Consider the following 1,153,433-nt stretch of genomic DNA (forward strand, 5'->3'; position numbering starts at 1 on the left):
GATTTCTGGGTTGAAAGAATATTTTGTTTTAATTAGAGTTCCCCAACAGGCAAATTGTAGTGAACAATTTATTATGAACAATCTCACCAAAACCCAAGTTCCAAGTTCAGCTGCCTGTCTCTTGAAAAGCCAAAATTCAAAAGACGAGTTTTGACTGGAAAGCAATTTGAACTTCATTCAGGAGTCTGGCCACCTGGGAAGAAGATGGACTCTTGTCCAAAGGCTGACCCTGGAGGTCTCTGCCTGGCCCAGAGATTTTTAAAAAGGATTTAACCTGTTAAGAGAGGTCAGTAATCTGTGACATTTCTTGATTACATGCAGACCTGTTGATGCCAGCTGCAGTTATCTCAGTGCCCTGAGGTTGTGCAGGAAGTTCTGGTTTCTTGGTGTCCTGGGGGGAGCTTGTGCAAGAGAGCCTGACGACGTGCAGAAGTGTTCTTTCTAGGAAAGAATGCATGATCATAGATATACAAAGAAGGGGTTAGTTAATCACACAGGCTAAGAGTGCTTGCTTAATCTTAAAGACCACTAGGCTGGCAGAAGGGACTGAGGAGGTTTCAATTAAACAAATTTTTGGTGATTGTGAATAAGATCTTTTCTTAATTCTGTTTTTGGGTTAGTAATTACTAATTAATTATTACTCATACGTAACAAACTCTTGGACACTTAGCTAGTACCAACCAATACTGATGAGCTATCTCATCTTTTCTACCAATATTGTTATATTATTGTTTTAGTAATATTAATCTTATTTATGATTATTAGTGTGTTCTTACTGTGTAAAAAACATTAAGGTCTATATAAAATTATATTTTATTAAAAATACCCCTTTAAGAAAAAATTAAAATAAAACAGAAAGTTGGGCAATATAACCTTTCAGAATCATATGGGAGCCCATATACCTTAGTTATTACTCATTTATTTGTTATTTGGCTTGCTTATTTTTGATATATTTGAAGGTTTTTTTTTCCTATTGCCCTCATAAGTGAACATAAATTGGAAAGGTATAGGATTTTTGTATTATAACTTGTTTCCTCAAAACTGTGTAGGGATTTCTTTATTGAGATCAAATATCCTGATAGCAGATTATACAATTCATTCATAGTAATGACCCCAAGATTTCAACATGGAGGTTGTTGGCTCATAGCAAACTCTCAGCAAGTATTGTTTTTAATATTCAGTGGAAAATGGTGGGGCACCTGGGTGGCTCAGTCGGTTATACATCCGGCTTTGGCTCGGGTCATGATCTCACGGTTTGTGAGTTTGAGCCCCCATCGGTCTCTGTGCTGATAGCTCAGAGCCTGGAGCCTGCTTTGGATTCTGTGTCTCCCTCTCTCTGCCCCTCCCTCGCTCATGCTCTGTCTCTCTCTCTCTCTCAAAAATAAATAAACATTAAAAAAATTCTTAAAATATTCAGTGGAAAATGGTTTTCCAGTGGTGATCTCAGTGTTAAATTTTATCTTAACTTGTACAAGCTAGAAGAGAAAGTTGGCAGATAACTATGAATAGACATCTTCTAACAAAGCTGCTCAATAAGATAATTATAACTTTGAAATATCATGTCTATGGAAAGAATTGTCACTGGAGTTTTTAAAAAGTGCACACAAAACACACACACAGACACACACACAGACACACACAAGTGCTGGACAAAATGTTAGGATGGTTTGGCAGGGTTATTATAGATGAAATTTATGTATATAAACTAGGTACTTGATTCACATATGCTTCAAAATTCTGATCAAACCTATAATTTGATGTTTGTCATCACTGAATGTGCCAGTTTATTCTTGCTAAAGAATTCCTTTTATTCCAATAATAAATTCTATTCACATATGTTCAGTCAGTAGTTTGTTGTCTATGACATATGGCAACCTACATAAAGTATCAGGTTTTTATACAGTTGACATTGTATTTTTATGAAACTTATAACCTGCTTTTCAAGGTAGTGCATAACCTTTGGGTTTTACTCAAAAATCAAGGTTGACCATATTTAGAACATTGATCTGGGTGTTGAGTATAAAGTATTCCAGAGTATTTAGTTTTTTGAGGTTAATAAAATTAATTTAGATATTCAAATTTCCACCAGTCTTCTCTAAGCAACCTAACATTATACCTAATATTAGTCACCCAAAATATGGCATAAAATGTGATTTACGATCAATTCAATACTGTAGCCATGTCTTCTGCTTAGAGTGTACTTTTTTTTTTAATGTTTATTTATTTTGAAGGTGAAGAAGGGGCAGAGAGAGAGAGAGAGAGAATCCCAAGTAAACTCCATGCTTGCAGTGCAGAACCCGACATGGGTCTCAATCTCACAACCCTGAGATGATGAACTGAGCCAAAATCTAGAGTTGGTCACTTAACCAAATAAACCACTCAGGTGCCTCTAGAGTGTACTTTTTCAGTGTACTTTTTTCAGGCTTTGGGAGAAGACTGTAGTTTCCGAAAATAAAATAAAACACACACACAAACAAAAAAAATACATATAGGTCAAATCCAAATCTTGTCACTGCAAGTTTTGTGAATTGTGGCAATGTATTTATTTAGCCTCTATGAGCCTTATTTCCATTCTATATATGGTGTTGATGATAGCATTTACCAAATAACATTTTAGTGGGCTGTGAGAATCAAATGTGATAATTAGTGTACATATGAAAAAGTTTTATTAAGATGCTATTTTAAAGTTTACTTCACTTTTTATATAATTGACTCACTTTCTTATAGAACCTGAGGAATCAGTTATTTAATAACTATATTTATTTAATTTCTCTGACCCATTTTACAAAAGATAAAAATTCTCCATTAAATCTCTAAACTCCTAAACAGCTAACCCTATGTTTTGCTTAGAAATCACTCATTTTCCCAGTAGGCACATTCCAGCTGAGGTAATTAGGAATGCTCTGTTCACAACACCCTAAACTTCATTGTATCCATGGATTTGGAGAGGACTTTGTGATTTTCTCTATTTAGCAATGTCACTCAGTTTAAATACCATATTTTACTTGACATTATTACATTACGCATCATCATAGGTGTTTTCTACCAAGTTAAATATACTTTTCTTGCCAGAACTCAAAGTTTAATCCTGAGACCATTTTTTTCTGTACCCCAAGAGCTGCTTGAGTGTCTATCCTTCTCCTCCCAATCCCCAGATGAAAGCACAAAGGCATCTTCATTGCATCTGGGTGCATGCTATTAAAATCCTGTTCATAATGTAAGTGGATAGTAACATCCATACAATGAGGGTGCCATGTGTTGACTCTTTTATTGATTATTAAAAAATAAATATGTTTTTAAATTACTCTTGTTTTACATAATAAAATAAATCTATATTCAGTTTAGAAAAAAATCTAACCATAGATAAATAAGTGTAATGAAAAATTGTCCCTTTCCTATTCATTTTTTAATGATGTATTTTTAGAAGAGATTTATATTAACAGAATTGAGAAGATAGTAGAGAATTCCCACATACTCCTTCACTAGTCTCTCCTGTCATTAACATCTTATATTAATAGGATAATATTTATCTTGCTTGTATTGTTACAATTAATGAACAAATATTGATATGTGATTATTAAATAAAACTCAGTGTATTCAGATTTCCTTAGATTTTACCTAATATCTTTGTCTGTTCCAGGATCCTATCCTGTCATGTCCTTGGTTCCTTTTGGCTGTGACAGTTTCTCTAAATTTCCTTGTTTTTGATGAATTTGACATTTTTGAGGAGTATTTTTCAAGTATTTTATAAGATATCTCTCTACTGGAATTTGTCTGGTGTTATTTCCTTATGATTAGGTTCAGGTTATATACTTTGGAAAGAAAGCCCACAGAGATAAAGTATAATTTTATCACGTCATGTTTAGGGTACATACTATAAACATGATTTGTCACTGGAGAGGTTTACTTTGATCATGTGGCTATGGTAGTGTTTTCCAGGTTTCTCTACCTAAAGTTACTCTTTCCCCTTTTTTCCAAGTACTCTTTTGAAATAAGCTACTATGTGCAACCCACACTTACAGAGTAAGAGTTGATGCTATTACCTCCTAGGGAGTGGAATACCTACAAAAATTATTTGGAATTATTCCACATACTTGTATCTCTCCCTTCCTTCCTTCCTCCCTCGTCCCTCCCTTCCTCCCTCCCTTCCTTCCCTCCCTCCTTCCTTCTTTCCCTCCCTCCATCTTTCCTTCCTCCCTCCCTTCCCTCCCTTCCTTCCCTCCCTTCCTTCCCTCCCTCCTTCCTTCCTTCCTTCTTTCCCTCACTCCCTCCCTCCTTTCTCCTTCCTTCCTTCCTTCCTCCCTCCCTCCCTCCCTTCCTTCCCTCCCTCCTTCCTTCTTTCCCTCCCTCCTTCCTTCCTCCTTCCCTCCTTCCTTCCTTCTTTCCTTCCTTCTTTCCTCCCTCCCTCCTTTCTCCTTCCTTCCTTCCTTCTTTCCTCTCTCCCTCCTTTCTCCTTCCTTCCTTCCTTCCTTCCTTCCTTCCTTCCTTCCTTCCTTCATTTGTTCAATCATTTCTTATATCAGTATGACTTCAGATTATTCATTTACCCTGAAGTTTATAATCTAAGAGTTTTACTTTGATGCTCAAACTGTTCTAGCTTTGCCCGTTTAGAGCTCTTTCAGTTACCTCCTGTGTCACTTTGACATATTTCTGTAGCATTATTGTTATTACCACTACTTCTACTACTAGTACTAGTACTTTCTTGCTTTCTGGCACTGAAAGATGCTTCTGGCTAATCCTGTATTCATGTGTATCCCAGTTCTGTAATCCGCCATTTCCCCAAGAAGCCCTGGTTCCTTTTATGTGAAAATGTATCAGAGACCAAGATCTGGGTACCAGAGTTGTTCATTGCCATTGTTATATTGTTTCTCGATGGTCTTTTCACCTAACAGAGCAAGAAAATATACGCGTGTAGACTAACCTCCACACGTACACACAAACATATATTTCTGTATGTAACCATCAATATTAAGATAAACATGAGTTTATATTATCTCCAATTCTAATTTATTACCACCTAGAGTACTCTAGCTTCCTCTTCTTGCTTATCTGTAAAAACTCCCATTCTTACCATCTGTGATTCATGTATAGGTTGTTCAGTCCTAGTATTAGCAGAATTGTTTCAGTATCCAATAGGAAACTTTATTAACCACAGTACACTGCTTATGTGTAATTCCTTTTTTTTTAAAGTTTATGTATTTATTTTTAGGGGAAGGAGGAGGAGCAGAGAAAGAGGGAAAGAGAGAATCCCAAGCATGTGTTATCATGTCCCATGATGTTAGTGCAGAGCTTGACGCAGGGCTCAAACCCACAGACCCTGAGATCATGATGGGAGCCAAAATCAAGAGTAGGTCACTCAACCCACTGAGCCACCCAGGTACCCCTATGTGTAATTCCTTTTGTTTTCAATCTTATAAACACTCCTGTACAAACTTACTTAAGTCAGTACCTTTTCCCCCCACTCTCTTCTCTAAGGTGGCTTCACACATAATGTGATTCACACAAAGTTAAATTCTTTTGTGGACAGTCCACATTCCTTCCTGGGAGCCCCCCTCAAAAATATTTTGTTTTTATTTTATTTTACACATTGTTTCACTCTTTGTACTGTACTATGGTTTTTTGACAAATGTATAATTTCTTGTATCTACCATTGCGGTATCATATAGAATGTTTTCAACACTCAACATCCTCTGTACTTCACCTGTTTAGCCCCCTCCCTCCACCTGAACCCATGGTAACCACTGACTTTTCACTCTCTAGAGATTTTCCTTTTCCAGAATGCTTTACAATTGGGATTATATACTATGTAGTTGTAACACCCTGTCTTTTGTTCAGCAATACACATGTAAGTTTCAGTGATGCATATTTCATAGCTTGATAGCTTATTTCTTTTGCTTCTTGAGTAAATTACACTGTATAGAAGAAGTACTACAGTTTGTTTATACAGTCACCTAATGAAGGGCATTGGTTCCTTCCAATTTGTGGCAGTCATAGTTAAAGCTGCTATAAACATTCCCATGCAAAGTTTACATTAACGTAATTTTTGAATTAGCTGAACAAACACCTATGATGGGATTGCTGGATTCTAAGGTAAAAACTATGTTTTGCTTTGTAAGAAATTGTCAAGCTGTCTTCAGAATAGCAGTGCCATTTGTGTGCCCATCAGCATTGATTGAAAGGTCCTTTTGCTCTGCATCTGCACCAGCATCTGGCACTTAAAGAAATAATAATAATTTTAGCCATTATAATTGGTATTCTATTATAGCGGTATTCTATTGTTTCAATTTGCAATCCCCTAATAACAAATGATTTAGAGTTGTATTTTTTAACTACAATAAAACGTATTTGTTGCAAGAAATTATAGATGCTATATCTCTATCTCTATTTCTATCTGTAACTATATTGCCACCACCCAGAAAGTCAACGTTATAATTTTGGCATATACACTTTTACACATTTTTAATGCATTTATAACATAAATATAGTGAATTTGTGGCCTAAACTTTGATTTCGCCATATAATCTTGCACCATTTTCATCAAGTCTAGCAGAACTTACTCCATGGCTTTATTGTGTGATTATCATTGTTCTTTGTTTATGTTCCCACCAAAGGTCTTTGCCACTCCTCCTGTTAGTGTTTTCATCTATTTTTATTGATTGGAAAAGACTAATGGAAAGCCTTATTTAATGTTACTGCTTTCTTCTAGCATAATCAAAGAAGAAAAACATTCCCAGCATGACAAAAATTAAATGCTAAAATACACACAGAACTACACCAAGTTTATACACTAAAGAATAAGCAGCCAAGAGAACAAACCATCGAGTTCTTCTGGGATTAGATCACAGCCATGCATACGATTGACAGCTTATAAATTTGGGGCTGGAAAAGATGAAGCATTGAGATAGGCTGGCATCTTATAAAACTTTCCAAAGAGAAGAAGGAAGTGAAAACTGATAATAGCTGCAATTTTCTTTTTTTCAGCTGTTACAGGTTTCATTTTGTTCAGTTATTTTCCCCAGGATAATAAGGCAAACAATTGTAAGAGGAGGATAAAGAATTGATTTATTTCATAACTATAGAAAAGCTCTACTAAATATTTTACAATGCAAATCGCTTATGTATAAAGTTTTTCACCCTAAAATAAATGAATTTTTGCTATTATAATTTTTAAAACTTGAAAAAATACCCATCCCGATATTTTTATATTGCAAAGTGTACTTAATAGTTCCATTTTAAATATCACTATAGATAACCCCAAATATATTCAATTATCATCTATTATTACTAGTTATTACCAATAATTCATTATTAAAACAATGATGTAGTACACTTATAAACAATATCTTTGCACATGTATTCAAGTATATTAAATTACAATTAATAACTATACTTGAATTATTGGCACAAAGGATATAATATTTTGATAGATGTGGCCAAATTGTTTTCCATAAGTTCTTTATGAGCCTATGTTTGCATCAGCCTTGTATTTAAATACTCTTTTCCACATGACCAATTAATATAAGATATTATTGGTAATTTGTGTGTTTTTACATTCATTGAGAAAAACTGGTGATGTTGTTAAATTCAGTGAGAAAAACTGATAATGTTCTTTTCTCAACATTATAAAAAAATAAGCATAGTGTTTAAAAGTTTGCTGCTCTTGGGGCGCCTGGGTGGCGCAGTCGGTTAAGCGTCCAACTTCAGCCAGGTCATGATCTCGCGGTCTGTGAGTTCGAGCCCCGCGTCGGGCTCTGGGCTGATGGCTCAGAGCCTGGAGCCTGCTTCCGATTCTGTGTCTCCCTCTCTCTCTGCCCCTCCCCCGTTCATGCTCTGGCTCTCTCTGTCCCAAAAATAAATAAATGTTGAAAAAAAAAAATTAAAAAATAAATAAATAAATAAAAGTTTACTGCTCTTTTACATTTCTTCTGTGAATTGCTGTTATATTATATATATATATATATAGTTTTCTTGTCTTTTTGTAATTTATGAAACTCATTATGTTATGAATATTTATTATTTTCAAAATACATATTGCAAGTACTTTCTTCGAGATCATTTCTTGTTTAAAAATTATGTTGATGTCAGATGTAAAGTTTCTTTGTTTTGCTTTTTATTGCTGAAATCTTTCAATCTTCCCATTTTGTTTTATATGTTCTATACCTTTGTACATAATTTCAAATTTTTATATCTCAGATATGTCTATCAAAAATATTAACATATATTATAGTTTTATTTGTAATACATGTTATGTGCAGTATTATTTAAGGAAATTTTTTTCACATAGAAAGCCAATCATCCCAGCAGTTTTAAATGCAGTTTTTTTTTTAAGTGATCATAAATGAATACATGTGCAGAACAGTATTTCCATTTATGGATACTTGTTTTTGGACTCCGTTCTGTAGCAATGTACTATTTACTTCCTATATTATTGTAAAGTTAAAAAAAATCTTGTTGGAATTTTGATATGATTCCAATTTTTACAAGGGAAGATATGTTAGCATTACAAATAAAACAGATTGGCAATCATCAAAACAGTGGAGACCATCACACTTCAATTCTACCTATATTATAGATTCTTTTCTTAAAATTGAATGTAATCCAAGATTCACACTTCAACATTTTCTAGTACTTGCTTTGTATTCATAGGGAAGGGAGAGATTTGCTCTCATACACATTAAAATAAAGCAGAGTCACAGAATTAATTCAAAGTAAAAGGAGGCTGTGACTTTGCTCATTTAATAGGGTCCTGATGATTTTTCAGAGGAATACAAAATTCAGAATGGATCTTTTTCTGTCTCCTCATCTCTTGTCTCTGTCTTTGCCTCTGTCTGTCACTTGGTCTTTGTGAAATGACTTTTTATTTGTTTGTTTTATATTTTACTTTTTAATATATGTCATAAACTTTGTTGATAATGGAAAATGGAGGACATGATTTTTTTCTTATTGGCTAACCAATTCTCTTTAAATTATCCTGACTATAGTATGATGGCATTTTGATTTCTGGTAGGGAAAATTTATGCTTACCCCCAACACATTTATCTTTATTAAATTAGTATTTATTATTCTTGGACAATTATTCTTTTAAATTACATTTAAATAGGTTTTTTTTAACCTAATGTTGAGTGTTTGAATGGGATCTTAATGAACATATAGTTTATTCACAGAAAAGAGTATGAGAATTTGAGTCATAGATAGATAGATAGATCGATATATATATAGATATATATTTATTAGGTGTCATTTCAAAACCTTTGAAAATTTTTCTAGTTTCTGTATGATTTTCATCCATTTCTTATTGAATTACTAAGAGGTTCTTTAGGATTGTTATTTGTGTTATTAGTGATCCTTTTTGTCTAGTACACATTTGTAGTTGTTCTGGCTGTTTAGACTATGTTTTTTCATATATTAATCTTGTAAGGGAGCATTATATTTTACTGTCAATATTTTTTTGTGTTTGAATGTCTTCTGTGAATGTTTTTGGTAGGAAACCATGTTGTTTGCAAATCTTTATTCCACTATTTTTTTTTCTTATTGAATCAGTTAGAACCCTATAGTACTATTCCTTAGTACAAATGATAGTGAACATTCTGGTCTTACTTGTATGTGTGTATGTGTGTGGTCTAATTCAATGTTTTATCTTTATTTTAATTTTTATTATTTTTTATTTGTGTACACTTGACTCACAATGTGGTATTAGTTTCAGCTGTACAATGCAATGATTCAACATCACTATACCTTATGCTTTGTATACTCACCACAAGCATAGCTACTACCCTCTGTTACCTTGCAACACTATTACAGTATCATTGTCAATATTTCCTGTACTGTGCCCTTTATTCCTGTGACTTATTCAGTCCATACCTGGAAGTCTGTATCTTCCAGTTCCTTTCACCCATTTTTCCCTTTCCCCCATTCCCTCATCTCAGCCAAGCATCAGATTATTCTCAGTTAATTATAGGTCTGATTCTCCTTTATATTTGTTTGTTTATTAATTTGTTTTGTTTTTATATTCTACATATGTGGGTGATCATATGGTATTTGTCTTTCTCAGTCTTGACTTAAATCACTTAGCAAAATGCCCTCTTTGCCCATTCATATGGTTTTATTTATTTATTTTTTTTTTAATTTTTTTTCAACGTTTATTTATTTTTGGGACAGAGAGAGACAGAGCATGAACGGGGGAGGGGCAGAGAGAGAGGGAGACACAGAATCGGAAACAGGCTCCAGGCTCTGAGCCATCAGCCCAGAGCCTGACGCAGGGCTCGAACTCCCGGACCGCGAGATCGTGACCTGGCTGAAGTCGGACGCTTAACCGACTGCGCCACCCAGGCGCCCCTTATTTTTAAAGGTAATATAAATACTTGAGTAGTTTCACTGTATTAATGATGTTTTAAAATAGGTTTTTACATTTAATTTGTTTTTTTTAATCACAACTTAATGTATAGCTTATAACATTATTCTCTATCATTGAGTAATTAAATCATAGTATTATCCATTTGATTCAATTAATTATGAGAATATAGCCATAGGTCTATTAATATATTCCTAGAACAAACTCTACTTGGTCATGATGACGTATGCTTAATTATAGTTAGGCTTCATATGCTAAGGCTTTCATTAAATTTATAATTTACTTTAAAATAATGATACTTCATAGTTTATGAACTTCATAGTTCATACTTCATCGATTAATTTTATATTCACCTTCTCCAACTGTGGGTATTAGGGTTACCATACTATCAAGGACTGATTTGAAAAATAATCTATCTTCTGTGATCTCAGAAAGTTTACATATCATAAGAAATATTTTCTTGGAAGTGTGGTAGAATTCACCATAGTACATTTGCCTTATTTGGAGGTGGATTCTTGATAGCCTTTAAAGTGTTAAGTCTATTAAAGTATACCTTCAGGGTCTGTAAGTATTCCTGAGTAATTTTATGCTATATGATCCCCCCAAAATATTAGTCAAGATTTCCAAATTTATAATTTTGTAAGTTTTATATGTATCTGTGGCTATGCTTCTCTCTCATTCTTTATCTTATATATATTGTTGTTGGTGGTGGTGGTTTTAGTGATTTGCATTACTGTTTTCAAATATGTATATGTATGTATATATGCATACATATATATATTCCAATCCAGCATAAACTTTATGATTATCTGCCTGGTTCATCAATTTCTTTATCTTTATTAATTCATTTGTTCCTGATATTTACTGCGATGTTTTTTTCTTAAGCTTACTCATTAATTTATTTTCTCTCTCTTGTGTTCTAGTAACATTTGAAAGAAATGCCTCATCTTCAAAGTTATTTCGTAGCCCAATTCTGTTTTTATTGGGAAGTTCTGTCATTGTAATTCAGCTTTAGATAGTCCTTAAATCATTTTTCTCATTAACCTGAGAAATGCATTTAAAAAGAGATTCATGTGTGTACAAGCATGGTGTCAGTCATCTTGGACTGAAAGCAACACTATATATTTTAAATTGTGTTGCTTTAGAAAACCTACCTCTAAAATTTCAGATTTCTAATCAGAAAAAAAAAAAAAAATATATATATATATATATATATATATATATATATATATATATATATATTTGTGCATATATATATATTGTATTTTTTCATTCTATCTTTTTCATGGTTTTACATTAATAGCTATTCTAAATAGTGGAATGATCTTGGAAAGGAGTAATTCTTAACTCTGCAATCTAAAAACGGTAGAGAACCAAAAGTTGCCAAGATAGCCCACTATCCCTCAAAAGTGATGTATGTATAAACGTTTGCTACTCCAGTAGCATGTACTGGCATGCTTTCTAAGTATGGTTTTCTACTCCATGGAGCTGAATTAGCTCAGTCTGATGACTACTGTCAACCTACAGGGTGCTGCTGTCTGATACTAATCCTGATATGCCATTCAGAAGAGTAAGAGAGTTTTCTGGTAAAATCTTCTATATTATGCTAACAGTTTTCTCTAAGTGTTTAAATTTGTTGGTATAAATTACTGTAGGCCTCTGGTATTACATAAATACAATTTAAGTGTACATAAAAATAAGTTTTTATTAGTTTCTCCTACAAATTATCCATATAGTATTATCTCATATCAGTAAGAGTATCAAAAAGGTTACATGATTTATGTTTTTGTATACATTTCTTTGGGTATGTATAGTAAGTCACACCATTTATGGGTATCATTGAGCCACCTACCTCCTATTTTTCTGATTATTATTTTCAATTTTCTTCTCTATTCTGGGCACAAAAATCTACTTCTTAAAATGTTCATAATTACAGGCATGCTATTTTTATCAATTTTTCCATATTGAATTTTTTAGAGAAATGGTTTTATGGTTTTATGGTTTCTTAATGTTTGTAGTAAATGAGGTTAGATTTTAAAGTGTTTGATTGATTTTTATTGAGATATAATTACATATAATCGACATGTAATTAAAGTGTATTTTTAAGGTTATCTTCTACAGCCACACTTGATTGAGCCAAAGTGTGCTAATAGAATAACAAAATACCTCCCCGCCCCCAATTACTCACTTCTTTGCTGTAACTAACTGTTGTTACAGCTGGTAAGGCAAATTGACCTCAGTTAATTGCTGCAGGCTAGTGGATCTCATACTTTATTGTGTATTGGAATTACCAGGGAAGGTTTTTAAACATCCCAATGCTCAGGAAAAACCTCAAACCAATGAAATGAGAATCTCTGGGAGTGAGACCCAGCCATCAGTAGTTTTCAATGATCTTCAGGGGATTCAAGGTGCTGCAAATTTGAGAATCACTGTGCTATTTCCAAAATCTCAAATTTCATCCAGGGATAAATATGTCTTTAGAAAAGTAGGGGTGTGTGTGTGTGTGTGTGTGTGTGTGTGTGTGTGCATGTAATCATTTTATCCCACCTTCCAGTATCCCTGACATTACAACTGACATAGTGTAAATGTTAAAATTTTGTTTACTTAAGTATCCTTATTTATTGTGTATTAGTTTAAGGGGAGAGCCAGTAGGTAAGAAATCGAGGATACTTGTGGGTGCATTATTTTACAAATCACAATGGATGAGTAGCATCTGTGTGCTTTAGAAAACTAGAAAGGGGTATACAAGGGGGAAATGCGAATACCTTTACAATAGAGAAACCTCATAGACACTACCATAGCCAAATGGTCAAGGTTAATATCAACAGTGAAATAATACTGAGATGATGAGATGAAAAAGAAATTTGCCTTTGCAGTCTTTCTTCCCAAAACACATAACCCAAGTCTATCCATGATAAAAATATCAGAAAAATCTCAATAAATGGACATTTTACAAAATATTTGACCAGGACATCTCAAAATTATCAAGGTCATCAAAAACAAGGAAAGTCTGAGAAGCTGTCGCAACCAAGAGGAATCTAAAGAGACATGATGACTAAATGTCAGATCTTAGACAAGAAAATGAACATTGGGTAAAAACTAAGGAATCTAAATATACAGGCATTAGTAACAACACTGCATCATTATTGGTTCATTAATTGTGGTAAATGTACTATACTATTATAAGATGCCACCATGGGAAGTATCTGTATTATTCTTCCAATTTTTCAGTAAACCTTAAACCTTTATAAAATAAAAAGTTTATTAAAGAAAAGAGCTACAGGATGTGTTGGAGAAGAAGTATTTCATTCATGCTTCAAGTTCCTTCTAGCTGGACTAAGAATCAAATTGACATAAGAGTAACAGTAAAAATCAAACTTAATAGTATACATATGGGAAATCTTCACGGACATGGAAATTCGAAAGACAGCGAGGCAACATGACAAAGGAGAAAAATACCATCAGGAGGAAGGTGAAAGGAGATATCTGGAAAACAAAATTTGTCCTATTACATAGGTAAGTTTCTTAGGTAAACAGGAATCTCTATTAATAGCTTTCTTCCTGATATAAGCAGGCAGTTGATGGGGTAGGTAAAGAGCTTTTCCTGAATCTGCTGGGTTTTGGTTGCTTTTAACTCATAACAATGTTCTTAACAAAGTGGACCATCTTCAGGTGCCCTACCCTTGATCCCTACAAATGCTAAAAACTCTTTTCACCCACATTATGAAAGACAATATAAAGATCAGCTTTACTCCTAAGATTAATATGAAATTATGAGATTGTTTATTTTCTATATATCACTGAATATAGTGATGGCACTAGAACTTTCTACTTATTTAAAATATCCACAAGGTCTGCTATGCCAAAGACTTCCTCTGGGTTTAATCGTTCTTTGGTTTAGCTAGTACTTCTAATTATCATCATGTGGATGATTTCCTAATCTTTGTCTCTCCAGCCCTACCTTCCCATGTAATATTTTAGATTGTATTTCCTTCTCCTGAAAACTTCTCCATAGATTTATTTATCAGATATTTGCACAGCAGTAATGTGCTAAGAATTGTGTAAATCACTGTGCCCCACCATCTTATCGTAATGAATTTTTGTTTCTCTTTCCTTCTCACCCCCAAAATTCTGTACCTCTCCAAATTTCAATTTTTCAATTTAAGAGTTTAAATTAAATATATATTATTATTCTAAACCTGTAATATAGAGAAATAACAAATATTATTGACTTTCCCATAAAAATATTTCTGCAGTTTTTCATTTTCACGGACATCATCCTCAACATTCTATGTGTGTTTTACTGACACTTTCTATAATGCCATCAATCACATCTTTCCACAAACAACCTGCAATGACTCTGTTTCCTAGCAAAATGAGGAAGTCTTTTGGATCTTTCCATTCAAGGTCTTTCATAGTCTAGCTCAAACTGTCAATATTATTTCTTATTTTCCATAACATAAATGTCTTTCTCTGAAAGCTAGCACCTTGCTGTCAAAAAAACTTGTTTGCATTCTTGCTGTTGTGGCTTTTTGTCTTCATAGCCAAATCTTCTAAAACTAACAGTTCTTTTCCTACCCCTGTGGTTTCTTCATTTGCCATTTTTCATCAAAACTCTAAATGTTTTCTAGCATAAATAAGATAATTTAGCCCAATTATGTTATACCTTATTCTAGATGTTACTCAAATTTGAATATAATATTTTTGAAAACAGATGTTGTTTTAAGTGATTTTCAAATATCTGTCCCCCTCCAAGGAATTCTTTATGAAAATTTAAATACCTCAGGGAGACATAAATAATTGTGAATAAATTAACATGCATTTATACTCCAACAGGGACAATTTTTGTTTTTAGAGTAGTTAATAGATCCCAGAGGGAATGCAAAGTTAAAGTGGGAAGAAAAAGTCCAAAGATATGGGAAATCTACGGACAGGCAATGGAAGGCCAGAGTGAGAGACTCTGACAATCAGGTCATTCAGCTGACAGCTCAAGGCATTCATGAGAATTAGGAAAACTAGTTGAAGAGTTATTGAGCATCATTCTAGTGTGGTCTCCTGTGAAAATATGAAATGCATGTCTGTCGAACCTGTTCAACCATTAAAGGATAAAATACATTGACTCCAACCCTTGTAGGACTCCTGACCAGAGGTATTTCCTTTGCCATCAAATGTTTGGGTTTCCTACCTATCAAAGACAGAGGAAGGAGCAGGTTTCTCATGTCTGAAAGATCTAATAGGGGTTGCTAAATTTATTATCCTGATTTGGAAAGTATCACCTGTATAGAAACTCTTGATTGGAGACCTTAAGTTTTTAAATGGTGCTTATATATATTTTTTTCTTACATACAAATGAGACATCTATACCTGGAGCTGTCTAAAAGACCACATGGGAATATCATTAGAGAGAAAAAATTAAAAAAATACGTTTTGAAGAAAAAAAAATATGCTACTATCTTGCATTTACATTTACCCAAAAGCATTTGGTACCCAAAACTTAATAACTTGAAGGCATTTTCTTATTATCAAAATGCTGCTTTAGACTCGGTGAATTTTGCCATAAATCTAGCTGCACTTAGCAAGCCATTAAAAAGACCTAATGCACATGAGGGATGAGGATGTCACCAAGAAAACAGGCAAGGATCTCAATAAAATAGGAGCCCCAAATTACTGACACTAGGTTATTTTTATCAATAAGAAGTGTAGATTCTGATATTGATAGCAAAAGCTTTAAATAAAGAGATAGTTCTACAGAGTAATATACTCCAGTTTTAAAAGTTTTTTCCATTCAAATCTAGTTAAGCATTTTTGTACTGATCCCATAGTGAAAGTTTTATTGTCCCCTGGAAAGAGTATTTTGGAAGTATTTAAGACTAATTATGATGAGTGAGCCCATGGTGGGAGAATCAGTAGGTAATTCTAGGTATTCAAAAGGTAAATGAGAATACCAGGTATCTAGGACAAGTTACAAACTTGATTCAAGGAAACAGAGTAACATAAAGTATGGGGAAGAAAGATATGGTTGACCTACTTAGGTCTTGGCAAGTTGGTGAGAAATAACTACAGGTACAACTAAATAGAACATCCAGAGTTTAAGTTGAGGATCTTGATGATCAATCTGATAAACTATTATGAAATAATGAACAATAAAAGAAAATTTTTGGTCATTGATATTAAAGTCCAAAATCAAATATCCATAGTATTCTCATTTGGAATTCTGTTCAATTGGAAATGGATAATAAGGTCCACAAGTAAAGAAAATTTTAATGGAGATAAATGCATTTATTTCCTTGAATGCAATTCAACATCAATTTTGCCATTCAGAAGCCATGTTGACCATAATAATCCTAAGTAAAGGGATGATATTTTTTTCAGGAATTTCATACATACAAAATTCAAATGGGAAAAAAATCTTTATTCTGAGAATTTTCTGTTTGCTCCCAATGTTTCTTGAGAGGGCACTTTGTACAGATTACATCAACAATCTCTTTCTCTATCCTTATGTTCTACAAAGAATGAGGAACAATACTTGTGAAGAGATTGGATGATTGGGAAGAGTCAAGGTGAGAGGATAAGATGATAATTCACCTTGATTTCAAGGTTCCTGAGAAATACAGAGTTAGGTCTTAGTGATGCAATTATAGGGCACGAATGCACGGAGCTATGGAGGTATATGATTTAGAAGCCCATATTCTGGATGCATAGACCAAATAGAATACTGTGACAAAAAGTGACTAAGAAGACTAAAAATTCTAAGCTGAAATGTTTTTAAGATGATTGTTATTATCCAGCAAATATTTGGCAATATATGATAAAATACAGAAAACATAGACTGGAAAGTTCCACTCACATTGTGGAACTCAGTATCTATTGGCAGGGAGTGTAAAATAGTGATAACTGTACTTTGTTGGCTAAAAGTGTTATTTATTGCAAATAAGTGCTATATGAAGACATGCCAATTAAAGGATATTTGTAACCCATTACTATATATTGATATCAGTGACTGTGCTTACAGTTTTACAGAATATATGTTTCACTTCAATCATATACATGACTTAGAGGTGATGAGTAAGGATGATATGAATATAAACACTCTTAAAATGGAAATACAGAGTTTTTATTTAAACCAAGATTCAAACAGAAGTCTCACAAAATAAATTTATCTGAATACTATCCCAGGCTTCTTTTGGTCTAATCAGTCTTCCATACAACATAGAATCCCCTTCTATAACATTCTTGGTAAATTACTTTTCTGTATTTATTTAAAGTATTTCATTTATAAGTAAATGATTGCTTCATAAACTGTAGAAATTCACTATCAGCAGAGTTCATTGATAAAAATCTTTCTCTTAAGAAATTGAAATCACGTGCTATGAAATGCCCACATAATGATCCTAAAATTTGGCTGTCTATGGCCACATGATACAAGTGTACATGACATCAGGCTATTATATATAACAAGATACTATTTGAATATCCATATTTTAGTTAGCCATAACTAAGTCCATGTACCATGGACTGCGTGGTTTAAACAACAAACACTTAATTATCATAGTTCCAGAGACGGGAAGTTCGAGATCAGGACACCATCTGTGATTTCTGGTGAGACTATCCCTGGCTTGTAGACTGCCCCCTTATAGCTGTGTGCTAACATGGCTCTTATTTTTTTTGAAAGGGCACTAATCCCATTATGAGAGCCCCGCCTTCTGACCTTATCTAATCCTTATCACTTCCAAAGTTCCCATCTCCAAATGCCATCACATTAGAGGTTAGGGTTTCAACATGTGAATTTAAAGGAGATACAACATGCAATCTGAAATGAGTTTAATTCATTTTTGTTGTTAGTGTTCAAATGTTATGGCTTTAAATGCCATTGTCATTATACTTGTGAACTGGAGAGTCCACATTGCTTTGTCAGTGTGCCCCTAAAAATGCCTCACTTAACTAGGTTTTCAGGGCTTAAAACTTTTTTTAGACCAAAAAGTTATTTCTTCTGAAAATCTGAGCATCATATTGCATTGGTTTTATGATGTTTACATAATTCTTTTTAGTTTACTTTAAGTTGTGGCCAAAATGAAATTCCCCAGATGTTGTTCAAGTGCTGCCAAGTTAGTTTAGTTTAGTTTTTCCAAGTCAAGTAATTTATTGAGAAGAACAGTGAAGACCAGAAAAGCTACTTATTTCTATTTATTCTTTAAATGATCCTGGATTGCCCATGTAAATTTGCATTTAGAATTCAATTAAAACCATAGCAGGTGTCTTTGCTATGCCTCTAGAATTTATCTCTGCCACCTCCTACTTACCTGCTCTGTCCCATTTTTTTTTTCATTTTCTTTCTGACTTACATAACCCTCCTCCAACTTCTCTTAAATTCCTCTTAAAGAGTCAGTATACACCTGTGACTAATCCATGTATGTTTGATTTTTAGTCTTCTTGGTAGACTAGTTTACTTAGATAACACAGATTTTCTCCTCCACAGACAACAGAACCATGTAATTTCATTCCACTTGATTCTGATCATTTCAAATCACTTGAGAATAAAAGACAGTACTATGGATGATTACTCCAGAGCAACAGGCATGAACTGGGACTGTCTTCCATGAACCAGTTGGTGTGGTCACACTCCAGAAGCCCAACCCTCACTTGGTGATTTAAACAAGTGAAAAGTTTTTTGGTTTTGTTTTTTTTTCTAGATTTTATGCCATAAAGACACATTTTTGTTATCAAGAAAATAATATTAAGGGGTACCTGGGTGCTCAGTCGGTTAAGCATCTGACTTGATTTTGGCTCAGGTCATGATCTTGCAGTTGGTGGGATCAAGCCCCAAGTCAGACTCCTCATCAACAGCAGGAAGACTGCTTGGGATTCTCTCTTTCCCTCTCTGTCTGCCCCTCCCCCACTCGTACTTGCTGTCTCTCTCTCTCTCCCACTCTCATTCTCAAAATAAATAAATAAGCATTCAAAAAAATATTCATTTTTGAGATTAGAGTAAAATATACTTTCTCCTAATAGGAATATACTGATTTATGTGAAAAAGAAAATTTGATCCCTACTAATATTTGCTTTTGTATTTTACCTATGAGAAAATCCACCTTCTAAAAAGGTTAGCCTAATTCTGCCTAATTTCTTTTTTATAAAGTCAGATAATTAGTGTTTAGAATAACATTTAAAGCTAAATAGAGTTTGTACTCAATCTTTAGTCTGATTACAGAGCATTCTTTTTTTTCACAAAGTTTGGAATGTGGTAATATATGTATTTAATATAAGCTTTGGTTTATCAAGATTTCTTTACTTCTCAGGTTTATTACTGTAAGATGTTCCTCATCCACATTTTTATTTGTTTGCTTAATGGTTTATATAAGCATTCTATGGTGAAAAAAATTGAGAAACACAGTATTTTAGGGCAAGTATAATAGTATTCCTATATTACCAGAGGTAATAGAACCAACATCACTACATGATAGGTAAGGCAGGGAATATGAAGTTTATTTTTCAGATGATCATACCTACTTACCATTCTTTTTCATTAATAGTAATTTCTCATTCAAACAGTAAAAAATAGATAATGGTATATAAGTTCCTCTAATGTAGGTATATTGTATATAATATAGGGATTCACAACAGTTACACGAAGTGAAGTGCCAGGAGCATTACCTGGACAGAAGGACCAAGTTCTTAGACCCCAGGAGAGTATCTGGTTCCCAATAACACCTGACAGAAATGAGGCTCCTTTCAAAAAGCTTAATCTTCTCATTTTTAGGGGTAGTGTCTTCATATATTCCTCACATCTTAAATATGAGATGTAGCAACAGCAAAGTTAGGAGGTAAACATATTTTTAGGAATGATTGAAAGAATTAGACTGGATTCTAATCACTACAAAATTAATGATACTGATTAATTCTGAATACTGAAATATTAAATAAGCTCCATTTTTTATGTAAGAAAGTGAGTTAAATCATTTTCATTTAGCCAAAAGGAGTAGAACTTAGGAAATATTAGGATTATTTGCCCTGTTAGTGAATAAGACATGTACTTCAATTACTCTGTACACTCTCCCATTTCAAATAATCCAAAAACATAAAAAATAAAAATGAAATGAAACACAAACAAAAAGCAAAAACTTTAATTTAGTTCTCATTATACCTTCCAAAAATAAAAAGGCACAGTTTAGAGGAATCAGAAGGAAAAAATGAAATAAACTATGAGTGGATATAACTAATTACTTCCCTTATAGACTAGGGCATATCTTAGAATACAATTTGTACTGGTTATTTCACTTAGAATTCAAATCAACTAAGCCATTTGGTGATAACCAAGGGTCTCTCTAAAGTAGACAAATGCTAAAGCTCTCTATTCTACTGCCTGTAACATCAATATTATGGTATTATAATCAGTGAGCCAGTGACTACCCATCTCAAATAACAGCCTCCTTTTACTGAAGATACATGACAGAAGTATGTAGAAGATGTATGAAAATTTAAGCTAAGCACTGATAAGTTTTAGGCAGGCTTGGTTTCAAACATGGGAGGGTAGAGGAGAGAAATTTGATATGAACATATGGATCATCCATTATTTTTTAAGCTAGTTGAGCATAAATAATTGTGGCCCAACTAATCCTGAATGCCAACAGGCAGGTACTCAGAGAGGCAGAATATTAGACTAGATATGCTCAATGCAGTATCTTTAGATCAGTTCCTTATAAATGAAATATAAAATGAGTTGCATACAGGAGCCACATGCTTAATTTAAAATTTTGTAGTAGCCACATTAAAAAGTAAAAAGATGGGACACCTGGGTGGCTTAGTAGGATAAGCATCCCACTTAGGCTAAGGTCATGATCTCATGGCTCATGAGTTCAGGTCCCGCCTCTGGCTCTGTGCTGACAGCTCAGAGCCTGGAGCCTGCTTGGGATTCTGTGTCTCTCTCTGCCCCTCCTTCACTTGCAGGCTCTCTCTCTCTCTCTCTCTCTCTCTCTCTCTCTAAAAAATAAACATTTAAAAAAAAATTTTAAAAAGTAAAAAGAAATGTGGTTAATTTTGATAATATATTTTATTTAACTCAATATAGCCAAAATAATATAATTTCAATACAAAATTAATATGAAGTTTATGAATGGTATATGTTACTTTTTTCCCATGGTAAGTTTTCAAAATTCAGTGTGTATTTCAAACAGCACATTTCAATAGACGCATTTCAGTTGTCCATTGCCACATAGGACTAGTGGCTACAGTGCTAGTTGGATGACAAGTCAACAAGTAGCCTAGCACCTGACAGTATATCTAAGTCCAACTGCTGCTACCTAAGAGATGAAAGAGTAATGGGTGAGTGAAAGAGGTGTTTTTATCTTATGCAGGTGCATAGCTCCTACCAATAAATGGAAGGGTGGTAGTGGAAAACAATTATAAAAAAAATAATTAGTTGATTTATCACTGACTCCAATGAGTTTGAGAGAAGGACACAGGTGATGGTGGTAATGCTGGTATTGGGAAAAAATGGTTAGGTATCAACTCATGCAAAGGTGGAATCTGGCCCTTCCACTTTTTCAATAAGGGGAAAGAAAGTCATACCCCTGAGTGATTTTTTAACTGTGATTTCCTTCAGCAACCTATATTGAATTCCAGTTCCTTTCCTTTATTGGGCTAGAACTATTTTAGGAGACTCATGTTTCTGCACATCTTGCAACCAGGGACAATGACCACTTTTTTTAGAACTCTATTTTTAAGAATGTGTATAGAGCAAACTGCCTTAGAAGATAGAAAAAAAATGTTTCCTTCCAAAACACAGGGCAGGGTGGCTTATACCCTTGGAAGGCAGAGATGCTGTCGCCACTAAAGTTGAGGCAAGTAAGCTTAGTGCCCATCATAAAAGACATAGGTTCCCTAAACTCAAGATAATTCTCCTGTAACACAACCTTTTACATGTGCAGACATCATTTGCCCTTCCTTATATGTGTGTGATTTGGTGCAAGGAGAATAAATAATAAATACAATCATGATGATTATCCTTCTGTGGTTGTTCAGTATTGAAGTATTTTGTTTGTATTTGTAGTATTTGTAGTATTTGTTTGTATTGAAGTATTTTGCCATCATTCATGAAACTACTTGTCTAATGTGCTTACAAGTATGGTAAAATTTCAGACCCTTGATATTTCTTTTCTATTTTCTTACCAAGGTTTTCCATTCTGAAAATGGCATGGAAGTTGAATAATGGATTTTGTATATGCAGAATGTTAAGATGCTTAATTCAGCTAATAGACAATTAATCCACAAAATATGCATTTAGGTTCTACTGCAGTCTTAGCCTTTTTAAAGCACAAATTAAAATACATGTCTATGTAAAATACAATACAATATGGCATAGTATATGATGTAACGTTGCAGGCCTAGTCCCTTCTCAAGAAGATAATTTAATTGCAAAATTAATAGGCCTATTTATGAAGAAAACTTAGCAGATGAATAATGGATATATACAGATACTAGGGCAAATTAGAAAGGCAAAGTAGCTCTTCAAATTCAGTAAATATAGAAGAAAAGCTTCCATTGGAACTTAAGATGTGACAAGATCCTTAACGGAAAAAAAAAATAGCAAAATATAAAAGAGAGGTTAGCGATCCATACACAAGAGAAAGTGCAGGAAAACACCACGGAAGGGAGAATCACAATATATAGATGAGGAAAACAATCCATAATGAGGAGCAAGAGCAGACAAGATGGAACCAATGAGAGCAGATTGCAAGAGGCCTTTAATTCTGGTCTAATGAGTGTTTAGAGTTAATAAAGGAGCCATTGGAACCATTTTCCCATTACAAGTAAATGTAGTTGTAGGAAACTGAACCTGAGATATCTCATAATAAAGCAGAGTGACTTTTTAATATCCTAGAATATCTGGTAATCTTAAGGCTAACATATATGGTATTTCCATAATATTGGTTAACGGATATGTTGATAGTTTCTGAATTATTTTCACACAATAAAAAGCACCATTAGCACCATTGTGCTCTATTAATTTATGGTTGGCAATGTATTTCTAAAACCCATTAGTAGACTCCTTAAATTAACAAGAAAAGAAGGCGAAGTTATAAGTTACAGAGGAAAGAGAGAGCTTTTAGCTCAATGCAGTGCACGGTTAAATCTTTGACTAGTAAACTTATGTTTGAATAGTGAGAAGTTTTTATATTCTCATAAGATTCAATGGGTCAGTTCAGGAGATGAAGAAATAGAGTAAAAATAGTAAAGAAAGAAAGAAAAAGTACGTAAAACTAATGAAAATGTGGATTAACTGTGGCTTCATTTGCTTTTGCAAATAACTTGCGTATTTTTAATAAGGCTGTTCTAGGACAACGTTGTTTCTTTGTCTTTGATTCTCAAAATGGAGTCTAAGAATTATGACTGAATTTCAGTTATGAAAGAAGAAATAGAGGGTTTTCAGGCCCTGTGTCTGTGTTTGATAATACTTAAACGGTACACCTGAAGGTAATGACCTTTCCCATTTTTTCCATTTCATTCAGTGTGAACATCTAAGGGGTAAATTTATCATTTTTGTAGGCTTATGTGAAAGGAGTATGAGTAATTTATCTTATGCCAATTCTGTCAATACAATTTCATTTTTAAATAAAAACAGAGAGAGTACCATTTTTGACTGTCTTTAACAGGACATAAATTGAATGGCGTAGGCACACAAGAAACAGATGAACAAGATGAGTATAGATTTGTATTAGAAAGAAATTACATTTGTAAGTGATTCAACCAGGAGCAAAAAATAAACTATGCGGTATTGTGATCTCTGTAACACAGTAGCTAATTATTATTGGACTAAAAACAACAATTAGAATATTTTGCATTTTTTGCATACCCACCTACCTCTGAGATAATTGCCAATGAAGGAATTAAATGGTTCACTAAGTACCGAATTCAGCATCTCAATACCACAGAGAACAATTCTTGCTAATTGAAATGTGATGCATTGACTGCTTGGCAATACAAAGATATTCTTTCTTTTCCTATAACAAATGTGTACTGGTGAATGTGCCTAAATGTTACACTTCTTTCATTTTAGAATTAGCAAAGAATTAACATTGAACTATTTTAAATTCTTTCTACACTTGTGGCCGAATTAAGTATGTAATTATAGGTGTGCATGTGGATATAATACATGTATCTGTACACGTATAATGTGTATATCTATGTCTTTTCATGCCTATATATAAATATTTATATACATACACATTTATATAATTGTATACATATATTTGCATACATATGAATTTATTGACTTATGGATAATGGATGGAGTCAAATGAGTAAGAATATATAGGAAATAAGACAAACTTGGTTTCATTTCCACTATGGTGGCAACGGCACTGGCCATAAACCTCAGCAAGCTGACATCTGCCCTGGGTCTTACACCCCAGGGGGACCCATCCTGTGGAATGATTTGTATAAAATGTTCTGAGTACCACCCTGGTACCTGGACCTGTCTGATTTGTAGAGATATCCCCTGCATAACAAGCTGTAGATCCTGGTCGCCAGAAGCGCCTTTTTCAAAATATTTTATGCCTTACACCCCTATTTCAGATGGCTGGGACTTTAACAGAACAGTGTTGCCATTTGGGCAGGTAATCTGAGCCTATATCTGGACCCATGTAATGCTATGTCTCTGTTTCTCCATTTTAGACCACTACAAATCTCTCTTCCATATGTATAGTAAACCAGATGCCTCAAGGAGCATTGGGTTAATGCCTATGTGGTCTTACTAGGAGGGTGGCTTGGTGAGCTGATTACACCCACTGGCCAGCATAATATATCAGAGGGCTACCAGGATGCTTCAATGATGCTGACTTTCATTGACTCTCTGATAGGAAGCTGGACAGAGATTTAATCCAACCATGTGTCCGTGGGCTATACATGTAGCCACTTCTGGGCACCTATATTCTCCCTGAGGCAAAAGTTGGGTTTCTTCACTGGTCAGCTATATATAGTAGAAAGAATATTAATTTCACAGTGGCCATATTTAGCAGATACATCATAGTGATGGCAAAATAGTTTCATGGTTGTTTGTTTGTTTGTTTGTTTGCTTGCTTTTAGGACATTCTTAGAATTGTATGTGAATGTATTGGTTTAGGACCAGAGAGAGAGAAAGAGAGACCCAATTTCTGAAAAGAAACCCAGCTGTTTAAGGCCATAGAAATTAAACCCTAAGTGTCAACTTAGTTTGTAGTCCTAGGTTAATGTGGTCAGAGATATATAAATTATGTAAGTTAGAGCAGGGCACAAGAAAAAAGGTCTAACAAACAAAGGAAGGGTGGCTGGCTGATCATGGAGGGGATCTTGTTTCATACCTACTGAGGATGGTTAAGTAAGAAAGTAGAAGAAACTGTAACATTTAAAGGTAACATTTAAAAGATGAATTCGGTTTAGTACCTTTGCTTCTGGTTACTTTCCTGTTAGAATCTGCCAACACCTTAAGAGTTTAGTGAAGATTTGTTTCCCTTGTACTTGTTTTGGGGGAAACATTTGAAATTTGCACCCAGATCTAATTTTATAAGAAACCCCATCCAAAGGCATTCCTCAGCCCATCTCCACATACTTTGTATACAGTTTAACCAGTGGATCTTGGTGAAATAAAAAAGAGCAGCATTCTTTAAATTTCTCTAATGCTTTTTAGTCAGGTTGGTTTTTTTCCCCAAACAAAAGTTTTATTTGAAAGATATATATGAATCATTAAAATCTTGAAATGATAAGGTAGGTAATGGACAGACAGAAAAGGAGCTGTCTTCTGCAGACTTTTCCTGAGTCTTTCAAGAACCTATCATCCGATTTCCCTCTGTAGGTTATCTTCTGGAGTGATGGTTCCCCCAGCAGCCCACCCGTGCTTTATGAAAAATCTCTTTGTCCTCCTCCACAAGGCCTTTATTTTCAGCCCCACACCTGTGGAGCATCAGGCAAACAGAACACTTACATAAATGAATTCCTGAGATGTGCAGTTACAGTGCTAGTCGATTGGACTGCCTCTCCTACTGGGGCTAATCCACTGGCATTTGAACAAGCAGTTATAGAATTGCACTTGTGAATAAAGATGGATAAGAGTGACTTCAATGACCTGATTCATTTTCCAGTGAGAAGCTTAAGAAAATACCCAACATTTCTACTCTGGCTTCCAACCCCATAGCTGGTTGGTATAATAGGGTCACTGCCTTGTTTAGATTTCTCTTCTGGAATGAATTTATTTGCTAAGAATTCAATAGGCTGCAATCTGTCTCTGATTTTATTCAGCCAAAAAAAAAAAAAAAACTGAAGAAAGTGTTTTTAAACAGATGGCAAAATAAAAGATGTTGATCTTAGAAACCAAATATAGACTCTGTGACCTCATAGAGCTCAGTAGCAAACATGATATAATGTAGCATAAAGGAAATTTTTCAAAAGAAGTATAATTTCCCACAACTGTATACATGTAGGTATACCAACATATATCTTTATAGAGTTATACAGAGTTATACTGTGTGGGTCTCATTTTACATTAGACTAACCCCAAAGGAAGGTCCCTACATTGTTGTTCTCTGTCTCTCTCTCTCTCTCTCTGTCTCTCTCTCTCTCTTTCACACACACACACACACACACACACACACACACACACACACACCCTGTACACACACTAACATACACACAAACCTCCAAATATGGAAATTGCTCACAAATGAGTAGTGCAGAGGGAGAATACCATCAACTTCTACAACTTTTCTAAACTTAAAAGCTACATTTTTAATCTCACTTCAGTAAACCAGATACTTCAAACTCAAGTGCATTTCCCTCATTATTTTCTCACTTCAAACACGCACAACCTGCATTCATTATTTCCATTCATGAAATGTTCTCACTGTAGTTGGTCTCTGACTCTGTCTCTGACTCCCTCCTTCCCTATCTCCCTCTCTCCCTGTCTCTTCTTTTATCTTGTATTAAAACCTGAAAACACTGAATTTTATTCAACTCTGTCATTTCTTTAGCCATTGGCTTAAATCAGACATTTATCTCCTGCCTATCCTGCCTGTAGTGAGTTTCTTAGTAACCTCCTAATTCGTTAATTTATCTTAAAATTCTTATTTAAAAACACTCAGAAGAAAACAAATATCTTTCAGCCTAGGTGATAGAGATGGTCTTAGTCTTGCAACTGAGTTAACTGTTATAGATCAAGGTCCAGAACAGCTTCTCTGGGATAAAATTTTGTCACTACAATATAGGAATGGTATATTCTATAGCTTCCCTCCATCTTGTTCTCTTGAGATCCTTGTTCATGTAATTTAGTCTCAATACTGTGAGAGAGCCCAAAAGAAGCCATATTCAGATATTCTATTTGACATCCTCAGCCAGTATCAACCATCAGACATATGACTTCAGGTATAAAATCAGACTGTTGTAGTCAGCATATAGATGGGTCTTGTTTTCTTAACCATTTTGATACCCTATGTCTTTCCATTGGAGCATTTAATCCATATATATTTAGAGTGATTATTGAAAGATATGAATTCAGTGCCATTGTGTTGCCTGTAGAATTGGAGTTTCGGGTGATGTTCTCTGGTCCTTTCTACTCTTGGTTGATTTTGGCATTTTTTGTTTTGTTTTGTTTTTTCTCCACTCAAAGAGTCCCTCTCCCTGCTTAGAATTTCTTGCAGGGCTGGTTTAGTGGTCACAAACTCCCTTAGTTTTTGTTTGTCTGGGAAACTCTTTATCTTTCCTTCTATTTTGAATGACAACCTTGCTGGATAAAGAATTTTTGGCTGCATATTTTTCCAATTCAGCACGTTGAATATACCACTGTTATTAAACATAGTGTTGTAATTCTTAGCCTCAGCAATCAGACAACAAAAGGAAATAAAAGGCATCCAAATCAGCAAGGAAGAAGTTAAACTTTCACTCTTTAAAAATGACATGATACTCTATGTGGAAAACCAAAAAGACCCCACCAAAAAACTGCTAGAACTGATACATGAATTCAGCAAAGTAGCAGGATACAAAATCAATGTACAGAATTCAGTTGAATTTCAATACACCAATGATGAAGCAGCAGAAAGAGAAATCAGGCAATCAATTCCATTTACAATTGCACCAAAAACATAAAATACCTAGGAATAAATCTAACCAAAGAGGTAAAATATTTATATACTGAAAACTATAGAACATTTATGAAAGATATTGAAGTCACAAAGAAATGGAAAAACATTCCATGCTCCTGGATTGGAAAGACAAATCCTGTTAAAATGTCAATACTACCCAAAGCAATCTACATATTCAATGCAATACCTATCAAAATAATACCAGCATTCTTCACAGGGCTAGAACAAACAATTTTAAAATTTGTGTGGAGCTAGAACAGACCCCGAATAGCCAAAGGTTGAAAAAGAAACCAAAGCAGGAGACATCACAATTTGGGACTTTAAGCTGTATTACAAAGCTGTCATCATCAAGACAGTATGGTACCAGCACAAAACCAGACACATAGACCAATGGAACAGAATAGAGAATCCAGAAATGAACTCACAAATGTATGGCCAACTAATCTTTGACAAAGAAAGAAAGAATATCCAATGGAAAAAAGTCTCTTCAGCAAATGGTGTTGGGAAAACTGGACAGTAACATGTAGAATAATGAACCTGGATCATTTTCTTATACCAAATACAAAAATAAACTCAATGAATGAAAGACCCTAATGTGAGACAGGAAGCCATCAAAATCCTTGAGGAGAAAACAGGCAACAACCTCTCTGACCTCGGTTGCAGCAACTTCTAACCTGATATGTCTCTGGAGGCAAGAGAAACAAAAGCAAATATGAACTATTGGGACCTCATCAAGATAAAAAGCTTCTGCGCAGCAAAGGAAAAAATCAGAAAAACTAAAAGCCAACTGACAGAATTAGGGAGGATATTTGGAAATGTTATATGAGGTAAAGTGTTAGTATCCAAAATCTATAAAGAACTTATCAAACTCAATGTCCAAAAAACAAATAATCCAGTGAAGAAATAGGCAAAGACATGAATAGACACTTTTCCAAAGAAGACATCCAGATGACACACAGACAGATGAAAAGATGCTCAACATCACTTATCATCAGGGAAATACAAATCAAAACCACAATGAGATACCCCCTTATACCTGTCAGAACGGCTAAAATTAACAGCTCAGGGAACAACAGATTTTGTTGAGGATGAGAAGAAAGGGGAACCTTTTTGCACTGCTGGTGGGAGTCCAAACTGGTGCAGCTACTCTGGAAAACAGTGTGGAGGCTCCACAAAAGAAGTTAAAAATAGAACTAACCTACAACCAGCAATTGCACTATTAGGAATTTATCCAAAGGATACAAAAATTCTGATTCAAAAGGGCACATGCACCCCAATGTTTATAACACTATCAACAATAGTCAAATTATGGAAAAAGCCCAAATGTCCATTGACTAACGAACAGATAAAGAAGATGTCATATATATTTAATGGAATATTACTCAATGATGAAAAAGAATGGAATCTTGCCATTTATAACAACATGGATGGATTTAGAGTGTATTATGCTATGTGAAATAAGTCAGGTGGAGAAAGACAAAATGTCATGTGATTTCACTTATATGTGGAATTTAAGATGTAAAACAGATGAGCATAGGAGACGAGAAGCACAAATAAGATAAAACCAGAGAAGGAGACAAACCATAGGAGACTCTTAACTACAGAGAACAACCTGAGGTTTGCTGGAGAGGTTTGGGGTGGGGTGACAGGCTAAAAGGGTGATGGGCATTAAGGAGGGCACTTATGGGGATGAGCACTGGGTGTTCTATGTAAGTGGTGAATCACTAAGTTCTATTTCTGAAATCATTACAGTATATGTTAACTAACTTGGATTTACATTTAAAAAGATAAAAAAGACATGTGCATGAGGTAATGATTCCAGACTCAGCCAATCTCTGACAATAACCACATTAGAGACCACAGTAAACCCCCAGAATCATGAAAAATTCTAATCATGGCAATAACAAAAATCATAGCAGATGATATTTTACTCTTCTAAGTTAAGGTAATTTACTTAAGCATCTATATATATAATGTATATGCATTGCATCAAACTTGATGATTTATGTTCAAATTTTCTGTTTCCTTCCCCACTCCTCCCATTTCTGCCTTTCCCAAATATCTTTTGTTGTGCCGTACATTCTGTAACACTGTCAAAATTTAGCCTTTCTAAGTGTGAGCAAGCCCTTGGGGATACTTCCAAGGAGGAAATGGAAACTAGCAAAGCCTCTTCTATATAGAAGAGGACACATATCAGCCCCCTGTGTGAAGTGGAGGAATACCATTTAATAAATACATATACCTACACAGCATTCACAAAATTCCATGAGTTCAAAAAGTTTTTCAACTGATTATCTTAAACAACTTTTCTTTCAATGATGAATCAATCAAGGCAGATGTTTCTGACAGGCTCTTCACAGGAAGTAGAGAGTGACTCAGACAATTTCCACAGGGTGGGAAAAAAAACAAGTGTTGAGTAGAGGGCGGACAAGAGGCCAAGATTTTAATCTCCCCTGAATCCTATCCTTAGTCTCTCCCTGTGTCTCTGCCTTTCTCATTTCTCACAATTGAAAAGCTAGCTGAAGCTATTGATAGCAGCAAATACGTCAATTAGGATGAAAATTTAACAGGGCCAATATGCTGATTAAATATCCTTTTAAGTTAATACAGTGTATTTTATGTGAATTAATCGGTTGATAATCTGTTTCTAATTCTATAATATTTACTCAAGAAATACTAAAGAAATAATATATTATTCAGATTTTGAAGAATCAAGTACCTTGTCTTTTGATGTTTGAGTGTTGGAAGCACGGAGATCATTTAAAAAGATTTATAAACAAAGCTTTATTTTTTTAAAGCTTATTTATTTTGAGAGAGAGAGAGAGAGAGAGAGAGAGAGAGAGAGAGAGAGAGAGAACATGCAGGAGCCAGCAAGGGGAGAAGCAGAGCCCCATGTGGGGCTCAGTCTCTCAAACCATAAGATCATGACCTCAGCCGAAATCAAGAGCTGGTCGTTCAACCAACTGAGCCACCCAGGAACCGCTAAAAGATTTATAAACAAACATTTAATTTGTTTTTGATGTGTATTTATGTTTGAGAGAGAGAGAGAGAGAGAGAGAGAGAGAGAGAGAGAGAGAGAGCAGGGGAGGGGCAGAGAGAGAGGGAGACACAGAATCTGAAGCAGGCGCCAGTCTCTGAGCTGTCAGCACAGAGCTTGACCCAGGGCTCGAACTCATGGTCCATGAGATCATGACCTGAGCTGAAGTCAGACACCAACCCACTGAGCCACCCAGGTGCCCCTATAAACAAAGCTTTAATATGAGGTTTTAAATCTAGTCTGAGCAATGTTGTTTGTTAGTTGGTTTCTTCATTGTTCATGCATATACTTGTGCTATAGTGTTGGATCTATTTTCATTTAAATACAGATGTGAAAAAACACAAAAGTATATTTGTGTGTCTAGTTTGTGGCCATACATTAGAATAGAATGAAAACTGGCTACAAAGAATTTAGGGTATAATTCCAAGGTGATTCAGGTTTTCCAACTAGTATATAGTTTTATTTGTGGCACTCAAGGTCCTCTATAATCTAGCTCCAAACTAGCTTCCAAAATGTACCCACCATTATTTGAGACCTACCTCCCCTACCTGTGCCCTTGAGCAAACCAACTCCTCCTGCCACTTTTGTTCAGTGCTCTTTGTGGCCTCCTTTGCTCATGCCATTCTGCCTATCAGGAAAGGGTTTGTTGTTGTTGTTTTTGTGTTTGTTTTTGTTCGCTTTCTTTGCTTTTTCCCCCCTTGCTCCATTTGATTTAAATTTACCCAGATTTAAAGGCACAAGTTGGGTGATCTTACTAAGATTTTTTGTGGTAATATTTCCTATGAGAACCCCACCACTCCATGCATATTATGTAAGCTTTGATTAAAGAGCACTGTTTAAATATCTTCTCTACTACTTAGAACAGTACTAAATATATAAGAGTGAAAGTACCTGTTTATTCTCAACTCTCATCTAAATATCTTTCTAATAACACTTAATTCTTCGTATGGTCTAAGGAAAACATCTGTTATCTGATTTGAGACATCATCCCTAATGTAGAATAAGAAGCAAGAAAGAAGAATCAGAGGAGTCTAAAGATAACATGGGCTTTTGGCCTTTTTGACTAAACCTCTTCTGTAACCCATTTGATAAAAAGCTGAATTCTTTTAAAAAAAATAACAATACAAATTGTAAAGAAGTTTGACGGTATTCTGAATATTTTGGGTTGTTTTCTGTAGGAGGGGAAGAAAATGTAATGATTTTGTCTAGGAATAAACCAGTGGTAATTTCCAGTGCCCCAAGCTTACGCAGGTGCGCGCGCACACACACGTATCAGACATATGTATATATATTTAAATAGACTTTTTATAATATTAGAGTAATTTCATATTTACATAAAAGTTACAAAAATTGCATAGAGAGCTCCTTTATACCTCACACCTAGGTCTCCCTATTATTAACATCTTACCTTACTACGTTACATTTGTCACAATTAGTGGACCTATATTAACCCATTATGATTAACTAGAGTTTATACTGTAGTAGATTTCCTTAGATTTCACGTCTTTTTTTTTCTCTGTTTCAGAATCCAACTCCAAAATAATGTATTGCATTTAGTTATTCTTGTTCCTTAGGCTTCTCTGGGCTGTTAATATTTTCTTAGGCTTCCTTGGTTTTGATAACATTGACAGTTTTGAAGAATACTAGCCAGGTGTTATGTAGGCTGCTCCTCTAATGGCATTTTTCTTCTGTTTTCCTCGTGGTTAGACAGGGGTTATAGGTTTTTGGAAGGAAGGCCGTAGGGGTAAAATACCATTTTCATCAGATCATTTCAAGAGTACATGCTATTAATATGACTTATCACTGTTGATGTTGACTTTGGTCATCTGGCTGAAGTAGTGTTTGTAAGTTTTTACCACTGTAAAGTTGCACTTTTCCTCCCCCCTTTTCATACTGTGCCCCTTGGAAAGAAGCCACTATGTGTGTGCCATTCTTGCAGGGCATATACATAAAATATTTGGAATTCTTCTGCACAGGAGATTTGTCCCTTCTCCCCTATTTATTTATTGATTCCATCATGTATTTATTTACATCATTAATGACTTGTGGATATTTATTTTATACTTTGAGCTATAATCCAATATTATGGTTTTTTTCTGGGTTTTTTTGTTTGTGTTCTAATTTTTCACACTGGTCATTGGGAGTTCTTTCTGTTTTCTCCTGAATCCTTCTGCCATACTGCATCAATCGATTTTTAAGTATTTATTTGCTTTCCAGCACTACAAGTTCGGACTCATCCTGCATATTTCCCTCCTCAGCCCTAGAATTAGTCATTTTTCCAAGAAGTGTCCAATTTTAAGCTCCTCAAAATTTTATAATGACTGAGTGGACGTACCAATTTATACCACTTTAGAAAGTAATTAATTACATTTTTTGAAATTTTCAAACCCAAATCTCTCAACCCTCCATCAACTCTTACTCTTGCTGCAATTTAGAATTAAAAAGAAAAAAAAAACTGAATCTACATGCATTTACTTCATTCCCTGCTTTCTCATTCTTAACAATATCATTTTCTATATTCATGTATTTATTTATTTTTTCTTTTATTCAGGGCGCTTCCCTTTTCTATGAAATAAAAATGTACAGAAAGTGCTTTAAAGTCTTTGTATTAATGGTATCACTAGCTCTACTTTGCTCAAGTTTTCTGTCAGAGGTATTGGCATAGTGCTGCAATTTTTATACTCTAGAAATGCAAATGGCTTGGTTTCAGGCATATTACATTTGCTTTTCAAATAGGTGTCCTCTATTCAAATAGAATTGAGCTAGAGTATATTAGAAATCTAAGAATTACAGACAACCCTCTTTCTACCATTTTAATATTAAACACAATTATGGCAAGCAGTGTACCTAGGATGTCATCTAAATTTTTCTCCCAACGTGAAAAGAATATTTTGACAGTACATTGTAACTTCCTACAATGTTATGCCAACGACAACCTAATTTTCTTCCCATGCTTACGACAATTCTATTCAAATGAATCAACCTCATTTCATCTTGTAATAGGATACAAGGAGAACATTAGTTGTTTAAATTCAAAGATAAATTTAAAGTCACAATTTATACAAATTTACAAATCTCCCTCATATGAACAATTTGCTTTATATCAAAGTATTTATCAGAACTGTCAACTACTAGGAGAAATGTGTTAGAAGTGAATGACTCCTTTCTCTCCACCATTAGAAAGTAAAAATAAAGAAAAACAAGGGCACTAGAGGTCTAGAACTGAACTAGCATTCCTGAAACATTTAAGACTCGGCCATCTTCTCTTCTGGAAGCATATATTATAAAGAAGTAGTCATTCTGACCCTATTATACCTTTCAAAAATTAAAGCCTAGTGCTCTAAGTAATCTAACTGAAAGGTGACTGATAATGCCTTCTGTTCTTAACATAGGGATCAGGAATGGAGTGGCTTAACTTCATTTCTCTGAAGTATGCCAAAACTGAGACTACAAGAAAGAGAACTTCATTCTTGACTAAAAGTATAAGAGAAGTAGGGCCACAAAGACTACAGGATAAAGCACATAACGAGTCAACTCACATGCACTTGAGCACCAGATCTATATGCACCCTGCTCTATATTGATAACAAAATTCTCATTTTTAAAAATATAATTTCCTTAACTAGACTGTAAACTTCTCAAATACATTTGAAGACTTACGTTAACATAGGGAAATTAATTTAGTGAATATATATATATATATATATATAATGAATTGGTAAATTATTTTGAGATTTTCCGTATGTATAATCCAGTTAAATAAGTATAAATCACCTCTAGAAATTTCCTACAAGGATAGCCTCCATCAGAAATGTAGCCTTTCATGACCTTTTCTAATAGTCATTTGCCATGGAGATAATACAAGAAAAACTGTTCTTTCGGTTTCTTTTCCCTCTTCTTTTTTACCTTGATTCTAGACAGAGTATGAGCAGGGAGAGGGCAAAGGGAGAGAAAGAGAGACAGAGAAAGAAATAGAATTCCAAGCAGGCTCTCTGACAAGGGGCTTGATCCCACAAACCTGGGATCATGACCTGAGCTGAAATCAAGTCAGATGCTCAACCAGCTGAGCCACCCAGATGCCCCTCTCTGTCTATTTTTATAACCTATATTTTGAACCTAATACGTAGATTTCCCTTTTAGGGTACTCATGCCTCAAATATCACTTCACCCTGCTTATTTCCTTCCTAGAGCTCATCATTCTCTGAAATCATTTTATTTATTTTCTTACTTACATTTTTATTATCTGCCACACTTCATTAGATCTTTAATTAGACATGGGAATTAAATTGGTCCTTTGATCATAAATGTTGCCCCAGTATCTAGAACAATGCATTACACACCAGGCATCCAATTTTTAAAAATGAATGAATTTGTGAATTAAGAAAAGAGCCTGGAAAGACAGCAAACACTACAGAGATTGTGCCTCTGATAAAGATGTAGTTGCTGAGAAAAGCTAATAAAACCATTGAATTGGATGAACTCCCACTGCACTGTTTCGAGAGTGATAGGACCCAAGGAGTAAATTAATGCAAAAAAACAAATATTAAGTAAATGTTTTTTTAGTGACCAAAATTTAGCCAGGCATTTAAAATTAAAAAATGGAAGCCAGTGTCTTGCCTTCACTGAATTCAAAATCTAAGCAGAAGAAAGAAAAGTCAATAGGTTTATTATGAGAAAGTGGAATAAGCACTGTGTGTTAACAAGCGTAGAATATTGGGAGAGCACAAATTTCTGAAAATGGGATGAAGGTTGGACGAAAGTGTTCTCAAAAGGAATCATTTAAGTTTTAATTTAGCTTGATATCATTCATTAATACTTGTAAGTCCTCAGTTCTCTCCTCAAATTTGTCTTAGCCCTCTATTCTTTCTCTGTTTTCACTTCTAGACCTCATTTCAAACATACACTGGATCCTCTGTCTTTAATCCCCATGCCTTACATTTTCTTTCCTATATTGTCAATCATTTACCCCCTCTCTATGTTGCGTTCTGAGTAACATGATATAATCTAGTTCACTAGTTCTTTCTATTCTGTTTGAAATCTGCTGTCCCAATCCATTTCCAAATATGACCTTTAAGGTTTATAATTTTGGTTATTGAATGCTCAAATTCTAGATTTGTTTTCCTCTTTTCAAATCCACTTTCCCACTTTTTCTGTTTCTTAACGATAAATCCCAGTTTGTCATTAATGCTTTGTGCATGGTAGGCACAGTTGCTTTAAGATTTCTGTTAATTCTAACATGCAATGTCTGTATCAGTCTGTTTACACAGATTCTCATTCATAAAGCTTAATGCCATTTACCATAAGCCTGGTAAGCATTGATACTTGGTGGTCACTGACCTAGTTAAAAAATTCCAGTAGAAATCATTGGAGTCTACCTCAAAACATATTTTACAACTTGTACATCCACTGCCAATGCAAGCTATGCATATACAGGGTCACATTTGTGTGACAGGTTCATTTGACAGCTCCCTCCCCCATTTTATTTTCTCGTTCCTTTTTATTTTTCTTCTTGGCTTTCTATCTCCTCCAAAACATTTTTTGGGTTGAAGTAAAAGGATATATTTATTGCTGATTTGCTCTTTTCCTAAGGATTTGGCTTCTTTTTCTGATAAGAGAAGGAGAGAAGAGAGGAGAGAAGAAGAAAGACCCTTAGTGATGAGCTTAAGACACATAGAGTAAAAAAATGTGGTTTACCCTAGTTTGAGTGAACTATCTAAGAAACCAATTGAGAAAAATAGCAATTAAAAAAATTATAAACAAGAACCTGACATTCATTAAATCATTATCTATCATCACTTGCTAAATATTGTATTTATTACAAATAGATTGTATCTTCCCTCTGTAAAAAGACAATCATCATTATGGGTTCAAGCTTATTCTCTAAAAAATGATAAGTAATTATGATAGGAAAATAAATGCATACCTTTTGATCTATTTCAATTAACTGCCAGACCTTTTTTTTTCCCTTCAATTTTCTGGGAAATTTTCCAATGTAAAACCAATAATGAATGTAAAACATATTAAGATAATTCTTTATGCTACCTATATTGAAGAATGATTAAAAATAGATACTGTCAAAGTAGAAAATTCTTCAGAGAATAATTAATGATACCTTTATTTTTATCCAATTCTAAGGAATCAAATCTAATCTTGCACCAAGAACACTATACCATGTTTCAACAAGTTTGCTTCACTTTGTTAACAAATTTTAAAAGACTTCTGTAGGGGCGCCTGGGTGGCTTAAGCCAGTTGGTTAAGCATCTGACTTGGTTTTGGTTCAGGTCATGATCATGGGATATGGGTTGGAGCCCCACATCAGGCTCTGCACTGACAGTACAGAGCCTGCTTGGGATTCTCTCTCCCTCTCTCTCTGCCTCTCTCCTGCGCTCGCTCTGTCTCTCTCTCTCTCTCTCAAAATAAATACACAATTTATTTTAAAAAGCTTTATGTAGATGCCCTTGATTCTATAGATCTGAAAGAGAAAGGTGGTCAAAAAACTTCAGAGAAAAAGGAGTGCCCTAATTTGGAACCAAAGTAGAATTGCAAATAGGTAGATAAAAATTTTTAAATTTAATTTTAAATTTAAATTTCTAAAGCAATTCCTTTAAAAATTAAATTGCATATCTGTGACTATCTGGAAAGATGTGCAGAGGATTGTGAGTCCATATCAGAGATCAAGACAGAAAGATTGGAGGATCAATTTGCAAGTTAGACCATGAGAATATTCTGGGAGTGGCAGTATGAGTAAAAACTTTGACATTGTGAACCATGAGCTCTTCAAAAATAAGCTCACACCTTATTAATCTTCTATTCCTCATCCCCAGCAGAGTGCCAGACACGCAATAAACAAACAAACAGAACAAAAACAAAACTCCATGGATGTTTTCAGATTTGGGTGGTTGAAGAAGGGGACTAATGCACATTTAATGCGCACATTGTAGGCTGTAATAGGCAACCAATATAACTTTTCTCATTTGTACCTTACTGTAATATTATTATGTATATACTTATTTCTGTTTTGTTTTTGTTGTTTAAACAGATGTAGGGAGGGGCAGATTAGAGTGTTATAAAGTGCTGTTTCTTTTATTGGAAAAAGCTGTAGTGTTTGCATGTGAGATGTCATGCCCTCTCTCTAAGGAGGGTTGAAATGCCAAAACATCACCCTTCTGAGGAGTCTATCTTTATACTTGGGAAAAGTGGAGAATCCAGTCCAGCAACAAGAGACAATACTCCAGTCTGTTCTAAGACTGGTGCTCTACTAGTAGAGAAGATAGACAAATTGGAGGGAATTTTTGAGCCATGCTAATTCCTTGGGGGTAGAGGGAAAATCACTTTGAAATGGAATGCAATGCCAATGACTATACTAGAAGTTGAGGAAACAAAGTTACTTCAGTTTTTAATTCTGAAATTATTGAAGAGGAGTGATAGAGCAATACTTTTAAATAAAAGTACAAGTAATTACAGGAAGAAGCTTCAATGACTAATAATCAAAGTTAAGTCCCAGATGTAGTTTTCTTTTCTCCACACCAATTTTATAACCTCATCAGATAAATCATAGTTTATTGTTAGGTTGGCAAATAACACAGCACCCTGGGAGATTAGCTTTGCCTTTTTATTAAGTAGCTGGAGGCAAACAGAAGTCATAAAAGTGTTTCAATAAGTGACTGACTTAACAGATCCTATGGCAGCAGCATCAAATATGTCCTCCCCCTGCCACTCAAACACACACACACACACACACACACACACACACACACACACACACTAGTAGTATACAATAAAATCTCATTTCTGTGCACTTCTTAATATAAAACCAAGATTAGAAAACCTTGCCTATGAGAAACATTTTCTGAAACTTCTCCTTGTAGGTACTGAGGAAATTTTTCTATAAGATGGATCTGAAAATAAGTACTTGTATATTTTCAAAGATAATGCTTTTGACATTATCTCTAAGAAATCATCGCTCAACCCAAAGCCTCAAAGCTTTTTTTTTCTCATGATTTTTTCCCTAATTTTTGTATTTTTAAGTTTTACATTTTGGTGTGTGATCCACTTAGAGTTAATTTTTGTATATGGTACAAGGTATGGACTGAGGCTCATTTTATTACAAATAGATGGATATTCACTTTATTAAAAAGACTACTCTTTTTCTACTGAATTATTATGGCACTCATCTTGGAATCAATCATGTGTGGTCCTTTTTCTGAACTCTTTAAGCATTGATCTGTCTCTCTTAGCAATGCCACACTATCTTGATTATTATATAGCTTTACAATAAGTTCTGAAATCAGGTAGTTAATTAACCAACTGTTTTCCTTTCCAACGTTGCTTTGGCAATTATTTATTTCCAATTGCATATAAATTTTAGAGTCAATTTTTAAATTCTACTACACATGCATATTATATATATACATATGTATATGTATATATACAAATTTCAAGTTCTAACAGATATGTAATATATATATTATATATTTTATATATTTACATTGTATGTATTTTTATATATTTTTGTAAATATTTTATGTATTTTATAAATATTTATATATAATATAAACATTTTTATTATATATAATTCTACAAAATTGGTATATCATATGTTATATATAATGAATAAATATTATATTATGCATATTAAATGTGGCTTGCTTGACTATGGTAGATTCCAAAAAATGTGGTTGTTGTATCAAAGGATAAACACATAAAGAATTTTCTTCCATATTTCCCAAGCTTCCCTTTTATAGGAATTGAATGATTTTACACTTCTACTAGCATAGGATATATTTTATTATATAATTTTCCTATTGGTTAACAAAGTTCAGCATTTCAAAATTTATATATATATATATAATTTATATATATATATACACATATATACATACATATATTTATCTTTTATGATCTAATATAGTCTAATATAAAATAGAATATTTCTCCTATCCTATTTGAGACAATATGAGTAACACCATTTATCTGTCTTAATGTTCTACTTTAGTAATGTCATCTGAATTTTTTTAAGTTTTTGTTTAAATTTCAGTTAGTTAACATATAATGTAATATTAGTTTCAGTTGTACAACATAGTTATTTAACACTTCCATACAACACCTGGAGCTTATCACAGCAAGTGCCTTCCTTAATCCCCATCACCCACTTCACCCATCCCCCCCACCCACCCCCCTCCCTGGTAACCATCAGTTTGTTCTCCATAATTAAGAGTCTGTTTCTTGGTTTGACTCTCCCTTTTTCCGCCTTTGCTCCTTTGTTTTGTTTCTGAAATTCTGAAATCATATGGTATTTTTCTTTCTCTGACTAGCTTATTTTGCTTAGCATAATACTCTTTATTTAAATACAAATCGTATTATTATTTTATTACAGTCTGCCTTTTCTTTCTAGAATAGTTTGTGACATTTCCACTATTTTTAAACCAGATTTATAATACTTATTTAGATGTCCTTATTAGCTCACCTTACTTAGCCTTATAATATTTGCACTTTAAATTTTCTTTTTTTTTAATTTATTTATTTTGAGAGAGACATAAAGAGACAGAGAGAGAGAGAGAGAGAGAGAGAGAGAGAGAGAGAACATGAGTGGGGAGGGGCAGAGAGAGAGGGAAAGAGAGAGAATCCCAAACAGGCTCCTCACTGTCAATGTGGAGCCCAATATAGGGCTCAGTCTCATGACTCTGGCATCATGACCTGAGCCAAAATCAAGAGTTGGACGCTTAACCAACTGAGCCACACAAGTGCCCCTAAATTTTATTTTCTGAGTTAGGATAAGTATACTCAAAATCATACTTTGAAATACAGCTGCTAGCACACGTTATTACTTTGTAATGATAATTTTCACTGTCAGCATTCTTGGGTTCCATAGCCTGCCTATACTTCAATTATCCATCCTCATTTACTTTAGTGGTTTCTCCTCTAGTTTCTTCTAGTTGTTTTAATGATAAAATATTTTGTTAGAAAATTCTCTGTGCATGTGTGTCTTCAGAGTCATTCTTTTATTTTTGTCCCAAACAGAAGATTTTTTTCCAAAAAATCCAGCCTGCAAAATGCACCATTCCCTTACTTTCAGGATTGACTTACCTGATTTTTATATTAATTTGATAATTTCAGTAGAATTTGCTTGTTGCTTGGCTAAACTCATATGGACCAGTCTTCTCTGGAAATCTTCTATACTAAACACTAATAAATGCTCTTTTAGCAACAAGCATCTGCTTGACTTTAGGACCCCAGAACCTAAATATACATCACATTTAACATATCATCGCATAGCCTTCCTAATTGAACTTGCCCTGCTTGGAGTTTCAGAGATTTGCTGTTGGCATTAGCATTATATCTCCAGAATAAATCTTAGATAACACATACATGACATGTACAACTTACTTAAGAAATATTTTCATCTCATGTAAAATTGGAGTATTTGACAAGATAGAATGTGAGTGTATGAGTGTCTATTATATGATTAATAGACATAATGTGCTTAATGCCGTGATTCAAAGATTTTAAATGTTTAATTTATTATTACTCTTGTAATGAAACTTGCTGTTTTTATTTTTCATTACCTTAATTTTACCTTTAAAAATTAACTTCATTTTAATGGCTATATTTCCCCAATAACTGTAATTTTACCCCTCTTCCTAATATCTACAGGAAACTTATATGACCACAAAATAATTTCAAGATATTCTTGGCACGTTAAGATAGGGTATTTGAAGGAGGATGACTACTTTTGGACTTTGAAAATGACATTCAACTCAGAAATGCAGATCTATGTAGTCTTGGACTGATGTATACCCCTGTCTGTGTCAAAAACTGTAGACATTCTCTCTGTGACATTTTTACATAATGGAGATCATCATCTCAAAGTTTTTGAGCACAGACCTCTCCCTCCTTCTCTACTCTTTGACATGAAGCCTTTAAAGACTTCTCATCAGAGATGTGGATTTTTAATAACACAAAAATAGGGTTTGTTAAATCTGAACACAAATTCCTAGGAACACTGTGCTTAACATCAGTATTTCACTCACTACAGAAAATATAAATCAGAAAATTGATTAAATATTTTGTTTCAAAAATATGCTGAAGGTCTCTCGTTCTCTCTTTCTCTCACTCTTAAAAATAAAGGAATAAACATTTCTTAAAAAGGGGCACCGTGGCTCAGTGGATTAAACCTCCACACCTTGGTTCGTGCTCAGGCCATGATCTCATGGTGTGAGTGAGAGCCCCATTTCAGGCTCTGCACAGACAGCATGGAGCCTGCTTGGGATTCTGTGTCTCCCTCTCTCTCTCTCTGCACCTCCCCTGCTTGTGCTCTCTCTTTATCTCTCTCTCTCTCTCTCTCTCTCTCTCTCTCTCTCTCTCTCTCTCTAAAATAAATAAACATTTTTTAAAAAATATTCTGGAGGATATTAAAAACTGACTTGCCATAAAAGAGAGAAATTGTATTATTCTTTATTACCCTTGGCAAATCTGTCTGCTAAATCTTGGGGAGTAGGCTCCCCTGACATTTATATTCACATTCAATCTCTGTGTGTGTATGTGTGCATGTGTGTGTTTTAATGACAACTTCTATTGTCCATTGTATTTTTGCTACTCAGTAGGGATAGGGATAGGTCAGCTCTCCATAACCACTCACATCATGACTGACTCTTGTTATCACCCTATAGTGTTTTGGGTCTTAAGATCAGTGATCCATGTATGCATAAAGGGAACACAACCGCATACTAGAAGCAGGCATTTTATTTTTGTGTCAGAGAAGAGGCATATCTATATCTATATCATCTGTATCTATATCCATATATTTATATCTTTCTAATCTATCTCTACACACACACACAAATATATATATATATTTATATGTATAAATATATATATATATATATATATATATATATATATATATATATACACACACACATTTACCTATATATAACAATTTAAAGTGTAGAAGGAGGGAATTAGGTTACACTTAACGTCAAAATTAATTTCTGCTTTATCTCCTCTTACAAATGTGTGCTTCATTCTAACTTTATGCTGATTCTTTCCTATTGGGAATTGTTGGCTCTATTTATCTCACTTAGTTCACTATAGTCAGCTTCTCTGTATATATTGTAATTTGGCTATCTTCTTTCCTCTTCGGCACTGATGGTTCTATAAAGCATTGGATTTAGCACAAACCCAATTAAAATCAGTGTAATTAGCTATGATTCTTTATGTTCTGTACAAATTGCACTTGTCTTTGTATGAAAAAGGCACTGCATAAATTCTCTTAAGCCTTCATCATTTTGGGGCACGCACTTTCTGTGTCTGCTGGAATGTTTGGTACTAATATTTTCAGTCTTTCTCAGATTCCTTTTGTTCGGAAAAAATACATGACTCAATGCCATGCTTCTTGGCCACAGAAAGCAAAGAATCTGCTTTGTAATGAAAACATAGCCCTTTTGTGAAAGGGTTCAAGAAAATGCTTTTTACAGAAAATGAATAAATAACCTGTGAAAGTCTTCACAATTGAACATTATTAAGTTAAACAGGCTTATTAAGATTCATAAAGCAATTAGAAGCATTAGGGTGAATTCTCTTGTCATTTTCTTGTGCCTGTCCTCATATTAAAGTCAATGGGAACTGTATGCTTTTGGCCCTGGGCAAAATGTGGCCCATTTTGAATAAGAATAGCATCTGCAATTATACTAGCTGAAATAAAAATTAAAAGGTCCATCAATTCTTATGCTTCAGAGCATAAGATTATAACCAGATGGTGCCAGAAAGTTTCTGCTGGGCATGAGGACTCACTAATGGACAGGTGCATTATGACAATTTTCTTTTGGCCTCCCTCCTCATAATGTCTCACACATACACAGACATGCCAAATATAGGACATCAAAACAAATGGGACATTTGCATTTTAACAGGATGAAATCCTTCCATGGCCTAACAATACTGAGACTTAGAGATCCTAACAGGTGTGGGGAATTTCAATGAAAACATTTTAGAATTGCATCCAACTCAAGGGCACTGCAACTTATATTCTGCTTCTAACCTGGCTGTTTTTGTTTTTACATGCACCCTGGTAATTTACTTTAATCTACATTCACCTCTGGGCATAACAATATGATAAGATCCTTGCTAGGGGAAAGGAAGAACAACTCATTGGAATTTAAAAACATCTGCACTTAGATGTGAAGAATCAATTAATTGATACATATTCATTAAACATCCACTAGTTTCAAAACACTGTAGAAGAAAAATAAGATACCATACTTTACTTCGGGGAACTGAAATTCTTCTTTTGAGCTATGTGAGCTTCAATGGTCTATAAATTTAATAGGAATCCAGAAAATAAAATGTGGACTGAAGCAATCAGGAAATGCCATGACTATGTACCTGAAATTGCAGAGAACTGCTAATAAGCCAGGAGATTCTTATTTGCTCTTATAAGTTATAGAGAACCTAAAACTAAAGTTATTTATTTTTATTCTTAAAAGTACAATAAAAATGTCCAGGGTATTGTTTTGTTAATTTTAGTTGTATTATATTATATTATGTATTATATTATAATTTTCTATAATAAAATTGTTGAAAAATGTTCATATTAATTTTCTTTACACTTCATACACCCTGAGGAGTAGAACTGACCCTTGAACAATAGAGCTTTGAATTGCACAGGTCCACTTATATATGGATTTTTTTCAGTAAATACAGTGCAGTCCTGTAAATACATTTTCTCTTCCTTATGATTTCCTTAATAACATTTTATTTTCTATAGCTTACTTTATTGTAAGGATGTAGTAAATAATCCATAGAGCATACAATATATGTGTTGATGAACTGCTTATGTAATCAGTACTTCTGGTCAACAGTAGGCTATTACTAGTTAAATTTGGGGGGATTCCAAAGTTATACATGAATTTTTGACTGCATGGGGTCAGGGAGGTCAGCACCCCTAACTCCCATGTTGTTCAAAGGTCATCTGTCATATATTGTACTTATACTGGGGGAGTTTAATCGAACTTTTTTGTATGGATGAGATTAGTATAGTGTTGATTTTATCAATAAACAAATTGTTTTCTAGAGAAAGCTAGCCATATGTTCTTTGTTTTTACCCTCATAAAACCTTGCATTACAGCATATATTCCCAACACTCAGTGTAAGGTTTTATAATTTATTTCTTTAATGCAGTGACCTATTTTGCCCCATTAGTAATAAGTGAAGCTGCCCTAAGACTGTTGGTCTGTTTGGACAGATCATAGAAATTTAACACACATTGATTGTGTAATAAAAAAAAATAAAAAAATAAAAAAAAATAAAGGAAAATATTCTTAGCCTGCAGAGACAACAATTCAGGCTGAATGAAATAGACCTGGCATTTGAAATGAAATCGACCATACCTTCCCTGGGATGTATATAACCAAGAGGCCATGCACATTTGACCTTGACTGCATGTGTTGTATACTTGTCACTCAAATAAGTGATGCTCTTGTGCCTATGATTTGATAATCCAAAAATAAAATCAACAGCAACCACAAAAGGAATTTATATTTTTATCTGCCTGTTTTGAAATAACTGAAAAACAACAGTAATGTCAAAATATCCTTCTTGAAGTAATGCATTTCTATTTTGATTACTGGATCCCCCCCCCCCCCCGCCTTGGAATGGAATCTGATTGCGAGTAGATTTCAAGTTCTGGTCTTACTGTGCCTCTTGGGGAAATACCATGAAAAATTGTCTTCTTATAGACAATAGTAGTTCCTTAAATAAGAATAAACATATTTTAATACCTCAGATACATCTCTATATCATTTTTCTATGGTGGTCAACTTTATCTGAACACTCTTTTGTCCTTGTTAGATAGGGATTATTTAATTTAGAAAAAAGAACTTCAGGGGTGCCTGGGTGGCTCAGTTGGTTGAGCATCCAACTTTTGATCTCAGTTCAGGTCTTGATTTCAAAGTTGTGAGTTTGGACTCTAGGTTGGGCTCCAGGCTGGGTACGAACTTGAGTTATTTTTTGACACCTGTAAAACAAACTAATGAGAACAAAATAATTTGAAAATCATTTTCTATCAGAAAAATAATGTAGTTTTTATGAATGCAGCTTCTGTTTGGTTTTGAATTATTAGGAAGTCATTTCATTCATTATATTCCAATGTCACAACACCCACAGATGTTTTCACCAGGGCCATCCTAGGCCCCTTCCCCCATAATCTAAGTTGATTTTTAATTAAAATCTTTACATTTTATTTCTGCACAATTTTACTTTTTGATTCCATGTCAGTATTACATATTGTCAGATTCATTTAAAATCTGTATTTAACCATCAATCATGTAAGCTGTCCCTCTCAGCTTCATTGAACTTCAGGCCTTGAAAGACTGGTTTCAATGTATTCTTTTGTGATAAATTTATTTTTTAAAAATGATTGAAGTAGTTTCATAGCTCTTTGCTGCATACCACTCTTCTTGATTTTTGTAGTTGAACATCATGTTTTAATAATGATTTTCAATTAGAGACAATTGTATTTTCTTCAACTCACATTGTTCCACCACTTAAGAAAATGAAGGCTAGGGACAGCTGCCTGGCTCATTTAGGAGAGCATGTGATCCTAAATATAGACAAAATGTGAGTGTTCAATCATACTCAGAAAATTTTAAATGTAAGGATGTTAAATTTAGAAGGAACTGGAGTTATTGACATTTGTTGACTCTATTTCCCTATCCTTTTCATTTTTTCCAATTTGCTGAACTCATTTATTATATTTATTACCAGTATCTTATGAATTAAACAAGGGCAGCGATGTTATGTGTTAACTGGATGTACAGTTTGTGTATTATATATGTAGTAACAATAACATTACTGAACAAATACTGGTGAAAGACTTGGCAGAATCTGTATTTAACCCCACCAAAAAGCCTATTTTCTTGAATTCTTGAAAAACATTTTATGGAGAGGAAATAAAATGAGCAAACAATGAAACAAAATATCAGTTACATGTGAATCTAAACCTCCATTATTCTGAATAATCAAAATATTGAGTATTTAGTAAAAAAAATCAATCTTCCATATCTTTAGAGCTTCTCAGAAATCTGTCACATTTAAAACAAACTAATAATCTCTATTTTATTGAACTTCAATCGCAAAGCCTAGTATCATATAAATATGATCTTAAAATAAAAATTTTTTGTATCTTTTTTTACATATATTCACTAAATCTATATTGGCCTCTTGGCATAATATTTGGGAAATAGCCTGAAAATATATCATTACTAGGGAGAAAGTATCTGGAGTTTGTGGGTGGGAAATGGTTATTAATAGGCCTGGAATCTATTCTCTTCCTTAATCAGGCGTTAGGGGGAATGTGGAGATAAGGTAGCTTGATGGAATCTGGTTGTAAACATGTTAATGATAGACTTCCTAGAAGACAAGCTAATGTTTTAATCAAACAGGAGAGCTTGTGTCTAGGGAACACTATTAGCAAGGTATACCTGGGCTGTCTGGGACTATTTATAATACACTAGGAATCTATGAATAATGGGCATGCTCCCCAGAAAACATTAGGCTCTGTAACAATCTGAATATAAAATGAATATATTTTGTGACTAAAAGCTGCTCTCTTTTGTGTAAGTGTGGTAGCCACATTAAAGAGCTCAGATGTTAAACTGTCATTCCTGATGCCACAAGAAAGGACATGAAGACTGGACCTCTCTCTGATTGATCTGTGCCTCAGTATTACCTCTATCTTTTAAATTGCCGGTAAATTACTGGTAAGACTTCTGCTTCATGTGAACATGACTTGACAATACAATAATTTGTGACATTTCAGCTTTTTGAAAAAGAGAATATTGAACATAAAATATTCATGTGGGTAAGTGTAAGTCAAGTAATCATTTGGGGAACTTAAATTATGAACCTCAAATTAGCTGAATCCCACTTATTTTGATTGAGCATGTTCTATGGAGTAGGCATTACATTAAGTATTATTGAGGCCATGAAGTATAACCTCTGCTTTCCAGATACTCACAAGCTAATGCTAGAAGGCCTCAATAAACAACTCAAACTCATGGTAAAAGTGGATTCTCCAACAAAGGTGCTGTTGAAGATCAAAAAGGGAGGAGATGCATTATCACTTGAAAAGTCTCATGGCAGAACTCTGACTTGGGTTTTGCCTTTATAAATGATTTTAAGTTTACGTAGGGTATGAAATTCTTCCCTTCTCCCCTTGTAGGTTTGTTTTTTTTTTTTTTTTTACTGATCTAATATTTAAATTGATGTAAGATAGGTTAATAGGATAAAAGCAAATTTCATATGTGTAGGAGCCCCAAAGACATGAATGCCAGAGACCACCAGGCAGTTGAGGATTATATGCCATCCAGAGCTCACTGAAGCAGTGAGGGGTATGGAGCCCCAAAGGGGAGAAAGACAATTCACAGGAAGATAAGAACAAATGTGTAGTAAATGAATGTTTGCCATGCCATGTGGATGAATCTTCTTGATAAAAAATTTATCTTTGGTATTAGCTCTCTCTCGGTATAGGCCTCTACCTAAATTCTTTCAAGAATTTAAGAGGAAGGTAAACAGCTCTTTCTGAGTCTATTGGTCCTTGATTGTCTTCAGCGCAAAACAATCCACATGCCAAAATGGCATATTTTGGGTCAAATATATTGTTCCCCCTCATTTGATAAATAGAAATGCAGGATAAAAGTGTCCGTTAGGGGTGGGGGGGCACCTGGGTGGCTTGGTTGGTTGAGACTCTTGATTTTGGCTCAGGTCATTATCCCATGATTGTGGGTTCAAGCCCCATATAGGACTCTGTGCTGAGCATAGAGCCTTCTTGAGATTCTCTCTCTCCCTCTGCCCCTCTCCCAGGCTCTCATACACACACTCTCTCTCAATCTCTCTCTGTCTCTCTCTCAAATTAAAAAAAAGTGTGGTAGCTGGGAAGGGCTTTTAACATGAAGAGGAATATATAGGACTCTAATAAGATATTTAAATCACCTTTTAGCTCCACTAAAATTTACTTCTATGTATGCTTTTTAAAAAAGTTTTAAACCTAAACTAAATAATGTTGAGTATATTTTTATGATATACATATGTGTTGCCTATGAGACTAGATCAACTATGATATGGTATAAAATAGTGACATTCAACCAGTTATATCCCATATTTAAATCATTCAGACTTTTCATTCAGTTAAATATATTATTGAGTTTATCAACTGAACAGCTCAGGATAACTCAGTAAATTACATCAATCACAAAGATATTATAATATTACAGAGAAACAATTCAATTTGTCATTCTGTTATAAATTAGGATACTTCCTGTAATGAAAACCTAATCCAAAATAGAGAAAATGCCAAGGGAACTTAGCAATACACATACCTGAATGGTCCAGAAGGAGGGATATATTTTGGGTTAGCTTGATTCAGTATCTCCTCTATAGCATCAAGTTCTCACTGTCCTTTGATATCTTTGCACAGCCTTCTATAGTATCAGGTTTATGATACAACTGTTGTCTCTCAAGCTGATAAAACATTTAAAGGAAAGTGCTACTGTTTCTTTCAGAAGGTTATGGAGATTGACCTTGGGCAGTTAGTGCACAAGTAACCATTTTCCTAGCACATTATTAGTGTGAGTGAGTTCACTCCATTGGTTTACCAGGCCTGGGTGACACCAGTAAATCACTGTGATATGTTTAGAACCATTAGGTTAACCCTTGGACCTGGTGGTAGGATCAATTGCCCCTGCCGTCAGCACCATTCCATAACTGTAGGACTAATACCCAGTAGGGAATAGGTACCCTGAGTTTTGTAAAATAATCACAGGCACTTCCACTTTGCATATTCCTTAAAGCAAAATTTATCTTTAAGTGCAGTGGGCTTCATAATAAAAATAAAGACTGGGGAATAAGTAAGTCAGCATCTAACCCTTAAAATTAATTGACTGATTAATTTATTCATTTTTCACTGGGAAAATATTTATTAGATAACTTCTTGCCAGGCATTCTATCCAGGTTCTGAAAGAAGATTCCTTTCTAGTGCTTTTGGCATATAATGAGAGAATATGGAAAGATGTAAGGCTTGAGCAAAAGACACAAGTCTGAATTTAGTAAGCCTCACCTGTCCTATATAAGCAGAGGAAGGGATAAAGCTCAAGAGAGAGAACAATGCAGAGGTTAAATGTTAGAAAACAAAAGGCTATGTCTGAAACAAGCAACAGAGTTTCAAGAATGAGGCCAATACACTAGAAATGAGAAGCAATAAAAACAATAAGAAATCCAAATATGATTGATTTTTACACTTTTAGAGTCTTTGATAACTTTTCTTGAAAACAAAAACATTTTCAATGTATGATGGAGTTAGCAGGCAGATTGCAGTGAATAATGAAGTAACTGTGAGGGGAGAATATATTCTAATTCAAGAAGAATCGCTAAGATGGAAACATGAGACGTTAAAGTAGTGGTTGCTAGGAACAAAGGGGAGAAATAGAAGCCCCTTTATTTCCTAAGAGGGAAGAACCAAGAAATTTGCCCTTTGAAAATATAAGGAGAGAATATAATTGATGGATAAAGGCCGATAAGGAGAGGGAAAATATAGACATTCAGAGCACAAGTATAGAAACAAGTTTCTGTTGTTGTTCACAAGAGAATTAACCCTCCTCAACACTGAAGTTGGATGGAAGGTGGTACAGATTGGATTGCTAACATAGGGAGACTACAAGGAGTTGGGGGATTATTTTCAAGAAGATCATATTATCTCTGCGTGTTTAGCAACATCAATTCACCAAAAATGATGGAGATAACAGAGGCTGAAGCAAATCTTTTAGAATATGAGATGGACATCTCAGAACTTTCAGATGGACCAAGTACAAGGCAGTAATATAATAGAGGTGTCATATCAATCCTGAATTGTATATCTTGGACTGTTGTGGACAAGAAATATGTTCTGGTTTTGTGTAAGACACTGTTGTGTGGACTTTTGTGTCAGAAGTTGAAGCTGTATTGGTTGTAACAAATATTCCGTGGAAGGACAAGGGTAAAGCCTATAGACTAGAAGAGCAGGTATTGTGATTGGCATTGCCTTATACCATTGCATAAAAAGGAGAATTATTAACAAAAGAAGGAAGCAGTGCTAGACACAACAAGATAGATGTCCAATTTGTAGATTTTAAATTTACAGTGTAAATGGTTAATATTTTTCAATGCTAACAAAGAGAATTTCCTGTGTGTCAGAGTTTCTCTAAACACTTTGTATTAGTTAACTTTGATTCCCCTGAAGTAGCTTCTATTACTTCCGCATTTTCCAGGTGAGGGAACCAAAGCATACAGAGGTAAATAATTTGTTCAAAATTATATTATGACACAGCAAATTATTAAAACCAGCGAGTCTAGATCTAGACTCCATGCTTTTTAACTACTACATCATTCTCTCTCTCCCTCTCTCTCTCTCTCTCTCTCTCTCTCTCTCCCTGTTTCTCACTCTCTTCCTCTCTGTGTCTCTCTCTCCGTCTCTCAGTAACTATTTCAGGAAATGAAACAAATATTTGAGATGTAAAATTATTGCTTGACATTTTTAATGATTGAGGTGGAATCATTCTACATAGCCAAATGTTGCTTTTTAAATTTTTTTTTTCCCAGTAGTGTTCAAGAACAGATTCTTGCATTACATAGGGTAGATGGCTTCTGTGATGAAGGGATTGTGTTCTGTTGGGTATACAAAGCAGAAAAACAAGGAGAAATGAATTGATGGGTTGGAGAGGGCTAGCAATAGAATTATTGGATTTTTTGGGTGATATTATACAGATTGTATAGGAAAGGAAATGCATACAAGGGAGCGGTGATAATTTTGAAGAAAATTGTGGGTGAAGGTACAGGAAGACTAAGAGGAATAGGAAATAAGTGAACTGTAAAAATAAGAGGGAAGGATATCAGATTTTTACTTTAAGCATGGAAAGTTATGATAAAATTCATATTGTAGCTATGGTCATTGAGGAAGAAGAGAAGCTGTGGTCATTGAAGGAGAAGAGGTAAGGGCACTACAGGGGGGAGACTGTTGTATTAGCATTGGATTTTTATTGAGGTTGTTTGAAAAAAACAATTATGTTGAACTTAGTGGCAACTAAAGCAGTTTATTTCACTGATGGAAAATTTTGTGTATCCATAGGATGACTTAAAACGTGATTCTGCAAATGTCTAGTTTTTATCCATTAGTACATCTTTTAATGATTATAGTAACAATGAAAAGATCTGAGTTTTCTTTGTTAGTATGAAAGCTTTAAAGGTAGATAGAAGGTCTTTCTTTAATTTTGCTTGCACAAGCTAAGCACACACATTTGTTCTTTCCCAGGTTTGATGTTATGATCAACATAATGGAGGGTAAAATGGTGATGTAGGAAGATAAAATTTTGAATATAGACAAACTTGATTTTAAAAAATTGCTCTTAATCTTTCTCAGCCTCTGTTTTTCTCACTGTTATGTGAAGATATGTATTATGGCAAACGCTGTTGATTGTCTATCCAATAGCATCTTCTCACTCCCTTATAGCTAACAGAATCAGTTCCCCACAGTAGAGATCAAGTGTATTAAAAACTCCCTTCATTAGCCTCCCTTGTATCTAGTTTGGTTATCGGACCCAATCGTGGCTAGTTATCTTGAGAGGCCTGTGGTGGAAGGCTTCTGGAAAAGATGGTTCAAGATAAACCAGAGTGGGGGGGGGGGGGGGGGGAAGAACTACCTTTGTTCCCTGTATGGTTTGGACAATGCCCTTTTAGGTTTGATGCTGGGTATTTCTGTAGCCATTATATAAACAGAAGGAGGTATTATTACTGATATACTGAGAATGGAAAGTTGAAAATAACCCAGAAATACATACCTCAGACATATTATTAAGTGCACTAATTGTACATTTTTCTGTAATCCATTTAATAAAATACTTTATTACTTGCAGCTAAATATCCTAAGTGATACAAATTTACATGACAAAGGGAATGTAAATTACACTGGTAGCACAGTTGATATTGATTATTGAAAAATGATTTTTTTTTATCTATTTCATGCAAGATAGATTTAAATACAAATTACAAAAGTAGCCTTATACAATTCATCATCTCATCATGATCTACGTACTATCTAAAATTAAATGATTAATCTGACTTTTAAAGCAATCTAATGTAATATTGGCTGATAATAAGGCATTTACCAGGGGAAAAAAATCGAAAAGGATCTGAATTAGAGTTAAAGGAAAAGTAAAGTGGTTGAGTGGTTATAGTTACATAAATTTAAAAGAGGACACATTTTCAGTCAAACAGTAAGAGTTTTGATTTAAAAAAATAAAGATACTGGGGGCGCCTCAGTGGTCCAGTCGGTCAAGCATCTGATTCTTGATTTAGGCTCAAGTCATGATCTCACGGTTCATGAGTTCAAGCCCCATGTTGGGCTCTGTGCTGTCAGTGCAGAACCTTCTTGGGATTCTCCCTGCCCACCCCCCACCCCCGCCTCTCTCCTGCTTCCATGCAGTGGTCTCTCTCTCTCTCTCTCTGTCTCTCTCTCTCTCTCTTTAAATAAACAACAAAAAATAAAAATAAATAAAAAATAGGTTAAATAGATAACTAGATAAGATAGATAGATGATAGATCGATAGATAGATAGGTCGTAAGTGTTTTTATCATACGCACACATACAAAGAGAATAGGAGGAAAATTTGATGGCAAAAAAAAAAGTAAGGCTATATCTAGATAAATCTGTCTTTAAAAATTACTGCAAGGTGCTTTTTCTGTTCATATTTTAAAAAATTAACACCACCTTACTCTTCCTAAATAATGGTTATGTATTTTCGTATACTGTTAATTTACATATAAAGGTAAAAATGCATAATTTATAATTTATCATCATTTAATATATGATTACAAATTATACCATTTGCATTGAAAATTAAATCATTTTCTTTCTTTTTTTTCAAAATATCTCATTCTACATTTTAAACACAAACTTAAGAAGCAGTTAACAATGACACCTTTTACTCCATAGCTTTGAAGTGGAAAATTAGAATATGGTTAGAGGCTCTGTGCTACACAACAACCTTTTTAATGCTCCAGCTTGAACTATAGATCCTTAGGCAAGCAGAGTAAATGTGCTATTTGGGGGCCTCCGGCCCACTTCTAGGAAGATGATGGGCTAATCATTTCAGGGAAAATGTCAGAGTGTTTTCCCAGGAGATATTGATAACAACACAGCACAGCTGCAAATATAAATGCCTCCATTCTTCCAACTATGAGTTGAGCCCTGAGTCAGTTTTACTTCCTTCCCTAAGCCCTTTGAAATTTGGGGTTTGATACATAAAGATTGGCCCATGCCTCTATTAAACTAGTAGATATTATACAGTGTGATTAATAAAGGCAAGGATGCTACCTCCCCTAAACATTAAGCTCCTACTTACTTGAAAGTTTGTAATTGTAAAGTTATTGATATTGTTAACTAAAATGCCTTCTTCTAGGATAGATAATTCACATATTTCTCATATCAGTTCGTAGTATAATTAAATAAGAAAAGGTATGCTCCCATGGGAACTTAGGAAGACTAAGTTCACCATATTTGCATAAATACCTCTAAGGGATTTTTTCATGAGCCCAGGAAAATCTTGAACTCAACATTAAGTTGATTAATCAACCTGAATATTGGAAATCCTCAGGAGTCACATATATATATATATATATATATATATATATATATATATATATGTTTCTTTCTGTATACATGAGTTCATTGTGTTTGCATTGGAGAAAAGCTTAAGGTCATTGAATTGTTTTATTTTTATTTTTTTAAGTAATCTCTACACCCAAGATCAAGAGTCCCATTCTCTATTGACTGAGCCAACCAAGAGCCCCTGGACTGTTTGAATTTAGAATTAAATATTTTAATGTTGAGTGTAACTTTGTATCTGAGAATGATTTATATAGATTTTTACTAAGACAAATTTTGTTGGGGCACCTGGGTGGTTCAGTCAGTTAAGCATCTGACTTTGACTCAGGTCATGATCTCACAGTTTGTGGGGTCGAGCCTCACATCAGTCTCTGTGCTGACAGCTCAGGGCCTAAAGCCTACTTTGGATCCTGTGTCTCCCTCTCTCTCTGCCCCTCCTCGTTCATGCTCTGTCCTTCTCTCTAAAATAAATAAATATTTTAACAAAAGACAAATTTTGTTGACTAATAATCAACATATATATTACAAAGTATTTCATATTGCCTTCCATTGTCTACCTTTCCAGCCAGAGATGTTTTGTGGTGACATCAGCCTTTGCTTCTTCTTTTTGTTGACATATGACTTTGAAATTTACTTCTTGGGGGCACCTGGGTGGCTCAGTTGATTAATTGATCAGCTTTTGATTTCAGTTCAGGTCATGATCTCACGGTTGGTGAGATTGAGCCCTAGGTGGGACTCTGCACTGACAGTGCAGAGCCTACTTGAGATTTTCTCTCTCCTTCTCTCTCTCTGCCCCTCTCCCACTTGCTCTCTCTCTCTCTCTCTCTCTCTCTCTCTCTTTCTCTTTCCTCTCCTTCTCTTTCAAAATAAATTAATAATCAGAAAAAAGTAATTTACTTATTGACTGCTAGATGGAATGAATGTGTTGAGAGGTGTGGATTAGAGATTATTCCTTCAAACTGTCAAATGTAAACCACAGCTATAAAATCCTCTCTGATTACCCATTAAAAAGAAATGTTTATACCCATATTATTTTTTTACTTAAACTATATTTTACTTCTTTCTCTTTCTAGCTGATTTAAATCCAATCTTCTTTCATATCACTTTAAATTTTTTTTAACGTTTATTTATTATTGAAAGAGAGAGTCCGAGCATGAGCAGGGGAGGGGCACAGGGAGAAGGAGACACAGAATCTGAAGGAGGCTCCAGGCTCTGAGCTGTCAGCACAGAGCCTGACGCGGGGCTGGAACTCACACACTGCAAGGTGATGACCTGAGCTGAAGTCGGAGGCTTAACCGACTGAGCCACCCAGGTGCCCATCATATCACTTCTATAGTAATTAACATGGTATTGAGCACTTTAAATTAAAGTGCTTAATATATGTATATTGAATTAAATTAAGGATGTCATAAAATAGAATGGAGAATTGATCCAAGAGGCAAAGGGCTATATTCTCTTCCTGACTCTGCCTCTAATAAACAGTATATTGTCTACTTTTGTCTTATTTGATTTTATTTGATTTTTTACTATTACTATAGTTTTAGACTGGCTTTGCCTTAAAAAAATCTTGAATGAAAAAAAAAATCTTGGATATAGACTGGATCTATAATCTGAGGTCTTATTATGTTGGCTACTATTTTATTAAATATTACCTCTGTTCTATCTGTTCTATAGAAAGTAGTGAAAATCCTAGGAGAGGAATTTTGAGAGTCTTGATATGATCTCTATGCCATTTAATTTTTTTTTATTGAAAATTACCTTTTTTTGGGGGGCCACATTCTCAGACATTGTTGGAAGGTCACTAATTTGTTGCTGTTTGTTTGTTTGTTTTGAATGTATTCATCCTAAATGGTTAAGTAGAAGTGGGGTAGGGTGGAATGTGATCTATCTTGATCATAGAATTCTCATAATTCCATTTGTTATTCCATTTATTCTCTGTCATTGTTCAAATAATTGATTCTGCATCATCTATGTTACTTATTTCTTTTGGAAATTCTGTCATTTGCATTTATTATATTTTAATTTTTTGATCAATATTTATTTGTGAAAGAGAGAGAGAGAGAGAGAGAGAGAGAGAGAGAGAGAGAGAGAGATGCAGAATGTGATTGGGGGAGGGGCAGAGAGAGAGGGAGACAAATCTGAAGTAGTCTCCAAGCTGTCAGCACAGAGCCCAAAGATGCGGGACTTGAACTCATGAACCATGAGATCATGACCTGAGCCGAAGTCAGATGTTTAACTGACTGAGCCACCCAGGCACCCCTCTGTCACTTGCATTTACCATTAAAACTTGGAGCATTGAAATCAGCCATCTTCATTCTATTTTCTTGAACTACTCCTCACATCAGTTTTATTAATAAACAGGTCAGTCTGAGTCCATTCAAAATATCTATTTACTCAAAAAATTAAATCCAAAATCAGTCTTCTGAAGACAGTAATTCTACCCAGAAGTTATCATGGTATCATTTCAACATCTAACTATTGTGATCAGTTAGCCACCCTTCAGTTGCTGATAGGTTCATAAAGTTTTTTCTTAGATCTCAGATTCTATACATTTCTGACACTTGCTCTCTCATAATATATTTTATAATTGTTTTTCATCTACAATAATTGTCACTTCAAAATTCAGTTAAAAAGTCTTTCTTTTTTTATATGTCTAAATCTTTTGCAGCTACTTGATTAATTCAAGGAAACTTTCCTACTTTTTTATGATTACCTCTCTATCTGTAAACTCAACAATTTCCTGGATTAGACTTTCTCTGTAGAAATCATCTCATTTGTTTTTAAAAAATAAAACAAACTGACAACAACAACAACAACAGCAACAGCACTAGTCCCTTTAATTTTTGACACCTGTCTGAACCTCATTCATTCTTCTGGGTCCTGCAATTGTTTATAATGCATAAGATACCTTGTTCTTCTTAAAGCCTTAGAAATATTTAATTATAAATTTAACATAGGTTATCTTTTGACATTACTCTTGTGATTCCTTTCAGGTGTGTTTAGTTGGACTCTAGTAAACTTGAGTACATCCTTATCTTTTTATATATACTAACCAGATTCATTCTTTGTTCTTTCCAATGCTAACACCATCTCCTGAACCATATATTTCTTATGTTCATTTGAAACATGCATCAATTTCTTCTGTTTGTTGCTTAACATTCTATACTGTTCCCATGCCAACCTGAATCCCATTACCAAGGCATTTCAAGTACAGAAGTACAGACCTTCTTTACTGAGTATAGGCTTTGTTTACTAATATATTGCTCATTGGATTATGAAAATGGCATTCAAATTTTCCTTTACCTTGGTCAGCTCACATGCTGAAATTCTTAAAAGTGCTTGTTGTACATCTTACTCAGTGGTATATAAAATTCACCACATTCTGAGTTACCAATGTGTAGGAACATGAATGCACAATAGTGATAGCAGTTAGAATTTAGGTTAGATGTGCAGATATCAAAGCCTACACACAGTTACTGGTATAATTTGTCCTCAATAATGTTGAAATAGATGAAGGGGAATTGATTTTGGTATTATAATTTTAATGATACAAATAATATTATCACTATATGACACCAAATTTTAGAAGATGAAAAATACCTACACTGTACATTCAGCTCTTCTGGCACATAAACCTACCTTTAAAAAAAATCCTCAGTCATCTATGTTCAATAATGTTAATGGAAGTCCTAAAGGCAAAGGAAAACCTCTATTTTTTCCAATATAAGCCCTGTTCACTATGCTGCAGCCATCATATAGCAAATAGCCTTAACCTCTCTACATCCTGCTTCAATCCAAAATAGCCATCCATATGTTTAATCTTACAGCAAATTTTTTGGAAACTTAAGATAACTTAATAACTTTTTACCAATTTCTAACCAAGTGAGAAATGGGATTATATGAGTACTAAAAAGAATATTGTCTTTTTAGTATAGGCAGTATTTGACCTGAACAGGGCTTAAGACTCGAACTGAAAATGAGTCATATTGAAAATGATTTCCAGGGTGCCTGGGTGGCTCAGTCACTTAAGCATCCAACTCTTGATTTTGGCTCTGGGCATGATCTCATGGTTAGTAAGATCAAGCCCCACGTCAGGCTCTGCACTGGCAGTGGGGAGCCTGCTTGGGATTCTCTCTCTCTCTCTCTCTGCCCCTCCCACCTCTCAAAATAAATAAATAAACATTTGAAAAAAGAAAGAAAAAAAAAGACAGTGATTTCTCCCCACCATTTTCTCTAAACTCATTAGACTGGAATTTTAGCACCCACCTGTTCAGAGATACCCCAACTACTACATCAAGCCCCACTGACAAATGGTGAAGATAATTCTCTCCTTTCACCCTTCCTCTCTACCTGGATCTGACACTCCCCTCCCCTACATAGAGACTGCAGGCAGCCAGGCATCAGCAGCAGGGGGATGACACAACAGCAGCCAGCCCCAGATGTGCTCTCTTTCCCCCACAGGCGGGGTGTATTATACCATTAACATGTGGCGGGCTGGGAGATCTTTTTCCTCTGAGCTCCTAATTCCCCTCTTCAACATCAACAGACATGTGACAATAAGCAGGATCCTGCAACAAAGAGCATCCAGGACTAGGTAGCCCCTTTGTTTCTGTAGGCTGGAGATTCTTTCCCTGTTTCTCAGGGTAGCAGGTGGCCCACCCTAGAGAAACTACATCTGCTCCCTCAGGCAGGAAGATCAGGGACTAGTGGGAGCCCCTAGCACCTCCAAGCACAAATACAATCAAGCTTGATGAATCAAGCACAAAAACATAGCACAGCAATGGCTCCGAAAATTAAATTGTCGTTGGAACCATAGCCCACAAATGTAGGACAGAACCTATGTGTTAAACTTACAGTTAAAGATTTAAGTAAGGCTCAGAATTCCTTCATAATAGGGGGAAAATATCCATACTGCCAAGAGGAAATACCTTCACACCAAAATCCAGGAGAACCATAACTTAAATGAGAAAAAGCAATTAACTAATGCCAATATGTAACTGAATCAGTTACTGGAATTATCTGACAAGGTGGAATTAGAGTAACCTTAGTTTGCACTGCTGTGCTCTAAAGTCAGTATTCTCCTGGGGGCAACTGGGCATGAATACATTCCTTAAAGTGGTAGTGGGATTTTCCCTAAAGGGATTTGCTTATCTTGGGTCATAATTACTATCATTCAGGAAAGGCTGATGAGCAAGTAATGAGGACTGTTGAGGTAGGGCTTAAATTAAAGACAGGGTGACACTTGTCTCTGGGACTTCATTCTCAAAATGTAGTCTGAGAAGTAGGCAGGCACTAAACACTGTCTCTGCAACAGGTGGAAGCAACTATCCTCAGGCATCCACATTTCCTTGTGGTGTTTGGCTTGCAGGTGGTAACTTCTGGGACAGCCTGATTTTTTTTTAGTCCCTTATGATCCTTCTGCATTGTTCAATCTGTGCTCTGGTAACCCTTAATGCTTGTGACATTTTGATTGATTGCAGGCAGTTAAAACATATAAGCAGGACAGAGCATTTCTTCCAAAGATGATTCAGTCAGTCATTTCGGTTTAATATCTGCCCTCATCTGCACCCCACTTACAAGCTTTTAATATCTAGAGCATTAACTCTGAACTTCCCAGGAAATAAAAAGTGTCTGGCCATTGACCAGTTCTTAAAAACATTCCACTGGAATTATTTACAGGCCACTTTAAGCACTCATTTAGAAAACAGGCATAGGATAACTCATTTGGAATCACTCTAATCATTGTAGAGTGGTCCACAGTCCAAATATTCTTGAACTCTCAAATACTCAGCATCATTAAGTATACCTCCTTCAGCCGCTAAACATCAGTGAAATCATCTGCTGAGTCATTAAAATGGAGTATTAACAACAACAAAAATGGTGAAATGTTGATGTACTTTCAAAGTTTCCTGTAATGAAAGATGACTTTTAAACTTTGTGTCTAATTTGTTTCTATTGGTATATATGAGCTCCTGGCCTCTAAATGGCCTTTAGAGTTTGCTCAGTAGCAAACTTCAGAATTTACTACCAACTTGATAGCATTTTTAATTTAGTGAAGCAAAACTGTAATGCAATAGTGTCCCTAAAGAAAAAGTAGTATCATTATTTTGCGGGTGTTAAGTTCCTCTAATGAAATCAATTCCAATTTATGCCTCTTTTGTTATAAATTATAACTTTCTTTAAAGCCCAAATGTTTAGCTGCCTGTAATAATGGTATCTCACACTTCCACTCAGTGCCCTGGCTAAAAGGATTGATCACTGAGAAATCATGCTGTGATCTGGGGACTTGTATCAAGGGTCCAATATTTGCCTTGAATATACAAAAATATCGACAAATAGACCTTTCCTCTTTGCTTTTGAGAAACGCAGGAAAAACTTTTCTTCCACAATAAAAATTAATAACAGATAACCAAGAGTCAGGGAAACTGACTGAAAACCAGGTAATGAGCAAAACTGTGCTCATGTGTCCTACCATTCACTCTTTTAAAAATACCACCGCTGTTTTTTTGATGGGTTGTTGGTGTTTAACGGGAAAAGAACATACAGTTTAATGTTTTCAATGACTAAAATGCCATAAACTGTATCTAACATGAATATCAGTTAAAAATTCTGTCATTCACAATGCATTTGGGTATTTGGGATAGGGATATAATGATGATGTTGGTGCCACTGGAGCAAGTAACTTATTAATCTTGAGGAGATTTCTACTTACCTAGCCAATAATGGGATGTCACAGTTGTGTTGCAAGGTAAATTATGTCTCCATATTTACCCAAGAAGCAAAGCAGTTTATGGAAGATTCTGTCTTTTTAACTTCTGTCATGCAAAATGTGGTTGAAAATGTTTTATTTCCCTCATAACTTTTTGCCTATAAAAGTTGGTGGATGGAAACAATATTACTCTCTTTTAATTGAGATTTCTCTGTTGTAAAGGGTGGAAAGCTGGGTTTTAATCACCTTTTCTTTCTTAAATAGTGGTGATAGCCCCCTGTCATGTGTTCAGTGCCCTTAAACTTTTCTTGTTGCTGAAGATCATTTCAGGTGGCAGTTGACAAATGTCTTCTTTTCTGGTGCCCATCTCTTTCTTTCAAGTAAAGATTTACCTGACATTAATTCAGTACATCTTAACACTCTAAAACAAGGTACATACACAAGCTCTAAATCCAACATTTTCTGAGGGAGGTGCAGTCACTGCCTCCTTCCAGCACCCCTCATCCCAGCCCACTCTCCTCTCTAACACGTTTCTGAATGTGATTGTTGAGAGAATATATGCTGTTTCTTTTTGGCTACACATGTCTACCTACAACCCCTGTAAAGGAGTCCCACATGCCCAGGAATGCATCCTCAGGATCTTAGCTCCTTGAAATCTACCCCAACAGTAGTTTACAATCAATGTACTACAAGTGGTTAACTTTCTAAAAAAATTTTTTTCAACATTTATTTATATTTTGGGACAGAGAGAGACAGAGCATGAATGGGGCAGGGGCAGAGAGAGAGGGAGACACAGAATCGAAAACAGGCTCCAGGCTCTGAGCCATCAGCCCAGAGCCCGACGCGGGGCTTGAACTCACGGACCGCGAGATCGTGACCTGGCTGAAGTCTCGCGACCTGGCTGAAGTCGGACGCTTAACCGACTGCGCCACCCAGGCGCCCCGCAAGTGGTTTACTTTCAAAACATTAAATGTGTGTCATCTTTTCCCTGAATAATCATAGTATGTTTTATATACCTGTTTCCTGATATTTAAAACATTCTTTGGTGACAATATAGAATAAAACAATCGTCAATCATTAGTTAATCCTATAGTAGTGCATACCTACTCCTGACAAAGATAGATACTGATCACCTCAAACATGTAGGTGCCCCTTGGCCAAGGACCTCGCAATACAGCAGAGAAGCAAGTCAAGAAATGAATAGGTACCAATTATGGTAAGTACTTTGTGAAAGGAAGATATGACAAAAATTGGGATGAGCACTCTGGAAGAAACTATATGCTAACATGAAAGGATTATAAAGAATAGTTAGCATTGATTTGAGAGTCAAGGAATGACTCTGAGGAAAGAAATATATTTTTTTAAGTTTATTTATTTATTTTGAGAGAGAGAGTAAATGTGAAAGTGCAAGCAGAGGAGGGACAAAGAGAGAGGGGGCAAGAGAGAAGTCCAAGCAGGCTCCATGCTGTCAGCACAGAGCCTGATGCAGGACTCGATCTCACAAATTGTGAGATCATTATCTGAGCCAAAATCAACAGTTGGACATGAACAACAGAGCCACCCAGGTGCACCAAGGAAGGAAATTTAATGTAAGATCTAAGCAATGACAGTAGACAAAGAGGGAAAAGACAGTCCCAAGCAGATGTGTTAACCTGACTTGAAAAACTTGTGCTGACCACTATGTGGAAGATGAGTCAGTGTATGTCTGTGTATTAGGAGAGGGAAACAGACAAAAAGGGTTATTCAGTTAGGAACATGATGTAATAAGCTTTGAAAAGAATGCCAGCACAATTATCGTTGGGATCCCATTGAATGTATAGATTGCTTTGGGTAATATTGACATTTTAACAATATTTGTTCTTCCAATCAATGAGTATGGAATGTTTTTTCCATTTCTTTGTGTCTTCTTCAATTTCTTTCATAAGTTTTCTATAGTTTCAGCATACTTTTACATCTTTGGTTAGTTTTATTCCTTGGTGTTTTAGGGATTTCAGTGCAATTGTACTTGGGATCAATTTCTTGATTTCTCTTTCTGTTGCTTCATTATTGGTGTATAAGAGTGCAACCAATTTCTGAACATTGATTTTTTATCCGGCGACTTTGCTGAATTCATGTATCAGTTCTAGCAGCTTTTCGGTGGAGTCTTTTGGGCTTTCCATGTACAATATCATGTCTTCTGCAAAAAGTGAAAGTTTGACTTCTTCTTTGCCAATTTGGATGCCTTTTATTTCATTTGGTTATCTGATTGCTGAGGCTAAGACTTCTAACACTATGTTAAACAACAGCGGTGAGAGTAGACATCCCTGTCGTGTTCCTGATGTCAGGGGGAAAGCTCTCAATTTTTCCCCATTGAGAATGATATTAGCTGTGGGCTTTTCATTTATGGCTTTTATGAAGTTAAGATATCTTCCTTCTATCCCAACTTTCTTCAGGGTTTTTATTAAGAAAGGGTGCTGAATTTTGTCAAATACTTTTTATGCATCTATTGACAGGATTATATGGTTCTTATGCTTTCTTTTATTAATGTGATGTATCATATTGATTAATTTGCAAGCATTGAACCAGGCCTGCAGCCCAGGAATGAATCCCACTTGATCATGGTGAGTAATTCTTTGTATATGCTGTTGAATTTGATTTGCTAGTATCTCATTCAGAATTTTTGCAATCATGTTCATCAAGGATACTGGCCTGTAATTCTCCTTTATGGCTTCATTGTATGAGTCCAGAAGCTTTCCTTCTGTTTCTATTTTTTTGGAATAGCTTTAGAAGGATAGGTATTAACTCTGCTTTAATGTCTGGTAAAATTCCCCTGGGAAGCCATGTGGCCCAGAATCCTTATTTGTTGGGAGATTTTTGACAACTGATTCCATTTCTTTGCTGGCTATTGGTGTATTCAAATTTTTTATTTCTTCCCATTTGAGTCTTTGTAGTGTGGGGATGTCTAGGACTTTGTTCATTTCTTCCAGATTATCCAGTTTGTTAGCATATGATTTTCCATAGTATTCTCTAATAATTGTATTTGTATGGTGTTGGTTGTGATCTGTCCCCTTTCATTTGTGATTTTATCTATTTGGGTCCTCTCACATTTTTATTTTTAAGAAGTCTGGGTAGGGGTTTATTTATTTTGTTTATTTAAAAAAAACAGCTCTTGGATTCATTAATCTGTTATACTGTTCTTTTTTGGGCGGGATTATATATTGTTTATTTCTGCTCTACTCTTTATTATTTATCTTATTCTGCTATCTTTGGAGTTTCTTTGCTGTTCTGCTTCAGTTCCTTTAGTTGTGTGGTTAGGTTTTATATTTGGGATTTTTCTTGTTTCTTGAGATGGACCTGGATTGCAATGTATTTTCCTCTTAGGACTGCTTTTGCTGCATCCCAAAGTGTTTGTACTGTCTTCATTTTCATTTGCTTCCACATATATTTTTTAATTTCTTCGTAATTGCTTGCTTGAGCCATTCATTCTTTATTAGGATGTTCTTTAACCTCCATGCATTTGGAGGCTTTCCAATTTTTTTATTGTGGTTGATTTCAAGTTTCATAGTATTGTGATCTGAAAAATATACATGGTATGATTTTAGTTCTTTTATATTATTTAGAGCTATTTTGTGATCCAATATGTGATCTGTCTTGGAGAATGTTCCATGTGCACTAGAGAAGAATGTGTATTCTGCTGCTTTAGGATGAAAAGTTCTGAATATATCTGTGAAGTCCATCTGGTCCAGTGTATCATTCAAGGCCATTGTTTCTTTATTGATTTTCTGATAATCTGTCGATCGCTCTAAGTGGAGTGCTAAAGTCCCCTGCAAATACCATATTCTTATCAATAAGATTGCTTATGTTTATGATTGAGTTATATATTTGGGTTTCTCCAAGTTGGGGGCATAAACATTTATAATTGTTAGCTCTTCTTCATGGATAGACCCCGTAATTATGATATAATGCCCTTCTTCATCTCTTGTTACAGCCTTTAGTTTAAAATCAGAAAGTTCAAAAGCATTAAACATATATCTGATGGTGCCTTGGAACCTATGGCTGAGCTGGTCTGGAGGAGGGGCTGTCTGGTTCAGTCAGTGTCAATCTTACTCTGTTACATATGCAGTTACCAGGCACGGAGGGGCGTGGTTTGGTGTAGGCTGGTTTCGCTTCCATGGTGGGCCCCTTGTCCATGCCCTGAAACCCCACCTTGTTAGTGATAGGGAGAAAAATGGTGACATCTCAGTTTCTTCTCCCCAGGTGTCCCAAACCAATTCTGTTCAGGCTGTCTTCACAGTGACATGCCTGCCGGTTTGCCCCATTCCACAGTCTCCCACGCCTCCCAGGCACTTGGCTGGTATTGAAACCCTGATGTCTTAAAGGATCCCTCTCTCTGCACCCCAGTTCTGGGTAGTGCCACTGCACCCAGACAGCTAACAAAGGGCCTCTGGCTGGTGGGTGCCTGCAGGACCTTTTGCCCTTGGAGTGGCTATTTGTCTTCTTCCCACAACACTCAAGGGAGGAGACTATTCTCTCTGACTGTGCCCCTGAGCTGGCTACCAAGCCTGGGCTGGTTCCCCTCCTCCCCAGGCGCATGCACAGGGTGGCTGGCTCCAGCCCAGGGAAAGTCCCACAGTAGAAATTGGTTCTTTCTCCATGTTTTCTGTTCCCCAGTGTGTGGTTTTTCTCTTGCCCAAATACAATTCTACACTGCCACAACCTCTCTTTCTCTTCCTTTTGTCTGTCCACAGAAGGGGATCCCTCCCCTAGGTGCCTATGAGGTCCATTTTATCTATCCCAGTTCTCATTCAGGACCTATCGCCTGCCAAGTTGTCCCCACAGGCCCCTGGAGAGGTTTTTGTCACTCTATATCCCAGATTCCTAGAATTCCAAGTCTTCTGGCCTCAATACTGCTATGTTTGAGGGATGAGGGAACTTTGGGTTCCCCTACTTCTCAGCCATGTTGACTCCTCCCACATGGCAAAGGCAGCCAGGTAGCCAAAGTACCCTGCTCTGTCAGGGCACCCCTGCTGCAGGTGCACATCCAGGCCAAGCTCGCTCCACTGTGGGCTGTCAACTGGTGGCTGTGGGGAGATGGCAAGATGCATCCTGGGCAGGCCAGATAGGACAGGAATAAGTGGTTAGTGAGAAAGCAAGTGCGAGAGCAAAGAGCGAATGCATGTGTGTGCAAGTACTGTGGGATCCATTCTTTAATTCAAGGGGGATTTAAACTTTTGCTGAAAGTAGAGTTTAGAAATGTGTTAGAAAAAAACTCAAATAATGACAAAGTAAAGCAGATAGTTGGAGCTATTACAGTTTGGGATCCAGGTTGAAAATAGACTGTGCCAGAATCCATAGACAAAACAAGGATACAAAAAATGAGGGTAGAAGAAATAGTGTTCTGTGGTTGTTCAGACCATGTGGCCAATTCAGAAACTCTTTGGAAAACTACTCAATTCTTTAAAAATTGTTTTCCTGGAGGCAATCCCACATAGTATCCCTTTATTCTATTGATTATGCAACATGCTTAGCCCTCTGATATTGGTGAATGTCTGAATTTGGACATTGTCAACATAGTGATTTCCTATAGTGACAGACGTTTCTTTTTTCACTGGCATGGCAGGGTAGATGGCTGTAAATAATGGAGTATGTTTAGAACTGCAAGTGAGAAATGTTTGGATTATTCATAACTGAATTCTATAATTTGGAGATTCAGTCTTCCTTGACTACATTGATCATTTGTCAAGGACATGGTCATGACTTTTTAGAGTTCTGGGGAAAAACCCAAATACTTATTTCTCCGAGGCCAAATAATGTATGGTAATGGCATTTGCTTCATCCTGTATTAATGCTAGAAAGAACTGGAACTAGCAAAGTAAGCATGTTCTGAGAGTCCTCATCTGCTAAGGAATGTCTCCACACTTTCCATCTAATTGAAGGTGCACATTAATGACACAACCAAGAATTCACATATTTTTACTTTGTGTTTGGTTTTATTTTGTTTAATTTCAGAAAACATGCAACAATTAAATGTGTAAGTTGGGAGGGAATTGAAAGATAATTTTGGCTACCACTCTCATTCTGCCTGTTTATGAAAAAAGTGGCCCCAGGAGGAAATTATTTGCTAAGTCAGTGTGTAATTAATTTCTTGATGATTAGTCAAGCCTCCTGTCTACCTATTAATGAGCATTCTGTCCTTCATGATATATAAGCTAAGAATCCTATGTCCATGTGTATGTGTAGGTACGTGTTCTTTGGTATGCATAGAACAGCGTTTTGTTTTCTCCTTTTTTTTAAATATAGCTTAACATTTTCATTGACAATGGTAGTATAAAGTCTCATTCTATTCCATGTCAGGATGGTACCACTTAAATTTTGTTGCTAACAAATAAAAGCTAACAATTCTCTTACCTAATGACATCTCTTTATTTCCACAAATACAAACTAGAGTACTTTCCATGGCATTTAGTTAAGTAGTTTATACATTATGAGTTTATCTAAAAGATAGACAAAATATGTATTCATTATTACACTGACAGGTTCATTGTTTGTGAGTTTAAAATTGTGTCCCAAGTCAAGTGGGTCACATACTCAAAATAACATAAACTTTTTATAGTTGGAGAGGTTCTAAAAGGCCCACCTCCCTCTAAGACTAGAAAGATGGTGATTTTCTTAGGGCTGTATAGCATGTGATAATTAACCTCTCAATCAGAACTCATTCAGGTTGTCTACCTATACATTTTACCTTCTACTATGCAACCTGACCTTTCATATTTCTGGAGTTTGCAATAGAGAAAGTGATAGAGAATGCCTCTAACAGTCATACAAAATTTGGACTGGAAGTGAGATTAATGTGTTCTTATGTTTATTCAATATACATTTGTTAAATACATATAATGTATTTGGCTCAATTCTGAGCTCTGAGGACACAAAGATTAAAAAAAAACACAAACAAACAAAATCCCTATCCTAGAAGCTATAACATATTTATTAGAAGATGCACATATGCAAAATAGATTTTTAAGCAAAGTTGGATAAGTAGTCTAAAAAACATATGAACAAATTTTTTTGAGGTGGAAAAAATAATCAATGCAGGCATTACAAAAGAGGAAAATTTTAAGTTTCTTTATTTGAAAGACTTCATACATGTAATATAAAATTGTTTCAAAGAGAATGAGTAAGATAGTTTTAGGCAAAAGGAAAAACCCAGTCAAAGTTAGAAAACCTTGAAAGAGTATGACACACATGAGAAATAATTGGAAATTAAATGTAGCTAGAACATTCTGGAATAAATGTAACTAGATCCTGCTGGAATCAACTGGCATGATACTGACATAATTTGAGACAGTTCAGTTCAAAAGTATAGAATAAATAACAAAGTTTTGTGTGTGTGTGTGTGTTTTTAATAACAAATAAGTGATAGGATAAGCCTACCTCGGTTTATTTACCCAGCACCCATGGTTCATATTAGAATTATGAAGGCTTTCCATAGGACTGAGGTGTCAACCATGTCCACTGCTCCCTATGGATTTCTTCTCTTCCCTGTGAACGTTTTCCTTCATTTGCTTAACCATATCTGCATACATCTATGAGACAGCTCTTCCCACAAGATGAAGGGACATTACTCAATATTGATACTTTATTAGCTTATTCAGCTATTTTGGTTCAGAGATACTCTACTTGAATTTCTGGTATTTGATGGTTACATACTGCTAACCCACTCAGTGAGTTCAATTTTAATATGCCTTCTTGTTAGAATATCCCATTCCTTCTCTGGCCCCATCTGATATCATCACTTTTTGACACCTGTGATCCATTGCTGACAGATGAGAGACTTTAAAAAAGCTAAAGTAATCATAATTTTCTCCCTTGCTGCATTTTGGTCTTAGTGTAAGGATTTATGATGTGTCTAATGTGGGTTACAGATTTTAAAATGATGGGTGAATAAACTAGCATCACAAATATGAAGTATTGATAGCATAGTTCCTCCTAAAAAATGTGGGTTTTTTTTTGTATAATACTAAGCTCATTTTGGTTGATATGGCAATAGACTTTGAAGGCACAATACGTTTTGGAAAATGCACATATGTACCTCAGTCACTCTTTCTTTTTCTCTCTCCAGATCAAGCTAATTTGTATTAGGATACCATAAGACCAAATCATCTGGATATTTAGAACAATTGGTTCAGTAGTGTCTCTGTATGTAGAAGTAGCCTTGTGCTTGGGTCTAGCTATTTCTAAGAGCTGTATTTTTTCTTAGGCATCGGTATGATTCCAGTTTCAGCAGCAAGGAATAATTTAGGCAGCAAGCGATTTCCACTCAATGGCTTATTTTCAGAGCTTACACTAATGTTGACAGTGTATCTAAGGAAACCCTTCAAGGGAAGTTGTTTTATATGTGTAGCACCAGCTTTTGAAACTGATGTGCGGCAGGGAAATGCTGCCACTTTTTCTAAATAGTTAAGATACAAATGAAACATTTAAAAAAATCAGTCACATAGATGTTCTAGGAACTATCTTTTCATAATTCTATGTTACTATTTCCCATTTCAGCACTCCATTAATTCAACTCTGCTAATAAAGACCTTTATATTACTATTTCTGCTCTCAACCAACCATTCTGGATACAGTATATTCAGAGTTAGGATTTCACTTCATGTTAATCCACTTTAAGACATGCTCTCTGGGCATGCTTTGCAACTAAATGGGGTGACAGTTTAACCAAAAATGTTAAACACTCGTATTAGGTGAGGGAAGTTAGCTTTGACATCTCAATTTCATTTCCCTTGTTACTTCCCTCCTTCCCCAGCTGTAATAACTTTTTTTCCTCCAAAAAATTCCTCTTGTCAAAATCTCCTCTTCTAACTCTGCTGACCAGCATATGTATCTTGGGTTAGGCCTCAAGTTCTCACTTGACCAGTATTTCATTTATCTAGCAAAGTACAGGCCTAGATGAAAGACTCACATCTGAGCTCTAGTGCATGTCACCGCCACTTTCTCCAAATAATAATAATGAATGAAATGTAAGTTCATGGGCCATGTTCTGAAGGATTCTTAGGATGAACATCCCTTTGAAGTATTCTGTGCTCTTCTTATTATGCTATCTAAATTTTGCTCTTAAAAATTTGTGATTTATGTTATAAACCTCCAATTCCTCAATTACAATTCAAAAGGCTCTATGAAGAAAGCTTGGGTTAACACCTTACTGGACATTTTTAATACAGATTCAGAGAAAATATTTTGCTCCAAATAGCAGATTGGGTGGGTGTGAAGAGATCAGGTAGTCTAAGAAGTCATGGGAAGCTGGAGAAGGATGAGGACATACTCACTGCTATGTAAGCTACTCCACTCTGTTCACCAAATCTGGGAAATTGAATTGATAAAATTATATATGTGTCATTATATAAGTGACTTTGGTGTTTCTAGAGAATGATATTTGTGTAAAGTATGGAAATTTGGTTGCCAGGTACATAGTATACATTGTATCAAATATTGTTTGTTGTCTATTTTAGACATTGTCATGGTTAAATTATGACTACTGTTAGGATCAAAAACTTAGGAAGAAAAAGAGTAAAAAAGTAAGAAATTAGAATCTATAACAAAATTCAAAATATCTGATCAAAGCATATGGATGACTTTTTTTTGGCAGTTTCTTTATTTTTTTATTTTAATTCTAGTATAATTAACCTACATTGTTATATTAGTTTCAGGTGTATAATATCATGATTCAACAATTCTGTACATTACTCAGTGCTCATCGTGATGTGTGCTTTTAATGCCCTTCACCTAGTTCACCCATTTCCTACCAGCCTCCTCTTTTGTAACCACCAGTTTGTTCTCTATAATTAAGAGTCTGTTGGGTTTTTTTTTTTTGCTTGTTTTCTGTTTTTTTCTTTGTTCCTTTCATTTCTTAAATTTTACTGATGAATGAAATTATATGGTATTTGTCTTTCTCTGACTGGCTTATTTCACTTAGCATAATACCCTCTAGACCCAGCCATGTTGTTGCAAATGGCAAGATTTCTTTTCTCTTTTCTTTCTTTTTTTTTTGGCTGAATAATATTCCATATATATATATATATATATGCCACTTCTTTATCCGTTCTTCTATCAATGGGCGCTTACATTGCTTCCACAATTGGCTATGGTAAGTAATGCTGCGATAAACATAAGGGTGCATATATCTTTTTGTATTAGTGTTTTTGTATTCTTTGGGTAAATACCCAGTAGTGGAATTACTGGACTATATGATAATTGTTTTCCACGGTAGCTGCATCACTTGTGTTCCTACCAACAGTGTATGAGTGTTTCTTTTCTCCACATTCTCACCAACATTTGTTGTTTTTTCTGTTGTTGATTTTAGCCATTCTGACAGATGTGAGGTGATATCTCATCGTGGTTTTGATTTGTATTTCTCTGAAGATTAGTGATGTTGAGCATCTTTATCTGTTAGCTATCTGTATGTTTTCTTTGGAAATTTCTGTTCATGTCTTCTCATTTTTAATTGGATTATTATTTTTGGTGTTGAGTTGTGTAAGTTATTTACATATTTTGGATACTAACTCTTTATCAGATACGTCATTTACAAATATCTTCTTCCATTTAGTAGGTTCTCCTTTAGCTTTGTTTCTTTTGCTGTGCAGAGCTTTTTATTTTGATGTAGTGCCAATGGCTTATTTTTGCTTTTGTTTCCCTTGCTTTGAGAGACATATCTAGAAAAATGTTGCTAGAGCTGATGTCAGAGAAATTACTTCTTGCGCTCTCTTCTAAGATTTTTATGGTTTCAGGTCTCACATGTAGGTTTTTAATCCGTTCTGAGCTTATGTTTGTATATGGTGTAAGAAAGTGGTCCAGTTTCAGTTTTTTGCATGTGGCTGTCCAGTTTTCCCAACACCATTTGTTTAAGAGACTTTTGAATGACTCTTCTTATATTTTACTGTAGTATTTTTAGGTCATTTGAGCTTTTTCTACTGAGGTACCCACAACCTAGGTAAATGTACAATTGCCATGGTAGGACTAAAAAGTCCATACTTTAGATAATATTTCTCAGTTCTTCATCATTACTAAGCAATTGTTTTTTGGTAATCTCTAAATTTGTCTATAATAAATTTGTACACATAAACATATATACAGGTAGAGAAAAAAAAATCTAGGAGATTATCAAGGCAGTGCTTGCAGCTTGTTGGAAAGGGGTTGAAATTAAATCATTGGAAACAATTTGCCCAGTAGAAGCTCACAGTAAATTTAAAGAAGATACATAAAGGAGGCAGTATAGTGTAATGAGGGGAAAATGAGATCACTCAAATGAACTGAGGGATTTCTTTTTAACTACTTAAACTGTAGTGCCATCATCTGTAAGTAAAATATTAATACCCACCTTGAAGGTCTGTTATGAAAATCAGATTAAATTCTGTGTAAAGTCACTGATACTAAATAATAAGTGCTATTAAAGTATCAATGAATGACTATAGGCAAGGCAGACTATGATGGCAGTTTAACAGAAGTTGAATATTTTACAGATACAGAAACATGAGAAATGTGGGGTGGCTTCTGGACAGTGTGTTTGAGAAAAGACTTGAAGAATAGAAGACTAGTTACTACTTCTCTATGTGACTTGATCTAACCTGTAGTGTCTCCTAAGTGAGTTTTGTAGAACACCACTCTCCCAGTTTCTATGTATAGATATTCTCTGATTCAAGGTTTCTTTGAACTCAGTCGTTTCCATAGCACTCAAACAAAAAACACAAAACAGGTATCTTTTCAGGAGATTTTGTATGAGGCTTTAATTTATACACAAATGCTATGAATGACTGTGTAGTGGTGGGAAAGAAGAATGGGAGAGACAGTATGCAGGTTACCAAAACTCACTTTACCATTAAAAAATACCATTTCCTAAAAGAAAGTTCTAATGAAATTTCATGGTACAATATATGTTTGCAATTTGGGAAATGCTGGACCACACTTTTGCTTCTGGAAAATTTAACTGTGTAGCAGAAGACTTTGAGTTGGTGCATTTCTTTCCATATTCAAAGATGGTATTTCTTGTAGACAACATGTTAAGTAAAGTCAGAGTTTTAAAATGTTGCATTGAGCTATTTAAATCCTTACTCAAATCTTTATGACCAATAAAAATAAGACATTAATCTCAGTACAAGCCCTGTTGAGAGGGAGCAAAAGGGGAACTAAGCCACAAGAATCAAAGAATGGCATTAGGATTGCTACTTCCAAAGTTCACTATAGAACATAGATCAATGACCAGTCGTTGTGTTGCCCTATGGGGCTCAGGCTGGGGGCAGCAAGTGGTGGCTTATGTGCTGCATAATTATGCCAACCTGACAAAGATCTTTCCAAAGGGTCCTGCTAGTCATCCATATGCTGGACTCAAAAAGTACTGATACATTTTTCCTGAAGTAGATATTTCATTTTAATTAAGTTGTCCATCTACATGTTATGCAAATATAGTCTTCACTTTTCTGTGCCAGTGAGTACTGAATAATATTTGAAATATTGTTCCTAAGGGCTCCCTCCAACTTTAATTTAGATGTTTTCCATGCTATCCTGTAGAACACAAGTATTTTTCCTTAAAAAAGAATCCTTGTGATATTTAGGCTGTTTTTTTTTTTTTTTAAGTTATTGTCGTTTTTTTTCTTAATTGATTTCTGGCACACACACATGAACATGCACAAGAAAACAGAAAAACAAAACATTTTATAGACATGCAAACAATGAAAGGAATATATCCAGAGCTCAAAGATGTGTGTTTTATATCATGTTTTGGTTCTTTCTCAGGCTTCTATGATGAAAACAGTGTGACAGTAAATGTAAAAGAAAGGAGCAAAAAGCTCTAAGAACATTTTAGGAAGTCAAAAATGGAGAAAGACATGCAAAGGGAAGAGAAACAATTCTTTTTGCAGAAGCCAAAAAGTAATAGATGTATAAATATTTCAGATTGCCTTGTTTTTATTCTTTCTTCTTTGTGATTTTGGTAATCTCTACAGCAAATAAGTGATTCACTCATTGCAATTAATTGGTTAAAAAGTAATAATTTGAATCAGCAATCTAATTCAATCAACTAATGCTGTATGTATCATTCACTGAGTAATTGTTTTACCATATCTTCCAAGGAATGAAGTAACAGACTCTTTATTTTGGTACTATGATGTCTCTTATGTGTGTATTCTTTGATTGTTTTGTTTACTTACATTACAAGCAGACATTCAATGCCAGCCACTATACCAAGTACAAATATACAAATAAAATAGTACAAATATAGAAAATATAGAAAAAAAAATACCAGAGCAAAGTGTTTGTCCTCAAGTATTGTCCAGTGTGATGGGAGAACTAGTGTGTTGGTATATACACCTAGGGTGCCTTCCCAGATTCCAACCACATCCTGTTTTCTTTCTCTGTTGGTACACACTTTCACCAAGTTGACCCTTCTATTTCAGATTTACATAAGACAACACACCAAGTGGGGGGGGGTGGTGGTGAGACCCCTTTCTACAATGTCCACTGAAGAGTCAAATGATTCAACTCAGGAAGGGGAGGTGTTATCTCCCTGTGTAGTGACTAGACCAATGAAAAAGGAGGCAGGAAGGATCCAGGTACATAAATCTCCCTTACTGTAGAGGACTACTTCAAAGGATACTTTTCTCAACCCATCCTAAGTTCTGTGGGGTGATATAACTGCTATAGCTCATCAGTGCTCCATTTGAAATGGTACGAGGATAGTAAGGAATTACCTTGCATTCATTGCAATGCACCATGTCTTCTATTGCTCCACTCCCTGTTTCCCCTCACTTTGTCAGTCTGGGATTGTACCTCCCAAGCCTTATTAGTACATTAATCCTTCTTTCCTCCATTTGTAGTGATCCCGGATTAATACACAAACATGGGAAGAAAGGGCTCTAATAAGGGGCTAAATAATTATTATATAAATGGAATAAAACTATTATTAAATGGGAAAACTAAATAGTAATAAGAAGATTACCACTTATTAAGTATTTCCTATATGCTAAATATTTTAAATCTAGGGTTTGTAATTTTTTAAATGACCCTGCAAGAGAAATACCATTACATTAGATATCTTATGAAAATTTGTGTCAGATAAATAAAATTGGCAAGTTAATGAAGTTAATATTGTTAGAATGAGGCTTAAAACTAGGGGTTCTGTGCCCACAGACAGTAACATTTCTACCTAATACTTCAGAGATCAGGGAAGGCTTCTCTGAGGATGTAGTTTTGGTGATTAGCTAAAGGACTTCATAAGAAAAAAAAACTTTGCAATCTCAGGAAATAATATTAGCAAAGGGGTGTATATTGTATATCACAACTCAAGTGCCCAGATCATAAGGCTGTTGTTGATTGCTTCACTATAAGCAACATATTTCAGGTAAAAATATACATATATATATATATATATATTTGTCTAAATTGAGCAGTAGAACTTACCTTGCCATCAAAGAATAAAGACTGGCTTACTACCACCTTCTGTTTTCTTAAACTTTTGCTCAGTGTTTATTTTTATTTTCCTAATAATACAAGCACATTTTACAAAAATTAAATCTCTTTAGAGATTATGTAACCTTTAAAATAAGTTTCTCCCCAGATTTAGAATTGCTCTGTAACATGGACCCTGACCTGATGGACCAGGGGAAAGATAATGTTGTTCTGGGAATGCCAAGGTCACTGTTGGGAAGACATTCACATGCTGATGAATGATCTGTAGATCGCTGAGCCAGGAAAGTCTCAGAATTGTCAATGCTTGAATAAATAAATAAATGAATAAATAACAAGAGTAAGAGGCAATGATTCAGAAAAAAATGGAGCTGGGGAGAATGAAGTAGGACAAGTATGGAATTAAATGAGGGGGAAATAGATGGGAAAAAGGAGAAAAAGGAACCCCTGGAAAAACCATCCTTTGCTTAAAAGTTTACTTACTGTGTTAATTTTTATTCATTTTGACTGATTTTTGGAGTGGGAGAATATTTGTCTTTTGTAAAGTGATTCTTCTGAGGAAATGACATAGAATGTACTCTGACTTTCTCTCCGTTGATATGATACCTTTTATTTTAATGTCATTATCTTAGTGGACCTTGTTAATATGCAAATCCATCATATATAAAGCATAATAATAATAAATTAGCATCTAACACATGGGATTGTATTGTTTTTTTCAGATAAAGTATAGCCACTTACACACCCTCAGAGCTCAGAACAGGGTAAGCTGTAATGTGTGGTAGTGTGGTGGGGTGGGAGAAGTCTAATGAGAGCAGACAAAGGTTTACAAATAGAGAATTTGCCAGTGGGAAGGAAGATCTACAAAATATGCAAAAAGTCCAAAAGTTCTAAATGTCTGGGAATGGAAGAAATAGATTTATGAAGAATGTACGAGGCATCACTCGTACACTCGTACTCGTACATGGCTATACACATCAGTTTTGGCACAGGGCTTTGTATAAAGAAATAATAGAAGTTAAAAGGAGGAAAGGAAGAGGGAGGATAAAACATAAAGTCCCTCATGTTGTTGTTTCCAGTAATTTTGTAACTACTGACTATTAGGTATGTGCTTTAACCAAGTCTCTAGCACTCATTTCTCTTTTTTTTCACCTAGAAAATTGAAATGTAATATTTTATATACATTAAAGCAGAGTACTGGAATCATTGATTCCCAATTTCCTAACTTTCTGAAAGTTATAAGAGAGAGTATGATTGAAAAAGCAGAGAAATGAATTTGAAGTAAGGATGATATTAGTGTGAACCTTGTCTCTGACTTTCTGATTGAAGTAATCAGGGAAAGTTATTCAGATATGTTGGGATATATTGACTCTATTAAGAAGTGACTCGGGGCACCTGGGTGGCTCAGTCGGTTAAGCGTCCGACCTCGGCTCAGGTCATGATCTCACGGTCCATGAGTTCGAGCCCCACATCGGGCTCTGTGCTGACAGCTCAGAGCCTGGAGCCTGTTTCAGATTCTGTGTCTCCCTCTCTCTCTGCCCCTCCCCCATTCATACTCAGTCTCTCTCTGTCCCAAAAATAAATAAACGTTGAAAAAAAAATTAAAAAAAAAAAAAAGAAGGGAGCCAGAGCTTATTTGAAGATACTGCTTTTATTTTATTTTATTTAAAAAAATTAATGTTTATTTATTTTTGAGGGACAGAGAGAGAGGTAGAGTATGAGCAGGGGAGGGGCAGAGAGACAGGGAGATACAGAATCAGAAGGAGGCTTCAGGCTTCGAGCTTTCAGCACAGAGCCCGACGTGGGGCTCCAACCCACAAGCTGTGAGATCTTGACCTGAGCTGGTCAGATGCTTAACCAACTGAGCCACCCAGGCTCCCCAAAGGAACTGTTTTTAAATAATGTTTCAATAAACAAAACTTAGTTATACTTTTTATACCTTCTGACGTCAATTTTTCTTAATTTTTATCTTTTTAGAACCTCTAGTTTGACAAATGATCTTAGTCTTTCCGGTCTTCTACCTTTTTTTTTTCCCTAGATTTAAGTAATTTTTATTTTCTCCTATTATGCTGGAAATTCAGATGGATAAACTTGTAATAGACTCTCCTTTTTAAGAAGATGTAATAGAACCATTTTTACAATAAGATGCCAGAACTACCATTGTGTGTTGCCTTTTTAAATAATTCTCACCCCATGCTGCCTAGTCCACTTGTTCCTGGCACATGGACTCTTATGGATTCTCCTGTAGAACAAGTCCCATGGGTTTGCAAAGGCAAGATAGAACACCAAGAAATGTTCTGATCCATGATTCTTGCCACATTTTGGCCCAGTCCTGTCTCTGTTACCTCCACGACTAATGACTAATACTTGCATAGTCTCATCCCCGAAATTTCAAGTAAATGTTCCCATATCTAGACTTTAATAGCTGCCTTTGACTGTTTTAATTTAAGCCACCCAAATTCTCTATGATTAGACCTATTTTTCTTATTTTTAACTAAAGTATAATTGAAAAACAATGTTATCTCAATTTCAGGTGTACAAAATAGTGATTTGATGAATCTCTAGGTTATGCTATGCTGGCCACAAGTGTAGCTACCATTAGTCACCATAAATTGCTATTAAAATACCTTTAGCTATATTCCCTCTGCTGTACCTTTCATTCCCATGACTTATTAATTCCATAATGGGAAGCCTATACCTCCCTAAATCACTTATACATTTTGCTCATCTCCATACTTCCCTCTCCTCTGGCAATCACTAGTTTGTTCTCTATATTTATGGGTCTGCTTCTGCTTTTGTTTGTTTGTTCATTTTGTTTTGTAGAGTCCATGTTTAAGTGAAATCATATGGTATTTGTCTTTCTTTGTTGGACTTATTTCACCTAACATTATACCCTCTAGATCCATCCATGTTGTAACAAATGGCAAGATCAATTCTTTTTTTATGGCTGAGTAATATTCCATCATATATACATATATTCTTTGGGAAAATGTCTATTCAGATCCCCTGCACGTATATTATTCAGATTATTTTGGGGTTTTTTGTTGTTGTTGTTTGTTTGTTTGTTTCTTTGGGTATTGGGATATATAAGTTCTTTATATATGTTTTGGGTATTAACCCTTTATCAGATATGTCATTTGCAAATATCTTCTACCATTCAGCAGATTGCCTTTTGTTTTGTTAATAGTTTCCTCTGCTCTGCAAAAGCTTTTTATTTTGGTGTAGTCCCAATAGTTTATTTTTTGCTTTTGTTCTTTGGTTTTGATGGTGATGAATAGTAAACATAAGGCTGATACTGTGAGATTATCTAATCATTGATACTCTTGGTAGTTTAGGCAAAGTCTTGGGGGAATTAATCCTAGACGAATTGAAGAATATTGAAGGATCTAAAAGGAAGAGAAAAAAGCAAGTTCACATTTTACTAAACTCTCTCTTAGAACCATGAAAAGGATCAGTTAAGTGTGGGGAGAGGTAGTTTGTTGAAAAAAGCAAAGATATCAGTTATATGACTTTTGTACTAAAGCAAATGAAGAATAGAATCAATAGAATACTATATTGGGGTAGTGAAAAGGGAAAGAGGCAAGACTAACCAACATACACCAAAGCAGTAGAATCAACATGAATTGAAGCCTAATTAAATATGAGAAGTGACGGAGAAAAATAAGCTAAGGATAAGCCCCAGGTTTCTAATAGAGATACTTGGCAAATAGGAAAAAATACAGATTTGAACAAAATACAAGTTTAGTTTTATGTGTAAGGAATGGGTTGTTTCTGTGGGTAACTAAAAAAAAGTTGATGGCATTATTGGAAACAAAAATGAAAAGGGTTGCAGGATGGAGGAGTTAGTTTCATAGTTTCATAGAGTTATGCATTGTAGGGAGGTAAGTAAGGTGAGGACTAAACATTCCTTATTACATTTCTGTTAATATCCCCACTTACCCTCCCTTGAACATTTAGTGTAATAACTTATTGCTGCATCATGGGAACAAAGCAGAACCTTATGATATAATGCCATGAGATCTATTTTCACAAATCAACTTATTTTTAAATAATACAATCAGCAACAGTTTGCAAGTTTTGTATTAATTTATATTTTCAATGGCTGCTGAAGAAAAATGAAACTCAACTTTCATTAGTTTTCCTTCTGTCTTTCAGCTCAAAATGTTTGTATATGTGTGTATGTGTTTATTTGTGTTTAATTTATTCATTCAATCACTTATTCACTCAATCACAAAGGTTAGTAATAAAATGTTGGCAACTCTAGGAGGCATGTATATTCAGGTCTTGAATGGTATTCTTCAATTCCAAGGAGATACATTCTTCCATGTGTCCTACAATATCAGACGAGGCTGGTAACCATGTTTTAGTTTTAGTTTCTCTGCTTGGCTCAACCTACTCCACTATCCCTGATATCCTGTCCTAAACCCAATCCATCTTCTTGGTTCATTTTAAAAATAAAGTGAAATTTAGCACCCCACCGATACCAAATGTGTTGCTGGGAGGTAACTGGATAACTATTTTTTTGAAACTGACTGAACTCCTCAGGGAGATATATTGCTCTTTACCAAGCTTTTACTAATACCTGTACTAAGCCTAGGTTATCATTATCAGTATAAATTTTGAGCCCATTTTCTTAAAAGCACACAATTCTGTCCAGTAGCAATTCTTTCAACCTTTGGCTTCCTCCAGAAACCCTTTTGCTTAAATCTTTCCCCAATTCTCCTCTAGATTGTCATAGCCTACAACTTAGAGTCCCTCCATCTAGAAAACAATTGAGCTCCTAGAGAGTTTCTATGACAGAAAAATGCAAGTCGTTCCCAATATCCATCCAAACTTTCTTCCCTAATAATGAGATGTGTTAGCTAGTGCCGAGCCCACCGAAATAAAGACACCATTTTCAAGCCTCCCTTGAGTTTGATGTAGCCTTGTGAATAGCTTCTGACCCATGAAATGGAAACGGAAGGATCCCGTGGCAGCTCTCAGAAATCTTCCTTAAAAGAGAGCTGCCAAATCTGCTGTTTATTTCATCATTATCTTGACCCTGTTACCTGAAATGAAGCTGCTGCCGTCTTGGCATATAAAGTTGAAGACAACAGGACAGAGTTAATAGAACAACGATCTGACAAAAACTTTGTTCTCCAACAGCTTTGTGGTATACCACTGCTATCGGAAATCTAAATGCCTTACTACTTTACTTAAAATATATGAGAAGAAATAAACTGTGATATTATTTTTATTATGCTACTTACTGGGTATTTTATTATGCTACTTACTGGGTATTTTATTATTATTAGTCCCATTACAATACCCTTTGCATTGATGCAACTATTTTCCCTTTCTTATAAATATATTGTGACATAAATCTAGGTCAGTTTCATCCTAGAGCCATAAATCAGCAGTATATTTTAAAATATTAAATAAAATGCATGACAGATTGAGGCATAATAGAATTACCCCCATCTAAACGCAAAATTGGTTATCAACAAACTTACAAAAGCTTAAGTAAATCCAATAATAAGCAACTTGTTGACTATCAAATGATTGTTGGAATTACAAAACATTTAAGATTTCTCAAAAAATTGTTTCTTGATAACATTTTAATCTAGAGATCAATCTGTTTTTAATTTTAAAATAATAAAGCCTCCCCATATCAAAAAAAATTCTAATATATGAACTCCATATTCATTTGACAAGTAATTACTTTGAATAATACATTAAAACTAAAATACATGTAGCACCTATACTAATTCAACTTATTAATAGAAGTCTGGATAAAACAAAAATTCCAGAATAGAAAGCATAGACTAATCAGAAAACTCTCTTCCTCTCTTTTCTCTTTTACTCTCAAGTTTTCTTTGGGCATGTAAGTTTGGTTTATATTATATATTTGACACATTTTAGCATTCTAATTTTTATTTAGTAAATGAGGTATTCTATTATTACTTTTGTGAAGCTGTAATGAAAGCTTTGCCTATAAGCTACTGGAGGCAGTAAGAAATTATCTTTGAGATTAGAAATTTTAGGTCTTTGGAATGACCTTAAAAAATAACATCACCCCATTTCCCAAGATTCTTATCAGTTTACCAGCTAGAAGAAATTTGCCTTTAGGAGAAAAATCTAAAATATTTTCCTGTTGAAATACTGGGAAAGGGAAAGGAAGGATGGGATTTGCAGAGAACAGGAGAAATAGTTTCATAAAACATGCTGGCGGGGTGCCTGGATGGCTCAGTGGGTTAAGTGTCCTACTTTGGCTCAGGTCATGATTTCATAGTTCTTGGGTTTGAGCCCTGCATTGAGCTCTGTGCTGACAGCTCAGAGCCTGCAGCCTGCTTCAGATTCTATCTCCTGCTGTCTCTGCCCCTCCCTACCTTGTGTTCTGTCTCTAAAACAAGCAAACATTAAAAAAAAATGCTGGCTTAATGGACATGTGGCCTCTGTAGTTCCACAAAGCCCTGTGCTGGAGGGGGGATGGGGGGACAGCAGAGGGAGAGCGGAAGGGGGAGGGGCAAGCAGGGAGGGAGGGATGTCTGCTTGCTTAAAGATTTGCAATGTCTTTTTGAACCAGGAGACTCTTGGTTTCATTTTTTCACTGAGTCCTACAAACTATGTAGCCAGTTCTGGCATCAGGAATAAGGATGTGTGTCTGTTTGCTCATGGAATTTAGTAACATGCTAGCTTATAATGGAAACCCACATACCCAGCATAGTTTTTGAGGAGTAGAGGCAATAATAAGAGAAGATTATTAAAAAACAAAAAACAAAACCTTTGTTGTTGTTTTATTATTTTTTAAAACTTTATTTCAAGGTAATTGTACTTGAACAGTTTGTGTGATTTAAAAGAACACCACCAAGGTTACTGACAATTTAATCACAGCCAAGGAGCCATAGGGAGAAACTGAATTTTGGCCCTTGTGCATTCTTTCTCATTTTGCAAACCAAGTGATGTCCCAAGGGACAAAGTTGCTCTTTGTAATTCTTATAAAATACCATATATTAACTCAGAAATTGCTTAGCATTAGTTCTTTTTGTTGTTTACTTATTTAGGGTTATATTTTCGGAAACTGTAAGTAAAATTGTAACAAGTATAATAGGGAAATAAAATGAATGTACACATGCACACATGCCCATGCATACATATACACACAGAATTCAGTGAGTACAAGAATGTTCATTTTTAGAAAAAGTTAATTTTTAGTCTAATCAACAATTATAATGGCAAGTATGATCGCCTTTAATGCACAACAACAACAAAACATTTTACTAAACCTGTCCACAAATTTTGTGAACAATGGTCAATAAAAGGAAGGAAATTTTCCTAAAATGACCCATTAGTGTACAAACCTTAAACTACTAGAACTAATATTTACTATTAAATTACCAAGGATCTTTTCTGCTTCCATATATTCTGTAAGAACCATGAATTATGAAAGAAAACCAGAATTTTGGAATTTCAATGAAATGCCATTAGAAAAGTACACAAAAATGGCTCTTATGTATTAATAAGAAAATAAACTAGGTGTACAGTCCCATCATTACATTAACAAACCTACAAAATGACTGGGAATGAATAAAAAATTATACTAGCAGTTTCCCAACATAAGCTTAGCATTTGTTATTAAAAAGTGTTGGGATGGGGCGCCTGGGTGGCGCAGTCGGTTAAGCATCCGACTTCAGCCAGGTCACGATCTCGCGGTCCGTGAGTTCGAGCCCCGCGTCGGGCTCTGGGCTGATGGCTCGGAGCCTGGAGCCTGTTTCCGATTCTGTGTCTCCCTCTCTCTCTGCCCCTCCCCCATTCATGCTCTGTCTCTCTCTGTCCCAAAAATAAATAAACGTTGAAAAAAAAATTAAAAAAAAAAGTGTTGGGATATTTTTTTTCTTGAAAACATCACTTTATTAAGGAAGATTAACTCCAATTGACAGGTTTTTTTTTTTAATTTTTTTCAACGTTTTTATTTATTTTTGGGACAGAGAGAGAGACAGAACATGAACAGGGCAGGGGCAGAGAGAGAGGGAGACAGAATCGGAAACAGGCTCCAGGCTCTGAGCCATCAGCCCAGAGCCCGAGGACACGGGGCTCGAACTCACGGACCGCGAGATCGTGACCTGGCTGAAGTCGGACGCTTAACCGACTGCGCCACCCAGGCGCCCCCCAATTGACAGTTTTTTAAACATCAATCCAACTAGCAGAATGAATAATGATGCAAAAGCATTTAGTTATTTGCCCCAGCATGGTCCATGTTTGGAAGATAATATCTGTGCCCTTTGGATCATATAAATCCAGTGGGGAGGAAAGAGATCCAGACCTGGAAAAGTTAACCTTTTATCTAACAATCAGCCAGAAAAGGATCCACAAGTAGATTAGGTGTTAAAATCTGCCCTATATTATCAACCATCCTCTTTCTAGGGTTGACCTCTAGTTAATTTATCCTTACTCTTGACTTGCTTGGTTTCTATACCTTTACTAAACTTTGCTGTAGTTTTTAAGTTTCAATATATTTTTTATTTACTTTAAAAAAATTTTTAATCTTTTATTTTTGAGAGAGAGAGAGAGAGACAGAGTGTGAGTGGGGGAGGAGCAGAGAGAGAGGGAAACACAGAATCTGAAGCAGGCTCCAGGCTCTGAGTTGTCAGCACAGAGCCCTACACAGGGCTTGAACCCATGAACTGTGAGATCATGACCTGAGCTGAAGTTGGATGCTTACCTGACTGAACCACCCAGGGGTCCCTTATTTATTTACTTTTTTTAAATATTTTAAAAATGATTGTTTTTGAGAGAGAGAGAGAGAGAGAGAGAGACAGAGAGAGAGAGAGAGAGAGCGCATGAGTGTAGGAGGGGCAGTGAGAGAGGGAGGCACAGAATCTGAAGCAGACTCTAAGCTGTCAGCACAGAGCCCTATGTGGGGCTTGAACCCATGAACCCTGAGATCATGATGTGAGCTGAAGCTGGACACTTAACCAACTGAGCCACCCAGGTGCCCAGAGTTTCAATATATTTATTATGCACAAGTATTTAACTTCATCCTCCTGTCCCCAGCCATGTGTCAAAGCCACAACTCCATTTTGGAGTCGGGAAATTTAATTTTCACAAGAGATGAAAACTCTCTTCTCTGTACAACAACCTGCTATTTATAGGATCATGAAGGAAACTGGAATCTATCACACTTACACATTGACTTTTAAACAACTCTTTTCTTACTGTTTCCACATTATCTTCTGTGCTACCTGGTGCCCAAGACCCCACTGAACCTGCAGCTAGTTCTATAGGCACCTGGAATGAGTTTTCCACTTGAAAAAGCTGTTACTATTCCACTATTTCTACACAAATGTTTAATCTGTTGTCCATCGCTGGGTCTCATTTTTGTTTGTTTTGGTTTCATAGTTGTTTGTTTTGTATGAGTAGGATTATTTTGTTCCATTTAGTTTTCCCCTGATGTCATAATAGGGTGAATGCATGTAGTTATTTCACTGTGTTTAGTTTGTCATTGTCAAGCTTCACCTTGACCTTATGCATAAGGCAGTGATCTCATACTCTTGCACTCTTTCTGGCACAGAAAAGAAATATAGTCCAAGCAGTTGGTCATTCTCCTGATGATCTCTCTCTCTCTCTCTCTTTCCCTCTCTCCAGTCTCTCTCTCTCTCTCCCCCCATCACTACCCCCAGTCTAAAGAACGTTATCAGATTCCAGATTTTTTTTAGTTCTGTTATTCCTGATCTTGTGTTAATTAGACATACCAATGTCATGATTATCACAATCACATTATATTCTGTTCTTAAAATATATTTTGTTATTGCAATAAGAATAAGGTGTTTTGACGGGAATAAAATACATCAATTACTTCTGATAGGAATAAAATACATCAATTTAATTCTTTAGAGATTTTGCATCTATGGAAATCAGAATTTCCTTCATAAAAGAGAAGTGGTATAGGAGTTCGACTTGGCTCAAGACTACCACATATATTCATTAATCTTACATAAGCATTACTTTAAAATCGATTTTAAATTACTATGAGCTTGAAGGTAAGCTTCCCAAATTAGTTCTGTTTAGCTTTATGGATACATTTATTTATGTTATAGTTCTCATGGTATACATATGAAGGCACCTGAAACGACATTGTCAATGAAAGCACCTAATCACCAGTCTATTCTTGCAGTGGGTAAAGGTAAGTTGAAAAGATGGCTGTGTATAGTTAAAAGTAATAACCACATAACAGACCACCTGTAGTTAAAACATTAGAGAGATCAGTGAGGATTTTGTTCTTTCTTTTTTGATTATTATAGACTCTGTATCTATCTGGGAGCTAGCTTCTCACAACATCACATGTAAATTGATTATCCTGCCAAGGGATCTGAATATGAGGTTTTATGAGAAACAGTAAAAATAAAATTGGCTTTTAAACATAGAACTTAAGCAAGCAAATAAAGTTATGTCTCTTTTCTTCAACTGTTTAAATATAGTCCTGAAAAGATTGTGGTTTGCCTAGACGGTAGAAACACAACCAACAGGTTGACTTGGCAGATCTATTTGGTGTAAAAATTAGGAGGAACTGACTAACAGGAAGAGACTTCCAAAAATCAAAGTTATTCCTCTGCAGCAAAGTATCCAGTTGAGCCCAGGGTCATTTGTTACAGATATTGGAGTTTGGATTCCGCCTTTGGGTGGACAAGTAGAATAGAGGCTCTGAGGCTTCCGCAAACACTAAGATTCCGTGATTTTATTATCTCACTGCTCCCACAGTGCTCCAAGAGTGAGCTACCATTACAAGGCTGGGACCTTGGGTCCTCCAGAGGCTCTGGGGGCTAGGAGAATAGTGGAAGGAGACGTGAGTGGAATCCACAGGGTCTGAAACACAGTGTGTTTCAGGAAAAGTCTGAAGGTCGGACATGCCCTGAATGTGAAACGACCAAAATCAGTTTAAGCCCGTTATGTATGCTCAAATCCTAGCTACATTTGTGAGCCTGGTGCACTGTCCGTAGGCAAGCTATTTTGCTCAGCATGTGCTTACTTCCCGGCAAATTGTTCTTTTCTTTTAAAGCAGCAGCCGCCGTCAAGAATAAAAGTTCATTTGCATGGTGCACGGCTTGCACATTGTAGTTTATTGGACAATAAGCCTCGCTGACACATCCATTTGAAGTCTTAATCCAGGAGCTCTTGCAGCATTTCTACATGGTGACAATGAGTCTTAAGGAAAGAATTTTATTTGATCATGATTTTAAATTTATCACTCATTACTTTGGACATGTGAATGGAACAATAATTTGAATCAAATAATAAAACTATCCCCAAGGTTGTGAAAGTTTTGACACTTCCAGAATAAAGCAATTCTCTTAATGGGCTGACCACTGCTTACACCATAAAATGTACTCTTCCTAACATTGGTTGAACTAGTTGGAAATACTCTATTATTTTCTTCAAAGCTGGATCTCTGCCCAGAATATATATTAACCATCTCCAGCACTGTAGTGTTTAAGAATGAATGTTGCAACTGGTGCAGCCACTCTGGAAAACAGTGTGGAGGTTCCTCACAAAATTAAAAATAGACCTACCCTATGACCCAGCAGTAGCACTGCTAGGAATTTACCCAAGGGATACAGGAGTGCTGATGCATAGGGGCACTTGTACCCCAATGTTTATAGCAGCACTTTCAACAATAGCCAAATTGTGGAAAGAGCCTAAATGTCCATCAACTGATGAATGGATAAAGAAATTGTGGTTTATATACACAATGGAGTACTACGTGGCAATGAGAAAGAATGAAATATGGCCCTTTGTAGCAACGTGGATAGAACTGGAGAGTGTGATACTCAGTGAAATAAGCCATACAGAGAAAGACAGATACCATATGTTTTTCACTCTTATGTGGATCCTGAGAAACTTAACAGAAACCCATGGGGGAGGGGAAGAAAAAAAAAAAAAGAGGTGAGAGTGGGAGAGAGCCAAGGCATAAGAGACTCTTAAAAACTGAGAACAAACTGAGGGTTGATCTGAACTGAGGGAGGGAGGGGAGGGTAGGTGATGGGTATTGAAGAGGGCATCTTTTGGGATGAGCACTGGGTGTTGTATGGAAACCAATTTGACAATAAATTTCATATATTAAAAAAAGAATGAATGTTGCTTAGGGAAAAAAAGAAAAAAATCACTTACTATAAATAAACAAGAAATACAGTTAATTTCTATAGGGGGATTAATTAATAAGCAATAATTTTAGGTGGCAAAGTAAAGAGATTAAAACCTTCAAAAGCATGCATTTAAAAATAAAAGCATCTGGCAATGGCACCTGAAATATGACTGATATGATAATGAAGAATAAAGTATAAAGGATGCTATTTAAAGTGTTTTCTAATTAAAGGGTTTAGGATAGAGAACAGGATAAGGTAGAATTAAGAAAGTAGCAGAACAAATGACATTTCTTCCAAAAATGCTCAAATATAAAACAAAAGGCTAGTTTGAACATGTCTATGTCTAACCTGAGCCTGTTGAATTGTACTAAAATTGCAGACCTCCAAGTTTCAGATCAATTATAAAGGATATAATAATGGAAGACAGTGGAAGTGGAATGACCCTTACAATTCATTGGGGTTCCAACTCATCATTCTTTAGTTGAGAAAAATGAAGGCAAGATGTGCAACGAATTTGTTCAAGTTCACATAGAGGCAGAAATGCAAATGATCTGGTAATCTCTGCCCACCCCACTAGCACCCTGCCATTGTCTCTGCATCATTGATTCTCATCCCTCCTCACACTCCCAAAACCTGGATGGCATGGAATACGCTGCACTAATAATACTAACAGTAATTTGACATGTGTGTGCATGTGTGTCTATCATGGGCAAGGATAGAGCAGTGTGAAAGAGGGGAGAGGTGATATGTACTTTAAAAGTATCTAGAGAAACTTTGATATTCCTGCAGATAAGCCTCCCTTACTTCCTCTCCTGCCACACCCCCACCAAGTGCCTTTTACCCACAATGGGAATTACTTTCTAGAATTCAATGCATATTTACATAATACACTGATTATATAGGCCCTTTGTTAACCTTCACTCTCTTGAAGAATTAACATTTAATCAGCTACAAAATATTATGGAAAATTAATTGAACCTCTGGTACAATGTAATAAAGAGCCCCCTAAACAACTTTCCAGGCTATTGATTTCAGCCATTCACTTAATCTGTCTGATTTTATTTCCTATTTTACAGAGCCAGTTGTCATTCAAATGAGTTGGCCAAGTATTTGGTCATTACGCAGACCCAGGTTTAGGGTATAATCTCAGTAGTTGGTAAAGCAGTCTCAATCCTCCCTTATGAAGAATGACTAATACAAATAGGCCAAATGTCCAGACCCCTCAGTTATCTCCAAACTAACTTGTAGCTAGGAACATGGTAAAATGTGTCAGTCTCCTTTACTTGTAGGTTTCCAGTCATTGCAAGTGAAATGTTTTATCTAATGCCTAAATCTGTCTATATTACAATTATTTCCCCAAGTTTGTATTACTTTTAAAAATTAAATAAAAAGATTCCTCTAAACTACTAAATCTTCTTCACACCAGTTTTTATGTTATAAAATGGAAGCATTGTCCAATGCATAAGTTAATATGATCATTAAAGCAGAAAAATACACTTAAAGTAAAATTACTACAGAACTGTAAATTATAAATACTTTATAGACAGAAGAAACAAGTTACGGGAACTATGGAATCAGACAGAACTGGGATGTAATTTCTAGATCTTTAATGATTATGTGGCTTTAGGCAAATGCCTTACCCTCATTCTCAGTTTCCTCTTCTGTAAAAAGGCAGCAATAAAGTAACTATATCATAGGGGTCCAAGAACAAAAAGAGTTATAATCTATGTAACTGAACATATATATACACATATATATGTATATATATATATGTGTGTGTATATATATATATATTAGTATTTCATTATTTAGTATTTTCATATTTTAGTATTTCATATATATATTTTAGTATTTCATTATCCAGGGTAAATAATACTTAAGCAAAATGCACATAATTATTGTTGATTCTGATCACAATGTTAGAAGAGTCCCAATGAATTAAATATGTCTATCATGTTTATAGAAAGAATTAATTCCACATCTTCCAAATGGCCATTCATGTAGTGCTTTTAAAACCTGTTGTGTGTGTGTGTGAGTGTGTGTGTGTCTAAGCATGTACATAATTTTTTAAGCCCTAAAGTTCTAACATCTCTGTTTAAGTTCCAGTATTATTTTCATTTGTGAAAATTTTCATTTCATTTTCTTCATTTGTGCTATTTTTCTCAAATTAATTATAAAGATTATTGGAAACCTGACAGCATAATGATCCCTTTGATATTCACCAGACGAATTATCTCTTATTTATTGAACATGAACTTTCCATTTTTAATGTAACATTTTTCACCCCATCTTACTGCATGTCTTAGGTAAATCATTCAGTTATCTATCTACTCAGGAATATTGTAAGGTGTTGGTAAGCCATTATCTAGTAAATTGGATCCCTGTAAACAATATACCACAATCATTCAGGCCCAACAAAGTGAGCTTTTTGCTCAAATGATCTGGATAATTGCCTTAGCTATTTTATTCTTTCCATGTAAATAGATTTTGTGTTACTTAGAGGAATAAAGTCTTTGTGAGTTCCCAATTTTAGTGCTAAAAACAGAAAATTATAAATATATGGAAAGGTCTATGAGGTATTTCTCCACATAGTTCATACAACATAATGGAATAACTGAGAAATGAGATCAAAACTCACCATTTCATCAGAATAGATGGTTGTTGAACAATGCCCAGATGCACATGATGTGTCCCTATCCCACTAAGGAATCAGAATGAAAATGCTAGAATGAACTATAAATTGTCCAGAAACATCATCCACAAATGGATCGTTTTATCATGTAATTGGTACATGCACTAACATTTAAAATAGTCTTCGTTTGTCATGAGGTAGAAGGCTGAAGCAGGTAAAATAAGATGTGCTCCTTCCTCTGCTTAGAGAATGTATTTTGAGACCATTAAAAAAAGTGTTCCCTTCACTTAGAGTGGGTCTTTCTAAAACAAAATCTTACTATCACTTACCTTCCCCCACAACCCAACTAAAAACACTTCAGTGTCTTTCTATTGGTCTTAAAATAGACTAAAATCTTTAATATGGTTTAAAAATCTCAATCTAACCTGGCCTGTACCTTTCTCTCCAGCCTTATATCTCACCATCCTTCCTTTCCTCTCAAAACTCCAACCAAATAACGTTCTCTCAATGGCTTGTAATAATGTGTTCTGTCTCATTGGTAGCTGTGTCCTATTCCTTCTATCTGGACTGCTTTGCTCGTTGCCTAATTAACTCCTATTCTTTGGTCTCAGGCAAGTGTTAGTCCACAGGGAAGCCTGACCTCACCTCCATTCATGTTTCCAGAGCATCACGAAACTTTTTTGAAATTTTACAGTTTTGTATGATTATTTTGTTACTGTCCATTTTCCTTACTAGACCATAAGATTCATGCCTCCTTTTGGTCACCAGTAGCCTAGTTTGTAGCACCTGGCATAAAGTGGGTGCTCAGTGAAATTAGTTGAACACATTGTATTAAGTATCATATAGAAAAAATGCATGCCCCAAAGACCACATATTTTATAATTTTATTTATGAGAATGTGTGGAAAAGGCACCATCTATAAAGAAAGTAGATTAATGGTTGCCTAGGGCTGACAGTGGGAATGGGGATTACCTGCAAAATGGAATGAGGATTTTCCTGAAAAATGGGTAATGTTCTAATCCAGTATTATGATGAAGGTTTCATAACTCAGTAAATTTGCTATAAATCATTGATTTATACATTTGAAACAAGTGAATTCTATGGTATATGAATTGTAGCTCAATAAAGATTTTTTTTTTTAATGTGCAGTATGGTCTGGTTTCCTGTCAGCCACGATGTAATCCCATTTTAGAAAAGTTTAGTTCATGTCCACCTGTAAGAAATATGTCAGTATACTTTGTGATTCTCTTAGACCTTTTTGTTTGTTTTCGTGTGCCTCTTTATACCTTCCCTGGGCCTTTGCCTTAGCAGCTTGTATCTGAGACTTTCTCTGGAAGACTACAGGCTACTGGAACCACTCTGTCCACCTGGTGAAAAGAGCTCAGAGTGCCGGAGGTTTTACAGTTCCCAGGGTGTACCACAGCCAATTACTGACTGGTGCTTGAGGATGGAAACAGAGCTTCCTTCCCTCCACTGGGGACATACTCTGGGCTGTAACTTATGTTCCAATAAGGCTGAAGCCACCTTTCCAAGGTCTTTGTCAGGAAATGAACCCTTCTTAGCATACTTCTCTTTCCTTCCCTGCTTCCTGGACCAAACATTCATCTGGTTCGATGAGCTCTTCCTTAAATTCCTTGCACATCAACCCACGTCTTGGAGTCTGTGTCTGACAGAAGCCTACCCAAAACATTGACCTTCCAGGAATATGGGCTTTGAAGATTTGAAGTTTCAAAAATATGTAGAGCAATTTACTATTAACTTTTTTTATCATATATCCTTATAAGTGCCAGACTTCTTCACATACTCTTTCTTCTGTAGGCGATATCCTGAATTGTTCTTCCCGCTTATCTTCTCTTAGACACATTTCAGATCCAAGGTAGGAATTATCTTCACCCAAGGGGTGTTTCCCATAGCTTCCAGCATGGATTCAGCATCTCACTTTTAGATACCACAGCCTCTGTGCTTTCATTTTCATAGCACTGAATGCACTTGAAAGGAAATTCCCCCTTCAGTGCTGATCTCTTTCTCAACTGTGTGAATCTAAGTGCAGAGATTTTTATATCTATCACACCCTAGTGCCTAGTACAATGCTTAATCTATAGTAGGTATACAATTAATACTTTTCAACTCAAAATAATTTAGTAATCTGTATTTATTAATATGAAAGTCTATTTAATATATAAATATATTTCCAGAGAGTTGCAAAGCCATTTATATGTGTATACAAATACATACATAAATTATATATTATATAATTTTCCATTAATTCCATGCATTTATTTAAAAATAAAATGAAATAATGGGAGGGCATTTATGACTTATAGTTCAACTTTATATAATATTTTTCTCGAGTTAATAGTTACTATGTAAGAAAGAAGAAGTTATTACAGTGTAAAAAGAAAGAAACTCAATGACTGATTTGAAGAATTTATGGGCTTTACAAATTGCCAGAATGTTGTTGTCACTGTTCATACTGACTGTTGATATTGCCTATTAAGGGAGAATCTTCAGGATAGGTTTTATCCTGAGATGTCAGAAACCACCTTCTCAGTTTACTCATAGGCTGATTTCATACGCCACATCATTTAGTTATTATCAAAAATATAAATGAATAAAATAACTTTTTAAAAGTTTCCGACAGTTGCTGTAAATCAACAAATTGAAATCAGGAAGGTTGACAGTCATTCTTTAATAGCTGAAAATCTTATCGTGGCTCTAGAATGGTATGTAGGTATTGTTTTTCATTTGCCAAAGTTGGCAGTAGATATAGGACAGTTCATTTACTATATATTTTGAGAGGGGTGTGTGTGTGTGTGTATGTGTGTGCGCGCGCTATTGTGTGTATATATAATTGTGCTAACATCAATTTTTAAATATTGAAGATTATTGGTAATTTGATGAGTCTAAATTCATTGCCATAAATATTATATTCCTCTATTTCTATTATTTTTAGCCATCATCAGGCTGTAAGAAGCTACAAAGTCACAAAATGCCATAAAGCTGAGAGCTAGAACAGAACAACTCCAGAGTGCTGAGAACTAACTTCCGGCAAAATCTCCAGGCAGATTGCACCTAAAAACCTTATTCTTGTGAAATGCTTTCCTCCAGAACATTTCAGCTGGGACATATATGATTTCATCAGCTAAATATTTTTACTTTATACTTTGGACTGTCAATTCGCAAATGTCACATTTCCAACATTACTGAACTCTGAAAATAATAATAATGCAAAAAAAGTAAGAGGGAAAGAATTCATCATTTCTACCTGGCAGACTAATAGATACAGATCTTAGGTGGTTGGCATAGAAAATTTTCCTCCTGGGTGTTAACTGCGGCATAAGAGAGTAATCAACAAACCATTAAACAGAAATTGTAGTTTTCTTCTTTCCTTCCTTTTCCTCCTTTCTTCCTCATTCTTCTTGTTTATCTTTCTCTTTGTTCTTTTCTGGATATTTCTTTTTTCTTCTCTTTCACTTTTCTTCTTCTGGTCCAATTCTTTCTTCATCTGGTTTCTCTTTTTCTCCTTTTGATATTTATATCACTTCTGTTCTTCCTCTTGCTTGCATTTTTCTTCCCTCCTGTTCCCTCCCTCCCTCCCTTTATCTCCTTTTTGTCTGCCTCCTTCTTCACTCTGTATTATTAAGAAATCTTTTCCAGACCAGCAGTCTAGGATTTGAGAACGGATATTATCTTTTAGATCAACATTCCTTGAAGTTTAGAAAGTTAAGTTTAAAGCAAACAAAACAAAACATTCTGTTTTTAAGGGAAAGTGAGAACTACAGACCATTAAACAGCAAGTAACATTGCTGATTTGGTAATTTTACTGAAATAACCAGTAAACCTAATTAATATAGTTGATTCAATAGGCCATTGGTTCTCAACACAAACCTCTTTACACTTAAAAATATATAAACTTTAGTCTCATGCCAGATCTTTAGAGGTAAAATACTTAGGGTGGAGGCTAAGTTGTGATTTTTTTTAAAAGCTCCATGGCTGCCCCGCATCAGGCTCTGGGCTGATGGCTCGGAGCCTGGAGCCTGTTTCTGATTCTGTGTCTCCCTCTCTCTCTGCCCCTCCCCCGTTCATGCTCTGTCTCTCTCTGTCCCAAAAATAAAATAAAAAACATTGAAAAAAAATTTTTAAAAGCTCCATGGCTGATTATAATGTACATTCCTTATTTCAAAATGATAGGATTTATACCTTATGTCAGGTAAATCAAACAGCGGAACATATGACATTCTCCATGTTTCATGTCGATAAGTAAGGGATCAAGGATACAATCAATAGTCATTCTAAGACTAAGTAGACTGAGAAGCTTCCTGATTCTGATTTTCCTAGCCTGACTCAGCTAACTGGAGATGAGCCCAACTCAGCCTAATAAAACGAAGAACTCTTAGGGCAGCTGAACGTCCTTTTTCTCCTATTCCTCCTCCTCCACCACCGCCACCTCCTCTTCCTCCTCCTCTTCCTCCTCCTCCTCTTCCTCCTTTTCTCCTCTTCCTCATCCTCCCCCTCTCTAACCAACTATATCCCATCTTAAGGACATCATTACTTATCTGGAACACCTGTATAACTTGTTGGCAATGAATTAAATGAGTCCACTGATTACAGCATGTCTCCTTAAAGTATTTCTCAAACTTTGGTATATAGAAAGGCCACCTGAGGATTTTGTTCAAATGCAGATTAGGAGGAGTAAGTCTGAAGTAGGGTCTGGGATTCTGCTTTTCTGAAAGCTCTCAGGTGATGCAGACACTGCTAGTCCATGAACCATTATTTGAATAGCTGAGACCTGGAGTACCCATCTATGGTCTGCCTACTCCTTTATTTTCCTACTATGTTAAATTTTTTGTATTCCATGGAAGGTCATTTTTGAAAAGCTATCATGTGTTTCATGTACTGTCATCAGTTAGAGTTAATGAGATATAATAAGGCATGGCCTCTGCTCTTAAGGACAAATTACAATCAAGTTGGAGAAGGAAACTAAATGTGAACTTGGTGTCACATGACTGACTAGGGCAATGAATATAAGAAGGTGAAATAGCTCAGTTATGTTATTGTAAAACAATCAGCAAACAGCAGCATATGATTGGCTATTCAGTGGTACAGACTATCTGTGGAGTAAAGGTTCGGGAATGAGAAAATTTACTAAATGTGGATGTAGGAAATCAAAGGTAGACAGAGAGATTATGGCTAAGAAAAACAAGAATGACATTTCAAAATGAAGAAAGATGAAAAGCACTATACCTGGACTGTGATTGCTTCCTCTAGTCCACAATGAATTCTTTGAGGACAGAGAAAACACCTGTGCTTTTCAGTATATGGTGTTTGCTCATTTAGCAACTAGCAGGGGCTAGTGAACCACATGAATTCAGAAAAGATAAAATAGTGAGAATGGTTAATTATATCAAAGGGTAGATTTATATGGAGATATAGTGAAATGACCAAATGTGAACTGAGATGATAAGAATAGAATTTTGGGGAAAACTGATTAATATCTATCTATATCTTTTTTAAGTAATTATTTTTCATGTCTATTTATTTATTTTTGAGAGAGAACAGAAGAGGAGCAGAGAGAGGGGGAGACAGAGATCCCAAGCAGGCCTCATGCTGTCAGCGCAGAGCATGATGTGGGGCTCAATCTTATGAATGATGAGATCATGACCTGAGCCAAAATCAAAAGCCTGATGCTTTCTTGACTGAACCACCCAGGCACTCCTCTATCTATCTATCTATCTATCTATCTATCTATCTACCTGCTTACCTCTATATATGTATTTTTAAGAAAGGAATAAAAAGGAAGGAGTTCAGAATATTTAGTAAGACCTAAGAGTTTTCAAGTTCTGGGTTTGATATGGCATTAAGTTTAGGATCTAATCCATGGACCTAAAATTAACAAATGATAGATGAAGAGATATTGTAATCTGAATACAAACTAAAATTTACAGAGTGATTTTTTCACACTGCGGGGTGTCTCAGAGGAGCTCACATAATTAAGATAAAAAAGATGTTCAAAACAAAATTAAGTGTAATTGATTTTATCAAGAAATGAAAATGTTGAAGTTGGATACTACTTTCTGATTGGGGTATAAGTCCTGGGAAAGTACTGCCAGAAGTTTGACAACCCCCATTCCCCTCTCAGTCCATGTTCTCTCTCTGTCTCTATCTCAGTTTTGAACAATTTGGCCATATTATAACATTCATTAAAAATAGCATTCTAAGTCAATTATTAATAGATTTCTAGGTTATTTGGAACTGATTGTTGACCTTTTAGAAACTAGGTGATTCACTTCAAATGGTTAAATCAACTTTCTTATTCAGGGACAGCTGAGTCATGGTGAACATATATAACATGAAGTTGGTGGTGTGCATTCACCCCCTTTCAGTGATGGCATATGCCATTGAAAAGTTGATTTATCTTTCTCGTTTAATAAGGTGAAAAATACTTTGCATTTTGCCACATGTTTGTGCACTGATGAGTCATTTTGTCCAATGTCCTGGAAAATCTCCCATTGTATGACAGGGTGATAAAAATGGTGAGAACATGAAAATCCCAACCATGCTGGCTGTTATTTTTAAATATACAAATGATTGCTTGCAGAAAGCCACAGAAAAGCATGGTTAAATTGTATGATTTAGATATTTCAGGAATATGACAGATGCAGACACATTTTAAGGAGATGTAATACATCTCTTCCACCATAACTCAGTTCTGGGGTGGAAATTAGAAAGTTATGGGGTCTCTGGGTGTGACAGATTATTGGTTTCAGCTGAGGTCACGATCTCACAGTTTGTGGGTTTGAGCCCTATATGGGACTCTGTGCTGACAGCATGGAACCTGCTTGGGATTCTCCCTCTCTGTCCCTACCCCACTTGTGCTCTCTTATTCTCTCTCAAGAATAAATAAACATTAAAATTTTATTTTAAAAAAGAAAGTTAAGTGGTAGTAATGACATTGTATGATAAGCTCTAATTATTAGGAATTCCAAATTACCTTTATTTTTTTAAAAAAATGTTTATTTTGAGAGAGAAAGAGAATCCCAAGCAGGCTGTCAGTGCAGAGCTTGACGCAGGACTTGATCTCCCCACCCTGGGATCATGACTTGAGTCAAAATCAGGAGCCAGTTGCCTAATCTACTGAACCACCCAGGAAGCCCTCAAATTGCCTTTAATATTTTATTTTAATATCTCCTCCAATACTTCAGCTACCTCATTTTAAAAGACCACTTCTACATTTTTCATGTTTAATTTTTAATAATTTGTTTGTTAATTTAAACTAGTTGCTTGATGTTTTTCTAATTTTTAGTTACTCAAACTCAATGAGCAGCATAAAACCACATTTTAAAATGAAATCTAAAAAATCTTTCATAACTGCACATATTACTGGTCTACAACCTGATTCCTGAGATACACACACACACACACACATATGTATGTATGTGTATATATATATATATATATATATATGTGTGTGTGTGTGTGTGTGTGTGTGTGTGTACATATATATTTTTTAAACACAAAATTGAATAGTGTTGTGTAGCTGATTTGCATTTTTGTGAACTTAGAACACATATCTTCCAAACAAGCCAGAGCTAATTGTTTGCCAAGCTGCTGATTTGGCCTAGAAGTTTTATAAATTCCATCGACTTCAGTAAACAACACTATAGTATGCTGGTTATTGCTGTTTAGATATGATTTTGGGAGTTTTACACAAACATGGCCAGAATGTTTTTTCTAAGCTATCAGCATAGCAGGGAAATACTTACATTTGTAGAGATAACTGAACCTCAGAAGTGGAGAGGAATATTAATTTTCCACTCTATGGCACTTTTATTATTTCCTTTTACATACATTATTTCAGATGTTCACAATCACTCTAGGATATTAAGCTAGTTTATTACTGTTCTGAGATTTTAGTTTAATTAATTCATATGTCCAACCTATTATTTATTTAGCAGATGTTTTACCAAATTCTTATATGTGCCTGGGAACTAAGAATGCAAAAATGGGAGTAACAACAGTAGTGATAACATAAAATTTTAAAAATAGTAATAAAAACAGTCCTCTACCCTGAATAATTTGCAGCTTAATGAAAGAGATATATAGGAAATGAAACAGTTACATATTGGAATAAGAAAATGCACATAGAATGATGAGAAAGCACCTTTAAAAACCCAGGAGCAAGGGAACCATGAATGCCATTCCCTAGGAAGCAAAATTTAGCTGAGCCCTAAAGTACCAATATTTTTAATAGTTTGTCCTCTTCCATTATTTTGTTTTACTCTTTGGGGAACTTCAATATTTCATACACTGCATTATTTTTAACCTGCATTTTTGTTTATAATTCATGCAGAAATATTTGACCACAATTTTAATATTTTTCCATGGCAATAATATTACTGTGAGTTTTCTTTCCTGTGAAGAAGTGGTGTATTTTTTATTTCCTCCTTTAGCCATCTTTTACTTTTATTTATGTATGTGTTATGGCAGGTCTTCTATTTTTTATTATTATTCATCATTCAAATATTTCTTTCCAACACCACTTCTGTCCCATAGCTATTGGTGTTCTCACTGGGTTCATGTGATGGAAAAAGAAGATAAAAATGTCTAGCCCTTTCTTTTTTTTTCCTGCCTCCACAGAAACAGATTGTTTTACTTCATGCTGTCACCAGGATGTTTAATTTAGTTTCCCCTAATTTTCTTTGTTGGGCAAATTCATCTGGAGAGGAAGAAGGTGGCTGTGTTTCCTGAGAGATCACCCCAGATAGAATTAATGTTAACAAGGAGAATGGATTCTGCACCTCTGGGTATATTCTTCACCTGCTATCATTTTCTGAATTTTGCCAACTCTGGGTGATCCTGTCCTGTAGTCTCTTACCCATTGCTTACAAGTTCTACCAGCCATCTAACAGAACACCATTCAGCCAAGTTCTTTGCCACATCATGACCAGAATCCCTCCCTTTTCTAATACATGCTCCCAATTTTCATCTCTTCCTTCACTAATATCACATTTAATGTCCCTATTTCTATCAACAGTCCCTTCAATTCAATCTAGGCTCTTTCTACCATGCACTTCAAAATTCTCACTATCTCTTTTAATTACTCAATTTCAAACCATTTATACTATTTGATGTATTTGTTGCAAAAGCACCCTATTTCCCAGTAACAAAATCTGTATTAGTTTCTGCTATAACAGAGTACCGTAATCTGGGTGGCTTCTCTGGAAGCTACAAGTCTGCAATCAAAGTGTCTACAGGGCCTTGGTCTCTCCAAGGCTGCAAGGGGAGAATCTGGCCCATGTCTTTCTGTTAGCTCTGGTGTCACTAGCAGTCTTTGGTGTTCCTTGTCTTGCAGCTTCATAACCCCAGTTTCTGCCTCCATGGTCACCTTGTATTCCCCACTGTCTCTGTGTTTTCACATGATTATCTTCTTTCAAAAACACCAGTCATGTTGGATTAGGAGCCCATTCCATTCCTGTATGACCTCCTCTTAACTTAGATAATTTTATCTGTAATGACCTTATTTCCAAATAAGGTCACAATCTGAGACACTGACAATAGGACTTGGACATATCTTTCTGGAAAGACACCATTAAATGCATAACATACAGCATCTGGCTGTGTATACACACACACACACACACACACACACACACACACACACATACACATATATGCATATATATGACATATGTATAACATATATATATGACATATATATGTATGTATATACATTTAACCCTAATTTGCAAACATTTTCCTGTAATATTCTTTAATGTTGGATTATATTGCTTACTTAATTCTTGACGTCATGTTAGCTGAACAACGTGAATTCTTTTACACATACACCAGGTCACAAGCTGAAAACTGCAGTAAATATTACATACAAGGTAAAATGTCTCAAACAAAAGAATATTATCTTAACCCCAAAACAATGAGGGTGGTAATCCTGGATTATTTTTTCTAAAAATGTTTACATTTAACAGTGCTTTCACACACTCTATAATATCACAAAACAACTCTGTAACTTTTTTTTTAGAAAGTAACCCACTTTTTTAAAAAGCAGGCTTGTTTTGACAATGAAATAAAAGAGAAATTTACTAATAAATCCTAACAATATTAAAATAAGATACTCTTCACTACTTAAAAATGACTCATTATTGTGAAATAAGTGGAGAGAAGATATATGTTAAAGTACACGTAGGGATTTTATAGGAGGAAAATGAGAAACTATTACCAGTATTTGCCACTGGGGATGGCAAAAGAGAATCAGTTCAGGAGTTATGTTTACTTTATACATTTTACAATATTTTGATTTTTGTCTGGATGTGCATGAATTACTTTTGCACTATATAGATTGAAAACAAAATAAAATTGGAAAATTACATAAATTCAGTGAAAGCCAAAAACAAACGCAAATGTACAGGAAATCAAACCGTAACTTGTATTTATTCATGCATACTATTTAATGACAGTAGTTGAAATTCATTAAGATAATGAGACCAGAGTGTAAGAATCAAGTTTTCAAGAAAAAAGAATGGGAAGACGAGAGGAAAATGCTTTTAGACATATTTAATTGCCTTGGTACTCATTTCATGAGAGCTCCCCAAATACCCTCTGATACGTAGTTTTTCACAAAGAGAAGACATTATGTCTCTATATAAATTTATGTCCCAATTGAAACTAATGTATTCAGGTTATAACTGAGCCAACCCACTCTGGCATTCCTCCTTGAGAGTCTATGGACTGAATTGGAAAAGCAGTGAGATTTATAGCACGATCTTTAGACTTAAACTGTCCTTTATCCTTGTGTTATTGTGTTATTATAGTGTTATATACTTTATATTGTGTTATGATAAAATATGGTTTGCTGAATATTGAAATGAAGATGACATTGTCTAAAATACATCTTTAAGAAATAATGGAACAGCACAATATCTGGGGTTGACCATGAATTCATTCATTCACTTTTTTTCTTTAATAAATACTCATCATTAAAAAAAGTAGCTTTTAAAGTTTATGGAGGGAATGGCAGACACTGTGTTAGGAACTGAAAGTCCAAAAGTGAAACATGCACTCCTTGCATTTAAGAAACATTGACATCACAGTAGAAATAAGGCAATATGATAAAAATGATACATGTAAAAGAAGAACCTTAGTCTTCATTGGCCTTTAATCACAAGTGCAAAGAAAGTAAATATAATGTTCTGATATTACCCAATATTGGAGGGAGAGAAACGTAAACAGTTTGAAGAATTTGGGTTCTCATATGAGGCAGAATTAGTCACTTCTATTTAGCATCCCATAGTAATTTTTTTAAAGCTCTTATATAGCCATCATATTTTGTGTAGTGTTTTGTTTTATTGTCCTTGTCTAGTTGTCTGTAAACACATAGAAGAAATGGAATCTTGGGGCACCTGGGTGGCGCAGTCGGTTAAGCGTCCGACTTCAGCCAGGTCACGATCTCGCGGTCCGTGAGTTCGAGCCCCGCGTCGGGCTCTGGGCTGATGGCTCAGAGCCTGGAGCCTGTTTCCGATTCTGTGTCTCCCTCTCTCTCTGCCCCTCCCCCGTTCATGCTCTGTCTCTCTCTGTCCCAAAAATAAATAAACGTTGAAAAAAAAATTTAAAAAAAGAAATGGAATCTTGTTTAACGCAGTAGTGATTACCACACTCTTTACTTCAACATTAGTCACACTGGTCAGTTGGGCATTTCCTTCCTGTTAATATTTTTAAATCTTAAAATTTATAAGTAGATGACACTTATTTTTTAGGTAACAAATTAAACCATGATGGTGATATTCATTTTTTGACAAGAATTGGTTACTTCCTATAAATTAATAAACTTACAATATCATTAATATTAATAGAAGATATAATTTTCACTTGTTGCACAACCTGTTGTTTAAATGGAACTCAAGTTCCACAGAATTTAAGCTTCAGAAAACATTTGATACCTCATTGTGATATAAGTCCTAAAACTAAAGTTCAATGTTATGTGCTGCCTTGACATATGGCTTCGCATGTTCTAGCCCCAAGTTCCTATCTCCACTCTGCTCTCACAGATAAGATCTGCAGCCAAGTAAGCTCTTTATCAAAGGGACCAGGCACGGTCCTTGATTATTCCTAAGTAGCAGGTTCCAGTTCCCTGTCAGCCTGTGGAACTATCCAGACTCGCCAATTACATCCTCTCATGGGAAACAGGGGCATCTCCTACAGCCCCTGGTTGTTCACTGTTTCTTTTTTTTTTTTAATTTTGAAATATTTATTTATTATTTTTGAGAGAGAGACAGAGTGCGAGAGGGGGAGAAGCAGAGAGAGAAGGAGACACAGAATCTGAAGCAGGCTCCAGGCCCTGAGCCATTGGCACAGAGCCCAACACGGGGCTCAAACTCACAAACTGTGAGATCATGACCTGAACCGAAGTCGGACACTTAACCAACTAAGCCACCCAGGCGCCAGTTGGCTGTCCACTGTTTCTAAGTGCAACCTGATGCATCCCTGGGTAGCATCCAGTGTCCTTCTCCCCCAGGCTCTGAATATGATGAAAAAACTACTGTCAATTTAATTCGTCCAGTGTCAGATGCCCTATGTTGGGCTGTCCTTCCTTCACAATATTTACTGACAAATATCATAGTCAATCTGTGACTTGACTGAGGAAGATGTAGGTGACACTCCACCTTGGGTAAGAGGCAAGGAATGGGTACATTGTTTGTAAAGAATTTGAAAACAATAATAAAACTGACTAAAACCTGGCTTGTTATTGTTGTTGGTGTTGTTATTTTGTTGTTTAAAACTCCTCTGATGGGATGGATTATCCTTATCCCCACCCTCACCCACCATTGTATGCTGGAATAGCTAATTCATTATGCAGTATGCTTATCACCTGCTCTCTAGTAAAGGAAAAGTCATCATGGTAGAATGTGACAATGTTGGAGAATTTGTTTCTAGTAAAAAACAAAACAAACAAACAAACAAACAAAAAAACCTTAAAATCTTTAGAGTTGTGGACAACATATTTGTGTTCATAGAAATACCACTTATTTTTAGGTTAAGAATTAAAGGTGTCTAAGTGGAGATTATGCTCTGGTTGAAAGTGAGGGTTAAAAGCAGAATACAAGCCCCATGGGAGATATTATTCAGGAAATCTTCCAAAAGTTTGGAAGGAAAGCGTATATATAAGTGATGAGGTTTTTGAGGTGATAGTAGGGTTTGAAGGGTCTGGAGCCAGCGGCCAAGAAATAATTATTCAAGATGTCTTCGGTGCAAAAAAGTCATTTTTTTAAAGCACGGGGGCAGGACCTGTGCACAGGAAGAGCTGCCCAGGGACCATGAGGAGAGACTGGTTATATACTATGGAGTTGGGAAAGGTAAAGTCCAGGGGAAGTTTCCAATGAGATTTCCACTTGCTAAAGAAGACTCCCAGGATTGTGGAGGCCTAGCTATTGTCAAGCTAAGGTTGCTTCCCTCTAGCAAAGCATCAGCATTAAGATAGTACGGAGAAAGATTTTTCAGTGTCTGCCTCAAGTATTTGTCAATGGGCTGCAGATTATCTGCCATTTCCTTCTGCCTTTGTTTCCCACATCATAAGGACTACACAACCATCATCCAAAAGCAACAAATAAGCCACTGATGAACAAATTTGAGAGTAAATATACCTAACATAAAAGCAATGCAACTGCCTTTAAAAGAGAGAAAGATAAATGTTTTTTTTTGTTTTGTTTTGGTTTGTTTTTTTTCTGGCATATCCAAATGGAACCATTAGCTTTAGAAGCATAGACTTCTGAGTCCAAAGTACAGAGTACAAATCCCATCTTCATTATATGTCAGTGGATCATTAGGAAAATGAGAAAACTAACACTGAACGGAATTACTTCAAAGAAGAGATGTGTTTGATATGAAACATCTGGTGGTACCTGGTGTTTGCTAAGGTTAGTAAAATGCAATCATTAGCATATTCCTTAATGGGTAGCATTACCTCCTTACTTGAATGCTGGAAAGCATCCCCTGGCAAACAGTCAAGATCAATCGATAAGGAATAAAAACAAACAAAAAAACCAAAAATCATGGAAAATATTGTGGGGGCAGGGGGACAGGTATAATAGAATATCTGTGTAAAAAACTCTGGAGATTCTGAAAGCAGTAGTAAGAGCAGTCTTTAAATTCCTCCAGGACAGTGACTTATAAGGAGTACTTGACTGCCCAGCCCTGAGTGACTATTGCCCTATGAAAGGTAAAGGAGAAAGTCAATCACAGTTTAGAAGTCTAGGAAAATATTCTAACTGATGAATAAAGAGGGTCCGACCTACTCTGAGTATAGTGGGAATACAATGAAGGGGCAAATCTGAAACTCATTTTGTTTAATTTTTTTTTAAGTTTATTTATTTTGAGAGAGAGAGTGTGATCAGGAGAGGGGCAGGGAGAGGGAGACAGAATCCCAAGCAGGCTCTGCACTGTCAGCACAGAGCCAGATACAGGGCTAGAATCTATGAACTGGGAGATCGTGACCTGAGCCGAAACCAAGTCGGATGCTTAACCAACTGAGCCACCGAAGAACCCTAAAACTCATTTTGCTTATAATTTTTACTAAATCTGGTGACAGTTCAGAACAAGGTTTGATGAATATAGGGTAAGTACATGTTATCCTGTTACAAATAGGGAAGACAAGTATATCAAATATTTTAAAATTTTCTGGTAAGGAATTGAAAGAAATATGGGGCATGGCAGGGGAGAGAAATTATTATTATGAGAGATCTTATTTATACATTTGGCTTATAGATTTAAGAAATTTCATAAGCAGAAAGATAATACTCTTAAAATAAGTTGTGGCTCAGTCCAAGTCCCATGAAAAAAAAATAAATAAAGTGTGGTAGCCTATGCCAGTTGGAAGAACTATATATAACCAGTCTCTCCAAGACTTGTTTAACTGCCAGGTTGCACACTTAAGTGTTATTGCCATTTTACACATGGGTTAAATTAACTTAAATTAGTAGGCAATTAATGTAATAAAATGATATTTTAATTAATTTTCCATATTTAAAATAAACAAATAGGAAGCTGAAAATTTATGTCTGGCAGCTTTGCAACAAGAAGCAAGTTGCTGGGAGGAGATAAGGAAATCAAGGCAGAAATGAAATAGATATTTTGGCTAAAAGAAGGTTTGGAGCAGATGTCTCCATGTGTCTTCATAAAAGGAGAAGAATAAAGTAATATGAGAAAAAGTATGTCTTTCCATAAGATGTTTCAGTGACACACAGTGGAGTTAAATAAAGAATAAAATAAAAATGAATGAATCAATTAATAAATGGCTGTCTGTTCTGAATTGATTGACTAATATAAGTAACTCACAAGAATAAGATCAATAGATTTTATAGCTCTATTTAATGAACTAACTCCAGAAATGAAAAGAAGGAGAGGACATAGGATGCCTGGTTAAGCACAGTGAATACTGAAATGATTTATTCACTTTTACAAGTTGTTCTTGAGCTCCACCTCAGTGCTAAAACTGTTTTATTACTATTTGGATATAGAGGGAAATTATTTTATCATGCCTCCAAAACCCATTCAGAGTGCTCAAGAAATCTTTAATTATTCAAGATTCACTCAGCATCTTTTGGGTGTTGGGAGAGGCGTATAGTGCAAGGAAAAATCTTAACTTCACCATAAAGGAGGAAGGGGTAGGGAGGAAGAAGTGGGGGGAGACATAATTGAAGCAGGGAGAGAATTGACATTTAAATAAGATAGTAAGGGAAACATAGGAGAAAAGTGACTGATTTATATAGAAAAGTTTCCGAGGCAGTATTTTCACTGCAAAACATTATTTCCTTAAAGATGGCATCTAGAAAGAGATAATATTTTAAAATATAACAAAATATTTGAAGGAAGTATCATAGTAGAAATAAACATACAGAACACAAGTGATAAAGTTACATATTATGTGGATTTGTGTGTGTGTGCATCTATATTTTATAGGGGTATAGGCAACTGATATAAATATACACATTAAAATATATAACATATATGTATATTCATGCATATGTTTGTATAAGAATATTCAAATGGCATTATACACATATATTGGATCTATATATACTCAACTATAGAGTCTATAAGTAGATTATTTCCAGATTATTTCCAGAGTGACAAATTAAGTGTAGGATAAGCCATGATCAAAGTATGGATAAATGGGCCATTTTGTGAGAACAGAAATAGCAAACAAGTATAAACTGGGAATTACATATTTACTAATAAATGTCCTCAGCAGGATCAGCTTCATGAAATAAGACCAGTGTCACAGAGGAAGGGCCATGCTTGGAGTTTGATGCTTTGTGGCTGTCAGTTTGAAATTATTCATAATTTTCTTTTAACTTAATGAAGTCCAATGGCATAATATGTTCTCAGCTGCCCACTTCCTTGCTTTGAGTGCATCTCCCTTCACCAGTGGGGTCTTGGGCATAGTACAGGTAGAGTCAGGTGCAGGTTCTGAGTACCCACTCATCTGCAAGGTAGGACTTGGGGTGCCCACGAGGGTCTACACTTGGCCCACCAATTTTCCCATGCCTGAGGGTGTGCAAGAATTAAATGCCAAATACAAAACATCAGGAAAGGTCAAGAAAGAAAGTGCTTTTTTCTTCCATTTAGAAAAGGGTCCTGGCATTTTTATTTTGCACTCGATTGCACAAATTCTATGCCTAGTGCTCTGGCCACTAGTAATTATTAACCTTTCAGAATGCCCCCTCTCCTGATGATAAAAAACAACTTTTATTTTCTTCTCTCTGGGTGTCCACCTCCTGCGAACTGCTCATCCATGCAAGGGCTGGTCATTCAGACACCAGCCACACATTCAGTGTCTGAGGAAGCCGTTCTCTCACACTTGTCTGAATCCCTTTCAGATATTTATGTTGTTGTTTTAGTTTGTAGTGTTGTTTTCATTGGAAATCGGGGAGCTAGTGGCTCTTACCTTACTTAACTGTTTTAACCTGTGTTTAAGGGAAAAGGAGTGTTAAAAAAGGGGACAGAGGGAAAGGGGGAATCAATCCCACCACTTTGTTGAAAAGATAGACCAGAATGACATGCTGTTTTAAAATTCTAGTTTTCTGAGCTAGGGAGACATTCTTTGGAAATGCCATGGAGAGTCTAAGAAATGGGCAAGAATAAATTTGAAGAAGCTGAGATTATAGTGTACTAGTTAATTTCTCAATTGAGTGACTTGAGTCTAACATGTGTGAAGAACTATTACCTGAATGAGAAGAAACAAACAATATTCTTAGACCTTTTTCACTTATTTATACTAAGTACAGTTTAATAACATATATATATATATATATATATATATATATATATATATACTTAAGAAGTCTTATACCAGTTCTATGTGGTTTTCTGATTTACTCTGAAGCATTTTTTTGCATTAGGATTCTTTTGGCATATTAGCTAATATTTGGGGGGATGAGTTTAATTCCTCCTTTAAACATTTTTTAAAGCATTTTAATTTTTGCTTTGCAGTTTAAAGTAGAATACTAGCAGCAAAGAGTCACCATGAATGTTGCCAGATTGCGATCAGATTAGCAAGAGTCAGGGAAGAATGATACTAAGGGTAGTAGTATACATATCAAGTTAGAATGATCCTAACATCAGGGTAAGGTTGACTCTGTGTGATGGCAGAATGTATGACTAATTGTTGCAAAAGATGAATGGATTATTATCATTGCTTTTTGTTTCTTTCTCTTCCATAGTGGAAGATAATTTGGACTCCTGAGAAAGGCCCCTTTGTCAAAAACAACTAATAACTCTTTTTCAGCACAGTGTAAATCAGACCTATTAACACGGGGATAATCATCAGCTTCCGCATTAAAAAAAAATTGTAAAGCGTCTAAAACCAGATGAGGAAGCTGAAGGGTCTAGGTTTTTTCCTGTCTATAATTGCTATCTGACTCTGAGTAAGATGCTAGCTTCTTCTGAGATTATGGGTATGAAAGTTTTTTGAAAACATGGAAAATACACCACATTAATTCAGAACCTTTCACCTCAAGTAGTGATAATGTATTGTTCAACCCATTTACTTTGAATATTTCAGTAAGAAGAAATGTAGTCAGATGTTTTCTATGCTGCTATATTATTATTGCTGCAATGTCATTGAATATTTTAATTTTAATTATTTTAATTTTTCAAGTATATTAAATGCCATATGATTCAAGTAAGCTTGACATAATTTACCTTGGTTATAATTATGAATAAGTGTTTGAAATCTCATAAATGTGCTATAGAAAATGGAAAACATTGATTTATTGGATAAATTATTTAATGTGGAACCCCCTAAAACCAGAGTATTATAGAGTTTTAGAGCATGAACAGGAAATTAGGGAACACTTGAGTTTTATTTATTTTTATTTTTTAATTATTTTTTAATGTTTATTCATCTTTGAGAGAGAGGCAAAGGGTGAGTGGGGGAGGGGCAGAGAGAGAGGGAGACAGAATCCAAAGCAAGCTCCAGTCTCTGAGCTGTCAGGCTCCCCTGACTTGAGGGAGGGGCAGGGGCGGCTGGAAGTCACTAACCATGAGATCATGACCGGAGCTGAAGTCAGAAGCTATACCACAGAGCCACTCAGGCGCCCCAGGGAACACTTGAGTTTTAATAGTAAAATTGCACTAGCTATTTGTGTGGATATTAACAAGGCTACAAAACCTCTTTAGCTTTGATTTCCTTACCTGAATCTGGGAGTAAGGAGAAGCTGGGATGTGTCCACTATGAGAAAGGAAAACAATTATTATTTTACCACTTCTCCTTCATTTTTCTAACACTCAATTAGTTCATTTATAGATAGATAGATAGATAGATAGATAGATAGATGTAAATAGATATTTACATCTATATGTCTAATATGTATATATATTTTAGTTTCTTCCATTTGTAACTTCGAATAATATATTTAAAATCAGTTAACCAATATAAAATAGATATAAGAATCACTAGAAAAATAAGAAACTTAACAAATTCACATTTCTTCTTCTTCTTTTTATTTTTTTAATATGAAATTTATTGTCAAATTGGTTTCCATACAACACCCACTGCTCATTCCACCAGGTGCCCTCCTCAGTACCCCTCATGTTTCTTCTTCAAATGCTCCGTTCACTGTCAAAATCTATGACATTTAACTTCTGTGTTTACATTCCACCATTTTTCAGAATCTTAGCTCTATTTCGAAATGGATTAAATGCTTACAACAAGTCCTTTTCACTGGATTTCTTTACCCATTTCTCAGTCATCACCATCAGAGTTCAAACATTAAGTTTACTTTGTTTTATTTTGTCCCAAAAGGCCTCATGTATATTACAATTAAGAATCCTCACCCATTTCAGTTGAAGCTCTCAGTCTTTAACCTTTAGACATGAATTAAAAAAAATGTAAGCATGAAATTCTTGGTCAACACATTGTTTTTCTTAGAACTGGAAAAACATGACAAAAATCTGTGGGTATTAGATGTTAATGCAAAGAAGGGTAAAGCCAGACTTATAATTCCCTATTATACAGTTGACTCATAAGAACAGCTTAAAGAGCAAATACCTAGAGGACCAATAGTAAGGGCCTCAAATGAGAAAGTTGTCACAAAGTGTGCCAGACTGAGATCAGAATATTATTATGGTTCTATTCCTTAATTATTCAAGGAAGAAAATTCTATTTTACCTGTGTCAAAGCATTATAAAAGATGACAAACTTTTAAATACTCTTTTGAAAGGAAATAATTATGTTGAAACAATCTATAAAACTAAAAAAAGTGAACATCATTGAAAAAGTCTTAGTAAAATATTGGTAAATAAAGTTCTGTATTATTTTTGAGAAATAATAAGGTACAAGTGAAGTTTATGGCAAAGGTGACAATTTTGTGGAATGTGTTTTTCACAGTAGTTAGTAAATTACTGCACTATCAATGTTGTAAGTATTAATATATTTAACAATTAAACTTATAATAACAACAAGACTATATCATTAAAACTGTGCCACAGCTACTTTCATACAGTGGACCCTTGAACAGCATGGGTTTGAACTGCTCAGATCCCCTTGTACATGAATTATTTTATAGTACAGTACTGTAAGTGTATTTCCCCTTATGGTTTTCTTAATAACATTTTTGTTTCTCTAGATTACTTTTTTGTAAGAATGCAGTATATAATACATAACAGATAAAATATGTGTTAAATAACGGTTTATGATGTCTGTAAGGCTTCCAGTTAACAGTAAGCTATTTATTAGTAGTTAACCTTCTGGGGAATCAAATGCTATGCATGGAGTTTTGACTTCATGAGTATTGAAAAAACTCCATGTTTTTCAAGGATCAACTGTACTTAAAAAGAAAATTAGAGTTTTAGTTTAGAAAGAAATGCTCAGAGTTGGTTTAAAAACCAGCAATGTTGTCATATTTTAAAGGCTGCATTACTAGAAATATATCCACAGTAGAATAAAATAAAGAAGGCTGTTTCAGAACTATATTTTAAAATTTGAAGCCTTTAAAAAAGAACGTGTTGAGGAAGATCTCACAGGTATAATGCTCTACACAAAGAACAAGCCACAGACCAGTGATTGCAGTCATGATACCGCCGATGTACAAAATAAAAACCAACATAGTCAAAATGTGTAAATGTACATATTTATATGTAAATGGCTGTAACTGTAAAGGAAGCACAAGCAACTGCTGACAGTGATCTGCTCATGAAAACAAAATGGTAGTGCTCCGTGTTTTTATGGCTTATTTTAATTTTTAACATAATAAGAAACAAATAGGATCAATATTAAAAATAGGAATTGTGAGATCATTACATATCCTACCATTGATATGAACGAATGATATTTTATATACTGTTATTCTCCACCCAGTGCAATTTGTGGTGAGAGTAAGGTAAGGTGTTCAGTTGAAAATAGTCTGTGATTTTGCTGTGCTTTACCTCCTTTGAGCTCAGAGCTTGTCTTGGGAGCAGTCATTAGAGATAGACTGCTCCTCGTCTTTGCTAATGTTTGTGAATAATGATTTTATGTTCTAAATAATGACTTTAGGTGCAATTATTAAAGTGTAAAGCCAGATATTCACCCTATAAATTCAATGGGAGGATACATTTAGATTATATATAGTGATATACATAGCTATATGTGTGTATATATTTGTATATGTACGTGTATGTATATGCTTATGGTACTTTATAGCCTATACATAAACTGCTAGAAATGTTTACATTTGATCTAATAATCTATATTTGGAAGACAGTCAAATGAATAAGAAAATAAATTTATATAATGTGATAATTACTCATGTGTAAATACTCAGGCCAAGTAATCATCCAGCAGAAACTGTGTTTAAGGGGACTGGATTTAAGTCTGGTATACCATTGTGTAAAGAATAGATATTAGGTTGTGGTTGGGTATTTTTGGTTTTTGGTTTGGGTGGGTTTTTTTTGTTTGTTTTGTTTTGGTTTTTTGTGTGTGTGTGCAGCTGTATTAGAATTGTTCCTATTATGTTTCCTTCCTTTCCTTCCCATATTCATTCCAGTGGATAGAAAAAAATCTCATGTTATTTTCTTATCTCATTCATTAACATCAGTCTGAGTTAGTTCTTCATAAAAGTTACGGTATGCAAATGAAAACATAGAAATTTGGTAAACGAATAATTCAATATGGCAGGACTAGTGAAATATCACACTGCTGTTTCCTTCCTTGATTCATCTGTTTGTTCATTCCTTCATTCCTTTCTTCTTTCATTTTTCTTTCTTCACATCAAATTAATCTTTAGTAATATTTTATAAACCTTGCAGTCTTTATTATTGCAGTATTTTCTTTACAGGTCCATAAAGCTGAGATTGCCACCATGCTAATCTTCCTATGTTTGACCTTCTTCCAGGATGGGAGTCGCCTCTTCCTGTGTTCCTTAATATAATATTTTTCAGGCTTGAGTAAAATGCACTATTTTCCCTTAAAACTGATAATGGCCCATTTGACCTAAACTGCATTTCAATCACACCTTGATTAAATACACACAAATTCAAATTTAAGTACTTTATTATTTTACCTCTTATTTATAAATATTCTCATTTAAATTATACTCAAACTATTATGGAACCGATAATTTCACATCAGCAACATTAATTTCCTTATTCCAGCGTGTTAATATCACTTCGATTGCATTGATTTTTTTTTCTTTTTACTTTGACAAGCCCTAAGTTTGCGCTGTGTGGTGCGCTGCTTCTTCTACGGTTTTCTTCTGCAGGCTACCAGAAAACTGCAGTTCCTACGGCACACCCAGTTATCCTTTCATCTTCTTTGATGTGCATGCATCAATTACATGTTAATTACATGTCAATTCTGTCTATTTTCTTTCCTGCTTACTCCCTCAACTTGATAATAAACCTAAAAAAAAAAAAAAAAGAAAAAGAAAAGAAAAGCACTAGAACCATAGATATCTCAAATCAAGTGGTTGGTCACCCAAAAGAATATTCTGAAAATATTGACAGTTTTTTTTAATTAAAAAAAAAATTTTTTGAGACAGAGACAGACAGAAACAGAGAGAGAGCAGAAGAGGTGCAAAGAGACAGAGACAGAATCTGAAGCAGGCTTCAGGCTCAGAGCTGTCAGCACAGAGCCTGACCCAGGCTTGAACCCACGAGCAGTGAGATCATGACCAGAGCCGAAGTTAGACGCTTAAACGACTGAACCACCCAGGTGCCCCTAGAGTTTTATTTTTTTATTTTCATTTTTTAAATGTTTATTTATTTTTGAGACAGAAAGAGAGACAGTGTGAGCAGGGGAGGGGCAGAGAGGGAGACAGAATCTGAAGCAGGCTCTAGGCTCTGAACTGTCAGCACAGATCATGATGCAGGGCTCTAACCCATGAACCATCAGATTGTGACCTGAGGTGAAGTCGGAGGCTCAACAGACTGGGACACCCAGGCACCCTGAGAGTTTTATTTTTAATAGCATTACGCTTGCTATTAATGAATCATCATTATTGTTGTTACTGTTATTGTTGCTGTTATTACTAATGGAAAAGTCACAGACTTCTAAAAATACATAATTGGCTTCCATTTTTAAAAAAGCTGAAATGGGGGCGCCTGGGTGGCGCAGTCGATTAAGCGTCCGACTTCAGCCAGGTCACGATCTCGCGGTCCGTGAGTTCGAGCCCCGCGTCAGGCTCTGGGCTGATGGCTCAGAGCCTGGAGCCTGTTTCCGATTCTGTGTCTCCCTCTGTCTCTGCCCCTCCCCCGTTCATGCTCTGTCTCTCTTTGTCCCAAAAATAAATAAACTTTGAAAAAAAATAAAAAAAAAAAATAAAAAAGCTGAAATGGCAGAATTTTCATTACACAGAAAGACCATGTATGAACCTGGACTCCTTCACTTTTTACTTGTGTTGCTTTGTACAAGTTAGTCGATTTTTCTCAGTATTATTCTAATTCTTTCATAGCAAAAACAGTGGCATTGAGCTATATCTAAATCTAAATGTTTTTCTCTGTGGTTAAGCCACCTATGTTTGCTAATCAGTACCCATAGTTTCCTACTGTACCTCAGAGACTGGGAGATCAGGACATCATCTTCCTGGGCGGTCACATTTCAAATGGATGGCTCCCAGGTCCTTGAAAGAGACATTCTTGGGTTTTAAACTGTGGAGAGATTTTTTAAAAAGATTTATAACTCAAAGGGACAGAGAGAGAGTGTGTAATTATAAACTTTCTAAAGTAAATGCTCTAAGAAAAGGGAGATCAGAGGCCTAGGGTCAGTTAGAAGTCCACCTAAATCTTAATCAATCTGAAGGGAATGTTAAAGCCAATTGGTCAGTACTATAAAAATGAAAGTAATGGCAATACATAGTTCAATGGATTTTTGATAGAATTAAACGAAATTATAAAATTAATGTACCATTAGCCTTGGAATTTAATAAATACCTGATAAATTATCATTGTTATTAATATTATAAATATTTTTTATTATTCTAGCACTCAGAGTTTCTAGTGGAAATTTCCAGCTTACACGCAAATGTTATTTATAAGGAGGCCTACTTAATACATACAACAACCTTATGTAATCTGCTCAATCTTACTTCCTGTTTCAAAAACATTATTTGGTGAAGATAAAATAACTAAATTAATAAAAGCAACAGCAGAGAAAAAACAAAATGAAAAATTTAGTTATTTATTATTTGTTCAATGCCTGATGTTAAATTTTAGAAAACTAACTCACATACATAATACAAGTAAAAAGAGAAAACTGATTAGAATTAGAAAAACAATGAGAGCAGTGCATGAAGCAAAGCTTTAGTATTTAAATATAAAAGATAAAATGGTAGAAAACTGCTTTTAGGCTCTAGGCTTGGCTAGAATAAGGCTGCTATGGGCAATCACTTTTCAAAGAGCCTCAGAGATTCCTTTTTAACACAATATGATTTTTGTCTATATATTCTAATATTTTCCAGAATCAATTATAGTCTGATGTTCAAAAGCTGAGCTCAAAATTAGGAGTGGTCAACAGAGCTCTTGGTTTGACCTAATACCATGATACAAAGAATCTGTACCACTGCTCTGAATACAGAGTCAAGTGGCAATGTCTACTGAGCACCCAATACTCAAGAGCCTGCTTCTCTTGACTCCATGGAGGAGAGACACTGTTGGTGCTCAGGCAAAATACTGATGGGAGAACATTGTAAAATCTGCATTCAGTGCTGAAAGAAACTCCTACTTAGTATTCGGGATTATGAAACTGACAATTTATAATTCATGCTGTGTAAACTCCATTGACTGTGTCAGTCTACAAATATGAAACAAGATTCAGCTTGTGCTGACTTAGATCATTGCAGAATTCTCCTGATTGAAGCCGTGCCCCATGCTCACTATTCTAGGATGCTTACCCATTTCTTTTTTCACCCACCATTCCAAATCTACATCACCAGTATCCTTCAACCCACACCTGAAGTGCCTCAACCTCGATAAGATACAAAATATTTCTCTGCTGACCCTTCAAAACACATGTTGTATCTTGTGGCCAATTGACTTCCCACTGTTTGCAATAAATTTTAAGAAACTCACACAGTTAATTATTTGGGGTAGGAGTGTTGGTTTCTGGAGGCAGACAGAGGCATGCTGAACCCCAGCTCAGTAACTTACTCATGTTTATCAACAGCAAATCATGTAATTTCTTTAAAGCCTCAGTTTCTTCATTTGGAAAATAAGGATAACGATAGTACTGAGGCCATAGACTTTGGAAACTAAGTGATACCATATATTAAAAACCAGGTAATAGAGTTTATGATACAATAGAGATTTGTTGTTGTTGTCATTTTCAGTAACAAGTGATCAAAATCATTATTTAAATGGCATTCAACTTCTTATCAGGAAGCTACCTATTTTTTGTTTCATGAAGAAATGTTGAAAATGGGACTTTAATCTAGAATATGTAAGAAAACATACTTAAAAATTAAGAATATCAAAGGTATAAAAGTCCATGTGAATCATTCTATTTAAAACAACCCCCAAACATATCAGTTCTTTTTTAGCTATGATTCATATATTGTAAAGCAAGTTTTTGTTTTGTTTTTTTCATATTGTGAGCAGGCCACATACAGTTCCCTTCATCTTAGTAGTTTCTTACCATTATGTTTCATTACACACCATGGTGTGTCAAATATGAAAACACCTCATGGACTTGCTGATGAAAATTTAACGTGACATTTATATACCTATTTCCAGTTCTTAAAATGGTTTCCCAGGTTGAAATAACATGGTGAATAAATGTGATGTCGCTATATGCTTTAAAGTAAAAAAACATAGAAAAAAGAAACAAAATGTTTCAAATAATGAGCTTACCATTTTACCACCTTTTGGTTTTTAGGAAAGCAATAGGAAATCTTAAATTTCAGTGAGAATGATAAAGTTTTCATCTTCAACAAATTAACTTTATCGATTGGCATTTGAGCAATGTTCAGCAGAGGTAGAGATTGAAAATAGGTAGTAATGAGAATCAGGAAAGGTCAAGTGACAAATAAAAGAAAAAAGTAGAAAGAAATAGCAAATTTTTCCCCAAGACTATCTTAGTTTATTCTATAGCAAAAGAACAATTAGCCACCCTATTATTCAATATTGGCTGGTGTTGCCAACATTAACCAAAATCAATCATTCAAGCAATTATTTTTATAAATTCCCATGGAGAATATGATTGGGAATGGAAATATCAGTTTGATATGTTTTGTTGAATATTGAGAGCTGTTGAAGAGATTCAGTTTTTGAATATTGGCTCTAACAATTTAGTATGCTTAATTCTCATACCTCCAAACTGAGACTGATGCTAAATGATCACATGTATTTACTTATATTTTAATGAAAATAAAATGCAAAGGAATCAGTATAGCAAATTTTTAGTACAAGTTTTGACATTATTAATTTTGTGATCTTGATCAATTCAAAAACTGTGTATTTCTTAGTTTCCTTATTTCTAAAGTATGGGAAAAAATAATCTTTTCAGATGATTTGACAGGGTGGTGGCAAAAATATTGAATGGAACGGTACTTTTTAGAAATATATATATATATATATATATATATATATATATATGATATAGATACATTGATTGAAAAGCAAAATAGTCACTATTGTCACTTTTTCAGTGTAATTATGTGAATGGGTTTCCCATATTTGTTTGTTATCCTTAAAATGTCTCCATTCCATTAACTAATGCAGTCTAGAAGACTGCAGGATTAAAAAGAAGCTATGGTTTATTATTTCTACTTGGTGTTTCTTAAGCATTTTTTTCAAAGACCTGATTTAAAGTAATTATTAAATAGAGTTAACTACTGATTTTATTTATCTGGTTTCTTTTGCTCTCATTTTTAGGGTAATTAAGTATAACTCACAAAATATTAGCATGTCTTTGTACACTGAAGCATTTAAGTTGATTCTAAATGAACAATAGAGGTTGTAACTGAATACAGAATTTAACATTTGTCAATCCCTTTTAGTTATGAGTTTCAGTGCTCACTCTGTATTTTGTACGATTAATTCACTTAAAATATTTGTACACAATTTTCCTTGAACATACCAACATACTTATGAATACTTTCAACCAAAAGCAATTAATTTATCTTCTGGTTTGGAAAACTCTACCCCCTTCCCATGTGATCACTACCACCTTCATCTAGGTAAACACTCCCATTCCACAACTCCTTGAGGACATAAATTAGTTTTACGAAGAGTATCCCCTTGTGGAGTCCACATTTCTCAGAGGTTCTCAACCTCCGTCTGTCCTTGATCCAGACAGTACTTCGCTCATCACCCAGCCCTCATTTCCTCCAATGCTGCTCTCAGGAAATGAATGACATAACCCACTTCTCCTTTGGTGAGTCTGGTAGCAAGCCTCCCAGCTTTCTGCCCCACTTCACCCCCTGTGGAATAAAAGATACTGCAACTGAAAAGTTTATTGTACTACATTTGGAGATTGTGTGGGTGTGGGTGTGGGTGTGGATGTTTCTCCCACATCATTGCAGACTATCAGGTTGCAAATGGAATGGCTTTTCCTTAGGGAAAATGCATTAAGTGTGTTTTCAGCAACTGACAATACTTCAAAAACCATTACATTCCAAATCGGTGTTACCTTGTAGTTCATCCAGTCCAATACACTTCTCAATGCTGAAATTCTACTGTTGAATCTTCTTTTAAAAGACGTCTTCCTTCATTCTCTTGCCATTCATGCCTCTCCCCACATGTGTGGTGCCAGTTCTGCACAATCTACCCTGAACATGCTTTCCCTGACAGTAGTCTATCGTCAGCTGCTAAGGGAACTAACTTTCTAGAACCAACTCTTTAATGACAAATTTACTGGTTTTTGGGTTTTTTTTGTTTTTGTCCCCCCACCCTCGCCATGGCTCCATTCCCACTTGCAAAATCAGAATCGCATTTGAGTTAGGTGTGCCTGGTAGGCCAGTATACTATAATCTTATTATAATCACCTTAGGTCCTCTTTAGATCATTCATTGATATCCTCTTGTAAGACTTTGCACAGGTGTGTTTTGCCTACGTTGTTTCTTTTTACAATTTCAGTTATTCCAAATCTATGACCTTGGATGTCACCATCCCTGAATCTATTTAGTCATTGAGTCTTTCTTCCCCTGTCAGGGACTATGAAAGGATTTTACCCTGTTTACAAGCTAATAAATTAGCCACCACAGGGACACCTGGGTGGCTCAGTCAGTTAAGCATGTGCCTCTAGATTTTAGCTCCAGTCATGAACTCATAGTTTGTGAGTTCAAGCTGCACCTTGGGGTCCATGCTGACAGTGCAGAACCTGCATGGGATTCTCTCTGTCTCTATCTCTCCTCTATCTCTCTCTACTCCTCCCATGCTTGCCTGCTCTCTCTCTCTCTCAAAAAAAAAAAAAAAAATTAGCCACCACAGCCTTATGAATGCCAGCAGAAGACACAAGACTCTGTCTGGTTCAGAGAAAAAGGACTCTTAACAGCCCATAATGCATGAACATCATGTTTGCATCTTTTTCCTGTTCCCTTCATGTTCCACAGTAATCCAGATAATGCTGTGTTTACTGCAGATTTGACTCAAGTTGAGAAATCCCAAGTTTAGGAAATATGTTTTATAAAGAGGCTATTAGCAAATTTGTCCAATCTTTACCCAAAGGGGGAGACCTTATATTTATTTTACTTGATGGAAAACAAGTAAAATACTTGTTGCTCAAAAGGAAAATACTGTCATTATCTTCCAGTATGTTTGTTGTACAACATCCATGAAAAAGAAGTCTGGAACAAAAACTTTTAATTTTTTTTTCCTTAGAAGGTGTGCAGAAATACAAGACGCTTAGAGAAGAATTATTTCCCAACACCTCCGTGCTCTATTTTTTTTTAACATGTTGAAAGGAAGGAAAAGGATAGTAAGGTTATTAATCATGGACTTTTTATCCAAGTATATTTTTGTGTTTTACATATATTTGTATTTGTTTTATGTATATCTCATTTTAATCCTCTCAAAATACCTACAAAAACAACTATTATTATTATTCTCATTTTTAGAGGTAGGCAATGGGACGTAGGCAGAGTCAGAGTTTAGGTTTTTTGTTTGTTTGTTTGTTTTAATGTTTATTTATTTTTGAGAAAGAGACAGAGGGAGTGTGAGCCAGGAAGGGGCAGAGTGAGAGGGAAACAGAATCCAAAGCAGGCTCCAGGCTCTGAGCTGTCAGCACTGAGCTCGATGTGGGGCTTGAACCCATGAACTGTGAGATCATGACCTGAGCTGAAGTCGGAAGTTAAACCGACTGAGCCACCCAGGCGCCCCCAGAATCAGATTTTAGATCCAAATATTGCCAATTTCATGATTCCATGCTCTTTTCTCAGAATTATTCAAATGCGGTAATATTATCTATAGGTCAGCAATTGGACTAGAAATGGCTGTATCACCTTGCAGTTTCTACATTGAAGTCTTTTTGTATTCTATAATCACTTAATTCACAGAAGTAAAATCCTACAATTAATGCCTATTCATTTGGTGTAAATTACAGACTTTTACTTCTTAGATAAGTACTCTGAAAGAACATATGTCAGGTCAGGTAACTAGAAGAAGTGGACAAGATTTCTAGTTAAAAGCTCTAGGTTTCAGATCATTACTATTCCCTTATCTTAATGAGAACTTATAAATTTCAAACTCATCCTATCTAGTCCAGGTACTTGGCCAGGTGACAAAAACTGGTATCATAAACTGATGTAAGTTAATCAAGTGCAATATTTAAAGGAATTTACCAGTTAAAATATTTCCTTTTAAATGACATCTTTTTTTTGTTTTTGTTGTTAGCCCAATGCTTTCTCAGACTCTGATTACAAAGTCATTTGGACTCATATCCTTGAGCGAAATACTTGGGTAGAACAATTTACCATCATAGGAATCATCCCACGGAAATAGCTATCTTTCCTTTCTTTGCAAAGAATTGACATTGCCCACTGGATAGTAAAAGCATCCCTTATACTTAATTATCCCAACCAGAACTAACCAGAACTACATAGCTATCCTAAGAATATGGAAAATATATTTTCTCATAAAAAAATATTTTTGAGCTCTTGGCCTAGCATTCTATGTTCATGTCATGTGTCTGATTCATTCTCTAGAGATTTTGTTCTTAAATAAGTATGCTTAGATATTCAACCTTTTATATACGGATGTCTGATGGAGAATGAATTTCCCATCACAGAGCATATACAAGTTACCCATCTGAACAAATATGGAAACATAACCTTGACCTCAGTATCCAATAAACAAAGACCTTATCAACTGAGCTCTGTGATTAAAACTTTAAAAATATTCACATTATTGCATGTCCTTCATGCCAACTATTATCTAAGTACCTTCACTATAATAGAGTTTTCTTGCTTGGAATGATTTTACTGCTAAAAGTAAAATCAATGAGAAGATAACAATAGGTACCTCTTTCAATAGGAATTGCTTAAAATGTGACAGCGTCCTGTTCCCTTATTAAAGTATAAACAAAGGGCTTTTGAAAGCAAGAGTGGTTTTAGTTTCTTAAGCAAGTGTTTTTTTGAAAAAGCATCATTATCATCCCTCCAAATATCTGGAGGAGAATGAGGAAGTCTATTTAGAGCTATGAATTGCAAAAATTGAGGCAAAGGAAACTGACAATGTCAAATCTGAAATAAGAGGGCACAATGGGAGAATAGAATCCTTCCGTATGTGAAAAGGAATTTACTAAAGGCAGAGTGGAAATGTGTTATAAATATCAAAAAATTTATTTTTTCTTTTCATCAATACTACATGTGGAAAGATACTTCAATTAGAATAAATCTGAAACTGTTGTTTATTTCACACAAACATAATTGTACCAAAAATGTATAGCTACCAATTCAATGTTTAAGATCTTTACACAACAAACTGTCCCATTCATTGTATACCATTAGTAGTAAATCACCACATTACTTTAAATAAACAGCAAAGGCTAAAGTTGAGAGAGTAAATATTAAATATAACTGACCTGACCCAATAGACAAAGAAAAACAGGTAATTAGTAAAACAAAAAACAAAACAAAAAAACTCTGCATAGAATTATATTTGTCACAGATTAATGAATATTTTGTAATCATGGAATTAAAGATTATCTCATTCAAACCATACATTTGTGAGATGTAGACATTTGATGCAATAATTTGTACAGGACAGAGAGACTTTTATGACACATTACTGTGAGAAGAATTAAAGCTTCTCAAGTGATGAATACTATTCTAAATTATAAGTTGAGAATTGAAAAAAATGTAGTATACAATGAAATAGCATTAACTGATATAATTTTAAAACTTAATACATTGAAAAAAATATTTATAGGTAATATACCTGGCAGTATGATTATATTTCTGTACTTTATACATACACTTATTTTGTTTGTTTATTTTATGTATTTTACCATGTTGTACTATATTTTCCACAAATACATTTTAAGCACAAGGTAGCGTACCATATTTTTTCATGTATCTCTATTCATAATACAATTATATCTGCAAATTGTTTAGTCAGTAATTGCTTATAAAACTGAAATAAATGCACTAAGTTATTTCATTTCTTTGTAGATAATATTCTTTTTCTCACATTATTTGACTTTGACACCATAATCCTAATGGAAATAATTTTTGATAATTTCACAATTATATACATATATGAAAGGATATTTCAATATCAAATAAGATTAATGGTTTAATTATAATAAACGTTTCACTAATTCACTATGTATATATGCTGTGTGCCATATGTATATAAAACACACACACATATACATATATTATGTATATATATTATATATATTATACGTATGTATATATGTATATATATGTATGCATATGTATATATGTATGCTGTGTGCCATATATGTATGTATATATGTATGTGTGCCATATATGTATGTATATATGCTGTGTGCCATATGTATATAAAACACACACACATATATATATTATATACAATATATTTTATATATTATAAAAATATATATAATATAATATAATATAATATATTTATAAATTATATATAATATATATGCTGTAGACACTTCCTGTTTTTTTTGGTGTATTACAAACTGAACAAGAAGAAACAGATTTGTTTTTTGCTTTGTTTTTTTTTTAGAAATTGTGCTCTTCATCTGTTACCAGAGGTATATTAATAGTCTGTTGACTATTACCCATTAATATCCATGATACTATTACCCAGTATCATGATGAATTTATAAAAAATAATCTACATCTACCATGAGCAAATATTTCTATTAATAGTTATTCCAAGTCCTCATACTTTTATTTACAATCTGAAGTAGGGAACACAGTCTTTTTTTCCTTGTAGGATAGATTGAAATAATTTGTAATACAGTTGTTACCATTCATACCATAAGTTAGGCCTTTTTATTGGATTTTTTAAAAAAGCACAGATGCTTACTCATATGGTATTTTCTGAAAGAACGCTAAGCATTTGTTAAAAATGAAAATGGAAATGAAATCCATCGACCAACCACTCCAAGAAAGCAATTTCATTGGATGGAATTTGTCTAGTAATTTCATGTACACAGAATAGCATTTGGAACTCTTTTACTCCATAAATGGGTTTAAGAGAGATGTGGAGCTCTAGAAAGTTGAAAAATGGAGGCAGAGATATTATTCAGAGACTGCCAGGCACTAATTCTTCTTGCTCACTCAAAGGGAAGTCATTGCCTTACTGATGCTAAATCTGGTTCCCAAACAAGAAATGCCAATATTTGTAAACAACCCTTTAATCGGAAAAACACAGATTTTCAAATGTAAATTCTGTGGGAATGGTGATATAAGCTCCAGATATAAAAGACAAGGAATTGAGCTTCTAGATCTGGAGTAACCTAACTTTGCACGGGAAATACCACATTGTCATGCTCCTGATAGAGACTCTGGGCACCAAAAAATGCTGCACAGTTATATGCTCCAATTGTCCCTTTCTTCTGTGGTCATCATGTTCTTATTTTACCAGTCTCAAATCACCTGAAATTTAGAAGCCAGTATCAGCATTGACCAGGAAGTAAAGTCTTCAACTGCAACACAGCTGCAGTTTGGAAGCAGTGTTTTTGGTGAAGTGTGAAGGAAAGGAGTGAACTAAATATGACTTGAAAACAAATAGCACCCCATGAAGGGTAAGCCTTATAGGATCAGGTGAGGTAAACTTTTTCCTTCGCAATTTTTATCCGTTAATTTTGTCTTCATTCATTTTACCTATACTTGTAACCAGTCAGGCATTCTAGCTGATGGTAAACAACCGAGCAATGAATGAGATGGTACAAGAACCAGTTCCTTGGACTTAACTTCCATTTAGTCAATGAAGAATCAAAGATGCTGTTTGAGGGGTCCTGATGGCTCAGTTTGTTGAGTGTCCCAACTCCTGATTTCATCTCAGGCCATGAGTCCAGGCCAGCTTGAAACTCTGCCCTGGGTGTGGAACCTCCTTGAGATTCTCTGTCTTGCCCTTTGCCCCTCCCCCACTTGCATGTGTGCTCTCTCTTGCTCTTGCTCTCTCTCTCTCTCTCTCTCTCTCAAAAAACCCCCCAAAACACACTGGCTGTTTGAGCCCGTATTCATATTAGTGAGTGTTATCTGATTCTGGTCTAAGTAAAAATAAAATAAATTATTAATTTTATAATATGATATGTAAAATTATTTATATAGTGGAACAGAAATCTTGCCTTCACAAAAGAGTCCTCAGTGAATATCCTTTATTAAATTATTAACTCCCATCACATTCTTTTGCCTTACTCTGTTTTTTTTTTTATATTGGAACATATTCATTTAACAATATCTTCATTTAAGCACCTATCTCAGGCAATGTGCTTGGTGATCAATATATTGGCAAAGGACATTCTCAAAAAAGGCAGGCTCAAGAGCAGAAAGTCTTTGTTATATTTCAATTGCTTTATTTATATATAAAACAACTACTATCCAAGTCACCCACTTAAACTGAACAATTCAATGGTTTTTAGTATAGTCACAGAGTTGTGCAATCACCACCACAGTCAGTTTTAGAATATTTTCATCACTCTAAAAAGAGATCATGTATTTAGCTGTCAGTCCCCCAAATCCCCACCACATCTGCCTTAGGCAGCCACTAATCTACTTTCTGTCTCTATAGATTTGTGCATTCTAGACATTTAATAGACATGTAATGGTATAATCTATCTATCTATCTATCTATCTATCTATCTATCTATCTATACATCGTCTTCTGTGACTGATTTTTTTTTCACTTAATAGTTCATCCCTTTTTTATGGCCAAATAATACAGCACTGTATAAGCTTATTTTTTCTCATGGATCTATTGATGGATATTTGGAGTGTTTTCACATTTTGGCTACTATATATGATGCTCCTTTGAAAATTTGTGTACAAACTTTTATGTGGGCATCTGTTTATATTTCTTTTGGGGACACATCTAGGAGTGGAATTGTTGAGTCATGTGGTAACTTTGTGTTTAATTTTAGAGGAACTGCCAGACTGGTTTCTGAAATAGCTGTGCCCTTACATTCCCACTAGTAGTGCATGAAGGTTCTAAATTCCTCACATTCTTGCCCACATCACTCACTATCCTAGTGGGTGTAAAGCGAATCTTGGGGGAGTAAAATGTGATTTGGATTTGTATTTCCCTGATGACTAATGATGTTGAGCATATTTCCATGTGCTAGTTGGCCACTTGAGTATCTTTTTTAGAGAAAAATCTGGCCACGTGTTTTGCCCATTTTTAAATTGGTTTGTTATTTCATTATTGAGTAAAGTTTTCTTTATATATTCTGGATAGTAGACCATTATCAGATATATAATTTATAAACGTTTTCTCCATTTCTGTTGATTGTCCCTTACTTCTTTGGTAATCTCCTTTGAATATAAAGGTTTTTAATTTTGATAAAGTCTAACTTACATATGTTTTTAATTTGGTAGCTTATAGTTTTTGTGTCATATCTAAGAAAACATTTTTCTTAGAAAATCCTAGGTCATAAAGATTTATCAAAAATATTTTTAAGTATTTTATATATAGTTTAAAACATTCTGTATTTAGGCCTTTGATCCCTTTTGATTTAAGTTTTGTATACAGTGTGAAGTAGGAAAGCAAATTCATGGTTTTGGTTTTTGTTTTTTTTTTTTTTTTTGCATGTGCATATACAGTTGCATATATTGTTGGAGTCTGTTCTTTCCCCATTTATGGTCATGGCATACTTTACCAAAATGAATTGACTATACAAACCCTAAGAGACTCTTAAATACAGAGAACAAACTGAAGGTTGATGGAAGGGGGTGGGGGAGGGGAAAATGGGTGCTGGGCATTGAAGAGGGCACTTGTTAGTATGAGCACTGGGTGTTGTATGTAACCGATGAATCATGGGAATCTACCCTAAAACCAAGAGCACACTGTAGACACTGTATTTTAGCCAATTTGACAATAAATTATATTTTAAAACATGAATTGACCATAATATATGGGTTTACTTTTGGGTTCAATTTGATTCCATTGAGCTATTTATCTATCCTATGCCAGTACCTTATTGTCTTCATTACTGTGGATTTATAGTAAGTTTTAAAATTGGGAGTATTAGTCCTCCAGATTTGTTACTCTGTTAAAACATGTTTTGTTTTTTGTTGATTTGGCTCTTCTGGGTCCCTTCAGTTTCCATATGAATTTTAGGAATGAGTGTCAATTTCTTTAAAAAGCCAGCTGGGATTCTAATAGGGATTGAGTTGAATCTGAAGATAATCATGTGTAGCATTGTCATCTTGACAGTATAAAGTCTCCCAAGTTATAAATATGGGATATATTTCCATTTATTTTGCTCTTATTTATTTCAGTAGTGATTTGTAATTTTAGGGACAAGCTTTGTATATCTTTTGTTAAATTTAATTCTAATAATTAAATTCTTTTTGATGCTATTTTAAATAAAATCGTTTCCTTAATTTCATTTTCAGATTGTTCACTCCAAGTGTATAGAAATACAACTGATTTAAATATACTGATTTCATAGCCTCTATACCTATTGAACTTGTTTATTAATGCTAATAGGTTTATGAAAGAGTCATTAAGATTTTCTGTATGCAAGATCATGTCATGTACGTATGAATAGAGATTCAAATTGCTTTCCAATCTGAACATCTTTTATTTCACTCTTTAATTGCTATGGCAATCAACAGTGCAATATAGAAGTCGCAAGAGTGAATATATTCATGTTTTAGCAGATGTTGGATTGGGGTTGAGGTTCTGGACTCAAGCCCCACTTGCGACCCAACGCCATTCAGGCTTTTGGAAAGTTATAGATACACAGCCTGAGCATGTGCAGTATATGCTCCGCTTCTGGCCTAGGGTGACACGACCCTATACAGCCTTTGGACAGTCACTTGCTCAGGGCCCTGTGATAAGGCACTGCTGCACTGTGACTCTGAATGGGATAGACTAGGCGTCCAAGAGGATTGGGTTTGCATGACAGGTGGTTTTTAGCCGGACCGCTTAGGGAGAAGTCTGGGAACAGGGGCCTCTGATACCAGGGCATCTCTCTGTTTCTCATCCCAGGATTTCCCTGTCGGCACCCGTAAAGCTACGCGATCACGCGATTACGCGATCACGGGTTTCTTCCCGGAAGAGTAGTCTTGGCTGTAGCGCTAGAGGCTGATTGCACCGTTCTATGAGCCGCCTCTAATGCTCAGTGCAGGCCCGCGCATCTGGCTCTTGCCTTGTCCATCGGGGCCAGTGCTTACTCTACCCACATTCCCGAAGTCCCACAGGGCACCCTGAGTGGCTCCAACTCGGCCCACTCGCACCAGGCCCTGGCTCTGGTCTGCAGGCTACTCCACAGAGTTCAAAAGAGAAGATGTCCTGATGGCGGGACTTGCGTGAAGCGGCCAGCTCCCCCATCACAGGGTGCTGGCTTTTGGCCTGGTCAGAAAGAGGCACCATTGCCTTACAGTTTTTCTTTACCGGAAAGCCTCCAGGAACAGGCACTGTTTATCTGGTATGGATTCTAGAGCCTTAGAAGCTGCTGGCAGAGCAAATGACCCCAAGAATGTGTGTGAGTGCCTGAGTCTGTGTGGGTGGGTGGGTGTTTGAGTTTGCATGCATTTGTTTCTTTTTATTCTTTACCTACTGTATCAAGTGCAGGAATCTGATAAAGTTCTTTGCTCTTTCTTGAGAGCATCCATGAGAAAGGAACAAACTTTTTTTTTAATTTTAAAGACAAAGGAAAAGAGTTTTATTTTTATCCCAGCTCAAGTTAGAACAGCTGCAGCGGTACACAATCTTCACAAAGAAGAGAGTTCTCTGGGAAAGGAACCTTTGGTGCAGGGTTTTTTACATATATATATATATATAGAGAGAGAGAGAGAGAGAGAGAGAGAGAGAGAAATGATCATGATGAAGGACCTTCCAGAAAGTTACAAACCTTATCTTATGTTTTTAGTATGTGCAAGGCTGTATGACTTTAACCTTGTGGGAACCAGGGAGATTATTATTGTTTTTTGTATCTTTTTAATGGTTGGAATGCACCGTTTTATTTTAACAAAGCAGAGGTACAGTATGTACTCAGGGCAGAAATAGACCCCGTGCTTTGAGGTTTTTTCAGAGTCATTTTGACCTTGGTAAATGTTAAAGTATAGCTTCCCTGGGAGCCCAGAAACAGGGCCCACAAACAATAAAGGTTGATAATTTCCTTTATTTATTTTTTTAAAAATTTTAACGTTCATTTATTTTTGAGAGACCGAGAACGAGAATGAGCAGGGGAGGAGCAGAGAGAGGGAGACCCAGAATCTGAACCAGGCTCCAGGCTCTGAGCTGTCAGCACAGAGCCAGCGCGGGGCTAGAACCCATGAACCTTGAGATCATGACCTGAGCTGGAGTTAGTTGCTTAACCAGCAGCCACACAGGCACCCTGATAATTTCCTTTATTAAGGGCAGTGTTCAGGATGGGGAGTCCAAGGTGCTGTTAAATCTAAATACAAAACAGATGGGGTGCCTGAGTTGCATCAGACTTCGGCTCAGGTCTTGGCCTCAGGGTTCTTGAGTTCAAGCCCCACATCAGGCTCTCTGCTGTCAGCACAGAGCCGGCTTTGGATCCCCTGTTGCCCTCTCTCTCTTTTTCCCTGCCCTGCTCATGCGTGCTCTCTCTCAAAAATAAATAAAACATTAAAAAAATAAATTTAAATACAAAACAGAGACTGGATTTGAAAATTCCCTAAGTAGACAAAGCTATTTAAGCTGCATAAGTGAAACCTAATTTTGCATATTCTGCAAAAGAGGAGAAATTTAACTTGGGTTGCTTGTAAACTTACAATCATGAGACTTAAGTCATCTTCCAAAACTGGTAGAACATAATCATTTTTAACCAGATTCTTTAGTGTAGAAACCACCACTGTAATAACCAATCACTGTAAAGTTTAAGACAGTTTCCTTATTCTCTTTATAATCCATCCTGTAAGGTCATGCTCCTGAATTTCAAAGCAGATTTTGAATTAGAATGCTCCTAGTTCCCAGGCTGCTATAGGCACAGTAAACTCTTGCTAAATACTATTTATTGATTAGTGGTTTTAATTTTGCTATTTCTGGATTTTTGAAGTTTTGGCATCACAACTGGGATCCAAAGAAGACCTTTTGACTACTGAGGATGGTGAACAAACCAAGGGCTGGTATCCACTTTATCCATTGAACTCATGGCTGTCCCGCCATGGAGGTCACAAGTAAGTGTCAGATTCCAGTCTGATTTCTGTGTTTTGAGCTCTCTGACTTTATTGTGCATACCTGTATCTTGTTTGTTGAGTTTTGGTAAGTCACTCATTTCTGTTCACAAGGGGGAAAACCTGTAATTTGCTGTGTTTTGGAACAGCTCTTAAGAAACAGGGCCCCTCAGAGTTAAGATGTTTTAGGCAATTTAAAGGCAATGGTGGGTTCTACGTTGTCTAAAACTCTCTCCAGCTTCCTGAAAAACTCTTACTTCCAGTATATACCCATTATGGAACAGAATCCTGTGTCTTTTTGGGAAATAGGTGAAACTTTTGGTAATTTGGAATTGTAGTGGCTGTCTTAGGGAAACTTTAACATACATAAACTGCCTACCATGAGGCATGCCCTTGAAAATAGGGGATCCCAAACCTCTCTGAATTAATGGAATGCATTCTTTGGTTGGCATAAATATGTTTAGACTCCTTTAAGTAAACTTTTTTTTAAAGAGAGACAAAAGATACTTAGGTTTAGTATTAAGTATGTTTTACCACATTAAAATTGTAGTATTAAAAACAATGTCTCTAAAAGGCTTTTTTTTTAGAATTATGTATTTATATTTTGCTCATCTATGACAGGATTATATGATAGTTCACAATTGCCTGTTTCCTAGTTTTCCTTGGAAATTAAAGGTTACTAATTGTTAAAATTTATGTTCAATATGTAAAAAATAAAACTAGAAACAGTACAAGCATAGGAAAACAATTTTATATATAAATTGTTGGAAGAATATGCGATTTTTTATATGAAGAATATGTAAGAAATGTGGGTTGTATTTTTATTAAGGAAAAATAGAATAATGTCTGAAGTAAAATGACTAGTCGTTCCAGAATAGGAAAGGAAAAAGAACAAGACAAAACCTAAATGGATATAGAAATTTGCAGGTTTGTGAACAAGAAATTTTATATTGTGAACTCAAATGTGGCCAGAATTGAATAAATTTATTTATAAGGGTTGCTTGACATGAGCACCTTAATATACTGTTACTAGTGTCTAATTTTTTGTTTAAATCACATAGTTTCTTACATTACTGACCTGCTCTTACTGAAAAATTATAAAAGGTTTTCCTTCAGCTTTAATGTAATCTGCCTAGGAAAGAAAGATAAAGCCTGTTGGATATTACCAAAGCTTTGACTGAAATGTCTTATTTGAGAATACGCATAGAAACATTGTCAAGTAATTCACTATTAAGTATACTGAAAATGGTGGCTTTTCATAGATGTCCTTTATATATGTTTGTTGAGAGTTTTTATTGTGGAAGAGTGTTGGATTTTATCAAATGCTTTTCTACATCTATTAAGATGGTTTTATATATAATATATATTATATATAATTTTTCTGTTGATATGGTTATATATATATAAATTAGTTATATAATTATATTTATATAATTATGTATGTTATATAGAAGTTATATAATATATAATATAATATATGTTAATATGTATAATATGTATATTATATATATTTTTTCTGTTGATACGGTGTATTGTACTACCTGATTTCTGGATCTTAAACCAACTTTGCTTCCTAGGTTAAATCCCACTTGGCCATGATTGACAGTCTTTTTTTATGTTTCTAGAATTGGCTTGCTAATATTTTTGTGTGTTTTTTTCATGCATATATTCATAAGACATACTGGTTTAAGGTTTTCTTGTGATAACTTTGGTTTTGGTATCAGAGTACCACTTACCTCTTAAAATACATTGTGAAGCAGTTTCTCCTCTACTTTTTGTGTTAGTGGAGAATTATTATTTCTTCTTTAAGTGTTCATTTGAATTCATTGGTGAAACCATATGTTACCAGGCTTTTCTTTCTGTGAGTAGTTTTGTGTTGGTAATATTTTCTTTTTTATTTAACAAAATTCTGTTTAGTTTCTACAAGGCTTCAGATTTTGGGTTTGAGTTTCAATATTTTGTGCCTTTCTGGGAATTTGTCAATTTTAGTCATTATTGTTTATTCTCTGTGTATTTTTGTAAAGTTGGGAGAAATATTCTTTATTTCATTTTTGATATTAGCAGTTTTAACCTTTTTTTCTAGTTTTCTTGGTCAATCTAGCTAAAAATGTGTTAATTTTAATGATATTTTCAAAGAACCAACTTATAGTTGTATTTCATTTGTTGTTTTTCTATTCTGTTACATTTTTTTTCCTGTAGTCTGTATAATGTCTCTCCTCCTGTATATTTGTGTTTATTTTGCTCTTTCATAGTTTCTTAAAATGAAGGTTTATAAATTTGAGTTTTTTATTAATATAAGTGATTATAACTATATATTTTCTTATAAACATTGCTTTAGTTGTTTTTCATAAATTTTGGTATATTTTCATATATAAGCTCTATGCATTTTCTTATTCCTTGTGATTTTTTTACCCCTAGGTTATTTTAGAGTGTGCTCCTTGGTTTTGATACAATTTTGAAGTTTTCAAATTATTTTTGTATTTGATTTTTAGTATGATTCCATTGTGTTCAGAGAATATCCTTTTTTTGTGTTTTAATGGTGTGTGTACAGTTGTGAAGAACATATAATCTGTTTTTGTTGGATGCGGTTTTCAAGAGAGATGTCTGCTGGTTGCAGTTGATTTTGTGGCTGTCACATCTTTTGTTTCTTTGCTGTTATTTTGCATATTTTTTCTTTGCATTGATGAAAGTGAGCTGTTTAATCTATAGCTATTCTTGAATTGTCTATTTTTGCCTTCATTTTTGTCAGTTTTACTTTCATGTATTTTGGTGCTCTGTAACTTCATATATCTTTATGATTATTGTATCCTCCTGATAGATTGACTATTTTCTCATTATAAAGCATGGCTTATTATCTCTAGTAACATATTTTTGCTTCGAAATAAATTTTTCTGATATCGTATGGCCATTCCATAAGACATTAGGGTTGCTGTTGCATCTTGTTTTGTCTTTTTATTTGAACATATCTGTGTTTTTTTTTTTTTTTTTTTTTTTTTAAATTTTTTTTTCAATGTTTATTTATTTTTGGGACAGAGAGATACAGAGCACGAACGGGGGAGGGGCAGAGAGAGAGGGAGACACAGAATCGGAAACAGGCTCCAGGCTCTGAGCCGTCAGCACAGAGCCCGACGCGGGGCTCGAACTCAGGGACCGCGAGATCGTGACCTGGCTGAAGTCGGACGCTTAACCAACTGCGCCACCCAGGCGCCCCGAACATATCTGTGTTTTTAAATATAAAAGTGTGTCCTATAGACAGCATATATTAGAATCATTTATCATTGTTGTTGTTTAGTCATACAGAATGTCACAGTGGCTTTGAGTTCTTAAATCCAATCATATTCAGTGCTACTATTGATAGAGTTGGCTTTACATTTGCCATTTTGCTTTTAGTTTTCTGTATGCATCCTGTTTGGTTTTCTACTTCTCCTTACTACATTATTTTCTGTTAAGTAAATATCATCTAATTAACATTTTAATTTTATTATCTTTTACTGTATATTTTTAGATTATTAATGATTGTTTTAGGGCTTATAGTATACATATTAAAATCTACGTCAGGTATATACTAATTCCACTGAGAAAAAGAAATGTTACTCCCATATAGGATTATTCTCTCTCTCCTTTTGTGGAATCATTGTTATAGGTATTATATTATACATATATATGTGTGTATATAAATAATACATTGCTATACACATCACTTTATCATATTTATTTATTATTTCTATAACTTTATATCTTTTAGCAAAGCCAGGAGAAGGAAAGTAAATATGTATTTATAATATTTATTATATTAACCATCTTTTTTACAATTTTTATTTTTCTTCATTTGTTGCTGTGAATTTGGGTTAAAATGATGTCATTTCTTTAGCCCAGTACTGTGTTGTTCTCACTTCTTTTGTGCTGTTATTGACAAATACATTACGTTTTGTCTGTTTTATTGTTTGACTCTGGGTGTATCTGGTTGAATAAATCTTACTTAGTCTAGAAAGCAATGACATCATTATTTCATGTTAGGTTTTATTTACATATAAAACATTTTGGGGACATATTCTATTGAATTTAAGGCATATCTTTTAGTTTGTGAGTTGTGTTCTCCCAAAATAGGTTTATATTACATGTAAGAATTTTTTTAAGTTTATTTAATTATTTTGAGAGAGAGAGGAAGAGACAGAGCACAAGAGTAGGAGAGGAGCAAAGACAGAAGAAGAGAGAGAGAATCCCAAGTAGGCTCCGCACTGTTTGCACAGAGCCTGATGTGGGACTCAAACCCATTAAGTGTGAAATCATGACCTGAATCAAAGTCAGGAGCTGGACATGTAACCAACTGAGCCACCCAGGTGCTACAAGAATTTTTAATTAAAAAGCAATATGTTATTTTTTTTTGTTTTGTTTTACTTACATGTTTTTAAGAACTCTTTATGTTATTGTGGATATGTTACTACTATTATATTTCCTTTTTTACTTTTTTTTTGTTTGTTTCAGATTTTTATTTAAATTCTCATTAGTTAACAGACAGTATAATACTGGTTTCAGGAGTGGAATTTAGTAATTCGTCACTTACATATAACACCCAGTGCTCAGCCCAACAAGTGCCCTCCTTAATACCTATTTAGGGCATCCCCTGCCCACCTTCCCTCCATCAACCCTTAGTTTGTTCTCTATGGTTAAGAGTCTTTTATTGTTTGTCTCCCTGTCTCTTTTTATCCCCCCTTCTCCTGTTCATCTGTTTTGTTTCTGTAATTCCACATGAGTGAAATCATACGGTATTTGTCTTTCTCTCACTGACTTGCTTAGCGTAATACTCTCTAGTTCCATCCACATTGTTGCAAATGGTGAGAGCTCTTTGGGAGCTGAGTAATATTTCATTGGGTGTGTGTGTGCGTGTGTGCATGTGTGCGTGTGTGTGTGTGTGTACTACTCTTCTTTATCCTTTCATCAATCAGTGGACATTTGGGCTCTTTCCATAGTTTGACTATTGTTGGTAATGCTGCTATAAACATCAGGATGCATGTGTCCCTTCGAATCAGTATTTTTGTATCCTTTATCCTTTGGGTAAATACCTAGTAGTGCAATTGCTGGGTTATAGGGTGCAATTGCTGGGTTTGTTTTTAACTTTTTGAGAAACCTCCATACTGTTTTCCAGAGTGGCTGTGTGAGTTTGCATCCCCACCAACAGTGTAAGAGGTTCATCTTTCTCCATATTCTTTCTAACATCTGTTGTTTCCTCTGTTGTTAATTTTAGCCATTCTGACATGTGTGAGGTGATAGCTCATTGTAAGTTTGATTTGTAACTACTATTATATTTCCAAAGTGAGTTCCATGAATTCATGGGATGATTCTTCTAATCTAGTGGAGGGACAAAACATACACAAGGGCCATTAGGCAAGAGCTGTGGTTAGTAACTCCTTGTGTATTATTATCAGTGTGAGCTATTGAACCAGATGCATTGCCTGCCTTGTTCATATTCTCTAGGCACCCACATGTCCAGGATCTCTTTCAATAACAACCTGAGGCTCTGCTCAAGGGCTAATCTCAAATGTCTGCAAATTTGTTCCTGGCAGCACAAATCTGAAATGTTGGAGAGCAGTTGTCCCCAGAAGTAGCTGTCTACTAATGATAGAAGGGGAGCTGGATAATGACCCCAGCTCTCTTGCCTTTGGTTGCAGTAACTTTGAGATTTTATATACAGGTCTAGGTTATCTCTCAGAATTTCCCAGGGTGACAGAGGCTTAGTTTACTATCATAGTAACCTTTCAGACATTTTACAGTATTCCATCTCTCTACCCCATTCTCATCTTTGTGGTTCATTGGATCATTGTCAGATAAACTTGCAGTTACCTCTTTACTTCATGACTTGCTTTTTGGGGACATAATAATTATCACTAGTTTTTTTTTCCTAGGTCATAAAACCAAGGATATAATTTTCAAAAGAATATGGGTTATAGTTGTTTTAAATTAAAAGGAGAAAACAATTACTCTCTAGTGATGGTTTTGTTAGAGCATACATACTTCATGGAAGAGGAGGCATTTTTGTAGGTCTATAAATAATAGACAACTGGATGAATTATACAAGTAGAAGGAAAGCTTGGAGGCTGAGGGACTGAAAAGTGTCTAAGGGATTTGCTCTTCCTGTGTGTAGCTTTTATTCCAGTCTTAATAGAGAAACCTCCTCACATTTGTCAATTCTTGATTTTGTCAGAGGTGATTATAGATATTTTCACAAAACAAACTCACAGCTTTTAATGATTACTCCTAGAGTTGGGTTCTTTCACATTTCCCTTTAATGGACCTAATTGAGAGTTTCTCAAACATGAGAAATTATAAACTTCTGAAACTATGTTGATAGACTCCCAGGGCTATATGAACACCAATGTGAGGAACATTACATTACATTTTAAGAGCTTCCCTTTAAATAATTATGGCCAAGCAGATCATAAAATCTAAAAGCAAATGGAACCAATGCAATTGAAGCAATACTTTTGTATAATATAGTGATAGATTCTTTAGAGTATGTTCAGATTATTTTTGAAATGCAGATCCCCTGATTTAAAATTTCTTAGAACATGCCTTCTCCAACAGTATATCTGTTAGCCACCAGAGTTCCTTATATATTAGTTTAAGACATACTGGATTAAGATTTTGTTTTTAAAATGCTTAATAGTCAATTCCCAGTTGTTTGAACAAGCTTTAGACATTGTAGACAGGTAGTGCTCCTCTATTGTTAGGGAAATTAACATGACACATCAGGAGTAGAGGAAGGTGCTTACTTCAAAGGTCTATCCCAGTTTTGGCAGTGCTCTGGCCTGGTTCCAGTGGACTCATTTTTGATAGACTACAATACCACCCAATTGAATCCTAGTAGCTCCTCTAATTTTTTGGCACCTCTCTTAATTTATTATTGAAGAGCTTACTTATCTCCTGGGATCTGCAACTTAAGTAATATTTGCTGTACTTACCACATATGTTTCTCTGCTCATAATTTTTGATGTTGCTACTGTTGTTTCCAGGCTCCTCTTTATAGAAGTGACCTGGGATATTTAGAAGGTCTGGGTTTACCACTTCTACTTTGTCTTTTTTTTTTTTTTTTGGTCCTTTGACAATATTGGTCTTTTAAAATTATCTAGAAAATGGTTATGACATTGCCTTTCTCCAGCCATAGTTACAAAATGTAACTATATTTTTGGCTGAGCATTTGTTTTATTATTATTTTAATTGTATGATTTTATTCACCATCAAAATATCACCTAGGAAAAGTATTAATATAAAGGAATAACGTGTAAACAGTAAAAAAAAAAAAGCAGTGGTGTCTTTGCATAGTTTTATTTTGCTTGTTTATGTTATAAGTTAAGGTATAAAGGTGTTAGATATATATGTTACTGCATTTTTTTTGATTTTTCACTTCTTTTCTGTAAAATAATTCATCTGATTCCAAACACACACTGACATAGTTACCCCGCAAAACACATTGAAGTTTCTGGCACCTCTTTCTTTTTTGTAAGTTTATTTATTTATTTTGAGGGAAAGTTCAAGTGAGACCAGGGGAGGGGTAGAGAGAGGGAGGGACAGAATATCAAGCAGGCTCCAAGCTGTCAGCACAGAGCCCAGCACAAATAATCCTGAGATCTTGACCTGAGCCAAGATCAAGAGTTGGAAGCTTAACCATATGAGCCACCCACGTGCCCCTCTGGTAGCTCTTTCAATTACAAGTATGGTGAAGTTTTCTTTATGCTTAACAATCTTTAGCAAAGTATTTTCTATCACCTGAAAAATGAAAACTCATCAATTTGGGCTTATGCTATTCAGAGCTAAAAATATAGGGGCTCAGCCATGCTGTTTTTATTTAGCATTCTCCCAATAGGTGTCTTCTAGGATCAATAAAATGAACTCAGCATATAGGAGAAAGGAACACCTTTACCATTCCTCAATATCTATGCCCTAATTTTATCAAAGGCAGTTCTCATTTCTGTTTCTCTTGATTCATTTGTATGTTTCCTTATGCCATTTTCTAATATAATGTATCTTTATATCATATCAATTTGGATATTTTATCAGCTCTCGGAAATTCTTGGTGTCTAGAGAGTGCACACTTGGACTTCTATTTAGCACTTAGTTTGTTCTGAGTTTGAACATTAGTTCGTCTCTCTGTCCCCTCCATAAGTCCTTAGTGATAGAATGTAAACTACATTTTCTATCCTTCTCCATCTAAAATAATGTGATGGACATATTTAGGTCTCTCAGATGTTTGTTGAACAAAGTCAATGCTCAGTTCAAGCCTCACTTTCTCTTAAAAGACACCCATGGTACATTTTTTGTTGTTATTTAATGTTTTTTTTAATGTCAGATGTTTTTCTTATGTTGTCTCTACGTGATGGTGAAGCAGCACACAAAAAAGACACACCAACTCCCATAACAAAGAGTACAAGCTATTTCAATATAAGTAAGTTGTACCATGTAGTTATACAGTTATCAGCTACATTATCACCAAATTTGAAACCTCTAAGAGATCACATTTCTGTGGATTAAGAATCAAAGTGGACTTAGCTGGGCCCTTTCAGCGACTCTCACAAGGCTGCAATCAGGATGTTTTCTTTGGTTACAGTCTTTGCAAAGTTAGACTGGAGGGAGTTGCTTTTCAAGTTCATTAAAATGGCTCTTGGTCGGTCTCAAAAGATCCAGTAGTTTCAAACTTGCATGTGTGGCTTGAGACAGTTCGCAGGCGCACACTGGCTGCTGGAACAAGTTATCAGTTCCTTGCTGTGAAGGCTTCTCCCTCCATATGGCTGGTTACAACATGGCAGTTGCATCCCCCAAAGTGAGTGAGTGAGAGACAGACACACCCAAATACAGAAGCCACAGCCCTTTTGTTTTGTTTGTTTTGTTTGTTAATTTTGCCACTTTTTAAAAAAAAATTTTTAACGTTTATTTATTTTTGAGACAGAGAGAGACAAAGCATGAACGGGGGAGGGTCAGAGAGAGGGAGACACAGAATCCGAAACAGGCTCCAGGCTCCGAGCTGTCAGCACAGAGCCCGACGCGGGGCTCAAACTCACGGACTGCGAGATCGTGACCTGAGCCGAAGTCGGCTGCTCAACCGACTGAGCCACCCAGGCGCCCCAATTTTGCCACTTTTTAAAATCATGTGGTACTCATCAAAACAGGTGCACTCCTTAATACCCATAACCTGTTTCACCCAACCCCCTCCACCTACCTTCCCTCTGGTAATCGTCAGTTCTCTATAGTTAAGAGTCTGTTTCTTGGTTTGCCCCTCTCTTTGTTTTTCCCTCTTTTGCTCATTTGTTTTGTTTCTTAAATTCCACATGAGTGAAATTGTATGGTATTTGTTGTTCTCTGACTCACTCATTTCACTGAACCATTATACTTTTTATAGCTACATCCATGTTGTTGTAAATGGTGAGATTTCATTCTTTTTTATGGCTGAATTATATTTCATTGTGTATATACACTACATATTCTTTATCCATTCATCAATTGATAGACATTTGGACTCCTTCCATATTTTGGCCATTGTAAATAATGCTCTTATAAACATAGGGGTGCATGTGTCTCTTTGAATTAGTGGTTTTGTATTCTTTGAGGTAAATACCCAGTAATGTGATTGCTGGATCATAGGCTAGTTCTATTTTTAACTTTTTGAGGAAACTCCCTACTGTCTTCTACAGTGGCTGCACCAGATTGTATTCTAACAGTGCAAGAGGTTCCCATTTTCTCCACATCCTCACCAAAGCCTGTCATTTCTTGTGTTTTTTATTTGAACCATTCTGATAGGTATGAGGTGGTATCTCATTGTGGTTTTGATTTGCATTTCTCTGATGACTAGTGATGATGAGCATCTTTTCATGTGTCTTTTGGCCATTTGTATGTCTTTTTTGGAGAAATTTCTGATTTTTTCTTCTGCCCATTTTTATTTTAATTTTTTTTGGTTTAATTTTGAGAGAGAGAGAGAGAGAGAGAGAGAGAGAGTAAGCAGGGGAGGGGCAGAGAGAGAGAGAGACACAGAATCAGAAGCAGGCTCTAGGCTCCGAGCTGTCAGCACAGAACCCTATGCAGGGCTCAAACCCATGGACTGCGAGATCATGACCTAAGCTGAAGTTGGACGCTTAAGTGACTGAGCCATCTAGGTGCCCCTTGTCTTATGCCCAGTTTTAAATTGGATTATTTGTCTTTTGAGTGTTGAGTTGTATCAGTTATTTATATTTTTTTATATTAGGCCTTTATTGGATATGTCATTTTCAAATAATCCCCATTCAGTATGTTGCATTTTACTTTTTTTTTTGATTGTTTCCTTTGCAAAAGCTTTTTATTTTGATGTCGTTCCAATGGTTCATTTTTGTTTTTGTTTCCCTTGCTTCAGTAGACTTATCTAGAAAGAAGTTGTACAACTGATCTTGAAACAGTTACTGCTGGTGTTCTCTTCTAGGATTTTTATTGTTTTAGATCTCACATGTAGGTCTTTAGTCCATTTTGAATTTATTTTTGTGTATGGTGTAAGAAAGTGGTCCAATTTCATTCTTTTGCTTGTTGGTCCAGTTTTTCTGGACCAACATTTGTTGAGAAGACTATCTTTTTTCCCAGTGAATATTCTTCCTTGCTTCATTGAAGATTAATTAATTGAGTATATAACTGCATTGTTTCTGGGTTTTCTATTCTGTTCCATTGATACATGTGTCTGTTTTTTGTGCCGGTACCATACTGTTTTGATTACTGTAGCTTTGTATTATAACTTGAAGTCCAAAATTGTGATACCTCCAGCAATGTTTTTCTTTTTTAAGGTTACTTTGGATTTTGGGTGTCTTTTGTGGTTCCATACAAATTTTAGGGTTGTTTGTGCTAGCACTGTGAAAAATCCTGTTGTTGTTTTCATAGGGATGGATGGCATTTCAGAGGGATGGATGTGTAGATTGCTTTGTGTAGTGTAGACATTTTAAAAATATTTGTTAAATATTAACGTGTTAACATATTTTTTTAAATATGACAGATGAGTGTCTTTCCATTTCTTCGAATTTTGTTGAATTTCTTTCATCAGTGTTTATAATTTTCAGAGTACAGGTCTTTTACCTCTTTGGTTAGGTTTATTCCTAGGTAGCTTATTGTTTTTGAATCACTTTTAAATGGGATTGATTCCTTAATTTCTCCTTCTGCTCTTTCATTATGGGTGTACAGAAATACAACAGATTTCTATACATTAATTTTGTATCCTGAGACGATACTGAATTCATTTATTGATATCAGCAATTTTTTGGTGGAGTCTTTTAGGTTTTCTGTATATGGTTTCATGGATTCTACAGATAGCTGAAGTTATACTTCTTCCTTGATGATTTTGATGCCTTTTATTTTTTTATGTCGTCTTACTGCTGTGGCTAGGATTTCTCAGTTTATGTTGAATAAAAGTGGTGAGAGTGAACATCTCTGTCTTGTTCCTGACTGTAGAGGAAAAGCTCTCAGTTTTTCCTCTGTTAAGGATGATACTATCTTTGTGTTTTTCATAGATGACCTTTATTATGTTGAAGTATGTTCCCTCTAAAACTAGTTTGTTGAGGGTTTTTATCATGAATGTATGTTGTACTTCATCAAATACTTTTTCTTTATCTATTGAAAAGATCATATGGTTCTTATCTTTTCTCTTATTGATCTGATGTATCATATTGATTGATTTGTGGATATTGAGCCACTGTTGTAACCCAGGAATAAATTCCACTTGACCATGAATGATTCTTTTAATGTATTGTTGAATTAACTTTGCTAATATTTTATTGCAAATTTTTTAGTGAAGTCTTTTTCTGGTTTTGGTATTAGGATAATACTGGAATCATAGAATGAATTTTGAAGTTTCCCTTCCTTTTTCCTGGGGGGGGGGGGTAGTTTGAGAAGGTATTAACTCTTATTTAAATGTTTGGTAGAATTTGTCTGTGAAGTCTTCTGGACCTGGACATTGTTTTTTTTTGGCGGGGGAAGGATTTTCTAATTACTGATTCAATTTATTTGCTGGTTAAGTGGCCTGTGCAAATTTTCTATTTCTTCCTGTTTCAGTTTTGGTAGGTTGTATGGTTCTAGCAACTTATACATTTCTTCCAGGCTGTCCAGTTTGTTGGCATATACTTTTTCGTAATATTCTGTAGTAATTGTATTTCTGTGGTGTTGGTTGTTATTTCTCCTCTCTTATTTGTGATTTTTATTTATTTGTATCCTTTTTTTTGTTGTTTTTGTTGATAAGTCTGGCTAGAGGTTTATCAACTGTATTGATATTTTCAAAGAACCATCTCTTGGTTTCACTGATCTGTTTTTTGTTTGTTTGTTTGTTTAGTTTCTGTATTATTCATTTCTGCTCTAATCTTGAGTATTTCTTTCCTTCCTTCTGCTGGTTTTAGGTTTTTTTTGTTGTTCTTTTTCTAGGTCTTCTAAGCATAAGGTTAGTTTGTTTGAGATTTTCTTGCTTATTGAAATAGGCTTCTATTGCTACAAACTTCCCTCTTTGAACTGCTTTTTCTGAGTACCAAAGGTTTTGAACGATTGTGTTTTCATTTTCCTTTGTTTCCATATACTTTTTCCCCCTTCTTTTATTTCCTGGCTGACCCATTCATTGTTTAGTACCATTTTATTTAACTTCTATGTATTGTAGTCTTTACATAATTTTTTCTTGTGGTTGACTCCTAGTTTCATAATGTTGTGATCAGAAGATGCATAGAATGATTTTGATCTTTTGGAATTCATTGAGGCTTTTTTGGTGACCTAATATGAGAAGCTACAGTCTTTTTGTAATGTAATGTGAAATATTTCTGCCATCTTCTGTTTATTAGAAACCATTCACTAGGTTTACTCCATAAACAAGAAGAAAGGGTTACACAAGGACATAAATACCAGGTGACAGGGACCAGCAGGAACCATTTTAGAAGCTGCTTTACACACATTTATTCCATTGCTTCTGACTTTTGCATGGCATTCCATAGTATGCACTTGCCACATTTCTTTTATCTGTTTTTATATCAGTGATCTGCTTTATCTCTAATTCCTAATTACACAAACAAGAATGACTTGATGAACTTATGTAGATGTCCTTTTACAGTTCAGAGGTCCTCTTCATATATATCCAGAACTGAAAGTGATGAACCATAGACAAATGTATTTAGAAGAAAAACTTGTGTGGAGTCAATGCAAAATGCAACGTTATTTGTAAAGGAAATGCAACCAGGAAAAATTAATGAGTGCACGTAGAGATAATCATGGTCAACATAAGAAATAAATGAACAGTAACCTTCAAAGGCGATGACAACAAGAGCAAATGAAATGGCTTCCTAGATCTTAAAATTTTTAAGAAATCTGAAGATGAAAACTTCAATTCTATAACCCATAATCAACCAACCTATCCCAAAATGCATCCATTCAACAAATAGCTATTATCACATAGCAAGAGCCATACTGTGACTTAAGAGAGCTGGTTACTTGACTCCCATCTTTCTGTTGCTCTTCTCTTGCTAACCTTTCTCATCTCTGGGTTTTACCTTTCCTCTCCTCTCTTTCAGAAATACACAATTCACTTAAGTTCACATGTGCAGGTTGGTGAAATGACCAAATGCACATATCTGCCAACGGTGGGAAAAGGTCATGCATCAACCTCAATTAAGATTACCAAAATAATGTTTTATTCCAGGTACTTAGTTAGTGACTGTGTGACACTAAATGCAAAATGAATTGAGCTACCAGGGATAGGAAGTTCTTTGTTTTACAAATGATATTAAATATATTTAGATATATGAAAAAAATAAGGCTAGAGTAAAGGTTTGAATTTGCACAGTTCTTCACATTAAATAAATAAACTATTATACTTCTCTGTAGAAATTTATGAAAAACGTCTTAACAAGGAAAGCTGTAAAATTTGGAAACATCCGTAAATATATATTTAATAAAAATGTTTGCATTTTCTGTTTTTTTTCTATTTTTTTAAATTTGTATTTGTATTTGTTTGTTTGTTTGTTTGTTTTGTCTTGGAAAACAGATGTGTATTCAAGTAAAGGTCTGTGCATTCTTTCTGGGTCAGTCCTAACAAAATCATAGAGGACCACTTTTTTAATGCACGTTGGGTATTTGGCAAATAAGAGAGAAATGATTAGCCTAGCTAAACGTATTATTTTTCAATTATTGCATTTAGAAATCTGAGACTTGACTCGCGGGAATTAAAAAATATTTAATTAAATACTTATAGGAGGTATTTGATTGAAACATTTCAATTAAGGATATTTTCATCTGTGATCATGATAGTCTCATTATTAACTGTTAAGACCACTCAAAAAAAAAAAAGTTGTGTCTTCTTCTTTACACATTTTTCGTTGACCTAAGTAAAAACACTTTGGGAGTATGCATTTGCAGAGAATTAGTAATATTATCCAAGACTCTATGTACTAATCTCAGGGCTTGATTGTACATAAATGTGACATAGAAGAAACCATATAAGGAAAGAAAAAACATAGATAGTCCTTGGTGGACCAAACCTTCTCATATTCAGAACTAATTTTGAGCTAACTGTAGATATGCTGAAATTCCCAATTACATCATTAATAACACCAGGAAAAGTTGTAAAGTGCTTTACTGCAGTAGGATTAATATTACAGAAAACATCAATTTTCTTAGCTAAAAGGAATCTTAGAATCTCTAGTTTTTCTGTTCAGTGAAATTAATGAAATCTTGTCTTCTACAATGATTAAAAGTAGAATGCTTTTAATATCAATTTTAATATATACATATATAGAGGCTGGCAGCTAGATGAACTCAATGACTATGTGAGATTAATTTCATGCTCTGTAGTCATTAATTATCAACTGGTAAAACAATAAAATGTGACATATTGATGATGCCATCACACATAAAAAGCATTTTCCATTTTGGACACATTTGAAATGTATACTTTTGATTGCAACAGAATGCTTGAGTTAATGGAAATATCTCTGTATATGATTATACAAATGATTTTGCCTTTACAAGACAAATTACATACCATAGGCACATATAATTGTTTTGATTTTCTATTTCCACCTTGAACCAGTTAAGTCAATTTCATTAGTGCTATTTAAAGATTGAATCTTCCCACCTCTGAGGTCTTTGTTAAATGGTGAAGAGATATTTCTTGCATGTCTGCATACTTTAGCTACAACAAGCCAACTTGCACATCATTTTATTTACTAAGCCATTCAATTGTTTACTGAATTATTAATTCATTCTTTTGGTTATCACTTATTTTTCAACTTCTTTCTCAGATGATTCCTTTATTATATAGAAAACGTGCAAAACTACTTTTTATGTACACATTTCTGTTTATATTCTTCAATTTAATTTTCTGTCTGTATTCATATGCATATATGTACTAATCTCCTTATAATTCCCCTTTATGAGCTCTCTTGATCGGGAGAGTTTAACTCTTTAATGAGTCTAGGATAAAATCTTTAAACTGTTGTTTACTCCCTTTTATGTCCTTATTTCAAATTCCTTTTTCCATCCTCTTCCAACTACTTTTGCATATACACTCGGTTCTAAGACTTGTTCACAGTTTCAGATTGTATTAGATTCCATGTTCTAAGGATATTGTTATACACTAATGTCATATTATAATTTTGTTCTGTGAAAAAAAGAGATGGTTTAATACAAAGTATTCTGTACTTGGTTTTAGACTATAGTTTAATATGTCCCAGTTAATATGTATTCAATACTTCAGTACAAAACACTATTGGGATGTTCGATATTAGAGTTGTCAACTAAAAAAACGTATCTTTTAATGAGGCGTTAGCAGTAAACACAAAGATTACAAAATGTAGCAAGTAAGTTACTACCATGAGAGAAATTAAAATGTAATCAGATTTAAAAGAGAGACAAATTGTGTCCAATTGTAGCATTTGGAAAGGGCTCCATGGTCTAGGTAACACCAGATAGGTTTTGGGGAATTGTGGGTGATAGAGATGGTGAAAGAGAATTCAAAATGACTACAACCCAAATTTTAAACTTGCATATAAAACAATGCATATGCATTTACAAAGAGAAAGATAATTATTGAAAATTTATTAGGTGATCAGAACTATTTGAATGTTCAAATTTGCCTGGAACATAAGCTAATTTACAATCCAGTGTATCTGCCAATAATTTGCATTCAGTAAGTCTTCATGATGCAAAGACAGAAGAGAAAACATCAAGTTATTGAATAAGATCTTAAAGTTCAAACTTATTTTCAAGCTGTTAACAGGCATTGAGGTGGCAGTAATGTTTATGTTTGGTTGTAGGTAAAATACAAAGGAAATAACTTTAGAATCTTTAGTGGCTTCAGATTATACTATAATAAAATGTCCAATTTTATTGGCAAATGTAATTTTACTATTAATAGTTGTTCACACCATCATATTATTAAAGCAGAACTTAGGCTGAATCCAAATAGAGGTTTCAGATTCTATTCTCTGGAGCTTCATTTATGAGTATGATGCATGCCATTAAATGTTGGCAATACAGGGACACCCGGGTGGGCAGTTGACTAGGCGTCCAACTTCGGCTCAGGTCATAATCTCATGGTTCTTGAGTTTGAGCCCCACATCGCGCTCTGTACTGACAGTGCCAAGACTGCTTGGGATTCTCTCTCTCCCTCTCTCTGCCCCTCCCCCACTGTCTCTCTTTCTAAATAAATAAATAAACTTTAAAAAGTTTTGATTATACAGAATCACGGAATGCTATTATATTTTGTAAAAGCTGCTTAAAAGTTGAGTCTGTGTGTGTGGTGTGCTATGTTTATACATATATGTGTGTATGTATACACGTGTACTTAATGATAGGACAAAATGCCATCCTGACTGAAGTAAATATTTTGAAGGGCAATATAACATAATAGAAAAGATACATGGTATCACCTTACTGATCTTGTCAGCTCATCTCTAAATTTTCCCCCTCTCTTCTGGAGTGGTCTGCACTAATAGCATAATTATTCAACAAGTTCCTTTTTATTACAAGGTATTTTCATGGTGTTTTCTAAATTTATAAAAAAAAATTTATTAATTAAATTCTATTCTTCTAATCTGAAGTTATTTTTATATGACCACCCTTATTAGGCATAAGTTTTCAGTGAACTTCATCTTCGCAGAAATTGTCATAGATGCACATTAACATTTATATGATTGATAAATTAATGTTTGTAAGCTCTACTAAATGTCTCTGAAGACAAGGATCAATCTATCGAGTATTTGGCAGAGAGTAAGTGCTTGACAAATATTTGTCAAAAAATGAAAAAGTAAATGAATACAGATTGTGAAAAATTCACAAAAGGCAAAAATACATTTAAAATGAACATTTGGGGTACCTGGGTATCTCAACTGGTTAAGCATCCCACTCTTGATTCAGTTTAGGTCATAATCTCACGGTTCATGAATTAGATCCCATGTCAGGCTCTGAGCTGACAGTGCAGAGTGTGCTTAGGATTATCTCTCCCTCCCTCTCTCTCTTAACTACCCCTCCCCTGCTCGCTTGCTCTCTCTCTCTCTCTCTCTCTCTCTCTCAAAATAAATAAATAAGCCTAAGAAAATAAATAAAATGAACTGTGATGGAATATCAAAGTGATGAGTAGAGGAAAAAAACAATCACATGGAATACTTACTTTAGTAATATTCATAGTTTTTAATTTTTTTTTACATTTATTTTGAGATATAAAGACAGAGCACAAGTGGGGGGAGGGACAGAGAGAGAATGAAACACAGAATCTGAAGCAGGCTCCAGGCTCTGAGCTTTCAGCACAGAGCACGACATGGGGCTCAAACTCACAAACCGTGAGATCATGACTTGAGCCAAAGTCGGACTCTTAACCGACTGAGCCACCCAGGTGCCCCAATATTCATAGTTTTAATCAATATATTTTCAACTTATATCCTTTCAACTAATGGTTTCTACTTTCTGCTTTTTAATATATTGGACATCTTTAAATAGTAAGAAGGAATATCTAGGAAATTTATTTAATTAACAATGTTTAAGTCAGGGAGGAATACGCATGGACCTTGGTGACTGAACATGTTAATAATGAAATATGATGGTTGTTTTAATTATCAGCTAATTTTAGGATTCAGTGATTCCAAAAAAATAGAAAGTATGTATTCTTTTTGCTCATTCTTTCATATTTCATACTCGAGGCTCTCCCTTTCAAGTGTCCTGTCATAAAAATGCCTGTCTATAGGTGATATAAGTGCAACGCAGGTACAGAGTTGTCCATGCCCTGGTGACTCAAATGTGCCCATCTGTCTTTGACCATCATCAAGGCTGACAAACCCCAGTGCCATCACAGTTGTGCCCCAGTGCCCCTTGTCCCAACATCTTGGAAATTACAAATCCAGAATGATAAGTTGCCTCCAACAACACTAGAAAGTAGCATTCCTAAAAGAGCAAGCAGCACAGGGTTCCATAAAGCTATGTTTGCTTCTTGATTAATGCCACTCATCACTAAATTCTAAGCCCCCACAGTACAGATTTCAAGCCCAGAATATGTCTTACATTTCTACATTCGTACACTCTCACCAATGTAGAACAGAGGTTCAGTAAGTACAGGGCTGAAAGTGGCCTGCAATCAGAGACCCATGCCATGGATCTTTTCTTTTCTTTCTTTAATTTTTCTATATTGTCCCACCATTTCTCATCTTGAAAAAATAGCCTTGCCATTCTCCTTTCTAATTAAATTAATTATACCTTGGAGTCTTTTTCAGCGTTTCAGCTGCATTTTTAGTAATTCTTTGTATGACTTCAACACAGGTTTCCTCCTTCTAGCACAGATTTTTTTTAAGAAGTTAGGTATTGTGGCATCAGATATGGAGATAAAACCTGACAACAACCTTCCATTTATAATCAGACAATATTCACAGGCTTTCATTATTAAAAACATGCTTGTTTCAATGGATGTTCAGAATTATTCAAAAAGGAAAAGTAGAGAAATGGGGAATAAATTTTTATTTAAAATATAAGAACAGAATGTCATTATTAAAAATTCAGAACTGTGGAGATAAAATTTGCAGAGAGCTTTTGGGAATTATAGAACCTCATTATTCCTATATGGTATGCTAAACTTGAAGATACCTAATTCATACCTAGATGAACATTGCCAGCTAAACTTAATGTTCTGTAAGCATGGATTAATAATTTGTGTTTCCCTCCTGGAATCCCATTTTGTACCCCAAAATTGCGAGCTATAAATGTTATGGGAAATGCTTAATAATCATATATAATAGCTATTGTAGATGCACAAGGCAGAGTAGCAAATGGGGAGATTTGGGCTTCACTGGGCAATGAAGAGAGCAAATCAGCCTAAATAGTGTTGAGTGAAGATACGAAGGGCCACATGACTGACCCTTGAATATGAATATGAAAATGAGTATGAATATAAACAAACATAAACATCAATATAAATATATATGTAAATATCAGTGGGCCATCAATGTACCAATTTTTTCTGTATGGTTGTTGTACAGACTATGTAGATTCATAAAGCTTCTTGAGATAACAAGATATATTTATATGAATATTTTGAGCAATTTCAATTTCTAGTCATAGAATTTTAACATAAACAATGCTTGTAATTGAAAATTCTTTCCTTGGGTCACCTGGGTGGCTCAGTTGGTTAAGTGCCCTACTTCGGCTGAGGTCATCATCTCATGGCTCGTGAGTTCGAGCCTCGCGTCAGGCTCTGTGCTGACAGCTCAGTCTGGAGCCTGCTTCAGATTCTGTGTCTCCCTCTCTCTCTGCCCCTCCCTTGCTCATGTTCTCTCTCTCACTCTCTCTCTCCTGTCTCTCGCTCTTGCTCTCTCAAGAATAAACAAACATTAAAAAAATAAAAAAGAAAATTATTTCCAGGGTAAATACTACTTCCCACCACCCACCTTGTTTTTCGCACTACTCATTATCTCCTTATTATGTCTTGAGTCTGGCTTTTTCTCCCACTATTGAAATAGTTTTTCAGAACTCAACAATATCTCCTAATTGTCTAAATTTTCTCCATAATTATTTTTCCTTAATTCTCTTCATCATTTGGTAAATTGCTCAGTCAGCCACATACTTGTTGAAATTTCCAGCTTCCTTTGTTACATTTCTATAGTATTGCAGTGTGGTTGGATATTTTCTTTCTCTAAGTGTCCCTTTTCTGATTTACTTCCATTTGTTCCTATTTTTTTCCAAAACAGTGCATCACTGAGGATTATTGCCCAGGGATCAGTGCTCTAATCTCCATGCTTCTTTTTATCATTCTTGCTTCAAACATCCATGCTTCCAAATTTTATCTGAATTTGACTTACATTTAAATCTATTTTTTTGACACTGCTTTTCTATTGTTCTAGGGATGAGTAACCACTTACACTTCACATCTTTAACATATGTGGCATGTGGTTATCTTTAATGCAACTTAACCAAAACTGAGCAGTAACCATTTTCCTCTTAAATCCCATACCTAGTGATTTAAAATTATTTCTTTGTTAATAATTATCCAGACTTCAAATTATGAATCTATTTCTGTCTGTTTACTCATAAAAAGTCCTAAAATTTAATCACAAGCCGCCAATGTGATTTCTCATATCAGCTCCTATTATTGTGTGTTTACTTTATTACCTAATATCAAATACTGTAAAACATTCTTGCTACCCTATGCCATACTATAACTGCTTTTATTCCTTATATTTCAACATACCCTTTTACTAGAAAACAAAGCAAAACAAAACAAAAACGCCTATAGTAAGATTCAGTACTCTTGCACAGTAAGTAAGATCCTAGGTAGTCTTTCTAAATATTCTCTGTATTAATCGATTTCATCTATTCCTATGTATATTTCTTAATTCCAGGAGACATGCATTGCTTCATGTTGTTGTGTAAATGACATTGTAAAAAATATCCAAATGTTTTATAGAACAGTTATTAATTACATAGATGAAAAATTTCTCATCACATTGGAGAAAGCAGAGACATCTTAATCAAGTGACTCAATTCAACATCATCTATAATGTGTATAAATGACATCATCTGTACCCTGATATAAATCAGCTGAGAAGGAAAAAGCATAATCTATATAATATCACTACCAAAGTATTCAGTCTGAATCTAATCATGAGAAATCATGGGAATCTAATTAGAGTGATTCAAATTGAGGGACTTCTATAAGCCATCTGGCTTTATCTCTTTGAAAATGTCAGTGTAATAAAAACTGAAAAAAAAGAAATAACTAAAATAGGGCAAACTCCTAGATTAATAAATAAAAAAAGGGACATGACAACTAAATGAAATAATTAAATCTTAATTAGATCCTGATTTAAAAAAAAACTAGCTAGGAAGAACTTTATTCAGATTTGTCTTTGTCTGACTAATTTCATTTAGCATAATATTCTCTGTGTCCACCATGATATCACAAGTGGTAAGATTTCATTTCTTTGTGTCTCAATAATAATCCAGTGTGTGTGTGTGCAAGCCACATCCATTCATCTATTGATGGACATTTGAGTTGCTTCCATTTCTTGGCTATTTTAAATAATGCTGAGATAAACATAGGGGTACAGATATCTTTTCAAATTAGTGTATTTTCATTTTCTTTGGGTAAATTCCCAGTACTGGAATTATTGGATCATATGGCATTTTTATTTTTAATTTTTTGGAGAAACTTCATATTATTTTCTACAAAGGTTGTGCCAATTTACTTTCCCACCAACAATGCACAAAGATTCCCTTTTCTCTCCATCTTCCTCAACGCTTGTTACTTCTTGTCTTTTTGATGCCAGCCATTTTGACTGGTATTAGATGATATCTCATTGTGGTTTTGATTTCATTTTTGTGTGGAATCTAAAAATCAAAACAAACGAACAAAGACTTTTTTAAAGTATTATTTTAATTGAAGTATAATAAACATACAGTGTTATTAATTTCAAGTGTACTACAATCTCTTAAATAGAACAAACTGGTAGTTGCCAGAGGGGAGATGGGGGTGGATGGGTGAAATAGATGAAAAGGCTTATTAGGAGGTGCAAACTTGCTGTTCTAAAATAAATGTCAATTAAAAGAATTATATATCTATCTATAGAGATGGAGACAAAGACAGAGATAGAGATGGATATAAAGGGTGCCTGGGTGGCTCAGTCAGTTAAGCCTCCAACTTAGGCTCAGGTCATGATCTAGCGGTTTGTGGGTTTGAGCTCGACATTGGGCTCTGTGCTGACAGCTCAGAGCCTGGAGAGAGCCTGCATTGGATCTCCCCGTCTCTCTGCCCCTCCCTCCTTTCACACTCTCTCTCCAGTTCTCAAAAATAAACATTAAAAAAATTAAAAAAAAAAGTAAGTCAAGGTGATGAAAAGCAGAGTGTAGGGAATACAGTTAATAATATTGTAGTAACATGGGATGGTGATAGATGGTGAGTTTCCACTTGCTGTGATGAGCACTGAATAATGCATAAAATTATCAATCACTGTGTTGTCTACCTGAATCTAATATAACCATGTGTATCAGCTATACTTCAAAAAAAAAAAAAAAGAAAGAAAGAAATAGCCAAATGATAGATGGGGGGAAAAAGGAAGGAAGAAAGGGAGGAGAGAGGGAAAGAAAGAGTAAAGATACAAAGAAAGGAGACAAAAAGGTAAAAAAAAAAATAACTTTATTGAAGAAATTTATGCTATTTAAATATGGCTACAAATTTATTCAAAGAGGTAAGATTTTTCTCAGTCTCTTCTCTGGAATCCCTCAGTCTAGTTCCTCTTGACTCTCATGCTTTAAATGGTAATTTTTTGTAGCATTTTATTGTGTGTTAACAGTTCTTCACAATTTGATAATCTTTCTTAACAACTATCTTCAGTAGGTGGTGTCAATCCAGAAATAAGGATTTATATTCTGCAACTATAACAAGGTAGATGTGACATGGCAACAGTCTTTTCTCTTCCCAAGAACACAAGCATTGTTGACTCCTGGCAAAGAGCCTCCTCGTGTGGTAGTAGCAGAGCACTTTATACTTGCCAGAGAACTTTTGTATGTTATCTTATTTCAGCCGGGCTACATACCTGTGAATTTGACAGGACAGGGCTTATTATCATTATCTTACACAGAGTAAGAAGGGAATCAATAGCTTTTATAAATGTTACATTCTTCTCTGATTAAAAAATAATCAGTGCTATAAAAATTCAAATAATATAGAATTATATAATGTAGAAAAATTTTAAATTCTTTGAAGTCCACTTGAAGGATAACCCTCAGTGAAGATAACCATGCCTAAATGAACGTTTCTTCAATAATTTTAGTAAATTTACTTTACATTATTAATGTTTTTCTTTTTTTTCTTTTTTTTTTAATTTATTTTAATGTTTATTTATTTTTGAGACAGAGAGAGACAGAGCATGAATGCGGGAGGGTCAGAGAGAGAGAGGGAGACACAGAATCTGAAACAGGCTCCAGGCTCTGAACTGTCAGCACAGAGCCCGACACGGGGCTCGAACTCACAGACCGTGAGATCATGACCTGAGCCGAAGTCAGATGCTTAACCGACCAAGCTACCCAGGCGCCCCTAATGTTTTTCTTTAAAAATATTTTTAAATATTTGTTTATTTTTGAGAGAGAGAGAGAGAGGGAGAGAGAGAGAGAGACAGACAGACAGACAGACAGACAGCATGCTTGTGGGGGAGGGGCAGAGAGAGAGGGAGGCAAAGAATCTGAAGCAAGCTTCAGGCTCTGAGCTGTCAGCACAGAGCCTGACACGGGTTTCGAACTCACGGACCCAAGATCATGAGCTGAGCTGAAGTCAGACACTGAACCAACTGAGCAATCCAGGCACCCTGTTTTTTTTTTCTTTTTTCTTTTAAACAAAATTTTGGTTATTTTATGAATGTTGGAGTTTATTGTGTTCTTTATCTCTTAGAAATGTATCCTGGGTATCTATTCATGTCATGACATACAGAGCTAAAATTCTTTTTTAAAATGTTTTTAACGTTTATTTTTGAGAGAAAAAGAGAAAAAGAGAGAGAAACACAGACAGAGGGCAACACAGAATGGGAGGCAGGTTCCAGGCCCTGAGCTGTCAGCACAGAGCCCGACATGGGTCTGTAACAAACTGCAAGATCATGACCTGAGCCTAAGTTGAATGCTTAACTGACTGAGCCACCCAGGTGCCCCTAGAGCTAAAATTATTTTTAATTATGAGTCACATATTCAATATGGATGGGTATTTCGGGTCTCTGAGCCACCCAGGCACCCCGAGCAATTTTTAATTATGCAGGAACAATAGAGTATTATCATTTAGAGTCACCATGTCATACTTTAGAACTTCAGACCTGATTTATTTTATAACTTAAAGTTAGTACCCTTTTACCATCTACTCATTTCCCTTACCTTTCCATGCCTGGAAAACACCATTCTGTTCTGTTTCTGAGTTATCAGTACTGCTTTATTTATTTATTATATTTTATATATAATTAATACCATGTGGTATTTGTCTTCCTCTGGCTTATATCACTTTGAATAATGTCCTCCAAGTTCACCCATGGTGTTGCAAAGGCTAGCATTTCCTTCATTTTTAAGGCTGAAAATGTGTGTGTGTGTGTGTGTGTGTGTGTGTGGGTGTGTGTGTGTGTGTGTGTTGGGGGGTGGGTGGTGTATCACATCTTCTTCACTCATCTGTTGATGGCCTCTTAGGTTGTTTTCATATCTTGGCTGTTATGACTAATGCTTCAGTCAGCATGGGAGCACCATATTTAGTACAAGCTGTTAATTGTGTTTCCCTGTAGGTGAGGAGATGGAATACCTGTTTATGGCTCCAGGGGGAAGATTGCAGTCAGCACCTAGATGCATACTGATTAGGTGCTGAATTCTCAGGCATTTACAAACTGCTTAGTTTGCTGTAGTCCTAGGGGACTTGTGGATCTAAGTCATGAGCTGTCATAGCTGTGTGACTTGGGTACCATGCTTTGAGTGACAACCATAAAAATTGGAGTGCTAGGTATGTGCACAAGTTCCTTCCAGGGAAGTACTGTCAACTTGAATTTATTGTTGGAATGAGCTGGAGGGAAAAGGTGGAGAAGTGCCCACCAGCTTCCCTGGGCTCCAGGGAGGATCACAGCCAGCCCCTAAAAGCATGTTAATCAGAAGCAAGTATGCAATCAAACTCCTTCAATGGAAAGACTTGGGGATGGGTGTTTTCCCTGCTTCCTCTCTGCTGATGCATGGGGGATAGTCATAGTGAATGCTCATATGCCCATTTAAGAACTGCTTCTTTGTTTGCTCTAGTCCTGTGGGACTTGTGTCTTATTGGCTTTTAGAGCTAGGTGTTTAGGGTGATTGTCCCTTGGGTCGCCTTAAAAGTTGTGCTGCTAGATGTCCAGTCCAAACCCTTTGATCCTAAGGGAGAAGCTGAAACTTACTGGTTTTCTTTTGGTTATACGGCAATGTGCCAGGGGTGAAGTTTATGGTGAGAGCGTGTCTCAGCCTTTCCTACCTGTTTCGATGTGGTTATTTTCTTTCACTCAGTCTGTAAGAGTCACTCACCTGGTTTCTGGATTTCTCTCAGAGGGGGTTGCTGTATGTGTTGGTGTAAATTTGGTGCATTTGTGGGAGCAGGGGAGTTCAGGAGCCACCTACTTCATCATCCAGGTCCCTCCACTCTGTAAAGAGTAAATTTTATATAGGTTACTCCCCTATATACAGGACATTCATAGTTTCACTATTACTTATATAATAGAGTCCTAACCTAGTTAGCTTTACAAAACTATTTGTTAGCTTTCTCTGACTCACCTTTATAACCTCCCCTCTGTCATTTTCTAATACTCTCTGCTCAAATAAAATGGAACTGTTGTCATTCTTTCAGTTCCCCGTGATTCTGCACATACACTTCCTTGGCTGGTATACCGATTCCCTCTTCAGAAATTATCACTACCACCTGCAAGGTCCCTGTCATATATTACCTATTCTGTGAAGCTTACCCTGATAAGACTGTTGGAATGGCACTTTCTTCCATGTTTCAGTAACCTGTGTCCTTAGTGCATTATGGTTCTGACATACCACAATCTTGTTTTATCAGATAATTGGGTTTGCATGATGATCCTTTACATACTAGATATTAATTTTGAAACAGTGACTGATGGGGCGCCTGGGTGGCGCAGTCGGTTAAGCGTCCGACTTCAGCCAGGTCACGATCTCGCAGTCCGTGAGTTCGAGCCCCGCGTCGGGCTCTGGGCTGATGGCTCAGAGCCTGGAGCCTGTTTCCGATTCTTTGTCTCCCTCTCTCTCTGCCCCTCCCCTGTTCGTGCTCTGGCTCTCTCTGTCCCCAAAATAAATAAACGTTGAAAAAAAAAAAAAAAAGAAACAGTGACTGAAACACCATATGCTTTCTTTCCTTTATTTGTAAAATGGAGATGATAATATCTCAGATACATAGAATTGTTGGGAACATTAGGTTTATATATGTAAAATATTTCTCACAGCACCTGCAGTATACTAAGAAATCAGTAAGTGATAGCTGTAATAATTTATTTTTTTAACATTTACTTATTATTGAGAGACAGAGACAGAGACAGAGCATGAACAGGGGAGGGGTTGAGAGATGGGGAGACACAGAATCCAAAGCAGGCTCCAGGCTCTGAGCTGTCAGCACAGAGCCCGACACGGGGCTCAAACTCACAAACCATGAAATCATGACCTGAGCCGAAGTCGGACGCTCAACCCACAGAGCCACCCAGGCACCCTGATGGCTGTAATCATTTAATATCATTTATTCAAATGTATGTCCCTACTACATGTAGCTAAAGAAGAAAAGACACCCTATTACTTCGTGTTTTAATTGTATTTAATAGGATTTTTCTTCAAGAGTGTAAGTTTCTGAAGTATAGAAATGGTTTTTTAAGCTACTTTGCCTTCTGAAATAACCAAATGTGCTCCACAGAATAAATAAATAATATTTATTTACTGAATGAATAAATGATACGAATGAATAACTCATTTAGGTTGCTGTTGGTTCTGTGCTCTGTACATAATGTTGTTGTTCAGAACAGAACTAATTGGTGGACGGATTTCCATTATAGCCTTGTCAGAACTACAGCATTAGCACTTTTCCCAGCTATGCTATAAATAGGCAAATAACTTCTTTAATTAAGGCTTTTGGGGAAAAAAAAAATCTTTCTTTTCCCCAAACGATCTCCTGACAAAATGTGATTTTAATATGTATATATGTGTACATATATGTGTGTTTATTATGTATAATATGTACACATATGTATATATAATATGTATTATATATATGTATGTGTATGTATATATGTGTGTGTGTGTGTGTGTGTATGTATATATATATATATATATATATATATATATATATATATATATGACGCAGTGAGTTATATTTCAGCAAGGCAAGGAAGGAAGATTCACCCTATGGTTTAAGTACCTAAAAGCTGACCTTTTTCTTGAAACTGGACTTGGTATATAGTAAGAAAAGGAGTAACAGGACATTTAAAGGAGAGTGAGATTTACCTTTTATCAGAGGCAGGGTTGACAGAGAAAGAAGAAGCTTTTTTTTAAACTTTATTATTTTGAGAGACAGAATGCGTGAGTAGAGAGGGGCAGAAAAAGAGGAAGAAAGAGAGAGAATCCCAAGTAGTCTGTGCTGTCAGCACAAAGCCAGACATGGGGGCTGATCCCACAAACCATGAGATCATGACCTGAGCCAAAATCAAGAAGTGGAGGCTTAACCAACTGAGCCAACCAGGTGCCCCAAAACTTCTTTTTTGTACCAGAATAAATCTTTCCTGCATCCCTAGAACATTTGTATGTGAGCTTAAGCAATGCATGAACATTTATATTATGAATGAAGATATTGGGGAGGAGATTCCTGGCTTAAAGAGTGTTCAAATGTTTCTATATTACTGTTGTTCAATAGAGATTTCTGTGATAGTGGAACTATTACTGATTAGCACTGTCAAATATGGCAGCCCTAACCACATGAGGCTACTTAGCACTTACAATTTTGTTTGTGCAGGTAAGAAATTTATATTTAAATTAAATTTTCATTAATTCAAGTTTAAATAACTGTGTATGGCTACTGACTACTTACTGGACAGCACAGATCTATATTATCTTGTGTGTGTGTGTGTGTGTGTGTGTGTGTGTGTGTGTTGTTCTATACAAATAGTGATAATCACTTCTTTCACAGGTTTCCCCAGGTTTGGCACCCTTTGACTTTTTCAAGAAAATTTAGAAAGTTCCGGCATCCAATCATTTATCTTGAGTATTCTTTCTGCTCATTAGAGTAATTTCAGTGTTCAGTTTCACTAGTCAACCTGTCAGTAAGCAGTGTGCACACACTTTCCACATCTGAAATGCTATAATTAACTCAAGAGAGTTTTATCATAAATAAATGCGAGGGATTTTGTTTCAAGGCATGCAAATTCATTTGGGGGTAAAAATGCACACATACAAGAACTTTTATAAAGAAATATCAATGCTTGCCAATTTAGTACAAACTTAAATCCAAGCTAACTTACCAGAGACAAGATCCTTCCAGTAAGGAAAAAAAAAAGTCCTTATTGTTACAAATTTTTTGATAACAATTCCATGCTAGACACTGGTTTGAAAAAAGATCTTGTGCATATTTGGAAATTCCATTTCAAAACTGTAAGAAAATACAGTTTTAATATCTATTCTGGGTTATTTAATGCTGCTAAGAGATCATGCAATGAAAACGATTATCTGCCTTCAAAGGCCTAATTGCTAGATAAGAAAAAATTAATACACTTTGAGAAAAACCATGGGCTTTTATACTAGTTATATAGTCCATATTATATGTTCTTTTTTCTTCTTGTTTCTGTCTCTAGATAGAAAAACAAATGATAAAATGTTCTTGACGTTAGAGAGCTGGAGATGCTGAAAGTTTCAATTTTTCCTTGGTTTTAACAATGTGATTAGAGGAGATTCTCTTTAAGGATATGAAGAGCAAGGTTTGTAACCTCCAGTGAAATCAAATTGTCACCTAAATTTAAGTGAGAAGTTCCAGGAATGGAGACAGTTGGAAGCAGTAGACCAGTTGGAATTATAGTCTGACATACTCAATGATCTGGGTCATTTACTTAAGGAAGAATAAACTATTTAGCATATAAAAAGAGGCACAGGCCTTGACATTCTATAGAATCAGGCAAGACTACCTAATATTAATGTCACTGGTATGTATTATTGCAATGTTTCTATCTATCTATCTATTTATCTATTTATTTATATTTTTAAAATTTTTGTTTATTTTATTATTTTTCAAGTTTATTTATTTTTGAGAGACAGAGTATGTGAGCAGGGGAGGAGCAGAGAGAGAGGGAGACCCATAATCTGAAGGTGCTCCAGGCTCTGAGCTGTCAGCACAGAGCCCGATGTGGGGCTCAGACACATGAGCTGTGAGATCATGACCTGAGCTGAAGTCAGATGCTTAACCAACTGAACCACCCAGGTACCCCTCCTTATTTTTTTTAAGTTTATTTATTTATTTTGAGAGAGAGACATAGCATATAAGCAGGGGAAGACAGAGAAAGAGGAAGAGAGGGAGAATCCTAAGCAGGCTGTAAAGTGTAAGCACAGAGTCCAAAGTAGGTCTCAGACTCAAGAATCGTTGAGATCATGACCTGAGCCATAATCAAGAGTCAGATACTTAACTGACTGAATCACCCAGGTGTCCTGTGTTATTTATTTTAAAAGCACTTTATAGATTTTAAAATTCCTTTCTGGTTTAAGTCTTGATTGATGATGTCTATACATAACAGGAAGCATGGGGTACACATTCACTTTTATTTTGGTGGAAAGTAAATGAGAAACATTTAGGACAAGATCCTTAAAGAAGAATATAACACATTTTACTCCTCTCTCTCTCTCTCTCTCTTTCTGTTTCTCTGTATATATACAGCAGAGACAGATATATAGATATAGATATATAGATATATATATATATATATATATATATATATATATATATACACACACACACAGCAGAGAGACATATATATACATATACATACACATACAGAGAGAGAGAGAGAGAGAGAGAGAGAGAGAGAGAGGAAGAGAAAGAATCCCAAACAGCCTCCACGCTGTCAGTGCAGAGCCTGACAGGGGGCTCAAACCCATGAACCTTGAGGTCATGACCTGAGCTAAAATCAAGAGTTGGATACTTAACCAGCTGAGCCACCCAGGCACCCCTACTCAACTATATTTTTTTAAACATCAACTTTTTTATTAGATCAGTTTAATAATATTTAAATGGAAAACCATCTGAACAAGATTTTAGGATGTGAATATGTTATGTTAAAATTGTGCACTGTGGTTTCATGGTGATAGTCTCATCTGTATAGAAAACCACATAAACTTAGTAATATTAAGATTCTCCACTTCTTTTGTTTTATAATTTTATATTCTCATAGTATATAAAGAATAGCTGAATAATAAAAAAATGCTATTATTGGATGCAGACATTGTTGACAGCCCCCCTTCAGTAATATGTTTCATCTGGTGTTCAAAACGCCAATGAGTCTGTTTTATCCAGTTCATCCATTGTAAGTCAGAGAATGCATGGGATGAGTCTATACCTGTGAATCTTAGGAAATCTTATGAATATTAGAAATTGGTTTGGATTTATAACCTTGCTGTGAGCCTTCATTTCATATCACTGTGGTAGCTGACTCTTCTATTTGGTGACCAGGAAGTATGTGGTAATTTCTATCCAGCTGCTAAAGCTATTACACATTTCAGAGAAGGTTTCTGTAAAGCATACTCTGCATGGCAATTGACAGTCTTTTAGCAGCCCAGCATAGTGGACAATTCACACTAATAGTCACAGACTGATCTTCCCAGAGGAGTCATTCGACAGGGACATCTGAAATCATCCTATTTTTAATCTATTTTGAAAATCAAAGATCCCACCATTTCTGAATTTCTTAAGGTCATTGGTCTACTTTATGTTTCCTGTGATAGATAGCTTAATCTAGCTTGGAGGTGAAAGATGCAGTTAAGAAAGCAAAGTGAAGAAAAGAATTTTGAAATGCAGCACTTGCAGCTTTAAAGGCTAATAATGACCATAAAGGATGCAGTGATAACAAAATGTTTCTCTCATCCTTGCGGGGACTATTGGTTGCTAACAGAGGATGCACAGTAATGTGGCTCTCTGGTTTTATGTTCATAGTAGTTGTGTATTTTTTCCTTATTCCTAGTAAGTGTCTTCAGAAAACCTAGTAAGGGAAACTGTGTGTGTGTGTGTGTGTGTGTGTGTGTGCGCGCGCGCGCGTGCATGTGTGTGTGTGTGTGTGTGTTTAAACCATTTAATGTTTTTATTTGATAGTTTTTTTTCATTTTTCATTTAAAAAATTTTAAGCAATCTCTACACCCAGCATGGGGATCCAACTTACAATCCTGAGATCAAGAGTTGTGTGCTCTGCTGAGTCAGCTGGGCACCCTAATACTGTGTTCTTCTTGTCAACCTCACATGAGTTTATTCTCCATATTTTAAATTAAAAAATTCCCTATGTTTTGAGTTAAAAAAGAGGGAGATTTTCAAAGCTAGAAGAAAATTTACACCTTTGGTTTCCCACGCATCCCTGTGGTGTTTGAAATTTCTCTTCAGTATTTCAATCTAGACTTCCTAAAACCACTGTGTCTCATATCTCTTGACAGTGTACTCACCACCTTCCAGGTTTGCTGAGTGTATCCCATCTTAGAATATTTCAAGGTTTTGGAAAGTTCTTTTTATGTTGAACTGAAACATTTTTCATTTTAACTTGTATACATTAGTCTTGGTACTGTTTTCTGAGACCAGTAAATGAAGTCTGAATCTCTTTTCCCTATAACTTTCGCCTTTCCAAACCCTTTAAATATTTGATGTTTGCAAGCATGCACCCTGGTGAATCTCCTCCCCAGCCCCAATAAAAGTTTCAACAATTTATAGAAGTCATGGTTTTTAGTTCTCTCACCATGCTCTTGTTCATGTATGTCAGGGCATTCATTGTATTCTACTCAAGGAAAATAAAGTATGAACAGAGCTGTTGAGAGTGGAGGGGATGAAAGATCATTCTGTTTCTACTGCTTTTATAAACATTTATGTGTTCTTCCTTTCTCCCATAGGGGTTAGAGTGGAAATTTATTGAATCCTTCCAGTTTTTCCCTTCCATTCATTTACTGGCTTCTTCCCAAAGAAGGGTTAATACTGTCAAAGAGAAATTGTACTGGACCATTACATAGGGATAAAGGGCATTGCAATATTGGAGAGAGATTGAACTAACCTACATTGAAATAAAAGGCAGGAAAAATTTTATGCACTGGACTGAGCTAGTGGGAAAGTATTCTAGGACATTAAGGAGTAAAGTGATCAGTGTGATTATGACGTCTGTGTTTGCTAAATGAAGCTTATCAAAGTTAGACTCCTACCTATCCTCTTACAGAGACTGAAAGATAGGGGTTCTATTATTCTTGATAATTACATTTCAAAGGGGTGATTCTCAGATTCTTGAGGAAGACATTCCTGGAAATGCCTGGAAAACAGGCAGGACTCTGGGAGAAAATCTGCATCTCAAAGAGGCAGAGAAAACATGTTAAATGTTTTAAGAAAAAGAAGGCCTAATAGTCACAAAGAAACCTATCTAAAGTTTAGTAAAGCTGGCTTTCATTGGACATATTTTTTAATTGATTTCAAATTAAAATGTTAAAATTATTTAAAATTAAAAAAATTAAGATTATAAAAATTAATTTTTTTAATTAATCTAAATTTAAATATAAAATTATACACACAATCACGTGTGTGTGTGTGTGTGTGTGTGTGTGTGTGTGTGTGTGGAGGGAGAGGGAGAGAGGGGCAGAGAGAGAGACAGAGAATCTTTTTTTAAAATTTTTTTTAACATTTTTGTTTATTTTTGAGAGACAGAGATAGAGCATGAGTGGGGGAGGAACAGAGAGAAAGGGAAACACAGAATCTGAAGTAGACTGCACGCTCTGAGCTGTCAGCACAAAGCCCAACACGGGGCTTGAGCTCCCTGGCCACGGCATCATGACCTGAGCTGAAGTCGGACACTTAACGGACTGAGCCACCCAGGTGCCCCAAATCTTTTTTAAAAACTATTTATTTAGTTAGAAAGAGAGAGAGAGCGAGAGCGCATATGCAGAGAGAGAAGGTGAGAGAAATCCCAAGCAGGCTCTGCAGTGTCAGCATAGAGCCCAGTGAGGGGGCTCGATCTCACAAGCCATGAGATCATGACGTGAGCTGCAATCAAGTGTTGGACATTTAACTGATTGAGCCATCCAGGAGCCCTGAAAGAGGGAGAATCTTAAGCAGATTCCATGCTCAGCACTGAGCCTGATGCCAGGGTTGATCCCATGCCTCTGGGATCATGACCTGAGCTAAAATCGAGAGTCAGAGTCTCAACCAACTGAGCCACCCAGGTGCCCCTCATTAGACATCTTTAAGAAGGAAAGGCATACTGTGTTAGGAATGCACTAACTGGCTTTCTCTCTGTTTCATTTTCTCTGAACTAAGGACACTTCTAGAAGTCAAACCTTTTGTACTATAGGAAGCTGGATGAAATATGTAGCAGTAAATAAATACTATAAAAGTAATGTAAAAGAATAAATTTTTCTGCAATCTGTCTTACTCAAGATCCTTTACTTTGACAATTACTGGATCTCATTTAATAAAAGCAACACCTTGGTATCCTTCTTTCCCTATAGTTTTACCCTATGGATGCTACTTTTTTCCTTGGTTAGAACCCAGAGAGGTTGAGAAGTAATGATTGTGACGCTAACATATCAAATGAAGCAGAGTGAGCAGAAACTCCAGGAGTTAAATACATGAAGAGAAACTGATGCAATAGATGAGAAACTTGAAATTGGCAATGTCTTGGAAGAAACTACCATCAAGAGAAAAGATGCCCCTCATGAACATGGAGCACTGAACAGTATGAGTTGTAATGAAAAAATACCTATATAATCTGGCATAGGAAAGACTGTAGATTGACTAAAACTGAAAGAAAAAATGTGAGAAATGAAGAGAAAATGCATGCTCCAAACGTGAAACAGAGGCCCAAATTGATACATGGCAAACCAGTTTCATGCTGAAGAAAATTGATGCATTTAGGGCATCAAATCCATTGTTGTCATACAAACTACAGGACAAAGAATTTGGAATCCAAATGAGAATCAGGGAACTGAATAAGCATTTGATTTTGGTAAAATTTATTTGGCATCCGGTAGAAGACCACTTCCCACTCCTCTCTTCATGATGAAAATCAACTTGAAGCAGAAGCAAGGAGTGGTGGTATCATTTGAAGTATGAAAACCAGCACTGACCATAAAACTCTATAGAGGAGGCTAACCTTTTTTTCTTCATACTTTATCTCTATGAATATAGCCTGAAAATAGGGCTATTACACTTTGTTTGCCATGCCCAACTTTATGGTTTAACTATAAAATAGTTAAGTCCTAAGTATTTATTTCTCAATATGAAAATCTATGCCCCACCTCAACATAGCGTAATATTAGAGCTGGAAAGACCCTTGGAGTTAATCTGTTAAAAGCAACTTATTTCAGAGATGAAGAAAATGTCCAGATAATTTAGTTCAGTCTGTGGACTAGCTGTGTAAAAGTCCCCATAGAAACAGTGTTTCACTGCTTATTGTCTAGGGTTAATAGACTTTAAGAATGCAAAGTCGAGGTCAGTAGTGAATATGAAAATGTAAAGGAAACAAGAGGACATGCCTGTGGGATCTTTGAAGAATGTGTTTCCTTCACTTTATACTGATTAAATCACTAGGGTGGGTGGTGACCTTTTATTACAGTGCCTGCTATTTATATGAGGGAGTTTAAAATCAGCATAAAGACTGAGCTTTGATAGAAAATTTTCTGATCAAAACAAAATGTAAAAAGTGAAAAAGTAAAGTGGCAGATTAATATTAGCGATGCACATCACAAGTCACTTTAAAATACATTTAACTTATTCAAGCAGCAGAACGCAATTTTCAATTGGAAACTACTTGATATAAGTAACTGAGATACTGCTGTGCCCATATATAGGACTTTGAACAGATCTGTATATCTTTTATGACTCTTTTTCTGATTCTTTGCATATACATTATGTATTTGAATTAATATTTGAATAATGGATGCTTGTCTGAAGTAACTTACCTGTCAAAGCCATGACACTGGAATGGAAATTATTTATTAGGGGAACTCAGCCTTGGATTGATTTTATATGATAAAATTGAATAGAAATTTTATCAAATTTTAAGTCCAGAAATTCAAGAGCAAGTTACAGGCCTTTCTTTTTTTTTTTTTTTTTCTTTTTTTTTGGTGAAAACTGGAAGGAGAAACATCTATTATACTACACCCCCTGAAATTGTCTTTATTAGACAATAAAGTTAATTGTTTATTGGACAATATTTATTAGACAATATTTATTTGTTATTTACTAGAAAATATTTATTAGACAATTATCTATTAGACAATAAAGTTAATATCTATATGAATATTTTGTAAAAACTAAATTGTTATACAAACATTGATCACTCATTACTTGCAGTATGCAGTACTCAGAACTAGGTATGAAATATGGATATGTAATCTCTGCCCTTAAGAAACTCAAATTGAATGTTGGAGACATTAAGTAAAATTATAATTATAATATGATTTGTGATATTTTGGAGCTTCAAAGAGGGGCAGTTGAATGAAATTTTAAGGCTCTAGAAATTTTGCTAGAAGGGATGATTACATTTAGTGACAACATTTGTGAAGACATTAGCTAGGTGAAAAACAAAAACAAAAACAAAAAACAACATTCTGTGAAGAAGGGTAATAAAAGAGAAGAGCAAGCCAGAGTTGAAAACGAAAGGGGGATTTCTATGTCAGCTTAAGAGTTTGCATTTGATTCTGAGTGATGCAGGCACTGAAATATTTTAAATGAGATGTGACATAACTGGAATTACAAATTTTGAAAGTTGGTTCTTGCTATATTATGAGCAACAGTGAATTGCAGACAGCAAAAAATTGTAGCAAGGAGACTTGTGGGAAATGACATTCTCAATGCAAAAAAAAAAAAAAAAAAAGCTCATGGTTGCAGTAATTTCTTGGTAATTTATTCTACACTCCTTGATGAATAAATGAGTAAATCAGTACTCAACTGAGTACCTCGAGTATTGGAACGGGTGCTAGTGTCACAAAGAGAGAGCATGTCTGACCCAAATCATTTCTATGACTTGTTGAAGAGAGTAGGAAGAAACTGTCTTGTCAGTATAAGCATGAGAATGAATACAGGAGCCTGTTGGGTTCAGGAAATCCTTGATAAGAGTCAAATAAAATACAGATTTAGCAGGGGTGCCTGGGTGGCTCAGTTGGTTGGGCATTTGACTTTGGCTCAGGTCATGATGTCACAGTTTGTGGGTTCAAGCCCTGCTTGGGCTCTGTGCTGACAGCTCAGAGCCTGGAGCCTGCTTTGGATTCTGTGTCTCCCTCTTGTTCTGCCCCTCCCCTGCTTACATTCTGTCTCTCTCTGTCTCTCAAAAATAAATAAATGTTAATTTTTTTAAAATACAGATTTAGCAGATTCATTTTTATTACTGGTTTTTAGTTCTCTTCAAGCAGCGCCTTTGTGTGGGTGGGTCAAGTTCATTTAAAGTGATGAGGAAGACTCTACCATGATCACCTAGTAGTTGGTCAGTCTTTTTCTCCACTGAATTAAGCTCGAAAGCCATTTGAAAACGAAGAGAGAAATTTACCAATGTGTTAATGTTGAGAATCAATTATTTCTATAACACTGTGCAAACTACTGGAAAATGTGGTGTGTGTGCATGTGTGTGGTATATATTATAATGTGAGGGAGAGATTTTAAGAAATAGATGATACTGGGGTGCCTGGGTGGCTCAGTTGGTTGAACGTCTGACTCTTGACTTTTAGCTCATGTCATGATCTCACGGTTCATGAGTTCCAGCCCCATGTGGGACCCTGCACTAACATTGTGGAGCCTGCTTGGGATTCTATTTCCCTTTCTTGCTCTTTCTCTCAAAATAAATAAATTTAAAAAAGGAAGTAGATAATACTTAAAATTACCTTTGTAGAGAGCGAGTTTATTCATTTGTGGCTTTCAAAAATAGAAGGAGTTGCCTTTCATTCTTGAATATATGACAGTTAGGCTTCCAGATTTGAATGGCTGATAGATGAGCTTATTTTCAGTTTTCTTCATAAAATGTACCTCACATATGTGATTTCTATGTCCAGTTTACCTTTCAGATAATTAAAAAGAAATTGTCATTCGTGTTAGAAAATATATTCCCTGCTATTATTTATCCTTCTTGAAAACAAATGATAATACTACCAAGTGGCACTTTATTAACTCTGATCTTACTAAATTCTCTTAGCCACTAGGCAAGTTAGAATTTCTTAGTACTCCATTTTATAGATTAAGCAATTGAGACTTAAAGAAGTTATGTAACTTTCTTAAAGCTGCACAGCTAATAAGTAACAGAGCGGGGAACTGGATCTGGAGAGTCTGATTTCAGATCTTCTCTTATAAACTGTGGGAATCAAAGCTGAGATATTTTCCAAATTATTGCTTTTAGCAAACATGGATACATTGGCTGTTTTGTGCCAGGCACTGTACTAATCACCAAGAATTGTAGTTCCTCATGGTCTAGTAGAATTATCAGACAAGTGAGGAGATTGTAATAAATAATGTTTATGATAAATAATGTTCCCTGAGGACACAAAGTCCAAAACACATTCCCCAATGTTTATCACAGAATTTAGTAAAGAATTGTGAGAAAGAAGAAATATGGATTGTTTAAGGCAGAGGAAGCAAAACAGAAATGTGAGAAATAGTATATATGTATATATGTGTGTGTGTGTGTATATATATATGTCTCTCTCTCTCTCTCTCTCTATATATATATATATACATATATATATATATATATATATAGAGAGAGAGAGAGAGAGAGAGAGGAATGAAAATAAATCACTTAGACTAAAACAGAAATTACAATTAAGGAAGCGGTGAGGTTCCTAGAATGTAAGATGTACCAAAACCTAAACTGTCTTTACATGCAAATTATTTTGGGCTTTGCTGTGAGTACAGTGGATGTTTTAATATTTTTATATTTTCAACCACAATTTGAACAAATTGTGTGTGTATGTGTGTGTGTATTAGGACATGTCTTTCTATGCTGTCGGTGTAACTTATGTAATGAAAGAATGTTGGCTTTGATTCTTGTGGAAATTACTGAGATTTTTGGTAACTAAAGGCCATGACAGTATGAGAAGTAGAGGTCAGTTTTGTATACCAATAGGAACTCATGACTAATTGGAGTAGAAATTAATAGGCAGGGGTTGTTTTGGGGATGAGAATGTCATTTTGTTAATTTGTTTCCATTTATTAAAATATTCAAATGGGTGCATATATTTTAGGATATTTTAAAATAATAGTTGGAACCTGTCATCAAAGATATTCATCTAATTAAACATATCTCCACTCCATGATTTTGTCAACCATTTGAAAGTTGACGGTAGGTAAGGTTAATGGCTTGCTTCCCCAACCTAAACATCCCTGTGGTTTCTCCTGAGGAAGCTTTTTGTTCATACAAATGACTGTGATTTTTGTAATATTTAGATAAATCTTTGCAGAAAGTACCTCTAAAGCGATGATGAGAAACTAAGGTTCATAAATATTCACCAATTCTGAACCAATCATCCTTTTTCAGAAACATGCAAAATCATCCAGTGATGTCTGTTTTGCCACCTCTGTTTCATCAATATTTTGCCATCTCCACAATGGCCAGGAGAGGAATGCAATTATTTTGCCAGCATAGCTTGCTTTCTGATTTCTAAAAACTCATGGTTTACTAAAGGAACCTTCTTTATTTTGTTAGGCATAATACAGCACAGGAGGAGCTCCTTTTTCCCTGCTGGAGTTGCAGGTTCCACCAAGTTGGAGTGAATTTATTTCAGAGATTTGACACTTCTCCAATGTTAATATATTTCCAGTCTAATTTTGTTACACATTAGCACGTGCTTGGAATGTCAACCACTCCCTTATTGCAAATCACAGATTTAGGTTACATTGGCATTACCTAGTGTTTGCTAAAGAGTGAGTGCCTTATGCCTTGCCAATTTTATTTATTTGGGCTTTATTTTATTTAAACATTAGAGAAAGTGAGTGCTTAAAGGTAACATTGTGTACGATTCAGAATAAAATCTCAGTAAGTGGTGTTTTTTTAGACTGTATATATATATATATATATATATATATATACACACACATATATATACACACATATATATACATATATATATACACATATATATGTATATATGTGTGTATACATATATGTATATATATGTGTGTATACATATATGTATATATATATATGTATGTGTATATTTATATAATACAGTATATAAAAATATAGCACAGTATAAAAACTGACAGCACCAGTCATTTATACATTTCACATGGTTCTACTAATTTTCTCTGCATTTATATGTGGTATGCTTATATTTAATATGCAATAGATGATGTATTGGAATTTCAAAAATAGGAGGTCATCTAAGAAATAACTTAAATGGTTTTCAAATACTTGCAGTACCAAGCTTTGTGGAATGACAGTCTCTAACTTTAAAATACTTCAACTAGATCAAATGCTACTTGAACCTTTCTTTGTATACTAGAACAGCAACACTGTCTGTAAAAGCCATCTTGGTCTAAGAGCTCATAGAGAAAGGAGAACATAAGAGTTCTATGATGTTGTTTAGGATTTAATATTGGGCACTTACTGGAACTGAAACCTTTCTGGTAGAATAAATTGTGTGTGTGTTTGTGAATGTGTGTGTATGTAAACTTGAATGTAAAACTCTGTCCAAATTTTCCAAAGGCAAAATTATTTCAAAAAATTATATTTGCTTTCATGTAACTATGAGAAAAATACCTTCAGAAGCAACTTATTTATACATTACTAAAGTATGTAGCTGTATTGTAAGAATCACACTTAAATGCATACAAATCTTCTTGTTTAGGGTTTTAAAAAAGCAGATGTCAAAGTTACATTCTTACAGATTCAATTTTCAAGTGTGAATAACATCAGATTTTGTTGTAGCTTTTTGCAACTTGTTTTGGAATGTGTTTTTTGGTTAATCATTAATATTTATTTTGATTAAATAGAATAGGAAAAATTCTTGATGATATTCTGAATTTGTTCTAGTCCAAGAAATTGAATACTTGAGACTCATCAAGGTGAAATAATCCATATATCCCAACCAGTGTACCAGAAAATTGGTTAAATGACCTCCTTTGAAGGTAACTGTCTCTTTACATTTATACCTGAAACCATTTTTAATGCTGGAGAGTAGAGTAGAAGTTTTAAAAACATAGATAGAAGCAAGCCATCTTAGATGAATAGCTAAGGAACCAGTGTTTGCTTAAGTAGAATAATGAAAATAATTAACAAAAGCAAAATTCTGTTAAATCAGAGATATATTTGAAATATATGTGTGTGTGTTAAAACTAAAAATGAGAGGGTCACAAAGTGGTAAAGACATATAATTTAAATAGTGTTTTCATCTGAAAGGAGACAGACATGTGATAGGGAAAAGCACATTATTAGAGAAGTGTTGTTTGTAATGAGCTGGTTTTGGGTTGAGTGGTTCACTAAAGTCCATTATGTTATTAAGTAAATACCTGTATAAAATAAAAACGGAAAGCTTTTGATTCTTAGCTCAGAAAACTTTGATGAAAAGACCATTGTTCTCACCCATATAAAAAAGGAAAAGGCTGGATGCACTGCAAATTAATGAGTTTTTGGAACAGAGCAGAGAACTGAATTCTCATGGCATCCAATTAACCCCAGATCTGGGACAGCCAGGCATGTGAGAGGAGAGAAGTGATAGGAGTACTTCCATACATTGAGCAGGTGCGGCTGGATGTCAAGTAAGCCAGTAAGAATTCAGCTGAAATGCCACATATTATTATTAAAGGCCAGGTGTGGTTTATAGGAAAGTGTAAATCCATTGGAGATTACAGATTTGGGGAATGTTCACACCTCTTACTATGTATATTTTTCTCTGTGAATCTGATCAGGCATTCACAGGGAAAATTGGAGAGAATTCTCAGAAACCACAGCAGGGGAATAGCTTAAACTGCTGAAATTTGGCTTGATGAATTTTATATTTCTTCTCTATTGAACAAGTCTTGGTGTCCAGGTAAAAGAGTAATGAATATTGTTCTCTCAGAGGACTAGGTAACCCCTGGATGCTGAGGGAAGAGAAAAAGAGAGAGAAAAATTCTTGTCCCTGGGTAGGGACTTGGATAAGTGCCAAACCCCCCATTACAAATGGAGAAGGGGCAGGGGTAATTGCAAGGGCCCCAACTCATGAGGTCCTTGGGCACAGTGCCTGCACAAGATGAGGCTAAGTCAGAACATCAGAGAATAGTTCTCTGCACTGATCTTTACTTCCAGAATAATATGAATTGGATAGAATAACTGTGGAATACAATGAAGAGAGCTTCAAGAGACCTATTCCTTTTCAGGTGCAATAAAAAAGTAAACAAACAAAAGCAAAACAAAACAAAGAGGTGAACAGACTTTAAGTAAACAGCCTCTGGCATGCAAATTTATACCATAAAAAGGAGGTATCAGTGGAAGGATTTGTAACCTGCAATACACTTAAGTTGTCCCTAGTAACAACAGGCAAACCCAGTTTCCAGTTAAATTAACAGAGGACCCAAAACTGAAATCATAGCAGAGATAAAGAACTACTAATTACCGTGCATAAAGATGATTTACCTTAGCCTCTACTGTTCTACATAAAATACCTATCTTTCTTTCAACAAAAGTTACGAGACATGAGAAAAGTCCAGGAAAAACAAAACTCCAAAAAGGTAAAGTAACCATTGGAACTCACTCCTGTGACACATATGTTGAAAATATTTGACAGAAAATTTAAAATAACTATATTAAATATGTTAAGGGCCTAAACCAAAAAGGTAGACAATGTGCAAAATAAACTGGGTGCAAATAAAAAGTAACACAGGTGAAAACTGTCTTTGCTGGGCTCATCAGTAGACCTCACATAGCCAATGAAATAATAAGTGACTCTGAAGACAGGTCAGCAAAAATTATCCAAATATAAATATAAGATAAAAATGAAAAATAAAAAGGTGGAAGAATAGAGGTTCTAGACTTTTGGGAGAAGAGCTGTGGAACAATATCAGGTAGACTAACATATAAGGAACTGGAATCTCCAGGAGAAAAAAGACCAGAAGAAATATTTGAGGTAATAATAGCTGAGATTTTTCCAAAAATAGTAATAACAGACAAAAAAAGAAAAAAACAAAACAAAACAAAAACAAACACTTAAACATGTCATCTTCGATGTGATAAAAATGAAACCAAAGAGGCAGATAAAGAAAACAATCCTATTATATAAAGAGGTACAATGGTGAGAATTAGACTCCTTCTGAAACCATGCAATCTGTAGGACAATAATGACTGCTTTAGAGTGACAAAAGAAAAAAAAATCCCTGTCAACTGTGAATGCTATACCCAGTGAAAATATCTAGTAAAAAAAAGACAAAAATTTTAAAATTTCAGATAAAAACTGAGAATTTCCTTCCAGTAGTATAATCTTAGGAAATATTGAAGAAAGTTCTTTTTTTTTAAATTTTTTTTTCTCCGTTTTTATTTATTTTTGGGACAGAGAGAGACAGAGCATGAACAGGGGAGGGGCAGAGAGAGAGGGAGACACAGAATCGGAAACAGGCTCCAGGCTCTGAACCATCAGCCCAGAGCCCGACGCGGGGCTCGAACTCACGGACCGCGAGATCGCGAGATCGTGACCTGGCTGAAGTCGGACGCTTAACTGACTGCGCCACCCAGGCGCCCCGAAGAAAGTTCTTTAAACAGAGGGAAATTCTGCAAGACAGAAATAAGTGAAACTCTAAAAATGGAATGAATGTAAATAAAATTGATGTTTCCTAGTTTTCATTGCTCTGAAATATAACTGGGACTTGTTAAGTCCAGACATGATGAGGAAGACCGGTTTCTCCCTACTCCTGTAAAGCACAACTGTAAATCCTCCAACACAAGAGGCAACTGATGAAGGCCTGTAGAAGCTGGTAAGAAGAAACACTTGTTGGAGGAGTCAGACCTGGAGCAACAACACAGCAATAGGGTGTTTTAATACCCCCATCCAACCAAAGCAGGAAACCCAGACCTAGCAATTCCCATCTCCAGTTTAGTAGCTGAAGGCAGCACGGATAGGCACATCTCTCCCCTAGGTCAAATATGTATCTTTCTGATGATAGTTGAGACTGATAGTCACCTGCTGTTGACTATAGGAGGGATCGATCAGTAGATCTTGGCAACAGTAAATGATGAGAGGAAGTGTTCTCCTTCTCCCAACCCCCCACCCCAGGCCTGAGATTCCCCCAAGAGAGATACTGATGTGACAGAGCAGAAGATATAACAACTTAGCCACAACAGGCTGCCAGGACTTGGGATACTGTTGGGTCTTTCTGTCCCAGGAACCTAAAACTCCCCTTACCTGCCTAGAGACATTATTGCACATGTGGATCATGAACAAGGGACACAGGTACAAAAAGTGTCCAACCAGGAAGCTTTTGCCCAACCAGGGAAGCCTCTTTATTACCTCAGGCTTGAGAGTCTTCTACTTGGCTATGAGACACCCAGAATCCAGGGGGAACTGTTTTCTGTGCCTCAGGCAACATGAGAAGTGGGTGTACCCAGCATCACTAGGGAAACCAAACACACACAAAAATACCATAAAGGGTTCGAAAATTAAACTGCCATTGGATCCACAGCTCACAAATATAGGCCAGACCTATGTGCTAAAGCTAATCAGGGTGCGCATTTGCTAAAATAAAAGATTTAAATAAGACCTAGGGTCTCCTAACATAATACCCAAAATGTCTAGGGTGCATAAAAAAAAATCAAATAAGAACCAAGAAAATAACAAACCTGAATGAGATAAGTTTGATTCCAGCACTGAGATAAATCATATGATAGGATTTTCTGAACAGGATTTTTGGCAGCCATCAAACAAACAGAACCTTGAGTAAAAATTACAATTCTCTTAAACAAATGAAAAACAGAAAATTTCCGAAAATAAGTAGAAGTTACAAAAAAGAATCAAATGCAAATCTGATAAATTGGACTTCACTGTATTTAGTTGAGTGGTGTTCCCCCAGAACATATGCTCACCTCCCTGAACTTGTAACTGTGATCTTATTTGGAAAAAAAAAATACACACATACATCCATGTACATATTTGCAGATTTAATTAGGTTAAAATATTGAATCAAGTGAAGATCATCCTAGGTTTGTATAGGTGGGTCTTACATCCAATGTTAAGTGTCCTTAAAATAGGCATACGGGGAGAAAGAAAGAAGACCGTATGAAGACAGAGGCCAAGATGAGGTTATGAGCTACATGCAAAGGCCGGCCCCTGGAACCACCAGAAGCTGGAAGATGTGAGAGAGTCTCTTGTACAGCCTTCACAGGGTGTACAGCTCTGTACGTCTTGATTTTGAATCCTGGACCTGTAGAAATGTGGGAGAATACATTTCTGTTGTTTTAAGCCACCAAAGTTATGGTGATTTATCATAGCAGTCTTATGATATCAAAACATTTGTCAAAACAACAAAATTTTACTCTAGGAAAGACTATTTAGAGACTGTAAAGACAAGCTACGAGTGGGAGAGAATATCTTATACCATATATTTGACAAAGAATTAGTATCTAGAGGATAAAAGTGATGGTTAATTTTAGGTGTCAACTTGACTGGGCTGAGGATGCCCCTATAGCTGGTGAGACAGTTTTCGGGGTGTGTCAGCGAGTGTGTTTCCAGAAGAGACGAATTTATGTTTAAATCTGTAGCCTGAGTAAAGGAGGTCAGCCTCACCAATGCAGGTGGGGACATCAACTAATAGGTTGAGGGCATGAATAGAACAAAAAAGTGGGGGAAGGATGAATTTGCTCTCTTCTTTGAGTCAGGACATTTTCCTTCCCCAGGACATTGGTGTCCTTGGTTCTTAGATGACATACCATTGGCTCTTCTGGTTCTCTGGGATTCAGATTGGAACTGGAACCATAGCACCTGCTTCCCTGGGCCTCCAGTTTGTGGACAGTGGATCACGGGACTTCTCAGCCTCCATAACTGTGTGAACCAATGTCTCATAATAAATCTTTTTCTGTAGATATCAATATATCCTGTTTGTTTCTCTCAAGAACTCAGACTGATACAGTAAAAATGTCTTAAAACCTAACAGCAAAAAAAAAAAAAAAAAAAAAAGCAATGCAATGAGAAAATGGGCTAAAGATATAAACAGTAAAGAGAACATATAGATGGTGAATGAATACAAAAAGATGTTCAATATCACTTATTATCAGAAAAATGTATATTATGACCGCAATGAAATAATCACTACACATCCCTCAAAGTGGCTAAAAATAAAAAAAAAAAAAGTGGCAACACTAAATGCTTGAAAGAATGTGGAAGAATTTGATCATGCAGACATTCCTGATCGGAGCTTAAAATTGTACAACCACTTTGGAAAAATTTTGGCAGTTTCTTGCAAAATTAAACTTGCCATTGCATAGAAACAGGCAATTGCATTTGTGGGCATTTATCCCAGGAAATTGAAAACTTATGTTCACACAAAAACCTACATTCAAGTGTTCATAGCAGCTCTATTTGTAATAGTCCCAAACTGGAAAGCAGTCCCGATGTCCTTCAACAGGTAAATGACAAAAGAACTGGCAAAATATGCAATTTAATAATACTTAGCAATAAAAGAGTGAAACATTGACACAAAGGAAACAGATGAATCTTCAGGAAATTTTGCTAAATGAGAAAATCCAATCCTAAATGGTTAAGCATTGTATGGTTTTATTTGTAAAATACTTTTGAGATGAAAAAAAATTTGGAAATATAGATTAGTGGTTGCCAGGGTTTAGGGAAGTAGAACAGGAGAGAGGAAGGTGGGTTTGGTTATAAAAAGGCAACAGGGATTCATTGATGCGATTGTTCACTATTTAGGCTACAGTGGTGGATACAGAAACCTACATGTTACAAATCTGTTTAGAAATAAATGCACACACATAAACACCATAGTGTTTCACCAGAAGTAAATCTGGTGAAGTCTGAATAAGATTGGTGGGCTGTATCTATTCCAGTAAACTGTTTGCGATATATTACAGTTTTAAAAAATGTTTTCGCTGGATGAAATTATAAAGTTTACATAGGATTCCCTTGTATTATTTTTAAACTACATAAATACACACTTGTCTCAATAAAAGTTTTATTTAAAAAACAGTAAAAGATTTGAAGATGATTCAACAAAGAAAAATGGCTCTAAAAAGATAATTATCATTAGAAATCAAAGAAATGCAAATTATAACTCTGCTGGCATATCACTGTATACATCCTTTAATGAATAGGAGTAAGAAGTCCAATAGGACCAACTATTAATTGAAGATGTGTGGTAGCAACACATATGTTCATCTCACCCCCCCTTCCCATATATTCATCTTTTAATGTAAAACCATCTCTATTACTTTGTTGAAGATGGTTCCCAAAACTTTATTCAGATGTCTTTAATGACTAACCTCTCTAACACTTAAGCCCTTGATGTTATATATTCTTGACCTATATTTATTACCACATACTCTGAGCAGATTAATACCTGACTTCCTTAATGGAACAATAACTTCTTCAATGATAGGGTGTGTTACTTTCTGCCAAGGAAATGTTGGCGCACAAAATGCTGATTTCATCAGCAAATGAACCTGGAAAAATTCAAGACATAATCAGTTTGAACAACAGATTCTAGATTATAGTAAAGCAATCAATAGTAAATATTGTAAATTTTTCCTGTATATCCAAACCTGAAATTGTGATTTCACCAGTTTTCAATGCAAAGATGTGTTTTGCACATTTGAGGAAGTAATGACTTACATCACTCAAAGATGAAATTCCTAAGAAACAAATCCATAGGTCCAATATTCCTTTTTACTGTTTATTTTCTGCCTCTATCCCATCATTGTCATACAAGTAGCCTGAGTTATCTAAAGGATATGTCCAGATTTTCACATCTGAAAGTTTACATGAGGTTAAGCTTTTAAGAACTTACCAGGGTCAATTTGTAAGCAAGTGATTCTCTCAAGTGCTGATTTTGCAAGCAAAATATAAACATCATTTACTTCCCTAGTGTTTTGAAGCCATGCCATTAAAAATTCATCTGGGAACTCTAACATGAAAACATAAGAACAAGGGAGGCAATGAATTGCAATAAAAAAGTTGGCAGACTAATAAATAGGCATGGCAGGTCAGACTTCAGTTTACATAAATAGCTCTGCCAGAGGTGGTTTAAGAGGGTAGATCCTTGTCCCTGCATTACTTGTGGTGATGCATCTCCCTTTGAATTCTGAACTCTTGTAGCAGAGACAAAGAAATTATGTTGTTATTTTTTTGAAGGACACATAATCAAGATGTATACCCTGCATTTTCTTTTTAAAAATTTTTTTTCAACTTTTATTTATTTTTGGGACAGAGAGAGACAGAGCATGAACGGGGGAGGGGCAGAGAGAGAGGGAGACACAGAATCGGAAACAGGCTCCAGGCTCTGAGCCATCAGCCTAGAGCCTGATGCTGGGCTCGAACTCCCGGACCGCGAGATCGTGACCTGGCTGAAGTCGGACGCTTAACCGACTGCGCCACCCAGGCGCCCCTACCCTGCATTTTCAAAGTAGATGAAGACAAACCATGAATCTTCCATTGTTTTATAGAAACTATACCTCAAAGTAGGTGTAGGAATGCTTCTATAAATTTGAGGTAGTTTGCATGAAGTTACCTTTTTTTTTCCTCCAGAAACCATGCATTCCATATTCAGAAATATTAGACCAATACAAGTAAATAATTCCAATTCCATTCTGGACTTACTAAAAAAAAACCCCACCTTTTTTCTTATCCTAGTTAGTTATAATTACATGTTTTAGATCTTCTCTGAGACGAATCTTGGACACAACCTCTTCTCTTTTGGCCCACCACATCTATGTAGAAGTAAGTTCTTTGCATCTGATATTGCTCTAAAATTTATCCTGTTTATTTCATTTTACTTTTAATTTCCAGTCTTTTTGTGATTGTGTTACCCTTGTTAGTTCTTTCGTGGAATATTACAGCATCTCCTTATGCAAGATACTACCTTCACTCTGTCCTAACTTGTATGCTTATTTAAGTGTTATATTTTGATAACAGACATGGTAAAATGTCTCTACAACTTAATATGCTCCAGTGCCTTTTCTGAATAATATCCCAAACCTTAACATTATGCACAGCTGGTTCTTAAAATCAAGTCCATTCATACAATATTGCACTATGCATCCAAAGTCCAGTCTCCCTCAATTATTGCATTCCTCCTTTTTCTTCCTTACCCTGTGGACTTCTGAAGAAGCAATCCTTACTCAGCTTTTTGACACAGTTCAAAGTACTACCTTAATCAGTGTGCTTCTTTAAATAATTTCTAACAGGAATTTTCAAAAGAATTATTGCTTTTGTCCTGTAACTGTGATAAAGTGCTACTACTGAGAGTATGTCTTTTCATTTGTTTTACATTTTATTTTTTTTATTTTCTTTTATCTTCATTCATTTTTTTGAGTTTATTTATTTATTTTGAGAGAGAGAGCAGGGGAGAGGCAGAGAGAAAATCCTCAGCAGACTTGTCAGCACGGAACCTGATGTGGGGCTCAGTCTCCCAAACTGTGAAATCGTGACCTGAGCCAAAATCAAGTGTTGGATGCTTAACTGACTGAGCCACCCAGGCGTCCCTCTTCTGTAATTTTTTTTTTTATATATGGGGGAGGGGAAGGAAAAAAAAAACAAAAAGAGGTTAAGAGTGGGAGAGAGCCAAAGCATAAGAGACTGTTAAAAACTGAGAACAAACTGAGGGTTGATGGGGGGTGGGAGGGCGGGGAGGGTGGGTGATGGGTATTGAGGAGGACACCTTTTGGGATGAGCACTGGGTGTTGTATGGAAACCAATTTGACATTTGTTTTACATTTTAAAGAAAATAAACCTGGAGCAGCTGGCGCCAGTCTCTCTCTTCAAAGGCATATAGAAATTCAACATCTCAGGGACCAGTCTTCCTCTTCAGTCCCACATTCAGAGAATAAGGAGAGTAGATAACGCCTTTTGCAGGATTACAGTGGTCAGTTATTCTCTCTTCATGCGCCTTTCAGAGAGATGTTTCAGGATAGATGCCTATCCTCCTGGAGGCAAGTCTAAAGACTGAAGAGTAGCTGGGAAACAGAAGGGCCATCGTTTTATTCCTTAATTGGACTTTGCTCAGGCAGGAGACCTGTTGATGCATACTCATGCTTTCATAACAGGGAGCAGAGTATCTGAAGAGAGATACCTAGCGGGGATCAGCAGGTCTGAAAGGAGGCTAGTGGGATGTGACTAACCATGGTGCTTGCTCAGAAGTGAGCATTTTGTTTTTAGAATTCTGAATTTCCTCCCCTTACTGCCAAGTCCACACCAAGTACAAAAATTGCATCAGATAGAGTACAGCAAACACTTCCAAGGAGAGAAATGCTACTCACATTCAAGTATGATAACGGTCTGCTTCTTTTGCCTTTTCCTTATTTTGCCCAGGAATGGAACAGGTAACCTTGTTCCTGCTCTAGCTTGTATTATGGGGAACTTACAAGAAGAATTTTCAATGTGTATAAAATTAAAGCTTTGAAATAGAAACAGAACATAGTTTTAGGAACCCCAGTGGGACTGTTATTTAGAAATGGCTGAAAACCTAATACTGAGAAACTAATAACTCAGTAGATGGAAGTGGGTCTGGGTGGGATACAATAGGGGATTTTTTGTTTGCTTTTTGAAAAGTAAAACCATTTCCTGTTTCTAATGCTGAGTTAATTACCTGTAAACTAGTTACATATTAGTTTACCCAACAGATATTTACTGATCAGTCACTATGTACCCAAAATACAGCACCGGGAACAAAGCATGGGCAAGACTATCTTTCTGAGCTTGCAGGCTGACAGACATTACCTCAACTGACTTACTTCAACAGAATTAAGTTCTCCTTTTTTTTATTTTTTTGGTATTTCAAACCTTTATGCAGCTAGACAAATGGTATTTCTTTTTTTTAAATTTTTTTTTAACATTTATTCACTTTTTGAGAGACAAAGAGAGACAGAGCATGAACGGGGAAGGGTAGAGAGAGAGGGAGACACAGAATCTGAAGCAGGCTCCAGGCTCCGAGCCGGCAGCACAGAGCCTGATGCGGGGCTCGAACCCACGAACTGCAAGGTCATGACCTGAGCCAAAGTCGGACGCTCAACTGACCGAGCCACCCAGGCACCCCGACAAATGGTATTTCTTACAAGGTTCAATCAGTTGCAGTTCCTCATTATTATGAAGATGTTCTCAATCCACTGTGGGACAAATATGTAATATCTAATTCTACAACAGAATGTTAGAATGAAACTGGACTCCGAGTAAATTCTGGCATCCTTGAACTGTGTGACCTTGATGTAAATTCCTGCCTCCTAAATGAATATAATAGTAGCTCCCAAGGATCTTGTTGTGTAATAAGTATGTATACATACAAAATAATGATATATTAAATATATATAATATAAAACACCTGATGCACAGTACATGTTCATTGATAACTAATTCATTTCCATATATATTTTCATTTATCTCCTGTGCCCAGACCACCAAATATTTTAAAAATGAAAATTTGGCATATGCTAATATAAAACTATTTTCTCCAGAGTGTTCCTATATCTCACTTTTACTAAGTTACCTCCTTTCCATAGTCCTCTTTATTCCTACCCTTCAGCATTTTTCACCTGACTTATCTTATTCTGGGTTTAAGTTTTCCAGTCAGTACTCCTAGATATTCAGACAACGCTTTAAATTTTTCTCCTGTGATATGTCTTTTTTTTTTCTATATGTGATTCTTAATTTGTCGTGCACACTTCTCATTTTAATATCCAGGCTTAGAAGTAATTTAGACAATCAAGCTGGGTCTGTATTTGTTCCTTCTTTTGTTCTGTATATTAGTTACATATCTGTTGTCATTAACAACCACAGCACTCATCATCTACTTGGAGTCACATTCCTTTTTAAAGTCTGATTAAGGTCTGTGTGTTTCTTTTTAGATTTTGGAAGTCTGTTATTCTAAAGCCTACATATTTGTCCGAATTATACCTAGTTAAAAATATTATCAACTGCAGTTACTTTTTGCAAAGTTTGAACATTGCTAAGTTGTTATTTCTAGTCACTAAGAGTTAAGCCCCTGTGTCCATCTAATAGTTTCAAGGAATTGCCACTGATAGCAGGGCAAAGAATCCTTCATTAGATTTTCTGGTTTGAGTTGAGGGAGACTTCTGGTTCAAAGGATTGTTCAGACTTCCCCATCTTGCCTCTGCTCCTTCAGAGCAGCTAGTTCTGTCTGTCATGTTTTATGTATTGGCCAGGGTTCTCCAGAGAAACAGGAAGTATATATAACAGATGGGAGGGGTGGAGAGAGAGACATCCACGCACATTGCTTGGCCATGGTGTTATAATTATTAGGTACTTTGTGTACATTATCATATTTATTCCTAATGATAGCTATGCAAGTATCATTATCTTTCGCATTTTATACAATAGAAAACTGCTTTTCAAAGAGTTAGGGAACTTGTAAATATTTTGTTGAGTTAGTAGATTCAGAAATTACATCCCAGTTCTAGTTTAGTCTAATTTCTAGGTCCTTGTAATGCCCACTATAAACATATATAGGAAACCTAAAGGAAAATATCTTTGTTTACCTAAAATGAATTAATATTTAAGTATGAAAATTCAAATACTAGTAACAGACTAGTGCTAAAGTATCTATCTGGTGGTTCTTGTACTATTAATATAAGTCTATGTCTGATAGAGGCTTATATGACAAAGCACTCCCAGAAGTATTCTTATCATCTACCTTTCACCTTTCCTGTGTAATGTATTACTCTTAAAGTTCTGCTTTCTGAGGCTACAGATATCATCTCCATCAATATTATTCATAAATTAATTCTGTACCCATATAAGCTATGATTTTCAATAAATTTATTCATTGATTTATTTATATAAGCGATTTTCAATAATGGTGTTAAAAATATGAGCTTTATTGGTAAGATCTGGTTATATTTTTAAGTCATAAACAGAAGTGTGTTTGGGAAGGGGCCTTTTGCCCTTTGTAAGCCATTATATAGGCATTGGCATTCTCTACTAATACATAAGGATAGCTCAAAGCAAAAGGTTTGGCATTATTAATGAAGAAACATGTCATTAGTGTTGACTCTTATTAGGCAATCTACCACAGATTAAAACTTGGTTATATGCAATTTAAATTAGAAATAATTAAGTTTTGAAACTTTATGATACAGCAGAGTAAGGAATTGGATAGTAGTCCAAGGAACTTGATTTTGTTTGGGTCTCTGGTCTATTATCAACTCTCAGTTGGAATTTGGGCAGCTCTCTTCTCTCTGCAAATGAGTTTACTATCAAGTAGAGAGCCCAGGTGATATTAGCCTCTTTCAGTAAAAGATACTGCATTATTTGGCTAAAACAGTATTTCCTAAACTTTCTCCACATTTTGTAATTTTTAATTTTATTCCATCCTTGCCTTAAAGGTACCCATAGTATCAATTAAAACAGAAGAAGAAAAACAACAACAACAAACAACAACAACAAAATAACCCTTTCCTCACTATCTCCTTCAGGTACTTGAAAAGGAGTGTTGTCATCTGAAACTCACAAATCACTAGATATTTGTCAGAAACAAAGGAAAGAAAATGTAAAAAATTATTATCACATTTAAAAACCAAATTTTGTTTAAGAAACATTTTTGCATATTATAAATCAATAAAAATTACATAATTATATATATATATACATATATATTAGAAAAACAAGATATAATCTTGTTCTTTTAAAAAAATAAAGCCCTACAGTAATATTAAGCAGATGAATAGTGAATTTCTTTATACATATTCTTTTTATTTTTTTTTATTTTTTTTTAATTTTTTTTTCAACGTTTATTTATTTTTGGGACAGAGAGAGACAGCATGAACGGGGGAGGGGCAGAGAGGGAGACACAGAATCGGAAACAGGCTCCAGGCTCCGAGCCATCAGCCCAGAGCCTGATGCCGGGCTCGAACTCAGGGACCGCGAGATCGTGACCTGGCTGAAGTCGGACGCTTAACCGACTGCGCCACCCAGGCGCCCCTATACATATTCTTTTTAAATAATGGCTTCTAAATTTTCTAAAATTTGATTTTCTTAAAGACCATCACAGAAAATGCTGTTATTATTTTCCCTGAGTCAATTATTTTGAAAAATATTCATGTATTAACAAAATTGCACATCACATCCTTCAATTTCATTTTTCCTACAGCACAGCTGGAGCATTAGAGTGTTCTTAAATAAAAACTTTCTTTACATTCTCCTCAGTAGTTGAAGTTATTCAAAATAATTTAAGAACTGTGGTAAAAACTTTGTTCATTTTAGCCTTTTAGATGGGACTGAGTCTGCTAGCCAGCAGATTATTCATGGGGTTTCTACATTTCTAGAAATTTTTAGTTAAGATGTGTTTCAGCTCAGGTTTTTAGAAACATAAACAATATGCATTATGATACTAATTTTCTTTCTTAATATTGCTCAAAGTCACCTTTTCCTTTCTTTTCAATACACTAAAATTAAAAATTCATATATGTTAGTTCTAGGTAAGACCCTAAAAGTATCTTGTTCATTGTTGTTGTTTTTTTTGAATTTTTTTAATATAAGTTGGGAAAATGCACATCTCACAGGAGAGTAATCACTTTACACGTTATAGTGTGATTTTGCTTTTTAGCCATGACTCTGATTCCAGTGAAGATAGTCCAGTATTTCTTGGGAATCTGATCCTCTTCTTAGAAAGCTTTTACATTCATTCGTGTTACCTGACCTACCTACCTGACCATAACGTAGACTCAGACAATTTAGAATACTTTCAAGAAAGGTAGTACCAACAAGATATTTTCTATGAAACCTTAGTTCTCTTGTGAATTAAACTCACAGGAATCCCCCTTTCACCCTATTCTGGCCAATTGAAACTTCTTTGGACCTATAATATAGAAGTTTGACTTCTATCTTTTGTTGAAAGAAATGCCTTTATGCTCACAAAGTTAGAATTCTCTCTCAGACTCCCACTGGATGCTAAGAGCAGTTCCTATTTGAATTCCTCACAAATGCAGTGGGCATAAGAGGATATGTTCATAAATACTTTATTGTTTTTAGCTGTACCTTAAATAATAAATAAGTTTGGTTTGCTGAAGTTTGGTTTCTAAGCCCGAGTTCTATTTTTTCCCATTATAAAACAGCTTTAAAATGGTAATTTTTTCCCTCCTAGTATCCATTGTGAATTATGAGTTAAGAGTATCCATTTTGAATTGATAAAATGAGAACAAACCTATTTAAATCAATTCTGAATTTTAGGCCAATGACAGGTGTTCTAGAAATGGACCATGGGAGATTTTCCAATACTGGTCCCTATATTCAGTCATAGGAATTATCTACACGTTTACATAACTTATGAGGAAATCCATTTCTATGCATATAATTAATTGTATTAGATAATAGTAGGCACTGAGTTTGGAAACTCAACAGATTCTGTTCTAGTTTCAGACCTTGAACTTTCTTTTAGGCTACAGGACAATTAATATGTGTATGTTCTATGTGGTCATCTATAAAATGATGCTAAGGAATTGATTTTACTTGTCATATAGGGACTTTGGAAGTAAAGCTGTATAATTTACTTACAGCTCAGTAGGTTAAGCTTCCGACTTTGGCTCAGGTCATGATATCATGTTTCATGAGTTTGAGCCCTGCGTCGGGCTCTGTGCTGACAGCTCAGAGTGTAGAGCCTGCTTCAGATTCTGTGTCTCCCTCTCTCTCTCTGCCCCTCCTCCACTAGTACTCTGTGTGTGTGTGTGTCTCTCCTCTTTCTCTCTCAAAATTAAATAAACCTTAATTAAAAAAAACATACATAATATGTATGTATTACATGTATTGTTGATGTATGCATAATAACGCATGCAGGTACATAAACACACATATGCATACGCAAACAAATACAAGAATGCTAGAATCTTTGGAAATTATAAAGACCTCTTTGAATTTGAAGTGGTAAGAAAATTTGATAAAATTTTTTGAGCAACATTATTATTAAAAAAAGAAAAGTAGAGTGACTTCAAAGTAAGAATGTACCTTATAGATATCATTCAGAAAGATAAAAAGGAAAGTCTGGATTGAATATTCTAGATAAGGAGTTATATTAGAAGCTACATTTAAGGGAGAATAAATTCATTATTTGATCAATGTGAAAAAATGTTAGAATATATAAAGAAATGTCAATCTCATTTATTCAATTAATAAATATAATTTGCTCAGTTATTCAGACTGGAAATAAGATTGACTTTATGGCTTCTACAAAGCAAATGGTTCAAAGCAGAGTTTAGGGAGGATTTGTTTCCCTGAGAAATATATTTTGTTGTGGTGGTGGAATTTTTCAAGTTTCTTACAATTATTTGGGCATATGTTTTTTAAACTATAAAATCCTTAATTATAATTTATTTGTCAAATGTATTGTTGAGAAAAACATATTTTTAAATTGCATGAAAAAACACCTTTTGTACTTTTATACATTGTATCAGAAACTCAAGAATTGCAAGGACTCATGGTGTTTATTGATGAAAAGGTAGATTTTTCTCTGGAAGTTGCAGCTCTATGCCTTAATTCTCCTAGCTTAAGGATGCCTTTGTTTTAACAGACTCACCATAACTATTAAAAATATAGCTTCAGTATTTTTCAATTCATGAGGATTATTTTCTCTCATGTGTAAAAGGAAATAAGTGTTACCAAATATAACTTCAAATTTAATCAAACATGGGATCTTTGTGGTAACAAAAATAAGATCAAAAAGCCTTTCTGTTGCTCTCTTCTAGATTCTACCTGAAGAGTATTTGGGGATTTTAAGACATCTCAATCCTTCCCACATTACTATGGTGTAATTAATTAGATTTTTTTTCAACTTTTATTTATTTTTGGGACAGAGAGAGAGAGAGAGAGAGCATGAACAGGGGAGGGGCAGAGAGAGAGGGAGACACAGAATCGGAAGCAGGCTCCAGGCTCTGAGCCATCAGTTCAGAGCCTGACGCGGGGCTCGAACTCACAGACCACGAGATCGTGACCTGGCTGAAGTCGGACGCTCAACCGACTGCGCCACCCAGGTGCCACTAATTAATTAGATTTTAAATCTCGGCTGTTTGGGACAAAAGTCACACAACATACTTTAAAATTGTTAATAATTTAGACTTTCTAATTTCCAAAGATGACTAATGCAGCCTAAGTATTGTTTAAGTATATGTTTCCATACAAGTTTGTAAATCTCTCATGCTTAAGCTCTCACCCACCCTGATGCTACCCCATATCTCCCCTTCCAGGAAATGTTCCACCATCCACCAAACAAGGCAGTAAAGACTGATTCAAGAGGACTCTACTCCAGCACTATTTATAGCTTCAGTTCTGCCATGCACATGTTTCTTTCTCACAAGTTATTACATATTAATATTACTCTTGTTTGATTTACATATATAGTGAAATGATTATCAAAATAAGTATAATTAACATCCATCATCTCATGAGATATAATAAAAAAAAATTCCTTATGTTGAGAATTCTTAGAATTTACTCTCAACACCTTTTCAGTATATCGTATAGTAGTGTTAACTGTAGTCATCATATTTTACATTATTTATATGATAAGTGAGAGTTTGTACATTTTAACCACCTTTCTCTAATTCCTGCTCTCCCCACCCAGTACCTCTGGTAACCACAAATCCATTCTCTTTCTGAGTTCAGTTGGGTCTTGTCTGTTTTTAGATTCCACGTTTTAGTGAGATTATACAGTATTATTTGTCTTTGTCTGACTTATTTCACTTATGATAATGCCTTCAAGGTCCATCCATATTGTTGCAAATTGGAGAATTTCCTTCCTTTTATATGGCTGAGTAATGTTCCAATTGCATATATATTCTATAATTTCTTTGTCCATTTATCCATCCATTGGCACTTAGGTTGTTTCTATGTCTTGCCTCTCATAAATAATGCTTCTGTAAACTTGGGAGTAGAGATATCTTTTTGAGTTTGTGTTTTCATTTCCTTTGGATATACATGCATACTTCCATTTTATAACATCTTACTTTGTTTCACTCTATAGATAATGTGTCTTTTACAAATTAAAGTTTTGTAGCAATCCTGGGTTGAGCAAGTTTAATAGTACCATTGAGCAAACAGCATGTGGTCACTCCAGGTCTCTGTGTCACCTTTTGGTAATTTATGTAATATTTCAACCTTTTTCATTGTCATTATATTTGTTATGGTGATATTTGATCAGTGATAACAACTCTCTGAAAGCTCAGATGATGGTCACCATTTTTTAGCAATAAAGCATTTTTAAATTAGGATGTGTACTGTTTTTTAGATATAATGCTATCTATGCTGTACTGAATAGACTACAGAATAGTATAAACATAACTTATATGCACTGGAAACCAAAAAATTCATTTGACTTGCTTTATTGCAATATTTGCTTTATATTAATGGTCTGGAGCCAAACCTGCAATATCTCTGAGGCATGCGTACATTTTCAGAAGTGGAATTTCTGGACAATAGGGATGGTCTATTTTTAATTTTTTGAGGAAACTCCATACTGTTTTTTCCATTGTAGCTGACCACTTTACAACACCATCAGCAGTGCACAGGGTTCTCTTTTTCCACATTTGTTGCCTCTTCTTTTTGTAAATGTCACACTTAATTACCTCTAACGTATAATGCTTCCTCAGATATGCTTCAAATATTTCCAGAAATTAGAAAAGAGTAAAAGATAAAGTTGTGCTACTGCAATAGTGAGAGTTTTTCTACTCCAGTTATGTCCAGGAAATGTGTTCAGCATGCCATTAGGACTGTTCTTCCAGTAGACACAAACCACTGAAGGAAGGAATAGGAAGAGGAAGGGAGAGAGGAAGTAGAAGAGACAGAGCAGACACACACAGGCATGTCAGTGATAAGAATTTTTGAGCCTCTCCAATTCCTCTTGAGTTGGGGAAATATTATTTTATAAACCCTGTGCAATGAGCATCTCAAATCTCTTCCCATTATCTCCCAGATTATTATTTTTTGCCTACCATCAGTAAGGTGGCCTTGGAGTTATGAATATTTATCAAATATTTTCAAAATGTCTAAAAATATATGGGAAATATTAGAAAATTAATGAACTATAACTGTACATAATATTTACTTTACATTTTTACAAAGAATGGGAAACAATGAAATGTACCCATTGTTCCCAGTCAAGTTGAAAAATTCTACTCTAATAGAAAGGTATTACATCAGGCAGAGGGTTGAAGTTACCTCAGAAAATAAATCATTTTTGAGCATAGAAATGAAAACTGTAAAGCACAGGACTTTTGGAAATTCATTAATTCAGATTTCATGACAACAGGACTAAAATATACCCTTGCAGTATTTACGTATGACAGGATTGCTATGTGGATTTTGGGCATAAACAGCTTTGATGGACTATGTCGAGGATAATAAATTGGGAGTTAAACTCCTGAAAGAGAACAAATGACTTCCATTTGCAGAATTATAGACTTATAAAATGCTGTACTACTGAAATAGCACCCAGTCCATGTTACAAATTTTATAAGTAAATAAAATGAATAAAGCCCAGAGAGGGGAACTAACTCACACGTAATACAACATGCAGTGAATTTCTTTAATGGTACATATTTACTTGTGTCATTTTGAATTTTAGAAACCTGACTTAGACATATATTAGTTGTGTCATTGAGGCACTTGTCAAATCACAGAAGACTTTCTGGATTGGATTACTTGAGATTTTCTTAGTAAGAATCATTGATAATTTAAAAATTAACTATGAAAACAATAGCTTTAAGCACATAGTATGTGAGATATATATGTGTATTTCATATATGTGTGTATTTCATATATATATATAATCATATTTAGAACTCTAAAATATAGGATTCTTGGACAGAGAAGGATTCATTCATCTCCGGTGTAAAAGAGGGGTGCTTGTAGGATCTCTCTCTAGCATGGTGGTAGGCAGAGATGATAAGTAATCATAATTCGGTACTTTGTATGAGATGGCTTTGGTTAGAAAAGTACAGCTGGTGTTTAGTAACAGTTTTCAGAAGACACTTAAAAAGAGTCTTAAAAATGGATATATATATCACACTAAGTTCACAAGTATTACATGCTTTACTTGTTTCTCTAATATGAAAATTTAGTTTGTTTTTTTGAGAAAAAATACACAATAATTAGTTGAGACTTATTTTGAGAAAGGTAGTAAGCATTGACAAATTGTCATTTTAATCTTCTTTTCCTACTACAGAGGGTAAAAAATAAGTATGTGGTGAGTTTAGTTAAGAGAGACCAAGCCTGGGGCACATGGGTGGCTCAGTCAGTTAAGCATCCAACTCTTGATTTCGGCTTGCATCGATATCTCACACTTCATGGGATCCAACCCTGTGCTTGGGATTCTCTCTCCCCCTCTCTCTGCCCCCTCCCTCTCTGTCTCTCTCTCTCTAAATGAAGTGTGTGTGTGTATATCTATCTATCTATCTATCTATCTATCTATCTATCTATCTATCTATCTCTTATATAAAGAGAGGCTAACTTTGTATAAGGGAATTGATACAAGCATCTCTTAGGGAGAAAAAGTGCCATTTAACCATTTTTAGCTTCAGCTTTCTCATTTGTAAACATGAAGATAAGAAAATCCATGTTTTAGGATAGTTACTATATCAAAGGATTTATTGGTCTTAATGATATAGAAAATTATTAGAGCACAATAAATGCTTAACAAATAATAGTGCTATTAATTCTTAATGACATATCCATTAATTAATTGATGTTTTCATTTTACAGCATGCTAAATTATTTTAAATATTTGTTAGGGTAATAAGCCTGTATCATCTAATATATATTACATAATTAAATTTACATACTCATTTAAAATATCTTATCTTCCCATACTTATTTCTTCTGATTTATCCCTGATTAGGCAGTATAATGTGGTGGTTAGAAGTGTAAGTTCTAATATTAGACTGCTGTGGTAAATTCTGCTCTATCACTAACTGTACAGTTTTAGAACTTAACCTCTCAATTCTGGGAGTTCATCATCTGTAAAATGGTTAAAATAATAGCACTTACCTCACATACTTTGATGTACTGTTTTGACAGGCAATATATTAATGTATTTAGAATAAGGTATGTTTTTCAGTATATATTCAATATATCTGGCTTATTTACTACATTTCTTCATAATGATGATTTTCAACAGCAGGAAAAAAGAGAGAAAAAAGCTTTTAATGTCAGAAAATATTTTCATCAGCAGGAAAAAAGAGAAAGAAAAGCCTTTAATGTCAGAAAAGAGAGTGTCGAATTTGAGGAAGAACTTGGGTTAAAGATCAATTGTACATGCAAAAAGAAAGTTGACAAAATAGCAACGCACTGAGCAAATGTCACGGATCCTCAGCTCTAGAACTGGTTCTTGTTTGTGCATTTCAGGGACATATTGGAATTGATGTAGAGATTGTTTATACATAAATTTAAACTAAAAGCTTCCTTGTGATTATAATAGTTTGGGAATATAGAAAGGATATTAACTATTCTTATTAATAAGCCATGCTCAGTATTTGTCTCCTTTTTTTTCTTATGTTTACTTATTTATATCCTATTTTCTTCAAAAAAAACGCATTCAATGTGACTTGCAAGGATCTGTAAACTATATTACAATAAATTGAAAGCAGATTAGAAAAGCAGAAGAAAGTCAATGCCTTAAGTCAATTCTATCCATGAGGGAAGATAATGTGAAAAACGTATCATAGTGCCCTTTCTAATTCCTAGAGGTGTGGTACACTTTGGACTTTAAATGAAACAAATTCCAGTCAAAAAATAAAACTGAATCTTTGAAGATTAAAATATCTTTAAAAGGAAATCATGCCCGTATTGCAGAAGCACAAAATACTCTTGATCTGAAGACTGTATTTTTGTAAGGTGAGATTTTTCAACAGTTTATATTTGTATTGCCCTTGTAAGTGGGCTGTTCTTTAAATAGGCTTTTGGATTGTTTTCGGAAAATAAACATTCAATTGCTTTTTTCGTCTTTTTTTAAAAATTTGAATTCCAATTAGTTAACATACAGTGTAATATTGCTTTCAGGTATACAAAATACTGATTCAACACTTCCATGTAACACCTGGTGCTCATCACAAGTACACTCCTTAATCCCCATCACCTATTTAACCCCCCCCCCCCCACCTCCCTTCTGGTAACCATCAGTTTGTTCTCTTTAGTTAAGAGTCTTGTTTTGTTTCTTAAGTTCCACATGTGAGTGAAATTGTATGGTATTTGTTTTTCTGACTTATTTTGCTTCGCATAGTACTCTCTAGCTCCATCTATGGCATTGTAAATGGCAAAATTTCATACTTTTTGATGGTAGAGTAATATATATATATATATATATATACACACACACATATATATGTATATACATACACACACACACACATATATATATATATATATATATATATATATATATATATATACACACATACACATACACATATCACCTCTTCCTTATCCATTCATTAGTTGTTGGACGCTTGGACTCCTTCCATAATTTGGCTATTGGAGATAATGCTGGCTGGCTCAGTTGGTACACCATGCAACTCTTGATCTCAGGATTGTGCGTTTAAGCCCTACAGTGGGGGTAGATATTACTTAAAAACAAAATCTTTAAAAATTTTTAAGAAAAAGGTAATTCCCTTTTTAACTTTTTGAAGAATCTCCATAACTATTTTCCAGAGTAGCTGTACCAGTTTGTATTCCCACCAACGGTGCAAGAGAGTTCCCCTTTCTCCATATCCTTGCCAACCACCTGTTATTTCTTGTGTTTTTTATTTGAGTCATTCTGACAGGTATTAGGTACTATATCATTGTAGTTTTGATTTGCATTTCCCTGATGATGAGTGCTGTGGAGCATCTTTTCATGTGTTTGTTGGCCATCTGTATGTATTCTTTGGAAAAATGTCTATTCATGTTTCCTGCCCATTTTTTAATTGGATTATTTGCTTTCTGGCTGTTGAGTTTTATAAAGTTCTTTATGTGTTTTGGACACTAACTCTTTATCAGTTATGTCATTTGCAAATATCTTCTATTCTGTAGGTTGCCTTTTAGTTTTGTTGATGGTGTCCTTTGCTATGCCGAAGTTTTTTATTTTGAAGTCCTAATAGTTTATGTTTGCTTTTGTTTCCTTTGCATCAGGAGACATATCTAGAAAGATGTTGCTATGGCTGATGTCAAAGAGGTTACTGTCTGTGTTCTCTTCTAGGATTTTTATGGTTTCAAGTCTCAGGTTTAGGTCTTAAATCTATTTTGAATTTATTTTTATGTATGGTGTAAGAAAGTGGTACAGTTTCATTCTTTTGCATGTTGCTGTCCAGTTTTCCCAACACCATTAGTTGAAGAGACTGTCTTTTTCCCATTGGATATTCTTTCATGCTTTGTTGAAGATTAATTGATAGTTATGGGTTCATTTCTAGGTTTGCTTGTCTGTTCCAGTGATCTGTGTGTCTATTTTTATGCCAGTAGGATACGGTTTTGATCACTACAGCTTTATAATATAACTTGAAGTTGAGAATCGTGATGCCTCCAGGTTTTCTTTTCTTTTTCAAGGTTGCTTTGGCTATTTCAGGTCTTTTATGGTTCCATACAAGTTTTAGGGTTTTTGTTTTTGTCTTTTGTTTGTTTTGTTTTTGTTTTTAAGTAATCCCTATTCCCAACATGGGGCTTGAACCTAAGACCCTGAGATCAAGAGTTGCATGCTTTACTGAGCCAGCCAGGTGTCCAAAATCCGTATGATTCAGTGAAATTTTTACATTTTAGTAGTATTTATCTTTGATTTTCTAATATTCATGATTTTATTATTTATAAAGATAATTTTGTTTCCACTTTATCATGATTGTAATTATAGCACTTATATTTTCTAATTGCATTTGCTCATCCTTCTAGAACAGTGTTAATATTGGGGCGCCTGGGTGGCGCAGTCAGTTAAGCGTCTGACTTCAGCCAGGTCACGATCTCGCGGTCCGGGAGTTCGAGCCCCGCGTCGGGCTCTGGGCTGATGGCTCGAGCCTGGAGCCTGTTTCTGATTCTGTGTCTCCCTCTCTCTCTGCCCCTCCCCCGTTCATGCTCTGTCTCTCTCTCTCCCAAAAATAAATAAACGTTGAAAAAAAATTAAAAAAGAAAAAAGAACAGTGTTAATATTAATGGAAAGATGGACATTTTGCCTTCCTTTTTATTATATCAGTGATGTTTTTATTTTTCAAATTTTAAAGATGATTTTATATGTGGATTTATGTGCAGTTATTCATGCAAAATATAACATCCATGTATTCTATCTAACTTATTAATATCCTATGCCATTTTCTGCAGTTTTACTTATCCAGGTCCAGATGAATCTGGATTTCTGAAAGGTCCTGTATGTCCTTACCATTAGTGAATGGCTTCAATGTGATTTTTATTGTGTATGGGCAGAAGTTTAATATTTATGTGAACCAAAATTGATAATGAATGTTTTTAAGTTTTAGTCATACATCAAATGAATGTTACCAATAGTTCATTGATGTTGGTTGTTAAGGCAGTAAATTTAATATATGTATAATCTCCTGGATTTCAGTATATTTCTGATTGCAACATCTTATGTGGATTACCATTCTAGAATCTCCATAAATGAGTTTGCTGTTCTCTGGCTGAATAATGCAGTCATCTCAGGTGGGACTAAAAAAATCTAATTAAAGGTGCTTGATTCCAAAGGAAGAATCTAAAATCTATGTGATCCTTAGACAGTGACAAGTATTTCCCCAGAGCTCAGTGATTGCCTGGACTCTTTGTTTCTGTGGAAGGAGACACCTAAGTGATTAGTCATATGACCCCACTTCCATCATTGACTAGGTAGGAAGTCTTGAAGTGGACTATACTAAAATATACTAAAATAGTATTAATCTAGGCTACTTTAATTTAGATGTTAGAGAAAATTATGACAAAATACTGATAAATGTGTTTTACAACGCACCCAAAAACATTATTTTTCACATATGATTAGAGGTGGTGATGTAAGCAAGATAGCAGAGTAGGAACCCCTAACCTTTGTTCCTCCATAGAATCACTTATCTAACAATGATTTCGGTAGCAAAATGCCTTGAAAGGAAATGCCGAATGCAGAGTAAAAAGAATACTCCAGAGGAGCACAAACTGAGAGTAGTCATATTTATATGGATAAGAGGAGAAATTTGACATTACTCAGGTGAGTTCCTCCTTCAGACCACCTTAACTCAGCACTAAAATGATTGCTCAGCCCATCATTTCTCCCACTGGGGGAAAAGTGAGATTGGACTGTGCATCTGGTCACTCAAGCACACACCGTTGGGCTTGTTTCTGTCTCACTTCATTCCAAACACTGAACAATCCCCTGGAACAGCAAAGAGCAAAGGAAAGAGGAGGACATCTCCTGCAGCAAGTGCTACTCTGTGAGATTTGGAAAACACACATAACTGAGACTTTTTTCTCCATGAGAGAGAATGAAGTGAAGGAAGCCTTATCTCTAGAATTTCAAAGCACCCTCCATGAAACTAAGTTTCTATCTTACCTCATACTAAGTAGGGAGCAACCTGTGGAACCTGGGTCCTTGGAACAGGTTCTGGTGCTGATTTCCAAGATTATGAAGAGACACAGGACAAAAATCTACATCTTCAAATGCATAGACAATAAAGCAAACATACAAGGAATATGCAGAATCTAGAAAACATGACACAATCAAAGGAAGAAAATAAATATCTACTAACCAACTTGAGAAAATTGGAGATCTGTGAATACCTGACAAGAATTCAGAGTAATCATCTTAAAGAACCTCAGTGAGTTATGAGAACACAGACAACTAAACAAAATGAGAAACAGTAAATGAATACACTGAAAATATTAACCAAGAGAAACAATGAAAAACAACCAAATAGCAATATTGGAACTGAAGAATACCATAACTGAACTGAAAAATGCTCCAATTTTGTCCGGGAAATGTGTTCAACATGTCATTAATATTGATTTTTCTAGCAACAGAAACCATTGAAAAAAGGAGAAGGTTAGGAGCAGGAGGAATCAGAAGAGGAGAAGGGGACAGAAAACAGTCTCATTTAAAATAGCATAAAAGAACAATTAAAGAGACTCATAAATATGGAGAACAAGCTGAGGGTTGCTGGAGGGGTTTTGGGAGGGGGGATGGTCTAAATGGGTAAGGGGAATTAAGGAATCTACTCCTGAAATCATTGTTTCACTATATGCTAACTAATTTAGATGTAAATTTAAAAAAAAATAAAAAATAAAATAAAAACAATTAAACATGAATAAATTTAATCAAGGTGGTGAAAGATTTGTATAATTAAATCTATAAAGCACTGATGAAAGAACACAAAGACAAAAATTAATAGAAAGACATCCCATATTCATGGACTGGAAGAGTTAATATTAAAATATCCATATTACCTAAAAGAATCTACAGATTTAGTATAATCCCTATCATTATCCAATTTGATTTTTCACAGAAATAGAAACAAAATCTTAACATTTATTTAAAACTACAAAAGACCCCAAACAGCCAAAGCACTTTTAAGCAAGAAGAGCAAAATGAGAGGTATCATACTACCTGATTTCCAAATACACTGTAAGTTTACTGTAATCAAAACAGTATGTTACTGGCATTAAAATAGACATTTAGACCAGTAACAGAATTGAGAATCCAGAAATAAATCCATGTGTTTATGGTCAAATGATCTTTGCCAAAGTTGTCAGGGACACACCATAGGAAAAGAATAATTGTTTTAAAAATTGTGTTGTGCGGACTGAATATACACATGCAGGAGAATGAAATTGGGCCCTATGCCACACCATAAATAAAAACCAGTCACATGGATTAAAGACTTAAATGCAATATTTGAAACTGTTAAGACACCAGAAGAACATATAGGGGGAAAGCTTCTCAACATTATTTTTGGATATGATTATTTTTGATGTAATTTAAAATCACAGGCAGCAAAAACAAAAATAGGCTAATGGGACTGCATCAAACTAAAAAGCTTCTGCATAGCAAGGAAACAACAGAGTGAAGAGGCAAGCTATGGAATGAGAGAACATGTTTATAAAGCATACCTCTGATAAGGAGTTCATATCCAAAATAACGTATATAACAAACTGAAACAACTCAGTAGTAAGAAAATAACCTGGTTAAAAATTTTCAAGGACTTAAATAGACACTATAAAAAACAAAGAAAAGCAAAAACAAACAAAAAATACATACAATTGGTCATCAGGTATATGCAGAGGTGCTCAACATTACTAATCTCAGAGAAATGTAAATCAAAACCACAGTGAAATACCACCTTATATCCGGTTATAATGGTTATTATATATAAAAAAGGGTAACAAGTGTTGACAAGAATGTGGAGAGAAGGTAACCCTTGTACACTGTTAATAGGAATGTAAAATGCTGTAGCCATTTTGGAAAATAATATGGAGATTTCTTTAAAAAATTAAGAGCATATCTGTCATATGATTCAGCAATCCCACTTCTGGTTATATATTTAAAGGAAATTAAATAATTATCTTGAAGAGATAACTGTACTCCCATATTCATTGCAGCATTATTTATAATAGCTAAGATATAAAAATAAGCTATGTGCCTGTCAATGGATGAATTGATAAATGTGATACATGCGTATGTATGTATGTGTGTGTGTGTGTGTGTGTGTGTGTGTATGTGGGTATACATATATGTCTGTGTGTTTGTGTGAGTGTGTGTGTATAAATGCTGGGATATTTCTCAGTCTTAGAAAAGAAAAATCCTGCCATTTGCAGCCATATGGATGTACCTGGAAGACTGTATGCTAAATAAAAAAGGCAGGCACAGAAAGACAAATACAGTAGTCCCCCCTTATCTACAAGGGAGTCATTTCAAGACCCCTAGAGGATAGTGCATCATACACTATGCTTTTTTCTGTATATACATACTAAGATAAAGCTTAATTTATAAATTAGATACAGTAAGAGATGAGCAGCAATAAATTAAATAGAATGATTATAATAGCACACTGCAGTAAAAGTTATGTGAATGTGGTTTCTCTCTCTCAAAAGATCTTTCTCTACTGTACTCACTCTTCTTGTGATGATATGATATGATATGATAAGATGCTTATTTGATGAGATGAGATGAATGATATAGGCAATGTGAAATAATGTAGGCTACTATTGGCCTTCTGGGGATGTGTCAGAAGGAGGAGCATCTGCTTCTGGACCACAGTTGACCATGGGTAACTGAAACTGTGGAAGGCAAAACAATGGATCAGGGAATACTACTGTACTGCCAGGTATGTGTAGAATCTAAAAAGTTGAAATCAAAGAAGCATAGAGTAGAATGGGGAGATATTGGTCAAAAGTTAACAAAGTTTCAGTTAAGTAAGATGAATAAATTATGGAGGTTTAATGTATAGCATGATTTTAATTAATAATATTGTATACTTGAAATTTGTAAAGAGAGAAAATCTTAAGGATTTTCACAAATAAAAAATTTAAAAAGAACATATGTGATGTGATGGATATGTTAACTACTTTGGTTGTGGTCTTCCTTTAACAATGTATACATTTACCAAAAGAATATATACATTGTATGCCTTGAATATGCAATTTTCATTTGTTAATTACACCTCAAAAAAGCTGGAAAAATACAGTTCAGTGCACAGGAAAAAAAGAAAGACATGGCTGGATAAATTATGTCAATAAGATTGTCCCATCCTTACTTTCCTGAAATACACTCTATTGATTTATGACATGATTTTTAAATGTAGTGTTAGATTATATTTCTGTGGAAAAATTTTTAAACGTAAATATGTCACATCCTCTTTTTAGCTCTACTAGGAATCAATAATTTTGGTTTGGGAATGTGACTCAGACATCTAGACTGACTTCTCCTCCCTTTCCCAAAATGAAATAAAGAAAGAAAACCAACGGCTATTGCTTCATATTGAGCACAATAGTCCTTTTTATTTTTTTTAGTTTTCCTCTTTATCATTAATTCTCAAGTTTCTTTCTTTGATTGTGTTTGTAGAAGACAGTACTTCAATTCTCTGCTGCGTTGGCACCAAGAGAAATCGAAACCATATTCATTTGTCATTATTTCCCTGGTATTTACTTCACTGTGTCTGGAAAGCTTTGCATCTGACCCTGAATAGGCTGCATCACACACACACTTCCATGGAAGTCGTATCCATAACTGGCATATATTGGGGAAATTACACTGATTTTATTTATTCAAAATATCTAAAATCAGTAAAGTTACCAAACTTTTATTAAATTCTGTAAGACATTAAATTTGCATACCAGAAGCACATAAGGAAACTGCAAAGAAGACTTCCATCAGCTTTAATAGCCAAATGGCCACAGGCACAGCCTTATTCCATGATTTTGCTATTATCAAGATTCAGGAACATGGTATCTTCTTAGTAAACATTTGGCATTTGTTTGACTGCTGTAGGCAAGTTCGCAGTGCTTTGCATATAAATCATCACATTATTCCCTGTGTGCTCCTGGTAAGGTAGATAGAAATTATCAACACTATTTAACAAAGGGGTCACATATCTCTGTGTCGTCAGCAACTTATGAAGAACAAAAAGTGAACATCTTACTGTAATGTTAGGTAGAAATAATCACACAGCTTTATAAACTTTTGTTTTATGTCTGTAGCAATTAAGAAGTAAAAATTAATAGAGAAGAATAATGTCTTTAAATTTATATATCACAGAAGGTTAAGATAGTTTTTTTTTTACTAAATAACCAAATACATTTTCTGTGTACTAGAAAAAGTAGTAAAATATTCATACAGAAAACACAAATGCTCTACAAACACTTTCATTTGTACATGGACATACTTTTTTTTTTTTCTATCAAGTAGCCAGATCATTAGTGCTCAAGTCCAAGGAACCATTTAAGGCAATGTGATCACAACAGTTCATTAAATAAATATTTATTAATTACTTGTTTTTTTCCCACTGCTGTTGGCTCTGAAAATAAGTTGTGGCTCTCATTTTTTAAGTGTTCTCTTTCCCCTTGGTGAGAATGCTAACGTTTACTTTTAGTAAGAATTGCTAAGTTGCTAAATGAATGACCCACAAAAGTTTATCTGTTTGCTTATGATTCCAGGATGGGTGGTTGGTGGCAGAAAATGGGTGTAATTGGGCATGATAAAAATGAGGCACCTGTGCAATACCCAAGTGGTCTCCAAGAGACAGTTGAATGCATTTGTCTTTGGTGTCAATCTAAACAGAATGAATAAGGGTCAGTTTTAAAGTCCGTGCTTGAGACACTGTTCCATCCTCTAATTCTCATATATGGTCGTAGGATATAGTTCTTTTATAAGATACAAACTTTTAAGTTAATAAGCAACGAGGGGGAAGCTGTTTTTGTTATAGCAACTATTTTTTAGAGGTTAAGTAATTGTGTGCATTCTTCTGGAGAGCAGTGGAATAAAGCACTTCAGTTACTGGGGAATACAAATCAGACTCCAAAGCAAATGGAATTCTATTTCAGCTTAAAAGAATTTACCACTTGTTAAGCCCAACCAGTTATGATGTATCATATGTAGGTAAATAGAAAAGTGCTTGACAGTTTTGCATGGTTCAAAAGCAAGCACGCCACTGATACTGTGTAGTGGTCAAGAACAAACATGTAATGTTTCTAGGCTATCTTAAATATTAAACATATTTGCTTCAAGTCTACTAATATTTTTAAACAATGACAAAACTGAATACCATACATAGAAGCAAGGGATAAACTCAAATGCCATTTGTAACATAATTCAGGCTAGATAGTGAAATGGCTTATAAATATTAAAACATTTAAAAGAATATTATGGTGACCAACAACTAATATTGCTAACCTAAAATAAATGTGTACCTGCTTCTATATGGTAGCAACCCAAAGCTCTGTAATCTCAACAGAATCATTTAATCCATGACAACATACAGAGAAATTCCTAGTGGCAGGCTGAAGAATTCTTTCCTTACTGAAGCTTTGAAAGTCTTTCAGTTTGAAAAGAAATAGAGAATACCTGCTTCTCAAGTTTACAGGTAAAATTTTACTGAAGCATATACTAAAAGATATTTAGTCATTTAGGCAGTATCAAAGAAAGAAAAAAGAAAGAAAAAAGGAAGAAAGAAAGAAAGAAAGAAAGAAAGAAAGAAAGAAAGAAAGAAAGAAAAAGAAAAAAGGAAAGAAAGAAAGAAAGAAAGAAAGAAAGAAAGAAAGAAAGAAAGAAAGAAAGAAAGAAAGAAAAAGAAAGAAAGAAAAGGAAAAAAAAGGGAAGGAAAGGGAAGGAAAGGGAAGGGAAATTTGAGAGATTAGAATGCTGTGCTAAAGCTTATAAAATGAAATGTACTTGTAAACCCTACTAGTGGATATCATTAGAGTGACTGCTCATCTCCCAAAATATACTTCCCTTGAGAACCTTGCTACTAACCAAGTTGGACCCTAGTAGCCATGTGATCCCAATATGGCCTGCATTTCTGGCCACAATGGTTTAAAACAGAGTTGGGCACTGAGTTTCTGCATGTGACCATGAACAAAATTAAGGTGAAATCAAGAACTGAGGGTTGAACAATATCTACAAAATAAGTGAATGGAAAATCAGAGAAGGTAGGTCTCCACATAGAAAAGACCTAAGGAAGAATGTTTATTTGGAAATAGAAGAAAATACACAGTCTTATTTCCTGATTTTTCCAATGACAATTCATACTTACTTACCAGTTTATATAGGATATTGATAGGCTGGTGGAGATAGCCTCTCAATAAAACCAATTTTGATGAAGCTCATACAATTGTCTCTAAAGAACTGGAAGAAGGTACCTTTTAGGACCGACATAACCTTTTAGCACACCTCACAGATGTGGAGGACATGAAGGCATGAGATAAGCATGACACTTAACAGACTGATTCCAAATGTGTGATTTATGTAATAGATTTTATCTGATCCCATACTGTCTAAGCTTCTGTAAGGGATGTTGTCTTAGAACTTGTGTAACTTTTCACATGGAGGGAATGCATCAGTCCATGTACTGTAACTGTGGTCCTGCTGCTAGTTGATTGCTCAGTGTATTCTAACGCATTCTGATTTTTATGCCATCTGTCGCTTAGGAACCTCCTTACCCTATAGCATTCCAGAGTCTTATCAACTTTGAGAAACTAGAAAAATTGAATCTTTGAGTCCGCAAGACCATAAGAAAGAGTGAGTTTGTGTTTAGAACAAATGGGACACTATAGGTTCTGGGAGGCTTCCCAAGATTACACCTCCTCATTTCATGCATTATCTTTAAACTTTTCTATTAGGCTTGTGAGCAGAGAGTTAACATCTGGCCTGGACTGATACTGGCCTGCTGGTGAATGATCTCACTGTTTGTCTTCTTGAAAATTACATGTAGAGCTAATGTGGAACTTTGTCTCTTTTACTTTTTAAACCTCTAATCTGTAAAGTTTACTTGAATTAAGCAAATTGAATTTGCATGCAAACTATGGATCTGCATAGTTTGGTGAGAAGCTGAGACTGTAGCCTCTCTATACGAGATGACCTACTTACATCTTGGTCTTTATGTGTCTGTGACAGCCCTACATATCCATGTGTTAAGAAGTAAAAAGAAGTTCAATACCATAACTTCATAACTTCAGGGCCTCTCCATGAGATTGAATACTATCTGCTACATCTTTTGCCCTTTCTCTTCCATAAAACTAAGTAAATGCAGTATCAGATTAAAGCCTACTTGTATCTTGTGAGTCTGATTGTGTTTTCTGACCCTTAGTAATTACTGAATAAATTCAGAGCTTATGCAGATTTTAGTATAATATGGATTAACAGTACAATAGAATTTAAAAATTCAAAACCAGGAAAAAAACTTAAGATTCATGAAGCTTTATGATTAAAACCAAACAGCCTTACTAAACATAATTTTCCTTTTCTCAGCTGTGAGTTGCTGGCACTATATTAGTTTGTTAGGGATGTCCTGATGAAATACTGCAGACTGGGTGGCTTCACAACAGAAATACATTTTATCACAGGTCTGGAGGCTAGAAGTCCAAGATCAAGGAATCAGAAATCAAGTCTGATTTCCTTTTAGGTCTCTCATTTTGGCTTGCAGATGACCACCTTATTGCTACATCTTCACATGGTTTTTCCTTTTTGCCCAGCCCCAAATTGTCTCTTTTTGTAGAACATTGGGAAAATTGGATTAGGGGTTACTCTCATTCCTCTTTTTATCTTAAGCACTTCACTGAAAGTCTTATCTCCAAGCACAGTTACCATCTGAGGTTTGGGGTGTTAAGAATTTCAACATATGAACTTGTAGGGGGACACAGTTGAGCCTGTAACACACTTTGTGTATTCAAGTCTAGAATGGATGATCATTTGGGGAGAATGTAATAGAGACACGTGATACAAAGGATAGGGCATTAGCTATAGTAGATTCAAAAGTATGTTTTTTCAAAGAAACTTTAAGAAGATTTTATAGTTTAAGAAGAATAAAGTATTAGATCTAACTATATGAAATTGCAATTTTTATAGTTGAGAATTCTCTAATTACTTTGGTTACCTTTTTAAATTCAAGTAAAATTAAAATATGTTATATTAGTTTCAGGGATGTAATATAGTAACTCAACAGTCCTATACATTTTTCAGTGTTCATCAAGATAAGTGTACACTTAATCCCCTTTATTGATCTCACCCATCCTTCCCCCCTCGCCTCCCCTCTGACAATCACCAGTTTGTTCTTTGTTTTTTACGATTCTGGTGTTTTGGTTTGTTTCTTTTTTCTGCCTTTAGTTGTTTGTTTTGCTTCTTAAATTCCACATATGAGTGAAGTCATATGGTATTTGTTTTTCTCTGAATGACTTTTTCACTCAGCATTATATTCTCTAGGTCCATCCATGTTGTTGCAAATGGCAAGAATTTGTTCTTTTTTTATGGCTGAGTAATTACATATGTATATATAATATATAATAAAATATATAAATATATAGAATATATAAATACTATATATAAATATGAATATACCACATCTTCCTTATCCATTCTTCTATGGATGGACACCTGGGTTTCATCCATAGCTTGGCTACTATAAATAATGGTGCAAAAAACATAGGGATGCATATGTATCTTTTTAAATTAGTCTTTTCATTTTCTTTGGGTAAATACCCAGTAGGGAATTACTGGATTATACTGTAGTTCTGTTTTCAATGTTTTGAGTAACCAATATGTGAGAAACTAGACCACTTTCTTACAGAATACACAAAACTAAACTCAAAATGGATTAAAAACCTAAATGTGAGACCTATACCCATAAAATTTGAGAAGAAAAATAGGCATTAATTTCTTTGGCATTGACCATGGAAACATGTTTTCTACGGAAACAAAAGGAAAATGAAATTATTGGGACTATGCCAAAATATAAAGTTTTTGCACAGTGAAGGAAGTCATCAACAAAACAAGAAGGTAAACTACTAAATGGAAGAAGATGCTTGCAAATGATATATTTGATAAGGGGTTAATGTGCAAAATGTGTAAAGAACTTATACAACTCACACACACACACACACACGCACGCACACGCACACGCACACAACCAAATAATCGAGTTAAAAATGAGCAGAGGACCCAAATGGACATTTTCCCAAAGACATACGGATGGCTAACAGACACATACTAAGATGCTCAACATCACTCATCACCAGGGAAATGCAAGTTAAAACCACAATGGGATATTACTTTATACCTGTGAGGATGGCTAAAGTCAAAAACACAAGAAATGACAAGTATTGGTGAAGATGTACTTTTGTTACTTTTGTGACTGCTAGACTACATTGCAGAATAAAAACCCACCATAAATATTACAATGTTAATAAGAGAGGAGTTATTCTAACCAAAATTGTACATTGAATTGACTTTAATTTAACTTCACACATAGCTTTGTCTGATTAGGCCCACAGAGCTGAAGTAGATGATGATCATATTGTGTGACAAAAGACTTCCTTATTAAGTATGTCTCTACCTGTCCAATTTGGGGTTATATGTTATGATGTATGTAACACAACACATTTTCCCCCAGGTTTGACAGTAGCAAGTATTCACTGAATTCAGCACTTTTACCCTATTTATACAATAATAACTGCTCCCTTGTGACATTTTATTAATAAAGTTTTTATGCATTTAAATTAATTATCTCTAATACAGCTCTGTAAGGAAGATACTTTTAGTTCTGCTTTAATAGTTATAAGAATCAAGGATTGGAAGATTAAGGACATACATGAGAGAGTCACAATTTGATTTCCTGTGTCTGGGTCTTCAAACACCAGGATATTTACCATACATTCTCTTCTCTCTCATGAAAGAAACACAAGGCATTAAGTTCTGAAACAATATTTTGAGAAGTAACAGAATTGTGCGTATTGGTAGGTAGACTATGAAATTGTTCTTCAAGCAAAGAACGTAATTTGCCTATGATTGTTACTGATGTCAGTATGAAACATATTTTATTACTTAGAGGTACTTTTTCTTTAGGAATATAACCTAAGACTCTTACTGAGCCTTCTATCTTTGGATATTTCAGTGTACAATAAGCCCTTAGTAAACCTTCTTTACAATAGTGCAATTAAAATCTATTACATTGTTTTCAAATAATTTTTGGGAGGAATAGGTAATTATATTATAAAAAGACAAATCAGTTCCTGAATCAAAGGAAAATTCCAAATTGTAAACTACAGTAATGGAGACAGTGATTTTACTGATTCTAAAGTTGCTTTTATAATACTTCCTATAGACACCATTGATTGAAAGGTGAAGGCACTAAACCATTTCATACATAGGATTAAGTTGGCATGAATATAATGAAGTTCCTTTTATTTATTTATTTATTTATTTATTTATTTTTAAATTATTTAGTCTGTTTTTAATTTATTTTTGAGACAGAGACAGAGCATGAGCAGGGGAGGGGCAGAGAGAGGGGGAGACACAGAATCTGAAGCGGGCTCTAGGCTCTGAGCTGTCAGCACAGAGCCTGATGCGGGGCTCGAACTCACAGAGTGTGAGATCATGACCTGAGCTGACGTCAGACACTCAACCAACTGAGCCACCCAGGTGCCCCAGCTTTTTTTCCTTTTATAAAACAAGAAAGGATTATGCATATAGTTAATATTTTTCAATATAAAATAAAATGTTTGTATATTACTTTCCAATTTATATTATTTTCATTTGAGATTAGGTAACATAATTATTCAATTTTAAAATGTCATGTTTTTCATATAGCATTTTTAAAATATTATAACATTAAAAATTAAGAGCAAATTTTGATAAAGAATTGTGAATTTTGAACTGTTACTGTTGGAAATTAAATATTCAAAAATTGATTAGTATAATTAAGAACAAAAGAATGTCTCAAAAAAAAAAACCAAAAAAAATAAAAAAGTAAGAAAAGGTGAATTCAATGCCAAATTACTATTTTTGTTTCTGACATAGCTGCTTACTTATCTCTGAGAAGATGTCTGCCTTCATTAAATACTTATTTTTTAAATTTTTTTTAGTGTTTAGAATGATGTCAATGAACATAACAGAATAAGAAACTTGAAATTCCATCACTCCAGAAGTGCAATGAATAAGCTTGTGAAAAAATGTCAGAAAAAAACTTCTAGAAACTTTGGAATCTAATAAAAAAGTTTTTTTAGAATAATCAGCAGAATACTTAATGAGAAAGAAGAAACACTAAATTTTGCGCAGAGAGCTCTATGGCACTTTTTCTTATTCCCTGCCTCAGCAGCTGTTTTGATGAATGTAACCTTCATTCCAGGTGGAGGTTGCTAGTACCAAAGGGAGAAATAAGGATCTTATTCTCAAAGACTTGTGATTGGGTGTTTTGACTCTCTTGACTCTTTGAAGTAAAACATGTTAAAGGTTTTAATTTTGTTTCACATGTCTCAGAGCTTTCCCAGTGCTGAGGCACCTTCTCAGGCATTATTGATTGAAAACACAGGGTAGAACTTGAGGCCAACAATAAGCAGAAATAGCATCCTAGAAGGAAGAAGCTAGGGAAGGAGTGGTACTTAGAGAAATAATAGTTTTTAAAAGCTCCTATTAGGGAATCTGGAGGCAAGATGCACACGAAGGACGGGTACATGCTCAAGAGAGACCAGAGAACAACCTGAGTTATCACCTGTGGCCACTCTTCAGGTTCCACCCATGAAGGAAATGAAGGCTAAGACAGAGAAGCAAACTGCTTGGCATAGCACTGAAGCAATGTCCCAATACAGAGGCAATCTGAAGACTGCAAGAATGGTTTTTTTGCAGGGAGGATTGGGATGAGGTGTTTCAAATGTCTAGGGAGATATATCAAATCACTAGTTGACCACTAGAGTATTTGAACAGAGACATCTGTAGTCACACATGACAAAGAATATGGACTTTTCAAAATTAGATCAACAACAAAACAAACTACACAAATACAAAAACTAGAAAAACATCATACAGACTAGGGAAAGTATGGTTTTTCAGGATTGTTACATCATAATGTTCAGAATGTCCAGTTTACAACAAAAACAAGGCATGAAAAGAGAAGAGTGTAGCCTATTTATTGGAGAAAAATAAATTACTAGAAACTGTCCTTGAGGAAGCCCATATGTTGAATTTACTAGATAAACATTTCAAATAAACTCACTTAAATATGATTAAAGAGCTAAAGGAATCCACCATGCACAAAGAACAAAATATTTGTCAGGAGAATATATTTTTCACTGACTTTAAAATATCAATAAAGAGATAGGAATTATAAAAAAATCCTGGCATAGAAAAGTGAAATAATTGAAATAAAAATTTCAGAAGAGGGGTTCAGATTTGAGGAAGGAGAGGGAAGAATCAATGGACATGAAAATAGATCAACTGAAATTCTCTAGTCTGAAGGGTAGAGAGAAAAAAATGAAGAAAAATGACCAGAACCTGAAAACCTGTGGACACAGCCATGAATACCAATGTATGCATAATGAGGGTCCCAGGAGGAGAGGAAAGGGATGCATAAAAATATTTGAGAAGTAATAAAAAACTTCTCACATTTGATGAAATGTATGAATCTGTACACTGAAGAAGCTAAATAAAACCCAAGTAGGATAAACTCAAAGAAATCTGCAACTTCATATTTTATAATTAAATTGTTGAATTCCAAAGATGAAGAGAGAATCTTGAAAGCAGCAAGAGAGAAGGAACTTGTCTGTACAAGGAATCCTCAAAATTAACAGCCAGTTTCTTTTCTTAAAACATTTAGGCCAGAGGCAGTGGTAACATATAAAAAATATGTAAAATGCTGAAAGAATTAAACCTGTCAACGAAGAATTTTATATCTGAGTAAGTTTGTCTTAAAAAATGTATCATAAATTAAGACATTTCTAGATAGACAAATAAGGAGTTCATTGTTAGTAGACCTGCCTTGTGAGAAACGCTAAAGGTAGTCTGTCAGTTTGAAATAAAAGAACACTAGTCTGTAACTCAAAGCCATAAAATGAGAAAACACCATTAAAGATAATTACTTAGGTAAAGGTTAATCCAGTATTATATCTTTGGATTTTACCTCATTTTTTCCCTACGTGATTAAGGAAACAAATGCATAAGACAATAATTATAAATCTATTAGGACATTCAATGTATGAAGATATAATTTATGACAATAATATAAGGAGGCAGTGTTAAATAAAACAAGTGTTTGCATACTCTTGTAATTAAGTTGGTATTAGTTCAAACTAATTATTTAAAGTATAATATTAATTGTGATCCTCCAGTTTACCACTAAGAATATAACTAAAAATATATACAATAAATGAAATGAGAAAAGAAACAAAATTGTACACTAGAAAAAAATTAGATACAAAAACACAATGATGGGGGAATTGAAGGACAAAAATAATATGAGATGAAAACAAATTGCAAAATGGCAGAAGCAAGTTTTTATCAGTAATCACTTTAAATGTAAATAGATTAAACTCTTTAATTAAAAGACATGGATAGGCAGAATGGATTTTAAAAAATGATCCACTTTGTGTTGTCTACAGAGTTTTACTTTATTTCTAAAGACATAAGAGGTTGAAAGTAAAAGAGGGGAATGATATTCCATGCAAGTATTAACCAAAAACAAGGTGCAGTGGCTATACAAATGTCAGACAAATAGAATTTAAATCAAAATTTGTTACAAGAAACAAAGAGCAACATAATATATATTGGTAAAAGTGCCAATCTATCACCAAGCTATAATAATTATAAAAATATACATACCTAATAAGAAAGTCCCAAAATGTATGAAACAAAAACTAACAGAAGGAGAAACAGATAATTTTACAATAATAGTTGGTGACTTCAGTACCATACCATCAATAGTAGAAAGAACAACTGGGCAGAAAATCAACACAGAAATAGACAACTTGAACAACATTCAAAATCAACTGGAACTAGCAGACCTCTAATGCTCTAACAAGAGCGTAATGCACATTCTTGCCAAGTTTTCATGGAACCTGTTCCAGGATACACTATACATTAGATCATAAAATAAGTCACATGCTCATAATCCACCTTGATGAAAGTAACATTTTATTAATTCTGCTGTAACTTGTCATTGGTTGAAATGGCTATCTTCTCATTAGAGATGAACTGTAGTACCATCTTTCATGAAAATAATGAATTCCTCTAGAACTATTGTTCTGTAATATTAGTTACCCATCTCATAGTCCTCTGCGCCATAAATAATTTTACCCAAGCAACTGACTTGTAATTTATTTTCAAGTACAATCTCTGAAAATTCCAGTTATGCAACGCTGGTAGGTAGATTCCAGATAACAGCTTCTTTAATTTTCCTTTATGGAGTTTTGCTTGTTTTTATATTTTTTTTCTATGTGCACTGAATCATGGGTAATCAGCACTAACTACCATTCACTAGAATTGCATGTTACTTCCAAGTCCTCAGTTTTCAGGGTTTTGATGATACTGCTTTTATTGTAGTGCTCTTACATATTTTCTTCTATTTTATATTTTTCATTTAAATAGGTGAATGTTTTAGTGTTAAATATTGCTTGAACTTTTTGGACATAATGCTGTTCATTCTTTTTCTTATTCAAATAAAATGCATCATTGTAATTATGACTGGCAGGTTATTACCAATTCATTCCCCATTAACTGTTCTCGATCCCTGCTTAATAACACTGGACCTTAGGTATATCATTTGCATGAAATTAAAGGTTATTGCTATTGTATTTTTTAGGAATATCATGTTTCATAATATTTCCATACTTATAATTTTGTATAGAATAAAATGAAAAAGTATCTTGTGAAGCAGCAGATTACTAGAAGTGTTATTCTTTTTCTATAAGAATAACTTTTAACTAAGAACAATTATATTTTTCAACACATTTGGCAATATCTGACCACATTTTTGGTTTCACACTCAGGGGCTGCTACTGGCATATTTTTTTAAAGGAAATATAGCCTGGAATACCAATATGTACTCCAGGGAAATGGAACTATTTGGGCTAGTTGATCATTGTCTTGTAAAGAAAAGTGTTAAGAATATTGAAATAAGTAAGTCTAGAGAAGTACGGATTAATTTATTGTGTATACTAAAAGTGTGCACATGTTTTGCCCTTCATCTCATGTTAATGCCTATCTAGCCTTTACTTCATGACCAAACTAGACATGGTTGGAGGAATGGATGTTATACATGAGCACAAAGAATGACTGAATCTGATATAACAAAAACCTACACTGGGTTGAATATAGTCCCTAACATTAGTTAATTAACCATCTATAGGAAGACAGTTTGATCACATCAAATTTCCTTTCATAGGGCCTATTGTGGAAATGGTTTTACCTTTCCAGACCATATTGCAAGAGCCAATGCAATCATCCAAGGGCAATGACTGTCTATTGACAGGATTTTTCAAATGATTTGTCTCAGACTAAAGGAACTATTTCACAAAAAAAGGTGGCTAAGTAATAGACTTATAACTTTGTGATACACTGGTCTTGTGACTTATTCTGTCATCCAGAAACAGTGAGTCTTAAGGAAAAGAAAAATGAACTGTTAAAAGCGCATCTAAGCCCAATCCAAAGAATCAGCTTGTATATTGCTTCTCTATAAGGTATTAAACCAATAGCCAGTATGTAATGTTATGTACTCAGTAGCTAGAATCTATGGGTCTGTTACTAATGAATTGAAATAGGATTTCCCCTTACCAACACTATCAGCCAAACCTGGGAAATAAAGGAAAATAAAAGATAAATGAATAATTTTATGGAGAAGAAACTTGGAAGACACCTTGTAATTAAGGTTAACAAAGTCGACATCACCAATAATGGGACAAATCAAAACTATTATGACACCTGATTGGATGCAGTGAGAATACACTGTCATTTCTGGGATATCCCTGTCAAGAAAACGTACAGCATAATATAATCATGGTGAATTATAAGTAAAACACAAATTGAGAGGCAGTATCCATAGTAATTGTATTAGAGTCTTCAGCAGCAGCATACAAAGGAGGACTGAGAACTATTTTAGATTGAAGGAGACTAAAGAGACATGTTACAAATATAAACTGGATGCTTTTGCTACAGTGCATATGATTGAGACAACATGTGAAACTTGAATGGGAACTGTAGATTATTTGATTTTAATGCATCTCTGCAATTTTAGTATTCTTCATATTTATATTGATAGACAGGAAAAATTCTTTGTAGGAATTGTAAAGTAAATTACTCAGATGTAAAGAACACTATGTTAGGGGCACCTGGGTGGCGCAGTCGGTTAAGCGTCTGACTTCAGCCAGGTCACGATCTCGCGGTCCGTGAGTTCGAGCCCCGCGTCAGGCTCTGGGCTGATGGCTCAGAGCCTGGAGCTTGTTTCTGATTCTGTGTCTCCCTCTCTCTCTGCCCCTCCCCCGTTCATGCTCTGTCTCTCTCTGTCCCAAAAATAAATAAACGTTGAAAAAAAAATTAAAAAAAAAAGAACACTATGTTAACAGCAGCTGACATATATGATTCATAAAAAGGAAAAAAAAAAACTTCTCTTGAAAATGATAAAATAGCCTGAATGTTTATATTTTTAAGAGAGGTAAGAAAAACAATCTAAAGAATGTATAAGAAAGGAAAATAAAGATTAAAACAGAAAATAACAAAGTAGAAGATAAACTCATAACAGACTTAAAAGGGCCAAATACAAATTAGTTCAGAAATCTCTACACAATAGACAAATAAGAAAGAAAAAAAAACAATATCAGAAATACAAAAGATAACTTCAAAATAAGTACTCTAGGCAGTATCAAGATTTTATTGGGACATTATGGAAACTTTTACACCAACATTGAAATATTAGATGAAATGGATATTTTCCTACACTCAACAACAAAAAAAAAAAACAAAAAAGAAAGTAGTTAAGGATGCCTACTGTGTCTGCTAATATTTGATGACGTAACTGAGGTAATATCCAGTGCTATACACATATTGAAAAAGAATTTTATAATATCAATTTATTTGATATCATTCTGTGTATAGAAAACTTTTAAAACTTTTGTAACATAATGTATTAGGGAGTTTGACAAGGTTTCTGGATATTCAGTCAATATACAAAAATCACTTGTAGTTCTATATGCCACCAACTGACAGGGAAAAAAAATTACAATAAAATGAAAAGTATCAGTTGCCTTGGAAAATAACAAATACAAGATATATTTGTGGACAATTACAAAATTTTATTGATAGTTGTTAAAGAAAGCTTGATAAATGGACATATGCAATGCACCATAAATTACATTTTCCGAGGATGTCCTCAAAAATTGTCTTATTAAATCAATTTATATAAGCAACATTTATATTTGCAATTCACAACTTTTTTACATTCTTATTTTATAAAATCTAGTTCATTTGGAAGTGCCTGTTTCAAGAGTAACCAAAACACTATCATACTAATTAGTAGTACAAAGAACTGACCATTTAAAAAAGTTTAAACACTGATACATTGTAGTAATAGCAAAGTTGTATAAATAGATCAGTAACATGGAATGAAGAACCTAGATATGAACACCCGTATATATTATCTCTTTACACATGAATGACACAGCAGAAAGTAGAAAGTAGATGATCTTTTTCAATAAAAAGGTTATTGTGAGCTGGTTGATTTAACACTGATACATTTAAGGCAATATTTAAATATCTCACAAAGAATAATAAAAGGGAATATTTTTGGAACTTTGGGATATGTAATGGTTTCCTAAACAGACACAAAAATAACAACCACACATTTTAAAGGAAATGTGAGATCACTATTTAAAGACTGATTAAATAGGCTGAACTTCACTGACCACACACAAGGGGTATACACTGTGCAAAAAACAGTAGTCTGGAAACGTCACAAATGGACATTTTCAGGCCTACACAAGCAAAATCAACAATCCCTGAGAATTTAGAGAATCAAATTTCCAAAATTACCACATTTGTAACACTTGGAAGGTCTAGTTCTTTACAAAACAAAACAAAACAAAACAAAAACAAACAAACAAAAAAAAAAACATTTGAAGAAACTGGAAAGTATGACCCATTGCAAAGATAAAAGAGTTTAAGAGAAATCATTCCTAAGGAATCCCAGACATTGGAATTAACTGAATCTAGCAACACAGTAAATACCCAAGTGGGACTTATCCCAGGAATTCAAGGCTGAGTCAACATACTAAAGTCAGTATATATATATCGTGTTAATAAAGGGGGAAATAACACATAATCTTCTCAGTGGAGGCAGAAGAAGCATTTGGCACAACACCCTTTCAGGATAAAAAATAGAACAGGAATAGAAGGGAACTGCAATCTGGTAAAGGTCATCAATGAAAAATCCACAGCTAAAAACAAACTTAATATTGAACTGGTGAAAGATTGAATGTTTTCTTCCTAAGATCAGGAAAAAGAAAGATATTTGTGCTTACCGCTACTATGCAACATTGCACTGCAGAGAAATTAGGCAAAAAAAAATAAAAGGCATCCATATTGAAAAAGAAGTAGTGGGGCACCTGAGTGGCTCAGTAGGTTGAGTGTCCGACTCTTGATTTTGGCTTAGGTCATGATCTCACAGTTCATGAGATGGAGTCCTGCATCTGGCTCTGCACTGACAGTGTGGAGCCTCCTTGGGATTCTCTCTCTCTCCCTTTTTCTGTGCCTCCCCTACTTGCTCTCTCCTTCAAAATAAATAAACATAATTTTTTTAAAGTAGCAAAACTATTGTACTTTAAATGATCTTGTACATAGAAAAGGGAATAACAAGAACTTGTTAGAGGTGGGATGCCTGAGTGGCTCAATCTGTTAAGCCTCTGACTCTAGATTTACACTCAGGTCATGATGTCACTGTTGGTGAGATTGAGCCCTGCATCTGGCTCCATGCTGACAGTGGGAGACTGTTTAAGATTCTCTCCCACTCTCCTTCTGTCCCTCCCCTGCCTCTTGTGTGGGCTCTTTCTCTCTCAAAATAAGTAAATATTATAAATATAAAAATAGAGCTAATGAAGAAGTTCAGCAAAATTATAGAAAACAAGGTCAATCTTCAAACATATGCTGTATTTTATATACTAGTAAGCAGTTTGAAAATGAAATTAAAGAAGCAAAATAATTTTAAAAATAAAAAAAGGTACTTAGAAATGTATTTAAAAAAATAAAGACTTAGACACTGAAAGGTACTTAAAAACATTGTTGAAAAAATTAAAGATCTAAATAAATGGAAAGTCTCACATGTTTATAGAGTGGAAGGTTTGTTATTGCTAAGATGTCAGCTAAGATGTCAGTGCTCTGTAAATTGATCTATACTTCAAGGTTTCAGTTGACTTTTTGCAGAAATAGACAAGCTGGTCCTAAAACTAACATGGAAATGGAAGGGACCAGGGATAGTGAAAACGAATTTGAAAAAGAACAAAGCTGAACAACTATACTTCCCAAATTCAAAGCACAGTCTACAGAGCTATGATAATCAACACCAACATATAGATTAAGGATATAGATTAATTAAATGGAATGAAGATATACAAATAAACCTATACTGGAAGGGCTGATTGACGTTTTTGACAAGAGCAATAAGACAATTCAGTAGAGAAAAAATAGTTTTTTTCAAGTAAATGATGCTTGAACAACTCAATATCCACATGAAAAAGAATCAAGCTGGGCCCCTGACTGACCCCATGGTCAAAAACTAAGTAAAAATGGATCATCAAAGGTCTAAATAGAAGATCTAAAACTATAAAACTCTCATGAGGGGAAACATTGGTATAAATCTTTGTGACCTTGGATTAAGCAACAGTTTTATAGATGTGTAAACTAAAACACAAGTAACCAAGAGGGGAAGTATATACATATATAAAAATAAATTGAAACTGATGAAACTTAAAACACTTTTGAGCTTTAAAGAGTCAATCAGGAGAGTGAAACACAGAGTGAGAGAAAGCATGTGGAAATCATATGACTGAGAGGCATATAGTGCAGAATATGTAAAAAATTACTATTCAACAGTACTTTAAATGAATATTGCTAAGTTAAAGAAGCCAGTCTAGAAAGCCTACATGTTGTAAAAAAGCCAATCTAGAAAGCCTACATGTTGTTGTATGATTACAGCTATATGACATTCTGGAAAAGGCAAAGCTATGGAGACAATAGTCCTACCAGTGGTTGCCAAGGGTTTGAAAGAGGGAAGAAGGGATGACTAGGTAGAACACAGGGGACACTTAGGGCAGTGAAACTATTCTCTGTGACACTGTCATGGTGAATACTTGTTATCATACATTTGTCAAAACACATAGAATGTTCAATACACTGAAGATTAACTGTGGCGGTTAATAATAATGTATTGATATTGGTGCATCAATTGTAACAAATAAACCACAGTACTGCAAGATGTTAATGATAGCAGAATCTTTGGGTTTGAGGGTGTGTTTGGGAACTTTGTACTTTCAGCCAAAATCTTATCTAAACCTAGACCTGCTCTAAAAAGATATCAATTAAAACAAAAAGTGTGCCACAATTTTTCTGAATCTGCATTTTGTGTGATTTTTGTGCATTGGTTTCTGTACATATTTTGATAGATTCATAAATAATTTTACCCTTTTTTTGAGACCACTGCAAATGGCATTATTTTTGTCTTGTTTTTTTCCTGCTTCAAATTTTCATTACTGATATAGAGGAAAACATTTGATTTTTCTGTATTACTTTTGCAGCCTTCATTGCTATATTCACTTATTGGTTCTGGGACGTTGTTGGTTTTTCATGTTGATTCTTGGAATTTCTACTTAGATAATATTGTCTTTTGTGAATAAAATCAGTTTTATGTGTTTTTCCAGTTTGCTTACATTTCATTTCATTTTCTTGTAGGATTGCTTTAGCTAACAAACCCAGTGTAATGGTGAATAGGAATAGTGAGGGAGCACATCCTTGTCTTGTTTTTGAACTTAGGGGTTAAGTGTTCATTTATTCACAGTTAAGTATGAAGTTAGTGATAGGTTTTTCATGGGTGTTATTTATCCACTTATGAATGTTAGGCTCTATCCATACATTGCTAAAAGTTTTTGGTCATAAATAGATGATGGATTGTGTCACCTGTTCTTTCTGCTTCAATGTATATGATTATACATTTTTTCAATTATGTATCCACATGCTGTATTACATTGATTTTTAATGTTTATTTGTGTGTTTGTGTGTATGAGAGAGGGAGAAGGTGGGCAGAGAGACAGAGAGCATGCGCGCAGGGGAGGGACAGAGAAAGAGAGGGAGAGAGAGGATTCCAAGGAGGCTTTGCACTGTTAGCAAGGAACCCAGTATGGGCTTGATCCCAGGAACTGATAGATAATGACCTGAGCTGAAATCAAGATTCAGACACTTAACCCACTGAACCACCCAGGCTCCCCAGTATTACATTGATTTTTAAATAATAAAATACCCTAGCAAACCGAGAATAATTCCCATTTGTTGTTATGTATGAACATTGTTTTTAAATTGTGGATTTGGATTTGCTGCTTCTTAGTGGAGAATATTTTTATCTGTATTTATGAAAGATATTTGCCAGTTCTTTCTCTATCTCTCTCCCTCTCTCTCTCTCTTTTAAATGTCTTTATCTGGTTTTAACAATAGGGTAATGCTGGCCTCATTGAATGAATTGGAAAGTGTTCCTCTATTCACTAGAGAAGAACGAATTGGAAAATGTCACCCTATTTTCTAGAAGAGAATGTGGAAAATTGGTATAATTTCTTTAAGTGAATGAAAGAATTCACTAGTAAAATCACCTGGGCCTGATTCTTTTAGAAGGTTATTTATTATTGATTAATGTACTTAAAATATGTATACTTATTCAGATTATTTATTTCTCTTTATGTGAGTTTTGACAATTGCCAAGTAATAGATCCATTACATCTAAGTCACCAAAATTATGGGCTTAATGTTGGTTGTAGTATTCCTTTAGTGTAGTCTTAATATGCATGGTATTAGTCATGGAGACCTTTCAATACCATATTGGTAATCTTTCTCTTCTCAATTTCTTGTGTAGCCTGACTGGGGACTTTATCATTTTTATTTCTTATAAACAAACAAATAAAATCAGAAAAAAATAACAAAAAACAAAACACAAAACCCTAGGATTTGGTTTTGTTGATTTTTCTTCTTTATTGTTTTCAGTTCTATAAATTTCTGCTCTACATTTTATTATTTCTCTTTTTCTGCTAGCTTTAGGTTTAACTGTTGCAATTTATGTGTTGTACAATGATTGAAACAATATTTTTGTTTTAGGTCCCTCTTCTTTTAAAATGTGAACATTTAATGCTATAGATTTTCATTTAATCACTATTTTCTTTGCATCTTGTAAATATTGTTAAGTTTTAAATTTTCATTTACTTTAAATATTTTAATATTTCTTCTGATACTTCTTCTTTGATCCATGTGTTATTTATAAGTGTTTCATTTAATCTCCAGATATTAGGGTTCTAGATGTCTTTCTATTACTGTTTTTTGTTTGTTTGTTTGTTTGTTTATTTGTTTTTAACTCCATTGTGGATTGTGAACACATTTTGTATGGTTTCTTTTCTTTCAAATGTCTTGAAATGTTCTGAAACAACATGTGATCTATCTTGGTGAATGTTCATGTGAACTTGAAAACTTTGTATTACTTTGTTGTTGGATAGAATATAATATATATGTTAATTAGATCCAGTTTATCAATTATGCCATTTAGTTCAACTGTATCACTGATTTTCTTTCTGCTGGATATATCATTACTGAAAGAGAGGTTTTGAATTCTCCAGCTATAATAGTATATTTGATTTTTTCTTGAGTTCTAATGAATTTTGCCTCTTGTATCCATACACTCAGTTGTTGGGTGCATAAACATTTAGGATGTTTATGTCTTCTTGAATAAGTAACCCCTCTGTCATTATTTACTGTCATATATGTATCATATATATATATGTATATATATATACATATATATAGTTTACTGTCGTATATATAGTTTTATATGTATGTGTATGTATATATGTATATATACATATATGTGTATATTTTTTCTCAAATATCTTGTGTATCTTCAAATTTGTTAATCATTTTTTATGCAAAAAAGTGAAGGCACAAGAAACACAAATTATGTTATTTATAAAAATTTCAAAAATAGCGCCATCTGGCTGGCTCAGTTGGTAAAGTATGCAACCTTGATCTCAAGGTTGTAAGTGGGAGCACCACGTTGGGTGTAGAGCTTCTTTAAAAATAAAATCTTAAGAATTTCAAGGACCGTTTTAAACATTTTTCTCATGTATTACACTGTAACAAAGTACCCCAAACTCAAATGACATAAAAAACCTGTTTTTTTATCTTATAAATTATGTAAGTCAATAATTCAAGAAGAGTGGGGGAAGATAAACTTTTTTTTTCTACTTCACTAAGTCTGAAGCTTCAGCTGAGAAGATTTGAAGAGTTGTGGGTGATTTGTATTTTGGATCATGGCAGCTGTAATCATCTAGAGGACTATTCACTCAAATTTTTGATGTCTGGGCTGGGATGAGTCTAGAATAAGTTGACCAGCAATTCTAGTTTACCTGGAACTGAGAGGGTTCCCAAAACGCAGGATTTAATTGTCAATACCAGACCTCTCTTGGGCATACAGTTGGTCAGCATACTCTAAGACTGAGCTCAGTTGCAGCAATTGATTGGAATGCCTCATTCATCTGTCTTAGGCTTCTCAAAACATTGTGCTGGATTGTGAAAGTCTTCCAACAGGTTGTATTTTGGAGACAAATGTTTAAAATGACCAATGCAGAAGCTACAAGATTTCTCACAAAGCCTGGGGAGGCACGTAGCATCATTTGATTACATATGAGCTACATAGGCAGGTCCACATTTACAGGAGAGGAATTACCTTCTAAGTTTTGATAACAGAGTGGCAAAAATTGCATAGTAGAAGAACATCTAGGAGAAGAAATAATGTTGCAGTAATCTTTGAGAAAGGCAATCTGTTGCAAAGTAAATGATATTGCTGTGTGATATACATATAGGAAAGCAAATAAATTATCATTTTAAAATTCAGGCTAGCATTCAGGAAAGAAAAAGTAAATAAAAGGCATCCAGATTGGTAAGGAAGAAGTAAAACTTTCACTGTTTGCAGTAAACATGATACTGTATATGGAAAACCCTAAAGACTCCACCAAAAAACTGATATAATTGATAAATCAATTCAGAAAAGTCTCAGGATACAAAATCAATATATAGAAATTTGTTGGATTTCTATATACTAATAATGAAGCAGCAGAATGAGAAATTAAGAAAACTTTCATTTACAATTGTACCAAAAAGAATAAAATACTTAGGAATAAATTTAACCAAGGGGGTGAAAGATCTGTACTCTGAAAAGTATAAAACATGGATGAAAGAAATTAAAGGTGACAGAAACAAATGAAAAAATATCCCATGCTCATGGACTGGAAGAACAAATATTGTTAACATGCCCATCCTACCCAAAGATCTACAGATATAATTCAGTCTCTATCAAAATACCAACATAATTTTTCAAAGAACTAGAACAAATGATCCTAACATTTGTATGGAGGTACAAAAGATGGTGAATAGCCAAAGCAGTCTTGAAAAAGAACAAAACTGGGAGTATCTTAAATCCCACATTTCAAGATATACTGCAAAGCTGTAGTAATTAAAACACCATGATACTGGCACAAAAATAGACATATAGAACAATGGTACAGAAGAGAAAGCCGAGAGATAAACCCATGATAATGTTGTCACTTAATCTTTGGTAAAGTAGGCAATAACACGGGATAGGAAAAAGTCTCTTCAACAAATGGTTCTGGGAAAACTGGACATACAAAAGAAGGTAACTGGACCACATTCTTATACCATGCACAAAAATGAACTCCAAATGGATTAAGGACCTTACTGGGAAAACTAAAACCATAAAAATCCTAGAAAAGAGCACAGGCAGTAATTTCTCTCACATCAGTTGTAGTAACATCTTTATAGAGATATGTCTCCTGAGGCAAGGGAAACAAAAGCAAAAATAAACTATTGGTACTACACCCAAATAAAAATCTGCACAGCGAAGGAAACAATCAATAAAACTAAAAGATAGCCTATTGACTGGGAGAAGATATTTGCAAATGACATATGAGGTAAAGGGTTAGTATTCAAAATATATAGAGAATTTACACAACTCAAACACCGAAAACCAAGTAATCCAACTAAAAATGGACAAAAGACATGAGCAGATATTTTTCCAAAGAGGACTTACAGATGGTCAACAGACACATGAAAAGATGTTCAGCATCACTTAATCATAAGAGAAGTGCAAATCAAAACCACAATGAGATATTACCTCACACCTGTCAGAAGGGCTAAAATCAAAACCACAAGAAACAAGTGTTGGTCAGGGTGTGGAGAAAGAAGAACCATGCACTGTAGTGCAAACAATTGTAGCCACTGTAGCAAATAGTTGATACTAGCCAAAAGGCCAAGAAGTGATCACTGTAGCAAACAGTATGGAGATTCCTCAAAAAAAACCCAACCAAACAAACAAACCATATGATCCAAAAATTCTGTTGGGTATTTCCCCAAAGTATATGAAAACACTGATTTGAAAAGATATATGTACCCCCGTGTTTATTGCAGCATTATTTACAATAATAGCCAAATTATGGAAGCAACCCAAGTGTCTATCAAGAGATCAAGAGATGAATGGGTAAAGAAGTGGTACACACACACACACACACACACACACACACACACACACACAATGGAATATTCCTCAGCCCCCAAAAAGAACAGAATCTTTTTATTTGCAAAAACATAGATTGATCTTAAGGGTATAATGGTAAGTGAAGTAAGTCAGTGAAAGACAAATGCCATATTATTTCACTGTTAAATGGAGTTTAAGAAACAAAACAAATGATCAGAGAAAAAGAAGAGAGAAACAAAAAATAGACTCAACTGTAGAGAACAAATTGATGGTAACCAAGGGGAGATAGGTTGAGGATGGGTAAAATAGATGAAGGGGATTAAGAGTACACTTAAAGTGATGAGCACTGAGTAATTTATAGAATTGTTGAATCACTATGTTATATATGTAAAACTAATGTAACACTTTATGTTAATTATACTGGAATTTAAAAAGAAAAATATTTATATTTATATATATTTTTTAATTTTTATTTATTTATTTTAAATGTTTTATTTATTCTCAGAGAGAGAGAGAGAGAGAGAGAGAGAGAGAGCATGAGCAGGGGAGAAGCAGAGTGAGAGAGGGACACAGAATCCGAAGCAAGCTCCAGGCTCTGAGCCGTCAGCACAGAGCCTGATGCGGGGGTCAAACCCACAGACTGTGAGATCATGACCTGAGCTGAAGTCGGATGCTCAACCGACTGAGCCACCCAGGCACCCCATTTTTTTAGTATTTTTATTTTTGAGAGAGAGAGAGAGTGTGTGTGCAAGCAATGGAGGGGCAGAAGGAGATGGTGGGGACAGAATCCAAAGCAGGCTCCAAGCTCATCATGGAACCCAAGGTGGGGCTTGATATCAGGACCATGAGATCGTGACCTGAGCCAAAATCAAGAGTCAGACACTCAACCTACTGAGCCATCCAGGTGGCCCGAACAAAACCAAAGTTTAAAAAATTTTTAAAATTTCAGGCTAGTAGTTATTAATGACAGAATAAGAGTAGGTTGCAACAAGCCAAGAAATGCTCATTGACACTTACGCAATTCTGGCGGTTTTTTATCTGAGTAGTTGTTTGGACAGATATTAGATTTCAAATTATTTGTTAATGTATAGATTTAACCAAATGTACTTTTCTCAGTGTACATTATTTTAAAAGGTGAAAAAAATACTAAAATTAGAAATGGACCACTGTTCTGAGATTTATTCTATGATGTGTATTCTCTGTCGAGAACTTTAAGAGCACCAGATGATACTTATTATCAGAGAATTTTCAGCTTTGGTTATTTCATTTTCTGAATTTTTCACATTTGGGGAGTAGAGTCTTTGGAGCAGGCTGACTTAGTGAAATCAATACCAACAAAACCACTGTATTTAAATGATGGCTGTCTCTAAGAAAAATGAAAAGAATAAACCTGATGATGCCACAGACATGTATGGAAAAATCAGAAGTTTTATCCACAATGTGAACTCCAGAAAGAACAATAAAATTAGTAAAATGTAGTCCCAAACAAAGATACATCATTAAGAAATAAGTGTTTGTTAAAAGAAAAGTACACTTGTGGGCAAAACTTTGTATATTTTTACAGGATAAGAATCAGTGAAGAAGATGCTTAGCAAACATGACTGGTTCTGAGCATTAAGCCAACAAAACCATTGGTTGTTAATTTTGTAGGGCTGTTGTAAGAGATAACCATGACCTGAGTGGTGTAAAACAGCAAAAATTTATCATTTACATGACTGGAAAAAAGAAGTCTGAAATCAGGTGAGCAGAACCCTGTTCTCTCTTAGCTTTTGGTGGTTGACAGCAGTCTTTGGTGTTTCCTGATTTGGGCCTGTGTTACTCCAATCTCTATCTACCTTCATGATCACATGGCCTTTTTGTGTGTCCATATCTTCTTCTGGCATTCTCCTATGTTTGTATGTCTTTCTCTGTGTCTCTCTCCTGTTTTTATGACACCTGTCATACTGGATTAAGGGTACACCCTACTCCAGTGTAACCTCATCTTAATTACACCTGCAAAGATACTATTTCCAAATAAGTTTACATTCACAGTTACCAGGGGTTAGGACTTCTACATATATTTTGGTAAGATGAAATTCAATGCATGAAAAGTGGAGTTGATTTTATAGCATTGACTTCAACTATGGAAAATTAGCTTTCGTGTTTAGAAATTTCTGTTAGTTGCTAGCTATTCTTCTTTATTCGAGCAAGCAATTTATACCATAATTATAATATTAAAATTTTATAGCATTCACACATAGCAAAATTATATATACATATCATTAATACAGAATTTTATCTTGATTTTGCCTTTAATTGACCATAAAAATCATTTTTGGGGGTACCTTAGTAGCCTAACAAAAAGGAGACAGATGGGCACAGGCAAATTTTAGTACTGATTTCCAAAAGCTTTGGTGATTGAATGAGAAAATAAACTGGAAAATATAAATATGTGGTATAGTTTAAACTATTTGAAGTCAAAGATAAAATTTCCAGTGTCTGTTATTTAGACATTTTACTTGTTATCTCTTATAATGACCCAGATACTCAAATTACACTCTCAGGAAAGCCTGTGAGACAGAAACGGACCCAAAAACCCATACTTACCAATATTTTCTTCCTGTGTAGTTTGCCTCTACAAATTGAATGATTTAATTTTTGAGTGTCTTAAAATTACCTCCTGTTTGAATATTTGAATTGCTAGATTGTGGTTTTCCTTCCTTCTCTTCTTGAATTTTAAAGATTTTATTGATATGTTTATTTACCTGTAACAATTTATAAAATATATTGAAATATATGTTGTATGTGTATATGCATATGTGATCCATATATATGTATATATGTATGTGTATACATATGTATGAGTTCAGGAGCAAATGAAGTTCTTTTTATGAATCCCGTGTTCTGTTGCTAATGGAAATATAACAGTGAGAATAAACAATTCTAAATTCCTGCCTTCAAGAAGCTCACCAGTATATTTAGAAATTTAGCATGGCAGGATCTGGTAGATGGAAAGGGGGATTATATACATAATATATATAATTTTAAATCCAGTAGAGTTAGCATTCTGTGTTATATTACTTTCAGTTATATGATATAGTGATTCAACAATTCTCTACATTACTCAGTACTCATAAGTATACTGTTAATCCCCTTCACTTATTTCACCCATCCTCCCCCCACTGCCCCTCTGGCAACCATCAGTTTCTTCTCTACAATTAAGAGTCTGTTTTTGGGTTTGTAATTTTTTAATTTATTTCTTAAATTCCACATAAGAATGAAATCATATGGTATTTATCTTTCTCTGACTTATTTCACTTAGGATTATACACTCTGGATCCTTTCATAGTGTTGCAAATGGCAAGATTTCATTCTTTTTTATGGGTGAGAAATATTCCATTTGTGTATACTTATATGTGTATACACACACACACACACACACACACACACACACATACACCCCAAATCTTCTTTATCCATTCATCTCTCAGTGAACACTTGGTCTGCTTCCATAATTTGGTTATTGTAAATAATGCTGCAGATAAACATAGGGGTGCATGTATCTTCTTAAATTAGTATTTTTGTATTTTGCGAGTGAATACCCAGTAGTGAAATTACTGGATCATATAGTAGTTATATTTTTAATTTCCCATGCTCTTCCCAGTGGTGCACCAGTTTGCACTGAATATTTATTTTTCAATAAATGACTATGTTACTTGAAAAGCTTGTACAGGGAAAGCAGTGTAGCATAGTGTTTCAGACACAGTGGCTCACAATTTAGCCTCTTATTAGCTGCTCACCAGCCAATTTTACTGTAAGCACGTCACTCGCTTTTCTCTCAGACTCTGTTTTCTTGTCTGTAAATTGAGGATATTAGTAGATAGTGTTTCATTGTCATTTACAGGATTTAATGCATGTTAAGTACATAGAACATTGCACTAAGCCAGTGCCTTAAGACTAATACATAATTCTTAATGGATGGTATATACCAAGTACTTACAAATAACTGGTACAATACTGTTGTATTTGTCATTTGTTGTTTTCAGTACACCGAACAGCAGCCACTTTTATGTATTACATACTTAGGAAAATTAGGTGTCATTGAAATCTCTGCTGTCTAATGAGATCTAAAAGCAGTTTCCTAGGAAGTAGGATATTTGTTCAAAAAAGGACAGAAACACTTAGTCTGCCTGTTTTTTGTTTCTTTGCTTGTTTTTTTCTTTCTTTTTCTTTTTCCTTATCCGTAGCTCAGACTCTTAAAATCAAAGGTGAAGGAAATTGAGCAATTCATTTCCCAGATTACAGTCTTGGAGAAAGTAGAGCTTTGTTCTCACATGGCCCCGCTCAACACTTACCACTGTGACATGTAACTTAATGTTTATGAATCTCAGTTTTCTTATTTTCAGAAAAAGAAAGAAAATGTCTTCCCTTGCTAAGCAACTGTGAAAAATAAATTACATGCCATAAAAAGTGCCTGACACAGAGCAGGCAGTCGTTAAATGCTAGTTTCCTTCTTCATTTTTTCCACTTTCTCCAATCAGTTCACTTTTTCTGCTCTGGCAGCCGCTACTATCTGCCTTGTCTCACACTTTTCATGTTCCTTAATAAAGTTCAATTTGTTTTGCTTATAATTATTGGAAATCATTTATTGAACATAAAAATGATATTCAGATTTTGTTTCCTTCAGGATTCTTTAAAAAAAATGTATCAGCAGAATTCCTGTTAAGAAATTTTACTGTGAAAATTTTAAGTGTGAGGAAGACCGAAATAGCCATAACTGTACAGTAAGCAGTTCTTCCCCTGGGGGTGGAACTTTATAGAAGTTAAAACATTGTCAACGTGATGGCTTGACAGACATGGGCTAAGGAAAAGGATAGTTTATTTGAATATACGTCAGTAATAGATCATAGTGGAATGTCTGATACAATTTTCTCTACATTAAATAGAGCCTTGCCATTGAAAGCCTAATATTTGATATCTGTTTATGCCTCTCCCCCAAATTCTGTAGTTTAACTACTTTTTTTGTAACTTGTCTCATAAACAGAAGTCAGAAAACTTTTTTTTTTTGGTAATTCTGTAAAAGGCCAGACAGGAAGTATTTTAGGCTCTGTGGATACTATAGTTTCTGTTGAAAAACTACTCAGGTCTGTTTTTGAAGAGTTAGAAAAAGGCATACATATGGCATATATAAACAAATGAGTGTGATGTGTTCTAATAACATCCTATTCACAGAGCAGTTGGTGGGTTAGATTTGGCTTTCAGGCTATGGTTTGTAAACCTCTGTTACAGAATATATTTTGAAAAAACAGAATGAGTTTTAAGTAAGGGATTCTCTTTATAGCATATTGGAAAGACCATGTGTTATGAATCTGGTGGTCTTATGTTCCATTAACCATCATTTAGTGGCTGGTTTTCCTCAGAGTAACTATTTAATATCAAATCTGTTTGGTATGCTATCGTATTGTATGTTGAAAAACTAGCTCCATATAGGTAACAGTTCTTACGCATATAGATAACAGTGAACATCTACAAAAAAAAAAAAAAAAAAAAAAAAAGATGATGTTGGCTGCCTGAATGTCTTCAGGTCTTCATGCTTCACAGGGCACTGAAAGAGGGTCAGAGTGAAGGGAGTTATGTGACTCAGATCCAGCCAATCAGAATATTTCATCTCCTACTTTCAGTGAGCATTGCAGAAATGGTAATATCATCTATGCTCGGTCAGGTCATCCCTAGGATGTTCTTGAAGTTGTTATTAAATTTAAGAAGTGCAGTGGAGTTATGTTTTCTGAGAAATGAAAGGATACAGTCCCTTGATACCCTCCCATCTGTGATAGAAGCCATTAGATGGGGAAGAAAAACCAGGGAAATAGGTAGAGCCCTGATATTAACATTTATATCCTGGATCCAGTTATATTCTAAGGTAGTTTTTCCTTTTATTTATTTATTTTTGTCTTCTTGAAAATGAATTTGAGTTATGTTTCTGTGTTTGAAATAAAGATATTTAGCAATAAGCCTTTATATTATTATTTTCACTAAGATTTTATCTTCTCTAAAAGCATAGATAGGCCTGGGAAATATGACATATTATTATATCATTGGTGGGGTCATAATGTCTGTCCATAAAGCTTGGGCTCAGGTCACAGGTCAGCCACTCCCAAGTGCGTAACCTTGTACAATTTATTTAACCTCCCTTTTAAAAATCTTGATCTTGTCCTTCGTATGACACATGTTATAGGGATAAATTAAGTAGGTATAAAGACCTTACAACAGTAGCTGACACAGAGCAGGTATCCAAAAAATGTTACCTGTAATCATTACTAATTTATACTTTACAGAGAAAGTTTTCCTCAAATGCCTTATGCTAAAAAGATTGTTATAAGGATGTCAAGAATAGAACGGGAGGTATTAGACCTAAGTGTGAGTCTGGGGAAGTGGGCAAGTGAAGATTAGATCACAGAGGAGCACCTGGGAGGCTCAGTTGACTTTTGTGTCATACTTCGGCTTAGGTCATGATCTCGTGGTCAAAGGGGTCAAGCCCTGCATCAGGCTCTGTGCTGACAGCTCAGAACCTGGAGACTGCTTTGGATTCTGTCTGTCTGTCTGTCTGTCTCTCTCTCTCTGTCCCTCCCCCACTCATGGCCTGTCTCTCTGTGTCTCTCACAAATGAATACACATTAAAAATATTAAAAAAAAAAAAAGATTAGATCGCAGAGAACACAGGCACATTGGATGCAAGGAAGACCACTTTTTCTTAGTTACGATGTTGCCTGTGGTTTGTAAAGTGAAAAGCACACTGTGTTTGCATGAACCTGTTCTAGCTCTGCTGCATGTATGTGTTCATATACATAAAAGTGAACATTTGAAATATACATGCAGATGTACTTAAAAGAACAAAGTCCACATATGAGCATACCAAATAAAAGCTGTACAGAATCCAGTACAAATGTGTTGAATTAAATTCCTTTTTTTGAACAATTGCTTTAAATTTTAATTTTAAAATTATTTAAATTAAAATCACGTGACTGAATTCAAACTCCATGTTTCAAATAAGTACATTTTTACAGTCAAGACCCTAAGGAAAGGCTTGAGCCTGTATAGAGCACTGCTACTCAAAATTTCCTCCATGGGCAATTACTGAACTGCAAACTTATATTTAAAGATTCATATGTTTTTATAGCAATATGACACAATTATGTATGATGAATCTAATAATAAAAAAACATAGATTTGTATTTTCTGTAGTTTTATCTTTTGTCTTTCATTTTAAGAGTAATTTAATTTTGCCTTGTTCTGTAAAAATTATTTAAACATGACCAATTGACATTCACGGGGAGGAGGTCTTTTATCACCAATAGTTTAAGAATCATTACTCTAGAGCATAAGATGGTACTGAGGCGAGTATAGGAATGTTCAAGATAGAACTGAAGTCTATTGTCATAGGTTGCACTGATTCCCAAGAGGCAACCATTAAGCCCATCCAGCATTCAGAAGTCATGAGTAGCCCTTCATCCACTGCATGTTACAAGCCAGTGGAGTAGAAATGCTGATTAGAATCCAGCTCCAGGGAAGAAGATTGCCAGCAGACAGATTCAGGAAGCTGAGGTCTTCAGAAGGCAGAAGAGCCATCTCCACAAAAACCTATCAGGATTAAGAAGGGAAATCAGGAAGATTTTATGGGATATCAGGATTATATTAAAATATGAAATATACCTAAGCCTGTAGGTTGGGCATTCTTCTCTGATGACTTTGAAAATTCCTGTGGATAGAATTTCCATAGCTTCTGCTCAAATATACATGACCCAAAATTTCAAGAATGACTACCATGAACAGAGTATGTCAGTGACTTCAGTGATAAAGATCCCAGGAAACATAGGCAGATTGACAGGAAACAAGAGTCTACTTATTATCCAGTCAATTTTATGCATGCAGGTCACCATCCAACCACAGTTTCTTCACATGATTGGCTTAAAGGAGCTGGAAAGGATACAAGCTAGGGGTGCAGAGAGAGCCTCTTATCTCTGATGTTCTGTGGGGAAGTTTTATTCACATCTAAGGACAAATAAGTGTAGATCACGTTAACTTTCAAGCAAAATTATTAGGTTACAAGGAAGGTTTTGCAATTAAGCCAAACTGTGATTTCTCTAACTTTACCAGTAGACAGAATTTTAAAGTTCCAACATACAAAAAAAAAAAAAAATTCAGTTTATACAGAACATCCAACATCCCATGAAATTATGTTTTAAGAACTTTTTGTAAAGTTACTGAAACATGAAAATGGCTTTGGATGATAAATACTTTCAAAGTTCAAAGACAATAGGCAAAGCTTTACCACCATAGTATGTAAAAGGTTGGAAGTGACTAAAACCCTGTTGTCTGAGTCAGTAAGAAGTCCTGTCTGCCTCCCCCAGCACTCCTGGACTGGTGTTGCCTTCCTATGTACCTTCTCTATTTTTCTCTGTATCTATAACTTCATACAGTTTCCTTCCTTTCTCTACACTTTCTATTCTTGGTACAACTTGACTCCACCCACATTTCATCTTTCTCCTTTTAATGGCCATATTATAAAACTTAAAATTCTGTCTCCCTCTCTTTTGCTCTATCAGATAGTTAATCCCAATTGATTCTTCTTTTTAATTCTTAATACATTTTTTTTATTTTTAAAAAACTTAATGGCAATACTTAAGATTCCCCGCCCCCCCCATGTGTTCCTGGTTGTTGGATGAAGCCAATTTTTTCCTATGACTTTCAACTTTCCTTTCACTTCATTTCCCTTCAGTAATCCAAGTTGCACACAGGATTGAATAATGTCATTTGGTGAATTGAGCCACCAAATTAATTAGCACAAAGGTAGTCTTTAAGAAAGAGCAATAGAAATTTTATGAACATCAATAAAACAAGTCATATTAAATAAAAGAATTATTTGCTAGCTCTCCAAGGACTTATTTGAACAAATTACCATCTTTAAACATACAGATCTTTGTCATTCTGCTGTCTTGCTGCTATTTGAAACATTTTTAAAGTTATAAATAGTAAAAAAATGATCTGCCGTAGAGCTCCATGGTATTGATCTTCCTCTGTAATTGACACATTTTCTTACAAAACACTTCTTGGATTGTGTTACTGTGTTTAGGTTTGTGCAGATTCTGTAGACTTGTACAATTCTATGCGATATCAGAATGAATGCAATATTCGTAAAAAACTTACATATTTTAAAGCAATTTTAAAAAGTCATTTTGCTTCTTCTGCTCTTTTACATGGCTTACTGAAATGAGCTATATTTCTAAATGTTGGGCTCTTTTCTCAGTATTTTAGGTACTGTTCATTTTAAGAAAATATCAAAAGGTTGTATATATAAAACTAGTGGTTATAAGTGATTTTTATGGTTTATATTCAGACTAATGTGGTCAATTTACTTCTGGATAACTCATACAATATCTGACATTCTGAATAATACCTAATGAGGTATTTCTGATCATTAAAATTCATTTTCCAACATGCCGAAGTGCAAGTCATATGCTTAGTGCAGACATATGATTCCATTTTCAAGGTAGCCCATGCCAGCCTCCATTTCCTAACTGGTTTAGTATCTGGGCTAAGGTTTTAATTAAAAGCAACACATCTCATCTTATTTTTACAAAAATGTGAAAAAATACCATATTACCAATATGTAATGTTTGGTTTAGTGCCATAAGCTCTTTATTTAATAAAAGTTGATGTGTATGTATTTTTAATTATGTTCCCTGCACAAAGAAGTATTGTGATGATTTATTTATTTTGTTATAAACATGTCTCTTTGTATGCAGAAACATAGTTCTTGTATGCGGACCATTGGCTTTGAGATAATCCTTACCAATAACTAGTTAAAAGTCAAATTCTTCAAGCTACCTATGAGTAGTATTTGCCGTATTCTTACCCCTCACTGAACATTAATAATACATATGGTATTATACACATTCATCAACCTAAGTTTTTTTTTAAGTTTATTTATTTTAAGAGACAGAGTGAGAGAGCATGAGCAAGAGAGGGGCAGAGAGAGGAGAGAGTGAGAATTCAAAGCAAGCTCCGCACTGTCAGCATGGAGCTGGGAGCTGAACGTGGGGCTCTAACTCATAAACCATAAGATCATGACCTGAGCCCAAATCAAGAGTAGGACAGTTAACCAACTGAGCTATCTAGGTGTCCCATCAACCTCAAGTTTTATTAGACTTTCTCCTTAAGTTTCCTAAGTTAGAGAATTTGACCAGAAAAAGCAATGTATTTATTTTTCTTGTGTTGCTGGTTTTGATTCAAACAGCTTAGTAATATCTTGACCATATTTACAATGAAGAACTGTCCATAGGAAGCATTCAGGTCCAATTACAGTGCAACTAGGAATGCAGAAAAAGCATATTGCCCTTTTCAGTAAACTGTGAATGTCAGAACCCTTGTGTTAGATTGTACTGATTCTGGTTTGACTATGTGACTTGTGTGGACTACTGGAATGTGAAAGAAGGATTGTTGCTTTAGCCTAGACCCAGAATGAAACACACAAGGATTAGACATAATTTGATGAACATCCTGGAGAAGAGCCACCACATGAAACCTGCAGACTCTTATATAATTTATTACTGAATTTTTGAGATTTCATTTTGTTGCAACACCATCATGGTAGGCGTTGACTAACGCAGCTCATCTGTGAGCATGCTTTACTTCCACACCACCCTCTAGTTGTACCTTCTGTGTTATGGGAACAGAGCTTTCAACCACAGCATATTGGAAAGTTTTTATACAAAGAACTATGTGATAATAAATATAATTGGACCTATGTATTACTAATCCTTTGCACACCTCTTCACTCTTTCTTAATATAATGCTTGAACCCAGCCTGACGCTGGTAATAAAGGGACAGGAGTTAACATATTGACTGTGCCACCAATATGAATACTCTGAGAAAATAGTTTTGCCCAATATAATTTTGTTCTTATTTTCTTTGTTGGATATGAATTGTGTTCTTTCATTGTTTCAGCTACTATATTAGGGATCTGAGAAAATAAAGAACAATGCTGTGCCTTGTTTCTTAGGAGCTCACAGATTGGTTATGGAGAAAGGTATGCAAGAACAGTTATAACTGAGAAGTGAGTATTGTATATAAAAGAAAAATGGGGCTTTTTATGGGAATGCATGAAGCAAAAGGCCCCCTTAGCTAAAGAATAGGGAACTATATAACATATGTAGTGACATTTCTAGCGAAGTCAAATGGTGACATAGAAGGTATGAGAAAAAACTTGGTCACATGAATAACTGTGACATTTTGAAGACTTTTATGCTATTGGCTGTTTCTAAAATTGGTGTCTGATATGAGAAGGAACTTGAAAGGGGAAAAAGATGAGATTTCAAGGAAGACTGGGACCAATTGTGAAAGGTTTTCTTTGATAAATGAGAAAATAGGCAAAGGAGATTTTTAAAAGAAAATATTACTGATTAAAACTTTGAAGTGAGGGGAAGGATTGAAAAGAGTTCCATTTTCCATGGATGATTATTGGTGACATTTTGAAAAATGACCTGGAGTTGAGGGATAGTTGCATTGGGAATATCTTCTGGGAGGTAGTTAGGATGAGGTATGTCTGGGCACCTCAAGTAAAACATGACATGGGGAATAGAGACAGGCAGAGTCCAAAGGCTTTGTGTGATGGAGTAAGGAGTACTTTATGACTAATGAGATGAAGTGGATGGAGAAAGAACTAAATCATTAGAGAGAACCTTTTGGTTTCTTTCTGAGTTAGCACATGGACAATGTTTTAGTTTTTAAGGACTGCCATAAGACCATACAAAAATATGGGTCGCTTCAGCAACAGTAACTTCCCTTGGCTTGCAGATGGCTGTTCTCTTGCTGCCTCTTCACATGATATTCCCTCTGTGCTGGAACACCCTTGGAATCTTGGTTTGTCTTAATCCCTTTTTTTTTTTTAATTTTCTTTATTTTTGAGAAACAGAGCACAAGCAGGGGAGGGGCAGAAAGAGAGAGAGAGAGAGAGAGAGAGAATCTGAAGCAGGCTCCAGGCTCTGAGCTGTCATCACAGAGCCCAATGCAGGGCTCGAACCCATGAACCATGACATCATGACCTCAGCCTAACTTGGATGCTTAACCGACTGAGCCACCTAGGTGCCCCATTAATCACCTCTTCTTATCAGGGCATCAGTCAGATCGAATTAGGGAACATCCTAAGGGATTCATTTTGAATATGTTCTTTAAGGGCCCTATCTCAAAATAGAGTCATATTTTGAGGTATTTGGGGTTTAAAGCTTCAACATATGAATTTGGGGGGTGCCCAATTCTATCTGTAATAGACAGTGATGTGGTAAAATAAGCCAGAACAAACAAAAACAGCAACAGTCAATTTTTTAAAGAAGTATTATAATTCAGGATTCTTTCATTATACAAATGAAAATTTTAAATATGTTTGGTATGACTGATATGTATAGTTCTGAAGATAAGAAAATGGAAAGGACTGGTCGAAGTCATCGGCTACTGTGTCTTCAATCTATGAGACTAAAAGTTAATATAACACTGAGCATAATGGGCCAAGGGAAAAAAAAAGTGGAATCAAATAAACATGAGGGATAGTTGGGAGTAAGCTCACTGCATGGTGTGGTTTTGTGGTAGGGTCACCTTCCTAAGGAAAGAAACAAAAACAAAAACAAAAACAAAAACCTCAAGGCAACCTGGCTATACAAATACGTGACAACATCCCTCATGACCTTGTAACATGAGACCACTTAATTAGACTGCATGTTTGTGTGTTACCATATATGGGAGACAACGTAGTAAAAATATATATATAAAAAACTATGCCACGTGGTGTTCAGCACTCAGTTCTTTAGGTGCAAACCCCACTGAGTGGTGTTGGCAGGAATAAAGTTGCTTCCTGGAAAGAAAAGCCTCAGTGTCACGACTCTGTGTGAGAATCCTGCTACAGTTTAGCTGCCAGGAAACTAACAGCTATTATTATAAGGAAAGAGGTTCATGCTTCACTTTGTACTGGTCATGTCGGTACTTTCATTTTAACATGTTTAATGGGTATCATCCTTTAAGGAGAGCTCAGAAGGGCTAGAGATTTATTTTGAGAATAACATAAAGATTTAAAACATTAACTTATTCTCTTTCACTGAGCCCATAGTTAATTTTGTTCTACCAATATTTGTACCTACTATAGGCTAAGCTACCATTTACAATAACCCCAGCTTTCTTAGAGTTTATAGTGTAATGATAGAAGAATCATTAATCAGAAAGTCCCATAACTAAAAGTTAAATTACATTGTGTCAAAGAGTGTGAATAAAAGATATGTATTATGTGAGCCTATACTCGTGGTATTTATCTTAGGGAGATCAGAGAAGGCTTACACACACACACATACATACATACATACATACCCAAAAGGTGAATTAATCATATATCTCTTAAAAGGAATATTGAAGGAAATTAGGACAATTTCATTCTGGAAGAGATTATTCCAAGGTACATATTTTCTGTCTTGAAATAATTGACCAACTGTATTCTCAAAGAGACTTTCTATTTGTTAGTTATATTTCCAAAGGGTAGCATGATAACAAACACCTCCATATTACAGGGGAAAGATTGCATCTTGACATGATTGGAGTGGGGCTCCTAATTTACAAGAGCTGAATCTGAGGGTCAAAATCAGAGGAAAGGAACATAGAGTTATATAAGAAGGAGAAGTTTTTATTAATCCACTGAAAGCTGGAGTCTCAAGCTTTCTGAGGTACCTCATTTGTCATAAAAAGAGGAAACCTTGGAGCAATTGGATATAATAGTCTTGCTGGTTGTAAATGAAGAGGAGATAATAGGATTCGTTTTGTGTAGGAAGTGGGGAACAATTCCACTCTCTAGTATGGAGAGATAATTATGTTTCCAGGTAAAGGAAGGTGGAGAAAGAACTAGAATGTTCAGCAGGATTACTAAGTGGGTCAGTAAAACTGAGATGAGAGAATAAATATTCTAAAGTACTATCGTAGACCCTTGAGTGGCACAGTTACTCAAGGCCTTGAGATAATAGGATAAATATATCACTGGTCCTACCATCAAAGAGTTTCCAGTTTAGTGGGGAGAAAATGCAGTCTATAGTAAGAGCAGGGACATGTGCATAATGCTACATGGTCACACACACACACACACACACACACACACACACACACACACACACACAACATTTAGACCATCTTTGGGTGAGAAAAGTCCCAGAGATGACAACTAAACTGATTCTTAAAGAACGAGGAGGGTTATTGCTATGGTCAGAATTTTTAGGTCCCTCTCCTCTGAAATTCATATGTTGGAAACTTCACCCCCAAAGTGGTCCTGATAGGAGGTGGGGTCTTTAGATGGTGATTAGGTCATGTGGTCAGAACCAGCATGGGTGGAATTAGTGCTCTTATAAAAGAGGGCTGACCGAGTTCCCTAGCCTTCTTCCTCTGTGCGAGGACAAAATGAAGAAGTTAGTGGTCTGCAACCTGAAAGAGGGCTTTCACCAGAACCTGACCATGCAGAGATGCATATCTGTTATTTCTAAGCTGCTACCCAATCCATAGTATTCTGCTATGGAGGCCCAAATAGACTAAGCTAGTTAAACAGGCCAATGTGACTAGAGATGAAGTTATAGGCAGAGGGAAACCACATATGCCTAATCTTGTCGTGAGATACATCATGGCATGTGCTGCAACGTAAAAGCAAATAAACATTGTTGGAAAATTAAGTGGTTGGCAAATAATGCTCGTCCCCCCTCTGAAAAAATTTGAGATGAGTGGAGACAGAGACACTGACTACCAAGAACCGTGTTTGAGATAAATTGGAAACACCTGCACCTTTCTAACTTCTGAAAGTTTGTTGTTCATGTTGCCGTCTATCCCCACATTGCATGCCATAGAGACTTAAGGATAACAACAACAACAACAACAACAACAACAACAACAACAACAACAAATGTTTGCATTCTTATGCTTAGGAATAGGAGAATGGATAAAGGGAAGAGACTATTTCTCTCTAAACCGAGGAAGGACGTGTTTAATAGCAGTGTCATCATGCAAAAGAAAATAGACTGATACCTTTGGATTTGAAGAATAAAAAGAGAATTTTTACAAGGCCTCTGGATCTATGCAAAGTGACTTTTGGGGAAAGGGGTTGAGTCTTTCAGAGTTAACCAGCCAGTTATGAACTATGTAAATATATATATTTTTTTAATTTTTTAAGTGTTTATTTATTTTTGAGAGAGAGACAGAACGTGAGCTGGGGAGAGGCAGAGATAAAGGGAGACACAGAATCTGAGGCAGGCTCCAGACTCTGAGCTGTCAGCACAGAGCCTAAGGCGAGGATCGAATCCACGGACTGCAGAATCATGACCTTAGCTGAAGTCAGATGCTTTACCAACTGAACCACCCAGGTGCCCCTCAACCATGTAAATGTCTTAAATAGTATCTGTCCAACTTCTGCCTACTTTCCTTTATTCTGAGTGTCTCCATATGTTGTCAGCCTAGCAGGATTTTCCTCATGTACAGTGAAGGTAGAGAGGAGCTGCCTGCAGGGATGTGAGGGGTATCAGGAAAGACTTTAATAGGTAAAATACTTTCCCCACTATTGCTTAAAAATGTGTGCTTTCCTCACTTGCACAAAATGCATAAATGGTCCTGTGCCTGTGGGGATGAGGTAGTCAAAAGAATGCAAAGGAAGAGAAAACACCATCAAAAGTGCCTTGACTATAGTATAGTGCTGCTCAGTAGCAAAGCAGGTATCTGTCTTGTCCAGGTTAAATAAAACATCAATCGCCTCTGAAATATGCTTAAAATTACAGTTTATTTATGGACGTGTACTGGCAGTTGCAGTCACCAATATAAATACAATGCATTTCAGTTAGAAACAGACCACATATCAGGAAGTGTCCTGAGAGCCTGATAAGCAAGGCCACTGTGGGGAGAAATATGTAAAAAAGTTTGTGATAGATGAGTGGAAGCAGCAAAATTTGTTTCTGGCAAAGGAAGGAGGCACAATGAGAGAAGGGAAAAAATGAGAGAGAATAAATTGTTGTGTGCATGTGAAGGCATTCTTTCTGTAATTCACTGTACTTTGCATTCAGAGATGAGGCTCCTAAGGAAGTTTGGTCTGGGTGGATACTTGTGCATAAAAAATGTTATGTTCATAAGTTGGTTTTGACAAATATGTCAAACGGGCTGGGAAATAAAAATAAAACTGAACAATGACAATAAAGAATAAAGAATGCAGTCTTCCTTTAAAATGATTATAATAGATTTGGGAGAGTAGAAAACTGAAAGTCAAGGTGGTTAAAGGTTAAGTAAGGTAAGGTTGGGATTCCCTTTACCTCCCTACTTTTGCAAAGGCTAAAGTGATGTAACTAACAACTCATCTCTGAGAATAGAGAGGTGCTTCTTCGACTCCCAAATTATTCTTGGTACAGATTCTCCCAAAATACCTTGGAATCCCAGATGTCGTTTTGTGGATATTGCCATTAGTGAAGTTCAAAGTGAACTGAAAAGGGGAAAAGATGCTTCATGAGAGAATATTTGGGAGAGCCAGGGTAGAGCTATAATGACCTGTCCAGGTGCTTGTGTCTATGAAGATCGAGGATGAGTGGAAGCAGATAGGAGTGTGAACACACTGACCCAGTTGTCCTGGTTATAAGACTGATAATCCCACATCCCATAAATATCCCAAGTCCAGAGAATATTGGATCAGTTGGTCATCCTAGATATAAGAGAAAGGAGCACCTTGTCCCCCAACTAGAGTTAGCTGAGTGTCCGAACATGCAGATAGACTCTGGTACCACTAGCTATTAAGTGAAGAGCTACAGGATGGAGGCAGTGCTTATTGAATTGGAAAAAGCATAAAGTTTTCCAAGGAGCCAAGTCTCGTGTAAAGGACTGCTTATTCCTTGTGTGTCTAGAAAATTCTGTAGGAAATAGGATCTGGGAAAAAATGTCATGGCTGCTATCGATCCCTCCTAGTGAAGGGCTATCTTACAGCTAAAGGGACCCAACTGAGAAGTTCCGAAGTATACACAACTCAGTAGATGAGGGGATGGTACTATGCTCCTGTAGAATGCCTCGCTTCAGGGGCACCTGGGTGGCTCAGTCGGTTAAGCATCCAACTTCGGCTCAGGTCGTGATCTCAGTGTTCATGGGTTTGAGCCTCACATCGGGCTCTGCACTGACAGCACAGAACCTGGAGCCTGCCTTGGATTCTGTGTCTCCCTGTCTCTCTGCTCCTCCCCCACTCACACTCTGTCTCTCTCCCTTTCTCAAAGATAAATAAACATTAAAAAACATTTAGAATGCCTGACTTTAGAAACTGAGTATGTGTTCAGGTGAGGCTCCAAGACCACCAACTTCACCACAAAATCTTAAACAGCCCTCATTGCCATCCAGACTGAGGGAAATAGCAGGCGGCTAGCACATAGGCAGATTGTTTCTAGCAAAGCAAGAAACCAGACTGGATGCTGCATCGAGAACTGGTGCTGGCAGAGAGATAGAAAGGAAGCAGTTATAAAACATCCTGTTTCCTTCAATGTATCCTCAACCAGACTGAAGGAGATCAAACCCTCTCATTTCTGTCATTGAGGACAGGAGAAACCTATAAAGGTAGGAATGGAATTCAGAGAAGATGAGATTGAGTAGGAATTGGAACCATGAGGTGTAGAAGCAAACCCTGATGGAGATGTGGCATCCTTTGAACTAAATTAAAATTACCCTTGATTGGATTTACTCCAAGGAGAAACTGATAATGGCAAATTAAGGCTAAATATGCAAGATAGAGAAGGAAAGATTTTGGAGATAGGAAATATTTGTGGTTCAGTATTACCTCCAGATTTATCTTTATAAAAGAGACTCATTTGGCTTTCTTTCTTTCTTTCTTTCTTTCTTTCTTTCTTTCTTTCTTTCTTTCTTTCTCTTTCGTTCTTTTACTAAAAATTAACATATACTTAGTGCACAATTTGCAAGGCTTTCTAGAAAGGTAAGTGTCACCTAGCCCTTAAGCAAAGGCTGATTAGCTCACTTGATGCCCTCTCACCACAGGACTCCTTCTACAAAGCCCTTCTAGTGGCATTCTAATAGGACAGGAATGTTAACAGTTACTCAAAAGCAATCCCCAGTGCTCACCTATCTGTGTCTTCTTGGAATGACAAAAGGAATGTGGAGTCTCTGTGTTGTATAGCCAGAGGCAAATAGGGAATCAAAGGCAGGCAGGGATGTCTCTTATTAAAACAGAATACTCTTGTCTGAGTAAACCGCACTTAGATATATCCCTGTCACATAGTGCATAGAAAATGGCTTCTGAAGTAGCTGAATTACATATAAAAACTAAGGTGGATAGACAAGGGGCGAATTGAATGCTTGAAAATACTTTTTGTTTTTCAATTTAAATACTAAATAAATAGCATAATGCACAATGGCATAGGGGAGATGTTTGGGAAAGAATCTAGGAAGATTAGACATTAAAAAGTAAAGGATGATTGAAATATGAAACAGTGCATCGAATTAGAAAAGCTTGTTTAACCTGTTAAACAGAATGTGAAAAATATGACAGTCTTGCTTAAAGAATTGTCCCAGTACAAAGCATATTTTCTTCCCGCTCTCCTCCTCCTCCTCCTCCTTCTCCTCCTTCTTCCCCTACCCCTCCTCATTCTCCACCTCCTCCTCCTCCCCCTCCTCTTCCTCTTCCTCCTCCTCTTCTTCTTCTTTCTTCTTCTTCTTCTTCTTCTTCTTCTTCTTCTTCTTCTTCTTCTTCCTCTTCCTCTTCCTCTTCCTCTTCCTCTTCCCCTTCTTCTTCTTTTTTGTTATTGTTTCTTATTGTCCTGTTTGGATCCATGACATGGCAGTGTGTTTACTAAGAACCTATAATGTTAAACTAAATCCTTTTATTTATTCTTGGGATGACCCACCATAGAAAATTAGAAAAAGCATTATGTTCAGAGTTTGAAATTCTGGGCTCCAGCCTTGACCATATTTCCAATATTTATGGCATTAGAGAATTTGTATGACTTTTCAGTTTCCTCACAAATAGAAAGAGAGAAAAAATATGTATATTTTAGGTTCATGAGAAAGAGAAGATGCAGTGACATATATGGAAGCACTTTAGAAATTGCTAGGAACATTCTAAATTTAAAGTGTGAATGTTAATAATTTTATTTTCTTTTTTACAGCCTTCTAACTTCTTGTTCTGGGCTGCTAGGATCTGATTGTTCATGCTACAACTCTCACTTTATTATATTTTATGTAAATCATCTCCATGTACATCCCATTCCTTTTCAACTTTTCAGCTCTGTCATCCCCATGCTATTTTCCCGTGTGAAAGAAAAGTGGCTGTCACAGTGGCAGGAATCACATACAGACAGGATAATGTAACATGGAATAAGAGAAACTTGCTCTCCCTACATGTTGCTTGTGTGCTATTGATCAAAGTAGAAACCTTTCAGAGAAACCTCCTTCCCACATTCTTTTTTTTTTAAGTGTTTATTTTTGAGAGCTTGTGAATGGGGGAGGGGTAGTGGGGAGAGAGGTAGAATATCTGAAGCTGGCTCTTGGCTGACAGCAGTGAGCCCAACCTGGGGCTTTAACTCAAGAACCATGAGATCATGACTAGCAAAGTCAGATGCTCAGCTGACTGAGCCACCCTTCCCACATTCTGATTTTCACATCATGTTGGTCCAAATTCGATTGTATTTCCATGCCTAAACCGTCAGTGGAAAGCTACTGTGGTAAGTTTAGACTTACCAGAACCTGATCCTGAAGGCTAAATCTCTGTGAAGAACAAAGACATAAAGAAAACTAGGGATTTTTTTTGAGTTGAAAAGAGTAGGTATGTTTGGTTGACAACAACCAGTGTCTGACCACAAGCGTTATTCCTAATTTGGTAGCATTACTTACTTACTTTCATGAAAATAGAGGAACTTAAATATAATTACAAAACCTGGTTCAATATATGCATTTTCCCCCCTAAATCTTATGTTAGCAAAATATTTCCTACTTTTCCGTAATATTGATCTCTTTTGAAACTATCAGAAGGAGACAAAATCCATGGGAGCCATATTACTAAGAAGTTAAGATTTTAGAAAATTAAATAACTCTCTAGTTCTAAGTGAACACTGTGTTAGGCATTATTCAAAGTTAAAATATCCGGTGTCTGAAACTGACAACAGCTTCTGTGATGTGTATGTGTGCAAAGAACCACAGTACCCAGGAATGGATTAAGCAGGTGATTTTGTGTGTTAATGTTGGATGTGCTTTGTACCACTTTTTAAAAGTCACCCTTTTTTTTTTAATAGTTAAGTGAGACAGACTAAGTGACATTTTACAATTTTGTGAGGAACTGCCATGGAAATGTGGAATTAGCTGTTCCCTGTGATATATTACAGTGATGTCTTGGAATCCTAGTAGATTACACTCTGATCAATTCTGGTCAGACTAACCCATATTAACAGTATCTGATATCACTTTTCTGTTTTGGGCATCTCTACAAATGTGGAAAAACTGATTTCCATGATAAAAGAAAAGAAAAACAAGCTTTTTGATAAGATATTCCTTCAGTAGTTATGAATATTTGATGCCACATGTATTAACATTGATTTACATAATGCCTCTATGGACTGTTAATTTATGCTGGGGTATAATATTGTAAACTTTAAGTATTGTTTTCTTTAGGGAAAATATTTAAAAGTTTCAAAATATCTCATGTATAGTGCATAGAAATCGAATAAACTAAATTTTATTTTCATGACTTCAGGTTTAAAATCAGGAGAGGCAAGGAAAGCTTCAAAGAAATTCTGAATTCTAAAAAAGAATCAAAATTCCATTTTCTTTTCTAATTCCCAGCCATTCATGCATCATTTCAATCCTGCGTAACACAACTTTCCTGAAGGCTTTTGGGCAGCAGGTACACGGAAAACCATTGTATTTGGGATCAAATCTCCTGAGGGTATGCTTATCAATAGAAAAAGATTTTGTTTCTTTCACAAAACAAGTCTTTCTTATCTATATGAACACAGTATTTTTTACAATGGAACTTAGCTGCTTTCTAGAAAGTGTTTTTGAATATTGAACTAAACTCACTTGTGGCATCAGCTTTTCCTTGACACTAGCGAATGCTCTCTTAAATGCCAAACAATTGTAGATACATAAGAAACCAAAACCAGTATGTTTGTTCTGATACATTGAAAACAAAACAATATAACAAGAATCTTAACCAAGTAATTGTAACCTGAAATTACATGGTTTTTGTTATTGCAATGTGTAGAGCAGTTTATTGTAATCACTTGAATTTTACATTGGATCCATCAGATTGGGTAGGTTAGTTAGTATCCATGATGTTCAAATATACTCAAGTTGGTATGAGGTAAAGGAGGGTAGGAGGAGGCCATAATTCCTCTCAGTGTCTTTCAACCTAATTAGAAACATAAGAAAAATTTTTGTGAATGACATTGTCTTCACTTTGTCATGCAATCCTATGGGGGTAGTTACAATTCCTGTTTCATAGGAAACAGCTCTGAGTCTCAGAGACATTAAGTAAAGAGACAAATGGAGGAAAATAGATTTCAAAGCGGGGAGGTAGGATCAGAGTATGCCAGACTCTTTACTTGGGATGTAACACAGCCACTAAAGCCACTCTGGATGAAATTACATGCTGAGCACCACCACCTATAATGAGAAAGATGGGGAGGAGACACCCCACATTCAAAGAGGATGCTGTCTTGCTAATTTTGCTGTCTGTGTGGTTTTCGTTAATCCTTCTGACCAGAGTAAGCATCATATGCAGCACCCTGGATATGGAGCATCCATATCTCAGAAGGGCTGTGACTGTCTCAGTGGAGAGATTCAAGAAGCCGGGCCTGAGGCTAATCCAGAGCTCTTGTCACTGAACTGAACGGTATCAGGCCCAAAGGGAGAATATGAAACCCTGAAGTTAGAAGACAAAACCATAGGTATGAGTTAGAGGAGGCAAGATACAAAAGCTGAGGCAGAACAGAAACAAAAGAGAGTTCAAAAGAAAACAAAACAATGGATTAGCATGTAGAGTGGTACCAAATGGGATCAACTTAGGACTGACTGACTTTGCTGCAAGATTCTGGGAACTTTTACTTGCGGCCCATTATACTTCCACTTGGCAAGCAATGGTGTAGAAAGTGCTCAGGTTATACTGGTGTGCCACTGGCTGAGGTATTGATAGAGTCCATTTCTTTTCTAGATTTACATTTAAGAAAATAACATATTCTCAATTTATTCAACAGTATGAGAGAGAAAGATGGATTACACACACACACACACACACACACACACACACACACACACACACACACACACAAGATACTTCTAAATAGTTCCTAAATGGAGTACCTGAGTTAAAGTATGTAATTATAAAAATATTTGGCATAAAACTTCTGGTACTTTCACTGACTTAGATCTATTTCTTCTTCTCCTCCCAAGTGGCATTTATTGGTCATCTCGTCTTCTTCAAATTGATAGTTCATACTCACATATGGATATTCTGTGCAAAATCTTGACTGATTCAAAATCCTAGACCACTTCAGCCTGTCACTTTCTCTAGTTCTCCTCATGGTCGGGATGGTTATACTCTGTTTCCTATTAGCAGTAATGGACAGTAAGTAATCTAATTTCACAGGGCATTTCTGAAGGTCAGGAATAGAAGCATAGATTGTGTCATCTGCTTTCCTGACTGTCACATAGGCACAAAGTGTTGGCCATGTTATCTGGTCTCCTCTGGAAGTTCAAGGGGAAAAAAAAATCTTCTTCCTGTTTCATTCACATAGTTTTTGACAGGATGCAGGTCCTTGCAGTTTTGGACAGATGGCCTTACAGGCTGTTAGCCAGTAGCTTCCTCAGGTCTTTCCAGTGTGGGCTTCTACCTGACAGTTTACTTCATCAAAGTATACGGTACAACAAGCCAGTAGAGAGACACAGAATTGGAAGCAGGCACAGAGCCTAACATAGGGCTTGAACTCACAAACCATGAGATCATGACTTGAGCCAAAGTCGGATGCTTAGCTGACTGAACCACCCAGGCACCCCTAGTTTTTATCATTATTAACCTACTTAGACTACCTGAGCTTATCTTTATATTTAATATTCCTGGTGCTTCCTGGTTTAGCAGATCTGTATGCTTTAGTCTCTATCATACCCCACAACCTCCTACATTAAAATACATCAACATGACACAGCAAAGCTGTGCTTCCTTTGAAAATCCACACAGCTTTTCATAATGGATCACAAGCAAATGATGCAGATTTAATGTGCTAAAATCTATTTGTGGTATCTTGAAAAAAATAGAATGGTGTTTTGCTGTAAGTTATCTTACATCTTCACGAGCAGATTTTTTGAAAGCTGTTTTTGTGCACATTTATATTTGTTTGGGCTTGGTATAGGTGATGGTGGTGTCATTAACAACTTGAATGTGAAGAGGTTTTCATTTCTTCTAAGCTGTGGGGAACAGCTTCAGTTTCTGCAACTCTGTCCTAGGAGAAACAATTTGGGTGCACAGCGACTAAAAACATTCTATCTTGCTGATATGCATTGGTCACTAATAGAATCTTAGGAAGTTCTTTTTACTATCCAAACTTCCAGATATTGACTGGAACTTACAACTGCATAACAACATGGATAGAAAAATGAAGTTTAAAAGTTCTGTCACTGTTTTTATTACAAAATAGCAATTGCAGACTTTTTTACATCTTAGCCATAAAAATTATAGTTAGATCAATCATTGCCCCAGGGCCCAGTTCAGAGGTAAATTTAATTTTCTGGGATGTATTTTAAGCAAAAATTTTAAGTTATAGTAACACTCTAGATATACATTTGCCAGTTTGCAATGTTTATATTAATAACAGAGGCATTGGAACAGTCCATGTTAGAAAATTAAAGACTATATCTCTGCCACCTATTGATAAAATTCTTTTGAAGGTAATGGCACTTTTGATCACACTACAAATTGCAAATGAAAAGTGCTCAAATTATTGATGAATTGCTCTATTCTGATAACTTCTTACCACTTTGCAGAAATTATCCAAAGAAATCAAATTAATACAGCTTTTAGAAGGGAAACAAAGGAAGAAAAATATGCAAACTATTTATAATTTTTGCTTAAAATAAACTTAATTTTATAAATTCCAATATTAAAACTGACTTCAGAGATAATCCTGCTCAATTCTGTAATTTTTAGATGAGGAATCTGAAGCTTCTGTAAATATAGTCATGTCCTATGACAGAAGGACTCATTGCTAATGGATTATTTCCAATTCATCATTCCTGGTTTTCTGCCCCTGCCATCTTCTTGTGTCTGAATAGTACTTTCTGCACTGTATTCGTTTGCATTTTCCTGATTACTAATCATGTTGAGAATATTTCCTAGTACTCATTCACAATTTATATGTATCCTGTGTTAAAACATAAAGCTCACTTTTTGTTGTGTGGTTTTCATTAATAAATTTGAAATGTAATTTTAAAATATGTTATACATGCAAGTCCTTTGTCAGGTATAGGTCTTTCTAGTCAGATATACATCTATATATAATACATGTAAGATACATATATTTATATGTAAGTTATTTCTCCCATTTTGTGGCTTTGACATTTTTTATTGTGTTAATACTATCATTTGAAAGGCACACTTTTTGATTTTTTTAAATGAAGTCCAACTTAGATTTAAAAAAAAAAGTATTAACAAGTCCATTGTCTGTTTAGATTTCCTTAGTTTTTACTTAATGTCCTTTTTCTATTCCAGTATCCCACCCAAGATACCATGCTACATTTAGTGGTCATGCATCTTTAGGTTACTCTTAACTGTGGCAGTTTTACTGACTTTCTTTGTTTTTCATGACCGTGACAGCTGTGAGGAGTACAGGTCAAGTATTTTGAAGGATGGTCTACTGTTAGTATTTGTCTAGTGTTTTTCTCATGATAATACTGAGGTAATGGATTATTGGGAGGAAGACCAAAGAGGTCATTTTCGTCAGATCATATCAAGTGTACATACAGTCAACATGATTTTAACCTGTCTTTGTTAGTGTTTGTCACATTAATGTCACTGCAGAATTTCCTTTCTCTCCCTTACTACCTTTTCCATGCCGTATACTTTGGAATGAAGTCATAATATGCAGTTAACATGTAAGGAGTGTTATTTGAAATACTTCAGCATGGGAGACTTGTCTCTTCCCTATTGATTTGTTCAATCATTTAATTAAGTTATAGTGGACACACAGATATTTATTTTACGCTTAGAGTTGTAATCCAAGAATATTCTATTTTGTTGTTTAAATTGTTTCAGATTTGGTTAGTTGGAACTATTTCAGTTGATTCCTGTGATGCTTCCGACATGCCTCCATCAATATGTGAGAGGGGTGTTGAGTACTTCCTTACTTTCTGATTCTTCAAGATACTTCAGGTTCATCTTATATGTTCCCTACTATAGTTCTAGAATCAGCCATTTCCCCAAGGAGTTCAGGTTCTTTTTATTCAAGAACGGTGTTAAAAATCAAGATATTGGTGATACAGGAGTTTGTTGCTTCAAGAGTGTTGGTTCTTTAGCATCTTTCAGTTGACCGAGCAAAAAAATGTGTGTTTTTATCAACTTGTGTATATAAACCTATCTAGAAATATTTCACTATATCACTATCTGTACCTGTTGGGTTTTTTTAATTTTTTTTAAATTTTTGTTTCTTAATGTTTTTATTTATTTTTGAGACAGAGAGAGACAGAGCATGAGCAGGGAAGGGGCAGAGAGAGAGGGAGACACAGAATCGGAAGCAGGCTCCAGGCTCTGAGCCATCAGCACAGAGCCCGATGCGGGGCTCGAACTCACAGACTGTGAGATCATAACCTGAGCCGAAGTTCGACGCTCAACTGACTGAGCCACCCAGGTGCCCCTATCTGTACCTGTTGTAAGCTAAACATGAGTTCACACAAATGTCTCCATATCTAATTCACTACCACAGGGACCATTCTTACATCCTCGTCTTATTTATTTTATTTGTCTGTAAATTCCACTCTACCAGTGGGACATTTGGCTCTTGCCATCTGCCATCTATTTATTATTTCATTCCAGTATAGGTATATAGTAGTATCAGAATTGTTAAACCATACCCTGAAGAGAAACAGTTTTGTCAACTAGAGTAAAATATCTATGTTTAATTCCTTTTCCCTTTGGTTTTTACAGACTTCACTCCTTTCTCTAGATACTTAGATCACCATTTCTTCCCTCCTTCCCCTTCAGTGAAGTGGTTTCGTGCATTTATCATGCATTTAGATTTTCCCATTACGTACTGAATTCCATCCTGGGTCCCCTCTAGCTCCTAAATATATACATACATACATACATACATACATACATACATACATACATGTCCTAGAGCTGCTGCAGTGGGAGGGGTTAACAGTCCTTCCAGTGTTAATCAGAACAGGCTATTGCTTGAAAGCATATGCCTCCTCCACATTCTTTGTTTTCTCCTTGTAGCTGTAATCTTCTCTGAGATTCTCCTCTGCCTTTCAGAAGAAAGCAGTCTGTCCAGTATCCATAAGGATGAGATATAAATAAATGTATCACAAGGACATAGTTCTGTTTCCACTAAAGGGTACAGGTCATTATCCTGGCGCTTCTTGCTTTTTCCTGTGAGCTGTCACCATTTACTTTACTGTCTACTTTCATTATTCATGGAGTAGAGCATTAGCATGAACCAAGCAGTGAAAGTGCAGTCACCTTGACATGGGATCATGCATTCTTGCACGGGGGGAGAAATCATTCATCCTTTTCCTGTCTTCAGAGTTTTACATTTCCCAGAATGTCAAATAATAGAAATCATATAGTATGTACCTTTTTTAGACTGGCTTCTCCCAAACATAAGTAAATATTTAAGGTTCTTTCGTGTCTTTTTATGGCTTGGCAGCTCTTTTTTTTATCATTGAATAATATCCATTATATGGATGTGTCATTGAGTTTGTCTGTTCAACTATCAAAGGGCATCTTGTTTACTTCCAGATATTGATGATCATAAATAGAGCTATTCTAATAATATTTGTATGTAAGTTTTTGCATACATGGTTTGTCATGTTTACCTTCAAAAGAAAATGTCAGACTGTGTCCTAAAGTGGCTGTACTATTTTTTATTCCCACCATCAATAAATACAAGTTCCTGTTATTTTGCATTCTCACCAGTATGTGACATTGCTAATTTGGGAGGGCACGCGGGTGGGTAGTCATTCTGATAAGGTGTGTAGTGGTTTCCCATTATTATTTTATTAATATGTGCTTCCTGATGACAGATGATAATAAGCATTATTTCATATGCTTATTTGCATCTATATATCTTTAGTCAGGTGCTTTTCCCAATCTTTTGCCTTTTTTTAATAGTTTAGTTTCTTCTTGTTGATTTTTAAGAGTTTTTTGTGTGCTTTGAATGGAAGTTCTTTATCAGATACATATTTTGAAAAATGTTCTCCCAGTTTATCATTTTGTATTTTTTATTCTTTCAACAGTGTTTCCTAGAACAGTTTTTTAATTTTTAGACAGTCTGACTTCATTTTTTTCTTCTTTCATGGATCGTGCTTTAGTGTTGCATCTAAAATCTTACCGTGAAACCCAGAATTACATAAATTTCTCCCATTTTATTCTAGAAGTTGAATAGTGTTGTTTCATATATTTAGTTAAATGAACTGTTCGAGTGTATTTTTGTGAAAGTTGTAGGATTTGTGTCTAGAATTCTTTATTTTTTCTGCATATGGATTTCCAATTGCTCCAGCACTTTTTGAAATGACTGTCAGTTCTCAGAGTTTGTGACTCTGCAAAAATAAGGTAACTTTATTTTGGTGAGTCTGTTTCTAGACTCTCTGTTCTGTTCCTTCGATCTCTTTGTTTCTTTTGTCAATACCATGCTGTCTTGAATACAATGCCTTTTTAGTAAAACTTGGAAGTCAGTTAATGTCAGTCCTCCAGGTTTTTTTCTTCTTTAGTACTGTGTTGGTTTTTCTGGGTTTTGCCTCTCCATATACATTTAGAACCACTTTGTATAAATCTAGAAAACAGATACGGGATTTAATTAGAATTACCTTGAATCTATAGATTAAGTTGGGAAAACTGAAATCTTAACACTGTGTTCATAGTCCATGAACATAGACTATCTCTTCATTTCTTTGGCTCTTCTTTGGTTGCTTTTTATCATTTTTATAATTTCCTCATGTAAATGCTCTATAAACTTTATTAGTTGTATACCTGTTTTACTTTTTGGATGTTACTAAAGCAGTAGTGTGCTTTAAATTTCAAATGTTCGTATAGTAAAGGGATTGACTTTTGTATAATAAACCTTGTATATTGTGACCATGCTATAATCATTTATTACAGTTCTCTAAGATATTTATTTAGATTTTTCATGCTATTCATGGTCATCGTCTGGGAACAAAGCCATTAAGATGGTTTAGTTGTTTTTTATTCCAAATATCTCTATGTATTATATTTCCGTTTCTTATTTTACTACAAGGATTTCCAACACATTTTGAATGGGGTGGTGAGAAGGGATATTCTTACCTTGTTCCCAGTCTTAGTTGTGAATTTTTCTCATCATTAGGTATGGTGTTAGCTTGTTACAGAACCAGGCTGGATCACTGGTGGAAAAAGCAAGCAGCACTCAGAGATCTTGGTGGATCAGTGTTTTATTTCACACCGGTGGGCTCAGAGGAGATCACTCTCCACAGGACTGAGTCCCAAGCACAAGCATGGGGGACAATTTATCATCTGTTACCTCCACATTTCACGTCAGTAGTAATTTGGCACACGCGAGCAGGAAGAAGAACTCAGAGGGGAAGTCTTCGGTCGGGGACTGCAATTTCCCTATCAGTCCTGTCGGCCATCTTATAACAGATTTTTCCTTATCATTACCCCCTTGGTTTCCCCTTTAAACAGATCTAGGCTGTTTTAGAGGGTATCTTTATTTATTATGGGCTGGTTCTTTCCCTTAGTTCCCTGACTTTCGTTGTGACTATTCCCGACTGGTTTACAAAGTAACAGCATTCTTCTCTGAGGAAGATGAAGGTTCCCGCTTTCTCAGCAGTGAGGAGGTCAAGTGCCTGTCTGTTCTGGAGGGCAACTCTGCCAGAGAACTTATTTGGCTCTGCAGGGACACTAGAGAGTCGGCCACTCATTAGTCTCACAGAAGAGCCTATGCCTTCTGTGGCAGTGGGATAGCCAGTCCCTATCCCTGTGGCTCTTCCTGCCCTTAGGAGGATGGATAGCAACACCACTCCTTTAGCCTGGGCCTTAGGGCTGAAGGTTTACAAATGGGGCCCAGACTAGAGGTAACCAATACCAACAAGACATCCTACTCATAAGAGGAAGGTGAGTGTGAAAAGGAACCTCTCGCTGTTTCCCCAGCTTTCTGGGGCAGCCTTTGCAGTATAGAACTGCACCTTCTTTTGGAAGCCAGACAGCCTTGAGGGGCTTTAGTGTTCTCTCCTTGTTTTTGATGGTCTTCCCCACCGTGGTGAGGAGGCCCCTCTCTTTGTAGATTGAGATCATTTGCCCTTGCTAATGGTGAGGGCCCGGACTAGGGCATGTAATTTAGCCCGTTGTGCTGACCATATCACAAGTAGGACATTGGCCTCTAGGACTTTATCTGTGGTTGTCACTGCATACCCCGCCTTTTGAACACCCTCTGTGATGAAACTGCTACCATCAATGAACAAGGTGAGGTCTGGGTTCTGTAGGGCCTGGTCACGCATATTTGGGCGGCTTGCAAATACTTGATCGGTCACCTCAGAATAGTCATGATCTGGTTTCCCTTCCTCAGAAGGTAGGAAAGTTGCGGGGTTTAGTGTCTGCACTATTTCAAAAGTGACCCATGGATTCTTGCAGAGGAACCCCTGGTATTGTGCTAGCTGAGAGTTGGAGAGGAAGTGGTGTCTTTGAGTGTTTATGACAGCTGGAGGGACCTTGACATTTAGTTCTTGTCCCAGGGTGAGTTTATCTGCCTCCTTAATGAGCATAACTGTGGCTGCTAGTGCCCTAAGGCGTGGTAGCCATCCTGCCACCACTGGGTCCAACCTCTTTGACAGGTATGCTACTGGCCATTGCCAAGGGCCAGTGGTCTGTGTGAGAACCCTGAGGGTGACATTTTCCTTCTCATGCACAAAGAGATTAAAAGGCTTTTCTATATTTGGCAGGCCAAGGGCTGGTGCCTGCCCCAAGGTGGCCTTTATCTCTAGGAAGGCGGCTTCAGCCTCCTCTGTCCAGATAGGGTTCTCCATCCGGCCCTACCAAGAGATTCTTGCTATTGTTGAGAATCTGAGAATCCAGATTCAGCAGAATCCCGCAGCCCCCAGGAATTCTTGTACCCCCATCTTAGTTTGGGGCTGGGGTATGGAGGTGATGACCTTCTTTCTCTCTGGCCCTAGTGGTCTCTTTCCATGAGACCCAATACCCTGAGTCTGACAGGAATTGGAGGAGGGCCCTTTTGCCCTCTGTACAATTTTCTCAGTTATTGCTGCAAGGAGGAGGTCATCTACATACTGGAGAAGGGTGCAGCGTGTGGCCTCCCTTGGAAAGCTGGCGAGGTCTCTGGTCAGTGCCTTCCCAAAGAGGGAAGGAAAGTTTTTTAAACCCTGTGGGAGGCATGTCCAAATCAGTTGCACCTGATACCCTGTGTCTGGTTCTGTCCATTCGAAGGCAAACAAGGGTTGGTTCTAGGGGGCCAAGTGGAGGCAGAAGAAGGCATCCTTTAAGTCTAGGCATTAAACCAGCTGGCAGAGCCTGGGATCTTGCTGAGGAGGGTGTATGGGTTCGAGAGCACTGGGTGCAAGAAGACAGTCACTTCTTGAATTGGTCGGTACCCTCCTCCTGGCTTCTTGACTGGCAAGAGCGGTGTGTTCCAGGGTGATTAGAATTCAACCCAAATACATGCTTCTTTGAGTCTGGACAGATGTTCTTGGATGCCTGCTCTTGCCCCTTGTGGGAGGGGGTATTGCCTCTGTCTCTGTGGTTGAGCCCCTGGGATTAACTCTACCATGACGGGGGCCCAGTTGTGGGCAAGTTTGAGGGGGTTGTCCTTGGCCTATACAGTGGGGAAGGCAGTCCTAAATTCAGGCGGGCCACTCAGTTGGGCCTTGGCACAGAATAACCTCCATTTTTTTATTCAAGTAGAGGCTGGTGCATCCCATGGGCTCAAAGGTTATTTTGGCCTGCTGCTTTGTGAGTATATCCCAGCCAAGGAGAGGGATAGGGCACTCAGGTAGGTAGAGGAACTCATGCTGTACCGTGTGGCCCCTGAGTTCACATAAAAGTCATAGTTTGGGAGGTGCCTGAGTGACTTAGTCGGCTCAGATCATGATCTCTCAGTTCATGAGTTCGAGCCCTGCATCTGGCTCTGTGCTGACAGCTCAGAGCTGGGAGCCTGCTTAGGATTCTGTGTCTCCCTCTCTCTCTGCCCCTTCCTCCCTCCCTCCCTCTCTCTCTCAAAAATAAATAAACATTAATAAATTTTTAAAAAAGTCATAGTTTGCCCCCCTACTTTTATTTTGACCATGGACTCATGGGGGCCAATAAGAAGTGAGCCTGGTCACCCTCAATCTGAATCTATTCCTGCATAGCCCTATGAAGTTCTTTTTGCAGGGTTCTTGTGCATATCAGCTGGGTTTCTGGGACTTTCCCTGGTTGGGACATTTATTCTTTTAATATCCTTTCTCCTTGCAGTAGGCTCATTGGCCCGTTGCTAAGAATGTTCTGGGCCTCCCCCCCTTATGGCAGCTGGACTTTCCCCATCCTTTTGTCGTGGCTCTCTAGTGCTTCGGAATCAAATGGGGTGTAAGCCTGGCATAGCCTCTCATAATAATCCCTGGGGGATTCCCCTTGCTGCTGGGCATATTCATGGACTTCTTAGCCCCTGCTCGGATCACTTGGTACTCGTGGATGTGGACTGGCATCTGGAGAGTGCCTGCACCTGGCTGGGTACACAATCTGACTGCTGGTCTTGGGGAGAGAGGATGTGCTGAGTCTGTAGGTGGTGGGACGACCGAAGGTGGCAGAGTATTGAGAACCGGGGTATTAGGTGCTGATGGTCTCGGGAGACTGAGATGGTGGGGACAAGATTGGTTCTTCCTCTGGGTCACTGGTGAGAATTTGCAGAAGTTGGGACTTCTGTACCGTAGCCTGTTCTGTTTGTTGCCTGTAAATCGCACCCAAGGGGGAAGGGTTTGGGCTATCTCTAACCAGGAGTCAATATACGGGAACTGATCAGGGTGGCCTGGGTCCCTGGTGACAACATGTCAGACACAGCAGACCATTGGGACATCTAAGGTTCCCTTTTAGGGCCATCCTACACCAAAAGTAGGCCATTCTTACTCACATAGTGTCCTTAACTTGCTGGGGGTTGTCTTAATTCCGCAGTCTCCTGAAAACCCCTTCTTTGTTCTGTCCCAACTCCGTAATGTTCCCGTGAGACTGAGTTGCAAAGATGGAGGGGTAGGGGTGCCCCCTCTAATGAGGAGACCAGTCAGATGCCCATCTGGCCATGTTCCAAAGGAACTTAGGTGACACTTAGCTGTAGTGGTCTCAGCTTTGTGACTTACTATCAGAAACTATTCCGATGCTGCCATAGACTGTATGCCATTCACCACAGAATTGCAGACAGTCCCACTCAGACTCTGTGGGCTTTTGGGAACCTTAAGGGTGCCCACCCGTGGAGCCACAGAATCGAACTCGGCAGGCAAGCCAGACCTGAGTGGCACATTCACACTCACATACACACCAAAGGTTATTACATTCCCTCTCAAAGAATTCCTGCCTGTGAGACCTCTGAGGTCTCCGGGGAGTGATCAGGTCCCCCTTCCAGCCGGGGAGGAGGCTGGACTGAATTGGGGCCCCATACCTGTGAGACCTCTGAGGTCTCTGGAGAGTGATCAGGTCCCCCTTCCCCCCTGTGGGTAGGCCTGACTGAATGAGGGCCCCAGGCCTTACCGGTATCCGACATCTGGTCCAGGTCCTCACCTGCCAAGTCTCCTTGAGTCTGGTGGGAATGGTGCAGTGGGGCTGGCCTGAGGCGACCAAGCAGGAGACCACGGAAAATCAGGCAGGAGTGTCTTCTCTGCTGTGTTTCCTCATTCCGTCACTGCCTCGCCATTTTCCCAAACAGGTGACAACAATGGGCCAGTGCTGTTGGGTTTCCTGGTCAGGGAACCACATACATTATGGAAACAGGCTGGATCGCTGGTGGAAAAACCAAGAGGCACTCAGAGAGCTTGGTGGATCGGAGTTATATTTCACACTGGTGGGCTCAGAGGATATCCCTCTCCAGAGGTCTGAGTCCTGAGCATAAGCATGGGGGACAATTTATCTTCTGTTACTTCTGCATTCCATATTAGTAGTAATTTGACAGCACAGCAAGTGGGGCAGCAAGAAGCACTCGGAAGGGGAGTCTTCAGTAGGGGACTGGAATTTCCCTATCAGTCCTATTAGCCATCTTTTTTTTAATTAAAAAAAATTTTTTTTAACATTTATTTACTTTTGAGAGACACAGACAGAGCACAAGCAATGGAGGGGCAGAGAGAGAGGGTGACACAGAATCCAAAGCAAGCTCCAGGCTCTGAGCACAGAGCCTGATGCAGGGCTTGAAACCACGAACTGTGAGATCATGACTTGAGGTGAAGTCTGATGCTTAACCGACTGAGCCACCCCTGTCGACCATCTTATAACAGATTTTTCCCTCTCTAGCTTACAGGGTTTTTTAAAAAGCTGTTCTTTATCAAGTTTATGAAGTTCCTCTGTATTTCCAGAGAATTTTTTTTTAATCATAAATAAGCGTTGGATATTTGTCAAATGTTTTTCACTTCTGACATACCCATGTAACTTTTCTTCCTTAGTTCTTTATATGGGGGGGTGGCATTAATTGGTTTTTGAATGTTGAATGAATCTTACATACCTGGAATAAATTCTACTTGGTCATGGTGTATGTTGAATTTGATTTGCTATAATTTTGATGAGAATTTTTAATCTGAATTCAAGAAAATTTTTATAGTTATATTCATAAAATATTTAAAATGTTTTGTACAACTTTATATCACTTTGTCTCTTCATGATTATTTGATATTTTGAATATTTGTGGTATGTTACTTCTTTGCTAATTCTGTTTATTACTATTAATTCTGTTTCATTCTCATTTTGCTCATTTTATACATCAAAATTCTTTTATTGCCTGTTACCTTTTTTCCATATCATAATCTCATTCTCAGTAGACTCTTTATCAGAATTGTATGATAAAATATCATTGATTTTTAAGTCCCCAATATGAGAATGTGTTTAGGTAAATACATTTTTATTTGCTGCCATTAGTTTCAAATAGATATTTCAATATTATTGTCTGAAGAATATAATAGTAATATTACAGAGTGTACTAAATATGGCCAGTGATATGTGTTAAGTGAAATTCACTTTGTATCCTTTTACTATTTATTGATTTCTGACCTGGTAACACAAAAGAGTGTCATGCCAGATAGATAAAACCCTCTTTTACTCAGTCTGGAACAGGATAATTAAAACAAACGAACAAACAAATAAGCTATGCTTGTGGTCTCAATTTTCTCCCCTTGCTCCTACAGGAGTAGGTAATAGGCTTTAGGTTAGTAACTGTTGTGGTCCATCATTATAGAATTACTTCTCTAGAGAAGACGATTCATGTTCAAGTCATGTGTTAATCTTAAAACAGTTGTTAATTTCTATCAATAGACATGTATTGAGAAAAATTCTGAGGAAATATTTGGTTACATTGGGTCAAGTTCCCTATTTTTCTTGGAACACCTTCTGTGTTAAGTATATCCACCTACTGCTATGAAATGGCTACATCTAAAAATTCCATATTCTATGTAGCAGTTACCTTTTTTTTTTTTTTAACCCATCACTGCTCTGAGTTTGAGTGACCTCACTTGTCTTCATTTGTGCATTAGTTGATTGTTCAATGAGTAAAGCTTACTTTAAATGTCTCTGATTGACCAACCCTTACAACTGAGAAATAGAGAAACTAAGCAAAGAAGGGTCATGAGTTATCAGTGTTTAAAGGCTACAAGTTTTGAATCTAACATATCTAGGTTAAATTTATCATTTATTACATACCATCAGTACAATTAAAAGCAAGTTCCTTAAACTCTCTGAACATGAGTTTTCTCATCTATAAGATAGGTTAATAAATGTATCTCACAGTGTTTCTGTAGGGAATATTCAGGATAACACACAGGTGTGCTTAAGAGGGTACAGGTCAGATTGGGGTCCCTGGGTGGCTCAGCCAGTTAAGCATTCTACTTCAGCCCAGGTCATGATCTCACATTTCTTGAGTTTTTGCCCCACATCCGGCTCTGTGCTGACAGCTCAGAGCCTGAAACCTGCTTCAGATTCTGTCTCCCTCTCTTTCTGCCCCTACCCCGATCATTCTGTGTCCCTCTCTGTCTCTCCCTCTGTCTCTCTCTCTCTATTGAAAATAAATAAACATTAAAAAAAATTAAAAACAGAGGGTACAGAGCAGAAAGTTACAATAAGTGGCATTTTTAGTTATAGTAGTAGGCATCATTTCACTGGTTGCTTTTTTCTCCTCTTTTCTACTCCTGCTCTTTAGCTAGCATGCAAGATAACTGATGTTGGATTGCAGGTTTCACTGTAAAGACATTTTGTGGAATAATCTCTCAGGAAGGAAGACACTCATAATGTCTCCACTACAGTGTACAAATCCCTTCCAGGATAACCATGACTTTTGGTATAGAATGTATTCAATTCTGACAGTTAACATTTTGTTCTTACCTTGAGATAAATAGGTATCCGTATGAAAAGTTAAAGGACTTACTTCATCATATTCAAAAAAGGCCATGAGGAAAAGAGAAGTGAAAGTAAAAGGTAAAAATATTTACTGTGACTGTCACAGCACTTCTGAAGTTTTCCACTTATATTTCAGTAGAATTTTCCCCCTTTAGCCAGAAACTGAAATTTCTTTCACCAAGAAGGACTTTATGAAGCAGTTGAGTAACTCATCATTAAGAAGTGCACCCAGGAGAAAAGCTGCTTATATTTCATTGTATTCGCTGGGTTAAAAATCACAAAGGAGAAAAAAAATAATATTAGCATTTTTCACTTTTTTTAATGTGTAGGGTAGGTATTTTTTGTCATATTATGCCTGGGTTGGAAAATTACAGTCCCAAGGCCAATGCAAGGGAGATGATAACGAGATAGTGACTCTTTTTTAGCCATCCCAACAGAATCAATAGTGTTTTAGTGGAGTTTCAGCGAGAAAACAACTTGCCATGCCAGCAGCTAAGCAATATGTGTCAACAGAAAGAAACCACTGCTTAGAGCCGGCAGCCCAGGAGATGACAATTGGAGGCATGATTGCTTATTGTTGTTGGTTTCAACTCATTGATGCAGACAGTATAAACTCTGATTAAAAGAGTAACATGCAATGATGGGAAAGCAGTGTTTTATTCTCCATGTTACAGCTCCTTTGGGTTTGCAATGTGACCAGATCAAGGCATGGTATGGACCTTTTGGACAACAAAGCACACATTCAGTTGCTATTTTTCACATGACATTGAGTAGCCAGATGGTTCTCACTATTCTGTAAATGAGTGAGTAAAATTACTGCCTGATACAGACAGTAAAATGTGAAAATGAAGAGCATGGAATCTGTATGTTGACTGCCTGGGTTCACCTGCAGATTTTTCACTTCCTAGTGTGTGGCCAATAAGCAAGCTTTTGTGTATCAATGTATTTTGTGTGTGTGTGTGTGTGTGTGTGTGTGTGTGTAAAGGGATAATAGCAATATGTATATAACAGTGTAATCAAGTTCAAAGACTTTATATTTCTCAATCATCTAGAACCATTGGTGGCTCACAGAATATACATACCTTACAATTTACTCATTTGAAGTATACCATTAAATAGACTTTAATATATTCAGAGAACTGTGCATCCCTCACTGCAATCAAATTTAGAACATTTCAATTACCTTCAAAACAAATCCTGTGTCTCTTAGCTATGACTTCAAGTATCCCCATCTCCCCCCAGCTCCTGGCAGCCACTAATCTATTTTCTTCTCCATAGATTTGCTTATTTTGGATGCTATATATATATAAATATATATATAAAATCACCTATCTTATAACTCCCCCATATATATATGGGAGAGTAATATATATATATATTATATATACCTGCTTTAGGTATAAAATGGGGGAGTAATATATATATACATATATACATATATACATATATACATATATACATATATACATATATACATATATACATACATGTACATATATACATATGTACATACATATATATACATACATATGTATATATATATATGTGTGTGTATATATATGGGGGAGTCATGAGATAGGTGATCTATTGTTACTGGATTCTTTCACTTAGCACAATGTTTTCATGGTTCATTCATGTTATAGCACATATCAGTATAAAATTCCCTTTTATTGCTGACAAATATTCTGTTGTATGAACATACCACATTGTGTTTATCCGTTCATCATTTGGTGTGGACATCAGATTGTTTTCACTTTGGGGCTCTTATGAATAATGTTGATCTAAAAATTCATGTTACCTTTGGTGGACGCTTTATGAGTTTTTTTACACTGGAAAGCAAAAGAGAACAATTTTTGGCTTTGAATTTTATTCTAACATATAGTATTTTGACTAAGTAGATTTTTTTTCCTTTAAATTCACCCAGATCTTAAGCATCCTCTGTTTAGGTTACATGTTTTTTTACCATATTATTTTAGTCATTTTGGATTATGTAGCTTTAAACCATCCTCCCATTCCCCCTAAAGACTCCCTAATCATCTCTATTGAAATTGTTAAACTACATCTTCATCACCTTCTGAAGCTTAGTTAACTTTGCCTCTCCTTGGCACTTACTATATTCTAATTTAGGGTAGAATTCTTTCACCACCAAACACTTAAAAAAGGAAAAAAAAATCATCTATGAATTAAAATTTTAAAGAATCACTTTAATTAATGTGTCTCTTTAATATACATTATATTACATATTTTTAAGATACACTATAAGTAAGATATACTTAACATATGCAAAAATAGAAACCGTTGCTCTAGTTGGATAATATGTAACTTAAAAATGTCCTTCACCAATAATGCTTGCAAGAAGCCATGGGATCCTTGTTTATTATAGGGGAGATATTAACATACCCTTTAATGAAATAATTTTAATTGTCATATTCAGAGGCAAGTAAGTGGCAGGAAGTGATACCAACCACCCTCTCCTCAATGCCCTGGATGCCATTAGTGTTGATGTGTGTAACCTTTCAATGTTCATTATTCGATGAGCGATGTCAATTTGACACCATATGTGATAGAAAGCTCTCATATTTCGAGATAAAGGCAAGAGAGAAAAATACATTTATTCTGTGTACTAAATTGTAAGCCTTCAAAATAGAAGCTGGCTATGAATACAATCAATATTCCCATAATACTTACTATAGAAAGTTACATGAAATAAACCACTGTTCAAGCACCACTACTTTGTGTGGTGCATGAAGGAAATAATCATCAATACTTGCAGGTCTCACTGTCCTATGTGGGTGCAAATCTACCAGTCTCCTTCCTAATACCTGCTTTAGGTTGCTGGGATTGCTATAATAAAGGTCAGCAGAGTGGATAATTTAAATAGTAGGAATTTATTTTCTCACAGTGTTTGAGGCTAGAAGTCTGAGACCAAGATATTAGGAGAGTGGATTCCTTCTGAAGGCCATGGATGAAGGATCCCTCCAAGGCTCGTAGATGGCTCTCTTCTTCCCATTTCTTCTCATAATTTTCCCTCTTTAAGTGTCTATGACCTTATTTCCTCTTCTTATAAGGAAACCATTCATATTGAATTAGGGCCCACTGTAATGGACCTCATTTTAACTTAATTGCCTCTTCAAAGACCCTGTCTCCAAACAAGGTCACTTTCTGAGGTACTGGTGGTTAGAACTTTAACATATGAATGTAAGAGACATAGTTCAGCCCAAAACATTACCTGTATCTGTTGAATTGTGAGAGGACTGGATTCAATAAGATTTTTCTAGCTCAAAAGTAAACTGAAGTCAATCTGAAGTCAATCTTGCAATGTGACTGACGGAGTGTTGAAGAACTACCTCCTCACATTTTTATCCAGAAGAACACAAGACAAGGTGCCCATATTCATTATACAACTATATATTTGCATTGATCTTTTCATACTTTGAGATTTCTCCCCTGTAAATTCATGGGAAGGAGCTGTGATTATGTAAAGAGGTATTTGTTATTCTTCTACAGACATCAAAACTGGCTGAAGTGTCAATTGACTTGCCTAAGGCTGCAAGGTAGGTCAGTGATTTCCTGAATGCCCTGATTACTTTTATAATGACTGTCATTTACAATCTGATCAGTTTGTTCATTGGGAGCTATATGAAGAGATTAAAAAAAAAATTCCACTCTCTTTTCCTTAAATTGTTTTGCAGTTGGATCACAGTATTTGCCTTTTTGCTAAGAAACAGTTGCTTAGAAGGTTAATTCAAAGAACAACTATATTTCTAAGATTAGGGTTTAATTATAATATACTGCTCATTGTCCTGCATTTCCTGGGGCAGGTAAAATAGTGGCACCCCAGAGATGTCTCTGTCCTTGTCCCTGGAAACTGTGAATATGCTATGTTATATGGCAATGAAGAATTAAGGTCATAGATGGAATTAAGGTTGCTAATCAACTGACTGGAAATAAGCAAATTCTCCTAGGTTATGTGAGTGGGCCCAGTATAATCACAGGGTTCTTTCGAAATGGAAGAGAGAGGCAAAAGCGGAGTCAGGAGAATGTGATGGGAGACAGACCCAACCCATTGTTGCTGGCTGTGAAGATTTAGGAGAAGAGCTATAATCTAAGGAAAAGGGATGGTGTCTGCAAACTGGAAAATAAGGAAATGTGTTTCTTCCTCAAGCCTCTAGATGGAAATACAGCCTGACTGACCCCTGGGTTCTAACCCAGTAGGTTTAAACCTCCAATCCATGGAACTATCAGCCAATACAGTTGTATTATTTAAGCCACCAAGTTTGTAATAAATTTTTACAGCAGCTATAGAAAAATAATACAGTGAATTAATTTACTCTCTTGTTCCATCTGTGACTACTATTAATGTAATCAATAAAGACCTGATGAAGATCTCCTGTGTACAAAGACTGTTTACAGGCATTGAAGCCCTGTTCTTCTGAATCAGCTTCCTCCTCCCTGCTGCTCAGGCATGACAGACATCAATTTTCCATTATATTTTATGTATATTGCCCTGTTATTCCACATAAAACATTTACTTTCTGGAGCCCCAAATTGGTTCCACTGATCCAGATCCATGTCATTTAGATAACCATATGAGGATCTCTTGTTCCAGCTGAAGGGGAGGGAACAGTCCTTTGAAATAACACAACAACAGAAGCAGAAGAGCGAATATTTACTGAACCCTTACATATGCCAGGCATTGTGGTAGCCCTTTATATATATCATATTATCTTTGCAGCAACCTGATGAAATAGGTTGTGATACTATATTTCTTTCACACTTGAGAAAGCTGAAGAGCAGAGAGGTTATGTTACATCTCCAATGCCATGAAAATAATAAGAGATATTGCCTGTTCTCCAAGATGGGCTGTTTAATTCAAGAGCCTTTAGTTAACCACTGTACTCCCTGCCTTGCAAGGTCAACATCACAAACACACTTGAGAAAAAAATGGTATGTAATGACAACATGCTAAGTATGCAAGGGAAGAAAGAGCATACCTGAATAATGGCACACATTGATTTGTTACATTTGATGAAAATCCAAACTATAATAGCATTATTCTCCAGAGTTGCTTAGATTATTTTAAAAAATTCTTCAATCTTATTTAACAGTTTAATTAAGGATGGTCAAGAGGGGTGGATTAATACATGTTCAGTGTTGCAATTTTGAGAAAGACCTGGGTGTTGTATTTAATTTGTGCTAGCTCATTTAAATCAGAAGCACCCTTTTGGTGAAAAAAAAATTAAAGTCTTGGCATTTCAAAAATGATTGAAAGCACAACATTGAAATTACAAAACCTGAAGCAAATTGTTCATGTAGTTAGCATCAGAATTAGGTTCAATGATAGGTACCTCTGTCTCCAAAGATCAGAAAGATCCTGCTGTTTTCTTTATTACCCTCCCTACCAAGAGACTCTGCTCAATAGCTTCCTGCTGTCCCAGTTCATCCATGTACCACTATTACTGGCTTGATAGAGAAGTGAGATGGTGGTTTATAAATGGATGGGTTAGAAAAACTAAAATGTAAGATACCTCATAATTATTCAGAAAGTATATTTGTATAACTATATAGTTTGTAAATGTGTACATAATATATGCTTTTATAATTGTGCATCATATAAACTTTACATATATGTTACATATATGTTAAATACATATTTTAAGTAAAATATGTTAGTTATAATGGTAAATATATGTTAAATATATGTATACATATATGCTACATATATGTTACACGTGTGTTAAAATATACATTTTAAAATAAAATACAAAGAAATTGGAAACTGTGACTACCTTTTAATATCAAGAATCTTGATTATTTCCACACGATGTGGAAATGAATAGCAGAATGTGGTCTTTTATGTGAATGAATGTCACCCAGACATTCATTTTCATCCTCGAAGTCAAAGCCAAAATGTCACTTCATAAGCTTATGCCTCTTAAGGGCAATTGTTTTATTGACAGCTCTGGGTTGAGTTGAGCTGTCATCCCTCTGTGCTTCTTCTGAACTCATGCTCTCCTGACAATATAGCACCTATCAAAATCAATGAATTTTGTCTCCCTGCTAAATTTGAATCAAGTCGAGGAAAGAAAGGAGACCTAGTAACCTCTATAAGTAAGTCGCTCAATAATGTAGGCCAAAGTATATGCAAATATACCTAGATCTGAATATTTTTACCCCTTCACATAATATTATACCTTTGCTCTAAATCTGCCAGTTTCTTCTGAGACCCTGATGCATTAATTTTATACCTTATCCTTTATCTTCACTATTATTTTGTCACCTCTGGCTTTTCATTCCAGCATCTATGTATTGAGGCTTTTGTAGGTTGTTGAGGATCTTTGAAAGCTGCAGGAGGTAATCACAGGTGGTCGGGGTATGCTTTGGAAAAATACTTTAAGGTTATAGACTTTAGATTAAAGGTAGTAATGAAGTGAGTATGCTGCAGGAGGTGAAATGAAACTGAAGTAGTCAGGGGCTATTGCTGTAGCTCAGGTACAAGGTGATGAATCAGCAATGGGAAGTGTTTTCTCAGAAGTGCCTGAATTATGACATGGAACAAGAGCTTGGTAAATGAGAGGTAAGCAAAATGAAATCTAGAATGACTTCTACATCATCAGCCCATGTTAAAGAACTAGGCCCTTTATTAGAAAATGTTTTATTATTAAAACTCTCCAGCAACTCTTAAAGTCTTAAAGAACATTTGATGTTTCTGAAGACTTTCTCTTTCATGTGCGTTGTGTGTGTGTGTGTGTGTGTGTGTGTGTGTATAAATTAATATGTATCTTTTCCTTGCTATGTCCATTGCCAAGTGAGAATTGAAGTGGCACCAACTTTTTCCTTGCCTGTATCTTCATCCATGTAAATAGAATTTAAAAAATTAAATTCTGGTGTAGTAGTGACCTGATTGTAAAGAGCTCTTTTATGAAATTTCTGAGCTCATTTGAGCTCAGTTTGTATTTCTGTATTTTCTGTGAAAGTGTCTTGGTTTGAGTTTTATTAAATGGTTGTGTCATACAGTATCTGTAATAATTTTGGTTTTGAAAGACTTGATAAAGCATGGTACATTTAAAGAATGATATTATTTCAATTGGGTATTTCCAGCATGGTGATATCTCATGAGGTCAGAGGGAGTTAGTGTGACTTATCTAATATCACTTTGAAAAAAACCTAATTTTTATCTTCTTTTTTAGGAAATGGAATTTTATAGGTAGAGTCCAATAAGATCATCTATCACAATTTACAATTTTATAATGTACTATTTAATTTACATTAAGATGTAAAGTAAAAGATGGATAAATCAATTTGTTCCAATAGCAACATCGGTTCTTTCTGCTATATTAGAACATCCTGGCTTCAGAATGCTAATTCTAGACACTATTTATAAATTGTCAACCTCAAGTGGATTACTTTCCATTACTTTTTTTTAATAGGAGCACATCACACATAAAAGTATGGAAGTATGACCAGCTAATATAAAGGTTAATATCAAGCCTTATCTCTTCATGTTGAAATATGTTTGCACAATTTAAAAAACCCTGGTTCCCGGCATCCCAAATATAGATACAGGACTTGTTGAGTAGAAACATCTATTTTTAAGAATGATAAATGCAAATATTCATGTAATATTTTTCAGACACAGGTCCATATCAGTAAAACATAATGATTAGAAAATAATAATGGATTGGTACAACTTGATAAATAATGGAATAACTAGGCTTTAATTTTTGTTTCCATAGTGATAACTGTTTCATGATCAAGTACAGAATGGTGTCGTAACAGAAAAATACACCATCCTAAATACCTTTGTAGAATAGGGTACTCTTTTTCTCTTTTTCCCTCCCAAGAAAGGTTACAGTAATGATGAATAGCATCAAAATTGTATTGTACCTGGGGGTTTCCATAAGAGCTAGCTACTTCTCTTCTCCAAGCAAAAATTTCCACTTTTAGTACCATGAGAGTGGGGTGTGGTGAGAGACATGCCAGAGAACCAGTGAATGGAAGTGCAGTAACACTTATGAGGTTACATTTACTGCATCAGTTTGTGTAACACTGACTTAGCTCTGAACAATCATTCTTGGTTGGTACTGTATTTTCATGATTGTATAGTTACACAGCTGCACTGTATCGCTCCATGGGGTCCCATGATGACCTCTTTGGAACTAGACTTTTCTTATGCGAGTATGCCTTACTATATGATTAATGGCTTTATTTATTTATTTATTTATTCATTTATTTATTTTTCATTCATTCATTCATTCATTCATCTAAAAACAAATGCTTTATTAAGATGAGTGTTCTTTTTTGTCCCCTAGTGATAGGTCTCCTTTCCAGATTCCATAGTCCTTTAGCCCCTTATAGTTATTATAAACTTATCCTTTCAGTATTTAAAACTCAACTCTATTAATTCTAAGTCTTCCATTTCAGAATAAGTGTACAGTTGTTCTTGATTTCTGCCCCAACATGTTGGGCATTCGTGAAGTGTTCTGAGATCAATGGACTTCTCCTAATTCTTGTCTCCTGGAGGATTTTAATATGGTCATTATATATGTTAATCATCCTTAATTAACTTAATTTTTAATATACCAATTTGTTGACTTAATGGCTGTTCATGTGAAAGTTATTATTTATTCTGCCATTGTTTTACTTTTACCTGAGTCGTTTAGACATTAATTCTTCCAGTTTATTCCCACTATGCTTTTATTTTTTTTAAACCACTCACCTGATGTATAATAAGTTACCTTTATGTTGATAAATTGCAAATCAAGACTTGGGATGCTCCTTGTTCTTTTATGACTTGTACTTCTTTAATTTAAACTTGACTTAAACTTCTTTAAGTTTCCAAACAAAAGGTTGGCAAATGCTATTTAAATCTAAGAATCAAAGGCAAGTGGTAACATGGAAAATATCAATTGCTGTACTGAATTCTGAAGACTTAAAAGAGTGTTTACCTAAATGAGAACATTATTAACATTAAAAATATCTAATTTTCATAAACAAGAAGAGATATGTTATAGAATCCATAAGCAAGAATTAAATGTGGCTTTTAAAAGATTTGCTCCAAAAGTTGGTTAGTCAGAAGCTGTATTATTCTCCCAGTGCTCCAAGGCCACAAGAATCTTGGGCTTTTTTCAGAGAGGCTGCTTTATCATTTGGATTTTAGGTGTGCTTTGCTTCATTTGTCTCTGTTTTACACAACCTCTCAGGTCAAGAGCTCAGCGGTGTGTGTGTGTGTGTGTGTGTGTGTGTGTGTGTGTGTGCGTCTGCACGTGTTTTAATTGTAATCCCAAAGCTTGAAGAAGGACAACCCTGTTGGCCCAGTTTATATTACATCTCATCTTCTTTTTTATAGAATTGTACCTGGGAAATGGAATCATTCCTTTTGCTTTCTACATGGCATAGGCTTTTGGAAAAGGATCTATAAAAAGAGGATAGATGTAGGCAAATTATCTAAGAATAGTTTATGTCGAGGGGGAAAATGTGTACGATTGCTAGGACAAATTACTGACATCCATAAAACAAATATTAGTAATCAAAAATTAGAAGGGATATTTCATTTTTGCTTTTTTTTAAAAGCTAAATCATATTATATTTTCAAATCTCAGTTTTTTAGGATTCCCCCTTTTTTAAAACTTTGACTCTCATATCCAAATCTTATTACTCTTATTAATCTTATGGTAAGTCCATTGACCTCAGTCTATTTAGTTCCACAAATAAGTGTACAGTCATATCTTACTGTGGTAAAAATATTTCCACTCTTACCAAGAGATTATAGATAGTTCTCAGAGCAAAAGAAGTTACTCACAAAAATATTCTTGCATATCCTACTTTGGGGAAAATGAAGTGGATGCACTTTGCCCTATTATGCCCATAAAATGTAATTAACAATCCTGGACATTACAAATGAAACAAGAAGACTCTTAAAAATGGAGAGGATATGTAAAACATGTTAGGAAACTTGGTTCTGAGTTATGACATGGTGGTGAGTTCCCTGATTTTGCTTTTGCCTTGTCTGTCTCAGGCAGGATATTGGGAAAGCCAGCAAGCCAGAAAGCTCTCAAACAAAAATTGGAGTGGTAATCCTAGACTTCTGTACTCACTGTGCTGTAAAGAGGTACCCCCAAACTCCCAGCAAAGGGGTGGTGTCATTCGCAGTCAACAATACCAAGTCCCCCACCTTGCAGTACAGTGGAGACTATGTTGGAGGCTTGGACTCCAAGTCTGTGATAGTGGTAGCACAATGTCCCTCTCACTCCTCACTGGGGTGGCTTCAGGCAAGGCCTAGTGAAATGTCAGGATGTTGCAACTGCTCATTGGTAACTAAGACACTCCCCCCTTTGCAATGTGAATGGATGCCAAGTGAGGAATAGGAACAAGGTAGTCTTTTCCCTCCCAGTCAGGGAGGTATTAGTGAGGTCTTAGTAGAGTGCATGAACTTCCACTCCCATCCAACAGTATCAAGGATTTCCTTTTTCCTCAGGTGTCAAGAAAAGTCAAAGGGAAAACCTAGAAGAATTCCTTTCCTCGATGACAGTAACTGGGTAGCATCTCCTTCTGCAAAACAGTATCTGAATATACAGCTAAAACAAACAATTTAAGTAAGATCCAGAGTTGTATGACATATTACCCCAAATGTCTAGAGTTCAACCAAAAATCTTGTATCATACAAAGAGCAATGAGGATCTCAACTTGAGTGAGAAAAGACAGTTATCAGGAGACAAAACCGAGATGACACAGATGTTAGAATTATTTGACAAGGATGTAAAGCAACATTATAATAATACTTCAGTGAACAATCACAGGCATATTTAAAACAAACAAAAAAATAAAAGTCTCGGCAAATCAGTAGGAGATATAAAGAAGACACAGATAGTTTAAGACTACGAAGTACAATGGAAAAAATGTCAATGAATGCCTCAACAGTGAATTGAACAGGGAAAAAAGTATCAATGGAATTAAATACAAACAATAGAAAATAGCCAATCTTAACAGGGACAATTAGACTAAGAAAAATTGAGAGTTTTAGACATATGCTGAATTGTACTATCACAAGAATTTAACATTCATGTCCTTGAAGTTTCAGAAGCAGATATATAACCTAAAAGCATTCAAATAATAGTGAAAATTTGGAAGACCTAAAGCAATACATACAAAAATCTGAGGAAACCCCAAGTTGGATATTCAAAAAATACAAGCCAAGATACACCATGGTTAAATTTTTTTTTGAAAATTAAGAGACACAAAAAAAATCTTGAAAGCATCTATGAAGAACCAACACATTACTTATAAGAGAACAATAATTCTAAGTACGGGCATTTCAACAGAGACTATGGAGTCTGGAATAAAATGACACATTTCTCAAGTTCTAGAAGAACTGCCAACTGAGAATTCTATATTCAGCAAAAATATTCCTTAGTAATGGAGGGGAAATCAAGGCATTCTCAAGTGAGCAAAAATGGAGAGAATCTGTTGTTAGCAGACCTACCGAAAATGAGCAGCTGAAAAGCATTCTCTAATAAAAAAAACAAACAAACAAACAAACAAAAAAAACAAACACTGACAAAGAATCTTGAACATCAGGAAGGAAAAAAAGTAATGGAAGGAGCAAAATTCTGAATAACTGAATTAGACTTTTTTTCTCTTGAGTTTTCTAAATTATACTTGATGGTTGAAGCAAAACTTATAAAATTATCTAATGTAGTTCTCCATCTATAGAGAGGAAACATTTGTAAAAATTATATTATGAAAAGGGGGTAAAAGAGCATAAAGGAAGTAAGGTTTCTGCACTTCACTTAAACTGGTAGTATAGTAACATCAATAGAATGCTTGTTGTAAGCTGTATGTGTATAATAAACTCCTAGAGCAACGACTAAGAAATGCCATACATAGATAACACTGAAATATATGATAGATAAATGAATATTGAATTATAAAAATGTTCAAGTAATCTACAGGAAGGCATAAAACAGGAGAGAAAGAAATGAAAAAGCGAGAACAAGCAGAAAACAATAAAAAAGTAAATGACAGACTCCCTACCATACTAATAGTTGCATTATATATGTAAATGGTCAGAATACACCAATTAAAAGATATTGTCAGAGTGGAAACAAAAAAAAAATAAAAAATACCCAACTATAGGTTTGTTTACAAGAACTTCAATTCACATATAATGAAATACATAAGTAAAAATATGATGGAAAGTTATACCATACAGGCAATCAAGGGAAAAGCAAGACTAACCTCATTAATATCATGTAAAATAAATTTTGGAATAAACAAGGGTATCATAAAAAGGAAACTTCACTTCCCCAATGGTTTTATTGAAGAATTATTGGAGAATTGGGGCGCCTGGGTGGCTCAGTGGGTTGAACGTCCCACTTCGGCTCAGGTCATGATCTCACAGTTCGTGAGTTTGAGCCCCACATAGGGCTCTGTGCTGAAAGCTCAGAGACTGAAGCCTGCTTCGCATTCTGTGTGTGTGTGTCTCTCTCTCTGCTCCTTCCTTGCTCACATGCTGTCTCTCTCTCTCTCTAAAAAAAAAAAAAAAGAATTATTGGAGAAATATATAATGCATATTTAATAAGGAATTAACACAAAATATTGTAATCTGTCCCAGAAAACAGAAGCAAACACTCCCCAATTCATTTACCTGGCACCTAAACTAGACAAAGGAAGGATTAAAAAAAGGAAATTACAGACCAATGTATTTCAATAACATGAATACAAAAAATATTAATAAAATATTGGCAAACTGAATTCAGCAATATGTAGAAATAATTATGTACCATGACCAATTGGGATTTATCCTAGGAATACAAGCATTACTCAATATTTGAATAACAGCCAGTGTCATCTGCCATACCAACATGGTAATTAGGTAAAATCATATCAGTTGATCCAGAAAAATCATTTGACAAAATTCAACTTCCATTCATGAGGAAAACTCCAAGGAAAATAGAAATAGAGAGGATATTCCCCAACTTGAAAAATAACATTTATAAAAACCTACAGGTAACACCATAATTAATGGTGAACAACTGAAGGTTTTCTTCTCTAAGATCAGTTAGAAGGCAAAGATCTTTGCTCTAATCACTGACCTTCAGCATAAAACTGGAAGTTCTAATCACTGCAAGCAGAAAAGAAATAAAGACTTACAAATTGGAAAAAAAAAAATAAAACACTTATCATAGGCAGATGATTTAGTAGTTTATGTAGAAAATTCCAATGAAAGCATAAGAAAAAAAACCCTAGAATTTATAAATGATTTCATCAAGGTCATAAAAGATCAATGCACAAGAATTAAATCCATATCAGCATACTAGCAGTGAGTATGCAGAAACCAAGTTTAAAAATATGATAGCATTTGTAAACACATCAAATGAAATATGTAGATGTAATCTAACAAAACAAGTATAGGATTTGTATGCTGAAATCTAGAAAATGCTCTTGAAACAATTATCAAAAAGATGTAAATAAATACAGAAATATCCTATCTTAATGGATTAGAAGATTTAGCACAATGAAATGCTAATTATACCAAAATTGATTTACAGATTTAAAAGAAAAATTTTTTAATGTTTATTCATTTTTGAACAGAGAGACAGAGAGACAGAGCATGAGTGGGGGAGGGGCAAAGGGAGAGGAAGACCCAGAATCTGAAGCACTCTTCAGGCTCTGAGCTGTCAGTACTGAACCCACGAACTGTGAGATCATGACCTGAGCCCAAGTCAGAAGCTCAGTTGATTGAGCCACCCAAGCGCCCCTGATTTACAGATTTAATGCAATTCTTATCAAAATCTTTTTGAAATTTTTTGAAGAAATAGATGAGTATGCCTTATAATTTACATAAAAAGGAGAAAACACTAGAATATCTAAAATAATTTTGAAATAGATGAATATAACAGAGGTAACATCTCCCAAATTCAAGACTTAAACAGCTATAGTACAGTAATTAAGACTGTGTGCTTTTGGCCTAAGGATAAACATGTAAGTCAGCAGAGAATAGAGAACCAAAAAACAGAACCAAACAAATCTGCCCAGTTTACTTTAAAAAATGTACAAAGTCGGGGAGCTGGGTGGCTCTGTTGTTTAAGTGTCTGACTTCAACTCAGGTCATGATCTTGCGGTTGGTGGGTTGAAGCTCTGCATCAGGCTCTGTGCTGAACAGCTTGGAGCCTGGAGCATGCTTCAGTTTCTGTTCCCTGCCCCCCTCCCCCCCGGTCTCTCTCCCCACTCTCACTGTGTCTCTTTCTCAAAAATAAATAAACATTATATATGTGTGTGTATATATATATAATATATATATATTATATATATACACACATGTATATAATATATATACACACATGTGTATATATATGTATATATATTATATATATACATATATATAGTGTATGTATACACACACACAGTCAATTAAATGAAATGATAGATTTTTCAGCAAATGAGGCTGGAATTATACATTTGTAAAAAAATGAATTGAGATGTAAATTTCATATGTTATATAGAAACTAACTGAAAATCAATAATGAAATTATATATTTACTTATGCATGTATTTAAGTATTTATTTGCAGGTAAATGGAATTTTACTGTTGTAAGATTTGTATAATTTACGTGAAATGTAATAACATTAATTCTAAATGCACTGTATTAAGTGAATGATAGATACAGAAATTTGTAAAACAACATCTAAAAAATAGTACAGAGGGATGGTAAAAAGCCAATAGCAGAACTGAAATCATTTTTATCAAACTATCTCCTTTAAAAAAAAATGTTCCCGTATAATTAACATACAGTTGTATATTAGTTTCAGGTGATCAATATACTTATTCAACAATGCTATACTCAGTGCTTATCATGATAAGTACCATTAACCCCCTTTACCCATCTCCTCTTTAACCGCCAATTCTCCATATTTAAGACTCTCTTTTTTTGTTTCTGTTTTTTTCATTTGTTTTGTTTCTTAAGTTCTGCATATGAGTGAAATCATATGATATTTGTCTTATTTCACTTAGTACTGTACCCTCTAGATCCATCCATGCTGTTGCAAATGGGAAATTTTCATTTTTTAAGCCCAAGTAGTATTCCAATATACATATATTTATATATCACCAAGTAGTATTAAATAATATATATTATATATATAATATATATTATATATAAAATCGCTTCTTCTTCATTCATCTATCAATGGAGACTTGGGTAGTTGCTTCCATATCTTGGCTACTGTAACAATGCTGCAATAAACATAGGGGTATGAGAATTAAAAGAACAAAAATAATAAACTAAAGGAGTGCTATTTAAAAACTAGGGGTACATATATTTTTTGAATTAGTGTTTTTGTTTTCTTTTGGAAGATACCTAATAGTGGAATTACTGAATCATATGTTAGTTTTATTTTTAATTTTTTGAGGAACCTCCATACTGTTTTCCAGAATGGCTGCACAAGTTGGCATTCCCACAAACAATGCACAAGCATTCTTTACCAACACTTGTTGGTTTTGTGTCTTTACAAACACTTGTGTTTTTGATTTTAGCCATCCCAAGAGCTGTGATGTGATATCTCATTGTGGTTTTGATTTGCATTTTCCTGATTATGAGTGATGTTGAACACGCTTTCACGTGTCTGTTCGTCATCTGTATATGTTCTTTGGAGAAATGTCTGTGCATGTCTTCTGCCTATATTTTAATTGGATTATACATTTCTTTGGTGTTGAGTTGTGTAAGTTCTTTATGTAGCTTGGATATTAACCCCTTATCAGATGTATCATTTGCAAATATCTTCTTCCATCATTGGGTTGTCTTTTAGTTTTGTTGATGTTTTTCCTTTGCTATGATGAAGTTTTTATTTGATGTAGTCCCAGTAGTTTACTTTTGCTTCTGTTTCCCTTGATTCTGGAGAAATACCTAGAAAAATGTTGCTCTGCCTGTTGTCAGTGAAATAACTGCTTAGGCTCTCTTCAAAGATTTTATGGTTTCACGTTTTACATTGATATCTTTAATCCATTTTGAGTTTATTTTTGTGTATGGTATAACAAAGTAGTCTGGTTGTATTCTTTTGCATGTTGCTGTCCAGTTTTCCCAACACCATTTTTTGAAGAGACTGTTTCCTATTGCATATACTTCCTGTGTCATAGATTGATTGACCCTATAATTGTGGGTTTGTTTCTAGGGTCTCTATCCTGTTCCACTGAAAAATCACTCATAAATTCAAATGTAAAACTATAAAACTTTTAGAAAAAAATAGGAGACAGTCTTCCGGATATAGAGCTAGATAAAGGGTTCTTAGACTTGACACCAAAAAAACATGGTCCATAAATGGAATGATTAATAAATAAATGACTGGGAATATCATTGCTAATAAAAAGTAAATAATAACTCTGGAGGACATAGATAAAGATCCTTTATATTGAAGTTCCTATTATCTGATGAAAACTAATAATCACTTGTAGGAAAAAAGTATATACGCATACGTCAATTTTTCTCAAACACGTGATGTGTATTAATGGAAAAATGCAGCATCTTTCTGTCTAAGATAGTTAACAAACCACAATTGGAATGGAAATATATTCTTTCTTATTAAATTAAAAGCGCTTTTTAAAAAGGTGAGAAGATTAGGAGCTTGACACGGGACTCAATCCCATGACCCCAGGATCATGAGCTGAGTTGAAATCAAGAGTCGGACGCTCAACTGACTGAGCCACCCAAGTGCCCTAAGTCAAAGCAATTTTTAAACAGTAGGCCACAAGGCCACAGAAAATTTACTGCTTTCTTCTTTGCCTTTATAAAATAAACAATTATAGACATGACAGCACTTCTTAAACTTGATGCTTTTTGTGTCCTAATACAACCCTGTCTACAAAAAGGATGGATGAGTTATCTCTTCCACAGGAAATTTCTTTGGAGTCAGGAATAATGTCTGGAGCTGATATTTTTCTGGTGTCTCACAACTCCCTAAGCAGAGCAGACACACTTGCAAATAAAGGGTGCTATTAGGGTTTTGGAAGCTTTGATAGCATGGTGCCATGAAACTCATCTCCAGTTCTTCCTTAAAGACCACCCATGGCTTCAGGAGAAAATAATTCAATGGCATTAAATAGCTAGGAGACTAATACTGAAGATCAAGGAGCTCATTGCTATAAATCCCAAAAGGAAATAATATATTTATAACATCACACATAAAAGTATGATCTTGACTAGGCCAAGGGAAAAAATGAATCTAGTGCAATGCGTAAGTGACTTTGATCCTTGCATAAGGACATGCACAGCTGCCATTTCATATGCTTACTTCTAAAGAGAGAGTTCTTAGATTCAGTCTTTAATCATTTTGTTTGTTTGTGATATAGCTGTTTCTAGAAGTCTGGTAAAACCTGTGAATCCTTGTTTTCAATAATGTTTTAAAATGCTTCAAATAGGGACACCTGGGTGGCTCAGTTAAGCATCCAACTTCGGCTCAGATCATGATCTCATGGTTCGTGGGTTCAAGCCCCATGTTGGGTTCTGCACTGACAGCTCCAAGCTTGGAGCCTGCTTCAGATTCTCTGTCTCCCTCTCTTTCTGTCCCTCCCCCACTTGTGTTCTCTCTCTCTCTCTCTCTCTCTCTCTCTCTCTCAAAAATAAATAAACATTTACAAAATTATAAAATGCTTCAAATAAAATACATAGGATTATAAAGGAACACAATCGTTAAAATATATTTTAATCCCCAAATTAAGAGCAACAGGCTTGCTAAGTGAGCCTGAAGATGGATTGAGAAGTGAGGACCCTCTAAAGAGTCACAAAAGGGTTCACACATTGTACCTGATTTAGAATCCCAGACCAAGACATTTGAAATTTATTCTGTGGATAAAAATACTGTGATTTAGAAGAAAAAAGTGACTTTGAAAAAGAACCTAATTTTAGTTGTTTTTTAAAGAAAATTAGAAAACTTAGTATAGCATAGGAAATTTTCATGACAGTTATGCCATTTAAGGAAATTGTGGTTGTTTTGAGTTCCACAGGGTTAAAGAGGAGTTTATGACAAATAAATTAAAATGCTCACATATTTTGGAGAAAGATGTATATCTACACCAAAACCAATTACATATTTTTGATACATAAAATCTCACTTTCTACCTAGTGATCAATTTCTTTTTATGTGACCTAAGATCGCTGTAAGATCATCATAAAATGGTACACTTTTTTTTAAACAAAAGTGCATGGAAGTTCTAAAACTCAATTTTTAAGCAATAAACTAAAGAGAGAATTTTGTCACCAGGATAGATTAAAGTTTTTGACTAAATGAATTTTCTTGCCAAAGGGGCTTCTAGTACTTCATAGAATCTATTTTCCTGACAGAATAAATCATTGCATGTGACAAAATGTAGTTCCTCAGAAAGGATTTAGCTCCCCCTTCCCCAAATCCAAATCCATTCTTTTTGTAGAAATATATTTTACAAGACAGTAGCAGTTCCAAATGTCAGGTTTCTTGGGGAGAAATGTATTACACTTATCAGTCTAATTGTTTACACGTGGTCAAAAGTTAGTGACTAGGTTGGGGAAGGGTGAAAGGTATAGATACTAGGTGCTTGTCAGTTTTTATTTTGATCAGCATGTTGTTATTCATAGCTTGAAACACAATTCTGTAACCTGAATTGTTCCCCTCTCATTAAGTTCTATATTAGGCACAATTTTATTAGTTATTTTATTTAATTAATCAATTACTTTATTTAATGCAGAATTAAAGTGATTATGCCATAGGCCAAAACAGAGCTTATGATCAGAAGGAACAATGGATGTTCCTGACTAGAAATCTTGTAAATGTGGCTTCATGTTTTGGGTTCCAACACATCTTGTATCAACTGCGTATACTAGTCTTACACATGTATGCACATATTTAGGGAGAGATTCATTATCTTAAATCCTCTTCTCAAAAGGGCTCATGACACAAAATATTAAAATTTAAATCCAGAAACACAGATTAAGACTTTTGGGGTGGGCAGGGGAAGGGATTTGGGAAGAAGAAAATGAGAAATCTTCAAACATTGGCCAGGTATATCTGTGAGTTTTGTTCAAATGAAGGACATTAACCTATAATTATATAACGTCATTATAATGGAGACATAAATTTGATAATAATGGTACTTTGGTTCTTGTTAGCAAGATTGAAAGATAAGAAATGTTATATAATACACACAGAAAATTTCTCATTTAAGCAATTTAATACAAATAGTCTTGATTTAAAGACTGTAAATGACAAAGAAAGAAACTTCTAATTTAGAGGCAGGAATTTTTTTTTTCTTCTTGATCCCTTAGTGATGAATGGCTACATAATTTATGGGACTCATTGCAAAATGAAAATGTGGGACCTCTCGTTCAAAAAAAATTTTTTAAGTTTATTTATTTTGAGAAAGAACATGAGTGGGGGAGGGGTAGAGAGAGAGAGAGAAGGAGAGAGAATTCCAAGCAGGCTTCCACACTGTCAGCACAGAGCTCAATGTGGGACTTAATCTCATGAACCACAAGATCATGACCTGAAGTGAATCAAGAGTCAGATGTTTAACCAACTGAGCCACCCAGGCATCCCTGGTTCAAAAAAACTTTTTAAGAATTTCAAGACTGTAATAGAAGAGCACTGTATCAAGTTTTGTTCTTCCTGAGCACACAGGATTCTGGATAACTGTATGTATGCCATGTCCATGATGCCAAGCCTCTCTATGTTTGAGAAACTTTGAAAGACCTATATAAAGAGAAACAAATATCATGAAGGAAATAAAGAAAAATTGAAGCCTCAATGTTTTCAACAAACCCACTAGAGTTTACATAGTCAGATTTAGTTATTCTCTTTTTCTTTAGGAGTGTTTTGTCTTTTATATATTCATTATTGAACACCCATATGCAAGGTATGATGTGACACTCTTGAGATATAACAGAGCATAGGATGGCCAGAGTGTGCCTGCACAGGGTCTTTAGATTCTGTCTCCTCTCTTGGCATTCAGAATCACATGTTCCTCCCTTATTTTGGAAAACAGTTCCAAATCATATGTCCCAGAAGAGTAATAGAGGATATCAGCCTAATTCTTAAGCAACAATTTGTTTTTCCACCTATAACCTTACTTATATCGTATCTCTGTTCCTTCCATTTTGCCAAGTGAGCAGTGCCCACCTATCCTCCTCCAGCCATGCTCTCCATTCTCATCTCTTCACAGACTTTGCTACTTTAGATAGTCTTCCTTCTCTGAGCTCACCAGTTATAAAGTTGGTAGTTATATCTATCAATCCTATTCACTGTGCAATTTGACTTAACTCATCTCCCTATTCTTGTCATTGGCAGTTTTCCCCTTGAAATCACACACATGTTCATTTTGATTAAACTGTTCAAAATTCACTTTTATTAAAAAGAAGGGACTATTTTCACGCAGTGTAGTTGTCTGTAGTTTTTACACTGTCTACCATACTCAAATTCCCTTTTTGTTATTTGTCTTTTGTCTTCACTTTTTAAGTTTTTGTAGAATTTTTACAGAAAAGAAAGAAGTACAAAATCAAAATAGCAATTCCCTGGTCCTTCCCAATCTACTCAGGGTTGACAGCATGGATACGTTTATATTCTTATTTTTGGAATGATAAGACAAAGCAAGATTGAAGGTGGAAGTGGAGGCAACTAAATTGCCAGCTAAATCCTCATGTATAGCTTTCAGTATTTTTGACAGTTGATGGTATGCACTTCAGTATTTCTAAGCAACATCACTGTTATTTCATGCTTTATGAATTCACGTGAGGTACTTTGTTCTTCTAACTTATCCTCTTCCCTTAAAATGCATTCTTTCTCTAAAAATTCTTATGGAGATAGTAATTTCTGAATCATTCATTTGACTCTAAGTCCGTTTGTTTTTGTACAGGAAAAAACTTTTTTGTTTTTATTGAAGTCAGTCCTTATTTTATTTAATTTCTTAGCTTTCTGTTAGCTTGCACTTATTACAGGTATTCAGAAAAAGAAATTACACTAACATATTCTAAAACTTCTCACATTACTTACTATCTTTATTACGTGGTATTGCAAAATATCCCTTTCTAGCAGGATGTTATATATCTTTCCTGATTTTTTTTCTTTCACTGACCCGTATATAATATGAAGATACCTGGAAATGGAAAACTAGATGATTTGTAGAATATTTGATTACAAAATACAAACATATAAACATACTTTGTTCTTTGGACATTTACAATTGTACATAGAGTTTTTCTTGAATTTTGAACATTTGCTTTATGACTTGGTATATCATGATCTTCATCATTATCATCAAAATTATAAAATGTCTATCAGTTCCAGGCTGTGGCAACATTGACCCAAAGAGAATTATACCCCAATCAGTCTTGTTCCTCAGAAGAATCTAACAAATGAACTATTTTAATATTAAATTAAATATATTTTCTATTAAAAAAATTAAAAAGGGGCACTGGTGTGGCTCAGTTGGTTGAGTGACCGACTTTTGATTTCAGTTCAGGTCATGATCTCACAGTTCTTGGGATCCAGGCGCACATCCGGCTTTGTGCAGACAGTGCGGAGTCGGCTTGGGATTCTCCTTCTCTCTCCCTCTTTCTCTGCTCCTCCCCTAGTTGCACTAAATAGATAAATAAGTAAATAAATATTTTAAATATATTTCCCTCAGATTAAAGTCCACTAAAAAGGCACTTAACAGAATGTTTGTTATATCACTGAGATCATTTAATGATGTCAGTATTCCCATATTTATACCTCTTTATGACTTTCCAGAAACTACTATAGCATGGATATGAAATAAGTCAACCACATTGGGCCATGCAACATTTACATGCAGTGGCAAAGTTGCTTATTTCAGACTTATGTCTATACCAGTGTAACGTAACAGAGATGGACTACTGTTAGCAATTGTGTAGTGTGCAGACAAGTAATTTGAATGATGAAAACCAGCACATTTTTTCTCTACAGAAATAGAATAGGTATTTTTGTTTGTTAGGCTCTGGTGTGTGCAAGTGTGTGTGTGTGTGTGTGTGTGTGTGTGTGTGTGTGTGTGTGTCTAGGTGTGGGAGTGCATGCATGTGTGTGTGTATTGTGAATCATCCTTGATAAAAGTTTAGTTCTTCCTTTTATACTTCATGGATAATCATAGATAGGAAGATACAGTTCAGAATATCCAGAAGTTTCAAGCATTTTGCTTCTCCTCTCCAGTGGCTGTAGTCTTTCTTCAGTAGAGTTTGGGTGATAAAATTCAATAACTCTATTCCAAAACTCATTCAGTTGGGAATCTCTGAAAATATAAAATTTTAGTATCAATCCAGGCTTACAAATGCATAGTTTTAAATTATTGACTTCTACATATATGGACACATTACCAAAAGATGTTTGAAAGAAGTGTATAACATAAACATGTATTGTTGGGTATATTTGGTATTCATGATTGTGTTTTGTAAGCCAGATATGTGAGAAGCAGCAGCGATTATCACAGACTATGTGCTTTTACATTCTTGTAGTCAATAGAAGGAGAAGATAAATAAGATATTTCCTCAAGCCATCTACTCTTTCTCAAGAGAGGATTCAGCCTGTAGTCAGCACTCCTTGTTGTAATTTTATTCTACCATTAGCTACTTACTTTCTTTTATCCCCTATGTACAACAGACAGAAATGAGGATTTCTACATGAAGACATTAAACTTCTTTCAAATCTGAATTTTAGTTTTAATAGCAGTGATTATTTTTAAGGGTATGCCCTATATATAATAACCTACAAAATAAATTTCTGCATGAGTGTAGCTCTAGGCATAATGAAGTATATACAGAAGATTGTATGATCTGTTTGATAGCAGAAATAAAAACTGAAAACCAGCATACTTACCTTAACATCTAGGATTCTAATCCAAATCTCATCTGGGTTTGAATCTGAAGCCCACATAAAGGACTTATAGGTGTTTACACAATGCATTTAAAATAAGAACTATCCACATGTGGATTTAATAAATGAATGAGATATTTAAATCTCTTACAATAGATTCATAAAGTAATTTAACTGACTCAAAGGATGGATTAATTAGTATTTTAATTTTATGTTAGTCTGGGAAATTTTGTGAAGAGTGAACAAAATTCTTAATTTTTTTTTTTATGTTTTTGTTTATTTTCGAGACAGAGAGAGACAGAGCATGAGGAGGGGAGGGGCAGAGAGAAAGGAAGACACAGAATCTGAAGCAGGCTCAAGGCTCTGAGCTGTCAGCACAGAGCCCCACATGGGGCTCGAACCCACAGACTGTGAGATCATAACCTGAGCCAAAGTTGGGATGCTTAACCGACAGCCACCCAGGAGCCCCAAGATTGAGCAAGATTCTTAATATATTTCTGTTTTCACCCTTCCTATGGGTAATGGTGGGGTGTTGCACACTAAATCTTCTTTGTTCTTCAATTAGATGTGCCTAAAGCACCTAATCATCTGCTGATCCCATAAATGCAGTGGCCCCCCTTTATTTGGGAATATGAATAGTCATACCAACTCACTCTTACTCACACATTGAAGGAAGGTTGCTTAGAGTAAGTCAGTGGAAAGTGAATGACTCATTTAGTGCTATCAAAATCTAGTAATCCAGTTTCAATGTTGTATACACCTTGCCTGCTTCTTCAGATACCAAGATGCTCTCAGTTTTAGAGTTTTGCATATAATTATTAATTTAGTTCTTGCATTAAACTATGATATAGGTAATATTATCATCACAAGTTTACAGAGAAAAAACTGAAGGCATAGAAAGGTAAAGTAATTTCCAAAGCTTCTTGAGCTAGTAGCCAGATATCATGGCTATAGAGGTCATAGTTTTAATTACTGTACAATTCTATCTCTCTAAAGTTCTGAATTTTAAAAGAATTTGTCACTTTGGAAGTAATTTCTATTCTTTTTGTAACCAGCATTAAACTTTTACAGTAATTATATATTATTTCTTAGAAATCTAATGTATTTAGTACTCCACACCCATTATAATGAAGTTGCTTCAATTCTGATTGAGCATTCTCTCCTCTTTGCTATTGTTATCAAGAACCATGCTGTCCAATAGATTGTCCTGTGATGATGGAGATAACCTGTATCTTCAATGGTTGATACAGTAGATGCTGATTAACTCAATGTGGCTTTTGAGCACTTGAAATGTGTTTTGACTGAGGCAGTGAATTTTAATTTAATCTTATTTAATTATAATTAAATTGAAATAGTCACATGTGTCTAGTGACTCTCATATTAGACACCGCTGGCCTTGAACTTTAGTTTTATCTTCTTTGAAGGAAAAAAAAGGTAAATATAAATTCATTTTACAGTTAATAGTTAGGAAGTTTCCCTAGTATGTTTTATATATTTCCCCACATGCCAGTACTTCCTTATAGCCCGTTCACCCTCTGGTTCAATTTCTTCTTGCTGTTAGAGAATGGGAAACAAATAAGCAAACTTTAATTAAAAATAAATGCTCCATATGTTATAAAGTTGTTAAGTTCAAAAGATAAAGGGAAACAAGGGGCTCCTGCATGGCTGTCAGTTAAGTGTCCAACTCTTGATTTCAGCTCAGGTCATGATCTCATGGTTCATGGGTCGAGCCGGACGTTGATACACTGTTAGTGCACAGCCTGCTTGTGATTCTCTCTCTCCCTCCCTTTCTGCCCCTCACTCACTCATGCACATACACTCTCTCTCAAAATAAATAAATATTTTTCAAGAAGAAAAAATAAGTAAGTGAAAACAGAATGGGAGATACGTAGGATCAGGTTATAAAAGTATATGTGGTTGTCTGGATAAGACAACGTATGCTGCAAATGACCCCAAAATCACAGTGCCACAATACTGCAGAATTGGTTTGCCACTCAAACTACAAGTTGAACAACAATTGGCCCTCTAGGTCTGTGCATCTTTATCAAGGATTCAGCCTAGTAGCATATCCTCTTGGACTTCTGCTTCTTTAATTACCATGGCAGTAGACAGAGAGAACACAAGCACAGTAGTGAGAGTGAGGCACATAGCATACCAACTCTTAAAGCATTTGCATGGATTAACATACAGTATGCCTTCTTTTATATACAGATAGATGGAGAGAGAGAGTCCAGTTGGTACACAATGTTACATTAGTTTCAGAGGTACAGCATAGTGATTCAAGAACTCTACATGTTATCCTATGCTCACCATAAGCATAGCTACCATCTGTCACCCTGCAGTACTATTACAATACCATTGTCTGTATTCCCTGTGGTGTACCTTTTATTCTATGACTTAATTCATTCCGTAACTGGAAGATTGTATCTCCCACTCCCCTTTACCCATTCTGCCCAACTTTCTATCCCTCTCCTCTCTGGCAGTCATCAGTTCTCTGTATTTATGGGTCTGGTTTTGTTTTTTTTGTTTATTTGTTTATTTTTTTTAGATTCTGTGTATAGTTGAAATTATTGAAAGAGAGAATCCCAGGCAGGCTCCTTACTACCAGCCCAATGCGGGGCTCAAACACAGAAACCATGAGATCATGACCTGAGCTGAAACCAAAAGTTGGACGCTTAACTGACGGAGCCACCAAAAAGCACCTCATGTGCTTTCTTTTGACCATACTACCTCATACAAGACTTGAATTATTAGAAAAAAACTTCATACATTGAACAGAGCCCTAATGGGTGGACACAATGAACATACAAAAGAAATAAAATGATACCTTAGATGATAAGCATGAAAATGGCAGAAAATATAGATGAAATCCCTTATCAACTATTTATTTATCCCTTGCAATGTGTCATGCATTAAGACAAGCAGAAGATACATATACAAGATAGGAAACTCTGATTATATTCATGCAAAGGTATTTATTATGGAGAAAATGGGTGGCCTATGTTTTGAAGGATGATAGTGTTTTATCAAGTAACAAAAATATGAAGGAATGAAGAAGGAATCTTTTCTTAATATCTGTAGAATGTGTGGTTTATTTTGTAAATGTAGGAAACTGAGTTTAGATAGGAGTAATGAGAAACACACAAAAACAGGAAGAGCATTTTTTTTTGTCATTCAGAAATTACATTATATAGTGGGCTCTTGAATTCATGGAGACAACTCTTATCTCATAGGCCAGTTGGTAAATCAGGCACTGCCAGTGACATGATAGGAAGTCTTACTCCATCTGTGAAGTATTTTGCAAACCTCACTCTCTTCCATGGGATTTAATATCCATTTAAAATAATCTTTTCCACTGCAATGAATAATTCATTGACCACACAGAGGGTCATTGAGTTACATACCTCCACAGTTGTCCATTTAACAGCCATGTGTTCTCTCAGATAAATGAAACAGAATACCTTATGTTGAACCCCTGGTGATTTTAACAGAAAGCATATTAATTGAATGACTAACATATTATTTGACTTCATTAAATGGTAACAGTAATTATATGGCTTTTAATTTAAAGGACAGGCATCAGTGACTAATCTAATGAGGTACAAATGACCACACACTAATTCTGTATTTGTTTTATAACTAGAAATAGGAGCGGTGTTGTCAAGTGTAGAATTCATTTGAATAAAAAGTTACTGTGTTACTGTAAAAAAGAAAAACAAACACTTTGAACATTTTTCTTATACTTTGAAATGAGAATGTTGATGATATTAGTTCAGTTTTTTTATATGCATATGTGTACTTAAAATCATAATCCATTAGGAAAAAAATCTCTATTCTTTCTCAGTGTGAGTTCTGATGTAACCAATTAAATTACCATGTAGACTTTTGCCTCCCTGACTCCTTTTTCATTTATCACCTAGGAACCCTTGGTGCCCCATACCCATACTTGTAGAAGATCTTGTTTCATTCTCTTCCCTGTATCCCATCTCAGAGAATCTATAGTGGTAATTTCCACTTAATGTACAATTATGTTAATGAACTTTCTCTTTCCCTGTAATTGGAACTCTTGTGAATCATCCTGGGAGGTAGTTTCATGACTTACATAGATTTCCCATTCACTCTGATCAGGAAGTTAGAAAGATTCAGGACAAGTATAAGAACCTTTTTGAAGCTCCTTAATATATGTAATGTAATAAAATTTGTGTAATACTAATGATTTCTAAATTGCAATAATACTGTTCAAAGAATGAAATACTCAGGAAATATTCCACTTTGAATACAGTTATTACATATACCAAGATTACTGTAGAAATGTAGTTATCACCTTAGGCAGGGGAAACAAAACAAGAGCTTGCCTTCCTATGAGAGATAAACACTTTTCAAGTATTTTGGATATCAAGAAAAGAGAACATTTTACCCAAAGAGAAAAGTGATTAGGGAATGCTTTACAAATAAGGGGAAATTTGAGCTAATTCTTCAGTGATGAAATTCAGCAGGCTGGCAAGGAGAGGATAGAAGAGATTTCTGTACCTCAGGGCTAACATGTGAAATACCAAAGAGTGAAAATCAAGTTTATAAATTGTGATTCATTCATTGTAGCTGAATAGTATGTGATATACAACAGTGGGAGGGAACACTGAAATAATTAGTACATGTTAAAAAGAAATGTTGTAGGACACCAGAGTGGCTCAGTGTGTTAAGCGCCCGACTCTTGATTTGGGCTTAGGTCGTAATCTCATGGTTTGTGAGTTCAAGCTCCACTTCTGGCTCTGCACTGACAGTGTGGAGCCTCCTTGGGATTCTCTCTCTCCCCCTTGCTTTCTGCCCCTCCCCCACTCACACTCTCTGTCTCAAAATAAATAAAAAAAAGAAATATAAATACCATATCAATACCATAGCAAGATACTTAATATTAATCTCTGTGTGGCAGAGAACAGAGGTTAGCAAGACACTCCACAATAAAAAATTCATTATAGACATAACCTTTTGCAACACCATTGAAGACAGACTTGAGTAATAAGGCAGAGGTATATAAGTAGATCAGTCAAGAAATGATAGAATTATTTATTTAGCACTACATATTCAATGGGAAGGAAATATTCAGCCTGTTTTTTGTTTGTTTGTTTGTTTGTTTGTTTGTTTTGAAGAAGGGTGTAGAATGTTTTATAGCTGCTGGAAAAAAAGATCAAGTGGACAAAAGAATTTGATATTGCTAAAGAAAATTTCAGAATGTAAAGGTTGGAAAAATTTGAAATCCAATAGCTTAAAAATCACACACTTTCTATCAAGCAAGAAAATAAACTTTCATAATCAATATAAATAATCGTTATTCACTACAGTATCTTAATACTCCAGACTTCCTAAGATTTTAAAAAATTCTAATGAAGAAGACAAAATTAAGCCTAAAGCAAGCAGAGAAAAAATAATAAATATTATAGAAGAAATCAATAAAATTAAAACAAGAAATTATAGAGAATATAAAGAAACCAAAACATATTCTGCTGAAAAAATAAATAAAATTGGTCAACCTCTAGGTAGGCTAACCAAGAAAAAAAATAAGAGTAAAGTAAAAGAGAGTTCATCATTGCTAAACTCACAGATGCTAAAAGGATAACAAGGAATATTATAAACACCTACAACCAAAATTTGATATCCTATATGAAATAGACCTGTTTCTTTAAAGACAAACTACCAAACTCACACAAAAAGAAATAGTTTGCTTCAATATTCTATACCTATTTAAGAAATTGAGTCAGTAATTAATGTCCTTTCATTATAAAAAAGGCCCAAGTAATTTCACTTCTACATTGTATCAAACATTTACAAAAAATATGAATTTTCCATAATCTATTCCAAAAATAAGATAAAATACTTCCTAAACCAAAATACTTCCTAAACCTAAAACCAAAACCAAATGAATAATTCCAAGAAAACTGTCCAATATTACTCATGAACTGTCCAATGTATTCATAGATACAAAACCTCAAAAAAAAGGTAAATGAAATCCAACGATATAGAAGAATTATATACCACAAGTGGAATTCATTCTAGATATGCAAGTCTTGTTCAATATTCAAATCAGTTACTGAAATCTATGTCTAAAGAAGAAAAATTACATAATCATACCAGTTGATACAAGCAAAAAACATATGGCAAAATGCAACATATCTGCATGATAAAAATGATACACAAACTGGAAATTGATGGGGACTTTCTCAACCTCATAAAGAGTAATCTGCAAGATCACCTACAGTTAACATCATTCTTAATGGTAATAGAGTTGGCAGTTTCCTCCTGAGACAGGGAAAAAGGCACAGAGATCCTCTTTCACCACCAGCATTGTATTGAGCGTGCTACCTAGAAAACAAGAAAAATAAAATGTAAACAGATTGATAAAAAAGAAAGAAAATTGTCTTTGTTAATTGCTGACATTTTTTATGTAGAAAATTACAAAGATTCCATAGTAAAACTCCAGGAAACAATGACTTCTCAAGGTCACAGAATAGAAGATCAATATACAAAAGCCAATCACTTTCCTGTTTACTGGCAATAAGCAAGTTGACTTTGAAATTAGAAGCTATGTATCATTTACAGTAGCAGCACAAATTGAAATATGTAGCTATAAATCTAACAAAATACAAACAGGATCCATACGCCAAAATGAAACAACACAACAAAACGGAAAAAGACTGATGAAATAAATCAAATGAGATCTAAATGGGAGATGTTCTGTGTTCATATATTGGAAGTATTGTTAAGGCATCAATTTTCCAAAATCAATCAATGAGATAAGTGCAATTCCAAGAAGAATTTCAGCCACTTTGTAGAGATCAATAAGTTATTCTAAAAAAAAACCTAGACTTAGACAACAGAATACTTGTTGGAAGAAAGCTGGAATAGACACACTAAAAAAATTAAAGTCCCAACTATAAAGCTACTGTAATCAAGATAACATTTTATTGATGAAAGAATGCATGCGTGGATGGAACAGAATAGACCCACACATGTATAGTAAACTGATGTGACAAAGGCACACAGGCAGTGCAATAGGTATAGGATAGTCTTTCCAACATACAGTGGTAGAACACTTGGAAAATATACGCAAGAGAAGACCTAGACACAGAGCTTATACCTTCCACAAAAATTAACTCAAAATGGATCCTAGCTCTAAATGTAAAATGCAAACCTATAGAATTTTTATAGAAAAAATTAGGAGAAAATATGTGGCTTTGGGTTTGGTCATAAATTTTACAATATGACAGGAAAACGCAGTGCCTAAAACACTGATAAGTTGGACTCTATTAAATACCTGATCTTGAAAAGACAAGAGAATGAAAAGATAAGTCACAGACTGGGAGAAAATATTTGCAAAACATCTGTGTGATGAGGGACTTGTGCCCAAACTATACAAGCTGTTCTTAAAACTGAACAATAAGAAAATAAGAAACTCAATTAAAAAATGGGCATATATCTGAACATTTGTTTCACTAAAGAAGTTAGAAAAATAACTAAGAATAAGAAAAGATTCTCAGGGTAGCTGAGCGGCTCAGTTGGCTCGACTTGGCTCGACTTCAGCTCAAGTCATGACTTCACAATTCGTGAGTTCAAGCCCCACATCAGGCTCTGCGCTGACAGCTTGGAATCTGGAGTCCACTTCAGATTCTCTGTCTTCTTCTCTCTCTGCCTCTCCCCTGTTTGTGTTCTCTCTCTCTCTCTCTCTCTCTCTCTCTCTCTCTCTCTCTCTCTCTCTCTCTCTCCCCCTTTCTCTCTCTATTTCTGTCTCAAACATTTTAAGAAAAGAAAAACATTCTCAACATCATTTGCAATTTGAGAGATGCAAATTCAAATGAGGTATCAATACCTATTAGAATGGCTAAAATCCTAAAAACTGTAATCTCAATTGCCAAAGATATTGCAGAAGAGTAGAAGCCTTATTCATTTGGTGAGGATGTAAAATCATACATCATTTAAGAAGAGGTTTTGGCAATTTCTTGCAAAGCTGAGAATACTCTTATCATATGATCCACCAATCAAGCTCCTAGAAATTCTAGATGTACACACTCCTATCAGTATTCTTTATTTCTCATTCTTGTTAAACATATTCCTGTTCTGTGTTTAATACAGTTGTGGGATACATATTACATAGTTTCATTATTCCTTCAATTTGGTTCCATGGAAACAAATTTAAACTTGCTTCCAGGATGAAGCTACCATCAGAATGAAACATACTGCAGAATGCCAATAGCTGAAGATGAAGATTTGAGAATGATCACAAATTAAAATGTATGGATATTGTGTGTGTGCATGTGTATGTGTGTGTGAATATATTTCCTTTATATAGGAATAAACCCCATTGTATATGACTTCCATTGCATACATTGGCAAAGATAGAGCCTTGATTTTAAAATTTTGTCTAGTTTAAATTTTTGCATTGAAAATATAATTACATTCAAAGACTCATCTTCACTTTCCTCCCATGAATTTCTTTTTTTAATTTTTTTAATAAATTTATTTATTTATATATTTATTTATTTATTTATTTATTTATTTATTTATTTATTTATTTATTTTCATTTACATCCTAGTTAGTTAGCATATAGTGCAACAGTTACTTCAGAAGTAGATTCCAGTGATTGATCCCCTGTGTATAATACCCAGTGCTCATCTCAACAAGTGTCTTCCTTAATGCCCCTTACCCATTTAGCCCATCCTTCTTCCCATAACCCCTCCAGCAACACTCTGTTTGTTCTCTATACTTAAGTATCTTATGTTTTGTCCCCCCCCCGTTTTTATATTATTTTTGCTTCTCTTCCCTTATGTTCATCTGTTTTGTAGCTTAAAATCCTCATATGAGTGAAGTCATATGCTATTTGTCTTTCTCTGACTAATTTCGCTTAGCATAATACCCTCTTGTTCCATCCATGTAGTTGCGAATGGCAAGATTTCATTCTTTTTGATTGCTGAGTAATACCCCATTGTATATATACACAACACATCTTCTTTATCTGTTCGTCAGTCGAGGACATTTGGGCTTTTTCCATACTTTGGCTATTGTCGATAGCACTGCTATAAACATTGGAGTGCATGTGTCCCTTCAAAACAGCACACCTGTATCCTTTGGATAAATACCTAGTAGTGCAATTGCTGGGTCATAGGGCAGTTCTATTTTTAATTTTTTGAGGAAGCTTCATACTATTTTCTGAGTAGCTGCACCAGTTAGCATTCCCACCAGCAGTGCAAAAGAGATCCTCATTCTCCGCATCCTCACCAACATCATTTATTGCCCGAGTTATTAATTTTAGACATTCTGACTACTGTGAGGTGGCAACTTATTGTTTTAATTTGAATTTCCCTGATAATGAGGGATGTTGAGCATTTTTTTCATGTGTCTGTTAGCCATATGAATTTCTTATGTTCATGTCTTTTGCCCATTTCTTCACTGGATTATTTGTTTTTTGGGTGCTGAGTTTGATAAATTCTTTATAGATGTGGATACTAACGCTTTCTCTAATATGTCATTTGCAAATACCTTCTTTCATTCCGTCGGTTGCCTTTTAGTTTTGCTGATTGTTCCTTCGCTGTGCAGAAGCTTTTTATTTTGATGAGGTCCAAATAGTTCATTTTTTCTTTCGTTTCCCTTTTCTCTGGAGACGTGTTGAGTAAGAAATGGCTGCTTCCGAGGTCAAAGAGTTTTTTGCTTGCTCGCTCCTCTAGAATTTTGATGGCTTCTGTCTTACATTGAGGTCTTTCATCCATTTTGAGTTTATTTTTGTGAATGGTGTAAGAAAGTGGTCCAGGTCCATTTTTCTGCATGTCGCTGTCCAGTTTTCCCAGCACTATTTGCTAAAGGGATTTTTATTCCATTGGATATTCTCTCCTGCTTTGTCAAAGATTAGTTGGCCATATGTTTGTGGGTCCATTTCTAGGTTCTCTATTCTGTCCCATTGATACGAGTGTCTGTTTTTGTGCCATTACCATCCTGTCTTGATGATTATAGCTTTGTAATACGTCTTGAAATCCGGGAGTGTGATGCCTCCAGCTTTGCTTTTCTTTTTCAGGATTTCTTGGACTATCGGGGTGTTTTCTGGTTCCATACAAATTTTAGGATTGTTTCTTCTAGCTCTATGAAGAATACTAGCATTATTTTGATAGGAATTGCATTGACTTTGTAGATTGCATTGTATAGTATCGACATGTTAACAATATTTGTTCTGCCAATCCAGGAATATGGAATCTTTTACCATTTTTTTTGTGTCTTCTTTAATTTCTTTCATAAGCTTTCTATAGTTTTCAGTGTATAGATTTTTCACCTCTTTGGTTAGGTTTATTCCTAGGTATTTTATGGTTTTTGGTGCAATTGTAAATGGGATCGATACCTTGATTTCTCCTGTTGCTTCATTATTTGTGTGTAGGAATGGATGCAACTGATTTCTGTGCATTGATTTTATATCTTGCAACATTGCTGAATTCATGGATCAGTTCTAGCAGTTTTTGGTGGAATATTTCGGGTTTTCCATATAGAGTATCATGTCATCTGCAAACAGTGAAAGTTTGATTACCTCCTGGCTGGTTTGGATGACTTTTATTCCTTTGTGTTGTCTGACTGCTGAGGCTGAGACTTCCAATCCTATGTTGAATAACAGTGGCGAGAGTGGACATCCTTGTCTTGTTCCTGACCTTAGGGGGAAAGCTGTCAGTTTTTTCCCATTGAGAATATTAGCAGTGGGTCTTTCATGTATGGCTTTTATGATCTTAGGTATGATCCTTCTGTCCCTACTTTCTTGAGGGTTTTTATCAAGAAAGAATGCTGTGTTTTGTCAAATGCTTTCTCTGCATCTACTGTGAGGATCATGTGGTTCTTGTCCTTTGTTTTATTAATGTGATGTGTCACATTGATTGTTTTGCCGATATTGAACCGGCCCTGCATCCCAGGTATAAATCCCACTTGGTCGTGGTGAATAATTGTTTTAATGTATTGTTGGATCTGGTTGGCTAGTATATCTTTGAGGATTTTTGCATCCATGTTCTTCAGGGAAATTGGTCTGTAGTTCTCCTTTTTAGTGGGGTCTTTGGTTTTGGAATCAAGCTAATGCTGGCTTCATAGAATGTGTTTGGAAGTTTTCCTTCCATTTCTATTTTTTGGAACAGCTTCAAAAGAATGGGTGTTAACTCTTCCTTAAATGTTGGATAGAATTTCCATGGAAAGCCATCTGGCCTTGGACTCTTATTTTTGGGAGATTTTTGGTTACTAATTTGATTTCTTTACTGATTATGGGTCTATTCAAATTTTCTATTTGTTCCTGTTTCAGTTTTGGTGGTTTACATGTTTCTGGCAATTTGTCCATTTCTGCCATGTTGCCCAATTTATTGGCATATAATTGCTCATAATATTCTTTTATTATTGTTTGTATTTCTGCTGTGTTTGTTGTGATCTCTCCTCTTTCATTCTTGATTATATTTATTTGGATCTTTTCCTTTTTCTTTTTGATCAAACTGGTAGAGGTTTATCAACTTTGTTAATTCTTTTGACAAACCACCTCCTGGTATTATTTTTTTTGTTTGTTTTGATAGCATTGATTTCTTCTCTAATCTGTATTACTTTCTGTCTTCTGCTGGTTTTGGATTTTATTTGCTATTCATTTTCCAGATCTTTAAGTATAAGGTTAGGTTGTGTATCTCAGACCTTTCCTCCTTCTTTAGGAAGGCCTGGATTGCTATATACTTCCCTCTTATGACTGTTTTGCTGTATCCCAGACGTTTTGGGTTGTGGTGTTATCATTTTCATTGGCTTCTGTGTACTTTTTAATTTCCTCTTTAACTTCTTGGTTAGCCAGTTCATTCTTTAGTAGGATGTTCTTTTGTCTCCAATTATTTGTTACCTTTCCAATTTTTTTCTTGTGGTTGATTGAGAGTTTCATAGTGTTGTGATCTGAAAATATGCACGGTATGATCTCGATTGTTTTGTACTTGTTGAGGGCTGATTTGTGTCCCGGTATGTGATCTATTCTGGAGAATATTCCTGTGCACTTGGAAGAATGTGTATTCTGCTTTAGGATGAAACGTTCTGAATATATCTGTTAAGTCGATCTGTCTAGTGTGTCATTCCAAGCCATTGTTTCCTTGTTGATTATCTGTTTAGTTGATCTGTCCTTTGCTGTTAGTGGGGTGTTGAAGTCCCTTACTATTATGGTCATATTATCAATGAATTTCTTTATGTTTGTGATTAATTGATTTATGTATTTGGGAGCTCTCACATTTGGAGCATAAATGTTTACAATTGTTAGATATTCCTAGTGGATAGACCCCTTAATTATGATATAGCACCCTTCTTCATCTGTTGTTACAGTCTTTATTTTAAAATCTAGTTTGTCTGATAAGAGTATGGCTACTCTGGCTTTCTTTTGGTGACCATTAGCATGATAGATGGTTCTGCATCCCCTTACTTGCAAGTGTGCTTTGGTCTAAAATGGGTCTGTTGTTAACAGCATATAAATAGGTCTTGTTTTCTTATCCATTGTTACCCTATGTCTTTTTATTGGAGCATTTAGTCCATTGACATTTAGAGTCAGTACTTAAAGATATGAATTTATTGCCATTATGTTCAACGTTGAGTTGGAATTTCTGGTGGTGTTCTCTGGTCCCTTCTAGTCATTCTTGCTTTTGGTGTTTGTTTGTTTGTTTGTTTGTTTTTGTCCTTTCTCCCCTCAGAGAGTCCCCCTTAAAATTGCAAGGCTGGTTTAGTAGTCACGAGCTCCTTTAATTTTTGTTTGTCTGGGAAAAATGTTTTATCTCTCCTATTCTGAAAGACTGTCTTCTGGTTAAAGAATTCTTGGCTGCATGTTTTTCCAGTTCAGCACATTGAATATACTCCTTTTAGGCCTGCCAGGTTTCTGTGGATAGGTCTGCTGCGAACATGATCTGTCTTCCCTTGTAGGTTAAGGACTTTTTTTTCCCTTGATGCTTTCATGATTCTTTCCTTACCTAAGGATTTGTGAATTTGACTATAATATGCCTTGTTTATGGGTGCTTTTGTTGAATCTAATGGGAGTTCTCTGTGTTTCCTGGATTTGATGTCTGTGTCTTTCCCAGGTTAGGAAAGTTTTCCACTGTGATATGCTCACATGAACTTCTACCCTTTTTCCCCCTCTCTTCATCTTCTGGGATCCCTATGATTCTGATGTTATTCTTCTTTAACAAGTCACTAAGTTCTCTAATTCTTATATCATGCTCCTTTGCCTTAGCCTCCCTCTTTTTTTTCTGTTTCATTATTCTCCATAAGCTTGTCCTCTGTATCACTGTTTCGCTGCTCTATTTCATCCATCCTTGCCTCTGTGACATCCATTCAAGATTGCAGCTCAGTTATAGCATTTTTAATTTCATCCTGAGTAGCTTTTACATCTTTTATCTCCACAGAAAGGGAATTTAATCTATTTTCAACCCCAGCTAGTATTCTTTTGGGGTGAATTCCTTCATTTCATCATTTTGAAGGAAGAAAGGAATTAATAAAGTGAAAAAAATTAAAATTAAAAAATTAAAAACAACACAAAGAAATCAAATAAAGGATGCTAGATCCTAGGTGTGTTTTGGTCTGGTTGTTGAAAGAAGTTTGATCAAATGGAGAAAAAAAGCAAAGAAAAATAAAGGAAGAAAAAAATGAAAACATTTGAAAATTTGAAAAAAATGACCATAATAAAATTGAATAAAATGAAATGATGAAAGTAAAATAGAATTTAAAAAATTACCATAAAGTAAAGCTATAGTAGAAAAAATTAAATAAAAATATATTTTATATAAATATGGAAAATAAAAGTAATATTTTTTCTCTTTCTGTATTCAAGAATAAAAAAATAAAAGAAAAAAGAAGAATAAATTGAATAGATGGACCAGCAAACAGAATGAAATATGATTGAAATTACATCCAGTTTCCCCTAGAAGTCAAACTAGGAAGCACTTTATAATCCGTAAATTAAGTAGGAGAAGAGACTTACGGTGTTCATCAAGAGTGCACTTGGCCCACTTGCAGAGTGGCCCATTAGGGAAGAGCCTAATGTAACGGCTCTGTTCTTCACTAGATGGCACTGCTTAGCTTACTGGGGTGGATTGTTGTGGCATGTGTAGGCGTGTATGCACATGCATGGAAGGGGTGAAAATGGCTTCACCAAGCTACCCAGTCTCTAGTTTCAGAACTCCGTGGTTTCCCGATTAGCACTCAAGCTCCTCTCCTTTGTCTGTGTCTTCTGTCCACTCCCCACTTCTATACCATCCATGACCAAGCTGTCAGGCTGCCTGGCACATTCCTCTGGAGTTTTATCTGAGATGGGGCTATGTTTCCCAACCCCTCACTTCTGAGGGTCTGAGGCCTTGATCCACTCAGACCCTTGGGGGGAGGTTCTCATTGAGCAATGGTCAGGTGCTGGCCCATCCCCAGGAACATTTGCACAACCATGTAGCTGCTGATGCCCAGAGACTGCAGCTAGGTGCCAGCCTGCCCCAGAAAAAATTTGCATAATTGTGTAGCGTCAGCGTTTCAGGGACTATGGCAAATCACAACACACATCTGTCACCAGGCTTTACCCCAAACGTTCTTGTTCAAACACCAACGAATGTGGCTGATTTCCAGGGTCTTCAGGGACCCTTGCCTGTGTGAAGGCTGCACAGCTTTTACCAAATGTCCTCCAAGCAGGGAGGCTATCTCTCTCTGTGTGGCCCTTAGACCCCTCGGACCTTGGACTCTACTCTTGGGTATTCTCTCTTCATACCAGAGCTCTGCCAGGTATTGACCTGTGGAGTTTCAGACTCTCCGCTCCCCCTGTTTATAAGAGTCTTAATGGAATTTAAATCCTCTCCTTTCTCCTTTTTCCTTTCTCCCTTTTTTGTTCAGTCCCTTGTGGCTGTTTCCACTCTTCCTCTATGTTTTCAGCTGCTTTTTGGGGGGATGGGTTGCTTTTCCTATACTTTACCCCCATCTCTGTCCTCTCTACAAGCAAAAACAGCTCCCTCCCTCCATGGCTTCTTTCTCCACCAGTTCACCTCTCCATGCTGCATACCTACTGAGTTCTGTGGTTCATGTTGTGCTGATTGTTGTGTTAATCCTCAAATCAGTTTTCTAGGTGTACAAGGTGGTTTGGTGTTGATCTGGCTACATTTCAGGGATGAGAGATGTGAAATAACTTCCATGCTGTTGCCGTCTTGGCCCCCTCCACCTCTCATGAATTTCTTATAGCATAATGAAAATACTCTATGACAATACATTGTCAACCTCTGTCTATTCAGTCAACTATACATATTTATTTATAGCGTTATGCAGATGTGTAATTTTGGGGTAAAGAATATTCAAACCAAACCAGCCTAAGACCTAATTTTATCAAGTTTTTAGTGACCATATGAATCATTTGTGTGAAAGCTAATTTTATGTGTCAGCTTGGCTATCCTGTGGTACTGTTTTTGTTGTTGTTGTTGTTGTTGTTGTTGCTGTGGTTGTTTTCTTTTTGGTCTAACACTTGTCTAAATATCACTGTGAAAGTATATTTTAGATGTGATTAACACATAAATAGGTAGACTTTGAATAAATTAATCTCCATAACTTGGGTAGATCCATCCAGTCAGTTGGAGGCCTTAACAGAAAATACTGAAGGACCCCAAAAAGTGGTTTAACTTCCAAACTTCCTTGGAGTTAAACCTGCAATATTGACTGCTGGTAGAATTTCTAGCCTGTACTGCAAATTTCAGACTTGTCAGTCCCCCAGTCATGTGATTCAGTTCCTTAAAATAAATTTATCTCCTAATGTATATCCTATTGGTTCTGTTTTTCTGGAGAACCTTGACTAATATAGACTGTAACATCATGTTAAGCAAAATACTGAAAAAAAAGGGAAAAACTGCAGGTTGTTTCCAGAGATGTGACTGCTTGGTCACATGTAGGTAATGGGTATTACTTAGATTAGAAAGCCCTTTAACTTTGATGCCAGGTAGGGAGGACAGGGCTCTTTTGTAAGCATGGTGTCAAATATTCTAAATCTTTTAGCTTGGATAATAAACACATATGATTAGCTGAGTGAAAGAGGAAATACTACAATATAGTTTATTTCATCATTTATACAGTATTGTTTTACATACATACATATCTTGTTAGTTCACTTTTTTGAGTATTTATTTCACACAGGGCACATTTTTGCCTATCTGGGAAATACACTTCTGTTGATTTCATACTTGAAAGGGAACATTACTGGATGAGAACTTATTGGCACAAAAACAGTCTTCCTCCATGAATCTGTTGCAGATGCTTAGCTGCTTTCCAACATGGAGTGATAATCAGAAGTGTGATGCCAACTGAGTTTTTTTCTTCTTTGTAGGCCACTTGTTTTCTTTTTATAATGCCTGTAAATCTAAAGGCATTTATCTTTGTAATAATGTCTTTTGAAAGCATAGAGTTATGACAAGATATAGTTCTTTTATTTTCCTTAGATGTGAGCAACTCTTTTTAGTTGATGTAGTCAGAAATTTTAGGAAAGGTTTGTAGTAATATTACTGATGATGATGATGATGATGATGATTTTAATTTGGTTCATTTTTTTTTACCATATCAAGCACACTCTGATCATTTTCTGGAGAAAAAATCATTCAAAAATGAGTCTTAAGTAATTTCGATTACCATTTTCCATTTATTTTGGTGTTTGTAATTCATTTGCTATTCTTATCTTCCCTATCTTCTTTTCATTTCATCTAGTCAGCTTTTTCTCTCATTTCCAACTTGTGTTTTTCTACAAAGGTGATACCTTCACATGTAGTTTTTCTTCCTCTATGTTTTGTAGTAAATTATTTTTAAGTTATTTTTAAATTAAATTCGTTTCACTTTTGTAGTAAATTATTTTTAGTTATCTACCTCTACTTAGTGTATAGTGACATGCCTTTTTTCTCAGTCTGGCTTGATTTTTAATAAGCCTTATATTGTTAGGGTTTTTTTTTTTTTTGGTGTGTTTCTTCATCATTCAGTAAGATGAACCTTCTGCATCAATTTTGTCTATAAATAGGCTTTGATTATTGCCCTTCGCATACCTCTGATCAGTAAGTACTGATCAGATCTCTTTATTAGATCTAGAGAGATGATAGGCAGATATTTAATGACTTTATACCAGTTCTAAATTCCTGTAGCAGTCTTTGATTCAGTATAATTCTGTTGCTTTGAAACATAAGACTTCTCCTGCTTAACTCTGAACACATAAAGAAATAAATAGTGTCACTAATTCTTTGCCAAAATTATCATTATGCTTGCTTTCTGTCTTGTGGCAATTGTAAATGATTATCACCCAGATTGTGATACAGTCCATCTAAATGGACCCATACAAACTCTTTCTTACAGTTTTCCAGATATTGATATGACTGACTAAGATACATATATGTGAGGAGATAAGGGAGATGGTTTTCTGGTGGCCAAAGGCCATTTGGCCGAGGAATCAATTTCAGGGCTATGGGCATACGTTAAGGCTTTGTCTTTCTAATCCAGGTGGTTGAAGGAGAAAAAAAGTGGAATGGACTACTTCCTAGTGTTTCTTTTTACTTCCTAATTTCTGACAGAGGATTTCACTCAGCTACAGATAGACTATGTACTATATAACCTGCTGAACTTTGATGATAGATTTCTAACTAGTCTTATTAGACTGGTGATGTGAGTTTTCATCTTCTATACTGTCTCCATATAAAATCTGATGAAAAGTTAGCAAAGAATATGCTGGGGGCTCCTGCCTAGAACCCAAGTGACATTTTTAAATAAAAGTCCAATTTTCATTTATTACATTATTCTACAGTCATTAAATTTTATCTTATATAATTATTTTGTCTTTTTTTTAAACCTCTGTTATTTTTAAGTAACTTATTCAATGTGTTTGAATGAAAAGCTATTATGTATAAAAGTTGAGAACAATGTAATACAGATTCTGAAATAATTTTCCTAACAAGGACCTTACAAACTGAACAGATTTGAACTCATATATTAATAAAAAATATGGACAATAAAACAAAGGAGAGATATCTCACATCTAAAAGATATTAACTTTGCATGTAAACATACTTGTTTAACTGAATTCATTAAAAGGAAGGTATTATTAAGAGCCTGGATGTACATCGTACTTTACTGTACATTAGGAAACTAGAAAAATCAATATGAACATATGTGTGTGTATGTGTGTGTATATATACATATATATTTATATATATATATACATACATATATACGTAGGTTGTATATACTTTACATATATACATGTATAATTTTACCAAATGTGCACACATATTCATACATAAATTTTACCAGTTGGCTTGCATTTATTATGTTGGAGAATATTATTATAAAGTAAAGGGATGCATAAATTTGATAAGTCCAATGCTTTAAGGATAACAAAACTAAAATTTCTGATGCATAAACATAGTTATAGATCAAGTGCAATGGTCACATTTATTTTCTTAAATAATATTTACTTACAAGAAATTGAAAAGGAGTCTATATCAGCCATTGTTGAGAAATTTGGATGACATTCATTTGACAGTTAATGGTAAAGACCAGTATACATTATTTTCAGACACATTTGCCATCACCTTGACGTTATACAGATTATATATATGATCTGTTATTTTAGATCTTTTTAAATCTCCTTACCCACACCCATCAGTAACAGAAGCTATCATATTGATCTGAACTTTTTAGGTCTTCAGTAAATAACTTATGGTTGATTAATTGTGTTTGTATATGTGTGTGTATACATATATATATATGTGTGTGTGTGTGTATATGTATATATATGTGTGTGTATACACCACATGTATATACATATGGGGTGTGTGTGTGTGTGTGTGTGTATACATATATATATATATGTTAACATTTGTTTTTGCATGTCTTTTAAATATAAAAAGATAAACTGTGGGATAAACCACTCTCATTTACACCTAGTCTTCCTCATCAACTTTTTATTGTATAAATCTTTGTCCATAGAGTCTTCATCTTACAACAGAATGGAGACCTTCAGGTATTTGGCAAGATGCATTGCCAAGTTTTAATAAAATTCTGCTGACAATAGAGTTTAGAGCTACTACTCTTCTGACTGTCCTAACTATAAATCCTTCAGATTTAGCCATCTTTCAAGCCAAAGCTGCTCAAATTATTCATGCTTGTGATGTTGCTTCAAAACTGAATCTTTCCTACAAATACCTTGCAGAGAAATAAGAAAATAGTTCAAAATAAAAGTCCTGACAAAATCAAGGCAGTATTATTATCATTTGTTTCACTTGTCTGTTTAAAGAGCAGTACACCACTGTAAGATTTTCACTTAACAAGCTCTTACCCACCCCCACCAAAATATAAAAATATTCGTAACTGAATACTACACATTGTGAGATCAAATTTTCAAACTCTAATCTCTTTTTATTTAAAATAAACCAGTGGTACTCCACTAGGGAAAAATTCTCCCAGGGCATGTTATGCAATGTCTGGAGACATTTTGGTTTATAACAACTTTGTGGGGACTGCTTCTAGAGGGTAGAGGTCAAGGATGCTGCTGAGTATCCTACAATACACTGGACTTACCTCAGAAAAAGAATTATACAACCATAATGTCTGTAGTGCTGAGATGGAATCAATTAATTAAACTAAATCCTGTTATTTAAAAAAAAATAATATTCATTTTGAGAGACAGAGTGTGAATGGGGGAAGGGCAGAGACATAGGCAGACGCAGAATCCGAAGCAGGATACAGGCCCTGAGCTGTCAGCACAGAACCTGATGTGGGGCTCGAACCCATGAACCTTGAGATCTTGACCTAAGCCGAAGCTGGATGCTTAACCAACTGAGCCACCCAGGCGCCCCCAAATCTTGTTATTTTTTTTAAAATAAATTAAATTAAATTAAATTAAATTAAATTAAATTAAATTAAATTAAATTATTAGAGAGTGTGCAAGTGTTGGGTAGTGGGGTAGAGGGGCAGAGGGAGAGGGAGAGAATCTTAAGCAGGCTCCATGCTCAACATGCATCCCGACACCTCCATCTCATGACTGTGAGATCATGACCTGAGCTGAAATCAGGGATCAGGTGCTTAATCGACTGAGCCACACAGGTGCTCCTAAATCTTGCTATTTTTAATAGTACAACTGTCTCAGTGGCTTCAGCTTTCACGAAACTCTGAGATCATGCAGTACCCAGTATTTGAACATCCTCATTACTTGCTTCAAATCTTTTTAAGCTGCTCAGTATAAAATTCACGGACTGACATTCCCTACACTAGGGAAAACAGGACCCTTTATACTGAGATGTTTATGTAAGGTACGTAGCATTTTAAATTCTAGGAAATGTGAAATTTCTAAACAGATAATGCCTGGCTAGGTGCTACTGGTGAACTTAAACATTTATTAGCTCCTATTTGTTGCATCATCTGTGATGTAGTAGGTATTGATGAGAGTCAATGCCTGCTATAAAATGAGAAAGCTGAAGTAGAAAAATGCTTCCTGTCCTCATTCTACAAGCATGGAAGAAACATGTGCTTGGTACAGTCAAGGCACAGACTCTGAGCTCCAGGTGATGAGAAACAAAGAGGAAGTCAGTGATTGTTTACTTTAACCTAATAGGTTTTAGTAGTGCTCAAGGGGTGGGGTAGGAGAGGGAATTGGGTGAAGCATATTTTTATGTTTTTGTAAATTAATGGTAGGCATATAAATGTTACAAGTTTCAAAAACTGTTATAGTGAAGCTATTTAAAATTTAAAATTATATAATATTCTAATGATTCTGTTATTGGGGATCTATCCCATAGAAATAAAAGTATCAATTCCTAAAGACATACGTACAAAATATTTACTATATAAACTTAGTAGAGCCCTCACAATTGGAATGCCCATTTAAAGAAGGTAGATTAATAATTTATGGTGCATGGAATATTATGTAGCTATTGGAAAAATAAAGCACTAGAGCTGTATCAGATATGGAAGAAAGGAATTGTTAAGGCATCATGAGTGAGAAAAATACAATAAAGATTATATAATACAATTCCCTTTACAAAAAATGATCAGATGTGTGTGTACATGTGCACAGAATGTGCATTGCCCGTGTGTCTGTTTAGGTGTACGTAAGATTGCGTAATGGTTTTGTTTCACATACAAGATAGTTCTAGTGCTTCCTGTTTCTTGGCTTTGCAGGATTACCCTGCCTCCCACCTATTTCCCAATTCTGGTTCTCTAGGCAACTACCCATTCTGTGAGGCTGTGTACAGTCTGTTTATTTAGTTTAAGATAACCAACATAGTTTTAAATGCAACCAATAACTCTGACAAACACAGGTATATTTCTTTTCTGACTTGTACAGTCAGCCCCCAAATTGTCCCTGGTGTGTTTTCTCAGTCTTCGGCCTTAAGTCCTCACTCCCTGTCAAGGTCCAGCTTGTGATGTCTTTTCCTGTCCCTGCATTGAGCCGTTCTGCTCATTAGTAGGTCTGTTATATTAGCCACGGAAGAGCCATCTGGAAGGTAGAGAAAAATGCTTTCTGGAAGGCAGAGAAAAATGCTGTGGTGGGGAAAAAATTGGTATATCAGGTAATTTTAAAATTGGAATAAATCTTAACCTAAATATTACTTTATATGTTGTGATGCTCTACAGCCACAGTGAGAAAAATCTCGAGGAAAAAACATATTTTTTGTCTTCTGATGTGTTTCATCTTTACAGTCTTGAACAGACTGAAGAAGTGTTTAAAGTTTAGGAGCATGTCATTTAAAGAGTGCAATTCTTAAGTCACTCCTAGTCTGGTTCATTAGAGGAAACATGTAAAAATGCTTGGGTATCTTTAAAGGAATGTTTTACCTTGCTGACTACTGTCACTAAATATATCTTTTTCTGACTTGTAATTTATCTTCAGTTTCTTTCATTGCCCCACTACCAGGTAATAGGGATTATCATTTCCTTAGACTTCCATTCAATAATACAAAACATTTTAATTAACTCAGCCATAACAGTGCACTCATTTGCCAGAGGTATCTTGAGTTGAACAATTTTCTAGTCCAGACAGCTACATTTTAAGTTGTCATCAAGCCTCAGACAGTGCCTTTGTAACCATGCACATTTAAGAAATTAAAATACCAGCAGGAATGCTCTTGACACAATATAAAGAAAAAATTTAATGTTAGAGTATCTGTTTTTAATTCTTCCCCTTCTCAAGTATGTTGGTTTACCTATATGCCTAATTATTTATCTCATCTTGCATTGTCAAGAATAAATAATTATTTTATTGGTTTTAATAATTAAAAAAATAGATTTGGTGTTAGAACTACAACCAGATTTCATCACCCTTCATTTGACAAATACCAAAAATTAACCCCAGTAACTTTTCATGATACATACCAGGAACATTGGTATAATTCATAACTTAAGTCTTTTGCTGTTTTCTAACAAGATACTGGTGGGTTTTTTTATTACCCAAAAGTGATGAGTTCCTAAAGAATTAATTTTGGAATTAATTTTAACAAATATTAAACAACATAACCTGTTGTGGACAAATGATACAGTCAAGCCTGATTGGGCTTAGTATTACTTTGCAGTGTGTTTTCAATTAACAGGAATCCAACAATAAATAACAATTTCCTCAAATAGGAAATTAAGTCAATAAAGCATATGGTTTTTCTACTCTTATTATTAAATATATAACAGAGGGGTGAAGTCAACTGAGGAAGTTTCAGATCTCTAAAGTGACATGGTGTCCTTGGACCAGACATTTTAATCTAAAAGTGAGGATTCTTAAGTTTTATCTGTGTGATACAGGACTCTATCTTTTTTATGATTAAATGTTTTTAATGGACAAAAGTAATTTCATGGGTGACTAATTCCACAGATGGAAATAATGCCTACCACCTGTTCAAGATAGATGACAACTGATACAGTTGTCCAAACACCTCGGTTTAAGTCCTTGTTTTTTGGTTTGCTTGCTTTATGACCTTGGGGGGGGGGTGTCAATTGCCTCAGATCAGCCTTCTCGGCAAGAATATGAAAATAATGTGATAATAAGATATCCCCTACCTATTATGGTTCCTGATCTGAAGTTTAACATATAAATCAAACCATTATACAAATAAAGTAATAATAATTTACAGACATTGTCCGCAGACATGAGGCATAGGAGAAACATCACACTGAAATTCTGTTAGCAGCCTTTCTTTTAGAACTACAGACTAAAATTTGAGTTTACCTTCAAATATACAATATATACCTAGTAATAGAAAATCCAAATGGCAAACTTTTGTTCAATGTCACCTTCTCAAAATACCACCAAGGCAATGTGTTGCTAAGTCAAAGCTAGGTTCCTTGAATATTCCAGTAAGGAAAAGTCCTACCTGGACAGAGTTTCAGTAGGGGATATTTGTGGGGTTTTGGAGTTTGGCTTAAGGTAGCTGTTTCAGTTCAGGAATTTGATTAAGATTGAGTAAGGAACATAATATATTTTAGAATTCATGGATGTAATAGCAAAGCACTCATTTCAGAAGCTTTGGAGAGTAAACAATTATTTCATGGTATCTACTGAAAAGTTGAACAGTCTTATGCATATTCAAGTGGATTATTCAGAAAGTCTGTGGAACAAACAGTAATGTTATTTACAACCTTTGTCTTGCTGGACAAGAATTTCCTGGAATAGCAAAATCATATTGATGAAGACTGTAGAATTTTATTAGTGAAGAGAGCTGAAGAGTAAAATGCTGTTGATGTGGACAATAAACTGAGTGAGTATAGATGGTTATAGTTTCAACTATACAAAATGTTCAAATTAAAAAATGTCTATTATAGACACACTTTATATCTTCCTAATAAAAGAATTCTATACGTTTGCAGATCTTAACTAAACTCAGTATAAATCCTCTATATTTATCCCTGAAAATGAGGTCAGCCCAATTTATAGAATAATCCACTGGGAAAATACTAGATTAGTAGAAAGAGATGTTCTGCAGCTTTGGCACTGACTTTGAATTACTTAGAGCTAAATAGAAATGTTATGTTTCTTATCCCTCCCACATTCTGAGTCTTGGAGGATGATGGGAGCAAGTATCAGGGAAATAGCTTTTTATTTACTTTGGTTTTTATTATTGGGCACATATATTACCTTTTCTAGGGAGAGATTATATTTCTTTAAAATTGTCTAGATTTGTCTAGAAATATGATGATATTTCTCTGTTAATAATACTAATAGTAAAGAAAAAAAGAGCTCCAGCAGACTAGAGTTAAGCTGTAGAAATTTTAAAGAGAGTAAAATTATTGTTTTTTATAAATATCAATATGGGTCAGTAAAGATATGACCCATATACTCCAAATTAATGTCATTATTTATTATATATGCAAGTAATCTAATAGGTATTTTAATTAAATTTACAAATCAATCTAATAAATTACATCTAAAAGATTAAATATAATATTTATAGTTCAGAAAAGGGCAGAGAGGAGGATTTAGGGACTCAGTGATAGTTTTTTTTCTTGTAAACATCAGTGAGTCCTGTTATTACTATAGCTTCCTTTCCAGTAATCTGATGTACACTAAGAGGCTAAAGTTATAATTTTGAGAGTATAAGATTTTCAAGGAAAAAACAATATGCATAAATATTTCACTTTGTATTGTTACTAGTTTAATTGTAAGATGTTTATTGCCTAGTCTATATAATACCAAAATCACATCTATAAATTCCAATTAATAGCTATTTAGTTACAAAGTATAATATCTTCTACCAAATGAAATGTGACCTAATTAATTTGAGTAAGCTGTGGCTGAAAAAAACTTGTCTTAAGTTCAAAATAATAATAATGATAATAGTGATGATGATGATGTCTAGCTGCATTTATAAAGAATAATTTTGGCCTAATCAAATGTCTCATCTCTGGTAGTTTCGTTTTAGCTTCAGATTGTTTTGCAGTTGTATCACTTTCAAATGCTAATGTGTTGGATGGCCAGATTCAAATTGTCCAAAGCAAAATTTTACATGCCAAGGATTATCCCAATTTTTCACACTGTATAAACTGGATAATTTCATTAAAAATCATTTTTTAAAGAGTAAATATTTAGGGAAACATTTTAAAACAATTTTCTGGTGATGAATGTATAGAAATAGTTTTTAAAAAATTTTTTAATGTAATTTATTGTCAAATTGGCTAACATACAGTGTATACAGTGTGCTCTTGATTTTGGGGGTAGATTCCTGTGATTCATTGCTTATATAGACCACCCAGTGCTCATCGCAACAAGTGCCCTCATCCATGCCCATCACCCATTTTCCCCTCTCCCCTGACCCCTCCCAATCAACCCTCAGTTTGTTCTCTGTATTTAAGAGTCTGTTATGGTATGCCTCCCTCCCTCTCTGTTTGTAACTATTTTTTCCCCTTCAGTTCCCCTATGGTCTTCTGTTAAGTTTCTCAAGTTCCACGTATGAGTGAAAACATATGATATGTGCCTTTCTCTGACTGACTTATTTCACTTAACACAATACCTTCCAGTTCCATCCACATTGCTGCAAATGGCAGGATTTCATTCTTTCTCATTGCCAAGTAGTATTCCATTGTGTATATAAACCACGTCTTCTTTATCCATTCATCATCTCATGGACACTTAAGCTCTTTACATAACTTGGCTATTGTTGAAAGCACTGCTGTAAACATTGGGGTACACGTGCCCCTATGAATCAGCACTCCTGTATCCTTTGGATAAATTCCTAGTAGTGCTATTGCTGGGTCATAGGGTAGTTCTATTTTTAATTTTTTTGAGGAACCTCCACACTGTTTTTCAGAGTGGCTGCACCAAGTTTGCATTCCTACCAACAGTGCAAGAGGGTTCCTGTTATGTATAGAAATAGTTTAAATTAAATATACACACATCATAAATTTTGGCCCAACTATAACACTGCTCTGTAGTTAAAATACACAATATTTATGGTGATAAATACGGTATAACCTTTTACTCTTTTTTTCAAGTTTATTTTTATTTATTTATTTTGAGAGAGAGACAGAGAAAGCAGGGGAGTGGCAGAGAGAGGGAGAGAGAGAATCCCAAGCAGGCTGTGCACTGTCAGCGTGAAGCTTGATGCAGGGCTTGAACTCAGAACTGTAAGATCATGACCTGAGCCCAAACCAAAAGTTGGACGCTTAACTGACTCAGCCACCGGGATGCCCCATGGTATGACCTTTTTTAAATTGAAATATACTTGACACACAATGTTATGCTAGTTTCAGGTGTGCAGCATAGTGATTCAGCAACTGTATATGCTGTACTCATAACTGTAGCTATCATCTGCCACCAGACAACACTATTATGATACCATTGACTATATTTCTTATGCTGTACCTTTTATCCCCTTGACTTATTTATTCCCTGATAAAGGACAGCAATTAAAAGGGGAGAAGCAAAATGGGTAAAGGGGAGTAGGAGATACCCCTTTACCTATTTTGCTTCTCCCCTTTTAATTGTTGTTTTAAAATTGTAAATATGAGCTAAAGCAATGCCTGGGAATCTGAGCCGTGACTTAGACTTTAGGGAGAAGAAGAATGGTTACCGATGATAACAGAGACCCAGGTCTCATACCATTTAATAATCAAGGTGAAGTGGATTGAAGCCACTACCATTATAGTCTGGCAAAAGCACTGATTTTGTCCTGAATCTTTCACCTATAGTTGGTTAAACACTTTAGCAAGTTAAGTATCTTTCATTAGTATCAGTGTGCTTATTTGCACACCTATTTGAGGGTAACAATTCTGCCTTCTAGGAGTTGTAAAGAAAAATGTACAAAGTTTACAGTGATATATAATAAGTAATTGATAGTAATTGTTAATCTATTAAACTGCTTTCTATACTATTATTTTCTTAAAAACTAACATTTTATGTTTGCTTAATACAGAATATGATTTACCCAGGAGTCCTTGCCTCCTTGAAAGTCCATTTTATATAAACCCATTGGATTTAATATATTTGCATCAGGAAGCATAAGCCAGTTGCAATCTCTTATTTTACCACATATTAGTGATATAATAATGATGATGATGATCATGATAGCAATAACAGTAATAATAGTAAATAATAGCAGTGGTTGACATTTAGGTTAATGTTTGTCCGTATTTGATAAAAGAGGGACTAAAACTTATGAACATTTGAAAAATATATGGCAGGCCACACACCTGGTAGATGGCTAGGCTGATATTTGAGCCCAGATTATCTCACTCCACAATTCATGATACTGATCATCATTTGTAGAGGTCAGTGCTGCTAACCTAATAGTAAAATAACTGTAACTGTACCTGTCCCACTTGCCTTCATTTCTGAGCAGACCCATGTGGCTAGACTGCCATTATTACCTTATGGACGGAAAGATCAGATTAGTTTTAACTATTTAGTTTTTCCTAAGTACCTTCAAAGTTTGTACTTACTACTACTTTCAAGAAATTCTTAAAGTTCTGTCCTCAGAATGTAATCCTAATATTCACTCAGCTAGGGCAAGAAACAGCTAAAAAGAGATAACAATTCCAAATAAATAGGAAAAAGATGTTTTGTTTTTCTTTTTTCAAGGTGGTACCAGTCTTAAGGGTACTGCTGGAGAATGTGTCCCAATGAACGGGATAAAGTAATTGTCTCTGCAGCAGTGATATCACTGGAACAATATTGGATATGTTGCACATGTGCTATTTAAAGGTCATTTTTCCTCTTTTTTTAATGTTTATGTATTTATTTAGCGAGAACATGCACATGAATGGGGCAGAAGTAGAGAGAGAGGGAGACAGAATCTCAAGCAGGCTCTACACTGTCAGTGCAAAGCCTGACATGTGGGGCTTGATCTCGTGAAACGAGATCATGACCTGAGCCAAAATCAAGAGATGCTTCAACAACTGAGCCACCCAGGAGGCCCTTTCCTCCTCTTTCTAATTGATGATATCTGTTCTCTCTTGGTTTACTACTCAACATTCTGATCACTGCATTGGTAAAATCTCTCAAAGGCTATGACTGTCACTTCTGGTTGTAGCATACAAGATTTCCAATATTTATAGGGTCAAGTTTCTAGTTTCAACAATAATTATGGTCTTTTCCAGTCAACTTCAGCTAAATAGCAAGTAAAAGTAAGGATATTATTATTTTGTATCTTTATATTTTTATTTCTGAGAGAGAGAGAGAGAGAGAGAGAGAGCAAGCAGGGGAGGAGCAGAGAGAGAGGGAGAGAGAGAGAGAATCCGAAGCAGGCTCCACACTGTCAGTGCAGAATGTGACGTGGGGCTTAAACTCACGAACCATGAGATCATGACTTGAGCCAAAATTAAGAGTTGCATGCTTAACAGACTGAGCCACCCAGGCCCCTTAAGGATATTGTTACCATGGTAAGGTTTTAGGTTGGGCACTAGCTGTACTAACCAGCCCTGGCAAGGCCAGGAACAATGCCCAGAGAAAAGGGAGGGACAGAATAGCCATTTTTCTGAATCATATTCATGTAAGACCTCCTGAGGCATTTCCCCAAGAACTAAAGTTGCAGAGAAATGGTACATTTCTGAAAAATGCTCATGATGTATTTTAAAACTGCCCACTAAAGATGACATTACCTGTCCTGGACTGTATTTTATTTCATATATGAAATTATTATGATTATTTTATAGATTGAACATTATACTTTTAGTTTTTGTGCTAATTTTTCAATTCATTAAATTTTTCAATGTAAATTGATATTATAGATTTGTAAAACTTGGTTTTCCTTTATTTAATACTGTTATTTTGGGGGAGAGAGGAAAGAGGAAGAGGAGGAGTTAGAAGAGGGGGAGGGAGGGGTTGGAGGAGAAAGGAAAGGAGGAGGAGAGAGACATCATCAGTAAAGGCAGCCTGGGATTCTCTCAGGCTCTGCAGCATCCTGCCTGGAAATGTTCTGGCATCTCTGTCTCTTTTGAAAATTTAAATAAGCAGATAAAAATTAAAAACAAAAAAAATGAAGGAATGAAGTAGGAGGAAGGGAGGAAAAAATAAGGATATTTATAATGTACTTTTGTATCTTTGGGTGAAAGAACCTTTCAGGCCAGCATATATATTAAATTATTATTCCAATTAGCCTGCATTTAAAGCCATTATCTTCAAGGCCAAAGAAAGTCTTTGTAATACTATACATAATGCAGTTAATTTTTAAAATTCCCAAACTTGCTTGCCTTGCTGTGCAGGCTTTTAAATAATATAACATATTTAAACTTTTTTTAATACTTCAAAGACATTAAGCATTTGGCAGTGCCAATCCCAACAAAAGTGTTGAAATAGATGGAAATTTAAAACAAAATAAGAAAATTCAATGGAAAAGCAAACAAGCCAAAAATACAATATTAAAAAAAAAGACATTTCCTAGTAGTAGCACTGAATATAAGTTACCTATGTCTGTAACCAGAGATATTCAAAATTGGTATGTATAGAAAGTGTAGAACTTAAATAAGTAAAATTAACAATTTAGATAACTGAAAAGATATACAATGTTTAGTAAAGGCAAGTTTATAAAGTTGTTGTTTAATGTCAGATTGATAAAGAGATTCAATATAATTCCAGTCATATCAGTAGATTTTTCATGGAAAATGATTATGTAATTTATTTTTTTTAATTTATTTATTTTGAGAGAAAGAGAAAGCCAAGGAGGTGAGGGGCAGAGAAAGAGTGAAAGAGAGAGAATCCCAAGCAGGCTTCCCACAATCAGCATGGAGCCTGATGCAGGGCTTGAACTCATGAACTGTGCGTTCATGACCTGAGCTGAAGTCAGATGCATAACTGTCTGAGCCACGCAGGTGCCCCTAATTTTTTTTAAACCCAAATTACTGACAAAAATCTTAACAAGAAATGCAGGACTTTGCCTCCATATATATTACCAAGTTATGTTTATTAATACATATTAAGTATGATATTAGTATATTTGTCACCAAGTTGATAAGTGTATGAGAATGACTGCCTTAAAACAGGTGTATATAGGGATTGAATTTTGGTATATGTTCAAAAGAAGTATGTAAAATTAGTATGGAAAAAAGATTTTTTTCAATAAAATAGTTACAAAAATATTTATATTTTAATAATATGACATTGGATCCCTTCCTCAGAAAAATTAAGGATTTGTTGTTAAACTTAAATACTGTCATTAGAGAATGTAGGTTAATACATTTTACAACCTGGAATATGCAATAATTTCTTAAACATGACCCAAAAGTACTGATTGTAAAGGAAATGACAGAAGTTAGCCTTTCTTGTTCACCTAAGGACCCCTTCCACATAAGTGGAACTGTAGTAACAAATAGCAGAAAATATATTTTTGATACCCATAATTATCAAGGGATTGGCTATCAAGATGCTGTTCACAATCCTACAAATCAGTAAACTCATGTAACTAATAGAAAAAAAGGTAAAAAACATAAATATTTAATAGAAGAGGAAGCAATATACTTATAAACATAAGGTAAGATATTAACTATCATGCATAACTAGAAAATACAAATCAAGACAGTAAAGATATAGGATTTGGTGTTCATTACATGGGAAAAATTTAAATGATGTGTCCATATTGTTTAACTTATGCATTTCTTAGGAAGCATATACATTTGTGTACTTCTTTGGAAAGTACATGGCATTGTCTCCTGTGGTGGACATTTTTATTTTTTATTTTGTTAAATTTTTTAGAGAAAGGGAGAGAGCAAGCATGAGCTGGGTTGAAGGGCAGAGGGAGAGAGATAGAGACAGAGAATGAGAATCCCTCAGTGTGGAGCCTGACCCGGGGCTCGATCCCCCAACCCTGGGATCAAGACCCAGCCAAAATCAAGAGTCAGACACTCAACAGACTGAACCATCTAGATGCCCTGATTGGTTGACATTTTTATATGCCTTATGACTTCAACAATTTTCCTTCTTGCTGTATTCTTTTCAAGAATCTCGGGCGCCTGGGTGGCGCAGTCGGTTAAGCGTCCGACTTCAGCCAGGTCACGATCTCGCGGTCCGTGAGTTCGAGCCCCGTGTCAGGCTCTGGGCTGATGGCTCAGAGCCTGGAGCCTGTTTCCGATTCTGTGTCTCCCTCTCTCTCTGCTCCTCCCCCGTTCATGCTCTGTCTCTCTCTGTCCCAAAAATAAAATAAACGTTGAAAGAATCTCTTACACACGTACAATAGGCAGCAGGTGCAAGAATATTCATGTTATTATTGTTCACAGTAGCAAAAACCACAAATCAACCCATATTAATTACCTATTGTGTCACAAATTACCGACAAATGTAGTGACTTAAAACAAACCACATTTATTACATAACAGTTTGAGTAAGAATGCTTGTGGTCATAGTCACTCAAAAGGCAGCAATCAAGATGATGGTCGCAGCTGTAGTCGTTTAAAGGCTTAACTAGGGGAAAATCTGGTTTCATTCCTACTCATATGACCTTTGGCAGTTTTTCGGTCCTCATTCATTGTTGGCTGAACACATTACTTTCTTATCATGTGAATCTGTCATTTGGCTACTGCTAATATGACAACTTGTCTTCCCTAGAATGAGGGCTCTGAAAAACAGGACAAGACAGAAATCATAATCTTTTTATAACCTGTTTTGGGAGATGATAGACTATCACTTTCGCTATATTTTATTTGTTAAAAGCAAGTCCATACCATAGTTAGATATCATGGTACAGGTATCATTGGGACAGAGTTAAAGGCTGTGTACCACACAACTCAAATGCCTATCAAAGGGAGAATAAGTAAATTAACTATAGTATATTCAAACAGTGGAATATTATGCAATGCTCAACATGAATGAACTCTAGAGACCCACATAATATTCCTAAATTTTAGCAATCCAGTATTAACTGAAATAAAGTAAAAATAAAAACAAAAACAACCCATAAAGCATAATACCCACTACAAATTTTACAGCACTTCACATGAACATTTATTATGTATTTAAAGGAACATACATATATATTCACATGCATATTTATTATATAAATATAGTATTTATATATAAAAATATAACTATATTTAAAATATATTTAGCTATGTATTTAATTATACAATTTAAATTATATTTACATTTTAAAATAGTGCAAATATACTACTTACTTTGTGTGTGTGTATATATATAAACATATACATATATATATGTGTATATATATAAAGCTATATATAGGTTTATAACAAGGATAGAAAAGTATTCCAGGTAATGTTTAATTTAGAATGTGAGACAGGAGTGCCTGGGTGGCTCAGTCGGTTAAGCGTCCGACTTTGACTCAGGTCATGATCTCGAAGTTTGTGAGTTTGAGCCCCGCGTCAGGCTCTGTGCTAACAGCTGTTTCAGGTTCTGTGTCTCCTCCTCTCTCTGCCCCTCCCATGCTCATGCTCTGTCTCTCCCTGTCTCTCAATGATAAATGAATGTTAAAAAAAATAAAAATAAAAAAAGGAAAAAGAACGTGAGACAGCAAGATGGGTTAATACAAGGGACCATGTGATTAGATATAGATTGTTACCAAGATCTCAGCTCTTTTGCTTGTAGATTTGCAAATGCTAATACTTTGTTAAAAATTTAAGCCTAGGGATGTCTGGATGGCTCAACTGGTTAAGTGTCCAACTTTGGCACAGGTCATGATCTCACACTTAATGAGTTCGAGCCCCACATCAGGCTCTGTGCTGACAGTTCATAGCCTGGAGCCTGCTTTGGATTCTATGTGTCCCTCTCTCTCTCTGCTCCTTCACCACTCATGCTTTGTCTCTCTCTCTCTCTCAAGAATAAATAAAACATTAAAGAATTTAAAAAAATTATAGCCTAAACCACTGAAGAAAGTGCATGATAACCTAATGATTATGTATGCTAATGTGACCAGTTACACAGCCAGCAACACCACCAGTAACTATGAAAAGTGGTGATCAAATATGATCTAATGAACAAGGTAGTGAAAGAAATGTCAAAGGAGGAGACACATGTAAGAATTTTATTTTTGGTCATCACCATTGAGGAAAATATAATGAGTTCCTGATTTTTCTGCGAATAAAAAGGTGTCAGAGTAGGCAAGACAGGGCCAGTGCATACCAGTTATTAGCAACTTTCACCTATGGAAAATGAAAGACTCAAGAGCAGATGATCAAATTGCTTTCGGATTAATATAGCTATAAGAACTGGGTCTTACCTCAAAGTTCAAGGGACTTGCGTGAAGCCAGCATGAAGACAAAATCTATGTAATCTAGCATATGTGACATAGTAACTAAAAGAAATTACCAAGCAAGAAAATTAGATAGGATTATTGCCTTTCTGGGCTGCCAGTCTTTCAAAGGAAGAATTATGGCTAGGGACCAGAACAAGGTTCTGGGACCCCTTTAGAAACAAGGTTGGCAAGACGCCGGCGGTCTCCTCCTCAAAACTTGTGATTCACTATCCATTTGCCAAGAAAACTGCTTCCATCCCTACTGGCTGTTTTGTATTGATCTTACCCAACCAGGCCAAGAGAAACTTCTGGAATTGAACCTGTAGTTAGTCAATATTGGGAATTCTAGGTAGGTATCCCCATACCCTTTTGTGTGTTATTCAAGCTCAGAAGAGTGCAGTTTTCTGTATTTCACCTCTTTGGTTAAGTTTATTCCTAGATCTTTATTGTGTTTGGTGCAATTGTAAATGGGATTGTTTTTTTTTTTTTTTTTTTAATTTCACTTTCTGCTGTTCTGTTAATAGTGTGTAGGAATGCAACAAATTTTTGTACATTGATTTTGTATTCTGTGACTTTACTGCATTCATTCATCAGTTCTAGTAGTGTTCTAGTGGAGTCTTTAGGAATTTCTATATATATATTATGTCATCTGCATATAGTGAGAGTTTTACTTCTTTCTTATCAGTTTGGATAGCATTTTTTTTTATGTTGTCTAATTGCTGTGGCTAGGACTTCCACTAATACGTTGAATAAAAGGGGTAAGAATGGACATCCTTGCCTTGTTCCTGACCTTATTGGAAAAGCTCTCAGTTTTTCAACATTGAGTATTGTTGCCTGTGGGTTTTTCATATAAGGCCCTTATTGTGTTGAGATATGTTTCCTCTAGACCTACTTTGCAGAGGGGTTTTATCATCAATGGATGTTGTACTTTGTCAAATGCCTTTTATGCATATTATTGAAATTATCTTAGTGGTTTTTATCCTTTTCCTTATTGATGTGATATATCACATCGATTGTTTTGTGAATATTGAACAAACCCTGCATCCCAGGAATAAAACTGACTTGATTGTGGTGTATGATTTTTTAAAGGTTTATTTATTAATTTTGAGATAGAGAGAGAAAGAGCAAGAACGAGCATGGGAGGGGCAGAGAGAGAGAGAGATAGAGAATCAAAATCTCAAGCAGCCTCCATACTGTGTGGAGCTGGACACCAGGCTCAATCTCAGGAACCAAGAGATCATGACCTGAGTTGCATGCTTAATTGGTTGAGCCTTCGGGCACCTCAATTGTGGTATATGATTTTTTAAATATATTTTTTGGCTTCATATTGCTAATATTTTGTTGAGGAGTTTTACATCTATAGTAATGAGAAATATTGGCTTGTAGTTCTCTTCTTTAGCGGTGTCTGTTTTTGGTATCAGATGATTTTGGTATCATAGAATGAATTTGGAAGTTTTCCTTCCTTTTGTATTTTTTTGGAATAGTTTGAGAAGAATGAGTGTTAACTCTTATTTAAATGTTTTGTAGAATTTGCCTGTGACGCCATCTGGTCTTAGGCTTTTGTTTATTACTGATTCAGTTTCATTGCTAGTAATTAGTCTGTTCAAATTTTCTATTTCTTCCTGCTTTAGTTTTGGTAGGTTATATGTTTCTAGGAATTTATCAACTTCTTCTGAGTTGTCCAATTTGTTAGCATATAGGTTTTCATAATATTCTGTTACAGTTGTATTTCTGTGGTGTTGGTTGTTTCCTCTTCTCTTTCATTAGTAATTTTGTTTGGGTTCTCTCTTTTTAATGAGTCTGGCTAGAGGTTTATAAATTTTGTTGATTTTTTTTCGAAGACCTAGCTTCTGGTTTCATTGATCTATTCTAGTGTGTGTGTGTGTGTGTGTGTGTGTGTGTGTGTGTGTGTGTTTTAGTTTTTGTATTACTTATTTTGGCTCTAATATTTATCATTTCCTTCCTTTTTCCAGTTTTGGATTTTATTTGTTCTTCTTTATCTAGCTCCCTTAAGTGTAAGGTTAGATTGTTTATTTGAGATTTTTCTTGTTTCCTGAGGTAGACTATAAACTTCCCCCTTAGAACCATTTTTGCTGCATCCCAAAGATTTTGGACCATTGTGTTTTCATTTTCATGTAATTTTATTTTCTTTTTCTGATTTCTTAGTTGATTCATTCACTGATTAATAGCATCTTATTTAACCGCATGTATTTGTGCTTTTCCCAGATTTTTTTCTCGTAGTTAATTTCTAGTTTCATAGTGTTTTTGTCATAAAAGAGGCATGGTATGACTTCATTTTTTAAATTTGTTGAAACTTGTGGCCTAATATGAGATCCCTTTTGTAGAATGTTCAATGTGCATTTGAAAAGAAAGTGTATTCTGCAGTTTTAGGATGGAATGCTCTGCATATGTCTGTTAAATTCATCCGGTCCAGTGTGCCATTCAAAGCCACTGTTTCTTCATTGATTTGCTGTTTGGATGATCTGTACATCAATGTAAGTGGGGTGTTAAAGTCCCTTACTATAATTGTATATTACTGTTGATTATTTCATGTTTAACTGTTTTGCGTATTTGGGTGCTCTGTGTTGGGTGCATAAACATTTACAATTGTTATATCCTCTTGTTGGATTCTCCCCTTTATTATTATATAGTGTCCTTCTTTGTCTCTTTTACAGTCTTTTTTTTTTAAACCTGTGTTGTCTGATGTAAATATTGCTACTTGGGTTTCTTTTCAACTTCACATTTGCATAATAAAGCCTTCTTCATCCCATCAATTTCAATCCAAAGGTGTCTCTTAGTCTGAAAAGAGTGTCTTGTAGGCAGCATAAAATAGGTCTTGTTTTTGTTTAGTGCACTGTCACCCTATATCTCCTGATTAGAACATTTACTCCCTTTACATTCTAAGTAATTATTGATAGGTATGTATTAATTGCTGTTTTGTTACTTGTTTTCTTTAATGATCAAGGGCACTCACATGCTAGGCTTATATGGGTAGCTAGCTGCAAGATGAGTAGATCTCCACGCCTGTCCACCAGAATCTTAAACGTTTATATAGAGGCCTTAACTGGGTTGAGTCACATATACTGTTCAGATGATCTCAACACCGTATTACTATCTCAAGACTGTCCTTGGGGCAGCTTCTGGAAGCAGGGAAGGCAAGTGGGATGTACATCCTAAGGATATGGGAGCAGGAGAGGAGCCACAAATTGCCTGCATCTAGCTCACAGGTAACTGCTGGCCCATCCTCTTGATGACCTCCCCCAACCCTGCACCCCTCTGGACTGAGTCTTACAATCTCACATGATCCTTTCTTTCATGACATGGCCTGAGTAGTCAGCAAGGGGCTTTACTATCTTAGAGGTAGCTCCTTTGGTGCCTGTTTGGCTGCATTAGAGGTAGATGTCACTGCAACAGTATAGGTGCATGCAAGAGAAAACACAGATTAAGGCAGTGATTTCCAAATCAATGACAACTTCTTCCACTAACAGTCCCCTGATTCGAAGCACTGATGTATTAAGTCCCATACCCAGGGGGATGGATCACTCGTGGTGTTCACTTGTGTCCTCATGTGATTTAATAAAGATAATCCATTAGCAGGCTCATTGAGTATGAACATACAATGTTCTGTTTAGATAATGGCACAGGTGCCTTCCTGTGAGGCAGTGATGAAATCCAAGGCCATCCTATTTTGTAGGATAGCTTTTCTCATTTAGGATATTTCAGTGTTCAATAAAAACAAGCTTTGTTGGCTATTATTTAAGGCTTGCTGGGTGAATTTAGTAAGGGCTTCTATGTGTGCTGTGATGTTCTCCAGGCCAATAGAAAGAATAAAGACAGCGGCCACATGATCATAGCAGTGAAAAACAGAACATACTCATCTGGTCTTGAGGAGAAAGAGAGGGAATTTGGAGAAAGAGACTCAGATTAAAACAAAACGAAACAAAATAAGCATGTTGCCCATACCTTGAATTGTTGAAGCCTGTAGATTTCTGGTATTTTATGAAAAACAATATTGGCATTATTTCCCATACTAATTTTACGTTTTGTGGGACTTGAATGTATACAGAAATTCTGGTGGCTGTGTAACATCAAACTTTTACTATGTACTCTCAGACAGCAGATAGAATGTGATGTGGTAGAAAGAGCACAAGCCAACTTAAGACATGGATTGGACTCTCATGCTTAACAACCATGAGGCAATGAACCTCTGAAGTCATTATTTCCTCTTCTGTAAAACTGGAAACACTGAGTTAGCTGATTACTGCATTTCTTTTAACCTTGAATACTCTCCAGTATAACATGATATGGAGTGTTTTTTATTTTCTTTTTTTTCCCCAAGGTACATGCAGATCTCTTAAGGTTGGCACTGTGCTTTTCTTGCTTAGCCAAGTGCACACGAAGTTACCATCCTTCACTTAGTGCTTACAGAATGAAAGAGTGAGTGATGTTATGCAAAATGGTGCTGTCTTTATCACAATGCAAAATAGTGTTTCTATTAGCAAGCGGTTTACTCATATGACATAATCATTTCTAACTGTAGAGAACACATGGCTTGGGGATTATGAATCTTTAATAGATTTTGAGGTTTAAAGGCATTGGGATAAAAATAGACCCTGGGACTGAGTACCGTTGATTATGCATTAAATTTTGCCATGCGTCAGAAGGATAATATGTTTCTATGAATTCCATTTCTATTTCTCATTATCTGCATCCTACATCATTAACTTTTAATGAATCTGGGCTTTTGTTTGCTGTCCCAACATTGGAAATGTTCGTTTTTCTTCTCCAATGCCTAGCACTTTAAAAAAAAAGTATTTTCTTTTGGTATTCAATTCATATTTACAGCTGTGTTTTATTCTTTTGAGTTTGTTATAGCTGAAAACAGAAGGAGATAGAATCCTTGGCAGAAAGTCTCCAAGAATTTGTCATCAAACCATCATATCCTTGCTGCAAGAGCAAGAATTCTGTTTTCTATGGAAACCAGGGAGATTATGTCCTGACATAAATTTCCTGATGCCCCAAAGAAAGACTAGAACAATGAATTTCAAAATGTTAAAAGCTGAAGGAATTATGCTCAGATATCATGCAGTCAGGCAACATGACATTCAATAGGGGAATATATTTAGGGCAAGTTTCTATTTCATTGATTCTTACCTTGTGCCAGAGAGTGGCTTCTCTATAATTGCCATGCATGAGAGTACATCTGACTTGTAGATGGTGAACAGACTGATTCTAATTGAAGATCACCATGGCATGGGGCCTGACCTAGTGAAATGAGCAAAAGTAAGTGGAAAAAGAATATTTATATTTCTTCTCTTTAAAGAGAGGTTGCATACAAAGGTAATTTCCAAGGGCCTGCGGCTTGATTCTACATATGAAGAATTCAATTATCATGTTCATAGAATGACCTCTTAAACTCAGACCCACATATGTGGCTCTGGCTTTTTATACTTTATTGATCTCTGCTCCTAAGAGCTGGGGAATCCAGAGAATTTTATTCAGTCTTTCATCCTGTGGACTGGAAAGCATTTTCCTGCCATTGCAAGCACTTTGATTGCTACAAATCTGTTTAACCATGGATACTTAGGGATGGACTAGGATTTTTTTTTCACTTATCATTTAGCTGCCCACAAAAAGTTCTCAGTCTAACATTGAAGATTAAAGTTCTGTTTCTAGCCTAGATGTCTTTACACTGTGGTCCACGGGGTCTGAATGGGCTCATACAGAGCCATCAGGAGATATCAGGGGATATGAGGGGCAGACTTATGGGATCCTATTCTATTGAAGCAGAGCAGTTCTAACATTATTATCTGTTGCATATATTAGGATTGCCTTAGATTAAAGTTCAAGAAAGGATTAACTGCAAGATCCTGGGCAATGACAGTTCTAATCTTCGTCTCTAATACCCTAAAAGATCTCTGCTCTGTTAAATTGTATTCTCTTTACTCAGAATATTGTTGTGCCTTATTGAGGCTTTGCCATATTTAATGGAAGGCCTCTGGCTATGAACACTGTGGGGAGCAAGTTTCTGGTTTGAGGACACTCACACTCTCAGTTCTTATCAGGGACATCAGTCCTTCTTTAAAATCCAGTCACTTGCTTCTCCAGCTCAGTCACATAAATACCTTCCATGCAAGAGGCCTCCTCCATCCTGTACCAACAGAAATTAAAGAGATTCAGCTCACATGTTTTCTGAATCTTGCATGTCCCAAATGGAAATTAGTAGCCATTGAATAATAGTCTTCAGGGTCCTCAGAGAGAGACTATTTTCATATCTCCGGGTTAAAAACAATCATAATTCTCTGTTTACAAATAAATGTGGAATTAATGGAACACCTGGGTGGCTCATTCAGTTGAGTGTCCAGCTACGACTCAGGTCATGATCTCATGGCTCGTGGGTTCAAGCCCCGGGTCAGGCTCTGTGCTGACAGCTCAGAGCCTGGAGCCTGCTTTGGATTCTGTGTCTCCTTCACTCTCTGCCCCTCCTCTGTTCACATTCTGTCTGTCTGTCTCTCAAAAATGGATGAATATAAAAAAAAATATTTTAGACTGTTGAGTTAATGTATTTGGGAGGATTTAGATTTATTTATTTATTTATTTATTTATTTTTATTTTTGGGACAGAGAGAGACAGAGCATGAACGGGGGAGGGGCAGAGAGAGAGGGAGACACAGAATCCGAAACAGGTTCCAGGCTCTGAGCCATCAGCCCAGAGCCTGACGCAGGGCTCGAACTCACGGACCGTGAGATCGTGACCTGGCTGAAGTCGGACGCTTAACTGACTGCGCCACCCAGGCGCCCCATGGGAGGATTTAGATTTTTGATGGATCAAATGGCAGCCTCAGAAATATTGTCATAAGTAGTCACCTACTTAGAGCTGAGAATGTCTCCCACTAACACGGACTTTCTCCTGAACAGTCCTCCCTTGCTTTCTAGTGCACTGTCCCATCTCCCTGTGAATCGCACGTCTTCCTTTCAGAGAAGGATTTAGATGCATGCTATATAGAAAAGAGTGTTGTAACAGTGACTTCGCACTCTATAAATTTGTGATTTCATATCACAGCCAATGGAATCCTCTCATCTCTTCTTAAATGCAGCACAACTGTGTATCAAGTAAATCCTCATCTTTGTAGAATGTGTGGTAGTGGTTTTTTGAATATGGCCTAATAGTGACTGATTGAATCCATGATTTATGAATTAGCAACTGGGTGGTCCTGGACATGATATCTACCCTTTCTTAGCCTAAAAATGAAATGACCATCAGCAGAGAATTGGACAAAGCAGAAGCAGGGGTCATTAGGCCTTGCTTTGTTACTTTCAAAATGCATGACCTTTATAAACCATTTCCTCTAGGGCTCCATTACCTCAACTGCAAATGAGGAGACTCTTTGGTCAAAAGTTTTTCTAGATCTAGATTTTATTTTCCATTCTGATTGGGAATAAGAGAGAAAGTCTGAAGGTGAGATTCAGGATTAGTTTCACAAAGAAGCTTGTGTGTGGTCCTTAAGATAGAATCAAGACTAGAACTATCCTGCACCATGAATAGACTAATCCAGGTATGAGGGGGAATGTTAGCTCAGGCACACAGGTGGAAAAGCACAGACCACCTATGTGCCAGTGCCCAACCTAGACATTTATCTAAGTGATATTCTATTCATGAGTCTAAATTAATCAGTTGTTGATAAGAGATTATGGAGGCTACATTTATTCAATATAAAGGACTTTATCTTATTATATATTGCTTGTTTATTTTACAGTTAAATGTTCTTTTTATCTTTTTACTTTTTAAATTTTATTTTTTTAATTCCAGTACAATTAGCATATTGTCATATTAGTTTCTTGTGTACAATGTAGTTAGTCAGTAATTCTGTACATTACTCAGTGCTCATTGTGTTATGAGTACTCTTAATTCCCTTATCCTAGTTCACCCATCCCCCCACCCACTTTCCCTCTGGTAATTATCAGTTTCTTCTCTATAAAATATTCTTTTTAAAAATTTTTTAAATTTATTTATTTATTTTTGAGAGAGAGAGTGAGTGGGGGAGGAGCAGAGAGGGAGAGATTGAATCCAGAGCAGGGTCCACACTGTCAGCAAGAGCCCAGTGTGGGGCTCGAACGCACAAACCGTAAGATCATGATCTGCACTGAAACTGAGAGTCAGATGTTTAACCAACTGAACCACCCAGGCACCCTATAAGATATTCTTTTTTAAATGGAGTATCACTAAAAAAAACACACAGAATATGTAGTCTAAAAAAATTCCTTATTATACAAAATTAAAAGTTGGTAACCATATAGTAGTCTCTGGAATGTTTCCTTAAACTTTACAAGTCATTAAAAAAATTGGGAAATATTTGTGCAAATCAAATAGCAAAGAATTCTGGTTGGAGCTCTGGTCTTTTTATCTGACTGTATGATTAATAAGATAAAGTTTGAAGGCCATGAATTTCAAGGTAGCTTATTAATGAAGATACAGAGGCCTAGTGAAAACAGGTCCTTATCCAAAGTTTCATAGTCACTACTTTCTGATTTGAAAGCCTAATGACTTCAAAATAGGCAGTGGTCAAGAGCATTAACTTCTTAACCAGCGATCTGGTGAGAGTGTATCACTGGGGTAGTGAGAATGGAATTGATTTTTCTTAGCATTGTGGGGGAACAATAGAAAATTACTTAAAACAGAATGAATTTCAAAAACCCCTCTGTGAAGTACAGTGGCTTTGGGTTGTATATACATGTAAGGCATGGGTTAAATCAGAGTTACTACTTTTTAAAATGTTCATGCTTGTCTTTTATTAAAAATAGGGCAAGGAAAAACAACCAGTAGAAGAAGTGGAGATTGAAGAGCAAAAATACATAACTAAAGCAGTATGATCGATAATCAAGTTAGAGAGATGATAATGAAATGGCATAGAGACTTTTGGTTTTACACTTATTTCAACTGACATCTCAGATCCACCCCTTATGTGCTATGTGAATTTGGTTCAGTGGTATAAATGTAAATATTAAAAATAAAACCACACAGGACTAGCAGAAAACATAGGTGAATTCCCCTTCAAACTGGAATAGGGAAAGCCTTTCTAACTAGGACTCTGCCTCTTTTTTTTTTTTTTTTTTTCTGGCAACAACACTAATTTTTGTTTGTTTGGATGATTACAAGTGACTTGGGTAAAACTCTCAAAGTGCATTGCTTTCCAAGAATATACAATAGGGAAAAGACAGTTTCTTTAATAAATAGTGCTGGGAAAACCAGGCCACTTTCTTACACCATATACAAAAATAAACTCAAAATGGATTAAAGACCTAAATGTGAGAGCTGAAACCATAAAAATCCTAAAAGAGAACATAGGCAGTAATTTCTCTGACTTTGGCCACAGCAACATATTTCTAGATATGTCTCCTAAGGCAAGGGAAACAAAAGCAGAAATAAACTATTGCAACTGCCTAAAAATAAAAAGCTTTTTGCACAGTTGGAAAAAAAAAACATAAAAAAAACCACAGAAGGCAACCTCTTAAATGGGAGAAGATATTTGCAAAAGATATATCTGATAAGGGGTTAATATCCAAAATACATGAAGAACTTACACAATTCAACACCAAAAAATCAAGGCAAAACAAAACAAAAATCTGATTTAAAAGTGGGCAGCTGACCTGAACAGGCATTTTTCCAAAGAAGATATACAGATGGCCAAACACATGAGAAGATGTTCAATATCACTAACCATCAGGGAAATGCAAGCGAAACCACAGTGAGATATCACCTCACACCTGTCAGAATAGCTAAAATCAAAAAGACAAGGAATAACAAGTGTTTGTGAGGATGAAGAGAAAAAGGAACTCTTGTGCACTGTTGGTGGGTATGCCAGCTGGTGCAGCCACTATACAAAACAGTTTGGAGGCTCTTCAAAAAATTAAAAATAAAAATACCATATGATCCAGTAATTTCACTACTGGGTACTTACCCAAAGAAAATGAAAACACTAATTTGAAAAGATATATGTGCCCTTATGTTTATTGCAGCATGATTTACAATAGCCTAATTAGGGAAGCAATTCAAATACCCACCAATAGATGAATGGATAAAAGATGCACGCACACACACAAAATGGAGTATTACTCAGCCACAAAAATAGGGTGAGATCTTGCCATTTGCGACAACATGGATAGACCTAGAGAGTATTATGCTGAGTGAAATAAGTCACACTGAGAAAGACAAATATATGATTTCACTCATATGTAGAGTCCAAAAAAAAAAAAAAACAAAAACAAATGAATAAACAAAAAACCAACAGACTGATGGTTGGCAGAGGGAAGAGAAGGGAGGATGGGCAAAATGTGTGAAGGGGACTGGGAGATACAAGCTTCAATTATGGAATGAATAAGTCATGGAAATAAAAGGGGCAGCAGATGGAATATAGCCAATGACATTGTAATAGTGTTGCATGGTGACAGATGGTAACCATACTTGTGGTGAGCATAGCATAATGTATAGAAATGTTGAATCACTGTGTTGTACACTTAAAACTAATGTAACATTGTGTGTCAACTATACTCAAATAATTGTGTTTTTTTAATTAAAAGAAAAAGTGCATTGCCTTCTCTGGGTAAAACTTGGGTTTGTGAGCAAAACTAGTCCAGTTAGACTTTCGCCCTTGAAATTTAAATTCGTTTTAACAGCTGTGGTCTGTATTATTAAAGCATTAAATAGAAGGGCACAAGATACATACAAATTATTGAATCAGTTTCCTCCCTGAAAAAGCAGAAATTGATAGAATTACACTCACATTGAAAAACTCCATCTGGACTGAAGGGAGAGAAAGCAGTAAAAGGGCAAAGACTTTTTTTCTTTTTTTGAAAATTTGAAAATTACGTGGGCTATGGGAGTTTGGAACTTGACAATTTAGATTTTGAAGGAAGTGGCAAAATTGGAAATAACAATAGAAAGGCGAAGGCACTTATCAGAACTTGGACAGATGATGAGTTCTGTTTTGAGGATTATTAGATATTGATATAAGGCATTTATACAGATTTAAGTACGCAAAATTATACAACATTCACAGTGAACAACAGATAGGGTAAGGTAATGAAAATGCTAGAACTGATCTGGGCAGTGGAGCTTATCTTTCCTGGGCACTTGATATACTCTGTAATGGATGAATAGTTCCATAGGTTAATCAAAAATTCAATCATCTAACAATTAAGAACAGAGGGATATTCTCAGTTTTGTACTGTTCATTCATTTACCTTTCAGGATTTTGTTTGAATTTCATTGAAATAATTCACACTGCTGACCAAATTCTATTGATAATAATCATGAAGCAGAGTTCTTATTTGCATATTCCTTCAAACACAGGATTAAATTTCAATTGTGGCTAATTACAGTAAGTTGTATACTTTATCATATGTCTCACTAAACACAATGCCCAATTCACATATCGGTCTGAAACAAGAAAAAAAGAAACTGGCAGTCTAGTGGAAAAAAACAAAACAATGAACTCAAGGGACTAAGGATGGGATAAAGAAAAAAGACCAGAAATTTTAAAAGGAAAAAAAAAAATAGAGCATAAGAAATGAGAGAATGGGAGGTTTCAATGTCATTGAATAAAAGGTAACTCAGAGTTTTGAAGATTTCTGAGGTAGTACAGGTACTTGTGATGACCAGTCTTATATATAACCATCGTTTTATAGAGATGAAATTATGTTGAAATCCATATTGTTTATAGGATGAAAGGATGCCCATTCCGTAACAAGTTCTCTCAAAATGATGGCAGAAGCTGGGTTAGATAGTAAGCTTGTGAACCAAGTTGTGGGATTAACTAAGAGGGTGGAAATAATAGCGATGAGAAAGAAGCACCATTCAAGTTCTTTATTTTAGCTGTATCCCTTTCAGCATCCCCAGATTGTCACCCAGACAACAATGTTGCTACTCCTACTTTAGAGGATTAGGATCAAATGTGAAAAAACATTGAAAGGCAGGCAGAGCTATCAGATGTAGCTATTCTCTCTGCCCGTACTTCTAAATAACACCAGACTGGTCTTTAAATTCTGGTCCCAAAGTGATTCTGTGTCTTCTCCTGCCATCTATCAATGTTGTTCAAATTGAACACCAGTGCATCCTTCCTTATGAAGATATTTGAGGTTTCAGAAAGAAAATGACTTTATGAAAGAAAGGTTACTTTGTTAATCGTGAGCATTTGCTAAAGAGTAATAAACAAGTGGATGTGTTTTGATGTGCCAAGGAAGGGTTATGCCCATGCCTGATAAAATATAGTTACCGTTTTGTTCCTGTAAAACTAACCTATATTTGTAAGGGTATTTTTTCCCCCACTTTCATAGTACAGACTAATACCAGGGAAAGGGACATATAAGCTTAAACCAGAGAAGAATTTAGGAGGGTTACCTTAGGAATTTCATTAGTTGAATGAACTTTTGTGGAAGAAATTATTGCTACTCATGGATGCTGCAAAGGGATGATTGGTTGGAGAAAGTAAGACATTTTGAGGGACCTGGAGCCTAACAAGTAATACTTTATCACTCTTGCATGAATGGCTTAATTTCTCCATGGGTTAAACTCAGAATTTGTGATTTTTGAAGAGTGTTGCCTAAGTAGGGAAATCCACAGGCTGTCCAGTAAAGGAAACTGGTATATCTGTGTTTCCCACTTTAAAGAAGAAACTTATTATTGTGCTCTAGCATATAAAATTTCAATCGTAGATTTATATACTCTGAATAAATCTGGATGCTGGTTCCAATACTATGTAGTTCATAGGATATACAATGTATTGTCTGAAAAGAAGCATTGTAAAGACTTATAAATACAGGAATTTTTTTTCTTTATTTGTCACCTAGTAATTTATCTTGGTACAACTTTATGTAATTAAATCATCACTACCATTAAATAATACAACTGAGTTAATGTTACATGGGATGGTAATAGTAACTAGAAATGTATGATTTCTTATTTAGTTACCAAGTGACAGCAGCTTGGGGATAGGTAGGATACTAAGAGAAGGAGCTTGGAAATGTGAAAAGAAGATACTCACCAAACTCTAATTTTGTCCATAATTATATGTTCTAATCTTTCACACAAAATTTTGCCATCTATTAACAGTCCAACATGTATTTATTTTTTCATCACAAATGTTCTCATTCAAATGGGTGAGGTGAAAGAATTATATATTTAGGGAAAATATGAGAAGTTTGTAGATATGAGATAATTAAATATTTTAGGTTTCTTAGATAATAGAGCCTAAGGCAAAAGTTTCCATGCTATCACATTACAGGAGTTTGCTATTCAGAGAAAAGCAAAAGTGAAAGTTAAAGGAAGTGAGACAGAAAAATGGAGAAATTATGAGAAGGAGCATTAGTTCTCAATAGGCACAACTGATGGTAGGACATCCTTAGAAAGACTAAATAAAACTTCTGTATTTCAGGTAATTTTGTGAAGGTAGGCTGAGAGAATAAGTTATCTGCTGGCTTCTTCCCAGTCTCCATTCCCCATTGATCAAAGACTGTGTATATATATATATATATATATATATATATATATATATATATATATATATATATATCGTTAATAGTCTTTATGTCCAGGATCTGTTACTTGACCCCTTACGTAAGCTTTTGGGGTCAGAGGCTCTCTGTATTAAGACAGGCTAGTCCTCAGAATGGCAGCTGTCTCCAGCTGTCATCTAGCACATGTGAGATTCTTGCTCTGTGGTGGTGGTAGCAGTTGCTGCAGAAATACGGGCTTGAACCATCTCCAGGGCTATTTTGGAGGTAGATACTATCCAAGATATAAAGTTGGTGAAATGGGTGAGGTTGAGCATTATCTTGGGTGGGACATAGTGTAGTTTTGCAAAAACCATTTTTATGTCATTCTTGTGCAGTTGGAACATGCAGGAAAGAAAGTTTCCCTCATTTGTAGGCATATTTAGCCCTTCAAGTCCATTGAAATATTCCAAAAAGAGTTAAATAAAAAAAAAAAAACTAAAAAAAAAAATTCAGGTGTCACTGTTTATATCCACCTTTCTCCTGTCCCATCTGTTTTAGATTTCCATCCCCTTTGACCATCAGTTTGGCTTGATGTGGGTGCTTACTTGGAGGGATAGTCCATATTGAGCCCCTGGTGGCCTATACACTTACCTGCTTTGTCCTTTGTCTTTGTCGAAGTTTGGTGACTTTGACCATTTTCATATAATGTTGGGTACTGTAGCATAAAAAGAAAGCCTGATGGATCCCCTGGAGCAAAGCTATTCTCACTATCACTCTTGAGATAATCAGAATGGATTATTAGTAGTGTAATTCTTTTCTTTGCTTGCTAGTTCCCCCAAAAGAAAAGCCCAAAATAGCAATGTGGTAACCCCATATTGCAGTTCAGTGGATACCTTACCATATTCCCTGGCAAGAGCACAGCTCCATGTTTCCCCCCAAAAGCAAGAATAATTACCTGACAGATCCGAAGATTTGGAGAATGAGAAGTACAAATCCCTGAAGTGGATAAATGGGAGTGATTGTGAGAGATCATGATTCTACTTCTCCTTGATTACCAATGTATTGTATTAGGGATACTGAGCTTGATATAAACTATTATTGATTCATTACATAAACTGCATCCTGGAAGATAGTGTCCAACCCCACAAGTTGTTTAGTCAGGCTGGCTGATTCTTGGGGGAGTATGTGGAATGGCCAATGAAAACCATGGTTATAAGCCCATTGTCACAGCTCCATTTCTGTAAGGGTCAGAGGCAATATCATGTAGAATACCAAGTCAATATTAGGCATTCTGTAAATCTTTAGATAGTGATACAGGTAACTGCACATTACCCAGGCTTTCTCTGCTTCTTCAGTTACCACACATAGGCAATGATAGCCAGTCCAACTGTTGACTCTATTATGGTTGCATCTCTAGGTCTGCCAAAATTGATGCAGCTTGATGAGACTGACCAGTCAGTGTTTGGATAGTTGCTATAACTGAAGAGTGATACCATATTTGGGACTCATGCGTATGTTCCATTCTTTCTCTAATGGTTACTCTGACCATGAATGAGCACACTGTACAAGTATAGGAATGATCAGGGGAGGAGTCAGATTAACAACCTCAGGATGAGTTACCCATGCCATGTGTAGTTTTTGAGGAATTTATCTGTGGTGTGTTATCTCTTTGATCATTGATAGACAAATTAAACAAAACAAAACAAAACAAAATACCCCGCAGCTTTTGTTCTTAAATTCCTAGGTTTATGTGGGTACCTTTTTCTCAATTAATCTTATCCTGAATTTTGCAATCTTGTTTCGGCCCTCGAAATAAACCATGCAGCCATTCTCCACTATGCAGGGTCTCCTCAGATCTCCTTTCCCACCAATGAATTTTACTTCATCGTTAGGTTTTGGGTCATTCTTGAGACGGATTGTAATTAAGTAGAGTATCTTCTGTAGCTAGTGCCAATATATTGTACTGATTATCTTGTGTCATTTCCTCCCTCATGAAGGAACCACATATACTGTTTCACATACTCAGATTCTGAACGCTGGTTCCAATACTATGTAGTTAATAGGGTAGACAATGTATTGTCTGAAAAGAGGCATTGTAAAGACATAAATAGCATGAATTGAGGAAGAGGTGATAGGTCAACTGAGACAGACTGATGATATGGGAGTCTGGACTTTCTCATCAAATAATTTACTTCTCCCTTTTATATCTGCTCAAATTCAATTTCAGATGAACCATTGCCATGATCTAAAATAAGTTATGTCTGTGCTCATTCCATCGTGGAATTGGGTGACTCTGATAATACCGTGGGCACATAGTCTTTTGCTGTGTAATAATCAGGTATTTTGTTTTTGTTAGATCCAAATGGAGTATCTGAAGTTAGTATAAATGGGTGTGTCCATTGAGTTGCTGGAAATAGTTGTGATGGGATTTTTTTCCTGCGAAATTTCATTGGTGCTCCCTGTAACTTCCTATATTCCAGATGCCAAAACAGGTAAGCAAAAGCCAAAGAATAGAGTAGGTCAGAATGAAAACAAAACAAAACAAAAAAATAGCATCTAAATGCCTACTACTTCCCTGTGTCAGGAACTCAGTAATAAATATTACAGTATTTGCCATCTTATGAGCAATAGAAGGGAGAATAGAAAAAGAGTTATTTTTATTATGTTTAGTGCTATAATATTATTAAGACAGAAGATGTACACAGTCATATATATATATATACATATATATATATACATATATATACATATATATACATATATATATGTATATATATATATATATATGTTAGTGCTAAAGGGAAATCAATGAAAAACATATCTTTCAAGCCAAAATGGATTAGTTTATATCACTAAAGATAATGCCTGTACAAACTCAAATACAGTGCTACAGAAAAGGCTGAATTGTCAAGATGAAATAGTTGAAATTGAGATAAGTCACAAATATAATTAGCATATAATTCTGCAGTAAATCCTAACTTTTTTGTATATTAAGGCTTGATTCAGTAAAAACATAAGACTTAAAGTATACTTCTGGGGGAAAATATAATTAACATGTGCGTAATAATCTGAAATATACTTAAAATGTTTTCATATATGCTATTTTAATTTTACTACCTGCAAGTATTTATTGTGGGTTGAGAAAATTCTGACTTCTTGCCAAGTAGAGATACTGTTGTATCTAACTTAATGAAAGAATAAAGAATATTGTAGTAAGTATGTTACTGGTAGAGCTTGTACAAAATACATTCCTAAACAGTTTTTCTCACATAAAATGAATCAACTCCCCTGAAACGTGGCTTTATAATGTGAATGTGCACATGAATGTTCAAATGTTATAAAATATAAAACTAATACAGGCTCTCACTAAAGTTAAAAATTTTAGGATTCTAGTGTATATGAGATAATATCAGGAAACATACACTTTACATTTTAATTGTTCAGTTAAATATTTTGGGCTTAGGGAGACACTTGCAATATTCAGTTTATATTGTAAAGCAGATATAGGTAGAAACACTTAAGCCATACTTTATGTCAGTGAACTGGCAAATCGGATTTCTTTAAAATCGGAGAATTAATAGTAAGATATGTATGGGCCATAGAAACAATTATGAACACAGAGTTCATTTATGGAAACAAAGTTGTGGATATAAGTTCATTCATACACAGATTGCATAAAAAGTCAAGGTTTCCCATCGTATTTCTGCCTCTTGAAGTTTATTGGATACCTGAGGGGTTTCTTGAGGTATGGGATTTTTCAGTGCTAAAATCAAGATAGTCCCAGCAAATGGGGAACTAACCACTCAAACTACTGGACACTTTTGCTTAGGGTAATGAGTACTGGCAATTTATGTGGCTTATGGGAACATTTCAATCATCTCAAACACTCTCTTGGGGATCCTTATAATATTATTCCCAGAAGGTTCCAAAGCACTTCCCTTCATTTAAAAACAGAAACTTTCAGGAAAATAAGAAATCAATCTCAGATCATCTTGACTGAATTCCCAACAAATAAATCTGAGATTTTACTTTCCATTCTCACCTATGGCTTATCTGTTATCATATTCTTGGTGTTAAATTTATTGTTTAATGCTGATGAACATTTAAATTACAGACATCATGTGTCCAGTACTTCATCTTGTGTCCTGAATATTAAAACACTCTTCATACATGGCCAAACGTGACATGCCCACACTTAACAAAAGGAATAGGAACTTCATAATATCCCCTCATGTGTGGTCCATCTTTCGTATTTACTCAAAATTGTTCGACCTAATCCAGGACTGTACATTCTATCTGGTTATGGTAACCCTTTGATTCTTACAGTCTAACACAGCTTTTGTGTTTTCTATCTTCTTTCAAAACTATTGTTTGGCATCCATGCACCAATCCTGGTTTCTTCTGTTTGTTGTTGTTGTTATTGTTGATGTTTTGTTTTGTTTTTGTTTTTCTTTTAAAAGCTGGTCTTTGGTGGTCTTACCACCCTCTGACATCAGCTTTTCTTATGCTAGAATCCGTATCTATAATTGTGATCTCTATAACTCTGTAAATTCACCTGTGTTTGAAATTAACAATCAGGTACAGGAATCTCACTGCCCACTGCATGCTAACCTCACTGTTTCAAACATAAACCCACTACATCCATCCCCTTCCTACCACAATGAAATCTGCTTTTCTTCTGTTCCTTTGATCACTAAGCCAGGTGAGAACAGAGATTTTGTTTGTTTGTGTTTTTACTTTTTCATAACCACCAATTTTTTTTTAATTTTTTTTCAACGTTTATTTATTTTTGGGACAGAGAGAGACAGAGCATGAACGGGAGAGGGGCAGAGACAGAGGGAGACACAGAATCCGAAACAGGCTCCAGGCTCCGAGCCATCAGCCCAGAGCCTGACGCGGGGCTCGAACTCCCGGACTGTGAGATTGTGACCTGGCTGAAGTCGGACACTTAACCGACTGCGCCACCCAGGCGCCCCAACCACCAAATTTTTAATGCTAATTCAGAGTTAATTTTTCAGGATTGTCTTCCTGTTTTTAAATTACAGCTTAATCTATGTCCAGCCTACAGACTATGATCTATTATTCTTACTTCCAATTCTTATTCTTTTTTTATTTTTTATGTTTTCTTTCATAAACATCTGTTAGTTCATATTATTAGTTGTGTTCGTAATATCTTTCTCCATTGATCATGTTTTTTTAAGTTTGTTTGTTTGTTGGTTTGTTTAGAGTTTGCATGCATGCTCACATGGGGCCGAGAGAGAGGGAGAGAGAGAGAATCCCAAGCAGGCTCTACACTGTCAGTGCAGAGCTTGATGTGGGGCTCGAACTCACGAACTTCAAGGTCATGACCTGAGCTGAAATCAAGAGTCGGACACTTAGCTGCTTAACTGACTGAGATTAATCATGTTATTATAATCTATATCAGTACTACAATTATCTACATGAGGAATTAAAATATCTGTATTTTTATATAATTCAGGTTTATAGTTTTGCTTAACACAAATGTAGGTCCTCATTTTTGCAAATGTTGGCTATCAGTCTGAGTAATAGTTTTTGCCCTTTGTTTTGAAATTCATTCTCAGGTTCAGCCTCAAAGAGATTAGTGCAGAGTACAGGTCCCATATTTTAGATTTATAGTTGTCAGATGCCTTTCTGAGGCACTTGCTGATACTGGGGCTAGCTTCGTTTCAGCTTGGCTCATGTGCTTTTTGCCAATTGTTTTATTTCCTCCAGCCAACCAATGTAGGGAGTTGTATGCAAACCTCAGGCAGTTGGCCTAGGTTTTTTTCAGCCACTGCTAATAGGTAGGGAGCTCCAACCTCTGGTTTCACAGGCGAGCCAGACTTTGATGCTCAGTAATGCCTAAGGTACTTTTGGACCCTGTTATCCAGGAACTCAAGCGTCAGATCCTTTCTTCATGTATTCAGTCCTTGATCCCAGCAGGCACACAGCTTCAGCCTCTGATTGCTGCAGTGTGTTTCTATTCATATTCTGCTCTGTGGAAATACCTTTTTCTTGCCTGTGGTTGTATCATTTCATTTTATTTCATTTTTATTTACTCTTAACATTGCCATTTTTGAAAAGAAAGGAACATTTAAATGCATGAACTATAAGCCTATCCTGGCCAGAAATTCCCTGGTCTCTTCTCAGAATCCCATCCCGGGCTTCTATCCACAGCAGCAAAATAACACTCAACACTTTCTGCTATTCCCTCATCACTCATTTATTCCCCAGCAGCTTGCAATCTGTGGTCAATTCCCAACATTTTATAGAAGCTACTCTCAGAAAAGCCACTGATGATCTCTGCACCTTCCACTCCAATGAATGTACTCCCCCCCCCACCCACTTTTGACCTCAGTAATAGTGGATACTTGCCAACCTTATCCTACTTTAAATTGCTTATGCTAGTGTTTTTTTCGTACTTTATACACATTATTCTGGTGTGAGTATATTCATGTCAAATCAAATAGATGTGGACCTCCTCCTGTGCTCATACATAGTCCCTTCTTTGTCATGTAGAAGTCAAGTCAGATAAAACCTTAGATTAAAACTTTAAATTAATCAAAAACTTTCTACTAATTATGTGGAGTAAAATTAATCTTACTTTCTAAAGAGTCATGTAGGATTTTTATTTCACTGATATTCCCATGCATGTAAGTGGAAGATAGAATACAAGTTGAGCAAAAAGTTATTATTTTTAAAAGAAAAAAAATTTAATGTCTAGTTTTGAGAGAGAGAGACATAGAGCACGGGTGGGGAAAGGGGCAGAGAGAGAGGGAGACACAGAATCCGAAGCAGGCTCCAGGCTCCCAGCTGTCAGCACAGAGCCCGACTCGGGGCTCAAACTCACGAACCACGATCATGACCTGAGCCCAAGTCAGACGCTTAACTTACTGAGCCACCCAGGTGCCCCTAAAAAGTTATTTTTAATTCTGATTTGCAAGGCTGCTTTAGGCATGCTAGTATGGTGGGGCGTTTCATTACCCTGTAGTTTTATTTTGCATCATGTAAAGAAACGGTATAAATTAAAACGGTGAATACATTTCTCTCATTCTCTGGACAATATTCAACAGTTGGTGGCATAGCAGACTAATACACGATTTTTATTTGAAATGTTAGTGAGATATTTGTAAATCCAATTGCTCTTTTTAGACATAATAGAAAGATATCCATGTACATTTTGCCAACTTCTTCCCTGTGGTAACATTTGCAAAAGTATAAGACACACAAACAGTGTATTGACAGTAATATAATGTACTGATCTCATTTAGACTTCCTCAGCTCCAGTTGTCCTCATGTGTGTGTATATTTAGTTGTGTACAATTTATCACCTGGGTAGTAGGTCCAAGTATCCACCACCGTAGTGAACATGCTGAACAGTTGTGCCAATCCATTTAGAAAACAGGCAAAAAACATGAAGAAAAATTCCACTGAAGAAATATGGCAAGTGAGTGGATGGGAAGATTTTTAGCATTATTAGCCATAGGAAAATTCAAATTAAAATAACAATGAGGTTTTTCTATACATCTATCTAAGCAACTGAAATAAAAAAGAGTGAAAACGTTAATGCCGGTAAGGATGAAGAGAAACTTAATCTCTTATGCATTGTTAGTAGAAATGTAAAGTAGTACAGCATTTTTGAAAAATTTGGACAATTTCTTATAAAATTAAATATGTCCTTACTCTATAAGCCAGCAATTGTACTTTCTGGGTTTAAATCCCAAATAAATGAAAATTTGTGTTCATGCAAAAAGCTAAGGGGCGCCTGGGTGGCGCAGTCGGTTAAGCGTCCGACTTCAGCCAGGTCACGATCTCGCGGTCCGTGAGTTCGAGCCCCGCATCGGGCTCTGGGCTGATGGCTCGGAGCCTGGAGCCTGCTTCTGATTCTGTGTCTCCCTCTCTCTCTGCCCCTCCCCCGTTCATGCTCTCTCTCTCTGTGTCCCAAAAATAAATAAAAGTTGAAAAAAAATTTTAAAAAAAGCTAAAAATACATGTTCATAGTGGATTTATTTCTAGTAGTTAAAAAGTGGAAACAACCCACATGTTGTCAAACAGGTAAATTGAAGCAAACTGCAAAATAGTCATACTAGAACACTAAACAATAAAAATAATATATGAATAAATGTATGTAAAATTTTTGAAATGATGAAATATTAGAAATGGTGAACATATTACTGGTTGCTAGGATAGGAGCAGAAGGTAGGAGGGATATAGCTGTGGTTTTAAAAGGGTGCAATATAAAGGATTCTTGTGATAATATACTATTTTATATTCTTGTTACACCCTTTTGGTGAAGAATCTGGTGTCTTTTCTAGACGTCGTTAATCTTTGTAATATTTTTAAGAGTAAAGTGGAACTTCCTAGAAAATGGTGGTAAAAGTGCATGCGCGTGCACACACACACACAGTGGAACAACACTGTGCCACATGTATGTGTGTGCACGTGTATATGCACAGTGACATAACGCTATATATGTATTTAGAGAGATCCTTCATGGTTTCATATTAGGCTTGAGGTAAAGAAGTAAATAGGAAAACATAAGCAGCAGGCTACTAAGAATAGCCTTATTTTCATCATAATAATTTGATTGCTCAGAAAAGATGTTATTTAAAAACAATGAAGCTTATTTATCACAAAAAAATAACACACCTGATTATAGACAATATTTCTAAATTTATTCAATTAGTAGTTTTTAACAAGAAACAGTTGTCAGCAACATTTTCCAAGGATAACAATTCTCAGGCCGTAAGACCTATGTAAGCAGACAAATGTTCCTTCCCCACCAGTAACCATCATTCTGCTCTATGTTCAACCAGTATTTTCTCTTTTGGTGATTTCAGCAATTTGATGATGATATATCTTGGTGGTTTTTCTTTATTGTTTTGTTTTGTTTGTTTTTTCCTGCTTAGTGTTGATGGAACTCTCTTGATCTGTAGGTTTATAATTTTTATCAAATTTGAAAATACTCTAGCCATTTTTCCTTCAAATAATTGTTCTGACCTCTCCTTTCTTTTCTTATGGGATTCAGTGTATGTTAGGTTGCCAGATTATGTCTCCTAGCTCACTGGTTCCCAGTTCATTTATTCTCCTAATATCTCTCCCTCAGTTTTTCTTTCATTTAGTTTCTCTTTCTGTGGTTTCAGGTTCACCACTTTTTTTTCTTTTTTTTTCTTTTTTATCTAGAGGTTTAGCCTTTTCATAGTTTTTTTTTTTTTTAATTTTGGACACTTCTTTTCATATCTACTAGTTAAATTTACATCTTTTCATATCTCCCATTTCACTCCTCCTTGTTATACCCTTTTTCTCTTTTTTTGTAACAGAAAAGTGTTCATTCTGTGATTAAATATATTAATAATTACAAAAAGAAAAGTCAATAGAATTAAAAATTAAGTTCATAGATTTTACAGGGATAATTTTTTTGTAAACACACAACAAAATTCCTCCCACTTACCGTTGAGGAATTAGTTACTTGAAGAGATAGTATACAGTTTCTCACCAAATTGACTTGAAAGAAATACTTCTAAAAGTTTGATAAAAATCCAATGTTGGTGAGCATGTAGATAAAGAAGACTCTGTCTTTCTGGGAGTGAAAATTGACTTCTTTGGAAGAAATTGTATAGTATATGACATTTGTCCCAGCAATTTTACTCTCAAGTAATACATATTGTAACATATGTGTATAAAATATAAGTTCAAACATGATCATTGAAGCATTTTTAAATAAAAGATTAATGATTATAAATATTAACTACACACACATACATTATTCTCCTAGTTGAAAAATAACATGTATGTGAGATAGAGAAAAGGCAGAAAGAAAGGGAGAAAAAACAAAAACAACTATGGCAGATTATTCTGTGGTGTGGTCTTAGAGTTTAGAGAAAGAGATGGCCCATTTTTGATTTGTATCATGCATTTTTAATTTGTATTGGGCTTTACAAGTCTCTACAAGACTTTGCGATTTTTATACTTCTTATAACAAGTTGATGTTTAGGAATTGTTGATTTTGTTTCTCCTCTGGAATTCAGATATCTTATACTTTTTCTTCTTTTCTCCATCTTAGATTTGAGGACATTATGGTTCTTGTTTTCTTTCGGTTCCTTTCCTGAGATTAAGTTTTTCCCCTCTCCATGAACATTACCCTGTTCTTTTAATTTAGGCTTCACTCGTCAAGCAGAATATTGTACATGAGCTTGACTTAATAGTCTTGTTAGCTTATCCTTGACTTAGAGGAAAGACCCCTGGATGATGAGCTATGAAATCAGCCAGATAAATACAGGATGACATTTGAATAATGTTTCTTGAATAACTCTTTAATATGAAATGCTGAGAAGATTAAGAACATTGATCCCACACTATCCAGGTCAGTTGCCAAGCCCCAAACCACATATACAAATTTTGTATGTTCTCTAGCACACTATATTTTCCTTCCAAAAAATAATAAAAATAAAATTACAGTTCAATCAGTATAAGCATCAGCACATTTTGGGGGCTGTTTGATTATAGGACTATATTAGGATGCAAAGGACATTATATAACCTGAAGTGTTTCCAGAACCCTGTGCATCTACACTATATTAGTAAATAATACCACTAAAGATATCACTCCAAAACAATTAAACAGTGTAAATATAATTCCCTTGCATTACATGTGTTGGTCAGGTTTATATATCAGCTTGACCGGGCTAAGGGATGCCTAGATAGCTGTAAAACATTTCAGGTTGTGTCTATAAGGGTGTCTCTGGAAGAGAATAGCATTTGAATTAGAATACTGAGTAAGGATCTGCTCTCACCAATGAGGATGAATATCATCCAACTTACTGAGAACCTGATGAGAACAAAAGGTCAGAGACAGGGTGAATTCTCTTTCTGAGTGGAGTCATCCATCTTCTCTGGCTCTCAAGCATAGGTTCTTCTGGTCCTTGGCTTTTGGATTCACACTAAGATTTAAACCATTGACCTCCCAGAGTCTCAAAATTTAAGGCTTCAACTGAATTATACTACCAGCTTCTCTGGTTTACAGCTTACAGATTGTGGGACTTCTAGGCTTCCAAAATGACATGAGTCAATTCCTATAATCTCTATCTCTCTCTCTCTAACCACCCCCCCCCATCTTTCCCTCTTAGAAAAGTATGCATGTCTTGTTCTTTTCCTCACACCTGGAATCTTAACACTTCTTTTGGGTTTCTAGACTTTACCTAATATAAAAGGCTTGGAGCCTGCTTAAGATTCTATTCCTCCCTCTCCTTCTGCTCCTTCTCAGTTGGCTTGCGTCTTCTCTTTCCCTCTCTCTATCTCTCTCTCAAAAAAATTAAAAATTAAAAAATTTAAAAGTCTATTTTATAAGGCAAAAAACAATATTCAAAAAAATATATAATTTAAATTTTTGCCAGACTGAAAGACCAGGGTAATGATACTACATGAGGTAATCATCATCTCATAGCATTGATTAGCAACTTAATGGCATAGCCAAAATACTACCTAAAAAAGACACATCTAATAGAGGTACAACATTTTCAGACACTGTTTTTCTCTAGAAATGTGCTGTGGATGTGAAGGATCTGCACATATCAATTTATGAATGCATCTTTACAAATTATTCACTTTGTAATACTTTACAAAGTATTAAGCTTTATTTGTGTTTGTGGTGCAAAATAAATAATATATGTGAGGCCCAGGATGTTTATTCAAGGAAAAGTACATATTTTTCTGATGGAAATATGAATTGACTTTGTAATCAGAAAGAGTTGGTTTTGAATTTTGACTTTGTTTCTCAGTAGTCTTGTCCTTTACAAATAGTTTAACTTGATGCCCTGCTTTCTCATCTCTGAAATGGGACTGCTGACACTTTACCATAAGTCTGTTGGATAAAATGCATGAGATAAGGCTTATAAGAATTTTACTTTTGGGGCACTGGGTGGCTCAGTCAGTTAAGCGTCTGACTTTGGCTCAGGTCGTGATCTCACAGCTCATGAGTCTGAGCCCCGGGACAAGCTCTGTGCTAACAGCTCAGTCTGGAGCCTGCTTCGCATTTTGTGTCTCCCTCTCTCTCTGCCCCTCCCTCACTCTTGCTCTGTCTCCCTGTCTCTGTCTCTCTCTTTCTCAAAGAGGAATAAACATTAAAAAAAATTGTTTTAAAGAAATAAATTTACCCTAAAAATTTTTTTAACCTTTATTCCTCTTTGAGAGACAGAAAGAGACAGAACATGAACAGATTAATGAGCCCTGAGATCATGACCTAAGCTGAAGTTGGATGCTTAACCAAATGAGCCACCCAGGCGCCCCTAGAAGAAATTTACTTTGATGTCTATCTGGCCCATTATTTGGTGGATACTAAAAGTTGCTTAGGTAGTATTCATATGAAAAGAGTAACAGAGCTTTGTAGTATTATTTAATGGAAGATAAGAGCTTATAGGTGGGGTTCTAATTTACCCTCTGTAGTAGATACATGATTCTTATATAATTATTTTATCTGACACTGTCTGCATCTACGGTTATATACATCTGTTGGTGCTCAGCACATTCCATCATTTGCTAAATCACATGCTGCATCACATGCTAAATTGATCAATTTTCCCAAATTTATCAAATTTTATTAGATAAAAATATATACATACATATGAGAATGTGAAAAGAAATACCTACATTAACATTACAAATTCTATTAAAAATGCAGATCCATTGGTAGCCCCAAAACTCAGTATAATCAAACAATAAGTAAGAACACCTGTAATCTCATTCTTCATTAATAGAACTACAGCTTTGACTTTTTATATTTTATATTTTTTTCTATTTCGTATTGTTAGTAGATTTGTAGTTTTCCGAATCACACCATGGCACAAAAACAAGGATGAGGAAAACAAGGGTGGTGAAGAGGTTTCAACTACATCATATGAAGTATGTTTGATGGTATGAAACAAGATGATTAAACATGAGAACGGAGGACATGATAGCTGATTACACATTTTTAAAACTTTTTTATTTTGTATATTTCTGAGAGACTGAGACAGAGTGTGACCAGGGGAGGGGCAGAGAGAGAGAAGACGCACACAGAATCTGAAGCAGGATCCAGGTTCTGAGCTCTCAGCACAGAGACCAACGCGGGGCTTGAACTCAGGAGCAGCAAGATCATGACCTGAGCTGAAGTCGCATGCTTAACCAACTGAGCCACCCAGGTGCCCTGCTGATGACACATTTTTAAAGATACAACAGAGAAAAATTATTGAGATTATCCTGTATAGTTATAAAGGTAGAATTAGTATCAACTGCAGGAAGTTTCAGGGAAAATTTGACTAACAGCTAATGAAGGATCCCAGAAGAATGGTTCCTTTTTAGAAATCAAAGCCTGGATGTGTTAAGTAAGATGAGGTAATCACCCATTAGAAAAGTCATAATTAGACTTTCTGCTCTAGGTTCTAAATTGGACTACATAACACCTATAACCCATTCAAATCAAGAAATAAGGTGTAAGCAATTAATTTGAACTCAGACTTCCTCATTCTTTGATTAAATCTTGGGAAGCCTAAAAAGTCTCCCATCTTCTGTACCCATGAATCTGAAGTAATGTAGGATGGGAAGAAGTATTATTAGCTCTCTGGAACCTGCATGCTATATTCAGTTGTCTGCATCCTAAACAAGAGAGATCAAGATACAGAGTTACCTCCCCACTGTCTCTGATGCGCTTTCAACACACTTAGAATTAGTTTTAGGTAGAAAAAAATTTATTGGAATTACTAAAGAGTAAACTTGCTTCCTTTCGGCATTAAAAGACACTGACTTTGTCTTTATCTGTTGTGAAACCTAGACGAATACCTGTGTATCAGATCATTTCTATATATCAGCATTAATCGAGGTGCCATTCATGCTCAGTACAGATAATGCAATTCTAAACTAAAGGGAAATTTATTTTTCTTTTTCTTTTTTTAAGTATAAAAGCTTAGGAAAATAATAGGAAGTTAATGATTTTGGAGTAAATTATTACTAAAAATCAGTGTTTCTCATTTCCTATGATTGTAAACATCATATGATTTTCTTAGGCAAAAAGGTTTGAGTGTGTATGTGAATATTTTTTATTCTTTTTGAATACTATTTCCATACTTCTGTAGCTACCTGAATATTTAAAACATATCAACCCTTGACTTACTTTTAAATATAAAAAATTATTTACTGTACTGAATTCATAAAAAGTGATTTTTGTTTTTGCAGAGGAGAAAATTGATTCCATATATTGAAAGAGGAGTCAGTATTTACTACTACTTATGTAACAAATTGATTTTCAAAAAGAAAGGCAAACAGTTTAAATTATTATCCTTCCATCAGTGTTGATTGTTGTATCATCAGACCGAATACATCTTGAGGACAATAAGATAAATATTCCTAAATAAATGATTCATAATTATTTTATTATAGTGGGTGATACTGTTAAACTAATTATTATAGTAAAGTGGTAAGTTTTCAAAACATAGCAATAACAAAAAATTAATATGAATGTAATACATGCATATGCTTATAAACTGTCAACTCTAAAATTATCATAAAATATTTTAATATTTAAAACTTTGAAGACTATTATAAACATTTATCTAAAAGATGTTTCTCTACTTCTTCTTTGAGTTTTTGCATTTTTTTTTCTCCCCCCCCCCCCCCCCCGGGCAGTTTCAGGTGAGTGTCCTCCAGTAAACAGATGCCAAAACCAGTAATCTACCTGAGACACTTTATTTCTTTTTGGATCATTAAAGATATAAATACAGGAAAATTTAAGTGCCATAAAAGCATTTTTCTATAAAATTAATGTAGTGGAAACATAACTGTAATTTACCAGTCTTGTGAATTACTAGTAGACAAGTTAGTTACCTTAATCTGCACAGGTTTGAGAATATACATCTATAATGAGAGTTTTGGTGCCTTCTTTGCATGTTTGTTGAAAGGGTTAATGATAAGATATACTCCAAAACACTGATTATAATTTTGTGATTCACCTATTTCTAACATAATACCTTGTTTTGAAATAGAAAATAAAATATCGCTGCAAAAATACAACGAAGTTACACATGATTAAGCCTCTGCTTTGCCAGGATTGTAATAAGGTTGTCCACCTTTATGCACCAAAGCATGGGATGCATTGCACAGGCAGAGAAACTGAATTTGGTCCCTATGCAGAAAAATTTTCCAAGAAAAAGAGGTCTCTTATGACATGATAAATTTTCATGAGGGGTGAATAATTTATTTCCTTGAAGCTTGAATTTTTCAGCATCTATTTACAAGTAGAAAAACATGTCAATTATTTTAACAGAGTTTAAATCAAAGAATTTTTAATCAAGTATTAAGAAACTGATCAAGAAACAAACAAACACATAGTGACAGAAATATCTCATAGGTAATACCCTCAAAAAAAAGTTACATCCCTAGAGCAGTGGGAACAAAGTAAGGAGGTCAAGCTACTGAAATATTAGGCTTTCAAGGGAGGGGTGTAGTGTTACCAATGACAAAGAGCTCCTACTTGGGTGCCTTAGCCAGTAGATGAGCCTGTCTTTTTCTTTTGAGTAAATGGTTTTTATTACTAGCAGCAAAAATAAGGATACAGGGAGATAGCTGTCAAAGCACTGTTCCCTATGGGGCTAGTATAGGAGCTTTTATTTAGTATGCCTGCGGGACAGGGGCAAAAAGCTTGCATATGCACTAGGAAATTTATACATATTCTATTATTTAGGTATCTAGGTTAAATGCTCATGCTTAGCATGTCAGCATGCTGTGTTCAAAAAAATGGCAGAAAATCCTTCTCATAGGAGGAGATCTTAATTTTATGAATTCAGAGGGCTTCCAAATGGGTCCTCAGCTCTAAACCGGCTCAAACTGGCTCATGTAAGGGGCTCTTGGGCCAAACACCTAACAAGGGGCTATCAGTTGAAAAACCTGTCTGGGTGTCTCCTTTGTGGGAACTGCTGATCCTGCAAAACAAAACACATTGCTTTCCTGCTTTTGTCCCTCCCCCTTCTTTTCTGCTGATAGCCCTCTGATTTGAGTTACTTCCTGTTGCATCCTAGCTAACAGCCATACTGTTTTTGTGCATTTTGGAAATATTGCAAACAGGAATCATCAGTTGAAGGCATGGGAACAAACTGCCATTGCAGAGTAAAAAAAAAAAAAAAAAAAAAAAGCATCACTGGGGATAAACTGGCAGGAACCAGCAGACAGAAAGGAGCATGTGACTTCTCCTTTCTCCGTCTTCTCTTCTCCTCTGCTGCCTTCTAAAGACAGTCTAACTGGGATTCACTAGCAAAGAAGTAGTGTAATTTGTAAAGTTTCTGTCCCATGCAAGTTTATAATTGTGAGTTTGAATTTGAGACATGATAGTATAACAGAAAGCACATGGTTGATGAGAGATCACAGAAATGTGCTAAAACATGATTCTCAACTTTCTCCATGATTGCAGCCTTTGGGAGTCTTGTGAAAATACAGATCCCATGTTCCAGCTCCCAGGGTTTCTGATTTAGTCTGATTAGCTTGGGCATCTGCACGTTAACTGGTATTTCAGGTGATTCTAGTTTAGATGCACTTTGAGAAGGAGTTGGCATTTCAGAGGAAATTCAAGACTGGATGGTGGCATGAGGTAAACCATTTCACACTTGATTTTTTTTTTTTTATCATTCTAACTGTAAAGACAGAGGTTAAGCAATCCAAGTTTTATTGGTTGCCCTCAACGTATAAATCGATCTTAAGTGAAATATTAATGTTGTACCTTGGTTGTTTGTGGTACGATGTGTATTTTAAAGTCACGGGCAGTTTTGAAGGCACAGACTCTTATCAACAGTGTTGAAATTTTAGTGGTAGCTTATGGCACTTATTCAGATTGCATTTGCGTCATACAGACGTGTCTCAGTTCTTAGTTACATGTAGGGATGAGGAATGTTTAAATTAGGCTCAGGGTTTTGTTTTTTTTTTTACCTTCCATTTTCCCTTGGCCTATAGAAGGAGGGAAGGGAGGTCCCTAAATGGAGGACAAACCCCACAAATTCATAATTTCTCTAATTATTAGAGGTTAACAGAGAGAGAGAAAAGGAGCTCATTTGGCAGCGTTTGAGCCTTCAGCCGACTCCAAGTACAGGGATTCTGTCAGAAGCCCCGGTAGCTTCTGCAGGGTTTTGTATTGGTAGGGAGCCCAAAGAAAGCTGTATAGATGTTGCTGGAGGCTTTTCTCATCACATGCTAGACATCTCTGAACATTACTTAAATATCTAATTAAGTCACGGTGTTCGAATTCATAAACATCACCCTCCTAAGAATGTTTCCAGTTCATTTTAATATTATAAGGTTTCCCTTAGATGTTTTGTTTACTTTCTAAATTAATCTATGTTCTTCTCCAGCAACTACAAACCCAAGAGGATTTTTTCCTCTGGTCCAGGTTTATTTAATCCTTGAGATCTTACTTGTTTTCCGGTGAACGACACCTATACTTCTTAGTGTTCTTAGTGTGAGATACTTAGTGGGAGATACTGTTCCTAGTGTGAGATAAAGACCAAGAAAATACCATGTTTTAAGCTGTGGGGTAGGATGGAGCTTGGAATCACCACAGTGACATCAAAGTTGCTTAAAGAATCCATCTTTTCCTGATGGGCAGTCATTATGTAGCAATGTCTTTGTGTCAAGTGTGAGGAGTGATCAAATATGCTTTTAAAAAAACAGCCTATGTAGCCTGTGTGTTTTTCTTCAAGAGCAGGAAGATTACTCTTCATTATTAAGAGGAATCTAATATGAAGGAGGGGCACCTGTGTGGCTCAGTCAGTTAAGCGTCTGACTTCGGCTCAGGTCATGATCTCGCAGCTCATGAGTTTGAGCCCGACATTGGGCTCTGTGCTGACAGCTCAGAGCTTGGAGTCTGCTTCAGATTCTGTGTCTCCAGTTCTCTGTGCCCTCCCCCACTCGTGCTCTGTCTCTCTCACTCTCTCTCAAAAATAAATAAACATTAAAAAACAGAATATGAAGGAGAAGTGCAGATGTTAAAAATAACAAGCATTTAAGTAAATGCCATTTATAAGTGGAATAGAGTCAATGGCATATTTTAGAAAGAACATGGACTAGTAATTTGGACACAAATGTTTAAATCTCAGCTCTGCGAACATGGAAAGTTATGTAAAGGCTCATTGTATGTGTAATTTTTTCTAAGTTTACTCATTTATTTTGAGAGACAGCATGAGCAAGAGGAGGGGGTGAGCAGAGAGAGAGGGAAAGAGAGAGAATCTCAAGCAGGCCCCACACTGCCAGCAAGGAGCACAGTGTGGGGCTTGAACCCACAAATCGTGAGATTATGATCTGAGCTGAAACCACCAGTCCGATGCTTAACTGACTGCACCACCAAGGCACCCAAAGCTCATTGTATTTGAACGTACATGAGGCTGTGGGTGTAAGGTACAGGTTGTCATCTCTTGTAAATATTAAGTGCTCAGAAATGCTGACCATAGTTGCAATGTTGATGAAGACGATGATGACATAAAGATCAAGAATTGGAGAGAGACCATCAAATTATTCCTAAACTATTCTGTCCTCAAAATTCAGACTGGTATGATCTAACATTTGATATCAAAGTTCCACTTTGAATTGTGAACTCTATTTTAGTACTGCCATTGTATGCTCCCTTGCCATTCTTGTTTATCACATAAAATTAAGTGCTTTCTGCAATCTGTCTTTTCTTGAACTTTCGTTTTTATCATTGTTTAAGCTTTCTTTTACTATCCTCATAATATTCCCTCTAATACTTCATGTACCTTCTGGAATGATTACATCATAGATAACAAACCCAACCCATATCCTCAGTCTTTTTAAGAATGCTTGCTCAATTTCTTCGTACCTCCAAATTATATAAAACCTAGTTTGTCCTTAAATAACTAGAAAAAAAATATATTAACCAGTAATATTTTTTAAAGTACAAAAGAAGAGGTAGAATTGAACATTGTTTCTTTATATAGAAGACTAAAAATTCTCTAGTAAGTGATTTGAGCTATGTATCATATGTGATGTTTTAAAATATCTCAGCAACACAGAGTGACTCTGTTACTGAAAAGATTATTTAGAGAGCATACGAAGATTGGCAAAGGTTTAGAAAAATTATTCTGTGAAATTAAAGGGGGCATTGACTTAGAAATAAAGGGAGAATCAATATATTGAGCAAATTACTGAGAGTCGTATACATAAATTTGTTGGTAAACAAAGCCTTCCAGCACAGGAGACATTTCTGATGATCTCCAGGTTTGTAATCACCAATTTCCCTGAGATTCCACTCCTTAAAGGTGTGATTTCTTTATCACATTTTCTTGTAGATGAATGGAAATATTATAGGCAAAATGTGGTGGAGCCTTTCTAGAAATAAAAAAAAAAGAAGAAGAAAACAAATCTGTTGATTAGTAAGAGGATTAGCTTATCTACAATCATGGGATAGATAACTCAGATGGGGATACATCACATCAGGCCTAGAAATCCAAAAGAAGTGTTAAGATTCCAAGAACCAGGAAAAGAACAAGAAATGCATACTTTTCTATTAGAAACATAATAATGAAAAAGTTATGATAGTCTTCATTTCAACAAATCATTTCATAGGAAAATATTATTTGAATTATCTTTGATTTAGAATTCTGTTGATGCTTATTGGCAATATAGCTTAGCAGTTAGCTGTCACTTGGGATCCCTGGTATATAAAATGGGACCTATATGTTCTGAGGTCATTGGGGTAAAAGTATAGCATTACCTGAACAAATCAGCTAGAAATATGTCCTAAGCCAAATGATAATTAAGTCCTACTTAGAATGTAGAAAAGTATCCCTTTATCCCCTAAACCATACATTTAAAGGGATTAGTATGTTGGCACCTTTTGTGTAGTTAGCTTGAATGATATTTATACAGAGGGGTAATTCCTTTAAATGAACATTGTACAAAATGATCTCACATTTAAAAGGTGACAGCAATTTCATGGAAAATTGCTTTCTAAAATACACAGAGAGCCAACAATAATATATTACAAGTGCACAAATTACCTGAGTTGTCTCCAGTTGCCTTTTAGATACATTTAAAAATAGGCATTTGTTTGTTTGCAATATTAAATGTTCCACTAAATTAGCTGACACCTAAACGAATATCATCTTCAGTTCACAGTGGATTCCAGAAGCACTGATAGGAATTTTGGAGATTATTTCCAATTACCAGATGAGAAAAGGAGAAAAAAATGCTGAAAAAAAATTTTTTTTTCTCAAGAATCAAATTGAAGTTAAAAAAAAGTGATCTTCGTTAAGCATATTATTTGGGAAGTCTGACTTTGGAGCTTTTCATTATTTCTTCCAGTTCCTATCATATGTATAGGGAAAATTAGGTTCCCAGGTCTGAAATAACAAATAAAATCTGTCATATCTGTGGGAGCTCAAGCATGCTGATACTTAATGTAGAAGAAGGTGGTTGTCTGAGAATAAGGTATTTAAAAAGCTATTCATCTATTCACACTCTCAGACTGAGGGACCCAGAATGAGAAGGAAAAGCCAATGCTTTGCTCCTAATAAATATAAACATTGGTTTTCCTAAGAGGATTCTGTCTTTGTAACATGGACTTAGGATAAGGAGTTATACTCCCATAAGAATCCCCTGAGAGAATCCAACCCAGTAAAGACACATGCTTCTTCTAAGATGTAAAATGCTTAGCTGTGGACTGCCATATAGTATTGGTATGGAAGTAAATTGTTAGTAACTTTCAGGATATTGCATTGCCAATTTACATCAAAGCTATAAAGGAGTGTGTTCAACCACAATTTTAGATGTTTTTAAAAAGTCTTAAACCTTGTCTTTGGCTCAAAGATACCACTTTAGGGAATTTATCCAAAAAGATTAATAGTAGACTTTTTACAAATTCATGCAGAAGGATATTTACTGCAATATACTTTATATGAGCAAAATAGGACCAACCAAAATGATCAATTAATGATGATTTGCTAAATATATTATCATATATCCATAAAACTAATTTTATTAAATTAAGAATTCTAGTATAGATATACAATTATAGACACATAAAGTTCTTTCAGTATATTCTTGGTTGAAGGAAGCAGTTCAAAAAACAATATGTGTAATATAACCACATTTCATAAAAATAGTTGTAGATAAAAAGCTGTGAAATTAACAGCAAGGAAAATACTGGTGTTAAATCTGGATTTTGAGACTGAGGACAGTAAGTATTTACATTGTTTCCACTATCTAGTTTGATTGCAGTAAAATAATATCACTTGCAAAATAAACAAAATAATGTTTGGACAGAAGAGATATATCAAGTCCATTTAAGCAACGTTAAAAGTAAATAGTATCAGAATAAAAAAGAACAAGAGTGTTGAAAACAAAAAACAACATCTTCATCTCTCACTTAAAAGAAAGAAAACATAGTTAACAAAGGACAGAACATGAAGCAAATACGTTGGGATTGCTGCAGCTGGGGAATGGAGTAGAGAGTGGCTTTGTAAGGGAGTAGACATATGTTTGGAGGAGGAATAGAAACACTCGTGAAGGCCACATTCCCAAGGCACAGCCTACTAAAAAAGCTGAGATATGATTGGAAGATTATAGAATACACCCCTTTCCTCACAAGCACCAACCAGGCTCCAGAATAAGAACAGTCTATTATGGTTGAAAGTGCCAGAAGATGCAGATTCACTCAGGGCACTTATAGAAGCCCTGAGTCAAGAAGAGAGATGAAAACAAGGACACCTGAGGAATTTGAAATCTTTGTTACCAGTAGCTATAACAAACATTAAACACAGTCCAACTCCTAGCCATGTTCATACAAATTCTCATATTAAAGGCCTATTTAATGTGTTTGGCTGATACAGCATGTCTGTCTGACTTTCAACAAAAAATTAGAAGACATGGGGCACCTAGCTGGCTCACTCAGTAGAGCATGCACTCTTGATCTTGGAGCTGTAAGTTTAAACCCCCATTGGGTGTAGAGATGACTTAAAAATAAAATCTTAAAAACAAAAAAAAATCAAAGCATGAAAAAAGGCCAGAATAAAGAAAGTCTGAAGAGACATCTACCAGAACCAGACTTAAATATGATCCAGTTGTTGGATTTCTCAGCCATGAGCCCATGTTAAGGGCTCTATTGTCAAAAGTAGACAAAATGCAAAACTAGATGAGTAATGTCAGCAGAGATAAGGAAATTATGAGAAAGAATCAAAGGCAAGGCTAGAAAACTGCTTTTAGAACTGAAAAATGAACAACCCAATTAAAAAGTTGGTTAAGATATCCAAACAAACATCTTACCAAAGAAGATACACAAGTGGGGAATAAGCATTGAAAAGAATGTTGACATCATTTTTCATAAGAGAAATTAAATACAAATTAAAACAGCAATGAACTATAATAATGCATCTGTAAGAGGGCCTAAAAGTAAATAAATTAATAAAACTGACAATACCTATTGCTGTTAAGGATGCAAAGCAGTAGGAAATCTCATTCATTCCTCATACTATGAAAAATGGTATAGCCACTTTGGAAGATAGTATGGCAGTTACCTATAAAACTAAATATAGTCTTCCTATACAGTCTAGTAATCATATTCCAAAGACATTTATGTAAGTAATTTGAAATTTTATGTACACACAAAAACCTAAATACAAGTAATGTTTGTAACAGCTTTATTCATCATTGCCCTAAAATAGAAGAAACTGAGATATCCTTCAATAAGTAAATGGATAAGTTGTGGTACATGCATGCATACAACAGAGTATTGTTCATTGATACATGAATGAACTATTCACACAAAAAATGGGTGAATTTGAAATGCATATTCAAAGTGAAACAAACGAAATGTAAAATGCTACAATCTGTATGATTCCATTTACGTGACAGTACGGAAAAGGAGAAGAAGAAGAAGAAGAAAGGAGGAGGAGGAGGAGGAGGAGGAGGAGGAGGGGAGGAGGAGAGGAGGGGGAGGAGGGGAGGAGGAGGAGGAGGTAGGGGGAGGTGGAGAGAGAGGGGGAGGAGGAGGAGGAAATCTCAATGTTTGCCAAAGTTTGGGAAGGGGAAGAAGGCTAAATAGGTAACAAGTACTTTTTAGAAGATATTTTACTAACTCCCTTTACTAACTGTAGGTTAGTAAACACACATATATATCCAGACTGTCCACTGATAAAGCCTGGAAGCAAAGGCATCCCAGTACCAATGAAAAGATCCAACACCCAAGACTTGTTTTCTAATTCCATTCTCTGGTAAAAGGAATAAGATCTTGGAGAAATGGCTAATTCTGTGGTAGGGGCAAGAAATATAAAAGATTAGCCTGGAACCACTTCTAGTTCTAAACATTAAGCGCTCAAACAAACAAAAACAGAAACAAGCCATTAGAACAATAAAGTAAATAATATACAAACAACAAGAAAATGTAATATTGGACTGTAACTCAAATTATAAAATAAATACCAATGCTTCCATAATAATTTAAATAAATGACAAAATAAATTAAAAAAAATAAATGGTCTGAAGCCATGACTTACAGAGTGCAATATGGAAAGGAAAGAAACATTGTAAAGTCTGGAATAACCTTGCAAACACTGTCTCTGCCACTTGATCAGTATCCACATTAACAATGATGTGTCATGTTAATCACACATAGTGATAACACACATAGTCTTTTACATTTGTGGCCTTTCTCCTAAGAACCATAACTTCAGTCTAATTTTGAGAGAAATGTTTACAAAAAACTACTGAGAGACATTCTACAAAATATCTACCCAGCACCCCTCAAAACTGCCAAGGTCATCACAAAAAATAAAAGTCAGAGAAGTTGTTTTAGTGTAGAGTAACCTAAGAAGACATGATGACCAAATGTAATGTGGTTTTATGGAAGGGATCCCGAAACAGATAAAGAACATTATGGAATAACTAAGGAAATTCTCATGAACTATGATATTTAGATAATATATCAGTATTGTTTAATTGTGACAAATGTATCATATCAATGTAATAGGTCAGTAATAAGGGAACTGGGTATGAGGTGCACTGAAATTCTCTGTACTATTTTTGCAGGTTTTCTGTAAAAGTAAACCTGTCCTTTAAAATGACTATTTTGGGGGCATCTGGTTGGCTTAGTCGGTTAAGTGGCCAACTCTTGATTTTGGCTCAGGTCAGGATCTCATGGTCATGAGATTGAGGCCTGCCTTGGGTCCACTCCATGCTTGGAGCCTCCTTAAAATCCTCTCCCTCCCTCTCCCTCTGCCCCTCCACAGCTGGCTTGAGTTCTCTCTCTGTCAAAACATATGTAAGAGATGAATTACTGGGTTCTACTGAAGCCAAGAAGACTATGCTAACAATATGTTAACTAACTTGAGAATAATAAAAAAAAAAGTCTATTTTAAAAAGGCAAAAAATAATATTCTGAAAAAATTTTTCATGGTACACTCAAATTTCTTTCATTATTTGTTGCTTTAAATTTTATAATTATTTCTTGTTCTAGGAACAGTGATTTCTTCATTATCTGCTTCCTATAAATCCTGAGCTTAAGGCTCATCACCCAGTCTATTAGGCAATTGCTCATGCTGGCTGGATTATCTGGGAAACACACACCCCAGAGTCTATTCCTTGAGGCATCATTTTCTGAGAATATCTGATGCAGTCCTTTTCATTGAGACCTTAAGGCTGTCTTTGGTATTTCTTCCGAAAGATGCTATCTCTCACCAAAGGCCCTAGCTGGGACCTTAGGCAAACTTGAAGAGAGAGCCGAAACCATAGGTTGATTTCAACTATGATTGTCTCAGGTCAGTTTATCACAGACACTGAATAATCGGAATAAGAGAAAGCTGAATCCCTTTTTGGGGATTATAGTACATCAGGGCAGGAGTCTACCCTAAATTATTTCATAAGGACTCAGTCAATGTTTTCCCTGTAGGGAAGAATGAATTCCAGACAGCAAAAGTATGAGACAAATTTTTCAGCTTTAAAATCTATCTTACAAGGGTATGTGTAATAATGTCCAGAAATAAAGTCCTTTTAGATTAAAAAAAAAAAAAATTAGAGTTGAGAGAGAGAATAAATTCAGCTCCCACCCTCATCTCCATTCGTGGTATTTCACTTCACCTCATCTCCTTATTCCTAGAGATGTATTTCTCTTGGTTGGTTGTACATTTTTTTAGTGTTTGTGAAAATATAAGCCAATATGAATATGTATTTTCCTATTTCTTACACAAAGACAGCACAGTACGTGCTAGTGCCTATCCTGTAATGTGGCTCAGTTACTCCCTTCTCTTACTTCTTCAGAGCATCTTTCATGTCTTCCCTTCTTCCATGCCCGCTGCAAACTTTCTGCCTCCTGGTACCACCTGTTCATATTTCTGGACACAGAATACTTGCTTGTTTTAAAGAATAGCTATTGAGTAAGTTTGAATGGTGCCTTTACACCCAATCATCTCATAACCCCAACATTCCCATCCCTTTAAATCAGCTGTAGTGAGATGATTGGGGTCAAATGGAAGCAGCTTGGTCATTCCTACAAAAAATGGAATCAGCTATTGATGCTCCCTGAATGGAGGCTGTAGGTGTGACTGTTTCCATCAGAAGGGTGGTGAGCATGAGAGAAAAGTGATTGGTCAAACTTTGTACATCACTTACTTATCTCTTGTCTTCTATTACCTGTCAAATAGAAGAAAGATGATTAACATGATATTTTGGGACTGGCTCATTCTAGCTTTGTCACTTCTCTGAGAACCACATCAGTGTAACATTTTATTCCCTGAAGATACTCAACTTTTCTCATACTTTTCCCTGGCTTTCCCTTCCATGTGAAATATTCCTTCATCTTCTAAATCAATATTATTATTTCATATGTAATCACAGAGTTCTATATTTTTATTTCTACTTTATACTGGGATTAATTATAAGCAAAGAATGATAAAAATGAATGTAGTGAACAAAACATATATAAAAGGTTAACTTGGTTCTGTGAACTCAGGAGGGCTTATATGTACTGCAGATCACTTGCTCCTCCCATGGAGACTGCTCAGAACAGTGTAGGAAATAAGTTGAGTAAGAATACATCTGTAATGGCTTGCATACTTTTTTCATTGGCATTGTTGCCTTGAAGAAATCATAAATGGGGAGGGACAGAAATTATTCTATTGCCCTGAGTAGTTTAGCTAGGGCTTTTGTCAGCTGCCTAAATTTGCTCTCCCTGCCCTTAATATTTTTCATGAGGTTTGAAACCCAAAGGAAGGACTAGAAAAGGAAGTCAATACATTACATGGGAAAAGCATTATTTTCTCTTTTTCTTTTTTTTTAAGTGCAAAGGAGACAGATACTTATGCAAATGAGTCACCAGAAACAGCTGTATTCTGGAATGATACCCATTTAGAAATGACTGAAGCTTCATAGTTCCACCTTGAGAACCACTTTCTATTTCACTTTGCAGTTGCCAAACACAAAAGTGGTTCATTTCTCAAGGAACTAAAAATGACTTCCATATCCTTTAGTTGTACAACCTACAGATGTGTTACTTTGAATCTATTCAATTCCAACTGATAGGTCCAGGTTTAAAATTTCAAAAAAAAGTTAATTAGAACATGTATTTAGGGATGATGCAATCCAACTTCCAAGGAAGAAAAATATTTAAAATAATAGAATGAATGTGTCAAAATCCCTACCAAAGGAAGAATTCATTTTCAGCATTTAAAAACTACATGGACACATCTGATGTACCATGTTTGGTCAGTACTTCAAACATATCAATGTTATTTGCAGAGTAAACGTACTTTCTTTTTTCTCCTTTTAGGTATATTTTCCCCAGTGGTGGGCTTATTGGTATCATAAAAATGTGCAGTTTTTGAATGTTGCATATATACATAAGGATGCCATGGCCAGAAATATACTTTTTTTTTTCTGGTGAAATTTGTAAACAACTATGTCAATGAATATAGTGAAAGAATTTTTCAGACTTTGAGCACACAAGGCAATAGGACTAGTTTTGATATGACAATTTCAATTGAGGCATATACTTTTATGCTTTGTTTTGTAAAAGTATTAAACACCTTCTACCTACAATGAACTGTGACAAGAAGTAGTTTTGTAAAGATGAGAGATGAATACCTGATTTTGATGCTTGAATTTTTCACCTCTATCATTTTCCTCAACTGCCTAAAGAAGGCAGGGAGGGAAGAGATCCTTTTATTCTTTCCAATAACTAAAACTAAAGCAGAAATAATGTTTTGGTAGTCTCCAATGTTCATGTACTGATTTTTTCCCTGTGAACAAGGTTCTTGAGATATATGTAAAAAAACTAATTTGAATTGCCATTTTTATGTGCTTGCTGCTGGAATTCAATAAGCGATTAGTGGATTTTTAGTATGTTAGTTACAAATGTGATTTGAGCATCTATAGTGATACTTATTTTTTAAAATTATTTTCAAAGATGTTTGCATTGCTGGTTTTAATTAGCTACCCTTCAGATGAGTAACATATTAAGGTGTATTTTCAGTCCTGTGGCTTAATGTATTTTTCACTGGTTTATTATTCTCTGAGAGCTTGACTTAAAACAAGTATTGATGCAGAGAAGCAGAAAGCAATTTTTGAACAGGAGACACTGCCAGGGAATATAGCCCATATACAGCCTATGTAGTACTCCTTTTGAACAGATAAATTATAAAGCCTCTGGAATGGAGCTCCAGGGAGGGAAAAGAATCCTTCATGGAATTCTTTATTCCATGCAGATAACACCAAGAAAATTGTGCAGGTTACACTGTTCACCTGAGTCAGCCAACAAACCTTACTTAATCCCCCTTTTTTATGCATTTTATGCCAAAGCATATATTAGGTTCTTAACATACTATCTTACTTATTCCTCGAATTAATCCTACAAAACAAGTAACCATTTCATTTCATATCCTACAGAAAAATTACTTGTGATGAGCAGTGAAATGTGTTGAGATCACTTCCATCCAGTTTTTTTCCTAAAAATATCAGTATTATTCATTGTAGACTCCTTTGGATCACATGAGTGGAGGGAAGATAGAGCAGGAAGGGGAACCCCTCTGGAAAGCACAGGGACCTGAGACACAGAGACAACCTGGTGAGTCTGGTAAACTAATTAATAATTTGAATTTTTATTTTGTGTACAAGATAGGAACATTAAAATATTCATAATGAGAGGTTGGTATTATTTAAAAATCAAATGAAAGGTAATGAAACATCGAGAAAATGATTGTTCTTCCTAAATTAATGGGAGACACAGCAGACCTAAGCAGGTTATAAAGGTGAAGCAATATTGTAGAAGTGATTTTGCAGAACTCTTATTATGGAAATATAAAGGAAGAGGGAAAATATAGCCAGTTATACCTGAGGACACTGCAGCTTTCTATGGATCACTGAACAGCCATCATAAATGAATTTTGTGTAAATTAAATGCAAAACTTTACTTCAGAAATGTCTTCCTAATATTAATCTAAACAGTATTTTGTGAATGACGCCACTATATCAAGAAACCAGGATTGAAACCTGGATTTATCTTTGATTTCTAGTCACCAAGGCTGTTTTTAAAAATTTTTTTTAATGTTTATTTATTTTTGAAGGAGATGGAGACACAGAGTGTGAGTGGGGATGGGCAAGAGGAGGGAGACACAGAATGTGAAGGAGGCTTCAGGCTCTGAGCTGTCAGCACAGAGCCCAACACAGGGTTTGAACTCATGAGCTGTGAGATCATGACCTAAGCCAAAGTCAGATGCTTAACCGACTGAACCACCCAAGGGTCCCAACCAAAGCCAATTTTTTTTATCATATCTCTCAATTATTTCCCATTTTCCATGTTTCTCATCAACAGCTAAAACATGGGGTAATCACTGTACTTTTGCCAATTTTGTGACTTCCCAGCTAGCCTGTCTCCTTGTCCATTCCAGTCTACACCTCCTCATCTTTTTGTTCTAACTTCTAAAACTTCTTTCTTTGGTCACGGTTTTTTCTTAAAACTGCAGTGTCAAAATGACACATAGGAAAAAAAAGTTCTTAACGCTCTCAACAAATGTAATCTAATCATTATAAAGTCACTAGATCTGACTATCAATTTTCAGAAAACATGGAATAGATGAAGCTGTTATGTGTGTGTGTGTGTGTGTGTGTGTACACACATGTACACACATACTCATTAAGATGCAGTAAGCCAAACCCAGGCTCAGAGAAATTCTACAGACAAATGATCAATTTTATTCAACAGTTCCACTGCATAGAAGAGAAAGATTGAGAGAGTGAGAAAGAGAGAGAGAAGGAGGGAGGGGTAGGGAGGGAGGGAGGGAGGGAGAAAAGAGGCTATGAGGAAGAGGAGAAATGATAAATTAAATATCTGTAATAAATATATTCAACAAAGTGAGTGCAGAAGCCTTACCTGGGTTCTGGTTGAAGCAGATAGACTTCAAATATATGAAGTAATCTGAACACTGACCAGATATTTATTGATATTCAGAATGCATTGTTATTTGTATTAGGGATCATGTTTAAATATTCATGGCAGAAATCAAAAGATATGTAAAGATAGATATACAGAGTGTGCATCAAACTAATCTAGTAGAGGAAGGGCATTTGTCTGAGTCTAGATGAAAGGCTTTCAAGCATTTGTATGCATTAGAATTACCTGAAAGATGATTGCTAGGTTCTGTTTCTAGAGTTCATGATTGAGTATGTCTAGGATGGAGCCTAAAGATTTGCGTTTCTAACAAGTTCTTGAGCGATGCTGCTGCTGCTGGCACAGGCACCACAGTTTGAGAATCATTTGACAGAAGTAAAAACATTGTCCATGAGTTGATAGTTATTGAGGCCAGGAGGCAGGTGTATGGGGCTTCGTTAAGCCATTCTTTCTACTTTTATATGTGTTGGATATTTTTTGTTTTGAAAAGATGAAAAATATCCAGAATGTATTTCTAATGTTAGAATTCAGGATACTATCTAACTGGGAAAGAGAAAGAGGATAGTGATTGGGAGGGGCACTGCAGGGGATTTGGGATGCCATTGTGTGCTATTTCTTCACCTGGGAAAGGTTTACATGGTGTGCTCACTTTGTGATAATTCACTATGTCTTGTATTATCATGTTATCCTTTAATAAATTGTCTTTTAAAAAAGAAATTCTATGGTATTTATCATTTATTTTCTGGCATCAAAGGTAACATAGATCTGTTTCAGAGATAACAGAGATGAGGAAAAGTAGCAAATGGCCAAAAAACTACAGTAAAGATAGATTGGATGGATGGATAGATAGATTGATAGATTTACTGTGATTTTTTTTTTACTTACTGAGATTCAGTGCTTTTGAGGATATTGGGGAGCACTGCTTAATTAACCCAAGTTTATTCCATCTCTAGAGTGGATAGCATCTCATAACACCGCCTGCATCTGCAAGTTTCTGAGCGAGGTGGTAAAGACATTTCCATTTTTATAAGAAAACATTGACAACAACAAATATTTCAGTCCTCATGGCATCTCTCCTTTCCTCTTTACAGCAAAGTACTTCAGAAGTGTTCATTACACTCTCATCTCTTACATTCTCCCCTGTAGTCGCTCATCCCTATCATTCTACTGGTATTATTGTTGTCAAAGATAATATGGACTTCCTTGTTACCAATTCTAATGGCCATTTCTCAGTCTTCCTGTTATCTGAACTATGGCAGTGTTTGACACGTGCATTCAGTTCTTCCTTTCTGGAGATATTGACTTAAAGGAACTGTTTGGTTCCCCTCTTTTCTCACTGGACAGTCCATCTTAGGATTGTTGGCTAGTTTTCCTCAACTTTTTAATTTCTGAAATTTGGGGTGTGCTGAGATTGAGACCTTTCATTTTCTCTTTGTTTTATTCTGGTGGTATTCTGGTATTATACTGATCCCCATGACTTTAAATTCCATCTACATCCTGATGATTCCAACATGTATATCTTTTTGGCTTATCTCTCTTTTGGACCCTTGACTCAAGTATTCAGACACCTACTATCAACATTTCTGATTAGGTTCTCAGAGGTAATCTCAAGTGCATCTTGTGTAGAACAAATTATGATTTAAAAAAAAATTCAGGGGCGCCTCATGGCTCAGTTAAGCATCTGACTCTTAATCTCGGCTCAGGTCTTGGTCTCAGGGTCGTGAGTTCAAGCCCTTTGTTGGGCTCCACACACAAAAAAAAATGGGAATAAAAAAATCTCAAAACTGTCCATCCCTCAGTTTTCCACATTAGTAAATGATACCACAAGCTTTCTCCGGTGTCAAGCCAGGCATCTAGAATTTACCTTTGATCTCTCTCTTTTCGGTGCCAAAATGCTGTAATCAGTGTTAGCAGAAAGTTTTACTTTGATGAATGGAACAAATATTGAAAATGACCCTAGTAATGTATTCCTCTTTCTCCAAGTAGGAATGGACTTGGGTTCTCCTTCCCTAAACAGAAGCTATTTCAGTAGCTCCCAGAGTGAACATATGCTGGGCAGTTGGTATTCCCAAACACCTGTGAAAAGTTGGCAGCCAATATGTACTGTGTGGCATCCAGATAATTTGTTTTCCTTTTTGAAAAAAAAATCTTGTAAGAAGGCATATTAGCAGGAGTTGTGAGATACCTTCACCCGAATGCAGATCTACCCTGTGAGTTCAGCCCTGACTCTAGGACTTCTTACCATGTGTAACTGGGGAACTATGCTTTGGTTTCCTGCACAGACACTGGCTTTGTAAGTTTCACCATTCAAGTCTGTCCCTTAACCCATGTAAAGTGACACTGTAGAATTCTTCCCTTACCCTATTAAATGGGAGGTGGCTAATAGCAAATCACCCACTTTGCCACCCAAATGGCAACCATGAGGGGACCCTTCTTACAAAACCCATTTTAGTTCTGGTTCCAAAATCTATTTCAAATGTGTCTATTCTTTCTCTACTGACACCATCATGTACCAAACTGCTATCATCTTCTTCCTGCATAATTGCAAGCGTTACTGTGTTTCTTGCTTTCACTTTTATCGTTCTGAAATCTGTCCATCCTTCTAATCTGAGAGGTGTTTTCAAGTATAAAGGCATTCTATATCACATTTGTTTTACAGTCTCATTAATAGTGTCCTACTACTCTTAAGTAAAATTCATGACCTAAAATAGCATCATTTCCCTCTGCCTGCATGTCCAGTGTCTTCTCAGTTCACCTGCCTCTCATGCAGTGTATCTAGTTCTAGCTTTTGAATATTTCTCAGGATAAGTTAATTTCAATAAGTTTTTATTGCTACATAACAAACTATCACAAACTGTATTATATCTGAGGGATGTTTTATTATAAAATTGGACAGAACTCAGCAGGGTGGTTCTTTTGCTCCATCTGGCATTAACTGAGGCTACTTGGTGTTTTCAGCCGGTGGATGGTCTTGTATGGAGGGTCCATGATAGATTTACTCACATGCCTGATGCCTTGAAGGATTGGCAGAAAGGCTAACTAAACTGGGTTTCTCTTTCTCTTCATGTTGTCTCAGAGCCTCTCCCCCTGGTCTCTCATGCTGTGTTATGTTATGTTATGTTATGTTATGTTATGTTATGTTATGTTATGTTATGTTACGTTACGTTTTTTTACAAGACAGCATAGGGTTCCAGGAGAAAATTCCAGGAGAAATTCCAGTCTCATAGGCCTGTCCCATATACTGGCTAGCATCATTTCTGCTATTTTATAGGTCAAAGCAGTCACAGAATCTCCCCAGATTTAGGGGTAGAAGAAAAATACCATCTCTCATTGGGAATAGGCCATCTTTAATCCTCCACATGGAACCTTGTGTTTCTTAGCCTAGAATCTTCTCAGTAGACTGACCCTGTCACTTTCTTCAAACTTACCTAAGATATCAAATGCCTTGGCTTAAAATTCCTCACCAAACCTATCAAAACTATAATCTTCCAAAAGTATACATTATGACAATATCTTATTTATTGACTTCAGATTTCTGAGTATAGTCCAAGTAAATTCTGTTACTTGCATTATTCACAGTCTCCTCTACTAAATGCAATTGCCACAATAAACACAACTGTATCTTGCTTGCTATTTTTTTCTCTAGCTCTTAGCACTTTATTTACACAAGGTAGGCGTTTGATAGTTTTTTGTTTGTTTGTTTGTTTGTTTTTGAATGATAAGGGCAATGAGTCCTAGAATATGAATGATTTTCCCAAATGTAGATTATGTAGTGCAGATTTAGGACAGCAGCCTGAATGAAATATGGCCTTTTGTAGCAACGTGGATGGAACTGGAAACTGTTATGCTAAGTGAGATAAGTCATACAGAGAAAGACAGATACCATATGTTTTCACTCTTATGTGGATCCTGAGAAACTTAACAGAAGACCATGGGGGAGAGAAGGGAAAAAAAAGAGAGGGAGGGAGGCAAACCATAAGAGACTCTTAAAAACTGAGAATAAGCTGAGGGTTGATGAGGGGTGGGAGGGAGGTGAAAGTGGGTGATGGACATTGAGGAGGGCACCTGTTGGGATGAGCACTGGGTGTTGTATGGAAACCAATTTGACAATAAATTTTGTATTAAAAAAAAAGGGAAACCTGTAATCGGGAAGAAACCTGTCCGAAGTTTAGTCACACTGAGGGGAGGGTTAAGCCCTTTCTTACTCTTCTAACTCTTGTTATAGTTACAATCTAGTTAAATACTTCTTGGGTATCCACAAAGATAGGAAGTTTAAAGTGATTAATACTAAAAATGTATAATGAAATCATATTCATTTCATTCTTTTAATGTAATTGCCCAATGTACATAATAAATGTAATATATACTAACAGATAAACAGGGAGTGGAATAGGGTTGCCATCTGCAGAAAAGAACATCATTAATGATGGGAAAGAAACTTCACAAAGACCTGGTAGAGCACCTTAACACATTTTGAAAAGTTATTAAAAGGTACCATAGATCTCAGAATAATGCTCCTTCTTTTCTCAGCCATTGAAAAACTTTAATGGATATAAATCAATGGAGACAGATTTGTATACCAAGAGAGATATTTGGTTATTTTCATGAATTATGCTGTTTAAATTTGATTTGATGCTTACTTACAAGAGGGCACTGTAGGATATTTTTTTAACCAATGGAAATACACAAATTAAGGATGAGGAGATGAGAAGTATCAAAATTATTTATGACATACTATATGAACTTTTAACAGAGGATTTAACTTAATCCAGTGATAGATAGCAAGCAAAATTTACCTTAAGTATTTTATTCATTCATTCATTCATTCATTCACTTATTCATTCATTCATTGAATAAATATTTATTTATCCACTACTTTATGCCAGGAACTGTTCTAAGTTTTAGAGATAAAACAACAAATCAAACATTCAATGGTCTTGCTCTTAAAGGAGTGTGTATTCTTGTTGGAGAGGACAGATAGTAAGCAAACATAATGCATGAGGCGATAACAATGAAAAAAAATTAAAGTTGTGTTTAATATAATATCTGAAGAAAGAGTATAGAGAAGCTGAGCAAAATAAAGGATAGATGGGAAGAATATTCCAGTCAGAGACTATGATCATGTGTATAGTACTTGAGATTAGGACAGCATGTAAATTTCACAGACTGGTGTGGTTGAGACAAAGATTGTAAAATGGGTCAGGAGTATTACCATGGAAGTTGAAAAAGAGGATAAGACCCTATACGATTCCAAACCTTGTAGGACAGTGTAAGGATTTTGCACTTTATCATAATAGAATTAAAAGCTACTGAGGGGTTCTAAGGATAGAAATAATATTATATTTAAAATATATATTAATATCTGGGTATAAAGACTACAATTTCTTATTTACTTACCTATTTATTTATTTATTTATTTATTTATTTATTTATTTATTTATTTTGAGTGACAAAGCGAGCAGGGGAGGGGCAGAGAGAGGGAGAGAAAATCCCAGAGGGAGGTGGGTCTGGATCATGACCTGAGCCAAATGCAAGAGTCAGATGCTTAACTAACTGAGCCACCCAGGCACCCCTACGATTTCATTTTAATGGAGATGATAAAGAAGCGTGGTGATGGAGCAGTTATTGTTGGTTAGGTAGTGGAAAATAAGTTGCTGTTCTACAAAGTATCTACTCTTTTAGTTATCTTCAAGAATTGTTTGAGGAGATGCGAAGGCTGGGAAGGACATTGAAAGATATATGACACTTTTTTATTTTTAATAATTTACATTCTTGATGTTTAATTTATACATTTTGTAGTGATTTGGGAATTAGATCAACTTATGTTTTCTCTTTTTTCAAAAGGTTACTAGCCTTCATCTTAGTATAAGCCTGAGGTGTATGTTTCTTTGTGAGGGTGCAACATTACAGGCTGTGATGCCTTCTCTATATGGAGTGTCTTGCCTTAGAAATGTGCAATGTACTGTAAACCTCCAACTATGTGGCAAAATCAGAAGCATCATATTTCTGATATTAGGGTTTTTGAAAATTTATTATATAGGCAGGGTTTCATACCTAATTTAATCTTATGAAATAGACAAAGTAATAGCAGAGAAACTTGGGAGGGTAGTGTTTGTTAGTTAATTCATTTGTTAGTTTGTTGTTTATTGTTCTGCTAGGATGAGAGAGTGATTTGGAAACAAAACAAAACAAAACAGGATTTTGTTGAATGGGATCAAAACAGGGAGAGGATAAGTAAACTTGCAGTAGTACAGATTTTTCCTTCAAACTGGCACTGACCCTTCTTTTCAAGCTGCCTTCTCACTCACATATCCAAACAGCATTTGAGGCATCAATCATGGGACTTTTGATTTATATTTTGTAGAAAGGGAATGTTTATCTCACAGACTATCAACAGCATCAGCCCCTGCTGCAGTTACCAGGGTGAAAGACTGTCCTTGGCAGTGGTTAAATTAATTTCTCTGATTTTACATCTCTCCTTTAGGAAGTTTTTAAATGAAAACCAACAAACCATCGCAACTCCACTATTTCCTAATAGTGTACTGCTTGATTTATTATATCAGTATAATCATATGGAATTTATACTGCAATGTAAGGGAGCCCATTTACATGTTAAGAACCCATTTCTGGCACACATAAAAGCCATGGGATTTATTTTACAATGTGCAGGCCCATTTATGATAACAGTCAATTTACAATTGCTACAATTGCATTAGCAGTAAACATGCTAACTATGGCTATTGTTAGTCTTTAAACCTATTGCTACTGGAAATATTCCTCAGTCTCTAGTCCTTGAGTACATCAATTTGGGTTTCTTTTCTTTTCTTTTCTTTTCTTTTCTTTTCTTTTCTTTTCTTTTCTTTTCTTTTCTTTTCTTTTCTCTTCTCTTCTCTTCTCTTCTCTTCTCTTCTCTTCTTTTCTTTTAATAATTACTAGACTTTATTTTTTAGTACAGTTTTAGATTTACAGAATAATTGAGCAGATGGTACACAGAATTCCATGTGTCCCCCAAGTGACCCCCGACTTTCCTCTGTTATTTACATCTTGCATTGGTGGGATTTGTTAAAATTGGTAAACGAATACTAATATGTTATTATTAACTAGAGTCTGTAGTTTACATTAAGATGCACATGCACGCTTTGCTGTATAAGCTCTATGGGTTTGACAAATGTGTGTTTTCCTCCATTAAATTTTCACACAGGATACTTTCTCTTCCCTAAAAATCCCATTTTCACCTATTCATCCTCCACCTCCCACCCCCGAATCACTAGCAACTACTGATTTTTTTTTACTGTCTTTATGGTTTTGTCTTTTCCAAAATGTGAATTAGTCAAAATCATACCTTACATAGCCTTTTCAGACTGGCTTCTTTCATTAGGAAATATGAATTAAATGTTCCTCCATATCTTTTTATGGCTTGATAGCTCATTATTTTATTATTATTATTACTATAATACTCCATTTTTCTAAATGAAGCAGATATTGATAAAATGTTTTTTTTTCTATAATGTCTTTTTCTTAGGGGAAAAATACCCATACAGTCCGTACACTGTGACTACTTGCATTGTCTCTCATGTGTAGAGTTGACTGATGCTATAGTCACTTTGATGGTCAAAGAATACGTCCAAAAAAAAAAAAAAGGTATAATCAGTATGATGAAACAGAAAGGAAAGAAGAATAAATAGATTGTAGACCTAAAGAAGCAGGAAGTTAATTAAGGAGAAGCTTGAGATACAAATATAGATTATAGAGGTCATCATATCTCAAGACCAGTATCCCCGATAACAAAAATAGAGAAGTGAGGCCAGGTAGGAAATCAAGGGCTTTCAGAGAAACTGGAAAACAAACTTGGCCTAGGAAAGAAAGACTGGAGGGGGGAGAATGGAAACTTGATAAGCTATATTGAGAAAAGAGTGTGTACTGGAAAGCAGAGTACAACTTTTAGTTTTTGTTTGTTTTGTTTTTTTTTAAATTTTTTAATGTTTATTTATTATTGAGAGACAGAAACAGAGCATGAGCATGGGAGGGGCAGAGAGAGGAGACACAGAATCTGAAGCAGGCTCCTGGCTCTGAGCTGTCAGCACAGAGCCCGACGTGGGGCTCGAACTCACAAACCGCGAGATCATGACCTGAGCCGAAGTCGGACGCTTAACCGACTGAGCCACCCAGGCGCCCCTCTGTTTGTTTTGTTTTAATAAATTTACTTCTTGAGGGCTGATGTTTATTCTATGTATAAATCCTATGGATGCTCCCAAACAGAGAAAACTGGTTGGAAGAAAAGTTGGTCAGTCTTTGCTGCTTTATATTAATTGCATTGAGAGATCATTTTTTGTTGCCTTAAGAGAAAGGGGGAGAAAAAATGAATTGAAATAATAAAATTAAATAATAATATGCTTAAAGACCAACAAATGGAAAAATTATTTGGAAAGATGAGAAAATGGGAGGAACAGAAAGAAGACAAAATGCTTTTCTGTGTAAATTTCTGGAATGGATGAGGGGATAGGGCAGAATAAAACAAGAACAGAATGAGCTTCCCTGTCCTGTAGGTCTTCTAATGCCTAATAGTAAACAGTTTAATGCTCCTTTGACTGAGTTGGAGGATTTGGGGGCTGATCAAGGATAATTATATGACCATGTAGTGGCAGTAATACACAAGCTTTATTTGGGTGAACTTTGACAGGGAAGGGAAACTTCCCTTTGCACGCAAGAAGTAATCCCTGAAGTCACAAGACCTTACAGAGACAATGAAGGGGAAGGGGTCTAGGTAACTCCTGAGGGAAAAGAGAATTAGAGAGGATCTTGTGTGTCTAGGGGATGTTACTCAGCATCAGGATGGGGAGTCTCTTAGAGAGCTCAGAAGCGTTCAGCAGTGGCCTGAGTCTTTATAGGCCCAAGGTTTGTCTTATTTATTGCTAACAGATGTTGGGTGCACTTTTGTGTTTTATACAAAGCAGGCAAGCACTAAATGGCTGAAATTACTTATTTGAGCTACTTTTAAAAAATCAGTTGGAAGTGTAAAGTTTTGACTGTGGCACCAGTGGACTTTTGAGCTAATAGTCCTACACTGCTGTGAAGAAGTAAACAACATAGGGCCAAAATACAAGGGCCATCTTCAACCCATTTTCATAGCATATGGGCATTATGACACATGCAAGCTCTTAACTACATCCTACTTTCTATTTTCTGGTTTGTGGGACAACTGCCTGAGGGCCTCTTGCACAGGGCTTCTTATTCCTGGGCAAAAAATATTTATTTCCAAAGTTTGGTATTGAGGGCCTGTATAAATCTGGTCCAGTTATAGACCAATAGACGATAGATAAATAAATTATACTAGGTAAGTGCCATGTAACCTGGTTAAGGTTCATTAATTACAACCATTTTGAGCTTAAAAGTCACTTGCATTCAGATTATTTTTGCCCTTGCTCCCTCTCACTTGATTTTATTTTAGCTCTGAAGCTTACCTAAACTAGAGTAGTGCCATGGAATGTATGTCCACATCTTGATCAGTAGAGCCCAAGATTAATTTGCCTGTCATCAGGTAGGCACAAGTGTTCAATCTCAGCTATAGAATATTTTTTTTTAAGTTATGCTTGTACATTTGTGTTTGTGCCTTGTGAAAATAATATCTGCACCGTATTTATTTTATGTCTTACTTTTGCTCCTGGATTCCTCTTCATAGGGGTGCCTGATTTCTTCCCCTGCCCCTCAGTTACCTGTAGCTACTCTGTATATCTCCAGAAGCCTTCTCTGGCAACCCAGATGCAGAGAAAACCACGTTTTGAGTTGCTAGGGAAAAAATGTTTTATCTCTTACTCATTACTTTTTATCTACTACATACTATTGTCAAACAAGATAACGTGCATTCTGTCTCCCTCTGTAACATCCGTCCATTAATTCGTATGTATTTATTCAGTGCCTACTATGTGTCAAATACTGTTTTATGCACTGGGGATATAGCAGAATGCAAAAAGGCAAAAATCTCTTCCTTCTTGGAGCTTCTATTTCAGTGTCAACAGGAAGATAATGAACATGATAAATAAGTAATTATATGCAGCATGTTAAATAGGGATATGTACTAAGGAGAAAATAATTAGACACTAAATGAGCATTGGAGGTACCAGGTGAAATTTTTTAATGTGATGACTGGAGAGGGTTCACTGGAAGGTGAGAATGAAGCAGGTGAGCTTGCTATGAAGACAGCTTGGGGAAAGGCACATAAAATAAAGGAAACAGCAAGTTCCAAGGCCTGTAGGTGAACTATAGCTGGAGTTTTTGAGAAACAACAAGAATCTCAGTGTGCAGAGTGAGCGTGGAAGAGAATAAAGGATATGAAGTTAGAAGGGAAGTTGCAGGGGGTAAGGGGAAGACAGATCATGCAGAGGATTTTAGAGCACAGATATGCATTTTTTATTTTGAGTGAGATGGGAAAACAAAAAAGAAGAGTTACATAATTTTATTCATGTTTTAAAAGAATCCCACTGTGCTGAGAGAAGGACAAAAGGGGACCTGGTTAAAAGAGTTGATACCAGAGTGGTAGCAGCCTTTGGTGGTGAAGTGAGGTCAGGATTTGGATATTTTTGAAAGTAGCGCCCACAGGATTTGATGGCAAATTGTGTGTGAGGTAGGAAGGAGGAAGGGGAATCGTGAATAAGACCAAAGTATTTGACCTGAGAAAACAGAAACATTTTTGTTCTCATTTTTCAACCTCTTCTCCAAAACCCACCATTTCTCATTTCCCTATTAGAATTGTATCTGATTGCCAGCTAAAGTGCCCAGAGGCTTGTTTGACTCCATGGTACCCATTGTCTCCCCTCTTCCTCTCACAGCACTAGAAATCTTAAACTCAGTCTGTCTAATTTGAACCATAGAGTTTTATCCTCTCGTTTGGAAATGTAGCCTGTCCATTTGGTCTCCTCTTTTAGCCTGATCTCTACTCCTTTGTCCAAGATACACCCAGTGCAGATGTTTGGTATAGGGATCCAATTTCAGTTAGCACCCCTGCTCCAAGCTTGCAGGTGGCCCATTGTCAGCATCAAATGCCTATTTGTATCAGTGAGGATGGGATTAGGAAGATACAGATAGTGAAGATAAGGTACAAGAGTCAAAGGACATTTTTTAAAAAATTTTATTCCCTTTCAGTAGCTGGTACATTTGAAAAGTCCCACCACCCAGGTGAGGTAGCTGCACTAATAATGTGTGAACAATAAAGAATACCAATAGTATCCTTGCAGTCTATCCTGCTTTACCTTTTGCCCATGAAAAAAAGTCTTCCTGGTACACCCTCGCTTGATTGCTTCTGCTGAGATTCTCTGCACTTGTGTGACCACTGCCCATCATCCTGGGCTCAGCTCAGGCCTGCCGGTTCGTTGGGAAGTCTCCTCTGAATGCCAATAATGATTTTTGTTCCATGGTTTTTTATAGGACACTTTCCCCTGAGAACCTCTTTCGTACTCTTTCACACTGCTTAATATTAGTTAGTTTTCTATGTGAGTTATGTCTGGCTTCCCCATATTTCATAATATGCTATGTGAGGGTATGGACTTTGATTTCTCCATAATGTTGTGCACAAAACCAATGGCCAATAGATACAGCTCGAAGTAAGTTCATTTCTTTGTCTCACCAGTTGCCTTTACTTCAGCATTAGAAAAAAATCAATGTTTATTTATTTTTGAGAGAGAGAGAGGGGGAGGGACAGAGAGAGAGGTAGACATGGAATCTGAAGCAGGCTCCAGGCTCTGAGCTGTCAGCACAAAGCCCCACATGAGGCTCCAACTCATGAACCAAGAGATCATGACCTGAATCAAAGTCAGATGCTTAACCAACTGAGCTACCCAGGCGCCCCCTACAGCATTTTCTTTTCAATTCAAGTCTGTGAAAAAGAAAAAGTCAATTTGTGTTTACTTTCTTTTTTGAAAATGACCAATGACATGGCTTCTTCTCCCTGTGTCCAGCTAAGAAAATGCTCAGTAAAGCTGTTTTACCCTCTTGGAAGTCTGTCTATTGTTATTTGACCTTTAAACAAGTGAATAAATAAATAAATCTTAAAAGTGGAAGTAACCTTTGAGGATGGATCTTTTATATCATCTAGGAAACTTCTATCACTGTACTGCCCAATTTAGTAGCCACAGGGCTTATGTAACTATTGAAATATGAGTGGTTCATATTTCTTTTTTTTTTTTCAACGTTTATTTATTTTTGGGACAGAGAGAGACAGAGTGGTTCATATTTCAAGGGTAACTGAAATTCCCATGGAATTTCAAATACTTTAAAATATTTTTAAAAATCTCATTTTATATTGATTATATGGTATAATAATATTTTGGGTTTATGGGTTAAATAAAATATATTATTTAATGAATTTATACATTTGAAATTCCCTTTTAGTGAGACATCTAGAAAACTTACAATTATATATGTAGCTCATATTTCAGGTTCACATTTTGTTTCCTTTAGACAGTGGTGTTCCATAATATAAATTGCAGACTGAACACTTTTAATGACAAAGAGCCTACTGCTTACCTAAGCAAAAATTTCACCTCTGCCACCATTGTTAGATATCTCCAGAACTTAAATATATCTTCCTTATTGTGAACAAAATATGCTATCTTACAATTCGAATCCATGGATTCTAATGATGGTCTTTCCATTTACAGAGAGCCAGTTTCACATTTCAAATATGCCAACTTCATGCAATTTAATGTAACATATTAACAATCTGAGTCAATGTAATAAACCTACCAAGTATTATATTTATATTTTACTAGATGCTTTAATTTAAAAGAGTAAATTTTGTTTGGACTTCTGGGACTGTTTGTAAGCTAGGATAGATAAACCTCTGCCAAATTATAGTATATGAGTAGGAGCCCCCTGCTTTTCTGCACCTGGGTTACTTTGTAGTCCCCACACTGCTTTCTCCAAGCTTCTATTATTCCTCTCACATTCCTCTGTTTGCCCTGTTGAATCCTTGTGACACCTTTTTACATTAGGCAAAGGCAAAAAACAACCTCTGCAAACGTTTCTTCTGCATGATAAATCCCCTTATGGAGGATGTAACAAAGGTACTGTAGAAGAACAAAGGGAAGATCAATTCAATTAATTATTAAAAAAAAAAAAAAAGCAGCTCAAATTCTACCAACAGGGTTGATTTCTCTCAACCCTGTTCCATCACATTAACCCTCTTCAAAATCACTACTCAAGGTACCTGGAGTGAATATCGACATTAGAGTTATTTTCTTCCAGTCTTAAAGTGTTCTGGTAATACGGACTCCATAGAACTGTGTGACCTCCTTGTGTGCTTTTCTGAATTCTGAATTCTGAATTCATGCTGAATTCTGGGTCTGACAGTCACAGTGCATTTTGGTTGTAAACGAGAGATATGCAAACTTGGTGATTTTGGGTGCTCTATGGAAATGGAACAGGATATGAGAAATTTTCTGTAATTGAGAGGAAGTGTATGATTTGGCCTAATCGTTCCCTTTATGTTCAGAACAATGCTAGGTCCTGCTCCAATATGGAGAGAAGTCTAATCTTTCAGGAGTTATCATATCCATCTAGGGTGAGAAGTAGGCCTTAACCCCAGCTCGAAGATGAAGTACATAAATGTGTGGTGATGTAAGTTTCTGAGTATAGTAGAAACAATTGAAACAAGTTGACAATTCCGTACACGTGAAAGGTGCTTTTGGTTAATACTGTGATTTTCTGTACAGAATTTACTTTGTCTATCTCAATTATTATTGCAGATAATTTTGGTATTATCATTAATAGTATTATATAAAACATTAACAGTTGGAAAATTCAACCACAAATATATTAATGGTAGGAAAAAGTGACAAAGTTAATGTGTGGTAGCTCTGTGCTGTATTAGGTGTCACTAGATCATCCTCACTCTTTGAATATGCCTCATGGGACTGGCTACTTATATTTTGGCTTATTAATTTTCTGTAGAATATGCCTAAGTTATGAAGACAGTAGAAGGATTCAAGTGGAAGCTTTGTCTAACAACTAGGATCTGTTTATTAGATTATCTGTCATTCAAAAGCAGTAACTGGAATTTAGGAGATTGGGACTGAAGATGGTTAAATGGCAGGGTGGCATCAGTGAGTGAATGGGGTATGGTGTATAAGAAGAACATGAGGGCACATTTTTTCTCTGTGAAAGAGTAAAAACATGGAAAAACAGAAGTATGATTCACCAGACAGAAGTATGGCTTCATGTTGATGCTTCTTAAAAACACGTGGATTCAGGATGGGGACATTTTCTGTCAAACCCAGGATAAAAAAAAGATTGTTTTTAGGGAAGGGGTGTTGTCTGGAGATTTTGGAGTGAGATTTGTTTCACTTAGTAGCTCAGAGATTGTGGGCAAAATACCTCCTCTGTTTTGATTTCACTGAAATAATATGGCAAATAACAGTGATTTTGTACTTACAAAAGTAGTGGGACAAAATTATTTTATAGGCGGTCAGTTTCCATCATAGTCGAGGATTTTCAGGCCCCCTTCAACTTGTGGAACACATTATATGCAAGGCTTCTTCTTATTCAGTTCATATTTAGCTCAAACTGATAGAAGACTGAATCAGAGGAGCTATTGTTGGAACTGGTGTCCTGTAGCCAGTGACTATCAAGTCAAGGGTGGCATGTCTGAAAAGTATGTCCTATATCAAGTAGTGTCATATTGCCAAATGTGCTGAAGATGTTGCAGCTAAAATCCATGGAAAGCTGTAGTGGAGAATGCACACACTCACGAGTATGCATTTTCTCCAAGTGTCCAAGTATCCATTGATAGATGAATGAATAAAAACGTGTTAAGGTATAGATAGATAGATAGATAGATAGATAGATAGATAGATAGATAGAGATACATATTGTAGAATGTTACTCAGCCATATAAAAGAATGAGATCTTACCATTGGCAACAACATGGATGGATCTGGAGAGTCTAATGCGAAACAAAATAAGCCAGTCAGAAAAAGACAAATATCATGATTTAACTCATATGTGGAATTTAAGAAACAAAACAAATGAAAAGCAGGAAAAAAAAATACAAGCCAAAAAAAGACTCTTAAATATAGAGAATGAACAGATGGTTACCAGAGGGGAGGCAGGTGGGAGGATGGATGAAACAGGTGAAGGGGATTAAAAGTACACACATCTTCAGACAGCTGGCCAGTTCTGGTTGGTAGAGCATGAGACTCTTGATCTCGGAGTTGTGAGTTTAAAGCCCTAGGTTGGGTGTAGATATTACTTAAAAATAAAATCTTAAAAATAAAACAGAGTACATGTATCTTGATGAGCACTTGATGAGTAATGTAGGGAATTGTTGAATTACTCTATTGTACTACACTGGAATAAAAAAAAAAACAGTATGCACTGTCTCCTGTATGAAGTATCACCACAGCTAATTTTGGTTACAGAAGTATAATCAGACATTTTTGTGATTCACTGGAAGAGAAATAGAAAGCAAAGAAATATTTATTGTTATCCATGTAAAAGTAAAGCTATTTGAGAGATGCTGGTGCTATCTTAAAAATTATAACTGGAACAAGGCAGACAGTGTCATTGCTTCCAATTTGCTAGTATTTAGAGCAAATAGACGTGGAAATGCTAATCGGTGTGCAAGTATGCACAGCACCACCTGACACTGATCACATGCAACAAGAATAAATGAATGCAGGCATTTGGGGAAGAAACAAAGAGCAGAACAGATTCTTCTCAAAGGAACTGTATCAGGGATGGGACCCACAGTTACCTGTAGGAGCATATGGTGAAAATTATATACCCTTCCTTCCCTCTTATTAATAATATTCCTAATAAGCCAGACCTACTGTATGCCAATCATACTATCCGGGAATTTTTGACTGAAGGATGACTAGCAAAAGTCAGACCCGATCTCTAGTTCATGTTTCTCTACAGTCCCATACGTTACTCCAAAATCCCATACATTTTTTTTTCTATATAATCTACATCCGCAGAGACAGAAATGTTCCTAAAATGCCTACCCCAGCTCTCCATGAAAGGTAAATGTGAGGTAAGAAAATATGTCTGATTTTCCACTTGATGGAAGAGGAAATGAAATGCTAAAATTCTATATTATTAATAAAATATTTTTGAGCCACAGACTATCTTCATCAGAAGCTGGTATAGCTACTAAGGTATACCAACAGTCTATAGCCCTACAAAATTTGTTCCTGGTTCAGCGCTCTACTTCCACTTTTTTTTTTTAACTTCATGGGTCCCTGTATTTGCCGTCAAGTAGATTATAATCTGACACATCATTGTCATTGGACATTTTCTGACTTTATCACCAATCTTTTGTTTGGGGCTTCCAATTGACATGTTTTTCCATTTGGCATTATTTATGAAGTGGTTGTATTTTACACATTAAAAGTTTAAACCATTAAAGTTTTATTTTATTTATTCATTTTTAATACTTCTTTTATTTTGAGAGAGAGAGAGAGAGAGAGAGAGAGTGAGAGAGAGCAAGTCAGTGTAGGGAAGAAAGAGAGAATCCCAGGAGGGGCAGAGAGAGAGAGAGAGAGAGACAGAGAGAGAGAGAGAGAAACAGGACTCACTCAAAGTTGGACTTGTATTCCCCCTAAGTAGGGTTCGTGTTTGTCCTAAGCATGGCTCGAGCTCACCTGATGTGGGACTTGAACTCATGAACCATGAGATCATGACCTGAGCCAGTCAGATGCTTAACAACTGAGCCACCCAGGCATCCCTAAAAATTTCAAATACACAAGGTAGATAAAGGAAAAGACAGAAAATGGTCCCGCCCTTATCAACCCTATGTTCTGGTGGGAGAGATGGAACCATATACCATACGTACATGTCAGAGTGATAAGTGTTAGGAAGAAAAATGAAGTAGACCAATGTACATGATAGAGTGCAAGAGGAACTTTTCTTGAGCAGAGACATGAAAGAAATGAGAAAATGAGAGAATGTGAGGACTACAAGTGAACGCCAAGGGAAAGTTCCTGAGTTCAAGGTAAGGTTGGCTTATTTGAGGAACCACAAAAAGCCAATGGGACTGGAGTCACATAAGCAAGGAAGAAAATACTTAGGGAGTAATTCATAAAGGCATGCCAGAGCCAGGACATGGAGGAGCCAGGACATGGAGCTCAACCCTGGGGAGCTGTAAGACAATGAATACTCAGGCCTTTCCCCCAGAGAATCTGATTTATGTGGTCTTGAGTGGGTCTGGGGCATAGGTGTATTATCAGAGCAGTCCAGGTTATCTCAGTGTAAATCCAGTTTGAGAAAAATTGAGGCAAGGTGTGTAGGCTCTTTCCTTACCTTAAACTATGATGGGAATTCCTTCAAAGGTTTGGAATGAAAGAGTGAAAAGATTTGGCTCATCCATTGAATGTGAAATTTTGGAACAATTGACAAAGATGCAGGCATTGAATATATAATCTGGTCTAGAGTCAAGGTCATCCTGGAAATGGTTGAATTTGCTTTTCATGTTTTTACAGTATACATTGTTTAGAAAGCAGTAAACAAGAAAAACAAATTGCACCATGGACCACCATGTTTTTGGAATAGTGGGCAGCAGAAATATGTTTCTCAAAATGTTCGTTGATAGTGTGATTCATTTCATGTTTTGCAGCTTAGAATTGAATGGAATTATTTTTTTATCCATTGATGATGATTGTTGTTGCTATAGGCATTATTTGAACTGTTTTCTGGAATGAGTTAAGAATTCAGGCATTAATTTGTTTTTAATTATACATTCACTTGTACAGGCATAATGCAAAAAACAATTAATGAGTATGTGCACCAGATATCAATAACATTGGAAATGTTTTGGTAAATAAGACACAGTTTTGTCTCCTACATTATACATAAACGGTCAAAATATTGCAAGATATGTACTGGTATCAAGGCAAGTGTGAAGGAAAGGAGAGCATAGATCATAAGGGAATAGATAATTCCTTTTAAAAAATCAACGTTTTTAATGTGTAAAGAACTCTGTTAGGGTTCTCCAGAGAAACAGAACCAAACTGGTATAAAATATGTTATACATGACATAGATGCATATATATGATATATATGATACGTATATCCTTTTTATAGATAATATATAAGTATTCCAGTTTGAGTCTGAGGGCAGAAGCTGCTGTAGAACCAGAAAAAGCCAATGTTCCAGTTCAGTGATTATCAGTCTGGAGAATTCTTTTGCTCCAGGGAGGGTCAGCCTTTTGTTCTATTTAAGCAATCATCTGATTGGATGAAGCCCACCCACATTATGGAGAGCAATCAGTTTTACTCAGTTTACAGATTGAAGAGTTAATTTCATCCAACAACACATTCACAGACACCTAGAATAATGTTTGACCAAATATCTGAATATTCTGTGTCCCATTCTAGTTGACATATAAAATTAGCTATCACTAGAGCTTTAAGGATTTCTTTTTCCCCCTTATTTCTTAATAAAATCTAATAAATTAAGACTATTGCTAATTGAAAGAAGTAACTATCCAGAGAACAATAAATGACTTTATTTTGAGTGCAGTGAGTTTTTTGTTTATTTACTGTAAGGCAAGTGCAGTCTCTGCCTCCAGAAAGTGCCTAATGGCTGGATTACTGGTAGCTGGGCACAACACATACATGGTCATCTTCTCTTCCATAGTATCATTCAGATCACTGAGTATTACACATTTTAAGAACTGCAGCCATTACTAGCATCCGTTTATACAATGCAGTTTTTGTTGTTTCTCTCTCTCTCTCTGTCTCTGTAGGTATGTATATGTATATATACACCCACGGACGTTTTTATACATATTGCATACTGTGTGTGTGTGTGTGTGTGTGTGTGTGTGTGTGTGTGTGTGTGCATTCCAAACATCTCCACAGTAAATGTCTACAGACATTCCCAATGTTTCTGGGGAAGGAAATCACCCCAGTGGATAACCACTTGTCTAGATAGACACCTAAACATGCAGTAGGTTGTATTACAAAACATTGAACCTGGGAAAACAACTGCTTTATAGTCTCCTGTTGGTAAGTCTATTCTTTTCTACAGAGGAGCATTGTTTCATTTGTTAAGGTTGCTCATCATAAACACAGTGATGGCCCCAGACAAAGAGTAGTCTGGGCCTTGAACTCAGAATATACCCAGCAAGACAGGCTAGAGTACAAGAGACTCATGGAGAAGTGTCTGACAACAGCCGTACGGTTGACTGTAGACTTTCATTCATTGATCAGTACCCAGTGAAAAAACAACAGCAACAACAACAAAAACCCCAAAATACATTTCCTTTTAGTTTGCATTTAAGTTACAAAATTTAATGTCAGAGATCCTCTGTTCTCAATTTTAAGTTCATTTTCTCAGACAAAAGAGCTTCATTTAGACTTCATATGGATTACTCCATCACTCTGGCATTTTGGGCCTCAATCCAGTATAGTGAAGTGAGCCAGTTAGGGATTCTAAACTGCTTACATTGAAAATAGGTAACCCACAGTAAAAATAATAAATGTGCCTTAGTGGTTATTTATTTGTTGTGGTTTGGATGTCTGACCATTATATATAATGGTTGTCATGAAAGGAGAGTATTTTCTTGAAGGATATAGTTGATAATGGTCTATTTGGATGGCGGATCCACATGATTGAGACTGAAAAACGCAAAAAGTCCAATTTATGTGACTCGAATTACCAGATCTTGAAAATGGGAGCAGAAAGCACTAGGTCACCTCATTATCAATACAGAATTGACAAGACCCACATTGCTGTTGTTGGCCAGGACCAAGGCAGAGATTTAGTGTTGTTGGCAGAAAAGAAGGAAGCAGAAGCAAGGAGAACTTGTCACAGTATTCCATTCATAGAAAATCCACTTGGACTTAATAGCTACTCTCTCAATAGTATTTCTCCCAAAGATACTTTAAATGTTTCTTTCTTCTTGTGAATTCATAAATTTAGAAATCTATATTATTAGCAGTTGTGGTCTCTAGACCCTAACTATGGTTCCTTTCTTTGTGCAGATATCTCCCAGGAACCTTTAAAACCTTTGAAATTTCATCTTCCATTTGGTCTTTATTTTCTTTGTGCAAGGTGCTCAAATGAACAAGAGTTTAGTGCAGAATATGTTCTGTCATCTGAACAGGGTCTTGAAAATTACACTTGTAAGTCGTCTATACTCATCTGTGGTCTTCCCTGTTGGGTCATCCCATGTATCATTCGGCTGCACAGTCAGACTTTTAAAGGTTTAAAATTATGTTTCCCCTTTTATTTGTATCTATTTTTAGCTTTAAACATTTTAATGGCTTTTTGGCTCAAATAACTATTTGTGAATGTCATTTAAGTTCATTTTTTAAAATTGTCTTTTCTGTTATGTTTCCCCTTTTATTTATATCTATTTTTGGCTTTATACATTTTAATGGCTTTTTTGGATCAAATAACTATTTGTGAATGTCATTTAAGTTCATTCTTTTAAATTTTCACTTCTGTTGTCTCTTAGTGTATCTATGTATTATTATCTATCCATCAATTTATCTGAATTTTCAGGTCTACTTACTCTAACTGTTCCACAATTAAGTATAAATTGACTGATTTTTAGAGCAGGCAAATAAGAATGCATCTCCATTTTTGTACTATTTTTTTTTAATTCTAGCTTAGACTTTAAGTTCTTAAGCTCTCGATCTCTTTTCTTACAGATTATTTCCTCTGTCTTCTTTTACAAATATTTTTCATCTTGAGAGAGAAAGAGTGAAAGCAGGAGAGAGGCAGGGGAGAGAGAGAGAATGAAGAGAATCCCAAGCAGGTTCTGTGCTGTCAGCACAGAGTCTGATGTGGGGCTTGCTCTCAAGAACCCTGAGATTATGACCTGAGCCAAAATCAAGAGTCAGATGCTTAACCAACTGAGCCACCCAGGAGTCCTTTCTTCTGTCTTCTCAAACTAGGTAGATAGATTTTTTTTTCTTCTATTGCTGCTCCAAGTCTGGCGTTATCATTTATTTATCAGAATTGCATGTTGTAAAACTTTCATTGAGCTCATTCTGGACCTCATCTCAAGAAACTCATTTATCTGCTCTGTATTCAAGACCTATTATTTACTTATTTTTTAATATGAAATTTATTGTCAAGTTTTCCATACAACACCCAGTGCTCATCCCAACAAGTGCCCTCCTCAGTGCCCATCACCCACTTTCCCCTCCTTCCCACCCCCCATCAACCCTCAGTTTATTCTCAGTTTCATAAGAGACTTATAGTTTAGCTCTTATAGTTTGGCTCCCTCCCTAACTTTTTTTCCTTCCCCTCCCCCTTGGTCTTCTGTTAAATCTCTCACCCATTTTAAATGCTTTTTGTACTAAAGGTTTCCAACTATTTTTCCAAGGTATTCCAAATTTTTGTGCTCCTGATTTATCCAACTTGGCTTCTTTTCACTCAGGGATTATACTGGGGCTTCATGTCCTACTGAATACCCATAATGTTTGTCTTTCATCATCATTAATCCTCACTTCTTTCAATTCCTCAAATGAAGAATTTAGCTCTTTTAGGTCCTGTGACATAACAAAAAATGTATATTGGTCTTTTCCCTGCCTTGCCCTGCCCTGGTTCCTAGCAGAGAGCTCCTGAAACCCTTGTAATTTCATAAGCAACAAGAACATTAGGGGCATCTTTTATTCCAGTATTTTGTCTTTGACTCCTATTCCTGACACAGGGCCCCTTAAATCCTTGTAACTTCCTGGAGGATAGAAGTATCTTTTATTCTAGTGAGGTGACTCTGGGTGGGCTCCTGGTCACTGGAAGGAACAAGTCATGATTATTAGAAGTTTGGAATATTCAGCCCAGCCCCTCATTTTCTTGACAAGGAAGAAAGGCTAGAAATGGAGATAATGATGCATAATGGCTATGTGAGGAAACCTCCATAAAAATTCCAAAATGAGGTGTTTAGAGAGCTTCCAGATGGGTGAATAAATCCACACCGGGAGTGTGATCCAACCCAACTCCACAGGGGCGGAAGCTCCTACAGTGGGGACCCTCTCAGATCTCACCTAATGTAGCTCTTCATCTGGCTGTTCATCTGTATCCTTATCATATCCTTCAGTGAACTGGCACACGTGTTTCCCTGAGTTCTGTGATCCACTCTGGCAAAGTAATCAAACCTGAAGAGTGAGTTGTGGGAACCTCTGATTTGTAGCCAAACTGAACAAAGGTTGTGGATAACCTAGAGGCCTAATCCTTGGGATTGGCTTCTGAAGTGGGGGGCAGTCTGGTAGGACTGAGCCCTTAACCTATGGGATCTGACACTGTCTCCAGGTGTGTAGTGTTAGAATTGAGTTAGATTGTAGGGCAGCTGGGTGCAGAGAATTGCTTGGTGTTGGGAAAACTGCCCCCATCCCCACCCCACCAGTACACACTGGATCAGAGAATCAGGATCCTTTTAGATTCCCTTCCCTTCTCCCATTGTTCTCAAGCTAGGAAAATACTCCCAATGAAGTAACAAGCCAGGTTCAATTGATTCTGTCTTGTGTCTGAAGCATTTTTATACCTTCACATCCTGAGGCATATGCTGAGTGTCATCAGCTTTTATTCTGTGTAGTTTCTGATGTCTCAGCAAAGAAGGGTGGGGAGAAAGAAGGCCATGTAAACAAAACAGAGGGAATAAGGGGCTTCCACATGGGCTGTGATTTATTTACTCTCAAAATCCCTAAATCTAAATAAATGCATCTTGCCAGCATAGTTATTAATTTTTGTTTCAAATTCTCCCATTTGACCTGAAAGTTTCAGATTTCTTTTTGAGATATTATAATAACTATGTCTTGTGAGTTATCACACTGTCCTTATTAAATGAAGAAAACAGTAACTCATACCTCCTTAGGTTGGGCTTACTGTGAAACTCTCTTACATTAACAAATAATGGTACATATAGTGTTGAAATTTGGAAGTATTCTCTCTGTTTATTGGACCCTGGAAGTGAGCAGAACGAAATTTCAACCTAGGTTCTCCTGTCCCAATAATAACACTACCATTATCATCTAAACTACTTCCACTATCTCCTCAAAACAATGGAAAGAAAGAACTGGACTACTATATACCAACTCAAAAATGGCCTAAGAGCATTGAGCCTCCTAAACATGAATCTAGAATGTCATTTTTATCAAAGCTATAGTTTTTTCCTTCCCTTCTCCTCCTTCCTTTCCAGAATCGGTTGTAATTCTTCTCCTGAGAACCAGACTGCCGTAACAGGGACCTAGAAGTCTAGCAATATACACACAGAAATAAAGTGTTTTTTCCTGGCATTCTCTCTCCTTTGATATCTTTTACCAACGTTCTACCCAGGACAGGCTGCATAATCAGCAGGGCCGAGTTCAAAGCAAAAATGCAGGGCTTCTTCTTCAAAAATGATTAAGATTGTCCATAAGGAGACAGCCGAGCACTAAACCAAAGCTGGAGGCCATTCTGAACATGGGGCCCTGTGTGATTTACACAGGGCCCAACCCTGGAACCCAGCCTCAATTCTATCACATTTCCTTTGGACCTTTTTCCCTCTCTACTCCACCTTCCTCTACCTGCTCCTGCCTCCTGCTTCCTTTCTCTTTCCTTTTGTCTTTCTCCTTTACTCCTCTCTTCCTTCTTTCTTGTTCTGCTAGTGAGTAATTGTGAAGATTAACACATAAAGTTGGAGTGTTTAGTAATCTAAACACCAAATAAATAATGGCAGTGAGTTTCACTGTGTTTTCCCTCCTTATACCTCTTATCTTTCTGATTTGTTATTCTTCATTGATTTTTCTCTTCTTTCTCTTCCCTTTAATAGTGGTTTACTGAGAGACTGTCAGTCTCTATATAGTATTTCATTGTACTCTAACTATCATTTGCTAAAGGTCTCTTGTCCCAGCAGACATATGCTATGTAAAGTAGAATGGGAGTGATGGAAGAATGACAGAATTGGCAATGTTGTCTTTTTTTTTTCTCCCCTTGGAAGCTGAGGTATCAATGGCCGGGTGTAGACTACACACATCATAAAAAGGAAACATTTTAAATGTCAACAAAATCAATATGAGTACATTGGGCTCTCTTTTGAAAGGATAAATTAAATCCAGAAAGAATTGAACCCGATTATTTTGCTTATAGATCTCCTGAAGCCACAAAGTCACTTCTTTCCTGATAACTGCCATTACATTTGCATGTAAAACCCAACCATTATTTAAAATGGAGTTTAAATTTAGTTTTATTTAAATGTACTTTTCCAACTCAGCTCCAAGATCAATTCTATTTGCATTAATATGTCAGGGCTCTGTAAGCCAAGAAAAGAAAGTATCTGTGCTTGCTGTTTATGTGTTTTAGTGCACATGCAGGGCAGTGTGGTTTAAAGACTGAGCTTATAGAAGGGAATCCAGATAGAAAAAAAAAATTGAAAACAGCTAAAGTAACAAAAGGCTTTTAACATATTTTGATTGCACACACAATGTTCTACTTACTAAGCATGGCATGTAACATGCCTTGTATTGAATTGCATGTGCATTTTAATGACATTCCTTTAGGGCCATAGCATACTGGCTCAAAGGGAATAGATAAGTTTATCCACTGGCCACCCAAAGGATTCAGGGGAGCCCCAAACTCTGATTTTAACTTTTATTTAAATATTTTAATAGTTAAGAACTCTGATTTATTCATGATCAGTGGAGGGAAGCCATCCCAAAAAAAGGTCTGGCATTTGAGCCCTAGAGAAGACATTCAGATTAATTCCAAACCTAAACTCAGCCTAATCACAAACTGAGGCAAGAATAAGCACCAAGACTCCCTGCCGAAAGAAAATTATTAAATTATTTTAATGTTTATTTTGAGAGAGGGCAATGGAGCATGAGCGGAAAAGGGGCAGAGAGAGAGGGAGACACAGAACTGGAAGCAATCAGAGCCCCTACTTCTTAATTTCATGTTTTTATTTATGGAAAGGATACACAGAGTAAAGTGTACAAAATGCAAATGGATAACTCGGTGAATGTTCACAAACTCATACACCTGCATTGCCACTATTCAACTTGAGTTGCCCCCAAATTTCAATATTTTGGAATGTTTTGTTGAGCACCTCCCAGTCAGTAGCCCTCACCCAGAGTGAACTATTTGTTTTTGCTACTGCTGACTTTCATGTAAGTGGAGTGATACAGAATGTAGGCTTTGTTTCTGGGTTTGTGCCCATGATGTTACAGTATATAGAAGGACTTAGTTTTGATAAGTGTGGGCTCCCACTAAATGTGTATATTTACCCTACTCTACTGCTGATGGAGCCTTGTAATCTTTCTAATTTGGGGCTATTGTGAAAAAAAATTGTCACGGGCATTATATACAAATCTTATGCCAGGCCTAGTTATATGACTTATTTTATTTTTTAATGCATTTATTTTTTTATCTACACTTACTAATGGAAATGCTGAGCTCTAGGCTGTTCTTACATTTTTAGCATTAATGTCTACAGTCTAAGTGATTATACAAAGTGATACACTCACCATCAATGTATGAATGTTTTAGGTGCCATAAACCATAGCTTACATTTGATGTCTTAGTCTTTCCTGCCATTCTGATTGACATCATTGTGGTTTTAATTAGTATTTCATGATGAGAAATGTTTTTCACCCATTTTCAAGCTTTTTACCCATTTAACAAAATTGGGGGGGGATGTGTATGCATGTGTGTGTATGTGACTTTCTATTATGGTTTTGTAGCAGTTCTTTATATTTTTTGTAAATGAGTTCTTTGGTACATACTTGTGAATAATCATCTCGCACTCTGTAGGTAAACATTGTATCGGCAGTGGTGCCTTTCAATGAAAAGAAGTTCTTCTTTTCTTTTTTTTTTTTTTTTTACTTTTTTAAATGTTTGTTCAATGTTTAGAGAGAGAGAGACAGAGCATGAGTGGGAGGGGAAGAGAGTGAGGGAGACCCAGAATCTGAAGCACCCTCTAGGTTCTGAGCTGTCAGCACAGATCCTGATGTGGGGCTCAAACTCATGAGCTGTGAGATCATGACCTGAGCTGAAGTCAGACACTTCCCCCGACTGAAGTCAGACACCCAGATGCCCCAAAGTTCTTGTTTTCAACTTGGTTAATTTATTGATTTTTTATGTGTTTTGGCTAAGAAATTGTTGCTGGTCCCAAGAATGTTAAGGTGCTCTTCCATGTTTTCTTTTGAAGTTTTATTATTTTACCTGTCACTGTCAAGTCTGTGATCTATCTCAAGCTTAGTTTTGGATGTGGTATGAGGAGGGGTCAGGTTTTGGTTTATTTGTTTGCCTTACTTCATATTCATAATATTTAATTTTTCAACACAATTTGTTGAAAAAGGCAGGTCTTGCCTTTTCCTTTTTTTAATGGAACTATCACTTTGGAAACCATTCCTGGCCTATCCCTATAATGTGCAATCCCAGATTGACATAACCTTTTTCTCAAGCTAATAGTTGATAACTGAGTCTTAGCACTAGTGTTTATGTTTTTACAGTAACACTTTGTTATATTGCCCTAACTGAGAATAATTTTTCCTGCTTCATGGTACCTTTGTTTTGAAAAAAAAAAGTATTAAATTAGGCAATTGTTTTAATTAAAAAAATTAAAGTAGGACATGATCCAATATTTTGGAAGGTCAGTGTTAGTTGGTTCTTATAGTCTGAGGCATAGATGTTTTAATTCTCATCAGAAAAAAATTCTATTCCTGGATTAAGAATATTGTACAATTGTTTTAACCAGAGCATCTTTCCTGCTGCCCCCATCCTCTCTCTGTTGTAGTTGTCTGAAGACTAAATCTCTACTGATTAGCTGACATAGTAATTGGTACCTAATCTGATAGCTATGAAAAGTTTCTCTAAGATCCAGTGTATAATTGTCATGTTTTTGAACTTCCCTTCTTCAGCTGGTTGATATCTAACAAATACAGTAGTAGGCTTTCTTCATTTTGGTGGTGGTGGTGGTGGGGGGGTTGGTACAATCAGGAACTGTTTCACACATGTAAGGGGACTATGATGATTTGAAACTCATGGACAACATCACAAGCAGAGACAAATAAATTATATCTGAAGTGACAGGAGCCATGGAGTGACAATTGATTCCAAGTAAATGAAGCCAACCAAATACCAACATAGTGCCTTAAATCTACACCACCTCCTAAAAACTTTCTACTTAACCTCAGTACACAGGTTTTGATGGACCTGCCAAAACTCTAGAAGGTTGTAGTGTTGTAAGCCACTACCAGCTGCTGGCACTTGGCTTAGAATAATTCTATCATTATTTCATCACTTATTTTATTTTTACAATATTAGATACATAGCATTATGCAACAAAGTTTCAGGAGAAGAAGATAAAAACAGCCTGAGGAAGATTGTTATCAGTGGGATTGGTATAAAAACTTGAGACCCATAATGGGCAAGGTAAGCATGATGAGAGCTGAGAGTATTGCTAAAGTACATGTTCCTAGTAAGCTGTTTTCCTATGGAAGGAAGCCCCTTACACAGAGAAATGGAGAGAACACCCATTCTTCTGTGACCTCACCTAGTTGAGCTATTGTGAAATTAATCGAAGAGGATGGAGAAAATCCGTCCGCTTTCTACCATTTTTTGGTTGAAGAACCATATCTGTTGTTTTATAATGGGAATAAATATCTGTTCTCTCATTATCACTATCTTTTTTTTAATAGTCCTTTTCTTTTTTTTTGGTCTCTAACCTTGCATTAAACACACACACACACACACACACACACACACACACAAGAAAACGTATTTCTCTCACTAGATATGTTCTTAATCATGCCATTTTCCAGTAAGATAATTATGGTGCAACACATCAAAAAATGGGTGTCAAACCCTCTTGCACTGTTGGTGGGAATGCAAATTGGTGCAGCCTCTCTGGAAAGCAGTGTGGAGGTTCCTCAGAAAATTAAAAATAGACCTACCCTATGACCCAGCAATAGCACTGCTAGGAATTTATCCAAGGGATACAGGAGTACTGATGCATAGGGCCACTTGTACCCCAATGTTCATAGCAGCACTCTCAACAATAGCCAAATTATGGAAAGAGCCTAAATGTCCATCAACTGATGAATGGATAAAGAAATTGTGGTTCATATACACAATGGAATACTACGTGGCAATGAGAAAAAATGAAATATGGCCTTTTGTAGCAACGTGGATGGAACTGGAGAGTGTGATGCTAAGTGAAATAAGCCATACAGAGAAAGACAGATACCATATGGTTTCACTCTTATGTGGATCCTGAGAAACTTAACAGGAACCCATGGGGGAGGGGAAGGAAAAAAAAAAAAAGAGGTTAGAGTGGGAGAGAGCCAAAGCATAAGAGACTGTTAAAAACTGAGAACAAACTGAGGGTTGATGGAGGGTGGGAGGGAGGAGAGGGTGGGTGATGGGTATTGAGGAGGGCACCTTTTGGGATGAGCACTGGGTGTTGTATGGAAACCAATTTGACAATAAATATCATATATTTAAAAAAATGGGTGTCAAAAGCTGCATTGTTGGTTTAGCTTTCTGAAGGTCAAAGTGTAGTAACTCTGTAGAGGAAAGCCCTCTGGTGGGAGCACATAATTGCATCAGGAGCAGATAAGAAGATATTAACTTCCCTCTCTGAGCTTTTGTGACTGTTCTCCTGTGCTAGAATGGGATAATCAGTAGAGGACATCTCTGAGGAAGTTAAATCAGCTTTGGCTTGGTTCATTTGTATCAGCTCTCAGAATGAGATGGTATTGCCACTGATGAGTTTCTTTTAAATGACTGTTTTCTCTAGCAGTATTTTATAAATGGTTGTTGCATTAAAGAGTAAATGAAACTTCCCTGAAGAACACACTCCACCATGCCGTTAGTGTCTTTACTGACACATCTGTGAAGACGGATGGAGTCTAAAGAGCTAGCTGCAAACTAAGTGAGTCATATTTGTCTCCTAGGAATGTTTTATATGCTGCAAAATGTGACAAAGGCCATTACAGAGATTATATTTCCCAGCAATGAATCTGCTGTCCATCCTCTACTATTCCAAACATACAGACAATTGCTATGGAATTACTCATGGCCCTGAAAGCAAGCAATCATTGCCTGGCTGCCCTGATATTTCGCCTGAAGATAGGGCAATAGCAATAAATTTCTTATGTTGAGAATGAGTGTTGAAAAGATATTTAAAAATAACTTTCTAAATCCTAGTTTTTAAAAAATGTTTTCAGAGTTTATGTTGATAACCAAGTATATGTTACTGACGATCAATTAAAATTTTCAATCCCACAAAATATGCATTGTTATTTTTCCTGTAAAAGGGTCATCTGTGCAACCTGTTTACAGATGTTAAATTGATCAGGTGAACTAAAATCCTTCTACTCTTTATTGAGAATTTGTAAGCTGGGAATGGGTGTGTGATCTTGAGGAGATTATGATAGTAAAATGAGATCCCACATATGCAGCAAAAGTGTATAATCAAGTAGTAGAATATTTGATGCATATCTGAAACCATTTCTAGTAGCAAACTTACCCAATGCAGTAATTCCAATTTTTTCCAGTAAGTCCAATTCAAGATGGTTGTTAAAAGATGAATTGATGATTTGACAGGTACAAAATTGGGCTGTGCTTTTAAGACACTTGGATGCAGAAAAATGCATGTGCTGCTTATTAAAAGTCACATCAGACCCAGGCTGTGAAGGGGGATGTTTGGCCAAACATGCCTGTTGACTCTGTTGCTATTGGTTTCTCATGTTGCTCTGTGTGTGTTTCCAAACTTGTCAGTTTGAGAACACTCTCTGAATTATGATTTTTAATATCTCCACTATTTTGTCATGTGTATCTCCCATGAAATTTCACTTTATACCCAAAGTCCCATTTCTGAAATCATGTACAGAATCTCCCATTTTCTCTTCATTGATCTTTGGTACTACCTTCTCCTCCTGAAATAGGGTCATATTGTACTTACTGAAAACAAATGACAAGTGGAATGTTAGAATGGACCCAAAAGTAAGAACAACCACAATGAAAATAATAACAGTTCTTCATGTTTCCTACCTGTTCACTAATTCTTCTGAAATTACCTACACATATTAGAATATAAAGCCACTAAGGGAAGCCATGATGCTTAGGTCACAACCTGATGCATCCCCACCAGTGAAGTTACAAGAAAAGAACAAAAAGTAGTGAGCAAACCCACTTTCTGTCATCTGAAAATGCCAGTCAACTGCTTCCAGGAACACTCTTTTTTTTTAGCTTCTTTTTAAAAAAATTGTTAATATAATTTATTGTCAAGTTGGCAAACATACAGTGTATACAATGTGCTCTTGGTTTTGGGCATAGATTCCCATGATTCATAGCTTATATACAACAGCCAGTGCTCATCCCAACAAGTGCCCTCCTCCATGCCCATCTCCCATTTTCTCTTCTCTCCTGCTCTTCCCCCTGCCCCCCATCACCTCAGGTTGTTCTCTGTATTTGAGTCTCTCATAGGTTTGCCTCCCTTTCTGTTTAAACTATTTTTCCCCTTCCCTTCCCCCTTAGTCTTCTATTAAGTTTCTCAAGTTCCACATATGAGTGAAAACATGATATCTGTCTTTCTCTGACTGACTTATTTTACTCATCATATATTCCAGTTCCATCCACGTTGCTGCAAATGGCAGGAGTTCATTCTTTCTCATTCCCAAGTCGCATTCCATTGTATATATAAACCACATTTTATTTATCTATTCATCAGTTGATGGACATTTAGGTTCTTTCCATAATTTGGCTATTGTTGAAAGCACTGCTGTAAACATAGGGGTACATGTGCCCCTATGCATAAGCACTCCTGTATCCTTTGGATAAATCCCTAGTAATGCTATTGCTGGGTCACAGGGTAGTTTTATTTTTAGTTTTTTGAGGAACCTCCACACTGTTTTCCAGAGTGGCTGCACCAGTTTGCATTCCCCCCAACAGTGCAAGAGGGTTCCCATTTCTCCACATCCTCACCAGCATATGTTGTTTCCTTAGTTGTTAATTTTAGCTACTCTGACTGGTGTGAGGTAGTATCTTAATGTGGTTTTGATTTGTATTTCCTTGATGATGAGTGATGTTGAGCACCTTTTCATGCATCTTTTAGCTATCTGGATGTCTTCTTTGGAAAAGTGTCTATTCATGTCTTCTGCCCATTTCTTCACTGGTTTATTTGCTTTCTGGGTGTTGAGTTTGGTAAGTTCTTTATAGATTTTGGATATGCCATTTGCAAATATCTTATCCCATTCTGTTGGTTGCCTTTTAGTTTTGTTAATTGTTTCTTTTGCAGTGCAGAAGCTTTTTATCTTCATGAGGTCCCAATAGTTCATTTTTGCTTTTATTTCTTTTGCCTTTGGAGATGTGTTGAGTAAGAAATTGCTTTGGCTGAGGTCAAAGAGGTTGTTGCCTGTTTTCTCCTCTAGGATTTTCATGGTTTCCTGTCTAACATTTAGGTCTTTCATCCATTTTGATTTATCTTTGTGTATGGTATAAGAAAGTAGTCCAGTTTCATTCTTCTGCATGTTGCTGTCCAGTTCTCCCAGCACCATTTGCTAAAGAGACTGTCTTTATTCTATTGGATATTCTTTCATTAGTTGCCCATACATTTGTGGGTCAAATTCTGGAGTCTCTATTCTATTCCATTGGTCTATGTGTCTGTTTTTATGCCAATACTATACTGTCTTGATAATTACAGATTTGTAGTAGAGGCTAAAGTCTGAGATTGTGATGCCTCCACTCTGGTTTTCTTTTTCAACATAACTTTGGCTATATGGGGTCTTTTGTGGTTCCATACAAATTTTAGGATTGCTTATTCTAGCTTCAAGAAGAATGCTTGTGCAATTTTGATTGGGATTGCATTGCATTGTAGATTGCTTTGGGTAGTATTGACATTTTTAACAATATTTGTTCTTCCAATCAATGAGCATAGAATGTTTTTCCATTTCTTTGTATCTTCTTCAGTTTCCTTCATAAGTTTTCTATAGTTTTCAGCATACAGATCTTTTACATCTTTGGTTAGGCTTATTCCTAGTATTTTTTGGTTCTTGGTGCAATTGGAAATGGGATCAATTTCTTGATTTCTCTTTCTGTTGCTTCATTATTGGTGTATAGAAATGCAGCCGATTTCTGTGCATTGATTTTGTATCCTGCAACTTTGTTGAATTCATGTATCAGTTCTAGCAGCTTTTTAGTGAAGTCTTTCAGGTTTTCCATGTAGAGTATCATGCCATCTGTGGAAAGTGAATGTTTGACTTCATCTTTGCCAATTTTGATGCCTTTGATTTCCTTTTGTTGTCTGATTGCTGAGGCTAGGACTTCCAAAACTATATTAAACAACATTGGTGACAGTGGGCATCCTTGTCACATTCCTAACCTCAGGCTTGGAAAGCTCTTAATTTTTTCCTCATTCAGGATGATATTAGCTGTGGGCCTTTCATATATGGCTTTTATGATGTTAAGGTATTTTCCTTCTATCCTGACTTCCCTGAGGGTTTTTATTAAGAAAGCGTACTGTATTTTGTCAAATGCTTTTTCTGCATCTATTGACAGGATCATATGTTTCTTATGCTTTCTTTTATTAATGTGATGTATCACATTGATTAATTTGCGAATATTGAACCAGCCCTGCAGCCCAGGAATGAATCCCACTTGATCCTAGTGAATAATTCTTTTAATATGCTGTTGAATTCAATTTGTTAGTATCTTGTTGAGAATTTTTGCGTCCATGTTCATGGAAAACATAAAATGACTGAGACTAAATAGATAATTTTACATTCCTGTGAAACCTCTAGCTCCTACATGTTAACTACTTACTGCCATGTTGTATACCAGTTAGTTACTCAGAAGCAATTAATATAGTTGTATTTCTCCTTCACCCTTAAAAAAGTGTGTGTGTGTGTGTGTGTGTGTGTGTGTGTGTAATGTAATATGTAGATAACCACCTTCATTATGCAGTTTGGCCAATTCTGATAAGTAACTGAGAAAGAATTAATAATCAGGGCTTGGTATGGGTGGCAAGGAAAAACAGCAGTTGCCTGACTTGATTTGGAACATAGTAGAAAACTGGCATTAATGTCATCAGCCCGGAAGAGTAGAGTCAAGTTGGTAATTCAGGATCTTGAATACATAATATTATTGTCAGAACACTGAATAGATAATGAAGTGGGTAAAGCAGAGCCAGATAAAGCACTTTTTAGCCAGGAGCTGTGAAGATCTTAAATTGTTAGATGAGCCTTGGGGTCCCTGAGTCGTTCAGTTGGTTAAGCATCCGACTTCAGCCCAGGTTGTGATCTCACAGTCCATGAGTTCAAGTCCTGCGTCAGTCTCGGTTCTGACAGCTCAGAGCCTGGAGCCTGCTTTGGATTCTGTGTCTCCCTCTCTCTCTGCCCCTCCCCTGCTCATGCTCTGTCTCTCTCTGTCTCAAAAATAAATAAAAACATTAAAAAAATTGTTAGATGAGCCTTGAGTGTTCTGTTTCCCCATTTTTCTGTTTCAAAGTCAATCCAGTGTTAAAAAGAAAAAAAAACAATTAAAAAAACCCTCATAACTGGAATTTTTCCTATAAAAGAATGTGGCAGAGAAAACCAAAGTATTATTTTTTCATATAAAAATTTTCATGCTATGCTTAGCAAATATATTCATAATTTATCACTAAGTATGTATATAATATCAAAATATCTTCTTATATTTCATAATTATAAACATATATAATCTATCCACTTTTAGAGAGAGGAAGGTGAATTATGAAAAGTGAAGATTGGGGAAGTCTGGGAAATTCTGAAAAAGGGTTATGTGGGAAATCCAAATAAGTATTTTTGAAAACAAGTAAGTAATTTGGAAGGGATAAACAGATGACATCACAGTGGGTGTTGGTGTCTTCATCTAGGGTGTCTTCATCTAGGGTAGATTGTCTTCAGCAGCATATTCTTATCCCCATTCTTTTCTTAGTGCCATTAATTAATAACTAGGAAAAAAAATTCCTATCCATTATGTTATGTTACCCGTGCCTAGCATTATCTCAGCGAATGATTACCTAATTGCTCTTTGACTTAAATTTGTTGTTCATCATCCTCCCCAACTGTAATTCTTAGGATTACAGAAGTATTTCAGTGCAGACTAGTTTTACAGTTCTTCCCCCTTAGGATGGATTTCTTTGTATTATATTAAAAGGAGTGTTGTGGGATCGTCTAATATATAATGTCATTATATTATCTTTAGGTAACATTCTTTTGGTCATTTAATCTTACCTAGCACCTATTACAGCTTATTACATATAAATACACATGAGTATGAAATATGTGACCCTAGTAAATCAAGTTTACATGAAGACATTCAATTTTATTTTTTTCACCAGGAAATTAGCAAAGTGTCTCTGCGTGGACAGCAAACAGTCTTGAACACTTTGGTCTGGAGAGTCAATAATGAGACCAGTTGGTGAAATAAAGATCAGGCCTACAGTAATAGTTATTTTATATTATTTCCACTTGAGTGGCTTGTTTTAGTGCAGCCTGCAGCTCCCCATGATAAAAGCCTCTTCACGTGTCATTTGGGACTCTCTGATGGAAGAGAAATCTCCCCTTTTTCTTAGCTCCCATATTGTATTTATAGTCTGCTTAGTCTAACTCTGAGGTAGAAGTGATATATTTTAGAGACCATAATTATGTAAGATTATAGATTAGAGGAGTGCCTAAAATTGTTGAGTTGTTGAGAGCCATGCTTGATTTCTCTATTGTGAACATTTTTCTCCATTAGGAGTCCACCACTAAAGGTGTTTTCCCTTCAGTTTAAGATTTAATTTCTTTCTAAAATCAGAAAAGGATCCCATGGATTGTATATCTATATAAACTGTCCTTAGTTACTTATACTACATAATAATTGAAGAATATGGAAATTAGTATTTATATTAAAGTCAAAATATTCTTTGTTGTACTTATTCCTCTGTGGTAGGGAGGGATAGACACCTATTACCACCTATACGTTCAAGCAATGAATAATTCTCTATGCAAAGTTGCTATAAAACGTGTAAAGTGGATGTCCAAGTGAGCTGTTATGTACAAAGGTAACTGGTGTTCTTTGCATTCAGCACATTAAACTCCAATGTCCAACTGATAAATCAATTTAAGCAGTTGGAAAGTAAGTACACTATAAAATATTGAAATAGTTCTGTGTTCAGAGACACAGAAAGAATATGGCTTTCAGATTTGACCAAAGCTGTGTTGGAATCTTAGTTATCACACTGACTTTGTTACCTTGAATGCATCACTTTAATCTCAGGTTCCTCCTCTTCATCTGTAAAATATGAGGGATGATAGGCAAGTCATAGTCTGCTGCAATTAATTCTGTGTATTCTGTAGTATATGACAAGTGCTCAATGAAAGATAATCATGTGGGAAGAAGTACAATAGTGAGAGCTCAGGAAACATTTACTGTAGACAGGAAGGGCACCATATACTGTTGCAATTTGGCATATTAAATACAAATTATCATCTATACTTAAACCCCTGCATTTCCTAATTGCCCCTCAAGAGACAAAAACTGGAACTTCTTTCTTCTTATAGTTTCAATTAGGAAAAATATTCTACACCTGCAGAGTTCTTATGAAAATAATTTTACAGTATCAGAGAAACCATGCAGAGTAACACAGTAGTCACTCATTTGAGAAGGCAAAAACTTAATTGCTAAAATTAAGATTTTTTTTTGCTTAATAGGAAGAAACAAAATCCATTATCCTCTTTATTATTATTCGTGATATTTTAGAAAATGTATTCTATTCTATACATTGGGTTAAGAACTCTTTACTCTCATGACAATAAGAGGTAGACATTGGAATAATCTCTATTTTACAGAATTGACTGTTGAGGCACAATTCTCAGAACAGAAATCCACTGGGTATGCTGAATAAATAAAAGAGCGGGTGAATGAATTTGTTAAATGACTATCTGTCAAAAACATTACCCTGTGCTACAATTTGAAGTTTGGAAGTAATTAAAACTAGGGTTCTGTGTAGGAGTGGAAACAGCATTAATACTGACCTGATTGAATGTCAATGCTATCAATGAAACCAAAACAAAATCAACCAATGGATCTATGCCAGGCTTGGGCTTATGTGTGCACAGAGAAGGGAAGGCCAAGGATTTGAAGACAAGAGCTATTGAGGACTTTGTATCCAAGTGCATTCAGTTACACAGAGATTCTTGACAAGTTGATACCAGTGTTCTTCTGTCTCTACATTTGGATCATTTTAGACATGCTGATTCCTGGGTCCTTCTCCAAAGCCACAAAAGGAGGATGTCAGGAGGTTGTCAGGAGGCTGAACCATGTTTGATCAACTAGAATTGGTAACAGTTGAGATTCTCACAGGCCCTGAGAATAAGATGATTAATTCTCTCCTTATGTCTGTCCCATGCCTAGAGGACAGAATTCTGTTGGATCTGTTGAGTAAATAAATGAGTTTGCAAATTAATTAATTGAATAGCCCTAACATACTTCCTAAATTAACATTTCCATTTTTCATGTATAAGGTTAAACACAGTTACTGGCTTCCTACAACCACTCTGACAATTTTCTAGTATCTTTTCAGCTGGGCTCAACCTCATACCCCTTAGTGCTCACAATTCCCTAACTCCTTTTCTCTAGTCAGCATCCCATGGGCAGACAGTAATGAAAGGTACCATTCCTAGATCATTGCAATTGTTCAAGTCACTTTAGCAACTAGATGATATAAATTCTTAGTCTCATCCCCCCTTATAACTAACATATTTATAGTCTACTGATACTGGAATCTTCACCCACAGACACACAACTTAAGACCTTCTAACCCAAAGCTTTTGCTCATGTTGGCTCCCCTGTAGAACTCCAGTTGTTAATGAGACAAACTGAGGCTCTCTTGTCCCACCTTCAAGGGTCTAGTATATGAAAGCTAAAAGTACTTGCATTCATTGTCTTTATCAGTCTTGACCATAGTCACCTGTCACTCAGACCATTAACCGCATGCTTTAAGGAAATGCTCTCTACTCAGGAAAACCTTCATGCAGCGTGGTGAACTCGCTTAATCACACCAGTGAATAAACAATATTTAAAACACATTTATTTTAGGGGCGCCTGGGTGGCTCAGTCGGTTAAGCGTCCGACTTCGGCTCAGGTCATGATCTCACAGTCTGTGGGTTCGAGCCCCGCATCAGGCTCTGTGCTGACAGCTCAGAGCCAGGAGCCTGCTTTGGATTCCGTGTCTTCCTCTCTCTCTGCCCCTCCCCTGCTCATGCTCTGTCTCTCTCTGTCGCAAAAATAAACAAAAAAAAAATTAAAAGACATTTATTTTAGTTTGCAGGTTACCTCTTATTCTGGGCAAGAGTACGGTTTTAGAAACTTATTTTAAGGGGGAACTGGGGCTTAAATTACACTTTTTTCACGCTTCATCTCCAGTAGCATTGCTGGATTCTGAGATACTGGATTGTTCCTTTTACTTTGCCCTTTGATTATAAGAAACATGGCAAAGCAAAGGATCTATACTTACGAGAAAGCAGGGCAACTGAAACTTCTTTGTATGCAGTTAACAGGATAGTTAACACATTGGAGATAAAATGTAGAGCTAAATTAACCTGGTGTAACATCTAAATCCAGACATGTTTCCTACATATCCTTTAATAGTTTGTGGGATAAAAGCATTGATATTTAGTGATGATGAGGAGGAATATGATGAGGATGAGGATGATGACGTGGGGTAAAAGCACTGATACTCAGTGATGATGATGGTAATGATGACAATGATGATAATAAGCACTATAACTTTTGGCTTCTGTACTAGGTTCTTTTACCTCAAATCTCAATGTAATTACATATTTTATAATATCCTTTTCTTGTTGAGTTGAAGACTTCAATAATGCAAGTTAGTTTACTTAACTAATATTGCTGAGTTGCTCAAAAATGGCTCCACAATGATTCAAATATATGACACTACCCAAAATGACCTACCATTGTATTTAATGCTCTACTTCTCTATGGACAGAAATAATAGTGATATTTTAATCTGGAAATTTGCATGGTTCCTAATCATAAATAGTTGGTAATTTGGTGTCATTTGATAATTAGTTGATTTAAAAATCTAGTTACATTACTGGGAAATGTTTCAAAGCCTGTATCAATTAAAAAAAAAACTAGTATCAAATATTAAAAATAATAGCTATGTAGAGATCTTTTGTAATGTCTTTGTGATTGTGAGGTTCTTCCTTTTTTGTTTTTGTTTAAATCTTTATTCAGGTGTATAATTTAGACAAACTTCTTTCAGTTTCCTAAAAATAATAGAAGATAAAATAGGAAGTTTTTTATGAGGCTGGTCTCAAATAAAACAACTTCCTTTGAGGAGTAAACATGAATTAATTTTGCTCTAATTAACTTATAAAAAAGAAAAAGAATCCTACTACAGTTCATGGATTCATCAAAATAAAGTGGGTGGAAAAGAATTTCACATGTTTTTCCTTGTTTTTAAACTTAGGTACTATAAAATGTAGAAATATGAATGGAAATTCTTATAGCTCTGGACTCAGGAAAAGACAAAAATAGAACAAAGCAGAATACTGCCAGTTGGTCTCACAAAATAACCTAACATGAACTAAGAAGAAATAACTAAAATATAAGCTTTATAAAGAAGGGAAATTTTATTTCTTACTTTGTTTTATGCTAGATCTCCAACCCCAAGAGGAATATCTGGCACGTTTTAAACAATAAGTATATCACAACTGAAGGAGTAAAATGAATGAACTTAATTATTATGACATATAGTTAGAAATTCAACATATTATTATAGATGAAACAGAAAATATAATTTAATGAAAAGAAAGTTACCAAATTCATATCACTTTGGGTTTTTATTTTTGCTTTGTTCTGTAAGGTTGATTATACTTTCCTGAAGGTCTATATTCTTACATATTTGAAGGGAGAAAAAGAAAATCTGGACTGACATCATCCTGATTTAGAGGAATGAACTGCTCATTTATAATGTCAACTGTGACTATTAATTCATTCTGACAAATGAATTGGTTAAAATTCTACTTATACATTCCTGTTTCTCTCATCCTTTGTTAGAATCAACTATTTCCTCATTTTAGTAACTCAATAATCTACCTAATTCTTACAGAAATCCTGAACATAAATATGTATTAGCAGATTTAGTGGCATAAGCAACTTTGGCATATGGATAGAAAATCCTTTATATGGTCTCTATAACTTAAAGCTGGAAGTGTTTAGTGGTTAAAAACATGAATTTTCACGTTGAGTATATATGGGTTTGAGTCAGTATTCTCCTATAATGTGACCTGAGGCAAATAACTTAATAACATTAAATAGCAATATTTTCAAATATTAAAAATATGGATATCACCTTAAGCATGTTTTGCAAAAATTAAGTAAAAGTATGCAGTAAAAGTATAAGCATCTACCATATACTATTTAGGTGTTACAGATACAACTATGAACAAAACAGATTAAAATTTCTATTCTTGTAGAGCATTTGTTTACACTCTCATAGAAGATAAACAGATAAAAATGAGCAAAAACAATATGTAGTGTGTTAGGTGGTGGTGAGTACTATGGTAAAAATAAAACAGGAATGGTAGACGAGATTTAAGGAGAGAAAGAGAATGATCACAGTTAATAACATGGATAGGAAGGCTTCACTGAGAATGTAATACTTATAAATATTTATCTTCCCAAATTTGTATGTGTGTCAAAACACAAAATTTCTGATATAAAGGATTTCCATGCTATTTTATGTTTTAATTTGGTATGGAGAAATATATGTCTAATGTGAATTATTTCTTTTCATATATATTTAGGAAAACTTCAATATATTTTTATGTTTATGTGTTAACACTTTTCATGTCATTATACATAATTTCAGACATTTATATATATTTTATACTTTTATTTTTATATAGGTTTAATATTTTTCACAGCATTTTCACAAACATTATCTAATGTTGCATTAGGAGTGGACAACCTGATTTTACAGTTTAGTTTAGTTTTTGTTAGTCATAGTTGTTTTAAAAATGTAAGTATCAGCATTTTCCCATTAGCATTAAGGAAGTTGTAGATGTGTAATGGTGCATGTAGTAGGTACAGTGAGGCCTAGGACTGTTATTATTTGAGAAGCAAAAGTGCCCTGGGTTTCGAACATTGGTGAAATGGAAGGATGGAAATCTTCGTGAAATGGAAGGATGGAAATCTATCTGAACCAATTACTGGAGATCTAAGACACAAGTAAGAACAAGTCATTGGAAAATCCAGAGAACATCAAGTAAAGTATTCTGAAGAAATTAAGTGCCAGGCCAGTCTAATTCAGGATAATGCTCATGGTGTTAGAAGCAGGGAGAGTAAGAGAAAGTCAAGAAGACTTTTTTAGAGTGTTGAGCCTTATCTCAAGAGAGTCTTTTTTTTTTCAGTTTATTTATTTTGAGAGAGAGATAGAGCACATGTGTGGGTGCTCACACAAGCAGGGGAAGGGCAGAGAGAGGGAGAGAAAGAATCCCAAGCAGGCTCTCCACTCTTAGCAGTGAACCCTACGTGGAGCTCAATCCCACGAACTGTGAGGTCATAACCTGAGTTGAAATCAAGAGTCAGAAGCTCAACCACCTGAGCCACTCAGCTGTCCTTAAGATTTTGTATGACTTTCACTGAGTCTTCAAAACCAAGGACTGACTAGGTCACATCCTAGGAGGCTAACACTCACCACAGCTCAAACAGTTCCATGCCTGACAGGTAGAGGTGGGAGAAGCCTTGAGATCAGCATCAAATGCAAAAGTATATTGGTTAATTGTTTTTATTTTATTTTCAATACAAGGAAAATATCTTTTAAATTAACGAAAATGGAAAAAGAAAAGAAAATCCAGATGAAGCACTTTGCCACCAGAAAGAGGTAATCAGCATTTTGCTTAGCAAGGCAGGTTTAATTATGTTAATGTACGAGATGAAACAGGGGACTGAGGTCTTATGTTGAATTAAAATTGATTGACTCTAGAATACGTCCTTAAGTTGAAGAGAAGAAATAAGTTGACCTTTGAAGCCATCAAAGTTATAAAACTTCCTTTAAAAATATAATTTTCTCTTGGGGAAATTTGATTGATCATTTCTAAGCAGGCTGTCAGCAAATGTTATAATTTTCCAATATTTTGGACAGGCCTCATCTAAAGATGAAGATTGTTGTTCCGACACAAGCAGAGGAAACATTATTTGTGACCCCATGTAGGGGGAAGAAATAATTTCCAATTTATATGCAAAACAAATATGTATGTATAATCCAGTCCTTCTGGCTCAATTAGTTAAAAAATAGAGTAAGACACACAGAGTTAGCAACACTAGATTCTGAGTATAATATTGGTGTTTCCAGAGGGAGCCAGCTAATTGGTAATAACCGTACTTTGCCAGCCTAGCAAGTCACACTCGAACTGTGCCATATCTCTTACTGAAAAGTGAACAAGTCAAAGCTTATGGAAGACAATGAGAGTGGAACATTGGAATACATTCCTAAATGTGTACTTGAAGGCTTACCAGACATAGGACTTAATCAAATGTTGGGTTGGCAGTAAAGGAGAATGTAGATTTCTAGTTACATTTTTATTGTATTTCTTGGAAGAGACTATGTATCACCTCTTTAATTTTTAATTCTCAATGAAGCTGTGTCCTACTTCTTTACACTTGCTGTCTCACCCCCCATTCTCTCTCTCTCTGTCTCTCTCTCTTACACACACACACACACACACACACACACACAAAACATTAAATTTGTGCTTAAACTTAGTAGAGAAATTAAATAAAAGAAACCTGATGTTCTAGCATTCATACATCTGAAAGTTAGTTTATAACGCAATGTCATTGACTTATCATATGCATACATCCTGTGTTTAAAATTATTGCAGAAAGAGAGCATCTTTACATTTTAATGCAAAGGAATATACTTAACTATACTGAGATCAATTGGGAAAAGAAGTAGGACATCTGCAGTTGGGAAAGTAAAAGTCTCAACTAAATAGACATCTTGAAATATATTTGCATTGGCTCTAAAAGTCTACCAAAAAGTCTTCACAATTGTGTTGATGAAACTGGCTTAAGTCAGTTCCAATGCTCTAAAATCTAGCATTGTCTTTTTGTTTTGATGTCAATCCTTTTTTGATATCTGGTCTCCTGTAACAGATAGGTACATACCACAATGCCAAGCTTATATCTTTTTCTGCATCTATGATATGTGTATGAATGTTTATATGTGTGTGTGAGTGACTGTGTAGAGTAGGTTAGTGGATGAGTACAATGATAAAAAATTTATTGCAGCAAACCTGGCTGACATGTAATATCTATACCCGGCAGTTGGCTTATCCTCCTCTGTAGTTTTATTTATCTTTCTTGTATGTTATTAATATTTCTTACACTTGCTTGTAAGCTCTCTGCAGTATTTTGCCATTGTTTATGCTCTCAAAACACCAGCTAAAAACCCAAGAAATGTATTCCTTGTGTAATGGAAATAACAATGAACTTTGAGTATTAGTATCATTAAGGTGATGATACAGTTTAAGAAAAGTTCGTATAGTCATAAAACTTGGAGTTGGATTTCTTCTTGTGACAACTACTTGGGGGAAATAATTTAACCTCTCCTCACCTATAAAATGAAAAATTTTTATTAGTTATTGAAGTAATTTACTTGAAATATATTTAATGGGTAAAGAACATGGTATTAAATTCATTCATTAAGTGGAAGAAAGTTGCAGAAAACATGCCCTTTCATTTGGCAATTTTTTAAAACCCTTAGCAAATTCAAATATACAATAACATCAAGATGCATTTTACTTGCAAGTTTTAACTATTAGATCATATCCACAATGCGCTCAATAACAATACAAGAAAAACTTAAGGCATTAAAAAGTCTTGTATATTTTGATGTTCTTCAGCAGTAAAGCAAGATATTTAGGGTGTTTTTTTCATTTAATACTAATCTGTTGCCCTTGGTATTAAATGCATTATATGATTAAGATCTTATAATGTTATTCAGTTGTGCTTCTGTCATACCTTCTTCTGGCTTAGTCTTTTTAAGAGCTATCAGTCCTTGGAAGATAGCTATAGATTTGCAGAGAAGCGGCATGCATTCCAAAATGGAATGTATTAAATACATTTGTATTTGCTGTAAAGAAAGTACAGTTTCAAGTGTTTGCATATTAGGGGTATATTTCTAGGAGCAATATTATTATTTCCTCATAGCAGTGTTAAGGTAAATGGTTATATCTGTAAACAGTTATCTGAGTGCTTCCACAAGCATCATACCATGTAATCATAGGAAGTCAGTAGGGAAACCATGACTGCTCCCATTGAATGTGTAAAGAAAATAGTGTAGTTTCATTTGTGTAAATAATCATTTGCTAAATGCTTACTCTATGTAAGGCATTATAATGGGCACTGGCAAAGGAAAATGCAGTGGTAACAAAGCCCCCAGGCTTTCAAGAAATTCAGAATCAAAATAGGGAACATATTTATGAAAATTGTCTCTATTAGGGGTGAATAAAGGCCACCTTCCTCCAGATGACTTCATATGCATAGCGTTTTGTGACAGCAAAGCTATCTTCATCCGATGCCTTTTTGCTGAGAATTTCCCCTCACCTTCTGTTTGGGATTTTTTTTTCCCTTTGTTTCTTTTTTCTGTTCTATTTTTTCCTTTCCCCCTACCCCTCTGTTTTCTTTCTGGCATTCCCTAGTTTCTATCCTTTCATTTCTTACCAAGATTCTCTCGCTTTCTTACAACAGGGCCTATAGTGAGTAGTGTTATATTTTCCATAATAACATGCTGGCTTTAAAAATTCATTTGTATATATAATGTACCATCATATGCATCTCAAATATTTTGCTTGAGGGGCAGTTTGCATGCAAAGTATTTACATCAGGTATTAATATTCCAGAAATCTATTCATCTCTTAAAATTGTTTAATAAGTATACAGTTGATACTTGAGCAACATGGGTTAAACTGCATATCCACTTATATACAGATTATATATATATATATATATATATATATATATATATATATATATATAGTACAGTACTGTAAATGTGTTCCTTCTTCCTCCTGATTGTCTTAAAACATTTTCTTTTTCTCTTTTTGTAAGAATACAGTATATAATACATATAACATACAAAATATGTATTTATTGACTATGTTAACAGTAAGGCTTCTAGTCAACAGTAGGCTATCAGTAGTTAAGCTTTGGGGGCATCAGAAGTTTTAGGTGGATTTTCAACTGGTGTCCCTCACCCCTCACATGAGTTGGCATCCCTAACCCCTCATGTGGTTCAAGGGTCAGCTGGATAACAGAAGTTTTGTTAATTAGCATAACTAATTTTTAAATAACGTGTGTGAAATTAGCAATGCTTAAGGAGTGTTTGGTTAGAAATAGGAGGGTCTCTACCACTTTTCGTGAACTAGGTATGGAAGTTTTGCAAGCACAAAAACTTCCTGCCATTGGGCAGTCATACTGGCTCTTCAGTCTTAGAGGAGACTTTCCTTTGACCCACAGGTGAAACTTGCTGCTCCCACCATAAGAATATTGTTGTGTTTTCCCAGGAATGAGCCTTTCAAACTGTATGCTCTTTTCAATGTCTAATGTTGTATTCCCTGTGATGGCAGCAGGTGGCCACTTGCCCATTTGCTAGAGTTTGGTCTACGAATCACTGCCATTGTTGCTTATCCATAATGAGATTGAACAAGAAGAGGAGATTTTATGGACTTCAACTACCTGCAAACATATGTGCTAATAATATTCATGAAATTATTGGTATTTCCTAATAACCAAAGGAGATTAGTTACAGATGGTCTACCAGTTTTTAAATGAATATTTTCTTGGATGTCATCCCTCCACTCCACCTCTTCCCTCCTAAAGTAAAGGGGCTGCCCTTATCTGGTATCTTGATCTGTACTCATCATTTCAGGACTTCACTTGCCTGGTAAGAGAAAATGTACAATAAGTGCTATATGGAACTAACTATACACAATGTGCTTTTGAAGTGAAAATGTAAGAAGGATTAATAAGAAGCTATAAACAGCTTCACAGATAAGTTTATTTGAGATGGGCCTTAAATAATGAATGTGATTGCTATAAGAGTAACAGTAAAGATCATTCTGGGCAGAGAGACCAGCTTGAATGTACATGATTATTTCTAAATTCTGATTAACACAAGCTTGCAGATATTAAAAGGCATGCTTGGAATCTTGTTACATTAAGTGGCGTTCCATCTCTTAAGTACAACCAGACCCAAAATTTTCCTATCTCTATAAAAATATATAATAAAATTGACTATTTTTTTAGTGTTCTCTCACATAGGGAATTGGTGTTTAGGATTCTAAGGAACTGAAGGTAGTAGACAGGATCAATGAGGATTTTAAATGATAAGAAAGACAGGAGAGGTTTCAGAGACCTTATAAATTGTTACTACATAGGAAGCCTACCCATTCGATGATAGAAAATGGCATGGAGGAACCCACTCAGATGTGGCTCATGCTGTGCTATACATTACTAAGACCCTAAATATCTCCTGTTTTCATTTAAGTTTTACCCATCTCTCAAGGGCCCATCCAGTCCTACTTTTTCTAAGCGTAATGCACTTTTTAATATTATCATCATGCCCTTCAAATTAGTTTTAGTACCCCTAATGTATCTGTTTAATACATAATACCATGCTTTATCACTTAAGAATTTCAGAGAACTTTTATAAACACACCCTAAACTATGAAGGAGGTATGGGCAATGGTTCCTGTGAGTATATCCTTGTAGGATAATAAGACTTCATCGAATATTTGTCTATTAATGATTACAGAGAATCTAGAAAGTCATATTATAGTTCTTTGCCTATTGCATCTTTAAAGTGCAGATAATTTTACAATGCAATGATACCTACTGCAAATTGGTACCAATAATTGGAATTTAATTTTAGGAAGAGAGATAAAACATAAGAAAATATTCTGAATATTTTGGGGTTTTATTCAGGAAAACAGTCTCTTAGAACTGACTGAATACCGCCCCCTTTCTGTTCAGGATCACAGCCTTCTCTTATCTATTCTCAGCCCACCATCAGTTAGAATGATGGATTTCTAGTGTTTCCTTCTTTTCATTGTGTGGATCCCGGTTGTGTAGGTTATTTTATTTGATGCATATAGTTACCTTTAGAAGTCAGGTGGTTCCATTATTGGAATTTTTTAACATGAGAAAAATCAGTTCTTTAAATCCATATACATAACAAGAATGGAAGATTGCATAATTTGTACTTTAATAGAAAATAGACTTAGCATTTTATATAGATTTGCTCACAAGAAAAATGATTTTGAACTGTCAGTTAGCCTGACCTTTGATTAATCGCAACTCCCCACTCATTAAAGCAGTTCTTTGAATGTACATGTTTTTCTGTAAGAGGTATGAGACTAATTTGTTCTTTAAAAAATATTCTTTAAAAAGACATGGAACTTTATGCCCTGTCCCCTCCACAAATTTTGTTTTACATATTGTTTTTTAAATAGGGAGTATTTACAAAATAGTTACACAGAACTTTCAGAAAGAATCTCACACTTCTGTTTGTCTGTTTGATTGATGCCATGATCAAGAAGTGTGCGTTTTATTTCCTAGTGTGATGAAATTCTATCTTACTGTGATATTAACCATAGTAGCTCAGTGTTTCCCAATTTTAATGGCTAGAAAAGTTCATTTCTGAAGAATGACATAGGCAAGTTGTTAGAAACATATATACATCATTTCAACAGTTATTTGTTCAAATCATATTTAGTGAATACCTAACAGGAAAGAGGCACTCTACTATGCATGTGTAATACAAGGAAAAATAAAGCTCAGATGGTCCCAACCCTCATGGAACTTTGTTTCCTACCACTTGACAGTGCTTTGCAACAACTGTCTTAATTGCCTGAAAAAAGTTGCATGTACAAATTTAGGAACAAAGACCAATTTGGCAAACTAATTGTTATGCTTGTGAGTATAAACCATGTATCCCTAAATAAATTGCATACATGCAGTTCTCCTACATGGTAATAGTTTAAAAAATTTAAGGGAATTTGTTGTGTATGTTAAAGTAGCTATTGGGGGGCGCCTGGGTGGCTCAGTCGGTTGAGCGTCCGACTTCAGCTCAGGTCATGATCTCACAGTCCGTGAGTTTGAGCCCCGCGTCGGGCTCTGTGCTGACAGCTCAGAGCCTGGAGCCTGCTTCGGATTCTGTGTCTCCCTCTCTCTCTGTCCCTCCCCTGCTCATGCTCTCTCTCTGTCTCAAAAATAAATAAAAACATTAAAATTTTTTTAAATAAAAAAATAATAAAAAAATAAAGTAGCTATTGGTTGATCAGAACATTAATCCATGTAGTATTAATTCAAAGCCACCTCAGAGTTCATGTAGTCCAAACCCCAATTTTACTATAAAATTATTGCCCAGAGAAACAAAGTGAATCATTAAACTTCATAAACCAGATTATTTGTGACTAAATGTGGCCACTTTGATGCATTACAGTGGAATGCAGTGAGAACTAATTACATCCATAATATTTGAATGACACATGATATCAGTTTATATTCCTGCCATTATGTATCTTAGCCCTCAAGTAGATAATGCAGAATTTAGTATCATTTTAAGAAGCTTGTTTTTAGCACTGATGACTTGACTCAGCAATTTGTGTTAAACAATATTTATTTAAATATATAACATTGATAATGTGCAATAAAAAATTTACTTTTTAATTTGTTTGAAAGTTCTAAATACAGATTTTTACAAATTCTACACCAGCATATTCCTCAAAGAGAAAGGAAATTCAGCCCTTATGTGCATGTATTTTCCAAGTAGAACATCAGATAACACATTTTTGTGACTTCTTAGCTCTGTAGACTCCTGATATTAAAGGAATGTGACTCTTCTATGAGCCTGCTGTGATATTACTATGAGGTTTCTATGATGGCAGGTAAGAAGCATACACACTTTTACTTCCCTGAACAATGTCTAAGTCAGAGATACCGCAGTCATTGTTGTTCTCTCCACTACTTGGTCAACCTAAAGACTCTTGAGACTTCTGCAATAGAGTGGGCTTGGCAACCATTGTTAATGAATCATTGTAATGATAGTTTTAACATAAATTACTTGTTTTCCTCTTTTCTTTCTGATTTTTCAGAATTTAGCACGTAAGTGTGTGTGTGTGTGTGTGTGTGTGTCTTATGGCACTTAAGTTTTCAATAGTGATTCAGTGGATTTCAGTAGTGATTCAATAGCAACTCACATGCCATTTTTGTGGCCACCATGGTGCAATATATGCGGTAATTTATGGTCCAGATTGATATAAAAATCAGATTAGCAGGTTGTTTTGTGTGCATTTAGTAACTATAAATTATTGTGTACCTTTTTTTAACATGAGAGATCTGAGTTTGGGCTGAATGTGGGGAATAGACTTAGAGTCTACAACAGCGTAATATGTGAATATACATTGAGTTAAACGCTAAAATTAATTTCAAGGTGTGTAAATTTTGTAAAAGTTCGAAGGTGGAATCAAACACCTTGGCTTTAGCAACTTCAAAGACTTTATAGAAGATATGGCATTTACGTTAGGGAAGGTTGACACATTTTTAATTTTCTAAAAAGGTGATAAGAAAGCGTTGATGGTTGAGAGAATACTATACCTTTTTTTTAATATAACTATTAAAAGTTATATTTAAAGTATAAATATTTAAAGTAACTGTATTCTTCTAGTAGGTGATTATATATATATATATATATATATATATATATATATATATATAATTTAATTTTTCCAAAAACAACAGGAGATGAAAAAAGGCATTTATTCCATCTTCACATGGGATGACCTCATTTATAATAAATTTAGAAAAACTAGAAAAATCGTAAACACTTTTTTGAGTGTAAAGCTGTTTGTTCCTATATTATACACTTCTTCCTAACCTTTATGTAACCCCCAAATATGAATTTAGGTAAAACTAGATTAAATAAATGGTAGATATGAATAATGGAAGTAAAAGCAAAATATTTTGAGAAATTACTCTTGGCTAGATACTGTTAAGTAATTTCATGCACATCTCCATCTTCATAGCAGCTGAAAAATTTGAGAATTAGAGATTAAATGGCATGACCAAAATCACAAACTTAGTAATTGCCAAACCTGGGCTGGATTTCATGTTTTAGTAATTACAAAAGTATCATGGGGCTAGATACTGAATTAAGGAGGTCTGGTCTTGTTTTGGATCACCCTTAGTCTTGTTTACAATCTGAGTGACCTTATATGAGCATCATCTTTGCTTACCACCTGTCATCAGCAGAATGTCTGCCTCCCTGCATCAAAAGCAAATACTAGTCATGAATCACTCTAAGACAAGGACCTGTAAACATTGCCATGCTTGTTATAATTGATGATTGTCAATCACCACATAGCATCCATAGGAATTATCAGAAGGGAGGGAAGAATGTATCAGAATTAGGAGTCTACGACTGTTGAAATCATTCTTCTTTGACAGAAGATCCTGAAGCATTGGCTATGATGTTGTGTTTCAAGCCGATTAAAATTTGTATAAAAAGCTAAAGTTTTCAAGCATATTTTAGAAGCCATTAGTTTTTAAAATATTTTTAAAATTGAGGTATAGTTGATACACAATGTTACATTATTTTGAGATGTACAACATAGTGATTTGACAACTGAATGTGTTATGCTATGCTCACCGTAGGTGTAGGTACCATGTGTCATGGTACAGTGGTATTAAAATACCATTGTTTAATACTGCAATTATCATACCATATATTCCCTATGCAATACCATAGAAGACATTAGTTTTTATAGAATTATCCTACTTTAGGGAAAACCAGTATCATTTGTGTTTCCTTGTTGGAAACCTGTAGTGTTTTTAAAGTTCTATTTCTAATGATTTTACTATAAGATGGTGCTTATTTGATTATTCCCATAGAAAGAAGAAATTAAAATTCATGAAAAAAAAAGAGTCCTCTCAAAGGACCAGAATTAGGAGAATCTCAATTTGGGAACTGGTTTCTAACTGTGTCAAGATATACATTGCAATGCTGTGCTTGAGTTCATTGATCTCAATCTCAAAATTAAGGAGCAGTACCTATAGTTCACAATTGTTCATTTGTTGTGTCATTGAAGAGAATCCATTAAGAAAACAACTTCTATCAGCATGTCTAAAAATGCCTAGTAGATGTAATTTTTTTTTAATATGAAATTTATTGTCAAATTGGTTTCCATACAACACCCAGTGCTCATCCCAACAGGTGCCCTCCTCAATGCCCATCACCTGCTTTCCCTCCCTCCCACCCCCATCAACTCTCAGTTTATTCTCAGTTTTTAAGAATCACTTATGGTTTGGTTCTCTCCCTCTCTAACATTTTTTCCCTTCCCCTCCCCCATGGTCTTCTGTTAAGTTTCTCAGGATCCACATAAGAGTGAAAACCTATGGTATCTGTCTTTCTCTGTATGACTTATTTCACTTAGCATAACTCTCTCCACTTCCATCCACATTGCTACAAAAGGCCATATTTCATTCATTCTAATTGCCAAGTAGTATTCCATTGTATATATATGCCACAACTTCTTTAGCCATTCATCAGTTGATGGACATTTAGGCTTTTTCCATAATATGGCTATTGTTGAAAGTGCTGCTATAAACATTGGGGTACAAGTGCCCCTATGTATCGGCACTCCTATATCCTTTGGGTAAATTCCTAGCAATGCTATTGCTGGGTCATAGCGTAGTTCTATTTTTAATTTTTTGAGGAACCTCCACACGGTTTTCCAGAGTGGCTGCACTCGTTTGCATTCCCACCAACAGTGCAAGAGGGTTCCCGTTTCTCCACATCCTCTCCAGCATCTAGAGTCTCCTAATTTGTTCATTTTAGCCACTCTGACAGGCGTGAGGTGATATCTCAGTGTGGTTTTGGTTTGTATTTCCCCGATGAGGATTGACGTTGAGCATCTTTCCACATGCCTGTTGACCATCTGGATGTCTTCTTTAGAGAAGTGTATATTCGTGTCTTCTGCCCATTTCTTCACTGGTTTATTTGTTTTCTGGGCGTTGAGTTTGGTAAGTTCTTTATAGATTTTGGATATATCATTTGCAAATATCTTTTTCCATTCCGTTGGTTGCCTTTTAGTTTTGTTGATTGTTTCCTTTGCAGTGCAGAAGCTTTTTATCTTTACGAGGTCCCAGTAGTTCATTTTTGCTTTCAATTCCCTTGCCTTTGGAGATGTGTCAAGTAAGAAATTGCTGCAGCTGAGGTCAGAGAGGTTTTTTCCTGCTTTCTCCTCTAGAGTTTTGATGGATTCCTGTCTCACATTCAGGTCCTTTATCCATTTTGAGTTTATTTTTTGTGAGTGGTGTAAGAAAGTGGGCTAGTTTCATTCTTCTGCATGTTGCTGTCCAGTTGTCCCAGCACCATTTGTTAAAGAGACTTTTTTCCATTGGATATTCTTTCCTGCTTTGTCAAAGATTAGTTGGCCATACTTTTGTGGGTCCAATTCTGGAGTCTCTATTCTATTTCATTGATCTATGTGTCTGTTTTTATGCCAATACCATAGTGTCTTGAAGATTACAGCTTTGTAGTAGAGGCTAAAGTCTGGGATTGTGATGCCTCCCACTTTGGTCTTCTCCGTCAAAATTACTTTAGCTACTCTGGGTCTTTTGTGTTTCCATACAAATTTTAGGATTGCTTGTTCTAGCTTCAAGAAGAATGCTGGTGCAATTTTGATTGAGATTGCATTGAATGTGTAGATTGCTTTGGGTAGTATTGACATTTTGACAATATTTATTTTTCCAATCCATGAGCAGGGAATGTCTTTCCATTTCTTTAAATCTTCTTCAATTTCCTTCATAAGCCTTCTATAGTTTTCAGCATACAGATCTTTTACATCTTTTGTTAGGTTTATTCCTAGGTATTTTATGATTCTTCCTGCAATTGTGAATAGGATTAGTTTCTTTATTTGTCTTTCTGTTGCTTCATTATTAGTGTATAAGAATGCACCCAATTTCTGTACATTGACTTTGTATCCCGCAACTTTGCTGAATTCATGTGTCAGTTCTAGCAGACTTTGGTTGGAGTCTATTGGGTTTTCCATGTATAATATCATGTCATCTGCAAAGAGTGAAAGCTTGACTTCATCTTTGCCAATCTTGATGCCTTTGATTTCCTTTTGTTGTCTCATTGCTGGTGCTAGATCTTCCAACTCTATGTTAAACAACAGTGGTGAGAGTGGACATCCCTGTCGTGTTCCTGATCTCAGGGGGAAAGCTCTCAGTTTTTCCCCATTAAGAATGATGTTAGCTGTGGGCTTTTCATAAATGGGTTTTATGATGTTTAAGTATGTTCCTTCTATTCCGACTTTCTTGAGAGTTTTTATTAAGAAAGGATTCAGAATTTTGTCAAATGATTTTTCTGCATCGATTGACAGGATCATATGGTTCTTTTCTTTTATTAATGTGATGTATCACATTGATTGACTTGTGAAGGTTGAACCAGCCCTACAGCCCAGGAATAAATCCCACTTGATCATGGTGAATAATCCTTTTTATATGCTGTTGAATTTGATTTGCTAGTATCTTGTTGAGAATTTTTGCATCCATATTCATCAGGGATATTGGCCTGTAGTTCTCTTTTTTTACTGGGTCTCTGTCTGATTTAGGAATCAAAGTAATGCTGGCTTCATAGAATGAGTCTGGAAGTTTTCCTTCCCTTTCTATATTTTGGAACAGCTTGAGAAGGATAGGTATTATCTCTGCTTTACATGTCTGGTAGAATTCCCCAGGGAAGCCATCTGGTCCTGGACTCTTATTTTTGGGAGATTTGTGATAACTGATTCAATTTCTTCCCTGGTTATGGGTCTATTCAAATTTTCTATTTCTTCCTGTTTGAGTTTTGGAAGTGTGTGGGTGTTTAGGAATTTGTCCATTTCTTCCAGGTTGTACTGTTTGTTGGCATATAATTTTTCATAGTATTCCCTGATAATTGCTGGTATTTCTGAGGGATTGCTTGTAATAATTCCATTTTCATTCATGATTTTATCTATTTGGGTCATCTGTCTTTTCTTTTTGAGAAGCCTGGCTGGAGGTTTATCAATTTTGTTTATTTTTTCAAAAAACCAACTCTTGGTTTCATTGATCTGCTCTACTGTTTTTTTTAGATTCTATATTGTTTATTTCTGCTTTGATCTTTATTATTTCTCTTCTTCTGCTGGGTTTGGGGTGTCTTTGCTGTTCTGCTTCTATTTCCTTTAGGTGTGCTGTTGTTACATTTTGTATTTGGGATTTTTCTTGTTTCTTGAGATAGGCCTGGATTGCAATGTATTTTCCTCTCAGGACTGCCTTTGCTGCATCCCAAAGCATTTGGATTATTGTATTTTCATTTACATTTGTTTCCATATATTTTTAAATTTCTTCTCTAATTGTCTGGTTGACCCATTCATTCTTTAGTAGGGTATTCTTTAACCTCCCTGCTTTTGGAGGTTTTCCAGACTTTTTCCTGTGGTTGATTTCAAGTTTCATAGCATTATGGTCTGGAGGTGTGCATGGTATGAGCTCAATTCTTTTATACTTATTAATGGCTGTTTTTTGACCCAGTATGTGATGTATCATGGAGAATGTTCAATGTGCACTCGAGAAGAAAGTATATTCTGTTGCTTTGGGATGCAGAGTTCTAAATATATCTGTCAAGTCCATCTGATCCAATGTATCATTCAGGGCCCTTGTTTCTTTATTGATCCTGTGTCTAGATGATCTATCCACTGTTGTAAGTGGGGTATTTAAGTCTCCTGCAATTACCACATTATTATTAATAAGGTTACTTATGTTTGTGAATAATTGATTTATATATTGGGGGCACCCGTATTGGGCTCATAGACATTTATAATTGTTAGCTCTTCCTGATGGATAGACCCTGTAATTATTATATAATACCCTTCATCTCTTGTTACAGCCTTTAATTTAAAGTCTAGTTTGTCTAATATAAGTATGGATACTCTAGCTGTCTTTTGACTTCCAGTAACATGATAGATCTCCATCCCCTCACTTTCAATCTGAAGGTGTCCTCAGGTCTAAAATGAGTGTCTTGTAGACAGCAAATAGATGGGTCTTGTTTTTTTATCCATTATGATACCCTATGTCTTTTGGCTGGAGCATTTAGTCCTTTTACATTCAGTGTCATTATTGAAAGATCATGAGTTTAGAGTCATTGTGATGTCTGTAGGTTTCATGCTTGTAGTGATGTCTCTGGTACTTTGTGGTCCTTGCAACATTTCACTAACAGAGTCCCTTTTAGGATCTCTTGTAGGGCTGGTTTAGTGGTGATGAATTCCTTCAGTTTTTGTTTGTTTGGGAAAACCTTTATCTCTCCTTCTATTCTGAATGACAGATTTTCTGGATAAAGGATTCTTGGCTGCATATTTTTTCCTGTTCATCACATTGAAGATTTCCTGCCATTCCTTTCTGGCCTGCCAAGCTTCAGTAGATAGGTTTGCTACTACCCTTATGTGTCTACCTTTGTGAGTTAGGGCCTATTTATCCCTAGCTGCTTTCAGAATTCTCTCTTTATGCTTGTACTTTGCCAGTTATACTATGATATGCCGTGCAGAAGATCAATTCAAGTTACATCTGAAGGGAGTTCTCTGTACCTCTTGGATTTCATTGCCTGTTTCCTGCCCCAGATCAGAGAAGTTATCAGCTATGATTTGTTCAAGTACACCTTCAGCCCCTTTCTCTCTCTTCTTCTTTTTCTGGAATTCCTATGATATGGATATTGTTCTGTTTGATTGCATCACTTACTTCTCTAATGCTCCCCTCATACTCCTGGATTTTTTTCTCTCTCATTTTCTCAGCTTACTCTTTTTCAATCATTTTATCTTCTAATTCACCTATTCTCTCCTCTGCCTTTTCAATCTGTGCTATGGCTGCCTCCATTTTATTTTGCACCTCATTTATAGCATTTTTTAATTCCTCATGATTATTTTTTAGTCCCTTGATCTCTGCAGCAATAGATTCTCTGCTGTCCTCTATGCTTTTTTCAAGCCCAGCGATTAATTTTATGACTATTAGTGTAAATTCTTGTTCCATTATATTGCTTATATCAGTTTTGATCAATTCGTTAGCTGTTGCTACTTCCTGGAGTTTCTTTTGAGGAGAATTCTTCCATTTTGTCATTTTGGGTAGTCCCTGCAGTGGCTCCAAACTGCAGGGGACTTTCCCTGTGCTGTCCAGAGAAACTTGCATTAGTGGGTGGGACCTCAGTCAGAACCGATGTCTGCCCCCAGCCCACTGCTGGGGCCACAGTCAGACTAGTGTATACCTTTATCTTCCCCTCTCCCAGGGGCAGGACTCACTATGGAGTGGTGTGGCCCCTGTCTGGGCTACATGCACACTGCCAGGCTTTTGGTGCTGCTTTGATGGGATCTGTTTAAGGGCGTATTAGAGGGGTAGTTCTGCAAGGTGCACAGGGATGGGAGGGGCAGGCTTAGCTAGCTTGGCTATCAGTGGTCCCCTATGGGAGGGGCCCTGCAACACCAGGAGGGAGGCAGGCCCATCGGAGGGATGGATCCACAGAAGCACACCGTTGGGTGTTTGTGCAGTGCAAGCAAGTTCGGTGATGGGAACTTGTTCCCTTTGGAATTTCAGCTGGGGGATGGGAGAGGGAAATGGCGCTTGCCAGCACCTTTGTTCCCCTGCCGAGCTCTGTCCTTCCTTCCAGAGCTCAATAACTCTCCTTCCCGGTGTCCCAGAGCAGAGCTGTTGACTTTTAACATTCCAGATGTTAAGTCCCACTGGCTGTCAGAACTCACGCAGTCCAGCCCCTCTGCTTTTGCAAGCCAGACTTTGGGGGTTCTCCCTTGCCCCGCAGGCTGCCCCTCCACTGCCCTGTCTCCCTTCCGCCAGTCTGTGTAGCACGCATCACCTCTCTGCCCTTCCTATCCTCCTCCGTGGGCCTCTTGTCATGCTTGGCTCCAGAGAGTCTGTTCTGCTAGTCTTCTGGTGGTTTTTTGGGTTATTTAGGCTGATGTGTGTGGAAACTAAGCAATCAGCAGGACGAGGTGAGCCCAGCATCCTCCTATGCTGCCATCATTTTCTTTAATTTCTTAATTTGTGGACATCATTTTATTTTTTTTATATATGAAATTTATTGACAAATTGGTTTCCATACAACACCCAGTGCTCATCCCAAAAGGTGCCCTCCTCAATACCCATCACCCACCCTCCCCTCCCTCCCACCCCCCATCAACCCTCAGGTTGTTCTCAGTTTTTAACAGTCTCTTATGCTTTGGCTCTCTCCCACTCTAACCTCTTTTTTTGTTTTTTTCTTTCCCCTCCCCCATGGGTTCCTGTTAAGTTTCTCAGGATCCACATAAGAGTGAAACCATATGGTATCTGTCTTTCTCTGTATGGCTTATTTCACTTAGCATCACACTCTCCAGTTCCATCCACGTTGCTACAAAAGGCCATATTTCATTTTTTCTCATTGCCACGTAGTATTCCATTGTGTATATAAACCACAATTTCTTCATCCATTCATCAGTTGATGGACATTTAGGCTCTTTCCATAATTTGGCTATTGTTGCGAGTGCTGCTATGAACATTGGGGTACAAGTGGCCCTATGCATCAGTACTCCTGTATCCCTTGGATAAATTCCTAGCAGTGCTATTGCTGGGTCATAGGCCAATGGAATAGAATAGAAACCCCAGAACTAGACCCACAAACGTATGGCCAACTCATCTTTGACAAAGCAGGAAAGAACATCCAATGGAAAAAAGACAGCCTCTTTAACAAATGGTGCTGGGAGAACTGGACAGCAACATGCAGCAGGTTGAAACTAGACCACTTTCTCACACCATTCACAAAAATAAACTCAAAATGGATAAAGGACCTAAATGTGAGACAGGAAACCATCAAAACCTTAGAGGAGAAAGCAGGAAAAGACCTCTCTGACCTCAGCCGTAGCAATCTCTTACTCGACACCTCCCCAAAGGCAAGGGAATTAAAAGCAAAAGTGAATTACTGGGACCTTATGAAGATAAAAAGCTTCTGCACAGCAAAGGAAACAATCAACAAAACTAAAAGGCAACCAACGGAATGGGAAAAGATATTCGCAAATGACATATCGGACAAAGGGCTAGTATCCAAAATCTATAAAGAGCTCACCAAACTCCACACCCGAAAAACAAATAACCCAGTGAAGAAATGGGCAGAAAACATGAATAGACACTTCTCTAAAGAAGACATCCAGATGGCCAACAGGCACATGTGGACATCATTTTAATTTGAAACTTTTTTTTATAATTTCGGCTCTTAACACTTCTTGAGATGATGAATTCAATAAGGCTATACTCCTTGCTATGTAAATGCTTGTTTAGTTATACTCTCAATCTTCTAGATGCTTGAGGTAGAGGTCTATGTAAGGTTTGTTCTGATAGGACATAAAATCATGTGTAATTTGGTGAATGTCAAATGAATGGAAAAGATACTAAGAGGAATAGAATGTGATGTTGTATATTAGCAAGACCTTTCATCTCAGTAATAGACTGATAAATTAGGTCTTGTTTATCAACTACTTTTTCCTGTTATTTATGTTTTAAATGAGGAGTCTGCCTGTCTTCAAAAGATAGATAAGTGAAATTATCTAGTTTAAATTATTTCTGTATAAACTTAAACACTAATGTTGAGATTTACTAAATGGGTAATACCATATCATAGCAAGGTTATGGCAATGCCTAGACTCCAAAGATTCTACCTTAATTTTATACTTTCCTGGAAAACCAAAGATTCTTAATTATTTAGTCTGTGCTTAGAGAGCAGCATATATTTGCTCACAACTCAGGTCAATTTAGTTATTTAATTGTGTGTGTATGCATATAATTGTATTACACCTTTATTTTTCCAACAGAACTCTCTTGATATCAGGTCACAAGAACTGAATAACATTCAAGATAGGAAATATCATAATGTATTCTCATCCATAACATCCTGCATAACATATAATAGATATTTAATCAATATGTATATCATTATTTTAAAAAGGATGGCAATTTATTTAGTTGCATTTTCCTTTGTTCTGTTTGAAGATGTAAAAGGAACTAGAATGCAAGATTCCTTGTGAGCAGCCTGCTCAGAAAACAGTATGCTTGTTTCATCCAGAGAGACATAAAGTGGGCTACTTTAAGCTGATAGGATCCGTGATCCTATAAAAGGAAATGTCCTTTTAAAACTCCAAGATTGATTTTATTTGTTCTAATTATAATTAAAAATAATCAATTCACAAGAGTGGCAGGTTTATTACATATTTTGTAGTCCCAGGCACTACTTATTAAGCATTCCATTTTGCAGTGCCATTTAAAAATTCTTAGGTTAGATATGTACATAGTTGCTTTGTATTAAATGATGTTGGTATTTTAAATCTATAATTTTGAGTTAAGAATTAATCCATTGAAATGATAGTTGAGAAAAATCCAATAGTAATTCCCTTAAAATAAAAAGAAGAAAACAAACTCAAGCATTTTGCTTCATCTCTTCTGTGGGCTCTATGATAAAGTAATTATGCAATCAGTAATTAATCACTTCTAGCCAACAAAAAGGGCATTGTAATTCTGGAAAGTAATGCATTCTGCTAAAATGGTTGGATAATAACCAACTAAGCTTAACACAAACATGAGATAATAGAAAAGAAACAATGAAAATAAGTTGTGCTCCTCTGGGAAAACAAAAACAAATAAATTAATATGCAAATATGCAAATTAGAGGATGTGACTCCTGGATGTACATTAAAATATAGAGAGACCTGGATAAAAATGTTTGAGTATCCATTGGGAAACTCCTTTCCCTTCTCCTGTTATGGATTATTATTATTGTTTAATAAATTAAATCTCTCAGTAATATTTTAGATGACAAAACACCATCAGCTAAAAGAAAACAAAACTGTATAGACAAAATTAAATGAACTTATGGCCTACAGTGATTTTTTTTTTTTAACAATTTTTTAACGTTTATTTTTGAGACAGAGAGAGACAGAGCATGAATGGGGGAGGGTCAGAGAGAGGGAGACACAGAATCTGAAACAGGCTCCAGGCTCTGAGCTGTCAGCACAGAGCCCGACGTGGGGCTCGAACTCACGGACCGCAAGATCATGTACCTGAGCCGAAGTCGGCTGCTTAACCGACTGAGCCACCCAGGCGCCCCAAGTGATTTTATAATAAAATAAAACATTATCCCATATACGAAAACAATTTTCATTTTTCTACCTACCTACCAATTTTGAAAGGATAACTTCATTTAATTTCTGCATATCCCGTTTTATAAACACAGGAAATAACAAAAGAATAAAAGAACCTACCTCAATTCTACCTTTACCCATTTACTTGGTATCTTCCATAGTTTACTAAAACCTTCATCATTTTAGAAGATATCCCACAGTGTTTTTGTTTGTATCAAGTGTGATCATTTGTATGTTGAACCTCAAGATTAGGTGATAGATAATGGATAGATAGATAGATAGGTAGGTAGATATGTTTATTTTCCTCATTTATTTCTTCTACCCCAAAACTAAGAACCTTCCTGTCTACCATATTTGCCTTAGCATAAGAGCTTATAATTTTGGTGGGCACTGAGTAAGAATTTCTTTAGGATCAGAAATATTCACAACAACAGACAAAGGCCAGGGAAATAACATTCCATATAAGAGGTACTAAATGAATTGATTTTTGATTGGAAATAATTATAGTTTAATATATGTACATTTTTTTCTGGTGAAAAAGTCCTTATTAATTGATCCAAGGGTTCTTAGTTCATGAGAATGTTAATTTTGTTAACATGAAATATTGAACAAGAAGAAAAATATTTTTTATATCCACTAGAATTCCTCCTCTTTTCTCCTACCACTGTCACTCCCATAAGAAGGTGTGGTGAGAGTCCATTGAAATAGAAGAAATGGTTGATTTCTCTCTACATCATATATATGTTCTGAGAAAAATCACTTGGCCTGAATACTTATCTATAAACATTTGTGGGGAAAAGTAGCAAAAATAAATTTTTACTGTTCAAGCTGTTAATGTTACTCGTAGATAGGTAGGTGGATTGAATCAAAACTCTTTCAGTACTAGACCACAGTGAAAAAAAGTTGAAAGGGTTCGTACACCAATTAATACCAGAAAGAGATCAGTATTAGGCAGCCTGTGTCCTTGTTGGTAGGTTAGAGGACCATGGTAGAATTTAAAGATTAGGTAGCCTCTTAAAGCAGTTTCTAAAAGATGATATAGAACTAAACTTTTGTCAGAGAGAATTTGATATGATATGACCTCATTGAAAATCAGTCAGCCGTTCGTGTAACAAACATCCCTGAGCACTTAACTTTCTAGCTAGGCGTGCTGATACAAATGACTGTTATCTGAATTTCTTTGGAACTGGAGTCCAAACATGTTCCCATTATTGTACTTCTGAAGACATGTGCTCTTGCCTGATCATAAAGAGAGATTCCTGATTAGGAGCCTATGATTAATGAGATTTGGTTGAGTGTCACTTTTTGCATTTTAAAGTTTTGAAAATGCCGTTAAATCTGGTTGTAAGTTGAATGGTGAGGAAACTGATGATGTGGTAAGGAACTTAGTTAAAAATTTGAATTTCTTTTTCTTGCAAGACTTTATTTAAATTCAGGTTAATTAACGTATAATGCAATGTTGGTTTCAGGAGTAGAATTTGGTGATTCATCACTTATGTATAACACATATAACAGTGCTCATCACAACAAGTGCCATCTTTCATGCCTATCACACACTTAGCCCATCTTCCCACCCAGTACCCCTCCAGCAAAGCTCAATTTGTTATCTATAGTTAAGGGTCTCTTATGGTTTGCTTCCCTCACTGTTTTAATGTTATTTTATTTTTCCTTCCCTTTCATTACATTCACCTCTTTTGTTTCTTAAATTCCACATGAGTGAAATTATGTGTTACTTGTCTTTCTCTGAATCATTTATTTCACTTAGCTTAAGACACTCTAGCTCCATCCATGTTGTTGCAAATGGCAAGATTCCATTCCTTTTGATGGCTAAGTTATAGTTCATTGTGTATGTGTATGTGTGTGTATATATATGTATATATGTATATATATATATATATATATATATATATATATATATATATATATATACGTACGTACATACATACCATATCTTCCTTATCCATTCATCAGTCAATGGACATTTGGGCTCTTTCCATAATTTGGCTATTATTGATAGCTCTATAAACATTGGGATGCATGTGTTCCTTCAAATCAGTATTTTTGCATCTTTTGGATAAATACCTGGTAGTGCAATTGCTGGGTTGTAGGGTAGTTCCATTTTTAACTTTTTGAGGAAAGTTGAGTTTGTAATTGGATAATTGGTTGATCAAATTTGTGTTCTGGTAGAGTAATGGAAGTATTCAGATTCCACTCCAACTTCTGGAATGCCTAGAGTGTTATAAATATCCCTGGATAGTTTCATATGCAATGCAACCTCTGAAAAAGTTATTATGGCCTGTACTTTTGTAAAAATAATAGTAATAACAATAATATTTATCCAAATAAAATGCACCAAATAATGGCAGAGCTATGAGTTAAACAGTTGCCTTTCTAATTCAGGTACACAACTAAGACTACTTTCAGGGAAGGACTAAAAGAAGGGTTGATTAGTCAAGAGATTTTCAATAGGACAAAGCTTGGAATAAGTCTGAGGATGTAAACTAATAGCAACATTTCAATGATTTGTGGTGAGGATATTTGATTAATTAATTACTGAATGTAAGGGTGAGAGAGCAGGAACAATTAATGATCATTACAAGCTCTATGAGTTGGAAGACTGGGGAGTGAATGAAGGAACATAGAAAAATATGTTTACTAAATACAAAAATACGGAGATTCATTTGGGACAGGATAAGTGGCCTGTAGAAAATACAGTTGGAGGTCATATAAACCTGTCAAGTCCATGTTGCTGGATGCTTGTAATAAATAAAAATCATTTGAGGATTTAATCTCACTCGGACCTAACACCAATGAAACCCTAATTGATATCAAGGATATTTGGTGTTCATTCTGTTAGTCATTGGAGTTGTGAAATAGTTTCATCTTCAGCTGTCTGGTTCCTATGGTCTGGGTGCTTTGAAATAAACAGAAACCCAATTTAAGTAATAACATTGTATAGTAACCCTCTTACTTAGAATCTGCTTGACAGATTAGCCTAGCTTGCTTTTATGTCTGTAGCCCAAGTACTTTAAATCCTCTAAATTCCATCACTTTGGTTCCTCTGGATGCTCTTGCCCTCCCCGGGGTGGGCTTGAAATGTCATGCGGTTTCAGACACTTCTTTCAAACTATTAGTTCCTCCTTGAAAGTTAGTGTATTTCCCTCCAGTATTTTAATCTTACTTTCTTGGAGTCCTTACTTTGTCCCATGCCCACTTATTTAGGCATAAGGCATTATTCAGGATATCTGTATACTTATAACAAAAAGTTGCAGAAGTCAGTGAGTGATACAGATTTTGCCTTTCAGAAAAGAGGTAGCACAATTTAGAGGTGGTGGGCTAGGAGCTGGTACAAGTCATAAGAGGACTTCCAAATTATGACAACAGACTAAAAGAAACTAACTGAAAATCCATAAAGTCAGAAATTGCTCTTTAAAAAATTAGATCATTTTTATATTAAAGTGGCACAAAAATATCTTGAATGTTGTGATTGTTATATTCTCACTTAACTAAAAAGCCGAACTGCTTAGCAACCCTTTTCTTTTTTCATAATGGATTATACATGGAATACAAACCTTCAAAACCCATTCCCAGAGTGACTATAAGTACATGTCAAGCAAGTAGGAAATAATGTTTATTTTATTAGCATTACTTTATATTTTTAATAGTAATATTTTCAAATATTTTCAACTCTACTATTTTATACTATAGTATATTCCATGGTCCTGAATATTTTCTATTGGTCATAATACAGGGAGTCGCTAAGTTTTTATCAGTGTCCTTTATGGATTAGAGCAGTGAATCCTCACGTAACAAAGCAATTACATAATTTGGGTAAGTTATCACATTTCCCTGCCAATATCATAGACTGATACTGATGCAGGAGAAAGTTATCACATGAAAAAAGTATTCCCAAGAAAATTGTACATAGATATAGGTAGATTTTAATTACTATTATGCAAATGGAGTGAGGGTCACAAGCTTCAGATACTGTGGAATAAAGGAAAGCAGTGAATCCTGGGGAATAAGAAAGTATAATTTTGGAATTCAACAAATTTTCATTCTCATTCTGGCTTTGCCACTTTCTACTTGGGTGATCTTAGACAAGCACCTTAATCTCTTTGAATCACAATATCACTGTCTTTAAAATTAGGGTAATAATATGTATTATTATATATAGTATGAATATATATGTTTTCCAATTTTCATATTGACTTGAGAAAATATATATTATATAATATATACATTATATATAATATATAATATATTATAATATAATATATATAATATAATATATATAGCTGTATATATTATATAAGCTATAAAGCTTAATTCTGTTTCTGACTTAAAATGCTTAATAAATGGCTATTTCATATTATCTTTGCTTCCTCTGGGAACGATGTTTTAACATGTGAGTCTAGAAAAATAGGAAGATAACCACTGAGTGGATAAAGTAAACTGGAGAGGATGTGGGAGGGAGAGTAATAGGAATATACAAAATAAGCCACACCCATTTCACAGTGCTACCTGGGGCTGCCCTTGCCTATAGAAATTCTAATTGCATCTTTTCAAAAAGTTGTCTAATATACTGATTCAATTTTGGTCATTTATATAAAAATATATTTCTTCAGACTGTTAGTGTACAGTTAATTAAAAATGCAATAAGCTGACTTCTTCCTCATTGTCTTACTGGTCATGTTAAGCGTATATGAAAAATAAAAGATGGGCAAAAGAAGAATAAACAAAATAACTGCAGTTTCTTGTTCTGGTTCAATTAAACTCTAATCTTACGTGTTTACCACCATAATTAGAATCATCACTTTGGGGCGCCTGGGTGGCGCAGTCGGTTAAGCGTCCGACTTCAGCCAGGTCACGATCTCGCGGTCCGTGAGTTCGAGCCCCGCGTCAGGCTCTGGGCTGATGGCTCGGAGCCTGGAGCCTGTGTCCGATTCTGCGTCTCCCTCTCTCTCTGCCCCTCCCCCGTTCATGCTCTGTCTCTCTCTGTCCCAAAAATAAATAAACGTTGAAAAAAAAATTTTTTTTTAAAAAGAATCATCACTTTGTCCTTCAGTGAAGGGTTCTGTAAATGTCACTATTATTCCTTCATTATTCCCAGATACTGAATGAATTTAGATGTGCAACATTTGTGTCTAAGGTAAGTAGCCTCTGACATTCCCCATCCCTGCTCTCTCCTGGACCAAGGTTGAGGAATAGTCACAGGAAAAGACATTGTATTGAGATGCATTGTAAGTGAGTAAAAAATACAGTGTAAGAATTATTCAAGTTTCAGCCTGAATTAGGTTTTTACACCTCTTAATAAGTTTCTCTCTTACAAAATTTGCAAAGTATGGTGGCAGTTCTAGTTTGGGAAGTCCCAACCTGAAAATGTCTAAGGTGAACAACTTTCCTTTGATGCCTTAATAAAATTATGTCCTCAGACTGAATTATTTACTTAGTTGACTTATATGGCCTGCCATGTTCTTACTGTATGGTGGTAAGTTGCAGAGGATAATAGCTTAGGTCCTGGGCTAATTAGGAAAAGGTACAAGTTGTCACCTCAACCCACCTTTGAACTGGCCAAAATGAATCTTCCACTCGGCCTGCCCAGTCACTCTCCTCTGGGATAGCATATTATAGTTGCATGAGGACCGTTACAAAAAATACCCATTCCTAGCTCCCACTCCCTAGAAGCCAGTATTAAGTCAGAATTTATGGAGGTGGAGCCCAAACATGGATATATTTTTGTAAACATGTCTTTGTTTATTTTAATATGTAGTCAAGCTTGAGAACTCTTGCTATATAGTCTTAGTTCATTTAGGTTGTACACTAGGATTTAGGGCTTAATCTAATTTAGGGCTAATATGGTGCTCAGCTTAGGCCTCTGTGCACATTTCTCTATTGTGTCTTTCTGAAGTGAGAGACAGTCATTTGTGAATGTGATTTGAGTGTCCAGGTTCCTGAGTTCCTGACACCCCATCTTTATACCTCACATAATTTATCTTTTAGAGTTCAAGCAGCAAAGCATAACCAATGGAGGGGGGTAATTGAAATAACATAATTGCTTAGCAACGCTTTTCTTTTTTCATGTTTGGATTACTCATGGGATGTAAGCCTTCATGTGCAGGAGAGAAAGACAAAAAAGAAAAAAAAGAAAAAAAGAAATTTGTATTTATATAATCTCTTTATGTATATAATATATATTTATTTATGTATTTATTATCTATGAAAATTTAATATAGAAGTTTATATATGTATAATATATAAAATAAAATATATATTCATATTTTTAGGAAATTGTGGGGCCTGGCAAAGCAGTCATAACTGTCCCCACATGACTAATGCTGTAATCCAGAGGCATGACAGGTAGGAAAAGAAGATTAAGTGTAGCCTGGACCCCCATGAGCATGAGCAGAAACCCTAACAAGGATGGACTAAAACCTATGCCAATTCCTATTACTTCTGACCTAGCAAGGTATCCTGCAGAATCTGGGAATGTCCATCATGGAGCTAAACACACATACACACCTGGCCCAGGAGTCACAGGAACTGAAGAAAGTGCAGGGGGAAGACAGAGAAATTGTAGGTCCAGCTGCTACTTCATACCATTAAGGGGAATCAGATCAGCAGCAATGAGGTGAGTGTGAGGGTCCCAGAATGAAGAAAGATCCTGCAGTTTTCTTTCCTGTCTGCCTTGTGGAGTCTCTGCGTCTCATGTAGGGGGCATGAGTCCTTTTTTTTTTTTTAATGTTTATTTATTTTGAGAGATAGAAATAGGGAGAGAGAGAGAGAGAGAGAGAGAGAGAGAGAGAGAGAGAGAGCGCACACATGTGCACGTGTGAGTTGGGGAGGAGAAGATAGAGAGGGGTAGAGAGAGAATCCCAAGCTGGCTTTGCACTGTCAGTACAGAGCCCACGGCAAGACCCAAATCCGTGAACCCATGAGATCATGACCTGGGCCGAAATGAAGAGCCTGACACTTAACCGACTGAGCCACCAAAGCTCCGGGTATTAGTCCCTTTTTAAAGGCCTTTCACTTAATTAAGTCAGGAGCATCCATGATGTTCTTCCTTTTGATTAACTCAAAATAGAGGATTTTAATTACATCTACAAAATACCTCTGCAGTAGCACCTGTACTAGCCTTTGAATGACTAGAAGAGGTGTGTGTATACTGCAAGAAGGCTGCTGCCTTGCATTGGCCACCAAATCTCATGAGAGAATCTCCTCTGTAGTTTACCCTAACAAACATACTAGGAAGAGAATTCTGGGGAATATATTTTAGCCTAACCAAATTGACATATCATAAAACCATCATTCATAGTTTTTATGAATCAATAGATTATTATTATAAACTTTGTGGATGTGAAAGAAATCTCTGGTTTAGATCTATAACCACTCAAGAAATATCTGTACACCAGAGTACTTAAAAGGTACTGCTAGTATTTGGATACATTACTTCAAAGTTAGTAAGTGCTGCCCTTCTAAAGAGAAGTATCTCATATTGAAGCCTTACTTATCTCTTATCCCTTGCTTTCTTGTTTATGTTCTTTGTGTCTTCTTTTATACAACTAAGTAATAGAAGCACTGGGACTCAAAATGCCTTCTTGAGACTTAGTTTAGTTTTCTTTCCTTTATGCTTCTGTCCCTAGAATAAGGAAATCAAAATGCTATTGATTTTATAGAACATTTGTAGACTCATCAGAACTCCTGTGCTGTGCTTAACTCCACTGATATGAGAGATCTGGCTTTTTTGAAGTATGGTCAATTTGCTTCTGGGATTGAATCAATTGTGCAATGATCTGTTCAATTGCTCACTCACTGACCTGCAAAGAATCAATTTGTTAGTCATGTAGATATGCCTCCCACTCTCACTAATTACTGTAAATGAGTCCAGTTTCTATTTAAGATAGCCATAAAGAGGAGGATTCAGTGAAAAAGACAAGAGCAATTTGGAAGGAAATCACTCATTCTCTCTCATTCATACAGTTGCTTGAAATGCAATTACAACTGACTAGTGAATGTGTTGTAAAGATAGGGCTGCTTATATGTCCTCAGAAGAAAATGATCCTAATGAAATTTATGAAATGACATTACATTTTCCTTTAGTGTCCCCAAATCTAAATCTATCCTTTTGATAACACTGGCAAAAAAATAATAATTCAAATACAGTCTGACAGATAGTAGCTAAGTATCTTCTTCCATCTTCTCATGTTTTTTTCAAAACTAAGTGTTTCAAATCTGGTAGGAATATGTTCCAGCTGAGTCTGAGTACATTTAAATCTTCATGTCCTGAAAGAACTTTTTGCAAGGTGGACAAAATACTTACTAGGATGAAATTAATAAGATAAAATTTTAGCGGTGGAGTTTAAAGCATAATTAGTAAGTGGAAACAGAAAAACAATTTGGTAGGCAGAACATATTTAAACTTTGCTAAGCAAGCATTTAGATACTGGTACTCTATGATTGCCTAGAATTTATAAAATTGTTGTAAAGTCTAATGTACGTACTTGATAGGAGGTATGTATCTTTAGATTTAGCAGACAAAGCTGTGGGAGAAGTAAAACACTGAAAAAGTCATTAATATGTCTTTAAATTAGGTCCCAGAGTTGTATGGCCTGAGATAATTTGTCTTAAAGTCAACTATTTACTTCTGTGGACTTAAACTGGAGTATAACATTTTATTTTCCTTTTGGGGTGTGGGGTCTATTTCATGGCAGTTTTGTTAGCCTCAAAAACTCTAATACAATGATACATTGGAAAGAACTATGGATGTCACATTGCGTGGTATTTTAATGTTTTGATGTGATGTTTTAATATTTTTTTTTACATTTTAAGCTGTTTGAAGAATATGTACAGATAAGGTGTATGATTTAATTCATGCATTTTATTCTTCCTAGGTCTTACACAATCAGTAAGAAAGTCCTATTAACTATTGCCCTTAATTGTTTTAATGAGAATCTATAAACTAGAAGTAGTATAAGTTCCAAGGACAGGCTCTATTTCTGCAGTTTTAAGTGAAAATGAAATTTGCTATGACTTAAGCTCAGCACAATACTTGCAGCTTGGCACCCAGTTTCCGAAAACAGCCAGCTGTATTTAGATTATTTGAAGCTGTCATCTCTCCCCTAAGTTGGGGGCATGTTTTATTTTATTTTTTTACTTTTTTAAAGCTTATTTATTTATTTTTAGAGTGAGACAGAGGCGAGGGGCAGAGAGAGGGAGAGAGAGAGAATCCCAAGCAGGTTCCATGCCATCAGTGCAGAGTCCAACGTGGGGCTCAAACTCATGAACTGTGAGATCATGACCTGAGCTGAAATCAAGAGTCAGAGGCTTAACCTACTGGGCCACCCAGGTGCTCCGGGACACATTTTAAAAGAATGAAAATAAACCTATGAACCTAAGGGAAGAGAAGCAAAAATAATACAAAAACAGGGAGGGGGACAACATATAAGAGACTCTTAAATATAGAGAATAAACTGAGGGTTCCTGGAGGGGCCATGGGTGGGGAGATGGGCTAAATGGGTAAAGAACATTAAGGAAGACACTTGGAATGAACACTGGTGTTATATGTAGGGAATGAATCCCTGGATTCTACTTCTGAAATCATTACTGCACTATATCATAACTAACTTGGATGTAAATTAAAAAAAAAAAAAGAAAAGGAAAAAAAATCTGGGAATATGTAGTCTAAAGCCTTAAAGGAGAATCAAATATGTATTTCCTATTAGCCTAAATACGAGTCAGGAATACCATTTTTTTCCTTCCTATTACAATTCTGTGCCATAAAAATGACCTTAAAATATTACTTTCCCCATATAAGATTATATCTGGTTTTCAAGTGTTTGATTTTGGGTAAACTAGGTGAAAGAGGAGTAATCATTCCTCTGAACTACATGTAGAGAATCTGAATTGTGTCCAGTATATTTGCATCTCATAGCACTTTTCAAATAGATGCTGTATTGAGGTATAACATACATTCAGGCAGTTCTTAAGTGTAGTATTGCTGATCTTCACAAATTGAAATAATCTCAGTAACACCCAGATCAAGAAAGAACACTTAAAGGACATGTGGGTGGCTCAGGCAGTTAAGCATCCAACTTTGGTTCAGGTCATAATCTCACAGTTTGTGGGTTCGAGCTCGAGCCCTGCATTGGGCTCTGTGCTGACAGTTCAGAGCCTGGACCCTGCTTTGGATTCTGTGTCTCCCTCTCTCTCTCTGCCCCTCCCCTACCCACATACTCTCTCTCTCTCAAAAATAAATAAGCATTAAGAATTTTAAAGAAAGAAAGAAAGAAAAAGAACGAGCAGTAAGTACCTCAAGAGACATACCCTTATTGTTCTTCTTTCAGCCATTACCCTTCTCCCTCTCAAAGAGTGACCACTGTCATGACCTCTAACACTACATATGAATTCAGCCTGATTTTGAACTTTGTATACATGAAATCATGTAGTATTATTTTTTAGGAGAAGGTTCTGCCTTCTTTTGCTCAATATATTTGTGAAATTTATCCATGTTGTTACATTTAATTGCGGTTCCTTCATTCCCTCTGCTGTGCAGTATGCCATTATACAAAATATATCATAATTTATACATTCTATTGATAGACATATGAGTTGATTCCAGTGTTACTGCTACAGATTGTGCTAACATGAACATTTGTTTGCATGTCTTTGGGTAAACATATGCAGACATTTCTGTTAAGGCGTTTACCTAGGAGTGAAATTGCTATGTCAGGGGATAAGCATATGATCAATTATAAAATATACTGTGAAGCAGTTTTCCAAAACAAGAGTACTAGTTTATACTTCTACCAGCAATGAAGAATAATTCTTATTGCTGTACATCCTTGTCATCACTTGTATTATCTGCCTCTTCCATTTTAGCCGTTCCAGTGGGTACACAGTAGTTTTACATTGTGGTTTGAATCTGCATTTTTTTTAAAATTTGATTTATAAAATTGAATCCCTTTTCATAAAAAGAAAAAAATAAAAGAAACCTAACCTCAAAGCCAAACAGAACACTCTGTTATGATTATTGACATGATTATGCATGTTTGTCTCCTTTTCCTTCTAAGGCTATAGTAAAATAATGCAAAAAATTAAAAGGTGCAAATCCACCAAGATATGAAAACAAGATGGGGGTCATCAGCTACTAAGCGATTCAACAAATTTCCACATCAGGACAGAATAAATGGAGACATTTTGATAAATCAAAGGAGAGGAAGCCGTATCCTTGAGCATGTGATATGATACATCAGAGCCAATGGGAGAAGTCAGCCCAACAGAAACCTGAGAAAATTCTCAAGTGCCAGGTCCCAAAGGGTGGCTGAACACAAGACCTGGGATAGGAAGGAGAGTGATTACTTAAAGGTCTTGTATGCAGTAGTTGTCCCTTAGCCAGTCTTTTTCTTCACCTGGATGGGCTTCTATTTTTTTTTTTCAACGTTTTTATTTATTTTTGGGACAGAGAGAGACAGAGCATGAACGGGGGAGGGGCAGAGAGAGAGGGAGACACAGAATCGGAAACAGGCTCCAGGCTCTGAGCCATCAGCCCAGAGCCTGACGCGGGGCTGGAACTCACGGACCGTGAGATCGTGACCTGGCTGAAGTCGGACGCTTAACCGACTGCGCCACCCAGGCGCCCCCGCCCTGGATGGGCTTCTAGGCAAGTATACCTGAGGTGAAATCTCCCATTTAAAAAAACTCTTAACAAACTCTAGAGACCTCTGTTATCATTTAATAGATTTATTTTGAAACACACACACATGCATGTACATACACATTGGTGGACACATATTCATATCCAATCAGAAAACAAAAAAGAAGATATTTTAGGACTTCATGAGGGATAAAATATAAAGAGCATGAAAAATATTACCTACCCTGGAGGAAACAAATGATTTGAGTGAAATTAACTTCATAATTATCCCAATAAATATATTCTAAGAGAATCATGAAAACACAGCATCCATACAAAAATAATTCTATAGGAAAGAATAACATAAGGCTTTTGGAAACTTAAACTCTGATGTCCAAAATGGAAGAAAATTAGTAGAATCAGAATAAAGTTGGTATTTGAGATATAAATATTTGGAGGCTATGGGAAAAGTATAAGTGAAAAAAAGTAATTTTCTTTTATAGATATTATCTCAGTGATTAAATCAATAGGTAACATGGACATAATGGATATAACAGTAACTACCAGAAGAAATGGCTATTCTATAGAGAAACTGGAAGTGTTGCTTTTCATTGAAAGCCTTTTTGAACTATTCAGTGTTTTAAATAAGCACAATATATTGTTTTCATTTTAAAAACAAAAAATCATATACAAAACTTAATAGCATTTCTTTAGATATCTATATAGTACATCATAATTTAGGTTCTGAGATAAGAATCGAAACAGTGATTGACCTCTAACGTGAATCAAATTTACACCAATTTTAATTTTCTGGTGGTTTGTTTGTTTAAGTACCTAAAAGTCATGACTATGAATTTAAGACTATATAACTGAGCTGGGTAATAGAGTTTATATTAACAGTATGTCACAGAAGCTGTTGTTATAACTGAATTGTTGAATTCATTCAATTTCTTCCCATCCAGCAATCTTTCTTAAACTTGTAGGATAGATCTATTTCCTGCCATTACAATGAGGTGTAGAAACAAAAGAGAGAGGGACATATATGGTTCCTGTTTCCTCTCCGTCTGAGAGATAAGAGGAAAAAATGATAGTTTTCCATATACCAGAATGAAGTAACTGAAACATGATATAGCTCTAAGAAAACTCTGCTAAAGAAGAGAAATTGTGTTCCAGTCAGGAGAAGGGTAAACTTTTCATTCGTTTCCCAACAGCAAAGAAGACAGCTGCCAAATATTGTTCCCTAAGACCAAGAATGAGAGTTTCTAGATCAAGCCCAGCTTTCTCTTTGCACTGAAAATTAGATTTCCAACAGATTTTGTATACTGTTATTTTGCTTCACCAGTTTACTGTGATATTTTAAAATATACTGATTGGAAGCATTTTAGCACATCTAACATGTAGACAATAATAGTAAAAAAGAGAGACGAAAAAAATACATTAAAAATAACATTAAGTTCATCTGAAATGTATTTTTCATTTTTCATTTAAAGTTAATAATAAAAATAAGTGTGATGTGTGGATATCCTTGCCCAAAGTTATCTGCATAAAAACAAACCAAGTTGAGGGGCACCTGGGTTGCTCAGTCCGTTAAGCATCTGACTTTGGTTCAGGTCATGATCTTGCAGTTCATGGGTTCAGGCCCCACATTGGGCTCTGTGCTGACAGCTCAGAGCCTGGAGCCTGCTTCAGAGTCTGTGTCTCCCACTGTCTCTGCCATTCCCCTACTCATGCTCCCTCTCTCTGTCTCTCTCCCAAAAATAAAAATTTTAAAAAGTTTTAAAAAAACAAAAACCAAGTTGAGCAAAAAATGTAAAAACCCTAAGAGAAGTGTGCATTAAGATAATCAAAGTCATTAGATCTGTATCAGATCAGTTAGACTAACTGGACAGACAGGGAAATGTGTAATTTTGTTATTTATGTGGTCCTCTCCAAAGAACATGGAAATTTCCAGCTAAATAAGAAATGTATGGAATACCTACCCCATGGCCTACATGTTTTCTGATATTATAGAATTATGAAAACAGCTAGCAGAGGCTTCTTTAGGGCCTGTCTTATCAGATTTATTCTCTTACTAATTCATTTATTTGACTATTTAAACAACAAGTAGTTATACGGATCATCCTCTATGCCGGGAACTGTGCTAAGCAATCAGAAGATAGATGTGTTCAGTCAACATTGATTGAGTTTCAAACACTGCTTTTATCATTCTGGGGAGACAAAGAGAAGTATGAATATCCTTTGTTCCCAGTCCAGTAAGCATTCCATATAGGCTTGCAATGGCCAGTTTGTGTTGCATGAATTCATATCAACTCGTTTAGGGATCACTGTATGTTAGACTTTGTGTCTGGGCCTGTCAGGTACCTAAAGATGACCCATGATACTTTCCAAAATGTCTTCCATCTTATCTCTTTCACAAAGATGCTTACCAAAAATGTTTAAATATATTCAAGTCCTTCCCATTTCAAATCAAAGTTAAACAAGGAAAAGATGAAACAACCAAAGAAACATACCACTTTCACAGCTCTGCCTTATTTGCGGGGGAGTAGGGTTAAGGCTGGTAATATTTCTTCTCTCGAAGCCAAAATTGTAAAAATATATATATATTTTCTAGACTTAGTCCATTTTTTTCTTCTCTTACTTGCTATTCCTTACTCAGTCTACCATCATTCCCCTTTGGCTCTGGTCATGAGGAACACAAGTACTCCTACCAAAGTCATTAGTTAACTATATGTGGCTAAACCCAAAGTGCATATGTTGCTTTCCTCCTAACTTATCAAAATGCCTGAAATATGTCTCATTATCTATTTCTTAAAATTTTCTTCCTTTAACTTCCATGACAGTGTAGCCTCTTCTTCCACTCGTGAGGCATTTCTTGTTCTGTGTTTTCTTCTTTTTTTTTTAATTTTGGAGAAAAAGCATGAGTAGGGGAGAGGGGCAGAGAGAAGAGAAGAGAAGAGAAGAGAAGAGAAGAGAAGAGAAGAGAAGAGAAGAGAAGAGAAGAGAAAATCTTAAGCAGGCTCCACACTCAGCATGGAGCCCAACGTGGGACTCTATCCCAGGAGCCTGTGAGGATGACCTGAGCCAAAATCAAGACTCAAACACTGAACCAGCTGAGCCACCCAGGCACCCTGTGTTTCATTATTCTTCACCATGATGTTGAGTAATGGAATGTCTAAGCCTCCTCTCCGGGACTCCATCTTTTTTTTCCCACCCTTATTTTTCTCCCTACTCCATATTGTCTATGCCTGTGGTGCAGATTACTCAGTGATAATAACTTCTAAACTATTATTCCCTGCACAAACCTTTTTCCAACCTGAAGAGTCATGTATATAACCTGATAAAATATTTTTTCAGACATTTTAAGAAAACTTCCAAAAGGAAAAGGCCCCAAACTGAATTCATACTTTCCTATAAGCTTTGCTTCTCTCTGTCCATCTTTGTAAGAGGCACCAATATTCAACTAATTGCCAAAACTGGAAATGTGAATATCCTTGAAACTTCTTTTTCCCTCCCTACTTGCACATAACACATAACAAAGGCCTATTGATTTTGTCTCATAAAACTACTTTGAACCTGACCACATCTTATCCATTGAGACCACTTTTATATGTGGTAATAACTATATTACTGTTCTCGTCATCCAATTCCATCTTGTTGAAATTTATTATCCATTTTGTAGCCAGAGGGGGCAAATGCATATGGAAATTTTATTGTAGTTTCCCTGCTTAAAATATTTAAATAGTGTCTCAAGCTCCTAAACAAAGCCTACAACTTTGCTGTATGAATCTTGGTGATCATGGGAAGCTTGTCAAATATCTGTAAGCTGCTTTATTTATCATCTCTCTATGAACTTCACACATCCAATAAGTAATTACTGAGTTTCTGATACATGAAAGACACTGTACTATGCACTAAAACACCGCTGAAAAAGACAGCATGTAAAAACTGTCATGAAAATTATATTCTCAGGTGGGAAGACGTAGTGGTGCTGGTAGAGATGTCACTTTTGCAATCGTGATAGAGGACAATGCTATGGAAATGGAATCACTTTACTTGCTGTCATGAGACATCAGCTCCAAATATAAGTGTGGTTCCTCAGAACTAAGGAGAATACACTGAGTCAACTGTGAAATGAGAATTCCCTTTAGGTCTAGGCAAAGGCTTATTACTTAAGTGACCTCTATAGATTCTCCATTCCTTGGGGGCCAGTTTAGCTTCTGCAAAATAAGATGTACTTCCCAGTGAAATTGAGGTGGCACCAAGCTAGTTTTTCCCCATGTTCCTAGAAAGAGAAAGCAAATAAGACAACATAATTTTAAAGAGAGGGAGTTTGAAGAACCAGATTCTAAAATGGATGGGCCCTACAGACAAAACACTATTTAATAAGTTTCTTTTTACACTCAAACTCTGTATTGTAATGCCCCAATCTTTTTAATCTTACAATCATAAGTCTAAGAGCTCTTCCTTGCAAACACATTCATACACAGAGAAAGAGAGAAAGAGGTGGGGGAGGAGGAGAGTGAGGAGGAAGAACAGGAGAAGTAGGAGTAAAATATTAAATACAAATATAAGAAAGATGGGAAGAAAATCATCAATCAGTATGGAGGCAAGCCCACACATGGAAATCTAGGAGAAAAAGGAAATCAGTATAATTGGAGTAGAGATGAAGAGATTTTGTTAGACATAAAGATTGACTTGTACTTAGGGAGCTTATCATTATTATTCTGAATGGCACATAGGAAATATGGATTTTATTCAAAAGGCAATTATGAGGTTTATAGATTTTTTAAAAGAATGTAATAAGATAAAATCTAGGAAAACTGTTTAAAGCTCAGAGAATTAATATTTATATTAGGAGAGCCAATTGAAATTTATTTGGTTCCATTAGGGAAGCCAAGAGGCAAAGTTTCAAATTAGAAGATGATTTTGTAAGTAGCAGAGTTAGAAATACTAAAGCATTCTATCAGTCTGTTCTTGTCATAGTTTTTCAATTTTACTGCTGGCTGCACCAGCCTTCCTTCCCCAAGCAGATCTTGAAAAAGACTTCTCAGTTTCACCACCTCTACCTTACTTTCCTTCTTGCTCTTTGTATCCTGGACATCTCCATAGTTGTATTTTAATCAAGGAATTCTCCTCCTATTTTTACTAATCAGTGGGCTTTTTCAATGCCTGACTCAAGCCACATTTCCTCATAGAATATTTTGACTAGCTTCAATTTGAATATTACCCTTGAGGTGTTTTGTGTTTGTTCTTGCTTCTGCTTTAATTATTTTATACCTTCTCCTTATGTTCACTTCTCCATAGCAACTCTTACAGCGCTGGACACAGAAGAGTCACATAGCCTTGCAGTAAATGATGCACAAGTGATCTTGTTTCCAAATTGACCATTTATTTCACTATGTTTGGGACACTGTATGATGTCCAAAAGAATAGATGTTGTCAGGATCTTTGAGGAATTTAAGATAGGGTTTCATGAATAAATGAATCAGGAAGCAAAGAAAGGAACAATGAGGAAGCTTATTGCATTGTGTAAATCTCTTCCTGGGGGTAAATTAGACTCTAAGAAATGCTCGGAAACTTTATTTTCTATTTAGTAACATAAAGAAATTGCATAGATGCCTGTGAGTCTGCCATGATATTGTTTCCTTACACACTTTAAAATACCAAAGAGAAGTTTTGTTTTCAATCTATAGTATTCAAAGACGAAATTTTAAAAATACTGTTTGTTTCTTTGTTTGCTTATTTATAGCACTGGAGCCTCTGTTCCTCCCTTTATCTCTGTTTTCATAGTATTTAATGCACTCACATTTTAAAGATACATCATTTCTTATATATCCTGGTAGAGGCTAAAAGAGGACTAAATTATAGGACCAGGACTGTTAATTAATAAGTACTTGTTTCTTAACATTTTCATTGACTAACAGCTGAAATACCATCCTACCCTATTTGTTTCGTTTATCTGCCATACATTTTAAGGCCCACCCTTCCCTCTGTACTTCTTCTGCCTTGCAAAAGGACAAGCTAAAAAGAAAACCCAAATGCCCTAGAAGTTCAAAATATGCAAGACCCTGCTTTCTCATGAGAACTAGCACTCCAGCCCCACAACCCTAATTACCATCATTACAGAGCATTAGAATGTATTATTACAGTACATCACATTATAAGCATTGTAAGTCCCAAACCAGATTTTGGCTGGAGATTCATAACATTTCTGTGGAGTGACTACAACATGACGTTTCTCAATTTTTAGACCTTTCTTTAAGAATGCTTATTTAAAACTTTTTCTTAAGATAGATCTATGAGATTTATAATCAGGTTTGTTTTAACTTTCTTTTAAAAAATCAAAGAGAATGAAAAATAATTTCACAGGATATAGAATTATTATATGTCAATTATATTCCCTCAGTAGCTGAGGGTATTATTATGCTTTCTTCTGATAGGCTTTCTTTCTGCTGAGCATTTAGCTTTCATATAATTACCGTTCTTTTTAGATATATTTTATCTCAGGCTATTTTTTATAATTATCTTGGTGTCGTTGGTTTTCTATAGTTACATTAACTTTTTTCTTAGAGAGAGAGAGAGAGAGAGAGAGAGAGAGAGAGAGAGAGAGAGAGAGTGTGTGTGTGTGTGTGTGTGTGTGTGTGTGTGTGTGTGTAATTTTGCTTTGGATGCATTAAACTTACTGAAGTAGAAATTTGGCTATTGCATTCATCCAGACATTTCCCAGATATTATTTCTCCAAATATTGCTTATGCCCATTTTTTGTCTATTGTCTCTTTTTTGGGACACAAATTACATGTATGCTGGACCTTTTTATTATATACTCTATATTTTAAATGACTGTTAAAATATGTGCATATGTGTATATATCTTTGCTTCATTCCATGTAATAGCTTACTGTCTTAGTACAAATGTCCAGGTCACTAATTTCCTCAGCTGTGACAAATCTGAAATTTAAGCTCAATGTTTTATTTTTACATAACTTATTTTTTAATCCTAAAATTTATTTAATTTATTTTCAATTCTGTCAGATTTGTTAGTGTTTTACACCTTTATCATACTTTCATTTTATTTTCTATTTCCTTAAATATATAAAACCTGTTTGTATTATACTCTATAACTACAGTATTCAGCTTAGTTTTTTTGTTTTGTGTGTGCATGTGTGTGTGTGTGTGTGTGTGTGTGTGTGTTGTTGGTTTTTATATTGTTATTGTTGTTTCATTGATGGCTTCTGTTTATGGCTGCAGATCTTCAGGTATTTAGTTGTTTTTGAGTGTGAACCTCTATTCCTTGAATTCTGTTTTGAGAATTATTTGAAATTGTGATTAAGGATATCTTAATCTAATGAGGACTTGCATTTGTTTCTATCAAGTGCCTGTGGACTCTACCAACTGTGAGCTCTTCAATCTCAAAGTATTTTTGGCGGGGGGAGGGGGAGAGTGATACAAACAAATATAAACCTGTGTGAATAGAGACTTAGAAATTCTCCAAGGATGCCTTCTACTCTGACTCAGAACCAAGGCTTAATCACTCGGGCATCCTCCCCATTTCCATAAAATTGGATTTTCTTTCAACTTCACTTATTGAGAGAATTGCTTCTTGAGTTATTTGATTTTATGTGGGGTCCTTCAATCTGAACTCCCATTCTTTTGGGCCTCTCTTTTTGTCCCCCAATAACTTAGTTGTATAACTCATTCAAATTCTGGCTCTAGGCCACCAGGAATTGAATATAAGCCCGAAGGAAATGCTGACCTGACGTCCCTGCTTCCAGTCAGAACTCTCATTTTCTTGTAGTTTCTGTTCTCTCATGAATCCCATTATTTGCCGTGAGCTAAGCCAGGCATTAAGGTTTTCTAAAAAAAATAATAATTTATACTGAAAACTTATGTGTTACTTTATTTGGAATGATTTCTTTAAATAGCCAGTTTGTTCTATGACCAGAAATAGAACTTCCCTTGCCATTGCTTCAAAAAATATTATAGTACCCTCTATCATTGGTGATACAAAAGTATTTTAGAGTACATGAGTTAAGTTTTATATATATGATGAAAATGGTCAATTTGGAAGCAAGATCACTTATGCATCATTTACTGTGAGGCTATGTGAATCTTCTGTGTTTTATTTTTTGAGAAGAGAGAGTGTTAATGGGGAAGTGGCAGAAAGAGAGGAGAGAGGACTGGAAGCAGGCTCCATGTTGACAGCACCAAGCCCGATGGTGGACTAGAACTTGTGAACTCTGAGATCACGACCTGAGCCGAAGTTGGACCCTTTGAAAATCTATTTTTAAATACTCCAGCCCTGTCCTTTCACTTTAAGATGTTCATTGATTGCTTGTTGCCTTTCTTTGAAGTTTAGACCTGTTAGTGTGCCCATGAATTTTTTTTAATAATCTCAATTTTCCTGAGCCTCTATTTTCACTTCTAATTTTTCCCCTCAAAGATCTGCATTCTAGTACAGATTTACTTACAATTATTAAATGTGTTATAGACTGTAAAGCCTTTGGTTTATATTATTCTCTCTACTGAATAATCAAAATCCTTCCTGTTTCTGCCCTAATCAGTTCCGCTCATAATTAAGCTTTTGACCCACTAGGCACTTGAGAAGAGGAATAGTCCCAGCATTCTCTCCGGCAACACTAGCTGTCTCCTTTGATATGTGCAAAAAGCAAACCATGTCATCCTCTGGTGTAGCCTTGCCAGATTACAATGTTATTATTTCTCTTAAGTCCTAATAGGAAGTCCCTGCTTCACAGGTATCATTATAGACTTTAGCATGTGCCTTGTACATGGCAGATAGTCAGTAAATATTTGTAGTATTAAGGGTATATCAAAGATTCTACTTTAATGTAAGAATTATTTGGAAATCATTTATCATTCATAGTAAAAACTAACTTTTTAAATGTTCTGCAAAAAAACAACCAGAAGGTTGTCTTTTTTTTTTTTCTTTGAGGGTTTCTTAATTGAAAATGGATCTACTTAATATAAGGCTAACACAATACTTACTAGGTTTTTTCTGTAGAGTTACAAATCACTTAGTTTTACAATTTTTCTTAATGTTTATTTTTTGAGAGAATGGGAGAGAGAGCATGAGTGGGGAGGGGTGGAGAGAGTAAGACAGAATCTGAAGCAGGCTTCAGGCTCTGATCTGTCAGCACAGAGCTGGACACGGGGCTCAAACTCATGAACTGCGAGATCATGACATGAGCCAAAGTCAGATGCTTAACCAACTGAGCCACCCAGGGGCTGAGGGTAGCCGCTAAGGACTATAACCTTTCCCTTCTATGCAGAAAACAGTTATAATAGAAGGCCTGACTGCTATTCTTTGAAAGTTCTGCTTATAACTTTGCCCCTTAGCTAGCCTTGGGAACTTAGATTTCGGGAGGATTCCCACCATCCCCAGAACTGACAAGAGTGGCTTATTTACTATGTCTAAACTATTTGTATAAACAGTATAAATAATACTGAACACATGATTTATGCTGGATGTCTAGAATTTTTGTAAGTGCTAGGCAGAAACTGCCTACATGACCAGACCCCAACAAAGACCTGGATGCTGAGTTTTAAAAATGCTTCCTTAGACAGATTTCACAAATGCTGTCACAACTTGCCATTGGGGAATTAAGTGCATCCTCAATGACTGAGAACCTTTGGAAATGTGAACCTGGTTTACCCAGGACTTCACCTCGTGTGTTTTCCCTTTGGTAATTTTGCTTTATAGTCAGTCACTACAATAAATCATAGTCAGGAGTTAGACTATATGTTAGATCTATTTAATGAATCACCAAACTTGGGTTGGTCTTGGTGACCCCCAGTGCACCTTCATACCACCTCTTTCTCAATATTTTCCCTCTTCCCTATGTAAATCTGCCTTATGTCTGCTTACCATTCTTTCTTGCCACTTTCTTTCCATTCCCTTATTCTTCTCTCCATAGAAGACAGCATCTGCTAGCTATACACTTTCCTGCAACTTAATTAATTTGCATATTAAATCTTACATTCCACTTTGAAAACTCACTCATTCAATCAGTAAGCATGTAACAGGTATTTCCCATATGCCAGGTCTCATGAAACAGACTTAGTAAGAGAGTCATCTAAACTATTCAGTCATCTAAACCTTACATTCAAATGGAGAAAACAAATTAGCAAGGAGGCAGTTATTTTGTCCTGGCTATATAGTGCATTATGACAAACCACCCCAAAAGCTATTGGTTTAAAGCAACAATTTCATTTTGCTCACATTTTGTAAATCAGAAATGTAGAACGAGCTCAGGTGGGCGATTTGACTGTGTGTGCTTATGTGTGTGCTATGTGATGCACATAGTATAAGATACCGTGTCAGGCCTGGCAGATCCACCTCCACAGTGGCTTCTTCATTCATGTGGCTGGTGTCTCATTGCTCCTTCACCCCCTCTCTGTGCAGGACATCTCGCTCACCATGGATGGCCTCATCATAAATAGGCATTTTAGGTAATAGGCTAATTAATACCTGATGGACCCATAATAATGACAATTCTTATCTGGATACTGGCTTCAAAATGGCAGGAGTCAAAAGCCGCCAGGCCTCATAAGGGTATTCTCATATCTGTTATGGTGTTAATTCTGCCATAATATACTAGTCAAGTCAGTTACTAGTCCTGCCCAGATCCAAGGGGTGGAGATATAGGTTCTACCTCCTCACAGGAATATGGCGAGTCATAGTGCGGAAGAACATACGAGATGGGAGATATTGTGGCAGCCATTTAGGAAAATGAAAACTACTACACATTCTATTGCACAACAAGTACTATACAGATTGAAAGATGACAGTTTGTCAGAAAACCAAACTGCAGCTACTCAGAACAGTGAAGTTCTGTAAAGTTTTTCCTGGAAGGTAAATTGATTTTGAAGGAAGAAAGGGCTTATCCAATGAGGAAGATAGCAGAGGTAAATGTTTCAGACTTAGAACTGAGGTAAAGCCCAGAAGTGAGAAGGAACATTTTATTTTCTAAAAATTCAACAGTTTCCAGGGACGTCTTGGTTAGAAAATAGGTGTCAATGTTGTAGTAAGAGGTAAGGCTAATGCAATGGTAATGGTGTATGTAATGGGCTCTCCACAGGTTCCTAGCACAAGGCTCTACAATCTTCTTCTATAAAGGGCCAGAGAGTAAATATTTTTGGCTTTACAGACCAAGAGGTATAATTAAACACATTGTTTAAGTAACTATATAATTATTTAGAATATAATCAGTGTAAAAATCATTTTAGCTTACAGAAATAAATAGTGGACTGGATTTGCCCCATAGGCTATAATTGTAATTGATGCAGTAGATATTTTGAACTTTATAGGCAATGATTAAAAAAAAGTTTTATTTAGGAAAAACACATATCAGACATGAGGTCTGAAAAGACAAATCTGACAGCACTGTGGGAAGAGAGGCAAAACTAGTGACAGTGAAACTAGTTAGGACTTTCTTGAAGCGATCAGTGGATGTAATAATCTCTGAGCTAAAGAAGTACAGTAAATAGGACTGGTATTTCCTTAGAAATGCCATGAATAAGTAGTATGGAAAAAGAGAGGTTAAGGATAACTCTTTATTCTGTTACTTGTGAAATCAGCCACTACTTGTGAATTTGATGATGCCATTTAAAAAGAAACAAAATAAGCAGAATCAGACCTGTAAATACAGAAAACAAACTGATGGTTACTGGGGCGGGGAGGGAGCGGGGGAATAGGGGGAATGGACGTAATGAATGAAGGGGGAGTGGGAGATACAGGCTTCCAGTTATGGGATGAATAAGTCATGGGAATAAGAGGCAGAGCATAAGGAATGTAGTCACTGAGATTGTATAGCATTGAATGGTGACAGATGGTAGCTACACTTGGGGTAAGTATAGCATAATGTATAAACTTGTCAAATCACTATGTTGTACACCTGAAACTAATATACATTGTGTGTTAACTGCACTGAAGTAAAAATTTAAAAACACAAGAGGGATGCATATAGAAATAATGAATTATGTTTTAAATAGAATTAGTTTAATATAGTAACAATAATTGAAACTATAATCCTAACTGGGCTTTACCAGCTGTGAATATGTAAACCTTGACATTGTTAAACATGAATATTTGTATATAAGAATTTCTTTTTTTAGAATGTCCTTTTGTAGCCTTCTTGTAGTTCTCCCTGGTAGTAGCTTTATTTTTTTCATAGCAATTATTCTTAAACTTCCATTTTTCACATTTAGACAATCCTGTCTTTTAGTGATCAATTTAAACTCTTCCATTTAACATAATGCACTTAAAATGTGGTTAGTTCTATGTGATTTCAGGATGCCTAGATTAGGATTTATAAGGGACCTCATTTTGTTTCATATATCTTTCATCTTTGACTTTTTGAAAAGATTTTAGCTAAATGGCTCAAATCATGATTAGTTCCAGATTGCAAATAATTGTCCCCAATTACTTTCTAAAAATGCTCTGTGTGACTCAAAATAGCAGGAATCTCAGAGTTTACAGTAGCTCTTTCTCTTAAAGAAAAGATAAGAATTTGTTAAAAAATAAATGCATCACTTGCCTGGTAAAGAAACATCTAGCTCCTCGCGGTGTCAAATCTCCTAAGTCTAATATCCCTATATGAGTTGTAGGGAGATCCTATCAAATTAATACTGATATTAATTTCAACAAATACTGATAAGTAAACTTCTCTATTAGCTTTACCACATCATCGTAAATAATTTCACGGCGTCAACCTTATATATTAAGTTTTTGGTTTGTTTGTTTATAGCTGCTATTCGTAATGTAATGCATGTTATACGTTATCCTCACATCATCCTTGAAAAAAAAAACACAAAGCAGGTAGAAATTTATGATACAGAAGTTGTAATTAACTCACCGAACCTATAGGCCCTGCATATATTCCCTTTGATCTTTAGACTTGCAAGTTGATAACCAAAGGCCATTCATTCCTTCTTTGGCGCTGAAGTATATTCTGAGTTTAAAGATCGGAGCTTACTCACATGGAAGAAAATGAGCCAAATATTGGAGAATACGAAGTAAATACATATCTGTAGCCTAAGTATAATTTTCATAGACCAGTGCAATTTCCCATAATGAAATGATCTTTTCCCTTTTTTTGCAACACTTGGAGCAATCACCTTCACTAGTAGTTGTTGGGTGGAAGACCGTGTATCATTGGAGCAGTTAATTGATGCAATGAAAAATAGATTTGACCTATTTTTCTCAATGAAACTAAATGGAGATACTAAAAGTGCTGAACTAATCAAATAATTGTTTTAGAACTCTTGAGGAAGTCGGTAATTTATTTATTTTTATAGTCAGGACTAGACTAGTATGAGATTTGTTTTACAGTATTAAGCATATTGATCTATTAAATTTCTGTAGTAAGACATAGTCGATGTAAGAATATCAAGGATCATATAAGAAATCATGTTTCAGAATTATATTTATCTTTCAATTTTTATTGGCTACTTATTATGTTATTAGTCATCACCCATATCAAATTTTGTCACTTTTTCCTTTGGATCATTGCTAATTGATATTTCTTGTCTCCCTTTCATTTAGTTGGGACAATGTAGTGTGTCCTATTAACAAAATGTTCCTCTGGAATGAAGTGATTAAAAGCAGACCTACCTTCTCCTCTAGAAAGGCTATATGTATAGTATTAAGGGAAAGAACTGCAGACACTAGAAGCTACTACATGAAAGGATATTAGTTTCTGAATGACCCATAACAAATTGCAATCTGATTAAAAAATACACCTTTATTAACTGAGCCACTGACATTTTGGGGAATGCTTATTTCAGCAGTTTCCATGATTTACATAAACTAATGCAGCTTTTCACTTGTCACCATTAGATTAGAAATTGAGTAACCACCAACCATACTCATTTTGAGATGTGTATGAGATTTACGTGTAAAACTTCTTTTAAAATGAATATCTGGCCCAGTCAATTTAGGTTGATGGTGAGAGCAGAGCAGCCATGTGTACATCTCAAAAAAATTACATATAATTCTGATGTTCACTTTTGGTTAAGAATCACTCTGTAAGATTCTCATCTTATGAGAAGTATATTATCCTTCACATAAATCAGTCCATTCAAATTCATTACACATGTATCTATATCACTGCCAGATTTGGAGATTTGGTATTTTCACAATTTAAAATAATTATGACTGGTATCTTCCAGCTCAAAATTCTGAATAACTTATTCTGTGAGTACAAAATGCATAGGATCTATCAAAAGTAACTTCTGAGTAGATAGTTTAGACAAAAGGCAGATCTAAGCTATCATGGTCACGTGGCTGATACTTTGCTGAAAATTACTCAGTTTCCCAAGATGTGATTTAGACTTACATATCTTGCATTTACTTTCAGGAAATATCTTGCATTGATTTCTAAAGGGGAAAAAAACCCTATTTATCGTCTAGAAATATGTATTTTAAAAAAATCCCCACAAAAGCTGCAATTCTCACATTTCCCCATCTTCTTCCTCTTCTTCAACACCCCTGTTATAAAGGACATTATTACACCCTGTTATAACTTGACTGAAATGTCCAGATGATGCTCCATCTATGTATTTTTCTGCATTTGCGAGCTGCATGTTCATATAGCCATCTGCAGATACCAGGTGGTCTTTGTACTCCATTCTGGACTTGAGTTTTGTCATTACTGGCTTTCCTGTTAATCCTTTCAGGAAGGTTTTGGGATTTAGGGGCAAACTCATGGTGACTACAATCAAATGCTGCAGGCTACTTGCCACAATCTGAACTGCTTGCTGTCTGTCCCTCATGACTGGAGTAGTTACAGCAGGCACATTTGCTTTCACTTTCTTAATTTCTACAAAAAAAAAAATAAATTCATACATGTTTGGTATGATTTAACAGAAGGCAGTTTTCTTTATTTAAAAAATTTTTAATGTTTATTTAGTTTTGGTGGGGAGGGGCAGAGAGACACAGAATCCAAAGCAGGCTCCAGGCTCCAGGCTGTCAGCACAGAGCCCAAAGCCAGGCTCAAACTCAGGAACCACGAGATCGTTACCTGAGCTGAAGTCATACGTTTAACCGACCAAGTCACCCAGGTGCCCCCTAATTTATTTTTAAATATTTATTTATTTTTAAAAGAGAAAAAGAGTGTGTACATGTGAGTGCATCTACTCTGTCAGTGCAGGGCCTGGTGTGGGGCTCAAACTCACACACTGTGAGATCATGACCTGAGCTAAAGTCAGTTACTTAACTGACTGAGCCACCAAGGTGCTCCCAGAAGACAGTTTTCTTAATCTCACATTTCATCTCAGAAACTGAGTATATTTGTTGGGGACATAAGAAGACTTGAGTGACAAGACTATATAAAACATCTCAGATGGGTCAGCAATACCCAAGGTATTCAAGAAATACCTAGATAATATACACAGACATGCAGATACATAATCCCAGAGTATGAGCTGCTTACTAAATCATGAGAAACATTCTTTATTCATTTACTTGTTTATTTATTCATAACTCAACAAATATCTGTTGGGAAATCCTTCAATCCTATGTTTGAAGCCTACACACTGAAAATAAAAATGACTATGGTATCTTTCTTTTATAATAAAACAGAGTTCACAGTGTCTTTACCATCTGCTTTCAGAGAATAAGCATTATTTTCACTGTAAGCTCAGTGGTCTAGCTTCAGGTTTGGAGGAAACAAGTCATGGATTCTGAACCACATTGGCGATAGTCCCTCAGATAGCAAGGCAGGAACTCAAGCTAAGACAAGTTGAACAAGAACTAAAATGCTTACCCAAATAATGTTTTTTTTCTGTTATTGGTATTATGGTTTTATTTTACAAGTAATAAAAAGAAAATCCAGCATTAGAAAAGAAACAAAGAATTTGGAAACAAATAGAATTTGGGGTTAATTTGTGTGGGTAGTTTACTAAGTGACTCTAGCTTTGTGGGTTGAAGTGCTGTGAAACAAGTTTCAATCAAACTACAGTTTGGAGGCAAAAGGAAAATAGGATGAAATGAAGGAGACTTTTTAATTTATTTTACTTTATTTTTATTTTTATGTTATTTTATATTTTTAAGAGTAACATTATTAATGAGTTTCAGATTAGTTTTATTCAAAGACATATTAAGCCTGAGGTTATTTCATTGATGAACTTTTCATGTCAAAGTTATCAGTAGAAACTTCATATTTTCAGAGTGTAGGACAGAGGATAAAAATGGTCAAAAAAGGCTTTTAGACTATGACATATGTCAACAGTATATCCTGAACAGTGTGGTGGGTTCTTCACCTAACTGTAACAAAATCAGTAGGTTTGTGTCAATTTAATTCTGTTAAGTAAAAGCTTGAGCATTAATGACATACTACTTTACATATTTTGGGACTAGTCTGGAACATGGTCATTGACTCCACCTGCTTTTTCTCACAGTCTTTGTTTCTGTCAGTTTATCAGGCCAGAATATGTGATGTCCTATGACATGAGATTAAATGGGATAATTCATGTAGAAACACTCTGAAAGTTGTAGACTGAGTATTAGTCTATCTACTGCATTATTCATGAATAAGTGCGATGTTTCAGACCAGACAAGCTGTGTAACAGGTCACATTGTTATTTTGTTGGCAATAGGAATGAATCCCTGCCTAATATTCTTCACCACAAGTTGCCATAGGAGTCTATAGTTTGAAGTTAGATATTATCCCTAAAGGGAAAACAAGTGTCCTATTTGAAAATGGCATGCTTTTGGGGAAGCTAACATACCAGGTTATGGTCATTTTCATATTAGTAAAGCAGCATATTTTTCTTCCATTTTGATATTTTTCTTTGATAGCAAAACACTGAAAAAGGGTAGATCTTGTAGGAAAAAAATTGAGTAAGAAGGCATAGCAGAACGGATTTCTCTAGGGAAAAAAGGATAATGTCCAGGATAGCAGGAGGAAATTGGAATGAGTGAGTGCTGATCAAGGAGTCCAGAGAATCCCGTTTGCATCTTGGCTTTGTTATTGCCTGTTTTCATGACCTTGGACATCTGTAATTTATTCTAAATGTTTATATTTTAATGGCAATATTGTGAAAGTTTTAAAATTCTAAGTAGTTGATATGTGAGAACATTTTAGAAAGCATTTGCCTCTGTGCAAAAGATATGATCATAAATAGATTGAGGCTTAAGTATTTCCCCTAAGCTTTCTGCTACACATCTATTAGCCTGAATAGTATATGGATCTTTATATATTTATTTTGTCTTTTTAAAAATTTATTATTCATTCTAAATTCTAAAGCAAAATTTATACCAAGCTTATTATCAACATTTCATTGCTTTTATGTTAAATGTAACCAAACTGTATTGAATGGTAGTAAAATCTTATTTTTCATGTAATTATTAAAAAAAAAGAGGACTCAAAGGAACCTCAGTAAACATTGTTTCCATGATTAAATGCACATGAGTAAGAAAAATATAAATTAGGTGACTTTAAAGAGAAATACAATCATTGCAGACAAAACACTTTTTGGATGGGCAAAATGTGTAGAATTTAAGATGTAGATAATACTAGATTTATTTGGGTTAATCTGTGCTTTGCACACATTAATTTTTAGGGAGTATCTTCTATGTGTCTAAGGATTCATTGTTTAGATTTACTATGAATTCTCTATCTCTATCCATTTAAATTATCTATTATACCCCAAGCCCTAATATATTTCTTAAAATCAATGATCTGCCTTCTTGAGCAAGGACACAGCCTACATGTCCTTCTACAAGGGCACCAAGTACTGAAGGTTTGACAACGAGCACCTGCGAGTGGAACTGGACTACCCCAAATCCACCCTGTGAGACTTCACAGGCTGCCAAGAGCGTGTGGACACAGGACTCCAATGGCCCCACGTGGCCTGTCTGCCATTCAACCCTGATGGGTGTGCAGAGCCCGGGGTGGGCAGTGACAGTGAGAGGGCAGCGATGAGGGCCATGAGGCTGGCCCAGGTGGCAGAGAGGGGAACTTTGGGGAGGGGACAGATGAGGAAGGGGGCAGCTGAGTGTTGGTAACACACCTCCTGGTATGTACACACCTCCTGGAGCCCATACCTCCTGGCCTGCCTTACCCAGGACCAAAGGGAGTCTGTCAAGGCCCCTCCACCTAGGAGCCTCACTCCCACCAAGTCTGGGCTTCCAGCCCCCATCCACTTCTCTCTGAGCTGTGATGCGCTTGGGCATCTTTCCTGGGCCTCTTCCCACCCAACCTCACCCACACCACCACTCTCAGGGGTCTCAGAACCCCACCGGTCTCAGGCACCCACTGCCAGGGTCCCAGCTGCCCCAGGGAGACAGGGTGCTGACGGGTGCACCAGGCACCAGGCTCAGGGGTTCCTCCCCTCTATTCCCTGTCCCCCAGGGCACTGGGAGAGGGGACACTGTGGAGAAGGGCCAGCAGCTCATCCCCTCACGCAGACTGTGGAATGTGGCTGTGGAGCCCCCAAAGGAGCCCATTGTGGTCCTGGAGACTCCCCTTTTTCTTGGGTCAGCCCTAAAGGCAGAGCCACCTCTTCCTTCTTTTCCTTCCCAAAGTAAGCAGGCAGCAAGGCTGCTGTGGAAATGGTACTGTACAGCCGGCTCTGTCCCTTCTGCTTCCCCTCAGCCCAGGGCAAATGGGTCTGCCACCCAGATCCCCAAGGCCCCTGGAGGGAGAGGCTTCTCACAGCCTGTCTTGCTACCCCTCCATCCTCAGAACCAGAGAGCGAGTTAAGGGATAGGGCTTGGAGGTCCATGTCCACCCCCATACATTTCTTTCTGTAAAATAATCAGCACTGATTAAATTGTACAGCCAGCCAAAAAACAAACAAAACAAAAACAAAAACAAAACAAACAAACAATCTAGTAGTTGGAGACAGAAGACAAGCAGAATTGATTGGAAAATCAAATGCAGAATTGAGAGAAATTTGTGCTCAAAAGCAACTTTTTCAGAAGCTCAAGAAGCTCAGCTTTGCTTTATGTGATGTATTTTTCTTCTCAAGACACTTCCTTGTCCTCTGATGTTCAACTACTCTCTTATATTTCAGTATTTCCAGTCTTGCCTTCATGGATTCTGTTTATAAAGCAAAGAGCAAGAGGTCAAAGGGAGGAATTCAAACTTTTGTTTGGTTTTATATCACTGGTTACCATGTTTACACATCCTACATTTTAGTGTCCTGGATACTATACTTTTTTTTTTCTTTTTGTTTGCCTGAACTACTTTAAACGAGTGTGAATATAACCTCTGGGCTACAAAACCCCTGTTAAGAAGTCAGTTCACTAATACAGCATGCACTGAGCATCATGCGAAGAGGAAGCTCCTGTTGCCTATCTCCTCATAGTTTTAGTTTCTGAAGGGCTGTCAACAATATCTTCCACATACCTCAGTCATTTCTGCTATTGACCATGAATTCAGGTCTCCTGGTTAATGCTCACCTCATATGTTATAATTTGATAGATTTTTAAAATTTTTTTATTTTTTTAATTTTTTTAGGATTTTAAGTCCACTTAGCTAGGATTTCATAGAGACTTCACTAACAGTCCTTAAAAAGAAATATAGTCTGCAAAAATAATTGAGAAAAGTCTCTAAAGTCTTTAGTAATTTAAAAACAGAGAAAGAGAAATCTTGAATAAGTATAAAAAATATGATTTCCAGGATCACCACGCTGTAATACTCAGATGTTCAGTTTTACAACAACAAAAAATTGTGAAGGATTCAAAGATACGGGAAAATACACCTCTTTCAAAGAATCAAAATAAGTTGACAAACTCTTTCTAAGTGAACTCAGATATCAAAATTACTGGAAAAAGACTTCAAAACAACTATCTTAAATATGCTTAAAGAACAAAGTAACATAGACAAAGAACTACAGGAAATTAAGAAAACATTGTATGAACAAAATAGGGATGCTAATAAAGAGATGGAAATTATAAAGAAACAAAACAAAAATTCTGGAACTGAAAAGTGTAACAATTAAAATGAATTCATTTAGGAGTTCAACAACATCTATAAGCAGACAGAAGATAATAAATAAACTTGAAAATAGGATAACTGAAATTATCCATTGTGAGGAAAAGAAAGAAAAGAATAAATAAAAGTGGACCCGTGGGGGATACCATACAAACATACACATTATGCAAATCCCAGAATGGGAAGATAGGAAGGGGCAGAAGGAATATTTGAAAAAAAATAGTGACCAAATCTTCCCAAATTTGGTGAAAGATACAAATCCACACATTCAAGTTCAATGAATAAACTCAAATAGATCCTTTCTGAACACATTATAATCAAATTGTTAACAGACAAAGACACAATCTTGGAAACAACAAAATTGACTCATCACATATCAGGAATCCTCAGTGAGATTAACAGCTTACTTCTTATTGAAAACCATATATATCAGAAGGCAATAAAAAGTCATATTCACAGTACTGATCAGAAGACTATTAACTAAGCAATTATATTCAGAAAAACTATTCATTAAAACAAAGGAGAGAAATTAAGACATTTCCAGATTATCAAAAACTGAGAATTTGTTGCTAGCTGACTTGTCCTGCAGAAAATACTAAAGGGAGCCTTTCAAGATGAAATCAAAGGACATTAAACAGTAATTTAAACCCACAAGACAAGTAACCTGATAAAGTTGAATACATAGTCAAATACGAAGATAGGATAAGGGTATCTTTTTTTGTGACTTTTCTTCTCTTATCTCAGTTAAAAGGCAGTTGCATAAAACAATTGCCAATTATGTTTCTAGGCTCATAATATGTAAAGATGAAATTAGTTTATTCATACTTTTACAAAGGGCAGTGAAAAATGTAGTTATGTTAAAGCTTTTGCATAATAAAGAATGTAAATTGATATTAATCCAAACTAGATTGTTATAAATTTATATGGGAAACCATGAAGTAAAATAATTTCTAAAATATTGCCAAAGCAACAAAAAGTAAATTCAAATAGTATGGTATGGAAAATCTGTTTATCACAAAAAAAAGCAGTCATGGAGCAATAAAGAAATGACAAAAGGGTATGGAAAAGAAATACCAAAATGCAGACATATATCCTATCATATCAGCAACTGCATTTAATGCAAATAGCCTAAACAATCCGATAAAAAATAATATTGGAAGAATGGATTTTAAAATATCATTTAATTATTCATTGTCCACAAGGAATGCATATTAGATATACAGACACAAATATGTGGAGTACAAAAGGACAGAAAAAGATTACCATACAAACCAAAAGTATCCTAATAACTGACAAAATAGACTGCAAGACAAAAATCATTACTAGAATTAATTTCAGTTATAAAAGGGCCAGAATATTAGGAGGACATAATTGCCAACACACATGCAGTTAAAAACAGAACCCTAAAATATATGGAGCAAAATTGACAGAATTAAAGGAAGTAATAGATAATTCAACAATAATAGTTGGACATTTTAATACTCCTCTTTATTTTTACCAGCTTTATTGAAATATAATCAACACATAAGAATAATGTGCATTAGGGTGTATAATGTGAGTTTTTGAAATATATGTAAATAGTGAAATGATTGCCACAATTAGCTAATGATTGCCATAGTTAATTAATGTATTAGCATAATAATATCACTTTACATTTTTGTGTGTCTGGTGAGCACACTTAATATCAACTCCCTCTCTCCCTCCCTCTCTCTCTCTCTCTCTCTCTCTCTCTCTCTCTCTCCGTCTTTTTGAGAGAGAGGGGTTCAATCTCAAGACCATGAAATCATGACTTGAGCCAAAATCAAGAGCTGGATGGTTAATTGACTGAGCCACCCAGGCACCAGGCACCCCTAAGGTCAACTCTTTTAGAAACTTTTAAGTACATAATACAATATTATTAACTACAGTGAACATGCTATAGGTTAGATCTCCAGAAGTTAATCATTCTACCTAACTGAAACTTTCTGATGTTTGACCAACATCCCTCCACTTCCCCCGCCCCCCAACCCTGGCAAACACAATTAATTCTATTCTCTGCTTTCATGAATTCATCTTTTTTAGATGCCGTATATATAAGTGAGGTAATGCAGTATTTGCATTTTGTAGCTTACTTATTTCTCTTAGTATAATGACCTCCAGGTTCTTCCACGTTCTTGCAAATGACACATTTTCTATATCCATCCATCTACTGGCAGATAATTAGCTTGTTTCCATGTCTTGCCTATTGTGAATAATGCTGCAGTGAACACAGGTATGAAGATGTCTTGTTGAAAAGTGATTTAATTTCCTTTGCATATATACCCAGAATTACTATAACATAAGGTATCTCTGTTTTTAATTCTCTGAGGAACCTCCATATTGGCTGACCTCATAATGGCTGAACCAATTTACATTATCAAAAATAGTGCACAAGGGTTTCCTTTTCTCCCCATTCTCACCAACACTTGTTATCTTTTATCTTTTTTTTTAAGTTTTTAAATGTTTATTTTTGAGAGAGAGAGAGAGAGAGAGAGAGAGAGAGAGAGAGAGAGAATGGAGGGGGGAGGGGCAGAGAGAGGGAGAAACAGAATCCGAAGCAGGTTCCAGGCTCTGAGCTGTCATCAGACTCAACTCAGTGCAGGACTCAAACTCACAAGCTGTAAGATCATGACCTGAGCCAAAGTCAGACGCTTAACTGACTGAGCCACCCAGGTGCCCCTATCTTTTATCTTTTCAATAATAGCCATTGAAACAAATGTGAGATGCTATCTTATTGAGGTTTTAATTTGCATTTCTCTAATGATCAGTGATGTTGAGTAACTTTACATATACCTGTTGAAGATTTGTATGTCTTCTTTTGAGAAATCTCTATTTAGATCCTGCACCATACTGTTGATTACTGTAGCTTTATAGTGTATTTTGAAGTCGGAAAATGTGATACATTCAGCTTTGTTGTTTTTGCTTAAGATTACTTTGACCATTTGAAGTCTTTTCAGGTTCCATAGAAATTGTAGAATTGTTTTTGTTTGTTTGTTTGTTTTCTTTTTTTCCATTTCTGCAAAGAATGCCATTGATTGGAATTATGATGGGCATTACATTGAATCTGTAGATACCTTTGGGTGATAAGGATATTTTAACAATATTAATTCTTAAAATCCATGAACATGGGATGTCTTTCCATTATCTGTGTATCTTCTTTAATTTTCTTCCCGAATGTTTTACATTTTCAGTGTATAAATCTTTTACCTCTTTGATTAAGTTTATTCCTAAGTATTTTATCTTTTTGTTGCTATTTTGAGTGGGATTGTTTTCTTAATTTCATTTTCAGATAGTTTGTTTATGTGTAGAAACACAAATGATTTATGTGACTTTGTATCCTGCACCTTTACTAAACTCACTTTTTAGTTCTAAAATTTTTTGGTTGATCCTTTAGGGTATTCTACGTGTATCATCATGTCATCTGCAAACAAAGATAATTTCACTTCTTCCTTCTTTTTCTTCCAAGTCTAAGTTATACTTCCTCTTGCTTAACAATTCAGCATTTAAGTAATAAGTCATCAAGAGGAACCAGGATGCTCCTTCAAAATTTTGCGTAGATATTTTCTCAAATATTCAGCTTTTTTTTCACTCACAAATTTAGCCTTCCAAAAAACACTAGAATATGGAAACAATTCGTCCAAGATTTTTGCCAATTTATAATATGGATGGCTTCTTCTCCATTGTCTAATAACATATTTCTCATTTCCATTTAAGACTTGACCAGAATGACCTTTACTATCCTTATTTCTACCAACATTCTGTTCAATTCTTAATTGGTTCTTTAAGAAGATTGAGACTTTCTCTGCATCTCCTCTTTTTCTGAGATCCACCAGAATTGTCCTTAATGGTCCATTTACAGCAATGTAGGCTTTTTCTAGCATGCACCTCCAAAGTCTTTCAGCCTCTGTTTATTTCTTAGTTCCAAACCACTTCCGCATTTTTAGGTATCTGTTATAGTAGCACCTGTATCTCTTGGCATCAATTTTCTGTTTCTGCTTTCTGCTAAAACAAAAATGCCATACACTGAGTTACTTGTAAACAATGAACATTTATTTCTCAGGTCTGGAGGCTGGGGAGTACAAAAACAAGGCACCAACAGATTCAGAGTCTTGTGAGAGTCAGCCTCCTGGTTCATAAACTGTTTACGATGACCTCACATGGCAGAAAGAACAAGAGAGCGCCCTGGGGTCTCTTTTCTAGGGGATCTAATCCCATTCATGAGGCCTCAACCCTCATGATCTAGTTGCATCCCTAAGCCCCAACTTCCAAATATCATCACATTGGTTTCAACATATGACTTTGGGTGGTACACAGATATTCAGTCTGTAGCAGTTATTCAGGGTGGCTAATTCAGGGCATATTGAGACTTGGGGCAGTCTAAAAATTTAGATCTCTATTTCTTTCCATCTTAAAGTTTTTATTTCACAGTGCTTTCCAGTATCATTATTACTATAGGTTGTTCAGATTTATTTGATATATTACAGGAAAATCAAATTCTTATCAATGTCCAAATTAGTTTTCACAATTTATCTACAAATATCTTACATTCACACTATGAATTATATACCCTATTATCACATAAGACAAAGCAAATTCTAATACTTGTAGTTAGAAGGCAATTACCTTTAGAAAGAAGAGAGGGTCCAGGTTTGGAGTAATTTGGAATAAGATGATAGCAGTGGTCATATGTGGATCTTGAGAAACTTAACAGAACACCACAGGGGAAGGGAAGGGGGAAAAATAGTTACAAACAGAGAGGGAGGAAACCATAAGAGACTCTTGAATACAGAGAACAAACTGAGGGTTGATGGGGGGGAAGGAGCAGGATAGAGCGGGAAATGGGTGATGGGCATTGAGAAAGGCACTTGTTGGGATGAGCACTGGGTGTTGTATGTAAGCAATGAACCATGGGAATCTACCCCAAAAACCAAGAGCACACTTTACACACTGTATGTTAGTCAATGTGACAATAAATTATATTTAAAAAAAAGAAAAGACAGTAGCGGTGGAAACAGAAGAAATAAGATATGCAATAGGACTTTGGAAGAAGTGAAAATCTAGTTTAGATAATGTATATACAGCAGTGAAAGGATCTGCTGCTCATGATCATTTTAGGCAGCTCCAGGGTCCACATAATGCTTTAAAACGTGTGACTTTCAGACAGCAGCTTGCTATTTGAGGGAGAGACACTCTCTGGAGCAAAAATGATTGCAGAAGAGGGATGCCTAGAAGAAGGGATGCTAGGGTGATATACTTCCCACTTGATATCCCAGCAGATGTTTCAGAAACGTAGTCTCTACAGAACTTTTACAGTCTCCCAAGTGTAGACTCATAACTATAGAAGAGAGGGTATTTGTTGTTATTTTAAAACATTCATCGCCTCCTTGGTTATAAAGTTCAAGCTGCAGTATGTATGTATGTATGTATGTATGTATGTATGTATGTATGTATGTATTTATTTATTATTTATTTATAATTTAAATCCAAGTTAGCATATAGTGCAACACTGATTTCAGGAGTAGATTCCAGGGATGATCCCCTATGTATAACAATCAGTGCTCATCCCAACAAGTGTCTTCCTTAATACCCCTTACCCACTTAGCCCATCCCGCCTCCCACGACCTCTCCAGCAACCCTCTGTTTGTTCTTTATATTTAAGATTCTCTTATGTTTTGTCCCCCTCCCTGTTTTTATATTATTTTTGCTTCCCTTACCTTATGTTCATCTGTTTTGTATCTTAAATTCCTCATATGAATGAAGTCACATACTGTTTGTCTTTCTCTGACTAATTTCACTTAGCATAATACCCTCTAGTTCCATCCATGTTCTTGCAAATGGCAAGATTTCATTCTTTTTGATTGCTGAGTAATACTCCATTGTATATATATATACCAAATCTTCTTTATCCATTCATCTGCCGATGGACATGTGGGCTCTTTCCATAATTTGGCCATTGTCAATAGCACTACTTTAAACATCAGGGTGCATGTGCCCCTTCAAAACAGCATACCTGTATCCATTGGAAAAATACTTAGTAGTGCAATTGCTGGGTTGTAGGGTAGTTCTATTTTTAATTTTTTGAGGATCCTCCATACTGTTTTCCAGATGGCTGCAACAGCCTGCATCCCACAAGTGGTGCAAAAGAGAGCCTTTTTCTCCACATCCTCGCCAACATCTGTTATTGCCTGAGTTGTTAACTTTAGCCATTCTGACAAGTGTGAGGTGGTAGCTCATTGTGGTTTTGATTTGTATTTCCCTGATGATGAGTGATGCTGAGCAGTTTTTCCTGTTTCTGTTAGCCATCTGGATGTCTTCTTCGTAGAAGTGTCTATTCATGTCTTTTGCCCATTTCTTCACTGGATTATTTGTTTTTTGGGTGTTGAGTTTGATAAGTTCTTTATAGATTTTGGATACGAACCCTTTTTCTGATATATCGTTTGCAAATATCAACTCTCATTCCATTGGTTGCCTTTTAGTTTTGTTGATTGTTTCCTTCGCTGTGCAGAAGCTTTTTATTTTGATGAGGTCCCAATGGTTCGTTATTGCTTTTGTTTGCCTTGCCTCTAGAGACATGTTGAGTAAGATGTTGCTGCGGCCAAGGTCAAAGAGGTTTTTGCCTGCTTTCTCCTTGAGGATTTTGATGGCTTCCTGTCTTAAGTTTAGGTCTTTCATCCATTTTGAGTTTATTTTTGTGTATGGTATAAGAAAATGGTCCATGTTCATTTTTTTGCATGTCCATGTCCAGTTTTTCCAGTGCCATTTGCTGAAGACACCTGTCTTTATTCCATTGGATATTCTTTCCTGTTTTGTCAGAGATTAGTTGGCCATATGTTTGTGGGTCCATTTCTGGGTTCTCTATTCTGTTCCATTTTTCTGAGTGTCTATTTTGTGCCAGTACCATACTGTCCTGATTACAGCTTTATAATACATCTTGAAGTCTGGGATTATGATGCCTCCAGCTTTGGTTTTCTTTTTCAGGATTGCTTTGGCTATTCGGGGTCTTTTCTGGTTCCATACAAATTTTAGGATTGTTTGTTCTAGACCTAGACCTGTGAAGAATGCTGGTTTTGTTGTTGATAGGAATTGCATTGAATTTGTAGATTGCTTTGGGTATTGTCGACATGTTAATGTTTGTTCTTCCAATCCAGGAGCATGGAATCGTTTTCGTGTGTGTGTGTGTGTGTGTGTGTGTGTGTGTGTGTGTGTGTGTTCTTCAATTTCTTTCATAAACTTTCGATCGTTTTCAGTGTATAGATTATTCACCTATTTGGTTAGGTTCACTCCGAGGTATTTTATGGATTTTGGTGCAACTGTAAATGGGGTAGATTCCCTGATTTCTCTTTCTGTGGCTTCATTATTGGTGTATAGAAATGCAACCGAATTCTGTGCATTGACTTTATATCTATCTTGTGACTTTGCTGAATTCCTGGATCACTTCTGGCATTTTTTTGTGGAATCTTTTGAATTTTTCATATAGAGTATTATGCCATCTGTAAAGAGTGAAAGTTTGAATTCCTCTTGTCTGATTTGGATTCCTTTTATTCCTTTGTGTTGCCTGACTGCTGAGGCTAAGACTTCCAATTTTATATTGAATTGCAGTGACAAGAGTGGATATCCCTGTCATGTTCCTGACCTGAGGAGGGAAAGCTCTCAACTTTTCCCATTGGGGATGATATTAGCTGTGGGTCTTTCATATATGGTTTTTATGATCTTGAGATATGATCCTTCTGTCCCTACTTTCTTGAGGGTTTTTATCAAGAAAGAATGTTGTATTTTGTCAAATGATTTCTCTGCATCTATTGAGAGGATCATGTGGTTCTTGTCCTTTCTTTTATTGATGTGTGATGTATCATGTTGATTGTTTTGCAGATATTGAACCAGCCCTATATCCCAGGTATAATGTTTTTCAGATATTGAACCAGCCCTGCATCCCAGGTATAAATCCCACTTGGTTGTGGTGAATAATTCTTTTAATGTATTGTTAGCTCTGGTTGGCTACTATCTTGTTGAGGATTTTTGCATCCATATTCATCAGGGAGATTTGTCTGTAGTTCTCCCTTTTAGTGGGGGTCGTTGGGTTTGGAATTAAGGTAATGCTAGCTTCATAATATGAATTTGGAAGTTTTCCTTCCATTTCTACTTTTTGGAACAGCTTCAGAAGAATAGGAGTTAACTCTTCTTTAAATGTTTGGTAGAATTCTCCTGTAAAGTCATCTGGCCCTGGACTCTTGTTTTTGGGGAGATTTTTGATTACTAAACTTGATTTATTTACTGGTTATGGGTCTGTTCAAATTTTCTATTTCTTCTTGTTTCAGTTTTGGTAGTTTATATGTTTCTAGGACATTGTCCATTTCTTCCAGATTGCCCATTTTATTGGATATAGTTGCTCATAATATTCTCTTATTATTGTTTGTATTTCTGCTGTCTTGTTTGTTATCTCTCCTCTTGCATGGTTGGTTTTATTTGGGTCCTTTCCTTTTTCTTTTTGATAAAACTGGCTAGAGGTTTATCAGTTTTGTTAATTCTTTCAAAGCCTGGGTTCATTGATCTGTTTTATTATTTTTTTGTTTGGTTTGGGTGGTTTGGTTTGGTTTTGATAGCATTGATTTCTGCTCTAATCTTTATTATTTCCTGTATTCTGCTGGTTTTTGTTTTTATTTGCTGTTCTTTTTCCAGCTCTTTAAGGTGTAAGGTTAGGTTGAGACCTTTTTTCCTTCTTAGGAAGGCCTGGATTGCTATATACTTCCCTCTTATGACTGCCTTTGCTGTGTCCCAGAGGTTTTGGGTTGTGTTTTTATCACTTTATTGGGCTTCCATGTACTTTTAAATTTCCTCTTCAACTTTTTGGTTAGCCCATTCATTCTTTAGTAGGATGTTTTTTAGCCTCCAAGTATTTGTTATCTTTCCAAATTTTTTCCTGTGGTTGATTTCAGATGTTGTAGCATTGTGGTCTGAAAGTATGCACAGTGTGATCTGGATCTTTTTGTATTTGTTGAGGGCTGATTTATGTCCCAGTATGTAATCTATTCTGTAGAACGTTCCATGTGCACTTGAGAAGAATGTGTATTCTGCTGCTTTAGGATGAAATGTTCTGTATACATCTGTTAAGTCCATTGGGTCCAGTGTGTCATTCAAAGCCATTGTTTTCTTATTGATTTTTTGTTTAGAGGATCTGTCCATTCCTGTAAGTGGGGTGTTGAAGTCCTCTACCATTATGATATTATCAATGAGTTTCTTTATGTTTGTGATTAATTGATTTATATATTTGGGTGTTTCACGTTTGGAGCATAAAGGTTTACAATTGTTAGGTCTTCTTGGTGGATAGACCCCTTAATTATTATATAATGCCCTTCTCCGTCTCTTGTTACAGTCTTTATTTTAAAGTCTAGATTGTTTGACAAAAGTATGGCTACTCCAACTTTCTTTTGTTGACAATTAGAATGGTAGATGGTTCTCCATTCCCTTACTACAATCTGATGGTGTCTTTAGATCTAAAATGGGTCCCTTGTAAACAGCATATAGATGGATCTTGTTTTCTTATCCATTCTGTTACCCTATGTCTTTTGATTGGAGCATTTAGTCCATTGACATTTAGAGTGAGTACTGAAAGATAGGAATTTATTGCCATTGTGTCACCTGTAGAATTGGAGTTTCTGGTTGAATTCTTTGGTCCTTTCTAGTCTTTGTTGCTTTGTTGTTTTTGTTTTGTTTTGTTCTGTTTATATTTTTTTGTTTGTTTTTTGTCTTTTCTCCCCTCAGAGAGTCCCCCTTAAAATTTCTTGCAGGGCTGGTTTAGTGGTCACTCACTCCTTCAGTTTTTGTTTGTCTGGGAAACTTTTTATCTCTCCTTCTGTTTTGAATGACAGTCTTGTTGGATAAAGAATTTTTGGCTGCATGTTTTTCTGATTCAGCACATCAGATATATCCTGTCACTCCTTTCTGGCCTGCCAAGTTTCTGTGGATAGGTCTGTTGTGAACCTGATCTGTCGTCCCTTGTAAGTTAAGGACTTTTTTTCCCTTGCTGCTTTCATGATTCTTTCCTTACCTGAGTATTTTGTGAATTTGACTGTGATATGTCTTATTGATGGGCAGTTTTTGTTGAATCTAATGGGAGTTCTCTGTGCTTCCTGGGTTTTGATGTCTGTGCCTTTCCCCAGGTTAGGGAAGTTTTCCTCTATGATTTGCTCACATAAAACTTCTATCCCTATATGTCTCTCTTCATCTTCTGGGACCCCTATGATTCTGATGTTATTCCTTTTTAATGAGTCATTAAGTTCTCTAATTCTTATATCATGTTCTTTTGCTTTAGTCCCCCTTTTTTTAATGCTTCATTATTCTCCATAAATTTGTCCTCTATATCGATGATTCACTGCTCTGCCTCATCCATCCTTGCCGCCATGGTATCCATTTGAGATTAAAGCTCAGTTATAGCATTTTTTATTTCATCCTGACTAGCTTTTACTTCTTTTATCTCTGCAGAAAGGGATTCTAATCTATTTTCAATGCCAGCTAGTATTCTTATTATCGTGATTCTAAATCCTGGTTCAGACATCTTGCTTGTATCTGTGTTGATTAAGTCCCTGCCTGTCATTTCTTCCTGTTCTTTCTTTTGGGGTCACTTCCTTCATTTCATCATTTTGAAGGAAGAAAACTAATCAGGTAAAAAAATAAAATTTAAAAAATTTAAAACAACACAAAAAATCAAATAAAGGATGCTAGATCTTAGGTGTGTTTTGGTCTGGTTATTAAAAGAAGCTTTATAGAATAGAGAAAAAAAGGAAAAGAAAAGAAAAATAGGGAGAAAAAAGGAAAACATTTGAAAATTTGAAAAAACAAATACAATAAAATAGAATGAACTGTGATGATGAAAGTAAAATAAAATTTAAAAATTTACAAAAAAGTGAAAAATATAGTAGAAAAAATTAAAGGAGAATCTTTTTATACAAAAACGGAAAATAAAAATTTTGTCTTTCTGTATTCAAGAATAAAGAAAGAATGGGGCGCCTGGGTGGCGCAGTCGGTTAAGCGTCCGACTTCAGCCAGGTCACGATCTCGCGGTCCGTGAGTTTGAGCCCCGCATCAGGCTCTGGGCTGATGTCTCAGAGCCTGGAGCCTGTTTCCGATTCTGTGTCTCCCTCTCTCTCTGCCCCTCCCCCGTTCATGCTCTGTCTCTCTCTGTCCCAAAAATAAATAAACGTTGAAAAAAAAATTAAAAAAAAGAAGAAAGAAAAAGGAAAAATAATTGAATAGATGGACCATTGCACAGAATGAAATATGATTTAAATTACCTCCAGTTTCCCCTAGAAGGCAAACTAGGAAGCACTTTATAATCCATAAACTAAGCTGATGGAGAGACTTTTAGTGTTCCTCAAGAGCACAGTTAGCCCAGTTGGGCGGGCTTAATGTAATGGCTCCTTTCTCCACTAGATGGTGCTGCTTAGCTTACTGGGGTGGATTGCCGTGGCACTTGTAGGTGTGTATGCACATGCGCGGGAGGGGTAAAAATGGCATCACCCAGCTGCCCAGTCTCCACTATTGGAACTATGTGCTCTCCCTGTCTGGCAGTCAAGAACCCCTCCTTTGTCTCTGGCCTCTGTCCACTCCCTGCTTCTTCACTGTCCGGGACCAAGCCATCAGTCTGCCAAGTGCAACCTGTCTCCAGAGTTTTATCTCAGATGGGGCTGTGTTTCGCAAGCCCTCACTTCTGAGGGACTGCAGCCTTGACCTGTTCAGACCCTCTGGGGGAGGGTCTAGCCAAGAAATGCCAGCCCGCCCCCAGGAATGTTCATGTGACCGTGGTGCTGCCAATGTGTAGAGACTGCAGCCTGGTGCCAGCCTGCGTGAAAACGTTCTTGGGATCATGTAGCATCAGCATTTCAGGGACTATGGCAAATCACAACACACGTCTGGCACCAGGTTTCACTTCCAATGTCCTTGTTCCAATACCAGCGAATGTTGCTGATCTCTACCATCTGCTGGGACCCTTGCCTTTGGTGAGGCCACACAAATTCTACCAAATGTCCTCCCAGCAGAGGAACCACCACTCCCCATGTGGCCCACTGACCCCTTGGACCTTGCTCTCTGCTCCTGGCGATTCACCCTTCCTATCAGAGCACCGCCAGGTATTGAGCTGCATAGTTTCAGACTCTGTGATCCCTCTGTTTATAGAGTCTTAATGGAATTTAAACCCTCTGCTTTCTCCTTTCTTCCTTTCTTGTTCAGTCCCTTGCAGCTGTTTCTGCTCTTCTTTTTTCTCTCCAGCTGCTTTTGGGTGAGGGGTGCTTTTCCCATACTCTCCCCCGTCTCTGTCCTCTCTTGGCAAGCAAAAACAGCTCCCTGCCCTCCATGGCTTCTCTGTCCCCCAGTTCACCTCTCCATGCTGTGTACCTGCCGAGTTCTTTGGTTCAGGTTGTGCAGATTGTTGTGTTAATCCTCAAATCAGTTTTTTAGGTGTGCAAGGTGGTTTGGGGTTGATCTCAAGCTGCAGTTCTCTCATGGTAATATAGACCTGGCATGGGAGGAGGAATGGAAAGTGAGTAAGAATTAAACAAGACACAGTCCCCAATATCAAAATGCTTACTGTCTAGAGGGTGTAACAGTAAGCCATCATGATGAAGCAGGATAACTATTATAATGGAGGTGCTTCCAAGGGCAAGGGGAGCATGCACTGGGGAAGTCAGCTTGACTGAATCAGTTGAGAACAAGGACAGCCTGTAGATGATGTTATCTAGTGAGCAACAAGAGCTCTGTCAAATCTCCATGACCTGATAAAAAAGAACCTGTTCAGCAGCTATAGATGGGAAAGGTAGAGTTGGTAGCAGGGAGACTCTCTGACAAAATCTGGTCTGTTGGGTATTGATGCCAAGAGTCTTTGGACTAATCTTTTTTTAGAATACCATATAATAAATTTATAAGAATAAGATTTTATTAAACTTGACAACAATTATTTTATTAATCCACCAATACATGCATTTGTTTTTTTTTAACCAATTAAGAAAAAAATGTTGATTTCTTTGAATATACCAAAGTATTATTAAGGTTCTACAAATATTTAAAACTCCTCTCCTTTTAAAGCCTGTCATTATTTCCTAAATGTAGTGATTTATTTGAAAATGATGAAATAGTTATAACAAATAATTTCATAGACGGCTAATGCGCGAACTCTTCCTATGAGATGCTAAAAGTCAAATTCCTTTGTTCATATTGTTAAAAAAATCACTGATGCAACAAACCTTATAGGCTATAGAAAAGCAAAACTGAGACCCAGAGAGGGAGAGTGACTTGGTAAAGGTCATAATGCTAATTGGCAGACATGACATTTAGAGTTTAAGGTTGACTTCACTGAGCCTTTTTTTGAGGAAATGGATTTTTGCAGAAATCAAACAAGTAATGTGACAGCATAGAGATTTTGCTGGTGGTGAAAAAGGGCTTCAGACAGGAGAGTGGGAGAGGTAGTGAAAGAAGCTGCAGAGACAAGAGCAGGTGGTCTGTGTGATGTGCCTATTAGAGGTTATTTATAACCTCCTCTGTCAGCCAATGAAGTAGGATGGCATAGTGCTTAAACAGACAGATGCTGGAGTTGCCTAGCCTCTTACTATTTATGTGACCTTCATCTATGCACCTAAACTCTCTGTGGCTCAGATATCCCATCTGAAAACTGAGAAAAATAAATGGTCTCTTAAATCACTGTGCAGTTACAATATGTTAATTTTAGATGAAGTGCATGCCATATTGTAATCCCCAAGTTAAGATTACTCTCAGTAATTGTGGCAGTGGCCTCCAGGAGGACTGTGTGTGTCCTGATCTTTCTGGTTCAGTGGAGAATTAAGAATTATTGATGAGGAAAGCTTGAATAAGGAGGATCTCAGAGATGAAGTGTTCCACATGTAAACTTGGGATTCTGAGGAGAAAGAAAGTTGTGGAGTACATGCTCCTCTGTGTCACTAGGAGATCAATTGCATACACATGAGTGGATATAATAATACAATCTGGGGAAGTATTTGTAGCGTAAGTGGAAGAAAGATGAAAACCACAGTGTCCTTGTTTTCTGTGGTATAATTGTGAAACTCTAAAATACCAGTCCTGCTAAAATTTATTATAAATATATTAGAGATTATTTCGTCAAGCAGACTCACTTTATAGATACAGAGCTCAATATTCAGGAAAGTAGTTTTATCAATATCACATCTTACTTAACTCCTAGAAGAATTGGAAGAGTGTGCTCAGCACTTGGCTCCCAGTCTAGTGAACTCATAGAAATACAGCTGGCCCTATCTAACTGGCATTGGCAGTATTTATTTTCATTTATGTTGATTTCCTTTCTTCTTGCTAACCCCATCCTGACCCAACAGTCTGAATTTCTTTTTTAGAGAATGGACCAAACTAGGAGGTATCAGAAGCTGGTAACTAGACAGTGTCTATAAACAGGACAATAGCCAAGAATCCCTGGAGTTGAGCCTTCTACATGGAGCAGCAGGTTCATCAGGCAAACGGGATGCCAGCACAGCCACTGGAGCCCAACCTGAGACTAGCAAATAGAGTTTGTGCTACAGCATGATATTATAGAGATCTAAGCAGAAGCACAGCCTTAGAAGAATTGGTGTACTGGATTATGAATAAATAATGAGAGGGTTACCCCTTCTTAAAACAGCACAACTGTAGAAAGTTGTGGGATTAAGAAATAAAATAAGAACCTGGTAATTAGTAACGGGCCATAGATAACAGTAGAACCAGCTAACAGGGTCAACTAATGCTGAGCCTCAAGACCCAGCATTGAGCCCTTTACATTTCTCCTTATTTTAAGGATAGGTTGCTAAACCCAGGGAATATAGGAAATGGCAGTGGGTGATGGGCCCTCAGCAATGTCAGTTTAAGTGTGGGCAGAGTCAGGAGTATATGGGCAGAGTCAGGAGAGCCATTAAAGCTGTAATGCGCCTCTGGTTGGATGTCCTATGAGTTTATGATCTTGAGTGCAAGTTAGTTCAGTGATTTACAAACTGAGTTGCATACCTGTAGAGTTTCTTGGAAATACTCGTGGTCCTAAGGCAAAAGGGTCAAACATTTGGAAATCTCCTTTTTCATTCCTCTGTTATATGTTTTATAGAGTTCTATATAAATTTTATTTAAGGGCTAACAGCACTGCCAAATATAATAATCAAATTATAAAACTGTTACTGAATATCTTGACTTCCATCTTCCCTATCATATCTTTCCTGTCCCGAGTTATGCTTTGTTCAAGGCTTATTTAAAAGCTGGCAAATTTTATAAATTTACTTGATCTCAAATGTTCTTAAGTGATAATAGCTTAATTCATTCATTTATTCATCCATAATGTGTCTAATAATCCTTTCAGCAACCACTGAGGAGATATAAAGCACATAAGAGTAACAATCCTGTGTGGAAATTGGTGTGCAAAAGAACAGTATAGCATTGTATAAAAAGAGACAGGAATTCTATGGAGGAGCAGGCTTGCTCGTGGGGAGTTGATGCTAGGGGACAGTCAGGAACTTCCTGGAGTATATACATTGTGAGGAGGGCATGTTTGTATTAATCACACAATAAGTAACTTAGGCTCTAAGAGAAAAACATGTTCAAGGGCACATTGGGGTTAAAAAAAATCAGTAACTGAATGTCCTGTGCTGGTTACTACATTTACTCTGAAACGATGTTCCTCATCATGACTGGGAAGCTAGGTTTTGAGAATGTGCAGGTAATAATAGTCTTTCTGGTGGGCTAGTGGGGAAGCTGTCTTGGGTATGACCATTCCCACTAGTCTACCTCCCTTGTTTATGTTACAGCTAGCCCCAGACAGTACAACATCTTGGCTCTTGTACCAGTGGGGTTTTCCTGATTTTTCTTAAACACATAAACTACCACTTAATGTTATTTTTAAAAAACAATTTTTTTAGAACTGTATCAGCCCAAGTGAACATGAATATTCTGGAAAAAGGCCTTGGACTATAATCCTTTAACAATAGATCAAGTAAATTGTTATAATCACAGATATTGTGCAGTTGGTACCATCACATGGACAGCTCCAGAGGGCATCATTTACAGTATTTTCACAGCAGTATTCTTGGGCCCCAGCTTCAGAAAGGACTCGTCTGACAGGCGAATTAATACCTTGTACCATTCACAATGGGAGATTGTATGACATTTTGTTTTTAAAAAGTAGCAAGAATGTTCATGAAAAGTCTGATTTGGGAAGGGATGAATTCATTTATAGACATACAAAAAAGACAGAGGAAGCTTTAAAGTAGAAACTTCCAAGAAGAAGAACAGAATGGAACATACTAAGATAAAAATGAATTTTAAGAAATAAAAATGCAGAGCTGTTTTGTGGCTTGAGATGCCATCTCATCATAAACAAGGAAAATAAGCCAGAAGGTGCGTGCCCCTCCTTTATGCTCTTCTTTCCCTTGGGAGCCCACTTAACATTTGTTAGATTATCAGGGATGAGCTTCACTTACACACCTGCATAGCAACTTGTGTTACTGATGAAACCCATGAGCAAAAGTCTCTCAGTGGGAAGAACAAGACGAGTCAGCAGTTATAATTAAAGAGCAAGAATGGAAGAAGTATGCACCTGTGATTTATGACTCAGTGGCTTTGGAGTAGATTGTTTTCTGAATGTTGTTTTGTTTTTGTGTTTTGGTTAGTTGCTACTTTTTTTAATCTCCCCTATAGTTTGAATCTTATTCATGATATTTGTAATGCCTTTTGATCTGTGATTGCTTAGCTCAAAGAGTTAAAGCAAGGATAGAATCCTAATGGGACCAATTTAATGTGGTTAGGCTTCTGTGAAATAGACTCTGTTAATTATACCACTCCCTTGGTCCCTGGTCTCCTAAACAGTGTAACATGGTCAGGAGGATGATGGGTCTAGGTGATGAATTAAAAATCAGAACAAAAATGTCACATGAACCAGAAAACATGCACTAAAATAGCTTCTCTCCCCCCCCCCCACCTTTCAGAAACAAATGGGTTTAGGAAAGACATTACCTATAGCAGCAATGCAGTGAATATTGTTAGCCCACTCTAATACTGAAAAGAGGCAATAAATGTCCAACAGAAGTCTACTGAAACTGCCTTTGCTATGTTCTCAACTATCTTATGCTTCTTTAGTGTCAAGTCATGGGAATAAAAGGTGCAGCACAGGGAACATAGTCAATGATACTGTAATAGTACTGTATGGTGACAGATGGTAACTATACTTGTAGTGAACATAGCATAACATATAGAGAGGTTGAATCAGTATGTCGTACACCTGAAACTAATGTAACATTGTATATCAACTATACTCAAATAAAAAATTAAAATTAAATTTAAAAAATTAACATTGTCCTGGCTACCACCAGAGAGTATATTTTGATTTTATCCTCAGAGACTTCAATCGGATCATAGAAAAAGAAACAAAAAACAGCAACAACTTGAAAACTCAAAACAACACGTACTATGAAACTACACAACGTAAACAGGTCACAAAAGTGAATTTGGAATCAAAATAACGTCAGACTCGCAACTATCAATACCTCACACTAGAGCAATGCCTTCTACATTCTGAGAGAAAATTATTTTGAACTTTAAATTCTATATCCAGCTAGGCGTGCCTGGGTGGCTCAGTCGGTTGGACATCCAACTTCGGCTGAGGTCATGATCTCTTGGTTCCTAAGTTTGAGCCCCGTGTCAGGCTCTGTGCTGACAGCCCAGAGCCTGGAGCTTGTTTCAGATTCTGTGTCTCCCTCCCCTCTCATTCATTCATTCTCTCTCTCTCTCTCTCTCTCTCTCTCTCTCTTCTCTCTCTCTCTCAATAATAAACATTAAAAGCAATTTAAATTCTATATCCAGTTAAACTGTCAAATAGAAGGGGAAGAAAGGCATGAATATACATGCATATTCTAAAAAAGAAGAAAAAAATCTTCTTGAAACTTTTCTTAGGAAAGTAAGAAGGTAGGGTGTAGTCCTTAAAAATCAAAGAAATAAACCACTCACAAACAGCTCGTGTTGTATGCAAAACAGGGAACTGGAGATAGAAGTGAAGTGTGTAGACTTCACATGTCCACAGCTCTGCAGCTGGTCAAGAGAACAGTCCATCCAAAATGGTACCAGAGAACTTAGGCTCCATCCCCAAACAGTAACAAAAAGGGGATGATTAACTCTCATGTGTTTGCTTTTATGGATAGTAGATTAAGACTCCTGTCAAAAAATTTATGCCTGTAATAGTGATAAGCATATAGAAATCTTTTTTTTAATGTTTTATTTATTTTTGAGAGAGAGACAGAGTGCAAGTGGGGGAGGAGCAGAGAGAAAGGGAGACAGAATCTGAAACAGGCTCCAGGCTTTGAGCTGTCAGCACAGAGCCGATGCAGGGCTCGAACTCGGGAATGGCGAGATCATGATCTGAGGTGAAGTCGGATGCTTAAACGACTGAGCCATCCAGGCACCCCTAGAAATCTTATAAAATAAGTGGTAATTATTAACTGCATGTGAAAAATGATCAAGAAAAAAAACCATATATGTAGCTCATAACAGACTCAGCAGGGAACAATAGCGCACACTCATGATAATATAAAAAGAATATGCATTTACTAAAATAGTGAAATGCTTTCAAGGATATAAGAAAGGTCACCTGTTTACATGGATATAGTGTGTGTGTGTGTGTGTGTGTGTGTGTGTGTGTGTGTGTGCGCACACGCACGCGTGCGCAGTTTTTGGGTAAACTGAATTTGGTTTCAAAGTGGACACTGGGAGGAAATTGCTATTCTTCATTCTAGCCCTATTCTAAGTTTTAACTTTATAATTTATACATGTTCTACATTGATTAAAACATAAAGTAAGACACTGGGCATTTCTTCAGAAGGTGTTGACTCATTCAGACTGTGGTGTTCTTGAGTTGAGGTTTTGAGGGAGTTGTATGTAGTCTCTCATGTTACATAATGTTACCAAAGACACCTGAGAATACTTGTAGAAATGGAGAGGAAAAAGGAGGAAAGAGAATGCTGATTGTCACTTCTGTGTTTATTATAATCAGCCTCTGCCATTCTAGCATGCTTGCTGCAAATTGTTTATCACTGATTCCCAAGTGTGTGCAGCCCAATAGGATCTTTTTTTTTCTCTCTCTGTTTCTCTCTCTTTCCCTCTCTTTCCTTTTTTTTACTGCTGCCCAGTGGTCTCCCATATCATAAATAACTTCTGGAAAACTCTTCATTGGTCCCTTTTTAAAAATTCTAAGACAGTTTTGCTTTTCTATGCAATAACTTGCTTATTTTCTATATAATTTCCTTTTATTATGTGTATGTTGGTTATTTTTAAAAGACAAGTTCCAAAAGCTTTGGTAAAGTTGTGTGGCTTGGCCTTTTTAAGATAAATTTGCTTGTATGTTACAGCAAAGAATTTTCCTCTTGGGAAATAAATTATACTAGCAAAATTAGGATTAGCCATTTTGAGGCTATTTCTGCCTTACACTTGGGCCTTTCAAGTTGCATTATTTTTTTTTCTTTGAGAAATGATAATGTTTAAAATGTGATTGTGGTTCTTTCTTGAAAATTACAGAGACCCGGACACCCAATGTATGATTTTGCAATGGGTTACTGTAGACATGTTTTAGAACTTCATTTTAGGCTTCTGGCTTCAGTGATTCACTAGCTTTCTAGTTGTTGAACATGTCACTATGGTAACAGTTCATCTGATTTGTTATGGAACTGTGTGACCCCCACCGTCATTAACTCAATTTGAGCAACACAGATTTGTGAGGATTCAATTTATTAAGGACTTAATGTCTGGTGCACAATCTATTGTGGGAAAATATGAGGAACAACCCCATTTGTAAGTGAGATTGTAGAAGATGTGTTCAGCTAACTTAGAGGAACAAAATATCTATTGTCTCTAACACAGTAAGTGTTTCTATGAAGATAGATTCTGCTGCTAATGAGACCAATAGATATATTATGAAGAGTCCTCCTTGGAAACAGCTCCTAAGCAATGTGTTCTGGTTATCACATGATTTTGAGAGTAAAGTTGTCTTTTATCTACAAAATGTTTCCCTTCAGCTAGAAATGAGTTCTCTTTCTTTTATCCGTCAAATTTTTAATGTATTTATTTAACACAAATTTATTTGGTGTTGAGGTTACAAAGATGAATGAGACATGCTGTGTTCTGAAAGTCTGTAAAACTCATTAGAAAACAGACATGTAAAGGATTGGAACCATTTGTTGTAAGTACGGCTGTTTTAATTAATTAAGGTATGATATAGCTCAAAGGAAAAAAGTGCTAAGATTTTTTTCCAAAAGAGACAGATGATATAGTGATTGCTCCAGATAGGTGGGATAGCATCTAGAAAACTACAAAGCCCAAGAGAACATATTTCTTTCTTTTCCTTCCTATTCTTTTCTTTACTTTTCTCTTTCTTTCTTTCTTTCTTTCTTTCTTTCTTTCTTTCTCTCTCTCTCTCTCTCTCTCTCTCTCTCTTTCTTTCTCTCTCTCTCTCTCTCTCTCTCTCTCTCTCTCTCTCTCTCTCTCTCTCTTTCTTTCTTTCTTTCAAGGAAAGCCAAGGAGTCTTTGGCATTTTTTAAAAGTGTATTTATTTATTTTGAGAGAGAAAGAAAGAGAGAGAGAGGGAGAGAGGGAGAATACCAAGCAGGCTCCTTCCGCACCATCAGCATACAGACCAATGTGGGGATCAATTCCTCAAACTGTGAGATCATGACCTGAGCTGAAATCAAGAGTTAGATGCTTAGCTTACTGAGCCACCCAGCCTCCCCCGAGGGAACACGTTTCTTTCTTTTTGTTTTTTACACATTTCTTTTTTTTTTTCAATGTTTATTTTTGAGGGGGGGAGGGGCAGAGAGGGGGAGACACAGAATCTGAAGCAGGCTCCAGGGTCCAAGCTGTCAGCACAGAGCTCAATGTGGGGCTCAAACTCACAAACTGTGAGATCATGACCTGAGCCGAAGTTGGCCGCTTAACTAATTGAGCCACCCAGGTGCCCACATTTCTTAAGTGGAAAGTAAGTACTGTACAGTGAGTAGAGAGGCTAGAAATAGTGTTGTATGCCATATCAAAAAAGGTCTCATAATAAATTCTAAGACATCTGAAAATGTAAATAACAAGATGGAGATCTATTAAAGGTCTCAAATAGATTAGTAATGTGAATAGAAATTCAGTCAGACAGCTCAGAAGAGTGGCTACAAGCCTGGACACAGGGGAGTAGATGAAGAAACTAAGTGAATCACGTAAGAGAAAATGTAAACCAGACCTAGGATAGCAGAAATCTGATAAGCAATTATGTTGACACAGTTAATACAAAAAGATTTATTGACTTGGGATGTAGGGATATATTTATGTGTATTTGTGTATTTGTGTGGAGGTGTAAACTGTCAGGGAGAGGGGATAAAATGGTGAAGAAAAATGTCATTGATAATTACTATAAATTGTAGATTACCTTATATGTCTCTGTCTTTTCTTCTCAAATAAATAGCAAGTTCCTTAAGTCAGTAATTTTCACACATTTTTAAAAATTGTGGTAAACTATAGGTAACAAAACCATGTTTAACTATTTTTAAGTGCGTTTTCAAAGCTTGTCATCCCAAACAAAAACTCTATAATCATTAAGCAATAACTCCCCATTGCCCGCCTCCCTCCAGCCTCTGATAACTTTCTAATCTACTTTCTGTCTTGATGAATTTGCCTACTGAAGATATTTCATGTAAGTGGAATCATAGAATTTGTCTCATTTCACATAGCAAAGTTTTCAAGGTTCATTGATGTTCTTATGTATACTGGAACTTCATTCCTTTTCTAGCTGAATAATATTTTATATATATATATATATATATATATATATATATATATATATATATATATATACACACACACACACACACACACACACACATATACATACACACACTGCATTGTATATATTCATGTATTGATGGTCACTTGGATTGTTTCCAGATTTTGACTGTTGTGAGCAAAGTTGCAAAACTGCAGTGAACATTGGCATTCAAGCATCAGTGTGAGTCCCTTTTTTCATTCTTTTGGAGATATAGGAATAGAATTGCTTGGGATAATTCTGTTTCACTTTTTAGGAAACCACTATTTTTTTTTTTTCCCATATAGCCTACATCTTTTTACATTCCCACCGACAATGTATTCAGGTTCCAATTTCTCCACATTCTCATCACCACTTGTTTTTTCCCTTTAAAAAAAATTATAGCCATTCTAGCAAATGTGAAGTGGTATTTTTTGTGCTCAAGGTATCTGTCTTGAATTCAGCATATCGAATATGTATGCATATAAAATTACATGTGTGTACAAATTTATATTTTATATACATGTATCTATATGTATAAAACTATATATTCAGAATTATATACACATGTATACAATTTGATCTTTAATTCAAATCAGACTAATTCTTATGGCCCAGAAATTCTTCCCCTATGTGTGTGCTCAGAACTAATTTGTAACATTTTTAATAAGCAGCAAAACTTTTCTGACTAAATTGTGGTTATTCATGGAAGGAAATGCTACACAAGAATGAACTAGCTACTGCTACTATAACTTCAAAACAATGGGGGAAACAGAATGCTGAAAGTAAGAAGCTATATGTGAAATAGTACGGGCAATGTAATGCTACTTACGTTTCAAAAATAAGCAAAAATATATCATGTTAGAAATAGGGACAGATTTTTTTTTTCTTTAACCTTAGGTGGCTAGAGCCTGGAAGATGCTATAATGAGTGTTTTTTGAGTGCTGGTCATGTTCTGTCTCTTGATCTAGGCGCTGATTCCTTCGGTGTGTTCACTTTTTCAATATTCATCAAGTTATGCACCTAACAATTTTTGCACTTTTCTTTATAGACTTGTTGTAATTAACAAAAGAAATAAAGAGACAAAGATGCAATAGTTTTCTAGTTGATACAGGAAAATTTTCATGGACTTTTTAAAAAATTGAGTAACATGAATTCAAACCTTCGCCCAGTCCTACACCAGACATGGGCATGGAGTATTGTATATCAAATATCAATTCCTCAGTCAGTATAACTGTAAGACTGGGGAATATATATTTCCATGAAGTGTGTTTTAATGATTCATATGATGTATAGATCTTATTTATGCCATTAATACACATTTATAAATGCTGTTTCCCTCTCCACCCACCATATTTGTTATGCTGCAAAGCTGAGGTTATTGTGTTGAGTAGTTAAAATGATGAAATTATAATATCATCCTGCAATCAGATAGAACATTAATAATTTCTCTATTTAACAGGAAATTCAGAGAATCTTTTCATTTTCTTATTCAAAATAGCCAAAATATGTGCATATTCTTTTTTAAATGAAAGGTTTTTTTTTAAGATTTCATGAAGTATCATTAACTATAACTTATAGAAAGAAAAAATTTATATTGGGAATTTGACTTAACATAGTGAACATACAGGTAATAGATGTTAAAAATACATCAAAGAGAAATTATAAATTGAGTTTCAACTGAAAGATACTAATCCAGTATTATTTTCTCCACAACTGTTATTGTGCAAAAAAAAAAAAAAAAAAAATGGTGTGTTACATAAAATGTAAGTTTAAAAAGTCCAAGAAAAATCATGGTTATAGTAACTAAAATATGGTCCGTATATAAAGGTGGCCATATAGTATTGCCCCAAGAAACCAAATAAGGAGCTATCATAGTAGAATTGAATTTAATTTGGTTGTTATAGATGATAGGGCTCCTGAAAGCACTTTTAATATTCTAATTTCTAACATTCCACACTGTCTCATTTAACTCACACACAGACCTATACTGTATATATGACACATGATAGTGTTCCAATTTTTAGATATAAAAACTGAGACCTGAATAATTAAACTTTCAAAGACCCCACAGTCAGTAAGGCAGACTTTGAGCCAAGGTCTTCTTCTTATTCCTAAGCAGTTTCTAGTCAGCTGTAATTCCTGAGTTTTCCTATTTGGAGCTCAAACGCCTTTTGGCTCATTAAATATGCAGGTTTTTAAATCACACTCAGTCAGCCCCCAAGGATTCTGAATAATTAATGCAGATTTCTGCGACAGGAATCTGAATTTTCACCAGTTGTTGAATCTTTAGTGGTTACTCTGTGGATCACATTTTGAGAAACAATGTTGATCTGGTCTTCATTTTTTTTTTTTTTACCTCAATTCCTTGCCTTGTGCTGCCCAGTGCTGCAGACACTGGCAGGAGATTACATGGTGAGAGGAAGAGAAAATGGAGTGTCCTGCTGCCCCACCTCACCCTGTGACCCTGACAGTCCTGGTATATGTTTGGGTAGGGTCTTCACAGTTCCACCTCCCACCTGAGGCCTACACACTGTTTCCATCTTATACCAGTTGACTCTTGAGCCCTGGGCTCTAGGAACTCCTTCCCTTTGTCCTTATATTCCTAGGAGTGAAAGTTTCCCTTGCTGTTGCTCGTGTTTGGGTTGCGATACCCTCCCCTTTTTGGCTTCTTTGCTGTTCCCTCAGGATTTGAACCAACTCCCTGTGCTAAGTGTCATCTATTTTAAATACTAAGAGTGAGTTTCTCATTTCCAGTTTGGACCCTGACAGATACAAGTGCCATAATTTTTGTCCAAATGAAGCTAATTTATGATTCTAAATGTCAACTGAGTCAGTTATGCTACGTGGTAGTCCAAATCCAGGCTATACCTGTTATCTACCAGCAGGGTCACGAGAATCTAATTGGTCACGTGGAGCCAATCTAGGAGTATAAGGGTTAAACAGAAATGTTCTTAAGACAGATCCTACTGAATTAGCAACTAGGGACTTTATTTGTTCATTTACATATGTATTTATTAAAGTACAAAGTTAGTACTAAGGTGGATAAAAGACCAAAAATATGGTGAAAGTCCTGGTTGATTGTTCTTGCTCACTAACGTTGCTACACAAAAGCAAGCTAATGAGAAAAGATTGAAAGACTGGAGGAACTAGGTTCATTAAATCTTTCAGGAGTCCACCATCATAGTTTGTCTTGAGACTCCATGGAGGAGACATAAATTCAAAACCCCAAGCCTTTTATTTTTAATTTCTATTTTATGCAGCAGAGAAGATACTAGACTAGAAAAGTGAAGTTCTTGTTTCTTGTCCCAATTTTGTCACCAACTCACTGAGTGACTTTGGGACTCACTTTCCCATGTATAAAATGAGTATGGAGTAAGGAGATCTGTTCCTATTACAGAGTATGATTCTTGCTTCTTTTTTGCCTCCTTGGGCAACAAGAAATATTTACCATAAAATCATTCAGTGTTTGTGAGATATGAGACTGTTGAAAATGCCAACAGAAACAAATTAATTAGCTAAATATCCAGTAGCAGATATGCTCTTTACATTCAGAGATTTCTTTCTCTATAGTAATCAGTCCTTTCCCTACTACATTAGCCAGACAACTTGAATTGAGCAGACTACTGATGCAAATTCTTTGAGAGATGATTATATTACATTTGCACCCAAGATGTTTTATTCTAGAGTAAAAGGACTGAGCTTTATACATGTTCATCTTTGAAATGCATTTTTAGGAAATATATTCAAAGCAAAGCTTTGAGAAGATTTAAAGTTCCCTTAATTTGTTAGTCATGGTTCACAAAATGTAACTAAATGTAAAATAGTGAGTTTTCTCATTTATTGTTTGGATTCACATATCAATTTTAATTTTTTTGAGTGAATTCTCAAAATTAACAGTGAGGAGAGGACTGAAGAACAAGTGAAATATTCTTCTGTGTAGGGAGAAACCCTATATACTATCAGCTAACCCTGTGATTTCCCTAATCTGACATTTTACCAGGTTTAGGTCTCTGGAATTTTCACAGGGTCTGACCCATTCAGCATCACTGTTCATTTTTCTTATTGAACTATCAATTTCCTTTGGCTTCTCTAGAGCTTCCCTTAACGAGATTAGTTCCATCATCCATTATTATTCTACATAGTTTCTCATTATTATTTTACACTTATCGTCTTGCTTTTCATGTTCTCTAAATCTCTACCTGTTATTATCTTCTTCTTAACATTGTAAGGGGAAACCACACTGCACTATTGTCCCAAATGCTCCACTGTTCACTCTCCACAACTGCATCTTCTAGGTAGCAAAACTGTTTATACTCCACTTGGAGTCAATTATTGTTAACATTTTTTCATATTTGCTTGAGTGTCATGTGGGTAAATGTCACTTTTCATAGGCCATATATTACTACTTAATTATTAATTTTCAAAATGTAATGTCACTGTTCATCAAATCTATTTGTGTGTGTGTGTGTGTGTGTGTGTGAGTGTGTTGTCACTTTTGAGTGAATCTTATTCCTTGTAACTCTCTCTTCCTTATCTCCAATTCTGTTGCCCTTATTTGATACTGACCTCCAGGAAAAGTTCAATGCTCTACTCTGTTAAACTCTAAAATTTGCATAGTCACCTCATGATTAGTTTTAATTTTTCCGTGGACACACTTTGATGAGCTAACTAGAAAAGAATTGCTGTGGACCTTTGGGGAATACCTTCTCTTGTGCTGTTTTGTGTTCCTTGTTTTGCATTTTTTTTTTTTTTTGCATTTAACTTTCCTCATCATTGGATTAGCAAAATCTGTAGTGTCTAAAGTAAGACCGAAGCAAGCATACTAAGGAGATGTGACATATAAAAGAAGGAATTCCTGTAACTCTGTATGATTCATCACTGTTACCTTAAGACTGGATTATGGCCTGGGAACACTGTCGTATGGCAACATTTTTAAGTAATTTTGTTTGTAGCATCCTGTCAGTATGCCTCTAAACTTAAACAGGCATGTAAGCAGTTTTTCAGTGTCAGGGGTTCTACCAGCAGCCAAACATATTTTGACTAGAGTGCTTACCTCTTTTGTATTCAGGTGTGTTCATTTTTGTTGATGTTTTTCTCCAGGATTTAATCCTTAAGCGCAAAAGTAATATCATCTTCAAAATTCTAAACTTAATTTTTTTGTTCTTTGTCCCCATACTCACTGAGTGACCTTATTTGTTACCACTTCCTCAACTACTATCTCTAGGTCATTTAATTCAAAATCTATAATTGTAATCTGATAACCCTCCCATGAGATAAACTCATTTCATAGTGCCTACTGGACATTTCCATCTGCAAATACAGTAACGTTTAATATTTCAGTAAGATAATTTAGTCTTTTATAAGTAATGTACCATTTCTCCCCCAATTCTTGTATTTACTTATATCTTAATGATACTACAGTCCAACAAGTACCTTAGAATTACAAACAACAAAAAGTAGCAACAAAAAACAATGTACAATATGTCTCTCAACCCTATGTAAATAGTCACATATTTGGTCAATTGTATTTTAGGTATATCTTTATTTTTTTCTTCTTTTCCTTTTTTTAAATTTTTTTCCTCCATTTTGTCATTTGATACTTTTTTTAGTATGAAAGCTATTGTCAAATTGGTTTCCATACAACACCCAGTGCTCATCCCAACAGATGCCCTCCTCAATGCCCAACACCCACTTTCTCCTCCCTCCCACTCCCCTTCAACCATGAAGCCATTCATTCACCACGGGTCTTCATTTTCTTGTGCTTGAGCCTCTTAACTGCTCTCCATAGAAATGGATTTATGCCCATTCCAAACCATCTGTCACATTGCTGCCATTTTTTTTTTTCTAGATTAAAGGTTTATCACATCACTTTTCTGCTTAGAAAGAAAATAAATAAATAAATGAATACTTCTTTTTGGCTTTCCATTTCCATAGTCATAGGATAAAACCTTTATTCCTGTTCCTGACTACATTTATATTCTCATTTCTTATTATTAGTATAACAGTGAATTTATCTTCATCACATTGGATAAATCAGACTAACTTTCAGATAAGTAGCTTTGTATTTGCAATGACATTTGCCCTAAATGTCATTCCTCCCTTATATTTATGGCATACTCATATACATTTTCCAGGATTTAGATAAAAGTAGATCTTCAAAGGATTCTTCTTTAGCAATTGGAGAGAAAGTTAATAGCTCACATATCACATTCAACTGATTTCATGCTAATGACAGATCATACTTATTTAAAGATATTTGGAAATTTAGGGGCACCTGAGTGGCTCAGTCAGTTAAGTGTCCAACTTTGGCTCAGGTCATGATCTCATGGTTCATGGATTTGGGCCCAGCGTTGGGCTCTGTGCTGACACCTCCTAGCCTGGAGCCTGCTTCAGATTCTGTGTCTCCCTTTCTCTCTGCTCCTCCCCTGCTCACACTCTGTCTCTGTCTCTGTCTCTGTCTCAAAAATAAATAAACAACAACAACAAAAACCTTTAAGATATTTGGAAATTCAGATGTAAAGATACCACGTCTTCCTTCAACCCATTTACCCATCCTGGATTTATCCAGTTATAGTAAAAGACTATTACATAGCCTATACTAGATAGAATATTTATTTATTTATTTATTTATTTATTTATTTATTTATTTATTTTTAATGTTTATTTAGTTTTGAGAGACAGAGACAGAACACGAGCAGGGGAGGGGCACAGAGAGGAGACACAGAAGCCCAAGCAGGCTCCAGGCTCTGAGCCATCAGCACAGAGCCCGACGCGGGGCTTGAACCCACGAGCCGTGAGATCATGACCTGAGCCAAAGTCGGAGGCTCAACCGACTGAGCCACCCAGGCGCCCCAAGATAGAATATTTATAACCATACACCTTTAAGTAGAGAAAACCCTATTCTATGACCAAAAGGAATTCTCTTCAATCACAGAAGTGAAGATACATTTAAACAAACTTTAAAAGCGTATATATACACAACATAACATCATACAGATGGTATCAAGATAGCTCGGAAAAGAGAGTAATCATCTCTCTTTGGGGTATGACCAGGGAAGGACACCTGTCAGAGGTGATTTCTGATGATAAATATAAAGGATGAATGAGCTTGAACCAAGTATAGTGGACAGCATATAGGGTATCCCAGGGACAGAAACAATATCTGCCTGTTGAGTTAATTGTTATTTTCTATTCAGTCCTTCAACCAACATTTTTGATAGCTATTATATGTAAAGAACATGTGATATTAAGGATTTAGACATACTCTTGAATTCAGAGTTCACTGTCTAATATCATCACTTAGTATCTAAAAGATATATATCATTCAGTAATGCCCAAATGGTGGGAAGCAACTTTCTTCCCTCCTAATGGTTGGTATGATTTAACAATGAGGCATCAAACGTACTGCAAGCAATTCATTATATGATTGTCTCCCACATTAGCTAACATGAAATTATCGGGAAAAGCTCTGAAACACCCAAAACACACTAAACTACCAAAACAAGAAAGTGATGTCCTACTGGTTGAAGTCCCCAAAAGGTTTATTTTCCCCTGGAAGCATGAAGATGAATGGGCTTTCTGATTTTCATCCCAGCACCTGTTCATTCCATTCACCAAGCTGCTTAATCATGTGCTTCAGCCAAAAGAATGACAGGCCATATTTCCTAATATGTTTTAGTAGTTAAAATTACAAAATAGTAGATGTGATTTATTTGACATAGCAACTATAATTTGGGACATTCCCAAATGTTCTCTGGGTTATTTTAGGCAAAAATCATCCTCTGGAAGGTGGAAATGTTTTTGTATGAATCCAGTCAAATTTTGACTCGATGCTCTAAAAGCTAGGAAAGAGAAACCGTTGTTAATAAAATAGTAGTTTTTTTTTTTTGCCATATGCATGTATCTACTGTGTTTAACAGTGAATTGCTTCTTATATTTTTTCATTGAATAGTTAAGCTGGTTTGCATTCCCTAGACAAATGCTTACTGACTTGAAACTACCTTTTTAAATGTGTGAGGCAGTCACTTTGGCCTGGTAGGAATTAGAGCCCATGTTCAGTTTTATACATTTCATTGTCTGGTCAAGTTCCTGTTGTATGTGGAGTTTCTCTTGAAGTACATGAGAGCATCTATATAAGAACTGACATGGGAATGCCTGGGTGGCTCAGTTGGTTAAGCAGTTGACTTCAGTTCAGGTCATGATCTCACAGTCTGTGTGTTCAGGACCCACGTTGGGGTCTGTGCCGACAGCTCAGAGCATGGAGCCTTTTTTGGATTCTGCATCTCCCTTTCCTTCTCTCTCTCTGCCTCTCCTCTGCTTATGCTCCATCTTTCTCTGTCCCTCAAAATAATACATCAACATTGAAAAACTTTAAAAAAGAGAGAGAGAGAGAACTGACATGGCTTCACAGAGAGAACACCAAAGGTCACAGGCAAGATTCTGCTCATGGCAGGCAAGTACTTTCGGTCTCTGAGAATAGCATGCCGGTTATATTTAAAGAATGAGAAGTAGACACACCAATAAGCACAAAGATGTTCAGTCAGTCTGGTGGGCTCTGATGATTTGTCCCCACTCAAATTGTCCCATTATAGTTGAGCCAAACTTTTATCAAAATGTCTAAACACAATGAATAAAATATCCCGTTGCCTTGTCAGATGAGTTTATAATTCAGCAGTAAACCTACTGTTTGGAGCACCTAAGAAATTTTTTTTTTAACTCCCATTCTTTTGCGTCATCTTTCTTGCTGTATTACAAAACTATGTTCACTGTACTTTCAAGGTGACCTTCCTATAAATTAATCATTGTTTGTCTAACTCCTCGACCTCATTAAAATTCTGAAAGCTCCAGTCTAACCAAATTTTGATAATGCCACACAGATTGAAGTAGGAGTTAGAGGCAGTTCTGAGTATTCTTTTATGAGGAGCAGTTAAGGATAAATGTCACATACTTACCAAATCATTGCAAGTTGCAAGTATCTTTAGCAGCTACAAATTCACCTACACACACACACACACACACACACACACACACACACACACACACACTGGAGTGGCTATTGTTATTTTTTTAGTAACTTTGTTTTGTCAGATGAGAAAATGCCAACAAATTAGAATATAACCTACAACTGTACATTATAAGCATCCCAAACTTAACAATAATATTCAACCTATAAACAACATGTCAGATTTGATTATCTTATAAAGGGTAGTGATTCCTAGGAGGCCAGTCTGAAAGCTGTCTTCTCATTATTCTGACGGATAAAGGTGATAGACGGTTAGTACTGGGTTTTGTCCTCTCAGGTGACAAAGGGAAAGCTTGCCATTGCAGTCCCTTCTTTTCCACTACTATGATTTGGCCTGTTATTTCAAACAGGGAAGTCAATTAACTCAGTGGTTACACAGCAATAATGAAAGGTTTCTGGACAACCTTTGCAACAAAGATGTTTTGATTGCCTCTCTACCTAAATATATCAGTTTATTTGTATCTTCTTTATAATTCCCCATAAAAAGATCATGGCCCAGAAATTAGTTGCTTATCAAGACTTAATCTAGGAGATTTTATGGAAGAGAAAACATGTGATTTTTGACATCTGAGACTGGTGTCTGTATTCTCTATCCCCATCAAACACCAAGTGATCTTTCTGTTACTCTCTTGTATACAGAGGTAGGTATAGAAGAGAGATTTGAAGAAGAATGAATTGACAGTGATCTCTCTGCAGGTCCTTAAAAATGCATTATACCTCATACCTAAATGTGATTGGTATTGACCTTCAACAAATAGGATTAAATTCATGAAAAACGAGCTCCTTCCTTCCTAACAAAACCTGTTCACAAAGAACTGACCTGTGCTGGAAAGAGGCCTAAGTGCAGAATTAGATATTACCAATCTGATCCAAGTTGTTCAATGTTATGACCTTGGACACATCATTACATCTTTCTGAGGCTCATTTCCTACATTAGTAAAATCCAGATATTGGTCTAGCTCCCTTCTATCTTCAACTCACTATGGCTATGTAATTATATGAACACATTTTTACATGGGCTTTCAATTGATATTTTATGCTTTCATTATCACATATCAACTCACAAATAATGGAATGTGATAAATTATATTATCTGTTAACAAAAATTAAACTTTTGGGGCACGTGGGTGGCCCCATGGTTTTGGCTCTGGTCATGATCTCATGGTTCATGAGTCTGAGCCCTGCGTGGGGCTCCATGCTGCCAGGACAGAGCCTGCTTGGGATTCTCTCTCTTCCTCTCTCTCTCTATCCCTACCCTACTCACACTCTCTCAAGATTAAAAACAATGACAACAAAAACAAAACAAAACAAAACAAAAAGCAAAACAAAAAAACCACAAAACTTAAAAACAAAGGAACAGACTTTTAAGGGTCTTGCCCACCACCATCCTTCCCCACCAAGAATGCTTAAATCTGCCCACCAGTAGTGACATTGGGCTTGGTCAAATGACTTTCTTTAGCCAGTGAAATGTGAGTAAGTATAACATTAAGCTTTCCATGTGAAATTTCATAAGCTTTATAAGCCAGCATATAGTTTACCATGTCCCTTTTTTCTCTGCCAAGAGACCAGTACATTCCAGATTGAGTATGTTTTTTCAGCCGAGGACTAGAGTGAAGTCAGTTGGAGCAAAGCCACATCTGACAGGCAGTGGGCACATGATTAAGCAGGAAATAAGCCCTTGTCATTATAAACCACTGGGATTTTGGTGTTGTTTGTTTCCATTACATAATGTAACATAAGGTAACTAATCTATAGTTGTATATTTGTAAGTAGTGTTCTGCATTTTCTACTTGTCTCAGATTACATAGACATGACTATTTCAATAAATGTATTACTCATATGTCAGAGTTAACCATTATTTTTATTATATTAGAAATACCTGTGGTTCCTGTTTAGGATGTTTTCCCCTCCTCTCCCATCCATGCTTCTTGGCCTGATCCACTCACTCCTGCCCCGTGAATATTTGTTGGGTTTGGACAGTGGGTTAATAATAGCAAGAGCCAGAAATGCAGGAAGAGTAAGAGGTCAGTCAGGTAGGTGTCCCCTCCCCCAGCCTTCTCCCTCACCATTATGACAGAGGCTGCATTCCACAGGACAAATCCTGTGAGATGGCCATCCCTATTCTAGGGAGATGAGCTCTGTCTAGGCTCCAGTGACCCAGTTCCCTCTCTTCTTCTATCTACCACCTAAGGTGGTAAATGGCTTCCACTGCTGCCAGTCTCTGGTGGCTTCACTACCCCATGTCTATGACTTCACCTGCTCATACCTCCTGAATAGCTCCTCAATAATTGAGTTTGATCTTCAAGCCTGAAGTCTGTTTCCTATGGGAAACTCAGTACTGTAGTGCCCTATGGATAGTTATTCTTTATGTAGATGAAACATACATAAATAGTAAGTTTTGTTTAAGAATGAAATTGGTTTTGAGGTGCCTGGGTGGCTCAGTCAGTTAAGCATCTGACTCGGTATTTGACTCAAGCCATTATTCCAGGGTCATAGGATCAAGCCCACATCTGGCTCTACGCTTGGTGTGGAACTGCTTAAGATTCTCTCACTCTCTCTCCGTCTGCCCCCCTCACCCGCCTTCTATCTTCTCACCGTGCTTTCTATCTAAAAAAAAATTTTTTTTCTAAAGAACAAAATTAGTTTCCGCTACCATTATTCAAATGGTATATTTGAATAATATCCATATTTAAACTTTTTAATCAACCCACTCAAATATATATCACCATTATGTGTCTCCTTTAATCAGATATGCATATTGTCTCTCAATAAAAATTTCTGCCTCTTTTTCACTAGGATTATGTTTTAGATACGTCCATGTATCTTTCTATGTTCTATTGTAGTGGGAATAGGATTTCATTAAATTTTATTTTCTAACTTGTGATTTCTGACATAAAGACACACTACTTTATATAACTCTGTTGCGCCCAGTCACTTCCAAACACTTTCCTAAATCATTTTATATAAAATAATTATGGCTTTATTTCTATTCTTGTTTCCACGTCATATTTACATGGGCTAGAACTTCCACAACAGTGACATTTAATGTAGATGCTTCATAGTGATCAAAAGAAAAACCTTAATCTTGCCGTACAAATGGGAACTTCTGTGTTCCTACAAAATCAAGGTCCCTTACACTCTTTTCACTCTTTCCTTGAGAGGAATAACTTTCCCATTATGTGAAAATAGTAAAACCTTCATATTCCTTGGGCTGTGTTTCCCAGATGACAGAGTCTCATCGTTGAGAAGGCACTGGGGGCGCTGCCCTGGTAGAACATGGATCTGTAAAGCAGACAGTGACCTCTGGGCAGCTGGCTGGTTAATGTATTAAGACTGCATTATGACCTAGATTTCTCCATACATAGGTACTAAAATCTAAGATGAGAAAATAAGATGTCCCTACTTTGGCATTGGTCCCAGTTATATCCTCCAATCCAGTTTAAATTTGGTAACCTATTCTTTGAGAGTCTTCATTCAAAGAACCAATACCCCATCCACATTTTATTCATGATATTTATTTTCTTTATAAACACCAATCCAGCCTGAGAGAAGTAGTAACTAATTTGTTCCAACACACAGCTGCATTGTTATATGTCTGATTTTAATAGACAGGTCTTTAGCATTTGACTGTTCAGCACACAATGACTGTACTATAGCCTGGATTCAAAGCCCTTACATAATTTCCTATAGTAAACATCTCATACTCCTATTACTCTGCCTTGCCAAATGATCTCTTTAGGTCAGATGCACCATTTTGTACATCTACATTTATTTTTCCTCACCTTCTACTCCATCTGTCTGGCATGTCATCCCTGATATGTTTGAATTTTTTTTTCAAAATTTTTTCTTAAAACTTTCCTTTATTATTCTTGTAAGGTAATTTGCTGGGTCATGTTAAAATTCCAGTGAAGTCTGAAGTAATACCACAGGTACACAATAATTACAAGAAAAAAACAATTACTCTATCTAAAGTATATGAAATGCTTAGTATGATGCAAATGGTGGCTAAGGAATATGTATGTGTATTTATATACACATATGCCTACACACATCTGTGCACATACATGTATTCATTTGCAAATACATATACAAATATTAGATATAATCACATTTGGTATTTACAACATAGCTGCAAGGTAGATAATTTTTTTTCTATTTTGAAAAATAGAAACTTAGATTAAAATATTAAAATTAATCATTATATGTGATTTAATTTCATCTATTGACCAAAACAAGCGAAGTTTAAGAAGTTTTTCTTTTTTTTATGCTAGAACAACAAGTTTTACATTATATGCAAATGGAATATTTAAATGCATTTTTGCTGCACCCCACTTTACCTGGTAAAAATTTATCATAAAGTTGTGCAAAGTTCTGTTTGAGGAATTTTAAATGATTAGTGATATTTCTTGGGCCGGAGAGATATTAATGTATTAATTAAGATACATTAATAAAGTTGAGAGTATCTCTGGAAATAGAAGGGATAGACACAACAAAATGTAATCTGTGTGTTGATATAAAATGCATAATGATTTTATTTGCCTGCTTTGTAAAAGCCATTAGGGAAGTGGCCAGTGAAAAATGTTGACTGCCTCGAAGGGAGAAATGGACAGAGGGTCCATTTACCGCTGTCTCCAAGGGCTAAACGAGCAAACATGTCTAAGCAAATCCATTTGAAAAAAAGTGCTTCAAGGGAAGACAGGCAGTTACCTAAAAGTTATCAAAAACAAAGTACTCACTGCTGGTGGCATTTTCTCCTCTGGAATTCTGTGTTCTGGAACTATTATTTTGACAGAGAAGACCATGTCCCTGAAATAATTTAGACTGATTTTCATAGGACTATATGTAAATGTAGTTATGAAGGGATTAATCAGCCATGTGCTCAGAGAATTTGAGGGCAATCCTGGCTGAAGGGTCTCTGTGCAGCTGCCTGGGCAGATTCCCAGGTTGCCAGTGTATGAACCAATTTTCATTATTTAGTAGTACATGTCTTTGCTGTTCCTAAAATTCCAAAGGATCTGGAGAAATGAGAGATGGTTTATTGAGGTGATTCTTTGAATTTCCCCTTTTCTGTGGACACTAAATTCAAATACTCTCTAAAATCTGTCATTACAGCAATTTTTAAACAGTGTTCTTGAATATTGCAAAACAGGCAAACATGAAATAGTTTACCACCTTAAATTCTTAAGAGAAATGAAAAAAAATATGAAAGACAGAATTGCTTCTCTCCTTATACAGCATTAATAATCATGGGGCGCCTGGGTGGTGCAGTCGGTTAAGCGTCCGACTTCAGCCAGGTCACGATCTCGCGGTCCGTGAGTTCGAGCCCCGCGTCGGGCTCTGGGCTGATGGCTCAGAGCCTGGAGCCTGTTTCCGATTCTGTGTCTCCCTCTCTCTCTGCCCCTCCCCCGTTCATGCTCTATCTCTCTCTGTCCCAAAAATAAATAAACGTTGAAAAAAAAATAAAAAAAAATAATCATAATAAGAAGTATTCCAATTTGGCATGCTGATGTGTTTTTTTTAGTTTTTAAATTTTTTTGTGTTTTAGAGAGAGAGCACGTGATCAGGGGAGAGGGGCAGAGAGAGAGAGAGAAAGAGAGAGAGAGAGAGAGAGAGAGAGAGAGAGAGAGAGGGAGACAGAATCTTAAGTAGGCTCCACGTTCAGTGCATAGCCTGATGTGAGGCTTGATCCCACAACCCTGAGATCATGACCTAAGCTGAAATCAAGAGTCTGATGTGCAACCAGCTGAACCATTCAGACACCCCTTTATGCTGATATGTTTGAGGTGAGGAATCAAATTATTAGCTTCTGCGCTGATGAAGTGAAGGGAATATTAGCCCTTAATAGTTTGGTTGGATACGCATTGTCATCTGTTTAAGTAATTTGTTATGATCACAATTACCCTGACTGCATGAATGACTTTGATCAGTGGGATGGTGGCTAACATGACGTTAATGTCCCCATCAGCTTGACTAAATTTTAGATAGGTTTCTTCATAATTGTAGGTTCCTCCCCCTTAGAGCATATGCTTTAGAATACTTGAAATGCAAAATTTGTTCTCTGCCCCTGAGAAGTATAAATCTTAAAAGCCAGTTGCCAGTTTTAAGATGTAGGAATATCTTTCTCAAAGACCTGGGAGATTTTTGAAACCTAATCAAGGAAGATAGTAGACCTACCTCCCAAATCTCTGTGAATGGGTAGGAACCTAACTTAGAAGAGCAACAATTAACAACCACAGGTGGCCTAATCACACTGACCAACCTCCCAGCCAAAGCACTCTAGTACCCTTCCACTGGCTCACCCCAACATTTAAATATGCTTCTGCCTTTTGTTTCAGTAAAATTGAGTTTGGTTTCTCTCCCTTATTGCAATACTCTTAAAGTTTCCTTGCCTATTTAATTCTGTCCAGGGCAATTTCTTTGACAATGGCTAAATGACGTGTAAACATACTTTAAGAATAAGAAGGGAGTCGATTCTGGCACCTGTGATTTCAAAATGGAGTTTCTTTTGCTTTTCAATCTCTGAGCACCTAGTTTTAAATATTTTTTTCATTCTTTCTACTTTTATACTGACCATATAAAGGCTGAGAACTTACTGTTGATAATTGAAATCAAATTTTATAGTTAACTTGGTTCTCATGACCAAGCGTAATCTTAGTGATCTAGTCAAGCATAAGATGGTCTTGATACCTGTAGAAGTTAATTCAGGTCATGCGTACATCTTTCTTCTAAAATTGAGAAAAAAAATAATCATAATTGAACTACTATTCTAATTCACATGGTGACTATTCTTCTAATTTTGACATGTAAAAATTTCAGGTTACATATATTGGTTTGTGTTTCAAAGAAGTTTCCCTCGTTCCTATAGACTCAATGAAATAAGGTGGCAGAAAAGAAAAAAAATGTATAAGTGATATTCTGGGCCCAACATATACGTAAACAAATCTCTTATCCAGCATGATTGCCAAGGATTCTTAAAGGTCACAAACCCAATGTACAATCTGCTAAGGCCTGACTTTTTTACTGCCAGGTTTATTAGCAGAAGTGACAACAAAATCTGTGAATCCAGAAAACCTCAGTTAAAATCATAGTTGGTGGCTAAGCAAAGTTTTACCAGAAACTTTCCACCAGAATGAGACCATAGAAGAGAGATCCCAGAGGCAGATTGGGAAGGGAAAAGAATAAGACTCTAATGTGGGGAGAAGAGTAAATTAGCTGACCCTGAGCAGTGGAGTTTTAAAGGATGTCTATTACTGTCTTTTTATAAACTATTAAAATTTGAAATATAGGGATTGAAACTCATAAAAAGAGAGGTTGATAAATTGTTGGAATAATAGTCCTGAATTTTAAAATCTCTCTTGTAGTTCACTAACAAGGGAGTCTATATGTTTCTATTTTAATTTTGTTTAGTGTTTATTTATTTTTTAGAGAGAGAGAGAGAGAGACAGAGTGTGAACAGGGGAGGAGCAGAGAGAAAGCGAGACACAGAATCCGAAGCAGGCTCCAGGCTCTGAGCTGTCAGCACAGAACCTGACATGGGGCTCGAACTCACAAACAGTGAGATCATAACCTGAACCGAAGTTGGATGCTCAACCGCCTCAGCCACCCAGGTGTCCCTATATGTTTCTATTTTAAAAGACGGAAGATAGACTAATTCACCTTAAGAACAGCTATTTCTTGGGATTATCCAGTTAATGGATACTTTCCTCACTTTAAAGAGAAAAAGATTAGGCTCTGTCCTCTGACCCAGGAGGGCCTTACACATAGAATATGGATTCATCATGTATGAGCAAATCCTCCTCATCCCAAAGGGGAGAGTAGAAAGGTCCTTAGCCAGAAAACAAAAAAAAGAGTTCTAACTGTAAGCACATGTAGAAGGCAAGTAAAATCAAGAAAGAAAGGAAGCATTCTTCCATAGGTTTGCCAGACCCTGGGAGTACTGGGTTATCTGAGATTAGGTAGGGGAAGACAGAAATCCCACAAGTGGCTTCTACCAACTAACTTCATGGAAACAGAAATGAACACAATTCCTATTACTTTGGATTGCATTGGGAAGAGGACCAGATAACTTCATTTATATGATATTGACTGAGTGTGGTTTTAACTCTTGTCTACGGCAGCCAATTCACAGTGTTGGCTGTTCAAGCACAGACAACCTTCCAAATCCCTCAAATGAAATCACTAAGAACCAGTCATACTTCTAGCTAAACATTCTATTTGTATCTAAATTCAAAAATAAAAACATCATTGTGTCATCCTGTATATATTTCAAGACCAACAGGCTTCATCAAATTTAGGAGAAAGGATGGCAACCAAAGAGGCAAAAACATCATTATCAGCCTTTGCTTGGAGAGTCCTGGAACCAGGTGCATCTCTCTCGGGGTGGACTAGGGATGCAGAACTCGATGGCAGTGATGATCAGTGTCAAGCCCAGACCTCATATTTCCTAGGTATTGTTGCAGGTGAAGTCTGTCCCTCATTTTTTTTCATCCTAATGTATGACTTCCTAGCACCAAATGCTGACTCTTGGTTGTTGTTGTTGCTGTTGTCTATCATGTGTAATACTTCCGACCTTGAAACTGGAAGAGTCAGCTTCAGAAGTCTGATTTAATATACTGCCTACATTGTTAGCCAAGAATGGTCTGTCTGTAGCCAACATAGACCCGTATAGCTGGTGCTGATTGGAGTATAGAACTTTTGCCTGAAGTCATGCTAAGGGCAACAGCATGTCCAGCCTTGTTTCCAAACCTGAGCCCAGGTGGCCAGAGCAGACTCTGCCAACTCTAATCTCACTGTTTCAAACTGCAACTTTGGCCTTAGAAGTAGCACCAGATCTAGCAGAGTCTCAAAATAGGATTCTAATTTTCTGTTGTATGGTTGGCGAACAGCTGTTAGACAGATTTGTTTCAGGCAGTGACAATAAATCATTTTTCTCTGTTTAAAAACAATTTAAGTTCTTATTCTTAACTCCTTTGTTTAGGAAGAGAGGCTGAGCCTTTAGGAAAACCTTCTGGCTTAAGCTAATATGTTTGTGAATCAAATATCCATGAAAATAACACATGTTGAGTCTTCTTATATTTACATTGTTTTTCTTTTAAAGTATAAATGAATGCAAAGATGTACTGATATCTTAGTTGAAATTTTGAAATTTGAGTTTGGAGTTTCTGATAAAATCAGGAGTTTCCTTGGGAGTGACCAGTACCTCCTTTCTGTAGCTTCCAGTGTTTAATATGGAATAAAGTTTCCTTTAGATAAAAACTTATAGATAATAATTTCTGTTACTGCTGCTCTGAAGCAGCAGACCAGGAACTTTAGTTTCACGTTCATGAAAAATTTTCATAATAATATTCTGTACAGTAAGTTGAAGTATGGGAAATTGTCATATTTGATTATTTTGACTTTCAAAAACAGGAATTTCATACTCTTCAACCTAATCAATATCCCTGAATCCATTTTGCTGAAGGAAAAACTAAGGAATAGAGAGTCTAAGTAGCATGCTCCAAAAATACAAAGCCTGCGGTTAATACAACTAGTGTTCAGCAAAGTCTCTTTTGAGTTCAAACTCTACCAACTTGAGGATCCACGACTTGAGGTTCAACCCTGAGTGTCTATTTATTTCAGAACCCTCAAGCTGTCATGGTTTCTGCAATCAAATCAATTTGGTAAAAAATTCAGCCTTGCTAGAGTAAGAGTCCTGAGTGAAGGTTAGATTTTTTTTTAATTGGAGTATAAGTGACATATTAGTTTCAGGTGAACAACATAATGATCTGATATTTGTATACATTGTGAAATGATCACCATGGTAAGTCTAGTTAACATCCATCAGTATACATAGTAACAAAATTCTTTTTTCTCTGGATGAAGACTTTTAAGATTTACTCTAGGTAACTTTCAAAAATGTAATAATAGTAATATTAACTATAGTCGCCATGCTGTACATTACATCCCCAGGCCTTATTTTGTAACTGGAAATAATGCCTTTTGACGTTCTTCACCCATTTTTCCCTTCCTTCCATCCGCACCTCTGGCAACCACCCATCTGTCCTCTTTGTATCCATGATCTTGTTTTTTGTTTTCTTTTTATTTGTTGGTCCTTTTAAAAATCCTTTTAAAGTTTATTTATTTTGAGAGGAAGAGGAGAGAGAGAGAGAGAGAGAGAGAGAGAGAGAGCGAGCGAGAGCACCAGTGGGGGAGGTGCAGAGAGAGAGAGAGAGAGAATTCCAAGCAGGTTCTGTGCTATTATTTGTCAATGTGAGGCTCGATCTCACCAACTCTGAGATAATGACTTGAGCTGAAATCAAGATTTGGACACTTAACCAACTGAGCCACCCAGGCACACCTATTTCTTGATCTTTTAGATTCTACATATAAGTGAGATGATGTTCTATTTGTCTTTCTCTGACTTACTTTATTTAGTATAATGACCTCAAGTCCATCCATATTATTGCACATGACAAGATTTCATTCTTTCTTTATGGTGGAATAATATTCCATCGTGTGTATACATCGCAACTTCTTTATCCACTCATCCATCAGTGGACACTTAGGTTGTTTCCGTGTCTTGGCTGTTGTAAATGATGCTACAGTTAACATGTGGGTACATAAATCTTTTCGAGTTAGTGATTTCATTGTTTTGTATATATTCCCAGAATTGAATTGCTAGATCATATGGTAGTTCTATTTTTAGGTTCTTGAGGCATCTCTGTTCTGTTTTCTATAGTGGCTGCACAAGGGTTCCCTTTTGTTCACATCCTTGCCAACATTTGTTATTTCTTGCCTTTTTGATAATAGCCATTCTAACATGTATGAGATGATATCACATTGTGATTTAGATTTGCACTTTTTGATGATTACTCATGTTGAGCATCTTTTCATATACCTTTGGCCATTTTTATATCTTCTTTAGAAAAATGTCTATTTAGATTTTCTGTTCATTTTTAATCAGATTGTTCTTTTGCTTTTAAGCTGTATAAACTTTTATTTTTTGGATATTAACCTTTTGTCTTACTCTGTGAACTACATAGAGTCAAGCCTTTCTAGCTTGGCTTTAAGGCAGAGAGCAACTCCCTCCAGGATCAGAGAAGGGAAAACCAATATTCCCAGAGAAAACTGGCAGAAGGCTTCTTGGACTGCCATCTTGCTGGGTTTTGAAAAACAGATAGGAGTTTGGAATGTTGGGGTGGGGAGTTTATTCTTGGTGCACCAGCCTTTCTGAGTGTTAGTGTGATCTGATCTAAATAACATTTAAATAAGCTTTCTCAGTGCATACCTTTGGCTTTTCATATTTTCCTCTTTTCTCTCTTATCCCTTTCAGTTCTAACTTGAGGACTTTTTTATCATATTCCTACATGATCACAGTTAAATGTGACCAAATCTGAAAACTACCAGTTGAACAAATCATACAACCAACTACATATGAAATATTGCAAAAGGAAGAAGTATGAATAATCCAATATATAATAATAGCAGTAGACACTTTTAGTTATCTAAACAGAATGTAAAGATAATAAGATCGTCTAAATCTGTCTTTCTACAAAAAAAATCATACTCTCTTTGGATGGTTTTTATTTTAAGGCTGCAAAATATTTAAATCTTTGTGTTCGTTAAAAATAGTATATCATAAAACCAAAAGATTTATCTATTAAAAATGGATCAGATGTGTGATTTAGCATACAAATTGGGAACTGATAACGTTAGATCTATTTGTTTCTTTAGCTGTTATCTCTGAGCCAGTTCCTAATGAACAGATTTCCCAAATAGTATTTATAGTATGATACTGTTCATGTGGAGATTAACAAGTGTTTTGTGTGGGGAAACTAAAAATGGCCCTTATGTTTGAGAAATACCAAATAACTCACCCCCCCCCTTTGAAAGATCCACATTATATGACATGTTAAAGTCTTTGAAATTTCCCAGAGGGGAAATAAACTGTGTAAAAGAATTTAACCCATGGTACTACATTCTTACTGCCGAATCTCTGTCCTTGGTGATTTATTTTTTCCTTCATAGAAGATTTATTGAAATTTGTTGGACTTTATTTTGGGTTAACACTGAGTCAGGAGAGGAAGATTCGAACCATGATCAATCAGAATATTTATTAAGCAATGATTATGTTTAAAGCCTTCTGCTACCTGCTCTCAGTGAAACATATGTTTAATAAAATGTTTTTGCTCGGAAGTTGTTTACTTTCTCAGTAGGACAGGTAGACCTTTCTATGGGTTAAAATGTGTCATCCAAAAAAAGTACTGAAGTTCTAACATTCAGTATCTGTGAATGCAACTTTATTTGAAAATAAGGTCTTTTCAGATGTTCTAGTAAGATGAGATCATTAGAAAATGTCCCAGTCTAATACAACTTTGTGAAAAGGGGAAATTTGGGCATGTACACAGGGAAAACACCATGTGAGGATTGGAATTATATTGCCACAAATTCAGGAAGTATCAGAAGCTAGGAGAGAAGCCTGGGACAGCTTTTTTTCCTAGTACCTTCTGAGACAGTGTGGGCTTGGCAACACCTCGATCTCAGACTTGTAGCCTCCAAAACTGTGAGGCAAATAGCAGTTGTTTCAGTCTTTCCGTTTATGGCACTTTGTTATAGAAGCCCTAAGAAACTAATGCAGACATATTCACAAAACAGAAACTAAAAATATCGTTCATTGTCTCTAACTGTCAAATGACTCAAATAGGCAAAGGTTGTGAAAGGAGTTCAGAGGAAGTATGCCAGCGCGAAGAGCTAGGTGGGAAGAGAAGGCTGAGGAAGGGAGGAAGAGAGGAAGATGCTATTGGTTACCTACTAAGAACTCAACTTCATCCTTTTTTTCCTTGCTGACAGAGCCTGTCTTCCCCAGTTAGTATTGAAAACACTGAATATTTGCTTTTTTACCTACTACCCTCCACTCTCTACTCTCTCCACTTGCACCCAGAACAATGGCTTATGATTCCCTGCTGGCCAATGGGAAGTGGTAAAAAGTTTTCAGGGGCTCTGGAAAGCCTTCCTCCCTAGCAAAGGGACATATTGAAGGGAAGGCATTGTTTCTTCTTTGCTCTGTATGGTTATAATTACAGGAAGCTGGAATCTCCATACTGTTTGTGCTCCAGTGGGGGAAGAAATGGCGGAAAGACAGATGATAACAGACATGAGAAAGCACTAGAGTTCTTGGAGATACCAGTATGTGATGGCCCCCAACTCTTGGCACACCTTGCAGCCAGACTCTTTATTCATAAGTTAATATAACCCCTTAACCATTTTACTTTAGTTAAATATTATATTACTTACAGAGATAAAGATATTCTTAATGATTTGAAAGAAAAGAAGGAACACAGAACAACAGGAGCATGGTGTGATCTGGAGGTAAAGGGCTCAAACGATCTTCAGAGTCCATGTGAAATTTCTTAAAAAGTTTTCCTATTTGAGGATCTAACTTGAATGCCCCACCCCCTTTGAGACCATTGCTGATTTGCATCCCTTCGTTTTTTGAGCTCACTCCCTCTTCCCAAACCTGAGTTACCAAAACACTTAATCTCTGCCTTCTTAAAAGTTCGTTGTCTTTTGTCTGTGTGTCATAATTGCTAATGTATGAATTCCTTATCCAGCTATCTGTCACATAACTCAGTTCAGCCTGGTACCATGTAGGAACTCAATAGACTTATTGTGTGAATGAATGGATGAGTGAATAAGAATGAATAGAGGTTTCTTCATTATTTCAATCATACAGATCTAGACAAAATTATTCCAGTCCAAATAATTTCATGTTTCTGTTTTCTGTACCAGGCACATTCCTATGTGTTAGGGATAGAGCACTGACTTCTGGCTCTATATATAGGGGAAAGCTATTGAGTACCTCCAACATGACTAACTTGATCAGATTCTGGCAGAATTGTTGAAAATGGTTTGCTTGTGGGACACCTGGGTGGCTCAGTCAGTTAAGCGTCTGATTCTTGGTGTCGGCTTAGGTCAAGATCTCATGGTTTGTGGGGTGCCTGGGTGGCTCAGACAGTTAAGCATCCGACTTTGGTTCAGGTCATGATCTCACAGTTCGTGAGTTCTAGCCTGGCATTAGGCTCTGTGCTGACATCTCAGAGCCTGGAGTCTGCTTCGGATTCTGTGTCTTCCTCTCTCTCTCTGCCCCTCCCCTGCTCGCTCGCGCTCTCTCTCTCTCTCTCTCTCTCTCTCTCTCTCTCTCTCTCTCTCAAAAGTAAACAAACATTAAAAAAATATATCTCATGGTTTGTGAGATTGAGCCCCACATCGGACTCTGCACTGACAGCAGGGAGCCTGCTTGGGAGTCCCTCTCTCCTTCTCTCTCTGCTCCTCCCCCTGCTCGCTCTCTCTCTCTCTCTCTCTCAAAATAAATAGAAAATGGTTTGCATGAGAACTGGTTAGGAGAAAGGAATGAGCATGAATTCATAATAGTGTTGATCATGGATGATGGAATACTATCAAGAATCAGTAAAGGGGTGCCTGGGTGGCTCAGTCGGCTAAGCGTCCAACTTCAGCTCAGGTCATGATCTCACAGTTCATGAGTCTGAGCCCTGTATGGAGCTCTGTGCTGACAGCTCAGAGCCTAGAGCCTGCTTCAGATTTGGTGTCTCCCTCTCTCTCTGCCCCTTCCCTGATTGCACTCTGTCTCTCTCTCTCTCAAAAATAAACATTAAACAAAATTAAAACGAAAAGAATCAGTAAAAAAGGTGCTAAGAATAACATAAAACAGGTGAAGGAGCTAGCATGGAGTTGGTGAATAACTAGAGACAGAAAAGAGAATTTGTCATTGTATAGATTTTTTGACTCCGGTTACTAGATAGTGACTAGGTGAGATAAGTAGAAAAGAGAGAGTAAAGTTTTTATTACAGATGGGGAAGACAGGAAGTTCAATTTCGGACATGCTCTGTCTGTGTGCCGGGCTGAGGCTAGAGCATTACATTGCTTGACATCAAAGAACACTGGATATCCAGGTAAAAGTGCCTCGATACTATTCTTCAGGCAAGAGGGAAGAACTTTTCATGGAATGTTTGGCATGTAATTCTCTTACCTAAGTTTTTAAGTAAAAGACACTCCCAATTCTTTAGGGATATGTTAAAGGAAACACATAGGTCATCTGAAAGATAGTGGTAAATTTCATGTTATTAAGAAAGTTTGGTTTCATTGCTTCCTACAGCTAGTGGATGATGTGGATTAATATATAGAAGCAAAACAAAAAAAAACCTATATGGCTTTGTTATTAGATGTATAACATCGTTAGGGCTCTTTTCTACTAAATATTCAAAACAAGTTCTTCCTAATAACCTCAATAGAAGAAAATGAACATGGATATCTTTATAGTATCCCATTTCTGGTATTATAACTAAAGGTCAGTTGTCATATTAGCTAGCATCTGATATTTCAAGGATTTTTAACTTATCAAATAATGTCCATCAAAAATTTGCTATGTTGTTTTTCGCTTGATTGTAAAATGTTTTTATTGTATGGAATATGTATCTTTACTATGTTGAGTAAAGAGAATAATGCCATCTGAAACCTGGAAGAATTTGGGGATAGCCTCTTTTTTAAAAATTTAAGTCTAGAAGAAGCACTTCACACAGATACTTAATTCATTTTAGCATTTGTCATTTAAGAATTAGAATTGCACATTCACAACAAATTCCTGGTAGATCATCCACTAAAGGTATTACTATATGAAATATTCCCTTGTAAATGTTAAAAAAAAAGTCACTTCTGTAACTCCAAAGGAAACAGTGTGTTCGAATAACAAAGACAGTCATTCAAATGAAATTCAGATGAAATAAACTGATACAGTTTTTCAAAATGAAATCCCACTTGTCCAGTCCCTCATTTTTCACATGATACAGAGTATGAGGGTGGTAACATGCTGAACTCAAAAAGCCAGGATAGAAGAGTTGGATTAGAAATCTTGTATAAATTAGTATATAAATTTAATATAATTTAGATAACAGGTTGGAAAATTAAGTTCTTGAGAACTGAAATGTTATGCCTGGAATCAAAACACATGCAGTACGTACACGGAGGGGATGCAAATACCACCATAGCACAGTACATCAATAATGCAGGGTTGCAGGGGGGATTTGCAAACAGAGGATCAGCAAAGCACACATGGTCTCCTGAGCCCTTATCCTCTACGTAGAATGATCCAAGCAAATGTCATATTTTACTTCACTGATTAAGCTGGAAGTCGAAGGGCGGCAGGGTCACCCAAACATTATTGTATAAATTTAAATGAGAAGACCTCACATGGTTGAGCATATTGCCTCATTGGCAAGATGAACATACTGCTTGAAGAGGTCAGTTGTATTAGGAATTTTGCATTTCAGGGCTAATATCAGCTGGAGACTAGCCAGTTCATTTCTAGGCTCTCTGAGAAGTGAGAGAAGTCTTTTAGCCAACAATAATTTGGTCTCTACACTAGACTCTAGGAATAATTTTCTTTTAAAGAGTTTCATATCTCCCTCATCTTCCCACCTTTGTGCCTACCATATCTTTTAGAAAATAATTCCTCATTAAATGTTAATATGAAAAGTAAAACAAGCTTTGATACATACAAATTTAGAGAAACGATTATCTGAGTATGGAGTTGGCCTCAGACTAGTTCTTTAAAGAGTAAAAAAAAAAAGAGAGAGAGAGAGAAGAATAGATAAAAAAAATAAATTATGCTTTCTTGTCTCTTCCAAGATAATACACAGGTAACAAAATAAATTATTATAATTTTTAATGTTTACTTATTTTTGAGAGAGACAGAGTGTGAGCAGGGGAGGGGCAGAAAGACAGAGGGAGACACAGAATCTGAAGCAGGCTCCAGTCTCTGAGCTGTCAGCACAGAGACTGATGTGGGGCTGAAACTCATGAGCCATGAGTTCATGACCTGAGCCGAAGTCAGCCACTTAACAGACTGAGCCACCCAGGTTCCCCAAATTATTACACATTGATTGCATGGTGGAATAAGAGCTAGGCAAGGAACTTGTAGATAATGAGACCAACATGAGAAATCATGAGTATACATGAGGAACAGCAAGAGAGCCATGGCTAGAATCAGTGGAAAATAACACTGGAAACTTTGGGAAGGGACATATAAAAAGCACTAAAAGCCCTAAGAAGAGTTAGGATTTAATATGTATGCATTTGAAAAAAAAAAAAAGAAAGAAAAAGCATATGACATCGAAGCAGAGACATGGCAAAATATAAGTGATATATGAAAACATCTAAAACAAGGTGGGCAAAATATTAAATATAGTGTAATACACACATAAAAATGTAGTATATACATGTAAATGTATTACATGCAATATACTGTATACTATATGAGTATAGAGTACACAGTATCCAAACTAAGTTTATATATGAGATATATACATATATCATATATATATATATCTCGTGTGTGTGTTTGTGTGTGTGTATGTGTGTGTGTGTGTGTATACATATATATATATGTGTGTGTGTGTGTATATATATATATATACATATACATATATATATATATATATATATATATATATATATATATATATACACTAGTGTAAAAACATGTATATGCTGGGGCACCTAGGTGGGTTAGTCGGTTGAGTGTTCGACTTTGGCTCAGGTCACCGTCTCACAGGTAGTGAGTTTGAACTTTACATCAGTCTTGCTGCTGTCAGCACAGAGCCCACTTCCGATCCTCTGTCCTTCTCTCTCTCTGCCCCTCCCCTGCTCATGAGCACAAGCTCTCGCTCTCTCTCAAAATATAAATAAACATTTTAAAAAACTAGAAAAGAAACTTGTATATGCTGTAATTTATACTTTTTGTGTAACATCTGTAGCCATATATATATACATAATACTGTTATACTATCCAAGAAAAACTACATAGTAGATAAATTGCAATTATATGTATCCAGGCTTCAGAAACTAGAGTGTACAAAATCATAATGAATAGCACAGTGCAAGAAATGAGACCAGCTTGTTTCCCTGCATTTCTCCTAAGATATTTACTGATTAAGAAATAGTGGCTGGGGCACCTGGGTGGCTAAGTCAGTTCAACTCCCAACTCTTGATTTCAGCTCAGGTCATGATTTCACAGTTCATGAGTTTGAGCCCCACATTGGGCTCTGTGCTGACAGTGCAGAGCCTGCTTGGGATTCTCTCTCTCTCTCTCTCTCTCTCTCTCTCTCTCTCTCTCTCTCTCTCTCTCTCCCCCTCTCTCCCCCTCTCATCCTCTCTCTCCCTCTCTCTCCCTCTCTCTCCCTCTCTCTCCCTCTTTCTCCCTCTCTCTCCCTCTCTCTCCCTCTCTCTTCCTCTCTCCCTCTGTCTCCCTCTCTTTCCCTCTCCCTCTCTTCCCCCCCTGCCCTCCCTTGCTCCCTCCCTCCTTGCCTCTCTATCTCTTTCTGCCTCTCCCCCACTTGTGCTCTTTCTCTCTCTCTCAAAATAAAGAAATAAACACCAAAAAGTAGTGGCTAAGGGGCTAAGCTCAACAGTATTAAGGAACTGAGGGGACAGAGACTCAACTGAAGACTAAAATATCTGGTAAACACGTACCAGTAACAGTTGTTACTGTCCAAGAATTACCACCGGAAAGGGTTAGGCCAGAACTACATAAGCACTAATAATGATGTAACCCAAAATATGAATTTCACCATACAAATTTCAACATGAATTTCACCATAGTAGTGTATTCTTATCTCAACTTGTGCCAGAACAGGAAACTGTTTCTGGGAGAAGGTAGCACTATATAACACTTTATATTGTTTCCCCAATTTGATAGACATCTAACCTTCAATTTAAAAAATGCATACCTGGAAACAAAAATAAATAAACAAACAAACAAATAAACAAATAAATAAGAGAGTAAAAATATGACAGAAATAGGCCTATGGGAGACTCAGATAATGAAGTGAATAGATAAAGATAGTAAAATAATTGATTAACTTTATCAAGGAATTAGATGAAAAATTGAGAATTAAGCAGAAAAAGGAAACTATAAAAATGATACAAAGGAAAGTTTGTATGATCCAAACAAAAGGAACATAAAGTTAGTGATATTTAGATTTCTGCAGCTGTATGTAATAGCAGATCAGACAAATATGAAGAGTTAATATGCAGAAATATGAGTTAGATGTTAGTTGAAAATGTTGGATTGAAGCTTGGAAAAAACATTGTGGCAGAAGAATGAAAAATATAGATAATACAAGATATCCGTACATATGGCATTGTAGTTCTGTAAGGAGATGAGAGAGAATACTGTAAAGCCTATTTATGAAAATAACTTACATTTAGAACATGAAAGGATATTTTTAAATCATAAAGACAACCAAATTATTTACAAGAACTAATGAAAATTGAACAATTTTGCTACTATGAAATTTAACAATTTTGAAAAAAAATCATAAAAATACAAAACAAAACAAAAAATAGATTATAGAATAGGAGACTACATATTCAGTGCAGCTGATACCAAAGGATTCATATCCAAAATATATACAGAAGAGAACTAAGAGCAAAGGAAAAATAATCAAAACTAAAACAATCTTTGGATTTTCACTGAGATTCTAAATTTCATCAGTTCATGCCTTTTACCAAACTGTAAAAAATCAGAAAATACAGTTTCCTTTCTTTTTTCTTTCTATGACTCCAAATGTAAATATTTTAGACTACTTGGGAATGCCCCGCACATCTTTGTGGACTGTCCTTTTTTTAAAAGTATATAGTTTCTAGAATTAAAAGAATTTCCATCAAATTATAACTTAAAATTTACATTTTTAACCGCTTTGAAGTGTAGAGATTATTAGTATTACACTTCATCTTAGCCAAAAGGCAGGGAAGTGATAGAGACTGTTAGTATTAAGTACATTCACATTATCATGCCACCATCACCATCATCCATCTCCAGAACTCTGTTGCTCTTGCAAAACTGAACTTTGTTCCAATTACACAGTAATTCCACACCCCTTCCCTTTAATGCCTGCATCCAGCATTCTACCTTCTGTATCTATGAATTTGACTACTTTGGTAACCACATAAAGAGAATTATGAAGTCTTTGTCTTTTGGGGGTGGGCTTATTTCACATAGTATAATGTCCTCCGAGATCACCCATGTTTGCAATTTTGTCACAATTCCCTTAATTTTTAAGGTTGCATAATATTCTCTTGTATGTATACACCACGTTTTGTTCATTGATTTGTTGCTGGATATTTGGTTTGCTTCCATCTTTTGGCTATGGTGAATAATGCTGCTATGAACATGGGTATTCAAATATGTTTAGAGACACTGCTTTCAATTTTTCTGGATAATATACTAGAAGTAGAGTTGCTGCATCATATAGTAAATATATTTTTAAATTTTTAAGAAAGCATCATATTATTTTTGAATCATAGTGGTTTCACCATGTTACATTCCCACCAGCAGTGCACCAGGATTCTAATTTCTCCAAATCCTCACCACCAATATTGGGGTTCTGATTGTGTGTGTGTGTGTGTGTGTGTGTTTTAATTTTTGATACTAGCTGTCCTAATGGGAGTGACTTGATATCTTGATATTCATTGTTATTTTGATTTGCCTTTCCCTAATCATTAGGGATGTTAACCATATTTTCAGGTGGACGTCAGCAATTTTATGTATCTTCTCTGGAGAAGTGTCTGTTCAAGTCCTCTTTTAAATTGGGTTATTTACTGCACTTTAAATTGGGTTATTTACTACATATTGTTGTAGGATTTCTTTGTTTCTAGATATTAATCCCTTGCAAGACATACAATTTGTAAATATTTTCTCCCATTTCATGAGTTACCTTTATACTGTTGATTGTGTCCTTTTGTGCACAAAAACTTTTAAGTTTGATGTAGCACAATCATTCTATTATTTCTTTTTATTCTTGCGCTTTTGGAATTATATCCATGAAATTATGACTAAAGCCAATATTATGAAGTTTTCCCTTATGTTTTTCTCCAGCAGTTTTATTTCTTGTTTTTAGACCTTTGATCCATTTTGAATCATTTTTTAAAATATAGGGTGTAAAGTAAGAATCCAACTTCATTCTTTTACATGTGCATATGCAGCTGTCCCAATGCCATTTATTGAAAAGACTTCTTTCCCCATTGAAACGTCTTGGGAACATCGTCAAATTATTTTTAACATACATACGTGGGCTTATTTCTGGGCTCTCTGTTCTGTTTCATTGGTCTTCATGCCGATATCATGTTGTTTTTTTGTTTTTGTTTTTTCTTACTGTAGGTTTGTAGTAAGGCTTTTTTTCCAGTTTTTTTGAGACACGATTGACATACATCATTGTATAATTTTAAGGTATACAGCAAAATGGTTTGACTTACATATATTGTGAAATGATTTCTCCAGTATGTTTGGTTAATGCCCATCATCTCATATAGATAAACGGAAAAGAAAAAAGAAAAAGAGAAAAACATTCTCCTTGTGATGAGAACTCTTAGGATTTACTCCCTTAGCAGCTTTCATATGTATCACACAGTAGTGTTACTGTAGCCAACATGTTGTACATTACATTTCTAGTACTTATTTATCATACAACTGGAAATTTGTACTTTTTTCCACCTTCCTCTAATTTGCCATACCCTACCTCTTGTAACCACAAATTTGATCTCTTTTGCTATGAGTTTTGTTTTGTTTGCTTTTTTGTCTTTCCGTTTTAGATTCCACATATAAGTCAAATCATACAGTAGCTGTCTTCTTGCTGTATCTGACTTATTTCACCTAGCATAGTATCCTCAAAGTCTATCCATGATGTTGCAAATGGCAGGGTTTTCTTGTTTTTTATGGCTAAATAATATTCGTGTGTGTGTGTGTGTGTGTGTGTGTGTGTGTGTGTGTGTGTTTCACAACTTCTTTATCCATTTATCTATTTATGGATACTTAGCGTATTTCCATGCCATGGCTATTGTGAGTAATGTTGCTATGAATATAAGGGTGCAGATATATTTTTAAGTTAGTGTTTTTCTCTCCTTTGGATACATTTCTAGAAATGGAATTGCTGGATTATACAGTAATTCAATTTTCAATCATTTGAAGACCTTCCAAACCATTTTCTGCAGAGGCTGTACCAGTTTGCAGTCCCATCAACAGTGCACAAGGCTTCCCTATTCCTCACATCTTCATCAGAAATTGTTATTTCTTGGGGCATTTGGGTGACTCAGTCAGTTGAGCATCCGACTCTTGGTTTTGGCTCAGGTCATGGTATCATGGTTCATGAGAACAGCCCAGCATCAGGCTCCATGCTGACAGGGACTCTCTCCCTTTTTTTTCTGCCTCTACCCCACTCTCATGCTCTCTATGTATCTCTCTCTCTCTTAAGGTATATATAATAAATATAATAATGTAATACTTATATATATTAAGTATATATAATAATATACATAATATAATAAGTATATATAATAAACTGAAAAAGAGAAATTGTTATGTCATCTTTTTTGATAATGGCCACTCTTAATCAAGATGAAGTGATATCTTATAGTTTTGATTTGCATTTCTCTGATGATTAGTGATGTTAAACATCTTTTCATGTGTCTTTTGGCTACCATCTGTCTTCTTTGGAGAAATGTCTATTCAGGTTCTCTGCCCATTTTTTTAGATTTTTTAAAATATTGAGTTGTGTGAGTTCTTTATATATTTTGTATATTAACCCCTTATCAGTTATATCATTGGCAAATATATTTCTCCATTCAGTAGATTGCTGAAGTGGTATTTTTAAAAAATATTTGTCCAAAGAAGGAACTACTTGCAAGATGGTTGGTCTGATGCTAACTTCTCCACCATTAATAAAACAATGGTGTATTAAATATCACTTTGCCATTATATGGAACAGCCCAAGTAGAAATTGGGAGTATTCATGTACTATGGGAGTACAGGAAATATTCTGAAAAAATATGGTTAGTCTAATTTTCCTAATGTTTATGATTGTCATTAAACACAAGTTAGTTCAGATGAAAGGACAGTTTAATTTGCTGATGTTTTCCAAATTATTTGATTTCAGATAACAAAATATTCTTGATGTATATATAATTATAATGAAGGAAGGAAGAAGCTATACTGATTTGATTTTAAAACCAGTACAATTTAACAAGACTTTATAATTACAATAAAACTTCTACATCCTTTTGAAAATATAGTAGTGAATGCATTTCTTGATAATAGAGTAATCATATGACTAGAATTTTCTTAGTATCCTGAAAGTGCTTTAATGAAATGATGTCCATATCAACTTCAAGGCATCAAAATAAACATTTCCAAGAAGTGTAATACAGGGATGATCTAGGTTTGAATTCATGGTTTCTGGAATAAATGTATTTTCCATAGAGCCCTATGCTAAAATTCAGATGTCAGAATGTCAGTGAGCTTGGTTCGCAGTATAGTTTTGATTTGTAAATATAATCAGCAGTTGACATAAAAACTGAAATTTACTATTTCTTACTACAGTTCTAAAGTGTCACTAATAGTTACATCATGCAGTCTTTTGACCTGATTTGAATTTCATTTCTTCTTGCTGATTGTGTTTGTATGTAAGAAAGATTTTTTTTAATTTATTCTAAATGAAGTAACTACATGTGTCATAGTATTGTTTTCTGTCATCAATTTTTCTGTGGAAACTTAGGGAAAAGCCATTTTCTACTATTTTGTTTGTCATATAAAAAAGAATTTTTTTAAATTTATAACGATAGTCAACTTTTCCAAGACCATTTTTTTAGCCGTGGTTGCCCAAAGATGCCTTTCTAATTTTTAATTTTAATTTTTTTTAATTTTGGAAACAGAGCATGAGCTACAGAGAGGAGCAGAGGGAGAGATAATTTTTTTAATTAAAAAATAGTTTTGTTGGGGCGCCTGGGTGGCTCAGTCGGTTGAGCGTCCGACTTCAGCTCAGGTCACGATCTCGCGGTCCGTGAGTTCGAGCCCCGCGTCAGGCTCTGGGCTGATGGCTCAGAGCCTGGAGCCTGCTTCCGATTCTGTGTCTCCCTCTCCCTCTGCCCCTCCCCCATTCATGCTCTGTCTCTCTCTGTCTCAAAAATAAATAAACATTAAAAAAATTAAAAAAAATAGTTTTATTAATGTTTATTTTGGAGAGAGAGAAAGAGAGACGGTGTGTGAGTGGGGGAGGGGCAGAGAGAGACAGGGAGACACAGAATTTGAAATAGGCTCCAGGTACTGAGCTGTCAGCAGAGAGTCTGACATGGGTCTCACTCTTGGAAATGGTGAGATCATGACCTAGGCCGAAGTTGGATGCTTAACTGACTAAGCCACCCACGTGCCCTGAGAACGAGAGAACCTTAAGCAAGCTCTACACACAGTGTGGAGCTGGACCTGTGGCTGGATCTCACGACCTTGGGTATGACTTGAACTGAAATCTAAACTGAAATGCTCAACTGAGCCACCAAGGCTCCTCAAAAGATGCCGTTTTTGACACTTGGAAAAGCTGTGGAAATTGTGTTGTGGCTATACCCACATACGATACCATAAATTGTTGCCAAACTGAGATTGCTTGAATAAATATGATGGGCAGATATAAAGCATTCATTGAATACTTTCATTTGCAAAACATTAGAATTGAGAGTGATATCAGACAGAAGTCTTCACTGATGTGTGGATACTATAGATTGGAAAAACACTTGTGGAGATTAAATGTTTAAAACACCAATAATTTTTAAGTCCATAGGAAATGAAGAAAAATATAATTACAAATTTAATAAGTACATTTAGAAAACAGAGAATTATGTAAAACAAAGTATAACAAGCTTGTTCCTTCCTTGCTCTACACAATAATAGGATTAAGAAAGTCTTCTGGGAAGAAGTGATCAGCTTTTTTAAATTAAGTTTTAATTTTTAATTCCAGTATAGTTAACATACTGTGTTTATTAGTTTCAGGTGTACAATATAGTGATTCAACAATTCTGTACATTGCTCATCATGATAAGTGTACTCTTAACTCCCTTCACCCATCTCCCCTCTAGTAACCATCAATTTCTTCTCCATAGTTAAGAGTCTGTTACTTGGTTTATCTCTCTCTCTCTTTTTTCTTTTATTCATTTGTTTCTTAAACTTGATATATGAGTGAAATCATGTAGTATTTGTCACTTACTTCACTTAGCATTGTACTCTCTTGCTCCATCAATGTTGTTACAAATGGCAAGATTTTGTTCTTTTTTATGGCTGATTAATAACTTTATCTCTGTTTACTTATTTTGTTATGAAGGAACACATGAGGTTTCTGGAACAGAGGCAAAGATGTTACTTTTTAATAGCAAAACATGCATCATCTTCCCATGCCTCAAATTTTCACTTCAAGGCAATGAGTGGAGGGAGGGCAGATGTCACTCTTCCTATGAAACATGAGTTTCTTGCACCACAGGAAAGTAACACAGAGAATATTAATCTGGAAGCATATATGGAATCTGGACACCTGTCCCCTCCCTACTGAAGAGAGTGACAGAAACTTTTGTTGCCTAATATCTTACATTTCTTTGAAGGATAAATGTGTGCCTTTGGCTCTCATTACCCTTTGAAATATAAGCACATATCTCGGAGGAGATAAAAATCTCCCCAAAGCTGTGTTACTATAATTTGTTTCCATGCTTTTTAGTCATCCTTTGACTTCCAAGACTTGTCCTTTATTCCAGATTGCTATTATTTTTTGCTGAGAAAGCCCTGACCATGAATCAGCTTGAAAATATTCATATATTTCCCATAAGAGGTGATAATGTAAGATTGAAATAATTATAAGGACCTAATAAGTTGTGTGAAAAGCAAATCCTTCCACGATGCAATAAGTTCAAAGGCCTGATGTTAAAAACAAAAACAAAAACAAAAATCTAGGTGTTTTCAAGGAATGTAAGAACACTAATGTAGTTAAAGCAGAGAAAGTAAGTATATTGAAGTGACCCTAGTGAGAGCTAAGTTACTAAGACCTGAAGGGGATGTGTATGGACAGAATGAGATAGGTAGAAGATAGAATATCTTTCTGATTACCTATAGGATATCTCCCATAGTAGAAACCAGTGGGGATCCCAATTAAATATATCTAAAAATAAATATATATATTTCTATCCCCAAATTCTAATTCACTTAGTAGCTGTAGTCAAATAGTACCCGTTCCCTCCCTGCCACCACTCTATAAAACTACAGCAGTGTATAAAGATACATAAATATCCTTCAGAAAAAGTTAACCACCTGCTTGAAATCCTTAAAATCTACGGTTTTTATACTTTCCTGCCTTATTTGATTGCTGCTAACCTCACTTACATTATCTGCTTTTATGCCCCTCCCAGCCAGTGCCCAGCAAACATTTATTGTTCAAGTGATACAGTTTACCATGTGTATTTATTATTTAAATGGCATCGATCTGTTAAGATTTTAGGCTCTACTTGAATCATAGCTTTTCCTCTGCTTAGAATATATTCCACTTATATTAATCTAAACAATACCTTTCAAATTTTAGATCAACTACCACAGCTAGCTTACTGTGTATAGTGGAAAATCAGGGTTTCCTGATTTCCTAGCATGTTCCTTGCTGTATTTTCTGAATATTCAACTAGACATGACCTTTGTAAAAATAATATTCTTTTATTTATTTTAACTTCAAGACCATTCTCACTTCCAGACACATAAAAAGTGTCAAGAAATGTTTGTTGAATGAGAAAGTAAATTAATATCTAAATAAAATTTTCAGTTGGACAAAGGATGGATTTATTAGACATCTAATCTCTGCCATCACTGTGTGAATGGCACTGAGAGATCAATATTTTTTAATCAGAAAAATTAATGGTGTAAAACACCTTTTACCAACAGCTTTTGTCAAGAATTTATGTGTTGATGAAATCCTGAACTATTCGTTATTCTGAATAAAAATATGATTAACTTAGGTGTTTCACCTATTTTAATAAATAATATGAAATATCATTGCTCTTTGTACAAATACACTACAGTTTATTCATTCAGTTGTTGGTACACTTATGGGTTACATTTTTTTGAAAGCTATTACAGATAATGTTTTTTATGACCAAGGTTCTACATATATTGGTGGACATGTGCATGATTTTCTGTTGGCTATTATCCTTTGGAGTTCCAACACTATGTCATAAAGTATCAATATGGCCAACTTGATATATAGCAAAAGTGTTTCCCATGATACCATGCATGTTTATGTTCCTGTCAGTAGTAGAGGAAAACTCATTTATTTTAATTCTCAATTTTCTAATTACACTAATGTTTTGAGCAGATTTAATGTATCTCTTAAAGTATTTAAATATCCTGGGGCATCTGGGTGGCTCATTCAGTTAAGTGCCTGACATCAGCTCAGGTTTCATCTCACAGTTTGTGAGTTTGAGCTCTGCATCGGGCTCTGCACTGACAGTATAGAGCCTGCTTGGGATTCTCTCTCTCTCTGTCTCTGTCTCTGTCTCTGTCTCTCTCCCTCCCTCCCTCTATCTCTGCTCCTTCCCCACTCACACTTTCTCTCTCTCTCTCAAAATAAATAAACTTAAAAGGTATTTACATATACTCATCTTTGAACTACATGTTCAGTTCCTCTTTTATTTTATATTTGATTTTTCCTTAACTTTGTAAATATTTGTATATTCTAAATATTTCATTTAATTTTTCCCATAACAACAACACTTGCTATTTATTTCTTCTAAACTTTTGCTTTTATATTTTAAGTTTTTTGTTTAGATTACAGTTAGTTAATATACAGTATAATCTTAGTTTCATGTGTACAATATACTGGTTCAACACTTCCATACAACACCCAGTGTTCATCACAACAACTGTACTCCTTAATCCCCATCATCTGTTTCACCCATTTCCTATCCATCTCTCCTCTGATAGCCATTAATTTGTTCTCTATACTTAAGAGTCTTGTTTCTTGTTTGCTTCTCTCTCTCTCTCTCTCTTTCTCTCTCTCTCTCTCTCTCCCTCTCTCTCTCCCCCCCCCCCTTTGCTCTTTTGTTTCTTAAATTATGCATATGAGAGAAATCATGGCATTTGTCTTTTTCTGGCTTATTTCACTTAGCATAGTACTGTATAGCTTCATCCATTTCATTACAAATGGCAAGATTTCATTCTTTTTTGTGGGTGAGTAATATTCCATTGTGTGTGTGTGTGTGTGTGTGTGTGTGTGTGTGTGTGTGTTTCACATTTTCTTTATCCAATCATCAGTTGATGAACACTTGGCTGTTTCCATAATTTGGCTATTGTAAATAATGCTACTATAAACATTGGGATGCACAATCCAGCAATTGCACTACTACATATTTACCCAAAGAATACAAAAAATCCTAATTCAAAGGAATATAAACTTTCACTTTTAAAATAGTGATGGATTAATAGGAAGTTGAAACAATAGTACATGTAAGTCCGGTGTACCTTCACTCAGTTTTTCCCAGTGATTACATCTTACCTCATTATAGTACAATATCAAAAACAAGAATTTAACATAGTACAATATATGTGAATAGTACAATGTCATTTTGTCACATGTATAAATTTATTGAAATACTACCACAATCAAGGTACAGAACTATTTTATCACCATAGCAGCCTCATTAAAACTGAGCAGTAGTTGGAGTGCCTGGGTGGGTCGGTTGGTTGAGCTTCTGACTTCAGCTGAGCTCATGATCTCACGTTTGGTGAGCTCAGTCCCTGCATCAGGCTCATTGCTATCAGTACAGAGCCCACTTCAGATGCTCTGTTCCCCTCTTCTCTCTTCCCCTCCCCTGCTTATGCTCTCTCTGTCTCAAAAATGAATAATATTTATTAAAAATAAACCCTGAGCTGTTAAAAGCTCAAACTCTCCACTAGACCTCCTCTGACCTGCCACCCCAAGCAAGGAGGAGAAGGCTGCTTCATTTTCCTCAGGTGAAGTGAAAGCCCAAGTTCCTCATCTGGTCTCATTGACACTATGGGAAGGAACCCTTTTTATTGCCAGGATGAATGGAAGTCCCAGTTCTCTACTTGGCCATCTCAGGCACTAGCCTGGTGAGGAAATCGGGTTGCTTTATTTCAGCTTGCCAAGTTGGATGTCTACACTCCCCACTCAGCTTTTGCTGGCATCACTTGGGTTAGGATCACCCTTTTTTCCATTGGATTTGGTTGGAATAGAGTACTTTTTGTATAAAAGTTTTGGCTGTCCCCTTTCTGTTATTTTTATTTTTGTTTGTATTTTTTTGGCTAGAAAGAATATGTATTCAAAACACCATTCTCCGAGTACCTGGGTGGTTCAGTAATTAAGCATCTGACTCTTGAGTTCGGCTCAGGTCATGATCTCAGGTTTCCTGAGATCAAGCCCCATGTTGGGCTCTGTGCTGAGTGTGGAGCCTGCTTAAGAATCTATCATGGGGTGGGGCGCCTGGGTGGCTCAGTTGGTTAAGCATCCAACTTCGGCCCAGGTTATGATCTCACAGCTTGTGAGTTAGAGCCCCGCATTGGGCTCTATGCTGACACCTCAGAGCCTGGAGAGCCTGGAGCCTGAAGCCTGCTTTAGATTCTGTGTCTCCCTCTTTCTCTGTCCCTCCCTTGCTCATGCTCTCTCTCTCCTTCAAAAATAAATAAACAAACTCTCCAATTTTTTTGCTTCATTATGTTTCTTTGGTCTATTTATCTATTTTATATACATCTTTCTTAATTCTTTAATAAATCTTGACTTCTCTGAAATTCCTTATATTAATTTTAATCTAATTTTTTTTAAATTTCTCTCAATGTTTTCAGTTTAAATATCTGGTACACTTTTCTTAGAATGACTCTTAGTCCACTTAATTCCTTCTCCTTTGTGCTTACTTTCCATATTGAAGTTATTGGCAATATGAGAAATACATTTATGGAATGGAAACTCAATATTATAAACATTTTCCCAAGTTGATTTATATGTTCAATGAAATCACAAACAAGATATAATAGATTAACTATTCTATACCAAGACAAATTTTCAGAGGAGGAAGATTGAGAGTTAGATATTCAGTTTTTCCCTTAATAGTATAAAAAATAATAAAAATCATTGAAAATGTATCCTTTCATATTTCAAATCATCTTTTGAAAACATCCTTGTATTTATTGGTATTTTAAATAGAGTTTGGTTTATTTTGAAATCTATATTGACGGGTTGAGAGAGCTTCACCTTTTTTGTTAAATAATTTATCTGTTCCACACAAATGAAATTAATGATGAAAAAAATAAAGCTTTATGAAAAGGAGAGTTAGAATTTGGAAGTAAAGACTCCTTCTTACTTCTACCTTACTCACTGATGTGAATAACGTTTTTTGTACTTTTCCTGGCTTTGGGGTTCGGCTGATGTACTATAAAGGTGCACTCTGATGGATGAGAGTTTTCAGACTCCAGCTGAGAATAGATGGAGAGAGCAGTGCTTAACAAGAATATACACTTATGTGGAGAGCCAAGACAGTACCTCAGAAAAATAATGACCATACTTCAATCCAATTTGATGTTCATTATGTAACAAGGAAAAGTATTTTTAATAGAAACTCAAGTAAGATATAACCTTATATTTTTTAGCTTTCTCTTTTAACAATTCTTAAGTTTCTCTGGGATGAATGATTTCTTCCTTTAGATTTGTGTTTTTATAATGGATAATTCACTATTTAAACCTAGATATACACATGAATACATTATGGGAAATGTCATTGGTAAGACAAACTGGAATGTAAGCCAGGATATCAAGGTTTTGGTATCACCATTGTACAAACTGTATGTGCCAACATAACAATCCTTACAAACCATGTTGTATGGGTTTGAGCTAATCAGCTAGTATTCATGGGACTCACTATTCCAATGTATAACATGAGAACTTGGATGATATAAACAACAAAGTACCTTCTGCTTGAGAAAATCCATTTTTTCACTTCCTTCTGAGAGTTGTAACCATCATTCCCCAAACTATTTGCTCCCAGTTTAAAATATACCGTTATACGGATAGAAATCAGTAATGGATTCTTTTATTCCTTTTACAAATTTTAAAAAATAAAAAAAATGAAATCAGTAAATCATGGTGTAGCATAAATAATGCTGAATCAAGATTATAATAGGAGTAGACAATTAATAGCTCCAAATAGATAATTGAGAGAAGCTTGACCTTCTCCTCTCTCATTTTTAGTATGGTTTCTAATCTTCCTAACTTCTAATACTACTGTGCACAGTTTGCCATCGAGATCTTTATTAATTCTTTCACTAGTCAATTAGCCATTTTTATCAATTCACCCAGAAGTAGTTCTTGAATCAACCATTTTTTAAATTTATAGCATATTCATAGAGTTCCCAGCATTGCCAAAGAAGATTAAGGTAGAGGGATGTGTGTGTGTGTGTGTGTGTGTGTGTGTGTGTGTGTGTGTGTGTGTTTGAATGAGAGAGAATTAATATAAGAGTAAGCTACAGGTATGGAGAAAAAAAAGGAAATTGATCTCATTTATCTTCCTTCCCATTCTGTCCTAGCTCCTTCATCTTCCTCCCACCAAAATGTAATACTAGTACGATTTAGTGTTTCCCAGTAGGAAGAAATGTAGTTTCACATTCAAATTCCTCAAACCAAGAAGCAATCAATACACTATGGCAGGTATGTTGTTCTAGAAGAAAATTGTTTTTGTGCTTCTTAAAGGAAGAGCAATGAGTATCTGTATAAAGAAAAATCCAGCCTTGGGAGTAACCACATTTATCTTTCTTCAAGAGGGAAATTAAAAAAAAAAAAAAAAAGTTAACTTTAAAAAATGATTAACTTAAGACTCGTTCATTGCCATTTTATATGGTCCTTCTGAAGAAAAAAAAATGTCAGTAACCTACAGAGAAGGTAAGAAAATGTCAAGTTAAGCTCATGAAAAATGTGGGTGTTGAGTACATTTGAATCATATACACAAATTGGTTTTGAATTTATGTATGGGTGCCTGGATTATTTTATGTGTGCTAAATATGCAATAGGATGAGTAGGAGTGGAGACCTAAAGTAAAGTTAAGGCATAATAGTTTCTAGCTTGTTAACACTAAATTGACCTATAAAGAAAGCATTGAATCTTAAGATGAGGTAGGACCCAGTCCTTCAGGAACAAAAGCATCATTAGGCCTTTTGTGATTTCTCTAATACTTCCCTATATGCCGATATGTGAGAGATTATTAGATAAGTTTGCATATGGGTGAATGACTTCAGAGATAAACAACATTTTTAGAAACGATGTGACAAGTTGAGAGAGTCACAACTGAATTTGAATTTGGGGTAAAAATCTTTCCCCAAAGTAGAATTCACCCTGAGGAAATTGTGAATCTAGAGCTTCAGAATTTGGGAACATGGCTCATTCTCAATACTGTGTGCTGGTGATTATAATGTATTTCAACACCCAATCACTTGAAATGGGCTTATATTAAAAAGATAATACACTGAACAGCATGTTTTCAATATCATATTAAGTGTATTTGGGTATAACAAACGTATAGTAAATCGAAACAACTACACACCATTACATTTTTTTTTCTTTTCCCTAAACCACGTTGGGCATGTAATGCAAACTGACAGAGTTGGAAGAGCTTAGAGTACTGGAACAATTTGGGATGGGGGGTGACGGAGGAGTGAAGGCCATCTCAAGAACTCCCTGCTAATAGAAACATATGAGGGGACTTTGATAAATTACTCTGACTAAAAGGGAAAGAGACAGAGACAGAGAAGTTTTTTGTATTTCTTCATCAAACTAATCAAAGAGATGATATCATTAGTTACATGAGCTTAATCTGATTTATTAGTAATGCTATGTCCTAAGTAACCTAGTTCTGTTTCATAGATCAGCATATAACAAGCAGGGCCAGGATTAGGGTGAGGTTGACAGATGTACTTCCCTTGAGTACAAAATTTACACAGGAATCTAGATAAATAATATTTAACACATTTTAATGCAAATTAATGCAAAAAGCTCAAGATGAGCAAAAGATCACAATTTGAATTAAAGATAAGATCAGTATATGCTTATGTATGCATTCTAAAGTGCCTCACCCGTCTGATTCATGAGCTTGCTGGCCAGTGACCAAGCCCTCATCCTAAATGGTTTTATAACTTCAGAACATAAAAGCACAATTTAAAATTTGATGTAATTTCACTGTTTCCTTATATGTATGTTCTCAGAATAGCATGCCTGATCTTCCTCCATTACAAAGAATCCACTCTGTTAGCTGCAATTCTAAGGCATATTTAGGGAAAATCAAGGCACTTGAGGAACCTCTTAATATGCTCCCTTTCCTTAATTTTCCTTAATTTTATTTCTTTCCCTTCTGGCTTCAGTTATTGCTGTTTAGAATACTTTTTCATTCTAATTGTTGTCCTCAGTTATAGAAAATATCAGCACGTGGTCTATTTTTATCTCTGACTGCTATTATACTTATTATTTTGGCTTTTGTGTTTAGCAGCTTCATAGACTTGTGGATAGATTTGGATTTGTTCTATTTATCCTGATTAGGATATATTATTTTCATGAGAAATAAAGATTCATACTTTTCAAGTGTTCTGGGATGTTTCCAGTTATTATCTCATCAAAATGTGGTTGTCCTCAGCATTTTTAACAGAGCCAGAACAAATAAATAGTAACATTTATGGAACCACCAAAGACCCCAAATAGCCAAAGCAATCTTGAAAAAGAAAATCAAAGCTGATGGTATCACAATTCCAGATTCAAGATTCATTACAAAGCTGTAGTAATAAAAACAGTATGGTATTGGCACAGAAATTGACACATAGAGCAATGGAACAGAACAGAAAACCCAGAAATAAACTCACAGTTATATGGTCAATTAATCTTCAACAAAGCAAGAGACAATATCCAATGGGGGACAAACAGTCTCTTCAACAAATGGTGTTAGGAGAACTGGAGAGCTACATTCAAAAGAACGAAAGTGGACCACTTTCTTACACCATACACAAAAATATACTAAAAGTGAATTAAAGACTTAAATATGAGACATGAAACCATCAAAATCATAGAAGATAGCACAGGCAGTATTTTCTCTGATACTGGCTATAGCAAGATTTAAACAAAGCGAAAATAATCTGCTGAGACTACATAAAAATAAAAAAGCTGCACAGCGAAGGAAACCATCGACATAGGCAACCTACGGAATGGGAGATGATTTTGCAAATGACCTATCCAATAAAACAGTAGTGTCCAAAATATGTAAAGAATTTATACAAACCAAATAATCTGGTTAAAATTGGGCAGAAGACATAGGCACTTCTTCAGAGAAGACATACAGACGGTCAACAGACACCCAAAAAGATGCTCAGCATCACTCATCATCAGGGAAATGCAAATCAAAACTACAATGAGATACCACCTCACATCTCTCAGAATGGCTAACATGACAAAAGGCACAAGAAACAAGTGTTGGCAAGGATGTGGGGAAAAAGGAATCTTCTTGCACTGTTGGTGGGAATGCAAATTGGTATAGCCACTGTGGCAAACAGTATGGAGGTTTTTCAAAAAGTTAAAAATAAAAACTACCCTATAATCCAGTTATTACATTACTGGGCATTTACTCAAAACACACACAAAAAAACAGTAAATCAAAGGGTACATGCACCCCTATGTTTATAGCAGCATTAATTACAATGGCCAAATTATGGAAATAGCCCAAGTGTCCATCAATAGATGAATGGATAAAGAAGATACAATGGAATATAATTCAACCATAAAAAAGAATAAAATCTTGCCATTTGCAGCAACATGGATGAGCCAGAGAGTATACACAGAACAAAATAGTCTTAGAAAAACAAATACCATGGGATTTCACTCATATGTGGATTTTAAGAAACAAATGAGCAAAAAGAAAAAGAGTGACAAACTAAGATATAGACTTTTAACTCTAGAGAACAAACTGATGGTTATCAAAGAGATGTGGGTGAGGGGATGGGTGAAATAGGTGATGGGCCTTGAGGGGACACTTGTGATGAGCACTGGCTGATGGATGGAATTGTTGAAGCATTATATTGTATATGTGAAAATAACATAACGCTGTATGTTAACTATAGTGAAACCAAAAATTTAAAAATAAAAATAAAGAAAATAAAGAAAAAAAATGTGGTTGTCCCTGCTTCTGTTTTATTGTTTCCTTCTGGATTTACACACACACACACACACACACACACACACACACACACACATACACACACACAACACACACCACACACACACAGATTTTGATTTTTTCATCTTATAATCTGTACCTCTTTAATTTTTATTCATATCTTCATGTTTCTGTGAAAATAATGACATATTAGTCATTCACAGTTTATTGTAATCTCTCTAATCTATTCATAATAAATCCACTAAGATTTGATTTCTAACATTAAAATTTTCATTTCTGTAAGTCTTACTCTACATTATATTTGCCAGTTCGTTCCTGATGGTCTCTTATTTTTTATTCACTTACCTAATTTCATACTTTACTTATTTTAGAAATAGCTCATGTTCCTTATCCTGCTTTAAGTACGCAAAGTTATTATTTATTCTCCTCCTTCTTTTTTTTCTCCTTTTTCTCCTTTTTCTTCTGCTGCTTCTTCTGCTTCTGGTTCTGCTTCTGCTTCCCCCTCCCCACTCAGCCTTTTGTGTGTGCTTGATTGTTTTTGATTATGACCTGAACCTTTTTGTTTTTTTTTTCTCTTTAAATGTTTACTTATTTTTGAGAGAGAGACAGAGACAGAGTGTGAGTAGAGGAGGAGCAGAGAGACAGAGGGAGACACGGAATCTGAAACAGGCTCCAGGCTCTGAGCTGTAAGCACAGAGCCTGATGTGAGGCTCAAACTTGGGAATGGCTAGATCGTGACCTAGGCTGAAGTTGGAAGCCCAACTGACTGAGCCACCCAATTGCCCCTGAACCTTTTTCCTTTTAATCTGTGGAGCTCCTGTGGGTCTGTCCTGGGGGGAGAAGAGTATTTTCTTCTGGGAACCACAGAGGACTATTAGCCAGGAACTACTCTGCAGAGAGTCCAGATCTAATGTGAAGGCCCCAGATTCAACTGTCTCTTCTTGCAAACCCAAGTCTGCATGACACAAAGGTTTATAGGCCTGTTTGTCCTCTGGTTGAATCATCTCTTTTCATCTGCCTACAACTTAGTCTTTAGGTCTTAAGAATGTATATTTTGGAGGGCATCTTCTACTATCTCTCAGTACGAAAATGCTACAGAGAATGTGTCATATCCATGACAAAGTTGTTCTATAGTCAGAGGTGCCTCCAGGATACCTGGCATAACATAAATAAGTAGAAGACTGTTGATGTTCCCTATATCAGATTTGGCTATATTTAGTTCATTTTGTTTGTTGGTTTAGTGGAAATTCCTCTATTGAATAATTTCAGTAAGTTTGAAATTCAGTATTTCTCAACATACTTAGGTATCAAAATCACCTATGCTGGAATTTATTCCAAGGATAGTTATTTAGTGAAAGTCTAATTCTTGAAAAGTTAATTGGTGAATTTACATTCATAATATTTTATGTTTTCAGCCTAAGTAGTTTATCATTCAGTAAATTATTTGTGTCCTTGAGACTTCTAACACAATTCTGTATATTTGAGAACATTGTGCACAACTTTTCTTCTCTAATTTTTTGTATTTCTGTAAATTTCTCAACCTTAATTATAATTTTATGGGTTTTTGTGATTTAAAAAAATTTTTTGGATTGATTGAAAATTTGCCTATTTATAGAATTGATGCTAAGCTTTGTCAATCCCACACTTCCCCTCTTTTTTAAAACTAGTCCATATATTCTTTAGTAATTTATTTTTCCAGCTACAAATACAATTTGGCTTACTTTCCATTATCTTGTTTTAAATTATTATTTAATTATTTATTTTTTCTGAGCTTTTCTGAAGTCAGGCCATCTAGGCTTTAAGTAGCAGTACAAATCCTGGTTCCTCTACCCACTGTTTCTGTGACCTTTGGCATAGTACCTCTCTGTTCCTCAATTTACTTTTCTGTGAAATGTGATTGATAATAATATAACTACCTCATAGGGAGGTTATTAAGATAAAGTAATAAACTGAAATATAGCAGTTCCTGACAAACAATAAAATCTATATAAATACTAAATTTTATTATTGTTATTACCATTATTTTTGTCCACATGTTATGGGAATTTTTTTTAAATTTTTTCTTGATGTGTATTTATTTTTTTGAGACACAGAGAGACAGAGTATGAATGAGGGAGAGTCAGAGAGAGAGACACACACAGAATCCGAAACAGGCTCCAGGCTTTGAGCTGTTGGCACAGAACCCGACGCAGGGCTTGAACTCACAGACCACGAGACCTGAGCCTGAGTCGGACGCTCAACCGGCTGAGCCACCCAGGCGCCTCTATTATGGGAATCTCTTAAATAAGTATCTATAGTTTAGCTTTAGTGTTTTCTGTTTTTGCTATTAGTTGCAGTGTTAATTGCACTGTGGTTAAGTAATGGATTCTATGCTATTCTTTTTAGCTGTTTATTTTGATTTTTAAGTTGTGCTCATGTATGATTTTTTTTAAACATTAGTTTTATAGGAGTTTGGAAAGAATGTACTGTATATGTGTGTAAATCTACATAATTTAGATCTTGTCTATTACTACATTCTTTGTGGTAAAGTTCTGCTTACAAATACCCTGTCTCCTCAGTTTCAAGACACATGTGGCATGGAGATAGGAGTAGAATTTGTACAACTAGCTCAGGTCAATAAGCTGAGAGTTGTGGTGATGTAGGTTATGTCACTATTAGGACCTCATCAAGATAAAAATCTTCTTCACAGTGAAGGAGACAGTTAACAAAACTAAAAGGCACCTGAGAGAATGGGAGAAGATATTTGCAAATGACATATCAGATAAAGGGTTAGTATCCAAAATCTATAAAGAACTTACCAAACTCAACACCCAAAAAGCAAATAATCCAGTGAAGAAATGGCAAAAGACATGAATAGACATTTCTCCAAAGAAGACATCCAGATGGCTAACAGACACATGAAAAAATGCTCAACATCACTCATCATCAGGGAAATACAAATCAAAACCACAATGAGGTACCACCTCATACCTGTCAGAATAGCTAAAATTAACAACTCAGGCAACAACAGATGTTGGCAAGGATGCAGAGAAGGAAGATCTCTTTTATACTGCTGGTGGGAATGCTGGTCTATATAAAGATCTCTTTTATACTGCTGGTGGGAATGGTGCAGCCATCTGGAAAACAGTATGGAGGTTCCTCAAAAAATTAAAAATAGAACTACCCTATGACCCAGCAATTGCACTACTAGGTATTTATCCCTTGCATATACAGGTGTGCTGTTTTGGGAACATGTACCCCAATGTTTACAGCAGCTCTATCAATAGTAGCCAAAGTATGGAGAGACCCCAAATGTCCATCGACAGATGAATGGATAAAGAAGAAGTGCTATATATACAATGGAGTATTACTCGGTCATCAAAAAGGAATGAAATCTTGCCATTTGCAACACTGTGGATGGTACTAGAGGGTGTTATGCTAAGTAAAATTAGTCAGAGAAAGACAAATATCATATGACTTCACTTATATATGAAATTTAAGATACAAAAAAGATTAACATAAGGTAAGGGAAGCAAAAATAATATAAAAACAGGGAGGGGGGCAAAACATAAGGGACTCTTAAATATAGGGAACAAACTGAGGGCTTCTGGAGGGGTTGTGGGTGGGGGGATTGCCTAAATGGGCAGTGGGCATTAATGAGGACACTTGTTGGGATGAGCACTGGGTGTTATATGTAGGGGATGAATCACTGGATTCTACTCCTGAAGTCATTATTGCACTATATGCTAACTAACTTGGATGTAAATTAAAAAAAAATAAAGACTTAAGCTTAAATCACTCAAATTCTCTAGCCTTCACTTTTCTTCCATAAAAAATTAGAGGAATTTTGTATTAAAATATTAAGTCAAGATATCAAACAGGCTGAATCACTGAGTCAACATATGGAAGACTGTGGCTTTGGAGAGTCACTGGGTCCACAGAGGACTGAATGAAAAACAGTCTTTTGTTTTATTTAAACCAGAAATATTTTGGAATTGTTTTCTGAGGTAATATAATCTGAAAATACTCACAGTTTGAAATAAAATGAAGTAAATATACTCACAGCTTGAAATAAAATAAAGTAAAACACAACTTGAGTTGGAACTTGAAGACACAGCATATTAGCATTCTTGAGATGAGAGGGACCTGTTCCTTAGGGCAGAGGGTACAGGTAAAGGTGCTGGGGAAAGGCTGTACACATCAGCCTGGCAGCATCCTAAAGGATAAAAATTTGTGCTGGTCAAAGGTGGCAAGAATACTGACCTCCACAAAGGACTTTCAGGATTTTACCTCGACAATTCTGCTGGACAGAGAATACAGTGGAAGCCAGCTGCAAGAGATGAGCACAGGTGTGATAGGATGGATAGGTTTCCTGTCTTTACTCTCATCTAACGATATGATTTAAGGTGGTTGATTATAGCTTGCTAAGGATTGCTGCTTTTCAGAGAAAAGCAAAACTATACAATTACTACTGACTATTGATTTTAGTACTGCAGTTACCAAGAGAAATTATAAGTCATAAGTTAACTATTCATCAAAGCCCTAAAGAAATATTCTACACATATCACATATTTAAAAAACAAACAAACAAACTGTGAGGTTTCTTAACCAATTATGTATGCATTAATAACCTTTATCCCAATCCAGAGAAAAATACACAGAAAAGAATACTGTGAGTCTGTCTCCTTTCTGAATCTAGATATAAACATCCTAAATAAAGCATATCCAAATTTAGTACAAAAAACTAAAACTGATGTCCTTAATATCATCTAAAGTTGGGTGCCAGTTGACTTTCCAAGGTCCTTACTGCTTCATAGCAACCCTCCAAAAGGCAACTCAAATGCCAGATGACCAGGATATTCAGGAGAGTCCAGTGCTGCTGTGGATTTTTCTACTTATAAAATTCTGTGGACTAAAATTGTTAACAAAACAAAACCCATTAAACTAACAGGTCTTTGAATAAATAATCATCTTCCATATAGGTGGACTGACAATGTAGGAATGTTGAGTTTGTTAAATGAACAGTGAAATTGCCAGGAACTCTCAAGAAAGACATAATTACATGGGAATATGTCCAAAAAAAGTGGTATTTAAAAAGACAAAGAGGATATTAAAGTTTATAAATAAGGAAGAGCTCTTCATTCCAGAGAGAGATGGCCAAGAAGTGTATGATCTAAAACTTTGGATTAAAACAAAAAAAATGTACAAAATGAATACCAAGTTGTAAAGTATAGATTTATATTTTTCTTGCCTTTAAGTATAATATGTTTTAATATTTGAAGTAAATTAAAACAAGATGTAAGGGTAACGGAAAATTTTTTTCGTGAAAAATGATTCATTGCTTTTTGTTCTACACGTCAGACTCCAAAACTTTCTGTGGATAGACATAATAATGAGCACGATTGAGAGTCTTTGCTGTAAGGGTGGCAATAAAGGCAACACCTAACACATTCTCAGCAACATGGGCATGTGCCCCACCTTTAAGACATGCAGAAATATCTACCCAGAGCTGGTTGTTGAACCTTTAATGAGATTCTACTATAAATGTGCTTTGGATTTAAAAATTTTTCAAAATCAATCTTTTGTTCTAAGATTAACCAGATTGTAAATCTTTAGCCCTTCCTCATATATGTAGTATCTTTGTATTGGGTTGACATCAGTCTTTTGAATAAACACCTTAGTCTCTAGTTGATGGCTACCAAATATAACCTTGGCTGAGTTAGCTCATAGTGAATATCCCAATATTTCGCCCAAGAAAGGAAAGTAAATTTTTATAAGCTGATTTAAGTAGAGCTCTTACCAGGGTGCCTGGGTAGCTCAGTTGGTTATGCCTCCGACTTCAGCTCAAGTAATGATCTCACCATTCATGAGTTCAAGCCCCGTGTCGGGCTCTGTGCTGACAGCTCAGAGCCTGGAGCCTGCTTCAGATTCTGTGTCTCCCTCTCTCTCTGCCCCTCCCCCACTAGTGCTCTGTCTCTCTCTCTCTCTCTCTCTCTCTCTCTCTCAAAAATAAATAAACATTAAAAAAGTTTTAAAAATGTCTTGAAGGAAAGGAATTCTGTCAATCAAAACCATTAACATTTTTGAGACAAACCTGATCTTATGGATAAAATATTCATGAGCAAACTTAGCATTGCTCCTTACTTTCTATGTGATCTGGAGTAAGTCATATAATTGCTCTGAGATGTCATCTTATTCAGTTGCCTTTGAGATTGCATGCTATAGCTGAATAGATTTTATTTAAATTATTTTATGGCAACTTTTAAAGAAAAAAAGAAGAAAGGTATATTTAAGGGAAGTGACCTTTAATATGTCATATAAATACTCACCCCAGTTAACCTTTAATGGAATGCCAACAAGTGATTATAACATTCTAGTATAATTTTATTGTATTCTAATTTTAGTAATATGATACTCTTCATTATTCCTATGATTAACAGTAATCTCTTAGGGCAATTGTTTGAATTTTATTAAAAATTAGGGTTCTTTTTAAATTTGTTTAAAATTTTATTTCTTTTGGAGAGAGAGACAGAATGCAATCTGGGCAGGGTCAGAAAGAGATGTGGACACAGAATCTGAGGCAGGCTGCAGGCTCTGAGCTGTCAGCACAGAGCCCGACGTGGGGCTCGAACTCACGAACCTTGAGATCATGACCTGAGCAGAAGTCAGACGCTTAACCAATTGAGCCACCCAGGTGCCCCTAGGGTTCTTTTATTTTCATATTGTATACAGAGCTAAAAGAAAGAGTTGTATGTGAATGTATGTGAAAGTCTGTGAAAAGAGTATACAGGTGGAAGATTTGAGATCATTATTAACCCTAGAAAGCTTTGAAACACAAATAGGAACACTTTGGTTTAATGCCTCACTTGGGAGCTATGTGCCAGAATGCCCTAGCAACAAGAGACTTAATGTGTGCATTTGAGGTCACCTAGCAGTGTGTTATATCAGTGAGCTTCTGCTACTAAAATCTCCCAACAAGGGGGAGGAATACATAGCATATGAATTATTATTTCCAAACATAGTTATGGATTACTCAGAGGTTCAAAATAAATGTGCTTTAGGAAGGGAAGTATAATCTTGAAAAAGTTGAAGTAGTATATGAGTGCTGTCAATAATATTTTATTCTTGATTTACTTCTTTGTCTCATTTTACCCAGCCCCTTCCCTTTCCACTGTAGATGATTTGCCTTGAAGCCCCAAATCTATTAAATCATGGCCAATATCTTACCAGCTGTTCTTCTTGCCAATAGGAAACAATGGGTGCAATCCATTAAAAGCAAGACATTCAAGGCGCTTCTGGGTAGTTCTGTCAGTTAAGTGTCCAGCTCTGGATCTCAGCTCAGGTCATGATCTCACAGTTTGTGAGATTGAGCCCCACATCCTCTCTGCACTGACAACACATAACCTGCTTGGGATTCTGTCGCTCTGTCTCTCTCTGCCTCTCCCCCACTAGTTTGTTCTCATTCTCTCTCTCTGTCTCTTTCTCAATAAATAAATAAACTTAAAAAAAGCAAGACATTCAATAAATAGGGCTATTAGATCAACTCCCAGTGATGCCAGAAATGATGCTACTTCCCAGATCAGTAGAGATAGTTTTCTCAGATTCTTCTTCCACTCCATCTCTGTCTCATACTTTAAATATATTTTCCCTCTTTGGCATAGTTTTTAATTAAAACTGTTCCCCACACCATTCCTCCCTATTCTTACCCTCAGGAATCTATACTCTATAAGCTCCCTCATGCGTTGGCCCAGGAACCTTCCAAATTCTGAACAGCTTGATAAATTCATCATTATGGGGTACTTAAAATAATATTTTCTCAAAGTTAATGTATAAAAACTTTGGTTGTGATGTGAAGTATCAAATTATAAATGTTTTACCATAGTAGGTTTACAAGACTTATAAAGGGGTATTCCTTAATTAAGGAGCCAGTGTAGACTTTTGAAATAAATGTATATGAACATAAGTATAGCTGTGTGGTTTTGGATGAGAATTTGTATACAACTTTCTTAGCCAAACTCTAAAAGAGAAATGGATTGTGTTATGCTTCATTTACTGATATGCTTTCTCAGTGTTGGTGCCACTTGAATAAGAACACTGTTGATGGTAATACTGTGTCTAATGTGATTGCTTTTCTAGTTAAACCAGCATATGGAAACACCATATGGAAGTCAATACTTCTGTCAAATAAATCCTACTATCTCCCCATTGAAACTGAGAAAAAATTGAAATATCAGATCTAGTATAATTTTTAATGTAGTTAGAACAACAACAGAAAAAGAATATTCCTAGAAGGTGCTCTGTTGACATAGTCATAGACATTACTTCACACCAGAAAAAATATTTGAATACTCTAAATATACCCAAATAGTGTGACCTTCGAACTCTGGCATGCTCAATGGAATAGTATACAGACATTAACCAAATGATAACATTTTGTCTGATAATGGAATATGACTAAAGTATGACTGTACTTGAAGAACACATGTATGCGTTTAGAAAAATAAATCAAAGAAAATCAAACCTTAAGACTTTGACCTGATTAATCACCATGGTCTTTTGGACTCACGCACTGTGTGTCACCACCTGCCTTAACATGACCTAGCTATTAGTACCATGAATTGAGATGGCCTGTGTCAACATGGCCATGTTAGCTATTGTTAATTATTTGGTCCAGGTAAACTTTTCCTGGGAAAGACAAATCTTGAAACCAATAAATATCTGTTTGCATTAGGAATTTCATATACATCGGTTACCTTATATAGTGGTCTCCTTGGAAAGCAGTTCATGTAAGAAGCAACACTTTAATTTTCAGGACTAACTTTATTTAACAGCCTCGTCTTACTGTGTCTACCAATCTTAAAGTATTGTATCAGGAATTTCATCCAATCCCCAGTAGTTCCTCTCCCTGCCTTAAATCACTAAGCCCAAATTTCAAATCCTATAAGTATTCCCTTTGGCTCCCCACTTCTTAGACACTACTGAGTGTCTTTTACTCTGCCAAGGCCTTATTCCCTGTAGCTATAGCAAGTTCTAACAAATTCAGTTCTGTACTACTATGTTGCATGTTTGGAGGATCTCAGTACAATTTTTTTTGAGACCAATTAAAAAAATTATTCTGTTTCAGCTTTGAGATATAATTGACAAATTAAAATTGAACATATTTAGGGTTTATAATGTGTTGATTTGACATTCAGCATTGTGAAATGATTACCATAATCAAAGCTAATTCACATAAACATAACTTCACATAGTTACTTTTGTGTGAGAGAGAACACTTAAGATTTGTTCCCTTGGAAAATTTTAAATACACAGTACAACGTTATTAACTGTGGTCACCGAATTGTACAATTAATCTCCAGAACTTATTTATCTTGTAAGTGAAATTTTGTGCCCTTTGACTAACATATCCCCATTTCTCACACTCTCTCAGTCCGTAGAAGCCCCTGTTCTACTCTGCTTCTGTAAGTTCACCATTTTTAGATTCAGTATGTAAGTGAGATCATACAGTAACTATCTTTGTGTGTCTGGTTTATTTCATTTAACATTATGTCTTCCAGATACCATCCATGTTGTCACAAATAACAGAATTTAATTCTTTTTTATGACTTTAGATAGATAGATAGATAGAAGATAGATATATATGTGATATGTATATCACATATATATCACATGTACATACATTAGCACATGTTCATATTTTCTTTATCCATTCATTTGTTTTTGGACACTTAGGTTGTTTTCCATATCCTGGTTGTTGTGAATAATGCTGCAATGAACATGAGAGTGCAGATATTTCTTTAAGATACTGATTGCATTTCCTTTTAATATATACTCAAAGATGTGATTTACTGAATGTAATGGAAGTTCTGTTTTCAATTTTTTTGAGGACTGCCATATTGTTTTTCATAATGACTGTGCCAATTTACATTCTTACCAGCAGTGTATCAGGGTTCCCTTTTCTTCACATCCTTGCCAATACTTATTATTATCTCTTGTTAGTTTAATATTAGACATCCTAATATATATGAGGTAGTATCTCATTGTGATTTTGATATGCATGTGTCTGATAACAAGTGATGTCAAGCACTTTTTCGTATACCTGTTGGCAATTTGTGTGTCTTTTTTTGGAAAAATGTCTACTCAGGTACTTTGCCCAGTTTTGATCAGATTTTATTTATTCATTCACTCATGCATGCATGCATGCAGGCTATTGAGTTGTTTGCTACATGGTTTGGATAATAATCCCTTATATGATATAATGTTTTCATATGTTTTCTCACATTCCATAGGTTACCTTGTCATTGTAGATGGTTTCCTTTGAAGCATTTGTGCAGAGGCTTATTAGTTTAGTCCCATTTGGTTTTTTTTTGTTGTTGTTGTTTTGGTGGTGGTGGTTTTCTTTCTTTCTTTCTTTCTTTCTTTCTTTCTTTCTTTCTTTCTTTCTTTCTTTTTCTTTCTTTCTTTCTTTCTTTCTTTCTTTCTTTCTTTCTTTCTTTCTTTCCCTGTGCTTTTTGGTCTTGCCCAGAAAATCATTGCCAAGACCAATATCAAGTACCTTTTCTCTATGTTATTTTCTAGGAGTTATATGATTTCAGGTCTTATGTTTAAGTCTTCAATTTTGAATTTTTGTGTAAGGTGTAGGATAAAGTTATAATATCCGTTCATTGCATGGGGATGCCCAGTTTTCCCAATAACATTTATTGAAAAGACTGTCCGTTTATCATTTGTATTCTTAGCACCCTTGACATAGATTATATATGTCATTGATTATATCTGTATGGCTTTATTTCTGGGCTCTCTACTTCCTTGGTTAAATTTATTCTTAAGTGACTCTTAAATACAGAGAATAAACTGAAGGTTGACAGGGGTGGGTTAAATGGATGACTGGCATTAAGGAAGGCACTTTTCGAGATGAGCATATGTGTCATATTTGTAAGAGATGAATCATTGTGTTCTACTCCGGAAGCCAAAACTACACTGTATGTTAATTAACTTGAGAAAAAAAATTCTTAAGTATTTTATTATTTTAAATGCTCTTATAAATGGGATTATTTTCTTAATTTCCTTTTCATATAGTTCTTTGTTAGTATATAGAAACACAACTGATTTTTGCAGATTTATTTGTTTCCTGCAACTTTACTAAGTTCCTTTATTCTAACAGTTTTTCAGTGAAGTCTTTGGATAATATTTATGTATATAACTTCATGTCATCTGCATACAGAGATAGTTTTACTTCTTCCTTTCTGATTTGGATGCCTTTTATTTATTTTTCTTCCTAATTATTCTAGCTAGAATTTCTAGTACAGTATTGGATAGAAGTGGCAAGAATGGACATCCTTATTCTGCTCTAAGAGGAAAAAAAAATTCAGCTTTTCACTATTGAGTATATTATCTGTGGGCTTGTCATACATGGTCTTTATTATGTTGAAGTACATTTTCTCCATACCTAATTTGTTAATGGTTTTTAGCATGAAAGGATGTTGAATTTTGTCAAATACTTTTTGTGCATCTATTGAGATCATCATGTGAACTTTATTCTTCATTCTGCTAGTATGATGTATTACATTTATTGACTTATATGAGCTGAACCAACTTTGAATCTCAAGGATAAGTCCTCCACTCAGTCATGTTTTATGATCCTTTTAACATGCTGCTGAATTTTTTTGTTACTATTTTGTTCAGGATTTTTAAAATTTTTATGCATTAGGGATAAAAGCCTGTATTTTTCTTACAGTGTCCTTGTCTGGTTTTAATAAGAGGGTATCACTGACCTCATAAAAGGAATTTGGAAGTGTTCTTTTGTTCATGTTTTAGAAATTTTGACAATAATTGATATTAATTCTTCTGTAAATAGATGGCAGAATTCACACTTGAAGCCGTTTGGGCCTAAACTTTTCATTGTTGGAAGGTTTGTGATTAAGTCTTCTTACTCATTATTATCTTTTTAACATTTATATTTCTTTGAGTTAGTCTTGTTAGGTTATGTATTTCTAGGAATTTATCCATTTCTTTTAGGTTATCCAATCCACTCATGTGTATTGTTCATAGGAGTCTCTTATGGTTTTTTAAAATATAATTTATTGTCAAATTTGTTAACTTACAGTGTATACAGTGTGCTCTTGTCTTCAGGAGTAGATTCCCATGATTCATGGCTTACATGCAACACCCAGTGGTCGTCCCAACAAGTGTCCTCCTCAATGCCCATTACCCCTTTTCTCCTGCTACTGATCCCCCCATCAACCCTCAGTTTGTTCTCTGTATTTAAGAGTCTCCTATGGTTTGCCTCTCTCTCTGAAACTATTTTTCCCCTTCCCTTCCCCCATGGTCCTCTGTTAAGTTTCTCAAATTCCACATACGAGTGAAACATGCTGTCTGTCTTTCTCTGACTGACTTATTTCAATTAGCATAATACTCTCAGTTCCATCCACATTGTTGCAAATGGCAAGATTTCATTCTTTCTCATTGCCTAGTATTTCGTTGTTTATATAAACCACACCTTCTTTATCCATTTATCAGTTGATGGACATTTGGACTCTTTCCATAATTTGGCAATTGTTGATAGTGCTGCTATAAACATTGGGATGCATGTTTGTTTGTTTGTTGTTGCTGTTGTTGTTGTGTTTTGTTTGTTATTTTTGTATTTCTGTGGTATCAGTTGTAATGTTTCCTCTTCCAGTAATAATTTTATTTATTTTAGACCTCTCACTTTTTCCTTGCTAGTCTGGCTAAAATTTACTTCTCATTGTGTTCAACTTTTCAAAACAGTTACTATTAATTTTGTTGATTTTTTCTATTTTTTCCTAGTCTCTAGTTCATTTATCTCTGCTCTAATCTTCATTTCCTTCTTTCTACTGACTTTGGGCTTAGTTTGCTCTTTTACTAGTTTCACTAGATTTTCATTATTTATATGAGATTCTTATTTTTTCTTAAAGTATGCATTTGTAGCTCTAAAGTTCCCTCTTACAACTGATTTGGGTATATCCTGTAAGTTTTGGTATGTTGTGTTTTCATTTGTCTCAAGATTTTTTTTTTATTTTCCCTTTGATTTATTTTTTGATCCACTGTTGTTATTCAGGAATGTGTTGCTAAATTTCCATTTGTAAATTTAAAATTTTTCAATTTTTGTTAATTTCTAGTTTGATGCAATTATGGTCACAAATGATACTTCATATAATGTCAATCTCATTTAATTTGTCCACATTTTGTGACCTAATACATGATCTATCCTGGAAAATGCCATGGATACACTTGAGAAGAATTCTGCTATTGGATGCGATGCTCTGTATATGTCTTTTAGGTCCATTTTGTCCATAAGGTTATTCAAGTCAGTGTCACTTTATTGATTTTTTAGGTCTACAACTAAGATCATATGAGCTTGCCACTTGAGCATGGGACTGTCTTCTCATAACAGTTCTTCGTCAGTTGGATTCCGCCAGGGTTTCACAACTTCTTAACTATTTCTCAAAGATCCCATAAAGGCAATTTTACCTGTGGATGGCTGCCAACTTATTGTTGCCATGAGAGAAGACAGGTAGAAAACTCCCCTCCTCTGTCTTGCTGACATGAACAGAATGTTGAAAGCTAATCTGCATCCACTATCTGGCCTTTAAAGCATTCTTTTAAGTAAACTTCATGCCCAGTGAGGTGTTTGAATTCATGACCCCAAGATCAAGAGTCCCATTCTCTAACTACTGAGCCAGCCTGGTGCCCTGGACATTTAAATCATTTGATCAAGGTTATCAGTCCCATTCCCTCACACCTTCCAAAATTTCCTGATGTTATTTCATTATATTTTTGTGTCCTTGGTCCCAACTCTTTGCTCTGTATCCAAAGTCAATCTTTATTTTGGTCCAAATATATTTAACTTTCAGTGTGATTATTTATCTATCATGTATTTTTTTTCAGTTCCACATACATTTTTTCAAAGCTCATTCCTCTGGTCTCTGCAACTTTCATTGCCTTTGATGAAACCTAACTTTATAATCATATCTTTGGATCCAAATTCCATTATAATATTATTTTTTCTTCCAGTCTGTTCATGCCAGACATATTGCTTAAAACAAATATTGCAGATAATTTTCACTAAAGTGAATGTTGACAATTAGAAATATAATTCAGATAATTAAGCCTGTATTTTCTTAAAATTAATTTCTCCATGGATTAAGGAACTCTTCCACACTTTGCATGTTTCAGCCACAACAGTGTAATTATCCTTGTAAACAATACAAGTTCCTTCATTGTTTACATAATGAATTTGATTCTGTGATTTGGTGATGAGTTTTTGTGTCTGATTATCCCACAGTGCCTTGCTTGCATTACCATTTAAAAGATTGGACTATTCTTCCTTCCTGTCTTTCACCTTTAATTCTCTTATTACTTGACCCTTAAGTTCAAACAAATGTGACTTTTTTTCTGGATAGTTTTATTAGGGGATAGAAAATATACCTGCAACAATTCATGCATGTCACAACTTTACACTCAAAATGAAAAGTTCTTGAGAGCATAGTGATGTCTTACTATGTCTTGACTCTCCCAAAATAAACTACCTGTTAAAGCCTATGCTGGATGTACATGGAATTGATTAGGCAGCACAACTCATATATAATTATAACACCATGAAAGAATACTAAGAAGATTCAGAAACAGTTTTTCATGACTGCTTCTAATTTTATTCTTCACTCCACCAGCCACCCCTTCAAAGTTCCCTGAATAAAAGAGAATGAAACTTACTGTATCTCGTCGGCATAGCTCCTACCTTCTACTTGGCCCTTATCATGGAAACTTTCATTTAAGAACTTCTATATTTTTATAGAAATTAATTAGTTCTCAAATCATTGTAGTAGGACTGGTAAAACACTAATGGAGATATGTGTAAAACACTAATAAAGAGCCATTAATTCACAATGCTTGGCCTAACATTAAAAGAGCCAGAAATCTCACTTCACCCTCCTGATTTTTAGTGATAACCACCCAGCTTTTTAAATGAAAGCAATATATATTTTTTTCTTTTCATGAAAGGTCTTCAATTTTTTCTATATTTGGGAATTAATATAGTGTATTCCAGACAAAAATGATGTTTTAAAAATTTATTTACAATTAGCATAAAATCAAACACAAACCAGCCAGAACTAATCTTTGTTCATTTATTTCCTTAGTATAATTTAGAAGCTAAACTGTGTTTGTTGTAACTTATGAAATTGAACAATAGACAAAGCTATTTGTTTTCAAATTTCATTTAAAAATGAACCAAGTATGGATTACTATGCAGGGCAGAAAATTGTTCTTCTCTATATGAAACTTGAAATAAAACTTAGTAAAGTAATTAGTCCTTACTTTAATAGCCAGTGAAATCAGTTTTGGAAAGGGCATTACTTTTGTGATTTTATGAACTCAAATTTTGTTTTAGTTATAGTTCAGATTTGCAAAAATGCACTGCCAGATGACTATGGAGAAAATGGAAATGAAAAGAAAAATGTGGGGCCATTTCTAGATATTTTGCACAAAGATTTTCTGCTTAGTAGAATTCCACCAGTATATTTACAGTTTAAAGTCAAGACTGCTTCCACGAATATTTGTTGTAGGCACAGGGATTTGTAAAACAATTTTAATATTAAATTTCACCAAACAGAAAGATGGTAATGACCTGGTAATTATCAAATAGAGATAAAATTATTTTGTAAACTAAAAACAACTTGTATTATGATTTAATACATGCTTTTATATGCATTATAATCCCCATAAAAATTACTAAAGTAGATATCACTTTATTATGACTATTGTCTCTAAAATTAACTTAAATGATGATTATTTAAGAATTAATATAGAAATATTGCCTTCTATACATGTAAAACATAATTTATGTCCAAGTAATTCTTTTTGTCTGTATGATACACCTCTTTTCTTCAGTGCCAGTTGGACCTGTAACAAAATTTCTGTAGATCTAGACTGTACCTAAATATGAGTTATAAAATGCAATAATGCATAACCGTAAATCCTTACACATTATTTAGCTTTATTCTAGATTTTTAAATGTTGACACAGACATATGCAGACTGTACCACTCCTCCATCCTGAGCAATTAAAGACTGTAATCCTTATATCTCCAGAAATGCCTTCAGACATAAATATTAGATGTTTCACAGATTTCTTTACTGGGATTCTGTTAAGTCCTTCACTTTATTTCAGTTCCTACCAAAACTAGAGTCTGTTCTTGACCACGATTTAATTATCTGAGTACAGTGTCTCCCCTCTTTGACCCAAAGCTGGCTATTGCTTTTAACCAGATAGATGATCTTAACTCTTACCACCAGTGTATTTCTACTCACCTGTAGACATGAATGATCACTGTCTGGAAAGCTCATCTACCATTACCACATGTCCCATTAAACTCTTTAGGTATTAATACCAGCTTGGATTATACCCTCATTTGCTACACATACTTTCTGACCTTTACCTCCAATACTTGGTTACAGCAAAACTACTTTTCTGATGGCAGTCCTTCCTAATTTTCTTTTTCTCTTACCTACTCTATCTTGTCCATTCAGTCAGTTTGACCCATTTACTATATGTCTTGTTCTTAAAACATAAAGCATTAATTTTTCTTTACTGGACAACAGCCTTTTACCACTCTATACATTTTCTGTCTGCCCATTTATTCTTGTTATTTTCTTCTTTCAAATTAGATTTCTAGTTTCATAATCAAATATCTTTTTACACACTGGATTCTTTTTTTTTCTCAACATCTTCTATTTCTCCCATTTCTTTACTGAGCTTTGTCTCCCTACTTATTATTGAACCTATTATTATTTCAAGTTTACTATTGTAGAAGGTCACTAGCAGGGAATTCCATACTTCAGAATTTTCTCCATAAAATGTCACTAGTTAGACTTGCTCCTGTCATCCATGGTGGAAAGGGTTTATGACGCATTGCCTAGAGCCCAGGTTTGCTGCTGCTTGCTATCCACTGAATGGTAGAGGTAGCAGAAAAACTCATAGCTTTTATTTAATTATGGCAATACTTTTGACAAGCAATATGAAATCCTTCTTATTGTTTTTATCTAAGAAACTAGAAAAAGTAAGAATAAGTAGGTAAAGTATCTTCTATTTAAATGGAAGAAGTGAATGAAATGGTGGAAAAGCTATATTTCATGTTCATCTTGCTGTTTCAGCACTCATAAATGATAATTTATAGTCTTTTCTGTGATACACGTTTTTCTCAGTAAAAACAGTATACTTGTAGGATTTGAGTGGTCACCTTTGAATGAAGAGGTCTTTATATGGTGATAATTTTCTAATATGAAAACTTTGAGTTTCCATCAAATGTTAGCAGTTGTGAACTGTGGAATCCATGTTTTCTGCTGGAGGAAAAGTCATGAATCTGCACTGTTCTGGATGCCCCACTCTTCCCTCATTACTGTCTTAATTATAAGACTCAACCCAACTTCAGTGTTTCACTCTGATATTGTATATTTCTGAAAACATAAGCTTATGTGAGAGTAGAAATTTTCGGAAAAGTACATTAAAAACTTGCCCTGTTTCCAGAACTTTTTTTCTTGCCAAGTTACAAAAATAACTTTCAGAAACCAAAGCTGAGGCCCTTCAGAGTTATGGATCCTCATATTAGTGGCAAATATTTGTCATATCCTTAACATCTACCACTCTTCTTGGGAATAAGAAAAACTAGATTATATTGCGGGGCCTGAAATGCCATAGGCCTGAAATTCCATGTGATCACAATTTCAAGTATCAGACTATTCCAATGACAGTATATTACACTACATCAATTTACATGAGATATTCAAAAACCTTACACACCTGTTTGATTAAGAATTTAGGAGGCTTCAGAATCCCAGCCAGATAAATATAGTCTGATTCTATTTGACCTGTGCAATGTCTTCCATTTTTTATCCTTGTAGCTTTGACACAGGATTTGTTTGTTATGTTTGCGTTCATATCAAATGCCTTAGGTTGTAATACTCATCACCCCAAGACAAACAAGGGTATCCAATGTTCACTTCCTCTGGAAGAGGTTCATATCTATGATTAAGATGCTGTGGTACTTCAAACCCTATTCGCTTCTACTTTGATTGTTAATCATACAGCAGTTCTAAAGCAGTTCTACATCATAATAGATTGTACTGAGATTTACTTCTACAGAAAGAATATAACTCAGACCTATAACTTTAATCTGAGTTAAAGTCAATAAACCTGAGTTAAAGTCAATAAACTAAGTGTAGGAATTGTTAGAAATAGACTTATTTTCAAACAAGGAAGGGACACCTCACAAAAGATGGCATTTTTGGGTAGTTCTGTCTGATTACTTTAGCAGAGGATTTGGGACAAATATAGAAATTCAATTACTAGATGAGGTGTGGCTGAATTAAATGAAATATTTATTGTCCTAGGACAATGGACAATAAATGTCCGCATGGTAATCAAATAAATATGTCATGCCTGCCAGTGGCTGCTTGATTAGAGGGAATCTCCCAACCCAACAGTGATGGGACCATGCATGCATGATTAACATAATAATTATGGAGCTAAACCTGGCCAGTCACAATGACCCTTCCAGAGAAAGGTCAGTACCCAGATAAGAGAGCCTGACATGATGGAAATATTGACTTCATTAAAAAATCATGTCAATAGCCAAGTGATCTTAATTAGTCCAAGAAAACTGTTAGTAGAAACTAGTTGGGAGAAATATCTGCATCATGGCAGCTTAATATGCCCCTCCTTACTGTCCCCTTTTTAAATGACTGATTAGATATCCATCCACAAACAAAAGTGCCCCTGGGAGTTGTGGGATCCAGCACCATACCCCGAGGAACACAGGAGGAATCTTGCCCACCTGTGTATCTGGTAAGAAGCAGACAGACCTTGGTAAGGACTGAAAAGTAGGAGGAGCTGTAAACAGGCCCTAACCCTTCTTGGCTGTGACTGAGGACAACCTGGAGAGTCTGACTTGAGCAGAAACCCACAGATGGAAGAGAGCTTGTAGAAGTCCAGCCTTCTTGAGTGGTGATTCCAGCATGCCATTGGAATGTGTCATCTATCTATCTATCTATCTATCTATCTATCTATCGAGACATGGCAAGATAAACTACCAGCATCTCCTTTGCCCCAAGGTGACACTGTATGGGGCTGATCTAGAAGGTGTCAACCCCTTCTACTGAAGAAAGAACAATAAGTGTCTGGCTACCCCTGCTGTGTGGGATGCTTTTGGAGAAAATTGTTTCTTTCTGGCAGCACCCATAGCACTGAGGTGGGACCACCATGACTGGTTAGAGAGTCAGATAATAACATCAAAGGGCATGAAAGGGATATGATTCCCCCTAATTGCACCTAAGATTTCAGCAGGAATTCTGCCCACATGCCTCTGAGAGATCTCACCCAAGTATTCCCTCACTGGGACTATTCCCTATACACAAAGTTTTAAATCCACACCTCCCCTCACTCTGTAGCCAGTTCCATATATGCACTCTTGAGTGTGAAAGCAAAAGCAAATTCCAGTAAATAGGGAGTTCCTATAGAAAAGAGACCAGAGTCTTTGGACAAGTGATAAATGACAAATTTAAGCTGTAGTGTCACCTTCTGGAAGACAAGAGAGATTTCTAGTAGCCAACCAGTGAGCCATAAGAACCAAAGAAGATATAATAGCTTAAGAACTCTGCTATAAGAGGCACCTGGGTGGGTCAGTTGGTTTTGGCTCAGAACATGATCTCATGCATGGTTCATGAGATCGAGCTCCATGTTGGGCTCTGTACTGACAGCACAGACCCTGCTTGGGATTCTCTCTTTCCCTCTCTCTCTGCCTCTCCTCCGCTTATGTTCTCTCTCTCTTTCAAAATAACAAAATAAATAAACGTGTAAAAAAATAAAAAAGATAATTATGCTATAAGAGGGAGTAAGAATTGAAGAGCAGGTGTATCCATAGAGGGTTGGGGTAAACCCTAGATATAAGAGAATGAATTAATAGTATATCCCACCTGAAGACAACTCGGAAAGATTTGAGGAGGTATCTTTTTATACAGATGTGAAAACAGCAATGCAAAATGATGAGGAACATGAAGAATCAAGGAAACATGTCATTATTAAAAGATAATAATAATCCATTAACCAAACTCAAGGGCATGGAGTTTTGTGGCCTAGGTGATAATGAATTCAAAATAGCTATTTTGGAAAATTAAACAGCCTATGAGAAAGAACAGAAAAATCAGGAAAAATGAAAAATTTAACAAAGAAATAGAAATCATAAAAAAAAGAACCAAACAGAACTCTGGATCTGAAAAATTCAGTGAATGAAAATTTTAAAAATGCAGTAGAGAGCATCTATAGTAGAATAGATCAGTGGAAGAGAGAATAAGTGATCTAGAGGATAGTAACTTTGAAAAAACCCAATCTTAGGAAAAAAGAAAAGAATGAAAAAGTGAAGAAGACCTAAATGATTTGTGGAATTCCATCAAACATGCAAATATTTGAATAATTAGGATTCTGGAAGGAAAAAAGAGAAAGTTTACTTAAGGAACTAGTTGATGAGACTCACATCCAAGTTGAGGAAGCTAATAGATCACCCCATTATATTAATGCAAAAAGAGCTTTTCCAAGACACATTGTATGAAACTTTTAAAACTCAAAGTTAAAAAGAAACTTAAAAGCAGCCAGTGTTGGGGGCGGGGGTGGGGGGAGATTCTAACCAACAAAGGAAGCCCTGTTAGGCTATCACAGACTTCCCACCAGAAACCCTACTGTTGAAAGTAGAATGACATATTCAAACTATCAAAATTAAAAAATTGTCAGCTGATTATGCTCTATCCAGCAGTTATACTTTAGATAGACTTTCTCAGACAAACAAAAGGTGAAGAGTTTCATTACCACTAGAACTACCTTGTAAGAAATAATGAAAAGAGTTCATTATGAAATGAAAAAAATGCAAATTAGTGACATGAAAACATACGAAAGCGTACAACACATTGGTAAATGTAAATATACAACCAGATTTAGAAAACTTTAATTCTGTAATAGGTTATTGTGTCAACCACTTAACCTATAGCATAATGGGTGAAGGGAAAGAGTGTTAAAATAACTAAAGCTACTGTAACTTTTTAATGAATAAACAATAAAAAAGAGGTAAATTGTGACATCAAGTATATGAAAAAGGAGAATAAAAGGGTGGAGCATTGGTATATAATTGAAGTTAACTTTCTGTCAGCCTAAAATTGTCTTTTATTTATAAGATCTTTTATGTAAATCTCATGTTAACCACAAAACAAAAACATACCGTATATCCACTAAAGAGAAAGAGAAAAAGAGCATGGCATCAGGGAAAATTACCAATTTACAAAGGTAGGCAGAAACAAGGGAAAAAAGAAACAATGGAAATATAAAACAGTTGGAAAGGAATTAATAACTTGGCATTAGTAAGTCCTTACATACTAATAATTACTCTAAATGTAAGAGAATTAACTTTAAATTTTAAATCTAAAGGCATAGAGTGGCTAGATGAAATTAAAAAAAAAAAAAAAGCAAACAAGACCCAACTATATCCTGCTTATGAAATACTCACTTCATACTCTGGGCACATATTAGCTCAAAGTGAAGGGCTAGAAAAAAATATTCCATACAATATTTTTGGTGGAAACCAAAGAAAGTACAGTAGGTGTCCTTATAGCTGATAAAATAGACTAAGCCAAAACTGGGTGAAGACACAGGGAAGATCTTTATATAATGATAAAGTGGTTAGTTCATCAAGATGTAATAATCATATACTATGTAGAGAAAACCATAAAGACTCCACAAAAAAAAATTAGAACTAATAAATGAATTCAGTAAAGTTACAGGATGCAAAATCAATATACATAAAATCTGTTGCATTTCTGTACAGTAATAATGAACTATTTTTAGGGAAAATTAAGAAAACAAACCCACTTACAATTACAGCAGAAAGAATAAAATATGTAGGAATGAATGAAACCAAGGAGTTAAAAGACTAGAAAACTATAAGATATCGATGGATTGGAAAAATTAATATTATTTAAGTGTCCATAATAACCAAAGGAACTTACAAATTCAGTACAATCCTTATGAAAATACCAATGACAATTTTCACAGAACTGGAACAAATAATCCTTAAATTTGTATAGAACCATGAAAAATCCCAAATAGCCAAAGAAATCTTGAGAAAAAAGAACACAGCTGGAAGTATCACATGCACTGATTCTACCACAAAACTGTAATAATTAAAACACTATGGTACTGGTACAAAAACAGAAACCTAGGTAAATGGAACAGAATAGAGTCCAGAAATCAACCCATTTTTATTTCAATTTTTGTTTTGTTAATCATCTACAAAAGAGGCAAAAATGTACAATGGGAAAAAGGTAGTTTTGTCAATAAATGGTAGTGGAAAAAAATACATGCAACAGAATGAAATTGGACCACTTATTATATCATATACAAAAATAAACTCAAAAAGGATTAAAAACTAAATGTATGACTGTAAACCATAAAACTCTGAGGAAAAACATAGTAAGCTCTTGGACACTGGCCTGTGTACACACACACAAACACACACACAATCTTTCTTAGGCAAGGGCAACGGAAGCAAAAATAAACAAATGGGACTATATAAGGCCCAAACCCTTTTACACAGTGAATAAAACCATCAACAAGAAGAAAAGGCAACCTACTGAATAGAAGAAAATATTTGCAAATGATATAACAACAAAATATAAAATAACTCACACAACTCAATAGCAAAAAATAAATACCCAGTTTAAAAAATGGGCAGAGAACCTGAATAGACATTTCTCCAAAGAAGACATATAGATAGCAACAGACACATGGAAAGATGCTCAACATCACTCATCTTCAGGGATGTGCAAATTAGAATCACAATGATATACCACTTCATACCTGTCAGAGTGGCTGTTATTAAAGATGAGAAGCAAGTGTTGGCAAGCATGTGGAGAAAAGGTAGCCCTGGTGTGCATGCAACCCTGGTAGGAATGCAAAACAGCGTGCTCCTACCCCCCCCCCAAAATGGTATGACCACTATGGGGATGTTCCTCAAAAAATTAGAAATAGCACTACCATATCATCCAGTAAATCCACTTTTGAAAATTTATCTGAAGAAATGAAAACACTAATTTAAAAGATGTGTGCACCCCTGTGTTCATTGTAGCATTATTTACAGTAGCCAAGATATGAAAGCAACATAAGTGCCCAACTATGGATGAATGGATAAGGAAGATGTAGTGTGTGTGTATAGAAGTACACACACACAATGGAATGATGGCCCACCATAAAAAAGAATGAAATCTTGCCATTTGCAACATCATGGGTGGAACTAGAGGGTATTATGCTAAGTGAAATAAGTCAAACACAGACAAATAGTTTCACTTACACATGGAATCTAAAAAAACAGAACAAGTGGTCAAACAAACCAAAATAGAAATAGACTCGTAGATACAGAGAATAATCTAGTGGTTGCCAGAAGGGAAGGGGGTGAGGGTATGGCAAAAATAGAGGAAGGGGATTAAAAGGTGCAAACTTCCAACTAAAAAATAAGTAAGACATGGGGATACAATGCGCAACATAGCAAATACAGTTAATAATAGGTAACAATTTTGTATGGTGACAAATTATGTTGGAGGAAGATTGGAAACTGGGTCACATGGCCCCTGTCCAAACATTTTCAGTCCTAACTGAACCTTTTCTGCCTAATTAGAAATAAAAAAGAAGCAATGGAATATCATTTTCAATTATAGCAGTCTTTTCCCTTTTCCTGTTAAAATTTTACCTAAAGGTTGGGTGTAAATATATACAGGAATTGTGTATATGATGAAATTACCATCTTAAATTTGAAAAAAAAAAGTGGGTTATTCAAGTAGTGTTGGGACAATTGGCTAATATTTTATGAAAAAAATTGGCTCCCCACTTCATCTTTCTAATAAAATAAGTTCACATGGTACAAAGATTTGGATATTTTTAAAAACCTGAAATTTTTTTTTAATGTTTCAAGTTTTAGTTAAATTCCATTTAGTTAACATATAATGTAATATTAGTTTCAGTAGTAAAATTTAGTGATTTGTCACTTACATATAACAGTGCTCAACACAAGTGCCCTCCTTAATACCCACCAGCCATTTAGCCCGTTCTCCTACCCACTTCTCATCCAGTAACCCTCAGTTTGTTCTCTGTAGTAAGAGTCTGTTTCTTGGTTTACCTCTTTTTTCTTCCCCTAAGTTCATCTGTTTTGTTTCTTAAGTTCCACATATGAGTGAAATCATATCGTATTTGTGTTTCTTTGACTGACTTATTTCACTTAGCATAACACTCTAGCTCCAGCCACATTGTTGCAAATGGCAAGATTTCATTTGTTGATTGCTGAGTAGTATACCATCGTGTATTATGTATAGATATGTATATAGATATGTGTATATATGTATAGATATGTATGTAGATATGTAGATATGTATATACATATATATATAATCCATTCATCAGTCAATGGACATTTGGGCTGTTTCCATAATTTGGCTATTATTGATAATGCTGCTATAAACATCAGGGTGCATATGCCCCTTCAAGTCAGTATTTTTGTATCTTTAGGGTAGGCACCTAGTAGTGCGATTGCTGAGCCATAAAATCTGTAAAATTTTAGAATAAAATGAAACAATGGTTAGCTTAAACAAACAAAAAAGGAACTAGTTTGGAAATTCTTTTAGCAAATACATATTACTTAATGAGTTTCAGGAAATAACCAGTTTTTAATGAAACTAGGTAGAAGCCGAATGGTAAAAATGTCTAGCACATGGGGAAAAGATTGGAAAGGTGAACAATCCATTGGAACTGGGGTTGTTACTTGAATAAACAAGGCACTTGTGTGCCACCCTTGTCACAAAGAGAAGGACATAATGTACACTGTTACATTTTCAGGATGCAGTGGGGTCCCTGGGTTTTACTTCCCTCATAGCACTCCAAAGCTGAATGGATAAGTCTCATTCAAGACCTTCCTTTCTTGTGGGACAGAACTCTCAGGAAACCCCGCTTTGGGTTTTAGAATTTCAGGCAGGACCTGGAGCTCAGTCTCTAGCTTTAGTGAATATGAACAGGAAACAAGCTTCAGAGTCAAACACACATGTTTTTGACTCATTGTGTTACTTTTTTTCTGCCTGACTTAAATCCTCTAAAATTGTTTATTTCTTTTTTTATTTTTAAATCCAAACTCATTGATTTTTTTTTTTTTTAAGAATTAAATACCAGCAGGGACACCTGGGTGGCTCAGTTGGTTCAGTGTCCGACTTTGGCTCAGGTCACGATCTTGCAGTTTATGAGTTCAAGCCCTGCATCTGGCTCTGGGCTAACAGCACAGAGTCTGAAATCTGCTTTGGATTCTGTGTCTCCCTCTCTCTCTGCCCCTTCCCCGCTCATACTCTCTCTCTCTCTCCCTCTTTCTCTTTTTCTCTCGCTCAAAAATAAACATTAAAAAATATTAAAAAAAAAGAAAGACCAGTAAAACTTTGTTTTGTAAACATGATTAATTCCTGAAATATGTTCATAATCCAAAGCACTTGTATATCAAAGCAAATTTCAAGTGCCATTGGCTCAATTGTGATCTTGTGACAGTTAGTGTCATGTATTACTCATATTGCAAGACATCACTTGTTTATCAAGTTAAAATTTATTAGAAATGTTTGCTCATCTTGCAGAACACTCGCAGAACAAGTTACTAGCAATTCAAGGATTTACTGTAACATGATGTAAAATGCTTAGCAGAGTTCTAAAGCAAATTTTAATTAAATGATTAAAGGTCATTTTCATATAAATAATGGTAGGGATAATTATCATTTAATTTTGTTGAGAGTTTTTATTTATTATATAGATTATACCTGTAGTTAGAAATTTCTACCATTACTAAGCCCATGCTTTTTCCTTCTCTAAATCCATGGTCAATTTGATATTCAGTCATAAACATTTAAGACATATCTGTCTTCATCATACAGAATTGCCAAAGTAAATCACACATGATGGAATTAAGTTTGTTACTTTGTTAAAATGCTACCTTATAGTACAGAATATGGAGTCTTCCTTTCTTTCTATTAACATTTACTTCTATTAACATATTACATCCACATTATATCCTGACAATGTGCACCTATCCTGAGATATTGTTAAAACTGTATCACAAAAGGGCAAAGCCATCGTCGCTGACTTGTTTCAAGGTTAAGTTTCCTGTCAAAGTAGAGAACGGGTGAGTTTATGGTAAGAAATCTGTGTGACCCACAATTTAAAAAATTTTTTATGATCTTTACTGTGTGGTGAAGTGCTTTGAGAAATATAAAGCAATATATAAATGTTGGCATTCATTACTGTTCTTTGTATCATTTTGGCTTTGCAATTATTTTCACTATTTGAAAATGGAATTTTTTGTGAATCATTTCAAATTCTTGAGGCCACAATAGAAAACAAACAAACAAAAAGAGTAAATTTCACAAACTTTACACTTTGATACTTCTCTCTGAAATGTGATCATAATAGTGTTTTGCTCAAATCACAGGATTGTGGTGACTATCAAATATGCTAATAAATGTGGGTGATCCCTGAGTTAATAAAGTTGTGTTAAAAATATATGTCATGCGGGGCACCTGGGTGGCTCAGTCGGTTAAGCGTCCAACTTCACCTCAGGTCATGATCTCACAGTTTGTGGGTTCAAGCCCTGCATCAGGCTCTGTGCTGACAGCTCAGAGCCTGGAGCCTGCTTCGGATTCTGTGTCTCCCTCTCTCTCTGCTCCTCTCCTGTCCATGCTCGCTCTCTCTCTCTCTCTCTCTCTCTCTGTCAAAAATAAATAAAAACAGGGGTGCCTGGGTGGCTCAGTCAGTTGGGCGTCTGACTTAGGCTCAGGTCATGATCTCACAGTTCGTGGGTTCAAGCCCCGCGTTGGACTCTGTGCTGACAGCTCAGAGCCTGGAGCCTGTTTCAGATTCTGTGTCTCCCTCTCTCTCTGTCCCTCCCCTGTTCATGCTCTGTCTCTGTCTCAAAAATAAATAAACATTTTAAATAAATAAATAAATAAATAAATAAAAGTAAAAACATTTAAAAAAATTTTAAAAAGACATGTCATGCATGCCTGGGCGGCTAGATTGATCGATTGGGTGACCAACTCTTGATTTGGGTACAGGCCATGATCTAATGGTTTTGTTGTGAGATTGAACACCGCATTAGGGCTCAGTGCTGGGTATAGTGCCTGCTTAAGATTCTCTCTCTGCTCCTTCCCAGCTCACATGTTCTCTCTCTCTCTCTCTCTCTCTCTCTCTCTTTCTCTCTCTCTCTCTTTCTCAAAAAGAAAATTATATATGTCAAACTTGATTTCCTTGCTACGACAGACAATAAAATTATAGGCCAAAGCACCATCACCCTGTTTCTACTTTGTGTGAGTGTGTGGTGTGTCAGTGTTTGTGTTTGCATGTGTGTGTGCACAGCTCATACACATATAATTAAATGACCTGTGTCAAAATAGGAACAGAATGTATGGCTTATGGGTGATATATTTGTAATGTGTGCAAAGAAATGTGTACATACACAATCTATTTTGGGTTTTTCCAAGTTTTCTTCTCTTCCTGTACATTATCTCAATAATTTAAACAAATAGAGGAGGATAAGACATATTCTGTTTCCTTTCATGTGAAAAGTAAAGGCGCTTTGGAAGTGTGGCTTCAAATTATTTTTGTATCTTACCCTCTCCCCCAGCATTGAATGTATCATATCTATGCAAATTAATGTACTCACTGTCTTCAGATGGTTCTGGTGTAATTTTTTTCTCTCCTGTATTATTTCAACTTTTCATTCCTCCTAAGAAATTTTCTCCTTTATTCCAATCTAAATCCCATTCAATTTTCTTCCTTTCTTTCCCTTTTTCTTTCTCTCTCTCTCTCTTAATTTATATCTCTTTCTCTCTTTTCTTGGCTTAAACAACATTCCTGGAGGTGGGAAGTTGGCAAAAATTCTTTCTGGGCACTCTAAGAGAGAATCTGTTCCATGACTCTCTCCTGCTGTTGGTATCCACTGGCATTCCTGGGCTTGTAGAGAAATCAAGATAGAAAACTTTATGATACATTTATGATTATATATATGTGACCAAATGAATCTTGCCGTATAGACCAGATAATTATTGCAATAAGGGACATTGTGTTTTATACATGTATACTTCCCTGAATGTTTGCAATAATAAATGCCCTTAATGTGCACTCAGAAAAATATTCCTTGATTTTCTTTAGTCCACTCATTATTTCCTAAACAAACTATCCTGACTGGGTTTAAATAAATACCATTTCAGCTGCTGTTCAGCCCCTTTTTCTGACCCTTGAAACAAATGCGAAAACATCAGAAACATACCAGCATTGCTATGACTTTCCATTTGTGTAATGACAGCACTCAAAGGAGTTTGTTTTTAAGATAATGATCTCACATTTTTATATGGTACTTACTGCCCTAGAGCACTTGAGATAGCGATTTTTTTTAATTTTTTTATTTACATCTAAATTAGCATATAGTGCAAAAATGATTTCAGGAGTAGATTCCTTTTATAATAATTGGTACAAATTTGGTGAGACTTTTAACAAAAAAAAATAGAGTCAAAAACTAGTGGACAGAGGAAAAAAATATTAATTACCAACACCAGTAATTTTCAAACTTTTACTTTTTAATGAGCTTTTTTTAAATAGTTACAAATGTTATATACCTTAAACAAAATCTTACCTACAAATCCAGTATGTTTGACAGGATAGTTGAAATCCTCTTAGTTCAAGTGAAATAAGGTAAGATCCAAAAGTTCTAAACTGTTGACACTTCTTTTTCAGTCCGTGCTCTGGTGACCTCAGCAGTATCCTCGATTTCAGGAAGTCCATGCTATTTACACTAATGCAGTAATAGATGTTACTATTAAGCACTGATTAAATTTAAGTGTGAACTTCCTGGTCCAGAAGGCAAATATTGTGCTGTTAGTATGTAATGAAAGATAATATCAAAAATTTTCAAGGGAAGCACTAATTTCCATAGTAAAAATGAATTTACTGTGTCTGTTATAAATCATCACTGAGAAATATGTTTGACAATGTCTTCAAAATGGGTCCTTCAGATTATAAAACATCATGCTTCATATAGCTATTTCTTTTGTGTTCACTAAAGTTCTAGGAGAACTCTGGTGAACTGAAAGAATCCCTGCATAGGATTAAAATGGTTAAGTTTACAAAAGCAGGTTTTAGGTAATCTAATTTGGTATGTGAATGACTTGAAAAGCAGGCATGTAAATATAGAGTCTATATACCTTCCTTAAATGTAATATATTTTTGCAGGTTATTTTTTATTTATTTTATTTATTTTTTTTAATTTTTTTTCAATGTTTTTTATTTATTTTTGGGACAGAGAGAGACAAAGCATGAACGGGGGAGGGACAGAGAGAGAGGGAGACACAGAATCGGAAATAGGCTCCAGGCTCTGAGCCATCAGCCCAGAGCCCCACGCGGGGCTCGAACTCACGAACCGCGAGATCGTGACCTGGCTGAAGTCGGACACTTAACCGACTGCGCCACCCAGGCGCCCCTGCAGGTTATTTTTTAAATAGAAGCTGGATATAACTTCATTTTAAGTTAAAATTTTAGATGAATGCCTACATAATGATATTTACACTCTAAATCAGGAAATATGTGCTGTAATACCTGATGTGTAAATTGTGATTTAGGCTGCCTTTTCTTTTCAGCCCTTTCCCTTAGAATTGTAAAATATATTATATGTGAGGAATGCCTATCAACAAATTATGTACAGGTAAATAATTTTCAATTGCCCATAATTTATACAGTATTCAATGTTTTAGTTTAACTCTGAAGTTTATATTTTATATTTTACATTTCAGACAGCCCATTTCCAGCTCCATATCAACTAACCTTCTATGTCAATCCAGAAATGAATAGAGAAAATATTTCTTTCTGGATAATCTCTGGAACAAAGTCAGAGTACTACCTGTTTTGCAAGTTAAACAACATCTGAAGATATTAGGCTCTTTGATGCCTTTACTAAGATTCTCTTGAAGCAGACCTAATTTTAACCTGTCTCCTCAAAGTTAGTTCTTAGAAGTTATTTTTTCTCATTTTTTACACATCTCCTTCTCTGCAATATGTCTATCCACATGTTCTTTTCTCTCTCCTCCTTCCTTCTTCTCATCCCACTTTTTCCTTCTTCCCTCCCTCTCCCCTTTGTTTCTTCCTTCCTTCTCTCTTCCCTTTCTTTCTCCCTTCCTCATGCAGTTATTCATCATGTACTTAACAAATAATTAAATTATTTACTGTTATTATCTGTCAAGTAGATTTCTCAAAAAATGGAAAATGCCTCACAGACACACAACATGTGTGTGTTTCACATAAGTTTCACATAAGTGAAAAAGGGTGTTTTAGGGAAAGGGTACTTCATATGCAATGCTAGAAGCTTGTATATTCATAGATCTTTGTAGTCAAAAGCTTATACATAAATTTATTCTCACATTTGACAACAACAAAATTAATATTGGGATATTAGAGGGGATAATAGTGAACACAGAATTGAAATATATGATGTAATAATAAAGAGGTTTGGCTTTATTCTGTGTACTTTTACAGAGCCATAGGCAGATAAAGGCTGAGCATGAGATGTGCATTTGCAATGATGCCCTTGGCAAGAGTGTAGTGTGTAGGGGTGAATGAGCAGATCGGTATGCAGACTAGCTCATCCAGAAACCTATTGTGAAAATTCAGTAAGAGAAGATGGCGACCTGTTTCAAGTCTTGAGACAGTGGAAAAATTCAGATATAAAATCTGCAGAAATCAGAGACAAATGATGGAGTGTAGGAAGTGGCTGAGGGAAGAAATACACAGGATTTCAGGATTTCTGAGATAAGTGATTAAGTAGATGGCATTACCACTCAAAGTAAACAAAAGTCAGAAAAATGAGAAGATAGATTTGGGTTCATAGTTGATGTATTCACGTTTGTTAATCATTGTGAGAGATACCTCCAAATTATATATACTTTGCTTTATTCACTATATTATATAATTTGATTTATACATTTCTCTTTTACATCATTCTGTTTATATTCATTCCCTCATGATATGGTAATGTAGGAACGAGGATTCAGATTCTGAAGCCAGACTGCCTGGGTTTAAATCTTGGCTCAAAGTTTATAGTTTGTGTGTATGTGGGCAAATCACATATCCATTCTGTGCTTTGGGATTTTTAATCTGTAAAAATGGATCAAAAAATAAAATTAGCAATGCCTATTTCTGGGGTTGCTGTAAGAAATAAATGGCCAATAGAAATAAAGGACATATAAATGTGAATTATTATTATTCTTACTATTGTGCACCTACATTATATCTTCTTAAAATTTTCTTAATTTTTTAAAGTTTATTTTTGAGAGAGAGAGAGAGAGAGAGAGAGTGACAGAGCACGAGTCAGGGAGGAGCAGAGAGAGAGGGAGACACAGAATCCTAAGCAGGCTCCAGGCTCTGAGCTGTCAGGCACAAAGCCTGATGCGGGGCTGGAACTCATGAACCCTGAGAACATGACCTGAGCCAAAGTCGGACTTTTAACTGACTGAGCCATCTGAGAGCCCCATACATCTTCTTAAAATATCCTACTGAAATTTTTGTTTACACAGCTTACATTATAGCAAACAAATACTTATGCTTGCCTAACTGCCCCCGCCGAATGGCTATCATGAACAATATTGTCTGCCTCCTTATTTTGTGTCCAGCATTAAAACTGGTAAACACATCCCATAAAAAAAAAAGCTGTCACATGCAGATAATAGCCCTTGTGATTGATGGGATCTATGGAGGTCAGAAAAAGCATTATGTTAAATATTAGGCATAGAGAATTTGAATTCATCACTCTTGGAGAGTAGGAACCTGAAGTTATCCATGTAGAATGAGGTTTGAGTACCTCACATTCAGGGTCTTGAAAGCATAAAAATTATTGATTGAAAGAGGAGGAAAAGACAAAGTACCTGATATAAACTGAAGTCTAAATGTAGAGCTTTAAAAGAATGTAGACACAGATAAGAAATAAAATTGGTTCTATAGACAGTAGTCTGCTGTGTCAGAATAGAGATACGAAGTGAAGAGAAAGCGAATAGGGACCAAATCAGAAGACTTCCATTGCTGGAAAAAGAAAGACTGAGTATTGGTGGGCAGGGGAAGGCATAGGAATGCCTGCTGCTAAATACACAGACATCCTAGATAATATATATTTTCTAATCATTATAAATGGATACCTAAAAAAAAAAATTAAAGTAGGATGACTTCCAGGTGAAAAAAAATAAATAAAAATAAATAAATAAATAAATAAATAAATAATAAGTAAGTAAAGGGAATGAAAACTAAAGGCATTTGCTAGTACCAAGAAAGAGAAATTTGGCTTTTAACTACAACTCCAGGAATGTAAATAATTCCTTGAGCTCTTTAAAAGTACAAAGCTGAAATGGAAAACTCCACCTAAAGATAAATGTCAAAATGCTCCTCCTTCTGAGAAAGAGTAGGATGGGAACCCCACAGTGGCAAAGGAAGGCAATCAAAAAACTCTTCTTGTCCTACAATTCAAGCAGAAAATACATTGAAATCAGTCCCTGGAATTAAACGCACAGCTATTCCCTCGTCTGGATTCAGCATTTCAATTGACAACACTTGAATGATCAGGAAAATTCCAAGTCCATAAATTAATTTAAAGAGTGCTGAGCTTGGTGTACACACACACACACACACACACACACACACACACACAAAAACTTGCCATCATAACAGAATCTTAGCAGAAATAAATAAACCTCAGACTTAAATCCTTAAAATCTGCAAGTTTAAACATATAAAATAATTACAGTGAATACATTTGAAGAGAACACATATACGAGATTGAATATGTGTTCAAGAAATAGGGAATCATCAAAAATGGCCAAACCTATTAAAAATAAAATCATTAATAGATTGTGTAGAAAGAAAAAATTAGTGAAGTAAAAACTCAATGAACAAACCAAATGGCATAAAACAAAAGCAGACGAAGAACATGTTGAAAAGTAGACGTGATGAGTAATACAAATTATAAGATAAATATAGAAGAAGGTAGACAATTTAAGAAGCACACAGGGTAGAATGAAATGGTCTAAAACAATTGTCATTTTTAAAAAATTTTTTTAATGTTTTATTTATTTTTAAGAAAGAGAGAGACAGAGCATGAGTAGGGATGGGACAGAGAGAGAGGGAGACACAGAATCTGAAGCAGGCTCCAGGCTCTGAGCTGTCAGCACAGAGCCCGACGCGGGGCTCAAACTCATGAACCGTAAGATCATGACCTGGGCTGAAGTCGGAGGCTCAACTGACTGAGCCCCCCGTGCGCCCCTAAAACAATTGTCATTTAACTGACAAAAAAAGAAAAGAAAAGAAAAAAGAAAGAAGAGAAAAGAAAAGAAAAGAAAAGAAAAGAAAAGAAAAGAAAAGAAAAGAAAAGAAAAAAACACCAAAAAAGGAGAGGTAATTTTTAGAGATAATCACTTTGGAAGTACCAGCAATGATGGAAGGTGTCAAGCCTCAAATTCAAGAAGCCTAGTGAATATCGATAAAGAGAAAACAACATAAACTCCCATCTAAGCATATTGCCATTGAAATTCTGGAAAAAAAGGAGAAGGAGAAAGGAGAATAAAGCAAATGACTGGCAAATGAGCATTAAAAGAATATCTTTCTAGCACAGAGGTATGTCAGCACACAGTGGGAAAATAACTTCAAATTCTGAGATAAAATTACTGTGCACTTTTATTTATATTAATTATCATTTAATATAAAAGTTAGTAGTAGACCATCAGCAAAGAAAACCCCAAACACGTATTCAGGAAGAAGATAAAATATTCCAAAAGAAAAGTCTGAATTACAAGAAGGAAGAGTCACTATAGAAAAATGTGAAGGTTTTACATCAATATGTATTTCTCTGCAATAGTACAAAACAAAACAAAAACTAAATATATAGAGAGAGCAATAATATCATGTAATCCATGGAAAGGATAGTGGGATATTAAGCATTCCAAAATTCTTGAATTGTTTGGAATTTGGATGAAAGCAACGGATAAATTTAGATCTTTTAAGTGGCATCTTAAATTAAGATAAACAATAAAGGGATAAAGTAATACGAACAAAACAAAAAGGGATAAAGTAATACGAACAAAACAAAAAAACTAAACCAAAATAAAAATGAAAACAAATATAAAATGTAATTCAAAAGGCAAATCTTACAAAGTAGATTGATAGATGTTGATCCAAATATAGAAACACTGAGTGTGGAAAAAGACGATCTCGATGTGATAACATATTAAAAAAGATAAATAGGGGTGCCTGGGTGGCTCAGTCGGTTGAGTGTCTGACTTCGGCTCAGGTCATGATCTCACAGTTCATGAGCTCAAGCCCCACATCGGGCTCTGTGCTGACAGCTTGGAGCCTGGAGCCTGCTTCTGCATCTGTGTCTCCCCTCTCTCTGCCCCTTCCCCTCTCATGCTCTGTCTCTGTCTTCAAAGATGAATAAACGTTTAAAAAAAAGATAAATAAAGCAAATATTATTCAGAGAGATGAGACAGTAGGAATATTTCTTTAAAATATCATACATATACAGCTGTTATCATTAACTATATTTATTGTATTGGTGGTCTCAGGCAGTAGAAAAAATATTTATTTAATTATCCTTGTGGAGATTTAATTGTCTTCAAAGGAAAAAATTGATAGTTTGAAACAGTTTATTTGAAGTAATAAGGTATAGTAATATTATTTGGGAATACAGGTATAAAAACCATATCAATTTTAATTCTTGAATATTTACAGATAGAAGTTGGAAAATATTTTTTTAATTTGATACCAATGAAATTGCTGGAAAATAAGACATTAAGGATTAGATCTTATAAAAATGTTTATAACAAAACAAAACTGAAATAAATGGAACAATACCTTATACTTCCACATGAGAAGACACTGTTATAGTGATGTAAACTTGCCATCTTAATCCATAATTTTAAATATTCAAATATTTTGTTATTAATATTATTATTAATGGCACCTAATTAGCTTATTCTAAGTATTATATGGAGGAGCACATAGTCCAAGATTGGCAAGAATGCTTTGAGAGGGAGTAAGGCTAGAGAACTTGCCTTCACTGATATCAGCTAGAGTACACAATAAAGTAAGGTATTGGGGCAGTGACAAACACATAATTTAAGAACAATGAGGGTACACAGTGAATCCTATGCATGTTTGGATATTGATAGATGTCAATCATGCAGTATAATACTCTGACGAAAGGGTTGAGATGTAAGAAAATGGTGCTGTGGACAGGTGTTTCTCTGTGATAAAGACTATCTCAAACTTGAATCACTTGGAAAAATAAATTCATTTGGATTACATTCCTAAATAAAAATGCTACATTTTGTAAGGAGAGACAATAACATAGGCATTTATTTCTTTTTTTTTTTTTAATTTTTTTTCAACGTTTTTTATTTATTTTTGGGACAGAGAGAGACAGAGCATGAATGGGGGAGGGGCAGAGTGAGAGGGAGACACAGAATCGGAAACAGGCTCCAGGCTCCGAGCCATCAGCCCGGAGCCTGACGCAGGGCTCGAACTCACGGACCGCGAGATCGTGACCTGGCTGAAGTCGGACGCTTAACCGACTGCGCCACCCAGGCGCCCCACATAGGCATTTATTTCTATGACAAGAAAATGGATAAGAATGCCTTAATTAGGGCACAAAGAGTCATATAAAACATAAATGTTATTATGTTTTATTTTTAACCCACATCTCAAAGCACAGAAAAGGTCAGAAACAAAAAAGGTGAAAAGTGGACTCAAATTTGAGGAGTATATTTGTGACATGTATGAATAACAAAGGGTATATGTATATATAGGATATCTATAAAAGGATATATACAGTTATCCTTCTTTGTAATCAATAGATAAAAGGCAAACAACTCATTAGAAAATGGGCAAATATATACAAAAGTAAGAAACCAGAATGGCAATTAAATATAAAAGAATTTCTCTATATTTTTAGACTCAACATACTGCAAACTAAATAAAGAGATATACATTTTCATTTTTACCCAATATCTTGAGAAAAAAATCCTGACATTCATAAACGTTGATGAGGGTATAGAGCAATAGCAACTTGTATGCACTGCTACAGGATGTGTAGTTTGAGTAACATAACAGTGAACAATTTGGCAAAATCTGTTATTCTGTTTTTGTATGTTTTGATAGAACGTATTTTAAGGTAAACGGATTGAAATCAGAGAGGTAGGATGCTGGGTATGTGATTGCTTAGTACAGGCAGATGCTGAGATTTTTCTTTGTATCTAAGTTGAAGAGTGGTATTAGATAGGTTTAGGGGATTTAAAGAGCTTGGAGTAAACCAACATGATGTGCTTTACATAATCACTATATTTAAAATGAATATAATTGAATATAAAAGCTCATTACTGAAAATAACTCTGCTTAGCATAAATCACTTTCAGGAAGAAGACTCATAATCTCTCACATGCTCTTACTGCCTCCCATTCTCCCTTCCTTGTGATCACTTTCAACCATTGACATGTCTGATGTTCTTAAGGACTTACTTATACTGGTTAATCTCCTGGGTTCTAGAACTCCTGTTGTATGATATGTCCCCTTAAGAATTATTTAAACCAATTCAGGAGACATAATAAGTACCCTGAATAAAGACAGAGTTTAGCTGTATGCTGTGATATAAGCTTTTATTCATATGCAGAAATGTCCCCTTTGTTCTCACTGATTAATTTCACTATGTACTTACTTCTGAAGCTTTTATAATACAAATTATTATGCATCAAAAGCAAGACAAGATCATATTAACCCCTATAAATTTTTTTTTTGCATTTCAAGTGTGCACAACAAATAGTTCTTCTCAGAAAACAGAAAATTAAAGAGTCATAAAATATTAGATCCAGCTCTTTCAAACCCAAATATGATAATAATTGCTGGAAACCTCATTTATAAATGAGATGACTGAGACACCACAGTCAGTTGTATAGCTGATAACAAGAAAGAAAGATAGCTAGATGATATGCACTGCTTCTTTCCCTGGAACCTTCTCATTGCACATCAACCCTCGCAAATTAGTTTACAGTTCAGCATTTTACTGAACTCTATTTTTTCTGGACATAACTTGAAAATTCAATCAAGAGAATATTTGCTGACCACTCCCAAGTACTATTTTAAAATCTGGTCAGCACTTTTTTTTTTATTTTATTATTTGTTTTTGAGAGAGAGAGAGAGAGGGGGGGGGGGCATGAGTGGGGGAGGAGCAGGGAGAGAGGGAGACACAGAATCTGAAGCAGCCTCCAGGCTCTGAGCTGTCAGCACAGAGTCCGACGTGGGGCTCGAACTCACGGACCGTGAGATCATGACCTGAGCCGAAGTCGGACGCTTAACCGACTGAGCCACCCAGATGCCCATGGTCAGCACTTTTAAATTTTGATGAAACTTCTGTGTGGGAGGTACAGGTAAAAAGAACTGTAGACTGTGGGATGATTTATACTTTTCATGAGGCTTGATAATAATATACATAACCATAGCAAAAACATTAGAGCTTCCTCACCTATAAAATTGTGCTTATCCATAGAACCTGTTCAGTATCCTGTTCAGTGTGTGGATTCAGTCCTCATCTTTGTCTTCTTGGCAGTGGCTCCATACTCACTGGTGAAGCAATCTTGATTCTCATCAGCTTCTCGGTCTCAAAGTCAGCTTCTCCGCTCAGGGAGTACAACTTGTCAGTGGATGCACTTCCTTAAATTAAGGTATCCATGCTTCTTAAGAATATTCCTAATAGTCATATGATGTCATATAGTCACTTTCAGGAGGATCTCTCATTTTAGTTGTGAATAAAATTTTAAGCCAAGAAATGAAATAACCAGTTAATCCTATTTGAGCTACTGAGCAACTTTTGAGAGGAAAAAAGTAATCAATTTAATAAAAAGAATAATCAAAAAAGAAACTTGATGTCCAGATATATCAAATGTAACAGTAGTGTATAAAGTCACCCAAACCTGTAAACTACTTAGCCAGATTAATAATGAAAATTTCAAATCTAACCAAATGTTAAACCTTTATAGATTGTCTTGTTCAAGAAGTGCATGGGAGAAGAATAAATAGATATGAATTTTAAGGGAACAGAGTTACTAGGCTTATTTATGATTTCTGTTCAAGAGCCATAAGACTGGAAAACCCCTCAATGCAAGGATAATGATTGAGCAGATTCAGGCATACGGTTCAGGTAACTGTAAAATAAGTGGAGGAACACAAAGTAAACATCCATTTTGACTGGCAGAGCCTAGACTAGAGTCTGAATCTAACAATCACTGTGTGTGATCTCAGGCAACTTTTTTTAACCCTTCTGAATATTGCTGATTGGTAAGCAGAAGACCACATGTGATGATGTGATAGAGTCAGAGAGATGTGGGTTGAAAGCCAAGTTGACCTCTTGATAGTTTAATGTTCTTGGAAAATGAAACCCTTGAAACCTCAATGTCTTCATCTATGAAATTGAGGAAATAATATTTATCTAAATTTTGAGATTTGAGGAAAACTCAGGTTTATGTCCTAAACACATAGTGGTTATTTTAAGAATGTTGGATAAGCGATTATCACTCGCTTGTGAATGCAGAACTTTGTAAATGTAAATTAATAGTACATACATAGGATTGTCAAGTAGAGAGGATGTCCCAGTGAAATCCTCAAAATTTGAGTGACAATCAAAATATGTTTGTCCTCTATTGCCTCAGAGTACAAAATTAATCAGTAATTCTTAGGGACAAATATTACTTTTTCTCTTAAACTTTAATAGGCTTCTGGTTTGATAACACATTGAGTCCCTAGTGTGTTCTTATGAATGAGACTATAGCATATTTTCCCTTCTTTCAATTTGTATTAAACAGAGAAAAGGGGGAGAATGGAGAGTGTGTGAAGAGCAAATATTTTAAAGATCCTAAAACACTTACATCATTCACATTTTGGCATGATAGAAATTGGGCTGTATCTTATAATCTGTGGCTTCTTGCCATTGCTGACATCCAGGAAGCAATCCTGAAAGAGTTGCCATGAACTTGGTTGATATTCCTGGTGGCAAGACAGGACAACTGTACCTCATCAGTGCTTCAGTCAACAAAATATTTCAGGTCCACTTAAAAATGGAATGTGAGTGTTCATTTTTGTCTGCAACTTTCTGATACCAACATCAAAACTCACAGAGATGTTAGCATCTTGGTGCAATAGGACACAAGGAGCAGGATGTACAAAACTTCCTCTGAAAGATTGGCTCACTCTAGTGATTTGGATAATGAGTTACCTGGAATTCAGGGCTCCCTGGTATCCCAGTAGAATGAGCTCCATCCATGGTAAGCTTTCTGTGGTTTTGGTGTCTTCCTGCTCCCAGAGTTGAACATCCCAAGGAATCTAAAATCCCCAGATTTGGGGCAGCTGGCATTCTCAGGCAAAATTTGAGCTGATGCCTGAATCCAGACTGCCTAAGTCCTGAAGCAGCCTGTTCATGTTCCCAGTAGTAGTTATTTTTCATTAGTGTTCTAGAAGGAAGAAGTGGGAGTAACGGGATGGAATAGGTTCCTTCCATTCGATCGCATTCCCTCACTGTATGTCTAGCAAAGCAACATGTTTCTGGCACTCCTCTCTGTAAGACAGTAGGACAAGTAAGAGTTGAGATTGTTTACTCTAGGTGACTTTGGCTTGCAAGTGAAATCTTTCCTTAAGACCTAATATATGGTAGAGGGGATTGTTCAAAGCACTGTATAAGCATAAATGAACCTATCTTATAGAAGAGAATACTATCTCAAAGGAAATAGCATTAACAAAGGCTGCATCACTAATGGTACTCATGGAACAGAGGATGATGTCATCAGCAGGATAAGAACAATAAATATTCCATGTCAGAAGATTTGGATTTTGAATGTGAGGAGGTTTTAGAATGTCTGAATAAACTATTTTACTGAAAATTTGTTTTTATGCATTCACAAGATTGGTATATGATTACACTTAGGTCTAAATAACTATACAAATATTCATTCAATACATATAAAAGAAATGAGAGAGTTTTAAACAGCATTGGATCATGGTTTAACATGAAGTTATTATTATTTTTTAGTGACTCAGAAGATTGAAAACATTCTTACAATTTTTGGCATCATGAATTTGATGAAATATACAAAATAAATTCTCTGTAAAAGGAGGGCAGCAGCTTCCAACAATATGACCACCCGACCTTGTAAGTACATCAGTTCAATTATAATAATTTCAGAGTTGTAACAAATTATAACAATTTGCACCCTAAGGTATGTCTTGCCTACTGGAAAAGCAGAGACACCAAAAGTGAAGGGAAAAAATCAGGGGGAAATGTTTTGATGTTAAGATACATGGGCATTTGTGTGTGTGGTGTTAGAAAGTGGTTCAGTTTCATTCTTTTACTTTTAGCTGTCCAGTTTTCCCAACACCATTTACTGAAAAGACTGTCTTTTCCCCATTGTATATTCTTGCCTCTTTTGTCATAGATTAATGGACCATCTAAGTGTGGGTTGATTTCTGGGCTCTCTTATGTGCCATTGATTTGTGTCTATTTTTGTGCCAGTACCATAATGTTTTGATTTCTGTAGTTTTGTAGTCTACCTTAAAATCTGGAATCGTGATACCTCCAGCTCTGTTCCTCTTCCTCAAGATTGCTTTACCTATTCAGGGTTTTTGTGTTTCCATGCAAATTTTAGTATTATTTGTTATACTTTTGTGGCAGATGCTATTGGTATTTTGATAGGCGTTGCATTGAATCTGTAGGTTGCTTTGGGTAGTATGGGTATTAAGGCACGTGAAATAAGTTAGACTGAGAAAGACAAATGCCATATGATTTTGCTCATAGTGGAATTTAAAAAAATTAATAAAGAAGCAAAAAGCAGAATCAGACCTTTAAGTAAAGAGATCAAACTGTTGTCTGCCAGAAGAGAGTGATGAGGGTCTAAATGGGTGCAGGAGATTGGGAGGTGCAGGCTTCCAGTTAAGGAAAGAATAAGTCATGGGAACAAAAGGCACAGTATAAGGAAGATAGTCAATGATATTGAAATAACACTGGGTGGTAAGAGATGGTAGCTACACTTGTGGTGAGCATAGCATAATATATAAACTGGTCAAATAACTATGTTGTACACCTAAAACTAATATAACACTGTCAACTGTTCTCAAAAAGAGAAGACGCATGAAATAATTACTGTTTAAAGAATCAGAATTGGTAGGTGTCATAGTAATTTGGTGACTTTGTACTGAGTTTTATATATATATGTATATACATATATATATATATATATATATATATATATATATATATATGTAAAGAGAGAGAGAGAGTTTGAGGACTTTGTACTGAGTTATTTATATATAAAATATATATATACACACACATATATGTGTGTATATATATATATACACACATATATGTGTGTGTATATATATATATATACACATATATGTGTGTGTGTATATATATACACATATATGTGTATATACACACACACACACACACACACACACATATATATATATATATATATATATATATATATATATATATGAGTGTTTGAGGAATTGAAGCACACTAATAGTTTTTGTGTTCATATATAGCATTACAGTTCTTCAATATGTGGTTTCTACTCTTTCTAGAAACCATTTGATTTTTTTCTGCTTCTCTAATAAGAAAAATGAGAAGAAAGAAGGATTGTCAAAAGGTGACCTGCTAAAATTACAAAAGTATAAGTTAGATATAGCCCCATGGTAAACATTTTCCTTCAAACTACCATGCCTTTATCTTACTTACTGAGATTGTACTTTATCACCCAAATATTTTATTTCTAAAAGTGTTCTGTACATGGCTGAATATTGAGAAGAGAAAATTAGAGGCATTGGAAAAGTAACAGTTCTTAGCTACAACTATATCCTTCAACCCAGCAAAATTAACTAACAGAGTTTACCTTTTTTATCTATTATCCTCATCCCCATTCACAGTCCCACTTTCTTATTTAGGCTGTGGTGCTTTCTGATAATTCTTATTTTTCTTATTGAAGTTCTTTTGTCTCACTGACCTTAATTAAATAATCAATGTATTTATTTTATTTCTCACTCTTCAGATAGTTCAAAGTTTTCCCTGCTTAATCAAATTCCCATCTCCATAATGGATGTTTCTTAGGAGCATAGCTGAATGTACTCACTAGTGTCTCTCATGAAATTCATATTTCCGTAAGCAGGGTAGGAAAGGCAAATGATTTTGTGGAGCCCAAATGTATATCTGTGTTTTTGTGTAACACTAAGAGTTCAAACCACAATTTCACTACTGACTACTATCTGTTTGACTTGGGGCAATTTGAAAATTACTTTCCAGCCTTATTTGCCTGATGGTAAATCAGGTAATATCTATCTCATGATGCTGTGGTAAACAATAAGAGATTTTAAAGGTGTCTAGCAGCTTTTCTTCTTTTTTTCCAAGATAATCTATGTATATTTCCAAATATCCTGCCCATCATAATAATTATGAACTCAAAATAATCAGGTCAGTATCCCATCTCATGATATACTTACTTAAAGTCAGATAAAGTCATCTAGCCTCATCTATATTAGACAGTCCAAAAGCTGCCCTCACTTTAAAGAGAACTTTTATGGGTGTCACGAGGAGATCTGGAAGGGTTGGAATAACAGACAGTATCCACTGCCAGAAATGGTGCCTCACATGCTCCCACACTGTGTTTGTTTTGGTGATTATATGTCCTTCTCTCGGTGAATACTTGTGTAATAAACATACATACAGAAACAAGCGTGGGCACTTTAGCAACTACTGCTTCTGAGTCAGGGCTGGAACGCTAAGATATGTATTCACCTATGCTAATGCTGAACTGTTCTCAGGGAGAGCTGGTCCCAAGAAGCCTTAATAATAGCTCTGTGGGAAGATTGTGAGAGATTCTTGGTTTTGGAGATGTTCCATTATCTCTTACAACCAATAGTGCCACCAAAATATGCTACAACAACTATCAGGAAGTAGGATCCTTGCTGGATTAGTACTTTCCATTTCCGGAAGACAGAAATCTGACAGCAATAGATTAGTGTCTTCCAATGTTCTCTGTCATATGTGTGTACAATAAAAAAGGCTAAAGAATTGCCTTTCATTTGTATTATCTGATGCTAGATTAAACAGATATAGCAGGTGTTTATGTGTGTGTGTGTGTGTGTGTGTGTGTGTGTGTATGTGTGTGTGTGTGTGTATGTTGTGTTTTGCTTAATCCAGCAATGATTATGGAGATTCCTAGCCAAGTCTCTATTATTTTCAAAATACAATAGCAAGTTGTAAGGACTGGATTTTAATCCTTCCCTCAGTATGGTTGAAGATGTCTGCTCCAAAGCAGCATTACAGAGTTGTCAAACTCTTTTCAGCCTGGCAAATAGAACCTAATGTCTTTCTTCACTGTATATTTGAACCTATCCAGTAGCAGAACATGCTTTATGACATTACTAATTTTCAGGTATGATGGCTCATGTCATTACATGAGACCCCATTTATAAGAGCTGTGAAAATGTGAATAATCTGTACTAATGAGAAATAATTACTAAAGTAAATAAAAGGATTTTCCAAGGGAGGGCTTTGTAAAATATGCTTATAGTAAATAATAAAATAGTGAACTATGTTAGTGTCAATACCAGAAAACACAACAGGCCTATGTAACTTGTTCACCAGATTTTTATGCTTTCTAATAGTTTATAACTAAAGACAAAATGTGAAAATAGGTGTGATATCCCTGATTAGAGTACAAAAGGCATTGTTTCCTATTCATGTGTAGTACCAGTAGTGTTATTAAATTGTTTATGCAAACATTTTTTAAAAGCCCACAGGTTTGATTAAATTAACATACGTAAGATTATAGAATAGATGCTCCGAGTGTCCAAGGGATACTGAATTTTAAGACATATTATAATCTCTACAAAGCCAACTAAGGGAATTTTATGATTTTAATGTCCTAAAAATGCAAGTCCTATATAAAGTTTGAGGATCAATTTTTATTGCTCAATGAAATTTCACTTGGGCCACCACACTTATTCTTTAAAAGTGAATCCTCTGGGCCACTTGGGTGGCTCAGTTGGCTGAGCATCTGACTCTTGATTTCAGCTTAGGTCATGGTCCCAAGGTTGTAGGATTGAGCCCTGTGTCAGACTCAGCACTGACCATGGAACCAGCTTGGGATTCTCTCTCTCTCTCTCTCTCTCTCTCTCTCTCTCTCTCTTTCTTCCTCTGCCCCTCTCTCCTGCTCACAAACTCTCTCTCAAAAAAAAAAAAGTCATCTCTTGGGGACGCCTGGGTAGCTCAGTCAGGTAAGCATCTGACTTGAGCTCAGCTCATGATGTCACAGTTTGTGGGTTTGAGTCCTGTGTTGGGCTCAATGCTGACAGCTCAGAGCCTGGAGCCTGCTTCAGTTTCTGTGCCTCCCTCTCTTTGCCCCTCCCCTGCTTGTGCTCTGTCTCTCTCTCTCTCTCTCTCAAAAATAAATAAACATTACAAAATAATTTTTTAAGTCACCTCGTATTGAACAAACAAACAAAAAAAGTAACTCCTCACAGTGAATATAGTTGTTGTTATCTATAGTTTATATCATATGGGTGATGGCCAGGAGGGCTACTGTAATCAAGGGTCAGGGCTAAATCCCTGAGTTGCCTCCAGGCATCTGCATTTTCCATTAGATTCTTCCTTGTCTTACAACTCTGCTGAAAATCTTTCTGACCAGAAGAAGAGTTTTGAACACACTAGAGAGAATAAATGTCCTTCCCTCAGCTGAGATATAGGTCCCGGAGTATTTTCCCCAAACCAGAGGCGTGTGTTGTAGAGAAGACTGAGTATATTTGGCAGTGATTACTCTTCCCTTCTCCCTGCCGGAATTATTAGTGCATTCTTCTAGGATTTTCACTGTGAGAACCTGGGAAGGCTCCTGGAGCTAAATTCTGCTAAGGTGTTGGGATCCCTCTCAGACTGGGATCTACTCACATGCACATCTATACTCAGCCTCCAACAGTTCATCGAAATTACCATCTAAGTGTCCCCAACAGAGTATGGCTCCAGCAGTTGCTGATCCTATTAGTTGTGACTCTCCAGATGTACATGTGTCTCCAGGTTCTGGGCTGGCAGATAACCATGAAACCTCAGTTTCTAATGGATTCAAGGACAGGACACTCAATGAGTCAGTTCATCTGGCCACTTTTTTTAAAACAGGAGTGTAGATTTCTAAGCTATTGACATTTTTGACACTGTCTCTTCATCATTGTTCACTAATCTTGCATTTTTTCTTGTGCCCTGATTCCATTGTGTTTTCATCTCTCATTGTCATATATTTCTGCATTTATAATACAGTTTGCCACTTACTTAATAACCACTTAAAGGTTGCAAGTAGTCAATATGTCATCCTCAGTGGCCAAGGAAGATAACGTTACCATGGTTATGCCTATCTGAATTGTTTACTCTTGCCTTTAAGCCATCATGTGTACACCTGAGAGTGGCAAATGTAAAAATTCCCCCAAAATTGCTGATGTGAATCAAAACACAGTGTTCAAACTCAGGTAATTAAATCTAAACATGTCATGAGTAGCTAGAAATCAGAACAGAGTAATTTGTGCGAAGATTTGAAGATCTTGGAATGAAGGTGATCCTAAAGATAATACCTATGAAATTCTAGAATTGATTTCACAGACCAATTAGGAATGGCAGATACTGGACAGTATGTAGACATATAAGACACTTTAAAGATTAAGAAGACTTGAAAATTCAGGTGAGCAGAACTTGACCATGGAACTTCAAGATGTTAAGAGATACTACTATTTTCTTGTGTGGTACAGATGTGGATCTGTACAAAGAATATAACCTTTTAAATCATTCTATATAGTCAAGTGCCCACTTTTTTCACTATGTACACATGAACAAAATGTTTTGGCTTTGTTTTATGCAAACTCTGTGTATGCATTATTATTTGCAAAATAGTACTTTATATGTTTGTATGCATTCAGAGAAGCCAAAGATTGTTTTTCATGAATAAGAAAAAAGGAAAATTAGCTTCAGTAATGTGTGTGTGTGTGTGTGTGTGTGTGTGTGTGTGTGTTTAACTTTGGATTTAGAATTTAAATGGTGTACAAATAAAAGTTAGTTTTAAAATTCTGTCTTCACATTTATTACAGCTTGGGGGGATTCAGTAGACTTCTCACTGGCTCATTAGTGGTGCTTATAAAACAAGAGCAATTGAAAAAAGGAAGGAACAGCTGTTTGGAAATGCAAGGAGAGAAATTAGAGCAGAAATGCAGGTAAAATATGGGCACTTTGAAAATAATTGTAGTGACATCAAAGAGGTACAATTTAAACATTATTTAAAAATACCTTGCAAACTGCTTTAAAACTCAAGATCCTGAGTCAATAATGAGTTTATGCATCAGCTACTCCAAATGTAATTGAAACGTGGAGAATGCTGTATAAGTTATTCATTAAAAACTATCCAGTTGCTGAGTAGGAAAGTAACTCCTCCTCTAAAGTCAGCACTTTAAAAATCCTGGGGAGAGTCACTAGGGCCATCAATATTTTGATTCATGACTGAAAGAATGTCTTGCATGAGGGGACACCTGTCTAATTCAGCTGCTGCCTTTAATTGTGGAAGATAGGCAAATGGGGATGATAAAGAGATTTGTTTAAAAAAAATTCAGGGTAGGGGTGCCTGGGTGGCTCAGTCGGTTAAGCATACGGCTTCAGCTCAGGTCGTGATCTCCTGGTTCGTGAGTTTAAGCCCCGCGTCCAGCTCTGTGCTGACAGCTCAGAACCTGGAGCTTGCTTCAGATTCTGTGTCTCCTCCTCTCTCTGCCCCTCCCCTGCTCATGCTCTGTTTCTATCTCTTAAGAATAATAAATAAACTAAAAACAAATTTTAAAAAAATTCAGGGTAGTGATATTTATTTGCATATTTTTTCTAATAGGGGAGTGATTTAAATATCATAATTGCATTCAAATTTGACAGAAAATAGATTTTCAACTTTACTGAATTTCTTTTTTTTAATCAAAATTCAACCCAAACTTTACACTTCTGGAACCCAAATTCAGTTGTTTCTGATTCTAAATTCTCCAAAGCACTCCCCATTCTGATAGCATAGAATCTTCACTCTCCTCATGGCAGAGTGCAACAGCTTTAATTACATAACACGCAACCAGAAAAGTAATCAAGTTGACTTTGCTCTGTGACATTTGGACCCAAAAACTTCCATGGTTATAAGAGAAAATATATTGCAATATATTTTATCCTTGAATGAAACAGTAGTATTCTTATAGTTTAGACAAATGTACATCAGTAAAAGTGAAATATGAAAAACTTTCTTCAAACATAATTTACTTTCTCCAAAATTCTGTTTGAAGATCCACTTTAATACATCTTTTCAGCAAGGCAAGCATTTCAGATTATTTCCATGCAGATGGAAATCACTCAGTTCTTCATTAATTGAGTTTCAAAATGTGAAAGGTGCTGAATAATCTAATTGGGAAGCAAAAACAGAAAGAAAAATTCTTCTTCAAGCTTTCATTATCTGTATAGCAACAATTCCGGGTTTAACTTAAGCAGTGTCCATTGTAAAAGCATCTCTTCCCCTTTTTAAAACCAGAAAATCTATACTCCTCAAGGAAAGGATTATTCTACCCTTCCCTCACATTGGTAGAAAATCAAGCACATTTATAGAAAAATCAAGAAAATCAGACTGGTGTCTGGGAAAAATAGCAGTAAACCTTGCCTTTCTAAGCCTACAACATCAAAGTCAGCTCCCCAGGTTTAAGTTTTCAGATTGGGTGTTGCATTCAAGCCTCATCTATTAATAATCGTCCCTTTGCTGGCCATTATTATCATCTGTTTCCTTCAGTGACTTGAAGAATAATATGTGATGAAGAAGAATATTTAAGAATTTTAGACTTTCCAGAGGCTTCTGGGTGGCTCAGTCAGTTAAGCATCTCACTGTTGGTTTCAACTCAGGTCATGATCTCATGGTGTTGTGAGTTGGAGTCCTGTGTCGGGCTCTGCACTGCCAGTGCAGAGCTTACTTGGGAATCTCTCTTTCCCTCTCTCTCTGCCCCTCCCCTACTCACACTGTCTCTGTCTCAAATAAATAAATAAACTTAAGAAAAAAAGAAGTTTAGATTTCCATGACCAAGTGTCATCTAAAAGTCATTTTCAGCAAAGAAAGCTTTGGTAGATGCATGCTTAAAGCATCAAAGATGATATTTAAATAAGGCATCTGAAATTAGGTAGGGGGAAACAGAAAGATTTTAGAATTTTTAGAGTAGACGCAAGATATAAACTCAGGCCAATGACTCACAGAATGTGTATAATCAGAAATGGTTATGGAAGTCCAGTTCCGGAAGAGATGGACTAAGCAACCTCTATCATTTCTATCCATGTGAATACATCCAGCACATCAAGAAGCATTTTAGGCCTCTGAAAGGTAAGTAGTAGCAGAGGATTATACAAGAACACCAGAAGTACCTTGGAGGTGGCAATTACTTTAGCACTTTTTTTTTCTTCAGTATGTCTTGATCAGAATGCAACCTGTAACCTGGAAGTAAACACCAAGGTACAGAAATTCAGGAGCCTTCCTCCCACCTTTTATTATTATCTGTTTGCTCACACTCCAAATTTCAAGTAACTGTCAGGTAGTGGTGGAAGAAGCAATAATGAGAGCCCACAAAAAACAAAACTCTGAGAACAGGAAGCTTTCTCTACAATCAACAATCTCACTCCAACCTATTGCTATTGCTTTATTTTGTTGTCTCTGTCCTCTTGTCATTGGAAAAGGGAGATCCAGGGAGCCACAATGTACCCAGGAGATCATACAGAGGAAGAAGCCCAAGAAGAAAATTCATAAAGAATGAAATACTGGGCTGGTCCCAACTTTTGCATGCATGGGTATAATCTTAATCATCATAACAAACACTTTGATAGCTGACCACCAGCGAGGACTCAGATTGAGCAATGACTGGTGCACACCAAGGAAAGGTCTGAAAAGTAATGCAAAGGATTTGAAAAATGAACTAACATTGACACAACAACCCACAGAAGGATGATTGGACCTTGTGACTTGAAAGAAAATGGGTTGATTGCCTATTTAAAAAAAAATTAAAAATCCTCCTTAGAATTTAGATAAAACTCAGAGTCCCATAACATAATAAGGAAAGTGTCCAAGATCTGATCCAAAATTATTCCCCAAAGGAAGAACCAAGGAAGTTTCAACTAAAATGGAAACAATCAGCTAACATCAACAAAATTACACAGATATGATTTTCTAGCAAAGTATTTAACTATTACACAGTGATCCAAGAAGCAGTCATGAACACTTTAAAAAATGGAAAAATTCAGAGTATCAACAAAGAAATAGAGAATGTAAAAAAAAAGAACAAAATGGAGCACCTGGGTGGCTCAGTCAGTTAAGCGTTCAACTTTGGCTCAGGTCATGATTTCAAGGTTTGTGGGTTTAAGCCCACATCAGGCTTTCTCTGTATTGACATCCTGGAGCCTGCTTCGGATTCTGTGTCTCCCTCTCTCTCTGCTCCTTCCCTGCTCACACTCTGTCTCTATCTTTCTCTTTCAGAAAAATAAATAAACATTAAAAAAAGAACAAAATGGAAATTTTTGAACTAAGAATGTAATAATAGATATGAAAGCTGTACTGATTGGGCTTTGTGATAAAATAAAGGTGACAGAAGATAGAGTGAACTTGAGGGTATGTCGACAGGAATTATTCCATCTGAACAATACAAAGAATTTAAAAAATAAACAGCCTCAGGGATGTACAAGAGAAACACAAAAGTTCTAACATTTGTGTCCTCAGAGTCTGAGAGACTGGTGATGTAAAAGTTGAACAGTTGAAAACTTCAAAAGTTTATCAGAACATATAAAGCTGTAAGTTCAATAAAAATGCCCCCCAAACCCCAAACAGGTTAAGCCCATATATTTCCACACTAACACACATCATAAACAAATTGTTGTAAATTAAAGCCAAAGAAAATGTATTGACAACCCCCAGAAAAAAATGACACGTTACCTATGGGAAGCACAATTTGAATGGCTGTGGATTTCACTTCAAAACTACAGAGGACAAAGAGAAGTAGCACAACAATATTAAAGTGTTAAAAGAGTTGTTAGCTTTAATTCTACATCCAGGAAAAAACATCTATCACAAATGAAGATAAAATACAGACATTCTCAAATACAGAAAAACTAAGAGAATCTGTTTTCAGCAGATCTGTTCTAAAATAATTGCTAAAGAAAAATCTTCAGACAGAAATGACATCAGAAAGAAAGTTGAACAGAAGAAATTACCTAGGATAAAGAGGAACACTATATAATGATAAAAGTTTTAATTTACTAAAAAGACATAACAATTCTAAATGTGCATGCCCTGAACAACAAAACTTAAAAATATACAAGACAAAAACTGACAGAACTGAAATGAGATATAGGCAAATCCACAATTACAAATCAAGATTTTAACACTCCTTTCTCAGTAATAAAAGTAGTAGGCAGAAACCAATCAAGAATATAGAAGTACAAAATAACACCATGAGGCAAAGTCCTCAGTTCATATTGAAATTAAATTAGAAATGAATAACTGAATGACAGTGGAAACATCAGTAGACATTTGGAAAGAAAAAAAATTAAAAAAAACTATACTTCATTACAACCTATCAGTCAAAAAGAAAGCCTCAAATGATATTAGAAAACATTTTGAACTTAATGAAAATGTAGACAAAAATAAAATCCCATAAAAATAAATTTGTGAGATACAGATAAAGCAATGATTAGAGGGGAATTTATACCATTAAACATTTACATTAGAAAACAGGAAGATTTCCTACCATAATTTAAGCTTCCAATTTAAGAAACTAGAAAAAAAGAGAAAATAAACCTATGGTATCAGAAGAATATAAGCAGTGAAGATAAAGAATGCAGAAATCAATGAAATTGAAAATTAAAAACAGAAAAATCAATGACATCAAAATCTAGTTCTTTGGAAAGATAAATGAAAATGATATGCCTCTACTAGGACTAATAAGGAAAACTGAGAGGAGACAAAAATAATATCGGAAATTGTGGTAGCAGGGCACCTGGGTGCTTCAGTTGGTTGAGCATCTGACTTTGGCTCAAGTCATGATCTCAAGGTTTGTGAGTTTGAGTCCTGCATTGGGCTTGCGGCTGTCAGCGCAGAGCCCAAGTCAGATCTTCTGTTCCCCTTTCTTCTGTCCCTCGCACTCTCTCTCAAAAGTAAACAAAACGTAAAAAAAAAAAAAAAAGAAATTGTAGTAGGAAGAAGTTTAAGATGACTTCCATTTTTTTCTCCCCGGTGTAAACACATTGTATATTTCCTCTCTTTGATTTTAGGCATAGCCTGTGAATATGATGGGCTTTCACTCCTCTGATCATATTGTGTTGTATAGCAGAAATGATTTTTTACGTATAAATAAAAGTTCTGGACAGATGTCTTTGAATTAATTGGAAAAGAGCTTATCCAGATGGTCTGAGTTAATCAGTGAACTGGCTAAACCTGGGACCAAAGGTCAGTGAGAAAGAAGTCAGAAGTTCAGTGTGAGAGATCACATGGCTGTGGGGGAAGCTCCAGGATGAGGAAGTGTGGACCACTGGAAAAGTTCCCAGGCTGACAGCTTGCAAGAGAATAGAGGCTTCCCTACTATAATGATAAAGAAGTGAATGCTGCCAACAATTGCCTGAGCTTGAAAGAATTGAGAAAGGAATACAGCTAGGCTAACATCTTGAGATCATTCTTTTGAGATCCTGGTCAGAGAACACAGTTCACTCATGCCTGGACTTTTGATCTAAAGAAACTGTGAAATAAATCTCAGTTGTTTTAAACTTTCAAGTTTGTATTATTACATTTTATTTTTATTTTTTTTTTAATTTTTTTTCAACGTTTATTTATTTTTGGGACAAAGAGAGACAGAGCATGAACGGGGGAGGGGCAGAGAGAGAGGGAGACACAGAATCGGAAACAGGCTCCAGGCTCTGAGCCATCAGCCCAGAGCCTGACGCGGGGCTCGAACTCCCGGACCGCGAGATCGTGACCTGGCTGAAGTCGGACGCTTAACCGACTGCGCCACCCAGGCGCCCCATCAAGTTTGTATTATTACATTTTAGTCATAAAAAGTTATTAAAAGAATGCAGAAAGGCTGTATCCCAATAGACCCTATAAACATCAAAAGGATACTAAGGGAAACCCAAAACTCTCTCTCCAAACATAAATTCTACACTTGAGGATGGACCAATTCTTTAAAGAACACAAATTATCAAAATTCATCCAAATGAATAGGTAAAAGAGGGAGGCAAAATACTAGTAGATAATGACCAAGTAGAGTTAATTCCTAAAATGCAAGATTGACTCATTATTGAAAAGTCAGTCCATGTAATCTGCTAATAGTCTAAAGAAAATAATCATAGTATTAATTTCAAGAAATTTCAGAAAAATTTCACATTAATTCATGGTAAAGACTCTCAGCAAATCAGGAATAGAAAAGAGCCATCTACAAAACAAACAAAAAAAAAAACCTGTATATATAACACCATTCTCAATAATAATAAAAAAGTCAATGTTCTCTTTCATGAATGGGAAAAAGGCAAAAAAATTAACTGTGATCATTCCTGTTCAACATTATACTGGGATATCCTACCATTGTCATAAGGCAGGCAAAAGAAATAAAAATCACATAGATGGGGGGAAAAGACATACAAAATTCTCCATTCTTTTTAACATTTATTTAAAAAAATTTTAATGCCTATTTATTTTGAGAGAGAGAGAGGGAGAAGGAGTGAGTAGGGTAGGTGCAGAGAGAGAGGAGGGCAGAAGATCTGAAGCCCAATACAGAGCTTGAACCCACAAACCATGAGATCATGATCTGAACCAAAGTTGGCCACTTAACCCATTGAGACACACAGGTGCCCTAAAAGATTCTCCATTTTCAAATAATATTATTGCCTATGTAGACTTTCCAAGTACTCTGTAGAAAATATGCACATAACTAGTTTAGCAAATTCGTAGCGTACAAGATCAACAAACAAAAAATAATTGTATTTCTATACAGTAACAACATACAATTGGAAATTTAGATTTAAGAAATACCATTTAAAGTAATTCCAAGATGGGGTCCCTGGTTGGCTCAGTTGATTGAGTGTCTGACTCTTGATTGCAGCTCAGGTCATGATCCCAGGTCATGGGATCGAGAGCCCCATGTCAGACCTATGTACTTACTTACTGACAGCATGGAGCCTGTTTGGGAGTCTCTCTCTCTCGTCCTCTGCCCCTCCTCCACTTGTGTTCTCTCTGTCTCTCTCTAAAATTTTGCAAAAAGCTCCAAAAAATTGAAATACTTAGGTACAAAACTAGCAAAGCATGAACATAATGTTTCCTGAAATCTAAAAAATGCTGACGAAAAAAATAAAAGGAGACCAAAATAAATGGAGGTATATGCTATGTTTGTGAATTGGAAGGCTCCATGTAGTAAATATTTTAATATCATCAAATTGATGTATATATATTTAATGTAATGCCAGTTAAAGCCACAACAGGATTTTTGGTCAGTATATATAATCTGATGATAAAATTAATGTGTAAATTAAAAGTACCTAGAATAACTGAAACAATTTTGAGAAAGAAGAATAAAGTTGGGGGGAACACTTTAAGTAATTTCAAGACCTGCTATAAAACAATTATATTCAATAAGTATGTTATTGGCCAAAGGGTAAATACATTAAGTCATTGACACAGAATGGAATGTTAAAATTCTACAAAAGTGGGCAACTGAAGTTTTACAAATTTGTGAAAGCAATTCAATGGCTAACGAATGTTATTTTTAGCATTTGATGCTAGAACAATTAATTAGACATCCATATTGAAAGAAGTAAACATTGATTTATACTAACTCACTCCAACTGAATGATAGACATACATGTAAAGCATAAATCTATAAAACTTTTAGAAGAAAACACAGATGAAACCTTTGGAAACTGAGTTAGGCAAGGGAATTTTAGACAGAACATCAAAATAAAATCCATAAAACAAAAAAATAATGGCAAATTGGATCTCATTTTTAAAAAGATGTGTGAAATACCTTATTAAGAGGATGAAAATACAAACTAGGGAAAGTATTTGCAAATCACATACCCAATAAAGGACTTGCATTTGGAATATATAAAGAGCTCTAGAATCCTGATCATAATTTATCTCTGAACGCCTGTGTGAACATTTTTTGCATGAACGTTAAGTTTTATTTCTCTAGTATAAATATGCCAGATTAGAATTCCTGGGTCATATAGTAAGTATTTGTATAACTTTCTAGTAAGTATTTGTATAATCTAAAGATTGCTTGTTCATAAAACTGGACTATCCAAATATCCTATGGATGAACAGAGAAACAAAAGTAGTGTATCCATACAATATAAAACTACTCAAGAATTAAAATCAAAAAATCATTGACACATGAAACAACTGAGATGAACTTCAGAGACATTATCCTGAATGAAAATAGCCCAAATCAAAATATTACATATTATACTATTCCCTTTCAATGTCATTTTGAAAGAGACAAAATGATAGTGATAGAGAACAGATCAGTTTTCCATGTATTATGGATTGGGTTAGGATGTGAGTATAAAGAGACAACATCAAGGATTTTGGTGGTGGTGTTATTGTTCTGAATATTGGTTGTCATGGCATTTACAGATTCTCAAAATGTATTAAAATTCTAGAGCTCCACATCAAAAAATAGGTATTTAGTTTAAAAATAAAAAAAAATTAAAAAATGAAAATGTAGAAGAAAATATTGCTGAATTACAAATCAAAGAAAGAGGAGTGCCTGGGTGGCTCTGTCAGTTGGGTGTCCAACTCTTGATTTCAGCTCAGGTCATTATCCCATGGTTGTTGAGCATGGAGCCTGCTTCAGATTCTCTCTCTCTCTCTCTCTCTCTCTCTCTCTCTCTGCCCCTCCTCTGTGTGTGCTTTCTCTCTCTCTGACTAGATAGAGATTTTTGTATGACTTCTAGTAATATTGGAATATTGGACCTAAGATTAACAAGTACATTTAAAATACCAGTTTCATAATTGGTTTTCAAAATTCATTTCACTCAAAACATGTTTTTGTTTGCTGCAGTGAAGTTTTAAGCAAAAAAAGTTAGTATATGATTTGATTTTACCATTTCCTACTATATCCTAAAAAAGTAGTCAGTAAATATAAGATTCCTATCATTATGCCACATACAGTCTTTGGAGGAAGTAGGTGTGGAGTAGGATATTGAGGAAGCAACAAGACAATGTAAGAGAAAATAAAATATGGATCACTCCATATTTTAAAATATGGATCACTCTTTTTTAAAAAAAATTTTTTTAACGTTTTTATTTATTTTTGAGACAGAGAGAGACAGAGCATGAACGGGGGAGGGACAGAGAGAGAGGGAGACACAGAATCAGAAGCAGGCTCCAGGCTCTGAGCCATCAGCCCAGAGCCCGACGCGGGGCTCGAACTCACGGACCGTGAGATCGTGACCTGAGCTGAAGTCGGACGCTCAACCGACTGAGCCACCCAGGCGCCCCTGGATCACTCTTCTAAGTACCTTATATTTTAACAAGAAAATAATTAAGTTCACCAAAGTTTATAATGCTTATAATGCTATGAGAATTATTTTCTATGCTATTTGTTTACATAACAAATCAATGCTCAAAATCTAAAATCTAATAAATATCTTGAAAACAGTAACAATTATCTGAATAAATCAACAGGTATCTATATTAATATATCCAAACTAAAATAACATTTAGAAAAAAAGTGGCCGTGTCTTTTTTTGTAAAGAAATAAAAAATGAAGGAAAGAAGGGAGAGAGAAAAGGAGGAACACAGAAAAGTAGTTGTGTGTACAAGATAGGTATAATTTTCATAATGTTCTCTGAAGAAAGTGTAAAGCAAAATACATGCAACTTTAACTTTTCTTGTACTTACATTGCAACAGTAAAAAAAAAGAAACTAATTTTTAGATATAACACATATCTTACATGTTATTATTTAATATTAAATATAAAGTAGATACCTATTTTAATAATGAGTTTTAATTCCAATATATCTAAAAGATTATGTTAACATGTAATCAATGTAAAACTTACTTGAGAGATTTTTATATTATTTTCTTAGTACAAAACCTTTTTTTACTAAATATTTGAAATTTTTACGTATTTCAAGTTTTATACTAAATTTTCATCAAGATTACATGATCTGTATTTAGATTTAATAAAACTGAGTTTAAAAAGTAGATTTACATGCTTGTTGTTCCAAATTTACTTAAACATTTTCCAGTAATTGAATTAACAATTTCAAATTTCAATTTATACGTTTATATTCAATTTTAAAATAGTAAAATAAAAAATTCAGTTCTAAGGTCACACTAGCCACATTTCAGGTGTTCATTAGTCATATGTGGCCAGTGACTTTCATTTTGGACAGTGCATTTCTAGTACATAAATTTAAATTATTTAAATAAAAATAGACATTTTTAGTAGGTTATTCCCCTCTTGGAAATGTCTTGGCATCTTGTAAGTTTTATAATGAAAACTTTTGTCTACTGATGTTTACTCCTTGAAATATTAAGTGTGTATTGACTTTAAAGACAAACAGGAAAAATGGACATTGTTTATATTTTTATTTTTTATGATGATACTATGATAAAACTGTCTTTTATGCTGGTATTTGAGAGTAGCAGTCAATCTGGTGTATTAATTGTGAGCATTCTCCCTTTTGATACATTTGCTTTACTGGGATTCAGAATAAAGCGATATAGTTATTTGCAATTTGCTATAATTTAATTGGTTAAAATTCTCTTTTCTCAATATATTAAAATGGTATAATTGTACAGTGTAAAATCAGTAGGCTAATTTTATTTTCTATAAGGAACAGATGTCAGGGCAAAATCCTCCTAGTTTTGAGCAGCCCCAGGCATTATGAAAAGAAGTGATCATCTGCAAAAGTCAGTTTCATGGATAAACAGAAAAGTGGGCACTTTTTAAATTTAAGTACTACTTTGCATTTTTGTAGCTAATTCCACACTCTGATATCCCAAGTACCTTCTTAATTCCCTGTTATATCCCTCAAGACTCCAAGAGCAACTTCCATGTTAATTCATATCATTATAATTCTCTGAAATGGAGAGTGTAGCAAATGGGAAATTGCTAAAGAGTAAGGGATTTCAAATCTGGACAAATATTCACACCTTTCATCATGTGCATAAATACACACATCTTTTACCTTATGAGCATATAACATAAGGTCATCTATTGGCAGATATTTTTGGAGTTCATCAAATTAAAAGAAAATTTGTTATGTGTTTTCATAGAATCACATAGAGACATTCAGTTTTTATATATCAACAGAATTCTTTATATCACCTTATTCAAAATATACTATAGCTCAGCTGTTTGGTTGGATAAAGTAGATTTTTCTTGCTGACTGCAACTTGATGCTGGGATGGCCTGGACCCAGGAGTTCTATAGCTATCTGGGGAACACAAGATCCAAATTAAATGTGCATGGAGCTTAGAAATAAAAGTGGTGAGAAAATCATAAAACAATAAACTAAGTCCGCATAAAAATGTTTGAACCTCATAAAAAAATGAAGCCTGAATGCAGACATTTTTCATTTTTTTCTGTGAACCATGTTTCTCCTTGCAAGATAGTTTTGCTGGGTTTTGGGGCAGTTACCATGACTAGGTAATAAATAATGCAACTTGTTTCATATCAGTTTCTTCCTACAGAAATAAAATGATTTATCTTTTTTTTAGTGTCTTCTGCTCTGTAAAGAAAGTATGTGGATGAATAAAGTCATGACTTTAGAATACACTGAACACAAAGGACCGGTGAGGTTTAACACTCAGTAAAGATTAGCTTCTCTTGCAAATAATTTTGTTGAGGAATTCTGGAGCCGTAAAAAATAAAATTCATAATTGTTTCTTCAACTACAATTTGAGCCTTTCATATGGCTATGGTAAGAATCTGTTAGAATTCACCACAGACTTACCGGGAATCCAGTTAGCACTATTTTGTGCACAATTGCTACATAGAAAGAGAGTAGTAAGATAACTATCAATGATAGCCAAGTTATGGAAAGAGCACAAATGTCAACCAACTGATGAATGGATAAAGATGCGGTATATATATACAATGAATACTACTCAGCCATCAAAAGAATGAAATCTTGCCATTTGCAACAACCTGGATGGACCTAGAATGTAATTATGCTAAGAAAAATAAGTCAGAGAAAGAAAAATATCATATATTTTCACTCACACGTGGAATTTAAGAAAACAGATGAACATAGGGGAAGGGAAGGAAACATAAGCTGAGGATTGCTAGAGGGGGAGATAGATGGGGGCATGGGCATTAAGGAGGGCACTTATTGGGGTGAGCACTGGGTGTTATATGTAGGTGATGAATCACTAAACTCTACTCCTGAAACCAGTAACACCATTTCATGAAATATTATGTTGACTTTCTTTTTATACCAATTTATTAATAAGAGGAAATTAGATTCTCTTGAATTTATGTTTTTCATCCATATAGAAAGGAGATAGATTTTTTTCAACTCAATTAAAATATTTTTTTTATTAATGTTTATTTTTGAGAGAGAGAGAGAGCGTGAGCCAGGGAGGAGCAGAAAGAGAGAGAGAGAGGGAGACACCGAATCCGAAGCAGGCTCCAGGCTGTAAGCTGTCAGCACAGAGCCCGATGCAGGGCTCAAACTCATAAACCATGAGTTCATGACCTGAGCCGGAGTTGGACGCTTAATCGACTGAGTCACCCAGGCGCGCCCCTCAACTCAATTCTTAAACAGAATACCAACTTTTATTTTTTTTTAAGTGACCATATTTTTTAATAGGACTACTGTGGCCTCAGTATGTTTAAACAAATTTCTCTTAACTATATTTCTTTCCTAGTAATGGCTTACAACCAACTAAATTAGTATATTTAATGCATATTTCTGATTAATATATAAATTTAGACATTGGTAAAATCCCATTGTATATGTTTTTCAGTTTCTTTAAAGCAAGAAAATCAGACATTAGCTAAAATATTTTTTGTTTCACTAAGAGATCTTTATTTTTTCAGCTATAAATTTTGTTGATTTCTTTTTCTTTTCACAAATTTTCTTAAGAAAGGGAGTAGAGGATTTGATGTGATAAAATATGAAATATATCTTTACAGAAAATATCAAAAATACTTATTGTATACTCTATTACCAACAAAGGCACTGCTTTTGTTATTTTCCTATGATTCTGTTAATCCATGTACCGCTTTGTTGTACTTTTTTTTTTGAGGAACCATTCCTTTGAACAGTGTTAAAAAATGTTAAATTCTGTTGTATATACATCAACTCTTCCTTGTTGATTAACATTTATTTTATATCAAGAAAAAATTGATTAAATGATATCCTGATATAGAAAACTAGTATTAATTATACACAATGAAATCACCATACGGTAGTGATGAGAAAGAAGGGTGTGAGAGAGAGACTGGGATGAAGAGTTTATTTCTTGTTGGCTCTACACCTCCACTGTAAATCAGTGAAGGTGTTCTTATTGTCAGTCAATAATGTACCTTTGCTGATGAAACATACATTACTTGGGTCACTGCCATCTGCTGTGCTGGGGATAAAGACCTGTAGGATCTCAAGTGTGTAGTTAAATTACTTCCATGCAGAACATATTAGCCACAGAATGGACACTTAGCCCTTTGCTCCTGCTAGGAGCTGGAGAATATTTTCTGAGTAGCACAAATGAGCACTTTACCATTTGGGGTAAATTTACAGGTAGCAGTAAGTTAAAATGAAAGGTTAAACTTAAAGAGCATGAATAAATTGGTTGAGATAACTTCTCTAGCAACTTATGTGTTTTTCTCCTATTAAATTTGAGTTTTTAGTATTTAATATTTTGAATATTATGTTGTAGTATTATAGGAAAATGTAGCTCAATCATTTCCTCGCAGCCTAGTTAACTGAAGTTCTGTATCCCTGCTCTGTCTTCAAGGGCCATAAAATGGGAAAAAATAAAGAATAATCAAATGCAGTGCCACATAGGCTTAGATAAGATGGATCCTGTATTTTATTTAGAAGGGTCTGTATATCGCAAACAAAAAAAGACGTCAAGTTGTTTAAAAGACACATGGAGCCTATACCTTGGAATCTGGCCCTCAGTATTGGGAGGGTACGCTTTGTGTCTTTCAGTGCCCACGTTCATGAGCAACATCCTCAGGCTCCAGAGAATGCTTCTCCACTGGAGCTGTGTGTCCTATGGCAACCATGGCCTGTGTGACTGGTGCCAGTATGTCTGGGATGATACTCCTTCCAACTACAAGGAAGATTTGAGTGGTGAAGTTCTTTGGAAAGAGCAAAGACAAATTAGCCTTTTTATGTTTCAGTTTGTGGTCCTGGAAGTACTCCTAATTTAATTCAGTATTTACAGCAGTTGCACATATGAGGAACATTTTGTAGCATTAAACAGTCATATCAGTCCTATATTTGCATATATGCATGTGTGGGGATAACATCCATGGAGCCTAATACTCTTTGTAACGTTGAATAGAGCTATATCATTACTTTAAGGATAGTGAAATTGCGATATAAGTGACCATTATTTGTATGATGAAGTTGAATTACTTATAGTATTTACTGACCCTTTCCAATATTTGATCAGAATATGTAGAGTACATTGTTTATTTTTAAATCTAAAAATTGATTATTTCCCTTAGCAGTTCTTTGACAATAATTCAGAAATTCATCTTATTTGCAATTGTTTTCAATAAAATAATCTCTGTAAAATACTGGCTTTAACAATAAAACTGTACTGAGACAATGCGGCGGCGATGTCCAGGAGCCAGGCGAGTGCCGCGGCGGCAGCTGTGGGGTTCTCGCACACGCACAGGGCAGGGCAGGGTGGCAGGGCGGCTTGGGCTTCGGCCTCCCTCCAGTTCCCAGGAAGGATAATACTATCCTTAGTTATAACCATAATGAGATGAGTACTGGCAGTGGTGTTAAGTGCCATTTTGAGCTGGCGGCCAGCGCAGAAGCAGCAGCAGCAGAGGCAGAGGCACCGGTGCCTCTCTCTCTCCTCCCCTTCAGCCTGAGCCAGGGGAGGGCAGGCGCCCGGGTGTCTAGAGGCGGTTCCGCTGCCCAAGAATGGGAATTCTCTTCACCAGGAAATGGAGACTGTTCGATCACCAGGGGCACAAAGTTATTCTTGGGCTGGATAATGCAGGGAAAACTACCGTCCTTTACCAAGTTTCTATGAATGAAGTTGTACATGCATCACCTACAATTGGAAGTAATGTAGAAGAAATAGTGATTAATCATACGTGTTTCTTAATGTGGGCTATTGGTGGACAAGAATCTCTTCGTTCTTCCTGGAACACATACTGTACTAACACAGAGTTTGTAATTGTTGTTGTGGACGGTACAGACAGAGAAAGAATTTCTGTAACTAGAGAAGAACTCTATAAAATGTTAGCCCATGAGGACCTAAGGAAAGCTGGATTGCTGATTTTTGCTAGTAAACAAGATGTTAAAGAATGCATGACTGTAGCAGAAATCTCCCAGTTTTTGAAATTAACTTCTATTAAAGATCACCAGTGGCATATCCAAGCATGCTATGCTCTTACTGGAGAGGGATTATGCCAAGGACTTGAATGGATGATGTCATGATTTAAGATTAGATGATCTCTACTGACCTCTTCTCATAGACTTTGTATAAACGAAGTGCTGGACTTTATCTGAAAGCTGCAAAAATTAATGGTTTAGATATATTTATAATAAACTGATTTAAACTTTTTCTATAAGAAGAAAAATTAAGACCACTCATTTGAGAACAAAGATGAAGTCTCACTTTCCAATCTGCTTTCTCATTAGTCCCTTCCAAAGCAAGGTCTTTAAAGCTGTGATTGCCATTTTTCTCATAATGAATCCTCTCAGGACATTGTGTAGCTTCTGGTAAGTACAAAGGGAGAAGGAGACATTTTTAACTTTAAGAGCTTTATTGTCAGTATAAGCCTCCCTAGTTGAATGTTGTTCTCTTCTTGTTCCATTAAGTCAGACTACAAATCAGCACAGATATTCAGTTTCCAATATTTTAAAATGTAAGGTTACTTATGAAAAGTATTTTACATAAGGTTGTATATCTAATGTGTATATACCTCAAGTTCAAGTTTATGGCTTTGATTTATGTTGCAAAGAAAAGCAAATAACACAAAAGGTAATACTATCCTTAGTTATAACCATGATGAGATGAGTACTGGCAGTGGTGTTAAGTGCCATTTTGTGCTTTCCCCTGTGTTCTCTATATTGTACTAACCAACCCATAAAATTATTGAGCTGCTCTTAAAAAAAAAAAAAAAGCGAACGAAAAAGAAAGAAAAGGAGAAAGCTCGACATTTTGTACCTATTTTTTTGTTGATCAAATTACATACATGAAAACATGTAATCTGAGTGGAGTATCTGCAAACTTTCGGCTTAGTGTTAGGAATGGACAGAATTTCACATTGAACAATTCTTGTTCCCTTTGTTGGATCTATGCCATCTAAATTACTGAGAAAATTGTTAATCCATTAATTAATCATTAATTATGATTAAAATTATCAAGTGATTTTTTCCCACATTAATTGGAAGCTATTGTGTAAAATATGCCTACCCAAAGAAGTATCATCCTATAAATATTATAAAATAATTTACCTAGAGTCTTCTTAGGTATTGAATTATACAAGCAGTTAGAGTGAGTTTGAGATAAAAAGTACTTATTTTCTAAGCAACAAGGTTATTTCTTAATTTGAAAATTTCTTATTTCTGGAGTTGGGATAGTTTGAGATTTTTTTTTTGTTTCTATGCTTTTTTTCTTTTTCACTTCTTACTAACCAGTGTGAATGCATTGACAACTATAAAATACAGTTTTTTTTAATGCTAGTAAGAGTTGATCAATGCATGATAAATTATTTTTACAAAGAAGTAACTTGGCCCCAAATATCTTATGTTTGGCTAGTGTATTTTGTTTTTCACTGAAAATGGAAAGATAGGAAGGTTGAAGGTATTTTTATTGTACTTGTAAACAGACTTATCCTAAATGTGTTCACACATATTTTTGGGTACTCTCTTTGTATATGTTTCATGCCCTGAAAATCTGAAGGCTGATCCAAACTGGCATGTTTTAGAATGTTGAATAAAAAAAGTAACTACCTTGAATATGAGCCTTTTGGATTTCACGCAGATTTTGATGAGGGGTAATAGTATATACTACAAGCATTGACAAAACTTTGAAAGTTTCTTTCTGTAAAATATAATATACTCAGTAGCTAAATCCAAGTCAGGCATGGGAGATCAGTGTTTAACAGTGGATGTTTTGTGTTTGTATTTATATTATAATGTTCATAATGCAAGTATAACATTTTATAATATTTTAATATTTGTCAACTTGCTTTTACAAAGGTAAATTCTAAATTACTAAAAAAAACCAATAAAACTGTACTTTTGCCAAAATGAATATAAAAAAAGTAATTTCTATGGAATGAGCATATACTAAACTCTGATATATATTAATTTATTTGATGACTTATCCAAACATTACCAGTGTTCAGGGAAAACACTGATTAAATTCATTGCCTTAGAGCCTGTGCTTTTTTTAGTCATAAAATTAAAACTTTACACATATCTTTCAATTGTGTCAATGTAAAAATAGTTTTAAGTTAAGAAGATAAAATACAGTAGATATAATGGTGTGTTGGCTATATTTGTGTTTTTGAATATTTAGACATTTGGTTTGAATTTAGATACATGTCTTCATTTGTACTGCTGCTTAGGCCCTGCCAAAGTTAGTGTGATGACCTGAAAGAAGTGTAATATTCTATTTATATTATATTTTGAAGAAAGGAGAGTTCATTGTATACTAAAAAGATGGTCGTGTAGAAGAAATGTGACTTAAACAGAATTTTATGAGATTTGCAGAGCAATTGCGATGACAGAAGATAAGTCAAGAGAAAGAAATAACAAAATCATGAAAGCAGAAGCAACCGGACATACCCACAGGAACTAAACGAGCCTCCTGGTTCAGGAGCTCCTCACTGATGTCCAAGGGTACAGGAAGTTGGAGCCTTTCAAGGAGACTCTTAAAAAGCAGGCAGTGCAGTTGAAGACTGAGGCAGTTGTAACCTACACAGAAATTAGAATTAAAATCACAATTTGGAACCTTGAAAGAATTTGTGTCCATACAGAGCCCATTATCAATTTCATTTTCTCTTCTTTCAAAAACAAAACAAAACAAAACAATTTTATCTAGTGTCTTTTAAATTCCTTTGACATCAAGGATTTTTAGCTTACTTAGATTGTATCCCTTTAATTCTTCTCATAATTTTTTGCAATTGGTAAAGATTACTAAGTAAATGGTTAAATAATAAACTAATTACTCATACCATTAGCTTATTGAAAGAAGATTTTTAATTATTCTAATATTGATGCTGCTGTGAGACTTTATTTCTAACTGATTCGTGAATCTCTCAGAGATGAGGAATAATTCTTTAAGTTTGCCAAGCAGACTTTTTTCACTTGCCAATTGAAGGATATTTGGGTTGTTTTAATTCTGAGTGATTATGAGTAGAGCTTTCCTGGGTTGAATAGTGTCTTCTAAAAATTCATGTTCACTCAGAGCCTATAAATGTGACCTTATATGGAAATAGGGTCTTTCTAGATGTGATCACGTTAAATGAGGTCATTCTACATATAGTAGATTCTAAATCCTGTGACTGGTGTCCTTGTCAGGAAAGGGACATTTGGATATACAGAGACATAAAGTACACGCAGAAGGGAAAAAGTCCATTTGGAAATGAAGGCAAAATTTGGAGTGATGCAGCTAGCCAAAGGAAACCAAGGATTTCTGGCAATCACCAGCAACTAGGAGGAGGCAAGGAAGGTTTGGATTCTTTCTGAGAGCCTACAGAGGACTTCTTGCCTCCAGAATGAGAAGACAATAAATTCCCCCTGTTTTAAGCTATCTAGTTTATTGTATTTTGTTACACAGACGTATGAATCTAATACAGAACTGCTATGGTAGGTCATATGATTATTTGCTTAGCTTTTGTAAGAAATTGTCAAATTGTTTCTTACTTAGCTTTCCCACCAGAACTCGATGAAAGTTCTGTTTGTTCTGGGTCCCATCCGGCCCCTAGTACACTACCTTTTAATTTTAGCAGTCCCTAGAGATGTGCAATAGCAATTAACTGTGGTTTCAAATTTTGCATTTCCTCAGTGACTGATGTTATTTTTGATGTGGTTATTATCTAGATCTCTGAATTAGGCCTTTAAATGCCATTTATCCCCCCCCTTCATTTCCTAAAATGTGTTTCCCTTGTCTCTTTTTCTCTTCTCTTTCGCTTAGTTGAATTTATATCAATTTTTTTTTCATATCATGATAATGGAGTTTCAGGAAGAATCATGGGTTAATGCATGCATTCAACCCACCATCTTTCCCAGAACTCCAGGCTTGGTTTTATTCAAAATTACTTACAAATATGAAGGTGGAAATTAAAGAGACAGGTTTGATAAAATATAAATTATACAAATTAAGAAAATTGCATTGCCTTTGAAATTAACTTCCTATTTTTATAGCAGTGTAGACATTGTTATATTGATTGCACACCCATTGACAGTAAGATATAAGCTTAAAGTACATATGTAAGAATGCATAAAGTTTCATTTCCCGACTCTTGATAAATTTAAACATTCTAAGTCAGCATTCCTAATGTACTTAACCTCTATGATGATTTCAAACACCTCCAATTTTTTTTTATTCCTCCTTTCAAGAGATGAGGCTGAACTTCCCTTCCCTTGGGTGTGGCCTGGGCTCAGTGACTTGCTACTAATGAAAATAATGAAAGAGAAGTGATGGGATATAAGTGTCTTTTAGCTTTTCTTTTTAGCTTAGCTAAAAGACACTGTGATTCAGCTCTCAAGATTTTATTTCACTCTCTATTATACTTGACTCATATAGTATTTTGGCACATCCAAGGGAAATAGGAGAAAACAAAAAACATGAAGCACCAATAAAATAAAGCTATTTTCTGTTTCCTCTATTTCATTTTCCCTTATCCTGTCCAGCATACTCTGGAGGCTGGCGGTTTTCTTGTTTTGTTTTTTTCTGTTGTTGTTGTTTTAAAAATTTTTTTAAATCTTATCTTCAGTTCTCTACCAATGAATTAAATGACCATGATAAGAGTCCTCTGGTGTGACATTTGACATGTAAAAGAAAAACTAGAGAATTCATATAATTTTTTTCTCTCTCAGGAAAGCCTTGTGAGAACTGAAACCAACATATTTTCCTGTGTTCATGTTAAAGAACTCTGGGACTAGGCATCTTTTCCTTTCTCTATATTAAACAATGTGAGGATAGGGAAAGATAAGATCGATACTTGCTACATTAGAATAAGTTCAGTACTTGCTCTTAGAAGATGAGATTACAAAGTATGTGAACAACTGACATGCCCAGATGAACTACGTGATCATCCATCCAGCAAATACCAGGATCCCTGGGCTCACAATCCAAATTTTATGATTTTATCAACTCTACTTATTCCCAACTAAAACCCTAATAATATCTTCTCCTGATTATCTCCTTCTAGGAAGGACACTACTAATTATCCCCTAAGGGATTGTTCTTTATTGCAGTTGGCTTTGCTTCAACAATAGATTTCCTGTTTGTCTTTTGAGTATCAACACTTGTCAAGATTATTGTCCTTCTAGGAATAGGAATTTAAAAAAAAAAAAAAAAAATATATATATATATATATATATATATATATATATATATATATATATATAATGTGACAAAGCTACATGATGATTCGATTCTAGTTTGTATCTTCACACACTTCACAAACCTTCAAATGAAGTTGTATATCCTATATCTTTAATAAGTTGAGAAACATGATGGAGAAAAGAATATAAAAATACAACTGAAAGTAATCTAAAAAAATATTACATTGGAATCATCTTAGTTTATCCCTAAATAAAATTACTTATATATCTAAAGGGTTCAGGCATTTTTAAAATGTTTATTTATTTTGAGAGGGAGTGCAGGCTCTTGGCATGTGAGGGGGGGAGGGGCAGAGAGAAAGGAGGAGAGAGAACCCCAAGCAGGCTCCTCGCTGTCAGAGCAGAGCCTGATTCAGGACTCAATTCAGGTCTCAATCTCATGAACCGTGGGACCATGACCTAAGCCAATATTAAGAGTCAACACTTAACCAACTGAGCTATCCAGGCTCCCCTAAAGGGTTCAGTCATTTTATTTTCCTACTGGAAATGGACCTTACACAAATGGACATAGTGAGTAACACTTGAAATAATAGTAAGAGGTAGTCTGCCATTTCTGCGTGGAATGGGCATTCTTTAGCTCTTCTTCATTTATATATCACTAAAAATTAACTTCAGACTCTTTACTGAGAGCATATTCTGACAATTTTGGTGGTGCTAAGTAGAACAGGATGACACTAAGCAATGTGAATAACAGAAAAAGAGGAAGTTACAAGCAAACTGTGTATAGAGTACTACTCAAATTTACTTACTCAGGAATACACCCACTTTGTCTTTCATTAATTTTGAAAGATTCTATTTCTGTGCTTTCATCTGCTTCAGAAACTAAATGTTTGGCCATATTTGAATAGTTTTTGGGTCACTCAGTTATCATTTCTACACATGTGGGAGAACTTAGCATCACAGAATCTACTCTCACAGTTAAACAAAATTTCAAAGGCCCTCTAGTCAATTAATGTAAACTTAGATTCTGCTTTATTTTAATTTTTATTCTCTATCCTATGTGTTTTGTTTGAAAGTCAATATTAGTAGTTCATACATATAACAATCTCTCAGATATTTTCAAGACAATCATCATACTTTACCCTCTTTCCCTAGTTTGTCTACCATTCCTCAAAAATAAAATACGTAGTTCCTTGGCTATTTCTTTCACTTTCTCTAATCTCCTAATTATTATAAGTATTGCATACTTTAGACTAAAATTTTTAAAACTTTTATTTTTAAACAATTATAGAGTAGCAAGACGTTGAAAAGTAAGTAGAGAGAGGTCACAAGTACTTTTTACCCAGTTTTCCTCAGTGTATACCTCTTATATATTATAATACAGTATTAAAGCCAGAATAGTACATTGATACAATTTGTGTATGACATTCTACCTCATCTTATCCCTTGTGTGGATTTGTATAAGCACCACCACCATCAACATAAAGATCTATGGAATGGATAAAGAAATTATGGTTTATATACACAATGGAGTACTACGTGGCAATGAGAAAGAATGAAATATGGCCCTTTGTAGCAACGTGGATGGAACTGGAGAGTGTGATGCTAAGTGAAATAAGCCATACAGAGAAAGACAGATACCATATGTTTTCACTCTTATGTGGATCCTGAGAAACTTAACAGAAACCCATTGGGGAGGGGAAGAAAAAAAAAGATTAGAGTGGGAGAGAGCCAAAGCATAAGAGACTCTTTAAAACTGAGAACAAACTGAGGGTTGATGGGGGGGTGAGAGGGAAGGGAGGGTGGGTGATGGGTATTGAGGAGGGCACCTTTTTAGATGAGAACTGGGTGTAGTATGGAACCAATTTGACAATAAATTAAGTATATTGAAAAAAAAAAACATAAAGATCTATGTCGTTACCACAGGTTCCCCTCATAGGACTTCTTTAAAGGCACAGCCACCCACTCACTCCCCACCACCATCCCTAACCCTTGACAACTATTAACCTGTTCTTCATATATATAGTTTTGTCACTCATATAATGTTATGTAAGTGCAATCATATAATATGTGAGCACTTGAGATTGGATTCCTTTACTCAGCACAGTGTGCTGAGGTTCATCCAAGTGGTTGTGTTCAAGTTTGTTGTTTTATTGCTGAAAATGGGGCATAGTTTTTAACTATTTATCTATTCAGGAACATTTTGGTTGTTTTCAGTTTTGGGTTATTATGAATAAAGCTGCGGTGTACATTCATGTATAGGCTTTGTGTGAACATATTTCTTTTTTATTTCCCTAGATAAATGTCCAGGTTTGCAATTGTCGAGACGTATGCAACCATACATTTAGTTTTCTAAAAATTTGACAATTTCCCATCGTGGCTGTACCACTTGACACTCCCTCCAGCAATAGATCCCATTTCTTCGCATCTTTGCTGGCATTTGATGTTGCCACTGTTTTTATTTGGCTGTTTTAATATTTGTATAGTGATATATCATTGTGTTCTTAATTTGCATTTTCCTGATGGCTACTTATGTTGAACAATATACTTATTTGTTAGCTATATACAAATCTATTTTTTTACATTTATAACGTATATCATCCTTATATTGCTTCTGTATATACTAGTGTGTGTGTTGTGTGTGTGTAACAAATTTTTATCAGTTGATATCTTAGCACGTCACTAGGGTAATTTCACTATTCCATGAATTTAATTCCCTCCAACCATTAAAATATAGCTGATTTCTACTTGTATAAAAAGCATATCCTTTTTCTGATAATTTATTAAGGAATCTGAAAATGATGCATAAATATGTACCAAAATCACAGTTATCAGATAAGTATCCCAGCCCTCTAACTAATCCAGTCTTTTAAAAGCATATCCAAGCCAGAAGACACAAAGAAGATTTATTAAGTGAACTGGAATTACACAGTCTGCAAGTGTGTGAAGCAGAGACAATTCAGGTTAAAATATTTTTTAGCAATCCATTGAAATTGTGAATTACACACAGATCTTGTGGCTACATCTCTGATGCCAATCCACAATGTCTAGCTTCCGTGGAAGTAGCAACATCAAATTTTCAGTTTTACAAGATGCAAAGCATTTTTCCCTTTGCCATCGTATTTTGAAAGAAATTTATATAATTATATATTTATCCAGAAACACACATTTCCATTTACATAACTGGCAATCAACTCAAATATTAAACTGAAGTCTGATAAGACAGCAAAAGTTATGATTAGTTTCTATGTTCTTGCTCTAATGTATGCATGACCTTGTAAACCCTTGAACCTCTTCAAAATATAGCTTAGACATTTAAGGAAAGTTTGAATTTGCTTATAATCTAAAGCTTTGCAGGTAACATTTCCAAAAGAAAAGCTCCTATCGTGTGATTCCTGAGTTTGTTTCCACTTTCATAATCTTCCCTTAATAGCAGTGCAATCCTAACATACTGTGTAGTTTCATAGTCTTATAACTGCTCTTATGAGGCATATAGAGGGCTATAGTGATGGTGGAGCGTAATGGTTAAGAGCCATACTTCCCCAGTTTAAAATCTGTCTCTGTCATTTAGTAGCAGAGTGAATTAGAGCAAGCTACGTTGGCTTTTACACTTTATAATTTCCTCATCTATAAAATAACAAAGGGATATTGTATAACTCCTTGAGTTTAGGGACGTATACATTGAAATAACACAAATGAAGTGTTCAAAACAGTGTCTAGCACATAGTAAAATACTTAATAAATTTCAGCTGTTCTTATTTTCATTGATCAATAAGCAATGAGCAGTTCGAATTTTTAAACATAATATAATTTACATTAGGACCCAGAGGGAAAAAAGTAATACTTAGGTTAAATCTAACAAAATATGTAGAAGATCTATAACAGAGAAAACTACAAAATTCTGATGAAAGAAAGCTAAAGAGATATTCTATGTTCCTTGATAGGATGACTTGATTGTCAAAACACCAGTTCTTCCAAACTAGACCTGTATTTTCACTACAATTCAAATAAAAATCCCAGCAGTTATTTTGTGGTTATTGACAAATTGATTCTAAAATTTTTATGAGAGGCAAAAGATTCAGAATCACCGACACAATATTGGTGAAGAAGAGCAAACTTGGAGAACAAATGTTACTTGACTTCAAGATTTGCTGTAAAGCTACAGTGATCAACTGATGTAGTATTAACAAAATAATAAAAAATAATAAAAAATGATAAAAGAGTAAATATATCAATGTAGCGGAATAAAGAGCCTAGAAATACACCACCCAAATAGTCAACTCATCCTTGACAAAAGAGCAAAGGCAATACAATGGAGAAAAAATAGTCTTTTCAACCAATGGTGATGGAACAGTAGACATCGACATAAAAAAGAAGAAAAAAACATAAGTAAAAAAATAATTAAAACAATTCTAGACATAGACTTTACACCCTTCACAAAAATTAACTCAAAAATATCACAAGCCTAAATGTAAAGTGCAAAACAATGAGGTTTCTGGAAGATAATATACGAGAAAATCTAGATGAACATGGGAATGCTGATGACTTTTTAGATACAGTACCAAAGGCATTATCCATGAAAGAAATAATTGGTAAGCTGTATTTCATTAAAATAGAAAATTACTGCTGTGTAAAAGACATCATCAAGAGAATGAGAAGTCATAGACTAGAATGAAATAGTTGTAAAAGACCCATCTTATAAAAATTGTTGTCAAAAACTCACAGACCTCTTAAAATTCAAGAATGAGTATATAGACAACCTGATTAAAATGAAACACCCAATTAAAAATGTCAAAAGAGCTCAAAGGATACCTTACCAAAGAAGATACATGAATCACAAATAAGCATATTAAAATATGTTACATGTTATATGTCATTAGGGAATTACAAATCACAACAATGAGATACCACTACACCTGAATGGTCAAAGTTCAAAACACTGAAATCTCCAAATGCTAGGAAGAATGTGGAACAAAAGGAGCTCTCATTTATTGTTGATAGGAATGCAGACTTGTTACAGCCACCTTGGAAAATATTTTGGCAACTTGTTACACAATTAAACATACTCTAACCATATAATCTAGAGTCGTGTGCCATGGTATTAACCCAAAGGATTTCAAAACTTAATGTAGACACCAAAAACTCCACATTCATATTTATAGCAGCTTTATTTATACTTGCCAAACTTGGAAGCAACCAAAATGCCCTTCAGTAGGTGAGTGGATAAGTAAACCACAGTACATCCAGACAATGCAATATTACTCAGCACAAAAAAAGAAATAAGCCACCAAACTATGAACACACATGAAGGAGCCTTAAATGCACATTAATAAATGAAGGGGGAGGGGCGCCTGGGTGGCACAGTCGGTTAAGCGTCCGACTTCAACCAGGTCGCGATCTCGCGGTCCGTGAGTTCGAGCCCCGCGTCAGGCTCTGGGCTGATGGCTCAGAGCCTGGAGCCTGTTTCTGATTCTGTGTCTCCCTCTCTCTCTGCCCCTCCCCCGTTCATACTCTGTCTCTCTCTGTCCCAAAAATAAATAAACGTTGAAAAAAAAATTAAAAAAAAATAAAAAATAAAAAAAAAATGAAGGGGGCAATCTGGAAAACTCACATACTGTATGATTCCAATTGTATAATATCCTGGAAAAGGCATGAAGTATGGAGACATTGAAACACTTCATGGTTGTCAAGGATTAAGGGGTAGGGAGAAATAAATAGGTGGAGCACTAAGGATTTTTAGGGCAATGAAACTGTTATCTATGCACTATAATGGTGGGCACAGTTGTCAACACCTATGGAATGTACAGCACCAAGAATGAGCCCTAATGTAAACCATGGACTTCGTGTGATAATGATGTGTGAATGCAGGCTCATCCATTACATTATTTGCAATAATAATGGTGGGGTGTTGACAGTGGGGGAAGTTGTGTGAGGATAGAAGAAGGTATATAGGAACTGTTTCCACTTTTCATTCAATTTTTCTGTGAACTTAAAACTTCTCTTGAAAATAAAGTATATTTAATAAAAAAATAAACTATAAACAAACTATATATATACATAGTATATATGTGTACATGTATATATATATACATATACATACATGTATATATATACATATATATATAGTTTATTTCTTCAATAAATACCAAGAGATATATTTCACATTGTAAGATATTTACACAGTTCCCGATAAGGACCTAATACAGAATCACAGTGCTAATTCTTGTGTTTCTTTCTTCTAATCATTATGATTTCACATTTGTATGATACCCATCTTTGCTCAGTCTTTTCCAGTGAGAAGCTCTGTGAAATTTTTTTGATACTTTTTCATTTTATTATCATAAATTATTTTGTTCTGTATCATAAATGATATTGCTCTGTATTGCTAGCTATACTTCAGCAAAGGTTAGGCGAACAGGGACCATGTGCTGTCATTCCACAGTTTCATTTCACGGATCTCTGTTCTAATCCCTTCAAATCAAGTCCAACTTTATTGTTTCATTATATTTAGTTTTTTTATTTTGTTTTTTTCCTGAGAGAACTTTTAAGTGTTTATTTGAGGAAAAACCCTGATTTCAGTAGAAATTAAACTGATACAATGAATGCAATGTTTAATTGTTTTAGGGAGAAAGATCCCTTACAGATGTAAACTTACACTTATTTTTTAAAGCATAGCATTATTTTTAGAAATCATCATTTTATATCTTTAATTCTTTTTCTATCTTGTAAAATTATTTTTTATTTACACACAGTAAAATACATTTCTTTTGCTGTAAAAGTTTTTGTGTTTTTAAAAATGTAACAAGTTGTGTGACTACCACAGTTAAAATTCAGACAAGTTCCATCACCTCCGAAAATTTCTATCATGATATCCTCTCGCAATCATATTCTCCCCACGAGGTAAACTCCTGAGGAACACTGATGTCTTCTCCATTCATACAGTCTTCTTAAAAAATGGAATCCTGTAATTTCACTCTGACTTTGTTTGCTCACATTAGTCTTTTTAAAATTCTCCATTAATACAGTCTTCTTGAAAATAGAATCCTGTAATTTCACAGTAGCTTCTTTTGCTCACATGACTGCATTTAGGATTCATACGTGATGATGCTTCTATGAATGCTTTGTTCTTATGGGTGATAGCATTTCAGTGTATATATGTACCATAGTTTGCTTGTCTCTTCTTTTTTAAAATTTATTTATTTAAATTCAAGTTAGTTAACATACAGCGTAGTATTGGTTTCAAGAGTAGAACCCAGTGATTCATCTCTTACATATGACACCCAGTGCTCATCTCAACAAGTGCCCTCCTTAATGCCCATCACCCATTTTGCCCATCCTCCCCACCTCCCTTCCAGCAACCCTCAGTTTGTTCTTCATATTTAAGAGACACAGTTTGCCTGGTTTGCCTCCCTCTCTGTTTTTATCTCATTTTTCCTTCCCTTCCCTATATTTGTCTGTTTTTTTCTTAAGTTCCCCATATGATATTTGATATTTGATATGATATTTGTCTTTTTCTGACAAATTTATCTCAGTACATTACATTCTAGTTCCATCCCTATTGTTACAAATGGCAAGATTTCATTCTTTTTGATCACCAAGTAGCATTCCATTATATGTATATACATACATATACACATACACATACACATACATATACATACCACATCTTCTCTGTCCATTTGTCAGTCGATGAACACTTGGGCTCTTTCCACAATTTGGCTATTGTTGATAGTGCTGCTGTAAACATTGGGGTGAATGTGCCCCTTCAAATCAGCATTTTTGTATGCTTTGGATAAATACCTAGTAGTGCAATTTCTGGGTCATAGGGTAGGTATATTTTTAATTTTTTGAGGAACTTCCATACTGTTCAGAGTGGCTGCACCAGTTTGCATTCCTGCAACAGTGCAAAAGTGTTCCCCTTTCTCTGAATCCTTGCCAACATTTGGTGTTTCCTGAGTGGTTAATTTCAGCCATTCTTACAGGTATGAGGTCGCATCTCATTGTGGTTTTGATTTGTATTTCTCTAATGATGAGTGAAGATCATTTGTGTTGTTTTCTTTTGTATGTTTATAAATTAGGTTTCTATGAGCATTTGTGTACAGATTTTTGTATAAACTTTTAAACTTTCTGTATCATTTTAGTTAAAATGAGTTTCTTGTCAACTACACATAGTTTTGTCTTGCTTTTTTTTCAATCTAATCATAAAATATTTATTTCAATTAGTGTGTTTAGACAAATTACACTGAATGTAGTTGGTTTGTATTTAAGTGTACTATTTATTATTTTCTTACTTGACTCCTGATTTTTGTTCCTCTGTTTTCAACTTTAATCTCCTACTTTCACTTAGAATATTTGAACATATTTAAGTATTCTATTCTATTTTAATTATGGGATTTTTTTTTAGCTGTATCCCAATATATTAGCTCTTTCCTGGTTATTCTGACTCCTCCCATTCTACTTAAAGTAACTCAAGTAAAATATTGAAGCCTTGTAACTATACAGATTTCTTGATTCCCCTTTATATTTTTTCCTTTCATGTTTTAAAATCTTAATTCCAATGTAGTTAACATAATTAATGTAGTTAATAGTGTTATATTAGTTTGAGGTGTACAATCTCCCCTTTAAATGTTAGTTATCTTATAAATTACATATTTAGATAGGTATATAGATAGATATAAAATTTCAATCATTGTATTCATGTTTTTAAAATAACTTTGGTGGAGAAAATTAGTCTGTTCCACTTAACTAGATATTTAGTTTTTACTTCTCTGTTGAGAACTTCTATTTTTCCTTTTATTTCAAGCATGTTTACTTTTTTCTCATGGAGTGACTGTTTTAAAGTCTTTGATAATTCTAACATCTGGGTCATCTCTGATTGGCAAATATGATCTTGTATTTTCCCTCTTGAATTGATCAGATTTCCTGGTTTTGAGGGTTGTATACTGTATATTTTGAATATTATGCTTTGAAATTTTCTGTCCATTAACATTTTCTGGAAAATGTTAATTTTTTGTTTGTTTATTTTAAGAAGCGATCGATCTATTCAACTTTGTGCTGTAAAGTCTGTCTCATCTACTGTGGGTGACAGATTATAATGTCAGTTCCATTCTCAAATCCTTTGCTATGATCTTTGTGCCACTTTTGTGTTCATTCTTGGGCTTGGATAGTGGCTTATGTTGTAATTCAATTATCAGAGCCTTCAGTAAGCTCTTTTGGGTATATACTGCTCATGCAAAGCTTAGACGGATTATGCTATTTCCTACACAGAGTTAGAAGATTGATTTCATCAGCTATTTCCTCTCTCTTCCCTCTGTCCCTAGTCCGTTTCCTGGCTCCTCTGGCTAGAGTAATGGAGTTCTCTCAGAGTTTCAGCTACATATAGAACCGTGCAATGCTGGCTCTCAGGCTACAGTGGTTACAAGAAAAAGGGGAAAAAAGATGGCAATTCTTTTCACACTCTTCATCTAAGTTGCCATTGTTGTTTTTCTTCTATCCATAGAGATTGGTTTTCTCTGAGACTTTTAGGTGCTCTGCTCACCATGACAGCAGTGATTGTGTGTTTTGTGCAACTGGGGCAGAGGCATGAGAGGAAAAAAAAATAGAAAAAAGAAAACACCAAAAAAAAGAAAAAAAATGAAGACTCCACATTCTTGGTCTCACAGATGTTCCTTTCCCAGTCCTCTGTCCAGAAAGTTAGACTATTCTTGGACATTTTAATGTCCATGCTTGCTAAACAGTTCCCTAATTCTAACCACTTGAGTCAAAGTTGGGGGGAAAGGAGGAAGAAAAAGAAAATTTCACTACTATTGCATTAGTGGTTCAAGTTTTGACTTCCCTCACTCAAAACAGATGATTGGTGGATCACCTATTGCTGTTTAGTTTTCAGAGTCTTCTGGTGATTTATTTTTTAAATCTGCCCACAAATTTCAATTGCAATTAGAAAGAAAACTTTAAGGAATTACTCTGAGTGGTTCTTAAATTCTCTTTAACTTTCTCTTTATGTATTTTTCCCTATTCAAGGCAAATGGCACTTTTACAAAACACACACACAAGCAAATACACACACACACACACACACACACACACACACAATTTTATTCACTTCTGTTTTAAAATATTGGTGTTAGTGTTAGAAAACTGTAGTACTGTCTCTAAGAGAAATGCAAGGACTTTGTAAAATTTGATAGCACTTTATTTTATTTCAAAGCATTTTCTATCTTCCTATACAATTTAATACTTGAATTATTGAATCAAAGTTTCAAGAATCTTGACCAGCCCACGTGAGCAGAAGAAAAAGGCATTAATGTTAAGGTGGGGTAATGCTGGTAAAAACATAGTGGGAAGAGGATTTTGCAATTATACTGCCTTCCTGTACTTTATTTTGTTCAACTTACTGGTGTTTTTCTCTGAGATGCTCATTTCTTTGAATTTGTCATTCTTTTTAGTTTAGGCTTATTATAGCATGTGTTGTTAATAGAATATAGGTATAGATATATCTCTCATTTCCTCTGGCAGATTTATGTTGTATCTAGAATCTTTTGCCAAAAGATTTTGGTCATTTTATGTCATCATGTAATGACACCCACCATTGAGATGTGAAAATTAAAATTGTTTCCTAGTATGGGTACAAATTTCTATGGTGACTGGGAGTGGTGGCTGAATACATTTCCTACTTAGAAGGTCTTTTAAAATTTGACAAAATAAAATTCAGAAAGGTGTTTGTTGTTTGCTGGATAAGTGAGGGGACTATATATTTCAAATTTAGTCATACCCTACAGTCTTTATTTTTCTCAAAGAAAATCCAACGGAACACAAATAATTTTCCCTGAACACTTAACACAGAACTCAGAGGAGTGTAGTTGCATTCTGGGGTAACTTCCTTTGCATAGCCTAGGCATCTTTACTTGGCCACCTTCCCTGGAGGACTAAATCCAAATCACAGATTTTACCAACATACTTTTAGGCATAACCAAACCAGAGAACCCTCACAAGTAGTTAATTTAACAATTTACAACAAAGAGTTTATCTCAATGCCTAGAAAGAAGGTTCCTAAGACTGCAGTTGTGAGATGTGACTCACCAAGCAGTTATGAAAAGAGCATGGAAAAATGGGACTATGCCCAAATGTGCCTTTGTATGGGTGACATTGAATGCTTTACTGACTATGGCCAGAGACCTGAACAGTGTCCTTGTATTTGACCAATCTGGATGAATTTCTCTGGTCGGGTATAAGTGGGGTGTGAAGAAAGAGTTATATCTATTTCTTGGCAAGAAAAAAAATACACACACACATATGCACTCCAGGGAAGAAACACAAGAATGTTAAAGGAAAGAAATGTCCAATTATGAAGCTAGTTAAAATATGATAATATTTGAGCAATTGATTAAATATGAAAATAGAGTATATATTAGAATTTGATGTTTTAGACACTTTCTTTAAAAGCTACAAGTTTAATAATTCAGAATCCAATATCTTCTCCACAAAACCAATTGTCTTAACAATGACTAAAATTTTTATCCTTATATATTTTTAATGATATTTATAAATATTTTATATACTTAATATAGAAAGAAAAAGAAAACTATATTAAGTCACATTAAATTTCTTACTTTACATCTCAGAAAGAATGTATATTAGTTTTAAGGTGATAAATCAAGAAATAGACATATAAGTGTAATATTTATTATAATATGGTTATCAGAAGTGAATAATTGAAAATGACAGAAAAATGGAAATATATTTCCCTCTTTTTGCCAACCTCAGATTGTGTGACCAAGCTTGAAGAAAGGAAAATGTGCCATTTCACTACATTTTCTTGTACTTATTTAAATGTCTTGGGGCACCTAGGTGGCTCAGCCAGTTAAACGTCCAACTCTTGACTTCAGTTCAGGTCATGATCTCACAGTTCGTGAGATCTGTGTTGGGTTCTGTGATGACAGTAGAGCCTGCTTGGGATTCTCTCTCCTTTTCTCTCTGCCCCTCCCCTCTTCAAAATAAATTTAAATTTTTTTAAATCTTTATTTATTTTTGAGAGAAAGACAGAGTGTGAGTAGGAGAGGAGCAGAGAGAGAGGGAGACACAGAATCTGAAGGTGCTCCAGGCTCTGAGCTGTCAGCACAGAGCCCGACGCGGGGTTTGAACCCACAAACCGTGAGATCATGACCTGAGCCGAAGTCGGACGCTCAACCAACTGAGACACCCAGGTGACCCAAATTTAAAAAAAATTTAAGTTTATTTATTTATTTTGAGAGAGAGACTGAGAGAGGGCAAGTGGGGGGTGGGGGAGGACATAGAGGGAGAGAGAGCATCCCAAGCAGGCTCTGCAGTGTCAGCAGATGAGGAGCTCGAATTCAGGAAACCAGGAGATCATGACCTGAGTGGAAACCAAGAGTCGGAGACTTAACCAACTGAGCCACCCAGGCGTCCCTAAATAAATTTTTAAACATGTCTTATCATGTACATGTATTACTACTCTTATAATGAACAAAATAAATATACACACATGTCTCTAAAAAGAAAATGGTAATAAATATAGAAAGCTGGATAATAGAAGGATAAAAATGTTTTCCTTATTTTTCCTGGGGACTGAGAAGGATTAGCAAAACATCTTGTAACAAAAAGCAGTCATTTTTAAATCATGATTTGAATAATTAAATTACTTTTTTAAGTTGTACATAAGTTTTGAGGAAATGATTCTTATGAAACTTCCATGAGAGAACTTAAGAATGTGGCTATTTAAGATTATTCAGTTAAATGTTTATTAAATACTTATTAAAAGCAATCCTTTTACAAGTTAATAGAAACACAGTGATGGAAGTATGTAAAGCCATAGTCTTTACACATGACAAGTGTTTAAACAGCAGGAGAACAACGGTTGACTTTTTTAAGATGTGAAATTTTATACTAGAAAAACGAAACAATGCACTGTGTTACCACAGGAGGAACTGATAATCAGAGCAGGTATATAGGATGGCTTGAAAAGGTGGACGTTGAAGGATAAGTACAATCTCAAAATAGAAAACCAGTCTGAAGGGTGGGTAACAAAGTTCAAGTAATAGAGTTGGGTGTGGACTATTGGATGAGATACATTGATGGCCAGAGATGGAAGTAGTCAAGTGAGGAGAGGTTGGTCAGTTCATGAAAGAATATTTTAATCCAAAGAAGAGGTTTGGTTTTATCTTATTAACACTAAGTATTTATTAAATATTTTAATCATAGAATTAATATACTCTAAATATCATTGCTTTTATTTTTATTTAAATTCATGTTAGTTAACATATAGTGTAGTATTGGTTTCAAGAGTAGAATTTAATGATTCATCCCTTACATATAACACCCAGTGTTCATCCCAACAAGTGCCCCCTTAATGCCCATCACCCATTTAGCCCATTCCCCTACCCACCTTCTCTCCAGCAATCTTCAGTTTGTTCTCTGTTTTTAAGAGTTTCTTACAGTTTGCCTCCCTCTCTGTTTTTATCTTATTTTATTTTACCTTCCCTTCCCTTATGTTCATCTGTATTGTTTTTTAAATTCCACATATGAGTGAAATAATATGATATTTGTTTTTCTGTTATTTATTTTGCTTAGCATAATACATTCCTGTTCCATTCATGTTGTTGCAAATGGCAAAATTTCATTCTTTCTGATAGCTGAGTAATATTCCATAGCATATATATATATATATATATATATATATATGCTATATATAAATATATATATATATATATATATATATATATATATATATATATACACCACATCTTCTGTATCCATTCGTCAGTCAATGGACACCAAATAGCATTTTTTTAAGTTTTATTTATTTCTTTTGAGAGAAAGAATGAAACAGAGAAAGGGCAGAGGGAGAGGAGAGAGACAATCCCAAGCAGGCTCCTCACTGGCAGCACAGAGCCCGACATGGAGCTCAAACTAACGAACTATGAGATCGTGACCTAAGCTGAAACCAAGAGTCTGACACTTAATAGACTTAGTCACCCAGGCACCCACCAACTAGCATATTAGAAAAATTATTTGTATAGCCATGTTTAGGATAATTAAGGAAGAGCCCAGAGACAGAGGAGCAGGTTTTTAAGCTATTGCATTACTTTAGGGCTTCCAATTTTTTGTTTACTGGGGAGGTGAAAAAGAATAGATGGAATCTTGCAAAATTAAGTTAAAGACAGCAATTTTGCTTGTTCTAGTTGCTTACTTTATTTTTTGTTTATATCTTTCCACCTTTTGTGGGGAGTAAAATAACCTCATTCAATGAAGAATAGCGGTATTTCTTTTCACAAGTAAAAACTAATGGGTATTATCATTGTGTTTATTGCTTATTTTGGTCAATATCACTGATACTCTAATCCCTACCAACATCTACAAAATTATTATTTTTAACAGTAATTTAATTTAAAATATCAGATTTAGGGTTCTGTGAATTTTTTCAAAAACCATATCCAAATATTGCAAAAGGTATCTCTAATTTTCTAAATAAATCATGTTAATAAAAACTGTGTCTTTATATCAACCTAAACATCAAATTGTCTCAGTTTCATAGATCTTTCAATGATACAAAAAGTTGGGTCAATAAAACTAATAGAATATGTGCTTATTGTACATTATGAATAAATAAATAACAGTGTTACCTTTAACATCCAGTGTGTGTTACAACACTGTTTGCTGTTTGTGGCAATTAATATGCCCACCTCTGCTTTTCTTCCACTAGTTGAGATCCTTCAAAATCAGGCACAGAAGATGGAGAATTCCCATGTATGAGGTCATTCGACTAATACCTCATCTTGACTGAAATATCATCATCTTATTTTTGATAATCCAAAAAGATCCCAGTTTCATACCTATTTGGTACTCCAAAATTTATATGTACTTGAGAAACTTGAAATTAAAAAATGAGCCATATGTAGGATATTTTGATTCTTCATTTACTATATTAATTTTCCACTTCAAATGTCTCTAAAATTAGAAAAGACACTGAACGTGAACCCCCCAAAGCCTCATTTAAAAACAATTTGAATTGCCACAATTATCATAAATCACTCTAATAGGGTAATTTTCTATCACTTATGACACCATCACATTTGAGTTCATTGGGGCTTTCCTAAATAAAACATAACTTTTCATTGTTAAATAATGCCATGTGCCTCTTCTGCATTTTGACTCAAATGGATGTCAACTTATAGTTCAAAACTGAATGAATAAAACACTCCATAATTATTTCCTAAAAAGTTCATAGTTTAGCTATCAAGATAATCTTCTTCAGCATATTATTTTAAAAATTCTATCATGTTATGAATAATCGTATGTACCATGTTATGGTGAGAACTTTAGGGCACCTCTGAGCTAAAGTTTATTGCTAGGATAGTTAACTCAGATGGTTACTGAAACAAATGCGAATTCACATTTCTGGAAATCAGATAGCTTTGCTCCATTTTTCAAGTTACCCAGTAAATACATCTTTAAAAGTATCTGCCACTGTTTTAAGTCCCATCAAGAGAGACTCGGTAGATTTTATCTTCATCTTCATTAAACTCAAACTCTTAAACTCAACAAGGAAGATTCTCCTTCACTGAAGGTCCAAAATCTAGTTAAAATGATAGTTCATTCTGAACATAAAATCACTTTTCCATGCTTTACTGTAATGGAAAATTAATTCCTTTTAGTTGTTAGAAAAGGACCAAATAACCTTACTAGTTTCAGAGACCTAGTAGCTTATATAGGTTCAGAGGTATCTCAGTCCCCATATGCATATCTTCCTCAAGGAGTAAGTTTTTATATCTTAAACACTCCTGGAGGCTTCACTTTTACCTATTTCATACCCCAGACTACATATTATCAATAAATAAGAATTGAAGGCAATTCTAGGCAAATGAAAGTGAGACAGAACAAAATAAAACTATGAGTGCCTGGGTGCAAAATGGAAACTCTCGTTGGAACAAGGAGATCCAAGCAAGACAAAGTATTGGCATTAGTTCAGAAAGAGACAAATTGCCAAGAATTTATAATGCAGTCCCCTATTCCTCTCATTAGCAGGAACAACCTAGAGGTTGCCCTGTCACTGTAAATTACATGTTTCAAATGAACATGACCTATTTCTCCTCCTTGTTGAATGATTTTGTGACTTGTTACATTCCCCTTAGCACAGGCTTTTGCTAACATTTTAGGTTTCTTGGAGGCATCTAAACCTTGAAGGAAAGGAATTAAGAATGAAATTTAGAAACAATAACATAATCCTCTTATATGAGTTTGAATCTGAAGAGTCCTTATTCCCAAGGCAGGGCCTGAATACTCATGAGTGGCTTATCCTTACAGGAAGATGAATAGACTATTCCAGTATCATCTGAAGGCATCCAAAATGACCCTCAATCCTAAAACAATCTGAGCATGGTGGTTAAGAGTATGGGATGATACTTTTAATTAAGTTCAAATTCCAGTGCGACCACTCAGTAATTTTGCTATATAGGCTACATAATATTTGCTTGGAGCCTTAACTTTCCATCTATAAAATGGCCATGTTAATAATAATAGTAATAATAATAATAATAATAATAATATAAATGTTCATATAGCAAATAATAGAAAATGTGTGAAAGTACTTAGTATAAAAAGAACCATAATAGTAGTGGTAGTTAGTAGTAGTGGTACGATTAGTAAAATTTAAAAAAAAGGAAGTTCAAGATTTTTGCTCTGAAAGGAGGTTATTCAAAGCTATGCTTTGTTTAACCTAGTGTTACTCATTTAATGCCTCTTGCACTAATTTCGCCTAAGATTTACATCATTCTAATTACCTTCTGCTCTTTCCATGGACAACCTCTGAACACAGTCATTTTAACTGTATCTTCTTTGCCCAGTAGTTCCATCTTGGTACTGATGCCTTTCTGTTCTAATTTTACTTCTAGGAGGTTTGCCTCTTTTCCACACAACTGATGGGACTATCCTAAATCCTGCATTTTGCAGAATCACTAAATGCTCGCCCTGTCTTTCTATATAAAGTTGCAAAAGTCATTTTTAGTAGTTTCTCCATCTTACTGTCTGTATCCAGTCTTTTGACATCTTTCCTTTCTAATTCAGAAGTCAATCTCCTTTATCTCTTACGAGTGCTTGAATTCCTTCTCAGGTCACCCCTGGATTACTAGACCAGTTTTTTTAAATAATGTTATTGCTACCTTCCATCTCTGTAGTTCACACTCTTCAGTTCCAAAATATTTGCTTCTAAAATGGGAATTTAATTACAACTTCTATTTGAATTTTTTTCTGAGTATACACTTGCTTCAGAATATGTTTTTCATTGTCTTTGATTTCACTGGTATTGTTATTGTTGCAAATTCATTTCAAGCCCATTTAAGCAGCTGAAGCACTAAAGGCCAAAGAAAGTCTTCCTCTCAGTTTGCATTACTATCAGACTTCCTAGATGTAATCACTCTTCAGAGTTTTCCTTGAATCTCTCTAAACATATTCTAAGGATTAGATTATCAGGTGAACTCACTAGAATCTGAGTTCTTATCCACTGTAAAGCTTTCCAAGTAATTTCAAGAATGCTAGTAATTCTGAGGCAGAAGTGAAGCCTGAGGAAACTAGGACTGCCAAAGTTGCTCCCAGATTGAGTTTATGTCTAGCCCAGATATAATATATGTAGACACATCATACACCAAAAAGGCAACTATTTCAGTTATGAAGCATCACTAGTTTATTCTCTGACATTTATATAACTTGTTACACTTTTCAACATTAATACATAATACATGCTATTTTCCAATTTGCATGTATTAAAGTTACTATCCATATGTTTTTATACCTAATTATTATTCATGGATTTCCAGTATTTTAAAAGAATATACTCTATATTTCCTTTCCTATACTGATGCATCTTTAGTTGTATTTTGATAGTACAATAATACTTGAATTTGTAGGATTTTGATGTACTTTTTCACATTTGTAAAAACGTATCTGAAGAAATATTCTTACAAGGGTTATACATTTTAATTTTGACAGATATAGTAAAATTCAAATCCAAAACATATTTCAAATTAAACTGTCAAATTAAACTGTATGAGTACATATTTCACTTTCACAGTTGACATTATTTTTAATATTTTTAATCTCTGTCAGTTTTATGAGTAAAAAGTATTACTATTTTAATTGAAGTATAATTAACATAAAATGTTATGTTAGTTTCAAGTGTTCAATATGATTCAATAATTCTATACATTTCTCAGTGCTTATCACGACAAGTGTACTCTTGGTCCCCTTGTATCTATTTCTCTTATCCCCCGACCCACATCCTCTCTGGCAACCACTAGTTTATTATCAATATTTAAGAGTCTGTTTTTGTCTCTTTCCTTGTTCATTTGTTTTGTTTCTGAAATTCTACTTATGAGTGAAATTATGTTATTCGCCTTTCTCTGACTGACTTATTTCACTCAGCATCATGGCCTCTAGGTCTATCCACGTTGCTGCAGATGGCAAGTTTTCATTTTTGATGACAGAATAATATTCCATTGTATGTATATGTGTGTGTGTATATATGTGTGTGTGTGTGTGTGTGTGTGTGTATGTGTGTGTGTGTGTGTATGTGCGTGTGTGTGTGTATATATATATATATATATATATATATATATATACCACTTCTTTATCCATTTGTCTATGGATGGACACTTAGGTTTCTTCTATCTCTTGGCTTTTGTAAATATTGCTGCAATAAACATAGGGGTGCGTGTATCTTTTTAAATTAATGTTTCCATTTTCTTTCAGTAAATACTCAGTAGTGGAATTATTGGATCATATGATAGTTCTACCTTTACTTTTTTAGGAACCTCTATACTGTTTTCCACTGTGCCTGCATCAATTTGCATTCCCACTAAAAGTGCACAAGGTTTCCTTTTTCTCCACCCCCTGGCCTACACTTACTACTTTTTGTTTTGATTTTAGCCATTCATACATGTGTAAAATGATATCTTATTTTGATTTTAATTTACAACTCACTGATGATGAGTGATGTAGAGCATCTTTTCATGTGTCTATTGGCTATCTGTATGTTTTCTTTGGAAAAATTACTACTCAGGTCATTGCTCATTTTTTAATCCAATTATTTGTGTAAACGTATTATTTCATAATTTCTGTATGTATTTTATTCATCCAGCAAATAGTTTTGGAGTGGCTATAAATTACTAGGCATCATATTTGTGGTTGTGATATTTTGATAATCAAAATATTAAATCCTGGGGTGCCTGGGTAGCTCAGTCGGTTAAACATCCGACTTTGGTTCAGGTCATGATCTCATAGTTCATGGGTTTGAACACTGCATCAGGCTCTGTGCTGACAGCTTAGAACCTGGGCCTCCTTTGGATTCTGTTCTCTCTCTCTCTTTCTCTCTATCTCTCTCTCAAAAAATAAATGTTAAAAAATTTTTTTAATATTAAATCCTGGGGCACCTGGGTGGCTCAGTTGGTTAAGTGTCTGACTCTTGATCTCTGCTCAAGTCATGATCTTACAGATCGTGAGATCAAGCCCTGTGTCAGGCTCTGCACTAACAACATGGAACCTGCTTGGACTTCTCTCCCTCATCTCTCTCTACCCCTCCCTCACTCACACACACTCTCTTTCTCTCTCAAAATAAATAAATAAACTTTAAAAAAGATTAAATCCTAGTGGAGCATCACAGAAGAGAAATACTATGGGAACTAATGGTAAGTTCTGTATAAATGTTCCAAAGGGAAAAATAAAGCAGTTCAGATGGATAGATTGCGGCATGCTCCTTTCAAATGGATTGAGGAGAAAATCTCTGAGCAGATAATATATAAGCAAAAACCTAAAATTTTTAATATTGAGGTAAATTTGAATGGCCAGTAAGAATTAGCATTGCTTTATTTTTAAGGTTTAGTACCTTTCAGCATGTTTCTTCATATTTGATTTTCTGGGAAATGCTTGTTGATAGCATTGATTATTCTTCTGTTGAGTGATATGTTTTATTATAAATTTTATTAATCTGTCTTCTGTCAGAAGTCAGGATATCATTTTATATAGTCCAAAGGGTATATGAGGATCTTTGAGCCTGCAGATATTGTCTCATTTCTGTCAAATTCTATGATGTGTATTAAACCGAAATTACATGAAACTTATAACTTTGTACCTCTGTTATTTTTTTCTCCATATAGAACACACATATACATCCTTTAAAATAAAGCCTATTTATCTCCTCAGCTATGAAGCCTTTTTTGAGTTTCCAGGAAAGAGTTGGCTCCTTTCCCCTCTCATCTCCCAATATCTTATCCTTATCCTTATTTATCACATTCTATTGTAATCTTATGCTCATTTCTAAATAGTCTCTTGTGACTTTTTATGCATTTTTTACCAAGATTTATCACAGCATCTGATGCTTAGTAGGTTTTCAATAAATTTGATCTAAGACAATAGATAAGTAAAAATAAATGCAGCGTTTCTTTTTTTTTTTATTTTTCAATGTATGAAGTTTATTGTCAAATTGGTTTCTGTACAACACCCAGTGCTCATCCCAAAAGGTGCCCTCCTCAATACCCATCACCCACACTCCCCTCCCTCCCACCTCCCATCAACCCTCAGTTTGTTCTCAGTTTTTAAGAGTCTCTTATGCGCAGCATTCGTTTCTAGAAGACAGAGCGACCATAGCTAAAATACTCATTTGAAGGATGCAAATTCATCACTTTGTGTCTTCCATATACAAGAAACACGCTGTAGTCAAATGTAGAGAGCTGCTTTTAGTCTTTGATTTGCACTGGCCTCTTAGCTACTAAACAAGATCCTTCCATTTATCTGATTGTGTTGATTTGGGACATTTATTATTGTGTCAGTTTTGTTCCTTGTTCCTCATTTTAATTCCTTCCACCAGACCATTCTCTTTCTCTTGTGGTCTGCTATTTGCTGACAATTTAATTAGCACCATTTCTACTACCATTGTGCATTGTTTGTAAATGCAGTAAGAGAAAGAGAAGATGGAAGAAGTGCCTGAGGTCTTTGTCTACATAACACCTCAAGATTAGCTCCTACAAGTTTCCTGAGTATTCCACTGTTTGTGTTCTTGAGTTATGTCTAAAGAGTATGTCTTTGGTGTGCTTTCAACCCAATACCATAGGCTTGCAGTATCAGAATAATAAGAGCTACTGCTTTCAAGCACATTCTGAGGTGGCCATCTTCCATCATTGTGTGCCCTGGACTTAGAATCTGATTTGAATCTCAACCAAAGTCTTTAAGTTTGGACCAGAAAGCATCAGATGGCCTCCAGCCATGCAGGACCAGGAAAGTTGGGTCTTCAAGTGCTCAAGGGGTGGCCAGGATTTCAGTCACAGAAGGAAAGCTTGTAATGCAAATGCTAGTTTGCAGAAAGCTGGTTAGGAAATTATCATACATTGTGTGTATCATTTGTAATGACAGGCAATAGCCTATCACAAACACACTTTCAGTCCATAGATATTTTCCACAGATATTCATTTAGTAACCAAATAACTGGATACATGGAAGATAGAGGCACATGGGGGTATCCACAGAGAGTGAGGCAGTAAGAAGATGAGAGGTAGACAAGAGGGTAGTTATAGCCAGCCTTCAGTGAGATGGTGATCACAAAGCTACTCCAAGTGACTGGGATATTCAAAGGTCCAACTAAAAAGAGATTGGTACATATGTAACTGCTGTGACACTTACAATCAACAAATTGCAGTTACAACTCACTAGATGTCGAACTTTGGGATGAGAAAATGTGTGTAACCATCAAAAACACAGAAAAATGAGAGATTATATTGGGGGAAGGAGCAAACAACCTTTATATAGCAGGATATCCTGGTAGAAATGGGCAAATAAGTTTGTATAAAGCAGTCAAATGGAGGGTCAGTAGTAGCATAATACCTAAGGCAGGTGCAAGGTCTCCAACAAACACTCTTACTAATACGCTCTTCTGCACAGGAAAGTTATTTGAGATATTTCTTGCTCTCAGAAATGTTGAAACTGGGCCAAAGTCTGTTATTAAATATTTAAACTTCACAACATTTAAAAGAGTGCATTGCAATTCATAAAAATCAGTAAATCTCCCAGTCAGATTGGATATGACATATTTGTTGAATTTTTCAGATGTTTTTGTGTGTGTGTGTGTGTGTTACAGGTGACCATTCACTTATTTCAGGTCACCTCCAAGTCCTCTGCTTTTGGAATGAATATTATATACAGGGAAATTTATGCAAATTTACAAAGTTCTCCATGTAGAAAGAAAAATTAATTAAGATAATGTTAAGTAAGACACAGATGGTCGCTGTGGATATAAGTCAGTTGTTCATGTAAAAAGTTATTGCTAATAAAGTTAATGGTAATTGCCATGTAACTTACTATTTGACAATGGTTTGGCTTAGTAGTTAAGGCCAGAAATAAGGAAATAAGATATCGCAAATTTTTAAAGGGAAGTGTTTACATTTATGTCTTAAGGGTTAGATCAGTTTCTAACTATAATGCATGTCAAATCAGTAATTAATACACCATTCTGCTTTAAACAGTCTTGTCGTCTGAAAATCCATACTGGTAAAAGAAGAAGAAGGGTCAGTCTATAAGAAAGAATTCATTTCAGAATGATTTATTTATTTTAAAGAAGATTCTTCCATGTGTTATTGTACTCAGCCTAAATTCTAAAGAGTGAGAGAGGCTGATCGTTATCAAGTTCCCTCAATGAGAGAAAATATGGAGTGAGGTATCAGGCCGCACAAAAGGAAAGGATCCAAGCCATAACGTACAGGAACATTTAACAAGGTAGAAAGTTTAACAATGTTACATTCTAAGGCAAGATATTTTGGATATTATTATTCTGGAATATAAAAGAATCGGTACAGCCTAAGACTTATAGCCCTGTGTTTTAAAATATTATTTTAAAATCTAAGTTTTTCTTAAGTATTAAGATTTGTAGGGGTACACTTTTAAAGGTTGAAAGATCTGGGTTTTTTTTTTCCTTTTTATCTTTCTCTGTCATTTGATTTATGTTATGGTTTTTACATTAAAAGATAATAAATCATTGAAATGTTTCTGAGATCAGAATGAGGTCAGGTTGTGGATATAGAGAATATGTTCATTGTGACTGGCTCCAAGATCTGGGTTTAAGAGAGAGGTAGATAAGGAGAACACACATTGTTTTTTTATTTCCTTAGATTTTTCCCCTCAAGTCTAGAAAAGGAACAAATAAAAAGATTTGTAGCAAATTCTCAAAGAGTAAAGATATTACTTTGGGCTTTACCTTCCTTTATCCGTGGATCTTCTCAGCAACCTGAATGTGGTAAGTAAAGAAGTGGACACAATGCAAACAGTGAGGGAATCCGAAATTTAAAATATTTATTTAAAAATCTTTTAAATATAATTTATTATTTTAAGCTTTATTTAATTTTTAAGCTTATTTATTTATTTTGAGAGAGAGTGAGGGAGAGAGAAAAACTGTGCGTACAACACAGGGGAAGGGGAGAGAGAGGGGAGAGAGAGAATCTTAAGCAGGCTGTGCACTGTCAGTGTAGAGCCAGATGCAGGGCTCAAACCCACGAACGGCGAGATCATGACCTGAGCTGAAATCGAGTTGGATGCTTAATCAACCGAGCCACCCAGATGCCCCTGTTTTAAGCTTTATTTTAAATAACTTCTGGTATATCACAGATTGATTACTAATGTCACTGGTATGTCATTGCTCCTTAATATCAAAGGAATCACAAGTTCATACCACCAAATTGAATTTCTTTGTCATCATGATGATGACTCCAAAATAATATTTGGAAAAGGGAATGGATAAAAAAATGAAAGCACACTTAGATATATACATTCATATTTGCTCCTGAGTGACTTCGTCCCTCATTATATTCTTTTCACCTATGAGAGAAACATACATTTTGAGAAATTTTGAAAATATTTCAGACAATAAGTTGTTTGTATAAGTGAGTGTATATTTTAATGACTTTCCTCACATACAATCAAAGGGGTGAATTATTCTTGGCTTTAACACCCAGACTGCAATTTTGAAAAGCTCCTAAACCTGCAGCTTCAAATCCTCTCTGACACCTTCCCTGTGATAAAATATCTGATGCTTCTGGAAAATAATGTTTCACAAAGAACACTTTTACTGGGACTTTACTTGAAGAATCAAAAAGTCTAAAATAAAGCTATAAACAAAGTGTGGGTTGAACAACAACAGCCGCTACATACCACAGACATTTAAAGCAGGAGTGGATGGAAAATGAGTCAGGCAAGTCTTGACAATTGGAGCCCATATAAAAATAGTTTTAGAGAGCAACAGTTTTGTTTTATCCTGATTGCCAGAGGCAGAGAATTTAAGACACTGCAACAGGGAGATTAGTCCTGTTTGCTTTTACTGACTACTTTATTTGAAACCTCTCCAATTATATTTTCAAAAATAGCATTGAAAGCGTTGAGCAAGGATGTTCAATAAAACATTTGTTACTTTATCCTATTTGTCTCTCACTTGCTGAATTACTCTGAGAGAAATTAATGGATTTAAGATGCAGAAGAATAAAGATTACTGGCAATTATATTATCAAGGAAACCTGAAAAGTAATATCACGAGATTGATTTTAACTCTTTAAAAATATGCATTTATCAATCAATGACAAAAGTTTTCTAGGTCAAAACTTAGAATAATTGCAAATATTGTTTTGGTGATAGGTTAATAAATACACATTGGTTTTGTATAGTTAATGTTTAATAATTTAATATAGATTAAATAATTGGATATTGGGATGAGGGAGATTTCTCTTGTGTCCAGATGAAGAGGTTTTTAAGATCAATATTAAATTCATTTTCTTTCATGAATTCAAGACAATTTCCTCATATAGAGTAAGCCCAGAACGTCTATTTGTGGCACTATGGTTAAGTAGGTACTATTTTAATGCTTTGAAAGTATGAAACTTTTATTCTATTAGAATAATTTTCAAAAAATTAAGATATGGCTTTCATCAAATTTAAACTCAGCATGTGTTGTTGGTGTTGTTCAACACATTAATTAATGAGGGAACCAGTAAGATACTACAACTGGCTTAAAGAAACATTTGAGAAATAGAGATTTACATAGTCCAGTAAAGAAATGCTAAAACAAATTTGCTAATACATAACAAAACCTTGTACTGTTTCATAGGACAAAAAAAATCTGTAACCTTTGTGGTTACCTTTTTTATCAGATAGAAACTTAACAGGTTAACATGTAACTTTTTACTTTAGGGTTCTAACAGAAAAATTGAAATGCAGGATCAAATTCCCGTGCATAATACTGAATAATTAAATACTCAGTGATAAGTTTAAAAAAATGATATTAAAAGAACATGCAGCCATTTTGCTTTGTTTCCAAATTTTAATTTTTTTAAATGTTTATTAATTTTGAGGCAGAGAGAGACAGAGCATGAACAGGGGAGGATCAGAGAGAGAGGAGACACAGAATGAGCTGTCAGCACAGAGCCCAACGCGGGGCTCGAACTCACGGACCGTGAGATCATAACCTGAGTCGAAGTCGGACGCTTAACCGACTGAGCCACCCAGGCGCCCCTGTTTCCAAATTTTAGATTGCATAAACATCTAATTTAGTCAAATGGTCATATAGAGAAATGAAAAATCTTCTGTCCACTTTTATTTTTTTATTATTTTTTTATAATATATGAAATTTATTGTCAAATTGGTTTCCATACAACACCCAGTGCTCATCCCAAAAGGTGCCCTCCTCAATACCCATCACCCACCCTCCCCTCCCTCCTACCCCCCATCAACCCTCAGTTTGTTCTCAGTTTTTAACAGTCTCTTATGTTTTGGATCTCTCCCACTCTAACCTCTTTTTTTTTTTTTCCTTCCCTTCCCCCATGGGTTTCTGTTAAGTTTCTTAGGATCCACATAAGAGTGAAACCATATGGTATCTCTCTTTCTCTGTATGGCTTATATCACTTAGCATCACACTCTCCAGTTCCATCCACGTTGCTACGAAAGGTCATATTTCATTCTTTCTCATTGCCACGTAGTACTCCATTGTGTATATAAACCACAATTTCTTTATCCATTCATCAGTTGATGGACATTTAGGCTCTTTCCATAATTTGGCTATTGTTGAGAGTGCTGCTATAAACATTGGGGTACAAGTGGCCCTATGCATCAGCACTCCTGTATCCCTTGGATAAATTCCTAGCAGTGCTATTGCTGGGTCAGGAGACTATAGATGCTGGAGAGGATGTGGAGAAACGGGAACACTCTTGCACTGTTGGTGGGAATGCAAATTGGTGCAGCCGCTCTGGAAAGCACTGTGGAGGTTCCTCAGAAAATTAAAAATAGACCTACCCTATGATCTTCTGTCCACTTTTAAAATCATCATTTGGACCACACAAAAGGGGCTGTATATACTAGAAAATAGAATGGTACTTTAGAGAAAGACTCAACCTTTGTAGGCAACTGAAGTGAATGTCATCAGATGCTCCCAAGCTGGGGAAGGAAAGTTTGATTTTTGGTAGAATCAAGGGATTTAAGGGGATTAGAAGGAAATTTCATGTATATTCCCCAGTAGTTCAGGAAGTTAATGGTTAAAACAGAGGCCAAAGACGATGGTTATCAGAAGTTTTGTGTTTATGACATACTCCAAAACTTGTCATACAAATCGCTTAGTGAAATGCTTTTTTTTTTCTTAATGAATACATAATGTGTTGTCCAAAAAAATCTATTAGTGAAAATGTTAGTGGTGAACGTTGAAATGCATCTTTTGAGAACTTTAAAATATAGAATCAGAAGATTTAGTGATTAAATATATAGAGAAGTAAAGAAGAAATGAATAATTCTGAAGCTGGCTAGATAAGATAGTATTAACTGAAAAGATAGTTTTGTGCATATTTCAGTAATGGAGATTTTTATTTATGAAGCATCCCTGATATGAGTTTCATATCAAAATGTTTCAGCGTTTGTTAAACAAATGAAAATAGCCTTTTTAAACAAACCACATGCAACTTTTTGTCTGTTTCTTCCAAAGTTATGTAAAGAAATGTATCAGTTTAATGGAATATGGTAAATTCAACTGAATATAATGCATAGCTTCCTATGTGAATCAGACTCTCAAACAAACCACAATAGTGATAACATTTAAAATGACTATACATTCTGAAAGATATAACACAGTACATTAAACGATAATTAAAGAAACATTTGGTGAAAATTGGCAGAACCTAAAGATCACAAAAATGTCAATAAATGCCCAAAATATAATTTGTAAAGTAAAAATTTAAAAATCACAACAAAAAGGCTTCCTCTTGAATATTACACGTAGTCATGGTCTAAAAATCATAATTTAGTGCATGCCAGACATTGATATATTTACCTCTAAGTAATTGGCAGGTGACTAACTTCCTTAAACTTTTTACTCGGACCAAGTAAGGAAAGGCCAATAGCACATGTAAAAATGCATTTTATAGATTCTAATCATACTAATTCCTTATTACTTTCTCATTAATGTCATCCTGAATAACTTTAAGAAAAATAAGATGACTGAGATATTTTATTGTAGAAAACTATTTTAATTTTATGTAAAGGATTGAGAGATTTGAAGAAAGCTAGTAATCATACACAATTCAGTTCAAGTGCCTGGATTGTTCACAGTCTAAATGGCAGGGCTATTTTTGTAATCGTGGCATCTAAAGGAATATTCATGCCATTAGGAATCCTCTTCCATAAATGCTTTTTCAGAAATGCAGTTTTGATCAGGACATTTAGATTGATTTCTACACAGAGCCTACTTGCCTGCAGACAAATATCTCTTGTTCAAATTTTTTCTAATATTTTAAAAATGCAACCGCCATTGGTATTTTGCTGCAAATCAGCTTCTTAGTACAAAACAGCTTTAAAATCTTCTTTGACATAGAAAGAAATTATACGTGGTTTGTATTTTGTTGGATTTCCCCCAAATATTAAATGCTTGCAATTGTTTATTTAACACATGCCAAAAGATAACAATAGGAAGAAAACATATTAACAGACGCTTATGGGGAATAGACAGGGATTAGAATAATAGTTATTTCTGAGTTAATGTTTGACAGCCCCTGAAATGAAGTCAAATTCCTTTTGAAGACATATTATAATTCAAAATAATAATCAGTAAAGTTTCAAATATTATACCTTATGACGAAATGACTTTAAATGCCAATATATTGAGAAAAAGTGGGTAGTGCATTATATATCTATGCAATTGTTTGTTTGACAGGAGTATCAATAAAATTTGCTGTGCTTCTATTTGGTTGAACAGCATTCAGTAAACCATGTCGGTAAACAAGTATATAAAATAAATAGGTCTCATCTTTGTAGATTGATAGTGCATGTCCAGACTGTAGTGTGGAAAACTAAATTTTAATTTATTCCTTCAAACTATTCAGAAGGGTAAAGTATATTTGAAATATCTTACTATAGGTTTGAGAAGTCCTGGAAAACTTATTTTCTAGTGATGTAGAATAACAGCTGAAGAGAGTTTCTTCTGACTTTCATTAGTTATCAGGCTCAGCTTGGCTCCAACTCCTGTTCATCTTTGTTTTTTCTTTCCTGAACCATAATGCTGACAGGTTTTTTTCTTCCATGTCTTCTCCTCAACCAATTGGGGAAGTGTCGTTTTATAACTTTTATTTTTATTAATGTTTCCAACTTTATCGAGGTATAGCTGACAAAAATTATATATGTTTACAGCTTGATGTTTTGATATATGTGTGCACTGTGGAATAATCACTACAATCAAGCTAAGTAACATATCCATCACCTCACATAGTTACCAGTTCCTTTTTTGTTTCTTTTTCTTGTGTGTGGCAAGAACTCTTAAAATATCTTCTCTTATCAAATTTCAAATACACAGTACAGTACTGCTGACTAGGTCATGTTGGTGTACATTAGAGCTTCAGAATTTATTCAACTTGCATAGCTAAAAGCAGGTACCCTTTACCCACGTATCTTCCCTATCCCCACCACTGACAACCACCATTCTACCCTCTGCATCTGCGATTTGGACTAATATTTTAGATTCCACATTTGAGTGAGATGAGATCATGCAGTATTTGTCTTTCTTTGTGCGGCTATTTCACTTAGCATAATGTCCTTCAGATGCATTCATATTGTCACAAGTGACAGGGTTTCCTTTTTTTTTAAGGCTGAATAATATTTCAATATGTGTGTGTGTATCTACCTAAATATACATATACATATATTTATGTATCCATATACATATGGATAAACAAAATATGATATGTGGGTGTGGGTGTGTGTATCTATATATACACATGTATATTTTTATCCATTCACCAATGGATGGACATTTAGGTTGTTTCCATATCCTGGCTGTTATGAATAATAGTCATTTTAATTATATCACAGGTATGTATAATCAATATGATTTATCATTGTGGATATTGACCTTGATCACCTGTCTGGAGTGGTATTTGTTGGATTTATCCACAAGGCACCACGTTCTATACTGCACTTTTGGAAGTAAGTCACTGTGCACAACCCGTACTTAAGCAGTGAGGATTCATGCCCCCCCCCTTCTTGAAGACAGACTAGCTACATAAATTATTTGAAATTCTTCTGCATAATCATTCGTCTCTCCTCCCTATTAATTATCTTATTTAATAATTTGCTTATATAAGTATGGACACATGGGTATTTATTTTATACTTTGTGTTATAATCCAGTACTATTTTGTTTTGACATTCGAATTTGTCCAGCTGTGGACACTGAAGGCTCTTACCATGGCTCCTTTGTCTCTGCCATACCACAATGTATGTGGGTTTGTTTGTTTGTTTGTGTGTTTGTTTTACCAGTTTCATACTTTCTGGCACTACAAGATGTTAAAACTTCGCTGTCTTGGAGTCAGCCATTTTTTAAGGGAGTCTTAGTTCTATTACTGGAGAATAGTATTGGAAACTGAGACATGGGTTCTAAGTGTGCCCATAGCTACTGGTGTGTTGATGCTGCCAGGCCTCCTTAGCTGACACAGCAAGGGAATGTATGTGCATGTACTAACTTCTGTGTACACTGTTATCTATAAATATTTCTATATGTAACCACAAATTAAACATAAGTTCATACTGATGTATTTAACACTAATCTATAAACACATGGGTATTTCCAACCTCCCTCCCTTGCTTATCTGGGAAATAACCATCACCTGAATTCAAGTGCTTAATGTGCAATTTCTTTCACCTTTAGTCTTATGAATGTCACTGCCTTCCAAAGTTAATTAGATCATCAACTTTTCCCACTACCCACTTCAGTGAGGTTGTTTCAGATGTTTGTAATACAGTTACATTCTTTTGTCAGAGTCTGCACTCCATCTTGAGATTCTCATTCTGCTAAATAGTGTCATTTTCATTAGTAGAATACACTAAGGTTCACCCTTTATGCTGCAGATTCTATGGGTTTGGATAAATGCATAGTGTCATGTATACAACATTACAATATCATGCAGAATAGTTTCACTGCCCTTAAAAGTCTCCTGTGTTTTTAGCTTTTCAGTTCTCCTTCTTTCCTCCAAATCCCTAATGATAACTGATAAATTTACTATCTCTATAGTTCTGCCTTTTCCAGAATGTCACATAATTGAAGTGATGTAGTATGTAGACTTTTCAGCCTGACTACTTTCACATAGTAATATGTACTTTTGTTCAAATTAAGACTTTTATGGTGTCAAGTTTCTGTTCAAGTCTAAGGCTCAAGGCAGAAGAAGATTGTTATCCCAGCTCAGAGGTAGGCAGAGAGAGCAAATTTTCCCTGTCTTTTTTGCTCTACTCATGTCTTCAGAGGATTAGATGAGACTCACCCACCCTGGAGATGGTGATCTGCTTTACCTAGTCTACCCATCACTTGTCGGTCTCATCCAGAAACACCCTTGTGAGCATACCCAGAATAGTGTTACACCAAATATTCAGGTATCCCATGGCCCAGTCAAGTTGACACGTAAAATTAAGCTTCCTGGATTTCTGATTTGGTACTTAGCCATTAATTTTGAAAAATTTTCAACTGTTATTTTAAATACTCGGGTGCCTAGGTGGCTCAGTCGGTTAAGCATCCAACTTTGGCTAAGGTCATGATCTTGTTTCATGAGCTGGAGCCCCACATTGGGCTCAGCACTGACAGTATAGAGACTGCTTGGGATTCTCTCTCTCCTCTCTCTTTGCCTCTCCCCTGATCTTGATCTGTCTCTCAAAATAAATAAATACAGTAAAAAAAATATTTATTTTGTTCCATTCCTGCTTACTTCTTTTGCAATTCCAATTACATATATGGAACATCTTTTCAAATTGTCCCTCTGTTTTTCAGTGTTCTGTTCTGGTGTTTCATATCCCCCCCCCCCCATCTTTATTTCCTTTTGGGAAATTACTGTTGACATATTTAAGCTCACTGATTCTTTCCTTGGCCAATTTACTAATGAGCCCATCAAAGGCATTCTTCATTTCTGTTACAACAGTATTTTTGACTTTTATTTTTTTGATTGTTAATTTCTATCTTATTGCTTACCTTATCCATATGTTTTTCTATGCTGTGTTCTTCCCCATTAGAGCCCTTAACATAGTAATAGTGTTTATGTTAAATTTCCTGATGGTTCTATTTAAGTGTCTTATCATTTTATTGCAGCAGTTTCTGTTTCATTTAAGCAGATCTTTACTGTGATTCTCTGTGTTCACCTGTCTCCTCTGATTTGGGGTAGGTGGTTTGCAGTGTGAACTCACTTCTTTCAAAGGTTCCAGAAAAATCATTAATTTTCAGTTCTGTGTTTTTCTTTTGTAAAGATGAGATTATCAATTTCTGAGCTCTTTACTAAACCCAGAGGTCTCCTCAGATGTTTGTTGGTTTTTGCCCTGGGTTAAAACAACTATCTCCGGATGTTTTCTCAGGGTCCTTACCTAAAGACTTGGTTGAAAATAACACAACCAGGATGCTTAGGTGGCTCAGTCAGTTAAGCATCCAACTTGATTTTGGCTCAGGTCATGATCTCACGGTTTGTGAGTTTGAGCCCTCCATCAGGATCTGCGCAGAGTGAAGAGCCAGCTTGGGATTCTTTTACCGCACCTCCCTCTGTTCCTTCCCCTCCTCTCCCCACTCACAATATCTTTCTGTCTCAAAATAAGTAAATAAATTTAACAAAAAGCCACCACTTTCTCTGTTTCTGTTACGGATACACTTTTTAAGAAAAGAAAAACAAATGTCCGCAAGAGATGTTTGTAACAGGAGTTCCAAATTTTAATGGTCCTACCTCTACAAAAAGAGGCAAATAATGTCCTACAGTTCTCCTAAGCCACACTATCCATCTAGCATTATTTTATACCATTAACCTTCCTGTAATATCCTGTAGACTAAGCAATCAAATGACTCACAATTCCTTAGATTTGCTGTGAATTTTTATCGTTGCACTTCTTTGATCATGGTTGTTTAACACAACATGACTCACCATTCTTTTTGTTGTCAAATCCTCCACTATGTTTAGTCTAAATGCCATGTCCTCTCATCTTCCCATTGTTATCAGTATCTTATTCCCCCACACTCCAAAAGGACCTGTATTTCCTTATGCCTTCTAATGAAATGCTTGTGTATCCACTCATCATAATTAGAATCTATGGGGCTTGGGATCTATACCTGCTCTTTTGTTTAGAAGAGTGTTTGGTAAAGCAGACAATTAATAAATGCTTATTAAGTGAAGAAATGAACAATATTAAATATGAATAAACAATATCATAAAATGAATAAATGAATAGTGGGTAAACGCTGCAGAAATTTAGATAATTCAGACTTATTTGGAATGTGGAGATGTGGACTGGGTAAGATTCTTCTTCTGACCCCTAGGGTATTACCCTTAGAATGTAATACCCACACTTTGCAGTGCTAATGCTATTTAATGCTCCTTTCTTCCCTAAACACCTAAATAGAGAACTATTTTGGTTTTAAGCCTGGTATTTATCTTAGGTACTTTAATATATCTCTAAAATTGTTTTTTTTAATATTATTTTGATGGAACAGAAACTGTATTAGTCCATGCCAGAGTAACACCCTATATTTAAGTATCTTATAAGGAAAGGTCTATTATTCCTCCCTACTATGGGCCTATTCTAGTGCTGCCTAGAAATTTTGCTCACACATTATCATCCTCACTCCAGAGTTCCTGACTAACAGAGAACACACTAACTAGAACGACGTGGTGACTAGGGCAGAGATAAAGAAGATATGGAGAGGCACACACCAACTCTTAAAAGATTATTGTCTAAAGGCACAAATATCTCTTCTGGTCATTTTTGAACTCAACCACGTAGTCGCATATCTACCCTATGAAAACTGGGTAGAAGGGAATCAGATATTCTCCAAAAGTAATACCATCTAACATGGATAAATAAAAATTCAGGAAAAAAAAACCCAAACACTGTGTATGCCTTTTATAATAAAAGTAAACCAAATGAGTGATTTCCTCAAGAAGGTGTTACTACATCAAAGGCAAATAAATATAAATGTCTGTGTTAAAAAGGTGCCACACCTGGCTCTCAGATGGAACTTTGTCAGTTCTTTTTAATAACAAATGAATGCCAATGCTGGCGTGTTTTTATTTTGCAAAACAGATGATGTTTTGGAAATTTGCATTCGTATTACACAAATGGTAGTTGCTGAAAAACAGACCCTGATTGAAATTAGGATAAGGGATGGAATGTAGACAAAGAAAGTTTCACAGTCTTTCATAGTTTACCCTAAGTGGTACCAAATCAATGTAGATGGTGGCATTTTATTTGCTTTTCCATCTAATTAGTCATAACTGCAAACCTGACTTATAATATAGAACTGTTTATATTTGCCTATAACAACAAAATAAACACACTTTAGTCAATAGAAATCTTAATTGTTACACTTTAGTGTGTTCAGATTACTGATGAAAGAGCTTCTTAAATTAGTTATATGAGAAAAATAGCTGTTGAAGAAAGGAAAAACCTATTTGAGGACTTGTAGAGAAGAGTCTGTTTTTCTTATCAAGGCAATCTAAATTGTCACCTCATTGCCTTATCTCCAAGATTTTCTTGCTTTTATTTCCTTCTCATACTTCCTTCCATGACACACAGGAAAACCTACTACATATCACACCTGTTTTACAAATATTCAATTGTTTTGTACTCTGCCAAACTGCAGATTTCAGTTCTGACTTCATTGTTTCATGCCAACTGCATGCTCTCTACTACATATTCATAGCCTTCCAATTCAGTTCTCATTAAATCTCAGCACACTGCCTCTAAGCCGAATGGCATAGTTGGTGACCACAGCAGAATGTTGTTGTTGTTGTTGTTGTTGTTGTTATTACTATTATTATTACCCATGTTACCAACACCATGTTCCTTGTTCCCATCAAGCTTCTTGGAATTTCTCTCATCAGACTTCTTTGGATTAAGAAAAATCCAATTAAAAAAAAAAAGTAGACTTTTTAAAATTCAGGTATGGCGAGGTCAAGAGATCAAAAAAGGATTGCCATTAAAAAGATAGGGGAGCTTATTACTCACAATTCCCAAGGGGAGAGGACACCCCCAAGACAGGGAGGGCCATACAAGAGGACACCCAGATAGATCAGAGGTATAGAGGGCCAGGTTTACTTTGGAAGAGTCATTATTGTGGTTTTTACAGGCAGGCTAAGCAGGTTTAGGATTGGTTAGTATGAATAATTTCAGTGAGGTCCTAGGTGTGGGGGTTGCCCCTCGTTGTCTGATGCCTGGCCCGTGGTGATCTGGGCAAGAAATACTGTTCTGGACTGTAAGAGTCGAGTGAAGCAGCAGGTGGGTAGGAGGGATGGGGTTGGGATATGTTTGTTTTCCTGTGGAAGGCTAACTTCTAAGTGAGTCATTTACTATATCTAAAAATCAGCTAATCTTGGGAGAGGCAGCAAGTCCTCAGATTTCAAACATCAGATACAGAAACTGAAAAACGTGGTTAATATGCTTCTACAAATATGAAGTGAACACATATTAAAGATTATATTCAAGGGCACGTGGGAGGCTCAGTCAGTTGAGCGTCCAACTTTGGCTCAGGTCATGATCCTGTGTTTTGTGAGTTTGAACCCCACACCAGGCTTCCTGCTGTCAGACTGTCAGTGCAGAGCCTACTTTGGATCCTCTGTCTGTCTCCCTCTTTCTGTCCCTCCACCACTTGCACTTTCTCAAAACTAAATAAACATAAAAAAAATAGTACGTTCAATGTGGTATTGAAAGAGGAAACCAATAAGATCGTAAGGCTGGTTCGAAGAACACTTTAAGAACAGAGTTTAGGTAACTGATCAAAGAAGGCATAAAAATAAGAATATGAGAATGAGAATAAAAGTTAGGTAAAAAATTAGCCAATGTTCTAAAAATAAAATCTTCAGGATTATTTATTCTGGAAAGGAGAAATCCACAAATTAATATAGAACTTTATATTGACAAATCAAATACAAAATAGTGAAGTCAAACTAGATAACTAAAATATTCTTAGATCATACAAAAAATGCCAAAGCGCGACTTTGAAGGAGACCAAAGGTTTGTAATTTTGTATACATTTTGTTAGTACTCAATTTTTTTATTGACATGCTTACTTAAATAGTTTTTGGTGGCCAAGTTTAGAAATTTATAAGTCTTTTTTGATTCATTTACTTTCTTTTAGAGTTTAAATCTATTTATCATTAAATTCTGTCATTTATTTTTTTTAATTTTTTAAGGTTCATTTATTTTTAAGATAGAGAAAGATAGAATATGAGCGGGCAAGGGGCAGAGAGAGAGAGGGAGACACAGAATCTGAAGCAGGTTCCAGACTCTGAGCTGTCAGCACAGAGCCTGATGAGGGGCTTGAACTCACAAACTGTGAGATCATGACCTGAACCAAAGTCAGACGCTTCACTGACTGAGCCACCCAGGTGCCCCATCACTTATTGTTTCAAAAATGGCTCTCACCCTTTCGTCACTGTCTGTGTCATTATTCTAGACACGGCTGTGTTCATTTCAGGGTTTATATTCATTATAAAGCTACTTTGCTTGTCTCTTCCTCCCATTTCCTCCTATTTGTGGGCTACCATTTGTATTATTTCAAAATCAAGGGTTTTCCTTGAGGTGGTGCATTGATGGAGTATCAGCTGGAAGAAAATTATTTAAGATGGCCTTCTATTGTCAACCATTTCAAATTCCATCTATCCCATACATCTTTAAACTCACTGTCACTTATGCATCCTAACTTAACCCAAGCATTTTTTTTTATTGTCATCCTCATATACTTTTAAAGAATGGTGCTTCCTGACAACTGGAAAATTTTTATCTGTGAACTAAAACAAAAGAAACAAACAAAAATGTAAAACCTTCTTTCTCAGTGTAACAATTTTGGCATACTTAGAAACATATTTAGAGTCATGAAGTATAGACTTACCACACTTATTGACACTCCTTTTGATACTTGAGAGTTGGGTTTAGGCCCCTCCTCCTTGAATCTAGGAAGGCTTGTGATTATTTTCAACAAATAAAATATGTGAGGACTGAGGCTAAATCAGAAATCTTAACACAAGGCTTTTTTCTTCTGGAATGTTTAGTGCCTGTATCCTTTCTCTTAAGTTATTCTCTCATGAAACCCACTTGATGTAGAGAATCCATGTGCATATACTCAAGCAGAGATTTCTATGAGCCCAATCTATGTGTCATCCCAGCTCAAATACCATGCATAAAAGAGTAAAGAAACTTCCAGATGATTCATACCATTAGCCATTTTAGCTTTCCAATATGAGGACTCAGATATTGTGGAGCTATAGTCCTGAGCATGAGCATAGGGGCACCTGGGGGCTCAGTTGGTTACGCAGCCAATTCTTGATTTCAGTTCAGGTCTTGATCTCAAGGTTCCAGCAGTGTGGAGCCTACTTGGAATTCTCTCTCTCCCTCTGTCTCTGCCCCTCTCCCACTCACACTCTCTCTATAACTTTTTCTCAAAAATAAATAAATAGGGGCACTTGGGTGTCTCAGTTGGTAAGTGTCTGACTTTGGCTCAGGTCATGATCTCCCAATTCATGAGTTCAAGACCCACGTCCAGCTTTGTGCTGACAGCTCAGAGCCTGGAGCCTGCTTCAGATTCTGTCTCTCTCTCTCTTTCTCTCAAAAATAAACAAACATTAAAAAGTTAATAAAAATAAATAGTAAGTAAACAAACATTAAAATATAAAAACCATGAGCATTAAAAATGGTATGTTTTCCCACCGTGAATTATGGGATGATTTTTTATGTCATAGTAGATCAGTGGAACAGTGGGCATACTATTTGTGTGGCTGAGGCGGTACTTTATGAATAAGAAAAATTGGAGTTCTAAGGACACTAGAAAACCAGAAAGACAAAAGGAGCCAATGATGCTGGTTAATCAAAGAAAAGGAGCAAATAAAATGTAACTTCCATTGGTGAAGGGCTCAGCTACAGAGTTTTGGAAGAAAAGCTGTATTAAAGATGGTTGTATATAGCTATGTTTTCTGGAGTACATAATGTAAAACCAACTTTTAGATTTCTTGCAAAATATTCCAATACCCTTTCACTATTTTTTTTTTGGAGAGGGTGAGTTCTGTGAGTAGGAAAGTGTTGGCTGATCAACAATTAACCGTGGCTGTATTTGCTGCTTTCTACAAAGAGTTAAGATCCTTAAAAAACTTTTCCATAACAGAGTTGTAGTCATTGGACCTAAACTCTTTGTTAGTATTTGATAAACATGTGTTAACACTGAAATACCAAGACATCTTTTTCCAAGAACTGGGAAACACCAATTAATCTTTATCTTGTACCACACTTCATATTTCTGTTTTTCTTTCTCTTATCTCATAGGCACCTTAAGTACCTGTAAGTTACAAAGCCTCTGCCAACTGGGGCATCTGGGTCTCAGCTGGTTAAGGTCTCACTCTTGATCTTGGCTCAGGACATGATCTCATGGTTCATGGGTTCAAGCCTCACATCAGGCTCTGTGCTGATAGTGCAGAGCCTGCTTACGATTCTGTCTCCCTCTCTCTGCCCCTTCCCCACATGCTCTCTCTCTCAAAAATAAATAAACTTAAAAAAAAATAGATCCTCTGCTAAATACCAAAAAATAGGGCTAGTCTCATTTCAGACTGAGCTTTCTGCTACTAAATAAAGTGTTTTTTTTTTTTAACCTAGTGTCTTGAGGTCTGTACTCTAGAATCAATGATATCTGACTTTTAATCCATTTATCTTTCTAGGAGTCATGATAACCTATATCTTTCAACCTCTTCAAAATTCTTAATTCCCTGAATGTCCTTTCGTATGAAAAATATGGGAATTTTTTGACCAAGCTTGCCTATCATCACAGTGGGTAGAGCGAGGATGTAATTCAGTACTTATCTGAATATATAAACTTTACAGAAATTGATCATGATATTGATTACAGATAAAACTCTGAGAAATCTATGAAGGAAATGGCAATTTAGTGTTGATGTTTGTTATCTCTGGCTTTCATGGGTATTAAAGCCTCTATCCCTTTTTCTGCAAAATCTCTCTGTGGACTTTGCTATTTTAAGAAAACAGAGATTCCCCTTCCTATGGCTTGCTGAATTGCATTTGTTTACAGTCATATGCTCACTTTCTACTTTGTCAACTGCAAACATGATAAAAATTTTAAATTTAAATGAGGAGGAGGGATTTGATGATATATCCTTCACTTAAGTCTTGGGAATTCCCATAGGATAACTTCATCGAGGAAATGAAGAGAGAAAAAACAAAAGGCAAAATGGATATTTAACAAGCCCATTTGAGCTTTATTTCCCAAGTAATGATGTGGTAGCTGAAGATAGCAAGAAGCCCTCTTAGGAAGTTTAGTAAATACATATGAGAAAACTTCTATTTTCCCATGAGGAAATGAGACATTTTGCTTGTAAAATCAAAATTATGATACCCTATAATGAACTATAACACAGGTGTAATTCCTTATGACAACAAATTTATAATTGTAGGCAAACAGCTGGGTGCATTCTGACTTGGTTCATTGTTTCCTTCCAAGAAATGTTTTAAAGAATAAAGGGGAAACCATTGCTTTCTTTTTTCCTTTAACATCTTGCTGTGGCCTTTTTTTAAACCTTCTTTGGTTTTGTTTTCATGATCTGCTCTTCCTATATTCCTTATTTTAAAATCTATAGTACTTAAAATATATATATATTAATGGAAATTTTGCTAAAAGAAAATTAATTGAACTAGAGAAACTACAAACTAGATTATATCAATTAGTAAGGAAAAAAAGACAAAAACTTACTAACTTGTTTAAAGATAAATTATCTTATTTGTCAAATTCAGGAGGAAATATGAGACTGTATTTTATAAAATTATTTTTAAGGCAAATAAAAACAGTATTAATTTGATAATCCAACATATTTTCATGACTTAATGGAGATTCTGATTTTTATAAATGACTTTGTTGGTGCTATAGGCTGAATTTTACCCTTTCTTCCCAAATTCCTATGTGAATTTGAAGCCCTTACCCTCCATGTGACTATAATGGAGTCTTTTAGGAGATAATTAAAGTTAAATGACGTTATTTAGAGAAGGGTCCTAATCCCATAGAATTGGCAGCCTTATAATTATAAGAAGAGGAAAAGAGAGAGAGAGAGTTCTCTCTTTCTCTTCATGCACATGCACCTAGGAAAGGCCGTATAAGGACTCGGTGACAAGGCAGCTGTCTACAAGGCAGAAAACGAGCTCTCCCCAGAACCTGGCCATTCTAGCACCCTGATCTTGGACTTCTAAGTCTCTAGAACTGTGAGAAGATAAATTTCTATTTTTAAAATCACTTAGTCTATGGTATTATTTTTATGGCAGCCCAAGCTAATACAGTGGGATTAATTAAAGTTTATGGGATTATTGAAATACTTGACCTATTTAAAGTCCCTGTCAGTTTGATGAATGGATACTGCCTCATTTCTTAGCATCTCAGGCCCAATACATACTCTTTTTCCAAGACAAAACTGCCTAAAAGGAAGTTTGCACAAAAGCCCTTTTGCCACATCACAAAAAAGATGCCATACCATTCTTTCATGAAAAATCTCACTGTAGTTGTTTACTTCATGATTTAAAAACATACAGGGCTACCAAATAAAGGAAAACCGTTTAAGGTTTAATAAGTGTGGAGAGCCCTAATGGCTCCGTCGGTTAAGCATCTGACTTCAGCTCAGGTCATGATCTCTTGGCTCCTGAGTTCAAATCCCTCCTCAGGCTCTGTGCTAATAGGTCAGAGCCTGGAACCTGCTTTGAATTCTGTGTCCCCATCTGTCTCTGCCCATTCCCTGCTCATTCATTCTCTCTCTCCTCTCAAAAATAAACATTAAAAAAATTTTTATTATAAATAAATAAATGTGTGCCATAATTAGGATTTACATGCTCGGTTTCTCTGCCTGATACATACTCAATTGTGGCTGAAGCAGTTTGTGGATTTTTGTAATCTGGTTAGTGGTAGAATGAGGTAATGATAGTGGGTATACTGTATGTAGGGTCCAGCTAGGGAGACCCTTCTCATAGGTAGTCTTCTTGCTGAAGAGCAGAATTTCTTAGATTTGAATGTGAATACAGATCACCTAGACATCTTGTTAAAATAGAAATTTTGATTTATTAGATCTGACCTGAAATTCTACATTTATATCAAGCTCCCAGGGAAGCAGATGTATCTCGTCTATGGAGCACAAGGAATTAGGGTGCTATGTTTATAAAAAGCAGCTAAACATAAGGCACATTTGCCCTTGGCAAACAAGACAAAGAGTTGCTTTTGTTTAAAGTCATATGCTCCAAATCACCCAAAGTTGAGGTCTAGATAGACCATCTTCCTCAGATAACTACATCTTTCTGTTCTTTTTTTGGGGTGATATAGAATTTTGAAAGTGATTAGAACTGCATAGATATCTTGAGTTCCCTGGTAGCTAGATGAGTTAATCTCCATCCTAATTTTAGAAAGATTCAGTCATGACTTAAGAGCCATGCGTGCAAGCCCAAGTTCTACCCTTACCTAGAAGATCTCTGCTACTATTCAGGTGGATTGACTACATATTTTTGAGAAGAGCCATTCTGAGTAAATTTCTGGGTCAGGTCAGCAACTTTGGGTGGGAGCCTGGGAGGTGTTCCATGGGATGTGAGTAGGTAATGGATGTAGCTCAATTTATAATATTTCACTTTTGAGACAAATGATATATGTGTCTCCATTTCAGTTTTTGTTCTAGCCCACACAGATTTTAGGGCCAGGCTTATTGGGAGATTTTAGCTATATACTTTCCCAAAATACCAGAAAACCAAATCTAAGTTTGGTTGATTTATAGCAGTGTGGAAGAACAAAATTCAGTAGAGGACCTTTATAAAACTTCGAGGGTGATAGTTCCTGAGAGCTGGGAATTGGTCATGATTTGGTTGGGTTTATGACAGTATAATGATAGCTTTGGATTGGTGGGCATAGTGAGGCAAGAGTCTTGAAGTAAGTCTTGATAAGAAAGCTGTTAGTTTGAATAAGTAAATTATGATAGTTGGCCTATAGGAGTAGATCTCGAAGAGGGAGTGTTTAGTCATTTGCAGCCACTTTCACGAAGCCCACTCTCTACCATGGTTGTAAGTCCTCCAGGGCACGTCTGCTCATGGGCTTTTTTGGGGTTTCATGCACACCTGGAAGGCTCAGAAATTTTCCTTGACTCCAGAGCCCCATGAGAAGGGGTAAGGTCATGGCAAGGTACAGTTATGGGATACAGTCCCCAAATGATTTCAAAAACTAAGGTGTGGGCTTGGGGAACATTGCTAAGCAACCTAGTTGAGCATATAGCAGCTCTCTGCTGGTGGCTAACCTGGACATCCAGTCTGTGTCTTTCCAGTCACAAGGCTCTGCATCATCAGGATGCAAATGCTGAGGATGCTCAGAATACAAAAGCAGTCTGCCTTCTCAGAACATGGCCACATAAAGTGATCAACTACTGTGTAGGAAGCCACAGTTTATTAAGCACCTACATTTCCATTATCTAATTCAGTCTTATTAACTAACATTAGGACATTCTTATTTTATATATGAGCAAAATATGAGGTCTTGGGAGGTAGTTAAGTTGCCCAAGTTTCACAGAGGGAGAGAGCAGTGACTCAAAGAAAAGGCCTAAGCTAATGTAGAGCCCATCCCACTTATGCCACCCCAATGACACTGACTTCCTACCATAAAGTAAGGCCCTTGTGACTTAGGGTTCTTGGGCAGATTGGCAGCTCTCCCCATAATGTTTGGACTGGTGGTTCAAAATGTGTAGCTCTAGCTTTCCAGGGCACCTATCTAGTTCACAGTCTGCTGCCTTTTCTTTTTGCCCTTGCTGAAGATGCCTCTAGAGGCAGCCCTGGCTGATGTGGGAAGGAGAAAGAGCCAAAGTCTGGAGAGGCAGAACATAAAGAAATGGAAAGAAATAAAAGCACAGGAATGAAATAAGGAAAATCAAAAATGATTCCTCTTCATGGCTGGTTAGACACATGGGGCCTGAGTCTGAATCTGAGATGGGGTAAATGAGTTACTACGAGGACTTTCATACACAAAGCTCGGGGCCAAGATATCCTAGCCAGACTAGCCTAAAGGTATATCATGTACAGAGTTTGATCTGTCAGTTGTTACAAAAGTGGAAGGGGACATGACTGACATCTAATTGGCAGAGTTCACGAGTGCTGACAAATACCCATCAATGAACAGTCTCCACAACAAAGAATAATGTAGCCCAAAGGTCAATAGTACTTAGGTTGAGAAACCGTGTTTTATAGTCTTGGCCTAATTGTTTGTACTTACTCTCAATATTGTTCATCATGGAGACAGGACTTCAGTATTATTTATCACAGAGACAGGAGAATACATTGGCTTAAGTTCTTAGGTCCAGACTAAACTAGAGGAATAGACTATCAGATTTTCTCATTTTTATTTGTTTGGGCAGAACAGTAGTTGCACAGCAGTGTTTAAGACTCTAGATACTATTCATATGAGTACTGCAAGTCAGACAAATATTAAGAGAAAAATTATAATCAAAGTGTGTAGTTCACACTTAAGATAAAATCTAGAGTGCCCAAATTAAAGCGAGAGACCCAATCTAAAGCACGCACAGAACTAGACCTGAGTGTCAGCCAAATCATCCTGATGTCATGATTTGTTTCTTCTTTACTTCTGTAACATAAAAGGTCCCAAAGAGTTTTGTTGCAACATTTTTCTTCTAAGCCAACAAAAATTCCTCTTTGAGGGTCCAGCATTATATGTAAAACAAGTCTGCTTTGATTTGAACTAAGACTTGTCCATGCTGTCATGGAACTTTCAGGCAAGAAGTGTCTAAGGCCTTAGTTGTGTGGCCTCAGTGTTCCTGTTCAGCTGGGAACTAGAACAAGTGTGGCTTTTCCAACTTTGGTTGTCTCTTATAAAACACAAAATGGAGAGAGATGGGAGTAAAAGAGAACTGTCAAAAATTCTCCTTCAGTTGTTAAGGATTCTGAATAAATTGAGACAGTTTTCTTCCTGTTAAAATTAACTTTTCCAATGATCCAGTGATCTCTTTATAGGAAAATTATAGGCCAAAATATACCTTATAAATAAAAGGGACTGTAATGAAGGCATAAATTTAGTGAAAGAACAGATCCCCATATAATTTACCTATAGTAGCTAATATACGCTTTTGTACTTCAAACATAATACTAGATATTAGGGGCCACCCAATGACCTATCTTTCCTTTTTCAGCTTTGTTGAGATATACTTGACATATAACACTGTGTAAGTTTAAACTGTGCAGTATGATAATTCAATACACTTGTAGCAAAATGTTTGCCACAATAAAGTTAAAGACATCCTTTGCCTCCCATCATTACCATTTTGTTGTTACGGTAAGAACATTAAAGCTCTACTCTCATAGCCATTTTAAAGTATACAATACAGTATTGTTAACTATAGTCATCATGCAGTACCTTAGATTCCTAGAACTTATTCATCTTACAACGGAAAGTTTGTATCCTTGAATGAGCATCTCTTCATATTCCTCACTCCTCAGACTCTGGCAATCACTATTCTATTCTCTATTTCTATGAATTTGTTATTTTTAGATTCCACATATAAGTGAGATAATAAAATATTTGTCTCCATTTGTCTCCCTAACCCTAACCCTAACCCTAACCCTAACCCTACACAACATCCAATTTGTGTGTAACTTATTTCATTTAGCAAAATACCCCAAAGGCACATTCATGTCATAAATGGCAGGATTTCTTTTTTTTTTTTAATGGCTGAATAATATACCTCTTACCTCTGTGTGTGTGTGTGTGTGTGTGTGTGTGTGTGTGTGTGTGTGTGTGTTCTTTACCCGTAGTACATTTTCTTTCTCCATTTGTTCACCAACAGACACTTAAGTTGTTTCTGTCAATAATGCTATAATGAAAATGGGAGTGTAGGTGCCTCCCTGAGATAGTATTTTAATTTTAATTTCTAGTTTTCAATTTTTTGAGGAACTCCAATGCTACTTTCCATAGAGGCTATACCAACTTATGTTCCCACCAACAGTGCACCAGTGCTCTTTCTCCACATTCTCACCAACATTTGATATATCCTATCTTTTTTCATGATAGCTATTCTGACAGGTATGAGATGATATCTTACGGTAGTTTTGATTTGAACTTCCTGATGATAGGTGATATTGAGCATCTTTACATGTACTTGTTAGACATTTTTATATCTTATTTGGAAAAATGTTTGTCCAAATCCTCTCCTCATTTTTAAATCAGATTTTTTTTTGCTGTTGAGCTGTGTGAATTCCTTATATGTTTTGGATATTAGCCCCTTCTCAGATATATATTTTGAAAGTAATTTCTGCCATTCCATAAGTTGCCTGGTTGCCTTTTTATTTTATTGTGGTTTCCTTTGCTGGTAGAATTTGTCTGTGAAGCCATTAGGCTCAGGGCTTTTGTTGGGAGGTTTTTATTATTGCTTTGATCTCTTTGTTATTTGTCTGTTCAGATTTTCTATTTCTGTGATTCAGACTTGTAAGGTTGTATGTTTCCAAGAATGTTTTTTTTTTCATTTATCCTAGGTTGTACAACTTGTTTTTGTATAATTGTTCATAGTAGTATTTGTGATTTTTTAAAATTTCTGTGGTATCAGTTATAATGTCTCCTCTCTCATTTTTATTTATCTAAGTTCTTTCTTTTTTTCTCTGGGCAAGTCTAGCTAAAGCTTTGTCAACTTTGTTCTCCTCTTATACCTTTGTTGGTATTCTTGACATAGCTTTATTGGTCTCTGACTCTTTGCTTATTTTTCTTCAATTGGTTTTTCCTTCAAATCTTTCAACTGCTTAATATCTATCAGTCTCTGTTGAGATTTATTGATTCTGTAGTCATCTTAAGTATGCTATTAAGCTGAATATTTAATTTGATTCAGTTATCTTTTAACTAAAAATTTCCCATTTTTATAGTTTCTATTTATCTAGTGGAGTTGTCTGTTTGTTGACTTACTGTCATTATATGTTTGCCAGCCAAACCTGGGAGGCTTTTACCCTCTGTTGAAAGATCTCTGTATAAGTTTTTGAGGCACTTTGAAATCTCAAGTCAGATTTCAAGTTAGTCTTAAAGTCTTCTTATCTTTCACTTTCCACTGGGATTTCTCAACACTCCCTATCTGACCAGACATATGTGTTTATTTTCCCCCCAAATCCTTTCCCTTTACAGCTTCTGTGGGATCTTTATCAAGAGGCTTTTTCTCTGGTGTTTTAATGAATTGGATAGAAGTATCTAATTGTTTTATATTGCTGTAAATCCATTAATTCAGAGGATTTTATTCTGATTTGTTCTGACTGTCATTTAAAATGGTCGTCAAGAATTGTCAACAACTATTTGTTGTAGTAGTTTGAATTGTGTCCCCGTTCAATATCCCAAAAGGTATGTTCAATGCCTAAGTCCCAGCACTTTTGTATTGGGAATGGGATCTTTATAGATATACTCACGTTAAGTAAACATCATACTGGATTAGCATGGATCCAAAAGCCAATGACTGGGATCTGTATAAGAAGAGAGCATGTAGAGAGACACACATTCCAATCAAAAAGAAAGACATGTAAAGATGGAAGAAGGTATTGGAGTACTGTGGCTGCATAACCAGTAATGCCAAGGATTAAAGGTAGCCTCCAAACTCTAGAAAAAACAAGGAAACATCCTCACCCAGAGCCTTTGGAGAGAATGCAGCTTTGCCAGCACCTTGATTTAGGGCTTCTTGCTTCCAGAACTGTGAGAGAATAAATTTCTTCTTTAAGCCATCCAATTTGTTGTACTTTACTCTGGCAGTTTTAGGAAACTAAAACATCTATCAAAGAGTCTATTTCCCATTCCATTTTTTGCTTGTGCATTAAATCCACCTTTTCTGGTTCAAGGCTATACCAAAAAAAGTGAGGAAAGAAATATGGTCAAATCAGATTTGCAGTCTACTCTAGAAAATTGTCTAAAGGTGATAACTAGACTATATCAGAAGTCTCAAATAGACTTTTCTTTGATTGTAGAACTGAATTAAAATTTTCACTATTTTTTTTTTGTATTTTCATTTATTTACTTATTTATTTTTTATTCAATTTAAATCCAAGTTAGTTAACATATAGTGTGATAATGGTTTCAGGAGTAGAATTTAGTGATTGACCACTTACATATAACACCCAGTGCTCATCCCAACAAGTGCCCACTTAATGCCCATCACCCATTTAGCCTGTCCCCCACCCAACACTCCTCCAGCAACCCCTCTGTTTGTTCTCTGCATTTAAGAGTCTCTTATAGTTTGCCTCCCTCTCTGGTTTTATCTTATTTTCCTTCCCTTGCCCTTGTTCGTCTGTTTTGTTTCTTAAATTCTACATATGAATGAAATTATATATTTGTCTTTCTCTAACTTATTTCACTTAGCATAATACCCTCTAGTTCCATCCACATAGTTGCAAATGGCAATATTTCATTCTTTTTGATCGCTGAGTAATATTCCATTATAGATCTATATCTATATTAATATCTATATCTATATCATCTAACTATCTATCCACTCATTATCCATTCTTTATCCATTCATCAGTCAACGGACATTTGGACTCTTTCCGTAATTTCACTATTATTGATAGCGCTGCTATAAACATTGGGGTGCATGTGCCCCTTTGGCTGAGCATTTATATTTCCTTTGGATAAACACCTAGTAGTGAAATTGCTTGAGTAGGGTAGCTCTATTTCTAATTTTTTGAAGAAACTCCATACTGTTTTCCAATGTGGCTGCACCAGTTTGCGTTCCCACCAGAAATGTAAAAGTGCTCCCCCCTTTCTCTGCTTCCTTGCCAATATCTGTTGTTTCCTGAGTTGTTAATGTTAGCCATTCTGACAGGGGTGAGGTGGTATCTCATTGTGGTTTTGATTTGTATTTCCCTGATGACAAGTGATGTTGAGCGTCTTTTCATGTGTCTGTTTTCATCTGGATATCATCTGTGAAAAAGTGTCTGCTCATGTCTTCTGCCCATTTATTCACTGGATTGTTTTTTGGGGTGTTGAGTTTGATAAGTATTTTATAGATTTTGGATACTAAGCCTTTATCTGACATTTGCAAATATCCACTATTTCCACAAAACAAATTTGTAGAGAAGAGGTCTTCAAAATATTCTGTCTGATATTCACTGCCTTCCTATTCTCTAGAAATGATTTTTGAGGAAGCTTCCTAAGGGTCTTAAGAGATGTTTTCTGATTCTTTCCATGTTCCCTTTTCCATCCAGTATTTTATATTGTGCCATTAAAAAAACAAAATGAAGCAAACAATAAAAGGGCACATGAGTCCATAGAGTGAGTACATGTAATCAGCAACAGTCTGTCCTGAAAGGTCATGGACATGCACTGGAAGAAAATGTGAGTATTTTGCAATGGTCAGTGTACTGTGGTCCTGACCACCTCTTGTGTCATATCAATAACCAAATAGTTGTCCTTTTCCAGTGAAAGTTCCAACAAATACAAATTTCCAAATACAGAAAGTCTAGATTTAGTTCAGCTGGCATATTCTTAGATTCTGCAAGGCTTTGTGTATAGAACACACCCAAATAAAAGCCATGGTATTTTCTCTTAAATAATTTTAAGCCAAATAAAGAAAAACCATTATTATAATGTCAACATAAGTTATTTTTCAAGATGACAAACTTTAAGAATGAAATAATGTACTCTTAATTACTATTAAAGGGCAATAGGGCAAAACCAGGACAATGAGTAAGTCAGCAGATATATCCTTTATGAGTAAAGGCTCATCCATGGTGGCTTGGTGATCTTGCATGTCTTCATGTAGGCCATGTAAGCAAGACTTGACTGCAGTCTGTTTGAAATTACTGGCAAAACATCCTATAGACCTTTCTAGAATATGGCAAGGGAAGCAATCTTGTAATGAGGGATCTCAAGGCCTTTTTTCATGTGCCTCCATATCTTGTGGGAGGCTGCCATGAAGTAGTTTCTTATCCCATCTCCCTGGACCTATGGAAGCATGGGTCTGTCCATCTCTCCCCCATATAGGTACAGCTGCAGACTATAAATCTGTTTGTCTATAGTTTAGAGTTGGCTCCTCCATGACAGAGCAGGTGTACCCCACCCTACCCCCACCATATAGTCTACAGTCGGCCGTCTGGTCCTTTTGGGTCACAGTCTTTCTGTAAGACTGATATGCAGGGTGTTAACATCACACTAAAATTTTTCTTGTTTCTATGTGTACAAGTAATAAACTACCTGCATTCATTTGGGGTCATTTTCTTCTTACTGCCTGAATCTGTGCAAGTGTATCACGCCAACTAATAGCTGCCAGCAACTTTCTGCTTAGGAACTGTTTGGACACTTGACAGCATGCATGCCCTAACTATTAGGCACTTAACAAAATGAAATAATAGTACAAGAAAATGATTAACTAGATACAAAATAAATGAAGAACTGTGGATACTACTGTTGAGTTAGAAGGGAGAAAAGAGTTGCCTAGAAACAAACAAAACCCTAAAAAACAAGGCCGTTAGGAAAAATGGAAAATTGAACAATAGTGGGAAGAGGAACGGTTTTAATACTGTGTAAATTTTGAATGACAGACGTTTCCTGGCATTATCTAGATTACATACAGCATGTCTTTCAGTGGACAGGGTGAGCACTGAATTCGGAGAGTAGAAAATACAGGATGGATAGTCGAAGAGGCAGGCTTGGATGGAATGTAGGAAGAGTTGACAAACAACTTATTGAAAATATGTTATAGCCAGAAAGGAGCCTGAAATGTCAACCTAAGGAGTGTAGGTAAACATAGTTTCTAGTGGTGTGCATTTCCCAGGGGTTCTACTCAAATATATTGGGGAAGACATAGTGAAGGAACCTGTATTGCCATAAATAATGTAAGTACCAGGGCAAGAAATAAACCTGTCATTTTTCCTCTGACTTGTGTGTGTAGCGTTTTTTAATTCTAGTTGAAAGTTTATTTATTTTGAGAAAGAAAGAGAAAGAGAGAGTGAGTGTGGGAGGGGCAGAAAGAGAGAGGGGCAGGGAGAGAGAGAGAGAATCCCAAGCAGGCACACTGTCAGTGCAAAGCCTGACGTGGTGCTTGAACTCACAAACCGTGTAATCATGAACTAAGCCATGATCAAGAGTTGGATGTTTAACTGCCCCACCCAAGCACCCCTCTGATTCTAGTTTAAAAGTGTTTAATATGAATATTTGCATGCAAGTTTTTTTTGTTTGTTTTACATTGAATTATACTGAAGTCTTTTACTAAAAAGCACTTTGTGCCAAAATTAAATATAGTCATTATATGTGACAATTAACAATCTAATTTTATGAGATCTCTTGGGTAAAAATTTTGATTTTGATGAAAACAGATTGTTAATTAAAAATGTGTAAACCTTTTTTTTCTTTTAATCCTGGTGACAATTTCTTTGATTTTTCATAATTTCATAGTCAATTAAAACAAAGTTGACTTTATCATCTTTAGGCTGATTTCTTTTAGTGCTGGGGATATAAAAAGGAAAAATTATAACAAAAGGTGTAATGTTCAAAGCCTCACATCAGGAACAAATAAAAATTGTAAATAATTATGAGAATTTGAAAGCATCATCCAAATATAAAGGATCATTTTACAGGACTTCTTTGTTTTTCTTTCGTTAAAGTTATTTAAACCAGTAATACATAATCACTGCATAAGAAAAAATACAGTAATGATGAACTTAAAATTTTAAATCACCTTAAATCACACAAATTGTAAATTCATGGTCAGCTCAATATTAATGTGACTCTAACATCATTTAGCGACTGTTTTTTAGTTTAAATTATATGAACGTATCATATTTAAGTAAGGCAAATTCCTAGTGTTGGCTGTTTAAGTAATTTCAAAATTTCAAGTATTACAAACTACTGTGCTAAGTCAAGTTGCACTTATCCAATTTTACATAATTTCAGACCCTTCAAACATTTGCTTCTTGTGTTTGGCATACCTGTGTTTTTTTTCTAAGTGCCTATGTTTATTAGTTAGGGTTCTCCAGAGAACCCACAGGAGATGTATGTATGTGTGTGTATATATGGGCTTACATGATTATAGAATCTAGCAAATCCAAAAGTTGCAGGGTGGGCAACAGATTAGAGACCAGGAAGAGACCATCTGCAGTGCAAGTTCAAAAGCTGTTGGCTGATAGAATTTTCTTTCATTTGGGGGATATCAGTCTTTTGTTCTATTCAGGCATTCAGTTGTTTGGATGAGGCTCACTCACAATATGGAGGGCGATACACTTTACTCAAATCCCATTGATTTGAATGTCAGTCTCATCCCCAAACCCTCATGGAAACATCCAGAATAATGTTCAATCACATTTGGGCACTGTGGCCCAACCAAGTTGACACAAAAAATTAATCATGACAATTCCACCCTTATCAATTTGGCACCAAACGTATCTCTGAAATCATATAACGTAAAATCACAGAATTTCCACCCACCACTACTATAAAAAATCATGTTTATGGGGTAGCAAGTTAATTTTAAAAATCCACTGTACATGTAGATACTCTGCTCTCATTGATCTCTGACACCTGTGTGATTTTTGTATTTAAACCCACATTTTCTAAAATCACTTTATTGATAGCAATGGTTCTTTTCAGAAAGTCTGCCTCTGAGTTTCTTGAAAAATAACTATGCTTACAGCTAGGTTTCCTGATAATCTCTTTATTGTTTTCAGTCTCAAGCAGCAAATCAAACTTCAGGGTAGGATATGCTTTTCATAAGGTATGATCAGGACACTCACTATTGCTGGTGCCAACCCAGATGTCCTACAGGATATATGCTACTTAAGCCCTGTGAAGAACATTGACTTATCTTCATTGTCAACAATAGTACATTTGCAGAAGTCATTGAAGAGCTTGTCAATTTTATTGACAGGGTCAATTCCATCCATTAAGGAGCTACAAAATGTTTAATGACACCATAGAAACCTACAACTGGTCTGCCCACCTTGTTAAAAATTAATTTTATTATTAAAGATAATACTGTTATCTTTATGTGCCTGAATCTACGTTGCAAAACAGGACCAAGAGCCAGCATTATAACTAGCTCAATTTTGCAACTGACTGGTATGAGACATGAGAATAAAAATTGAATTGGCTCTGGGAAGAAACTAAGAGGCCTGTTAAAGACATATGTAAAACATAACTCTTATTACGTTTAAATTTGATTAAAAGCAAATGTATATCTATGAGTAATTCTCTTTCTAAATTTGAAATTTGTGTTAATTTGGATCGAATATATTGTTCTCATTTTTCTCTTCCTGGAAGTCAACACGTATTTCACAGTCTGACTAACATACTACATTATGATCAACTGGATTCATGCAAATGCTGCTTAAGACATGACATCCAAAGGCCAGATTTGTTTCTGGTGTACCAACTAGTTTTGTTTTGAGAATCCTAGGTGAGAGTAGGTGCTAACATTACATGTAAATCTCTCACTCTATTTTATAGGATCTAAAACTTTTTTGAGCAGTTTGATTTCTAGTTTGTAGGTCAAGAATAGGTAATAGTTTGGTGGGAAATAGAAAGATATAATGGCCATCAAAAATTAATCTTTGTGTCAAGTGTGTCCTTTTTACTGAATGTGTGATTTGCTTTTATAAACTAAATGGAATCAATATTTTGGTAATGAATGACATCACACTTCATTTATTATAAACCTTTGCTCATCATTTGGGACGATCACATAACATATTGCATAAACGCCTTACCCAACCTTCAGGCATTCTCAGAAATGGCTAGAGGAAGCAAAGTTTAAAGCCAGACAAAATGTGACAAATCTTTCATATATGGATAGTAATGTTCATTTTTAAAAATCCTATAAAATGTCAATATTTCCTGTTCACTGAACTTCGTATCCATCCCCTTCTAAGCACCCTGATTGGTTACACTGGATTGCTATGGAAACAGATAAATTTTATGCTTATGACTCACCTCTAAGAGCTCTCCAAGACATTATGTATTCTATATATTAGACACCACTGTATTGACTTGCAGAGCCCTCCAAATTTCCAAACCTCTCTTATGATTCATAGTGAAGGCCCTCATAATTAATCTTCAAGCATATCAGCACATCAGTCTCACAACCCTCTGGATAGTTGTAGTCTAAAGGCCTCTTAGTTTCTTCCCAGAGCCAATTCAATTTTTATTCTCATGTCTCATACCAGTTAGTTGCAAAATTGAGCTAGTTATAACCCTGTCTCTTGGTCCTGTTTTGCAACGTAGATTCAGGCACATGAAGATAAGAAATACCCCAATTTTATGATGAGTTATCCAAATAGTCAATTTCCCTGCCCTAGAATGCAGATGCTGCTTATCTTCCCCAACCTAATTAACGGACTCTCTAATCTAGTTTCAACCCTGCCTCTCTTCCTCATGTACCCCTCTTTCTCTAACTACATTTTGGTACTAAATACCATTTGGTGTGACTGAGCTACTGTATATTCAGTATTTGGTTTCCCTATCTCTATTGTATAAGAATCCCTGAACCTCTAACATGACTAAAGTCTTGTGTTAGTACTCTTCACCTGTCCTCTTGTCTTATAAACTGATGATGGGAATTGAAAGCTAATTTTGTACTCATGTTCGCATGCCTGGGGTAGAATTTTCAACTCCTAATACGGACCCTAGATCGTAATATATAAGCTTAACTTAAAACTTCATGGCACCTACATTTTTAGTCCTGCTGCCTTTGAACTGATATAATCCTTATTGCTTACCCAAAGTGCATGTTTCTTATCCAGTTTTAATAAATCTAAATTGTTTTAAATGGGCTCAGTAAGTATATTTAGAACAATTAACCAAGTTGGAATCATAAAACTGATCTCTATTACCCACTATTAAAAAGTTTTGAAAGTGCTACTTTATTAAATCAGAAAACCCAAGATGTATTATAAAATTCAAATCACTGGATTTAATGTGCATAAATTACTCACATCCCTATCAAAGGTCTTTGAATTCTCACATCACTTGATTCTACCATGCTTATCAAAGTAGTATATACAATTGTCTGTTGTTATTCAATGTTGGATATGTCATATTAGAAGTTACTAACTAGTTTTATGTGTACATTATGATTCTCACACTTACTTATGACCCCTTATATGTTGTAGAAATGTAGAATGTATTCAGAAGATACATGTTTAATGTACACTGTTCTTTTAATTGCTAAACAATGTAAAGAAACTGAAAAAAACAAGAATTTCAAGAAATATTTCCAATTCTAAAACAGGACCTTAGCATATTTAAATGGTTTCAATGTATGAGCAAAGACACACGCAAGCAATTCAAGCATTAAGCTTAATTCACCAAATGAACTCAATCACTAACAATAAATCTATAACTTCATAAATACTTTAACTAAATGCAGAGTATATGACAAATTTAATTTTAGTTCAGTCTTTACACAAATGGTAAAAGTTATGATCTGGTATTTTCTGTGTATGTTACATAAGTCTATATAAGTAAGCAACTCTCTTGAGTTTCTCTCTAACCATTTTACATTTGGGGGGACTATGCATGTCATTAAAATATTAGAGAGATAAAACTATTGCTTTGAAATATAATATTTATATTTTGTTTAGTTTACAAATATATTTTGACTATGTGTTGTTCCAGAAACTATGCTGCTCTTGTGATAAATTAATTTTAAAAACTTACAATATAATCAAATAAACATATATAAAGTTAAATAATCTAAAATAAAATTTGACAAGTATAACAATAAGCACATTTGCAATTCAGTATGGACTCAGTGGAAAATGTGACTGCTTTTTACTGGATAAATCAAGTAAGTTCAGGCAGATGCTATGAGTTTTGAGTAATAAATAGAAATCTTCCATAATAGAATTATCTTATAATGTACTTTAAAAAAGAGGAAAGAGCATGTACAGAAGCATGGAGTCATGAAAGGGTATGAAATTTCAAGAACATTCCTCATGGTGAAAAATATCACATCCCTAACCTCTTAACTGGTAGGAAGTAAGACTGGGGTGACAGAATGGAATCAAATTGTGAGGAAATTGTACATTGAAGCAATGAGTTCCCCCATCACAGTCCTCTTCATAAAAGACCGATTAAAGGTTTAAATAGGGATTGTGGTACTCAGGTTAGTTTTATTTGTGGTATGCATGTGAGTGTGTGTGTGTGTGTGTGATTTCCATATGTACAACAAATTTTTACTGCATGTCGGAGAGAAATGTTTATAACAGAGTGAATGTGGAATATATCATTATCTTTTCTCACAGCCATATTGTGGGAAAGTGGGTAGCAATAGGGCAGTCTCTTATATGTCTGATTCCTTTAGTATTGTCCAATTGCTCATATCATATCGTTCAGGTAACTTAGTTAAAAATAGCCCATGGAATTCCTTTGATTAAATGAGTGGTTAATGAATTATCCAATGCTCCTATTTATGTCAATATGAGGATTTCTGTGGAATTCTCAGAACAAAGGTCCTTTGTCTTTCTGAGAGGTTTACCAGAAAATAGCCCTCATCAATGTATACTTAGTTTGTAACAATTGTTTTGTTCTTACAAGTTATGTTTCAATGAATATACCTGAACTTGATATATTATCATGAGTATAAAACTATGAGTAAACTTATTTTACAATGTGAAATGATCTGGCAGTTGGTGTTAATTAAATTACTCCAATCTGCAGTCCAGTGAATAACATGATACATTTTATTTAGATTAATTACTTATTCTTGATCTTATAAGTTAATACTGACTATAAGGTCAAAGAAAAGAAAAAGATAATGATGGCTGAAATAAACACCTTCCTTATGAAAATAGCATTTTGAAACAATTGATTGGCAAAAAAATTACTCAATACATTCTATTTTTTTCAATATTCCTATAAAATATTCCTTCAAATCTACATAGACTATCACTGCTTTTTTTTTTCTTCAATTGGTAGCTATCAACCATACTTGTTAATGTTATGGATGCTTTATTAGAGGCAAAGTCATGATGTGTAATCAGGCATTCAGTCTCCCATAAAGACACTGTTGTCCTTAGTCAAATTGGAAATACTGGGAACGTAGAATGCAATAATTCCAGAAAGTAGTTTAATATTTCCCTTTTGCAATTTAAAAGAAATATTATTTTATTATAATTTTGATATTCAAATGTTATTTAATCATGGACTGAACCTGGTAGATTTATGCACAAAAGGCATCTGAGTACATAGATGTCTTTGAAAATGAGATATCAATTTTCCTTTTTGTATGTATTCATGATCCACATGTGAACTTGGCAGTCCTAGATGAAAATGAGCAGATGGTCCATTCCCAAGTGTTGAACAGCATTTAACATAAAATAAATGCAACTCAAAAACAGTTTTGATCAGGATGTTTGGAGGGGAATAAACATGAGATTGGGGTAGTCAGGAAATATTGATACTTCATAGGATTTTTAAAAATACTGGGACTAAAGAGAATTTGTGGCCTATAAATCTCATAACTCAAAAAAAACCCCACTTTAATAGAGGTTCTTTAAAAATTGGTAGATTCGAGAAAAAGATTGGTAGAGTCTATGTCCAGTTTCCAGTATTATGCAAAAAAAAAAATCAACAGCTAATAGCAGAAGACAATATTGAAAAGAAGTAATTCGTGAGGACTCTGAAAGGTTAAATTGCCTAAAAAATATTGCTTACCATTTTCTATAATTAATGTTAATATATGCTTTCCAACGTGCTTTATAGATTGTAATAATGTTGTTAGAATGGAATACAGCAAAATCAAAGATTTCCTCACTTAGCCCAATTTGTAATCAAGAAGAGAGTAGCAGTGTTGGGCTTGTCTAGTTTGTTATTCTTCATTGAAGAACTGAGAGAAAGGATAATAATATGTTGGATAATATGTCAGCAAATCGATAGACACCGACAGTCCATGGAGAACTTAAAAGCTACTATTGCATTAGTGTTAACTTTCTACGTGGCCTAATCTGCTGATAACCAGTGTCATCTAAATAATTGGCAGGAGCCAGTGCAAAGGGAAAACATGGGGATCCTTATTCAAAAAGCAGAAAAAAAATGATGAAAAGTTCTAAAATATAATGCATTTTCCTCTGTTCCATGGTCTCTTTCTTGACTTCTCATTTTTTTAATTTGTAATTTCATGTCATTCTAAGAAAAGTCAAAATAAAAATTTTAATTGTAAGTGAATTTTAATATTCATCTTTGTATTGTGCAGTGTCAGATTTAAATGCAAATATGAGAGCATTTGACTCACATGAGGATTCACCAAAATTATACAATTTATATTTCATAGCTTACACATGCGTATGTATTTCATTTTTTCCAGAATATTGAAAACTCTGCACAAAACTAATTCAGTTGCTTTCATTTCACTTCTTGATACACACACATTCTACCAACCTTCTCCACTTTCAGCTGGCCGATAAGTAAGGATGAACTGAAAGGAAAAGGAAATAAGCGTTGCCCTAATTTCCTCTTTCCTTTTACGTCATCATTTCCTATGTAAGTGGTTGGGTAATACAAGAAAGTAACACGAGTTCAGAAGAAGATATGACAAGACTTCTTGATCATTTATGTATCTTAGAATGCCTTGCCTTCTTTATGTGTTTGAATAAATTTCAAATCTGAATGGAAAGCATGAAATGTTACATGTTTTTCTTGTGTTTGCTCTGAGTCTCACTGAACTTCCATGCATCGTGGGTCCGACAGAATTCTCTGCTCATGGAGCATCACAAATGCCATTGTACATTGCTTGTTTTGTTTTGTTTTATTTCGTTTTGTTTTTGTCACTATCTTGTTTATGAAATTTATTCTTAATAGGTATTTATGGGACTAGATCATGTATTTTGAGTGTTATAATTATGGAATTCTGTTATATTAGTATACTACTATGTATATCCACTACTATATTGATATTTAGTTGATTCCATTCTTTATTATGCGGCTGCTATTAGTGCTTCAATAAAGGGCTTTAAGCATTTTATCTGTTAGACTTTTGTCATAGTTTTCTTAGGGTAAATACACCTAAAAATGAAACTGCAGGGTCAGAGTACAGGTGTTCATTAAATCTAAAATATATTGATAAATTGCCGTCCAAATTGTAGCAGTTTATACTTGTGTCAGGAGGGCATGAGGGCTTCCATTTTCATATTCTTGCCAAAATTTCTGTGTATCAGATCTTTAACTTTCATGGTCAGCTTGATGATGATCAATGAAAACATAGTTTAATGTGCAATTCTTTACTTTTTAATGAGGATGGACATTTCTTCCTCTCTGTATTGGCCATCTATTTCTCTGAAGGCCCTTCATGTCAGTTATTTCATTTCCTTTTCAGTTCTTTGCATTTTATTGATGACATAGGAATTCCATATGTGTCCTGGTTACTAATCCTTTGTCAGTTATGTGCATTACACATCTCTCATTCAAGACTATGTCCTATCTTTTATCGTTTACACCGTTATCCCACAAAGAGTTTAGTTGTTGTTAATATAGTCAGGTCTTCACTCTTTTTTAAAATGCCATTAGCTTTTTAGTCATTATTTTTTTTTTACATTTAAGTCATTCTTAGATTTACTAAAATGTTAACTCATTTCTTATTTCAGCATTGCTTTCTAGACCCCATTTTTCCTGTATTCAATAAACTCCCTACTGAAATCTAGACACTAATACTTTTTTTCAACTTGAAATTCAAGTACTAGGATTCTTAATATTTATTTCTAATTAAAATTGTTCTAATTAATTCCCAAGTTGAATATATTCCTTATTAGCATCTATTTTGTTGATAATACACCTGCTGTTCATATAGTTTTAAGTCTATCTAGGTAATCTTTTTCTTTCTTGCTAATTACATTCCCTTTGTCTCTGATGCCACATAATTTTTCTGTGATGTCCCTGAATATGATTTTTTTTTTCTTATCTTGCATTGGAGTCTTTAGTTTCCCAAGACAAAAGACACATTTTCTTGTTCTATTTGTGATAATAACAATTTTACCTTTGAATGTTAACGATTTCTCCTTCTCCCTTTTATTTATTTTCTTCTTTTCTGAAACTCCTATTAGATGTGTCATGTGCCTTCTCCATCTAAACTCCATATATTTTAAATTATCTTTCACAATTTATATCTTTATATAGCTCTGAGTAGAATTCCATGTAATTGCCTGAAATCCACGATCTCTCTTCAGCTGTTCATTCTATTCTTTCCTCCTATATTCAATTGTTACTGTTTTTTTTTTATATATATATGAAATTTATTGACCAATTGGTTTCCATACAACACCCAGTGCTCATCCCAAAAGGTGCCCTCCTCAATACCCATCACCCAACCTCTCCTCCCTCCCACCCCCCCACCAACCCTCAGTCTGTTCTCAGTTTTTAACAGTCTCTTATGCTTTGGCTCTCTCCCACTCTAACCTCTTTTTTTTTTTTTTCCTTCCCCTCCCCCATGGGTTTCTGTTAAGTTTCTCAGGATCCACATAAGAGTGAAAACATATAGTATCTGTCTTTCCCTGTATGGCTTATTTCACTTAGCATCACACTCTCCAGTTCCATCCACGTTGCTACAAAAGGCCATATTTCATTTTTTCTCATTGCCATGTAGTACTCCATTGTGTATATAAACCACAATTTCTTTATCCATTCATCAGTTGATGGACATTTAGGCTCTTTCCATAATTTGGCTATTGTTGAGAGTGCTACTATGAACATTGGGGTACAAGTGGCCCTATGCATCAGTACTCCTATATCCCTTGGGTAAATTCCTAGCAGTGCTATTGCTGGGTCATAGGGTAGGTCTATTTTTAATTTTCTGAGGAACCTCCACACTGCTTTCCAGAGCGGCTGCACCAATTTGCATTCCCACCAACAGTGCAAGAGGGTTCCCGTTTCTCCACATCCTCTCCAGCATCTATAGTCTCCTGATTTGTTCATTTTGGCCACTCTGCCTGGCGTGAGGTGATACCTGAGTGTGGTTTTGATTTCTATTTCCCTGATAAGGAGCGACGCTGAACATCTTTTCATGTGCCTGTTGGCCATCCGGATGTCTTCTTTAGAGAAGTGTCTATTCATGTTTTCTGCCCATTTCTTCACTGGGTTATTTGTTTTTCGGGTGTGGAGCTTGGTGAGCTCTTTATAGATTTTGGATACTAGCCCTTTGTCCGATATGTCATTTGCGAATATCTTTTCCCATTCCGTTGGTTGCCTTTTAGTTTTGTTGGTTGTTTCCTTTGCTGTGCAGAAGCTTTTTATCTTCATAAGGTCCCAGTAATTCACTTTTGCTTTTAATTCCCTTGCCTTTGGGGATGTGTCGAGTAAGAGATTGCTACGGCTGAGGTCAGAGAGGTCTTTTCCTGCTTTCTCCTCTAAGGTTTTGATGGTTTCCTGTCTCACATTTAGGTCCTTTATCCATTTTGAGTTTATTTTTGTGAATGGTGTGAGAAAGTGGTCTAGTTTCAACCTTCTGCATGTTGCTGTCCAGTTCTCCCAGCACCATTTGTTAAAGAGGCTGTCTTTTTTCCATTGGATGTTCTTTCCTGCTTTGTCAAAGATGAGTTGGCCATACGTTTGTGGGTCTAGTTCTGGGGTTTCTATTTCTATTCCATTGATCTACGTGCCTGTTTTTGTGCCAATACAATGCTGTCTTGATGATGACAGCTTTGTAGTAGAGGCTAAAGTCAGGGATTGTGATGCCTCCTGCTTTGGTCTTCTTCTTCAAAATTCCTTTGGCTATTCAGGGCCTTTTGTGGTTCCATATGAATTTTAGGATTGCTTGTTCTAGTTTTGAGAAGAATGCTGGTGCAATTTTGATTGGGATTGCATTGACTGTGTAGATAGCTTTGGGTAGTATTGACATTTTGACAATATTTATTTTTCCAATCCATGAGCAGGGAATGTCTTTCCATTTCTTTAAATCTTCTTCAATTACCTTTATAAGCTTTCTATAGTTTTCAGCATACAGATCCTTTACATCTTTGGTTAGATTTATTCCTAGGTATTTTATGCTTCTTGGTGCAATTGTGAATGGGATCAGTTTCTTTATTTGTCTTTCTGTTGCTTCCTTGTTAGTGTATAAGAATGCAACTGATTTCTGTACATTGATTTTGTATCCTGCAACTTTGCTGAATTCCTGTATCAGTTCTAGCAGACTTTTGGTGGAGTCTATCAGATTTTCCATGTATAATATCATGTCATCTGCAAAAAGCGAAAGCTTGACTTCATCTTTGCCAATTTGGATGCCTTTGATTTCCTTTTGTTGTCTGATTGCTGATGCTAGAACTTCCAGCACTATGTTAAACAGCAGCGGTGAGAGTGGGCATCCTTGTCGTGTTCCTGATCTCAGGGAAAAAGCTCTCAGTTTTTCCCCATTGAGGATGATGTTAGCTGTGGGCTTTTCATAAATGGCTTTTATGATCTTTAAGTATGTTCCTTCTATCCCGACTTTCTCAAGGGTTTTTATTAAGAAAGGGTGCTGGATTTTGTCAAAGGCCTTTTCTGCATCGATTGACAGGATCATATGGTTCTTCTCTTTTTTTTTTGTTAATGTGATGTATCACGTTGATTGATTTGCGAATGTTGAACCAGCCCTGCATCCCAGGAATGAATCCCACTTGATCATGGTGAATAATTCTTTTTATATGCCATTGAATTCGATTTGCTAGTATCTTATTGAGAATTTTTGCATCCATATTCATCAGGGATATTGGCCTGTAGTTCTCTTTTTTTACTGGGTCTCTGTCTGGTTTAGGAATCAAAGTAATACTGGCCTCATAGAATGAGTCTGGTAGTTTTCCTTCCCTTTCTATTTCTTGGAATAGCTTGAGAAGGATAGGTATTATCTCTGCTTTAAACGTCTGGTAGAACTCCCCTGGGAAGCCATCTGGTCCTGGACTCTTATTTGTTGGGAGATTTTTGATAACCGATTCAATTTCTTCACTGGTTATGGGTCTGTTCAAGCTTTCTATTTCCTCTGTTTTGTGACCCAGTATATGATCTATCTTGGAGAATGTTCCATGTGCACTCGAGAAGAAAGTATATTCTGTTGCTTTGGGATGCAGAGTTCTAAATATATCTGTCAAGTCCATCTGATCCAATGTCTCATTCAGGGCCCTTGTTTCTTTATTGACCGTGTATCTAGATGATCTATCCAATTCTGTAAGTGGGGTGTTAAAGTCCCCTGCAATTACCACATTCTTATCAATAAGGTTGCTTATGTTTATGAGTAATTGTTTTATATATTTGGGGGCTCTGGTATTCGGCGCATAGACATTTATAATTGTTAGCTCTTCCTGATGGATAGACCCTGTAACTATTATATAATGTCCTTCTTCATCTCTTGTTACAGCCTTTACTTTAAAGTCTAGTTTGTCTGATATAAGTATGGCTACTCCAGCTTTCTTTGGCTTCCAGTCGCATGATCAATAGTTCTCCATCCCCTCACTCTCAATCTAAAGGTGTCCTCAGGTCTAAAATGAGTCTCTTGTAGACAGCAAATAGATGGGTCTTGTTTTTTTATCCATTCTGATACCCTATGTCTTTTGGTTGGCACATTTAATCCATTTACATTCAGTGTTATTATAGAAAGATACGGGTTTAGAGTCATTGTGATGTCTGTATGTTTTATGCTTGTAGTGATGTCTCTGGGACTTTGTCTCATAGGGTCCCCCTTAGGATCTCTTGGAGGGCTGGTTTAGTGGTGACAAATTCCTTCAGTTTTTGTTTGTTTGGAAAGACCTTTATCTCTCCTTCTATTCTAAATGACAGACTTGCTGGATAAAGGATTCTTGGCTGCATATTTTTTCTGTCTAGCACCCTGAAAATCTCGTGCCAATTCTTTCTGGCCTGCCAAGTTTCAAAAGAGAGATCAGTCTCGAGTCTTATAGGTCTCCCTTTATATGTGAGGGCACGTTTCCCCCTTGCTGCTTTCAGAATTTTCTCTTTATCCTTGTATTTTGCCAGTTTCACTATGATATGTCGTGCAGAAGATCGATTCAAGTTACGTCTGAAGGGAGTTCTCTGTGCCTCTTGGATTTCCATGCCTTTTTCCTTCCCCAGTTCAGGGAAGTTCTCAGCTATTATTTCTTCAAGTACCCCTTCACCTTTCCCTCTCTCTTCCTCCTCTGGGATACCAATTATGCGTATATTATTTCTTTTTAGTGTATCACTTAGTTCTCTAATTTTCCCCTCATACTCCTGGATTTTTTTATCTCTCTTTTTCTCAGCTTCCTCTTTTTCCATAACTTTATCTTCTAGTTCACCTATTCTCTCCTCTGCCTCTTCAAGCCGAGCTGTGGTGTTTTCCATTTTGTTATGCATTTCGTTTAAAGCGTTTTTCAGCTCCTCGTGACTGTTCCTTAGTCCCTTGATCTCTGTAGCAAGAGATTCTCTGCTGTCCTGTATACTGTTTTCAAGCCCAGCGATTAATTTTATGACTATTATTCTAAATTCACTTTCTGTTATATTATTTAAATCCTTTTTGATCAGCTCATTAGCTGTTGTTATTTCCTGGAGATTCTTCTGAGGGGAATTCTTCCGCTTGGTCATTTTGGATAGTCCCTGGCGTGGTGAGGACCTGCAGGGCACTTCCCCTGTGCTGTGGTGTATAACTGGAGTTGGTGGGCGGGGCCACAGTCAGTCCTGATGTCTGCCCCCAGCCCACCGCTGGGGCCACAGTCAGACTGGTGTGTGCCTTCTCTACCCCTCTCCTAGGGGCAGGATTCACTGTGGGGTGGTGTGGCCCGTCTGGGCTACTTGCACACTGCCAGGCTTGTGATGCTGGGGATCTGGTGTATTAGCTGGGGTGGGTAGGCAAGGTGCACAGGGGCAGGAGGGGCAGGCTTAGCTCGCTTCTCCTTAGGTGATCCACTTCCGGAGGGGCCCTGTGGCAGCGGGAAGGAGTCAGATCCGCTGCCGGAGGTTTGGCTCCACAGATGCACAGAGTTGGGTGTTTGCGCGGAGGGAGCAAGTTCCCTGGCAGGAACTGGTTCTCTTTGGGATTTTGTCTGGGGGATGGGCGGGGGAGATGGCGCTGGCGAGCGCCTTTGTTCCCCACCAAACTGAGCTCTGTCGTCAGGGGGCTCAGCAGCTCTCCCTCCCTTTGTCCTCCAGCCTTCCCGCTTTCCGAGCAGAGCTGTTAACTTATGACCTCCCAGACGCTAAGTTGCGCTTGCTGTGGGAACACAGTCCGTCAGGCCCCTCCGCTTTTGCAAGCCAGACTCGGGGGCTCTGCTTGGCCGGCGAGCCGCCCCTCCGCCCCGGCTCCCTCCCGCCAGTCCGCGGAGCGCGCACCACCTCGCCGCCCTTCCTACCCTCTTCCGTGGGCCTCTCGTCTGCGTTTGGCTCCTGTGACTCCGTTCTGCTAATCCTCTGGCGGTTTTCTGGGTTATTTAGGCAGGTGTAGGTGGAATCTAAGTGATCAGCGGGATGCGTGGTGAGCCCAGCGTCCTCCTAAGCCGCCATCTTGCCGGATCTCTCCAATTGTTACTGTTAATGACTTTTTTCTTCATCATACAAATTCAATTAGCTCTTTGAGTAATCTGCCAGTTATTATTTTCCTAATGATTTACAGTTAGAAAAATGGTTCATGGGAAAAAAAAACTACAACAGTAACACACTTGAAGTACATGAATTTGGTGGCCTGCCCTACCATGAACAGAACTGTTCCAAGTCTCTTCTTAGAGTCTGTGGCCTCTTTCCGCTTCGAGAGCCTCCATGGACAACCACTTGGAACTCCACCAGACCCATTCTTTATAAGAAGTACCCCAAAGTTCTGAGAGAGGCACGAGGGGAAAGGGGAGAAGGAGGTGTATATGAATCACTATAGAAATCAAGATCTCTGGAATTTAGCATTTGTTTGTCACTGTGTTGATATCTACTCTGGATATGGTGATCTTGAAGGCCTCTCCTCTCTTTATTAATTCTGTAATGGAAAATTATTATTTCACATCTCAAATTTTGTCAGAATTCACCTTTCCTTAATCCACACTCTCTCAAGGTGGTCAGCAGGTCTGCTTCATGACTTGTAAGAAGTCTGTAAGAAGTGCAGTTGCACCGGGGTCCTCCGACCACCCATTAGGTTAAATAGTATGCTGTCACCATCTTGAAATTGTCATAATTTTATCCTAGAAGTTATATTTTTTAAGTGAAGTCCACTGGTACAGTGGAGCATGTGCATAGGGCAGTATGTATGCCCATCATTCTTTGTGATCTGATTGTATTGGAGGATTGTTTGGTTTGTTTTTAAAAAAAAACAAAAACATTTGAAAAGTTAATGGAACAAAATAATTTTAAAATCATCCAAAAATTAACTGGCATCAGACAAAGTAGAAACGAAAGAAGTCTTATGCACTTGCAAAAACGTTGCTGAGGAGCAACAGTCCCACACTAGCACCACTACATGCACTGAGGAAAGATACCGAGTGGCAAAAATGTTAAATTTTTCACTTAAAAATTGATATATTGAAGTTAACCATTGCAAGATCAAGGGATACCTTTTGAAATACAACCTCTCCATGCCGTATAATGAGTAGGGCTGTCTGGACTTGTTATCTGCCCAGGCATATTGGTGAGTGGGAGTATAAGCCAAACTTCATGGGTTGGAAAATGCCCTGTTTTTGTGGAATGCTTTTAGTGCCAGCAATTTAATTGAATACAGAAGAAGAGAAAACTGACTGAAAATTTCCTTCAATTTAAATGTCCATACATTGTAGGAATTTTTGGTGTTAGAAGATCACATATACATTTCAAAATGGTAGGGAAATGAAAATACAAAGAAATAATATTGATTCCCCTTAAGTATCCTTCAAGTATAACAGCAACTATTCTACATCATACTCTCTTGAAAACTAAACATTTTCGAATGATGAAATTCAGGAAACTAATCAAATGATTGACATCAATTATGAAAGAAAAAAAAATCCAAGAATGGAGAATGTTGATAAATTATTGTTAATGAGAATAAATGTCATATGATTCTAGCAACTAGATCCAACAATTTAAGGAATTATGGTTAGAGAAGAAGATATAAATGTTCTAAACGTTGGCCCAGCAAAAATCATAGCATAAAACTTTGAAATTGTAAGAATTCTAAAAACTCTGCTCATTTAAGAAAAACAGTCCATTTTGTTTAGCAATTTGGACCATAAAGATGTAAAATATGACTTCAAAAGCTTAATGATTTTCTGAATGTCTTTTCTTAATTTAAATGTTTTAGGTAGTGCTTCTTTCATAAATAGTAATCTGAATTTTACTAATTCTTCCATTTCTGAGTGTCCCAGTTCTTTTGTTTTGTTTTGTTTTGTTTTGTTTTCCACACAGTGTTTGGAGCTCAGACTCTGAGGATTTGGAAGTGTGCGACTTTCTCAGAGTGGAACTGTGGTGTGCACTCCTGGGGAGAGGAGGGAGCTGGCCCTGGAGTGCATAGTGTTCTAGAGATCTCTGGGGTTCACTGGTAGAGAACATTCCCCTTACTGGAATACTTTTGGAAGAGGGTTTATAGCCTTCCCAAAGACAAAGCCAGCCAAAGGCCTTTCATCAACTAGGTGGAGAGGCTGTACTCTGGAGGAGGGGAGTGGATCTCTACCCCACTGGGTCCTTTAAGACTTTGGGTTTTGAATCCCAGCTGTGCAGCAAAGAGAAAATGCAGGAGAGCTGTGGCACTGGGTGAGCTGACTGCCCTCACTATTCTGTGAGGACTGGCTGAACAGGGAGGAGAGATTGGGGTGGCACCATTTCCCCCCAATACCAACACAGTGGGAATTCACAGAGCAACACAGTGGCCCCCAGTGGAGGAGGGACCTGCTTATACTAGATCCTACCCTCACTGCTCCGCCAGGGCCCAGCAACTGCTTATTTATTGGAGCAAGACTGACTCTGAGCCAAAGCAGCAGACCTCTTCTCCAGAAGACCCCATCCACAGCCAGCTATCCCCATGCACCGAGTGTACTGAAAATTGAGTGCTTCAAGATAATACCTACAGGGTTTTTTTTTTCTTTGTTTCTTCTTTTTTTCTTTGGGAATCAGGCTCATAGCTCCTTTTTTTGTTTTTTTGTTTCTGTTTTCATTTCCTTTGCTCTTTTTTCTGGATCAGTATTTTAACCTCTTCTTTTTCCTTCTTTTTGTCTTTTCTTCTTCTTTCTTTTTTTTCATTTTTATTTGGAATCAGACTTAGAGTTTTTTGATTCTCTGTTAGGTTGTTTTTGTTCCCTTTCCTTTTCTCTTTTTTTCAGGATCAGGCTTTACCCCCGCCCCTTTTCCCAGAATTACTTCAACAACGAAATCAAAGTACACCTAGTTAAAGGTCCAAACACTCCACCACTGCAAGCAAGGAGGCACTCTGCAGAGGACTGACCAGTGGAAAAGAGTGGCCTAAATGCAACTGCAGAGTGCACCCAGAATACACCAGAAGCACTTCCTGGAATGCCAGGTCCCGTACAGTGTATGACCCCTTTTTAATACAGCAGGACTCTCAGGGGCAGAAAACATAACAAGTTTTTTAAAACACTCAAAAGACAGAAACTTAGCCAAAATGACAAAACAGAGGAATTCTCCCCAGAAGAAAGGTCAAGAAGGCATCACAGCCAGGGACTTGCTCAAAACAGATACAAGCAATGTATCTGAACAAGAATTTAGAACAGTCATAAGACTACTACCTGGGCTTGGAAAAAAAAAGAAAGCATAGAAGACACCAGAGAAATCGTTGTGGCAGAGATCAAAGACCTGAGAAATAGTCAGGATGAAATAAAAATCGCTATAACTGAGATGCAAAACAAACTGGATACAGTGACAGCGAGGATTGAAGAAGCAGAAAAGAGAAAAGGTGATATAGAAGATAAAATTATGGAAGGTAATTAAACTGAAAAAAAGAGGAAAAGGAAATTATTAGATCATGAGGGGAGACTTAGAGAACTAAGAGATTCCATGAAACAAAACAATATCCATATCATAGAAGCCCAAGAAGAAGAGGAGCAGGGAAAAGGGGCAGAAGGTTGATTTGAACAAATTATAGCTGAGAACTTCCCTAATCTGGGGAAAGAAACAGGGATTCAAGTCCAAGAGGCACAGAGAACTCCCCTCAAAATCAACAAAAATAGGTCAACACCATTTCTCTTTAAAAATCCAAGCAATAATAAATTTAGTGCCTTTGTTATAAACTTACTTGCTTTATAAACTCTATTTATCAATATAGCTATCTGTCCATTTTTATTTTTATGAAACCATTTTGAGGTTTCTGGAGTGAAGTTTAACAAAGTTTTTATATACACAGTGGTGTGCTATGGTGGATTATATTAGATCAAATGAACTAATTGCTAAATTTTCAGGAATTTTGTGAGCTAGTTGTTAAATTGTTGAGAACTAGAAAGCAGCCATGCTGGGAGTCTCTCTACCACAGAAATTGAAAAACACTACAGAGTAAATCTCTATTCCACCTACCCCCCACAAAAACAAAACAAAACAAACAAAAAAAAACGGTTTGGTAAGACACCACTGAACCAGGATAGTAGGGAATCTGTTAATTATTTCGTTGAACTTATTTCTTCTCATTGTTCCTTAATGAGAATATATAATGTTGATAAAAACAGGAAAGGTATAGGATGCACGGGTGGCTCAATCTGAGTGTTGGGCTCTTGATTTTAGCTAAGGTCATGATCTCACAGTTTGTGAGTTTGAGCCCCGTATTGGTCTCCACATTGACAGCATGGAACATCTTTGGGATTCCATTTCTCTTCCTCTCTCTCTTCCCCTCCACTGCTCATGCTCTCTTTCTCAAAATAAATATAAACTTCAAAAAAAAAAAAAAAATCCAGGGAAGGTATTTTTTAAAGAGGAAATTTTCTAATATTTGAAGAAATGTTTTCCCTTGTAAGGCTTACCCATTGTGATTGGTTAACTTTAACATCACTCAAAGCAAGATTCATTCCTCACATATATGATAGCATTTCATTGTTTGGATGAAAAATTTCATCTGCTTACCTAAGCCATTTTATATACTATCATTCCCAGATTTTGCAGGAAAACAAAGGGTAATTCTGATATTCAGAAAATACAAATAAAGAGTCTTTGAATAAATTACTCATTTCTTAGCTACACTTGGAAAAAAAGACTTTTAAAAGACTGGAGGAAATGTGTGTGTTTGTGATGGAGAAGAGTTTATTTTAACTTGGAATATCTAATCTTCTTTAACAAAATAGTAATACTAATGTATATATTATACATTCTTTTGTCTTTTCTGAACCAGTCTTCCTTCCGTGTTTTAATGTGTCTTCATCAACCACAGCCAAATTCTCTAGCACTGTTGCTCTTTACCTTTACTGAAATGTTCTTTATTTTTCAATTCTAATTCCTCTCTGACATTCTTTAATAGATGTATTGGTTTCTAATATTCATGAAATGTGAACTTACAAGTTCTGTGCCTTGAGCTGTCTAAATTCATTTGTCCTACTTTTGTTATCAGTTCTTTATAAATTGTTTTATTCACCAAATAGAACTACTTGTTTTGTTCTAATCAATATGTATTTTCTTAGAATGTCTTTCAAGTTATTGGATGCAGTCTTCTTAAATTTAATACCACCGTAATTTAGTAATGTCTTCGATATTTCTGACAAAAGAAACAAAATTTAGGATTGACTGATTGATTTATACCCTGACTGAGTTCACAAAGTATCTTGGATGGTTTACAAGAAGAACTTCACATGTCATTACTTTATGGATCTTATCTGACAAAATTGCAAGTAACATTGATGAGAGCTTGTAGGGAAAACAGTAAGAATATATCACAGTAATACTGCACACAAAAAAACATGTCAGAGCACCAAACCAAATTAATTTTGTGATTGTAGTCTGTGAACTGTCCTATCCCTTCCCATAACACCCAGTCTGCCTCCTCAAGACAATGCCACAGAGCTGAGACTGAGCCCTTGTCCCCTCTAATCAACAGGAAACTACTGTGGGAAGGATCGAGTCTCTTCAGAATGGTGACTCGTTAAACCTCTGGGTAATAGAAACCTTGATAAATATACAGAAGTGTGTGGATTCCACCTTCCAAATGTGTTGGTGGCCTTTGTGTTCTTTACTGAGAAGGAATTATCTTTCCTTACATACCTGCCATATGGTTTAATACTTGTTCTCACTGTAACTTTCCTATGAGCTAGAATTGAAGCCCCAGGCTTCACTCTGCTACCATGTCCCACCTCCACATATTCTATCACCTGCAGGGACAGCCCAATCCCCACCTCCAGCTGATAGTACTTGAAGACCTGTTTTTCCTTTTTGCCCTCAAAGACAATTTTTCTGTAAGATTGACTTGAATGACTCTGAAAGCCTAGAGGTAATTTACACAATTAGCTTAATAAAGACTACAAAATAAGTGAAATTGGAGGTCAATCCTGTTAATAATATTGTACAGTTTCTTTCCTCAAAAATGCTTACCGCTCTCTGTATTTACACGGGGAATGTATAATTCCAAGTCGTCATCAGATCTTGTTAGATGTATTAGTGCTGCCATTTTATAACAACACAAACACTGAACTTCTGTATGGAAGTGTTGAATCACTATTTTGTACACTTGAAACTAATTTAAAAACACACTCGCAAGTGTTGAACTTCAAACCAGTTGTTGTAATCTATAGAAAAATCTATAAGATGAAATAGGTGGAAACTATCATTGAATATAACAAATACCTCATGATCAAGGACAGTTTATGTTATTTATCCTAAGAGTGACTTTTATTCACCTGCTGTTTGTCTTAGATTGCCAGAAATGGTCAAAGATTGGAAGGAGATTTTAATAGTGGATATTACCCTACCTATCAGAACAACCTAATGTTTTACTTCACAAGATCCATTAAGTTTTATAAGCACTTTCCTGTTACAACCTGATGCAGAATCTTCACCCTGACTGCAGAGTATTTCCTGGGATCTGCAGAGGGTATCTTACAAGCACCCTTGAGTTGGTCCATCAGAGATTGCTATCATGCAGTAAACATTATAACCTCTCTTAATCTTCTGTCTTTCTTGCTCTTGGCCTGGGAACTTCTTGGATGTACTTGACTATTGCCATTACTGTGAAGACCTATGTGAAATGACAGGGCTTCTCTCTCAAAGATTTGAACACTTAAGTGTCCAGAAACATCCTTGAAAGCATGGACAGATTACTTGTTTATATCCTACTGTGTCACGCTTTGTTACTTGGGAAACTAAGCGGTGCCTCTTGTGTACCTGGTGCTGACAGAGTAATTCACAAATAGACCCTTCAGATTTTGTCTGCAGGTCCTCTCACAGTGGGACTCATATAGCACTTATTATAACAAGGAAAGAGAATATTCTGCACTTTCTCTTCCCCCATCCCTACATATTCTCCTCTCTCTCCAATAATTTTCTCACATCTGTTCTCCATGCAAGCAAGCGCATAGGATACGAATGCCTGACATTGCCTGCATAGCTGCCCAGTAGAAACATCCCAGACAGACATGCATCAATTGGAGTCTCAGTTAAGACCACTTCCTACATTTGTATTGCATTTCAGTGGGTCAGAGCTATTAAGGTACTTGTTTATCATTCTGTTGCAGCCCTTTCTTTTTTTGTAGTCTGGATTTGCATCAGACTTTCCAACCTTCTTGTCAGATTCTTTTTGGAGGGAAGGTGACCTGGAAAATCTCCTAACCGTCAGTTTGTCCTATGCTTCACTGGCAGCCCATATCCTCCTACCCAAGCCTGCAGCTCCATTTACCACCCACCCATCTACCCTTCTTACCCTTAACTGACATCAAGCTAGTTTCATTGCTGGACACTCCCATGACTTTCCTCTCTGCCTGCCTGTAAGCATGTACAGCTATAACATTCTCAGAATGGAGCATAAGGTCACAGGCAAAACTGTTCAGAAAACGGGAGACAAATCTTAAAATGGAACAAGGCCACTGTTTTTGGAACTGAAATTCTCAGGGGGAGTTTTCAAGTGCTTGGAGGCTGGTCTTGGAACAAGAACAGCTTGAGATTGTGTTCCAGTCCTACAGATTGCTGTCTCTGTCTCAGCAGGAAACAATTGTAGTATGTTCTGCAGCTTTTAGAAAATAAACATTTAACAACTTGGAAACACCAAATCCAGTCCTATTACTGACAGAAAGCAAGGATGCAAATCAAAGATATGGTGAGGCTATTTTTCTGCTCTCACAGAAAAAACAAATATGAATAGGAAGTATTTTCTGAATACGACTTTCTGTTTATTTGGAGAGTAAAATACTAATCTCTGGCAAAGAATATTCCACATTTGGATTCAAAAGGTTTATAAGTGGGAATCAATCATATGTGAGAAATTGATTTTTTTCGTGCAGTTGCTGGGTGAGAGGCATACTTCATGAAAGTAAATGAAGTTCTGTCTTGAGATAATGAGAATACAGTTGCCAAGAGAAGCTGTGAAATATTCCCTATAGATCCTTTTTCCCACTTGATCCTATATTATGTAATTATTTTTGGAAAGCTTTCAAAGTGGTGATGATTTCAATGCTGTAAAATGAATAAAGGGAAGTGCAACAGTTCTCAATTAAGATTGGAAGGGAAATAAGAATGTAAAGAATATGAAGGCCCTGCCAGCTCAGTGTTGTATTTTAAGAAACAAATACTGAAACTTCTTCTATCAAATACTGGGCGTTATCTATGGCTCCCATATGTAGCTGCCTTTTTTTAAATCTTCAAAGAGAAATTTATTTAATACATGTACAATAGACAAAGATAAAAATAGCCTAGTGTTCACATCACTGTCCACATCCCTTTTCCCTAATGTATTTCCAAGACATTTTCATGGTGTGATTGTCTTCCCTCTGGATGGATGTGCCTAGTAGTAGATATGTGATAATATTTTGCTTTTAAGACTGAAGCATGGATATTTGTGGTCATGCACCTATCGGTTCTTGGTTTCTTGTTTTTTGTTTGTTTTTGAAGATTTAATTTTTCCTAGAGCAGCTTAGGATACATAGCAAAATTGGGAGGAAGGTACAGAGATTTCCCACCTACACCCTGACACCACTATAATTGCTTTTTAGTTTTTAGGGATTTTTTTTTCTTTTCATTTTTGGTGTGCTTGGTCCAGAACTCTCTGTGGTCATACTATAAGGTCGTCTCTTCTTGGACTTCAGTCCCCTCGTATCTTCCTTGATACCATAGGATATGCTTTCACATTTACCTTTCTGGCCACATCTCTGTGTCTTTTACTAACTTCTATACTTTACCTCATTTCTTAGATATGGAGATTTCCAAAGGTTCAGTCCTCAATTCTGTGCTATCTTTTATTCATGGTCATTACATAGTCTCAAAACATCATAAATTCTCTGTGTGTTTGGGTCCCAAAACTTCATCTTCAATCACTCAACTTATTTGAATTTCTCTTGGATGTCATTTCTTCTGTAGAGTTTATTATTAGTTGTTTCTTTCTAAAGAAGCTGTCCTGGCCCTTTCTTTTGCAGAAGAACGCTATGAATGCAGCAATTTATGGCATACTCACAGTGTATTACAATCGTTTGTTTGCAAGCCTTGGACGTGAAGAAGGTGCATATGTGCGCAGTGGTATGTCACCTTGGACCTGCTAACTGGGCGCTCATAAGTGTACACAAAGGAAATAAAACATACCTCTAGGTGGCCATCATATTTGAAGGCCAGGCAATCTTAGTACTATGCTTAGACAATCCGATTTTGGAGCAATGTGAGTGGAGTGGGTTGCCCCCTGCTCCATGGTGTGATTCAGTCTTACAAAATTGACAAAAGATAGAAATGCATTGACAAAAAATTAGTTTATAATTGCTAAGTATAACCTTTAAGAGATGAAATATTTGTCTTTAAACGGAGTGATTAAGGCATTCTTTTTTTTTTCAATGTTTATTTTTGAGAGAGAGAAAGAGAGAGTGCTCAAGCACAAGCGGGGGAGGAGCAGAGAGAGAGACACACAGAATCCAAAACAGGCTCCAGGATTTGAGCTGTCAGCACAGAGCCAGATGCAGGGCTCGAACTCAGGAGCAGTGATCATGACCTGGGCTGAAGTTGAAGTTGGAAGCTGAACCAACTGAACAATCCTGGTGACCCTAGGGAATTCTTATTGATGCAATTAAGTGCAGTTGGAAGGTCAAATTACAATCAACAATCTGATTAATAGTATAGAATTTCTACCTTAAAACACATATGAATGCCCCTAACCATTAAGTTTTCTGACAATGTTTGGGCATTTTATTTAACCTGTTCTTACATTCCCACCTGAATAGCACATTTTCACTGTATTTATTGATGCCTTAAATAAGATTAATGCCAAATATTATCCTGGGATACATGCTGCCTTTAAAAAGAGCTTTGAATATGGATGATCTGCTCTTTCTAATGGCTATTTTACAGGTTAATACTTGGAGGAACATCTTATTATCTTATTTTGAAATGCAGCTGGAAGAGGTAGTGGGAAGGAGGAGAATTGGATTCCACATACTTTCCTCTTGGCTATTTTGTCTTACATGTACCAGGTAGTTCTTGATCATCTGTATAATACCTTGGTAAAATCATAGTAGAAAATCAACAAATAAGGGTGGAAAAAATAATAAAGAAAATGAAGAATTTAATGAATTGCTTCTTTTTCTGTTAAACATGAAACCCTGGGGAATTGGGGTTGTAAAAATTACTGGAAAATACTCTAATAGCATAGATTATGGTTGCATTTCCCCCACTTTATAGAGATAATCATGTTCACATTATGTATTTGAAAATTGGGAATTGTTTTCTTACTATTTTTATGCTCACATGGGGAGAAATGAAACAGAAGACCTATAACCTGGAGATGACAAGCTTTCTTGGAAAGGTATTTTTCTGAGGCAGGGAGAGTGAGGGGAGTGAGCCATAAAGTACAGGGAGAAATATTTTAAACGTTTTGTTTTGAATCCAGAATCTAAATTAATATAACTTAAGCAGTGGGAAGTCTTCTAATTTTGTTCACATTTTGTATTCTATTCTTGTGCTTATTTTATAGGGACCAATAATGATAGTGTGTAGTTAGAGATATGATTTTATATTATTCTATCCTGATCTCAGTATTCTGGTCTATCTTAACTCATATGTGTTGTTAGGTTTTCAGAGAGTGGAAGAATCCTAGTGGAACTCACATATTCTACCAATATCTTCTCAACTTACTATCTGTGAGACTAGTTTGCTTATGTCTTTCTTCTACAGCATATGCCATTCAGGCATTAAAACAACTTAGTGTCTTATTCTGGGCATCCCCTTGACCCAGCAACTATTTAACACTATTTCCTAAATTTAAGCATCTCTCAGATATCATTAAACCTGTGTTCCAGCCACCAGACACATATTGCCACAACTGGCGTTCATTCACAGGTCCATCATAGAAGGTAAATACACATCACTTTAGCCTGTCACATTCTAACTTCTTCCCTTTGGCCTCAACAATGTCCTAGAAGACAGTACAACTTTGACATGTCCACAAGAAATTTGGCCCTTTTGATTATTTTGTGCAGTTAACTCTTGAGTCCCTCTGACCTCTCACCCTAATAAAAAACAAAAACAAAAACAAAAAATTGTTCTCTTGAGGCCAGTCCTTTAATGTTCTATCCCAGTTGTTATCAACATTTGGTCCTTGGATCAGCATTATCACTACTACCTCTTAACGCATTAAAGTCTATTCTAATGAATAGAAATAGTGTGGTAGGGCCTCAGCATTTATGTTTCACCAAGACCCTCAAGTGATTCTGATGCATGCAAAATTTTGAGAATCACTGCTGTATACAATGTTATATCAGGTTCGACAACCCGTTAGCAATGCATAGATACCAGCAGATGATATGGTTTTGTTATACATTATATCATATATCAGACTTCCAAATATTAGTAAATCCCAAGACCAAAATCTGCAGAGATAAGAAAACCCATCATTTGAGTTAATTCAAGTAATTGCTAAACAATAAAAAACTGAAGTAAGTTCATACTTCACATACATATTTTGCTAGGATCAAATGTCATACTATAAAACAGATCCAATAGAAATTGACCCCTTTTTATTTAAAACGTTGAGAATCTGCCTAAAATAAGCTTTTAGAAAATAAAACCTGAAACAACATGTATTTAAAGAGCAATGGCAGTGATATGCGATTTGAAATTGAGAGTTTCTATATTCACAGCCTGCTTCGGGGGTGCCTGGGTGGCTCAGTCAGTGAAGCATCCAACTCTTGACTTCTGGGTTGTGTGTTTGAGCCCCATAATGGGCTCTGCACTGGGTATTAAGCCTGCTTAAAACAAAACAAAACAAAAACAAAAACAAAACAAACAAAAACCTTCTTCAGTTGCTTTAGATAAGGAGACCCTTGGACAAGTTAAGAAATTTATAATATTATTGTAGGAGTGACATGTGATCACCTGTGGAATTTTATTTTTTTATTTTTATTTTTTTTAGCTTTATTATTTATTTATTTATTTATTTATTTATTTATTTATTTAATATATGAAATTTATTGTCAAATTGGTACCTGTGGAATTTTCTAATAGAGATCCTGAAACAGAATAAATACTCAATTATACTTCCAGAACCTAAAATTTTAAGTGTTTTCTTTCCTTTGCTGGCATGAACCTAGATTGATTTTTGAGACCTCATTACCCCAGCTTTCTTAGTCTGTATGGAATCCACAGCCATTTTACTGTAGTAAAACAACCATTTCTTGCATATTTACACTTCTATTCTCAAGAGACATATGCAAATGCACAGGATGCCCTTGAGGATTTTGCATTTGGATCTGTGATTAAGATAAAATGAAACACAATTTGCATGACAGTATCCTTATGGCAAACATCTGAAGAAACTCAAGAATTGTCATTATTTTCCTGGACACTGCCACTGCATTTCTTTCTCTAAAGAGCCTTAAAAACTGCCTGCTGCAGATAAAAGTATGTAAACAAATTCTCATTTGCTTATGCAACTATATTCTGGAACTTTCTAGAAGTAGGAGATAATGGAAAATCTGAAGCCCAAAAAGAATGTGTGCTTTGCCTTCCATTCTGTGTGTTTTGTAACTATTATGAGATGGGATGTTAAAATACACGCAATTATTTTGAGATTGAGTGAATGGACATCTTTTCATAAAGAGAAAATTGATTTTAACCAATTACATTTTTGCTTATTTTATGAGTAATATTCTGAATATTTTGTCTTAGTTTTGTGTGTGTTCGTGTATGTTAGAGGTGATATTGAGACCTTGTCATGGGAAATCTAACTAAGAAAAAGAGACAGAGGGATCATCACAGAGATGTGAAACGCTGTCAAAAGGGAACGATACTTTTGTTTGATCTTATGTTGGTAGAAGATAAAGAAGAAATCTAAAATAATAAAATTATACTTGGATAGGATGTGAACAGCTACACAGAGTTCACTGGTTTCAATCAGAAATCTTGAGAATGTCAGAAATAGGTTTAATAGAAGTCAAATATTAAAAAGAAGATAGGTAGGCAGTTGGGACAACTAAAAATAAGAGAAAGAACTCAAGCCAGTGGCCTAAGTGTAGTTTGAGGCTCATGTTCAATATCATTTACGCACTTTTATGGAGGAGGATACTAAAGTTAAGGGAGGTAATATTACTTGGCCAAGTTCTTACAGCTAGATAGAAGAAAAGGAAATTAAGTTTAGGACTTCTTAATGCCCTAAGAATGTTTTCACCTCCTCTACTATATTGCCTCAGAACTTAGGAAGAAGGCACAGGATGGTAGCGTGCCTGTTCTAAAGAAGGATTGAAATATTAATGACTAGCTGGCAATAAGGACCCCAGTGGGCTGTCAGTTAGTGATCTAATTGGAATGAAGCAGGTGCCAAGCAGCCATGACTAGGCCCCCTGATCTTGGTTCAAGGAGCACATCCCTTCCCTCTATTTCCCACTAGAATATGTAGGTTTCTCCAAGAGTCTGTAGAGAAAGATACTAAGGATTATAAAAATATGATAAAATGTAGGAAAATATTCTGTCAAATTGTTTTTTTTCTTTCATAGAGAAGAAAGGAAAAATTAAGTCTTACATGCCATATATATTTTTCATTACATGATTTATATTACTACTCTATTCTTACATATTATAGCTGAACTCCTTGCAGCTATAGACTATTGTAGTAGAGGAAAATTTGTCTTCCCTTTACTCATCTTAAGTTTACTGTCTGAGATCCTATAAATTAGAGTAATAAAAACAGATTAACAAGAGAAAAACCAACAGAAGTCCACTAACATGTGCATCCTGCATATGCATGGGAACACCAGGTGATGAGTGAAGCAAAGGGGTGGTTAGAATTTGGGCTTATATTCCATCTTAACAAAAGAACAATGTATTTTTAGAGAAGAAAAAAAAAAGAAGAAGGAAAAGGCCTTTGAGGTTCCAGTTAGGAAAACTCTGGGAAGACAAATATATAGGGAAATTAATGGTGGATAAGAGCTAGTTAGCAGTGTTTATTATGTAGACGTTTCTGGTGCTCTGTACTAATAAAGGTCTAGAATTGTCTCTGGAGATTAATGCCTGTCCCTCCTGTTAGAGAAGGAAGAAGAGACACTGTTACAAATTTATGTTCTGTTGTTAGACAAATAGGGAGTGAGCTGAGAGGTTTTCTTATATTTGCTTCTCCTCAAATGCCTTCAGCTCAAAATAATCCTCATGACAAAGTAGCGTATTTTGGGGTGACATTTTATATGCTACCCTTCACTGTCCTCATCTTTGCCTTACCAGGTCATTATTTTATGTTATTATTTTAGAAATATTAATGCTATTTCTATGAAACTTTTATTGAAATGCATCTCGTGAAATCCACTATATATTACTAAGAAAATTCTAAGAACAGATTCCTTGAAGTATCTATCTACATTATCACACTTTTAATAGGATTAATTTTATTCATTAATACTAATACTTTTTGGGGTTTTTTCCCTGAATTTGTCACTATGAGCCATAGTATTCGAGTTAAAATAAAAGGTCAAGATATCACATTTATGAAGTCTTACATGCCATATATATTTTTCTTTATTTTTCAAAGAGGAATTTAGTAGAGTCATAGGTTCACATGGGTCTGTTGAAACACTGAAACCAGCTGTGTTTATATCTTTTACCTATGTTGTTAGATAGCTATCTAGTCTTCCCCTTAAAAAATTTACACTCTAATAGTTAAGACAAGAGTTACAAACATGAAACTCTTAAGAGTTAAGAATGAAAGTAGTTCCAGAAAGATGTCCAAAATGGTGTCCATAGAAAATGGCATAGAATGAAAACATTTAGGAAGAGGGTGGCTCAGTTGGTTAAGCATCCGACTCAATCTCAACTCACTCATGATCTCATGGTTCATGAGTTCAAGTCCCACATTGGGCTCCTTACTGACAGAGAGGAGCCTGCTTTGGATTCTGTCTCTCCCTCTTTCTGCCCCTCCCCTGCTCTCTCTTGCTTGCTTTCTCTAAAAAATAAACTGTTTTTTAATGTTTATTTATTTTTGAGAGAGAGAGAGAGAGAGAGAGAGAGAGAGAGAGACAGAGACAGACAGTGTGAGCGAGGGAGGGCAGAGAGAGAGGGAGACACAGAATCCGAAGCAGGCTCCAGGCTCTGAGCTTCCAGCACAGAGCCCGACGCGGGGCTGGAACTCACAAACTGCGAGATGGTGACCTGAGCCAAAGTTAGAAGCTTAAGTGCCTGAGCCACCCAGGCGCCCCCAAGATAAACTTTTTTAAAAGGCAGTGTTCTAATCATGTAACATGAAAAAATCTGACAGACATTAGAATGTCCATTCAACGTTTGAAATATACAGAACATTATAAAGAATAATGTAACAAATATTCATGTATACATAGACCACATTGGAAAACAAAACACAGTCAACATATTGAAACCCAGCATATTTGGACCCACTTCTCATGTTCTCTTCCTTCTGTCTCAGAGGTCGTTCTTCTTGGATTAGTGATTTTTATCCCCAAGTGCTACTTTATATATTTTAAATAACTTCTCTGAGATACAATGCACGTATCATATACTTCCCAAATTTAGAGTATACAGTTCAGTGGCTTTTAGTATATTGGTACGAGTTGTGTATCCATCACCACAGTCCATTTTAGAGCATTTCTGATACCGTAGCAAGAAACTCAAGTTCTTTATCCGTAACTCCCAAGCCTCCATCATCCCCTAGCCCCAGGGAACCACTAAGCTACTTGTGGTCTCTATTGATTTGTGGATACTTCTTATATAAGTGAAATCACATCATATGTCGTCATTTGAGATGTGTCATTTAGTATGTTCTCAGGGTTCATTCATGTTCTAACGTATCAATACTTCATTTTCTTTGTTTTGCAAGTAATAGTTTGGCATATGGATATATAATACTTTATTCATTTATCAGTTCATGGCTATTTTAGGTTGTTTCCAATTTTAGCTATTAATAATATTGCTGTTATGAAGGTTCATGAACAACTTCTTGTGTGGACATGTTTTCATTGCTCTTGGGTATATACCTAGGAATGGAACTGTTGGATCATATGATAATTCTACATTTAGCCATTTAAGGAACTTCTAGACCGTTTTCCAATGCAGCTACATAATTTTACATTCCTACCAGCAGTGAGAATTCCATTTTCTCCATATCTCTGTCAGTACTTGTTATTATCTGTCTTTTTGAAAATAGCAATCTTAGTTTGTGTAAAATGAGTATTTATTTTCACTTTCCTAATAGTTAATAATTATTTATACATTTGTTACATATTTTAGTGTCCTGAAACATCATAGTATTCATTTATAATTTTTAAAATGTTATATAGATTTAATATAATTGTAACATTGTCTCTAAAATTATTTTGATTCAATATTTTAATTTTGAAATTCAACCTGTTTTTATATTTGGCTGTCATTTATATTTTTGCTCTCTATATTATTTCATCTTATGAGTATAACTGTTGGTTTATACATTCTTAATTTTTAATATTTATTTGTTTATTTTGAGAGAGAGAGAGAGAGAGAGAGAGAGAGAGAGAATCCCAAGCAGGCTTCACGCTCAGTACAGAGCCCAAGGCGGGGCTCGGTCCCACCACCATGAGATCACGACCCAAGCCAAAATCAAGAGTCTGACACTTAACTTACTGAACCACCCATGTGCCCCTATAAATTCTTATTTTTATTAATAAATGTGAAAGTTGTTAACAGTGCTACACATATCCATGCTTTCTTGTGCTCGTATGTCACAATGTTCACAGCCCCTAGGGAAGTCAACTTGTCCACTGTTCTTTCTCCTTTTAGCACTGAAAGTCTCATATCTGGGAATCCCAGATTGCCCCAAGTGAACCGGGACATAGAGAATATTATGTTTTTGGCTTGGTGTTTTATTCTCTTAAACACATAAGAATATATTATACAAAATGTATTTCTTTATGTTACCATTTTTTGTATTTCCTTGTCTTCATTCTTGCTTTTACTGTCATGACCAATATGCTTTCTTACCTGCACTAATGTACTCAAATCCAGTTTTGTTATAGTTTCTGATACCACCACATTGTCTTTACCTCCCCCCCCCCACACACACACCTATTCCAAACTACTCCAAGTTTTGTCGCTGAGGAAACTTGGTAAAATGTGAAATTCAATATGGAAAATTATCACATACCTGCAAATGCTAACCAGGCTGACCATTGTGTAATTTTGAAATAAGATTAAAGTAGGAAAGCTCACAAAAGTGTGGTTTTGTTTTTGGTCTTAGGTTCTCATACTAGATCAATATCATGGAAAAATATGGGTGATGCCATTCAATGTACCATCTTAAAAGACCTGTATTCACTGATTATAAACCATTTGGTGTGTGTGTTTGGTGAGGGGGGAGGTGAGTCACTCTACATATGATTGTAACTGTGAACTATTTTTAAAAAAAATTGTTCAGATTTGCAAAATCTTATAATTCAAGCCTGAATATCTTCTGGCTACATTGTGCACAAAAAGGAGAAAAGCCTCATTCCAACTACTATTCAGAAAATGAACTTCCAGCTAACAAACAATTGTCCCACCTGGAGGAAAAATGAGCCCCAGATTCTGGGATTCATGCTCCTGTTCCAGCAGCATCATCACCCTGCCATTGACTAAAATTTGTCTTAGTACTTTGAGCATGTGAAGAATCCCATTGACCCTTCCATAAAATAATTGCATATGAGAATGAAATCCAACCTTAGTATCAATTCATTATTAAACACTTTCCATTTCAGTGGGAAAATGTACAAGCCCTTCTTATCCTCAGGGTTGCCAAGGAAGTGAACATTTAGAAAAATGAGCTTTGGGTGACTATTATTTTCCACCCAATTCAAAGAACTGATGAGAGGTCAAGTGTCGTCACACTGTTGTTATTAGTTCTAGTGGAATTCAAACTAGAAATATTATGGTAGATGGAAAGCTGAGGAGAATATATAAAATATATGTTTTTATATATTTTATATGTGTATATGTATAAAATATGTATATAATATATATTTTTAATTGGTAAACAATAATGCAGAGCAGCATTGTACTTAAATATCAAATGTTGTTAGTTGAGAGATGGATATATGGTAAAAGGTTAGTTTATCCAAAACTATAATCTCTTTTTTTCTGAAGTTGAGAATTCACTGTGCATCCATTGGTTGACATTTTTCAAAAGGGGGTGGCTATTGTTTGACAGTAAGCCAAACAGAGTAGCAGAAGTCTAAGAAATCACTCATTAAATGTATTTGTGGAGCACCTGGGTGGCTCGGTTTGTTAAGTCTCCAACTCTTGATTTCGGCTCAGGTCATGATCTCAGAGTTTGTGGGTTCAAGACTGGTGTCGGGCTCTTCACTGTCAGTGCACAGCCTGCTTGGGATTCTCTCTCTCCCTCTCTCTCTGGGCCTGTGCCTCCCCTGCTCATGCTGTCTCTCTCTCTCTCTCTCTCTCTCTCTCTCTCTCTCTCTCTCTATATATATATATATATATATATAATATAATATTTGCAAAATTTGTTTCATGATTTGTGAGAATCTTAATGTATGATTTGCATTTTTCTTGTTGGTTCAGCTCTGCAAAGGAAAGTCTAAGTGGAAACTACAAGGATAGTAAATTACTAAATTGTTATGATTAGAATGTATGAGATTGATTAACTTAAATACCCACTGTCTATCATCTATAATATCCTTCCTACACAACTGTGTCTTCTGCTAATTATATTGTCTCTTCTATTATATTCTGTTGATTATAGCCTTTCTCAAATGTATAGAGAATTTATAGACATTATTTTATCTGATGAGTTTCCCAACAAGGCAGTAAAATAGGTACAGCAAAAATTAATATTCCTATTTCCTAACAGAAATACATGTATTTATTTTCTTACAGTTAGGTCAGCCATTGGCATGGGGTGCATTCAGGTTACAATATCAATGTGGGGACATTTCTGCTGGGTTATAACAGGGTGTTATGCTCTAGTTCCTGTAGATTGGAAGGTTTAATTTTGAAGTAGAATTTCAAAATAATTGCTGCCCTTTCCAAATAGTATTAGTGATTTTAAACTCTTAAATTATCATTTGAGTTATGTGCATATTTAACCACTGAATAATGTACTAAATGAATATTTGATTAATTTCTATAGATTAATCAAGGATCATAGAATCCTATAGGTAAAAGGAAACTTAGATTCCATTGGTCCATCTCCTATCCTAAAATAAGGTTTTTAAAATTATATTTAAATTACTCTGTATTTATATATTTACTATATAAATTCACAGTTGAGTTAAAGCTTTTATTTGACCTTTCTAATCAAAGTCAGGATCAAAAATATCTGATTCAATGGGGGAGAAAGACTGAGATCAAAGTTCTAGGATGAGAAAAACAGAGCAAGACACATAAATTCAAGTCAAGTAAATCAATCATAATGACTTTACAGCCAATACAAGATTAACTGTTAAGAAAGAGGAATAAACTGGAATGCTGCCTTTCCCTTAAGTCTGGGGCTTTTCTTGGATTCAGATTTTTACAGTCAATAATAAGTCATACTTCAACTGGTGCTCTTTTGTTTCCTTTTATTAGTGGTGTGAGTTGATGGTTTGTTTTGCCAAGTGGTATCATTAGTCCTATGAAATAAGATATCGTGATCTCTAATTTGTAGATAAAGAAACTGAAGCCAAAGAAGCAAAGTAAACTTGCTATAGGTGCAAATTATATACTTTAGAAGTACTGAGGCCCAGGCAGTATAACTGCCCAGTCAGTATTATACTCTCTCGCTTTGGAACATAAGGATGAACTCTTCATAAGCACAAACAGAAATGCTCCTTAGGTGCTCAGACTCAACTCTCAACCTTCAATGCAATAAAGATACTGTAAAAAATACAGTAAACAAATAGATCGACCCGTTAACAAAGAGAGTATTTATAGTTTATTCAATTATACTGGATACCTTTTATGAATAAATAATCCATCAAAAATTATGCTTTATTCCCTTAGATACTTAATACATTAAAATACAGACTCAGAATTTTTGTATGGATCAGAAATTCAAGATCCATTTTTTTTTAACACCTACACCGAAAGAGTTGTATGTCTCAGAAAAGTAGATTTTTAAAAATCCTATGTTTAATTTAGTAAAATATGTAGGTGTCTGGCATATCACTTTGTGATATACACTACAAGGAGTGAACCTGGAATGTTTTGTCCAGTAAGTGTTTTAAAGAGCACCAATAAAATGCTAATGAAGAGCCATCAGTTACACTGTATTTCATGTAAAAGGTTTGGCACACATAGCAGACTCTTTTATGAGGTTCCTCCTTAAAAACTAATCAAAGGTAGTATATTTCCTTTCAGGTTCAAAATGTTGGGAGAAGGAGATTGGCATAAAAGAAGGTCAGTCCACAGGCAGACTGCATGGCTCCTTCAGAACCTCGCCTTGTTCTGGTGCATTCCTAATCATGCTTTGTCTGAGAGCTCAGCCTCACTCCCCAGGGCTGTAGCCATTCTGTTCCCTCAGCTTCAGCAGCACTCACTATGTTCATGTCATAGGGCAGGTGCTGAACCATTCATTACAGAGGGAAGGAAGAGGGAAAAAGCAAGTATCAATCAGCCATGAAGCTTGCCTTCAAAGATCTTATAGTTTGGGAGGTAAGATAAGACAGGTATGTCAATCTTTGGGATATAAAAATTAAAGGAAGAAGAGATTCTATCTATGTGAGAGGAGAGTGGAAAAATCCAGCTTCATTTGGGCAGTATTTTAAAAAATAAATATAATTTGGATTTCAAGATAGCATGCTTGCTAGGCTGGCAGTTTTAATAAATCCCTCCCCACCTGTAACCTCATGGAAAGCCTAAAAATAACAGCTTTAGGTGAGCACTAAACTGTAAGAATTTGTCCAGGCATTTCTTCCTATCCACTCCTTTAAGATTGCTTCCTATCCACTCCTTTAAAATAAGATTCTTCTTATTTTCCTTTTTTTTAAAATCTATTTGCCTGTTAATCAGTCTTTCCGTCTATACGCAACTCACTTGGATAAATAGCTAGTCAAATGGTCTATTTTGTCTTAATTTCTTATTTACTTAAATGAATTAAATGTGAGGTGAGTAATTCACTGTAATAGGAATTCAAGTAAGAGACAAAAGAAACATAGTCCCTTTCTTCATCTAGTTCCCATTCTCTAGCATCAATGGTGTTATAGGATGTCTTTCATTTTTATGTCCTACTCGTGCTATTGTCTCTAAAATTGCTTATCTCCATACTCAGAAGCCTAAATGAAATTCTGCCACACACATCCCTGATACATAAGGCATTGGACTACAGCTTGTGCTCAGTTGTGAAATATGGCTATGACAGAACAGAACCCTCAGCATGCAGGGAAGCACAGATTAGATGTGGCCCACACAGAGGTGAAGGAACATTAGTTGTTATTTGGAGTATGTGAACTTGAGTAGTGGAAAGAAATTCAGGACACAGATCACTGATTGCCATAATACAATGCCAGGTTAAGTGATTAAGGAAAAGCTTTAAATCCTTCAGGCTATTAGAGAAGAACGAGCAAAAGGTACTTAATGTAAAATAGGAAATATTTCAGTGGAATATTTGCAAGAAGATTGAGACTGTCAAGGGCATAAGATAAATTTTTTCAAGTGAATCATACTAAAGGAACTTTATAATATGAATGAAATCTCAGCTTCAGTGATGATTTGAGGCCAAGATACTTGAAAGCCAAGTCTCACTGCAGTCAAGGCCTCTAATTGTCCTGGGATAATAATTGAGCCATTGACCTTTATGTCCTATGCAATTAGCTAAATTCTTTTCAATCACCTGAGCTGTGGAGTCACCTATGTATGTGAAGGCAGATGTCTTGAGTGACAATTTGGATGAGCAGGAAAGATGGCTAGAGAGGATTAAAGAGAAGAGGTCTAAAGATGTCAGGCAACAAACGATGTGTTCTTATAAAATGACTTGAGTATTGAAAGACAGGCTTTCAGTTGTATGGAGGGTTTGGGACTCACTGTTTCTTCATATTCATCCAGATTCTTAATTTCCAACTCAAATGCTTTTTTTCTGCCAACACTCTAATCTAGCTCAAATTAGATGAAACTGAAGTCTATACTGCATCATTGTGCACTTTATTTTTCTACATGTACCTCTTTATCTTTCTCCTGAGTATACCATTGAGTATATAAGTAGGGACAACTTATTCTGTAATCTGTTCAGCACTTAGAACAAGACAAACCTCCAAATCTACAATGGGTTGAGACTCAGTGATTTATAAGTTTGTTATCAGATCTTGGATTATAGGAGCTAACTCTTAGAAAGTCCTGTTTGTGCCTGGACCCTCAAAGGAGTGGAACTCCCAGGAGGAGCAAAATCAGAGCCAAAAGCCTACAGAGCTTGGAGTCAGCTTATGGCAGCTGCCACAGGACTGACAAACTGTGATGTTGGCCTGGGGCCAAATGGAGAAAGATGTTAGTCAAGGAGGAATGTGTTTTCTCTATCCCTTCCGGAACACCTGCACTGGCCTAATTTAATATGATTTATCATCAGATTAGGCCATTTAGCAGGCCACAGCTATGGCCAGCATCCAATATTCATGACCCCATTAAACCCTAATCAAGTAGGAAGAAATGGAAGGAAAGAGGGATAGTGTCATTTTTTTTTTCTTTCTGGGCTCCCAGGGTCCAAAAACAGTGCATATTTGGGTAAAAACACAAATAGAGGTCAAATTATGTATAGGAATGAAACGCATACCCTGTGACAGCCTATTTAATTTTATGTCTAATTTCTGGCAACCTCATAGCTCTGGAAGAGGGCCAGCTACATGAAAGGGTAGAAGAGACAAACTTGACTTTTGTGTGGTTGATTGTAGTTTATGGAGGACTGTCATATACATTGTGTTCCTTGAGAGTCTTAACAGTGATAGGAAGCTATTAGATTGTCAGCACGTGCTTTTTCCTCATAAAGCAAGCTAAGGCAAATATAATCAAAGGAGTAATAATATCAGTGACTATTTAGCAAATTCTATAAGCCACTCTATGAAACCATGTAAGTGACCAGACTGTAATTCAAACCAGCATCTTTCCACCTAAATTTAGAGTATCTTGTAAGGACTAAACCTCTTATAATGCCTAAGATTCTACACTGTGTATTGCAAATATGTGCTTCTGAGAAAACTAATTCCATGGTCAAGTAGGATGGAAGGTGACAGCAAAGAAATTGTTCATTTGGTTTATTTACTCTAGAGTTTGTAAACATTTCAAGTCTTCTTCTCAAACGTTAACATATTAAAATAGTTAAAAGAGAAGATAAAGGGAATTGGTACAGGCAAGACACTAGAAGCAATAAAAAGCCATAGCTGTTAGTGAGGAAGGGAAATTAAGAGATCATACACTTGTGCATACACATACACATAAATGTATATACTACAAAGAGGAAATAATTAAACAGGTTGTAAATAAACTGCTTTACATACTGTAGTAATATATACCTGTAGTCTCACCACACATTGAAATAACTTGTTCAGAATGACCCCCAAGCACTGATAAACATTGAAATTGAGTTTGCACTGTTCCATCTAAAAAAAGCAGGTAATTGTATTACATAGTTGAGATTTTCATCTGAAAGAGAGAACAGCAATAGCACAACAGCTAAATAATTACACCTTTGATGGGATGGACTCCAGTTCCTTGGGGAAAGTACTAATATGGCAAGTAAATGATGTGCACCCCATTTTAAATTAATGTTTTAAGGGCCAGCAAAATGAATTACAAAGAAACATATATTGAAACAACAGCTTATTAATTTCCAAAAAAATACTGAACCTTAGGAACATGACAAAGATGTCACCTCTGTTGACAGAGTAGTAAGAGCAATCCATAAAGTTCCCATCAAAAACCGCACAATTTAACATCTCCTCGGACTCTCCAGCTGGAAGTAAAAAACACTCCCATGCCATGTCCCAACAATCCAATGTCCTCTCAGTTATGATGTCCTCTTTCAGGAGGAAAGGCTCCCACTTTTGTTGCGTATGATTGATTTTGAATATCCCTTCCGAGTTTGTGGGCCCAAACTGTGTGTCATTTGTTCATCCAAATATGTTTTAAGTGACTAATGTACACTGAGGGATGTGACAGGTAAAGTGTCATAAAAAGATAAATAAGCTTTGAAACTAGACATCCAGGTATGTCTCCTGCATACCGTGCAAATGTACTCATTTAGACTTAACTAAAACCACTCCTGTAATTGACAAGCTGGAAATATGTGCCGTGAGGTGACATTATTTTCTATCAGATCAAAACAATAATAATCAGATCAAAATAATAATAATAACAATAAAACACCTGAATATGGAACCTTCAGTGATTTTGCAGTAGGTGTATTAGGTAACACTGGATGAAAAGACAGGACCAACAGGGCTGAGTAGCCAGAGAAGGATGAGAGCCATGATAAATGGAAATACCCGTAGACAAGGGACCCAAGTTAGCAAAAAGATAGGAGTAGAAGTTCCCAAAGATATACTCTGCTGGCTTCTATTTCTTAAAGGCAACTTGACCTCTGGAATCATGTACATCTGTGACTTAATTGCTTCACACTTTACTAGAAATGGAAGAAATTTTGAAAATGGGGGCACTGTCTTTCTATGTACATATCAACTTTAGAAGCTTCATAGAATATCAGAATGAGCATAAGCTCAGGAGCCAAACCTGAAATTAAATCCTGGCTGCTCTACTTTCTAAACTGGTAAATTTTGGCAAAATACTTAATTTTTTTCTCATTCAAGAATTAGCTACATCTTACCAGTGATAACAGCTATCATTCATGGAAGTTTATCAAATGCCAGGCACTCTTCTAAGAACTTTAGACATATTGATTCATTCTTTTCTGTGATAACCCTACAGAGTATGTACGGTCATAAACTTGATTTTAAAAATAAGGAAACTGAGTCACAGTGTTTCAAGGAACTCATCTAAGATCATACAACTAGGAAGTACCAGAGACTAAATATAATACCTGTAACACTGGCTACTTTAAAGTCCTTATTTTTAACTACTTCAGTAGTTAACAAATTTATCCCAACAATGATGAGATACCAAACACATGTATTAGAATTTAGGACAGCTAAAATCAAAAACACTTACCAACACCACATGTTGACAAGGATGTGAAGTGACAAGAGCTCTTATTCATTATGAAGGTAGTTGCAAAATGGCACAGCCACTTTGGAAGACAGTTTGACAGTTTCTTACCAAGTTAATTGCCAAAGACTGGAAGCAATGAAAATAACCTTCAATAAGCGAATGGATAAAGCAACTGTGGTACATCCATTCAATGAAATATTATTCAGTGATAAAAGGCAATGAATTATCAAACCATGAAAAAACATGGAGGAAGTTAAACTGTGTTTGTTAAGCAGAGGAAGCCAATCTGAAAAGACTATATACTGTATGATTCCAACTATGTGCTGCACTGAAAAAGGTAAAACTATGGAAAAAGTGGAAAGATCAGAGGTTGTTTGCATCTTGAATGGACAGGTAGAGAGATGAATTGGCAGAGCACAGAGCATTTTTAGATTCATGAAATTATTTTGTACAATACTGTAATGGTAGACAAATGACATTAAGTTTTTGTTAAAACCCTTAGAATGTACAACACAAAGTGCTAACCATAATGTAAACTGTGGACTTTAGTTAATAATAATGTATTTTTTTAAGTTTAGAAAGAGAGAAAGGCAGAGAGACAGAATCCCAAGCAGGCTTCACACCGTCAGTGCAGAGCCCAGTACAGGGGCTCGAACTCACGAACCATGAGATCATGACCTGAGCCAAAATCAAGAGTCTGATGCTTAACGGACTGAGCCACCCAAGTGGCCCAATAATAACGTATTATAAGTGATTCATCAAATTATAACAAATGTACCACACTAATACATGTTCTTAATAATAGGAACTTTGCATGTACCATAAAGAGGAAGTATATAGGAACTCTCTGTACTTACTGTGCAGTTTTTCTATAAATCTAAAATTGCTGAAAAATAAAATTACTATTTTTTAAAGTTATAAAAATAAGCCTACATTGTATTTTTTGAGGAATAAATGAAATCAATTTGTGCAAAATATTGAATCTGATGCCTTGTGACAATTTCAGGGAAGGAAGCTTACAAAAATCATTCTAAGTTTTTGTAATTACCATAGAAGATAATCTCTGACTTTGAAAATCTTTCTAAAATGTAGTAACCCAGTGCCTATGACTCCATGAAGCTGTGTTTCTTCTACTTCTGAAGGAACGTTAGAGGCAATCCCATCAAGGTATCCTGACCATTAGATAGAAAGCCCACTTCAAATATTAAAAGCTGAAAGCTGAGACTTTTTTCTCTTCAGGTCAAATTTATCATCATGATCCACTCTCACTAATTGTTTCCTCAACAGCCCAGCTGTGCTTACTCAGGCTTTCTGGATGGTGATCTTTTCTAGAGATAACAGTACTTTATACGGAAAAAAAAAGAAAAAAAAAGTCTATTTTGCACTTAACAAGATCTTATTCCCAACAATAGTGTAATCCTTGAGAGGAAAGCATTCATTCAAATGAATCCTTCTTTTCAAATATGATTGCACATAAATTGAATACAAACATTATTGTCAACCATATCTTTATAGTGGTAAGATGGTATGATTGAAGTTATCCTCTTTCAGGGCTTTGTAGCATTAGTAAGGTGTGTTCAAAATATAGTGAGATTAGACTCTTTAGTAAAACAAATAAACATCTAACTCAGTGTTGCATATAGCATATACTCAACAAAGCCACTTACTAATCTAGGACTATAATAATTTCTCACTGAAATTGTAAAATTAATTTTCTATTACTTGTTCATATACTAACCAGCATTTTTTTTTAAAGTAAAGAAAAAGTTGTTCTTCAAATATGAAGTCTAAAGAATTCAGTAGGAAGAAAACAGTTGGAAGCTTTAAAAGTGTTCTTCTCTTTGTCTCCTCTCTGAAGAGCTTGCTGTTTAATGAATTTCTTCTTAGCATCACCACATTCGGGATGCTAAGTTTGGGAATACTTTAATGTTATAGGTAGAATTAGCTAACCTATGGGCCTTAGAACCCATTCTTTCATTCAGCAGGGAGTTGCAGCTCACACAGTTATGAATAGAAGCAACTTCAAAAATGATTACTGAATACCAGGATGACTCAGTAATCTTTCTCATCAGTCTTTCTCATGTGTCAGCTCTGATCTTATACTCCAGTTTTATATCTAGGGATGAGCTCTCTTCTTTACAGGGAGTCCTCTCTGAATGCCAAAACTAAAACAAAAATGATCACTTGAAAAATTTATATTAGTCTAAAAGAATAAACAAGTCAGATCCTCAGGAGGACCAAGAAATAGCACAATACTTAACACTCAGAACAAAGAGAAAATTTCCACAGCGATTCCAGGAAGAATGTACATGATTTAATTGAGTGAAAATCATCATTAGTAAACAAGACACAAGAAAATTCATAGAGTTGCTTTTTTATAACATCAGGCCAATGCAAAATTCAGTTTAAGCAAGGATTTATGGAACAAGGATTGTATGATCTTGGTGCAGTTTTTACCTGTCTAGCTGAATCCATACTTAGATTTTAAAATGAAGAGTTCTCTCAAATAGCAGTTTCCCTTTTTTTCTTTCTTCATTGCTTCTGTTTTTTTGGTTTTTTTTTTTGAGGGGCTAGATAGGAGACAAGAGTAGTGGGGGCTCTTAGTTTAGAATTTAATGAAAACTATGGACCATCTCATCTCTTTCCATGTACTTAAGTAATATATAACATAATATAAACTATATCTCAACATATATATATCATCATATGTATAAAACTCATTTGTATAAAACTCATAGAACTAAGATTTTTTTTTAATACAATTCCAGGGAATCAGAAAGCTCTGAAATTTATCCATGAAACCTCAAGGAGGCCATAAAACCAAATGAATAAATGTATACCATATTCTTCAAATATTTTTATATACATGCTACTGTCCTGTAGTTGTGGTTGTAGAAGTAATGGTTTTCAGTGAGTTCTAGATTACTGACTGTTACAAATACCTAGTCTGTCACAAATGCTTAATGCCGTCTACTTCAGCCCATGATCTAAATGTGGATGTGTAGCCTCATGCATCAGCAGCGAGGCAGGCCTGTGGGAGGCCCTAAGGAGAAAAGCAGGGCCTGGGAAGAAATAGAAGGTAAACTGCCACCTCAAGAGTATGAAATACATGATGACTTAGTTCTGTTCAGTTAAAACAGGAAATCCTGGGGCGCCTGGGTGGCTCAGTAGGTTGAGCGTCCGACTTCGGCTCAGGTCATGATCTCGCTGTGTGTGAGTTCGAGCCCTGCATTGGGCTCTGTGCTGATAGCTCAGAGCCTGGACCCTCCTTCGAATTCTGTGTCTCCTCCTCTCTATCCCCCGCCCATGCTCATGCTCTGTCTCTGTCTGTCTCAAAAATAAATAAAAACATTAAAAAAAATTTTTTTAAAGGAAATCCTGGGGCGCCTGGGTGGCTCAGTCAGGTAAGTGTCCGACTTCAGCTCAGGTCATGATCTCATGGTTCCTGGGTTCGAACCCTGTGTCAGGCTCTATGCTAACAGAGGGCTCAGAGCCTGGAGACTGCTTCAGATTCTGTGTCTCCCTCTCTCTCTGCCTCTCCCTTAATCACGTTCTGTCTGTCTCAGTCTGTCAAGAATAAGTAGTTAAAAAAAAAAAAAAGAAAGGGAACTCCTCCATGGGCTTATTGGTAGCATTTCTCATTCCTCACACATTAAGAAAATGTCAGTTGTCCAAATCTTTTCACTTGCTAAGATATGCCAATTAGTAATTTGTCTTCAGTCTCCTCAGTCTATGGTCTATGGATACATTTTACTTTTTACTTGATACTTTTTACTTGATTGTTAGGGGACCAGCCAAGATGGCTCTCAGACAGCCTGCAGATTGGAATTACCTGAAAAGTTTTAACAAGTGGGTTCTCCTAGAGGACGTAATGTGATTGGACTGGGACCGGGGCATGAGGATTAGTAAAATTCCATAGAGAGGGCACATAAAATTCCAAGACCCATTTCATTAATGTTAACAGTCCCCTTCAGCTATGTTAGGAGTTAAAGCAAATTTTTCATATGAAATTTTGTGGTTTTGTTGTTGTTGGCACATGGTTTATATAATATATTTCTAGAGTCCAGATCCTACAGGTAAAGACAAAATTTGTGATATGCAAACACAGTTGAGAAAACAAAAGATTTCCATATCCTACAGTATATTATCAAAGCGGTAGCCTTTGCTTGGTTTTTAGAACCAACATAGGAAAGAGTAAGAGAACGTTACAATTCATTACTTTGCATATATTAGTAAACTTTTTGGTGGTAATGAGCATAATAATCCAAAATTATCCACAAGAATTGTTTCATTTAAAATTCTCATGGGTTGCTTGGGTGGCTCAGTCAGTTAAGTGTTGGACTTCTGATTTCGGCTCAGATCACGATCTCACTGTTTGTGGTTTATGAGTTTGAGCCTCACATTGGGCTCTGGGCCCCATGCTGACAGTGCTGAGCCTGCTTGGCTTTCTCCCTCTACCCCTCCCCAACTCCTGCGTTCTAAACAAACAAACTTAAAAAAAATAATAAAATGAAGTAAAATTCTCAGGATATCTTGGGGCACCTGGGTGGCTCACTGGTGAAGCAATCTGGCTCTAGATTTCACCTTAGGTCATGAGTTCATGGTTCAGTTCATGAGTTCATGGTTCGATTCAAGTTGGGCTCTGCACTGCCAGTGTAGTCTGGGCTTAGGATTGTCTCTCTCCCTGTTTCTCTCTGTCCCTCCCCCATTCACACATTTTCTTTCTCTCTCAATAAATAAATAAACATTTTAAACAATAAAACAAAATTCTCAACATCTTTAAATTAAAAGCATCAGTAATTACTGAGTAAACGCTTTTATTCAGTAAGAAGTTGATGTTCTAGTCTAGGTGATGGATGCCTGGTACTTTCTTGATTCTGCACCACGGGTGGGACACAGCCTGTATTTTTACGGCTGACATCCTGAGATTTTTTTTTTTTTTTTTACAATTTTCCTGTAAAAATAAATCAAATGAAGACTATTTCATGACATATGAAAACTATATGAAATTCAAATGCCAGTGTCCATAAATGCAGTTTTATTGGGACAATAGTCATGCTCATATATTTCCTATGACTACTTTCACATTATATGGTAACTTACAACAGAGAACACATGACCCATGAAGCCTAAAATATTTATTATCTAGGCTTTTACAGGAAAAGTTTGCTGACCCCTATTTTATATCCATCTTTGCTAATCCATGTCTCTTTGCCTGAAGTTGTTTTCATTTGCCACAATCCTCAAATCTATTCTATTCAAGAATCTTTCCATATTTTATTTTATCTTTTTTCTCTTTTCTCTCTTTCCTTCTCATCATTCTTCTTGCTGTTTTTTTTTGGGGGGAGGGCACCTCAGATGCTGATGGATACGTCAGTCATACACCTTATTCAATCAATCATCGTGCTCGTGTATTTAATGTAGATCCTTTGCATGTGTTCTTCCAAAATATGTATTATTTTGATTGTGTTTTCACATTATGTAAATGATAATATATGGCCATAAGTTTTCACAGGGGAGTATGTTTTTCAATAAGATTTTGTTGTCCTACTTACATCTAGAAGAACATTGCTCTTAATCTTTTCATGTTTTTCTCATATTAGACATTTTTATCTATGCATTCTCACACCAATGGACACCAATGTAGACTGCTTCCAGCCTCCAGCCACACAGATAGCACTGCAAAGAACATCCTTGTACATGCCCTTTATGGATTAAAGTAAGACTTTATTTGGCTTATGTCCTCACAGCAGAAATATTGTCATCATAGAATATGCTTCTACTAAATTTGTCCAGGTACCACCAAATTAGTTCCAGCAATAACTTACACTGCGGTACACTCCCTTCGTCAGTGTATGACGAGCCCAAGAACCCAAGGATTTACTCTCTAGAGTAAATAGGAAACACTCTTACGTTGCTTATGTTGAGGTATAGCCATAGTTCATTGTTAAGGTCTCAATTTACCGTTTTTATGAACTTGCAGGTTTTTTTTTTAATTTGTACATCACTAGTGTGTGATGCATAGTATATTTAATATGTGAACAAATTATCACAATCAGACCTTTCCAGTATATTAATTGAAATTGTGTTTCGTTACTTACCTGAGAGTTTTAAGTTTGATAAACAAGGTGACAGGCAGAATAATAGCTCCCAAAGATGTCTGTGTCCTAATTCTAGGAACCTGTAAATATATTACATTATATAACAAGGGAGAATTAAAGTTGCAGGTGGAATTAAGGTTGTTAGTCAACTGATGTTAAATTATGGATAGTATTGTAGATTATCTGGGTGGGCTAGCTGTATTCACAAGGATACTTAAACATGGAAGATGAAGGCAGAAGCATCCGCAGGAGTCAAAGAAAGTGATTGAGATGATAAGGTCTATTTCAGAGTGATGCAATGTAAGAATAATTTGACTGGCCATTGCTGATTTTCAAGATAGGATATCAAGAGCCAAGGAATAAAATCAGCCTCTGGGAACCTGAAAATTCAAGAAAACTATATTCTCTTTTGTAGGCTGAATACTGGACACCTCAAATATTCATGCCTAAATCCCTGAAATCTATCAATATGTTCCCTACCATGGTTAAAAGGACTTTGCAGATGTGATTAGAGTAAGCATTTTTGGATGAGGAGATTATCCTGGATTATCTGGGTGGGTACAGTATAAACAAAAGAGTCCTTAACAAAGAGAGGCAGAAGGATAAGGGAAGTGGTGGGAGATGTGATGATGAAAACAAGATTTGGGGTGATATGAGGAGGGAGTCATGAACTAAAAAATGTAAGTAGACTGTACAAGGTGAAAAAGGCAAAGACATAGATTCTCCATTGGAGACTCCTGTAGGAACTACCCCTGCTGACATGTTTACCTTAATCAAAAAAGACTAATTTTTGACTGCTACAAGTGTAAAGTATTAGATCTTGGTTATTTTAAGTAAATAACTTGTGGCTATTTGTTATGGCAGCAATAGGAAACTGATGGAGATTGTGGAATATGGAAGTATACTGATGCTGTGACAAATTCCAAAAAATGTGGAAATGGCTGTGGAATTGGATAATGAGTAGAATCTGGTGGAAAAGAGAGGAGCACAGTAGAGAAATCTATGAGCATCTATTATCTTTGAGAATATCTGTATCATCACAAACAAGACTGTGTATAGAAATATGAGTGATAAGGGGTGCCTCGATGGCTCAGTTGGTTAAATGTTGATGTCAGGTAGGTCATGATCTCATGGTTTGTGAGTTCAAGCCAGCACTGGGCTCTGTGCTGACAGCTCAGAGCCTAGAGCCTGCTTCAGATTCTGTGTCTCCCTCTCTCTCTGCTCTCACACTCTATCTCTCTCTCTCTCTCAAAAATAAATAAAAATACTTTTAAAATTTGAAAAAAAAAGAAATATAAATGATTAGAGTACTGCTGGTGAGGGCTCAGGAGGAAAGGAGTAACATGTTATTGGAGACTTGAGGTAATGTGATCCTTGTTATGTAATGGCAGAATATGTAGCTTAACTGTTTTTTTTTCCCATGTGGGAGAAAAAAAAAAAAAGACCTGTAAGCAATGAAATTGGATATTTAATTGAGGAAATTCCTAAGTAAGCATTGAAAGCATGGCCTGATTTTCTTCTTGCTGTTTCTAGTAACATGCAAGAGGAAAGAACAAATTGAAGGAAGAATTTTTTTTTATATGAAATTTATTGACAAATTGGTTTCCATACAACACCCAGTGCTCATCCCAAAAGGTGCCCTCCTCAATACCCATCACCCACCCTCTCCTCACTCCCACCCCCCATCAACCCTCAGTTTGTTCTCAGTTTTTAAGAGTCTCTTATGCTTTGGCTCTCTCCCACTCTAACCTCTTTTTTTTTTTCCTTCCCCTCCCCCATGGGTTCCTGTTAAGTTTCTCAGAAGGAAGAATTTTTAAGCAAAACAGAAGCAGGACTTGATAATTCATGGAATTCTGAGCCGATCTGGATAGCAGAAGACACTAAAATTAGGACATACATGACAATGTATCTAGAGTGAGCTCTGGAGAGAAAGCCAAGGTTGTAGCTGGGTAACCTTTTGCTAATGCCTCAGAAGAGAAAAAAATTCACAGTTCAGTCATACAGAGAGCTCTTTGAAGAGGTTAGGCTCACAACTCTTGGATCCCCTTAGCCATTTTAGCAGAAGCCAAAGATAGAGATGGAATTATTTAGGAAGACCAACTGAGGAGCCTCTTGACTAATGGAGTAAATCCTCATAACATACACGGAAGACCCACAATGTTTTCATAATGTTATACCAACACACTGTCAGCTTGGATTGAAAGGGTAGGAGAGAGAAGGAAAAGAGAGAAGGCTGTTTACTCCCCAAAATCTACAGGCATGAAACAGGCTGATAGAACTACTCAGCTGAAAACACACACTCTTTATATCTTCTTTAAAAAAGAAAGGATTTACAAGAGGTCAGAACCACAGAGAGCAGTACTTGCGGCCAAGAAAGTGGAGTCTTGGGTCATAGGGAATTATTTTCCAGGCCTTGAAACATAATGGAGTTTGACCTGTTAGCTTTAAAAAACGCTTCCAGTTGGTGACTGCTTTTCCCTTCCTGTTTCTCCCTCTTGAATGGGAATGTCTATAACTCCTATCGTATGTGAGTTACATTTTTTATTTTTAGTATTGATAATTTCGTTTCTAGTTTCATAGGTTCACAGATGGAAAGGAATTTTGGCACAGGATGACTCATACCTGAGTCTCATCCATACTTAATTTAGATTATTTAGATGATGAGATTTAAGCATTTTGAGCTGATGATATTAAAATGAGAGTTTTGATTTGGATTTGGTGCTACAATGGGATAAGACTTTTGGAATGTGGCAAATATATTTTGCATGTGAGATGGATGCGAATCTTTGTGGGCCAGATGGCAAACTGTGCTAGGCTGAATAATGGCTACCCAAAGATTCTTTGTCCTCATTTCTGGATCCTGTGAATATATTTCCATACATAGAAAAATGGACTTAGAAGATTATTAAGAATCTTGAAATGGTCAATTATGTTGAATTAAGTAGGTGTGCCCAGTGTAATTAAAAGGGTCCTTATAAGAGTGAGACAGGAGGATCACAGTTGTCATAGATATGATGTTGAAAGCAAGACGTTGTAATAATACCAGGAAGAGGCCATGAACCAAGGAATGTAAGCAACCTCCAGAAACTGAAAAAAAGGCAAGTAAATGGATTCTTCCTTCAGATTCTTCAGAAAAGAATACACCCCTATTGATACCTTGATTAAAGCCCAGTGAGACCTATTTGGACTTACAACATACATAATTATAAGATGATTAATTTGTGTTGTTCTAAGCCACCAAATTGATGGTAATTGTTTACAGCAGCAATTGCAAACTAATATAAACAATTATATGTGTTTTGTGTTGTGACAGGTTTTGTGGTTGTTATTTCTTTGGTGTTGTAAAGACTCTTGGATTTCCCAGAATCTTTGAATGAACAGTTTAAAATGGGTGATTATTTGGGGATATCTTTCTTTTTCAGCTGAACCACAGAGCAGGATCAAATCCAAGTTTAGTAATTATAGAGCTTGTCTGAGTTGATATATGTTTCCAACACTGTGCTGTAAAAAGTAAGTGAAAGCTGGCAGAGATACCTTAGCATCTGGGAAATGCTACAAATTGTGGTAATCTGATAAAAGGGATAGATGGTAAATTCTGAAGAAATGGAAACATAATCTTATAATCTTAAGAGTCTAGCATCTAAGAGAGTTCCTGGCATCTGGTGGTCAAAAAATATTTATTGAATAAATGTGTGATTAAATCACCTACTCTTCCCAGAAACATGCTGCTTCTTATCTTCAAGTGCTATCTGGTCCTGCATTCTCTGTCAGAAATAGGCTTCATTCCCTACTCGGTCCTGAATCTCCATCCTTTCCCTGGCTTACTTACAAACAGCCTCTAAGTAATATCAGATGTCTCTTGCCTGGAATCTTTCTCCACTGCCCTTTCTATAATCATAATATTTAGTGTGTGCTTTTATAATAATGTTAACAGTAGTTGTTATTAATATTATTCATTCCTATGTGTGTCTCTTTCCAGCCACACAGGGTGATTTTTCTCTGCGTGACACATTTGCCATATTTAGGTCTATAGCCCTACTACCTATGCACCAAGGAAAGAGCTCAGAGCTTCTGAATGCATGAACAAATTACTGAACAAATTATGAACAAAATGCATGAACAAATGCATGAACAAAAATGAACAAATTACTATGTGAATGAAAGCATGATAGATATATTAATACTTATATATATATGAAGGAAGGTAGTTTCTAGGTTCTTCCTTTAATGATTTGTTTTCTGTTTTCTGTCATAGACATTTAAATGGTTCTAATGACCTTCCGCCCATTTTTATTGAGATATAATTGACATCACACTGTGTAAGTTTAAGGTGCACAACCTGTTGGCTTGATTAATTTGTTTATTGCAATAAAATTACCGCCATAACATTGGTTAACATTTCCATCATGTCATATACATGTCTATCATATCACATAATTATTGTTTCTTTTTTATGATGGGAATATTTAAGATCTAGTCTCTTAACAACTTTGAGGTACATTACAGTACGGTTAACTATAATCACAGTGCTGCACACTAGCTCTCCAGAGCCTGTTCATCTTTTGAGCACAAGTTTGTATCCTCTGACCTACTTTCTCAAAGATAGAATGGCCTCTGAGAGCCAGAAAAGTTGGTTCTAACATTTCCTTTGGAGAAATTCATCTTGCCTCCTAAAATGTGCATTTTCTACTATGGGAAAAATAAAATCAGGTTTGGAATGGGTGATGTTTAAATGTAATTCCAGATTTTGTACTCAAATTCTTGATTTTCATAAGTCATGGCCCCTAGACCATATCAATTTTAATGGCTTACTAATATCCCAACTTAGAAGAAAACATAATATATTTACCTTTTATTTTTCTTTTTGGTGGGACAAATATGGTTTTTCTTACTCAGTTTGTCTATAATATAAATGAAACTTCAGTGAATGTTCATGTACATGATCCTCTGTCTAAACTTCAAATTGCTTCCTAGGGTTGTTTTTATGTCTTAATAATAAGTTAAACATTAGGAATATTTTAAGGTTCGTGATGAATATTGTGAAATTGATCTCTAGAGAATGTGAGTACCTTCCCACATTGTATTGCTGTACCTGATGTTATGCATATTACATACTTAATATGTTCTAGATCACCTTTCAGTAGAAGTAAAGTAAAAACTACAAATGTGAACCACATGTCTAATTTGAAAATTTTGCTAGCCATATTTAAAAAGTAAAAACAAATAGAAAAAATTAATTTTCATGATCTATTTTATTTAATCCAAGATATAAAAATATTATTTCACCATCTAGTTAATGTAATTGTGTGAGTATTTTACATTATTTTCTCATAGGTCTTCAAAATCAGGGAGGTAGTGTATGGTTACAGCACATCTCAGTTTGTACTTGCCCCATTTCAACTGCTTAATAACTATATGTAGCTCATGGCCAACTATTGGACAGCACAGTTATAGATGCTTAAATGTTATAATGTCAAAGATCATTATGTCTGTAGGGGGTTTACCTTTTACAGTTGCTATCATTTTATTTTTTTTTTATTTTTAAAAAAAAATTTTTTTCAACGTTTATTTATTTTTTGGGACAGAGAGAGACAGAGCATGAACGGGGGAGGGGCAGAGAGAGAGGGAGACACAGAATCGGAAACAGGCTCCAGGCTCTGAGCCATCAGCCCAGAGCCCGACGCGGGGCTCGAACTCACGGACCGCGAGATCGTGACCTGGCTGAAGTTGGACGCTTAACCGACTGCGCCACCCAGGCGCCCCTTGTTGCTGTCGTTTTAAAACACTTAGAAAAATGGGGGTACCTGGGGGACTCAGTCGGTTAAGTGTTTGACTGTTGATCTCTGCTCAGGTAAAAAATCTCATGGTTCGTGAGTTCAAGTCCTGCATCAGGCTCTGCACTGACAGTGTGTAGCCTGCTTGGTATTCTTTCTCTCCCTCTCTCTGTCCCTCCCCTGCTCTCACCTGCAGGAGCTCTCTCTCTCTCTGTGTCTAAATAAATAAGTAAACATTTAAAAAATAATAAATAAATAAATAAATAAATAAATAAATAATAAAACAGAAAAATGTAAAAACATGTGTGCACTTATCTAATAACAGGGGAATTTTGTGAGTGAGTAGTTAGCGATAGGTTCTCCAGGAATCATAGGAGTTGATTCCAGAGACAAATCTTGGACTCAGAAATTAGATACGGAAAGTATGTATTAATTAGAACTTCAAAGGTGATATTCTCTAAGCCCCCACATAGCCCTGTCTTTGTTTGAGCTGCTATAATAGCATATCATAAACTGGTTGGCTTATAAGCAATAGAAATTTATTTCTTACTGTTCAGGGGGCTGGGAAGTCTAAGATCAAGGCACCAGTAGATACTGTGCCTGATAAGGACCCACTGACTGGTTCATAGATGAGCATCTTCTCGCTATAATGTCACATAACACTAGGATGGCAAGGGAGCTTTCTGGGATCTATTTCATAAGGGCACCAACCCCATTCATGAAGGCACCTCCCTCATAACCTAAATACCTTCTGAAAGCCTTATTACCTCCATATTCCATAACGTTAGATATCAGGTTCCAACATACTTTTTAAGGGGGACATAAAAATTCAGTCTATGGTAAGCTCCCCCCCCCTTTTTTTTTAGTTTCTCTAAACTCAAAATTAAACTGGATAGAATCATGCTTTAGAAGTAAAAATATAAAGTGGAAAAGAACAGAATCATCAGTGATAGCTGGAGAGAAAAGAATTCTTGAAATTAAACCAGATATGTGAGCTTGGAGCCACTAAACACAAACAAACAACTTTGTTCCATAGGTCCTAAATAACAGTGTAGTGATAGCTTAGAATAGCTATTATAAATAAGATAACAGCATACAATTTAACTGCCTGGTGGGGGGAGTCTGTTTATAAAATGTTAAGGAAAGATCTTATCAAAAAAGCAAAAAAGTTAAGTGTCCTTTTGATGTCATAAGGGATATTGCTTAATAGTCCCACCTACAGATTACTTTAATTATTGATTGAAAAGCAAAGAACTATTATTATATGTTAATGAATAGATTTTTGTCTGTTGGAGACACAAATTAGTTCCATCCAATAAAAAATAATGACCCTAAATATCATGTTTTTATTTCACATATTAACAACTTTGTATGTAACTTAGCAATCTTTCTAACATTATTTACACAATTGCCAATGTTTCAAATGTCCTTTGAGCCAGCCTTTCCATCTTACTAGTTGCCTAAAAATAATCAGTTTGATAAAATATTTAACATGTATTTATTTTATATATTCGAGTGCCAACTTTTAATTACTCAAAAATTATACTTCAGCAAAGGCGGTATAGTGTGTCTTACATTAGGATATGTTTTTATCAAAAACAATTTAGTAGTTGAAGTGAAATTATCATGACTCCACAATCTTAACAAGATATTTACTTCTTTGCGGTTTAGTCTTTTATAGTCAGAAAGGGCTGGCTTAGAGAAACAGGAAGTCTCCTGTGATTTTCACATGCCATGACTAAGTTTGGCTTTTATCCAGAGAAAGCATTTCCTCTGTTATTCTCTCTGCCAGAGGGCACACATTGTTGGTCTGCATTTGGAAGTAGGCAAGCATCATGTTACGGCCCTGAGTACAAAGTGAACAAGCATTACATTCTACTGAACATTACCGTCTCTCATGTTTCTTTTATGTATTCACATTATTATCCACATTTTTGTGTCTCTCTAAATGGTATAACTTCACCAAGAATGATTCACAGTGGTCAATCTAGGGAATATTTGACTTGCACAAAATTATTCGAGAGGTAACTTAGACAAGAAATGGAATAAGATTTCTCAAACACCATGAGCGGCATTTTTTTTTGATATGCAGAAACCTCCAAACCAAATTCTGAATGGAAAATTGCTTCACTAAAAGAGTCTTTATCCAAAGCTAATGAGCAATTTGACAAAATTAAGCAACAACAAACTTGAGTCATCTACCTAGTAAATCCTTCCTCCTTCCAGCCTCCAGTTATCTCCTTATTCAGAGTTCTCCTTCCTCCCCCTCTCCTCCTAATCTCTCTCCTTCTGTCCCTCCTTCCTCCTTCCTCCTTCCTCCTCTCTTTTCCCAGACCCCCTACATTCATCCAGACTATTTTAAGGCCTCCAAATGCCAGTTGCCTCTAAATATTCATTTTTCATATGAGCCAGGTATACAGGCAATTAAACCCTAAATATGAGCTGAATGAAGTGCTATACTTAAGAAATTCTATAAACCCACAGAAGACCAGCACAGAAGAATTTGTTATTCTTTTCAATGCATATGGCCCAGGGTTACCTGCCTTATTCCAATTTATGCACATGTGCCTGGAACCTCAGATGCTAAATTCTGGATGGCAAAAGCTGATTCGACTGACACTGAGAGAGACATAATTGGTCTTTCCAAAATGGTAAAAAAAAAAAAAAAAAAAAAAAAAAAAAAAAAGTCCCAAATGAAGGGCAAATTCTCTCAAAGATAAACCTGAAAGATTTCCAATAAAGATTGATCAGATCATAAATTACTCATGCAAACATAGAAAATAGGAAACTATAGGAAATTTAGGGGATAGAAAGTATCTTCAACATTTGGAAGTTAAAGAAGTCGCTGATATAAAAGTTATTTCATGTCACTTAGTCAATGACGTTAAAATGGAATTGTAGACAGAATTTAGAATGAGAATTCTAAATTCAAGACAGAAATTAGAATGAGAAATACCCCCCTTATCTGAACTAGGACACTTGACAGAACATTCTGAAAAGGCTTTAGAGCAAAAATTTGACAGAACCAAAATGAAACTTAATGCCTGCAGATCAACAGCCACTTCTTTACTGACCACCTATTGATAAGCACTCTTATAGATATTTAAATAGAAGGGGAAATGGAAGAAAGATTGCCCCTCTTACCAAAGGAAACCCAAGATAAAGAAACATCTCTCAATCCAGATCAATGAGGGTACTCTGAGGAGGGAAAAAGCATCCAGTGTCATGCCTCACCCTTAAGCCTTCAAGGCAAATTAACTATAAATATAGATGATCAGTCTCATAAATTCCTGCTGGTTACACATACTGTTCTTTCTACATTAAACCCTGCCACCTTCACTCTGTGCTTAACATCTTCCTCTGACCAATGTACCACCAAGTTCTTTTCTATCTCCCATCCCTAAAACATAATCTTCGCACACTCACTGAAAAGAAAATTAAAATAATCTTTTCTGCTTTGATACTACCTCTGCATATATAATAGGGATTTACTCTGCAAATGGAATGTTAATACTAGATGTACATCAGATGGACTATTTCTTGAGGTTCCAGAGGACTCCTTGTATCTTCTCTGGATGTACTTTTGCCTTCTCCACTGTGTTTGATGCATATCTCTGATAAAGATCTTGACACTATATCTGACACCCCATGCTCTAAAAATTCCCCTGACGTGAGAATAATAATTAGACCAGAACAAGAGAAAGTTAAATACATTTGCCCAATCAATCACATAAAATGCCAGTAGCCTCAAATCGGAGCATACCTGAAGATTTACCTTATTTTCGCTGTAAAGTTTTCCCACCCCATTGCTTGCCTCCCTCTGAGTCTCTGTCAAATGCATGTGACATTGTCTAACTCCTTTGCTGTAGCAAGTTCTAAATAAATAGCTTCTGTTTGTTCTCACTGGAGTAGAGTTTGTTTATTTTAACACTACTAAAAGTAAAATAGGTGGAAAGGCATCTTCAATGAGAAACTATAATTAGAAAACTTAGCCCAAAGTCTTGAAACGGAGAGCTGGGAGAAATGTACACTCCCATCTTTCTGCTAGACTGGGTGCTTGGACAAAAGAGTTTTATAATGACCAATATCATGGGAATCCCAAGGTTCTTCTGTAAAGCAAAAAACAAAAAACAAAACAAACAAAAATGAAGAAGCTAATATAAGGAATGGTCAGGAGAAAAGTGGAAGGAGTCTACCTTCAATGCCATGACAATATTTAAGGAACTCATTATTCAAAATTGTGGTTTTACATTTAAATAGCTTGTGCAACTTTAAGAATATCAGAGTTAAATAGGGGAAAATTGGATTGTTCCCACTACATATAACACAGTGAGTAAGTAATTTGGGTAATTCTAGAACTTTCAGAATGAACTTTAGATCCTTCATAATTTCTACGATTTTAGGCAGTCACATCCCTTCTTTGGACCCAGATTTTGTATTTGTAAAATGAGGAGGCTTAACTAGATTGCTGTGGTCACTTGCCCATGTGGAAATCTGCAATAAAATGTGTGTGGTATTCTGTTCTTTCAAACTAGTAAGAGACCACAGTGGCTCCATTGCATGATACGTGATGAGATACAAGAATGTCTGTGGATATTGTTCCTTTAGGGATATACTTATGACCTTTAGTGAAGTCAATTTATGACAACCATATTTTTCTTTAAACGAATGCGCATATTGGATAGAAAAAATAGTGAAATTTTTATATTTCTCCTTTTCGAACTTGGAGAGAAAAGTAATTGGCAGTCCAATTATTTTAATACTGAAAGTTGAGTTGGCATACAAAACCCTCACTAGAAAATCTAAATTCATTGGAGCTCAACTTTATTCTCTAGCCCCCACTCCTAGCTTAGCTGTCCGTATTTATTTATTTATTTTTTATTTTCCTCTCTGAATTCTCTATTCAAATGTTAAGTACAGCAATCAAGTCAGATAAGCACTGAGAATACAGTCTTACAGAATCCAGTATTCCCTAAATGTGAAGCTACATACTGATAATGCTGCTTGAAGTGCACTATAGGAAGCATCAATTTGCTGGATACATTTGCCATTTTCAAATATAACTCACATTCGGGGCTCTTTAGTGTAGGAGTTTGTGTATTTGAATCCTTCCTTTACAGGACCATTCTGAATAAAGTGCCAGTTTCGTCAGTTCCATATGGAAATATTACACAATAGATTTAGAATGGTTTAGTTTGTTTATTTTTTATTAGCAACATATTGCAAAACTGATGATCTTCAGTTTGGAATGCAGAATTCCTTTCTATCCAAATTCAGGACAATGGGACAAGAATAGTTTTTCTAACTGCAAAGAAAACATTTAATCTCTGTGAATGTTAATGCGCAGCCCTGGACTTCCCAATTTGATTTTATTTCTCAGCTCTTCTCTTTTAGTTCCCTCAGGCTCAGTCTTAAAATTGTTTACCAACTGCTGCTTACAATTACCATCACTGTATATTTTAATAACATAATGAAGAAACAAACTAGACATTCTCCACGGTTTGTATTTACGTCAGAATGTGCCAGAAGGTTCACATTTCACTGGGATTCAGTGAAAGAATTCAGTGGACAGATTCCATTTCTTAATTGTTTCTCTGTTCTTTTCCTCTCTTCTAAACATGCCCTGAAGCAACTAATGAAAGCCAAGTGCAGAAATGTGCCTAGGCCCTTGTGTGGGGTATCAGACTGAGGAGATCATGCCATTATGTTACAGGAAACCAAAGGAATGAAGTGACTTTGTCAAAATCAAATCCATCACACTCTTCTCTCATTGAATAAATATCCAGGCCCAGATACACAGGAATAATTATATATAAATATATATACATGTGTAATATATAATATAATGTATATCATATATATTTTTTACTCTTGTATATATATTATATACTTTTCAAATGTGTGTGTGTATACACACACACACACACACATACTCAGTACATACTCAGTATATGTTCTGTATGTGTATATATACATATGTGTGTGTATATATATATATATATATATATATATACACACACACACATACATATAATTGACATTCTAGTCAATCACCATCTACTTAGTCTGCTCCAGTTTACAACAAAATTGTGTGGAGTCATTAATGCCCTCTATTTTCATTTCCTGTTCTCCCCATACCAATCCATGATGCTGCTGTTCTTATCAGTTTCACCAATGATTTCCAGATTGCCAAATCCAATGAATTCTTTTCAACTTTTCACCTTACTCAATCTATTAGTAGCATTTGACCGATGACTAGTTTATTCTTCCCTTTCCCTTTAAATATGGTCTTTACTTGAACACCAGGATCAATTAATTGATCTATCGATTGATCTATCTATCCATCTATCATCTGTCTATCTCTTTCCTCCTCCTTTTGTCTGTTCTCATTCCTCACTGGGTACTTTTTCTTAGTGCCTTTTGCTGCTTCCTTCTCCACTTAGCTCATCTCTAAACATCAGAGTGCTTGAGGACTGTGTCCTTGGACAACATTCATTCTATAGTCATGTCTCATGAAGTCTTATCCAGCACCATTTTTAAATATGATGTGCAAAGCATACACAAAATTTTAGACTCACATCTGACCACTCTGCCAAAGTAGATCTAAGAAGTATCTCAAACTAATCATGCCTACAACCAAACATGAGTTCCATTTCCCATATCCAAACCTTCCCAAATGATAGTAATAGAAGCTTCTACTTCCTGTCTTCCTCAGCTCAGCAAATGCAGCATCACTCAGCTAGTGTCTTGTGGCATGCATCTAATTTATTTAGAGAATCCTATCAGTGCTGCTTCAGTATAAATCCGGAATCTGATGCCTTCTCCTCTACCATCCTCGTTCAATACACAGTTATCTCCCTTGTGGCCTACTATGTTTGCCCTGCTACACAGTCCCCTTGGTTGTTCCCTTTATCCTCTTTCTGATTCCTTTCAGGTGTGGCTTGTATATGGCCTTCTCAGGAAGATTTTTACTCTCAACATAAGTGACATATTATGACAAAGGGTACTGTCACCAACCATCACCCTCTACTCTTTTATTCCACTTTATTTCCTCTTCTGAGGAAATTTCTAAGAAACACAATATATGGTACCTTTAACCAAATATATATTCATTTTCCTGACTTGTCTCCTGTTCTAAAACTCTCTTTTTTTAACTTTAAAAAATTCTTTTCAATATTTATTTATTTTTGAGAAAGAGAAATAGTGTGAGCAGGGGAGGGGCAGAGAGAGGGACAGATGATCCAAAGTGGACTCTGTGCTGACAGCAGAGACTCCCGACACGGGGCTCGAACTCATGAACCGTGTGATCATGACCTGTGCCAAAGTCAGACACTCAACTGACTAAACCATCCAGGTACCCCTAAAATTCTCTTTAAGATGGATCCTGTTAATGTAAGCTTGAGAGATAAGGAATTTCAAGGACTTCCTTTTCTTTCAATTCTAGAAATCATGTTAGTCAGGTTCTCATTTCTTTTTTCCCAGCTCACACTCTGTCCCTTCTCAAGTCTCTGGTACTGAAAACAAAAAAGGCTCATAAGTAAAAGATCTATCCAACCCTATGCCTTCAGACTCCGGTGAGAGAAGGTAAGACAGTAAGGAATAAAAAGGAATTTTATAACTTTTCACTCCTCTCAAAATTTGGTTTTTATCCTGATTTTTGTATGTTATTTATGATAAGAATCCACCCCTGGATTTGTTAGCATAAGAGGCGAAAGGGATTTCATGTGCATTAGAGAAATCATTTGACTATCTTTTAAGGTTTTGTGATAGATGTAAAAGATGTTGGAAATATAATTGCTCTTAGTTTCCCTAAGCTAAGCTTGTATATAGTTAAGGGATCTCATATTGAAAAGTAAGTGCAGCATATTTGAAAGCATTGTATGCCACCCATCCCTAACACTTTCCAATTAATTACACAGGATAGCTCTCAGCTCATGTATGTATGTATGTGTCTGTGTGTATATATATGTGTATATATATCTGTATACATACATACATATGTATATATGTGTATATATATGTATACATACATACATATGTATATATGTATACAGATATATATACGCACATACACATATTCAATATATGTATATAACTATAACAATAGCTATAGCTATAACTAACTACAACTTTATAACTGTAACTTACGAGTGGACAGATTAAATCTACTTATGTTGAAAATATTGAAAACATAAGTGAATTTTGATCTGTACTTAATTGTAACAAAACTATACTATAGGTTTTTCTGTTGTTTTCACATTAGAGTCTGAGAAGGACCCTCAGAATCTGACAAATTAAGCCTTAAAATTGGGGGAATCTCAAAGAGTATCCAATCCAAATGTTGAATTCTTCCTGTTGAAGATTTTTATGCTATTTGCCTTGAACATATTGTTTTTTAATGGAATTAATCTGTCAATTGGATGGCAAGTGATAGTAGTGAAGAAAGACAGACATCCATACACACACACACACACACACACACACACACACAAACACACTCATTATCTAATAATTACTTTTGAGATTAGTGCTTATACATTTTTATCCTCTTATTTTGTATCCAAATGTTTGAACATATGGAAAATGTTACATGTGCCACACCTAATTTCAGAGCACCATATCTGACAGCTTTTGACAGTTTTCCCTAAATGTTTCTATGCAGTGATAAATGAGGGCACAAAAGAAAGAAGTGAAATTAATAGGAATGATTGAATCTCTAGCTTACAATAAATTCACAGACAGAATCATTCCCAAATGTAGGAACTGCCAAGCCCAGTAGGAGATTATCAAGCTGTTGATTTTTTGACTTAACAAAATTTTTTTTTCTTCTTCTTCTTTCTTTCATTTTAACACAAAGTACCAGTTCCCCAATCAGTTCATTTTAGTCTAGGTATTTTGCTTACTTTTCAACCTCCTATTAAAAAAATAAAATAAAATTATTCTTCTAGTAAGCAGTAGCATCTAATTAAGGCCTCCAAATGTTATACAGCTTTATGATTCAAGAAATCAACTGGGGCATGAGTAATAGGTTATATGCGACTTGGGATTTTAGTCTAATGGAAACATATGTAAGACAGTGACAAGGGAAATTCCGATTACTCAGTTAGACTTGACAGTAGTTAGCATGGAACATATGTCTAAAGCTGATCTATCTGCTCATTTTATTGTCACTTTAACATTCAAATATTTGAACACTTAGTACCAAAAAAAATTACTTGGGCCAAATTTGGTTTCAGAGTTCTAAATGTGATAGCTTTTGACAGTTTTCCTTACATGTTTTCAAGCAGTAAAAGATGAGGCTATAGAAGTACTTCAATCAATAGGCCAATTGAATCTGTTGTTCACAATGAGTTTTCAGAGTCGTTGTCAAAAGTAGAATTATTTGGGGGCGCCTGGGTGCCTCAGTCAGTTAAGCGTCTGACTTCAGGTCAGGTCATGATCTCACAGTCTGTGAGTTCGAGCCCTGCATGGACTCTGGAGCCTGCTTCGGATTCTGTGTGTGTGTCTCTCTCTCTACCCCTCCTCCGCTCATGCTCTGTCTCTCTCTGTCTCTCAAAAATCAATAAACATTAAAAAAAAAAAAGAAAAAAATATTTGGTAAGTGTGCATTGTGGAAGATTCAGGTAAACCTTATTCAAATGTTCATTGCTAAATAATTGTACATTTTTTTTTCATTGACAAGTCACAAGTCTCCTTAAGTAAGCATAGTCTCTACTAAAATGTTGATATTCTGGATCTACCATTAATTAGCATTTATGCTTATGCATTAGATATAGTGAACCTGTCAGTTATAGCTGATTTTTGGTAATAATATAAAAAAGGGTTTTTCACAAACCTCTGAATGTTTTAGAATTCATTCTGTGTTCTAAAAATATCTTGGAAGAATAGAAATTCAAGTTGAAAAAGCAATGAATTCTATAATGAGGATAGTTTTTGGAATCTAACAGCTCTAGACTCATGTGTCTGCTTAAACTCTTTAAATCTATGAGGCCATGGAAATATTGCTTATATATCATGATACTTAATTTGTCTCACAAAGAACACAGGAATTATAATATTAACTTTAAACAGTTATGATGAGGAATAAATATGATCGTATGTGTGAAGATCCTAGCAAGTACCTGTCACAAAGCAAAAACTCCAAACTTGTTTTGTTGTTACTGTTATTTATTGTTCTTTTGTGTTACTTTCATTCACCCAACCCTTGAAAGGCTTCTGTTACAACATAGGACTACCCTGCAGCCAATATCTCTGTAATATCCCCACCAAGTGGTCTTTAGCATCAGATACAATTTTGCCAGTATGAGGGAATTTATCCAGTGCATGGAAATTATATTGAAATAGGATATAGTAAAAAGTAATTTCTACATTGGCTAAAATACATATTATCTAGACCAGAGCATGGAGAATAACCTAAAAATGTGCCAGCATTCCCTGACCTTTAACAAATAATTCACTTCACATTTTCAGAATTGGACAGAGGAAGACAAGTCCGCCTTGAGAGGAAGTCCTCTGCATCTAAATGAGTTCATAAAATACTGAGAGCGGGAGTATTTTTTTGATCATATATCAGGGCATTGTAAAAATAACAAAATGGGCTGTATGTAAATATAATGACATATACTTTGTTCTACATTATGGCTGACCATGGCCTCCCAAACAGACAATAAATGCCTCTTGGACAAGCTTTTCAGTTTTCTCCTTTTACATTTGAAGTATATACATTTCTCTTCTTTACTGACAATTTCTCAAAAGTTCAGAGTAGAGATATTGACTTTCATTGAATGGAGTGCTAATCATTACCCATTTTTGGAGTAAATCCAAGGCTATAAATTAGAGCAGGCTATCAGCTGTGGTTGACTTGTAATGCTGAGCTGGGAGATTAAAAACCCACATTCAAAAATAACCTTGAATCTATTGGATAGGAAATAAACCTGGAAATCAAATGAAGGGATAAATCAAATAAATATAAAGCCTGATTAAGAAAGTGATAAAGAGATGGCTAATGAAGGGAAAGAAAAGCTTGATTAACAAAAAAAAAAGTTTACAAAGCAATTGCATAGAATTGTTAGTTTTACATCTGTTTCTCAAATAATTTTTCTGTGTCCTGAAAAAACCATACATATATGTATGTATATATACATATATATATATACACACACATATATATATGTATATATATATATATAAATATTAAAAATTTTCCCTTTCTCAAAAAGTGAAACTTGTGAGAGAAACATATAAGCAAAGATTACAGTGAAATATATTGTTATAAATTAGATATGAGGAAGCTGATTCAGGTAATAACACTGTCTGATCAAACCAGTTATGGTTTCATAAAAGGTAAGGAATTAGAAATGAACATTAAAAGGGTACATCATATACAGAGCAGAGAAGAAGTCATTTTAGAATGAGAGAAGAGCATATACAGTGTTTAGAGGTGTGCTCAGTGAGTAATTTCTATGACCAGGATACAAAGTGCCTGCAGTGGGGTGCCTGGGTAGCTCAGTCAGTTAAGTGACTACCTCTTGATTCCTGCTCAGGTTACGACCTCTTGATTTGTGATATTGAGCCCCAACTCAGACTCCACACTGACAGCATGGAGCCTGCCTAGGATTCTCTCTCTTCCTCTCTCTCTCTCTGCTCCTCCCCCTCTTACAGTCTCTCCCTCTGTCTCTCTCTCTCTCTCTCTCTCTCTCTCTCTCTCTCTCCCTCCAAATAAATAAATAAATAATTTTTTAAAAGTTCCTGTGGAATAGGGAAGCCTTGGGTTGAAACATTATTTGGAACAGTGTCATATGTAATGGTATATAAATTGCAAGTAAATAAAAGGTTGAAGAAAAATGCATTAATCAGGATATTTGAGGAAATTTCTAAAATTTGAAATGGTTGAGTATCCTGATTTTGGAAGTCTTATCCAGTCTTTTCAAGATGTAGATATGCTGCTTACTTATCAATAGATAAATGAAGAGATAAATTATAAAGATGTAGCCAAGCATGAAAACAAGGAAGAAACAGTTATGTCCAAGTGACAAAAATAGGAAAGGAACATATAACTTAAAAGTGGGAGTGTTCATGCCCTCATGGGACTGAAATGGAGCCTGTAGATGCCGGCTTGGAATTTGATACCCTGCCTGAAGTTGGAGACTGGGAAATAATATTTGCATCTGAAAAATTTGTACAACAGCATGTAGGAGGCACATGAGGCAGTAAGGTATAGGATGGGACATAGCAGGAAATCAAGCAAGAAATCGGAGTCTTTGTCTATAGCACATAAAATTGTATACCCTGAATTTTTACAGGACTTAAAAAAGCAGAAAATCTTAAAGATTGTTATTAAAGTAAAAAGTAAAGGTGCACCTGGGTGGCTCAGTCGGTTGAGCGTCTCTAGATTTTGTCTCAGGTCATGATCTCACAGTCATGAGATCAAGCCCACATCGAGATCTACACTGAGCGTACAGCCTGCCTGGGAGTGTCTCTCTCTGTCTCTCTCTGTCTCTGTCTCTGTTTTTCTCTCTCTCTCTCTCCCCCCTCCTTCCTCTACTTACCTACACATGTGTACACTCTTGAAAGAAGGAAGGAAGGAAGGAAGGAAGGAACAAAGGAAGGAAGGAACAAAGGAAGGAAGGAACAAAGGAAGGAAGGAACAAAGGAAGGAAGGAACGAAGGAAAAGAAAGAAAGAAGCAAAGTTGAAACTACTACCAAAACAATGAATACTACAGAGCCCAGAAAAAAATCTGAAATTGAGTACTACCCTCCCAACATTCCTTGGATTACCAATATAACCCAGAGATCATATAAGACTTCTGACTGAGGACATTTATATAAGTAAATGAATAAACACACAAATAGATCAGAGAATAAACACAACAAACTAATATGTGTCCCAAACAATAAAAATAATTAAGCAACAAACTTTATGAAGCATACCCTATAAACTAAGATACTGATAAATTAACATAAGTTAACATTTTTGAAAATCTAGATGAAATGGACAATTATGATGAAAAGGATGACCTTGATTTAAGAAGAAATGGAAAACTTGAATTTACCAAAATGACCATAGTATATAAAGTTTATAGCAAAAAAATTTTTTTTCTTCAGAATAGATATTACACCCATAAAGTTTTAAGTTACATAAAATCTTTAAGTTATATAAATGGTAATTAATGCAATCTAGAGAAATCAAAAGAAGCAACACTATCCAAATGATTCTATGAGACTACTCTAACTGTGGTAGCAAAATAAAAATAAGATAGTAAAAGACAAGTTAAATAAAGGCTAACCTCACTAGTAAAAAGACATACGTGTAAAGGTTCTATGAAAATACTATTAATTTTCCCTAGAAATACACTAAAAACCATGGCAAAGTAGGGTTCATCTCAGAAATACAAAGATGTTGAGAAATTTAAGGAGTTACCCAGGAGATGTCAATAATTACCAAGTTTTAAAATCTTGGAGAACATAGAATCTTTTGAAAAAGAGAGCTAGAGGGGCACCTGGGTGGCTCAGTAGGTTAAAGCATCAGACTTCAGCTTATGTCATGATCTTACGGTTCATGGGTTCGAGCTCCATGGAGGCCTGTGTTGGGCTGCCTGGAGCCTAGTTCAGATTCTGTGTCTCCCTCTCTCTCTGCCTCTCACCTACCCGTTGTCTGTCTTTCTCTGTCTCTCAATAATGAAAAAACATTAAAAAAATTAAAAAGAGAACTAGAGAAATGAAACATGACTCTGAAACTAGAAATAGCCATGCAAGGATGGAGACTGGTTTGTGGAGAACTTTTCCAAAATCCATAAAGTTGGGTATACACTTACTGTACAATGTTGCAATAATATATCAAGTTAACCATTAATTTGTATAATTCTTGTTCACATATGCAAGGTTCTTCTTTTAACCATTGCTTATAATAACAATAATCTAAAGTTTTATTCATAAGGGAAGAGAAAAACACATTGTGATATTTCACATCATGGCAGATCATGGGGCAGTTAAAAGCAATGAACTTGAAATACATTGATAATTCTCAAAAATGCACTGATAAAATACTAAGTTGGAAACTCATGCATATAGTATTTTAACTATGAATATTTTTTAATCCCCCAGACCCTAATATTTTTATAATGGTTTCATATATGTGCTAAATGTAAAAACATATAGATTAGAACTGTATGCAAAATACTCACACATGCCTCTGTGTAGTGGAAATGAATGGAAAAAGAATTGGAGAGTTTTATAAAGAGGAGTGCAATCTTAACCACATTTATTTCTTTACCAAAATGATGCAAATACATTAAACAATCTAATTCTGGATGGTGCTCACACAACACTATAATTCTGTCTGTAAATTTGATGGCTTAATTTTATCCAAACAAAAACAAAATAGGAAACAAAACCTTGAATATGAATTGCAAGTAGAAATCGATGTAAAGGATTCCATGTTGGGAGTGGTAGCAATGATGCAGGTGAGGACTTGAACCAACCAAATGGTTTGGGATATGTAAATAAGGAGATGATGTGAAAACACTTTGTTGGAGTAAATAAGAAGTGTAGTGGTTGATGGGGTGTAGAGGTCCAGAGGGAATAAGGCAGTTGGATCCATGATGAGAAAATTGAAAAAAGGTTAAATGAAAGTCCTACTAATACATACAAGGCATCAAATGTTGTCTTCAGACACAAATTACAGTATCCCAGTCTTAGAGTAAAAGAGAACCTTAGGAAAGAATGACCTCAAGTCCTATAGAATATGTGATAGACAAATATGTTAACATAGATGGGGTACAGGAAGAGGACCAGTTGTATGGAGGAAAGATATGCATCCAATGTATGAAACATCTGTTTTATGTGTTTATGTGTATAACTGCATATGTATGTGAGAATCTAACAGTCTTTATTCAAGTGAAATGCACATAACATAGAGTTAATCATTTTAAAATACAAAATTCATTAGCATTTACTGCATTTGCAGTGTTGTGTAGCCATTGCCTCTATCAACTTCCAAAATATTTTCATTACCCCCAAAGAAACCTGAATGTCCATTAAGCAGTCACTCCCTATTTTCTACTCCCCAGCCCTAGAAAACCTGCTCTCTGTCCCTATGGATTTACCCAATCTAGATATTTCATGTAAATGGAATTATACGGTATTTGACCTTCTATGTCTGGCCTCTTTCATTTAACATACTGTTTTCGAGTTTCTTCCAAGTTGGTACATGCCTCAATATTTCATTCCTTTTATGCCTGAAAACCTTGAATGTGTGGATGTGCCATATTTTGTTTATCCATTCATCAGATAATGGACATTTTGAATTGTTTCTATCTTCTGGCTATTGTGAATAGTTCTGCTATAAATATTTGTGTACAAGGTTTTTAGTTCTTCTGGGTATATATCTATAATAGACAGGTGGCCTGTTCTTATTTCCTAACTTCCTAGGAAATCAATTAATGATATTTGTTAAGAGTAACACACTTTATCTATTGGATTTCCTTAGCACCATGCCTCTGGCTAAAGTTTTACTTATAGTAAATTAACCCATAATCTATGAGTGTTTTTCAAAACAAGGCTAGAATCTGGAATTCTTTCTTCCGGCTGGCCTTTGAATTATGCAAACTGCATATAGATTTTTTTAAAGATTGTGCTTAACAAAATTGAGGCCTCTATTTGGTTCTCTCCTTGTCTCTTTCACATACACAGACAGGCATACACATTACACCCTTTCACCCGAAAGCAATGGAATTTGTTCTTTTGTTAATGTAACTAAGAACCCATTCCCAAAACAAAGAATCTGATTAAAATTGAAACTTTCTCTGCCTTACTTGAGATCACAGACAAGTTATCTCAGTAAATTATTTAATTTTTGCCTAGGGGGCACTTCATTGTATTGTCAACACTGTAAATACCCCATTAGAGCAAATATCTCTGAAGGTGATGTGAATACGTGTTATTCTTTTATTGTTTTAGTCATAAGGTGCCAAATATATTATTTAAATACAATAAACATGGACTGATAATTTATTAAATGAATAATAACTTTCTAACCCTTAGTACAATGTAATCATTTCAGGACTAAACCAATTTTCAGTAATAAAAGCTCTCAGAATAAAACTCAAACCTTTGCCATCAACTCTGACTGACTTACTGCCCAAATCATCAAGTGAAGAAGTAATGTATGCCAACAAATATGCTTTATAGTATCATTTTAAGATCTCTTACTTCCCTTGCCTTTTTTGTACAGCTTTTACTGTGGACTTAGAACTCTAGCCTTTCCAGTTCATGCTTGAAGTAAATTGATCCTTCCACCCCACTGTTTCCTGTTCAACTTGTGAAAAACCTCAATTTTCTCATTTTTCATTCAAGAATGTTGGTATTTTTCAAAATAACTTTTCACATACAAAACAAATAACTAAAGGAAGAAAACTAACGCTCTCAGAAATGGACACTTTTAAAGAGGGTAGGTTATGGAGGTTTGGAAGGCTTAGAAATTAACTGCACAGGACCCAGGTTGGTTTTTTTGTTTGATTGGGTTTTGTTTGTTTGTTTGTTTGTTTTTTCATGTAACATTCATTGCGATGGAAATTTTGAATCTACTTTTTTAGATTTTGTGATTGTAACTACCCTTGGGATAATTTCTTGGCCTTGGGAGACTCTTTTACTCCAATAACTGCTTTCAAGTTTGATGTATTCTTAACCGCTCCTAGAAATCACTACCTAGAGGGAATCTCTCTCCAGTTCCTTCTGATAGTTGGCTGAAACAGTCACATGTTAAGGATACCATCACCACTATGGATTCTGCGTTCATTCAGACTTCTTAGACGAGGTGGCATTCTCCTTTGGTCAGTTTCTTCCATGGGTTTCCATCCATGCTGATCTTAATTTTCCTTATATTTCTTTGGTCTCACCTGCTTGCAGATGAGAACTTTATTTTTTTTTAATTTTTCACCTATCTGTATTTCCTGTAGTATTTTTTTTTGTTCTGACTGTTTTTAAGCCTTCAAAAAAACTTCAAATTCTACCATTAGGATGCATGAAGAAATTCTCCATCTTCAATCTTTCTGTGTGGAGTTAGTGGATCTCTTCCCTATTCATTTTAATTTGACTTAGATCCAGCTAAATTCCTGCTGTAGACTGGGTCTCTCCTTATTTCCTATACCCCTTCCTATAATCTTGATAAATGGTGACCATATTTCTGTTTGGGCAGACTTTCCAACTGCAGGGAGAACGCTTGCTTCTTCTACGGAATGGGACTGTATAGTTCCCATGCAAACTGAAACCATGTAAAGAAATATTAATAGTCAATGGGAAAATTGACATTTGCTCCATGATCTTTATTTTTTTTGTCATAATATTAAAAGCTCTCTTACCGTTAATTATAAATATATAGGGCAATAAAAATAGTAAAATTAATTTAGTATACTACAATATATCATATATAATCTTTTTTATTTATTTTGAGAGAGAGAGAGAGAGCGAGAGCGAGAGCTTGTGTGCACAAGCAGGGGAGGGGCAGAGAGAGGGGGAGAGATAATCCCAAGCAGGCACTACACCATAAGTACAGAGCCTGATGCAGGGCTTGAATCCATAAACTGTGAGATTGTTACCCTAGCCAAAACCAAGAGTCAGACGCTTAACAGACTGAACCAACCAGGTGCTCCAGTATATCATATTTAACACAGAGTACCATATCATATTTAGTTTACTATAGTATAGTATACCGTAATTTAAAAAGTTAGAAACATTGACGCTGGAAATGTTTTACTTCCTTTTGAAAAATCTGTCAAGGATAATTTGAACTGTGCTAGTTCTGTTCTTCTTATAGTACAATTTACAGAATGAAAAGAATACTTTTTAATGCCTTGGTGAGCTATTCTATTCCTCTCTAAGACTGGATAAGCTTCCAACATTTTATCCTTTGCACTTTTAATTTTGAGAGTTCCTTTAGTGGGAAGATTTTTGCTGGTGTCATTTCTTCTGGGACATCTTTATCTTTTCATTACTAACATTTTCTTCACTTACATTGATAAGTTCACCTTCAGTAAATTACCCTGCTGCCTTTCTAGAGTGTCCCCAGTGACTGTGGTGTTAACATTCCCATGATCATTTTCTTATAACTCCATTTATATCCTATTTGAATTTCACCTCTGGTGTTATCACTTTTTGTGTGATTTGCTGAATTTCATTTTTATTAGCCAATGCCCTCTTTTAATTATCCAATTTGAGTGAAATATTGTGAGTTCGTCACTGAAAGAAAAGGAGGCGACACAAATATATACTTTGCTACCTGTGCACAAATTGAACAATAGATATGAAGTGACTACCAACAGACTTTCAAAGAAGTGATGTGGTTAGTGATCATGATATGCATTTGTTATTTATATAGTGATCTGTGCAATGAAAAGGAAACAACAAAGTTTGTACTTTGTGCACTTATTCATAATTGACATACCATGGGAATTGAAAGTTGAACCATGATGTTAGGGAGCTGGTGTTATTTTACTCATAGTGGTAACCAAAATTTTTGCATATCTGGAATATACCCAGGAAGGACTGCCGGTGTCTGTTTCTTGGTTAAAGTAAGAGATCATGACCTGAGCCGAAATCAAGAGTGAAGCTTAATCAACTGAGCCACACAGGTGCCCCCATTAAGCCTTCTTTTTAAAAACTCTCTTTGTTCCTGGATAGCTGATCTTAAGTACACTCCAGTTTCCTCATTTTAATACTGTCATATAGTAATACCTATACTGAAGGATGATGATAAAGGTTGGAAATACTGATTATCATTCTCCTGGCATGTTTATGGCACTTGGCACATGCTTAATAAGTGACAAATCTATCACATTTCTTTTTAAAATTTTTTTTAACTTTTATTTATTATTGAGAGACAGAGACAGAGCATGAGCATGGAAAGGACAGAGAGAGAGGGAGACACAGAATCCATAGCAGGCTCCAGGCTCTGAGCTGTCAGCACAGAGCCTGATGCGGGGCTTGAACCCACAAACTGTGAGATCATCACCTGAGCTGAAGTTGGACGCTTAACCGACTGAGCCACCCGGGCACCCCTCTGTCACATTTCAACTCATCTTTCTCCCATCCTCTTTCTTTCTTATTCTCCCTAATGTTATAATATTAAACAGTGTATTTAGCTCTGTTGTTTTCTATCAAATAGATTGCTACTGGTCTAAAGTAATAAAAATTCAGTTTAAACATGTTTAACTTAAACATTAAAGCTTTTATTTTCATCCACATAATTGGAAACACAGTGTTCCATTAGGTTTCAAGTCATTGGCGCCACATGTCTGCAGTTCTCTGTATGTCCGTTTTCTCTTGTCATTGTAAGATGACTGCCAGTAGTCGTAATATGTTTCCTTTGTCACGTCTAGGGGCATATCTTGTGTGGGGAGAGAGAAAATAAGTCTCTTCTGACTTTTTCTTACCTAAGAACAATTTTTTTTGTTTGTTTTTAGATGCTTCTGGTCAACCTCTTCTCATGTCTCAGTGACTTGTGTTAACTTTACTTTTACTGATAATGGAGAAGCAAAGTCTAATTGGGACTCACTTCTGGAGCTAGTTTTAGATAAGTAAGCTGCTGATTCCACTGGTCCCCAATTCACAAGAGATCTGCCTTCATCTGATGGCTGCTGCTGCAAATGTCAGAACCATCCCTAGCCATCTTTCCAACCCTGGAGCCAGATTGCCTGTTGCCACCATCCCCTTAACCATACTGCAGCACACATGAAGTAGGGATGGACTGGCTGTTGATGAGGCATCCATCATGCCCATCCTCCCCTACTTCTGAAGCTTAAATTATTTCCCAACATATTACCATAGAGGCAAAAAAGGAAGTTCTCAAACTGCCCAGAATGAAGTCCACCCACATACCCATTACCTAATAATGTCTTTTCTCACTATTAGAACAGTAATAGTAATATAAATAATAATAGCAAGAATAATATAATGAGACCGGAGGAATGAAGTATTTCACCTTTATCTGAGTCTACATCTTCATCCCTCATTTACCCTCCCTAGTATACACACACACACACACACACACACACACACACACACACACTCACTCACTCCTCTAAATATGTGTTAAGATTAGTAGCATAATACATATTATAAAATCATTATCTTAAAGAAATTTTAGTTTCTGGACCTTTCAAAGCATTGAGGTCACTAAAGAATTATGAAGCAAGAATACCTTTCCTATTTTGATACAGGTTAAATCTTGTAAAAAATATTATAATCACCTAGCAGGGAAAAGACACGCTTGTTAAAAGCTTGTTGCAACTACCATTCAATGCTGTTCATCTTCCTCTTGTTTAACTATAAGTCTTGGCCTTTGTTATTTGGGATAATAAGATCACTTTGGATCAACAATAATTCAAAGAAAGCTTAAATATTTTTTTAAAAGGTTAGTCCAAAGTAACACTCAGAAACCAATTCCTTGCCTACTGTAATTTCTTGCTTGGCTGCACAACAATTTTCTGCCCACAGCTGAACTGGTGGGGAGCTGAGATATTTCTGGGGTGGGTCATACACTTAAGTTCATCTTCTTCTTAAAGTTACTTTTACATTATCCAGAGAACTTTTATTTTCCTTTCTTAATAGGTATTCTTTTAGGCATTTTACTTTCTCTATGTAGTAAATTTTTAAACACACACACACACACACACACACACACACACACACACACACACACAAAGCAGAGAGAAGCCCATGTATTTTTTTCCTTTTAAAAATATTTATCTCCACTGTGGACAGTGAAGTTAATGATACTCCTCAGTTCACAAGACATTATCATAAAGTATTGCACGTGTAGGATTTCTCCCTTGGTCTATTTTATTTTTCTTTTCATTCCCTACCCTAGTTCATCTACCTCCCTCTCACAGGCCCCCATTCTACACACATTCTACATTTTTTAAATGTTTATTTATTTATTTTGAGGGGGGAGAGGGGCAGAGAGAGAGGGAAAGAGAATCCCAAGTAGTCTCCGTGCAGTCGGTGCAGAGCCCAACGTGGGGCTCAATCTCACCAACCGTGAGATCATGACCGAGTGGAAATCAAGAGTCAGACACTTAGCCAACTGAGCCACACAGGCACCCACCCCCTTCTGATATTTTTTTACCATTCCTTTTTTGCTTTGTCACTTCTTTCATACTACATGATACATTTTGTGCTCTGAAAATGCATGAGTTCCTGGCTTCTGTCTTTTGTGGAGCATCCCATGGAACACATCCCTGCATCTTCTATACACTGCACCGTTAGAATGGAAGCATAGGCCGCCTTCACCTCCTCATTTCCACAACAAATACCCCATGGACATCTTCATAATTATCTACATAGAAATATATTCACAGTCACTTTGCATATGACTTAATATATTTAATTTCACTAAGTATGACTGAATGGCTTCCTGGAATTCTGGCACCAGTGTGCTCTAAAATGTAAGCCGCTCTCATGCCAACATTTGCTATTGTATTCTTCTCTACTTTTGCCTTTTTGGTGAATATAAACTACACAAACATGCACTGTGTAAGTGCTGTTTGAAACGTATCTAATGACTGCATCATTTTATGAATTCCATGTTGACTTTCAGTAGTGTGTGTCAATGCTTTCTACCACGTGAAACTGAAAAACAGACTTAACACTGAGCTTTCAAAAGGGCAAGGGAGAAGCATTCAGTGAAGAGAGACAAAGGCTAAATCTATAAATATCTATTCCCTGTGTCTCTCCCAATTATTTTATATTCGAATTGCCAATTTTATGCTTAGAATCAGGCATCAGTGCCCACATCCAAGGATACAGAGGGGGCCAGTGTTGCTGCTGTCATGCACATCACCTCTGCCAATACTTCTGGCAGAAACATGACTTTTGAACACCAACCAGTGCGATGACCTGCACATGCGGCACTCTTGCCAGCATGGACTGTCACACCACTGTAACAACAGTGCTCATCACCAATGCTCCTGCTGTCAAAGCAGCGTGATCCCCAGGATCCATCCCACTGCCAATGCCAGGCAGTGCATCACTCATGTCTGCTCACCCGTCAGCAGAGCCCATGCTCTAATCACCTGTGACCTAATCACTGTATAACCTGTTGCTCCCCAGAATTCATAGGAAAATATTCTAAATTAGTTTCTAAATCTATGTGTTAATTGTATTTCCCACATTAAGAGACTATTTGAGTATACATTTATAATGTATTTAAAATTAATTTGGTTTTGAGATAAACTTGCTTTCCAAGTCCATGAGTCCCAAGGGATAAGATAATTCCCACCAGGCTCCCTATTTTGTAATAGAACTAATTCTGAAGTTGATAAAGGTCAAGATAGGACTGGTTAACAGAGCAAACAAAACTGTTTCTCAGGATAGGGCCTTTGCTATAGAAGGTGGTAAAAATAAGTACTATCAAAGAGATACAGATAAAATTATTCTTCTTCGGAAGGCAGACTTTTTAAAAATTTTTTTTTGTTTTTAGAAAGTAGAAAAAATGTTAATATCTCATAGTTAAATGAAAAACAGTAGTGACTTTTATATAAAATAATAATAATAATATACCAAATAAGTCATAAAAATTAAAGCAATGTGACTAATGTTACATATTTAATTGGAATATTAGGGATGAAATGGAAATTAAAAAGGTGATAATAACATAATTAAATAAAACACACTAGACAGAAACTTCCAGCTACACTCTTGCCTACCAGTCTCTTAGCAGGGAACGTATCTGGTCTCTGAGTTCAGACCTTGCTTTTTGATGCCGTTGAAGCATTTGACTTTGGAAATAGAGACGTTTGTCTAGGATGCTGTTTCTCCAGTTTGATTTAATATATAAAATCCTATTAAAAAGGAAATAATCTCAGTCTTCTATTGTTGAGTTAAATTATTTTGATTGTAATGTTACTTAAATATGTATAAACATAAAGCAAAGTGTAAACTCCTAATGTTATAGCTTTTACACAATCATAAAGCTGAAACAAATGTAGATATTAAATACAAGAAAAAAACTACAAAACCAATAAAATTCAAATTAACAACATTTATTTAAAGTGTCAGTTGAGGATTTCTCTGAACTAAATTGCCACTCACTATAGGAATATGCTATTGACTACCGCGATACAGATTCTTTTGTGTCAGCAGTTTCTACTTTCCTGGGCTCTTTGAGGACTCAATTTCCCACCACATTTCTCTATTCACGGGACTGGAAACTTTATTTGTAAAGCATGCTGTGAATCAATTGGCTTTAACTTGGCACAGAGTCGTCTTTTACTTATTAAGTTTACTTCTTTTCTTTTCTAATTACCCTAAGACAATTAAAGTCATACTTTTGGTGCCAACATAATTTTAAACACAAACAAAAATGCTGATTCTGAAAGAGTGTGGAGTTGCTTGGTTATAAGTTGGCCATCCAAATAATCTAAGTGTGCTTAGGTTTGTTTATATCATTAAAATAAACACACACACACACACACACACACACACACACAGCCCTAGTTAAATCTCAAGATTACTACATTTTGATTTACGTAAAAGGCAGAAGGATATGCCAAATTTTAATATGCACAAAAAACTAGAGCAGTAGAAGTGAGTGAACATCGGGGAGAGGAAATATTTTAACATAGGAAGTAGAAAATTTTTATTAAAGAGGTCCCATTGTTTTCTGTTCATCACAGAAAAAAATAGTGAGCATCAATCCTGTATTTGCAAATAGTCCTTAGAGAAACTGGCATATAAAAATAAATTATTCATTTTGTGTACACTCAAGAAAACTAAACCTAGGTACACAAAATATTAAATATCATATAAGATGGTGATGACTCTAATAGTGGTATGTATGAGCTACATTCAGAAATTAGAATAGGGGCCTTGGTAAGTAATAGTTGATGTGTAGATTTGCTGTACCATATCCCTGGCTCACTGAGATGACTCTTTGGGAAATCATGTTAAGCCTACACCCTAATTTTACATTTGAAGCAACAAGAGAAAATTTAAAAGCATTGCACCCTCTAACATTCCACTAGTCTATTGCACGTAGAAGTATTTTCAACTTTGTGTGGATTAGAGTACTTTGTACAATGGAAACCAACTCTAGACAGTGCTAGCTAAAAGAAATTGAGAGGAAGGGTATTGCATAGCTCACAAAATCAAAGATATTGGAGAATAATTCCGCCATCACACGGGACAAAAATCAAAGGATCTCTGACTGTACAGAGAGGATTAAAGCATCCCTAACTCTGGTCAGTTCCAACCATCTTCTGTCCTTGCCTTGCCTTACTTAATATTTACCATCCTGGGAGAGTTAGTCCAAATTTCCTAACTCAAATCTTATTCCTCTTCTCCACCTGGAGTTCTGCTAACATAACTGTTTATCTGTTTTATATCTGAGTCTCACATTAGAATGTAATTGAAACAGGGAGGAATCTTCTGTTCAGTTCACTACTGGATCTCCAGTGCCTAGATGTGGAATATAGTTTCAGCTTAGTAAGAATTGGCCAAGTGAACTGATGAGCGATGCTCCATCCTCTAAACTAGGGAAAGAGTGCCTTGACTGACAGTGTTATAAACACTGAGGATCATAGGGGGATGATTCTCCATGGTAAAATCAGGAGGCTGAGACCAGATTTAAAGGAAATTGATGGAGTACAGATAATAAAAGGAGGGGGGAAACAAATGTTTATTAAAAACAACTACAGATAGATGTAGAAGAACAAGACTTTTTTGAGAAAACGTACTGCTGGCTTCTGTGTACTTTTCAAGCGTATTTTTCCTTTTCCCCAGCATTAAAGCTGATAGTAAAACAGATGAAAGATTTCAAGTCAATCATGTGATCTTCCATTTTCAAGAAGTTGGAGAATTAGAAAAAAGAAGAGTATTTTTTAACAGCACATAAAATAAAGGGAATAATAAAGAGGACACACAAATAAAAATACAAAAACATAGAGAAAATCAGTGCAAACAAAACCTGACTCTTTAAAAAGACCAATGAGGGGCACCTGGGTGGCTCAGTTGGTTGAGCATCTGACTTTTGATTTTGGCTCAGGTCATGACCACATGACAGATTCTCTGTCTCCCTCTCTCTCTGCTCCTCCCCCTTCTCAAAAAGAAAAAAAAAATACAAATGAAATGGGTGTATCTCTGTCTGGTGGTTAAATCAATGGAACCAAATAGAAAGCCCAGAAATAGACCCACACAAATATAGTCAACTGATCTTTGACGAAGAAGCAAAAGCAAATCAAAGGAGAAAAAATACTCTTTCAACAAAGATGCTGTAACAATTGGACATTCAGATGTCACTAAATACAATTAGACATAGACAATATTATTTAAAAATTTTAAATGTATCTTAGGCCTAAATATAATATTCAAGGTTGTAAAACATCTAGGAGATAGTATAGGAAAAAAAGTAGGTGACCATTGGTTTGGTGATGAGTTTTTTGATAAAATACCAAAAGTATGATTTATGAAAGGAAAAATTGAGAAGTTGAATTTCATTAAAAATAAAAACTTTTGTACTGTGAAATACACTGTTGAGACAATGAAGGCAAGACTCAAACTGGGGAATGACATTCACATAATACGTAGAACTCTTAAAACTCAATAGGAAAAAAAAACTCAATTAAAAATGGGCAAAAGATCATCAAAGAAGACATTCAATGACAAATTAACATAAAAAATATGTTCAATATCATATAATATTAGAAAATTGCAAATTAAGAGGCACCTGGGTGGTTCAGTTGGTTAAGTACCCAACTTTGGCTCAGGTCATGATCTTGCGGCCCATGAGTTCAAGCCCCACATCAGGCTCTGTGCTAAAGCTCAGAGCCTGGAACCTGCCTCAGATTCTATGTCTCCCTCTCTCTGTCCCTCCCCTGCTCAAATTCTGTCTCTTTCTTTCTCTCAAAAAATAAATAAACATTAAAAAAAATTTTTAAAGAAAATTGCAAATTAAAACAACTGTGAGATACTATTCCACACGTATTAGAATGACTGAAATCCCAAACTCTGATAGGTCAAGTTCTGGTGAGAATGTTGAGCAACAGTTACTCTTATTTATTGGTGGTGAAAATGAGAAAAGATACACTTTGGATAGCTCGGAATTCTGTCAGAAAGCTAAACATGGTCTTAGCATATGATCCAGTAGTTGTATCCATCTTGAAATTAGTTGAGAATTATGTCATACAAAAACCTGCATGCAAATGTTTGTAACAGCTTTGTATATTACTTCCCAAACTTTAAGGAACCAAGATGTCTTTCAGTCAGTGAATAGATAAAAAATAAAGCAAAACAAAAAACAAAAAAACTAAACAAACAAACAAAAAACCTGTGGTACATCCCTAAAATGTAATATTATTTGGCAATGAAAAGAAATGAGCATTCAAGCTACATAAAGAAAAGGAAACTCAAATTAATATTGCTAAGTGAATGAGGCCAGTTTGAAAAAGTTACATACTATATGAATCCAACCATATTACATACTGGAAAAGCTAACAACTATAGAGAGAGTAAATCATTTAGTGATAGCCAGAGATTTTGGTGCTGGTGGGAATGAATAGGGAGAACAGGACATTTTTACAGTAGTGAAACTACTCTGCATAATACTCTAATAGTGGATAAATTACATTATGTATTTGTCAAAACCCATGAAACTGTATAACACAGGGTAAACCCTGAATGTAAACTATAGACTTGAGTTAATAATAATGTATCAATATTGGTCTGTCAATTCTGATAAATCTACCACATTAATGCAAGATGTTAATGCAAGGTGTGGAAGGAAAGCAGGTATTTGGGAACTCTATACTACCTGCTCAATTTTTCTGTAAACCTGAAACTGCTTTTTATGAGATAAAGCATATTAATTAAAACATATTCTGATTGATATTAACCTTCTGAAATAGAGACTAAATTAAAGAAACTAAAGTTACATGGAACTTGGCTAGATACATTAACTTTAATGCTTCAATATTAATTTAGAATATTCAATGAATATTATACTGCTAGAGATTACAGAATTTTGGTTGAAAACCCAGCCTGTCTATTTTTTAGACAATATTGTGTGGGGGCGCCCGGGTGGCTCAGTTGGTTAAGCGTTCAACATTGGCTCAAGTCATGATCTTGCAGTTAATGAGTTTGAACCCCACTTGGGGCTCTGTGCTGACAGCTCAGAGCCTGAAGCCTGCTTCAGATTCTGTGTTTCCCCCTCTCTTTCTGCCCCTCCCCTGCTCTCTGTCTCTGTCTCTCTCTCTCTCTCAAAAATAAATAAAAACACTAAAAAAAATTTAAAAAATATATTTTGTGACATTTTGTTCTTTATAGGAATCATATTCTTTATAAATAAGGCTAGATCTTAGTTTATCTGACTTTGTTCAGTACATTCTTCTCCTCCCTCTGCCATTCCATTGAATAGAAACACCAGATAGCATGCAGTAATCCACTTCAACATAAGGAACATTATCACCTGTCTTTAAACATGTATTGATACAGTTGAGCCTTCTTTATTTGCCTAATCTTATCAGGGTTTGAAATTGCATGATTGGTTAATTTAAGAAAAAATATTCTAAGGGAAAGATACATTATCAAGCTTGATAACATCACCTACCTAATTACAGAGGCTTCCCCTGTGGCTTACCTACATTGGTAGTTTAATTACTTCACGGAAAGATAATCCTATGCTCTATTCCTTACAGACCCATTAATGATATGCTACAACAGAATCAGGTATCTATTAAAAGTCCCAGTAGGTAAAGAAGTGATTCCCTGTAATCTTTCAACAGTAAATCTAATGCCAAGCACCCTATGAGAGGTAATTTCTCATATAAATTTCCTATTCAGTTTCAGTGCACCTAGGAAAAAGGAAGTTGGCCATTCTTGAAAAATCATGACCCCTGCCTCACTGACCTTTTCCAACACTTAATTTGGTATGAGCACCTAAATGCTCAGAAGGTGATAAGTATCACCAACCATTTGAGCATGGGTCACTGATAACACATTGGGATTGCCATTGTTTGCTCTCAGATTAAAGTTGCTGACACCTCTGATGTGGGCCAAGCAATTTTCAAACTGAGGCTAATGGTTCTGTTTCTCTTTTCCCTTTGTTCTCTCTCTGTCTCTAAAAGAAGCATGCTTTTGCATTTTTTCAGCAAACTTCTTAACTTTAACTAGCATAGAAATTTCCTTGAAAGGTTGTCATTTAATTAGTTGAAAATCAGACAGGTGATCATACTTCTATTACTTGGGTTCCCAAAATTTTTTTAGGTTGTTAAAGGATATGCAAGGAAACAAAATTAATTACCCATGCAACCAACTAGCATTTTAAAGAACAACTTCAGTACAAGGACACATCTTAAATTGGAGAAACTTAATCTAACTGCTAGGGACTGTGTCTGTTTCAATCTTTATATATCATCATCAATAGTAATAAGGCAATTTTATTAGATTAGGAAACTGAGATTCAAAGAACATAGTGTATCTTTTCTGCGTCTTCATTGTTTTGAAGAGAAGAGAGTATGGGTCTAAAGGGAAAAAGAGAGGTCATTTCAGGGGTAATAAGAGAATGTTTCGATGCCGTAATCACCCTCAGAATATTTTATTTTCCCACAGTGTCACAAAAATCAATGAAGCCTCTCTCAGAGTTTCAAACCTATTAGCTTTGCTATTCTTGGTTGTGGAGACTAAGCTTCTAATCAGTAGGCATTGCAAGTGTTCCAAGACATTTGAACAGAGGAACACCCTCCTTTTGTATTTTGTGTGTCTGATCAATAAGAAGAGAAAGAGAAATTAGGAAAACAGCAAGCAAGAAAGTAGACATACAATTGGACTTCATAATTTGTTAGAAAGCTCCTCAACTTCAAGACCATCTATGTTATGCAATACATGTACACATATACACATGTATATCCACATATATGCATACATATGTGTGTGTCTGTGTCTCTGTTTGTGCCATGTGTGTGTAAGACACAGTGCTGGTCCACAGAGGATTAAGATCAGAATATGACATAAGCCCTGTTTTCAAGGAGGTAAGAATTTATTAAGGGACATATGCAATTAAACTAAAGTTATAACAAAATACCTAATAGAAGACCTCATGACTTGTTTCAAAAGTAGCACAATGTGATGAATTCTGCCTGAGATGAAGGAAAAGATCTTTGAAAGGAGACATATACATTAGGTTGAATATCAGAAAGCATTTTCAAATGGGGTATATAGTGACAACAGTGCTGTTGTGAGAAGAGAGTTCTGTGAGTTCTTCTAGTGGATTATCAAATGTGAGGGGCATGATGGAAGCCCCCAGATTTGTAGACTGTTGATCAGAAGTGCAAGTATGGGGCACCGGGGTGGCTTAGTTGGTTAAGCGCCAGACTTCAGCTCAGGTCAGGATCTCACAGTTCATGGGTTCGAGCCCCGCATCGGGATCTGCGCTGACAGCTTGGAGCCTGGAGCCTGCTTCAGATTCTGTGTCTCCCCCTCTCTCTGCCCCTCCCCCCTTTCTAAAACAAATAAACATTAAAAAAATTTAAAAAAAGAAGTGCAAGTAGACTAGAGACCCCACATTTAGCTGGTGCCTGAAGTAGGGGCAGTCTTGTTGGAGACCATGCCCTTAAATATGTGGATTCTCACACTAGCTCCAGATGGTTAGCATCAGAATTGAATTGTATTTCAGTACATCAGTTGCTGTCAGAATATAGACTCCCTTTCTTTTTCTTGATGGTATATTGTGAGGAAAAAAAAATTGAGAGGACTCCAAGATGTCAGGAACACTGATGGTTTCTACTTTTTGTTGGGAGTTTATTATTTTGTCATGGGACTGGATGTTTATTGTCTTTACCTAAAATTAGCACCTTCTTTAAAGAATGGCAATTACTCATTGACGTGGTCTTAAAATTCAAGACAAAGTAAAAATATGAAACATACAATAAGTAGCTAAATCTAGATTGGGAAGATAAACTACAGGGACATAGGGATATTTGTCAGATGAAATAATCATTAGTATATAGCTTAAATAAGATTATTATGCAAATGATTACCACAAGTGCAAACAATAAATGCAAATCCAAACCACAATGGGACTCCTAGTAAGATAGTGCAGTAAGAGGACCCTAGGCTCACCTCGTCCCACGGATACAACTAGATAACATCCATAATGACCCAAAGACTGGCAAAACACAGCTAACTGTAGACAAGAGGCCACATCAAAGAGGGTAGGAAAGGCAGAGAAGCGATCTGAGCTAAAGGGTCCTTCAAGACTGTACACAGGAGGGAGAAACACCTTGGTTGTGGAGAGAAAAAAGAAAGAGATCCTCACACAAAGCATCCTAGACATGGCGGACCCACACTGGGAAGATAAATCCCCATAATATCATTTGGCTTTGAAAACCAGAGGAGCACAATTTTGTGAGTTCTTATAATCAGCAGGAGTTAACACCTAGAACTTTAAAAATCCTCGGAGTTGGCTCTGGGACCGAGGACCGCAAGAGGAAACTGAGTCCTGGCCCTTAAAGAGACATTGCAACAACCGTGTGGAGATAGAGCACTGAAGCAGCAGTTTGAAAAAATGCCTGGGGTATACAGGAGGAAGATTTGCTTACTAATCTCAGAGCCTGTGCTGGAGAGGCAGGGATCATTGGAAGACTTCTCCAAGAACAGAAGAGCTGGCAGGTACCATTTCCCTCACCTGCCCCCATAGATACACCAGCACAGCACCAACACTCTCCACCTCACTTGCTAACACACCCAGGCCCCACCATGTGTTTCTGCAGACACCCCCTCCAGCCAGGCCCAACTGCAGGTCTCCTCCCACAACAGACCTGCACAAACTCTAACTTCCAGCTCTTGTTGATCTGCAAAATTTGCTCATTCAGATCTCAAGATGGATAGTTGCAGGGCAACTATTTGAAATTTCATGGCTTTTGAAATGCAGATCTCAGTGTTTTTGTTAGTGAATTCTGAATTTCAGTGCATTTCAAAATCAAATATTTATTTTAGATATCACTTAAATTTGACAATCAAAAACTGACCAAATTAGATAAATTTGATTGAAAACCACCACCACTCATCTCTTTGACTTAATATTTGGCAGTAAATCCCTTTCAGGATTTCCACCCCATTTCAAGTGCTATTTTTTTGTCTCCACTGATCATACCGCCTGATTTCAGTTGGCTTTGAATTCTTTGAGTCCATCTTCTGGGAACTGCTTGCCTAGAAGTGGTTATTTTCAGGTTAGCCTATTTCCACATAAGATCCTCTTGTTGCTATAATTGAAAATTTGAAGGAACCCTCGGGATGGTAACTTAATTCTTTAATCTGGTGTCACCGTACTCTATTGACTTTTCTCCTGGATAAAACCAATTAAAACACCCATTTAATCCAACAGGGAGCTCTTGGCTCATGCCATCCTCTCCCATATCTATAAAGAATGTATATTATAGAGATTATGTTTAATTGCTCTTCTCTTTTCTTTTTTTTAATGTAATTTATTTATTTATTTATTTATTTATTTATTTATGTATTTATTTATTATTTTTGAGACAGAGAGAGAATAAGAGAGCAGGGGAGGGGCAGAAAGAGAGGGAGACAGAGGATCCAAAGTGGGCTCTTCACGGACAGCAGCAAGCCCCACGTGAGGGGTAACTCACAGAGTCTAACTCACAAACTGTAAGATCATGACCTGAACTGATATCAGACACCCACCTCAGTTGTTCTTCCCTTTTCTGAACCTCTGGAAAACTCTGGTCTATGACACATACTTGATGCTTACAGCTGGTACTTATTTTGGTATTCATTATTTGATGTAAATGCACAAACATTAGTTTGTGACTAGTTGACTGAGATTATTCAAAAATAAGTCTTAGTACCATCATTACATGGTAGATTCCTATATAGATTTATGTTTAAGAAACAATGAGAGGGGTGCCTGGGTCGCTCAGTCAGTTGAGCATCCGACTTCAGCTCACTTCATGGTCTCGCGGTCTGTGAGTTAGAGCCCCGCCTCGTGCTCTGTGCTGACAGCTCAGAGTCTGGAGCCTGCTCATGCTCCTGCCCCTGCTCATGCTCTGTCATGCCCCTCCTCATGCTCTGTTTTTCTCTCTCTGTCAAAAATAAACATTAAAAAAATAAAAAATAAAAAAAAGAAACACTGAGAAATGATGACAGTTGGAAAACACCCAGGTGCCTATCTAGGGCATTGCGGAAATCTCAAGAAGTGTTCCAGCTTTGCATCTTTCAAAGTTTCATAAACGAAACAAAATCAAAATCACCATTTTTAGTCATAATATTGTAGTTCATTGCAACAGAATGTGGTTGAATGGATGGCACTTTGTAGCTACTTTTTCTTAATCTTGTATTTATTTTTCAAATAATTTATATTTTAGCAAAATTAAATAGTCACAGTTTTCCAAATGCGGTAAAGAAAATAGCATTGGGTTTTAGCTTCCATTCAGTTTATACTCTTATTTAAATCACAAATTCTGCTGATTATTTTCAACTGACAAACATTCCTACTGCCGTGTGGCTTACCTTCACAGTCTGGATTCAGCTACTCATTTTTTGCCTCATTGTAGGACCAGAGAAATTCATCACCCTTATTGACTACCTGAAGATTTCTCTATTGATTTTTTGAAATGCATTTTTAGCCTTAGGTGTTTACATTGTTAGGATTTTGCATGCTGAGGGGAGGCACCCCTGGGCTTTAATTTGTTCTTCCTGCTGTCTACTTTTCCCTCTTAACTCTAGGGGTAATAGCAAGGAAACCATTTCTATTTTTAAAGTTTAACATATCAGAAATCACAAACAGTACATTACAAGTACCACGAAATAGCTTCACAAAGGAAAAATTCCGAAGGCTTGAATGTTTCTGGGAGAATTATTTTCCAAAGTGCTCATTTATAGAGGACAGAAAGAGGTCATAATTCACAAATAACATTCCTAAAATATTGGCACTTTTTATTCGTTGTTTGGGGAAAGATTTGAGTCATTCATTTTAGAATCATGTTAGTAGTACATATTTTTCAAAGGAGTGGTATGTTTAGCAATGAAAATAAGTTATAAGAACCATGAATTAAAGTTAATAATAATTTCCTAAAAAAACAGTGTGATAGCCCTGCACTTCCACCAGCACCCCCCCCCCCACACACCCTCATACACACAACCTATCTTTACTCTTTGTTAATATTCTTAGAATAGAGTGGAATCAAATATTGTTTAATTGTTATGTGGCTAATAGTCATGTCACCTATGGGTTATAAGAGGTAGATCTGTTTCCTTAGTAATTAAATATAAACAGGTCATTGAGCATAGTAGTCCCATGATTTCTTCCCTGTAAAATGAGGAAAAAGCATGGACTACATTGAGCTTTCTATAATTTCTTAGTCAGTAAGTAAGCTTAAATTGATATAGCAACATATTCATTGATACCTACCTTCCTGCTGCTCTTTAGAGAATAAATTCTTTAATAGGGTATCCATGTTAACATACATTTCTAAAAGATGCAGCATAAGGGAGCTTCCAAGGATATTCTTTAATTGGGATAAAAGTTATTACCTAAATCCCTTTCTCCTTCCTACCTGCTGAACTGCACTGGGTGTGTGTTGCTATATCCAGAGCAGTGGTAAAAATCCAGCTCCCTGACTTTTATCTGGGACTCAGTACATTTTTTTTCCTCAGTGAGCACACCATTGGAACTTGGAGTTAGATAAAATTCATTGTACAGGATGCCTAGCTAACCTAGCCCCAGCCGGGAAATACCAGGAGTGATACAACCAAAAATGCTCCTACACTCTCCTAAATAACTTTGAGCAGGAACAACACCATTCCTAGTTTTAAGTCATTGTATACAAAAGTCACAGGAATATGACAGGCCTGACATTTGCAAGATACCCCACAGGCTCCAAATCTTTGAGAGGCCAGGCTGCACCCATACCTAAAATCAGCTTTACTTCACTCTCATCTCAATTTCTTTATTTTTCATTTTTAAATTTTACAGTGTGTGTGACCCAGCAGAGGGGCCACAAGGAGGGTGACATTTGCGCTCTCTTCCTTCACATGTAAGGCTATCCCAGGAATTCTCAGTCTTTTCACACCTGCAGTTGACAGTGCACCATGTTTCCATGTGGCTTCTTTCCCTTCTAATGTCTCTATGGAGTATTGTTAGTGCCTAACAGAAATCTTTCTTGTGGGCACTGTGGTCAAAGGCTTAATGAGATAAAGAAGTGAGTATTCACATTTCTTATAAAATGATGGTGATCATTCTTTGATGTTTTTCTCTTTACTAAAAAAAAAATAAAGAAAAAATCAATAAAGAAATAAATTCAAAAATACCTATGTAACATGAGATTTGTTTGAACATTTTATTAATATAATAAAACCAAACAAAAGAAATTAAGATTCCATGCCCTTTTTCTTCTCTTGAAAAACATACATACATAATTAATATATATTTATATAAATTTATATAATTTATACATGTATAGATAAATCAATCTTCTGACTGAAGTCCTAAAATACAGCATTTTTATAGTAAAAGCATAAAGCATAAATTTACAAGCCTCTATCTAAAATACAAATAAATAACTTCTGGCATTGGATTTTAAGAGTTTTGTCATGAAGTCATTGGTTACAGAGTCTTCCCTACCTTCTCAAATATTTGGGCTTATTTCTCAGACATGCTTATTCGTGATCATCATTTTGCATTCTGAAAAGTAGAGATTTCTAGACTAGCTACCTTTGCATACTTAAAAGCTGTTATTCCAGCTGCCCTTATGCACAAATAACTTTTTTTAATTTAAATTTTGATATATGTACTGAATGTCTAGGATACTGAACTATATACAAGGATGCAAAGCTTCAATATTCTTTGTGCTTAAGGATCTTATATTTTAATACAGCTAGGACTGCTTCTCATGCTTTGTTATCAGTGAAATGTAGTATGTATATATTCTGAAGAGGATTCATCTAGCGACAGGTGAATCTGTATCAGCAAGGCCTGGGAACTGATGCTAGACTTAAAGCACTGTAGGACTAATTTATATATAAATATAGTCCTATAGTCTCTCTCTCTCTCTTTCTTCCTCTCAAAAGTTTACTTTTTAGTTGTATGTTTCCACACTAACTTGTATGGTCCATCATGGCAGGATCCCTATATTACCTCTTTAATTATTAGTATATCTAAAGTATATTAGAGTCCAAGGCACTGTCAGATACTCAGTATACTACATTTGTTCACAACTTAGTGCACAACTAAGGTCGCTTCACTTCTGTATACTTGATAATCTTCATCTCTATGTCTGCTAAGATGAGCTCTGGGTTACTATATGGCTCTCACATTACTAAACTTCTTTAATGTTTGTTTGTATGGATGCCCTGGGTTTGTAATAGGTGCCTGGGGCCCATAAAGAAGAGAAAATGAAATGAGTTTCCAAACATATAGGGCTCTTCTGAGAAGATGTTGTGAAGATTTATTTTGTTGAGGGCTAGTTCTGTGTGTCACTTTCCTAATAGAGTTCTGGCTATAGCCACTAGGGGCACACCCTGCAGTCATTCATTGTTTTCACATGTAGCCTAGCACATGTGTACTCTAAATGTGAAAATGGTGGCCAAAATTTCAAAGACTGATGGACGAGGTAGGTGAGGTAGGAAAGTTAACGTGTAGAACTCAAAGCCACAACTGTCCCATCTGTGTTGCTTCCTTTCTTCCAGTTTTCTACATTTTGCCACTGTCTCTTTTTTTCTTTTCTTTTCTTTTCTTCCTCTCCCATTTATCTTTGCCTTTAGTGCCTTGATTACACATCTGATATGATGAAACCTTAGCCAAACCGGACATCTTAGTAAGTTCAGGATATGGAAGATTTGTTAAACAATATACAAAAATTATAATTGATATAAGAATAGCTTATGTGAATATAATTACATTAAAATTAAATTTTAATTTCACCAAAAGGCAAAGGATATCAGGAAGTACTTGTAAAACTTGAAAAAAGGACAGGAAAAAAATTTCCACATAGAAATGATAAAAGATTTGTGTCCAGAATATATAAAGAAATCTTTAAGACCCATTAGAAAAGTACATAAAAGACATGAGTGGTATTTCACAGAAAAGATGAATGGCCAATAAAATGTAATAATGAAAAAGTCTACATCACTTTAGAAAAGTCTATCAAAAAGCTTTAAAATTTTTCTGCAAACTATCTTTGAAAGATCCCTGACATTTGCTCAGATACGTAGCTCATAAGAAATCAGAATATCTTCTGATAAGAGAACAATAATATCATCATATCTATGAAAACTAGGGGAAAAAAAGGAAGTTTCAGAAAGAACAATTTTTATTAGAAAATTTGAATTTCCTATAATATTAATAAAAGAAAGAGCAATTTTAAAATTTAAAAAACACTAGCTTTCCACTTTTCATCTTCTGGTGAAATCTCAGGTGACATTGACTTATTAAAGCAATATTCTGTGTAACCTGAAGCTATCCATTCTGCTTCTATAACAATCTTTTCTTTACACTATTGTTGCATTAACCTAGCTTCTTCTCTAATTTGACTAGCATGAATTTTAATCCTCTCTCTTTGTTTTCTACTTGCCTAAGGATAAAATCCTAGCTTGGAATCTATTCTTGGAATCTAAACCTCACAACATTCTGGCAGCACCCATACTCTCTGAGCCAGGCTCTGATAGCCACAGGTATTCTCTTACTTCACTCAACTCCTCACTCCTCCAAACTCACCAGATTCCTTGACTCTACTTAGCACACATTACTCTCTTTGGAAATAAAGGGACACTCTGTTTCCTTTGTCTGACAAGCTCTTATTTCATGTAAATTTCAATCTGTGTGTCATCTTCCTTCTTGGATCTGCTCTCATATATGGTAAAATCAGCTTGTTGACAAAACAAATAAATTACAATAAAAATTAAAATATCTATTTTAAAATATATATATCTATAAATATATAAATATATAAATATCTATATAAAATATAGATATTTATATATCTACATATATAAATATCTATATAAAATATATATTTTATGTATATATATATATATATAATATATCGATAACAAGAAGTTCATAATGATACTTATTGCCCAAAATAACCGTTGATAAGTTTGGGTATTTTTTTCTCATTAAATATCCTTAAATTATTTGTTTTATTCATAAGAAAATTGATCCTAGTGGCTTCTAATGTTTTTCCTGATGCTGCCATTGACTACATCAAAGGATATCTTGTGTGGCCAAAAAAAGTGTTTTTATGTGTTTTGGCCAAGAAAATCTATGAAAATTAAAAGTGGTTAAGATAAAAAAAACTCATGATGCTAAGATAAAAAAACTATGTCCATCCTAACCAATGCAGGTACCTAAAATTATCTTCTTTTTTAGGGATTTTTATGTCTTTGAAATTATAGATCAAAGGCACCCTGATCATAATCTTTGATTGATAAGCACAAATTCACATGCTGATTACTATTTCCTTCTTTTAACATTCAAACTAATAAGCATCTGTGTACTTGTCCATAAATGTGTTTTCTAATCATATAATCAAAATAATAAAATTAGCTGAGTAGTTAAATGAGATCCTTGGGAATTTTATAGTAACTTTTATTGGCCACCTAATTTTTTATTATTTTCAAATTTAAGATGGGATTATTTAGGGTACATATCACCAGAGATCAATTTAAAAGAATTTGGAATGAACATATTTTTGTCTCCCAGAGGAAATGTTTATAAAGGCAATAGGAGGGAATATAAATATTCCATAATATCTTATATGAAAATAAGTGAGGATCACAAGCCTAAGTATAAAAGAAAAAGATGTTGCCATATATTTTCAAAATGTAATTCTGCTTATTAGCATGAAGGGTTCTTCTCGCCACACAATCATAAACACTGCGGAGATAAAGTTTATCTGCATAAAGTCCACATGCAGATTTTGTTTTTCAATTTGCTATTACATTGTGCTGTGAAACATATGTGAAATTTCAGATCCTCAGCTGGTCCTCTAAAATTCAGTAAACTAAAATAAGATAAAAACAGAGAGGGAGGCAAACCATATGAGACTCTTAAATACAGAGGACAGGGGCACTTGGGTGTCTCAGTCAAAGCTTCTGACTTTGGCTCAGGTCATGATCTCCCGATTCACTAGTTCAAGACCCACGTCCAGTCTGTGCTGACAGCTCAGAGCCTGGAGTCAGCTTCAGATTCTGTCTATCTCTCTCTGCCCCTCCCCTGCTCACATTCTCTCTCTCTCTCTCTCTCTCTCTCTCTCTCTCTCTCAAAAATGAATAAACATTAAAAAAAATTTTTTTTAATACAGAGAACACACTGAGGGTTCCTGGAAGGGATTTGGGTGGGGGGTGAGCTAAATGGGTGATGGGCATTAAAGAGGGCACTTGTTGGGATGAACAATGGGTGTTGTATGGAAGTGATGAATCACTAAATTCTACTCCTGAAATCAATACTATGCTATATGTTAACTAACTGAATTTAAATTTAAAAAATAAATAAAAGAAAATTCTATGTGCTCTACTATCATGATGTTTTGTCATTAATAGCTCAGTAGATCCTTCCAGTACAAGTAGTGTTGGTAAATTAAAATTATAAAAATCAATAATCTATTTCTCTGATCAAATTAGTCTTTCTTAAGATAATATAAATTATAAAATGCATATTTATAAAATTATATATATGCATATATATGCAATATTATCAAATGAAATTAGCATATGTAATTGTGCAGTATCCTTTAAGAAACGTATATTAATTCAAAATAAAAATCAAATGGTGCCCGGGTGGCTCAGTTGGTTAAGCTTCTGACTCTTGATTTCCATTGGGGTCATGATCTCATGGTCATGAGATCAGATTGAGGCCCGTGTCTGTTGGCCTCTGCAATGGGAGTGGAGCCTGCTTAGGATTCTCTCCCTCTGCCCCTTCCCTGCTTGTAGGTGTGCTCGCTCTCTCTCTCTCTCTCTCTCTCTCTCAAATTAATTAATTGAAAATAAAAATAAAATTCAAAACCAATAAGTACCATTATTTGAAAGCTTCATTTATATTGATTCTTACAAATCCCTTCAGTATTTGCTAAGCTAAGGTTGAAAGTTCTGTTATCTGTTTTTAGTCAGTGACTCTTCAGTAACTGCAACTACTAGTGGAAAATCATGCAATCCAGCCTCTTAGCAATGATTCAAATGTCCTGATGTTTCCCTAGTTAGTACGCTCCCTTTTATGATAAGTCACATCTTCTCACTCTTTGCTGAGGACAAGCTCAGGGACTTGCCTCATAATTCAATGAAAAATGGGAAAAGAAATGAAATCTATTTTTTTAATACACCCACCAACCTATCTCATCTCTAACCATATTTTTCTCGTCTCTTATTAGTGGGTAAAGAGCTTCTGTATCGGGTAGGATAAGAAAAGCAGAACAACTGCAGGTGATAAAGAAATCAGGAATTCATTAACATTAGGCCTTATGCAAGTAGTGGATCTGGTGGAAAAGACTGCACACTGTTGTCTTGTGTTTGGTATTTAGACTAAAGTCACTTCAGGTCAATGAGATGAGCAACTGGGAATAAAAGCTTTATATGGACAAGAGCAAGGACAAGGAATACTTGAGGACCACTGGGACCCATAACTCCCAATCTCACTTCCTCCAATCACACCTCCTCCAATCTCCTCTAATCTCACTGCTGAGACGTTCTTGAGACACTGGTGCCCTTTAGAGCTAGATACCCAGGATTCAGTGAAGCTGAAAGGGGGGATGTGGCCAGAACCATCTCAATAATGGAACAGCCTTCCACCCAATTGCTTAGGAAAAAGAAAAAGTCTTAACTTTGATTATTGTCTTCTCTCTAACCATATCTAACTGTTCATCAAGTTCTGTTATTACTACTCTTATAAACATATTTTGAATCTTTCCTTAGCTCTATAGCTAGCACCTGATTCCAAGTTGTGATCATATTTCAACTATGGAGATGTCTTTTTGCCTAAATTCTGAGACTTCCCACCCCAGCAGGATGGATTCCACACATCACCCTTGCCCCAGCCTCAAACCCATCAATGATTTCCCATGACACTTAGAATGAAATCCACCATCCTTCCCTAAACTCCAAATTGCCACCTCCACCCTCTTAATCTAGAGTCTGTCTACTCAACCCTACTTCCTTCCACCTTTTTTTCCTCGCTTTACTTCCTCTCTGCTACATTGGTCTCCTTTCCAGTTCTGAGTCATTCTAAAGTCTTTATCATATTCCATTTGTTTTCCTCTAAGCCAGATCATTCTTCCTCTAGCTCTTTACAGACTCCTTGTCGTTTAAGTTTCATTTCAAATGTCACCTCCCTGAAGTTTTTCTAATTATCATACTTGGAGTAAACACTCCTCACTTCTCACTCTTCCATGCATGCGTGCATACACATACACACACATACACACACACACACATGCACACAGAGTTACCACCTGATATATTTTAGCTTCTTCCTGGCCTTTGTAATAATGAAACATATATTTGCATAAACAAGACTCAAAACAGAAAAGCAGATCTGGCACAGTACAGGTGAAAAATATCTGTAGAAAAACAAAATTATCATTTTCTATTCTATTTATCTATTTGTTTTATTATTCAAAATATTGAACATCATAGGTTCATTTGCAGTTGGTAAATTTTCTGTATGTAGACTGCCAAGTCATTTTTTTTCTCTTGCCCTTTGTCTTATTCATAGTGTCCTATTTATTGTTGAAGGCTAATTACATATTAAGAATGTGTAGTTTTCATCTCTCATATGTGTCACAGAGTTTTCACTTCATTTTTCTAATTTAATAGTTCAACAGACAGATATTTTATGTGTTCTGTATCTAAACTACCTTCAGCTTTGATTTCTCTGACATAAGTATGCAAATAAAATTATTTTTCACAACAGTGTTAGAAAAATTTACTAAAAATTTTATCCAGGTAGCATACAATTCTATACTTTAATTTACATTATTGATTCATGTGTGATATATTTTGTTATAATATGATGTAGGGGGTCTACTTTATGTGAAGATGACCTTAAGGTTTTAGTAAATATATCTTCAAAATGAATTCCCACATGTGACATTTCTTTTCCCAGAACTTTTGACATTAGTGTCTTATGCTTCTAAGTGTTAATAAATCACTTAGACACTTGATTTTGTTTTTTGTTTATTTTACTGTAGATTTGGGGGGGGGGAATGTACTTGTGTTAGCTTGTGATATATTTTCATTTTGTTATCACCTGTCTAAACCTGCGTAAATAACTCTTCCTGTATGTTCCTTCAAATGACAATATGGAGCAAGGTTTGTAACCAAAGCTATTTCCATATGTTTCAGTTCAGATTCACATTTTTTTCTAGATAAGGTGCTCATCATTAACTTGAAACAGAACTAAAATAAATTGTTTAAGCTTGTTTATTTATTTTGAAATAAAGAGAGAGAGCAAGTGTGAACAGGGAAGGAGCTGAAAGGGAGGGAAAGAGAGAATCACAAGCAAATTCTGTGCTGTTAGCACAGAGGCTAATGTGGGGCTTGATCTCACAAACCGTGAGCCAAAATCAAGAGTTAGATGCTCAATCAACTGAGCCACCCAGGCATCCAGAACTAAAATAAATTTAATGTAATAACATCCATATAATCTAACATTAATATTTTTTCATTTTAATTTAATAATTCCAAATAATGTAGAGATATATACTTTCTAATCACAACTACCAGGTAAAGTCATCTCTTATACTTTTATTGTACCTCTTTTCTCTCTCTTTTGATAGCATTATAAAACATAACTAATTCTGTATTTAATATCTAGATCTTCCATTATCCTAATCATTATCAGAGAGTAGGACTAGTTCTCCTCCATATTATTGAGAGCTGCTTCCAGAATACTGAACCTTACACATATAGTAAGTCCTCAATAAATATCTGCTGAACACATGAATTCATGCTTAATATGAAATGATTTTGAATGAAAATTAAGTATTCCAGAAGCTTCATGCAAATGTAGTTTAGTGTTTGCCAAAGGGATTTTTTTTTCTAGTAAAAGGGTACCTTTTAATCCTTGCATTATATAGAACAACCCAGAGATACTAAAACACATTTATAGATAATTCATGTTTATTTAAAACATGTTATAGTTTCTTCCATGTGAGTATAAAATGCACAGGAGTCTGAAATTATCTCTAAAATATATTCTTAAGTACAAATTGGTTGAAAAATAAAGCATCAACAATTAGATCTTTTCTACTTCTTTCCTTAGTCACTGACATTTTGCGCTTTGACAGAAACTGCATGAAAACCAATTAAATAAACATTTTTGATACTTTGAATCTTATCAAAGCTGGTCCTATAAGGCTTGCAAGTTATAAAACTCTTTAGACATAGGGTTTTTGAAATGCACTAGGAAGTATCAAATCAATGAATTAATTTGGTAATTATCCTGGAGACTGTTCAGGTGTGTAGTTGGAGAGCCATTATCCAAAATAGCCTAATTCCATTTCTAACTCCTCTACCTCCTATAAAGACACAATTAATTGTGTGGAAAATTTCAATATTCAATGATCAAATATTTTTTTCCAGCACTTATCAACCATTTATCCAGAATATTTGATTCAATTGGTCATTATGATACTTGCACTAACAGAATGAAATAATGTCCTGTATCAAATTAGCTCTGCAAATGGCCAGATGAAACACAATCAATAAATAAGGATTTTTGAGAGCCACTTTGTCTAGTCTTTTCTCCTCAGCAGTGAAATAAGCCATTGTAATTCAGTTTTCCTTAATTATCCTTGACCTTGATTTTCTTTTTTTATTTAATCAGTGTTCAACAGAATCATTCTTCTGGTCCCAAATATATCTTTTATAACAGCTTATCAATACAAGGTTTAGTACAAATTAAAATGTATACCTGTCCTATTTTTAGAGTTTTAATTTTATGTAATTATTATTTTAATTCCAAACTACTTTTATTTTTAGCAGCAGATATTTGTGAGTTCATTGGTAACTAGGCAAGTAGGATTTTTTTTCTAAACCCACCTAGCTGAAAATAGCATGTATGAGGCTCAGAAAAAAGTAATCCATGCGCCAGATTGAACTTGGGCTTCTCTCAATTCATGATTTCAAAAGGCTTACCATTCCGATTGATTTCTTTTTCTCCTGAGCTAGCTAATCAAATTTCTTCATCCTGGCCCTGCAATCCTCTGACTGGTACTCATCATACTTCATTCTCTTCTATTGCTTTGTCTCTTTGAAAGTCTTCTCGCTATTTCTTCCTTTACTTTCCAGTGTCACTTCAAAGTTTTGACCATTTTCCCCTCTATAGGAAAACATCATCCCAGTGCAATTATTTGGTAAAAAAAGACTAACAGGCAAGGAGTCCAAATACTAGAGATCTAGGGCTGAATATACCATTTAAACAACTACACTGAGTCTGTCGAGAAAATGTTCTCAGTCTCTGCTTCCTTTCTATTAAGTGATAATACTTATAACTGTTCTCCTAGCTCTTCAGGATTCTTGGGAGGAAAGATAGCATAGACTACCAGCAAAACTATGGGAGTTTGAACCAGACAATCCAAGTTTTAAATCCCTGTTCTATTGTGCAAAATTTAGGTTTCTTCAGAAAGGTATTTTTCAATTATAATTGTCATACAGATATAAAAGTGAACACATTTTACCAATTTCATTCTTCTTATTAATGAGGAAACCAGGGGTGCCTGAGTGTCTCAGTTGGTTAAGCATCCAACTCCATCTCAGCTCAGGTCATGATCTCATGGTTCAGTTCTCAAGATTGAGCCCTGCTTCAGGCTCTACACTGACAATGCAGAGGCTGCTTGGGATTCTCTCTCTCCCTCCTCTGTCTCTGCTTCTCCTCTGCTCATTCTCTCTCTCTCTCTCTCTCTCTCTCTCTCTGTTTCAAAATAAATAAATAAGTAAACAATTTTTAAAAAATGAGAAAATCAGGAAGATGTTTTATATACATTGTGTGTGTGTGTGTGTGTGTGTGTGTGTGTGTGTGTACATACCAGGAATATTGAAATGATTATGTAAATGGAAGTAAAGCCAGTTTTTCCAAAAGGTAGGAAGGAAGAAAATTATTGCCTTACAGGACAAGAAGATTTTAACTGCCATCTATTAGTTACCTACAACTGAAAACGCACTGTATAGTAGTACCTCAAAGACAGTGAAAGTCTAATATCAGATAACCTGGGAGATGTCCTCTAAACAAAATGTTTTCCACTGAAGTGCATTTTTTTTCTAAAAGTAACTTACTTCCTCACCTGCAATTTGTGGATTTATTGTGAGAACTTTATATTAAGATAAAACGCAGGTAGTGATCGCTATGTAGTGGAAACTCAATTAACAGGAATTTCCTTCTCTTTCCTAATATATATGAATATGTAACTTAAGTTGCATATCACTAGCCAAATCAAATATGTTATTACCCCTTAAGCTATACCCAGGAAACAGTACTGCAGAATTATTGTGTCTAATTCAAAGTGAAAGAGTATTTAACTTTTATTTCCCCTCACTTCCAGAAGAAATTTTTAAAGGCTGTAAGAATTAAAGTAATGTGATTGGATCTTTTGTTCAACTGATAGTTGAACTTAAAGCTGTGGTCTATATATCTGATATGTACTATGTTTAGCATGATGAGGCCTTAACCATTATTTATAACCAGGATCATTTGTATCATTCCTTACTCCTTATGATTTATTTTGTGCTTTCAAATTTTGTCAATTATCAAGAAATTAATGTTTTCTTAGTGGCATAGGTAATGTTAGAAGGTGAAGTTTCTGCATATCCATTTTTGATTTGCCATTGTTGAAATTAATTGTGTTATTTCGAAAATACATTCAGGCCTTAAGGTGAATGGACTTCATTTTTAATAACTGAGTTTAAATATAGAAAGTAAACATTTCAGTGAAATACTACTGTACCCACTTCTGATCTTCCTGCACAGTGTTTCTTGAATATTATAATGTTTTTTGGCTGTTCTTACAGAAATGTACCATTTTCTTTGGTCCATATCTTCACAGGATATTTTGAAAATTCCCAGTTTCACCTGTGTATATCTGTCCTTGAAAATAATATGCATATTTTAGCATATATTTTAGAAATTAGGAACCATCAAGGTGATATTTAGCAGGAAAAATAGTTGTACTAATTTAGGTACTCTGGTTAATTAATGTATCACTGGCAGCGCTAAATACCATATGTACTTGTTATAAAAACTCCATCATCAACAAATTACATGTAGGCAATATTAACAGCAAGTGTTGGTTTTATCTACAATTTGACATTATTCCTCTGGAGATTATCAGTACTCTTTCAAAGATGCCATTCCACAGCATATAGATGTGGAATTGGGTAAATAAAATATATATGACAATCTTTAACTTCATTGGAGGCATATGATCCTAGAAAACAGTCAAGATTAAGAAATCTTCCAGGGCGCCTGGGTGGCGCAGTCGCTTAAGCGTCCAACTTCAGCCAGGTCACGATCTCGCGGTCCGTGAGTTCGAGCCCCGCATCAGGCTCTGGGCTGATGGCTCAGAGCCTGGAGCCTGTTTCCGATTCTGCGTCTCCCTCTCTCTCTGCCCCTCTCCCGTTCATGCTCTGTCTCTCTCTGTCCCCCCAAAAAATAAATAAACGTTGAAAAAACAATCTTCCATTCTTGTTTTTAGAAATGACTTATTTCAAAGAAATGTCCTTCTTTTGGGCTTTGGTAAGGTTCATAGATACCTCCTTTGTTTTACCTATTATAAGGCCAGACACAGACCCTTTAAATTTCTATTTCTTGTATCATCAATGATTAGCTGAACTACTTGTCCCCACTGATGAATAGGAATAAAATTCTTGTTGACCAAAGTTTGGTTAAGATTCTGTCCTTTTCCTATAAAGAGCTCACCAAACTCCACACCCGAAAACAAATAACCCAGTTAAGAAATGGGCAGAAAACATGAATAGACACTTCTCTAGAGAAGACATCCGGATGGCCAACAGGCACACGAAAAGATACTCAACGTCGCTCCTCATCAGGGAAATACAAATCAAAACCACACTCAGATATCACCTCACGCCAGTCAGAGTGGCCAAAATGAACAAATCAGGAGACTATAGATGCTGGAGAGGATGTGGAGAAACGGGAACCCTCTTGCACTGTTGGTGGGAATGCAAACGGGTGCAGCCACTCTGGCAAACAGTATGGAGGTTCCTCAAAAAATTAAAAATAGATATACCCTATGACCCAGCAATAGCACTGCTAGGAATTTACCCATGGGATACAGGAGTACTGATGCATAGGGGCACTTGTACCCCAATGTTTATAGCAGCACTCTCAATAATAGCCAAATTATGGAAAGAGCCTAAATGTCCATCAACTGATGAATGGATAAAGAAATTGTGGTTTATATACACAATGGAGTACTACGTGGCAATGAGAAAGAATGAAATTTGGCCCTTTGTAGCAACGTGGATGGAACTGGAGAGTGTGATGCTAAGTGAAATAAGCCATACAGAGAAAGACAGATACCATATGGTTTCACTCTTATGTGGATCCTGAGAAACTTAACAGAAACCCATGGGGGAGGGGAAGGAAAAAAAAAGAGGTTAGAGTGGGAGAGAGCCAAAGCATAAGAGACTGTTAAAAACTGAGAACAAACTGAGGGTTGATGGGGGGTGGGAGGGAGGGGAGTGTGGGTGATGGGTATTGAGGAGGGCACCTTTTGGGATGAGCACTGGGTGTTGTATGGAAACCAATTTGACAATAAATTTCATATATTGGGGAAAAAAAAGAAAATAGGATGGCTCAAGATAAAACTTTTTCTGATCAACTGTCTGACCATGCTACACTTTTATCCCATTTCCATATGTCTGCTTCTTTGTATCCTTGTTTATTCCTTCATATAAGAGAAAACCCTATTTTGTCTGAGTGAGATGCTTGCAGATTTAATGGTCAGAGCATTTTTACTATAACAATAGTCCCTTTTAACCTTTTTTCAATCTTTTGACTTAGATAACTCCTTAATAAGTCCAGATTTATTTTTCTTTGTTTATTTGACATATCAAAGACCATTACATACATAGAGGATAAATTTGGGTTGATCTCCCGCTACATCAGCCACTTTTGTGTTCTCATTCCCATAATCTTCTGGGTTTTTATCTCAGGTGACATGATTTCTGAATATTATTCAGAATTCCTGAGATTTCATTACATCAAGAAGAATAAAGTGTCTAGGAATAAATTTAACAAAGGAAGTAAAACACAGGTATACTGAAAACTATATGACATTATTGAAAGAAATTGAAGAAGACACAAATAAATGGAAAGAGAGCTCATTTTAACAATTAATATTGTTAAAATGTCCATACTACTCAAGGCCATTTACAGATTCAATGCAATTTCTCTCAAAATTCCAATGGCAATTTTTTCACAGAAATAGAACAAGCAATCCTAAGATTTGTATGGAAACATAAAACACCCAAGATCAAAGAGATCTTGAGAAAGAAGAACAAAGCTTGAGGCGTCATGCTTCCTGATTTCAAACTGTATTACAAAGCTATAGTTAAAACAGGATGGTATTGCCATACAAACAGAAACATAGATCAATGGAGCAGAATAGAGAAGCCAGAAATAAACTCACAAATATATGGTTGATTAATTTATGACAAAGGATCCAAGAATATACAGCAGGGAAGGGAGAATTTCTTTAATAAATGGTGTCAAGGATACTGGACAGCGACATGCAAAAGAATGAAACTGGACCACTGTCTTCTATCATACACAAAAATTACCTCAAAATGGATTAAAGAGTAAGACCTGAAACCATAACACTCCTAGAAGAAAACATGGTAAGTTCCTTGACATAAGTTTTGACAATGATCTTTTTTAATCTGACACCAAAAGCAAAAATACAGTAAGACTACATCAAAGTAAAAAGCATATGAAAGCTTTTTCACAAAGAGGAAACCATTAGCATAAGGAAAGACAACTTACTGAATGGGAGAAAATATTTGCAAATTTAATATTTGATCGGGGGCTAATATCCAAAATATACAAGTAACTCGTATAATTCAATAGCCAAAAAAAAAAAAAAAAAAACAGATTAAAAAATGGGCAGAAGATCTGAACATTTTCCCAAAGACATATAGATAGCCAACAGGAGCATGAAAAGGTGTTCTATATCATTAATCATCACGGAACAGCAAATTAAAACCACAGTGAGATGTCACTTCATACCTGTTAGAATGTCTATTATTGAAAAGACTGCATTATTATGCAAATCATTACCACAAATGCAAAAACTAAATGGAAGTAAAAACTACAGTGAGATATCACCTTACACTTGTCAGAATGGCTAGAATCAAAAAGACAAGAAATAACAAGTGTTGGTGAGGGTGTGGAGAATAAGGGAACCATTCTGTACTGTTGGTGGGAGTGCATATTGGCGCAGTCACTTTGGAAAATAGTATGAAGTTCCTCAAAAAGCTAAAATAGAATTACGATATGATCCAGCAATTCCGCTCCTGGGTTTTTATTCAAAGAAAACAGAAACACGAACTCAAATAGATATATTCATCCCCATGTTCATTTAATCATTATTTATGATAGCCAAGATACAGAAACAACCTAGGTATCCACTGATAGATGAATGGATAAATAATCATTTTATATATATATATATATATATATATATATATATATATACATATTTATAGTTATATTTATAGTTCTATAGTTATATATACATTATGTATACATACATATATATATATATATATATATATATATATGAATATTGTTCAGTCACAAAAAAAGGAAATCGTGCCATTTGTGAGAACATGGATGGAACTTGAGGACATTATGCTAAGTGAAATAAGGCAGACAGAAGAAAACAAATACCCTATAATCTCTCTTACATGTGGAACAGAAAAAGGAAAAAGAAAACTAAACCAAAAAACCCAAACTCATAGATAGAGTAGATTGCAGGTTGCCAGAGACAAGGGGTGGGGATGGGAGACATGGGTAAATTTTTGTTGTTGTTTGGGTTTTCTAATTTTTTTTTGTTTAAATAAATTGAAAATTTTTTATTAAATAAAAACCAGGGGCAATAACCACCTCTACTCTACATACTTCTTTTATTAAATACTTCTTTTATACATACTTCTTCCAAACATACTTCTTTTATTTAAAAAAAAAAAGAAATGTAAAATTAAAATTTTGGAGTAGATATGTATACGCACACCCAAACATACCCATTTAATATGATGAATCACCCATTATCATTAGATATTTAATAAGTGATTGATGTAGAGAAAAACTTTGCTACATTACTTTAACATGCAATTCTCAGACCTCATACACACTTCTAAGTCATTTGCTCCCATGGCCTTGGTCATAAAACATTAGAAGAGCAGCTAATACCTGGTCTACATGGACCAACTAGAATCCCTTCTTGGTGAATTTCAAATTGTAGTTAAGAGACTCTAGTCCAGAAAATAGATAGATAACTTACTTTCATGGGAAAAGAAGAGATAGCAGTGAGAATAGTAGCAAATTAGACAGTATATATCTAGTGGTACCTGCTATTCAACTTTTGTGGTTGCCTTTTGATCTCTGAAAACCATGTCAAGTTCTTTGTATTTACTAATCTAATAATTAAAAAAGTTAAATGTCATATTTCCTTAGGAGTTCCCCTAATTTTTAATTTTTGACTGAAATGTTTCAAAAATACTTTCTATAACCAAGAAAGAAAATTGGCACTTGTTATACTGGACACTAGTGTCTACTTCGCAGCCTTAGCTCTACTTGGCTTGTGTCGTCTTACTTCCATGCATGATAATTTTATAGATTATTTTTTCAAATTGTGTGACAAACTAGCCAAGTCAATGGACATTGCTGGATTAAAAACCCTAATCTTTGATTGAATGGAATAGCTATTGAATTATTGCTTCCAAACAGTACAATTATATTTTAAAATTAAACTTTTCATTCTTTAGCCCAAGGGAGTAAATGATGGGGAAATATAGGTAATAGAAGAGGATGGTGGGTAGAGTCCTTGGTATGTAAGAGAGAAGGGTTTTCAGGCCCTCTAAATAATTAAAATCTGCATAATGATATACAGTTAATATCCCATGCCACAACATTAATGAATTTGATGCATAGCATAATTCATGTAAAGCAGCTAATGTGTTCATTTAACACATTTTTTTTAAATAGGACCAAATACTTGGTAATTACGGATTTTAAGTAACCACTAGACCAAAATATGATGAGCTGATTTCCAGTTTCACATTTAACTCATTGTACAAGGCTGTTTGTATTTGAAACATTGAGTCTTCATATCCCTTTTCATAAGCCTGCCAAGGGGATGAGCTAAATGATGTTATGGACACAATGAAAACATAGAGTTGAAGCATAGAGTTATACTATACCTGATTTCAGTGTGTCTGATATCACCTACGGATGAAGGAATCCTGGATATTATCATCTCCTAACATTTCAGTACTCAGGGGAATTCTAGGAAAGGGAACCACAGAGTGGCCTGACAATTGCTCCCAGCTTTTCAGTTAAAAACAATATTAAATAAAAAAGTACATGCTGTGCTTATGACTGTGTACTATCTTGACATCCAAAAACAATGATGACCAAGGGCAATTTCTTTATTGTGTAGCATATGTGAATATGATTATAGAACTTCTCCAGGACAGAATGTAAATAGGACACTTTCCTTTTTTTACAGAATTTTTGAGATATTTTAAAAACTTATCACAAGGAAATATGAAAATCTTTTTGTTCCTGAGTTGATCATGATTTTGTTTTTGTTTAAGATACTCTCTAAACGAATGATCTGAAAGAGACATTTGGCTTTCCAAACTTCTTCAGTTTTATTCATGGATTTCAATCATGTAGAAAGTTGGAGAACTTTCTAATTCTGTTGTCCCAAAGTGATATCTGTTGGCCTTTAAGGAAAACATAAACTTGCTTTTGTTTTCTGACTGCAACCATTGCAGGAAAAAACTCTAGTTCCCGCCTGGTGAAATAATGACTTTACTAAGGGGTAAAAATTGTTCATTCTCGTAGTACACTGACACATACCCATAGGTTCTCCAACATTGAAGTCTTATTTTTCCCAGTGGCTGTTTGTTAAAAGTTTGCCAAGTGCTTCCTTCTTTTTGGGGTGGGCCTGAAGCTTAAAAGATCCAGGAAAAAATTTAGGGAAGCCCAGAGAAAAGTATACATGGAGTGAGTGGCTTAGCTTCTACTTTGTATGAAGACGTGACGAATTTGTTAAATTAACATTTGTTAAGTAGAACACTGGCTGATGGATGATGAGTCATGGTTCCATAGAAGACCACAAGAGAAGTTGAAAAATAAAGAAGTTTATTACTCACAGGTCCTGGAAGAAGTACATGGCATGCTTCAAGGGTCCACAAATGGAGGTAAAGTTAGGACACAAGCAGAGAGAGATGTAGGACCATGAGACACAAAGGAGTAGTGTTTTGAGGTTCCCAGGCTAAAGCCAGATGGGCTAATTCAAAACAAAAAGAATGAAGTTTTGGTAAACTCCAAGAGGATCTTGTCTAAGAAGTGGGGTGTACAAAGGGAAGGCCCTGGGAAGTAAGGGAGATTGTTGATCTGGCTGCTGGGAAGTCACATCAAAAACTTAGCATTTACTTGTGACTTTTCAGGCTATTTTCTAGGGCATGTGCTTGCATGAGGGGCTGGTGTCAGTTCAAGGCCCCTGCAGGTCTCTAGGCCAAACAAAGTGGGTGTTGAAGCAACAATATCTTGGAGTAGCTTAGCTAAACTCTTCAAGGAGTAAATATCTCTAATTTTTGTACTATTCCTTAGCCTCATCTTTGTCTCTTTTCAGTACAATAGTGGCAAGTTCTTAAGAGCCATGTAAATAGAATATGAACCTATAGGAAAATTAACAAGAACATAATATTCAATACTTAGTCAGAAAAGGTCCAGTTAGGTTTAGATATCAAATAGATGTCTAAATTATGATTTGCAGATAAGGGTTTGGAATAAAAGAATATAATAATTTATGGAGTAACTTCATCTAGACTCTTTCTTTGTTCATATACCTCTCAATTTGTAGTATTCTGGAGTTATATCTGCTATATTTTTCCCATATAAACACAAGAAGTATGAATTAGCAAATTAGAAATGTATTCATTTGCAAAGTAGGGCTGGACATGCACAAAGTCTTGTGTTTGTAAAGTAGGATTACTCCCCAAAAGGTTGTCACAGTTGCATTCAATGTAGGCAAAATGCTACCCAAAATTTTTATCTGAAAAAAATCTAAGTTTTAAAATAATAGATTTCCAGTTTCAGAGTTAAATTGGGCTTATATGAAATCTCAAATTGCAATGACAGCCACACTTCTCATGAGCAAATTTATACTTTGAGAAAGGGTATTGAAATTTGTATCTAAGGTAATTAGTTTTTCCTAGGAATGGGGATCCTTTTCTGGAGATGCATTTACTGTGCTGATGGGTAGAATTTATATGAAGTATAATACTATATCAATATATTAAAGCTAGTTTAATGTTCATATTTAATGATAGAATTGGAGAGGAGGTGATTTGCTTTATAAAATGTAGAGGTTGGAGTCTGTTATTATCATATTCATACAAACATTATTGACTCTCTGGAAGCTAGAAATAGGGGTTTTCCCAGCTTCGAATTATTTAAACTGCAAGATTCATTTCAAAGATTCTGAAAAGATAGCTGCTGCCGAAAATCCTCCATCAATAATTAGAATAATAATGCTATTAATTTTTTTTTTCTGTTAGAACAATAAAGAATGATTTTTCCTAAAATGTTCCTTTTTTCCTTCTGCCTTGAGAATCAGCTTCAACAATAGAGATCAGATCAAGAATTCAGAGGTTCAAGATCCGGTCATGTATTTTCTTTCCAATCTCAAATAAATGTATAACCCTACCCATGACATTGTGCAGCTACTACCACTTTCTCCTAATCACAAAGTAATCTTAACCCTCTCTTTGGAGGAAGCCTCAATTTTATCTCAGCTCTGCTGCCTATACAGAGATGTCAGCATAAATCAGAAAGATTCTCTGTTCCCCGTGGAGCCAGATTCCTGAGATACATTGATCAGGGTCAGAGATGACATTTGAGATGCCAAGTTTAAGAATAAGAATATCGCCTGGCCTGGGTTGGAACTGTTTAATATAAAGTCAAAGCAAAAACTTTAAGGTATGTCAGAGAGAAAATGTATCACAAAGAGTTATACAGATATCAGGGAGTTTTTTAAGGAAGAAAACTGAAAATAGAGGAGATGAAGAGGCAAAGCCTGTGTTCCCTGCTTAATGGGTATTGAGCAGGTTGGTGTTCCTTTGATCTATTCATCACTGCCTATGGTGTGATAGAGACAAAGATGTCAACTTCAGAAAATTCGGGAGTAGGGTTATTTGTATGCATCTATGGGTCATTTGGAAGAAAGAATTGTCCATATGTTATTTATGAGTCTTGGGGGGTCTGGTTTCACTATAATATTGTACCTACATGATTTATTGCAATGGAAGAATAGAAAGAGCAATAGTAAAAATATATGTAACAAGCAAACAGAAGTTTCACTGTTTCAATACAGTTTCTATGCCTAAAAGGGACAGGGAAGTTATGGATGTCACTGTGCCATTAATAGTTCTCTTGCCTAATCAGCAGGGTTAGGAAGCTGTCGTTCAATTGCTTTCCTTTATACTATCTTGACATGTGGTTTTTGAGAAGAAAGTTTATTTAATTCTGTTCTTATTTGACTAACTTATAATTAATAACTGCAATTTTGTTATTTATCAAGCTTAGAATGGTGGATGTTACTGGTTGTATATTAATGATGAAATCTTATCTCTAAAACATACAAAAAGTTGTCCAAAGCCAGGTGGATCTGATTCCAAAGACCATGTTCTTACCATGGGACCATACTTGCTGTCTTCAAGCCTCTTTTACATACAGAGTTCCTTTCACTCTGAATGATTACCAACTTAAATTATCTGGTCAAGTCTTTTTTAGAAAACAATATAATTTTGAAGTTCACTGGCACCTTAAAGATTTCTAGACCAAAATCCCATTCAACTCAAGAATAACATTTTTATTTTACCTGAAGTATGTTCTTTCATTTTTAATCTAAGCATGCCACAAAATAGGAAGTACAATATTTCAAGAGAAAGCATTGTACTAAGCAGAAATCATTATTTCATTAAGTATCCCTCTTTTCGTGGTTCTGCTTTGTGGCACTATTTAGAAAAAAAATCCTTCTTGTACATAACCTGTAAAACATTAGGCAATGCCTATATCATGCCTTTTCTGTGTTAAACATCTTTAATCTCTCAAGACACTCCTGTGCCAAGAGAGCACTAGGGAATCTTCTGTTCAGGCCAGAGGGCATATAAGTCATTTGCCAAGTAGAACCTTTCCTTTACCTGGAAAACAGGAGTTTTATCAAATATTGTAAAAGTAATTTATCAAAATTAAGACAAATGAAGGAAAGAAATAGAAGCATGTCATGTTCTTCCAAGCTCTTATATCCTGATTCTGTCCAGATAAATTGTATATAATTGCTATTTTGTAACTTTCATAGTCTTGAATAGAGGAAGCCCACTTTTATCAGGGTCCTAAATTAAGAAAGATGTAAATGCATATCATTCTCATTCATCTGGGCCAAGTCATCTAAGTCTTGTGGAAGTAGGGAAAGGCCATATCCATAGATCCTGGCTCCGGATGAGTTGGAATCTATTCTCTCTGGTGTATAAAGAGAACCAATTAATTAGTACTTGGCCTTGGGCCAAAATACTCTAAATAGTAACTATAGAACATAATGTCCAAACCTTTGTCATCTGGTCCTACAGTTCTGAAAATTCTCTAGTTTGTTAATTGTTTGTTATATTTCTTGCTATATTTTTGCTAATAGAAAATCCATCTAGTCATAAACCATCTCCAAGTCTCTATCTTAGAATGTAACTATAAATTATAAGAAAAGAAACTTCATTTTTCATGCATCCCAGAGATACTTACATGGTTTTCTTTGTACTAGAATTTCCCTTCCCTTTGTGCTAGAATTTTCCCTTCGCTTCTCTGGTAGAAAGGCTGAGGGACAAGTCATGATTTTGAAGGAACTTCAGGATAGTGACAGAATGGGTAAATGAGTTTTATTCTCCAAGAAAAAGGGAACAATTAGATCTAACAATGAAACGGAGAGTTAAGGGGGACCAGCCACAGATGAATCTAATTAGGGCAGTATAACTCTGAGTCATGTCCAGAGATGGAATTTAGAGGTAAACCCAGTGCTCAGAGACACAGGGTATATAGGACTTTAGTAGCAATAGGTCAAGTAGCAAGGGCACCACCATAGGCAACACTGTGTTTAGGATAGAGGGTACTACTGCCTATGATTAGGTATTCTCTAGTGTTGCTAGAGGAAGCTGGACAGTCTGGATTCTGTATATTTGGGAAACTCAGGATAAGAAAAGATCTCTGACCTGAAGTACTTCTTTGAACCCTTCCTCACATGAATGACTCTAGAAGAAGACTTTTTAACTACATACATAACTATATACACACATGCATCATTATGTACTTACCTATACATACATACAGAGAAGACAGTATCTAAGTGTGTGTGTGTGTGTGTGTGTGTGTGTGTGTGTGTGTAACTTCTTAGGTTATCTAGATCATGTAAAACTATTATGTGAACTCTCAGTTCCTGCTCTCAATGTCTACTTATAATATTTTAAAACTTTGGTTTCCTTTAAGGATTATGTGTGCAAATACATTTCCTAAGCCCAACTGAAAATATTACCAAGCATGGAAGGCCATGTTCATTATGCCTTTGGACATAATTTATATCATTTTTACAAAGAGTGAAAACAAAATAACACAGTAACAACAAAAGGAACAAAAAAAAAAAAAAACATTACTACCTTGTTTGATCAGGTTAGTTTCCTAAGATTTTCATAGCAAAGTATCACAAACTGCATGGCTTAAAACAATAGAAATTTTTTTTCTGGAGGTCAAAAGTCCAAAATCAAGATACCACCCAGGCTATGCTACATGTAAAATCTGTTGGAGAGGATCCTTTCTTGCTTCTTTCTAGTTTCTGATGATTTTTTTTGGCAATTCTTGATGTTGCTTAGCTTGCATTTGCAACAATTCAATCTCTGCCTCTGTCATCACATGGCATTCCTTTGTGTGTCTGTGTCCATTTTTTTTTTCTCTTCTTACAAGGGCACTGGTCATGTTGTATTAAGTCCCCATCCTGCTTCCGCATGACTTCATCTTAACTGATTAATTTGTAATGATCCTGTTTACAATAAAGTCACATTCCAAGGTATGGGGTTTTGGACTTAACATATCATTTTAGGGGTCACATACCAACCCAAACACTGATCTTGTCTCAGGTTGGCTAGTTTATACTGTAGTAACAAAGCCCAAGATACATGTGGCTTACAATAACAACTACTTCTATTTTGTTCATGCCAAAAGATGATATTCTGCTTATTTTACTCACTTCGGAATCCAGGCTAATGGAGTAGTAAACATCTCAAAAGTTGCCAGTCACTGTTCCAGAGAAAAAAGAGCATGGCAGGGTCTCACAGTTGGTTGTTGAATATTCATCATCCCAAGGGAGCCAGGAGTGTAGTTCTACCATTTGACCAGAAGGCAGTAGGATCAGAACACCACTAATGTCAGATGCTTTCAGCCACAAGGAACAGAAAACATAGCTAATTTTGGCTGAAATCTCAAGGTCATTTTTGTTACTTAGAAAGATTTTTAGTGATTAGAAGTCATGGGATTGATTTGTTCACTTTATTGATCAATAACCCAGGAGTCTATCTATATATCTATATCTCTATAAACCTGTCTCTCCCTCCTCTCCCCTCTTCCCTACTACTCTCCTCTCCCCCACCCTCTGTCTCTCTCCCTCAATTTCTCACCCCCCCTCCCCTTCCCCCACTTTCTCTCTTTCTCACCCTCTCTCTCTCTGTCCTTCCAGGGCTAGGTTATAGGTCTGTTTCTTAACCAGTTATCACCACAGGTGACCTAGGTTGCCATAGTTAGCTTGGACCCATCCTGATATATTCCTCAAGGCCAAGGATGTGCCCACTAAAATTAAATTGGTAGTATTTGCAAGAACAGAGTGAGTGAATTTGTGAATTGTGTAGAATAGGAACAACTGTTTGTCACAAACAATGATGAAGTTCAGATTTAACCATTTGAAAGCATGTGCAGTGGATGGATAGCTGGGTAAAAAATAATTTTTCTTAACTTGAATTTTTTAGATTAATAAATAAGTAAAATTTGGATATGGGCTTTAATTGACTGATATACCAATTCAATTTTATTAATGTGTTTATTAATTTTTCACCAAATAGTAATGATAATAATAATTATAATATCATCCATGTGCTTAATATTTATTATGTATAATATTATATACTTTTTTTGTTTCTCAGAACAAAAAAATGTCATGATGAAGTTAGGGAATGGGAATTATCATTTACCTTTATTTTAAAAATAAGAAAACAAACATGAGAGAGACTGCTATGGTTAGGACTGAGTTTGGAATTTCCTAACCCAAACCATGTATTTTCCACTATTCCCTCATGCCTCTTCTTCTTCTGTGTTGTATCCATTTTTATATAATGGATATTATGAAAATAACCCCCCTGGGACCAATTATATATCCCATGTGGTTAATCTTTACATTTCTCTTGAACCAAAGCACAACTAAAATTACAGACTACTATCTTGGAAATAATTAAAATTTCAAGGAAATAAACTCTATCAAATATCTTTTGTGTTCCAAATTAGACCGTAAGATTAGATACCAAATAACAATATATAGAGACATTAAAATATGTCTGATTTCATTAGATTTTATATCAAAAAGTCTGATCTTTAAAAAATATATATCTACATATATTTGTGTGATGTGACTAGCCCCTAAACCATCATTATAAAGAGCTTTAGCATTTTCTTTAGAAATGCCATGGTTATCACAGTCACTCAAGGGTGACTCCACACTTTTGATTGTTCAGGATTGCAACAAAAGCAATTCTAACTCCAATAGGATTTTATCATGCTGAGGAATCTCAAGGCATTTTGAAATTATATTAAAAATAAAATGTGAGTCAAACTTGAAATGTTTGTAATTCATGAAAGGTTGACGAGCAGGTCTCAGCACCAGCATCATGATCAATGTTAAGTGCTTGCCTGTGGGGATTGTGGCATCATTGCTAGATACCCGGGACCGTCATGTCATACAAAACAGAGACAGCATGTGTCCCTGCTTGACAGATGCTGATAAAATGGTGACAAGAATAACAAGTGACTAAAGAGATTGTTATGCCAAAATCCTCTGTCTGGGACTGCACAAAATGGTATAAACATCAGCTGTAGTGGTACGTGATTCCCCCACCCTCAAACCAATAGACACTGTCATGCCCTGCAGACACAGAAAAGCGGTACTGAAAGACAGAAATTCCAGACCCTGCCAAAAGAGAAGATGGGTAGTTAGTAGAGGTGTTAATGGCATCAGGGCCAATATATAGGAGTAGCATCAAAAAGATAGAGTGTCGGAGCTAGAGAAGCAGGTTAGTTAAGAATAAAGATCTTGACACATGTCAGCAAAAAGTTGACAGGAAATAAGATACGCATAAAGCAATTCAATGTATGTCATGAATTCTGCACACCTGCTCAAAATGTGTCTTCCTGAATGGTTGGCTCAGTCATGGCTTTACTCACAGTAAACCCTAAATAATCATGTGTTGAATGAATAAAAAGTTGGTCTTTAAAGGAAATCAATTGTGTGAAATTGTGTAGCAATTATAGAATTTATGACTATTTTTATTTCTTTTCTTTTTTCCTTTGGTTTACTGTCCTTGTTTACTGGATAATCAAGGAGAAAAGAGGCCATATTTTAGTGGCTATGACCTCAGTGCAAAGACTAGCGCATTTTAGGTAGAGCAAAGCCAGAGGGCATAAGTAGACATTACTTCTGAGTAACCAATAAGCAATGTTTACTAAAAGGAAAGAAAGAGGCCTGTTGGATGACAAGGATAAAGATGGTTAGCACAGATCTTGCCAGCTGCAGTCTCAGGTGGAGTCTAGACTGAGAAAGGGGCTAATTTACACCTTGAATTGCTCCAGGACTGCAGCAGTGTTTGCCTGATGGCCACAGTGGGGACCACTGACAACCTCTGGCTGCCAAGACCAAATGTTCCTCCCCATGGGATCTCTGCATGGATGGCCTTGCCATCCTAAGCCCCACTGATCTCCTTTTCTTTCTCTGTTTTTCTTTCTTTCTTTCTTTCTTTCTTTCTTTCTTTCTTTCTTTCCCCCATCACTTGAAAATCTTCTACTGTCTAGGTTGAGATGATTGTTCCTATCTATCAAGATTTTACCACCTTGCAGTCTTGACTCCTTTTTTTTATTCTTTATTTATTTATTGATGGAGAGAGACAGAGCATGAGCAAGGGAGGAACAGAGAGAAAGGGAGACACAGAATCTGAAGCAGGCTCCAGGCTCTGAGCTGTCTACACAGAGCCCATTGCAGGGCTCGAACTCACAAACTGTGAGATCATGACCTGAGCCGAAGTCAGACGCTTAACCAACTGAGCCACCCAGGCGCGCCTGCAGCCATGACTCTTGAAGCTAAAACTTGTTCTCTATATTGCTGCTTTATCATCTTTTTCTCCATGGTATGGAGTATCTCAGATTCAACCTATTTTAGGGAGAGTCAGGGAGGGGGATCAAGGTAAAAAGAATTTAAACATTTTTCCTTGCCTTTTCTAATAGCTTATTTCTCTCATTCATCACACTCTAGCCACACTAGCCTATCTTCATGTTCTTAAATATTTCAATCCCTTAGAACCAAGCACCTTCACACATTCTGTTCTGACTTCATAGACTGCTCTTCCTTTCCCCCAACAAAGCTGATACTTCTCTTCCAAGTGTCAGCTGCAATGTCATCCCTTTAAAGAAAAACCTTTCCAGACTATGCAACTTGAAGTAGATTATGCCTTCCTGATTGCTCGCTCTTTTTCATAGCACTCTTTTTCTTCTTATATAACATTTATTACAGTTTTCAATCAGATGAGTCCATGTACTTAATAACATAAGGCATTTTCCCCTTGTTACGATATATTCCATGAGGTTAGGGACTAGAAACTATGTTGGTCTTGTTCAATACTTTATAATCTGAGCCTGGGACAAGTGGATGATTAATAAATAGTTGGTGAAAAAACACACAACAAACAGATTTATCTGATATCCAATCTCCCCTTCTCTCTTACTAACATAACCCCAGTTTTGTTTCATTTTGTGTTTTGAGATTCTGCTATTTATTATGTGCCCAGTTACTGTACTTATTTCTCAGTACTCCCTTATATGAAAATCACAGCGCTCAGTTTTGTCCAATTTAATGTAAGTCAAATTAGACTGCAAAGGGTCAGTTTCAGTCTTGTGTATTTCTCTTTTGCCCACTATTTGTCCACTGGAACGTGGATATAATTTCTCAAGGAGTGTCTGTTAAGTGTCAGACTCTTGATTTTGGCTCAGGTCATGATCTCACAGTTCGTGAGATAGAGTCCTATGTCAGGCTCCATGCTGTCAGCCTGCAGCCTGCTTAGGATTCTCTCTCTCCCTTTGTCTCTTTGCCCCTCCCCCGCTTGCACTAGCATGTGCATTCTCTCTCTCCCTGTCTGTCTGTCTCTGTCATTCTCTCTAAAAAATAATGTACATTTAAAAAATAATAATTTCTTAAAGAGGAGAAACCATCATAAAAGCATGAGTGAAAAAACCACATGCTAAGGATAATAGAGCAAAAAGCTCATAGAGCATTAAGTCCTTCATGGTTTCCTTGAGCACTCACTCAAGGCTTGGGCTCTGTCTCTGGAGTTCTTCATACATGAGAAAAGTCAACCTTTACTTGCTTAAGCGAGTACAGTGAGGTTTCTGTTACATGCAATCCGAAGTCAAATGTGATTTTAAGAACATCACTCCATATCTAGAGGTCCTAATTTAACAGTTTTGCCATTGGATTAGACAGTTTCTAAGATCAGCATTTCTAACATAGATTTTCCCTTAAAATGAAAACGTAATTTAACTAAACATTGGCATACCTTTGAATTTAAACTACTCCTTTAGTTTTGAAAAACAATGTGATATGTGACTTTTTGAATAGCTATGTATAAGACAACATGCCAGATGGCTTAATTAACAATGAAATTTCTTTTTAAAATATGCATGTTATACATTTCTCCCATTTTCCACATTTTCCTTGCATTTTTCAAGTATCAACAGGTCATTAATGTAAATTATTATAATTAAGTATTCATGCAAAGACTAAAAGGAACAGTTTAAAATTGACTTTTATGCAAATACCAGTTTCTTTTTTTTAATGTTTTTAACTTTGTTTTGAGAGAGAGAGAAAGAGGGGGGCAGAGGGGGCAGAGAGAGAGGAGGAGAGAGAGAGAAAGAGAGAGAGAGAGACAGAGAGAGAGACAGAGAGAGAAAGAGAATCAAAGCAGACTCCACACTGTCAGCACAAAGCCATGTATGGCTCAAACTCACAAACGGTGAGAGCATGACCTGAGCTGAAATCAAGATTCAGCTGCTTAAGTGACTGAGCCACCCAGGTGCCCCCAAATACCATTTTCTTAAGCAAATTATACTGAAGACCAACTAGAGGTGGGGCAGACATGCAAAATTTGAGGCAGTGGTTCCAAAATGCTGATTTAAGTATCAGTGCTAACCAAGGTATAGTTGAATAACTTGGGTAACTTTACAGTCCCATCCCACACCCCAATGTGAAGTAAAAATTTAACCTTGCTCAAAGAATTCAACTTTTGCCTTTGGCTTCTGGGAGATAATGTCTAAGCACTTGGAATGTCATGTCTGATAGGGGTCTTTCTTTGTCTGTAGAGCTTGAGCCCATTTGATAATAATAAATTGATTTAGGGTGAGGATTTTGGGTGTTAAATATTACCTGATCTCCTGAGGGTCTGGAAACAAATCAGCCATGTGGCTAGTCAACCTTACCTATTTGATGGAACTACAATAAAGATTCTGGACAGTGAGCTTACCTGGTTGACAGTAGTAATCTATGTGTATTCTCATACCTCATTGTCAATAATAGTTAATGCTGTCTCTGACTCCGTGGGGAGAGAAATATAGAAGTTCCATGTTTGGAGTTCTTCTAGGCTGTGCCCCATGCATCTCTTCCCTTGGTTGATTTTGGTATGTATCCTTTGTCTTTAATAAATCATACTGTGATTATAACAGTTTTCAATGAGTTCTGTGAGTCCTTCTATGAATTATCAAAATTTAGATTCATTTGGTGTTCTAAGGGAAGGTGGTCTCTGTGGACCATGTTCCCTAAATCTGTAGTTGCCTACTTATTGCATACCAAGCAATCTGATGTACTAGGTCTAAGCTGTTTATAGATACCCTGATTTGGAAACCATATTAGGAAATAAGTTGTGTTAAGTAATTAAGAAAGAGCCACTTTTATATTAATAATTTGTACTGTACATTTATTCTATTTATGTATCATGTTTGTGTGTCTGTGCATACAATGGTAGCTATGTGGATAATCACAATATTTTTTGTGATTAAGTAAGCTCAATGACAATCCTTCTTAGGAAAATCTTTGGTTTGATTAGGCAAAGTTATTAAAGGTGCTTGAATAAAGAAACCATTATTTTCCTTGTAACAATTTTAGAGAGAAAGAAAGAAAAAATTGTAGATAAAAATGTGATTTCAAACTTTACTAGCTTAACTACTTTATAACTTAGTTGTTGAGGTAATGGTTTAGAAATACAAAGTGTTAAATGTAAATCACAAATAAAAATACAAATAGTACTTACATGCATACAAATGCTATTTATGCTTCTTCTCTGACAATTCTGTTTCATTTCTGAAAGGGTTCCCATATTATCAAATTGCTCTGAGAACACATTCCTTTCTATTTTTGTTCTACTTCAGTAATGAATTTAAACTTAACCTATATTCTCGTTGTTGTAACCCAGCCTTGACATCCAAGCCTATTGTATAATTCCATCAGCAGGAAAGCAAAAAAGCCAGGGTAATGCATTCAAAGAATATTATCATTTATAATTACATGAAGAAAAGTAAATGATTTCCTTTCATTGGAGGGTAGAAATTATTTAAACTACTTTGCATGTTGCCTGCTGTCTTCCTGTTAGTTTATGCCAATAGGGGGCATTAGGGATGCTCTCAGAAAACAACAGAAAAGTAGTAGGAAAATAAGACAAGGAATGAAAGCAGCCAAAAATGGTTACTTATCTAGCCAGTCGCTACTATGGGAGCTAACCCTGCCTGGGGAATTCTGCAAATCAGTGCAGCACACAGTCTTCAGCATTATCTCAGAAAAGGACCAGTGAGCTGAAATATTTATTCAGCAACTCTTGTCAGTCATTGGTTGATGGCTATTGCTAGGAAACAATTTCCCAGCCTTTCTGACCAACTGTACTGGCACATAGAAAGATTTTTTTAGCTCTAGAGAAAGCCCTCAAGCAATTGGAGTTCAGTCCACCTTGTCTACAATAGCAAGACTTGAGAGGTATGGATAGGACATAAACAGTGTTTATCATATGGCTGATAGATATGTGGTACCAGGAATGATTGTAGGAAAACAAACTCAAAAAGATGGAGTTCTGTGGTTAGTTTAGCTATATTCTTGGCTTTGAATGCAATGGGAAATGATGCTTTAATAACACGTGGCATGCAATGGCATCATGGCTAATTGGAAAATCACTTAGGGTTTGTTGAAAACAAGTGCCTGTTAAAAAGGAAATGCCTGAGCAGACCATGCACCTTGTGCATGTTAATCTAAGGCAATAATGAAGTCTGAAAAGACTGGGGAGGTGAAATTGTTATTTCTGAATGCACTCAAGAGATAAAAGAAGGGAACAAATGTTAAGTTCAGTTCAGATCATGGTCAGAGACTCTGAACTTTTCCATGGTGGCCCTAAAATGCTGTCTCAGTTCTTGTAGTAGCAGGTCAACATAAAACAAAACAAAACAAAACAAAACAAAACAAAACAAACAAAAAAAACAGGCCCAAAAGTAATTTCACTAGTGGCAGAGTTATAATGGAAGTTGAATTCACAACCTTACCATGCTTCTTAAGTGAAAATAAGAGCACATTTTAGCACAGAGTGAGATCCAGAAGCTTAGAAGAGGGACATCTGTGTGTACTGAGATGAACTTGAGGATCCTCCTGAATCCATAAGTCTCTCTGAGATATTGCCAGGGTCTCATACCCGAGTCATACTAATTTGACAACAATATAATATCACTTAAATAAGTTTACAAAAGGGATGTTTTTCTCAGGACACACTCCAACTCTTTAGTGTTTCTAGACCTGTAACTACCATGAGATCTTCTGTTCCAGAGGGACAAGTGTCAAGCTTGACCTGAGATGAAATAGCTTATCCTCAAAAAAGGTGTAAGATATTACTAATTCATTTCAGTAGAAACTTGTGAAATATGGATAGGACTGAATGTCAAGGGAATCAATTCAAAGAGGATAGAATACATATTGGATCTTTATGCGTGTATCAACATGACTCTGTTTACCAAAATTCAGAATTATTATGTTCTCTCACACAATAGGAAACACTTCAAACATTTGCTTTGGTTGATTAGAAATTGGACTCAATAACAACTTAACTTTCAGTAAGCTTGAAATGCCAAAAGTTCCCTAGCCTAATCTAGGGAATGGGATAAAACACCCTAGGGAAATGGAAATAATGGAGTTGAGCTTTCATGTGTGAATGGCAAACATCATCCCCCAACAACACACACACACACACACACACACACACACACACACACACACACACACAAATATGCACTGTATCCCCAGAGAAAGCTCAGTGGACATTCTTTTTATGAAAATATTGTGAAAAAGCTTAGTGAGGGGGCATCACAGCCTCAAAGACATCTCTGGTAGCTATCCTTTGTAGGTTAGGAATGATAGTGGCAGGTGCCCTCACTGAGACTGGCTCTCTGACCTTGACACTGAAGTGCAGGGGTTAAATGCCAGCTATGAAACTCCAGACCTGGTGGGTCTGATTACTGTATTAGGCACCAAGAGTGTTTTTTTTTTTTTGACGTACATTGCTTTTTGCAATGTTTGACTGATCATGATGCCCCTAAAAATAAAATAGAAGTGGGGCGCCTGGGTGGCTCAGTCGGTTGAGCGTCCGACTTCAGCTCAGGTCACGATCTCACGGTCCGTGAGTTCGAGCCCCGTGTCGGGCTCTGGGCTGATGGCTCGGAGCCTGGAGCCTGCTTCCGGTTCTGTGTCTCCCTCTCTCTCTGCCCCTCCCCCGTTCATGCTCTGTCTCTCTCTGTTTCAAAAATAAATAAACGTTAAAAAAAAATTAAAAAAAAAATAAAATAGAAGAGTAACTTACTGGGCAAGAAAAGGTTAACTCAGCAGGCCTTTGTTGCTCAAATCCTGCACATTCCAAATAAACCTTATTTCAGGACTAGACCTTGGCTAGTTCCTGGGAAATAACCTCTGATCCCTTAGAATATTCTGCCTAAGAGTGTTTTTATATGCCTAAGGCTTTGGCCTTGTTACTTGACCAGTGAGTTTATCCTCACAGTGAGACATATGGTGAATGCTTGTTTTTGCTCTGAGGGCGGAGATGGAGTTGATCAGCTCAGGGCAGTCATGTGGGTGCTGCTTGCCTGTGACGGACCCTCAGTAAAAAGCCAGGACCCCAGGATTTGGGTGAGGTCTCCTATTTGGAGACACTTTACACCTGCTGTCACATACTGTTGCTGGGAAAATTAGGCATGTCCTCGTAAAACTCCACTGGAAGGGGGGCTCCTAAAGAAGCTTTTGTTGTTGTTGTTGTTGTTGTTTCTCCTGGGCTTGACTCAGGCATCTTTTCTCTTTGCTGATTTGGATCTTGAACCTTTCTCTGTAATAAATCATAGCCCTGAATGTAACAGCTATATAACAGCTTTTCTGAGTTTTTTTTTTATCAGAAAGATTGTTTTATCTGATTATTCTTCAGATATCACACTCACTGTAAATTGTCTATTTGAATGAACTAGATCTCGGAACATTTTGTTATTTTATCAAAATTGTGGGAAATTGTCTACCTATAACATACCCCACAATTTATACCTTATTTCTCTGTTTATATGTTTGGAATAAATTCAGATACATAGTCTCTTGACATTTTTTTTATCCCCATCTAATTGCTAAATTTATGGCCACACTTACTTAGCTTCACACAAAAGTTTGCAGTTTGTTTTTGTTCTAGAAAAATTATTAATCGATTTTATACCAGCGTAGACTATGGCCTGTATCCAGCGCCAATATCTATTCAGAAGGAAAAAAACCTCAGTTAATCACAAACATCTTGGTTTTGTTTGCTGAATGTCATGGTGACAATTCTTTGCTAAAACACTTTTATTCTACTTCTTTTTTTAAAAATTTAATGTTTATTTACTTTTGACAGACAGAGAGAGACAGAGTGCAAGCTGGGGAGGGGCAAAAAGAAAGGGAGACACAGAATCTGAAGCAGGCTCCAGGCTCTGAGCTGTCGGCACAGAGCCCAACACAGGACTCAAACCCACAAACTGTGATATCATGACCTGAGCTGAAGTCAGATGCTTTCCTGACTGAGCCACCCAGGTGCCCCCTGTTCTACTTCTTAAACCCAAAACCCAAAAAAGAAAACCTTTCATCATTCTATCATCAATTAATCACAGTTAACTGATACATAAAATTAAAGACTTTCCCTTAGGGATGAAGGAAAGCCTAGCTTCAAATAATATGACCTTCTGAAATATCCAGTGTGAACAGTGAAGTGTTATTCTCTATGAGTCAGAGAGACTGTAATCTCTGTTTGAAAGGAAATTAAATGTGATTATTTACCTGAGAATAAATTTCATGCTGTATGTCATTTAAAATCAACATGTGTTTAATTTTGATGCTATATAGCTTTCTCTTTACATCATTTACTCTAAATTCCAAAGAACATGTGCATACTTTTTGTTGTCTGCTGCAGACATCTTGTGAATGCCATTCTTCAACTAACAGGAGTAATAAAGAAAAGGCCAACTTCAAGTTGCCTATTATTGTTACCCATCCCCACAGATCAGGAAGTACATAAACTGATTTCCTTTCCCCACAAGTCAGCCTGCAGATCTTCATTACAAGCTACAGTGAAACCGAGAACATTTTTGCCTCAGCTTTTCCTTTCTGTTAGGAAGGAAGTCCCTCCAGCAATCACTTATTCTTGACACTACGGCCAGAGCTTTGTCACCAGCCCATGTGGTGCAGGGGAGGTGGAGAAGACAGTTATTTGACATGTGCAGCCTCTATCATGGGAGAAGTGCCAGGAGGAAACCAAGGATGTGTGTGCACATGCACACATGCAGGGTTGACATATAGATTAGCTGGTGGTGAAGCAACCTATAGTGTTTCCCACACCCCTACTCACTTTTTAATCAGCATGTATCTTGATTCTGTCCCTGGCCCTGCAACCCTCTCTCTTTAAAACAAATCCCAGATCTGTAAGCTGCACGACAGTCTCCAGTTATCATATTTGATATCTGAGCAGTATTTGACAAAATTGACCATTTTTTTAAATTACCAAGACACTTTTATTTATTTTTTTTTGTTTCTACACATTGCCAGTTTCCTTCTGTCTTTGGGTTCCTGTGCTAACCTCCTTTATATTAGTTATTAAATGAGAAATTTCCTTTGGCCACTTCCTATGTCCTTATTGGTTAGCTTTTCCTGGGAAATCTCTAATGCTTTATTTTCTATATGTCAATGGCTTCCTAATGTATATATCTGAGTCAACATGTTCTTTTGAGTTCCAAATCGATATATTCAAATCCGTACTCAACATCTTACCTCAAAAAATCCTACAGAAACTCCAACTCAACACATGTAAAAATAAATGTGTTATTTTCCCCAAATCTTAAATACCAACCCAGTTGCTCAAACAAGAAACAAAAATATCATCCTTCACTCTTATCTGTTTCTCACCTCCCACATACAATCAAATGTCAGACCTGTCAGAATGGCTAAAATGAACAACTCAGGAAATAACAGATGTTGGTGAGAGTGCAGAGAAAGGGGAGCCCTTTTGCACTTCTGGTGGGAATGGAAACTGATGCAGCCACTCTGGAAAACAATATGGAGGCTTAAAAAAAACAATATAATTACCATATGATCCAGTAATTCAATTACTGGGCATTTACCACCCCCCCAATGAAAACACTAATTTGGAAAGATGTATTCACCCCTATATTTATTGCAACATTATTTATAATATCCAATATATCGAAGCAACCCAAGTGTCCACCCATAAATGAATGGATAAAAGATGTTGTATGTGTATATATGCTGTGGAATATTATTCAACCACAAAAAATATTGAGATCATGTCATTTACAACATGGATGGACCTAGAAGGTATAATGCTAAGTAAAATAAGACAGAGAAAGACAAATACCATATGATATAACTGATTTGTGGAATTTAAGAAAGAAAACAAATGAACAAAGAAAAAATAAAAACACAGATTCTTAAATAAAGAGAACAAAGTGGTGGTTGTCAGAGGGGAGATAGGTAGGGGGATGAATGTATAGTATGGCTGAAACATAATATTGTACAGCTGAAACTAATGTAACACTTCATTTCCTTCTGTTCCTCTTCAGTTCTGTATTCTTTTAACAATTTCATGATCTCCAAATATTTTGGTCTTTATAATGACCACTGCCCCAATTACCAGCACCACCTCTTTAGTTAACCCCTTCCAAATGTCCAGTCTCAGATTGAATATTTTCTGATAAATTAAACCTTCATAAAAGTACTAATTTTAATATATTCATCAGGTACCTACCTCAGTAGAACTCACTCTGCACTCCTCTTTCAAAACACCTCTTTGTGCTTTTAAGAACTCCTAAAATATCTATTTTCCTCAGTGGGCTATCAGTTTATCACATAATCACCCCAAACTTCTTTGTTCTTTTCCAACTTGTGAAAAAATAAAACTTACTTCTCCATCTTTACATGAAGAAAGAACTCAGGAAATTTAAAGCCCGTCAAAATATACCACATGATTCACCATGACCGGTACCTTGTTATCTTGCTCATTACTCTGTTCCTAGTATCTTCTGTAGTAAGTGGTTCAAAGCATAGCTTTGTTCAGGGTGTGTTCTAAAAGTGTTTATGTGAGGAAACTTGACTGAAAAAGGTGGAGTTTTTTTTTCCTACTGGTCCATCCCAGATCCTTAAACCCTGAACCTCAGTAATTGTCAGGCAAGTTCCTTGGTCCCATTTCAACTTCCCTGTGAAAAGCTCTTTTAAGTGGTTTACCAGAAAGCTCTATAGCTGACCTGCTCAACCACCCCCACCTAGCCCACTGTCCTGTGTAGCCACCCACACTTTCCTCCTCACCCCTAACTCCACATTTCATATGTTGTCTCATTCTCTGTGTGTCCTGCTTGCTAATATCAAAAATGTTTATTCATTAATTGATAAATTAATCTATTATAAAATGTTAAAATGTAGTAGTTTGATGTATCCCATAAATATATGCTTTTGAAATACAACAGAATCTTGTTAGTTTCATGATGTGTGGGGTAATGCATGTGGGTTAATTAAAGTCTCTGTTTCCATATATAAATATATATGGAATAACAAGAGTAGCCTTTTTCAACTACTTTTGCTTATATATCCTTAGTTAGAAGTACATCATATACTCTATCTAAAAGGGAATTTAGGAAATGTAGGATTTTTGTTGCTCCTTATTTGGGGGTTTGGATCTGGGACTCCCAATTTTCTAATAAAACAGATGTTATGGGATGAATTGTGTTCCCCCAAAATTCATGTTGAAGTCCCAAACCCCAACTCTCAGTGGTACCTCTCAGTTGTAACCATATTTGAAGGACTTTGAAGAGGTGACTAAATTAAAATAAAACAGTTAGGGTGAGGCCCTAATCCAATCTCACTGGTGCCCTTAGAAAAGGATAAGAGACACCAAGCGGTCATGTACAGAGGAAGACCATATGAAAAGACAGCAAGAGGGAAACCATCTTTATGTTCCAGGTACATTTCTAAATCCTTCTGGTTTGGAACCAGAGGTCTCATTAAGGGTGCTCATCTAAATGGAGATAATAACAGTATTTACCTTATTGAACAGGTGATATGATGATGAAATAAAATAAGATTTATACATTTCTTAACACAGTGTCTGCTTTTAGTAAGTTCTCCATCAAAGTTCTATACTTGCTATAACTTTCAATATCATAGTCAATTCTTTCATGAGTTTTTCCTTTCCTTGAACACAGTGATCAAACTTTCTGAAATCTCTTATTAAAATCCACACACACCGTATTTCTCTCTCATACCTCTTTAATCTGCCTATCATTTTATTTCTTTGCAGAAAAGAGTTGATGGAAGTTGTTCTTATTTGAAGTAAATAAATCCATTTGATTGAGGACATTTTACAGACACCTTCAATAAGATAAATGCCCTTCATGTTAGCTTCAATTAATTCTTTGTTTAACTATTATCTCACAGCAAGAAGGAAATAAAAGTAAGTTTTCAAAAATTTAAAAGGCAAGCAGAAGGAGTAACATGTCATTTTCCAGAAAAATAGCAACCAGTGACAGATTTGCAATCTGAACCTGAGGTTAGTGCTTAACAGCGGTTGTTGGAATTGGAAATACCAGCTGCTTCTATTTCTGCAGCCACTTGAGAGAGCAGATACAAAGGATGGTACCAAATAGAGTTGGGGGCATTGAAGTGACAATCAAACACACGGCAGAAACAAATGGAAGAAAGTGATACTGTGGTCTCGAGGAAGACGCAGTTCATCCATCACGTAACCAGTTGTTCTTTCCAGCTTGTGAAAAGATGAAACTCACTTCTCTGTCTTCACATAGGGAAACAACTCAGGAAATTCAAAAGCCCCAAACTACACCACATGGCTGAACATAACCTTACAGAAAACACTTCAAAAATATGAAGAAAGTAATTAGAGCTAAAAATTTCATTTAAATAACTGTTATCTGATTAATCATTTCAATTTACTTCAAGTAGGTTTGTTTTTGTTTTTGCTTTGCGTACTAGGCACTTACTACTTTTATATTCCACTAGTTCAGATGCCCTAAGATTTACTTATTATTTTCTAAAACTATGGGAGTGTTTGAAAATAATTCTAATTCCCTAAAGTAGTTATTTATGGAACTTGTTGTATGAGTCACCTCTTATATGTTGGTTTCAACCATGTCACCTCCACCTGACTTACGTTTCATGTGTTGCTGGTGTAATTACCAGCTCTGTGTGGACGTTGCCCAACTTTGTGCCAGCAAACCAACTTGATAGAGTCTCTCCTGATTCCCTTGCCTCCCGCCCCACACCTCGCACACCCTGATTCCCATGTTGAGGCTGTTCCACTAACTCTTAGGCAAGCTGTACAATAGAACTTGAAAAGATGAGCATTTATCTGTGTGGCTCAGGGACACAGAAACTGAAGGTGGGCCAGAAAGAGCTCTATAGTTTGTGAATTTCTGCTCTAAACCTATGAAAAGTGATTTTTTTTCTATTTATATTATACTCCAATAAGAAGCTTTAAAAATGCATCTCTTTTAAAGGCTATCAGGATAGTATTTAATTAAAATACTACAGATGTATTTTTACAGAGACAATACTTCAAATCCAGGCTGATAACCAACAAAACGGCCAGTATGCATTCTGATTTGTTAACCCTTCTGGGTTAGTATTATTAAACATTTTGAATATCACTCCTGATATCTTCTTTTAAACAGTTTTATTGCTGTATAATTTACACATCATAAATAAATAAAATATAATATTCAGTGATTTTAATATATTGCTTTATTATTTTTTTCACTTGTGATAAAACATATGTAACAAAGTTGACCATATTAAACATGAAGTATACAATGCAGTGGCGTTAACTACTTCACGTTGCTATGCAACCATCATCTCTATTTCTAAAACTTCATCAACCCAGACACTCTGTAACTATTAAGCAGTAAATTCCAATTCCTGATAACTTCTAGTCTACTTTCTGTCTCTGAACTAGCCTATTTTCAGTATTTCATATAAATGAAATCATATCATATTCTTCCTTTCATGTCTGGTTTATTTCAGTTACATAGTGTTTTCAAGGTTTGTGTGTATAGCATGTGTCAAACTTCATTCTTTTTATAGCTGAATAATATTCCATTATATGGGTACACAATTTATTTACCCATTCATATGTTGATGGGCACTTGGGGATTTTTCCACTTTTTGGCTACTGTGAATCACTGCAATGAACATTGGCATACAAGCGTCTATGAAGTGATGTCTCATTGTAGTTTGGATCACCCTAATATCTTCAACCACAACGTAAACATATTTGTTAAGTGCTTACTAGGTTCCTAGCATTGTGCTAGACCTTTTATGTATAGTACCCCTTTTAATCCTGATAGTAACTAAATCAGATCAGTTTTATAACATTGATTTGACACATTGATGACTTGACTCTTCATCAAGTTAAATAATTCGCAAAAGTCCATATAACCAGTGAGTAGAATAACTGAGATTCAAATCCAGGTCAGTGCTGAGAGTGCCTCTATGATAAGAGAGACATAGAAATCGTACAATAAGAACAAAATATCTCTAGTTCCACATATATCAGAGACTCAGAATTGGAAGAGATTCTCTAAATCTAACTCTCTAAAATCAATTTGCGTGTGCTAGTGTATGTACATTTTACCAATTTATATATAAACCGGTTTGTATAAAAATTAATTCATGTTATAACTGCACCTGCCAAATAATCAATTCATAGAAATTTTAAATGAACAGAAAAGATATTCGCCCTCACTGCTACCCTCTGTCATACACCCAAGAGATGAACATAACACCTGAGAGATTAACAATTCTTTTTTTAATGTTTATTTATTTTAAAGATAGAGAGGGCATAAATGGGAGCCTGGGGGAAAGAGAGAGAGAGAGAGAGAGAGAGAGAGAGAGAGAGAGAGAGAGAGAGAATCCCAAGCAGGCTCTGCACTGTCAGCTCAGAGCCCAACATGGAGCTCGAATCACAAACCATGAGATCACGACCTGAGCTAAAACCAAGAGTGGGACACTTAACCAACTGAGCCACCCATGTGCCCCAAGATGAACCATTCTCATACGAATTATTCTATTGGCTAACAGTATAATTCCAAATGTTATATTGATATATATGATTCTTGATTGTATTGATTCCACTAAAATATTTATTGATTCTCCACAGACCACTTATTGGCTATATCATTAATTCTTCTGTCATGTACCTTTCTAGCCGTATATAGTATACTTAAATATCCTTGTAGTTATTTGGATTTTTTTAAATTAAAGTGTAGTTGACACACATGTTACATTAGTTTCAGGTATGAAACATAGTGATCAACAAGTCTATATGTCATGCTATGCTCACCGCAAGTGTAGCTACCATCTGTCACTATACAACTCTATTTCAAAACCATTGACTATACTCCATATGCTATATCTTTCATTCCCATGTCTTATTAATTCATAACTGGAAACATGTACACTCCATTCCCTTTCACACATTTTGCCCATCTCTCCACCCACCCCCCCAACTCCTGGCAACCATTAGTTTGTTCTCTATATTTATGTTTTTTGTTTGCGTGTTTTTTTTAAGATTCCATATATAAATGAAATCATGTGATATTTGTCTTTTTCTGTCTTGACTCATTTAACTTAGCATAATACCCACTAAGTCCATCCATGTTGTTGCAAATGGCAAGATCTCATTCTTTTTATGGCTGAGTAATATCTCAGAGCGTGTGTGTATGTGTGTGTGTGTGTGTGTGTGTGTGTGTGTGTGTACACACACGTCTTCTTTATCCACTTATCTGTCAATGGACACTTAAGTTACTTCTATATCTAAGGTATGTAAATAATGCCACAATAAACATAGGGGTGAATATATATTTTCAAATTAGTGTTTTCATTTTCTTTGGGTAAACACCTAGTAGTGAAATTACTGAATCGTATGATAATTCTGTTCTTAATTTTTTATGAAACCTCCATCCTGACATCCACAATGGCTATACCAGTTTACAATCACACCAACAGGGCAAGAGGGTTCCTTTTTCTCCACATCCTCTCTGACACTTGTTACTTCTTGTGTTTTATATTTTGGCCATTCTGACAAATGTGAGATGATAGCTCATTGTGGTTTCAATTTGCATTTCCCTGATGATCAGTGATGTCGAGCATCTTTTCATATGTCTGTTAGCCATCTGTATATCTTCTTTAGAAAAAAAAATGTTTATTAGGGTTCTCTGCCATTTTTTTACGTTTTTTTTTTTGAGAGACATAGACAGAGCACAAGTTGGGGAGGGGCAGAGAGAGAAGGAGACACAGAATCTGAAGCAGGCTCCAGGCTTTGAGCTATCAGCACAGAGCCCGACGTGGGGCTCGAACTCACAAACCATGAGATCATGCTCTGAGCTGAAGTCGGACTCTTAACCAACTGAGCCACCCAGGTGCCCCACTGCCATTTTTAGTCAGATTTTTTTGTCAAATTACAGCAAAGAAGGCAAGAATATACAATGGAGAAAAGATAACCTTTTCAATAAATGATGCTGTGAAACTTGACAGCTACATGCAAAAGAAGGAAACTGGACCATTTTCTTACACCGTCCACAAAAATAAAGTCAGAATGGATTAAAGATCTAAATGTGAGACATGAAACCATAATACTGCTGGAAAAAAAAATACAGGCAGTGATTTCTTTGACATTGGCTTTAGCAACATTTTTCTAGATATGTCTAAGGCAAGGGAAACAAAAGCAAAACTAAACTATTGGGACTACACCAAAGTAAAAAGCCTTTGTACTTTTCAGGAAACCGTGAACAAAACAAAAATGCAACCTCCTGAATGGGATAAGATATTTGCAAATGATATATTCAACAAGGAGTTCGTATCCAGAATATATAAAGAAGTTATCAACTCAGCTCCTTCTACATTATTTCAATTTGAGTCTTCATTTAAGCTGAGGGCTGTGGGGTTTCTACTCACAACCTTCTATAATTCCTAACATAACATTGCTTTTACATCACCAGGTCATGCAGCTGTAATTCTTACTTGTGTTTTGTCTATAAGTTAGTTCTACAAAACAGTAAGAACATTATGTAACTATTAAATTTACAGTCAAATAGGACTGTTAGAACTATATATTAAGAATACAATACAGGGGTGCCTGCCTGGGTGGCTCAGTTATTTGAGCATCCAACTCTTTTTTTTAATATGAAATTTATTGTCAAATTGATTTCCATACAACGTACCCACTGCTCATCCCAACAAGTGCCCTCCTCAATTCCCATCACCCACCCTCCCTTTCCTCCCACCATCCCCATCAACCCTCAGTTTATTCTCAGTTGTTAAGAGTCTCTTATGGTTTGGCTCCCTCCCTCTCTAATTTTTTTTCCCTTCCCCTCCCCCATGTTCTTTGGTCAAGTTTCTCAGGATCCACATAAGAGTGAAAACATATGGTATCTGTCTTTCTCTGTATGACTTATTTCACTTAGCGTGCACTCTCCAGTTCCATCCACGTTGCTACAAAAGGCTATATTTCATTCTTTCTCGTTGCCAAGTAGTATTCCATCATATATATAAACCACAATTTCTTTATCCATTCATCAGTTGATGGACATTTAGGTTCTTTCCATAATTTGGCTATTGTTGAAAGTGCTTCTATAAACATTGGGGTATAAGTGCCCCTGTGCATCAGCACTCCTGTATACCTTGGGTAAATTCCTAGCAGTGCTATTGCTGGGTCATAGGGTATATCTATTTTTAATTTTTTTGAGGAACCTCCACACTGTTTTCCAGAGTGGCTGCACCAGTTTGCATTCCCACCAACAGGAGCATCCAACTCTTGATTTCGGCTCAGGTCATGATCCTAGGGACATGGGATCGAGCCCCACATGACTCCGTGCTGATCGTGGAGCCTCCTAAAGACTCTCTCCCTCTCTCCTTGCTTCTCTCCCTCACTCACACACACACTCTCTCTTTCTCTCTAAAGTTAAAAAAAATACAATTCAGTCTCTAAATTTATGACATTTCAAGAAAAAATATTTATGCATCAGGTCAGATATTTTTGTACATTGAATTAACTACTTAGAGCATGCCACAGTCAATTCCATGTTATAATTTTTTTTAATTGTTTTATTTACTTTTGAAGGAGAGAGAGAGAGAGACAGAGTGTGAGTGGGGGAGGGGCAGAGAGAGAGGGAGACACAGAATCTGAAGTAGGCCCCAGGCTCTGAGCTGTCAGCACAGAACCCGACGCAGGGTTTGAACTCATGAACTGTTAGATCATGACTTGAGCGGAAGTCAGATGCTTAACTGATTGAGTCACCGAGGCGCCCCGGTTCTGTGTTATAATTTATCATTAATTTCATAGGCACTTTTAGATTAAAAGCTTAAATTTAAAGATTAACATTGTCTATCTTTTGAATTTTCTACACAGAAATAAATGTCTTTTTTTTAAATATCAGTAATACTATCATCTAGTTCTTAAATTATGCTACTTATTGAATATAAACCATTTTCCAGGTTTTTGAACTGCTGTCATTCTAAGAATTCATTCATTGCATCTCTGCTTTAATATGATTCTCTCATGTATTTTGTCTGCCTCTCTCTTGATTTCCTTCTTTATTTTTATTCAGTAACTTTGAAAACATTTCTGAGGCTTTAAAAATATAAGAATATCTTTATTTTACTCTCATACATTATGGATAGTTTGATTTGGCAGAGAAGTCTTCATTCAAAATCAGTCGCATATGTACCTTTTGAAGGCAGTGTATTCATTGCCTTTTAGAATTCAGTGTTTCTGGTGAGAAGTATGATCTGCATTTGGTTGTCACTAACCTGGGTTTTTACTTGAGATTTTCTTAGAACTTTTTAAAAAATTGTGTTTTGTAAACTTTATTGAGCATGAATTTGAGGGATTTTTAAATTATTACTTTTAAACTTCTTTTTTGACAACTTCCTTTTGACAATTCCAGTATAATTAACGTACAATGTTATATTAGTTTCAGGTATACACTAGTGATTCAACAATTCTATATATTACTCAGTGTTCATCACAATAAGTGTATGCTTAATCCCCTTCGCCTATTTCACCCATCCCCCACCCACCTTTCTGGTAACCATCAGTTTGTTCTCTATAATTAAGAATCTGTTTTTCGGTTTGTCTCTTTTTTTCTTTGTTCATTTGTTTCTTAAATCCATATGAGTTAAATCTTATGGTACTTGTCTTTCTCTCACTAACTTTCTTCATTTATAATAATACCCTCTAGAGCCATCCACATTGCTGCAAATGGAAAGATTTCACTTTTTATGGTTAATATTCCATTGTGCGTGTGTGTATACCACCTCTTTATCCGCTAATGTAGCCATGGACACTTGAGTTGCTTCCATAATCTGGCTGTTATAAATAATGCTGCAATAAGCATAGGGGTGAATATATCTTTTTGAATTAGTGTTTTTGTATTCTTTGGGAAAATACTCAATAATGGAATTACTAGACCATATGGTAATTCTATTTTTAATTTTTGAGGAATCTCTATACCGTTTTCCACAGTGGCTATTGTATTCCTACCAACTGTGTAAGAGGGTTCCTTTTTCCCCACGTCCTCTCCAACACTTATTTCTTGCATTTTTGATTTTAGCCATTCTGACCAGTGTGAGGTGATTATCTCATTGTGGTTTTGATTTGCATTTCCCTAATGATGTTGAGCATCTTTTCATGTGTCTGTTGGCCATGTGAATGTCATCTTTGGAGAAATGTCTGTTTGTATCCTCCCATTTTTTCATTGGACTATTTGGGTGTTTCGGTATTGAGTTGTATAAGTTCTTCATATAACCTCTTATGAGATATTTGCATATATCTTCTTTCATTCAGTAAGCTGCCTTTTAGTTTTGTTGATCCTTTCCTTTGCTGTGCAGAAGCTTTGTATTTTTATGTAGTCCCAGTAGTTTATTTTTTTCTTTTTTTTCCCTTGACTCAGGATACATATCTAGAAAAATGTTACTATAGCCAATATCAGAGAAATTACTGCCTGTGCTGTGTTCTAGGATTTTTATAGTTTCAGGTCTCACATTTAGGTCCCTAATCCATTTTGAGGGTTTTTGTGTGTGTGTGTGTGTGTGTGTGTGTGTGTGTGTGTGTGTGTATGGTATAAGAAATTGGTCCAGTTTCCTTCTTTTGCATGTATCTGTCCAGTTTTCCCAAAACCATTTGTTGAAGACACTTTTCCTATTGCATATTCTTGCCTCCTTTGTCACAGATTAATGTAATTAATGTAATTGTGGGTTTATTTCTGTAATTGTGGGTTTATTTCTGGGCTCTCTATTCTGTTCCATTGATCTATGCATCTGTTTTTGTGCCTATACCATACTATTTTGATTACTACAGCTTTGTAGTGTATCTTGAAATCTGGGGTGGTGATACCTGGGAGATTATTTTTTATATTATTGATATTATACAGGGGAAGGAAAGGACTGAACAGGCCATACTTACAGGGTCAAGATAGAATCTTAAGAGAAGTAAATCAGATAGTATTAGAAAAAGAAGACTCTGGTTGGCTATCAAAAAATATATTAGTATAAAAAAAGAATTGGCAATATAAATTCCAGTCCTGATAGTCAGAGCCAGAATTGTCCAAGGATGTCCCTATGTGCATTTAACATCATTCTGGAGTATGTGGATAAAGATCTGTCTTAGTATCTTAGGATGACTGTCACTGTAAGAGATTGGCAAGAACAAAGGAAAGCCTCATGAATATGGTGTAATAAAGGTCATCATATCTTTAATTCAGATAAAAAGGGCAAAGCAAAACAGAGAAATCAGAACTGGCATGCAAAAGGAAGGCCATGTCTCGGAAATGAAATGAGAACCAAGATATCAGTCCTAGAATACAGCATCCCATCACTATTGAATATAGTACCTTGCTGCCCTGTCCTTAAATGTAGGCTATATCTATTTTAATACCTTCTGCTTTAGGCTCCATAGTTCCATAACCAAAATGGGGCTTAGCCTACAAATCTGGATAAAACCCAACTCTAAGGAGAAGAATACAGGGGAATGAATGGCTCCAAAGGTATTTAAAAACACATAGGATGCAAAATGAAAATAGTAGTTGCCTAGGGTTAGTGTTACTAGGGCTCAAGTGCCTAAAGGTGGCCCTTTGTTTGACTTAAACAATAAAATTATTTATCCTGTGATAATTATTATTATGCTTATTCTCTTATAAGCTTACTGTGTAGTTCAGTCAGAAAAATAAAACTTCATACTGATATGTCTTCAGAAGTATCTTTCCCCATTCTTCTGTTATTTCTTCTTACCAATGGCAAAAAACATGGATGATATTTAGAGATTTTCCACTGATGAAAGTTTCCATGACATTCCATTTGGGATGCACAACCTCAGGAAATCATGTCAGCAGTTACATACTTATGTAAGATTACTTGAGTGGCACATTCCCATGCGTAGTGTTGGAACTAACAGCCTGAGAATAGCAGCTCTATCGCTTGTTGACTTTATGGTTCGAGATTTCTTGTGTAACTTTATGAAGCCTCAGCATCCTCATCAGTAATATCATAATGGTATGAAACAAGTTGACAAGTTGTGACTAATGAAGAACACAATCTATACTTACTATTGTCTTTCCCCCCAAAGGTCAAGTCACTCACTGTGATTGATCACAGCCTTTGCATTTAATCTTGGACGAATCACTGAATCTGTGATCTCTCTGAATTCTGTTATGTTCTATAGAGTATTGATTTTTTTCCTTTTATACAGTGTCAATATTGTTGAACTCAAACTCTAAACTCTTTCTCCCTTGCAGGAGGCAGATGCTAAAATCTCTGTTCAGTTCTGTGCAGCTTAGCTGTGTTGTCTGCCCCACACATGTGTACTGCATAAGTCAGATTGCTGGGCAGAGTTTATGTTTCACTTTGCAGCTGCCATGGTCATGGTGAACATTATATTCACATCCTCAAGCAGTAGGAATGTAATATTCTTTTTCTTGGTTTTCATCAGCCCTCAGGGCAACAACTGGGACCTGCACCTAGATGAAAATTCATAAAAGAGGGAAACTTTTCCCATGTTCTCAGACAAAAAGCTGTTACATCAGGAAAGTCCTGGTACCTCCCTTCTAGAACTTGCTTGCATTTGGCTACTCTCCAGTGTCCTTGGATATTTAAAAAAGATTTTGTTTAGTGTTTTTAATTTTTTTGGCAAGATGGTGACCTGATATGAAATACTCTATTACTGGAAGTGGCACTCCACAGATTTATTTCTAACGCACAACTTCTGAAGCTTTTATTAAAATGATTACTCTTTTGAAATATAACCAATACACATAAGTAATCATTCTGAAGTATTTGGAGATAGTAATGAAGAAACAAAATATTCACCTTTCCCTGCCATTCCATCAAAATAGTCCAATAATAAAAATAAATAACATGCATCCTGATAGCAACCACATGACATCTAGCACCTAACAGTGTGCAATTCTATACTGGCCTTCATTACCTATCCTATCTCATCAGAATTCCTCAGTGTGAAAATGTGTGTTACTGAAAGATACGACTGATCACAGCCATGAAAAGAAGTGAGAGGTAACATGATCTTAAACTAATTCCAAATAATTTTATACTTAATAGGAAAATTGATTAAACCTACAGTAGAAATAAGGTAGGATTATTTATCTTATCCACAGAACATTTTTCTTTCATATCAGGGGAGGCCTTGTTATAAAAGATTATTTCTTGAAGGTCATGCAAATTATGTTTCAGTACTCACTACTTTAAAAGGCTACCAGGCAAAAGACAATAAACTCTGTGGAGATTGAGAATTAAAGTCTCAGGTGGTTAGAAGCAGCTAAAAGTATTGATGGGGTTTTAATGGGCTGAGTCAAGTGATATTTGACTGGGACTTGGGTTTACACTAACTCCTGCTTTGTTTCTTCCTTGGATCCTGTTTTAAATTTCCTTATTCTTGTTTGGTTTTAAATAGTTAAATTCATTATTACCAGAATGAATTCCTCACTTTGACCTGAATTGTCACTATGGAGTATGACTTGTTTGTTGCCCATTCTTCTGGTTACCTGTTTTGACCCCAAATGGAGTACATAAAATTTTAGATTTAGGCTCTTATAATATTCACCATTTAATATTTTTCTTACCAAAATACACATAAAAATTCATTTTAGAAAAGTCTTGTATGTAGGGCAAATAAATTTTTAAAGGCAAATATAAAATATTAGAATATATACAGTGTGTCCTAATTTTAAGAACTACTCACAATATAGATGTACAATAATTGAGTTTTTGCAATAACTGAAGCATGTATTTTTGTTTTTCTGTTAAATGAAAATATAAGATATCTAAATATATAAAATTAGAAGTAGTGGAATTTTATCCAAAATTTTTAAAAATATAATTAACATTAAAAAAATTATTTTAATGTTTATTTTTAAAAGAGAGAGAGACAGAGTGCAAGCAGGGAAGGGGCAGAGTGAGAGGGAGACACAGAATCTGAAGTGGGCTCCAGGCTCCGAGCTGTCAGCACACAGCCCAAAGTGGGACTTGAAGTCATGAACTGTGAGATCATGACCTGAGACAAAGTCAGATGCTTAACCAACTGAACCACCTAAGTGCCCCAAAAATATACTTAACCTTTCATGTGTTAGAGTATATGATGGAAATCCTTGGGAAAAAAAACCCAGAAAATTACGTTTTGTTAGCAGGTCCAAAACATTTCAAGATCTACAGCTGGCCATAGCCACAAAAAGTTCAAACATAAAGGGCAAGACACATTCTAGACAGATTTGATTTAATGTAAAGATTTTTATCATGGTAGTGGGACTGATAAAATTACTAGCTCCTCACTTCTAGATATAAAGAAGAAATCACCTGGGTTAGAAAATAAAACTAATTGTTGAATCACTATATTGTACCCCCGAAACTAATATAACAGTGTATGTTAACTAACTGGGATTAAAATAAAAACTTAAAAAAAAAAAGAACAGGTGAAATACCCTACACATCAGTAAAGCCATTGAGATGGGAAATTTTGGTTGTCCTAGAGACTGATGTTGAAAACTTATCATGTGTTCTGATAGCATTACATATCAATAACTGCACTTCTTTTTTTCAAGTTTATTTATTTATTTTAGAGAGAGCATGCACAAGCAGGGAAAGAGCAGAGGGAGAAGGAGAGAGTGAATCCTAAGCAGGCGCCATGCTGTTTAGCATGGAGCCCGACACAGGGCTCTGTCTCAGAGACCATAAGATCATGACCTGAGCTGAAATCAAGAGTCAGATGTTTAACCAACTGAGCCACCCAGGCACCCCATTAACTGCACTTCTAATACCAATGTGTTTCTAACATTAATCTGAGAGATCTTATCTCTTCTCCATCAGGGAGACCCAAAATCTGTTTTCTTTGTTGTTTTTCAACAGATGAACCCACATGCCTGCAGAGCACTGTCTGAACAGGTAGTATCAGACAACGAGGGAAAAGAGGGGGAAGAAAGGCTTCTAATATATTAATCTAATAATTTTGGTTTAATAAGTGGCCTTCTAGTTTTAGAGCTCAAGAGTAAAAGGAGTTTAACTCGAAAGGAAACACGTTCACTGGGAGGTAATAACTTTACTCTGCCTGTGCAAAGACATAGCTGAGGCCTTTTTATATCATAGGACACTCAAATCATATCAAATATGTAAAGTGCACTTATGGTCTGGCTTGTCTTTCCTTTTCCATTATGTTCCTCATATAGTGGTGGACATTTTGAACAGATAAATTTGAGGAGTCAGTTGATAAGATGCCTCGCTGAGGTCATAAAGATTTTTTTTTAAAGTCTTCTTGAATCTTTTTGAGCAAGTAGTCAGGGAAGAAAAGAAGTGGTGGTCAGAATGAAAGAGTAGGACTCATAAGGGGTAAATTTTCTGGTGACGAGAATATCCAAAATGTGTGTGAGCTGGCGGTAGAGGTACAAAGTGGTAAAAGATAAGTGGAGAAAAAATCTATAAGTATCTTTCTTATTGGTTATATCATCCACACAGATGTTGAAGGCAGTGGATGATGGCAAAGTCTGATAGATAGCAAACCTGGACTAGAGAGAAGTTTTCAATGAATGAAAGGGAGTAAGAAGGAAGTCAGAGTCAACATTGTGGATGTGAGGACTGTGGCTGTGTATCACACTCAAACTGTCTTTATTTTTCTGTCCTCATACCATCTCCTCTATTCATAATATCCTCTCCATAGTTCCCTCCACTGGTTCCTTGTCTTCTGAGACTCATGATATCTAGGTAGCCTGCCCTTCTGTGTTTCTAAAATACCTTGTTCATCTCTTTCATATAGTCTGTGTCAACAAGTTTCATGCAGTTTTAAATTGTAATAACTTCATAGGCATAAATGTTATATGTAAAACAAACATCAACTGGGAAGTTTACCATTTCAATTATGTATATACTCATAAAAGCTTTAATTTTAATTTTTTAGTCAGCCTGTGCTATTTTTAATCAGATAGACCAAAACAAAAAAATTAAAATTTATTACACAAAATGCACCAAACTAAATAAATCTGTAGAAACTTGAAGTAATGAAACTTCAGATTATTTTTATAAGTTTTCATTGTTTATCTTTCTGAAGTTATTAAAGCTTAGAACAGTTTTAAGATTATTTGGACATCCCATATTAAACTTTCCAGGCTGTAGTTTATTATAATTATTTCCTTATGTGTCTACTTCACACAATAAATTATACGTGTTGTAAAGGTGTATAAGTTCTGTATTATATTTTTGTTCTTTATCCTCTGGGCCATAAGGGGACCCAGAAGATAGAATAAAAGCCTAATAAATAATTTTATTCATTGATAAATGAATGAATCAATATGGCCAAACAATATGTATATATATTTTGTACCACCTTTGGTATATCTGAATAATTTCTTTCCCTTAATTTTTTTCATATTAAAAGTTCCTTGAATCACAATAGGCTATAGGTCAATGCGTTAGTTAGAAGAGTGTCTAGGCTAGCAAACAACAACAACAACAACAAAATGCTGCAATTCAGGGCACTTAAGACATACCTCACACTGATAACTCTGTACTCTTCCAACATAAAAGACAAGCCATTACTGCTAGAAAGGTAAATTATCTCCCTTCCCAAATCCTCTTTTTTATGGCACATATTTGGGACAACAAACTCAAAACCTAGATATTATCCTGAAAGTATTTTCTCACAGCTCTAGTTTCTGATTCATAAACTAATATTTTCTCTTTCCAGCCTCAATTAAAGTGTATTTTTGAGCCTGCGTAAACAATATAAGCACGGGTCATCAAATCCACCCACACACTTGCATCCATGGAGACTATCCCATTTATAAATATTAACAGCAGATAGAGACAAACCCTTTCTCTCTGGATGTACGTGATACAAGTGAAAGCTAGTGATGGATGTGACTGACATCCTTTTTTACTGGGGACGGATTAAATGGGTCTAAGAAGTAGGCAATGCAAATGGTAGCGTAAAAATACATGTGCTTGAGAATACTGCAACCATGGTTTTGAATAATATCCACATCACTTAAAATGTGTGGGATTTGTACAGAAGCTATTAAGAATATGTGAGTCTCATATTTCTTTATAAAAGTAAATATGACAATCTTAATTTAAAACGTTGCTGAATAGGATCACATGAGATAAGAATTAAATTCAGAGGTGCCTGGGTTGCTCAGTTGGTTAAGCCTGTGACTCTTGGTATCTGTTCAGGTCACAGTTTGTGAGATTGAGCCTTGCATCAGCTCTTACTGATGGAATCTGATGAGGATTCTCTCTCTATCCCTCCATCTGTCTTCCATCCCCCCACTCACTATCTCTCTCTCCCTCTCCCACTCCCCCTCTCCCTCTCTCTTTCCCCCACACACTCTCTCTCTCAAAATAAGTAAATGAACTTTAAAAAAAAGAATGCAATTCAATGAGCAGCATATACAGACTCTCTATAAATTTATAATCCCAGTATTAGTCTGACTAACCCGATTTATTCCTGTTCCAAATAAACATTCAAATTACAAAGACTACCTGTCCATCCTCTGATATCTTAACCTAGTGTAAAAGAGCATCACCTTTTCCAACACCATATAGCTGTTAGGGGCAGATTTGACTCAAAAACAACAGACACTTGAGTTCCTGGTACCATAACATATAGGACTTATAAAATCATAGAATTCCAGATTTGTAGAGGGCATTTGAGAACTCATAAGTCAAAAGTAAATGAGAGTGAGATGCACAGTCTTGATTAGAGTATAAATTGGAGCAAACATTTTGTGATTCAAAAGTTTAAATGGCAGGGGTTCCTGGGTAGCTTAGTTGGTTAAGCATCTAACTCTTGGTTTCTGCTCAGGTCATGGTCTCACATTTCATGAGTTTGAGTCCCACATCAGGCTAAGCACTGATAGTGTGGAGCCTGCTTAAGATTCTCTCTCTTGTCCCTCCCCTCATGCTCTCATTTATTCTCTCTCTTTCTCTCTCTCTCTCTCTCTCTCTCTCTCTCTCTCTGTCTCTCTCTCCCTCTCAAAATAAATAAACTTAATTTTTTTTAAGCATCAAGGGGCACATGGGTGTCTCAGTCAGTTAAGCATCTGACTCTTGGTTTCCGCTCGGGTCATGGTCTCACATTACATGAGTTTGAGTCTCACATCAGGCTCCATGCTGATAGTGAGGAGCCTGCTTGGGATTCTCTCTCTCTCTTTCTCTCTCTCTCTCTCTCTACCCCTCCCCCACTTGTGCTGTCTCTGTCTCTCTCAAAATAAATAAGCTTGAAAAATTATTTCAATGGCAAAAAGTGTCATTGCATATAATACTTTTCATACATTTTAGTCAAGGAATATTGGTAATAATGTCTTAGCCCAAAGTATTCCTATTTAAATTACTGGAATACATAAACTTTGTCTTCATCCTACATTTAAAGTTGTCCCAGACATTTGAATATCAGTGGGAGACAAAGACAGTCCAAACATAGAAGGTGAAAGGGTTATATATTAATTTTTCAGAAAACTTTTTGCAGCTTGCATATAGGCATGTGGCTTTGAATTAAAGTGAGAGCTCACCACAGAAAAAAAGTTGCATCAAAATCTGTTTTGTTGTTGGTGAGGGCAGAAGCATAGACTCCTCGTGGTAGCAGCATGCCCTCTGTAGCATGTGGTGGTCAGCAATGAAGACGCCATTGTCCTTATCATGTTGGTCTGTGGCATGCTTGTGGCCATGGACTCTACAACTTTGTTTGCACTTCTGTGAGCCATCCTATGGCTTTTACATAATTTTCTTATATACATCAGCCATATTCAGCTTGTATGGCATACACATAAAACCCATGATGAGTGCACGGGTATTTCAGTTCAAACAACCCATTTATGCAGTAGCTCTCTGTAATTACTAGTAAGTTTACTTATTAGATTTTTAAGATTATAGTATGAACTTTTTAAAAGCTTAATAACTATTTAATTATTTATGTAATAGATTTACAAGACACAATACCACTGGCTTGGGAGTTTACAAAAAACATATTGTCTGTCATGACTTCCTGTCTAAGCATAATATTTTCGTCCTTTTTTCCAAGCTTATTTCTAACTGACTATCCTCTTTGAGCCTGTTTGGCATATCATTGTACTTTTACATACAAAATGATTCCTAATGTAAGAAATTGGAGCTGGAGGAAATGAATGAGATCTATAACATGCAGTGCCTCAAAGCTATTTGACATTCTTAGTGTGCAATTACACTATATGTGTTAAATGATGGTCAAAAATTTCATTTGGCTCTTTGGTCTACTTGATAGATATAATGTGCCATATTTAGGACTGGTATTAGCTTTCTTTGCTCTTTAGGAATCAGTCTTAGAGATCTGACCCTCTTTTGCAGTTATCAAATCAGCATAGTTGTCTTATCCCTTATGTCTCCCAATGTGTCTCTCAGTGCCCTGTGGCTTAAATATCAAGCAGTATACCATATGTGTGAAAGGAGGTTTCTTTCTTTCTTTTTTAAAAATATATAAGTATTTAATTTTAGAGAGAGAGAGAGAGAGAGTGAACAGGGAAGAGGGGCAGAGGGAGAAAAGAGAGAGAATCTGAAGCAGGCCCTTCACTCAGCCCCTGACCCTGGGATCATGACCTGAACCAAAATCAAGAATCAGGTACTCAACATGTTGGAGAAGTGAACAAAGTATGCCAAAGATGGCCGATGGGGCTAAAACAAACTCTGGTCTCTAGCTTAGAGACCCCTCCTCCATGTTCTTCCTTTGCTGTGTGGGGGAAAACCCCCAGAGATATGGAAGCTGACAACTATAAATTACCCTCCCCACTTGCATTCAGTGTTCAGATCTTTGGAGAAATGGTCTCCTCTGAGCCCCCCAGTGTTAAATAAATCTCTGATCCACCAAGATCTCTGAGTGCCACTTGGTTTTTCCACCAGTGTTCCAGCCTGGTTCTGTAACAAACTGACTGAGCCACCCAGGCATCCCTATATTTATGTCTTAAGTAGTAAGAGATATTTAAATAAATAATTGCTGAGAATGTTCCCAATCTGGTAAAAAAAAGCAAACCCACAGACCCCACTTAAGCAAAATAAACAGAAAGAAAGGTACACATGATCATAGTATAATCAAATTGCCAACAACCAATGATAAAGATAAAACCTTATAAGCAGCCTGACTGGGGTGCCTGAGTAGCTCAATTGGTTAAGTGTCTGACGCTTGATCTCAGCTCAGGTCTTGATCTTGGGGTCATGAAATCAGACCCAAAGCAGCCAACAATATTACACTTGAGGAAGAATTTAAAATGTAAATGTGGACAGTATGATATTTCTTAAATAACATAAATAATTGCAAAGACAGTAATAATTTTGATTTTATAAGATAAGGTCTTTATTTTTAGATGTACATGTTGAAGTATTTAAGGTTAAAGTATCATGATATCTTTAGCTTTTGAATGGTTTGGTAAAAAATAGAAGATAGACAGATAGAAAGATAGATAGATAGATAGATAGATAGAGGTAGAATATTAACAAGGGTACATGGATAGCCTTTGTACTATACCTTCAACTCTTCTGTAAATTTGAATTTTTTTCCAAATGCCATCTTCAACCTTGAGGGCCTGAACAGATTTGTTTTGTGAGATTATGGATTCCTCTGAAGCATGTGGGAGGGAAGAGATGCTGAAGAGAGAAGCAGAGAGTTTGGTGGAAGGCCGCAAACATTTACTGAAGTGATTTCTCTCTAGAGCGTTGCAAAACTCAAGAAATGCTAGGCTCATGATTGGTCCTTTTTTCATGAAAATGAATAATGGTATGTGCTACACATTAGCGATGCAGACAGATCAAGTCAATGTGTGTCGCTAGGGAAATATGGACACAGGGCAAAGAATGAGGAATGAAGCCCCAGAAAATTCAGAAATCATTGGATGACATTTGGTTTCTCAGGGGGCTGTGGAATCAAGATTCAGGAATCAAGACACAGCTAGAGTGGAAGCAGGGTAGCCCAGTTGACCTGTGTATTATAACTCCCGAATTATTTTTATGAATACGGTTTTGGTCACGCTACTTCTGTACTCTTAAATGTCTCTTCAGTGGTTCCCAAATTCCAACAAAATAAAGCTAATCATTTTAGCCTGAAGTTATAGCTTCTCAATGATTGGCAACTAACTCAATTTCTCACAGTTCTCCTTGACTTGCTGTATGCTGCAGCCAATCCAAATTATTCTCTGTCCTCTATGCTGCATTAATTTGGGATTTCCTGACTGCATGTATTATAGCTCTTACTGGATGGTCCTACCCTCTCTAACCAGCAAAACATTGCTCATACTAAAACCCAAGTTCAAATTCCACCTCTTCTAATGTTGTCAACAGAAAATACAGTCTTTTTAAACTCTCAGATGACTGTATCTGTTTCCTTTACACAACACTTCTCAAATTTGCTTTGAAATATAATTTAAATGTACTTTGTTTTTTTATGCTCTACTGGAGTCATAAAAAGATCTCAATAAGTTTATAATTTTTCAGAGATTTAGAAATGATACAAAACATCAGTTTGGAACACCAAAATCTCATCTTTATTAGTCACTAGAGAAAGTTTGCAAATAGAGGAGAACCAAGTTACTGTGCTTGGTTAAATAATGAAGCACTGTGCTTAGCTTGCTTCAAAAGCAAAGTAAAACTGAGCCAAGTATACCCAGATTCCTCCTCTAGGTTCCAAATTATCCAAACAGATGGTCACTCAACCTTTCTTTGGGTTGAATATATAAAAAGGTGGAGAGAGATAAGCACTTATTGTATGCAGACTCTCACATACAAAGAAAACTCAGGAGTCAGCAAGCAACATCTTTCCCTAAAGCACACTTCTAGAAGTCTGAGTTTACTAAAGGCAGGGATCACATCTGAATTGCCTTTCTGTCCTTCACTTTGCCAACCATAGTGCTTGCACCTTCAACAGGCGTTTGAGAAATATTTGCTCACTGATGAATGAATAAATCTGTATCAGTGCTCTTGAAAGAAACCAGAATAGGTCACCCCAAGATATGCCTCTTTGACAAAAATTATTTTGAGCTGCAGACAGTTCAGAAGAGCTCTGTCTTCTCTTTTTTCTGCCTAAAGACCAGATTTAAAGTCTTCTTAAGAGAAAGGACTTTAGACTTATCAGCCCAGAGATGGCACCAGAGGAATCCGAAAACAAACATTAAACTAATTCTTATCTCCTTAGTTTCTTTTCTATCATTATTTGCCCTAGTCTAAGCCCCTTTTGTTACAGTTTCACAATTTACTACTCTTTGTCCAACTTAGTATAAAAGGTGTTCTGTTTCTAGGGAGCCTGGGTGGCTTGATCAGTTGAGCATTTGACTCTAGATCTTGGCTCAGGTCATGATCTCAGGGTTTGTGGGATGGAGCCCTGTATCACGTTCTGCACTGGCAGTGCAGAGCCTGCAAGCCTGCTTAGGATTCCCCCTCTCTGTCTCTCTCTCTCTCTCTCTGCCTCACCCCTGCTGGCACTCTCACTCTCTCTCTCTCAAAATAAACTTTAAAAAAATAAATAAAAATACATAAAAGCTGTTCAATTTCTAATTTCTTTATGTATGTATGTATGAGATATACATGTTTATCAACTTCTGTGTTTCCCTTGTTAATCTGTTTTGTTACAGGAGCCCTAGACCCTATATAGAAGGAAAGATTGCTTTTCTTCCCCTAGACACTCAAATTCAGATGCTAAGAAGCAAACTAGAAAAGGCAGTTGTAAGAATGGACAGGCAGTATCCACAACTAACTGAAGAGCACAGGAGCTGGTCAGTAAGACACTCAAATTAAAGTAATAATATATTATCCAAATTAAAATATATTCAAATTAAAATAATAATATCTTATTATTATTTTACAGGCCACCGAGAACATTAGCGTGCGTTAGGTATTGCATCAAGTTATTTACATTTTTACCTTTCTCCTTCTAAATTGAAAGATGTCTAGAGGGAACCATTAAATCATAATCTATGTAAATGTTCTCACTTGGAGTTTACCCTTCAGGAGCCTGGGGATCTGAAATGCTTTCTCTCATGTTAAATTAATTTCACACAGTAACTAGATGTGAGAAAGTAATCCATTTCTTTATATATCTGTCCATATCCATATCTATATGTTTATCTTTTTTTGACCCAGGTTAACTTGTTTAGGCCATTGAAATCATATCGTATCACACAGGCTCTCATTTCTGCCTTCCTTTCCTTTGTGTGCTACCAAAACTGGCCCCAGTACAATGGAAATGTAACAACATTGTGACAAAAGAAATAGGCAGAAGAGAACAAATAATACAGACCATCTTTAACTGTTTATGCTTAGACACATTCTAACTTCTTTTTTTTTTAATTAAGCTATAATTGGCACTATTATATTAGTTTCAGGTGTACAGCAGAACAATTCAATATTTGTTTCCATTGTGAAAAAATCACGGCAGTAAGTCTGGTTAACATCTGTCTGTCACCATTCACAGTTATAAAAGCTTTTTCCTTGTGATAAGAACTTTTAAGACCCATTCTCTTAGCAGCTTTCAAATATGCAGCACACATTCTAAATTATTTTTGCAGGGATGACCAAACAAAAAAGAACTGAGATAGTGATTTTCATTCTCCTTTCCTTCTACTTTTTTTTAGTTGTGAGTGATCTATTTTGAAGCTCTTTGAATGTACCTTCCCAATCACACAATCTCTGCAGAGGATTTCCTAATGGACACTTTCTTCTCCTCTCTGTTAAAAAAAAAAAAAGCAAAATTCAGTTGAGTAAAATTTAAAGATCTTCTAATTGGCTTTATACCATGATGAACGAATTGGGCAACATCCCAGCTATCAGAAAGAAAGGAACTCTGAAAAGTTGTACAGAATGACTTTTATAGGCAGAGGGGGCAGGCCAAGGAAGTTACTAGCAGAGTGAACTGGAAAGGTCATCTTTCATTAGGGGACTGAAGGGCCTGCTGAAGCAGATGATCTCTCTAGTGCTGACCAGTTGATACCAGATCACTGGTTTAAGATTCCACTCCTGAGGGAGGTTGAAACTGTAATTAATTTAGGTGTTAAATCTTGGTTTTGTGATGTAGGCCTTAGGACAAATGACAACATTTGGGGCCCATTGTCTCTCTTTTAATGCTGCCATTTTTAAAAACAGAATATTGCATATCCAGTATCTAAAAGGCATCCTGGAAATCAGAAGTTCTACTTCTGAAATCACAATGGCTTGGGTTAGAAGAGAAACAACTGAAAATATTTATCTTTGGAGAAAAAAAAAATCAGATGTTCAGAATTCTACCAAAGCCTCAGAAACTTGAAAATGAAATTAAGTTCACAATGAGAAAAAAGTCATTTTGTTAAAGAATCAAGCAAAACCAGATGACTATTTCAATTGTTTTGTATATCCCACATCGAACTCCAGCACGTTTTTGCTAACCATATGAAATAACAAAATATTTGGACAGAACAGCCTTGTTAATAACAACCATCTTAATAATAACTTTCCTGTGAACCTTGATTTATGAATAATACCTTGTCCTTCCCAACTCTTCCAGAACTCATAAATGAGAACTTAGAACTTTTCATTAGTATAATTTGTGTCCACTCTGCTTTCATTTTTTTAGTAGTACTTACAACTATCTGATACTATATTCTTTATTGGCTTGTTTATTATTTTTTGGTATTTTTCTACTATTCTACAATATAAGCTCTATAAGGGCAGGGTCATTCATTCATGGCTGATTCTCAATCTCTACAAAATGCTCCTGGTTCGTAATAAAAGCTCAATAGATACTTGCCAAGTGATTATAAGTAAAGGCAAATTTACTGAGAGGACGATGGTGAGAAGGAATGAAGGTAAAGCTTCAGAGAGTCCTCATGAAGGCATCTTCATAGACATGGGGTACATCAAAAAATAAGAAAACACAATGCCTAACGGGGTGCTATGGATTGAACTGTGTCCCCCCAAAATTCATAGGTTGAAATACTCATCCCCAGTGTGATGGTATTCAGAGATGGGGCCTTTGGGAGGTAATTAAGTTTAGATGAGATGATGAAAACAGGGTGGAGGGAAACAGAATATGTCACCCCAGTTATGCCTCTTGAATGTAAAAATATTTTATGCCGAAAGCAGCTAAGAAACAGCTAATGTGGAAAAGGGTCCCCATTTTCTGTCTAAAGCAAAGATATAAATTCTCCTTTTACTGGAGACTGAGTCTCATCAGCCTAGAGATGACATCATAGGAATCTGTAAACAAACCTAAACTCCATTACTTTCCTCCTATACATTTACCTTCCCACAACTTGCCACCCTTGGAAGCCTAAAACTACTTTCCTTTTCCTGTCATTTCTCTTTGACATTTATTGTTCTTTGTCGAAGGTATTATATAAGCTGTATTTTTAAGTCATTTTAAGTCATTTTTGGTTTTGGTTTCTCCCATATGGCGTGCACTGCATCTGCTAATAAACTGGTTTTCTCTTGTTAATCTTTTCATTTTGTTAGAGTCCCAGCTGAAAACCTAAGATGAGTAGAGGTAATTTTTTTTTATCTACACAGGGCCCTCATGACGAGATTAGTGCTCTTATAAGAGGAGATATCTGAGAGCTTATTCACTCACCCCAGATTTTCTCTCTATTGCCCTCCCTCCTTGCACTCACCTAGGAAAGGCCGTGTAAGGACACAGTGAGAAGGATGCCATCTGCAACCCAAACAGAGAGCCCTCGCTAGATCCCTACCCTCCTGCCACCATGATCTTGGAGTCCGATCTCCAGAACTGTAAGAAATAAAATTTCTGTTGTTTAAGCCACTCAGTTATATTTTGTTATGGCAGCTTGAGCTAAAATAGTGGACATAGTTGAAGCAAAACTGGAACATCCTTATTATGATATCTTTATGAATTATTAGAAGCATTTTGAAGAGTGAGTTACAAATCAAATCAATAGAAACACTGCATTTCCATTTCTAGGAATTTTATCAAATGGAAACTGTTCCATAGGTGAAAAAAAAATCTTAGAACCTATTTCTAAAGATGAAATATTGAAAAACAATGTAAATGCCTACACCAGGAATACACACACACACACACACACACACACACACACACACACACATATAGACACACACACATACATATACACACACATACACACACACAACCACACACACACATATATATAATGTTATATCAACCTAGTAGAATATTATATATCCTTAAAATTATCACCATGAAATGTATGTGGCCAAGTAGAAAAACTATTGAGATGCCTGCCCCCAAGTCCTGTCTCTTTTCCTGGTGCAGAAGCTCGAGATTCATCAGCTCTACTTGACTTCACTCTTGGCACCTCCAAGTCCTCTCCCCTTGAGAGTGAGCTGATTGGTTTCTCCCCTTGCTAGCTGCAATTTTACTTTGCTGAGGTGTGAATTTGTGGCTTCTCACATACAAGCCTGCCACTCTGTTGTCCTTTCACATAGTATCACTGCTTGTCATGGATGTCACCAAGCTCAGTCCCTCACCACAGGGTGACTAGACCATGGTACATATAAGCTGGATCCTTCCCCAGAGAACACAAATGTGGCTAGAATCCTCACCCTGAGCATCCAGGTTGGAGAGGCAGGTGGTCTCTACAGTGCCTTGGAGCACCCTGGTTTCAGAGCTGTCCCTCACTGACTACTATTGGGAAGTTCTGTGGCTATGCTAGCCTTAGTCCCTGCAATCAACTTCCAGATTGTGGCTTTTCCTCCAAATGACATTCATTTAAAGAACTATTTCATTATCCATTTTAGTGAAAAGAAATTTCAATTAATTAATGATGTAATTTGTTAATTTGAGCAAATTTATTTTAAAAGTATCATAGGAAATATTTGTGGATTATAAAATCTTTTGAGAAAATATGCCAGAATTGATATTTAGGGTTTCTTTGTTTGTTTTTCCTAATCATGGAAGTATTATCTGTTTATGATAGAAAATATAGACAAGAGAGTAATAAATATGATAGAAAATGAGACAAGATTCAGGTGCCATTGAACCCACAGCAATAGTGTTTAAAGTTTGGTATGATTTTCTTTTTTTATGCATACTGTTTTAGACTGCCACAAATACATTTTCATTTTTTAAATATACTTCTGTATTTTCCTGTTATGTTTCTTGGCACACATAATTTTAATGTCTGCATCACATTATATGTAATCATTTTAATATTTCATAGCTTTATCTACTTATATTCAGATTGTTTTGTCCGTACATATCTTTTGTTTTATAGGCAAGGAACATCTTTGCATAAAATTGGTTTGTATTTTATATTAGCTCCTAAGGATAAATTTAAAAGTAGAATTACCAGGTCAAACATGATGAATAATTTAATTCTAATTATTGTATTGTCCAGTTGTTTTCCAAAATTCTTTTCTTGCTCCTGGAACTGCGTCGAGCTGCCTCCATGAGATATTGAAGAATATGACAAGAAGTTTACAATAGAAATGCTTTTCTTTGTTTTTTTTTATACTAGAAATTCTTAATGTGGATCTAGCCACCAAGCAGATACTTTAAGATGGCATTCCTTTTAATCTTCTTGTCTACATATATAAGAAATTCAGTTCAGTAGCAAATTCCTGTGCATACAGAAAAGCAGAAAACTCTACTTTCCTTTATTGAGCCTACATGGTAGAAACCCAGTAAATAAATCAGCTGCATACATAACAAATTTCATAACAAATGAAAAACTAGTGTCCATTATCCTGCACAGAGCCCACAGATGCATTGTTTTCTTGGGCTATTTTTTTTTATTTAAATGTGTTAATGTGACACGTTTGTTTATCAGTTCAGCCACCCTTCCCATATTCATGTTACTACTTGAGTAACATATTGATGTCACCTGCTTGGCCCCTGTAGACACAGCTTTTGAGTACTAGGCAAGTATGCTATCACTTGGTTAATTCACTACATGTTCTAATTCTTTGTTCAGAAAATACAGTCAATGAAGATACAAGGCTAATTTTTAAAGTTATAATGCATGTTTTCTGCTCCACAACTCTACTTTCTGATGTGTCTCCGAATTGGAGCCCTTTCCAATTCAGATGTACTGGCTTTTCAAGGACAGCAATTCTGTATATGAAACTATTCTGAGAAAATGTTCTCACAAGCCCACAGGGTCACGTTGCTTTTCCTAAGGGTGACCTGCCCTTCATTTGTCAAAATATGAGTGTAGAAGTATCTTTATAAAATTCAGTAATAGGACAAAGAAGAGATTGAAAAATAAAAATATGGTGATTAGAATGGCCTAAACATTTAAAGGAGACATTTTTCTTTTTTTTAAGACAGGAACTCATTTCTTCTAGTTTCCTCTCCAGCATGTGAAAAGTTTAGAAAGTGCCACCTCCATCTTTACCACAACAAAAAACCTGAAGACACTAAAATTTCAATGACTTTCTTTGTGCTAATCAAAAAGTGGAAGTTGTGGGCCAAATTGACTCCCCAAAATCTAAAGGAACAGTCAAATGCAGGAAACCATAGCTGAGATTAACTAACCTGAAGTAGAAGCCACTAGAGTCGTAAACTGGTAGAAACAGTTAATGGTAATTTAATAAAATGCGAGAGGCTGTGTTAAAGGGAAACATTCTTGGAGAACTGCAGTCTTAGGTGGAGCCCTCCCATCTCATAGGCTTTACTTCTAGGTACCCCACCAGGTTCTCATGGTGAAGGGTCAAGAAAAATCCCCATGTCTCTGGAATTGGGAGGGTAGAAGTAACAATTTTGAAATACTCCCAGAGCATTCTCTGTAATAAAGGCTTTCTCTCCAAAAGCAAAAACTGTAACAGAACCTTATCCCACTAGGCCAGTCCTGTCTAGCCTTCCTGTCTCACCTGAAGGGGCATGAAGATACAAAACACTTTGTGAAAGTCACAGCCCATGGATACAGTCTTACTGAATCACTGATATTTAATCATAAGATTGCAGAGACCCTTCTTCCATACCTTATTACTAGGGATCCAATGTAATAAAAATAGATTGCAGCTATAGGAGCTGTAAGGTATAGACTCTATTTTTTTAATGTTTATTTGTTTATTTTGAGAGAGAGAGAGTGGATAAGGGAAGGGCAGAGAGAGAGGAGAGAGAAAATCACAAGCAGGCATTACTTGGAACTCATACTTGCAAACCACGAGATCACAACCTGAGCAGAAACCAGAAGTCAGACGTTTTAAGCAACTGAGCCACCCAGGCACCTCAGTACAGGCTTTAAGTAAAATTCTTAGACAAACCCAAAGATAAGAGGGGGGATAAAAATAAGTACCCTAGAAGAATTTGAAGCCTATGGTACCTAAATTTACAGCAAATATAACATAGCCCAACTCCTAGCCAGACGAACATAAAACATCAAACTAAAGACCCATTTACCTCAGAGCCTTTTCCCTGATACATAATGCCTGGCTCTCATTAAGAAATGACAAAGTTAGATTAAAAGGCAAGAAAAACACACAGTCAGAAGATACAAAGCAAACATCAGAATCAGACTTTGATATGATCGAGTTTGGAATTATCAGAAAATTTAAACTAATTATTAGCAGATTCTGGCTACAGTAAAAAAGCAGATAACATGCAAAAATAGATGGTTCAAGCAAGCAGATAGAAGATAATTGGGAACTTTAAGGAAAAAAAAGAAAACTCTAGAAATCAAAACACTGTAACAGAAATGAAGAGTGCCTTTGATGGAATGATGATTATAGTGGACATAGCCAAGGAAATCATCAATGAGCTTGAAAATATGTCAAGAGGCTTCCCAAACTGATATGCAACGAGAAAAAATAATTTTAAAAAACACCAAAATGTCCAAGAACTGTGGAACAATTTCCAAAAGTGTTACGTTAGTGTAATTGAAATACCAGAAAGAAAGAAGTATTTGAAGATCAGAGAAGATTTTTCTGAAAATAATAACAGACCCCAAAATACATATCTATGAGGGTTAAAAAACACAAAGCCAGATAAATATAAAAATCTATATCTGCCCATATCATATTCTGCCAATATCATTAAAAGAGGCAGCATTGGGGGACTTGACTATAGAGAGAAAAGGATAAAAAATATATCTGCTTTCATATCAGAAACCATGCAAGCAAGAAAAGAATAGGGTGAAATATTTAAAGTGTTGGGGGGAGGGACACACCAGCCTAGAATTCTATATTTAGCAATATTATCTTTCAAAAGTGAAGAAGAAAAAAGATTTCTCAGACAAGTAAAACATAAGTTAATTTTTGGCCAAAAGACCTGTCATGAGAGAATCGTTAAGTTCTTCAGAAGAAAATGATGAACTCTGATTTACATCAACAAAAGAACATCAAGAAATAAACAAAAGCAAAATAATTTTTTGTTTTCCTAACTCTTAAGTGGTCTAATAAATATCTGTTTCTTCAAACTAATAATAGCAACAATGTATTAGGTGATTATAGCATACAGATAAAGGTAATCAATGATAGCAAAGTAACAAAGGTTTGGAGACAGGAACTAGAAGCATATTTATAGGAACTTGCACCACCTTTGATATAATATAGACTAATTGAAAGCAGACTTAGGTAAATTGTAAATATATATTTTAAGCTCTAGGGATGCTACTAATTTTTTAACCATAATGAATACACTAAGAGGGGAAATAAAATGGAATCATGTGAACTTTTCAACTAAAACCAGAAAAGGTAGAAAAGGAAGGAAGAAAAAATGACAAAGAACCTGTTCAATAAATAGAAAACAGTTACAAACATAGTAACTAATAATCCAGCTATATCAATAATCACTTAAAGTGTGAATGGTATAAATATATCAATTAAAAAATTGAAACCATCAGAATAAATAAAAAACAAGACCAGAATTTGTTTCTAAGTGATGCGCTTCAAATATAAAAACACAGATAGATTAAAATCAAAGGGATGAAGAAAGATATACTATTCTAAAACTAATCCAAGGAGAGGTGGAATTTCAGACAAAGCAGACCCCAGAACAAAGTAAGTTATTGGAAATACATAGGGACATTAAACAATTATAAAAGGGAAAACATTCCAAGATGACAGAATGATCTTGAACATGTATGTACCTAACAAAAGGCATCAGTATATGTGAGGCAAAAGCTGAAAGAAATGTAAGGAGAAATAAACAAATCCACTATTATACTTGGAGACATTAACATGCCTCTAATCAATAGATCAAACAAGCAGAAATTTATTAAGGGTATTGTTGACCTGAGCAGCACTATCAGTCAACTTGATCTACTTGATATTTATAGAATATTCCATCTAACAACACCTGAATACATTGTTATCAAGCTCACCCAGAACATTCACTAAGATAAACCACTTCTGGTCCATATATCACATCTTAACAATTTTAAAAAATATAAATCAGGGGTGCCTGGGTAGCTCAGTCAGTTGAGCATCCAACTCTTAATTTTAGCCCAGGTCATGATCTCACACTCATGAGATCAAGCCCTGCATCAGGCTGGGCATGGAGCCTGCTTAAGACTCTTTCTGTCCCCGTCCCTCTGCCTCTCCTCCGCTGATATGCTCTCTCTCTCTCTCTTCTCTCTCTCTCTCTCTCTCTGTCTCTGTCTCTCTCTCTCAAAAAATTTAAAATAAAAAAAAAATGGATTCTAGTCAAGATGGCGGCGTAGGAGGATGCTGGGCTCACCGCGCGTCCTGCTGATCACTTAGATTCCACCTACACCTGCCTAAATAACCCAGAAAACCGCCAGAGGATTAGCAGAACAGAGTCACCGGAGCCAAGCGCAGACGAGAGGCCCACAGAAGAGGGTAGGAAGGGCGGCAAGGCGGTGCACACTCCACGGACTGGCGGGAGGGAGCCGGGGCGGAGGGGCGGCTCGCCGGCCAAGCAGAGCCCCCGAGTCTGGCTTGCAAAAGCGAAGGGGCCTGACGGACTGTGTTCCCACAGCAAGCGCGACTTAGCGTCTGGGAGGACATAAGTTAGCAGCTCTGCTCGGAAAGCGGGAAGGCTGGAGGATGAAGGGAGGGAGAGCTGCTGAGCCCCCTGAGGACAGAGCTCAGTTTGGCGGGGAACAAAGGCGCTCGCCAGCGCCATCTCCCCCGCCCACCCCCCAGCCAAAATCCCAAAGGGAACCAGTTCCTGCCAGGGAACTTGCTCCCTCAGCACAAACACCCAACTCTGTGCTTCTGCGGAGCCAACCTCCGGCAGCGGATCTGACTCCCTCCCGCTGCCACAGGGCCCCTCCTGAAGTGGATCACCTAAGGAGAAGCGAGCTAAGCCTGCCCCTCCTGCCCCCGTGCACCTTGCCTACCCACCCCAGCTAATACGCCAGATCCCCAGCATCACAAGCCTGGCAGTGTGCAAGTAGCGCAGATGGGCCACACCACCCCACAGTGAATCCCGCCCCTAGGAGAGGGGAAGAGAAGGCACACACCAGTCTGACTGTGGCCCCAGCGGTGGGCTGGGGGCAGACATCAGGTCTGACTGTGGCCCCGCCCACCAACTCCAGTTATACACCACAGCACAGGGGAAGTGCCCTGCAGGTCCTCACCACTCCAGGGACTATCCAAAATGACCAAGCGGAAGAATTCCCCTCAGAAGAATCTCCAGGAAATAACAACAGCTAATGAGCTGATCAAAAAGGATTTAAATAATATAACAGAAAGTGAATTTAGAATAATAGTCATAAAATTAATCACTGGGCTTGAAAACAGTATACAGGACAGCAGAGAATCTCTTCCTACAGAGATCAAGGGACTAAGGAACAGTCACGAGGAGCTGAAAAACGCTTTAAATGAAATGCAAAACAAAATGGAAACCACCACGGCTCGGCTTGAAGAGGCAGAGGAGAGAATAGGTGAACTAGAAGATAAAGTTATGCAAAAAGAGGAAGCTGAGAAAAAGAGAGATAAAAAAATCCAGGAGTATGAGGGGAAAATTAGAGATCTAAGTGATACACTAAAAAGAAATAATATACGCATAATTGGTATCCCAGAGGAGGAAGAGAGAGGGAAAGGTGCTGAAGGGGTACTTGAAGAAATAATAGCTGAGAACTTCCCTGAACTGGGGAAGGAAAAAGGCATGGAAATCCAAGAGGCACAGAGAACTTCCTTCAGACGTAACTTGAATCGATCTTCTGCACGACATATCATAGTGAAACTGGCAAAATACAAGGATAAAGAGAAAATTCTGAAAACAGCAAGGGGGAAACGTGCCCTCACATATAAAGGGAGACCTATAAGACTCGTGACTGATCTCTCTTTTGAAACTTGGCAGGCCAGAAAGAATTGGCACGAGATTTTCAGGGTGCTAGACAGAAAAAATATGCAGCCAAGAATCCTTTATCCAGCAAGTCTGTCATTTAGAATAGAAGGAGAGATAAAGGTCTTCCCAAACAAACAAAAACTGAAGGAATTTGTCACCACTAAACCAGCCCTCCAAGAGATCCTAAGGGGGACCCTGTGAGACAAAGTCCCAGAGACATCACTACAAGCATAAAACATACAGACATCTCAATGACTCTAAACCCGTATCTCTCTATAATAACACTGAATGTAAATGGATTAAATGCACCAACCAAAAGACATAGGGTATCAGAATGGAGAAAAAAACAAGACCCATCTATTTGCTTTCTACAAGAGACTCATTTTAGACCTGAGGACACCTTTAGATTGAGAGTGAGGGGATGGAGAACTATTGATCATGCGACTGGAAGCCAAAAGAAAGCTGGAGTAGCCATACTTATATCAGACAAACTAGACTTTAAATTAAAGGCTGTAACAAGAGATGAAGAAGGACATTATATAATAGTTACAGGGTCTATCCATCAGGAAGAGCTAACAATTATAAATGTCTATGCGCCAAATACTGGAGCCCCCAAATATATAAAACAATTACTCATAAACATAAGCAACCTTATTGATAAGAATGTGGTAGCTGCAGGGGACTTTAACACCCCACTTACAGAAATGGATAGATCATCTAGACACACGGTCAATAAAGAAACAAGGGCCCTGAATGAGACATTGGATCAGATGGACTTGACAGATATATTTAGAACTCTGCATCCCAAAGCAACAGAGTATACTTTCTTCTCGGGTGCACATGGAACATTCTCCAAGATAGATCATATACTGGGTCACGAAACAGCCCTTCATAAGTTTACAAGAATTGAAATTATAACATGCATACTTTCAGACCACAATGCTATGAAGCCTGAAATCAACCACAGAAAAAAGTCTGGAAAACCTCCAAAAGCATGGACGTTAAAGAACACCCTACTAATGAATGAGTGGATCAACCAGTCAATTAGAGAAGAAATTAAAAAATATATGGAAACAAATGAAAATGAAAATACAACAATCCAAACGCTTTGGGACGCAGCGAAGGCAGTCCTGAGAGGAAAATACATTGCAATCCAGGCCTATCTCAAAACAAGAAAAATCCCAAATACAAAATCTAACAGCACACCTAAAGGAACTAGAAGCAGAACAGCAAAGGCAGCCTAAACCCAGCAGAAGAAGAGAAATAATAAAGATCAGAGCAGAAATAAACAATATAGAATCTAAAAAAACTGTAGAGCAGATCAACGAAACCAAGAGTTGGTTTTTTGAAAAAATAAACAAAATTGACAAACCTCTAGCCCGGCTTCTCAAAAAGAAAAGGGAGATGACCCACATAGATAAAATCATGAATGAAAATGGAATTATTACAACCAATCCCTCAGAGATACAAACAATTATCAGGGAATACTATGAAAAATTATATGCCAACAAATTGGACAACCTGGAAGAAATGGACAAATTCCTGAACACCCACACTCTTCCAAAACTCAATCAGGAGGAAATAGAAAGCTTGAACAGACCCATAACCAGCGAAGAAATATAATCAGTTATCAAAAATCTCCCAACAAATAAGAGTCCAGGACCAGATGGCTTCCCAGGGGAGTTCTACCAGACGTTTAAAGCAGAGATAATACCTATCCTTCTCAAGCTATTCCAAGAAATAGAAAGGGAAGGACAACTTCCAGACTCATTCTATGAAGCCAGTATTACTTTGATTCCTAAACCAGAGACCCAGTAAAAAAAAGAGAACTACAGGCCAATATCCCTGATGAATATGGATGCAAAAATTCTCAATAAGATACTAGCAAATCGAATTCAACGGCATATAAAAAGAATTATTCACCATGATCAAGTAGGATTCATTCCTGGGATGCAGGGCTGGTTCAACATTCGCAAATCAATCAACGTGATACATCACATTAACAACAAAAAAGAGAAGAACCATATGATCCTGTCAATCGATGCAGAAAAGGCCTTTGACAAAATCCAGCACCCTTTCTTAATAAAAACCCTTGAGAAAGTCGGGATAGAAGGAACATACTTAAAGATCATAAAAGCCATTTATGAAAAGCCCACAGCTAACATCATCCTCAACGGGGAAAAACTGAGAGCTTTTTCCCTGAGATCAGGAACACGACAGGGATGCCCACTCTCACCGCTGCTGTTTAACATAGTGCTGGAAGTTCTAGCATCAGCAATCAGACAACAAAAGGAAATCAAAGGCATCCAAATTGGCAAAGATGAAGTCAAGCTTTCGCTTTTTGCAGATGACATGATATTATACATGGAAAATCCGATAGACTCCACCAAAAGTCTGCTAGAACTGATACAGGAATTCAGCAATGTTGCAGGATACAAAATCAATGTACAGAAATCAGTTGCATTCTTATACACTAACAAGGAAGCAACAGAAAGACAAATAAAGAAACTGATCCCATTCACAATTGCACCAAGAAGCATAAAATACCTAGGAATAAATCTAACCAAAGATGTAAAGGATCTGTATGCTCAAAACTATAGAAAGCTTATGAAGGAAATTGAAGAAGATTTAAAGAAATGGAAAGACATTCCCTGCTCATGGATTGGAAAAATAAATATTGTCAAAATGTCAATACTACCCAAAGCTATCTACACAGTCAATGCAATCCCAATCAAAATTGCACCAGCATTCTTCTCGAAACTAGAACAAGCAATCCTAAAATTCATATGGAACCACAAGAGGCCCCGAATAGCCAAAGGAATTTTGAAGAAGAAGACCAAAGCAGGAGGCATCACAATCCCAGACTTTAGCCTCTACTACAAAGCTGTCATCATCAAGACAGCATGGTATTGGCACAAAAACAGACACATAGACCAATGGAATAGAATAGAAACCCCAGAACTAGACCCACAAACGTATGGCCAACTCATCTTTGACAAAGCAGGAAAGAACATCCAATGGAAAAAAGACAGCCTCTTTAACAAGTGGTGCTGGGAGAACTGGACAGCAACATGCAGAAGGTTGAAACTAGACCACTTTCTCACACCATTCACAAAAATAAACTCAAAATGGATAAAGGACCTAAATGTGAGACAGGAAACCATCAAAACCTTAGAGGAGAAAGCAGGAAAAGACCTCTCTGACCTCAGCCGTAGCAATCTCTTACTCGACACATCCCCAAAGGCAAGGGAATTAAAAGCAAAAGTGAATTCCTGGGACCTTATGAAGATAAAAAGCTTCTGCACAGCAAAGGAAACAACCAACAAAACTAAAAGGCAACCAACGGAATGGGAAAAGATATTCACAAATGACATATCGGACAAAGGGCTAGTATCCAAAATCTATAAAGAGCTCACCAAACTCCACACCCGAAAAACAAATAACCCAGTGAAGAAATGGGCAGAAAACATGAATAGACACTTCTCTAAAGAAGACATCCGGATGGCCAACAGGCACATGAAAAGGTGTTCAGCGTCGCTCCTTATCAGGGAAATACAAATCAAAACCACACTCAGGTATCACCTCACGCCAGTCAGAGTGGCCAAAATGAACAAATCAGGAGACTATAGATGCTGGAGACGATGTGGAGAAACGGGAATCCTCTTGCACTGTTGGTGGGAATGCAAATTGGTGCAACCGCTCTGGAAAGCAGTGTGGAGGTTCCTCAGAAAATTAAAAATAGACCTACCCTATGACCCAGCAATAGCACTGCTAGGAATTTATCCAAGGGATACAGGAGTACTGATGCATAGGGCCACTTGTACCCCAATGTTCATAGCAGCACTCTCAACAATAGCCAAATTATGGAAAGAGCCTAAATGTCCATCAACTGATGAATGGATAAAGAAATTGTGGTTTATCTACACAATGGAATTCTACGTGGCAATGAGAAAAAATGAAATATGGCCTTTTGTAGCAACGTGGATGGAACTGGAGAGTGTGATGCTAAGTGAAATAAGCCATACAGAGAAAGACAGATACCATATGGTTTCACTCTTGTGGATCCTGAGAAACTAACAGGAACCCATGGGGGAGGGGAAGGAAAAAAAAAAAAAAAGAGGTTAGAGTGGGAGAGAGCCAAAGCATAAGAGACTGTTAAAAACTGAGAACAAACTGAGGGTTGATGGGGGTGGGAGGGAGGAGAGGGTGGGGGATGGGTATTGAGGAGGGCATCTTTTGGGATGAGCACTGGGTGTTGCATGGAAACCAATTTGTCAATAAATTTCATAAAAAAAATAAAAAAAATAAAAATAAAAATTAAAAAAAAATAAATAAATAAAATAAAACAAAATAAAAATAGAAACCATATAAACTATGTTCTCAGACCATAGTGGAATTGAACTACAAATCAAGAACAGAAAGACAGCTCGAAAATTAGCAAACATTTCTATATTAAACAACACACTTCTCAATAACACATGGATTAGAGAAGAGGTCTAAAGAGAAATTTCAAAAAATTGTAGTAAATGAAAATGAAAATAAAACTTATGAAAATGTGTGGCTGTAGCAAAAACAGTGCATAGATGGAATTTTATAGCATTGAATGCATATATTAAGATTAACGAAAGATCTAATCAGAACTCTAAACCTCTGCCATAGGAAATTATAAGCCTAAAGCCAGTAAAAAAAAATAATAAAAATTATAACAGAAATATATGAAATTGAAAACAGGAAATCAATGGAGAAGGTCAATGAAATCAAAAGCTGGTTCTTGGAAGAGATCAATAAAATGAACAAAATTCTAGTCAAAGTTACAATAACAGAGAGAGAAGACGTAATTTAGTAATATTAGAAATAAAAGAGGGGTTATTGATACTGATTCCACAAATATTAAAAGGATAATAAAGAATACTATGAACAACTCTATGCCCACACATTTGATAACTGAAATTAACATGACCAAATCCTTAAAAGATTCAAACTACCAAAACTCACACAAGGAGAAATACATAATTTAAATAGATGCTATCTATTAAATAAGTTGAATCAATTATTAATAACCTTTAAAAAAGAAAGCAAGTCACAAGACCCAGATGATATCACTGGAGAATTCTACCACACATTTGAGGAAGAAATGATACCAATTCTCTATAATGTGTTCCCAAATATATAACACAGAGAACACTTCCTAACTTATTCTATGAGGCCACAATTACCCTACTGTCCAAACCAGGAAAAGTCATTACAAGAATAGAAAACTAGAGACAAATATCTCTTATGAATATATATATATATATATATATATATATATATATATATATAAATCCCCAACAAAATATCCAGACATATACAAAAAATAATTGTACCATGGCCAAGTGGGATTTTTGCCAAGTATGCAAGTCTGGCTTAACATTTAAAAATTAATTAATGTAACCCACTACATTATTAGGCTTATACACTTATATAAATTGATGCAATATATGAATTTGATAAAATGCACACCTATATATTATTAAAAGAATTTAGTAAACTAGTAAAAGGGAAAAGCTTTCTCTACTTGATAAATTATATCTACAAAATCTTACACCCAACATAACATTTAATGGTAAGAAATTATACACATTTCCCCTAAGACTGAGAACAGGACAAAGATATTTCTTCTCACCACTCCTATCCAACATTGCATTAGGAGTTTAGCTAATGAAATATGACAATAAAAGTAAGTGAAAGGTATACAGAATGTAAAGAAAGAGCTAACATTGTCTTGATAGCCACAAAAAGCAACAATGAATCTAGACACAGACCTACAACCTTGCACAAAAATTAACTCAAATGGACAATAGATAAATGTTAACAAACAAGCAAACAAAACCCATAAACAAACTAGAAAACTAGAAGAATACAGAGAATCATCTGGGTTTGGTGTTGAGTTTTCAAATGAAACATCAAAAGCACATTCTATGAAAAAAATAATAATTTGGGCTTTACTAAAATTAAAAACTTCTATAGTATTCTTTGTATACTCTTAATAGGATGAAAATACAAATCACCTACTAGAAGAAAATATTGGCAAAACACATACGTGATAAAGAACTCATATCCAAAATGTACAAACAACTCTTAAAACTCAACAATAAGAAAATAACCCCAATTAAAATATGGGCAAAATATTTGCCTGGGTGGCTCAGTCGGTTGGGTGTCTGACTTCGGCTCAAGTCATGATCTCACGGTTCATGAGTTCAAGCCCCACATCGGGCTCTGTGCTAGTATCTCAGAGCCTGAAGCCTGCTTTGGATTCTATGTCTCCTTCTCTCTCTGCCCCTCCTCCACTCACTCTGTCTGTCTCTCTCTCAAAAATAAATAAACATTAAAAAAACTTTTTTTAAATAAAATACAGGCAAACCTCATCAAGGTTGAACAGACACCTCATCAAAAAAGATATTCAGAGGGCAAATAAGTATATGAAAAGACACTCAACATAATTTGCTATTAAGGAATTGAAAATTAAAATAGCAGTGAGGTACCACCACTATCCATCTGTTAGAATGACTAAAATCCAAAAAAAAGTGACAAAAATAAGTGTTGACAAGGACGAATAGCAACAATAATTCTTTCACTGCTGTTGGGAATGCAAAATGTCACAGTTACTTTGGAATACAGTAGAACAGTTCTTACAAAGCTTTATTTAATGTTCCTTTACTTCCTCCTCTAATGTGCTTCTAATATTTACCCAACTGATTTGAAGATTTATTTCCCACAAATACCTGGATTCTAATTTTTAAAATCAGCTTGATTTATAATGACCCAAACCTAGAAGCAACCAAGCAGTTTTTCAATAAGGAAAAGAAAGACCTGTCTCTTGTTAACAGCAATTATTTAGTGACAGTTTATCTATACACTGGAAACATCCATAACTAAAGTTCAATTATTTAATGTCAATCAATTATCTACTTTCCTCAAAATAATATTTTAGCAAAAATTACCACATAGCTTCATTGGCTACTTACTCTGATAGAATAAAGCCAGTAAAGCTTTATCCGTCTTGATAATTATCAAGAGAAGCAGGAAAGGATCTTGCTGGTATTCTTGTTCAACTGCTAGTAGAACCATGGGAATGTGTGTTTATTATAACAGCTTATGTGGAAACAGAACAAGATTCCCTGCATTGTCTTATTTTACACAATATAAAGACACCTATATTTATGAAGCTCCTGTGTCATGATGAGTTCATTGAGTTTAATTCCCATAGTTTGTAAGTTCCAATCCAGAAAAGGAAGCGCTTCTCACGCTCCATTTTCTTTCTTCTTTTTCTAGAGGGTATTTTGTAAATTATAGCTTCCATACACTCCATAGTTCCCTAGTGGCCTGCTATAGCTAATATAGTTCCCTAAAGTGTGTAATGACTCCCAAGTTGCAGCTTAAATAGTGAGGGAACTATAATGAATAATGAAGAGTGAAAATATGCCCGGGTTCCCATTCCTGGAGGTGGTGGAAGGGGCTATGGCTGGCCCTCTAATGGTACCAGATGAAGTGCAAAAACATCAGCTTCAGACTTGTTCCCCAAAGGTTCCCAATATAGAAACAGATCCCAGAGACACACACTAAATAAGCCAAAGGGCTTATTTTCATTCATATTCTTTGCACCTGATTTGCAGATACCATTATTATGGCAATGCCTTTATCATGTATTGAAGTCACAGAAGTGCTTTTAAAATGCAAAGCACTTTTGAGATGTCTCTGTAGTCTTCTGCTTAAAGGCCAAAATTTCTCACTAAACAAATAGTAAAATCTTCTATATATTATATTGGCTTGTGTTTGTTTCTCAAAATACTGTCAGGAACACTCTGGCAATAAAAGGTGAGTGGTTAGAAATGTTAAATAGACAGGCAGTTATGAGATCCCTCAAGGGCAGACACTGGGAATTCACCTTTGTTATCAGCAATATTGTCCTATAGTGTTGTCAGAATCTACATCAAAGACATGGAAACACCAACTGACTTGCAAAAAACCTTCCTGAAAACAAAGAAGGAAATGGCACTACAGGAAATGTTTGAGTTAAGAGATGAAAAAGGATTTTGCCTGATTGATTGGTCTACAATTGGGTAGAAACCAGTTGGCTCTCAACACAGTATTGCTATAGATCACTATGTCTCTGTCCTGTCACAAGGCTCATCATGGCATATATCTGACCCAACTCTATATCTGAGCCTCCAGAAATGACAGTGTCTCATTATCCCAGGAATCTACCCATTCTAGTACTCAAAACTAGACCATCCTACAATGAGCCAACTATTTACCGTCACCCTCACCTTGAAGCCTCCATCTTTGTTCTGTCCACTCTCTTGCACTGTGCTAATGTTCTTGAATCTTCTTAGCCTTCGTGTTTCTTGTTAATATATTTTTCACCTGCATCATTCTTTAAAAGTTAATTTTGGAGGCATCTGGGTGGATCAGTTGGTTAAATGTCTGAGTTTAGCTCAGGTCATGATCTCATGGTTCCTGAGTTCAAGCCCCATATCAGGCTCCGTGTGGCCCAAAGCCTGGAGCCTACTTCAGATTCTGTCTCCCTCTCTCTCTGTCCCTTGTCTGCTTGCTCTCTCTCTCTCAGAAATAAACATTAAAATAAATGTTGATTTTGGATTTTGACATTCATACTTTTATTTTTAACATTTTAAAATTAAGTTTGTTGGGGTGCCTGGGTGGCTCAGTCAGTTGGGCGTCTGACTTCGGCTCAGGTCATGATCTCGCGGTCCGTGAGTTCAAGCCCCGCATAGGGCTCTGGGCTGACAGCTCAGAGCCTGGAGCCTGTTTCGGATTCTGTGTCTCCCTCTCTCTCTGACCCTCCCCTGCTCATGCTCTGTCTCTCTCTGTCTCAAAAAAATAAATAAATAAATAAAACGTTAAAAAAATTTTTAAAAAAATTAAAAAAATAAAAATAAAAATAAAAAAATAAAATTAAGTTTGTTATTTTTTTGAACAATACATTAACAGTAAAAAGGTTACCTTCTGTGGCTTTCCTCTTTCAAATCAGATCCCATCTTCCAAATGCTACAGCAAATGATTACTACTGTTTTCGATTCATTCAGAGGTTCTTGTTTGCATTTATATAAGCAAATATGAATCTATATTCCTTTTCCCCTTTTAATGATTGTACACCACAACACTCTTCTGCACTTTGCCTTGGTTTTGTTGTTGTTGTTGATTTGTTTTGTATTGTTTTTTACTTAATAAGAGCTCACCTGATTAGGTCAATCCCACTCAAGATGATCTCACCTTTGATTAACTAAGGGTCAACAGATTAGGGACCTTAATAACACCTGCAGAATCCCTTTCAGAGCAGACTTATAACTTACACAATCAAAGGAGTGACAGGCCATCACTTCTACCATATTTATTGGTTAAGAAGCAAGTTACAGGTCTAGCCTACACTCAAGGGGTTGGGATTACAAGGGCATGGGTCATTAGGGATCTTCTTAGAATCTTGACTACCACAATTATATTCCCTGAAGTGAAATTCCCTGAAGTGCATTTTAGGGCCAATTACAATTTTGAAAGAAATTGACAAAAGGCCCTACCTAAAGAACCATACTTTCCAAAAACAGTACATTCATATCTTCTTGTGGACTTCACTAGTATTATATATTACTGCATTTTGGAATGGTATTGGTCTGAGTTGAGGGGTTCTCAGTATACTTTTAAACTGTCTTTCTCTTATTGTAAATGAGATTCAGTAACTTTTCATATGTTTAAGTACTGTTTATATGTTATTTTCATTAATATTCCTTTGTTTCTTCTTCCATTTTCCCCCATTGGGTTATTAGCCTTTATCTTATTTAAGAATATTTTTAAGGAGTGCCTGGGTGGCGCAGTCGGTTGAGCGTCCGACTTCAGCCAGATCACGATCTCGCGGTCCGTGAGTTCGAGCCCCGCGTCGGGCTCTGGGCTGATGGCTCAGAGCCTGGAGCCTGTTTCCGATTCTGTGTCTCCCTCTCTCTCTGGCCCTCCCCCGTTCATGCTCTGTCTCTCTCTGTCCCAAAAATAAATAAATGTTAAAAATATATATATATTTTTAAATATTAGAAGGATTAAATCTTTGTTTGTGATAGAAGTTGTAAACATTTCTTATAACTTTACAAGTTTGCTGTTTTTTTTCCTACTGTGGCAATCATTTATTTTGCAATGATGCAAAACTTTGTTGTTGTTTTTTTATTTATTTTGAGAGAGAAAGAAAGCACAAGCAGGAGATGGGCAGGGAGAGAGGGAGAGGAAGAATCCCAAGCAGGCTCCAGGCTGTCAGCACAGAGCCTGACATGGGGCTCAAATTCATAAACCATGAGGGGCGCCTGGGTGGCTCAGTCGGTTGAGCATCCAACTTCGGCTCAGGTCATGATCTCACGGTTCTTGAGTTCAAGACCCGCATCTGGCTCTGTGCTAGTATCTCAGAGCCTGAAGCCTGCTTTGGATTCTATGTCTCCTTCTCTCTCTGCCCCTCCTCCACTCATGCTCTGTCTCTCTCTATCAAAAAATGAATAAACGTTAAATTTTTTTTAAATAAAAAAAAAATTCACAAACCATGAGATCATGACCTGAGCCAAAACCAAAACCAAGAATCAGACACTTAACCGACTGAGCCTCCAAGATGCCCCTCAATGATGCAAAAGTTTTATTTTATATTAGAATCACAATGTATGTATATAAAGCATATGATATACATATATATAATATGTATATATATATATATATATATATATATATAATTGTAGCTTGAATAATAGTTGATGTTGAAAAAAAGAATTGACAGCCTTTTCTTGTAGTGATTTATGGTTGTATGATTTTCATTTACATATTCCATGTATTGGGAATTTCCTTATATATTATGTTAAATATAGATCTATGTTCTTCAATAAGCTATAAATAATTTATATTTTTCCATTTCAATGAATTCCTTGTAGAAGACTGCATTTTCAAAAGATAGCTGCTTGGTTTTCTCAAGATGAAACCTGCAATATGTCTTTCATCTGGCTTTCTTTCTCAGGAAATGTATCTTTGGAACCTTGGGTCATTGTGCAAGCAACCAAGGAATGCTGTCACTGCCATGGTGGAGAAATCATGTGGAGAAATTACATAGAAAGATAGAGATGTCTATGGAGCACCAGCTCCTTCAACATCCAGCTTTCAGCCCAGGTACTAGATATATGAGTGAAGAAGGTTTTGGGATGACTCCAGAACTGGGCAGAGTCTGAACTCCGTAGCTAAGATGCTCCCAAATGCCTAATCCATAGAAGCCATGAGAGTTATAAATAGCTGTTGTTTTAAGCCACTAAATTTTGGGATGATTTGCTGCACAACAATAGCAATCAGATTTTTCTTGTGGCTTACAGGACTTAAAAAAAAATAATTCTCCCAGTTCTGTTACCAGAAATATCCCAAATTTTAAACGTCTATGTACCTACACTGGATAATAGCAACAAAGATAAATAATAATGCTAATAACAAGCGTCTTTCTTTTGTTCCTGCCTCTAGCCAAAATGTTTTTAGGGTTTCTGTATTAAGCAAAATGATGTCTTTGAAGCAAAAGAAGTTCAAATGTTACCAGAGTATCTCTACAATCCTAGTCTTTAAATGAATTCTCCATCCTACAAATATGTCACTGAACTTCTGGTACTTTTCACTTTGACTGTTCAGAACATATACTCTGCTGACTAAATCCAGCTGCAGAGACCACATTGAGATTTTCCTAATTGTGACTTATAGCCTTCGGCTGTACTAAATGCTATAGGAAACTGAATTATTTATATGTATTTTTATATACACCATTTCCTATTCAATGTTACCACATGTAGAAAAGAAATGTTTATCCCTATTATGTGCTCACATCTTTAAAGTGTTCCTTTAAGAGAGATGTTGAATCCTACAGTCAACTGTGACCCTCAAAGAGTACTGTCTGATATTTACACGTAATGCATAACTGTAGAGGAAACAATTTCTTCTTTTCTCCTTTCCCTGGAGTTAATATGTAATTTTGAGAAGCACGCTATTTGTTTAGAGTATTAAATGAGTGGCATATTGAGAATATTTAAAATGCATGAGTCTTCTATTTACATCAAATGTGGGAATAGTGTTTTTATATTTCAGGAAATTTTCTATGCCAGGATACAGGAAAAAAAGATTATTTATGAAATTCAGCATTACATTACATATCCTGGTATTACTTTGGGGAATCATCTATTTTATTCCAGATTTCAGCAATTTATAGAGATGACAAAGAAGATAAAGGAAAGCTTTAGATGCAAATAGCTACATGTGTTTAATGAGGACATTAGCCCCACTGTGAGATACCAGGAGGATTTCACACAATCTGCCTTCAGGTAAGACTATTAAAATCCTGTATAGTCAATAATTTCTACAGTATTTTTTTCTTAAAATGTTTACGGAATCAAGGTTTCCCAGTTCTTTAGGAATAGATACCAATTATTCAGTTTTTGCTTACAGCCATTTAAAAAGTCTGAAATATGTCACTTGCATTGAAGAATAAAATTTTTCACCTAATTAACCATCAATGAATATCAACTCTCTCTACAATAACCCCATATTATTTCATTTATTTAATGATGGCCATCATCTCCCTTTCTCTCCTTCTGTAAATACAACTCTTATCATTTCTCATGTAGGCTTCCTTTGCTTTCATTAAGTAATTTAGTAATGTTCAATAAAAATGCCTAGTTTGTACCAGGAACTTTTTAACTGTTGGAAATATGGTGGTAATTGAGAAAGACAAGTATTGTAAGACTACTACTCTTATAATAAATATCTGTGGAGTAAATGAAGGCATGAATCAAAGATCACTTGTTATTATTGCTGTTTTATTGAAATCATATTTGTACCCTCTGGTGTTTAATAAACATAAATTTGTTTAATGAGGATATGACAGAATAGTATCCAAACAAATACTTAGTAAGCAAAACCAGTGTATAAATTTAATATCAGTTTTATTCTGAAAATTAAATGGGAAAAGAATATCTGGAGTTTTCTTGATGAGAGAGAGACAAAAGAAGAAACATAACACTCAGTCTTGGATAGATGTATAGCTGAGGAGAATAGGGAAATGGGAGAAAACAGAAAGGACCAAAAGAAAGTGAGAATTGACAGTGGGATACAGAAAATTTTTTCGAAGAGATAGAAAAACAAAACTGTGTGGCACCATTGAAGCTAAATGAGCAGTGTATTTCAAGCACTGAGTCTTGGTCCATGGAGACAGATGCAGAAAGCAAGTCCAGGAGAAGGAAGCTGGAAAAAGTATGTCCTTTTTTGACAGCTTCATGTATGTAAGATTTGTCTTCCTCAAAATTTGTAAGTACCTGTCCCAAGAGTAGAGACTGCATTTTAGTTTTATTTGAACCATTCACAACCTCTGACATGTAGATATTGTCAGATCAGATTTGCTTGAAAACATGTTGACTTATCTCCACCATTAGTCTCATTACTTCATGGTCTTCTATATTCCCAGACTTTTCTTATTTCATAAATGTATCTCTTCTGTTTCTGAGATAACTTTATGTGGTGAATATCCTGTTTAATTTTTCCATTCCTTTTTTTCTTTATTTTTCTACTTTGAAAACCTCAATACTCGTGAAGGTGAGTAGTCAGAGAGGGTTGCTGCCATTAGCTGAAGCTGTATCTACATAAAACACTTAACATAAGGAGCTAATAAGTGTAATTAGAGTCCCTGCCATATACAGAATAGATTAAAATGTTTTTTTCAGCAGTTTGAGGCTGACTCTATTTGCTAATATATCAGATTTTGACTACCAAGACAGTTTACTTTGATGATCTTGCATTTAAATATCACCTAAATTAACCCAGAATTATCTGAGCAGCACATGTCTCCTCTATTGCCATGTAAGTTAGTCTTACATCCATTCCTCCATTCCCACACATAGAACCCTCCTGGCATTTACTGTGAAGTCATTCTTTTGGTTATATTATTCTAACCTTATACACCTCAATTATATTATTTCATCTCTGCCTTATTCCTGAGAATCTTGTTCTTATTTCATCTGTTCACCTAACCAGACCACTTTGTTTTCTTTGCCTGTGTTTCTGTATTGGTACTTTGCATGGTATCTCTAAGTTCTCTAGAACTAGAAACCAAAAGATTGTGGAAAATGATACAAACCCTGTCTGGATCCTGCTTTCCTTTCTTCCCTGTAGAACAAGAGCCTCAAGATGACAAAGGAAGGACAGCAAAACCTGTCCTTCTAACAGCATTTGTACAGACTCATACTGGACAAAGGTCAGGAACCTCTTGGGTCCAGGCAATTACAGAACCCTTGCTCATTGGGGAGGGGCGGGATCACTGAGAAGGTCCCACTCCAAAGATTCAGGAAAATGGCACTTGATTAAAGCTGAAAATGAATAATAACAGTGATGAATGCTGTCCATACTTGCCTAGTAAGAGTCCAGCAACATGTAACAGCAGTCTACCCCTGGGGATGGTAGGAGAGCATGGAAAGACAGCATCTCTGAGCTCCAGGTACAAAGAGAAATCATAAAGTTGAGGATGGAGCACACACTGAAGAAAACTCTCAACCTACTGGTTGGTCCCACACTAAACAGAATATAATACTAGAGGACTTTGAAATCTATAGTATGCTTCAGGTAACAATAGGGACAACAAAACCCAAACTCATCAAACACCAATTCAGTTGACTACACCTTACCCCCACAATAAAAGCCTAGCCAAAAAGAAATGTGCCCATTTTCTGGCATGAATATTATTTATCTCAGTCTCCACTGCTTTGCTCCTGTGGCTTTCAACTAAAACTTTCCTGAAGCATAAGGAAAGAAGCAGAACAAAATATTGAAAGAGAAAAATTAATTCCCAAAACCAGACTGAGATACAGCTTAGATGTTGTATCTGGAAAGAGAATATAAGATAATTACAATTAATATGTTAAAGGTTCTATTAGAAAAGGTAGACATCATCCATGAACAAATAGAGAATTCCAGCAGAGATATGGAGGAGAAAGAGAGAGAGAGAGAGAGAGAGAACAGGTCCAAATAAGTATTTTAAAAGATGATGGCTTAGAATTTTCTATTTTAACACAAGAAAACAAATCAAAAATCCAAAAAGCTGAAGTTAATAAGTAAATGAACAGCAGAAAAAAAAATCACCAAGGTATATCAGATTCAAATTGCTGAAATAATAAAGAGAAAGTCTGGAAGACAGCCAGCAAATAAAATATATTACATATAAAGGAACAAAGAATATCAACATTCTCATGGGATCTTATGCAAGCCAAAGACAATGGTGTTATACCTTTAAAGTACTAAAAGAAGAAAATCTGTTATCCTGGAATTCTATATCCGGTGAAAATATCTTCCAAAAAATGAAAAATAAGATTTTTTTCAGACAAAAGTGATGGAATTTTTGACAGTATGTTCATACTATAGTAATAAAGGATTTTTTAAATGAAAGGAATAATATCAGACAGAAACTTGGAACTAAATACATAGACACATACTTTTATACACACACACACACACATAAAAATGAAGAACAGTAGAAATTTGTTGGTTCATAAACTCAGGAATGTCCCTGGTGAAATCTGAAACTGTCCCCCACACAGAGGGCAAGGAGAGACTGAAGAAAGAGTCAAGGCAGTCCAGACTGGGAGGTGGCAGGTTAAATAAACAAGGGAACTTAGAGATGAGGCTTATCTTGGGCAGCCACAAGATGTGTAAATCTCTAACCCTGACAACCCAGAATCTTACAAGTTTATATAGAGCCCTTAATGGGGTCAGTCATATACACCATCCAATGGCCTCAACAGCACATTGCTCTCATAAGGATATGCCCTTGAAAATGGCTCTGGCAGAAGGTACATTTCAAGGACAGAGGAGAGGGTAAGGAGCCTGGATGCAGCTCGAGGGTCAGCTGACACTCATGTCCCCTCGGTGACCTCCTCCAACAAAACTGCCCGAATAGAGGTTACTATGAAATTCAATTCTCTTTGTATTTTCAATGGCTGAAAAAATGTAATTCTAAATAAAAAAATAATAGCAACATATATATTTATGGAATATGTAAAAGTAAAAAGTATGACGATGAGGAGGAATTGGTGGTTTACTTTTGTGAGATCCTCACATTACAGTTGAAGTTGTGAAATGATATTTTAAGGTAGACTATAGCTAATTAAATGTGTATAAACTAAGCCCTAGACAAACAACCAGCACATGACCATTAGAAAAAATATCTCACACTGACCTCTCCCTGCTGCTATGAAAGGAGATCAACCCTCATTGAATGGGAGTGTGTCTGAAGTTTTACGTGATCACTATAACCAAGCTGAATATTGACCTGTAACCCAACCTAGGAAAGCAAGGAGGTTCGAACACCAAGTGTAAGATTTAAGGACGTCTAAGTCAATAGGAAGAATTCCTCCTTTTCCTATATACACAACAAGGTAAACCCTGAAAACTGACATTACTACAAAGGATACTTTAGAGGTTCCGCATGACATGAAGCATGGAAGATATTTTAGTAAGTGCTGAACATCTATGATGCTCTCTGATTAGGAAACAGAGTGAGAGCATCCTCCCTGGGCTGCCTTGGAAATAAGAAATCTTAATGTAACTGGCTCGCTTCCCCAGAAAAGGCACCATGCCATGTTATGACGCAAACAGTAACAGCTAGTAAAGTTGTTCCCAGGCTTGGCTTATAGTCATATTTAAATCCATGTAACTTGGGGTCAGTTGTAAGTAAGAACTCACAAAAGACCATAAATAACCACCTACATCAGGGCTAAATCCGTGACTTCAGGGACACAGGAGTGAATTACTAACTCCAAACAGACCATGCTTAATACATTTGTATACAGGAAGATTAACTCAAAAGCCTCTTTACCCTGAAAATCAATTCTTCCCTTCTTAATACCTGGCTCATGTGGAGACAGTGGGGGTTAGAGACCTGGATGCCCAATGGCACCAACAAAGAGATACACTTGCATCTTCAGAACTGTCATTAAATCAGAGCCATATTTCCCATCTACACCGTGTTCATGCCAGCCGCTAAAGATTTATGTTTATATAGTAAACCACCAAGATAAATATTTGTAAAGAGCTATGAGATTTTGGTTTCTTTTAACACTGTTCTTTCTCAGAACAACTTTCACTTCCATACTCCCTGCCCTTTTATATCCACCCTTCATCCTCTCTGATTTGTAGTGCATTCTCCAAATCTATACAACACTAACAGAACTTCAGACTGAACCCTTGGAATTCTTCCTGATGTAAAATGCGGTTTCTATATTGGAGCCCTAGATAAGGCAGCACAAAACTCCTGTTCATTTTTCCCCTGCTCCCATGCTCTGGATTGCTAGGAGGAGGAGGGCAGTGATCAGGGAGAGTCCACAACAAAGCAATGCAGTGGGAAAAAGATAACTTTGGGGTCACCCTGCAATGTTAAACTCAAGTTAATCCCATTTATAATACTTAGCTTTAGTTTAGAACTATATGTATTCATGTGCATGTGTGTATATTATATATATATATATATAATATATATAATGCGTATATAATATATATAATGTGTATATATAATATGCACACTTTACATATGCTTTAAACTTCTACTTCTGGTATTTTGTTATATATAACAGTGGGTCTAGGAAGCAAAAAGCCTAAGTAAAAATACTAGTCTCAGTATTTTTTTTTAATGTTTATTTATTTTTGAGAGAGACAGAGACAGAATGCGAGTGGGTTGGGGGCAGAGAGAGAGGGAGACACAGAATCCGAAGCAGGCTCCAGGCTCTGAGCTGTCAGCACAGAGCCCATGGTGGGCTTGAACTCACAAGCTGTGAGATTGTGACCTGAGCCGAAGTCGGATGCTCAACTGACTGAGCCACCAAGCGCCCCCCCCCGCCCCCTTTTTTTTAAATGTTTATTTCTAGTCTCAGTATTTTTATCGCGATTTTGGGGTAATTCACTCCAATTTTGTTCTGATTATCCATACCTCAATTATATGGATTATGTGGAGACAGTGGGGGTTAGAGACCTGGATGCCCGATAGCACCAACAAAGAGATATGCTTGCATATCTTGTGGGTGCCCGATTTCCACCTGGGTGGCTCAGTCTGTTAAGCGGCCGACTTCAGCTCAGGTCATGATCTCACAGTTTGTGAGTTCGAGCCCTGCATCAGGCTCTGTGCTGACAGCTCAGAGACTGAAGGCTGTTTTGGATTCTGTGTCTCCCTCTTGCTCTCTGCCCCTCCTTTGCTCGCTCGCTCTCTTTCTCTCTCTCCCCCTCTCAAAAATAATAAAATAAACATTAAAAAATAATTTAAAAAAAAGAATAGTTTCTGGTGTGTTGTAAACACAAGTTTAGTTAGTTTCCCTCCTTTGATTGATTCCTATTAATCAGTATATAAAACCCTCATATACTGACTCCTAAACACATTATAAGTCAAGGTTATTATCACATTCTTTAGCTTCCTGTGTTCTTACACTGTCCCTTCTTCACCTCCATATAGAAAGCCATATTACTTGGGCTGATTTTAAACAGTATATACTACCCAATAAAAATGTATAAATATTTTTTAAGCACACTTGAAATCTCATCTATGTTAAATAGGTTCAGGCTCTGGTCTGCCTTCCACTTGTTACTCGGTCAGTGCAGCCTCTGTACCCACACAGGAGGAGGTGTACAAATGGCCTCTCTGTTTACTAACCACAAATCTGCTGACATGAGAAGGTAATTTGAGAATAATGAACATTCCTTCAAGGTATACTCTGAATCTACTGTAAATTCTTCCCTTTAAGTTTACTCATCTATCAAATAGAACAGGAGGTTTTCACCTTATCTTGTGGAAATTGCTGCCAAGTGGATATATTGATTTAGCTGGCCATTTAATGGGCTGAATGTCTATTATATTTTACCACATTGGTAAATGGGGTTTATTTAATCCCATTCTCAGTTTAAAAGGTTTCAGCATTGATAAAATCTGCAAAGACAGATGTGCAATAAATTGTGCTCTTTTAATGGAATTACTACAGAGAATAAAATGCCAAAGAAAGATGCTCACCCGAAAGCGTAAATCGCCTAAGGATTTCTCTACTTCAAATATATTTTGGAGGAAGTGCTGTTGACAAGTTGAATTATTTAACCCTTGTAAATACAGCTTCTCTTTCAAAAAATTATTTCCTTCATGTCGAAGTCATTTACTCACAAGCAAAGAAAAGAGAAAGAATGGAAATTATACCATCTATTGGATTGATTTATACAGCAAATTGGAATAATGTAAGCAAGATCAAATTTAATTTTATATTAATGACCCACAGCACCTTTCTCTGTGGTAAGCAAGCTCTGCACCTTAACTTCAATATACATATTGACCATTTGCCTCAAACTCCCCCTCCTGCTTGCTTCACAATTGATTGCCAGTTTACTGTATGTGTTGTTCCAATGCTAAATGTCTGTTTAAAATCTAATTGTTTCATTTGTGTATTTCTGCAAGACTCTTAGGAATATTAAATTCTATTCTTCATTTGGCCTCCACAGAGATTTTACCCAAAATGAAAAGTACTAAATATACATGAATAATGTTTGTATCTCCAAAAGACTAATCCATGCTATAGTGATTTTAGAAAAAAATATAAAAGTCTAGAAGATGGAGCACCTGGATGGCTCAGTCGGTTAAGCTTCCGACTTCGGCTCAGGTCATGATCTCGCAGTTTGTGGGTTCGAGCCCCGTGTCGGGCTCTGTGCTGACAGCTCAGAGCCTGGAGCCTGCTTCAGATTCTGTGTCTCCCCATCTCTCGTCCCCTTCTCTGCTCATGCTCTACGTCTCTCTGTCTCCCAATAATAAATTTAAAAAAAACGTTAAAAAAATAAAAAAAAAGTCTAGAAGAAAACATTGAAGGAATAAAGAAAATACACAAATCAATCAAAACTGGCCATTGTTTTTGTTCACTTAAAAAATTCCCATGAGATGAGGCTCCTGGGTGGCTCAGTCGGTCAATCGACCAACTTTTGATTTTGGCTCAGGTCATGATTTCATGGTTTGTGAGTTCAGGCCCCACATCGGACTCCATGCTGACCATGTGGGGCCTGCTTAGGATTCTCTCTCTACTCTTGCTCTGCCTCTCTCTCTGTCTCTCTCAAAAATAAATAAACATTTTTAAAAGTTTTTTTCATGAGGTGGTGCTATGTATGCAATTTATCGTTTGCTTTGACTCAGCATGATATAAGTATTTTATTAAAACTACCATTATAAAAATATCATTTTACATGGCTGCATAGTAGTCTGTTTCATGGATGCATGATCATATTTTTTCTTATTTTTTATTTATTTATTTATTTATTTTATATATGAAATTTATTGACAAATTGGTTTCCATACAACGCATGATCATATTTTTGAATATCTACTTAAATTTTTTTCTTCCATTGTTATTGAGATATAATTGACATACAATAATGTATAAGTTTAAGGGTATAACATAATAACTTGGATTTTTTGTTTTTATTCTGTTGAGTTATAGGAGTTCTTTATATATTTTAGATATTAATGCCTTATCAAATATATGATCTGCAAATATTTTCTCCTACTCCTTAGGCTGCCTTTTTATTTTGTTGATGGTTTCCTTTGCTGTGTAGAAGCTTTTTAGTTCGACATAGTCCAACTTGTTTATTTTTTATTTTGTTGCTTGAACTTTAGGTTTCATATCCAAAAATCATGTCATGGATATCCACTTTTATTACTTTTATTTCTGAATTTCTGCTCTCATAAGTAATGCCAGAAGAGATCATCTAAATTTAATATTTTCCCTTAAGATATTACTGGATCAGCATGTGTACATTTTTTTAATTTTATTTTTATTTATTTATTTTTTTCAATATATGAAATTTATTGTCAAATTTGTTTCCATACAACACCCAGTGCTCATCCCAACAGGTGCCCTCTTCAATGCCCATCACCCACTTTCCCCTCCCTCCCACCCCCCATCAACCCTCAGTTTGTTCTCAGTTTTTAAGAGTCTCTTATCCTTTGGCTCTCTCCCACTCTAACTTGTTTTTTTTTCCTTCCCCTCCCCCATGGGTTCTGTTAAGTTTCTTAGGATCCACATAAGAGTGAAAACATATGGTATCTGTCTTTCTCTGTATGGCTTATTTCACTTAGCATCACACTCTCCAATTCCATCCACGTTGCTACAAAGGGCCATATTTCATTCTTTATCATTGTCATGTATACTCCATTGTGTATATAAACCACAATTTCTTTATCCATTCATCAGTTGATGGACATTTAGGCTCTTTCCATAATTTGGCTTTGTTGAGAGTGCCGCATGTGTACATTTTTAAGCTCTAGATACATATTACCAAATGGTTTTCAAAAAATGTATAAAGTGCAGAAAATTTATCTGGAATTCTAAAACCTAAACTACCTTGAAACTTAGAAGTCTTTTCACAACTCATTAAGCGACAAAATTTGACTTGAACTCATCTAGTGTCAAAAACTAACCTGAGCCGATATGATGTGAGGTGTCAATGCCTTGCATCCAAAAGTATTAAGAACACACCTGCAATTGAACAAGTTGGGTTTAATTACTCAGTGTAGAACATACACCATAAGGAGCCCAGGAGGATCAGTAAGGGTGTTTTGTAAAGAACCAGTTACTGGTCTTGGGTTTGTTTGGGTGACACTGGAGACTCTAGGAAAGTGGCGTTAACTCTAGAGAGGATGCTGTTAGAGGCAAGAGCAAATCTTTGGGTATCTCATCAATCATATCTATACAAAAGCAGGTTACAGTGAAATAAAGCTTTGCCAATACACAAGTGGTGAAAAAGTAGCAGTCACTCATTTTAGCCAAGAGAGTAAATGTTTGGTACATTTTTGTTTGTTTGTGCTTAGACGAAATTATGCGGTGGCCATGTTTTATCTCACTTTATCATAAAATCAGACAAATATCATCTAAGATTGGATGCTGTGGGATTGCTTATGTAGGATAGTAGGAGAATAGCATGATCTAGCTGTGAGTACAAGACAACTTCTAGATGTGAAACCTTTTGTTTTACTTTCTCAGAGGCTTATTATATACTTTATTGTTCTGTTTTATAAAATAGCCATAGATTCGCTGCAGAAATAATAAAAATTTGTCTTATGGATGCCAAAAATTGTCTTGATTTTCAAATATCTGGAAAAAATTGAATATCAATATGCATTTGTCCCCAGGCTTTTAAGAGAAGAGTATTTGGAACTATACCATTTTATAATTGTATATACAAATGAAGTGGATGGGCCATTTCATTGCATACTAGTCAGACTAACTTCACTTTTAGAGAGTTTATTTTATTGCATAAGTGGTGTGATGGGCACACTTCCTAACTGGGTGCCCAGCATGTGAAGCTCTAATATTGGAATCAAGTATGATAAAAGTTACAGTCCACAGGCACTGTGGCTCCTACGTCCCCACTGTTCATGAGTTCTACCTATGGTCACTCTGTGGTTGCCTACCCCTCCCATTGTCTTTTCACGCAGCTCTTGTCTAAGTTCCGCAGTGACTATCTTAGGAGGAACTAGATGGATACAGAAAAAGAGGTGCCAGGAGGGGAAGGGGTACTCACCAGGAGACAGGAATTTAGCTGTCTCAGAAAACAGATATTACCCAAGAGAGGGACAGGTTTTCTCTTTCTGTTTTCTGGAGATGCCCAATGATTTTAAGCCTGTGGTGGAAAGAGGAGAAATGAAACCACTCCTTGTTCATGCCCATGCCTCTAAGCTTACTTTTATCAGACAGTGACAATAATTTGAAGCAGATCAATATTCATAGTGTTTGACATATTAAACAAATATTAAGGGATGCCTGGGTGGCTCAGTCGGTTGAGTGTCTGACTTAGGCTCAGGTCATGATCTCATGGTTCATGAGGTTGAGCCCCTTGTTGGGCTCTGTGCTGATAGCTTGAAGCCTGGAGCCTGCTTCAGATTCTTGTCTCCCTCTCTGCCCCTCCCTTTCTCTCTCTCTCTCTCTCTCTCTCTCTCTCTCTCTCAGAAATAATAAACACTTTAAAAATCTTTAAAAATGTTAAAATTGCTCATTAATAAATGTATATAATTCATTGAAATGAAATCAAGAAAGCATTTTATTCTCAGGACCATGCATCTACCAGTAGTCCAAAACTGAATGGTACTGAAATATCCTGGACTTATTGTTCAAAATTTATTTTCTCAGCTATTACTCCATTATATTCAGATCCAGGAGGCCTGTGGTAGAGCCTGGGCACCTGCAATGCATGGATTTTGTTGGGAAAAACCCTACAGAAGGTATACTTCACCCTTTGAACCAGAAATGTAAATCAGTTATCAGCTTCTCTCCTAATCATAGATACTGTTAACAAGAAGTCATGGTAAATAAATGGGTGTTTTAGGCAGCTTTGCTGTGATGAAACACTTTGGACATGGAATGTAGAATTATTTTTAATCCCTGATCTTAAAATATGCTTATCTGTGAAAACCTTTTAGAGAAAACTATCCTACTAAGATGGCTTTCATAAAAAACCTTCAGAATGGCAAGTTATAGTTAGATATTGGAAACTGTTGGAACAACACTTAACTTCAACTCTCATGCTGGAGAGGTTTGAACTATAATCTGAACTGTTCAAAAAATGAATTTGATACTACACTCAGGCACCAATGTTTTTAGTACAGGACTTTATGATTCCTTTTAGAATGCAGTGGCCTGTCTTAATCCAACACAGAATAGGATAGCAGAGAAAACTCCTTCTTGTGTTTCTCAAATGGGGAAATAGAATCAGTAGACTGAGTGTGGGGGTGGAAAAGGTAACAATGAGAAAATGATTTAAGACATTTGCAAGAGGGCATAAAGCAAATCAGGAAATAAAGCAAGTTGTTCATAAGCAAAAGATAAAATTGAGTAGGAACCCATACAAGGTTCATTAGTACAATTGTGAACTCAGAGTGTACCATTAGGACATTTAGGCAACAGATAAATCAGTTATTTCATCTACTCAAATCATTCTTCCTTAGATTAACACTTGTTCTCTATTATTTGTCATTGCTACATAGAAATATCCCGGACTCCTTTTCCTTTATGAAATCAAACATCAGCCAAATATCTTAAAAACTTATACTGGCTTATAATTTTCATTAAGAGTATCAGTGCTCACTAGGGCAATACAATGGCTATTAATGTTATCATTCATTATCATTATAATAACTACTATTCTCTAGAAACTTACTAGCCCAATCTGGGCCAGATTCCTGGGCCAATAACTTACTGACTAAACCCCTAAGTTCACTTTTTAAAAGCTGAAATGAAATGCAAATGCAGTTTAAATAAAGTTATGTGTAGGTGCTAGTGTTTTCTACCAGATGGTTTCCCTAGCACCAGGAAACCTACATGAGCCCTTCTAGGAAGCTGCCCATGGGTTCTCCATAGAGGGAAGAAGAAGTGGAGACAAAGAGAAAAGGGACAAATCCATGAATCAAGTATCTTTTCTGAAAATGATTTTCTATCATGGAGCAGTTTTTCAAACTCTGTAGAACATTCTTCTCCCTTTTGTGCTCAATATGGCTACTAAAGAAACCTTACTTAAGAATAAGCCATGATTTTTTAAAAGTTCATCTCTGATGTAGTATTAGGTACAGGCAGATATTTCAGTCTTCTTAGACTCAGTTGTTAATGAAGCCACACTGGTGTCCACAGAATTAGCAAAATGTTCTGGAATTTTCTATAACAATTCTTATTTTAAACATTATTTTCTTCTTTCCTCACAAAACATTGAAATACCTGGAAATACTACTATGTTTCTATAACTAACAATAAAGAAAATATTTTTCATTTTTAAGCCCTGATTTTTTGTTTGGAAATCATTATTTTATTTTAGAATATGTTTCATTTATATAATACCTATCCAGTTTGAAAAGTAAAATGTCAGACAGGGAATGAGGACGAGTATTTTAAGTTCCATCCCTTGATCCTTGTACTGATTATGACTCTGAACTTGGGCTCTCAAGCTTCTCTGACTAGTTTTCTCCATCTCAGAAACCATTTCTGAGTTTGAGAACCCATGAACACATTGTTTGACTTACCAAAACACTAGCGTTTTCTTTGCCTCCCCAGTGCCATCTTTTTCTCATCTTCCTGTGTCTGTGCTTTCAGAGTGTCTTTTTCACTTTGAAATAATCACTTTGCAAACACATTCAGGACTAGAGAAGAATCATTTGCCAGGTCTATTTCTCTTTGAGCGAAACTCCCCATTTTCACATAGGACCTGCTTCGACAGAAGTGACCATAGCATCAAAGGAAATAAAATGAAAAGGTTAAAGGAAGGATAGAATGAAAGGAAAGAAATTAAAAAAAAAAAAAACAGAAAAGAGGGAATGGGTAGAACGCATGTTTGAATTCTATATTAACAGCAATATTGGAGATCAGTGTCAAAAATTAAACAGCAGTGTTGTAGTCTAGGCACCTGGATAAAAACATCTCACTTATCCAGATTTTTTCATTAATGCATCAAGCTATATAGATTTTCAAATAACTGTAGTTCATACGTTTAAGAACTTTTCAACTACTTGGGATAAAAAGAATTTTTAAATATGTCACATTCATCTCTGATTGTAATATACTATTTGTGGATTTTTAAAGTTTAAACAATGATTCTTTCGTAATTTCCTCCAATTCAATATTGTGCAGAGTTAGCTTCTCAGTTTTTCTAGACCTCTTACCAGCAGTTCGATGCATGAATGGTTAGATGTGTGACCATATGGAGGCAGAGCAGAGAAGCAAACAGTATTCCGTTCCAAGTGCCAGAAGATCCAGTTTATCATTCCAGCTCAGCTACCTGCTGCTGGGAGGTCTTGGGTAAGGCGTGTAATTTTTTTAGGACTATTTAACTCATCTCTAAAACAAAGGCTGAACCCTCTGCCAACCCACTATTTTGCCTCCACAAAGAAAGAGTAGGAAGTATAATGTAATGTTTTTTTTTTAATTCAAGAATACAATAGCAGCAGTTTTATTTATATCAATATTATAATTCAAAATAAATCCTCATATTACTAATTTGTCATTGCATGTGGACAGGAAGATTGTTTTATCTCCATTCTACAGGCTTAAAGAGATTGATCACTTGCCACTGAGTATACTAAAGTATGATATGCAGGTTAAAAGTTGTTACATGCAAAAAAAAAGTATCAGTGATCAAATAAGTTTGAGAAATGCTATATAAAGAGAGTTTTAACTTTCTCTCTTGCAAGACCTCTCAGAGGTGTTAATACTGTCACATAGCCCATGGATGTGTAAGATAAGGAGACAGATTTTCTGCAGCATATTCAATTCCACACAGCCTGAGGGACTACTTCTGCCGAGCACTATTGGAGAATCTCTTCTAATATCAGATAGCTAGCAATTTTCTGGAATTGGCTAAAAAAAATGAAGCCAGGTTTTCTCAAACCAAGAAAAGAGTTGCTTCCCCCAAAATGCAGCAGGGTGGACAGAAATACGACAATTGTATTGAACAAGGCTCTGTTGACACCCCCTTCCTTTGCTAACTACCAAAATTTTAATCTCTCCCTTTCTCTCTAGCTCTGCCTGGCTCTCTGTCCTAATCCTCCTCCTTTACCCTTTTCACCTTCTGGCTACCGTATTATACATACGTTTCTCACATGGACAACTAAAACGAATCAATGAGTGGAAGTGAGTAAGTATGTGGTAATGATCAAAGGACGATTCAAGATGTTTGCAAGAGAGCTTGAAACAAATCAGGAAATTAAGCAAGTTGTCAATAAGCAAAAGAGAAAACTGAGTAAGAACCCAGACAAGTTCCATTAGGATAATCATGAACTCGGGAGTCTCACCCACCTGTGTGTCGGGTAATAGGCACCTCAGTACCAGCTGTGAACCCTGTAGTAGCCTGTGACCTAGTTCTACATCCCTTCTCAACTATGGTTGAGAGCACTTGGAGAACACTGCCTGGGCAGTCACCCCTGAGTGAGAGAGCCTTTGTGGAAGTTCAGGTCTCCAGAGAAGTTCCAGGACCCTGTTGCAACAAAAAATAGGAGTTTTAATGCATTAGAAAAGGTAAGAGAAACAGTTTGACTTTGCCCACATAACCCCTCCCCCATGTCAATCAAACTTGGCCTAGTGAGACTGTCTCAGCCTGTGATTTTTCCTGCGGGAGAAACAAAGATCCCCGGGCTCAGCTGTGTGGGACACTGCCAAAGAGATTCAGTTTTCTCTTGTGGTCTCCAGAGTATTAAATCGACAGCTCCGTGACTGGAAGGATAACAATATCTAAGAGTCTTAGAGGGCATTAAAGGGGTGTGTTTCCTACTGAGGGTGCTTGATATTCCATTGGGAAACATGCCCAAGAGCTGCTGGGAAAGCCTGACCCACTGATCCCCAACTGCCGTGCAGCACCCCAGCACTCCCCGTGCGTTACCCACACCCCCCTGCACTCTATGGCTGTTCCCTATGCATGCTTCTGAGGGCTAGGGCCTGAATGAGTTTTGGTAGACATCTGGGGATCACACACGGAAAGCAAGGTTCCATTTTGTTGCAGCACATTTCATTGTAGATACAGAAATAACCAAGGTGCTCATGGACAGATGTATGGGTAAAGAAATGGGTACCTATCTATGCGATGGCATGTTATGCTGCCATATAAAATAAGGAGTTCCTGCCTTTTGTTAACAACATGGATAAACCTTAAGGGCATTATGCTTTGTGAAATAAGTCAGACAGAGAATGGCAAATACCGTATGATCTCACTTCTGTGTATCTACAAAAGCCATACTCAAACAGAGAATAGAGTGGTGGTTACAAGGGCCTGGTAATTGGGGAAATGAGGATTTGTTGGTGAAAGGGTACAAATTTCTACTTAGAAGGTGAGTAAGTTTGGGGGATATCATGTACAGCATGGTGATTAGAGTTAAAAATATTTATTGTATACTTGAAAGCTGTTAAGGAGTACGTTTTAAATATTCTTTCCCCAAAAAAGAAACGGCAATTATGTGACATAATGGAGATATTAGCTAATGCTCTGATGGTAGTCATTTTGCAATATATATGTATCAAATCAGACCTTAACTTACGCAATGTCATATGTCAATTCTACCTCAATAAAGCTGGAAAAGAGCACAGATTATCATAATTTTAAAGTTGCTTATGATTCCTGATTTTTAATATTTTTTAACTCATTACTTTTAAGCTTCATAATAGTAATAGCACTATCTGTTCAAATGTCTATTTTTCGTTCAGCCATTCTCAAATGAATTGTGGCCTAAGAAACTAGAGTTCATCCATTTGTTTAGATCAAGAAATAACCTGTTTGATCTTTCTTTCCCTGAATTAAGGCTTTGGGAGTAACCACAACTCTCCCTTCTCACATGACAACATTTTCCAAGTGATGGCCATTAACAAATCCCTCTTCAGTATCTTTTACAGGCTCAATGTCCTAAGGTGTTAGTAAAGCCCTAAGTATGACACTTCCTAGATCTATACTGGCTCCCAGATCTGGATACTTTCATTTGTCAGTGTCACAAATAAAATGCAGAGGTATCAATCAGTGATTGTAACCATATCTGTTGCTCGGAATTGCCTGGAAAGGTTTTGCTTCAGTGAGTTAAGGAGGGGCTCACACAGTGTAATTTTATAAAGAGTTTGAGTACCACTGAGCTAGCCATTAAAATCAACTCTCTCACTATCCCCACACATATCCTCTATCCCCTAGGCTAATCTGTTTGCTATTCCTTGAGCAACATTTCCACATACCCACCATCTGGCTCTTTAAAATGAAAACAGCTTCTTGTTGAAAATACCTTTATATTTTTCTCCTGAACTCATATGCATTACTAAATTAACCCTTTCTTGAATGTCTGTCTGAAGCCTATATGGTAATCAGATCAGTTCTTTATTTCTTTCATATTTTCTCAGCACTTCGGAAGAATGAGTCAAACATTGTTTATTGTGATGTTCAAGGAAAATTACCTCCTGGCAAGTCATATTTTTCTACACAAGTGTATCATACATATCTTAAAGGCAGTAATACCCATGTTACTGCCATTTACTCATTTAATTAGATAACATAATACAGCATATTACTTGAATCAGAGGAGTTCTTTTTACATAGGGGTTTCTCTCAAACATTTCAGTCCTCCCTCAATGGCACCATCCAACACAGATAATTTATCCTTTAAGTTCAGGACTGATATTTATCATTATCCTAAGGATAATTTTGTATCAATATTTTACCAAATGCTAGCGAGACCTGCTCTAGCATTCTCTTCTTTTTCTGACATTGCAACTCTGAATCTGTTTATAATGGTCCTTTTCACTCTCACTACCTTATCCCAGCCTGTTTCACCAGCATGGATTCTAAGGATTGGATCTTAGCAATGCAATGCATAGAAAAGCCATGCAAACAACATGGCCTGTGCCAGAGGAAAAGGAGGGAGGCAGTAAGAATGAGCACTTTTACTTACCCCAAGATACCTGACTTCAGTCACTTAGCCAACAATCAGGAAACATGAACAAAAAATCAATGTTATGGACATTTGAGTAGTTTTATGTTATTTGGCAAGGGCATAAGGAATAACTGGCACTAGCTTGACCTCAGTCATTTTTCCCTAAGAAGATATTGAGGAAGTATGCACAGACAGAACAGCAGCAGATAGCAAACTAATACCAATTTTTCTTATTTGGTGGTGACAGCCTTTAAATACTGTTGGTAAAACTGGGTAGACTCAAACCATCAAAAAGGCAGTAGACCCTTGCCTTTTCCCTCAGCCCAGGTCCAGACATTGAGCTCTTATCCCCCTCTGCCTCACTCAAACAACAGGAGCACTAAAAAGTGATGCAGACATGTGTACACATGTGCATACACACACACACACACACACACGCACACACACAGAAAATGTGATTCAAAACAAAAGAAAGCAAAACAAAAACAACAACAACAAATAGAAGAATATATAAATATCCAGGCTCTCTGTTCAGTTTATGCTCTTGTTTCATAAATACAAATGGAAACTTTGTTACCTCCCCAACACACAAAATGATTTGTGTAGCCTACATGGGGTCCCCAAGTCTATATGTTGGAATAATTAAATTAGCTTCTCTCTGCTGTGTATAGAGGAAGAAAGGGGAAAGAGAGTGCTTCATGTTCTAAACATCACTGTGTACCCAGTTCTCACTCGTCAGTCACACTCTGGCTCACTCTCACTTTCTTCAGTCTATATTTTGTTTTTCCTCAGTAATTCTAATTATTTGACTCTTTACATTACTTATCAGCTAATTCCACATATTTTGGATTATTATCTGTTTCCTCTACCCCTTTCACCAATAGGGTTTTGAATGTTTCTAGAATTTTGTTAGGTAGACACTTCCTACTACTTTTACTACTGTTTGCACAATACTGGGCTCAATAAAATTGGGATATATTTGTGCACCTGACAGAATAGAAGTCATCTGAGTAGAACCAAAATGAAATGAATACAAATCTAGGCTACTGGATTAGCTGAGCAAATTATAGTGATTAAAGAGATGATGGCTGCTTCTCTCATAATAAACATACCTGTAGTTTAATTCTATCTGATTTTAATTCTGTGTTTGTAGAACTAATTATTCCCAAACCTCATAAGTTGTATGCTATAAAAGAACAAATATTTTTATTTCTTTGTTCCCTATGACTGCCTTCTCAAATAACCATGAACTAGAGCTTATTTAATGTTTCTGTTACATTTTTTGTGACAGAATAATTCATTTCGGTGTGAAATATTTTTATATAAAATAAATATTCTTTTGGGTAAACATTTTGGGTATCAAATTCTCTATAAGAATGACATTGAGAGACTATGACCAATATTTGATCCACTATGTAAGGCACAACTGGTATATAAAGACTGATTTCTGGAGCCGAGTTTTAATGTAGAGTTGATGTTCATGCTGTAATATTCAAGGAATACAGTTTTGTAAATAACACATACACACATACACCCTGCTGTCCAAAGCCAAACTTTATAACTAACATTTATGTTAGGTCTTATCAGTCATTAAATTGTAAAGTGTAAATTGTTGGGACACCTTGGTGGCTCAATGTGTTGAGTGTCCGACTTCGGCTCAGGTCATGATCTCATGGTTCGTGGGTTCGAGCCCCACATTGGGCTCTGTGCTGACAGCTCAGAGCCTGGAGCGTGCTTCAGATTCTGTGTCTCCCTCTCTCTCTGCCTCTCCCCTGTTTGCGCTTTGTCTCTCTCTCTCTCAAAAATAAATAAACAAGTGTAAATTGTCATCTGGAGAATATTATGTCCATCCTATTCAGAGAGCAATAAAGATAAGACAATCAATGTTAAAAAGAAGTCAATATAATTTAAGAAAAGCTTGAGAAACACCCAAATGTGTACTACTTGGCATCTGGTTAAGTACATTTCTGACACATTCACAGAATATGAATGTTAAATAGACAAAGCCAAATTTTATATTTTAAATTGTATAAAGTTATATATATTAAAACCTGTATCTTTATATCTGTATCTATCTACATATGTATATTTATCTTTATATTTATCTCTCTCTATATATATATGTATACATATATATCTTTACATACATTTATTTATAGAAGATATAAGAATATTTTATGTGGAAATTTATTATATAACTTTATAATACATGTGTGGAAGATGTCTGATTTTTATTACATGAATTTTTTCTGCTTTGATGTTCTTAGTAGGTACATGTGCTAATATTTCAATAGAAAATGGAATATCATGTGTTTTATGAATTTTTCATTTTTTTTCTTTTCTTTGACAGTTTTGTTGAGGTATAATTGGCTGATAAAGTTACAATATGCTTATAGTGTACAACATGATGTTTTGATATACATATTATGAAATATTTACCTCAATCAAGTTAATTCACACATGAATCACCTCATATAGTTACCTTTCTGTAACTCATGAGATGAGAGCACACTTATGATCTACTCTCTTAGCAAATCTCAAGTATACAACACGTAATTATTAAATGTACATTAGATCCCCAGAACTTATTCATCTTCTCATTGAAAATTTATACCATTTGACAAGTTTTCCCCCATTTATCCCACCTTCTAGCCTGTGGCAACCACAATTCTACTCTGTTTCTGTGAGTTTTGTTTGTCTGTTTGTTTTTAGATCCCACATATAAATGATAGCATATAGTGTTTGTCTTTCTCCTTCTGGCTTATTTCTTTTAGTGTAATGTCCTTCAGTTTCCTCCATGTTGTCACAAATAATAACGTTTGCCTCTTTTTTGTGGCTGAACAATATTCCATTATATATATATATATATATATATATATATACATATATATATATATATATATCTATATATATATATATCTCCCAATTTTCTTTATCCATTTATGTGCCCATGGGCACTTGTTTCAATTTTTTATAGTTTATTCATTTCAAGAGAGACAGAACAAGTGGGGGAGGGGCAGAGAGAGAAGGAGAGAGAAAATCCCAAGTGGGGTTTTGAATGAGGGGCTTGAACCCACAAACTGTGAGATGACCTAAGCTGAAACCAGGAGTCAGAGGCTTAACCAACTGAGCCACCCAAGTGCCCCCGCCATGGGCACTTGTTTCAATATCTTGGCTATTATGGTTAATGCTACAAAGAACATGGAAGTACTGATATATCTTTCAGATGATGAGATAATTGGGTTTCTTTTGGATATATACCCAGAAGTGGGATTTTGGATCATATGGTAGTTCTATTCTTAATTTTCTGAGGAAAATTCATACTGTTGCCCATAAGGGCTGTGCCAGTTTACATTGGTGGCAGCATTGTGCAGGGATTCTCTGCTCTCTACATTCTTACCAGCACTTATTTCTTGCTTTTTGATAATAGACATTTTAACAAGTATGAGGCAATATGTCATTGTGGTTTTGATTTGCATTTTTCTGATGACGAGTGATATTAAACATCTTTTCCTATACTTGCTGGCCACTTGTATGTCTTCTTTGGAAGAGTGTCCATTCAGGTCCTTGACCATTTTTAATTGGGTTATCTGGTTTTTGCTATTGAATTCTGAGAGTTCCTTTTATATTTTTGGATATTAACCCTTATCTGGCGTATGATGTACAAATATTTCCTACAATTCTATAGGTTGCCTTTTCTTGCTGTGGATTATTTGCTGTGCAGAAATGTTTTAGTTTGATGTAGTCCCATTTGTTTATTTTTACCTTTGTTGCCTGTTCCTTTGGTGTCATATCCAAAAACTCATCGCTAAGGTGAATGGCAAGAATTGTTTCCTATGTTTTCTTTTAGGAGTTTTACAGTTTCAGGTCTTACATTTAAGTCTTAAGTCCATTTTTAGTTCATTTTTGTGAATAGTGTAAGATAGGGATCTAGTTTCATTCTTTTACGTGTGCGTATCCATTTTCCCCAGCACCATTTATTGAAGAGACTATCTTCACCAATTGTGTATTCTTGGCACCTTTGTCAAAAATTACTTGACTGTATATGTGTGAATTTATTCTGGGCTTTCTGTTTTGTTCCATTGATCTATGGGTCTGTTTTTTATGCCAGTCCTATACTGTTGTGGTTCCTATAGCTTTTTAATATTTCTTTTTTTGTGTGAACTTTGGACTTATGTTAACTCTGGCTAATTTCTCAACTATACTTAACCCTAATATTGATAGGAGCAAAGAGCTGGAGGTATAAACATTTTTACCATTATGTATTCATAATTATTACTGATTGCAAAGTTTATCAACATCCCTCTTCAGTCTTCATTCCTAGGATTATTAGAACTCCCCAAACTGCTTTCAACTGGAGTTAACACCTGAGTAAACTGCTGGATGAGATTAATCTTTGCAGAAAGACATGACTTGCTTCTGATATTAACCCAGGGGGCCTCATTAAATAAAACATTGATTTCAAGTAGGTTTATTGCTCCCCTCGTTCACTTGATTCCTGATAGCTCAAAATTAGTCTTATGCATCTTTTACTATTAATTGATGAGAGTATGAGATGTGCACAACATGACTCCAGCACATTTTCTTTCTTAATATCTTTTTCTCAAGCTATGTGAATGAAGATAGAATAAATAACATGATGGTGGAGAGTGGATTCCATCAGGGTAATGTTTAGAAGCATGGGTTAAAAAGTTCTCTAAATCTTTTCTTGAAACTTATAATCCATTGGTACATCATCCTATGGTCCAACTTTATAAAATAACATAGCAAATTTTCAGTGGAGTTATTAACTTTCCATTTTTTTCACAGTCTTTGGAATCAGGAGGAACCCGAACATGGATTTGACATGTATCAGGAGATTCTGGATTATAGGTGAGAAATACAAAGGCTAAGTGAGTTGAAAATGACTCGAATTCCTTAACTTTGCATATTTTGCTATACTAAATATATCTTATATTATTTGATCCTGACAACTTGTATGGGCAATTCAAACATTTTTATTTTATTTCAGCATATGCCAGATACTATTATTAGGTTCTAGAACTATGGAAATGCTAACAGCCAATTTACTCATAATTTCTTTCCTTCCAGACACTATTACTTTATATTTATTACTTTAAAAGTAGTATTGTTATCCATATTTTATATTCTTCTGATGATCAGAAGAATTGAATGCTTTTCTTAAACCCACATAGAGAGGTGCTGTCAGAAATATGATTCAAACTCAAGTAACTGCTAATACACTAATGCCAGAATGCAACTGTATATCATAGATTAAAATAAAAATTATAGTATATAGAACATAAAGTTGGTAACTTTTAAATTCTTTTTTCCAAGACATAAAATAAATGCAGTTACCTTTACTTTTTACTATGATTTAATAATAAAAACACAGTCCTCCTCTAGGAATGGCAGGGGTATTACTCCACAGAAATGCCACTTGGGAACTCTTCAGAACCATAGATATTTTCCAAAAGAGTGTCATACCTTATGACGAAAAATAAATGCAAAAGAAGAGCAGTACATTCAGCAATATATGTACATACAGGTGTAGTTCACACGAGATTCAATTAACTCCATCAGAATTGGGTAAAAGTAATAATATTTATCAAAATTTTACCAAAGGAGACAGTATCTGAGAATTGAAAGATAACTCAGAGTTGGGGAGGGGGTTGCTGAAAGGAAGAGTTCTATATTATTCAAATATTTTATCAATGTAAGCCTGTAAGTTCTCAAGGCAGGGCTCAAATACGTGAAACTCTGTGTATTGATTACTCTCTTACTGTGGACTCTTAGAGACCTTTCTAGTTCTATGGAGAATAAACGCAAGAATAAGAATATATAGATGTAGTTATTACCAGTGGTTGAGCCAAAGCACAAATACATGGAATGATCTAGGTACTAGAATTCCTATGTATGTGATATTGAACATGAGTAGGGTTGGTTGCAAGCTGAATAAAGCTTTGCAGAGGGTTGAGATTGACTACTACCTCCATCACTTACCACTTGGACAATTTCATGATTCAGTTCCATGATTTTTATTAGCTGCAAAACAGTTTCAATACTATCCTTCAATATTTTGAGACTAAAATTAAGTATTCCTGGTAAAGCATTTATCCTATAGTAGGGTCTCCTGATTCAGTGATCTTGGCTTCCATTCTTGAACTCTCCTCCTGTTCCATAATCCTCTCCCAGTGCCAGAAGACCATTTCCTCAGGACTGCACTGAAGATTCCCATCCAGGGCAACATCTTTTGGTTGGACCTCTTGCCCCTAACTTCTGTCACTATTCTATCTTCTTACCTTCCTTAAAATATAACCCTGCCCAGTTTCTCAATCCCATAAAACCTTATACATGTATTTTTTTAATGTTTATTTATTTTTGAGAGAGAGAGAGAGAGCACGAGCAGGGGAAGGGCAGAGAGAGAGCGGCTCTGGAGGATCCTCAGCAGACTCTGCTCTGAGAAGCACGCTAGAACTCAAGAACTGTGAGATCTGCCCTGAGCTTAAGTAGTAACTCAACCGACTGAGCCACCCAGGTGCCCCTGCATGTATTTACTTGCATTACAAAGAAATTCTTAATCTAACTAGTGGAAGAAAGGAAGGAAGGAAATGAGGAAATTAGTGTATTTTAAAGGGATATTTCTAGAGAAATTTGTGTTGTGAAGTACATTAAACTGGGGACCAGTAGTATTAACTGTTATATAAACTTTTAATGTTTTCTGGATGAAACAGATCAGGAGGAGAGGATAAAAGTTGGTGACAGGAACAAACTGAGAAACAGTGTAAACAAAATAAAAAAAATCTACCATAGATCCCCTGCCTCTTGCCTTACTTTTTTTTTCAATATATGAAATTTATTGTCAAATTGGTTTCCATACAACACCCAGTGCTCATCCCAAAAGGTGTCCTCCTCAATACCCATCACCCACCCTTCCCTCCCTCCCACCCCCCATCAACCCTCAGTTTGTTCTCAGTTTTTAAGAGTCTCTTATGCTTTGGCTCTCTCCCACTCTAACCTCTTTTTTTTTTTCCTTCCCCTCCCCCATGGGTTTCTGTTAAGTTTCTCAGGATCCACGTAAGAGTGAAAACATATGGTATCTCTTGCCTTACTTTTACTCACATTGCCAGAGAAACTGAGTTCCATCTTTCTCATTGTTTACTTACCATATCATGACTAGGTGGTGAGCTGTGTCTTTTATTTAAGCATCCTCAAATACCTAGCATACTGTTGGATACAGAAGTTCTTAACAATATTTAGAATCAGTTTTCATGAATCAATGAATAAATACCCAGGATGTGAGGTTGGTGATAATAATGTTATAAAAATAATAGTAGTAGTAATAATAATAATGATATTATTATTATTATTATGATAATAATAATGTTATTGTAATAATGTCAGTCACCAATGTGACTGAGTTTAGGTATGTGACAAAAATCTCTCTTTTTTAATGTTTATTTTTGAGAGACAGAGAGAGAGCACAAGCAGGGGAGGGGCACAGAGCGAGAGGGAGAAACAGAATTCGAAACAGGCTCCGGGCTCTGAGCTGTCCGCACAGAGCCCAACAAGGGGCTCCAACCAACAGACCGAGAGATTGTGGCCTGAGCCAAAGTCAGATGCTTAATGGATTGAGCCACCCAGGTGGCCCCCAGATTCTCTTTTTTGATGTTCTCCTAACTCATGGTAGAATGTCCCTCTGTTTAACCTGAATAATATATGACACATCTTCTTACATTGTTGTCTCTATATAGTTATTTCCATATCTTATCATTTTCCATCTTTAAAAGGTTTATATGTCCACTGTAGAAACATCAGAAAGAAAATTGGAAGTTCAGAGTTAATGCTGTGACTCTGAAATTTTGGATATGCTCCCAATATAGGACTTTTAGATGCCATAATACCCCATGGTACCATTTTGCAAGCCACCTAGGAACTAACATATATAGACCTGGGGGGAATTGATTTATGTACTTTTTGGATTGTGTTTAAAATTCAAACTTGACCTACAGGAGGAAATTTGAAATGTGAATTATCCTGCAAAAGAAATAAGACATAGGAAAGTTCTATGAAGTTATTTGAGGACTTCTTTCATCTTGAGTAGATTGTCTCCCACATGATACTGATTTTTTTATGGATGTTTTATTTGTATCTGTTATAAATAAGTATCTCTTCCATCTGAAAATAGCTTAGATTCCAGAATTGGGCTTTCTGAACACCGAAGCTCTTCTCTCTTCCAGTGAATCAATAGAATAAGGGCTGTATATTTAGTCATGCTTTGTACACCCAAGCTAGGCCAGAAGAAACTGTAAACCTTATTCTGATCCCTGAATATGTATATTGAAATAATATTAATGATCCCATATAAATAAATATCAGAAAATAATATTTGCAAAAATCGTCATATCAACAATTCCATAAGAATCTTGGGTTTTTTTCTTCTGTGGGCAATGGTTCCAACTTAGCGTGCATGGTGTCCTTCACCCTAGCAAGCAAGTTCATACCCCCAGCAGACACAGAAGTGGTTTCTGTTCTTGCAATTCCAAAGTAATGATTAATAGCACCCCTTTTCACTCAGAGAAATAACACAGTTTTGATGATATATTTTATGATCACCTGTGAAACTCTCATCTCTTGATCCATAATCTTAAAAATTTTTTTTTTCAATGTTTATTTATTTTTGGGACAGAGAGAGACAGAGCATGAACGGGGGAGGGGCAGAGAGAGAGGGAGACACAGAATCGGAAACAGGCTCCAGGCTCTGAGCCATCCGCCCAGAGCCTGACGCGGGGCTCGAACTCACGGACCGCGAGATCGTGACCTGGCTGAAGTCGGACGCTTAACCGACTGCGCCACCCAGGCGCCCCCTCTTGATCCATAATCTTAACAGTCTATGTTAATTTTCTCAGTTGTCCGCTTTCAGCTATTACATGGCCATCTTATGATGGCCATAATTGCATTTTATTTAGTATATCTTTCATTTGTTTCTCCTCTCTTGGTACATCCAAGGTGGTGGCTGCAAACAATCCCAGAATTTTCTTCTATCTCTGCTAATGTCATCAAGCCCTTACCTATGTTCTTTTTGCAGTCTAGAAAGAAATTGAAAATCAGACTGCACAATTGGCTACCAAAGACCCTATCTCTGATTCTGTCCTTATTTCTTCTCTGGCTGGCAAATGTTGAATTCCAAGGGGGGCAGTGCTATATTTTTTTTAAAACAAGAGAGGTGGGGGGCTTGCATCATTATCCTGCTGCAGTTGAGATGCAGGGCATTTATGTTCTATCTTGTCTTTTTCATTAATTTGAACAGTTTACCTGTTTATTTTAAAGATAGGGAACTGTGCTTGATGTGTTCAGTTGGGGCAGTTACAAGTTAACTTGATCTACATGATCTGAGTTAGGGGCCAGATTATCTAGAAACTGTAGCTGTGAGAGGAACCTCCTTTGGGTTAATTTGAATCCATAGAATAGATTTGAGAATATGTGTTTAAAAATGTAATTCTCACTCCTTCATGTATGCAAATTAGATGAAACTGAAGTAAGAAAAGTGACACTAAGTAGCAATCCTCCAGGGTCCAGCTTTAATGAACAGTTTATAATTATGTTGTACTTGTTTTGCATCTTTTCATATTTTCAGCCTGTTAGTGCCTCTCTGAAAGAAGAGTTTTTGATTTCTTTCTGTTGCCTCATTATTGGTGCATAAAAATGCAACCAATTTCTATACATTGATTTTATTTTATTTTTTTTCAACATTTATTTATTTTTGGGACAGAGAGAGACAGAGCATGAACGGGCGAGGGGCAGAGAGAGAGGGAGACACAGAGTCCAAAACAGGCTCCAGGCTCCGAGCCATCAGCCCAGAGCCATCAGCCCAGAGCCATCAGCCCAGAGCCTGACGCGGGGCTCGAACTCCCGGACCGCGAGATCGTGACCTGGCTGAAGTCGGACGCTTAACCGACTGCGCCACCCAGGCGCCCCACTATACATTGATTTTATACCCTGAGACTTTACTGAATTCATGGATCAGTTCTAACAGTCTTTTGGTGGAGTCTTTCGGGTTTTCCATAGAGGGTATCATGTCATCTGCAAAAAGTGAAAGTTTGACTTCTTCTTTGCCAATTTTGATGCTTTTTATATCATTTTGTTGTCTGCTGATGCTAGGGCTTCCAACACTATGTAAGTGATGAACCATAGCAATCTACCCCAAAAACCAAGAGCATACTTTATACACTGTATGTTAGCCAATTTGACAATAAATTCTATTTTTTAAAAAAGGTGCGTTTTACAGAGCCATTGCCTGATATTCCTATTAAACTTACCTCTAAACTTCAAGCAAGCCTTTTCCCAGATTTAATATTCTGTGATTTGTTGAATTAAGTTCTGAATCTTGATTTTCTCTGAATTTTCTGGGTTATTTATATACATGGTCAAATCCATCCTTATGAACTGAAAAGAGCAAGTTGTATCCATCTGTCTTCACCCTCTCATTGCTTTGACCACTGAAAAAGTTATTCTCTGTACTATTCTCAGCAATTTTAAGACATTTATTCTTTCATGCAGCAATATTTTTAACCTCCTAAAATGTGCTCAATGTTGCTTTCTATGTGTAGATTCAGCAGTGAACAAAATAGTCAGGATCCTGCTCAATTAAAACTTACTTTCTTGCATGATGATGGGTGTAATGGGGAAGGGGAGGCAGATAATAAATTAATGAGTAAAAAATTTCTGATAGTAAACAGATAAGGAAGAATATGAAAAGAAGGTGCTGGATAAGAAATAATTGCATACCTAAACAACATATAGAAGCTTCTCCAGGGGTTAATAAGATGCATTGAATTATATAAATTATGTATATTATATGTATGTTACATATAATAAGTATAAAATATAATATATATTGGCCCATGTCTTATATCTATATTGTAACTTTAATTATAAAAAAAAGCTTTCATCTCCAACATTGGAAAACTGTCAGACACAGCCACAAAATTGCCTTTAGGAGGAATGCTCATTAAATGATAAAATCCTCCTAAAGTATAAAATCTAGGTTTAAATCTATACTTCATATCTTATTTTCTATGTGGCATGGGCTAGTTATATAATTTTTTGATACCTGAGTTTTCTTATCAATAAAATCAGTGAGCTCATACTAATGACTCAGGGGGCTTCTGTGAAAAATAAACAAAATAATATAAAGGAAAAATACACTCTCACTTTAGTTGTACAAAGAAGATACATAGTATATTTATGTTTCCAAATATCACTGTAGTAATTCTACAACTACTTAATAGAACTAGAACTCTCCTTCAATTCATAAAAATGAACTGCTGCTAGCTCAGACCAATGGTATTGCAGTATTAAAGTCATGCTTATCTAAGAGACTCTTAAAAACTGAGAACAAACTGAGGGTTGATGGGGGGTGGGAGGGAGGGGAGGGTGGGTGATGGGTATTGAGGAGGGCACCTTTTGGGATGAGCACTGGGTGTTGTATGGAAACCAATTTGACAATAAACTTCATATATTGAAAAATAAATAAATAAACAAAACATTAAAAACTTTTTTAATAAAAAAAAATAAGAAACCTAGGAAAAAAAATAATAAAGTCATGCTTATCAAGCTTGGAGATGAGTAAGAGGCCCAATAGTGTGTTAATGTAACAAACACTTATTAGACATTTACTATATGCCCAACACAGTACATGTTTCCATAATAAAAGAAAGCAGAGAACCTATTCTGAATTCTGGCAAATGTTCAAAGAAGGCCAACCAAGCATATGTCAGGTATATTATCTCATAGGTTGAGCCAATTTACTCTCTCTGAGCTAGGGGTTATTATTCCTTCTGTCTTGATTTAGCTTTGGTTTCTGTTTCAATTTCTAAAGCCTAATCTTAGAACGTAGGCCCAACTTTAAGTTCATCAAGCATCAACTCCATTCCAGGGACACTTGCTTTCCTAAGTATTATATGTGTATCTTCACAATGTCTCTCTGAGATAGTTATTATCAGCCAACTAATCCCCAGAATCAAACTGCCTATGCTTCAGTTGCTTATTCATACCTGGAAATAAGAACACCTACTTACCTTGTAGAGTCACTGTGAAGATTAAATTAATATCCTGGTGAAGTGATTAGCTTACTATCTTGCATGTAAGTACCCAGAATTCTGGTTAGGAGGATTGAAAGGGTTGGCCCTATTTTACAAATGGGAACAAGCCACGTGATAAGCCCTGGGTGTTATATGTAAGTGATGAATCTCTAAATTCTATACCTGAAACAAATTTTACCGTATGTATTAACTAACTAGAGTTTAAATAAAAACTTGAAGTAAAAAAGTCTTGATCCAGAATTTACATTACGTCTATGTCCTAAAATAACTGTCTTCATCTCTGCTATCATCATCATTATCATTGAAGTCAAAATTAGTAGTATTGTTTAGTTAGTTCTTCCAGGAGCCTGGAATAGTCAAATGCACATTCTCTCCCAAAGCATGCTTGCACAGAGGGACAAAGAACAGTTACAGGAGAATTTTTACCAAATGAAATATCACTTTAAAACAAACAGACAGGAGTGCCTGGGTAGCTCAGTTGGTTACACGTCTGACTCTTGATTTTGGCTCAGGTCATGATCTCGCAGCTTCGTGGATTAGAGCCCTGCATTGGCCCCACATCAGGCTCTGTGCTGACCCCACAAACAAACAACATAACACCTAAAGAAATAAACCCTTGTGAGTTAGTCAGTACAATAACTGCCTGCAGAATCATACTCACAAAATTTTTGAATTAAATTTTTTTGATATAATTTAAAATTACAATTTAAATGTAAATGTATTTATTATTACATAATATTTGTATTATCAAATATTTTAAAGAAATAAAATAAAACTTTAAGAATTTGCTGAAAAATAAATGACATTACCAAAAATGAATGGTAGACTTTTTAAAAAGCCAAATCATGGGGCGCCTGGGTGGCGCAGTCGGTTAAGCGTCCGACTTCAGTCAGGTCACGATCTCGCGGTCCGTGAGTTCGAGCCCCGCGTCGGGCTCTGGGCTGATGGCTCAGAGCCTGGAGCCTGTTTCCCATTCTGTGTCTCCCTCTCTCTCTGCCCCTCCCCCGTTCATGCTCTGTCTCTCTCTGTCCCAAAAATAAATAAACGTTGAAAAAAAAAAATTTAAAAAGCCAAATCAAACTTCTAGAAATCACACACACACACACGCACACTCACGCACACACTTTTTAATTAATAGTTAAATATTAAGATTAGCCACAACTAAAGATAACTAACTAAGTAAAGAAAAGACTAGATAAGTCAACCAAAAGGCGGCAAAGGGTAACCAATAGAAAGAGTGAAGGAAAGACGAAGAGACATGGAGGTGAGTATAAGGTTATGTGAAAAGATCTACATTAATATACATCTTAACATAGTTCAAGAAGATAATAGTGTTTAATAGATAATGACCAAGAGGTTTTGTAGAATTTATGAAAGACAACAATCCTTAGATTCAGGAACTGCAACAAATTCTAAGCAGGATAATTTAATAGAAATACATACCTATAACATTGTAGTAAAATAGTACAAATAAAGAACATGTTAAAAGCAGCCAGAAAGAAAAGATTGTCTACCCAAAACAATGAAAAGTGATTGTGGAAAGGGAGAGGATATGAATTTAAACAACATAGGGAAGGGGTCATTGAGGGGGAAAAAAACCTAATGACCAAAAGTATGTGAGAGAGTAAATCTTGAGGATATTTAGAGACAGAGTATTTCAAATAAAAGAAAAGTATAAATGTCTTTAGGCATGAGTAAATACAGCATGAGCAGAGACAGATTGGCTGAAACAGTGACCCTAAACTAGAACCATCCATCAGTATCACCTGGGAGGTTGTTAGAAGCGCAGAAACCAAGTCTTTACCTAGACCTGTTGAATCAATTCTACATTTTGACAAACCCCCTAGGTGATTCCTATTAGATAAAATTTTCAGAAAAACTGAGCTAGGTAGGAATAGGGGATAATAAAAGAGAAGTAGCAAGGGGCCAGGTTACATAAAAACTTGTTAGACTTTTATCCTGAGTGATTGGATAGCCATTGTTTGATAGCTGAACAGTGAATGATCTCAGGCCACTGTTCGCTCAGATGCCTCTGTTGTGTCAGTCATTAAAAAAGAGACATTATTTTCTCCAGACCTTTCACTATCTGTGATAGCATTGTCATAATAGGTGTAAAAGTCCACAAGTGATATGAGAATGGTGTTCTTTCCAGCTGCACACAGCACAATCTGCGTAATCATACATCGCGGACCTATGACTTACATTTTTTAAGGATCAACCAGTGTTCTATGGAGAATACCATGTTTAGGGGAAAGAATGGAAGCACAAATACCATGAGAAGCCTTTGTCAACATCCAGGTAAAAGATGAACGTGGCTTGTTTGAGAAGGTAAAATGTTATAGGATTCTGGTTATGATCAGAAAGTAGCACTAACAGGATTTATTGATGGATTAGATATGGGATGTAAGTAAAGAAAGATGTCAAGGATGACTCCAAAGTCTGAGAAAATGGAAAGAAGGAGTACCACTTAATGAGTTGAGGAAAGTTTGAGATAAAGTTGATTTACAGTGGATAAGACATATAAGTGGATATCATTTAGAGAGATGAGCTCTGGGATGCCAATTAGACATCCAAGTGGATGTACTGAGTACTCATTAGACACATAAAACAAAGTTCAGGAAAGATGATGTGGTTGGAGATACAAGTTTGAGAATCATTATCTTAAAGATGATGTTTAAAGGTATGAGAGTGAATAAACTCAGCAAATGACCAAGTGTAGATTGAGAAGGAAAAGGTCATGGGAGACTGCCTCTGAACTTTGTAACACAACAGTGTTTCAGATTAAAGAAATCAGGAAGAACCAGTGAAGGAGACTGACTAAAAAACTAAGTAGGAGAAAAGTCAGGAGAATTTCAAAGCCACAGGAAAAATATGCTTCAAGAAGTAGTGGGTGATCAGCTGTGTTCAATTAAGCAGATAGATAAAGAGGGAAATTAAGTCTTGACAGTGTTCAGTAATACAGAGAACATTATTGACTTTGACAGGAAGACTACCACAAAAGCAGTGAGATCAATGGATTATCAATTTTAGTAGTCTTCAAGAATGATTGTTATAGATGTAGAAGAGGAAATAGGCTGAAGATCAAAGAGAGAGGCGGTGCCCACGTGGCTCATTTGGTTGAGCATACAACTCATGATTTCAGCTCAGATCATGATCTCACAGTTCATGGGATTGAGCCCCACGTCAGGCTCTGAGCTGAAAGCCGGAGGCTGCTTGAGATTCTCTCTCTCCCTGTCTCTCTGACCCTCCCTTGCTCTCTCTCTCAAAATTAATAACCACTAAAAAACCACAAAGTGTTAGTTTCTTTTTTAAAAAAAGAAAGAAGACAGATATGTATCTGCATATTTCTTATGAAACGTCAATACATGTTTTGTAAACAATTTCTCTCAACCTCAAGTTGCTGCGGCATAGGTAAGGTGCATTACAATGTCCCTTTTAAAAGATGATACATGTACAGTAGAAATTGATAGTTTTTAAAGAAGTTTTTAACGTTTATTTATTATTGAGAGACAGAGAGAGACAGAGCATGAGCATGGGAAGGGCAGAGAGAGGAGACCCAGAATCCAAATCAGGCTCCAGGCTCAGAGCTATTAGCACAGAGCCCAACACAGGACTGGAACTCACAAACCGTGAGATCATGACCTGAGCCAGTCAGTTGCTTAACCAGCTGAACCACCCAGGCACCCCAGAAATTGATAGTTTTTGTTGTAGAAACTCAGGGAGTAGAATCTACTTCTTAGAATCATTCCAGTTATTTTTCTTCTATATTCATGGAATGCAGGTTACTTTGCTTCCTCTCTCCCCTAAATCCCAGGAATCCTTACTACTTTTGCTACAGTTGTACAGCACATACTTAAGGAATGGGAGTCATACTCCCCCTTTTGAGCACAGGGCATCTACATAAAGTATTTAGAATTCTTCTGCATGGGAGATTTGTCTGCTCCTCTCCATTTATTAATTTATTAATAATTACTGGACTCAGGAATTTAATTTTGGATTATAGTTCAAAACAACTTGACTTATTTTGATCACATTTTTCCATCTTTCACCATTGGGAACTCTTTTAGTTGGTCCCAGTGTCCCTTTAACAAATTGTCTTCAAATTTTTTGAGCATTTCTTTTATTTCTGGCACAACAAAATATTCCAGCTTCATCTTATATATTTTCTGCCCCAGTCCTGGAATCAAACATCTTGATAATGTCCCTTTTTATTGTTTGTTTGTTTTGTTGTTGTTTTCTTATTTGAGAATGGTATTAGGAAACCAAGATATGGATGAGTATGCTCATTGTTAATGGGGTGTCATTTTTAAGCCCCTCAGCTGACTGAAACACATGTACGTATGTATGCTACCCAGGTATATGCAAGCATCTATACATAGGTCTATATGTAACTATCTGTCTCCATACTAATCTAACCATGAGTTCATATTGACATCTCTAGCTCTAATCCATTACCGCATGGATTATTTCACCCACCTCCCCTTATCTGTAAATTCTCATTACAAAAGTGAGAAATCTGGCTCCATTTATTTAATTGTTCAACCCTAATATACATGTATAATAGTATCAAAATTGTAATCCCATGCCCCTTTGGAAATCAGCTTTATCAACTAGAGTACAGTTCCTATATGTAGTTCCTTCTACTTTGTACTCTTACAGATTATACTCAGCAAAGTTATTTAAATCAACACCTTCCCCCTCCCCTTTTAAACCCCCATTTTATTGCTTACATACATTTTACTTGTTTCCTCCTCATTAACATTTGCAAACATAACAAATTGGATGTAAGGGTGTATGTCTCTGTGTGTATGAGATCCATTGTTAATTTTCCCAACATGAAACTCATCTAAATGATGTAAGCACATTTAATAACCTAAAATGGAATTTTCTACATTTTGTAAATTTGATTTATTTTCAGGTTTGTTTTAGTTTTTATTTAAGTTCCAGTTAACATACAGTGTAATATTAGTTTCCAGTATACAATATAGTGATTCAACACTTCCATACAATACCCAGTGCTCATCAACAGGTGCACTTCTTAATCGCCATCACATATTTCAGGTGTTTTTAACAGCAAAATTAGTAACTATTTTGTCTTTCCGGAATCTGTATTCTAACAGTATAGCAGCATGCATTGTGTTCGTCTCAAAGGCAGGTTTACAGTGGCTGAAGCAGACTCTCTCCCAGAGGAGAGATTTAATTTCACTACTGTTCTCCTGATCACACAATGTGTAATTTCTTCACATCTTGTTTTAGACAGAAAATCTGTCTAGGAAGGAAAGTTGCATATCAATGTTGTTGTCTTCTCTGCCTCCGTATTAAATATTAGCATAGTTTAAAACACCACATAGATTCTTCATTTTTTTTTGAACCAGTATTATGCAAATTACAACCTAGAAATGACATAAGGGTGATAAAAATGGTGGAGAGAAACCTTCAGCCTTTTAATTACCAAGCATATGGCTACATATCATTTAGTTAGGGTGGTGGCAAAGTTTAAGGATAAAAAAGGCTTGCTGTGTAGTTTTGACAATGAGCACAGCTCACTTCATGTGCTCTTTAATATAAAGATCCGGAGATTCAGATTCTGACAGACAAGGCACAGAATCTCAGTTCTATTACATAGAAAAATTATCTTACAAGGAAGCTGTAAAGATCAAATTTCATGTATAATAAGTGGAACTGCCTAGTACAGTGACTATTACATACAAAACAGTTAAAGAAGGTTAGCTATGTTTCTTTTCCTCCTACCTTAGTTTCTTTCTCCCTTTCTTTTTTTTTTTAATGTTTATGTATTTTTGAGAGAGTGCAGTGGGGGAGGAACAGAGAGAGGGGGACAAAGGATCCAAGGCAGGCTCCGTACTAACAGCAGTGAGTCTGATGGGGGGCTCGAATTCACAAACCACCAGATCATGACCTGAGTCAAAGTCAGATGCTCAACTGACTGAGCCACCCAGGTGCCCCTCTCCCTTTCTTTAACCCAACAAATATGTATGGTTTCAGGCCATGTCCCCTCATCCATTGGTTCCTTTGTTCACTCATTTATTCCAGTTTTACTCCGCTTTCTCCTTCCTTTCTACCTTACTCTCTTTTTCCTTTCTCTTTATTTCCCCCTTTCTCCTTTTCTTCCCCATCTCTCATTGCATCTGATTTTACTTTCAATGTATTTCAAAATTATAATAATACTATAATACTGTAAACCAATGCACAACATTTTTTAAATTTAGGGATCTTAAGACATAGATCATAGTTATTCTGCATCAACATGGGGCTGGGAATGGAGGTGAGATATGAAATTGGGTCAGAAACACACTAAAGATCTCAAAAGGTGCAGGAAACTCATCCCTGTGAATCTGAACTGTATTTATGGTGAAGTATTGTCTGATAAAGGAGGTCCTTATGCAGACAGTGAGCTTTTTCAAAGAGCAAATTCCAAAAATAACTAATAGCTCTTACTGGGAGATCCAGCCTCTCCAGGAATTTTCAGATATTCATACCCAAATGAATTGGATGTAGCCACTGAGATAGCAGGTACAATCCATGTGTTCAACCCTTACCACTGACTCCCAGGACCTCCATAGATACTATGGTTTAACCAGTTACAATCTAACTTCCAGTAAAATCATTCAGATCACCTTTCTTCATTGTCTCTGAAAAGATACTACATGATATGTTGGCAAAAGCATTCCTGAAATCAGTCTTCTTAAGACTGAGAAAATTTTGCTTATCTGTAATCCAAGAAAGCTCATGCAGTATTTTTTATTAAATACAAAGTTATCTTCCTTCTCCAAATTATTCCTATATACAACTATAGAAACGTGATTAATATTAAATACTGGTGAACAAACTATTATAAACTGAGAAGTTGGGGGACTATTTTATAGAGGTCTTTTGGGGTTTTTTTTGTGCTCACTAAAAATATCAAAATAATATAAAGAAGTTCAAGAAAAACTATAGATGCTCAGAATACAATGAATTCTGTTTTAGGAATACAGCTTTTCTCACTGTTCTGACATAAGTAGATTTAGTTGATTTCTCTCTTTGTAGAATTGAATATGTCTTTCCTTGATAATTTTATGGGGCCAATGGTTAAAGCTCTAATATTAGTAAGTATTGTATAAGTATTCATAGAAACATATTGCCTTCTGAAATAAACTCCTAAGTTTTAATTGTTGTTTTGACCTCTGCTTAAAATTTTTGTTGACAAAGAATGTTATGAACATGTACACATTTGATTAACATGTGGCATACAAATAGTGGACCCAGAAATAGATGCTAGAATAACATAAAATATCAGTGTGATACACACACACATACACACACACACACACACACACACACACACACACACACACAAATACAGTACAGATTTGAGCCATCTCAGCTCTAATACAGACAGGGTAAGTCTATCCAAATACATATATGTCTGTTCACGCTGCTTCTGCCCTATCTGGATCTTTTGCATATAAACTCATAATTCCAATCTGTAACCCTATACAAAACATTTTAATTTTAATAAGTCAAGAAAAGAAAAAAATGAAAGACAGAACTTTTTTAAAAAAGAAAGTCAGTTGCATTTTTTATATTAGAAAACTAACCCGAGGGTGCCTGGGTGGCTCAGTCTGTTGGACATCCAACTTCAGCTCAGGTCATGATCTTGGGGCTTGTGGATTGAGCCCTGGGTCCAGCTCTGTGCTGACAGCTTGGAGCCTGGACTCTGCTTTGGATTCTGTGTCTCCCTCTGTCTCTCTGCCCCTCTCTTGCTCACACTCTGTCTCTCTTTCCCTCAAAAATAAAAAAAAAACATTTTTTAAAATTTTAATTAAAAAAATTAAAAAATAAAACTAACCCCAATGAATAATTAAAATGGCAGGAAAAATAGATGATAATTCTTTGAAATTACTTATGTTTATAATGATGAGAGTCCTGGCCATGAGGTTCCCAGCCATTCTAATTAACATGAGAATCATTATTATGTTAATAAATAATCATTCTGTTTTTCCTGCATCTGCTTATTCTAAAACTTGGACTCAAAATTTTCTTTAAAGTCCCAGGTTTCCATTACTACCTGCTTCTTCAGCTAAATACCTTCACCTTAATCAGAGACACAATTTCTTCAAATGCCATTATTTGGGAATATATTGAGATCGTAAGAAAAAACAAAGCAGAGTGTATTATCTATAAGATATTGCCTTGCTTATATCTTTATTTTTAATGTTATTATTGTTAACCACATTTCATGTATTGAAAAGAGCCCAAAGTAGGGATTGCCGCAATAACTGTTTTTTCCTAGAAAGAAAGAAATGCCAACAAAATGAAATTATGAGTGCATGTGATGTATCTCTTAACAGTCTCTGCCTGTTTTCCTCTCTCTCTCTCTCTCTTTCTCTCTCTCTCTCTCTCCCCCTTCTCCCTCTCTCCCTATCTGCCTCCTTCTCTCTATTTTCTATAAACACAAGATGCCAGGTGAATAATAGGTTATGGCTGGCCAACTGAAGAACCAATAATGAGGACTATCAATCAGTATTTCTAATGTGTAGAATTTATGCCCATGCACCCAAACCCATCTCATATAAAAGATTTCTTGGCAGTTTGTGAGTGCTATTGATATTTTTCTCACTGTAAATTGAGCCATATCTATCTTTATGAGAAATAGAAGAAAAGTCCCTTCAACTATCCTCACACCAAACGGACAGCAGCCCTAAGAGGTAGAGTGGGTACCATAACTGGGCTACCTTTCCATTTAAATGTTTCTGTCTCATGTCAAGTTATCATTATTCACTATTTTACTAAAGCTTTCTGTGCATTAATGATATTAAAAATTAGTTTGATAGGAAACAGTTGATAGATTTTCATACATGCCACCCTCCCCAACTATGCTCCTATTTGGGGACAAAAAGGTTTGTAAGGAAAGTGACTTTTTCTTAAGGCCATCTCTCTGTTATTTTGTTGTACTATTTCATTGTGCTGGCTTCCCACTCTTTTACTCTTTCACCATTGGAAAGCTTAAAATTCATCACTTTAGTTTTTTCTGCCAAGTTAGCCATCTCTTCTTCCCTTTTTGCTTGGTCTTCACAGATTGACATTGCATACAGGAAAACAGAAACACAGATCTCAGTCAAGGAGAATGCATGCCTTATTGCCTAAGATAGACGCTACTAAATATAAGCATGTCATACACAGCAGCATCAACTCGGTCCTTCCCTCTTCTTTGTTTATATCCACCTGATATTTATTGCCTGAACAATTGCTTCTATTTGGAAAACACATACGGAACAGAGCTAGGTTATCATCCAGGGGTATAAACATAAAACACACACAAACCTGTTTTATGTGGCTATTTTGACAAAATCATTCTGATATATTTTCTTTCTTTGAATAAATTGTTTTGATTAGGATCTTAGAAACCATTGAAATTTTAGTTGTTTTTTTTTATCACCAACTAGTGAACAAATAGGAATCTTTATTCCATTCTTAGAACCTAACCCCGACATTCCCTACCCTACCTAACCTCTTTGTCAGCTTTTTGAAAGATAAAGATTGACTAAAAAAAGGGGTGTGGGGTGTAGTAAGAGAACCTGAGATGGACTGAGAGTCAAAACTGCAGTAAATGTGAGGAATTATTATGTATACTGATCGGAGATAAAGGTATTTTACACTGTGATTCAACCACATGCAAATAGTAGGGTCAAATTGACTGAACAAATTTGGTGGGAACAAAATGGGCTTATTAATTTCATTGAATGAGACTCAAAGTAATACCCAAATTATAACATTTTGAAAATAATTTTATTGTAAAACAACTGAAATATAAAGTACTTATAATGTATGTTTTATTTTTGTGTGTTTATGAATAGCTGAGCTATGGAATGTACAAAAATGCCTATATTGTCTTAATTTTTATCCAGTTTTCACCAATACATGTGGATAGTGATCAACACAAATTCAAAAGTATCATTTCAGTAATTGTCAATTTCATAAAAAGGTAAAGCCGTGTACAGTGGCAATTACTGAAAAAATAATGAACATAAGACAATGGAAAGTTTTATCATAAAACTTTCTAGTTGATTATACTCATTTTAAATATTTGAAACGGATTTCACAGAGACAGGTGACTTTTCCAATTACTAGAAAACTTGAAATTTTATATTTGATGGGACTTCTTGGATGCGTTTTTTTCCCCCAGATCTTTTCTCTATATTTTCCTCACAGATTCTCGGCTCTCCATTCATCAACCAAACTTAAATTTTATAGTGTTCCTCTCTCTGCAGCACTGTGACAATTTGAACAATGGTTCATATTATCATAACTTCCATTGTGGAAAATACTAGAACTTATTTATTCAACACATGTGTAATGAGAACTTTATGTTTGCCGGGGGCAAGCCCATCAGTGAACAATTCATGCTCTTTTTTCATGTGGGTTTTATTAATTATAGTCACCCTCAGATAATATTTTCCTGGTGGTGTTTGAGGTAGAAATGCAACTCATTAGAGACAGACTTAAAATCACTCCAAGTATGTTTCATAAATTACACGCAGTGGCTTAAAAATGGCTCTCTGCAATGCATTAGTGATTTTTCACTTGAAAATAATTGAAGAAATGACTTGCAAGCAAATGTACTAGTTGATGGTATTGCCAAGAATAATGGCAAGGCAAACACATAATATAACATGTAAGGTAAATGAAGATGAAAGGTCTTTGTTCATTCAAGTCCATGACACGTATTGCTTTTCAGTCAATAGAGATGTTTGCTATATATAACAAAATTGACAATTAGTAGAGCCCAACATAATATTCTGTCTTCAGATAGGATGGAACAAGTTTGCCAGATATTTTAAACTTATAGTTACCACTGTACATGTTTTTTAAGATAGTGGATTTTTAACAAATTATTGTTAACACTATGGAGAGAGAAATATAAATACACTAGAATTTTAAAAAATAGCGTACACAGGTAACACTTCACTTTTTGAAAATAAAATGGGCAATGTAAAATCATTGTCAGTCACAACTAATTAAAGGGTGTGTATAAGTTAGTTAGAATTTCTTTTTATTAAAATTATGTATTCATAGAAATTTATAGTATAATGCCTTTGGAGATATTTCTGTTATTTCTGTTTGCATTTTTATACCCTTTTGAGAATTCCTTCCCTTTCCCCCTTTAGTATGCACATTGTTTTTGCTGCTTTCAGCTGGCCAAAGTTGGTAATCATGTCCACAAGGCACCCTCTCCACTTTTTTCCTCACTCAGTCCCTCTGGATCTTAGACTTGGCTTTTTGAAAAATGATACTAATAGCAAAAAATGGTTTTATGTTGTACTTTATAGGCAGAATAAACTCCAAATCAGCAAAAGATTTGGAGCCTATATCTTTAAGATAAAAGAGCCTATATCTTTAAGGATCAACTGGGATTTGGCATATAATGAAGGAATTAGTTTAGGAGATTTAAAAGAAAGCACTTAAAAGGGAGATCGCATAAAGTGCACCATTAGTTATGTAGCACTATTGGATTATATTTTAAATTATATAAACTCACTTTTTTTCTTGAGGGTGTCACTAACCTAAAAAGGAAAGTCCTAAAACACTAAACTATTCAAACAATTGACAGTAACCTCAACAATGAAAATTTATACTCCCAGAAGCTATTTCTGAGTACAAAAATGAACACTTGTTGAATTTTTAGACAAATCACATCATCTCTTAAGTATTCCCATCTCTCTTATCTCTCATCACCTTTTCTGCAAAATCTGATAGTCAGGATTACTTCCTTTTTCCTTTATTTTCCCATTTTCCTCTCTACTAAATGGTTATTTCCACTTGTGTTATGTGCACAGATTTTGCATATAATAGAATATAGATGGTAGTAGATTTCATAGGAGTGGTAAGATTTACCGGCCTGTATCCTAGCTTATGTCTCTATCTCTTGACTGATGGCTGACAAGCAAGGGAGCCCCATCTTCTTGGTCACAATCACCTAGAGTGGAGCTTCCACCAAAAAGACCCAGGGATGAGCAGGTCATGGCTCAAGGGCAATAGACAATCCCTATTATTGCCTATGTGTAGTAGGTTTCCTTGGATAAAATGTTTCTTCATTCTTTTCTGTGCTCTTCATTCAACTTCCAGAGTTTTTAAGTTTTCCCCACTTATGAGTATATATTAATTTTGAAAGGCTGCCATAACAAATTATTCAAACTGGAGGCCTGAAACAACAGAAATGTATTCTCTCAGAGTTTGGAGGTGGGAAGTATGAAATCAAGGTATTGAAAGGGCCATACTCTCTCTGAAGCTTTTACAGGAGAACGCTCCCTTGCCTATCCCAGCTTCTGGTGGTTCTTGACACTCTTGGCTGTGGCAGGAGAACTCCAGTCACTGCCTATGTCTCCACATGGCCATCTTCTCTCTGTTCCTGTGTGCCCTCTCCTCTCCTGATAAGGATACCGGCCATTGGATTTAGGGCTCAACCTAAATCCAGGATGATCTCATCTCGAGTTCCTTACCTTGATTACATCTGCAAAGACACAATGTCCAAAGAAGGTCACAGTCTGATGTTTTCAGTGAATGTGAACCTTGGGAGGATACTATTCAACCGATTATTGGTTGTTTTACTGAGAATCAGGTCTGTGGAGTAACTTGTACTGCCACTCCAGAAATGGAAGTTCTTCTTTTTATTTCAGCTTCATTAAGTTATACTTAATATACAAAAAAAATGCACATATTTAATTGACAGCTTTTGATCCATTTGAATATACATATATTTGATGATACCATCACCACTATCAAGATAAGACACATACCTATTATCTCTAAAAGATTTCTTGTATATCCTTGCTTTGTGTGTGTTTGTGTGTTAGTAATACTTACCTTGAGATCTACCCTCTTCACAGACTCTTAAGTGCAAAACACCATATTGTTAACAATAGACACTATGTTGTACAGATCTCTAAAACTTATTCATCTAGTATAATTGTAACTTTGTACACATTGAACAACTACCCATTTCCTCCTCTCCTGGTCCTCTGGCAACTAAGAACCTATTCTCTGTTTTTACTACTTTGAGTATTTTAGATTCCAATGTAAGTAAGATTATGTGTATTTGTGACTTTCTGTGACTGAATAATTTCACTTAGCATAATGTAATCCAGGCCTGTTATATTGTTACAAATGTTAGGATTTCCTTCATTTTTAATGTTGAATAATATCTGTATCTGTATCATCTATAGATATTTATCCATTTTCTTTATCCATTTGTCTGTTGATGGATGTGGACATTTATTTCTCTTTCTTGGCTATTATGATTAATGCTGCTTAATTGCTTCTTGATTGCAATTTATGTAAGAGAATTATCACTCAGCTCTCTTATTCCTAGCAGTATTGATGTTCTGATTAAGTGCCCAATTATATTATGATAAACTTTGATAGAATACCAAATATTACATGCTAATATTTCCCATTTTTATTACTTGAAATGTTCAGCTCTTCTGAATAACTTTGACTTTATTATTTTGATGTAAGTTGCATTTGAAGAAAATGTTCCTTCTTTTGAACTTTTGCACTTAAATTTTTTATTTGAATATCATTGACACACAATGTTACATTAGTTTCATGTGTTACAACATGGTAATTCAACATCTCTATACATTATGCTATGCTCAATTGTAGCCGCCATCTGTCACCATATAACACTGTTATAACCCACTGACTACATTCCCTATACTAAACCTTTTATTCCTGTGACTATTCCATTTAAAATGCATAAACTATGTAAAAATTATGTGTATTACTCTCTACCAAGATACTTTTGGAAAAGAGAGATATGAAATTATAATCTGGAGAAAGGCCCATCCAAAGTTAATGCATTGACTGGAACAGTTGACCAAAATGTAATAATTAATAGTTATTCTTTACTCTAGTGTTGTGAGTCCCAGTGCAAAGAGATTCTTTGCATGAAGACCTCAGGAGTTTTGATACACTAGTAATAGTATTTCAATAACAATCATTGAGACAAAAGCTAACCCTAAACTCTAACCCTATGGATAGAAGGAGAGGTAGTTCTCTATAAGGTGCTGGTCCTGACTGTTAAATTCCATAGTTCTACCTTAAACTAGATGACTTTAAATATAATTTATGTAAAAAACAAGCATAAAAAGATGTGGGTGAATTAATATAAATGCTAAACAGTCTCTAAGTCTCTGAGGAAAACAACAAAAGCAGAGTTTAACGTATTTGGAAAGCATTAAAATATGAAAATTCATAATATCTAGACATCTACAAAGTAAAGAAATGTAATGAACTCTCCAGTGGTTGGGGCAATGGATTGGTGGGATGTCAGACTGTGAGAAATCATCCAGAAATGGCAGATAGAAGCAGGGTATACAGGACCTGAAAATGTAGGCTAAGGAGTTTAGACTTGGAAATGTTACATAGGAAATGATTACAACAGTAAGACTTGGCGCTGCTTTGTTTGCATTAGAGTTTTTGAAATTTATTTTTTTTTTACCACACACAGAATAAACATCCTTTAATTGAAATTTTGCATCAGACCTTACTCTATTAAGTAGATGAGAGCAAGCCACTCTGACTGAAACAGAAACAGAGGTCAGGATCCTATGTCTTTGAACTTTTTCTTGTTTCTCTCCAGTCTCTGCCCAGTGCTGAAAGTCCTCTAGAGAAACATTAGTTTCTCACGATGCAGAAGCACCCTGCTTCACATCATAAACCATCCCAGGATCAGTCCAAACCAGGCTGCTTCAATTACTATTTTGTTTTCTAAGTTTCGCTTTCACAGGAAAGACTTAAACTTTATGTAAAAACTAAATGGATCTCAAGGATAGGATAAAGAGAAAATTCTTCGGCATTTCTTTCATTCAGATAATGTCATATATATTGTGAGTGGTTGGCGGGGACACACTGTGTTCTTCCTGTGACTGGGGCTGTTTTCTATCTCATGTGTTCTCTTAAGTCTTTCTACTGGCTTATATCATCATACTTACGACACTGCTGTGTAATTTTGTATAATTGATCTGGCACCCCTTTAAACTATAAGCTTCTTAAGAGAAGGAACTGTGCATTACTTTTTTATTTGTCTAGCACTTCACATAGTGATCGTTGTGGGTGGGCACTTAATGTATATTTCCTTAATACGTAAATAACATTAGTAAGATAGGCACTTTGTGTTCCAAGTTTTTCAGTGAATTAGTAGATTTCTTTTAACTCTCAGATACCTAGAAGGCACTCCACTATTTACTGGAAATATTCTTTCCCTGAAGAAATATCAAAGGCCACAGGTTATTTTATGATACTTTTGGAATAGGAGTTGTAGCACCTGGGGCAAGACCAATAAAAACTGGCAGGCAGCAAGCAAGTTTTCAACAAAACCCATTAGCACTCTCTGAGACCTGTATCTCTGAGTTTGTATTTGATATCTGGAGAATTACCAGCTTTGCTTGGCCTTCACCCTTTGCTTCATGGCTTGGATTCCTCATTAAAAGGATTTCCAGGGCCTCTCCATGGGAATGACCATAAATGACTGTATTGACATTCAAGAATTGCCCTCTGGATGACAGATTAGTTGAGGCCTCATCTCACTTCACCCTTATTGATTTGACCCAAATAGATTTTAAGCCAAATTAGAAAGCTGGCCAGTCAGATGGCCTAGAACACCAATTTATAAAGGGTACTAAATCATGTGTGGAAATATCACATGATGGATAAGACAATATTTTTTTTATCACAACTCCCCTTCAAAACTTCAGTTTGAGGAAGTACTCTGACAAATAAGACTGGGTTAGTAAGTGCTCAAATTCTTGTAAGTAAATATTGAGCAAGTAAGTAAGGCCTGTTAAAGATTTGCAAAATTACTAGCCTATCTTAATCTACCCTGCCTATATGGTATCTTGGCCAAAATATGTCACACATTAATAGGAAAAAACGAGCGTGCTTTATAGTTGTAAAAATAACATTCATTTAATATTTGTTAACCAACTATTTATTTAGTACCTAATATTTGAACATCATCAAGATCCTATTCTAATGTTTCTTATATTCTGGATGAGCTGGGCAGAATATAAACACTAACAAAATATGTGAACATGAAAATATTAGAAAGAAATGTCAACAAAACTAGTCTCTTATATGTATACTGTATAAAATATATAATAGTTTTTTATTGTTAGAAAGAGAACGCATGTGCATGTGCACACCTGCACATGTGCACAAGTTGGGGAGGGGCAGAGGGAGAGAGAGAAATCCAAGCAGTCTCCATGCTCAGTGCAGAGCACCACGCGGGGCTCATCTCACAGCCGTGTGATCATGACCTGAGCCAAAATCATGAGTTGGACCCTTAACCAACTGAACCACCGAGGTGCCCCTTAATTAAGATTTTTTAAATGGAAAGAAATTGAGGAAAGTGGGACAAAGAATATCTTCTCTTTAAGTTGAGAAGAACATGAGGACTAAATGTATGCCCCTATTTCCCATATTAAAAATAGCATACTGTAATAAGATAACTGGTCAGAATTGAGTTGATTGTAAGGCATCCTTTAAGAATCTTTTAAAAGCAAAAGATCTACACTGCCGGAAAACAGTTCATACAGTTTCAGGAATTCATAAGCCAGTCTAGGGGATGATAAGACCATGGGCTAGGAATTGGCTATTCCCACTGGAGTTAATAAGGAACTTTGATCCTTAACATCTGAAAAGCTGACAATGCCTGTCAGACTCAGGACCCTAAAAATTATATGATCAAATTTATTTTATTTTACATTCCTTATAATAGAAAATAAAACTATAATTATAAGATTATCAAAATCTTGTCAAAATGTCAAGATAATTTTATACATATGGTTAAGCTCTAGAATGAAATGCAATTGTTAACTTAGCACTTTCAAACTACATCTGAGTAAAATGTGCCACAATATTATCCTTCAAATTTTACTGATACTCATCTCCTATGATCCCAATACACAAGAAAACACAGGGTACATAAATACTGAATTAGAGAGGAATAAATTTTGTCCAGTATATTATATCCCTTACTGCATTTAGGTAAGGCATAAAACACAGTCTGTACATTTCTCTGCACTCTCCCTGCATGCCCCGAATTTCTAGCCACAAAAGTTCCCAGAATTTATTTTTTGAAGAATTTTAATTTTTCTTGGTAAGGTAAATGTCTTTTTGAGTCATTACATGAGATTGAAATATTTCTATTCAATATTAGCATTTAAGCTAGTGCATCCTAAAATCAGGCTCTAGGTTTGCTTGCCATATGATTTTTATTCCCCAAATTGTCATTCCTCAAACATCATTTTGAATTAATATTGCTGTGATACTCACAGCGTGATTAAAAATGTATAATGTTGTTTGGAAACTCCATCTATTCTAAAAAGAGAAAAAAAAATTCCAGTCTCATTTCTTTTACCTTGTCATTGCTAAGGGTTAAAATTTCATCTTGAGAAATTGAGATGCTCTAGAAATAACTGAAGCAAAGGAAATGATTTAAATGTTATGAGTTTAAGAAAATTCATATGTTTTCTCGCTCCGATCTTCAATGTTGATATTTCATTTTCTTGTTATTTTTTTCAAAAATATATTTAGTAAAATTTAGTGAATTTTATTAGTTTCAGAGTTCTTATTGAGCAGCATCTTAATCAAAGGGTCTGAGAGTTGGGGTCAATAAATTAGAGGAAACAATTCCAGATTTCCAGGATATTCTCTCTTTATTCCAGTACTATAATTTTCAGTCATTAGGGCACATGTGAATTACCTGGGGTGATTGTTAAAATTGTAGATTCACATACATTATTCCCAGATATTTTTATATGGTAGGTCAAATATTTTTTAAAACTATAGAAAAATTAAACATGGGGAAATATATAGTCATAAACCAATAGTCAAATGCTTAACCCTTGTTAACATCTTAGTTAATCACAAAATATCTGGGATAGAGCAATGAAATGAGGACCAAATAAACTGGTATTTGCATTACAAAACATGAATAAAGAAAGCTCTCAGAGGCTTCTTATTGGCAACATTATTGGCAAGCGATGGATAGATGGTCGAGAAATGGTCAAAAAGCAGAGGCTTATAGATACCTAATAGACACTTAATAATTTAATATTTAGAGTAATAAGTAAAAAATACTAGGACGATGTTTACATTGAATCAATGAACATTTGCTGCACTACAGGCAAATTGCTAAATGCTAACTATGCGAAGAGGAGTAAGATACATCTGCCAGTGTTAGATCACCTTTGCTAACAAAGAATTCTTTTAAAACAATTAAATATAAGGTAATTAAAGTAAAAAAATGGTATTTATGCTGGGAATACATGTGGATACTTAGTGTAATCAAACATGTTTCGATATTTCCGTTCCTAAAAAGTGACTTTCATGTGAGAACACAGATGATGAGGAGGTAAAAAACAAATCACTCCTCTTCCTCTCTTTTCTTTTTCATTGATTGCCATGCCATCCTCTACCACACAGCTTCCTTTGTCAACCACCCCTGCATGTCAATCCCATTCATTGTTCCTTTCCATTCACTCATGAATCTTTTTCTTCTAATGTCTGCTACCCCTGTGCTTTTATTTTATATATAATTATTCTTCAATACCAGTGTTTTAAATGGCTCCTAACTAGTCTTTTTACCTCCAGTCCATTCCTCAAACCACAAGCTGTGTTGTCTTTCTGAAATAGATGGTGGATCCTAACCCTGTGCTGAAAAAGATTAAAAAACAGCCTTTGTGTGTTCCTCTCTGTTTAAGAATAATGTCTAAACACTTTCTCTCAGCCTTTAACGTTTTAGCATTCATTCATTCATTCATTCATTCATTCATCCTTCAACAAGAAATGCAGTGGCTCTAGTGCTAAATATGAAAAGTATGCTTGCATACTGATACAGCTGTTAACAAACTTGACCGATGTTTACCCCTCAAAGAATTCTAGTCTGGTGGACAATGGTTTTCTGTATGAGAATCCATCATCCATCACCTTCTCCACCTTCAGTTTCTAGTGTGCTGGTTCCCTTTTAAGATTTCCTTATCTCACTTCCCTCGAAATACATATACTCAACTCGAGTGCCCATACACTTCTTATAATTTCTGGAAAGCTTCATACCTCTTATCTTTCCCTTTTTCTTATGCCTAGAATATTCTTCCTCCTGTTCTATACCAGACATGGTGCTACTCATTCAAATCTCTGCTGTACTATCTTTAACTGATATGGCATTTTCAATCACAAAAAATAGTGTTTTTAAAATGAGAAAAAAGGCCAGTATACAGGACAATAGTAAAATATTTGACATCCCTATCTGTCAAAAAAAAAACCTTGAATATCAAAGACCAAGGATTTTTAAATTATTTGCCTATCCAAATTATGAGCTATTCATGAGATATTGTGAGACTCCCCCTGCAATCTTAACATGGCCTTTCCCTTTCCAATCCCTATTACAGAAAGACCTAGCCACCATAAGTTTCAGACAACTCCTTTTCCACTGTAAGTATGTAACATGTGTCATAGCCTCACAGACCTTTGAGTGAGGTTTTTTAAAAAAAAAAAAATTTAACATACTATCTTCCTGACCTTAGTTTTATTTTAGCATTGTGAAAACCATCTATCTTTATATCAATAAAAATTAATAATGGAGAAGTGAATATATGAATGAATGTATGGATATATGAGTGAAGGACATTGCTCTGCACAGAGGCTCCTAAACTCAGATTCCTGATCCCATGCCTAGCTCTGTGTCCAGTTTTACAGGATTAGACTTCTATTTTTACTTCCTGGTCTGTGAATGCCTGTATTCCAATACTCTAAGTTGCTCTGATTCCCTTGCAAATCTACATACATATTTTGATTTCATCATTCTCTTTCTTTGGGAATAAAGCCCTAGATAAACCTCTGTTACCTAGGACCCTTCTGTCCAGAGTTGATGTGTTCACATAATGATCATTTATCTTCATGTGTGTTTGAATTTCTTACTGTTGAACTTTAACACCGACTCGTCTTGGGGTGCCCGAGTGGCTCACTTAAAGCACCCAAGTCTTGATTTCAGCTCAGGTCATGATATCATGGTTTGTGAGTTCGAGCCCCATATTGGGCTCTGCACTGACAGTGTGGAGCCTGCTTGGGATTCTCTGTCTCTCTCTTTCTCTCTGTCCCTCCTCGGCTCACATTGCTCCCTCTCTCTCAAAAATAAAATAAACATTAAAAAAAAAAACACTGACTCATCTTAAGATGGTATCCAGTGATAGCTTTAGTGGAATCTGATTTCATGATCTCACGGTTTATGAGTTCGAGCCCCGCATCGGGCTCTGTGCTCACAGCTCAGAGCCTGAAGCCTATTTCGGATTCTGTGTCTTCCTCTCTCTCTGCTCCTCCCCCGCTCATGCTCACTCTCACTCTCTCTCTCTCTCTCTCTCTCTCTCTCTCTCTCTCACAAAAATAAACAAATATTTAAAAAATTGTCATCATATAAAAATAAAAAATGTCACCATTTATTTTTTCCATCTAAATACTAGTAATAAATTCACTTGTTGACATAGGCAGGTATGATGGTTAATTTTATGTATCACCTTGGCTAGGCTATGGAGCTCAGTCGTTTAATCAAACATTAGTCTACATGATGTTGTGAATGTGTTTTGTAGATGTGACTAACATTTATAATCAGTTAACTTGAAGTCAAGGAGATTACCCTTCATAATATAGGTGGGCCCCATCCCATCAGTTGAAGGCCATAAAAGTAAACACTGAAGAGGGGCACCTGCGTGGTTTAGTTGGTTGAATGTTTGACTTTGGCTCAGGCCATGATCTAGTGGATTGTGGGTTTGGGCCCTGCATCGGGCTCTGTGCTGACAGCTCAGAACCTGGAGACTGCTTTGGATTCTGTGTCTCCCTCTCTCTCTGCCCTACCCCCACTTGTGCTCTGTCTCTCTCTCTCTCTCTCAAAAATAAATAAACAGTAAATAATTTTAAGAGTAAACACAGAAGATCCTCTGAGAAATAATTTTTAGGACTCTAATATGTAAATGCTGCCTGGGTTTCTAGCCTTTTAGCCTGACCTATAGACATTGAACTTTCCAGGCCCCACAGTCACATGAGCCAATACTTAAAATCTCCCACTCTCTTTCTCTTTCTTTTTCTCTTAGATGATAGAGAGAGAGAGAGAGAGAGAGAGAGAGATAAATATCCTATCTCCTATTGGTTCTGCTTTCTGGCCAATACAGTTGCTTTATTCCTGACTAGTTGTTGAGATGGGTACAAACCTGCATTGCATCAAAGGGAAGATTGTGTGCATTTGGCAATCTAGGTAGAGAATGGCATTGGCATGCAGAACATTTATCTTTCAGCTATGGATTAGTGAATTGTCCCTCTGTTCATCCCCTCATAATGCTGCCTTTGTTCTAACTTGATAGAAGTGGCAGTTTGGCCTTGCTCCACAGCATCTTCTCAACAGAATATTTGAGGATATTCAAGGGATTTTTGTAGGCTCTATATGTGAAATTTAAGAGAAAATCATTGAACTGTTTCCTTTTACCACTTAACCTTGAAAATTCATTTTCTGCCTTTCAGTAGAACAGGAAGAGATAAAGCTACTTTTATATAACTTACAGTCCCTTTCTACCCGTTACAAAATTGCAACTTTTTGGCTTAATTGATTAGCTGAAAGGACTTGGTTCCTTCCGCAGATGACACCCTTAAGAATTCTGGTGTAGGAGGATGGGAAAGTGCTAGAATGTCACAAATTCTTCAATTCTTCTTGTCTTATCACAGGCCAAGGCTAGGCATAGTCAAGTTTTGCACAATGCTACAGGATTGGCCCAGAGAGAGCTTAGGATTCAGAATGAATTTTGAGGAGAGAAATAGAGTTGCAGGGGCATGAACAAAGCATAACTTAGTAGGAATATCATATCCAAACCTGAAGTGAAAGTACAATGAAGCACTTCCTTTCAGGGTACAGTTTGTTAAAGCGTGAGGTTAGAAGTCAGCAAAGACAAATGCATCAAACATCATTCCTCCTTGCATGAATAAGACTTTCTAAAAATCAAGAACTGTGTTTTATTTACCTGTGTATCCCCAGGAGCTATCACATGACTGGTGCATGGAAGAAACGGAAACTTTTGGGGGAAGTTGCAGCATGGATGCAAGAATTTATATGCAAAAGAATAAATGCATGATTTTTTTATTTATTAATGAATTAATAAATGAAAGAATAATTAAAAGTTCAGGCCAAGAGGCTGTTGTCATAATCAAATTTTATCAACTTCACCAAAGGGAGTCTGGAGCCATAAGGCAAAGCTTTTCCATGTCCGAAGAGGAATGGAGGGCTCTACAACTTACTAATACAGTTTTGAGCACAGAAGAATAGCAGAATCAAAATGGTAAGGTCGGTAGTAATTACTCAGCCTCCAACACTAAAATGTTTGACTGGAGTCTAGTAAAAGTCTCCTACTCAGGCTAGAGATAGATGCTAGACACATGGGGAGACACTTAGCTTATGGATAAGGATTAAAAGACTCTAGGAGTCAGAACTCAAAACAATTTCTGACACTTCCCACTTTCCCTTTTCTGCATCTCTGAACCATTTAATCAACAGCTAGTTTCCTAGTACTAAATTATATTTATTTTGAGATTTTGGGTCACTTTTAAAGGGCTGCAATGAAAGTAAAAAATTGTAGTTAAGAGTAGAATCCAGAAAAAAGCAATCCAGTGAAGAAATGGGCAAAAGACATGAACACTTTTCTAGAGAAGACATCCAGATGGCTAACAGACATATGAAAAGATGTTCAACATCACTCATCATCAGGGAAATACAAATCAAAACCACAGTGAGAAACCACCTCACATCTGTCAGAATGACTAACATTAACAACTCAGGAAGCAATAGATGTTGTCAAGAATGCAGAGAAAGGGGAGCCATTTTGCAGTTGGTGGGAATGCAAACTGGTTCAGCCACTCTGGAAAACAGTTGGAGGTTCCTCAAAAAATTAAAAATAGAGCTACCCTACAACCCAGAAATTATACTACTAGGTATTTATCCAAAGGATACAAAAATGCTGATTTGAAGGGGCACATGCACCCTACTGTTTATAGAAGCACTATCGACAATAGCCAAATTATAGAAGGAGTCCAGATTTCCATCAACTGCTGAATGGATGAAGAAAATGTGGTGTATACACACACACACACACACACACACACACACACACACACACTGGAATATTACTCAGCAATCAGAAAGAATGAAATCCTGTGCTTTGCAACAATGTGGATGGAACTAGAATGTATTATGCTAAGCAAAAAAAGTCAGAGAGAGAAAAATATATGATTTCACTCATATGTGAAATTTAAGAAACAAAACATAACATAGGAGAAGGGAAGGAAAAATAATATAAAAACAGGAAGGCAAACCATAAAGGGCTCTCAAATACAGAGAACAAACTGAGGGTTGCTGAAGGGAAGGTGGGTGGAGGGATGGGCTAAATAGGTGATGGGCATTAAGGAGGGCACTTGTTGGGAGGAGCATTGGGTATTAGGTGTAAGTGATGAATCACTAAATTCTACTCCTGAAACCATTTCTCACGATATGTCAACTAACTTGTATTTAAATTTTAAAAATCAAGTAGAAGCCAGATTTTAAGTATGTGACTAAATCAATAAAAGAACATCCAGATAATAAAATATAATTTAAAAATGCATATGAAAAGTTTACTACAGTAAGTGCTTCAACCATCAAGTTAATTTTATAATAGTTTATAAAATTGTGAATGCACTGTAATCTGAATCATCCTCAAAAGAATGACATGTGTCAAAAAACTAATGAATTTTAAGACTGCTTCTTGTGGTGAATCCATGGATGATTTCTTTTTGTTTCTTCTAGTTTTGCAGTATTATCCAAATGGTCTATAAAGACCACATATTAATATTACAATAAAAAACATTTTAGTCATTTGTTTTCACTTTGAAAACAATGTTTACTTCTCTTCAGTTATTAATAACTTAATATTGGTCCCACAAGTCCCAGATTTTGCTTTAAAACCTGTAGAAGTTCCTCAGAAATTCTTCTAAGGAGTGTGTATGTGATTGTCCATGTCCATGTCCATGTGTTAAGTTCATTCATAAAGGAATTGATTGTACCACCATTGTGCAAAGGTATTGGTATTAGTCTTATTAAACTTGGGTTTAATAAGGGTCTTGAGACAGTGAGTTAGATCCTTGAAAGATATTTATCAAGTGAGTGAAGAAAAGAATGAAATATGAAGGTAGGGAAGGTGAAAGATTGAAAGAAATTCACTCTGTTTTAGAAAAGATTTTGACAGGCAATTCCTGCATTCTTTATTGGTATGTGGTATATCGTAAGTGTACAGAGATATTCTTACTAACCAATAAATGTGTTTTATTAGAATTTGGGGGGATACACAGCAATAGGCAAGAAACAAGGAGGATGAAGTATTTGGACTAATCACTAAATCACTGTGATTTTTGGCAATTCATTTCCACCCCCTTAACCTCAGCGTTCTTATTAAGTTAGTGTCAGCAGTTAACCAGAGAACCTCTAAATTCTCTCCTCCACTTAGGCCTTGTGTTCCATGAATCTGCTCTACTCTGTGTCACATTTATGGCTGGCAGCTTTTTCAAATATCAGTATGGATATTCTAAAAAGTAAGATTGCCCTAATTTATTTAATTTGGTGAGAAACCTAAAATGGAATAAAATTATATTTAACAAATTAGCATTTTTGAAAAAAAAACTGAGTTTCTGATATAAATTCTGGAGATTATTATTGCTGTCCTCTATAATTTATTATTTACTGTATTATTATAAATGTTTTTAAAGAAGAAGAAAATTAAACTCCTGTGTTCCAGTGATCATGTCAGGTTCTTTGTTATCTGTTAATATATTTAATTATCTATTACTAAACAAGATATATAAGTATACAAATTTTAATATACTAATGGAGAAATTGTGGCTGAAAATATTGACTGTCTGACAGAGCTATGTTTGGAACGCAAAGATTTCCTATTTCTTGGTGTAAATTATCCCCCTCTTGGATTTTAACCTCCTTGAAGACAGGCACTACATTTTTATGTTTATAATCCTTAATCTTTTCCCTTACTCCCAACATTAAATGAAAAAGCCTATACTCAGAAGGATTCACTAATGATTGCATAAATAAAACTAAACAGAATGGAATGAAATAAAATAGGATGAGATGAAATATGTTCAGCTTGAGAGAAGTAGAATAAATTAAAAATGAAATGGAGTGCGTTGCACTAAGAGTAAGAAAAATTTTACTTTCTTTCTTACCATCTCTGCATCCAAAATTGATCTATGCCTAAGTAGTTGCTAAAGCATATAATAACCATCAGACACTCTTTCTTCTGACCTTCTGCAACAAGTAGTTGGCAACATTCAAATAGGCCAAAATTATTTATTATGTTTACTATTGTTAATAATTTCTAATTTCTTCATCTGTTAGTTTTAGCCTTGATATATTGCCACTTACTCATTGGACAATGGACCACTGACCTACTAATGCCAGTGATGATACATGTGGAACCCTTAAGTGATGTTCGGGGTCCCCAAATTCTAAAACAGAAGTCCTTGCATCTTCCCTCTGAGACAGCCACTCTAGAGCCATCAAAAGGGAGCATTGAAATGTAATTTAGGATTCAGGGAACAATTATGACTTCCTGGATTAGAATTGCATCCCTTATTAATTCTATATTCTTTGGTGATTGATGGCCCACTTTCTGTCTTTGCTTTATCTTCTTCAAAATAGAGACAATAGACAGACCACACTATAAGGTTGTTTGGAGGATCAACTGCCTTATTACATGTAAAATGTTGAGGACATTGCCTAACACATAATTAAAACTCAATATATATTAGTGCTTATTATTAACCCAAGTGCTCTCTGATACCACCTTCCTTCCTTTTATCCAATTCCACATTTCAGGGAAGAATCACTCAAAAAAATTAATTATGCATTTCATAAGTGCCAGATATTTTTCTTGTTTGAAGGGATGCATAGGTAAACAAACAGACCAGATGTGTGCCCCATGGAGCTCTTATTTGGTGTGTGTGTGTGTGTGTGTGTGTGTGTGTGTGTGCATGCTTGTGTGTGTGTGTGTGTGTTGTCACTGCAATAGCAGCCAATGTAAACTAAGAAATCCATAAACAAAATAATTTCACATGTGTTCCATGAGAGTAGTTGCAATCAGGGAGGGAGCTTGTGGGTTACAATTCTAATAGGTTAAGAGGAAGGAAACCTGCTTTGTGGAGATAATGACTGAGCTGAGATTCAGTGGATGGAAGAGGGAATAGAAGTCATTTCAAGAGCAGGGAAAGAAGCAATTCAGGGAAAACAACAAATTAAGGTGGGAAATATCTTGAAATAGTTAAGGAATGAAAGAGTTAATGAGTGTAGTTAAAATATAGTGAGTTAAGGGTATGTCAGTGGGGGGAAGGGTTGTGGGGGCAACATAGTTTGAGATAACATTGGAGTATGAGGCAAGGGCCAAAGCATATAAAGTCTTGTTTACCATGAAAGGAGTTGGATTTCTTTCTTGAGTAAAGGGAAAGGCATTTATTGTTTTATGAAATGATCTGATATTTGAAAGGGTTACTGTGAATGTTGAATAGGAAATGGATTACAAGAGTGCCAGTTGAGAGTTAAAAGGGTATGGAGGCTAATACAACAATTCCAATGATGGATAACAGAGCCTTGATCAGGGTGATGAAGGAGGGCAGAGATGACATACTAGATGGCGTGTGTGGTTCAGGAGTGATGAGCCAAGGTATTGTTTATGTTTTAAAAATAGGAGATTACTAGAGAATTTTGGTATGCTGGTAGAAATTAATCAGGCAGAAGAAAAAAGATGATGATGCAGAAGAGAGAAGTTTTATCTAAAGAAATCAGTCCTCCTGATTAATGTCCCTTGTGACTGCAACACGGCCACCGCTTCCCTATAACTCAAAGTGTGTTTAGTGAAACCTTTATCAGAGCACAACACAACCATTATGTCACAATGAAAATGAGAGAGCCCCAAGGAACAGGAGTTGTATGTGAGGCTCTAGGACAACAGAAGAGTGAAATGAAGAGTGCCAAAAAGATAGCCAAAGTCTCAACTTCTCTGAACATTCTCGTCTGGCAATTATTGCCACACCAGCAGCCCACTCTGAGTCATATGAACAAAATGAGTTTGTGTTAAATTATTCTAGGAAGGAAAATTGAGCATATTTTCCCCTTAGACTAGAAGCTTCTGACGACCCCACTAAATCCATTCTCTGTCCAGCAGTCCTTAACACCTCTGCCTCTCTCGTTCCCTTAGAGAAAGAAACTATGAAACATTCTCTTCTGTAATGCTCATTTAGTAGGAGGTCCCTAAATCTACCTTGCTTGACCAATTGAGAATTAGCACTTGAAGATATAAAGAAAAGGAGGTTCCCAGTTTCTCATTGTTTAGTAATTTTGAGATTAAGTCAGAATCAGACCTGAATCAAATATATTTTCAGTGAAAGCGCAGCAAATTGAAATCTGGTTTATGCACCAATGACAAGAAAAGGCTCCTTTGACCCTCCTTATTGGAAGCCCAGTTAGATGTAAGACAGTGGATCACACAGCCTTGACCAAAAGCATATTCCAAATTGATCTCTGGTCATATAGTTCAAAGATGGGCTTTTCAGGGAGCATGGATGGGGCCCTATAGCATAACATATTCCTTTCATGTCACATACCCATAAAATACTTTTTAAGTGTGTGACATTCTAGAGTGAAGCAAAGAAAAGTTGCTTACAACAGCTTTAGAACATTCATATATCTCTTAAGCTGTTCCCATATTCACATTATTTTATTTTCTGATGTGTGAGGCACATCACGCGAGACTAATCACCACTACTAGTGATTTGCCCTCCAGTGTCCTCCAGCCATAAACTATTTTATGTATCTAAGTCAATAAAACTGTCTTTGGCTCCCTGATGAACTATTGCATTGTAAAATGAATTATTCTTAAACATTTGCCAAACTAGCAGTTCCTATGAGCATCCATGACTGTATTATGGAGATGGATCTGTCATGGAAATAATTCAGTCCTGTGAAATACTGGGAGTGAGTGGATTCATTGCCTAAAAACCAAGTGCTTCCTCTGTCTCCCTCACCTTGTACTGTGCTTTCCTGATTGCACCAAGGAGGTGGGGGAAGTAGTTTGAAGTTATCATTTGACGGTCATCAAATAATAATGCCACTGTGGTAGACATAGTTTGGCTTCCTAGTAATAACCTCCAACTTCTTGTTCTTTGGTAGTCCCTAACAGGAGGGCCTTCAAAAGCCTTGTGGCATTTGTGGCAGCCACACGGGCCATATAGGCCAGTTATGGTCAATGAGACTTACAGAGATACTTGCTTGGGGGACTTCTTAGAATGGTTTTAGCTTCCTGGTAAGAGAAGCTCTTATCCAGGTTTTCAGTTACAACCTAAATGATTCAAACATTCATTTTATTAGGACAATCTGTGATTCACCCAGGATTATCTGAGATCCAGGCAACAACAACATTTCATCTAATACAAAAGAATTTTCTTCAAAGTCAGAAAAACATGCGATTAAATCTCAGCTGTGCCATGTGTAATTTCTTCTGTTTTGAACATGTTTCATTTTTTTTTTCTGAGAGAACAAGAGAGAGAACACAAGCAGAGGAGAGGCAGAGGGAGAGCGAAGAGAGAATCTTAAGATGGCTCCATGCCCAGAGCAGAGCCTGATGTGTGGCTCGATCTCACGATAGTTAGATCATGACCTGAGCTGAAATCAAGAGTCAGATGCGTAACTGACTGAGCCACACAGGCGCCTCTTGAACGTGTTTCTTAAGCACTGTATGTGTCAGTTTTCTTACCTCTAAAATATAATTTTCTCCATTGAAGTTCATATTAATTTTATTTTTAACATGTTAATGACATAAGTTGCATTAATATGTTACCCAAATTTTAGCCAACTTCATATTTCTAAAAGAATCCTTACTTGGTTGGAGTATGTTATTTGTTAATGTGCTCATATGAAGCTTTCTAATATTTAACATTTTCATCTATATTTATAAATGATGTGGCATTATTTTTGCCTAATCTTGTTTTAGAATTAGGAAACTTGGAGTTTTCCATGGTTTCCTATGCTCTGAAAAGATTTAAATTACCTAGAAATTCTCATTTTCTTGAAGATTTTATAAAAGTTATCAATAAAACTATCTGAGCCTGATGTTAGGTTGGAGATATATAGTTGACCATATTTTATATGCCTCTCTCCATAATTAATGACCTAGTTAGGTTCTTAATCTTTCCTCGTGACCATTTTCATCATTTAAGTTTTCTTGAAAAATTATCCATCTCTTCTCAACTTTATAAAATCACAAAGATTTGAAATTGCACATTGGATTCTCTGATATGTTTCTTTTGTGCTTGTGTATTTCTTATCACAATTAAATGCTTATTATTCTTTTGTTTTAAATAATCAAGGCTATGCTTTGTTTTCTATTTAATAATGTATTTTAAAGAACTTTCTTAATTTTATGTTATTTAATTTTTTGTTTATTGTTCTTTTTTTTTAGTACACCTTTCTTACTTTATTTTTATTTATTATCTCCTTGAGTCAAATGCTTGCTTTGCTTATTTTGAGTGAGCAAACTCTAGATCAGTTACCTACAAGCTATTCACCACTCTCTTTTCCCTTGCCTTCTTCTGCTGTAGTTATAAAGACAAAATACTCACTTCCAACTGCCTTTCACTGAGATAATTCTGGCCAGGTGTTGGCATGGGTTTTAAGCACTTTTCTTATGGTCCTACTTTTTCTTCCCACCATAAACGCACACCTCATAATTGGAAATACCACAGCAATACATCTTGAGAAAAGATGCCAAATGGTAAGGATGGCCAGGAAGACAAAGAGTAAAAGTTTACATATACTGATGACATTGCTGGATCATCACAAAGGCTGGGTAGCTTAATCCTAACAATGAGGTCAATAATCCCCTTACTTATTCAAACTAGTGTAGGTTGTATTTTCTTTAGCTTCCTGCTTCCTTCCATATATTTCCCACATATATGTGTTGTATACTGGTTATTCTAAATAGTCTTAATTGTTTTATTATTGTTTTTTTGTGTTATTTTTTTACCCTGAAAATATTTATGAGTGTCTACTTTGGTTTATTTGTTGGCATGTGGTTAATTTTCAGATAGGTAGATTTTGTATTTGGTATATGCTTCTCTGTTTTAGAATATAGAATGCTACTGTCTGTACTTTCTTTCTGCCCATTGTCTCAAGTCCATTCTAATTGGTAGTTTGCAGTTATTCCTTCTTAAAACCTCCCTTGCAAATATTACCAACATGATGAAATCAATTGTCAATTACCTCTTCTTGCCTTATTCAAATTCTCATTAGTACTTGATACATTTTTGTCACTTTCTCCTTGAAACATTATCTTCACTTGAAGATCAGGACTCTAACATCTCTTTGTTCTTTTAGGAGGTATTTTCAGTCTTTTGCTGGTTAGCTGCTTAACTATTAAGTATTGGTATACCCAAGAGTTTTAGTCTTTTGGCATATCTTTGCTTATACCTATTCTCTAGGTCATAAAATTTGCTCACATGATTTTAAATACCACATGATTTTTATATGTTGACAGCTTATAAAAATCACAAAACTCACAAATTTATATATCTAGCCACGAGTTTACCCTTGGCATCAGATATATCTGTCTGACTGCCTATTTGGTGTTTCCATCTGAGTATCTAACAGATACCTCACATTTTATATGTCAAGCTGTATTCTTGGTTTCCTCCTCCTGAGCATTCATTCCATTCTTTTCCATGACAATTCTATTCTTCCAGTCATGCAAGTCACAAAACCTGGCATCATTCTTAACTTTTCTTATCCTCTCACAGCCATCAGCAAATCCTATCACCCTACTCTTCAACAACAGTAATATTACATTACTATTTTTTCTTTGAGTAATTTACAATTCTTGGATTTTTTTGAGAGTGATTACATTTTAAACCCTTCCTTTAATTCTAGGGAAAAAATGTTTGTGCATTCTTTTTATAAAGCTCCATAAACTTGCTGTTAAATCAATTTTGATTTGTGTTAATCACACCAGTCTCTACAGCTAGATGATCAAATGAGGCCAGAGCTGGGACCTGAATAGTGATAGAATCCAGGTTGCAAAATCTGGAGAAAGAAGATTCTAGGCAAAGAGTCAATAAATGCAGTGCTTCTCAGTTGAGAATTAATTTAACAATGTTGGGAAGACTGGAAGTGGGCCATTTTCATGAAAGTGTAACAAATTAGGGCAGAGTATAGAGAGATGATGTCTGAAATTTAAAGCCTTATATGTCATAAAATGGCATTTGAAACACATCTTCAATGGGTATAGAATTCTAGGTTTACAGAGTGTTTATTGTTGCTGTTGATCATTTCTGTCAAGATTAAAGATGTTATTGCACAGACTTCTGGCTTACATTGCCAGCAAGACCTCTGTAGTCATTCTTGTCCTTGTTTTTCAGTATTGAATGTGTCTTTTTTCTACCTTCTTTAATAATTTTGCCTTTATCACTAATTTTCAGCAATATTATTGAAATATACCTATTTGCAGTTTTCTTCATGTCTTCTACCTTGAGTTCATTGAGTTTCCTATATCTTTAGGATTATAGTTTGCATCAAATTTGAAAAATCCTTGGCCATTATTTTTCCAAAATTATTTTTTACCCTGCTTTCTATCTTTTGTGAGACTTACACAGGTACTTAATTTTATTCCACAAATAACTGATACCCTGTTTATTTTTTTTAAATACTTCTCTGTTTCATTTTGGATGGTTTCTATTGCTATGTGTTCAAGTATCTTTTTTTCTGCAATATGAAAGCCATTATTAATCCCATAGAATGTGTTTTTCATTCAGACATGGTAATTTACATCTCTAGAAGTTTGATGTAGTCCTTTTTATATTTTTCATACCTCACACCATGCACAGATTTTGCTGTATTTTTTTAAATAATATGAGGAATATTTACAATAGATGTTTTATTATTATCTACCAAATTTGTCATCTAAGTCATTTTGGGGTTTTAAGTTCTCTTGACTAACTTTACCTTATTATGCATCATAATTTTTTTTTTACTTCTTTATAGGCTTGGTTAATTTTTGATATCACCTGAATTTGTTTCCTAGAGTAGCCATAAAAAAGTTCCACAAACTGGGTTACTTAAACCAGTTGCAATTGTATACAGTTCCCTATAGCTCTATATACAGACTTCAGAAGTCTGAAGTCATGGTGTTGGAGGGTTATGTTCCCTCCAGAGCTCTAGGGGAGTATCTTTCCTTGTCTCTTCCAGCTTCTGGTTGTCCAAGGTGTTTTTTGCCTTATGGTAGCATACCTTCAATCTCTGCCTCTGTCTTCACATGGCCATCTTCCTTCCATATGTCTCTGTTGCCCAAATTCCCCTTATCTTATAAGGGTGTCAGTCATTGCATTAGGGCCTACTTTTTTAAAAAAAAATTTAATGTTTATTTTTTTGAGAGAGAGAGAGAGAGTTGGGGAGGGGCAGAGACAGAGGGAGACACAGAATCTGAAACAGGCTCCAGGCTCCAAGCCATCAGCACAGAGCCTGACATAGAGCTCAAAGTCATGAACTTTGAGCTCATGACCTGAACCAAAGTTGGACACTTAACCAACTGAGCCACCCAGGCACCCCGCATTAGGGCCTGCTTTAATTATGTCATTATTAACTTGATTATGCCTAAGACTCTATTTCCAAATAAGGTTACATACATAGATATTGAGTTTAGGACTTCAGTGTATCTTTTGCAGGATACAGTTCAATGCATAACAATGCCAGAACTTGTGAATTTTATGTTGTTGGGTGCTGGATTTTTTTGTTTGTTTTTGCATTTCTTTAAATAGTTTTGAGCTTTATTCTGAAATTTTGTAAAATTAATTAGTATCACTTTGATCCCACCAAACTGCTTTTAAACTTTGCTAGGTGGGGCAGCTCAGCCTCTGGTCTAGGGCTAACTTGGCCCCACAACTGAGGCAATAGCCTTCTGAATGCACTATTTGATGTGAATTGTGAGGCTTTTCACACTGGCTGTAAACATGAACCAGCCTTCTGTGAGTTCTAGAGATTGTTCCACCCAGTTCTTTCTGGTGGTTCTTTCCCCACCCGGTAATTTCTCACACATATATACCGATACAGCCTCATTCCTTGAGAGGAATTTTCTTCTAGAACTCTGGAGCTCTTTTTTCATCACTGTTGTGTCTTTAGAATTCTGGCTACTGTGGCCTCCTGAACTCTGAACTCTGTTTATGCAACTGAGGGAGACCATAGATTTCAGTTTGATTCCCTCCCTGTGCTTTGACCTAGCAATTTCCTCTAGTCATTAAGATGGGGCCCTTGTAAGGCTCACAATTATTGTTTCCTTCCTTTATGAATTAATGACCTGTCATTGTTTTCCCAATGTCTAAGAAACATTGTTTCATATATTATATCTACTGTTTTAGTTGTAAAAGAGAGAAAAGAAAATCTGGCCTTTTTACTAATCATATCTGGAAATAGAAGTCAGAAAATGGAGTTTGGGGTATAAATTAATTAAATAGTTACCTATCATATGATTTTAAGCCAGGGTGTGTTATTATCAGATTTCTTTCTCAATATAATTCTTCTCAAAGAAGGTAATTAACTGAAGAAAAGATAGGAAAAAGGAAGACCAGCTAGTAGTGCGTTGCTATGGTTCAGGCTAGATAAGGTCGTTGCTCAGACCAGGTTTGCTGCAGTAGAGACAATGAAAAGGGATAGTTTGGGGATATAATTGGAGATGGATTCCACACAACCTGCTGAATGATCAGATGTGAGAGAAACTGAAATAAGGATAATCAAGTATAATTTATAAATTTTTGCAAAGAAACTGGTGAATATTGATGTCATTTATTGAATTGTCGAGGAAAGTGATAAGTATAGAACTATGGAAAGCGTTTGTATTTTATTATTTAAAATTTTTTCTCCCAGCTGGGAAATTGAACCTATACACTTTAGTTTGATCAATTTTGTATTTACTCTTACTTCTATTACTTATTTTTTCTATTCACTATTTTCACTTGTCCATTTTTCTCCTTTATTGCCTTTTGCTATTTTTCTCTTTTTTGTCCTCTAATACCTTTGAAATTTTATCTTTTATTTATACTCCACTAGAATTTATCCCTTAAACTTGTATTCTCCTATCACCATGAAAAATTAATCAATATCTACAATGGGTCTCAGAGAGGTTTCTAAAACACACATCTGACCATGTTGGACTCTACATAGAATTCTTTAATAGTTCTCAGAGCCTCGGGATAAAATTCATTCCTACAATTTATCTTATGTCAGAGCTTTGCTTCTTACAAATTTCATTCACTCTGCCTTCTGCAAGAACAGAACCTTCTTGTTACTTTTATAAAGTCCCTCACCTAGGATGGTGTTTTTTCTTTATTCTTTTGACACCTTCTTGCTGTAGCAGAAGTTTTACATTCAGTTCATTATTTCCTACAGTCAGTGAGGAAAGGAAAAACCAGAGCAACTCAGATGGTATCAAATCAAGGACTTCAGGATTCCATGACAACTGCTTTATTAAATATGGAATAATGAGAGCATTTTAGAAAATTTTTCTGAATATCAGCACAGAAAATTGGCTCATGAGTAAATTGACTATAGTTTACATGTTAAAGGACTAGAGAGTGTCTCTCTCCCATCACTTTCTCTTCTCTTCTCTGTGGGCTGCTGTCCTTCTCTCTAGGAACTGCTTTTACCACACTGTAGGATTTTCTGGTGAAGAGTAATCCCAGAAGTGGGGAACAAAAGAAAGCAACCTGTATACAGTCGAGGTAACAATATTTTGTTTTGTTTTACCTTTGATCACTTTTTTTTTTGAGAGTGAGAGAGGACACGAGTGAATGAGGGGTGAGAGAGAGAGAGCAAATCCCACAAAGGGCAGAGAGAGGGAGAAGTGGAGCTCACCCAGAGCTCGTGTTTTACCTGAAGCAGGGCTCCTACTCACCCAACGGGGCTCGTACTCACCCAAAATGGGGCTCATGCTTACCCAAAGGGGAACTATAGCTCACCTGATGTGGGACTCAAATTCACAAACTGTGAGATCATGACCTGAGCCAAAATCAGGTGCTTAATGACTGATCCACTGAGGCACCCAATCACTTATTTTTAAAATGAATGTTTGTCAAAGTTATAACTAGGTGTCTTCTCCATTTCTAATAAAGACTTTATATAAATGAACAGCATGAAATACTTATTCTCCCACACAACAGTTTCAAGTATGAAATTTAAGAAAAACACAGGTCCTTGATAAATATCAAAAGAAAATATGAAATATATATATATATATATATATATATATATATATATATATATATTTTGATTTGGAAAATAGAAATCTACTGACTGGCTAGCTCAGTCAGTAGAACATGCAACTCTTGATATCAGGGTTGTGCATTCGAGCCCTATGTTGGGTATAGAAATTACTTAAAAATAACATCTTAAAAAAAAAGAAACTCTTAAGTGAAATTGCCAGAGAAGAAATGGTTTAAGGGGATTACAGGAAAGAGTTGAGGGCCCTCAGCATAAAGTAATGGGGAAAATGGTATTTGAAATAATATCATGATGGGGTACATGGCTTAGTCATAGAAGTTTAATATCTTTTTTAAATCCGTTCTATGCTCTTAAATCCACAGTGATTTTTCTTATGGTCAGGTAAAGTAGGATGTTGCTACTCAAAACCCACTAACAGTGATATAAATATAACTCAAAGGCATTGTGGCTGTTATTGTTCTTTCCTATTGAGAGCGTGGCTATTTTACTTAGCATGCAACTTTCCAGGTTAGTTACCTAGAAATAATGATATCTGCAATTAAAAAATGAAAAGTGAACTTCATTATTGCTAACCATGGATGCCTGGGTCGCTCTGTCAGTTAAGCATCTGACTTCAGCTCAGGTTATGATCTCCTGGTCCAAGACTTCTAGCCCTGCGTTGGGCTCTGTGCTGGCAGCTCAGAGCCTGGAGCCTGCTTCGGATTCTGCGTCTCCCTCTCTCTGCCCCTCCCTCACTCATGCTCTGCTCTGTTCATCTCTCAAAAATGAATAACGTTAATTTTTTTTAATATTGCTAACCTTGCCTGAAATAATGAGCTCTCGGTTACTGTAGATCGTAATCACCTGTCATCTACACAGTGAGATTCTCAGCCTTCACTACTAGTGGCAGTCACTACTAGTGCCCTACACAATAGCCATTCTCTCTGAATTGGATAATACTAAGAATAATTAAAGTATCATGATTTTTTTGTGGATGTATGATACCCAAATAAAAAACCCTTGTTTGACAGCTGCATTTACACTGGGTCCTCCCTTGAACATTGGCAGTCATGTACACATTACTAAAAAAATGAGATGGAGGGATAAATCCCCGTGGAGAAGAATATATTTTCCTGAATAAAATACCAATGTTGTGTTACTATTCATATTTCCTTGTTCTTATAGCCTAGAATGTGCATCCCAAGCCTATAAACATAGAAACAGATACCATATTTTTATCATGAAGTTAAAAATGAGGTGTGGAGGGGGCGCCTGGGTGGCTCAGTCTGTTAAACGTCCAACTTTGGCTCAGGTCATGATCTCACAGTTTGTGAGTTTGAGCCCCGTGTCGGGCTCTGTGCTGACAGCTCAGAACCTGGCGCCTGCTTCTGATTCTGTGTTTCGCTGTCTCTCTGCCCCTCCCCTGCTCACAATCTGTCTCTCTCTGTCTCAAATATAAATAAAAATAATACAAATTAAAAAAAATAAAAATGAGGCATGGAGAGAAAGATGATTGGAGCCTAGGTCCTTTCTGGAGACATCCCTTTTACCTGGGAGCTCTAAGACTGAGTTCCTGCAGATCCTTGTCCATGGTTGTGTAGTTCACAGTTGAATAATTTGTGCTTGCTGTAGTCCTTGAAAAATAAACTGTCAACAAATACTGTTGTTGTTGTTGTTGTTGTTGTTGTTGTTGTTCAGGAATGGGTTAGTTGGAGCTCCCCTACTTGTATTAGTTAGGATTGTCTTTAGCTACACATAAGAGAAATCCCAATGTGAGTTTCTTTTTTTCTCTCTGTAACAGTAAATCTGGAGGTGCTTAGATACCCTGTCCTCCACTGGGATGATTCTGACATATGTGCACATGGTTTCTCAAAGGACCCAAGAAACAAATCTTCAGTTTATTTCTCATTTCTATCCAGTAGCTTAAGGATAATAAGGCCAAGACATCTAAAATTATCTTAATTTTCCCTTTATGGATATAAGGTGACTGCTGACATCCAATTCTCATATCAGTATTACAAAGAAGAAGGAGATTTAGTGGAAGGTAGACTGGCACTAGCAGACTTCTGTTTACATTGCACTGATGATAATTGTGTCAAAAGGAAAGCCCTAGCTTCAAGAGAGTCTGAGAGGAAAGCCTTGGCTTTCCACACTCTATAATAGGAAAAAAGCTATCAAGAAGGAATATTGGAAAAGGGATATTGAGTAAGCCAGACTAAAATATCTACCACCTTGCTTTGAAGGTGCTTTTAATTCCATACTTCTTGTGAGTTTGGGGGGGGGGGGGTTGTTTATTGTTTTTCCTACCTTTTTAGTACCTGTAGCCTATAGGCAGGAAGTTGGCTGAAAATACTCAGCTGAAAATCCAGGCCATTTTGTTTTTAGTCAAAAAGGATACATGACTCCGATGGTGTTGTCAGAAATGTAAACTGCAAGTGAGAACCATAAGAAAATCACAACCAAAGAGCAGTTTTTACAGGAACTAGTAACATGTACCCAGATGGTTTTCAGTATGGCTATAGATGAATAACTGATTATTTATATCATATTCCCTACTTTTTGAACCAGTATATGCACTGTAGTTACCTATCCCTGTTTCAGCACTGTATGTAAGTGTTTGAGAGGCAGATAACTTCTCTCTTTAGTTCACAAGTCTTCAAATCAAAAGTAACCATACTTGAAAAGTTCAGGACTGTACCTAAGAAGACTTATCCATACTGGGAGCTAATTTAGATGATGTTATAATTGGCTCATTGGAGTAGATAAGTTTTGCACATGGAAAAAAAAATGAAATCACTGTGGGTGGAGAGTGGAATGTGGCAGAATGCATATTCCAGAAAGGGTCACAACAATATTCTTCATCCTTTGCTCTGTAATATAACTTGTCAATCCACCCTCAAAAAGTGGGATCTATGTTCCATCCCTTTGAAACTGGTAGACTTTGAGAATGCTTGGACAAGTAGAACACAGTATGTATTATACTGTGTCGATTGAGGTGTTAGCTATGTTAGGGGTTGAGTTGTGTCCTCCAAAAATGATATGCTGAAGTCCTATTCTCTATCTTAGAATATGACCTTATTTATATAGAGTCTTTACAGATCTAGTCAAGTTAAAATGAGGTCATTAGGGTGAGTCCTAACCCAATGTAAAATTAGAATGGGTCCTTATAAAAAAGAGGAAATAAAGATACAGAGATAGACACATAGAAAGGGAAGATGATGTGAAGACAAAGGACTGGAGTGATTCATCTACATCTATAAGACAAAGAATGCCTGAGGCTACAAAAAGCTGGGATAGAGTCACAAAGTCACCTTTACACAGAGCATGGCCTTGTAAAAACCTTGCTTTGGTACTTCTCGTATCAGAAATGGGAGACAAATAAATTTCTGTTGCTTTACACCAACCAATATGTGATATTTTGTTATGGCAGCGTTAGGAAACTAATGCAAGCCCTTAGTTGATTTGAAAGTTTCTGTGGTCTCCCTCTTTCTGTGTTGTTTTTTGGGGATCCTGACTCTCCGAACTATACCACTTGCTTTAAGAACTCCAAGCCATATGGACAGACCACATGAAGACATTCTGGTTGACAGCAACATCAATTACCAGCCATGCAAGTGAGCCCTTTTGGAGACTTCAGATAACTAGTTATCAGCTGACTGCAACTACATGAGACTCCAAGTGAGAACTACACAATTAAGCCTAGTCAATCCACAGAACTCTCATATGTAATAATAAACTTTTATTTAAGTCACTTAATCTTGGAATGGCTTATTATAAAGCAATAGATAATGAGAGTTGTAAGCTTGACACTAAACTTCTAAATTCTAGCTTTAAATATAATTTTACACATTTTTAAATGTTTATTTTGAGAGAGAGAGAGAGAGAGAGAGCATGCGTGAGTGCCCACACAGAGGGACAGAGACAGAGGGAGAGAGAGAATCCCAAGTGGGCTCTGCACCATCAGATCTCATGAACCATGAGATCATGACCTGAGCTGAAATCAAGAGTCAGATGCTTAACCAACTGAGCCACCCAGGCACACCTACAATGTTACACATTTAAATATCTGGGTACTATTACTGTTTATCAAGGCAAATTATATTAGAATCCATGGGTATGGTAAGAAAGAAATTTTCCAGATGACATGATTACCTTTGTAGAAAATCAAAAGAATCGACAAAAAAAAAAATCCCTTAAACTAGGAAGTGATATTAGCAAAGTTACAGGATATAAGGTCAGTCTACAAAAATCAGTTGTTTTCCTATATACCAACAATGAACAAGTAGAATTTGAAGTTAAAAACATAATACTATTTACATTAGCATTCCAAAAAAGAAATTGTTAGCTATTTCATTTATATCTAACAAAATATGTATAAGATCTATATGAGAAAATCTATAAGACTCTAATGAATGAAATCAAAGAAGAACTAAATAAGTGGGAGAAATATTCCATGATCATGCATATGATGACTCAGTGTTGCCAAGATGTCACTTCTTCCAAACTTGATTTATTGATTCGAATCAATTCCAGTCAAAATCCCAGCAACTTATTTTGCTGATATTGACAAACTGATTCTAAGATTTATATGGAGAGTAAAAGATCCAGAATGACCAACACAATAATGAAGAAGAAAGTTGGAGGACTGATGCTACCTAACTTCAAGACTTACTATAAAGCCATAGTAACCAAAAGAGTGAGGTATTGGTGAAAAATGGACAAATAGATCAATGGACAGAATAGAGAAAGTATATGTGTACGTGTGTGTATGTATTCTTTAGAATCTTATTCTTTTAAAAAAGAGCAAAGGTTTGGGGTGATTGGGTGGCTCAGTCGGTTAAGTGTTCAACTCTTCTTTTCAGCTCAAGTCATGATCTCCCGGTTCATGAGTTTAAGCCCCACGTAAGACTCTGTGCTGAAAGCACAGAGCCTGCTTGGAATATTCTCTCTCTCTCTCTCTCTCTCTCTCTCTCTCTCTCTCTCTTTCTGTCTCCAAATAAATAAATAAACATTTTTTAAAGGAACAAAGGCAATATAATGGAGCAAAGATAGTCTTTTCAATAAATGGTACTGGAACAACTGGACATTCACATGCACCAAAAAAAAAAAAAATGCATTTAGACACAGAATTTGCTCCCTTCACAAAAATTAACTCAAATGCATCATAGACTTAAATGTAAAATGCAAAGCTTTAAAATTCCTGGAAGATAACACAGAAGAAAATACAGATGACCTTGGGTATAATGATGCCTTTTTAGATACAGCAACAAAGACACATCCATGAAAGAAATAATTGATAAGTGGGACTTCATTAAAATTAAAAACTCCTGGTTTGCTCAAGACAATATCAAGAAAATTAGAAGACAAGTCACAGACTGGAAGAAAATATTTGTAAGAACATATTTGATAAAGGATATATATATATATATATATATATATATATATATATATATACATATATATACAAAGAGCTCTTAAAGCCCCACAGTAAGAAAAAAACCTGATTAAAAAATAGGCCAAAGGCCTTAACAGACACCTCATCAAAGATACACAGGTGGCAAATAAGCATGTGAAAAAAGGTTCCACATTATACATTATCATGGAAATTCAGATTAAAGCAACAATGAGATACCACTGCACACATGTTGGAATGGTCAACATATTGAACACTGACAGCACCACAGGCTGATGAGGATGTAGAACAACAGGAACTCTCATACGTTGCTTGTTGGAATATAAAATGGTATAGCAACCTTGGATGACACTTTGGAGGTTTCATATAAAACTAAGCATACTCTTGCAATATGGTCCAACTCCTTGGTATTTACCCAGAAGAGTTGAAAACTTATGCACAGAAGCTATAAGCAACATTATTCATGGTTGTCACAACTTAGAAGAAACCAAGATGCCCTTCAGTAGATGAATAGATAGACTGTGGTATGCTCAAATGATGGAATATTATTAAGCATTAAAAAGCAGTGAGTTTTCAAGCCATGAAAAGATATGGAGGAGACTTCACACACTTCATGATTCCAACTTCATAATATTCCAGAAATCTATGGAGACAGTAAGATCAGTGATTTCCAAGTGGTGAAAGGGGAGGAGAGATTAATAGAGCACAGAGGATTTTTAGGACAATAAAAATACTTTGTATGATATTATAGTGATGTATATATGTCATTATACTTTTGTCTAAAACCACAGAATAGACAACACCAAGAGCGAACCGTAATATAAACTGTGGACTTTGAGTGATTATGATTTGTCGATGTAGGTAAAAGGTGTACCACTCTGGTGAGTGATGCTGATAATAGGAGAAGCTGTGCATGTGTGGAGGCAGAAGGTATATAAGCTTCTCTCAATTTTGTTCTAAACCCGTACTGCTAAAACAATACTGTCTTAAAAAAAAAGGAAGAAAGAAAGAATGTTTCCTCATTTTTCACCACAGACAGTTCAACCAGGATTTTCAACCATTTGCATTTTAGTTGTTTTAAATACTGGATTTTGAAGGGAGTCTAGCTTGAATAGATTAATCGGAAAACAAGGCAGCAGTAAATACAACCCAGTCATTCCGCCCAGATAAAAATGTATGACTATGTCTACAGAAGCATCCAGCATGATTACGCTGGTCACGTGCTGCCCTTCACATGTCACTATCTGACTAAAACAGTCATTGCCACCATCAGAACCGTAACTTAATTTTTTGTATCTGGTAAACAGGTCTTCTTTCCTTGCTAGATTCTTGTCAAGTGATGCCAGTTAATGGCACCATGTATCAACCTACCATGCTAGGTTTGCTCAGTTTAATCTTTCTTTGGACTAAAATTACAATCATGTCTTTTATGCTCATCAATATTTTCCTACAAACCTGTAGTGAGTACTTAATCAAGCAAAGATACCAGAACACAGTGAGTTACTATCTCTGTTTTTAGAGGGAAATAATTTAAGCACAAAAATACATTTTTTTCAAAAGTACCAGTCATAATGACAAATGAGAAATTTGGGTTTTTCTGTGTCTGGAGAGAATCTATAGTGCAGTTTTACTTCCAAATAATGTCTTTCATACCATTTTCATTTCCATTTTAGGCAAACTACTGAAGGAATCGATCTCCCAATTTCATGCACTGATTTTTCAAAATAATACTAAAAGTTCTACAACCCTTGTATTTTACATAGTGATTTAACATATAAAAAGTACAAAATATTTATACATAGAATAGCATATAATATAAAAATACCTCAGCATGGATGCCTTTATTTATGTTAATTCTTCTGAATTAAGTATTTCTGTGCTGTCCAATGTCTTATAACCTAAATCATAACTCATTCTCAACACAATCCCTAGGCTAATTTTCAATTCTAGTTGAAGTCTCTTTTTTATTCACCCCACTAAGGTGAATCTTACCAATTGGTATTTATCTCCTCCTATCTTAGAACTTTTTTGAGTTTGCCATGAATTTTAATTATTGAGTTACAGTACTCCACACATTTACTATATATTCTATATATTCGGGATGTAAAGGACCTAACTGATTTCAGATTTCTAGTGTCATGTATGTGCTACATTTTTGATACCTTTTTAATGAGTGACTGACAGGTTGTGAAGGAAAACCTTCACTGAAAATTTTGAAGTCCATAAATTTAGTAATAGCAAAAACATTAGCAAAGTCAACATTTAGCTTTCCTCAGAGTACATACTAGGTAGATAAAAGAAACTAAGCACTGACCAATAAATGTAAGAATATTATTTTAATAGCCTAACACTGGGAAATCCACGTCTGTCCACAAGAGGATGATAAATAATTGTGATATGTTTATGCTGTGGAATACTACACAGCAATGAAAAATGCATACAGATAACTGTCATACAGATGACTGCCAAAGATATTTTTAGTCAAAAAAGACTGAAACACAAAAAAGTACATACTGTCTAGTTACAATTTTAAAATATTCAAAATCAAACAAAACAAATTTATGGCAATAAAAGTTAAAAGACTATTTGTTCCTGGTGTGGGAGCAACTGAATGGAGCAAAATTAAGAGATATTAAAGGGATATCCTTTAACTAGTTAAAGGATATCCCTTTAATATCTCTCTATCACACTCATAGTGGGAGACATTAACACAAGTAGAGAAAAACTGATCCAAGAGATGTATCCAAGAGATGATCCAAGAGATGTATATTGAACCCTTAAAGCAACAAATATGTAATAATCCTTCCTTTGATGATCATATATAAAACATTTATACAAATCAACCTTATGAATTCCACATGACAAATCTCAATTTATTCTAATTAATTGTGTAATAATATATTCTTCATTAAGCTGTATTATATATATTTTCTGAGCACAATGTAAATAATTAGAACCAATAATTAAAAGATAATTTCATGTATTTTATTATATTTTTAGATGGATAGATGATAGATTTACTTGGAAAGTTCACACTCTTAAATAACCCATAGGTTAAAAAGTAAAGTAAATTTAAAGTGAGAGATCAAAAAGGAAATTTTGAAGTATTTAGAAATAAATGACGATGAATATTGTCTGCATAGCAGAATGTGGGAAACTTAGAACACTAGAAATTAAAGACAAGTAGACCAGATTAACTAGCAAGGATACATTTCATCAAAAGAGAGTTGCTAAAAGATGCCGTGAAAACTGTATTAGCTGCTTCTCAGACAACTGCTAAAAACAATGTCAAATTATAGCCCTCCCCCACTACTCAATAATGTGATAACTGTTTCTACTTCATAGAAATTATGGTTCCAACAAAGGCTTTGTCTTTTAAAGAAATGCACATTCTTGCTGAATGGACTTCTTGGATGATATTGCCAGCATATTCAGCTGCCCTGGACTTTTCAAGATCTATGGTTTTGAAATGCTCATCACTGTCCTCCTCCCCATCCCCACCCCATTCCTTAATTCTAGAAGATTCTTATCATGCATGAGTGTGCCCCACCATGCTGCCAGAGTTTCCAGTTTTATTTTTTTTTAAGTAGCCTGAGAAAATAACTTTACATAAAATCTTCCAAGTGATATATGTTAGAAGTCATCTTTTTGGAAAACTATACTGAGACAAGCAATATACATGCCTGTCTGCAAACAGGATGCTCACAACCAGTGGTCTTCAGAGTGGGGTCCCTAGTACAATCACATGAGTATCATGTGTGAATCTGTGAGGAATGCAGATTCTCAGGCTGCATCACAACCACTGGAAACTCTGGGGTTTGTCCCAGAAATCTGCCTTAAGCAGGCCATCCAGATGATTCTTGTGCACCTGCAGGTTTGAGAAATAGGGCCTCAGAGGCCTACGAAGTTTAACTGTGACTTCCCATCTTCCCAATTCAGCTAGAACAAATTCATTTGTACCTTACCAATACCTGACAATGATTCTCTTCTTTCTATAGCATCAAATTTGGCATTGCTCAGAAGGGAAACTGTTTGTCAGCTTTTAAAAGCAAAGACTTGAGCATTTACAAATACAGGTACAACACACTGGAGAAAAAGAATAAAAGAGAATTAAATTTGTTTTTTTTTCTTTTTTTAAATTTGTTTTTAATGTTTATTTATCTTTGAGAGAAAGAGACAGAGCACAAGCAGGGGAGAGGCAGAGAGAGAGAGAAGGAGACACAGGATCCAAAGCAGGCTCCAGGCTTTGAGCTGTCAGTCCAGAGCCAGACATGGGGGCTCAAACCCACAAATCGTGAGATCATGACCTGAGCCAAGGTCAGACACTTAACCAACTGAGCAATGCAGGTGCCCCATAAATTTGTTTTTAATTGAAAAAGAAATATCTTTGTCATATGGGCTTTATCTTTTGAAAGGCAACTGGTACATAGAATTGCATGTACTCAGTGGGGTCCTCAAAGTTTCTGTGTCAATTTTATTGAACAGCCCTGGGTTTTTTCCCCTTAAGGGAAAAAAGGAATAGAGAATACTCCAGCTGTTAAATTATGTCCTTACTTGAATAGAAAAACAGAACAAAAGTACGAAGGCAGGGAGATATGCTTGTAGGAGACAAGCTCCTATGCAGTTTGGTCCAAAATTGCACATGTTCTGATTAGGATTTGTGAGTATCGATCTTTCCAAAAACAAAAGATTGTGTTTTTCTCATAACTTCTGGCTATGTTGATTTGTCTTCTACAGAAAGCCCAAGTCCTAACAAGGCAGAAAGGAGTCAAACCTAGTAAAAACTCGACATCTGATTTTCTACTAAAAGATGTTATAGTGAATAATTAAATACAGTTTGATTGATTTCTGAGCTGTATCCATGGTGTTTCAGGGAAACAGAGTGTGTTGCATTATAGGCCACTTGGGTTTGTGTTGAAATAGCCAGTTGAATATTGATAAGCATAAATATAATCTCAGTTTCCTATGACATGTGAGACCTTCCAGGACTCAAGAACAATATCTATCACTAAATTGCAGAGAAAACAGAAGGCAAAGACAAAAATACTCCTTTTATCCTTTACGTCACTTTGATCATATCTAAAGTTAAGCGTAGACCAAAATGAATGAAGTCAGTTGACTGTTCTTCAAAATATATTACCCATCTGACTCATTGAGGTTTGAAATTCACCAAAGAAGCTTTGTTTTATAAGTTAAATATAGCACACCTTCAGTGGTCTCACTTTAATTAATTGAATTCCATGACTCATTTATGATTGAGTTTGAACTCATTTGGGACAGTGAGTTGGGACAGTGAGTTTGATTAGAGTATTGCCAGGAACACCTTGAGGGTGTGCGAGGATGACCACAGTATTGGGGAAAGGTGGACATAAGAGGAGTTGGGCTACTGCCCATTTTCCCCTCTATCCAGTGAAGAAGTAGATAATATGATTTATGAAGAGAGAAAGCCAGGGGCACCTGGGTGGCTCAGTCGGTTAATCATCCAACTCTTGATTTCGGCTCAGGTCATGATCTCATGGTTTGTGAGTTCAGCAGCACTGACAGTGCATAGCCTGCTTGAGATTCTTTGTCTCTCCCTCTCTCTCTGCCCCACCCCCATTCGCTCTCTCTGTCTCTATCTTATAAATAAATAAACAAACTTTAAAACCAGAACAAAAAAAAAAGATAAAGCAAATATTTTTAATAAAAACACTTTGACTTATATATACCTTTGACTTATAAGCATGCTAAGAATCACATTTCCATCCATTGGGAAATTTCTGAAAGTGTCCAAGAAGCAAGTTCTAGCCAGTCTAACCTTGATGGGTTCTGCTTGCTATTTTTCTACTAGTGAAGCTTGTGAGGGCCAGTGAGTGAACAGGAGAAGAAATAGACCTAATACCTAATTCTTCATTGACCTCATGAAGGGAACTTAAGCTAGTGTTTGAAAGACAAAATCTGTATACATGAATCTTAGTTTAACTTATAATTTAAAGTATTATTTAAGTAAGAAAATGCACAAATATATAATTTAAAAAAGATAGTTAATCAAGGGGAAAATGGGAAATTGAAGCCAAAGCAACAGTGCTTGAGTCAGACCATGCATTCAAAACCAGGTTGCACCAGTTACTTGTGAATGACCAAATATGTTACGTATTCTCTGTGTCTCCATTCCTTTGGTTGTAAATGGAAATAATAGCAATACCCATGCTTCAAATTATTTTGTGTTGATTAAAGGAGATAATGTTTGTAACAGCCTCTAGAATATAATATGTTCAAAATGAACCTCAATTTGAGATTGGCAGATGGTAGTGAGTTTAAATTATCAGTCAATCTTTGGAGAGTGGAACCATCCAGAATAAATTCCTGGAACAAGTGGTACTTGAAACAGAATTAGAGGAAATAGGAGGTTTGGACTGATGAGGGGGACGTGGAGGTAAGAGATGATGCACAAAGGTGGGAATCTGGCCACAAACATGTATGAAAAGACCACCCGAGGGGCGCCTGGGTGGCGCAGTAGGTTAAGCGTCTGACTTCAGCCAGGTCACGATCTCACGGTCCGCGAGTTCGAGCCCCGCGTCAGGCTCTGGGCTGATGGCTCAGAGCCTGGAGCCTGTTTCTGATTCTGTGTCTCCCTCTCTCTCTGCCCCTCCCCCGTTCATGCTCTGTCTCTCTCTGTCCCAAAAATAAATAAACGTTGAAAAAAAAACTTAAAAAAAAAGACCACCCGATTCCCAATCGAATCTTTTCTTTCTTTCTCAATGTTTTAAAATTACTGGAACATGAACTAGCCAGTTTTTGATAGGAGACGGAAAAGTTGATCCCCCTTTTGTCTGTGAAGAGATTTCATTCGGCATCTTTACACAAGTGGTGCTTCACCCTGTTTGATAAGCAGAACATAACTGGAGGCTGTGCCATCAAATAAACTTGGCTCTGGGATTTGTCACTTCTTAGCTAGGCAACTCAGCAAATTGCTTGGTGTCTCTGTGCCTCAGCTTGCTGATATGTCATATAGAGAGAAGTATAGCCTCTCAGAAAAGCTTAGAGAATTGCTCTTAGAGTCCAATAACTAAGATAATCTAATTGACAGTAACTTTTCAATAAATGTTACTATTTTATTTTTATTTGCATTATTATCTGAATGCATGAACTGTTGAATCTCCTTGGAACAAAAGCATTGCATAAAAATTCAAGCCCGAGGATTATTTTTATTCCCTGAGTAGCTGAATTGAACAGGGACATGTGACACAAAAAGAGACTCGGGTCCTATATGGACATCTGTTCTCTTTTGGAATAACTACCCAGTCTGTTGTTGGCAGCTACCCAGTCTAGCAATTCACTATTTCCCGAGCTGGATTACAATGACATGGCTAATGTTGCATTATACATTATATTTGGAGCAGACCCCACATGTTTTTTTTTTCTTTTTCATTCTTTAATACCTGTTTCCTAATTGATTTTCACGTAAATGGAGTTGTAATGCTTCTATTATCCTAGCTGAGCTCTTCCTGAATAAAAAATGGAGGCCCCAGTTTGCAAGGTTTAATAATGTTACTCTTGAAGTATTTTAAACCATAAAGAAATGAAGTGGGTAACAGCATAGTTTCTGTGGGGAGCAGATTCTGAGGGAAAGAATAGCATGCAGGAAGTTTATTAGGGGTGCTTCTGGAATAATCGCCTGAGAAGGGAAGGGATGAGAAGGGATCAGGACTGCTCAAGGAGAGAAGATGGGCCTCACCAATAAGCAATTGTTTTGTGCCAGAGTCTCCTCTGGTCCAGAAGTAATGTTGTGGCAGGGCCGACCCTTGTGGTTCTTATCATTGCAAGACTCCCTCAGCAATAACCAGCAGGAAACTTTGGTGGGGGGGGGGGGGGTAAGCATTTATTACTTACAGGACCTGGAAATTACACAGCACATCTGGGGTCACACAACAAAGTTGTGGGTAGAGAGAAATAGAGATCCCCAGGCCTGGTGTTCTACCTGTCCAGGGGGAGGGGCTAGGGTTTCTTTATTTGTGCATTTAAAACATAAGTGCCAGAATTTAAACCACAGGAAGACAAAAAACAAGCAGCCCAAATGGTCAGTTATAGAAACCAACCAAGATTTCTGAAAGAAAGAAGCCTGGGAGTTAGAGTTTTGGTGCATGGGTAGCCTGGCTCTTTCTAAAGTCTTGTGGCTGGCAATGTGCTTTTTGGAGATAGGTGTCTTTGCAGGAGTGGTTGTTGCCTTACTGTCAGCGCTTACACTATAGCAACCCTTAAACCCAAATTGTCTTTCAGATTTCCTCCTGAGAGGGTGAGGAGGCAGACTTTTTTGCCTCAAAGACATTGACTATTTGAGCACGGTCCATCACTAGAGATGGGCTCTTGCCTCGGGGGAGGCAACTTTCCTCAGCCAAACAATTCCAAAAGGTAGCTAGGAGTTCGAGGCTTCCAGACCACACTCCTGGCAATGAAGCCCACATTTCTATGGAGGGATTTCCCCAGCATATCACAGAACATCATAGGATATATTACAAGATGAAAAGGAAAACAAATATGTATCTAGTCTCATATATATGGATATATGTATGTGTATATATACAAACACACACATGCACACATGTATTTTATATAAATGCAGATATTTCTTTTAGCAGGAGCTTGGTCATTAGCAGAGCCTACAATATTATAAAGTATTCCCATTGCATGTTTATTTTCTAACTTAGATGAGAAGTCTTGATCAGATAATTAGCATAGAAATAAATGAATGTTAGGAAAAGTCAAAGGCCAACACTACACTGTCTTTCTTTCTCTTATCGTTCTTAATAGAGTAAGAAATATTTTAAACTCCAATAAGAACTGTGTTTTTTTTCACTATTCTGCCACCACCCGCCCTGGTTCACCTTACATGTGAGAAAAGAAAAGGGAAAGAAAGGAGAAGGGAGGGAGAGGGAGAATAGGGAGAGGGGTGGAGGGAAGGAAAGAGAAGAGGAAAAGGAAAAGGAAAAAATCAGCCAGAGACATATTGAACTACTTGCGAAGGATTTAACACAATTATGTGAAACTCAGTACCCACATGACAACAAAAAAGAAATTAAGACCAATTTATTCTAGAAGAGTGGAGAGATGCTCTGATTATATAGCAAATTGAGCTTTCCTGAAGTGGTAAAGTTAAGGCTAGATTTGGAAGAACTCACCAGGCTCCGTGGACAGGCTATGACACCATATTATAAAGGCACAGCAAGCTCAGGTCTAATTCAGACAGCCATCGATACTGCAGGGTGCAACATGGCAGTGGGAGTATTGAAGCAGCAATCCAATTTGGACTCCAGGCGGGGTTTCTGTCAGAATGCAGAGGGTTTGCCTCTGTGACAGTGCTGTGGGGGTTACATCATGACTGGAAATTGATGGGCAAGGCAATTTAAGTTTCCTTGTCCTTCTTTCTCTTACTTTTAGTCTTCAAAGATATAGTAGGCCAGGAAAAATGGCTGATTTTAAATGTGTACCTTTGGGAGTGGGCTATGGCAGGAGGTCATGATGCCCTGGAAGTAGTGGTCAGCCCAATGAACCAGGAAAGAGAAACTTGGGTGATAGGAATTTTTTTTTAAATGAAGGTAAGAACTAGATAACAGAAAACAAAAAGTTTCAAAAAGAAACAAAGTCATTGTATTTATTCACACAGCAGGAGTCTAGGTATGTGAAGCAGAGCTATTTCTTTAAATTTTAGTTTGTTTAGAATCTCTAAATAATTCATACTGTCATTTAAAATGGTAGTAGCCTTTTTAAGGACAGTACTGACTCTATGTGCTCTACTCCCTCTAATAATTTCAGTCATTTGCAAGTGAAGTCAGGCTAATTGTGGAAAGTTCTTTAGAAGAAATGGAAAAATAATCCTCATGTGAGCAACCTTTGAATGAAAGTTCATATGTGAAAGGGGACATCATGACCCCTGAATATATTCAAATAATCACTCATGTCCTTATTCTTGTCTCTCCTTTTCTAAAATCAAGCCATCTTTATATTTTTAAGCTCTTCTGTGGACCCAAGAATCAGATCAACAAATTATGGAATAATTTCTTTTCTTATGGATATGCTGTGTTTGACCAAAATAGGGGAAAGTTCTTTGAGGTATGTTTCAAGTTATAAATGCTCAAAAGTGTAAGCTTTTGGACAGTAGGAAATTGCTGGTTTTGGTTGACTCTTGTCCTGGTTTTTTTTTTTTTTTATTTTTTTAATTTTCTGTGAAAAAAATTTTAATGATTAAAACTTTTAATTGTTATATATTTTTTAATTTTCTCCTATGGACAACAACATAAATGATTTCCTAGGCAACACAGATGTGTTTTTCAGAGGCAAAGAAAAATTAATGCCATTTTTCTCAGTGTAATAGTAGCTTGTACTCAGCCATTTACCCCTACTTCTGTGGATACATCTACAATCAGTTTTAGTGAGCACTTGGATATCTCTGTGCTTCAAAGCAAATGTAAGATCTTTCATCCCCCCAAGCTGAAACAGTGCCATTTATCATACAGTGAAACACTGTACTGTGAGGGTGGTTTTAGTTTAGCCTTTCCTCACCTTTTAACCTCCCAGCTTGAAACATGCCCATTTATCATTAAGAGGAACATTGCCCTGAGAGTAGGTTAAATTTAAAAGCATTTTGTTCCTGAGTAGCAGAGTCTCAAAACTTAATCACAGAGAAATGGAAGTTTGAAACAGAAAATTCTTATTTGAGGATTTGCCTCCATTTACGGGAGAACAAAATTGCATCCTAAAATACTCTATCCCTGTCCTCCACTAATAGCTGGGTAAGTCCATGCCCATGCTGTTTGTTGAAGCACTTAACTATGGTGTAACCTCCCTTCAGTTGGGTTTGAACTGCTGCAGAGCACAGGTTAAGGAAGGCATTAAGCAGAAAGCTTAAAGGCTTCTAAGCTCCAAATTCTCTGCAGAAGGGAGTTGTGTATAATGAAGCACCAGAAGTAAAGCAGGAGTTAAAAGGTCTTGAATTTGGAAAGGAGGGAAGGAGAAGTATTTTTTAGTCACACTGGGTAGGTTTGGGTAGCCAAAAAAAATAAAAACTCCTCCTGTTGCTTAGAGAGCCATTTTGGAACAAATGGTACAGGACATTTGTGAGAGTTGGTGTACCTACCCCTCCTAAATTCCTGCATTCTCAAGGAATTGTGCAATATCCAGGAGGAGAGCTTCATTTATTCCTGACCCTATAGGAGACTAAAGGAAATGGACATTTCCAAAAGTACTGGAATACCAAGGGAATGCTCCCCAATAGAAAGCTAAGTGAGAATTTTTAATGGGTGTGTATCTTCCAAAGGGTCATTTAGGTCAGTGGCTATCCCAGCTGAGTGCACAGCATAATCACCTGGAGGGAGTGTTAAACAGAGCTCACTCATTCTGGGATGAGCAAGCTGCCATGCTGTGAGCATTGCTATGGAGAGACCATAGCCTGACTGTATCCTCATAGGAGACTTGGAGCCAGAACCACCTGGCTAGGCCACTCCCAGATTCCTGATCCCCAGAAACTGTGTGAAGTAATAAATGTGTGTTAAGATGAAAATTTTTGGCATATGTTGCTACTCCAAATAGATAAAGAATACAGTGGTGAACGATGCTTTGAATGTAAAACCCCTAAGTTTGAAAAATTGTAGACAAAGGCCTAGAATAAACTCCAGTTAGAACTTCAGCCCAAATATTTGGACTAACCAAAAACATGATCAGTGGGAAGTAACATCTCATGAATTAGAACACTGCATGGGCTGGACTGGGAAAGGATCAGTGGCTCATCTAGATCAAAAATGACAGGAAGAGAAGTTTCAAATGAGATTAGGTTGAAGCTATGAGCCTGGCTCCTTCATGGAGGAAAAAAATAAGTTTCATCCATATGCTGCATAAAATCTGAAAACTGATAGCATGTAAAGTTTTTATTTATAATTGTAATATACATATTTGTAAATGTGTGTATTTATCTAATCTATAAAACTTGTATACATACACATGTCAAATTCAAAATAACTATCAACCTGCATGTACAATATTTTAGACACTGACTTCAAGTCTTCTCAAATAGTTACCTCTGTGAAATACCAATTATGATACCAAAAAGCAAGGGTGACAAACATGTTTCAAGTCATAAACCAATTCAGCATTTTGTAGAAGCTCCATAGTTCACCATGTTAAGAACTCTGACCCCACAACTAGACTTAATGCGGAAAATGTGATGATCATTTATAAATGGCTATCTTGGGAATAGTGTAGGTAGAGCTTTAGCGTTTCAGTAGAAGAATCAAGCCAATACTTGGAGATGGAATTTTCTTTTCCAGAACAGATGAAACAGATAAGAAGCACCTATAGATTTGGTTGCTCATTTGTTTTGGGGTGAGGAAAATTTAATGCAATTCAATTTACATCAATTTTATTCTACAGAAACACATGCCAATGAAATGACCCTTTAGTAAAAAGAATAGCATGTTCTCCTTGAGATCTTGGATACATTTTCTACAAACTCAAATGAATGTCTATATAAAAATGGCATCCTGTATGTAGTACTACAACACAGTTTCTTGAGAATAAGTCAGACCAATATGCACTCAAAAATAAATAAATAAATACATAACAGCAGAGCCAAGTTCCTTCCTCTCTGACATGATCATTACAGTCTATTTGTTCCGGCCACTTCAAATATCAGATCTAAGGTTAATGTAGAGAGTGGCATTAAAAGGCAGGGAGATGTATAGGGCAAATGATTCCTGCTATGAAGTCAATTCTAAAACGTCACCTGTTTTCATAGTCAGGAACTCATATCAACTTTGGTCTCCATAATTAATTTTAAGAATAAATCATACTATTTTTTTTATATTTATAGCTAAGCAGTATACTATATATATGTGTGTGTGTGTATGTATATATATATATATATATATATACATATATACATATATATATATGTATATATATATATATACATATATACATATATGTATATATGTATATATATATATACATATATATACATATATATATATGTATATATATGCATAATTAGAAGAAAAGTCTGCATATTAGGTGTTGCTTTTGTGGCCCAAACATTCCAGGACACAAATAGGAATGTGGAGCATTTGGGTTAAGGTTATGAAATTTACCTTGCAGAAGTATTAACCCTAAATCTCATATATTAGTTTTCAAAGTCTGTCATAACAAAGTACCACAAACTGAGCAACAGAAATGTATTTTCTTGTAGTTCTAGACACTGGAAGTCTGACATCAAGGTGTTGGCCCTGTTGGTTCTTCCTGAAGCCTGTGAGGGAGACTGTTCCATGCCTCTCCTCTGGTTGCCGGTGGTTTTCTCATAATCTTTGGCATTTCTTGGCTTGCAGAAGCATCAGTTGATGTCTGCCTCCATCTTCTCCTAGTGTCTCTGCCTTTGTGTACAAATGTCACCTTTTTTAGGGACACTAGGCTTGTTGGATTAGGTCCTACCCTAATGACTTCATCTGCAACTACCCAATTTCCAAATAATGCTACACATTCCAAGGCACTGAGGGTTAGGACTTCAATAAGTGAATTTGTGAACAGGGTACATAATTCAACCCGTAACATTGCACTCTCCAAGTTTGCAAGTTAAGTGCTAGTCTTATCTGAACTCATTGATGTCAACATCTAGATTTGTTCTGAAACACACAATATGAGGTCCCTGAGAAATTACTTAGCTTTAGATCAGAGAGAGGTGACTTATAACAAAGTGAGGACTCAGAAATGCTAGCACAGCATCCAGCTTTTCCAGTACAAGGGGTTTGTCAAGGTCTTAGAAGATTTTCAAGTAAATTTGTCACAGGCCTAGTCCCACTTAAAAAATAAGACTTGTAGTTTACTTTTGAAAAGGATCATACTTGGGGCACCTGGGTGGCTCAGTTGGTTGAGTGTCCAACTTTGGCTCAGGTCATGATCTTGTGGTTTGTGGGTTCCAGCCCCACGTTGGGCTCTGTGCTGACAGCTCAGAGCCTGGAGCCTGCTTCACATTCTGTGTCTCCCTCTTTCTTTTCCCCTCCCTGCTCTCACTCTTTTTCTTATCTCTCAAAAATAAACAAACATTAAAAAAATGAAAATGATCATAGTTACTAGGAGTATAGCCATGTTTAGTACCAAAGGGAGGATGCTTTCTTAATTCCAGATCCCATCTACTTGAGAAAACAATATCCCCTGATGCAAAGGAGAAAACTGACAAGATCAGCAAGAATATTACATTTTTCAAGAAAATTATGTGGTCATCCCACCTATGTTTTGAGGTATTTATGAGTATCCAACACAGGGTTAAGATTTTCTTAGAAAATGTGTTGAACCCTTTGAAGTCTCAAGGCAAAGGTAATTCAAAATCCCTACAAAGTGAACCCATTTATGGCCCACTTGCAATAAATAGCTTAAGCTTAGAGTTATTTTAGGTAAACTTGGATGATATGGTTTGCTCATAAACAAATGCCAATAAATATTCATGAGAAAACTTGGTTTCAGCAAGTAAGCTTTGCTGGTCTATCACCCAATATAAATCATGTGTGAAATGCGTATCTTGTATTACTTACCTAACTAGTTAGGGTAGCTTTTATAGAGAAACCCTACACGTTATCCAAGGATTTGGCTGAGGTTGAATGTCTTATTTGGCCCATGAGCCAGAAAAGCCACGGTATTTTCAGATAGATTAAATTTCAGCATGCTCAGAATTTTCAAAGAAATTGACATGCAAGCTAGCAAGACAAGAAATCAGAGCAACAGAATACACAACCACCAATGAGGAAAGCAAACCAAAGGGTCAGAAACTTAGCAAGTGACTAGAATAGACTACCTGAAAACCACTGCTAAATATTAAAGCAGTTGTGGCTTCTGCTATACATGAAACATTTTTTCTGTGCTCTGTTGTGATAGGAATTATTTCCAGGATATGAACAGCACAGACTCTTCCACATGCTGGGTAAACAATTAGATTGGGAAATGTTCAGTGTGTGTGTGTGTGTGTGTGTGTGTGTGTGTGTGTTTATTTTTTTCTGACAAGAGTCAAAGCTAAGGTCAGTGTTCACCAAGAAGGATCATGGTCTTTGTAAATTACAGGTAGAATAGTACATATTTATGTGCTTATAGTACATACAGCACCTGCCTACACATGACTTCATTGTCTTGCTCAGAGCTCAGCTTCTCACTGGGTAGAAGAGGGAATGGTGAATGCTATCCTGATTCTAGCACCTCTCTCTGCCTCTGCCCCTATTACTACATTCTATTCTGAGAATCACAAGGCTTTGGATAAGCCAGATATTACAGTCCCTTTTTATTTGGTAGAACTTACTGGGGAAAACTCTACATATATCTTGGTGTCAATGAACGGAAGCCAAGATTGATAAATTTTAGGAGGGGCTTACTTATCTTTGAAATCTAGGAAAACATGCCCATGTAATTGAAGTTGTTTGGCCTCCCAAAATACAGCTGTCAGAATATAAAAGAATCATCCATTATGATTGTAAAGAGATATTAAAAGGTTTTCACTCTGTTAATTATTCAGAATTTCTTCTGTGGTCCCATAGGTTTTTCCTTACAAATTATTGCTATAGAAAATTAGAAGGTTGTGTTAGAAGGCTAAGATGGTGACAGGGTCTTCAGGCTTTGAGATATGGAAAGTTGTGAGCCCGTGTATGGTTTTATATGTCTAAAAACATAATCAAAGATCATATTTCTTAACACATTTGTTTGCATAAAAATATTTCCCCCCAAATCAGAAAGAATGTATCCAGATAATATTGCTAATTAACATAGCATTTCAAACTTAACTACAACCTTATTACTATGCTTACAGATTCTTTGGTTCAGTAATTTAGAAAGAGCAAAGCAGAAATGATTTGTCTCTGCTCTACAATATCTGGGGCCTGAACTGGAAAGAATTGAAAGCTGGGTTGACTCAACATCAGGAGCATAGATTCATCTCAGTGCTCATTCACTCACATAACTGGAACCTAGGATAAGAAAACTCAAAAATTAAGATGTTAACCTGGAGTGCCTACATGTAGCTTTGCCATATAGCTTCGCTTCCTCACAGCAAAATGGCCTCAAGGTAATCAGATTTCTTAACACGGTGGTTCAGGGCTTCAAGTGTCAATGTTCCAGCAAGCAAAGCAAGAAGTTGCATGTTTTTTTTTCTGACAAAGAGACAGAAGTTACTGAATATCATCTCCACAGCCTCTTATTGGTTATAAGCAAGTCAGTAGCCCACTCAAATTCAAGAGGAGAAGGCGGAGACTATACCTCTTGATGAGAACAGTATCATGTAGAATGGGAAATACTGTCCGTGGTCATCTTTGAAAGGTACAGCCTGACACAAAAGGTTTTATTTTGTCCAAGTGAGTTATGAAACAAAATATCTATAGATTACATGGTAACTTTTACATGTTTAGTCAGCACTCGTTTACTAAACATCATATACTTAATGACCTCTGCACTAGGAATTATGAAGTTTTAATAAAATATAATGCATGGCCTGTGTTGTCATGGAGTGAACAACCCAATTAAGCATAAAACATGGCTGTAATATTCAAAGCTTATTTTGGGGGCACCTGGGTGGCTCAGTCTGTTAAGTATCTGACTTGATTTCATAGCTCGTGAGTGCAAGCCCTGCAATGACAGCATGGAGCCTTGGGATTCATTCTGTCTCTCTGTCTCTCTCTGTCTCTGTCTCTGTCTCTCTATCTCTCAATCTTTCTCAAAATAAATAAACATTTTAAACAATTATTTTGTTTCTTGCTAAAACACTATATATATATATATATATATATATATATATATATATATATATTCATTCAGTGAGGGGGCTCAGAGAAAGATTGCATAGTTATTGAAGGTTGGTAGGAGATGGGCCTTCAACTGGGTTTGGAAGAAGAGGAACCAATCCAATTTAACAAAGAATCCTAGAATTGTATAAAGGCAAATAAGACAGAATTGCTTCAATCAAAGAGAGAGAGATAAGACAACTGTACCAAATGGAAATATAAAAGAAGATATAAAATCTCAGTGAGAAAAATAGAAAAGGATTTATGAAGATAACACCATTTAAGATTAACTTGGAAATGCAGAACATTTGAGGTACATAAGAGGAACGTAAGAGTTCATGATTTTCTAGATAAGGCTATTCAGAAATACTTGTGTAGTCTAACATGGCAAGAATATATAATATGTTTAGTGCAGAGTAAAAGAAAAAAACAGAAAGAATAAATAGGATCATGAAGTGGTTCACCTTATACTTTTCTGAAGATTATGTACACACTGGGTGGCCAGTATTTGCACATGAAGAGGAAGATAGAGTGACCGGAGGTGAGCTTCAAGAAGTTAGCTCATTCTGGAAACAGTGAAGGACAGAGTAGAACAGAAAAGACATGGAAGCAATGAAACCCATCAGAAATCCCATTCAGCTGTTGGAATTCTTGTGTATTTTTAATACTAGTCAAGTCAGCTTCACCACCAGTAGTCGTGCAAAGCATCATATTAGAAAAAATAAAATAGCTAGCCACTGAGAATTTTTTTCTCTCGTATGTTCTTATTTCTTTTCTGCTATTTCTGTAGTGGCTTAGAACAAATCTTAGTGCTTTGTTACTGGCATGTATTTTTAAATTGAAACCATTCATAACAATATATGTGGAAGCATGTGGAGACTTTTACTCTGTTTCTGGAGTCTTATTCTACATGGTGGAGTCACACTATCACCTCAGCTCTCTTGGGTATTCTGTGTAACACGGGAACATCTGAGAAACTGAGTAAGGATATGAATTGTTCTGTATAGAACTTGTTTGTGTGACTTGTCATGCATTTCTGTCCAGAGCCACACCTACACAATCATGAGGGGCTTAGTTGGCTTGTGTTCCATATCCGACCTTGGGATCAAAATTGGTCCTTCTGTTCCTGGTGCCAAGAGGAATTTATGGGCCTCACATTCTTCATGAGCCAGACCAGGCTGGCCCACTGGGATGGTTCTGGGAGGGAAGAGGAACAAACAAATGCCCAGGCTCCTAAGATTGTGAGATATGACAAGAGAAAAAACCCCAGCTTGCTCAGGACTGCACATAGGCAAACTTAATGACTAACTGCAGATCACACATGGATGGTATTTCTGTTGCCCTGGTGGGAATAGTTAGTTGGAAGCCTCACCTGAGGGGAGGACACTCTTCCCAGAGACACTCAATCTGGACTCTATCTAACCCAGCTGTTCACTGTGAGGCCTCACCAGCCACAAGGTTGGATGTTCTGGGGTGCCTAGGTGGCTCAGTGAGTTAAGCATCAGACTTCCACTTAGGTCATAATCTCATGGCTCATTAGGTTTGAGCCCCAAGTCAGGCTCTGTGCTGACAGCTCAGAGCCTGGAGCCTGCTTCAGATTCTGTGTCTCCCTTTCTGCCCCTCTCTTGCTCATTCTCTCTCTGTCTCTCAAAAATAAAAAATAAAAACATTTAAAAAAAGAAAGTTGGATGTTCTAAGTACCCAATTTGATGTATTAACCCTTCTTTGTTCTTCTCTATAGTTTTATCCTTCTTTATGTTTAATTCCATATATTCCCTTTCTAAGTAAACTTTCCTCCACAAAACATAAAGTGTGGCTATTTGTGAATTACCATTGTTCAAAACACCAATGTCATTCCACATATCAACTATCATAACTGAATACACATGTATGTTATATTATAGATTATATTACATGCATTTATGTGCATAATTATCTTGTATGTTAAAGAATATAAATATATAAATATTTAAAATTAGTAAGTTTTATTTCTTCTTTATTTTTACATAAGGAATAAATGTTGACACAAATTCTAGGATTTCCTTTTTGTGCCCTACTGAATAACCATTTAAAATCTCAGCACTGTATGAATCTCACTTTGGATAACCCTGGTGTAAGCCCAGGAAGGAAAGCTGTTGAGAGTAGATGGCAAAGAAATGAATGAATGTGAAAGAGACAGAATGGAATTGGCATCTCACTGAATATGGCATTTTAGAAGTTCTTTTTGAGAACACTTATAGGGAAATTTTATATTCTTGTGGGATCTTGGCTATTTTTGGCTTAAGCAACTACATTTAACAATATAAACATCAAAAGTTTTATCTTGGTGCTCAAACATACTGCTTAAATGCATATGTATCCTCCTGAATATGAAATCAAATTTTCACACATTCCCAAGACAATAGCCCCTAATCAGTGAATGCATCAGGTTCTAGAAGAAACTATCCAATGTGAGGATGCAATTCTCAGAATGTACACCTAATCAGTGGCATTTTGCATGATTTCCACCAGACAAAAGAATTACCTTTCAAAGAAGAAAAGATGCCAAAACATTTGTAGGAAGACCCCACTTAAGCTAAGTGCTAAGTATAATTCACTCAAACACTTTTCAGTATTCACCTTTCTCAGCTTACTTCATCCACATGATCTGTAGTCATTCTATCAGAAGACAAATGTGCCCATCAGATGGGTGCTAGAAGGAAGGCAGAAGAGCAAGATAAATGTCATCCATTTGTCTGGGCCAGTCTTTAGGCTTAGGATTATAATACAGTCATGAGAGAATCTGCAGTGGGAGAGAGGAACCAGGAGGACACACAGGCGAAAGGTGGTCTAGTACCAGGTTTCTCCCTGAACATGGTGACACAGAACTTCTTTGTACCCTATTGTCCTCTGTAATTCACCAAGGGACTTCATAAATGTTAGAAATGATCTATATCTCTACTCTCTTGCTCACTGTCCCAAATAGACTTTCTTAACACTGGCGGCTTCGCTCCAAGTCTTTCTTATCTATTAGCCCCAGTTTTCATATAAGAATATCTAGCTAAACCAACTGTTTTCCTTGGGGTCAAGAACTTTTCGTCTGTGTAATCTCATTTGGGGACTGTTTAAATATCCTCCCTTAATACCTACTCATTGTCATGCCTGTGATGTATACGTGGTTGGGATATTTAACCTTCTCTTTTGTTTCAGACCACAGATCCTTTTGATCTTGGACTCGTGTTACTGGCTTTTGCTTTTCTGGATGTTTTGTTTTGCATATGTTGAAACCACTACTTGCTTTTCCACCCCTGACCCAAATCCAGTGCTCTTTCTGATATTCTTCATTAAATGTCTTTTGTCAGACATAAGAAAACCTATTATATCCCTCTCCAAAGAGTTTTTCAAACATTATAGCTAGAAAAATTGAGTTCCCTGTTTTTAAGACAAGAGTAGAAAAACTACAGCCCATAGGCCAAATCTGGTCCAGTGTTTGTTTTTGTAAACGAAGTTTTATTGGAACTCAACCAACACCTATTGTTTTATATATTGCCTATGGCTGCTGGCATACAGCAGTAGTTGTGACAGAGACCATATAACACACAAAGCCTACAATATTTACTATCTGGCTCTTTACAGGAAAAGGTTGGTGATCTCTGAGTTAGGGGCCTAGGGACACAAGACCATCTGCATAATACAAATATTTGACATTGAAATTTTTAAGAAGGAGAAACAGAGGAAGTAAAGATAACTACAGGATCCTTGTTTAATTTCTTGTTATTTCCATTCAATATTCTCGTGGTATAGAATAAAAAACTTTTTTATGAAATCTCACAATGCCTCAGAAGTTTGAATGCACATTATGAGGATCCTAAATTCATGGGAAATTCTAGAATAAAAATTAAGATTTTGTTTAGCTTACTCCGAGCAAAAACTCAAATCTTCCTAAACAAAAGCATCTGAGCCCCACAATCTCTGATTCAAAACAAATCAAACCTTTTTTTTTTTTTTTTATCATGGCCAGAAAATAAGAGGGGGAGAATCAGAATGGTCTAGACAAGACTGATGCTGTTTATCAGGTTAGTTTTTCTCCCCCTTCTCTAGAGCCAGGTCATTTTTCTTCTATTGTGGTACCATAATTACTTTCATACTAAAGTATTTTTTTTTGTCACCCATGTGGCTTTGAGAAATGAGACATTTATGGAAACACAAAAGACTGATTGTTCTGGGCAATGCAGACAACTTCCTAGCTCTTTCCCATATAATTACTTTGGAGATGAGTTTGAGAACTTGTCAGGGCTCTTTCTGGAATGTATGGTATCCTATTGCCTTTTATATTATCATATTGTCGCTTTATAAAAAATTGTAACTTAGCGTAGTCATAGAAAATGTAACACTGAAGCAAAATTCAGGCTTATGATATATCATCTTAAAGTTCTTGTTGTACACCACTATTTTTCCCCCGACTAATTTGATGAGAATTATGTCATGCATGTGTTTCAGTTACACAGCTTGCTTTCCACTCCTGCAAGATGAAAGAAAAGCTAAATGGACTGGTAAACATGGATAACAATCATCCTACAACATGAAGACCCCTTTGTCCCAGGCATCTGTTTAAATGAGAGGCAGTGGGAGCCTCATTTAAAGCCCTAGGGGCTATGCTGTCCAATAAATTACCTACAATAATTCTATAGGTAAGAAAGTTTGCATGAAGACAACATAAAACATGGGATAAACTTGGGAATAAAGTTGAGGCCCTCAGAATACTCCTCATCAATTTCTCTCTCATTAGGCAAAGTCCAGTCCAATGAGAAAGAACCAAGAACATATAACATGTGAAAACCAGCAAGAGAAAAACAGAACATTGGCTCTGATCTCATCGCCTTATATCCTATTAGAATGCTTGCCCGTGTTCAAGTAGAGGTGAGTGTTGGAAAAAACTACAGCTCACTTTTATCAGTGAGCCCATGACTTTACACAATTCTGAGCAATTTCCATCAAGCGTAAATCATCTATTTGATAATAACAATAACAATAATGATTTTTTGGGAAGTAGGGTAGATCTCATTGGTTTCTGCCTCTGTGTTACTGAACCTACAATAGTTTGGTGTGTTAGGAATCTTAGTTGTAGATGATAGAGTCCACTGCAGATAACTGTATGAGAAAGGGATTTATTTAGGAATGTAGAAAACTCCCAAGGATCATTAGAGGCATTCCAAGAAAGAGACATCAGGTAAAGTTGGTGCTGTCTCCATCATGATTAGAAAGCTCTGAACTAGGAAGCTACTTATATAGTACTGTTTCTAGACCTGCACTCCTATCCTGAAGAAGCTACAAGAACCTGAAGTCACAGCTGCTTTTGCTGGATGCACTGTCAATGTTGTCTCTGTCATGATCAGAAAGTTATGGAATCAGGGATTGGTCTTCACAGCAGCTTGCTGCCTTTACTACACTCAAGCCAGAAAAAATGATTGCCCTAGATCCAGCTTGCTTTCTCATATTACTAGTTCTGAATTAAGTCTTACATGCATTCACTTGATTGGTAGAAGATAAAAGTATAACCATCTGGTCCCTAAAAGCAAGAAGCAAGTGAGGCCAGGCTGTGCTTCTGTTTTGTTTTGTTTCATTTTGTTTTGAATTCTACTTTGAGGTAGCAAGATTTAGACTTGGAAAATTATCAAAATGGAAAAGCTGTTTTCAAAAGAAATGCCCCTATATACATCCTCAAGAGATAGAGAATACTGGGTTGGGTTGGCTGCCAATCAAGTTCAAGTATCACCTATCAGAATGGGACTGGGAGAATACAAGAAAAAAAAAAAAATGAGTCCTAAATCTTGCAACCAAATCACTGAGACCTGTCCCTTTAATTTTTTAATGTCACTGTTCAAATATAAGTTAAAATACCCTTCTTGAATAATTTCTTGAATTTAAGCCCTCAATTTTTTCACTGGCCTTAGAATTATAAAGACAGATTGTATATGCATAAAACCATATTAAGTGGCTTAGGAAAGCACATAGTGAAAAAGAAAATAAATTTTAATTTAACTAGCTCTTAAACTATTATATTACATGCAGGAACAAACAAACAAACAATTCTAAAATGTCTTTCCCTGAAGAAGATCCAAACAAAATTCTGCTCAGTAATCATTATTTCATCACCATTATTGAGTTAGAAATAACCAAATATTTTTGCCAAGAGGTCTTGGTGGCAGAAGTGGAAGAAGATGGGGTTCGTCTTCTTGTTCTGGAGTCCTCTTTCTTTACTCATAAGGAACAGATGTTCGAATACTCTTACTAATTCTACTGCAGAAAAATTTCTCCCTCTGCACCTCTTCTGATCCTTCAGAATTTACCCAACCATAGCTGTCTAATAGAATTCCCTGTGATGATGTGTTGAGGAAAATGTTCTATATTCTGTGTTGTCCAGTACATACAATAGCTAATAGCACCAGGTAGCTATTGAGTATTTGAAATGTAGGGAGAATTATTGAAGAACTGACTTTAAAATGTTTAATTTTAATTTAACTAAGTTAAACCTGAATTAAAATAGCTACATGTGGCTAGGGGCTGTCCTAGTGAATGGGAGAACTCTAAACCTCCATCACCTCTTCACCCCAACTATATAATTAAATGTTTCTATTTTTTTAGTAAATGGTACAGTTGATCTCAGATACAGATATCTAGGAAAGTAATTGATGTTTATTATTTTACATTGAGGCATGAATTATTGCATCTGTATTAACCCTGAAAACTACATTTGTGTTTGGAAATAGAAAGATTCTTGATTCGGTTAATAATAAATGTTTTTAATCCCCTCTGCTGAGCCCCACTCTGGGTACTGGGGATATGGCCAAGAATGAAGCACACAGACCATAAATAAACTACTAAATATATAATAGGACAAGTAATAATCAGTCCTGAAAATAAATATGATGCAAGATGATTTTATAAAGGTCATAATGAAGAACAGTATTTTATAAATCCAAATATATATGAAATCCAAATGTACCACTAAATTGTTTGATATCAAGCAGAGTGTTGGGAAACATTTTAAGTTTCCTAGTTCTACCTAATGTATAATACAAAAAATTCCTATTTATTGCAATAATGCATATTAAATTATTCTGAAAATCTGCAGGAGTAAAACACCTAAAAATGCAGATAAACCATGTCTAGATGATTATAAGTATGGATACTAAGCATAGGTGGATTTGAAGTAATGGATATCTTCTGAGGTCAAGACATTACCAAATTTCGGTCCTTATAGGTGAAGTTTGACTGCTATGGGTCCCTTCCTGTTGACAGGGTCCTAGAGCTTTGGTCTTAATGGCCATTATTATGATGAATGTCCATCAACATGGGGAAAGTTCCTAAAGCTTGGGCCCTTACATGAAGACACATGGAATCTGAGATTCCAGTGCAAAGTAATGCTCATGAAAGGCAAGAGCCACGATGTATGGAAAAATCATTGCCAGGGTAGGCAGTTAGGAAATATGTGTCTGGCCTTGGCTCTGGGTACAAAGAATCAAAATTTCCCTTCAGATTGTACAATAATGGATCAGGCCTTAGGTGGATTTAAGACCTGAATTTGCACTATGCACATCATCGAAAACTTAAAGTGGACTAAATGGTAGAATCAAAGTCAAATCTTCTTTGGAAGAACACAGTCTCAATATAGGCCTCAGAGATTCCCCACAAATAAAATCTTCTGATTGTGAAAATTAAACACACACACATATAAGAAAACCAGGCAGCAAAAGTACGAATAATTACAAAATATAAAATGTAAATATTAGAAACAAGACTTCTACAAATTTATTCTGACAGATACCAAATATTGAAAAGCATGCTAAGTACAATTTAAAAAATAAAAGCTGTAATTGAAACCAAAAGTAAGAAGTAATATCTATAAAAAAATAAGAAGGCATGCTATAAAAAGAACCAAATTGAACTTTTTGGAATCCTTGATAAGTCCCCCCCCCGAAAGTAAAAATATCTTGGAGTTTTGATTGAGGGTACATTAAATTTATTGAAAATTTGTGGTGACTGCCATCTCAAATCTTCCCCCAGAGAAAGAAAAACTTCTTACTAGAGGGCTTTTTTGGTTAGTTTCATTCCAAGATACAATTTAGACCTTGGCATTATTGCTAATGGAATCCCTTTGTCATTGTGTTTCCTAATTGCTCATGTTTAGGAAAGCAATTGATTTCTTTAATGTTGCTATTCTATCATTATAATCTTATTTCTTTTAATACTTTAGCCATTGATTCTGTTTGTCAGTCAAACATCTAGAAGAAATGATCGTTTTTGCTCCTCCTTTCCAATACATAACTCCTTTTTGTTTCTTGCACGGTCTAGGAAATCTATACAAGTATTGAACAATAGCACTGATAGTGGACATTTATATCTTTTTCCTAAAATCATGTGACTATTTATAATTGTCAGTTCATAAGTTTCAGGTTGGCAGAATGTTTCTGGTCCTAGGTTCAGCAAACCCAGGAGCCAAATGTCCAGTAGACTGCCTTTGTAAATAAAGTTCCATTGGAATTCAGCCATACCCACTGACCTACATATTGCCTCTGGCTGCTTTCACACTACAGTGGTGGGCAGAGTTAAGTACAAATTGCAAAGCTAAATATATTTTACTGTCTGAATTTTTACAAAAAAGTTGACTGAATCTTGTTTCATGTATACATGTATACACACCTAGAGAGATCAATTCTATTAATATTATTATTATATGTAATATATATCAATGAGAATTATATATATAATAATGTATATAATTTCTTTATAAATCTGCTATATAGCAGCTTTTAAACATTGGGAGCAAATAATACAACTTCTTCATAAAACAAATATTAAGTATGACATACAAATAAATGTATGAAAATAAATGACATTAAATATTGATCCCATTTTTTCTTTACTCTTCTTTTCTCTGAAAACGAATGTGGGTACACAAACAAAAGTACCTTGAATCTAGCTTACAATTCTCTACAGAAAGAACTAAAAGTACTTTAATGAGAAAGGTAAGCGGTAAATGTCTGAGCTGTAGTAAGGATGAGAGAGGAACTTTTTCTCACCTCAGATTATCCACATTAACTTACTGAGAGGTGAAGTGCACACCTCTGAAGAGCCTCAGTGGATCCAGGTGTTGACTTTAAAGTGATTGCTAATATTTCAGGATCACAATTAAGCACATAAAAATAACTGTCTCTTGGTTAGTACCTGTTAAGCCTTATAAAGAAAGTACTATCCTATGACATGTTTCTCAATTTCACATGTTTCTTGATTTTTTGTTATACTAATTTTATAGTTCTGGCAGAGCAGGAAGTCTAACTAGTTTAATATTTTGACCGCGCTTCATAACTATCTGAATCAAGCATGTTTTAATATCTTTCTGTCTAGATGTTGTGGGCAAGATGGCGGCTTAGGAGGACGCTGGGCTCACCGCACGTCCTGCTGATCACTTAGATTCCACCTACACCTGCCTAAATAACCCAGAAAACCGCCAGAGGATTAGCAGAACGGAGTCGCCGGAGCCAAACGCAGACGGAGACCCACGGAAGAGGGTAGGAAGGGCGGCGAGGCGGTGCACGCTCCACTAACTGGCGGGAGGGAGCCGGGGCGGAGGGGCGGCTCGCCGGCCAAGCAGAGCCCCCGAGTCTGGCTGGCAAAAGCAGAGGGGCCTGACAGACTGTGTTCCGACAACAAGCGCGACTTAGCGTCTGGGAGGTCATAAGTTAACAGCTCTGCTCGGAAAGCGGGAAGGCTGGAGGACAAAGGGAGGGAGAGCTGCTGAGCCCCAGGACGACAGAGCTCAGTTTGGTGGGGAACAAAGGCGCTCGCCAGCGCCATCTCCCCGCCCATCCCCCAGCCAAAATCCCAAAGAGAACCAGTTCCTGCCAGGGAACTTGCTCGCTCCGCGCAAACACCCAACTCTGTGCTTCTGCGGAGCCAAACCTCCGGCAGCGGATCTGACTCCCTCCCGCTGCCACAGGGCCCCCTCCTGAAGTGGATCACCTAAGGAGAGGCGATCTAAGCCTGCCCCTCCTGCCCCTGTGCACCTTGCCTACCCACCCCAGCTAATACACCAGATCCCCAGCATCACAAGCCTGGCAGTGTGCAAGTAGCCCAGACGGGCCACACCACCCCACAGTGAATCCCGCCCCTAGGAGAGGGGAAGAGAAGGCACACACCAGTCTGACTGTGGCCCCAGTGGTGGGCTGGGGGCAGACATCAGGTCTGACTGCGGCCCCGCCCACCAACTCCAGTTATACACCACAGCACAGGGGAAGTGCCCTGCAGGTCCTCACCACGCCAGGGACTATCCTAAATGACCAAGCGGAAGAATTCCCCTCAGAAGAATCTCCAGGAAATAACAACAGCTAATGAGCTGATCAAAAAGGATTTAAATAATATAACAGAAAGCGAATTTAGAATAATAGTCATAAAATTAATCGCTGGGCTTGAAAACAGTATACAGGACAGCAGAGAATCTCTTGCTACAGAGATCAAGGGACTAAGGAACAGTCACGAGGAGCTGAAAAACGCTTTAAACGAAATGCATAACAAAATGGAAACCACCACAGCTCAGCTTGAAGAGGCAGAGGAGAGAATAGGTGAACTAGAAGATAAAGTTATGGAAAAAGAGGAAGCTGAGAAAAAGAGAGATAAAAAAATCCAGGAGTATGAGGGGAAAATTAGAGAACTAAGTGATACACTAAAAAGAAATAATATACGCATAATGGGTATCCCAGAAGAGGAAGAGAGAGGGAAAGGTGCTGAAGGGGTACTTGAAGAAATAATAGCTGAGAACTTCCCTGAACTGGGGAAGGAAAAAGGCATTGAAATCCAAGAGGCACAGAGAACTCCCTTCAGACGTAACTTGAATCGATCTTCTGCACGACATATCATAGTGAAACTGGCAAAATACAAGGATAAAGAGAAAATTCTGAAAGCAGCAAGGGGTAAACGTGCCCTCACATATAAAGGGAGAACTATAAGACTCGTGACTGATCTCTCTTTTGAAACTTGGCAGGCCAGAAAGAATTGGCACGAGATTTTCAGGGTGCTAGACAGAAGAAATATGCAGCCGAGAATCCTTTATCCAGCAAGTCTGTCATTTAGAATAGAAGGAGAGATAAAGGTCTTCCCAAACAAACAAAAACTGAAGGAATTTGTCACCACTAAACCAGCCCTACAAGAGATCCTAAGGGGGACCCTGTGAGACAAAGTCCCAGAGACATCACTACAAGCATAAAACATACAGACATCACAATGACTCTAAACCCGTATCTTTCTGTAATAACACTGAATGTAAATGGATTAAATGCGCCAACCAAAAGACATAGGGTATCAGAATGGATAAAAAAACAAGACCCATCTATTTGCTGTCTACAAGAGACTCATTTTAGACCTGAGGACACCTTTAGATTGAGAGTGAGGGATGGAGAACTATTGATCATGCGACTGGAAGCCAAAAGAAAGCTGGAGTAGCCATACTTATATCAGACAAACTAGACTTTAAAGTAAAGGCTGTAACAAGAGATGAAGAAGGACATTATATAATAGTTACAGGGTCTATCCATCAGGAAGAGCTAACAATTATAAATGTCTATGCGCCGAATACCGGAGCCCCCAATATATAAAACAATTACTCATAAACATAAGCAACCTTATTGAAAAGAATGTGGTAATTGCAGGGGACTTTAACACCCCACTTACAGAAATGGATAGATCATCTAGACACACGGTGAATAAAGAAACAAGGGCCCTGAATGAGACATTGGATCAGATGGACTTGACAGATATATTTGGAACTCTACATCCCAAAGCAACAGAATATACTTTCTTCTCGAGTGCACATGGAACATTCTCCAAGATAGATCATATACTGGGTCACAAAACAGCCCTTCATAAGTTTACAAGAATTGAAATTATACCATGCCTACTTTCAGACCACAATGCTATGAAGCTTGAAATCAACCACAGAAAAAAGTCTGGAAAACCTCCAAAAGCATGGAGGTTAAAGAACACCCTACTAACGAATGAGTGGGTCAACCAGGCAATTAGAGAAGAAATTAAAAAATATATGGAAACAAACGAAAATGAAAATACAACAATCCAAACGCTTTGGGACGCAGCGAAGGCAGTCCTGAGAGGAAAATACATTGCAAGCCTATCTCAAGAAACAAGAAAAATCCCAACTACAAAATCTAACAGCACACCTAAAGGAACTAGAAGCAGAACAGCAAAGGCAGCCTAAACCCAGCAGAAGAAGAGAAATAATAAAGATCAGAGGACGATCAGAAGAAGAGAAAGAAGAAGAAGAAGAGAAATAATAAAGATCAGAGCAGAAATAAACAATATAGAATCTAAAAAAACTGTAGAGCAGATCAACGAAACCAAGAGTTGGTTTTTTGAAAAAATAAACAAAATTGACAAACCTCTAGCCCGGCTTCTCAAAAAGAAAAGGGAGATGACCCAAATAGATAAAATCATGAATGAAAATGGAATTATTACAACCAATCCCTCAGAGATACAAACAATTATCAGGGAATACTATGAAAAATTATATGCCAACAAATTGGACAACCTGGAAGAAATGGACAAATTCCTGAACACCCACACTCTTCCAAAACTCAATCAGGAGGAAATATAAAGCTTGAACAGACCCATAACCAGCGAAGAAATTGAATCAGTTATCAAAAATCTCCCAACAAATAAGAGTCCAGGACCAGATGGCTTCCCAGGGGAGTTCTACCAGACGTTTAAAGCAGAGATAATACCTATCCTTCTCAAGCTATTCCAAGAAATAGAAAGGGAAGGAAAACTTCCAGACTCATTCTATGAAGCCAGTATTACTTTGACTCCTAAACCAGACAGAGACCCAGTAAAAAAAGAGAACTACAGGCCAATATCCCTGATGAATATGGATGCAAAACTTCTCAATAAGATACTAGCAAATCGAATTCAACGGCATATAAAAAGAATTATTCACCATGATCAAGTGGGATTCATTCCTGGGATGCAGGGCAGGTTCAACATTCGCAAATCAATCAACGTGATACATCACATTAACAACAAAAAAAGAGAAGAACCATATGATCCTGTCAATCGATGCAGAAAAGGCCTGTGACAAAATCCAGCACCCTTTCTTAATAAAAACCCTTGAGAAAGTCAGGATAGAAGAAACATACTTAAAGATCATAAAAGCCATTTATGAAAAGCCCACAGCTAACATCATCCTCAACGGGGAAAAACTGAGAGCTTTTTCCCTGAGATCAGGAACACGACAAGGATGCCCACTCTCACCGCTGCTGTTTAACATAGTGCTGGAAGTTCTAGCATCAGCAATCAGACAACAAAAGGAAATCAAAGGCATCCAAATTGGCAAAGATGAAGTCAAGCTTTCGCTTTTTGCAGATGACATGATATTATACATGGAAAATCCGATAGACTCCACCAAAAGTCTGCTAGAACTGATACAGGAATTCAGCAAAGTTGCAGGATACAAAATCAATGTACAGAAATCAGTTGCATTCTTATACACTAACAATGAAGCAACAGAAAGACAAATAAAGAAACTGATCCCATTCACAATTGCACCAAGAAGCATAAAATACCTAGGAATAAATCTAACCAAAGATGTAAAGGATCTATATGCTCAAAACTATAGAAAGCTTATGAAGGAAATTGAAGAAGATTTAAAGAAATGGAAAGACATTCCCTGCTCATGGATTGGAAAAATAAATATTGTCAAAATGTCAATACTACCCAAAGCTATCTACACATTCAATGCAATCCCAATCAAAATTGCACCAGAATTCTTCTCAAAACTAGAACAAGCAATCCTAAAATTCATATGGAACCACAAAAGGCCCCGAATAGCCAAAGGAATTTTGAAGAAGAAGACCAAAGCAGGAGGCATCACAATCCCAGACTTTAGCCTCTACTACAAAGCTGTCATCATCAAGACAGCATGGTATTGGCACAAAAACAGGCACGTAGATCAATGGAATAGAATAGAAACCCCAGAACTAGACCCACAAACGTATGGCCAACTCATCTTTGACAAAGCAGGAAAGAACATCCAATGGAAAAAAGACAACCTCTTTAACAAATGGTGCTGGGAGAACTGGACAGCAATATGCAGAAGGTTGAAACTAGACCACTTTCTCACACCATTCACAAAAATAAACTCAAAATGGATAAAGGACCTGAATGTGAGACAGGAAACCATCAAAACCTTAGAGGAGAAAGCAGGAAAAGACCTCTCTGACCTCAGCCGTAGCAATCTCTTACTCGACACATCCCCAAAGGCAAGGGAATTAAAAGCAAAAGTGAATTCCTGGGACCTTATGAAGATAAAAAGCTTCTGCACAGCAAAGGAAACAACCAACAAAACTAAAAGGCAACCAACGGAATGGGAAAAGATATTCGCAAATGACAGATCGGACAGAGGGCTAGTATCCAAAATCTATAAAGAGCTCACCAAACTCCACACCCGAGAAACAAATAACCCAGTGAAGAAATGGGCAGAAAACATGAATAGACACTTCTCTAAAGAAGACATCCGGATGGCCAACAGGCACATGAAAAGATGTTCAGCGTCGCTCCTTATCAGGGAAATAGAAATCAAAACCACACTCAGGTATCACCTCACGCCAGTCAGAGTGGCCAAAATGAACAAATCAGGAGACTATAGATGCTGGAGAGGATGTGGAGAAACGGGAACCCTCTTGCACTGTTGGTGGGAATGCAAATTGGTGCAGCCGCTCTGGAAAGCAGTGTGGAGGTTCCTCAGAAAATTAAAAATAGACCTACCCTATGACCCAGCAATAGCACTGCTAGGAATTTATCCAAGGGATACAGGAGTACTGATGCATAGGGCCACTTGTACCCCAATGTTCATTGCAGCACTCTCAACAATAGCCAAATTATGGAAAGAGCCTAAATGTCCATCAACTGATGAATGGATAAAGAAATTGTGGTTTATATACACAATGGAGTACTACGTGGCAATGAGAAAAAATGAAATATGGCCTTTTGTAGCAACGTGGATGGAACTGGAGAGTGTGATGCTAAGTGAAATAAGCCCTACAGAGAAAGACAGATACCATATGGTTTCACTCTTATGTGGATCCTGAGAAACTTAACAGGAACCCATGGGGGAGGGGAAGGAAAAAAAAAAAAAGAGGTTAGAGTGGGAGAGAGCCAAAGCATAAGAGACTGTTAAAAACTGAGAACAAACTGAGGGTTGATGGGGGGTGGGAGGGAGGAGAGGGTGAGTGATGGGTATTGAGGAGGGCACCTTTTGGGATGAGCACTGGGTGTTGTATGGAAACCAATTTGTCAATAAATTTCATATATAAAAAAAATAAGATATAGAAAAGGAAAATAAAGATAGAAGTAGACAAAAAACAAAAAAAAACAAAAAACAAAAAAAACAAAAAAAAACAAAAAAAAATATTTCTGTCAAAATAACAACTGATTTTCATTTAAATTATTTTTTAATATAAGGCGCAACATTAAATCAATTGAAGAAACAGTTGTGGCCTCCAGCTTTGTTATATTATTACATTTTTAACACATCAAATGATTGAAAAATGTAGAGCATCATTTTAAAGATGTTAATCACCATTGGCCTTTAGCAATGAATGGCCGTAGCTTTAATGTGCCTCCTCCAAAAATGTTAAGCGCTCCTTAACAAACTCATGGCTCACTTATTTCATAAAAGGGATCCTTAATAATATATGTGTGTTATATCAACCAAATAGTTCACTTTAACTTTGCAGTTTTACCTTGGTTATCTTTTGTATTCCATTATCTCACAGCATATAATATAAAGTGATAAAAGTCTTTGGTAGATTGCTAGGCAGTGCGACCCTTGGGAATGCCAGACTTCCTCACGAAATCCTGCCCTTACGATAAAAAAAAATAAAAAGTCCTTCGTTTTATGTTACATGTGAGTTTTGCTGCAGTCTCTGACATTTACTCGTGTGAAACAACTTGATCAGTTACATGATTTCTAAATATAAGTGATAAAAAATTGTTATGCAGGTATACAAACAGCACTGAAAGGGGCCAACCCTGAGAGCAGCTGAGTGGACAGGCAGGGTCTCTCACCTGCACCACCCACAAAGCTTAGTACTTGCATGGAGGCTTTATCTCTACATCTCCACTAGGAGAGGGACTTAGGCATGAGAACAAGAAGTGAAGCCTTTTGACCCGAGGAGGTTGGAGTTTATTGCATCTTTCTGAGTCGCTGACCCTAACTTGATTTTGAAATCTGTTGGTCCATCAGGAATATTTGAGGTTTCAGAATAAGTCTGACCACAGCCCAATACACACAAGTTTTTATATCTATACCTAGTTGTCTATATAGGAAGCCTGATAATTGTATTATTCATCTTGATTTTACTTTCTTGCTGAGATATATATATATATATATACACACACATATAATGTATATTATATAATTATATGTGTATTATATAATTATATAATATTATATAATATTAGAGTCTGCAACTGTGATTATAGATGTCTATTTTCTTTGAATTTATTAAGTTCTTAAAGGTTGAAAAAATGACTATATCTTTCCTGTGGATTAATCTTTTATGTCATAAACATCTCTCCTTGTTCCATTAAATTTTTTAACTTCTATTTTCTTTTTTGTAATATTGATAGTTTCCCTCCTACTTTATTGTGCCATTATTTGTATGATTAATCATACTTCTCTTTATTTCCAAGTTTTTGGCATATTTTGGTTTAGATGTGCTTCTCATAAATTGCTGGATTTTATGTTTATTTCTCCCAATCTTTTTATAATGATAATAACAGAAACAGCTGACATTATTGTTCTCTTGCCATGGCCAGGAACTGTTCTAAGTACTTTCAGTGTAGTAAAAGACTGAATCCCCAGAACAATTTTAAAAGATAGTTATTAATCTCACTTTGGACAGCCTTTGTCCATATGGTGGAGAAGGTACTCACATTCAGCCATCTGGCTTGAGAGCCCACACTTTAAGCCCACTGTGTTCCTTCATGTTTGTGGGTGTTTTTATTTTTCCATGTACATTTAATAAAGAGTGAGAGAAGACATATTAGGGAATATTGATGTCATAGCATCCTAATTGATACAATTTCTTAAAATGTATTTACCTACACACTATGGCATAGGAGTTTAGGCACTCTTTCATGGAACTTACTACAGTCCATCAGGAGGTTAGGGCCAGAAAACATACCTAAAACAACAAAGACAGCTTTGAGACATTTCAGAATTGACTGCTGAATTATTTCACATACTTGTAGGCATGCTATTGAACTCAAAGGAAATGGAAGGCATCATGAATTGCTCTATTTTACATAATTTGAAAAATAGCCATATATTTACTCATAGTTAACCTAATACACATCTTTCCTTGCTATGTTAAGTACTTAAATTTTTTCAGTAGAATAATTTAGAAATATATATGCATTCATATATCTAGAAATATGCAGAGATATGGAGGAGAAGCTGACACAATTTCTTTTTTCTTAGCAGCTACTATGATCTAAACATATATGTGGATTTGTTTAGTCATCACAACTATTCTGCTGGTAGAAGGAGTAAAAGAAGATAGAACAAATAGTTATTAACCACTTTTGTGCCAGGCAATCTCTTTTTCATTCATTCATGCACTCATAAATATATGTATATATGAATGCCTTTGTTTAATTAATACTCCTGAGTCCCCCACTATGTGTCTGGCAATATTATAGATACAATGGAAATGTGTAGGCGAACAAAACAGTTAACAACCATAGATGCTATATTATGTTATGGGAACAGATAGTAGTAGACAATTTAATCCTTACAACCAACAGAAATATCCCCAATTAGTAAGTGATAAAACATATATTCATCAGTCTTGGGACTCAGCATCTGAGTAGTAACTGGTAAGTCACCAAGATACACAGTTTCTCCAACTTTGAAGATGATGATCTTTTCATTACATTCCATAGAAGGTGAGGAAGCCTTTTATATATTGTTATGCGATATACACATTTGGGTGGTAAACATCATTTTTACTTTCTGAATAATTTACAGAATCATCCAATATTAGCTCAAATAATTTTATAAAATATTTGCTTGATTAAATATTTAAATGATCAAAATAACCAACCTTCATTCCTATTTTTAAATACATGGCTACTTATTTTTCCCCCTCTGGAATTTATTTATTGTCATGTTCATGACACACACACACACACACACACAAAAAGCCAAAGATATTAAATTCTGCTGTGTCTTTCAGTCCTGTGGCAAGGCAACTTTCAGCACCTGTATTAACCAATACTCATCTCCACTATTCATCTCAGTGACCTCAAAATATTTTGCTTTGTTTACACTAAAAATATAGAAAGAATGATAACGCTTTTTTTCAATTATTGTTGCAGAAAGTACTATAATGAAATTCATTCTGGTCCCAACACCCTTGATCAAAAGAAAAAAACACTGAATTGTAGAACCTAAGTAGAGAGAGCCTCATTCATTTAAAAAAAAAGATCACAAGAGGCCAGAGGGAAGGATGACTGGAGTTACTGAGCCTGAGAAGTCTGCAGGCAGTACTGAAGCACCATGTCCTCAGGTGAGAGCCCTCACCAGCCTATCAATAAATTCATCTCCTCAATGGTAAACTGTCCAGAGACTTCTATTTAACTATAATGTGCATTAAAAATACCCCGTGTGAAGTTATAGTTTCCTGGAGGCTTTTCAAACTAAATAGCAGATGTTCTATTCCAATCAGAAAATTCTTAGTCTACACAGAATTATGTCAAAGGTAAGAAAGGTAAGAAAGTCGAAGGCATACTCCTGATGACAACTACCCAACGATCACCTCCAGCAAATCCAACTTTGTTCTCAAAACCTGAAGCCAACTGTCCGGTGGCCCTTTAGAGATGCCAAGCCCGTTTAAATCACCATGCAGTTTAAACTGAGTGCAATACATTTTCTAAGGAATGACAAGCATCTGTCTGGAATGAAAGATGAGCATAGCAAACTCTATAATGTTTCTTTTACAACTAGCCCACTTTTCTCTTATTTGGAATGTTGAGGGACACACCCAAAATTACAGATGAAGAATCTATGAGGAGCATGAGCTGACGAAACTTTTATCTGTTATTTTCCTTGTGTTGTAAAGAGCACACCATCTATAAAATGATTTTAAAGTCCTTTCTTTGATTATTATAGTTATAGGTCTAATGTTCAACTCTTCACCATCTGGTAATCTTTAGCTACTTTTTCTTTAAAGCCTAATGCACAAAAAGGATTGTAATGCAACCAAAACAACATTGTCTTTTAGTTTTAAACCAAAACTGGAAAATTAATAATTTACGTATATATTAATTTTGATGAAAACTATCACATAGTCAGAAAATGATAAAGACCATTACAATATATACCATATACTGATTTCTCATATGTAGCAAATTCCTTCAAAAATGTTTTTAAATCAAACATGGCAGATATTTTTAAGACCCTTTTATTTTTTTTTTAAGTTTATTTATTTAGGGGCACCTGGGTGGCTCTGTCAGTTAAGCATTGGACTATTGGTTTTCGCTAGGGTCATGATCTCACGATTCATGAGTTTGAGTCCCACATTGGGCTCTGTGGGCTCTGACATCACGGAGCACTGCTGGGGATTCTTTCTCTCCCTCTTTCTATGCCGCTTCCCTGCTTGCACATGCTCTCTCTCTCTCTCTCTCTCTCTCTCAAAATAAATAAATAAATTTTATTTTATTATTTAGAGAGACAGCACGTGTGAGCAGGGTAGGGGCAGAGAGAAAATTCCAAGCACAGAGCCTGACACTGAGCTCCATTCCATGAATCATGACCTGAGCTGAAATCAAGAGTCAGACCCTTAACCAACTGAGCCACCTAGGCTCCCCTTTTAAGACACTTTTATATTTTCTTCAGATCCAAATACTCTTCCACCCTAGAAGTAACCACTATTATAAAAGTGCTATGTATCTTTGCAGTAAATGTTTTCATAGTATTTTACATTTGCATATATCATAAATAATATTTATTGTTGTTTTGCCTGACATTAAATCTGAATTAAATCTATCGTGCTCTATATATCATTCTGGATCTTTCCTATTTATTCCAACATAAGATATTTGCTATTTATTATTTAGTTGAGCTGCTCTGTGGTTTTATACCCTATGAATATAGCATAATACACAATAGGTCCTCCTGCTGGTAAACATTTATATTGATCAGGCTGTGATTGCAAATAATTCTACAATTATATCATGGTCTCCTTGTGCATATAAAAAGGTTCTCTGGGTGGTATTCTGACGTGACATTTCTGTTTAGCTGCAAATTGACTTGATACTACAGAAATTTTCTCCAAATGGATTGTCCACTGTAAACTGGTATCAGTTTCTGGAGTTTCCATTTTCCTAAATCCTTGCCCATTTTTGGATTAGTCTTTACTTTTTCCATATCACTTTTAGAGTTAAATTGTTAAGTTCCATGGAAATTTTTGTTGGGCTTTGATTAAAATGTCATTGAGTGTTTTTACTCAATTGTGAGAAAGTGACATTTTTATAGTTTTGAGACTTTGTATCCAAGTATGTGTGTCTCATTAGTTATTCTTCCATGTCCTTCACTACTATATTGAAATTTCTGCATAAGCTTATTGCATATACATTTTTATTACATCCTAAGCAACTGTAGTTTATAACTTATATAAATATTATATATATTAAATTTCTATTTGAAAATTGACATTATAATTGTTGAATTTTTCTAGCTATATTTCTGAACTCTCTTTTTAGTTATAATTGTGTATAATCTCATACTTTCTATGCAAACAATCCTAGTATTTAATTTACAAGTTACAATATTTTATATTTTTGCAATTATTATACATTTAAGTCTTTTTTCTATTTAATAATAGAATCTCAAGTTGCATAATAGTGGTGACATCATTTCTGGGTTTTTTTTTTTTCTTGTTTTAAAATGTACACAAGACCTAATATCTTATCATTAGGCATGATTTTTTATAAGGGGATGATCAGTAGATACTTTTGTTACAGAAGTTTTCTTCTATTCATAGTTTAATAAAAATTTTTCTTTTTAATTATAAGTGAGTATGAATCCTACTGAATATTATTTCTTCCTCCACCAAATTAAGTTTTATACATTACTATGCAAAAATAATAAATTATATTTTAGAAAATGAGTTTTGAATCTTACTGAATACTGTTTTCCCCCATAAAATTAGGTTTTTAATCCATTGCTTTGTTAATACAGTTTAATTATATTGTGGGATTGTTAACAGAATGAATTGCATTGGTAGATTCTGAGACAGACCCAATTCATTCCACCATTCCACCTATTTTTAATAAAGTACAGTGCAAATTGAGTTTGTAAATAATTTATTTTAGGAATTTGTTATCTAAATATTGATACATTTTATTTGATTATACTTTTCTTAGGTTTTCCTTGTGCAGTTATTAAGGTTATCTACCCTCACACAATAATTTAGATAAATTTCCTATCCTTTCTAGTCTGGAACCACTTGTATTGGAAAGGAATGTATGCTTTTAAAGGTTTATAAAAACTGATGTATGAAATGATCTGGGCCAGGTATATAATTGGGGTATAAGAGTCTCTTCTTGACAGTGGAGTTAATTTATTTTTGTTGTTTTATTCCTTTTTTTTTAAAGGCCTTACCTTATTCCTTTTTTTTTTTTTTTTGAAGACTTCCTTACCTCCTTGTTGAAGGTCAGTGTCACAGGCCCCATCACGGCTTCCTTTTGTTTTTCCTGTTTCTTTCTGTCGATCCTAGTAATACATTTCTTTAGTCAAAAAATTGCTATCCTTGAGACACTCTCCTGGTTTGCGCTATCGTTCCACTGCCTCCCCATCACTCCAGGACTTTCCCTTATGATCCTCCTGAAAATCATCCCTCCTTACGTCCTTGTTGAAGGCCAGTGTCACGGCTTCCTCAGTGTTAATTTATCCCTAATGTTTTAGATGCCATCCTAAGGTAGCTAGATTCAGGGAGTTAATAGTTTTGAAGCTTTTGTGAGACTGAATGTCTATTCTGTTCTCTCCCTGGAGAGATGATTTGGGTATAAAATTCTAGTTTGAAAATACCTTCTCAAACTTTTGAAGGAGTTTCTTATATTTTCATTTCGCTGTTACTTCTACAAAGCTCACTGATATTCTTACTTTCTCTTCTTTATATGTAACATCTCTTTTGCCCCTCTCTGAAACCTTGATGTTCTAAACAAGGGTTTATTGCAGTAGGGCTTTTGCACTCATTGGGATAAGCACTTTGTGGACCCTTTTGGATTGGAACTATAGTTCTTCAATTCTGGGAAATTTTCTGTGATCATGGTTCATCACTCTTCTCCTTTGTTTTCTCTGCTTTTACCTGAATGCTTATTTATAGTATGTTGGACCTCTTAATTTGATTTGCCTAAGTAAAACATTTTTTTTCTTCACATAATATTCATCTCTTCATCTTTTGGCATTGCCTCCTGAAATATTTCACCAGCTTTTCCTTACCTTCCTATTTTACTTTTTTATGTCATTTCTCTTTTTTATTCTTCTCAATAGCTTGTTCTTTTTATATAAATGTTCCCTTTTTAAAAAGCATCCTACTTTTTCATCTATGAAATATATTTTTATACCTCAGTATATTAAAGTATATATTAATATTTTCTTCTGTCTCCCATATATTTCTATTTTTTCAAACTTTCTCAATATCAGTTTTGTTTGGGCCCCTATCTTTCATGTTAGTGACGGTTCAAATGCCACAAATGCCTGGTGGATTATTTGGTGGGGTGAGAGAGTTAAGGTAAAAGGGGTTATGGTTTTAGAAAACTAACTGCCACTACTCTATAAAACAAACTGAGAAATGTTGACTTTTATCTAATTTCCCATTGACAATGCCCACATGTGAATGTGCTCATGACAGTATTAGTTTGGAAGGTGTATCTAATATTTCAGAAAGATTCACAGAAATTTGGTGTAGCTACACAAGTCACTAAAGCATCGTGTTGTTTTGTCTTATGCCATAATTATAGCTACTCAATGAAGTTATACTAGCCAGCTCCTATTGCTAAGACATTTTCAATATGATTAGTCATTGATTACTAACTGCAGGCTCTATTTCATAAATTAAATATTTCAAAATGCCCAATCCTTACCGAAAGAAAAACAAATAAGCATTTGATGGTAAAATAATTGGCAACATGTATCCTAGGTAGTCTCAAGATCAGAGTCTGTTAGAGTCTTAATACTCTCTGTTATTTACACCTTAGTGAATACCGTGTAATGGTGGGATTCTGGACTGTGGAAACAGGCTGGAGAGAGTCATTTTACACAGTCTGACTAACTTTGCTGTGTTCCATGGCTGAAGTCATCCATCATAACCTGGCCAACTACAGGGGTGTCAAAATGGAGAACACAGGAGATAACATGATTATACATAGCATGATTGTGTTAAAAAATCATGCTTTCTTTTTTACAAGTCATTGCTGAGCTTAAACTTTGAATCTGTAAAAGGGAAAGAACTTGATATTTTATATTTGATGACTTTTAATAAAATAACATTTTTACAGATGCTTTCAGATAATACATGGTAATGGTAGAAAAATTCAAAAATAAAAAAATAGGAGGGAAGAAAATAGAATCTCCGATGACCAAGATGTAACTACTATGAAACTACTGGTATATTTCTCTCAGGCCTGTCACCATGAGAATATTGTATAAATGAATGTACATGTTTATTGTTTCATTTAACAAATATTTGTGGAGTGTAAATCCTAGGCCAGGCACTGTTCTAGATATTTGGGAGACATGAAGACCAAACTTTAGATAGTATTGTCAGAGATGGGTGCTGGGTGGCTCAGTCAGTTAAGTGTCCAACTTCGGCTCAGGTCATGATCTCGCAGTTCAGGAGTTTGAGCCCCACATCGGGCTCTCAGCTGTTAGCACAGAGCCTGCTTCAGAAACTCTGTCCCCCTCTCTTTGCCCCTCCCCAACTCGTTCTCTCTCTCTCTCTCTCTCTCTCTCTCTCTCTCTCTCAAAATAAATAAACTTTAAAAAGACTAGATAGTATTGTCAGAGAAGTACTCAATGAGAATATAATTGTGTATTAATCATTGATAATGGATTTGATTTGATATAAATCACGTAATTGGTTTGAAGTGCTCAGTGGTGTTTCCTTGCTATGGAAGGGACTGACGTCTGCTTCTGTCAGGCTATTAACATAGGGACACATTGCCTCAGTACATCTCATGAACTAAGCTGATTTTACCAAGGGGTTTAGTTTCTGTTAGGGCTTCTCAAGCTCCAGTTTGCCGATACCTTCATTGTCATTCTTCAAAGACTTCTAACTAGGGTCTGGAAGGTTTACCAAAAATACTTCTAGGTGGATCCTGAACTGTGAATTGTGTCCCTTTAGCCCACAAGTCTGCTCAGCCTCAGCCTCTCAGTCACAACTTGTGTACCAACAAATATTCAAAAGGAAGAGCAGCATGGAGTAGCAGATTCATTTGTCTATACTTTTTAAGGGGGATCTTATGCCCCATAAGTTCTCAGTACATTGGTAGCTTCTTAATTCCTTTGATCAAATTCAATTTTTTTCCTATTTATTTTGTGCTTGAAGATTGAATCACACCAAACTAATCTGCCATCGCCAGAGGTAGAAATAAATCCTCCTTTCTCCTCTATAACTTTATTCTGTCCTATTATGACTGTCTTTCCCTCTTCTTAAGTCACACATGTCCTGCCTTTTGGGGAACTTAAATATCTATGCGGTTGCAAAACATAGTCTTATGGCATGAAACGTGGGAACAGAAGTAAAGAGCTAGGGAATTTAAATTACTCTTATCAACTCTTACCCTTCACTATACCATTTGTAGAACCAGATAGGTCTGAAGCTTTGCAGGTGTGTAGTTTGAATTGGAGTACGTATCCCTATTTCCCTTGGAGGAGCTTGGTTTTGTTTTCATCTCTTTCAGTTGGTATGTTGGGTTCCACTTTCTCTTGCCGTTTGTTCTTAATATATTGTAATTCTGGTTTAGGGATATCTCCTAGTCTCATCCAACGTGAAGCATGTGTTTCTGTTGTGCGTTAGCCTTGATTTTATGTGATTGTCCAGGTCAGAAGTGACTAAAAGGGATTTATTCTGCTAGTTTAACAATGAAATGTCCAAAACATGTGATGCCTATTTATACACATGAATGAAAGACTAAAGTGATGAGTTTTTCTTAGCACATGAGAAGTCTTCTTTTCACTATTAACTAAGCCTATTACCTGAATGAGAGAATTGACTGTGAACTCTGTTTTTTTGTGAGTTGGACCTAAGAAGACATGACAATGAAATGTAATGTGTTATCCTGGATGGGATGTTGTAACAGAAAAATGATACTAGATAAAAACTAAAAAAAATTTAAAATATGGACTCTAGTTAATAATAATACATAAACCTCTTTGACCTTGGCCGCAGCAACTTCTTACTCAACATGTCACCAGAGGCAAGAGAAACAAAAGCAAAAATGAACTATTGGGACCTCATCAAAATAAAAAGCTTCTGCACAGTGAAGGAAACAATCATGAAAACTAAAAGGCAGCCAACAGAATGGGAGAAGATATTTGCAAACGACATATCAGATAAAGGGTTAGTATCTAAAATCTATAAAGAACTTCTCAAACTCAACACCCAAAAAACAAATAGTCCAGTGAAGAAATGGGCAAAAGACATGAATAGACACTTGTCCAAAGAAGACATCCAGATGGCCAACTGACATATGAAAAAATGTTCAACATCACTCATCATCAGGGAAATACACGTCAAAACCACAATGAGATACCACCTCACACCTGTCAGAATAGCTAATGATAACAATGCAGGCAACAACAGATGTTGGCAAGGATGTGGAAAAAGAGGATCTCTTTTGCACTGCTAGCGGGAATGCAAACTGGTGCAGCCACTCTGGAAAACAATATGGAGGCTCCCCAAAAAATTAGAAACAGAACTACCCTACAACCCAGCAACTGCACCACTAGGTATTTGTCCAAGGGATACAGGAGTGCTGTTTCGAAAGGGCATATGAGCCCCAATGTTTATAGCAGCACTATCAACAATAGCCAAAGTATGGCAAGAGCCCAAATGTCCATCGATGGATGACTGAATAAAGGAGATGTGGTATGTATATACAATAGAGTATTACTCAGTAATCAAAAAGAATGAAATCTTGCCATTTGCAACTACGTGGATAGAACTAGAGGGTATTATGCTAAGCAAAATTAGTCAGAGAGAGACAAATATCATATGAGTCATATGATATGAGTCACTCATATGATGACTTTAAGATACAAAACAGATGAACATAAGAGAAGCAAAAATAATATAAAAACAGGGAAATGGATAAAACATAAGAGACTCTTAAATATGGAGAACAAACAGAAGATTACTGGAAGGGTTGTGGGAGGGGGGATGGGCTAAATGGGCAAGGGGCATTAAGGAATCTACTCCTGAAATCATTGTTGCACTAAAAGTTGGATGTAAATTTTAAAAATTAATTAAGTAGAAATTAAAAAATAATAATACATAAATATTGGTTCACTAAATGTAACAAATGTACTAAATAATAGGGTAAACTGGGTGAGAAGCATAAAGGAGCTCTCGATATTACATTCTCAATTTTTCTGCACATCGAAAACTGTTCATAGCTATAAAATCCATTTTGTAGATATAGGCAAAAGATATAGGCATTTTACCCCAAAAAATATATGGATAACAATTAAGCACCTGAAAAAGTGCTCATATCACCGATTATTAGGAAAATGCTAATTGAAATCACAGTAATGATTTGCATCACTTTGCATGCCTGTCAGAATGGCAAAGAGACACAGAAAGAGAAGGGGAAAAAAGAGAGAAAAGGAAAGGAAAGGGAAAAAAAACTTGATAGTAACAAAAACTGGAGAGTTGGTGGAGCAGTTGGAACTTTCATACATTGTTGGTGAGAAGGCAAAATGGCACAGCCACTATGGCTGTTTGCAGTTTCCTATAAAATTAAAAATACATTTACCATATGATTCAGCTGTGAATTCTAGCTGTTGACCCAAAATACATGAAAACTGATGTTCACACAGAAACGTATATGTGAGGTTTTATGGCAGCTTTATACATAGTTGGTAAAATTAAATCCAACCTACATGCCCTTCAGTTGGTAATAGATAAATGATAATGTGTCCATATGAAGAAACACTACTCAGCAGGAGAAGGAAGCCACTACTGATACACACATCAACGTGGGTGAATCTTAAACGCAGTATATTAAATGACGTAAGACAACTCCAAAGACTGCATACTGTGGAGAGAGAGATTGACTACAGAGGAGCATCACAAGATAACTTTTGGAGGGTGACGGAATAGTTCTGCATCATCTTGATTGTGTGTTAGTAATTGCATAAGTCTAAGCAGTTGCCAAACTTTATAGAACTATATACCAAGCAGAGTATTTACATTATGCAAATTAAAAACTAAAAAGCAAGGAAAATAAAACATTGGACTTTGCGATTCTCATAAAAAGTTCCCATTTGTTCTATGCAGAAATGAGCACAATTTAGAAATAGAATGACCCTGACAGGAAAAAATCAATAAGCCCCTGAATACTACATTTCCTTGAAATATAACACTCTTTTCTCTTCTTTCTAACATAGTGATGGACTGTGTACATGTTATGAATTCATAACATTGCATATTTTATTAAATTACTCTTTTAATATCTGGACTTGGGAAAATTCACACCACAAACACCTCTTGTTGATGTTTCTATTCTTAAGCAAATTAAAATATCTTTATCAATTTATATCTTTATCAATAAATATCAATTTATTTACTAACTTCTGCAAGTATAAATGCATTCTCCTGACACTCCTGAGTCTGCTCACATTAAAACATATGTGTGAGTTAATACTGCATTGTGTTCATTTTTTCTCATTCTTATTTTTTCTATAGGTATTTCTCCCTAAGCTGATATAGAAACAATATTTAATGTCTTCTTCTTTCAGAAAAATAATAGTGATGGGTTATCCGAATCCTGCAAATTGTGCCATTGACAACTTCTCTGAATTTCAATCCCTTTCCAAATGCAAAAACCTTGAAAATCCAATTAGAACTAGAGATGATGCTACATTGATCTCAATTATGAGAGGTAAAACTTTAATCAGACTTTTAAATTAACCAGAAAATGAGACCTAGTGAACTTAGAAATCACTCAGTTTATCAAGGAAGATAGAGATTTATTACTTATCTACCTATTTCTAATTGTCATAAGGTAATTAGGATGGGTAAGAAGAACCCTAATTGATTCTTAGATTCTTTACTTAGTCCTGAAGAACTTTCTCCCTTCTTGCCTGCTTATCTGGATTCTATAATTCTCAGTGGGACTGTAGATACTTCTAGAATATGTACCAGTGCCAGTGAATGCTGGCTGTGTGCCAGAGCTGTATAGTCATTTAAAATACTTCTTTCCCCTCTTTTTCCTTGTCAAGTGAACTCAAATTTTAGGTAGTTCCCTAGCTAAGTTCCCTAGTTCCCTAGATGGCATTTCCCAGCCTCCTTCTTAGTTAGTCAGGGACTAGGGACTAATTTATGATAATTAAATGTAAGTTAGATTCCTCAGGGAAGCTGTTTTCAAGAGACTGGCAATCCCTTTCTCTGTTCTTTCTCCTTCCTGATGGCTGGATTCAGGACTAGAGCTAAAATAGCCATGTGCGATTATGAGTAGGAAGCCCAAGCAAAAGATGACAGGCCAATAAATTAAGTGTTCATCAATTTTTTTTCCATAAAAGCCCAGATGTTTCTGGTTTTGCAGGTTATACTGCCTCTGTATCTCTTCAGTTCTGCTGTGAATGCCTAAATCCCTACAGAGAATATGTAAATGAATGGGAATGGCTACATACCAATAAAACTTGATTTACATGAAACTGCAGACGGTAGTTTCTTGACCTCTGAAGTAGAATAAATCTGATTGCTAAAATGGTAGAAATATCATTTTTTCAGCCATGTGGAATTTGGCCTTTCCTCAAAAAGTAAAACAATTACCTCATGACCCAGCAATTCTCCCTCTAGGAATATACCCAAAGAATCAAAAGCAGATTCAAACAAATATTCGTACACATTGTACACATTGATAAATAAGATGTGGTATTACATACACTGGAATATTATCCAACCACAAAAGGAATGAAGTACTCTTACATGCTACCATGTGTATTAAGCTCCAAAATAGTACTTTTTAAGTGAAAGAAGCTAGACACAAAAGTTCACATATATAAATTCATTCATATGAATATCCAGAATAGGTAAACATAGAAAACAAAAGCAGATTGGTGATTTCCAGGGTTGGGGAGAGGGGAGAATGGAGATTAAATGTTTAATTAATATGGAGCTTTAGTTTGGAGAGATGGAAATGTTTTAGAACTAGACAGAGGTGATTGTTGAGTAACATGGTGAATGGATTAAATTCCACAGATTCATTCACTTTAAAATTAACTTTAATGAAAAACTTTAAAATTAATTTTAATTTACTTTAAAGTTAGCTATTTTAAATGGTTAATTTGATATAATGTGAATTTTACCTCAATTAAAAAAATAAAACAAAAAGAATGAATTCTAACTAATACACTTCTCTTTATTTACATGGCCACTAAGTGTTCTCAGATTAGAGTTGCTTAATTATGTTTCATTAATTAAAACCAGGATATTTTATGTAACTATGTTTTGTGCATGTTGGTTCCTGACTCTGCAATATCTTATCTTCCAGATAGGCCTAGAAGATATCTATTCTTCACTATCCAGCTCAACAATGACTAATGAATGCCATACGCATGCTTGCAACAAGTGTAAACTCCTTACTTCAGGTAAATTATATGGTTCCTCCTTGTCACATTGTGCTGTCATTACCTTTTCACATGGTCTCTCTGACATTAAAATAGGGACCCACAATAGCAAGAAGGATGGATTTATAAATCTGTATATTGCCAACATCTGTGTTGCTGGATTATAGTAGAAGTTGCATGATACCTGCTGAACTGATGACTGAAGCCACGCACTCGTGTACTTTTTTGGTATTTTGTTATGTACTAAACTATATAAAAGGAAACCTGGGTGCTAGCAATTGCTGCTAGGACTAGTCTGAGAAAAGAGCCCTAAAATAGGATTCTACAGCTGTCCAGTTGACAAGAAAAACTCTATCACTAGTGGTAAGTCCACTACAAGTAGCCCACGGCTAGTAAAAATTGTCATAATTTCCCAAATGATTAGAGGGTTCCAAGGAAGTAGTCTGTTGCAGCACAGTGTAGATACAGTGGAGAAAGACAATGAAAGGCTGAGGGTGCTTAATCATAGATTTAAGGCTAGATGTGAAAGTCAGAAGGATTTCTAGGCAGAACATAAAGAACCTCATAATTTGAAATCATGGGCCAGAAAAAACTAAAACCTTGAGCTGAATTATAAGGGCAAGAGAATGTTAGAGAAGACTGAATTATTCACTCTGGCAAGTCTGATATGCCACAGGGCTATGGCTGGATAGGAGTGAAACCCTGAGATTCAAATGGGTGGGAAAACCTCTGGGTTGATGCACTAAAGAACCATGAGATTCACCTGAACCCCCAGGAGACTTCTTCACTGTCTCATTTGTCCCTGCCAAAGACTAGACCCTCACTCTTGCCTGAAGATGGAGTATATGCACCCCTTAAGATAAAACCCGCCTTCCCTCCTGGCCTCCAGACTGATAGATTAGATACTAACAAGACCCAGTTGGAGACATTCTATACCTGCTAAAGGGAAATAGGAAAGTGCCTCCTGAATGAGCTGCAGGAACTAGTTAATAAGTACTTAGGAGAGCCAAGAGAGAATGCATGGGACTGGGTCCAGCAAGCGAGGAATGAGAGGGAGAACAAAAGTTGGTTAAACGAGAGACTGTTGACATGGTAACATTATATTATGGTATACATTTAACATCCAGATAGGGACCCTGAGAGTTGGTGACAAAAGTGCCTCTATGCCTAAAGTGCTAGCAACTTATTGAAAATCTACTTTCAGGGAAGGGTAATTCCAGGACCTCTGTCATCAAAGATGCAGGAGGAGATTAAGAGGCTCAGAGAAGTGACATGCTCGAGTGACAACACTCCATGTAGCCAGAAAACCCACTCCATTTTCTAAGGTGGCCAGACTGCACTGCTAGGGTACCAGCATCACTGAGAAGTACAGTGGTGGTGGTCCTCTGTAAACCAGGGCTGATGTCAGGAGATGCAATTACAGAAATGGGTTCATTGATGGCAACGGGATTGAGACATTTCCATGATAATAGAAGCCAGATGGCAGTCTTAATCATCACTACAAAATCTCTGGCATTCGAGATAATTGCATTTTGAGAGAAGTCCAAACTTGGCTCAAAGAGACTATTGATTTCTCAGTCCCCAAGGTGCCAAACTGACACCAACAAGAAGCGCTGTGATAGAAATATTTCAATCTATTTAAGGGTAATTCTCCCCATTGGCCTATCTCAGATGTAACTGTGGAGAATAATAGACATTAGATACCCTCACTGGGGGCCTACTAAGATTATCACAATGGACTCTGCTTTACCACCGGAACAGGGAATCCTTGTTATAGCTCTCTAAGGATATGGTGTGTGTTAGAGATTGTTAAAGTCTTAAACTCTTTACCCTTTTTTGAAATAAGTTTTTTTTTTTTTTCCTTTTTAATCATGGTTGCTTTCATTTCCCATCTGGTCTAGACAAAGGAAAATGAACGATGCACATCACTTAAAGGTCTTGGAGCACAGAAATTGATATCGTCTCTTTGAACAGATAAGGTGAGTAGACTTTTAGTAATATATGAAGTAATGATATCATGTTAGATGTGTTATTTTTTAATGTGTCTTAGGGAAACATGGGTCTGCAATCTTTGTGTTACCAAAGCATGGAATGTAGTGGAAAACTTACTGTTTTCTGTCTGGTATGCTTTTGACCTTCTTCTAATAACAGTGTCTTGATTTTCTGCTGCAGAATGACCATGGCCTCACTTTAATTTCCTGGGTTATAGATGGGTACATCCTGTTCCCATACCCAAAGCTGTGTGTGATAGAGATTTGACTATTCTCTGTGTATTGTGAGTATGTGTCCTGAGTGAAAATACAGGATCTTAGTAAAGGACTGTTTTTACTGGGCCCATTAGGGAAATAGCTTTAATTTTTTTTAATGTTTTTATTTATTTTTGAGAGAGAGAGCGAGTGGGAGAGGGGCAGAGAGAGAGAGAGAGGGAGATACAGAACCCAAAGCAGGCTCCAGGCTCTGAGCTGTCAGCACAGAGTCCAACGCAGGGCTGGAACTCATGAACCATGAGATCATGACCTGAGCCGAGGTCGGACGCTCAACTGACTGAGCCACCCAGGTGCCCTGGGAAATAGCTTTTAACTGTGGTTGCTGAGGAGCATCATTTGAGGAGAATCTGCTTAAGAATTAAGACTGCAAGACAAAGCCCAGAGAAGGAGATGAGAAGCCCTATATCCTTAAGGCATTATTTGAGCATCTAGACCCAGCTGTGACTGTAGTTAGTCTTTTCTGGACTTAAAAGTAAGGCTAGCCAATGAATTTTCTATTTAGTTTAAGCTGTTTTGTGATGGGTTACAGTAAATTGCAACCAGAGTCTTGACCATCATGCTATCTCATCTTTATTTCTTCTACACTCCAATTTTTTCAATTATACTGAATACATATAGGAGATAGTTCTTAACAGTACTTCATTTTTTCAGAGATTTTAAAAAGTAGATGTGTATTCTTCTGCATTGTTAGAGTCAATATTGTGCTCTCTGAATCCAGATTCTTTTCCCCCCCATAAGCTGCTTTCATTTTCCTCTTGCTCTCCCACTCTGTCTCACTTTCTCAAATGATTTTTAATTGGATCAATGCTTCCTGAGCAAATAAGGTGCCTTAAATTCTCCTGGAATGTCGTCCCTTTCCATTTGGTTGCTATAAAAATCACTCTTCTCACATCTCAAATAGGTAGGCCGGTTGACAAATTGAAATAAGCAATTCAGTGATTCAGTAGCCTAAGGGAAGTAACGAGAAAGCCAGGTCCTTGGTAATGCCAGAAATAACACTTTCACGATAGTTTCTTCTCTGTCTTTGATTTAAAACCTGCACTTGAAGGCAAATATTTATATCCAGCTTTGGATTTGGGCTCAATCTATGCCAGGTACACATTTTGGCAATGCCAAGAGGTTCCCACTACTGCTGCCCACCTGTTCAGTGACTATTTTCAGCTACATTGACTGGTCTCTACTTCCTTCACTCACCACAGGAAACCTCAGTTCTTCCAATGTTATTACTCTCTAATGTTGCTAAACTATTGCCACACTGACCTGTTAGAGTACTAGGATCTGTCTAGGATCTAGACACTTTTCTGCTTGTGTCTTTATTTCTTACATTTTGAAGAGGAATGCACCAAACCAGGACCCTTTCCTTTAATTCCTGGTAACCTGTGTTTTTGTCACTGTCAGCACTTGGTCTCTTCTTTCAATAGAATCCCATTAACATTACATTTAATATAGGAAATAGTTCAAATTTGTTGTGTGTGGAAAGCATCTTTCCCAAATGTAATTCTTAACACAGTTTTAGGACACATCTTCTCCATTTATAAATTTGGTTTTTCAGTTTGGTAGGTGAGACCACCAGGTGGGTATATTTTAAAGGTTGTGTTCATGTTCTTATCATACCTAGAAGTTCCAATTCATAAACAGAAAAGTATTGAGAACTAAGGAAGAACAACATTTTCTGAATTCGCTCATATTTAGTAATGCAGAATGATTTTTTATTCAATTGGCCACCCTGGTCTGTTATTTAAATTGACTCTCTGATTTAGGCTTTCACTTTTAATCTTGATGAAATAATGTTAGTCTTGGTTTGTCTCACCTACAAACTATTATCACTTCCTCCAAATTGTTCCTGATACAAAATTGTGTCTTAATGTCCCTGACAGAATAGCTTCAGTAAAGACACCTTTTGTCAATACAGGTGCCTTTCTCAAATATCTTCAGTGATTCCCTCTCATCTATAGAACACACACCTGCTAAAACATTGTATTAACTTGTCTAAAACTCTTCTAAGTTTTTTTGTATGAAATAAAATTCTTAAAATATTACAAAATTGTATCCTTCCAATAATTGAAAGGTAAGAAGGGACTTGAAAGATAAGAAAGGATAAGAAGAGAATTGAAAGATGCTGAAATCCCAGGTGGAATTTGGATACCAAAAACTTTCACAGAATGCATCCAACTTTCTCCCAGTGGGTTGTATGTTTTCTCTATAAACTATCTCTTAGAATCTTGACCCTGTGCTTTTGAGAATAACAATGTTTTATTTAGTCTTCAGTTTCCCCAGCTGCAAAATGACACAACACTCCCTTTCTGTCAATTGCTCTTTTCTTTCAACACTCAACACTTAGTTTAAATATCTACTATTTTGTCAAGGCTTTGGTTCTCCCACCCCAAGAAGGATTGAAGATCTATTATCCCTCCTGTTACAGTGTAACACTCTGTCTTTAACTCCATTACACTATGTATCACATTGTAGAGTTATGGTTGATTTACTTGCCTGGCTTTGCCCCCATGACTCAATACAGGGAAAATGTCTTTTATCTCTATGTCCATTCTAAATATTAGAGTTCCTAGTAATAGGCATATGTTGAATAAAGACCAAAAGAAAGAAATTAAATGTTTGTATATGCAGTCTGATAAGTAAGACTTAATGAAAATGAATGTAAAGAGGAAAACAATATAATTTTGAACTATCCTGAAAAAAATACAAATTTAAATCCTGACACAATCTCTATCATATTCTTGACTATTGAACAGTATTGAACAATAGGCTCATCTAAACTGAAAGAAAGAACAGATGATCATGGAAAGGTAGGGAGTAAACATGCATGCATTCCCAGGGACAAAAAGAAATTTACATCAGTTCCAGGACAGAGAGCTCAATCAGAAACAGAAATGTATACAGTGAGATTTCTTTTTTAATACCGGAACAATATCCAAGGAAGCAGTAATAGATGTGGACATGATTTGCTTGTAATCAAAGAGGACTGGGAAATGCCAAAGACTGCATAGCTAAGGGAGACAAATGTGAGGTAGCTAATTATTATTTAATGTATGTTCTTCTTACCTGTACAAAAAGGTGAGGCAGCATTATCTGCAATCAGTTCAGGAACAATGACAGCCTGGCACAGGGAACCTAATCAGCTAGAGGTGGCGGAGAAACAGTGATCAAGTAAGATCCTCAAGAAACTCTTAAGAGCTCAGGTGGGAAGGAGAAAAGGGGTTCAAGGGATTGATCAGGGACTTGGTAGTAAAATCATGAGTGTAGAGAAAAATCATGTCAATGTGGGGCAGAAAGGCCAGTGGCTTTAAAACAAATAAAAAGAAAGGCAAAGGAGATAAATTAGTAATAGATAAATTAAGTGAGATATATTAGTTTCTGCTGACATTGAGAGTTCAAAGAACACTGGCCCAGGTGCTGGTTGACTTGCATCCCTAGCATCACGTGTAATTTTGATAAGTAAGTGGCCTTCTTTGCTCTTGGGTCTTTGATCTGAAAAATGAAAATCTTTGACTAGGTGGCCCCACAGACCCCCTAAACCTTAACTACAGGGTAGTTTTCCTTGTCTAGTTATTCCTCAGGGACATGAAACTATGGTTTTCCTGATTTCTATAGGTTCTACACTCAACAGAAATTCCTGGCACACACTTAGTGTTGAATAGTGGTTATCAAGTAAGGAATATCACAAATAATTATTTTATTCTCTGTATTTGAAAGTGAATAGCCATAAGGTTATATGTATGACTGCCCTTGTGTTTATATGGTTTGAAAGGAAATGGGAGAACCCTCCTCCCCCGACTAAGAGCTCAGAGAAGCTGTTCTCTGAGCATCTGGGACTGGGAGAGTTTTTCTGGAAATTTCTGAAACTAATGATCATCTGAAGAAACTATGTGTACTGCCCTATGCCTTAACACTCTCTGGTTGGTAAACAAATGTCACTCTGGCTGTTAACATATGTTGGTTCGCGGTACATTTGAAAGGCAATACTGCTTCTTGGTAGGCATGTCTGTACAAGCTTAGGGAAGCATTAGAGGAGGGAAGAGAAGCCACCTCCTCACCCCACCGTGTAGGCTTTGGGCCTGAGCAGTATCCTAGCCTTATCGTTATTAAAGAGCCCAGAATTGGTTGTGTATCCTTTTATGCAACTATTAATAATGTGGTGTCCTGTGTCCTATTCTGCAATTGTTTGGCAGTTGTCAGGAGTGCTTCCCTGTAATACCATCCAAATATTAGCTTAGCTTCATGTGAATTTTAAAGCTTTAGTATTGCTATTACCTTAATGTTTGAGTGTAATAATAAATAGTAGATATCATGCATCGTGCCTGACACTTAGTAGGCACTCAGTAACTATTATTATGAAGGAATATATGATTATCAAGTTTTTTTTCAAAAAAAGGAAATGAAATCTCACAGAAATTGAGGTATACTTCATGTAACTAACATTCTCATTTTCCCACAAATGTCCTGTATTTGCATAAGTGGTTTTATTACAGAATATTATTCAACACGAAGAATGTCCTTCCAATGTCTTGATAGACTTTATTAATAATTTTTATGATGTCAATATTTTGTGAGAGTAAAAAGTTACATCTGTTACAAAGCATAAACTAATACCCACCTCTTGGGGTGCCTGGGTGGCTCAGTCGGTAAAGCCTCCAACTCTTGGTTTCAGCTCAGGTCATGATTTCATGGTTTCATGAGTTTAAGACCCATGTCAGGTTCTGCACTGACAGCACAGAGCCTGCTTGGGATTCTCTCTCTCCCTCTCTCTTTGCCCCTCCCCGCCTTGTGCTGTCTCTGTCTCTCTCAGAATAAATAAATAAAGTTTTAAATAAGTAAATAAAATGAATTTATAAAAGAATACCCACTTCTTTATTACTGGACCACATGGTAAATTTCAAATTAAATTCCATGGAAGGCCAGGCAAATGAACTCAAGTCCACCCTACTTCCCACTTCTTCTATAAAGAAGGCCTTCTCTCTCAAAGGAAGGCAGGAGGAGGAATTTGAATGTCATCTCTGTTGGTAGAAAAGTGGATGATTATGGTGCTTGTGCATGATTCTTTGTGGTGGCCTCTTTGCCACGTATTTACTGGCTTTTTCTAAAACACCCCGCACAGAGCTATAAAATTAATCTTTCCACACACAGTCCAGGTCATGAGTCTTTCTGCTCAAAATCTTCAACAGCTCTTTAGAGCTGGCAGAAACAGACTTTTAGCTCATGGAAGTGAAGACTGACTTCAAGTTGGCTATCCTCAGGGATCTGTTCATCCCACCAATTATTTGGCACAAGAATCAGTGTGTGTGTTTATCCCGTTGTCTAGCCTCTGCTGAAACACCTCCAGGGTCAAGACACCTACTACCTACTCTGTTTACACTCTGTTCTGTTTCTTAGAGTGTCCTCGCGTATTTATTCAAAAATCTATCTCCTTGCTGCTGCTGCTACTTCTGCTGCTGTAGTAGAGCCACACAAAACAAATAAAATTCTTTTCTCATATGTAATAGATCAGTATTTTGGCCCCCACAGACCTTCTAAACCTCATCTCTCCTTTTAATTCAGACATTTCTCCAGCCAGTTTCTACTTCTGCTGTTCTTAGCCACACTTCGAACTTCACTGTAATATGGCACTTTCCATAATCCTGTAGTTCCCTCTCACACAGAGAAGCACGTTTCCCCCATCTGCACACTGTGAATAGAACATTTTACATTATTGACCTCTCTCCTGTGCTGTTTGTTACATTCTGCCTTTACTTACAAAAAATATTTTACAAAATTTGATCCACACAACAGTATTCTCACAAGTTGTTTATAGGGGTGAGTTGGGGGAGAAAGAAACGTAAAGTAATAAACATTTATTTCCTACACATAATATAGATACTAGTTACACAGGATCCTCAGAGTAGTCAGAAAAATTTCAATTTGTGAATTTTCAAGGGTGGGTGAGAAATATGCTGTGTCTTTTTTCTAAACTAATTTGACCATAGAACTCTGGGTTTCCTAAGATTAGATTTTTCATGGCAGGTTCTTTGGGACATGTTGGCTAATAGTTATTTATAACAATATCTCATCTCTCTTACCGGAATAGAAAGTTCTTAATGGCTCGGTGCATGTCTCATATATCTTTTTGCTACATATATCTTTTTTGCTACTGCTACAGTCACTTCCACACTGCCGAGTACATGGTAGGTATCAAAAATATGTGAATAATCAAGTGAATTAGTGAATGAATAGGCTACAGCTGAGTTTTTTGTCTTTGTTGAGTTCTTATAGAGATATGATATTTTCTTTGTTTCTTGTTCTAAAATTATTTATAGAAAGAAAATTAATTCTTCTCTTTTTAATGTTATCGTCTTTTGCTATTTTATTCTTGTTTGCTTGTTATTCTTGTTTGTTTATTCTCATTTATTCTTGTTATGCTTGTTTATTCTTGTTTATTCTTGCTATTTTTCTTATTTATCTTATTTATCTTATTTTAGATATAACAATAACTTGAGTACCCACTATGTGCCAAAGATGTGGTACATATTTTACATGCATCATGCCCCTCCCTAGCCTCGATAATTCTATGACATAGGGGTTATTATCCTAATTTAAAGATGAGAAAATTAGGTTCATAGAAATTAAACAAATTCTCTAAGGTATTAAAACTAAATAACATGACCAGAATCCAAAACATAGGATATCTGAGTTCAAACCTCACACACCTTACTGCCAAACCATTCCCCCTGAAACATGTAATTATTATTTCTTCTTGTATGGAACATACAGAAGGCATGACTACTGAATAAAATGTAAGACAAATACCTCACAAATGCAAATGATGGGATTCTGAGTCATCAAACAGTAATAGGTGAAATCAAAGCTTCTACAAAGTTATGGCATCCAACCTCTTCCTAAATTTATTTTTCATTTTAGACTTACCCCAGGGATTAGATTTCAGGTCATGTAGAATCATGTGGATAAAGACATTTGTCCACCAAATAAGTATCAGACATTCCCACATAAATGGTAAACACTTTAGGGAGTTTCCTGACATCTGTCACAAGATGGGCTTTTCAATTAGGTGAAGATTTCTTGTTAGAAACTAGTTGGTGAAACTCTTCACAGTATTTATTCTGAAATCTTATGAGTAACCTATTAACCCAGGATTATAAATATCCATTGTGTATCATTTGCTTTTACAAAGACTTTTTATGTCCGTTTATAATACTAGTTCTCATATTTGGAAACTGAAGCCCAGAGAGAGTAGTCAACAGCGCCTGAACTAATAACATAATAGTTAAAGTAGGGCAGGTTTTCCAACTGTATAGACTTCTCTACCCTAGAACAGAGAGCAGTTAGAAATGGAAAGGAAGTGATTGGTTTATACTATTTATTGAAGGAAATCGAGTTTTCTTCCCAGTACCTCTCCCAATATGAATAAAATGTCCTATGATTATTTCATACTTCATAATATTTGATTTACTAGAACCTTATATAAACACCACAAAATTCACATCACCTATAACAATAAAGCTGAAGTTTGAGGAGAAAAAAAAAGGCAGGGTGGTTTTGTTATACCAGCCAGTTAGGCTGAGAAAAGTGGTCCTAGGCTATTCCTTCAGCACAGAAACCCATGTTTTCTACCTCATGATTTGACTCCTCTGTCCACAACAGAATAGTTTAACATTTTTAAATGTTTGTTCATTTTTGAGAGACAGAGAGAGACAGAGTGTGAGCAGGGGAGGGGCACAGAGAGAGGGAGACACAGAATCTGAAGCAGTCTCCAGGCTCTGAGCTATCAGCACAGAGCCCGACAAGGGGCTCGAACTCAGGAACCATGAGATCATGACCTGAGCCAAAGTCAGACACTTAACTGACAGAGCCACCCAGGCGCCCCCACAACAGAATAGTTTAGAGGATGGCACTTGACCCAAAAGTGACTAGTTGATAGACTAACCTATAAAGTACAAGATTGAAGTACAAGTTTTGCCTGACAGAGAAGCTAGTAGCTAAGTCTGACAAAATAGTTTCTTTTTCTTCACGTGTTTAAATTGTAGTCACCATATCAGACAAACTATTGATAACAACTATTTAATAAGATTTAGAGATTGATTTGATGGTAGGACCCAACATACAGTCAGTCGGGTAGATGAAAGACAGAACTCTTCATTTCTCATAACTTCAAATGAGAGACAACCCCCAGGCAGGGCCACAGGGGTTTGCACCCAGGGACAGGGTAACAGCAAGTTGGAAGTTTAGGGCACAATTTGTATGGCAAATCGAATGTGGTTGGCTGAGTTTCTTAGGCCTCCTGTGTGTTGTCTAATTTGAATAACTTTGGTGAGCTCTGGGTAATGGGGCTGTTCCTAGTTGTCCAGTGCCCAGCCCTAGAGTTATTAGGGTGGCTGCCTAGTGGCCTTGAAGTGTGAGAATTTTAAGAAATGTCTGAAAACATTTATTTAAAACATTTATTTCCCACTCATGCAGCTAGAACAGTTCTCCTGATCTTGGATGAGCTCTGGTTGGCTTGGCTCCATGGCCCCTGTTTAGTTCAGGTCTACTCTGTGTGCATCTCATTCTTTGAGAACCTGAAGGATACCTGGAACACACACTTCTCATGTCAATAGCAAAAGCACAAGAGAGAAGGTCCAATCATGTAAGTATATTTGAAGCCACTGCTTTTGCATCATATCTGCCAAAATCTCATCGGTCAAAGTTACACAGCCAAGCCCAAAGTCGAAGAGTGAAAAGTACACACTCTGCCTCTAGTGGTAAGAATTGAAAAATCACATGGCAAGTTTGGATACAGGGAGCGTGAGGATTTGGGAACCATAATCCCATCTACCACAGATAAAGAAGAGAGAAGGGGGAAGGAAAGAGATTAAAGATAGAATTGGTAATTGGAGGGGCACCTGGCTGGCTCAGTCAGTTAAGTGTCCAACTCTTGATCTTGGCTCAGGTTGTGATCTCATGGTTCATGGGTTCGAGCTCCACATTGGACTCTGCACTGACAGTGTGTGGAGCCTGCTTGGGATTCTCTCTCTCCCTCTGCCCCTCCCCCACACACATAGGTGCATGTACATGCTTCCTCTCTCTCTCTCTCTCTCTGTCTCTCTCTCTCTCTCTCTCTCTCTCTCTCCCCCAAAAATAAACCAGTAAGCTTAAAAAAAAAAAAAGAATTGGTAATTGGAGACAAGGATGAAGGCAGGAATAGAGAGATGCAGAAGTTCACCAGATAGTGTTCACACAGAAGTACCAGGGAGGATTTTAGAGTCCCTGAGGAGATGACAAGGTAATGTACTCCCCAGTCACTGAATATCCTGCATGACTGTCCAAACCTAGGCTTCCTTATTCCCTTTCATACTTAAGACTTGACATTATTATCTTTCTTGAGTATCCTGAGGAATGCTTTGAAATACAACCCTTCTGTTTCCATATTTCTAACTGTGTCTTTTCTTTTTAAAGTGTATTGTTTTTTAGATATTGAGTTGTATAAATTTTTTGTATATTTTGGATATTAACCCTTCATCAGGTCTATCATTTCCAAATATCTTCACTCATTTGATAGGTTGCCTTTTTGTTTTCTTGATGGTTTCTTTTACTATGCAAAAAGCTTTCATTTTGGTATGGTTTCAATAGTTTAATTTTGCTTTTGTTTTCCTTGCCTGAGCAGACATATCTAGAAAAATGTTTCTATAGCTGATGTCAAAGGAATTACCACCTACATTTTCTTCCAGAAGTTTTATGGTTTCAGGTCTCACATATAGATCTTTACTCTGTGATGGACCTAAGTAAAATAAGTCAGTCAGAGAAAGACAAATACCATATGACTTCGCTCTTATATGGAATTTAAGAAACAAAAGAAAAAAAAGAGACAAATGAAAAACCAGAGTCTTAAATACAGAGAACAGGGGCGCCTGGGTGGCGCAGTCGGTTAAGCGTCCGACTTCAGCCAGGTCACGATCTCGCGGTCCGTGAGTTCGAGCCCCGCGTCGGGCTCTGGGCTGATGGCTCAGAGCCTGGAGCCTGTTTCCGATTCTGTGTCTCCCTCTCTCTCTGCCCCTCCCCCGTTCATGCTCTGTCTCTCTCTCTGTCCCAAAAATAAATAAAAAACGTTGAAAAAAAAATTTAAAAAAAAAAATACAGAGAACAAACTGGTGGTTGTCAGAGGGGAGGTGAGTGGAGGGGGATAATTAAAGTAAATAAAGGTGATCAAGAGTACCTTTATCTTGATGAGCAGGTAATATATAGAAAGCTGAATCATTATATTGTACACCTAAAACCGATATAGCATTACATGTTAATTATGCTTCAATTTAAAAAAGAGCATGGTTGATTCAACCCTGAGATCCTTTATTTGAGCTTGAATTCCAAGTCCCACTTTTGAGTAAGGAGGAAGATGAAATAAAGACGGGAATGCTTTTCTGGGCTCCTTTTCTCTATCCCTCTTTTTGTATTCCCTCTTCGTCACTCTATTTCCTGTCAGTCAGTGCTGCTAGCCTTTTCAACTTCTTCCTGCCAACTTATTCTCCTCTGTTCTCACCACTTCTTTCTCTCTCTTTCATTTTCCGGGTCACTCTTTACCTTTTTCCCCATATTTTCCTATGCTCTTGCCTCCATTCCAGCTCACTTCTAGATAGTTTTTTCCCAATCTTTTCTCTTCACTTTTCCCCTCCCTATGTCCAAAAGGGCCCCCTGAAAAGTTGTTAATAGGAGAGAACCATTAGAGTTGCTTTTAACTTTGCCATTTTCCATCACCATCAATGCTTAAGGGTTTTTTGGAGGGACAGTTCTTGTCCTTCCGACACATGAATGGACTTTCCAGTCTCTACCCAATTCTGGCCACTTATCATCAAGAGAAATGAATATCACCGCAACTGCTGCCTAACCAGATTGCAGGTCTGTCAGCAGCAGCTACTGGAGGGAACATTTTAAGTCACTGCAAACTTTGAAGTATGTGGCTGGGGAGAAAGGGTCAAAACAATCCTAATTTCCCGGGTGAGTGTTGGCATGACAGAAAGAAAGATCAAACAAAAGTGATTATGACCTGAATTGGTCTTTAGGGCCAGGTTACAGAGAATCACCATAGCTTCAAACACACACACACACACACACACACACACACACACACACACACACTTTAACCCTCACCACTGCCACCACTGCTGCGTTTTTTTTCCAGGGAGACAGTGTCTTCCTGTTACCGGCTGTCCTTGTAGAAAGAACAGCTTTTATTATTCCCTTGGACCAGGGACCTTTCATATTCAATATCACAGGCAAACTATAGCTTTTTCTGCTATAACAGAGCCCTGTAATTACTGTTATTAATCTTCAAATCATGGGTCCTAATTCCAAAGATTTCTTGTAACCTGAAAGTCTTTCAAAGCATAATGGTGCAAAAAATAAATCACCCTTGCCAAGTGGCGTCTTTGCTTGGTAAATGCCAGCACTAAGAAGGATATAAACATATTCCCCAAACAGGTACCATAAACTGGGAAATGACACAGTGTCAACCATAAACATGTCTTTGCCACAGCCTTACTTAAAAATGTTCTCACTCACGAACTTGAGAGAAGCCTTTCAAATTGTATTTCAAAAAGAAAATCAATAAACCTGCAGCAACTCTACTTGGCCGGAAAAGTTTGAGCCACGTCTACTGCATTTCCCAGTGGCATCCTTTCCCTCCTTTATCACCCCTATTTCTTTCCAGTCACTGCTCAATCACTGGGATGAGACAAGCACCCCTCAGTACCAATCAATACCATGTGAGCCTTCAGTGAAGAAAAGCAAACCCTCTTTCTGAAGGATTTTACTTCCTGCCTGCCTGCCTGCCTTGCCCTGTGTGAAGCCATTGCAGTCCTTCATCTATAAATGGCATATGTGTGTATGTGTTTGGGTGTGCGTATTACAAATACTCTCTAGAGGGAGAGAGACATTAAGCTGTTATCAACCACTAATGTCACTTAGTAAATTAATTTATGTAATTAGAAGTATTAAAGAACAGGATTGCTAAGGGAATAGGACAAGTAGCAGACAGTCATTCAGGGGGAGGAGGCACAGAGGATCTCTGAAACATCGGAGGTGACCCTGACACAGAAAGAGGGAATAGAACTGGCACTCACTGCAGGGTAAGAACCTAGTGATCTGCTCCCATAAGCTTTTCTCTCATTTTGGCTCTGATTAGGCATCCTGCCTGCCTGTCCAATGACATCATTAAGTGCCTGTCTACCTTAGCTGACTATCCTGAATGGGATTCCTTGCTGGTATAAATTCTGTTCAAGTTGGGCACATGATTTTTCTGTATCCTGAGTGTGTGCATTATTCCACTCCTACCCAAAAATGGGCATCTTTCACCCATAGCTTACAGTCATTCACATTGGATTGGGACAGTATGCATTCACGTCTTGATGAGATCATTCATGATGAAGAGGTAGTAGGACATTGTCGTAAATGACAGAGCAGGGCTTTCAAATTCTCCAAAGCCAACATGCTGTGCACTTACTGACTTTACTTACACTACCTCCCTCCTAATACTTACTGGGGAATGATACGATGCAGAAACAATCCACAGTATTGTATCTGATGGTGGTAGGGAAAGAAGGAAGCTGGAAAAGCAGTTAGACCAGCTGTTTTGGAATTGTGTCGATACGTTGACATCTTAAAATTTCTATTAAAAATAACTGAGAAAGAAGACTTGTGAGTTATTATCTGTAATGAGTTAGTGCTGATAAAGACTAAGATCAATGTTTAGTATTTAGCAAGTGCTACATGAGTGCTTGCTTAAAAAATAAATAAGAGCAAGTGCGAAGTGGCACCAGTATCAAGTGCACTCACCCCTGGCGGGGGGAGGAAGGAATGGACACATGCAAAAGGAGAGAATGTGCCATGAATTAGGAAAGCGGCTGATAATTTGATAAGGTATGGCTGCTAATTATTCAGCTCTAAGGTTAAGTTTCATTGTATTTAAGTGGATAATAGATTGATAGATATAAGAAATGGGGTAATGATGGTATTACTTTGTGAAACATGTTTCTTGCAGCATACATAAAAACAAACTGTGATAAACCATTTTGCAGATGGAGAAAGCTTAATGATATTTTGGAGTCACTTTGTCTGTTCCCCAGATAATAACCATGAGATTTGGTATGGATTTGTCCGATTTCCTTGTCCATCTGCAACAAATCTTAGCCAGCTAGATATGCTGATTTAATCTTTTCATTTATATTATAATTTAGGTTAATATTAAAGTTCTCATTTATAATCTCATATATTGAATTTACTCACCTCATTTCAATTTTTTTTCTTTGAGCTTTTGTTAGCCCCTTAGCTGAGAGTGAGAAAAAAAAAATGTTGAGTTTTGTTAACCCCTTAGCTAAGAGTGAGAAAATTTTTTGTATTTACCTATTCTAGCAAACAATGCCAACTTTTCTTGACTTGATCAATTTAACATCTCATTTTTCCCATAACTCCTTAAGTCCTTCTCCTTTTTTGTAAATATTCCATTTCAGTTTGTTAAGTGCTTAAACATTACTGTTTTTTCAAAATGTTTTTTATCTTCCCAAGAAAGTAAGCAAAGTATGGTAGATAAAGTACAGAGTTTAACATCTGATTAACTCTGAGTCTTAGTTCTGCTGCCTACTACTAAGTATATGATTTTATATATTACAACATCATTATTTTTTTTACTTATCTGCAAAAATGAATAAATCAATACTTGCCCTTCCAAGTTCACAAGATTTGTGACAAAAAAAGTGAAGATGTAAAAATCCATTCTATAAATTTCTGATTTTTCAAATAACTTCAGTGAATATTTATATGTGAAATTAATCTTTATTGACTCAGAAGTCACTTAAAATTTCAATTTTTATTCTCATTATTATGATCATCAAATGTCAACATGTTGAGTATGTTCAAAATCCTATAAGTTAGAGAGGGAGGAAGCCAAACCATAAGAGACTCTTAAAAACTGAAAATAAACTGAAGGTTGATGGGGGGTGGGAGGAAGGGGAAAGTGGGTGATGGGCACTGAGGAGGGCACTTGTTGGGATGAGCACTGGGTGTTGTATGGAAACCAATTTGACAATAAATTTCATAGTAAAAAAATCCTATTTATTTTTCAACATACTTTGCCATGTAATAGGATACCTATCTAATATAGTCATGACCAGAGTTGTTAGGCTTGTAAGACCATGTAGCAGCTCACTAGTTGGTTTATAAGAGAAAGGAAAGCTAAACCTAATTATGCCAAAAAATTCACCAAAGATCATTGTTATGGGCTGGGTTTATTCCCTTAAATTCATATGTTTAGGTCCTATTTCCAAGTACTTAAAAATGTGGCCATATTTGATTTTTAGTTACCTTCTTTCAGGGGGTAATTAAGTTAATAGTGCGATCATTAGAATGGGCCATACTCTAGAATGCCTTGTAGAGGAAAGTTGGACACACACACACACACACACACAGAGGACCATGTGAAGACACAGGGAGAAGAGGGCCATCTATAAGCCAAGGGGAGAAGTTTTAGAAAAAAGCAACCTTCACAAAACCTTGATCAAAGTTCTATCCCCCAGAACTGTGAGCAAACACATTCCTGTGGTTTAAATTACCCAGTGTATGGTACTCTGTTATGGCCGCCCTAGTAAACCAGCACACTAATTCAAAGCAGGTGTAGACTAAATCTTAGGTTCCCCAATCTTTATTGAGTAGTCTTTCTACCACATGATGCTGCTTCCCAATTTTATTTTTAAAAAGATTCATTAATTCAGGGAATGATTACTTCAATAATGAAATAAATAGAAAAACAATTAGTAATGATACAATGACAGAAATACTCTGAAGGACTAATTAGTTTAGGATGGCACCCAGTCAGATACTACAGTGAAGACAACATAGATATTAATTAATAACTGTAAATATTCACAGTTGACTGAGGCCCTAGGACTCGCCAAGCAAAACCTGAAAGTCTCATTTGAATTCTGGACTATTTGAGTAGGACTGGATCCCAAAAAATAATGAATGGAATGAAATGGAGTAAATCTTATAGAATTTGGCAAATCATTAATAGATATCTGACTAAAAAGAGAAGTTCACAAATAATTTAGATATAAGCATAGTAAAAGTATGGGCCTCATATTAGTTATCGAAGTAGGAATTGAGGGGCGCCTGGGTGGCGCAGTCGGTGAAGCGTCCGACTTCAGCCAGGTCACGATCTCACGGTCCGTGAGCTCGAGCCCCGCGTCGGGCTCTGGGCTGATGGCTCAGAGCCTGGAGCCTGTTTCCGATTCTGTGTCTCCCTCTCTCTCTGCCCCTCGCCCGTTCATGCTCTGTCTCTCTCTGTCCCAAAAATAAATAAACGTTGAAAAAAAAATAAAAAATAAAATAAAATACATTCTTTAAAAAAAAGAAGTAGGAATTGAAGCCATTAAGCCCAAAGAAACAATGATGCTGTCTGTAATGCTGGTCATATTGCAGAATGTGTTCTTGCTTTTCTATCCTATAATACTTTCCTGTTCCTGTGTGCAGAGTGGCTTATCCCTTATGCTGCACCAGGTCATACTGGCCATCACATTAGTATATATTGAATAAATACTTAAGGAATATGTAAGAAAATTAAAGAAGAAGAAAATAGCATTAGTTTGCAGCTAAAGTCATGCTCCTAGAGGGTAACACCACCAGAGCCTGCAACATGAGGGAAGAGGAAGGAGAAAGAGAGAGGGAAAAGGGCAGAGGAGAGGGAAAAAAAATGAGGAAGGAAGGAAGGAAGGAAGGAAAGAAAGAAAGAAAGAAAGAAAGAAAGAAAGAAAGAAAGAAAGAAAGAAAGAGAAAGAGGGAGAGATGGAGGAGGGAGGGAGAAGGGAAGAAACAACGAAGAAAAGAAACAAAGAAAGGAAGGAAGAAAATTCTGTCTTACCGATAAGAGAAATGACAGAAGGAAACAAAACCAAGAAGTTATTAGAGAGCAGGTTATGACTTGTATGAGAGGACCAATCCTAAGTAGTCAAACCAGCATCATGGATTTAGTGTTCAGTGGGCTTCTTATGCAATTGGAGTAGTGAAATTTGAGCCACCTGTGTTCCTGCATTTACAGCTACTATTCAGCTCTCTACGTGTGCTCTGCAGACAGTGTCTCATTTATAGGCCTTCCATGACCTTTATGTTTGAAATTAAGTCTCCTTATAGCTTTTTCTGGCTTAAAGTACCATTCAGCTTAAATAAAGCCAAATATTTCAAAATAATGGCTTCCATCCCACAAACAGCTATGGTCTTTTATTGACTAACCCATTAACCCAATATTATTCTCTTTCATAAAAATAATTTGATATTTTAATGTACATAAATACTACAGATTATTAATGGCTACTAAAAAACATTTTTTCTGGGAGAAAGAAAAATATGTTCAATTATTTTGGACCAGAGTAAACACCATATAACTGACACAAATAAATGACTTCTTTTCAATTTATTGATGCAGTTACAAATGACAGCTTGAGACTTTACATACACTATGCAACTTACTCAGGTTCAATTCTTAGAAGTAATCCAGGGCACTCAGTACTGTACTGAGATTTGCTTTTTGTGTTGGTAAATATTGATATTGCAATTCTCAGCTAGCATTTAAAGTAAAAATAATCCTGAAGGCTCTATAATGGTTCTCTGAGCTCCTCTTTCTCAGATCATCTGTGTGGATTATCCTGGTGATTCACATTTAGATATTATGGAGAATCAATCTGTAAAGGAGGAGACTATATTTCACTTAGATTAACTAATTTCATTTAAAATGAGTGTATTAGAAAAGTTGCTCAGAAAATACCAATATCAATTACATTATAAAAAAGAATGTATTAAACCTTTCCATTGGATGCATGAAAACTTTTATAAAAGTAACTGAATTTATGACCATATTTTAATAATAACACTATTTGAAAAATATTTTGGCTATAAGCAAATTATACAGAAAACTGGCAGTGAATCAATTTTCTAGATCTCATGGGATTTTCTTATTTATCTGGCTACTTTCAGCTGAGGAAATGCACTAAAGCAATTATATTCTAAAACACATTGATCCCTTTTATCGTTTTTTTTTTGTCTTTTAAAAAATGTTTAAAAAAGCCAAGTAATATTAAAGTGAATAAAATATTAAAATGGATAGTAAAAAATCATATAAATATTTATAAAAACAATACAACATGGGAATTTTAAAAAATAATAACTATACTACAAATAAGCAACCAGAGAAATCAGAAGTAGTTGTTTAAAGTCCAGTGTTTTTAATTAAGCCAACACATTTTATTGTGGGCATAAACATTACTTTCCTGCAAGCAAAATTATAATTGAAAATTTGAAAGTGCTTCCATAATAAGAACACAAAGTAGCTTGTCAGTACTAGCTGAGGTGATTTAGTTAAATTTTGAATATACATGTTCTTTTCCCAAGCAGAGACTATAAATTCCTAGAGAGTCAGGACTTTATTTTTTTATATACTTTCTCATAGACTCTACAGTTAATAAAGAGTTGAGTAACTAGAAGGATTAACTAGGCACAGTGTAATGTTGTTAATTACTGGAAACATTAATATTCCTCCTGAAGTATTCCCCCACATAATTAGCTGTGGTTATCCAGTGACCCTAGCACCCTTTTACCTTCCTACATGAACACTGGAGATTATGGTAGCCCCAGACCATGGTTTTGGTTCACAAGGAATTGGGTTCAAATCTCCACTCTATCCCTTTCTGCTGATGTAGTCCTGCAGAAGTTACTTAATTCTGCAGTCCCAGCTGTATTGGAACTCCACAGTGAGCTCACAGGGGTGCCACAGGATATTTTATTTTCAGAGAGAAACATGATGATACTTGACATCTGGCAAGAATCCTGGCAATTCCTAGCTTAAAGTAGTTCACAGCTTCCATATTGAATCACACTACATTCCGTTCTGTGGCCTTTGCTGAAACGAGGCTTTCTTAGTATGTTACAATTAAAAAAAAAATACAAAAACAAAAAACAAATAAAACAAGTATTGTGTAAAGATCAGTGTAGAACAGGAAATGAGATTTGTATGTTTCATCTGATTCCAAACTTTGAGAAGCTGGGAGGTGCTCAATGGATACACATATCCCTTTAGTAACTAATTTGACATTATTTAAGAAACTAAAATCAATATATCATTTTTCTTTCAATATATGTGTATTTTTTCAAACAATTACTAAGTTGTTTAGGGCATAAACACTTAGGTTGTTTGGACCCATAACTACTTAAAAAATGAAACTGACATTCCTTTGACATAATAGCCATGAAAAATTAATGAATTACTACCACCACTGTGACTAGAACCTTCGACTTCAAACTCCAGTTTCCTTATCTTTAAGAGGAAAGCGGTGCCAATTTTAAAGATAATAATGAGACTTAAATTAGGGAACTTTTCTACTATGTCTAGAATATGTTAAGAATTCAAGAAATTAAAGATACTCTGTTTGCGTTTATTATTTTAGGTACAAACATCTACAAGAGCAATTTAGTTTATTTCTCTTATTGTACATGTGTTAGCCTTGAATCCCCAGTAGTTTTTGGCTTTTCAACTAGTACACAATGAACTAGCGGCAGAGTCAAGGCTAGCAATGCAACCTTCATTTCCTTAACTCTGACTGTCTAAAACTGCAGCTAAGCAAATATATCTAAATTGTTTTTAATGAATAATATTTAGTCATAAGAACTTAGATTTTAGTAAGTAAATCATGAAAAACTAAGCTAACCATGAATATTTACCTTTAAAAAAAATCTTATGTGTGATGTTTTGAGCACAATCCACTTTATTTTTTTTTTACGTTTATTTTTATTTTTGAGACAGAGAGAGACAGAGCATGAACGGGGGAGGGTCAGAGAGAGAGGGAGATACAGAATCTGAAACAGGCTCCAGGCTCTGAGCTGTCAGCACAGAGCCTGATGCGGGGCTCGAACTCACAGACTGCGAGATCATGACCTGAGCCCAAGTTGGTCACCCAACCGACTGAGCCACCCAGGCGCCCCAAGCACAATCCACTTTAAACTCAACTGTAATATATATTCCACTTGTCCTGAAACCATGAAAAATAAGTACATAGAATAAGGACCAAGAAGGTCATTCAAGGCATTATCTAACAAAAATTCAGTTATGACCAATGAGTCATACTAGGAGAAATATGGAATAAGGTGTTTGGGAAACATTTTCCACAGTAGGCATTAGAACAAGGTGTTTTCCCCTTAGTTTTTATTTAATTAAAGATAAAACCCATTGGAACCCAATTGTTCTGTAAGCATTCATAAGGTAGTTTAATTCTAATGAAGTCTCTCCCTCTCCCTCTTTTCTTCATCTTTCTTTAAAAAAAAAAAAAGTGTCTCAGCCCAAGGATACAGTAGTGTATGAGATACAGCATAACCTTTACCTTTAAGAAATTCACAGCATTGGTATACCTACTTTTGTAAATGAATCTGACCAATGTACAAATATCTAAGACTAAAAGAAGGTTTCTGTTTTGAACCTATTTTTTCTCATCTCATTCAATCACTTTTAGTATACCATGTTCAAGAGGTTGAGACATCCATTAAGTGACAAGTGGCTTAGGCTGTCTACATCATATAAAAGAGAAACCAAAAAGGGAGGAAGAGAACAGATTTAGAGGGAATGTATACATTTGTCTCTATGTTTGGGTTTTGTCCTAAGGATTATAAAGAGCTACCAAAAGATGTTAATAAGGGGAATTATGTAATCAAAATTTAGTCTTTGGGTGTATGAAAAATGGGTTAAGGAAGTGTGGATGTCTTGAGGCAAGGATACCAGCTATGTGGCTATTTCAATAGCCTATGTGAGATTAAGGAGAGATTGGGAATGAAGATAGGAGAGATGATGTTTTGTACTCATAGCACAGTCTCTACTCTTCACTACAAGGTAGATCATTCCCTCCTGGTGTATATGGGTTTGTAAAACTCATAGAGTTTTACAGTTCATAGAACCCAGAAGGTCATAGCCAAGGAAGCATGTTCCACTTCCTGCCCCAGAGCCCATGTAATGAACTGACTCAATCAATTTCCTCTGATAACTAATACATGTGTAAGAGGAACGGACAGGGCTGTCCACTGACATATTTATGGTCATCTTCTATAATAACAATATTAGTGCTACTCTAAACCACAAAAACAGTCTCCATCTGACAATTTGAAAGCCCAGTCCTGTGTAATAATTACACATCTAACTTCTTTTGGTGTTGAGTCATCTCCCTTCTTCCCACATGAGGCAGAACCAAAGCTAGGTTATAATTCTGTTCTCTCTCACTCACCTTTCCCACTACTCCCCCCACACCCAAAGCCTACAGAAGGTTTCTGATCCCTCCAAGGCAAGATCAAAAGAGAAAAGAATGGGGAAACGGTACTATATTTCATAGTAGATTTTCTCTTCATCCAGACTTTCCCTCATTGGGGGTGCTCTTGTGGGCCCCTCAGAGATTCCCATCACTGGAGATCTTCCATCTTTATGTTTCAGAGAGCAAATACACTCTTCCAGAAGTCATTTAGTTTTCCACAGCCCATAGTAGCTCAGTTCATAACCATCATCTCCCAGTAAAGCCTACATACAGTATCTAAGACAATTTCATACCTACTTCCTTTTCATGAAGCCCATGTCTAGCCATGGAAATATTCACATGACCTCTGTCCCCTGAGAGTCTAGTTATATTCCAAATGCATTCTCTCTCTCTCTCTCTCTCTCTCTCTCTCTCTCTCTCTCTCTCTCTCTCTCTCTCTCCACTAAGCCATTTGTCCCTTTGAGGGCAGAGGCAGAAATTGCAGATCCTCACAGACTGTCCTCTCGCTTTTAGGGTGTCAAAACAGGTAAAAATTTTAAAGAGTTGTGGAGCTGACTTTCAACCATTCCTCTTATAAAATCGTTTCAGGCACACTTTCCAATTTTTGTAATCTTTTTATTATGTAAAGTTTCAAGTATACGTAGATACATTCGTGTAATGAACCCCCATGGCCTATTGACCTCCTTCATCAATTACCAACCCCTTAGTCATCCACATTTCATATGTTCTCCACCCTTACCCACCCCACTAGATTACTTTGATACAAGCTTTTCAGCACATAATTTTACTACTAAATATATCAGTATGTGTCTGTATTAGTTTTGTGCTGCTGAGTAATAAATTACCACAAACAGCATATTAAAGCAATATACATTTATTATTTCACAGTTCTGCAGTCAGACTCCAGGTGGCTCTTAGTTCTCTGCTCAGTGTCTTTCAAGTCTAAAATCAAGGTGCTGGTCAGGCTGGGCTTTTATCTGGAGGCCTGCAGGGGAGAATCTGCTTCCAAGCTCATCCAGGTGGTTGGCATGATCCAGTGGCTTTAGGTCTGAAGTCCCCATTTCCCTGCTGGCTGTCAGTGCCTCCTCTCCTTGCTCAAAGAGCTGCCTGTATCCCATCTGTGACCCCCTCCATCTTTAAACCAGCAATCCCACCCTTCTCATACTCCAAATCCCTCTGACCTCACTAACTTCTTCATTCCAGTTTTACCTGCCAGCTGGAGAAAGATCTCTGCCTTCAAAGGGCACCTGTGACTACATTGGACCCACCTGGATAAACCAGTATATTTTGATTACCATATGAGCCAACATGAGTTAGGAAGATATAAAGGAAACCCATTCTCTCTATACCCACCTCCACCTTTACCCAAGGCTCAATGTCCCCATCCAGGATATCTGAGAAAATGCATTTTATAATTGCTGGACGCATTGTATAACTGATGAATATCTATGGATTCACCTGCATTAAAAAATAAACAGAATGTATTAAGATAGTATAAACTTTTTAAAATTTTTAATGTTTATATTTGAGAGAAATAGAAAGACAGTGTGTGAGCAGGGGAGGGACAGACAGAGAGACAGAGACAGAATCTGAAGCAGGCTCCCAGCTCTGAGCTGTCAGCACAGAGCCCGATGCAGGGCTTGAACTTACAAGCTGTGAGATCATGCCCTGAGCCGAAGTCAGACACTTAACCGACTGAGCCACCCCAGTGCCCCAAGACAGTATAAATGTTGATTTGGAGTGAGGAATAAAGAGAAAAAAAATGAAACCATGAGAAGATTTTCATTACTCTTATGAAGAGGGCAAGCATTACCATATCCACATAACCATGCTCCTGTCAAGCCCCAACACTTCCCTTTAAACACTATATGCATACGGTCTTAGTTCTAGCTCCCAAACAGGTTTAGAGATGGTAAAATAACTGTGCTGAGTAGCTAGTCATGCAAGTAGCTGATCACGAGCCTTGGAGAGGGAAGATCTATTTGTGTGCCACAACAGTGGCACGTCTGTATCAGTGCTGCTCCTTCTCATTTCTGTGATTCGTTTCCATGTCACAGCAAAGTATTCTAATCCAATAGGGACTCAAAACTTAGTAACACCATTGAATTGAACTATCTGTTGTAGATCCACTTCAGAAGAGAATTGTGTGACTTGACTTCTTCTATCTCTTTCAACAACTGTTTTCTTGCTTTGCAATGATCATAAACCTTTTCCTCTCAGAGGATAAGCTCAGATCCATAATTTCCTTCATCTCTTGTCAAAAACTTATCTTACTTATGTCCCCATCCTTCAACTAGTTTTCCCTTGGTATATCTGATACACTAATTCATGTAGCTGATAGTGGCTTAACGTATTGCTCGTATCTCAGATACCACATTGATGCTTTAAGAGGAGCCATCAATGCCTAAACCAAACCTAAGCTAAAATAGACAGGGAAATGTCAGGCATTCTAGAAGGCAGATTCTGGAAATATGTTGCAGCAGGGAGTTCATCATCTTTGTTCCTACTTAGGTCAGGTCTGTTTAAAAATGCATTTTTCTGAACTGTAGGTAGGGGCCTTTCATGTTTTGCTAAATATAATTTTGAAAATATTATCCACAATAGCATCTGCCTGTATTTCTTTTTTCATCCTTTCACTTTTAAAAGTGCCTTATAAAAGTCAGAAACTACATAACAGATAGGCATGCAAAAAAAAAATTCTCTGGACCCCAGGAATTCACAGTTTAGTAAGAAAAAAGCAAACCTATCAGCTCAGTACAGGTTGGAACACAGGATTTGGAGATTAAGAGCCTCATGTTCTCAGTCTGAAAAGGATTTTCAGAACAAGGTTGTTCAGTTCTATAGATTTATGACATGGCATGAATAGGGAACAAATAGGTTTCCACAGTCCACAACTTCTATTCACGTTGAAAGAAGAAAATCTATTCAATTATTTCCTTTCTGTCAGATTGCCAATTTTTGTACTGTTGGGTTGATTAAATTCAATGTTTTAAAACTCCAAAAATATTTGAATAAAAGGAGCCAAATACACAGATGATTGTAAGCGATTTAAATTCCAATGGGTTTTGCTTTACTTTCTGTGTTGCTTTTTCAAATTAGGTTAAATTAGAACTTCTGTGAATATTGTGTTTGGAGTTCTCAAACAATACATCTCCCATTCACCTTGGCTTTCTTATTAGTTTTCAGATTGGCTTAGTCAGTACATTTCTCACAGATGCATCCCAGCAGACAAATATCTACCGTGTTACTTAGGTATGTTTTGAGATGTTCACCATAATCTCTAGACATGCAGCCTCCAAAACACAAAACAAAACAAAACAGAAAAGAAAAAGAAAGGAAGAAGAAAGGAAGAAAGGAAGAAAGGAAGGAAGGAAGGAAGGAAGAAAGAAAGAAAGAAAGAAAGAAAGAAAGAAAGAAAGAAAGAAAGAAAGAAAGAAAGAAAGAAAGAAAGAAGAAAATGGGCTGCCTTTCTTAAGCCCTCTCTTGGATCAGCTCTGGACCATGCACTCTGTCCAAAACCTTTGTCTCCTCTAACTGCTCTGTACTCTTCATTGTCTTCCAAATCAATGTCAGCAAGTTGTTATCCATGCCTTAAAGGTGCCCAGCAGGCATTAGGCCCTGTAAAAAAAAAAATGAGAAGAAAAAGACACTTAGAATTTTTTTTAATATCTTAAATCTTATTGAAGTAAAAGAAAACATACTCATGAAATGTACATTTTTTTTCTAAGAAGAATGAGTGTAATCAAATGTTGATTGTGTGATTCTAACAGCAAATGTGTGAGAAAATAGGAAGAAGGAGAAATAAGTATTCTAGGAAGTCTTAAACTGGATTTGGAAGAATGGGCAGAAATTACACAGTCTATCCAAAGGGGGTGTATGTAATCTGCCGTATATCAGAAAGATGCCATAGGAGCAGGAGCTACCTAAGATCAGGGGAAGATAATTGGAGTTGGTTCATAAATTAAGAAATATGTAGTGAGCACTTCCTGCGTGCCAGATACTGAGAGAAGCACTGAGCAGAGACTAAGTAGACAATGCAGATACGGAATTGCCAGTGTAGGACTTACAGTCTAGCTGAGAAGCCAGATATTAAATAAATGATTACCAGTAATTACTAACAAAACTAAGTGCACCAAATGTCATGGAACACAGATGCATGTATAGGACTGTATGTTTGAAGGACTGAATGAAGACCTGTGTTCCTGTAAAGGAGGGAGAGATGGGGAGACTAGCCAGACATGAACCTGATGTATTTACCAGGGACCAGGGCATGTCCATCTTTCTTGTATATTTTGTAGTTAATTCTAAGGATCACAGGCAACCCTTTGGGGATTAAACACAGCAATAACCGGAGTAGGTATGTGTAATGTTGGAGGTAGTTAGACCACTAAATTTTGATGAGCAGACTCCAGTCCTAGCTCGACTCCCTGGCCAATGACTGTGTGTTTTACTTAAGCCTTGGCCTCATCATTTGTAAAATGGAATAATGTTATATAGGTCAGATGAAATCACATGAGTGAAAATGAATTATAAAGTGATGCCTGGTCGTGTGCACACATTATCTCATCCCTGTATCATCAGCCTCTAAGAACATGTCTGTATTATACAGGCCATCATACAGGGCCCACCCAGTAAATGTTTTTGCGTTGATTATATACACACATACACACTCCCACATGCACGCAAATGTGTATGTATGTGCCTGAGAAATCCAAGCTCCAGAATCCCTTCTTCCAAAGGTCACCTTCTTCCAGTTGATATGGGAAAGTAGAATTTGTTTCACCTCTATCCCTGGCTCATTCTCTAATGGTCACAGTACCACAGAATCGCTATTAAAAACTGATCCCACAAAATTTGTTCTTTTATTTTTCACTGCTGCAATTGTGATTGCAACTGGCCCAAATTCTTACACTAGACAAAGAGCCCCATGTTTGGATCTGCAGTGTTAGTGCTCATTAGCATGGGTTACTCTTTCAGCTACCGTTCCCAGTGGAAGTGTGCCAATTGAGAGTGCCTGAAACAGCAGAGAGCTTCTCATCTCAGCCATGCAATTTCAAAATCTGTCATTGGCCCACATCTGTCTTGGCCATAATTTTGAAACTCTATCACCAATGCTGATTTTCTTTCCCTCAAAGGAAATTTCCTTTGTAGGGCCTCTATGTTCTTTCCTGCCAGTTCACCTCAACCACCTTAGAAAAGTTCTAGTAACACTGAATTTCAAAAGGAAGAGGCTTAGAGTTTAATTAATCACTTTCCATCAGTGAGTTTCCTTGGCCTTGATTGCCCGATACCTACCTTCTTTTCAGAGGCTAACAAAACTAACCTCTGTAAAGAAGGGGTATTTTGAGGCAGAATCTTCACTAAGCCACAGAAGGTGCTATTACTCAGGCATCAAACTTACAGCTGTCATCCCATATCCCAGGGTCTTTACTAGTTTTTGTATCACCCTCTAAGGATAAATTAGTTTACTTTCTTAAGACTCTAGCAATCTCAACCATATAGACATTGCTGCTACTTTTATTCCATCTTGTACCAAAATCTAATTTTATATGCCCTAGATTCCCCTTTGGAGTAACTTTACTAAGGTTATAAGGACTTCAGCTTCTTCTTAGGTCTCTACAATAGTTGTACTCTATGTATGATAAACGTGTGAAATCTGACAGAGCTATTCTTAAGGAACTATTTCTGAGGCCTAGTTAGCAGTATCTATTTTGAAGTCTTCTTAGGAGCAAACTTAATTCCCTCTACCTACGGATTATCTTCCTGGCTCTTCTAGTTTCTCCATCTGTCATATCTCCATGACAGTTTCTTGGACATCCAAATCTATAAAATGCAATGGAAGTTTCCTTCACCGAGGGATGACAGATGTGCCTGACGACACTCATTCCTCAGCAGAAAAGAGTAATGGTGTCTTTTCATTTCTTACGAATGGCTTCTGTTGTTATAGGGGTGAGGATGCATATGCTGCTGGTGAGGGTACTGATTTTTGACTTAGCATCAGTGCTAAGGGATTTCCTTGTTTTTCAGTGTCAACTGAGTCCCACAGAAGACCTCTGAACAAATTTCCCAGCGTGGGGGACACATTGCCCTTACTGCTTTTCTTTGGAGAATAACTCTGATTGTTCATTCCATATTTAATGTTATTGGTCCAGCTGGGTTGATGCAGTGCTGATGAAGTGATGTCCAAAGTTCTGAGAAGTGCATTCATAATATGAAGTCAGGAATAAGCGAGTTTTCTCAAGGAAGTTCTAGATGCTATTTGTTTTTCAACTGTCATAAAACCTAGTATTTCCATTTCAATACATATGCAAATTAGAGATTAAAATAGTTTTAAAAGGTTTTAGACAAGTTCATGATCACAGATCCAGGATGGTCTATTAGGGAAACGAAGATAACTTAGTGAGCAAATCCCTGTTGCTTTGAAATTAACTGGAATTTAGTTTATAGTCTTTCATAAATGTTGTTGAGCCAATGAGCTTCCATCCTCGAGGTACATAATATTTGGAACCCCTATCAAAATCTCCAAATATATTGTTCTGTTAATTAAATGTTCTCTTTCCTTAGCCTATAGAAAATTATATTTCTGTCTCCACTAAATGATTTTTAAAACCTTTTTCTAAGATTAATATAAAGCTACTCTGATTATTCCAAAACACGTCCTTCTGTAATTACTCATAACTCAGCAATACATGGTTTTATAGGGTGGGAAGGGAACTGGAAATGGACAGACCTTTCCTCTTTCTTCCAGGAAAACCAAAATGTGGAAAGGGCTATCAGACAACCAGGCCCCATCTCCAGACTGTGGGGTCAGACCCAGCTATATACATTTTTAAGAATTGTTTTTAGTGAAGCATAATATACATTGAAAAAAGCCCCCAAATCACAGAGTATATCAGAATTAATTACAAAGGACACAAAATTGTGTAACCCAAGCACACATAAAGACACAGGTCATAACCAGCACCTAAGAAATAGCCACTCATATGCCTGCCTAATCTCTACCTCCCCCACCTTCCAAAAGGGAGACACTATCCTGAACTTCAGCATCAAAGTAAGTAAGTAAATAAGTAAGTTTAAGTTACTTACTTAAATCTTTGCCTATTTTCAAATTTAAATTAATGAAATTAGACATTTATTCAAAATTGTATACGTGTGGGGCACCTGGGTGGCTTAGTTGGTTGAGCATCTGACTTCGGCTCAGGTCATGATCTTGTCCATGAGTTTGAGCCCCACAGTTCAAGCCTGCTTCAGATTCTGTGTCTCCCTCTCTCTCTGCCCCTCCCCCACTCATTCTGTCTCTCTCAAAAGCAAATAAACATTAAAAAAATGTCAATATTGTAAACATGTAATTTTCCAGTTTATCCACAGACTCAATGAAATCCCAAGCAAAGTTTAAATATTTGAGAAAGGGAGAGATTGGCAAAATAATTCTAGAATGCATATGGGGTATATTCGTCCAAGGTTAGTTCAAAAAAATTTTAAAGAACAAAATTGGTGGAATTACACTATCAGATAGTGAGTAATTATAAAGCTATAGTTCTTAAGTCAGTGCTTTATAGGTATAACATAAAGGTTATATGGTCCAAACATAAAGAAAAAAAGATCATGGGATAGACTAAGAGAGTCTATAAACGTGTATTTACATATTTGAACACTTGAATATGGTAAAAATGTGACAGGAGATCAATAAGGAAAGGAATGGTCTTTCCAATAAATACTGCTAGGTGAACTGAAATTCCATATGGGTAAAAGTGAATTTGAATGCTACCACAGATTATACCAAAAAATGAACTCTAGATAGACTATGGATCTAAATGTGAACATAAAATCAATGAAAATTTAAAAAGATAACATAGGTGACTATCAACTTCAGGTAGAAAAGTATTTAATAAATAAGACACAGAAAACACTAACCATGAAAGAAAATATTGATATTTTAGACTTCACTAAAATTAAGTACTTTTGTTGATCAGACACCATTGAGAATGTTAGCCCCAGAATGCAAAAAGACATCTGCAAAAGATATAACTAACAATCTGTTTTTATAGAGCTTATTTAAAGAACTTCTACAAATCAATAAGCAAAAATTCTGCTAGAAAAAAAATGGACAAAGGAGAACAGTTACTTTAGATAGGATATTCAAATCAATGGACATGAAAAGCTGCTCACTTCTGTTAGAATTTAATAAAATGAACATTAAAACCAATGAAAGATACCACTAACACCTACTAGAATGGTTAAAATTTTAATGGCTGATATTATGTAGTTCTGATGAGGTTACAGAAAAACTAGAACTCTCAACCACTGTTGGAGTGTTTATTGGTATAACTCCTTTAGAAATCTTTGTCAGTAACCAATAAAGCAGAATAAATGTGAACTTACTTATTTACTTACTTACTTAATGTATTTATTCATTTATTCATTCATTCATTCATTCATTCATTCATTTATGAGGCAGTGAGCAGTAGAAATGCATCCCATTGTGCACCAGACACAATACCAAAAAGTCATAGTGGCATCTCTCATATTAGCTTTGGATTAGAAACAGCCCAAAGGGTCATCAGTAGAATGGGTAAATACATTGTGGTATATTTATTCAATGCAATATTCTAACAAATTAATTTGAATTACTGTTGTACTCAACAAAGATGAATCTCATGTATACTTTTTTTTTTAAGTTTATTTATTTTTGCAGAGAGAGAGAGAGAGAGAGAGAGAGACAGACAGAGCATGAGCTGGGGAGGGGCAGAGAGAGAGGCCACTCACAAGTGGCAAGATCATGACCCGGGCCAAAGTCGGTTGCTTAACCAACTGAGCCACCCAGGTGCCCCCACACCTTTACAATATTGAGTATTTTGAACTATAAACATACCATCCCTCTATCTATTTAAGTCTTATTTAATTTATCCTAGCAATGTTGACAATATTATATATAGAAAACTTAACACATACTTTTTAGGATCATTCTAGTTATTTGAGACTGCTATTAATGGCATAATTTAGTTTTTTCCTTTTGTAATTATTGTTGAATTATTTCTGGCATATAAAAATATTGAGTTTTATATTTCAAACTTGTAAGAAGTGACTTCTTAATTTCATGTATTAATTCTAAGTTTATTTTATGATTTTTTCCTGTTATATACATACAGTGTTATCTGTATATAAGGATGGTTTTGTTTCTTCATATTCAACCTTTTTACCACTTGTTATATTTTCTTGTCTTACTGTGTTTGTTAAGATATCCAGAAACCATGAGTACAAGTGATGGATGAGTACAAGTGCTTGCTACCTTCTTGATCACAGAAAGAGTTTACATTTCACTAGTAAATATATTAATAGCTGTATGGTAGCTCCCCGCCCCCCTTATCCATGGGGGATATTTTCCAAGACTCCCGGTGGATTCCTGAAACTGTGGATACTACTGGAGCGTATATATACTATTTTTTCCCTATACATACATACCTATAATATAGTTTAATTTATAAATCAGGCACAGTAAGATATTAACAACAATAACTAATAATTTTAACAATATACTGTAATAAAAGTTGTGTGGATGTGGTCTCTCAAAGTATCTTACTGTATTGTGCTCACCTTCTTATTTGTGATGATGTGAGATAATAAAACATGTCTGTGGTGAGATGAAATGTGGTAAATGACTTAGGCATTGTGACATAGCCTTAGACTATTATTGGCTTTGTGACCATAAATGAGAAGGAATATCATCTGCTTCCAGACTGGCTGACTGTTAACAACTAAACCCTGAAAAGCAAAAGAACACACAAGGGGTGGTGGGCAATAGCATACTGTACTCTGATTAGCAATATTAGAGTTATTTATTTGCTATGCTGCTTAGTGATATATAAGTGAAATGCTGTGTTTCGTTGTGCTTAGTGTATTTGCTACTTTGTTCAGTGATATAGGAGTGAGATATTGAGTTTAAAACTATAAGGGTGTGTGGCATTGTGTTTAGTAATCTTATGTGAGACACTGTGTTTAGTGTTGCACTGAGGTTGTGCTAATCTAATGACATATGTCGTTAGAACCCTTGGGCTCAGTGGTATATGTGCTGCTGGGATAGCGATACATGTGTCATGTATATGTGTGAGACAGTCTATTCAGTGGTGCCTCGTGTAGATGGTATGTTCTTTATTATTTTTTGCATTCCATCAATTATATTTTTTTCATATAATTTATTGTCAAGTTGGCTTCCATAAAACACCCAGTGCTCATCCCAACAAGTGCCCTCCTCAATGCCCATCATCCACTTTCCCCTCTCCCCACCCACCATCAACCCTCAATTTGTTGTCTGTATTTAAGAGTCTCTTATGGTTTGCCTCCCTCCCTCTCTAACTTTTTCCCCCTTTCCTTCCCCCCATGGTTTTCTGTTAAGTTTCTCAACATCCACATATGAGTGAAAACATACGGTATCTGTCTTTCTCTGACTGACTTATTTCACTTAGCATAATACCCTCCAGTTCCAGCCACGATGCTGCAAATGGAGGATTTCATTCTCATTGCCAAGTAGTATTCCATTGTATATATAAACCGTTCTTTAGAGAAATGTGTGCTACAATGTTCAGCTACATATATGTGAAGAGTTGTGTGTATTGGTGTGAATACTGCTATGTTTAGTGATATGCTTGTGCAAAACATTATTTAGAGTGCCTGTTTTTCTGTGATACTTTAATAATATATTTGTTAGCTACCATATCAATAGTACTTGATATGTGTGCTAGTGTTGCAGTGACACCTGTGACACTATGTTTAGTAGTGCTTGGAGTATGAACTACCAAGCTTGGCTGTGCAAAAGCAAATACTGTGCAGATATGCCTGGTGTTTGCTACCGTGTTCAGTGACATGTGTGAGCTACTATGTTTAATAGTGCCTGGCATGCTTGCTACTTTGTTCAGGGATGGATGTGGGAGACACTGTGTTTAAAGATTCCAGGTGTGTTTGTTCCTGCTCGAGATACTATGTTTAGTGATGACTCATGCTTGTGCTACTCCATACAGTGAATCATGTGTGAGGACTTGGGTTTAGCGGTGTGTGTGCTGGTACGTTTACTGATACGTGTGTGAGACACTGTTTCATGCTGCTTGTGTACGTGCTGCTCTGTTTAGTGTTACATGCATGGGAGATTGTGCTTGGTGGTGTCCATCATGTATACTACTGTGTCTAGTGATACATGTGTGAGACAGTTTCCAGGGAAAATGTAGGTGTTTCAATGTGTTTAGTGACATTGTATAAAACACCTTGTTTGGTGGCGCCTGGTGTGTGTGCTTCTATGTTTACTGATCTAGGAGTAAAACATTGTATTAATGGTCTGTGGTGCCTTTATTTTTACTGTATTTAGAAATATATGTGTGTTACATTGTGTTTAGTTGTGTGAGGTACGTGACACTGTGTTCAATGATTTTATGTGTGAAACGGTTTGTGTTTTGTGGAGTGTGATGATGCATTTAGTGGGGTGCATGGTAGGAATTTTTATTAGCAGCATATATGTGACATATCAGGCTTAAAGGTACGTGGAGTACATGATGATATATTTAGTCATGTGTGTTTGAGTAGTATGTTTCTTAATATTGATTAGATACTATTAGTTGATGATGTTGAGTCATCTGCATCCTCGATGATTTGCCTTCTAGTTTTTTCATCAGTTATTGATAGAGGGTTGTTGAAGTCTCCAAATATATTCATGATTTGTCTGTTTCTCATTTCAGTTTTATTAGTTTTGGTTTCATGTATTTTGCACATATACTGTTTGGTACTTACACATATAATATTGTTAATGTCTTCTTGGAGATTGACCTCTTATATCATTGCATGATAATCCTCCCTTCCCTGGCAATTTTCTTTGCTCTGAGATCTAATTTAGCTGATATTAATATAGCCATGCTTGCTTTTTGTTACTAATGTTTGCATGACATATCTTTTTTCCATCCTGTATGGGTTGAATGGTGTTTCCCAAAAAGATACGCCCATGCCCTTGAAAACTTAATGTGACCATATGTGGGGGAAAAAAGTCTTTGCAGATGCAATGAAGTTAAGGATATTGATGTGAGATCATCCTAAATTTTGTGAGTGTACCCCAAATCAAACGACAAGTGTCTTTATCAGAAGAGAAAAAGGACACAAAGCAGAAGGACATGTGGAGACAGAGGCAGACACTGGAGTTAAGTGCCCTCACACCAAGGAACACCTGGAGCCATCAGAAGCTAGAAGCAAGGAAGAATTCTTCTCTAGGGACTTTGGAGGGAGAACAGCCCTGCCAATATCTTCATGGCAGATCTGATCTCTGGCCTCCAAAATGGGAAGTGAATAAATTTGTGCTTTTTAAGTCACCCAGTTTATAGGAATTTCTTACAGCAGCCTTAGGAATCTAATCCATGTCTTTTTATTTTCAACTTGCCTGTACCTTTATATTTGAAGTGAGTTTCTTGTGGACATCAAGACAACACATAGTGGGCCATTTTTTTTTTTCAATTCTCACTTCCAATCTCTGTGTTTTAATTGCTGTATTTATACCATTTACATTTAAGGTAATCATAGATATGTTGGGTATTTTATTTTTTGTTTTTTATTTTTATTTTGCTATTTTATTTTTTTTCTTTGTTCTATTATTTTATCCTTTTTTTTCAGGTACTTCCTGTGAGTTTCTTGAAAATATTTAGAACTGCACTTATTTTATATATAGTGTTTTTGTGTAGCTGCTTTAGTAGTTGGTTGGGTTTACATTATATATCTATAACTTATCCAAGTCTATCCATGTCATCTTTTAACAGTTCAAGTGAAGTACAGAAACCTTACCTCCTTTTACATCCATTTACCCTCTATGTTTATAATTTAATTGTGTTAACTATCCCTTATTTGTATATTTAGAAACATATCGGACAGTGTTATATTTTTTCCTTTATCACCAAACACAAATCAGAGAGCCCAAATACAAAAGTCTATTGTTTCATCCATATTTTTGTTTATCATGTTCCTTAGTCCTTGATAATGTTCCAAAATTCCTTCTTTACTGCTTTAGATAATTTCCTTTAGCTATTCTTTCAGTGTAGGCATGCTAGCAATTAATTAACTTAGTTTTCCTTCATCTGAGAATATCTTGATTTCCTTCTTCCTAAATGTTACTTTTCCTGGATATAAGATTCTAGGTTGACAGATTTTTTTCATTCAACATTTAAAAAATGCTTAGCATTTCTTTCTGGTCTTCAGTTTCTGATGAGTAGTGTTCCATTATAAATCTTTATATATATGTATATATACTAAAACTAAATATACTATTTATATGTATATATACTATAACCTAAAAACAAAGAAATATATATAAATAAATATTTATAAATATGTTTATATTTATAATTTAAAAATATAATTAAAAATTAAAAATTAAAATATAAATATTTATAAATATATTTGTAAAAATTTATAAATATATTATGTGTATAAATAAAATATGTATACATATTATGTATATAATATATTATATATTATATATGTAATATATTATAAATTACATATAATATAATATAATTTTTCTTTATGTATATATTTTTAATATATGATATATGTATATATAATATATAATATATATTATAAATATATAATAATATTATAAATAATATATATTTTTCCTTTGTGTATATATATTATATATGTGTGTGTATCTATATATAATGTATATTATATGTATTTTTTTTCTTTGTTTTTAGTTTTCAGAGGTTTGATCATAATGTGCCTTGGTGTGAATTTGTTTGGTTTTCTCCTCTTTGGGGTTCACTCAGCTTTTTGAATCTATATTTATGACTTGCCAAATTTGGAAAATTTTCAACCATTATTTATTTGAGTACTTTTCCAATGCTGCCCTCTTTGTCCTCTCCTTCTGGGACTTTGATGCCATAAATGTTGAATCTTTTGTTACAATCCCACAAATTCCTGAGGCTTTGTTTCTTTTCCCCAATCTATTTTCACTCCTTTTTTTTTCAAATTGAGTAACTTCTTTTGTTCTTTCAATTCACTGATTTCACATGTGCTTCTTTCATTCTTCTACTGAGACCATCCATTGAGATTTTAATTTTAAATATCTAGATCAGAAATTTGGAGCCTGCCCTCTAAGAGCAGAACTCCTAGTGCTTAAGATCCACCTCTAGGCTAACTGTGGGGATATTGTAACTTAAAATCAGTTAAAGGCCAAGAAGATTTTCTGCAGCATTGTCCAATGTCTATAGGGCCTTTTCAAAAGCAAGTACAAACACCTCTTTCCCCTCCACTCCTTTCATATGAACCAGTATACCTGACACTAATTTAAACCAATAATTGATCCCTGAACAGACATTTGAGCCCACTGTTTCCAATACCTTTGATAAAATGGGGTCTCTGACTGGAACAGAAAAAAGATGAGGAATATCACAAAACATAGCTTCATCATAACTAGCAAGGCATTTTATGGAAGATATCAAGAGATAGTCAGGTATGGTTTAGTGTTACAGTGACTAATAGTAGGTATTTGATCAATATTTGACAGAGAAATTGGCATTTCAGGAAGATATAACACACTATTTCTGATGTGCCTAATTAAACTGAAGAGGAACTTAGGACAAGGAGTGACACAGACTCAGAATTAAGTTCACATTGGAATTGCATCTGTCTTCTGAGATGATCATCAGGTATTTTACACACCTCAAATTTCCCAGTGGGAAGAAATTCTTACACAGGCAAGCACTGAGAAAAACAATCTTCTTCCAATTGGAGAAGATAGATGGATAGATAGATAGATAGATAGATAGATAGATAGATATCACATATCTATGTATGAAAATAAAAAAGAAATCCAGTTTGTCCTACTTACTCAGTTATACCATTTGCTTATAATGCATATAATCTATCTACTTGATGATGCATTTGACACCTTCCAGGCATGGTCATTCTTCATCTGTCTTGTCTAATATTTTCTAATTTTTGATCTGCTTTGTGTTCAGAGCTCTAACTGGTCAAGTTAATGTTTTTCCAGGTTATTTATTTACAAAACAAGCCCTGTTCACAGATAAATCATTAGTTGCCTGAGACCATTGATCTCTCCATCAGTTTACAGATTTAAGTGCTACCCTAAGATTTTCTCTTTCATTGCAGTTTGTCTCCATTCTAGACATTTATTTCTCCTTTTCATTTATTATGCTCATAGTATTTATTATATTTCCTCCTCTCTTCCCATTCAGATATAATAATCCTCCCTTTATGCAATCTTCTTACTTCCTTAGGACCTACATTAAAACAAGAGGTGTCAAATCTATCCCAGTTTCAAATGAAAAAAATACTTAAATGAATTTATATTTTCTAAACTATATTAGGACTTTTAGAAATACATGTGGATTTATAGAATGAGCATTTAAAAAAGTGGTAAAGGAAAGAGACTACTTACTTATATTTTCTGGGTACACAATGAATCAGCCTTCTGCTAACAACTTTACTTACATTATTTCATATAATTTTAACAGAAAGTTAGGTTAAAATGCAGAAACAGAGGTTCAGAGTCCTTATTTATTCTCTCCTAAGTCATACTGTTAGTAAAACTGGTATGGAGATGACTACTGGAATTAAATATAAACAATTAATTTCCCAGCACCTTGATAAAATGCATAATATTGGCTAAAACACTATTTCAATTCTTTGGGCCTTATTTTCCTCAGCTATAAAATCAGGATTGAATATGACATGGTTTCCTTCTTAGCAGTGCTTTAAGTATAATGAGATGCATACACTTTATCTCAGTTTTGGCCAGTTTCCCAAAAAGATGAGCATAAAGTAATATGGAAAACATTCTCATATTCAAAAAGTATTGGCTTGACATACAATGCAGGACTTGCAAAGAAGATAACAAAAGACTGGTGTTGTGTTTTTTTTTATACATATACAACACTTAGATCTATAGATTTCTACTTATAAAATTGTTGAAGTTGAAGGAGCTTGGAACAAGAATGTCTTTGGAAATTTGCAGTACTGTGACATAATATCCCCTTCTATGGGGAATGGGAATGGGTGCTTCTCTCTTATATCAAAGTCAATGTGAAAACCTTCAGCGGACCACACAAAACCTTGAGCTGTGAACTCTGAAGGCCCCGTGACTGAGGCAGTCTAAATATGAAGACTATTCCTGGCTACCTGGTCTTGTGGCAGCATTAAAAAGGAGGTCTGCACTGGGAACTGACCACATTCCCAGAGTTTATTAGAGAAAACATAGAAAAATCTTTGAGCCAAACACTCCTTAGTTTCTCCTAAAGCCAATCTAAATACATCATCCGGAAGAAGTTCCTGGAACTAACCTAATAGAGAATGAGAAGTAAAACCCCTGCTTAAAAAACTCTGTTTTATCTTTCTGACCCAGCCATAGGCAATTACAAAGGCTTTACCTGGCAGGACTCACAGAGGAAAGTTGGTCTCCCCACACCAGATTTGGTACACAGCCAGTTTCTTACTGTCTCAGGAGGGAGTTGCAGTCAAAGACTCATGCTCCTGGCCAGCTACACTTTTATACATATTTGCATTCCTTGCCCAGCACCTAGGTTCACACTTCTCTTTATGCCTTACAACTTTAAGCCTTACAACTCCTAAAGCTTTCCTCGGGTGACTATGCTGAGATCTTCTTGCAGCAGGTGGGGATGATGGTGCTGAAGGATACTTGAAGACACTTTTCCCCACTCTGACACTGTATACAGTGCTTTTCTACTAGCCTTCCCTTCTCTCCCTCCCCCTTGCCTCAGGGGGTTACATCTTAAGTAAAACAGTAATACCCTCACCAGTTAAAGAGAGTCATTAAATGAAAATCAGACCAAAGCAGAGATTGACAAAGGCTCTTCAAAATCTAAATGTGAAATTTTCAACCCTTGCAATTATGTTATAGTGGACAGTTTATACTTTCCCCCTTTATGCATAAAAGGAGCTCAGTTAATGGTGACTATTCATTAAAAATAAAGCAGTAACAATGTGAATAATAATACTTAATTTAAAAATATGAAATATGCAGAGGCACCATGGTGGCTCAGTCAGTTAAGCGCCCGACTTTGGCTCAGGTCATGATCTTGCCATTTCCAAGTTTGAGCCCCGCATCGGGCTCTGTGCTGACAGCTCAGAACCTGGAGCCTGTTTCAGATTCTTTGTCTGCCTCTCTCTCTGACCTCCCCCAGCCACCCCCCACTCGTGCTCTCTCTCTCTCTCTCTCTCTCTCAAAAATAAATAAACATTAAAAATTTTTTGAAAAACACTCCCTTTAAAAAATATGAAATATTCATTTGTATACCTTGTATACCTTGTATACAAGTAATACAAGTCCTTGATAATCAGGGAAAGGTAAACATGTGGTGTCATAAGAATACAGGAAGGGAGCAGCTAACCAGTCTTTTAGTGAAAAAGAATAAGCAAAGTGTATTTTCAGCCTTAAAACATGATTTAAAAATTAGTAGAAGTTAACTATGGGTGAAAAAGAAAAAGAGGGCGTTCCAGGCAGGGGATCAGTATATGTAAATGCTAAGCTATGACAGAACTAAGTGGGAGTTAGAAATCATAATGGAATGACTAGAAACACATTTGAAGATAGATGTTAAAGAGAAAGTAGAGACAAGATTATTTTGAGCTAAGGACTTTATCCTGAAACTCACTGATCAACGCAGAAATACATTTGAGAGATAATGTTCCAAAAACAGAGAAAAGGGACTGGGCAAAGATGAAATAGGAAACAGAGTGACTAATGAGGTGACTGCAGGAACCCAAATTTTCTAATGCTAACAGCTCATTCTATAAGTATGGAAATTGAGGCACAGAATTTCTTGTATTTCTATGATCTAGTTACATAATTCTCCAATTGGAAGTTCTTGCCACTGGGCTATATGATTATTTTTCTATTTTCAGTGGGTTCTTTTTCTTCTCCACATTCCACCCCTCAGCAGCACACATGCACACACATGCGTACACACACATTGATTATAAGCTATTTCATGTTAATGGCTTACTCATTTCTCACCCCTTCCTTTGTTAAAAATAATCTAATATTAGGGCAACTGGGTGGCTCAGTCAAGAGTGTTGAACTCTTGATTTCAGCTCAGGTGGTTCTTTCAGGGTCATGAGATCAAGCCCTGTGTTGGGCTCTGTGCTGGGCATGGAGCCAGCTTGAGATCCTCTCTTTCTCATGCTCTCTCCTCTGCCCCTTGCTTGCACTCTCTCTCTAAAATAAAAATCATCATGATCATCATCATCATCTATAACAAGCTTGATCCAGATATGTCTGGGGAACTCTAGGGGAAGACTGCCAGTGTGCCTATTGTTTGGGTAAAAACTTGTTGATGTTTCAGATGAAAACAATGGATTACACTCTAAAAGGAACGGCAGGATGTTTTTTTTAACATTTATTCATTTTTTAAAAATTTTTATTTTTTTAATTTACATCCTAGTTAGCATATAGTGCAACAATGATTCCAGGAGTAGGTTCCTTAATGCCCCTTACCCATTTAGCCCATCCCCCCTCACACAACCCCTCCAGTAACCCTCTGTTTGTTCTCCATATTTAACAGTCTCTTATGTTTTGTCCACCTCCCTGTTTTTATATTATTTTTGCTTCCCTTCCCTTATGTGCATCTGTTTTGTCTCTTAAAGTTCTCATATGAATGAAGTCATATGATATGTGTCTTTCTCTGAGTAATTTCGCTTAGCATAATACCCTCTAGTTCCATCCACATAGTTGCAAATGGTAAGATTTCCTTCTTTTTGATTGCCAAGTAATACTCCATTGTATATATGTACCACATCTTCTTTATCCATTCATTCATTGATGGACATTTGGGCTCTTTCCATACTTTGGCTATTGTTGATAGTGCTGCTATAAACATGGGGGTGCATGTGTCCCTTTGAACCAGCACCTGTATCCCTTGGATAAATGCCTAGTAGTGCAATTGCTGGGTCATAGGGTAATTCTATTTTTAATTTTTTGAGGAACCTCCATACTGTTTTCCAGAGTGGCTGCACCAGCTTCCATTCCCACCAACAGTGCAAAACAGATCCTCTTTCTCTGCATCCTCGTCAACATCTGTTGCTGCCTGAGTTGTTAATGTTAGCCATTCTGACAGGTGTAAGGTGGTATCTCATTGTGGTTTTGGTCTGTATTTCCCTGATGATGAGTGATGTTGAGCATTTTCTCATGGGTTGGTTGGCCATCTGGATGTCTTCTTTGGAGAAGTGTCTATTCATGTCTTTTGCCCATTTCATCACTGGATTATTTGTTTTTTGGGTGTTGAGTTTGATAAGTTCTGTGTAGATTTTGGATACTAACTCTTTATCTGATACGTCATTTGCAAATATCTTCTCCCATTGCATTGGTTGCCTTTTAGTTTTGCTGATTATTTCCTTTGTTGTGCAGAAGCTTTTTATTTTGATAAGGTCCCAAAAGTTCATTTTTGTTTTTATTTCCCTTCCCTCTGGAGACGTGTTGAATAAGAAGTTGCTGAGGCCAAGATCAAAGAGGTTTTTGCCTGCTTTCTCCTTGAGGATTTTGATGGCTTCCTATCTTGCATTGAGGTCTTTCATCCACTTTGAGTTTATTTTTGTGTATGGTATAAGAAAGTGGTCCAGGTTCATTCTTCTGCATGTCACTGTCCAGTTTTCCCAGCACCACTTTCTGAAGAGACTGTCTTTATTCCATTGGATTTTCTTCCCTGCTTTGTCAAAGATTAGTTGGCCATATGATTGTAGGTCCATTTCTGGGTTCTCTATTCTGTTTCATTGATCTGAGTGTCTGTTTTTCTGTCCATACCATACTGTCTTGATGATTACAGCTTTGTAGTGTAGCTTGAAGTCTGGGATTGTGATGCCTCCTGCTGTGGTTTTCTTTCTCAAGATTGCTTTGGCTATTCAGGGTCTTTTCTGGTTCCACACAAATTTTAGGATTGTTTGTTCTAACTCTGTGAAGAACGCTGGTGTTATTTTGATAGGGATTGCATTGAATATGTAGTCTGCTTGGGGTAGTATTGACACTTTAACAATATTTGCTCTTCCTACCCAGGACATGGAATCTTCTTCCACTTTTTGGTGTCTTCTTCAATTTCTTTCATCAGCTTTCTATAGTTTTCAGTGTATAGATTTTCCCCTCTTTGGTTAGATTTATTCCTAGGTATTTTATGGTTTTTGGTGCAGTTGTAAATGGGATCGATTCCTTGATTTCTCTTTCTGTTGCTTCATTGTTGGGGTATAGGAATGCAACTGATTTCTGTGCATTGATTTTATATCCTGCAACTTTGCTGAATTCATGAATCAGTTCTAGCAGTTCTTTGGTGGAAACTTTTGGGTTTTCCATATAGAGTATCATGTCATCTCCGAAGAGTGAAAGTTTGACCTCCTCTTGGCTGATTTGGATGCCTTTTATTTCTTTTTGTTGTCTGATTGCAGAGGCTAAGACTTCCAATACTATGTTGAATAACAATGGCGAGAGTGGACATCCCTGTCTTGTTCCTGACCTTAGGGGGAAAGCTCTCAGTTTTTCCCCATTGAGGACAATATTAGCATTGGGTCTTTCATATATATGGCTTTTATGATCTCAAGGTATGATCCTTCTATCCCTACTTTCTTGAGGGTTCTTATCAAGAAAGGACGTTGTATTTTGTCAAATGCCTTCTCTGCATCTATTGAGAGGATCATATGGCTCTTGTCCTTTCTTTTATTGACGTGATGAATCAGTTAATTGTTTTGCAGATATTGAACCAGACCTGTATCCCAGGTATAAACCCCACTTGGTCGTGGTGAATAATTTCTTTAATGTATTGTTGGATCCTGTTGGTTAATATCTTGTTGAGGATTTTTGCATCCATGTCCAACAAGGAAATTGGTCTGTAGTTCTCCTTTTTAGTGGAGTCTTTTCTGGTTTTGGAATCAAGGTAATACTGCCTTACAGAAAGAGTTTGAAAGTTTTCCTTCCATTTCTATTTTTTGGAACAGCTTCAAGAGAATAGGTGTTAATTCTTCCTTAAATGTTTGGTAGAATTTCCCTGGAAAGCCATCTGACCCTGGACTCTTGTTTTTTGGCAGATTTTTGATTACTCATTTTATTTCTTTACTGGTTATAGGTCTGTTCAAATTTTCTATTTCTTCCTGTTTCAGTTTTGGTAGTGTATATGTTTCTAGGAATTTGTCCATTTCTTCCAGATTGCCCATTTTTTTGGCATATATTTGCTTATAATAGTCTCTTTTTATTGTTTTTATTTCTGCTGTGTTGGTTGTGATCGCTCCTCTTTTTTTCTTGATTTTATCTATTTGGGTCCTTTCCTTTTTCTTTTTGATCAAACTGGCTAGTGGTTTATCAATTTTGTTAATTCTTCCAAAGAACCAGCTTCTGGTTTCATTGATCCATTCTGTTTGTTGTTGTTGTTGTTGTTGTGTCTTTTTATTTTGTTTTTTGGTTTCGATAGCATTAATTTCTGCTCTAATCTTTATTATTTCCTGTCTTCTGCTGGTTTTGGGTTTATTTGCTGTTCTTTTTCCAGTTCTTTAAGGTGTAAGATTAGGTTGTGTATCTGAGACCTTTCTTCCTTCTTTAGGAAGGCCTGGATTGCTATATATGTTCCTCTTATGACCACCTTTGCTGTGTCCCAGAGGTTTTGGGCTGTGGTGTTATCATTTTCATTGCCTCCATGTACTTTTTAATTTCCTCTTTAACTTCCTGGTTAGCCCATTCATTCTTTAGTAGGATGTCCTTTTGTCTCCAAGTATTTGTTACCATTCCAAATTTTTTCTTGTGGTTGATCTCGAGTTCCATAGTGTGGTCTGAAAATATGCACAGTATGATCTCAGTTTTCTTGTACTTGTTGCGGGCTGATTTGTGTCCCAGTATGTGGTCTATTCTGGAGAATTTCCATGCGCACTAGAGAAGAATGTATCTTCTGCTGCTTTAGGATGAAATGTTCTGAATATATCTGTTAAGTCCATCCAGTCCAGTGTGTCATTCAAAGCCATTGTTTCCTTGTTGATTTTTTGATTAGATGATCTGTCCATTGCTCTAAGTGAGGTGTTGAAGTCCCCTACTATTATGGTATTATTATCAATTAGTTTCTTTATGTTTGTGATTTAATTGATTTATACATTTTGGTCCTTTCATGTTTGGAGCATAAATGTTTACAACTGTTAGGTCTTCTTGGTGGATAGACCCCTTAATTAAGATACAATGCCCTTCTTCCTCTCTTGTTACAGTCTTTATTTTAAAGTGTAGATTGTCTGATATAAGTATGGCTACTCCGGCTTTCTTTTGTTGACCATTAGTATGATAGATGGTTCTCCATCCCCTTACTTTCAATCTGAAGGTGTCTTTAGTTCTAAAGTGGGTCTCTTGTAAACAGCATGTAGATGGATCTTGTCTTCTTATCCATTCTGTTACCCTATGTCTTTTGATTGGAGCATTTAGTCCACTGGCATTTAGAGTGAGCACTGAAAGATATGAATTCATTGCCATTTTGTTCCTTGTAGAGTTGGAGTTCCTGGTGTTGTTCTCTGGTCCTCTCTAGTCTTTGTTGCTTTGGGTCTTTATTTATTTATTTATTTATTTATTTATTTTTCATCTATTCTACCCAAAGAGTCCCCCTTAAAATTTCTTGCAGGGCTGGTTTAGTGGTCACAAACTACTTTAACTTTTGTCTGGAAACTTTTAATCTCTCCTTCTATTTTGAATGACAGCCTTGATGGATAAAGAATTTGGGGCTGCGTATTTTTCGATTCATCACATTGAATATTTCCTGCCACTCCTTTCTGGCCTGCCAAGTTCTGTGGATAGATCTGCTGCAAACCTGGTCTGACTTCCTTTATAGGTTAAGGACTTTTTTTTTTCCCTTGCTGCTTTCATGGTTCTTTCCTTGGGTGAATATTTTGTGAATTTGACTATGATATGCCTTGTTGATGGTTAGTTTGTGTTGAATCTACTGGGAGTCCTCTGTGCTTCCTGGATTTAGATGTCTATGTCTTTCCCCAGGTTAGGAAAGTTTTCCACTATGTTTACTCACATAACCCTTCTACCCCTTTTTCTCTCTCTTCATCTTCTGGGACCTCCATGATTCTGATGTTGTTCCTTTTTATTGAGTCACTGATTTCTCTAATTCTTAAATTGTGCCCTTTTGCCTTAGTCTCCCTCTTTTTTTCTGCTTCATTATTCTCAAGAAATTTGTCCTCTGTATCGCTGACTCTCTGCCCTGCCTTATCCATCCTTGCCGCCGTGGCATCCATTTGAGATTGCAGCTCAGTTATAGAATTTTTTATTTCGTCCTGACTAGCTTTTACTTCTTTTATCTCTGTAGAAATGGATTCTAATCTATTTTCAACTCCAGCTAGTATTCTTATTATTGTGATTATAAATTCTGGTTTAGACATCTTGCTCTTATCTGTGTTGGTTAAGTCCCTGGCTGTCGTTTCTTCCTGCTCTTTCTTTTGGGGTGAATTCCTTAATTTCATCATTTTTAAGGGAGAAAAGGAATTAATGAGGTCAAAAAATTCAAATTAAAAAAAATTAAAATTAAAAAATTAAAAACAACACACACACACACACACACACACAAATATCAAATAAATGATGCTAAATCCTAGGTGTTTTTTGTTCTGGGTGTTGAAAGGAGCTTGATAGATTAGAGAAAAAAAGGAGAAAGAATGCAAAAAAAAAAAAAGGAAATCATTTGAAAATTTGAGAAAATGAATACACTGAAATAGAATAAAATGAAATGATGGAAGTAAAATAGAATTTGAAAAATTTACACAAAAGTAAAAAATATAGTAGAAAAATTAAACAAAAAATATTTTTAATAAAAATTTAAAATAATTTTTTCTCTTTCTGTATTCAAGAAAAAGAAAAGAAATGAAAAATAGGGGGGAAAATAAAACTGAATAGATGGACCAGTGAACAGACTGAAATCTGATTGAAATTACTTCATTTTCCCCTAAAAGTCAAACTATAAAGCACTTTATAGTCTGTAAACTAAGCAGGTAGAGATTTGTGTTCCTGAAGAGTGAAGTTGGCCCAGTTGGGTGGGGCTTAGTGTAATGGCTCCGTTCTCCACTAGATGGCATTGCTTAGCTTACTGGGGTGAATAGTTGTGGAGCTTGTAGGTATGCATGCACATGCGTGGGAGGGGTGAAAATGGCATTACCCAGCTACCCAGTCTCTAGTATCAGAACTCTGTTCTCCCTGATCTGCAATCATACACCCATCCTTTTTCTTCAGCTTCTGTCCACTCCCCACTTTTACACTGTCCATGACCAAGCCCCAGGCAGCACCTCCCTCCTGAGTTTTATCTCAGATAGGGCTGTTTTTCCCGACCCCTTATTTATGAGAGACTGCAGCTTTGACCCATTCTGACCCTCTATGGGAGAGTCTCATCAAGCAATGGCCAGGTGCCAGCCACACCCAGGAGCATTCACAGGACTATGCTGCTGCCGATGCCCAGGGACTGTGGCCAGGTGCCAGCCCACCCCAGAAAAACCTCACATGATAATATAGCAGCAGTGCTTCAAAGATTATGGAAAATCACAACACACGTCTGGCACCAGGCTTCACCTCCAACGATCTTGTTCCAGTACCAGTGAATGTGGTTGTTCTCCCAGGTCAACTGGGGTCTTTGCCTGTGGGGGAGCCATACAGCCTCTACTAGATGTCCTCCCAGCAGGTGAACCGCCTCTCCCTGTGTGGCCCGAAGACCCCCAGACTTCACTCTGCTCCTGGGGATTCGCCCTTCCCACCAGAGCTTCGCCAGGTATTGTGCTGTGGAGTTTCAGACTCTGCACTCCCCCTGTTTATAGAGTCTTAGTGGAATTTAAACCCTTTCCTTTCTCCTTTCTCACTTTTTAGTTCAGTCCCTGTGGCTGTTTCCACTTTTCCACTTTCTCTCCAGCTGCTTTGGCGGGGGGGTTCCTTTCCCATATTCTTCTCCCGCCCACTCCACCGCCCCATCTCCATCCTCTCTCTGCAAGCAAAAACAGCTCCCTGCCCTCTGTGGCTTCTCTCTCCCTCAGTTCACCTCTCCATACAGTGTACCTGCTGAGTTCTGTGGTTCAGGTTGTGCAGATTGTTGTGTTAATCCTCAAGTCAGTTTTCTCGGTGTGCAGGATGGTTTAGTGTTGATCTGGCTGTATTTCATTGGACGCAAGACACAAAAAAACTTCCATGCTGTTCTGCCATCTTGGCTCCTCCTCCTAATGTTTATTCATTTTTAAGAGACAGAGCACAAGTAGGGAAGGGGCAGAGAGAGAGGGAAACACAAAATCTGAAGCAGGCTCCAGGCTCTGAGCTGAAAGCACAGAGCCCAGTATGGGGCTTGAACTGACAAACTGTGAGATCATGACCTGAGCTGAAGTCAGACGCTTAACTGTCTGAGCCACCCAGGCACCCCAGGAATGGCAGTTTTAAATACATGGTTATGCCTCAGAATATAACCAATCCTACAGATCCATAGGAGAGTCCTACAGCACGATGACTTAATCCACACACTCATAAAACAAGTATTGATCATTTACTGTGGGCCAGGCCATCTATTAGGCCTTGAAGAGATACTACCAGGAAATACAGACCAGTTTCTACCCTAATGATTCTGATTTTAAAAGCTATGGGATATCTTTGGCAGGTTTCAAAGAAGTCCTCAAGAAATTAATAAGTTAACAGAGTATTTTCAAATAAATTCTATAAAAGCCTGAGATCACAGGATACCAACTGCACTTCTGATGACAACAGTGACCCTCATAATAATAGTAATGTGGCTGAGGCCTTAGTGTTGGGCCAAGGTTATAGTGTTACCACCCATTGTGCCCTCCACTGATGCATACGTTGTCTCTTGCCTTTATTATTATAATCTTTGGGATGAAAGAGAAACTCAGAGGCAGCGGAGGTGACATTGATACCTCTAAGTAAGAGCACAAATTGAATTTAGTGGCATTGGTATACAGCTTCCATTTCTTTGATAGCAATGATTAGTGCCCAGGAAATCTCCCACATGGGGACAAAGAGAAAACAGCAGTTTCTCCCTGATTAAAGTAAGAAGACTGATCCTCAGTGTGTGTGGAAATCATCCCCTGTAATGTCCCACCATTGCATATTCTCTTGGAAGAAACTTGATTTCATCTGATTCTGACAAATTACATGGAGCAAGTAGGTATGGCCAGAGAATAATCATTTCTTATGAAGCCAGGAAAGCATAAATTTCTAACATTGCTTATGTTTCCTTTGGCCAAGACTTTTTCTTTGTGATTTCAAAGTGGCTTTCACTGTGTTAGAAGGAAAGGAGAGAAAGAATTTAAGTGAGTGCATTCCCAAGATTGGGAATGATACTGGAAGGTTGGAGAGCATTTCTGAAATTTCTTGATGTATTAGAAGAGAAGGAATGAGGAAGGTTGAAGAAATCTGCAAAAGTGGCCTCCAATTTACAGTCCCAGCCTTCCCATTGGCAAACTCCAGCTCCTGAGACATAACAAGCCAGATGTTATAAGACCACAACAATGTGTCATAGTAGACAGGTAAGATATACTTCCTTATACACACACTACTCACACACAGACACTTCCTTACACACACACCACTCACACACACTGAGATCAATGATTTTACAAGTTCACCTGTAGACAGTTTAGTGGCTGAGACACCCATACCTGGAACAGGGGGTAGGTATAAGGAATTTATGTCTCAGCCAACAGTAATGTTAAACAGAAATTTAGTTTTATTGCTATGAGTTCACAGTGTCAATCAGTCAAGGATCAGAGGTATTTTTCCCAGAGACTGACAGGAAGTAATATAAGTATCAAATATATCAGGTGATGAACAGGCAGTATAGCATCATAAAAACAAGCTTCAACTCTGGAACTAGAGCTCCAAAGCCCAAAATCTGGCTTGGTACAGCTATCAGGGTGGACTCTAAGCAATTTCCAGCAGGTACCAGGAGGTGCCCAGGGACAGTGTTCTCTTCAAAGTGCTGCTGGGCGCGTATGCTTTCTTGGCCTCAGCATAGTCCATCACTGATTATTATGTAAATGCAATCCCAAGTAGCAATTTGTGAACCAGACCTATAATTCTGTGTGATTCAGGTGCTATGGTTGGATCCATCCCTAGCTTTCAATCTGTATGTTTTATTCACAAGAAGGTGGGATGATTGGATTTTCAATTCTGTACTACCATGAGTTTTTCTATTAGCAGGGCAAATTTATTTCATGCCATTGCCCTCAGTAATTTCCCACTAAAATACAGACCACAAATATTTCAGTCGAGCTGCAATTAATAGATCATACTCTAACCCTTTCCTTAAAACTGGGACTAGTATGTAATTTTCCATACTGTTATTAAAATACAGCATAACCTTTTGGAAACTATTCCATGAAATTTGGGTAATGGATTGATTATTCTTGGAGAGTTTCTTCCCCAAATTGCCGTGTGACCTTGCCCTGAAGGAAATCAGTCAGATATTTTGACAGTTTAAACCTGTGTTCCAGATGATGATGATGATGATCATCATCATCATCATCATCATAAAGAATAATAATAAAATGAATAATAATTATTCATTTTAATGACAAAATTATTTTAGCTTATAGGTTTCATATAAGTTTTCTGGTTTCCTGATCCCAAAATCACATAAATGACCTGGGGACAAGGAAGCATTGACCTGTGAGACAGGTGATCTTGGTTCTGGTCCTGGCTCTGCTATTTGCCAGGTTCTGTGAAACCTTTGGTAATTTGTTCAGTGTCTCTGGGTGTCTTCTATGAAATAGAATTTTTGGATTAGGTAAAAGTCTGTAAAGGAAAGCAACCAATGTCTGATTCCACCAGTCAGTAAGTACTGAGAAGCTGGAGTATGCATAATATTCCTTACTCCATTTTATGATTTATTCATAAATCATCCCACTCAAATCAACTTGGGTTTTTGCAGGTTGGGGCTAAGTTGTTTAAATTATAAAGATACCTGTATTACTTACACCTAACAGCTATTCTGTTTTATTTTGGGGAACCTTCCATACACATCTGTGACCTACAGGTCACCATTACTAGGACCAGTGCAAATATAAAATACAGAGCACAGTGATAACCCTGTGTATTCATTGCTGAGATGGGCCAAAATGGATCAGGTTGACCTCAAATACAGGAAAATCCCACCGAAAACATTCTGTTTGTAGCAAATATATATAGGTCTGACTAGACCCATGAGATCCAAAAATATACAGACTCCTCTTTGAAGATGCCTCTCAAAGTAATTATCCTTCAGATACTTGAAGTTTTAAACTTGGACCCATGGTGACAAGATTGTTTTTATCTCAACCATCCCATCCCCGTGTCTCTGGAGCGAGCTCAACAAGCCTTAAACTGGTCCTTTAAAAACTCACAGATGAACAGTTCTTGGATTCTTGTTAGGTACAAATGTCTCAGTATGAGAAATATCAGTATCATTATGAGATTAAGATGAGGAAAACAGGATACCTTTGAAGCAGAAATAGTAGGTAAGTCAGACTAAGAAAGATATTATTTTACTCAAATGTGGAATCTAAAAAACAAAACAAATGAATGAACAAAAAGCAGAGAACAACAAACTGATGGTTGCCAGAGGGAAGAGGGGTGGAAGGATGGGCAATATAGGTGAAGGGGAATGGGAAATATAGCCTTCCAGTTATGGAATAAATAAGTCATGGGAACAAAAGGCACAGCATAAGGAGTGTAGTCAATAATATTGTAATAGTGTATAGTGACAGATAACTTATAGAGAACATATAGAGAAGTTGAATCACTGTGTTATACACCTGAAAATAATGTAACATTGTGTGTCAATTATACTGGAATTTTTAAAAAGTATTATAAAAAAGAAATCTTTTTTCTTCATTTGAAGAATAAAGCCTGGGTGGCTCAGTCAGTTGAGCATCCAACTTTGGCCTAGGTCATGATCTCACAGTTTGTGAGTTCAAGCTTCACATTGGACTTGCTGCTGTCAGCCTGTCAACTCAGAGCCTGGAGCCTGCTTGGGATCCTCTGTCTCCCTCTCTCTCTGCCCCTCCCTCACTCATGCTCTGTCTCTCAAAAAGTAAATACAACATTTTTTTAAATGTTTAAAGAAGGTTCATTACTTATGTAGGTACACTTCTGGACACCCTTTCCTTGAACTATTAACCACACACCCCCAGGTGTAACCAATAAGCTGCATTTAATGCTCATGATTTCATATTATTACTGCATGTATATGTGCCTGAAATGACACATTGTTTTACTATTTACATGCTTTAGCATTGGTTTACATATTTTAAGACTACATAAAAGGCATAATACAGTTCATATTTTTCATCAACTTGCATTACTCGTGTAGTGAAGTTCTGATGTATCTCTTGACTCCCCTTTCAAGACTGGGGGGCTTTCTGCCCAGCTGCTGGAAGTGTGGGGCCTAATAGCTCTCAGCTGTCATATCTCTCTGGAAATTACCCTCTGCTAAAAAGAGTGCCTTCCCCAAATCAGCCTTCCTGAAGGCAGCCTGCTCAGTGGAGAGTGTAAAGACCCAGCTCCCTCAACCCAATTCAAAACTTTTGAAAAGGCCATCCTGACTCCATGTCTCCTGAAAGAGGGTCAGAGAAGCTTTTTCTGAGAACAAATAATGTGCAACCTGAGTCAAAGTGTAAGGAAACATCAGACTTTCCCAAACTGGTAAAGACTTTGCAAGATAATGGGTCTATATTCTTCAGAAATATTAATGTCATAAAACACAAAGAAAATCTGATGCAGCATTCCGGCTTAAATAGACTAAAGAGGCATAACAACCAGATTCAGCATATAATCAGGGATTTTCTTTTACTGTAAGGAAATTATCAGAGTTAATTGTAACTGATAAACTTTGCATAGTGCTTACCATACAATAGGCATTGTTCTAAGTGTTTTGTTTATATATATAAACATATACAGTAAAACCTTGGTTTTTACAAGCATAATTGGTTCCAGAAACATGGTTGTAATCCAGAGCATTTACATATCAAAGTGAATTTCCCCATAAGAGATAATGGAAACTCAGATGATTCATTCCAAAACCCAAAAACATTCATATAAAAATGATTACAATACTGTAATATAATACATGGTAATAAACAAAATACAAAATATTAAGAAAAATAAACAAATTCACCTTCACTTACCTTTGAAAACCTTCGTGGCTGGTGTGAGGGAGACAAGACAAAGGAGGGTTATTGTGTAGGACGACATTCACTATCACTACAGAATCAATTTTATCTCTTGGCTCAATGGAATCTTTTTCTACATGGGACCCATTATATATGCTCACAAGGATGTTGACTACAATACAATATTAATAAGCTATATTTAATGTAACTGGCAATAAGGCAGTGGAGGAAAGGATCTATATCTGCAGGCAGCCTGACCTAGAATGAAGCAAAGCATTCCTAACCTTATTCTTGAATAGAAAAGCAGAGGACTGTTCATAGGTGCTTTGAAGTGACAAAAAATACATCACTGCTAGTTGTGGGCACCTTCCAATGTTAGGAAAAATCACTGATTTCTGCCAAACACCATGGCCTGAGACCGAGCATCCGAGCATGGGAGATAATGACCCACAGTCCCACAGTGAGAGAGAGAACCATTGGTTCTATTGTGATCATGTGATATTCGGCATCCCATACTACTCATATTTCAAGGCATTGCTCATTTATCAATTTAAAATTTATTAGAAATGTTTGCTCATCTCGCAGAAGAAGTTACTCACAATCCAAAGTTTTACTGTATGTATAATAAATGTATATAAATATGCATAAACATATGTATTTATAGATAAATATAATTATATAATATAATTTGTAAATTATATAAATGTAAATATAATTTATATATTATATATACATATATTACATATATAAACTTAATCCTCATGAGAACCTTATGAGTTAGGTATGATTATTATCCACATTTTACACATGAGGAAATTGAGGCACAGGGAAGCCAAGTAACCTTTCCAAATAACACAGTGAGTGAGAGGCACTGTGTGCGTGTGCTCACTCTTCTTAACCACAGTCTCTTTTGCTCATCATAATCTCATCATTTCATATATTTTGATTTGGCAAAAACTAAAGAGCTTATCACCAACTGATGGTAAAGTTGTGACAAAATGGGAAATCCTGTGTTTTACAACGTGTTACTTGTATAAAACCTATTTGGAAAGTAATTGAGCAATGAGTAATAAATTGAAGATGGAAATACTCTGAAAGAACAATTTAAGTGCTTTGTATAAACTCAAGGAGACCCGCATAACAATATCAACAACAGCTTTGTCAGTAACACCCTAGTCCTCTATCAGTACAATAGTTGACAAACTGTTGTTTAATCATATAATGAAGCACAGAAAAATTGCAGCATAATGTGATAAGTGGGATCCAAAAATGCAATCATATGAAATATAGGTCACATTATTACAAAGTTAAAGAAAAACACGATTTTTTAGCCTATTATGTTCTCCAAAGTATGAAACTAAAAACCATAAAATATTGCTAAAAGAATTGAAGACACAAACAAATGGAAAGATATTCTATTCTCATGGATTAGGAGAATTCATACTGTTAAAATATCTGACCATACAAAGCCATCTACAGATATCAAAAATACCAACAGCATTTTTCACAGGAATAAAACAAATAAGACTAAAATTGATATGGAACCACAAAAGATTCCAAATAGTCAAAGAAATCTTGAGAAAGAAGAGAAAAGCTGGAAGTATCACAGTTCCAGGTTTCAGTATATACTACAAACTTGCAGTTTTGGTGCCTGAGTGTCTGTCACTTAAGTGTCCAACTCTTGATTTCAGCTCAGGTCATGATCTGCACTTTCAGTGCAGAGCCTGCTTGGGATTCTCTCTCTCTGTCTCTCTCCGTCTCTCTCTCTCTCTCTCTCTGCCCCTCCCCTGTGCTTTCTCTCTCTCTCTCTCTCTCTCTCTCTCTCTCTCTCAAAATAAATAATTTAAAAAAACAGTATGGTACTAGCATGAAAATAGACTAGCATGAATATAGATCAATGGAACAGAATACAGAGTCCAGAAATCACCCCACAATTATATAGTCCATTAATTTGTGTCAAAGGAAGCAAGAATATAAAATGGGGAAAAGACAGTCTCTTCAATAAATGGTGCTGGGAAAACTGGACAACTACATGTAACAGGATGAAACTGGACCACTTTCTTATACCATACACAAAAACTCAGAATGGGTTAAAGATTTAAATGCAGGACCTGAGGGGTGCTCGGGTGGCTCAGTGGGTTGAGGGTCCCACTTTTGATTTTGGCTCCGGTCATGATCCCAGGATCATGAGATCAAGCCCCTCATTAGGCTCCACATGGAGCCTGCTTAGGCTTCTCTATCTCCCACTGCTCCTCTCCCTCCTCCTCTTTCTCTCTCTAAAATAATTTTTTAAATAAGATAAAAAATGTTAAAAAATTTAATGTGAGACTTGAAACCATAAAAATCCTGCAAGAGAACATAGGCAGTAATTTCTCTGATATTGGCTGTAGCAACATTTTTCCAGATATGTCTCCTAATAAGGCAAGGGAAACAAAAGCAAAAATAAGTTATTGGGACTTAAAAAAAAAGACATGAAACTACAAACATGATCATAACTGAGAAAATTCCAAGTGACTAATCATTATTTTTTGAAATTGCATAAATTCTATTTATATTTCCCCTTGTGCCAAGAGTTATTGGTAAGGTTTTTCTAAATTTCCAGGTGGAAGGGCCTTTTTGTTTTTTATTTTGATACCAATTTCTAGTTTGTTTGTTCGTTTGTTTCAAGAGAGAGTGAGAGCAGCAGTGGGGGAGGGGCAGAGGGAAAGGCAGAGAGAGCATCTTAAGCAGTCTCCACACCCAGCAGAGTCCTATGCAGGGCTCAATCTCACAACAATGAGATCCTGACCTGAGCTGAAATCAAGAGTCGGATGCTTAACCAACTGAGCCACCTGGGTGCCCCTAATTTCTAGTTTTATTACATTGTGATTAAAGTATTGTATATAATATTTATATTTTATTGACCCTACCAATGATTTATTTTTTATCTAATATATGATCAGTTTCTGCAAATATTCTATGTGTGTTTAGAAAAACTTGTATTCTCTATTATCTGTGCATAAAATTCAATACATAACCATAATTTACAAATAGTGAACAAGGCCTGACTCATTATGTTTTTTAGGTCGTCTGTAGTCTTACATAAATTTTTTCATCCCCATGATCTGTGTTGCACTAAAAGTTAGCACATTAGTTTTTTGTTTTTTTTTTTTTTCCAACGTTTATTTATTTTTGGGACAGAGAGAGACAGAGCATGAACGGGGGAGGGGCAGAAAGAGAGGGAGACACAGAATCGGAAACAGGCTCCAGGCTCTGAGCCATCAGCCCAGAGCCCGAGGCGGGGCTTGAACTCACGGACCACGTGATCATGACCTGGCTGAAGTCAGACGCTTAACCGACTGCGCCACCCAGGCGCCCCTGTTTTTTTTTTTTAATAATGCATTTCTATTTGTGTCTTCTCACATCACCTGTAGTTTTGTTTAATAAAGGGGTCACTATGTTATTTGGTGCATAGACATCCATGATAGTGCAAACTGTGGCTTTTAACATTGAAAAGTATCCTGTATGTGTGAATAGGCTTTTTTTTTTTTTTTAATTTATTTTTGGGACAGAGAGAGACAGAGCATGAACGGGGGAAGGGCAGAGAGAGAGGGAGACACAGAATCGGAAACAGGCTCCAGGCTCCGAGCCATCAGCCCAGAGCCTGACGTGGGGCTCGAACTCAGGGACCGCGAGATCGTGACCTGGCTGAAGTCAGACGCTTAACCGACTGCGCCACCCAGGCGCTCCTAGGCTTCTTTTACATTATACTACATAAGTCTGTCCTTGGACCCAGAGACTAGTTTCTGTTCTCTGTACTGCTAATTCACATTTCTTTTTGATTTCTGATGTAGAAAGATGTACACTTGAATTTTGAGCTTAGATATGTTTTATTAAATTTATACTTTATAGGGGCGCCTGGGTGGCTCAGTCAGTTGAGCATCCGACTTCGGCTCAGGTCATGATCTCACAGTCTGTGGGTTCAAGCCCCGCGTCCGGCTCTGTGCTGACAGCTCTGAGCCTGGAGCCTGCTTCCGATCCTGTGTCTCCCTCCCTCTCTGCCCCTCCCCCACTCTCACTTTGTCTCACTCTGTCTCTCAAAAATAAATAAATGTAAAAACAAAAATTAAAAAAAAATTATACTTTATATTATGGTATTCCTTAGAATATATCTAGAGCAAATAGGGATATTCAGTATAGGGCATTCCATAGCTATTTTGATAGGAATTTATCACTTAATCAACTCTTTTTTCTTGTTTTAGAATCAATAAATATATAAAATATCTGGGTCATGGAGATTGTACTATAATTTCACTCACTCATTTTCAACTCATCAATGAGTTTCCCCAACAATTATATCTTTAACTTTCTTTTAAACTTATTCTTTTAGTCCTCTAATTTCTGTATCATGTAGCATTACTCTCTGTAGCATTACTGATGTGCCATTGCTATAATATTTCAGGGAAAATAATCTTATCTCCCTGACTAGTACCTAAGCTTTTCAATAGCCGATTCCACTCAGAGGCACCTTTGCTAGCAGGCAAACCAGGAGACTCTCCCAGGGACTAACAGTTAACTTGAAGTGTACTACAATACAAGAATGAATGACAAATGTGGATGTGTAGCAGGGGAGAAAAGTTGCAAGTGATTTTGCCTTGAATTTTTTAGAAGAAATTAATTCATTAGGCAGAAAAGAGGGCAAAGATATTCTAATGAATGAAAACCTTGTCCAAATGCACAAAGATATGGAAACACATGGCTTAATCAGAAAATGGTGGTTGAGTTCAATGACTGGAACACAGTGTGGCAGGAGATATGGTTCAGCACTAGAGTATGCCTTGTATGCCCTGGTAAGAGTGTTATTCTACCAGTACCAAAGATAATCACTGGGGATACTTAAAGGAGAAAGTGATATTATCACAGTTGGCTTGGGAAATATATCTTAGGAAGGATCTCAGAGGAAAGGGAATTGGTATAAAAACTACCACTGTGGCCTGGGGAGACCTGCTGAACAACTGAACTAAGGTAGTAATAGTTGAACTTGGTGAGGGGTCAGATTTGATAGATGTCTCACAGGTGGAATTGCTAAAACTAGATGTCTAATTTGCTGTCACAGATAAGGTAGATATAGAGGATGATGTCAACATTTCTGGCTATAAAATTTTTGTAAGTGTTCTAAGAACATAGGAGAGACAAAGAAGGTTTAAAGAACACAGAGCAGGTTTAAGATTCGTGTCTGTAGGGACATGAGGAAAAAGGTATTCTCTCTCACTCTCTCTCTCTGCTACCCACCTCCCACTTTGATTCCGCCTCAGTGTGAAGGAGAAGAGCTAAATATCAAGAAGGGCCATTGCATTGTAAGCTGAGCTTTATAGGGTTATTTCTCCCAGGCATAAATAGAATTTGGAAAATAAAGTTGCCATCAGGTTGAACAGAGCCTAATTAAACTTCCTAAAAGGGTCTTCTCTTTCGCTATCACTCTCACAATTTTTCTACAGAGGCAGTTAATACTCTTAGCCACAGCATCTTAAGTAAATGAAATAACCCAGTAATACCAGAGTCTCAGAGGGACAGCATCTATGGGACAGAATAGGTAATTAATAGTTCAAGAAAGTAAATGGCCATATCCAGAAGCAGATTTCATGCAGTGCTTAACTCCCAGTCTGAAGATTCTGGAAGGAAATATGGTTAAGATACTCTTAAGCCATTAAATTACATTGTCATTGGAAGCCTGATGCCCTGGGCACTCCCAGAACATATGGCAGAAAAATATCTTGTCGAGAATTTCATTGCCAGCATCAATTCACAGCCATGAGAGTCACAGCTGCCATGCTGGATGGGGGCCAAGGGCATCTAAGGACTGCTTGTTCTTGTATGAGATAGATGGAAAGGTTGGGGATTGGTCCCATTATTTTATTTTGATCTTGCTACTGAGAACCTGAATCACAAGCCACAGCCTGGTGCCCTGTTTCCCCAGACCTTCTGTTCCGTCTTCCTAGTAGAAATGACAGAAGAGACATTGTGACCCAGAGTCAAACATCCATAAGTGGTGTGAGGTACGTGGCTCAGGAAAGTCAGATTTCTCGGTTCTGGTCCCATTTATAATAACTCAGTTAAATATATCTATATATGTCAGGTAATTAATGGTTTAAGTGTGGTTGTTTTTATTTGTTTTAGCAACAGAAGGTACTAGATTAAATATGATATCCCTTTTGTGGAAACTTACTGAGTGAATACCAATTAAGTGAAACTTGAAAGAGTCTTAGCAAAAGATGAAGTAAGAAGTTACCTAAAAACATGTAACATGCCTAGCACTGAGAGCTACTCCTTGGAATAAATATTCCATATTTGACCATTAGAGTTGCCTAAAATCCAGCTATTACACTCATCCTTGGTTGTAAATTAAGAAATTACCTTTTTGAAGATGAAAATATTATCCTTGTTGGGGATATGTTGTTTTAGGAGGAGTTGTTTTTGTTTTGTTTTGTTTTGTTGTTATTTGTATTCTCATGGGGAAGAGTTTTACTGACCTTGCCCACATTTTGACTTTAGACTCCTATGCACTGACCACAAGGGCTAAAATATTAGCAATAAAATTTCAACCAGTTTGGTTATTTGAATTAATCAGTTTAGCATAGCTATAAAACAGCACTGATAAAATGACTCATGGGCCTCTATCTTATTAGGGGAATCAGGATGGAGAAGGCAGCCTGGAGGGCCCAAGGGCCAGAAGCCTTAGCATGGGAAGACACAATGACTGCAATAAAGTAATGGTCAGACCAGGGATAACATGAAAGCATAGAATGAGGTGAAAATGTTGTCTTCATCCTTCCATAATGCCTAGCATGTAGTAGATATTCAAAAATAGTCAAATCTAATGTTCAAAGGTTGATTGTTATCTTCCAAATAAGATCTGGCTTATATATTCCACTATTAGTAACTATTATTAAAACTTCCCATATACTTTTTAAAATGCAAGTTTTCCTCTGAATTTGCTCGCATTGTATGATTTTCTGGTTTACTTTCTACCATTCTTCCTTCTTCATAAATTTGAATTTTAGACAATGAAGAAACAATGTGCTTATCACTTTTTTATCCTTCCTTCAGAGACTTATGTTTGTATGAAAGAAGGATTCTAACTTGGTGCGGGTAAGGCTGAGAATTCTAACCTTAATACTATAAGACATTTCATAATAATAGGTAGAATCTTTCTGGATTAGTTATTTGTGTGTTGGGCTTAGCAGGTATATTATTTTATTCTCATATTTTGTTATTTCAAAGCACACAAACAGAAATTTAAGTGCAATGGATGTGTGCTTGATAAGGTGAGTGAATAATTAGAGGTGTTTTAAACTGGCTGAACAAAAATAAGAAAATAGAAAAAGCTCACCCTTAGGTAGGTAATACCTACCACTGGTATGAAATGAGGGAGCAACATTTTTGAAAGGAAAAGCAATTAATCTTCCTCACAGATTCTCCATGGCATTTATGCTACTTCTAATTTGGAAAAAAATACGTTGGATGCAAATGTATATGAAAAATTCAATCATACTCGTATGCTTTAGTTTGGAAAAAATATGGAAAGAACCTGAGAAGATCATGTCAACAAAGAAAAGTTGCTGTTGTGCTCACAAAAGTGCAGTTTTTCCTCATGGATTTTGTCAAAGTGTCTGATTTGTGAACTTATTCAATGTCAAAGACTTTCAAAATCTATAAGTTAAAAATGAGGTATCAATCAAGCTGGATGTTTTGTGTCTGTAGCCAGGTAAAGAAGTGAATCCTGCTTTACAGGGACACATCTGTGCCCCCATTATTTTCTTTGGTTTGGTTTTCTCCCCTTTATTTCATGAGAAGAGATGATTCAGCCCCGTATAGGAAATATTCCCCTTATAGGAAATATTCAAATAAGACAGTGTATTTTTAGGTTACTTGTGACTTGAGCCTGGGTCATTGAAGTTGGTTCAAAAGTGTGACTGTGAACTACATAAAAGAGAGAACAAGTGAAGACTAAGGATGCATTAAAGATCCTCCGAAGGAAAGTGGCAAGGACACTGGTGTTAGGTCTGGAACAAGGCCTAACATGTATTAGGAGTGCAACAAATTTGAGTTGAATAAATGGATGGTTGAATAAAACATAAATGGATGATTTGATTATGGAAATACCACAGATAATTTGACTTCCAAGTTTTCAGTGTTTTTCTAATTTTTTGTTGCACAACTTCTAAACAGGCAGTCAGATTTTGACCTTTACATATCACAGGTATTATAAAACTACAAGTTAATAAAAATGGCATTTCGGTGATCTTTGTCTAGAAAATCCAAAAATTAAGATCTGATATGTTTTAGAGTTAAGCTTTTTCATTAGTGCCAATCACTCTGTCATAGGTTTCATTTTCTGATTTATGAAATAAAAATTCACAACCTAAGCCATCAGATACCATAAATCACATTCATGAAAGAGGACCTGTCTATTAAGCTTTTCTTGAAACATATGGATTTTTATTTTGTTCCTTAAATTCATAGCTTCATGGAAGATGCCTTCTATAAGATAGATTGCAACCTTGGGAAGCGTTTTCCAAGACTTCAATCTTAAACTATCTTAAAAGAATAAGAATTCAGAAAAAAATCTTCAAACTAAACTCCAAAGTAACTTTTAACAATGGAATCAAAATCATTCATCAAAGTAAACTTCCTAAAGTTCATTTTGTGATAGCTGTTTCACTTTCTTTCTTTCCCTTTATTTTCACTGGGTATTTATTATAGTTTAATTTTTTTCTAAAGAAGAACACCTAATGTGCTGTGACTGTTTTTAATGAAATGATGACATCTACAATGCCACTGTTCAGAGTTTAGAATGTTCATATCACCATGAGTCAGAATGGTCAAATTGCATGATGCTCTGTGTGCTACAACTTTTACTTTTGTTTTATTTGAGTATTCAATTAAAATATGACTTCTTTGGGTCAGACAGTTAAGTGTCCAACTCTTGATTTCAGCTTAGGTCATGATCCCAAGAGTCATGGGACTGAGCCCTGCATTGGGCTCCAAGCTGAGCATGGAGCCTTCTTAAGATTCTTATTCTCAGGGGGCCTGGGTGACTCAGTCGGTTAAGCATCCAACTTTGGCTCACGTCATGATCTCATGGTCTGTGGGTTTGAGCCCCACATTGGGCTCTGGGCTAACAGCCCAGAGCCTGGACCCTGCTTCAGATTCTGTGTCTCCCTCGCTCTCTGCCCCTCCCCTGCTCAAGCTTTGTCTCCCTTTCAAAGATAAATAAACATTAAAAATATATATATTAAAAATAAAAGATTCTCATTCTCTCTCCCTCTCCCTCTCCCTCCACCCCTCTCCCCTGCTTATACACTCTCTCTAAATATTTTTTAATATGACTTCTTTGTATATATTTTATTGATTTAATATTCCCCATGAGGCTCCCACCCACCTTTGAGTAGTGGGAAGAAAGACTAGATTTTGTTTCTTTGAAATTCAGATGAATGTTTCAGGTGAAAGTTCAGTCTTCAGTGTTCCAGGCCCTCCCCATGCTCTTATTGAAGGGGGAGCCTAATAGTCCAGTCTGAAAATCTAAGAAGTCTGCTTGGCCAACCTTGATTCATATGTCCTCTTTACCCCAATCCAATGTGGATAAGGAAGCAGAATACAAAAGTATATGAGACAGTCCACTAAAATCTCATGAATGATACAGCAAAAGAAGCATTTCCCAGGAGGCAAGAAAAAAGTTAGTAGTAATTTGAGGATTTAAAAACAATATGTACACACTAAAAATAGAATATGGAATGAGGATTTGACATGGAAATGAGTGGAAAGCAGGTAGAGACACAGACTTATACTCTTAGGACTTGGATGGAAGTGTTGGGGGGGTTGTGCTGATCTCCTGCTCTCAGAAGAGCTTTAATGAGCAAGTAGTACAGAACTAGCTCTTCAACAGCAACAACAAAAGGGGTAGGGGGTCGGGGAGGAGGAAAGAAGAAAGAAATAAAGAAAAAACAATAAAGGAAAAAAGAAAGGCAGAAATGAAAGAAGGAGGGAGGGGCTAGGAATGGAAGGGAAAAAGAAAAAGAGAAAAAGATTGGGCAGTAATATGAGCTCTAGAAACATTCATGAAATTTGTGAGCTTCTCTTTGGTGTTTTCCACACTCCTATTTTATGATGCTCAACTTCATCCTTGAGACAGTTATTCATTCCCCATAGGCTGCTTTCTGGATGCATAATTCCTCTGTCCCCCAAAGAAGATAGCCTCAAGGTCATTCCAGTCTCTCTCTTAAAGAAGTCACAGTCCAAAATAGAACAATATTTTCCTCCACCCCGTACCCCCACCAATCAGAACCATTTTTTCCTGATGTGTTTGTCTTGATGTAGGGAAACAAAGTGATCAATTATTTTGATGTATAGTATAAATAATCTATAGTTTCTTTTAATCCTTTTAGCATACTTGTCTTTCAAAAGAGGGTAATGAGTAACAGACTAAGGAAGGAATCTCTTATAATATTAATATGTGAAGACTTAAACCCTGTAAATCAACAACTAGTAATTCTTGTGGGGTTTTTTCCCCCAAATTTAGCTGTACTTACTAATGTCCTACACTAACTAAAATCTCAAAATTAGAAAATGACTAATGTTAAAATCATGTTTTGGAAGTACCCTGGGAAGGTTAAGTAGGATGCATAGAACTCATTTATGCTTTAATGCAAATGAGTTCACTTTCTCTAGCTTTTTGACATGGAAATCAGTAGCCCAGTCTTATCAATCTGTTCTCACATGACCTGGTTACCAGACACTTTCTGCACCCTTGCTGCATGTGTGATTCATTGTATTTCACAATATCTTCCTTAAAATGTGATGACAAGAAGCAAATGGAAATCTCATACATTTTTGTGGGATGTGTGTGCCTATTCTCTTTGAGTTATGAATTCTATTCCTGAGAATTTACCGTATTATGTCAAGTTTTTAAGTGGTTAAATTAATTCTGGTTTTTCCCTTCAATGATATGTAACTCTTAGAAACAATGAGGTACCATATTTTACAATTATATAGAAAAGTCCTTAAGATGTATTCTAAGAGGGAAAAAGCCACAAGTTAGTCAATCAACATAGTATGGTAAGTGTTGCTTATTTTTTTTTAAGTATATACATCTGTGCATATTTGTTTACTGGCGTTCGACTTTTTTCTCCAAATCAAGTCAAGAAACTATTAACAGTGGTTCCCCTTAGAAAAATAATATTTATAACTTTATATTATCTTTTAATATTTGGAATGTCGTAAGTACCTAACATTAATTTTGGGGGGGTTAAATTTCAGTAGGTATGGGTTATTTGTGTTTCCTTATTGTTACAGTTTATATTAATCAAACAAAACAAACATGGGAAAACGCCATTTGGAATGTATTGAAGGAAAGGAGAAGATGTTTGTATGAAATGGAATACAACTTTCTGGGTATAAACTAACCCCTGACAGTCAAGTGAAATCACCTTCTCCCTAGCTCTAGAGAGCAGATGGTCTCCCTGGCCTTCCTCAAATAACAAAACTTTCAAAGCAGTTTAGGAAAACGTAACAATTCAAGAGAATAAAATAAATGACTTAAGGCAGAACTGTTCAGACTGGTATTTCACAGAGCACTGTTCTGCAAAGTGTTTTGCAGTAACAAAATAAATATGAGAAAATCTGGCTTTAAAGATAGTTAAATTATTTACAATACTAGCACACTCTGGATAACTTTATGCTTTACTTGCCCTCAAAGAGGGTATATAGTGTTCAGCCTTTAGTTACCTGGCTATAATTCCCAGAACTGAGTTCTAAGAAATGTCCATTTTATGAAATGCTCTTACAGGAAAGCTGGTCAAGAGGAAATTAAGAGTTAAGAATCTACATATAGAAATGCATACCATATGATTTTTTGTAATTTCTGAAAGTGAAATAGAAATTTGATTCTATACCTCCTAACACCTGATGATAAAAGTTTTTAACGCAAACCCTTGGTGACAAAAAATAAAGTCCTACTTAGGAGGAGCACCCTTTTTCAATACGGAGACTAGTAAGAAGTAGTATTAAAAAGAACACTAGGAAATGCTTTTGGTTAAGAGTTTAAGAATTTTGGATCAATATGATAACATGCCTTCTCTGCTCCTACTCTGTAGTTGATGAGCAAGCTTTAGGAAATATGACAGTGGTGCAAATTCCCACACCTCAATTCAATATCAACTGGATATTCAGCATCATTTATCCAAATGTGCATCTTCAGTCTTCCTCAAACCTGTAGAGATTATCCTCAGCAGTTGACCTTGACCTAGAACAAGATGAACTGGTCAGTGCAACCTCTCTTAATTCTCCACCCTTTTCTTAAGCCTTTTCTGTAGATGCAACAATTCCTCTCACCTTTTAATACCAGTCTCAAAAAAACAGTAAATGTCCATTTTGGGCTCAGGTTAAATCTTCCCCTTATGCTTTTCTATTTGGTCCCTTGTTCTAAGTTTTATCTCTTCAGTGATATTCTCCAATTGATGATACATGATTCTCATAGCTTACTTCTTTGTTCCTTGTTTCCTTAGACTCTGTGAAGATGTCTGAGATAGTTTATTAAAGTCATTGTCTAGTAAATCCAATGCCTGTGCTTCATCAGGGACAGTTTCTATTACTTTCTTTTTACCCCCTGGGAATGAACCTTTGTTTTTCTTTTTTTTTTTTTCTTTGTGTGAATCATAAAAATTTGTTGAAAATAGAACATTTTAAATATTCTAATGTGGCAATTCTGGAAATCAGATTCTCTCCCTCCACAGGATATGTTGTTGCTGCTTATTGTGGGTTGTTGCTGTTTGATGTTTACTGACTTTTCCAAACTACTTTTATGAAGTCTGTATCCTTTGTATATGTGACCACTGAAGTCTGTGTTTAATTAACTTAGTGTTTAGCAAGTGTTTTGACAAAGATTTCCTTAAACTCCTGAGGCCAAAAAAAGGAAAACAGACTAATTAAAACTCTCCTTTAGATTGGCTCTATGTGGAGATACTCCTTCAACATTTAGCCAAACCATGTACAACTCTGTTTTAACCTTCACCTGTATAGAGCTTGAACATCATCCAGAGATGAAAGCTTAGGGTCTTCTTAGGTCTCTTCTGAGCATGCATCCAACTCTGCACATGAATGTCCCTCTTGATTCCCCAGTTTACATAGGAACTTTTAAGAGCCTATCTTCTTGGGAATACCTCATATATCCCTTTTTCCTAACTTCATCCTTCCCAGACTTTCCAGGCTGCCTATTGCCTGTCTAGACTTCTCCCTTGCCACAGAATAGTAGCCTTTAGAAGCTTTCAGTAAATTCCACCCAGGAAGCAGCCAAGGTCTCTGAAATGCACCAAGTTATGCTAAACAAAGATACAGTATTTCACTAGTCTTTCAGGAATCCAATAGATAGATTTATTACTATAATTACCTGAGAATAGGACCACCTTGCTCCCTTTGGCACTAACAGCCTGCACCATGAGCTTCCATATCAATGGCCACTGCAGATCTGGGAGATGAGAGATGGTAAGCAAACAGGTATTTCTCTTTTCAGTGTCTTCTTCCCAAAATTTTAAAAACCTGTTCAAATCTTCCCCATTACAAACCAAAGCAAATAAATGAAAGAAGACATGATCTTGTTTTCAATGACCCGATTATGCAATAAATAAGTGTCCATCTATGTTAAACCATGCAGTAGGCCCTTTTTTTTTTTTGGTCTAGTGTTACAGATGGCTATATAAAGAGCCCAAAGCAACTAACACCTCAAAGAAAACTATTACTTTAGCATAATATTTTTTTTCAAATAGTTTTAATGCTTGCTATGGTATCTAAGAGTATTTAATAGACTTAGTCTTTATGGAGTCAAAATACTTTCCTGTGCCAATTTTTAGCCATTTATCTTAATATAGTACAAAAATAGTGTAATACATAGCAATGTTTTAGAAGTTGCCATATCTGAGAACAACCAATACTGATGAATCAACCCAAAAAGTATATATTTGTTACCTGAGCAAGAATCTAAGCAGGCAACAATTATGCATGGAAGTCCCTGAACTACATAGCCCTAGGGATTTCACATACCTTGCCTTGTCCCTTACCTCTAGCACTGAGGCAAACACTTTCCCCAAGAAAGAATTTTTGAAACCTATCTCCTCCAAGATGTTTACACTGAGTGAGAGTTGTACAGAAATACAGATGTGTGCATGTGGGTATATAATCGTGTACTGCTTTTATTTTCAGCATATTTAGTAGATTTCATGTTCAGTAGTCTAAATACATTTTAGTTTAAGGAAACAAAAATGAAATGAAAGGACAAGAGAAAGAGAGTGTAATAAAGGATGTTGTACTTTTACTTCTCACCTGATTGCTTCCTGCTGGTTGAAAGTTCTAACTGTCTTTCCTATGTGAGTGTGTATATGGTTGCTTAATTGCCAGTAATTCAAATAGCAAATCTCTTCAACTCTGCTAACTCTTGCCAGTGGAGATTAATTTTTCTCAGAAAGAAATACTGATTTGAGTCAGTCGTTGTGTGCTTCTGAACAAAGAAATGAGAAGGGGGATCAAGGACAGAAGGAAACAGGCTTTTTAAAGAGTAGTCCCATGATGGAACTCTGAGTTTCAGTTACAGAAAATATATTTGGTTTTGCCCATCAGTCTGAAAAATTATAGTAAAATTAACTGAGAAGTTTAGAACTTGCAAAGAGAAAATTTGGTAATTGTGAAGCGAATACAAGAATGTTTCTGTGAGGAGGAGGGACTCTTTCTCCCAGCTTCAAGAGGAATGACAGCCACTATCCCATTTTTGAATGTCTATCAAGTAAGGCAGGAGGGCTCCAAACTGAAGAGCCGCTAAATTATATGATTACCTTCTTCTGGCTCTGCAGAGAAGAACAGGTATTAATTTTAATTCAATGCAAGTTTACCAAGGGTCTTAGGTATAAATTACCAAGATTTGGATATTGTTTGTGAGGGGAGCTTTGCTGGAATTCAGCATTGGGGATGTCTATCATTAGCATTAGATGCCTTAGCCACAGAGATAGACTCTCAAGCGTACTACATGGGAATGCTATTGGCTGCCATGTTGGTAGATATGCAGCTTAGCTGTCACTGATGGAGATGATTTAGCAAAACCTGAGACATGTAGGAAGTGTGGATTATCAAAATAAGATGACCTCATTTGTATCACAGACTGGTAAAAGCTGGGCACATACAGGTTATTTAAGTCACATAAACCCTTTTCACAACTGCCAAGAATGAGAAAGCCCCTTTTTTCATGAATAATGAAATTGCTTCTAAATAAGAATGCTTAAAATCATAACAGTAATACCACAGCAAGAGAAACCATGAAACAGCATCCAGCACTTCTGATTTTTTCATCCCACTCAACTCCTAGCATTTTATCTGCCATGAAAGTTTCAAAAATATCCACTAGACACACTGCTTACTCATTCAGTGGGGTCTGAGTATCTCCATCTTTGATGATTTAAGTCCTTGGGTGCAGGAAGTAAAGCTCAGTTCTTATCCCATTCTTCCCCTGACATACTTCCTACTACTATCTTTCTCCGGCTCTGTTTTCAAAACTACATGAGTCACACCCTCCCCATAGATATGTCTCCCAACCAAAAGATTCCATCTTTTCTGTGAACAGCCCCACCAGTTCTTTCTCTTAACACACATTTGAAGCTATTAAAACATTCTATTTCCATATACTAGCTTACTAACCTTTGTCTTCAAGCTATATTAAAGAACTTCAATGCCTAAACCCATTTCCCTCATCATAGCATCTAGAAAAGAAACATAACAGACTGATAAATAAAGATTGATGTAACCACTCAAAAAAAAAATCCTTTGTCTTCCTCTATGCATTTAAGTTCTATTAGCAATTGTAGTTTTAGCTGAGTAGTGCAATCCACTTTGGAAAATCCAACTTTAAGATTATTCACTATCTAATTAGAATGCTGCCTCACTCCAACCAGTGGCATAAATGTCATACTTTTATATTTAATATCCCTATTTATTTTCTATGTGTGCACATACATAATTTTTTCTAATAAATTTGATATATCTCATGGTACAAAGTGTAACTATTTCTAATTAGTTTGATCAAAGATACCATAGTCAGTGCTGAGTAATGGAAATTATGCTAATAAAAATTCTATTGCTTCTGACAGGAGGAAAAATGGTCACACATTGATTCAGCCCTCCCAGCCTTCCAGAAAAATATTTACATGTGACATATTTACAAGGGCACATAAATGTATATATAGTCATAGTTTGTAATATTCCTAAAGGCCCTGCAGCAGAAGCAGCAGGACAGCAAGCTATTTCTGCTGACTCTTTTATTATCTATGCCATTTTCTACTCTGATCTATTGTGACTTTAACTCTTACACACTCTGGGAGGTTGGATGGGGCAAACAAAGAAACAGACTGACCATAAAGAGATCAAGTTGTTCTCTTATGTTATCCTTTCATTCCAAAGACTTTGATGTCAGAAGATAATAGCATGTCCTTACTAAATGATTCATACAAGTATTTGTTGAGGAAAAGAAGTAAAATAATATTTATTAAGTAAGTACATAAATGAAGAAGGGTCAGTGGAATATGAGCTGAAATCAACTGTCTGGGGATAGATCTAGAAATGACTGCTTTCCCCAGAGCTCCAGAGATCAGGAACCAAAAAGTTTTAGAAGGGACCACAGTGCCTAGGAAACAGAAATATAGAGTAGTTATTTCAGAAGATGCCTCTTGGAGGCCAATAATAGGAGACTGTCCAAAGAAACAGTTTCTAGGAGGAATTGAAGATTTCACCAGCCTTGGAGGTTACCTTTACAGCCAGAACTATCTGAGTTCAAATCCTTCCTCTTCTACTAGATGTCATGTAATTGTTTTATTCTCAAGTTAGTTAACATCTGGTATAGTCTTGGTTTCAGTGATTCATCTTTTACACATGATACCCAGTGCTCATCCTGAGAAGTGCCCTCCTTAATGTCCATCCCCCACTTAGCCCACCCCCTGCATCAACCCTCAGTTTGTTCTCTGTATTTAAGAGTCTCTTGTGGTTTGCCTTCCTCTCTGTTTTTATCTTGTTTTCCCTTCCCTTCCTTTGTGTTCATCTGTTAAGTTTCTCAAATTCCACATGCGAGTGAAATCATTTAACTGTTTTTCTCTGACTGACTTATTTTGCTTAGCATAATTCCCTTGGGTTCCATCCACATTGTTGCAAATGGCAAGATTTCATTCTTTTTTATTGCCAAGCAGTATTCCATTGTGTATATAAACCACATCTTCTTTATTAATTCATCAGTTGATGGACATTTGGGCTCTTTCCATAATTTGGCTATTGTTGATAGCACTGCTATAAATATTGGGATACGTGTGCCCCTTCAAATCAGCACTCCTGTATCCTTTGGATAAATACCTGATGGTGAAATTACTGGATCATAGAGTAGTTCTGTTTTTAATTTTTTTGAGGAACCTTCTTACTGTTTTCCAGAGCAGCTGTACCAGTTTGCATTCTCACTAATAGTATCATGTAGTCTTAAACAAGTTCATGAGGTGTGCTGAATCTTAGTTTCTTTATATAGATAATGTATCAACCAAAGTACCAGGAACAAGGCAAATGCTCCATAAACGAAAGATTCTACCTCTTTTTTTCCTCATATTTGTTCACTTGTTTGTTCATCAATGAATAATTAATGAGGATAAACTGATTATAAGAGGATGTGGATACAGGAGTCAACATTTCCGATGTCATCCCTTCTTTGTTTTAATGTTTATTCATTTTTGAGGGATGGTGGAGGGGCAGAGAGAAAGGGAGACAGAGGATCCAAAGCAAGCTCTGTACTGCCAATTGTGATCCCTTCTTATATGAAGCTTATAGTCTGATAAATAAGTCATAAATCGATAATATAAGCAAGTAAATATTAAAATTATTATGTGTTATAGTAAAGGAAATACAGGGTAATATACAAGGGACCTACCCCTGAGTTTTCATGGAACACTTCCTTGTAGAAGTGACACATAAGGCAAGAGAAGAAGCCTGAGTAAGACCAAACAAGAGAGAAACATTCCAGGGCAGGAAGAACAGCTTGTGTGATAGCTCTGAATCCTAACAGACGTTGGCAGGTCTTAGGAACTGATGCACAGTATAGAAAATGACTGATGCACAGTCAAGATGCACAGAATAGAACATGAAGATGTGAGCAGCATGAAAAGAGGTAAAATTGGTAGTCAGATTATGGGTATCATAATTACATGATTTTTAATAATAACATATAAAAAACTACTAGATTTTATCCTTAGTGTATTCTAAAACTCTAAAAGGAACTAAGTGAAAGAATGAAATGATCATGCTTTTATTTAAAAGCATATGATTCTGGCTATTTTGTAGATAATTACAAAAGCACAAATATGGATGTGGGGAATTTTTCAGAAGGCTTTTCTTATAATTGAAGTAAGAATTGGTGACAGTACACAAAAAGGTAGTAAAGAGGTAAAAGCATTAATAGTTTAGGTATATATTCAGGAACGGAACTTGACAGGATTCTCATTTGATTCACCATTGGAGCTACTACCATGGGGAGAAAGTGCAGAAAACAGCCATAGGCAGATTTTAAAAAGTCTTTGCTGTGAAGGAAGTCAGAAATTGGTTCATAGTTTGGAGGAAATGTTGGATTCAAGGAGTCTTGTTGTTACTGTTTTAGTTGTTTGTAAGGTGTAAGCCTTGAGACACATCTACAGGCTGATGGATACAGAGTATATATTCAAGATGAAGAAGAGAAAAGGAAAAATTGCAAGAACAAAACCATAATTTTGAGAGTGACCCTTTTTGGCAAGATGTTTGCCACCTTAAATTTTAGCCATTGTATAATTAATCCATCTCTTGAATTTTACGTTCATCACTCATGATTTTACATCTTATGTAGGTTTGTGCATAAGGATAGACTGTACAGGATATGTTGGCTCAAGAATTCCAATCTTTAAAGTTCTTTTATTACCCATATGAAATTAATAAATGAGCACTTTGGTTATGCACATTCATTTATGAGCTTCGTTGATGTGAGTCTACTCTAAACTTTCACTAAGCTCTCAAAAATTATATTTATGCCTGAAAACTGAAGCCCCAAGATAGCCCTTTTGGCCATTCTAAGATGCCACATATTTCTATTTTGAGTGTCATCACAAAATGAAATAATCACTTCTGCATGGTATTGTGCAGAAAGTACAGACCAACTGCTTGAAGCATTGAGCAACTGAAGGTAGAGAATGAAGATTCTGGGACTCCTGAACTTACTATTGTAAGTTTGTAATTATTGATTTATAATTGAACATATAAACTCACTACCACAGTGAGTTTAGTTAACATTCCTATTGTAGTGTTAACTCTGCTTCCCTATTTCTTACTGGTGATGATCCACTTTGGAATCCCTTCTGCCCTTTCTCATATCCTCATTCTCTGAACATCCCTCTTTTCTCCATAGCCTTTCCATTCTTTCACTCCCAACACCAAAATATAGCATGCAATGTGAGAGAGGGAGGTATTTTCAGAGACTGTGAGAAGTGCTGTCAGTCTATTTCTATACACCCCATAATATAAGAAATCAAGAGCAAAAGTTATCTCAATGAAATTTCTAGGGCTGGTACTGATACCAGATGGTTACATTTTTTGCTTGATGTGATTGATTTGTATTTCTATGTGAGGCCAAACTTAAACTAATGTGTTCACTTATGAATAAATACCAGTCATAAATAAGCTGCTCTGAAGCTGAAGGTAGTAAGAAAAACCTAAGAGGAGACTACCTCCATACTGCCTTGCCTGCTGGTAAAATGTTTATGAATAGGTTAAATCCTCACAAGCTTCTTATCTTTCTTAGTACTTTTGCCCCGTTGGATACATCCAGGAATTTAAGGGAAGTACTCAAAATATCAGAAGCTTTGGCCTGGTCTGGGGTGGAAAACCAAAACCTCATACATATGTTGATTAATCCTCAGTATGATTAATGATCTTGGAAGCATCCAAGATTCATGTATAGACTGCATAGCAGAGTTGAGAGTAACATGAAAAGAACAAAGGTCCACAAGCAATTGAGGTCAGAAAAATAAGGGCATCCCATTTACCCTTGTCATGTAATAGATTGTATCCTCCAGAAACACACCATAGCTAGCTCAGATGCCATGTAGCCAAGTGGAAAGAAGTAGTAAGGATTTGTAGTTTAAGTAAATTACTTCCAGAAGTCATGTTTCCAAGCTATTAGTGTGGAACAAATAGTCTGAAAAATCTGAGGACAGAACACTTATTTCTGTAAGCAAGTCAGTGGGATGATTGACAGGGTAGCAACTTCACTCCTTAAAATCACATTTATGCATCTGTTCTGTTACACAAATTAAAAATGTTGTGCTCAACAAAATTAGCAATTAGATTAATAAACATGCCCAAGCAAAAAGCAGTGCCCATCACACAATTTTTGTTCCTCTTACCAGAGAAGATACCTATTTATTAGTAAAAGTTTGGTCAATTATAATTTAGAACAATAAAAATCACCTTTATTTTTTTCTAAGCCAAATTAAACTTTAGAGTCCCCATTAAAGTAATCAAAAGGTTTAACCTAGGTCACCATGGAAGAATGGAATCTTTTGTGGATTGTATCAGTCAGGAAAGGCTAGGTAATAACCCCAATTACTTAAAGGAACCTAAGTTAACAATGCCAAATTCTCAGTAGCTGAAAATAAAGATTTATTTCTGCCTCACACTACATGCTCAATGAAGACCAGAGAAATCCATTCATTGTGGTCATTCTAGGACAGAGGCTAAAAGATGCTCAAATTGTGACATCACTATTTTCACCTGTGCTTCTTTGATAACAGTCACTGGGCCAAGAGAAGGAAGAGCATTAGCCTATTGAATGTTCTAGTTCAAGAAATATACCCACCACTTCTACTTACCTTTCTTTGGCTAAACTCCTGGCAGCACCTAACTTCAAGGGGATGGGAATTATAATCCTTCATATACCCGGAAGTAGGAATCAGATATTAATGATTAACAATAGTGAATATCTATAATGCCTATCACAATTCAATCTTATGGTCACTACATATTTGATATACTTTCAACCACTCTGCAAGGGAGGCACCCAAAAAGTCCAACGTACATGTGTGATAGAAGATGGTGGTTATAACTGATCCAGACATGATTTCCTTTTGGTTTAGATAATGAGGAACTAAGAAACAAGCTGTTTCCAAAAATCTAGCATACACTGGTGAAACTGGAACAGAATAAGAACAATAAATATTGACTTGATTTCAGAAAGAATAGGAAATATACAGCAGTCACTGTCCATAGAAATGCTGAAGTTACATTAGGTGAACATCACCAGGATTCTTCTATTAGGAAACAAATCTGTGTGCCTTCTTATAGTTCCTTGCCTGCTTCTCATATGTCTCTCTGGTCAGTAACCCTCCTGTGCTGCATGGCTTTTCCATTTTCAGACTTGAGTTAAACACCACACTAAAGAGCCTGCAATCTGGCTTCCTAAGAAGGATAATACAAACCACAAATATGGGCAGTTAGCCTCTAATGGAATGATCTTTGACCAACAGACAACAGGAAAAAGAGAAGGAGCCTCCTTCCTCCCTTCCTTCCATGTACTACTCCAAAGTGTGCTTCCCCCCACCCCACCACCCTTTCTAAGAACTACTTTTAGAGTAGCACAAGGAGAAAAGAAAATATGGATCATTTATGTTTGGTTCCCTTCCTTCTCCCTGTTGATGAACACATCTGCATAGGAACCTGATCAAGACAGGAGAATCAAACGCTGGCTATTAATGCATCAATAGGAAGTGATACTTTTCTCTCCTGTTCACTTTTCATTGCCTGGGAAAACTAACATGATCATATGTAACTTCGAGAGTTAAACAATTATAATTCTTCACGTACCTGAAAGAAGAGGAGAACAAGATGTCAAAGGACAGGAGTAATATCCACCACTAGTGCTCTCAGCGTTCATATCATCCAGCTTTCTTCCTAATGGAAACATAGTGGAAGCGATGGCAGTGTCTCTGCTGCCCCCAAAATTCCTTTAAGCCACTTTTCTAGTAGTCAGGAAGCTACAGCCCTTTCCATCTTCTACCTTCCTAACAAGGCTGTTCTCATATACCCCAATAATTGGGTTACAGACCCTGGGACATAAATATCTATTCTTGAAAAGATTAAGAGGCTTTCACAAAGGACTATGACAAAGGTCCTGAGGCAGAGAAACAGTCCTTTTGAGTCTAAGGTTGTTCACTTTCCTAAAGAGGCGGGTATAAGTATTGTGACAGAGAAAAATATCTGGCATTCCTTTGAGTGTAGTGGAATAAAACACAAATTATTATTTTAGTAGATTATTTGACCACACTTCTGGTAGTGGAAAACAATACAGATGTTTTTAGGCCCAACAGACCTGTGCTCTATTGTTGGCTCTTACACTCGTTACTAGCACACTACCTTTTGAGGGACAATTTTTTTTAATGTTTTTTTTTTTTAATGTTTGTTTATTTTTGAGAGAGAGAGAGAAGGAGACACAGAATCTGAAGCTGGTTCCAGGCTCTGAGCTGTCAGCACAGAGCCAAATGTGAGGCTTGAACCCATGAACCATCAGATCATGACCTGAGCCAAATTCAGATGCTCAACTGACTGAGCCACCCAGGAGCCACAAGGGACAAATTTTGTAATGTATCTAAATTTTAATCTCCTTACTTACAAAATATAAAAAGTAGGAAACATTTTGAATATTTTGTGTGTTAACTGAAAATATACAGTTAAATAATTGGCTTGTAATTTTTATTTATTTTCTACGAAAATTAAGACACATCCCAGGGAATAATCATTTTAGTACTTACGATTTTGATTTCAGATTATTAATTGGATTCGTATAAAATATATAACTTACAAAAATATACCCAAACTTGGTTAAATTTATGTTGGTATTGATGTTCTTGTTTTTTTTTGTTTGTTTGTTTTTTTTTTGAGAGAGAAAGAGAGAGAGAGAATGAGTGAGAGAGAGAGGGCATAAGTGAATGGAGAGACAGAAAGAGAGAATCCCACGAGGGGTAGAAAGAGAGAGAGAGAGAAAGGAGCAGAGCTTACCTGAAGCAGGGCTCCTGTGTTACCTGAAGCGGGGCTCATACTCAGTGGATGTGGGACTCGAGTTCACAGTGAGATCATGACCTGAGCCAAAGTCAGATGCTTAACGACTGAGCCACTTAGGCGCACGGTGTTGATGTTCTTATTTCCTTCTTTTTCTTTCTTTTTCTTTTGAGGTTCCAAGTGAGCCTAGAATATTCCCTAGGGTTTTTCCTTCCTGGCCTCTACTATGCCTCTGGATGAAAAAGGAAATAGAAATTTACAAACATACGTATTTGTATATATTTGTGATCTATCACAATGATGCTTTATCTTTGCATAATTTCTTACAAAACATATAAATAGACATGATCTCATCCAATTTTTACAATGTCTTTGAGTACCAACACAGAAATGAGAAAACTATAGATCACTTGGTTTAAGTGGTGCTTCCAAGATAATAGATGATATGAATCAGATTCAAGACAAACTCAAGTTTTTCTATACTGAAAATATAGAGATTATTTCTTTATTATTTTTGTTGTCTTTTCTCTTCTATTTGTTTTTAGCCATGAAAAATGCAGAGTACTGAACGCTGGTGGGGAGAAAAGAATATAACAAAATTCACAGCATTTTTTTCTTGAGAAATTTAACATCTATCTGGAGATATAAGATAAACACCTCCTTAATTTTTAAGTATTCATTTACATGATCTGTGAATAAATGCAAGAAAGCTGTATGATTTAAAGGAGTCAGATCTGTGTAGTAGACATGTGATAGGAAGTGATAAAATTAAGATACTAAGTCTTTATAGTTCCATTCATCCAGAAATGTGAAAACTTTTAGGCATCCAAGATTGTGCAGACAGAACAATCAATTGGTGATTACATCAGTTACTTTTTGGTGGACACAAACACTAAGGCAATATTCACCTTAGCTCTTTTACAAATAAAATAAATTGATGAAATGAATGTGTTATGGCTATGGCCATAGATAGCATTTTATGCTTTGGATCTCATGTATGAAGAGTCATACAAATAAAACCAGCTGTTCCTTAGAGGAGCAGGGGCAGTTTTTGCTTTTATTATATATTTTTTATTTACTTCCAAATTTCATTTCCAAATAATAATCACTGTTTCTTTTTTTTTTTTCCTTTTGATTTCTTAGTTTTAAACATTCTATTGACTTCTGGTTATGTTCATAAGGATTTAATGGACTCTACCTGTTTCCCAAGCCTCTACCTATGTAGTTATGTCACCATTTAAGTAAAGTTCACTTATCAGGGTTTATCTTATTATTACTAAGTGTCATCTACTACTGAGTCAAAAGGTCCTATTCTTATGAGTCATCTTCTGTTCTTCCTGGAGTTATCAATTAATCTCCCATTTTTTATTTACTTAGTTTTACACCTATCAGTTCCCACAAATGTTCCAATATATCTTTCAAGCACATAGTAACAGTTTTTTCCAGCGGCTCAAACACACTGAATAAGGAATCAGGTCATTTGGTTTTTGGGTTTTTTTTTTCTCACATTGTCTCATTTACCATCCCCCAAGGATAATCCCATAGCCTCTGTCTCACACCAGAGACAGAAGTCTGGTTTCTTCCACATTAGTTTGGTTGTCCTCTCAGCCTGTTGAACAGCTATTTTCCAAGGACCTATATTCTTCTGTGTTGGATCCACAATAATTTCTCACTCTTCCACTCTGTTGATCTTGAATTATAGTCCTCTTGACTTGGTATAGAAGTCTAAGTTAAAAAAATATTTCTTGGGACACTTGAGTGGCTCACTGGTTAAGCATCTGACTTGGTTTTGGCTCAGGACATGATCTCATGGTTCATGAGTTCAAGCCCTGTGTCAGGTTCCATGCTGCAGTGCCAGTGCAGAGCCTGCTTGAGATTCTCTCTCTCTCTCTCTCTCTCTCTCTCTCTCTCTCTCTCTACCTTTCCCTTGCCCCCATTCCCTCTTTGTCTCTCTCTCTCAAAATAAATAAATAAACTTAAAAAAGAAAACACTTCTCTTGGAATTTTGAAAGCATTATGTCCCCTGGCCCTTCAGAATGTGCTCATATGTGTATGTATAATTTAGGCTAGCATGTTCATTTTTAAAACCCATGCATATTTCTGATTATTCCTGTTGTCTAGCATCCATTCTTTTAAATAGATCCAATATCTTCTTTTAACTTTTGGAGGATACTGATTGTAGAATATTTTAAGTTTCCCTCTCTGCTTCTTGTTTCTTCGTGTATCTGTCTTTTGTGTTAGAGGATTTCTTAAAATGTTAGCCGTCCTTGGGCTGATTGCAAGTTGTGTGGGTATTCATTGTTGGGACATCAGGCAGGGAATGTTTTACCCACAATTTCTAGTTTCTCCAGAAGAAGGCTCCAGTCTTCTGCCTGGAGCATTTTTACTGCCCATCAGAATCATGAGAGCAGGATGGAAAAGGTGGCTGGGCCCTCAGCATGCAGAGGGCAGCTTTTCACTTGAGCTGCCCATTTTTATTCCCACATCTCACCTTCAACTTGTACTGTGCCTAGTGATCAGAAGAAACAACTGTGGTCTTCCAGGTTTTACTTACCCCACAGAACATACCACTGGTCATCTCCTGGGGGGAGATGATCATGATCTAACAGGTCGTGATCAGGTCATGATCTAACAATTTGTGAGTCCCATATCCGCTGAGCATGAGCCCTGCTTCAGGTAACACAGGAGCCCTGCTTCAGGTAAGCCCTGCTCCTTTCTCTCTCTCTCTCTCTCTCTCTCTCTCTCTCTCTCTCTCTCTCTCTCCCCCTCATGGGATTCTCTCTCTCTCTGCCTCTCCATTCACTTATGCCCTCTCTCTCTCTCAAAAAAAAAAAAAAAAAAAAAAAAAAAAAAACCCAAGAACATCAATACCAACATAAATTTAACCAAGTTTGGGTATATTTTTGTAAGTTATATATTTTATACAAATCCAATTAATAATCTGAAATCAAAATCTTAAGTACTAAAATGATTATTCCCTGGGATGTGTCTTACTTTTACATTTATTTGACTGTGCCTGGATAGACTTGTCAAACAACCCCTGATTTGGCCACTTAAATCAGGATCACCTTCTGTGATACTTGGGAGCCTCCCATTTCTGAGTCTGCTGGATCCTAGAATGCAATGATCTTACTTTTCATTGCTGTCCTCTGCTATTGGTTCTCTCTTTTTCCCTAAGTCCCCATCATTTCTACCTCCTCCAATCCCATAGACATCTCCTGTGCATGACTGTTAATCCCTTTTCATCTTGTGAATTTCTGATTTTCAATTTGCTGTCATTTTCTATGGTTAGTCAGAAATCGAGATTACATTTAATCTTTTTTTTCTCTAATCCAACAAACTGAAGAACATAATTCTGTCAGTCACAGTGGCACACTTGTGGAGAAATTTTTCAAAATAGAATGAAGCAGAGGCCATATCAGAATCAGTAGGGTGTACAGTAGAATTTGCATAGTGAACGTCTCCAGATTAGGTTTGCATACTGAGGAGTCCAGCCCCAGGCTGAAAACCTGTATGTGATTTTTTAGGACCCACCATAGGCAGTAACAAAGGCTTTACCTGACAGGCCTCACAGGGGAGGGCTGGCCTCCCCACACCAGACTTGGTGCATAGCCACTGTGTTACCATATCTAAGGCTGCTCTGGTCAGCCATGTCCTTACATATGAGCATTTCTAGCCTAGAAGCCTCAATCCAAAACCTGTTTATCTGGGATGTTAAGGAAATGCCTTCTCAGGTGCCTCTGCTAAGGCCTCCTTCAGGAGGTGGAGGGAGGAGGAGAACTCAAAGGTACTTTTCCCTACTCTGATGCACTACTCATTCCTGGCTCTTTCCCCTGCCCTCTACCTAGCCCCAGGGGCAATAAAACAGCCAAAGATTGTGTTTGAGACTTCGTCAACAGTAAAAAGAACTCAACATCTCTGCACATCCACCAAATCCTCAAACCATTGTGCTGTTCCGTAGGGGAAAATGGATCAGGGGAGTTAGTACTTTATGTGGCTTAGCTTCTTGCTTATACTATCACAGTAAGTGATTAAAAAGGCTTTACTGTTGCTACCACTTTGGCTTGTTGCTTTAATTGGCTACTCCAATATCTGGCAGCTCAAATCTCTCCAGCTCATCTGAGCTCCTCACACACACTCCACTTTCCCTAGATTGCCCAGATTTAAATCCTGCCCTAACCAGAACACATACCTACACAAGTCACAGAGCTCTGTGACTTTGTGAAAATTATTCTACTTCCTTGAGCCTCAGATTTCTCATCTTAAGATAGTAATAATGGCATTCACCTCTTTTAGCTTTGGAGGATTCAATGACATGACTCATGTGAGGATCTTAGAAGTCTCAATTACACAGTAAATGCTGAGTCAATACTAATGATGATATTGAAGATGATGATAATGATGATTTGGATTGTTCAGCGTCAGATCCCTTTAAAACTGGCACATTTTTCTCCATAGAGGAGTTGGAGTCAAGTGTCTAATTCATTTTCTTTCACTAAAAAATTAAACACCAATGTTTAAATAATGATGAGCAGGGAGTTCCAGAAGAATAAATAATTTGAGCCTTGGATCCTCTATTGAGGTTTTATTTTAATTTTGGCAAAAAGATACATTGGTTTAGATTGTAAACCAAATCCCCAGCCCTGAGGCAGAACCTTAGAATTCATCTCAGGACTGCCTCTCAGCCTCAGTGTTCTATTTATTTGTGTCCTATGAAATGTTCCCAAGCTTTCTTGTTTGCATTATGGATTTTTGTTAAGGCCAATGCTGTCCTAAGAGATGATCCTTATTTTCCTTTTCTAAAAAAAATTTTTTTTAACGTTTATTTATTTTTGAGACAGAGAGAGACAAAGCATGAACGGGGGAGGGTCAGAGAGAGGGAGACACAGAATCGGAAACAGGCTCCAGGCTCTGAGCTGTCAGCACAGAGCCCGACGCGGGCTTGAACTCACGGACCGCGAGATCATGACCTGAGCCGAAGTCGGACGCTTAACCGACCGAGCCACCCAGGCGCCCCCTTATTTTCCTTTTCTACACCCGTAGCAATATTTTATAATTCCAACTCCATACCTCCATGTCAAGAAGGTAGAATAGAAACACTTGAGACAGAAATCCTGATGGCTGGAAATCATTCCCTCTCTGGCTCTCCCATGTTGTCAGCCTTCTCAGAACACATTGGCCCAACTGCTAGTACTTTTTCAGAATGGATTCTTCCCAATACATTATTGTGAATGGATGCAAATATTTCCAAGATGCATGTAGGTATACAGGCATTGTAACCAACTAATTCAGTAAACAGAAAAGACGTATGCTCTTTATAACTCTGTAGGGAAGCAGAAAAGACATTTACAGACTTTAGAGTATGCAGCTGCCCTTCTTGGCTTAGAGGCAGCAAGATTTTCTTGGTATTCATTCATTCATTCATTCACCTATTCATTTATTTGTGCAATAGTTATTGTGTGTTTTCTGTATGTAAGGAAGCTCTGAGCTAAGTAATTACCATAAAACACCTCTAGAAGGAGAAATGGAAAGTTTATCTCCAATTGGGCCTCTTGGGTGAGTACTCTTATCTGTATTGATCATCATTCTCCATCTAGAATACAATCCATTCAATACAAGAAGGCTTACTTTGTGTTTGTTTCATTGACTTGATTTTCTCTTTGGGCAAACACATAGCTATTTTGGCCACTGTGAAAACATAACCTCAAACAAATAACTATTTAAATGCATATGGGAATAGAAAACCATTAGGGATTTTTGTGTGTGTGGTATGAAAATACAAGACAATTATTTGCCAGATTCTTTTAATATCTTCTACTTGTAAAGCACCTTGAGAATATTAAATTATCAAAGTATCCCTAAGAAGGTAATGAAAATTAGAATGCAGTATACAAGAAGTTTTGTCCTTTGGTAGATTCAGGGACATAAGAAAAACATATTATAATAAGTTCAGAGTAATATTAACCCAATTTTTTAGCTTATATAATGTTCCATAAGAAGTCTTAGGGTGCACTAATTGGAATGTTGGGTCTAATAATGTTGGTTCATTTAGTGAAGGATGACCAGAATCATGAGGGTCTGGAGTTGTTCTCCTGGGAAACAGTTCAAAGAACTATCAGTATGTATCTGATGAAAATTAGCAGAAGGGTAGGAAAGTGCTTGAACATTCTCAACAAGATATTTTATTCTTTTGTGAACTATGTAAAATATTTCTAGGCAAATCAGATAAGAAATATTGGGCTACAATTATGAACTAAATTTCACTTAATCTAGTAATAAGAACAATAGGAAAATAAAAACTAACAGTGGAAAGTGAAAAGTGGAAAGAGTATATGTTAAAATTATATTACAAATATAAAAATCTCTTTGTTTCATTAAGATGTTTATGTGTAATTACAAATGATACAATTCAATTTTATGTATGTTAAAGAAAAGTATACTCTAACATGAAAACAGATATAAATCCTATTCCTCTTTTGGTAGATTATTTGGGTACTACAAACAACTTTTGTTTTACTTAAAGGGTTTTGGAAGATGTCCTTGAATGAGAAATTAAAACCCAAAATACCATTTGTGTCACCAGATGAGCTTTATGAGTTAAATGTCTTAACCTTTGGACTGAAGAATTCACTTCTTTTTCTAAAGATTGGCCTGTCATTTATTAATGGGTTAGGGTCACTCAACACTGATGACATACAGGTATGCAGTCAGATTATTTCAAAAGAACATATGGAACCTCTTGGCTTGGTATCAATGTTAACCATAAAGCTGGTTTTACATTCAAGCTTATTACATGGTAATGTGGGCATTCATTGGTGGGAAATAAGAATATAAACATCTATGGAGTGAGAATAATCAAGACTTGTAAAATCTTTAAACAAAGAAGCAAATCAAAAATTCACTCAACAGTATTGATCAAACTCGTCATCAGTGTCAGAAACAGTGCTATTGGGTTGGCATAGGTGGCTGGCTCACATCAGGCTTGGTGCATCATGTGATCTCCGACCGAATGGCAAACTTGAAAAGCGTATTTATCCCTTATTATGGCAGGTAGATTTAGATGGGACAGCATTTACTTTTTCAGGTTTTCTGATGATTTGCATGGTTACAGGTCTGTTATCTTGCTCTGTCCGCTAAATCAGCATTCCCAAACCCTGCCGAACCACTGGATAACAAATTGCTGTTTGCTTTGCCCTGCAGTGTCAGTGTACCCTGGAACAAATGCCTGTTATCTGCTAAGCACCTCTAAGCTCCTGACAATTTCCCCTGCTACAGCAGAAGCATCTATCATCCAGGAACCACTCTTCATCATTTCATAAAAGCCTGGCATAGTGAGAGCTGTCATAAGCTGCATGCTGCCTCTAAAAGAGCCCATGATAGAAGTTTCTCTCTTTACAGATGAACCAGTAAAAGCCAGTCCAGACAAAATGGTTCACCAAGAAAAACTCTTCCCAGATTATCTGTACATGATCCTTCCTTTCCCACACTATACACCATAAAAAACACTGTTTTCCTTTTCTTCCTGTGATGTCAGACTCATTTTGGCTTTCTCCACAGTTATCAGCCCCTTAACACACACACACACACACACACACAAAATCTCCAAATTCTATAGATTTTATCTCCTTAATGTTTGTCCTCTCTTTATTTCCACTACAACAGCTTTCCTTTATAACCCTCTATTATTTCTGATAAAATATATGTCTGGGTATGTTAAATCAAGCTTCACACAGCACTTTTCTGAGGCCAAAGTCTAAAAGCACTTGCATGGAATCTAGTAGGCACTCAATAAATAATAGCTAAGTAATAATTTTATTTTGACCTTTACATTTGGAGGAGTTTCTTCACCCACATTTTTGTCTGTTTTCCTAATCATTGACCCAACCATCTCCATTAGCTTCAGCGCTTCTTGGTTCTATGTATCATATTTCACCATAGAACAGTTAAATTACTTTAAGTGTCATTAAAGTAAGAGCAGAAGGAATTGTATTTTCTCCTCAGGTGATGTTGAATGCAAAACCTTTTGTAAGTCATACTTCCTCACAAAAATCAAGAGAACATATAAGGTAAAGCTTTTAGATATTTCAGTTAACTACCAATAATTATGGGATAAATTTTGAAATCTGTTAATACATTGCTTAGTGTCTCAAATATTCTTTTCTATTCTTCAAACCCGAGGCCAAAGATCTGTTCCCTTCCTCTTTGTTTACTCCATGGCACCTGCCCAGGTACTGTGACATCATAAGTGCCCAAGGAAAGTTTATTGATTTAGTTATTAATAGATATTAAATCATTGCTCTTTTTTCAGGGTTGGACAACTATCATATCTACATTTTTTGTAAAATTTTTTTAGTGTTTATTTATTCTTGAGAGACAGAGAGAGAGTGCGAGCAGGGGAGAGGCAGACACAGAGTCCAAAGAAGGCTCCAGGCTCTGAACTGTCAGCACAAAACCTGACTTGGGGCTTGAGCTCACAAATTGTTATATCATGACCTGAGCTGAAGTTGGATGCTTAACTGACTGAGCCACCCAGGTGCCCCAATATCTACACTCTTAAAGAAGAGAACAAGAGCCGATGTGAATAAATCTATTAATAATTTGAAAGTGTATTGACATCACTCTAGAAAATATTCACCTTTACCAATTCTACATATCCATACACATATTTAGAACTTCTCTGCTTCTCTGAAACTCATCTTTTACATCTATGTTTGGGGCCAGGCATGTAAATGGAATCAGCTTAGTCAGTGATTCCTCAAACCCGAGAACATCATTTCAAAAGTATATCCCTTTCCCCCTCCTCTTCTGCAAATTCTGTGCCCTTCCAGAGGTCCTCTCCCTTCAGAAATAGCCCTCACTCCCCCCTCTCCTTTGTTTCCAGAATTACTTGAGTAACTCTGCTACTACTATAGAAGGAGACTTATTACATGGTAATAATGGGAAGTTTGAACAGAGAAGTTTAATGAGATGTTCCTTAAAATCAGCAAAGGTAATGTCCATATCAAAGGTAATATCTGCATCAAACAGGAGAAAACAGTGGATAGAGTCTACAAATAAGAAAAATGGCAGAGAAGACCCTGAGAAATGAATCCTCACCAAATAAAGAGGGGGGGAGAGGGAAAAAGAGATTGAGAAAGAGAAAGAGAAAGTACGTATCGTAGACTAAGGTGGACAAGGAGTATCAGTGCTCACAATGAAACGGAAATGTCCAAGTGGCCAAGATGGCATTACACAGGGACCTCAGGCCAACAAAAGTGAAGAGACGCAGAAAGAAATAAATTCATGAGTTTTAGTAACCTGAGCCCTGCTACCCGGAACACAACTTTTCCCCTGGCAGCCAGAAAGTGTTGCATGAAGTTCTTAATGTTCAACATGGGTAGCTGCAATTGCATAAGGAGAAAAAAAATCCTCAATATAAAGGTAGGCAAAGGTCATGAGCAGTCAATTCATAGTCCAAGGAGTGAGGGTGGAGAATGACCAAAAAACACATAAAATATATATGAGAGGTACTAGAAATCAAAGACTTAAAAATGATACACCATTTTTTATTCATGGCACCATTTTGAAAAAAGAACATTAAACCATATTTTTCATTTTTATGTCATATCCAAATGGTGGTCATTTTTTTTTTTAAATAAAAATCTACTTTCAATGAAAGATAACTCCTTAACATTAATGCTTTTGAAGGGATTTTCACCAGTGTGTCTAAAAGGAATTCTAGATGACATAATCTGTTTTTTGGAGGAATATGCCTTCAACTGTGTTGTGTAACTTTGTCATGCTCTCCCCAGCTTTCTGCCTCCCTATTTTGGTCCCAGCACAGTATCCTACTTCTCCTGCCCTTCACTTTGCTCTGTCTTTAGTGATACGAGAAATTGGAATTTTGGATGATGTTGTTAGTCTTCTCTTTTTTTTAAGTTTATTTGTTTATCTTTGAGAGAGAGAGAGCACATGAGCAGGAAAGGGGCAGAGACAGAGGGAGATAGACAGAATACCAGGTAGGCTCTGCACTGCCAGGATGGAGCCCTACATGGGTCTTAAACTCATGAACTGAGATCATGACATGGGGGGAAACCAAGACTTAACTGACTGAGCCACCCAGGCACCCCACACATTGTTAGTCTTCTTAGTCTAATTCTGCTTCTCCCACTTTCTTCCTGACTCCTGCTCAAGCAGGAAGATGTCTAATCTGATACACCATAACTCAAAAGCTCAGGGTAGTCAAAGGAACTGTTCCTTTAAAGGCACACCCTCTCTGGTTCTTTTCCTTTTAAAATAAATGTGCTCATAATGATAAATAAGTCTATGGGCTGCTTACTCTGTGCCAGGCACTATTCTAAATGGTATACCTGTAATAACTTGATTAATCAGCACAAAAGCTCTATGAGGTGATACTGTTCTCATCCCACTTAAGAAACTAGGAATATGGGTCAAAGAAAGGGTATGTAACTTAGTCAATATCATTCAGTTCTTATGTGTGAAAGGACTGGATCAGGCATGCTTGCTGAGAGCCCCATGTTCTGAAGCACCGACTCTTGTGTTTTTTCTCTTAGATAACCAGGGGTCAGAAGAAGGAGGAACCTGTAAAAATGTACATATTTGGATCATTATTAATGGGCTTTATTTGAAATTTCATCCTGGGCTTAGGATGAAGGTGGTTTATCACCATTAATATAACATGTTAAATAGAATTGAAAGTGCAACTTTAGCCTACAGAATAGTTTAGACTTAAAGTTAACTTCATGTTTGTTCTGGTCAGTTTCAGAAACAACTGCTTTAGTGATTCTAAGCAGGTTAAAAGTGAACAAAGGAAAATATTGGGAAAATAGTCTCACAGAGGAAATAATCTCAGAGAGGGAAATAGGAAGAGTCAGACAAGGAAAATTTCTACCTCTCTTCCTGTTCTAGAACTAAATCTGCTGATGCTCCTTCCCAGCACCTGCCTCAGACAGAGAAGATAACTTGATTAATTAGATCCCAGGACATCCCTTTTGTAAAAATTTGGACCACATTCTTTAATTTGTGTTTTACCAAATAGCATTGCATTAGAGGTCAATTAGATACTTGTCAATATATTTCAAATAAATGTATTCTCACCTCATTCTCTTTGTTCTTTTTATTATGCACTTAGATTTTTCTGAACTTGATGAGGGGGAATAAATTGATAGAGCACTGATAGATTAATTAGTAGAACAGCATCCAGGCATTACATCAAAGTATCACAAAAATTCCACCCTTATTCTTACCAAGGAATTCAATAACATCAGACAACCTATTAAATCCTTTCTGGCCATGTCCCCAACTACCTGGATATTCCTGGAGGTCCCATAGCTAAGTTCTTGTATTTTCCTGTTTATTGACCGTTGGGCCCAGTGAGTTAGCATACATTTAACAAGCAAGTTGTAATTGGAGACAGGCGAGATAGGATAGGCCAGCACTTTTGGAGGCCTTAGGATATACTTTGAGATGAGAACCAAGAAAGGGAGAATGCACTAGAACTGAAGAATGTTGTGGGCAGGGGCATTTCTTTATCATTTCCTCAAGGCTGATCCAGAAAAGTCCTAGAACACATGACCAGTCCAAGCAAACACAATATTTTAAAATATGTAACGCATCTTAACTGGCTTATGACATCATGTCTGAAACATAGAACTGCATCTGGCCAGGCTGCAGCCCAAATCATCTAAGTGATGATGTCTTTATAGTTTTACACATTTTTTAAACAAGACATTCAATTAGTGCTCATTATGATGGGAGAGATATCTTGGCAACTTACCCGCCCTCCTTTAGCTGCCTCCAAGCAGTCAGAGAGACTTCTGGAAATCTTCCCTTCACAAAGTCACACAAGGCATGTGTTTGTTACTGAGCCATTAATTAGAGCCATGCTGATTAATCTAGGAGAAATCTAGAAAATATTCTAGTCCCAAAAAGCACAAGTTACAGATGGTTCTGTCACATGGCTGTGGCCAACACATCTTTCAGGTCCCAGGAGGACAGAAAGAATAGTGGATGATTAGTCAATAATAGCCAAAAAGGGGTAATTCCCTCCCCTAACATTTGACATCCTTGAAACAATCATAAAGATAGCTACTATATACTTAGGATCTACAGTGCCAGGCACTGTGCTATATGCTTAACGTATCTATTGATGTAACAGATGGTAAGGCTGGCCCCCTATTTTCTTGAACACTTACTGGGGGAGGAATGAAAATGGAACAAACCAGAACTTGTTGCAGAGAAATCTGAATTTGCCATGAGATGCTCCTCATGGGATATTTAAAATGAAGGATTTCAGGAAAATTAAATTAAAATGAATTTCAAGAAATAGAGTGAGATCCCTCTGTATAAGATTGTTTTGTAGGAGCCAGTGGTCCACACATATCTCTGTAGAGCTTCCTCCAAGGCAAATAGGTGTTTCCATTGTCATCATTTGTGGGAAGGTCAGTCCAGTGGTATGAAATGAAAATGGGTAGACAAGGATTAGGAAATGGAGGTGCTCCACCAGATCCTCTGGGATATCTCTGCCCATTTTTGTGAAACCTCTGCCCCAACCTGCTTTTACTTCAAACCGCCACCATTTATGACTCTTTTTATATGGCTGCTTCTGGCTACTGGAATTGGAAGTGCCTGTAAGGTTCTGTGCCCCTGAAGCAGCCACTACCAGTGACTAATGTCAGAGTCTGATAGCCCAGATCCTTTCATCAAGTTAATACAAATTCTAAGGTATAATTTACACTTTAGAGCTCCCTGTGGGGGGCACCTGGGTGGCTCAATCAGTTATGCATATGACTTTGGCTCAGGTCATGATCTCATGGTTCATGAGTTCAAGCCCCATGGGCTCTGTGCTGACAGCTCAGAACCTGGAGCCTGCTTCGGATTCTGTGTCTCCCTCTCTCTGCCCCTCCCCTCCTTGCTGTCTCTCTCTCTCAAAAATAAATAAACATTAAAAAAAATTTTTTTAATAAATAAATAAAGCAGCCTGTGGACCAGGCTGATAACTCGGATTTGGCCTGTAATTGCATCCTTACTTGACTTTATCCCTTCCTTTTCCTTCATGGTCTCACAGATTTCTCCCAGGAGCAAATGTTTTTTAAGACTGTATTTTTAAGTAATCACCACACCCAAGATGGGGATCAAACTCACAACCCAAAGATCAAGAGTTGCATGCTCTACCAACTGAGTCAGCCAGGCACCCCTCCTGGGAGAATTCTTTAACAGATCATTGGCACATGAATCCTCATCTCAGGGTCTTATTTTAGACTAAATCAAATGGTGTGAGGGATAAATGTCTCCCAGTTTTCTTTGAAATCATAGACTTAATTTTGTTTATGTTCTGAGATATGGAATTCTACATAGTGCTTCAAGAATATGCGTGAGGTCAACACTGAAGGAAAAGTGAGGAAAGGGAAGATAAAAGCTGCCCTTGAACCCATGCAAAGGAGAAAAAGGAAGGGAGAAAATTAACCCAGGATAGACCACATAAATCAATCTTGGCCTATATAGGAATTTAAGGTACTGTAATTTACTTTTCATTTTATCAGATCTCTCAATAAAACCTTCTTAAAATTTATTCTAAGTATGTCAGAAACCTCATAGTGGTATCAGTGCCCTTCAGCCAAAGACCACCATGAATATGCTTGGAGTTAAATAACTCCATAGGAGTTATAGAATATGCTTGGGGTTAAATAACACCATAGGAAACCATGGGGTATCTCAGACGGTGTTAGAAAGAACCTATTTTAGGATTTGGGATTTGGTTGGTGATTTGAGAGAGGGTCTAGAGAAGCAGGAGCTCACTCTACTTTGGATGCTGTCAGAAAACAGGGGTTGTTCTATGATTGGACATTTAATAAATCTTATCTACTACAAAGATAAAACTGTAATTGGTAAAGAAGTGGCAGTTATATATTTTGGCCAAGACGGGGTATTTGGTATTTTGTGAGTAGCACAGTAACCTTTTATTTTGCCTGTACTTACACAAACTATGAAGTGGACTCATTTTATCATAGTCCTTGAGTAACCTTGTCTGAGGTTGGTATAATATGAGATTGTTTATGTTAACAGGAGAATAATTAGGCTTTGCTATGAATTCCAGGCTAGCTTTCTGATGTCAGGGGATGCTCTTTTTTGTTTTTATTTTTTACTCAGATACTTTTTATTACTCTTAGTATGAACTTCCTAAATGATTTGAAAGCTATGGATAGCTCCTGCCAGCTCTCCCACTGAGATGTGGGACCACATTTACTCTCACTCACTTTTTTCAGTCCTTTGTATGCACCGTGCCTCCTTCCACTCCAGAGTCTGAGCATGTACTGTTATAACTCAGCCTTCACACCTTGTTTCTCCAAGTTGGAACTATCATCATATGTCAAGACTTAGCGTAGTGTTTGATGCATAGTAAATACTCAGTAAAAAAATTATTGAATAAATAATGACTAAACGAATGAATGAATTCATATCTTGTGACCCAGGATTATGTTCTATCAAGTTCGTGTAGTGCCTTGTTAACCAGGCCCCATTCATTGCCTGCTTAAGTCCCCATTAGGTGTGGGGGGGGGGGGGAGGTGGGGGGTGTGTGGAAGTTGTCCCATATTCCTCCTCCTGGAGTTTGCTGGACTTGGAAGGAATCCAAGGCTTGATCTAGTTTGCAAGCCAACTATTCACAAGGGCAAAGGAAATTCAAGGAGAGGAGTATGAGTGAGAAAAATAATGAAGATCTTTAAAAAGAATTTACATCCATTATTATAGAAATTATTAGGTTAAGTAAAGCATCCTTAATGGCAAAAGGAAGGTTTGAGCTGACTATAACAAAGAGATAAGTCATAATTATGACCCAACACTAAGAAGGAATATACATTCTTAGAAGAATTGTGTATTTTTAAATTTATTCTTTCTTCTTGGTATGTGAAAATGTTTGGCTCTTTTTTCAAATGAATTACATGGGAATTTATTTGAACCAATTTATTAGACACATTTTGTAATTAGCACCCAACAGTTTCTTTCTGGTTTCTGATTATAAAAGGAATATTGCTCATTACAGAGCTTTCAGGAAAACAGGAAAGTACAAAAAATTAAAATAAATGATTATCATATCATGTGTAACATTACTGTTAATATTTGGCTCTGTTTTATTTCAAGATATATAGATAAAGATGGATTTTACTCAGGGTTATAAGGTTGACAAAATTCTACTTCATGAGGGGTTTTTTTTAATATCTTTTTAACCCTTGATGCTATCTCATGCCACTATGCCATTAAATAGTCTTTGAGAACATGATTCAATAACTTGAACTTCTACATCTTGGAACTTACTATATCATTGTTGCATAACATATTACTCCAGGACTCAAAGTAAGTATGTATTACGTCACAGAGTTTCTGAGTGTCAGGAATTCAGGAGGGCCTAGCTGGGATGTTCTGGCTCAGTGTGTCTCATGAGGTTGCAGTCAAGCTTTGGCCAGGGCTACGGACTCAGAAGACTTGACTGACCCTGGAGGATTCACTTTGAAGCTCACTCACTTGGCTGTTTATTGACTGGAGGCATCAGCTTTTCAACACATGGGCTTCTCTGTAGAGCTGTTCCCACCATGGTTTCTTCCAGAGTAGATGAAAAAAGAGAGGGAGAGGGAGAGAGGGGAGGACACAGAGAAGGAATGAGAGAGAGAGAGATCATTTATACTGCCTTTTATGACTTAGTCTTCCAGTCACATATGATCACTTCTACCATGTTATTCTTTAGAAACAGTTACCAAGGCCAACCCCATGCCAAGGGGGAAGAGGACATTACACAAATGTATGAAATAAATGATTTCAGGAGACAGGGATCCTTGAGCCATCCTGGAGTCTGGCTACCACATTTACCTTACTATATGTAATTGGTTTAACTATGTATAACTTTTTATAGAATGTGTATAACTTTTTTCTCTGCTACATACTTAGGCCCATTTCCGTTTTTGCCACTTAAAAAGTGGTCATTAATTTTTCACTTAAAAGTAAGTATTAAGTGCTTTCAATGCACTAAATACTGAAATAAAATTTTATTTTATGATGCTGACTGAAATTAAGCATCCCATGGCTAAAATCTTAGCATAGGAATCTTCTCTGTCAGAACGTATGGTTATTTTATTAAGATAGAGCTCTAGAAGTGAGACTATTGAAATAAAACATGTAAGTTTTTAGGCCTTTAATAATATATGTTGATAATGTCTCTTCAGAAAATACATACTAATAATCCCAGAAGCAGCCGCATCTCACTATAAAATCAATAGTGTTTAATACTGATACTTACTTAATCTATGCCTATTTCTAAGGTAATAAGTAAAATATTGCATATTCCTTTTTTTTTAATTTTTTTAACGTTTATTTATTTTTGAGAGAGACAGAGCATGAGTGGGGGAGAGGCAGAGAGAGGGAGACGCAGAATCCAAAGCAGGCTCCAGGCTCTGAGCTGTCAGCACAGAGCCCAATGTGGGGCTTGAACTTACAAACCAGGAGATCATGACCTGAGTTGAAGTTAGATGCTTAACCACTGAGCCACCCAGGTGCCCCCCAAAATCATATATTCTTTTTACTTTAATCTGCATATATAATATTGATCAGTAAAGAAGTCAAACACATGCATATGTCTTTTTTAATTAGCACATTTTCTCATTGCTCTTTTTAGAACTTCTCATAAGAATATCAACTTTTTGGGGCGCCAGGGTGGCTCATTTAAACATTCGACTTCGGCCTGGGTTGTGATCTCACAGTTCATGGGTTCAAGCTCCACATTGGGCTCTGTGCTGACAGCTCAGAGCCTGGAGCCTGCTTCAGATTCTGTGTCTCCCTCTCTCTCTGTTTCTCCTCTACTTGTGTTCTGTCTCTCAAAAAAAAAAAATTAAAAAAATTTTAATATCAACTTTTTATCAGCCATGTTTGCTACAAATATAATGTGTTTATAGTAAATCTTTCAACAAGATATTTGCCATGTAGACACTTTATATTTTTGTACCGCCAAATCTATTGTTCTTCAATTTCTGTGTTGCTTGTTGAGTCCTCCATTATTGGTTCATTTAAATGGTCATCTACATTTTCTTTTATATCACACATAGCAATAAAATTTTAATTAGAAAATCTTAACACTTTAATATGCATGCCATATATTTTGGTTAATTATGTGCAGTGAAGACCCAATGCTTTTATTCCAAAGTAATTTCTTGAATACTCTTTCACTTCCTATTAACGTGTAAGGTTAATAGGATCGTCTATCAGAACTCTATTGGATCCTCATATACGCTGTGCCTCCTTAGACCTCCCCAAGTCTCCACCCTGCCCAAACATGCTGACATTACTCATTAACTTAAAATGCTCTTAATTCACAGAGCATTTACCATGCCTTTTTCTTTTTATTTTCTCTCTTTTTTTTTTAATCTTTTTTCTTCATACAGATTCTATGCATTCACTGGTTAGTGATTTCCTGGGTACATGGTTATTTGTTTCTTTGTTAATGGAGGGTTCTCTTTTAGAATATAACTTCTAAGAGAAAGGTATAGTTTCATTTTAATATGTAACAATTTTACTGATAATCTCTTGGTAAATTAGAACTTTTCAGTTGATTTTCTTGGGGTTTCCAGGTATATTTTACCATCTGTAAATGTTCTTGCCACCATAAAATAAAAATAAAAAAGAGCATTTTTATCTTCAACTTTCTAATGATTACAGCTGTTTTTTGTCATATCATATTATGTTGATCAGAATGTCTGGAACAAGTTTAACAGTATAAAAATTCACAGGGAACTTATTTTATTTGTAAATTTAATGTGACTATATTTAACATTTCACTATTGGAAATGAAGTTTTAAAAGCTTGATATGAAATATAAAACAGAGTAAACCCTGAAGGAAAGCTCAATATTTTCGCATTCTCCACATCCCTACTCCAGTCATTGTCAGACATTTGATTGTTTTTCAAAAAAGAGGACACATTTGATCACCACTCTGCATACAGACCCTGCTTTCGTTTTGTTGATCTACTTTACTGGTTATCAAGCTTTAGAATTACTGTTCTGGCCTGGATGGCCAAAACCATGTATAATAAAACCTTATGTGGACACTTAAGAGTTATTCAGCATTCATCATGCCTGTGATTTGTGCTTTTTATACTGACTTTAGAATATAACTCTTTTTAAATAGGAGCAAACAAGTTGGAGCTTATATTCGTTTGTAGCACTTCACAGAATAACTGTTTTCCATTGATATTTACTAGTATTAAATAACTATTTACTTTCCTACCAGACTCTTAAGTACTATTGGAACAGGATTCTTTTTTTTTCATTCAAATAGAACATAGTACACATGTTCTATTTCTATTATTGCTGTAACAAATTACCACACACTTAGTGGCATAAAACAGTACAGATCTGTTATCTTAATTACTGTATGTCGGGTTTCTGACACTGGTCACACTGGGCTAAAACTGAGGCATCAGCAAGGGCTGGGTTCCTTTCTGGAGGCTTTTTTGGTTTTTTGGTTTTTAATTTTTGCTTTTTTAAAAATTTTTCGAGATTTCTTTTTGTTATTGTTGTTCAAGTATAATTAACATATAGTGTTACATTCTTACTTACATATAGTGTTACTTTCCATTTCTTTTTTTTTTTTTTTAATTTTTTTTCCAACGTTTATTTATTTTTGGGACAGAGAGAGACAGAGCATGAACGGGGGAGAGGCAGAGAGAGAGGGAGACACAGAATCGGAAACAGGCTCCAGGCTCTGAGCCATCAGCCCAGAGCCCGACGCGGGGCTCGAACTCACGGACCGCGAGATCGTGACCTGGCTGAAGTCGGACGCTTAACCGACTGCGGCACCCAGGCGCCCCATGTTACTTTCCATTTCTGGAGGCTTTCGTTAAGAATTGGTTTCCTTGCCTTTTCTATCTTCTAGAGCCATCACATATTCTTGGACTCCTGGCCTCCTTCTGGCTTTTTGAAAGCCAGCAATGATGGGTCTGCATTACTCACTGGCTTCTGCCTCACTTACCTACTTTTAAGGAATATTGTGATCAGATTGAGCCCACGCAAATAATCCAGGACAATCTCCCTATTTTAAAGTTTAAAGTTAGCTAATTAGCAATCTTAATGTCTCTTTGTGATGTGAAGTAACCTGTTCATAGGTTCCAGAGATTAAGACAGGGACATTTGGGTGGGGGTGCATTAGTCTGCTTATGACATTACCCATTTGGCTAGCATAATTTGTACCCAATAAATATTTGTTTTATAAAGAAAAAAATAAATGAATGAGAGCTACAGAGTTGATATGTTCTTTAAATGATCCAGAAGCTTTCATACATCTCTAATTTTCTAAAAGCTTTTAAAAAAATGGCTGCTGAAGTTTTGTTTTTAATACATTTTAAATACCCTACCATATTATCATTTATATTTTTTTCTTTAGAAAGAAATATAAATATAATATTGAGCTAATAGGTTCTCTTAAGCCATCATGAATTCTCATTTAGTCATGATACTACCATGATACATGGTAATTCTGGTTGGCCATTTCTTAAAGGTATTTGTACATTGATGAGCCACATGCCATGTTGGATTTTACTATCAGAGTTTATTCATTTAACATAAAAATGATACTAGTAGCTTATGTATGATAAGTGTTTATTATCTGCCCCATACAGGATAAATTGTAAATTTTTACTAACTGTTCTCTATTTGTCCTGTGATATTCAGTTTATATAAAATTTCATAACCAGTCCCCACAACTCTATTTAGTGGGATTTATTTTTATGCTTATTTTATAGATAAATAACATGATTTTTTTTAATTTTTTAAATGTTTATTTACATTTGAGAGAGAGAGAGAGAGAGAGAGAGGGAGACAGAGTGTGAGCAGGGGAGATAGAGAGAGAGAGGGAGACATAGAATCCAAAGCAGGCTCCAGGCTCTGAGCTGTCAACACAGAGCCGGACACAGGGCTCAAACTCACAAACTATGAGATCATGACCTGAGCCAAAGTCAGATGCTTAACCAACTGAGCCACCCAGTTCCCCTGATAAATAAAATGAATTTTAAAGATGCTGAGTATTTACCCTATTGTTATACCCCTGATAATGGTAGATGCAGATTACCAACTCTGGTACTATGGGGATCAAATTCTATACCATGAACCACAATGTTCCATCAATTGAAGTATTTTCTACCATGTTCTTTGTTCTAGAATAAGCTGTATAGCATTGTTTCTTAAAAAAATGTGAAAGGAAATTTGGAACCTGGATTTATAGGTTTTTCTGGGACAAAATTCTTTTACACTTTTTTCAACAGCTTTTGTTTTCTCCTGGGTCAACCAGTTCTCTTCTCATATTCCCCTATTTCTTATTGGTTTACTAAATTAGTCATTACATTTTACCTGTTACTTTTGCCAAGAAACCTATTGGGTGCTGTATTATCACTGTCTTTATGGAGTTATGTCCTATTAGAAAGACAGAGAATAAAATTAAAACAACTAAGTGCAGGTGCGCCTGGGTGGCCTCAGTCAGTTGAGCGTCCCACTTCAGCTGAGGTCATGATCTCGCAGTTTGTGGGCTCGTGCCCCGTGTCAGGGTCTGTGCTGACAGCTCGGAGCCTGGAGGCTATTTCGGATTCTGTGTCTCCCTTTCTCTCTGCTCCTCCCGTGCTCGTGCTCTGTCTCTCGCTGTCTCAAAAACAAGTAAACATTAAAGAAAATTTTAAAAAAAACACTAAGTGCATAATTTTGTTATAATTAGTACTGTGAAGGAAATGAATAAATTGCAAAGAGCCATAATAAAAGGGCTGTCCTAATTTATGTAGCTATCAGAAAAGTCCCTCCCAATCCTACCCTTGAAAAGATGACTTTTAAGTTGAGATTCAAAAAATGAGAAGGAACCAACCCAATGAAAAGGAGTCAGCCATGCTTTCCGTCTTCTTGATACTATCAGTCATCTGAAATATTCTTTTGGTTGAGGAATAAAATTTATAATTGTTCTGTCTCCCTCAGTCACCTGTATCAAAATCCCTTTCTCTTCATTTGCAATCTGTTCTCTAAAGCTCCCATGTTGGTATTTCTATTTATTCTTTCTGAAACGAGTAAAAGTTTACCAAGATCCCATTTTGTAGGGTACGTCAGTTTTTCTTGGTCTTCATCTCTGTCAGTTCAGGCTTACATCATTGTAAACCCTCACTTGTAATGTGAATATAGGCCTGTGAAAATATAATCAGTATAGGTAAAACTTTCATCCTACCAGTTCAGATATCCAAATACCTATTTTCAGAACATCTCGTTGTTAGGTCCGCAATTCCAAACGTACAACACATCACAATTTGTGCTCCGACATCAGGCTCTAAGAAGATGTTTCACAGAATTACATTGGCATTTTTGTAGATAAAGGAGTAAAGAGTGATACGACTTAAATATAAACCTATCAGAGTTTGGATAATATATGTGAGCCTTTTTTCTCTCATGAGTTTTTCTTTCCTTTTTTTTTTTTTTTTTTGAATTTTCAGTGAGTGACTAATAAAACCAGTCACAGTGAAGCACTTGACACTTAATCTTAGATGGCAGCTATTGATACGGCCAGCTTGATGAATGTAGAGTATGTACTGGAAAGGTGAGCATCATTATACACAGTTCCTTATAGTCTGGGTTATCTTAAAATTCCCATATTGGTCTAGTGTTAGAGAACCACAAGTCAGTAAGAGGAGTAATGAAGCAGCACAATAATCATAGCATGCCATATTTATTTCATAAATTAATTACAAATGGCATAATATGAATACCATGTATTAAAGCATCTGTTTCAGCCATACTGTGGGAGATTCTGTTGCTTATAAGAGAATGAGCTATTGTGCTTTTGCACGCCATTCAGGATTTGGGAGAGCATGAGATAATCAAAGAGACTAGCTGTTCATTATGACTATGAAAATGCCATGGAGGAGGAAATCATTTTAAAAAGAATAATTAGCCAGGTGCAAATATCAAGTGAAATAATTACGTACTGCTCACATCACCAGACCCTGAATCTTTATAACCAAATTGGAAGAGTCCAAAGGGAAACTTCATTGATTTCACGTGGCTGTGACTGAATTATTTTTCATAAGAAGAAGGTTCTAATTACAAAGTAATTCATGAAGCCCTAAAATGTCCCACTCTCCCACAAATGTAGTGACATCCGTCCAAATAAATCAACAGCAAAATAATATAACATAGCAAAACAGTGAAGACTAAGGAATGACACAATTTATGCATACAATTTCCTGGAACTCTAGGGCATTAGATTCCTCCTCTGTAAAAGAGGAAGTGATGCCTGTTTCACAGAAAAGTTAGAAGCAGCTAAAATCAGTGATGGAGATGATGGCTATGCAGAAAGCCAGCTCATTGGAAGTCCTCAAGAAATGTTGATCTAGTAATAAGCTCAGAATCTTCAGCCTGCTATTTAAGTGTCTTTATATAATTTTAAAACTTCTTTGCAAAAGAAACCCTTTAAATGAAGCACAAGGTACACGCTGGGAGAAAACACTTGCAAAGCAAACTGTGGACTAGAATATGATTGAGGAATATAGTCAGAGAAAACGCTAAGTAACAGATGAGGAAGGCCTAACCAAGGATGGTATGGGTGAGGACGACTGTAATGATGGATATACATTCTTTATGCTCAAGATCTCAATACATCTTTGCTTCCCCCACAGTGACCAATGCAGCACTATGATGTTGTTAGTACTTATTTGATATGGACTGATTAATTTCAGGACATAAACCTAAAAGTCCTAGAAAACAAAGCCACTCTACCCCAGATTAAAAATTACTGTGAGCCATGACTTTTTCCCAAATAAAAAAAAAGTGGGTGAAAATATTTGAAATATTATGGCCCCAAGTAGACGAGTTTTCTCACACAATGAAACACATACTGAACAGCTGGAAAAGAATATATTTTGTAGTCAGGACATAGTACGTGTCCAACTGTATGCTATTTGCCATTTCAAAAACTATCCAAAAAGCAGTGTTGAGTATGGGAGAGAAAAAGATCCCTATGAGAATTCTCAAACATGTGGCTTACTAAAGTCTGAAGCAGAAAAAAACAAAGCTCTACTTATATAGGACATAAATAAAGCAATTTTCCTGTCCCTGGTTTATATTACTACAGTGAGTTTTAGAAACAAATCATCTACAAACAAATGGCCTTTCATAAAGTCACAGGGCAGTTTATCAGGCAGATACGGCCAGAGAAATCATATTTAAGAGCCTGCTTTCTCTTTCTCACTGCTTTCTAAAGAGCTGAAAAATAAGTTTATTTGGAGTTTCTCGAATTGTGCTGTGTTTGACATACATTACTTCCCAAAAATAAGTATTTTGTAGCCACTTTTGTGTTCTGAGACCCTGGAAACTCAAATAGCTTTTCTCCAAGCCTGCCTCGTGCATACATTTTTACCACTTGTCTTTCTAGGACTTTGTCCATTTTGTCTAAGTTCTATAATTTCTTGTCATAGGGTAGTTGATATTTCCTTATTACTCTACTTCTGTAATATTAGTGGTGATGTTCCCCCTTTCATTACTGACTTTAGTAATTGGAATCATCCATCTCTTTTCATGACCAGACTAGCTGAATTTGTCAATTTTGTTAGTCTTTTCAGAGAACCACTTTTGGTGTCATTGATTTTTTTGTATTGTTTTCATATTCCCTATTTCTTCAATTTCTGTTCTAAACTGCATTATTTCCTTCTGCTTGCTTTGGGTTTAGTTTGTTCTTCTTTCTCTAGATTCTTAAGGTGGAGATCAGGTTAATGAATTTCTGTCTTTTCTTCTTTTTTTAATGTGGTTATTTACAGCTATAAATTCCCTCTAAGTACTGTTTTTGCAACATCACATAAGTTTTGATATGTTGTGTCTTAGGTTTTTTTGTTTGTTTTTTTGAGTTTTTGTTTTTGTTTGGTTTTTTTTTTTTTTTTTGAGAGTGTGAGAGCATGAGCGGGGGAGGGGCAGAGGAAGAGAAAGAATCTTAAGCAAGTTCCATGTCCAGTGCAGAGCCCCACACAGGGCTTTATCTCACTAATGGAATGTGAGATCATGACCTGAGCCAAAATCAAGAGTCAGTCCCTTAACCGACTGAGCCATCCAGGCACCCCTGTTGTGCCTTATTTAATTTCTTCCTAGTGTTTTCTAATTTCCTTTTTAAGTTCTTCTTTGCTACACTGATTAGTTAGGAAAGTGTTTAATTTCCATATTTTTGTGAATTTCTCAAATTTTCTGCTACTGTTGATTTCTAATTTAATTTCTTTGTGGCCAAGAACATACTTTGTATTTCAATCCTCTTGAATTTATTGAAGTTTATCGTATGGCTTAACATAAGGCCTATCCTGGATTTTGTTCCATGAAAACTTGAGAACAATGTGTGACCTGCCATTGGATGGAGTGTTCTATAAATATCATGTCTACTTAGTTTATAGTATTTTTCATGCCTTTTGTTTCTTTGTCTATCTGCTCCCTAATTATTCCATCAATTATTGAAAGTCAGGCATTAAAGTTCCAGTTATTATTGTTGAAGTGTCTATTTCTCTCTTAAATTATGTCTTTTTTTTTCTTTTCTGCTTCATCTGTTTAGGGGCTCTGTGGATAGGTGCATGTATGTTTATAATTTTTATATCTTCCTGAAGAATTGACCTTCTTACCATAAAATGTCTTTTTTAATCTCTAATAATGATTTTTGTCTCAGAGTCTATTTTGCTTGATGTTACTAGAACTATTGAAGTTCTCTTTTGATTACCACTTTCATCTGAATGTTTCCATTCTTGTTCTTTTGATATACTTGTGTCTTTTGAATCTAAAGCATGTATCCTGTATATCTATTCTGATGATAGATCTCTCTTATGATTGAGGTGTTTAATTCACTTACATTTAATGCAGTTGTTGATAAGGGAAGATTTATATCCATCGTTTTGCTATTTCTTTTCCTTAATGTCTTGTGCCTTTTTTTCTGGATTCTCTGTTCTCTTCTATTTTTGATAAATATATATTTTCTAGTGTACCTTTTTAATTCCTTTATTGTTTGTTTCCCTATATTTATTTATTTTTTGTAGAGGTTACTCTGGAGGTTACAATTAGCATCTTAATTTAAAACAATCTAAAAAAATTAAAAAAAGAAAGGGGGGAGCACCTGGATGGCTCAGTAGGTTAAGCGTCCAACTTCAGCTCACGTCATGATCTCACAGTTCGTGGGTTCAAGCCCCGCGTCAGGCTCTGTGCTGACAGCTCAGAGCCTGGAGTCTGCTTTGGATTCTGTGACTCCCTCTCTCTTTCTTCCCCTCCCCTGCTCTTGCTCTATCTCTCTCTGTCTCTCAAAAAATAAATGTTAAAAATAAAATAAAAATAAAAATAAAACAATCTAGTTGACTAATGCTAACTTAATTTCAATAATATGCAAAAACTTATTTCCTCTCTAAAATACCCCTTTTCTCTCTCCCTCCTTTGTCTGTACAAATCTCCTAATGTACATCTGTATGCATTATAAGCCCATTACGTTTTGTGTTTATTGTTATGCAGTTGTAAATTTAAAACAGATTGAAGAGGGAAGAATTGCAAACAAGAATACATTTATACTGCCTTTCAAAATGCCCATGCAGTTGCCATTACCAGTATTATTTTCACACTTTCCTTTAATTCGTTATACATGGTTTCCTATGGTTCTTTGAAAAAATTTATAGTAATTTAAAGTCTTTGTCTACTAAATCCAAAATCTGGTCCCCTCAAGGGTTGCTTTTTTTCCCAGTATATGTGGGTTCACTTTCCTCTTTCTCCCAGGCCTTGTATTTTTCTTTGTTATAAATAGAGTTGTTTGTAATCACTCTGATATCAGGTCTCTCCACCTCCCACTGAACTAAGCCCTGAGTCATTCAGATGGCCACCTAAGCATAGAAATTTCCTAGAGAGCTGAAAGTTCAGGCAAAATATTGACTCTGCACAGGGGATGATACTTTTAATGGAACTCCAAAAGCTGTCCAGTTTTTTTCATTTTCTGCAGTGATGCTGTCTTTTGCCTCCTACATTACCAAACTGGGGAGGGAGTGAAAGAAGATGAGAACAGCTCTGAGCTCAAGCATCACAGACCTTGTGTCTTCCCAAAGTGCAGCAGTTTGTGTTGTATAGAAAATTTTCAGTTTATTCTGTGGTTGGGGTTAATTGCCAGAATTCTGAAATGATTTATTTCCATTGTTTTGCCTGTATTTTTGTTGTTTTAGAGGGAGAGTGAGTTCCTCAAGGTCCTCACTCTGTCATTCTAGAAGCTGATCATGCCCTGTTTAACATTTATCTTAAAAATGTATATCTCCACTATAGGATCAGTCATGGTGCAGTGTCTGAAAACTGGAAACACAGTTACATCTGATGCTGACATTTTCAGAAAGCCTGTGATCATTTAGAAGAAAAAAAATTGCACAGCTAGGTAATACAGTTAACAAGGAAGAAGCAAAGATACATGGATAGAATTTCCTCATTTTTATTGGTATTCAGTTAAACTCCATAAAAAAGAAATGAAAGAGGTCTTAAAAGGGATATTACATACTAATCCCAAATAAGATTTATCAGATGGAGGAGCCAGCAGCCACTTTTGTATCTTAACTTACTTTCCAATTTTACAATTCATAAAATACTCACCAAGGCATGACACAAGTTTGGAGTTCAAGCACAGTGCATTTTATGTTGCAAGATCCATTAAAAGCAATAATTTGTAAGATCCTCAATAGGAAAGTGTGCATTTTTTTTTCAAGGAATACTTCAAAGAAGGAAGCAGGGCTCCTTTATCCAATTTTATGTGAAAAGTAATCTCATTCTCATCTGTGGCCACTACTTTCCTCTGATTATGGTTGCAGTTGGAAAACTAAGAACAGAATGAGCAGCATCTCTTCATGTCAGTAGTTCTTTTCCACAAGTATGAAATAACGATCTGGCTTTTTCCCCTGGGGAGACAGCAGTAAATCTCACACTCTCAGCGGGAAATAGCAGAGACTTTGATCATGAACTCATTCTGCTCTATATCACCTTTCTCTCCCTATTTCTTTTTCTTAGCTGCCTGAAGTCCAGAATATGAACATGACTATTAGACAAGATTAACTTATTTTGCATCATTAGCCTACTGGCTTTTCTTCCTCTATGAAAAGCAGAATTCTAATGGAAAAAGGTAGTGCCAGAGGGACGGATTTGGAAATGTCCCAGCTCTGCCCTTTACCAGATCTGTGAATTTGGGCTTTACTCTTCCTAAGATTCACTCCTTATCTATAAACTGGAGGCCACTGTTTCTCTCACCTACTTTTTTTAGACTGTCAAATGATATCTAGCACTTTTCTTCAAATGATAAAAATGCCATTAAATACAATACTCAACATGAATATAAGATGTTGTAACTGCTGATGGGATTAATATAGTTCCACAGGACAAATCTTGGAGAAAAAATATCTCAACCCTTATATTAATATTTAATATACTATATAGCTTTTGGTCCAGACAATGAGACCTTCTATCAGCAGTGATCTTGTTTGTCATTTTTGCCTCATTTATTTGCTATTGGTTTAAGATGTTAAAACCAAATAACCCTGAAATGCCCAGCACTGCTTTGTAGAAATTCCAATATAAGATCAACACTTGAGCTTCGAGTCAGGCTGGCTTGTATGAGAACTGTAGAACGATGAAGGTTGATTAGATCCCACTTCCCCACAGTTCTAATAAATAGAAGACATTTGATGGAGATGGATTTTTGCAGTTCTTTTAAGAAACAAAGATTACCCCAATGTTTTAGTTTATAAATTAATACAAAGTAGATGAAGAGCTAGTCAGAAACAAACAATGAAAGAAAAATACTGTATTCTATATATGTCATTTGTTCCTGTGATCTCCATCTGTTCGCTAAGACTTTAAGTCACCCGTGAATGAGGAAAGATGCCTGGATCATAAAATGCTTATGTCCAAGATTTTGTCTTTAATTCCTTAAATATGTATTTTTTTTTAATTTTGTAACAGTTATTTATTTTTGAAAGAGAGAAACAGAGACGCAGAGAGAGAAGGAGACACAGAATCCAAAGCAGGCTCCAGGCTCTGAGCTGTCAGCAAAGAGCCCGACGTGGGGCTCGAACCCACGAGCCGTGAGATCATGACCTGAGCTGAAGTTGGATGCTTAACCGACTGAGCCACCCAGACACCCCTAATTAATTAAATATGTATTGAGTGCCTAAAGAGTTCCATATATTCTTCAAAATACTGTTGATAAATATTAACCAAAGCAGACAAGGATTGCCTAGAATTGTGCCAATGTGAGAAAAAAAGGGACAGGTTCTCACCTGTGTGTCTAGCTTTCCTTTTTTGTTCTGTTGTTCCCAATATAAAACTGCTTATGCCACATATACATAATTCTTTTAACATTGGGAAAGTTATGGATATTTTAAATAAACCTACCAAATTCTCAGTGTGTGCAGATATCATTCAGATCACCCTCCTCCATGAGGGTTTCCTGGTTCCCACTCTCCACACCACACCCCACCTCACCCCGTCCCACCAGCTCTCCATACAGAAATTAGATCTCACCTCCCATGTATTTTCTTAGTCTTTTATCATACATCTCTCATGATCCTTTTTGTGGTCGTTTACCTACTGTTAAATTTTTTTTTTGTATTTTTTATCTTCTTTGGTTTCTTATAATTTCTAGAAGGCAGGATCCATACATGACTCAATTCTTTTAATCCCATGACATCTGATATATACATGATGCATTATATACCTGCATAATTCGTCCTTCCATGACACTTGGATCATTGCCTGGAACATAATAGATGTTCAATAAATATTAAATCCAAAGAATGATTGCATGATGTTAGGCTGTATTGAAGGAAATACATATATAAATGTAAGATGTACTTTTTAGTGCCCTTGGCAGTTTTGAAGACTGGAATAATGACTTGGGACTTTCAAAATATCTATTTCTTTTCCAGATAAGAGACAAGAGAAAAACTTGTAAGGCTCTTTTTGGGGTCCAGATGCAAAGTAATTATGCAAAAACCTACAAAAAATGTGTAATTGAAATGATAAGATATTTGATAAATTAATGCCTTCATCGGAGGGTTAGTTCCATTTGTAAAATGTAAATCTATGGACAAGATCAGAGACCCTACAGCTCTTATGTTGGTGTTAGGTCAAATTAGGAAATTAGAGAGTAAATAAAAATTGCTTAGACACCAAAGACGGTCAAGAGCACAATCCATTTGAATGCAGCGTTCTTTTTCATGGTTGCATTCTGAGAATAAAAGCTTCTCAGTTCAGTACACCCTTAATACTATACTTTCTCGGTTTTGAATGTTTTACAATGACTGTGAAGTTCCATAAAATGAAGTCGTTATGTTCTTGCTTGACTAGTTTGAGTTCCATGAGGCTGGTATGCTGGAGACAAATCATAATTCCTGATGGAGACTTTCCTATTCTAATTTTGTTTTCTTCTATTTATTATTAAATCAGCAATTATCTGCAATTGGCATGAGTCCTTCACTGCACCTTTTCATTGCTGTTTGTTGTTGTTGTTGGAAAGGGAAGGACACATTTTATTTATTTGTATTTGTATTAAGCGGAAGACATTGGGTTAGGTTTTATTTTTATTATTTTTTTTAAATTTGGGAGTCAGGTTTTTCCCCCAGCTTTATAAAGGTATGACTGACATTGCATATATTTCAGATGTACAGTGTGGCATTTTTATATAAATATACCTTGTGTACTGATTACCACAATCAGACTAATTACCGTATCTATCACCTCACATAATTACCAGTGTGTGTGTGTGTGTGTGTGTGTGTGTGTGTGTGTGTGTACACTTAAGATCTGTCTTAGCAGGGGCACCTGGTGGCTCAGTTAGTTAAGCGTCTGACATCAGCTCAGGTCATGATCTCATGATTAGTGAATTCCAGCCCTGCATTGGGCTGTCTGCTCTCAGCACAGAGCCTGCTTTGTATTCTCTGTCCCCCTCTCTCTCTGCCCCTCCCCAACTCACTTTCTCTCTCTCCCTCTCTCAAAAACAAATAAAACATTAAACATCTGTCAAGTATACAATATAGTATTATTAATTACAGTTCCTATGCTGTACATTAGATCTCTACAATATAGTATTATTAATTACAGTTCCTATGCTGTACATTAGATCTCTAGAATTTATTCATCTTGTAACTGAAGGTCTGTACCCTGTGACCAACATCTTCCTATTTCTGCCAGTCTCCAGACCCTGGCAGCCATCATTCTACTCTGTTTCCCTAGATTTGACTTTCTTATATTCCTCATATAAGTGGTATTATGCAATATTTGTCTTTCTGTGTCTGGCTTATTTCGCTTAAAATAATGTTCTCCAATTTCATCCATGTTTTCACAAATGGCAGGAGTTTTTTCCTTTCTGTATCATCTTATGTATCCATGGATCTATCTGTCGCCATTTCTTTATCTACCCATCAACAGATACTTAGGTTGTTTTCATATCTTGACTATTGTGAATAATGCCACAACGAAAAGATCATCTTTCAAGAAGAGTTGGGGGGGGGGGGCACCTCAGTCAGTTCAGCATCAGATGCTTGATTTGACTATTGATTTCAGCTAAGGTCATGATTCCAAGGGTCATGGGATCGAGCCTTGTGTTGGACTCTGTACTGAGCGTGGAGCTTGCTTAAGATAGTCTCACTCCCTTGGGGCGCCTGGGTGGCTCAGTCGGTTAAGCGTCCGACTTCAGCCAGGTCACGATCTCGCGGTCCGTGAGTTCGAGCCCCGCGTCAGGCTCTGGCCTGATGGCTCGGAGCCTGGAGCCTGTTTCCGATCCTGTGTCTCCCTCTCTCTCTGCCCCTCCCCCGTTCATGCTCTGTCTCTCTCTGTCCCAAAAATAAATAAAAAACGTTGAAAAAAAAATTCAAAAAAAAAGATATTCTCACTCCCTCTGCCCTTTTCCCCCACTCATACTCCCTCTCTCTCTCTATCTCCCTCTCTTAAATAAAATAAAAAGTCATTGTTTTGTTTATTTTTTGCTTCACAAACATCATCTTAATACCTATCCCTTATTAAGGTCAAATGTCTTCTGTAAGTGGCTACCCAAAACCAAAATGACCTGTATTAACTCCCCATTGAGTATCACGTCATCTATTTTAGAACCTAAATCTGCTCAAGTTCTTGAAGATAATGCATTCAATTACATAACAGAAAATATGGAAATTAATTTGTATCTTTTATAACTCTGTTTTAATCTTTTTAAACAGTCTCTCATCCTTATCATGGGGAAATAAAATATATCTGAAGGCAATAGTAGGCCATAGCAGAGCCTAGCACAGAACTTGACAGAACTAAGAAGTGTATTCTCTAATTCCTATAGAATACAAATATAATAATATACAGTAAAATATAGTAGTATACAAATATGGGCGCTGGAGACCAGGGTCCAAACAATCAGGTGCTAATTCAATTTAGGTAAATATAAGAAGCAAGCCAAGTGCAGACTGTGAGGGAAAGGATCCAATTTCCATTATCTAAGGGGAATAACCATTCTTCAGCTCCCATGCCATGAGGGGAGCTAGCCCATGGTTGGTGATCCTTTTGGAGTTTCACAAAAAGCTGAAAATGGTATTTTCACATGAAACCCTCCAGTTGTTCAATCTTCTACATGGAAAACTTTTTTTTTTAATGTTTATTTGTTTTTGAGAGAGAGAGAGAAAGACAGAGTGTGAGTGGGGGGAGGGGCAGAGAGCAAGGGAGACACAGAATCCGAAGCAGGCTCCAGGCTCCGAGCTTCCAGCACAGAGCCCGATGTGGGGCTCGAACTCACAAACTGCAAGATCATGACCTGAACCGAAGTCAGACACTTAACCGACTGAGCCACCCAGGAACCCCGCATGGAAAACTTTTTTGAATGAATAAATGAAATTATTCCCATCAGAATCTAAATGCATGAGAGACTTAAACCTTCAACTGTAAGGTCATGGCCCAAGCAGGCTGAAAAGAGCATCTTAAAGGAGAGGAATATGGTGTGTGATCTCAGTGTCTGAGGAGAGAAACGAAGATTTCCACAAAGAAGGTACAGAGTCCAAGATGAGCAGAAATTGTGTCAATATGTAGGGATGACCTAGTGTGGGGTACCAGCGTTCAAGCAGAGTGTGGAGAAAGCTGATGCATGGAAGTAGCCTGGTGAGAGTGTCATTCATCCAAAATGTAGACAGGAATCCATGTGAGAAGCAGCCTTGCATGAGGTGTCAGAGTCCAACAGAGATGAGGAGGACACCCATTTGTGGGATTGTAGTACCTAAGCCAAATGAGGAGAACACCTATATGGGGGCATGACTTAGCATGGGATTTCGGAGTCCCAAAGTGTGTAAAGGGTATCCCGTGCAAGAGAGCAGGTGGCAGCAGTGATGGGAGATTGCTTATGTGTAGGGGGGTTGGTCAAAGTATATAAACTAAGGAAAATTAGAGCCAGGTTTCTCACTGTTGGAAAAGGGTTCACATATATGGAAGGGGAGAAAATTAAAATGAGTCCTAAAATGTTGGATTGGAATTAAGTAAAGAATAGTGATAGCCCAATAGCAATGAGCATATCTAGCACCCAGATTTTGGCTTCTAAATATCAGTATCCATTAAAAAAGAAATCAGAAATCCTTGGAAAAATGGCTAATTCACAGGCTGAGAAGGCAAGTAGAAGGTGAGCTGGGAACATCTTCTTGTGCCTGAGAGTAAGAAAGTGAGCAAAGAGAGTAATGTATTATACCCATCGAATCACATAGGAAACCGTGTGTTTATTTTGGAGCAATCCCATACCTAGAGAAAATCTGCAAATATAATACAAATAATGTATCCTTATATCAGAGATATAACTAAATTAATAAACAACTGAATCAACATTTGGTGAGGAAAGAGATAATTACATCATTTCAAGTATTTCCCCATAAAATATTTCCTAATTACAAATAGGAAAATAAAATAGTGACCTTACAATGGACAGGTCTGGAAGACTCCACCTTGATCAAATGATCAAAATGAACATTATTGGTAATAGCACAAATTAAAATGTTGCACTTCCTGATCAGATGTAATGCAACGTCACGTTTGTGCCAAAGATGTGTATTTCTGCCAAGTATGTATAATTTGAAGATAATTGTGAAGAAACATCAAACAAACCTATTTCGATGGACATTCTATGAATTCTATAGAACAGTTGTTCTATACTTTTCAAAACTGTCAAGGTCTTGAAAATCAAGAATAGAAACTTTTCCCAAATGAGTAAAAATAAAGAGACATGACAACTAAATACAAAGTCTGATTCTGAAATTGATCTTCTGCTAAATATTGCATTATTGGAATGCTTGTAGGAACTTGAATGAGGCCTGAGAAATCGATAGTAGTAATAAATCAATGTTAACCTCCTGATTTTGATTATTGTACCATGGCCATCTAGGAAAATACACTTATTTGTAGCAAGCTCACAATAACAAATTCAAGTATTTGTATTGTACTTGTAGCTCTTCTGTAAGTGTGGGACTGCTCCAGAACAAAACCAAAATAAAATAAAAATCAAACTGAATGCACACACCCTTTGAGAAATCCCGTTTCTAGAAATCTGTGGAGATACTCTAGCAAGAGTGTCAGGGTATTTGTATAAATATATTCATGGTAACTTTGTTTATAATGTGGAACAAGTGGAGACAATCTATTAATTAAGTATTAAAAGGAGTGTTAAATTATGGTCTGTGGTTGGTTCACGGCATACAGTATTGTAGAGCTGTCAGAAAAACAGTGATCTGTATGTATAGACACAGAAATTATTCAAGGCATACTGCTGAGTAAAAAAAAATGCAATATTCAGAACAAATATGCGGTATGGTCTAATTTTCATTAAAACATCACTCTAAAACAGCCAAAATTAAATGTATACCGTACCAAGGCTCATGATCAAATTAAGCTGCAGGATATATATTATATAACCATGTATGCTTTAGTAATCCCAGGTCATTCTTCTACTTTATTTATATTCCACTTATTGCATAAAGAGATTAAAATGGAAGGTTACTTAGCAAAAATAATCTCAGGTTTTGACTGAACATTTATTCAATTTGCAAATCAAATCACCTTTTCACATAAACAGAAGCGAAAAATACTACCTTGTGTTCAATCCAAAAACAAAAGAATCATCCTCTTTTTTACAACATCAGGGTTTTCTTAGGAGAGAAACACCCATCTCATGTCAGCCTAATGGTTGCATAACACTGGGGAAAGAATGAATTTTCTGACCTTCGAGTGTCCATTTTCTTTTTTCCCCTCTCTTTTTGTTCATTTTGTCTTCGCACAGGATCTAGCTTTTTGTTAGGTGATGCCAAAAAAAAAAAAAAAAAAAAAAAAAAAGTCCTGTCGGCATTTCTTTTTTTACCCGGAAGCATGGCCTGGACACAGCCAAGCTGATCTATTAATTCCAAAGCTCAGTACCTTAGCTAAGAATCTATACCATTTAATGAAAACGAAAATGGTCTTCTTAGAATTTTACACAGAGATATTTGCTAAGCCTTTTCAAGCTCAGAAGATAATCCCCAAACTCAACTGTTCTAAACTCATATCTTCAGGCAATTTCAGCTGGAGCACCACCTCAGCTACTCTCTCCTAGGGGACAGATTCTCACAATGCTCGGAAAAGTACTCAGCCACACTGTTGGTTTTCCCCATGTTTCCAAGTTGGCCTGGGGTCCGTTACAGAGAGGTAGGATGGCGTAACTCAAAACCTGCTGACACCCCATCATGACAAAGTGGCCCCCTAATCCTGCTCAACTTATTTCTCTTCTTGGGAATAGAGTTCCTTAAGAACTGACACTAACAGAATGCTGAGTGCTTTGGGTATAATTTTATCACCACAACACTCCATAAAGGGAAACACTACATTCACATTTTACTGATGAGCAGATAAAGGATCAAAGACAGTACATACAGTATGCAACTTGACAAAATTTTGTTTTCCACACCTACGTATTTTTTAACATGCTTTTTTTTCTATTTTTCATCTTGGCAGCATTCATTTATTCATGCATTCACACAAATATATATGGAATATACACATGTCCCAGCAGTGGTTTAGCAGTGAAAGTGGAACGTAAGTGCTAATATACCTGGGTTATTATTCTTTAGCTCTTCCTAATACTCTAACTGAAACATTCCCAATAAGGCCCATTTCTGTATTATCTCCATAAAAGATTATGTACTGAATTATTATTATTTATTAAAATATCCATCACCTTCACTGATCAATAAGCACCCGTAAGGGCAAGGATAGTGAGAATGCCATGTGTTACTAGATTTCTGGTTCCTGCCTTATTTGCTATGAAGCCTACTATGTATTTATTACATCTTGAATGAATGATCATTAGACTCATTCCAGTCAGGGATCTTATCACCACAGTGTAGTTTTTCTCTTTTCCAGTTAAAATGTCTGCTGTTCAATTATTCTTTGATTCTACCATACATGTCTCTTTGCCCCTTGACATCCAGGGCCATATGAGAAAACAGAGTTTGAGACAGTGCCCGAGGAAAGACAAAAGCCTAACACTCAAGATCACCATTTCTGTGAAGAATCACATATGGGCCTTTAAAGGTTGGCTTTAGGGTACAGTGTTCCCCTGGAAGAACCACATGATGAGTAGACACAGGAGGGCCTGGAGAGAGAGATGACCTGGTATGAGAGGCCCATCAGCAGACATAGACTGGCCCCTAGAAAAAAGAGAGGTTCCTATGAATTTACTGAGCGCATTCTTTTTCACAAAGCAGGAATCCTGTGTGAGTCAGCAAGGCAAAGTACAATAACAACTACAATAATTATGTGTGCTACTGCGACTTTATTTATACACACAAGCTAGAGACATCCTGAGGCACTTAGGTTATAGAGAAATTAGAGTATGAGAACCAGCGAACTACGTGACGTCTTCAGTATCACACAGGAGCAGAGCCTAGGCTCACAGTAAGCTCCATATTCAAAGTCCAGCAGTCATAATCATACTCCGATTCAGTTGTTTTATTGGTTCATGGTCCTCTGTCTGGATGATCCTTCATTATCTTCACCACAGTAAAGTCTATCCAACCTTCAGGATTCTAGCAAAGCTCATTCTCCATCACATTTCATTAGACATCTGCTTGATGATAGGATGTACCTGTACATATCTTTTTTTTAATGTTCTTTTTTTCATGGTTTTTTTTTATTTTTGAGAGAGAGAGAGAGAGAGAGAGAGAGAGAGAGAGAAAGAGAGCACAAGCCAAGGAAGGGCAGAGAGTTAGGGGGACAGAGGATCCAAAGCGGGCTCTGTGTTGATAGCAGAGAGCCCGATGCAGGGCTTGAACTCATGAACTATGAGATCATGACCTGAGCTGAAGTCAGATGCTTAACCGACTGAGCCACCTAAGTGCCCCTACCTGTAGATGTCTTAAATCTACACATACATTTTGGTAATAAATTATGCCTTTATGTCTTTATCAACACTTCTAAAGGACACAAACATCAGAACAGTATCACTTATACATACAAGAGATTAAATTAGCAGGCATTGCCCACATTGTAAATGCCACAAACAATTCTAATATGAGTTTACTCACAAGTAGAAGGAATGGAAAACATGAACTGAGCACCTAATATATGCCAGAGATTATTCTAAATTTACAGCGTTGTACCAGGAACTACTCTAGACAACATGACTCATATATAGGGGAAAAAAGCTTATATTGAGCTCATATTATACACCACACACCGTTCAAATACAACCTTACTCATTTAGAGGGAAAGAAAAGCATTCAAGTGCCTAGTATGTCACAGATGCTTTTCTAGCATGAACTTCCTCATGAGGAGGTAAGAAATAAAATTATGAATTGAGCACCAGGTACAGGCCAGGTATACTCTAGTACATCACTCACACACCAATGGAAGAAAAAGAGCACACACTGAGTGCCTCATATATACCTGATAGTAATGAAACACACGCTGTACTCACACATGGTGGGAGAGGGAAATGAATGTTTTAAAAATTGATTATTTGGCAGGTGCTATTCTGAAACTACATGACTCAGACATAGCTAAGAAGACAGTAAGGCACTGATCACCAACTATTACCAGGCATTATTTTAGAACATTAGTCACACAGAGGTGGAAAGACACAAGCAGTCATTTAGTACCACATATAATCCAGATAATATTCTAGTCCAATCATCTATACACTTGGAAGAGGTAACAATGCATGGAACAGGTAGAATGTGCCCATCACCAGTCTAGTAACACATTACCAAAATAAAGAAAGATTATTTGGGGCTCTTGTTGTTCAGTTTTCCCATCATTGCAAAGAAAACAGCATCCACTTAAGTCCACTCTGGTCTGCATATGCGTGAACTGCAGATACTACAGAGCTTACATCTGAGTGTGAATCATAAGGACCCAAAGGCTTTAAATGAGTTTCCACCTCTTGTAACTCAGAAAATAATTTGCCACTCTTTGGGCCCACATTAAATATGGCCTTCTTTGAGGTATTTTGCTTGATAGAAGCTACCAGTATTTCCAAATGTAGAATATGCCTCCTCCAAAATTCAAACAACCTGACCAGGTGCAGGGCTTCCTGCTTGGTTCCAGATGTAGGCAATGAAAGCAGTTGATTTTTTAACTTATTACAGAATGTCACAGGTGGCCCCTGCCCAGTTTGTTCTGAAGAATCTCACCGTTTGGGTACACTGCTAGATCTTTGCTGGATTTATATACCAGCCTCTAAAGATCAGGTGTCATCATTGTTTTTAAGTCAGTCCTAGCTTACGTTTTAGTTTCTGGTATTATCATGATATGATCAATATAGTGTATTATTGCACTGGGGATATCAAATCCAAATCCTTTCCAGCCAAATTATGACAGTAAGCTGGAAATTTCAAATAACTCTATAATCAGATAGTAAATGTAACTTAGGATCCTTCCCACATTAAGACAAACTGTGGTTGACTTTTTTTAGAGATTGGTATTGGGAAAAAAGTATTTACAAGATCAGCCATTGAATACCAGTCTCCTTTAGTGTTTTTTGTTCTGTTTCATTTGGCACTGTTCAAACCATACCTGAGATTCCTAATGCCATAAGTGGAACTATGTTATTCAGTCCTTCATATTCTACTATCAGTCTCTATGGACCTTCTGCCTTTTTCATCAGTCACACAAAATTATTGTCCAGTGAGTATGTTGGAACCAGCAGTCCAGCTTGTAACGTGTCACTAATTAGAATGGTAATTTCCCCTTTTTCCACCAATTATTCTATACCACTTCAAAACAACAACCTATTTGGTTGTATGGAGTTCAGACAATTCTATAGGTTTCTATTGAGCATGTCTTGTTAATACTTGCGGGAGGGTGAACTTACATCCGTTCTGATCTATAATTCCAGGTAGGGGAAATGTTCTACAATGAGACATAATAGCCATCCCAATAATGCATGCAGGTATAAAAGACACAACTGCTTTATATAAAGTGTTCAAAAATTACAGTTTTCCTCCAAATTTTCAAAAAAAAAAAAAGGAACACTCTTGCACTGTTGGTGGGAACACAAACTGGTGCAGCCGCTCTGGAAAACAGTATGGAGGTTCCTCAAAAAGTTAAAAATAGAATTACCCTATGACCCAGTAATTACACCACTAAGTATTTATCCAAGAAATAGAAAAGCACTAATTCAAAGGGATACATGCACCCCTATGTTTATAGCAGCATTATTTAAAATAACCAAATTATGGAAGCAGCCCAAGTGTCTATAAATGGATGAATGGGTAAGGAAGATACAATATACATATACAATGGAATCTTATTCAGCCACAAAAAAAAATGAAATCTTGCCATTTGCAATGATGTGAATGGAGTTAGAGTGCATTATGCTAAGTAAAATAAGTCAGTCAGAGAAAGACAAATACATATGCTTTCACTCATATGTGGAATTTAAGAAACAAAACAAACAATCACAAGGAAAAAGACAAGCCAAGAAACAGCTCTTAACTATAGAGGACAAACCAATGGTTACCAGAGGGGAGGTGGGTAAAGGGATGGGTGAAATGGGTTATGAGGATTAAAGAGAGCACTTGCTGTCACGAGCACTAGGTGATGTATGGAGTTGTTGAATCACTCTATTGTATACCTAAAACTGATCTAACACAGTAGGTTAACTATAACTGAAATTAAAATAAAAATTGAAAATTAAAAAAAAATTTTTCTCCAAATGTTCTCCTTAATTTCATCAATCATATCATCTCCATATCTTCCCAATTGAACTAAGATCCCTGTTAGGACTTCACCAGCTGGTTTTGAAATCACAATGCACTGGGCTCTTACGCCAAGGAACCAGGACAAGTTTCTTTTCTACCCTCCATTATTTTATTCATATATGTATATGTGGCCTTGAGTCCCCAGGCAAGGGTCAGGCTAAGGGACCCTAGCACCTTCTTCAATCCTAATCTGATTAATCTGCTGGACCATCACCCCTGGCAATTCAAAGTCAGATTTCTTATTGTCATCTTTACTTTCTCAACTTTTTTATTCTTCCATGCTAAAGTAAATAGTTCAGATGTGTTTAGAGCCTTTAAATGTTGGGGGGCCAGCAGGAGTTCCCATTGGTGTACCAGTCCTCTGATTGTGTTTAGTGGTATATGTGTGAAGCAGTCTATTTAGCAGTGTCTCCTGTGTATGCTACCCTGTGTAGATATCTATGTGAGAGACACTTTTTTTTTAGGATTATCTTTGTAAACATCTTGTTCTCCAACAATGTCCTCAAATGTTTTTTTTTTAAATATATGAAATTTATTGTCAAATTGGTTTCCATACAACACCCAGTGCTCATCCCAAAAGGTGCCCTCCTCAATACCCATCACCCACCCTCCCTCCCTCCTACCCCCCATCAACCCTCAGTTTGTTCTCAGTTTTTAAGAGTGAGAAACACTTTTAATAGGTTCCTGGTGTGTCTTCTACTTTGTTAGGTGGTATATGAATTTGAAATTGTGTTTAGTGTGGCTAGGTATGTGTACCACATTGCTTAATAAGTTTTGTAAGACATTGCATTTGGTTGCTGCTATGCTACTATGATTAGTGGCTTATGTGTGTGATGTTCTCTTTACTGGTTCATGGTTTTTGTTCCTGTTTGTAGAGATACTGTGTTGGCTGTGGCTAGTATGTGGAAATTTGTGTTCATTGATAAATGTCTGAAACACTATATTTTGAAGTGCCTGGTGTGTGTGTGTGTGTGTGTGTGTGTGTGTAGAGTAGTCTACCTTTATCCACAGGGGATACGTTCCAAGACCCCTAGTGGGTGCCTGAAACTGTAGATACAACTGAACCCTATGTATGCTATGTTTTTCCTATACACACATACCTATGATGAAGTTTAATATGTAAATTAAGCACAGAAAGAGACTGACAAAAATAATTATTAATAAAATAGAACAGTTTTAACAATATACCGTAATAAAAGTTATGGGAATGCAGTCTCTCTCTCAAAACATGTTATTGTACTATCCTCACCTTCTTGTGATGATGTGAGATGATAAAATGCCTAGGTGATGAGATGAAGTGAGGCGAGTGATGTAGGCACTGTAAGAGAGCGGCAAGCTACTATTGACCTTTGGACCATATGTCAGAAGGAGAATCATTTCTTTTAGGCTGTGGTTGACTGCAATTAACTGAAGCCATGGAAAGCAAAACCGCAGATGAGTGCCAGGGATGGGAGTCAAACTGTACTCTGTTAGTGATATTTGGGTTATCTCTTCACTGTATTCTTTAGTGATATATGAGTGAAATGCTGTGCTTAGTCACGCCTAATGTATTTGCTGCTTTGTCAGCGATATACAAGTGAGATGCCGAGTTAAATAAATACAAGAGTGAGTGGTGCTATGATGAGTAATGTTATGTGAGACACTGTGTTTAGTGTTGCAGTGAGGTTGTGCTTATCCATTTGATGACATATGTCTGAACTTTTGGGCTCAGCGGTATACATGCTCCTGTGATAGTGATATGTGTCCAGCACGTGTGTGAGACCATCTATGCAGTGGTGCCTGGTGTAAGTGATATTCTCTTTGGAGAAATCGTGTTTGGCACCGTGTTTGGTTATATATGTGCGAGGTATTGCGTTTATTGGTGAACACACTACTATGTGTAGTGATATGCTTGTGCAGAACATTAGAGTGCCTATTTTTCTGCAACACGTTGTTTAGCGATATATTTGTGAGCTATTGTGTTAATAGCATTTGGTTTGTGTGCTAGTGTTTCAGTGATACATGCGTGAAACTATGTTTAGTAGTGCGTGGTGTATAAGCTACTATGTTCGACTATACAGAAGAAAAATACTGTGCAGATATGCCTGGTATTTGCTACCGTGTTCAGTGCCGTGTGTGAGCTACTATGTTTAATAGTGCCTGGCACGCTTGCTACTTTGTTCAGGGATGTATGTGGGAGACACTGTGCTTAAGGATTCCAAGTGTGTTTGCTCCGAGTTTAGCAATACTGTGTGAGATACAATATTTAGCAATGCCTGGCGCTTGCTGCTGCAAGTACTGAATCACGTGTGAGGATTTGGATTCAGCGGGGTGTGTGCTGGTATGTTCACTGATACATGTGTGAGACACTGTGTTTCATGCTGCTTGTGTATGTGCTACTCTGTTTAGTGTTCACTATGAGAGATTGTGCTTGGTGGTGTCCAGAATGTATACCACTATGTTAGTGATAAATGTGTGAGACACTGTTTCCAGGGAACATGTAGGTGTTTCAACGTGTTGAGAGATATTTCATAAAATACCTTATTCGGCAGTGCCCGGGTGTACCCGATCTACGAGTAAGACATTGTGTTAATGGCCTGGGGTGCCTTTATTTTTTTTTTTACTGTATTTAGGAATATATGTGTGTTACATTGCGTTTAATCGTGTGAGGTATGTGAGACTGCTCAATGATTTTATGTGTGAAACGCTTGCTTTGTGTTATGTGGGGTGTGATAATGCATTTCGTGGTGCGCGTGGTAGGAATTTTGATTAGTAGTGTGTATGTGGGACACCAGGATTAGAGGTATGTGGTGTACATGACGACGTATTTAGTGATATGTGTTTGAAAGAATGTTGCTTTATATTTTACGAGTCAATTTGCTTAGAGTTACGTGGCGATTTTTGGTACTCTATTCATTAACGTAAGTATAAAACAGTATTTAGTAAGCGGTTGTGTGCTCCTGATTAATGATACATTTGTGAGAAGCTCTGATTCATGTATGCCTCATTTCTACTTTGGTCAGTAACACATGTGTGAGACCCTCTGAGGGTGCCTGGTGAATTGGCTACTTTGCTTCGTAATAGATACGTGAGACGCTATTTTTAAATGATGCCAGGCGGTATGTTACTTGGTGTGGAAATATTGTGCAACATTGTGAGGCACTGTGCCAAACAGTGTGTGATCACTACCCTGTTTAGTGATACATGTGTGGCCTTGAGGTGGCTGCTGTGTGTGTGCTAGTGTGTCTCATGAAGATATGTCAGGCACTGTGTTAGAAATGCCTGGGGGGTGTTCTATTCTGTTTAGTGATTATGTGTGAGACACCGTTTAGTGCCACCCATTTTGTGTGCTACTCGTGTTAATGATGTGAACATGAGGCACTATATTCATTGGAGTCTGGTGTGTGTGTCCCTACTCCATTCGATGCTATTTGCATGAAGCCCTGCATTTAGTTGTTGTGCTTAGTGTGTGTGCTACTGTGGGTTTTTTTTGTTTGTTTGTTTTTTAATTTTTTTTTAATTTTTTAATGTTTATTTATTTTTGAGAGAGAGAGACAGACAGACAGACAGACAGCATGAGCAGGGGAGGGGCAGAGAGAGAGACACAGAATTCAAAGCAAGCTCCAGGCTCTGTGCCTTCAGCACGGAGCCCGACATGGGGCTCAAACCCAAAAACTGCGAGATCATGATCTGAGCTGAAGTTGGACGCTTAACCGACTGAGCCACCCTGGTGCCCCTGTGTGCTCCTGTGTTTAATGTCACTTGTCAGAAGCTTGTATCTAGTGATGCCTGGCGTGTGCACCACTGTATTTAGTGATAGAAAGTTGAACACCATTTAGAGGTACAGGGCGTGTATGGTACGGCATTTAATGATATACATGTGTGACGCTGTGTTTAGTCGTGTATGGTGTTGAGTGATAGATGTGTGAAACGTGCTGTTTAGTAGTATGTGGTGAATGTACTGCTTTATCAGTGATACATGTGGAAACTGTTGAATAGCGTTAAATATATGAGTTACTTGCACATAGATAGATGTATGCACCGTTTAATTTAGCACTGGATGGTACTTAAACCTTTTTTAGAGACATAGATTAAAATCCTGTTTCCGACATATGTGTGTGTTACCGCATATGAAGTTGTGCATGTGAACAGCTCTGTTTAGCAGAATGTTATGTGTATGCTTCTTTATTGGTGATATATGTGGAAGAACTGTGTTTAACACTGTGTTTGGCAGTGTGTACATGTGTAATACAGCTGACCCTGAACAATGTGGGGATTAAGGGTGCCGACCCCTCCGCGGTCAAAAAACCCACATAGAAACTTTGGACTCCCCCCAAACTTCACTACTAATTCCCTGCAGTTGACTGGAAGCCTTACTGATAACATAACCAGTTAGCACATATTGTGTGTATTATATTTATTATCTGCTGTATCCTTACAATAAAGTAAGCTAGAGAAAAGAAAATGTTATCAAGAGAATCATAAGGAAGAGAAATACATTTATAGTACTTCACTGTATTTATTGAAAAAAAAAACCCGAATATAAGTGGACCATGTGGTTCAAACCTATGTTGTTTAAGGGTGAACTGTACTTCGTTTAGTGAGATAAGTTGAAATATGTTGAAACACTGTTTAATGGTGGCATGTGTATATAACTGCGTATAGTGATACATTTATGAAAGACGACATTTACCCATATTTGGTGCATATGCTACTTTGTTTTATATTAAATATGTAACACACTACATTTATTAGTACTCAGTGCATGTGTAACTGTGTATAGTCATATATGTGTAGAACACTGTGGTTAGCAATGAACGATACAGGTACTGGTTTGTGTAGCGATGCATGTTTGATATAATGTGTTTAAAAGTGTTAGGTGCATATTTTGCAAACCTCTGAACAGCACTGTGCCTCTCACACACATCACTAAACACATTATGGTGCCTCAGATACACACAGATAAGTAAAGACAGTATCTCACACATGGTTCACTAAAATTGTCACACGCATATCACTACCACAGTGACTGATACACACATCACTTTGCACTGTGCCTCGCACAAACATCAACAAACACATCATCCCACCCGACACACCACTAAGCACAGCGTCTCACACAGAAATCACTAAACACGATGCCTCAAACATACATCACGAAACACAGTGCCTCATGCACACACTATTGAACACATATCCTACACACACATACCCCAATCATACAACTGAAAGGAATGTTTCACACATACATAGCTAAACAGAGTACTTCACACAAACCTCAGTAAACACAGTATCTCAAACACACATCACTAAACACAAGGCCGCAGACGACACACACTAAACTTAATGTCTCTACACAGTTGTCTTCACAAAATCTACACACATTGCACACCAGTAAACTCAGAGATTCACATGCACACACATATATACACACACTACTTAGCACATCACCGCTTAAAACATTTTTACATCACATTGTGTGTGATAATAGCGATATCGCATACTCTCATAACTATGGTATCACACCAGGTATCATTAAAACTGTATCTCATACATGTTAATAGATACAGTGCTTCACTCACATGTCACCACACCAAGTGTCACACACACCACGCAAAGGTAAACACAGTGTCTCTCACATACTTTTCATGGTGACTCAAACTCATCACTGAAGAGATTAGCACACCCATTGAATATTATTAATTGCTGTGTCACACGCACATTATTAATATAATAGCTTACACACATCACTGAATACATCACACATTGTTAGCATCTCACAACTACTCACAACAAAAACACAACGACTCAAATGCAGTATGAAACACACTGTCGCATATATCACACACCAGTAAACATGGTGTCTCATGCGGTTATTATTATTTTTTGAGTGAGACAGAGGAAGAGCGTGAGTGGGGCAGGGGCAGAGAGAGAGGGAAAGGGAATCTCAAGCAGACTCTACACCCAGCATGAAGCCCGATAGGGGGCTCGATCTCATGACCACGAGGTCATGACCTGAGCCAAGATGGAGAGTCAGACACTGAACCCACTAAGCCCCCCAGGTACCCCTCATACAGTCATTAGCACAGTGTGTTGCATACACAGTAACGAATACAACATCACACACTATAAACAGCTGAACCCGCGTCTCAGAAATATCACTAACCCAGGAATCTATATACCACATACTGAACACGATGCCTCACATACACAGCACTAGCTCTGGCATCACACACACCAAATACAAGCAAACCCAGTGTTTCAGTATAAATCAGCAACTTTGGTAGCACTTGCTAATCCTTGTAGAAGGAAACAGCATGCGTGAAGCACCTAGGATACACCAGGCACTATCCCAATACAACATTACTCACTCAAGGGGAAAGGAAGTAAGTATGCACTCAGTTTCAGTACACGGCAGTCTAATTGCTCGTATATTTTTCTCACATTCATGGAAATAAATGAGCATGCATGAAATGCCTAATAAATTCTAGGTACAAAGTTACATGGAATTTTGGGGGGGAAATGAGTTTGCGTGGAGCGCTTAGTGTAGGCTACTTTCTATTCTCGTAAAAATTACGTATACATAGGGGAAGGCAGGAAGCATGCATGAGGCACTAATTACAGGCAGTCTTCTAGTTTAACATCATTTACACGTAAGGGAAGCAAACAAGGAAGGATTAAGCTCCTGGCATGCATTCCAAGCCCTGTTCTAGTACAGCATTACTCAGAAGTAAGGAAGCAAGCATGCTTTAATTGTCTAGTATATTCCGGGTGTTATCTAACATGGTGTTATTTAAATACAAGGGAAGGGAACTAGCATGCTTGAACATCTCATATATCATGGCCACTAGTCTAATACGTTACTCACTTACAGGCCAAAATAAACGAATACACGTACCAGTTCTTTTTATATTAAAACCTTGCAAACATACCTAGACAGAAACAAGGGCTTACTGGAAACCGAGTGCTTTCTAGATACCAAGGACTTTTCTAGTATACTGCTCCCATACAAGGAGGAAGAAAAGAGTCTACATGAAGCATCCAGTACATACCAGCAAATATTTCAGCATGACATTACTCACACATAGGAAGAAGAAAGATATAAGACACATTAATTGCCTGGTATGTGTCAGATACTATTCTATGACAAACTTACACATAAAGGAAGGAAATGGGCCTGCCTCCATAGCCTGGTATATGCCACTGCACTCTCACAGTGGTATTAACACACGAGGAAGGAAACGAGCATAAATTCAGAGCTTAGGATAGGCCATACCCTATTCTAGAGTAACATTACACATAATTAGGAGTAAGAAAACAAGATCACATTGAGCACCTAAAATACGTGAGGCATGATTCCATTATCATATTACTCACACACAGAGAGAAGGAAACAAGCATGAATTCATCATCCAATACATGGCTGGTGCTTTTTAGTACAATCTTATTTCCACAGAGAGGAAGAAAACTTCATGCAGGAAGCAGCTAGTATATGCCAGGCACTATCCCAGTATGCCATTCCTCATGTATAAAGGGAACGAACATTCAAGGAGTATATGCCTGGTGCTGTTTTAACACAATATAACTCATATATTGGAGAATGAAAAAAGCATGAAAGAATGCCAAATTGTGCCAGACCCTATTCCAGGAAAATATTGTCCTCATATAAGGGAAAGAAGGGAGCATGGATTTAATAACAAGTGCATGTCAGGTACTGTTATAATTCATTATTACTTACATACAAAGAGAAGGAAAAATAATGCATTAAGTGCTTTGTGTATACAAGGTCCAGTTTTAGTATAAACTTAGTTATAGATGGGGGAAGGAAATAAAGCTGCATGAAGCACCTAATATATGCCAGACAATGTTCTAGTAAAACATTACTTGCACACAGGGAGAAAGAAATTAGCATGCATGAAATGCCTACTATATGCCAAGTCTTAATCTAGGAAAACATTACTCACATATACTAGAAAGAAAAAAAAATATTAAGCATTTCATATGTGCCAGGCACTAGTCTAATGCAATGTCACACACAGGTGGAAGAAACAAGCATTACCATCTAATAAATGCAGGGAACCATCCCAATACAACAGCACTCACATACAGGGGAGGGAAACGAGTCACCTATATACGCAAGATGCAATTCTCACGCAGACTTACTGAAACGAGAAAGAAATGAGCATGACTGGCACACCTGGTTCTACCAGCAGAAGCTGAATACAATGCTACCTACTATTAGAGGGAAAGTAGCAAGCATGCACTAAGTGTCTCCTTGGTGCCAGCCAGGAATCTAGCACCACTTCACTCGGGACAAAGGACACAAGAATGCATTGAGTGCCAAAAATGTATCAGGCACTAATCTAATACAATACTACTCACACACACAGGGAAGGAAACAATATTGCATAGAGTGCCTCAAATGTGCCAGATACGACATTACTCACAATAGATTAAAAGAAGCAACCGTCCATATGTACCTTTTACAAGGCATATAGTGTCCTGGCACGTAGTTGTTCACATAGAGGGGAAAGGAACAGTCATCAATGAGCACGTTGTATATGCTTGACACTGCGTTAGTACAACGTAACACACACTGGGAAAAGAAAGTAAGCGTATGTTAATTACCTAATACATGCCAGCTAATAATCTAGTCAGATAATACTCTAACAAAGGACAAAAACAAAACAAAAGAAGCATTTACAGAGCATAAGGTATAAATCAGGTACTATTTTAGTAAAGCACTACTCACACATAGGAAAAAGTAAGCATGCATCTATTAAATGCTTAGCTCTATACTAATACAGTGTCATTCGTATATGAAATAAACACGCATTAACTGCCAAGTGTATGCCAGAAAATATTCAAATACAACTTCACTTAGAAATTAATGGAAGCATACAACTGTATGTTGAATGCCTAATGTTTGCCAGGCCCTATTCTAGAACAACCTACCTCGCACGTAGAAAAAGGAAAGGGGGCGCCTGGGTGGCGCAGTCGGTTGAGCGTCCGACTTCAGCCAGGTCACGATCTCGCGGTCTGTGAGTTCGAGCCCCTCGTCAGGCTCTGGGCTGATGGCTCGGAGCCTGGAGCCTGTTTCCCATTCTGTGTCTCCCTCTCTCTCTGCCCCTCCCCCGTTCATGCTCTGTCTCTCTCTGTCCCAAAAGTAAATAAACGTTGAAAAAAAATTTTTTTTAAAAAGAAAAAGGAAAGGAGCATGCCTCACACACTTAGTATTACCAGACACCAGTCTAGGACGTTACTCAAACATAAAAGAAGTAAACAAGGATACAGTGAGCATCTAGTAGAGGCCAGTAAGTATTATATCACAACTTTACTCACAAAGAAGAGGAAAGAATACATTGAGTATTGAGTATACGTCAGGCACTTTACCAACTTCACACATAGGAACAGGGAGCAAGATACATTGATGCCCTACTATACACCAGGTACTTTCATAGTGCAACATTACTCACACATAGTGGAAGGAAACAAAACCACACGGGGCATTGAATATATGACAGACACTATTGTAGTACGTTACTTACACATATACTTACTTCCTTTCTCCATATGACAGTAAAATTGTCACAGTAGCATAGTACCTGAAAATACATTCTGGTACTACATGACTCACACATAGTAGGAGTGATGCAGTCATGCACTGATCCTCTTGCATGAGACAGATATCGTTCTAGTATGATATAAGTTGTATATAGAAGGAAGACAAACTGTGTTCATTGTGTTCCTAATGTATGCTAGGTTCTATTCTATTCTATTCTATTCTATTCTAACATTGTCCACACATGAGTGAAGGAATAAAATCATGAGTTGATCGTATAAAGTCATCCAGGGAATATCTAGCACAATATTATTCATAGATAGTGAAAGAAAACAAGCTTGCATAGTTTACGTAGTATAGGCCAGGAATTATTCGAGAATAGCATTGCTCACACAGACTGGAATTAAGTAAGCATGCATTGAGTCCTAGTATATGCAAGGTGCTATTAATTATAAACTTACTCATATGTCGCTGAATGAAATAAGCATGCAATAGGCACCTAGTAAATGCTAGATCCTATTATATACAACACTACACACACATAAGCAAAGGAAACAAGGATGTATAGCAACTACTACATGACAGCACTATTCTAATACAACATTATTCACACACAAGTGACAGAAAACAAGTATAACTGAGCAACTAGCTTATGCCAGGTACAATTCTGGTGCTACGTTCCCCCACATAAAGAGAAAAACATATAAACAGGCACGGAGCACTTAATATATGTCAGATATTATTGCAGTAAAATATTGCTCACACATCATGTGAAAGAACAAAACATGCATTGAGCCAGCAGCATGTGCAAGGTTGTTTTTAATTACAACATTACTCATACATATGGGGAGGCAAGCATTCATGCAATTAGTGTCCATTATATGCTGGACACTATTCGGATACATTATCACGCTCACATTGGGAAATACTATGAGCATACATTAAGTGCAAATCATATGCCAGGCACTATTTTAGCACAACATAACACACGTTGGAAAAAAGAAAGCACATATGCATCAATTGACTGTTGTGTGCCAGGAGTTATTCTAGTCAAATGGTATTCTAGCTTGAGTAGAATGGAATAAACATGCACGAAGGACCTTGTATATACCAGGTAATATTCTAGTAAAATCACTACTCACACGTGAGTAAAGGCAGCCTTCATCAAGTGCCTGGTATATGCCACATACTACGCTAGTGCAACATTACTCTCAAGTAGGTAAGAAAGGGAACATGCATGGAATACCTAATATATGCTAGATGATTTTTACTGCGTCATTGCCTCACCTGCGGGAAGGAATCAAGTATTCCTGGAGCACAAAGTATTACTTAGCACTCTTCTACTACAACATCACTAACACATAGGACAGAAGAGAAATGATGCACTAAATTGCTAGTAATTCCAAGTACTATTCAAGCAAAACTGTACATATGGGGGTGGGGGGGATTACCAATGATAGAGCCCTTAGTATACACCTGACCCTGATCTACTACAGCCTTATTCAAACATAGAGAAGGCAAATACAGAGGAAACTCTGTGTTTAAGGAGTGTGGTTCCAGGGCCACCTGGGTGGCTCAGTCGTTTGAGTGTCCTACGCTTGATTTTGGCTCAGGTCATGATCCCAAGTTCAGGTCATGATGCCAGGGTCATGGGATGGAGAGCCACATTGAGCTTTACACCGAGCATGGACCCTGATTAAGATTCTCTCTCTTGGCTGGCTCTCTCTCCCTCTCTCTCTCCCTCTCTAAAATAAAAATAAAGGAAAGAAAAAAAAGAAGTATGATTCTAACACAACATTGTTCACATTTGTGGGAAAAAATGAGCTTGCATGAAGCACCAGGTGTAGACCAGGCAATCAATATTCTTGTGTATCGTTACTCACACATATATGGAAGGAAGGTAGCATATATTAGGCCTTTAGCATATTTCATATATACATATATATTGTCCTTTTGTAATTCAAGTTTACTCTTATATAAATGGAAGGAAATATGCATGCATTGAGCTTCTAATATGTGCCTATTACTATTTTACTATGTTACACTGATGGGGAGGGGTTGAGCATGCATAGAGTATGCAGTATATCTCAAGTACTATTCTAGGACAATCATACTTAAGCATAGCAACAAGAAATGAGCTTTCATGGAGTATCTAGTGTGTATTAGGTTCTATTTTAGAAAACATCACTCACTCATAGGGGAAGAAAGTAAGATTGAATTGAGCACTGAGTATATGTCAGGAATAATTCCGAGACAACTTGACCCACTAACAGGGAGAAGGAACCAGCATACACGAGCATCCATGCCAGCTGCTTTTCCACTAACAATGAAGTCACATGTAGAGGGGAAGGAAGCATAAATGCATTTATTGCCCTAGATATGTCACATACTCTTCTGGGGCATTCTTACACACGTTTAGGGGAAAGGAAACCTGCATGGATTAAACTGCATATGGCACATTCTAGTCTAGTACAACTTGAGTCCCACATAGTGGGGAGAAAACAAACATGCACTGTGGACTTAATATATGGCATGTAACCTTACTCACACAGATGAGAAGAAAATAAGCATGATGAAGCAACTAGTGTGTGCCAGGCATTCTTCTAAGCATGACGAAGCAACTAGTGTGTGCCAGTGCATTTCTCACGTGAAGGATGAACAAACAAGCATGCATCAAGAACTTCGTACGTGCCACAGGTGTTATTCCTGCAACATTACTTACACAGTGGGAAGGAAATGATCATGCACTGAACCACCAGAATATTCAGGGTCTATTCCAGTAGTTCTAGTACTTTATTCACACATAGGGGTAGGTAACATGCCTGCAATGATATTTATCAGACACTACTCGAGTTAATGTTTACTTCCACATTGGGAAAGAAAACGAATATGTATTAAGTGCCAAGTGTATGCCAGGTACTTTTCTAGCACATCACCCACAAATCAACGGAATGATGCCTGTATTACTAAGTGCCTAATATTTGTCGGATACTATTCTAGTACAATTTACTCAGTCAGGAGAAGAAAGCAGGCATGCAAGGAGCATCTGGTATTGCCAAGCACTGTTTTAATACAACATAAACCACAATTAGGAAAAAGGGAGCATACATTCATTAAATGCCCGTGCATGCCAGGCAAGATTCTTAGTACAATCTTACTCTTACATAGAATGAAGAATGCATTCATACATTTCACACTTAGGTTAAACCAAGCCAAGCACTGAGCTCCAAATATGTGCCACACACTAATCTAGAATGGCATTTCTCACTCACTGGGAGAAGAGAGCACGCATTCATTAGCATCTAATTTATAATTGATTCGACTCAAGCACAACACACCCACACACAAAGGAAGGAGACAAACCTGCATGGAGCACCTAGTATAGGCCAAATTATATGCTAGACTAACTTTACTGACACATTCTTAAGTAAGCATGCATTGAGCACCTAGTATATGCCAACACTATTCTAATAATTGCCCTATTCTAATTCTAATCTTGCCCACACATCAGAGAAAGACATGATTTTTTGAGTGCTTGTGTTGGTTGGTAACCTCTGGAGCTTCCCAGGTGAAATTTAAAACTGGTCCTGTATGTGGAGGACAAGAGAAAGCTAAGAAAGATGCAGGCCACCCCACATTGGTAGGTGTCAGTTCCAATAAGCAAGCCTCCAAGGCTTGTCTTAGGTGGCTGCAAAATGAGTAGATCTCCACATCTATCTGTAGGAATCTGAAAAGTTTATACAGAAGTCTTAACAAGTTCAGTCACATATCCGTCCAGATTACAAATCATTCTCTCAAGGCTCATCCTTGAAATGGCTCCAGCTGGGGAATTATGGGTAGAATGTATGATCCAAGAACAAGGGAGTGGATGAGGAGCCTCTGATTACCTGGGTCCAGCTTGCGGGTCAACCAGCAGTCACATCTTCTTGATGACACTCCAACCCTCATGACTGGCTCTTGTAATCTTGTATGCCCGCCTGTCCCACAATGTGTTGTTAGTAATGAGCAAGGGGTTTCATTAGTGTGGAGGTGGCTCATTTGGCTGCTATCTGGCCACAGTGGAGACAGATGCCACAGCAATAATGTAAGAAAAGTAAGCAAAAACACAGATTAAGATAGTGATTCCTAAAATAATTTTTTTAACAAGAGTTTCGTGATCTAAACTATTGATTTATTAAGTCACCTGGAATGGGGGTTGAATCACTCAGGGCATTCACTTTTGTTATCATGTGATTTAATAAAGATGTTACATTAGCAGATTCATAGGTATGAAGACACAACATTCTACTTGGATAATGGCACAGGTGCCTCCCTGGGAAGCAGTAATAATGTCCAAGGCCATCCTGTTGTGGAGACATTTTTTCTCACTAGAGACATTTCACTGTTCAGCCTGTGTTAAGACAGGCTTTATTAGCTATCATTTAAGGATTGTTGAGTGAATTTAGTATGGGCTTCTATGTGTGCTATAATGTTCTCATAGACCCTATGAAAGCCAAAGGAGGGAACAAAGACAGCATCTAAATGATCATACCAGTGGAAAACAGAATGTGCCCATCTGGACTCAAGGAGAGGGAAGTTGGCAGCTTTAGGAACTTGGCTTGCTTGTGCATATCATACATGTTGGTCAGGGGAGGCAGTATTGTCAGGCATGAAGAGATGGACTGGGGGTAGGATATTCCAGAACAAGACCCCTACCTTCTCCCCTCTTTCAGTGGTGCATGTTCCATTCAGGTATGGTGTGTTTCAGTAGGTCCAGCTTATAGCAGGACAGTGGGGTCCTAATGGAGATTGGAACCGAATCCTATCTGCCTGCAATTCTAATGAACAGTGAAAACTACCAACCCAGTATTTTTCACAGATAAAACACATTTTTCTCTATTTTTTCTTATTTCACATGCTAAAACTGCATGCACTCTTTTGTCTGCTAGCCCTTTTGAATACATCAAAAGCCTGTGATTTTTAAGTGACTTCTGTGTTTTCAACCCTGGTGTTCAGTTGTGATTTAACCATGTTTCTGAATTAATTTAAATCCTCAGTGTTTACAATGAACTCCCTCGTTAGCTTCTCTTTTCCTCTACTTTTCCTGCTCTGATTTTTAGCTACTCTGTTTCTTTGTGTTGTAAATATTCTTGAAATATATATAATATAATATGGTTGAGTTTTGGTTGACTTCTCCTATACTCATCATCTTGAGTAATATTACCGATTTCTTTACCTTTCCTTTTCTTGTCTCTGACACATCTGTTTCCTGTGAAGCTGGCCAGCAGGCTATGGCACCTTTGTTTAGCAGAAGCTAGATTCTCTCAACTATTTTCTTCTGGACTATTTGCCTTTGTTTTATTTTCTGTTCATTCTTATGACCATCTTATGACTATCTTTTCCATTTTTCCTATCTATTCTTAGAAGCCTAGTTGACTGTATCATTTTTTTTATTGTATGTGGGGACCTAATAACAGCAGTTATTTCAACACATCATTAGGCTGCTTATCATAAACCAGGCAAATTCCTTTAAATGGATCTGATCCAGTGGAACAGGATAAGGCCTGGTTATGACTGGTTTTACCCAGCCAGAAGCAGTGTAATCTAAATAAAAAGAAATCAGAACAGATCAAAAAGCTTTAAGCTCATCATGAAGTTTCAAAAACATTTTGAACCAAAGAAAACTTTTTTTTTATGTGGTTCACTTGATTCAGGAGGTTTTAATAGGTTTAACTTGGCCTGGATGAGACCAAATTAATTTAAAAGAATGGGAACAACTTAAAGTAAACAAGAATTGGTTTAAATTAGTCAAAACCTGGGGCACCTGGGTGGCTCAGTTGGTTAAGCGTCCGACTTTGGCTCAGGTCATGATCTTGCAGTTTGTGAGTTTGAGCCCCTCATCAGGCTCTGTGCTGGCAGCTCAGAGCCTGGAGCCTGCTTCATATTCTGTGTCTCCCTCTCTCCCTGCCCCTCCCCTGCTCATGCTGTCTCTCTCTATCAAAAATAAATAAATGTATAAAAAAATTAGTCAAAACCTATGTAAACATACCAAGCCGTTATTTTAAAGTTCATGGGCATTTGTGCATGACGAACCCAAACGACTGGAACCAATTTAAACTTCTGACAGAAGCCTAACTTTACACTAGAACCATCATTAACTAAATTCATGTTTGTTGGGTTCATTTTTGCTCGAATAAATTAACTAAAACTGATTTGAATCTGGCAGAACAGGTCACAAAGTTTTCTTTACAGGGGCGCCTGGGTGGCGCAGTCGGTTAAGCGTCCGACTTCAGCCAGGTCACGATCTCGCGGTCCGTGAGTTCGAGCCCCGCATCGGGCTCTGGGCTGATGGCTCAGAGCCTGGAGCCTGTTTCCGATTCTGTGTCTCCCTCTCTCTCTCTGCCCCTCCCCCGTTCATGCTCTGTCTCTCTCTGTCCCAAAAATAAATAAACGTTAAAAAAAAATTAAAAAAAAAAAAAGTTTTCTTTACAAAATTCTTCTAAACTTTTTGCTCCTCTATGCCTGGTGTATTTCTCAAAAGTAAATCCAATTTCTGGGTTGATCTTGAGGTCTTGACCTCAGAAATCTGAATTACAGCAAAGATTTCTTGGTTTCATCCCAAATGAATTCATTTGTCCTGACCTCAAAGTTGCAATCTCTAAAGTTGATCTCATTTCCTTCAATGTGAATCTTTCTGCCCTTTAAGGGGAAGATGCTGAGGCAGGCAGTTGACGATTACTGAAGAATAGCTAGGAAGAAAGTGCCGGAATAATCACTTTACATACATTATCTCATTCCATCCCTTCAAGAACTTTATGAAGTGTCTGAAATGCTGCCTTGGTTTCCAAGAAAAGAATCATTTCTAAAAGATACACGTTGGAATTACTTTAAACTTTCTTTGGAAGCCACTTTACTCAGTCAAGTATACAACCCCAAAAGAACTTCTGTCATTCCAGTGTTCTGGGAGTGCAGTTCTGTAGATGCATGGTCATAGAAATCACTCTGTAATGTGTGATTATTTATGTAGGACTCTGGGCCACCCTGGCTGTCCTTCCTGCCTACCTTCATGCAGGGGACACACCTGTTCATATAGCTGTACTAACAGGGTATGTGACAGAGGAAAATGCCCAACCTGAACTTTTTAAAAATAGTTTAATTTGAGCTCCAAAGTAATGCTATTCTTTTTGAGAATCACTTTGATCTATGTTTCCATGCCTCTGTAGGGATATTTTTCTTCCTTTACCATTAGAAGTACTGTCATGAGTATTGGCCCACCCTGCATAGTCTCCCAATGTTGCAAAACTCCTTCTCTCTTGTCAAGTTTTACTTCTTCTCTTTTCTTTCTTTCTTTCTTTCTTTCTTTCTTTCTTTCTTTCTTTTGTAGGTCAAATTCCCTTGTTCTTAACCAATCCTTGTAGATTCTTTAATGAGAAAGCAATACAATATGGTCTCATGGTTAAAAATGTTTACTTTGGAGCCAAGCAGACTGGACTTATGTTCCGGTTGTATTATTTAACACCTGTGTGGCCTGGATGGCACATTTAACTTGTCCAAACTTCATTTTATTTATCTGTAAATTAGGTTAATTACAGAACCTTCTCTTAAGTGGCTGCGAGATGTCAATGAAGATCTCCACGTAAAGTGCTTGGCCTTGCACAAAATAAGTGCCCAGTAAATATTGTACTACAACTATACAACAATGTTTACTTGTAACTATTACTGTCGTTGTTATGTACAAATTCATTCCTCAAATTTCAGAGTTAAGTGTTGTTTTACTCTTTTATTAATAAAGAAGCAGATTCAAACAAGTCCAGTAATTTACCAAAGGCCGCACAACACTGTGTGATGTCACAGAGATCAGTGCCTGCCTCAGAGTCATCTCAACCAATGCTACTTCCTGTTTTTACCATTGCATTTGCACCCACTGATACCCCAGGCCTTTTCATCTCTTCTTCCTTTCTTTCTCTTCTCCTTCACTTCTTACAGAAAACAAATGATGGGGTTACCTTGCTTGTACTATCCTCCTCCCAGTTTGTCCTAATTCCTAGTTGCCTTCTTGCCTCTCTTCCTCTTTTTTCCCCTAAAACCTCTGTCCACCTATAACTGATGGTAAAGACTCACTCCACTCCACCTGTTAAAGAGAGAAGTTAAATCCAGAGTTGGGATTCCTCAAATGATCTGTATCTCCAACTATGAAATTTTACCGTAATGATTTCTGTCCCCCTGCAGGTCTGGCATTACTCTAGTCTACACTGTATGCTACATTTGCATTTATTGGGCTACCCAGAAACTTCGCTGGAAAGCCCTCTCCCTTCCCTTCATTTGAAGTGGTCAGCTCTGTATATTCAGCATCTGCTGTAAACGAATCCCCTCTTACATTTTTCAGAGGGAGATGTGTTTTTGTTTGATGAAGACAATGGAAAGGAAAATAGAGATGCTGTACAGATAGAAGTAGAGTGTTCTGAAGTTTGAGACCATGAAGTTTCAGTCAACTAGGTAACAGCAATCATCTAGTCATTCAGTCAGGTAACATATATTGACCACTAGCTACATGTCAGATACACTAGTGGGAATAGAAGTCTGATTATACATACATATATATATTTGTGTGTGTGTGTGTGTATGTGTGTGTGTGTGTGTGTGTGTGTGTGTGTGTCCCAATTTACTATCCTGGAATATGAGAACAATTTCTTCTCGGATTGTTATCCATTAAAGTGCTTATAAATGTCTAACGTGGATGTGTAGGAATATATTCTCATGGCTCATTTTTCAATATCTTTAAACTATTCATTCAGTTAGGGGCCACTTCAAAAACACTGTGATATGGAGCAGTATGGACTCTGGTCCAGAATCCAGGAATCTACTGTCCATCTTTCTACTTCTCTCCTGCTGTGTGATTTCAGTGAGATGTACTCTCTGCATCTGAACCTTCTTGTCTTCCAAGTGGAGAGCACATGTCACAGAGGCTCTTGTTAGGCCAAACAGAAGAAATGGCAATAAACTGGGACAACCTCCAAAGCACAGAGGAACAAGTCAGCTATAGGCAACCTTGCTGCTCTAAAAGATCACTTGCTGGAAAGGGGCTATAACACAACCTTTAAAACCAATAGTTCAGCAGGATATTTGCCTACAACAAGTATTGGGTAAATGTCACTGCACGGTGCCAGGATGAAAGTTGTGGTTGAAGTACAAATGAGCGTCTGTGATAGATTTACTCAGAGTTGTTAGATAATGTCATTATTGGGAGTACATGACTGACAAGTTGCCTTGCTGACATGTCATATAACAGAAGTGTAGCCCAAGGGCCTGCCTTGTGCTTGTGATCTGACATGAAGAGATGATAGTTAAGCTCTAATTTTCAGGGTGTGATTTTAGTTGCCATGTTGAAAATATTTCTAAAGCTAGAAGATGAACAAGTGTCTTGTAGCAGACATAAAGTGCCCCTAGAAGGCTGAATAGCTGAAAATACTGTGAAGGGAAGAAATTTCCCTCTCCCTAAAAAAGAAAAAAAAAACCTTCCAGGGAGAGGAGCAGTTGGAGCTAGGAAAGATGAAGTCTTAATATGCCAAAAGCATTGGATTATGACCTATGTGCATATAGCAGGCACTGGCGAGACTTTCAGGAAGCTAGTCATGGGAAGTGGTTGAGAGAAAAGGAACCCATGGGTGGTTAACCTGAGGATCAAAGAGTCATCCCTTAGAGATAGCTGAATTCCTAATGACCTAGTCCAGCGTTTTGCAAACTGGTGTTTGATAGAACACTATTTCATAGGACCTAATGTAAGATTTTCAATTTTACAAATGTTCCAGATTCAAATAAATCTTAGAATTGTAAGTTAAACAAAATTAAACGAGTACATTTTTTCTCTAAAGAAGACAATGTTTTAATGTACTACCACACAATATGTTTCTTCAAGAGAGAAAAATTATTTTTCAAACATAATAATGAAAGGGCATCTATTAGCATCTCCCAGAACTTGCATTTTATGGACTAATGTTTGGGAGATGCTGATTTAGGTGATTGTTTATATTTGAACTGTGAAACTGGCAAGCAGATAAAGGCAAAGAAAAGCAAGAAGTCTTGGCCCCTGAGGATCCATACAGATAAGTGGAGACCAGCAGTGTAACTTCATTGCGTGGTCTATTCACACCAGGTCTCCAAGAGTAGAAAGAACAGATTAGAGAGAGACTGAGCCTCTGGAGGCAGTTTTCAAGTTCTATCCAGGGTTCTAGTCAAATGGGATTTAGGATAGAATTCCTAGTCTCCGGAGGAGACCATGAACTAGACGAAGATTCTAAGAAAGAGGACGAGAAGTATGCAGTGAGCCACCATATCAGAGAGAAGTCACACAACTCCCAATCTGCAGTGTCCTACCCAGCTTGAATATCTGGCCCACCAAATAGCAGATTTGTCCATAGAGGATTAAGTACATCTTCTCTACTAAATTGTAGGACACAAGTGATTAGCATGCATCCTGCCCTGTTTTTAATTAAGAAAATGGGGGAAATCTTTCTGTGCATATGTGCATTCATAGACAAAGCTATGAAAAGCTGGATGAGACCACCTAAGGAGAAATTAGGAAAGGGCTTACAACAGAAGTTCTTGGTGTGGCCTGGGTTGATGAGGTTCCATGATTTTTAAATGCCCACATTATGAATTAGAAAACGCATGCAGACCCCTTTGTTTGATCATGCATTTATCCAAAAGCCATTTGGAGCCATGATGATACTCACTGTGCTGAGGATCTGGTATTTGAAAATCAAAAAGAATAATTAATGTGTTTCCAGTTCCAAGCTGATAAGACCTGTCATCTGGAAATAATAAACTATAAAGCAAAGAATAGTAAGAAGCCAAAAAGGACAAATGTGTAGGATCCTGATGGTAAAGAGACTGATAATTTCTGCAATTTCAGAATCTAGTGTTAGTGTAAACTCTCTCAAAATAATAAATTTGTGCGAGTGTCTTCCCAAAGCAAAGATCTTCACTTTTATAGCCATCTAAAAAGAATATAAACCCTGCTGCTCTACAACATTACTCATGTGATTATTGACTAGATATAATGACCAAAGTCCCTAGTGTAAAACTATGGCAACTCATAGTCAGTGCATTGGAAACATTTTTTTAATGTTTATTCATTTTTTGAGAGAGACAGAGCATGAGTGGAGAGAGGGCAGAGGAAGAGGGAGACACAGAATCCAAAGCAGGCTTCAGGGTCTGAGCTGTCAGCACACAGCCCAGTGGAGGGCTCAAACTCATGAACCACGAGATCATGACCTGGCTGAAGTCAGACACTTAACAACTGAGCCACCCAGGCACCCCCGGAAACATTTTTTAATGACACACTGAGTTCTGAGCATTGGGGATGTAAGATGTTGTCTTTGACTTCAAGAAAGTTAGAGTTCAGGATGTCCACTCTCGCCACTGTTATTCAACATAGTATTGGAAGTCCTTGCCTCTGCAATCAGACAACACAAAGAAATAAAAGGCATCCAAATCAGCCAGGAGGAGGTCAAACTTTCACTCTTCGCAGATGATATGATACTCTATATGGAAAACCCAAAAGATTCCACCAAAAAACTGCTAGAACTGATTCATGAATTCAGCAAAGTTGCAGGATATAAAATCAATGCACAGAAATCAGTTGCATTCCTATACCCCAACAATGAAGTGACAGAAAGAGAAATCAAGGAATCGATCCCATTTACAACTGCACCAAAAACTATAAAATACCTAGGAATAAATCTAACCAAAGAGGGCAAAAGTCTATACACTGAAAACTATAGAAAGCTGATGAAAGAAATTGAAGAAGACACAAAAAAATGGAAAAAGATTCCATGCTCCTGGATAGGAAGAACAAATATTGTTAAAATGTTGATACTACACAAAACAATCTACATATTCAACATGATACCTATCAAAGTAACACCAGCATTCTTCACAGAGCTAGAACAAATTCTAAAATTTGTATGGAACCATAAAAGACCCCAAATAGCCAAAGCAATCTTGAGAAAGAAAACCAAAGCAGGAGGCATCACAATCCCAGACTTCAAGCTATACTACAAAGCTGTAATCATCAAGACAGTATGGTACTGGCACAAGAACAGACACTCTGATCAATGGAACAGAATAGAGAACCCAGAAATGGACCCACAAACATATAGGCAACTAATCTTTGACAAAGCAAGAAAGAATATACAATGGAATAAAGACAGTCTCTTCAGTAAGTGGTGCTGGAAAAACTGGACAGTGACATGCAGAAGAATGAACCTGGACCACTTTCTTACACCATACACAAAAATAAACTCAAAGTGGATGAAAGACCTCAATGTAAGACAGGAAGCCATCAAAATCCTCAAGGAGAAAGCAGGCAAAAACCTCTTTGATCTTGGCCTCAGCAACTTCTTATTCAACATGTCTCCAGAGGGAAGGGAAACAAAAGCAAAAATGAACTACTGGCACCTCATCAAAATAAAAAGCTTCTGCACAGCAAAGGAAACAATCAGCAAAACTAAAAGACAACCAATAGAATAGAAGATATTTGCAAATGACAAATATCAGACAAAGGGTTAGTATCCAAAATCTACACAGAACTTATCAAACTCAACACCCAAAAAACAAGTAATCCAGTAAAGATATGGGCAAAAGACATGAATAGACACTTCTCCAAAGAAGACATCCAGATGGCCAACCGACACATGAAAAAATGCTCAACATCACTCATCATCAAGGAAATACAAATCAAAACCACAATGAGATACCACCTTACACCTGTCAGAATGGCTAACATTAACAACTCAGGCAACAACAGATGTTGGCGAGGATGCAGAGAAAGAGGATCTGTTTTGCACTGTTGGTGGGAATGCAAGCTGGTGCAGCCACTCTGGAAAACAGTATGGAGGTTCCTCAAAAAATTAAAAATAGAACTACCCTATGACCCAGCAATTGCACTACTAAGCATTTATCCAAGGGATACAGGTGTGCTGTTTCAAAGGGACACATGCACCCCCATGTTTATAGCAGCACTATCAACAGTGCCCAAAGTATGGAAAGAGCCCAAATGTTCATCGATGGATGGCTGAATAAAGGAGATGTGGTATGTATATACAAAAGAGTATTACTCAGCAATCAAAAAGAATGAAATCTTGCCATGTGCAACCACGTGGATGGAACTGGAAGGTATTATGCTAAGCGAAATTAGTCAGAGAAAGACAAAAATCATGACTTCACTCATATGAGGACTTTAAGAGACAAAACAGATGAACATGAGGGAAGGGAAACAAAATAATACAAAAATAGGGAGGGGACAAAACAGAAGAGACTCATAAATATGGAGAACAAACTGAGGGTTGCTGGAGGGGTTGTGGGAGGGGGGATGGGCCAAATGGGTAAGGGGCATTAAGGAATCTACTGAAATCATTGCTTCACTATATACTAACTAATTTGGATGTAAATTTTAAAAAATAAAAAATAAAGTTAAATCAAAAAAAAGGAAAAAAAAGAAAGTTAGAGTTCAAGAAATTAAAAAGAACACTGTTTTGAGATACATGAAAAGATGCTCAACATCACTCATCATCAGGGAAATACAAATCAAAACTACAATGAGATCACCTCCCCCTGTCAGAATGGCTAAAATTAACAAAACAAGAAACAACAGGTGTTGGTGAGGTTGCGGAGAAAGGGGAACCCTCTTACACCATTGGTGGGAATGCAAACTGGTGCAGCCACATGGAGAACAGTATGGAAGTTCCTCAAAAAGTTAAAAATAGAACTACCCTGCAATCCAGCAATTGCACTACTAGGTATTCACCCAAAGTATACATAAATACAGATTCAAAGGGGTACATGCATCCCAATATTTATAGCAACACTATCAACAATAGCCAAATTATCAAGAGAACCCAAATGTCTCTTGCCTGATGAATGGCTAAAGAAGATGTGGTGTGTGTGTGTGTGTGTGTGTGTGTGTGTGTATACACACACAATGGAATGTTACTCAGCCATCAAAAAGAATGGAATCTTGCCATTTGCAATGACGTGGATGGAACTAGAGAGTATTATGCTAAGTGAAATAAGTCAGTCAGAGAAAGACAATACCATATGATTTCATTCATATGTAGAACTTAAGAAACAAAACAGATGAACTTGGGGAAGGGGAAAAGAGAGGCAAACCAGGAAACAGACTAACTATAGAGAACAAACTGAGGGTCGCGGGAGGGGGAATGGGTTATATGGGGGATGGATATTAAGGAAGGCATTTGTGATGAGCAGTGGTGCTGTATGTAAGTGATGCATCACTAAATTCTACACTTGAAACCAGTATTACACTGTATGTTTACCAACTGAAATTTAACTAAACAGTTGGAAAAAAAGCACTGTTTTAGGAAACAACAACAGAGCTATGCACATGAGACAGAACCAAGTGTTGTTACTTATGAGATTTACATAGTTCTGTGGTTGATTCACTGTAGACAGTGCCTTAACAGACAAATAGCTTTGGCAGTCTCCTACTCTAGTATTTGTGTAATTAGGATGCTTTCTCGAATTAATTATTAAATTGGTTGAATTATAAACTAATAATATTTGGTACACCTGGGTGGCTCAGTCAGTTAAGCATCCAACTTTGGCTCAGATCGTGATCTCACAGTTCACAAGTTTGATCTACGTGTCGGGCTCTGTGCTGACAGCTCAGAGCCTGGAGCCTGCTTCAGATTCTGTGTCTTCCTCTCTCCCTGCCCCTCCCCTGCTCATACTCTGTCTCTCTGTCTCCCTCAAAATTAAATAAAAATTTAAAATAAATTTTAAAAAAAACTAATAATGTTTACCTTATATTAATTGTTAATAACATTCATAACATTTACAAATCATTTACTAAGTGTCAGATATTGTGCTAAGTGCTTTATCTGCCTTATATTATTTAATTATAAAAAAACAAAAACAATATACCTCGAGTATTATTGTTATTTTCAGTTTATACATAGGGAAACAAAATAGAGAGGTTAAGTAACTTACCCAAAGTCACACAGCAGGGAAGTAGAAAAGCCAGGATTCGAATCGACGTATTATGGATCCTAATCCCAAGCTCCAAACCACTAAAGAGAATCATCCAGTATGCAACAGTGAGCCTCTGTTATCTAACTGCTAACTTTGTAGCGACTTGATTTGGCCTGATGGCATCGCTACTGGACAGAATCAAACAAAAACCTTTTTTCAACCGAAACCCCCAAATATTCTAATGTTTTTTTTTTAAATGCTAGGCTTCATTTCCAGGTAGGCATAGACTACATTAATCACATTTATCAGTAAGCTAAAGATGACACTAATTATCAAATGTAACAATAACAATGATTGTACACAGCCTTGCTCAGCCAAGATTCTGTAAAATAGCCAACTAACAAGTATGTCTCATTTGCTCAAAACTTTAGTTTTTATTCTGTTCCCTGCCTCCGGTCTTGGGCCTCTTGATCCTGTGGGTCAGTCTGAGGCTTGAATGAGGCCAGCCCTCACGACCCTCCTTGCCCTCATTTCCACTCTTTGTCTTCTGGCAGGGCTTTCATTCACAGCCTTGGAGAGTCTTAGCTGTGCCCTAGCAAAGCCCCTGGCAGAGGAAAAGCTTCCCAACCAAACACTCTTAAAAATGAAGACAGTGCCCTTTGGCGTGCCTCCACTGCTTCTCCTGTTGCGCTGTAAACAACAGAAAGCTTCACATTTTAGGACTTCAGGCATGACAGAATCTACAACAGGAGCCGAACGTACCAGTGATATATTTCCTGTGGTGTTTCAAAAACACAGTTTGGTTCTAAGTCTCACCCTTCGGTGGACGCTGCCTCTTGGTAGATGGGGTGGTGGCATTTACTGCTTCATAAAATCATAATGAGGATACATATCACACCTGATTGTCTCAAAGCAAGGAATTATCAGGGAAATAAAACGATCTCAGTTGAAATACTGGGGGAGTGAAGGGTGCTTGCTTCGATCCTCCATGAACAGATGCATTGCACAACTCCCACAGAATCATAAAAATATGCCCTGGCTCTGCTTGATTTGTCAGACTACTGGAGTTTCCAGATTCTCCCGTCCAGGAAAACGTTCACTATTAACATTCCAGCTTCTCTCATAGTGACAACACCCATGTGCACTGAGCATCAGAGTAAATAGCGGATTACCTTTAGCAAAACACCACCAGATTTTTCATAGTGCATTTTTGGCATTTCATGTGAAATCAGTGATTCCATCTGAATGTAGCCTTGAGATAAGAAAAATGAACAAGGTTGAGAACAGTTGATGCGAAACCTGGAGGAACCTTGTGACAGTGTCATTAATTTGTGCCTTTGAAAGAAGGTAAAGATAACTGGTTGAGAACTCTCTGGGTTATATCAAAAGATTGAGTAACAATTTCTAAGAAGGATTGTTTTGCCAGATTAAAAGAAAGTCACATATTTGAAAACTTCTACCAGGTTAGTATGTCATTTAGTCACTAGAAGAATCTCTCTCTGGCCCTCAACATTCTACATCTCAGGCTCCAACCGTCTTTCCTTTTGAGTGCCTTATTATTGTTCTTGACCTTCTACTTCTTAGGCTTTGAGACTATGTCAGGATCTACAAGCTATTTTTTTTAATGTTTATTTATTTTTGAGACAGAGTGTGAGTGGGGGAGGGGCAGAGAGAGAGGAAGACACAGAATCTGAAGCAGGCTCCAGGCTCTGAGCTGTCAGAGCCCGATCCAGGGCTCGAACCCATGAACCTCGAGATATGACCTGAGCCAAAGGTGGACGCTTAACCAACTGAACCACCCAGGTGCCCCTACAACCTATTTCTTAACAGCAGGGATATTCAATAATTATTTGTTTCAAAGTTGTTGAATCTTTACCACTGTCCTCAGACAACTTATGTCTTTACAGCTACTTGCCCACTGGGGGCTTCCAAGCTGGTTACTATAACTCTACCCTTCCTGTGATTTGCTTCATGTCTCCCAAATTCCACATTCCTGTTTCTCTATTTCTCAACTTCTTCCTGTTTCTCTAGACATGCTAAACCATTAAACGAGGCTATTAAACACTTTCATCACAACAAAACAGCAGCAGCCTGGTGGACCACAGGCTTCACCTTAGCCTCAACGTGACCCAGGACAAGGCCCCAGGTATGGCTCACAACAATGCTGCATGTGCCTGACCAGGCATGGACTTGATCCTTGAATCTTGGGTCCACTGCCCCTACCCCAGATTTTACACTGTATCCCTCAGATAGCATCTGACTGTTTCTTGTGTTCACCTCTAGCTGTAACTATGCATTCTGCATTTTGTTAAAACATCCCCAGTATGTTTTCTTTCCTTTTTTTTTTAGTATTTATTTATTTATTTATTTTTCAAATAGAACACAAGCAGGGGAAGAGCAGAGAGAGAGAGGGAAGCAGGCTCCAGTCTCTGAGCTGTCAGCACAGATGCGGGGCTCGAACCCACGAATCCTGAGATCATGACCTGAGCCAAAGGTGGACGCTTAACCAACTGAGCCACCCAGACACCCCTCCCCAGTATGTTTTCTAAACAGGTTGAGAGTGCCACGCATGCTTAGCAGATTTCCAGTGAGGAAAGAGGATGTTCTTTATTTGAAGTATACAATAATGTTCCTGAGTTTTCCTAAACCACCACCAACAACAACACTCGTTTTCCCCAGACAGAGGCTATGCAAATGAAGTACACAGAAGAGAAGAATACTGGGAGAATACATTATAATCATCAAGGTGAATTAGGTCAGGAAAGCCTACCTTGAAGAAACAAAGCTAAATGAAACAACAAAATAGGCTATGATCATTCTAATGAGACTTTGGTATTACCCATTTTCTCAAAGGTTGATAGAGTAAAAACTTTCTCCAAAAAAAAAAAAAAAAAGCCACTTTTTAAAAATTCTTTTGGAGCCAAACAGTCATTGTTAAACCTATCAGTGATAATTTGATTTATTTTATTTCTTCTCATTATGGCCTAGAAACATGCTACAAGTTATGAGTGTGAAGAATAATAGATGTGGTGACTTTTCCCTCCTGTGGAATAAGTGAACCGATGCATCGTCTGACTTTTGTGAAAATGTCCTTCAATGCAGTGCAAGCAGATCTTCCTCCTCCCCATAGTTGCTCACCATTCCTCATTTTGTCTTGGGTTATTTCAATCCTGTTATCCAACATCAGCATGCGGTAGTACTTCTATTAGTGAATAACACTCATCACAAACAGGGAAGTGATTTTGCTGTAAAGGATGACAAGCCTAGAAGCGGCAAGATGGCGGCTTAGGAGGACGCTGGGCTCACCGCGCGTCCTGCTGATCACTTAGATTCCACCTACACCTGCCTAAATAACCCAGAAAACCACCAGAGGATTAGCAGAACGGAGTCGCCGGAGCCAAACGCAGACGAGAGGCCCACGGAAGAGGGTAGGAAGGGCTGCGAGGTGGTGCGCGCTCCACAGACTGGTGGGAGGGAGCCGGGGCGGAGGGGCGGCTCGCCGGCCAAGCAGAGCCCCCGAGTCTGGCTGGCAAAAGCGGAGGGACCTGACGGACTGTGTTCCCACAGCAAGCGCGACTTAGCGTCTGGGAGGTCATAAGTTAACAGCTCTGCTCAGAAAGCGGGAAGGCTGGAGGACAAAGGGAGGGAGAGCTGCTGAGCCCCCTGACGACAGAGCTCAGGTTGGTGGGGAACAAAGGCGCTCGCCAGCGCGATCTCCCCCGCCCATCCCCCAGCCAAAATCCCAAAGAGAACCAGTTCCTGCCAGGGAACTTGCTCGCTCCGCGCAAACACCCAACTCTGTGCTTCTGCAGAGCCAAACCTCCGGCAGCGGATCTGACTCCCTCCCGCTGCCACAGGGCCCCTCCTGAAGTGGACCACCTAAGGAGAAGCGATCTAAGCCTGCCCCTCCTGCCCCCATGCACCTTGCCTACCCACCCCAGCTAATACACCAGATCCCCAGCATCACAAGCCTGGCAGTGTGCAAGTAGCCCAGACGGGCCACACCACCCCACAGTGAATCCCGCCCCTAGGAGAGGGGAAGAGAAGGCACACACCAGTCTGACTGTGGCCCCAGTGGTGGGCTGGGGGCAGACATCAGGACTGACTGCGGCCCCGCCCACCGACTCCAGTTATACACCACAGCACAGGGGAAGTGCCCTGCAGGCCCTCACCACACCAGGGACTATCCAAAATGACCAAGCGGAAGAATTCCCCTCAGAAGAATCTCCAGGAAATAACAACAGCTAATGAGCTGATCAAAAAGGATTTAAATAATATAACAGAAAGTGAATTTAGAATAATAGTCATAAAATTAATCGCTGGGCTTGAAAACAGTATACAGGACAGCAGAGAATCTCTTGCTACAGAGATCAAGGGACTAAGGAACAGTCATGAGGAGCTGAAAAACGCTTTAAACTAAATGCATAACAAAATGGAAACCACCACAGCTCAGCTTGAAGAGGCAGAGGAGAGAATAGGTGAACTAGAAGATAAAGTTATGGAAAAAGAGGAAGCTGAGAAAAAGAGAGAGAAAAAAATCCAGGAGTATGAGGGGAAAATAAGAGAACTAAGTGATACACTAAAAAGAAATAATATACGCATAATTGGTATCCCAGAGGAGGAAGAGAGAGGGAAAGGTGCTGAAGGGGTACTTGAAGAAATCATAGCTGAGAACTTCCCTGAACTGGGGAAGGAAAAAGGCATTGAAATCCAAGAGGCACAGAGAACTCCCTTCAGACGTAATTGAATTGATCTTCTGCACGACATATCATAGTGAAACTGGCAAAATACAAGGATAAAGAGAAAATTCTGAAAGCAGCAAGGGGGAAACGTGCCCTCACATATAAAGGGAGACCTATAAGACTCGTGACTGATCTCTCTTTTGAAACTTGGCAGGCCAGAAAGAATTGGCACGAGATTTTCAGGGTGCTAGACAGAAAAAATATGCAGCCGAGAATCCTTTATCCAGCAAGTCTGTCATTTAGAATAGAAGGAGAGATAAAGGTCTTCCCAAACAAACAAAAACTGAAGGAATTTGTCACCACTAAACCAGCCCTACAAGAGATCCTAAGGGGGACCCTGTGAGACAAAGTCCCTGAGACATCACTACAAGCATAAAACATACAGACATCACAATGACTCTAAACCCGTATCTTTCTATAATAACACTGAATGTAAATGGATTAAATGCGCCAACCAAAAGACATAGGGTATCAGAATGGAGAAAAAAACAAGACCCATCTATTTGCTGTCTACAAGAGACTCATTTTAGACCTGAGGACACCTTTAGATTGAGAGTGAGGGGATGGAGAACTATTTATCATGCGACTGGAAGCCAAAAGAAAGCTGGAGTAGCCATACTTATATCAGACAAACTAGACTTTAAATTAAAGGCTGTAACAAGAGATGAAGAAGGACATTATATAATAGTTACAGGGTCTATCCATCAGGAAGAGCTAACAATTATAAATGTCTATGCGCCGAATACCGGAGCCCCCAAATATATAAAACAATTACTCATAAACATAAGCAACCTTATTGATAAGAATATGGTAATTGCAGGGGACTTTAACACCCCACTTACAGAAATGGATAGATCATCTAGACACACGGTCAATAAAGAAACAAGGGCCCTGAATGAGACATTGGATCAGATGGACTTGACAGATATATTTAGAACTCTGCATCCCAAAGCAACAGAGTATACTTTCTTCTCGAGTGCACATGGAACATTCTCCAAGATAGATCATATACTGGGTCACAAAACAGCCCTTCATAAGTATACAAGAATTGAAATTATACCATGCCTACTTTCAGACCACAATGCTATGAAGCTTGAAATCAACCACAGAAAAAAGTCTGGAAAACCTCCAAAGGCATGGAGGTTAAAGAACACCCTACTAACGAATGAGTGGGTCAACCAGGCAATTAGAGAAGAAATTAAAAAATATATGGAAACAAACGAAAATGAAAATACAACAATCCAAACGCTTTGGGATGCAGCGAAGGCAGTCCTGAGAGGAAAATACATTGCAATCCAGGCCTATCTCAAGAAACAAGAAAAATCCCAAATACAAAATCTAACAGCACACCTAAAGGAACTAGAAGCAGAACAGCAAAGGCAGCCTAAACCCAGCAGAAGAAGAGAAATAATAAAGATCAGAGCAGAAATAAACAATATAGAATCTAAAAAAACTGTAGAGCAGATCAACGAAACCAAGAGTTGGTTTTTTGAAAAAATAAACAAAATTGACAAACCTCTAGCCAGGCTTCTCAAAAAGAAAAGGGAGATGACCCAAATAGATAAAATCATGAATGAAAATGGAATTATTACAACCAATCCCTCAGAGATACAAGCAATTATCAAGGAATACTATGAAAAATTATATGCCAACAAACTGGACAACCTGGAAGAAATGGACAAATTCCTGAACACCCACACTCTTCCAAAACTCAATCAGGAGGAAATAGAAAGCTTGAACAGACCCATAACCAGCGAAGAAATTGAATCGGTTATCAAAAATCTCCCAACAAATAAGAGTCCAGGACCAGATGGCTTCCCAGGGGAGTTCTACCAGACGTTTAAAGCAGAGATAATACCTATCCTTCTCAAGCTATTCCAAGAAATAGAAAGGGAAGGAAAACTTCCAGACTCATTCTATGAAGCCAGTATTACTTTGATTCCTAAACCAGACAGAGACCCAGTAAAAAAAGAGAACTACAGGCCAATATCCCTGATGAATATGGATGCAAAAATTCTCAACAAGATACTAGCAAATCGAATTCAACGGCATATAAAAAGAATTATTCACCATGATCAAGTGGGATTCATTCCTGGGATGCAGGGCTGGTTCAACATTCGCAAATCAATCAACGTGATACATCACATTAACAAAAAAAAAGAGAAGAACCATATGATCCTGTCAATCGATGCAGAAAAGGCCTTTGACAAAATCCAGCACCCTTTCTTAATAAAAACCCTTGAGAAAGTCGGGATAGAAGGAACATACTTAAAGATCATAAAAGCCATTTATGAAAAGCCCACAGCTAACATCATCCTCAACGGGGAAAAACTGAGAGCTTTTTCCCTGAGATCAGGAACACGACAAGGATGCCCACCCTCACTGCTGCTGTTTAACATAGTGCTGGAAGTTCTAGCATCAGCAGACAACAAAAGGAAATCAAAGGCATCAAAATTGGCAAAGATGAAGTCAAGCTTTCGCTTTTTGCAGATGACATGATATTATACATGGAAAATCCGATAGACTCCACCAAAAGTCTGCTAGAACTGATACAGGAATTCAGCAAAGTTGCAGGATACAAAATCAATGTACAGAAATCAGTTGCATTCTTATACACTAACAATGAAGCAACAGAAAGACAAATAAAGAAACTGATCCCATTCACAATTGCACCAAGAAGCATAAAATACCTAGGAATAAATTTAACCAAAGATGTAAAGGATCTGTATGCTGAAAACTATAGAAAGCTTATGAAGGAAATTGAAGAAGATTTAAAGAAATGGAAAGACATTCCCTGCTCATGGATTGGAAAAATAAATATTGTCAAAATGTCAATAGTAGCCAAAGCTATCTACACATTCAATGCAATCCCAATCAAAATTGCACCAACATTCTTCTCGAAACTAGAACAAGCAATCCTAAAATTCATATGGAACCACAAAAGGCCCCGAATAGCCAAAGGAATTTTGAAGAAGAAGACCAAAGCAGGAGGCATCACAATCCCAGACTTTAGCCTCTACTACAAAGCTGTCATCATCAAGACAGCATGGTATTGGCACAAAAACAGACACATAGACCAATGGAATAGAATAGAAACCCCAGAACTAGACCCACAAACGTATGGCCAACTCATCTTTGACAAAGCAGGAAAGAACATCCAATGGAAAAAAGACAGCCTCTTTAACAAATGGTGCTGGGAGAACTGGACAGCAACATGCAGAAGGTTGAAACTAGACCACTTTCTCACACCATTCACAAAAATAAACTCAAAATGGATAAAGGACCTAAATGTGAGACAGGAAACCATCAAAACCTTAGAGGAGAAAGCAGGAAAAGACCTCTCTGACCTCAGCTGTAGCAATCTCTTACTCGACACATCCCCAAAGGCAAGGGAATTAAAAGCAAAAGTGAATTCCTGGGACCTTATGAAGATAAAAAGCTTCTGCACAGCAAAGGAAACAACCAACAAAACTAAAAGGCAACCAACGGAATGGGAAAAGATATTCGCAAATGACATATCGGACAAAGGGCTAGTATCCAAAATCTATAAAGAGCTCACCAAACTCCACACCCGAAAAACAAATAACCCAGTGAAGAAATGGGCAGAAAACATGAATAGACACTTCTCTAAAGAAGACATCCGGATGGCCAACAGGCACATGAAAAGATGTTCAGCGTCGCTCCTTATCAGGGAAATAGAAATCAAAACCACACTCAGGTATCACCTCACGCCAGTCAGAGTGGCCAAAATGAACAAATCAGGAGACTATAGATGCTGGAGAGGATGTGGAGAAACGGGAACCCTCTTGCACTGTTGGTGGGAATGCAAATTGGTGCAGCCTCTCTGGAAAGCAGTGTGGAGGTTCCTCAGAAAATTAAAAATAGACCTACCCTATGACCCAGCAATAGCACTGCTAGGAATTTTTCCAAGGGATACAGGAGTACTGATGCATAGGGCCACTTGTACCCCAATGTTCATAGCAGTACTCTCAACAATAGCCAAATTATGGAAAGAGCCTAAATGTCCATCAACTGATGAATGGATAAAGAAATTGTGGTTTATATACACAATGGAATATTACGGGACAATGAGAAAAAATGAAATATGGCCTTTTGTAGCAACGTGGATGGAACTGGAGAGTGTGATGCTAAGTGAAATAAGCCATACAGAGAAAGACAGATACCATATGGTTTCACTCTTATGTGGATCCTGAGAAACTTAACAGGAACCCATGGGGGAGGGGAAGGAAAAAAAAAAAAAAGAGGTTAGAGTGGGAGAGAGCCAAAGCATAAGAGACTCTTAAAAACTGAGAACAAACTGAGGGTTGATGGAGGGTGGGAGGGAGGAGAGGGTGGGTGATGGGTATTGAGAAGGGCACCTTTTGGGATGAGCACTGGGTGTTGTATGGAAACCAATTTGTCAATAAATTTCATATAAAAAAATAAACTTAAAAAAAGAAAAAAAAAAGGATGACAAGCCTGAGGTGAGAAAAAAAAAAAAAAACAATTGAGTCTGGTTTACCTTAAAGCCCATGTTAGAGAATTCTAAAAAATAATACCTCAGGAAGAACGGGCATCACATCAGAAGACTGACAAAAATACTAGAGATGAAAGTAAGAATGTATTTAAAACACAGCAAGGTTTCCCCCAAAGATTCCCCAGCTCTTTCCTAACCGTTGAAAAAATAATAAAAGTACAGCTGTTTAAGCAGTTTAAATTGGTCAATTGTTTAATTGTAAGAGCTGAGGAAGTGAGGGTGCTTGCTGTCACCAGTGAGTGGCCCATGTGCCCCAGACGTGCAAGCTAGGCTCCAGGGTCCCTCACTGCTTCCCATATCACTCAGTTCCTGCCATAGTTACCAGTGTGAAGCACTGGTTATGCTGGCTATACTCTCTATTTCACAGGCTGCGCATGCGTGTGTGTGTACTGTCAATGTCCTCAAAATAATTTTACTTACTTTGAGAGAGAGAATCAATATTTTACATTACACACACACACACACACACACGCACACAAAAACATGTTTTATCGATAAGGCATTAAAAGTTATATTCTAACCAGTTATTAAATTCTGTTCCCACTTATCCCATTTCCATTTTTCAAATCCCTCCCCCACCTCGTTCTCCTTATTTTGTATGTAAATGGGGTAAGGGGAGGCATGCAGCCTGATGAATCTAGTTCCAGTGGTAGCATTCATCTTTTACGGGTGTTCTCTTAGGATAAAGTTGCTCTGAGATAAAGTGTTGTTAGTCTACATGGATTCTATAGTCATAAAACTGTCTGCTTTTACATGTTTTCTGATCTCTTTTTGAAGACTGCTCTGAGCACAGTGTAGTTACTCAATAAATACCTGTTAAATGTAAGCATTCATTGGGTTGACTGATTGGCATTTAAAAGGACAAACAGCCTTAGTATGCATGAAGTAGAAATTTTTCACCCTTTTTTGAGATTCAGAATTATGCCAGAGGACATGGATTTTTCAGGGCTCAAATGTTGCTTTGAAACTTGTGTCTTGAAGACATAGACTTAAGGAGACTTGCCCTTGTCTTCCCCTCACCCCCACCTCCCGCTTAGCCCACACGTGACTTGAAACAAAGTATTGTTTAGACTTCCAGACAGCTGAGCAGTGCCAACGTGGTCACCTTCTTGCTTTCTCAGCACCTGTTCCTCACAGGGCTGTGTTTGTAAAGGCAGTTTGGTGCCCTAGCCCTGCCTCCCTAGGCAGTGAGATACAGCACCATCCCCCGTGGTGCAGTAAAAAAGCATGAGAGAAGATGCTCTGGAAGGTGGTCCCTAACTTGGGTCTCTGACTGATAACTTGATAGAACAGAAGAGATAAAAGAACTAGAAATTGAGACAAGAATTCTTATTTTCAGTTTTTAATGTATTTTTCTATGTGACCTTAGCAATTCATTTCACTTCTATAAGCATCAGGTTTTTTTTTAATTTGTTACAAAGGAATAATAATGCATGTTTTACCTGCCATTAATATTATATTAAAAGATATATTTTAAAGTGCTTTAAAAAACTGAGTGTGCCAAGCAGCAGAAGAGCATTACTCCAGTGGGTTAGAGGGAGGGAAAGGGAGAATATTGGGAGAACAGACGTCTTTTAGGTTAACCTGATAGAGTAATTGTGGGTTAAGTATTTCCATACAAATCATAGTGACATTACACAGGATCATCTTTCAATTAATTATGGAACAGAGATTTAATCATGTTTTTATTTCACATAATATTTAGATTTTATGCTTTTTCTATAGAGGAATGTTTGGACAAGTGTGACAATGTTGTAAATGAGGATTCCATGTGGACTTAAAGTACGTGGGATATAATTCAAAATTATGCAAGCAATAAAATGTCCACCTAATAGGCCATTAAGCTACTAGTAAATGTCATACCATTTTCATTGGACTTAATACCACAAATTAAAAGCAAAACGTCTATTTTTAATATTTTGCCTTGCAAGGTCTTAGGGTAGAAAGTCTAGCACATTCAGTCCTGCCAGTATTACTTACATAAGCAATAGGTATGAAAGGAAGAAGATCTACAGGCCTTTGCACTCCAGCTGTTAATACCATACCCAGAATAGTCATTTTCCAATCGTGATCCATGGGAGCCCCAGGATTGTTGCTGAAGGCAGAGAGAGAAAATGATGGGGATAAAGTAGGTAAGATCAAAAGCCTCCTCCCCAACTCAGCTTCATCTAAAGCATTTCGACCATTTCACATTTTGTGTACAGAGCTTCTATGTAAAAGTACGTTGGAAACAAGAACTCATCAGCTTCTGAAGTTGGTTTTAATCAGTATTGTAGAGGAAAGAACCCTGGATGAGGAATTAGAGAAGCTTCATCTCATCTCTAAACTTGTGACCCTGGGCATGTCATTTATCCTCCCTGGGGCATGGGTCTTTGTATTTATAAAAACATGGAGATGGTGTTAAATGTGGCTAATTGTAAATTAATTAAAATGTTTGTGAAATATGAGTTCTTGTGGCCAATATTAGGATAAAGTATCAGAAAACTAAACCCGACTTCCTTGGCTCATTTTTTGAAGCTGGCTGAGGATCCCTCTTCCTCCCTCCCTGTACCACATTCATCTCTTTCGGAGGGGGCATCTCCGTCAGGCCAGACCTGCCTTTACTAGCCATGAAGAAATGCCAGTCCTACTGCTCAGGGATATGCCTGTCATATAAATGGCCGCCAGTAATCTAATCTTAAATAAATTTATCAATCGGCATCATAAAGCCATAAAAAGTATGTAAGTCTGTTTAAGTTGTCCCACATGTGAACACAAAGCAGAGTGGCTCTGTTGAAATGGTGGGGATACAAAGCAATAGAATGCTACCCCCGACCTGTCTTCTATCATATCTCCCCACCCTGAGGCACCTCTTGTAACATCAGGGCTCTGAGGAACCCTGTTTGAAAACCACTGCATAACCAAACCCCTTCAACCCTTTAAAACCACATGTTACAATTATTATTTTACTTTTTCATGATGTCTGACTAATTTTACTACAATAATCATGGAATTCAAAATTGGTCCTTTGGGAAAACACTTATCAAAATCTTCACTTTAAAGTAGGACCTGAAGTCCCTTTATACTTGCTAGGAACATGATCTGAGAATGTTTGCTTTGTGCCTTCTCTATATGTCCTTGTTCCTGTGGGAAGCAGGAACTAGAAACTAAGTTGAGTCTTGCTCTCTAACTTTCAAATAGGAAAATCATCCTGCCTTCAAGATTTATCACTAATGAGCACAACTAACTTTACTTCTTGGATGCAAGGTGGGGGAGGGGCGGGGGGTGGGGAACAACTGCTTTTAGGACATGAGAAGAATTCTCATTGATACGTTTATTATTTGACTCCTTACCACTCTCCTGCTGCAAGAAGTTCAAAAAGCCCATACAGCTTTAGCAAGAAATGCAGTTGAATTAGATACGCAAAAACCAAGCCTTCTCACGTTAACCATCAGAGACATGGATTTATCAGAGTGGTGCCAGGAGTGGGGGAGAAGGGAGTGGACAGCCAAATTGCAGAAGAACCTGCTCAGAAAACCTGAGGAGTCTGGTAAGGTCATTCATGGTCAAATGGAGGTGTAATGGGATTAATGCCCAAGAAATGAGGGGGGGAAAGAAGTTGTGGCAAGTTACAGGAATTCGCAATTCCAGGAAACCCAAAATGGCATAGGAGAGACCTGAATGATCTGGAGGTCCATTCTGAGACCTGGTGGGGATGGAGGTGGGGAAGAATTTTGAATGTGATATTGACTGGTTTTATGTTTTAGACAGGCTTTTCTCACATTGCTTAAGAGATGGTAACATCTGAAAACAGGGTAGGTTACTTTTAAAGAGACTAATTAAAGTGCTACAATTATGGGTGAGGAGAGAGCCTTTTATCATTCTCACTAGAACAATGTCTTGTGTCCAGAAAGATATGGGGTAAGTTCTTGGGAGTGGGCACCACCAACACAGTACCATCTGATCACAGCTACCCACTAATAGGTCCATCAGGGCCAGACACAGTTCCAAGCCACCGTCTTTGTCTTCACCCAGTAACCCTAGTCTCCATTAAGGCTCGAAGCTCTTCTCTGATCTCAAAGCCCCAGTGGCATGGTCTAATGACATGCCTAGTAGTAGTCCTAGTCTCAGGCTGCTCTATATTCATTCCAGTATTATACTGCTTCCTTAGTCCTCCTCACCCAAGCTCCTGGTTTCGATGGCTGTATGATTGAGGAACACTCAGGTATACTTATCTCTGATCAAGTAGTCTATGTAATGCTGGAATAGAGAGGAGCAAGGCATTTCCAGAAATCTTTTAGAAGAATTAAAGACATAATTTTTCCATTTGAGGATAATGGGCCTAATCACTAAACAGTCAGGGTTGTTATTTAGAGTCAAGTCCCTCTACGTCTTTCAACAGGGATCAGGAGAAAGAATATAGAAAACCAAGACTATCTAACTATCAAAGTCTAAGAATGCCTTAAAAAAACTTTTTTATTGTTTTTAAAAATGTCCTAAATGATTGTGCCTTTATCTGATCACTTAAAAAGCTATTTCTGGGGCGCCTGGGTGGCGCAGTCGGTTAAGCGTCCGACTTCAGCCAGGTCACGATCTCGCGGTCCGTGAGTTCGAGCCCCGCGTTGGGCTCTGGGCTGATGGCTCAGAGCCTGGAGCCTGTTTCCGATTCTGTGTCTCCCTCTCTCTCTCTGCCCCTCCCCCGTTCATGCTCTGTCTCTCTCTGTCCCAAAAATAAATAAATGTTGAAAAAAAAAATTAAAAAAAAAAAAAGCTATTTCTGCCTTTAGCCTCAGATTGCCATGAATTTTCCAAGTTTCCTACCTGAACACTGCAAAGTCTCTTATAACCCCCAAAACCTGTGATTCTTTATGTCACTGATCCAAGGTAGATAAGACCAAATATATGCTCATCACATCAATACCCAAAGCTCTGAATTGCTTTTTCTGTTTAGCATCCATTATACTGAGTATGAAATCCTCAAATTCCCTCCTCCGTCTCCCAGATTTTGTAAATCTCTGTATCTGCTTTCAAACAATGTCTCAACCTTGGCTGCATATTGGTATCACCTGAGAAGCCTCATGAACTACAGAGAGATTCTGATTTAATTGGGCTGGGTTGGAACTTGGGCCTTAGGACTTATTTTTGAAACTCCCCAGGTGATTCTAACGTGTAGCTCAAGTTGAGAGCCTTTCTAAAGCATTGGTTCTGTTGATGTGTGGTCTTATAAACTCAGGGATGTGGACCCAGCAATGTGTCTCTAAAAACTGTCTAGAGGATTTTAATGCATGCTTAAGATTCAGAACCACTGTTCTACTATGTAAATACTATGACTTTAGTTCTTACGGGGTGGTCCTCAGTCAGGAGCATCAGGATAAGGATCACCTGGAAATGAATTAGAAATGCAAATTCTTAGGTGCCACCCCCAGACCTACTGAGTCAGAAACTCTGAAAGTGGACCCAGGTACTTGTATTTAAACCAGCTCTCAAGTGGTTTGAGAATCACTCCTCTTTAAGAATAAGAACCAATAAAAACAAAGCTTTTGATATTCAGACATGGAAAGAAAAAGGAAAGAAAGGAAAAAGGAAGAAAGACAAGGATGGGAAGGTGGGTAAGCAGGCAGGGGCAGGTGGGAGTTTTTTGTTTTTGTCGTCTTATACTGAATGGTTTTAATCCTTATAATACAACCCTGTGGCATAAGTGATGTTCTTCTTTAAAGGAAAATGCTGAGGGGCAAAGGGAAGGTTGTCCATAGCCAAATCAAGCTTGACTCTAAGCTGGAATATACCCTTCACCAGACTGACATTGACCAGCTATAGACCCTAGAATGGCAACTCTCTGGCCCTGTTTTTTATGATTATTCTTGTCTTTATAAAGAAGTAAATCTGCAAAATGGAGATTCATCTGGAGGATGTTAATATACGAATAATAGTTTCTATCAGTGTTGACTGTGCACCAAGCACAATTCTAAGAACTTTTAATTTGTTAATTCACTTGTCTCTTACTACAGTGCTATGCCATAGGTGCCCTTATCTCTTTCCACACATATGGAAATTCAGAGTTTAAGTGCCCAAGGTCACAGCCCCTAGACAGGGGCACCTAGGTTTAAGGCAATCTAACTCCAGAGTCACACACTAAACCCTTACAACCAGTGGTCCTTGGCTGGGGCAATTTTTTGTCCCAGGCAATGCTTGGCTGTGTCTGGAGACATTTTTGGTTGCCACAAGTGAGGGAAGAATGCTAAAGGCAAGTAGTAGATAGAGGACAGGGATGCTGCTGTACATCCTACAATGTTCAAGACAGTCTCCCAAAGCAAGGAATTGTCTGATCCAAAGTGTCAGTAGTGCTGAAGCTGAGAAACTCCCCTTCCCTACCTCATCTCTCTCAAGTTCAGGAGAGGTCCCAAGGAGACACAATTGAATAAGCAAGTGGTAACTATTTAAATTCTTGCATTTTTCTCTTTTTAAGCATTCTCTTACTGGAGTATAGTTGACACACAATGTTATATTAGTTTCAGGTGTATAACATAGTCACTCAACTTCTCTATACATTATACTGTGGTCACCACAAGTGTAACTACCATCTGTCACTGCACAACAGTATTACAGTATCATTCCCTATGCTGTGCCTTTTATTATCATGACTTATTCATTCCCTAACTGGAAGCTTGTATCTCCCATTCCCCTTCACCCATTTTGCCCATCCTTCCACCCCCTCCCCTCTGGCAACCACCAACTTATTCTCTGTATTTATAAGTCTGATTCTGCTTTTTATTTATTTGCTTATTCATATGGGGTTCTTTAGGTTCTACATATGAGTGAAATCATATGGTTATTTGTCTTTCTCAGTCTGACTTATTTCACTTAGCGTAATATCCTCTAGGTCCATCCATGTTGTCACAAATGGCACAATCTGATCCTTTTTATATCTGTGTAATTCCTCTGTGTGTGTGTGTGTGTGTGTGTGTGTGTGTATACCACATCTTCCTTATCCATTCATCCATCGATGGACACTTAGGTTGCTTCCATATTGTAGCATTCCATATGCTGCAATAATCATAAAGGTGCATATATCTTTTTGAATTGGTACTTTCATTTTCCTTGGGTAAATAGCCAATAGTAGAATTATTGGATCATGTGCTATTTCTATTTTTAAGTTTTTGAGGAACCTGCATGCTGTTTTCCAAAGTGGCTGCACCAATTCATATTCCCACCAACAGGGCACAAGGGTTCCTTTTTCTCCATATCCTCGCAAATACTTGTTATTTCTTGTCTTTTTTATTTTAGCCATTCTGACAAGTACAAAGTGATATCTCATTGTGGTTTGGATTTGTGTTTCTGTGATGATTAGTGATGTTGCGCATCTTTTCATAAGGCAAGAGAAATAAAAGCAAAAATAAACTATTGGGGCCACATCAAAATAAAAAGCTTTGATACAGTTAAGGAAACCAACAGCAAAACAGAGAAGCAACCTACTGAATGGGAGAAGACATTTACAAATGATGTATTTGAAAGGGGGTTGATATCCAAAATATATAAAGAACTTATACAACTCAACACCAAAAAGAAAAATCTGATTTAAAAATGGGCAGAGGATTTAAACAGGCATTTTCAAAGAAGGTATGTTTCTCTTTTTAATCAGGTGTTTCCAAAATTTCCTGATGAAAAGAATGCCTTGTGACCACAACACAAGTCTAGAGTCTCTCTGGAACTGAACCCATCTGTTTCATGAGTCACTCAGGTCTGGAATCAGCAACCAACTTTATATGGAGAGTAAATACTGCATCTAGAGGTGTCATTAATGAGTCTGGAGTTCAGTAAGAAGAGAATACCAAATATTACAGCAACCCTGGGTAATTAAGCAGGTGAGCTACTAACTTATACTATATCAGAATTTTTATCTGGCCTTATCATTGTAATTAAGGAAACTAAATTAACCTCCAAACCTCTGCTCCTGAGTGTAATAGGAAGGCTTAGTTGAGTTAATTAAAATACAATCAGACTCTGGTGCTACAATAGTCCACTTATAGGTCTGGGTCCATGAAGGGAGAATTTTCTTAGGGCATAATGAAAGAAAGGAGGTCTCTGTGTGAGAGATTAGCTGCTACTTGATAAATTTGATCAATAGAGATGGCTAATCCAGATAACTAAGGAGCAAGTCCTTCTGGGAATCTGAGTAAGAACTAGGAGAGACACTACAGATGGTCTGGGATGATCTTTGGACATACACACAGCCTCATTGGAGGTAATAATGCAGTGCCCCCTTCACCTCTTTTAAGGTATAAATCATTATTCAAAAATGACCATAAACAGGGAATTATATGCCTTTTAATTATATAAGGTTCAGACCAACTACTTCCTTTGGTACTGCCCCTCTCTCTGTCTCTGTCCCCTTCATTGTCTCTCATCTCTCATTGCTGGACTGTCCCAGCATGTTAGCTATGCACGTTATTTCCATCTCATGTTTTAGTTATTGATCCCTGTATCTTGTTCCCTACTGAACCAGAGAACATGAACAGGGTCTTGCAATATCTTTGCATCCTTGACTATACTATCCAAAAGGAGCTTATTAAATGTTGGCTAACTGGATGCACACACAAAAAAATAAGTGAAAATCTCCCTCATGTACATATCTCCTCCTTCTCCTTTATAGCCATTTCCCTCTCCCTTAGCAGGTCACTCTTTTTAACACAGCAGAGCACAGTATGTATCTGTTTTATGTATTGACAACCTATATTATATTACATTTGAAAATAGGAGTCCACTGTCAAAAGAGAAGAAAGCTTACAAAATGAGTTAGTTTAACTTTCTTGGTTTTACCAGTGAAGAAACTGAAGTCCAGGGAGAAAATAACTCCACATATTCACAAGACTTTTTTAAAAATGACTGGAAAAAAAAAATGACTGAACCATGACTAACACTCCTTGACCAGTTTCCATTCACCTGTGGACCAGTCTTCAGTTCTCTGGGAGCTGTTGTTGTGATGGGGAAGGAGGGGGCAGTTGAAAGGCAGTAGCTGACAGTGCTCTCCCCTTGGAACGCTGACTTATGTGAGCCAACGGAAGATCCCAGGATGATCAGACCAGCATTACACTTCACTAGACTGTGTGTTTTTCTACACTGCCGCCAATGCCCATTGCTCTAGGTTAAAGCCTGTACATCTATGAGCTCCTATTACAAAAGAAATGCACACACCAGGATAGAAAATGCATGAAGCTGCTTATCAGCACGGGCAACCAGACAGAATGCCACAGATTGGGTGGCTTAAACAACAGGAATTTACTTTTCACAGTTCGGGAGTCTAAGAGTCTGAGATCAGGACCCTAGCATGGTCTGGTTATGAAGAGAGTTCTCTTCCAGGCTTGCAGATGGCTGCCTTGTCACTGTGTCCCACATGGGAGGGAGAGAGAAAGAGAGAGAGCGTGAAAGCTCTGTGTCTCTTCTTGTAAAGGCACTCCCCTGATCATGAGTACCCTACTCTTATAACCTCATCTAAACCTAATTATCTCCCCAAGCCCCCATCTCCAAATACCATCACATCAAGGATTAGGGTTTCAATACAGGAATTTGGGGGCACACAAGTATCCATAACAGCCACTATCAATCATTTGTCAGCCCCTCACTCATGAGAAGTGCGGAGCTGAACAAGGACTCATCCTCCACCCCAAGAGATAGAACACAAAGTCCAGTGTGTTGGAGTAGGGGAGAGATGGTCAGCTTGAGGGTCCTGGATGTTGAGAAGAGAAGGAAAGGGGGGTGCCTAGAGTGAATTCAGCATCACATCACCATTTGGCAGAAGCCTGTTTACTTGCAGAGGATCCCATAGAAGAAATAAGAGCTTTAGTGATCAAAACTCCAGATTCAAAAATAGAGCCCTTGGTTTTGAATTCCATCACTGTTTTGTTCCTAGCTTTGTGATCATCAGCAAAACACTTTTCTGAGTCATTGTGTATGTTTATCTGAAAATAAAGGGCATAATCCTGCCCCATCTATCTTACAGGATGGTTATGAGGACCAGGCAGCATATTATATGTGCAAGTGCTTAATAAACTGTAAGGGACTTTAAAATTGTGACATATTCCACACTATAGTGATCATAATAGAATTTAGCGGAGGAAGAAGTAATGTTCTTAGCATCTTTGGTGACTAGGGCACTGGTTTTAAACTTAGTGCCCAACTTGAAGAGTCGGTGCCTGAGGAAAGTGCTAATGGGCACAGCTGTTCTCCTGTTCTTTGTCATTCACACTTAAATGCACAGCAAGAGCAGAAATTCCTTTACAACTAACCTAAGCAAATCAAGAAAACAGCCAATACTGCATTGCAGACTGTGGCTCCATTTCTCTGCATAAAAAGAGCATCAAACCTGCTGCAGGAATTTCAGGGACATTTAATGCTTTGTTTGAGATGTGGGCTTTGTTCCTGGTGTGTGTGTGTATGTGTGTTTCATTCTTTTGATTTTAAGTGGAATCAGCTAGGTGCTGCTGCTATTTGTGATGTGACAAAATAATGATTCACTGCACAGAACTGGGGTGTACTGGCAGCAATTTGCAGGGAAAATACATATAGGAGCAATCACAAGTATTATCTTCCCAGCCCAGCATGATGTGGTATAAAACAAAGAATTTTACTTCAGGGAGGAAGTGTCCCTCTAGAGAGGGGGAAGTGCAATCTTTGTGGCTTTTCAAATAGAAACTTTGTAGATGGGCTTCCAAAGTTCAGGTGCCCTGCTTTCAGAGAACCCCTGACCTCTCCAACTTTCAAAGGGCAGAAATCTAATGGAACAAGACTGTGCTTTTTTTTTTTCCTTTCACTCTTTGAAACCTAAGAGAGTGGTTCTCATAGCTAGACAATTTTAAATGCCTCTCTTGGTGCCCCTTCCTGATTATAGAACCACTTTTCTATGTTTTGATTTTGCACAATGAGTGGCAGAATTCAGACTATTAATATATTTGAGCAGAATGTGGTTGGGCCACTATATGAAAAGTGCATGTTGGCATTTCCTCAATGTGGCAGAGAAAGAACTTAAAGCAAATAAATGTATTAACTGCTGGCTGTGTGCCAAGTGCTGTGCTAAATGCTTTAAAAATATTATCTTACATAATTCCCACATCAACTCCAGAAAATAAATACTGAATTTTTGCATTTAGAACAAAATATAATCTTAGCGATGAATGCTAGGACTTCAAGAGGAAAGTGCTTTCATTGGTCCAGATGCTACCTCCACCTCCCACTCCTGCACCACCATGAGCTGCCATATTGAATACCATCCCACAAGATGGCTTGTGCAGCATCCCTTTTATCCCACCCCGTGGCATATTTTCCTTTATCAAACTTTACCTTTGGGAATGGTCTCTATCAACTCATACAGACTAACAGTCACTGGACTCACTTGTCCAAAGTTTTTGCATTTACAGACTCCTCTTTCCCTAGTGATGGAAATCCAGGTGGGTGCCCCAATACATAAACCAGATTAGAATGTGGCTCTTGTGGTTGAAATGAAGACAGGAATCATGTGGTGACTGAGAAATGCGAAAGGGATTCTTAAGGCTGTAGAGCACAGGTAAAACCCAGTGGTGTGAACTACACCCACCCCCCATTTTACAGCTATTAAAGCTGAGAACCAAGGAGAATAAGAAATCTCCAGGATTGGGGCGCCTGGGTGGCGCAGTCGGTTAAGGCGTCCGACTTCAGCCAGGTCACGATCTCGCGGTCCGTGAGTTCGAGCCCCGCGTCGGGCTCTGGGCTGATGGCTCAGAGCCTGGAGCCTGTTTCTGATTCTGTGTTTCCCTCTCTCTCTGCCCCTCCCCCATTCATGCTCTGTCTCTCTCTGTCCCAAAAATAAATAAACGTTGAAAAAAAAATTAAAAAAAAAAAAAGAAATCTCCAGGATAATAAATGAGTTATGAAGAAACCAGGATTGAGGTTCAATCCCAGTAAAGCCTGTAACACTGGTGCTCTTCCCACTAGACCACAAAATTGAATGAAGAGCTAGTGAAGGAAACAGAGAGGTGATGATAGAGCGGGTAAGAAACATTCCAGGAGGTCATTGTAGGAAAACCAAGAGAAGAATACATTTTAGGCATGGAATCTTCAAAATAGCCTGTAATGTTGCGGAGAACTCAAGGAGGCTAGGAAGTGGAAAATAATCACGTGATTTGGTTATTAGTTTGATTCATTTAGAAGTTGCTGGAAAGTGTTGAGAGAGCAATTTTGGAAAAAAATATGGGACATACACCAAAAAGGGGGAGGTGGGTTGGGTAACTAAGAGAGTATAAGAAACATAAGTAGTAGGAGACTTCCAGCCGTTACAGAAAGAGAAGGAAGTGAAACCTGATGCGCTAGAACCGATTTAGGATGGGAGAGACCTAAATAAGTTTATGGATGAAGGATAAACTAATGATGGAAGACCTTACTGAAGAGCAAGATCTGGGGAAAAGTTGTACCCAATAGGATCAAGGCAAAACTGTGAAGAGTATAGATACAGGAAGATTCTGAGGTGCACAGTAAAGAAATTAGGGAACATTTTGCTTGCATTTGGCCATCTTCTCAGTGAAGTTAGGGCTAAGGTTACCCACTGAGCAGGAGCAAGTAGGAGTAAGGAAGATAATGGAAATCCTGAAGTCCCCTGCAGTGAGGCCTCTGAAAAGGTGAGAGTTCTTGATGGAAATTCTCTTTAACAGTTTAAGAAGATAAAGATGAAAAGGCATAAGAATTTGGAGTGTAATTTGAGTTGTTAATACAGAGCATCTTGATAGTTGTCATATCTTTATCAAGATTTTGTAACCAACACCTCAGATGTGGTAAAAATCCAGTCTGATTAGTGCATTACATAATGCCAAGAAGTGGGCTCTGAAATGCTTACAGCAACACTCTGGTGTGAACCCTTCAATCTTTACTGGAAAGAGGCAGAGTATGATACGTATATGAACACACACAGACACACACACATACACACATACACACACATACTGAATGACTACTGCTTTAAGTAATTGGTGTAGTAATGGAAAGAGACAGTAAAGATGAAAAGCACAATTTCTATTTCTGATAGATGTAGAGTCTTCTTGGGCAGGGTAGAGTCAGCCCTTATGGGAAATAACTTGAGCATTCAGAGCAAGCCATATATGTCAAACATAGTGCCAAAGATAATGGAATAAACCAAATGCCTAAGAGCTGAGATTTGCACAAAATGTAGCTCTTATGGGCTGGCAGTAACCACAGAGGCTTCCTGGAGTTTGGATATAACAAAGAAGCATTTAAATTTTCACAATTAAGTATTAATGTTCTTAGCACCCAGAACATGAAATTTAAATATTGTTTTTAATTCTCTGAAGAAATACAGACAAGAAAGTCTACAATCTGACACCTGAGGAGTCATTTGAGTTTATTTATTATACATGAAGCTTGTATTATTTTAAGTTAAAGTGCACTTGTTTATTGCATTTGCTTTTTGATAAATCAGGCATCGGTGTATTTCTTAAAATTATGGGTCCTTTTCTGTGCATTGTTAACTGGCCTATACCCGGTAATTATTGCAGATTTTCTTTCTCTATTTAATTAGGTGATTTGATTTGTACTTTATATAATTATAGTATTTGTCTCCTTCTTTGTTTGAGGCAAAATTGTAATCATTAGTTCTACTACCTGAGGCTGCTAAATGAATATTTACTAAAATTAAAAAATAAGCCACTGAAAAGGGTATAATTGTATCTGAACCAGAAAAAATTTCCATTTCACATCCATCATCTTAACTTCATTGTGGCTGCTGAACTCAAAATGAAAAGGTACAAAAGCCCCAGGGGAATAGAGAACGGTAACATCATTACATCTCTACAGAAACTAACTTCTTAAGAACCCAGTGAAAAAAGCATCCCCCTCCTTCCACATAGTCTTTACCTCCTAGCTTGGTCATAGGCAAGATCAGAAAGTACAGAAGAATGATAGCAACTTAAAATAATATTTTTTTTAATTTTTTACCGTTTATTCATTTTTTGAGAGAGAGGGAGACAGAACATGAGTAGGGGAGGGTCAGAAAGAGAGGGGGACACAGAATCTGAAGCAGGCTCCAGACTCTGAGCTGTCGGCGCAGAGTCCGACGTGGGGCTTGAACTCATGGATGGTGAGATCATGACCTGAGCTGAAGTCAGATGCTTAACTTACTGAGCCACCCGGGCACCCCTTAAAATAAATTTTTAAGTGGAATGGGAATGAGAGAGAAAGCTGTTACATGTCTTAATGAGATATATCCCAGTGAAAATAAAACCTTAACTAACAAAAATCTTAAGGTTAGTTACAATTTGATTAACCTTCTCACCAGGTGTGATGGTTAATTTTTTGTTGGTGCCTAGCTTTTTTATTATGGATATTTCCGTAAAGGTTTTTGGGTTGTGGTTAGCATTGGAATTGGTGGACTTTGAGTAAAGCAATTACCCTCCATAGTGTGAGCGGCTGGCTTCTGGCAATCAGTTGGAGGCCTTAACAGAACAAAGACTGACCTGCCATGAGCAAGGAATTCTTCTTGCAGGCAGTTTTGTGACTCAACCTTCCCTGGGTGACCTGCCTGCTGCCTAACCTACAAACTTTAGACCTGCCAAGCCTTCATGATTGTGTAAGACAATTCCTTAAAATAAATCTATTTCTCTCTCTCTCTCTCTCTCTCTCTCTCTCTCTCTCTCTCACAATCTATGCATACATTCTATTAGTTCTATTTTTAAATTTAAAAAATTTTTTTAATGTTTATTTATTTTTGAGAGAGCAACAGACAGCATGAGTGGGGAGGGGCACAGAGACAAGGAGACACAGAACATGAAGCAGGCTCCAGGCTCTGGGCTGTCAGCACAGAGCCTGACACAGGGCTCGAACTCACAAACTGTGAGATCATGACCTAAGCCAAAGTCAGCTGCTCAATCCACTGAGCCATCTAGGTGCCCCAGTTCTATTTCTCTTAAGAACTCTGACTAATGCACCAGATTAAAAATTTGTATTATTGCTATTGTTATTATTGTTACTTTAATCGGAAAATATTTCCATTTGAACTGTTTTGAGCAAGAGAGTGAGTGAGCATGGTATATTTGCAGAGACTTGAAACTGGAAACCTGATTATAATCTACATTATTTGGACCAGAATCATACATGTCTCTCCCGAACCTCAGTTTCCTATCCTGTTAGAGGGTGGATGTAGGCAGGACAGTTCTTGCCATTGTAGTATTGAATATGTGCACTCTTACTTAATTTTTTTTTTTCAACGTTTATCTATTTTTGGGACAGAGAGAGACAGAGCATGAACGGGGGAGGGGCAGAGAGAGAGGGAGACACAGAATCAGAAACAGGTTCCAGGCTCTGAGTCATCAGCCCAGAGCCCGACGCGGGGCTCGAACTCACCGACCGCGAGATCGTGACCTGGCTGAAGTCGGACGCTTAACCGACTGCGACACCCAGGCGCCCCGCTCTTACTTAATTTTTAACCACTACCAGACAGATTAGGTTTTTTTTAAGTGATATACCACTTTTCTTTCAATGAACAATAGTAAATTATTGCCTACCTGATCTGAAGCAAAATGTAAGCTTTATTATCATCCATTACAGTGGGTGGTGATAAAAGTGGATACCACCCAAACCTTATCTTGCTGGCTGCCTTTGTAGCAGTGGAAACTGCTGTCACTCCTTTGTTGAAGGCCGCTTCTGCTCCCTGGCTTTCAGCAACATCCTTCTGTTTTTGCTCCAGGCAGGAGGCAACAACTAGAAAAATATTTACAAGAAATATGGCAAAAGTTTGAATTCCCTGATAAGGAATACAAACGAAGCAGTGAAATCTCACCACAGCAAAAAATGGGTACTGAAAATTGTCAAATAAGAATAGTCAGTGGCTGGTAAATACTGGGAAAATATTTCACTTTACAATTAATCAAATAGAGATTATAATAATGCGACAGGGTTTTTCACCCATAAAATTAGCAAAGGTTTCTCTTATTTTAATTCTGTACCTGATATGAGGGTATAGTGAACTTCCTGAGCTTGCTATAAATTGGAACAGCACTTTTAGAAGGAAATTTGCCAATGTGCATCAAGAGATTTAAAATATATAAGCCCTAGGGGTGCCTGGGTGGCTCAGTCGGTTAAGCGGCGGACTTCGGCTCAGGTCATGATCTCGTGGTCCGTGAGTTCGAGCCCTGCGTTGGGCTCTGTGCTGACAGCTCAGAGCCTGGAGCCTGTTTCAGATTCTGTGTCTCCCTCTCTCTGACCCACCCCTGTTCATGCTCTGTCTCTCACTGTCTCAAAAATAAATAAACGTTAAAAAAATTTTTTTAAATAAAAAATAAAATATATAAGCCCTAAAAATCACTTCTCAGTACCTTCCTTTTGTGCATTATATGTAAATCAGGGGTGTGGAGGGAGTTCTGTGTAAAGAGGTGCTTATTCCAGCATTATGTAAAATAATAGAAAAAGGAAATAATAAATAGTCGATAAAAAGGAGATGGATAATTACATTACAGTACAATCACCTGATTTAAAACTTCAAGCAACCGTTGAAAATTAGGCTTCTTAAGGCTTTTGTAATAACATTAGAAAATTTCACCTTATAATGTTAAGTGAAAAATAAAACAGGATACATAGCTATTTGTAAAATCATTTTCCCTAGAAGACATTTGCTCCGTTGTCCTACAGGCCACAGATCTGGTGACAACTCCCCGGCTTTTTCCTCACCCAGAAAAGCAAGTGAATTCAAAGGAGATTGGTGGCAAGTAGATGGTGACTTTTGCCAGTGTTGTTGATTCACTGGCGAGCTCTACAGTGGACTTGAGTTCTCCTACCATGTGGGTAAGCATTCAAACCTGATTGCCAAGCCCAACCCCATTATTATTTTTCTAATCTTAGGTTTGTCACTTCAACATTTTTAGCTTCAGCTTTCTCTTCCACGAAAGGGGGATGTTAATAATATATCTCCCACATAAGACAATTATTAGAAGTAAATGAAATAATTATGTAAATCACATCATAGTGCCTGGCACACTATAAATGCTTAATAATTGCTGGTTAATTTTATGCTGGGAAGGTTTGCCTGATGAAATAAAACATATGTTCCCATGTATTCCATTAATTAATTAAGACTAAATTAATTAATACTTAATGGGTTTAATACTCAATGTGGAAGCTTAACTGCTTCTTCACATATTCCAATGTGGTCCATTTCCAGTAAATTAGCTATAGAAACGGTCACTACCTTAGGGGACTGTTGAGTAGGGAAAGAACTGAATGAGAATGCATTTCATGTTCTTACCAGAGTGCTTGGCACACAGTAAAAAAAAAAAAAATCAATAAAATGTTAGCTTTTAAGAATTAAGAGCGTAATCTTCATCTATAATTCTAGTTAAATGAAGGTTTTCTTCATCAATCAGTTGGCCAATCAACTTCTGTTGACTGATTACTATGATCCAGAAATTGTGTGGGTGCAACATGGATTCACACATTCACATCTACCAGAGCCAACAAAGCAGGAGGATGTGCCAAGTGCTAAGGGAGGTAATTCTCTTTGTGCCTCATGGAATTTTTTTTCCTCTAAATACATCATGCTTCAGTTTTCCCCCCACTGTTACTCCAAAAGGGGCATAATTTCTATCTAAGGGGCTAGAAATAGAGAGTTTGGCAGAATAATGACAACAACCGAGGCAGTTTAAAAAAGATAAATACGACTCGGGTAATTTGATAGTGATTTCTTTTCAAATTTGGGAGAAAAGAGTAACTAAGAACAGCAGAGTTTTCTCATTTGTATTTCACTTAAAATGCCACTGTGTGTTTCCTGAAATGTTAATGACAAAATTAGCTCTGTGTGGTGTGAAAAAGAAACCATCCAAAGGCTTGAACAGGAAGGCGCCACAAATGAAATAGTCCCCAGTGTGCGTTCCAGACTGGAGCAGAGACACAGCGATCTGGAAGCGAGAGTAAAACGCAAAGGATTGTAACTGCAAACAGTAGTGTTTGGGAAACATTATCAAGCCTGTGGTAGGATGGAAATGCTTAATGTGAAGATGGAGGAAGTGGGAATAAACACTAGCATCCTGCTACTACTAACCTATAATCACGCCGTGAGCTTCAGTATCTTACTTTGCTCATGTGAATGGACACACATAACGCAGACAGACGCATATATGGGAAGAGCTCTTTAGGAAAGGAAGACCATGACTGTTAACTCATCTCCAATCATTAGGATGGAAGAAAAGGAAAATGTGGGTTTAAAAATAGCAACAGTTACAGTTTTCAAAGCGTTTTTACAAACATCGTTACATTGATACTTGCAATGGCCACCACATATGTTAGAAAGAGGAAACGTTAGTATTCCATACACAAGCACAAGGTAGGACAGAAAGAGCTGAGAAACAGCTTAGCCTTTAGGATGCAGGGTTCAGCCTTCTCTCTCCTATTGCCATAAAAATGAGAGATTAGGGGCAAAAAAAGTTTTAAAAAAGTAAAGAACACTAAATACTGACTTAACTAAATATGTTCAAATAACATGAAACAAGGTTTGTGTTGTTAGAATATGGTCTCGACAAAATCTTTCTGCTAAATCACTGATGTCTGGCCACATGAATCCTCAAGAAAATACCCACCTGCAGACTGAAACCTTTGTCAGAGCCATGTAACATTTATTGCTTCTTAGGGGGTCTTGGAATTGTCCTCCTTTCCACCCCTCCCCACACGGACTTCCTCGAGCATGAGCCAACCTAGCTGTACAGCCTCCAGTGCTTTCTTGAGTGTGCACAGGAACCCCCTGGGGATCTTGTTCAGAGGCAGACTCTGACTCAGTAGTTCCAGAGTGGGGACCTGGGATTCTGCATTTCGAGCACACTCCCAGGGGCTGCTACCCTGCAGATCACACCTTTAGTAACAAGGATGTAGATAGACCATCCAGGCTTGCTCTCTTTACATACTTCCTTTCCCTTAGAAACTTCAGTTGTTCTTGGCAGTGGGTTTTCTGTTTAGAGCTAGCAGGAGAGTTAGCATTCATTTTATAGAGCATAACTATCACAAAGAATGAGAATCAACTGTAATTCGATATATGTCTGCAATTTTACCTTTTCTGTTCTGTATGATGTGTCTTTTTTATCCTGTTTCTCCTTTATTGCTTTTGTTAACACTAAATGAATATTTTCTAATGTAGCATTGTCATTTTTTTTTCATTTGAGTCATTTTTATAGAGATTGCTCTAGGGTTTACCATATACTTCTTAACTGATCTGAATCACCTTAGGATTTATGCTAAGAAGGGAACCCTCATCTTTTTAAACCACATTCACCTGGAAATTAGCCTCAGCTTGGGCAGGCTAAGAATACTGATGCCCAGCACCCTAAGAAAGCCCTAAGATGCATTAGGGGAGTGGGAGTCCTGTGTTCTCAGCTGCGTATTTCTGGAGAGAAGTATTTTTCTTGGTGAGCTGGAATGAATTTGTTGATTGAAATACTACAGACTATTACCTCTCTTACTGACTTTTTATTTTTTTTAATTTTTTTAATGTTTACTTATTTTTGACCGAGAGAGAGAGAGAGAGAGAGAAGGAGAGAGAGAGAGAGAGAATGAGCGGAGAATGAGGAGAGAGAGAGGGAGACACAGAATCTGAAGCAGGCTCCAGGCTCTGAGCTGTCAGCACAGAGCCTGATGCAGGGCTCGAACTCACAGACTGTGAGATCATGACCTGAGCCGAAGTCAGACGCTCAACCGACTGAGCCACCCAGGCGCCCCTCTTACTGACTTTTTAAAGATTCTTTTGAGTTGATGTTTATTTGCTTTTTGCCCTTAGGACTATTTTACAGAGGCTTTTAAATAGTTGGCTTTTTATAGTTTTTATCAGTTTCACTAGGAGACAGGACAGTGGAGCTCCCCACACTATCATGCTGGAAGTTGATTTTCCTTATCTATTTTCATGTATTCATTATTTATAGAAATGATAATAATAAACAATGACAATGGCTAATACTTATTGAGTACCTCCTATAGTACATTTGCTAGTCCAGTTCATTTATTCACATTATTTTTTATCATCAAAATAACCCTACAAAATATTGTACATACGTACAAGCTTACACGTATATGTATCTGCATGTTTGCATACATGTATATATTATTGTATATTATTATCATTACCATGATATAATGGTAATAGAAATGCAAACGTATTGAGATATACTTGACAACAGAATACAGATTTTTAAAGAAGAAAAACAGGATAAAAATAGGTACAGACATACAAGGAGACAGATTTCTTCTCTATTTTGCCAGAAAAAGTCCTAACAGTTACTGTGTTCAGTTACTTGAAATATGGCCTTTTTCTTACATTATTAATCTTCGTGAAATCCTTATGGAAGTGACAGTTGCAGCCAAGCATTTAAAAATCCTGAAAATGCCAGCCAAAGTTGTGCTCAACATCCCATCTCTGCCATTACGATTGTTTTGCCAGCTGCTTATTGCACTCTTTTTTGACTTCTAAGTGAACTGCTAAGTTTTAAGATCAGAGAACAGTTGGGAATAATTCACATACAGCTCGATTTTTCTCCGGGGGCCAAGCAATGGTATTCTCATCACAGATTCATAGGTGCACTCAGCGAGCACAAATATGCAAACTATTTTTATAAAAACAAGTGCTTATATTTGAGCAGTGAAGACTTGCAAATCTCAGCTTGGAGGAAACATTTATCCTGCATATGTTATGTGATCAGACGGAGACATTCATCTGGCTTAGTCGCTCCACGCACTGTCCACCTGGGATCCACCAAACCCTACAGGGTTTAACAGGTAGCTGAGGACTTATAAGTACTGGTTGACTCAGGGAAGGAGCTAGAACAGTGGAAGCTGGGAATAGCAATCTAGGCAACCTTGGAGATAGGGAAATGAAAGACAAGAAGGCCCAACTAATCAGAGGCTGAAATCAGATAGGAGGGATAATTCCTCCTAGAATTGTAGAGCTGAAGATATATTGCAGAAGAGGCATATGGGAAAGATGGGAAGCCAGGCTCTAATCAAAGTGAGGTCTCTGGCTATATCCAAACCAACAGGATAAGCAGAGGAGATGCCAGTCCTGAAGGCCAACAGTAAGGGGGCCAGAATTTGCCAAGGCTTGGAGTTATCACTGGGGTATTGAAGAGCATGGCCTAAAATAGAGATGGGCTATATTTCAGCCCTGGCTTGAGGGTTCAGTTATTCAGTGAATCTTTTGTGAGTGCCCGCTGGGTGCCAACACTCTTCTAAGGATAGGGAAATGACCAAAACCAGAAGCCCCTTGTTTTCATTCTAAGTTGGGGTGGAGAGAAAGAAAAGAACAACATAAAACAAGGGGGTGGGGGTATATAGATGGTATTAAGAGCAATTTTTAAAAGAAGAACAGAATAAAGAGATGCAGAATTAGGATGGAGTTGTAATGAGAGGAGTGACATGATCTGATTTGCATTCTTAAAAATCCAATCTCATTGCCATGTGGAACATGGCTTATAAAGGTGCCAAGGGAGACCAGTTAAGAGTTTATTGCAGACACCAGGTGAGAAGCAGTGCTGATGAGTTTTAGTGGATAAGTGTAGTGTATGGCATGCGAGTATAGTGTGTATTATGTAGGTGTAGCTGTGGAAATGGCGAGCGGGAATCATCTGGGGTGTATTTGGAGATAGAAGCCACAGGGTTTAGTTGTTTGATTGGATGTGGGGGTAAAGTAACAGGAGTGAACAAGGAGAGTGCCCATGTTTCGAACTCTTCAGTGGGGAAGATTAGTGGCATTGACTGGTATAGAAGTTACCAGTTCAATTCATTTCTAGGTCAGTGGTACTTGATTCAAGTGGTAGTAGTCCTTAGCTGGCTGGCAGTGTTACAGATATAAGGACAATTAAATAATCTCAGTCAAGTCCTTTTATTTTTATCTTCTAGGAATTAGTTAATAATGCCAGTAGACTACCTCAGGTGGTGAGCACTGCATATGAAAATGCATATTTTTAGCTTGGGCTCTTCAGGAGGCAGAGACTGAGTCAGAGTTGTCACCAGAAGACAAAGACACCAGCTGCACAGTTTTACTCAGGCGAGACAGCCCACAAAGCTAAGCGATCAGTCTGTGGAGTATGCAGCAGTAACACCAATGCTGAGGTTTCGTGCCACTATCAACCTTGCCATATTAAGATAGTCATTATAACCTTGTTACATTATACTCTCCATTTCCCTTCCCCCGACTAATATAATTGCAAATGAAGCCGCATTTTCGTAGAATTGCTTTGGATTTCTTTTTGGTCAAATAAGGCAAGTCTCAGCAGCTTAAGTTAGTTTAACTTCCCTTCACAAGTTAGATGAGCACTTAATGGAAAAAAAAAAAAAAACATGGCGATTTCTTTCCAATTACTGGAACATCCTTAATGATCTGGAGATTAGCTATAGATCAGAATTATAATCGAGGGAGGAAAAAATGAGATTGCATTGGAATTTTCTCAAAATTAACCTGAGATTACTTTTTTAAAAATGCAAGCTCAGGGTAAATCACTTAGGGTAGAAAAATAAGCTTCAATTATTAGATAAGAAAGGACTAAGCAATTATGGGTAAATGACCTGAGGAGCAAATGGAACTCTAGACTAAATATGAGTCAGCAATACACAGTGTCAAGTGGAGGCATGAAGCTGAGAGAGTGAAGTAAAAGGGGAACTATAGGAACCTAGGAAATTAGTAAAATTAGAGTATCCAACCTGAACCCTGGAAATAGGGAATATAGCATGGCTCCAGCAAATGGGCAGGAGAGATACTAAAGTCAGGAGACATAGTTGTGTCCTAGCTTTCTTACTAATAAGCTATAAAAACTTGGCAATTCACTTAATTTCTTTAAGCCCTAGGTTGTTCATCTATAACATGAGTGTGATTATAATATTGAACCATTTGCATTGCTCTAAGGAAAAGCTTTTTGAAATAAGTGAAATAAGTAAAAAGGCCTGGAAAATATAATACACTCTTAATGGCAGTTATAGGAAGCATTATTAAAGAAGAAAAATCAAAATATATAGAACATTAGCAAATGCAATACAAACAGAACGGCAGAACTGGCTGTGTAATGTGTTTTAATGTGTGCAATTAATGTGTGCAGGGCCCTTTTCCCAAGATATATTAAGAATTTTAAGATAGCAATAGCAGAACACCAAACCAAGCATAAGGACCATGTAGGCATGAGATCAGGGATGCTGCATAGGTTGTATGTCCACAAAGCTGGTCCTGAGGGAAGGGAAGAGGTATAAGCTGTTCTGTATGTACCAGTGGAGTAAAACCAATACATTATTGCTTCAACAGTTGTATTACAGCGTGAAGTGTAATTTCTCTCCTGGTAGGTTATTACGACTTTTAACTGCATAGTACCTCTCAGAGTCAGGTTTTTGAAAACCACGGCATGATCCAGTAAGGTGTTGGGAAAACTAATCCCAACCACCAAAGAAGAAAAATCTTAGGCCGTATGTGTCAACTGTTTTAGGTATTGGAACGGCTGCCATAGGAAAAAAAGACCAAATAATCTTCATTATTCTAAAGGGCATAACTACGATCAAATGTATCAAGAAATATTTTATCAAGCTCAACATATGAATGCACTTTCTAGCAAACAAAAATATCCAATAATGTCATGCAATCATGTCTCAGGCACTAGAAGTTTCAAGCAGAGGTAAAAAGCCATTTGCCAAGGATGCTGCAGAAGGAGTTGCTGTAAGAGATGGGGTGTGGAACTCCTGACCTTTAACTTTAACTTTCTATATTTCTAGCCTAGCTTGGGAAGGAACCACTAGAGAGCTGAAGAATAAGAATATGAAGGTTTGGGGAGATGGAGAATCAAAGGAGAGGAAGTTCCTCTGTTGTTTTGTTTCTAAATAATATCTAAATTGGGGATAACAATGTGAACTTACTCAAAGTACTTCTCCATCTGAATTAGAAATTCAGAATGAGATAAAACCAGATCTAAAGGGAACACCAAAATTCATCTAATGTAGATTGTTAAAATGGAACCATGATAGAAGTAAGAATAGTGGCTATCTCTGGAAGAGATATAGACTGGGAAGTCATGGGAAATGTCTATGTTGCTTAGAAATACAGTATTTCTTAACTTGGATAGTGTTCATAGAAGAATATGCACATAAAAAATCAAGAGGTACACCTATTAGTGTACTTTGTACACTATTGTATACTATACTTGAACTTTAAAAATTTTTTATGTTATTAGAATCTCTGGAATAAGAGCTAGAATCTCCATATTTCATAAATTCTCCAAGTGATTCTTGTGCACGCTTATGTTTTAGAACCATGTCAATTTACAGATTACCAAAATAAAGCACAGGGAAGATCATTGGCTTTTCCAAAGCCATTCTGCTGGTTAATGGAGTTCTCAAAGCCAAAACTTCTAGAAATTAAACTAAATAATCCTCAAAATAAATCTTGAGAGTAGGCATCCTTACTACTAAGTCTAGTGACTGATTCAAAATCACACAACAGGTTAAGAGCAGATTGAGACCAAAGAGAGTTGAAAAGAGACATTCATCCAAGACTTTAAGGGACTAAAATTCCAGCTCAAGACAAGTAAACCTCATTTTCTGGATAATTTGAAGTCATTGACGATTTATAGAGGGAACAGGATAAGATAAGGAATAAAAGTGGGTGAACAGAGTGGATTGCATTAGATTTCCAAGAGCTCAGTGTAGCAAGAAGACTAGTTCTCAATCAAGACAGGAGCAGTATGAACACAGAGAAATGTGCAGCTGTTAGAGAAAATTTAGAGGTAGAAGCAGTGGTACTTAGCAATAATAACAATGATTAGTAATATTTACCATGCATCCATTTTATCATTTGACTCTATCAACAATTTGATGAAATGGGGACTGTTACTGTCCCATACTTTGCAGCTGTGAAAACTGAAGTAAAGTCTGAGGATAAATAACATGTCAAGGTCATAGAGACTAAACGGCAAACCTAGATTTTGAACCCAGAACCTGTTTGTCTCCAATCGCTGTATTATAATAAGGAGAAAGAAAAGAAAGTCAAAGATGCCACATTTTGTAATAACACTAGGCGACAGTTAACTGGTATTATCATTAAAAGACACAGGTCATACTAAAGAAAGAACAGATTTGATGGTAAATAGGATGAGTTCAAACCTATTCACTTTGACTATGAGGGTCATTAATTTCTAATATCCTCTTACATTAGCATATGTTCCAATATTACTGAACAAAGGAGAAAGGGGCAAAGCAGTGCTTTAGTAACACTGATATTTTAAAACCAGCTTTTACAATTCTGCAAATATGTAGGCTTATTAAAATATATCTAGCTACAAAACTCCACTAAAATGTTAATATGCCTTCTGCAAAGAAGTCATAGGGTATTATCATATGCTTCCATTTCTTTTTTATATTTCACACCCATGTTCACCTCAGAAAGACCGGCTAAACTAGTTGCACTTGGAGAGCATGGACTTGAGAATGTGATGATATTACGTATAATATGTTGGTTGCAAGTCAATACACCTGACTAAGATTAGGAGAGTACTACAGCGTTATAGGCTGACTTGTGTCCCCCCCACAAATTCATAAGTTGAAGTCCTAATCCCCAGTACCTCAGAATGTGGCTGTATTTGGAAATAGGGTTTTTAAAGAGGTAAATTTAAAATATTATCATTATTATGGGCCCTAATCCAACATGTCTGGTGTCCTTACGATAAGAGGAAATTAGGACACAGACAGACAAAGATGAAGACACAGGGGGACATCGGCAAGCCAAAGAGACAGGCCCCAGAAAACACCAAACCTACTTACACCTTGATCTTGGACTTCGAACCTCCAGAACCATTAAGAAAAGAAACCTGTGTTGTTTAACCCTCCAAGTCTGTAGTACTTTGTCATGACAGCCCTAGCAAACTAATACGCTGTGAATCACATTATATTCACATTACTATATATTCATATTACCATCTAAGACCCATAATTACAGTTGGCTAGTGATTTTTGTGGCTTGCTGTGAAATGGCTCGTTTATATAGACCTTAGCCAAATTACCCTGCGGGCTCTTACCTATTGAAATAACGAAATGCTAATCTCACCATCAGTATATTCCCATTATTTCCACCAAAATGGCTGCCTGTACAGAATGAGCACAACTCTGAGTCTGGGAAGCAACATTCACACTTTGCTCTTGTGATGCTTCCCGAGATAGAATTCTGCTGTTACGTGGCTTCAGCTGATGTGTCCTCCGTATTACAGTAGCAAAGATCTTCTGTAATTCCCCCATACTGGCTTCCTTTGGTCTTCTTTTCGTAAATTATCAGGGTAGAAGAAAGCCTTAATAGCTGATGAAGCCTCATGCTAAAAAAGTTGGGTTAAGCAGCCAAATATGTGGAACTGGGAAAATCAGTGGGAATCGTGGAAAGTACCTGATTCCATGACGTGGCTAAGGAAATATCAGAATGGTTCTGGATTTATCATACTCTTGACAGAAAACAGAAATGCTTTCTAAAATGTCAAAGGTGATACCTAAAGGACAAAACTTAATGAATTTAACATCAACCAAAATATGAATAGTAAGATTTCTTTTCCACACATTCAGAGTCTCAGATAGTAATGGTAAAAAAAAAAAAAAAAAAAAAAATCAGCATACATGAATGAATAAATAATGATTTGTAAGACATCTTTTGGGAAATAAAGAGTCATTTCTCCATTGTAATGTTCACAAAATTATAGAGGGATAGAACAATAAAGAAACAGCCAGGCTAATAATGTAAAATCATCAGATCAGAGCTTTCCTCTAGTTTACATCAGCAACCTCCAGTGAGAGTTTTATTGCTGAAATCAGAAATGCCATACGTATCACAGGTTCTCCATGGGAAAGTAACTGCTGTAAAAAGTATTTACTGTCCATTTACTTGAGGCTTAATGTAAGCCTTTCTATATTTTTTTATTATTTTCCATTAAAAATAGATTTATTATTTAATCCAAAGATAGGGAAGCAGTAATATGAGAAGCAAAATACAATCTCATACAGTGGCAACATTAAATTTTTTATTCAATGGTATATGTCTTAATGTTTTTATTAAAATATAATACAGATATAAAAATTTACAAATCACAAGGACACAGCTTGATGAATAACTTACGGTAAACCCACCTCCCAAGTCAAACACTGTAATAGATGCATAACCCAAGAAGTGCCTCTCAACATCCAAATTTCCATACACTTCAGAAGTAATTTTTTATGGCTAGAATTCCCAGTACAATGTTAAATAGCAGTGGTTAATAACAGTGGGCATCCTGGTCTAGTTCCTGATCTTAGGTGGAAAGCTTTCAGTCTTTCATCATTAAATACATTTGCTCTGGATGTTTCACAGATGTCCAGTCATCCACTTGATTAGTGACTTTTCTAATCTACTTTTGCAAAGGTTATATTGTTTCCAGGTGTGATCACTGAAAGCTGTTCCTTTAGCTTGTTTTCAGCTAGTATTTTGAAAGAGATTTCCTTGAATACTAGGAGCTTAAAAAAAAAAAATCTCTCCCAGTCTTTGCAGGTTGTCTCTGTCTTGAGGCAGTACTACTTAGGCAGACCATTTACAACTCTGCCTTAGCCTTAATTTCCTGCTTGCTCTGAGCCTAGAGATCAGCCAAACATGCAGCTTAGGGTTTTCACAAATCTTTTCTGAGCATGCATCAAGTCCTAGGCATGTGTGTGGCTTTATAAATTGTCAAGTATACATGGGAGCAGTTAAATGCCCTGATTTCTCAGGAAAAAAACTCTCTTCTGCTGTTTGATCCCCAGATTTTAGAATATTTATTGTATGTCTCAACCATAATGTATAGTTCCAAGTAACTGTAGGTTTTCTATTTCCCTTTAATGTCTTTGGGCAACATCTACTGCTTTTCCACTCTGAGTAAATTCCAAGTTAGGCAAACAGAAACAAATCCTTTGTGCCAATTACTTCAGGTAGCCCCCAGAGAGCTTAGAACAAACAAGCATTTGCATCACTCTCTTCTAAATTATTTTAAAGGAGCCATAAAAACATCCTTTTCAAGAATCTCAGCACTAGGGTTGCCTGGGTGGCTCAGTTGTTTAAGTCTCCAACTTCGGCTCAGGTCATGATCTCATGGCTTGTGAGTTCGAGCCTTGCATCGGGCTCTGTGCTAACAACTCAGAACCTGGACCTCGGAGCCTGCTTCAGATTCTGTGTCTCCCTCTCTCTCTGCTCTGTCTCTCGCTCCTTCAAAAATAAATAAACGTTAAAAGATAAAAGAATCTCAGCACCAATACTTGATTCTTCTCCCCTAATAGGATATCTAAATCCATTCATTGTACAGCAAAAAACATGACTTTATTTAGCTTTAATTTGTGTATATTCTAAAAAACCCACTCCACTTCCTGTGCATCCATATGTCCCCAGCGATGGCCCCTAAACTATCTTCTGTCTTTGTACTTATTCTGTGCTCATGTCCTTGTTCCTTTTCTCACAGTGGTAGCTTAAGAATTCAGTGCATCTTATCTTTATTAAAATATAAGCATGACTTTATTTTCATCTTCTCCCATCCCATTTCTATAGGTCTTTACAGAAGGGACCATTCTTATTTTCAAAACTAATGAATAGGGTGATCTCCTAAAAGAAAACCCAAGTTTCTATCTATACAGCTCTGTCTCTAAGCATTTTTTCACTGTAATTTGGAGAAATATATCCACAGAGCAAGGTAGATCCAGATTTCTCATCTTGGTCCCCAACCTCCCTTTGTGATTCTCTACTTTGGCATCTTTCCAAGGATCACACTGAGACCTTTTACCTGGTTTATGATGTGCTTATAGCTCTATTTTTTAATGAGCTTAGCCATGGGGGCCTCCCAGAGAATGAGGATCTCATTTAGGGGATAAATTGCTCCCTGCTTTAAGGACTCAAAAAAAAAAAAAAGTCCCTTCTGCCAGTTTTCTCCTCACTTCACTTCAGCTAATTTGTTATGCAAAAGTTTATGTGCAAATAGTATGTCCAAATCACCATAGGGGAGGGGCAGTACACAGTCTTGGAATAATAGAGAATTAATCTAATTTTGAAGTATTAAAGTGACCATAACCATCTAAGGCAAGAAGATTGATTTTAGTAACCATTGTGACTAGAGAGCAAGTGACAAATAACTTCATGAAAGAGACAAAATAACATCAACTTATTTCTGCTGCATCAGTACAGAAAAAAGAAATATCACAGAGTGGGCTTAGTATTTAAACAGGGTAGTTTGGTCTGCCAAGATGAGCATTATGTGCCAACCTGATAACCCTAAGAGAAGACATTTTTAGAGACTGGAGCTTCCATATTTCTAGTCAATTCTTGAGTCAAAGTTTAAGGTCATTAAAAATTTTATGTACTGCTCATATCTCTTTGATTGTACCTATCCATGCAGGTATGGCCTGGTAGAATGGTTACATAAAACTGAAAACAGCCTCAGTACAACATCTACCCATTGGTTTCAATACCACTTTTAGAGCTTCCACATTGAAAAATATAAATCCCAAATAAAACAGCTGCTAAAATGTTGGAATGTCTGCATATCCCAGCACTCTCTATTTTTCCTCTTGTCAAAATAATGAAAGTCCTGTGTGTCACGGAAGAAATCATCTGGAGGCATGGAGGAAACAGGCAGCCTGAATTCCTGGCTGTTGTGTCGTGTCGTGATGTGTCATCAAATATGTAGATGTGAAGAACTAGCATGCTTACATACTGACCCCAGAAATGGGCCACTGAGTGCCTCTGGGAAGGATGAATTACGCCAAAGGCCGACTCACTTCTAACCTTCAGGGGAAAGTATAGAAGACAAAGAGAAACTGCTTTCCAGTTACACTAGCAGCCTGAACTTCCTCCTCCCCACTCCCTCTTCCCTGCCTTGGTGACCCTGTAATGGATGTGGTTTATAATAGGCATAATGCCTTAGGTAATTGTCATTTTGATTAAGCTATAAACCTACCCACTTGTGAGAAGGAAATAGTCAGCCTTTCAAATCCTGTGGAGAGGACAGACCACAGGGTAGGCCAATTTAGTTTAAATAATTTAGAAAGACCCAGTGAGAAGATTACCCCCCTAAATACTTAAGACCCTGAAGGGACAAGTCATTCTAGTTGTTCAACGTTTTCTCTCTGGGAGAATTGCCATTAGGGTAATTGCTGACTCATCTATGGTTCTGTTTCAAGCCCTTGAGTCTCAGAACTTGGACTCTGGGCACGATGACAGCATTGGAAAGCAATACAGCCAGGATTCTTCTTGTCTCTTGTCTCTTGTCTCTTGTCTCTTGTCTCTTGTCTCTACAGAGGCAGATCCCTTGCCTGAGATAGATGTGCATCCTATGAAATGTAGATTTCCAGTATGTAAAGTGCTTAAATATATAGAAGAGCCTCTGAATAAGAGCTTATAAAATATCAAATGCAGTACAATTATTAATTGGTTAATTAAAATTTATTTAAAGGTTATATTATGCCAAGTGTAGTGAGATACAAAGAATTACAAGATCACTACTTTCAAAAGCATGCTATCAGGTCAGTGAACCAGACTGATGAATAGCTTGAAATACAGGCTAAAATAGGTGATGGGTAGCTGACAAATAAATTGGGATTTAAGCTGATCTTTGATTAAATATAAAAGTTAGAACAAACAAAGAAAGAAAGAAGACTCCCATGGTGGGAAATGTTAGATTAAGAACTGTCACATACCCCTCCTCCTTTCCAGAACCCTGACCATGCAGTATATACAGCCACAGAGCAACAACCTAAAAGGAAAAAAAAATAATAATATATGTGAGCAAGTACCTGTTCCCCCCAGATGCAGTTTGAGGTCAAATATGCTCAAATGTGCCAATGTAGGCTTCCTACCCCTCAAATTAGCAACAAACAGGTCTTCAGTAGAGACCTGACCTCACTTCCTTTTTAGCCATAATGGAGAGGAAGGGATTCTTCTGGAAACTATCACCCAAGGGTGTTTCCTGCAAGGAAAAGAATATGCACCACCCCTGGGTACAAGAAATAAAAGAGAAAGCACAAAGTCAGTACCCCACTATGGACAGAGAAGCTACACCCAATAATAAAATACCACTACTCCTCCTATGGAGAGAGGAGAGCAAAGATGTATTAGAAACTGTGAACTAACATAATATTCAAAAGTATTAAAGTAATGGTAGGAGATTTTTCCCCCTTGTTCTTCTGCCTACTCTTTCACCATTAAGGTTAAATCATGAAGCTCCTTATGCCAGAGAAGGAGAAAGTGGTGAGTAGACAAAAGGTCGGCAGACAGATTAGAATCTCAAAACTGACCTCTTTCCTACTATAATCTTAAAAACCAGAAATCTTGCAAACGTGAATATTAATTTAAGCCTAAAAACCTGATAACTGAATCCCATGAAAAAGACAAAAGTAGCATCAGTGCAGCAGAAAGAAAGGCGGTGGGATTGGTACCCCTGAGTCCACACACCTTGGTCCATCTAAGATGACAGACAGTATATGCCAGCCTGAGAACAATTAATGGAAGAAACTTTGGGAGACTGGAGACTCCATCATTTTGACTCCACATTCTGGAGTCAAAGCTCAATGTCATTTGGTTATTTGCTGCTCTTATACCTTTGTTTGCACCTGTGGAGAGAATAAATAGTGTATTTGTTTGTTCATATGTCCTTCCTATAGTGCAGGGAGAACTCAGTATATAAGAAAGGTGATTTTCCAAAAAGGAAATGGAAATAGAAGCCCTTTGGCAAGGAAAATAAAAGTCAGGGGAGAATAGGGAAGGACAGAGAGGAGAAGAGGTGAACCCTGCTAACCACTCTAAGTTGAAAGTCGGGGTAAAGAATGCCACAGGGGTGCCTGGGTGGCTCAGTCAGTTGAGCATTTGACTTGATTTCAACTTAGGTCATGATCCCAGGGTTGTGGGACCGAGTGCACAATGGGTGCTGAGCTGACCATGGAGCCTGCTTAAGATTATGTCTCTCTCTCCCTCTTCCTCTCTTTCTCTCTCTCTCAAACAAACAAAGTAAAAAATAAATAAATAAATAAATATAAAAAGAATGCTGCTGTGGTTTTAGAAACAAGCAAACAGCAAACAGGTTAGGGGACTTCAGACCACTGGCACTCATTCCTTGATGAGGAAGACCGGGGAGCTTTCAAGTTCTCTTTAACAATCTCTGTGACTAGCATGGCACTATCTATATGGTGGGAAAGAAATAAAGGCAGAGACTACACAGAGAGAAGATCATTCATATTGCCACCAGAGTGTCCTGTCCCCAATCGAGTGTCCCACCTCGATTGGGGATCAGGAAGTCCCTGCTTGCACCCAATCAGTACTTGGAAGATGGCTGAGGTGAGAACGACAGGCCGGCAGTGGGGAAGCAATTATGGGAGCCCAGCATGAGCCAAGAGCCACATGGACCATGACACAGAGACTGTAGCCCCAGCAAAGGCTGAGGTGAAGCAAGTCAGCTGATGAGGAAGGGGCTCAGGGCCTTGAAAGTACCAAGAGTGCAGAATGCATCATTCACCACCTAGATGTCAGCATTTGCTGGCAGGACTCTGAGTGCTACCCAGGACAGAAGCCATCAGGCCAGAAACCAGCCAGGCCCCGGGAACCAATTTTGCATGTAGACTAGTCACCCCTCCAACCACTGTGAAAAAGATGTGTCGAGGTTCTCCTACAGCCAGACATGACTGGGGTATGTGAAATGAGAAGGGAGTGACCTCTCGTCCCAGTGATATGTTCCGGTTAGCTTATGTAGGGGTCCACCTGTGCACAGAACTTCCAGGCCTTACTTTCAGTGCTGTCATATCTCTAGCTTGAAATCAGCTGTAATGAGATTATTTACACCACTGAAATTGACAAATGCTAACCATCAGGACCTTTTTTTCCCCAGAGAGAGCTGATTGTTAACCTTATACCAGCATACCACTGCTTAGTCCTCACACCTCCCTCTGTCTTCCATCAGGTAGAAGGAATGAGGAGTTTCGTTCCTCGTAACTGGAGTATTAGCTAGTACATGGAAGAATGGCTGCTCAGAGCGTACTTGCTAAAGAAGAGGAAACAAGCTTATTCTATGTAGGATACAGATTATCCTGGAAGATAAGAAGGGCTAGATTTTAGAGAACTTTTAAATGCCACAGCAAGGATACTGGCCTTTATCCCTTAATCATGAAGAAAACTTGAACTTTTGGGGAAAAGAATAGCATTATGAAATGGGTATGGAAAAGTTACCTGTTAGGATATATCAGATTAGATGAAGTAGTGGGTAAAAAAAAGAATATGTTTAGGAACCTCAATAATAAAGTCTATTAAATGGTCCAAGAGTGAGTGGACAATGGTATAGAGCCTAAGCAGAAAAATTGATGAGAAAAAGTCCAGAGTTATATTAAACAACACTTAATGACTAGTTTCATTTATGTTTCTGCCATATATCCTTGTTTTCCTACTGAGACCACTTCCTAGGTCAGATTTCAAATCAAACCGCTTCAAAGCCAGTGCTTCAAGCAGAGGAGCAATCTCCATCCAAGTCACCTGGGTGCTTGTTATAATTCAGATTCCTGGGCTCCAGTCCAGACCTAATGAATCAGATGGGGCCTAGGAGTCAGTTTTAACTGCCGCTCCTGGGTGATTTTCATGCACAGTAAATTTGGGATCAGTTTTCTCAATATAGTCATTTTGTGGTCTGGTGCTTTAAATGCATTCTGATATTCAGCTGAGATTTGCTGGAGTGTGTGGGGGGGGGGATGTGCTGTGGGGTCTGACTGAATAATACATATGGTTAATGTAAGCTTAAAATATGGGCTTTCACCTTATTCACTTCATTGGCCACAGATGGCTAGCTTAAAACTGTCTCTTTCAGGGAGTTCCTCAATTTTTCCTCTTTCCAGTTCATAGACCTCTTCCTTCAGGCTGTGGGTGTATGAATCAGTTTTTCTTAATTGTCTGAATTATTGCCACTCCAACCCTATGCTGACTGCTTTCTGCTTATCCCTTCATCCACAATGAGGCAGGGAAGTGACCCTCTCTGGGCCTTACGAGGAAGTTAGGACATCTGGCTCCAGATTTGTAGCCAGCTGAATTTGAGTGTGGCTCTCATGCTTACTAGTTTTGTGACCCTGTGCTAGTAAATTTTGAGCCTTGGTTTCCTCCTGTATGAAATGAAAAGGAAAAAACATCTTTAAGAAGATAAACATGAGACTACTCTGTTTAAGAGCCTGGCACAATATCTGCTTAAGAAATTCTAGCTCCCATTTTTCACGTTTTATTTGGCTTCAGAGCAAAATCTCTGTCCTGGCAGTCATCCGTATTAACAAGACAAAGAGTCCACCTGCCATCTTGGGTGGGGGGGATTTATTTAGTCCACTGAGCTCAGGCAGCCATTTCCTCAGCATTCCCTCCATCACCCCTGGTGCTCCAGAGAAGGCTCTCATTAGCTTCTCCTCCATTTCTTCAAAAGGCCTCTCAGTCTTTCATCAGTTCTCCTTCCTCCTTTCCATTGCTGGCACCGGCAACATGTCTGACTTGATCCGGATGTCTTTTGCCTCTAGAAAAGGTGTTCTTGTTCTGCCAGCCACCATGTGGATTCAGAGATGCTTTAACACCAACATCTCTCACAACTAGGGAAACATCTTACACCTTACATTCCATTTTCACTCCTGCTTGAGGCCATAGGCACTTTCCAGGGCAGCTATTTTGTTTTATTTTTTTCTCCATAGGAGTCTTCCTGATAGCATTTCCCATCTCCCCATCGTCTCTACACTGTTTCTCACCCCGCTGCAATGATTCACAAGGGTTTTCATCCGAGACAGTGACCCACATCCTCCATTTCTCTGATTAGAAGAAATTAGCGTCTCAAGGCTATGATTTTGGTTCTATTCTTGTCTCTCAGGTGTGAACATTCATATCAGTTTCACAGCATCCTCCATCTAGATTGCTCATACTACTCTTGGAAATACCTGGAAGAAGTCAGTGGAAGAACATGGTACATTTTATGGAATACTGATTTTATTGAAAGATTCAGGAAATAGGGGAATATATGGGAAAGAAGTAACACAATGTAATAAGAAAATAACTTAAATTTCATTTTAATTTAAGTAGACCCAATTATATGTTGATTTATATATCATTCAAGGTCCAAGCAGAAAGTAAATGGCATGGCCAAATGGTGAAGATGAGCAGAGTCTAATAAAGGACTTTTTGCAGATGAATGGGTGGAATGAAGGGAAACCAACAAGGGGCAGTCAGTGACTCACCAGAGGAGCAGGGTCCATTCCCACCCCTGGACCTGAGGGAGCCTAGGATAATATGCAGCTGTAAGAAAGAACTGCCAACTGGAGCTGTGACATTTGGTTGCAAAAATGCACTGAAAGTGTCGCCCAGCAGGCAGAGAACCAAGTAAATAAGTAACCTGACCTCTCTATCCCTCCGCACTCTGACGTGTCGTTACCCATTGGCCAAATCCAACCATAAGCCAGAGGGCAAGAGCAGCCTGTTAGTGCCATCCGTAGAGGCTGGGGGCCCAGAGCAAGGAGGAGGAGGGTAGCATGTGAATCTGGAGGAAGAAACAGACTATAGAGCCCAAGGCAGAAAGCAAAAGTTATGCCACTTTTGAAGCTTAAAGAATGAAACTTGAAATAAAATTTGAGCTTGAGAAAAGCCCACTGTGGCTCATCACTGTGTTCAGAAAGAAAAATCTATGGTCTGCTGCTAACTGGAGACCTAACAGAGAACTTACCATAAAATGTTTTCCAGGGCTGAAACAAAATGAATGTAGTAGCAAGAGCTTCATACTGATCACAGACCTGTCAGAGACTTTGGGCCTTTCAGTGCCTCAAAGTTACACGCAAAGTGCCCACTTACCTGCCCCACCATGTTCCCTATGTCCGTCATCATCTGGGAAGCTATGACAAGAGGAGACAGCTCCCAGAAGTTCTGTAGAATCTAGAGAGTTGTTCCATCACTCCAAAAGGGGGTTCTGTGTCAGATTCATTGGTGAAAACTTAACTGTTATATTTCTGGTTTGAAGATTCATAAATCAGATCAGAATTCTAAAAGTTCACGGTCAAAATACTGTTTTAGGTTTTGGAGCCAGATCACCTGGGCTTCAACCTAATCTCTAATTCACTGGCTGTGTGGCCTTAGTATCTTGAAGCTTGGTTTCTCCACACACGCAGCAGAGACACGGATTGTACTTACCTCATAGAAACATGGTGAAAAATGAGAAAACTTTTCCAGTGTATCGATATAACAAGCACTCAAACATGGCAGCTGGTAGCAGTAGTAGTAATGTTAGTATTTTCATGATTATCACTGCCTATTCAACTTACCCCTAAACCTGAGCAAATCAACCTCGCACTCTAGTAAGTATTAAGATCATCTGATATTAGTATACTGTGCTGAGACATGATACTTAGGAAATCCCAACCTGGATTTTCTCTCCCATGGAAACCAGCGGGTTTCCAGGGCAGACCTTCCTCAACCTTTATCACCTGAGAATCTTGTTAAAAGGCAGATTCTGATTCATCTAGTTGGAGGTGGAGCCCAGACTTCTGCATTTTTCACAAATTCCCAGGTGGTGCTTATGCTGTTGGTCCCAGGACCCTGCTTTAAGTAGCAGAGCCTGAGATCTGGGGCACCTGGGTAGTTCAGTTGGTTGAGCGTCTGACTCTTGGCTGCAGTTCAGGTCATGACCTCATGGCTTCGTTGGTTTGAGCCCCACATCAGGCTCTCTGCAGGCAGTGCTGTGCCTGCTTGGGATTCTCTCTCTCCCTGCCTCACTCTGCCCCTGCCCCACTCATGCTATCTCTGTTCTCTCAAAACAAATAAACTTAGGGGCGCCTGGGTGGCGCAGTCGGTTAAGCGTCCGACTTCAGCCAGGTCACGATCTCGTGGTCCGGGAGTTCGAGCCCCACGTCAGGCTCTGGGCTGATGGCTCAGAGCCTGGAGCCTGTTTCCGATTCTGTGTCTCCCTCTCTCTCTGCCCCTCCCCCATTCATGCTCTGTCTCTCTCTGTCCCAAAAATAAATAAACGTTGAAAAAAAAATTAAAAACAAAACAAATAAACTTAAAAAAACAAAGTCTGATCTGCTTGCTCCACTTGAGTTGAGAGAAATGGAGATTTTTTTCACTACTCTTTTTTCTACAAAATTGAACCCCTAGCCCTGCATATTGGTGTCAGAGGAAACTGTTTGATGTGTGAATGAAATCCAAGAGAGTAAGCTGCTTGAGCAATTTCATAAAGGAATGGGATTCCAGGAGGTAGGAGAGAGAGGCTCACAAAAAGGAAAGAAAGAGATGCCCCAAAGACAAACTTGTATGTATCCAAAGTATTACTTTGCCTAGATCAGCTTTCAACTGAAGAACCCCACAAACCCCCAACATTCACCACACAGAATCCAAACACCACCCTTCCCTATGTGCACTTTTATCACAGTATTTTTTTAATTTTTTAACATTTATTCATTTTTTGAGAGACAGAGAGAGAGAGTGTGTGAACAGGGGAAGGGCAGAGAGAGAGGGAGTCACAGAATCTGAAGCAGGCTCCAGGCTCTGAGCTGTCAGCATAGAGTCCTACACGGGGCTTGAACTCACAAACCGTGAGATCATGACCTGAGCCGAAGTCGGATGCTTAACTGACTGAGCTACCCAGGTGCCCCTATCACAGTATTTTTTAAACAGTATCCATCTTGCAAAAGTTTAAAAAGCAGTAAAAACCATACATTCTCAGCATTATGCTGAAAATCACACTCAAGATGTAATGGATGGTTTCTCAGAAACAGATCGCTCTTCAAAAGATAGAGACTATTAACATTTTCCCTACTTCACATCATGATGGCCTTTTCCACAAACAAATGGAAAGAGTTGGTCTCCATGTGCATGTGGGCAGGAATATTAACCCAGAGAGCTGTAATTGCAGATTACAATTTTTAATAAGAGTTAGAAAAAGGAAGCTGATGGCAGGGTCCCTTTTGTCTGCTCAAACCGAAAAACAAAAGAAAGTTAATTATTTCAGAACCAAGCACCCAGGCTTTGCTCTTTGAACACGTGCTGTGCTCTTTTAAACCTGGAATCAGTGCCACCCCCAAAGTGTGCTCCAGTAGCAACCTTAGCTAGCCCATGCCTCTGATCTATGTGCATGATGTCTGTTCCTTCAGAACTTACTAAGGCTTTTATCCTGTCATTTCTGAAAACCGGCAGAATGCCTTTCACACATGCCATCTGCCACACAACCTACCTGGGGAGGCTGTGACACATGGTGACAAGGAGTAGTCTCTAGGATTGCATAGAGCAGATTCTGGGGGCTCCCTCCCTAGTTATATGACTCTGAGTGGGTTACTGTACCTCAGTGAGGCTTGATTCCCTCACTATAAAGTGACAATAATAATACAGCCCCATCTTGCTGTTTCTCTAAATATGACAAGTTTGCTGGTGAAACAGTATTCACTGCCTTAGGAACAAAGCCACTCATGCATCAAGTCAAAAATATATTGACTGAAATGTCACTGTAATGAGGTGATATAGGAGAAAGAAGATCCTCTCAGTAGAAGCTTCCCAGTGATATTTATAAGGATTTTTATTAGCTTTTACATACAGTTCCTGACCATTGCTCCACAATGCAATTTATGTTAAACACGTTTTTGTCTAATCTAAGCGGTAGTTGTTTTCAATGATAAGAACTATGCCCTTATGGCTTTTGTAATCTCTACCCATCATATCTAAGTAGATTAGTTACTTAACAAGTGCTTTTAACCTCCAAACTTGAGTCAAAAGAAGAGGAGGGAAGAATAGAAGGCACAAAAATACAAAGTGACTACTCTAATTCTCTCCCAAATTACCTCATTTTATTTATTCTCACATTTTGGTGGAAAAGACATTATCCACACACTCACACACACACAAAAAGATATTAATCTTCTTCCTTCCTTCCTTTCCTTCATTCATTCTTTAATTCCTTCTTCTCTCCCTCCCTTTCTTTCTTCCTCTCTTTCCTTCCTTCCTTTCTTCCTCCCTCTCTCCCTTTCTTTTATCTTCTTTTTTCATCAAAAAGAATTCTGAGACTAAGAGAAGCAAATGATTGTACTGGTCCTAAAGCCAGTAAAACTTAGAGCAGGTACATGCAAGTATGTAAAACTGCAAAGCCCATTCTCTATCTCCTCATAGTGCATATTGAGTAAAGACCCAATTATGTAATTTATGTGAAAGATACAATGGTACTTAGGAGGAAGTCATTTCTGCTCCATCTATAAGTGTTCTAAACTACCAGGTTCTTGGTGATCAGCTTCCTCTAGTAGGAAGTATCTGGCTTCCCTGGATGATCTTCTAGTCATTATGCAGAGAAGATGCAGTCACCACACACACACACACACACACACACACACACACACACACACATTCTGCATAACAACCAAAGAGTCTAGAATTGTAATCAGAATGGCAGAGTTAAACAGAGAAATCTTTTGAAAGGAAGTGAATTTTGTCCAGAGAATGTGCTAATTGTTCCTGGAGTGTGACTGACCAATAACTGCACTTGACTCGGAAAGACCAGAGGGGATCACCCTTCAACCCTTACAAGAGCCTTAACATGTATCTTCTTGACAGAATGACACAGCCAATCAACTTTCCACTCTGTTCCATGGAATGTGATTGTATAGCCTACAATGAAAGTAAGGAAACCAGTCTTTAATTATGTACTCTATGTAAGGTGAGATATGTCACTTACATGGTTTTTCAGTTAATCCTCACAACCATGCTATTAAAATAAGTCCTAGTATTTCCATTTCCCACATAAGACATGGAGTCAGAGATATGGTGATGTGTTCAAAGCTGAACAATTCACACAGCAAATATTCAAATCCAAGTTCTTTGAACTAACAGCCCTTATTTTTTTCACTGTATCACTGAATCAAATATGAGATACTGTCTTTCACATAGAAGTGAGCTACTTTTGATTTGCCATTTTAAGCCATGTGCCCCCTGGTTTCAGAACAGGTGGCCTCGAGCCATATACCCCCACACACCTAATCCTCCCTTTAGGTAACCAAAAATTCACTAACCTTGAAGAAGTTTGGAGAATAATCTGAGTATTGGGAGAAGTTTACTCGAGACTAGAGTTTCCCAAAAGTGAATTGTTCATGAACCATCTTCATAATTTTTTACCATATCCTCTTTCCAGCTATATAATTATTTGTATATTTTTGTTGATTTAATTTATTTTAATTAAGATTAATAAATTTCAAAGAAAATTTTATATTACCACCACAAATGGAATATCCACATCAATTAATTAATTTCATAGTAATTAAAATCTGAGTACTCCATAATATCATCATGTGTGCCATCAAGACAATGCTTACCACACTTTAGAAAATACTGCTTTTGACAAATCTGACCTGTCAGGAATAAATCACAATCTTAACTAACTCATTTGTGTCTCACTTTAGTGGAGTTATCCAGCTGTCATATTTCAGTATTGTAGAATGTGCCATTTTTAAATTCAATCCTGGCTTCCTTGATCATGATGAAGAGCTGTCTGTCTTCTTTTCCCTTTGTCTGTCTATCTTTCTGTGTGTCTCTCTCTCTCTCTCTCTGACTCTCTCATAATGGCTTTATTGAGGTATTCCCATACCATAAAGTTGACCCATTTAAGGAAAATAATTTAATTGTATATGTTGCTTTGCAACCCTCTCAGAAGCTTCCAAGGTATAATCTGAAACTAGTCCCCAAAAACAGAAGGCAGGAAGAAACTAAAGAAAGAGGTAGGCCACTCCCAGATTAATAGGTAGCAGTTGTAATAATCAAAGGGAACCTACATATGAAACTTGTCTTGGGCTGTTGCAAGACGAATGGATTCCTGCATCAGCCCTCCAAATCTTAAAAGTTTATAAAGAGGCCCTAATGAGTCTCAGTCACATATACCATGTAGGTGTTTCCAACATGACATCACCATCCCAAGGATTTGTCTTTGAAGCAGCCTCTGGGAATGGGAAAGGCAAGCAGAACCCACATTCCAAGGAGAGGGGAGTGGGTAAGGTGCCTCCAAGTGCCCAGGTCTGGCTCATGGGTTAATCAGCAGTCATGTCTTTTTGATGACATTTTCCAACAGTATACTCACATAGTTGTGCAGTCACTACCACAATCAATTTTAGAACACTTTCATCACTGCAAAAGGAAACCACATGTCCTTTATTAGTCACCCTGTTCTCCCACTACCCCCAGCCCCAGGCAACCACTAATCCAATTTCTGACTCTATGGATTTGCCTATTTTAGATATTCCATATAAATGGAATCATGCAATATGTGACCTTTAACAACTGGTTTCTTATACTTAATGTTTTCAAAACTAACCCATGTTGTAGAATATATCACTATTTCATTACTTCTTATTGCTGAATAATATTCCGTTGCATGGAAATACCATAATTTGTGTATCCACCCATCAGTTGGTGGATGTTTGGGTTGTTTTCACTTTTTGTCTATCGTGAATGGTGTCAGCATTTATGTACAAATTTTTTTTGATAGATCCATTATTTAATTAGGTTCTTTTTAAGAAATTTAGAAGTTTGTGAAGGTAAACGCCATTCATGAGAGCAGACATAGAGCAGAGGTAGCCCTGAATCTGAGGAACAGCTTTGATTTTTGGCAGAATTTGCGAGTCCACAGCTTTCTGATCAACCTTGCGCTGCTCTGTAATCTCGTATTTCTCTTTCTCCATGTTGAAGATCTCACCTTCCTGGTGTCTGGGTTTATGCAGCTTCTTCTTCTTAAAGTAAGCATCAGTGAGGTGTTTGGGGATTTTCACACTGTTGATATCAATTTTGGTGGAGGTGATGACAAATTTCTGGTGTGTTCTACGCAGAGGAACTCGAGTAAGGGACAGAGGTCCAGTCACAAGTAGCAAGCCACTGCTCAGTTGCTTCAGGAAAACCACCCTCTTGCCTCTGTGGTGCTCAGTGAGGATGACCAAAATGGTCCCAGCAGTGATGCTAGCTCGCAGTTTCCTCACAGGCTGACTGAAAGGTTTTTTGCCATGGCTCAACAGTTTCCGTGGCACATCTTCAGTAGAATAATACCTAGGCATTTTGTGAAGTTTAACCACTCAGCACCACCATTCTTGTCACCACCAACTGGTTTTGTGACAGTAGCAAGAACCTTCTCCTTCTTTTTCTTTTCAATCCTGGATTTAGCTGCTGAATACTTCCTCTTTTACGTAGCCTTTCTCCAGTACATAGCCGATCAGGAATATCTGCCAATTCCTCTGACTAGGACAGGGTTTTGGCTGCAGTGGGGCTTCCCTTATTTGATGTTTTAGCTTTAAGGTTACCCTTCTTAACCTTGCCACCAGCATCAGCCTTCTTGGCTTCAGGTTTCTTCTCCTTAGTATCCAGCTTCTCAGCTTTTTCGCCCTCCATCTTGCAAGATGGGAAAGCTATGTACAAGTTTTCATGTGGATGTTTGTTTTGTTTTGTTTTGTTTTGTTTTTGCCTTATATGCCTAGGAATGGAATTGCTGAGATGATAAAGGGTCTTAGCAGTGTTTGGGGTTATGGTTTAAATTACCGGTTTGACCTGAATTAAATCACTCAAACATAATGATATCCTTCCTTAATTCACTCATTGTAAAACTAGACAAACAAATGCTGCTGTATTTACCAGAGGGGTCTCCCAAGACAGAAATGATAAGTGGACAGAAACTGAAGAATCTGGATTCTGCCACCAACTAGCTAAATGTCCATGAGCAAATCACTTTACCTACTACCCTCCAGTGTCCTTATTTGGAAAATGAAGAAATTAGACTTCTTTTGTCTGACATTCTTACTCACTTTAATACTCTAATTTTATTAATATATGTGAAAGCATTTTGACAAGTTAAGGGCAGATATATAGATATAGATATAGATATAGATATAGATATAGATATAGATATAGATATATACACACACATACACACACACACACACACACACACACACACACACACATCTATCACATACCTCCTTGCTGAGAAACCATGTCCCATGGTGAAATAACATCAGCACTCAATCTTAGGAAAAGGATGCCCAAATTGGGCCATTTCCTCAAAGTAAGACATATTCTCATGCAATTCTCAGGTGCTTATGTCCCCTCTCAAAGGATGAGAACATATATTTCTTTTTCTTTACATAATTCTATTTTCTTAAGCAAAGAAAATACTATAAGGGGAACCCAGGTGTTCTCCCTATGCAATATATTTTCAGCACATCCCTGGTAACCATAAATTGCTTTGGAAAGGAACACTGAATTATGTCCTCTCAGGTAGCTGGAGTCACAGTGAAGTTATTCCACAGAGAACTGTGTTGGAAGCTTGGGAAAAATGAGCACATAAAGTTTAAAAAGTTACAAATAACTCTGAGATAAGAAAAAAGGATATACTTTTAGCAAAACATATCCGGATGATTGGGTTTGGGAATCTTCAGGTAGTGTAGTTTCTTATATATTCCTAGTTCACACAGGAAATACACTAAGATACATATTTATCTATATATCTCTCTATATATTCATGTAGCTCTACTCCTCAATTTAAAACAACAATTTATTATTGTTTCTCATGGTTCTGTGTGTTGACTGGACTCAGTTGGGTGGTCCCCGCTGGTGTCTTCCATGAGGAGATACCTACGGTTGGAGTCATCAGAATGTCAGACATCCAAGATGGCTTGAGAACTGGCCACCTTGTCTCTCCTTTAATACTTTTATTCAGGGGGCGCCTGGGTGGCACAGTCGGTTAAACATCCGACTTCAGCCAGGTCACGATCTCGCGGTCCGTGAGTTCGAGTCCCGCGTCAGGCTCTGGGCTGATGGCTCAGAGCCTGGAGCCTGTTTCCGATTCTGTGTCTCCCTCTCTCTCTGCCCCTTCCCCGTTCATGCTCTGTCTCTCTCTGTCCCAAAAATAAATAAACGTTGAAAAAAAAATTAAAAAAAAATACTTTTATTCAGGATACTTTATTTCAGATTCATTTGGAATTTATAAACTTATAAATTTTTGTATGTCAATACTTTTACATGATTGATCTTCAGGACAGGCCTGTTAAATGGATTAAGGATGAGGAAACAGAGATTCATATATGATAATGTGCCCCCAAAACCATGGCTATGAGTATTAAAAAAAAATCCCAGGAAGTGTCCTATTCCTCATCAACTGTTCTTTTCATTACAACATATTACTTCTTAAATTCTTGGGGACTATGGTCCATTACTGAAAACTTTGATAAAAATGCTTTCCCTTTTTGTACCAGAACTTGCTTCCCAATAATGTGAAACAACTGACCTTTATACAGCTCTTTATGATCTAGATTAAAATTAGATTATATCTGTCTTCTACTTGAGAGTTCAAATACTTGAAAACTCATTTACCTTCTAACATACCATCTTTTCCCGTTCTCAATCATCTGCATGTTTTTTTTCCTCTCAATGGCCTTATAAATATTAGTCAATGTTTTTAAAGTATTTATTTTGTCCTGAAATCAGACATTAGGTTTTTCTATCAAAGGTATAGTATTATTATGTTACAGCAACAAATGTGTTGGTTCCCCATGCCCCAGTACCTCCCTTCAAGGTGCTAATGGGGGCCAGATATAACCCTGCATGCATAGATAATTTTTTTCTTTGGTACCACAGAGAAGAATCCTGAAATTATGAATCTGGAAGCTCCTATAGGAACTATCACTAAGCTACCACTCTCCCTCCAGAAAGACTGAGATAAATCTTTGCTCCCTACTGTTTTACAGTCTTTTTAATTATAAACAGATGGCCCCAGGGATTTTATCCCCTTTTAAAATATAAAAACAATACTCCTGGAGATAAATCTCTATCTATGGAAGTCTCTATTCAATCACTCTGTAACATCCAATGTTTGTTCTTTTATTTAGTGTTCTTTGCTTAGAAGACCATAATTATGTAAAAATATTTTCTTTAAGTTCCATATTAGTGTGTCAAGAATTCAATCTTCAGTACACTGATCATTTCATACTATAAAATCTGCCTACTGTTTTTCCTACGCCAGATACTACATAGATGCTATTGAATTTTCAGGCTCTCCTTCAGCACAAAAGTATCCCTTTAGCTTCAGCTTTTCAATCTAAATTTGCAGTTGACATCTCCATGAAGATGTCTTTTGGGCACCTGAAATCCAATATGCTCTATAATAAACCATCTACCTTCCCTTCCTAAACCACTCATCCTCAACTTTAGATACTTATATATTGGAAATATAGAGTCAAGGAAGTAAAGAGACTGATAATCACCTTTGTCTTCTCCAATTTATGGTTGTGTCCTTATTTTTAACAAACATCTACTGAATACCTACTGTGTGCAAGGCACTAAGAATCTAGCAGTAAACAAAGCAATCAAATTCCCTGCTCACAGGGAGCTTATATTCAAGTAGAGAGAGACAATAGGCAGAGAAACAAGTGATAAACTAGTATTACAGGTGGAAATAAGTGCTTTGAAGAAAAGTAAAGTGATCCAAGTATTTCTATTAACTACATCACCAGAAAGGGTTGTATTGGAAAACATCATCTTTGACTTCTAACACAGGCTTTGATGCCTGAAACTGAACAGCTGACTTGTACAGGAAAAAGACCATTTCAGCCTAACAGCATTCCTTAAAAATATGGTTCTTGCCCCAAATGTAAACAAGACCAAAATGCCTATGTTTTGAGGCAGCCAGAGATTGACACTGCCCTCTTCCATCCCCTTCTACTGTACATCTCAAGAGGAGGGTGGTCCCCTGCATGCTTGAGTGTCAAGGTGACATAGGAAGCTGAAGACACAGAGAAAGACAGTGAAAACAGAGCAGTTTGGGACTTACAGTTTTTCATTCAGTTCCTCTGGAGAAATAAGAATTACCACCTGCCTCATAACGTGCAGAAAGAAATCCACCACATGCATGTCAGAGAAGCTCTCTCCTCATTTAAGCTAGATTTGACCACAGGTTTCCACTACGTAAGAATTTGGCTGGGGCTATGCATAGTGTGACCCCTTTCCATGCCCACTCATCCTAATATGTAACAGAGAACTTATGGAACTCTCTGAGAATCAAGTGAAAACCATGAAAACAGTGAGATAGATAATAAACATGATAGAGAGACAAAGGAGAGAGATTAAGCCTATGGATGACTGGCAGTACTAGAGGGAAATCTGAGTAAATGGGACAGAAGCAATAATCCATGGTAAAATGGAAACAGAAATTCTAGAAATGAAGAATGAGCTAAAACCACATTCAGTATCAGGTAAAATTCATGAAAGACACCAACATCGAAATTTACTCTTAAAATAGTTAGATTTCAAGCATGAAGAAAAAAGTGAACATATTTAGCTCCTTACACACATAAACCCTGAATATTAAAATTCTTCACCTGCGTTTTGATCCTAAGTATGTGCTGTTCATGTACAGCTCCAGGAAGACCATTTCATCTTGAAGTGATCCAGGCAGGAGTATATATGCAGGATATTTGGAAATGGGAAAGCAGGAGACAGTTGACACAATGTATTAATACAGCATAAGAGGTATGTTTAAGGGAGAAATTGCCTCCAGAGGAACATGGCATGAACCAAAGGTGGAAGGCTGAGAATCCTCAGTAATGGGTCTCTCCCCCCACCTCTTTTCCACACAACCAACAATCTCTCTGAAATAGAAAGAAAAGGGAAAACAAGATGGCTGGAGAAATAAAGGAGTGTACTAAGAAAATATTTGTAAAAAAACAAAGTGCAATTTTACCAGGAAAATGTAGAGCTTTTTTCTAAGTTTCTCTTCCTTTGTTGTTGACAGTTCTTTAGAAATTATAGAACTTCCACTCTTTTCCATTTCTCTACCATTGCTTTTCACAAACTAAATTCTAAACAGATCCCTCTAGATGATATGGCAGAAATGGATATTATCTGTAATACTACTTCTAGAATAGTGAAATGTAATAATGATCACAATTAAGTCTTACCAAGATTTGGAAAGAGAATTAGTGTCTCACGTGGACAACAGTCTCACACTTTGTCATATTTCCTCAGCAAAAATAACCTTTTTGTCCATGTACTTGCTTTTGTAGCCTTTTTCAAATCCTTCATGCTTGGATCTATTTTCTGGATTGATATTTTTTTTTTGTCCTAGAATATGAACATCGATAGTTTCTGACATCTCCCTTAAAATACTGTTGCATCTTAGAGTCTAATCTCCTTTGCTGCCTCCTGAATTTGATTCTGCCCTGTGAGAACTGCACATGAGATAAGGGGAAGCTTTGGTTGAAAGTTCTCTCCATCTGTAGCCCAAATATGTAATTTCCATAAACAGTATCAGTCTATGCACTTAATTGACATTAAGCAGAAGGAAAATTAACTTCATAATTAAAAAAAAATTAGAACTGTTGAAAATATGTGGTCAAGACCTGAACTTTCTTATAAAACTTATTCTTTTCTTCAAGAGCAATGTACCATGAGCTTTCTGCAACTGAGCCGTCTGGGCTAGGGAAATTGGTAGAAGAGAATTTTTCCAGAGATGTACTCACCCATATGAAGTTGTGTCTTAGCTGCAACGCAAGGAGAGAACAGCATGCAGACATAGCATTGCAAAAGCAATTTCTTTCAGAGAGATCAAAATGTTTCTGAGAAACTACTATAACTTCCCAAGAATACAATTGCTTAGTCTTCAATGCAGAAGAATACACATACACAAAGCACAGAATAGAGGAAATGGGGGAATGTTAAGTAAGGATTAACATGTTAAGTAAGGATTAACAGGAAAGGCAGAGTTACCAGAACAAAATCATAAGGAATATTTCCCCTTCCATTTTCTACTAGATCTGATTTCTCAAAGATTTCAGATGCATCCTCTCATTTGGAGAATTCGACTTTCTTATTTAGAATCAGTTTTATTATAGTGAACTTGTTAGAAGTCTGGAGTCAACAATCTCTGGTGTTTATCCACACTGTAGACGAAGTGGGAAACCTGTGCCTCCACCCCCTAACCCCCTCCCAAACACAATAATGAGATGCCCCAGCCCTCTCTTTGCTCAGGTAGAGTCAGAAGAGACCAGTGGAGAGACAAGACTTTCATAGTCACCGACAGTAATGAGACTACCACCAGTGCACTGTTGATAAAACCACACAGGGTGTTGGAACTCCCAGCCTGCCAACCAGTAATAAGACTCATGTGTCAACAAAGACTAAGGAACCTGGGTTTCTATAGCCACCTGATAATAATGAGGCAACACCCTTCCTTCTACTGAAATGGTGTCATAGATCTTCAGCTAAAAAGGTTTAAAAAGATCTAAAGTTGTAACACAAAAAGTTACAGGTTTAGGAAAAAAAAGTTTCATCATACTGAGAACCAGGAGGATTTCCAAAAAAATGAAGAGACAATAGGTGCCAATATCAAGATGGCAGGGTTGTTAGGATTATAAATGTGCTCACCACCAGGTAGCATGTTATAATGTAAGAAGTCTCAGACATACAAATTTATAAACACTGTTGTGGGAGGTCATTGAGAGCACAGACCACCAGCTGACCCTTAAGTGGGCCCAGGCAATCAGAGGCTCCTCACTCCCTCCCCTGTCCTTCGAAAGTACATTCTGCTTGGTTTCTCACTCTCAGAAGCTACCCCAAGGACACAGCCTTGAGATGGTGATGTGGTATTAAGACCGTCTGGGGGTGACTAGACACAATGTAGGCCTCTATATAAAGCTTTAAGATTTGGCCTGTGAGTGCACAGATCTACTTGTCTTGGGGCTAAAACAAGTCTCATAGTTCCCTTGATTTTTAAACCTGCCACCTACCAATCTGGAGCAGGCTGCCTCTTTCTTTGTCTCTCCCTGCCTTCTGCATAGAAGAGCCAGTTTCAGATTATATCCAGCAAACTGCCAGGCGGTTTCCAAACCAAGAAACACATACAAACAAGCAAGTACAAAAGGAATCATATGACATCCTCATTCCCTGTTCTTGTAGACAATGCCAGGCACCTTGCATAAAAGTTTCATTCCAAGGTAAATGTGACAAAACTTTGACAGCAGGGCCAGTTAACCTTGCAGTTAGAGCAGATGCAAGAATCTAATGTTAAGTCGGGGGCACAAGACCCAGTGAGTCCTAGATTCATCTCGGAGTGCCACCCAAAAAGCTACTGGGCTCCCCAAATTCCATCAAGAGCAGAGGTACCCATACAATATTTCTAACAAACCACATGTTTGGTAATTACTCATTTCACCAATGCAAAAATTATTTCTAACATCTCATATGCTAATTAACAAATTGCCTAGTGCAGTGATACTCAAATTAAATGCTTACAGAATCCACTGGGAGTTGTGTTAAAATGCAGACTGATCCATTATATCTGGGTTGAGGGCCTGAGATTCTACATTCTAACAAGTGTATAGGTAATGCCTGTTACTGGTCTCTGAACTACACTGATTAGGAAGAGGCTAGTGCAGATTTGGATGGTGATACTGAAGTGTCAGTTTGCGCCTCCTTTAAAATGTAGACTCCTGATTAGGATCTTTAAAATGGTCACGAACCACCATTAGAATGTGGATTTGAATAAGATATATCAAGTGTTAAACAATTACTTTGGTGCCAAGTTGATTCTCTCACCCAAGTATGTATTACACAACTTATACTGATGTATTTTAAAGTACAGACAATCTAATAGCCCATTCAAACACAATGGGCACAAACAAAATGCCTATTTGAGAGAGAGACAGAGAGAAAGACAGAGACAGAATAGAGTAATGCCACTACTCAGTATAAAATTTTGTGTAAGCAGTGTCCTTCTGGCTCCACTTTCTCATGGCAACCTGAGAATTTCTAATACAGAGCACAGTAATTATTCATGTGTCTCCTAGCTCAGTTCCCTCAAACATGTCACACATAAGCATTAGCTGTATTTTTCCCCAATGGGGAAAGATAGGCCCACTGGATGACATTTTATAATGAGTTTTATTTATTAATAGGTTTGCACCTAAAAGCAATGTTCCTACTCACTGCAATTGGAACCATGTATGAATTGATGTTGTTAGCATCCATCAACATTAAATACAATAGGCTCCCTTGATATCACTATGTATTGTTTATACCACTGCCATCTAATCAAATTAGATGAGTTCTTATCCCAGCCAACTGAAAATTAATATGTACCCTTGTACAGTATAATCTCATAAAATATTATTGCTTTGGTTAGTAACAAAACATATTAAGATATATTTTATGCCATTAGGTGTATAAAGATATATCCACACGTATTGGTTGATAGCTATGTTGTGCACTGATATTATCCTGAATCCAGCTCAAAGTCTCTATTGTACTAACGGCCTCATTAGTAATTTCCAATATAATTCAATGCTTTGGCTCTGATTCCAAATAATTAGAAGTTTGCATTTGGAATTTTTGGTTACTTCATTCTGGTCTCTGCTTTAACCAGGTCACTTATGATTGAGACAAGTACTTAGATTAAATTCTAAATCAAAGAAAAAATTAAACTCATGTTAGGAAAACTCATATTTGCCAAGCACTTATACTAAAAACTGTGATATAAAGATTAATAAGACAAGGACATAAACCCTTAAGAATACATAATATAGAAAGAGAGATATAAACAAATAATAGTTGATCATTGTAATGGGATGAAATATGTGTTGTTATGAAGTAGTACCAAGTGATGTGTAAAGAATAATGAAGGGTAAGGTATAAACAACTGTCTGCATAAATCAGGAAAAACTTCAGAGATAGTTCTATTTGCTGAGCTTTGACAGAAGAGCAAGGGGAACATAGAAAGTTGAGGGGAAGAGGAACATTCTTACAGAAGGAAAACCCATAAAGAAAGGTCCAAATTACAAATGGCACTGTGTATTCAGAAATTGTCAAGATTTGCTGAGTGACAGGAACTGAAGCTGGAAAGTCAAACGCTACCATAACAAAAGGAGCCTAGTGCTCCATGTTAAGGCATCTGGACTTCATTCAGAAGGCAGCATTTATCCAAAGAAAGTTTTCAAGAAAGAAGGTGATAGGAAATGTGATTTTCTTTGAGGAAGGGAAGTCTGTGGTAATATGGAGACTTACTTAGAGGGAAGAATAGATGAAGATAAGGAAATCAAGGGCAAGGCAAATGCGATGGCTTGAGCAAGACATATGAGGCCAAATCTGTTCAGTGACAATGGACACAGATTCTAGATTCCAGACAATAGTCTTGACAGGTGTGTGAGCTCTTAGATATGGGGCTGAGGGGCAGCCACCCTTGAACCTGTTTAAGATACCACCCCTTGAATTTATACAATATAAGACAGAATTCTGAATGTGCCCTAATGTTTGACTTAAAGTCTAATATTTCAACCTCATCCTTTCTTTAATTCTCCTCTCTGAATAAATTGGGTTCCTAGAAGATATTGGGTTGGCAAGAAAATTAACTTGACAGATGAATCATACTAAAAGAGTGACTATTACAGTTCACTTTGTGTAACTGTCATATAAGATACTTGAATTGTCCTCAGACTCAATTTGAGCATGTGCCTCTGTATCCTGAAAGAAAAGTTCAGAAGAAGAAATGCAGCTATTGTTAACCCTAAAGTTGTGTTTGGCTGCATGTAATAATACAACTGTGAATAAATCAAAGGATTATGTAAAACACACCCACACACATACACACACAAAACAGTGCTGCAGTGTTACACAATTCCAGAGAATCTCATATATATTGCAGCCTTTAGAATTGTGGTGCATTGTGCCCCACATGCAGAGGCTACACTGTAGGTAGAGTCCCCCAGGGAGGTCATGCATTGTATTGGTGCTGAGAAAACCTGGTAGTCAGGGCTGATGGGTTGTCAGGGCTGATACCGCTGCTTGAGTTCCATTTTCCTGCTCTGCCATCTCTGGCATGACCTTGCCTCATGATTGCAAGGTGACTGCTGCAACTCCAGAGATTGTGTCCATATTCTGGGCAAAAGGGAAATAGAGAGTCTTCTCTAAAGTCTCTGAGACAACCAGCTCAGGAACATTTGCTTGTATCTCGTGACTAGAACTGAGTTGTATTGCATTGTTAGTAAAGAACAAGGGAGTAAGGATATTAGATAGGCGGCAGAAGACAGTGTCCGTTATACCCAGTAATCTGAGTTCAAACACTATCTGAAGAGACTGAGGATGAGTAGGGGCTAAAGAACATGGTCCCCCACTCACAATTTCCCTGATTTATCATTTATTATTGTACATATTTTACATATTTATTTTATTGTCTCTCTTTCCTACTTGAAAATAAGTTTGATGTAGGCAGGAATTTTTCTCTTTGGTTATATCCTGCATTTCCCAATGCTTGGAAACTGTGAGTAAATGAATATTCATTCCATTCAAGGAATCAATGGAGCTGAGCCCTCCCTTACAACATGGTGGAAAGGGCACAAGGGAAGAACTTAATATGTGCTACTGAGATATCCCTGCTTACTTTCTTGTGAAACTCTTTGCAACTTTAAAAAGAAACTTTCAAAAACCTGACCAATAAATTAGTTGCATGGTCTCACAGTTATCATTAAAGAGCTCTATAGTTAAAAAAAAAAATCAGAAGGTAGAACTAAAAATAATATAACTTTTCCTATGACCAAGGGAGCTTGGATCAATTCCTTAAGGCAGAAGGGCTCCAGCAAAAGCTGCAGGGCTAGAAATTGCCACTAGGCAGAGCAGCTGAGAGATCCTACTTTTCCAAAGATGCCATTAGAAAAAACAGATGCCCTCCAGCAAGAAAGACATCTTAATTTGGAGATTTCTGGGGTTCTCTGCCATCCCAAGTGATTACTTTCACAGGAGGAGAACTTTGGCTCTGATTCTCTACTTGCATGAATGAGGAGACTCTAGGAATTGATATCCATTATGTACTTTACTGAAAAGAGACAATGTCACTTTTCCCCTGGCAAAAGTAGTCTGTGGGTCAGTGAGGCCAGGGAGGGGAGCCCTCAGGGTAGGAAAAAGTTAGAAATACAGGATGAGAGTTCCTTGAATAGAAAGATGCAAAATAGAAACTTGACAGTCTCATAGCACAGAAAGTCCAGACTAGGAATTGTAGGAAAAGTAAACAACCAGTGTGTAAAAGTGTTTACGTACAGAGTCTGAGATCTGGCATCCTAAAGACCTACCAGGTGAGAATGTTGGAAATCAAAATCTTCAGTAATTTGAAGGAATGATCTATTAATTACGTCTCATAATGAGACAGTAAGTGCCTTGATTTTGGTCTGAGACTTGCCTTGAATTAAACTAACCAACTGCAGAGACATGGGTTACAAGGGTAAAACAATAAAAATTAAAATACTTACCTTCTGGGGTGCCAGGGTGGCTCAGTCGGTTAAGCCTCTGTCTTAAGCTCAGGTCATAATCTTGCGGTTCATGAGTTTGAGACCCGCGTTGGGCTCTGTGCTGACAGTTCAGAGCCTGTGCTGACAGTTCAGAGCCTGGAGCCTGCCTCAGATTCTGTGTCTCCCTCTCTCTCTGCCCCTTCCCTGCTTGCTCTCTCTCTCTTTCTCAGTCTTGAAAATAAATAAACATTCAAAAAATTTTTTTAAATGCCTACGTGCTTATCATAGATGACTCAACTGAAAATGTTATACGGTTACTCTGGGATTTCACCCCATGTTGATATTTTAGGAATTAAGAAGAATGTAGGGGCACCCAGGTGGCTCAGTTGGTTTCAGCTCAGGTCAAGATCTCACAGTTCCCGAGTTCGAGCTCCACATCAGGCTTGCTGCTGTCAGTGCAGAGCCTGCTTTGGATCCTCTGTCCTCCTCTTTCTGCCCATGCCCAGCTTGCACTCTCTCTCTCTAAAAAATAAATAAACATTAGAAGAAAGAGAATGTATGGGAATAAACTCTGTTCTTGTTAATTCCACTTAAAATGTGTAATTTTGTTGATCTAATATTTGTCAGATAATATTTTATCAAATCAAGATCTGCCCCTAAAATGCACTTAACTTTTTTTTTTCAATCAGATGCATGTTTTCTGCTTCTAGGTTCTCAAAAGTTGAAAATGAAAAGTAAAATTTTGTAGATACAAAAGTAAAGATATCAACATTGTAGATATAAAAAATGTGTTTATAATGTAGCTATAAAATTAAAGAGATGGCATTTTGCCATCTGAAGAATGCTAGGCTCAGAGAAAACCACATTCAAATCCCTGAGATACCATTTCCTCACTGTGTGACCTTGTGATGCACTATGTATTCCTGAAATCCAGTTTCCCAATATTTGAAATGAAGGTCTGAATATCTTTTTCCAAGTATTAAGTGATTTAGTGGGAACACGAGGCAAATATGCTTAGCACACTGCCAGGCAAACAGCCGTTTCCTGATAATTGTTTGTCAAATATGAAACCAAGTAAGTATAAAAAAAAGTTGAGGCAAGAGAGTAAAACACAGCCTTCCTGACCAGCTTTTTCTATTTTAGAATAAGAAACCTATGTAGGAGATTTGATGGGCTATGAAAAACCTCCCACCTGGAATTATTTCCCCTCCTGGTTTCCAAGTAGAAGCTAAGAAATCTCTCCGGGGTGCAATTACTGGTGAATAAGCCTCAATCCCAATATAGCAAAAGTACAGAATGACCTCTTTCTAGGGATTCATTTTTAAAAAAGAGATTTGGTGGTAGATAAGGGGTTTGCTTTTTGATATTTGACCTCTCCTATTATCCTCAGCTCAATTTATTATGCAGCCATCATAGGCCCCACGATGCTTATCTTTGGGACCTGTGACAGCCTTGGATAAATTCCAGTATAAATCATGCAAAATGGCTTCTCTGAGTTGCTGTGGATTTAGACCCCCTAAAGAGTTACATGTCCATCTTATTGATCCATGTGAAAATATTTTAAACAATCACACATGAAAATGATTCTTCCAAATTCCTCACTGGCTAAGTTGAATATTCACACAGTGAGTGCAAAGAGCAAAAGGTAAGGCTCATACATATTGGGAACAAATTTTTTTCCAGTAAACTCAGTCAAGGAGGAAACATTTCTGGGTTCACTGAGGAGTGGCCCACTACTAACCAGGTCTAGCACTCTAGATATGACAACCTTGCTTCATTGGCCTCTACTACCGTCTCTTACCCATGCCACATCCTGATGAATTCAACCCAGAGAATCTTGATTCCAGCCCCTGAGCGAAAGATTCTGCCATGTCACTGCCAAGTTTTGCTTATGCCCCTACCTCTAAAGTGAATGACATCTGCTCATAAGATAAGGCATCAGTTGTGAAAATCAGGATAAACACAATGCTGGCCATTACCTGATTCATACTAGACAAATGTAGAGATAAAACTTAATACAGCCACACTTCAGCAACCCCTGAAGAAGAAAAAGGAGATCTATTAGGATTGGTGAAGGTAAATTAAATAACACTTTGAGTTTTAGGTAGGCACATCAGCCTCTTTTATGAAGTTTCATTGGTAGGAACCAATGGAGGCTGTACGTTGTATATTATTTAACACTTTGACTTTCATCTGAATAAAAGGAGTGATAGTTGGGCAAGCAGCAGACTCCGAGAATATCGATTGACGTGTGACAAAATGACATGAAAGAAGCAGCATTTGGTATTCCAATTTGCAGTCATGAATAGGGCAGTGGATTGGATGCCTAGGCCATTCAACCTCAGACTGAATCCGGGCATGCTTTGGGAACAACTGTATGACTTTGGAACTGCCATCCATTATCACATGGCTATGCCAGAAGGACACGTGTTCTGAAATTGTGGTCAAGGAAGGAAAGATAGGTTTAAGTCATCCAGTTCTGTCTCATTCTCTCACTCTCCTGGGACCAAGGGAAGGGAAATACTAGAAAGAAGAACTTTAAGGGAAGTGGCAGTCCCCATGTATCCATCACATCAGGTCCTACTCTTCTCTTTGAAGGGAGGAGGTAAAATAATTTGCCCAAACGAGGTCCAACCTATCTGCTAGTCTCCTAAGACCACTAATTAAACAAAATAATCTCCATACTTTTTTTAATTTAAGTTTGTTTATTTTGACAGAGAAAGAGAGAGTGCGGATGGGGCAGAGAGAGGGAGAGAGAGAGAATCCCAGGCAGGCTCCACACTGTCAGTGCACAGCCTGGTGCAGGGCTCAAACTCAAAAACCACGAGATCATGACCTGAGCCAAAGTCAGATGCTTAACTGACTGAGCCATCCACATGCCCCTCTCCATACCTTTTTTAAGGTTATTGGCATTTCCTTTAAAAGGTTCTCACAGAAAAAAGCTAGATTCCCAAAGTCCCCCAGAAATATTCAAGGGATGTTGTCCCTACAGATGTTGACCGAATTCAATGCCAAGGATCCTACAAAAACTGGACCTGGGTCGGGATGACTTACATGTGGTGCATTTCCATGATTCCCCCTCCTGTACCCACAACCAGCATTGCTACTCAGTATGTCATACCTGCTCTCCAAGCTCTTCTCAAAAGAGTACTTCATTTTCTCCCTTTCCTCTGATCCCAGAATAAAATAAAGATCTAAGTGAGCAATTAACTCAGCATATCATTGTCTGAGCTGTGGCTCTCCAGGCTACTTTGGGAGTTCCCCTGACTCTTTTAAAGAACTGTGGCGATAAGGGCCACCTGGGTGGCTCAGTCGTCTCAGCATCCAACTCTTGATTTCGGCCCAGGTCATGATCTCACGGTGCCTGAGTTCCAGCCCTGATAGTTCCTGAGATCTGCACTGACAGCAGGGAGCCTGCTTGGGATTCTCTCTCTACCCCTGCCCTGCTTGCACACGCTTGCTCTCTCTCTTGCTCTCTTTATCTCTCTCTCAAAAATAAATAAATAAATGAACATGTTTTTTAAAGTCAAACTTACTTTAAAAAAAAAAAGAAAGAAAACTGTGGCAATAAGAATTAATGTAATTTCTAAGTGTAGCCTCACAAATTTTCCAAAAGTGTTCTACATACTAATCAGTATCAATTTCATATGTACCAAGCAGAGTTTGATCACAGTGGATCACAGAGCCATCTCAGTCAGGCTATCCCTTCTGTTGAGGGTCACAGAAGAGGGAGTAGTGGAGGTCGAGGTCTTGCACTTCATGTTTGTTGGGTAAGATGTGCTGAGAAACCAGGTGGAGGGAAAAGATACCAACGGGGAAGGGCCAGGACACTCTCTCTCACGAGCTCCGACAACTCACTCTTCCTCACTTCTCATATCCAACTCAGTAGGACTTTTGTCCCTGTTTCTCAGATGGTTCTCAAGCTCACCTCCCCCATCTTGCCCATGGCCTAATGACCCTCTAAGAGGCTGTTTTAACTCTTGTTCAGTTGCTCCTAGCTGCAATTGATATCAGAGTCTACTGCTCAGTCAATCCTCCTGAAGCTTGCTCAAGACCTCTAACGTATACCGCCTTTCAATCTTTACACAAACTCTTTAACCAGGCATATGAGATCTTCTAAATTCTGGCCTTACCCTCTCAGCTCTATGTTCTTCTCCTGTTCTAGTTCTTGCGCAGAGTTATGTGCTACTGCCCTTGTACACACTGTGCCCTTGAGATTCTCCCTCTGTTAGTCCCTTTCCTGGAACTGCTGCCTTCTTTCTTCCCTTCTAATGCCCAAGTAGAATGCTTGGATCCAGAGCAAATTCTGCCTCAACAGTAAAGCATTCCCTTATCCTGTGTCCTGGGACCTGCTCACTCTCCCGCTGTGCTCTTAGTACATAGACTGCATTTCCATCTAGTTGCAATCACAGTGTCCTTTATTTTATTGTTCACTAGATTGGAAGCTCAGAGAATGTAAAATTGTTATCTGGTATAACTTAGGGTCTGTCATTGCAGGCATAAGAGCCTGGCACAGATTACAAATACAATAAATATTGAATGATTCCACCTGCTGCTCTGGCTTTCACATTTTACCACCTGGGTGTTTATTTACAGAGGCCTTATGTTGTGATGGTTAAGAGTTCAGCCTTTGGGAGCCAAACTATCTGGATTTGAATCTTGTCTCTGACCCCTAATATCCGTATTATCTTGGGCAAATTACTGCATGGGGATAATAATATGGACCTCACATGGTCAACACAAGAATCAAATGAGTTGATATGAGTAAAGCATTTAGAACAGTGCCTGGTATACAGAAAACATCCAATAAAGGTTAGCGAGTTCATTTAGCTAAACTCTCCCTCATGCCTGTGATCACTGAAGAAAAAGAACAGGGTGGTAAGTAGCACTGAGCTTTTGTTCAGAATGAGCCAGGGAGAGAAAGGGTCTGGAGCAGAAAAAGCCTGGCAGATTCTGCAGTCCAGGAAGAGAGTGGGTCCAGGATGAGGGAGTTCACTGAGACAGGACCAGGCAGGTCCAGAGTCCCAGATGGGCAGAAAGGTCAGAGTCTGTGACAGCAGCACCGTGAACAGCATACAAAATGCCTGGTCCCAGGGCAGATGTGGCTTGCTGTCTGCTCCACGTTCGCTTTCCCTTTCAGGAATAGGCAGTCCCGGATACCCAAGCAATAACAGAAGAAACCAAAGGCCTCGTGTGGGCCCAGCACCGTGGAGGGAAAAACAGATCTATCTCATCTCATCCTGACATAACCAGAGTATATGTAGCTGACAAATCCCCTGGGCTAATACCCTTTATATCTCAATTTTCTACATCATGCCGTGCCTTTTTTTTGCAACCTTCACAGTTATAGGTCACCAGTCTAGGCAACGTAGGAGCTGTGAGGAATGCAGTGCAAAGTGGCAACTCTTGAACTCTTCCTTCAGTACCTAACTCATTTTCTCCTCATAAAACATTCAAAGCATTTAAAATTATTACTTTATTCCTGAGTCATAATGTTGTTGAAGCTTATAAAAATCATTTCAGTGTTAATTCCCCTGGCTCAACTCTCTCAAATTCTGCCTTAGAAGTTGTATATAATTTAACCAGAAAAAAAAGCTTTTTTTTTTTTTATGCTCAAAACCAACTGGAGTAATCAGAAAATAGATGAAGAGGGGAAAATAACTGCTAAATGAATACAGAGTTTCAGTTGGAGTTGGGAGTTAGAAATTAGGTCACTCAACTAGTCAGCCTGGTTTACTGACTTCTTTGCTATAAAATGACCACTTGACCTTGCTCTTTGCCCCCCCCCCAGGCATTCTCACGAACCCCCCACAGGCTGACAGGTACCAGTTGCAGCCAAACAGAACTGTCAGGTTTTTTTCTTTTTTAATTCTTTCTTTGTGGCCAGCACATAGACTCCAATGTTGATAATCAGTTCTGGTGGGGGAGATGGCTAAGAGGAGTGGAGTGCTTGGAACATCCCCCAAATATGCATTCCACATTTGCACCTCATGAGTGGAAAGCTGGCCTTGAGAGATACTGCCTGAGCAATGGAAGAAATAGAACATGCCAGAATGATTCTAAATCCAGCTCCCGCATTCCAATTTATTTCTGTGGGCAGACATTAGCATTCATAGTTGAAAGTGAGATGTAACTAGACAAAAGAGACAAATAGGAGTGTGTGCAGAGCATAGTCACAGAATGTGACTCTGTAGAAGGATCAAGCACTCTGCATTAGTACAAATGTTGCCATTTTTTAAATGGAAAAAATATAATCTGCTGCCCAAAATGCTGGGCAAGGGGGGGGCAATGGGACTCTCCCATTTGACATTGAAACTGTGACTGCAGGAACCATCAGTAAAGAATAAAGGCAGAAACTTCAAAGAACTATTAGTTTGAATAACAGAGAAGTGAATGTTGATTGGTTACTTGATTAATTGTGGGGTTTTCTTTGGATGTTTGTTTTTCTATCTTGGATGGAAAGTGTTCGCATTCTAGATTTTTGGATGACTGGCTCTGGTTTGAGGGGTTTCAACACAGCTGTTCTGAGCCTAGTTTAGTTGCAATTGGTAAAAAAAAGGTTGGATCATCTCTCAGGCAATTGGAAATAGAAAACGTTTACTGGATTCACTTTAGAATATTTTAGCAATAAAATACTTGAACACTGTGGGCAAAACCATAATGCAGTCAATTTTATTTTTAGCATAATGTTAATTACAATATCACATTATAATAAAAATCAAATTGCCATAAAAGTACGAGTACAGAAAGGTCTATACCCTTCCATTGTACTTCTTCTTAAAGTTGCTTATTAGAACTGAAAAACTTAATATAACATTATTTGATTAAATCTCCATCTAAGTCTAGATGAAACAATAAAACAATAGGAATATACCTAAAGAAATCAGAGTTCTGTAATATACCTTCACCTTGTACTCTCCAGATGAGTATTTGCATATACTCCCCATATCCAGATATTTTGTAAGGAATCTTGACTTGTATCTCATGTTCAATAATCTTAAATCCCAAAACCATTACAACTTTTGCATTCTTAGATTCTTTGACCAAATGTCAAAGCATTTTCCCTCACTGTTTCTTGTAATTTGATTCAAGATAGTCTAAAGGACTTTTATAGGATAAAACTATTTATAGAAATACTATGCACAGCAGTGTTAGCCATTTCACATGTATGTAATATGCACCTGTGCATATCCAGCCTCAGTGACATACTTGTACAATTTGTAGGATATCAGTTGCAGCCCATTTTAACGTCACTTTGACAAAGTATTTTAGCTGTCCAAACAAGGGTAAATATTTGATATATTTTTTTGAAAATTTAAATTTCTGTAAAGTATTTGAAGGATTTATTTTATAAATATAATGGTCTTAACTTGCTGTATAAGCCTACATTTTTCTTTGTAATGTGATTTTTTTTTTCATTTTAGTAAGTATAAAAATGTTTCTAAAGGCAAGTTTGATTTTCTGTAAGATAATTTATTTGGGAATTCAGATTCTCTGTTAAATAATCATGACCTTTCCCCTTGCCTTTTATTTTCCCCAGTATGTTCCAGAATTTTATTTTTATTCATTTATTTTTTATTTTTTTAATTTTAATTTTATTTTTTTAATTTACGTCCAAATTAGTTAGCATATAATGTAACAATGATTTCAGGAGTACATTCCTTAATGCCCATACCCATTTAGCCCATCCCCTCTCCCACAACCCCACCAGTAACCCTCTGTTTGTTCTCCATATTTAAGAGTCTCTTGTTTTGTGCCCCTCCCTATTTTTATACTATTTTTGCTTCCCTTCCCTTGTGTTCATCTGTTCTATGTCTTAAAGTCCTCATATGAGTGAAGTCATATGATATTTGTCTTTCTCTGAGTAATTTCACTTAGCATAATAGCCTCTAGTTCCATCCACGTAGTTGCAAATGGCGAAATTTCATTCTTTTTGATTGCCAACTAATACTCCCATTGTATAAAGGTACCACATCTTCTTTATCCATTCATCCATCGATGGACATTTGGGCTCTTTCCATACTTTGGCAATTGTTGATAGTCTGCTATAAACATTGGGATGCATATGCCCCTTCAAAACAGTATACCTGTATCCCTTGGATAAATACCTAGTAGTGCAATTGCTGGGTAGTAGGGTAGTTCTATTTTTAATTTTTTGAGGAACCTCCATACAGTTTTCCAGAGTGGCTGCACCAGTTTGCATCCCCACCAGCAGTGCAAAAGAGATCCTCTTTCTCTGCATCCTCACCAACATCTGTTGTTGCCTAAGTTGTTAATGTTAGTCATTCTGACAGGCGTGAGGTAGTATCTCATTGTGGTTTTGATTTGTATTTCCCTGATGATGAGTGATGTTGACCATTTTTTCATGTGTCGGTTTGCCATCTGAATGTCTTCTTTGGGGAAGTGTCTATTCATGTCTTTTGCCCATTTCTTCACTGGATTATTTTTTTTCTGGGTGTTGAGTTTGATAAGCTCTTTATAGATTTTGGATACTAACCCTTAATCTGATATGTCATTTACAAATATCTTCTCCCATTCCATTGGTTGCCTTTTACTTTTGCTGATTGTTTCCTTCGTTGTGCAGAAGCTTTTTATTTTGATGAGGTCCCAATAGTACAGTTTGTTTCCCTTGACTCTGGAGACATGTTGAGTAAGAAGTTGCTGAGGCCAAGATCAAAGAGGTTTTTGCCTGCTTTCTCCTCGAGGATTTTGATGGCTTCCTTTCTCACATTTAGGTCTTTCATCCATTATGAGTTTACTTTTGTGTATGGTTTAAGACAGCTGTCCAGGTTCATTTTTCTGCATGTTGCTGTCCAGTTTTCTCAGCACCATTTGCTGAAGAGACTGTCTTTATTCCATTTGATATTCTTTCCTGCTTTGTCAAAGATTAGTTGACCATACAACTGTGGGTCTATTTCTGGGTTCTCTATTCATTTCATTGATCTGAATGTCTGTTTTTGTGCGACTACCATACTGTCTTGATGATTATAGCTTTGTAATACAGCTTGAAGTCTGGGATTGTGATACCTCCTGCTTTGGTTTTCTTTTTCAAGATTGTTTTGGCTATTTGGGGTCTTTTCTGGTTCCATACAAATTTTAGGATTATTTGTTCTAACTCTGTGAAGAATGCTGGTGTTATTTTGATAGGGATTGCTTTGAATATGTAGATAGCTTTGGGTAGTATTGACATTTTAACAATATTTGTTCTTCCTATCCAGGAGCGTGGAATCTTTTTCCATTTTTTTTGTGTCTTCTTCAATTTCTTTCATCAGCTTTCTATAGTTTTCAGTGTATAGACTTTTGCCCTCTTTGGTTAGATTTATTCCTAGGTATTTTATGGTTTTTGGTGCAGTTGTAAATGGGATCGATTCCTTGATTTCTCTTTCTGTTGCTTCATTGTTGATGTATAGGAATGCAACTGATTTCTGTGCATTGATTTTATATCCTGCAACTTTGCTGAATTCATGAATCAGTTCTAGCAGTTCTTTGGTGGAATCTTTTGGATTTTCCATGTAGAGTATCATGTCATCTGTGAAGAGTGAAAGTTTGACTTCCTCCTGACCAATTTGGATGCCTTTTATTTCTTTGTGTTGTCTGATTGCTGAGGCTAAGACTTCAATACTATGTTGAATAACAGTGGTAAGAGTGGACATCCCTGTCTTGTTCCTGACCTTAGGGGGAAAGCTCTCAGTTTTTCCCCATTGAGGATGATATTAGCATTGGGTCTTTCATATATGGCTTTTATGATCTTGAGGTATGATCCTTATATCCCACTTTCTTGAGGGTTTTTATCAAGAAAGGATATTGTATTTTGTCAAATGCTTCCTCTGCATCTATTGAGAGGATCATATGGTTCTTGTCCTTTCTTTTATTAATGTGATGAATCACATTGATTGTTTCGCAGATATTGAACCAGCCCTGCATCCCAGGTATAAATTCCACTTGGTTGTGGTGAATAATTTTTTTAATGTATTGTTGGATCTGGTTGGCTAATATCTTGTTGAGGATTTTGCATCCATGTTCAACAAGGAAATTGGTCTATAGTTTTCCTTTTTAGTGGGGTCTCTGTCTGGTTTTGGAATCAAGGTAAAGCTGGCTTCATAGAGTTTGGAAGTTTTCCTTACATTTCTATTTTTTGGAACAGCTTCAAGGGAATAGGTGTTAACTCTTCCTTAAATGTTTGGTAGAATTCCCCTGGAAAGCCATCTGGCCCTGGACTCTTGTTTTTTGGCAGATTTTTGATTACTAATTTTATTTCTTTACTGGTTTTGGGTCTGTTCAAATTTTCTATTTCTTTCTGTTTCAGTTTTGGTAGTGTATATGTTTCTAGGAATTTGTCCATTTCTTCCAGATTGCCCATTTTATTGACATATAATTGTTCATAATATTGTCTTATTATTGTTTTTATTTCTGCTGTGTTGGTTGTAATCTCTCCTCTTTTTTTCTTGGTTTTATTTATTTGGGTCCTTTCCTTTTTCTTTTTAATCAAACTGTCTAGTGGTTTATCAATTTTGTTAATTCTTTCAAAGAACCAGCTTCTGGTTTCATTGATCTGTTCTACTGGTTTGTTTTGTTTTGTTGGTTTTTTTTGTTTTTGGTTTCGATAGCATTAATTTCTGTTCTAATTTTTATTCTTTCCTGTCTTCTGTTGGTTTGGGGGTTTATTTGCTGTTCTTTTTCCAGTTATTTAAGGTGTAAGGTTAGGTTGTGTATCTGAGGCCTTCCTTCCTTCTTTAGGAAGGCCTGGATTGCTGTATAACTTTCCTCTTATGACCACATTTGCTGCATCACAAAGGTTTTTGGGTTGTGGTATTATCATTTTTATTGGCTTCTGTGTACTTTTTAATTTCCTCTTTAACATGTAGGTTAGCCCATTCATTCTTTAGTAGGATATTCTTTAGCTCCAAGGATTTGTTACCATTCCAATTTTTTTTCTTTTGGTTGATTTCGAGTTCCATAGTGTTGTGGTCTGAAAATATGCATGATATGATCTCAATCTTTTTGTACTTGTTGAGGGCAGATTTGTGTCCCAGTATGTGGTCTATTCTGGAGAACATTCCATGTGCACTGGAGAAGAATGTATATTCTGCTGCTTTAGGATGAAATGTTCTGAATATATCTGTTAAGTACATCTGGTCATTCAAATGTCATTCAAAGCATTGTTTCCTTGTTGATTTTCTGATTAGATGATCTGTCCATTGTTGTAAGTGGGGCGTTGAAGTCCTCAACTATTATGGTATTATTATCAATGAGTTTCTTTATGTTTGTGATTAATTGATTTATATATTTGAGTGTTCCACGTTTGGACCATAAATTTTTACAATTGTTAGGCCCTCTTGGTGGATAGACCCCTTAATTATGATATAATGCCCTTCTTCATCTCTTGATACAGTCTTTATTTTAAAACCTAGATTATCTGATATAAGTATGGCTACTCTGGGTTTCTTTTGTTGACCACTAGCATGATAGATGGTTCTCCATCCTCTTACTTTCAATCTGAAGGTATCTAGTTCTAAAGTGGGTCTCTTGTAAACAGCATGTAGATGGGACTTGTTTTCTTATCCATTCTGTTACCCTATGTCTTTTGATTGGAACATTTAGTCTATTGACGTTTAGAGTGAGTACTGAAAGATACAAATTTATTGCCATTATGTTGCTTGTAGAGTTGGAGTTTCTGGTGTTGTTCTCTGGTTCTTTCTAGTCTTTGTTTCTTTTGGTATTTATTTATTTATTTATTTATTTTCATCTTTTCTCCCCTCAGAGAATCCCTCTTAAGATTTCTTGCAGGGCTGGTTTAGTGGTCACAAACTACTTTAATTTTTGTTTTTCTGGCAAAATTTTAATCTCTCCTTCTATTTTGAATGACAGCCTTGCTGGATAAGGAATTCTTGGCTGCGCATTTTTCTGATTCAGCACATAGAATATATTCTGCCACTCCTTTCTTGCCTGCCGAGTTTCTGTGGATAGATCTGCTGCAAACTTGATCTGTCTTCCCTTATAGGTTAAAGACTTTTTTTTTCTTGTTGCTTTCATGATTCTTTCCTTGCCTGAGTTATTTTGTGAATTTGACTATGATATACCTTGTTGATGGTCAGTTTTTGTTGCTTCCTGGATTTAGATGTCTATGTCTTTCCCCAGGTTAGAAAAGGTTTCCACTATGATTTGCTCACATAACCCTTCTACCCCTTTTTCGCTCTCTTTATCTTCTGGGACCCCTATGATTCTGATATTGTTCCTTTTTAGTGAGTCACTGATTTCTCCTATTCTTAAATCATGCTCTTTTGCCTTAGTCTCCCTCTTTTTTTCTGTTTCATTCTTCTCAAGAAGTTTGTCCTCTATATCACTGATTCTCAGCTCTGCCTCATCCATCCCTTGCCACTGTGGCCTCCATTCGAGATTTCAGCTCAGTTATATAGAATTTTTTATTTCATCCTGACTAGCTTTTACTTCTTTTATCTCTGCAGAAAGGGATCCTAATCTATTCTTGACCCCAGCTAGTATTCTTATTATTGTGATTGTAAATTCTGGTTCAGACATCTTGCTTGTATCTGTGTTGGCTAAGTCCCTGGCTTAGGGACTTCTTTCTGTTTCTTTTGGGGTGAATTCCTTCATTTCATAATTTTGAAGCGAGATAAGCAATTAATGAGGTAAAAAAATTTAAAATTAAAAAATATTAAAATTAAAAATTAAAAGCAACACACACACACACACACACACACACACACACACAAATCAAATTATGCTAGATCCTAGGTGTGTTTTGGTCTGGGTGTTGAAAGGGGCTTGATAGATTAGAGAAAAAGGGGGAAAGAAAAAAAAAGGAAATCCTTTGAAAATTTGAAAAAATGAATACACTGAAGTAGAATAAAATGAAATTGATGGAAGTAAAATAGAATTTGAAAAAAATTACACAAAAGTAAAAAATATAGAACAAAATTAAATAAAATATTTTAATAAAAATTGAAAATAAAAATAATTTTTTTCTTTTTGTATTCAAGAAAAAGAAAAGAAACTAAAAAGAGAAAAAAGAAAAAAAAGAGAAGTTAATAGATGGACTGGTGAACAGACTGAAATATGATTGAAATTACTTCATTTTCCCCTAGAAGCCAAACTGTGAAGCTCTTTATAGGCCATAAACTAAGGAGGCAGAGGCTGGTGTTCCTGAAGAGCAAGATTAGCCCAGTTGGGCAGGGTTTAGTGTAATGACTTTGTTTTCCACTAGATGGCGCTGATTACCCTTATTGGGGTGGATTGTGCCGCTTGTAGGTGTGTGTGCACATGTGCGGGAGCCGTGAAAATGGCGTCACCCAGCTACCCGGTCTCTCAGAACTCTGCTCTTCGTAATCAGCAAACACCATCATTTGCCTTTGGCTTCCGTACACTCCCCACCTTTACACTGTCTGTGACTGAGCCCCAGGCAGCACCTCCCCCCTAAGTTTTATCTCAGATGCGGCTGTTTTCCCGGCCCCTTTCTTCTGAGGAACTGTGGCTTTGACCCGTTCTGCCCCTCTGCGGGAAGGTATCACCGAGCAGTGGCCGGGTGCTGGCTGCACCCTGGAACATTCGCTGGACCATGCTGCTGCCGTTGCCCAGAGACTGCGGCCAGATGCCAGCCCATCCCAGAAAAAGTTTGCGAGATAACGTAGAAGCAGCGTTTCAGAGATTATGGAAAATCACAACACACATCTTGTACCAGGCTCCACCCCCCAGAGACTGTTCCAGCACCAGCGAATATGGTTGTTCTCCCGGGTCCACTAGCGCCTTTGCCTTTTGGGGGACACACACAGCCTCTACCACGTGTCCTTCCAGCAGGGGAACCGCCTCTCCTGTGTGGCCTGAAGACCACCGGACTTCACTCTGCTCCTAGGAATTCACCCTTCTCACCAGAGCACCACCAGGTATTAAGCTGTGGCATTTCATACTCTGCATTCCCCCTGTTTATAGAGTCTTAATGGAATTTAAACCTTCTCCTTTCTCCCTTTTTAGTTCAGTCCCTGTGGCTGTTTCCACTTTTCCAGTTTCTCTCCAGCTGCTTTTCAGGGTGGAGGGGGTGCTTTTCCCATATTTCCCACCCCCGTCTCAGTCCTCTCTCCACATGTAAAAACAGTTCCCTGCCATCTTCTCCCTGCCACAGCTTCTCCCTGCCACTTGGATAGAGTATTATTGGCTGCAGGTTCTTTCCTTTCAGCATTTTGAATATACCATTCCACGCCCTTCTGGCCTGCAAAGTTCTGGTGAAAAACCCAGTAATAGCCTTAGGGGATTTCCCTTGTCTGCAACTGTATTCTTTTCTGTTGTTGCCCTTAAAATTCTCTGTTCATAACTACGTTTTGCCATTTTAATGATTGTGTGTCTTTGTATGGACCTTCTTGGGTTGATTTTGTTGGGGGTCTCTGTACCTTCTTGATCTGGATTTCTGTTTCCTTCCCCAGATTCAGGAAGTGTTCAGCTATATTTCTTCAAATAAATTTTCTTCCCCCTTCTCCCTGCCACAGCTTCTCTCTCCCCCAGTTCACCTCTCCACACAGTGTACCTGCTGAGTTCTGTGGTTCAGGTTGTGCAGATTGTTGTATTAATCCTCAAATCCATTTTCTAGGTGTGCAGGATGGTTTAGTGTTGATCTGGTTGTATTTCATGGATGTGAGACACACAAAAAACTTCCATGCTGTTCTCCTATCTTGGCTCCTCCCCACCCCCTTGCCTTTTTTATGTATTAAGTAAGTAGTTATTGTTAAGATGTGCTAGGTGTACCTCTGGCATCTACCCAATTGTTGACATCTACTGTTTTTCTCCATACTGCACTCCCAACCTTCTACCAGACATAGGCTGCTTTCTAGTTATGATAGCCTCACCTACCCATGCTAAAGAGTGTTAACCAGCTACATTTGTGGTAGAGTATTAGAGTTATTGTTCTATGTACTAGCAGTCTGAGAGAGACAGGAAAATTTGTTACCTAATGCTGAAGAATAGTGCTGAGCACTTTGAGAAATATAAAAATGGCATGAGTCAAGAACTGTCCCAGCCCTCATTCTGGTTTAAAAGCTAGTGCTAATGTACTTGATAGTACAACTAATTCATGATAATGTATTTAAAGGCAACTTATATGCTCTCAGCTATAAATGCATCAAGGATTTGAAATAAAAGTGGTCTAATGATGACTGTTCTGATCAAAGAAGTTTGCTTTGAATGAGTTGAGTGACCCTTAAGGATTGGTATGATTTGGCTAAGCAGTGGGGACGTAGATGATCGCATGGTGGCAGACACAGTAGAAGAGGTATACAAACAAATAAATGAACACAGCATATTTTTTTGAAGACCTTAGAGTGGGTGCTACAAGGTTAAAAGGCCAGGCAGCTCTGGAATTTTTGTTGATTTGTTTTAACTTTTGTTTTCAAAGCAGGGTTATGATATAATGAAATAGATACTTCTATAATATTATTCTGGACCAATGTGTGAACACCTGCCCAATGAATACAGTGCTGTTTACTGAGAAAGACTTAAAGATCATTCAGTTCCAGCTTGCAAACAAGTGTCTCATGAGCAGGATATAGCCCACAGACATTTTGTGTGGCCCAAATAGTGATGAACAAAATTGAACCAATATTTAAGAATTGAAAAATTTTTAATGAAAATGTAGATTTCTGGATTCACCTAAGAAATCAGATGAGTCAGAGTTCCTCGCATTTTCTATTTCTTCTTGATTCAGTTTTGGGAGGTTAAATGCTTCTAGGAATTTATCCATTTCTTCTAGGTTGTACAATTTGTTGGCACATAATTTTTCATAATATATTCTTATAATCTTCTGTATATCTGTTGTGTTGATTGATATTTCTCTGTCATTTGTGATTTTGTTTGAGTCCTGTCTCTCTTTTTTTAAATGAGTCTGGCTAAAGTTTTATCAATTTTTTGGATCTTTTCTAAGAACCAGCTCCTGGTACCATTGATCTGTTCTATTTTTTCAGTTTCTATTTTGTTTATTTCTGCTCTGATCTTTATTATTTCCTTCCTTCTACTGGTTTTGGGTTTTGTTTTTAATTTTTTTCCAGCTCCTTTAGGTATAAGATTAGAGTATTTGAGATTTTTCTTGCTTCCTGAAGTAGGCCTATATAGGTAAAAACTTCCTTCTTAGAATACCTTGTGCTGCATCCCAAAGATTTGGTATCATTGTGTTTTCATTTTCATTTATCTCCATGCATTTATTCATTTCCTCTTTGATTTCTTAGTTGATCTATTTATTACTTAGTAGCATGTTATTTAACTCCCATGTACTTGTGCTCTTTCCAGATTTTTTCTTGTGGTTGACTTCTAGTTTCATAGTGTTGTGGTCAGAAAAGATGCATGGAGTCACTTTGATCTTTTGGAATTTGTTGAGATGTGTTTTGTAATCTAATATGTGATCTATTCTGGAGAAGGTTCCATGTACACTTGAAAAGAAAATTGTATTCCACTGTTTTAGGAGGAAAATTCTGAATATATTTCTTAGATCCATCTGGTCCAGTATGTCATTAGAAGCCACTGTTTCCTTATTGATTTTCTGTTTAGGTGATCTATCCATTAATGTAACTGGGGGTGGGGAGGGGGTTAAAGTCCCCTACTATTATTGTATTACTATCAATTACTTCCTTTATATTTGTTATTAGCTACTTTATGTATTGGCTGCTACCATGGTTAGTGCATAAGTATTTGCAATTGTATCTGCTTGTTGGATTGTTCCCTTTATGGTTATATAGTGTCCATCTTTGTCTCTTGTTACAATCTTTGTTTTAAAGTCTATTTTGTCTGATATAAGTGTTGCTACCTTGGATTTCTTTTCATTTCCATTTGCCTGATAAATTTTTTCCCTTCACTTCCCTTCACTTTCAACTGGATGTGTCTTTAAGTCTAAAATGAGTCTCTTGTAGGCAGCATATAGATGGGTCTTTCTTTTTTATCCATTTCACCACCCTATGTATTTTGATTGGAGCATTTAGCTCATTTACATTCCAACTTATTATTCCTAAGTTTATACTTATTGCCATTTTGTTACTTGTTTTTACCGTTGTTTTTGTAGTTCTTCTGTTCCTTTTTCTTTTCTTGCTGTTTTCTCTCAGTTTGCTGGCTTTCTATAGTGATATCCCTGATTCCTTTCTCTTTATTCTTTGCATATCTATTAATGGTTTTTAATTTGTGGTTATCAGTAAGCATATATATAACATGCATATAGCAATCTATATTAAGTTGACGGTCACTTAGGTTTAAACCCATTCTAAAAGCACTAAATATTCACTCCTTTTCCCCCATGTTTTAAGTATATGGTATCATAATTTCCATCCTTTTATTTTGTAAATCCCATGACTGATTCTTATATACATACTTAGTGTTAGTGCTTTCGTGTTTCCTATTTTTCTTTTCTCTGCCTGTGTTCTTTCCTTTCCACTCAAAGAATCCTCTTTAATATTTCTTGTAAGGATCGTTTGGTGGATTTGAATTCCTTTAACTTTTGTTTGTCTGGGAAACTCTTTATGTCTCCTTCTATTCTGAATGATAGGCTTCTTGGATAGAGTATTATTGGCTGCAGGTTCTTTCCTTTCAGCATTTTGAATATACCATTCCACTCCCTTCTGGCCTGCAAAGTTCTGGTGAAAAACCCAGTAATAGCCTTAGGGGATTTCCCTTGTTTGCAACTGTATTCTTTTCTGTTGTTGCTCTTAAAATTCTCTGTTCATAACTACGTCTTGCCATTTTAATGATTGTGTGTCTTTGTATGGACCTTCTTGGGTTGATTTTGTTGGGGGTCTCTGTACCTTCTTGATCTGGATTTCTGTTTCCTTCCCCAGATTCAAGAAGTGTTCAGCTATATTTCTTCAAATAAATTTTCTTCCCCCTTCTCTCTGTCTTCTCCTTCTGGGATCCCCATAATGTGCATGTTACTGTGCTTGATGGTATCACTGATTTCCCTGAATCTATTTTCATTTGTTAATATTCATTTTTCTCTCTCCTGTTAAGCTTGATTGCTTTTTATGACACTGTCCTATAGGTTGCTGATCTGTTCTTCTGCTTCCTCTTGGTCTACTCTTTATTCCATCTAGTGTATTTTTAAATTCAGTTATTGCATTCTTTTGTTATGCCCAGAATTCGTGATCCCCAAATACCACCAGGGAGCCGAGTCCGATGCAAAAGCAAAAGAGCCTTTATTCGAGCTAGCTCGAGGTCAATCCCCTACCTGCACCGACGCAGCGGTGAGATACCAGGGAGAGAGAGCGAGTTTCAAAAGCACAAAGGTTGTATAGGGGTCTAGGGGCAGTTGGTGAGGTAATGGCTGTGGCCTCAGCTGATTGGCTGGGGAAGGGTCGTGGCCTTGGCCGATTGGCTGGGGAAGGGTCGGAGTCCTGTTACGCAGGTCGCTGGGCATGTTTTTTAAAAAAAAATTTTTTTTAACGTTTATTTATTTTTGAGACAGAGAGAGACAGAGCATGAATGGGGGAGGGGCAGAGAGAGAGGGAGACACAGAATTGGAAGCAGGCTCCAGGCTCTGAGCCATCAGCCCAGAGCCCGACGCGGGGCTCGAACTCACGGACCGCGAGATCGTGACCTGAGCTGAAGTCGGACGCTTAACCGACTGCGCCACCCAGGGGCCCCTCGCTGGGCATGTTTTGATCAGGAAGTTTGAACGGGTGAGCGGGAGGTTACTCAAGGGGAGGAGGCACGGTCTGAGGTTTCTGCGATTTTCCCGGAAAAGGGGTCATGTCGGGGACATAGTCACTCAAGGTGGAGGACACAGAACAAGATGGAGTCGGCCGGCGTAGGCCCGCCCTTTCACTTTATTTCAGATTGGTTCTTTTTTTTTAAGTTTCTTATCTGTTGGTCGGTGTGCTCATTGAAGTCCTCCACTCTTTTCTCAAGTCCATTGAGTATCTCTATAAACATTACTTTAAATTCTTTATCAGGCATGTTTCTTATCTCCAGTTCTTTCAGCTCTCTTGCTGCGATTTTGTCCTATTCTTTCATTTAGTACATATTGTGTCTGTCTCCTCATTTTGTCTAACTCTCTGTGTCTGTTGCTGTGTTTTAGGACAGTCAGCTATATCTCCTGGTCTTGAAAGTAGTGACTTTGTAAAGATGAAGTTCTGTAGTACCCTGCAGTGTACTATCTTCCGTTCACCAGAACCTGGCACTAGAGGGGTATCTCCTATGTATGTTTGCTTGTACCCTACTTTTGTGGCTGAGCCACTTTTGCCTTCAGTCCAGTTGTCTGCAATGATCCACTTTGCCTACTTGGGGTAAGGTTTGGTCCCTGTGTTGTTAGTGGGCTGGTATGGGGTCACCTTGGATTTGAGAAGAGTCAGACCATCCTTTTTCCAGAGCTGCAATAGCACTGAACTGCAGGGCACTCTCCCTGTATTGTCTCCTGAGAATCTTTCTTTGGCGGGCAGAGCCTGCAGCCAGTCTCAATGTCTGCCTCGAGCCCACCACTGGAGCTGACTGAGACTGGTTTGAGTGTGTTTATATTCCTCTCCCTATGGGGCATGAGGCACTTTGGTCTGGTGCCGGCCCCTCAGGGCTGCTTGCACACTGCCAGGCTTGTGGCATATCTTTGGATGGACTCCTGCCAAAGGCATGTTGGAGGGCATGTCCACAGGAGAAAGCGGGGGTCAGGCATGTGAGGCAGCAAAATCTGTGCTAGTCTGCTGCAGGAGGGGACCTGTAGCTGCCTGAGAAAACTCCTGCTGAGGCCATCAGGGCTGGAGGAGGTGGATCTGCAGAAGCATGAAAGGGCTGGGGCACTGTTAGCAGGCAAGGGGGAGAGTATTCAAATGCTGTGCTGGTTCCCACAGGTGTCACTTTAGCTGGGGGTAGGGAGAGGGAAATGGTGCCTGCCAGCTCCTTTGCTCTTGTCAAGTCTCCCAAAGATCCCTTCCCCTCCAGTACATGCTCTGAGATTATTAAATAAATATCCTTCACGTATACCCCAAGTGTCTCAAATTGCTGATTCTGTGCTGTATCTCAGCAAAGCTTTTTGTTGTGCTATCTCTTTAAGCATGAAGGCTCAGTGTCCCATCATCTTCCAGCTCTCCCAGAGCCCAGACCTCTGGTTTTTAAAGTTCTAGGTATTCAGCCTCACTGATAGTAAAAACTCACAAAGCACGGCCCCTCTGGGTTTTAAAGCCAAATGTTAGATATTTGTCTTCCCATTGTGGGTTTTCTGTACCTGGGGTGCCTGATGTGGAGCTCTGCTTCTCTTTCCTCTCTTGTTCCCAAGGCTCCCTCCCTCCTGTGGATGGCCTGTGGGTCTATTTGGCTCCTGACAAAGAACTGCCCTTCCTACCCTCTTCAGTGTGGCCTCCTCTCTACATTTAACAGTGGAGATTCTGTTCTGCCAGTCTTTGGGTCATTTTCTGGGTTATTTGGACTGATGTGGGTGTTACCTAGTTGTATCCATGGGACTAGGTAAGCCCAGGAACCTCCTACTCCACCATCTTCCCTGGAAGTTGTACCTGCCAGCTTCAGGCATTCAAAATTCCTAATATGTGGGCATGGACAATAATATCCAGGGACATGGTAGAGAGGGAATTTAGGGGACTGGGTAACAAAAGAATTGCAGAAGTAACCAAGGGAATAATGGTTGAAATATGATGCCAGTGGTTGATGCCTGTGTGATGACCTCTGTGATTGCAGATACAGACATGTTTGCCTCAACCCTGCAAGGTTCGTCTAGCTGGCCTAAGAATTAAATTCACATGAGACAGATTAACAGGAGAAAGGAACAAAATTTAATTATATGTTCACAGAGGACCAATAATGAAATTGAAACCCAAAGCAATGACAGTAGGCAGTTTTTACTTTTTAGACAAAAAGACAATAAATCTGTGAGGAATTGACAGGACAATGAAAACCTATGTTTAGGAGTTTTAGTTAATAAAGAATTCTAAACAGGATTTGGGCTGGGGGTAGTAAATTAGTAAAAATCAGCAAGCGTTCTTTATACAGCCTTCTCTTCTCTGAGTTCCTTATCTCTGGTGATAAGAATGTGTCTTACCTCCTGGTACAGGGAGGGTATCTTTTACTTGGGAGATTCACTTCCTGCTTTCTGGAGACAAAGGGAGGGCAGGGTGTTTTTTCTGTACTGGCTATTTTTTTAAGTAACTTCTAATTTAAAATAAGCAATATGCCAAAGTGGTACATTTTGGGGCCACCTGCCCTTGTCCCCGACACATCCTGAAACTGACTGGAGCCTTGTTTACAATTCTTATCTCACAGGTGGAAGTTTGTAACAGTAAAGTTAGCCATTGACAAGGGCCCTTTCCTTTCAGTGAAGTGTGTTAATTACCTCTTCTGCACCTGTTGATGAGGAATGGATCCTTGCCTTGGGGCTGTGGAAATGGACAAACCCACAACAGACAATGGGCAGATGAGATTGACAGCAATTTATCTATCACGTATACTTACAGCCTGGGAGGGACGGACACCGCACTCCATGCAACCACCAGGCAGTTGCAATGAGGCACAGAATGAACAGCCAGTGGTAGTGGGAGCCAGGCCTTGCAATATGTTTCACTAGGAAGTCTTATTCCCAGGAGCAGAGTGAGGAGGTGAACTTGTGATTAGGGCATTTGAAGTACTCCTGTCTTGTCCTAGATGCCAAGGAACACACAATATTTGGACTGAATGTTAAGCTTTCTTTCACAAAGAAACCAAAGTTTTAAACAGGAAAATAAAAAGTAAAAAATAAATTAAGAAATAAAAATATAAAATAAATAAAAATATAAAAATTAAAAATTAAAAAGCTTATAGTGAGCTAAGAATAATGCCTGGAAAGGAAAGATTATGGCAGCCACAAACCAGCCTTTTGCAAAGCTTAGTGGAGAAAGAAGGAAAAAGTCGGGGGCAGCAGGAAGAGAAACCTGGAAGGAAGGCAGAGCCTTCCCCCCAGTTTGTTACAGCAACAACAATAGCATGTTCTTTCTTCTTTTGCTTATTGTGTCAGGAAGTGTATGACATGCTTTGTGTGAACTATTCTATTTATCCACAAAATTGTGAGGTGGTCAATACTGTTGAAAGGAAACAGATACTCAAAGAGGAGTTGCAATATGTATTGGGAGGAATGCACTCGGGGACAGATAATTACACTCAGTGATTTGACTGGGGAAAGCCATGTGCGGAGAGTGGGCAGAGGAAGGTGAACTGCAATTAGTGTCAACAAAGACCTCAGCTGATCCCATAGGAAACCCTGAGAGCCGATCACAGAGGGGAACTTAAAGCCACCAGCCGCTAATGGTCTCATCACCTTGGGGAATTGGTGCTGCAATTCTGAAGGGAGGGATCTGAATGTTGCTTGCAGACTTCCACTTTGAAAGATTAAATGATTTATCCAGGGTCACAGAGTTACTACTTTTGGTGGTATGTTCAAGTTCAGGTCTATCTGATTCTGAATCCATGTCCTTTACCTGAATACTCTGCAAGTAACCATCCGGTGATATTGTGATTTATAATAAAAAAAAAAAAATAGATAGATTTGGTCTTCATCCATGCTTCCTAGATCACAGCTCCCTAAACCCTTGGAATTTCCTAAGAGATAAAGAGCAATGGGAGAATCTTTTGTTATAATGTTTGCTCACTTGTCCTCAGTTCTTGAAATCCCTTCAGAGCTATAAAGGTGAGATGGGTGTCTTATTATTCATAATAAGTCCCTTAACTCCACAACTGAGTTTATATTAATGACATGACTTTTGGAAAGTACCTAAGCATGGGGTCTGGTTGCCAGGAGAGTGACAAGGAATAGGAGGCTGGAACTTTCAGTCCCAGCCCATGATTTCTGGGGAAGTAAGAGGGGCTAGAAGTTGAATCAGTCACCAATAACCTGTGATTTAATCAACCATGCTTATGTAATGAAGCCGCCATTAAAAAAAAAAAAAAAAAAAAAAATCGAGGGTTTAGAGAGCTTCCAGACTGGTGAACTAGAACACTTGCATGTGCCATTGTGCCAGGCCCCAAACTCCACGAGGACAGAAGCCCTTTTGCTCTGGACCTCGCTTACATATCTCTTCACCCGGCTGTTGATTCATATATTTTAATATCCTTTGTAATAAACCAGTCATCTAGCGAGTAAATGGGTTTCCTGGATTCCATGAGAATTAATCAAACCCAAGGAAGAGGTCATGGGAACCACCAATCAGTAATTGGCAGGTCAGAAGCACAGGTGACAACCTGTTCTTTCCATTGGTATCTGAAGTGGAGAACAGTGTTTGTGGGACTGAGCCCTTAACTTGTGGGATCTGATGCTATCTCCAGGTAGATAGTGTCAGAATTGAATTGAATTGAATTGTAGAACACCCAGCTGGTGTCCAAGAATTGCTTGGTGGTGGGGAAATCTCTCACTCTCACATTGGAATTACAGTCAGAACCCATATTTCCTCTAATGCAGCAATGGGACAAGAATATTCTGGAAGTGCAATTGCTAAGTGAATCTACGTTAGAAGGCCAAAGCACTGGCCCCATGGAAATACATTCTGGGCAGCAGACACTTAGAATCACTTGGAATCATGTGATGTCTATGGCTATTCTCTCTTCTGTTTTCTGCTTATTTTATTGTTGGTCACTCCCTCTGATTACTCTGTATTCAAAGAATTTTCCCCAATCTCTATTTGAATGCTTATTTTGACCATCTGCTTCCTAAAACAGTTCCTTGATTGTGCTTTTTTGCTTTGAACCACTGTAAAAAAATATTTATATATATACACATACACGCCACACACATACATATATAGATGCAAAATTAACTTTTAATGTCATTTGCCTTGGCACTTTGCAAAACTTCCAGTGTGACCACAGGCATATCCTTGAGTCATAAGTGTTCATTGGAACAAAAATGACAGAAAACAAGACCACAGAAAAGTAAACATTGAGATGATGTCAATGAAGAAAGAAAATTCAGTATGTGCCCTGAGATCTTTAGGCGACAAATGGAGCCAGTAGGCCATAAAAGTGTGATGGGATCAGTGCACTGATCATGTTCAATTTATCATTCACAGTGATAAGAAAAGAAAAAATTAAGTGTGCCAGTCAGTAATGTCATGGATACGTAGGCGAGTGTGTCGGTCTGCCTGCTTGTCTGAGATCAATAGTGTTATAATTAACATTCTGCGAATCACCTCTCAGTAAAATAGCGTGCAGGAAACAAAAACCCACTGCATTTGAATAGTACACCTACATTTGGCACATAGGTTTGTCCAGTCTGCTCTAAACCAGAAGCAATTCAGCTCTGTTGCTCCTTGTCCTAATTTAGTGTCAACCTAGAAGAGGCAGAAATAAAATGCTATCACACCCCTAGCTGGGTAAAAATAAGAAAGTTTTTTTCATCTTGAAAGTTCAAATGCCAACTTGAAAAGCATGAAAACAGTCTCACCAACTAGAGTTTCAGGAAACTTGAACGTCTTGGAACAAAACAATCTCCGGTGGCTAATTATCTTAGTGTGTTGTACTTACAGACAACTTCACCTTTGCTGCTTCACCGACAGCCCACTTTTGCAGATTATGTAACAAAGGGACTGAAAAGTCAGCTGGATTTTCAAGATCAGGAAAACAGATCAAGGGGTTAGAGCCACAACTGTCTTATTTCTAGGAATTGAGCTTCTACTTCTGGGCTGGATCTGTTCTGGATACTCTGGTTTACATTCACAGGCTATTATAATTCTGCCTTTGTATACAACATCTTTTAGCACACTGTCACAATCATTTTTTGTTTGCTTGTTTATCAGCTTTCTCTGTAAATTTACTATAGTAGCAGCTTAATTTACATTAGTCTCTTAATTCTAGTTATTGAGTTCATTCGTCCCTAGTGTTAAGTGTGCTGATAAAGTCCATCTTCTAAAACTGCAGAACTGGGGCGCCTGAGTGACTCGGTTAAGCGGCCGACTTCGACTCAGGTCATGATTTCGCGGTCCGTGAGTTCGAGCCCCACGTCAGGCTCAGTGCTGACAGCTCAGAGCCTGGAGCCTGTTTCAGATTCTGTGTCTCCCTCTCTCTGACCCTCCCCCGTTCATGCTCTGTCTCCTTCCATCTCAAAAATAAATAAACGTTAAAAAAAAATTTTTTTAACTGCAGAACTGAAGGCCAGACACTGGTCCTTGATGAATTGTCCAAGGTAAATACACCTTGGAAAGTCTCTTGTTGCCTAATCACCTGGCATAGCACATGAAATTGTCTAAAGCTACTAGTCTCTAAGACATTAAATCGCAAGGCTTGGATAAGTGTGCTATATGGCAACACTATGTTGGATAAGATTTCCTTAAACGAGTCTGAGAAGCAACCAGGTACCTGTAGAGCCAAAAACCAATACAGTTCTAATCTATCGAAAATTATCAAACTGATTATCAGCTAACTCAGTTTATATTAATTGAAATCATGATTTGCCTTAAGATTCATTATGCATAAATGCCATCTTTTTTGTAACAAGCTGGTAATAAATCTGTAATGGAAGTTATTTTGGTAGTAGGCAGTCTTCAGTCTTCATAAAACACCCAGAAACATAGTCGGTTGAACTCTAAGAGTGATCTTCACACTTTATGCAGCATTTTAGTTTTTTATATGCTTTCTCTACTTCCCAATGCAGAAAGAAAGAAAGAAAGAAAGAAAGAAAGAAAGAAAGAAAGAAAGAAAGAAAAAAGAAGGAAAAGAGAAAAGAAAATAAATGTTTATTTGTCTTTTATGGAATTATTTGATTTCAAATTACGTTGTCTTTTCCTTTCTGCTTCTGTTTGTGTCCCCGCTTTCAGGTACAAATCTTCTTACCCTCCCCATGGGTCAAAAGCAAGTTGTTCTCAGAGAATTGATATCTCACAGAAGACTTCTTAAGATTTAGCCTTGAGTTGCTGAAGAATTGCTCTGGAGTGTTCTGTGAAATCTTGAACTAGTTAGTGGGAGGATTTGGGCTGGGCACTGTACACTTGCCTGTATTGCTGCTTGATCTTGGTTAAGTGATAGGTCCTGAATCATTCTGCTGACATTCCTAAAGTAGCAATACCAAATGCTGGCTTCAGGATGCTCAACTCTGCGGTACGCCTGCCTCTTTCTAACTGAGGCTACATCTTACCTTCTTGGAAGTGTAGCTTCTGTTTTAGAACAGATCCAGGAAAGCCATTCATTTTTTCTTGGCTAATATTGGGATTTCTATCTAAGACCCAGAATGGAGTTCTCTTGCTAGAGGTAAGCACAATAGCAGGTGTCTCACATTTGGGGAGAGTTGTGACCCCCCCCACCCCCCCCACCCCCCCACCCCCCCACCCCCCCCCACCCCCCCACCCCCCCCACCCCCGCCATTCTGTATCCCCTGCTGGGAGGAAGGAGGGGGAAGAGAGGAGCTAGAATTTCAGTCATAGGTTGAAAACACAAGTAAAAGCCCACTGAGAGGATGAAAGCCATGGCTTTGCAAGGAGTAGCAAAGGGCTCAGGAACTTTGGAGTCCCTGGCAGTACAGCTGAGTGATACCAGTCTTGTGCAATTCCTTCTACAGAGTGACCTCAGGAAGCAGATAATGGTTTATATAAATTTCAGTGGCTTCTTTCTTTGTTCAAAATAGTAGTCAGAAAATTTCCAGTAGTCTCTGTGATAAATCCATAGTCTCTAACCTGATCACAGTTATGCAAGCTGTCAGCAGGATGGGAGCCCCAGTATTAAGCATGTATCTGTCTTTAGCATTTGTGTTAATCAAGCTCAACTTCAAAAACCCAGACCCAGGTATGGCTTTGCAGGGAGCAGAGGAAGGTGCAGACAGGTCTGGGCAGGAGCAGCAGTCAATGGGCACTGTGGCCCATCCTGCTGCCCCTCCCTCTCACACCCACTTCCTCTTTTTTTTTTTCTTACCTTAGTCAATCTACAAGATAAATACAGCAGGAAAAATGTTCCCAGTTTGAGAGTAGAGAAGGCAGAACCTCAAGCAGGTCAACGCTCTCCTAGTTGAGTCAGGAGTTGGTTACCTTCTCTTTCCATCACCCGGTGTCTCTCCACATTCCATGTAAATTTCCCTTTTCTTTTCTTCTCCTGCTTGAAATTTACCTACACAAGGTGCCAAGTAAACCTATTTACCGGGAAAGCGATACATGGGAATATTCAATAATAATAATAACAATCATTAATTAATAATAAGTAATCATTGTTAAAGCCTTACCTAAAGGTCAAAACCTATGCAAATACATTTGAAAATTTTGCTTTATTTTTTTCCTATTGTGGATTGACTCTGGGACTCCCCATTATTGTTTACGAAATGAAGATTTTAAAGAATAAATTGAAATGTTTTTAACTCCTTTGTATTTCAGATTAAATCTGTTTCATATAAAAAGGCAATTGATTTGTATCCCCTTTAGAAAATGTCCATAGATGGAAAGAGGTAACATGTAGCAGTGTCCCACTTTAATAAATTATCCAGATTAGCCAGATTAGCAATTCAGAAATATTTTTCATATCTTATCTGCCTTAAATAATATTCTAAATCATTTCTATGAGTCATTGAGAGACTTAAAAATGAGGAATAATTTTAATTTACTTTTTTTGGTGGTTGGGTATATTGTTCACCTCAACTGCTGAGAAAACAAAAGAACAATAGATGAATATCTCCATCTAGAGCCTGTTTAGGAAAAATGTAATTGCTCAACAGAAGTCAGCCTGTATTCTGATGTTGGGCTGCCATACAGCTCATCAGTATGTCGGGAGAGAACATCAAGGACGTGACTAACCTCAGTTTGAGATGGACACTGCGTAACCGGGTTTATATCCCCCAGGATGCTGGTTTCGTTTCTATTCATGTGTCCTGAGATTGCTGGGCACAAAGTAATTCAATGCTTTATAGCTCAAATGAACCAAATGGAGCTCTAACTTCTCTCTGTGCCTGATACCATCCCTGCACGAGCAGCAAATAAATAACCCGGAGTCTGTGTGGTAAATCCCATCATAAAAATGAGCAAAGGGTGCCCTGGAAAGGAAGAAAAAGTGACACTTAAGCCAGACTTGGCAGTTCAAGGAGTCTCCTGAATAAGCTGATATATGAATCATATCTTTAAAAGGTGGTTTTATTTTTAATTATAATTTTATGTTGTTTTTGTATATATTTTGAATTTTTATTAAAAACACACACCCCTCATTCTGTCTCGTCTTGCATCTTACTCTATCAAATATTCATTTTCTATCACTTGTTTTTTAATCTCTACTTTTTCTGTTTCTGTCAGTGCCTTACTCTTGGCTTATCACTCATTCTCTGCTCTTTTACTTATGTGACTTGTCAGTCTTTCTGACATTATTTACTACTTTCTCCTCCCAGGAATTCTCTCTTTGGAACTCTCACAGAACTAAACTGTAGCAAGTGCTGTTAACATGCCACCCGTAGCTCTTAAGCACTTAACATTTCTGTGCATGACAGCCTAGACTCAACATCCACCATCAGCAGACATTCTTTGGCCTAAGAGTTCTCTTTGACCACGGGAACTCACTTTTTTTTTTTTTGTTTCAATTTTTTTTTGAGGGGGTGGGGTAAGGTCAGAGAGAGAGACACACACAGAATGTGAAGCATGCTCCAGGCTCTGAGCTGTCAGCACAGAGCCCGATGTGAGACTCAAACTCATGTACGGCGAGAACATGACCTAAGCTGTAGTAGACTCTTAACTGACTAAGCCACCCAGGTGCCCCTGGAACCCACTCTTAATGTACATGTGATAGTCCGGCAATGCCAGGGAATTAAGAACTCCCAAGAACCACCCATAACCAATGACTAACAGCAATTAGTAAACAAATACTTCAGCTCCTTCACCCTTCAGCCAGGACAATTCTGGGAGATATATTTACAGTGACTCTCAGCATAGACAGAGTTCCACAATGAAGTGGGGATTCAGTTACTCACAGCTGTAACTCGCAATGTTTACTGGCTTTCTTTTCTTCCCTGCCTCACCTCCTCACTCATCTACTGGGACTTCCTATGATCATTCACCAGATAAATTCTGCACACTCAAACCTTGTCATGAGGTCTGCTTCTTATGGAATCCAAATGAAGACAAAATTTTAATTCTATAGTTACTTCCCTTCATTTTCTCTTCAGTAGTGGTTTCTTGTCACTGAAACATGAAATATTGGGGATTCTCAAGGTTCTATCCTCTGACTGAGCTCATCCACATTCCTGTTTTCGTTTACTATCTATAGGCTGATGATTCTCAAATAAGTTCCTCTAACTCTGGTATAACTTTTGAAATCCGTCTTCACCGGGATGTTCCTGCCCCATACAGAGCTGTGAACTCTTTGAAGATTGGCCTATCTCTTTTTCTTGCTTTATTTCTAGACTTTAAATAGTATCTGACATGCCATACATATTGAGTAAATTATATTTGAGTTGATTAGAAGATGAAAGTACAAGGCAAATGTAAACTTGTTACATGCAGGGAAGTACTGGAATTATTCCGTGCCAAAATGGTAACAAAAGAAAGTCTATTTGGTCAGTTCACACAAAAATGTATTCAAATCTGTGAAGAAGAAAAAGAAGAAAAAAATCCATGTTTGGGGAGCATGATGGCCTAAATAGCCCACTGACTGACTGAACTTGTCATGTTCCAGCTGAATCTGTTGGCAAATTCAATAATTTGAGTATCCACTGCTGAAAGTCAGAATTTAATATCTGTAGCTTTTGTTCCCCTTTTAGTTAATCAGCTATTCAAAAACCATCTTGCTCAAGTGAAGCCAATTTGTCTAGTTTTCAGGAGATCTGTTCACCACCAGGAACTATATATCTCATGTTTAAGATAAGTGGGAGCACCAGAAAGACCTCTCCTTTCCATTTAGAAAATGGAAGGCTGCCAGATAAAGTACCCAGATCAACTGCTGACATTTAAATAGCTATTTGCTTAATGCCAATAAAGTATTTCATGTATGAGAACCAAAGTTGTGAGCAATAAATTAGGCACATTTTTGCTATGAACCCTTTAAAGAATCATCCTGTAGAATAGCAGAATGTTAACATTGATTGCAATGTAAGCCAACTGCCATATTCCATAAATGAAGAAGCTGAAATCCAGAGACATGAAGCAGCTTTTTCTAGACCCAACACAAGTGGTGAGGTAAAACTAAGACATTACCTTCATGATTTGTATCTACACTTTCCCCTACCCCATTTGTAATTGCTGCAAAACTGTAATATTAAAGACATTAATTATAATGGTTTTTCACCCCATTTTACGGGGCACAATTTACCAGGCAAACTTGTTAGAATTAGAAAAAAAATCAGACCTGGAAGAGAATTTGGAGACTGTTAAGTATAACTCTTTTTCCTGATAAATATGCTCACTCCATAATATCTTAAAAAGTGGGTCTCAAGACACGGTTTCCAGTCTGACATGCAAAAAGTTTGGGATCATCACTTCTGTTTTTACAACAACAAAAAAGCTGAACAAACTGAAAATCAACAACTCTTCTTAGATCCATCAGAGAACTGAGGTCACAGGGCAAACCACTACCTTGAAAACTGGAGAAGGCAGTGAGCACAGATAATCACAGCTTACCTGCAGCAAAAGCTTCTGCTGTAGTCTGCTAGGTAATTGAATAATCACTGGAGATGAAACATTTGAGAGATAAAAACTCCTGGGGTCCAGCCTTAGGAGATTCTCATGCTTTCTTGAGTTTTATCTTGGAGAGCTCCACCAAGTTTTCACGGTGAAGATCAAAGAAAAATCCCCTCATGTTCCTACCAGAAAAGGGGGGAAAGTAACAATTTTTAAAAAATCTTTGAGTGCTCATTCTTCTTAACTGCCTGTTCTCAAGGGAAACTATTTTACCAGAGCCTAACTGACCTAGAGAAGGGAACTACCCAACTCCAACTCTCTCTAGACTTCCTGTCTCACCTAAAGGGAGAGGGTTCACTGAAACACTTGTAAAAGTCACAACATAGGGACACAGGCTACTAAAACACTGAGACCTAATTATAGGACTGTCCTATACTGCCCCTCCCCCACAGCTTACCACTATACTGGTCTTCTACATAACAGGTGATTACATCTGAAAGGACAGCAAGGCTCATACTTTATTTAAAAAGGAGTCTCTAGGGAAGCACAGGACAACAAGAAAAATAAAAACAAGGGCATCAAAGGAAATTTTAGCCTCTGATACCACAGCTACAGCAAATAGTAATTACAGCTTTATTCCTTACCAGCTAAGCATAAACTCTCACACTAAAGGCCTATTTGCCTCAGTTCCTTTTACACAGTACATCATGTGTGACATTCAACAAAAGCTTAAGGCATGTGAAGAAAGAAAAACATAGTCCTGAGGCACCTGGGTGGCTCAGTTGGTTAAGCTTCCGACTTCATCACAGGTCACAATCTCATGGCTTGTTAGTTTGAGCCCTGCGTGGGACTCTGTGCCCACAGCTCAGAGCCTGGAGCCTGCTTTGGATTCTGTGTCTCCTTCTTCTCTCTGCCCCTCCCCCACTCATGCTCTGTCTCTGTCTCTCAAAACTAAATGTTTTTTAAAATTTTTTTAAAAAGAAAGAAAAACGTAATCTAATTGACATTTATACAATACTTCATCCAACATATTCTTCTGAATCTCCCAGAGAGCATTCATCAAAATAAAACGCATTCTGGGCTATAAAACACACCTAAACAACTCTGAAAGACCAAAAATCATAAGACCATGAAGGTATTAAACTAGAAAACAATAACAAAGATAGCTGGAAAAATTCTAAAATATTTGGAGATTAAACAACATACTTCTAAATAATGCATGGATGAAAGAAGATATCTTGAGAAATTTTTAAATATTTCAAACTAAATGAAAATGAAAATACTACTCATCAAAATGTGTTGGATGCAGTGGCATTGAATGCATATATTAGAACTGAAGAAATATCTGAAATCAATAATCTAAGCTTCCACCTCAGGAAATTTAACAAAAAAGAAAAACAAATTAATCCATAGTAAACAAAAAAAAGTAATAAAAATTAGAGCAGAAATCAATGAAATTGAAAACCTCATCACAAGTATCCTTATGAAAGGAGAAAATGGGAGTTTTGAGAGATAACCAAGGACAAGAATACAAGACATGGAGGAGAGACATGTGTCCACGAGTCAAAGAATGTCAGCAGCCACCAAAGGTTGAAAGATTCAAGGAACAGATTCTTCCTTAGAGCCTCCTGGGGGACAGCATCCCTGTGGACACCTTGATTTTCCACTTTGGCCTCCAGAACTGTAGATGAATAAATTTCTGTTGTTTTAAGCCACGAATTTTGTGGCAATTTGTTAACAGCAGCCACAGGAAACCAATACAGTATTCAATAGCTAGTTTCTTGGGTGAAATTCTCAAAGAAAATACTATACAGCTAGCCAAATACTGGCTAATGGCATCAAGATACAGGAAATCATTTAAGCTGAATTGTTAGCCTCAATAATAAGTACTGGCCCTGTCAGGATATTCCAGAAATTCTAAGTACTTTTTTCACAATGAGTTTTTTTATCAAGAAGTTTTGGTAAATGTCTGTGCTTTTTAAAAAGTCATACTGATTATGCTAAATTGACTCTTAGAAATTCCATCTGCTTGTTTAAGTCAAGTCAAACTGTACATACTGTTTATAGTAGACTTGGTATGAACAAATGGAGGACAAATTTATGGTATGACTGCCTCAGTTATGAAGGTATTATCAGCCAATGCAGATTAATTGACTTAGTCCTTTGTATACAACTCTGCAAAATATATTTATTCCTGATTCCTGTACTAAGTTTACCCTATCTAAAAACTCTGCAACAGGAGAAAATCCAAAAACTCTGTTTCCCTTCACTTCTCCATCATCAAAACTTCCATGCTCAGCATTTTCATTTCTTATTATTCTGTTCTTATTGGAATTTTCTCATACTTCAAGTTCCAGCTCAAAGCTATAGATATTCTGAAATTTGCATAGGGTTCTTTGCTTCCTAGTTAATGAGATCTCTTTTTAGAAGGCAGTTCATCCTATCTTGAAGTAAATTTAATGTTTATTTATCTTTCCCACCAAGCCAGTGATTTTCAACCTGGATAGGGAATGAGATCCTACAGAATCCCCTGGAAAGCCTTGTTTGTAGTTCATCCATCTGTACCTATCCCTGCTCTGAAGTTCTGATTTAGTAGGTGGTAGATGGGAATAAGTTCCCCAGATAGCTCTAAAACTCCCCTCCTTTCCCATTCTCTCACCCTCAACTTTATCCACCTAGCATATAAACATTGTACCTGAATTATAATGAGCATTTAGTAAAAGCCTGTTGTATTCAGTTAGTTAATCTACACGGATGGGTTTTGTTCTGTCTACTGATTTTTATACTAGTAGACACCAAGAAAATAAAATATAAGGCCTGTAACCTTATAGAATTTAGATTTTAAAGTAGCTGTTCTTACATGTTTGAGGTTACAGTTCTCTTTGGAATCAAACTTATGGGTTCATATTTTTAGATAAACATACAAAGCTTGTATATAAATTCAAGGGACTTGTAGCCTTCTGAAAACCCTCTAAGGTTAAAGCATAATGTAGAAGATAGCATTACATGGAGGAAACTCAACAAATACTCATTTAATTAATTAACCCATTAGCAAATGAGTTGTCTTATGAATGTTTTATAAACATGTACACGAATCTCCTGAGTTGCCTGCAGCTATCCCTAGACTTTGAGTTGAAAACAAGAAGGATGTATGTATTTTCCTATAACCAGTGCCTTTGTGCATCTGCTTGTGATAAAGCAGAGTGAATATACGTATAAAAACAACATAAAAGAAAAAAATAAATAGACACAAGAAACAAGTCAGAGCTGAACCAGTCTCATTTCTTTTAGAATGAACAAAACCAGGGACACCTGGGTGGCTTAACTGGTTAAGTGTCCAACTTTGGCTCATGTCATGATCTCACAGTTTGTGAGTTCGAGCTCTACATCTTTCTTGCTCTCTCCTCTTTCTTGCTCTCTTCTCTTTCTTGCTCTCTCCTCTTTCTCTGCCCCTCCCCTGCTCATGCTTTCTCTAAATAAATAAATAAATAAATAAATAAATAACTTTAAAAAAGAGAGAGAAAACAAAAACAAAAATGGCCAGTCTTATCATACTAAAAACATAAATCCTCAATCATCCTCCTGTCACTGCCCCCAAGTTCTCAAGGAAAATAAAAAGATAATCAACAAGGCAAAATTACTTTATTTATTCAAATGAGATATTTGCCTGATACAATATTAGACTTTCCTAATTGGTTAGACTAGAGCTATAAAGAAGCCTTTGACCCAACATGAATGAGCCAAAAAGTGAAATCAAAAGCCAGCTCATTGGCTTTGTCCAGTCTTTCCCTCCCAGTCCACACCCAATTCTCAATCCTCTGATCTACACTTAGTATCTCAATGCTGAATAAAATTCTGGGGTAAAGATGGAGGAAAGAGGAGGCTTCATTTAAAGACCTAAACCTATAGGACTAAGCTACTCTTCATGCCTCGTTCCTTGGGAAGGGCTGTGATTCTTATTGGCTCTCTTAAGCCCTTCCTTCTAAAATAAAAGAGACCCTGTAGCCTTTTATGACATACCAGTTGGGAAGAAAGAAATCACCATAGAGATTAATTACAAAAGGTTCCAAAGAGGAACACTCAACCCAAAGGCTCATCACATTAATCCTTCCCTTGATCACATAACTAACTTCAGCACAGCCCAATGATGTAGTAATGATCCTTAGACTTATGCTCACCCATATCAGTGCCCCATCCTGAGACTAGAGTGGAACCTTGAGCCTAATGATTGACAAGCATCTACCCAATACAGTTGGCCTATAGAAGAGCTGAAACTGAACTTCAGATATTTGGATAGCCAGCCCAGTGCTGTCTTTATCTTTAAGACTGTAAACTTTAGTCTTAACTATTTTATTATTATAAGCAATGAGGTTATCATTGTGAGAATAATATCCATTCCAGGAAAACATAAAAACAACTTTATCTTCAGTTGGATATTCTTCAGGACTATGATTTATTCCTTTGCACCCCACAGATCTTTGTTTTTCACCTCTAAGTAGCACTCAATTTAATCTTGTATTTTCCACCAATTAGAAGTAAACTTATATAGGCCAGCATTTATAACTGATTCATCTTAAAATATCTCATGCAGTTTTTTGCACATACAAGGAATTGAGTAGAAGACTGTTGAGTTGGAGTGAGTACACAAGACTGGGAATCCACAACAAAAAGGCATTTTTCCCATTATTTCACAAACCAAATTAATGGGTTTAACTGATTTACTTTCAAATGATTAATATAGCCATGTATGTATGTATCTTAAGCCATCTATAGATTGAAAAGCTACTAACCAAAGCATTTAAAACATTATAGATTGTATGTTGCTCAAATATTAAATACTTGACATTCAGATTTTAGACTAAATTTTTCTGTTTCCCTTAAGAGCACTTGGTGTCATAAATATTTTCAAAGTCAGTTGGAAAAAGAGAATGAAAACTAATAACAACAACAACAAAAACTAGCCTCTGATCCTGCAAAGAACATCGCAGCAAGAACAGAGATCTTTCACAGACTTTGGATGCTAATTCATTTTTTAACACATGAATACCCTTGGCCCCCCCCAAAAAAAATCAAGACAAAAGTGCACAAAGTAAAAGTGAGATGCCTCCCTCATTTTCTGACACCATTTCCCAGAGGAGAACACACATAAACCTGTTTACTTGTAACCCCTCCTGGTTCTTCTATAGGAATTATTCATACCCAGCACACTGAAAAAGAGGGAAGTAATCCCGACATTTCTACCCAATCCTCATTCAGAAGCAAGATTTACCTGACAGTTTCTAATCTTCTTTTGCCAAAGGTCAGCATAGCCAGCCATTCAACAATGAATGAATCACTATTATAGATATTATAAATTAATCACCATGCTGAGGAAAATTCTCTCAATCATTGTATAAATACCCAAGTTTCCTCTATATTCACTGAATGAGACTAGACTTTATATGTGAAAGGAAGGAAGGAAGGAAGATAGGAAGGAAAGAAATGAAACAGAGGATAAACTGACACAAGAAAGGTCTCTGTTTCTGATGGATCCATCTCCCAGACACTGACTATGTCTGCCTGTTTGGAACCTCCTCAACCCCCACCCTTGCTAACCTTCATAAACCTTATTCCTTGCCAGCCTTGATAGCTGATACCTGCCAAATGCCTCTGCTTGCCCAAACAACTCTTATAATACTACATGATTGCAGCTATTGTTGAAAAACACAATGGTTTGTTGAAAACGTGCATCATGGCTAGAAGGTTGTCAGTTGAGGTAGTCTTCTGAGTCTACTCTCAGGGACCGTGACCCCTAGTGGCAGTCTTCTCTGTCTCAGAAGTAAGCCAGCCTCACACAGGCATTCACCCTGTGCCAGGATTTCTACTTGGGAAATGCAAGGGGTTGGCAGAAATGAAGTGCGGCTTCCCTCCAGCTGGCCACAAGGGACAAACTGTCACAATCAGTGCAAATGGCCCAGGGGATATTTTCTTTGACAGTTGATTTTATTCTTTTACTCCAACATGTATCTGAATGAGCTTAGTTCCCCCCACTCAGACCTTTTAGCCAACTCCAGCTTTGACAGTTATATAATATAGCTTTAGCAGTGGCTGTAAATGAGTCCTATGTTTTCCTTCATGGACATCTAAACAAGATGATGTGACATATTTGCTGAGCTACTTAAACATTTCCTTACACAGTGACTAAATGCTACTACCTATTTGAAAACCACTTCAGTGCCCATAATAGCTGCCCTAGAAATCACCATAGCTAATCTCACACAATTGCTGACCATGTTGTGGCATCACTGAGGCAAGCATCTGTTGAATGGAGGGAAAAACAACAATGTTCCCTGGAATCAGGCACTCTTTTGCATCTTTTTACTTTTCTCTGCCCCAATTTAAAACTGAAATGACTAGAAGTCAGAGAAAGGAGAGACTTGTCACCAGATGCTACTTGCCACATTCCAAGAGTCCATCTGCTCCATTGAATACCCTGCTCGGCTACTTCATGCAAATGCTCCAGGATAGGTTTTAAATTGATCTGAATCTTCTCCAATTTGTTAAGTCAGTTTTTATAGATAGCCATCCTTATGAATGTATCAGCAATTGATATGTCATACGCATTTCTCTCCCCTTCCAGGACATCTGTACATTTAACATCGGCCAGGCAAAATGGTTCTTCAGCAAGCTTTTCAGCCCAAGGAAAGGTAGACACTATCAACAGAATGAGAGATGCCAGGAAAAAAAGAACCTTCATTCATTTACCCAATTTTAGAGAGTGGATTTGAGAATTCACTGCTGCCTTATTCTGTTACTAAGAGATATGCTTTCCATCTATTTCTCCAGTTATTATACTCAAACCTCACACACCATTTCCCAGTTCTGCTAACATATTAATATTGTGTGCTGTGCACAGAGTGCTGTTGGGTAAGAGAAGACTGGGGCTTAGGGCCATGGGGATTCCAATTAGTATTAACACCTGTCTCGGTCGAGGGCCCTCCAGACATTGCCAGTGCCCTTTTGGATTTCAGGCCTATGTGAGGCTTTCTTCTTCCTCTCAGGAACATAGGAAAAATCTGGGAGAAAGCTGCACTATTTAATAGTAAATTCCAATGCTTCTACCACAATTGTATCATAGGATCATTTTTATATGTAAAGTCGCTTTATAAAATTGAGAGGAGTGTCTTCTTTGAGGAGCTCTCAATTTCTCTTTCATCTGTTTTTCGGAGCCTCTGGTCCTATCTAATTCAATCATTTGATACCAACACAGAACCTTATCTCTGACAGGTCATCCTCTATCGCTTATTCATCACAGAATAACCTTTACTTGAGAAAGAGAAAAATATGAACACCAGCATTAACATCACGATCCATCATTAAGTTGATATCAAACCTTCCCTTTAGATCTTCAGATCACTTCAACTTGGTTTATATAAATACAACCCTGACATTTTAGTTTTCATCTTTACTTTGCCCTTAGACTTTGACAAGATGTTACCATGTTTTAAACAGCCAGCCAAAGCTTTCCCCTCTTACCCATCTGTAAACTAGGGCAAAGAAAACTCTGAAAAAGCTAGATGTCTTAGGCGCAAGTTAAAGAGAGCATTTACTCTTCTTTCCAGTCACTAAGCTTCTTTGTGGACTCATTCTCCCCCAGCCATAGCTAGGAGTATTAGCTACATCTCTGAGCTTTTGTTTCTTTCTTTCCTTCCTTCTTTATTTTTCTTTCTTCCTTCTTTCCTTCCTTCCTTCCTTCCTTCCTTCCTTCCTTCCTTCCTTCTTATTTCTCCCTTCCTCTGTCTGTCTCATTTTTTTGGCGAATCACATATATACAAAACTAGACTAATTGTAATTCCTAGGTCATGACCTGTTGTTGCTTCATGCAATGTGTCTTTTTATTGTATTGTATTGCATGTATTTGTTTAAATTATTAAGATAATAAGCCTCTACAATGCAGCCAACTCCAAAATTAGAACATTGCCAATAACTTACTTCTACCCCCAACCCATACCTTTGCCTTACTTCTCACTCCCAGAGGTCAATGTAACCCTAAATTGTATGCCTCGTATTCCTCATATTGTATGCCTTGTATTCCTTTGCCTTCTTTTTCTAGTGTATCACTCAATGTACACACAAATATTGAAATATGTTGTTTCATTTTATTTTCTTCAATCTTATAAGAAAGAGTAGTATACTATATGTCATATTCTGGGACTTACTTAACAGGCACCCATTTGCAATGTGGAGCCAAGTTGGAAGGTCATGTAGATGTTTGAGTTATGTAGAGTACCATTTGGAGGCAACTTTATGAAGGTAGATGAAGGAGCAGAGAGCTTCTCTGTGGAGAAAATAGAGACAGAAGCAAATTAGAGGCAAGAGACTATTGGTAAGAAAGAATGCAAAGATGAAGGCTTGAGGACTGTCCATTTTACAGAAGGACTAGTTGTGTTTCCTGCAATATAGGTCCTTGAGTCATGGGATGCTCATATCCTGAAAATACAATGATGCTCCTCTGCCCCTTTATTTTTGCTGTCTTGAATGGTTTTTGTTCTATATAACTGAACCGCACCTGCTTCATACCAGCATTCAGAGAAGGCTTGTATTAACTCAACAGAATGTTTCAGTTTTCCCAAGCCCTGCATCACCTAATAATAATAATGTCATCTGTGGCACCTAACCCTTAAATCTCTACCCTCATTTTTTGTCCTGAAAATGTGCCCTTTCTTACAGAACAGGGGTCAGCAAACTTTGTCTGTAAAGGACCAGAGAGTAAAATTTTAATTAAGGCTTTGTGGGCCATTCAGTCAGTTTCAACTCCACTCTGCTATTGTGGCATGAAAGCATCCGTAGGTAATATGCAAACAAATGGGACTGGTTGTGTTCCAGTAAAACTTTACTGAACTTAAACTTGATTTCATATAATGTATCATGAAACATTATTCTTCATTTATTTTCAACCACTTAAAAATTAAAAAAAATTAAACATTTTTTAGCTCACAGGTCTTACAAAAACAAGTGACAGGTGCGACTTGGATCATAGGCCATAGTTTGCCAATCCCTTGTAAGAGAACATGTCTGATTATTGTGGTCAGTTTTTATCTCCTTCTAATTTCAACTTTATAGGTCATCTTTTGCATGCTTCTTAACATTTTGGAATAACTTTCAGAAATATTTGGGAGTTAATATAGCATTGTGCATCAGAGTGTTTCTCAGAGTCAGACTGCCTGAGTTCAAAAGACGATTCTGCCATTAATTATCTGTATGATCTAGGGCAAGTTAGTTAACTTCTTTATATATCTTCAGTTTCTTCATCAGTAATATGGGGATAATAACAGTACCCATCTTACAGGATCATTGTGGAATTTAAATATAATAATCTATGTAGAGGCCTTGGCATATTGACCAAGCACCAATAATTATAACTTATTATTATAACTAGTACTGATATTAAATGTTTTATAATGCTTTACCTACCGCCTTTTTTTCTAGTATTCTTATTTCTTCACTAATTTTAATGCATCCTTCTCAAAAGCATGTTCCATAGTATATGAACAGGTAGCAAGTACAGAAAATGCTTCATGGTCAAGTCAGATTGAGAACTTCTGAACTAAATAATGTTAAATCATAATCCTTGTCTGTGCTTTGGGGTTTTTTTTTGGGGGGGGGGTGAGGGAATATGGCAGAATTTTTCAGTTATCTAAATGATGTTTATTTTAACTCAACAAGAGAGGAATATGATATTCAAGTGATCCCAAGCTTATTTGACCATGGTACCCTGAACTTGAGTATCTCAGAACATACTTTGGGAAATGCTGTCCCAGTGGCTAATCAACATTCATCACTTTAGTAGTCATGTACTATTCCTACTGGAATACCTCCCCTTGACATTTGTCATAGTTTCTTGCTCCCTATTTCCTGAAGCTCTCTTCTCTTTTCCTGGGCTCTGTTAGAGCACACCCTGCTGGTTCTAATGTCCAGCATTGCTTCTCAATTTCCTTTGATGAGTATTGTTCTTCTGCCCACCCTTCACAGTCTTACCTTTGCCCATCTTATCCTCAATGATTCCATTCACCTCTCAGAGGTTTAACCTGTACTTAAAACTCTTACATTGATGTCTCACCTATAACTTTCTCCTGATCCTAAGCCATATATCTAGCTGCCTATTGGAAAATATTCATACAAAGCTGAACTCAGTATCTGTGATCAAAGACTTGATATTCTATCTCTGTTAATTTAACAGCACTCCAATCCTTGAAGCAGATCTCTGACAGTAATTCCTACACTGTTCCTTGTAATTCAAATGCCACATCTCATCAGATATCATTCTTGCCCTTTCCATCTCCTTAACTGTTCTCTTTGTTCTTCTCCCCTCTCTCCTCTCCCTTTGTACCTACTGCCTTTTTCACCACTGTTTCTCACCTCCAGTTTTATAGCCCTGATATTTATCCTTATTCTACTGATTGGTTGATTTTTTTGAAATACAAATCAGATCTTGTTACCTCTTCAGATAGCTTATAGCCCCAGGTCTGCTACATGCCAACCTACTCAGCATGGTACCCAAGGTCCTTAATTTTCTCACTGCAAACCCATCACTGTAATCTTACTGCTAGACACAACTTTCCATATACCCCATACGATTTGTATAGTAAACCAGCATTCCATCCCACTTTCTAGGATGACTATCTCACCTCTCTCTAAAAGAGTTTCTTAGTTTGTGTTCTCTCAGAGGCAGACTCTCAGAAAAGAATACCTATTGTCAGAAAAGATTATAAGTCTTTGAAATGTCTAGCACACTGTCCCAGGTCATCTCCACTTTTCTCAGTCTTTAAGTTATCTTACAACTCTGTAAGTTGTAGAAAACTGTTAGTAATGCAAATTATTCTTGTCAATCCACATGTATATTGTGCGCAGTGAAATTAAACTGATAATTGTCCTATAGATATTGACCAGTTCTACTAGTTTTGTATCTATTGGTAAATTTATTTCACAGCATGGCTTATCTGTGGTATAGTGGTATGAGAGTCTTGAGTTTACTTTTGAAAAAATCATCCCATAACAGAATACAAGTAGTTCATTCGGGATATAAGTAAATAGGGAAGTGAGACAGGAAA

The 1,153,433-nt window shown here is 36.3% G+C and overlaps 2 protein-coding genes, 4 long non-coding RNA genes and 1 pseudogene across 10 annotated transcripts; 2 read left to right on the plus strand and 5 right to left on the minus strand.

The window, feature by feature from the left end:
• Positions 1 to 46,245: 46,245 nt before the first annotated feature.
• On the minus strand, positions 46,246 to 58,331 carry LOC109498614. The gene is made up of 3 exons (XR_002155448.2): positions 58,234 to 58,331; positions 49,866 to 50,007; positions 46,246 to 46,516 (listed from the first exon to the last, which is right to left on the minus strand). It is a non-coding gene; the product is annotated as an uncharacterized LOC109498614 (long non-coding RNA).
• A 69,306-nt stretch (positions 58,332 to 127,637) lies between these two features.
• Positions 127,638 to 889,223, plus strand: LOC101083672 (ADP-ribosylation factor-like protein 5A). Of its 4 annotated transcripts, XR_006595697.1 has the most exons (12): positions 127,638 to 128,088; positions 129,685 to 129,805; positions 353,656 to 353,746; positions 549,436 to 549,610; positions 551,968 to 552,087; positions 773,055 to 773,168; positions 791,672 to 791,820; positions 792,876 to 793,004; positions 814,925 to 814,987; positions 884,261 to 884,451; positions 884,550 to 884,680; positions 889,169 to 889,223. XR_006595697.1 is itself a non-coding variant. In XM_045054468.1 (6 exons), the coding sequence occupies exon 6, from the start codon at positions 573,119 to 573,121 to the stop codon at positions 573,638 to 573,640; it is 522 nt and encodes a 173-aa protein (XP_044910403.1). In that variant the 5' UTR covers positions 127,666 to 128,088; positions 129,685 to 129,805; positions 353,656 to 353,746; positions 549,436 to 549,610; positions 551,968 to 552,087; positions 572,168 to 573,118; the 3' UTR covers positions 573,641 to 573,774. The 4 variants fall into 4 exon arrangements, 3 of the variants coding, with proteins under 3 accessions (XP_044910403.1, XP_044910404.1, XP_044910405.1); XM_045054468.1 differs by lacking the exons at positions 773,055 to 773,168; positions 791,672 to 791,820; positions 792,876 to 793,004; ... (2 more) ...; positions 884,550 to 884,680; positions 889,169 to 889,223 and adding an exon at positions 572,168 to 573,774 and having other exon boundaries at positions 127,666 to 128,088; XM_045054469.1 differs by lacking the exons at positions 127,638 to 128,088; positions 129,685 to 129,805; positions 773,055 to 773,168; ... (4 more) ...; positions 884,550 to 884,680; positions 889,169 to 889,223 and adding exons at positions 341,825 to 342,280; positions 572,168 to 573,774.
• LOC123384516 lies at positions 151,492 to 223,209 on the minus strand. 2 transcript variants are annotated; one of them, XR_006595698.1, is made up of 6 exons: positions 222,946 to 223,206; positions 176,523 to 176,625; positions 174,883 to 175,099; positions 166,880 to 167,052; positions 155,318 to 155,433; positions 151,492 to 151,639 (listed from the first exon to the last, which is right to left on the minus strand). It is a non-coding gene; the product is annotated as an uncharacterized LOC123384516 (long non-coding RNA). The 2 variants fall into 2 exon arrangements; XR_006595699.1 differs by lacking the exon at positions 151,492 to 151,639 and adding an exon at positions 152,431 to 152,844 and having other exon boundaries at positions 222,946 to 223,209.
• LOC101089093 (small nuclear ribonucleoprotein F-like) lies at positions 439,677 to 440,826 on the minus strand. The gene has a single exon (XM_011281195.3). It carries the CDS (start codon positions 440,762 to 440,764, stop codon positions 440,369 to 440,371), a length of 396 nt encoding a protein of 131 aa, XP_011279497.3. The 5' UTR covers positions 440,765 to 440,826; the 3' UTR covers positions 439,677 to 440,368.
• On the minus strand, positions 444,757 to 478,770 carry LOC109498228. Its single transcript, XR_002154927.3, has 4 exons — positions 478,591 to 478,770; positions 458,263 to 458,383; positions 447,969 to 448,093; positions 444,757 to 444,960 (listed from the first exon to the last, which is right to left on the minus strand). It is a non-coding gene; the product is annotated as an uncharacterized LOC109498228 (long non-coding RNA).
• Positions 889,224 to 907,360: 18,137 nt separating the features above from the next.
• Positions 907,361 to 912,070, plus strand: LOC123384221. Its single transcript, XR_006594951.1, has 3 exons — positions 907,361 to 907,996; positions 909,611 to 909,707; positions 911,588 to 912,070. It is a non-coding gene; the product is annotated as an uncharacterized LOC123384221 (long non-coding RNA).
• Positions 912,071 to 1,100,086: 188,016 nt separating this feature from the next.
• On the minus strand, positions 1,100,087 to 1,100,974 carry LOC101083927 (annotated as a pseudogene).
• Positions 1,100,975 to 1,153,433: the final 52,459 nt, after the last annotated feature.

The sequence above is a fragment of the Felis catus genome, chromosome A3 (assembly GCF_018350175.1).
Source record: "Felis catus isolate Fca126 chromosome A3, F.catus_Fca126_mat1.0, whole genome shotgun sequence".
NCBI lineage: Eukaryota > Metazoa > Chordata > Mammalia > Carnivora > Felidae > Felis > Felis catus.

Bases quoted from the DNA above. Each gene is read 5' to 3' on its own strand.
- LOC101089093 (XM_011281195.3), bottom strand. From the start codon at position 440,764: ATGTATGAATTTATTTTTTTTTTTGTAGAAATTAAGAAAGTGAAAGCA.
- LOC101083672 (XM_045054468.1), top strand. From the start codon at position 573,119: ATGGGAATTCTCTTCACCAGGAAATGGAGACTGTTCGATCACCAGGGG.